The 853,688-nt window shown below is 44.6% G+C and overlaps 2 protein-coding genes across 5 annotated transcripts in view; both read left to right on the forward strand.

The window, feature by feature from the left end:
- ift172 (intraflagellar transport 172) overlaps positions 1-87,236 on the forward strand; it is a 159,311-nt gene extending 72,075 nt beyond the window's left edge. For 2 of the 3 annotated variants that reach the window (XM_070885161.1, XM_070885163.1), the window contains 28 exons: positions 2,000-2,077; positions 4,316-4,564; positions 8,009-8,087; positions 9,669-9,789; positions 10,734-10,878; positions 31,472-31,561; positions 34,213-34,310; positions 36,561-36,696; positions 37,347-37,463; positions 44,959-45,101; positions 47,699-47,792; positions 48,461-48,525; positions 48,608-48,788; positions 49,315-49,424; positions 54,216-54,345; positions 55,337-55,435; positions 59,403-59,512; positions 61,485-61,548; positions 62,671-62,757; positions 63,771-63,887; positions 64,695-64,805; positions 69,937-70,056; positions 70,659-70,754; positions 73,995-74,054; positions 76,042-76,140; positions 77,470-77,623; positions 86,345-86,436; positions 86,976-87,236. In XM_070885161.1, coding sequence (XP_070741262.1) covers positions 2,000-2,077; positions 4,316-4,564; positions 8,009-8,087; positions 9,669-9,789; positions 10,734-10,878; positions 31,472-31,561; positions 34,213-34,310; positions 36,561-36,696; positions 37,347-37,463; positions 44,959-45,101; positions 47,699-47,792; positions 48,461-48,525; positions 48,608-48,788; positions 49,315-49,424; positions 54,216-54,345; positions 55,337-55,435; positions 59,403-59,512; positions 61,485-61,548; positions 62,671-62,757; positions 63,771-63,887; positions 64,695-64,805; positions 69,937-70,056; positions 70,659-70,754; positions 73,995-74,054; positions 76,042-76,140; positions 77,470-77,623; positions 86,345-86,436; positions 86,976-87,065 — 3,135 coding nt within the window. In that variant the 3' untranslated portion in view covers positions 87,066-87,236. The remainder of the gene's footprint in view (positions 1-1,999; positions 2,078-4,315; positions 4,565-8,008; positions 8,088-9,668; positions 9,790-10,733; positions 10,879-31,471; positions 31,562-34,212; positions 34,311-36,560; positions 36,697-37,346; positions 37,464-44,958; positions 45,102-47,698; positions 47,793-48,460; positions 48,526-48,607; positions 48,789-49,314; positions 49,425-54,215; positions 54,346-55,336; positions 55,436-59,402; positions 59,513-61,484; positions 61,549-62,670; positions 62,758-63,770; positions 63,888-64,694; positions 64,806-69,936; positions 70,057-70,658; positions 70,755-73,994; positions 74,055-76,041; positions 76,141-77,469; positions 77,624-86,344; positions 86,437-86,975) is intronic. The other variant, XM_070885162.1, reaches the window with a different exon arrangement.
- A 232,552-nt stretch (positions 87,237-319,788) lies between these two features.
- Positions 319,789-807,920, forward strand: msraa (methionine sulfoxide reductase Aa). 2 transcript variants are annotated; one of them, XM_070884418.1, is made up of 7 exons: positions 319,789-320,201; positions 473,961-474,029; positions 498,285-498,404; positions 646,307-646,411; positions 679,122-679,228; positions 759,192-759,345; positions 806,558-806,651. In XM_070884418.1, the coding sequence occupies exons 1-7, from the start codon at positions 320,069-320,071 to the stop codon at positions 806,566-806,568; spliced, it is 699 nt and encodes a 232-aa protein (XP_070740519.1). In that variant the 5' UTR covers positions 319,789-320,068; the 3' UTR covers positions 806,569-806,651. The 2 variants fall into 2 exon arrangements, with proteins under 2 accessions (XP_070740519.1, XP_070740518.1); XM_070884417.1 differs by lacking the exon at positions 759,192-759,345 and having other exon boundaries at positions 319,829-320,201; positions 806,558-807,920.
- Positions 807,921-853,688: the final 45,768 nt, after the last annotated feature.

Consider the following 853,688-nt stretch of genomic DNA (forward strand, 5'->3'; position numbering starts at 1 on the left):
GAGGGGGGAGAGAGAGAGAGAGAGAAGGGGGGGAAGAGGGAGAGGGGGGAAGAGAGAGAGAGGGGGGAAGAGAGAAGAGGAGCGGGGAAAAGAGAGAGAGAGAGAGAGAGAGAGAGGGGAGAGGGAGGAGGGGTGGGGGGAGAGGGAGGAGGGGTGGGGGGAGAGGGAGGAGGGGGGGAGAGAGAGGTGGGGAGAGAGAGGGAGGAGGGGGTGGGGAGAGAGAGGGAGGAGGGGGTGGGGGGGGAGAGAGAGGGAGGAGGGGGTGGGGAGAGAGGGAGGAGGGGGTGGGGAGAGAGAGGGGGGTGGGGAGAGAGAGAGGAGGGGGGAGGGAGGTGGAGGAAGAGAGAGAGAGAGGGGGGAGAGGGAGGAGGGGGAAAAGAGAGAGAGAGTGAGGGGGGGAAGAGAGAGAGAGAGGGAAGGGGAAAAGAGAGTAAGAGAGAGGGGGGAAGAGAAAGAGAGAGAGGGTGGAGGAGGGGGGGAGAGAGAGAGAGAGGAGGGGGGAAGAGAGAGAGAGAGAGAGAGAGAGAGGGGGGGGAGAAGAGAGTAAGTGAGGGGGAGAAGAGAGAGAGAGAGAGAGAGTGAGGGGGAGAAGAGAGAGAGAGAGAGAGAGGGAGGGGGAGAAGAGAGAGAGAGAGAGGGAGGGGGAGAAGAGAGAGAAGGAGGGGGAGAAGAGAGAGAGAGAGAGAGAGGGAGGGGGAGAAGAGAGAGAGAGAGAGAGAGAGGGGAGGGGGAGAAGAGAGAGAGAGGGAGGGGGAGAAGAGAGAGAGAGGGGGGGGAAGAGTGAGAGAGCGAGAGAGAGGGGGGGGAAGAGTGAGAGAGAGGGGGGGGGAGAGTGAGAGAGAGAGAGAGAGAGAGAGGGGGGGAAGAGAGAGAGAGAGAGGAAGATAGAGAGGGGGGGAGAGAAAGAGAGAGAGGTGGGGGGGAGGAGAGAGAGAGGTGGGGGGGAGGAGAGAGAGAGGTGGGGGGGAGGAGAGAGAGAGAGAGGGGGGGGAAAGAGTGAGAGAGAGAGAGAGGGGGGAAGAGGAAGAGAGAGAGAGGGGGGAAGAGAGAGGGAGAGAGAGGGGGTAAAAGAGAGGGAGAGAGAGAGAGGGGGTAAGAGAGAGAGAGTGGGGAAGAGAGAGAGAGAGAGAGAGGGGGTAAAAGAAAGAGAGAGAGGGGGGGGAAGAGAGAAGAGAGAGGGGGTGTGGGGGGGGAGAGAGAGAGAGGAGGGTGGGAAGCGAGAGAGAGAGGCAGGCAGGGAGAGGCGGGGGGGTGGGAAGAGAGGGACGGTGGGAGCTGAATGGGAGGGAGGCAGGTGTGGGGCAGCTGAACTGGAGGGGCCGCCGCGGGCGGGGGAGCTGGGAGGGAGGTTGCTGAACGGGAGGGAGGGGGAGAAGAGGGTGGGAGCTGAACGGGAGGGAGGGGGAGAGAGGAGGGGGGTGGGGGGGTGGAGCTGAACGGGAGGGAAGTCCAAGTCGTGATCATCAATGCCCGGTGAGCCCATTCGGCCAGGGCTTGGGGCGGAGTGCTTCGGGCCCCTTCCACGCAGCCTGCACGGATTCGGGCTGCGAGGAGCTACTGCACATGCACACACACTCGAGTGCACATGTGCAGAGGTCCCGGCACTGTTTTCAGCGCTAGGACCTGGCTCTGCCCTCCACGCATTCTGCTGCGCTGCGCCAAGGGCCTGGATCGACCGGACGGAGGGGAGAATACCAAGGTAAATAATAGACGCCGTTTCTGTTCTAAAAAGTCGGCACACCATACGGAGGTGCGCCGTTCTAACCCTGGGGGCAAACTTGGACCCAATAGATCAGATATATTTTTTAATATTACTGTTGTAATATAATATAAAGGATAGTGTGATAGTTTTGTAAAATAATGTCTGTGGTTGTTTTTTTGTATTCTATTGTGTCCACAATTTGTCCAAAAAAGGCTTTAAAATTGATGCATCAATTTTCTCAGCATGTTAGAACTTGTCTTTAGAACATTATTTAAACAAATATCATTTTTTTCCTAGAATGCTGTTGATAAAGCAATGGATATGTACCAGGAGCTACACATGTGGGATGAATGTATTATTGTTGCTGAAGCCAAGGTAATTTGTTCTGCAGATTGGCCAATGCAGTGGAATCCTGATGATTACAGTAGTTCAGGTTGAGTATTAAAGTGCCGGATGAATATTTAGCCACAAATAAAATATGGACAAGAGAGGACAAGATGGTGGAAACAAGTGTTTTGAGTTGCTTGCACGTTATCTTCCTTGCCAAATTTGAAATCATTATCATCAAATCAATATTATGTGCTGCATTTATGGCTTTCAGTGGATCCAACCATGGGCCACATTATGAAAAATTGTGATGTGCTCATAGTTGGAAAGCAAAATATTTGCATTGTAAAACGAATGATCTTAAAAGCTATTCTACTGTAATAGTGATCTAAGAAGTTTTAAGATATCAGCCACAGCTCAGTGGTAGCACTCTTGTCCCAGAGTCAGAAAGTCATTGTTTCAAGTCCCAATCCAGAGACTTGAGCACATAATCTAGGCTGGCACTTGAGTGCTGTACTGAGGGAGTGTTGCATTGTCGGAGGAATCCTCTTTCGGATGAGATATTAAACTGAGGCCCCATCTGCCCTCTCGAGTGGATGTAAGAGATTCCATGGCACTATTTGAAGAAGAGCAGGGTATTTTTCTGGTGCCCTGGCCAATATTTATCTTTCAATCAACATCAATTTTTTTTTTAAACAGATTATCTGGGAATTTATCTTATTGTTGTCTGTGGAACCTTGTGCACAAATTGGATGCCAGGTTTCTAAAATTCTAAAATGAAATTAAATGTATTTGAAAATTACAAACATGGATTGAATTTAGGGACCTACCCTGTCTATGTAACAAACTAAAAATTGCTGCTAAGTTTGTAAGTTTAACACAAAAAGGAAGCGTTCTGTGCTGATGTGTAATGTTAAACAATATAAAGCCAAGCACAGTATCAAAAATTGAGCTGGTAGTTTTAATGTTCAGAGAAAATAACATACCAACTTCTTTCCAATTGTAAAAGTCTTGTTTTAAAAACTGAAGGTCTCACATATTATAAACCGTTAAAAATTAGCAGTATTTCTACAAGTAATTTTCCTTCCAAAAGCTGAGTTCGATTTTTGTTTTTAAATTGTAATACATTTTCTTAAGTAAACAATAGACCTGAGGTTTGGACTCACCCCTCCCTTTAAGCAGTACGTGTGAAAAATTGGAAAATATTGAAAGACTCAAACTGCAGTAATTCGGAGCCCAAATTTGCCCAGGAGTTGCTCTGTTTTTTTTTTTGGAGCAACTTGATTATTCTGGAGTATCCTAAAAATCCCCATTCTGCACATTTAAGTTGCGCCAGTGTAAGTGAGTTAGTTAGAATTTTTTTTAAGTTTAGTTTTTTTTTCCAAAAGGGGGTGTTACCAGTCACCTACGCCCGTTTTGGCCATTTAAGCCAGTTTGGACAGCTAACAGTTGCTCCAAACTAACTTGGGCCAGCGTATGTGGCCACTTGTGGCCGCACAGAAAACCCTTGCGGAGAGTTAAGAAATCAGCGCAGATAGCCAGAGATAGGTGGGGGAAGGGAAACGGAGAGAATCTTGCAAAACACTAAACACCTTCACAACAGCATTCAAGTAGCATAAAAACCATCAATAATAAATAAAAAAATAAAACCTAAGTCCTACCTTCCTAACTCGGCCCAGGAAGTCAGCGGGCCGACTCCGACTCGCTCTCCGACTCGCTCTCCGACTCGCTCTCCGACTCGCTCTCAGACTCGCTCTCCGACTCGCTCTCCGACTCGCTCTCCGCCAACTTCCAGGACTTCTCTCCGAGGACTCTTTGGCTGGGGGCAGAAACCTCCAGTGCGCATGCGTGGAGCTGCCGGCACTGCTTTTTGGGCAGGGCCATAGCTCCGCCCCCAATGGACAAACACGCCGCGCCAAGCCATGGGAGAGGCCACAGAGCGGCCAGAATCCGGGGAGATCTTTTCAGCGCCGTTTTCACCCTAGGAAGTCAGCGCATCTCCAGTGAGGGCGCCGAAAAAACAGGTGGGCCAAATTTGGGCTTTTAGTTCTGAATATGTGGTAATGAGCATTGAAGATTTGTCCTTTTTATAATCTTCAATTCTTATTAAGGTCATATTAACAAATGCAAATAGCACCTGGAAGTTTAAAAAAAAAATGGAGATAGTAGTAAAATTTTTGTATTGAGATTTTTCACTCTAAAGAGTACTATGTAATATCTCCATTTTTAAATCTTGCTCAGAGCAATCTTGTGTGGTATTTCCTACTGTTTTGCTTCTTCCTTTAGGGTCACCCTGAATTGGACAATCTTAGACGTAGTTATTATCAGTGGCTGATGGAGACAAATCAGGATGAAAAGGCAGGAGAAGTGAAAGAAAATGATGGCGATTACACTGGAGCAGTTAATCTTTATCTGAAAGCTGGCCTCCCTGCAAAAGCTGCCCGTTTAGTACTGACTCGGGCTGAACTTATGGCAAACAGTGATATCATCAATCGAATTGCTGCTGCCCTAATTAAAGGGGATTTTTATGAAAGGGTGGGTATTAAGAACATCTGTAGTTTTTATGCTGTTATTTATATATTAGTTGCTAATTAAAATTTACAATTGTAATTTTTTTATGCTAAATTAAGGAAAATAATCATTGAAGAATTGACCCCATGAACCTTCTTGATACTTGTAAAAATAATCTGTTGGATGTTTATTATCAGCAGTTCTCTGAATTTGCAGTGAAAAATATCTTTCCAATATCCTACATTGCATTTTTAATATTTGTTTTATTGTCTTTTTGAGCATAGAAGTTATGGGATTCATGGAATTTCAGACTGGAAAATAAAAATTCTAGTTGTAGTTTTTATAGTTCAGTACTAACCAATCTTCTGTGATGTTGTTCATGGCAAGTTTAACGTTTTATAAAAATGCCAAGTGGTATTAGCAGGGGCACTGATTTATCAGCATTAGGGGCAGCCCTGGGATATATGGGAGCACTGGGAATGGGACCCTGTGGTGTCGCAGCACTGGGAAAGGATCTCAGCGGCACTTTGAAGGGGACCCAGGAGTTTGGAGTATAAGGACCGGATTTTCGGCAGCTTTGCGACCGGGTTTTTGCCGCAATTTCACCCTCTGCGGTGAAAACCCGGTCCGGGCAAGATCCTCGGGTACCTGTTTGCGGCGGTGCTTTCAAGTACCGCCGGGAGAGGTGTGCCGACTTGCATTGCGTTTGCGTCTGCGTTTTGCCGCACTCCCAACCTGAACACCGCGCCCAGAATAGCGACAGATCAAACCTGTCGGTGCAGCCCTACCTGCAGCGGTAAGTATGAAAACCTGCAAAAAGGTAAGTTAAAGTTTTTATTTTTTAATATATCTCAGCGATTCGTTACATAAGGGTCTTGTAAATGTTTCTGGAAAGTTTTTTGGAATGGTTTCCCCCGCCCCGCCCCCCTCCCAAAGCCTCTCTCGCAGCGCTCCCGGCCCCGGACTAAAGTTGCCGAACTGTCCTTGGTGCTTTTTGGACCATGAGGTACTATTCTCTCACCATATTCCCACCCACCAACCAAATGTTGTTTACAGTAGGTCAAGTTGAGTATCAAAGTGCCAGATAAGTTTTGGTTGAATATTTAGCCACAAGCTATTTTCTTTTAATTAAAATAATGCACTCTGCATACAAAATGGAAAAAAGGAAATTATAATGACCGCTTTTCTGTTGTAATTTACAATATCATGTTGTCAAGTGGAAGACAAGCACTTTGGGCTGGATTTTCTGGCACTCAAAGGGTGGGTTGGGAGGTGGGTCCGCTATCAAAATCTGAAAGATTGACAGCAGGGCAGTATCCCGCTCTGAACCCACCTCCATGTGAGTTTCCCAAGCGCTGGTCTGCCTGCGCTTTACAGACCTGGCACTAAGCGGCGGGTGAGCCAACTGAACTAGTTAAGATGGTCTTTAAAGGTAGTTGAACAGCATTTTACCACCTACTAACCATTTTCCCAACTTTTCCACAAGGTTCCCATTGCTCGGGAATGACATCAGGGGTAAGTACGTCGGGTTTTCAACAACTCTCCATTGCTTTGAATAGGTGACAGCTGCAAAAGTGGTAAAGAAGCTACCATTTCACAGCTGTTCACTTTCCAATGTTAGAAGCTGGAGCCTTCAGGATTTGGAATACACTTTTCAGCTTGAGGAAAGTTGGAAGTGTTTGGATTAAACTCTCTATCCAGTGTCACCTCATTGGAACAACCTCTCTCACCATTGACAGATCACTTCTATCATCTCAACTTTAGCTGCCATTTATTCCAGCAGCATTGGTGCCCTTGAAAAAATCTTACTTTGGTCGTCAGAATCCCACCACGATCAGCCCCAACACCAACATCACCAGGCACACCATTAACACCAACAACACCAACCTTCTCCGCAATCATCTGAAGCTGCACAGGGCATCAGCACCTGACCACATTGCTGCCCAGAAGGCCAAGGATGGCCTCACAATGGCCACATTAACTTCACTTGATGCTGCACACCCTGGCTGCCACATGATGCGCCAGGTTGGCACCACCCCACTCCAACACCGTAAAGCATCCCTGCAATGCCCAAGACATTCCTTTCATACTCATCCTCATTGCGGGGAGTACATTTATGTCTCACCATTCACTAAGCCACTTCCAAAGGAGCACAAAAATCTGCCCAAGAAGGCAAAGTGTTGAAAATAAAGATTTCAATGTTTGACAACACATTAACAGAAACTTTACATGAACATTGGATAAAAGACTACACTTGTGTTGTTAGTTGGTATGATTGGACAAGGATGAAGGCGAGTGTGAGGAGTGGCGAGTGAGATGGGGAAGTGATAATATCAATGGGAAGAGAGAGAGGGAAGGGTGGAGGTGCAAGGTAAGTTGGTGTGAGTAAGGATGTGCAGGAGTAGGGAAGCGACAGCAGGAGACGGTTAAGTGTGGCTTTGCTTTAATGTTTCATGATCTACTGAGATCATTGAAAGGTTTGCGCCACTCCAGCCAGGTCCTCCTGATGACATCCCTGCTTGTGACCTCCTGTGCAATGTGCAACCAGGCAGCGTTGATGTCCTGAGGTGGTTGCTTCCTCCCATTGGAAGGGAAGAGGACCTCCCTGAGTGCTGTGATTCTCTCCATAAGCATATGGCGGGAGTCATTGGAGAGCCTTGGTGCAGCGTGCATCTTTGTGCAATCATTTGCAGTGTTTGCAGCACCTCAATGCTGTAAAACACTGACAGCACAACTGTCAAAATGAATGTGGACATAGTCCCTTTAAGGAAACCGGCTGATGACGCGTCATCAAATGACATCATCAGACCTGCTTTTTAATTGCCCAGGAACCTCGCAGGGTGGGCTTAACTAACCCAATCAGGGCAAAGTCGAGGGGGGAAACTGACATGGAGCCAGGAGCAGTGTTTGAATCCGCTCCCGACGTCTCTCGCCTCGGTAGAGGAAATGGCGGCCTTTGTCACTGGAAGAGAAAAAAATACGATGGGGACTGTAGTTCTCTTTTAATAGGACCCTTTTACTGATTATACGGCTTTGAAGTAACCCTGTTGCCTAACCGTGTTTCGTTACTATCTTTGCTGGAAAATAAAGAAGGAAAGGGACTAATGTAGTAGCATGGCACAGTCAACATCTCACAGCTGGGAAGGCCACTTAGGCTAAGAACCACAGGTGAAGGAGAGATGAGCCTTAAAACAAAGCATGGACCAAATTATGATTATGAACTATTTAGATTTTTTTTTGAAGTGGTGAATACAGGGCATTTTCATGTATTGAAATGAAAGCAGCTGGTTCTATCTAAGCTAGTATTGTGTTGAGCACTTTAGTGATGGTCCATCTATTACTAAGATGTTCACTGTTTTATATATTATAACAAGAGCAACTACTTACATTTATTTTACATTATAACAGCAATTTCATGCTAGAGAATCAGTACACCATGATTTATTTAAGCATTTGATTTTTTTCTAGGCTGGAGATCTCTATGAAAAAATTGGAACTTACCAAAGAGCATTGGATTGCTACCGTAAGGGCAGTGCCTTTAGGAAAGGTATACAGTGCTCTCAATACTTGGATCAATACTTTGTGGTGTATAAAAAATTACTATTCTAACCTAGTTAAACAACTTAGATGGGATCCAAGGAAAAGTGTACAAACATGAAATAATTTCACAAATTGCACTTGTACTTCCGATATTAACCAAGAAAAGCAATGCTCTAATATTAATCTGCATAGAATTGCAGAGCATTTACAGGTCAGAAACTGGCCAATAAGCCCAACTGGTCTGTTATGGTGTTTATATTCCACATGAGCCTCCTCCTACTCTTTTATAATAACCTATTTCCATTCTGCTTCCCTATCCCTCTACTCTCTTCTCATCTCTTATCATGTATACATCAAGCTTCCCCTTAAATGTATCAATGCTATCTGCTTTGTAGCTCAAGTCTACAATAACATAGCATCCGGCAACTGTTGATGAACATAAGTTTCCATTATAAATGTTTACATACTATCTTAACATTGTAAATTTTGGCATGAAAGCTTGACCAAATAATTGTGACAGTAGAAAGTAAGGTTTGTGGACAGGAAGTAAGTACTCTGTGTAAATTTTTAAATATAAATGTAGCTATATTTCGCTATGATAATCATTGTTTTCGAGGATTGCAAATAGGAAAATGTCTCTCAGCTTGTTAGAAGAGAGGAACTGAACTGTGTTTTAACTTAATAAGCCTTAGCTATGGGAGAACATTTGTATTTTTATTAGCCTGTAATTTGCTGTCAGCGGCGAAGCAAAGGTGTTCGCCAGTGGCCCCGAAGTAAGGTTTGCACAAAGATCTCGCTATCTCTGTGATGAGAAGTTCTGTTTTTTTTCAACGGAAGTTAATGGGGATTCCCAGCTTACAGCTGCTGTGATGTCAACAAGCTGTCTGAGCAGCCAATTAAAATGCAGAATTCTCACAGGCAATGAATGGGCAAGCTTCTAAAATTCTAACTTAAAAAAAAAGTGTTAGAGAGAACAAAACAAAGATTGGGGCTCTTACATGGGGAAAGGCAAACCTGAAATAAAGATGAACAAACTTTAAAAAAAATCTTTTTTTAAGTTTCTTAAAATTTTTACATTTTATTAAAATGAATTTGACACTCCATAAAATTAAAATTAGTTTTTCAGTGCCCTAACCTTTTGTTTGGTAGTCAATATGCTGTTAAAACCCCAGTTACACCAAATCCAAAAGGGTCTAACTTTTAATGGGGTATTTAACAGCGGTATTACTGCAAAAGAGCTGAAGTTTTTGTCAGTTCCCATGATTTGACAGATTACACGGATTTCGGCTCTGGTGGGGTGGGGCACAGTGCAGCTTGTGGAAGAGCAGTAAATGACAGACTGCAACTTCAAGATTTCCGTGTTGGGCTGCGCATATGGTACATCCTGAAGTTGCGGTCAGTTTCAAAGGTAAAATGGTGGCGAATGCTAGCAGTTCCGAGCCAGTATAAAAAAAAAATTACTTTTTGTCTTGGCAGGAATTATCTTTTTATGAAAGCTTGATGATTCATCTTGCAGTCATTTTGATAATCAGTTTGTACTATTGCTTTGTCTAAAGGGTTTATCAAAATGAATTAATCTTTTTTTCAGCGGTGGAGTTGTCTAGAACTGTTTTTCCATCAGAGGTTGTGAAGCTAGAGGAGGCTTGGGGAGGCTATCTTGTACAACAGAAACAGCTGGATGCTGCAATTAATCATTACATTGAGGCTGGGTAGGTTCAACTGCATAAATCTAAAAGAATATTTTCTCTACATGCTCGAGTCTCTATTTATTGGGGTGGAATTTCCAAGCGGGGTGGAGGAGTTCTGGGCGGGAATCCCGGAAGACCAGATTCCCCTAAACGCTGGAGAGTTTTAACGCCATAATAGCTTGTTTCTTTTTTTTAAACAAAGAAACCAACCTGATTGATGGGCTTAGCTCACTGTCAGGCAGGGACTGCTCCAAAAGAAACTGCAACCCAGGAGTTTCTTGCTCCCTGAGGTAGAGATCATGAGAGAGCTGGATACATCGTGGTTTGGAGGATCCAAGAGAGATTGGAGCAGAGATGGGAGGGAGGGGGTTGCGGGTAAATTAATGATAGCGGAGGGGAGAGTATTGTGGGGGGTTTCAATCGGGGGAAGGGAAGCAATTGGGGGGAACACTCCTGCTCCTCCTGGCCCACAAGCAGTGCTGAAAAACCACTTCGCTCTTCCATACAGCAGTCCCTTTAGCTGCCCTGTTTCCCGAGGCCTGGAAAACCCAGCCGGCCAGGGTTAAAGTTGGATCAGAGATAAAATCTGAGGTACGCAGCCTCATTAAAATATTTAAATGAACGGCTCGCCTCTTGGGAGTGGGTTGGTTGCCAATGTTCCCTCTCTATTTTTAGGTTCGCCTTTAAGGGGCTGCACAGCCCATTCACAGTTTCGTGCATCAAAAGTTTACATTAAAAAAACGGTCCCGGGCTGCGTAGGACCAGCTGCACACCTTTAAGGCAACGTTGTTGGTCGCCCGCACCCCCCACCCATTTTTAGTGGTTAAAATTACCCCCACAGTAACACTCAATTGGCCATGTGTTTCAAGGGTTGGAAGTTGTTGTCTGTAGTGACAACATTTAAATTCTATGGTAGTTTATTATGAAAATTATATTTAAACTTTAACTTTTCAATTTTTTTCCAGTTGTTCTATAAAGGCAATTGAAACAAGTATTGGAGCTCGGCAGTGGAAAAAAGCAATCCATATTCTAGAGCTTCAAGATGACAAAGCAACTTACAAGTACTATCATAAGATAGCGCAGCACTACGCCTCAGTCCAAGAATATGAGGTTAGGAAGTCACCATTAATGCAATTTTCTTTAATTAGTATGTTTAAATTGTCATTGTATATCATATACAGTAATAATAGAGTTTTTAAGTTGTAATTTCTTTAACAAGTTAACTCAAACTTTCAGTAATTTTTAATCCACAGGTTAATTTTAAACAATAATTAATGGATGCCCATGGTGTTGCTCATGACTAGAATTGCAGTTCTCGTGGGGACTGATGTGGAAGCATTGATTGAGTTGGTAGTGTGCAGCAGGAAGCTAACTTAAAAGTAGTCAGGCAGAACTAGGAATGGAGAAAGTCAGAAATGCATGGCTGCCACAGAGTTGGCAATGTAGTGTCGGGGCATAAGATTATTCAAGAAGGGGTGAAGATCATGTATCCTTGATCTTTCTCTGGGATTGATTCTTCAGTAGTGATCGTTCTATTCCAGCTCTATGAAATTGATCACATGGTCAGCATGACCCAGTCAGAATCTCTTGCTGGGTGCTCTACAATCATATAGATACCAAACTTTTTATATGCATCTATCTCTATCAATAGAACCATAGAAGTTTGCAGCACAGAAGGAGACTGTTCATCATATCATGTCTGTATCGGCCCTATGGCTATCGCAACCAAAACTAATCCCACAGCCTCATTCTCTCCCAATGACCAGTCAGAAGAATCGACCAATTTAAGAAAAAATGAAAAGAAAGAAAGACCTGCATTTATATAGCACCTTTCGCAACCCAGGATGTCCAAAAGTGCTTTATAGCCAATTACTTACTTATTAACTGTAGCCTAGTCACTGTTTTAATGTAGGAAAAAAGGTGAACCAATTAAACCACTTAAAATGCTTTTATTACCTTTCTTAAAGATTTTGCTTTAAGGCCTCAGCTTATCACAAGAGCCTGGCCTTTAACTGGATCTCTTTCCTGGAACAGTTGACAAGAGTTTACAACCACACTGTATATTCTGAGTGTGTGCAGTTTGCAGAATTTCCAGCATGCATCAGTAGATTTCCCTGAGTTCATGTTTCTCCTTCATCCTTTGAGGATTTTATGTATTTTTTTAAAAAGTTTTTTCCAGAAGACTTTGAAATAAAGAGACTTTGTTTATTTTTTAAAATGATTTTAATCCAATTGGAAGATGAGTTCAGTTTGAATTTTTGGATTCTTTCAAATTTAAATGGATGGATAATTAGGCAAGCTTCATTATGGGTTTCTTCTACTCCTACCTGCCTGATTTTCCTCCAAGTGCTGTGCCCAGATGTGGGAAATAACATCTGCCCCATTGTGCATTACGTGGCCACACTCCTATTATACAATAGCATATCCTCTGACACAATGAGCAATGCCACACAATATCTTCTAGTAATACACTGAAAGTATAGTACACATTCCCCTGTATGTATTACACTTCCTGTGACACTTTCTCCTTCACATTTTCCCTGTTATACTCTGTTGATAGCACCCCAGTTGTTTAAAAAAACAGTGTATTCGCCACCTAACCATGTGCAATATCATGGGACATTCTACTTTGTGCATACATCTATAGAGAGATATGTAGGTAGATATGAATTGCATAGTGAGTAGCCTTCAATTATGGACTAATCACTCATTTAAAAAAAAACTCTTCTTCCAGGAACAGTGCATTAGTACCTGTCACATCATTCCTTCAGGTTATGCATGGCTATTTTGTCCCATTCTTTGGGCTACAGAAGGCGGCAGTTAGTATAGTTCCAGGTTCCCGTGAATGCTGCTGTTCAAAATTCTTGCACCTTGTAAAGATTGATAGCGTCCAGCAATTTTAAGGTAGTGATTCATATTTGAAGTTCACAAAATCACAAGATAATTATAGTTCAAGAAGGCTATTCATCCAGAAAGACTCTAAAATAACTCCATTGCAGTATCTAATTGTTTTCTTAAATGGTTTCCGAGTTTCCCCCTCCACAACTTTATCTGGGAATGGATTCTACATACTCTTGCCTTTCAGTTTTCTGAGTTTATCACTTCCATGCTATTTTCTAACTTTTATACATCTCTATATAAAATCACCTCTTGAATGCCTCCTCTCAGAGCTGAAAAGACCAAGTTTATCTAATCTTTCCTCACAACCCAGACTTTTGACACTAGGTATTGCCTTTTGGTTCTTCTCTGCAATTCCTCCAGCGCTTGAATAACTCCCTTGTGTCTCAGTGACTAGAACGTGAGATGTTTGACCAGAGAAATATTGGGGGGAATTTTAACCCCCAAAAATGGGTGTGTTGGGGTTGGGTGGGAAGTTAAAGTGTTAAAAATGTGACTCCCGACATTAACCTGCCTCCAACCTGCCCATTTCTGGTTTTAACGGAGGCGGGAAGGAGTGGGGGGGGGCGGGGGGGTGCAGGCAGCTAACCCGCTCCCAGGTGGCAGGTCGCTCATTTAAATGTTATAAGAAGGTCGGCACGCCTCAGCTTTAACCACCAGTCTGGCTGGTCGTGTTTTGCAGGTTTCGTGAAATCTGTCAGTTATTGGAAGGTGAGGACTGCTGGATCCAGGAGATAAATCCCTTTGCACTTACCTCCTGAATCTTGTCCGTCTAACCCACCCACCGCGATTGGAGACCCTCCCATGAGGCCTCCTGCCCTCTTCCCCCACCCCCCACTGACCAATGCTCCTCCGGCCCTGCTAATATTGTCTACTTCCGAGCCCCCGCCCACCCAGCTCCCAACCTGCTAAAGGATTAAAATTAAGGCCATAAAATTTGATGCTGACTTCTATAGTTTGGGCTATATTCTCAATATTCCAGTGACTTTGTTGCTTGCATTGTTGGACATGCTGGGTGTCAAATCTACAAAGATTCCTAGAACTTTGAACTTAATTCGAAACTATTACAACACCATCCACGACGGATGAGTGTTGCTTACTTTTCCCGCCTATTTGCAGTATTTTAGACTTGCCAACATTAAGTATCATTTACCATTGTTCTGTCAACTTGTATTTTTGTCCAAGTTGTTTTGTACTTTCCGAGCTGCCTCCTCAGATTCCACTGCCCATCCTGGTTCTGGTTTGGTATCATCTGCAAATGTAACCAATTTCCAATGAGTTTCTGAATCCAAGTCATTGATGTAAATTAGAAACAGTGATGGTTCCAACACTGCCCTGAGGCACATTGCTCCCCCCATAACCCTGTCATAACTCCTTCAATGAGTTCTCCTTATCCTTAGGCAACGTTCTTATCCATTCCCAAGATCCCCCGGTTTTGCAGTCTAGAACTTCCAATTAATTTATATCAAAGTCACTAATTTTGTCTATATCATCTCTGCTTTGGGGAGGGCATGTTGCTCAAATCTTCCCTTGTGAATACTTGGAGGAAGCAATCATTCAGAATATTTATTATTGTGCTCACTCTCTGTTTCAAGTCTATTTGCAGCTTCTATGGTTCTCCCCTGTACCCTGACTGCTGTCTTACAGTTCAAGTGAAGAAATAATTTCTTAATTAGCATTTTGCCTCCAGTAATGCCTTTCTAATCATCCTTTTAACTTGTTTCTGCATGTAACTAGATTCATCCCAGTGAGCACCTTCCCCTTCCTCCTTGAAATTTGAAGAGGGCAGTTTTCCTCTATTTCATTTTAGATTCATTTGATAATCCATTTAGACTTGCTCATTTAACCTGAGTTTGCTGATGCTCGGTATGTATTTATTCTGCACGCTTGACATTATTTACACCTTAATGGTGTTCCATTTGTCTCCTACTGAATGTTATGGAACAACCACCTACAGTCAATTTACTTAAGTTGTTCCTTCATTTCTTTGAATTTAGCCCTTTCCTGATCTTTGGTATTTCTGAAATCATGAAATCATAAGAACATAAGAAATAGGAGCAGGAGTAGGCCATTTGGCCCCTCAACTCTGCTCTGCCATTTAATAAGATCATGGCTGATCTGATCATGGACTCAGTTCCACTTCCCTGCCCACTCCCCATAACCCTTTATTCTGTTATCACTCAAAAATCTGTCTATCTCCGCCTTAAATATATTCAATGACCCAGCCTCCACATCTCTCTGGGGTAGAGAATTCCACAGATTTACAACTTTCCGAGAGAAGAAATTCCTTCTCATCTCAGTTTTAAATGGATGGCCCCTTATTCTGAGACTGTGCCCCCTAGTTTTAGTTTCCCCGATGAGTGGAAATAATCGCTCTGCATCCACCTTGTCGAGCCCCCTCATTATCTTATATGTTTTGATAAGATCATCTCTCATTCTTCTGAATTCCAATGAATATAGGCTCAACCTATCTTCATAAGTCAACCCCCTCATCTCCGGAATCAACCGAGTGAAACTTCTCTGAACAGCCTCCAATGCAAGTATATCCTTCATTAAATACGGAGACCAAAACTGCACGCAGTACTCTAGATGTGGCCTTACCAATACCCTGTACAGTTGTCTTTGCATTTATACTCTATCCCCCTTGCAATAAAGGCCAACATTCCATTTGCCTTCCTGATTACTTGCTGCACCTGCATACTTACTTTTTGTGTTTCATGCACAAGAACCCCCAGGTCCCTCTGTACTGCAGCACTTCGCAATTTTTTTCCATTTAAATTATAATTTGTTTTTCTATTTTTTCTGCCAAAGGGGATAACCTCACATTTTCCTCAATTATACTCCATCTGCCAAATGTTTTCCCACTCACTTAGCCTGTCTATACCCCTTTGCAGATTTTTTGTGTCCTCCTCACAATTTGCTTTCCCACCCGTCTTTGTATCATCAGCAAACTTGGCTACATTGCACTCAGTCCCTTCATCCAAGTCATTAATATAGATTGTAAATAGTTGAGGCCCCAGCACCGATCCCTGCAGCACTCCGCTAGTTACTGTTTGCAAACCGGAAAATGACCCATTTATCCCGACTCTCTGTTTTCTGTTCGTTAGCCAATCCTCTATCCATGCTAATATATTGCCCCCAAGCCTGTGAACTTTTATATCTTGCAGTAACCTTTTATGAGGCACCTTATCGAATGCCTTTCTGGAATTCGAAATACACCACATCCACTGGTTCCTCCTTTTCCACCCTGCTCGTTACATCCTCAAAGAACTCCAGCAAATTTGTCAATCGTGATTTCCCTTTCATAAAACCATGCTGACTCTGCTTGATTGAATTATGCTTTTCCAAATTTCCTGCTACTGCTTCCTTAATAATGGACTCCAGCATTTTCCCAACGACAGATGTTAGGCTAATTGGTCTATAGTTTCCTGCTTTCTGTCTGCCTCTTTTTTAAAATAGGGCCATTACATTTGCAGTTTTCCAATCCGCTGGGACCCCCCCAGAATCCAGGAAATTTTGGTAGATTACAACCAATGCATCCACTATCTCTGCAGCCACTTCTTTTAAGACCTTTTAAGGCTTTGACAAGGTCCCACACAAGAGATTAGTGTGCAAAATTAAAGCACATGGTATTGGGGGTAATGTATTGATGTGGATCGAGAACTGGTTGGCAGACAGGAAGCAAAGAGTAGGAATAAACAGGTCCTTTTCAGAATGACAGGCAGTGACTAGTGGGGTACTGCAAGGTTCAGTGCTGGGACCCCAGCTATTTACAATATACATTAATGATTTAGACAAAGGAATTGAATGTAATATCTCCAAGTTTGCAGATGACACTAAGCTGGGTGGCAGTGTGAGCTGTGAGGAGGATGCTAAGAGGCTGCAGGGTGACTTGGACAGGTTAGGTGAGTGGACAAATTCATGGTAGATGCAGTATAATGTAGACAAATGTGAGGTTATCCACTTTGGTGGCAAAAACAGAAAGACAGAATATTATCTGAATGGTGACAGATTAGGAAAAGGGGAGATGCAACGAGACCTGGGTGTCATGGTACATCAGTCATTGAAAGTTGGCATGCAGGTACAGTAGGCGGTGAAGGAGGCAAATTGCATGTTGGCCTTCATAGCGAGAGGATTTGAGTATAGGAGCAGGGAGGTCTTACTGCAGTTGTACAGGGCCTTGGTGAGGCCACACCTTGCATATTGCGTACAGTTTTGGTCTCCTAATCTGAGGAAGGACATTCTTGCTATTGAGGGAGTGCAGCGAAGGTTCACCAGACTAATTCCAGGGATAGCAGGATTGACATATGAAGAAAGACTGGGTCGACTAGGCTTATATTCAGTGGAATTTAGAAGAATGAGAGGGGATCTCATATAAACATATAAAATTCTGATGGGACTGGACAGGTTAGGTGCAGGAAGAATGTTCCCGATGTTGGGGAAGTCCAGAACCAGGGGTCACAGTCTAAGGCTAAGGGTTAAGGCATTTAGGACCGAGATGAGGAGAAGCTTCTTCACTCAGAATTGTGAACCTGTGGAATTCTCTACCACAGAAAGTTGTTGAGGCCAATTTTAGATATATTCAAAAGGGAGTTAGATGTGGCCCTTATGGCTAAAGTGATCAAGGAGTATGGAGAAAAAGCCAGGAATGGGGTACTGAAGTTGCATGATCAGCTATGATCATATTGAATGGTGGTGCAGGCTCGAAGGGCCGAATGGCCTACTCCTGCACCTATTTTCTATGTTTCTATGACCCTTGAATGCAAGCCATCAAGTCCATGGGACTTGTCTGCCTTTAGTCCCATTATTTTTCCAAGTACTACTACTTCAGTGATGGTGATTGTACCTGCCCTGGGAGTGTTTGATGGGACAGTGTAGAGGGAGCTTTAATCTATCACAGCCAAGAGGGTAAGTAATTGGCTGGTTGAGTGGTGAGTAGTTTTCTTTTTCTTAGCAGTAAGAAACCTTGTCATTGTAGCCAAATTAAGTAATTTAAGGATTAAGTCATGGCAGGAGAGCCCAGACCTGTCATGCTCCTCCTGTGCTATGTGGGAAATCCAGTGTCCCTGACAACTACATCTGCAGAAAGTGTATCCAGCTGCAGTTCCTGACAGACCGCATTGCGGTCTGCACATGGATTCACTCTGGAGCATCCGCGATGCTGAGGATGTCGTGAATAGCATGTTGAGTGAGTTGGTCACACCGAAGGTAAAGATTACACAGGCAGATAGGGAATGGGTGACCTTAAGGAAGAGCAGTGGAAGGAAGGGAGTGCAGAGGTCCCCTGTGGTCACCTCCCTCCAAAACAGATACACCATTTTGGGTACTGTTTGGGAAGGCAGCAGCAGCCAAGTTCATGGCACCATGGGTGGCTCTGTTGCACAGGAGGGCAGGAAAAACAATGGGAGAGCTATCGTGATAAGGGAATAGATAGGCGTTTCTGCGGTCGCAAACGAGACTCCATGGTATGTTGCCTCCCTGGTGCAAGGGTCAAGGATGTCTTGGAGCGGCTGCAGCACATTCTGGAGGGGGAGGGTGAACAGCCAGCTGTCGTGGTACATATAGGTTCCAACACCCTGTTCCGCCAGAGGGGAAAATACAAGGCATCGTGGCAACATCCTCGCTCCAATCATTGGCATCTGCTTGACTATGTCATCGTCTGAGCCAGGGATCGCAAGGATGTGCGCATCACCTGCGCCATGACAGGAGCTGACGACTGCTGGACAGACCACCGTCTAATCCGATCCATCATCAACATTAACATAGCCCAAAAGCAGAGGGGACAGCAGAAGCAGTGCCACAAAAATGTTAATGCTGGGGCACTGAGAGACCCAGCTAAGAGAGCACTATATTACCAGCACCTCACAGCCAATCTGGTGGGCCTTGATGACCCTGAGATGCTGAATGCCCACAGTGCCTTGGTCTGCCCTCCAGGCCTCTATAACCAATGCCTGTGAAGAGACACTTGGTCACTCAACCAGAAAACATTAGGACTGGTTTGATGAAAATGATCAGGAGATCGAAGAGCTAATAGATCGCAAGCGCAAAGCATTTCTGAGCCTCGAGCAACAACTCAACTTGGGAGCTGCAAAACAACATTATAGACGGCTCAAGGCTCAGGTCCAACAAAAAACCCGGGACCTAAAGAACAGATGGTGGATGGAGAAAGCACAGGCGATACAACAACTGGCCGATAGCCATGATATGCGAGGATTCTTCACTGCAGTCAAGGCCACCTACTGTCCAAACTCCCAAGGCCCCACCCCACTCCTGGTCAAGAATGGGGAAACACTCGTCAAGGACACCTAGGCTGGAAGTAGCACTTTGAGGATCTCCTCAATCGAGACTCTGCCTTTGACTTGAGTGTTCTCGACTCCATCCCGCAGCATGCAACCCGTCACCAACTCAGTGCAGCTCCAACCTTGCACGAAGTAGGCAAAGCCGTAAAACAGCTCAAGAATAACAAGGCTGGGGATGGAATCCCTGTTGAGGCGCGAAAGTATGGTGGAGAGGCGCTGTTGGTGTGGATACATGACCTCTCTCTCATCTGGAGGGAGGAGAGCATGCCGGGAGATCTGAGATGTTGTGATTGTGACCATTTTTACAAAAGGGGACAATTCCGACTGCGGCAATTACAGGGGAATCTCCCTGCTTTCAGCCACTGGGAAGGTTGTCCGATAGAGTTCTCCTCAACCGTCTTCTCCCTGGGCTGAGGAGCTCCTCCCGGAATCACAGTGCGGATTTCATCCCCTACGGGGCACAACGGACATGATCTTTGCAGCGCGACAGCTGCAGGAAAAAAGCAGGGAGCAGCGCCAGCCCTTTTACATGGCCTTTTTCAATCTTACAAGGCCTTTGACACTGAGGGTCTATGGAACGTCCTCCTCCGTTTCGGATGCCCCCAAAAGTTTGTCAACATCCTTCGCCTGCTTCACGACGACATGCAGGCCGTGATCCTTATCAACAGATCCATTACAGACCCAATTCATGTCCGAACCGGGGTCAAACAGGGCTGTGTCATCGCTCCAGCCCTCTTCTCAATCTTCCTCGCCACCATGCACCACCTCACGATCAACAAGCTCCCCGCTGGAGTGGAACTAAACTACAGAACTAGTGGGAAGCTGTTTAACCTACACTGGCTCCAGGCCAGGTCCAAGATCACTCCAACCCCTATCGTTGCGCTGCAGTACACGAATGATGCCTGCATCTGCGCACATTCTGAGGATAAGAACATAAGTTTTAGCGCGAATGTTTTCCTGCAAGAATCACTCGACACTCTGGGTCGGTTCCAACGCCAAAACGGCTTTTATTACGCCGGCGGGGAGAGAGCCTCTGGTCCAACTCCTTTTGTGTGGCACCTTATCGAATGCCTTTTGGAAATCTAAATACACCACATCCATCGGTACACCTCTATCCACCATGCTTGTTATATCCTCAAAAAATTCCAGTAAATTAGTTAAACGTGATTTCCCCTTCATGAATCCATGTTGCGTCTGCTTGATTGCACTATTCCTATCTAGATGTCCCGCTATTTCTTCCTTAATGATAGCTTCAAGCATTTTCCCCACTACAGATGTTAAACTACCCGGCCTATAGTTACCTGTCTTTAGTCTGCCCCCTTTTTTTAAACAGAGGCGTTACATTAGCTGCTTTCCAATCCGCTGGTACCTCCCCAGAGTCCAGAGAATTTTGGTAGATTATAACGAATGCATCTGCTATAACTTTAGCCATCTCTTTTAATACCCTGGGATGCATTTCATCAGGACCAGGGGACTTGTCTACCTTGAGTCCCATTAGCCTGTCCAGCGCTACCCCCCTAGTGATAGTGATTGTCTCAAGGTCCTCCCTTCCCACATTCCCGTGACCAGCAATTTTTGGCATGGTTTTTGTGTCTTCCACTGTGAAGACGGAAGCAAAATAATTGTTTAAGGTCTCAGCCATTTCCACATTTCCCATTATTAAATCCCCCTTCTCATCTTCTAAGGGACCAACATTTACTTTAGTCACTCTCTTCCGTTTTATATATCGGTAAGAGCTTTTACTATCTGTTTTTATGTTTTGCGCAAGTTTACTTTCGTAACCTATCTTTCCTTTCTTTATTGCTTTCTTCATCATTCTTTGCTGTCGTTTGAAATTTTCCCTATCTTCTAGTTTCCCACTAACCTTGGCCACCTTGTATGCATTGGTTTTTAATTTGATACTCTCCTTTATTTCCTTGGTTATCCACGGCTGGTTATCCCTTCTCTTACCGCCCTTTTTCACTGGAATATATTTTTGTTGAGTACTATGAAAGAGCTTCTTAAAAGTCCTCCACTGTTCCTCAATTGTGCCACCGTTTAGTCTGTGTTCCCAGTCTACTTTAGCCAACTCTACCCTCATCCCACTGTAGTCCCCTTTGTTTAAGCATAGTACGCTCGTTTGAGACACTACTTCCTCATCCTCAATCTGTATTACAAATTCAACCATACTGTGATCACTCATTCCAAGAGGATCTTTCACTAGGAGATCGTTTAATATTCCTGACTCATTATATAGTCAATGTATTCACCTGAGGCATTTGAAAGCATGGGCTTTGCGGTTAACATCCGTAAGACGGAGGTCCTCCACCATCCTGTCCCCGCCGCACAGCGCTGCCCTTCAACCATCAAGATTCACGGCATGGCCCTCGACAACGTGGACCATTTCCCATATCTCAGGAGCCTCTTATCAGCAAAGGCAGACATTGATGCGGAGATTCAACATCGCCTCCAGTGTGCCAGTGCAGCCTTCGGCTGTCTGAGGAAAAGTGTGTTTGAAGACCTGGCCCTCAAATCTAGTACCAAGCTCATGGTCTACAGGGCTGTAGTAATACCTGCCCTCCTGTATGGATCTGACGCATGGACGATGTATAGAAGGCACCTCAAGTTGCTGGAGATATATCACCAACGATGTCTCAGCAAGATCCTGCAGATCCCCTGGGAGGACAGGCGCACCAACATCAGTGTCCTCGTCCAGGCTAACATCCCCAGTATTGAAGCACTGACCACACTCGATCAGCTTCGCTGAGCAGGTCACATAGTTTGCATGCCAGATACGTGACTCCCAAAGCAAATGCTTTCTGCGGAGCTCCATCATGGTAAATGAGCCAAAGGTGGGTCGCGGAAGCGTTACAAGGACACCCTCAAAGCCTCCCTGGTAAAGTGCGACATCACCACTGACACCTGGGAGACCCTGGCCGAAGACCACCAGAGGTGGAGAAAGTGTATCCAGGAGGGCGTAAAGTTCTTCGAGTCTCAACGCAAAGAGTGTCAAGAGGTCAAGCGCAGACAGTGGAGGGAGCACGCGGTAAACCAGCCCCGCCCTCTCCCTCCCTCGACGAATGTCTGTCCCACCTGTGACAGGTTCTGTGGCTCTTGTATTGGACTGTTGAGCCACGAGAGAACTCACTTTAGGAGTGGAAGCAAGTCTTACTGCAGTTGTATAGGGCCTTGGTGAGACCACACCTTGAGTATTGTGTGCATTTTGGTCTCCTAATCTGAGGAAGGATGTGCTTGCTATTGAAGGAATGCAGCAAAGGTTCACCACACTGATTCCCGGGATGGCAGGACTGACATATGAGGAAAGACTGAATCGGCTCAGCTTTTACTCACTGGAATTTAGAAGAATGAGAAGGGATCTCATCGAAACTTACAAGATTCTGACGGGACTGGACAGGTTAGATGCAGGAAGAATGTTCCCGATGTTGGGGAAGTCCAGAACCAGGAGTCACAGTCTAAGGATAAGGGGTAAGCCATATAGGACTGAGATGAGGAGAAACTTTTTCACCCGGAGAGTTGTGAACCTGTAGAATTCTCTGCCACAGAAAGTTGTTGAGTCCAGTTCGTTGGACATATTCAAAAGGGAGTTTGATGTGGCCCTTACTGCTAAAGGGATCAGGGGGTATGGAGAGAAGGCAGGGGTGGGGTACTGAGGTTGCATGATCAGCCATGGTCATATTGAATGGTGGTGCAGGCTCGAAGGGCAGAATGGCCTGCTCCTGCACCTATTTTCTATGTTTCTATCTAACCTGTGCTGTACCTGCCCTCCTTATAACCCCTTGATTATTCACTGTTGGGATGTTTTTAATGTCTTCTACCGTAAAGACCGATACAAAATATTTGTTTAAAGTACTGCCATTTCCTTGTTCCCCATTATTAATTCCCCAATCTCATCCTCTAGGGGATCAACATTTACTTTAGCCACTCTTTTCCTTTTTGGGTACCTGTAGGAAACTCTTAATATCTGTTTATATTTTGTGCTAGTTTACTTTCATAATCTATCTTCCCTCTCTTAATAATTTTTTTTTCGTCATTCATTGCTGGCTTTTAAAAGTTTCCCAATCCTCACGTCTCCTACTAGTCTTGACCACATTGTATGCCCTTGTTTGCAATTTGATACTGTTATGTATGTAAACCTTTAATTACCATGTCTCACCACCATTGGGCTTATCCCCTCCTGGAGTCCCAAGGAATCTCACAATCCCTTGGGAGCACCTGTATATAAGGAGGCCTCACAGGCTGGAGAAGCTGTTATATTCAAACAAATTACTTGTGTTGTACGATCCATGTCAATGTTTGGTACTAGCATGTGATTCGTCGTCGTACGGGGTCGGGTGTGTATTGCAACAAGCTAATGAATTTGGGAAGTTGCAACCAGTTGCTTATGCACCCAGATGTCTGCCTAAGGCTGAGAGGGCCTACAGTATGATCGAAAAAGAAGTGTTAGCGTGTATTTACGGGGTAAAGGAAAATGCATCAATGTCTGTTTGGGCTCAAATTTGAATTGGAAACCTACCATAAGCCGCTTATATCCCTTTTTTCTGAAAGTAAGGGGATAAATACGAATGCATCAGCCCACATCCAGAGATCGACGCTCACGTTGCCCACATACAACTACACCTTGCGCAGACCAGGCACAGAAAACTGCCGGGGTGGAGATGTCACAGCCTGCAGATTTAGTTATGGTAATAGAAACATAGAAACATAGAAAATAGGTGCAGGAGTAGGCCATTCGGCCCTTCGAGCCTGCACCGCCATTCAATGAGTTCATTGCTGAACATGCAACTTCAGTACCCCCTTCCTGCTTTCTCGCCATACCCCTTGATCTCCCTAGTAATAAGGACTTCATCTAACTCCCTTTTGAATATATTTAGTGAATTGGCCTCAACAACTTTCTGTGGTAGAGAATTCCACAGGTTCACCACTCTCTGGGTGAAGAAGTTTCTCCTCATCTCGGTCCTAAATGGCTTACCCCTTATCCTTAGACTGTGACCCCTGGTTCTGGACTTCCCCAACATTGGGAACATTCTTCCTGCATCTAACCTGTCTATCCCTGTCAGAATTTTAAACGTTTCTATGAGATCCCCTCTCATTCTTCTGAACTCCAGTGAATACAAACCCAGTTGATCCTGTCTTTCTTGATGTCAGTCCCGCCATCCCGGGAATCAGTCTAGTGAACCTTCGCCGCACTCCCTCAATAGCAGGAATGTCCTTCCTCAAGTTAGGAGACCAAAAATGCACACAATACTCCAGGTGTGGCCTCACCAAGGCCCTGTACAACTGTAGTAACACCTCCCTGCCCCTGTACTCAAATCTCCTCGCTATGAAGGCCAACATGTCATTTGCTTTCTTAACCACCTGCTGTACTTGCATGCCAACCTTCAATGACTGATGTACCATGACACCCAGGTCTCGTTGCACCTCCCCTTTTCCTAATCTGTCACCATTCAGATAATGGTCTGTCTCTCTATTTTTCCCACCAAAGTGGATAATCTCACATTTATCCACATTATACTTCATCTGCCATGCATTTGCCCACTCACCTAACCTATCCAAGTCGCTCTGCAGCCTCATAGCATCCTCCTCGCAGCTCACACTGCCACCCAACTTAGTGTCATCCGCAAATTTGGAGATACTACATTTAATCCCCTCGTCTAAATCATTAATGTACAATGTAAACAGCTGGGGCCCCAGCACAGAACCTTGCGGTACCCCACTAGTCATTGCCTGCCATTCTGAAAAGTACCCATTTACTCCTACTCTTTGCTTCCTGTCTGCCAACCAGTTCTCAATCCACGTCAGCACACTACCCCCAATCCCATGTGCTTTAACTTTGCACATTAATCTCTTGTGTGGGACCTTGTCGAAAGCCTTCTGAAAGTCCAAATACACCACATCAACTGGTTGTCCCTTGTCCACTCTACTGGAAACATCCTCAAAAAATTCCAGAAGATTTGTCAAGCATGATTTCCCTTTCACAAATCCATGCTGACTTGGACCTATCATGTCACCTCTTTCCAAATGCGCTGCTATGACATCCTTAATAATTGATTCCATCATTTTACCCACTACTGATGTCAGGCTGACCGGTCTATAATTCCCTGTTTTCTCTCTCCCTCTTTTTTTTAAAAAGTGGGGTTACATTGGCTACCCTCCACTCCATAGGAACTGACCCAGAGTCTATGGAATGTTGGAAAATGACTGTCAATGCATCCACTATTTCCAAGGCCACCTCCTTAGGTATTCTGGGATGCAGTCCATCAGGCCCTGGGGATTTATCGGCCTTCAATCCCATCAATTTCCCCAACACAATTTCCTGACTAATAAGGATTTCCCTCAGTTCCTCCTTCTTACTAGACCCTCTGACCCTTTTTATATATGGAAGGTTGTTTGTGTCCTCATTAGTGAATACCTTAGTAATGGAAGCATTCGAGAGTGAGCAATCACCTGTTACCGCCCGACAGATGAGAACCTGGCCGCGCCAGGACCCGTTACTGTCCTTAGTAAAAAAACTGTGTGCTCCACGGAAGTTGGTCTCGTGTCACGTTAGAGGTGCAGGAAGAAATAAAGCCAAACCAGCAGTGCAAAGATGAAATGTCTATACAAGCAGACTGCCTCCTATGGGGTAATCGGGTAGTTATACCAAAAAAGGGCAGGGGCAGTTTCATTAGTGACCACCCAGGCATTGTAATGATGAAAGTGATAGCCAGATCCCACGTGTGGTGGCCCGGTATCGATGCAGACTTAGTCCTGTGTGCACAAATGTAATACATGTTCCCGGTTAAGCAATGCACCCAGGGAGGCGCCACTAAGTTTATGGTCTTGGTCCTCCAAACCGTGGTCTCGGGTTCATGTCGACTATGCAGACCCATTCTTGGGGAAAAATGTTTTTAGTGGTTGTAGATGCATACTCCAAGTGGATTTAATGTGTGATAATGTCGGCAAGCATGTCCGCTGCCACCATTGGAAGCTTACGGGCTATGTCTGATGTCCTTGTAAGTGACAATGGGCCGTGCTTTATCAGTGCCGAATTCATGACCCGCAATGGGGTCAAACATGTCACATCTGCTCTGTTTAAGCCAGCGTCCAACGGTTAGGCAGAACGAGCAGTTCAAACAATCAAGCAGAGCTTGAAAAAGGTAACGGAAGGCTCACTGCAAACTCACTTATCCCGAGTCTTGCTTAGTTACCGCACAAGACCCCACTCGCTCACCGGGGTCTCTCCCGCTGAACTGCTCATGAAAAGGACACTTAAGACAAGGCTCTCGTTAGTCCACCCTGATCTACATGAACAGGTAGAGAGCAGGCGGCTTCAACAGAATACATATGATCGTGCAGATGTGTCACGCGAAATTGAAGTAAATGACCCTGTATTTGTGTTGAACTATGGACAAGGTCCCAAGTGGATTGCTGGCACTGTTTTGGCCAAAGAGGGGAGTAGGGTGTTTGTGGTCAAACTTGCAAATGGACTCTCCTGCAGAAACCACCTGGACCAAACCAAACTCAGATTTACGGACTATCCAGAACAACCCACAATAGACTCTACCTTTTTCGACCCTCCAACACACACACAAGTGGCAACCGACCCAGCAGTTGACCACGAAGCAGAACCCATCACCTGCAGCAGCCCAGCAGACTCGCCACCCCCAGCAACCCAGCGAAGCCCAACAAACAACTCACCAACACCAGCATTTGCACCAAGACGATCAACCAGGGAAAGGAAGGCCCCAGATCGACTTGCATTGTAAATAGTTGCACTATTGGCTTGGCAGTGGGGGGGAGGGGAGAGTGTTGTTATGTATGTAAACCTGTAATTACCATGTCTAACCACCAGAGGGCTTATCCCCTGGAGGCCCAAGGGATCCCACAATCCCTTGGGAGCACCTGCATATAAGGAGGCCTCACAGGCTGGAGAGGCACTCTGAGATCTGTAATAAAGGACTACGGTCACACTTTGAGCTTGCAGTATCTAGTCTGACTCCTTATCCAAGACAGAACAGATACCATCCCTTATTTCCTTAGTTAGCCACGGATGGTTATATTTTCTCCTACAGTCTTTCCTTCTCATTGGAATATATTTTCGTTGAGAATTATGAAATAACACCTTAAATGTCTGCCACTGCTCATCAATCGTCCCACACTTTATTCTATTTTCCTAGTCCACTTTAGCCAACTCTGCCTTCATACCTTTGTAGTCTCCTTTATTTAAGCTTAGGACACTGGTTTGAGATCCAACTTTTCTTACCCTCCAACTGAATTTGAAATTCAACCATGTTATGGTCACTCATTCCTCGAGGATCCTTTATTGGGCGATCGTTTATTAATCCTGCCTCATTACACAGTACCAGATCTTAGATAGCCTGCTCCCTGGTTGGTTCCGCAACGTACTGTTCAAGGAAACCATCCTGGATACACTCTATGACCTCTTCCTCAAGGCTACCCTGGCCAATTTGCTTTGTCAAATCGGTATGAAGGTTAAAATCGTCCATGATTATTGCCGTTCCTTTTTTACAAACCTCCATTATTTCTTGATTCATACTCTGTCCCTTTATTATTCTTTATCTCTACCCAAACTGATTCAACTTGATCTTCTGAGCCAATATCGTTTCTCACTAACGCGCACTGATCTCATCCTTTATTAACAGTGCTACCCCACCTCCTGTTCCTTTGTCTGTCCTTCCGAATTGTCAAATACCCCTGAATATTTCGTTCCCTGCCTTGGTCAACTTTCAACCACGTCTCTGTGATGGCTAGCAGATCATACTCATTTGTATCTATTTATGCCGTCAACTCATCTATTTTGTCACGAATGCTGTGTGCATTCAGATAGAGCTTTTAAATTCGTTTTTTAATAATTTTTTCCTGCTTTGACCCCAGTTTCTGATTCACTTTTATGTTTATACATTCTGTCCCTTCCTGTTACGCTCTGGTTTTCATTTCCCCCAGTGCTACTCTGCTCTATTACCTTCTCCTTATTCTTTGACTTTTTAAACTTTCGCTCACCTGAACCCTCCCGCCCCCCCCCCACCCCCACCCACACTATTTCGTATAAAGCCCTATCTGCAGCCCTAGTTATTCGATTCGCCAGGACCCTAGTCCCAGCACGGTCTAAGTGGAGACCGTCCCAATGGAACAGCTCCTTCTTACCCTAGTACTGTTGCCAGTGCCCCATGAACCAAAACCCATTTCTCCCACACTTGTCTTTGAGCCACGTATTTAACTCTCTGATCTTATTTACACTATGCAAATTTGCTCGTGGCTGAGGCAGTAATCCAGAGATTATTACCTTTGTGGTTCTGCTTTTTAATTTGGTCTCTAGTTGCTCATAATCCCTCAACAGAACCCCTTTTTATTTGTCCTCCCTTTGTCGTTGGTACCCACATGGACCACAACAACTGGATCTTCCCCCTTCCACTCCAAGTTCCTCTACAGCCCAGAGGAGATGTCCTTAACTCTGGCACTGGGCAGGTAACACAACCTTTGGGACTCATGCTCTTGGCTGCAGAGAACAGTATCTATCCCCCTAATGATACTGTCCCCTACCACTACAAACTTTCGTTTTACTCCCCTCCCGCTCCCCTTGAATGGCCCCCTGTACCACGGTTCTGTGGTCAGTTTGCTCATCCTCCCTGCAGTCCCTGCTCTCGTCCACACAGGGAGTAAGAGCCTCAAACCTGTTGGACAAGAGCAAGGGCTGAGGCTCCTCCATCACTCCATCCTGAGTTCCCATACCTTCCTTGCTTGTAGTCACACCCTCCTGTCCCTGACCACGGATCAAATTTGAATTAGTTAATCGAATTGGTGTGACTAGCTCCTGGATCGTGAGGTCCAGGTAACTCTCTCCCTCCCTGATGTGTCATAGTATCTGCAGCTCGGATTCCAGCTCATCAATGCAGAGCCGAAGTTCCTCGAGCTGCAGATGTGGTTGCCATGGACCTCAATGATGTCCACCAGCTTCCACATATTGCAGCAGTGACACATTGCCTGCCCTGCCATCTATAATGTATTGAATTAATTAGATTTAGTTTTTAATGCCAGCCCTTAATTTAAAGCAAGAAAAGAAATGAGAGAGAAAAACTCATCAACCAATCAATTCCCTGCTTTCCTGTAATGTCACATTTAGTCGTCCTGTTTTCCTTTGTCGCCCTCTCTTACCTACTCGCGCTGCGCCCTGCAGTGGCTGGCTGCTGTTGCTGCTTTTATGCTCTGCTGCTGATTGGTGCTCCCTCACAGGTCGGGGGTCAGTGCTGAATGCTGGGTCTGGGCTGCTGCTACTGCTTTTATGCTCCGCCGCCAGTTGGTGCTCCCAGATCATATTGAACTTGGTCATTCTGTGGTTGCTGTCCAGTGTACATTGTCTGGATCTCTTATGAATACCAGGACAAGATAAGTACTGCCTCTTGGGTCCTCCGTGATGTAATAAATCATGATGCAATCATGCATTATATTTACCAACTCTGACTGTAAACCACTTGGGCTTCTCAATCTATATTTGTTTGATTTGAAGTCACCTATTCAAAATAACTTTCCTGTGCTCACATACCTTTCTTATCTTTTAATAGAGCAAACTTTCCTCCTCCTAAAACTGACCTGGTGGTCTTTGTTACCCTGGATTTTTTCCACATTAGAGATGCATAACCAGATTAGCTCATTGTGTAGCTTTCTACCTCCCACAGGATCAACTTCATTTATCTACTAGGTGTCCCTGCTGTATAGGACTCCATCATCTGCTTTCCTGTCCAACCCATCTTTTCTCAATACCCAATACCCCTGAATGTTATATTCAGTACCATCCTCTGGATTTAACCATGTTTCTGATATCCTTACACTACATCGTAGTTTCCTGCTTCAACAACAATCTTCAATTCTGTCATCTAGTTTCCAGTACTTCTCGTAATCATGTATATGCATGTCTCCTTTCATGACCCAGTGTCTGCTTTTTCTTGATCATGTATGTTTGAGTTTCTGTGTTTGTACCCTCCTGTTGACTACCTTCTACATTGCAATCAGTGTAATCTGAGATCAGATTTCCTCCCTGCTCTCTCCCCAATCTATCTAATTTTAAATGTTCTGCTATTCATAAACGATCCAAACTTTGCTCTAACAATTTGTGACATCTGAGCTGCTTGTTGAATCTGTGTGGTAACTCTGCAAGCCAATTGTCTTTCCATGGGAAAATCTTATATGAATTATGTGATGCCATAATCTTATACATTTGACATTGTAAAAGGTTGGAATACCAATCTGTGAGACGTGATCCCACTAATGATTGTTTTTAGTAGGACAGTTTGTTTAGTTTTAAGGGGCACTGCTTTCATGAAAAATGATCGGTTAACCTTTTGCTGTTTCATTGTGAAGGCGTGACATGGTAACATAAGTCACGTCAAAGCAGAAAAAAAGTTTATATTTTTTGTGAAAAAGCATGAGCCCACATTCTGCAACTGCCCCTCCCCAGAGTATGTTGGAGGAAACCGAGGAATTTTGTGAAACTGAAAATAATCCTCAAGTTCACAAGATAAATAGAGGATATTGGGAACCGTGACAGGAGCTGTGAGATTCATGAAACAAGGCCACCAAACACACAAGTGAGGCTTATCTCTGAACTTGCATGCAAAAACATAGTTTTATGTCATTTGCCATCAAATACTTATAGACAAGTTCCTTTGTGAATTTTAGTTTTTGGGGTTGTACTTTTTGTGAATTTTTCTTAAGTTTACAATTATAAAAAAATTGTGATGTACATTTTAGTTGCTTGATCATTGACATTTTTTTGCATGAGAAGTTGGGCTGCAGTTCTTTCCTGCCTTCAGGCAGGTTGTTGGTGTTGACTTGGTTCCTCCTCCCAGAAGATGTTTTAAGTCTTTAAAGGGAAAAGAAATGTCGGCTTAGGGCCTCGAGAAAGATCAGCCTGTCTGTCACTTAATCCGTTCCAAGTGGAGGTCAAGCATCACTCGTTCTGATTTGCATGTGTCCCACAATGATGGGTTTTGTCCATATATTTGGAGAGCCATCTTATTGCTGCTAGTAGTGCTTAGTTTCTAGTGATACAGCCAGCAAACATGGGTCTGGATCTGGAGGCTATTGTGTTGCATTGCAATTTTGTTTTGTTGAAGAAGAATATTAACTGCAGTAAGTTTGCAGGATGGACATTTTGTGGTGGTGTTTGATAATGGGGAAATTTTGTGGCCTTGTTTTATGAATTGAACAGAAAAAGTAATTGAGCTTTTATTTGATTTTTTTTCCTAAATTGTGTGTACTATATATCTGCCGATAAATATTTTAAGCTACGACACACAGTGTAACTTTACAATTTATAAGGGCACCTTTATGATGACTAATGCAGACTTGTATAAACTTTTTTTATAACAGTGAAAGCAAGTTAAAATCAAATGTAAATATATCTCAGTAATGTATTTAAGTTTTATGTAAATGTACTGAATTATGGAAGAGATTTATGTCTTTTGTTTATGATTGAGTAACTTGAATCAGCCTATTTTTTCTTATCTTAGACTGCAGAACAGATGTACATTAAAGCTGACCGAATCAAGGATGCCATTGACATGTACAAACAAGTGGGATGCTGGGAGCCGGCGCACAAGGTTCAGTGTTGAATTGTGATTAAAAATGGAAATCTTTTAAGAAATATTTTTCCACAGTTAGTATACACTGCACAATTCACCTCTGGACATTGGTTGAAGTGCAGTCTAATCTGGTAGAATAGGGGGCTATTATTTCCCAGGGTGGTGCAGAGAAACCCAGCACCCCCTAACCCCCTGAAATCAACAACTTGTGCTGTAATATATAGTATATAGGTCAAGATTGACATCCTAGATGTACCTCAGGTACCTGCCATTGGCATGCTAATTAATGGACCTACTCCTGACCATACAAAATTTGATGTGCTCAGCGATGAATGTCTCAGGGGGCACATCCGGCCCTTGCACTGGAATGCGCTGCGTCCTTCCCCCATAGATTTTTGACCCCAAGATACTGTTTTAAAATATTTTGAATATTGTGTTCAGTTTTGGTCTCCTAATCTGAGGAAGTATGTTCTTGCTATTGAGGGAGTGCAGCGAAGGTTTACCAGACTGATTCCCGGGATGGCAGGACTGACATATGAGGAGAGACTGGATCGACTGCGCTTGTATTCACTGGAGTTTAGAAGAATGAGAGGGGATCTCATAGAAACATATAAAATTCTGACGGGACTGAACAGATTAGATGCAGAAGAATGTTCCCGATGTTGGGGAAGTCCAGAACCAGGGGTCACAGTCTAAGGATAAAGGGGTAAGCCTTTTAGGACCAAGATGAGGAGAAACTTCTTCACTCCGAGAGTTGTGAACCTGTGGAATTCTCTACCGCAGAGAGTTGTTGATGCCAATTCATTAGATATATTCAAGAGGGAGTTAGATATGGCCCTTGCGGCTAAAGGGATCAAGGGGTATGGAGAGAAAGCAGGAAAGGGGTACTGAGATGATGATCAGCCATGATCTTATTGAATGGTGGTGCAGGCTCGAAGGGCCGAATGGCCTACTCCTGCACCTATTTTCTATGTTTCGATGGGCCCAAGTTTTACACCGACTTTCTGGAATAAAAAGGGCGCCGAAAACTTACCTTGTGATTCTGTGAGCTCCTCAGGATGTCTTCATGTTCGGCGTGGCGCAGCACAAGGGGTTGGGGCGGAGCCAGGTCCCAGCGCTGAAAACAGTGCAGGGACCTCTGCACATGCGTGCCAGAGTGTGTGCGCATGTGCAGTAGCTCCTCGCCCCCGAGGCTGCGTGGGAGGGGCCCGAAGCACGCCGCCCCGAGGCCCTGACGAAGATCGGGACTCTGCCCTCCCTCCCATTCAACCCCCCGCCCCAGCCCCTCCGCCTCTCCGCCCTCCTCTTTCTCTTACCACCCCCCCCCACCCCCCCCCCCCATCGTCGGCGGGATCTGCCCGCCCGGCATCTCGCTGGGGGCGGGCCCCGTCCGAAGTTTCGGTGGCAGCGGCCCGGCTTCAGCGTCGGTGGCGGCGGAGCCCGGCCAGCCTCCCTCCCCCCCCGCCCCCTCCCATTCAGTCCTTCCCCCTCCTCTCCTCTCTGCCCCCCTCCCCTTCCACCCCCTCTCTTCCCCCCCCCCCCCCCACCCTTCACTGTCAGAAACACCGAGAGACACTGACGGAGACAGAGAGAGAGACACTGGGGGGGCAGCGTCCCAGCACGCTGCTGGAGGTGCTCCTGGTGCTGCAGTCGGTGAGTAGAAACTTAATTTTTTATTGATTTTTTTTTTAAATTTTATTTTTAATTTTTTAATTTTTTTTGATTTGATTTATTGATTTATCATTTATTATTGATGATAACGCTATTTGTAAAAGTGAAGTGTTTAATGTTTGTAAACTTCCCTCTCTTCCCCCCCCCCCCCCCCATCTCTCGTTCCCTACGCCTGATTTATAAGTGTAGGCAAGGTTTTTCTGAGCGTACAAAAATCTACACTTACTCCATTCTAAGTTAGTTTGGAGTAAGTTTTCGCTGCCTAAAATTGCAAAACAGGCGTAAGTGGCTGGACAGGCCCCCTATTGAAAAAAACATCTGTTCTAAAATGAAACTATTCTAACTCACTAGAACTGGAGCCAACTAAATGCCGAGAATTGCAATTTCTAAGATGCTCCATTCTAAACTAGTTACTCCAAAAAAATAGGAGCAACTCAGGCCAAAACTTGAGCCCTAAGTTTCTATCTGTCCTACTTTTCAGATTGATGTATGATGCTCAGTTCTGCACTCCCCGACTTCAAGATGACAGCATTGAGTGACATTCAAATTTTATGAAAAATTAAATTTGAAAATTCCTGGCAGATAGTACTGTTACACTTTTCATCTCACAATTGATTGACACAGCAAATTTTCAGTGGTCTATTCACCATTAGATTGTCTATTCCACCACAGTTATAAATGTGTGTGTATATTAAAATACTGAGCTACATGGGTCTAGACATCCAAATTCCATCATTATTAGAATGTGCTATTTTAGTACGTGTACTGTTGAGCTGTTATTGTCCAATTTAGCTCACTTCCATACATTTGATTCATGCTTACAAAAACTTATTACACAAGATAAATACACACAAATTCTAGGAAATCCATTATATATAACAGCAGTGCATTGTATGCTAACTTTGGAATAGAATTGTGTTCAATGACAAGCTAATTTTCTAACTCACAAAGACAAAGTTATAATTCGAAAGCAAATTTTTCTTGTGGAACTATTGTAGTTGGCTATGAAGTGCATGAAGCATGAAGATGTGGCTGTTCTGTATATTAATCAAGCGCAAGAACTGGAAAAGAAAGGAAAATACAAGGAAGCTGAAAGGTGACACATTGAACTTTATGTTGTTGGCATTGTAAAATTACACAGAAATTACAAAATTTAATTATTACCTCTCATTTTACTATCATCTGCAAATATCATAAGAACACCATTCCCTTTAGCCCTGAATGCAATTCATTGATGTGCACAGTAAACAGAAGCAGGCCCTTGTGGGATACCACTACCCACTTCCAACCACTGAGAAACTGCCCTTAACTTCTGCTCTCTTTTGCCTCCCTTCTAACTGGTTATTATTCCAATTTGTGGCAGTCCACCTAATCCACGCCCTTTGATCTTCTGCAATAGTCTCCTGTGAAGTACCTTGTCAAAGGCTTTCTGAGAGTCTGTGTACACTATATCTATTGCATTTGTCAGCTGTGGCTCAGTGGGTAGCACTCTCGCCTCTGAGTCAGAAAGTTGTGGGTTCAAGTCACACTCCAGGGACTTGAGCACAAAAATTTAGGCTGACACTCCAGTGCAGTGCTGAGGGAATCCTGCATTGGTGGAGGTGCCGACTTTCGGATGAGATGTTAAACACGAGGCCCTGTCTGCTCTCTCAAGTGGACATATAAGATCCCATGGCACTATTTCGCAGAAGAGCAGGGAAGTTAATCGCAGTGTTCTAGCCAATATTTATCCCTCAATCAACATAACAAAAACAGATTATCTGGTCATTATCATATTGCTGTTTGTCGGAGTTTGCTTGTGCGCAAATTGGCTGCCGCGTTTCCCACATTACAACAGTGACTACACTCCAAAAGTACTTCATTGGTTGTAAAGTGCTTTGAGATGTCCGGTGGTCATGAAAGGCACTATATAAATGCAAGTCTTTATTTTTCTTCCATCCACTATATCTGTCACTTCTTCAAAGCATGTTTTTCAAATATGGTTTAAGAATACTCAGCTGCCACTGATGTGAACCTTCAGGGGGAGAAATTAGCCAGCTTGCGCATGTTTTTTCGGCGATATTTTGCCTTTTTTGCCGGTAAAAGGTACGCCCCTAAATTGGCCAAAGTTAACGAATGGTGGTTTTGAAATATCGCTGAAAAGCGGATTTGATTACGTGCAACGGCAAAAAAAAACGCACTGCTTAAAATTGGCCATTTGGGGAACCCTTACTTGGGATGAAAAAAAACCACCTGAAAAAAGCCTGCGTTGAAGCCCCAGAAACAGCAGTAGGCATGAAGACCTACAAAAAAGGTAAGTTGAAGTTTTTATTTTTAAATTATTTTTCAACGAATCATTAGTTAAGTGTATAGTGAATGTTTTCTCATTGTTTATTTTTTGATTTTTGCAAATTTTTTTTGTGTATGTTTCTCCCCTCCCAGGGCTTGTATTTTTGGTAGTGATGGGCCTCAGGCTAAAATTGTCGAGGACCGCGAATCCTCGTGCGACGCCAATTTTTATCGGGTGCATTTAATTTTGCCAATTTTACCCCTTTTAAAAAAAATGGCGAAGTTTTTAGTGGTATTTTGTCTGTAAAATAATGGAAAAAACCAATATCGCCTAAAACTGAATTTCTAGCCCTCAATCTTTAACAAGTCTTGTGATTTTCATTTAAGAAAATATTACACAGAAGATCCACATTAAGGACAGGTGGTTTGAATAAAATAAATCATACTAACTGAACATATAGCTACTTTCTGAGTGAACTATGATTTATAACACCAGTTTCTTTCTTGCAAAAACCATGGTCCCTAGTATATTGTGAACATTATCTTTGAATTACAAAACCTCTTCTTTGAACGTTTTGCATTCTAAAGTTTATTATCTATTGCATTCGCAGAGAAATCCTATTAACTGAGGGTGGGTAGTTGGGATGCAGAATGACATGTAGTTTGTGTACTTGGATAGTGCATTGTTTATTTTCCTCCACCAGATGTGGGATTTATGTCTTTGAGGTGTACCATTGAATGTACTGGCTAAGAATCGAAAAAAAAGTTTTTTTCTAAACCTAGATGAGAAGATTTCTTTTGTACTATGTATAGTTAAATTGTAAATGCCTTCTTTACAGAGGTACTTCAGATTTTGCGACACGCGGTGCACGAAGGAAAGCTTTTCCAGGTGCATATATGCACTGTTGGACATCATAGGGTTTAATACCTGCAACCACAGGAGCAAGTAAAAGCCATTGTAACCACTATACTCTAATGTAGTTCAAAGACATATTCACCCCTGATGTTCTGTGCTAAGAGCAGATTGATCAATTTATTTTTAAGCTGCTGCTGTACTGACAGTTCAATTTTGCTGCAGGTTGTACACTACAGTGGATGAACCTGATTTAGCAATCACAATGTATAAGAAACTTAAAATGTATGATGACATGATTCGACTTGTGGCAAAATATCATAAGGAACTACTCACAGACACCCATCTTCATCTTGCAAAGGTAAGGGATAGTGAATAAATACAGGTTCACTATGTTCTAGATTTATCTTTCAACATTATGGTAGTGCTGGCTCACTGCATAGGTACTATACAGGAGGATGCTAAAGTATATTGTCTCAGGCAGTGAAAACTCCAATGCAAAAAAATGCAGCATGAGGATGATGTGTTAAAATATTTTTTCCCCTATTTTTAAAAGAAAGGAATTCACATTTTCAGTGATTTTGAAACCGCATTCATGAATACAATTTTATGTATTCAATCTAAATCTCGATGCTACATGGATTGAAAATTTGGACTTAATATTTTTCTCAAGTGAAATTTCATACTCAACATAAATTGTCACCAATGTTTTAGCCCAAAAATGTATTTATAGTTTTGCTATAGCATCTTTATAAACATTCAGATCTCCTACATCACTTTCAGGTGGTCGACTGTGCTACAAATACTTCAGATATATAAAGATAGTGTTATAAAGATCTACTCCACAGATATATACTTTTAGCAGTTATATCACATCAAAGCTTTTGCAGATACAAACAGTTAATATAAAAAAAACTAAATACAGATCCAGAATTCAATTTTAATATTTATTTAACTCGGGTGCATAGCTGTCTGCTGACTAGCTGTTTTGATATAATTGTGTTGTTATAGGAACTGGAAAGTGAAGGTCGTTTTCGAGAAGCTGAGTACCATTACTTGGAAGCGAAAGAATGGAAGGCGATAGTGAACATGTACCGTGTCAATGACATGTGGGATGAAGCATATAGGGTAAGATCCACGCCCTCTATACAACAACAGCTTGTATTTATATAGTTCCTTTAACGTTGTGAAACATCTCGAAGTGCTTCACAGGAGTATTATGAGATTTTTTAAAAATTTGACACCGAACTGCATAATTAGAAATTAGTGCAGGTGACCAAAAGCTTGGTCAAAGAGGTATGTTTTAAGGAGTGTTTTGAAGGAGGAAAGGGAGGCGAAGAGGTTTAGGCAGTGAGTTCCAGAGCTTGGGATCTAGGCAACAGAAGGTACGGCCACCAATGGTTGAGCAGGCATGCTCAAGAGGGCAGAATTAGAGGAGTGCAAACATCTCTGCGGGGGTGGGGGGTGTAGGAGGAGATTAGAGATGGGGAGGGGCGAGTCCATGGAGGGATTTGAAAATAAGGATGAGAATTTTGAAATCGAAGCGTTGTTTAACCAGAAGCCAATGTAGGTCAACAAGCACAGGGTTGATGAGTGAGTGGGACTTAGTGTGAGTTAGGACACGGGCAGCCGAGTTTTGGATCACCTCTAGTTTACGTAGGGGAGAATCACTTTGTAAGATAAGTGGTTCTTTGTTTAAAAGTGTTACACTCATAATAAATGGTTAGACTGAGTACTGTGTGTAATGAGCAAGTGTGACCTTTGCCCCTTTATTAAGGTTCCAGAATGCAGGTGCCTCGTGGGTGGCCTGCTTATATACTGTGCTCTCAAGGGATGCTGGGATCCCTTGGGACTCCAACAGGTACGCCCTCTGGTGGACAGGTGTGATGCAGGTTACAAGGGGTTAAATATATAACATCACTCCCCCGTGAATTCAACAGTACACTTATTTACAAGGTGAGACGATTTGGGACTTTGTGCTCCATTGTCGATCGTCTCGGTACAAATGCGGGTGTGGGTGAGTTGGTCAGTTCTTCACTGGGCAGCCGGCCTTGTCGGGCTGCTGGGGATGATGAGTTTGGTTTCGTGGTCAACTGTGATGTCAGTTGCCACGTGTGTGTGTTGGAGGGTCAAAGTTGGTGGTGTCCTCTTCAGGTTGTACGTAGCTATTGGTGAACCGCAATTTAATTTGGTCCAAATGTTTACTGTGCGTTTGTCCATTGGTCAGATTGACCTGAAATACCCTCTTTGGCTGTGACCGTGCCAGCGAGCCATTTGGGACCATGTCCATAATTGAGCACAAACACAGGATCATTGATCTCAATATCGCGTGACAAAATTGCGCGGTCATGATACACACTTTGTTGATGTGCTTATCCTCCACGTGATCATGGAGATCAGGGTGGACAAGAGAGAGCCTTGTTTTAAGCGCCCTTTTCATGAGCAGCTCAGCTGGGGGAATCCCGGTGAGTGAGTGGGGTCTGGTGCGATAGCTGAGCAGCACTCGGGACAACCGGGTCTGCAGGGAGCCTTCCGACACGCATTTCAAGCTTTGCATGATGGTCTGAACTGGCCGTTAGATGCGGGCTTGAATGGGGCAGATGTTTGATCCCGTTTCGGGTCATGAATTCTTTGAATTCAGCATTGGTAAAGCACGGTCCATTGTCGTTGACTAGGACACCAGGCAAGCCGTGCGTGGCATAGAAACATAGAAAATAAGTGCAGGAGTAGGCCATTCGAGCCTGCACCACCATTCAATAAGATCATGGCTGATCATTCCCTCAGTACCCGTTTCCTGCTTTCTCTCCATACACCTTGATACCTTTAGCCGTAAGGGCCATATCTAACTCCCTCTTGAATATATCCAATGAACTGGCATCAACAACTCTCTGCGGCAGGGAATTCCACAGGTTAACAACTCAGTGAAGAAGTTCCTTCTCATCTCAGTCCTAAATGGCCTACCCCTTATGCTAAGACTGTGTCCCCTGGTTTTGGACTTTCCCAACATCGGGAACATTCTTCCTTCATCTAACCTGCCCAGTCCCGTCAGAATCTTATATGTTTCTATGGGATCCCCTCTCATCCTTCTAAACTCCAGTGTATAAAGGCCCAGTTGATTCAGTCTCTCCTCATATGTCAGTCCAGCCATCCTGGGAATCAGTCTGGTAAACCTTCGCTGCACTTCCTCAATAGCAAGAACGTCCTTCCTCAGATTGGGAGACCAAAACCAGGTGAGCCCTCACCAAGGTCCTGTATAACTGCAGTAAGACCTCCCTGCTCCTATACTCAAATCCCCTAGCTATGAAGGCCAACATACCATTTGCCTTCTTAACCGCCTGCTGTATCTGCATTCCAACTTTCAATGACTGATGAACCATGACACCCAGGTCTCGTTGCACCTTCCCTTTTCCTAATCTGCCGCCATTCAGATAATATTCTGCCTTCGTATTTTTGCCCCCAAAGTGGATAACCTTACATTTATCCACATTATACTGCATCTGCCATGCATTTGCCCACTCACCTAACCTGTCCAATTCACCCTGCAGCCTCTTAGCATCCTCCTCACAGCTCACACCGCCACCCAGTTTAGTGTCATCTGAAAACTTGGGAGATATTACACTCAATTTCTTCATCCAAATCATTAATGTATAATGTAAAGAGCTGCGGTCCCAACACTGAGCCCTGCAGCACTCTACTAGTCACTGCCTCCCATTCCGAAAAGGACTCTTTTATCCCGACTCTCCGCTTCCTGTCTGCCAACCAATTCTCGATCCACACCAGTACATTACCCCCAATACTATGTGCTTTGATTTTGCACACCAATCTTTTATGTGGGATCTTGTCAAAGGCCTTTTGAAAGTCCAGACGGTAGAATAGGGTTGAAAGGGATAGTTTGGGTGAGGAAAAGTAGAGCAGAGTTAGAGGCCCGGAGGAAAGGTGGAGTATAGTAGCAGGCCAGAGGAGTTAGAGACCAGTGAGGGGAGGAATTAAAATCAGAGGGCACTAAAGCAGGAGAGGAGAGGATGGGCTAAAAGTGGGCGAGGACAAAGAGGGAAGGGAGAAGGATGGAGGAGAAGCAGGAAGGAAAGGACGGGGAGAAGACAGAAGAATTAGAGAAAGGCTGTTGGGAAAGAAGGAAGTGGAGGGGAAAGGAGGAAGGGAGTGGTAAGAGAAGAAAGGAATCGAGGAAAGGAGAGATCATGAACAGGGAAGAGGGTGTAGGGCAGGGAGGGCAAGGGGATAGGAGAGAGGAGAGAAAAAAACAATGGGGAATAAGGAGGTTAGTAAAGGGGCAAGGCGAGAGGAGAATGTTCCAGCTGAATAAACATCACTGGCAAATTTATTTTTACATTAAAATCTTTATTATTTAAATATATAAATATACATTAGATATAAAAAAAACACGGGTTTATTTATATAAATTATTAAATTTCTTTGTCAGAACAGCAAACTGACAGGGTTGAGAGATTGTGGTCGGAGGCCAACAGAGGCAGAGCTTGACTGGGGCAGCAACAGACCAGTGAGGAAGACCGGAGACAGGAACAGCAGGGCCAAAGACCCCATCAATTTTACAACAAATGGGCCAGGGCAGGGAACCCACCAAAGTGGCAATGGTACAATAGATAACTCGGGGTCTGGGCTGTGAAACTCAGGGAGGCAGGCAACCACACCCGATAGAAAACTCCAAAGAGATTGGAAAGAGAAACCGCAAGGCTGGGAAGCTACTGGTTGAAAGTATTTGAAGAGCCTGGGAGGGAAGCAGGCAGATGGCAGGCCACTCGCTAAGGAGTGAGGCTAAAGAGAAGAAAACGAGAAACTGGAGGATAGGTGGCTGAATACGAGGGAGAGACAGAAATGGGCAAAAATCAAAAGATTTGTATTTAAAAATAAAAAGTCCAAAAATTCAGGAGGTAAAAACCCAGATGGAGGACTTCATTAAACTGGAGAAGTAAAAATTGCACATGCTCCCCAATTAATGGCCAAAGCCTGCAGCCGCAAGCAGACTCAAATTATACTTGTATTTTAAAGAGACAAAACATTATCCTAAATATTACAAGTGCAAACCTGGAAAAGTCCTATTATAGTGCCACCTACAGGTGTCGCAGGCAGGGGTGGACACTTTTAAAATTGAAAACCCCGTAGAATCTATTTATTTAAGGTGAAATGCAAAAGACATACCGATTTTATTATGATGTAGTTATATGAAAATATAAAAATTCTTTAGTTTCATAGAGCCATTTGTATGATGTTTTAGGTTTTGGCATAGCCTGAATGGTCTTTTTGTTATGTATTTAACCCCTTGTAACCTGCATCACACCTGTCCACCAGAGGGCCTACCTGTTGGGAGTCCCAAGGGATCCCAGCATCCCTTGGGAGTACAGTATATAAGCAGGCCACCCACGAGGTACCTGCACTCTGGAACCTTAATAAAGGAGCTAAGGTCACACTCGCTCATTACACACAGTACTCAGTCTAAGCATTTAGTATGAGTGTAACAATTGGCGACGAGGTAACGAACAACCACGCGAAAATGCAAAGAACAGTCGGCATCCTGGAGAAGTTCTCAGAGAGGGACGATTGGGAGGCCTTCGTGGAGAGACTCGACCAATACTTCGTGGCCAACGAGCTCGAAGGGGATGAGAACGCCACCAAACGAAGGGCAATCCTCCTAACTGTCTGTGGGGCAACAACCTATGGCCTCATGAAGAATCTCTTGGCCCCGGCAAAACCAACAGAGAAATCCTACGAAGAACTGTGTACACTGGTCTGGAAGCATCTAAATCCGAAGAAAAGCGTTTTGATGGTGAGATATCGGTTCTACACATGTCAACGACCGGAGGGCCAGGAAGTGGCGAGCTACGTCACCGAACTAAGGCGCTTTGCAGGACATTGTGAGTTTGAGGGATTACTCGAACAAATGCTGAGATACTTTTTTGCACTGGGCATCGGACATGAGACAATCCTTCGCAAACTGTTGACTGTAGAAACTCCGAATCTGAGTAAAGCCATAATGATAGCCCAGACTTTATGTCCACCAGCGACAACACCAAGCAGATTCGCAGAACAAAGAAGTTTTGACCAGTACTGTGCATAAAGTAACGTCAGTTTTGAGCAGAAATGTACAGGGCAGAATGTACATGACGGCTGCTGTGACCCAGAGTCCGCCATCATCTGTTAATGCGAGGCAGTTAACACCCTGTTGGCGCTGCGGGGGTGATCATCGGCCCCATCAATGCCGCTTTAAGCGTTATGCGTGCAATGTCAGCAGAACAATGGGGCACCTCCAACGAATGTGCAGGTGAGCTGCAAACCACCACGTTGCAGAGGAAGATCGATCCACAGTGGGTCAGACGGCATTGGAAACTCTTACTGAGGAGGCAGAGGTGTACGGGGTACACACGTTCACAAGGAAATGCCCACCAATAATGCTGAAAGTTGAACTGAACAGTATTCCAGTGTCTATGGAGCTGGACATGGCGACAAGTCAGTCTATAATGAGTAAAACGGCCTTCGACAGGCTGTGGCGGAAGATGGCACACAGGCCCAAGCTCAGCCCCATTCACACCAAACTAAGGACTTACACCAAGGAACTAATCCCTTTAATTGGCAGTGCTGAAGTCAAAGTCTCCTATGATGGAGCAGTACACGAACTCCCGCTGTGGATTGTACCAGGGGATGGCCCCACGTTGTTTGGCAGAAGCTGGCTGGGGAAAATCCGCTGGAACTGGGACGACATCCTAGCGCTTTCGTCAGTCGATGACACCGCAAGTACCCAGGTTCTAAGCAAGTTCTCTTTGTTATTCGAGCTAGGCATTGGAAGCTTTTCGGGGGGTGAAAGTGCAGATCCATTTGGTGCCCATTACGTGACCCATCCAACACAAGGCTGCAACGTACATGATGCGTGAAAAAGTGGAAATCGAGCTGGACAGGCTGCAACGTGAAGGCATCATTACACCGGTGGAATTTAAAGACTGGGCCAGTCCGATTGTTCCGGTACTCAAGGAGGACAGTACGGTTAGAATTTGCGGGGACTATAAATTAACGATTAACCGTTTTTCGCTGCAGGACCAGTATCCGCTACCCAAGGCAGACGACCTATTCACGACCCTGGCTGGAGGGAAGAGGTTCACGAAGCTGGACCCGACTTCGGCCTACATGACGCAGGAGCTGGAGGAGTCTTCGAAAGGCCTCACCTGCATCAACACGCACAAAGGTCTGTTTATCTACAATCGGTGCCCGTTCGGGATTCGGTCGGCCGTGGCGATCTTCCAGCAGAACATGGAGAGCCTGTTAAAGTCGGTTCCTTGTACAGTGGTTTTCCAGGATGACATATTGGTTACAGGTTGGGACACCATGGAGCACTTAAAGAATCTGGAGGAGGTCTTAGTCAGTTGGATCACGTGGGGCCCAGGTTGAAACGCTCGAAGTGTGTTTTCCTGGCACAGGACGTCGAATTCTTAAGAAGGAGAATCGCAGCAGAAGGCATCAGACCCACCAACGCCAAGACGGAGGCCATCAAGAACGCGCCGCGACCACAGAACGTGACGGAGCTGCGGTCGTTCCTGGGACACCTTAACTACTTCGGTAATTTCCTACCTGGGTTAAGCACCCCGTTGGGACCCCAACATGCGCTACTGTACAAGGGAGACCACAGGGTATGGGGGAATTCACAAGAGGCTGCGTTTAAGAAAGCCAGAAACTTATTGTGTGCTAACAAACTGCTTGTCCTGTATAACCCATGTAAACAATTGGTGTTAGCTTGCGATGCATCGTCATATGGGATCGGGTGTGTGTTACACCAGGCTAATGAATTGGGAATTTTGCAACCAGTTGCTTATGCATCCAGGAGTTTGTCCAAGGCCGAAAGGGCCTACAGCATGGTTAAAAAAAGAGGCTCTGGCATGCGTTTACGGGGTAAAAAAAATGCACCAGTACTTATTTGGCCTCAAGTTCGAGCTTGAAACTGACCACAAGCCGCTCATATCGCTGTTCTCTGAGAGCAAAGGAATTAATGCCAATGCCTCTGCCCGCATCCAAAAATGGGCGCTCACGCTGTCGGCATACAACTATGTAATCCGCCACAGACCGGGCACAGAGAACTCTCTGTTAAAATTAATGGACAGAAAATTACTGGCTGGGGAGCACAATTTTCTGATATGTGCTCGAAGCACCAAAATGAAAAATCTCCATCTAGTGATTTCCGAAATGATTTTCCCTTGTGAGAAAGTAACAATTCATATTTGTATGTGGTCAATCTTCATTCAAAATTGAAGGATATCCAAGGTCGGCAATCTGATATTTTATTTTAAGCAGGTATGACATAATCAAATGTATTAATTGGAAGCTGATTGGACAGATTGAGGAGCCAATTGTGCAGCAGATGCATTATATGTTCTGCTGGACAGTTAATAAAAACAGATGGTTTAAAAAAAAAGGTCACATGGAAGTAGTGGTGATCACATAGAAGTAGGTCAAAACGGTATTGCATACACACAAAATTTGATATTGCATTAATATATCAAAGCAAATGGTGCATAAACAGTCAAATCTATTATTTTGTTATAATTTTTGTAGTTGTAATGGGAAAGGCTTGAATTTAAGAAAACTACCTAATTTCTTGCAGGTTTCTAAAGCCCATGGGGGTGCAAATGCCCATAAACAGGTGGCCTACTTATGGGCTAAGAGTCTGGGAGGAGAGTCTGCAGTTAAGTTGCTGAATAAGTTTGGTCTTCTGGAAACAGCAATTGACTATGCAGCTGATAACTGGTGAGATATACTTAATGCAAATGGCAATATTAAATAATTTCATATTAAATTACATGAATTTCCTTCTTTCTTTACTGTCATGCACTATCACCTGGCTGAATAAATAACCTACTTAACCGGGATGGGCACACCCAACTTTATATGAGCAAAATCCTGAAACATTGGAGCAAAGTGATCTTGTTTTGATAATTGGTAAACACAGCTCACTCAGGCAACCTGTCCATTCTTCACCACATCCTCCCTTTAAAAGCAGGACCCAAGGTTCTTTCCCCTGAGGAAAGACATCTCTCGACCCTCTACTCAAGAACTGTTGAGCCCTAATTTTTCACTGCCGCTCCTCCTGTTCACTCACAGCTCCGTGCATCACCCTGTGTCATGCCCCCTCACTCGCTTTCTAATACCTTCTGGATGTATGTCTTTGAGCTGGTGTTTTGTTAAGAGAGGGAGAATGAGAGCCATGTAATGCTATGCTGAGAGAATGGGATGGATGTCAGATGAAATTAATGTGGAGAAATGTGAGGTAATACATTTTGAGAAGAAGAATAAGGAGAAGAAATAGACACTAAATGACAAAACTTTAAAAGGAGTAGCGGGGCAGAGCAAGTTAGAGTTCACATACATAAACTTTTAAAAGTGGGATGACAAGTGTAAAAAAAAACAAAAAAGCATATGGAATTTTCAGTTTTATAAATGGAGGCACTGAGTACAAAAGAAAAGTTACAATGCTAAAGCTATACAAATTATTGGTTAGATTGCAGTTAGAATATTGACCCAGAAGTTGCAGTTGGAGGCTTCCTGCAGACGGATGTCTCCGACCTCAGAAATTTCTATGAAAGTGCCTGGTGGCCTGGAAGGTTCGGAGCCTTTCAGTCCTGGGCCTCTCTGCGAAGGCCCAGGAGTATATGGATTTTGTACGCATCACTGGGATCACGTGGGCCAGTTCAACCCATCGGAGTAGGGGTAGTCCCATTCATGCTTAATGGTGAGTTCCGTTTATACGGAATCACCATAACTATGAATGGGAATACCCTCAAAAACACAAACACTGAAAATAATTTTTTTTTTTAAATCACGTTTAATGGAATGTCATTAATTATTTAAAACAAAAATTTAATTTTTTGAAAAATAAATTTACAAATTTTAAAGGGTCTAAAAAAAATAAACTTACCTTATTTAACAGGATTTAAAATGTTTAAATTTTTTTTTTAAATGTATTTTTCTGTACTTTAAAAGTCTTGTGCTGATAGAAGCAGGCCTGACGCCAGCTTTTATCAGTCGTAAGTATTTCAAGGGCAAATAGCCAAACTCTCTGACCGTGGAGGTCTTGTACTTTCGGATGAGCTGCATTCATCAAAAGGATTCTTGTCAGATCGCAAGTTCCGGGTTTAGGTGCATGTGTTTTGCATACCTAAACCTGGAACTTGCGGGGCCCTTAAGGGCACAGCGACCATGAATTCATGGCCATTATGTCCAGTTTTAGGTGCTTAAATTTGGAGGAATGGTAGGGCATTGGAGAGGGTGCAGAAGAAATGAACTCTGATGCCAGGGATGAGAGGCTTTAGTTATGAGAAGAGATGAGGGAATTGGGATTATTTTCATTGGGCCAAAAAAGCTTGAGGAGATCCAATAAAGCTGTTTAAAATTATGTGGTTTTGATAAGGTAAGTAGATGAATTGGAGGCCATAAATTTAAAATTAACAGCAAAAACAAAGGGAGAGGTTAGAAGAATGTTTTTTATGCAAAGGGTTATTCGGGCATGGAATGCCCTACCAGAAATACTGGTGAAAGGAACATCCATAATAGCTTTTAAAAGGGAAGGGGATACATATTTGAGAAAAATATTCAGTGGGTATGGGGAAAGGATGAGAAATGGGATTAAGTGGATAGTTCTTTCAGACATGATGGGCAGAATGACCTCCTCCTGTGCTGTAAAATTCTGCGATTCCAAAACTCAGCCCAATTAAATGCCTTCTCTGTATTCATTTGGTAACACTCCTGAATGCTCACATAAAACTGATGTGCTTCGAACTTCTGCCAGGATTTGTATTAGAGCTCTTGCTGTTAAATTTATTAATGATTTCGGTGATAGTTTTGAAAGTAAAATATATTTTCTGTACAGCAAGTATGAGGAGACAGATACAATTGAAGAGCCAGAGCCTTAGTGCTTTGGTAGATCAATAGTTTATGACATACAATTTTAAAAATATATATTATAATATAAAATATAATTAGCCAATGATGTGGAACAAGAAAAAAGCTTTGGGTGCGATAGCTGATCAAACGTTCAGTATCCTATTGAATGCTAGTGATTTGCAGATTAAACAGAATGTTATGGGCAGTTGTAGAACAATAGAATATAAGTTTAAAAGTTTAAGGAAAATCTATAAAGGAATTTGTGGACTTTATGTGGAATAACATCACATGATAAGTTTGCTGAAAATATTTTTGAGAAGATGTACGGTCTGGAGTACATGTACTGCATTTGGATTTTTAGATTAAAACTTATTCATTGCAATTAAAAGCTTTTATAGACAATCAAGCAACCATGTAAGTACGCACACAATAATCACTTACGCTATGGTAAAATTCTCTTCCAGCTCTTTCGACTTTGCTTTTGAACTGTCGCGGTTGTCTATGAAAAACAAAATCCCAGATATCCATCTCAAATATGCCATGTATCTGGAAGATGAGGTAAATGGTTACTTTTCTTTGTGGATGTTCAACTAATTGCAGTTCTACTAGCACAGGTGGATCCCATTTTTAATTGTGTTTGTGTATTTGTCAACGTGGTGATATGATATAATACAACTTGATCAAATGCTATAAATCAGATGGCTGAAGTAAAATCCAAATGATAACTGTCCAAAAATATTTTTGGATTATGCTAATTACTAACTTATTTATGGTTTCTGTGGATGTATACGTACTAGGAATTGGGCATGGGTTGTCTATGATTAATGCACTTTTAACTTATCTGTTAATGAGAGAAAAATAGCATCTCTTTGATTTTATTTCTGTGCTCAATCCAAATGCAAGTGCCCAGAATTATGGTGCTATTAACTTGCAAATCATTGGTGCTTTTCTTAAACTTTTGATTATGAACCATCAGAAAACAATGTTCGGGAAAAAAATTGAAAACGTAGGAAGGAAACAAGTAAGTATTTCCTTATCTATCTACAGAGCATCATTTATTAATCAACAGTTTCAGAAATTGTTGCATATCTGATGCAGTTAGATGGAAACAATTCAGTTTAAGAAATTAAACAATGGCAAATCCAGGCACATTCCTTAAGGAAAAATGGTAATGTTTACTTCTATTGATTTCTCATTGCTAAATTTATCATATTTCATGATTGTAGGGTAAATTTCAAGAGGCAGAAGTTGAATTCATTAAAGCAGGAAAGTCTAAGGAGGCTGTCCTCATGTAAGTCTTTCTTTTGGTAGATAACTGTGTAAATTGATATTTATAGTTTTGTACAGCTTACCATTCAGTTTACTTTTGAAAGGTATGTACATAACCAGGATTGGGATGCAGCCCAGAGGGTGGCGGAGGCTCATGACTCGGACAGTGTAGCTGACGTCTTGGTTGGCCAGGCACGCTTTGCCTTTGACCAGAAAGAATATCAAAAGGCTGAGGCTTTCCTTCTCAGAGCTCAAAGACCAGAATTGGTTGTCAAATATTACAAGGTCAGAATCATTTTTTTGTCATTATTTTGTCATTGAAGATTGTACTGAAATTTAGCTGGAGGTGCCAGCAGCTCATTACAGAGGTAACCTTGCAAGTCCCATTGGTAAAGGGTGATTTGTTTCATATGTAAATATTCTTTGTTTAACTTATGACTTCTCGATTTAAAATAGTGATTGAATCTGAAAAATGTAAGCAGTACATTTTTCCTATATGTGAAATCAAAGAATTGGCACAAAGGCTTACCTGAATTCATCCAGCAAATAGCAGGACATGTCTTATTTAATCAAAAACAAGTAAAATATGTTGGGCTAGAATTTCCACAGAGGGACTGTCCAATCTCCCTCAGTAACTTCAGCGGAGACCCCGGAGAAACAGCATAAGTGGTTGTTTATGCCGCTTCTCTGGGGTTTCTGCTGATCTTCCACCAAAGTTACAGTGGATGATTTGGATAACCCCCGCAGAAATTTCAGGCAATTGTGCTTTTTATGTGTAAAAGCTATTTTTAATTAAAATTCCTTGTTACAGGAAGTTGGAATGTGGAGTGATGCAATTAGAATTTGTAAAGAATATATCCCTAACAAGCTAGAACAACTCCAGGAGGAATATGAACAGGAAGCAATTAAGAAAGGAACAAAGTGAGCAAGTTACCTGTATCAAGTGGAAATGCTTGTATTTGCAATTATAAAGATTATATATTCTAGCTTTGGGAGAAAGGTTATATAAAGTGGGATTTATATGTTTGTTTGTTATAAACTAAAATATGTTTGTTATAAACACCCTGAGAGGAAAAAAATTAATATTATAACTTTTTCTGCCAGTTTTACATAGAAACATAGAAAATAGGAGTAATAGGCCATTCGGCCCTTTGAGTCTGTACCACCATTCAGTATGATCATGGCTGATCCTCTCTCTCAACAGCATATTCCCGCTTTTTCCCCATACCCCTTGATGCCTTTTGTTTCTAGAAATCTATCTATCTCCCTTTTAAATATATTCAGTGATTTGGCCTCTACAGCCTTCTGTGGTAGAGAATTCAACAGGTTCACCACCCTCTGAGTAAAAAAATTTCTCCTCATCTCGGTCCTAAATTTCCTGCCCCGTATCCTGAGACTGTGACCCCTTATTCTAGACTTCCCAGCCAGGGGAAACATCCTCCCCACATCTAGTCTATCCAGCCCAGTCAGAATTTTATACGTTTCAATGAGATCCCCTCTCATTCTTCTTAACTCTAGTGAATACAGGCCTAGTCGACCCAATCTCTCCTCGTATAACAGTCCTGCCAACCCATCAGTCTGGTGAACCTTCGCTGCACTCCCTCTATGGCAAGTATATCCTTTCTTGGATAAGGAGACCAAAACTGCACACAATACTCCAGGTGCGGTCTCACCAAGGCCCTGTATAACTGTAGTAAGACATCCTTGCTCCTGTACTCAAATCTTCTTGCAATGAAGGCCAACATACCATTTGCCTTCCTAACTGCATGTTTGCTTTCAATGACTGGTATACAAGGACACCCAGGTCCCTTTGTACATCAACATTTCCCAAGCTATCATCATTTAAATAATACTCTGTCTTTATGTTTTTCCTACCAAAGTGGATAACTTCACATTTTATCCACGTTATACTACATCTGCCATGTGTTTGCCCACTCACTCAACCTATCTAAATCTCCTTGCATCCTCCTCACAACTCACAATCTCACCTAGTTTTGTGTCGTCAGCAAACTTGGAAATATTATATTTGGTTCCCTCATCCAAATCATTTATTTATATATATATATATATATATAGTGAATAGCTGGGGCCAAAGCACTGATCCCTGTGGTGCCCCACTAGTCACTGCCCGTCACCCCGAAAAAGACCCGTTTATTCCTACTCTCTGTTTCCTGTCAGTTAACCAATTTTCAATCCATGCCAATCAATACATTATCCCCAATCCTATGTGCTTTAACTTTGCACACTAACCTCTTATGTGAGACTTTATCAAAGGCCTTCTGAAAATCCAAATACACTACATCCACTGGTTCTCCCTTATCTATTCTATCAGTTATATCCTCAAAAAACTCCAGTAGGTTTGTCGAACATGATTTTCCTTTCATAAATCCATGTTGACTTTGTTTAATCCCATGGCTATTATCTAAGTGTGCTGTAATCACATCCTTTTATAATAGACTCCAACATTTTCCCTACAACTGATGTCAGGCTAACTGGTCTGTAGTTCCTCGTTTTCTCTCTTCCTCCTTTTTTTAAATAGTAGGGTTACATTTGCCACCCTCCAATCTGCAGGAACTGTTCCATAATTTATAGAATTTTGGAAGATGACAACCAATGCATCTAATATTTCCATGGCTATCTCTTTTAGTACTCTGGGATGCAGATCATCAGGCCCTGGGGATTTATCTGTCTTCAGTCCCATTAGTTTCTCCAGCACCATTTTCTTACTAATTATCATTTCCTTTAATTCTTCTTGCTCACTAGACCCTTGGTTCCCTAGCATTTCTGGGACATTATTTGTGTCCTCTTCCGTGAAGACAGAACCGAAGTATTTATTTAATTCTGCCGTTTCCTTGTTCCCCATTACAAATTCTCCCGTTTCTGTCTGTGAAGGACCTACATTTGTCTTCACTAATCTTTTTCTTTTTACGTACTTGTAGAAACTTTTGCAGTCGGTTTTAATGGGCCTAAGTTTCCACATGATTTGCGCCTGATTTTTAGGAGCAACTGGTGGAGAACGGACTATCTTAGAAATCGCAATTCTCCACATTTTTTTTTTCTGCAGTTCTAGTCAGTTAGAACAGTTTCACTTTGGAACAGAATTTTTTCTTCAAAAGGGGGCGTGTCCGGCCACTGACGCCTGATTTCAAAGTTTCCACAGTGAAAACATACTCCAAACTAACTTGGAATGGAGCAAGTGAAGATTTTTGTAGAACTGAAAAAACCTTGTCAACACATTAAAAAATCAGGCGCACGTTACAAATTAGGCGTCCAGAACGAGGGGGAGGGAAGTCATTAAATTCTACAATAAATCCTTATTTATACTTCTACAAATATTATACAAATAAATCCAACCTGAATAAACATTTATAAGCAAAGAAAAGATTAAATAAACCATCTTCCTACCTGTGTGAAAGTGCTTCAGCCACGGAGAATGCTGCAGGAAGCCTCACAAGTTGAGGCAGCCGTTCGTTCCCGCGGGGGGGGGGGAGGGGAGGGAGGAGGTAGCCGTTCGTTCCCGCAGGGGGCGGAGGAGGAAGCCGTTCCAGACGGCGGGCGGGGGGGGAAGGAGACAGTGAGAATGCTGCAGGAAGCCTCACAAGTTCAGCAGCCATTTCCCGACGGGAAACGACTGCCTCAACTTTCTGAGGCTTCCTGCAGCCTTCTCACTGCTGCAAGAAGCCTCAGTGCTGATGTGCTGATGGCAATGTGCTTTTATTAAAAAATGTTCAAAAATTAAACAGCTACAAAGAACTACAAAAATGGCCGAGTGCCAATGTTTCCTTCACACTGCGCGTGCGCGAACGCTCCAACACGCACGCGCAGGGTTGCTGGCAGGAAAAAAACTAATTTAAATGGTACCCGCCCCCTCCCACTTACAAAATCGTCGCGAGTGTAGGCTCCGCCCCCCTGGGCGCCGCGCCAAGCAGACATGGAGCTGCAGGGCGCTCCAGAATTGCGCGTTTTTTTTCGGTGCGAAAAACGGGCGCCCAGCTCGGAGGGGCGCCCGTTTTTTATCGTGTGGAAACTTGGGGCCAATATTCCTTGCAAGTTTACTCTCATTATTCTATTTTTCCCCTCTTAATCCATCTTTTGGTCCTTTTTTTGCCGAATTCTAAACTGCTCCCAATTCTCAGGCTTGCTACTTTTTCTGGCAACTTTGTATAACTCCTCTTTGGATCTAATACTATCCTTAATTTATTTTGTTAGCCATGGTTGTGTTTTCCTTTTGTGTTTTTACGCCAGAAAGGAATGTATAACTTGCAATTCATGCATTCGTTCCTTAAATATTAACCATTGCCTATCCACCATCATGCCTTTTAATGATTCTTCCCAGTCTATCATAGCCAATTCATTCCTCATACCTTCGTAGTTTCCTTTGTTTAGATTTAGGACCCTAGTTTCGGATTGGACTACTTCACTTTCCATCTAAGAAATTCAATCATGTTATGGTCACTCTTCCCTAAAGGACCCCGCACAACAAGACTGTTAATTATCCCCTTCTCATTACACAATACCCAATCTAGGATATCCCTACTAGGCTCCTCAACATACTGATCTAAAAAAACCATCTCGTACACACTCCAGGAATTCATCTGCCACAGTATTATTACTAATTTGGTTTGGCCAGTCTGTATGTAGATTAAAGTCCCCTACGATTACTGTAGTACCCTTGCTGCATGTATCTCTAATTTCCTGTTTGATGCCATCCCCTACATTACCACTACTATTTAGAGGCCTATAGACAACTCCCACCAATGTTTTCGCGCCTTGATGCTCCTTAGCTCCACCCAGACTGATTCTACGTCTTGATTTTCTGAGCCAATATCCTTTCTCACTATTGCTCTGATTTCATCCTTTACTAACAACGTCACACCATCCCCTCTTGCTTTTTGCCTGTCCTTCCTAAATATCGAATATCCTTGGATATTCAGTTCCCAACCCTGGTCATCCTGCATCCATGTCTCTGTAATTGCAACCGTTTTACCACCATCTGCTGCTGAGAGAATGGATGGTGACTTGCTTGAAGGCTTTTGCTAATGTTCCTCTGAAGTGTAACTAAGATGCATGTGAGAGCAACCATGGGAGACCCACCGCTGATCATTTTCTCCACCTTCCCCTCTCATTTAACTCTCCATCTGATTTTTCCATCTTTGCTTTAAAGTGAGGCACTAGTTTGACACAACCTGCAGATTATTCAGAAGGTGATTTCCTGAGTTGCTAACAGTGTGTTCAACATAAATAAGATGTTATGAAATTTATCAAAATTATAAAAATAACTGGCTCCAGAGTTAGAAGAGCATCTGCAGTCCATTTAGAAGTCCATTTGAGAGAGAAATTATGTGATGAAGTTCCTGGTCAAAATTGCACATTTGTAGACTTTGCAGGTTTCTTAGGAACATGCATATGTCATAAAATGAAGCATCATCCATACAGCTATTGTTCTTCATTATACATATTTCTTTGCTTATACACTCATTGGATTTGCTGTCAATTGATTTTTATGATGAACAGAAATTAGGTTGACATATAATTGTTAATGTATTATACAAAATTATAAAAAATGTGTTGGTTTCATTCATACCTATGATATATAATTACAGTGCAAAACAACTTCTATCATTCCCTACAACAGCACTTGACTGTTTATTTAGGCACCAACATATATTTTTTTGATTTAACTTCTATTGATTTCATAATTGTGTCTCACAGAGGAGTAGAAGGCATAGTTGAACAGGCCAGAGAATGGGAGCAATCAGGAGAATATGTCAGGGCCGTGGAATGTTACCTTAAAGTCAAAGAGACGAATAACCTGGCTCTGATGGAGAAGTGCTGGATGAAGGTAAAATATGTGCTTCAAGTGTTGCGTTCACAGCAAGAGGAACAACTCTTGGTTGAAGCAAAGCCAATAGTCCTTGGCTACCAAAATGTTCTTTTGGCTACTAGATGCCAAATACTAGAACTCGAGTTGGCTACCAGTATCTCCGATAGAGAAACCTTCACAGTGGTAGATGGCCACATTGCTATTTATTAAATGAACTTCAGTAGGCACATGATAAAAGGAATCAATAGCATTGTTTTTGAGACTTTTACTGAATTTTAAAGTACATCCAAGAAGTGCAGAAAACTTATGCACAATCAGATGACTACGTTATTTTTGGTGGATTATAGATTTTGATGAATGAGTAGTTTGTCTGGCCAGAAAACAATTTCTAACCCAAAATGAAAAGCAACACCAGAAAAATATCTTTATTCTTTGCACAAGCAATGTTGTGATAATACTTTAAATGTTAAACTGTAAGTGGTATGTTAAAGATGTGTAACACCACAATTAAGTGCAATTGTCACAAAAGCTAAATGACTGAAATTGACAAGCATGACCCATTGAACCTGTGTGTCAAAGTTGATTATTTCACCTGAAAGGAAAGAACTCTGAGCAATGGAGATGGTAACTGAATAGTTTAAACTCCATTTAAATTTGTAATATTTCATTCGAGTTCTATGTAGCATGATTTTTCTCCGCAGGTGCTGATTGACCTGCTCTATGTTTCCAATTTTTTCTATTCTGTTTCAGCTTTCTAGCATTTACAATTTGTTGTTTTTTTGGATTATCTCTTTTTTTTTTACTTTTCAGTTTTTAATGTAATTCATCTGCCTGAATTTCTTGCCTAACTATTATCTATGTAGCAAAATATTTTATAGTTCTTATTTGCAGAAGTTACTAAATTTAAATACATCTGTGCCTGACTACATATTTTTTTTGCAACATAATTTTTTTTAACAAGGCCTCTCATGCAAATATTCCTTGTATTAATGGCTTCTTTGTATTCCAGGCTGCTGAATTGTCCATCAAGTTCTTAAACCAAGAAAAAACTCTTGAGGTGGTTCAGACAGTTGGTCCTCGGCTGATTCAAATTCAGAAATACAGTGCGGTATGGATCAGGATTAATCTAAATTGTTTTGGTTCTGTTATATTTGTGAAAGTAAATATACTGTAAGTAATCATTAAATAAAAACAGAAAATGCTTGGAATACACGACAGGCCTGTCAATGTTTGAAGGAGAAAAGATGGGTTAATATTTTGGCTGGAGATCCTTTATTGGGACTGACAACGGATCTCTTCCTGAAATGTTAACCTGTTTTCTCTTTCAGATGCTGATGGACCTGCTTATATATATCTGGCATTTTCTTTTTTTTAATTTCCATTGTAAGTAACCCATCATTGGTATGGTAGTGTAATGGTTATGATACTGGACTAGTAATCCAGGAGCCTGGACTAATAATCCAGAGTGCATGAGTTCAAATCTCACCAAAGCAATTTGCGAATTTGAACTCTGTTTTAAAGAGCTGGTACCAGTAAAATTGATCTTGAATCGGTTAGATTGTCATTAAAAACCCAACCAGTTCACTCATGTCCTTTAGGGAAGAAAACTTGCCGTCCTTACCCAGTCTGGATTGTATTTGACTCCGGTCCCATACCAATGTGGTTGACTCTTAACTACCCTCTTGGCTGAGCAAGCCACTCAGTTGTATCAAGCTGCTCAAGAAGGCCCACCACCATCTGAGGGGCAACTAGGGGTGGGCAATAAATGCTGCCTTGCCAGTAGCGCCCACATACCAAGAATGAATAAAAAGAAAGCTTGCCAGTATGGACAAGATTTGTCCCTCTGATTTCCTAATTGCACATCTTTCCTCACCAATGGTATGTATGGGACAACTTACAAAATGGGGACTACTGCAATGAAAATGCACTCATTCACTTTTTGCCAGATATGAGCTTTGCATTGAAAGTACTTTCATGGACTTTCCTTCTCCTTTAACTCTGATTTGTTTTGTCAATTTTTAGTTTTGGTACAAAGCAGAATACTGTACCACGGAGTATCTTGCATTAAAGAAAGAAAAACCTGGACCATACATCTTCTCCCATTGAGCATCCTTATAAGCGTATTGTGAAACTTCATTCATAGTTTTTAGCTCAGACCACTACAGCTACTGTTCTGTCTGAATTTGATTTTGTGCAACAATGGTAATTTAAGGAAATACTTAATTAGATTATTAATTGGAGCATTATAAATTCTGGTCTAGCACTAAATCAAAGCAATGTCACCTTTAAGAGTTGAAAAATTATGATCAAAGTGCCATTTTAAATAGAAAAAGTGCTTTGAAAGTTGTACTTGCTTGTGTGTAATTCAATAGCTAAGAGGTGTTCTACTTATTTTAAAAGGAAAATGGGCAAAACATGATTTGGGGGAGATGTGAGCAGTATTTGACTCGGCACTTTCATCAGCCCTCAGCGCCCGGCCTTCCTAAAAATGAGGGATTAATGAAAAATTAACTGACAGTCCACCAATTTAAAAAAAAAAATGATTTTACCATGCAAGTGATGGTGTAGTTAAAGAAATTCAAATGACAAATCGGAAGAATTATCCTGTTGTATTCCTTTAGCTGCAAATATGAAAATAGAAAGGTAATACTGTACATTATGATCTGGAAACTTTACCATTTGTAGAATCAAATGATTGGTCACAGAGGTAACTTTTATTTTGTTCCAATATGTATGGCACCATTCTAGCTTTAAAAAAACTTTAACCTTAACTATCAAAATGTTTCCCTTTTTAAAATCAGTAGAACACCTCTCTTAGCGACTGAATTACATACAAGCAAGAACATCTTTTAAAGCATTTTTTCTATTCTTTAAATCACTTTGATCATAGGAATGGCTTCCAATACATTCAGAAGAGCTGTTGGGTTCACGGTGTAATATTTACTGTAAAATCACACTTGAGTCAAGCCAAATGTAAAATCTCTTTGACAAATCACAAATCAAGTAGGCAAGTCACAAAATTTGTCTGAATTTATGATCTATTCAACCAAATTCATGCAAAGTAGTTATCCTACTTCCCATAGGAAATCCTTTAATCCTCTAATTGTGCAACCTTAAGCATGACATTTTATAAAAGATACTGACTGACAGTTATTTTTTTTAAGGTTTCTACTGTGTTGGCCTGTTTTGATCATATTTATTCGAAGACTGGCTTCCAGCATGTAATGTGCTGATACCATTTTGGAGGTGCCTTTCACACTAGCTGAAAAGCACGACCATGTTTTCACACTTCTGTTATCCTCTAGAGTCCTCTAGAATGAAATTTCAATTAAAAAAAAAAGGTAAAGATCAATAAACTATAAACTACAATCGAACAATATAGAAAGAATTAAATACAGTGAAACCTGCACAAACAGACACCCCAAAAAACAGATGCCTGCAAAAACCTTACTGACAGTCCCAAATAACTTACATTGTAATAGATACAAACTGCCCCTTAAAGCCACAGACACTTGCAAATGATGAACTACGGACAGTCTCGAATACACTAAGTCCGTTTATAACTTAAGACACCAGACACGCAGGTAAGTGTGTGGTGGCAGCGAGTGAAAAAAATGGGTTTTGTAGAGATATCTTTACCCAACATGCACAATGGCAGAGACCTCTGGGATTGAATGCTTGCACAGGTCTATCATGGGAATAAAGGGATTTCTCTGCTGCTACAGATGTTGGGAAAAGAGATCCCCATTACACAAAAGCCGGGAACTGCTGGTCGGGGTGGGAGAAGGAATGAGGATGGGGGGGGGGGGCGCCTGAAATCGCAGCAGGGAAGCCTGAAATCACGCCGGGGGGTGGGGGCACAAGTGGGGCGGTTGCTGAAATTGCTCTGGGCTTTGATGGCAGAGATGGAGACTGGAGGCTTGGGGAGATTGAAAAAATGGTTTCCCTTTTCCTTGGTTTCCCCTCTTCCCTGTTCTTGGGTGGCCTCCTAGTTCTTGGATGTCTCACACAACAGCCACTGGCGTGAAACCACAAATAAAGATTCTCATACAGGTGACCCAACCTTTATAAGGTAAATCCAATAATATTTCTAGAAGTCATGTGATCCAATGTCTTGTGGTCAGATCATCACGTGATCAAACCTCCAACCAGAGTTCGTAGACTGACTCCATCAGTATGTCAGGTGGCGGAGAGCTACTCACAGCCCCCTACCCAGCCCCAGCACGTCAAACATTAGTATTTGCGGCGCATGAAGGTTGGGTATCCTGGAAAGAGATCTGCAGGACATTAGTCCCATGCCCAATTTGACTGGGATCTGCCAGGCACTCCGGCCCCACAGTGGCCACCTTACCTGTGCAGGCTGCCAACATAGCAGATCCCAGGATCAGGACATCACTCCCTCAATGGAAAAGGACCCTAGGATGGCAATGAACTAGGAAACCCAACACACAGAAAATGAACTGAAATCGCATTCTGCTGGCAGGATCCAGAATTGGGCAAGATCCCAGGTGAGGATGAAAAAAAGAAGGAACGCTGCAGGAGATACAGCCAGTTGCGGGATATTTGGTTCATCCAGTTTTACTGTACATACAATGACTTTTTAAAATAAGGACAATTGCAAATAAAGGACACCTGATGCAAGTCCCTTGGGTGTCGCTAACATAGATTTCATTGTATGTGAAAAAACTTTGAGGCAAAAACTGCACCTTCTGAAACATCTACACACCCAACTCAATTGCTGTTTATTCTACCATCTATTTTTCTGTGTACTGTATTTATTTCATTTTTATTTAATTGTAAGGTTTAAAAATGGGAATAAATATAATACCACATAGCTACCAGTTCAATATTACATTTAAACAACTTGTGAACCTAATCAAACATAACGCATTTGTAGTTTTATCACTTGTATTTTATGTAGTTGGTTCAACTCTTTTTAAATGTGATATCACACTGGGAGCTCCGTGGTATCCTCTGTGCTATGCTGTGTTATATTGACGAACTTCTAATGAACCATTTTTCAGACAGTAGTCTTTATTATTATTTAATTATTTTCGAATGCTGTGATTTTCCAGGCAGCTGAATTGTACCTTAATATGGATCTTGTTAAAGAAGCCATAGACTGTTTCATAGGAGGGGAAGAATGGAACAAAGCCAAGCGTGTGGCAAAGGAGCTTGATCCCAGGTAACTGCTTTCTAAATTGCAATATGTTCGGCACAATGAGTACTCTAGAGTGATCACAAGACAATAATCTCGTCAAGAGGTTGTTATAATGAAATAAACCATTGCTTAGATTTTCTGTCCATTGACTATGAATAATTAGAAGTCTTTCCCATGACAGCAAAGTTTAATTAGTTTATTAATTATCTGAGCTCCGAGATAAGATTACATCCACTAAATACTTTAGTCCACAGCCACCCCAATAAGAAAGACTTAAGTCTTGCGATCTGTCAAGAAAAATGTTATAAAAAATGTTTTTATATTAATTTATATAATGTGGAGTATGAGGTACCAGATTTATTGCATTTTGCATCAGATATTTTGTACTCTTTTCAACCAGTAGGAGATGTTAAGGAGACACGCAGACAACCACACTCCATGTCGTTGATCTGTGATACCAATTGGAAGGATGACATTGAGCTTTTTGAATTTGTTTATGATGTTTGATCATAATTCAGATCAACAATCAGCGCACTTAATTATTCTGCATCATATTGTCCATTTCTTCCAGTGGCCTTGGACTTCTGTCAGTTAGCTTTCCATGACCACTGTTTTTTTAAATCTTGTTGGGCCCATAAATCTTAGTGATGTCTTCTATGTTCAAATTGGGCAAGGACATACAAAAAAGTGTGTTATTTTCTCTCCAATTGTTACCAGCGTATTACGTTTCATACATCATATGCTATAAAATGAAAAGAAAAACACATTTTGTTTTTACTTCAAATTTTAACTTTTTAATGCAGCAACTCTAACTTTAATATATTTTTGTATTGCTGCATAGAAATGCAACACTGAATTCAACTCATCTGAAAATGAAAGGATTGATGTATGCTTTATTAAGACTTAGCCAAATAACGCAAGCAAATTACCAACCATATATATTTTACTGCTAAAATGGAATGTTGGCTCAGTAGTACAACTATTGCCTCTGGTTATGGGTTCAAGCTCCACTCCAGAAATTGAACACACAGACCCGTATTTTCCGGAGCCTACGGGTGCGTACGCACACATAAGGGTCCCGCAAGTTCCAGGTTTTTGCACACAAAGTGCATGCACAAAAACCTGGAACTTGCGATCTGTCAAGGAGATTCTAACAGAACCAACGCATCCCCGGGAAAAGTGCATTCATGCGGGGGGGAGAGTTGGGCTATTGTGCAGCAAATGCCCATGAAATTCTTACGCTGGTAAGGCCTGCGTTTACCAGCGTAAGAGTTTAAATGAATACAAAAATAATTTTAAAACACCTGTAAAATAAGTTGAGGTTCTTTTTAGCCCCTTTAAAACGTTGACATTTTTCAAAATGTTTTTGTTTTGTTTTAAATGTTTAATCAAATGGTATTTTAATTAATTTAAAATGTCTTTTTAAAAATGTATTTCATATATAAATGTGTTTTTTATGTGACCCCATTCATGCGTATGGGGATTCTGTACATACGGAATCCTCATAAGCATAAATGGGATCCCCTTATTTCATTGGTTGGGCCGATCCACATGATCACAGGGGCGCTTACGAACCATCTGCGCCCCTGGGGTACATGGACCTCTACGCATGTCTTCGTGTAGAGGCTCAGGAGCGCGAGTCTCCGTGGATCCCGAGGCACCAGGTAGGCATGGATTTTTTGCGGATCGGAGACATTTCTCCGCGGGAAGCCTTCATTTAGGTGGATGTAAAACATCCGATGGGAGTTCTCTCTGTGTTCTGGCCAAAACTGATCCCTCAACCAATACCACCAAAACCAATTTTCTGGTATTTATCTCATTTGTAATTGATGGGACTGTGCTGTGTGTAAATTGGCTGCTGCATTTGTATAGAAAACAGTGACTACACTTCCAAGGTAACTCATTAGCTGTGAAGAGCTTTGGGACATCATGAAAATGTGAAAGGTGCTATTTAAATGTAAGTGCTTTCTTTCTTGCTCTCCATTATTTTATCTAGATATGAAGACTACGTTGATCAACGCTATAAGGAATATTTGAAAAATCAAGGCAAAGTGGATTCAGTAAGGATTTCATTTGATTTGCGTAGTAAATTGACATGACATATATGTTATATATGTAAACCTGTAAATACCTTGTTTAATCACCAGAGAGCTCATCCCCTGGAGTCCCAAAGGGATCCCACAATCCCTTGGGAGCACCTGTACATGAGGCCTCACAGGAGAGGCACTTTGGATACCTGTAATAAAGGAATACAGTCACACAATACTTTAAGCTTACAGTATCTGGTCAGATTCTTTATTCAAGACATAACAATATATTATTAGACATTTGGCATATATTTATTTTATGGCTACTTGCTTGAGCAATGTTTGCTTTGGAGGTTAAAACTGAAGTTTGAATTTTTCTTTTTTTATGAGAAAGAAGTTTAAAAAAATGTTCTTGAAGAGATTTGAAAAAAATATATTTATATTGGAAGTGTTTAAAATTTTAATTCCTTCCCCTTTGTAATCTCTTTACACCATGGGGCCGATTTTACAAAATTGTGATCCCAGCAAGGAGCCTCGCCTCTTGTGAGCACATATCAAGAAATCGCTGATATCATTAAAATTAATGGATAACAAAATCATGCTAAGCAAGCCTGAAATTTCACAATGCCCACTACCGGTAGGTGAACCTTCCTGCCAAGAGTATGATTTCCTGGCAAAGTAAATAGGCAAGAGATCTGCTCCAAGTCCTCTGCCTGTGTTGTTCTGTAGCCAGTGCAAATGCTGTAACAAAGTGTATGGAAACAGTGGGCAAGATTCAGGTACAGCACTATTATCAAGCACCATTGAAGACAGCAAACCTTCTGTAGCTCCATTTGATCCTGGCCTGTTAAGGGACCAAATCATTAGGGTACTTTGCCAAAATCTTAGCTAAAAGGGTACTCAAATTGTAAAAGTTACACTGTTGAAAGTTACACTCATTTTAATTTTAAAAAGAAGAGATTGTGGATCGATCTAATAGTAAGCATATTATTAGCACCTTAAGATTGATTGTGAGGGAAGTAAGCTTTTTGTAAACTCCCTCTGGCTAGGACCATGGACTAGAAATGAAATGAAGTCTACTAATTTTCAGTTTGGAGTGGTGGTCCCTCCATATAATTCATACATATTTTATTTTAAACTCTTATTTTTTTCCAGCTGGTTGGAGTGGATGTGATAGCTGCACTTGACATGTATGTTGAACGAGGACAATGGGAAAAATGCATTGAAACTGCTAATAAGCAGGTAGAGCAGAAATTTTTGTTTGAGTATTTCCTATATTATTGACCCAAATTTCACACCCATGTGCCTAATGTTCCATTTGCACCTTGAAATGTTTCTTAAACATTATGAAATTTATTTTATATAATAAATTCTCTGTGTAAATTAACTTCAATCTGAAGAAACTATAAAGTATCGAATTGGTGCATTTTAATAGTATTGACTAGTACTTCACCACATTGAATGTTTTATGTACAATACAGTGCATTCTTGTGGAAAATTTGTCACATAGTCATTAATTTATGTGTTTGAAGAACATTTTAAAGCTGTAAACAAGGTGACCTCTGAGTAGCCTCAGACTGCACAATAAAAGATTCCAGTTTATGCTGTACCAAACTGATTTACAGACTGGTAGACATGTACTCGAGTCATTGTGGTTCCATAATAATGTCGTCTGTTATTTAAAGCCTTATGATATAGGGCTTGTTCTTCCTTTTGAGGGCTTTCTGAATCAAGCCAGCGTAAGTTTTATTATGGTATAATCTTTATAGTGGTAGCAATGTTTTAATTCCACAAAGAATTGATAAATGGTCTCTCCTGGGCCCCCTGCTGTTGACACGATTTGAAGTGATACAGAAGAGAGTACTTCCTGTAAAATTATAGAATAATTTTATAAAAATTGCAAGTGACATTGAAAATGATTACAGCAGCTTTAAGTTATTCCTCAAGAAGCCACTCTTCCTACTGACACTTGTTCTATTTAACTTTTCCAACATGGGGCCAGGATGGGAATAGATCATTGGAGTGGAAGCAGGCTTGTGTGGAATATAAACACCTACATAAACCAGTTGGACCGATTGGCTTGTCTCTGTGCTGTAAATTCCACGTAATTCCATGCATAATTAGGAGCCAAAGACTAAGGAGTGCTGGAAACAAATATTTGTATCTAATAAGTAAAATACTTTTTGTTTTTGTACATTCAGCTTTCAATTGTGACTGTACAGTAAAAATTACACTAACTGTACTGTCTGTTTTAGAACTACAAAATTCTCCACAAGTACGTGGCTCTATATGTTACACACCTTATCAAAGAAGGTCATTCAGAAAAGGCCTTAAATCTGTATGTTCAACATGGTGCTCCTGCTAATACACAAGTAGGTAAAATAATTGAGATTAATTTAATTATAGTAAATTTCCACAAATGTGTTTTGGTGAGGTGCTAGTTATTGGACAACGATGAATGGTGTTAAATATTCTACTTGGCTAATCTAACAGATTTTTAGGGATTTGAGGTCCCATATCAATATGTGATGGCTCTACTTTAAAAGCTGTGGGTCTATGAATGAATAATATAGAATTTTCTCCTTTTAACAAACTGTTCCTAGCTATTGTTTAAAAAAACACTGTGAAGTGAGGTGATATGGCAAAACTTCCTCTAAATAGTACCATTCGTAGTATTCAGCAGTGATCGGGAGCGATTAGCTTAAGTAATAGAAAATATGAATCAAGCTTTAGGTCCAAGCATATGGTACAGAAAGAGAAGAAGGAATTTTAACTCCCTGCGCCAGGCAGTAACCGTGTGGAACAGGAGTTAAAATTCAAGTAGTGCACTTAATTCTCTTACCCCACGGCTATTTTAATGCCTAGCTCAGGTGGCCAGACCCTATCAAGCTATCTTAGTGTGTCGTGGCCATTAAAATGGACCGGGCCTCGCGCAGAACCTCCTGGGCAACAAGCCTGCACGTTCTGCTAGCGGACTAGCCGGCAGTTAGGGTCTCAAGTATTTTGCCTATGAAATTTCCTCATTTGCAGCCTGTACTTAAAACTATGGGTCATAATAGCCTTTCCTGATCTTGTACATTCTTATGACAGTCTTTGAAAAATGAGAAGACCCTAAAAAGTGAACATTCTTTGTGTGTTTTAGTTTTGTAATTCGCTTTACCTTTTTCCTTTTTGTGCAGAATTTTAACATATACAAACGGATTTTCACGGATGTTATAAACATGCCAGATATAAATAGTGCAGATGCGTACAGGACATGGGCTGATCTTCGCGACGTACTCTTCAATCTGGTTAGTGTAGCATAAACTCAATTATGTATATGAGGAAAAAAATATTAAAACAAATGGAGACTTATGATCAAGATCTGGATGTCAATGAGTGCTGCATCATTGTTCTTTATCCTTCAGACCTAGATAGAAATCCAGACAGATGGAATTAAGATTTCTGGTCTCTGAATTCTATGAAAAGGTTTTGGATGGAATTAATTTAGGCAGTCTTAAATCAGTATTCTGCGCACATGAATCTAGAGCAAAAGACTACACTGAGATTTGGCATAAAATCAATACTGCATTCTTGCTTGGGTAGGCAATCTTGTTACATTGGTATAGTAAGGATGCTCCTCTGGGATGTGAGGATGGGACATTCAGGGCCATCTTTTCTATGTATAAATGTAGGATCATTTTAAACTCACCAAATGGAGAAAAATGCAATGGTTTTTGCACAAAATATATCTGCATTGCTTGAGTCCAGGTGAGTCTCCTGATTAGTGTACTGATATTACACGAATGTTGAACATTAAAAATTCTCAACCTTGATGCAAATCATGCTTGTGACCAATGCACAAAAATAATATATTCTCCAAACACTGCATTGATCTTAAGAAATTACACATGTTTTCAATGATGTTTATTATACGCACTTATAGCGATTATTTTGAGGATTTCCTTTCTGGTGCTAGAATAGAATGTTTGCATGTTGCCACAAACAGCTGTTCTGCAAAATATGTAGAATTTTCTCGACACTAGCGGTTTGACTTTTGTTGGTAAGACATATGTGCTAAGGATAGTTTCAACACCTCCAAATTATCCACTGCAATGAGGGATAAATTGGTTTAGCAGGAAAAAATGAGGAATACACACACACACACACACACACACAACGTCCGGAATCCTCAGGACCGAGTCCGTGCCGGTTTTTGGGTTTTTCTGAATTTCAGATAAGAAAATCAATAATCTGAAATCCGGAATCCTCGACTAAATCCATACCGAATTTCGGGTTTTGCCGGATTTCAGACCTCGCTGTTTGCTGATTCACACCGCTCCTCGCTGATCCTCCGCTCCTCGCCGCTTGCCAATTCCCGCCAATGCTCCATTCCTCGCCGATTCACTCCGCACACTGATTCCCGCCGATCCTCGGCCCGGCACTGCATTTTTTACCTGTTTCCTCGTCTCTCGCTGCCCGATGTCGCCATCTTGGCTGCCTCAAAATGTCCAGTTTTCCAACGACAATTCTGGATTCCGAACGACTCCATCTCCGATGCGCAAAATGTCAGTTTTTCAGACAATTCTGGTTTTCGGAGTTCCGGATTCGGGATGTTGCACCTGTATACATCTGCATGCTCTTCCTGTCTGCCAACTGACGTTCTGTTTTCACGTTTTTGTTACACTTTTTGGGCCCAAGTTTCCACAGGATAAAAAACGGGCGCCTCTCCGAGCTGGGCGCCCGTTTTTCGCGCCTAAAACGACGTCAGAAAAAAACCGCGCTTTGCAGCTCCTTGTCTGTTTGGCGCGGTGCCCAGGGGGGCGGAGCCTACACTCGCGCCGATTTTGTAAGTGGGAGGGGGCGGGTACTATTTAAATTAGTTTTTTTCCTGCCGGCAATGCTGCGCATGCGCGTTGGAGCGTTCGCGCACGCGCAGTGTGAAAAAACCATTGGCACTTGGCCATTTTTGTAGTTCTTTGTAGCTGTTTAATTTTTGAACATTTTTTAATAAAAGCACATTCACATCAGTACTGAGGCTACCCTTCTCACTGTCTCCTTCCCCTCCCTCCCCTCCGCGGCGGCAACAAACCGCTGTCTCCTTCCCCTCCCTCCCCTCCACGGCAACAAACGGCGGTTTCCTCCCCCTCCCTCCCCTCCACGGCAACAAACCGCTGTCTCCTTCCCCTCCCTCCCCTCCACGGCAACAAATGGCGGTTTCCTCCCCCTCCCTCCCCTCCACGGCAACAAACCGCTGTCTCCTTCCCCTCCCTCCCCTCCACGGCAACAAATGGCGGTTTCCTCCCCCTCCCTCCCCTCCACGGCAACAAACTGCTGTCTCCTTCCCCTCCCTCCCCTCCACGGCAACAAACCGCTGTCTCCTTCCCCTCCCTCCCCTCCACAGCAACAAACCGCTGTCTCCTTCCCCTCCCTCCCCTCCACGGCAACAAACCGCTGTCTCCTCCCCCTCCCTCCCCTCCACAGCAACAAACCGCTGTCTCCTTCCCCTCCGCGGCAACAAACGGCTGTCTCCTTCCCCACCCCCCGCGGGAATGAACGATGGCTAAAGCACTTTCACACAGGTAGGAAGATGGTTTATTTAATCTTTTCTTTGCTTATAAATGTTTATTCAGGTTGGATTTATTTGTATAATATTTGTAGAAGTATAAATAAGTATTGATTGTAGAATTTAATGACTTCCCTTCCCCCCCCCCCTCCCTCCCCCCCACCACCTCGTTCTGGACGCCTAATTTGTAACCTGCGCCTGATTTTTTTAATGTGTCGAACAGGTTTTTTCAGTTCTACAAAAATCTTCACTTGCTCCATTCTACTTTAGTTTGGAGTACGTTTACACTGTGGAAACTTTGAAATCAGGCGTCAGTGGCCGGACACGCCCCCTTTTGAAGAAAAAATTCTGTTCCAAACTAGAACTGTTCTACCTCACTAGAACTGCAAAAAAAAAAAATGTGGAGAATTGCGATTTCTAAGATAGTCCGTTCTCCACCAGTTGCTCCTAAAAATCAGGCGCAAATCATATGGAAACTTGGGCCCATAATGTCAACTTTTTCCCATTCTTTTTGCCTATGTAAACATGTGCAGTCTGAACCCAGATTATATGATCTGGCCACTGGGTTCTCACAGTTCTCTCAAAATTGTTTTCAGAATTTTTCTTTCTGACATTTTTATCCTCAGTAACTCAAATTTTGCAACTTGCAAAATATAGGTTTAAACATGGCTGGATTTTCAGCTAATTTGCATCTCGTTTAGCACCTGGACAGGGCACATAAACAATTTTATTTGCCGCAAAATGAGGCGCACAAGATTTTACGCCCAGGCGGAACTTTCGGCAATGGTTTTGCGACGGCACTAAATCTTAGTGTCCGCTCGGTGTTTTCACCATTTGGATGATGTAAATCATCGTGCATCGCTGCGCTAGCGCCCCGGTCAGAACTTTCGGCCATATCGCCCGATTTAGCGTCCGCCTGGGAACCCACCAGCAAAAAGCAGTCACACCCCCGGGTACACCAGGCGCTAATGACACCATCTTGTAAACTGAGAAGAAAGTCAGAGTTCTGAGTGATTAAAAGCATTGGGAGAATGTTAGCAGCAGCCTCGCGGGTCACGAACCGGACCGCACTCCGCAGGGTGAAATTTACAGGGGAGGTGCAAGCCGCCATTTTAAGTTTTCAGCTAACTTACTGTCCCAGCCTTGGAGCGGCCTTTCGCGGGGTCGCAGCGATGGTGCAGCCCAACACTCCGTTTTGGTGCTGGGCTGCGGCCACGGCACTCCACATCCCCGGTGGCCTAGTGGAGACCCCTGAAACCCCTGCAGAGCTCGCAGCGTGCCCTCCCCTTTAAAGGAAGGGAAGAGGCCTTGGATCGCGTCAGCGCTATGCAGCGAGGCCGTGTAGCACTCTGACTTTCGCCCAGGTAGCGCCCCCGTGCCGGCCCCGACAGGAAGTGGAGTGCCCAGCATTCCATTCCACTTCCTGTCGAGGCGGTGATCCCAATTTAGGTCACAGGGCGGGACTTCTGCGCCGGGCACAGGAAGTCCTGCCTCACAAAGGTTATCGCCCCCAAATGGGATGTTCCCGAATTTTGCCCCCCTGATTTCTCAGGATACGTTAGTACTATTCTGTCAGCTGATCAAGGGAATATTGTTTTTTTTAAGCTTCTAGCAGCTTTGGCACTAAAGCTTTTCAAAATTACTTTTTAAAAAGGTAGAGGACAAATTTAAAAAGCTTTACTGAGGTGAAATTCAGTTTGTATGAGAAAACATAACAGCTTTCTAATTACGCACACAAACATTAGAAAGAGAAAAAGAGAGAGACTAGGGTTAGAATGAGAGGGGTGAGAGAAAGAGAGACGGGGTCAGAGAGGGACAATGAAGGGAAGAAAGAATGTGTTTTCATTTAAAGTTACTTTAGTTTTTTTTTTAAAGTTGAATTTTGAAGCCAACTGATTATCTTACCTGTGTTTTGTTCATAGTTGGAAAAGGGCAATGCTCATAGCGTATATCTGTGAGACAAAGATTATAATTTCTAACATCTGTGGGACAGCAGGGAAGAGAGAGACATACATTAAGAGAAAGGCAAACGGACAATTTATTTCCTCATTCTAACTTGATTTAAAAAAAACAAGTTGAATTTTAAAAGCAAACAAAGCCTCTTTGACAGAAACAGGTAGGAGAGGAGAGGGTAGGTGGGGAAGGGGAAGAGTGAAACTGGTTTTGGATCAGGGGGCCTCTGGCCACTTGCCACCCACCCTTGAGGGAGCGAGTGGGAGTATTGATTGGAGGGTTATGGGTGGGATGAGTGAAGGGGTAGTGGTAGGATGATGTAATCGCACCTGCAGATTTAGTTTTTTTAATTTAAATGAGATCAGTACTTGCACCACTATAAAATAGTGATTTTCTAAAGTTCTTCTTTGAGTAACTTATTTACCTGTCGAAAAGGACTTCAAAATTATCAGATTCCAGCTGTACACTAGTTTAGCATTCTGTTCCTGTAAATCGCAGTTTTCATTTTTAAAACTTAAAACTGATACTTGGATAACTTCTTTTTAGTTTTTGTATTTGCTCCATCTGTCTGGCTTTGCACCTGCAATCAAAGGAGAGCTGCAGGGCCCACTCCCAAGCCGGCAGCAGTGAATTTAGTAGTTGGCTGCCAGGATGCAGCAAGGACTATGCTTCATGACTCTGTCCTCCAATTTCCACTTGTTTCCTTCTGAGGCACATCTGTACTTGGAGTCTCCCAGCTTATTGTGGCTTAGATCAGAAACTGAGCAGGACTTGAATCTATATCCATACCTACTCCATGGCTCTGGTTATTAGTGTGTTTGTAATGTGTAATTTGCAATTCTGCAGTCTGTTCTGTCTTGGCTTGCATTGTAGATGAATACAGTGTTTAATTTTGGGGATTTTTTTTTATTGTAATGTTCTAGTGTGAAAACCTGGTTAAATCTTCAGAGGCTAATTCACCTGCTCATGAAGAGTTTGAGCAGATGCTGCTGATTTCACACTATTATGCCACTCGTGCAGGGTCACTGGGAGTCAACCAGCTGGTAAGCGTATGTACAGTTTGACTACTCTAATATAGAGTGTCTATCAACGGTTTACATATCACTAGATCCTGGCATAGATGGACTGGTCTTTTTTGTTACATTGATTAAAAGGTGACTTTTCATTAGTTAAAGGTGATAAATAGTTACTGGATTATTAGACAGTGCTATGTTGCATTCCACTGTGCTGTGTACGTGCTACTTTGTTGTTAAATAATTTGGCTTGTACCAGTGCAATTGTTCAGTAAGAAAGGTCACTTTGAACCTAGGTGGTCGGGTTCTCTGTCTTTGTAACCAAGTTAGCAATTGTCAGTGCATTATCTATCGTAGAAGTGGCATTTATAAATTAACAAAGAATCCAATTATCAGTCTGGTACAATTTTTGCTTTTCGGAATGGCAATTTAATATTTTCTATGCTCTTGATGTATTCTGAAACAGAACATTGCAATGTTTTCAACAATGAAATACAAATGAAAAATTGTTTTGTTTACAGGCAAAGTCTGGTCACTTGTGTTGGGCAAGAGACATGTTTACAGTAATTGGACTTTTTAAAATCTATTAATCTGTTACATGTTTAAACATTTTAAACGATTCTTAATTTCAGGACATGGTTGCAGCAAAATTATCCATCTCTTTGCTGCGGCACACGGATATCATCCCAGCTGACAAAGCATTTTATGAGGCTGGCATGACAGCAAAGGTATATATTCTGTCTTCACCTTTGATTTTACTTTTAATGGAGATATCAGTATATTGTAGGGTTGCTGCACATCAACTGTGCTGTTAATGAGTTTTAAAAATAAAGCTGGAAAGTACTAGATATGTTAAAATTCCTCATGACAGATTCTGTAGAAAAGCTTATACTCTTAGAGCAAAAACAGCCCATTAGTTTCTTCTCAATTCTGTTAATTTTCCAACAAACTAAAGTAATGGTATGTCACTATTAAATTCAGTTAGGAGCTGTAGGTTAAGAAAATGAAGATTGATTTACCCCCACAAATAAACTTTATTTAGCATTCAGGCTAGTTTTGGGAAATTTGGCTGAACATTTGTGCCTACTGTACATAACTGACCTTATCTCAAAAGTAATCTTGTAGGCTTTAAAGTACTTTGGGACGTCCTGAGAACATAATAAGGCACTATATAAAGGCAAGTTATTTTTTTCCGAGGAAGTTTATTTTTAACATTTCCTTCAATGTGGAAGAACCTTAGCTTGAGGCCATAATCATTAGTATGAGCACTATAATTTAATTAAGATTGTGTAATTTGGTTACATTTAAAAATTCACTGGGGTTCAGAACTGTTACATCTGTAATACTGTTTTTGATACAACTGTCTTAACAATTTAAGATCAAGGATCAACAACCAGTAATTATTCAGGTCTCAAACAGATGTGAGGTGGGGAATTTTTATTTTTAGTAAGTTGGAAGGAGAAACTGTGAGAAACTATAGAACTAAAATAAGATTTAATGAAAACACATTCAGATTTCCTTCTTGATCCTCAGTCACTCAAAAAAACCCTTCCCTGGTCAGTCGTGGGATCATCACAAAATGAAATACAACCAAAGAACAAATATCTACTTTTAACTCTTCAACTTTATAGAAATACAGAACTTTCAGGAACATGAATTTCTGCTACAAAGTAGTCAAGATTTGGGGTAATAAAACACCTAAAGGGCTGATGTATAGAACTTAAATAGTAAGGCTTTATTTTGCATGTGTTATTTTTATTCAGCAACTGATGGAAATTTGAACAACTTTGTATTTCTGTCAATTCATAGCACTACAGCAACAACACCTTGTATTTATATAGTGCCTTTAACGTAGTGAAACATCCCAAGGTGCTTCACAGGAGTATTATGAGATAAAACATTTGACACCGAGCCGCATAAGTAGAAATTAGTGCAGGTGACCAAAACCTTAGTCAAAGAGGTATGTTTTAAGGAGCGCCTTGAAGGAGGAAAGAGAGGCGGAGAGGTTTAGGCAGGGAGTTCCAGAGCTTGGGGCCTTGGCAACAGAAGGCATGGCCACCAATGGTTGAGTGATTATAATCGGGGATGCTCAAGGGGGCAGAATTAGAGGAGCGCAGATATCTCAAGGGGGTTGTGGGGCCTGAGGAGATTACAGAAATAGGGAAGGGCAAGGCTATGGAGGGATTTGAAAATAAGGATGAGAATTTTGAAATCGGGGCGTTGCTTAACCGAAAGCCAATGTTAGTCAACGAGCACAGGGGTGATGGGCGAGCGGGACTTGGTGCGAGTTAGGACACGGGCAGCAATGTTTTGGATCACCTCCAGTTTATATAGGGTAGAATGTGGGAGGCCAGCCAGGGGTGTGTTGGAATAGTCAAGTCTAGAGGTGACAAAAGCAATGGATGAGCTGAGCCAAGGGCGGAGACGGGCGAAGTTACGGAGGTGGAAATAGGCGGTCTTAGATATGCTGCGGATATGTGGTCAGAAGCTCAAATCAGGGTCAAATATGACACCAAGGTTGCGAACAGTCTGGTTGAGCCTAAGACAGAAGTTGGGGAGAGGGATGGAGTCAGTGGCTAGGGAACGGAGTTTGTGACGGGGACCGAAAACAATGGCTTCGGTCTTCCCAATATTCAATTGGAGAACATTTCTGCTCATCCAGAACAGGATGTCGGACAAGCAGTCTGACAATTTAGAGACTGTGGAGGTGTCGAGAAAAGTGGTAGTGAGCTAGAGCTTGGGTGTCTTCAGCATACACATGGAAACTAATGCTGTGTTTTTGGATGATGTCACCAAGGGGAAACATATAGATGAGAAATAGAAGGGGGCCAAGGATAGATCCTTGGGAGACAGCAGAGCTAACAATGTGGGAGCATACAATGTGGGGGCCGGAAGAGTGATTCTCTGGCTACAATTAGATAAGAATGGAACCGGGCAAGTGCAGTCCCAACCAGCTGGACGATGGTGGAGGGGTGTTGGAGAAGGTTAGTGATCAACTGTGTCAAAGGCTGCAGACAAGTCAAGAAGGATGAGGAGAGATGGTTTGCCTTCATCACAGAAACAACACGGATGTACGATGCCTGACCTGGAGGTGGGGGGGGTTGCTTCTGCTGAAAGTGGTAGTTGGTGCCTCCTGTGCCCGATTTGTGACTTTGATGAGAGCCATTTCGGTACTGTGGCAGACGCGGAAACGGGATTGGAGAGATTCAAACATGGAATTGCGGGAAAAATGGACACGTATTTGAGAGGTGATAACACGTTCAAGGACTTTGGAGAGGAAAGGGAGGTTGGAGATGAGACGGTAGTTTGCAAGGATGGAGGATTTGAGGGTTGGATTTTTGAGGAGAGGGGTGATGACAGCAGATTTGAGGGAGAGGGGGACAGTGCCTGAGAGAGAACCGTTAACAATGTCAGCTAGCATAGGAGCCAGAAAAGGAAGTTGGGTGGTCAGCAGTTTGGTGAGAGAGAATAGGGTCAAGGGAGCAGGAAGTGGGTCTCGTGGACAGGATAAACTCAGAAAACTCATGAGGAAAGGCAAGGGGCTTCTTTAGAGGATGTTTGGCCCGGTGGGCTAGGGAAAAGAAAGGGAAGAGGCAGAGCGGCCGAATGGATGGTCTCGATCTTAGAGACAAAGAAGTCCATGAGCTCCTCCCACTAATTGTCGAGGTGAGGGTGGAGACTGGGGAGTGGGGTTTAAAAAGATGGTTAGCAGTGGAAAATAGAAGCCAAGATTTATCTTTACATTCCAGAGTGATTCTGGAATAGTGAGCGATTTTGGCAGACTAAAACTGATCCTAGCTCAATGATTTATTGCTGCAGCAGATTGGATGTGGGGCTGAGACAGCCCTGTGAATTTAATGGCAGCCAGTCTCTGGAGCAAGAATAGAAGATGACATCCATGCAATTTTGGTTACTTAGCAGCTATGCTTCAGTGAACTAAAAGATCATATTTTTCCATAATAAAACAGGCAATTGGATGGGAGAATATGGCTTTTATATTCCTGAATCGTTTCCTGGATCTTAGTGATGTAAGTGCTCCAATCTTCTAATTTCAATTTGTTATGATAATTGTGGATTTTTTTAAAAAGCTTTCTCTGCAAGACAGAAAATGTAAGAGGAAAGAAGTGACATTTAAAGCATTACCTTTGTAAACCTAATATTTGTATTCCCAACATTATTTTCTGACAGTGAATTTATTTGGCCGTTCCAGTGGACGACTGACGTAATGGCCAGAAGCTGTGCCGGGACCTGGGTGCACCAGGTCCCGGCCTTGCATTGGATTTTCCAGTGGCCTTGTTTGGTGATGAAACCTTCGTCCACCCAATGAGGCTACTGACACAGAGGGGGTGCGGCCAAGAGTGGAAACCCCTTCAGTAAGGCCTAGCATATGGTTAGAGGCCAGTATACCAACTGAAATGAGGTATACTGGTCACCTGAAGGGTGCAAAGTGGACATGCCCAGGGGAGAGGTCAGGTGGGGCGATCGTGGGGAATTTTTAAAAATAAAATGTTTTACATTGCATCGGGCATAGGAGACCACTTTCAACAAAAGCGACCCCCCCCACCCACCCCCCCAGGTCAGGCATCGTACAGCTGTGTTTCTGGATCTTTGGCGGGGGAGTTCCTGGAAGCTCCTCCCCTTGATACTGTGAGCTTTGATGATGTGAACAGCTGAGTTCCATGGCGGCCACAATCTGAGCATAGCTGCCCAGATCACACCTAACTTATTTTACAGAATTCACGATCTCATAAGGTTTGAGTTAATTCATTCATTCATTATAATAATTAGGCATAACTTAATTTGTGCAAGCAAGTTAACCTGTTGACTTACTTAAACACATGTAAAATGAGGTAACAATGTTGCTCATATGTATCTTTGGTACTTACTCAGATCGCCCTCCCATCCCTGCTTTTGAAATCCCTCCCCATCAGCCTTCTGTGTCCCACTTGAGAATAGATCAATTTTACACAGCAAGGGATGTTGGGACAATCCTGTTCCCTAATAACATTGTTTCACCTCCAGTGAGATGGAGACCAAGGAAGCTTTGATGTTTTCAGACCAGCAAATTGGGTGCGATAGGGTGTCGCCAATCTGGTTATTCTGTTGCTCCTGATAACTGCTCAAGTAAAATTACTTTTTTTTTTAATTAAAAACTGGATCACAAGAAAATTAAGCCTGGAGCAAATCGGCATGAAGGCCATTGGGATTTTCCGGGATCCTACCCCTTTCATTCCATCTGGTTTTAAACTCTGTTTAGTAAATAACTGCTGCTGGGTTACCATTAAGACTGAGTGGTCAGTAGTTATTAAAATTGCTTGGTGGTGCATTAATATTAACTGGCCTTGTTCTCTCCTTAAAGATGCACTACAAATATTGCACACTGCACCTTATACTGCAGAGTGATGGGGCAGTGGGGAATTGTGCGTGGTACTGGTAACCTAAAATGGCAAAAACGAAATTGAGTGCAGAATATGATGAAAACATTTATTCTGATTAGAATATCATTCAGGTGTTTTTTGTGTGCAGGTATGAATGACCCTACTGTCTCTCTACTAGGCACATCTGTGTTGAGAAGACAGCTAGGTGACCTCCGCTCAGGCCTCGATCAGTACCCCTTTGAACGAGCCTCCTGGAGAAGATTAATTCTCTAATTTTTCCCTCTTGCCGTAGACAAATACTTGCCTTCCATCTAGCATAAATCCCACAGTCACAGGGTTAAGAATTGGAACTGACTAATGCAGGGATTGAACTAGCATTCCCAGCACCATGATATTGTGCATCTACCCTCCAACAAGCTGCACCATCTTGTCACCCTTAATAGTGCTCAGTATTAAAGCCTCCCCATGACTAGAATAAATCTGTTATTTGATTGCTTTTAAAATTAGACATTAAATATACTTCAAAAAGTTTAATGTAGGAAATTATAACATGGAGTCAATCGGCCATGTAAACCAAATAGTCTTCAAAGTGCTGACTAAAGATTATCGTAATGTTCTCTACATCTTCTGTTTACAGGCGATTGAGGAAGGGAATCTTGATGCACTTGATCATTCTGATTTTCAAGATACAGATATTCCATTTGAAATACCTGTCCCTGTAAAACAGCACATTTCAGTAAGTTCCAAAAGGAAATGTCACAGGTCTGTGTATTATGTGTTGTGGCCATTGTCAATAATATCACGTGATTCCAAATTTGAATATCAAATCTGAATTTGGGATTTGAATTTCTTAATGGAGTGTTGCTTTTCGAGTGCAGTCTTAGTTTGTTTTTGAATCACAACAGCACTGTTCAAAAGCCCCTAAATTGAATTGTATTTGAAATAGCTGACATATAATTTTAGATAAATTGGGGAATATAAAGGTTTACAGTGGCTCCATTTGGACTTTGAAATATCTTCATTGATGGAAAGTGAATGTCTCTGGCCTCTATGACACCACTGAGATTATTTGTAATTTTTTATACCTGTAGATGTTCTCAGTGGCTCCTATCCATACACAATTATGCCATTAACATGTTTTCACATTACCTGGCTCATCTGGTGCTTATATGTATTGCAGTCTTTGAACTTTCATAACTCTTATCTAAATTAATATTCTCCTAATTATGTGTTAGTCTTTCTTTACTACAGTTGCTGATTAATAATGGGAATATGTTCTAAATGGAGCTACCAAGGAGTGTTCATTCAAGCTTGAGATCACTTCTGTAACTCTTGGGGCAATAGCTAACTTATACTACAGGCTGAAAGTTTGTGATTTATTTTAATATATTTTCTCATTGAAGTCTCACCAGAAGTTCAAGTGATAGTTTATTTATTCATTCATGAGAGTGGACGTTATCAGCAAGGCCAGCATTTATTGCCCATCCCTAATTGTCCTTGAGAAGGTAGTGGTGGAGCCGCTGCCTTAAATACAACTGAGTGGCTTGCTAGGCCAATTCAGAAGGGAGTTAAGAGTCAACTATATTGCTGTGGGTTGGGAGTCACCCATAGGTCAGACCGTGTAAGAACAGCAGATTTCTTAAAGGACATTAGTGAACCCAGATGGGTTTTTACGACAATCCAGTAGTTTCATGGTCAGCATTACTGATGCTAGCTTTTTATTCCAGATTTATTTAATTGAATTTAAATTCCCGAGCTGCCATGGTGGGATTTGAACTCATGGTCATTAGTCCAGACCTCTGGATTACCAGTCCAGTAACATAACCACTATGCTACCATAGCCATAAAGTATTGGTAAGAATGTTATTCCTTGTAGATTTTTCAAAAATGGAAACCATTTATTAAAAAAAATGTAATGGCCTGATGTTCTGAGATAACTGAGGCTGATCAGAAACAAATGCTGAGGCTTTCTGAACTCCTTTTCTGAGCAGTAGTTTTGTTTAAGCTTAACTTGTTTCATTTCACAGTTCCTTGCATAGCAATGCAGTTAAAGTTTTTTTTTCAGGATGATAAGCGTGAGGAAATTAGGGACTGGGTTCTCACTGTGTCTATGGACCAGCGAGTTGAACAGATCCTACCAACAGATGAACGAGACACTTACGAAGCCTCTTTAATGGCTGTAAATACTGGGATTCGTTCTCTTCCTTGTATAATAACAGGTGATGAATATTTTATGTTAAGTACAACTGGGGGTTAATTATTTACCTACTCTTCATCCATTTAAGCAGTCCTCGGCCGATTATAACCTGGGTTAAAAGCATGGTCATTGTCTATTCTGTCAATATTGTCTTAACCCGTACTGTACCAGTATGGTATTTGGGCTTAGAGACCTTACTTGGTCACATAACTTGCTGATACTGTCTAGGTGTAAACATGAAAAGTAACCACTTGGGAAAGCTGCGAGACGGATGCCAGTGCCAACGGAAGGTTCACCAGCAAGAGTTACTAGGTGCTAAATTGGATTCAGTAGCACCCATTTTTTGGTGTGCTAGGGTTCCAACCTGGCATCCACAGCACCCGTGCACTTCTGTTGCGAAGCACGCTGGAAGTCCATCATGACATCAGACGCCAGGGCTGCCATTTTGGAGGTCCACGCTGGTGTAGTGGTATGCTGCATGCTGCACAACCGTGCAATCTTGAGGGAGCAGCCCTTGCTACCACCTATAAGGTGAGGAGCAGGAGCACGAGGTAGTGGTGGTGGAGGAGGAGGAGTTGGCAGACGAGGAAAAGGAAGGGAGGCTGCAACCTAGATAGTCCCTTTCTGCCCGGGCTGGAAGTAAAGAACTAATTCAAGTGACCAGTAACCATAACCCCAACTCCCCAGTCACCAACAGTCCCACACTCCTTATCTTCTCTCTGGCACCGACCATCTCTCTGGTACTGGCCATTACATTGTCCTCTTGGCCATAATGCAAAAATAAAAGCCAACACAAAATACACATTCTAAACCAAATTTATAAAATAAATCATGCCATATTGCTTACAAAATTAAACTAATCACCCTTGTGCATTTCCTTAGTGCTGCCTTCCATGTGCCTTTGCCTGCCCGAGTGCTCCTATGAAGTGCTACCCCAGTAACTTCAACGTGGCTGGTGGAAGGCTGCTGAATTTCAGTGGGGGAGATGGCAGATGGCCTTGGAGGACAGCCTCGAGCAGCTCTGAGCCTTGAAGGCCCGGATTTAGACTGCACCAGCAGTCTGGGCTGGCTGGCTGACAGGCAACAGCAAGGGCACTGGCATGGGTGGGACCACGAATGCTGTCATCCTGAGAGAGGACAGCAGGTTCATGCTCAGTGGAGCCACTGCCACTCCCACAGGGTGGCGCCTGAGCAATCCTAGTAATCTGTTGGAGGACAGATGGCTGGACTACTGTGACACCCTGGAAGTCCCTTTGAACACTGGTCTCCATAGCTATGATGGCAGCAATCTGAGCTTACATGGCAGCAAGCTGAGATTGCATGACAGCAGTCTGAGCTTCCACTGGAACACTCAGACTTTTGGTGGAAGCTGCTTCTGATGCATTGGAAACTAAGACATCAACCATCAGACGCTGCATCATTGTTGGTTCCACACACATGGTGATGGAGTTGGCCACTAGTTCCAAGCTGGTACGGTTGGGTTCCAAGCTCTGCTCAAAGTCCTGTGCTCGGTGGCTACCAGATTCCTCCATGCTCCTGGACATTGCAGGCTTTCTGACAGGATTCCCAATGCAGCAAGTATTTTGTTCTTTAAACCCATCAGCCTTTTTCTGTGACCTTGCCCATTGAAGTCCTCATCTGAGACCTCTGCAGCAGAACTCATGTGCAACCTTGCCCTTCTGCGAGCTGGCACCTGCATTATCCTTGCCCCCTGCCATGGCTGCAGCGTATTTGTGCCCGGTGCCTCACCACATGCAGATCCTGCCTCTATGCTATCCTCTAAGATACGTGCAGTGTCAGTATCTAAGCTGGTGGCTGCGAGTGTGAAATAAAGTGACAGCGTGTCTTCATCATCACTATGTTCTGGGTCTTCCTCCATTGCCTGGGCAGGTTGAAGTTCTTGAATATCTGAAAGGCAAAAGGGACATGGATAAGGTTGTAGTGCAATGTTCACTTTAATTTCTTTTTGGCCCGCGTCGTCCTTTTAACAGGCTGCGGGTGTCATTCAAAATTCCGCGCAGGGGCGGTTTTTCTATTTAAAAACCTGCTGACTGGCTGCACGGAACCTGCAGAGCGCTGTGCAGCCATGCAGCTTAAAGGGAACATTGTTGTGATGAGCGAGATGGAAAAGTAAGAAATGCACGCTTACACCATCTGCAGCTTGTACATCAGAAGGGATTGTGGGATGAGGGGGAAGTGGGATGTGAGAAAGACACTTGGATATGAGGAAATCATCATCTCCAATGGATTCAGCCCCGTCTGTGTCCATGGCCTCAGCATGGTCCTTCCCATAATGGCCACCACCATCTCCTCTGTGGGGGTTAGAACATGCAGGCGCACCTCTCCCTCCTCCTGTTAGTTCCTGCTGATTCCAGTTGTGCGCCACCTTCTCCTGCAAGAGAGAGGAAATTATGCCATTGAGTGTTGTGCAATATGTTTGGGTGATTTGGCTGTCTTGGTTGTGTGTGCAAGGTGTGAGGCTTGTGACAGTGCTAAGTATGTGAGGGTGAGGTGAAGCATACAAATGTTGGGTATGAGTCTTGATTGATAGAGATTGTTGGTAGGTGAGTGATGGGGGTGTGGTGAATTGAGCAGTGACTAAGGTTAGTGGTGCAGTTGGTAGGATATAGCATTTGAAGATGCATTCATTGATCTTGACCACTCCTAATGAGGGTGAGGCCATTAAACTTCTTGCATCATGGCATCCAGGTCCTTGGGGCTAAACTCTTGGCATTGACCTCTACGGCTATCTGTTCCCAGTGCCTTCTCATCGTGTGTCTGTAGGACCTCCTGCCGCCCTGCTGATTCAGGACACCTCTCCTCCACCAAGACCTTCAGTGCAGCGTCCAAAAACCTTTGTGCCGTTCTTCCCTGGTCAGCCATTGTTGATTGTGGCACAGCACTATTCCCCATGATCTCAGTAGCAGCCAGAATGCACCTTCCCTTTAAGCGGTGCTCGCCAGCTTTAAGCGGTGCAGACTAGGTTTAAGTAGTACTAGCAAGTAACGCTATTGGGCCCCCTGCTGATGCGTGCAGGCAGTGTAGTTAGGGCTAGCTGCATACAGAAATCATTACAGTGAGCCGGCAGCATGAAGTTGGCATGCTGCCTGCATTACACTGAATGGGCGAGGGTATTCGAGCATTGCGATCCCTGCACCCGTTTTTAGGGGCTGTCCAATATAGCCCCCAGTATCTTTTATAGAGATGGGAAGAAAACTGGGAGAAGAAAAAAAGAGGAAGAGGGGAGAAAACGGAGTTTAAAAAAAAAAGAGCAAGGTAAGCTTGGTTAGCTTGGATGATGTGGAATCCATATGGGTAGAGCTGCAGAACACCAAAGGGCAAAAAACATTAGTGGGAGTTGTGTACAGACCTCCAAACAGTAGTAGTGATGTTGGGGAGGGCATCAAACAGGAAATTAGGGGTGCATGCAATAAGGGTGCAGCAGTTATAATGGGTGACTTTAATATGCACATAGATTGGGCTAACCAAATTGGAAGCAATACGGTGGAGGAGGATTTCCTGGAGTGCATAAGGGATGGTTTTCTAGACCAATATGTCAAGGAACCAACTAGGGGGGAGGCCATCTTAGACTGGGTGTTGTGTAATGAGAGAGGATTAATTAGCAATCTCGTTGTGCGAGACCCCTTGGGGAAGAGTGACCATAATATGGTGAACTTCTGCATTAGGATGGAGAATGAAACAGTTAATTCAGAGACCATGGTCCAGAACTTAAAGAAGGGTAACTTTGAAGGTATGAGGCGTGAATTGGTAGGATTGATTGACGAATGATACTTAAAGGGTTGACTGTGGATGGGCAATGGCAGACATTTAAGAGACCGCATGGATGAACAACAACAATTGTACATTCCTGTCTGGCGTAAAAATAAAAAAGCGAAGGTGGCTCAACCGTGGCTATAAAGGGAAATCAGGGATAGTATTAAAGCCAAGGAAGTGGCATACAAATTGGCCAGAAATAGCAGCGAACCCGGAGACTGGGAGAAATTTAGAACTCAGCAGAGGAATAAAAAGGGTTTGATTAGGGCAGGGAAAATGGAGTACGAGAAGAAGCTTGCAGGGAACATTAAGACGGATTGCAAAAGTTTCTATAGATATGTAAAGAGAAAAAGGTTAGTAAAGACAAACGTAGGTCCCCTACAGTCAGAATCAGGGGAAGTTATAACTGGGAACAAAGAAACGGCGGACCAATTGAACAAGTACTTTGGTTCGGTATTCACTAAGGAGGACACTAACAACCTTCCGGATATAAGAGGGGTCAGAGGGTCTAGTAAGGAGGAGGAACTGAGGGAAATCCTTATTAGTTAGGAAATTGTGTTGGGGAAATTGATGGGATTGAAGGCCGATAAATTCCCAGGGCCTGATGGACTGCATCCCAGAGTACTTAAGGAGGTGGCCTTGGAAATAGCGGATGCATTGACAGTCATTTTCCAACATTCCATTGACTCTGGATCAGTTCCTATCGAGTGGAGGGTAGCCAATGTAACCCCACTTTTTAAAAAAGGAGGGAGAGAGAAAACAGGGAATTATAGACCGATCAGCCTGATATCGGTAGTGGGTAAGATGATGGAATCAATTATTAAGAATGTCATAGCAGCATATTTGGAAAGAGGTGACATGATAGGTCCAAGTCAGCATGGATTTGTGAAAGGGAAATCATGCTTGACAAATCTTCTGGAATTTTTTGAGGATGTTTCCAGTAGAGTGGACAAGGGAGAACCAGTTGATGTGGTATATTTGGACTTTCAGAAGGCTTTCGACAAGGTCCCACACAAGAGATTAATGTGCAAAGTTAAAGCACATGGGATTGGGGGTAGTGTGCTGACATGGATTGAGAACTGGTTGTCAGACAGGAAGCAAAGAATAGGAGTAAATGGGTACTTTTCAGAATGGCAGGCGGTGACTAGTGGGGTACCGCAAGGTTCTATGCTGGGGCCCCAGCTGTTTACACTGTACATTAATGATTTAGACGAGGGGATTAAATGTAGTATCTCCAAATTTGTGGATGATACTAAGTTAGGTGGCAGTGTGAGCTGCGAGGAGGATGCTATGAGGCTGCAGAGCGACTTGGATAGGTTAGGTGAGTGGGCAAATGCATGGCAGATGAAGTATAATGTGGATAAATGTGAGGTTATCCACTTTGGTGGTAAAAACAGAGCGACAGACTATTATCTGAATGGTGACAGATTAGGAAAAGGGGAGGTGCAACGAGACCTGGGTGTCATGGTACATCAGTCATTGAAGGTTGGCATGCAGGTACAGCAGGCGGTTAAGAAAGCAAATGGCATGTTGGCCTTCATAGCGAGGGGATTTGAGTACAGGGGCAGGGAGGTGTTGCTACAGTTGTACAGGGCCTTGGTGAGGCCACACCTGGAGTATTGTGTACAGTTTTGGTCTCCTAACCTGAGGAAGGACATTCTTGCTATTGAGGGAGTGCAGCGAAGGTTCACCAAACTGATTTCCGGGATGGCGGGACTGACCTATCAAGAAAGACTGGATCAACTGGGCTTGTATTCACTGGAGTTCAGAAGAATGAGAGGGGACCTCATAGAAACGATTAAAATTCTGACTGGTTTAGACAGGTTAGATGCAGGAAGAATGTTCCCAATGTTGGGGAAGTCCAGAACCAGGAGTCACAGTCTAAGGATAAGGGGTAAGTCATTTAGCACCGAGATGAGGAGAAACTTCTTCACCCAGAGAGTGGTGAACCTGTGGAATTCTCTACCACAGAAAGTTGTTGAGGCTAATTCACTAAATATATTCAAAAAGGAGTTGGATGTAGTCCTTACTATTAGGGGGATCAAGGGGTATGGCGAGAAAGCAGGAATGAGGTACTGAAGTTGCATGTTCAGCCATGAACTCATTGAATGGCGGTGCAGGCTAGAATGGCCGAATGGCCTACTCCTGCACCTATTTTCTATGTTTCTATGTAATGGCCCATATTGTGCTGGAGTGGGGCATCTGTTAGTTGGACTTGTTCATGCACGTTTAGGTTTTAACATTTTTTACCCACAAAGTTGCTGGAAATGCGAGGGCAACGGGGCATCTCAGTTCCTTGGTGAACAATGGGACAAACAGTTTGTCTCCTTAACCAATCAGATTGAAGGATTGTGAAAAGAATAGCACAAGGAAGTGTAAGTTAGAGTGGTGAATTCAAGGTCAAATCAAGTACAGAAAGAAATAAAAAGGGGACAAGAAAGTTTGGATTAGGAGAGAGAGAGAGAAGAAAGAGACAGAAAGGAAAAGTAAGAAAAAATTTAAAAATTTAAAATTGACATTTTTAAAATCTAAAACAATTCACAGCTTGAAGGAATGAAACTCCACTTTTAATTGTTCACTTTCTGGACGAGAGGTTGATTGGCAGTCATTAACAATTATCATGTAGTTTAAAGTGCTGCTAATTACTAGACTTAAATTTCCGTGGCACGTTTAATGGGCAATTAAAGTGCAAATGCAGCAACTTCATGAAAATCACAGGGAAGTTAAGGGCGAGATGCCGTTTTCGTGAAGCTAACAGCAGAATAGCACAAATCGGCCAGCAACTTGTGGTGATTCGCAGTTCACAGTGTATCTCTTCCTTGCCACAAGTTGCTGGTCGATTTGCAAATTAATAACGGCGTACGTCGTTCACACTTATTTTGTTAAGAAAAGTCTGGGCCAATGTTTTTTTTAGGAACGGATTAAGGAGGCGAGAGGGATCAGCAAAACAATTCACAAAGCTTTATGTTCTTGGAGATTTATATGTAGTTGGTTACCTCCCATGGGAAACTGAGCAAGTTGAGCAGAGGGATTGGGCCTAAATGGATTTTTCATGTTTCATGCTTTCTTATGTTCTCAAGATTCAATTAAAATCAGTCTCATCTGCATGTGTAAAGCTGTTGGAGGGGGAGGAATTACCTGGATCTGTCAACCAAAAATGTACAGGGGAAGAATGATCCATGTCTGTTGATGAATATCAATGCAAAGTGAACAGTATGATGACTTGAATTAATTAAATTTACCATATTCTTGTCCTTGGGCGCTAACTTCTTTGTGCCTACAGTAATGATAGCAGACATCTTCCTCTTGCTCTGGCCAGAAGTACTTGTGTGCCTATGCCTTTAATGTATCTCTCCTTATGCCTCCTTTCTGGGAAGTGGTGACTCTACTCAGTTTTCGGTCCAACACTGCCAGTTCCCAGGTATACCATAGAATCATAGAATGGTTACAGCACGGAAGAAGTCCATTCAACCCGTCGAGCCTGTGCCGACTCTCAGCTCGTCCCACTCCACTGCCCTTTTCCTGTAGCCCTGCAATTTTTTTCCCTGCAGATACTTATCCAACTCCCTTTTGAAAGATAAGATTGAGCCTGCCTCCACCACCCCCCTCCAGGCAGTGCATTCCAGAACCCAATCACTCACTGCGTAAAAACGTTCTTTCTTAAATCGTCTTTAGTTCTTTTGGCAATCACTTTAAATCTGTGTCCTCTGGTTCTCTACCTTCTGCCAATGGGAACAGTTTCTCTCTATCTACTCTGTCCAGACCCCTCATGATTTTGAACGCCTCTATCAAATCTCGTCTCAATCTTCTTTGCTCCAAGCAGAATAACCCCAGCTTCTTCAGTCTATCCATGTAACTGAAGTCCCTCATCCTGGAATCATTCTCGTAAATTTTATCTGCACCTTCCCTAAGGCCTTCACGTCTTTCCTTAAGTGTGGTGCCCAGAATTGGACACAGTACTCCAGTTAGGGCTGAACCAATGTTTTATACAGGTTCATCATAACTTCCTTGCTTTTGTATTCTATACTTCTATTTATGAAGCCCAGGATACCATAAGCCTTTTTAATTGCTTTCTCAACCTGCCCTTCCACGATTTATGCACACAAAACCCCAGGTCTCTCAGTTCATGCACCCTCTTTAGGATTGTACCATTTACTTTATATGTCCTTTCCTCATTCTTTCTACCAAAATCTCTCACTTCACACTTTTCTGCGTTAAATGTCACCTGCCACGTGTCCACCCATTTCACCAGCCTGTCTGTCTTTCTGAAGTCTATCACACTCCTCCTCACTGTTCGCTATACTTCCAAGTTTTGTATCATCTGCAAATTTTGAAATTGTGCCCTATACACCCACGTCCAAGTCATTAATATATATCCAGAAAAGCAGTGGTCCTAGAACCGACCCCTGGGGAACACCACTCTGTATACCTTCCTCCAATCCGAAAAAAAACGTTCACCACTACTCCTTGTCACTTATCCATGCTGTCAATATCCCTTTTATTCCATGGGCTTCAACTTTGCTGGCAAGTCTATTATGTGGCACTTTGTCGAACCACCCAAGTATACCTTTTTTTTGTGTACATTTGGTCTGGGAGGTAACACAACAGAGTCTGCTGCTATACTCTGAGAACCTGGGCTTTTTAAAAATTCTATCTTTGCTCAGCGATATAGAGGCTAGTTGTAGTGGCTTGATGCCATCCTGGCTGAGATCAGCCAGCTCATCAGAGACCAGTAATTGAACCTATGACCTTTCTGCTCTAAATGGCTCAGTACCACACCACACAGCGCATATAGCCACTGTGTCTTTGGAGATTTATACAGAAATAATATTTATGACTAAAAACCCAAGGGAATGTTGGACTCTTTTGCCCCTATATACATCATCATCTATCTACAAACAGATTACCTCAAAAAGTAAGCTCATCCATTTTCACATACAGCGTTACCATTTCTTTTATGACTACTTAGGTTATCCAGTGCTTCGTAACAAAATTGAATTCAAAAAACCTGGAAAAGCAGCAAACAAAGATGACTGGAACAAATTTCTCATGGCAGTAAAAGTAAGTAATTGCACAAAGTTTCATGGTATTCAAGTTATGTTGAAAGTTGTCCCAGAAGCAGTAGTTATCATAAAACGTGAAGTGAGACTGAAGATTTTGAAATAGTCATAATGCAGTTTATATTAATTCAGTTCCTGTTCTCCAGACAGGATGAAATTAAATAAAACATAATCTTGTCTTGGTAATTAGGCTGCTGTACATGGTTAATTCAGGAGAGAGCAATTGTTCGGCTAAACAATAGAACAAATGTTTCAGCCAATAGCAGCTCTCCCAGGAAGTACATATTTGACCTCTTCAGGGGTAGTGACTGTTTATCGTGAGTTCCTAAATCTGATGTTTCCACTTCTACAATTATATGGGGAGTATATTGTACTTGTACAAAAGTTGAATTGGAGGCAAAATCATTTGTGCAGATAGTTACGAGGAAATATTTACAATGGTTAACCAGTCACATTTAAACATCCTGATTTATGTATAGGGCAATGGTGGGTAATCCATTTTAATTTATAATTATCAAATATTTTATTTCATCTCCATAGACAACTCATAGTCCTGAATGCCAAGATGTTTTGAAGTTTGTCAGTCAGTGGTGTGGAGGCCTCCCCAGTGCTAGCTTCTCCTTCCAATGAAGAACACTGATAAATGATCATCTGTTCTCAAACTATATTTTGTGTATTTCTATTTTATGGTGAATGCTTAGCTTAATATGACCGAAAAGTCTGCTTCATTATTCTCTTCCATTCTGAGGACTTGTATTTATTTGCAGAATTGCCTTATAAATAAAACTTTTAAAAACAAAACTGCATACCATTGGCTTTTTGAATCTGTGCAATATTGTGCTATTACAAAATACCTGTACTTAATATGTCTTTGGATATGTACGTAAACGATCATTATATAGAATTTTTCAGGTAATGTTTATTTTGAGGTGACAGACATTGGAGCTGGGAAGTGAATCACTTTTAATTTCTGTTATCCTATTTTGTGCCGCAAGGGACAACCTCCGAATAACACGCATTACAGTACCTGTCTGATTTTTTTTTTTCATTCATTGCCCATGTTATCTTAAGAATTCTCTGATTAAGACTGCTGAACTGTGCAGTTTTTTCTGTGGCTCAGTAACATAGAGTGACCATATTTTCTCAGCTGAATTCGGGGACATGCAGGATGGGAGTACAGCAAAGTACCCAAGACGCGTTTCAAGAAAACCAGCGTGACTACTTTGTTGCTTCTGTTAGTAGAAAACTCATAGAGACGCCATTGTCACTTCACACCGAATCTCAAATCTTGCGTGTGTACTGGCAATATCTCTACTCATCCCCAAGTACCCTAACTTTTAATTTCTCAATTTTAAATCTGTTCCAAACAGACAGATTTTCCATATAAGGTGTGAAAAACACTCTGTCTCAGAAGGTTTCAGAAGCCTCTTTCCGGTGGAAGAATTTAGAGCTTGCCTTTCACATAAAAACACACGATGCACCATACTAATCTCTGAGGTAAAGTAAATCCACTCACTCACCGTGCCTCTGGCTTCTCTCGCACATTTTAAAGGTTCCGCCCTCTGACCAGTAACTATTGGCTGAAACACTGGGTCAGGTGACTCCATCCCCCAGAGTGCAGTGTGGCCCGAACTATCGATGGGGCCTTTTCTCTGCCCACGCTGCATTGTGGGAAGGCTTTGCCACCATTATGGCCTCCATTCAACCGGTTATTAGCATCCGTTCCTCAGCTCAAACCAGGAGCGAACGAGATGAAAAGCCCAACCCCCCCCCCCCACCAAAACTGTTTCTGTACATTCATGTTTTTTTAAAAACAGCAAAAATTGAATTTTTCCAATTTATCCAAAAATAAAGTTAAAATCCAACTCTTGCTGCCCAGCGAAGCAATGAATATGGCTCGATTTGGGAACAACTTTCCTGAACTCGGGACTCTTCCGGTGACATTGTTTGCCCGGGAACAAAGGGCTAGTCTTTCCACTTCACATCGCCCATCTAAGGCACATTTTTGGCCCAAAACGGACCTCTATCGCCCATTTTGAGCAAAAAGTGGAAACTAGGCCCAAATTATCGCCGGAAAAATAGGCCCCCAAGTTTCCACTTTGATCGCTGAGATGATCGCCCAAATGATCGCCCACACAAGGCCCATCCCAAGTTTCAGCACTTGGCATGCACTTCGCTGGGCCGATGCAAGGCCTGAAAGAGTGCTCAAAAATAGTTGCTTTTTCAGGGCCTTGGAGAGGGAAATGGGCACTATGGACGCCATTTTTAGCCTCTGAGGAAAGGTGGAGAATTGTTCTGAGTTATTTAGAGAGTAAAATTGATGCAAATTGGACTCAGAAATTTGGGTCAGGGAATATAAATAGGTATTATCACCTTATTTATGCATATATTTGAATTATTTATTAAATAGCTTTTACATAGTGAAGTTATTTAATATTCCGTGGGGAAACAGAATAAACAAACAAATCTGCATGAAGAACTGTACGTTGTAAAACTTATGTAAGTAAGAGAGAAGATTCAAAAATTGTAGAAATTTTTTAATTTTTATTAACCAACAAAGAACTATTGAACAACACCCTCCCTCCAACAACCCCCCCCCCCCCCGCACCAACCCACCCTTCCCTCAAAATCCCCAAAACGTTACAAGAAGAAGTGAACATTTTACAGAACAAGTGGCCATTTCAGTTACGATAACAAGTGGCCATTTCGGTTATGATAACAAGTGACCATTTCAGTGATGATAACAAGTGACCATTTCAGTGATGATAACAAATGGCCATTTCAGTCATGCCAACAAGTGACCATTTCAGTGATGATAACAAGTGACCATTTCAGTCATGCCAACAAGTCACCATTTCAGTCATAACAAGTGACCATTTCAGTCATGATAACAAGTCACCATTTCAGTCATGCCAACAAGTGACCATTTCAGTCATGCCAACAAGTGACCATTTCAGTCATGACAACAAGTGACCATTTCAGTCATGATAACAAATGATCATTTCAGTGATGATAACAAGTCACCATTATAGTGATGATAACAAGTGGCCATTTCAGTCATGCCAACAAGTGGCCATTTCAGTCATGCCAACAAGTGACCATTTCAGAAAGAATGGAAAGGGAACAGTTAAGTAATAACAAGTGAACATTTAACTATTGAATACAATTGGCCAATTTAGTAACAACAATAACCAGAGTATAATAAATTGGTAATAACAAGTGAACATTTAACTATTGAATACAATTGGCCAATTTAGTAACAATAACAATAACCAGAGTATAATAAATTGGTAATAACAAGTGAACATTTTAAAACAGGTGTACTATAGAGAAGCACTCCCCCCTCCCTACCTGCAGCCACGTTTCCCTCCAGATCCTATCCCACCTCGTGTTCGCATCCCACCGCCCATTTTGGTCTACGCAGACCGACACCAAGACGCCGTGTAGAGTGGGAGGTCAAGACTTCCTGCCGTGGTGGAGGTGACGGAGAGGAAGCGGAAGCCTGAGGCTCCACTTCCGAGTCCGGAGGAACTGTGCCCTCCGTACTCGCTTGCGTGCTAGGGTTATCACTGCGAGCAGACACGACACCTTGGGGTGCAGCGCCGTGTCCAGCCAGCAACGCATGGCATTGATAAACAACGTTTAACAATTCAAATCATTACGTTACAATTTTTCTCCAACGGAAAACATTGCAATGCTTTCCATTACCCCATATGCACAAGTGATCACAAGGTTTAACATGACCTCATTCGAAGATCTATAGTACATCACAATTGTATATCAGATTATATTATAATTGCATAACATTACATGTGTAACTACGCTATTTTCAATATTTAATAATGATTCACACATTGCACAATGCACATTTTTCATTACTCACAATGCACATTTCTCATTACTCACATGTATTAAGGATGGGTTTGGCCACACCACGGGATGTGACCGAACGGATTTCTGGGCCCACCAAAGACACCACGAGCTCCTCGTACTGGCTTAGTGTGTGCATCATGGCAGCACCTCCACCCTTCTGTAAATGATACGATAACATTGCATGGCATAAACAAATGGATCAGGCAATTTAAGACACTGAAGACATTTAAGATTGACAGATTTAAATGCTCTATTACAAATTAGCATTATGTTGCATATTTCGCACTACAACATTTAACTTTATGCTGGGTTGCGTAAAATTTAGTTATGTTTAAATGTAACCCAATAACATTGCAGATTTTAGTTACTATTTAGATTATTAAATAATACATAAATATAAATTTCAACTTACTCTCGCAGCTGCCAGTAGGCTGCTCCACCGCTTGCGGCATTGGTCCGGTGTGCGCGTTTCATTGGAGGCTGATGTGACTACGTTGGCTATTTCGGACCAAATCCTGTGATATGCACAGGGTGGAGGTTTCCCCTGCCCACCCCGTGTCAGATCCTCCCACCTGGAGCTGACAGCATTTACGAGGGCCTCATTTGCCTCTTCGCTGAAGGGTTCGGCCCTTCCCTTTCCTGCACCTTCCTCCATTCTTTAAATTTATCTGTAATTTGGATAAGACTTTCTGACCTGCTTCCTTTCTCCTCTCTCTCTCTCTCTCTCTCTCTCTTTCTCTCCCAGACCCACCCAGAGCTTCTGAGCATGTGTGATGACCCCTGACCTCTCAAAACGCAGGAAGAAGCATCAACCTGAAAAAAAAATCAACCTGCAAATGCGCAGTAATGCGTTGCTAGGGAAGCTTTTTTTTTTCATTCACTTCCGTTTTCTTTGGGCGATCAGGAGATTGCCGAGAAATGACCGCCCATTTGATATCGCTGGGCTGAAGCCGAGTGGAAAATTGCAAAAAAAAAAAAAAATGGGCCTTGAGCCGGCGATCAGCACAGGCGATAGGTCCCACATTGCTGGAACAAGGCCCATTTTTTTGGGCCTTAGCTTGAAAGTGGAAAGTCTAGCCCAAAGTATCTAATTCGGGGACTGTCCCAGGAAAACAGGGACTAATGGTCAGCCTACATTAACAGCTAAGATCTGCGTTGATGTTGGCCGAACTCATTTCATGCAAGACCTTTATAGGGAGTAAAAAAAACATTTTCATCCTATTAGGCTCGACGGATTCAGACCCAGATCCCAGAAGTGAGGACAGTGTTCTCCCTTAATATATGAAGCAATTCACTACTTCTTTTATAGGTTACTCATTTTTTTTAAAGCTGTATCTTGGGGGATGTTTCATGGAATGGAATGTATCCCAAATAACTAGTAATTTTATAATTATGTTTTACTCTTTAAATTTTTTATTATATTATTTGCAGAGAAAGGAGCTCTTGGGGAGTACTTTTTATCCAAGGTTCTTCCCCTAATAGAAAATTATACTCTTGCCTAAAATTTATTTGATGTATTCTTAAATGTGTCAATTTTGTTACTGTATTGGAAACACTCAAGTGAGATTGCTTTGGTGATATCAATCTTGGGGAGTGTGCTTGACAGTTTCATTAGGAATAATGTGGGGGTTGGGGGAGCGGGCGGGGAGAGTCTCCTGATCCTGAGAAACCATGCTACAGGCTGAAAATCTAATTCATAGCCGTGATGTGGTCTGACCGGGTCAGCCATCTCCAGAAGGACTGTCAGGCCAACTGTTAGACACGGTCTCTGCTACTGGTTGCAATGAAACCGCTCCAACATGTTTCCTGTAACGACAGTCAGGGAGGGAGACCCTACTTTAGAATCTCCATTGTAGGGTGACCATACTCTCCCGTTTTCCAGGGACAGATCCCGGATGAGGGGCTGTGTCCCCAGGCAAACAATGACCCCGGTTCAGGAAACTCGTCCCCCAATACGCGCGGGTTCAAATCAAGAGCCGTGTGACCCCGAGCTGTCCTGCGGTCAGTCAATGAAGTGGGCGGGCTATGTGGTGGGGGTGGATTACGATTGGAGGGAGAGATGTCGATCTCCAGTTTTAAACCAGTAGAAGGGGTGGACACACTGAGGGACTTCAAATGTATACAAAGATCGTGCTCTCTGGCTGCTGTACACATGCTCCATGCCCCCAATGCCACCCACCCCCCACCTACCGGATAGTCCTGTGAAATTCATTTGACGAGAAATCGGCCCTGGGACCAAAGTATCCAAGTAACTTGACTAATGAGCGACGGCTTGAGCCGGGCTGTGTGAATGTCCTGGGAACCGGTTCAGAGTACGTTCCGCAGCCTCGGATGGTGTTGGATGAGTGTTGGGCTGTGAGGAGGGGGAGGAACCGGTGGTTGCGGCTGGCAGATGCTCTGAACAGCGGCCGCATTATACAAACGGAAAGTTCTGCCGTTGCTTTTTGCAGATTCAGTTTGTATCAAAATAGCAAAAAATGTTGCCTTGCCATGCTGCACTACTGACATTTTCAGTCCTGGCTACTTTACTGTGCTCCCACTCTCTTGTGTCCTTGGATTCAGTTCAGCAAATATGGTAACCCTACTCCATGGAGACAATAAGATTACCATTAAATGAACAGCTTCATTGTAGGATCGGCTGCCCTATATACATCCCGCCTAATTTCAATTGCAAGGAAAAAGGGGCGAGTTACATAATGGGTGGCTAATCTGCTATCGGTCGTACTTGATATATTAACTAAATTGGATTTTCTTAAAATACACTATGAATCTTTTTTTAAGATTCTGAAGCAGTCATAATATTCATTTGCATTGTTGTTTGCAATAAACAAGCCAAAGCCAATATGGGCTCATGCTGTTTTATTTCATTAGGGGTGATATGTGATTTAGAAGGTGAGTTAGCAAGTTAAAATACGAGTGAGTTAGAAAGTAATTTTGATAAAGATAATATTGGGCCTGAAATTCCGATCGAGGTCTTCCCACGGGCAAACGACTGAAAAAGTTAGAAAAGATGCGCACCTACTTGTTTCTGCTGCGTCCGCACGAACTTCCAATCCTGAGGCCTTCACTCCTACGCATCGGAGCGTGTGCACGTTGGGACATCCATATGCTGGAGCTGGAGTCACATGGCTCTGGCCAGCCAATCAAGGTATTATTATGAATGAGAAACCCCCCCCACCCCCCAAACACGCACACTAATAAAAAAAATAGAAAAATACACTACATATTTAAGATTCATAAATTAAAGTTCTTATTAAAAAAAATGTTTTTCAACTTTGTAAAATTTTTTTAATGATGCCTTAAAATAAACTTACCATTGTGGGGCGGGTTTTCAACAATAAAATGTGTTTTTATAACTATTTTAAAATGTTTTTGTGTATTTTTAAACACTTGCGCCTGTAAAAGTAGGCTGTACGCCTGCTTTTTCAGGCGCAAGATTTTCGAGGACATTTGCTGGGCAAGATTTGCGTAAATATCAGAAAGCTTGCCCTGCAAGTGTCCTCGCTTCCGATATGCGCGAGATCTGTCAAGCCAGAAACTTGACAGATCGGAAAAGCCAATTTTCAGCGCATGCGCATTGCGCGCTGAAAACCAGCTTTTCCGATGCCTTTCCGAGTCCATAGAAACTTCGTACGGACCCGGTACATCGGAATTTCAGCACCATTATCTTTTTTTAAAAAAATAAAGTAACTTAAAGTTTCAAGGAAAAAGCCAAATGCTTCAGATGGTGGAAAAAAAAACTTGTATTAATACAATGCCTTTCACGACCTCAGGACCTTCCAAAGCGCTTTACAGCCTACGAAGTACTTTTGAAATGTAATGGAGGAAACACGGCAGCCAATTTTCACACAGCAAGCTCCCACAAACAGCAATTAGATAATGATCAGATAATCTGTTTTTTAGTGATGTTACTTGAGGGATAAATATTGGCCAGGACACCGAGGAGAGCTTCCCTGCCCTACGAAATAGTGCCATGGGATCTTTTACATCCAACCGAGAGGGAAACAAGGCCTCGGTTTAACATCTCATCCGAATGTTGGACATCTGAAACAAAAACTGTAAATGTTGTAAACACTCAGCACGTCAATCAGCATCTGTGGAAAGAACAGATGAGTTAACATTTCAGGTGCAGATTGTCCTTCAGAATTGGGCTTCTACAAAAATGTCCTCACTGAAATGTCAACTTGTCTGTTTCTCTATTTAAATGCTTTAAAAGTGGACAATAGGGCACATTTATAAAAACACACAATCCACATTTTTTTAGATCATGGACCTTTATCGCTGTTACTTCATCATCACTCTGTCAAAATGCTGGAACTCCCTACCTAACCACGTTGGTGAAACACCTTTACTACACTGACTGCAGCGGTTCAAGAAGACTCACAACCACCTTCTCAAGGGCAACTAGCGATGGGCAATAAATGCCAGTCTTGCCAGCGATACCCAGATCCCAAGAATTGATTGTAAAAATGATGGCTGTCTAGCATTTTTGTTGGACAGAATCAGGAAAGTGAATACGGTTGTAAACCACAGAAAGGAGATCGTACTCAGTAAGATAATGGGACTAAAGACAGATAAATCCCCTGGAGCTGATGGCTTGCATCCTAGGGTCTTGAGAGAAGTAGAAGCAGGGATTGTGGATGCATTGGTTGTAATTTACCAAAATTCCCTGGATTCTGGGGAGGTCCCAGCAGATTGGAAAACTGCAAATGTAACACCCCTATTTAAAAAAGGAGGCCGACAAAAAGCAGGAAACTATAGACCAGTTAGCCTAACATCTGTGGTTGGGAAAATGTTGGAGTCCATTATTAAAGACGCAGTAGCAGGACATTTGGAAAAGAAAAGTTCAGTCAGGCAGAGTCAGCATGGATTTATGAAGGGGAAGTCATGTTTGACAAATTTGCTGGAGTTCTTTGAGGATGAAGGGGAACCGGTGGATGTGGTGTATTTGGACTTCCAGAAGGCATTTGACAAGGTGCCACATAAAAGGTTACTGCACAAGATAAAAGTTCACAGGGTTGGGGGGTAATATATTAGCATGGTTAGAGGATTGGCTAACTAACAGAGAACAGAGAGTTGGGATAAATGGTTCATTCTCTGGTTGGCAACCAGTAACTAGTGGGGTGCCGCAGGGATCAGTGCTGGGACCTCAACTATTTACAATCTATATAAACGACTTGGAAGAAGGGACTGAGTGTAATTAGCCAAGTTTGCTGATGATGCAAAGATGGGAGGAAAAGCAATGTGTGAGGAGGACACAAAAAATCTGCAAAAGGACATAGGCAGGCTAAGCGAGTGGGCAAAAATTTGGAAGATGGAGTATAATGTTGGAAAGTGTGAGGTCATACACTTTGGCAGAAAAAATCAAAGTACAAGTTATTATTTAAATGGAGAAAGATTACAAAGTGCCACAGTACAGCAGGACCTGGGGGTACTTGTGCATGAAACACAAAAGGATAGTATGCAGGTACAGCAAGTGATCAGGAAGGCCAATGGTATCTTGGCCTTTATTGCAAAGGGGATGGAGTATAAAAGCAGGGAAGTCTTGCCATAGCTATACAAGGTATTGGTGAGGCCACATCTGGAATACTACGTGCAGTTTTGGTTTCCATATTTATGAAAGGATATGCTTGCTTTGGAGGCAGTTCAGAGAAGGTTCACCAGGTTGATTCCGGGGATGAGGGGGTTGACTTATAGAAACATAGCAAATAGGTGCAGGAGTAGGCCATTCGGCCCTTCGAGCCAGCACCACCATTCAATGAGTTCATGGCTGAACATGCAACTTCAGTCCCCCATTCCTGCTTTCTTGCCATACCCCTTGATCCCCCTAGTAGTAAGGACTACATCTAACTCCTTTTTGAATATATTTAGTGAATTGGCCTCAACAACTTTCTGTGATAGAGAATTCCACAGGTTCACCACTCTCTGGGCGAAGAAGTTTCTTCTCATCTCGGTCCTAAATGGCTTACCCCTTATCTTTAGACTGTGACCCCTGGTTCTGGACTTCCCCAACATTCATCCTGCATCTGACCTGTCTAAACCAGTCAGAATTTTAAACGTTTCTATGAGATCCCCTCTCATTCTTCTGAGCTCCAGTGAATACAAGCCCAGTTGATCCAGTCTTTCTTGATAGGTCAGTCCCGCCATCCCGGGAATCAGTCTGGTGAACCTTCGCTGCACTCCCTCAATAGCAAGAATGTCCTTCCTCAAGTTCGGAGACCAAAACTGTACACAGTACTCCAGGTGTGACCTCACCAAGGCCCTGTGCAATTGTAGTAACACCTCCCGGCCCCTGTACTCAAATCCCCTCACTATGAAGGCCAACATGCCATTTGCTTTCTTAACCGCCTGCTGTACCTGCATGCCAATCTTCAATGACTGATGTACCATGACACCCAGGTCTCGTTGCACCTCCCCTTTTCCTAATCTGTCACCATTCAGATAATAGTCTGTCTCTCTGTTTTTACCACCAAAGTGGATAACCTCACATTTATCCACATTATACTTCATCTGCCATGCGTTTGCCCACTCACCTAACCTATCCAAGTCACTCTGCAGCCTCATAGCATCCTCCTCGCAGCTCACACTGCCACCCAACTTAGTGTCATCTGCAAATTTGGAGATACTACATTTAATCCCCTCGCCTAAATCTTTAATGTACAATGTAAACAGCTGGGGCCTCAGCACAGAACCTTGCGGTACCCCACTAGTCACTGCCTGCCATTCTGAAAAGTACCCATTTACTCTACTCTTTGCTTCCTGTCTGCCAACCAGTTTTCAATCCACGTCAGCACACTACCCCCAATCCCATGTGCTTTAACTTTGCACATTAATCTCTTGTGTGGGAATTTGTCAAAAGCTTTCTGAAAGTCCAAATACACCACATCAACTGATTCTCCCTTGTCCACTCTACTGGAAACATCCTCAAAAAATTCCAGAAGATTTGTCAAGCATAATTTCCCTTTCACAAATCCATGCTGACTTGGACCTATCATGCCACCTCTTTCCAAATGCGTTGCTATGACATCCTTAATAATTGATCCCATCATTTTACCCACTACCGATGTCAGTTATGAAGAAAGGTTGAGTAGGTTGGGCCTCTACTCATTGGAATTCAGAAGAATGAGAGGTGATCTTATCAAAACGTATAAGATTGTGGGAGTTTGACAAGGTGGATGCAGAGAGGATGTTTCCATTGATGGGCGAGACTAGAACTAGAGGGCATGATCATAGAATAAGGGGCCGCCCATTAAAATCAGAGATGAGGAGAAATTTCTTCTCTGAGGGTTGTCAATCTGTGGAATTCGCTGCCTCAGAGAGCTGCGGAAGCTGGGACATTGAATAAATTTAAGACAGAAATAGACAGTTTCTTAAACGATAAGGGAATCAGTGGTTATGGGAAGCGGGTGGGGAAGTGGAGCTGAGTCCATGATCAGATCAGCCATGATCTTATTAAATGGTGGAGCAGGCTCAAGGGGCCGTATGGCCTCCTCCTGCTCCGATTTCTTATGTTCTTATGTAAATCACAAGTTAACTGCAAGCACTTCCAATCGCACAAGCTCTTTCCACAGTATACAAGTTGCCCATTTGTCACCATGAACTTTGTTCAAATTATTTAATTTCCTGAAGGAGGTAACTCATTGTAAATAAAAATTACAAGATAAAACTCCATGAAATTGCTTCCTGACTCCCAAAATAATCTAGTGGGACTCCAGAGTTTCAATCTAACAATATGGCCGATGTTACCTAGTCCTGACTAGTTGTATTCAATAGATAATTTGTATGGTCCCAGCAGCACAGGAACTATAGTGCTTCTTACACAATTTGGTCCCTTGGGTACATATTTATTCTTCTAGTCTTCAATCTTTTCTGAATCAGATATTTATGCAGCTTATTTTTAAAAGCAAAATAATTAATTTATAGTTACTTGCTTTTGTTGGGAGGCTATCCATGTGTCCCACTGTTGTCACCAAAAATTAATGTTGCTTATTTGTTTAACTCAACTGATTTTGTACTAATCTATTTCTGAGATTGCACTTCAAATTAAATAACTTGATTACACTTGTTATTTAGATGTGGATTGAATCCACTTTCTTTCATCTTTTCAAGTTGGTTCTACAAGTCTGTCCATAACTTAAAGACTTCAGTCTCAGAATTATCTTTGTTACCTTCTCTGAGCCCTCACTAACATATCAATGACCATTTGAAAGCATGGTGCAACTGTATATTATAAGTGCCTTCCAATTGAGTTATACAAGGTTAATTTAAGATAGTATGACATCAAGTCCTATTGAGATACAGCCAAGTACTTGATTAGCTTTGTTGATATTTGATAGATATGTCAATAGATGATCAGTAAACATACCTTTTCTACCATTGTTACCTTGTTAATGGACACCATTGTGTACATATTTTGTTTCCCGTTCCAGTTTGCATTACTGTTCATTTATCCACATTAAATTTCATCTTAGGCCATCATTTGACATTCTAAGTACAATTTTTTTTCTTTGTCTTAAAGGGAAGTTGTCCCTGTTGCCTTTTGTTTTTCTTCTGTAGGATGGAGGGTATTGTTATATGTGGAAGTCAAACTTTAATCAAGGAATAAGAAAGTCTACCTATGGTAAGTAATCTACCATTCCATTGCATTCTGAAATAGATTACACAATTTAAAATCTATGGATACTCTCCACAGAAAGCCATCACCAGACAAAGATTAGCTCAATTGTTCAACTTATTCTGTACTGCTCCTGCTTTGGGGAAAAAACTGCTCCAATCAAAAGTCATTCATAACTTATGTTAACTTCCTGGGCAATTTTAAGAAGAGGCTACAGTGATATCTGCAAAGCTGCCACCTCAAGATATGGGGATATATAATCTCCATAGCTTTACTTAACATTAATCTCTAGATCTGATGCCCTCATCAAATGCACAGTTTGTCATCTCAGCTCTACAGGCTGTTTTCAGTCTTGCTAAAGTCACACCCATCCACTATGTAATCATTCTATTATGTGCCTTTCCTTGCCCTTCTGATGTATTTTTCCATCAGCTTAGGTTTGTTGCTTAGAGTGGAAACTTATGTTTAGTGATCATGTCTAACGCAGTGAAATGCAGGTTGCTATCATCTATATTTTCCCCCAACCACAGGTACTGCACAAGAACAGATTTCTCCATTTGCTACATCAGGCATTCTTATGGCCTCTGAATGTGATTGTCAATTTGAAAAATGAAGAGAAGCTTTGTTCTGTAGGCTTGCACCCAAAATGGACTGGCTTGAGGCTGTGCTTCACATAGACCCCTAAATAGAGCTCAAACTATATAACAAAATAATGGGCAGAAATTCTGACTGTAAAATTCTGACCTGGAAACTGTTGTGCTGCGTAGGGTAACATGGCAGTGTATTGAAGGTACAGGTTGCAAATTTCCAATGTTAAAAATGGGTTGCAGGAGCTGTCGGAAATATACAAATTAAGCTCACTAATTGGGGCGCGGGGGAGATCTAATTAAGTGAAGCAGACTGCAGTTCCTGTGTATTTAGAAGGCCAATAGACCTCCCACCTTTAAATCCAGCTCGGAACTGGCACGAAAGAAACAAAACCTTTGCCAAATATAGCAACAATGAAGTTTGGCCTGTAAGTGCTATAATCATCCTTTCAATTGAGGAGTGAGATGAACAAAAGCTTTGGGAAAATCTGATTACCACCTATTTCAATGAAAGGAATTTGCAGTGACAAGATGAATAACGTCATATCCTGGTCTAGCTGATACCAGGTCACACGTAGAGATCAAAATAACCTACATCCATCAGAAGCATTACACAGACTTGTTCATTACAATTATAGGATATGATAAATCACCTGCCTTTTTTACATTGCAGAAACTTTTACCATCATGTGAACTCATTATGCCTAATGTCTAATTAGGGATACTTGAAATAGAGGGGACACAAGCAAACATGGTGACACAATTGTTTTTGGACCTTTAAATAAAATATGTACCTGATGTATAGGTTTTGTGGTTCCCTCCCATACAAACGCCGGACAAGATTTTTGATATTTATAGTGAGGTCATAGGCACATGTTACTTCTGCCTCATGTGTTTGTGTTTGGGGTGATGCCCACTATTCTCTCCTTCTGATAGTGTACCACGGAAAGGCATGATTTGTGGACCTTCAGATTATTCACAGACAATGGTGGAAGGATCATGATCGGAAAGAATGAGGGGAGGAATCACCACAGAGACTCCCTACCTTCCAGTGGGGCACAGAAAAAATTTAGCTAGCACTGCATGACATCAATAACAAGCAGCTGACTTGAGTTCGACCATCCTTCCTCTACAGTTCTGCAATGTACTTCATAAGGCCACTGATGTTGGGTATATCCTCACGATTGCCAGAAGTAGAATAACATGCACTGGGCAAGGTACTGGAGACCTGTGGAACGATAATCAAGCACAAAGTCTAGAAATTCCTAAGGCCCTTTTCTGCCGATGTATGAGTGTCAGAGCTGGACCACCGCCCATCCTTTCTCAAGAATAAAGACCCCATCTGAAAGGAGACAGGGTAATTTGCATAGCTGGGATAGTCACCTGCAAGGATATATCAACGAGGGTCACCCCTCGTCCATTTGCCCTTTTAAGGAGGAGCAGAGTCTTTCGAAGGCCCAAATGGAGCCAAAGATAAAAAGATTTCAACATTTTTGGTTCTCGCTGGAGCCATTCCAACTAGAAAAGGAAATCTATCTTGACCGGGACCGATCTCCTTACTCTAGTAAAGGTTTGGGATCTTCAGAAAGCCTCTAAAAGACGAGGCCTTTCAGGTGTGTAAGGGAGGAATTTCTGCGAAAAGCTCGGGAACTCCCCCAAAACACCCCTTGAAATGAAGGAGTGGGGCAGGTGGAAATCAAAAAGAATAATGGAATGTTGCCTTTATCTCAAAGGGGCTGAAATACAAAGTGGAGAAAATGATGTTACAGTTTGATGGAACACTGCTTACAGTTTTGGGCATCACACCTCAGGAAGAGCATATAGCTCCGAGGGGGGTCCGTGCAGATTCACCAGAGTGATACCAGGGCTTCGAGGATTAAATTATCAGGACAGGTCACATAAGGTTGGCTTGTATTACCTTCAGTGTAGAACATTAAGGAATGATCTAATCGAGGTGCTTAAAACATTAATAGGGTAGATACAGCCAAACTATTTCCTCTGATGGAGGAATCAAGGCTGAGGGGACATAATCTTAAAATTAGATCTAGGCCATTTAGGAAGGGAATCAGGAAGCACTTTTTCACACAAAGGATAGTAGAAATCTGGAATTCTTTCCCCCAAAAAGCTGTGGATACTTGGACAGTTGGAGCTTTCAAGACTAAGATTGATAGATTTTTGTTTAGGAAGAGTATCAAGGCATATGGTGCTTAGATGGGTAAATGGAATTGAAGTACAGATCAGCCATGGATGTTTGAATGGTGGAGCAGGCCTACCCCTGTTCCTATGAATTATTCCTACACGTTGCTGTTTCCAAATTAAAGACATAGAGGATGAAATTGGTCAACACCAGTAGTACAAAACCAACTGATAGCAATCTTGCAGTCAGTGGAAAAGAAAACTGGGCGCGGTTTAAAACGGACTGCAGATTCACTATCGGCACGTTGACCACTAGCATTGATCAACTTCACCCCCTTAAGAACATAAGAAAGGATGGAACAAAAAAAAGTAGTTCAACCTATTACACTTACTCTTTCAAACACACCATGTAAATTTACACCTGCATGAGAGGAGTGGACTGACACTACATCACTCACATAGATTCATCCAGAGTCAGGTCAAATTGAGCTTTGGCGCAAAGAACCGCTTCACGTCAATGCTACTGTTGTAGTATAAATCCAGCCTAAAAGTCAAGTTGCATCAATTTGGGAGATCTAAGAAGCTGCAAATATCACATGGAACTGAAAAAGTAGAGCTAAGAGCCTGCAAGTGATAGCACTGAGCTAAGTATTCTAAGGGCACATGCAAAGAAAAAAGTGATGATCCCCCTCAACTTCATTTCATAGTACCCTATTAAATGATGATTAAATAAAATCTCTCAAATATATTTGATGGGGAGGTACTTTAATTATGTAAGTCAGTTGATTAATTTTGTAAATCACTGCAATTGTAAGATGCATTGTAAACTGTAACAATCTCTAAATATGATTGCTAACAAGTGTAGCTGCAAAATACATTAAACTTCAACAAATAAATTAGTCTCCCATTTCATTCATAAATATAGATTGCAAAGTTATATTAAAAGCCCTGGAAAGTAGGTTAAGAGTCAACCTTAGCACAGGTGCTTATAAGAGGTAGCCTGTTATCCCCACAAGGAAAGCTATGCTCATTTGGTGAATGGGTTACAGACAGCGCTACAACATTTTAGACCCAGTTCTACAGCCTGCGCTTGCTGTAAATGTGGCTTCCATGATAGGAGAGCAAGGTTGCAGAATCATCTCTATCAAGGTACCTACATTTTGTTCTGGCCTCATGTTCGATCTAAAAGCTTTATGACTTGCTTCGCAGCAATGTCATTTGCTTTGGATGCAGTGAGGGAATTTGGCTGGGGTGAATGCAAATATCTTCTGAAATGTGAACTTCTGCAAGTGAATGCAGATTTTCTACTTAACTGTCACAGCATCAGTCATGCCAGACATTTCCTTGGGGAGGAGGGTATCTTTGTCCTCTCTATTGTTAGGTTTGATTCCAGAACCACGGGTCATCATTCTAAAAGTTGTCACAGTTCTTAAAGGCCTCCCTGTAAAGGCAAGAACTCACACATTCAGCCTCGAATGCTTGAATTGGTTTGGGGTGTTCAATTGGCCCAATATTTAAGCTTTTAAAACATTTTATTTCAAATTGCAAAAGATAGAATACTTTAATAGTATGAAGTTAACATTGCAGTTATTACAGACAGCTAAGTAGCAATATTACTGTAATGATCAGGCCTGTTTCAGCATCCCAGTGTATAGTTACAACTTTTAAAAATAAATATCTGGTGCAGTGGTCTCGGCCTTCCAGTCTCACTATTTTACTTTACTGAAATCCTAGTTACAACACAGAAAAACCATAATTTTAAAAAGCACTTAATATTAAATAGCGCACTTATTGATGAGGTCGGCGGGGGATAGTCGGTAATGTGGAAGGCCCGGCTTGGGCTGCTCTGGCGAATGGAGTGGGAGTGGCAGTTGTTTCTGTCAATGGGCACGTTCCCTTATTGCAGCAGCTAACTCACACATGCCCTCCCTCATGTTCGCCGACAGTGTCTCACCTACCTGTGACATGCCCTCCCTCATGTTGTCCAAAAGTGTGTCAACTACCTGCAACATTCCCTCCCTCATGGTCACTGACAGCGCATCAGCTACCTGCGACATTCCCTCCCTCATGTGCATCGGCATTGTTTCTGCTGACTGAGATATTCCCTCCCTCATGTTCCCGGACAGCATTCCCATTTCTCGTGAGAGTGTTGTTACTTCTCCCAACAGTCCTGATACCTCATCACCCACCCCACTGATGGTGTCCAGGAGTGATTGGGTAAGGTCAATGCTCTCTGCACTCATTGCCATCATGAGAACCACATCTGTTCGATCTTGCAAATCAGGAGAGCGCAGTCGAGCTCTCCTTCCCCTCCTCACCCTGGGTGTGCCTTGCTGCACCCCACAGGGACACTCAGACTCGGACAGTGGGGCCCTGGGTGTACCTCGCTGCACCCCATTGGAATCCCCAGCCTCAGATGGCAGGAAACCATGGAATGTCCCATCAACACTCAAACCATTACTCAGGGAAGGGGCTAGCTCCTCAATGGGTGGCATCTGCACCGCCTCCAAAGTGAGTACAACAGTGGGGACTTCATCCATCCCCTCCTCCCTTCCCCTCCCCCTCACCCCCATGCTCTTGGTCTGGAAGGTGGGATTGGAAGATGTTCTCCTCTTCAGGCTCGCCCTCACCTGAATCATCTTCTGTATCGTCAGTGTTGGCCTCAAGTTCTGCAAAATATAACAAAACAAACAAATGGTTAGCAGCAGAGGAGGGGGCAGGGTGGGTGGTATGAGTAGCTCACACAGCGCAGGCAGCAGGCTCATTTGAAGGCCCACAATGAATGATAGCACATTGCATCAAGCGAAGCGTAGCTGACGGAGATATCCCCATGAACCAAGGTATGGTTCACCCGCGCAGTACTTAATATTTAGCAAAGCCAGACTGTGGAATTTGCAGGACTTTCCCTCTCCCTCGAGTGTGGGCCCAGCTTGTGCAATGGTGATTACTTTTTCCAGGCAGGACCCATCAAAGCAGCAACCCTCTCTTCCAAGGATGTCAGTGGCTGCAGATTTGCCGGGCTTCCTCCTGTTCGAGTTCCTCCTTGTTTGTTGTGTTCCATTTTCCTCTGCAAAGATGAAAATATAACTTTTTAGAGAGGGTGTCTTTCTGCTGGCTGGGACATATACAGATGGTCACATTTACAATTGCAATTCTATTGAAAAATGAAAATATTATTTACACTAACGACTTGACCAAGGTCCTGCCACTTCTTTTTGCACTGGCCTCCGTACCTCGGGGTGGCCACCATCGCACAGTAATCTTCTGCAAGTTGGTTCCAGCTTTTCTTCATTTCTTTGGGTGGAACTTTTATGTGACCTCTGATGGTGTCCAGCTCCTGCCATTTGCCTTCAATTACAGTCACTCGTGCCTCCACTTCTTCCTGTAAGAAATTCTTGCTCCTTGCGCGCGTTGCATCTTGTATTGCAGCTCTGATTTTTCCAATGAGAATTAAAGTTCTTACACACAACTAGCTCTTTAAAAATGACCGATTGCAGACCGGGAGTTGTGCATATGCGCCCATAGGAATCACGTCATAAACGTCCTTTTTTTTCGCGCATGCGCAGAAGGGGCAACATAATTTTTTTCAGCGCAGACATTTGGCTCCACCCCCCCCCCCCCAAGGCTACAGGACAGGCTGCGTGGCGCCAATTTTAAAAAATAGAGCGGGAAAACTTGGCACATTTATTTTTGGAGCAGTTGTGGCCTAGAAAAACGGGCGTAACTCTGGCAATATGCCAAAAAAATGGCTTTGGGCAAAATTGAGCCCAAAGATTGGGGCTCTCACATGGGGAAAAGGTAAATCTGAAATAAAGATGAACAAACCCTTAAAAAATGTCAATATTTTTTTACGTTTCTTAAAAAAAATTATTTTTATTAAAATGGATAATTTTGACTCTCCACAAAATTAAAATTCGTTTTTCAGGGCCATAACATAAGAACATAAGAACATAAGAATTAGGAACAGGAGTAGGCCATCTAGCCCCTCGGGCCTGCTCCGCCATTCAAAAAGATCAAGGCTGATCTGGCCGTGGACTCAGCTCCACTTACCTGCCCGCTCCCCGTAACCCTTAATTCCCTTATTGGTTAAAAATCTATCTATCTGTGATTTGAATACATTCAATGAGCTAGCCTCAACTGCTTCCTTGGGCAGAGAATTCCACAGATTCACAACCTTCTGGGAGAAGAAATTCCTTCTCAACTCAGTTTTAAATTGGCTTCCCCGTATTTTGAGGCTGTGCCCCCTAGTTCTAGTCTCCCCTACCAGTGGAAACAACCTCTCTGCCTTGATCTTGTCTATCCCTTTCATTATTTTAAATGTTTCCATAAGATCACCCCTCATCCTTCTGAACTCCAACGAGTAAAGACCCAGTCTACTCAATCGATTATCATAAGGTAACCCCCTCATCTCAGGAATCAGCCTAGTGAATCGTCTCTGTACCCCCTCCAAGGCTAGTATATCCTTCCTTAAGTAAGGTGACCAAAACTGCACGCAGTACTCCAGGTGCAGCCTCACCAATACCCTGTACAGTTGCAGCAGGACCTCCCTGCTTTTGTACTCCATCCCTCTCGCAATGAAGGCCAACATTCCATTCGCCTTCCTGATTACCTTCTGCACCTGCAAACTAACTTTTTGGGATTCACGCACAAGGATCCCCAGGTCCCTCTGCACCACAGCATGTTGTAATTTCTCCCCATTCAAATAATATTCCCTTTAACAGTTTTTTTTCCAAGGTGGATGACCTCACATTTTCCGACATTGTATTCCATCTGCCAAACCTTAGCCCATTCGCTAAACCTATCTAAATCTCTTTGCAGCCTCTCTGTGTCCTCTACACAACCCGCTTTCCCACTAACCTTTGTGTTATCTGCAAATTTTGTTACACTACACTCTGTCCCTTCTTCCAGGTCATCTATGTATATTGTAAACAGTTGTGGTCCCAACACCGATCCCTGTGGCACACCACTAACCACCGATTTCCAAACTGAAAAGGACCCATTTATCCCGACTCTCTGCTTTCTGTTAGCCAGCCAATTCTCGATCCATGCTAATACATTTCCTCTGACTCCGCGTACCTTTATCTTCTGCAGTAACCTTTTGTGTGGCACCTTATTGAATGCCTTTTGGAAATCTAAATACACCACATCCATCGGTACATAACCTTTGTTTGGCAGTCAATACGCTGTTAAAACCCCAGTTATACCTAATCCAAAAGTGTCTAACTTTTAATGGGGTATTTAACAGCGGTATTACTGAAGCTTTTGTCAGTTTATATGATTTGACAGATTTCACTGATTACTGGCTCTGTGGGGGTGGATAGGGGTGGGAGTGGTACAGTGCAGCCTGTGGAGGAGCACGGAATGACAGCCCGCAACTTCAGGATTTCTGCTTATGGCTGCCGATGCTCTAAATCCTGAAGTTACTGTCAGTTTCAAAAGCAAAATGATAGCGAAATCTGCCAGTTATCAAGCCCACAAATTGCAGACCATATTATTACAGCCCTTGTTTTACTGAAAATAACTCTAAAACTCTAATCTTCTTCTATTTTTAATTTATATACACCGCATTTGGATTGTACAATATGAAAGGAGAAAGAGGGTTTATGCCCCATGAAAACAATTAAGCTTTATTTTTGTGCTTTTTTTTAATAATAACTGAATAGAGCTCCCTCTTGTGGAAAACAAGTAATTGGCACTGTTGTGATATAATTGGGAACAAATGATTGTGACTGGGGCTGCTGTTTGACAGTGATTTACTATATTAAATTCTCCTGCAGTCTGAGATTTTTACTGATGCTCTGGGATTGCATTCTGCAATTCCAACCATTTATAATTAGTTCACTGGTTAATGGTGACTGAAAAGAAACTGTTAGCTCAAATTAAAGTTCCTGGAATTGAAGGCAAATTATTGGTTAGGTGATAGGTTCAGCGGTATAAGAAAGAGTAGGGATAATGAGTATGTACTCAAATTGGAAGGAAATGACTAGTGGTGTCCCACAAGGATCTGTGCTGTGGCCTCAACTATATTTAATAATGACTTGGATAATGCAATAGAAAGCTATATATCCAAGTTTGCCGATGACACAAAGATTGGTGGTATAGTAAGTAGTGTAGGCGGGAGCATAAAATTACAAAGAGACATTGATAGATTAAGTGAGTGGGCAAACCTGTGGCAGATGGATTTCAATGCAGCAAGTGTGAGGTCATCCATTTTGAACCAAAAAAGGATAGACTGAGTATTATTTAAATGGTGAAAAGCTAGGAACAGTGGAGGTCCAAAGAGATTTAGGGATACATGTACACAGATCATTGTAGTGGTCAGCTACAAAAAAATAATCAAAACAGCTAATTGAATGTTAGCCTTTATAACTAAAGGGCTAGAATATAAAGGGGAGAATGCTTTTTTTTTTACAGCTATTCAAAGCCCTGGTTAGTCCACATCTGGAGTACTGTATACAGTTCTGGGCACCTTACCTTAGAAAGGATATATTGGTCTTAGAAGGAGTGCAGCACAGAATATTACCACCGCCTCCCCTCCTCTTCCCCACCCGCTCCCCCCCAGGATTTCCCAGACAAGGGATCATCAGCAGAGCTCATAGAAGCCATCCCTGCAGTCTCCTTATTCCTTCAAATAATTTTACCATGTTGGACGGTCTAAAAATAAGGCATCATGGGTTTCCCAGGATATTGTGCATTGATTGGTATGATAAGATTCCTATGGTCTGACAACACTTGGACATTATTTGAATGGAAGCCATTTTGATGTAGATTATGAAGTTGAAGTGAAGAGTCTATATGGCCATATTGGGTGCCATCTAAAATATTCTGCACTCTGGGGAACTCTGCCAGCTAGGAAGAGAAATTGATGAACATGTTACCCCTTGCCAACTGACTGATTTGGCATTCATCGCTGGTGGTGGCTTGGAAGGGCTTAATGATGCAGTGGACTTCACACCCAAGGGAAGAAGTTCTCTGTAGGTCAGCTTTCAAGAGATTGCATAGCATTTTGACAGTCTCCCTTGTGAAGCAGAGATGCTGAGGAAAGGCCTCCTCTGACTTTCTCAAGCAGAACTTGTGAACGTAAAGCTCCACACCCAAATCTCCAACCCATTCCTGTGAGGCTCCCAACCAGCAGAACAGGCTTGCAATGTTGGCTCTAAAAGTAAGAGGAATCCTTAAATGGCTATGCACGATGCTAAACAGACCAATAGTAATGAAGCTAAATATTATCAAATCTGAGATTAAAATAAAATGTTATAAATGTTCACATCAGCAATACCTTGGGCCACATCTCTTTTTGGTATTTATCACATAATAAAGTAATTGCAGAAATTGGAGCTCCTATGGCTTAGTGAAGTGGTAGCACTCTGATTCTGAAATGGGATTTTGCTTTGTGTTGAATTGCCTGTCTTAGTCAGAGTTATCTGGTGTGCTGTCAAGCAGTAGCGATGCTGAGAAAGGAGAGAAAAGTTGACTTGTTTACCGCCCTTTCCCATTTGCTGTTTGCGTTAATGACACAGGAGAAAGTTGCTGTCTCTCCTCTCAGTTAGAGGCCCCTTTTTGGCAAATGGGATCTAATTTTTACAGGAATTCTTGAAAAGAGGGGCACGAAATGAAATTGTTTTTGTACCTCACTCCAGTGCAATGATATTACATTATCAAAGTAAATGTTAGCAGCAAATACAATTTCACAGATGATGGGTCAAATGTAAGTCGCATGGATGTGTTTGCAACTAAAATGTAACCTTTTCAGAGTTTTCATTAGATTTGCTGTCTTCCTATTTTGATGGCAGGTGTATGCCATGATTTACAATGCAATTCCTGCTGATCATATAGCTCAGATGAACTGAATGCTTATGGCAGAAACAGCAGAAAAGTAAATAATAGAGATCAATGATTCATGAAAAATTAGCTCACTGCCCCTGGGCCAGCAAATGGCACCAGGAGCCTATTTTTGCATAAATTAGCAATCTCTGTTATCCACGCAGTTTTACCTAGCATAATTTGTGGTTGGTTTTATACTTGTTAAAAGCAATGAATATTTTATTTCAAGAGACCCCACTAATCCTTTCCCCTTTGAATTTCTTTGATGTCCTTGCCCCCAACAATTGATGTACAGCACATACAGCTGCGGTTATTTGGATGTTGCTAATGAATGAGGGAGGGTTCAGAAGCCTGTTCGACTGCTGACTCCTGTACTCTTGTCATTTAGTCGGGTTGCCATCTTGTGCCAGGTCTGAAATCACAGAGGGGGCAGGACCTGCCCTGAGTTGTGAATTATTTTCTCTGCTGATGAAAATTAATTGAAACTCCTAATAACTTTAATAACTACATGGAAAAATGAACCTTTGGTTAAAAAAAAAACAAGTTTTGATGTCTGGTTATATTCTAGAAATTTCCAGAGAGTCCACTCCAAAATTGGACTTCCCAATCCAAACCAAAATTGGATAGAGAGAAATAAATGCTACTGTAGAACTTTCCTATGATACATTCACATCATTCATACCAGAACAGTTTGAAGAAACAGTTTGCACTTGTAATTGTGGTATCTTGTAACAGATGTTATCACTAGTTAAAGTGAATATGAGCACTTAATACATTGGTGTGATGTTATGAATGGTCATTTCTAGGTTACGGTGATGCATTAATGTTTATCAAATTGCTCTGTGGACTTCTTGGTTTTAAAATGGAAGCCATTGCTGCATTATTTTAATTTTTTTTTAATTCAAAAACATCATGGGGTAGAATTCATTATGACCCATTTTTGGGCTTGTAACTGTCGGTGTGATCCATTGTGTGCCTGAACCTGGGAGCTCGAGGCTCATCAGAAATTGGACCTCGGGCCTCATTGTAATAATAGGAATGAGCTGCCGGCACCTGTTGCACCTCCAGAGGCAGCTCGCTCGATTGTAACATCCAACTCGGGCTGCCTGCCTCGCCAGGAGTGATCATCAGGTAAGTGTTGGTGGGGGGAAGGGGCAGAGGAGAATGGAAGGGGAATGATCACAAGTTGCCAGTGGCCCTCGGGAGGGCTTGGAAGAGCACTCCTGCTCCACCCGGTTCCATAGGAGGGTTGCCAACCCTCCAGGATTGTCCTGGTGTCTCCAGGAATTGAAGATTAATCAGCCGGACACTGCTGTGAAAAACCCAGGGAGGAAGATCATTGGGATGTTAAAAAGAAATGGTGTGCTTTATTCATTTTCTTTGAACACTTTTGTTCATTAGTTCTAAAAATATTGAAGATCGGGAAAGGGGCTGTTTGATCAGGTGGGGCAGTTGGAGGCAGGAGGTCATGTGATGAAACCTCCAGAGTCGGACCTATTCACTGTAAGGCTTTAAAAAAGTACCTATTTGGTGGTGTCCATTGGCTGGGCCGCAGCAATCACCGGGGAAACTTTGCAGGTCCGGCATTGTCTCTGCTCAATACTGCTCAGTTTCCTGCAGGGCTATAGCTTTTAGGCCTCTCATTTACACATGCAAGGGGCCTAATGCCTGCTTGGCATTATAGCACAGATCAGGCATGGGACATTGTGCCACAAAATTGTTCCTTTTTGTGCCCATTTTATGTAAAACAGGCAAAACACGGACCAATTTTTGCCTGAATGTAATTTAAAGATCTCTTTACCAAAAACCGTGTTGATGTTGGAAGAAGATTTGACTGGTGTAATGTGTATGTAATCAAATTGGAAACACGTTTGTCAGATCTCACTACACGTAGCACAGCAGAAAGCTTTTGCCGTAGTTTTAAACTCCTCTCAATTCTTTTTCTACACTTAAATATAAAATTGTTCTCACTTTTTGGTACCATTTTTTAAATTTTCCTAATTTTTTTCTTGCATTTCTCTTCTATTATCTATTCTCCCATTTTTCAGTTTTCTACTATTTTGCTTTCTGCATTTTAGTTGCTGCAGGAGTTTTAAAAACAGATATATTCCCACTAACAGCATGGCGATCAGAAGAAATAAACATACATGGTATAGATGCACATATACAGTGTGTGTATATATATATATATATATATACATGAAATTATGAAAATGTAGATATTTGTTTTCAATTATATAATCTAGTATACAATTCTTAAAATAGATTTTCAATTATGCATCCAAAACACTCAAAGATTAATGGTGACTGATTTTAGCTTGAACAGTTGAATAGCAGGGATTACTTCATTTGGTTTACAAAAGAGTTGCTGGATTCATATGGAAATCTAACATCTGTTTATAAACTAGTGAACTCATTCTGATGCTTCGTTTATATTGCAGGTCTGCTGCTGGTGGTAGCCACGACTTCAGTGAGAGCAAGGCCGTGCTTCTGCTTCCGGTGAAGCAAAGAACCATTTCAAGGACAGCTTGTCCTCCGTTGTTCCAGAGATAGCAATGCTGTTGGTTATGCATATAAAGATGGCCCAAAAGTCCAGGCTCAGGACTGCATTTGGCATGGGCCTAAGGAGACCGTGCCCAGAGCCCCCAGCCGAATAGGGGGCCACAGGCTCGTCCCAGGCCTACCCCAGGGGCCTGAACAGTCACTCGCCCATACAATTGTGTTAATTCCCGCAGGCAATAACCGGAATTGGACGCTGGGGCCCTGTGAGACTAGAGCGAAGGGAGCGGCGATTTTGTTCCCGGACCATAAAACCTGGGCTGTGCCTGGTGCCCAAGATTTCTCAATAAAGCTTTGTACAGGTCACTATATTTTCTGGCCACTGGCAGGCTGAATGTTCAACATCTGGCCCTGCTGGACATATTGCAGACAGTAAGAGAGGTCTGGCAGTCTGAAATGAAGCCACAATTTGTAACTTTTAAACAGTCGCCCATGTGAAAGATTTTTTATGCAGAGTTGTTTCTCAGAGTTGTTGCAGAGTGGTTTTACATCATGGCAAAACAGCATCTGTGCACTGCTCCTCACACTTACGATGCTAAAACTGGTTCCCATATCCTGATGGTAGAATTGTAGACCTAATTGAGCAGATTCCGCAGCCCCAGGAGCCCTAGCATATTATTCTGTATGATAAAGGAGATTTAAATTGTCTCGGACCCAATATCCTAAATTATAGTGTATACTACAGTTTATATTGCTTTAGACCATCAGTAGTTTTATGTCTATATAATTATGTATATTACAGTTTACATTGCTCATTATGCGAGAGTAAATAATATTTATGTTGTTTCCGACCAGCACTATATTACATTTCATACTAATCCAGATCACTGGTATATTAACTCTTCATACGGATATATTTCATTACATATTACAATTTATATTGCTCCAGTACACTAGTATCTTACAGAATAATTAGTATACATTGCATCATACCACCAGTATATTATTACTATATGTTATATTTAGATTGTCCCATATCAGTATAGTACAATGGCCAGGAATTTGCAGTGGGTAATAATAGGGAACAAACAACGTTGGCTGTTATTATCGCTTTGAAACTGACCACAACTACAGAATGTAATGCATCCTAATGCGGAAATTCTGAAGTGACAGTCAGTCATTCACTACTCTGACACTGCTGTGTTGTGGCCCCCCATAGGCGGCAATCAAAGAAACTAATGAGAACTTTGGGATGGAAATTTGGTCGCACCTCTATTGAGGTGTTAATCCAGGCAGAGCGGTAAATTTTTGCGCAGGGAAATGGTTTGAATCTCTAGGCGCAAAATTCAACAACTGGGCCCTGAGAGTAGAGCAGAGCACTAAGGAAGGCATACCACTCCTCTTTTAGGGCGCTCTTAGAGAGGCTTCCATGGAAAAAAAATCTGAATTTAAAAAAAACACCAAAAACATTCCCAATACCTTACTGAAGCCACATCAACATTAATCGCAAAAATAAAAAACAATCACACTTACTTCAGGTCAACATTACTTCACTCACTGCAGCCGGTACAGCTCGGACCGCCGGCTTTCACAGGCGGTCCCATTAGGGTATGCTACGGGGCGCTATGAATCAGGCGTGAACCAAATATCGCGCCGGTGTCGCAACCAGGGGCATTGAACACCGGCTCGCCTCTCCCGGGCGATACTGCGCCGTGCCCCCGTAAACCCGGCACTGAATGTCCCAGCGAGACACTGGAAGCTGCCCTGCTGCCCAGAAATGCTTTCCGCCGCCATTACCGGCCCTCCGGGATGAAAACAGAGGCGGCAACAAGCCAAAATCCCAGCCCAGTCTCTTCCCTGGAAATATCGCTGTTAAATACCCCATTAAAAGTTATCCCTTGTGGATTAGGTGGAACTGGGGTTTTAACAGCATATTGACTGCTAAACAAATGTTATGGCCCTGAAAAATGAATTAATTTTGTGGAGTGTCAAACTTATCCATTTTAATAAAAATTTTAATTTTTAAGAAACTTAAAAAAAATTATTTAATTCAGTTTTACCATTTCCCTCCAATCTTTGTTTTGCTCTCTAAACATTTTTTTAAAGTTAGAATCCTGATTCCTTGTCAGTGAGAAATGTGCATTGTGATTGGCTGCTTAGACAGCTTGTTGACATCACAACAGCTCGCGTTAGAGATTCCTATTAACTTACACGGATTTCAACTGAACGTCGCAAGACCTTTGTGGGAAGCTTACTTCGGGGCCAGCAACGATGGCCTTTGATTTGCCACTGACCACAAATTACGGGCCATTATATATTACTTTACATTGCTCCATACCACCAGTACATTAGTCCATTTTTGCAGTTTATATTTCCCCACCCTGCAGTATTTTACAGTATATATTACTTTATCCCATACCACTTCTATACTACAGTATATACTATTGTTTATAGCACCAGGATCCATCTGTAGAAATAAAAAATCTTGTGCAACTGTGCTTGCACATCTCATCCGTTCACCTTAGGTGTCATACTTGGACATTACATGCCTTTTTATATGTAAATTTCAGTGCTGGACTTTTACTGATTGGCTCAAATTTCATAATCATAAAACATCAACAAATCAAAACTGAAACAGTACAGAACATATTACTCTAATGTGAGAATAGTGGCTAGAGAAACTACCAATGAGGAACTGCTAAGAACATATGAAAACCAAGAACCAAGCATGAATGGTCAGCAAAATCTGCCAATAAAAGGAACGAGAAAGTGATCATTTCATTTGAAATATTTTCTGAAAATTGTTTGTTTAATTCATTCTCAAAATTTACAAGAAAATGATTACACTTGCCTATGAGATGACATTTATTCTGCAAGAAAAGCCTCTGACAATGTTTTCCATCAGAAGCCTGTGCCAGTCGAAGAAGCTTTGCCCTTGAGTTTACCCAGTTTCCCAGTCCTATTACTGGCAGCTGAAGATACTCAACAAGCTAGCAAGCTCCAGCTCCCAGCCGGTGAACAGAATACTGAGTTATTTTCCAACTTCACTCTACTGGTGGGGATACTTGGCCACTGGAAGCACATATTGGAAATTTGGGTAAACACTACATGTGACATTCTGGCTAATGCTTTAAATAGTTAGAAAATGATCCAAATTGCCAGTATGCCTGAAGGTGGGTGAGGGTCTATGACAGAAGCTCAGAGTTATAAAATTGCCTTTATATTGCCAAGTCAATAGAATTTAAGTCTGAAACCTTCATGTTGAAGCTGTTTAGTGCTTTGGCCAATCCTCAGCTTAAATACAGCATTCAGTACTGGTCACTGTGGCACATGGGGAATGCAGAGAAGGCTGTAGAGCTGATTCCTATTGGTGGAGGACTGAGCTATGAGGAAAGGTTGGTAAAACATAGATTCATCAGCACTGAAAGGAGACAAATGAGATGGAAATTTATAGAGATATGTAAGATACCAAGAGGTTAGCAAAGTTAATCCTGAGCAGTATTTCAAGTTAAACTATGACTTGCAGGACAAGGCGACATAGGTTAAACTGATAAAACAAGATAGGACTGATATCAGGAAACGCACAAAGAATGATTAATACCTGGAATGGCCTTCCAAGAGAGATAGTAGAAGTAAAAACTCTGGAGTCATTAAGGGGAAGTTATAGAATCAAAGAAATTTACGGCACAGAAAAGGCCATTCGGGCCCATTGCCCTGCGTCAGCCCACAAAGAGCTACCCAGCCTAATCCCAATCGCCAGCTCTTGTTCCGTAGCCTTGTAGTTTATGGCACCTCAAGTGTATATCCAAGTACTTTTTAGATGTGTTGAGGGTTTCTGTCTCTACCATCCTTTCAGGCAGTGAGTTCCAGACCCTGACCTCAATTCCCCTCTTTAAATTATTTTACATTTATGACCCCTGGTTATTGACTTCTCAACTGAGGGAAATAGGTCTTTCCTATTCACTCTATCTAGACCCCTCATAATTTTATACACCTCAATTAAGTCTCACCTCAGCCTCCTCGGTTCCAAAGAAAACAACCCCAGCCTATCCAATCTTTCCTCATAGTTAAAATTCTCCAGTCCAGGCAACATCCCCATAAATCTCCTCTGTACCCTCTCTAGTGCAATCACATCTTTCATGGAATGTGGTGACCAGAACTGTATGTAGCATTCTAGCTGTGGCCTAACTAGTGTTAGAATCATAGAATCATAAAATGTTTACAGCACGGAAGAAGGCCAGTCGGCCCATTGAGCCTGTGCCGACTCTCAACTAATCCCAATCCCCTGCCCTTTCCCTGTAGCCCTGCAATCTTTTTTCCTTCAGCTACTATCCAACTCCTTTTTGAAAGCAACGATTGAGTCTGCCTTCACCACTGTTTCACGCAGTGCATTCCAGATCTTAACCACTCACTGTATAAAAAAGTTTTTTCTAACATTGCTTTTGGTTCATTTGTCAATCACCTTAAATTTGTGTCCTCTGGTTCTCGACCCTTCGACCAATGAGAATAGTTTGTTTCTATCTACTCTGTCGCAAGCTCTCATGATTGTGAACACCTCCATCAAATCTCCTCTCAACCTTCTCTGCTCCGAGTAGAACAACCCCAGCTTCTTTAGTCTATCAACATCACTGAAGTCCCTCATCCCTGGAATCATTCTCATAAATCTTTTCTGCACCCTCTCTAAGGACTTCACACCCTTCATAATGTGTGGTGCCCAGAATTGGACTTAATACTCCAGTTTGGGCCGAACCAGTGTTTTATACAGGCTCATCATAATTTCCATACTTTTGTACTCTATACCTTTATTTATGAAACCCAGGATCTCATAAGCCTTTTTAATTGATTTCTCAACCTGCCCTGCCACCTTCAATGATTTGTGCACATATAGCCCTAGGTCTTTCTGTTTGTGCCATTTAGTTTATATGTCCTCATTCTTTCTGAAGTAATGGTGCCCATGAATCCATTGGATTGTTGTAAAGGCCCAACTAGTTCACTAATGTCCTTTAGGGAAGGATATCTGCTGTCTTTACCTGGTCTGGCCTATATGTGACTCCAGACCCACAGCAATGTGGTTGACTCTTAACTGCCCTCTGAAATGGCCTAGCAAGTCATTCAGTTGTAAACAATAAGAAGAATAAATCTGGATGGACCACACAGCATCGACCTCGGCACTGGCTACGGACATGACAATAGCACAGTCAACTCTGCAAAGTCCTCCTCACCAACATCTGGGGACTTGTGCCAAAATTGGGAGAGCTATCCCACAGACTAGTTAAGCAACAGCTAAATGAGATAGATTCAGAACAGATCTAGCAGTTCCAAATTGGGCATCCATGAAGTGCTGTGGGCTATCAGCAGCAGCAGAATTGTATTCCACCACAATATGTAACATAAGAAGATAATAAATAGGAGCAGGAGTAGGCCCTTTGAGCCTGCTCCGCCATTCAATAAGATCATGTCTGATCTGATCTTGGGCTCAGCTCCACTTCCCTGCCCACTTCCCATAACCTTTATCGCTCAAAAATCTGTCTATCTCCACCTTAAATATATACCATGACCCAACCTCCACAGCTCTCTGGGGCAGAGAATTCCACAGATTTATGACTCTCTGAGAAAAGAAATTCCTCCTCATCTCAGTTTTAAATGAGTGACCCCTTATTATGAAACTATGCCCCCTAGTTCTAGATTCCCCCATGAGGGGAAACATCCTCTCTGCCTCCACCTAGTCGAGCCACCTCAGTATCTTATATGGTTCAATAAGATCACCTTTCATTCTTCTAAACTCCAATGAGTATAGGCCCAACCTGCTCAATCTTTCTTCATAAGTCAATCCCTTCATCTCAGGAATCAATCTAGTGAACCTTCTCTGAACTGCTGGCATATCCCTCGCTCTACCATTACCATCAAGCCAGGGGACCAACCCTGGTTCAATGAGGAGTGTAGAAGAGCATGCCAGGAGCAGCACCTAAAAATGAGGTGCCAACCTGGGGAAGCTCCAACACAGGACTACGTGCACGTTAAAAAGCAGAAGCAGCATGCTATAGACAAGGCTAAGCGATCCCACAATCAACGGATGAGATCAAAGCGCTACAGTCCTGCCACATCCAGTCGTGAATGGTGGTGGACCATTAAACAACTAATGGGAGGGGGAGGAGGCTCCTTGAATATTCCCATCCTCAATGATGGCGGAGCCCAGCATGTGAGTGCAAAAGTCAAGGCTGAAGCGTTTGCAACCATCTTCAACCATAAGTGCCGAGTGGATGATTCATCTTGGCCTCCTCCTGAGGTCCCCACCATCACAGAAGCCAGTCTTCAGCCAATTTGATTCATTCCATGTGATATCAAGAAACGGCTGTGCACACTAGATACAGCAAAGGCAATGGGCCCTGACAAGATCCCGGCTGTCGTGCTGAAGACTTGTGCTCCAGAACTAGCCGTGCCTTTAACCAAGCTATTCCAGTACAGCTACAACACTGGCATCTATCCGTTAATGTGGAAAACTGCCCAGGTAGTTGACCAGCCATTGACCAGAAACTTAACTGGACCAGCCACATAAGAACATAAGAACATAAGAAATAGGAATAGGAGTATGCCATACGGCCCCTCGAGCCTGCTCCGTCATTCAATAATATCATAGCTGATCTGATCATGAACTCAGCTCCACTTCCCCGCCCGCTCCCCATAACCCCTTATCCCCTTATCATTTAAGAAACTGTCTATTTCTGTTTTAAATTTATTCAATGTCCAAGCTTCCACAGCTCTCTGAGGCAGCGAATTCCACAGATTTACAACTCTGAGAGAAGAAATTTCTCCTCATCTCTGTTTTAAATGGGTGGCCCCTTATTCTAAGATCATGCCCTCTAATTCTAGTCTCCCCCATCAGTGAAAACATCCTCTCTGCATCCACCTTGTCAAGCCCCCTCATAATCTTATACATTTCGATAAGATCACCTCTCATTCTTCTGAATTCCAGTGAGTAGAGGCCCAGCCTACTCAACCTTTCCTCATAAGTCAACCCCCTCATCCCTGGAATCAACCTAGTGAACCTTCTCTGAACAGCCTCCAAAGCAAGTATATCCTTTCGTAAATATGGAAACCAAAACTGCACGCAGTATTCCAGGTGTGGCCTCACCAATACCTTATATAGCTGTAGCAAGACTTCCCTGCTTTTATACTCCATCCCCTTTGCAATAAAGGCCAAGATACCATTGACCTTCCTGATCACTTGATGTACCTGCATACTAACCTTTTGTTTTTCATGCACAAGTACCCCAGGTCCCGCTGTACTGCAGCACTTTGCAATCTTTCTCCATTTAAATAATAACTTGCTCTTTGATTTTTTTCTGCCAAAGTGCATGACCTCACACTTTCTAACATTATACTCCATCTGCCAAATTTTTGCCCACCCACTTAGCCTGTCTATGTCCTTAAATACTGTGGCAACAAGAGCAAGTCAGAGGCTGGGTATTCTGTGGCGAGTGTCTCACCTCCTGACTCCCGAAAGCTTTTCCACCATTTACAAGGAACAAGTCTGGAGTGTGATGGAATACTTTCCACTTGCCTGGATGAGTGCAGTTCCAACACTTAAGAAGCTCGATACCATCATGGACAAAGTAGCCCGCTTGATTGGCACGCCATCCATCACCTTAAACATTTACTTCCTCCACTGCTGGCCTACGTGGCTGCAGTGTGTACCATCTACAAGATGCACTGCAGCAATTCGCCAAGGCTTCTTCGGCAGCACCTCCCAAACGTGCAACCTCTACCACCTAGAATGACAAGGGCAGCAGGCGCATGGGAACACCACCACCTCCAAGTTTCCCTCCAAATTACACAACATCCTTACTTGGAAATATATCAACGCTGGGTCAAAATCGTGGAACTCCCTCCCTAACAACACTGTGGGAGTATCTTCACCACACGGACTGCAGCGGCCCAAGAAGGCGGCTCACCGCCACCTTCCCAAGGGCAATTAGGGATGGGCAATAAATACTGGCCTTGCCAGCAACGCCCACATCCCAAGAACAATTTTAAAAAACATCTTTGGGTTTTTTGTTTTACTTGCCAATATTTTTTCATGCCCTCTCTTTGCTTTCCTAATTTCCTTTTTAAGTTTACCCCTACACTTTTTATACCCCTCTCGGCTCTCTGCTGTATTGAGCTCTTAGTAGCTGATATTAAGCTTCCCTTTTTTGCCTTAATGCTCCTTGACATCCAGGGGGCTCTAGATTTGGGAGTTCCACCCTTTTTCTTTGTGGGAACATATTTGCTGTGGACCCTCCCTATCTCCTTGAATGCCTCGCACTGCTCTGATGTTGATTTATCTTCAAGTAGCTGTTTCCAATCCACTATGGCTAAATCACATCTCAACTTAGTAAATTGGCCTTAGTTAAATGCTGCAAAGGCAGAATCATAGATTTCTCTGGAAGGAACTAGATGACCCAAATCTGTATTTATTTCTGTGATTTTCAGGTCTGTAGCTACAATTTTTATTTTTTAATGATTAACAGCAACACTGGGTCATTCACAAAACTTGCTGTTTTTAAGCTCTGCCCCCTCCTGTGCATGAAAAATCACTAAGCACTGAGGACTAAAATCTCCTGGGAAATAATTTTAGAGCAGTGACCGTAACTGGAATTTCTCACAAGGTACAATCTTCTACTTTTTCTGAAGTAGCTTTGAAAGCAAAAGTAATATATACTGTTGATGTCTCACAACTGAAGTTGGCAAGTACAGTAAGTGAGTCAAACTCAGGTACAACTGAGGAGAAAACCTGTGAGTGGGGAAGGAAGCAGGCAGGAATAATCAGAGTGGATTTTTATATTTTGTAATGTATTCTAAAGTCTGAGAGAAGCTGCATTTCTTTTATTTATGTACCTGTCTGAATGTGAAAACAGAAAGATTAATATAAATAGCAGCAAGGTTTACAAGAACTCGTACCATTATTCAGGTTTGAAAGGAGATTCTCAGTAAAAGTCCTGAATTTTAAACATACTTGTTTAAGCAAAATATTTGTATTAACAGATGCTGATTAAAGAAAGAAAGAAATATGCAAACTAGTTTAATAAATTATATATTTCACAATAAATCCCATACCCAAAATGGATGGATAGTAAAAGTAAAGAACTGCTCTCCCATATTACATGAAAGGATCGATATATTTACATAAGTGTAAGCCTTTGCCACCTTCTGTCAATAAATGTACATAGTCACTTCAATATACATTTGTTTATTGTTTATTATTTGTTCTCAGGATGTGGGTGTTGCTGGCAAACCGACATTTATTGCCCATTCCTCGTTGTTCTCAGCAGGTGCTTGTGGGCTCCCTCCTTGACCCTCTTCAATCCTTGTGATGATGGTGCTCTCATAATCGTGGAGGCATGAGGGGTCAGAAGGTGAGCCACATGTGGCCCAATACCCAGCTACAGTGTTGATATGGCTGGTCCAAGAAAGCTTTTAGTCAATGATGGCCCCAAGGATGTTATTGGTAGGGGTCTCAGTAATGGTAGACCTGTTGAAGATCAGAGGAAAGTGGTTGGGCTTTTTCTTGTTGGAGATTGTTATGTGTCCTACATGGCTACTGTTGGTACTATCACAAGGTGTGCTACCAGAGGGCACAGCAGTGGGAGACTTGTAGGTTACCTGTACAGGTGTGCCTGGCCTAGTATAAAAGACAGGCCACCAGGTGTGATCCTCACTCTGGAGTTAAAAAATAAAGGACTATGGTCACTACAGTTCAAGTACAACACATTGCCTCGTGGAGTCATTATTAGAGCATCTAAGGACATAACAATTCGTGTCGGGATTAAGGACTTTCACGCAAAAATGGCTCCCTTGATACGTTGCAGCAGTTCGCCGATGGTGATGATTGGGAAGCCTTTGTGGAGAGGCTCGACCATTTCTTCACAGCAAACGACCTGGCAGGCGACAACCCGGCCACACTGGCTGATAAGCGCAGAGCTATCCTGCTAACTAGTTGTGGGCCCACCGTCTATGGCCTCGTCAGGGACTTGCTGGCACCAGCGAAGACAATGACCAAGATGTACAAGGAGCTCATAAGCAACTCAAGCCCAAAGAGAGCTTCCTCACAGCCAGACACTGGTTCTATAACCACCGACGGCCCGAAGGCCAGGAAATCGCGAAATACGCCGCAGACTTCAGGAGGCTAGCGGCATCGTGCAAGTTTGGCACCCACCTCAACGAAGTGCTGCGGGACATTTTTGTCATTGGAATTGGCCATGAGGGCCTTCTTCACAAGCCACTGTCGGCGGATACCACAGTCACATTCCAGAAGGCCATCTCTGTGAGCCAGGCATTCATGACTTCGACCTGCGGTTCTAGGCAGATGACTCACCCTCAGGACTCAAACCCGGCAGGTACTGTGCCCAGAGTGGCACCTTTTAGAGGCTGGACTGTAGAACACGAACCCTCTCAGGGAAGAGAGAACAGGCCCCCGAGTCCCTTAACTCAGAGTCCACCGAGGGGGGCTAATCGAGTAGCTCCATGCTGGCGTTGTGGAAGGAATCACAGAGCTCACCAGTGCCGCTTTAAAGACTATGTATGCAAGGGCTGCAGCACAAAGGGCCACCTCCAGAGAATGTGTAAGAGAAATATGACTCACTGTGTTGATGAAGAGTCTGCAGATGGCCATGAATCCAGTGCAGATTATAAAACGATAGCTCAGCCCCACGATGAGGTATATAGCATGTTTACCTGTTGAGGATGGAAGTCGAAATAGATGGCATTCCAGTCTTCATGGAAGTGGACATGGGGGCGAGCCAATCAGTAATGAATCAAGAAGCCTTTGAGAGGCTATGGGACAATCAAGCTAAACGACCCGAGTTGGTCCCGGTTCAGGCAAAGCTGCGCACCTACACCAATGAACTTACCCCAGTCATTGATACTGCGAATGTAAAGGTACTCCATGATGGTGCGGTGCACAAGTTACCTCTGTGGATTGTTGCAGGTGATGGACCAACGCTATTCGGAAGAAGGTGGATGGAGAAGATCCATTGGAAGTGGGAAGACTTCACCCCTCCACCGATCGATGTCCTCCACATTCGGAGGCACAGCAAGCCCTCACTTGAGGATGGACATGGCACCAGAGAGCAGACTACCACGGCACCCGAGGCACAGACCGCTCAGCACGACTGCGTGGAGATGATCCAGCTGAGACGACCCGAACGCACCTTCCAGGCTCCAGTGGCAGGACTCCGGAGGAAGAAAATCGGATCCAAAGGTGACTTCCCAGCTTTGGTGGCAGAACCCGGGGAGAAGAGGATCACCGCAGTCGACATCATGGATGGAGGAAAGATGGCGCCCAAACCATGAGGTGAGGCGCTGAAGATAAAGATAGCCGCGGCCAGACCACGAGGTGCAGCACTGATGGAACAACGCGTGGCACCAAACGGAGAAGAGGATTGGAGTAAAGAAAGCAAACCTCTCTTAAAGGAGGCCTGCAACCCACTACAATTAAAGGGACAGTTCCACACATTCAAGCAATGCAATAGCAATTGTAAGTTAGAGACAAAATGTGTAAGTGATGATCAGAGTTGTGTACATGCAATAAGTGAGGAAAAGTCGTGCGATCATGTAAAATGTGTAATTGATGATCTGAATTATGTACATGCAACCAGCGAGGAAAAGTCGTGCGATCGCGATCAGAGCTACAGAGTATCCACCATAAGTAATGAAAAGTTGTGCGATGTAGGATTTCAACTGCACGCAGCCAATGCAGCAGGCAGACACCCATCGGGAACACATAGGTCCAGCGAGCTACCCAATGCTGTAGCCTGCGTCCCCGACACCAGAGTTATGCACCATGGAGTGTGGCCACAAACAGCCAATACACACGAGCTGCAGAGCAAGCGATCTCAGGAGGGCAATGGCACCGGTATCGATACCCTGCCCCTGATCGGCTCCACCTCTCAGGCACCCGATGGCTCAAACTGCCACGAGCCTGAAAGAGCAAACTGTGCTAAGGCGCAGCCCCCAGACCCCATCGCCACCAAGGCCTTACCTGGAAACGAAGGGTCACTCGCTACAATCCTCCCAAAGGGGACCGAGACCAGCCAGGATCCCAAACCAAACAAAGCCCAGGCTAGCGAGTTAGCAGTTCCCTGTGCACTGCTAGACGACAGCCCCTCAGGGAGCAGCAGCGACCCAGGGCACAAGAAAGGACAGGGAGGTCACAGGCATCTGTGAACCTACCCGACACTAGGAACCATGGCAACAGCCCCAAGAGCAGACAACGTGAACCAACTGGGTTCCCACTGCCAGCACTGGCACCGCGCCACCACCAGACTGCCTGGACTCCATCCATCAGTTCTGGGACTAGTTCGTCCTTACGCACCGGTCACTGATCCCCATTACGCATCGATAAGGTATCTCACCAGTCTAATGTACCGGTCTCACAACTGAACCACAAATGAATGCAAACTTGTTTTTCTGAACTTGAATGTATATGAATGCACTGAGCCTCCGGCATAACTTATACATGGGAGGGGGAGAATGGAGTGGTCAGGGACACACACAAACAACAACCACCAGCACCCTGGTGCACCAACCACTCACCCAAGGTTGAAACGACCTGCCAAGGGTCAACCAGATAGAGCTGAGCCCAGAGCACAGTCAATGCAGAGGCGATGTGCACTAAAGGCTTGGGGGGAGAGTGATGTCATGTATCCTACATGGCTACTGTTTGTACTATCACAAGGTGTGCCACCAGAGGGCAGAGTAGTTGGAGACTTGTAGGTTACTTGTACAGGTGTGTCTGGCCTAGTATAAAAGGCAGGCCACCAGGTGTGATCCTCATTCTGGAGTTAATAAATAAAGGACTAAGGTCACTACAGTTCAAATATAACACATTGCCTCATGGAGTCATTATTAGAGCATCCAAGGACATAACAGAGATGGTCATTGTTTGGTACTTACATTGAATGAATGCTACTTGCGACTTGTCAGCCCAAGCCTGTATATTGCCAGGCCCTGCTGTATTTTCCTATTCTATCTGTCTGTGATTTTATGGCCCCAAAAATTCCTGTAACTGGTCAACAAATGGCACCTGCCATTACAAAATAATATTTCTACAGGGCATCTGGGATCTGAGTCTACAAGGCAAGCAACTGTGTATCTCCTTAACCAATCAGATTGAAGGATTGTGAAATGAACAGCACAAGGTCTGAAAAAGGAAGTGTAAGTTAGAATGGGCGAATTCATAGTCAAATCAGGTACAGAAAGAGAAATAAAGATAGGGGAAGAAAGATTGTATTAAGAGAGAGAGAAAAAGAAAGAAAGCGTAAAAAAAAACTTTAATTAGAAAAAAATCTCCAACAACAATTAAACCTGAAGGAATGTTATTCCACACGTGTAATAGTTAATTTTCAGTGCCAGAGAGGTTGACTAGCGGTCATTAATACTTATCATGTTAAAAGGGTACTTAGACTTGAAATGACTTGACTTAACTTTCTGTGGCAAGTTTACTTTGTATCTACAGTACAAATACAGCAACTTCAGGATGCTCGATGTATTTGAATTGTGAGCCAGACAGCAAGATGCTGTTTTCGCGAAGTTAATGGTGAGTGGCACATCTCTGAAAGCATCTTCTCAATTTCCATGTTTAATCGCACATCTACCCTTGCCTGAAGTTGTTGTGGTATTTGTGCATTAATAACAGCGAGGGCTATTAGCCTTATGTTATTTTGACAGCAATTTTTGGGCCATTATTTTATTCCTGTTACTTAATTCTTCACCTTTCGATTCACTTGCAGTCTTACCAGTCTTCTGCCATCTGTATGCAGCATGTCTTGTAATAGTGAGATTTGGACTGAAGGACAAACTTTTCAACTGGACACAATCATACCAATCTTATTTATATATTGGTATTAGCTATATGGCTGTTACTTCTATCTCTGCTGCAAGTGCAACGTAGATAAGACATTTTCATGCCAAACTAAGTACTAGAAATCTAGAATGATGATAAGTAGAAGGATATTTCTGCTTCTTTTTGCATTGTAATACCTGACACTCACACCTCTCCAGCTAGGAACTGTCACACATGATCCAATTAAAAGCTGATCATATCATGGTGTAATTTAAAAAATATGACCATTTTTAGTAAAACGGTCTTTAGTCTAATAGGATGGGATAATTGTAGGTTCAGAAATGCATTTATTTTCTGATCTTGAATGATGTGCCTATATCTGGGTCCAGGTCCTTGTCCAATTGCTGTCTTTTGTCTGTTACCTGATTGGTGGAAAATATCATCCTGAAGCCAATTTCAAAGGAAACATTGAAAAGAAAATCCATAAATCTTTAAAACTATTCTGTGCTTTTGCAGTTCATTGTCGTTAGTTTGATCATAGCAGCTTCTTAATACCAGATTGTTCACATTGTTTACGTGACCTCATCTCTTGGTTCAAATTTGTTCATGTCCCCAAAAAGCAGTGAATTAAAATGAGGAATTTGAACTTTAGAAAACTGGTAATGTTTTGCATATTCATTGCTCTAGACATTTCTCAGAGTACTATGCGTGGTTGGCAATGCCCAGTGACTTTGCAGTGTGGACATGGAGCATTCTTAGCACATATGTGGTCCATGAGCAGATGGGATATACTATGGCTGTATCACATTATTCTTTGATTGTATTGTGATTGCATAAACAGAACAGGACAATGTATGTTTGATTAGGTAAAACTATTTATTTAATTTTAAATTTATCAAATATTTTAAATGTTGAGTTTTCATTCTTGCTTGAGAATACTTAGAAGACATTAAATAACTGACTTGTGTGTGCTATAAAAGGAATGCCATTCATGAATTGCCATGATCAAACTAAGAACAATCAACTATTTTTATTGTTTTGAGAAAAATAAGATACCAACAGGGAACTCCAACTCATGTAATGTTATTCTGATATTTATAAAAGAAAAGGAAATATGAAACTAACCAACAACAACAACTTGTATTTATATATGCTTTTAATGTAGTGAAATGTCCCAAGGCGCTTCACAGGAGTGTTATGAGACATTTAAAACCGAGCCGCATAAGGAGAAATTAGGGCAGGTAAGAGGTAGGTTTTAATGAGTGTCTTGAAGGAGGAAAAAGAGGTAAAGAGGTGGAGAGGTTTAGGCAGAGAGTTCCAGAGCTTGGGGCCTAGGCAACAGAAGGCATGGCCACCAATGATTGAGCGATAATCAGGGATGCTTAAGAGGGCAGAATTAGAGGAGTGCAGACATCTTGGGGGGTTGTGAGGCTGAAGGAGATACAGAGAAAGGGAGGGGCAAGGCCATGGAGGGATTTGAAAATAAAGATGAGAATTTTGAAATCGGGGCATTACTTAACCGGAAGCCAATGTAGGTCAGCGAGCACAGGATGATGGGTGAGCAGGACTTGGTGCGAGTTAGGACACAGGCAGCCGAGTTTTGGATCACCTCTAGTTTACGTAGGGTAGATTGTGGGAGACCAGCCAGGAGTGCATTAGAATAGTCAAGTCTAGAGGTAACAAAGGCATGGATGGGGGCTTCAGCAAAGGATGAGCTGAGACAAAGGCGGAGAAGGGCGATGTTACAGAGGTGGAAATAGGTGGTCTTAGTTATGCTGTGGATATGTGGTCAAAAGCTCATTTCAGGGTCAAATATGACACTAAGATTGCGAACAGTGTGGTTCAGCCTCAGACAAATGTTGGGGAGAGGGATGGAGTCAGTGGCTAGGGAAAGGAGTTTTTGGCATGGACCAAAAACAATGGCTTTGGTCTTCCCAATATTCAATTGGAGAAAATTTCTGCTCATCCAGAACTGGATGTCTGACAAGCAGTCTGACAAGTTAGAGACCGTGGAGGGGTCGAGCGAAGTGGTAGTGAGGTAGAGCTGGGTGTCATCAGCGTACATGTGGAAACTGACGCTGTGTTTCCGGATGATATCGCCAAGAGGCAACATGTAGATGCAAAATAGGAGGGGGCCAAGGATAGATCCTTGGGGAACATCAGAGGTAACGATGCAGGGGCGGGAAGAGAAGCCATTGCAGGTGATTCTCTGGCTACGAGTAGATAAATACGAATGGAACCAGGCGAGTGCAGTCCCACCCAGCTGGTAAGGACCAACCTAAAAAAATTATCAAAATACAATATCCTAACTCATCTTGATATCTCAGGGATAATCTCACTGACTCCAAGCCATCTATACAAATGAGTGAGGTTGCAGGTTCGCTCCCCAGTCTGTGCTTAGTTAGCAGATCTCAGCTGTTGTAGTGGTAGGGCTGCTGCGATTGGGCTGCTGCATTAATGGGTGGAAAATCAGCCACGGTTCTCATTCCTGACCGCTATCATGAGACCCCTATTGGGAGTGTGCATGTTCTGGGTAAAGACAGGGTCAGGCTCAAAGTTAATGCCTTAAGTGGTTAACACTCATTGTCAGGACTCACACATGAGAATGGTCGCTTGTGCAAAGTACTCAAGGGCAATCGCTACCCATGAAACCAGACACAACTGACGGTGTTAATAGCTTCAGGACAGGCTGGGAGCGAATAAAACTGAAGATGGAAAAGATTTACAATATTCCTTTGCTTTGTAGATTTTGCACCTCCAATTCGCAACCCTTTTCTGTTTTATGATTCAAAGACCACCCTCCAGAACTTTACCCAAATGGCAGTTCTTCATGTATAAGGTGAGACAATGCATGTTGGCAAGTTTTTGACTTTGGAAAATATTACAGATATCAGATCCTGTTCTCACTCTATGCCCACACATATATATTTCCCAGTAAAATTCACTTGATAGCAATCAGTATTGTTAACTAGTGATCCCTACTTGTTTTTTCTCCTTTCTAGCACAGTAGTATTGATACTAATTGTAGCTCCCCCTCCTAAAATTTCCATTAGCATAGCACAGGAATCAACCTTAGAACCTGCCAAGACAATATTCCTTCTCTATGTCATTTGTGCAAGGCTGGTAGAAATATTCACAATATTTTAGGTATTTTTGGGAAAGAAAAGCTTAAAATGTCAGCTGAGTAAATGAAATATCAAATTTACATGCAGCTTTTCAAAAGTTGGTTTGCAATATTTAAGTACAAAGCATTTGGTTCTGAGTGAAGATACCCACATAACCAATGGGTGTGATGTTCTGGAGGTTATGATGATGTTATTTTGTTCACAAATACTGCAGAAAATATCAAACAATAAAACTGGATTATTTATGTAAGACTATTAAATCATTAATTCTGAAACGAAATATAAATCAATATAACAAAAACATTTTAATAAATAATACTCGTTTTAATGCACAAAGATTAGACTTCTAATGGGTTGCTGTCTGTAGGTGAAATGTAGCAGTGCATTCAAATGATCAATGCACTGAGCATTAGAAACATAGATAATAGGAGAAATATTATCTTTTGATCAAGATTATCTATTTCGGCATTATGTTTGGATCAAGAATTACATATAAAGGGAGTAACCAATAAGGGATTTGTCATTTTGTAATTAAAGAGTGTACCGTTCCTTTTTGACAAACTAAGGCGATTTTTATCAGGATCATACTTTAATCAAGAGAGTGCTGTAGTTTTCAATTACAGTATCAAAACAATGAACATAGTTTTTAATTGTAAGCATAAAAACATAACTTTCTCATATTTGTAGATGTGCATAATTGTAACTCTAATATGGAAAAGAAGAGTAAAAATATTCTTAACATAATAGAAACTACAGATATATTTACCAGTGATGATTATTTGTTCAAAAAATACCACGTGACTCAATCCCATAAAATAATTTACATTTAGGAATAGCGTTTTAGCAGAGGCCTTAGGGACTTAGCTTTAGGTCTGAACTCCCAGATTAGTGCAAAATCTGTTCAGAGAAAGTAATGTACAATGCAATTTTCTTCGAACACATAAAGCAAACAATAATGGAGTAAAAAAAAAGATGCACTAATAAAGACAAATATGCACAGATTCAAAACATAATATGTAGAAATACAAATAAAATCCAAATTATGGAAATGTGAAATATAAACTCTAATGTGCTAGAAATATGCATCAGATTGAATATCTGCTAGTTCATTGTTTCAAATGGGACCCTTCATTAGAAGTGTAAACCTCTCTTTCTCTTTCAAATATGACTGACCTACTATGCATTTCTAGGATTTTCTATTTTTGTTTTCAAAAAGAATATGAATTGGAAGAAGAAAATGAAAAAATGAATGAAAGGAAGGCAAATATACATGATGGAAAATATAGCATAAGGCTTGAAGCTCTGAAAAACAGGTATGTATTTAAAGCTTTTTCAGGACAGAATATGCCTAAGATGACGTTGTTTCCAATCTTTATATTTTATTAATACATTTATAATGTTATAGTTTAATGTGAATTGCAGAATAATTAGAGCATGGGCTAAATCAATACATTGCATGCCACTGTTATACTGTACTCCTCTGCTGCAATACTCTAAATTACATTTATTGCACAACTAAAAATGAATCCATTGTTTTATTAACTGGTCACCAAAAATGAAATGTACTCAAATATTCAAAAAATATATTTTAACTTGGAAGTTAAACATTTACATTAAAGGTGAACGGATTGCAAATAATACTTTCAATAAAACTGATTTCCTGACATACAGCAGTGGCATGTTATAAACTATAAACTTCTGAAGTCTTTTGAAACTGTCCTGTGCTTAACTAACAGTAGGTTACCAAGCATACATCATTAACTGTGACCTCTATTAAAAATCAAAACAGTTTATGAAATGATAAGGTTTATTTGGTATAACATAGAAATTAATTTACTGGTCTGATGAGCTCTTGGAGATCCAACAACTTGTTTATTTTTAGCCTATGTTAATATGTTACAGAAATTACATTCAAACAATACCTGCAGAGTTTATTTCACTGCAGACGTTTAAGCAACATTTCAATTTCTTTATGGTTTATGTTCAGAGACATTTTCATTTTGATTATTTGGGTTATTTAATTGCAATTCACATAAATGCAACTTTCACTTTTTAAAATTTAGGACTAAACACAACTCAGACTACCATAATAAACCTGAGTCAGCCAGTAAATTCAGACTGTAAAGAGCACAGCAACAGCCTATAATTATGGAACCATTAGCTTTCTATGTGCTTGAGCCTGTAAAATGACAGCTAAGCTTATTGCATATTACATGAAACTGTCTGCAGTTTATTCTGTATGTTTGTTAGGCTAACAGAACTCAATATCTCTTTTGTTACTGGACTATTTGAAAAAAATAAACAAGTAATGAAAAGACTTGAGTGTGTCAGAGCAAGTGATTTGAAAATGCGGTGCCAGTGCATTCTAAAATGTTTAAAGTCCAGTAGAATCTGCCTGTTTACAAATGTAAAGCTTTGTGAAATGTTATGGTGCAAATCTCATCATATACTGCACTTGCAATTACACTCCTGAATATTGTGATTGTCAGTTAATTGTATTTTTCTCAATCCCCGGTGACTGCAGAAAAGAAGTATGTTGATTAAGGATAATATAAGTGTTTAAACCTACAGATAAATTAAAGCTATTGAAAGGGTTAATCCTCTAACGTCACTGACAATAATCTCCTCGTGAGGTGGATGACATTTTAGTAAAAATAACCTCCCAGTGAAGGCAAAAGATGGAGGACTTGCTGGCAACTGGCTCGCATCATCATTTGGTACAGTCAAAGAACATTCTATATAGTACTAAAGGTGTCTCTAATTCTAATTCTAATGCTTCAGTTAAAAAATTCCATTTGGACCATTTATGCATTGAATTACTTTATATCTTTTATTCTTTTATCTGTTCGATTTATTTGAAATAAATTTAACTTGTTCCAAAATGTTGTAATTTTTAAAACGTTGACCAGAAGGAGCTTGTATACATGTGGTTATCAAACGTTTCCCCAGAACAACTTTATGCTTGGCTTTTTGTTTACAAAACTAATAACTCAGGACAAAGAGATTATTTACTCCCAGCTATGTTGCAACAAATTGTGATATATTTAAAATTCGTTCTCTGCTAGTTTTAGGATCTGCTATATAAAAGCAAGAAGTTAAAAAAAAATTCTATGAATTTGCTGTTGCAGAAAAGCTGATAGACTACTAGCATTGAAATACCAACCAAAACATTTTGGCTCAACATAACCAAATTGGTAGCTCTGTGCACCGCTTGTTAGAATTTTAAGTATGGCAACATTTTATTTGAGATAGAAAGAAGCAAGCATGCCAATGCACTTTAATCCCCATCTTTAAATTATTTTAATAGTAGCCAAGCACTAAAGCGATTTATGACAGGCAAGTCCCACTTTTGAGCCTTGAGCAGATAATGATGTGGTTTGAGAAAACAATGTAGATGCTAATGAGGTCATATGTACATTTTTGTCATGATCCCTAACGGAAAAATGTTAAATAAACATGCTTACAATCTCCTCTGGCTCATATATTAGTTAGAATATCCCAAAAATTAGTTTCTAGAACGAAACTGGAAATAATTTAAATGAACAGAGTCCAATCGTTCTCGTTCAGCGCCTATGACGAATATAGACAAACAACTTAATCATATAAACTGGCGAGAATTGTCTGTCCAAACGATATTTTACATTTAACATCAATGTACCTGTGATTTGGTTTATTGGAGTATTTTCAAATAATTGATTTAAATATTGTCCCTTTGGAAACACAAAATAAAATTGATTTGTACTTCCCAAAGATAATGTAGGGGATTTGAGATATATTTTCAATGAGTTAATGTTTTGGGATGCAGTAAATTACATCGTAGTGAATATAACCTTATATAAATTAGCTAAAATTCACATGATATTGCGGGTTTTAAAAACTTTGTTCCTGACTAATATCGAGAGTTGTCTAATTTCAAGATTGAACATTCTTTACCTGACACCTTGACGACATTTAGAAAAGTCAAACTTCACAACTGTTCATCTGAATTATTTGGTCGAGTTTTTTTAATGGATTTCCTGAAAATTGCAAATTATTTCCAATATAATTCAAAAAGATCAGAAAGTATTGTATTCAATAGACTGAGATGATCAGTGAGGTTTTTTTTTTAACGCACTAGCGGTGTTTCATTTCCCAGTTGCGTAAAAGCTATTTTTTAATTTAGGTACAAGCGGCTGGCATTAAATGATTAGAACTGTCTAAAAAGTACAGGGCGAGGAAGAAAGTGCTACTTGTTCTGAGCTAAACTGATGGAAGAATAATAGTGTGTTATACTTTGGGAGGATGAGGATGGGAAAGCGATGTTTTGGGCCGATCCCATCCAATTGCGGTATTATTCCAGCGGTTACTCCAGGTCGCATTTACAGCGCAATACGGTTAATCAGAATGACAATTGTCTTCCCAAAAATGAAATTGTAGAAATGATGTAGAGGGTGTACGCCGTTTCTTTCATTTCGATGGAACTGGTGCATTAATGAATGTTAGTAAAACTAACTCATACAATGTGGTCTGGGGCTGATCGAAACCAATGTAACCAGTGAGGACATTAGGAATTAAAAACCTGCAAACAATTCGTTCCCTCAATACTTTCAATATAGTATAACAAGATTGGATTATAGAACTGCTTAGTCAACTAATGAAATTATAAAATTCAGATAGCATTTCATATTTAAAGAACGAGACTTTCCTAATTGATGATTTATAAATGGAGCCCAAACACACATTCTTCATATCTGAAGCGAGACTCGGTCCAAGCACGGACATCCGAGGTGAATAGTGTGAGAAATGCAACGCTTTAGATATGGTTTACACTCCTGTGTACTGTACGTACAGCGAACACAATTTAATATCATTGGGAGTAACAGTTCACATTTGAAAAGTTCATGATTGTATGGAATGAGAGACTGTGCTGTCAGCTCGATCTGGCCGGGGTGGCCGGACCCGTTTAATGGAAATAATTGTACAGATCTATTCACCAACAAAGGGGGTTGTTGCTATTCGGACTCGCATCACAATCTCCAAATATTTTCCTGTTGGTAAAGTGAGCCCTGTAAACTCAAGAAAACCTCAAATATACGTTTAAAAAAAAAATAAACCCTTTAAACTGTGTATTGGCGATTTCGTTTTGCTGTGGATTTACAAAAATCACCTTGCAATGAAGCCGCATATTTGGCTGAACCAAATCGGAATCGTATTGTATGACATCAGATCTGGAACAAGCAGCACGGAAACCGTACGGAAGTATTTGTTTTAAATGTCCCTCTAAATTATTATACAAACGGGGCTTCCACTTTTCTTTGATATTGTCAGGGAATTTGAAAAACCAGAAAGATACAATTATTATAGAATGTTTACGCCCAATTCAGCCAGAACGTTGATATTAAAATAAAAGAACCATTTTATAATATAGTTTCTAACTACGATATCTGCACTAAGTCCCCACTAATAACCACGGCGTTCTTGTGTATCAGTAATAATAAAACCAATGTGATCCGGATGGCCCAAAATAACCATCACAAAATATATATGCGAGGCTTTCAACGCCCAATCTCCTAGTTAAACGGGCATGTTTCCATAGGATAGGAGGATTATTGAAATGTCTGTGTGTTGGTGAACTCTATCTTCTTCAGATAACATAATCATGCCCATCACATGATTTTCAGTGAATTATTTATTGACCCACCAAACTTGTTTTTGTTCCTTGGTCGCTTCAGATTTGCGCTGATTCATCTGAAGCAGGTGAAGATGGAGACTGGGAGGAGGGGGGACTTCTGGATTTTCTGCACATAAAATACTATAATCTTCTAAAAAACAACAAAGATTATACATTTCTGCACATGAAATTCAGCTGTATGCGAGGCTGTATAGATCCTGCACTGAAGCTGCAGACCCTTTCCTATCTGTGTGGCTAGGATAGCTGGCGGTGCAGCACTTCCTTTACAAATCCTGTTATTTATTTTTAAACCTATTCGCATTTTCTGTATTTAGAGCTCAAAAAGCAAATATTGGAACGCAATGTGAACCATTCCAATAGTAAATTAGGAATCTGAGACAGAATAACGTACATGCTATATTTTAATCAGATAGCCTCTCTGAGCAAGCTGTGCACTCCTGCCTGTATAACCAGCATTTACATTAGATTTTATATTTCTAAAATACTGTTTGCTTCTCTGTGCATATCGTTTTATATTAAAATAACTGATCCGCCATTAAGAATTTGTTGGGTATTTCGCACAGGGAAAAATCAGATTTAGTGGGCAGCACAAGTCTGAATAAAATACAATTGACAAGCAGAAAACGCTCACAAAAAGAGGCAATTACCTTCATCACCGGCACAGGGTAGAGCATGAATGAATTTATTTGTAAGACAGTAACAATTTCCAATTCAAATGGCGCCAGCATATTAAATAGCAACAACAGATCGTCCGTCAAATTCGTTTTCCTTACACAAAAAGTATATTGTGAGAGGGGAGAAAAGGTACAGTTTCCCCCCAGAAAACCACATCTATTGAGCCACAGCCCGCGAAGCAGGTGCATTATGTTTCCTATACGAGGGGTTATGAATAAGCTCCACGGGACTAACACTTCTAACCAAAAACAGAGAATTGCGGCGTGTATCATTCTCGGCAGTGCCTGTACCAGGGTTGTTTCTGGTTTAGGCTCCTCTGGACGATAAGCGGCCCCCCTCTTGGCATTCACCGCGTGCCTTAATTGTATAACATTAAATCAAGGTCCGCTGTGAACACGGAGAGCTGGGGCCCATCTCCATCTATAGCAAGAGGAAAATACCTACAGCAAAAAGCACTCCGTCCGCCAGAAAGCATTGCAAGCTCTTCATTATCTGGGTTACCTCCTGTGCGAGCTCCCCCAAAACATGTCTGCCTTGGACCATCAAGAACACACAATACGGGCTGATCAATGGCGGTGCCTAAAAAAAAAGGCTGGCAAAAAGAATCCACGGTTAATGGAGAAAGATCGCTGTGCATATTCAACCTCTAGCCATTCTTGACCGTGCCCGGCGCCAGAGAAAAGGCCAAGAAACCGTGCTGGATTTGCGCAGTCTGCCCGGGTCCCAAGTGTGCAAAACGGCCCATCTGCTGCTCAGTTTTTTGTCAAGTCTTGCACACGCTAAAATATTAATGACCCAAATAGAGCTCTTTCTCTGCTTCTCTATCTCTCCCTCACACACAGCCCGCACAAAATGCGCACATCAAACTTACTGCTCGCCCTGCGTTTCATGTTGCCAGGGCCCCGCGAACTGTACTTTTATAGGGGTGGGAGAGGTCACAACGCACATCCACTTCCAGCGAGTCCCCCAACATACAAAGCTTTGTGCGCTAAATATCCAAACCGAGCATCAAGGATCTAAGCAGATGACTGCAGAGCAATCTATCGGGGGAGAGTGAGACTCGCACATACAGTCCAGCAATACACTCACAAGCGTAAATGCTATTCCTCCTACATGGAAATAGACGGTCGGCGGCTTTTAAACAGAGAACACAATCAAAGCAGAAACATAAAGAGGGAGAGAGAGAGAGAGAAAGCCAGAGACAGCCGATGAGAGAGGCAGCAGACAGAGAGCTGGCGTTGTCTGTGTCACCAATGCGGGGCAGCTCTGGAAGAAAAGGATGGGAGCTCCTCAATTTATCATTAGCCGCTCTAATCGTGGTTAGTGTCCTAGCCCATCCAGTCATTCTGTGTGCACTTGATCCACTTTCTTTAAGGATTATTCAGCAAACTTCCCATCTGCTGATTTGGGTTCAACACAAGCCGATTACATGATGGGACCCACACGTCATCTGCCCCATGTGCCCTCGGCTCTCTGCGATGTATTGGGGGATGTCCTTGAATTAGAGATCTAATACGAGGACATCACTAACCACGGTTAGAAAAAAAGCCCGCTTTGCCCATAGTGTGAAAGAAAGCTCTTATTAAGCAAACATTTAACCAGATAGAGTGAAGCATTGTATGGCTGCGCTGCGCAGGCGTGCATTTTCTGTATTCATTGCTTGGTGATAAAACTGATGGATCCGATGATTTCTTTTTCTTCCTACTTATGTGGATTGTCCCAGATTTATTTGAGTGCGATAGCTGTGATTTACCAGCAATACATTACAGAGTTACATTATGGCCATTCATTGTGTACTCACGCACCCTGTGCTGGCCTGTAAGCTGGAGGGGACTGGCAAAGACTTGAATATAAGGGGTTTACACTAACCTACCTGAGTGTTACACACGCTTTTCAATTCTGGCTTTTTAACTTCGATTCAAAAAATACTTTTCATTTTGTTTGCCGGACAGGGATTTAGTTGGTACAAACAGCATATGAAAAATGAATACATGTTTCTACAAGATTTGCTTGTTGTACCCATATAAAACATCGTCAAAGTTTATCATTTAAATCTGGACTCATCTGTTTGTCCATTGCACCCAGTCCCTGTTACTGTTCCGGTTAGTAATGCTGCCAGTGTCAGGTGTAGAGCTTGTGTGAAAGGGAGAGTGAGATGAGGAGCCATCTGTAACACAAGTAAATAGCAACATTTTTACAAATCTCATTGTAAACTCCATTTGGTTTTAAAACCTGAACATTTTAACAGATTGAGATTCTGTGACTGTGACTTCGGTGACTGTTCCATTTTGATTATGAAAGCCTGGTCAGATTTGTTCTAAAGCTATAGATTTAAACGGAATATCTAAATGTCCCCAGATCTTTTGACAAAAAAACTCAGTTTTATGACATTAAGACACGTCTTCAGACCATTTACCACCGAGCGAAGGAGATGAAGCAACGCACTCGCCATCTCCCTTGATGTTGCAGTATTTCCTGCACCTTCATCCAAGAGGGGGCGGGGGCTGCGGGAATAAGGAGCTGTTTGGCGGCTGGGATGGCTCCTCTCCATCACATCACACTGTTAGGGAGTGAGGTGATATGGAGAAAATATTTGCTGGGCGAACAAGACCGTGTGGGAACAGCTGAAGGATGCAGAGAGAAGGCACTGGATTCTGTTCCTGCCATTCGCCATCTCGTTGGCGCGTTGCAGTGAAATGCATTAAAATATGGAATCTTTCTCTTTGGGGGAGGGGGTGGGGGGCATTGCTACAAATAATGGGAGTTCAGCTGCAAACAGCCCGGAGATAAGGGCTGGCAATCGCCCTGTGATCTGTGCAAGCAGAGCACGTTGCTGCTAGAGCCGCTCCCCATGTGAAAGTACGCAGCCAGGACCATTCACACCCAGCCTTTATTAGCACATTAAGAAATTACATTTCAAAACTCTTCAAATCGGATTCATCAGAAGCTCTCGGTTCCATATGGCTCCGCATCTGTGCCGATCGCCTCCTTTAAAATCAGACACGCTCTTCTTTTTGTTTCTCCCCCCTCCTCGATTTAATCTGGGAGAATCCATTAGGTAAACAGGGATCGGGTTGTGGTCCTTATCGCGCCCTGTCGAGTCTTTGTTGGCTCTGCTTTAGTTTGTACATTCTCATTTTTGCAGATTTGTGTGTGTGTGTGAGTGTGAGGGGTTTGCATTGTCTCAGATGTCGGGCCGAGGTCATGGAAGGTTCTCTGTGCCTGAGACAGGACTTTGCGAGAATAATGATTGTCGTCTGCCTCACGCGTGGCTTCGATAAACACGTTTGACATGCATTGGGCACCAGATGGCTTGCTTTCTGGATTTAAAGCTGCACCATCTCTTTGTGTTGACCTACATATCTACTGCATTTCAATAACTTAGTTAAAGTAGTTTAGTAAAATCTATGCAATACTCTTTTATCCCTTTATTTTTGAAGCTATTTTTTGGAATTACTGACTATCAGTTCACAATGTACTTCCCAGTTCTTACAACAAGGGTGGTGACAGTAGATTATAATCGCCCGGATACTAGGCTCAGAAATGTTGTTCCTTCCATTTTTGTTAATAGTTTGGGCTGTTACCTCACTTGATTCATCATGTACCGAATCATTTCCATCCACTACAATTCTGATGAAGGCCACACCCCTATCTTTCCCTTTCAGATACTAACTGGCCTGCCATGTATTTCAAACATTCTTGGGGTTCATTTGAGATTTCTAGCATTTCCCTATTTTTCTTTTTCTCTTTAAACCCAGTACAGTGGCCTTGTCTTTTCAATAAAGTATTAAATGGAGGGGCTGTCCTGATGGACAGTAAAGAGCCTATGCTGATTTACAAAGAGTAATGCGACTGCCAAGACTTTTATGTCTGAAGAAGAAAACATCACCGAGTCAATGTAAATGAGATGTATAGTTACACTGGATAATTCAAGTAAACTCTATTGCCAGACTTGAAATTCATAGTTTAATTATATTGTATGTGAAACCTTGTAGCAGGCTCTGCCAGGATTTTAAAAAATCGTGATCATTAAAAAAATTGCATACTAAACAGGAATGAATGCATGAACAGGCATGAACAGGGTGAATGCATCAGGAGTGGACTAACATCACTGGATCAAGCTCTTCCCGACACATTTCATTTCTATATATGCACAGCACAAATTGGCTAGAACATCTTCACTTTACAAATAGCGAGCACAATTCCAACACAGAGGAGTTAAGATATTTCCACTAGTGAAAAAGGCCTAGTCACAACAGAAGTCTATTTTTATTTGTTGTGATTAGGCATTCAGCAATTAGGAACCTTTTATTATATAGTAAGCGCTGTGTCTGTTCAGGAGTCCGGAAGCAACTGCTAGGTCATTACTGTCACCAAACATTAAATTGTCAGGAATATATGGCTTGAAGCTTGAAATTCCTGTTAACTAATAAATAGATTCATTTCAATATCAAAGATGACAGTAAAATGTATTTATGGTGCAAAATTGTACATCGGACAATTGTTCAGACAATGTGACCTTAAGACAAAAAAAATCTTCAATATAAAGATCATATTTTTGAATTCGTTCAAAAACATCTTTCCCATTAATGAAAATCATAGCAGTCGCAAATGCTGCTCACAAATGGTGGTTTCACTGGGCTAGCAGTGTTAGACTTTATCGAGCTGTTAGCAACATTGTGCAGTGTTACCACCCACTCTCTCTAATCACACAGCATTATAAAAAGATAATAGTTATGTTTTTAAATTTTTTGCATGGTTTGCTTTGATGTTGAATATTTCTGCTCAAATAAATGCCTTTCAGTGTGAACTTTTAGAAGTTTTTACTTTTCAGGTGTTATATTTTACAGGTGTACCGTATTTTAAATTCTGATTCCAGCTTTCCCCATTAGCTTTGATTCTTTAGAGAATATCTATTAGCTCTCACCAGGGACCATTAGTGTTGTCCATACGGAATTAACTAAGGAGAAAAGGGGGAAAATGAAGACTGGGGAAATATCATAGTAATTAAAACAATAAAATTAAGAAAAGTGAAACAAACTTTGGTTCAGTGTGATATTGGAAAGATGATTTCCAGAGTAATGGAAACTACATTAAGATCTAATTTAATTTGAGATTAAAAAAAACTTTGGACTGCAGTTTTATGCTGTGATTCTCTAATAGCTATCCTCCTTGTCCTACCACAACAATGCTAATTAAATTATGGTGCAGTAGGATCTTCATTGTTGCAAATCAAGCATCAACATTTCTAATCAAGTAACATTAATAAAATAAATACACAAGTTAGCTATTGCTTTTCTAATGTCTTGGCTGAAGTATTAAAAGGGAGATTGGGTGCTGGGGTATGTATCAGGAACAATAGCACTTCAGACAGTGCTGGTGAGATAACTTGTTTCTGCAGCACCTGCTCCAACTGAGCCATTAACAAGGTAACGTCCTGGGGGTTTGGAGGATGTTGCTTAAAAAATGGTCACTTCGACCTTCAACAACAAATCAGGCTAGATTTTAATGTCCTTGCACTTGATTAACTGAATAAATGGCCTTGGGAGCCTGTTTTTAAGTAATTAGAGTTGAAATTTCAATGGGTAGGTATGGGAATCAGATTCTTGGGTGTTATAGGTAAATAATTAAGATTAGATTTTTTAAGTAAATTAAGTAAAAGAGGACCACAAATAAGAAAAAAAAAGGATAAAGTAGGAGACGTAGAAGAAAGGAAGACTAGTTTTCAATTTTCTAAGTGTATGAGGGTTATTTTAACCTAAACTGACAGGATCAGACCAGTCACCCATTTTATACCCCATCCAATTTTACTTTCCATTGACTTCAATCAGGTGGGGTATAAAATGGACGGCCGATCTTAGCCTAGCAGTTTTCTGCGAGGTGGGTTAGTTTAAAATTACCCCTTAATTTTCAGACAAATAATATTAGTACAACAGTAATAAAACTACTCCTGATACCCCAATAACAGAGATTATCACTGTAATATTGGCATTTGTTTCATCACCAAATTGCATGAAGTGAAATCTTTTTTAAAGACTGGTTAGCACAAGGAGTACATCATTCCCTGGAGCTGCCGATGGTTAAATTATACCAGGACTGCATTTTTGCTGCCATCTGTGACACTCCAAACTTTACTAATTAACAGGAATTTCCAGCTTCCAAGCTATATATTCCTGACAATTTAATGGTTGATGACCCTTAGATTTAATCATCCAGGCATTTTTATAGGAGACCAACTCATTTAAAAAATGATCATATGCAACAAAAATGTTGCTATCTTATACATCTCCTTTTCATCCTCAATACATACATTCAAAATTAACTATGCAAGGGAGTTTTCCCATGTTTGCTACATGTGGTGAAATTGTAACTGTAGGTATAAAGAAAATATTTAACATTTTGCTACAAATATTAGAAAGAGGAAAACTCACCCAATATATTAATCTTGTTCAAATTGGATGGAAAAGATTGATTTAATTGTTTCCAGAGTATAGTCCTGCAGTGCCCAATAGATCAATTTTATACCAATTTGGTTTTATGAATTTCTGTAAACCAACATCCAATATGGCGAGCGAAGTATGTCGCCCGCCGCCATGGTTAAGCGTGATGCATAGGCTTCCAGGGCTCGCACCTGAAACAGGCTTTAGGATTTTTGTATATCAAATTAAGGGCCCTAGTGCCTGTTTCAGAAACCTTTTCTGAAATTGGACTTGCTGCATTCAGGATAACCAGTGCCAGAAAGGTAAGATTAAAAAAAAAATACATCCTGTATTTGGAGCTTGGCGGAACATTCCTACACCTCCCAGATCAACAGCAGTTCCGAAGACCATAGTCAGTCCCTCCTCTCCCTCCCGAGCACGTGCCCCCTGATCGCCTCCCCCTGACCACCTTTTCCAGGCCCACGAAAATAATTTGGATACACTGCTGCCCCGAGACATCCACCCTTTGCAATGGTGACCCTCCGAACCCCAGCAAAGTATTTTGCTGGAGGCTGCCACAGCAAGTCTTGAGGTTTCGATCTGGCGAGTTGCATCGGGATGCCTCTTTGGTACCCAGCAGTATTCCTGCCAAATTTAGTTAAGGCTGGGGCCTAAAAATTGGGGTGTCTCTCTGCCACCGCTGATGGTCAATCAGTGACTCTGCCCGGTGGGTCAAGCAGTGGCTCCGCCCAGTTGGTCAATCAATGGCTCCACCTGGTTGGTCAATCAGTGGCTCTGCCCGGTCGGTCAATCAATGGCTCCACCTGATCGGTCAATCAGTGGCTCCACTCAGTTGGTCAATCAATGGCTCCACCTGGTCGGTCAATCAGTGGCTCCGCCCGGTCGGTCAATCAATGACTCCACCCGGTAGCTCAATCAATGGCTCTGCCCAGTTGATTAATCAAAGACTCTGCCCAATTGGTCATTCAGTGGCTCCGCCTGGTCGCTCAATCAATGACTCCGCCTGGTCGCTCAATCAATGACTCTGCCTGGTCGCTCAATGAATGGCTCTGCCCAGTTGGTTAATCAATGACTCCACCCAGTCAGTCAATCAATGGCTCCATCCAGTCAGTCAATCAGTGACTCCTCCCGGTCGGTCAATCAGTGACTGTGCCCGGTCGGTCAATCAGTGACTCCACCCAGTGGGTAAATCAGCGTGTTTATGCCCGGTTGATCAATCAGTGGACCGCCGGTGGGTCAATCAGTGGCTCTGCCCAGTTGGTCCATCAATAATTCTGCCAGTTAGCCTAACAACTGGGAAAATACTGGAATCCATTATTAAGGAAGTAGTAGCAGGACATTTAGAAAATCAAAATACAATCTAACAGAGTCAACATAAAGGGGAACCAGTAGATGTCGTGTATTTGGATTTCCAAAAGGCATTCGATAAGGTGCCACATAATAAGATAAGATCTCAGGGTTGAGGGTAATATATTAACATGGATAGGGGATTGGCTAACTAACAGAAAATGCGATAAATGGGTCATTTTCAGGTTGGAAAATTGTAACTAGTGGGGTGCTGCAGGAATCGGCGCTGGGGCTTCAAATATTTACAATCTATATTAATGACTTGGATGAAGGGACCGAGTGTATTGTAGCCAAATTTGCTGAAGATACAAAGATAGGTGGGAAAACAAGTTGTGAGGAGGACACAAAGGCCGTGATTTCTCCACATGCAGTGGGATCGATGTGGCCACATTTACTGGCGGTGAAAAGTCGGCTCTCAACTCGAGCCCGCTGTCTCTCCGGAATCTTCCAATGATTGTGCTTGTTAAGCCCGCTCTGCCGGCTTCCCAGCCAATTAAGAGGAAGCCAGTCTGATAATGTCAATTGATGATGCATCATCAGCCGGTTTCCTTAAAGGGACCATGCTCACAATGATTTTGACAGTTCTTCTGTCAGTGTCCTGCAGCATTGAGGCAAACACTGAGAAGCACTGGACAAAGGTGCACAGTTGCACCAGGTTCTCCCATGACTCCCTCCAGATGCTTATGGAGGGAGTCACAGCATGCAAGGAGGTCCTCTTGCCTTCCCATGAGCGGAAGTGACCTCCCCAGGACACCAATGCAGTCTGGTTGCTCATTGCACAGGAGGGAACAATCGCGGACTTCATCAGGAGGAGCTGGCTGCAGTGGCGCAAACTCTTCAATGACCTCAGCAGATCACAAAGCATTACTGTAAAGCCACACACAATCTCATCCTGTGATGCCATTCATCACATCTCCATCACTCTGCCTTCCCTACTCTACCCCTGCACATCCTTACTCACACCAACTTACCTTGCACCTCCACCCATCTCTCTCTCTCTATCTACATTATCAGTGCCCCATTTCACTAGCCAATCCTCACACTCACCCTCATCCTTGTCCAATCATACCAATTAACAATATAGGCATTTGGGTCCTTTAGCCAATGTTCATGTATAGTTAATGTTGATGTGTTGTCAAACATTGAAATCTTTATTTTCAGGACTTTGTGTTCTTGGACAGATTTGTGGGCACCTTTGGAAGTGGCTTAGTGAGTTGTAGTGAATGGTGAGACATAAGGGTACCCCCCACAATGATGACAAGTGTGAAAGGAATGCACTGGACATTGCAGGGATGTTTTATGGAGTTGGTATGTGGTGGTACCAACCTGGCACATCATGTGGTAGTCAGGATGTACAGCATGAAGTGAAGTAAATGTGGCCATGGGGGTGAGGCCATCAATGGCCTCCCAGGCTGCATTGTGGTCGGGTGCTGATGTTCTGTATACTGTGCAGCATCAGGTGATTGCAGAGAAGGTTGGTGTTGTTGATAGTGATGCTGGTGTGTTTAATAATGTTGGTGTTGGGGCTGATCGTGGTGGGATTCTGAGGACTAAGTTGAGATTTTTTCAAGGGCACCAATGCTGCTGGAATAGATGGCAGGTAAGGTTGAGATGACAGAAGCGATCTGTCAATAGTGAGAGAGGTTGCTCCGAGGAGGTGACAGTGAATAGAGAATTCACTGCACACACTTCCAAATTGCATACAACTCACAAATCTTTTCCAAAACCTGAAGGCTTCATCTTCTGACATTGTAAAGTGAACAGCTGTGAAATGGTAGCTTTTATGCCACTTCTGCAGCTGTCAACTAGCCAAAGCAATAGAAAGTCATTGAGAACCCAACACACTTACCTGCTGTGAAACACGAAAGACGGCAAAGCCGTGAAAAGGTTGGTGAAATTATAAGTGCCTATATTTAACCATTTTAACTACCATTTAAATACCTTTCAATTATGTAAATTATCTGTCCCACCGCTTCTTGTCCGGTCGGCTATCCGAACGCCGATCTTACAGTTGAAAAACTCTCACGGAGACAGATTCGGAGCGGGATCCCGACCCGCTGTCAAAGTCATTTTGACAGTGGGCCTGCCTCCAAACCCGCACTCACAGGACTGGGAAGATTCTGACCATTAGTCTGCAAAATGATATAGACAGGTTAAGTGAGTGGGCAAAAAAATGAGTATAATATGGGAAAATGTGCAGTTATCCATTTTGGTAGGAAGAATAAAAAAGCAAAATATTATTTAAATGGAGAGACAGTACAAAATGCTGCAGTATAGAGGGATCTGCGTGTCCTCGTACATGAAACTCAAAAAGTTAGCATGCAGGTACAGCAAGTATTTAGGAAGGCAAATGGAATGTGGGCCTTTATTGCAAAGGGGATGGAGTATAAAAGTAGGAAAGTCTTGCTACAATTGTACAGGGCGTTGGTGAGACCACACCTGGAGTACTGTATACAGTTTTGGTCTCCTTATTTCAGGAGGGATATACTTGCATTGGAGGCAGTTCAGAGAATGTTCTCAAGGTTGATTCCTAGGATGAAGGGGTTGTATTATGAGGAAAGGTTGAGCAAGTTGGGCCTGTACTCATTGGAGATTACAAGAATGAAAGGTGATCTTATTGAAACATAAAATTATGAGTGAGCTTGACAGGGTAGATGCTGAGAGGATATTTCCCCTCGTGGGGAATCTAGAACTAGGGGGCATAGTTTCAGAATAAGAGCTCACCCATTTAAGATGGAGATAACGAATAATATCTTTGGAATTCTCTACCTCAGAGAGCTGTGGTGGCTGAGTCATTGTATATATTTAAGGTGGAGATGGACAGATTTTTGAACTATAGGGGAGTCAAGGGTTATGGGGAGCGGGCAGGAAAATGGAGTTCAGATCAGATCAGCCATGATCTTATTGAATGGCGAAGCAGGCTCGCGGGGCCGTATGGGCTACTCCTGCTCCTATTTCTTATGTTCTTATGTTCTCAATCAGTGGCTCCACCTGGTCGGTCAATCAATGGCTCCGCCCGGTTGGTCAATCAATGGCTCCACCCGGTCGGTCAATCAATGGCTCTGCACCAGGTCAGTCAATCAGTAGTTCCGGCCGGATGGTCAATCAGTGGCTCCGGCCGGCCAGTCAATCAGTGGCTCTGCACAGCTGGTCCTGCAAAGGTCAAAATTGACCGAACTGACTTCAAAATCATCCAAGAGGTTGGTGTACTGTGAAAATTAGATATTATGTTAATTTTATTCTCTTTGGTGAATACCTCTAGAAAATTTATATTTAATATTGTTTATGTCTTCTTCAGTTCCACTGCCTCTTTTACCTTTTAAAATTTGAGCCTCTTCTCTCACGACTGTTTTACTGTTATGATACATCACCCATTTAATCTCCTGAGGGAAAATTCTACATAAGTAGTCCCTGATTCCCAAAGGTTATTATGCAAATCTAGAATATTCATTTATCGCCACTATTCAACCCTAGCCTGTTGTCCTCTAGATAAATATTCCCCAGCCTTAACAGCACAGGAGCCATTGTGTTCCATGGAGTATTGGATTATCTAAGCCTATCCCTATAAACACCTATTCTTTTCCAAACCAGATATTATTGAGTTTCTTCTTTAAGTAGTTAATCATCTCAGCCTCATTAACCCAGTCTATGAATTCTGCCACTGTAAAAAAAATCATCCCTCCTTCCCAGTGTACATCAGACTAAAACAGAACAAGCTTTAATGGTTAGAAGGAATTGTAAACAGAAGATAATCATGATCATTTCTCCCCATAAAAAATCAAACTTGTACAGCAGATCACCAAAAATTATTAGGACCTTTCCAGCACAAATTATATCATTCAATTTGGAATTTCTAAAAATGCTGCTCGGTACCTTAAGCTTCCAGAAATATCAGCTTTGAATAGTCTTGTGTAAATAATATTGAAGTATTTAACATAGATGTTTTTTTGTATCGCATGCACAGCTTTTAACTGCATAAGTACCTGGTTTGGATTGAGAACTGGCAAAGGATGAGCAAATCTGATCATACTAAATGTGCCCTTTTAAGAGAAATTTCTTTTAAAATGAATTATTTCATCTGGTGAGTCTTTTTTTATTTTACAAGCGAGAATAGTACTACTTGCATTTGAATATACTTATAAAGTGGGTGAAAATGCTGTAGAGGTGGCATGAAGATCCTGACAGTCATGAAGGGCAATTTCCTGGATTACCCTCCAAGCTCTCGCACGGAGTACAAGAAAAGTGGGTGCTAATCCTTTGCCCCTATTTTGCACCTGGATCCTACTCCAGCCTAATTTCTATATGGCTTTTCAGGAGGTTGCACCTGATTGTACCTGAAGAGGGTGCACCAGTGTAAATGAGTGTCACAGAATGGTGCTCTCAGTGTGTCCTGCTCTAGCAACAGATGCAGTTCAGGGACAAACTGCTCCCAAAAACCTGGCACTGTAGCTTCCCGACAGAGCTGCCATTAAGGTGCTATTAGGGCTGGATTTTCAGCTTGTTGCTGCCTCTGTTTTCACCCCACAGGGGGCGGCAATGCGGTGGTATGCTCTTCTGGGCGGGTGGCCAGCCTCTAGTGACGCTGGGGCCAGTTTCGGTGGGTTGCGGAGCATTATCTGAAGAGGCGAGCTGGTGTGCAACGCCCCTGGTTTCGACACCAGCTCGATTTTTGGCTGCTACCCGATCCGTAGAGCTCCGTAGAGTGCTTTTATGGGACTGCCTGTGAAAGCGGACGGTCCCAGCTGTAGCGGCTGCACTGAGGTAAGTAATGTCGACCTCAGGTGACTGATTGGTTTTTTAGAAATTTTATTTTTTTTGCGATTTATGTTGTGGTGGCTTGAGTTATTTATTGGGAATGTCTTTAGTGGATTTTTTTCAGGTTTTTTTTCTCCCCAGGCCTCTCTTAGAGCGCTCCGAGGCCGGTTGTTTAGTTTGGGATTTTCGCTTGCTCAGCCGGCCTAGCGCCCTAAGAGAGGTGTGCAATAACTCCCTTAGCACTCCGCCCCACACTCCGGGCCCAGCTGCCGAATTTTGCTGACTGAGGCGCAAACTTTTCTCAGGTGCAAACTTTACTGCCCCGAAATGAGCAGAGCAGAAAATCTAGGGGGCAGACTGCTCTTATTTTTGACTTTATGAAAAAAAAATAGTTTTCAATGTCAGAAATTGTTGGCAGAATGCTGTAACTATTTTCTCTTAACTGATGGATATCATGTTTGATACAATGGTTCCTTCCCCCTTATTTTTTACAAGATGGCTTATTTGGAGGTAAATGATAAGCAACAACTGTAAGCCCCTCCCCCATCCTTTGATGCTGGTGAAGCTATTGCCCTGGCCATCTCCAGTACCATCACCAATGCTTCAGTAGCCTCCCTCCTCCTTTCCATACAATAGCACCATCCCACAATCAATGCAGAGAATCATCACACTAAACACGCTCCCCCATTCTCAAATCTTCAAGTTCAAGCTTCAACAGTGAGGTACTAAAAAACAATGGTGGGGGTTGTGTCTGCTGTTTATTACCATGGTGCTTCCCTCTTTCCCACTTTTCCCATGGCTGTGTTGTGGGTGAATGTCTACTTATTCTAGTACACCTTCTAAGTTAACTTCCACTAAGAGGAAACTGGAGGAGAGAGCTCCAGGACATGGTGCTGGGATCGAGATGGCCCTCAACCTCCTCGAGCACGGATGCGGAGGCAACCTGGTCCAGCCTGCCATCTAGCTCCTGCTATCCTGAGAGTATCACCTTCTGTGGCCACATCCGTCTTGACCCAACTTGGAGCCTCTATGTCACCTTGTCCTCTGATCTATGATTGCACAGACAGCTTCAGTGACATAATGGAAGCCCGTCCCCATTTCATGGCTCATTTGTACAAGCTCATGTCCAGTGATGTGGTTATAATGAAGCCCAAGGCCTCGATGGCAGCTGTTTTAGCTGTCATTATGGCCTCCCTGGGGGGTGGGGGTGGGAGCCTTAGGATTGCCACTCTACCCAACAATATCTGCAGAAATAGGGCAGTAGTGAGACAAAAATTGAAAAAAAAATTGCTACTTACTTGCTGCCCGTTGTGATTTTCGAGGAGGCCTCAATGTAAGGAGCCAGTGTTCCCATCCTAAGACCAGCTATATAGTTTCTAACATAAAAGATAAAACAGAAATAGCTGCGATTTGCATTTTGTTCGATGACTTGTTAATCAATGCTCGAAGCAAAATGCAAATCATGGATATCTTTCATGTTTGAAACTCAGTCCTGTGCAGCTCTTTAGTTTTACGTAAAGGTGCAGGCTGCATGACACCATTAATATTGTAATATCAACCGTAAATCTTGATGCAATCAAATGAGGATATCATTTTTGATAAATTGTGGTTTCTTCATATTTTTGATTTTTATTTCTACCTAAGTCTAGATTTCCTGAATTTGGGCTCCCAGCATGGAGCTTCGCCTGTCAGAAGCACACATCAGGAATTTATGTCCGGAGACCTACTGACCTCCAAGCTGAAATTCCCAATATGGGCTCCAAGCACATGGCATTCCACCTGGGATAATGAATTGGGAAAATATTCCCTCCTATAGATTAAAATCATACAATCATAAAAATGTACAACACAGAAGGAGGCCATTCAGCCCATCGTGTTAGTGCCGGATGACAAAGAGCTATCCAGCCTACTTCCACTTTCCAGCTTTGGTCAGTAGCCTTGAGGGTTACTACACTTCAAGTGCATATCTAAGTACTTTTTAAATGCGATGAGGGTTTCTGCCTCTACCACCATTTCAGGCAGTGAGTTCCAGACCTCCACCACCCACTGAGTCAAAAAGTTCTCCTCAGCTCCCTTCTAATCCTTCTACCAATTACTTTAAATCTGGTTATTGACCTCTATGCTAAGGGAAATTGGTCCTTCCTATCCACTCTATCTAGGCCTCTCATAATTTCATACACCTCAATTAAATCGCCACTCAGCCTCATCTGTTCCAAAGAAAGCAACCATAGAGTCTATGCCTCAGCTAATAAAGGAAAATATCCCATAAGCCTTCATAACCACCTTATCTACTTGGCCTGGTACCTTCAGGAATCTGTGGACATGTACTCCAAGGTCCCTCTGTTCCTCTACACTTCTCAGTATCCCACCAATTATTGTGTATCCCCTTGCCTTGTAAGCCTCCCCAAATGCATTATCTCACACTTCTCAATTTGCCACTTATCTGCCCACCTAACCAGTCCATTGATATCTTCCTGCAGTCGACAGCTTTTTTCCTCACTATCAACCACACAGGCAATTTTTGTATCATCTGCAACTTTTTAATCGTGTCCCCCTACATTGAAGTCTAAATCATTGAAATATACCATAAAAAGCAAGGGACTTAGGGCTAGAGCCTCCAATTTTTTTGCATGCTTAACGCCCACTTAACGCCCATTTTACAGCTGAAATGACGTATAATGCCCATATATCGCCCATTTTGGCACAAAATGGAAACTGACGGGCATTTTTAGGAAACTTATTGGCGAGCGTTACTTTTCCCATGTGCTTAACGCAGGCTAAAAATATTACAGCCCGCCCACTTTTTTGGGGCGGAATCATCAGAATGGGCAAAATCAACGGCCATAAATCGCCCAGTGATAGTTTCCGTGCGGATTTATTGCCAAGATTCAATAATACCACCCGCCCACTTTTTTTTGTTGTAAAGAGCATATTTACCGAAATGAGCAGCTATGAGATCGCCCAGCATCAATTTCATCACCTCGCACACATATCGCCCACAATATCGCTCGCCTAAAAAAAACACCCAGAAAAAGTGGAACTAACCAGAACTAATCACAGCGTTATGGACGCCATGTTCTAGATCACATATCGCATTCTTTAAAAGGCTGCTGTGCTTCAACCTCGATGAAGTTCGGATGTACTCTGCAGGATGTTGGAGTTGATGTGAACATCTCTACAAACATCTTGACCATACTTTGACCGATTGGAATTGAATAGGTGTCTTCGTCGGGACATTCCTTGTTTGTGACCAATCGGTGGAAAACAGAGAGCTACTGCAATGGGGCCTGTCCTTTCTCACCCTCTCTTGGTGACCAATTACATGCAGCAGACTCGACATCGCCGAAGAAATGCTGCACTGCATTATGTGCCCAATGTAAGAAATGACAGAAAGATGAGGAGGACCAGACGTTATACCCCCCGCAAGTACAAGGAGAAGCATTTTTACCTCGACTTGCCCGACACCACCTGCCTTCAGAGACTGCACTTCCACAAAAAGGTTATCACTGAGGTATGCCAGCTGATAAGGGCAGATCTGCAGCCTGCCAGCACCATCAGTACTGCACTGTCCGTCGAGGTCAAAGTCACCTCGGCACTGTCGTTCTATGCCTTGGGTTCTTTTCAGGCCACAGCTGGAAACATTTGTGGACATTCTCAGCATGCCACACATTGCTGCATTAGACAGGTCACTAACGCCCTGTTCACACAGAGGAGGGACTTGATCAACTTCCTTATGACCAGGGAGGCACAGAGTGAGAGGACTCGAGGATTCTCCAGAATTGAAAACTTCCCCAAGGTGCAGGGAGCAATAGACTGTATGCACATCGCGATGCGGGCACCTTTTCAGGATGCAGAGGTTTTCAGGAACTGCAAGGGATTCCACTCCCTGAATGTGCAACTCGTTGTCGACCACCAGAAAATTATACTGGCAGTGAATGCTAAATTTCCAGGCAGTATCCATGATGCTCACATCCTGCATGGGAGCACTATATCTGACTTGTTTAACAATCAGCCACAAGGTTAATGCTGGATGCTTAGTGACAAAGGATATGGCCTTGCCACCTGGCTGATGATCCCCCTGCGTGACACCCACACTGAAGCCGAGAGGCGATATGAGAGCCATGGAGCAACTCGCAATATCGTGGAGAAAACCATTGGAGTGCTGAAGCAGCGATTTAGATGCCTGGACCACTCGGGAGGCGAGCTCAAATACCACCCTGAGCAGGTAGCTCAACTCGTGGTGGTGTGCTCCATGCTGCACAACTTGGCTTTCAGGAAGGGACAAGAATTGCCAGAAGGGTCTGACGGTCCACCTCACCAGAGAGAGGAAGAGGAGGACGAGGAGACGGACGCTGACATTGGCCCAGACAATCAGGCTGACGCTGAAGCCATGCCCCCCCACACCCCCGTAGGTTGCATGAAAGGGCCCGTGGTGGCATGATAGCTGCAAGAACCTTATGTCAGGAGCTCATAAATGAGCGTTTTGCCTGAAAGAACATTGGTGGTATTTACAAGGCTGACACACTGCTGGGTGTGCAGGTCATACATCAATGGTGGGCATCACCTTGGTGACAGTTAAAGTTTAAGTTGATTGAAGTTAAGTGTAATTATACCCTTTGATGTTAAGGAGTCACCAGTGTGTAACGGTGCAGCTATCTGAGACAATGTGCTACAAGGTTTTGTTAAATAAAAAACATTTAAACCGAACATTAGTCTGAAATCATCAGTATTTCTGTACAAATCAACCCTTCCCCCACCCCCCCGCCAACTCCTCTTCCCGCTTCTCCTCCCCACCTCTACCCCTTCCCCTTCCCCTCCTGACTCCAAGCTGCCTGGCCAAGGAGCTCCTCAGGCGATGCTTCATTGATGGCTGAAATGCTGCTTGGACAGATACGGGAGAGGACGGTCCCGAGAGGGGAACGTGCTCCGAGCCAGAAGCAAGATGTTGCTGCTGGCTCTCATGTGTGGTTGGCAATGGGGGTATGGCACCTTGGGGTGCAGTACCGTGCTCCAGAACCACTGGGAGCCCTCTGCCACCTGTGTTCCTGGCTACCAGCTCCAGGGCTTCCTCCATTGCTTCCATGTTATATCTTATTTGTTGGACAAAAACTCAGTGCCAACTATGTTCTTGGCTTTTTGCTGCTGGTGAATTTCCCTCATACCTCTCACAACAGCCAGACAAGCACACACCACAGCCACACACGCTTTCAGTGCCTCTGAGCTCCCTCTCTATTTGTCTCCTCTTCTGTGCGTGTCATGATGACCCTTGACCTCCTGAATCACGGGAATCGAGCGTTGCCATGCCGTTGCTAAGGATGGCGACACTTTACGGCAGAAGGTCAAAAAATGTTAACGCTAACGCCCATTTCATATCGCTCGCGGTAACGCCCATTTTCAAAAATGGAGACAAGGTGCTTTGAGAATGGGCGAGAAGCCGACGATCTAAAAACCCTTTTTTACCGCCCACGCCAGAAATATCGCCCATTTGGAAACAGCCTTCCAGTCACAAAAACACCTGGCAACCATTACCCTTTGCTTCCTGCCACTGAGCCAATTTTGGATCCATCTTGACACTTTCCCTTGGCTCTCATGGGTTTTTATTTTTCTGACCAGTCTGCCATGTGGGACCTTAACAAAAGCCTTGCTAAATTTCATATAGAGTACATTAAACACGCTACCCTCATCGACTTTACTAATTACCTCCTCAAAAAATTCGATCAAGTTTGTCAGACATACACTTCCCTTAACAAATCCATGTTGACTATCTTTTATTAATCCGTACCTTTCTAAATGACGATTATTACAGTCCCTCAGAATTTTTCCAATAATTTGCCCACCGCTGAAGTTAGGCTGACTCTTTCCATCTCTTTCTCCTTTTTTAAACAACGGTACAATGTTAGCAGTCCTCCAGTCCTCTGGCACCACGCCTGTAGCCAGAGAGGATTGAAAAATGATGGGTCAGAGCCTCCACTATTTCCTCCCTTGCCTCTTTTAACAGCCTGGGATACATTTCATCCAGGCCTGGCGATTTATATTTCAAAGATGCTAACAACAACAACAACTTTTATTTATATAGCACCCTTATCGTAGTGAAATGTCCCAAGGCGCTTCACACCGAGCAACATAAGGAGAAATTAGGGCAGGTGACCAAAAGCTTGGTCAAAGAGGTAGGTTTTAAGGAAAGTCTTGAAGGAGGAAAGAGAGGTAGAGAGGTAGAGAGGTAGAGAGGTTCAGGCAGGGAATTCCAGAGCTTAGGTCCTAGGCAACAGAAGACACTGCCACCAATGGTTGAGCGATTACAGTCAGGGATGTTCAAGAGGGCAGAATTAGAGGAGCGCAGACATCTCTGGGGCTGGAGGAGATTACAGAAATAGGGAGGGGCGAAGCCATGGAGAGATTTGAAAACAAGATGAGAATTTTGAAATTGAGGCATTGCTTAACTGGACCAATGCAGGTCAGCGAGCATAGGGGTGATGGGTGAGCGGGACTTGGTGTGAGTTAGGACACAGGCAGCCGAGTTTTGGATTACTTCTAGTTTATGTAGGGTAGAATGTGCAAGGAGTGCATTGGGATAGCCAAGTCTAGAGGTAACAAAGGCATGGATGAGGGCTTCAGCAGTGGATGAGCTGAAGCAAGAGCGGAGTCGGGCGATGTTTGGTGGAAATAGGTAGTCTTAGTTATGTTGAGGATATGTGGTCGAAAGCTCATTTCAGGGTCAAATATGACACCAAGCTTGCGAACAGTCCGGTTCAGCCTCAGACAGAAGTTGGGAAGAGAGATGGAGTCAGTGGTTAGGGAATGGAGTTTGTGGCGGGGGCTGAAAACTATGGCTTCAGTCTTCCCAATATTCAATTGGAGAAAATTTCTGCTCATCCAGAACTGGATGTCGGACAAGCAGTCTGAAAACTTAGAGACGTGGAGGGGTCGAGAAAAGTGGTATTGAGATAGAGCTGGGTGTCATTAGTGTACATGTGGAAACTGATGCTGTGTTTTCGGATGATGTCGCCAAGAGGCAACATGTAGATGAGAAATAGGAGGGGGCCAAGGATAGATCCTTGGGGGACACCAGAGGTAACGATGCGGGGGTGGAAAGAGAAGCCATTGCAGGTGATTCTGTGGCTACAATTAGATAGATAGGAATGGACCCAGGCAAGTGCAGTCCCACCCAGCTGGACGATGATGGAGAGGCATTGGAGAAGGATAGGTTGGTCAACTGTGTCAAAGGCTGCAGACAAGTCAAGAGAAAGGGCCATTTGCCTTTGTCACAGTTACAAAGGATGTCATTTGTGACTTTGATGAGTCTCCCCTTAATACTGCCTTTCTCACTATTTTATTGATCTCGTCTAATATTTCACAATCCTCCTCCTTAATGACAATGTCTGCATCGTTCCTCTCTTCCGTGAAGACAAACGCAAAGAATTCATTAAGAATCATATCCACGTCTTCTGCCTCCACACACAGGTTACCTTTATGGTCTCTAGTCGACCCTACTTCTTCCTTAGTTATCCTCTTGCTCTTTATGTATTTATAAAATATCTTTGGGTTTTCCTTGATTTTCTTGCCAGTATTTTTTCATGTCCTCTTTTTGCATTCCTAATTTCCTTTTTAATTTCACCCCTGCACTTTCTATACTCCTCTAGGCTTTCTGCAGTATTTAGCTCTCGCTATCTGACACAAGGTGACCAAGGTTGGGAACTAAATGTTCCAGGATACTTGATGTTTTGAAAAGACAGGCAGTAAAGGAGGGAGCCCTGATAAAAAGGATGACATAAGGACAGCAGAGAAAAAAGATCTTGACTTGGAAGATCAGGAAGTAGAACCAATATGGGTGGAGATAAGGGATAACAAGGGGAAGAAAACACTGGTGGGAATAGGCCCGCTAACAGTGGACAGAATATTAATCAAGAAATAGTAGGAGCTTGTAACAAAGGTAATGCAATAATCGTGGGGGACTTTAATCTTCATAGAGACTGGACAAATCAAATTGGCAAAGGTAGTCTGGAGGACGAGTTCGTGGAATGCATTCAGGACAGTTTCCTAGAACATTACATCATGGAACCAACCAGGGAACAGGCTAATTTAGATCTTGTATTGTGTAATGAGATACGGTTAATTAGCAATATCATAGTAAAGGATCCTCTGGGGCAGAGTGATCATAATGTGATAGAATTTCACATTACGTTTGAGAGCCACTTGCCTAAGTCTGAAACTAGAGTCTTAAACTTAAATAAAGCCAATTACATAGATATGAAGAGTGAATTGGCTAAGCTAGATTGGAAAATAGATTAAAAGGTATGACAGTAGATAAGCAGTGCCTTGAAAGAAATATTTCATAATTCGCAACAAAATACATTCCATTGAGAAACAAAAACTACACAGGAAAAGTGATCCATCCGTGGTTAACCAAAGATAAGGATAGCATTACATTGAAAGAAGAAGCAGAAAATGTTGCCAAGTCAAGTCCACCTACGGCCCAAACACTCAAGGTCCTATTCCCCTGAGGGCCAAGAATAGAGAGGTGTTCATCAAGGACAGAGAGGCAGTCAGTGTCCGTTGGAAGGAGCACTTTGAGGATCTTCTCAATCAAGACTCTGTCTTTGACGTGCGTGTCTTTGACTCCATCCCACAGCATGCTACTCATTACCACCTCAGCTCAATCCTAGCCCGGCATGAGGTTGAAAAGGCCATCCAACAACTGAAAAAGAAAACAAGGCCTCAGGAGCAGATGGAATGCCTGCTGAAGTACTGAAGCATGGCGGAGAAGTACTCACCGCAAATCCATGACCTTCTCTGATCTGGAAGGAGGAGAGCATGCCAGGGGATCTCAGAGATGCGGTAACTACAGAGGAGTTTCCCTGATGTCTGCCGCAGGGAAAATCATCGCAAAAATCCTCCTCAATCGTCTCCTCCCAGTGGCTGAAGAGCTCCTCCCAGAGTCGCAATGCGGATTCAGCCCACTAAGGAGCACAATGGACATGATCTTCACCACGTGACAAATCCAAGAAAAATGTTGGGAGCAGCATCAACCTCTGTACAGGGCTTTCTTTGACCTCCCAAAGGCCTTCGACTCTTGTCAACTATGAGGGATTATGGAGTGTCCTTCTCAAATTCGGCACCATCCTCTGCCTGCTTCACACTGACATGCAAGCCGTGATTCTTACCAACGGATCCGCCACAGACCCAATACAAGTGCAGACCGGGGTCAAGGAAGGCTGTGTCATTGTACCAACATGTTTCTCAAACTTCCTCGCTGTAATGCTTCATCTCATCCTAAACAAGCTCCCCGCTGGAGTGGAGTTAATCTACAGGACAAGTGGCAAATTGTTTACCCTCCGATGCCCCAGTCCAGATTCAAGGTTGTTCCAACCTCTGTCATTGAATTACAATATGCAGATGACACTTGCGTTTGTGCACACTCGAGTCCGAACTCCAAACTATCCTTGACACCTTCACTGAAACGTACGAGAGTCTGGGCCTCACATTAAACATCAGTAAGACAAAAGTTCTCTACCAACCTGCCCCCACCACACAGTACTGCTCCCTGGTTATCAAGATCCACGATGAGACCTTGGAAAATGTGAACCACTTCTCATACTTTGGGAGCCTACTATCAGCAAGGGCAGACATCGATGACGAAGTCCAACACTGCCTTCGGAAAAGAGTTTTCGAAGATCAGGATCTCAAACCCGGCACCAAGCTCATGGTCTACAGAGCAGTAGTGATACCCGCCCTCCTATATGCTTCAGAGACATGGACTATGTACAGAGGCACCTCAAAGCACTGGAGAAGTGCCACTAACGCTGCCTGCACAAAATTGTGCAAATTCATTGGCAGGATAGGTGCACCAACATCAGTGTTCTCTCTCAGGCAACATCTCCAGCATTGAGGCATTGACCAAGCTTGACCAGCTCTGGTAGGCGGGCCACATTATCCGCTTGCCCGATGCTAGACACCCAAAACAAGCACTCCACTCCGAGCTACGTCACAGCAGGTGAGCCCCAGGAGGGCAGAGAAAACGCTTCAAGGACACCCTCATAGCCTCCTTGAAAAAATGCAACATTCCCGACTCTTGGGAATCTTTGGCCCAAGACCGCTCAAAGTGGAGGAGGAGCATCCAAGAAGGCATCAAACACTGTGTCTCTTCACCGGGAGCACGCAGAAGCCAAGCACAAAAAGCAGAAGGACATATGACATATCAAGCATCCACCCGTCCCACCAACCACCGTCTGCCCCTCCTGTGACGGAGACTGTAGATCCAGCATTGGTCTTATCAGTCACCTTAGAACTCATTTAAATGTAGAAGCAAGGCATCCTTGACTCCAGGGGACTGACCAAGAAGAGAAAGAAGATAATGGTGCAAAGAACAGCAGTAAGCCTGAGGACTGGGAAAGTTTCATAAACCAGCAAAGGATGACCAAAAAATATATAAAAAGGTTCAAAATAGACCATGAGAGAAAACTAGCAAGAAATATAAAAACAGATTGTAAGAGCTTCTACAAGTATGTAAAAAGAGCGGGAGTTCGGGCAGTCGAGCAGCCTATAAAGGCCCGAGAGTCGGAGGAGGCTGCCACAGGAGTGGGAGTTCAGGCAGTTGAGCGGCCTATAAAGACTCGAGAGTCGGAGGAGGCTAGCTGGTGCAGGGGCAGGGGCAGAAGGTATGTCACATCTTGGGATGTCACAGCCATGTGGGTAAGTGATTGGCTGGTTGGCGAGTATTTGATCTTTTATTTTTCTTAGCAGTAAGAAACCTTTGGCATTGTTACAAATTAAGTTAATCTAAGGGTTAAGTCATGGCAGGAGAGCCCAGACCCATCATTGTCCTCCTGTGCTATGTGGGAAATCCTGACTACTACATGTGCGGGAAGTGTATCCAGCTGCAGCTCTTGACAGACCACATTGCAGCACTGGAGCTGCGGATGGATTCATTCTGGGGCATCCGCGATGCTGAGGATGTCGTGAATAGCACGTTTAGTGAGTTGATCACACCGCAGGTAAAGGTTGCACAGCCAGATAGGGAATGGGTGACCATCAGGAAGAGCAAGAGAAGGCAGGCAGTGCAGGGGTCCCCTGCGGTCACCTCCCTCCAAAACAAATACATCATTTTGGGTACTGTTGAGGGAGGTGGCTTATCAGGGGAAGGCAGCAGCAGCCAAGTCCATGGCACCAGGGCTGGCTTTGCTGCACAGGAGGGCAGGAAAAAGAGTGGGAGAGCTATAGTGATAGGGGATTCTATTGTAAGGGGAATAGATAGGCGTTTCTGTGGCCACAAACGAGACTCCAAGATGGTATGTTGCCTCCCTGGTGCAAGGATCAAGGATGTCTCAGAGCGGCTGCAGCGCACTTTGGAGGGGGAGGGTGAACAGACAGTTGTCGTGGTGCATAAAGGTACCAACGATATAGGGAAAAAATGGGATGAGGTCCTACAAGTTGAATTTAGGGAGCTAGGAGTTAAATTAAAAAGTAGGACCTCAAAGGTAGTAATCTCAGAATTGCTACCAGTGCCACGTGCTAGTCAGAGCAGGAATCGCAGGATAGCTTAGATGAATACGTGGCTTGAGGAATGGTGCAAGGGGGAGGGATTCGAAATCCTGGGACATTGGAACTGGTTCTGGGGGAGGTGGGACCAGTACAAATTGGATGGCCTGCACCTGGGCAGGACTGGAACCAATGTCCTAGGCAGAGTGTTTGCTAGTGCTGTTGGGGCATTCGAGGAGCATTCGCAATAAGGTAGATGAATTAACTGCGCAGCTAGCTGTTAACGGATATGTTGTAATTAGGATTACGGAGACATGGTTCCAGGGTAACCAAGGCTGGGAACTCAACATCCAGGGGTTTTCAATACTCAGGAAGGATAGACAGGAGGGAAAAGGAGATGGGGTAGCGTTACTGCTTAAAGAGGAGATTAATGCAATAGTAAGGAAGGACATTAGTGTGGATGATGCGGAATCTATATGGGTAGAGCTGCGAAACACCAAAGGGCAGAAAATGTTAGTGGGAGTTGTGTACAGACCACCAAACAGCAGTAGGGAGGTTGGGGACGACATCAAACAGGAAATTCGGGACGCGTGCAATAAGGGTACAGCAGTTATCAGGGATGACTTTAATCTACATATTGACTGGGCTAACCAAACGGTGGAGGAGCAGTTCCTGGGGTGTATAAGGGATGGTTTTTGAGACCAATATGTTGAGGAACCAACTAGAGAGCAGGCCATCTTAGACTGGGTCTTGTGTAACGAGAGAGTATTAATTAGCAATCTGGTCGTGCGAGGCCCCTTGGGGAATAGTGACCATAATATGGTAGAATTCTTCATTAAGATGGAGAGTGACACAGTTAATTCAGAGACTAGGGTTTTGAACTTAAAGAAAGGTAACTTCGACGGTCTGAGGCCTGAATTGGCTAGAATAGACTGGAGAATGGTACTTAAAGAGTTGACGGTGGATAGGCAATGGCAGACATTTAACAATCACATGGATGAACTACAACAATTGTACATTCCTGTGTGGTGTAAAAAATAAAAAAGGGAAGGTGGCTCAACCGTGGCTAACAAGGGAAATTAAGGAAAGTGTTAAATCGAAGGAAGAGGCATATAAAGTGGCCAGAAAAAGCAGCAAACCTGAGGACTGGGAGAAATTTAGAATTCAGCAGAGGAGGACTAAGGGTTTAATTAGAAGGGGGAAAATAGAGTATGAGAGTAAGCTTGTAGGGAACATAAAAACTGACTGCAAAAACTTCTATAGATATGTGAAGAGAAAAAGATGAGTGAAAACTAATATACGTTCCATGCAGTCAGAATCAAGGTGAATTCATAATGGGGAACAAGGAAATGGCAGACCAATTGAACAAATACTTTGGTTCTGTCTTCACTAAGGAAGACACGAATAACCTCCCGAAAATACTAGGGGACCAAGGGTCTAGCGAGAAGGGGGAACTGAGGGAAATCCTTATTAGTCAGGAAATGGTGTTGAGGAAATTGAAGGGACTGAAGGCCGATAAGTCCCCAGGGCCTAATAGTCTGCATCCCAGAGTACTTAAGGAAGTGGCTCTAGAAATAGTGAATGCATTGGTGGTCATTTTCCAACATTCCATGGACTCTGGATCAGTTCCTATGGATTGGAGGGTAGTTAATGTAACCCCACTTTTTAAAAAAGGAGAGAGAGAAAACAGGGAATTATAGACCCGTTAGCCTGACGTTGGTGGGGAAAGGAAAGCAGTGACAGGATCAGTCCAAGTCAGCATGGATTTATGAAAGAGAAATCATGCTTGACAAATCTTCTAGAGTTTTTTGAGGATATAACTAATAGAGTGGATAAGGGAGAACCAGTAGATGTGGTGTATTTGGACTTTCAAAAGGCTTTTGACAAGGTCCCACACAAGAGATTAGTGTGCAAAATTAAGGCACATTGTATTGGAGGTAATGTATTGAAGTGGCTAGAGAAATGGTTGGCAGACAGGAAGCAAAGAGTGGGAATAAATGGGTCCTTTTCAGAATGGCAGGTAGTGACTAGTGGGGTGGCGCAGGGTTCAGTGCTGGGACCCCAGCTATTTACAATATGCATTAATGATTTAGACGAAGGAATTGAATGTAATATCTCCAAGTTTGCAGATGACACTAAGCTGGGTGGCAGTGCAAGCTACGAGGAGGATGCTAAGAGGCTGCAGGCGGACTTGGACAGGTTAGACAAATGGGCAAATACATGGCAGATGCAGTATAATGTGGATAAATGTGAGGTTATTCACTTTGGTGGCAAAAACAGGCAGATTATTATCTGAATGGTGACAGATTAGTAAAAGGGGAGGTGCAACGAGACCTGGGTGTACATCAGTCATTGAAGGTAGGCATGCAGGTACAGCAAGCAGTAAAGAAAGCAAATGGCATGCTGGCCTTCATAGCTAGGGGATTTAAGTATAGGAGCAGGGAGGTCTTACTGCAATTGGTGAGTCCACACCTTGAGTATTGTGTGCAGTTTTGGTCTCCTAACCTGAGGAAGGATGTGCTTGCTATTGAGGGAGTGCAGCCAAAGTTCACCAGACTGATTCCCGGGATGGCGGGACTGACATATGAGGAAAGACTGCATCAGCTAGGCTTATACTCACTGGAATTTAGAAGAATGAGAGGGGATCTCATAGAAACGTATAAAATTCTGACGGGACTGGACAGGTTAGATGCAGGAAGAATGTTCCTGATGTTGGGGAAGTCCAGAACCAGGGGACACAGTCTAAGGATAAGGGGTAAGCCATATAGGACTGAGATGAGGAGAAACTTTCTCACCCAGAGAGTTGTGAACCTGTGGAATTCTCTACCACAGAAAGTTGTTGAGTCCAGTTCGTTGGACATATTCAAACGGAAGTTAGATGTGGCCCTTATGGCTAAAGGATCAAGCGGTATGGAGAGAAGGCTAGGATGGGGTACTGAGGTTGAATGATCTGCCATGATCATATTGAATGGCGGTGCAGGCTCGAAGGGCCAAATGGCCTACTCCTGCACCTATTTCCATGTTTCTATGAAGAAAGCAGCTGAAGTAAACAGTGGTCCCTTAGAGGCTGAGGCAGGAGAAATTATTATGGGGAATAAGGAAAGGCAGAAATGTTAAACAAATATTTTGTATCTGTCGTCACAGTAGAAGATGCAAAAAGCTTACCTAAAATGCTGGGGAACCAATGGTCTAATGTGGATGAGGAACTTAATGTAATTAATATAAGTAGAGAAAAAGCACTAGAGAAATTAATGGGACTAAAAGCCGACAAGTCCGCAGGACCTGACGACTATGTTGTCGGGTTCTAAAAGAGGTGGATGCAGAGATAATGGATGCACTGGTTTTGATCTTTCAAAATTTCCAAGATTCTAGCTAATGATACAAAGCTAGGTGGGACAGTAAGCTGTGAGGAGAACACAAAGCATCTGCAAAGGGATATAGATAGACTAAGTGAATGGGCAGTAAGGTGGCAGATGGAGGATTAAAAGGTAGCAAATGTAACACTTCAAGAAAGGGGGGAGGGCGAAAACAAGAAACTACAGGCCAGTTAGCCTGACATCAGTCCTCGGGAAAATGCTGGAATCCATTGTTAAGGAAGTGTCAGGTATCAGAGCACTTAGAAAATCATAACATGATTAGGCAGAATCAACATGGATTTATGAAAGAGAAATCGTGTTTGATGAATTTATCAGAGTTTTTTGAGGATATAATTAGCTGGGTAGATAAAGGGAAACCAGTGGATATAGTATATTTGGATTTCCAAAAGGCATTCGATAAGTGCCACATAAAAGGTTATTGCACAAGATAAGGGATCATGGGATTGGAGGTAATGTATTAGCATGGATAGAAGATTGGTTAATGGACAGAAAACAGAGTAGGGATAAACGGGTATTTTTCAGGTTGGCAGGCTATAACTAGTGGGGTACCGCAAGGATCAGTGGTGGGGCCTCAGCTATTTACAATCTAAATTAATGACCTAGATGACAGGACCGAGTGTAATGTAGCCAAGTTTGCTAATGATATAAAGCTAGGTGGGACAGTAAGCTGTGAGGAGAACACAAAGCGTCTGCAAAGGGATATAGATAGACTAATTGAGTGGGCAGTAAGGTGGCAGATGGAGTATAATGTAGAGAAATGTGAAGTTATTCACTTTGGTAGGAAGAATAGAAAAACAAAATATTTTTTAAATGGTGAGAAATTTTTAAATGTTGGTGTTCAGTGAGATTTGGGTGTCCTTGTGCATGAAACACAGAAAGCGAGTATGCAGGTACAGCAAGCAATAAGGAAGGCAAATGGCATGTTGTCCTTTATTGTAAGGGGGTTGAAGTATAAGAGTAAAAAAGTCTTGCTACAATTGTACAGGGCCTTGGTGAGAATCACACCTGGAGTATTGTGCACAGTTATGGTCTCCTTATCTAAGGAAGGATATACTTGCCTTGGAGGCGGTGCAGCAAAGGTTCACTAGATTGATTCCTGGGATGAGAGGGCTGTCTTATGATGAGAGATTGTGTAGGCTTTTTAGGCTCAAAATTGCCCAGGAGTTGCTCTGTTTTGTTTTGGAGCAACTTGATTTTTCTGGTGTATCTTAAAAATCTCCATTTTGCACATACAATTTGCACCAGTGTAAATGAGTTATTTTGGATTTTTTTCAAAAGGGGGCATTACCAGCCACCTATGCCCATTTTGGCCATTTAGGCCACTTAGGACAGCTAATAGTTACTCCAAACTAACTGTGGCCACACAAAAAACCCTTGCGGAGAGCTAAGAAATCAGCGCAGGTAGGTACATCGAAGGCCAGCAGAACTTAATGACTTGACTAAAGAATGTGAATAGGATCAAACAGCTATACAGGACATTATATGAAAAACTTCGCAAAGTTAATTTACCATACAACAGAAGCATTCATGGAAGTTTAAACTACAAAAATAAAAGAAGTAAAGAGACAAAACGTATTTACATAATTTTTTCAAAATATCCAAATAAAAAATAGAAGTACCTCCTGCTCGTAATTCTTATGTTCTTATGTTGTCCCAGCCGCCTAAGCTCACTTACCATCATAGAAATATTTTATACCATAGAGCCAGGAAATTTACTGTTTGTTTTATGCTTTTAAATATTTTGAAAATTCAAGTAAAATTATTCCACCAAATCTAATGTTCAAGAATTGATTATGATGTATTTGAAAGTATTTTCTATTAACTTGGTTCAGAAAGTATTTTCATCAACAGGGTTAAGGAAAGTCTTGAGTAAACTCATTAAAATTCCTGGCTACACAGTTATCACACCCTCGGGGATCAAAACTCCCCACCCAGGGAGCAAACCGCCCCCCCCCCACCCCCGGATCAAAACTCCCCCCTGGGATCAAAACTCCCCCCACCCTGGGATTAAAACTCCCCCCATCCCAGGATCAAAACTCCCCCCCCACTCCGGATCAAAACTCCCCTCCCTCCCCCGGATCAAAACTCCCCCCGCCCCCCATCCCCGCCGCTCCGGCTTGGGCCCCGCACCAACCTGCTTGTTGTAGCTTTCTAGCCCAGGAAGGCAGCAGGCCAGCCTGTGTGGCAGGCCACGGCTCGGGATAGGGGCCACGCTGCAGCAGGCAGAGGCTGGGGTCAGGAGCTGCTGCGCATGCGCGCACACTCCAACGCGCATGTGCAGAGCTGCCAGCACTGTTTCTGGTGCAGGGCCCTAGCTCCGCCTCCCAATCAACTGGCCACGCCGTGCCAAGCCCTGGGAGAGGCAACACTGTGGCCAGAATCGGGGGAGAATTTTTAGGTGCCGTTTTCAGCCCACAAAGTCGGCGCATCTCTGGTGATTGTGCCGAAAAAACGAGGGGACCAATTTTGAGCCCTTACTCTCTGGAGTTTAGAAGAATGAGAGGTGATCTCATTGAAACATACAAGTTCTGAAGTGGATTGACAGAGTAGATGCTGAGAGGCTGTTTCCCTTGGCAGGAGTGTCTAGAACTCGAGGGCACAGTCTCAGGATAAGGGATCAGCAATTTAAGACAGAGATGAGGACAAATTTCTCCACTCAGAGAATTGTGAATCGTTAGAATTCTCTGCCCCAGAAGGCTGTGGCTGCTGAATCTTTGAATATATTCAAGACTGAAATAGATAGGTTTTTGGAGTCTGGAAGAAGTAAGCCATATGGAGATCGGGCGGGAATGTGGAGTTGAGGTCGATGATCAGCAATGATCATATTGAATAGCGGAGCAGGCTCGAGGAGCCGTATGGCCTACACATGCTCCTATTTCGTATGTTCTTGTGTTCTTATAAGCTTCTCTTTTTTGCCTTATCAAAAAAGCTCTATCAAGTAGACGTTAAAGATCCCATGGCACTATTTCGAAGAAGAGCAGGGGAGTTATCCCCGGTGTCCTGGCCAAAATTTATCCCTCAATCAACATAACAAAAAAACAGATTATCTGGTCATGATCACGTTGCTGTTTGTGGGTGCTTGCTTGTGTGCAAATTGGTTGTTGCGTTTCCTACAATACAACAGTGACTACATTCCAAAAGTACTTCATTGGCTGTAAAGCACTTTGAGACATCCGGTAGTCATGAAAGGTGCTATATAAATCCAAGTCTTTGTTTCTTTATCCTACTCTGTATGCTCTTTGACATCCAGAGAGCTTGAGATTTGGGAGTCCCACCCTTGTTCTTTGTGGGAACATATTTGCTCTGAACCAATACTAACTCCTCCTTGAATGCGTCCCACTGCTCTGACATTGATTCGCCTTCAAGTAGCTGTTTCCAGTCCACTTTTGCTAAATCAGCTTAGTAAAATTGGCATTTCCCCAATTGAGAACTTTTACTCCTGGTCTAACTTTATCCTTTTCCATAACTATGCTAAATCTAACTGAATTATAATCACTGCCACAAAAATGGTCTCCCTTTGATGCCCCTTCCACCTACCCAGCTTCATTCCCTAAAATTAAGTCCAGAACCGCCCTATCTCTTGTTGGGCTTGCTATGTGCTTGGCTAAAAAAGTTTCCTGAATGCATTTTAAGAATTCTGCACCCTCTATACTTTTTACACGGATTCTATCCCAGTTAATATTAGGGTAGTTGAAATCCTCTACTATTACTTCATTATTGTTTTTGCACTTCTGAGAATTGTGCTTACATATTTGCTCTTCTATCTCCCTCCGGCTATTTTGGGAGGGGTGGGGGGCTGCAGCAGTGTGATTGCTCCTTTTTTGTTCTTCAGTTCAAGCCACATGTCCTCATTTAAGAAAGCAAATGGCATGTGTTATATATGTAAACTTGTATTTACTCTGTACAGCCACCAGAGGGCTCATCCCATGGAGTCCCAAGGGATCCCATAATCCCTTGGGAGCACAGGTATTTAAGGAGGCTTCACACATTGGAGAGGCACTCTGGAGACCTGCAATAAAAGACTACGGTCACACTTTACTTTGAGCTCACAGTGTTCAGTCTGACTCTTTCTCCATACACAACAGTATGTTGGCCTTTATTACAAGAGGATTTGAGTATAAGAGTAAAGACGTCTTATTGCAATTATATAGGGCCCTGGTGAGACCGCACCTGGAGTATTATGTACAGTTTAGTCTCCTCACTTAGGAAGGATATACTTGCCATTGTAAGAGTGCAACGAAGGTTCACCAGACTGATTCCTGGGATGGGGGATTATCTTATGAGGAGAAATTGAGTAGACTAGATCTATATTCTCTAGAATTTAGAAGAATGAGAGGTGATCTCATTAAAACACACAGAATTCTTGCAGGACATGTCAGAGTAGATACAGGGAGGATCTTTCCCCTGGCTGAGGAGTCTGGAACCAGGGGTCACAGTCTCAGAATAAGGGGTCGGCCATTTAGGACTGAGATGAGGAGAAACTTCTTTACTCAGAGGGTGGTGAATCTCTGGAATTCTCTACCTCGGAAGGCTGTGGAGAATCAGTCTTTGAGTATATTCAAGACGGAGATTGATAGATTTTTGGATATTAAAGGAATCAAGGGATATGGGAATAGTGCAGGAAAGTGGAGCATTGAATGACTTGAGGGGCCGAATGGCCTACTCCTGCTCCTAATTATTATGTTTTAATATTCTTATTTGATGATCCTTCTAACATATCATCCCCCCTCACAGTTGTAATTGTTTCTTCAACCAATATTGCGACCCCCCTTTTTTTTATCCCTCTTTCTATCTCATCTGAAAACTCTGTAGCCAGGAATGTTGAGCTGCCATTTCTGTTCTTCTTTCAGCCATGTCTCAGTAATAGCTATAATATTATACTCCCACATGTCTGTCTGTGCCCACAGCTCATCTGCCTTGTTCACTAGACTCCTTGTATTGAACTATATACCATTAAGCACTGCCAATCCACTTTATTGTCTATTTTACAGCCTTTGCTTCCTCTGCCTTCCCAACTCATTTACTCATTTGCTGCCTTCCATTTGCAGCTTTGCTTTACTCCCTTCTGAATCTACACTCAGTTTCCCATCCCCCTGCCAAGCTAGTTTGAACCCTCCCAACAGCACGAGCAACCCTCCCCACGAGGATATTGGTCCCGGCCTTGTTGAGGTGCAACCCGTCCGGCTTGTACAGTTCCCACCTCCCCGAGAACACCAAAGTCTCAGAAATCTAAAGCCCTCCCTCCAGACACACATTCATCTGCTCTATCCTCCTATTTCTATACTCACTAGCGTGTGGCACCAGGAATAATCCAGAGATTACTACCTTTGAGGTCCTGCTTATCAATCTCTTTCCTAGCTCCCTACAATCTGTCTGCAGGACCTCATTTCTCTTTCTAACTGTATCATTGGTACTGATATGGACCATGACCTCTGGCTGTTCACCCTCTCCCCTCAGAATGTCCTGTAGCTGACATCCTTGGTTGTGACACTGGCTCAATTTTTGGCTGGTGCCCAACCCGTAGCACTCTGTAGAGCGCCCTGCTGGGACCGCCTGTGGAAGCTGGCGTTCCGAGCTGTAGCAGCCGCAGTGAGGTAAGTAATGTCGACCTGAGGTCAGTGTGATTCATTTGTTTTCTTTTGCGATTTATGTGGTGGTGATGTGAGTTATTTAGTGGGAATGTTTTGGTGGGTTTTTTCAGTTTTCCCCCCACCCCCCTCCCGAGACCTCTCTTAGGGAGCTCCGAGGTTGGCTGTTTAGCTCGGGATTTTCACTTGCTCACTTACTAAATGCCCTAAAAGAGGTGTGCAATGCTTCCCTTAGCTCTCCACTCCAAACTCTGGGCTCAACCGATGAATTTTGCGGCAGCAGATGAAAATCATTTGCTGGCACAAAATTTACTGCCCTGCCCGGGACAATGCCGCAACAGAGGCATGACCGAACTTCTTCCCCAAAGAACCTAAATATTAGATATCTAGATACTTAACTTACGAGTCCTCGGGTTCTGTGGCTCCTCTCCACCTTTTGAATTGGACATGAGAAACCGCCTTCCTCCTCTCCATCAAATTCCTACTATCGCCAAATTCTTCCACTCTGCTTGCAATCCACTCCGATTGTGATTCACCCAGCTCTGTCCCCAAGTGCTGTGCTCAAGCTCTAAGGACAAGCTCTATATATATATTATGCCAGCTGATCTCCCTGGCATTACTCTGAGGTCTGGAGCATAGTTGTGGTGTTTAGCCAGGCCACATTCTGATCTGGGGAGTGTAAACCATTCACCAAGTGTACTGCAACTTTCTATCTCTAAGCCCTGCCCTCTATGTCCTCAGTAGAAAGTAGCAAGTTAATGCTTCATTCTAGGACTTTTAGTCCATCAAAGTGACAGGCACTGTGAAAATGGTGGATTTGAGAAGCTGTCCAGCCATGCATAGTTACACTGGTGCATTCTGGAAGTCTGCTTCTTGGTTCAACCTTTTCATTCAAAAAAAGAACAAAGGGCTCAATTTGGCCAGGAGTTGCTCCGTTTTTTTTGGAGTAACTTGTTTTTTCTGGCGTAACTTAAAAATCCCCATTTTCCCCAATCAATTTGCACCAGCGTAACTGAGTTAGTTACAATTTATTTACGTTCGTTTTTTTTCCTCAAAAGGGGGCGTTACCAGCCACCTATGCCAGTTCTGCCGATTTAGGCAACTTTGGCCAGCTAATAGTTACTCCATTTCTATTTAGGCCAGCGTATGTGCCACTTCAGAAAATCCTTGCGGAGAGATAAAGAAATCGGTGCAGGTAGGTACATTGGAGGCCATTCAGCTGGGATACGGGCGGGAAGCGGAGAAGACCTGCACCTAAACCAACCAAGCCTTACCCTTAGCAATGCTTGCAAACAAAAAGTACGAACAATTCAATAAGAAATAAAAAATTTAAGTCCTACCTTCATCTTCAAACTCGGCCTGGGAAGGCAGCGGGCCGGCCGGTGTGGGAGGCCACTCGGCCTGGGCTAGGGGCGGGCGGGCCAGTGTGGGAGGCCACTTGGCCTGGGCTAGGGGCGGGAGCAATTGAACTGGCTTGCATCGGAATTCAATGGAGAGGCTGCAAGCAAATCAAAGGAGAGGCCCGGTTGGGGGGGGGGGGGGCAGGGGGGAGGGAGGGAGGAAGGGAGCTGGCAAGCATCGGGGGCCACAGAGAGGGAGAGGATACAATTCAATGGAGAGGCTGGGGGATGGGGGGGTGAGGGAGAGAGGTCACAAGACTCAAAGGGGGAGGAGAGAGGAGAGCGAGGTCATGACTCAAGGGGGTAGGAGGAGGGAATGAGAGGTCACAAGACTCAAGGGGAGGGAGGGAGAGAGGAGAGGACAAAAGACCTTTGGGTGTGATCCATCCATACATACCTTGGGGGGCGGTGGGGAGAGAGAGAGAGAGAGAGAGAGAACTGCGAACCTGTGCTGCCTGCTTTCCTGCCATTTTGACCTTCTTTAAAAGTTTAACTTTAAGTATGGGGGCTGTCATGTATTTAGACCATGTATACTAACTGTATAGTCACATAAGGTGTGCCACCAGAGGGCACTGCGGTGGGAGACCTGAGGATCACCTGCATAAGTGTGCAGGGCCCAGTATAAAAGGCTGCCCACCATGCTTGTACCTCACTCTGGAGTTACAATAAATGGAACTAAGGTCACAACAGCTCAAGTACAATACTAGACCTCGTGGAGTCATTCATAAGAGTATTAAAGACATAACAACTGGCAACGAGATTACGAACTTTTACACAAAAATGACTAACATTGGTGCATTAGAAAAGTTCTCAGAGGGTGAAGATTGGGAAGCCTTTACGGAGCGGCTTGACCAATATTTTGTAACAAACGACCTGGTAGGCGATGATCCGGTCACGCTGGCAGATAAGCGCAGAGCTATCCTGTTGACCAGTTGTGGGCCCGCAGTCTACGGCCTCCTCAGGTGCTTGCTTGCACCAGAGAAAACAACGACCAAGTCATACGAAGAGCTGACAGTGCTAATTCGGGACCAACTCAAACCAAAGGAGAGTATCTTCACGGCCAGGTATCGATTTTATATGCACCGCTGCCCCGAGGGTCAGGAAATCGCAAAGAACGCTGCTGACCTCAGGATGCTGGCAGGACCGTGTGAATTTGGCCCATCCCTCGTCGATGCATTGTGGGACGTCTTCATAATTGACATCTGTCATGAGGCCCTTCTTCACAGGCTTCTGTTTGCCGAAACCACCGTCGCTCTGCAGAAGGCCATCAGCATCAGCCAGGCATTCATGACCTCAAGCTGCAGCTCCAAGCAGATGATGACTCACTCTCAGGACTCAAACCCGGCATGTACTGTAAATAGAATGGCGCCTTTACAGGCAGAACTGTTGAACGTGAATTTGCCCAGGGTAGAGCGTACAGGCCCCCGAGTCTTTTAACTCAGAGTCCGCCGAGGGGTGCAAATGTAAGTCGAGCAGCACCATGCTTGTCATGTATTCAACTGTCATCGTAACCCATGTATAAGCTGATCTAAGTTGTACACCTTGAGAACATTAACCACAAGGGGCGAACTTGTGGGAGACACTCCTAACCTGGACTTTCAGGTATGAAAGGGGAAACTCCACCCACCTTCATCACTTGAGGTCTTGGTAATAAAGGTAACTGGTCACAGAGTGACCTTCTCTTAAGTATGGGCCTCATGTGCATTTATACTGTATAGTAAGGACATACCATTGGCGATGAGAAACTGGGATTTAAACCACGCGAGCATGACCACTAGCAGCATAGAAGAGGGGTACTGTGTTGGTGATGATTGGGACGACTTTATTGAGAGACTACAGCAAAGTTTTGTCACTAAGGAATGGTTAGGACAGGATTCGGCCGACAAACACAGGGCTCATCTCCTGACGGTTTGTGGATCCAGAACCTACTCCCTGATGAAGGACCTTCTAGCGCCAGAGAAGCCGGAAGACAAGACGTTTGAAGAGCTCAGTAAGTTGACCATGGAAAACCTTAAACCGGCGAGCACCATGCACATGACGAGACACCGGTTTTACACACACCGGCGGCTGGAAGGGCAAAGCGTTCCTGACTTCGTGGCAGATCTCCAGCAACTGGCGAGCCTATGTAAGTTCCCAGATGCATGCAGAGTGGAGATGATGCGAGACTTTTTTATTGAGGGCATCAGGCACGCTGGGGTTTTCAGGAAACTGATTGAGACCAAAGACTTGACCTTGGAAGTGGCGTCTCTGATAGCCTAGACATTTATCTCAGGGGAGGAAGAGACCAGAATGATGTATGACAAAAATCTTGGCTCAAATGCGGCAAACGACCAGGGAGTCAACATTGTTAACGCGGCACACAGTTCTCCAGGCAGACAAGGGCAATCGGACATGTCCCAGCATGTAGTCGAACCCAAAGGGGGAATTCAACAGAGACAATGGCTAGCTGAACAGCGATTCATGCCATCGCAATGAACAATGCGGACAGTAATGGGGGCCATCAACACCTGTTAATGGTGCGCTTAAGGACAGTCACAGAGAGAGTCAGAGACGATCGACTGGTAATGGACCTTTTGTTTCCAACAATGGGGCCTCCAGCTCATGCTGAAGGTGTGGAGGCAAAAACCCAGCCAGAGCTTGCAGGTATCAGCAATATACCTGCAGAAATTGCAACGTCAGCGGTCACTTGGCGCATATGTGCAGGAAGCCTGCAGCCAGGTTGATGTACGAGGAGGATGGGCCCGATGTAAGCCCTACGAGGCCAAATGAATACTGGGGGAAATCGCTGCAAGCTGAAGTTCAGCAAGTTCATGTGGAGCACATATACAGTTCATATACCAGCACGCCACCGATAATGATGAAATTGCTCCTCAATGGCATCCCAGTATTAATGGAGCTAGACACGGGGGCCAGCCAGTCCCTGATGAGTAGCAAACAGTTCAAAAGGTTGTGGGTGTCCAAGGCCAGGAGGCCAAAATTATTGCCGATTGATGCACAGCTACGGACATATACAAAGGAGATCATTCCGGTGCTAGGCAGTGCCACGGTAGTCGTGACCCACAAAGATTCGGAGAACAGGTTGCCACTCTGGATTGTCCCGGGGGATGGTCCCGCACTACTGGGGAGGAGTTGGCTTGTTGTCATGAACTGGAAATGGGGCGATGTCAATGCAATTTCTTCTGTGGAGCGAGTATCATGCTCACAGGTCCTGGACAAATTTGACTCATTATTTCAACTCGGCATCGGCACTTTCATGGGGGCCAAGGTAGTGATTCACATAAACCTGGACGCCAGGCCAGTACACCACAAGGCCAGAGCGGTAACGTACGTGATGCGGGAAAAGATAGAATGCGAATTGGACCGCCTGATGAGGGAAGGCATCATCTCGCCAGTCGAATTCAGTGACTGGGCGAGCTCGATTGTGCCGGTGCTCAAGGCGGATGTGTCGGTCAGGATATGTGGCGATTACAAGGCCACCATCAATCGGGTGTCACTCCAAAACTAGTACCCGCTACCAAGAGCGGAGGATCTCTTTGCGACGCTGTCCAATGGCAAACTTTTTTCAAAATTGGACCTGACTCAGGAGCTGGCGAGTGAGTTGAAGAAGCTGACCACCATCACGACACACAAGGGGTTGTTTGAGTAGAACAGATGTCCGTTCGGGATTCATTCGGCCACCGTGATCTTTCAGCGAAATATGGAAAGCCTCATCAAGTCGATTCCAAGGACGATGGTTTTTCAAGACGGCATCCTCATCATGGGTCGTGATACTGAAGAACACCTCCACAACCTGGAGGAGGTGCTACGCAGACTGGACCGGGTAGGGCTGCGACTGAAAAAGGCGAATTGCGTCTTCTTAGCTTCAGAGGTAGAATTCCTGGGGAGGAGAGTAGCAGCAGACGGGATCAGACCTAATGCGTCCAAAATGGAAGCGATCCAGAGAGCATCCAGATCCCGCAACATGACGGAGCTGCGTTCGTTCGTGGGGCTCCTGAACTATTTTGGTAACTTTCTTCCCAAATTGAGCACGCTGTTAGAGCCGCTACACGTGCTCCTACGCAAAGGTCGCGATTGAGTCTGGGGGGACAGCCAGGAAAGGGCTTTTGATAGAGCACGCAATTTGTTATGCTCCAACAAAATGTTAACGTTATATGACCCGTGTAAGAAACTTGTGTTAAAGTGCGATATGTCGTCCTATGGGATCGGGTGTGTGCTGAAGCATGTGAATGCCAATGATTAGTTACAGCCGGTAGCTTATGCCTCCAGAAGTCTGTCCCAGGCAGAAAGGGGCTACGGGATGGTAGAAAAGAAAGCGCTCGCATGTGTATATGCAGTAAAAAAAATGCACCAGTACCTGTTTGGCAGGAAATTTGAGCTGGAGACAGATCACAAACCCCTAACGCCGACAACAAGGCCATAAATGCGAATGCATCGGCCCGCATACAGAGGTGGGCACTTACGTTAGCCGCCTATGACTACACAATTCGGCACAGACCGGGCACTGAAAACTGCGCCGATGCACTCAGCAGGCTACCACTAGCCACCACTGAGGGGGCAGCTGAGCATGATGCTGAGATGGTCATGGCTGTTGAAGCTTTCGAAAGCGAAGGCTCACCTGTGACAGCCCGTCAGATTAAAGTCTCGACAAATAAAGACTCGCTACTGTCTTTACTTAAGAAATGTGTCCTGAATGGGGACTGGGCAGCCACGTACGGGGCATGCCCTGAGGAATTTAAACCGTTTCATAGGCGCAAGGATGAACTCTCGATTCAGGCCGATTGCCTACTGTGGGGAAACCGAGTAGTCATGCCCCAGATGGGCAGAGAGGTGTTTATCAGAGAACTTCACAATGAGCATCCGGGCATTGTCATGATGAAGACAATTGTTAGCTCACACGTTTGGTGGCCAGGGATAGATGCAGACCTGGAACTTTGTGTTCGCAGGTGCAACACGTCTGCTCAGCTGGGCAACGCACCCAGGGAAACCCCGCTTAGCCCCTGGTCCTGGCCCGCCAAGCCATGGTCACGCATCCATGTGGACTACGCAGGTCCTTTCATGGGAAAAATGTTTTTATGGTAGTAGACGTCTACTCCAAATGGATTGAGTGTGCCATTTTAAATTCAAGCACATCCTCTGCCACGGTAAAAAGTCTGCAGGCAACGTTCGCCGCCCACGGTCTACCGGATGTCTTGGTCAGCGACAATGGCCCATGCTTCACAAGCACTGAATTCCAGGACTTCATGGCAGGCAATGGAATCAATCATGTCAGAACGGCACCGTTTAAGCCGGCCTCAAACGGCCAGGCGGAATGAGCAGTGCAGATAATCAAACAGGGGATGCTCAGAATCCAAGGGGATTCCCTACAAAGCCGCTTATCATGCCTCCTGTTGGCCAATAGATCCCGACCACACTCACTCACAGGGGTTCCACCCGCAGAGCTGCAAATGAAAAGGATGCTCAAAACCAGGTTATCTAGTATACACCCTACTATGAAAGAAATCGTTGAGAGCAGGCGTCAGTCACAAAGTGACTACCATGACAGGAATGCGAGGGCGCGATGTATTGATGTCAATGACCCTGTTTTTGTCCTTAATTACGCTGCAGGGCCCAAATGACTTGCAGGCACTGTGATTGCCAAAGAGGGGAATAGGGTTTTGGTAGTTAAACTTACCAATGGACAAATCTGCCGCAAACACGTGGATCAAACTAAAAGGAGGTTCAGCAACCCCATAGAAGAAGCAGAGGAAGAACACGATGTAGAGTTTACTCCACCACAGGTGACCGATCACCGGAACCAAGTGGAGGAGAGTCCAGTCACTGTGGGCAGTCCAGACAGACCTGAGGCACCGCAAACAGCCGACACTCAGGCCAGCGCCCAACAACCGGAGTCCCAACTCAGGCGCTCTACAAGGGAGCGTAAACCACCAGAGAGATTTAACCTGTGATCCCAATAAGACTTTGGGGGGGGAGGTGATGTCATGTATTCAACTATCATTGTAACCCATGTATAAGCTGACCTAAAGTTGTACACCTTGAGAAAATTGACCACAAGGGGTGAACTTGTGGGAGACACTCCTAACCTGGACTTAAAAGGAGAAGCTCCACCCACCTTCATCACTTGAGGTCTTGGTAGTAAAGGTAACTGGTCACAGAGTGACCTTCTCTCAAGTATGGGCCTCGTGTGCATTTATACTGCATAGTAAGGACATATCAATGCTGGCGTTGCGGAGGTAATTACAGGGCTCATCAGTGTCGGTTCAGAGACTATGTGTGCAAAGGCTGCAGCACAAAGGACCACCTCCAGCGAATGTGCAAAAGAGCTGTGACTCACTACATGGAAGAGGAATCAGCAGATGGCTGTGAATCCAACACGGATGACGAGGAGATGGCTAGAGAGGCAGCTCAGTCCCAGGATGAAGTGTAGGGAGTATATACCTGCACCACAGATTGCCCTCCAGTGATAATGGAAGTTGAGATAAATGGTGTCCCAGTCTTCATGGAAGTGGACACGGGGCGAGTCAGTCAGTAATGAGCCAGGAAGCCTTTGAGAGGCTATGGAATGATCAAGCTGAACGACCCAAGCTGGTCCCGATTCAGGCAAAGCTGCATATCTACACCAAGGAACCGATATCAGTTGTTGGTAAGTGTATCCCATGATGGTGCGGTCACAATTTACCATTGTGGATTTTTTCAGGTGATGGACCAATGCTACCTGGACGAAGATGGATGGGAAAGATTCATTGGAACTGGGAAGACTTCATCCCGCCAGCGATCGACGTCCCCAGTGCTCAGAGGCAGAGCAAGCCCCCACCTTTGGTTGGACCAGGCACCGGAGAGCAGATCCGCGCAGTCCCCGAGGCACAGACCGCTCGTCACAACTGCGTGGCGATGATCCGGCCGAGACAACCCGAACGCACCTTCCCAGCTTCAGTGGCAGAATCCCTTGGAAAGAGGATCGCGGCAGTCGACATCATGGAGAGGGAAAAGATGGCGTTCAAACCATGAGATGCAGCACCAATGGAACAACGACACGTGGTTGCACGCAAGGAAGACGATTGGGATAAAAGTAGTAAGGCCATTTTAAAGGAGGCCAGCAACCTGCCATTTTTGAATGAACTGCTTGAAATTGGTAACCAATGTAAAAGTCCAGCTGTAACGAGCAAAATGTTATTGAGCGATCTCGGATGCAAACTGTAATCAGCCAATGTAGCGGGCGAATACCTAACGGTGGTATACAGGTCCAGTGGGCTACCCGATGCTGTAGCCTGCGTCAGCGGGACCAGAACGATATATCATTAAGTGTCCACACAGCTGACAGAAGTAGACAAGTCGCAGAGTAAATGATCCCCGGAGAGCAGAGGCACCAGGAGCGATACTTTGCCTCAGATCGGTTTAACATTGCAGGCACCCGATGGCATGAACCGTCACGGACCAGAAACAGTAAACTGCGCCTATGCTCACAGTCAGCTACCGTCGCCCACCACCCTTGTGGAAAAGGTGCAGCCCACAAACCCACTCGCCACCACGGCAATGCCCAAGAGTGATGGGTCATCTGCAACGGCTCCTCCGAACAGGACCTGAACCAGCCATGATCCCAAACTAGAGAGTGCTCACAACGGTGCCCTCAAGGAAAGCGAGTCAGCAGTCCCCTGTGAAATGCTGGACAAGATGAGGCAGCCCTACCGTCGCTTAGACGAAACGCTCACTCGCTCAGATCGCTTGCCAGGGAGCAGCAGTGACACTGTGCAAATGAAAAGGACAGGGAGGTCACAGACACATCAGCTGTTTTTGGGCCTGCCCGACACTAGGAGTAACAGCAAGAGCCCTGAGCTCCGGCAACTCAAGCAAAATGAGCCCATCTCGCCCACAGACCCACTAGCATGGGGCGCTGCGCCGCCACAAGACGACCTAGATCTCATCCGGCCATGCTAGAATTAGACTGTCCTTGTGTACCTGTACTGATATACCTGTACTGATCATGCAAATGTACCACAGAAAAAGAAACGCAACTGTAATCCACCCAACAAATGTACCAAGATGTAAATGTAAAACCTATGTTGAATGCAACTTGCATGTAACGGGCCATTAGCATGATCTCTCTGTGGGGGGGAGAGTGGAGTAGTCATGAACTCACAACCAGATACCACTGGGACCTCCGCTGGCAACAAATCTCACTACCAACCCACCCAAGTTCGAAGCGACCCTCCAATGGTCAACCAGGAAGAGCAAAGTCCAGGTCACCTTCAATGTACGAGTCAATTTGCATTAAAGACTTGGGGGGAAGTGACGTCATGTATGTAGACCATGTTTATTAACTGTATAGTCACATAAGGTGTGCCACTAGAGGGCACTGCGGTGGGAGACTGAAGGTCATCGGCATAGGTATGCAGGGCCCAGTATTAAAGGCTGCCCACCATGCTTGTGCCTCACTGTGGAGTTACAATAAATGGGACTAAGATCACAACAGCTCAAGTACAATACTAGACCTCGTGGAGTCATTCATAGGAGTATTAAAGACATAATGGGGCAATACTGACAATGCCATACCTTTTGCGAGCGTTCTGCATCATTGTGCTACGTAGGAGACAATTGATTAGAGCTCATCACATCAGCAACATCAGAGCCCGTAGGCTGCTGGACAGGAGGCCTTACCCACCTCGGCAATTTTGAGTCAGGCATTCGTACCTGCACCTGAGTGATGCAGAATGTGTCAGAAGGCTGTGTTTCCGCAGAGAAGTTGTCCGTGAGATCTGTGAGTTGCTGAGACCAGACCTACAGCCGAGAGGTGGCAGGTGGACTGCTTTGTCAGTTGAAGTGAAGGTTACAGCTGCACTTTCATTCTATGCCTCTGGACCGTTTCAAGCTACAACTGGAGATATGTGCGCCATCTCTCAACATGCAACACATGTCTCCATTCACCAGGTCATGGCTGCACTGTATGCATGGAGGAATCACTTCATCAAGTTCTCAATGACTGCCCAAGCAATCCATGACAGGGCTGGGGGTTCTCAAAGGTACAGGGCTGCATTGATTGTACCCACATCGCCTTGTGAGCACGTGTGGAGGATGCTGAGCAGTTCAGGAATAGAAAAGTCTTCCACTCCATTAATGTGCAGCTCGAGGGTGACAACATGCATCGCATCATGTCAGTCGATGCACGATACCCTGGCAGCACCCATGATGCGTTCATCCTACACGACAGCGTTATATCTGACATGTTTGAGCAGCAACCAGAAGGGCAGAGCTAGCTACTGGGAGACAAAGGGTACAGCCTCACCACCTGGTTCATGATGTCCCTACGTATAACCCGGACGGAAGTTGACCATCAACACAACATGTCGCACATTACGATGCCCAGCATCATAGAGAGGACTATTGGCATCTTGAAACAGCATTTCCGAAGCTTGGACCATTCCGGAGGCTACTTGCTATACTCCCCTGAGATTGTCGGTAAGTTCACTGTTGTGTGCTGCATGCTGCATAACTTAGCCATCATGAGGCAGCAGCAGCTGGTAGTGGAAGAAGACCCACTTGCGGTGAGAGTGGCTGATGATAATGATTTGGAAGATGCAGGTGACGAGCAGGAGGAGGTGCTGGAGGAGGATGATGACGAGGATGAGGAAACCATGCAAGTGCCTGAGGCCGGAGCATGATGTCGGAGGAGGGCAGCCATCGTGCTCCTTTAACGATTGCTCGAGCGTTGTGCTGGCAGTTCAACCGTGATTGCTTTACTGATGCCTGAGGGCTCAGCGACAACTGTTCCACATGGATATGTTTATTTTTTGGTGCTGTCCTGTAAATTTGTGTTGTGTTAATGGAACATGATTCAGTTTTAATGTAAAATATATTTTATTCAAAAGTTTACAATATACTTAACTTTAGTGTAATAAAATTATTCTTGTATCAAACTTTACTTTAATATGACTCTTTAAGATCACTTAAAAACTTTAAGATCATTTATAAACTTGTAAACTTACATAACTTACAAAAAACTTTCAATGTGAGAACATTTATACTCTAAGATCACTTAAAAACTTTAAGATCACTTATAAAGTTGTAAATTTACATAACTTACAAAAAACTTTCAATTTGAAAACAGTTACAACAGTAACATCATCAACAACAACAACAACAGCAGCAGCAAAGAAAGGCTGCACCCATCTCTCATCCCCCTTTGTCTAACACCGCTCGCTGCGCTTGGCCTTGGACTCTCCACAACCCCTGCCCACAGGCAGTGGTGCAGTCATTTTGGGCTTGGTACCAAGCTTATTCCTTCTAACATCTCGTTTAATGCACACTTCTTGATGTGGGGGGGACAGGGCTCAGGTGTCAATGTGGAGGGCCCGGCTTGGGTCTCTTCAGCTGATGTGGGGACAGCAGTGGGAGTGGCAGTTGATTCTGTCAATGGGCTCATGGTCTGGGTGTGTTCCCTTATTGCAGCAGCTAACTCACACATACCCTCCGTCATGCACCCTGACAGTGTCTCAGCGGACTGAAACATTCCCTCCCTGATGGCCTGTGTCATTGCCAGTGTCGTCCTTTCCACTACTCTGACCTTCCCTCCCTCATGGCGACTGCCGTGTTTTGCACTACCTCTGACATTCCCTCCCTCATGGACACTATTCCCTCACTGATGTTCCCGGACATCATTCCCATTTCCCGTGCCATTGCTGTTACTTCTCCCGACAGTCCCGCTACCTCATCACTCACCCCACTGACGGTGTCCAGGAGTGATCGGGTAAGGTCAATGCTCTCCCCACTTAATGCCATGATCTGAACCACATTTGTTGCATCCTGCATCTCAGGAGAGCTTGGTCGATTTCTCCTTCCCCTCACCCTGGGTCTGCCTCGGCATCCCATGGGAGGCGCAGGCTCGGACGGTGGGGCCCTGGGTGTGCCTTGCGGTATCCCAGTGGGACCCGCATCCTCAGACGGTGGGGCCCTGGGTGTTACTTGCTGCATCCCACTACTGGGATCCACAACCTCGGATTGTGAGAAACCATGGAATGTCCCACCACAACTCAAACCACTAGTCACAGAATGGGGGCAACCAAGGAATGTCCCACCAGTACTCAAATCACTAGTCATGGAAGAGGCTGGCTACTCCGATACCTACACATGCTCTAAATTCAGTATATAAGTGGTAGCTTCATCCAGCTGACCCAACTCCCCCTCACCCCCATGTTGGTCTGGAGGGTTGGCTTGGGAGATGTTCTCGTGCACAGGCTCATCCGCCTCCACGTCTGAATCTTCTACTGGATCTTCAGGATTGGCATCAGGTTCTGCAAAATATAACAGAACAGTCAAATGGTTAGCAGCAGAGGAGAGGGCAGGATGGGTGGGTGGCATGAGTAGGCCAGGCCAGGCAGCAGGTTGATTTAATGGGCCACGATGAATTTTCAGGACTTACCCTCTCCCTCGAGTGTGGGCCCAGCTCGTGCAGTACTGATTGTTTTTCTCCAGGCAGGACCCATCAAAGCAGCAACCCTCTCGACCAAGGGTGTCAGTAGGTGCAGATTTGGCAGACCTCCTCCTGTTCAATTTCTTTCCCTTATGTTGTTGGACAATTTATTCTGCAAAGATGAAAATGCAACTTTGCAACTTTTTAGAGAGGGTGCCTTTCTGCTGGGTGGGACATATATAGCTGGTCACATTTACAATTGCAATTACATTGAATAAATGAAAATATTACTTATACTAATTACTTGACCAAGGTCCTGCCATTTCTTTTTACACTGGCTTCCAGATCTCTTGGTCTTCACCAATGCACAGAAATCTTCTGCAACTTGGTTCCAGCATTTCTTCATTTCTTTGGGTGGCACTTTTGTGCGCACTCTGTTGGTATCCAGCTCCTGCCATCTGTTCTCAATGACAGTAACCAGTATCTCCACTTCTTCCAGCAAGAAATTCTTTGTTCTTCGTCCACGTTGCTGCATTGCTGTATTGCTGCAGCTGCTCTGAGACACTCACAGCACTTTTCCAATGCCCTTAGACACATAGTGATTTTTCCAAACACACAGTCCTTATTTTGCATGCAGCAGTGATTTTTACAAATACAGCGCTCCTTCTGACACTTCTGCTGGCATGCAGCACTGATTTAATCAAACAGAGCACTGCTTCTTGAATTCAGCAGTGATTTTCCTACCATAGCACTCCTGGCATCAAAACACAAGCAGCTAGCTAGCTCTTTAAAAATGGCCGATTGCCAACTCTCAGCGCTACTGCTCATGCGTGGACATCACCAGTGGACTCCACTGCGCATGTGCATACGTCCCGGCACATTTTCCAATGCAGATCGCTGGCTCCACCCCTGACTCGACTGGCCACGCTGAGCGACTGCAGTGAAGCAGCTGGACAACGGCCAAAGTTGCAACATTTTTTTTCGGCGCACCTCGGAACGTAGATAAGCAGTGAACGACGGTCTCGACCAAAATTGAGGCCAAAGTAACTAACAGAAAACAGAGAGTGGGGATAAATGGGTCATTTTCCGATTGGAAAACGGTAACTAGTGGGATGCCACAGGTATCGGTGCCGGGGCCTCAACTATTTATAATCTATATTAATTATTTGGATGAAGGGACCGAGTGTAATGTAGCCAAGTTTGCTGATGATACAAAGATGGGTGGGAAAGCAAGTTGTGAGGAGGACACAAAAAATCTGCAAAGGAATATAGATAGACAGGCTAAGTGAGTGGGCAAACATTTGGCAGATGAAGCATAATGTGGGAAAATGTGAGGTTATCCATTTTGGCAGGAGAAATAAAAAAGCTAATTATTATTTAAATGGTGCGAAGCTACAAAATTCTGCAGTTCAGAGGGACCTGGGGGTCCTTGTGAATGAAATACAAAAAGTTAGTATGCAGGTACAACAATTAATCAGGAAGGCAAATGAAATGTTGGCCTTTATTGCAAGGGGGGTAGAGTATAAAAGCAGAGAAGTTCTGCTGCAACTGTATAGGGTATTGGTGAGGCCACACCTGGAGCACTGGGTACAGTTTTGGTCTCCTTATGTAAGGAAGGATATACTTGCATTGGAGGTAGTTCAGAGAAGGTTCACTAGGTTGATTCTGGAGATGACGGGGTTGACTTATGAAGAACAGATGAGTAGGTTGGGCCTATACTCATTGGAGTTTAGAAGAATGAGAGGTAATCTTATTGAAACATATAAGATGTTGAGGGAGCTCGACAAGGTAGATGCAGAGAGGATGTTTCCACTCATTTAGAACTGAGATGAGGAATTTCTTCTCTCATAGGGTCATAAGTCATAATTGTCTACCCCAGAGAGTTGTGGAGGAGTGGTTATTGAACATATTTAAGGTGGAGATAGTCGGATTTCTGAGTGATAAGGGAGTGAAGGGTTATGGGGAGCAGGCAGGGAAGTGGAGCTGAGCCCAAGATCAGATCAGCCATGATCTTATTAAGTGGCAGAGCAGGCTCGAGGGGTCAAATGGCCTACTCCTGCTCCAAATTTTTATGTACATAATGGAACTGGGGAATGTAGCGGAAGTCAAGCCCAAGCTCCAGAGAGAGGTTCCTTGTCTGCCAATTTACATTTAGAAAACAACTGGATGATTGAATTGATTGGTTTAGTGCAGGTTCTCCTTCCTATTTGATAGCTTTTTGTACAGTTTATAGTTCAGCAACTGAATATGGCAACACTTAAGACAGGCACCAGAAAGAAGAAAGACTTGGATTTATATGGCGCATTTCACGACCACCGGACATCTCAAAGTGCTTTACGGCCAATTAAGTCCTTTTGAAGTATAGTCACTGTTGCAATATAGGAAACACAGCAGCCAATGTGTGCCCAGCAAGCTTCCACAAACAGCAATGTGATAATGACCAGATAATATGTTTTTGTTATGTTGTTTGAGGGATATTTAAATATTGGCCAGGACACTGGGGTTAACTCCCCTGCTCTTCTTTGAAATAGTGGCATGGGATTTTTTACATCTGCCTGAGAGAGCAGACAGGGCCTAGCTTTAACATCTCATCCGAAAGACAGCACCTCCAACAGTGCAGGACTCTGCACTGGAGTATCAGCCGAGATTTGCTCAAGTCTCTAGAGTGGGACTTGAACCCACAACCTTCTGACTCAGAGGCGAGAATGCTAGCCAGTGAGCCACAGCTGATACTAGGCTCATACCAGGTGTGTAGGCCTTTCTATGTCAGTGAAACCACTATGCTAATTGAAATAAAAACAGAAAATGCTGGAAATACTCAGGAATCAGGCAAGATCTGCGGAGAGAGAAACAGAGTTAATGCTTCAGGACTATGCTATTTGAAATCTTAATGTGCAGAGAGTTTCTGTAGTAGCTAACAATCCTGCAGTGTCAGGTGACATGAATATCAATGTTGGTCTTTAAGCAGATACTTTATTTGCGAGTTGACGGACTGGGAGTGTCATTGAATATGACAGTTAATGCAGGGGAGCAGGGATTGTTCAGCTCTAGCTGCAGGAATCTATTGAATCTCTCCTGTTTCTTCACCAGTCTCTTTTCACCAATGTCTTCTCCCTAAACATGCTTAAGGTCCTCCTCCAATGATGGCTCCATATATTCTCCACATATTGCAGAGCAAAGTCATGTAGCATACAGCAAACCAAAATCATATGGGACAGTCTTTCTGGACTGTACTGCAGGACAACACCAGATTTGTCCAGCCATCGGAATCATTGCTTAAGGACTCCGATAGTCAGCTCACTGAGGGCTCTAGTTGTCTCATGGATCTGTAGATTGTAATAGAGGTCTGCAGCCGAGTGTGGGTTCCTGAGAGGAGTCATGAGCCAAATGTGCATGGGATTGCCCTCGTCTCCAAGCAGCCAGCCTTTAACTTTGCTGTGCTGGGGTAAAGAGTGGGAGGGATGGATGGTTGATGCAGTATAAAAGGTTGACGCACTGTTGATGATCACACACAAGTTACACATTAATAGAGTGGATGGCCTTGCAATTTATGAAAGCAGTTATGTTATGTGGAACTTGCGGAATGGCATGAGTGCAGTCAGTGCCACCTTAGGTCTGGTGGAGTCCTGTCATCTGTGCAAACCCCAGAGCCTTATCCTGCTGCTTCAGGATGTCCACGGGAAAGTGATGAATATATTTGTTCCAGGCATCAGTCACCTGTTTAATGCAAGCATGAACTGCAGACTGACTGATATTGCCGACACATCCTGTGGAAAGCCTGACAGGAGCCACACACAAACAAATTCAGGGCTGCAGTGACCTTGACTGCAATAGGCTAGCTGTGACAGTTGGCTGCAGGGCTTATTGTAGGATGCGACTCGGAACTCCTACATGGCAAGTGAGCCCTAGATGGGCAGAGGAAACATTTCAAGGACACCGTCAAAGCCTCCTTGACAAAGTGCAACATTCCCACCGGCAACTGGGAGTCCCTGGCCAAAGACCGTCCTAAGTGGATGAAGAGCATCCGGGAGGGCGCTGAGCACCTCGAGTCTCATTGCCGAGAGTGTGCAGAAATCATGGCAGGCAGCAGAAGGAACATGCGGCAAACCAGACTCCCCACCCACCCTTTCCTTCAACCAATGTCTGTTCCACCTGCGACGGAGACTGTAATTCCCGAATTGGACTGTACAGACACCTGAGGACTCACTTTTAGAGTGGAAGCAAGTCTTCCTCGATTTCGAGGAACTGCCTATGATAATGATGAGGATGCGACACAACTCAGTCATTATCTTCCGAGAAAAGTAAGCTTTCTTATGCACTGCACCTCAGAGAAATGCAGGCATTTTATTCTGGGCCAGTAGACTCTGTTGGGAGGATATGGATTCCTGCAAGTATGCCTTCTTCTCTTTGACAGCTCCGTTTGCTCCTTCCTCTTGCTCGTCCTACCAGAGGATTCCTGGAAGGATCCCATTCAAGAATCGACTGAAAGGATTTGGGTTCAAACTTGCACACACAAATGGTCTGAACAACTATTAGGGGTTCTAAGCAAAATTATTTCAGCAACTGTCAATCTAATTTTTAAAATGTTTTTCTGCTGGCGAGATGTAAGTTTTCTGATATGGTTTAATTTTTACTTTCAATAAACATAATTTGTGGTTTATAGCCTAAGCTGTATTGTCTGATACAATGTTATATTTTTCCATTTTTCAAAACTAACAGAACAGGAGCTTATGTCAATTCCAGTAAGCACATTTCAGTTACAAAGATGTGCAAACATCTCCGGGCCGAAATTGCCCACCGCCGGAAACGGGGCGCACCTACCCTGTTTCAGCAGGTTTTTATTATTTAAATGGAGAGAGATTACAAAATGCTGCGTTAGAGAGGGATCTGGGCATCCTCATACATTAAACACAAAAAGTTAGCATGCAGGTACAGCAAGCAATTAGGAAGGCAAATGGAACTTTGGCCTTTATTGCAAGGGGGATGGAACATAAATGTAACAAAGTCCTGCTACAACTGTACAGGGTGTTGGTGAGGTCACCCCTGGAGTATTGCATACAGTTTTGGTCTCCTTATTTAAGGAGGGAAATACTTGCATTGGAGGCAGTTCAGAGAAAGTTCATGAGGTTGATTCCTGAGATGAAGGGGTTGTCGTATGAAGAAAGGTTGAACAGGTAGGGCCTATACTCATTGGAGTTTAGCAGAATGAGAGGCGATCTTATTGCAAGATATAAGATTCTGAGGGGGCTTGACAGGGTAGATGCTGAGAGGATGTTTCCCCTCGTGGGGGAATCTAGAACTAGGGGACATAGTTTCAGAATAAGGGGTCACCAATTTAAAACAGAGATGGGGAGGAATTACTTCTCTGAGGATCATGAATCTGTGGAATTCTCTACCCCAGAGAGCTGTGAAGGCTGGGTCATTGAATATAGTTCAGATGAATTTTTGAATGATAAGGGTGTCAAGGGTTATGGGGAGCGTGCAGGGCAGTGGAGTTGAAGCCAAGGTCAGATCAGCCATGATCTTATTGAATGGCGGAGCAGGCTCTAGGGACCAAATGGCCTACTCCTGTTCCTATTTCTTATGTTCTTATGACAGAATAAGTAAGCGCTTGTAAAGATATAACCAGATTAGGGAGAATCAGCATGGCTTTGTGAAAGGTAAGACATGTCTAATTAACCTAAAGGAGCTCTTTGATAAAGTAATTGAGGAGGTTAGAAAGGGATTTTATATAAATAGATTTTCATAAGACATTTGATGAAGGCAGTTAGAATTGGAGATAGCTTCATGGTGTTGGGTTAAAAGGTAGGAGGTAGGGAATTAGGAAAAAAGGGACATTCTCATATTGAGTAGTGACAAGTTGTATCCCCTGGGATCAGTGCAGGGGCCCCAGCTTTCAATTGTATACTAATCATCTGGATTTTGGAATAGAAGAGGGGATATCCAAGTTTGCAGGTATAGGAGGTATACTAATTAGGAGGTATAGTGACTTGCCAAGGAGAGAGCAGAAAATTGGAAAAGTATTTAAAAAGATTAAGTGAGTGGGAAGAACAACGGTAGATGCAGCTTAACGTTGCTACTTGTAAGGCATAAGAATGATAGATGGGAGCATAGTCTAAATGGTGAAAGGTTTTAGTGGCCCAGCTACAAGAGTTATTAAAAGTTAGCACATAGTTGCAAAAAGTCTAATGGGATACTGGATTTCATAAGAACATAAGAAATAAGAGCAGGAGTAGGCCACGCGGTCCCTTGATCCTGCTCCACCATTCAATAAGATCATGGTTGATCTTCTACCTCAACTCCACTTTCCTGCACGATCCCCATATCCCTTGATTCCCTTAATATCCAAAATGTTATTGATCTCTGTCTTGATTATACTCAACAATTGAGTTTCCACAACTCTCTGGGATAGAGAATTCCAAAGATTCATCACCCTCTGAGTGAAGAAGTTTCTCCTCATCTCAGCCCTAAATGGCCGACCCCTTATTCTGAGACTGTGACCCCTGGTTCTAGACTCCCCAGCTGGGGGAAACATCCTCCCTGCATTCACCCTGTCAAGCCCTGTAAGAATTTTGTATGTTTCAATGAGATCAACTCTCATTCTTCATTACAAGAGGTCTAGAATATAAAAGTAAAGAAATACTACTGTAATTATACTGAGAGCTGGTTAGACTTTATTTGGAATAAGGTCTTCAGTTTTGGGCTTCCAACCTTAGGAAGGACATACCATCCTTGGAAAAAGTCCAGTGACAATTCACCACGATGAGACCTGGTTGAAGGGCCAGATAAACGGGATAAATTTGGATTATATTCCTGGGAGATGAGGAATTGAGGGATAAAATCGACAGGGTAGGTAGAAGATTACTCTTTCGCATAGTGGAAATTTAAAAGAAAGGGAGATAGTCCCAGAAATCAAGGTTAACTGGTTAGAGGAGAATCCAAGAAAATGTCTTCAGACAAAAGGTGTGAGAATGTGAAACAGTTCCCCCCAATGCAGTAGATTAAAAAGTTAATTAAAGTGTTTAAAAGGTAGATAATTGGAAAATAAGAGTATTAAGAGATATGGAAAAAGGCAGGGAATCGAGATTAAAAGATAGAGTTGTATGGCTAACGAAGATGGCAGAGTAGGATCGATGAGCCAAAATGTTCGTATATTCCCACAGAGGCAATAATATTGAAATAAATTAAGAAAGAGCTGGTGGTTGTAAGGGAGGGACTGTAGGTTCTTTCGAGATGGTTGGGTTATGATGGGCGCATACATATCTGCTTTGTGCTCCTGTGGTTAAATGGTATCAGACACATAGAATTCCCTACGATGAGTTCATAATCTTAGGGCCAAGGAACATCAAGTAGAGACCAGACCTTTCTCCATAGAAAAAGACAATCAGATGCTTTATAAATCTGAGACATTCTTGCACACTTTCTGGTATCCAATTATAGAGTAATATTATTGGGAAAGCCTGGGATCAAATTTCCAGTCCAATCTCTCAACACAGGTAAAACATAGGAATGGGAGAAGAAAAATAAGAGAAAAGGATTGATGAAATGAAAAGAAACAACATAAAAAAAGGTTGATTGCTCTCACAAAACAATCTGCTTAAGGAATCATAAGAGCAGGAGTAGGCAAGGTTGACACGATGTGTTAGAACACTGCCATTTCACCACAAGGATCTGGGTTCAAACCAAAGCACACAGATGGTCGGAACGTCTGTTAAGGGTTCTAAGCAAAATTAGTTCAGCACCTATCAATCTAATTTCTTGTAGATACAGGTCAATAAGATGAAACTGCCCTTAGATTTGTGAATAACTAGCAATACAATGAAAACTCAAATTAATTGAATGCAGCAATGGAATCACATACTGGTAGCAGAAGGGCTGCTTTACTGAGGGTAGAGATGATTGGGGTTGTGTAAGGCAATCTCATCATATCTGACCAATGCCATGCTTCTGGATATCTGAAACTGTTGTGGATAAAAAATGAGGAAAATGTTCCATTCCCTCTCCACTCACCCTTTGCCTTGTGGAGAACATAGGAAACATAATGAAGCTGCCACAAAATCTGATTTATTTTACATATAAGTACTAGTGTGTTTTGTGCCAAATATTTGGCTAAACTAATGGCTGTGCCATTATCTAAGTTTCAACTTGCTGCTATTTGGCAGAAAGTCAAAACATATTTACTGCAACAGCTGTAAAGGGCATTGTGTGGAACAAGACTGTGGACAACTTGAGACACAGGGAAATGTACAACCTGGCCAAAAATTGCTCACTTCAAATGTATTTTTTAGCTAGACATATTCTGAATACAATGGATTTCCGGAGAAAATGAACTCATGTAGAACCTTTCTTTTGAATTGCACATCTCAGTGAATTGTATTGCTAATTGTGCTGAAATGTATTTGAACAAATAAATATAGATAGCAGTCTGTTAGTTTAAATTTGGCACTCAAACTCACTTCCCATGGTTGGGTTTAATCAGCTCTCAGTTGGATCGCTAGATGGAGTGCCAAATGAAAGATGAAATGAACACCTGCCCTACCCAGTCTTGCATAGTTTCTAAACATGAAAATGAAAAGTGCATTTGATGTCTCATTTTAAATATTCCAATACTTATTTAATTCAACGCAAATCTGTGAACACTTTTTATGCTTACAGGATGATTTAATCCTTTCAACATTGCAGGGTTTTTACTGTAAAATATAACTGGGGCTGAAAATTCGCTTGTGTAACGCCTCTGTTAGCGCCCTGGAGGGGCGGTAATGCGTCTGGAATTGCTTCCTGCCCGGCCGCCGGGAAATTTGGTTCCGGTTTTCTGTCGGCACAAAACACAACTGCCTCGCTGTGTACTTTCAGTCAGAACATGACATCAGTTGTCATGCAACAACCCACGACTGCCCTGGTCGCTAAATTAGGTGCGGCCGCCCCATTTAGCACCCGCCCCTAATCACGCCGAAGAAATCAGGCGGTACCACCTTCCATTGGCGCTATCTGCAGCCTATTTAAAGGGAGGGAGGAGGAGCAGTAATCGGAGGTCACATCGATTGCGACATTTCCACAAAGCACGCTGCGTGAACCTCTGACTTTAAAGCGGCAGATTTATCTGCCATTACAGGCTCCTTACAACTTGAGTGAAATAATTTAATGGGTGAATTACTAGTTCGCCAGCATCGCATACTCCATGCTTTGGTTAGGTGGTGTAATGTATTAATGCTTGGGGGTCACCAGACACCTGAGGGTGCCGCGGTCGGAGGTCATCGGGCTGTACGCATGTGGCATGTGTGCTTGGTCACCTATATATAAGCTGGGTGTCTTTGTCACGCAGGCACTCTTGGGCTAGAATAAAGATCAGCACCAGGTGACTGTGACGCTGGCCTTCTATGCCTCTGGCTCCTTCCAGACTGCATCAGGGGACATATGAAGCATCTCTCAACACGCTGCACATCCCTGCATTTGCCACGTTACAAAGGCTCTCTACACCCACAGAATGGACTTTGTAATGTTCCAAATGAGCAGCGAGAGCCAGAATTAGCGGGCATGTGGGTTTGGCAGGAGTGCAGGCTTCCAAGGGTTTAAGGAGCCATTGACTGCACACATGTGGCCTTGCGAGCACCATTCCACAACGCAGAGGTACTCAGAAACTGAAATGGATACCACTCCCTAAACCTGCAGCTGGTGTGCGACCACACTCAGCGCATCTTCGCAGTGAATGCCTGCTATCCAGGGAGCGCACACGATGTGTTCACCCTGCGTGAGAGTCATGTGCCACGATTGTTTCGGCTACCAAGGGAAGGGCGTGGCTGGCTGCTCGGGGACAAAGCATACGGCCTAGCCACCTGGCTAATGAGCCCCCTCCACCACACAAGTGGAGTATCACTACAATGACAGCCATGCGACCACCCGCAACATCATCGAGCAGACAATAGGGGTGCTCAATCAGCATTTCCAATGCCTGGACCGCTCTGGAGGCAGCCTTCAATACTCCCCTCAACAGGTGTCGCTCTTCATTGTGGTGTGCTGTATGCTACACAACTTGGCCATCATGAAGGGCCAGGCATTGCCAGTGGGGATTGCAGGTCCACCTCTGGAGGAGGAGGACGAGGGACAGGAGCCTGGCGAGGTTCTCTTGAATGGAGGAAGCTGAGGGATGCAGCTAATACCACGATAATGGCACATCTCCATTAAAGTCCATAATGATACACAAGACCATCAAACGCAAACAATGTTTGGATAAATGCCTCTTCCATTAGTCATCCCACAGCGGCATCCATGTGGCATATTAGGCACACACACTCACAACTATAGGTTGCATCAAACAATGCAACAACATATTTAGAGCCATTATTTACACGATGAGGACATTTGTCCATGGTGGGCAAAGTCTTCACTCAGATATCCTCTGGCATTTGCCACCCCTACCTTTACCCCCCTCCCATGCTTAGTGTTCCTCCTCAATGAGGCCTCAGTGCCTGCAGCAAGGCTACTTGAGGGCTGCTGTGAGTGGGGGAGACAGTAAATATGGCCTAGCAGGATGCCCTGTGTCATGTATATATGCTTGGGGTTACTAGCCACCGGGTGGCGCCACTGTCGGAGGTCATTGGGCTGTACGCACGTGTGTGCAGCCTAGGTATAAAAGGCAAGCCATCATGTAATGTAATCACTTTGGGCACAATGCATCACCTGCATCCAGAGGTGGGCGCTGATATTATCTGCCTATGATTATGTCATTCGCCATAGACCTGGCACCGAGAATTGTGCCGATGCACTGAGTGGCCCACACCAGAGGTGGAGATGCCACAATCTGCAGACCTACTGTTAGTTATGGATGCTTTTGAAAGTGAAGGAACCCCTGTCATGGCTCAACAAGTTAAGACCTGGAACAGCCATGACCTGATATTATTGCTTGTGAAACGTTGTGTCCTTAGTGGTGATTGGTCTGCCATACCCAAGCAAATGGGTGATGAGACCAAGCCTTACAACCATCGCAAAGACGAACTATCCATTCAGTCAGATTGTTTACTGTAGGGTAATCGTGTTGTTATGCCTAAGAAAGGCAGAGAGAAATTTGTACATGATCTACATAGCACTCATCCCGGTATTGTCATGATGAAAGCCATTGCCAGGTCTCATGTATCGTGGCCTGGAATTGACTCTGATCTGGAATCATGTGTGCATCAGTGCAACACTTGCATGCAGCTAAGTAAAGCACCAGTGGAATCGCCGCTGAGTCTATGGTCATGGCCATCTAAACCTTGGTCCAGGATCCACATCGACTTTGCAGTTTCCTTCCTGGGAAAGATGTTTTTATTTGTGGTGGATGCATATTCCAAGTGGATAGAGTGTATAATTGTGTCATCCAGTACATCCACAGGTACCATTGAGAGCCTTCGTGTCATGTTTGCCACTCATGGACTGCCCGACATCATTGTAAGCAACAACGGACCTTGCTTCACTAGTCTGGAGTTTCAAGAGTTCATGAAACTCAATGGTATCAAACATATGAGGTCAGCACCATTCAAACCCGCATCCAATGGTCAAGCAGAGCGTGCTGTCCAAACCATCAAGCAGAGTATGAAATGTGTAACTCAAGATTCACTGCAGACTCGCTTGTCATGCATATTGCTTAGTTACAGGACAAGACCCCACATGCTTACCGCGGTCCCCTCTGCTGAACTATTGATGAAGAGAGGTCTCAAGACCAAGCTCTCTCTTGTCCATCCTGACTTGAACGATCATGTTGAATAGAGACATCAAAGTCAGCAGTGGTATCATGATCACGTTGCTGTATCACATGACATTTCTGTTAACGATCCTGTATATGTACTAAATTATGGCCAAGGTCCCAAGTGGATCGCCGGTACTGTTACGGCCAAGGTGGGTAACAGAATGATTATTATCAAGCTCAAGAATGGGCAGACATGCAGGAAACATGCAGGAAACAGATAAAGCTGCGGCACAGGGATGAACCGGACAGTCTGAGGAAGACACAATCAGTGACCAACCAACCTACCCTCAGTCATCAGAGGACTCCGCTGTCATCAATGAATCTGGACTTTCAATCCCTGACATGATCATTGCCACTCCCATCAGATCAGCTACCCAGCCCCCAGTCATAACAGACTCAGAACGCTCGCCCAAGGTTTGAGTTGAACTGAGATGATCAACTCAGGAGCGGAAAGCCCCGGACCGTCTCAATTTGTAAAAAGACCGTTACTAATATCTTAAAGGGGGATATTGTCATGTATGTATGCTTGGGGTTACTAGCCACCAGCTGGCGCCACTGTCGGAAGTCATTGGGCTGTGTGTGAGGCCCAGGTATAAAAGGGCAAGCCATCATGTAATGTAATCACTTTGGGTCCTAATAAAGCAGAGCCAGGTTTGTACCTGTGTTAGTTTACAATATTCAGTCGAGCAAGTTATTACATACATAACATCCTGGACCAGCTCTGGGTCTGAAAGGCCTGGCTGCGGACTCCACCGCCTCAGCATCGGCGCAGCAGTCTTGGATGGCTCGGGTGTAGGTCCAAAAACAGAGTGGCAGTGTTAGGAGCCAGAATGCTGTCATCTTATGGAAGGACAGCATCTTTCATTTCCAGAAGTCCACTGCCACTCAACCGGGGTGGAGCCTCAGCATCCGGAGCAATCTGTGTGAGCACAGATTGCTGGCCTGCTGCGACACCGTCACTTCCCCGTTGGACTGTGGGGTACACGGAGAGGATGGCAGCAGTCAGTGTGTGCATGGCATCACTCCGCGACTGACTCACAGCACACTGAGCCTGAAAAGCAGCAGTCTGCGAGTTCATGCCAGCAATCATTGACATCATCACATCACAAAGTCCTTGCGTGGCTTGGGCTTGTGATGCGATAGCTGCTGCCACATCAACCATGGCATGTGCCATCCCCCCTGGAACTCCTCTGTCGCTCGTTCAGTCCATCTCCCTCTGTAAGCGGGCAAGGATGGGCTCGGTGGACGCCCGAGAGGCATGCGCAATGCTTGGGGCGGCCTCCCCCAACCTCAGAGCAAGTGCATCCATGCTCTGCGGGACCTTCTCCAATGCACCCATGAGCTCGTGGTACATTTGCATGGGTTCCCTGGACATAGCCTCCAAGTCCAGGTCCACGTTTGCCTGTCTCTCAACAGGACTCCTGGACTGACTCACCCTCCGGGGAGCTGGCCTCCGAGCTTTCCCTTGAGCTGTGCATTATTGTAGGCATCTGGGGCCAGGAGCCTCAGACTTTTCAAAACCCCAGCAATTCAGGGGCCTCGACCGACGTGGTTTCTGCACTCAGTGGGACTGATGGAGTGTCCCGCTCAGTGACCAAACTGTCGTCCCCTCCCTCGTCATCTCCCCATCGGCCGATGTAAAAGGATCAGAGGCAGGCTGCCGCGCTTCTGGCTCATGATCTGTAAGCACAAAGCAACAGGAGTGTGGTTAGCAGTAGGGGAGGGACAGGGAGATAAGAGGAAGGTGGCATTGGACATTTATATGTAAAGGGGATAGGCCTATTGATATCAATGATCACAGATCTCACATAAGTCGCAAGCGTCATTCATATACCGTCACTATCCACAGGGGGCTCTGCTTCGCCACCTGCCACCATGCCAACTGGTGTGCCCATCAGGATGCACACATGCTCCTCGACTTCAGTGAGGTCCTGTAGATCAGGCGCCCCACCTCCGGTGCGCTGCTGCTCCCGACGATTATGAGTCAATTTCACCTGCAATAAGAAAAAGGTGTGAGTGAGTGTGCAGCTCAGCATATGGCACATGTGGCTTCCATAGCAGAGTAGCTCCTACTGTCTGCAAGCAATTAGTTGTCCATTAGAATCTGCGTGGCTGTGCACATTGCATGTGGGAACAGTGGGATGAGATGAGAGCCACCTAGGATTACAGATCAGGCTGACATTTTTCAAACACATATCAAGAGTCAAAGGGTAGTGCGAGGAGGGGTGAGGCTGAGTAGAGAACAAGAAGGTGCATGATGCTTGTGTGCGCAGGGCTTGGCTTGTGAACTGAGCCTCCACTTTTCAGGTGTTTTCTGTTGTGTATCTGTAAAGCATGCACTCCCATGTTCCGCCACCAGGGAGTGCATCCCCTGAAGTCCCAAGGGAACCCAGCATACCTTGGGAGCACTGTATAAAAGGCAGCCCCTAAGGCCTGTTCCTCACTTTGGAGTGTCTTAATAAAGATTGAGGTCACTGTTACTTTAACCTCCCTGTGTGCAGTCTCATCTGTGTTAGGAACACAACAACTGACGACGAGTACACGAATCCAACGCAAAGATGCAGCAAACTGTGGGGATCCTGGAGAAGTTCTCGGAGGGTGAGGACTGGGAAGGCTATGTCGAACGGCTAGACCAGTACTTTGTAGCCAACGAGCTGGACAGCGAAGGAAGCGCTGCAAAAAGGTGAGCGGTCCTCCTCACAGTCTGCGGGGCAGCGACCTACAGCCTCATGAAGAATCTTCTGGCTCCGGTGAAACCCACAGATAAGTCGTATGAGGAGCTGCGTACACTGGTTCGGGAGCAGCTTAGCCCGAGGGAGAGCGTGCTGATGGCGAGGTATCAGTTCTACACGTGCCAGCGATCTGAAAGTCAGGAAGTGACGAGCTACATCGCCGAGCTAAGGTGACTTGCAGGACAATGTGAGTTTGATGGCTACCTGGAGCAAATGCTCAGAGACTTTTTTGTACTGGGCATTGGCCACGAGACCATCCTATGAAAACTTTTGACTGTAGAGACACCAAACAAATCTCTCAGCATACAAGTGCTAGCAATGTTCATAAATTAACTGGAACTGTGTTTGCGAGCAGAAATGTACAGGGCAGAAACCACGAGTCTGCCACTGCCAGCAGGCGTCAAGTGACTCAGATGACTCAGAGTCCGCAACAAAGGATGAATGCAAGGCAATTCACACCTTGTTGGTGTTGTGGTGGCTTCCATTCGGCCTATTCATGCTGCTTCAAAGAGTATGTTTGCAAGAGCTGTGGAACAATGGGGCACCTCCAACGAGCTTGCAGACGAGCCGCAAGCTCTGCAAAACCTGCGAACCACCACATGGCAGAGGAAGATCGGTCCACGGTGGATCAAAGCAATTTTGAGCCTCAGAGAGAGGAGGCAGATGCTGAAGTACATGGGGTGCACACATTTTTGACGAAATGTCCACCTATAATGTTAAATGTAAAATTGAATGGCTTGCCTGTAGCCATGGAACTGGACACTGGCGCTAGCCAATCCATCATGAGTAAAAAGATGTTTGAGAGACTGTGGTGCAACAAGGGACTCAGACCAGCCCTGAGCCCCATCCACACGAAACTGAGAACGTACACCAAAGAGCTTATCACTGTCCTGGGCAGCGCCATGGTCAAGGTCACCTACAAGGGCACGGTGCACGAACTGCCACTCTGGATTGTCCCGGGCGATGACCCCACACTGCTTGGAAGGAGCTGGCTGGGCAAAATCCACTGGAACTGGGATGACATCTGAGCGCTATCACATGTCGATGAGGCCTCATGTACCCAGGTTCTTTACAAATTTCCTTCCCTTTTTGAGCCAGGCATTGGAAAATTTTCCGGGGTGAAGGTGCGGATCCATAAGAACATGAGAACATAAGAACATAAGAATTAGGAACAGGAGTAGGCCATCTAGCCCCTCGAGCCTGCTCCGCCATTCAATAAGATCATGGCTGATCTGGTCGTGGACTCAGCTCCACTTACCCGCCCTCTCCCCGTAACCCTTAATTCCCTTATTGCTTAAAAATCTATCTATCTTTGACTTGAAAAGATTCAATGAGCCAGCCTCAACTGCTTCCTTGGGCAGAGAATTCCACAGATTCACAACCCTCTGGGAGAAGAAATTCTTTCTCAACTCGGTTTTAAATTGGCTCCTCCGTATTTTGAGGCTGTGCCCCCTAGTTCTAGTCTCCCCCACCAATGGAAACAACCTCTCTGCCTCTATCTTGTCTATCCCTTTCATGATTTTAAATGTTTCTATAAGATCACCCCTCATCCTTCTGAACTCCAAGGAGTAAAGACCCAGTCTACTCAATCTATCATCATAAGGTAACTCCCTCATTTCTCGAATCAGCCTAGTGAATCGTCTCTGTACACCTTCCAAAGCTAGTATATCCTTCCTTAAGTAAGGTGACCAAAACTGCACGCAGTACTCCAGGTGCGGCCTTACCAATACCTTATACAGTTGCAGCAAGACCTCCCTGCTTTTGTACTCCATCCCTTTCGCAATGAAGGCCAACATTCCATTTGCCTTCCTGATTACCTGCTGCACCTGCAAACTAACCTTTTGGGATTCATGCACAAGGACCCCCAGGTCCCTCTGCACCACAGCATGTTGTAATTTCTCCCCATTCAAATAATATTCCCTTTTACTGTTTTTTTTCCCCAAGGTGGATGACCTCACACTTTCCGACATTGTATTCCATCTGCCAAACCTTAGCCCATTCGCTTAACCTATCCAAATCTCCTTGTAGCCTCTCTGAGTCCTCTACACAACCCGCTTTCACACTAATCTTAGTGTCATCTGCAAATTTTGTTGCACTACACTCTGTCCCCTCCTCTAGGTTATCTATGTATATTGTAAACAGTTGTGGTCCCAGCACTGATCCCTGTGGCACACCACTAACCACTGATTTCCAACCGGAAAAGGACCCATTTATCCCGACTCTCTGCTTTCTGTTCGCCAGCCAATTCTCTATCCATGCTAATACATTTTCTCTGACTCCGCGTACCTTTATCTTCTGCAGTAACCTTTTGTGTGGCACCTTATCGAATGCCTTTTGGAAATCTAAATACACCACATCCATCAATACACCTCTATCCACCATGCTTGTTATATCCTCAAAGAATTCCAGTAAGTTAGTTAAACATAATTTCCCTTTCATGAATCCATGCTGCGTCTGCTTGATTGCACTATTCCTATCCAGATGTCCCGCTATTTCTTCCTTAATGATAGTTTCAAGCATTTTCCCCACTACAGATGTTAAACTAACCGGCCTATAGTTACCTGCCTTTTGCCTGCCCCCTTTTTTAAACAGAGGCATTACATTAGCTGCTCTCCAATCCGCTGGTACCTCCCCAGAGTCCAGAGAATTTTGTTAGATTATAACAAATGCATCTGCTATAACTTCCGCCATCTCTTTTAATACCCTGGGATGCATTTCATCAGGACCAGGGGACTTGTCTACCTTCAATCCCATTAGTCTGTCCAGCACTACCTCCCTAGTGATAGTGATCATCTCAAGGTCCTCCCTTCCCACATTCCTATGACCAGCAATTTTTGGCATGGTTTTTGTGTCTTCCACTGTGAAGACCGGAAGCAAAATAATTGTTTAAGGTCTCAGCCATTTCCACATTTCCCATTATTAAATCCCCCTTTTCATCTTCTAAGGGACCAACATTTACTTTAGTCACTCTTTTCCGTTTTATATATCTGTAAAAGCTTTTACTATCTGTTTTTATGTTTTGCGCAAGTTTACCTTCGTAATCTATCTTCCCTTTCTTTATTGCTTTTTTAGTCATTCTTTGCTGTTGCTTAAAATCTTCCCAATCCTCTAGTTTCCCACTAACCTTGGCCACCTTATACGCATTGGTCTTTGATTTGATACTTTCCTTTATTTCCTTGGTTATCCACGGCTGGTTATCTCTTCTCTTGCCGCCCTTCTTTTTCACTGGAATATATTTTTGTTGCGCATTATGAAAGAGCTCCTTAAAAGTCCTCTACTGTTCCTCCATTGTGCCACCGTTTAGTTCTTGTTTCCAGTCTACTTTAGCCAACTCTGCCCTCATCCCACTGTAGTCCCCTTTGTTTAAGCATAGTACTCTCGTTTCTGACACAACTTCCTCATCCTCAATCTGTATTACAAATTCAACCATATTGTGATCACTCATTCCGAGAGGATCTTTTATGAGGAGATCGTTTATTTTTCCTGTCTCGTTACACAGGACCAGATCCAAAATGGCTTGCTCCCTTGTAGGCTCTGTTACATACTGTTCTAAGAAACAATCCCGTATGCATTCTATGAATTCCTCCTTCAGGCTACCCCCTGCGATTTGATTTGACCAATCGATATGTAGGTTAAAATCCCCCATAACTACTGCCATTCCTTTTTCACATGCCTCCATTATTCCCTTGATTATTGCCCGCCCCACCATGAAGTTATTATTTGGGGGCCTATAAACTACGCCGACCAGTGACTTTTTCCCCTTACTATCTCTGATCTCCACCCACAATGATTCAACATTTTGTTCATTGGAGCCAATATCATCCCTCACAACTGCCCTGATATCATCCCTTATTAACAGAGCTACCCCACCTCCCTTCCCTTCCTGCCTATCTTTCCGAATCGTCAGATACCCCTGTACGCTTAATTCCCAGTCCTGGCCACCTTGCAACCATGTCTCTGTAATGGCCACCAAATCATACCCATTTGTAATGATTTGTGCCATCAACTCATTTACTTTATTTCTAATGCTGCGTGCATTTAGGTAGAGTGTTTGCATCCTCGTTTTTAAACCATGATTTTTAGTTTTTACCCCTCCTGCAGCCCTTTTATATTCAGTGGCCCTTTTTGTTTCTTGCCTTTGGTTTCTCTGCCCTCCACTTCTACTCATCTCTTTTCTGTCTTTTGTTTTTGTCTCCTTTTTGTTTCCCTCTGTCTCCCTATATTGGTTCCCATCCCCCTGCCATATTAGTTTAACTCCTCCCCAACAGCACTAGCAAACACTCCCCCTAGGACATTGGTTCCGTTCCTGCCCAAGTGCAGACCGTCCGGTTTGTACTGGTCCCGCCTCCCCCAGAACCTGTTCCAATGCCCCACGAATTTGAATCCCTCCCTGCTGCACCACTGCTCAAGCCACGTATTCATCTGTGCTATCCTGCGATTCCTACTCTGACTAGCACGTGGCTCTGGTAGCAATCCCGAGATTACTACTTTTGAGGTCCTACTTTTTAATTTAACTCCTAGCTCCTTAAATTCGTCTCGTAGGACCTTATCCCTTTTTTTTACCTATGTCGTTGGTACCAATGTGCACCACGACAACTGGCTGTTCTCCCTCCCTTTTCAGAATGTCCTGTACTCGCTCGGAGACATCCTTGACCCTGGCACCAGGGAGGCAACATACCATCCTAGACTCTCGAATGCGGCCGCAGAAACGCCTATCTATTCCCCTTATGATTGAATCCCCTATCACTATCGCTATCACTATCCACTTGGCCTCAGAGGCACGACCCATTCACCACAAGAGAAACATGGAGAGTTTACTCAAGTCAGGTACCACGCATGGTGGTTTTTCAGGACGACATATTGGTCACGAGCCGGGACACAGCCGAGCACCTACAAAACCTGGAGGAGGTCCTCCAGCAACTGGATCGCGTAGGGCTGCGGCTGAAGAGGTTGAAATGCGTCTTCATGGCAACAGAAGTGGAGTTTTGGGGAGAAAGATCGCGGCGGACGGCATTCGGCCCACAGATGCCAAGACAGAGGCTATCAGGAACGCATCCAGGCCACAGAACGTTATGGAGCTGCGGTCATTCCTGGGACTCCTCAACTATTTTGGTAACTTCCTACTGGGGTTAAGCACCCTCTTAGAGTCCCTACATGTGTTATTGTGTAAAGGTGAGAACTGGGTGTGGAAAAAAAAACAAATAATTGCTTTTGAGAAAGCCGGAAACATTTTATGCTCCAACAAGCTGCTTGTATTGTATAACCCGTGTAAAAGACTTGTGCTAGCATGTGATGCATCGTCGTACGGAGTCGGGTGTGTATTACAACAAGCTAACGTTGCGGGGAAGTTGCAACCTGTCGCCTATGCCTCCAGGAGCTTGTCTAAGGCCGAGAGGCCTACAGCATGATTGAGAAAGAGCCATTAGCCTCGTGTGTTTGGGGTAAAGAAAATGCATCAGTACCTGTTTGGCCTCAAATTTGAGCTGGAAACCGATCACAAACCCCTCATATCCCTGTTCGCTGAAAACAAGGGGGTAAATACTAATGCCTCAGCCCGCATACAACGGTGGGTACTCGCGCTATCAGCGTATAACTATACCATCCGCCACAGGCCAGGCACCAAGAACTGTGCGGATGCCCTCAGTCGGCTACCATTGCCCACCACGGGGGTGGAAATGGCACAGCCTGCAAACTTGTTGATGGTGGCGCAGCCCGCAGACTTGTTGATGGTCATGGAAGCGTTTGAAAATGATAAATCATCTGTCACAGCCCGCCAGATTAGGACTTGGACCAGACAAGATCCTCTGCTGTCCCTAGTAAAAACTGTGTACTGCATGGGAGCTGGGCCAGCATCCCCGTTGAAATGCAAGAGCTAATCAAGCTGTTCCAGCAGCGAAAGGACAAGCTATCCATTCAGGCAGACTGCCTGATGTGGGGTAACCGCGTAGTGCTACCCAAAAAGGGCAGAGAGATGTTCATCTCGGATCTCCACAGCACGCATCCGGGTCTAGTAATGATGAAAGCGATAGCCAGATCCCACATGTGGTGGCCCGGTATTGACTCTGACTTAGAGTCCTGTGTACGGCAATGCAGCGTATGTGCTCAGTTGAGCAACGCGCCCAGAGAGGCACCACCAAGTTTGTGGTCCTGGCCCTCCAGACCATCGTCAAGGATCCATGTCGACTATGCGGGCCCGTTTCTCAGTAAAATGTTCCTGGTGGTGGTGGATGCTTTTTCAAAATGGATTGAATGTGAAATAATGTCGGGAAGCACCGCCACCGCCACCATTGAAAGCCTGAGGGCCATGTTTGCCAATGCCAAATTTAAAGAATTCATGACCCGCAATGGGATCAAACATGTCACCTCGGCCCCGTTTAAACCAGCCTCCAGTGGGCAGGCAGAGCGGGCAGTACAAACAATCAAACAGAGCCTTAAACGAGTCACAGAAGGCTCACTCCAAACCCGCCTGTCCCAAGTACTACTCAGCTACCGCCGAGACCCCACTCGCTCACAGGGGTGGCCCCGGCTGAGCTACTCATGAAAAGGACACTTAAAACCAGACTCTCGCTGGTTCACTCCAACTTGCATGATCAGGTAGAGAGCAGGCGGCAGCAACAAAATGTAACTGATGATCGCACCACTGTGCCACGGGAAATTGATCTGAATGACCCTGTGTATGTGCTAAACTATGGACATGGTCCCACGTGGATTGCGGGCACGGTGATAGCTAAAGAAGGGAATAGGGTGTTTGTAGTCAAACTGGACAATGGACAAATTTGCAGAAAGCACCTGGACCAAATGAGGCTGCGGTTCACAGACTGCCCTGAACAACCCACAGCAGACATCATCTTTTTCGAGCCCACAACACACACACCCAAAGGATCAACGACACCACCCCGGACCAGGAAATCGAACCCATCACGCCCAACAGCCCAACAAGGCCAGGCTCACCCAGCAGCCCTGCAGAGCCAACAACATGCCAGCCCAGCGAGGGCACAGCCAACACACCAGAAGAGACATGTGTACCGAGGCGGTCCACCAGGGAAAGAAAGGCTCCCGACCACCTCACCTTGTAAATAGTTTTCACTTTGACTTTGTGGGGAGAGTGATGTTGTGTATCTGTAAAGCATGCACTCCCATGTTCCGTCACCAGGGAGTGCATCCCCTGAAGTCCCAAGGGATCTCAACATCCATTGGGAGCACTTTATATAAGCCGGCCCCTATGGCCTGTTCCTCACTCTGGAGTGCCTTAATAAAGACTGAGGTCACTGTTACTTTAACCTCCCTGTGTGCAGTCTCATCTGTGTTAGGAACACAACAGTTTCACCAACCAAGACCATGGCCTGGAACACATAGAGAAGGGGCAGGTACTGCAAACACTTTACATTATGTCAGACAGTGAGGTTCATATCATGGCATTGATGCATTAATATAACGGGTACTCACCCTGATGACACTCGTGAAGTCGTTGAACTTCTTCCGACATTGTATCGCAGTTTGCGGCACCGTGTCTCTTGCTGAGACATCCTGAGCCACCTCCCTCCAAAGCTTGCGATAACCTTGTGGGATGGTCCTCCTTCCTCCGGGAAGCTGCAACACATGCCACCTCCTTTCAACAGCCTTTATCAACGCCTCAGCGATCATGGCTGAAAAGCGGCGTGCATGCTGGCGGCCTTCCTGCTGCTCCATTTTCCCGTTCTGCTCAGTGCACAGTCGAAACTACGCAAGCGCAGACTTATAGTGCCGCGCCTTTAAGATTCGTCAGGGCCCGGGATCACTCGCGGGCCTTGGAGCATGCGCATTTTGCCTTCCATTTTAGCGCTGAGGTTTTCGATTGGAGCGCCCGAGCACAGGTGTGGAACGCCTGAATTAGCGCCCACTTTCTCCCTTGCTGTGTCTCAAACAAATTTCCCGGAAGGAGGCGCAAACTTTTAGAGGGCGCTATACTTACCTCCCCGCCAGGAATAATGCCTCAACATGGCCGGAACCAAATTTTCAGCCCCTATTGTTTGTAACACAAGGACCATATGCAAGAGAAACCTAAAACAGGAGATATTCTTATTTTATCAAATCATGGCATAGGTTATTGACTGGTATCAAACATGAACTATTTAACTGAATGTTACCACTGGATGTTTATTCCTTGCAATAAGAATGCACAAGACTTTGTAAAAGTATATTTACATGCAACATCTAGTAACAATGGGAAGTGTTTTTTTCCCAAAACATCAACAGAAAGAGAATCTGGACCATAAAAGTACATTTAATTTAAACATGCAGTATAAATGACTCTGAATGTCTTCATATCATTTGTTGCAGTTATGGCGTACGATTGACGTTATAGCAAGGATACTTTCGTGTCACTGATTTACGTCGGTTTTACAGCAAGACATCGCTACGTGCAAGTTTCCTCGGTCTTTATTGACGCCTCCGCGATACGTCCAGCAAAACGTTCTGTGCTCATTCACATAACTCTGCTCACATGCAAAAGAGCAGCTGAGGCAAGTTTCCTGATTTTATCCCACAGCCCCTGTGAAATTATGTTGACGTAGCTGAGGAATTTCAGCCTTTCATGTCAAGAGACCACAAACGTTTTGCTGTATATTTAGAGTTTGCAGGTGAGTTTTCTCAGAATTTGTTTTCTGGGTCGCAGAACTCATGGATATTGCCTAAAAAGGAGATTTGAGCAACACCAAACCCTATGTGGATGCTCTGAGCATGTGGAGCAGCCAATAGGTGTGACTCTCAGGTCTACAGCTGTCCTTTACGGCAATGTTATGGAAGCTTTGTCTTCGCTGCAGGCACCAATGTAGCCAGGGCCTCCTCATCAACAATGTCAAAGTCCAACCCTCTTTCAATAGGGAGTGACTTCTGTCTGTCTGTGAAGAGGAAGATGAGAAGAGAAACACAAGGTCACAGAAAGGGAAGCTTTTTGACACAGGAAGGATGCAAGGGTAGTCAGCTTTGTTAAAGGGAAAGCTAGAAGGGCCTTTGATGAGGCAAAGGGGGTTAGAAATGCTGGAGGATAGTTAGAAGACCTCTTATTTACAACAAGTAAGATGACCCACTGAAGTGGAAAAGCATGGTGTGTTCTTTATTTGTATTATTATATGGCCATAAGTCGTATTTACGCAAATGTGTCCAAAAGAGACTTGTGCTCTCCAGGCTCCTAAAATCTTCTTGAATACTGACATAGATGTCAGAGAAGCACTGATGTATATTCATCTCTATTCCATGTGAGGATCTCTGAAGATTCTCAATGGGCTAGAGGAAAACCTTCTGCCGATAAATCAGTACAACCCATGTAAGGTACAAGTCAATCGATCTTGCAAGAGTTGCCCTCTGACCGCAAACCGGTCTTCCTCTGTGTTGCCACCTCCATTTGATCTTCCTCATTGGTGCTCAATGCATTCACCCAGTGCTCTCCCCAGATTACCCTATCTGATTCCTTTGAAACAATATATCTGGGTTGGTTCCTGCAGGATCTGGACTGCTGACAGGTGCTTATGTCATGAAACTGCTTTAGTTTCCTCTGTAGTACCAGCATCCTCATTTTGGGAGGACCCTACACAAAAAGATGGGGAACAGGTATTAGTGTCGGGCAGGGGTTCTCAACCTTTTTGCTTCCAAGACCCCCCCCTCCCATGTTATAAAATTTTCACGGACGCCCTGTAACACAGCACAAGCATTTTTTCCGTACAAAAATTAGTTATATAATTAAGTAGATATATTTATTATCATTTTTGTTTTCTTACTTAATGTGAAACTTGTTGCTGGTGCTGAGCAACAATTCTGTCAAGGCGTGGAGGTATCGTCGACAAGTACTCGCGCATGTCATAGCTAATGTTCATCCTGGCTCGGTGCTTTGTTTTCATTAATGTCATTGTGAAAATCCAGTTTTGCATAAGTAGCTGCTTTACAAGCATTTGCTCAACAGGAAATGAACCAGGAACAATGAGCACAATGCTCACTATAGGCTCGCATTGTGCACACTCGGTCAGACTGGACTAAAATTCCAGTTCCACACCCTCCACTTTGGAAACAGAACTTCCCTCTTATTTCGATACCAAACCCCAACATGATGGTGAAAGCCAGTGACTTGAATTAGCAGCATCAGTAATGGTAGAGGCAGATGAGACAAGAGAGAAATGGAGAAATAAACAGGGCCCGAAGTGTCCACTCGACCTGATTGCCATAGATCCTTTAGTGACAACGATAAACCCCCTCTTTCTTCCTCCCCAACCCTTTCACAAAAAGCCGGCAGTATCTCAAAGGACATGAATGCCTAGAATCGGCCTATCCGTCTGTCAGAGAAGCACATGCCCATGAAGCTCCGGGTTTGTGGTATGAGGGAAATTGTGATCACGCCTTCAGCTACTTTATTAACTCAGACTGAAGACACTGAAACATAGAAACATAGAAACAAAGAAAATAGGTGCAGGAGTAGGCCATTCGGCCCTTCAATCCTGCACCACCATTCAATGAGTTCATGGCTGAACATGCAACTTCAGTACCCCATTCCTGCTTTCTCGCCATACCCCTTGATCCCCCTAGTAGTAAGGACTACATCTAACTCCTTTTTGAATATATTTAGTGAATTGGCCTCAACAACTTTCTGTGGTAGAGAATTCCACAGGTTCACCACTCTCTGGGTGAAGAAGTTTCTCCTCATCTCGGTCCTAAATGGCTTACCCCTTATCCTTAGACTGTGACCCCTGGTTCTGGACTTCCCCAACATTGGGAACATTCTTCCTGCATCTAATCTGTCTAAACCCGTCAGATTTTTAAACGTTTCCACAAGATCCCTTCTCATTCTTCTGAACTCCAATGAATACAAGCCCAGTTGATCCAGTCTGAAGGAGCGAGTCACACTGGATTCGGATTATTACGGCCTTGCCGCAAGACCAGAGACTCGAAAGTCTCTTTCTTTCCGCCCGCCTTTCCTCCCTTCAACGGCAACGTGGCACGCGCACTTTCTCCATTGACGACGTTCCCTCCCTGTCTGAAACACCAGAAACAAACCAATCTCTTTTCAAAAGCACAAATGGCTTCCAAGTGACACAAGGTGACTCCACACAAGGGGAAGAAAAGGGTTGAAAGGAAGGCTCGCGCTACTTCGGCCCACACAATGCCGGACTAACTCACGGATTTCCTGACCCACAACTCCTGTTTTAATCCCCGGATGAGAAGTTATAACTCCCAATATTTTATTTAATATTTAAATGCAGTGAGTGGTTTATGAACGTAGAAGCGAAAAGGGCTGGATCAAAAAAAACCTCACGGAGATAAATACTACTGTAAAAGTCAGTGACACACAAAGGAACTTACCTAACCTTATAAATGGTGTCCAAAAGTATGAACCTGAATTGTCTGTGCATGCACAGTCTTTGTAGCGCTGAGACTATTCCACTTGTCTCAATATACAGGGAATACTACTGATGTTTATGCCATAAACGTCAGTAGTCTCACCTGTATATTGATGGGACAAACCAACTGGAGGGCCTCCTGAAGTCTTCTTGCAGAACCCTTGGGGACCCCGGACCCCTGGTTGAGAACTCCTGGCATAAGGCATGTAGCCAATGGCTCTGTACACAATAACAAGGCCAACACGGTCCCTTACAATAGAGAGGGAGATGTGGTTGCCTCTTAGTGCTTGATTCAGTGTTAGCTGGTAGCACGCCCACAACATGTAGACTGGCATGAAGCCACCAACTCATCCTTGTCCACTCCTTTGATAACATCCATGCCAATTATTTGGAGAGCCTGCTTCTCATGCCAGTTGATCTGTTGCAATTTGGCTTTGCCATGATCAGTGTTAGTCTAAGTTGATGGTTGCTTGCGGCCTTCTTTGAAAAGCGAACAAACAAGCCTATTTTACACGTTAAGAGGTCAGGTGAGGAGTGCCCCAATGAGCAGCCTAGTGTGAAAGTGCCTTAGTGGGGAAGACTAATGCATACTTAAAGTAAGGTGATGGCTGGACAATGCATACATCAAGCACAAGCAAATATTGCTAGGTGTCATATAGGTGAGAAAACGTGCCTTAGTTGTTTGAGTGAGAAGACGCCTGTCCCTTTGGCAACCATTAAGTTGGAGGTTCAGCTTTAGAGCCAGTATTTAGGAAGTTTAAAAAGTGAAAAGTGGGGCCAGTGCTTTGGCGGCAACATTACAGAAGTTGTAACATGCCATGTGCTAGGTGCGTGCTGTGTACATTGTCCAGCCATCACCTTACTTTGAATGGGCACCCATTAGTCTTCCCCACTGTGTCATTCTTCCTCAGTCTAGAGAATGTTTTCTTTAGTTGCTCCCATGAGTGATGAACAGAGGAGACAGCATCCACATAGTTGGCCAGCTTGCTCAATGCCTGCTGCACAGTAGTTCTGTGAGAAGGATTCCCCTCCTCCCTAAAAATAAACACTTTGCTGAATGGTGCCTCCTCCAGCATGGTTTCCAGGCTTCCCCAAATGAAGGGGGATAGTTCTTGCAGCTCTTCCAGCTATCTTTTGCGGTCAGTCTTTACCCAAACCTGTACAGCACTCTTTTAAATGCAGCAATCCTTTAAAAGACACTGCATTTCAGATTCCCCATCCTCCACTGCTCCTTGCACGTGAAAAATATGTCGGGAGCTTTCACAAATTATTTAAATTAGCCAACCCCACAGAATCAGGTTGGGTTGGCCTACCATGTAACCACCGTAATTTTATCCATTGGTTTGGACCAATTGCAGAATCCTTACAAAATTCGTGTTACAAGGAGCTATGTTTCATTCCTGTGCCTCACAGTCAGACACAATAAAATTGCTGATATATGCAGGGCTTTTATATTCAGAAAATGCCTTGAAGACAGGAACTGGCAACACGTGGTATTTGACGCAAATTGTAGATATAGAATGCTTGCGTTTTAGAGCATTGGTAAATTTGATCAAAGGACATCTGGATTAAAGTAAAAGCATTCCTGATTGGGTTAAGAGACACATTGATTGGGTTTAGTGGTAGAGTGACCCTTACTGACTTGTCAATCACAACACTTGCATATTAAGGATATTTTGTTCCCAAAGTGGAGTTTCTTGGGGGGGCAGGGGTGAGATTTGTCCTGGGCAGTAATGCAAATCGGATGGCGAATTGGCAGCTCAATTAAACAGGCTGCAATTCTCGTTCAACCGTTTTGTGCTGCAGCCCAAGACAGATTCTCACCTCTCATTGTTTCTTAAGCTAAATGGGACTGAAATTGAAAAATGGAAAGGACATTCGGGCAGGGTGTCTATCAGATCGTTGATTCACTGGTGCCCATTTATGCTCCGGGTTGAAGTTGAATTTCACCCCCAATATGTTAGCTTTTAAATATTTAACTTTGATTTTGAGTTTGACATTTTAAAATTAATTTAAACTAAGAGACACAGTAAAATAAATAACAACTAGGGCAAAATATTGTTTCACATCATTATTGGATCTTTCTGTGTTTTTGCATTTGCCTAAATAACAGCTGTCAATATATTTCTAAGTAAATCATTGGATCTGATGTTCTGTAAGCTATGTCTGAGAGGTGGGACAAGGCACTATATAAATATAACTCTTTCTCTTATACTTTCATCTCTGTGGCAGTGAGCCATGATACAGGCCTACAGGTGGGAGAATTGGCATCCAGTGCCAGTGTCATTTCCCTCTATATAGCATGTGACCTTTTTTGGTAGGTTTCCTGCACAGACACCACAGACACTCAGCACTCTAGTCTCTCTTCTTCTCTATTTCATCGACGAGGATCTGCAAATCAGAGTCAATGAAATTGTGGCATCTTCTTCTCTGTCTCTGTAGCATGCCCTTGTCCCTTGTTTTGCTATTTCTGCCAAGTTGTCCTGGGTTAGTTATTGTACCGCTTTATGCCAATATCCACCATGAGACATGTGGGCCGAAATTCAGGGTCCGCATAAAGCCCGTTACCGCCGTTTGGCGGTGGCCATGCAGTGGAATCAAGTGGTCACCGCGTTGCAGTCCATTGGCCGCCCCGACCCAAATTCAGGTCGTGGATTTTCCGGCCTGTCCCCACTTCCGCCCCACTGCTGCCGACCGCCGCACGCGCATCATCAAAGCACACACCGCCACTACCCCGCACCTACATTGCAATCCGCCCGAAATTTAGTTACAAAAATCCCTGAGCCGCTGGATTGTGCCCCCGACAGCTTTTTCTGTCTGCGCACCTTCTTCTGACTGTGTGCGGCCCAGCAGTGTGGCAGCCCTTCAAGGGGAGGGCCCACTGCCGTGGCCGCCATGTTGATATTTTTGCCAGTCAACTTCCCGATCAGCCAGCCAATTATTGCCCCCGGGTTCGACCGGGCCGCCAACAGGCAGCCTGGCACCCCCTCTTGGGTGCCAGGTCGCTGGTCCGGACGAAACCCTCCCTGGTGGCCCAGTGAGCCGGTTTAAAAATGGCAAAAGCTGTCCCCTTTAAGTGAAGGGGAGAGCGTGGTGACATAAACGCATTGTTGCGTCATCTCCGTCGCTGAGGGGCAGCGGCGGAGACTCGGTCCCGCCCCAAACTCCGCCCCTCACCAGGACTTACCGCCCCAACTTCCGCCCCCATTATGACCGCCTTCCGGTCCAACGGGGAGAAAAGTTTAAAGTGGAGAAAATTGCTCCGAAGGCCACATCATCGCTCCCAGCGGGAAAAAAAGGGAAAAAATCGTGGCTGCGCCAGCTTTCTGGCAAGCCTGAATTTCGGCCCCATGCAGTCAAGCCAGTTGACAGTCAATTGAATGAGCCAAGCACAGTTCCTTACTTACCTGCTGCTCCCCCAGGGTCCTGCTGTAGTCTTCAGTCAGAGCTGGATTTTTAAAGTCTGCACTAATTCCCATGCACCCCAGCTGATTACTCCCATTTATTCAGGTTTTACGCTTATCCCTTCTCCAATGGATGAGCCAACCCAGGAAATTATTGTGTAAATAATTCTCCAGACTATCGGCAGATGCAACTCATTTTCCATTGGGAATAAAGCGATGCAACTCACCATGTGGAATTTTCTAGCCAAAAAGTATAAATGAAAGGGACACCAAGTCATGAAATAGCATTTTTCTCGTGAGGTTATGAGACAAATTTTAGCATTAAAAATAAATTGAAACTTTAATTTGAATAGTACCTTTCAATGGAAATGCTAGTAACATTATGAAGCTGCAACATATCTATCAATGCCACACACTAACCAATACAACACTTCACATTATAGTGATCCTAAATGTAAAAAAAGAAACAAAAATTGGTAAAAACTATGGACATAGATATTTTTGATGATAATGTGCATAGGCATTTTTGAGAGGGAGACAAAATGAATTGTTTTGCAAAAAAACATTGCATGTGCAGGAAATCAATCTAACAAAATCACAAGATTATTATTTGTAGAATGGCCATTTCTAGTTTTATGCTGCACATAATTCCTGGGATAAAAAATGCTGGGGCTGAAATTCAGCCTCCTGAAAAGACCTCTTACAGCTTTTTGTGTCGGTGCACTGTGCCGGTTCAAGACCCCCAGCGGAGGTGAAAGGAGTGTTGCGTGAATCGGCATTTTTTCTATCAAAACTTTTTTGGACTTCTGACAACTTTCTTAGTCGCCCTTTTCAGATCAGCATTGAGTATTAGTGGCCTGGGGGCTCTCAATCTGTACTCCAAAAGGTCTCATGGTGAAACCTGAGCCTGCAGATGCAATGGACTCAATGCTAGCAGGGGAACACCTTGTGCACATTGTGTATAGCAGGGAGGCACGCAGGAGAAGCCAGTGCCGTCAGCAGCGGCTCCAGAGGCAGCGGGCAAGGGAGGCAGCAGACATGGCTGCCCAAAATAGAGAAGGGCCTGGAAATGGCGACAGACCTCAAGGCAGAGAGGTTGGCCAGGAAGGAGCTGGCGTGAGGAGGAGGATCAGGTGCGCTGACCCCCTGCACCAGATAGTGGGTGAGATCCAAAGAAGGCAGTATGTAGACGAGACAGATGCTTGCCAGCAGCAGCCTGCAGGGGCTGAGGATCATAAAGAGACTGAGGGAGAAGACAATCAGCCAGCTACCATCGGGGGGGGCCCAGCATAGAGTTGGGAGAAGAAGACCGTATCATGTAAGGGTCTACAGGCACCAGTTTTCCTTCATGGAGCTCACAGATTACCAATGTCTCCACAGGCTCCGATTCAGGAAGGACATCGTCAGGGAGCTTTGCAATCTCCTGCGCCCAGATCTGCAGCCTCAGACAAGGCTGAGGAGCTTTGAGCGTTGAAACCAAGGTGACCATTGCACTAAACTTTTATGCAATTGTCTCTTTCCAATCTGCAACTGCAGACATCTCTAACATTTCTCAATTCTCTGTCCATCACTCCATCCGTCAAGTGACAGATGAAGGCTGGAATACATTACTTCCCCGATGAGCAGGGAGAAGCAGATGGAGTGGCAGACCGGATTTGTGTGCATTGCAGGCTTCCCCAGGGTGCAGGGCGCCATCGCCTGCACACATATCGCACTGAGGGGATCGCACAAATTCCATGCGGAGATGTCCATGAACCGAAAGGAATTCCACTCGCTCAACTCGCTGCAGCTGGGGGTGTGCGACCACCAGTGCAAGATCATGGCAGTTAATGCCCGGTATCCAGTCAGCAGACACGATGCCTTCATCCTGCGCCAGAGCAGTGTGCCCGCTGTGTTCTCGGGCCCAAACCAAGATTGTGGCTGGATGCTTGGTGACAAGAGATATCCACTGTGCACTTGGCTGCTGACTCCTCTTCGCAACCCCAGGACTGCTGTGCAACATGCCTACGACTCTCATTCAGCCACCAGGTGCCTAATTGAGCACTGCATCAGGATCCTTAAGCAGAGGTTCCGTTGCCTGGACCGCTCTGGTGGAGTGTTGCAGTGCTTGCCTGAGCGGGTTTCCCTATTCGTGGTCATCTGCTACATGCTTCACAACCTGACAATCATGAGGGGCCAGCTCCTGGAGGTTGATCCTGCAGTAGCACCTCAGGAGGAGGCACAGGAGGAGGAGGAGGATCAGGATGCACCTCACCAGCCACCCAGGAAGCATCGTTCCCATCCCAACCCTACAAGGGAAGTGCCGACCTGTTTCATTGCTGCTCGTTTCCGATGAGTTAATGACCACATCACCCTTCATCTTTGCATTTCCAGTTCCATCCCAATGAGTCCTTTCAGACATCATTGCCCACAGTCAAATGATACACCTGCCTAGAGATAAGAACACAAAATAAAGATTTATTACAGAATAAAGAAAGGTGCAAAAACCATACGCATAATAATTTCTCACCCTTGTGCATCTCCTTTTAACTCTTCTTACGCAAATCTATTCTATGTCTCCCCTGTGGCTGCCTCATGGGTCTGGGAAGGCTGCTGTGTTTCCTATGTAGAAGCCACAGATGTCCTTCTAGGACGCCGACGACCAGCTCTGGCCATGGAAGGGCCGGATGGAGACTGGTCAGCACCCTCCTCGGAGGGTTCAGTCGGCCTTGGCTTGGGCGACTCCATGCTTGGAAGCAATGGTGGAGTGACAGGTCTGGGGCCAGGAATGCTGTGATCCTAAGAGAGCACAGCATCATCATCCTGGTCCGAGGAGCCTGTGGCACTCCCTGGGGCCAGCACATCACCACCGGCACCAATCTGAGGGAGGTCAGGTCAGTGCTGTGGCGCTAAACCGGATAGTTCCCCATGGCTCGTGGTGGAACCAGTCGTGAAGGCAACACTGAGGTGTCGCGTGGCATCGAGCTGAGACTGCATGAGAGCAGTCAGAGTCTCAAAGCCACCAGAGACGACAGTAGTAAGACGCTCCATGGCCTGTTGCCCAGCGTGCATAAGAGCATTCTGAGCTTCCAGGGCTGTGGCCATCCTCTCCAGAGTTGTGGATCGTCGATGGTGCTGTCCTCTTCAAGTTGTTCCTGGTTGTCAGTAAATTGCAATTTGGCCTGATCTAAATACTTTCTGCATGTTTGGCCATTTAACAGTTTGATTATAAACACTTTGCTCCCTTCCTTGGCCAAAACAGTGCCAGCAACCCACTTGAGTCAATGACCTTAATTCAGGACAAAAACAGGGTCGTTAACATCAATGTCACGTGAAACAGCCGGGCGATCGTGGTACATGTTCTGCCAATGTCGCCGGGTTTCCACGTGATCATTAAGATCCGGGTGGACTAGGGAGAGCCTGGTTTTGAGGGCTCTCTTCATAAACAATTCTGCCGGGGCAACCCCGGTGAGTGAATGAGGTCGCATCCAGTAACTGAACAGAATGCGAGACAAGCGGGTCTGCAGGGAGCCGTCCGTCTGCTTGATTGTTTGGACTGCCCGCTCTGCTTGACCATTAGACATGAGCTTAAACGGAGCAGACCTGACATGCTTGATGCCATTGCGAGTCATAAACTCATTGAATTCCGAGCTGGTGAAACATGGCCCATTGTCGCTGACAAGGACGTCGGGCAAGCCATGGGTGGTGAACATGGCCCGGAGACTTTCCATGGTGGCTGTGGACGTGCTGGATGACATGATTACGCATTCAATCCATTTGGAGTAAGCATCCACAACTACTAAAAACATCTTTCCTAGAAAGGGGCCGGCAAAATCTACATGGATCCTGGACCACGGTTTTGAGGGCAATGACCACAGACTCAGTGGAGCCTCATTTGGTGCATTGCTCAGTTGCAAGCAAGTGTTGCACTGATGTACACATGACTCCAAGTCCGAGTCAATGCCGGGCCACCAAACATGCGACCTGGCAATTGCCTTCATCATGACAATGCCTGGGTGGGTACTGTGTAGGTTACGTATAAACGTTTCCCTGCCTCCTTTTGGCAAAACCACACGATTACCCCATAAGAGACAATCCGACTGGATGGACATTTCATCTTTGTGTCAGTTAAACGGCTTAATTTCATCTTACATTTCCCCGGGAATGGCTGACCAGTTCCCATTTAGGACACAACTCTTTACTAATGATAGCACAGGATCCTGGCTGGTCCAGGTCCTGATCTGGCGAGCTGTGACGGGTGACCCCTTGCTCTCAAAAGCATCCATGACCAGTAACAAGTCTGCGGGCTGTGCCATTTGAACTCCAGTGGTAGGTAATGGTAGCCAGCTGAGAGCATCGGCACAGTTTTCAGTGTCTGGTCTGTGGCGGATAACATAGTCATAAGCGGTTAATGTTAGGGCCCATCTTTGGATGTGGGACGAAGCATTGGTATTTATACTTTTGCTCTCTGAAAACAGCGAAATGAGCAGCTTGTGGTCAGTTTCAAGCACAAACCGAAGTCCAAATAGGTATTGGTGCATTTTCTTAATCCCATATACACATGCTAATGCCTCCTTCTCAACCATACTATAGACTCTCTCAGCCTTAGACAGACTTCTAGACGCGTATGCAACCGGTTGGAGGTTGCCCGATTTTTGGTTTTCTGTAACACACAGCCAACCCCGTACGATGAGGCGTCACAAGCTAGCACATGGGTTTACATGGGTCATAGTGTACAAGTAACTTATTTGAACATAGCAGGTTCCTGGCCTTCTCAAAGGTTGTGTCTTGAGATTTGCCCCAAACCCAGTCATCACCCTTACGTAGCAACATGTGCAAAGGCTCTAACGACGTGCTCAACCTGGGTAGAAAGTTACCGAAATAGTTGAGGAGTCCCAGGAACGAACGCAGCTCCATCACATTCTGTGGTCTGGGTTCATTCTTGATGGCCTCTGTCTTTGAGTCCGTGGGCCTGATGCCATCTGCTGCAGTCTTTCTCCCCAAAAATTTGACTTCTGGCACCAGGAAAACACACTTGGAGGGTTTCAGCCTGAGTCCCACCCTGTCTAGGCGACTTAGAACCTCTTTCAGGTTGTGTTGATGTTTGATGGTGTCACGACCAGTGATCAAGATGTCGTCTTGAAGCACAATGGTGCGCAGAGCAGATCTCAGCAAACTCTCCATGTTTCTCTGGAAAATAGCGAAGGTTCACCAGACTGATTCCAGCAATGGCTGGACTGACGTATGAAGAGAGACTGGATCAACTGGGCCTTTATACACTGGAGTTTAGAAGGATGAGAGGGGATCTCATAGAAACGTATAAGATTCTGACGGGACGGGACAGGTTAGATGCAGGAAGAATGTTCCCGATGTTGGGGAAGTCCAGAACCAGGGGACACAGTCTTAGGATAAGGAGTAGGCCATTTAGGACTGAGATGAGGAGAAACTTCTTCACTCAGAGAGTTGTTAACCTGTGGAATTCCCTACCGCAGAGAGTTGTTGATGAGAGTTCATTGGATGTATTCAAGAGGGAGTTAGATATGACCCTTACGGCTAAAGGGATCAAGGGGTATGGAGAGAAAGCGGGAAAGAGGTACTGAGGTGAAGGATCAGCCATGATCTTATTGAATAGAGATGCAGGCTCGAACACTTCTGCACCTATTTTCTATGTTTCTATGTTTCTATGGCACCTGTGGTATATAAGCAGCCCATTGTGTGTGTTGCTGCACATCAGTCTTTTCAAAGATTCAGCCAGCTCCTGTGTCATGTAGGCGGAGGTTAGGTCCAACTTGGTGAACGACTTCCCCGCGCTAATGTTGCGAACAGGTCATTCACCTTGGGCAGCGGGCACTGGTCCTGCAGTGAGACTCGGTTAATCGTTACCTTGTAGTCTCCGTAGATTCTGACCGTGCCATCACTTTTCAACACCGGAACAATTGGACTGGCCCACTCGTTGAACTTGACTGGCGATATGATTCCTTCGCATTGGAGTCTCCAGTTCGATCTCGACTTTCTCCCTCATCATGTACGGAACCGCCCGAGCCTTGTGATGGACGGGCCATGCATCGGGGCCTAGATGGATCTGTATCTTGGTGCCTGTGAAGTTGCCGATGCCTGGTTCGAATAGCGAGGGAAACTTGCTCAGCACTTGAGCACATGAGGAGTCATCCACTGAAGATAGTGCTTTGATGTTGTTCCAATTCCATCTAATCTTTTCTAGCCAGCTTCTGCCGAACAGCGTTGGGCCATTGCCTGGAACAATCCACAATGATAGATCATGCACAGCTCCATCATACAATACCTTCACTGCCGCACTTCCAATGACTGGTGTGAGCTCTTTGGTGTAGCTATGCAGCTTTGCATTAATCGGGCTCAGTTTGGGCCTTTGTGCATTATTGCCCCACAGTTTCTCGAAAGCCTTCTGGCTCATTATTGATTGACTCGCACCCATGTCCAACTCCATGGATACTGGAACTCCATTTAATTTGACTTTCAGCATTATAGAAGGGCTCTTGGTGGTGAAGGTATGTACCCCATACACTTCTCCCTTGGGTTCAGTTGCCTGTGCTGCGTGATCCGCGCCAGATCGATCATCCTCTGCCACGTGGTGTGTCGCAGCACGTTTGCACATTCGCTGGAGGTGCCCCATCAGTGCGCAGCCTTTGCACAGGTAGTGCTTGAATCGACATTGATGGGCCCGATGATTACCCCCGCAGCGCCAAAACGGTGCTAATGGATTCACATTCATGCCCGATGGTGGACTCTGAGTCATCACAGTTCTTGTAGCCGCAAACGGATAGGCCCTGCTGGTACACTCATAATAAAGGATGAAACTGAGTACAGTGTACAATGAGCAAGTATGACCTTAGCTCCTTTAATAAGATTCCAGAGTGCAGGTACCTCGTGGGTGGCCTGCTTATATACTGTGCTCCCAAGGGATGCTGGGATCCCTTGGGACTCCAATAGGTGGGCCCTCTGGTGGTCAGGTGTCATGTAGGTGACGCAGGGATAAATATATTACACCTGCCATGTGCAGTTCAGCCTGCTAATGACGTCATTTTATGCACAGTATTTGCCGGTGAGCTTCGATGTTGAGAAGATATCTGTTTGGTGTTATCGTCCATGGCCATGCATGCCTGGGCAATCGCGATGGCTCTGCTCAGGTCTAGGGTTTCGGCAGCCAGCAGCTTTCGAAGAATGACGTCGTGGCTGATGCCCAGCACAAAAAAGTCCCACAGCATTTGCCCCAATGCAGCTCCAAAATCACAAGGACGCACGAGGCGTCTCAGGTCGGCGACATAATCCGCCACGTCCTGGCCCCCGGAGCGATGGTGCATGTAAAAACGATATCTCACCATGAGGATACTCTCCTTCGGCTTGAGGTGGTCCTGAACCAGCGTGCACAACTCTGTATATTCCTTCTCCGTTGGTTTTGTCGGTGCGAGCAGATTCTTGATGAGGCCGTATATTTTAGGCCACAGACGGTGAGGAGAATCACCCTGCACTTGGCCACGTTATTGTCTCCTTTCAGCTTGTTAGCCATGAAGTACTGGTCGAGACGCTCGACGAAGGCTTCCCAATCATCACCCTCTATGAATCTCTCTACTAATCCAACGGCAGTCATGGTTGCGTGAAAGTTCATACTCGTCGCCAATTATTGTGTATAGAAGGACTCCACGAGGCTGACTACTGTGTGCTAAACTTGGTGTGACCTTAGTCTTCTTTATTGCAACTCCAGATCGCCTAAACAACATGGCAGCCAACCTTTTATACTCGCCCTGCACGTGTGTGCAGGTGACCATTAGGACTTCAACAGTCACGCCCTCTGGTGGCAAGTATTACATAATTACATACATAAAACCATGCGCACTCGCCCCCCGCCCCCGGAGAGATAGCACCAGAGGTTCTCTATGCCCGACACCATGCTGCAACCCACTGGCCCTGGTGCAACATCCAGTGCAGACCCCTCTGTTATGTCGAATAGATCCGACCGTGTACTCCCAGTATCTGAACTGGTGTGTGTGACTGTAGGAAGTGATGACACGGTCTAGCAGTGTCCCCCTCTTCCTCCGCCTCATCTGACATGGCGCCAATAGATGGAGTGGGCCCCAGGGTGTCATACAGGCTCACACCCCCAATGTCCTCCAGGGTGTCAGGATGGCCATGGCTATCATTGCCCTCTTGGCTGTCCTCCAGGCTTTGCCTCTCATTGTCCACATCAGCCTCTCCCTGGCCTCGGCTGCCACTGCCCTCAAGGCTGTCATCCTGCCTTGCCCTCCCACTCACACCAGCGCTCGGACCCTCGCCTTGGCTCTCACTCAGTCACTCATCTGCAAGCATAAATGGCACAAGGGCTACAGTGAGGGGGAGGTAGGGAATTGACGCATGGGGGCTGCAACTTGCACACTTTCAGAAGGAAATGCACAGTAGGTGCTGGAGCATTCAGGGAGAGATAGCATTAAAGAAAGGCCTTCACTTACCCATGTACCCACAGCAGGATCGGCAGAACCAGAGGCCACAGGGAAGGAAGCATGTCTGCCTAATAGCACCTGGACCCTCTCTTCCAGTGGTGTGAGGAGCTGTATGTCAGCCTCGCCGCCACATGTCCTCCTTTGCTCCATACGGTTGTGAGCAATCTTGGTCTGCAAAACAAAGAATGGTTGATGAGTAGCAGTGTCATGAGGCATCAGAAATGAGTGCTCAAGAGTGTGTCCCCGACATGGAGCTGTAACTGTGACATGAAAGGGAGCCGCCATTACGAGAACACACACATATATATGCAGCCCCCAACAATCAAATGCTGCTTCAGTGACAATATAGTGAAGATGGGAAATAAGAGAAGGATGAAGGAGAGGCTCGCAGATGGAAGATCAGCAGTTGGTGGAACAGGTACTCACTTTCATCAGATGAATGATGTTCATCCTTTTCCGGCATTGGATGGGGAGGCAGTCATGAATGCAGGTCCCTGACACCTCCACAGCTATCTCTCTCCGGGCATTAGTAAAAACTCCCCGAGTCGGTCTGCCTCTGTCGGGGAACAGGACTCGCCACCTTCCCTCCACAGCCTGCATGAGTGTCTCCAGCTCGGCATCTGAGAAACAGGTTGCCTTCCTTCCTAATGGTGCAGCAGCCATGGCCTTAACTGAGAGGCCTTCCGTACTCAGGGCCTAGCTGCCAACCCTGGCCAGGGAGCAGCTGGCTCGTTAGCAGTAAATCAGCAGGAGGTGAATTTCACGGTCCAAACGCTGCTCCTCACCTACACCGCTGCAAAGGGCCAGACAATACCATTTTTTTCTAAAAAAGCTGAATATCGTTCTAATGGCCGCTGCAACCACTGTGATGGTAATGGTGGCCAAAAAACGGTAGGTGCACACCATTTCAGGTGGACCTGAATATCTACCCCTCTGTATTTAGAACTGCAGAACTTTTATTTTACAGTAAGAACAGTGCAAGATCGTGGGTAAATTTTAGCAATTCATTTTTAGTTTGTTCTCCAGTTTCCCATTAACATTCTAATTAGCTGCTATTAGGCTTTAATATCTCTAACAGCTCCTCTTACTGTATTACCTTGTATGCGCTTTTTGCAATAACACAATTTGTTATTAATTTTCTACGCCTGTCCACCAACTTTTAATTTCGTATTCAATTATTATAAAAAGACTGAGAATTCAAAAGGGATAATTACCACCTACTGTAAAAAAAAAACCTCAGTTGCAAACAAAATCCACAGATTTCAACTGTATATACAGCAATATCTTCTCACCATTCGGAGGAGCTTTATATTCACCCCAGCTAAATAAAAGAAATGCAAACGATAATATTTCACTTTATCTTAAACAACAAAAACATTTGAGAACTTTATAATTAATATAACTGGATTATAAAATACGTGATTACACATTCTGAATCAAATTATTTTTGGGACACTGTTGACATCAAAGGCAGGAGTGAGCGTTAATAAATGTTGGTGCTGCTCCCTGCCTTCAAAGGCAAATGCTCATAATATAAGCTCACTGACAACCTCAAGACTGGGTGTGCAAATGCACAATATTAATGGGCTTTCAAAGAATACAGTATGCTTTGAGCTCCAGCTATAGCACAACAATTATTGAGGGTGTGCAATATCACAAGTTTTTACAATGGACTGGTATTAGTTCCATTCATTTGTAGAGAGTTTGATTAGATGATAACGATATTAAATGGAACAGAGAGAGACATGCTGTTATGAAACTAGCTGTCAGAGAAACCATTGGTGTTGCAGAATTTCCACTAATCAAATGCAATGTAGTCATTTAATACATGGGTTTCTCCATTTTGTGGAACTAATAATTGTATCCTTTATGAATTAGCATGCTCAGTGATGTTCTACTGATTAAATCTGCTCCATCAATCTTTAGGTATAGTACTAGTGCACCAATGCCTCAAAGCAAATTAAGGTTCCAATTTTTGTTTTTGATGTTATTCTATCTTCTAGAAATATAGTTAATTTTCAGTAACAGAATATAAAAAAAAACAGGTTGTGATCTATTTGTTGAATAAATAATCAGCATCTCACATGTGTGCTGACAGTGCTATGCTTAATTGATTCAATTTGTTTGTAATATTTGGCTTATTGAAGTAAAATGATTATAAGAAGAAAATTATATCAAACATTACTTACACTGAAAAGATTCCAGTTCATGAGATAGCTGGTGTAACATCTTGTTTAATTACAATGAAGAAGTGCACCAAGACCATTGAAAATAGTTTCACTTTAGAGATCTGTGCCCACCTTTTACAGCAATCTGAATGGAATCTTACAAGAAGTGTGACATTTAATTTTCAAAATGCTTGAAGAATCCTTAAAAAAAGTAATCTTGAAAGCTGTAAATATTTATTCAGCTTCATACGTAAAATCAAATCAGCACAGCTCTTTGTACGACAGTTTGTATTAAAATGGAAGTTAACTCCTTAAGGTGAAAAAAGTGAAGGTGGAGTAATTAAAAACTGGAGTCAATGTATTTTTCTTTTGCTACAGAATTTAAGATTTGAAAAGATTGAGAAGCAAAATACTGCGGATGCTGTAAGTCTGAAACAAAAACTGAAAACGCTGGAAACACTCAGCAGGTCGGGTAGTATCTGTGAAGAGAGAAACAGAGTTAACGCTTCAGGTCGGTGACCTTTTGTCAGAATTGGAAAATGTTACAGATATAAAAGATTTTAAGTGTTTAAGTGGTGGAGGTCGTCGGAAGACTCATGGATGTAGGTGGGAAGAGACTGAACAAGGAGAGAAAAAAAGAGTCGAGATAGGAAGAAATAAGTTCTTTGGGGCAAGAACAGGCTGAAATGTTGGGTCTATCAGCGCAGTCCTGTTGGTGGATCTTGGAAAGTAGGTAGAAGCAGGCTGTGTGACCAGTCTCCACATTCAACGGATCATCCTCCGCCATTTCCGCCACCTCCAGCGTGATCCTACCACCAAACACATCTTCCCCTCCCCTCCCCTCTCAGCATTCCAAAGGGACTGTTCCCTCCGTGACACCCTGGTCCACTCCTCTATCACCCCCAACACCCATTCCCCTTCCCACAGCACCTTCCTGTGCAAGTGCAGGAGATGCAACACCTGCCCTTTTACCACCTCCATTCCCAGTGTCCAGGGCCCCAACCATTCTTTCCAGGTGAAACAGCGATTTATTCACACTTCTGTAGAAGGCCGAGGACAGAGAGGTCAGAGTTGGAGTGGAACGGAGAATTAAAATGAAGCTCAACGTAAGCCCGAGGAACAGCACCTCATCTTTCTATTAGGCACTTTACAGCCTTCTGGACTCAACATCGAGTTCAGCAATTTCAGATCATAACCTCTGCCCCCATTTGTTCCAGACAGCAGCTGTTGATGAATCTGATATTCCCATTTACACCTCCTCCAGACTCATCTTTTGTCTCTTTACCTGTCCCATTACTACCCCCTTTTGCCTTGCACCATTATCCCTTTAGTCATTTAATCTCTCCTGCCTTCCACCTATCACAGACCTTCAATTTTGTTCTTTCCTCTTCTCCCCCTTTCCCTGCCTTTGTCCTTGCTTAAAACCTGTTACATCTCTAACTTTTCCCAGTTCTGACCAACCTGAAACGTTAAATGTGTTTCTCTCTCCACAGATGCTGCCTGACCTGCTGAGTATTTCCAACATTTTCTGTTTTTATTTCAAAGGTATAGAAATTGGTGCCACTTTAATTTGAAACTTGGAGGGGCCACTTTCTGTTTCAAGTTTTAAATGCATGGCAGAATTTCCAAAATGTGAGTTACGGAGGGGGGACGGGGCGTAATTTTGACTTTGGACGATAGCGTAAAATGGGCGATATCAATTCAGCCACTTTTTGACTTCAATGGCAATGAAAATCGGGAGAGATGTATAACGAGCAGCGAAATTACCACCCCATCCCGCCTTGCCAGTACCGTGCTGTCAGAAAATTACCCCGTAGTTGTCAAAAACTGAGAAAGGAGCTGAATATTTCTCCATAGATGTCACAGCTCCAAACTTCACTTTTTTCCTTGCTTTTATTATTTGCATTTTACTGAAGTTTTTCACTCTAGAACGGTCCTCACGGATTGAAAGGAGGGAGAGAGAAAACAGGGAACTACAAGCCAATTAGCCTGATGTCAGTTGCCAGGAAAATGCTAGAATCTATTATTAGGGACATGGTAACAGGACACTTAGAAAATCATAATTCAGCAGAGTCAACAGAGAATTATGAAAGGGAAATCGTATTTGTCAAATCTGTTAGAAATTTAGGGTAGATAAGGGGGGACCTGTAGATGAAGTGTATTTAGATTTTCAAAAAGCATTCGTTAAGGTGCCAAACAACATAAGAACATAAGAAATAGGAACAGGAGTAGGCCATACGGCCCCTCGAGCCTGCTTTGCCATTTAATACGATCATGGCTGATCTGATCATGGACTCAGCTCCACTTCCCTGCCCGCTCTCCATAACCCCTTATTCCCTTATCGTTTAAGAAATTGTCTATTTCTGTCTTAAATTTATTCAATGTCCCACCCTCCACAGCTCTCTGAGGCAGCGAATTCCACAGATCCACAACCCTCTGAGAGAAGAAATTTCTCCTCATCTCTGTTTTAAATGGGCGGCCCCTTATTATAAGATTATGCCCTCTAGTTCTAGTCTCCCCTATCAGTGGAAACATCCTCTCTGCATCCACCTTCTCAAGCTCCCTCATAATCTTATACATTTCGATAAGATCACCTCTCATTCTTCTGAATTCCAATGAGTAGAGGCCCAACCTACTCAACCTTTCCTCATAAGTCAACCCCCTCATCTTTGGAATCAACCTTGTGAACCTTCTCTGAACTGCCTCCAAAGCAAGTATATACTTTCGTAAATATGGAAACCAAAACTGCACGCAGTATTCCAGGTGTGGCCTCACCAATACCCTGTACAGCTGTAGCAAGACTTCCTTGCTTTTTTTTTTACAATCCATCCCCTTTGCAATAAAGGCCAAGATTCCATTGGCCTTCCTGATCACTTGCTGTACCTGCATACTATCCTTTTCTGTTTTATGCACAGGTACCCCCAGGTCCTGCTGTACTGCAGCACTTTGCAATCTTTCTCCATTTAAATAATAACTTGCTCTTTGATTTTTTTTCTGCCAAAGTGCATGATCTCACACTTTCCAACATTATACACCATCTGCCAAATTTTTGCCCACTCACTCAGCTTGTCTTTGTCTTTTTACAGATTTTTTGTGTTCTCCTCACACACTGTTTTTCCTTCCATCTTTGTATCGTCAGCAAACTTGGCTACGTTACACTCAGTCCCTTCTTCCAAGTCGTTAATATAGATTGTAAATAGTTGGGGTCCCAGCACTGATCCCGTGGTACCCCACTAGTTACTGGTTGCCAACCAGAGAATGAACCATTTATCCCGACTCTCTGTTTTCTGTTAGTTAGCCAATCCTCTATCCATGCAAGTTTGCCGACGATACAAAAATGTGAGGAAAAACAGTGTGTGAGAAGAACACAAAAAATCTGTAAAAAGACATAGACAGGCTAAGTGAGTGGGCAAAAATTTGGCAGATGGAGTATAATGTTGGAAAGTGTGAGATCATGCACTTTGGCAGAAAAAAAATCAAAGAGCAAGTTATTATTTAAATGGAGAAAAATTGCAAAGTGATGCAGTACAGCAGGACCTGGGGGTACCTGTGCATGAAATAGAAAAGGTTAGTATGCAGGTACAGCAAGTAATCAGGAAGGCTAATATTCATGCTAATATATTACCCCCAACCCCATGAACAAGAAGTTATTACACAAAGTTAAGGCTCATGGGCTGGTACAAATGTAAATGGCTCATGGAGGTGATATATTAGCATGGATTGAGGTTTGTTTAACAGACAGAAAATAGAGAGTAGGCCTAAACAGGTCATTTTTGGGTTAGCAGGCTGTAACTAGCAGGGTAACACAAGGTTCAGTGCTTGGGCCTCAGCTATTTACAATCTATATTAATGACTTAGATGAGGGGACTGAGTATAATGTATCCAAGTTTGCTAACGATATAAAGCTTGGTGGGAAAATATGTTGTGAAGAGGATGCAAAGAGGCTGCAAAAAGGATACAGACTGGGAGGGGGGTGGGGGCGGAATGGTCCTATGAGCAGAGATTGAGTAGACTAGACCTATAGAAGAATGAGAGGTGATCTCATTGAAACGTATAAAATTCTTAAGGGGCTTGACAGCGTAGATGCTGGTTAGGGAATGTGAAGCTGGGCAGTCTAGAACCAGGGGTCGCAGTCTCAGAATAAGGGGTTGGCCATTAAGACTGAGATGAAGAGAAATTTCTTCACGCAGAGGGTGTTGAATCTTTGGAATTAGTTACCCAGAGAGGTGTGGATTCTCAGTCATTGAGTATATTAAAGACAAAGATTGATAGATTTTTGGATATTAAGGGAATCAAACGATTATGGGGAAGGTGAAGTTGAGGTAGAAGATCAGCCATGTTCTTATTGAATGTCGGAGCAGGCTCAAAGGGCTGAATGGCCTACTCCTGCTACTATTTCTTATGTTCTATTTTATGTGTTGCTTGGAAGAATCACACTGCATCAACTGGACTTTCTAATTATTCAATAAATCTTTTACAACAACAATTTAAAAATATGCGATGCACAATAGTAATGAATAAATTGGCACAAATGGACTGCATTTATTTAAACCAATGAAAGGACTTTTATAACTTACATGAAAATAACTAGAGAAGATTATTGTCTTATCTAATCATACAAGCCTGAAATGAATCACATTGGAACATGGAGTTTAAGAGGATAAAATACATAATATAGAAAATTCCTCTTTCATACCTTTATATATTGCAAACAACAAAGGGAATTAATAAAATATGAGACATCTCTCATAGACTTGTGTAATGTCTGTAAGCTTGTAATGTTTGTAGCTCCACACTGTGGATGTGGACGTATTGTGTACTGCAAGTGCAGAGTTGATCATTAAACAGAACCAGGCAATTCCGGAGACTTCCGAGAGAGCTGCCTGCCATGTTCGGGAGCTGTGTGTACTGTGTTCTGTGAATATATCACATTTGGCGACAGAAGATGGGATTTTTTGGATGATTTAAAGCTTAATTTTTGTTGGTGAAGGATTCAGCCAGCCGACTGAGCGACTTTGGAAGTTTCTGCCTTTGGAAAAAGCCACAAAATCCATGGTAAAATACAGCACATGGTGTGAATAGCTAGAGATTAAAATGGCAGCATCCGCAGGTATATTGGGACATTTACGGGAATATAGACATGACCGGGAACATTTTAAAGCGTATGTAGATCGGCTAGAAATGTATTTCACTGCAAATAACATAATCGAAGTTCCAGACAATGCAGTCCAGAACCAGGCTGTGTTGGAACATAAGAAAGTGATCTTCTTATCGGAGGCAGGTCCGGCATTATATGATACTCTTGTAAATCTGCTTGTGCCTGATGAGCCAAAGGACACAACGCTTAAAGAGATTGTAACGAAGCTGGAGCAGCACTATAACCCCAAACCGTTAGAAATTGATGAAAGCTATCATTTCAGGATTCAGAATCAAAAGGTTGATGAAAGTATCAGTGATTACATCAGAGCATTAAAAAAGCTATCGATGCACTGTAATTTTGGAAACTTTCAAAAACGAGCATTACGGGATCATTTTGTTTGTGGGGTGAAAAATGATGCAATCAGAAGGAAGTTATTGACGACGGATGACTTGACTTTTGAGATTGCTTGTCAGACATAGAGGTCGATGGGCATGGCCGAACAATACTCCCGAGAATTAAATAATAATTACGGTCGTCAGTCAACCAAGGTAAATCACCTGTAGGTTCAAAGTAAAAGATGGTGGGGGCTCAAAGTCCCAGAAACTAGAAATTCTAACAGAACGTTGAAGTCGTGCTATAGGTGCCTGGGACAACATATTGCTCAAAGTTGTCCATACGTGAAGGCAGAGTGTTTCTTCTGCAGATAGACTGGGCATCTTGCGAAGGTATGCCAACAGCTTTCAAAGCTATGAGTTCAGCGTTCAAAGCTATGAGTAGAAATCCCAAGAGACTACATAGCATGGAAGAACAACAACACGTCGAGGAGATGTTAGAGTTACACGCATCAGGAGCATGAGGTTAACGGACAGCGATTGGAAAGCATCAAAATCCACATAGATGTTGCGGGATTCAAGAAACCAATGGAAATTGACACGGGTGCATCCGTGAGTGTAGTACCGGAGACACTATATAGAAACATAGAAACATAGAAAATAGGTGCAGGAGTAGGCCATTCGGCCCTTCGAGCCTGCACCGCCATTCAATAAGATCATGGCTGATCATTCTTTCAGTACCCCTTTCCTGCTTTCTCGCCATACCCCTTGATCCTCTTAATGGTAAGGGCCATATCTAACTCCCTCTTGAATATATCCAATGAACTGGCATCAACAACTCTCTGTGGCAGGGAATTCCACAGGTCAACAACTCTCTGAGTGAAGAAGTTTCTCCTCATCTCAGTCCTAAATGGCCTACCCTGGACTGTGTCCCCTGGTTCTGGACTTTCCCAACATCGAGAACATTCTTCCCACATCTAACCTGTCCTGTCCCGTCAGAATCTTTTATGTTTCTATGAGATCCCCTCTCATCCTTCGAAACGCCAGTGAATAAAGGCCCAGTTGATCCAGTCTCTCCTCATATGACAGTCCAGCCATCCCTGGAATCAGTCTGGTGAACCTTCACTGCACTCCCTCAATAGCAAGAACGTCCTTCCTCAGACTAGGAGACCAAAACTGTACACAGTATTCCAGGTGAGGCCTCACCAATGCCCTGTACAACAGGCCCCGGGGATTTATCAGCCTTCAATCCCATCAATTTCCCTAACACAATTTCCTGCCAATAAGGATATCCTTCAGCTCCACTTTCTCACCAGACCCACTGTCCCCGAGTACATTCGGAAGGTTATTTGTGTCTTCCTTCGTGAAGACAGAACTGAAGTATTGGTTCAATTGGTCTGCCATTTCTTTGTTCCCCATTATAAATTCACCTGAATCCGACTGCAAGGGACCTACGTTTGTCTTCACTAATCTTTTTCTCTTCACATATTTATAGAAGCTTTTGCAGTCAGTTTTTATGTTCCCTGCAAGCTTCCTCTCGTACTCTATTTTCCCCTTCTTAATTAAACCCTTAGTCCTCCTCTGTTGAATTCTAAATTTCTCCCAGTCCTCAGGTTTGTTGCTTTTTCTAGCCAATTTATATGCCTCTTCCTTGGTTTTAACACTATCCTTAATTTCCCTTGTTAGCCATGGTTGAGCCACCTTCCCAGTTTTATTTTTACTCCAGACAGGGATGTACAATTGCTGAAGTTCATCCATGTGATCTTTAAATGTTTGCCATTGCTTATCCACCGGCAACCCTTTAAGTATCCTCTGCCAGTCTATTCTAGCCAATTCACGCCTCATACCGTCGAAGTTACCTTTCCTTAAGTTCAGGACCCCAGTTTCCGAATTAACTTTGTCACTCTCCATCTTAATAAGGAATTCTACCATATTATGGTCACTTTTCCCCAAAGGGCCTCGCACAACAAGATTGCTAATTAGTCCCTTCTCATTACACATCGCCCAGTCTAGGATGGCCAGCTCCCTGGTTGGTTCCTCGACATATTGGTCTAGAAAACCATCCCTAGTACATTCCAGGAAATCCTCCTCCACCGCATTGCTACCAGTTAGGTTAGCCCAATCTATATGTAGATTAAAGTCGCCCATGATTACTGCTGTACCTTTATTGCACACATCCCTTATTTCTTGTTTGATGCGACAAATTGCGTGATTTTCAACTGGAGAGAAAATTCCTGTGGTAAGTCGTATCATCGCTACCCTCCCCCCTGATCCCGATCATCGCTACCCTCCCCCCTGATTCTGATATCACTACCCTCCCCTGATCCCAACCATCGCTACCCTCCCCCCTGATCCCGACCATCGCTACCCTCCCCCCTGATCCCGACCATCGCTACCCTCTCCCCTGATCCCGACCGTCGCTACCGTCCCCCTTGGTCCCAGCCATCAATGCCCTTCTCCCGGTCCCATTTAATGACTTATATGAGGGCTACAGTAACCATTGCTGTGCCCCGATCTTTAAGCTCTCTTCTCCGGCAAGCTGTCTGGGGATGCCTATTAGGTGTCTGCAGCTCGGAAGCTCGATGATAATGAGGCCTGAGGCCCAATATTATGTGTGCCTCGGGCCTATCCATTCAGGTGCAGGGATTAGTCCCTGTTCCCCCTGTGCGCCTGTTTTCAGGCATTCTTAAATTTCTAGGCCATGGTGTCATATCTGCTGTTTATGAGACATTATAAATACCAAGTGCTAATTTTAGCTTGTTGAAATGACATTGTTAAAAAATTCCAGGAGAAAGGATGGATTACTCTATAACAATTTGATGCACCTTGGCAGGCTTCAATAAATACTGTTGCTGGCTTTGACAGAAGTATTTCCTGAAATCTATAAAATTTAATGAACACTGACAAGCATATTTCTCAGGTCTTTGACAAATGTCAACTAAAGATTAGTTTGGTCATAGTCTTGCTCAATAAGTGCTTTTTACAAACTGTAACCAACGTACCTACACTGCAGGCAAAAAGTGGCTTGATTTTAGACTCTTGACAAGAAATATTTCTGTTATTATTTGCTATTGAAAGCAAATAATCATTAACAGCAAATAATGGGCCGATAAGGGGAATCAGTGGCTAAGGTACAGAGTTTGTGGTGGGAACAGGCTTCAATCACCCTAATGCTTAATTGGAGGAAATTACAGTTTATCCAAGACTGTTGGATGAACAGTCTGGCAAAACAGAGGCAGGGGAGAGGTCGAGAGAGGTGGTACGGAGGTAGACCTGGATTTCGTCAGGAAACATGTGAAAACTGGCCCCATGCTTGTAACGCCAAAGCGGTGCATATGAGTGAGGGGAATCCAGAGGTAACGGGGGTGAGAAGAGAAGCCATTGCTGGAGATGCTCTGGCTATGATTGGATAGGTAAGAGTGGAACTAGGTAATTGTAGACAGATTCAGGTGAACATTGGAAAAAAGGTATTGTAGGGGGATGGCTGCAGAGAGGTTAAGGAGGACGAGAAAGGACAATGCACTGCAGTCACATGATGATGCCATGCATAACTTTGGGGCCATTTCAGCGCTGTGGAAGGGGTGAAAATCTGATTGGAGAGATTCAAATTTGGAGTTGCAAGAAAGATGGCCATAGATTTTGGAAGGGACAACAAATTCAACAACTTTGGAGAGGAAAAGAGGGTTGGAGATGGGGTGTTTGCAATGCCAGAAGGTTCAAGTGAAACACAGGAGTAGCAGGATCAAATTTCTCGGCCCCTACAGCTTACAAAAAGATAAGATATGCAGATATGGTGGTAACATATAGGGAGTTATTTTGGCCAAAGGATAAAAACAGATGATGAATAGGTGCTGTGTTAATAAGGCACAACTGCTTGAAAGTCTGTATTTGGCACAAAATTTTGATCCTAAATGTTGATTAACATAATTTGAATTTTCCTGGCGCTGCTAAACCAGACACCTGCAGGTTTAGCACTCAAATGCTGATTAGACACAATTTTCATGGAGCAGTATATGTGGACTCCTCGCACACACTTCCACTGAAGGTGTGGAGTATGCTGGCTGACACACAGTGGCACGTTTCAGGATGGCTCAGGGACCGAGTGAGAGGGCGCATAGGTTCTCGGAAGCGGTACTGGAGCTCCTGTTGGAGGAGGTCCAGAGTAGCAGGGATGTCCTGTACCCACAGGAGAGGGGGGAGGGGCGGGGGGGGAAGAACACCACCTCGCCCTCCTGTCCCTCTCTCCTGCAGCAGCCGGTGTTGCCTGATTGGCCTCATATCCTATTTCATTCCTCATCCAGACCAAGAGATACCCCTAGCATGACCAAGCACTCCGTTTCTCCTGGTGACTCCTATAAGGTATCCAATAGGGTAGAGTAGCATAGCACTTATTCTCTATGTCCTTAGAGAATTTGCGGAATAAATGTTGCTGGAGTGTTGGTAAAGTCTTGACAAAGTGTCCTGGAAAGTCTCCCGGTGTGTTTCAGAGGTCCTCTTCAGAGCTCCAGCAGCAAGTGAACATGAAATGGTGAGGATCCCTTTAAGTAGTGCTTGAAATCCACATCAATGCCTTGTTTACTCCTAAACAGCTGGTTGCTATTAGGGGAGGACATTAGGACAAGCGCTAGCCATGCAGCCCTCTTAATGAACGCCAGCAGGCATTTTAAGTGGCATTCAGCCCCTGAAGCGGCCGTTCCTGGTGTGCGCTTCAACTCCTTTATCAAGATGGGGGAGGAAGGGTGCCCACTGGAGGAGGGAAAGAGGCTGTGCACTGGGAGAGGCAGTGCAGCTTACGAGGGACATTACTGACTACTACATTGTAATGATCGGTGTACATGAATCCCAAAATCTCTTTGGATTTCCACAGTTCTTAGCTTTTCATCATTTAAATAATACTTGGATCTATCCTGTTTTGGTCCAACATGGATAATCTCATACCTAATTGCATTGAAATTTATCTGCCACAGTTCTGCCCACTCCAATTGGAGTACATATCCATTATCCCTGCTCTCTGCCGTAAACTGCCTAACCAATCTCCCAACCAGGTCAATAATTTGCCTTCAATTCTACTTTTTGGACTTTCAATGAGAGTCATTTGGTGTCAGCTACAAGGTAACATGTTATTAAGATCCCTGTAAAGTCCCAAAGTGGATGATATAATAATTGGTTTATAATTTTCTGTGCCTGGTAATTGCTCAATTCCCAGACAAGCAATGTACACTGATGATGGATGCTAGTGTTGTAATAGATAAGCAACTTAACAAACCTGGAACAACTATAGCCAAAGATTCAATTCATCACTAGAAACTAATGAAGTATATGTGGGTCTCCAATCTATGGAGAATGATCCATTATTATTCTGAAATACATAATAGTTATTCACAAAATGATTATTGGTTAATATATTTCAAAATCTCTGAAATCCTGCCTACTTCTACCTAACCAATATAACAGATTACAAAAAAACACATTTCACATCAGTTGAACAAAAGAATAAAAGAAAGAAGCAAGATATTGGACCGTTACCATGACACACTCAAGATAGAAAGGCAAATAATTTTGAAATAAAACCCACAGCTCCCGAGTACAGTTAACACTTATTTTCTAAGCCTCAATTTTGCAAGACCCAGGTGGCAACGTGGGGCCACGCAGGCAGCACAGGGCCACAAGGGCAGCACGGGAGCAGCACAGGGGCAGCACATGGCCATGCGGGCAGCACGCGGAAAGCACGGCGCCATGCGGGCAATGCTCAGGCAGCACAGGGCCACGCGGGCAACACACAGGCAGCATGGGGCCATATGGGCAGCACGGGGGCAGAATGGGGCCACAGAAGCCACACGGGGCCACGAAGACAGCACAGGTCCACGGGGGCAACACGGGGTCACGAAGGCAGCACAGGTCCACGGGGGCAACACGGGGCCACGAAGGCAGCACAGGTCCACGGGGGCAACACGGGGTCACGAAGGCAGCACAGGTCCACGGGGGCAACACGGGGTCACGAAGGCAGCACAGGTCCACGGGGGCAACACGGGGTCACGAAGGCAGCAGAGGTCCACGGGGGCAACACGGGGCCACGAAGGCAGCTCGGGTCCACGGGGGCAACACGGGGTCACAAAGGCAGTACAGGTCCACGGGGGCAACACGGGGCCACGAAGGCAGCACAGGTCCACGGGGGCAACACGGGGTCACGAAGGCAGCATGGGGGCAGAACGGGGCCATGGGGGCTACACACAGGCAATATGGGGCCATGCGGGCAGCACGGGGGCAGAACAGGACTACGGGGGCCACACCAGCACCACAGGGGCCACATGGGCAGCACGGGGGCAGAACGGGTCCTCGGGGACAACACGGGGGCCACATGGGCAGCACGGGGGCCACACAGGCAGCACGGGGGCAGAATGGGTCCACGGGGGCAGAACGGGGGCCACACGGGCAGCACGGGAGCAGCACGGGGCCTCACGGTAAGCGATGGGGCTGCACAGGCAACATGGAGCCATGGGTGCAGCACAGGGATGCGCAAACAGGATGGACAGGTAAGAATGTCTGACACCCAAAAAATTCACAGGCCACCTGATAATCCAAAAAGCAATTTGGGAGCAAATACTTTGGGCTAGAAATTTGCCGATTTTGCGACCGGGTTTTTGGTGCTATTTCACCTTTTTTGGCAAAAAAACGGTCAGCGGAAAATTAGGAGACGTTTTGCGGCAGCAGTCTTCAAATATCGCTAGAGAAGAGCACTGCTGTGCAAGACTCGAAATATCGCTTTCGCCAAAAATTTCACTCTGAGCGCACCCGTATTTTGTGCGAAAAAGATTGCCAGGGAAAAAACTGTGTTGCAGCCCTTGGAGCAGCAATAAGTATAAAGAACTGCAAAAATTGTAAGTTAAAGTTTTTATATTTTAATTCTTTTGCAGTGATTCGCTTGATAAGTATCTTGTAAATGTTTAGTGAATTTTCTTTTGTTTTATCCAATTTATTTTTAGGTGTTTTTCCACCCTCCCAAGGCCCAACTCGTAGCGGCCTCGGACTAAAGTTGGCAAGGATTGCGGTTTGCGCCGCGAATCCTCGTGCAATGCCGATTTTCACCGCAGCACAAATTAAACCTTGAATTTACGGCCTGATAGTGATAGCGCAGCGATAACGGTAATTTTGGTGAATAAAGTTATTGCTGAGGACCGAATTTCTAGTGCTTCATGTGTAAATAGGAAGCTTGCATTTCTGACACACTTCATATCCTCAGGATGTCCTAAAGTATTTCACAGCCAATTCATTACTTTTAAAGTGTACCCACAGCAATCCAATAATGTGCTCAAGTCTTGCAAGGGCCCAAGTTTCCCCAGGAGTTGCTCCTTTTTTTTTGGAGCAACTTGATTTTTTTGGACGATCTTTTTAGTTGCAATTCTGGGCATTTAATTTGCACCAGTGTAAATGAGTTAGTTAGGTTTTTTTTAGTTCAGTTTTTTTTTTCAAAAGGGGGCATTCCCAGCCACTTACCCCTGTTTTAGGCATTTGGCCAGCAAATAGTTGCTCCAAACTAATTTAGGCCAGCGTATGTTGCCACTTCTGTCCACACAGAAAAACCTTACCTAGAATTAAGAAATTGGCGCAAGTAACTACATTTGAAGTGTTATGTATGCAACCCTAGGCAACCTGTATCTTACCGCCACCAGAGGGCTCACCTGTTGGAGTCCCAAGGGATCCCAGCATTCCTTGGGAGCACTGTATATAAGCAGGCCTCCCATGCTGTACCAGCACTCTGGAGTTTAAATAAAGGAGCTAAGGTCACACTTACTCATTGTCTACAGTAATCAGTTGCATTACTTTATTATGAGCGTAACATAAAGCACCACCAAGCACAAAACAAAGCACAAAAAAAATAAGCAATTAATTAATAAAATAGAAGGAACCCTTCACCTAAAGCATCAAGACCAAAGTAATAAGCAATCAATAAATAAAAAAAAAAATAAAAAAAATAGAAGGAACCTGATACGTCCTTACTATACAGTATAAATGCACACAAGGTCCATGCTTGAGAGAAGGTCAGTCTGTGACCTGTCCTTTATTCCTTAGCACTCAAGTGATGAAGGTGGGTGGAGCTTCCCCTTTTGTACCTGAAGGCCCAGGTTAGGAGTGTCTCCCACCTAGTCGTCATTGTTCTCACAGTGTATAACTTAGGTCAGATTATACATGGGTTACAATGCTGGTTGAATACATGACATCACCTCCCCCCCAAAGTCTTATTGGGATCACAGGTTGAGTCTCTCCGGTGGTTTACGCTCTCTTGTAGACCGCCTGAGTTGGGGCTCTGGTTGTTGGGCGCTGGCCTGAGTGTCTGCTGTTTGCGGTGCCTCAGGCCTATCCAGACTGCCCACAGTGATTGGGCGCTCCTCCCTTTGGTTCCGGTGTGCAGTCATCTGTGGTGGAGTGAACTCTACATCATGTTCTTCCTCTGCTTCTTCTGTGGGGTTGCTGAACCTCCTTTTTGTTTGATCCACACGTTTGCGGCAGATTTGTCCATTGGTAAGTTTAACTACCAGAATCCTATTTCCCTCTTTGGCAATCACAGTGCCTGCGAGCCATTTGGGCCCTGCAGCGTAGTTGAGGACAAAAACAGGATAATTTACATCAATACATCGTGCCCACGCATTCCTGTCATGGTAGTCATATTGTGGCTGGCGCCTGCTCTCGACAATTTCTTTCATGGTGGGGTGTATAAGGGATAGCCTGGTTTTGAGCGTCCTTTTCATTAGCAGCTCTGCGGGTGGAACCCCTGTGAGCGAGTGTGGTCGGGATCTATAGGCCAACAGAAGGCGTGATAAGCACCTTTGTAGGGAACCCCCTTGGATTCTGAGCATCCCCTGTTTGATTATCTGCACTGCCCGTTCTGCCTGGCCATTTGAGGTCGGCTTGAATGGGCCATTCTAACATGGTTAATTCCATTGCCTGCCATGAAGTCCTGGAATTCAGTGCTTGTGAAGCACGGGCCATTGTTGCTGACCAAGACGTCCGGTAGACCGTGGGCGGCGAACATTGCCCGTAGACTTTCTACCGTGGCAGAGGATGTGCTTGAATTTAAAATGTCACACTCGATCCATTTGGAGTAGGCATCTACTACAACCAAAAACATTTTTCCCATGAAAGGACCTGCATAGTCCACGTGGATGCATGACCAAGGCTTGGCGGGCCATGGCCAGGGGCTAAGGGGGGCTTCCCTGGGCGCATTGCCCAGCTGGGCACACGTGTTGCACCTGCGAACACAAAGTTCCAGATCTGCCTCTATCCCTGGCCACCAAACGTGTGACCTGGCAATTGCCTTCATCATGACAATGGCCGGGTGCTCATTGTGGAGTTCTCTGATGAACACCTCTCTGCCCATCTGGGGCATGACTACGCGGTTTCCCCACAGTAGGCAATTGGCCTGAATCGAGAGTTCATCTCTGCGCCTGTGAAATGGTTTGAATTCCTCAGGGCATGGCCTGTACGAGCCTGCCCAGTCCCCATTCAGGACACATTTCTTGACTAGAGACAATAGCGGGTCTCTATTTGTCCAGACCTTAATCTGACCGGCTGTCACGGGTGAGCCTTCGCTTCCGAAAGCTTCAACAGCCATGATCATCTCAGCAGCATGCTCGGTAGCCCCCTCAGTGGTGGCTAGTGGGAGCCTGCTGAGTGCATCAGCGCAGTTTTCAGTGCCCGGTCTATGTCGAATTGTATAGTCATAGGCGGCTAACATGAGTGCCCACCTCTGTATGCGGGCCGATGCGTTTGCATTTATGGCCTTGTTGTCGGCCAAAAGGGACATTAAGGGTTTGTGATCTGTCTCCAGCTTAAATTTCCTGCCAAATAAGTACTGGTGCATTTTCTTTACCGCATATACACATGCGAGCACCTCCTTTTCTACCATCCCGTAACCCCTTTCTGCCTGGGACAGACTCCTGGAGGCATAAGCTACCGGCTGTAACTGACCCTAGCATTGACATGCTGCAACACACACCCGACACCATAGGACGACGCATCGCACGTTAACACAAGTTTCTTACATGGGTCGTATAGTGTTAACAGAGTGTTGGAACATAATAAAATTGCATGCTCTATTAAAAGCCCTTTCCTGGCTGTCCCCCCAAACCCCATTCATTACCTTTGCGTAGGAGCACGTGTAGCGGCTCTAGCAGCGTGCTCAATTTGGGAAGAAAGTTACCAAAATAGTTCAGGAGCCCCAGGAACGAACGCAGCTCCGTCGTGTTACGGGGTCTGGGTGCTCTCTGGATCGCTTCCGTCTTGGACGCAGTAGAGCTGATCCCGTCTGCTGCTACCCTCATCCCCAGGAATTCTACCTCTGGAGCTAGGAAGACGCACTTCACCTTTTTCAGTCGCAGCCCTACCCGGTCCAGTCTGTGTAGCACCTCCTCCAGGTTGTGGAGGTGTTCTTCAGTATCGTAACCCGTGATGAAGATGTCATCCTGAAAATCCACCGTCCCTGGAATCGACTTGAGGAGGCTTTCCATATTTCGTTGGAAGATCGCGGCGGCCAAGCGAATACCGAACGGACATCTGTTGTACTCAAACAACCCCTTGTGTGTCGTGATGGTGGTCAGCTTTTTAGACTCACTCGCCAGCTCCTGGGTCATGTAAGCTGAGGTCAGGTCCAATTTTGAAAAAAGTTTGCCACCGGATAGCGTCGCAAAGAGGTCCTCCGCTCTCGGTAGCGGGTACTGGTCTTGGAGTGACACCCGATTGATGGTGGCCTTGTAATCACCACATATCCTGACCGACCCATCCGCCTTGAGCACCGGCACGATCGGGCTCGCCCAGTCACTGAATTCGACTGGCGAGATGATGCCTTCCCTCAGCAGGCGGTCCAATTCGCCTTCTATCTTTTCCCGCATCATGTACGGCACCACTCTGGCCTTGTGGTGTACTGGCCTGGCGTCCGGGTTTATGTGAATCACTACCTTGGCCCCCATGAAAGTGCCGATGCCGGGTTGAAATAATGAGTCAAATTTTTCCAGGATCTGTGAGCATGATACTCGCTTCACAGATGAAATTGCATTGTCATCGCCCCATTTCCAGTTCATGACAGCAAGCCAACTCCTCCCCAGTAGTGCGGGACTGTCCCCTGGGACAATCCAGAGTGGCAACCTGTTCTCCGACTCTTTGTGGGTCACGACTACCGTGGCGCTGCCTAGCACCGGAGTGATCTGCTTTGTGTAAGTCCATAGCTGTGCGTCAATCGTCGATAATTTTGGCATCCTGGCCTTGGACGCCCACAACTTTTTGAACTGTTTGATACCCATCAGGGACTGGCTGGCCCCCGTGTCTAGCTCCATTGATACTGGGATGCCATTGAGGAGCCCTTTCATCATTATCGGTGGCGTCCTGGTGTATGAACTGTATACGTGCTCAACATGAACTCGCTGAACTTCAGCTTCCAGCGATTTCGCCCAGTGTTCATTTCTGCAATTTCTGCAGGTATTTTGCTCATCTCTGCAAACTCCGGCTGAGTGTGTGCCTCCATGCCTCCAACATGAGCTGCTGTTGGAAACAAAAGGTCCCTTGCCAATCGATCGTCCCTGACTGCCCCTGTGACTGTCCTTGAGTGCGCCATTAACAGGTGTTGATAGCCCCATTACTCGCTGCATTGTCCCTTGCAATGGCGTGAATCGCCATTCAGCTTGCCATTGTCTCTGTCGAACTCCCCCTCTGGGTTCGACTACATGTTGGGGCATGCCCGACTGCCCTTGTTTGCCTGGAGAACTGTGTGCTGCTTTAACAATGTTGAATCTCTGTCCCAACCATTCCTTAACACAGTACCTCTTGTCTGTTCTGCTAGTGGCCATGCTTGCGTGGTTTAAATCCCAGTTTCTCATCACCACTGATACGTCCTTACTACACAGTATAACTGCACACGAGGCCCATGCTTGAGAGAAGGTCAGTCTGTGACCCGTCCTTTATTCCTTAGCACTCAAGTGATGAAGGTGGGTGGAGCTTCCCCTTTTGTACCTGAAGGCCCAGGTTAGGAGTGTCTCCCACCTAGTGATCATTGTTCTTACAGTGTACAACTTAGGTCAGATTATACATGGGTTACAATGCTGGTTGAATACATGACAGAACCCTGCACCTAAAGCACCAAAATCAATCAGCAAATAACAAATAAAAACTAGAAGTCCTAACTTAGGGAACGCAGCGGACCGCCGATGAGGGAGCCCATTCAGCCAGGGCTAGGGCCGGCATGCTTTGGCCCCTCCCACACAGCCTGCAACACGCACTCACAGATTCGGCCTGCCAGGAGCGACAGCCCATGCGCGCAGACTCTAGCGTGCATATGCAAAGGTCCTGGCACTGTTTTCAATGCCAGGACCTGGCTCCGCCCCCAATCCATTGGGCCATGCTGCCCCATGACAGAGGAGAGGCTGGGCAGCGGCCAGAATAGGGAGGTCTTTTTTCGGAGGCGCACTTGGAGGCGGACTAAAGCGGCGCACCTCGGCTGAGGGCGCCAGAAAAACAGGTTCGGGAAACTCTAGCCCTTGGGGTGGAGTTTAAACCCACAACCTTCTGACTCAGTAGCAAGAAAGCTATAACTGAGCAAAGCTGACACAAGTTACTATAGGGTAAATATTCACTGGGGTTTTCCCACTCAAAGAGCTGGAAAGTGTGATTAGGCTGATAGCTCTTTTTAGGCCTGCACAGGCATGATGGGTCGAAAGGTCTCCTTCTGTGCCGCAAATTTCTTTGATTCTATGATTCACGCAGAATAGCTTTGTGGATGCCATTTTTCTGGGGCTACCATGGCTCTTCCTCCGAAGTTATGATGATGAGCAGGACAGTCCCCACGAAAATTCTCCCCCATGACACTGAACACCATGGAAAAGGATCCCATGCTGAATTTTACACCTTTGAGCAAGGCTCTGTAAAAGACTCTGTAAATAGTGTAAGCTTTGCCCATAAGAAGTGAATTCACGGAAGTTCCGGAATCAGCCTACTTCAAGGGAGAAGGTAGATTTTGCATTAAGTTACTTTTGTTTCTTTCTTGCTCATTTTTAAGTTCTATTGCTGCATTTTGCTCCATGGTTGGTTCTGCTTGGTGTCCTTCCAATTTTACAATTTAGATTTTTTGCATTCCTCTTATCTACAAAATCAGTTGTTTCTTCAAAAAATTCGATTAAATTTGTCAAATATGAGTTTCTTTTAACAAATCTGTACTGGTTGTCCTTGATTATCCTGTGAATCTCTAAATGCCCAATAATTTGATTTTGAATTATGTTCTACTCTCACACAAGTTGTTTTCCCCACTTCATTTCCTAAAATTAAATCAAACAATGCTTCTTGCCTTTTTAAACTAAAAACATACTAATCTAGAACAAATATAAACAGAAAATGCTAGAATTACTCAACAGGTCAGACAGCATCTGTGGAGAGAGAAACAGAGTTAAAGTTTCAGGTCGTTGACCTGTCATGAGTTCTAATGACCTGAAGCATTGACCGGAATCTTACTGTCGTTACGAGTGCAGGCTTGGAGGCGGGCCCGCTGTCAAAATGGCTGCAATTGACAGCGGGGTGGGATCTTGCTCTGAACCCGCCTCTGTGTCAGTTTCCAAAGTGCCGGGTCTGGCTGCAGTTCACAGACCCAACACCAAGTGGCGGGCCAGCAAATTTAGACAGTTAAAAACTTATTAAAAGGTAGTTAAGCAGGATTTACCATGTACTTACCATTTTAGCAGGTTTTTAAATGAGTTTCCCGGAGCGCGGTTTTCACGTCAGGGAAGTAGGTCAGAAGTAGTGTCAGCGTCGAATGATTCAGTAATCTAACATCCACACCAACCTTCTCCGCAATCAATTGATCACTCGTGCACACTGCTGCCCGGGTCGCCAGCAATGGCCTCACCATGTCCAGATTTGCTTCACTTAACTCTGTACATCCTGGCTGCCACATGATACACCAGGTTGGCACCACCCCATACCAGCGCCATAAACATCCCTATAATGTCCAAGCCATTCCTTTCACACTTATCACCATTTGGGAGGTGGTGGGGGGAAGGGGGCGGGCGGAGTTATGTCTTACTATTCACTGGATCTCACTAAGACACTTTCAAAGGTGCACACAAATCTGTCCAAGAAGGCAAAGTGGTGAAAATAAAGATTTCAATGTTTGACACCATATTAACAGAAACTTTAAATGAACATTCACTAAAGCACCCAAGTGTCTACCCTTGTGTGCTGTTAGTTTGAATGATTGGACAAGGATGGGGGTGAGTGTGAGGGGTGGCTAGTGAGATGGGGAAGTGATAATGTAGATATAGAGGGAAGGGTGGAGGTGCAAGGTAAGTTGGTGTGAGTATGGATGTGCAGGAGTAGGGTAGGAAGAGTGATGGGGATGTGATGAGTAGCACAGCAGGATGTGGTTGAGTGTGGCTTTGCAGTAACTTTTCGTGATCTACTGTAATCATTGAACAATCTGCTCCACCGCAGCCTGGTCCTCCTGATGACCTCTCTGCTTGTGCCCTCCTGTGCAATGTGCAACAGGCTGTGTTGATTTCCTGGGGAGGTCTCTTCCACCCACTGGAAGGGAAGAGGACCTCCCTGCATGCTGTGACTCCCTCCATAAACATATGGAGGGAGTCATGGGAGAGCCTGGGTGCAGCCGTGCACCTTTGTGCAATGATTGTCAGTGTTTGCAGAACACTGACAACACAACTGTCAAAATGAATGTGGACATGGTCCCTTTAAGGAAACCGGCTGATGACGTGTCTGCACGCTCCTACAGAACTAAGAGATATTTTTCTGCTGCAAATCTTCATGCCTAATTCCAAAGCAGTTTTCAGTGTGTAAACTGTTTCAGGCATTTAAATCCTGTAATATATTTCTCACTCCCAAACAGGTGTAGACAATGTTGGAAACCTGCCCCGGGTATTAGAATTAGGCTGAATCTGGCAGATTTTCTGGGGTCAGCACTGAGTCAGTCAGTTGGACAGAAATCATAATCTGCCACCCTTTTAGTGGCAATACAGCCCAAGAGGAAATGACAGGTTTTCCTGTCGTCAACACCTGGCTGAGTCTTCACCCACATAAAATTTCCTTAGGTTGCAATGGTTCAAAAGAACATATGTGGATATCCTCTGGGATAAAATGACCTATTTTCAGAAGTTCAACGGCCTGTGTAACTAATCTAAGAATATGCGAAAAAGGCTATCATGCCCACTTCTGTCACAAAACACCTGCTCTATCACGAACTGTACCCCATGCATTTCATCCCTTGGCAGAATTTCCTGCAAAATTTCTCCTGACTCCTAAAGTTAAACAACTTCACAATATCTATACATTTCTGTCTTCATTGTTCAAGCCTACTAAACACCCCCCACAGATGATGGCTTAGATCTCCTGTCATTGACTGCCAGTTTTACGGCAGACACAGAGTAGATGGCTCAATCCTGCCCATCATTCTGCAAATATAAATTAGTGATGTGGAACTTTGAATTTTCCTCCCCAAACATATGTGGTCCACCTCAAAAAATTCAGCCCCTCGCTGGTTGCGACACAGCTCCAGCCAGGTGGAAGTATAGTTAAAGCCACCTTCTGATGATTTTTTGACGATTAAAACATTGCTGCTCAATCTCATTTTTTGCTGTCAGCAGCAGCAAAAATCACTCCAGCATTCACTTCCATGCCACTGGGTCCTTTCAAGCAGTATCAGGTGACAAGTGCAAATTCAAGCAATTGGCTGTCCACCTCTGCAGTAAGCAAGTGACTGATTCACTGTTTGTGTCAGAAGTCCGGTCCATCTCTTTTCCAATGGACTTTGTGCATCAACGTAAGAGGGCTGCTGATTTTTATGAACTCCCAAGTTGCAAAGTACAATTGACAGGATCCATGGCTCGATTGTGTCCTTTTTGAGAATTCAAACAATTTTTTCAGCAGGCAAGGATCTCAGTCCTTTAATGGAGCCTCACTTACCTTCTGGGTGCGTCGCCCGCTTTGGGCCCCCACGCACTGATCGCACCTCGAGTTAAACTCAACGCCAAAATTCCTGCCTGCTAATCCCCCCTTTCTGAAAACACAACTTGAGTGAGATATGGACAGTTCCCTATCATATACAACTTACATGTCAACTGTTGTGTATTGGTAAAGCACGCATTCCCATGTTCCGCCACCAGGGAGCGCATCCCCTGAAGTCCCAAGGGATACCAGCATCCCTTGGGAGCACTGTATATAAGGCGACCCCTAAGGCCGGTTCCTCATTCTGGAGTGTCTTAATAAAGACTGAGGTCACTGTTACTTTAACCTCCCTGTGTGCAGTCTCATCTGTGTTAGGAACACAATAACTGGCGACGAGTATATGAATCCAACGCAAAGATGCAGTAAACTGTGGGCATCCTGGAGAAGTTCTCGGAGGGTGAAGACTGGGAAGCCTACGTCGAACGGCTAGACCAGTACTTTGTGGTCAATGGGCTGGACAGAGAAGGAAGCACTGCAAAAAGGATAGCGGTCCTCCTCACGGTCTGCGGGGCACCGACCTACAGACTCATGAAGAATCTTCTGGCTCCGGTGCAACCCACAGCTAAGTCATCTGAGGAGCTGTGTACACTGGTTCACGAGCATCTTAACCCGAGGGAGAACGTGCTGATGGCGAGGTATCGGTTCTACACGTGCCAGCAATCTGAAGGTCAGGAAGTGGCGAGCTATGTTGCTGAGCTAAGGCGACTTGCAGGACAATGTGAGTTTGATGGCTACCTGGAGCAGATGCTCAGAGAATTTTTTGTATTGGGCATTGGCCACGAGACCATCCGACGAAAACTTTTGACTGTAGAGACACCAACCCTCAGTAAGGCCATTGCGATAGCACAGGCGTTTATGTCCACCAGTGATAACACCAAACAAATCTCTCAGCACACAAGTGCTAGCAATGTTCATAAATTAACTGAAATGTGTTTGCGAGCAGAAATGTACAGGGCAGAAACCACGAGTCTGCAACTGCCAGCAGGCCTCAGGTGACCCAGATGACTCAGAGTCCGCAACAAAGGATGAATGAAACGCAATTCACACCTTGTTGGCGCTGTGGAGGCTTCCATTCGGCCTATTCATGCCGCTTCAAAAGGCATGTTTGCAAGAGCTGTGGAACAATGGGGCACCTCCAACGAGCTTGCAGACGAGCCGCAAGCTCTGCAAAACCTGCTAACCACCACGTGGCAGAGGAAGATCAGTCCATGGTGGATCAAAGCAATTTCGAGCCTCAGAGAGAGGAGGCAGATGCTGAAGTACACGGGGTGCACACATTTTCGCCGAAATGTCCACCTATAACGCTAAATGTAAAATTGAATGGCTGACCCGTAGCCATGGAAATGAACACTGGCGCTAGCCAATCCATCATGAGTAAAAAGATGTTTGAGAGACTGTGGTGCAACAAGGCACTCAGACCAGCCCTGAGCCCCATCCACACGAAACTGAGAACGTACACCAAAGAGCTCATCACTGTCTTGGGCAGTGTCATGGTCAAGGTCACCTACGAGGGCACGGTGCATGAACTGCCACTCGGGATTGTCCCGGGCGATGGCCCCACACTGCTTGGAAGGAGCTGACTGGGCAAAATCCGCTGGAACTGGGATGACATCCGAGTGCTATCACATGTTGATGAGGCCTCATGTACCCAGGTTCTTAACAAATTTCCTTCCCTTTTTGAGCCAGGCATTGAAAACTTTTCCGGGCGAAGGTGCAGATCCACTTGGTCCCAGAGGCACGACCCATTCACCACAAGGCGCGAGCGGTACCTCACATGATGAGGGAGAGAGTGGAAATCGAGCAGGACAGGCTGCAACGCGGGGGCATCATCTTCCCAGTAGAATTCAGCGAGTGGGCCAGCCCGACTGTTCCAGTACTCAAAAGTGATGGCACGGTCAGGATTTGCCGTGATTATAAAGTAACTATTAATCGTTTCTCGCGACAGGACCAATACCCGCTACTTAAGGCAGACGACCTATTTGCGACGCTGGCAGGAGGCAAGACGTTCACCAAGCTCGACCTGACTTCGGCCTACATGACGCAGGAGCTGGAGGAGTCTTCAAAGGGCCTCACCTGCATCAACACGCACAAGAGAAACATGGAGAGCCTACTCAAGTCGGTACCACGCACGGTGGTTTTTCAGGACGACATATTGGTCACGGGTCGGGACACCGTCGAGCACCTACAAAACCTGGAGGAGGTCCTCAGTGACTGGATCGCATAGGGCTGCGGCTGAAGAGGTCGAAATGCGTCTTCATGGCAACAGAAGTGGAGTTTTTGGGGAGAAAGATCGCGGCGGACGGCATTCGGCCCACAGATGCCAAGACAGAGGCAATCAGGAACGCGCCCAGGCCACAGAACATTACGGAGCTGCGGTCGTTCCTGGGACTCCTCAACTATTTTGGCAACTTCCTACCGGGGTTAAGCACCCTCTTAGAGCCCCTACATGTGTTATTGCGCAAAGGTGAGAACTGAGTATGGGAAAAAAATCAAGTAATTGCTTTTGAGAAAGCCAGAAACATTTTATGCTCCAACAAGCTGCTTGTATTGTATAACCCATGTAAAAGACTCATGCTAGCATGTGATGCGTCGTCGTATGGAGTCGGGTGTGTGTTACAACAAGCTAACGTTGCGGGGAAGTTGCAATCTGTCACCTATATCTCCAGGAGCTTGTCTAAGGCCGAGAGGGCCTACAGCATGATTGAGAAAGAGGCATTAGCGTGTGTGTTCGGGGTAAAGAAAATGCTTCAGTACCTGTTTGGCCTCAAATTTGAGCTGGAAACCGATATCAAGTCTCTCATATCCCTGTTCGCTGAAAACAAGGGGACAAATACTAATGCCTCAGCCACATACAAAGGTGGGCACTCGCGCTATCAGCATATAACTATACCATCCACCACAGGCCAGGCACCGAGAACTGTGCGGATGCTCTCAGTTGGCTACCATTGCCCACCACGGGGGTGGAAATGGCGCAGCCTGCAAACTTATTGATGGTGGCGCAGCCCGCAGACTTGTTGATGGTCATGGAAGCGTTTGAAAATGATAAATCACCTGTCACGGCCCGCCAGATTAGGACTTGGACCAGACAAGATCCTTTGCTGTCCCTAGTAAAAAACCACGTGTACTGCATGGGAGCTGGGGCAGCATCCCCATTGAAATGCAAGAGCTAATCAAGCCATTCCAGTGGCGAAAGGACGACCCAAAAAGGGCAGGGAGACATTCATCTCGGATCTCCACAGCATACACCCGGGTATAGTAATGATGAAAGTGATAGCCAGATCCCACGTGTGGTGGCCCGGTATGCACTCTGACTTAGAGTCCTGTGTACAGCAATGCAGCATGTTTGCTTAGTTGAGCAATGCGTCCAGAGAGGCACCACTAAGTTTGTGGTCCTGGCCCTCCAGACCATGGTCGAGGATCCATGTCGACTATGCGGGCCCGTTTCTTGGTAAAATGTTTCTGGTGGTGGTGGATGCTTTTTCAAAATGGATTGAACGTGAAATAATGTCGGGAAGCACCGCCACCACCACCATTGAAAGCCTGAGGGCCATGTTTGCCACCCACGGCCTGCCTGACCTACTGGTCAGTGACAACGGGCCATGTTTCACCAGTGCCGAATTTAAAGAATTCATGACCCGCAATGGGATCAAACATGTCACCTTGTCCCCGTTTAAACCAGCCTCCAATGAGCAGGCAGAGCGGGCAGTACAAACAATCAAACAGAGCCTTAAACGAGTCACAGAAGGCTCACTCTAAACCCGCCTGTCCCGAGTACTGCTCAGCTACCGCACGAGTCCCCACTCGCTCACAGGGGTGCCCCCGGCTGAGCTACTCATGAAAAGGACACTTAAAACCAGACTCTCGTTGGTTCACCCCAACCTGCATGATCAAGTAAAGAGCAGGCGGCAGCAACAAAATGTAAACGATGGTCGCGCCACTGTGTCACGGGAAATTGATCTGAATGACCCTGTGTTTGTGTTAAACTATGGACATGGTCCCAAGTGGATCGCGGGCACGGTGATAGCTAACGAAGAGAGTAAAGTGTTTGTAGTCAAACTAGACAATGGACAAATTTGCAGAAAGCACCTGGACCAAATGAGGCTGCGGTTCACAGACTGCCCTGAACAACCCCACAGCAGACACCACCTTTTTCGAGCCCACAACACACACCCAAAGGATCAACGACACCACCCCGGACCAGGAAATCGAACCCATCATGCCCAACAGCCCAGCAAGGTCAGGCTCACCAAGCAGCCCTGCAGGGCCAATAACACGCCAGCCCAGCGAGGGCACAGCCAACACACCAGAACAGACATTTGTACCGAGGCTGTCCACCAGGGAAAGAAAGGCTCCCGACCGCCTCACCTTGTAAATAGCTTTCACTTTGACTCTGGCGGGGAGTGATGTTGTGTATCTGTAAGGCATGCACACCCATGTTCCGCCACCAGGGAGCGCATCTCCTGAAGTTCCAAGGGATCCCAGCATCCCTTGGGAGCACTGTATATAAGGCGGCCCCTAAGGCCTGTTCCTCACTCTGGAGTGTCTTTATAAAGACTTATGTCACTGTTATTTTAACCTCCCTGTATGCAGTCTCATCTGTGTTAGGAACACAATATCTACCACTTCTGATAGTCTCCAAGGTACACACCACCTCGACATAAATACTATCTGCATACATAACTTCACTGCTAGCCATTCTTTTGAAGTCAAAGTATTTGTGCCATCCTGCTTTCTTTGCACTGTACTTCCGCTTCATTGCCTGCAAATGTGTGCCCCTTCAACCTTAATCTTCTGCTTCTCCCAAGTGCTCCGTCAGTGGCAGAAAATTATGAAATGGCTGGCTGGAGCTTCCCTCCAGGAACCTTTGTGGACTGCAATGGTCCACATCTCATCACAGATAAGGCCCTAGAGGAGCTTGCTGCAAGTTGTGTCTCCTGTGCAGCTGAAAGTTCAGCCTGGCCCTGGTTGCTTTCTCCCATATGTGCAGGCATATATGGGCTGGTGTGAGGGCACTTTTGATTTCCCTACATATTAGACTTTGATTGACGAAACACTTACAGGGGTTTTGTGTGTCCTTGTAGACCTTTCACGAAGTAGTACATGGTGTTGAACACAGGTAGGACAAGTTGGGTGGAAATCCGAAACATTACATTGGTACATTGACTGCCTCCTTTTACCTTGGCTAACCTTGTGAGGTAATTAAACAACGTCTGGCATTGAGTAGGTGTACAGGGGTAACTGGAGGTTGTTCTCACTTCCAAGGATACCTTATTCCACTGGGCCTGGTTAATGCCCTTTATGGACTGCTTTCACTCCGTTCCTAAAAGCTGGTTCATCCTTTGCAAGAGATCAGCCAATATGATCTCAGATGAATTTTGAACAGTTGGGTTTTTGGTGCCTTATAGAATGTTCCATGTATCCAGGACTCAATGGGGAAAAGACCTTCTTGGATCTAGTCTTGCATGAGGCATATTAACTCTCGTATTCATGTCCTCTAGTTCTGTATGCCGGCACGAGACTCCCAAAGCAAGTGCTCTACTCGGAACTCCTTCACGGCAAAGGAGACAAAGGTGGGCAAAGGAAATGTTACAAGGGCACCCTCAAAGCCTCCCTGATAAAGTGCAACATCCCCACTGACACCTGGGAGTCCCTGGCCAAAGACCGCCCTAAGTGGAGGAAGTGCATCTGGGAGGGCGCTGAGCAACTCGAGTCTCGTTGCCAAGAACATGCAGAAATCAAGCGCAGGCAGCGGAAAGAGTGTGCGGCAAACCAGTCCCACCCACCTTTCCCTTAACGACTGTCTGTCCCACCTGTGACAGAGTCTGTGGTTCTCGTATTAGACTGTTCAGCCATCTAAGGACTCATTTTTAGAGTGGAAGCAAGTCTTCCTCGATTCCGAGGGACTGCCTATAATGATGATGATGATGATTCACATGTCCTTCATCAGTTGAAAGACCAGAATCAGCTCCATTTTCCTCAGATTCATTTATGTGAATTTATCTTTGTAATTTAGAGCTTTAAGTCCTAAAATCATTTTTGCTGCTTTTCTCTGAACCCTATACTATACCTGTGTTTGAAACACACACGCACAGCCCATGCAGGTTAACAAAGCAGTTTTACTTTTACTAGCCTGTTTGGACCTTCCCCAGCCATTGGGAAAAATATGGTTCCCTAGGAAATAGTCATGAACAGCATACAGTGCAGTCCTTTTAATGTGGATTGGGCTGCAGTAGAGATTACCCTGTAACATAAATGACATACCTTCTGCAGACTCCAGGTAAACAACTGGCAAAATAGCATTTATCTATTCTGTACAGCATGCACAATTGCTGTGAATCATCAGAAGTACAGAATACTCCCCATCTTTTTTGTTTCTTGTAACAGAGTATATTACTTTTTATTCCAATAGTGCTACCCTTTAGTCCAGCTCCTGTCAGCTGACAGAAAAGTACATTTGGTGGGCACTACAAAAATTCACAAATTGAACAGCTGTCTGGCCCCACTCCAGGCCGAGGGGATGTGTGCCAATATATTTAATACAGAAATTACCAAAACCAATAAAATGTGCATGCATTGTAATTTTGTGGTTGACTATCTGCAAAATAAAGTCAACAAAATAGCTGACCAGATCTAAGCATTTTATTTCATATCATATTAGATTTAGCTTTAGCAGCAGACCTGACAGGTTTCTGCCTTCAAGCATCTTGCGCAGCTTGTAGCGAGCTGTATTTTAGTAGGAAGACAGATGCTCCTGACCTCAGCATCCTGAACAAAAAAGCTTTAATTATTATTATTATAGTATTGAATTTTGTTCAAATCAGACAGAACCTATAAGAACAATTTTAGTTCTTCCTGTGTCTAAGTATAAATACAATAACACCAAAGTAACAAATCTGTACTATAACATCATATATTATGAGATTCTTATTTCAATTTATATAGTGTTATCTTAGTGGCTCCCGGTGTTAGGTGTGGCATAATCAGTTATCGGATAATGAAAGGCTTTATTATGTGCTATTGCTGCATTTTAGATTGCTAGCTAGCACGTAGATAAAGCTCTGCCCTTGAAAATATTGCTGTAAAGCAGTTATAACACATACATAAAGGCAAGCCAGCTGCCTGCCCATAGGAGCTAATAGGCGAGAGAGCCACCTTGACGCATCAATCAGATAAATAAACTAATTGATCTCTTATAGCATTATTTCTCCCAGGCAAAAATGAAGGTAAAAATTGGGCCCCTGTTACTGTCTTTCTGCATCTTTCCCATGCCATAATTATTTCTGCTTTCCTCACATTGTCTTTGTTTTCTACTCTACCTCATTCTCTCTGTGATTGTAATGCACACATTGCCATTTTTGTCACATAAAAGACTTGGGGGCAAAATTAGTTCTGGATGGCAGCACAAACCAGGCGATAGCAAACCGGAAGCCCATTTTATACCCTGTCTGATTTTAATTTCCAAGACGCCCTGTACAGTGAGCTGCCCCTCCTACTCCCCCTGTACAGTGAGCTGCCCCTCCCACTCCCCCCGTACAGTGAGCTGCCCCTCCCACTCCCCCTGTACAGTGAGCTGCCCCTCCCACTCCCTCTGTACAGTGAGCTGCCCCTCCCACTCTCCCTGTACAGTGAGCTGCCTTTCCCACTCCCCCTGTACAGTGAGCTGCCCCTCCCACTCCCTCTGTACAGTGAGCTGCCCCTCCCACTCTCCCTGTACATTGAGCTACCCTTCCCACTCTCCCTGTACAGTGAGCTGTCCCTCCCACTCTCCCTGTACAGTGAGCTGCCCCTCCCACTCTCCCTGTACAGTGATCTACCCCTCCCACTCTCCCTGTACAGTGATCTACCCCTCCCACTCTCCCTGTACAGTGATCTACCCCTTCCACTCTCCCTGTACAGTGATCTACCCCTCCCACTCCCCCTGTACAGTGAGCCGCCCCTCCCACTCTCCCTGTATAGTGATCTACCCCTCCCACTCTCCCTGTACAGTGATCTACCCCTCCCACTCCCCCTGTACAGTGAGCTGCCCCTCCCACTCCCCCTGTACAGTGATCTACACCTCCCACTCTCCCTGTACAGTGAGCTACCCCTCCCACTCTCCCTGTACAGTGAGCTACCCCTCCCACTCTCCCTGTACAGTGAGCTGTCCCTCCCACTCCCCCTGTACAGGGAGAGCTGCCCCTCCCACTCTCCCTGTACAGTGATCTACCCCTCCCACTCTCCCTGTACAGTGAGCTGCCCCTCCCACTCTCCCTGTACAGTGAGCTGCCCCTCCCACTCCCCCTGTACAGTGAGCTGCCCCTCCCACTCCCCCTGTACAGTGAGCTGCCCCTCCCACTCTCCCTGTACAGTGAGCTGCCCCTCCCACTCCCCCTGTACAGTGAGCTGCCCCTCCCACTCTCCCTGTACGGTGAGCTGCCCCTCCCACTCCCCCTGTACAGTGAGCTGCCCCTCCCACTCTCCCTGTACAGTGAGCTGCCCCTCCCACTCCCCCTGTACAGTGAGCTGCCCCTCCCACTCTCCCTGTACAGTGAGAGCTGCCCCTCCCACACTTGTGCGGAATTTTAAACGGCTGTCAATTCGCTATTGCCTGTTTTGTGCTACTGTCAAGCTGAATTCCACCCCCCCCCCCTCCCCCTTGTTAATGGACTTGGCACATGGTATTAAAGGAAATGTAGAGGGATGGCTTGGGGACAGAATGCAGCATGTAAGGGTACTTTGATGTTTTCGGGTTTTCTTGATATGGGTATCTGTGTTGGAGTCTCTTTTCTTTTCCATTTATCTAAATGATGTAGATTTGTCCCAAGAGTAACGATATTAAAGTGTGCTAATGATACTAAGTTGGAGAAGGCATGGCAAACTGAAAGGAAGACATTTCATGAAAACATAGGCTGGCGAAGCAGTGAGACAATCAGCAGTTGAAGTTCAATGTAAAAAAATGTAAAGTAGAAAAAGAATGGTGAAAAGAAGTATGGTGTAAATTGTAAGATATTTAAGTGTGGGGGAACAGAAAGATTTAGGGGTGTAGACATTGGCTTATAAATTCTCGGATTGGAGGAAGGCGTATGTTGGCAATTGTGTCTTTGTCGGTGTAATGACTCAAGAGTATGGTTACTGTAAACTCACTCAGGTACAACCTGATCCATCTTTATTCCAGTCCAAGAGTGCCTACGTGACAAAGACACCCAGCTTATATACAGGTGACCAAGCACACATGCCACATGCGTACAGCCCGATGACCTCCGACCGCGGTGCCCTCTGGTGTCTGGTGACCCCTAAGCATTAATACATAAAAACATCCCCTTTTTAAAATCTTAACAACAGTCTTTTTACAAATTAAGACAGTCTGGGGCTTTCCTCTCACGAGTTGATCGTCTCAGTTCAACTTTGACCCTGGGCGAGCGTTCTGAGTCTGTTGAGATTGAGGGCTGAGTAGCCAATCTGTTGGGAGTGGTCATGACCACATCAGAAACTGAAGGTTCAGAGTCAGTAATGTCAGCAGAGTCCTCTGATGAGTGAACAATGATTGGTTGGTCACTGACTGCATCTTCCTCACTCGGTTCCAGTTCACCCGTATGCCGCAGTTTAACCTGGTCAAGGTGTTTCCTGCATGTTTGCCCATTCTTGAGCACGACAATAAACACTCTGTTACCCTCCTTGGCTGTCACAGTGCCGACGATCCACTTTGGGCCTTGACCATAGTTCAGTACATAAACCAGATCGTTGACCGAGATGTCGCGTGACACGGCAACACAATCATGACACCACTGCTGACTTTGACATCTGTTTTCAACACGATCATTCAAATCAGGATGAACAAGAGAAAGCCTGGTCTTGAGATTTCTCTTCATCGATAGTTCAGCTGGAGGAACCCCAATAACCACATGAGGTCTTGACCTGTAACTGAGCAATATACATGACAACCGTCTCTGCATTAAGCCCTGAGTTACACGTTTCATACTTTGCTTGATCGTTTGAACGGCACACTCTGCTTGACCATTAGAAGCAGGCTTGAATGGAGCTGATCTCACATGTCTGATGCCATTGAGTTTCATGAACTCCTGGAACTCAAGACTTGTGAAGCAAGATCCGTTGTCGCTCACAACAATGTCAGGCAAACCATGAGTAGCAAACATGATACGAAGGCTCTCAATGGTAGCTATAGACGTGTTCGATGACATAATAACACACTCTATCCAGTTAGAATATGCATCTACTACGACAAAAAACATCTTTCCTAAGAATGGGACCACAAAATCAGTGTGGATCCTCGACCATGGTTTGGATGGCCACGACCAAAGACTCAGCAGAGATTCCGCTGGTATTTAGCTGCATGCAAGTATTGCACTGATGCACGCATGATTCCAGATCAGAGTCAATTCCAGGCCACCATACATGAGACCTAGCAATGGACTTCATCATGACAATACCAGATGAGTGCTATGAAGTTCACGTACAAATTTTTCTCGATCTTTGTTCGGCATGATTACACGATTACCCCACAGTAAACAGTCTGACTGAATGGAACAGCTCATCCTTCGACGGTTGTAAGGTTTGGTCCCCTCACACATCTCCATAGGTATGGCAGACCAATCACCACTGAGTACGCACCGTTTCAAAACCGGTAAAATAGGGTCATGGCTGGTCCAGATCCTAATTTGTTGAGCAGTGACAGGAGTTCCTTCACTCTCAACAGCATCCATTACTAACAGTAAATCTGCGGGTTGAGACGTCGCCATCTCAGTTGTGGGTAAGGGCAGACGACTCAGTGCATCGGCACAATTCTCAGTACCAGGTTTATGACAGATGACGTAATCATAGGCAGACAATGTCAGCGCACACCTTTGAATACGGGACGATGCATTGGTATTAATACCTTTGTTTTCCGCAGACAATAAAATGAGTGGCTTGTGATCTGTTTCTAGTTCAAAACGAAGACCAAACAGGTACTACTGCATTTTTTTTACCCCATACACACAGGCCAAAGCTTCTTTCTCTACCATTTTGTAAGCTCTTTCCGCTTTAGACAGACTTCTCGAAGCATACACAACAGGTTGTAGCTTGCCTGATTCATTTGATATACATAACAATCGGGCTGAGAAATTTTGACGGGACCAATATCCAACGGGGTTTTGCTGGTGAAATGCCCTGGTATAAATTCCATTGAATTTCAGTGGGGGCTGAAGAAGCGTCTGCCTCCTCATGGCAGCCACATGCGTGTGATGGGATTAGGAGAGAATGACATAACATGTCTGAAATACTTCCACCTGCCCATCCACCCTTGCGAATGTGTGCCACTGTTTAAAAAGCGCAGTTTGTCAAGACCCATACATCAAGGTTACTTGGTTAAGCGGACACGACTAAACAGACATTGCTTGTGAAGACTTTTGGCCATATCTTGGGACTCAATCCAGGTCATGGAAAATAATGTCACAGTTATACTCAGAAAGCCTTCCATTGCATTCTGCATTACCCTTAGAAAGAATTTTATTTAAGGAAAATTAGTAACCTAGTAACTGAAGGTTGCACAATGGGCTTCCCAAAGGGAATCTCACTTTACATGATATATATGCTGGAGGAAGAGGAGTAGCAGGAGGCTGTAAAGGAAACCAGATTAATTAGGCAGCACCAAAGAAAAAAAGACCATCTCGGCATGACTGATCTAGCAGGAGTTTTAACCCTGGCACACTTTCCAAGATTTTTCCCAGAACATCAGTCTTAGGAGGCTGTGCTTCAATCCTGAAGCTTTGTGTTATGTCTTTAATACTCCTATGAATGACTCCACGAGGTCTAGTATTGTACTTGAGCTGTTGTGACCTTAGTCCCATTTATTGTAACTCCAGAGTGAGGTACAAGCATAGTGGGCAGCCTTTTATACTGGGCCCTGCACACCTATGCAGGTGACCCTCAGGTCTCCCACCGCAGTGCCCTCTGATGGCACACCTTATGTGACTATACAGTTAGTATACATGGTCTACATACATGACCCTTTGGATCTCTTTTTTTGCTGCGGCTAGATGTGTAAGCAAGGTTCACAGTACATACAATTGTGGCAGAAAAAGTGATCACAGCTCTTAATTTCTAGGTCACAGGCTCATTCCATGCAGCCACAGGGGACATTTGTCAGATCATTCAATGTGTTGTGCATTACTGTATAATGTAGTTAGCCAATGTGCTCTTTGCCAGGACATCTCAATTTATACAATTGGACAATGCACGCCCACAGATGACTGAGAGGGCCATTAAATTTTTCAGAATTTCTGGAATTTCCAGGGTTGTGGAGGCATTTGGTTGCACACATATGGCACTGCATCCGTCAAAAGTAAATCCCCCATATTTATATGAACTACAAAGGCTACCATTCCCTAAAACTACAGCTCATTTGTAACGAGTGACACAGATTCTTGCATGTGAATTCACAATTTTCTGGAAACTACAATGATGCTTTTATATTTTGTCAGTCAAGGGACAAGATGGCTGTCGGGTGAGAAAGGATACCCGCTACTTCCATGGCTCAAGACCACTCTTCATACAACCGTCAGTGCTACCGAGGAGCACTATAATAAAACACACACACAGGACAAGAATTACGTAAGCCACTGGCATGCTCAAAGGAAGTTTATGGTGTCTGGATAAATCCGCGGGTGCCATACAGTCTAGCACTTGCAAATTGTGGTAGCATGTTGTGTGTTTCATAACTTTGGAATCAGGAGAGGAATAATGGTAATAAAAACAGAAAAAAGGCAAAGGGGAGGCAGGGAAAAATCAAACGGGTGAGGCCTGTGATAGGGTTGAGGGCAGTACTGGAGTAGACACAGGATAGGCTGACTCTTTGTCATGGACTCCTAGTCAGTCTGGTATTGCAAAGTTGAAAGCTTCTGTGGGGAGTTGATGCAGTTCTCTTCTGTGCTGCTGCCACCGTGAGGTGAAGCACAGAAGAAGCACACACACCAGCTACTCCACTAGTACTGGCAATAAGGTTCTTGTTGTGTATGGAGAAAGAGTCAGATTGACCACTGTGAGCTCAGAGTAAAGTGTGACAGTCTTTTATTGCAGGTCTCCAGAATGCCTCTCCAACCTGTGAAGCCTCCTTAAATACCTGTGCTCCCAAGGGATTATGGGATCCCTTGGGACTCCAGGGGATGAGCCCTCTGGTGGCTGTACAGAGTAAATACAAATATATATATATAAAAACACTCTTTCTCCCCCCCCCCCCAAAGTTAATAGTGTAACTATTTACAATGTGAGTCGATCTGGGGCCCTTCTTGCCCTGGTTGATCGTCTCGGTGTGAAAGCTAGTGTTGTTGAATCATTTGTTGGGTCCTCGCTGGGCTGCCTGGTGTGTTGGGCCCTGCTGGGTTGCTGTGGATGATGGGTTCTGCTTCGTGGTCAACCGTGGTGCCAGTTGCCACTGGTGTGTATGTTGGGGAATCAAAAAAGGTAGGGTCCAAGGTGGGATGCTCAGGATAGTCCGTGAATCTGACTTTGATTTGGTCCAAGTGTTTCCGGTGAATAAGTCCATTTGAAAGTTTGACCCGAAACACCCTGCTCCCCTCTTTGGCCACGACAGTGCTAGGAAGCCACTTGGGACCTAGTCCATAATTTAATACAAATACAGGATCATTGATTTCAATCTCGCGTGACACATTTGCGCTGTCATGGTATGCACTTTGTTGAAGCCGCCTGCTCTCTACCTGTTCATGTAGATCAGGGTGAAGAAATGATAGCCTTGTCTTAAGTGCTCTTTTCATGAGCAGTTCAGCAGGTGGGATCCCAGTGAGTGAGTGTGGTCTCGTGCGGTAGCTAAGCAGGACTCGGGATAGGCGAGTCTGCAGTGAGCCTTCAGTTACCCTCTTCAAGCCTTGCTTGATGGTTTGCACTGCTCTCTCTGCCTGACAATTGGACGCTGGTTTAAACGGGGCAGATGTGACATGTTTGATCCTGTTACGGGTCATAAATTCTTTGAACCCAGCACTGGTAAAACATGGCCCGTTGTCGCTCACCAGGACATCGGGTAGGCCTTGTGTGGCAAACATGGCCCGCAAGCTTTCAGTGGTGGCAGCGGATGTGCTAGGCAACATTATCTCACATTCAATCCACTTGGAGTACGCGTCCACAACCACAAGGAACATTTTACCCAAGAACGGGCCTGCATAGTCGACGTGTACCCTAGACCACGGTTTGGAGGGCCAAGACTTAGCAACGCCTCTCTGGGTACATTGCTTAACTGCGAGCATGTATGACATCTGTGAATGCAGGACTCTAGTCCGCATCGATAGCAGGCCATCACATGTGGGATCTGGCTATCGCTTTCATCATTACGATGCCTGGGTGGGTACTGTGGAGGTCATTGATGAAGGTGTCTCTGCCCTTCTTAGAGACCACTACTCGATTGCCCCACAGAAGGCAGTCTGCCTGTATAGATATTTCATCTTTGCGCTGCTGGAACGGCTTTATCTCTTCCTGCATTTCGAATGGGACGCTGGACTAGCTCCCGTGAAGCACACAGCTTTTGACTAGAGATAATAAGGGGTCCTGGCTTGTCCAGGTTTTGATCTGCCAGGCAGTGACGGGTGATTGCTCACTCTCAAATGCTTCCATAACCATGGCTAGATCTGCGGGCTGCGCCATTTCCACCCCTGTGGTGGGCAATGGCAGCCTACTGAGATCATCGGCGCAGTTTTCTCTGCCTGGCCTGTGGCAGATGGCATAGTTATATGCGGACAACGTGAGCGCCCATCTCTGGATGCGGGCCGATGCGTTGGTATTATCCCTTTACTCTCAGAGAACAGGGATATAAGTGGCTTATGGTCAGTTTCCAATACGAATTTTAGCTCAAACAGATTTTGATGCATTTTCTTTAACCCATAGACACACACTAACGCTTCATTCTCAGTCAGCTTCAGACAGACTCCTGGGTGCATAAGCAACTGGTTGCAGTTTCCCGAAATCATTAGCTTGTTGCAATACACACCCGACGCCATATGATGACGCATCACATGCTAGTACCAAACGCTTACATGGATGATACAACACAAGCAATTTGTTTGAGCATAACAATTTTCTCGCTTTTACAAAGGCATTTTCTTGGCTTTTGCCCCAAACCCATTTGTCCCCTTTTCATAGTAAGACATGCAGTGGTTCTAACAGTGTGCTGAGACCCGGTAAGAAGTTACCAAAGTAGTTCAGGAGTCCCAGAAACGACCGCAGCTCCATCACGTTCTGTGGCCTCGGTGCGTTCTCGATTGCCTCAGTCTTCACATTGGTGGGCCTGATGCCATCCGCCGCAATCCTCCTTCCCAGGAACTCCACTTCAGGCACCAGGAAAACACACATCGAGCGTTTTAACCTGAGCCCCACGCGGTTGAGTCAACTAACAACCTCCTCCAGGTTCTGCAGATGCTCGACTGTGTTCCGACCTGTGACCAAGATGTCGTTCTGGAAGACCACGGTGTGCGGGACCAACTTCAGTAAACTTTCCATGTTTCTCTGGAATATCGCCGCTGCCGATCGGATTCCAAACGGGCACCTGTTATAAACAAAAAGACCTTTGTGCGTGTTGATACAGGTGAGGGCCTTCGATGATTCCTCCAGTTCCTGCGTCATGTAGGCTGAAGTCATATCCAGCTTCGTGAACATCTTTCCTCCCACCAGCGTTGAAAAGAGGTCGTCGGCCTTTGGTAGTGGGTATTGGTCCTGCAGGGAGAAATGATTGATAGTTATTTTGTCATTGCCACAGATTCTGACGGTGCTGTCTTCCTTGAGGACTGGGATGATAGGGCTGGCCCACTCGTTGAACTCGATCGGGGAAATGATGCCCTCTCTTTGCAGCCTGTCTAGCTCGATCTCTACCCTTTCTCTCATCATGTACGGTACTGCTCTCCCCTTGTGATGGATGGGTCGCACCCCTGGAATTAGGTGGATCTGCACTTTTGCTCCTTGGAATTTCCCGATGATTGGTTCAAACAGCGAAGGAAATTTGTTTAAGACCTGGGCACATGAAGTGTCATCAGCGGGTGATAACACTTGGACGTTGTCCTAGTTCCAGCGTATCTTTCCCAGCCAGCTCCTGCTGAGCAGCGTGGGACAATCGTCTAGTAACACCTAGAGTGGTACCTTGTGCACCGCTCCATCGTAGAAGACCTTTACGGTAGCACTGCCGATTACAGGAATCAGTTCTTTCATGCAAGTTCTTAGTTTCGTGTGAACTAGAGTTAAGATTGGCCTTGAGGCCTTATTGCACCACAACCTTTCGAAAGTCCTATTGCCCATGGTGGACTGGCTTGCGCCCGTGTCCATTGACACCGAGAGTCCATTTAGTTCAATATTCAGCATTATCGGGGGACAATTCGTGGTGAATGTGTGCACCCCATGTATCTCTGCCTCCTCAATCTGAGGCTCTGATTCGTCGTGATCCTCCGTGGATCTGTCCTCCTCTGCACCATGGTGGTTTGCAGGTTTAACAGGCTTTGCAGCTCGCCTGCACACTCGTTGGAGATGTCCCATTGTCCCACAGCCCTTGCAAATGTACTTTTTGAATCAGCGTGAATGGAAACGATGATCACCCCCGCAGTGCCAACAAGGTGTTAATGGCCTTGCATTCATCACTCTTGATGGTGGATTCTGAGACATCTGCGGACGTGTAGTTGCAGGTATGTGTGACCTGCCCTGTACGTTACGATTCGAAAACAACATCACTTTGCTCACAGTACTTGTAGCAACACTTGTGTGCTGAGAGATTTGCTTCGTATTGTCACTGGTGGCAATGAACACCTGAGCTATCGCTATGGCCTGACTCAAGGTTGGGGTCTCTACAGTCAAAAGTTTGCAAAGTATGGTTTCGTAGCCAATGCTAAGTATGAAAAAGTTTCTGAGCATGTGCTCCAAATGTCCTTCAAATTCGCAATGTCCTGCAAGGCGTCTTAGCTCGGCGACATAACTCGCCACTTCCTGGCCTTCAGACCTTTTGTAGGTATAGAACCGGTACCTCGCCATCAGAATGCTTTCCTTCAGGTTCAAATGCTCTCGGGCCAGTGTGCACAAATCATCGTACGATCTCTCCGTGGGTTTCGCTGGAGTGAGCAGATTCTTCATGAGGCTATATGTTAGTGCCCCACAGACGGTGAGGAGGATCGCCCTTCGTTTTGCAGCACTCTCTTCCCCATCTAGCTCATTGGCCATGAAGTATTGGTCAAGTCGCTCCACAAAAATTTCCCAATCATCTCCCTGCAAGAATTTTTCCAGGATGCCCACTCTGCATCTTTGGGTTTGCTATCTGTATCTCGTCGCCAATTGTGTCTGGAGAAAGAGTCAGACTGACCACTGTGAGCTCAAAGTAAAGTGTGACCTTAGTCTTTTATTGCAGGTCTCCAGAGTTCCTCTCCAACCTGTGAAGCCTCCTTAAATACCTGTGCTCCCAAGGGATTATGGGATCCCTTGGGACTCCAGGGGATGAGCCCTCTGGTGGCTGTACAGAGTAAATACAAGTATACATATATAACAGTTCTGGTTACCAATAATGAGGGAGAACGGATCCCATGGAATCAGAAATATTTTTAAATCCCCAAGAAAGTCAACTGAATATCCATTAGTCCCTCTGAGATGCTGCCCTATAAGTTTTGCAGTTTGATTGGCATTGGCCTCTCCGGTCAGTCCCCAAGACCTGCAGTCCTTCAGATAGTGTCTCCACATTGAGGTGACTGACTTGCACCAATCTCTTATGAAGCAGGGGATAGTTTGCGGATACTCCTGCACTGCCACTTTCTCCAGCAACCCTTCCCCAGCAATGAGTTGAATCCCTGTTGGGTGTTGACACATAGCAGGACTGTGGACTCTGCTGTCCCATTCATATGCAGTGCATCTAAGGAGAGGCCAAACAGAAGCTCCATATGTGTCTGATTCTCTGCTAGAATCCTTTTCTTCATTGAAGGATCCCTAAGACCATCGCTCGTGTAACCTACAGCCAGATGTTGACATATCCTATGCCACTACTCTGTATCATCAGGCTCCATATCCACATCCTCTGGATTCCATATGTTTAGTACCTCAACTTCACTATCTGTACCTCCCTCTCTGTGTGCATGGGATAGTGCGAATGACAGGATGCGTGAATGGTCGCCAGAGGTAGAGGGGACTCTAAGGTCTGGCTCTTCAGCAATATTCGCAGTTGTCTCCTGGCTTGAGGTCTCGGGATGAAAAAAATCAGTTCTGTTAACTTTGGACTGCTGAGCAGCATTCTATCGATCAGGAGCTCTTGAGGAAAATGGTGGATGGTGGCAAAATTAACATAAGAACATAAGAATTAGGAGCAGGAGTAGGCAATTCAGCCCCTCAAGCCTGCTCTGCTATTCAATGAGATCATGGATGATCTTCTACCTCAACTCCACTTTCCTGTTCTATCCCCATATAGAAACATAGAAACATAGAAAATAGGTGCAGGAGTAGGCCATTCGGACCTTCGAGCCTACAGCACCAGTCAATAAGATCATGGCTGATCCTTCACCTCAGCACCCCTTTCCCGCTTTCTCTCCACACCCCTTGATTTCTTTAGCCGTAAGGGCCATATCTAACTCCCTCTTGAATACATCCAATGAACTGACATCAACAACTCTCTGCGGCAGGGAATTCCACAGGTTAACAACTCTCTGAGTGAAGAAGTTTCTCCTCATCTCACCTCATCCCTTATCCTAAGACTGTGTCCCCTGGTTCTGGACTTCCCCAATATCGGGAACATTCTTCCTGCATCTAACCTGTCCCGTCCCGTCAGAATTTTATATGTTTCTATGAGATCTCCTCTCATCCTTCTAAACCCCAGTGTATAAAGGCCCAGTTGATCCAGTCTCTCCTCATATGTCAGTCCAGCCATCCCTGGAATCAGTCTGGTGAACCTTCGCTGCACTCCCTCAATAGCAAGAACGTCCTTCCTCAGATTAGGAGACAAAAACTGAACACAATATTCCAGATGAGGCCTCACCAAGGCCCTGTACAACTGCAGTAAGACCTCTCTGCTTCTATACTCAAATCCCCTAGCTATGAAGGCCTTCTTCACCGCCTGCTTTACCTGTATGTCAACTTTCAAGGACTGATGAACCATGACAATCAGGTTTCACTGCATCTCCTCTTTTCCTAATCTGCCACCATTCAGATAATATTCTGTGTTGTGTTTTTGCCCTCAAAGTGGATAACCTCACATTTATCCACATTATACTGCATCTGCCATGCATTTGCCCACTCACCTAACCTGTCCAAGTCACCCTGCAGCCTCTTAGCATTCTCCTCACAGCTCACACCGCCACCTAGTTTAGTGTCATCTGCAAACTTGGAGATATTGCACTCAATTCTTCATCCAAATCATTGATGTATACTGTAAAGAGCTGGGGTCCCAGCACTGAGCCCTGCGGCACTCCACTAGTCATTGCCTCCCATTCCGAAAAGGACCCGTTTATCCCGACTCTCTGCTTCCTGTCTGCCAACCAATTCTCTATCCACACCGGAATATTACCCCCAATACCATGTGCTTTGATTTTGCACAACAATCTCTTGTGTGGGACCTTGGCAAAGGCCTTTTGAAAGTTCAAATACACCACATCCACTGGTTCTCCCTTGTCCACTCTGCTAGTTACATCTTCAAAAAATTCCAAAAGATTTGTCAAGCATGATTTCCCTTTCATAAATCCATGCTGACTTGGACCGATCCTGTCACTGCTTTCTAAATGCGCTGCTATTTCATCCTTAATAATTGATTCAAACATTTTCACCACTACTGATGTCCGGCTAACCGATCTATAATTACCCATTTTCTCTCTCCCTCCTTTTTTAAAAAGTGGTGTTACATTAGCTACACTCCAGTCCATAGGAACTGATCCAGAGTCGATAGACTGTTGGAAAATGATCACCAATGAATCCACTATTTCTAGGGCCACTTCCTTAAGTACTCTGGGATGCAGACAATCAGGCCCCGGGGATTTATCGGCCTTCAATCCCATCAATTTCCCTAACACAATTTCCCGCCTAATTCGGATATCCTTCAATTCCTCCTTCTCACTTGACCCTCGGTCCCCTAGTACATCCGGAAGGTTTTTTGTGTCTTCCTTTGTGAAGACAGAACCAAAGTATTCGTTCAATTGGTCTGCCATTTCTTTGCTCCCCATTATAAATTCACCCGAGTCCGACTGCAAGGGACCTACGTTTGTCTTCACTACTCTTTTTCTCTTCACATATCTATAGAAGCTTTTGCAGTCAATTTTTATGTTCCCGGCAAGCTTCCTCTCGTACTCTATTTTCCCCCTCCTAATTAAACCCTTTGTCCTCCTCTGCTGAATTCTAAATTTCTCCCAGTCTTCTGGTTTGCTGCTTTTTCTGGCCAATTTATATGCCTCTTCCTTGGATCTAACACTATCCTTAATTCCCTTGTTAGCCACGGTTGAGCCACCTTCCCTGTTTTATTTTTACTCCAGACAGGAATGTACAATTGTTGAAGTTCATCCATGTGATCTTTAAATGTTTGCCATTGCCTATCCACCGACAACCCTTTCAGTATCACTCGCCAGTCTATTCTAGCCAATTCAAGCCTCATGCCGTCGAAGTTAGCTTTCCTTAAGTTCAGGACCCTAGTTTCTGATTTAGCTGTGTCACTCTCCATCTTAATAAAGAATTTCACTATATTATGGTCACTCTTCCCCAAGGGGCCTCGCACAACAAGATTGCTAATTAGTCCCTTCTCATTTCACATCACCCAGTCTAGGATGGCCAGCTCTCTAGTTGGTTCCTCGACATATTGGTCAAGAAAACCATCCCTAATACACTCCAGGAAATCCTCCTCCACCGCATTGCTACCAGTTAGGTTAGCCCAATCTAGATGTAGATTAAAGTCGCCCATGATAACTGCTGTACCTTTATTGCACACATCCCTTATTTCTTGTTTGATGCTGTCCCCAACCTCAATACTACTGTTTGGTGGTCTGTACACAACTCCCACTAGCATTTTCTGCCCTTTGGTATTCCGTAGCTCCACCCATACCGATTCCACATCATCCAAACCAATGTCCTTCCTTACTATTGCATTAATTTCCTCTTTAACCAGCAACGCCACCCCGCCTCCTTTTCCTTTCTGTCTATCCTTCCTAAATGTTGAATACCCCTGGATGTTGAGTTCCCAGCCTTGATCACCCTGGAGCCATGCCTCCATGATGCCAACTACATCATACCCGTTAACTGCTATCTGCGCAGTTATTTTGTCCACCTTATTCCGAATACTCCTCGCATAAGGCACAGAACCTTCAGGCTTGTCTTTTTAACACACTTTGCCCCTTTAGAATTTTGCTGTAATGTGGCCCTTTTTGTTTTTTGCCTTGGGTTTCTCTGCCCTCCACTTTTACTATTCTCCTTTCTATCTTTTGCCTCTGTCTCCCTTTTATTTCCCTCTGCCTCCCTGCATAGGTTCTCATCCCCCTGCCATATTAGTTTAACTCCTCCCCAACAGCATTAGCAAACATTCCCCCTTGGACATTGGTTCCAGTCCTGCCTAGGTGCAGACCATCTGGTTTGTACTGGTCCCACCTCCCCCAGAACTGGTTCCAATGTCCCAGAAATTTGAATCCCTCCCTTCTGCACCAATCCTCAAGTCATGTATTCATCTGAGCTATCCTGTAATTCCTACTCTGACTAGCATGTGGCACTGGTAACAATCCTGAGATTACTACTTTTGAGGTCCTACCTTTTAATTTAGCTCCTAGCTCCCTAAATTCGTCTCGTAGGACCTCATCCCGTTTTTTACCTATATCGTTGGTACCTATATGCACCACGACAACTGGCTGTTCACCCTCCCTTTTCAGAATGTCCTGCACCCGCTCTGAGACATCCTTGACCCTTGCACCAGGGAGGCAACATACCATCCTGGAGTCTCGGCTGCGGCCGCAGAAACGCCTATCTATTCCACTTACAATTGAATCTCCTATCACTATAGCTCTACCACTCTTTTTCCTGCCCTCCTGTGCAGCAGAGCCACCCACAATGCCATGAACTTGGCTGCTGCTGCCCTCCCCTGATGAGTCATCCTCCTCAACAGTACCCAAAGCAGTGTATCTGTTTTGCAGGGGGATGACCGCAGGGGACCCCTGCACTACCTTCCTTGCACTGCTCTTCCTGTTGGTCTCCTGACTGTGTACCCTTTATCTTGATTCCCTTAATATCCAAAAATCTGTCGATCTCTGTCTTGAATATATTCAAAGACTGAGCCTACACAGCCCTCTGGGGTAGAGAATTCCAGAGATTCACCACCCACTGAACGAAGAAGTTTCTCATCTCAGTCCTAAATGGCCGACACCTTATTCTGAGACTGTGACCCCTGGTATTAGACTCCTCAGCCAGAGGAACCATCTTCCCTGCATCTACCCTGTCAAGCCCTGTAAGAATTTAGTATGCTTCAATGCAATCACCTCTCATTCTTCTAAACTCTGGAAAATGTAGGCGTAGTCGACTCAATCTTTCCTCATAGGACAATCCCCCCATCCCAGGATTCAGTCTGGTGAACCTTCATTACACTCCCTCAATGGCAAGTATATCCTTCCTTGGGTAAGGAGACCAAAACTGTACACAATACTCCAGGTGTGGTCTCACCAGGGCCCTATATAATTGAGGTAAGACTTCTTAACTCTGATACTCAAATCCTCTTGTAATAAAGACCAACATACCATTTGCTTTTATATCTGTATGTTAACTTTCAGTAATTCGTGTACAAGGACACCCAGGTCCCTTTGAACACCAACACTTTCCAATCTCTCACCATTTAAAAAGTACTCTGCTTTTCTATTTTTCCTGTCGAAGTGGTTAACTTCACATTTCTCCACATTATATTCCATTTGTCATGTTCTTGCCCACTCACTTAGCCTGTCTATATCCTCTTCAAGTCTCTTTGCATCCTTCTCACAACTTACATTCCCACCTAGCTTTGTATCATCAGCATTGGATATATTACATTTAGTCTCCTGATCCAAATCATTTATATCGATTGTGAATAGCTGGGGCCCAAGCACCGATCCTTGTGGCACCTCATTAGTTGCAGCCTGCCAACCCGAAAATGACCCGTTTATTCCTGCTCTCTGTTTTCTGTCCGTTAAGCAATCCTCAATCCATGCTATTTTATTACCCCAATCCTAGGAGCCCTAATTTTGTTCAATAACCTCATAGAAATGTTTAAAATTCTGACGTGTTTAGATAGGTTAGATGCAGGAAGAATGTTCCCAATGTTGGGGAAGTCCAGAACCAGGGGTCACAGTCTAAGGATAAGGGGTAAGCCATTTAGGACCGAGATGAGGAGAAACGTCTTCACCCAGAGACTGGTGAACCTTTGGAATTTTCTACCACAGGAAGTTGTTGAGGCCAATTCACTAAATATATTCAAAAAGGAGTTCGATGTAGTCCTTACTACTAGGGGGATCAAGGGGTATGGCGAGAAAGCAGGAATGGGGTACTGAAGTTCTATGTTCAGCCATGAACTCATTGAATGGCGGTGCAGGCTCAAAGGGTCGAATGGCCTACTCCTGCACCTATTTTCTATGTTTCTATGTTTCCAGTAACCTCTTGTGTGGCACCTGAATGCCTTCTGAAAATCCAAATACACCATATCCACTGCACCCCCACCCCCCCACTTTATCTATTCTGCTAGTTACAACCTCAAAAAACTCTAACTGGTTTGTCAAACATGATTTCCCTTTTATAAATCCATGTTGACTCTGCCCAATTCTGTTATTCTTTTCTAAGTGCCCTGTTACCATTCCCTTAATAATCGATTCTAGCATTTTCCCTACTACTGATGTCAGGCTAACTGGTCTGTGGTTCCCTGTTTTCTCTCTCCCTGCTTTCTTAAATAGTGGGATTACATTTGCTACCTTCCAATCTACGGGAACCGTTCTAGAATCTATGGAATTTTGGAAGATGACAACCAATGCATCCACTATCTCTATAGTCAACTCTTTCAAAATCCTAGGATGTAGGCCATCAGGACCAGGGGATTTGTCAGCTTTCAGTCCCATTAATTGCTTCAGTATTATTTATTTTACTAAAATTGCAAAGCACTGCAGTACAGAGGGACCTGGGGGTCCTTATGCATGAAACATAAAAAGTTAGTATGCAGTACAGCAAGTAATCAGGAAGGCGAATGGAATGTTGACCTTTAGAAACATAGAAGAAACATAGAAATTTACAGCTTAGAAAGAGGTAATTTCGGCCCATCGTGTCCGCGCCGGCCGACAAAGAGCCACATGGCCCTCGGCCAGCAGCCCTGAAGGGTACATATAAACCTAAGAACAATGAACAATGGCAGAAAGGTAAAGAGCACCCAGCCCAAGCAGTCTGTCCCACACAACTGCGACACCCCTTACACTGAAACATTCTACACTCCACCCCAACCGGAGTCATATGATCTCTTGGGAGAGGCAAAAACCAGCTTAAAAACCCAGGTCAATTTGGGGGAAAAAATCTGGGAAAATTCCTCCCCGACCCATCTAGGCGATCGAAACTAGTCCAGGAGATCACTCGGGCCATATTCGATTCCCTGCAGTACTTACCACTGTATCTGCGTCAGCCAACAAGAGGTTATCCAGTCTAATCCCAATTACCAGCTCTAGGTCCGTAACCCTGCAGGTAACCCTGCACTATTACACTATTAAGTGGCCTACCGCTTAATATGTATATCCTTTCCTTATTAACCCTCCCAAAGTGCATTACCTCACACTTCTCTGAATTAAATTCCATTTGCCTCTGCTCTGCCCACCTGACCAATAGATTGATATCCTCCTGCAGTCCATGACTTTCCTCTTCATTATCAACCACACAGCCAATTTTAGTGTCATCTGCAAACTTCTTAATCACACCCCCTATATTCAAATCTAAATCATTGATATAAAGCACGAAAAGCAAGGTACCCAGTACTGAGCCCTGCGGAACCCCACTGGAAACATCCTTCCAGTCACAAAAACATCCATCAACCATTACCCTTTGCTTCCTACCTCTAAGCCAATTTTGGATCCAACTAGCCACTTTGCCCTGGATCCCATGGGCTTTAACCTTCGTGACCAGTCTACCATGTGGGACCTTTTCAAAAGCTTTGCTAAAGTCCATATATACTACATCGTATGCACTACCCTCATCGACCCTCTTGATTGCCTCCTCAAAAAATTCAATCAGGTTAGTCAAACACGATCGTCCCTTAACAAATCCGTGCTGACTGTCCCTAATTAATCCTTGCCTTTCCAAATGTAGATTTATCCTCTCTTTCAGGATTTTTTCCAATAATTTTCCCACCACTGAGGTTAAGACTGACAGGCCTGTCCCTTTCTCCCTTCTTAAACAAGGGTACCACGTTAGCAGTCCTCCAGTTCTCTGACACCATGCCCAAATCCAAAGAGGACTGGAAAATGATGCTCAAGGCCTCTGCTATTTCCTTTTTTACTTCGCTCAACAGCCTGGGATGCATTTCATCTGGGCCTGGGGACTTATCTACTTTCAAAGCTGCTAAACCCCTTAATACCTCCTCTTTCACTATGTTTATTTCATCCAGAATTTCACACTCCTCCTCGATAGCAGTATCTGCATTGTCCCTTTCCTTTGCGAAAATAGATGCAAAGTATTCATTAAGAACCCTACCAACATCTTCCGCTGCCACACAAAGATTACCCTCATGGTCTCTAATGGACCCTACCCTTTTTTTAGTTGCCCTCTTGCTCTTAATATATTTTAGAACATCTTTGGGTTTTCCTTAATTTTACTAACCAAATATTTTCCTGCTCTCTCTTAGCATTCCTAATATCCATTTTAATTTTACCTATTAACTTTCTATATTCCTCCAAAGATTCTAAAGTATTTAGCCGTCGGTATGTGACACAAGCTTCCCTTTTTTCCTTAATCCTCCCCTGTAAGTCCCTAGACATCCAGGTGGCTCTAGAATTGTTATTCCCACCCTTTTTCTTTAAGGGCACATGTTTGGCCTGAGCCTTCTGGATCTCCTCCTTGAATGCCTCCCACTGTTCCGACACTGATTTACCCACAAATAGCTGTTTCCAGTCCACTGTGGCCAAATCACTCCTCAACTTAGCAAAGTTAGCTTTTCCCCAATTTGGGACTTTTATTCCAAGCCTATCCTTGTCCTTATCCATAACTAACTTGAGTCTGACTGAATTATGGTCACTGGCACCCAAGTGCTCTCCCACTAATACCCCTTCAACCTGCCCAGCTTCATTCCCCAAAACGAAATCCAAAACCACATCCTCTGGTGTTGGGCTTGTTACATACTGACTAAAAAACTTCTCTTGAATGCATTTTACACTATATTTGTCCCAATCAATATTAGGATAGTTAAAATCGCCGACTGTTACTACCCTAGGGTTTGTGGACCTCATAGCAATTTGCCTACATATTTGCTCCTCTATCTCCCTCCCACTATTTGGGGGTCTATAATACACGCGCAACAGTGTGATTGCCCCTTTTTTATCTTTCAATTCGACCCCTATGGCCTCATTTGATGATCCCTCTAACATATCAACCCTTCTCACCGCTGTAATAGTTTAATCAATACCGTGACCACCCCCCCCCTTTTTTACCCCCTCTCTGTCTTGTCTAAAAATCCTGTAACCAGGAACATGGATCTGCCAAACCTGCCCCTCTTTCTGCCATAGCTCTGTAATGGCTATAATGTCATACTCCCAAGTATCTACCTGTGGTCTTAGCTCATCTGCCTTATTCGCTATACTCCTTGCCTTGAAGTATATACCATTTAGCACAGGAGGACCTCCTTGATTACTACTTACAAACCCTTGTTTCCTCTGACTTACAGATTCGCTTTCTAAATTCTTGCTATCCAATTTCTGCTTTACTTCCTTCCCTATTGAATTTGTTCTCAGGTTCCCACCCCCCTGCCAAGCTAAGTTAAACTCTCCCCAACACCATTAGAAAAACTCCCCGCGAGGATATTGGTCCCGGCGCTGTTGAGGTGCAACCCGTCCGGTTTGTACAGGTCCCATCTCCCCCAGAAGCGGTCCCAATGCCTCAGGAATTTAAAGCTCTCCCTCCTACACCAACTCTCCAGCCACGCGTTCATCCTCTCTATCCTTCTATCCTTGTATTCATTAGCACATAGCACCGGTAGTAACCCAGAGATTACTACCTTTGAGGTCATACCCTTTAATTTTCTTCCTAGCTCCCTAAATTCTGTTTGTAGGGCCTCATCCCTTATTTTACCGATGTCGTTGGTCCCGATATGGACCACGACCTCTAGTTGTTCACTTTCTCCCCCAGAAAGCCCTGCGTCCGCTCTGTGACATCCTTGACCCTGGCACCAGGGAAGCACCATACCATTCTGGAGTCTCGTCTGTGGCCGCAGAAACGCCTGTCTGTTCCCCTAAGCATAGAATCCCCTATCACTAGAGCTCTTCTATTCTTCGTCCCTCTCCCTTGTGCAGTTGAGCCACCCATGGTGCCTTGGAATTGGCTCTGGCTGCACTTCCCAGAGGCACCATTGGCCTCATCGATGCTCAGAAGTGAATATCGGTTTGAAAGCGAGATGGACTCACGGGGGGACTGCTGCACTACCTGCCTAGCATTCTTATTACGTCTGGTCATCACCCACTTCCCCTCTGCCTGCACACTTTTAAGCTGCGGGGTGACCACCTCCTCAAACATAGAAAATAGGAGCAGTAGTAGGTCATTCGGCCCTTCGAGCCTGCACCGCCATTCAATATGATCATGGCTGATCCTCTATCTCAACACCATATTCCCGCTTTTTTCCCATGCCCTTTGATGTCCTTTGTGTCTAGAAATCTATCTATCTCCTTCTTAAATATATTCAGTGCCTTGGCCTCCACAGCCTTCTGTGGTAGAGAATTCCACAGGTTCACCACTCTTTGAGTGAAAACATTTCTCCTCATCTCGGTCCTAAATTTCCTACCCCATATCCTGAGACTGTGACCCCTTGTTCTAGACTTCCCAGCCAGAGGAAACATCCTCCCCGCATCCAGTCTATCCAACCCCGTCAGAATTTTATACGTTTCAATAAGATCCCCTCTCATTTTTCTAAACTCTACTGAATACAGGCCTAGTCGACCCTGTCATGTATGTATGCTTGGGGTTACTAGCCACCAGGTGGCACCACTGTTGAGGTCATTGGGCTGTACGCACGTGTGTGGGGCCCAGGTATAAAAGGCAAGCCATAATGTAATGTGATCACTTTGGGCCCTAATAAAGCAGAGCCAGGTTTGTACCTGTGTTAGTCTACAGCATTCAGTCTATCGAGTTATTACATACTTAACATTTGGCGATGAGGTAACTTAAGAACTGTCATGTATGTATGCTTGGGGTTACTAGCCACCAGGTGGCGTGACTGTCAGAGGTCATTGTGCTGTATGCACATGAGTACAGCCCAGGTATAAAAGGCAACCCATCATGTATTGTGATCACTTTGGGTCCTAATAAAGCAGAGCCAGGTTTGTACCTGTGTTAGTTTACAGTATTCAGTCTATCGAGTTATTACATACATAACATTTGGTGACGAGGTAACTTAAGAACCTTCACATGCAAAAATGAGCACAATTGGAATTTTGGAGAGATTTGTGGAGGGAGAGGACTGGGCAGATTTTGTAGCTCGCCTGGACCAGTACTTCGTGGCCAACAAAATGGAGGAACCCACTGACACAGTTAGGCGCAGGGCGGTCTTCCCCATGGTTTGCGGTCCGAAAATCTATGGACTCAAAGAATCTTCTCTCGCCTGCAAGTCCAATGGACAAGGACTATGAAGAATTGTGTGCTCTAGTATGTGGCCATCTCAAACCAGAAGAAGGCATCATCATCTCACGATATCGATTCTACAAGTACGTTCGTTCTGAGGACCAGGATGTGTTGGAATTCGTTGCTGACCTATGACGTCTAGCTGGACCGTGTAAGTTCTAAAATGCGTTGGGAGACATGCTGCGGGACTTCTTTGTAATCGGCATCAATCACGAGGTGATCCTGCCTAATCTACTGGCAGCGGAGATGCTGGATTTGAGCAAGGCCATCACAATTGCCCAGGCATGCATGATGATGGAAAAAACTTAAAGCAGATATCATTGAAAAATCGGAACTCGGCAAGTACTGTAAACAAGATTGCATCGTCGTTTAGCAGAGCTGCATATAGCAGGGCCTACTTGACTGCATATGCAAAACCTGTGGCTGCCCAAAGTCTGCCAACGGGAATGAATCCGATTTCACCATGTTGGCGTTGTGGGACAATCATCGGCCTCATCAGTGTTGGTTTAAACAGTTTAAAAGCTGTTCGAGACTGGGGCATCTCCAGCGCATGTGTCCGCAACTGAGCAAGCGTGCTGCGACACACCACGTGGAGGATGATGAACAGTATAGCGCGGATCCGAATATGCAATCTGAGATACCAGAGGAGGAAGTGTATGGACTGTATTCATTCCTAACAAAGAGCCAATCAATAATGATTAAAGTGAAACTTAACGGTGTGCCGGTACCGATGGAATTGGACACAGATGCGAGTCAATCATTAATGAGCCAGGGGACATTCAACAAGCTGTGGGATACTAAGGTTGTGAGGCCTAAGCTGAGTCCAGTCAATGCCAAGTGGCATACATACACTAAACAACTCATAACAGTGATTGGCAGTGCAGTAGTCAAGGTGTCGTATGATGGTGCGGTTCATGATTTACCATTATGGATTGTTCCAGGCAATGGTCCAACACTGTTCGTCAGGAATTGGCGAGAAAAAATCAAATGGAATTGGAACGATATCAAAGCGTTGTCGTCGGCGGATGATAGTCCATGTGCTCAAGTGCTGAGCAAGTTCCCCTCGCTGTTTGAACCAGGCATCGGCAATTTCACGGGAGCCAAGGTGCAGATCCAGGTGGAGTCGGATGCAAGACCCGTCCATCATAAAGCTCGGGCGGTTCCGTACATGATGAGGGAGAAGGTCGAAATCGAACTGGACAGGCTCCTGCATGAAGGGGTCATATCACTGGTCGAATTTAACGAATGGGCCAGTTGAAGAGTGATGGCACTGTCAGGATTTGTGGAGACTACACGGTTACGATCAACTGAGTTTTGAAACTGGATCAATACCCGTTACCAAAGGCTGATGACCTGTTTGCAACGCTAGCCGGGGGGAAGTCGTTCACTAAACTGGATCTGATGTCGGCCTGCATGACACAGGAGCTGGTCGAAATGTCGAAGAAACTTACGTGCATCAACACTCATAAAGGATTGTTTATCTACAACAGGTGTCCTTTCGGAATTTGTTCGGCTGCAGCCATATTTCAGAGGAACATGTAGAGTCTACTGAAGCCCGTCCCTAGAACCGTCGTGTTCCAAGATGACATCCTGGTCACAGGTCGTGACACCGCCGAACATCTGAACAACCTGGAAAAGGTTCTACATCGTCTGGACAAAGTGGGACTCAGACTGAAACATTTGAAGTGCGTCTTCATGGCACCGGAAGTCGAATTCCTGGGGAGGAAAATTGCTGCTGATGACATCAGGCCTACGGACTCGAAAACCAAGGCCATCAAAAACATACCCAAGCCTCAGAATGTGACGGAGCTGCGTTCGTTCCTTGTTCTACTCAACTACATCGGTAATTTCTTACCTAGATTGAGCATTTCATTAGAGCCACTGCACAAGCTGCTAAGAAAAGGCGACAACTGGGTTTGGGTTGCGTCTCAAGGTAGAACTTTTGAGAAAACTACTAATCTGCTTTGCTCTAACAAGCTGCTGGTACATTATGATCCGTGTAAGCGTCAAGTATTGGCCTGTGATGCTTTGTCATATGGAGGTGGTTGCGTGCTGCAACAAGCTAATGAGTCGAGTAAACTACAATCTGTTGCATATGCTTCTAAAAGTTTGTCAAAAACGGAAATAGCCTACAGCATGGTAGAAAAAGAAGCATTAGCCTGTGTGTATGGGGTTAAAAAGATGCACCAGTACCTGTTTGTTCTTCAGTTTGAACCGGAAACAGATCACAAGGCACTCATTTCATTGTTTTCAGAAAACAAAGGTATAAATACCAATGCATCGTCCCACATCCAGAGGTGGGCGCTGATATTGTCTGCCTATGATTATGTCATTCGCCATAGACCTGGCACCGAGAATTGTGCCGATGCACTGAGCCACCTGCCGTTGTCCACACCGGAGATGGAGACGCCACAACTGCAGACCTACTGTTAGTTATGGATGCTTTTGAAATTGAAGGAACCCCTGTCACGGCTCAACAAGTTAAGACCTGGAACAGCCAGGACCTGATATTATTGGTTGTGAAACATTGTGTCCTTAGTGGTGATTGGTCTGCCATACCCAAGAAAATGGGTGATGAGACCAAACCTTACAACCGTCACAAAGACAAACTATCCATTCAGTCAGATTGTTTACTGTGGGGTAATCGTGTTGTTATGCCTAAGGAAGGCAGAGAGAAATTTGTACAAGATCTACACGGTACTCATCTCAGTATTGTCATGATGAAAGCCATTGCCAGGTCTCATGTATGGTGGCCTGGAATTGACTCTGATCTGGAATCATGTGTGCATCAGTGCAACACTTGCATGCAGCTAAGTAAAGCACCAGCGGAATCACCGCTGAGTCTGTGGTTGTGGCCATCTAAACCATGGTTCAGGATCCACATCAACTTTGCAGGTCCTGTCCTGGGAAAGATGTTTTTAGTTGTGGTGGATGCATATTCCAAGTGGATAGAGTGTATAATCATGTCATCCAGTACATCCACAGCTACCATTGAGAGCCTTCATGTCATGTTTGCCACTCATGGTCTGCCCAACATCGTTGTAAGTGACAACGGACCTTGCTTCACTAGTCTGGAGTTTCAAGAGTTCATGATCAGTATTCAGTCTGTTGTGTTATTACATACATAACAGATCCAATCTCTCCTTATAAGATAGTCCTGCCATCCCAGGAATCAGTGTGGTGAACCTTCACTGCACTCCTCTATGGCAAGTATATCCTTTCTTAGGTAAGGAGACCAAAACTGCACACAATACTCCAGGTGTTGTCTCACCAAGGCTCTGTATAACTGTAGTAAGACATCCTTGCTCCTGTACTCAAAACCTCTTGCAATGAAGGCCAACATACCATTTGTCATCCTAACTGCTTTCTGCACCTTTGTTTGCTTTCAATGACTGGTGTACAAGGACAACCAGGTCCCTTTGTACATCGATAGTTCCCAAGCTATCACCATTTAAATAATACTTTGTCTTTATGTTTTTCCTACCAAAGTGGATAACTTCACATTTATCCATGTTATACTGCATCTGCCATGTGTTTGCCCACTCACTCAATCTATCTAAATCGCCTTGCAGCGTCTTTGCAGCCTCCTCACAACTCACAATCCCACTTAGTTTTGTGTCATCAGCAAACTTGGAAATATTACATTTGGTTATCTCATCCAAATCATTTATATATAATGTGAATAGCTGGGGCCCAAGCACTGATCCCTGTGGTATCCCACTAGTCACTGCCCACCACCCCGAAAAAAATCTCATTTATCCCTACTCTCAGTTTCCTGTCAGTTAACCAATTTTCAATCCATGCCAGTGCTATCCACGTAGCTCACAGCCTTGTGGATGCACCGTATTGACTCCAGCCACCACTCAAGCTCCGAAACACGGAGCTCAAGTAGTTGAAGCTGGAGACACCTCTTGCACACATGGTTGTTTAGGCTGCACGAAGCATCCAGGACTTCCCACATGCCGCAGGATGTGCACTCCACAGGACTGAGCTCCTCTGCCATCCCTCTAATTAGATTTATCTAATTAAAAACTAATTAAAAAGAAAAAGAGAGATACCTACCAATCAACCAGCCAACCTCTTACCTACCCAGATGAAGGGCTGTGAGATCCTCCTCAGAAGTGAATTCCTCGCCAACCTCTGGCCCTCCTGCTCCTCTGACTCCTGGCAATCCAGAACTGTCCGACTCTCCCGAATTGTTGGACTCTACCACTCTCGGACTCTCCCAAATTGTTGGACTCTCTCCCGCTCTCGGACTCTACCGCTCTCGGACTCTCCCGTAAGGGGGATAGAGTATAAAAGCAGAGAAGCCCTGCTACAACTGTACAGGGTATTGGTGAGGCCACACCTAGAGTACTGCGTATAGTTTTGGTCTCCATATTTAAGGAAGGATATACTTGCATTGGAGGCAGTTCAGAGAAGGTTCACTAGGTTGATTCCGGAGATGAGGGGGTTGACTTATGAAGATAGGTTGAGTAGGTTGGGCCTACACACATTGGAGTTCAGAAGAATGAGAGGTGATCTTATCGAAACATACAAGATAATGAGGGGGCTTGACAAGGTGGATGCAGAGAGGATATTTCCACTCATCGGGGAAACTAAAACTAGGGGGACATAGTCTCAGAATAAGGGGATGCCCATTTAAAACTGAGATGAGGAGGAATTTCTTCTCTCAGAGGGTTGTAAATCTATCGAATTCTCTGCCCCAGAGAGCTGTGGAGGTTGGGTCATTGAATATATTTAAGGCGGAGATAGACAGGTTTTTGAGTGATAAGGGAGTCAAGGGTTATGGGGAGCGGGCAAGGGAGTGGAGCGGAGCCCATGACCAGATCAGTCATGATCTTATTAAATGGCGGAGCAGGTTCGAGGGGTCAAATGGCCTACTCTTGCTCCTATTTCTTATGTTCTTAAAATAATTTCTTTCAGTTCCTCATTTTCCCTGACATTCCACTATTTCCAGGAGGTTTTTTGTATCTTCTTCCAAATTGGTCGTAATTTACCAAAATTCCCTGGATTCTGGGGAGGTCCCAGCAGATTAGAAAACAGCAAATGTAACGCCCCTATTTAAAAAAGGAGGCAGACTAAAAGCAGGAAACTATAAACCAGTTAGCCTAACATCTATGGTTGGGAAAATGTTGGAGTCCATTATTAAAGAAACAGTAGCAGGACATTTGGAAAAGCATAATTCAGTCAGGCAGAGTCAGCATGGTTTTATGAAGAGGAAGTCGTGTTTGACAAATTTACTGGAATTCTTTGAGGATGTAACGAACAGGATAAAGGGGAACCAGTGGATGTGGTGTATTTGGACTTCCAGAAGGCATTTGACAAGGTGCCACATAAAAGGTTACTGCACAAGATAAAAGTTCATGGGGTTGGGGGTAATATATTAGCATGGATAGAGGATTGGCTAACGAACAGAAAACAGAGAGTCGGGATAAATGGTTCATTCTCTGGTTGGCAATCAGTAACTAGTGGGGTGCTGCAGGGATCAGTGCTGGGACCCCAACTATTTACAATCTATATTAACGACTTGGATGAAGGGACCGAGTGTAACGTAGCCAAGTTTGCTGACGATGCAAAGATGGGAGGAAAAGCAATGTGTGAGGAGAACACAAAAAAACTGCAAGAGGACATAGACAGGATAAGTTAGTGGGCAAAAATTTGGCAGATGGAGTATAATGTTGGAAAGTGTGAGGTCATGCACTTTGGCAGAAAAAAATCGAAGAGCAAGTTATTATTTAAATGGAGACAAATTGCAAAGTGCCGCAGTACAGCGGGACCTGGTTCATGAAACACAAAAGGTTAGTATGCAGGTACAGCAAGTGATCAGGAAGACCAATAGAATCTTGGCCTTTATTGCAAAGGGGATGGAGTATAAAAGCAGAGAAATCTTGCTACAGCTATACAGGGTATTGGTGAGGCCACACCTGGAATACTGCGTGCAGTTTTGGGTTCCATATTTAAGAAAGGATATACTTGCTTTGGAAGCAGTTCAGAGAAGGTTCACAAGGTTGATTCCGGAGATGAGGGGGTTGACTTATGAGGAAAGGTTGAATAGGTTGGGCCTCTACTCATTGGAAATCAGAAGAATGAGAGGTGAATTTATTGAAACGTATAAGAGTATGAGGGGACTTGACAAGGTGGATGCAGAGAGGATGTTCCACTGATAGGGGAGACTAGAACTTAGAATAAGGAGCTGCCCATCTAAAACTGAGATGAGGAGGAATTTCTTCTCTCAGAGGGTTATAAATCTGAGGAATTTGCTGCCTCAGAGAGCTGTGGAGACTGGGTCATTGAATAAATTTAAGTCAGAGATAGACAGTTTCTTAACCGATAACGGAATAAGGGGTTATGGGGAGCGGGCAGGGAAGTGGACCTGAGCCCATGATCGGATCAGCCATGATCGTATTAAATGGCGGAGTAGGCTCGAGGGGCCGTATGGCCTACTCCTGCTCCTATTTCTTATGTTATTATGTTCCGTGAAGACAGACACAAAGTACGTGTTTAATTTCTCTGCCATTTCCTTATTCCCCATTATAATTTCTCCTGTGTTAGCCTGTAGGGGATCCACATTTACTTTCGCTAAGCTTTTCCTCTGTACATACCTATAGAAGTTTTTACAGTCTGTTTTATGTCTCTCGCTAATTTACTCTCATATTCTATTTTCCCTTTCTTTATCAATTTCTTGGTCCTCCTTTGCTGAATTCTAAAATCCTCCCAATACTCAGGCTTACTGCTCTCTTTGGCAACATTATAAGCCTCTTCCTTTGATCTAATACTGTCTTTAACTTCTCATGTTAGCCATGGTTGGATCACTTTTCTTGTGGGGTTTTTGTGCCTTAAAGGAATGTATGTTTGTTGTAAATTATGTATTAATTCTTTAAATGCTAACCATTGCTTGTCTACCATCATATCTTTTAATGCAGTTTCCCAATTAGCTAACTCTGTCCTCATATCCACATAATTTCTTTTGTTTATATTTAAGACCCTAATTTCAGATTTAACTAAATCACTTTCAACCTTAATAAAAAATTCTATCATATTATGGTCACTCTTCCCTAAAGGCCCCTTTACTACAAGGTTATTAATTAACCCTTTTTATTGCAGAATACTAGATCTAAAATAGCCTGTTCTCGAGTTGGTTCCTCAACATACTGATCTAGAAAACCATCCTGTGTACATTCCATGAATTCGTCCTCCACACTATTACTGCAAATTTGGTTTGCCCAGTCAATATGTAGATCAGCATTGGTGAGGTCTATAAAAGGCCCAGCGGCAGCAGCGTCGAGGAGGCAGTCGGGGAGCAGCGTTGGTGAGGCCTATAAAAGGCCCAGTGGCAGCAGCGTCGAGGAGGCAAAAAAGAAGTAGAAAGAAATCGAAAGGTGACGTCTCAGCCAAGGGGGTAAGTGATTGGTAAGTGGTTTTTCTTTTTCTTTTCTTTATCAGTAAGTAACATTTAGCATTGTTGTTGCCAAATTAAGTTTATCTAAGGGTTAAGTCATGGCAGGAGAGCTCAGACATAAGTTATGCTCCTCTTGTACTATGTGGGAAGTCAGGGATGCTTCCGGTGTCCCTGGCGACTATGTGTGCAGGAAGTGCAACCGCCTGCAGCTCCTGACAGACTGCATTGCGGCACTGGAGCTGCAGGTCGATTTACTCTGGAGCATCCACGATGCTGAGAATGACGTGAATAGCACATTTAGTGAGCTGGTCTTACCGCAGGTAAAGGCTACACAGCCAGATAGGGAATGGGTGACCAACAGGAAGAGCAGTGCAAGGAAGGTAGTGTAGGGGTCCCCTGCGGTCATCCCCCTGCAAAACAGATACACCGCTTTGGGTACTGTTGGGGGGGATGACTCATCAGGGGAGGGCAGCAGCAGCCAAGTTCATGGCACCGTGGGTGGCTCTGCTGCACAGGAGGGCAGGAAAAAGAGTGGGAGAGCTATAGTGATAGGGGATTCAATTGTAAGAGGAATAGATAGACGTTTCTGCGGCCGCAGCCGAGACTCCAGGATGGTATGTTGCCTCCCTGTGCAAGGGTCAAGGATGTCTCCGAGCGGCTGCAGGGCATTCTGAAAAGGGGGTGGTGAACAGTCAGTTGTCATGGTACCAACGATATAGGTACCAACGATATAGGTAAAAAAAACGAGATGAAGTCCTACAAGACAAATTTAGGGAGCTAGGAGCTAAATTAAAAAGTAGGACCTCAAAAGTAGTAATCTCAGGATTGCTACCAGTGCCACGTGCTAGTCAGAGTAGGAATTTCAGGATAGCTCAGATGAATACGTGGCTTGAGGAGTGGTGCAGAAGGGAGGGATTCAAATTCCTGGGACATTGGAACTGATTCTGAGGGAGGTAGGACCAGTACAAACCGGACGGTCTGCAACTGGGCAGAACCGGAACCAATGTCCTAGGGGGAGTGTTTGCTAATGCTGTTGGGGAGGAGTTAAACTAATATGGCGGGGGATGGGAACCTATGCAAGGAGACAGAGGGAAGTAGAATGGGGGCAGAAGCAAAAGATAGAAAGAAGAAAAGTAAAAGGCAAAAAGCAAAAAGGGCCACATTACAGCAAAATTCTAAATGGGCAAAGTGTGTTAGAAAGACAAGCCTGAAGGCTCTGTGCCTCAATGTGAGGGGTATTCAGAATAAGGTGGACGAATTAACTGCGCAGATAGCAGTTAATGGGTATGATGTAATTGGCATCATGGTGACATGGCTCCAGGGTGACCAAGGCTGGGAACTCAACATCCAGGGGTATTCAACATTTAGGAAGAATAGACAGAAAGGAAAAGGAGGCATTGCTGGTTAAAGAGGAAATTAATGCAATAGTAAGAAAGGACATTAGCTTGGATGATGTGGAATCGTTATGGGTGGAGCTACGGAATAGCAAGTGGCAGAAATCATTAGTGGGAGTTGTGTACAGACCACCAAACAGTAGTAGTAAGGTTGGGGACAGCATCAAACAAGAAATTAGGGATGCATGCAATAAAGGTACAGCAGTTATCATGGGTGACTTTAATCTACATATTGATTGGGCTAACCAAACTGGTAGCAATGCGGTGGAGGAGGATTTCCTGGAGTGTATTAGGGATGGTTTTCAAGACCAATATGTCGAGGAACCAACTAGGGAACTGGCCATCCTAGACTGGGTGATGTGTATTGAGAAAGGACTAATTAGCAATCTTGTTGTGCGAGGCCCCTTGGGGAAGGGTGACCATAACATGGTAGAATTCTTTATTAAGATGGAGAGAGGCACAGTTAATTCAGAAACTAGGGTCCTGAACTTAAGGAAAGATAACTTTGATGGTTTGGGGCGTAAATTGGCTAGAATAGACTGGCAAATGATACTTAAAGGGTTGACGGTGGATAGTCAATGGCGAACATTTAAAGATCACATGGATGAACTTCAGCAATTGTACATCCCTATCTGGAGTAAAAATAAAACAGGGAAGGTGGCTCAACCGTGGTTAACCACCAATAAATGCCTGGGGCCTGATAGTCTGCATCCCAGAGTACTTAAGGAAGTGGCCATAGAAATAGTGGATGCATTGGTGATCATTTTCCAACAGTCTATCGACTCTGGATCAGTTCCTACGGACTGGAGGGTAGCTAATGTAACACCACTTTTTAAAAAGGAAGGGAAAGAGAAAGCGGGTAATTATAGACCAGTTAACCTGACATCAGTAGTGGGAAAAATGTTGGAATCAATTATTAAGGATGAAATAGCAGTGCATTTGGAAAGCAGGACAGGATCGGTCCAAATCAGCATGGATTTATGATGGGGAAATCATGCTTGACAAATCTTCTGGAATTTTTTGAGGATGCAACTAGTAGAGTGGACAAGGGAGAACCAGTGGATGTGGTGTATCTGGACTTTCAAAAGGCTTTTGACAAGGTCCCACACAAGAGATTGATGTGCAAAATCAAAGCACATGGTATTGGGGATAATATACTCACGTGGATGGAGAACTGGTTGGCAGACAGGAAGCAGAGCGTCGGGATAAACGGGTCCTTTTCAGAATGGAGTACAGCAGGGCTAAGTGCCGGGACCCCAGCTCTTTACAATATACATCAATGATTTGGATGAAGAATTGAATGTAATATCTCCAAGTTTGCAGATGACACTAAACTGGGTGGTGGTGTGAGCTGTGAGGGGGATGCTAAGAGGCTTCAGGGTGACTTGGACAGGTTAGGTGAGTGGGCAAATGCATGACAGATGCAGTTTAATGTGGATAAATGTAAGGTTATCTACTTTGGGGGAAAAAACGGGAAGACAGAATATTATCTGAATGGTGGCAGATTAGGAAAAGGGGAAGTGCAACAAGACCTGTGTGGAAATGTATTTTTAAAGTTGCATTACACTGTTTTTTGTACCCTTTTTGCAATAAAACAAAATGGAGCCCCGATCCAGCCAGAAGCTTCTGCAGCAGTCTGTTTGCATAAACATGCTAACCCTGACTGAAACTGCTGATAGCTGATTAATAGCCACCAGACAACAGAAAGACTGTCCTGCTGAGATAAGTACCACCCATTGTGCTCCCCTGTATTATCAAAAGTCTGTCGCTATGCCAGACCTTAGAAGGGCTAGATAAAAGTTGTAAAGATGCAGCACCAATTCACCCCCAAAGAGATAATCAAATTACCAGCCATTATCTCTTGTACAGAACTCATCTATAATATGCAAGAAGCCAATTACCCAATCAACCATTATGGAAATCATGGGCCCAAATAGATGGCCAGGAAACTGGACAATCCTAAAACAATGCAAAACTGGTGATAGCACATTATCACACCCTAATCGAGTTATTGCTGAATAGCCCACCAAAAACACTGACAAAGGAGACATTTGAAAAAAAATGTAAAGACAAGGATGTGGTAATCATTAACTGATTGGGGAACTCTTTATCTGTTTTCGCTGACTGCAAAGGCAGAACCAATACACAGGATGGAACCATAACTTGTTTGTTCTACTGTATAAATACATTGTGAAACTGTACTATATTGGGAGTCTCCGCTTAGCCTTTGACTGAGTGAGACTCTTCCTTGCTGCAAGTAAAACTTATTAAAGGAACATCTACCGGAGCTGATTGTGTTAGAGTCTTATATTGAGAGAGTCGAGATTTCGACAGTTACTTCTGGGAGGTTCCACCGCGATCGCTTACTCTCTACTCTGTGAGTGAACAGATGCCGGCATAGTGCCTCTTCAGTGAAGGGCTTAACTGGCCAGAATAAGGTGAGATTTTTGCTCGCAAGAGGTCCCTTTACTGTTGAATCGCATATGTAATCTGTTGTCCACAGTGGAGGTACTGCGATCTACGAGACTTGAAATTTAAGAGCTAAAGTTATTTTTGTAATCATTTCATTCTCAGCTTGTAGGCAGAAGGGATCTGATCCTGAAAATGTCTGATCTGGAAACAGCCCAGAGAGATTTTCATTAGTAAAAGGTAAAAAGAGCGCTATCGATCGATGATCCTTGTGTGATAGGATCAGGGTCCTTGTATGATAGGACCATAAAAGGAATTATCCTTGTTTGATAGGATAATACAAGTCCCTAAAGGAAAGTTCCTTGTGTGATAGGACTGCCATTAGAAGAGACAGGGTCCTTGTGTGATAGGATCCGGGTCCTTGTGTGATAGGACTATAATTTTTATTAAGATAAGTTAAGGACTCAGTCTGTAGTGGCGTACAACGCAGACTGAGAATTGACTATTTGTTTCGATAGAGTTTAAGGCTATGATTTGTATACCCGCATGAAGGTTGATTGTCCTAGTTATCTTTGTTATACTGTTGTGTTCAATACTTTTGTGCGACATTGCAATTAGAGTAACAGGAAGAGTCACTAGGGAAAATTGTGATTCAGAAAAACAAGGATTGATTGAGAAAAGAAACACTAACTGATTGATCAACTATGGTTGGTTCGTGTCAACATATCCCACACACCCAGACTGAGCCCGAATTAAGAGCCTTTTTAGGCCACGTGACGGCCAGGAGAAGTGGGCGTAGAGAACTCGGTTGACCAAAAGTATTGTGAGATCAGAAACTGTGAAAAATCTTCATCATCCAGAATGGATGTCGGAGCAAGTAAAACACCACCAAAGGGCACACCAGCCTATTTTATGCTCCAGAATTGTGGTCAGTCTTCAATTGACCACCTAAAAAAATGGGTAAAATGGACTAGGGATGAAAACAGGCCATTTCCACCTGATGGTTCATTTAGTTTAGAAAGAATAACATGTCTAGAGGAGTGCCTTATAGACAGAGATCCAGGTAAAAGAGGTAAAAAGAAAATAAATTGGTCGGCATTTGGAGATTGGAAAAGGGAAGCTGAGGAACGACATGAAAAGAGCCTAAGGGTTAGCAAGCAGTGTACTAAAGGGAGAAAGCAGGTGGACGAACGAATAGAACAGGTGAATCGCCCTAGACATGGTAAAAATCCATCTGTTATGGATGCTAAAGAAACAAAGGCACACCCGCCAAATGCCCCTAAGGGTCGGGAAAAAGATGAGGATGAGGATTGGGACGAGGACTGGACTCCCTACAACCATCGACCACCGCCATATGTTCCACCCCAAGCGGGTGCTCCAAGCCAACAGGGAGGAGGCGATACTCGGGCCGGAGCTCAGGGAGACGGGATAACACCCGCTCCCAACAATGCAGGTGCAGGTACCGGAGGAGTAGATCTGTCACAAGGAAATCAATACCATGACGGCCCTGCAGTTAGTACTCAAAGTCAAAATCGTGAACAAGGGTCCAGTGCCCTAGTGCCATCTGCATTCCCATTAAGACTTTTCCCCAATCCAACTCCTGACGGAGCTCCAATTCCTATTTATCGACCATGGTCACCAAATGAGTTAAGAATAATTGTGGAAGGATTGGCAGACCCTAAAACCAGTATTGAAAAGGCCATAGACCAATTAAAAGTGATCATCTTGTGCCATGAACCCAGTATATTTGATGGTCAAATTTTGCTAAAAGCATGGTTAAAGGACACTAAATTTGCCGAATTCGAGACAAAATTCGTAGACTGTAAAACCCATCGAGAGGCTCCCAATGCAAATCCCGGCATGAAGCCAGGAGAGGGGTTCTGGGGAAGATGTTGGGAGGCTTTACATCAAGTGTTCCCAAGGAAAACGAATTGGTCCAAAATTATGGAAATTACACAAAAAAAGGATGAGGATGTTGAGGATTACGTTGAAAGAGTGCGAGAAATCACGGACCAATGTTCAGGCATGAAAATAGAGGAAGTAGAATCTCCCATGATTAACGCCGTTGTAAACAGACTACGACCCAAACTTAGAGATCCCTTTAAATTAGCTTGTCTCGGATGGCGGCAGGAATCGCTATCCAAGGTTGTATCTATGTTAAAAGACATACAAGAGCGAAATAGAGAATCTAAAAGCAAGGTCACCGTATTTATGGAACAAGCAGCTCCAACAACACCCACCTCAGCGACACCTTCCTACTGCCCACCACAGGGTAGAGGAAGAGGACGAGGCAGAGGAAGAAATTTTAGGGGAAGAGGGAGAGGAGGTGTAGCGCATGGACAATGTAGCACCTGTTACAATTGTGGTCAGACTGGACACTGGGCTAGAAATTGCCCGTCAAAATAGCAACAACCAAATTATGATTGGACTCAACAGGCTGGTAATAGACCACCTCCTCCACCTCTAGAACCCAACCCGTATGCAACCCAAGTCCAGGTACATGCTAGACCTCAGACTAATTTCTCTGTTCAAAATCCATTTGAACCACAGAATCAAAATCAATTCGGCCAACGATCAAATTATCCGTATAATGACCAATGCCGCCCAATCCCAGATCCAAGTGCTACGAGCAAATAGCTACCCGTCGTTTCGTTAAATGCCATAGGAGAACCTGAAGTAAAAATACGAATACAAGGAAGGGATATTCCATTTCTAGTGGATACTGGCGCCACCTATTCGGTCCTTTCGAGGGAAGATACAAAGGGAATTCCCACTTCCACTAATCAAACCTCAGTGATTGGACTATCTGGACACAATCATCAAATGTTTTTCTCCAACCCTATCAATATACAATTAGAAGATTATGAAGATAGTCATTCATTCCTACTTTCTAATGAAGTTCCAGTAAATCTGTGTGGACGTGACCTATTATGTAAAATGAATGCCACTATCCTCTGTTCTCCAACTGGTATGGAAGTTCAAGTCCCCATAGATAAATGTGGTGCATACTCACGACTTCAACCCACAACACCCATATTGTATGCCTGGAAAAGTTTGGACCCTACACTAAGCAAAACCCTATCCTATTTGGTTGGTTCATATTGGTGTGTGACAAGGTTAATCACAGACTACCTCAAATCTCAAAACTTGGGAAATTGGCACAAAATGTTACACTGTACAGCGTATTATGACAAAACTGGACCAGACGCTACAGCACAAATCTTTTATCAACCATTCCTGCACCGTAAACATCAATTGATGATTGAACAAATTTTTATCGGACCTGAAGAAATAGCGGCAGGGTTTGAATTATCCTCTCACAATCAGACCTTGTTTAGGATTAAAGGTAATGTTCTACACTGCACCCTTGCAGTTGCAGACACATATAAACCCCCAGGATTTAGGATGAATGGTTAAGAGAATGCAAGGATTTCCAGTACAAGAGAAATGGCACACACTTAATGGAATTCTGGGGCAACATGAGGGAGGGGAAGACTATTCTGTCAAGTTGAATAGGAAAATATATTTCGATGTTATCTTAGAAGAAAAGATACTTTTGGTCACTAGCTTTCCATTGCAACAAGGAACAGCAGAACTCCTTGCTAAGGTCCCAGAGCAACTTTGGTCTACACACTCTAATGAAGTAGGAAAGGTGCTTCCGCACAACCATATAAGGTAGCGGTCAATTTGACCATACCACTTCCGAAGAAAACCCAATACCCCTTGTCTCCAGCCGCAGAACAAGGTATTGAGCCAGTCATTACATCTCTGCTGGCACAGGGAATAATAGTTGTAACACACCGATTTTTCCGGTTCAGAGGCCCAATAGTGACAAATGGATGTTTGTCCAAGACCTACAAGCCATGAATGAATCTGTATTCCCAACTTATCCGGTGGTGCCCAATCCTGCGACTATACTTACCAGTATTCCGGCAAACTCAACGTATTATACGGCGATTGATTTATGTTCGGCATTTTTCTCAATACCCATTCACCCAGAGTCCCAATTCCTGTTTGCCTTCACGTATAAAGGACGCCAATATATGTGGACAAGACTCCCGCAGGGATTTACCGAAAGCCCTACTCTATTTTCACAATGCTTAAAGAAGGATCTGGAAGATGTAATTTTACCAGCATGTTCTACACTTGTGCAGTATGTTGCTGACTTACTGCTCGCCTCACCCTCCAAATTAGCCTGCGAAACAGATTCTCTTGCTTTATTAAAAGCCTTGGCCTCGAAAGATCACAAAGTGTCAAAGGTGAAATTACAATTTGTCTCAAAAAGAGTTCGGTATCTAGGACACGAATTGGTCAGAGATACGAGACAATTGACACAAGACCGAGTAAAAGCAATCTGCTCTGCTCCACTACCAATAACCAAGAGAGAAATGAAACATTTCCTCGGCATGTCAGGATATCGCAGGAAATGGATTATGAGTTATTCCGAGATCGTTAGACCATTGTTAGACATGTCCATGCCCTCACTACCAGAAAAGTTGATTTGGAATGAAGTATCCCGGAAAGCTTTCCAGAATCTTAAGCAGTCCCTCACTTCAGCACCAGCCTTGGGATTACCAGATTACACTAAGCCATTCAACTTATTTGTTCATCACAAGTCGGGTTTTGCACAATCTGTTTTGACTCAGTTACATGGAGACAGGCAGCGACCGATAGCGTATTTCAGTACCCAACTAGATTCAGTGGCACGCGGACTACCAGGATGTCTTCCTTCTTTGGCAGCAGCTTATTACGCTGTACAACAGGCTCAGACAATAACTCTAAATCATCAAATCATTTTATATATCCCATACTCTGTCGAGATTTTACTTACTAAATGTGCCACTCAACACCTAACTTCTGCAAGAACCACTAAATATGAAGTTGAACTGTTATCAAATCCGAACCTTATCATTAAAAGATGTACTACCTTAAATCCAGTCACTCTACTCCCCACGGAAGAAGATGGCAAACCCCATTCATGTGAAATGGGAACTGAATTAGTGACTAAACCACGTATCAATTTAACAGATGTACCAATGTGTAACCCTGATCTAGTGTACTATGTTGATGGATCAGCCTTACGAAATGATAGGGGCCAACCTAAAGCGGCTTATGCAATTGTAACCCAGTTTAATATTGTCGAAACAGCCTCTCTTCCAGACTCCTTTTCAGACCAACAAGCCGAATTATTTGCATTAACTTGAGCCTGTATTCTGGCTGAAGGACAAACAGTTAATATCTACACTGAATCCAGGTATGCTTTTGGAGTAACGCATGACGATGGACAAATTTGGAAAATTCGCGGGTACCTGACTTCTTCAGGAACCACTATCAAGCATGAAGAACAAGTAGAAAATCTTCTGCGAGCCATTCAATGCCCCTTAAAACTTGCCATTATCAAATGCCAAGCACATACAGGCCAGTTGAATGAGGTAGCACTTGGAAATGCCAGAGCTGATAATGCAGCTAAGGCAGCAGCTCTGTCAAAAGGGGGGATGTAGGTGTCATTGTTTCCACTAAGGAAAAATAATTGCTCAGATCCGTCACCCACTATTAATGATGTGCTGGCCTTCCAGACACAGGCCAGTATGGAGGAGGTGTTGACCTGGACGAAGGATCAATGTTATAAAAATCCAGAAGGAATATGTGTTCACCATGATGGCTGCGTTGTGGCATCCAAATCCTTACTTCCATGGATTGCCTGATGTGTTCATACATTCACACATGCGGGCAAAGGGGGGATGGCAGATTATATTTTGGCAACTTGGTATGCACCAGGAATTTCGGCAATTGCAAAACAAATCTGTGAAAATTGTGTTACCTGTCAGACAATGAATCCAGATAAGACAGAAAAAGTAGAATCTGCCTCCCACCCAAATCCAATGGGGCCTTTTGTACATTTACAAATGGATTTTATTGAATTAACTATGTGTATGGGATTCAAGTATGTATTAGTTATTGTAGATGTGTTCTCTAGATGGATTGAAGCCTTTCCATGTAAAAAGGCTGATGCCACTACTGTTGCTAAATTTTTGTTAAAAGAAATCGTACCGCGCTTAGGAATCCCTGCTAAGCTTTCTAGTGATAATGGGTCACATTTCACGTGAACTGTTATAAAAGGAATGTGTAAAGCTTTACAGATTAACCAACGTTTTCATTGCAGTTATCATCCACAATAAGCTGGACTTGTTGAAAGATATAATGGAATGATTAAAAATAAGCTGGCAAAATTATGTAATGACACTGGACTAAAATGGGTAGAACTGCTGCCCTTAGCCTTGATAGTAATGCAATCTGCAACCAACAAAACAACAGGCCTGTCACCACATGAGATAGTTATGGGACGTCCCCAATGACTGCCTTTTACAGCACCGTTTACTGCAAAACAAATGGACATCCACAAAATGGAAGAAAATATGTTGAATTATAGTATTGCACTAACCAAGTGTATCTCCAGCTTTCATACGCAGGTAAAAGAAGCCCAAGTCGAGCCAGCGGAAGGGAAGTGTCATAATCTGGAGCCTGGGGAATTCGTTTACATCAAAATCTTTCAAAGAAAAAGCAGTCTACAACCAAGATTTGAAGGCCCATACCAGGTCTTGCTGGCGACTAATACTGCGATCAAGGTAAAGGAAAGACCAACATGGATCCATGCGTCCCATTGCAAAAGGGCACCCAACCAGGAGGAAGGGAAGAAGGAACCAGAGGAACAGAAAAAGGAAGACCGAATAAGGAAATGTACGGACTATGGGGACTGATAGTGCTATGCTTAACAGGGTTGTGCTTTGCGTTATTGATAGTACCCGGGGTACAGAAACGCGAACAAAGGGAACTGCAGGTAAATGTATTTATGGCACTGAGTCATAAGTATGCGCAAGAAAGAAACTTGTCTAGTTGTTGGATATGTTCCCATGTACCTGTCCACTCCGAAGGGGGTATTCCCCTAAGATCTGTCCCCTTTAATGAATCAGAAATGGTAGAATGGTTGATAGTGCAAAATAGGACGAACCTAACCAAGGTGTCAGAAATGAAGGATCTAACAGAATGGAGGTCAGCAGGGTATAAACTTACAACCTTCTCGGGATGGTACCAGCCAAATTATAATAATAACCGTCAGCCACCCTTCCTAAGTATTACTCCCGGAATAGGAACTCCTGAAGGTATAATATGCCTAGTAAGTAATGAGACAAAAGGACCAGAAATGGGACGCAGCAAGTGTTCCCAAATGACTAAATGGCAAGCCATGACAAATCTCACTGACAGGAGAAAGATAGCAACCGTTAACTGGACTATAGTCCATAATAAAGCCTCAGGTGAAGGGTGGGACGGTGAGACCACTCGAGTATGGATGGCACGAAAGGACCAAAGACTGACGTCCTATAATTGTGCTTACTTTATTTGTGGCCATAAAGCCTACCCATGGTTACCAGCCAACTGGACAGGGTCCTGTTACTTAGGATATGTGGTACCCTTTATTAGGACAACAAAGACTCTCGGGGATGCCTATGAAAGTCATAGACTTAAACAGGATTTGACATGGTTAAATGGAATATCCAAGGTAATGATATCACTCTATGGAATAGCATCAATCGAATGGCAATTACGGGAACTGGCTAATTTAGTAGAGTCAGTAGCCAACGCAACTTCCCAAGCCTTCGAAGAGGTGAATGATGAAATGGTAGCCATTCGAACAGTGGCTCTCCAAAATCGTATGGCTTTAGATTATCTCCCAGCCAAAGAAGGAGGAACATGCGTGTTAATTGGTGGAGAATGCTGTATGTATATCCCGGATAAGTCAGAAGAGATTGGCAGTCTAGCTGAATATATTAGGAAAAAGGTAATAGAGTACAAACAAACTATTGGCCAAGACGGTACCACCTTGTGGGATTGGGCATCTGGATGGTAGGGATCCCTAGGGAGATCTTTGGTATAGGGTTTGATCATATTCTTGCTGATAGTCTTTGCCCTATATCTTTTGTTTCTTAGTTAAGTGTTGCTGTGCCAGGTTGGGAAAAACAGTGTTACCAACCGAGACCACTGCTAGGGTTATGGTAGCAACAACTACTAAAGGTTCTTGTGTGGAAATGGAAATAGAAAGACTATGCAAGATTAGAATGGATTAAGTTGTCCTTGTGAAGGACAAAAGGGGGGAAATGTGGAAATGTATTTTTAAAGTTGCATTACACTGTTTTTTGTATCCTTTTTGCAATAAAACAAAATGGAGTCCCGATCCAGCCAGAAGCTTCTGTAGCAGTCTGTTTGCATAAACATGCTAACCTTGACTGAAACTGCTGATAGCTGATTAATAGCCACCAGACAACAGAAAGACTGTCCTGCTGAGATAAGTACCACCCATTGTGCTCCCCTGTATTATCAATAGTCTGTCGCTATGCCAGACCTTAGAAGGGCTAGATAAAAGTTGTAAAGATGCAGCACCAATTCACCCCCAAAGAGATAATCAAATTACCAGCCATTATCTCTTGTACAGAACTCATCTATAATATGCAAGAAGCCAATTACCCAATCAACCATTATGGAAATCATGGGCCCAAATAGATGGCCAGGAAACTGGACAATCCTAAAACAATGCAAAACTGGTGATAGCACATTATCACACCCTAATCAAGTTATTGCTGAATAGCCCACCAAAAACACTGACAAAGGAGACATTTGAAAAAAAATGTAAAGACAAGGATGTGGTAATCATTAACTGATTGGGGAACTCTTTATCTGTTTTCGCTGACTGCAAAGGCAGAACCAATACACAGGATGGAACCATAACTTGTTTGTTCTACTGTATAAATACATTGTGAAACTGTACTATATTGGGAGTCTCCGCTTAGCCTTTGACTGAGTGAGACTCTTCCTTGCTGCAAGTAAAACTTATTAAAGGAACATCTACCGGAGCTGATTGTGTTAGAGTCTTATATTGAGAGAGTCGAGATTTCGACACCTGGGTGTCATGTTTCATCAGTCATTGAAAGTTGGCATACAGGTACAGCAGGCAGTGAAGAAGGCAAATGGAATGTTGACCTTCATAGCTAGGGGTTTTGAGTATAGGAGCAGAGAGGTCTTACTGCAGTTGTATAGGGCCTTGGTGATGCCTCACCTGGAATATTGTGGTCAGTTTTGGTCTCCTAATCTGAGGAAGGACATTCTTGCTATTGAGGGAGTGCAGCGAAGATTCACCAGACTGATTCCCAGGATGGCTGGACTGACATATGAGGAGAGACTGGATCAACTGGGTCTTTATTCACTGGAGTTTAGAAGGATGAGAGGAGATCTCATAGAAACATATAAGATTCTGACGGGATGGGACAAGTTAGATGCGGGTAGAATGTTCCCGATGTTGGGGAAGTCCAGAACCAGGGGACACAGTCTTAGGATAAGGGGTAGGCCATTTAGGACTGAGATGAGGAAAAACGTCTTCACTCAGAGAGTTGTTAACCTGTGGAATTCCCTGCCGCAGAGAGTTGTTGATGCCAGTTCATTGGATATATTCAAGAGGGAGTTAGATATGGCCCTTACGGCTAAGGGGATCAAGGGGTATGGAGAGAAAGCAGGAAAGGGGTACTGAGGGAATGATCAGCCATGATCTTATTCAATGGTGGTGCAGGCTCGAAGGGTCGAATGGCCTACTCCTGCACCTATTTTCTATGTTTCTATGTTTCTATATTAAAGTTCTCCATGATTATTGCATTACCTTTGTTACATGCAGCGCTAATTTCCTGATTTATATTGTGCCGTACATTACCACTACATTTTTGGGGCCTATAAAGGACTCCCACCAATGTTTTCTGCCCCTTGCTGCTTCTTAGCTCCAACCAAATTGATTCTACTGCTTCATTTTCCGAGCTAAGATCCTTTCTCTCGACTGTGTTTATCCCATCCTTTATTATCAGGGCTACCCCTCCTCCTTTCCATTTAAGATTGCAGAATACATAGAAATACTTAAGAAAAGGTTTCTATTATTAAAAACTTACAGAAGGTACAGTGACTTCCACATCTCTACTCTCAACTGACAGACCAGAATTACTGTCATTGCTTGCTCTTCGTGTGGTGTTAAATATGGAATTTTTGCACTTTCTTCCCTGGTGGCCTGGCATTGTATGCTGACTTCTCCTGCAGGAGGAATGCACCGTGTTAATTGGCTGCTGCAGTCTGCAGAACCTGCAATCACAATCTGTCAGGATTCATATAATGGATGGTGTTAATGGTAAGTAGGATGAAAGTCTACAATATGCTAGCATGCATTACAGGAAGTGAGACAATTGACATGAGTGCTGCCAAGCGATTTGCTTCAGGGACAAAGAACATAGTGCAACACGAACACATGACTTGACTATTCTATTTGAGAATATCCATTTGCTTCTTTGTCCTGTTATTCATCTGAAAACCACATTTACCTTTGCTGATCCTGTGAGTTATTAAAGTTCTTCTGAAACTGTAAGTTAATCCTGCTGCATTTGACCAGGGAAGGTTCCATCAAATGCAGCAGCACGTCCACATCAGCCTCATAAAAATTCGATATTCGCCTTTTCCTCTCATTTGCAGCAGCCATTTGACTCCCTCTTCCAAGAGCCTGCAGATCCCTTAACTGCAAGCAGTCCTTTAAATGCAGGAGATGTACCCTCGCTCTGCCTCCTTCCCAAATTCTCTGCCCTCCACAGTGTTTTTGATCTCTTGCTGGTGAGACTTTTGGTCTTGTTGGACGTGCATTATCTGACCCCAGGATTTCTGATGGAGTTAGTCTCTTCCAATGTTAGTAGGCATGATTTTGACTCTGCATACATATGCTGCCACATTAGGTGTTGTGTATCTGTAAAGCATGCACTCCCATGTTCCACCACCAGGAAGTGCATCCCCTGAAGTCATGGTCACGGTCATGGAAGCGTTGATGATCATGGAAGCGTTTGAAAATGATAAATCACCTGTCACGGCCCGCCAGATTAGGACTTGGACCAGCCACGATCCTCTGCTGTCCCTAGTAAAAAAACTGTGTACTGCATGGGAGCTGGGCCAGCATCCCCGTTGAAATGCAAGAGCTAATCAAACCGTTCCAGCGGCGAAAGGATGAGCTGTCCATTCAGGCAGACTGCCTGTTGTGGGGTAACCACGTAGTGCTACCCAAAAAGGGCAGGGAGACGTTCATCTCGGATCTCCACAGCACACACCCGGGTATAGTAATGATGAAAGCGATAGCCAGATCCCACATGTGGTGGCCCGGTATCGACTCTGACTTAGAGTCCTGTGTACGGCAATGCAGCGTGTGTGCTCAGTTGAGCAATGCACCCAGAGAGGCACCACTAAGTTTGTGGTCCTGGTCCTCCAGACCATGGTCATGGATCCATGTCGACTTTGTGGGCTCGTTTCTCAGTAAAATGTTCCTGGTGGTGGTGGATGCTTTTGCAAAATGGATTGAATGTGAAATAATGTCGGGAAGCACCGCCACCGCCACCATTGAAAGCCTGAGGGCCATGTTTGCCACCCACAGCTTGCCTGACATACTGATCAGTGACAACGGGCCATGTTTCACCAGTGCCGAATTTAATGAATTCATGACCCGCAATGGGATCAAACATGTCACCTCGGCCCCGTTTAAATCAGCCTCCAATGGGCAGGCAGAGCGGGCAGTACAAACAATCAAACAGAGCCTTAAACGAGTCACAGAAGGCTCACTCCAAACCCGCCTGTCCCGAGTACTGCTCAGCTACCGCACAAGACCCTACTCACTCACAGGGGTGCTCTCAGCTGAGCTACTCATGAAAAGGACACTTAAAACCAGACTCTCGCTGGTTCACCCCAACCTGCATGATCAAGTAGAGAGCAGGCGGCAGCAACAAAATGTAAACGATGGTCGCGCCACTGTGTCACGGGAAATTGATCTGAATGACCCTGTGTATGTGCGAAACTATGGACATGGTCCCAAGTGGATCGCAGGCACGGTGATAGCTAAAGAAGGGAGTAGGGTGTTTGTAGTCAAACTAGACAATGGACAAATTTGCAGAAAGCACCTGGACCAAACGAGGCTGCGGTTCACAGACTGCCCTGAACAACCCACAGCAGACACCACCTTTATCGAGCCCACAACACGCACCCAAAGGATCAACGACACCACCCTGGACCAGGAACTCGAACCCATCACGCCCAACAGCCCAGCAAGGCCAGGCTCACCCAGCAGCCCTGCAGGGCCAGCAACACACCAGCCCAGCAAGAGCACAGCCAACACACCAAAACAGACATTTGTACCAAGGCGGTCCACCAGGGAAAGAAAGCCTCCCGACCGCCTCACCTTGTAAATAGTTTTCACTTTGATTTTGGGGGGAAGTGATGTTGTGTATCTGTAAAGCATGCACTCCTATGTTCCGACACCAGGGAGTGCATCCCCTGAAGTCCCAAGGGATCCCAGCATCCCTTGGGAGCCCTGTATATAAGCCGGCCCCTCAGGCCTGTTACTCACTCTGGAGTGTCTTAATAAAAACTGAGGTCACTGTTGCTTTAACCTCCCTGTGTGCAGTCTCATCTGTGTTAGGAACACCAAATTAGGGACCCAGCAATTTCTAGACCATGGCTGATTAAAGGTGTGAGTGCAGATAGAAAAGATCATCAAGAGGAAAATGGCATTCATACAGAGGCACTGAATATCAAAGTAAAGTGATGTTAAATTTTTAAATGACATTGGTTAGGTCAAAGAATAAAGGGCGAAGCTCGACATTTTTTCACAAAGTGGATTATTAGAACATGGATGCTTTTCTACAAGTCGCAGAAACTTTATCATTTAAAATGGCACTGAATAAATATTTGAAAATGGAGAATATAAAATGATATGACAGAGCAATAGGATTAAAAGTAGATTGTACCTGCTGAAAAACTAGCACTGACACAGTGAAATGGACTAAATGCTCTCCTTCTGTGCGGCAATTTCCATAATTTCTGTATGTCTCCAATTGTTTCCAAAACTTTCTCTGTCCTGCCTGCTGTAAAACTGGCCTTTCCTGTTGATCTTATCTTCGAGATGTCTCACACAAGTTCTGTCATGTATTCAACTATCATTGTAACCCATGTATAAGCTGACCTAAGTTGTACACCTTGAGAACATTGACCACAAGGGGGTGAACTTGTGGGAGACACTCCTAACCTGGAATTTCAGGTATAAAAGGGGAAGCTCCATCCACCTTGATCACTTGAGCTCTTGGTAATCAAGGCAACTGGTAACAGAGTGACCTTCTCTCAAGTATGGGCCTCGTGTGCATTTAAACTGTATAGTAAGGACATATCATTGGCGACGAGAAACTGGGATTTAAACCACGCGAGCATGGCCACTAGCAGCACAGAAGAGAGGTACTGTGTTGGTGATGATTAGGACAACTTTATTGAGAGACCACAGTAAAGTTTTGTCACTAAGGAATGGTTGGGACAGGATTCGGCCGACAAACGCAGAGCTCATCTCCTGACTGTTTGTGGATCCAGAACGTATTCCCTGATGAAGGACCTTCTAGCGCCAGAGAAGCCGGCGGACAAGACGTTCGAAGAGCTCAGTAAGTTGATCGGGGAACACCCTAAACTGGCGAGCAGCATGCACATGACGAGACACCGGTTTTACATGCACCGGCGGCGAGAAGGGCAAAACGGTCCAGACTTCGTGGCAGATCTCCGACAACTGGCGAGCCTATGTAAGTTCTCAGATGCATGCAGAGCGGAGATGCTGTGAGACTTTTTTATTGAGGGCATCAGGCATGCTGGGGTTTTCAGGAAACTGATTGAGACCAAAGACTTGACCTTGGAAGCGGCGGCTCTGATAGCCCAGACATTTATATCAGGGGAGGAAGAGACCAGAATGATGTATGTCAAAAATCTTGGCTCAAATGCGGCAAATGACCAGGGAGTCAACAATGTTAACACGGCACACAGTTCTCTAGGCAGACAAGGGCAATCGGACATGCCCCAGCATGCAGTCGAACCCAAAGGGGGAATTCAACAGAGACAATGGCTAGCTGAATGACAATTCATGCCATCGCAATGGACAATGCGGCCAGTATTGGGGCCATCAACACTTGCTAATGGTGCGCTTAACGACTGTTACAGAGACAGTCAGAGACGATCGACTGGTAATGGACATTTTGTTTCCAACAACGGGGCCTCCAGCTCATGCTGGAGGTGTGGAGGCAAACACCCAGCCAGAGCTTGCAGGTCTCAGCAATATAGCTGCAGAAACTGCAACGTCAGCGGTCACTTGGCGCGTATGTGCAGGAAGCCTGCAGCCAGGTTGATGTACGAGGAGGACGGGCCCGATGTAAGCCCTACGAGGCCAAACGAATACTAGGGGAAATTGCTGGAAGCTGAAGTTCAGCGAGTTCATGTGGAGCACATTTACAGTTCATATACCAGGACGCCACCGATAATGATGAAAGTGCTCCTCAATGGCATCCCAGTATTAATGGAGCTAGACACGGGGGCCAGCCAGTCCCTGATGAGTATCAAACAGTTCGAAAGATTATGGGTATCCAAGACCAGGAGGTCAAAATTATTGCCGATTGACGCACAGCTACGGACATATACAAAGGAGATAATTCCGATGCTAGGCAGCGCCACGGTAGTCGTGACCCACAAAGATTCGGAGAACAGGTTGCCACTCTGGATTGTTCCAGGGGACGGTCCCGCACTACTGGGGAGGAGTTGGCTTGCTGTCATGAACTGGAAATGGGGCGATGTCAATGCAATTTCTTCTGTGGAGCGAGTATCATGCTCACAGATCCTGGACAAATTTGACTCATTATTTCAACCCGGCATCGGCACAGTCATGAGGACCAAGTAAGTGATTCACATAAACCCGGACGCAGGCCAGTACACCACAAGGCCATACGTGATGCGTAAAAAGATAGAATGCGAATTGGACTGCCTGCTGAGGGAAGGCATCATCTCGCCAGTCGAATTCAGTGATTGGGCGAGCCCGATCATGCCGGTGCTCAAGGCGGATGGGTTGGTCAGGATATGTGGCGATTACAAGTCCACCATCAATCAGGTGTCACTCCAAGACCAGTACCCGCTACCGAGAGTGAAAAACCTCTTTGCGACGCTATCCGGTGGCAAACTTTCTTCAAAATTGGACCTGACATCAGCTTACATGACCCAGGAGCTGGCGAGTGAGTCGAAGAAGCTGACCACCATCACGACACACAAGGGGTTGTTTGAGTATAACAGTCCGTTTAGGATTCGCTCGCCTGCCGCGATCTTTCAGCGAAATATGGAAAGCCTCCTCAAGTCGATTCCAAGGACGGTGGTTTTTCAAGACGACATCCTCATCACGGGTCGCGATATTGAAGAACACCTCCACAACCTGGAGGAGGTGCTATGCAGACTGGACCGGGTAGGGCTACGACTGAAAAAGGCGAAGTGCATCTTCTTAGATCCAGAGGTAGAATTCCCGGGGAGGAGGGTAGCAGCAGACGGGATCAGACCTACTGTGTCCAAAACGGAAGCAATCCAGAGAGCACCCAGACCCCGTAACACGACGGAGCTGCATTCGTTCCTGAGGCTCCTGAAATATTTTGGTAACTTTCTTCCCAAATTGAACACGCTGTTAGAGCTGCTACACGTGCTCCTATGCAAAGGTCGCGATTGGGTCTGGGGGAACAGCCAGGAAATGGCTTTTGATAGAGCACGCAGTTTGTTCTGTTCCAACAAACTGTTAACGATATATGACCCGTGTAAGAAACTTGTTTTAACGTGCGATGCATCGTCCTATGGGGTCGGGTGTGTGTTGCAGCATGTGAATGCCCGTGGTCAGTTACAGCTGGTAGCTTATGCCTCAGGAAGTCTGTCCCAGGCAGAAAGGGGCTACGGGATGGTAGAAAAGGAAGCGCTAGCATGTGTATATGCAGTAAACAAAATGCACAGTACCTGTTTGACAGGAAATTTGAGCTGGAGACAGATCACAAACACCTAACATCCCTTTTGGCTGACAACAAGGCCATAAATGTAAATGCATCAGCCCGCATACAGAAGTGGGCACTCACATTAGCCGCTTACGACTAAACAATTTGGCACAGACCGGGCACTGAAAACTGCGCCGATGCACTCAGCAGGCTCCCACTAGCCACCACTGAGGGGACAACTGAGCATGATGCTGAGATGGTCATGACTGTTGAAGCTTTCGAAAGCGAAGGCTCACCCGTGACAGCCCGTCAGATTAAAGTCTCGACAAATAAAGACCCGCTACTGGCTTTACTTAAGAAATGTGTCCAGAATGGGGACTGGGCAGTCACGTACGGGGCATGCCCTGAGGAATTTAAACTGTTTCATAGGCGCAAGGGTGAACTCTCGATTCAGGCCGATTGCCTACTGTGGGGAAACCGAGAAGTCATGCCCCAGATGGGCAGAGAGGTGTTTATCAGAGAACTTCACAATGAGCATCCGGGCATTGTCATGATGAAGGCAATTGCCAGATCACACGTTTGGTGGCCAGGGATAGATGCAGACCTGGAACTTTGTGTTCGTAGGTGCAACACGTGTGCTCAGCTGGGCAACACACCCAGGGAAGCCCCCCTTAGCCCCTGGTCCTGGCCCGCCAAGCCATGGTCACGCATCCATGTGGACTACGCAGGTCCTTTCATGGGAAAAATGTTTTTGGTTGTAGTAGACGCCTACTCCAAATGGATTGAGTGTGCCATTTTAAATTCAAGCACATCCTCTGCCACGGTAGAAAGTCTACGGGCAATGTTCGCCGCCCATGGTCTACCGGATGTTTTGGTCAGCGACAATGGCCTGTGCTTCACAAGCACTGAATTCCAGGACTTCATGGCAGGCAATGGAATCAACCATGTCAGAATGGCACAGTTCAAGCCGGCCTCAAATGGCCAGGCGGAACGAGCAGTGCAGATAATCAAACAGGGGATGCTCAGAATCCAACGGGGTTTCCTACAAAGCCGCTTATCACGCCTCCTGTTGGCCAATAGATCCTGACCACACTCGCTCACAGGGGTTCCACCCACAGAGCTGCTAATGAAAAGGACGCTCAAAACCAGGTTATCCCTTATACACCCTACCATGAAAGAAATCGTTGAGAGCAGGCGTCAGTCACAATGTGACTACCATGACAGGAATGCGAGGGCGCGATGTATTGATGTCAATGACCCTGTTTTTCTCCTTAATTACGCTGCAGGGCCCAAATGGCTTGCAGGCACTGTGATTGCCAAAGAGGGGAATAGGGTTTTGGTAGCTAAACTTACCAATGGACAAATCTGCCGCAAACACGTGGATCAAACTAAAAGGAGGTTCAGCAACCCTATAGAAGAAGCAGAGGAAGAACACGATGTAGAGTTTACTCCACCACAGGTGACCGAACACCGGAACCAAGTGGAGGAGAGTCCAGTCACTGTGGGCAGTCCGGACAGGCCTGAGGCACGGCATACAGCAGACATTCAGGCCAGCGCCCAACAACCGGAGCCCCAACTCAGGCGCTCTACAAGGGAGCGTAAACCACCAGAGAGACTTAACCTGTGATCCCAATAAGACTTTGAGGGGTAGGTGATGTCATGTATTCAACTATCATTGTAACCCATGTCTAAGCTGACCTAAGTTGTACACCTTGAGAACATTGACCACAAGGGGGTGAATTTGTGGGAGACACTCCTAACCTGGACTTTCAGGTATAAAACCTTGATCACTTGAGGTCTTGGTAATAAAGGCAACTGGTCACAGAGTGATCTTCTCTCAAGTATGGACCTCGTGTGCATTTATACTGTATAGTAAGGACATATCAAGTTCCTTTACCGATTTACTGAAATTGCATCTTTTACCGTTTGAAAGACCAGGGCATGCGGCAAGACGGCAGCTAGCATGTCGAAGGTGGAAACAGGGCTGAGCAAAGAGAGACCTAGGCTGAGTGGAATATGCATTGGTGATACACAGATTGGCTCTGAGCTGGGAGGGAGTGGGTGCTCAGGCTGGAAGTAACGTCTGAGAGGAAGTGTGGAGCTGGACCAGTGGTTGGGATGCACCTGTACTGCAGGCGAATGAATGGTCTTCCTGTGAACGTCATGGTTGAACAGTATTTGCTTGTGTGGTACCAATACAAAATACACAAATAAGGGAGAAAGTGAAATTGAGGGCAAGGACGTATGAGGTGGTGGGGGTTTGCAGGGAGAGCAGAAATAGGAATGGGACTTGGTACTTGGGGTGGGGAGAGACCTGAGCTTAAAGCTGGGGTGGGAGGAAACAAGCAAGGAAGCTGAGGCTCAAAGTTGGAGGGAAGGGGAAGCAGCTCTGATGCTGGCCTCTTTGTACTTGGCGGGCAACTACAATATACTGAGTTGTGAAATATACTGAGGATGTTCTCCAAATAACAATCACATTCTATTTACCTTATTTATTTGCCATGAGAAAGTGAATTGAATTAATCATTCAGTGGGAGTGGCAGTGTTAAGTGGGCACGAAGACATACAGCATCGGATAGGCACATCAGCTGCTTTCATAGGTGCTGATCCTGCTGTTTATAAAAATAAGGCAGAGAAGCTGCAGGATCAGCAATTAGAAAAGCAGCTCATGCTGAGTGAGCCTAGGCGCCCACTCTAAACTTATACTTCCAGGGCTGCAGCAGCACCCTCTGTGTTCACCACTTCATCATCATCATCATAGGCAGCCCCTCGGAATCGAGGAAGACTTGCTTCCACTCCTAAAGTGAGTTATTTGGTGGCTGAACAATCCAATACAAGAGCCACAGACCCTGCTACAGGTGGGACAGACATTCATCAAGGGAAGGGGTGGGTGGGACTGGTTTGCCACGTGCTCCTTCCACTGCCTGCGCTTGACCTCTTCACGCTCTCGGTGTTGAGACTCGAAGAGCTCAACGTTCTCCCGGATGCACTTTCTCCGTCTAGGGCAGTCTTCGACCAGGGTCTCCCAGGTGTCAGTGGTGATGTCACACTTTATCAGGGAGGCTTTGAGGGTGTCCTTGTAACGTTTCCGCTGCCCACCTTTGGCTCATTTGCCATGAAGGAGCTCCGCATAGAGCATTTGCTTAGGGAGTCTCGTGTTTGGCATGCAAACTATGTGGCCTGCCCAGTGAAGCTGATCAAGTGTGGTCAGTGCTTCAATACTGGGAATGTTAGCCTGGACGAGGACACTGATGTTGGTGCGCCTGTCCTCCCAGGGGATTTGTAAAATCTTGCGGAGACATCGTTGCTGATATATCTCCAACGACTTGAGGTGCCTTGTCCATGCCTCTGATCCATACAGGAGGGTGTGTATTACTACAGTCCTGTAGACCATGAGCTTGGTGATAGAGTTGAGGGCCTAGTCTTTGAAAACTCTTTTTCTCAGACGGCCGAAGGCTGCACTGGTGCACTGGAGGTGATGTTGAATCTCCGCACCAACATCTGCCTTTGTTTATAAGAGGCTCCCGAGATATGGGAAATCATTCACGTTGTCGAGGGCCGCGCCATGAATCTTGATGACTGGAGGGCAGTGCTGTGCGGCGAGGACAGGCTGATGGAGGACCTTTGTCTTACGGATGTTAAGCATAAGGCCCATGCTTCCAGTGAATACATTGACTATATCCTGGAGTTCAGCCTCAGTGATAGAGAATTCAAGCTCTGCAGCCTGGCTGCAGCTTTGAGAAAACACAGACCACATTGCATTAAGTCATCAATCAACTTGACATTTTAGGACCTTGGGTAGCGAGCCAATTAAAGGTTAACAGACTATCAATTGAGCCAATAAGGTCAAAGAAGGCGAGTTCTTTTCTGTAAATTGAACCAGGTATAAAAACAGCCATTTTGGCCATGTGGTCTCAGAAGGACAAAGGCCTGGCTTAAAGCCAAGAGCTTGTTGCTGCTGCCAGAATAAAGTTACATTAAAACTACAATCGGAGTTTGTATTTCATTGGAAATTAAGAGATCTAACAATTTTGGCGTCACGCACATGATCGCTGAGGCAAGAAACTGAATTTTGGACATCGGACCTATATACTGAGGTAAGGACTCCTCTTTATAAAAGTCCTCGGTCAAAAGTCTAAATTCGCCTCTCCTTCTACGCGATTCCGAAAGCCTCCAGTTTGCGAACCCTCCGGTTGGTAGTCAGCTCGAGGTCCCATAGATGTCTAACTTCGGCGGTGTGTTAGTTAATTAATCACCGACCCACTGATCGGCTGGAAAGCTTACGACTCGAGACCCCAGTAAAGAAATCAGTATTATGGCAGCAGGAGATAAGAGCAAAGAATTGCCTACAACTGTTAAAGGTGGGCAGGCACTACCTGAGGTTTCGATAGATGAAATCCTCGAACTGTTGAAAGAATACATAGAGCAACAATTCAACTTATCTAAAACCTGTATTAAGATCGAACAAAAATAGGGTACCTCCAATGGACAATGGTCCTTGGACGAGATTAAAAGAGTCTGGGGAAAAATGACCCGTATGAAAAATAAAGAGCGATCTAGATGGTCCCTAGCCGTTATGGGACAGATCCGAAAGCGGAATGAAATTATAATGCGTTCCCAACATGATCGAGAACTGACCAGTACAAAGGACCAATTGCAAACTGTTTGTGCACAGCTGCGACAGAAAAGACTTGAACTTGAAAAGTCGGAAGTGGAAGTTAAAGATCTTAAAGGTGAAATTAAAGAATGGAAAAAATCATTAGGTCAAGAGACAGTAATAGGAAAAGGAAAATGTATCGGTCAATTCCCAGGGTACCCATGTTTGGATAAATTAAAAGCGCAAACCCGAAGACACGACCGAGGAATAGATACGGATTCTGAATCCTCTGATGATACAGGGTCGGAGGATGAAGAATTAGGGGTGCGCTTTACCCCGTTTAAAAAAAGACGAGTTGTAGTCAAATCGGAAGAGACTGCGGATGAGGGTGGAAACAAAAAAACGAGGAAAAGGGTGTATGCAGAATACTTATTTCATGATCCGGCAGACCCAGAGAAAATTGATAAATGGTCCAAGGAATTGCCCAATCCAAAGAAAGGGGGAGTAAAAACGTGGGACCAATTGGACCGCTTAAGAAATATATATCAACTTCATCCCTGGGACGGAGTGCAAATTTTGACCATAATGGTTCCAAAAACACAGGGAAGAAAATTGCACAACAAAGTAGAAGAAGCTTTGGGGAAGGATGAGCAAGAATTAAACGCAGGATGGGAGGCGATTAAACACTGGCTGCAAGCCTTCAGTCCAGCTAAGACAGACTGGGGAAAAATTGCAGCCTGCCAACAAAAAGGAACAGAGGAGGTCCTGGAGTATGACGAGCGGTTTAGATGCACGTGGCTAGAACATTCGGGTATGAATAATACGGATGAGGAAATGGATTAACAAGTGTTTGGACCCCTGAAAGCAGCTTTCGTGGCAGGTCTAAAGCCAGAACTGTCCAAAATGCTTAAGGTAGTGTTACCGAACTGGGAAGGTAGAGGAACTACCTTTGCAGCATTGGTGGATCGATGTAACCAATTAGATCGGGATATGGGAGCTAAAGTCCAAGCTGTACAGGCTATGGGATGGAAATCCCAGGATTCTGATAAACAGTCATTAGGAAAATTACCCGGAAAATGTCATTATTGTGGGAAAGAAGATCACTGGGCCAAGACGTGCAGGGAAAAACAGCAAGTTCGCGGCCCGGGAAGAGGACGCAGCCAGGGATACAATTCAGCCAACAAACCAGGCTTGTCACAAGATAATGACCTCATAGAAGCATTTAAGCGACTGACAATACAACAACAGAAGGAGTTACTTGGGATAGCAAAAAACGATTAGAGCCCACACTGGCTCCCCTCCTCGCACTAATACAACAAAGGGAAGATGGGCTATATATAATTGAGGGTGGGCGATAAGGATGTGGACTGTCTTTTAGACACAGTGGTGGAATTAACATGCTTACCCCTACAATATGGAGACTTTTTGTCGTTGGATGGTAGGGCACGTACAGCCTATGGAGTTGGGGGCCATAAAATGGAAATTAAAAGGACAACACCGGTACTTATAGGGCTGGGTCCACATGAACTAACCACGCCGGTCTGGATAGGCCCAGTAGATCAACCCCTTTTGGGAATGGATGTTCTAATCCAAGTAGATTCATCATTGCATTTCGAGGATGGTCGGGTGACATGGTCAATTAGAACTTTGAAGAAAGAAGAATTGAAGGAACACCCGATATGGGCTAAAGATAAGAATGATTGTGGCCTACTCCAGATGGAGTCTGCGTCATTTACCGGGACCAAGCCTCCATGCATTAAACAATATCCCATCAGTCCAACTGCCATCACGGGAATCTTACCGGTTATTCAGCAATTGGAGAAACAAGGGGTGCTTATTAAAATGCATAGCTCCTCCAATAGCCCCGTGTAGCCGGTACAGAAATCTAATGAGACTTGGCGTTTGACTGTCGATTATAGGAAAGCTAACCAGTGTATTGATCAAAAAGCTCCTTTGGTCGCAGATCCCTCCACCATTTTTAATGCCCTCAAACCGGAACATAAATATTTCTCGGTTATAGATACGGCCAACGGATTTTGGTCGGTGCCTCTGGCACCGGAGGTTCGACAGTGGTTTGCTTTCACGGTCCAAGGACAACAGTATACTTGGACCCGGTTACCGCAGGGTTTCCACAACAGCCCTACGGTATTCCACATGGCTTTACAAAGCCATTTGCGAGAATTACCTCCCCTGTCATCCACAGTCATCCAATATGTAGACGATATCCTGCTAGCTTCAAACACGGAAGAACAGCATGAACAAGATTTACGAGCTTTGCTGGACCACCTTTGGCTGAAAGGACATAAAGCCAGCATCGACAAAGCACAAATATCCCAAGAAGAGGTTGTATACCTGGGACAAAAGATTTCACAAGGAAAGAGAGAACTTACCTAGGATAGAACTGCAGCCATTCGGGCTGCTAAAAAACCCACCACTATTCAGGAACTAAGGTCTTTTTTGGGATTGTGTAACTTTAACAGAAATTGGATTGACTCCTTCACACAGCTTGCTCAGCCATTGAATGATATCTTAAAGGGGAAACGTGCCTCTAAAGAAGCCATCACCCTCACTAAGGAACAGCAAGGGGCCTTCCTGAGTTTGAAAAAGGCTTTGTGTTCGGCACCGGCTCTGGGAATCCCTGACAGTGGTAAGCCATTTACCCTGTTTGTCCATGAGAAAGAAGGATATATGACAGCTATACTGACACAAGAACATGGGGATCGGCAAAGACCATTGGCTATTATTCGGCAAAACTGGATACGGTAGCCCTCGGATGGGGAAGTTGCCTGAGGGCCATGCAAGCTACATATCGAGCGGTAATGATCACTGCAGGTCTAGTCCTCGACCAAAAGCTGATTGTCAAGTGTCCCCACACCGTACATGCTTTGCTGTCTATGAATAGAATGTCTCAGGTGACGGCAGCTAGATGGACCCGCTGGACAGCAGTTTTGGAAGCTCCTAATCTCCATATCGTCCGGACCAGCCCGGTTAATCCCGCAACTATGCTCCCGATGTCAGAATCAAGGGAGCAAGAGGGGAGAGAACGTGGAGAGCATGACTGCGTGGAGATTTGAAAAGAAACAGAAGAAGCAGCCTTAGCAGCAGAGGAGCCTCTGCACAACCCAGATCTCATCCTGTTTACAGATGGTTCCTCCTTTGTTGACAATGGTACCAGAAAAGCAGGATGGGCAGTTACAACCTTATATGAGGTAGTGGCAAAAGGATGTTTACCCTCAGGAATGTCAGCACAACAGGGCAAGTTACAGGCCCTGTCAGAAGCATGTCGAATAGCAGAAGGACAGACAGCTAATGTCTAAACAAATTCGCGTTATGCTTTTGGAGTCACTCACGACTTTGGTCTGTTATGGCGGAAAAGAGGATTCCTCACTGCTGCTGGTACACCTATCCGAAATGGAAAAGAAGTCCGAGACTTACTAGAGGCCATACAATTACCTCAGGAAGTGTCCATCCTGAAGTGTAAGGCCCATACCAAGGAAAATACCACGGAAGCACAGGGAAATGCCCTAGCCGATCAGGCAGCTAATGATGCCACTTCACAGGCATTCCCCCAGAAGAACCAACACAGATGTGCAGATTGAAAGCACTCAGGACTCTGACACGAGACCTTCAAACAATGCAAGGCGAGTGCTCCCGAGAAGAAAAATGGACATGGATTGAGGCAGGAATTAAGCTATGTGAAGATGGTGTCTGGAGACAAAGAGTTACCGACAAGCCAGTCGCGCCACAAGCACTTATGCCTTTTTTAGCCCAACAGATCCACTCGTGGGGACACTTGGCCTCACAATAGATGACGGCACGGTTCCAGAAAAGCTGGTGGGGTCGAGGATTTTAAAAACATGCCCAGCTGGTAGCAGACCGCTGTGTGGTCTGCCAGAAAAATAATTCTGGACCCATCACGGTAATGCCCCAACTGAGGCCCCTGCCCCTGTCGGACCATTCCAGCATCTGCAGGTTGATTATATATCTCTTCCTTCATGTCAAGGATACACTAACATTCTTGTCATGGTCGACAGATTCTCTAGATGGGTAGAAGCTGTCCCAACTAAAAGAGCCACAGCCAATCACATTGCAGAGGTCTTGTGTAAGGATTATACATTCCCTGATGGGGAGTCCCGAGTAGCATTGACTCAGATCAGGGAACACACTTCACAGGTGCTGTCTGCCAAGAAGTCTGTAGGTTACTGAACATTACGTGGGATTTACACTGCCCTTATCATCCACAATCATCAGGACAAGTAGAGCGAATAAATCGAACTCTGAAACAGCGGCTTGCCAAATATCACCAAGAAGGAACACCATGGCCCCAGGCACTACCAATAGTGCTATGTAGCATTAGGGCAACCCCAAACAGAACTACAGGTCTAAGCCCATTTGAAATTATAACAGGAAGACCCATGTCGCTGCCAGGAACTATTGATTTACAGAAAGCTGATGTTCACTTAATGAGTGACACTTTGTTATCATACTGTCAGAACCTAACCAATGCTATTAGTTCTGTTTCCCGACAGGTATCGGCAGCTTGGGGTAATCCACCCGAAGGAGGACACGACATCATCCCGGGAGTCTGGGTGTATGTGAAAAAGTTGCATAAAGAACCTTTGGGTGCCAAGTGGGAGGGACCTTATCAAGTGTTATTGACCACCCAGGCAGCTGTTAAAGTCCAAGGAAAGAAAGCCTGGATCCACACTTCACATGTTAAACAAGCACCCGTAACTGAAGCTGAAATCTAATAAAGACAATTACTTTTTGCCAAAATGTATAAATTTACTGTATTACTGATTGTAGGTATTCTAGGCATAGGCCTACTTCTTACTAGCCGACCCTCTGCACCAAAGGGAAATAGTAGGGTAGCAAGGAAATTATAGTAACTGCTCCTGGAATTCTGAAAAGGGAGGTACTTGCGCCCTACTCGGAACTGAGTGTTGCACATATAAGCAACTCCCATCATTCACTTTGTGGAGCGGAGCCACTGAATGGCTAGGTTCAATAGGAACTTCATGGGTGGAAGGTTTAATTCTATTTGTTGTAATTGTTTTACTTTTATATTGTTTGTTTATGTTGATTAAATGTTGTTGCAACCAGGCGGCTGCAGCTGCTGTCCCGCAGGTGAGACACCTTGCAGGTCCCAGCAGACCGTATGTAAGTGGCACGGGGGTATGTAATGCTTAAGGGAAGGTTGTTTACTGGTTGAATTAAGATATTGATTTGGATTAAATTGGAATAAGGTTAATTAACCTACTAAAACCAGACTTCCATTGTGGCCACGATGGAGTTCGGGTTGGTGTAAATTTGTGTGGAAGGTACTAGTCCGGACATGTGGCAAAACACATCAACAAATTTTGGAAGGAAACTCTATTAACATGTATGAAATTATTTTGTAGAATGTTTAACCAGTGATACCTGATGTTTTATGATTCAGTTTGTGAAAGAATCAAAGGGGGGATTGATAGAGAATTCAAGCCTGGCTGCAGTTTTGAGAAAACACAGAGCACATTGCATTAAGTCATCAATCAACTTGACATTTTAGGACCTTGGGTAGCGAGCCAATTAAAGGTTAACAGACTATCAATTGAACCAATAAGGTCAAAGAAGGCGAGGTCTTTTCTGTAAATTGAACCAGGTATAAAAACAGCCATTTTGGCCATGTGGTCTCAGAAGGACAAAGGCCTGGCTTAAAGCCAAGAGCTTGTTGCTGCTGCCAGAATAAAGTTACATTAACACTACAATCGGAGTTCGTATTTCATTGGAAATTAAGAGATCTAACACTCAGAATGTGCGCAGACACAGGCGTCGTCCACGTACTGCAGCTCAACGACAAAGGTTGGGGTGATCTTAGACCTGGACTGAAGGCGGCGTAGGTTGAGCAGCTTTCCACTGGTTCTGTAGTTTAGGTCCACTCCAGCGGGGAGCTTGTTGACTGTGAGGTGGAGCATGGCGACGAGGAAGATTGAGAAGAGGGTTGGAGCGATGACATGGCAGGCTTAGTGCTAATGTCGGAATAACGGGGAGCTCGGTGCTAAGACTGGAAGAGCAGTGGGATAGATAAGAGAATGACCTGAGCAGGGTCTATAAATCAGGAACATATGAAATAGGAACAGGAGTCGGCCATTTGGCCCTTTGAGCCTGCTCTGCCATTCAACAAGATTATGGCTGATCTTCTACCTCAACTCCACCTTTCCGCACTATACCCATATCCCTTAATTCCCTTCATTCCTAAAAATGTATCGACCTCTGTCTTGAATATACTCAACGAATGAGCATCCACTGCCCTCTGGGGTAGAAAATTCCAAAAGATTCACAACCGTGTGAGTTACACGGACACGATGGGCTGAATGACCTCCTTCTGTGTCGTAATGATTCTATGAAGAAATTTCTCCTCATCTCAGTCCTAAATGGCCAACCCCTTGTTCAGTGACTGTGATCCCCGTGTTATAGATTCCCCAGCCAGGGGAAATATTTCCCCAGCATTAATTCTGTCAAGCCCCTTAAGAATTTTATCGTTTCAATTAGATCACCTCACATTCTTCTGAACTCTAAGAAATATAGGCCTAGTCTACACAATCTCTCCTCATAGAGTGATTCTCTCATCCCAGGAATCAGTCCAGTGAACCTTCGCTGCACTCCTTCTAAGGTGTGGCCTCACCAATATCCTGTACAATTGAAGTAAGACTTATTTACTCATATAATCTAATCTCTTTGTAAAAAAAGCTAACAACTATTTGCTTTCCTAATTGCTTGCTGTACCTGCATGTTAACTTTGTGATTCATGTACAAGGACATCCAGGTCCCTCTGAGTGCAAACATTTCCCAGTCTCTCACCATTCAAAAAATATTCTGTTTTATTGTTTTTCCTATCAAAGTGGATAACTTCACACTTCACCACATTGTATTCCATTTGCCCCATGTTCTTGCCCACTCAACCTGTCTATATCTCTCTGCAGCCTCTCTGCGTCTTCCTCACAGCTTACTTTCCCACCTAACTTTGTATCATCAGCAAACTTGGATACGTTGCATCAGTATCTTCATCTAAGTCATTAATATAGATTGTAAATAGCTGAGGCCCAAGCATTGATCCTTGTGGTACCCTACTAGTTACAGGCTGCTAACCTAATAAAGTCCTGTTTATTCCTACTCTGTTTTCTGTCCATTAACCAATTCTCAATCCATGCTAATATATTAACCCAATACCATGAGTCCTAATTCTGTGCAATAACCTCCTGTGTGGCACTTTGTCAAATTCTTTTTGAAAATTCAAATGCACTAGATCCACTGGATCCCCCTTATCCATCCTACAAGTTACAAGTCCTTCAAAAAACTCGAACAGATTTATCAAACATGACTTCCCTTTCATAAAACCATGTTGATTCTGCCGAATCATATTATGATTTTCAAAGTGCCCTGTTACCATATCCCTAATAATCTATTATTAGGGACATGGTAACAGGGAAAGGGGGTGCCAATCAGGATGGGGTTTAGGGAGGAAGGGAATTGCGATGACTGCAGCTTGCAAGATGGAAGGGAAGAAGTGGGCAAGTCCAGAGGAATACAATGGCTCCAATAGTTTATAATCTGGTTACCTAGTTCTATTGCATTACACCAACTCGTCCTCAATGTCGAAATTAGGAAAGCTTGGTTGAAGAGGTGGGTTTTAAGGAAGGTCTTAAAGGGGGAAAATGGAGGTGGACATGCAGAAGGGGTTTAGGGGATGAACTTCATAGTTTAGGGCAAAGATGACTAAAGGCACAGCCGCTAATAGTGGGGCCAAGGGAGTGGAAGTTGCACAAAAGGCCAGTCGGAGGACCGGAAAGCTTGATAGGGGTTGTAGGGATGGAGGAGATTACAGAGATAGGGATGAACAAGGCCATGAAGGGAATTAAGCACGAGGATGAGAATGTAATTTTTTTGGCAGTGGGGACCAGGAGCCAATGTAGGTCAGCAAAACCACGGTGATGGGTGAGCTGGACTTGGTGCAGGATAGGATATATTCAACTAAGTTTTGGATGAGCTGAAGTTCTGTGGAAGGAAAGATGGCAGACTGGCCAGAAAAGCATTGGTGTAATTGAGTTAGAGGTGGCAAAGGCATGGATGAAGGTTTGAAGAGCAGATGGGCTGAGGCAGACAAAGGTATACAGGTGGAAGTGTCTTTGTGAAGAAGATATGAAATAAGAAACTCAGCTCAGAGTCGAGAAGAATGGCGAGGTTACAAACAGTCGAGTTCAGCCTAACAGGTAGGGAAATAGAATTGATGGCGTTTGTGGTCTCGGCCAAATTCAATGGCTTCGGTCTGGAGGAGAGTGAGGCTCATTGTCAATCAAGCAGTCTGACAACACAGAGGCAGTGGAGGGGTCGAGTGGATGGTGAGAGGTAAAGCATGTAGAAGCAGACTCCATATCTGTGCATGATGCCGCCAAGGGGTAGCATGTAGATTTTTAAAAATTTATTCGTTCATGGATGTGAGCATCGCTGGCAAGTCCAGCATTTATTGCCCATTCCTAACTGACCTTGAGCAGGTGGCGGTGAGCCTTATGGACTCACACAGTAGCAATTTGGTGCAATTGAGTAGCTTGCTAGGCCATTTCAGAGGGTAGTTAAGAATCAACCACATTGCTGGAGTCCGGAGTCACATATAAGAACATAAGAAACAGGAGCAGGAGTAGGCCATTTTGTAGATTACAACCAAAGCATCCACTATCTCTGCTGCCACTTCTCTTAAGACCCGAGGATGTAAGCCATCAGGTCCAGGGGACTTGTCCGCCTTTAGTCCCATTATTTTACCTAGTACTACTTCATTAGTGATAGTGATAGTATTAAGTTCCTCCCTCCCTATAGCCCCTTGATTATCCTCTATTGGATGTTTTTAGTGTCTTCTACTGTGAAGACCGATACAAAATATTTGTTCAATGTTTCTGCCATTTCCCTGTTCTCCATTATTAATTGCCCAGTGTCATCCTCCAGTTGATCAACATTTACGTTAGCGACTCTTTTCCTTTTTATGTACCTGTAGAAACTCTTACTATCTGTTTTTATATTTCGTGCTAGTTTACTTTCATAATCTATCTTCCCTCTTTTAATCATATTTTTAGTCATTCTCTGCTGGCTTTTAAAAATTTCCCAATCCTCTGGCCTCCCACTAGTCTTGGCCGCATTGTATGCCTTTGTTTTCAATTTGATACCCCCACCCCCCCACCACACACTTATTTCCTTAGTTCGCCACAGATGGTTATCCTTCCCTTACAGTCTTTCCTTCTCATTGGGATATATTTTTGTTGCAAGTTATGAAATATCTCCTTAAATGTCTGCCACTGCTCTTCAACTGTCCCATACTTTAGTCTATTTTCCCAGTCCACTTTAGCCATCTCTGCCCTCATACCTTTGTAGTTCCCTTTATTTAAGCTTAGGACACTGGTTTGAGAACCAACTTTCTCACCCTCCAACTGAATATAGGCCAGACTAAGAACGGCAGATTTCCTTCCCTAAAGACAAGTGAACCAGTTGGGTTTTTACAACAATCCAGTAGTTTCATGGTCCCCGTTATCCTTATTGATACTAGCTTTTTGATTCCAGATTTTTATTTAATTAACTGAATTTAAATTCCCCAGCTGCCATCACAGTTCCATCTTATTAGTCCAGGCCTCTGAATTACTCATCTTGTAATGTTACCACTATGTTACCAAGTCCTTGCCATGAGGAAGAAGCGGCTAGGTGAATTCCAGAGGTAATAATTTAGAGGCAGGAAGAGAATCCATGCTCTGACTATGATCAGATTGGTAAGAGTGGAACCAAGCGAGGGTAGCTCACTGAGCTTGATAACAGAGAGATGGTGTAGTCAACCATGTCATAGGCTGCAAAGAGGTGGAGGAGCGATAATGGACCAGGTTAGACACAGAGGATCTCATTTGTAACTTTAGTTAGGGTTGTTGTGCTGCTCTCGCAGGGATGGAAACCTGATTGGAAAAATTCAAAACAGGGAGTTGCAGCAAAGTTGTGCACAGATTAGACTTTTTTATTTGAACAGAACAACCCCATTTTATACTTTGAAAAAGAGATACTGAGAGCTGCTGGATTGTGAATATCGCACCACTCACATTTAAAAAGGAACTGTCAGTTATACAACACTGTTTAACGTTACATTATTTCTCTCTCCAGTCTGCAACCGACAAAACCTGCAATGGTGCATCAAAATAAGCTTGGTTCGAGAATGTGAACTGCAGGCACAGTTAAATGTTCTGTGACTGGATTGAATGGGACTGCTACCAAAATACAAGTAGACAAAATACCTCATTTTTGTTACACCAATTAAACTGGACTGATCACTATAAATGATGTATGTTGTGGTAACCTATTACTTGTACTAACAAAATAACATAGTTGTTTCTCCGGGTGGGGTGGAGTGTAAAATGTTGCGATACATTTCTCTTCCCCAACCCCCACCACACCCGCCCCTGCACTGCACTTTTTTGACCGACAGGTTTTGACAAGCTCCGACCCCCTCTCCCTGCTGAATCATTCCATGTGCGTGGTGCCAAGAAGCAGGACCTGAGGCTCTGATTCTCTCCCCCCCCCCCACCCCCCCATGGCCAGTGTGGGCCTGATGGCAAGAGAGGGGTGCGTGCGGTGGGGTTTGTGGAAGATGAGAAAGGCTTGGGGGTGGGGGGAAGAGAGGCTGGGGGTGGGGGAAGAGAGAGACTTGGGGGGAGAGAGAGAGGCTTGCGGGGGAGGTGGGGGGGTAGAGAGAGAGAGGCGGGGACGGGGGAGAGAGAGAGGCTGGGGGGGGGGAAGAGAGAGAGAGGCTGGGGGGGGAGAGGGAGAAAGGCTGGGGGGAGAGAAAGGCTGGGGGAGAAAGAGAGAAAGGCTGGGGGAGAGAGAGTGACAGAGAGGCTGGAGGGGGAGAGAGAGAGGCTGGTGGGGGGGGGGGCGGTGGTGAAGAGAAAGGCTGGGGGAGAGAGAGAGGCTGGGGGAGAGAGAGAGAGAGAGACAGAGGCTGGAGGGAGAGAGAGAGGCAGGGGGAGGGGGGTGAAGAGAAAGGCTGGGGGGGGAAGAGAGAGGCTGGGGGGAAGAGAGCTGCTGGAGAGGGAAGGGGGAAAGAGAGATGCTGGGGGTCGGGAGGGAAGAGGCTGGAAGGGGGGAGAGAGAGGCTGGAGAGGGGGCTGAGAGAGGCTGGAGGGGGGGGGGATGAGAGAGGCTGAAGGGGGGAGATGAGAGGCTGGAGGAGGGGGTGGGGGGAAGAGAAATGCTGGGGGGGGGGGGAACAAGGGAGATGCTGGAGATGGGGAGTGAAAGAGAGATGCTGGGGGTGGGGGGGTTGGGGGAGAGGCTGGAGGGTGGGGAGAGAGAGAGAGAGGGGGGAGAAGAGAGAGAGAAGGGGGGAGAGAGAGAGGCTGGGGGGAGTGAGGGAGGGAGGCTGGGGGAAGAGACTGCGGGGGGGAGATAGAGCGAGAGAGAGACATGGGGGTCGGAGGGGAGAGAGGGAACTCAGGGAAGACGTTGGAGTGGATGATATGCAGAAGTCACGACACTGTCACTATTCACTTCATACCCAATAAACCTGTTATTTGCATGAACACTATAAATCAGTGGCTTTCATTAGTTTTACACATTTGTTTAACGATATAGTTCATTTTATTTTTTATATCTTTAAAATCTCAATGTATATGAGAAAATGGTAGAAATTATATTTGTTATGTATGTAAACCTGTAAATACCATGTCTAACTACCAGAGGGATTATCCCCTGGAGTCCCAAGGGATCCCACAATCCCTTGGGAGCACCTGTCTATAAGGAGGCCTCACAGGCTGGAGAGGCACTCTGAGATCTGTAATAAAGTATTACGGTCACACCTTACTTTGAGCTTGCAGTATCTAATCTGACTCTTTATTCAAGACATAACAACTGGCGACGGGATACAAATGACGAACCCCACTGCAACAATGCAGAGAACCATGGGCATCCTGGAGAAATTTTCGGAGGGAGATGATTGGGAAACCTTCGTGGAGCGACTCGATCAATACTTCGTGGCCAACAACTGGAAGGAGAAGCGAACGCTTCCAAACGAAGAGCAATCCTCCTCTCCGTTTGCGGGGCACCAACGTATGGCCTCATGAAAAATCTGCTCACTCCAGCGAAACCCACAGACAAATCATACGATGAATTGTGCACACTGGTCCGGGAGCATCTAAACCCGAAGGAAACCGTTCTGATGGTGAGGTATCGGTTCTACACGTACAAGAGGTCTGAAGGCCAGGAAGTGGTGAGCTACATCGCTGAGCTAAGGTGCCTTGCAGGACAATGCAAATTTGAAGGACACTTGGAGCACATGCTTAGGGACTTCTTTGTACTTGGCATTGGCCATGAAGTAATACTTCGCAAACTTTTGACTGTAGAGACCCCAACCTTGAGTAAAGCCATAGCGATAACCCAGAAGTTTATCACCACCAGTGACAATACCAAACAAATTTCTCAGCACACGAAAGCTGCTGCAAGTACTGTGAACAAAGTAACGTTGTTTTCGAATTGAAATGTACAGGTCAGGACTTACATGCCTGCAGCTGCACGTCTGCAGTTGACTCAGAGTCCACCATCAAGGGTGGTAAATACAAGGCCATTAACATCTTGTTGGCGCTGCGGGGGTGATCATCATTTCCATTCATGCCGCTTCAAAGGATACGTTTGCAAGGGCTGTGGAACAATGGGACACCTCCAACGTATGTGCAGGTGAGCTGCAAACCATGCTAATCCTGCAAACCACCATGTTGCAGAGGAGGACAGATCCACGGTGGATCACAACGAACCAGAGCCTCAGACCAAGGAAGCAGAGATATATGGGGTGCACGCATTTACCACAAAGTGTCCCCCGATAATGCTGAAGGTTGAATTCAATGGGCTCCCCGTGTCCATGGAGCTGGACACGGGCGCAAGCCAGTTCATAATGAGCAAAAAGACTTTCGATAAATTGTGGTGTAGCAAGGCCTCAAGGCTAGTCCTGACTCCCATTTGTACTAAACTGAGAACGTACACAAAGGAACTGATTCCCATAATCAGCAGTGCTACCGTAAACGTCTCCTACGATGGGGCGGTGCATGAGTTACCACCTACCAGGCGATGGCCCCACGCTGTTCGGCAGGAGCTGGCTGGGAAAGATACGTTGGAACTGGGACAACATCCGAGCACTTTTGTCCGTTGACAACACCTCATGCCCAGGTTCTAAATGAGTTCCCCTCGCTGTTCGAACCAGGCATGAGAAGTTCCAAGGAGCAAAAATGCAGATCCAATTGAATCCGGGGACGCGACCCATCCATCACAAGGCGAGAGCGATACCTTGCATGATAAGAGAGAGGGTGGAGATCGAGCTGGACAAGCTGCAATGAGAGGGCATCAATTCGCCGACTGAATTCAACGAGTGGGCCAGTCCGATTGTTCCAGTCCTCAAGGGAGATGGTACCGTCAGAATCTGTGGTGATTACAAAGTAACTATCAATGGTTTCTCACTGCAGGATCAATACCGGTTACGAAGGCAGACGACCTATTTGCGACGCTGGTGGGAGGGAAAACGCTCACGAAACTGGACGACCTCAGCTTATATGACACAGTAGCTGGAGGAATCATTGAAAGGCTTCACCTGTATCAACACTCACAAAGGTCCCTTCATTTACAACAGATGCCCGTTTGGGATTCGATCGGCCGCGGTGATATTCCAGAGGAACATGAAAAGCTTGCTGAAGTCGGTCCCGCGCACCGTGGTCTTCCAGGACGACATCTTGGTTACAGGTCGGGACACCGTAGAGCACATGCAGAACCTGGAGGAGGTTCTTAGTTGGCTTAATCGTGTGGGGCTCAGGCTAAAACGCTCGTTGCGTTTTCCTGGCGCCTGAAGTGGAGTTCCTGGGGTGAAGAATCGCGGCGGACGGCATCAAGCCCACCGATTCGAAGGCGGAGGCGATCAAGAACGCACCGAGACCACAAAACATGACGGAGCTGCAGTCGTTCCTAGGTCTCTTGAACTACTTTGGTAACTTCTTACCGGGTCATAGTACATTGTTAGAACCCCTGCACTCTTTACTGCCTAAAGGAGATGAATGGGTATGGGGTAAAAGCCAAGAAAATGCCTTTGAGAAAGCTAGGAAGCTGTTATGTTAAAACAAATTGCTTGTGTTGTACGATCCATGTATGCGTTTGGTACTAGCATGTGATGCGTCATTGTATGGGGTCGGGTGTGTATTGCAACAAGCTAATGAATTTGGGAAATTGCAATCGGTTGCTTATGCATCCAGAAGCCTAAGGCTGAGAGAGCCTACAGTATTATTGAAAAAAAAGTGTTAGCGTGTGTTTACAGGGTAAAGAAAATGCATCAATATCTGTTCGGCAACAAATTTGAATTGGAAACCGACCATAAACCGCTTATATCATTCTTTTCTGAAAATAAGTGGATAAGTACGAATGCATCGGCCCGCATCCAGAGATGGGTGCTCACGGTGTCCGCATACAACTACGCCATCTGCAACAGACCAGGCACACAAAACTGTGCCGATGCTCTCATTAGGCTGCCATTGCCCACCATCTGCAGATTTAGTTATGGTAATGGAAGCATTCGAGAGTGAGTAATCACCTGTTACCGCCTGACAGATTAGAACCTGGACGAGCCAGGACCCCATACTGTCCTTAGTAAAAAATTGTGTGCTCCACGGGAGTTGGTCTAGTGTCCCGTTAGAGATGCAGAAAGAAATAAAGCCACACCAGCGGCGCAAAGATGAAATGTCTATACAGGCAGACTGCCTCCTATGGGGTAATCGGGTAGTGCTGCCAAAAAAGGACAGGAACACTTTCATCAGTGATCTCCACAGCATCCACCCAGGCATCGTAATGATGAAAGCGATAGCCAGATCCCACGTATGGTGGCCCGGTATCGATGCAGACATGTTCACAGTTAAGCAATGCACCCAGGGAGGTGCCACTAAGTTTATGGTCCTGGCCCTCCAAACCGTGGTCCAGGGTCCATGTCGACTATGCAGGCCCGTTCTTGGGAACAATGTTCTTAGTGGTTGTAGATGCGTACTCCAAATGGATTGAATGTGTGATAATATCGGCAAGCACGTCCACTGCCACCATTGAAAGCCTACGGGCCATGTTTGCCATGCACGACCTGCCTGATGTCCTTGTAAGTGACAATGGGCCATGCTATACCAGTGCCGAGTTCAAGGAGTTCATGACCCGCAATGGGATCAAACATGTCACATCTGCCCCGTTTAAACCAGTGTCCATCGGTCAGGCAGAATGAGCAATTCAAACAATCAAACAGAGCTTGAAAATGGTAACTGAAGGCTCACTGCAGACTCGCTTATCCCGAGTCCTGCTTAGTTACTGCACAAGACCCCACTTGCTCACTGGGGTCCCTCCCGCTGAACTGCTCATGAAAAAGGCACTTAAGACAAGGCTCTCGTTAGTACACCCTGATCTACACAAACAGGTAGCGAGCAGGCAGCTTCAACAGAATACATATCATGATTGCGCAAATGTGACTCGCGAAATTGAGATAAATAATCCTGTATTTGTGTTGAACTATGGACAAGGTCCCAAGTGGCTTCCTGGCACTGTTTTGGCCAAAGAGGGGAGTAGGGTGTTTGTGGTCAAACTCTCAAATGGACTCACCTGCAGGAAACACTTGGACCAAACCAAACTCAGATTTATGGACTATCCAGAACAACCCACAATAGACTCTACCTTTTTCGACCCTCCAACACACACACAAGTGGCAACCGACCCAGCGGTTGACCACGAAGCAGAACCCATCACTTGCAGCAGCCCAGCAGGACTCACCACCCCCAGCAGCCCAGCAAGGCCAGCTGCGCAGCAGCCCAGCGAGGGCCCAACAAACAACTCACCAAAACCAGCATTTGCACCGAGACAATCAACCAGGGAAAGGAAGGCCCCAGATCGACTCACATTGTAAATAGTTACACTATTGACTTTGGGGCAGGGGTGGGCGGAATATTGTTATTTGTGTAAACCTGTAAATACCATGTCTAACCACCAGAGGGCTTATCCCCTGGAGTCCCAAGGGATCCCACAATCCCTTGGGAGCACCTGTCTATAAGGAGGCCTCACAGGCTGGAGAGACACTCTGAGATCTGTAATAAAGGACTATGGTCACACCTTACAATATCTAGTCTGACTCTTTATTCAAGACAACAATATTCTAGTTAGGTAAGTAGGTAGATTGCAAGAACTTCGGTAGCAATACTGGGAGTAGCAGATGGGTTGGTAATTCTAGAAAGATGGTCCTGCAGTCTGGGAGTAGGAACATTGGCCAAGGTGTAACAGTCTTGGAGAATTGGGCGTGAGATTGTGGGGTGCAGTAGTACTGGGAAGGGGCTATCACAGTCTGGCAAAAGTTGGAAGGGATGGCAGTATAAATGGATGGGGTGCTGGTCTACAAGAACACTGGGGGAATTAACACATAGGCCTATGGGGCCCATGACCAAGGACTCCACCCAAATATGGGGCCTTGCCAGGGACACTGCAAATAAGCAGTTTCATTTAAGTGTAGTACATGTGATAGGTTTTCCTTTATTATTAATGCAGTGTGAATATTCTACAGGCCTATTTCTTCATACATTTTACCACACAATTGTGCTTAAATGGACTGGGTGGGGGAGGGGAAGGATTCTGCAGGGGTTGTGGAGTCCTGCAAAATTTTTTAATGTGGCTCTGAGGAAAGCAACCATGGAATGGGAAATGAGTGGCAATTGGCAAGCAGGAGGGAAGGTACAGGTGTTCAATGAGGAGTCGGGAGTGGTAATAGGAGAGTAGGGAGGAACGAATGATTACGCACAGGTCAGGTGATGTCATGAAGGGCGCTATATAAATGCAAGTCTTTTTAATGAACTCCCTTTGCTCCCAGCAGTGATCTGAGAAAACCTGTATTATTTAATATTGATACTGCCAGGTATTTATTTTAATATAGGTAGTTTTCCCCAGGTTACTGCTTTAAAAAAAAACCTTACTTATAAAATTTCCTCTCTCCAGGACTGGATCACTAGCTCTACCCGAGTTCATGGGATGCAAACTTTTACAAAAGATTTTTTCCCTTAAAGAAATGTTTAGTTTATTAACAATTTCCTTTCTAGAAAAGGGGGAGGGGGAAACTTAATAGGGGAAGGATAAAGAGTGACACAGGTACAACTTCCCAGGCCGGTACAGGGCATGTGTAAACATTACGCAAGGCCTCAGTCTGGACTGCTGCCGAAGACTCTCGCATGATTTTCTTCCGTAAGTTGCGAATCTGGCAACATTTCCGACTGGGAAGAATAGGGCTAATGGCTTCCCAAGTTCAAATGCCGCCGAAAGAGCAAACCACTCCCGGGAGGCCCGAAGCAATGAAAGTTTCAGGTACTCTTAACTTCATGTAAATTTCACGTAACTTTAAAAAAAAGCCAGGAGCAACTAGTATTGCCTTGAACTGGGGGAAGGGGGGGGGGCACAGTGGCGGTATTTGGGAGCAGGAGCATTAGCAGAGGCAGCCAGCCGCTGTTGATCAGTACCGAGCCATTGTCGCGATGCCGAGTGACTGCCTATGATGATGATAATGGTGATTGTCGCCGCAGCGCTCGTGCCGCTGCAAGGTCTCCCGGAGCTCGCGCTCACTCTGACTCTCTCCCCAGGACCTTCCAACTCCGGCCTGCGCAGCCGCTGAACACCCCGCCCGGGACGTTCCACCGCTGGAACCCGGCCGCTGTGTGGACAATAGACCATTCGTCAGCATTCGCGCATCAATTTTACTGAAACACTGACTAGCACGATGAGTTTATGTCATCCAACCCGATGTTGGGTCTGAAAAAAAACATGCTTGGATGTTTCTTTGTGACTTAAAAATCATATAAATGACTGCATCAGAAAAAAAGTGTGCAAATTAGTTTATAAAGAAATGCTACATATCAATAATATTCGTCGATTTCCCAAGGATATTAAGTCTTGGGTCTGGCACGTCTTATCATCATCATAGGCAGTCCCTCCAAATCGAGGAAGACTTGCTTCCACTCTAAAAATGAGTTCTCAGGTGACTACATTCCAATGCGGGAATTAGTCTCTGTCACAGGTGGGACCGACAGTGGTTGAAGGAAAGGGTGGGTGGGGAGTCTGGTTTGCTGCACGCTCCTTCTGCTGTTTGCTTGGTTTCTGCATGCTTTCAGTGACGAGACTCGAGGTGTTCCACGCCCTCTTGGATGCTCTTCCTCCACTTAGGGCGACCTTGGGCCAAGGATTCCCAGGTGCCGGTAGGGATGTTGCATTTTATCAAGGAGGCTTTGAGGATGTCCTTGAAACGTTTCCCCTGCCCACCTGGGACTCACTTGCCGTGTCGGAGTTCCGAGTAAAGCGCTTGCTTTGGGAGTCTCAGGTCGGGCATGCGGATGATGTGGCCCGCCCAACAGAGCTGGTTGAGTGAGGTCTGTGTTTGGAAGTTGGGCCTGAGCGAGAACACTGACATTGGTGCACCTATCCTCCCAGTGGATTTACAGGATCTTGCGGAGATAGTGCTGGTGGTACCTCTCCAGCGCTTTGAGGTGTCTACTGTATATGGTCCACGTCTTTGAGCCATATAGGAGGGCGGGTATCATTACTGCCCTGTAGACCATAAGCGTGATGCCAGGTTTGAGGTCCTGGTCTTCAAACACTCTTCCTCAGGCGACCGAAGGCTGTGTTGGCACACTGGAGGCGGTGTTGGACCTCGTCATCGATGTCTGCCCTTGCTAATGGTAGGCTCCTGAGATTTGGGAAATGGAACATGTTGTCCAAGGCTGCGCCGTGGATTTTGATGACCAGGGGGTAGTGCTGTGTGGCAGGGTCAGGTTGGTAGAGGAACTTTGTCTTCTGGATGTTTAGTGTAAGGCCAATGCTTTCGTACGCCTCGGTGAAGATGTTGACAATGGCTTGGAGTTCGGCCTCTGAGTGTGCGCAGACGCGTCGCACGTGCCAAGTTACTGTCACATTTGAATCTGATTGGTTTAATCATCACTGGTGGACACGCTGATTGGCTCAAATGTAAACGAGTAGGAAAACTTAGCAATCAGAAATCTTCAATCCACATCCATTTGTTTCAAAACTACCAGTTTGTAACTACAATAACAAAATGAACCAACCAATTGGTCCAACATTTTTTCTCATCTTTTGGCTGCCCTCTTTCCTCCTCGGGTAGGTGACTGCATAAGTTTTAAAGAAAATACAACTTATAATGAGAACAAATATATACAAACTGAAACATTTAAGCATATCCATAACAGTAACCAAATCAAGGGCCAAGGGTTTTTTTTTCTCGTTTTCTGCAGCTTACATTTTCCAGCTGAATCTTTTTCCTCCAAATACTTTTTCGACCTTTGAGTGGCCTCAGCGCTGCCTACCTGCCCTAAGTCCATGTTACTCACCCATAAGGTATGCTGCATCTCAATGGGGGCCAGAGTTGCCTATTCTTATTAGAGAGGGATGAAGAACCAGTACATCAGCATGAGGCTCACCCAAAACTTACTGATAGCAATGTTGTGGGAAGTTAAGAAAAGTTGTAATCATCAGAAGCAGTGTTGGCCTGAGATTTTTATCTTTGCATATTGCTGCAAGTTGACAGGAACTCATCAGGATGAGTTTGCTGTTGTGGATTGACAACAGTTCCTCTGTCTTGCTAGCTCAGTTTCTTAACAGACAAACTAACCTAACTCAACAAAAGTCACTGGATGTTTTGGATATAGCATTGTATCATGTTACTCATGGTGAGGAAGAGGCTATGTTGTGGGGAGACGTGTTGGTGTGTGGAAGTGGGAGAGTGGTGCAATCTCAGTGAAAAAAACTTGGAAAAAGTTTGTCTGAGATTTTCCCAGAGACTCTGAAGTTGGTGTCTGTTGATGGATTCCTAGAAAGTAAATAATGTTTCATCACTTACAGCTGCACTTGTAACAATACATAGGATTACATAGGGTATACGGCACAGAAACAGGCCATTCGGCCCAAGCAGTCCATGTCAGCATTTATGCGGCATTCGCGCCGCCTCCTGTCTTTCCTCATAGCCCTCTATTTCCTTCTCCCTCTTATTCGCTTCAACCACTCCCTGTGGTAGTGAGTTCCCCATTCTCACCACTCTTTGGGTAAAGAAATTTCTTCTGAATTGCCGATTGGATTTCTTGTGACTATCTTATATTGATGGCCTCTAGTTCTGCTCTTCCCCACAAGTGGAAACATTCTCTCTGTACCCACTCTATCAAAACCTTTCATAATTTTAAAGACATCTATTGGGTCACTCCAGCCTTTTTTCATCCTTTCCTGATAGGTATACCCTCGCATTTCTGGTACCATCCTTGTAAATCTGCTCTGCACACTCTCCAGTGCTTCTATATCCTTTTTATAATATGGCGACCAGAACCGCACGCAGTACGCTACGGGTGGTCTAACCAAGGTTCAATACAGATTCAGCATATCTTCCATACCTTTCAATTCTATTCTTCTAGAAATAAACCCTAGTGCTTGGTTTGTTTTTTTTATGGCTTTGCTAACCAGTGTCACAACTTTGAATGATTTGTGTATTTATACTCCCAAATCTCTTTGTTCCTCCAGCCCATCTAGACTTGTACCCTCCAAATAATAAGTGACCTCCCTATTCTTTCTACCACAATGTAATGCCTCACATTTATCTGTGTTGAATTTCATTTGCCAATTATATGCCCATTCTGCAAGTTTATTAATGTCTTCCTGTAATTTGTTGTCGTCCTCCTCAGTATTGACTATCCCCTTCCCCCCCCCCCCCCCCCTCCCCAATTTGATGTCATCCCCAAATTTAGAAATTGTTTTTGAATCCAAAGTCTAAATCATTAATGTAAATAGTGAACAGCAGTGGTCCCAGCATTGATCCTTGTGGAACACCACTACCCACCTTCTGCCACTGTGAATAGCTACCCTTTACACCTCTTCTGTGCTATCTGTCTTGGAGCCAGCTAGATATCCATTCTGCTACATGTCTCATCATCCAATGTCATGTCCACCTGTTCTATCTCCCTGGTAAATACTGAAGCGAAACAATGATTTAATATTTCTGCCATCTCTCTTGTTACCTGTGGTATTATTCTATCTATCCCTTAATGGCCCTATTCCCATCCCAACCTTCCTTTTTTAATGATGTGCCTGTAAAATATATTATTTTCTTTTATGGTCCTTGATAATTGAATTTTATAGTTCCTCTTTGCCTTCCTAATTGTTTTTCTCCTAATCTCTTCATATTCTCCCTTATCATGCACTCCCTTACCGTCTATCTACTTAATGTGTGCCTCTTTCCTTACCCTCAATTGTTCCCTTATGGCTTTATTCATCCATGGAGTCTCATTAGTGTTTAGTTTGTTCTTTCATTTTAGCAGAATATATTGTTCCTGCACACTGTTGAACACTGTTTTAAATGTTTCCCATTGTTCTACATCGTGGTTTGCTAATGTTGTTGCCCATTTTATTTTCCCAAGCTCTATTCTCAGCCCCTCGACATCAGCTTCTCTCCAATCTATTAACCTGGTTTTCGTCATACTTATGTCCTTCTCAATTATCAGCTTAAAGTGTATTATATTATGGTCACTATTGCCTAGATCTTCTCCTACTTTTACTTCTCTTATCTGCTTTGATTCATTCCCCATTACGAGATCCAATGTGGGGCCTTTAACATATTGAGTTAGAAAGGAGTCCTGTACACGAGACTCCCAAAACAAGCACTCCATTCCCTTATCCCCTTTACCTAACTCTTCTGTCCAATTAATATCTGGGTAGTTGAAATCCTCCCTGATTATTATTCTGTTTTTTACTCAATTCCCTAATTTGTCTGCATTTTTCTTCCTCCATCTCCCTTCCACTATTAGGTGGTCTGTAGAGTATGCCTGTTCCTTCTTGGGCAGTCCCTTGGCATCGATGATGACTTGCTTCCACACTAAAGCTGAGTCCTCAGGTGACTGAAGAGTCCAATGCAGGACCTACAGTCTCTGTCACAGGTGGGGCAGATGGTGGTTGGAGGAACGGGAGGTTGGGGTGCTTCGGTTGCTGCGAGCTCCTTCCGCTGTTGACGCTTGGCTTCAGCTTGCTCTCGGCAAAGAGACTCTAGGTGTTCAGCGCCTCCACGGATGCTTTTCCTCCACCTTGGGCGATCTTGGGCCAGGGATTCCCAGGTGTCGATGGGGATGTTGCACTTTTTCCAAGGAGGCTTTGAGGGTGTTCTTGAAGCATTTCCTCTGCCCACCTGGGATTCGCTTGCCATGTCGGAGCTCTGAGTAGAGCGCTTGTTTTAAGAGTCTCGTGCCAGGCGTGCGAAGGATGTGGCCCATCCAGTGGAGCTGATCGAGCGCGGTCAATGCTTCCATGCTGGGGATGTTGGCCTGAGCGAGGGCACTGACGTTGGTGTGCCTATCCTGCCAGTGGATTTGCAGTATCTTGCGGAGGCAATGTCGGTGGTACTTCTCCAGTGTTTTGAGGTGCCTGGTGTACATAGTCCATGTCTCTGAGACATATAGGAGGGTGGGTATAACCATGTAGACCATGAACTTGGTGCTGGGTTTGAGATCCTGGCCTTCAAACACGCTCTTCCTCAGGCGATCGATGGCTGCATTGGTACACTGGAGGTGGTGTTGACCTAGTTGTCGATGTCTGCCCTTGTTGACAGTAGGCTCCCGAGTTATGGAAAATGGTTCACGTTGTCCAAGGCCTCGTCGTGGATTTTGATAACCCGGGGGAGGGGGGGCAGGTTAGTAGAGGACCTTTCTCTTACAGATAAGGCCCATGCTCTCGTACACCACGCTGAAGGTGTTGACGATGCCTTGGAGTTTGGCCTCTGAGTGTGTGCAGATGCAAGCATTGTCTGCTTACTGTAATTCAATGATGGAGAATGGGACGACCTTGGATCTGGCCTGGAGGAAACGGAGGTTGAACAGATTCCCGTTTATCCTGTAATTTAGCTCCACTCCAGCCAGGAGCTTGCCGAGGGTGAGATGGAGCATGGCAGCAAGGAAGATCGAGAAGAGCGTTGGTGCAATGGCACAGCCTTGCTTGACTCCGGTCCGAACTTGGAATGGGTCTGTGGTAGATCCGTTGGTCAGGATCTCGGCTTGCATGTCATCGTGGAGCAGGCGGAGGATGGTGACAAATTTTTGAGGGCAGTCGAATCTCAGGACATTCAATAATTCCTCACTGTTGACGGTGTCGAAGACTTTTGTGAGGTCAAAGGCAGCCATATACAGGGTTGGTGCTGTTACCTGCATTTCTCTTGTATCTGCCGTATGGTGAAGATCATGCCTGTTCAGCTGTGACTCAGTGGGTAGCACTCTCGCCTCTGAGTCAGAAGGTTGTGGGTTCAAGTCCCACTTCAGGGACTTGGGTACTCAAAAATCTAGGCTGACAGTGCAGTGCTGGGGAAGTGCAGCACTGTCAGAGATGCCGTCTTTTGGATGAGATGTTAAACTCTCTCAAGTGGACATAAAAGATCCCATGGCACTGTTTTGAAGAAGAGCAGGGGGGGTTATTCCTGTCCAATATTTATCCCCCAATCAACATAACAAAAACAGATTATCTGGTCATTGTCACATTGCTGTTTTTGGGAGCTTGCTTGTGTGCAAATTGGCTGCCGCGTTTCTCACATTACAACTGTGACTACACTCCAAAAGTACTTTATTGGCTGTAAAGTGCTTTGAGATGTCTGGTGGTTGTGAAAGGCACTATATAAATCAAAATCTACCTTTCTTTTAGTGTGATTGATCCTTTCTTACCTTTTATCTCTATCCATATGGATTCTATTGTTTTGCTGATAGCTGCGTCACTTTTTTCTACTGCCATTATGCTATCCCTAATAAGTACAGCTACTCCACCTCCCCCTTTTCCTTCTATCTTTTCTAAATATGTTATAGCCTGCAATGTTTAATTCCCTGCCCTGATTTTTCTGCAGCCATGTCTCAGTAATCCCTACAATGTCTGGTTCCTCACAATGCACGATTGCCTCCAGCTCCCTTGTTTTATTACGGACATTGCGGTATTACTGTACAGGCATTTTAACTCATTATTAATGGGATTTGCTCTCTTTAGGTTTAACCATCTTTTTAGACAACTGTTCTATAACTATTTATTCCCTTGCCATCAATGTCCTCCCTTACTTTATTCTTTCCTATGCTATCTTTTCCTGTTTTGTTTATATTTAGGCTGGTTATGTTTCTTGTAGATTTCACCCCCCATATCTAACTAGTTTAAAGCTTTTGCCACCTCTCTATTTATTTACCCATTCTGCTAGGACACGGGTCCCATCTTGGTTCAGGTGGAGCCCATCCTATCGGTACAGCTCCTTCCTGCCCCAGAACTGGTGCCAGTGTCCCATTAAAAGGAACCCCTCTTTCCCACACCAGCCCTTAGCCACATGCTAATTTCCCTGATCTGTCTGTTTTTATGCTAATTTGCATGTGGCTCAGGCAATAATCCAGAGATTATTACTCTTGAGGTCCTGCTTTTTAATTTAGATCCTAACTCTTGATACTCCCTCAGCAGGACCTCCTCCCTGTTCCTACCTATGTCGTTTGTTCTAACATGGACCACGACAACTGGATTTACCCCCTCCCTTTCCAATTTTCTCTCCAGCCGCCGTGAGATATCCCTTACTCTAGCACCAGATAGGCAACACACCCTTTGGTATTCTTGTTCTTGGCTGCAGAAGACGCTATCTATCTCCCTAATTATAGAGTCCTCTATCGCTATCACATTTCTATTCTCTTTATCCCCTCCCGGACAGCCTTCTGAGCCGCGGTGCCTTGGTCTGCATTGTGGCTGTCCTCCCTTTCACCTTGTCCTCACAGGTAGCGAGTACATTGTACCTGTTGGACAGGACCAGTATCTGCCGGACCTCCTCCTCAACATCTCCTAAATCCCTGCTACCTGGCTCGCTAACGGTCACACACTCCCTTTCCTGAACCTGTGCGTTCCTTGGGGTGTGACTGCATTCTGGAACGTAAGTAATTGCTAATGCAATAATATCAAAGAACCAGGAAATGGAGAATTTAAACTGAAAAGCACAAGAAGTGTGACATACAGTTTACCCCTCAATTAGGTAAACTCTGATGTGTTACTGCACTGAGCTATGTCTGGTACTTAACCAGGTCTCTGGGTTTAGGTCTACATGTAGCAAATTTGTTTTGGGCCTTATGGCCAATGTGCAGTGCAGCAATATTTTTAGAATGCATCCATTAAATTATGGAGTATATATTTATTGATACTTGTCTCCTTTTTAAAAAAAAACACATTTTCCTTCCTCTCCTCAATTCCTCATGCTGTGCGCCATTACACATACACATTCTTCCCACCTCGTCCCCTTTTACAGTGGTGCTCTGCAACTCCCTTGTGGGAAATGTTCTGTCATGGTGTGGTATCTCCTTGAATGGTGTGGCTGAGATCTGGACACTGACGTGGGCATGCACAGACATGAACCCAGAATATTTTTCCAGTTAAGATCAGCATAACCCATGCTATTCTGTCTACATAAGAGAAGTATTTAAAAATGAAGGGTGTGGGGAAAAGACCGGATTATTGTAGGTAGCCCCAGTTGAAGAGCTGGCACTAGCAGGCTTGCCCTGGGCTAAATGGCCTCCTTCTGTGCTGTAATCTCTATGATAACAGTGGATGTTTGTTGTACTTTTGCCATTGTCAATGCTGCCATGTTTCCAATCAGTGGGGCCACGTGCAGAGATACTCAATTGTTCATTGGTAATTCGCTACTGGAGGAAAAAACCTTTTAATATACGGTAGCTGTGGTAACTGTCATGTGATCTCCAGGTCCTTTTCTGGTATTGGCTGTCTCCTTTCACTGTTGTCAAACCACCAGTATTACACTCAGCAACTGTAGGAAAAGTAGTAAATTTGATTCTTGTAAATAAAGAGCTATTATTTACTATACCCGATTCGGTGTCAAATTATTAAGAGTTTAAAACTTGGGGTTTTGCTAATGTTTATAAATTGTTGTAGCTTTGCTCTTGCGGCTTACGATGCCAACCGTACAATATGACTAAGATAGAGCTTTATAAATTGGTAACTGTCATTTTATCCTCCTTGTTGATCTCCCATGCCATTTCACATGTTAAGTCAGAGACTATGTATGCTCTCCCTCATCTTTCTCTGATTTTGTGTTGCTGTTTCTCTTTCAGCTGCTATTTTTCTCTAGTTGTCTTTGTTTCTGTTGCTTTCTCTGTCTTCTGCTTCTCTTTTAACATTTTTGTTTCTCACACTGTCATCTTCTATTTCAATTATTTTCTTTCAGTTGGGAGATGGTGGTGGGGATGGAAGCCTTCAATGACTGCATGATACATTTGGGGTGAGGATTACTGGGGGGGATGTGACTTTTAGTGGCTTCCTTTTCCCCCTTCTATCATCTGTGCTTCTCTCCACCCCCGACCCCATCCCCCTTCATCCAGCCTCTTGCTTCTAAAAAGGTATCTTATGCATTCACCTTCCTACTATCGCTTATGTTTCCTACCATACACCTTACCTCCGGAACCTGCCACTTCCACTTCCCTGGCATTTGGTCCCTGCAAGGGTACGTAGCAAGTGGCTGAACACTCTCAACCAGTTTTCTTCTCTCTCCTTTCCTTAAAGAACCCTGTTTGCTTTTAAAATTCCAGTTTAAAAAAAAATATATAACATTAGGAGGAAAGAAACTGTCTAACTGCCTTTCTCTCTGACCCCAGTCTGACCTCCTAAAACTTCTGAAATTCATCCTTGTGTTCAAAATTATTTGAAGAAAAGTTAAGAGCAGAAAGTGCTAGAAGCCGAAGAAGAATATTCCATAAATATAGCTTACTGGTGCATTCTGGGAAATTAGGTACATGGCACATGCTCCGACTGCACAATCCAAAATCTGCTCACTGCCACAGCTCTGCAAAAATATCAAGAGGCTGAGGCCTTCAAGTAAGAACTTAAATGAAGGCATTAAAATAGACCCATGGTAATTTTTAATGGACACATTTAATCATATTGTGACACGTGTAATATTTTGAACTTTATTTTTAAACTCTTATTTTGGGCATTAAAAATTTCAGTTTCTGGAGGGGAGAAAAATTATGAAAAAAATGTTTAGAAAGTGGTTAGTGGGAACCCAGTGGCCAGATTGCACAATCACAGTGATGAGTTTGCATTGGCAATACTCATGGTAAATGTGAGCAGTACTGTTTGCTTGGTTGATGTTACTCCTTGTATCGGGAAAGATAAGCATTGTGTAAATGGAACGCGAGTCTTTTATTAAAAAAAAATTGTGTAGGTTGCCTAAGAACTTACAATTGTCTTCATATTTTCTTAGATAGTTTTGCTTTATTATTATCTGGAACATTTGTGTTAGAAGTGTAACAGTACATTGGCCCTAAATAGTTTTACATTAAAATTTTACTGATCTTTGACTGTAGGCAAAATGAATGTATATTGTGCTGTTTGTGGCAGTATTTAGCCCAACTTATTTTGGTCTATAGCAATGAAGGAAAAGGGCTGTCACTTCTTTTTGAAGTGGTTATATGATATTTAATTTTTATAGATTTTTTTTTTAACTTGGAACATTTTTAGCTTTAATATACTTTATTCACTTAATTTTTAATGTTTTGAAATATTTATTCAAATGACCCCAATTAACCCATGGAAATTGCAGTTAATTATCACAAGTTTATATATCAGCTTTTGAATGTGAAGATGCCGTTTAATGCAAAATGTGACAAGTATAATGGGTGCAAACAGAAATGTCAGATGAATTTGCTGCACTTTTACCTTGCAACTAATTTTATGTTCTAAATATACTAAAATGAAAAGGAGAGCTGTATGGTATAGGAAGAATGGAACAATAACCACTTCAAAGTAAATTGCCCTCCTTTTGAATATGGGAAAAAACTTTAATTTCTTCAAATATTAATATACATTTTTGCTGTATAGCTATTGAAATAGATTATCTAAGCCATCACCCACACATTAAAATGATCACTGAATAGAATGTTAACAGGATAACAAAGTTTCTTGGGGGAGGGGAAGGAGTCTGCAGTGTTGATGGGGTTCAGCATTTAGTTTCTTGTGTTAATTCAAAAACTAGAAATGTGTGTGGTTTATACATCATTGGATACACAGACATCCTTCTGGACGAAGGACTTGTTTTTGTGTTCAAGTTGGAGAGCACACTGATAAATTTGTAATCCTTTTTTAAGAGAAATACTCATGTTTTACCACTTATGATTTGCAATTTTAATTTCTTATTCTAAAATAAATTATTGTATTTTGTTTGCATCATGTATGTTTGAATTCTGCACTTGTATATCTGCTTTGCTATTGCAGAAAAAATATCAATAGCCGCTGTTTCAGAGGTTTGTTTCAGAGGTACACGTTCACTTTCTGATCTCTGGGCTACTGTGGGCGTTAAGGATGCAGCACTCTGTCTATTCAGAGTGGAGTAACCTGATTTCTGATTTTAACTTTGTGGGTAACGATAGAAGAGGTGGGTCGAATGTGAGCACAAATTACATTATTCTAACATGTAATGAGAGCCATAATTATGCAGAGTCCAAAATAACGACTCTACACCAATAGATTGGAAACAGGCTAATGTGGTACCCATCTTCAAAAAGGTGACAAAACAACCACTGGCAACTACTGAACTATTAGTCTTGCTTCCAAAAGCTAGTATCCGTAAAAGTGACCATGAAGCTGTCAGATTGTCATAAAAACCCAAATGGTTCACTAATGTCCTTTTTAGGGAAGGAAACCTACTGTCCTTAGCCAGTCTGACAAAGTTATGATGGTGAAGTGGGAGCAGCTCCAAGGAAACTCAGTCATAGGGGCTAGAAATTCGTTTTCCAGTGAAAAATGGTATTTTTTCACCAAAATTACTGTTTTCGCTTCGCTACCATTCGTAGGCCGGAAATTCAACTTTTAATTTGCGCAGCTGTAAAAATCTTCATACTTTCTGCTGCTGGCAGGGCTGCACGACAGGTTTTACCCTGTCGGTATTTTGAGCACTGAATACGGGTGTGGAGAGAGCCAAATTTTTGGCAAAGACGCTATTTCGGGTCTTGCACGGCGGTGCTCCTCTTCCCAGCGGTACATGGAAAGTGCCACCACAAAACGTCACTGAATTTCCCGCTGACCAGGTTTTCGCCAAAAAGGGCGAATAGCACCAAAAACCTGGTCGCAAAATTGCCGAATTTCTAGCCCCTAGTTATAGACAGCTTAGCTAATTTCTTTCAAGTTATTGAGGCCCCACCCTGTTGTAGCATAACTTGTCTGTCATTGTGACCGGACAAGCATTTCTCACAACTTGCTGTCACCAGTATAATGCAGACACTACTTGCGGCATTTTAATGATCGGTTGCCTCTTCTAGTGGTTTTGCGGCACTTCCTGTCGGTGAACTTTGCATTCCCTATGAATCAGAAGCTGCAGCTTTCTGTTTTCCAGCCCCCTGCAGAGACTCTTGCTGTCTTAGATCGCTAGTAAGCAATGCAATTTATTTCTCCCCCAGCCAGTCTGGAAGTGGATATCATCAACACACTGCACTCCAGCTCAGCTCAATTCAAATGAAGCAACTTATAGAAATTAGATAAGTACGGTACATACATTGGAGCAGGAGTAGGCCATTCAGCTTCTTGAGCTTGTTCCACCATTTAATTAGATTATGGCTGATCTGTACCGCAACTCCTTTGTCCCATATCCCTTAATACCCTTACCGTAACAAAAAACTATCGATCTCGGTCTTGAAAGTATGAATTGACCCAGCATCCACAGCCTTTTGGAGGAGAGTGTTCCAGATTTCTACAACCCTTTGTGTGAAAAAGTGCTTCCTGATTTCACACACAATGCATAGGCTTGAATAAAACATAAGACAGTAAAAGGCCTGAAATTCCCCTGAGGTTCTACTGCTCTCCCGCCATAACTGGTGGGCAATTGATGGAATCTCTAGGGAAATGTAGTAAACAGCCATTTTCAGGCCATTTATGTTGTTTCACTGGAGGTTCCACCAGTCTGTACACTCTGCTCTTGACAGCACTAAATAGTGAGAGTGTCTTTTTACCAACAGCCTGTAATTCTAGTTCCAGCACACACTTTTGGTTCAATTTCACCCACAAACACCCTGACATCAAACCTTTCATGGATTAGCCTTACATGCTTATTTCTCTCATTAGTCTTTGAACTGTTTTGGACCAAACAATTCCTGACTTCAGGAACACCTTACTGTATGAAAGTTGAAGACAGAAGCACATCTCTTGGAAGCCAAGAGCCATTTTGAACCTTAGTTCTAAACTCTCAATGTAATTAATTCATATACATTAATATATGAAGCTAGTCATCCTGATGATACTTTACATCATTTGCACTGTACGGATGCCAGAAACAAGAGATGGGTTTTCATTATTGCTTGCAAAATAGGGTGGTTATGACATTGCTAAGTAAGGCCAGGTTTTGTCAAGGAGTGCTACATTACTACTACTACTACTACTACTACAACAACAACTAGCATTTATATAGCACCTTTAACAGTAAAACATCCCAAAGTGCTTAACTACCACATATTTACTATCACATATTCCAATAATTTTTACCACCTGTTTGCCCCGTGTTCTTAACAAACCAGTGACCTAAATACTTGTCACCGGATCAAGCTTGGTACTCTTTGTGGGCTCAAGTTTGCTTAGGAGTTGCTCTGTTTTTTTTTTGGAGCGACTAGATTTTTTTTTGAAGTATCTTTAAAAATTGCAATTTTGCCCATTTAATTTGCTCCAGTGTAAGTGAGTTAGTTAGGTTTTTTAGTTTTGTTTTTTTTTCAAAAGGGGGCGTTACCAGCCACTTGAGTCTGTTTTGGCCATTTAAGCAAGTTTAGACAGCTAAAAGCAGAAAAACCTTGTGGTGTTAAGAAATCAGCGCAGGTAGCCAGAGATAGAAGGGGAGGAGGTGGGGAAGTGAGAGGACCTTGCAAAGCACTAAACATCTTCACAACAACATTGAAGAAGCATAAGTACATTTAAAGCACCAAGCATTAAACAAAGCACAAAAATAAGCATTCAGTAACAAATTTAAAAAATACAAGGAAGCGGAGAGGACCTGCACCTAGCACCAAGACTTACAAAGCACAAAAAGTAATAAGCAATTAATTAACAAATTAAAAAATAGAAGGAACCCTGCACCTAAAGCACCGGACCAAAGTAATAAGCAATCAATCAATCAGTAACAAATAAAAACAAAGTAACCTTGTCCAAACTACTACTACACAATCCTGTTCAGTATCTTCAATAGCATTCTTTTGCTGGCTCCTACTTTATTCTAACCAATGGCTTATAAATACTCCGCACAATGTATAGACCAAGTGCAGTGCACTTACTCCATCCATTGTGTGGCCTTGTGAACATTGTCTGCATGATTTGTCTCAATGCTTCCCATTTGTTTCAGACATTGGACACCTAACCTAACCCAATCTACTACTTCTAAACTGATTCCCTTGTGGAAAACATCAGCATGCTAACCAGCTGCAGGGTTTCACTGACCACCTGCTGGGGTTCTGGTTCTCTCAGACCTCCTTTTACTGGTGTGGCTGGATAAGGCAGCGGGCCACCAATGAGGGAGCCCATTCAGCCAGGGCTGGGGGTGGCGTGCTTTGGGCTCCTCCCACACAGCTTGCAGAGCATCGCAGAGATTGTGGGGGCGAGGAGCTACTGCACATGCGCGCACACTCTAGCGCACATGTGCAGAGGTCCCGGCACTGCTTTCAGCGCCGGGACCTGGCTCCGCCCTCCACTGCTTGTGCTGTGCCACACGGGGAGAATACCGAGAAGTTTTTGGCACCGTTTTTCGTCTATAAAGTCGCTGCACCTCATGGAGATGCGCTGTTTTAACCAGAGGGGCAAACTTGGGACCCATAGAGTGGAGGTGAATGGGCAGATCAATGTTATTGACATCTCAGCATTGAGGATAGTGCATGATTTTTTTCCCCTTACTGGCAAATTCTATCTGTTTCTGTCTACTAGTACATTTATATAACCTCTCACAGCTTCTGGACATACAATGCTATGCACAAATTGTATAGGCTCTGTTATGTAGGGTACGGCAGCATAGTGGTTATGTTACTGGACTAGTAATCCAGAGGCCTGGACTAATGACATGAGTTCAAATCCCACCATGGCAGCTGGGGAATTTAAATTCAGTTAATTAAATAAATATGGAATTAAAAAGCTAGTATCAGTACTGGTGACCATGAAACTATCGGATTGTTGTAAAAATCCATCGGTTCACTAATCTGCCGTCTTCACCTGGTTTGGCCTATATGTGACTCCAGACCCACAGCAATGTGGTTGACTCTTAACAGCCCTCTGAAATGGCCTAGCAAGCCACTCAGTTAAGGGCATTTAGGAATGGGCAATAAATGCTGTCCTTGCCAGTGACACCCACATCTTGTGAATGAATTAAAAAGAAAACACCATAGTCAATTTGCACACAGCAAGTCCCACAAATAGATCAGTTAACGTGTTTTTGGTGGTATTGCTTGAGGGTAAAAAGTTGGCCAGGACTCTGGAAGAACTTCCTACTCTTTCAAGCTTCATTTGAAAGTTGTCACCTCCAGCAATGCAGCATCTCCTCAGTATTGCACTGTAATGACCCCCTAGATTGTGTGCTCAAGTCCTAGAGTGAATGCTAGTAATTTGAAAAAAAAACAACAGAAAATGCTGTAAACACTCAGCAGGTCATCACCATCGGTGGAAAGAATAGAAGAGTTAACATTTCAGGTACAAACACTTCATCAGAAGTGGAACAAATTACAGAGGAACAGCATTTAAAAAGAAACCGAAGAAAACACGCATGTACACTAATTTTATTGCTGCTTACCTTATAAAGCATAGTCCTTCAATCAAAAGAAAACATCTGACTAATTTACATTATTGTCCTTTATGACTGCTCTTCAATCACCTTTCTCCTTTCCCACTTTATACAGACATGTTTCTGCTTTCTGTTAATCCAAATGTATTAATGTTCCTGCAGTCAGCCATTATGGGATGCATGAGAGGGAGTAATTTTCTCTGCTAATTTCTCCCCCAGGACTGCACAATTCAAGACACTGGAATAGTGTGTGAGGAATTGGGGAATCTGCTATCATAATGGGGGATTTGGCAATGTGTCTTACACTTCAGTACAGGAATTAGTGCATTTACAGGTGCAGGACAAAGAGAGGACAAGTGGGTAATTTTCTCTGCTCTGTTCCTGGGGCATACTTATTTAATGGGTGCCAAGCAGAGGGAAAAGGAGTGGAGACCTGTGGCACCAGGGCTCCTTGCAATTGCCTATATACATCTTGGGGATTGTAATTGTATGGTAATGGGTGAGAGGAACATCATGATATCTTGTGCCTCATTTTCCTGGGTTTCCACTTGCGTGCAGGTGGAGAAGGGGAGGAAAGTTAGCTACGTTAATATTACGAAGGCAAAATACGAATATGAGAAGGGTTATCCCAGTGTCTTGGCCAACAATCCTCTCTCCTTTAACACCACCAAAAAAAACTATATTAGCTGCTCATTCATAATACTGTTTATGGGATCTTGCAATGTGGAAAATGACTGCTATGTCCACCTACAACAACAACTTGCATTGAAATAATGCCTTTAATAATATATTCTGCAAATAGTTGTGACTATGCTAAGTAATTAATTGTATATGAAACACATTGGGATGCTTCTGAGAGGCACTGTAAGATGCTAAAAATGCAGTGTGTTTTTTTCTTTAATGTTTATCAAGTAATTAGAATGAACAACTTTAGCATTGGTAATCACTGGTTGCAAATACAGTACTAACTATGGAAAATACATTTTTGTATGGGGTATCCTATGGGCAACATTACAGATGTTGTACTCTGTGGATGGGTCATTGTAAACTAGTTGTCAGGTTTATTCATTTGTAAAGCACAATAAAAATCACATCAGCTCTAAAATTGGCCTCAATTTAATTTCTGATCTTTGTTGTAACTCATTCAAATTGCTCCTGTAAAGAACACTTGCCTGTACTGCTGGTTACATGTATGCATCAATTTAGATGCATGTCATTGTAACCTGACGGTGGACTTGTCTCGAACCCTCTCTTTCCATACCCTTTTTATATGATCTACATTATGGCAGCCACTGACTGAGGTTTCATCAGCTAGGTGCTGTGCTGTTCATGTCGTTTTAAATTAAAATAATTTTCTTATGTAGATGTGCGTAGAATGTGAGCTAGCATAAGGGAACACCGTACCATGTGGAGCTGGTCTGCTGACTCTAGCCGGTATAACACAGCCAGCAAAAACCTCCTGTCTAACTGAGTCATTGGATTGCTAACCGCGCTCAAGGTTTAAGCCTCTCCTTTTGGCAAAGCCAGAGCCGGTCTAATCAGTAATCAGCATGCTGCAAAGGGCTTTGCAGTACTGCTGATTGCACCACTAGTTGGGGGAGGGGAGGGAGGCAGCATTGATCGTTGGTCATCTAAATTCACTCTCATACATGAGGGGGGAGCACAGGATACAGTAATGATTAACTTCACGCCTATTTCTGGGCTGTTATTACTTTGCACGGCAGTACCTGTATTCGTGTAACATACAATGTTTAGCATGATAGGTCCTGCAGCTTTTGTAGTAGTTCATCCTGCTGGCGAATGGGGGCGGTAGCCAGTGTTTCGAAGCACTGTAGTCCATACCTGTGCAGCCTGCAGAGATTTTGTGTTTAAACAATTTATTTTGTGCTTTTCAACTACAGCATCACGAGGAGATAATTACCATCTAGACTTAGTGACACTAGCCCCTCTTAACATGGATAATCAGAAGTTATAGCTTTCTTTTTTAAAAGGAAAAAAAAAAAATCAGAAAAAAATGTAGGTCTTCCAGTTATTTTAAAGCCATAAATTCTAAGGAAAATGCCATTTTCCTGTTTTGCATCTTCTGTGACTTGTACTTACTCGTTTTCTTGCTATTTGATTAACACGATGATAGAAAAGGGGTATGTTGTGCTTCTCGTTTTAATGCAGTGCCATTAAATATTCTATGTTTGGGAAACTTGAGACACGTCAGCTGTTGTGTGTAGTAAAATCTACATGAAGGACTGTCTACGTCATCGCACAGCGAACTGTACTAAAGGCTTGAATCTGTCCCGTGAGTCCTTTGATGCTGCTTAGCATTCAGCTCACATTGTGCTTTGTGCAGTGGCATGAAACGCAACAGAACGAAGATATACCCACAGGATTGCAGTAGGCTGATTACAGCAACTGTTCTCCAGGGTTTGCCTTGGCAACAGAAAGGTTGCTGGGATACAGTGCTATTTGAGGAGTGGGATAGATACCCAGCAGGATCACTCCTGTCAGTGGGAATGCTTTAGGTCTAGATTACAGATAGCTTCACTTTCATGTGGTGTTAAACATTCAAAAGGCTTGGGTTTTCTGGGAATTTTTAATCATATTGCTTCCAGGATCAAGCAGGAGTACTAGCAGCTTTCTTTTATCTCAGATAGAGAGTATCAGTCAAGTAATTATCTTCATTGGAGGGATGCAACCTGTTATGAGCATGTCTTTTTGCCGCAGTGCGCCTGGCTCATTACAATAACTCTCAAAATGCTGGTTGCACAGAAGCACTGATTCCTGTAGAATTACTTTTTATTTGGAACACAGATTAGCAAAGAACATTTAGATTTGAGAACTATAGTGATATGAATACTGTAACTTTACATTTCTTACAACATTATTCTAATGTATAATGTGCACATAAAATCCAATTTAATTCACAGATTGAGAGATGTTAACTTGAAGATTTGTGTACTATTAATCACAAGGACTGTTAAATTAAGTTCCAACAATATATGTTAATCATTTGTGCCAATTTCCCCATAAATACATAAATGATAAACAAAATTCAGGAATGTAGGCAAATGTTGAAGTTCCAATTACATAGTGTTAAAGTCATAAAATGTATATTTCTACATTAACATGGGTTGCAACCTTTGAAAATAGAATCTTCATTTTAAACACGATGCAAATTATACATTTAAGATTGTTTTCCTTTTAAGAGTTACATATATTTTCACAATTATATTATTTGTATTTTAGTTTTTTTTTAATGTCTCCATCTCTGTTTAAGCTATCTATACCAAACGTGTGCCCTTGACTAAAGAGGGACTGTAGTGTGTGGGTGATCTGGGTTAGGGCCTCTTTCAGTGCTTCTCTTGATCTGGCTTATGATGGACGTAGTACAGTGGACCAGCGTGACTCAACCTTTGATCTTATTGTTTTCCTCTCCTTGTCTACGCTGAGGCACCTTGCTCCTGTTTGGTGCCTAAGGTAAGTAACTTACCCTGAGGTGAATCATCGGCTCATTCTACAATTGGGTAATGCATCTAATTGAACCACCAATGTGCAAAGCCACCATATTGATTTTTCAAATGCATTTTAACAAAAATAACTCTTAATTTGCCTTTTTTAATTTTGAAAAATTAGAACTGAATGCATTAGGAGCAGCTTATCTAAGTGCCTTGATCTTTAATTTCACTATTTTGTAGATATAAGTAGGATTTTAAAAGTCTGACATTATTATTATTTATTATTATTATAAATAATTATTTCAGGTGGTATGTGCATCATAGGAAATATTATTCGAGTATATAACAGAGTTTATATTTTATTGGTTTCTTACCTGCCTTCCAATCCACTGTTGGGTAAAGAAAGAAAATAAAGAACTTGTATTTATATAGCGCCTTTCACAACCTCAGGGCGCCCAAAGCGCTTTACAGCCCATTTTGAAGTGTAATCACTGTTGTAATGTAGAACATTTATTGTGGATTAAGATTTGGAATACAAACAATGATGGCTGTATTCTATTTGAGGATACTTTATATGTTGCAAATGCAAAAATCATTTAAAATTGACACTACCCTATGGTCATACCATAAATCCACTCAAATGTTTTTAATATCCCTTGACCAAGAGGGAAGGTGGGTGCACTGAAGCTGTTCATATGGTTAGTACATATGCCACGTCTGAGACCACTGCAGAGTTATAGAGGCTTCACTATGTTTTGGGCAATAGCCCAGCAAGGATAAATAAATTTACAGGGAAAAATATGATTTCCCTACACTAGAAGTGATGCAAAGCAATTTCCTGGATACAGCTCTGATGAGGAGAAGCAGATTGTCCCACTTATGCTCTTGGGTGAGATTGTGTTTTTTCACATCATCTTTGTTCCACTCAACCAAAATAAACAAAATACTCTACAACATGATCTATAATTATAACCACAAAAATAAAGATGAATCGGTTTCTAAAATAGACATAAGCTTGAAAATAAAATGCTAAAATAACTTTGCATTTAAAAACTGGAAAGCACAGCGGTCCATTAGCTGTGGCACTGCAATACTGGGACAATGATTAGGGAGATCAGAGTTTGCATTCTACTTCGTTTTTTTTTGGGAGAGTGCCTCAATGGCACCTGCAAACCGCTTGGTAGGTGTACTGTACTGTGGAACAAAATGTTTGGAACATGTGTTGTGTGGTGACCAAATTAATTACAAAGTTTATGTGTTTGAAATAAAGGTCTTATTATCAAGAGATAACTGCAAGCTTGTGGTATTAAATTGAATTCTGTAATATGAGTAATTTGAGATGACGTGATAAGTGTAACATGACTGAAAGGGAAAAAGGTGACTTTGGATCTTTGGTTCCCAAAGCTCTCCACCATTAGGGTTTAACTCGTGCCAATTTTGGGTCTGTTGTAGACTAACTATTAGAGATTTATTGCTATGGTTAGTCAACAATTCCAGTATCACTATCATGTGACTACCAGATGGTAGAAGACACACTAGATGGATCTTGGTCCTTTTTCGTCTAGTAATTCGTATGTTCCTAACCTTAATCTAAACCTACAATTTTGGAAAAGCTGTGGCCCTGAAAAAGCTGGGTTTGGGAAGAATGGAAATGGGCATTTGGGGCAGATCCTAGTTCAGTCTGGATTCCAGGCTGATCAAAGTGCTCCCTTAAATTTCACACATCCCCTACATCAAGGGGGCTTGTCTGGGCGAGTTCTGAGAAATTCCACCCATTCTGTTTTTTTATAAGGCCTTGGGAACACATGCCAGCCGACGGGTTTCCCTGAAGGCATTACAAATAGCCATAAACGTTATTATGGAAAGGTAATTGATCTCTAGGAACAGTTATCTTCCACAAGGAGCTTGCTTGCTCTGTTATTAGTAGCAGTAGCAGATGTTAAGTAGAAAATTTTCTTTGGGGCCGTTCTAGAGCTGACTCTACACGATTGGAGTGGCATGATGCAGCTCCATTCAAATGGCCTCGTCCGTGCAATTTGGGTAAACGCTGCACTACACTTGTTCCTGAAAAGGTATCCATGGAAGGGTGGAAACAAACACTTGTTAGGAGCAAGGACGACTTCTGCTACATTCAACTATGCTCTTTCCTATCCTGTTGACCAAAGTCTAATATTGATGACATTCTTGTGGGCCTCCTAAGGCCTAGCCTGCCTGTTCAGGTGCTGCTTAGGTGCTATTTGAACAAGAACAGGGAATTCTCCCAGGTGTTCTGGCCATCATTCCTCCCTCAACCAATACGGGTTGAACCTCCCTTATTCGGAACCTTGGGATTTTTCCAGACGAGGAGGGGGTTAAATTGGATGGTACAGGTACTGAGCAAGGGAATATCGGGGCTGGCTGGCTTGGGGCTGTGAGTGCGGTAGAGATATCATTTGGGGGTGGGGGTGGCGGTGGATCGCGGGGTCAGGCCATCGAATGCGGGAGTCAGCAGCGAGGAAGGACTTCAATTTGTTCATGTCGGAGTTCTGCGCATGCGCCACCCGGTGGCCGAGAATGGTTCCAGACGAGGGGTGATTCTGGATAAGGGAGGTTCAAACTGTACCACCAAAAGCATCTCCGTGCTGTTAGAGAGATGTTTCTAGCACAGAAAGGCTGCTGCATTTGCCTCCATATTAGTCACGACCTTGAACAAGAAGTTAATTGTGTGTTTGAGAGATATGGGATCTTTGGAAATGATTAGATGTTGTATATCTTTTATGTCTGGATCCAAAAGCTAGATTCTTTTGCTTGAGGATTGTGCAAATATTGAATCTAAATAAAGTTAAAGTTCAAGGCAAGTCATGTAAAATGTTTTTATTGCAGGTATTTTTGTATAATTTTCACTTGGTTGTGCATTCTCTTCCTCAGAACAAAACAAAATTGATATTAAAAGTATTTTCAGCTGGATTTTAAATGAGATTTTTCTCGATTTCAAAATCTTCTACTTAGGAAATAATATGAGGAAGCAAAATTTGTGCTTTTCACATCCTCACAAATTACATTTTTTTAAATATTTATACTAACTTTATATCTTTTCTCTAACTAGAAAATGTAATTAAAATATTTTGTTACATTTTCCAGTTAGAGAAAAAGTATAAAGTTTGCAGTAAAATATTAAATCCTGTCTTATTTTCAAATCTTCATTTTATTTTTTTAATTTAATTTATTGATTCACGCGATATGGGCCTCACTGGCAAGGTCAGTATTTATTGTCCATCGCCAATTGCCCTTGAGAAGGTGGTAGTGATGAGCCGCCTTGAACCACTGCTGTCTGTGTGGTGAAGGTACTCCCACAGTGCTGTGAGGGATGGAGTTGCAGGATTTTGACCCAACAATGATGAAGGAACAGCGATATATTTCCAAGTCAGGATGGTGTGTGATGGTGTGATGGTGTGTGCCTGCTGTTGCTCTTCTAGGTGGTAGAGGTCGCGGGTTAGGAGGTGCTGTCAAAGAAACCTTGGTGAGTTGCTGCAGTGCACCTTGTAGATGGTGTGCACACTGCAGCCACGTTGCGCCGATGGTGGAGGGAATGAATGTTCAAGGTGGTGGATGTAGTGCCGATCAAGCGGGCTGCTTTGTCCTGGATGGTGTCGAGTTTCTTGAGTGTTCTTGGAGCTGCACTCATCCAGGCAAGTGGAGAATATTCCATCACACTCCTGACTTGGGCCTTGTAGGTGGTGGAAAGGTTTGGGGAGTCGGGAGGTGAGTCACTCACCACAGAATACTCAGCTTCTGACCCGCTCTTGTAGCCACAGTATTTATGTGGCTGTTCCAATTAAGTTTCTGGTCAATGGTGTGACCCCAGAATGTTGATGGTGGGGGATTCGGCGATGGTAATGCCATTGAATGTAAAGGGAGGTGGTTGGAGATGGTCATTACCTGGCACATGTGGGGTGTGAATGTTACTTGCCATTTATCAGCCTAAGGCTGGATGTTGTCCAGGTGTTGCTGCATGTGGGTACGGACTGCTTCATTTTCTGAGGAGTTGTGAATGGAACTGAAAACTGTGCAGTCATCGATGAATAATCCCCACTTCTGATCTTATGATGGAGGAAAGGTCATTGATGAAGTAGCTGAAGATGGTTGGGCCTAGGAAACTGCCCTGAGGAAAATTAGAAAATTGGTGCAGGAGTAGGCCATTCGGCCCTTCGAGCCTGCACCACCATTCAATAAGATCATGGCTGATCATTCCCTCAGTATCCTTTCCTGCTTTCTCTCTATACCCTTTGATCCCCTTAGCCGTAAGGGCCATGTCTAACTCCCTCTTGAATATATCCAATGAACTGGTATCAACAACTCTCTGCGGCAGGGAATTCCACAGGTTAACAACTCTGAGTGAAGAAGTTTCTCCTCATCAGTCCTAAATGGCCTATCCCTTATCCTAAGACTTTGTTCCCTAGTTCTAGACTTCCCCCAACATCGGGAACATTCTACCCGCATCTAACCTGTCTCATCCCATCAGAATCTTATGTTTCTATCCCCTTTCATCCTTCTAAACTCCAATGTATAAAGGCCCAGTTGATCCAGTCTCTCCTCATATGTCAGTCCTGCCATCCCGGGAATCAGTCTGGTGAACCTTCGCTGCACTCCCTCAATAGCAAGAACGTCCTTCCTCAGATTAGGAGACCAAAATTGAACACAATATTCCAGGCAAGGCCTCACCAAGGCCCTGTACAACTGCAGTAAGACCTCCCTGCTCCAATACTCAAATCCCCTAGCTATGAAGGCCAACAAACCATTTGCCGCCTTCACCGCCTGCTGTACCTGTATGCCAACTTTCAATGACTGATGAACCATGACACCCAGGTCTCGTTGCACACTCCCCTTTTCCTAATCTGCCGCCATTCAGATAATCTGTCTTCGCGTTTTTGCCCCCAAAGTGGATAACCTCGCATTTATCCACATTATACTGCATCTGCCATGCATTTGCCCACTCACCTAACCTGTCCAAGTCACCCTGCAGCCTCCTAGCATCCCCCTCACAGCTCACACTGCCACCCAGTTTAGTGTCATCTGCAAACTTGGAGATATTACTCAATTCCTTCATCCAAATCTTTGATGTATTTTGTAGAGAGCTGGGGTCCCAGCACTGAGCCCTGCGGCACTCCACTAGTCACTGCCTGCCATTCTGAAAAGGACTCGTTTATCCCGAGCTTCTGCAGTGACGTCCTGGGGCTCAGATGATTAGCCTCCAACAACCACAACCATCTTCCTTTGTGCTTGATATGATTCCAGCCAGTTGAGAGTTTTCCCCCGATTCCCATTGACTTCAGTTTTACTTGGGCTCCTTGGTGCCACACTCGGTCAAATGCTGCCTTGATATCAAGGGAAGTCATTCTCGTCTCACATCTGGAATTCAGCTCTTTTGTCCATGTTTGGACCAGGGCTGTAATGAAGTCTGGAGCTGAGTGACCCCGGCAGAACCCAAATTGAGCATCAGTGAGCAGGTTATTGGTGAGTAAGTGCCACTTAATAGCATTTTTGACGACACCTTCATTACTTTGTTGATGATTTCGAGTAGACTGATGGGATGGTAATTGGCTGGATTGGATTTGTCCTGCTTTTTGTGGATCGGATATGCCTGGAAATTTTCCACTTTGCTGGGTAGATGCCAATTTTGTAGCTATACTGGAACAGCTTGACTAGAGGCATGGCTAGTTCTGGAGCTCAAGTCTTCAGCATTACAGCTAGGATATTGTCGGGTTCTGGCTGAAGAGAGTTGAGAATGCTTCAGCCTTGCCTTTTCCATGTACTGGGTTCTACCATCGTTGACAATTTCATTGTTCGTGGAGTCTCCTCTTCCTGTTGTTGTTTAATTTTCCACCACCTTTCATGACTGGATGTGGCAGGAATGCAGAGCTTTGATCTGATCCGTTAGTTGTGGGATTGCTTAGCTCTGTCCATAGCATGCTGTTTCCGCCGTTTAACATGCACATAGCCCTGTGTTGTTTCACCAGATTGGCACCTCATTTTCAGGCACACCTGGTGCTGCTCCTGGTATGCTCTTGTCCACTCATCATTGAACCAGGGTTGATCACCTTGCTTGATGGTAATGGTAGAGTGAAGGATATGCTGAGTCATGAGGTTACAGATTGTGGTGGAATACAATTCTGCTGATGGCCCACAGTTCTCATGGATGCCCAGATTTGAGCTGCTAGATCTAGTCTGAAACTATCCCATTTAGTACTATGGTAGTGCCACACAACATGGAGGGTGTCCTCAACGTGAAGACGGGACTTCGTCTCCACAAAGACTGTGCAGTGGTCACTCCTACCAATATCGTTATGGACAGATACAAATGCAACAGGTAGATTGGTGAGGACGAGGTCAAGTAAGGGTCATTAGCACAGTATCATCATCGCTATGCTACCATACCCGATATTTCCTATGTTCTTAAACTCATCAGCATTTGCTTTGCTATTAGTACTTTTTGCTTTTAGTTAAAAAATAGCAATGATTTATTAAAATTAGGCGTAGCTGTGTTAGTGAATCTGTTCAGAGATGGTGTCTAGTAATTTATTCTGGACATTTCTTAATTTCAAGTTCATATTATTCAGTTTGAGCTAATGCTGTAGAATAAATTCTCATCTTTTTTTTCCTTACACCCTCACCCGTCTCCCCAGAATAGTGGAACATAATACAATGTCATTTTAATTTAATTTTTACAAAAAAAAAATAGATTTTTACATCTGTGCTTACCAATGACTCTGGAAGTGAGAATGTAGATGTACAAGAGGCGTACCAATTGCTAGAGATAACTGTAGTGAAGGAATTTTTAATGGAAAAAATAGCAGAAACATAGGGCCCAAGTTTCCACATGATTTGCGCCTGATTTTTAGGAGCAACTGGTGGAGAACGGACTAACTTAGAAATCGCAATTCTTCACTTTTTTTTTCTGCAGTTCTAGTCAGTTAGAACAGTTTCACTTCGGAACAGAATTCGGAACTGACGCCTGATTTCAAAGTTTCCACAGTGAAAACGTACTCCAAACTAACTTAGAATGGAGCAAGTGAAGATTTTTGCAGAACTGAAAAAACCTTGTCTACAAATTAAAAAATCAGGCGCAGGTTACAAATTAGGCGTCCAAAACGAGTGGGGGGGGGGGGAAGGGAAGTCATTAAATTCTACAATAAATCCTTATTTATACTTATATTATACAAATAAATCCAACCTGAATAAACATTTATAAGCAAAGAAAAGATTAAATAAACCATCTTCCTACCTGTGTGAAAGTGCTTCAGTCAGCTCAGCGGTGTGGCGTTGTTCCCGCGAACGGGAGGGAGGGAGGGGCGGGCAGTCGGGCAGTAAGCAGGCAGCAAGCAGCCTTCCACTTGAGGTGGAAGCTTTACAGTCAGCTCAGCGGTGTGGCATCGTTCCCGCGAACGGGAGGGAGGGAGGGGCGGGCAGTCGGGCAGTAAGCAGGCAGCAAGCAGCCTTCCACTTGAGGTGGAAGCTTTACAGTCAGCTCAGCGGTGTGGCATCGTTCCCGCGAACGGGAGGGAGGGAGGGGCGGGCAGTCGGGCAGTAAGCAGGCAGCAAGCAGCCTTCCACTTGAGGTGGAAGCTTTACAGTCAGCTCAGCGGTGTGGCGTCGTTCCCGCGAACGGGAGGGAGGGAGGGGCGGGCAGTCGGGCAGTAAGCAGGCAGCAAGCAGCCTTCCACTTGAGGTGGAAGCTTTACAGTCAGCTCAGCGGTGTGGCATCGTTCCCGCGAACGGGAGGGAGGGAGGGGCGGGCAGTCGGGCAGTAAGCAGGCAGCAAGCAGCCTTCCACTTGAGGTGGAAGCTTTACAGTCAGCTCAGCGGTGTGGCATCGTTCCCGCGAACGGGAGGGAGGGAGGGGCGGGCAGTCGGGCAGTAAGCAGGCAGCAAGCAGCCTTCCACTTGAGGTGGAAGCTTTACAGTCAGCTCAGCGGTGTGGCGTCGTTCCCGCGAACGGGAGGGAGGGAGGGGCAGTCGGGCAGTAAGCAGGCAGCAAGCAGCCTTCCACTTGAGGTGGAAGCTTTACAGTCAGCTCAGCGGTGTGGCATCGTTCCCGCGAACGGGAGGGAGGGAGGGGCGGGCAGTCGGGCAGTAAGCAGGCAGCAAGCAGCCTTCCACTTGAGGTGGAAGCTTTACAGTCAGCTCAGCGGTGTGGCGTCGTTCCCGCGAACGGGAGGGAGGGAGGGGCAGTAAGCAGGCAGCAAGCAGCCTTCCACTTGAGGTGGAAGCCTTACAGTCAGCTCAGCGGTGTGGTGTCGTTCCCGTGAACGGGAGGGAGGGAGGAGGCAGCCGTTCCCGACGGCGGGTGGGGGGGGAAGGAGGCCGTTGGGAAACTGCTGCCTCAACTTCTGAGGCTTCCTGCAGTCTTCTCACTGCTGCAAGAAGCCTCAGTGCTGATCATAGAAGGGCAATGTGCTTTTATTAAAAAATGTTCAAAAATTAAACAGCTACAAAGAACTACAAAAATGGCCGAGTGCCAATGTTTCCTTCACACTGCGCGTGCGCGAACGCTCCAATGTGCACGCGCAGCGTTGCCGGCACGAAAAAAACGAATTCAAATGGTACCCGCCCCCTCCCACTTACAAAATCGGCGCGAGTGGTAGGCTCCGCCCCCCTGGGCGCCGCGCCAAGCAGACATGGAGCTGCAGGGCGCTCCAGAATCGCGCGTTTTTTTTCAGGTGCCGTTTTTGGCGTGAAAAACGGGCGCCCAGCTCGGAGCGGCGCCCATTTTGGAGCGTGTGGAAACTTGGGGCCATAGAAACTCGGTGCAGGAGTAGGCCATTCGGCCCTTCGAGCCTGCACCACCATTCAATAGGATCATGGCTGATCATTCACCTCAGTATCCCTTGATCCTTTAACCGGAAGGGCCATATCTAACTCTCTCTCGAATATATCTAATGAACTGGCATCAACATCTCTCTGTGGTAGGGAATTCCACAGGTTAACAACTGAGTGAAGAAGTTTCTCCTCATCTCAGTCCTAAATGGCTTGCCCCTTATCCTTAGACTATGTCCCCTGGTTCTGGACTTCCCCAACATCAGGAACATTCTTCCTGCATCTAACCTGTCCAGTCCCATCAGAATTTTATATGTTTCTATGAAATCCCCTCTCATCCTTCTAAACTCCAGTGAATACAGGCCCAGTCGATCCAGTCTCTCCTCATATGTCAGTCCTGCCATCCCGGGAATCAGTCTGGTGAACCTTCGCTGCACTCCTCAATAGCAAGAACGTCCTTCCTCAGATTAGGAGACCAAAACTGAACACAATATTCCAGGTGAGGCCTCACCAAGGCCCTGTATAACTGCAACAAGACCTCCCTGCTCCTATACTCAAATCCCCTAGCTATGAAGGCCAACATTCCATTTGCTGCTTTCACCGCCTGCTGTACCTGCATGCCAACTTTCAATGACTGATGTACCATGACACCCAGAACTTAGGGTCCAAAATTCCACATTGCCGTTTTTTGGCGCTATTTCAGATCAACAACTGTTTTTTTTTTAAGCCGAAATAACGCCCAATAAAAGTCCGAAGTTTTGCCAAAATTAGTTTTCATTTTGGCGCAACATAGAAACACCTTTGTTTTTGAGGGTGAAGCTAATTATTAGTGCCGAAAGAATGAGGCCAGTTCTCTGCGCATGCCCAAGCATTTAGGTTTCCAGGGTAACGTGAGGCGCAATGAGAGGGAACGAGCTGTCTCTCTCTGGTTCCCGGGCGTGGGAGGAAGGAAATGTGGGCTGAGGGCTGCTTTTATATAATTGTGTAGACAGAGCTGTACTCTAGCTAACTTGTGCTGTACCTGCCCTGGGAGTGTTTTGATGCTGAAACGGAACTCCCCGTTCGAGCCGTCGGACTCTGCCGACGATTCGCAAATGAGTACTGTACTGTTCAGTGCTAATATAACATTCTTCAGCTTTTCTTTGTTGTTTTACTGTTCCACAGTCATGGAGCATGTTGGGTGTTCCCTGTCCAAATGGCCCTCCGCAGCCTCCCCTATCCCTGGCCAAATGGCCCGCCGAGTTTTCCATCACAATAAATATTAAGTCCTAAAAATAAAATAACTTTCTTTTTATAATGAAGTAATTGAAAGATAATATTGCATCACTACATTCAGTAGGAACATAAATACAGATCAACACAACAAATCAAGATGGCATCGGTAACGCCGATTTCAATCGGACTCCGACTTGGTAAGGTAAGGTTTTACAAAGTGGTCCCTAGTGGCGTCCTTTTATATAAAAATTTTTTTTTCAAATCCTTATGGCGAAACTCGCAAAAATGGGCAAAATGGCGTTACGGGTGGGTTTGACCCCGAATGACGTCAGAAAAACGTTACTTAAAAACACGGCTGTTAGCTGTTAAGGACGGCATTATACCATTAGTGAAACTTGCAAAATTAAGTTAGCTCTACCAAACACTGTTCACTCCAAAAACATGGAACTAAACGGTACCGAATTTTGGACCCTTAAAGTGGATATATTACTATATTACTGATACTGGTTGCTGATGGCAAGCACCCAAAGCTGTTGGAAGAAGTCAGTTGGAAATTGTCACAGGAGATAAGAGGCTCTGACCCCAATTTTGCATTGCTCTTTAGGGGCTCAATTTTCCCCAATTATCTGTGCGGTTTTTTGGCGTGCACTGTTTTTTTTTTTTGAGTAAATTTAAAATCTCCAAAGTTTCTGCGCCAGCGTAATTCACTTAGGTACGATTTTTTTAGGCTACGATTTTTTTGTGGCATTGAGGGTGTAACCTGATGTCTGCGCCAGTTTTTGACATTGAAGCAAATTTGGCCAACTTGGATTTTTTCTACGATGGCGTATGGTGACCACTCCCAAAAAACATTCTGGGCACTCAGCAAATCTCAGTACACATTACAAAACCGGCGTCGAAAGATGCCATTGTTTTTAGTTGAAGTTTTAGGGAGTGAAGAGGGCATCATTTAGACAGAGAATATGCATCATAAATCTTCATTTTTTGAAAGTCAAAAGGGAGAAATTATATCTATTGGAAAGTGTAATGGAAATCTGGAATTTTTGATTGTTTTAAAAGTACCACCCCACCACCGAACCTCTCCTCACCGGGCTCGAGGGTCGGAGCGCCGGCCGGCAGAATCGCTCCCTCGCCCGGACACAGGACCTCGGGACTCTGCTTCAAAAGAAGCCCAGGAAGGGTGGAGCGGGGAGGGGGTGCGGGGGGTGGAAGCCGAGCCTGTGTCCGTCCGAGGGAACAATGCTGCCGGCCGGTGCTCCGACTCTCGAGCCCGGTGAGCAGCGGAGACGGCACAAACATTTCCTTACACCGACACAATGTAAAACTAATAAATATCGCACCCAGTAATAATTGAAATGCGTGTTTGTTGCCCCAAATGTCTTCATTAAATGCCTAGCTTCCTGTAGTAAGCAAACCAGGGTGTGGGCCAGACTAGAGCCTCCACCTTGGGGAGAGAGAGAGAGAGAGGGAAGAAGAGGTGTGAGTGCTTTGTCCTAGTGTTTTGAGGTTGTTACAAATCCATACCTCGTGCAAGCCTTCTGCATGATGGTGCTGTGGAGGAGAAGATTGATTAGACAGCATCACAGAGGAACCTCGGAGCACGTAGGATGATGGGCAGGAGGCCTTACCCACATTGGGTATATCGAGACAGGTGTTCATACCTGCACCTGAGTGAGGCAGACTGTGAGAAGGCTGTGTTTCCGCATAAAAGTTGCAATCGAGATCTGAGAGTTAATAAAAGCAAACCTGCAGCCAAGAAGCGTCAGGAGGACTGCTTTGTCAGTTGAAGTAAAGGTTACAGCTGCACTTTCATTTTATGCATCTGGATCATTCCAGGCCACAACTGGGGATGTGTGCACCATTTCTCAACATGCAAAACATATCTGCAATTCAGCAGGTGACTGCTGCACTATATGCCCGGAGGAATGACTACATAAAGTTCCCCATGACTGCCCAGGCAATGCATGATTGGTCTGTAGACTTCTCCAGGATTGCTGGCTTCCCCAAGGTACAGGGCTGCATTGATTGTACCCACATCGCCTTGCGAGCACCTTTTGGAGGATTCCGAGATGTATAGGAACCGAAAAGGCTTCCACTCGCTAAATGTGCAGCTCGTCTGTGACGATATGCATCACATCATGGCAGTTGATGCGAGGTACCCTGGGAGCACCCGTGATGCTTTCATCCTACGCAAGAGCGCTATATCTGCTATGCTTCAGCAGCAGCCAGAAGGGCAGAGCTGGCTACTGGGAGACAAAGGGTACGGCCTCGCCACCCTGGCCCATGGCGCCCCTACGTGTAACCCGGGCGGAAGCTGAACGGGAACAAAATATGTTGCACATTGCCACGTGCAGCATAATAGAGAGGACCATTGGCATCTTGAAACAGCGTTTCCGATGCCTGGACCATTCCGGAGGCTACTTGCAATACTCCCCTGAGATTGTTGGTCAGTTCACTTGTGTGCTGCATGCTGTCTAACTTGGCTATCATGAGGCAGCAGCAGCTGGTAGTAGAAGACCCACCTGAGGTGAGAGTGGCTGATGATGAGGAAGAGGCAGATGACTAGGAGGATGAGGAAGCCATGCAACTTCCTCAACCCGGAGCATGACGGTGGAAGAGGGCGAGCAGTCATGCCCCTTTAACGAGCCTTGCGCCAGCAGCTCATCCGTGAACGCTTTGCTGCCTGAAAGCTCAGAGGCAACTATTCCAAATGTTTATTATTTGGACCTGTTCCATAATGTTGTGTTGTTAATAATGGAACAAATAATGTAAATGATTCAGTTATAATTTAAAATATATAATTAGGTTTATTCAAAATTTTAATGTTTGTACTTAATTTTAATAAAAATATTCTTGTATCAAACTTTAACTATTCAGTTAAGGTCACTTACAAACTTTTAAACTTGTAAATTTACATAACTTACAAAAAACATTTAATCTGAGATCAGTTTTAAAAAAAACAATAACATAAGAGCAGCAGTAACAACAATAATAAGAACAGCAGCAAATAAAGGCTGCACCCATCTCTTCTCCACCTTATTCTAAGACCGCCCGCTGCGCTTGGTCTTGGTGACTCCACCCCTGCCCGCTGGTGATGGCGCAGTGTTTCTCAGATTGGGACCAAGCTTATCCATTTGAACATCTCGGGAAATGCACACTTCTTGTTTTAGGGGCATGGACAGACGGTAATGTGGAAGGCCTGGCTTGGGCCGTTTCATTGTCTTCCTCGACCTGTGGATGAACCAGCGTCACCGTACCTGAGGTTGGTCTGGGGATTGGAGTGGGAGTGACCGTTGATTCCGTCAATCGCTGCAGGGTCTGGGCGTGTTCCCTTATTGCAGCAGCTAACTCCGACATTCCCTCCTTCATGTGCACCGACAGCTTCTCAACTACCTGCAACATTCTATCCCTCATGTTCACCGACAATGTATCAGCTACCTGTGACACGCCCTCCCTCATGTGCCTGGATAATGTTCCCGTTGCTCGCGAGAGTGTTGTTACTTCTCCCGAAAGTCCCGATATTGCATCATCCACCCCACTGATGGTGTCCAGGAGTGATTGCGTAAGGTCAATGCTCTCTGCACTCATTGACATCATCTGAATCACATCTGTTACATCCTGCATCTCAGGAGAGTGCTGTCGAGCTCTCCTTCCCCTCCTCACCCTGGGTGTGACTGGGACCCACAGCCTTGGACTGTGAGAAACCATGGAACGTCCCAACACTCGTACCACTTGGGAAAGGAGTTGGCACCTCAATGGGCAGCATCAGCACCTCCTCCACAATGAGTACAACAGTGGGGGCTTCATCCACCCCCTCACCCCCATGCTCTTGGTCTGAAAGGTGGGATTGGAAGATGTTCTCCTCTTCAGGCTCGTCCACGTCTGAATCATCTGCATCAGCTTCAGCCTAGTCGGGGTTGGCCTCAAGTTCTGCAAAATATAACAGAACAGACAAATGGTTAGCAGCAGAGGGGGAGCAGGGTGGTATGAGTAGGCTCACACAGCGCAGGCAGCAGGCTCATTTGAAGGACCATGATGAATGATAGCACATTGCATCAACCGAAGCGTAGCTGACGGAGACATCCCCGTGAACCGAAGCATGGCTAGCCCCTGCAGTCCTTAACACTTAGCAAAGCCAGACTGGACTTGCAGGACTTGCCCTTTCCCTCGAGTGTGGGCCCAGCTTGTGCCGTAGCGGTTGCTTTTCTCCAGGCAGGACCCATCAAAGCAGTGACCCTGTCTTTCACGGGTGTTAGTGGCTGCAGATTTGCCAGGCCTCCTCCTGTTAGAGTTCTCTCTTTGTTGTGTGCCACCTTCCTCTGTAAAGATGAAAATATAACTTTTTAGAGAGGGTGTCTTTCTGCTAGGGGCAGCATATGGATGGTCACATTTACAATTGCAATTCCAGTGAATAAATGAAAATATTACTTGCACCAACTACTTGACCAAGGTTCTTTTTGCACTGGCTTCCGGACCTCGGGGTGGTCACCATTGCACGGTAATTTTGTGTAACTTGGTTCCAGTGTGTGTTCTTTTCTTTTGGTTTAACTTTCATTTGACTTTTGCTGGTGTCCAGCTCATGCCACCTGGCCTCAATTACAGTAACCAGGGTCTCCACTTCGTCCTGTGAGAAATTCTTGGTTCTTGAACCGCGTTGCATATTGCAGCCCCGATTCTTTCCACTCAGAAGAAAAGTTCTCTCACAAAACTGGCTTTTTAACAATGTCTGAATGGAGACCTGGAGGTGTACTAGGCATGCGCGCCCATACCAGTCACGTAGAAAACGTCATTTTTCAAAAATTAAAACGGGGAAAATTGTAAGTTTTTTTTGGCGTAGTCAGGCCCCCAGAAAACAGGTGTAACTCTTAAACTATGCCAACAAACGGCATTGGAGAAAATTGAGCCCTAGATATGTAAATTGTTCCAGGGGACTAGTGGATAGTGAATTTAACACTCGTGCAGGTAACTATAGACCAGTTAGTCTAACCACAGTTGGGGGCAAAGACTTGGAATATATAATTTGACATCAAATTATTGATCCTTTCGAGATGAATGGGATAATCAAGGACAGTGAGTATGATTTTTTTTTTAAAAAGCATGTTGTCTATCAAAATGAAGTTTTTTTTTAAAGAAATGACTGTCTAGATGAAGGGCATGCAGTAAATGGAGTGTATATGGATTTTTAGAAGGCATTCAATAAGGTGTCACACAGGAGACTTGTTACATTTTTTTGTGTTCTTGATTATTTATTTATTTATTTATTTATTTTATATATGTGTATATATATATATAGTTTTGTGCCCGGATGGCATGTTGAAAATCTACTCCGATGATTTGGACTTGGCCATATAGGGAGCATGATATCAAAATTTGCTTTTGACCAAAAAATTGGGGAATTTAGCAAACATGGAGGACTGTAAAAGACTTCAGAAGGACATAACAGTTTAGTAGAATGGGTAGGCAGGTGGGAGCTGCAGTTTAATGTAGTGAAGTGTGACGTTGTATTTTGGGAGGAAAAATAGGAACTAGGGGCTGGATTTTCGGGTTTTGGGGTTTTTGGGCGAAAACTCAAACGATAAGTGAAAATAAGCGGTTTTGCTGCACTAACAATTTAAGGCCTAACTTTCGGCTTTTGGATCCGCATCGCAAAGGGAGGCGTTGCACAAGTGCTATCGGCGCAAAACCGTGATCCTGGCCAATTTTAGTGCGGGGCCGGGAGCGCTGCGAGAGAGGCCTTGGAAGGGGGGGGAAAAAATTCCAAAAGACATTCCAAACCATTTACAAGACCCTTAACTAACTAATTGCTGCAAAAAAAATGTAAAAAATAAAAACTTTAACTTGCCTTTTTTGCAGGTTTTCTGACTTACCGTTGCCGGCAAAGTTGCACTGACAGGTTTGACCTGTTGGTGTTCAGGGCGCAGCGTACGGGTCGGGTGAGTGCCCAAACTCAATGGGGGTTGTTCCATGTCGGTGCATCTTTCCCCAGCAGTACTTGGAAGCGCTGCCGCAAACGGGTACCCGAGGATCCCGCCCGGGTTTTTGCCGCAGAGGGTCAATTCGTGGCGAAAACCCGGTCGCAAACCTCTCGCAAATCTTGCCTTTTGTATCTTCACTCATTAGAAATACGCCCACGGTTGTGAAGGAACATTTGAGACCTGGCTGCGCAAATACATAATTCCTTGAAAGTGGAGGTAGAAGAAGCCATAAAAAAGCCAGTAGCATTTTAGATTTTATAAATAGGGTCATAGAGTATCAGAGCAAAAGGGTTATCAGCTTGTATAAGGCAATGGTTAGATCAAGTTCTTTGATGAAGTAACCGAGAGGGTTGATGAGGGTAGTTGATGTGTATATGGACTTCCAAAGGGCGTTTAACAAAGTACCACATAATAGAATTGTAAGCAAAATTAAAGTCCATGTTATTAAAGGGACAGTGACACCTTGCACCGAAACATTGCAGATGAAATTTAACACAGAGAAGTTTGAAATGAAGAATTAGGAGAGGCAGTATAAACTAAATGGTAGAATTTTAAAGGGGGTGTAGGAAGGAAGAGACCTGTATGTGTAAGTACACAACCCTTTAAAGGTGGCAGGAAAAGTTGAGAAGGCCATTAAAAAGCAGATGGGATTATTGGCTTCATTAATAGAGGCTTGGTGTACGAAAGCAAAGAAGTTATGTAAAACCTTTCGAAAACATTTCAGCTGGAGTATTATGTTCAATTCTAGGCACCACAATTTAGGAAGGATGTCAAGGCCTTTGAGAGGGTGCAGAAGAAATTTACTAGAATGGTAGCAGGGATGAGGGATGTAAATTATGTGGAGAGACTGGAGAAGATGGGGTTGTTCTCCATGGAGCAGAGAAGGTTAAGAGAAGATTTGATACAGGTATTCAAAATCATGAACGGTTTTAATAGAGTAAATAGAAAAAACTGTTCCAGTGGCAGAAGGGTTGGTAACCAGAGGACACAGATTTAAGATGATAGGCAAAAAAACTCGAGGCAACATGAGGATTATTTTTTGTGCAGCTAGTTGTGATTTGGAATGTATTGCCTGACAGGGTGGTGGAAGCAGATTCAATAGTAACTTTCAAAAGGGAATTGGATAAATACTTGAAGGCAAAAAGATTACAGGGGTATGGGGATAGAGTTCGGGTGTGGGACTAATTGGATAGCTGTTTCAAAGAGCAAACACAGGAGCAATGGACCGAATTGTCTCCTTTGCTGCATCATTCTATGATTCTAAGTTAGAGTACATTGTGCAGTTTTGGACACTATTATAGAAAAGACAACAAAACCATTGAGAGTGTATAGCATAGATAATCAGGATTAGAAAGAATAGTTAAGAGTAGAGACTTGAGATACTTACTGGAACTACGTCTAATGCCGCCAAGAAGGCTAAGAAATGATTCAGAACCATAGAAGTTTACACCAAAGAAGGAAGCTATTTAGCAAATTGTGTCTATGTTGGATCTTATCCCACTGTTTCGCTCTCATGGCATAGCAAAAGATGTTTTTAACATTCTCAAGGTAGTGAATAGAGAAAGGTTATTTCCTCTGGTTGGGGATGGGGGAGGGGTTGACCAGTTTAAATTTGTCATGAAAAGAGTGAGGAGAGAGGTTAGCAGAGTTATTTTATGCAGAGAGTTGTGATAGCATGCAGTGTTTTCCCACAGGGACTAGTAAGGCAAAGACTATCGCATCTGTTAAGGGAAGAGTAGATAAACCTTCGAAGCAGATGATGATACAGGACAATGGGACGAAAGCAGGGCAGTGGCATTAGTTTTGGATTGCTCCAGCGAAGAAACAACAGGGACATGATGGATCAAATGGCCTCTTCTATACTGTAGATTTTTACGGTTAGGAATGTGATTTGAAGGTTATAGGGGGCAGTATAGATGGATGATCCATTGGAGGTAAAATGTAACTTTGGCAGAGGCACAATATAGTCACTAACAGATTGGCTGCCATAATGCACACTGTCCGAACCGGGTGGGATGTATGATGGGCGGCCAATCCGTTACTGTACGTTTGTACCCCTGCCCAAGTTGAATTCTACCCTCGTTACTTTATGAAACACAATGATTCTTGTACTGCGGGGAATCATAGAAATGCTATCTGTGGAAATCAATGGACCAGGGATAAATACCAGGGTGTAACAGTAGGCAGGTAGTTGAAATTTTGCCTGAATGCCTTTGGGGGTCAGGGAGAAATATCTATCAGGAGACTGAATAAATAAGCAGAATTCTCGACTGGACTGATTTGCAAGGAATGGGATTGATGGGTTGAATTAGGTTTTTTTTTGTTCCATAGCTCCTTTTTCTTTTTCACAATGTTTTTTCTATTGCCACATATGAAGACTAAGCATGAAGATATTGCCCCAAAAATAACTAAATAAATATATTTTTAATTCAAATGGAATCATTGTAGTTTAAGTAATTATTTTAGTAAAAATGTTAGTGAAAACATGGGTAATTATAGAGCGAGTATTAAAATAGTTAATATATTGGTTTAAGGTTTCAATTGGAGATTATGAACTATCCCTTATAAAGTGACATTGCTTAAGCTCAGAACAATACTTAATTCATTTTGTAGCAATCTAATTTATTAAATAATTTTTTTTTAAGTGAAGTATTCTAGAGAGGCACAGTTTTTTCATGAGAAAATGTGGTTCAATTCAGAATGATTTCAATTTTTGGGTTAAAAACTGCATTTGTTTTTTGATAACCAGGTACACCAAGATGTAAAAGCCAGTATTCAACACTTTTTTTTAATGAACAGAATTGAGGCAATTTTTTTGTTCTGTTTTTGGTTTGACTTGCTTTTATTTTGCTTTTGAAAGAACATAATTTCAGAAACTGAAGCAAACTTTTTATTTGCTGTGATACGGCTTTAACCCAAACAGGGTGTGACACCTCATTTGTATCTTGAAGTAATTTGAATATACACCCTTTTATACAGCTGTAGTTTGGCTGAAGGTTCTGTGTTTATGTTTGCATTTGTTGGTACAGTGGCTGCCCACTGTAGTGTGCAGGCTGCTGTATTGAGCTGTTACTGTAGTTTATACACTGTGATGCCAACTGTCTCTGATAAATGCCAGCAGCAAAAACAAAGGTCTTTTGTAAATCATCAGCAAAACCCTAGTTTATGATCAACTCTCCTGCTTAATTGTATTTATGCGTTGATTTGATATGCATGTGTGTATTTTATTTTAAATTAAATTGCTTTGCTGATACTGCTCTTATAGTGATAAACATATATCTTTTATATCTGGTAAAGTAAAAGTAACAAGGTTGCTAAATAATTCATCTATAGCTGAATACTGATGACCTTTTACAGCTTGGTGGGAGATGCATAATGAAGCGAGGAAAACCAGCTATAATTATACTGTATGTAGGTGCTGATATGCTGGTAATTACAATTCTGTGTGCAAGGAGTTCAATAAGATACATGGGCTCTTTTATGAAATAAACATGAGAGGATTGCCACTCTGAAATTACCCAGGATGCTTTGAGGGTAGAGACTGGAGCTGGTATTAAGGAGTCTGCCCACTGGTTGGCCACCAAAGTACTCCAAGCTGCAGGTGGTGCTTGTGTCGCATGTGGACAGTTCCAGTGAGAGGGGGGAGAGAAAGAGAGACAAGGAGTGAGTTCTTTGCGTTGAGTGATCCCTAGTACTTCTGAACTCTTTCTTTATTTAATTTAATAAACTTTCAGTGGCATGTTATTGCACAGCAGATCGGTATGAAAAAAAAATGAAGCGTGTGAGGAAGTTGGCAGCTGCAGAGTTGAATCCTGCCAGAATCCGGTGGCAGCTCGGTTGATCTTGTTTGTTTCCGAAACGATCCAGGAAGGTACCTTTTGGGAGCTGGATTAGACAGACTGGCACTGGCTGGAGTGATGCCAAAGATGCTTGGGAAGGGTGCCATGCTGAGAGAGTGCAAAGAAAAGCAGGCAATACTTGGCACAGCTGAATTGAAACGGCCTCCTTTGTTTGCTTGCTGTGTTGTGTTTCTCCTCCTTCCGCCCCCTTGCCCCCCCCACCACCTCCTCGCTAAGGAGTGAAATGCCATGGGGCAAAATTACTGCTACAGGACTGAAATTTTGAACTTTTGTTTTCACAGGCTCGGGGAATGAATGGTTAGTGTGACCATTTAATTGTGCCCTGACCGTCCGTTTTTAACTGGCAAACTGTTAATGGTTATTTCAAAGTATCGGCTTTTCAGTGTAGGAGAATGTACGAGCTTGATATCCTGATTGATTGATTATTTTTTTTATTATTGGCTGCATTGCATTCATGGAGGCAGGTCAGACAGCTTGGATGGATTTCAGAGCGGCTGCGTGGAAAGATGGCGATGGATTATTACAGACAGGGTAAAGAAGGAATTTCTTCTGTTTGGCATAGAGTCTGAGCTCAAATATGTACTAGCAACAATTGAAGCGACGATGCCCAACAGTTGTTGTGAACGTTTATCCACGTCAAAAATTCCTACTTTGCGTTTTGTTTTTCCTTTGTCAAGGAATGTGGATAGTTGTGAAATCGACAATGCACAGTATTTTCTCCATAGGAATTTGACTTCATTTGCTTAAGAAAAGCTTGTGACGAAGTGCAAAAAAAAACATGTTTTTATCGCATTGGGACTGTGATGTTGGGTTGAAGATGTGGCTTCCCTTTTCACTGGAGTTTTAAAGAAAAAAAATGTTTTAGGCCTATTCTCAAATTTATAAATGATAATAAAAGTGCTTTACTTCAGTTTCTGTTATTCTCATAACCTCATCATTTTAAGTTGTCATTTGCACTTTGCTGCGGGTGATTTATATTCAAAACTAGCCTAAAGTCACTTTTTGATCTTGAATTTAATTAAGTAGATTGTTGAAAAAAGGGATTCAGCATTTTTAAAATTAAGATTATAATAAATTATAGAAAATATTTTGAAATTTAAAGATGACTTGACTATGTTATAAAAGGCTTTGTACAAACCACAAATCTGGACCTTTATAGCAAGTGAGGTGAATTCTGTATCAATGAGATTTTATTGAGAGCCATTTCTTTTAAAATTTGATAGTTTTCAAAATTAGTTCTTCATCTGTGCAGATTGGTAGCTTCTTCTAGCACTGTTGATTAACTTAACTGGATGTTTGACTGGCTTCAGAAGCCAATGCCTTTGAAAGTATTTCAGAAATGTGGCCATTTATGCCGTGATTTAAGTGGTTAATTTTTGAAAGTATTTTCAGATTCTCCGAATTGCCATGTCAAATATCCATTTTGTAAACTTATGCCAACAAGGTGATGTCACAGATGCACTGAGCATCAGTTATTGCTTTTGAAAGAGATAAACAGGAGCAAATGCTAGTAGCTTGATAAAAGGGGTCAGGTGGGACTTAGCCTCTACTTCCTTGATCCTTTTTTGAAACTTTTTTTTATGTATAATCTGTTTTAAAGCTGAAATGAATTGGGATTATAATGTTTTATTAATTTAAGTGAAAATGATTTAACAAGGTCCTGGGGCCTTGCAGCGTAAAGTTCAGAGTTCCATTGCCATGTCTAATTTAACAGATCATTGAGTGGATGGCCCTTGAATACTAATGCTTTACATCAGTTTGATGCTGTTCTGGTGGCAAAGTGCATGTACGGCTTTTAAATCTGATGATTTATTTTGACTTAATGCGGTGACAATTTAAACACTATTTGTGGTGATTGTGGTATGCATTATAGGATTTGAGTTGCAAAGATGCCATGTAGTGGAGGTGGTATAATGATATCTGGCCTATTGATGCAGCATATTGTAGAAGGACATTCGGGCATCTCGACAAGTATTCTTACTAATTTGAAATTTCTTTATTAGTCAAATCAGTTTGAAAAAAATGAAATGGTTGTATTGCAATGGTCCAAATTTCCCATCCATTAAATACACCAGTGCACGAAGAATGGGGAATTTCTCCGTTGATACACCTGCTACTTGCAGATAATGAGTAGCTCCTGTTTTATGTACTATAATGCATATTAGCTTTATGAAAGGCATCCCTTTTTATTATTCTGTATGTTTGAATAGTGCATTAGGCACTGTTGAATATATTTAACATATAAATGGTCGACGCAGGTACTGTTTAGGCATTTGTTTGAGGTTTTCCTCACTACTGTAGCTCGTTTACTTTGCTTAAACTGCCGCTGAATGAAGTAAACGAGGGGTCACTGTTGTCTCCATGGGGTCTAAGATCCACCCCACAAGGTGGCTTCTGCAGCTGCTTCAGAACACATTGCTGTCCCAATGCCAATGCAAACTTTATTGTTGGAAGCAGAAATTGGGTTTCCTGGGCACCAGGCACTCTGCAGTACCTCACTAAAATAGTCAATTTTCATGTGTGTTGGAAACCATTCAACTGTGACGAGTATCACAGCTGATCCAGCCCCCATCTGATATCCAAACACCAGGTCACTGGATAGTGATGAGCAGGAAGTGATTTCTTCCTTTTGTATTCTGGGCTGTTTGGTCAATTGTAGAACGCCCTATGAGCTGACTGTCCATAAACGAGGGATAAAGTCTGGGGCCTTTCTGGTCATTGGGGAAATTCGGTGAACCATCAGGTGAGCTAACAAAGTCATTTTATGCATATGCAGCTTCCCCAGCCATTTGGCAAATGCCGGTAGAAATGTGGTTAGGAATCTTGTCAAATACTGCATTTATATTGCATAGCTGCTTCCAGAGATAGCGCTGTAATTTGAATGAGGTGGTGACACAACCACTTTAAATTATATCGCGCATTTGATGTAGAAAAAATCCCCAAATTCACGAGGTAAAAAGGATCCTGAGCCAAAGAAGGAGCTATTTCGTGGGGTGGCTAAAAGCTTGGTCAAAGGGGTTGGAGATGTTGTTTTAGGAAGGGAATTCCAGCTTGAGTTCTACTTTTGTCAGAACCAATTCCTTGTCTATAGTTATCTCCAGCAATTGTTCCACATTGTGGTCTGGTACACCTACATTTTCTCTTCCACATTCAGTTGTATAAACCGCTGTAAAATATTTATTTAATATCTCCACCATTCCATCATCCGTGAGCAGTCCTATCTAATTTTTAGCTATTTCTTTTTAATTATCTGCCAGCTGCTTTTTAAACATCTTATTTTCTGTTTCACTACCCCCACTTGTAGTCAATTCTATCACCTGCTCACTGGAAAAAAAATTACCCACATTTCCTGTTTTGATACCCTTTTCTTTGAATTTTCACCCTAGTTCTCAAATCCTCTGGCAGACAGAAGACTTTCTTGGCTCCAAATTCTCCATACCCATGTAAAGCATAAAGGCCTTTAAGTTCCCCAAATGTACTCTTCGTCTCCAAGGATTAAAGTCCCAGGGGGCAGACCATCTTTCTTCATAAGTCAACCCTTTAAGTTCAGGAATCTACTGCAGGGACCTCCTTTAGACTTACTTCAATAATTCTACACCTTCCCTGCAATATGTAGATAAAAACTGAATGCAGTAAGAACATAAGAAATATGAACAGGAGTAGGCCATTCGGCCCTTCGAGCCTGCTCCATCATTCAATAAGATTATGGTTGATCTTCTACCTCAATATCCTTTGATTCCCTTAGTATCCAAAATTCTATCGATCTCTATCACAACAACTAAGCATTCACAGCTCTCTGGTTTACAGAACTTCAAAGATTCACAAACTTTCAGTAAAGAAAGTTTTCCTCATCTCAGTCCTAAATCAATACTCCCAGATGTGGCTTCACCAAGGCCAGACACAACTTCAACATCACCACCTCAGACATTGGAGATTCTGGATGTTTTAATGTCACTGTGAATGGTGTGTTCTAGACTATACTTCATTGGACTCGTGTATAATAAGAGTGGAATCTTATTCTATGGAAACACAAAGGCAGGGGAAAAGGTGCTTATAGAGCAGAATTCAGTTTAATAGGGATGGTTTTGTCAATAATTATTCTAGGAGTAAACATAATGGGCTGGACTTTCGGCTCACTTGCGCCTCAGTTAGTGCCCGAAGGGGTGGTAAAGGATGTTACGGCGGACGTCCAGCTTTTAATGCCCGGCTGGCAAATTCAGTTAATGGTTTGAGGCAGTGCAAAAACTTACCACCCTACCCTCTAGTTTCACTGAGATCATGGCGCCAATTGCCGTACAACGCTCCGCTAGTGCCCCGGATGGAAAATTCGGCCCTAACGCCTCATTAAACATCCACCCCAGGAAACATCTGGAAAAACCAGGCTTTCCCAAGGCATAGCAGGCAGTCTTAGCAGCATATTTAAATGGAGGAATGAGGATCCTATATCTCAGGTCACATTGACTGCAACGGTTGCACAAAGCACGCTTGGTGAAGTTCCGACTTGAAAGCGGCACTTTTATCTACCATTACAGTGTCCTTACACCGTCAGTGAGAGAATTTAATGGGGGGCATTACTAGTTCGCCGGCGTATCCTGCTGCATGCTATTGGCAGGCGGCATCAAGCTAGAAGAAGGGCTCTTGGCCATGTCGGCCCACGGATGAGGAGAGGCCGAAGAAGTGTGGGGAGGAGGGCTTTACCCCCCCCCCACAGGTTTACAGACACCAACGTTCATACCTCCAGCTCTCTGAGGAGCAGTGTGTGCGAAGGCATGCCTCCAAAAGGAAATGCTGACAGATCCTACAGGCAGGCCAATGCCTGGACCGTTCTGGAGGCAGCCTTCAATACTCCCCTCAACAGGTATCCGAATTCATTGTGGTGTGCAGCATGTTACACAACTTGGTCATCATGAGGGGCCAGGATTGCCAGTGTGGATTGCAGGCCAACCTCAGGAGGAGGATTATGACCAGGAGGAGCCTGGAGAGGCCCCCATTGGATAACCACACCATCCATGGGGGAGGCAGCTGGAGATGCTGCTGGACCAAGAGTTGCATGTCCCAGCTCATAATGGGCCGGTTCTCCTAAATGGAGGAAACAGAGGGATGGAGCTAATACTGGACACACTATGTACCCCCAAAAAGGCACATCTCCGATGAACATTGCCATTGGTGTCTTGTGTATCATTCCAAAGGTTGAATCATGAATTTTACTGCACCAACGACACGAAAACTCCCCCCCCCCCCCCCCCACCAAAAAAATGTTGCAGGGCACTGAGCAACAATGAAGTCCCTTAAATCAACAAAACTTTTTTTTAAACACTGCGATTTTCAGCTGGGGCACAAAAACATTCCTGGTCATCGAACCTCTTTTTTTTGCCGAATTTTGCAGATGAGAATGCAAACTTTTTCCAGGCGGTATCTGGACTGCCCCGAAATCTCAAAAGCCGAAAATCCAGGCCAAATACTTTTAACGGTTTGATTAGGGCAGGGAAAATGGAGTACGAGAAGAAGCTTGCAGGGAACATTAAGGCAGATTGCAAAAGTTTCTATAGGTATGTAAAGAGAAAAAGGTTAGTAAAGACAACAAAGAAATGGCAGACCAATTGAACAAGTACTTTGGTTCGGTATTCACTAAGGAGGACACCAACAACCATCCGGATATAAAAGGGGTCAGAGGGTCTAGTAAGGAGGAGGAACTGAGGGAAATCTTTATTAGTCGGGAAATTATGTTGGGGGAAATTGATGGGTTTGAAGGCCGATAAATCTCCAGGGCCTGATGGACTGCATCCCAGAGTACTTAAGGAGGTGGCCTTGGAAATAGTGGATGCATTGACAGTCATTTTCCAACATTCCATTGACTCTGGATCAGTTCCTATCGAGTGGAGGGTAGCCAGTGTAACCCCACTTTTTAAAAAAGGAGGGAGAGAGAAAAGGAATTATAGACCGGTCAGCCTGACCTCAGTAGTGGGTAAAATGATGGAATCAATTATTAAGGATGTCATAGCAGTGCATTTGGAAAATGGTGACATGATAGGTCCAAGTCAGCATGGATTTGTGAAAGGGAAATCATGCTTGACAAACCACCTGGAATTTTTTGAGGATGTTTCCAGTAGAGTGGACAAGGGACAACCAGTTGATGTGGTGTATTTGGACTTTCAGAAGGCTTTCGACAAGGTCCCACACAAGAGATTAATGTGCAAAGTTAAAGCACATGGGATTGGGGGTAGTGTGCTGACGTGGATTGAGAACTGGTTGTCAGACAGGAAGCAAAGAGTAGGAGTAAATGGGTACTTTTCAGAATGGCAGGCAGTGACTAGTGGGGTACCGCAAGGTTCTGTGCTGGGGCCCCAACTGTTTACATTGTACATTAATGATTTAGACGAGGGGATTAAATGTAGTATCTCCAAATTTGCGGATGACACTAAGTTGGGTGGCAGTGTGAGCTGCGAGGCGGATGCTATGAGGCTGCAGAGTGACTTAGATAGGTTAGGTGAGTGGGCAAATGCATGGCAGATGAAGTATAATGTGGATAAATGTGAGGTTATCCACTTTGGTGGTAAAAACAGAGAGACAGACTATTATCTGAATGGTGACAGATTAGGAAAAGGGGAGGTGCAACGAGACCTGGGTGTCATGGTACATCAGTCATTGAAGGTTGGCATGCAGGTACAGCAGGCGGTTAAGAAAGAAAATGGCATGTTGACCTTCATAGCGAGGGGATTTGAGTACGGGGGCAGAGAGGTGTTGCTACAGTTATACAGGGCCTTGGTGAGGCCACACCTGGAGTATTGTGTACAGTTTTGGTCTCCTAACTTGAGGAAGGGCATTCTTGCTATTGAGGGAGTGCAGCGAAGATTCACCAGACTGATTCCCGGGATGGTGGGACTGACCTATCAAGAAAGACTGGATCAACTGGGCTTGGAGTTCACTGGAGTTCAGAAGAATGAGAGGGGACCTCATAGAATTCTGACGGGTTTAGACAGGTTAGATGCAGGAAGAATGTTCCCGATGTTGGGGAAGTCCAGAACCAGTGGTCACAGTCTAAGGCTAAGGGGTAAGCCATTTAGGACCGAGATGAGGAGAAACTTCTTCACCCAGAGAGTGGTGAACCTGTGGAATTCTCTACCACAGAAAGTAGTTGAGGCCAATTCACTAAATATATTCAAAAGGGAGTTAGCTGAAGTCCTTACTATTCGGGGGATCAAGGGGTATGGCGATAAAGCAGGAAGGGGGTACTGAAGTTTCATGTTCAGCCATGAACTCATTGAATGGCGGTGCAGGCTAGAAGGGCTGAATGGCCTACTCCTGCACCTATTTTCTATGTTTCTATGTAACAGAACTTTCTCTCGTTGTATATAGGCCTCCTAACAGTAGCAACTCTGTTGGTCGGAGTATAAAACAGGAAATTGTGGGGGCTTGTAAAAAGGTACAGCAATAATCATGGGTGATTTTAACCTCCATATTGATTGGACAAATCAAATTGGTCAGGGTAGCCTTGAGGAAGAATTCATAGAGTGCGTAAGGGACGGGTTCCTTGAGCAGTATGTAACGGAACCAACCAGGGGGCAGGCTATCTTAGATCTGACCTGTGTAATGAGACAGGATTAATAAGCAATCTCCTAGTAAAGAATCCCCTCAGAATGAGTGATCATAGCATGATTGAATTTCAAATTCAGATAGAGGGTGAGAAAGTTGGATCTCAAACCAGCGTACTAAGCTTAAATAAAGAAGGTATGAGGGCAGAGTTGGCTAAAGTGGACCGGGAAAATAGATTAAAATGTAGGACGGTTGATGAACAGTGGCGTACATTTAAGGAGATATGTCACAACTCTCAAGAAAAATATATTCCAATGAGGAGAAAAGGGTGCAAGAGAAAAGATAGCCATCCGTGGCGAACTAAAGAAATAAAGGACGGTATCCAATTTAAAAACAAGGGCATACAAAGTGGCAAAACTAGTGGGAGGACAGAAGATTGGGAAGCTTTTAAAAGCCAGCAAAGAATGACTAAAAAAATGATTAAGAAAGGGAAGAAAGACTATGAAAGTAAACTAGCACGAAATATAAAAACAGATAGCAAGAGTTTCTATAGATATATAAAAAGGAAAAGACTGGCTAAAGTAAATGTTGGTCCCTCAGAGGACGAGACCAGGGAATTAGTAATGGGGAACAAGGAGATGGCAGAAACTCTGAACAAATATTTTGTATCCGTCTTTACGGTCGAGGACATTAATAATATTCCAACAGTGGATAGTCAAGGGGCTTTGGGGGGGAGTAAATTAACACAATTACAATCATTAAGGAGGTGGTACTTAGTAAGATAATGGGACTAAAGGTGGATAAATCCCCTGGACCTGATGGCTTGCATCCTAGGGATAGTGGATGCATTGGTTGTAATTTATCAAAATTCCCTGAATTCTGGGAAGGTCCCAGCAACTTGGAAAACTGTAAATGTAATGCCCCTATTTTAAAAAAATAAAATAAAATAGGAGTAAGACAAAAAGCAGTAAACTATAGACCAGTTAACCTAACATCTGTGGTTGGGAAAATGTTGGAGTCCATTATTAAAGAAGCAGTAGCAAGTCATTTGGAAAAGCATAATTCGCTCAGGCAGAGTCAGCATGGATTTATGAAGGGGAAGTCATGTTTGACAAATTTGCTGGAATTCTTTGAGGATGTAATGAGCAGGGTGGATAAAGGGGAACCAGTGGATGTGGTGTATTTGGACTTCCAGAAGGCATTTGACAAGGTGCCACATAAAAGGTTACTGCACAAGATTAAAGTTCACGGGGTTGGGGATAATATATTAGCATGGATAGAGGATTGGCTAACGAACAGAAAACAGAGAGTCAGGATAAATTATTCATTCTCAGGTGGGCAATCAGTGACGCAGGGATCAGTGCTGGGACCCCAACTATTTACAATCTATATTAACGACTTGGAAGAAGGGACTGAGTGTAATGTAGCCAAGTTTGCTGATGATATAAAGATGGGAGGAAAAGCAATGTGTGAGGAGCACACAAAAAATCTGCAAAAGGATATAGACGAGCTAAGTGAGTGGGCAAAAATTTGGCAGATGGAGTATAATATTGGAAAGTGTGAGGTCATGCACTTTGGCAGAAAAAATCAAAGTGCAAGTTATTATTTAAATGGAGAAAAACTGCAAAGTGCTGCAGTACAGCGGGACCTGGGGTTACTTGTGCATGAAACAGAAAAGGATAGTATGCAGGTACAGCAAGTGATCAGGAAGGCCAATGGAATGTTGGCCTTTATTGCAAAGGGGATGGAGTATAAAAGCAGGGAAGTCTTGCTACAGTTATACACGGTATTGGTGAGGCCACACCTGGAATACTGTGTACAGTTTTGGTTTCCATATTTACGAAACGATATACTTGCTTTGGAGGCAGTTCAGAGAAGGTTCACTAGGTTGATTCTGGAGATGAGAGGGTTGATTTATGAGCAAAGATTGAGAAGGTTGGGCCTCTACTCATTGGAGTTCAGAAGAATGAGAGGTGATGTTATCGAAACATATAAGATTATGAGGGGGCTTAACAAGGCGGATGCAGAGAGGATGTTTCAATTGATGGAGAGACTAGAACTAGAGGACATAATCTTAGAATAAGGGGCCACCTATTTAAAACTGAGATGAGGAAGAATTTCTTATCTGAGGGTTGTAAATCTGTGGAATTCGCTGCCTCAGAGTAGTGGAAGTCGGGACATTGAATAAATTTAAGACAGAGATAGACAGTATCTTAACTGATAAGGGATTAAGGGGCTATGGGGAGCGGGCAGGGAAGTGATGCTGAGTCCATGATTAGATCAGCCATGATATTGAATGACGGAGCAGGCTGGAGGGGTCGTATGGCCTACTCCTGTTCTTATTTCTTATGTTCTTATGTCAGTTGTGAATATGGATTTAACTATGTATGAAAGTAAAATTTAATTGAAACTGGTGCCTCAGGAGGGGTGGGATATGGAATAAGACCAGAATCTTCTTAACAGTTAATGCAGGTCAGAAACAACTAATGGAAGTTAGTTCTATTTTTTTAAAAAGCAAGTTTTCAGAATTAGCAGGAACATGTATTGAGGCAGTCAGCCCATTGACATGGTAGTATAGTAGAATTACACAGTTCCGGATCAGTGTGTTTTATTGGTAGTACCCCGTATTATTAAAGCAATAGCTGGTCATTCTATTTTTACCCTTGGCCAACCTTGGTGAGAGATATACCATAAGTATTGTGCTCTTCGTTAGATTAAACAAACATGAGTTCAGTTCTTTAGCCACCTCTAGCTTGGAAATAATTGGATAAAAATGAATGTGACACATTCAAGTTTTTGCCATTATTTTCAGAGAGTATGTGGCGGGGTGGGTAGAGAAGCTATGGAGGCAAGAGCTTGTGAGGCAACCTTTAGTGTGCAGTGAACGGGTGTCTGGACACACTCTTCCTCTGTGGGGTACTGACAGGTATTTTTTGTTTGATCTGGTTGGATCGATGTTGTGAGCATAACAATTTTTATTCTTCTGACTTGATTGGCTAGCAAGAGAGGCTTTTGAGCCATTTTTAGATAAATTGCACTCTCTTCCAAAATATGGGGTTAACAATATCATGGGCGAGAATTTCAGCAGAAGATCGGCAGAATCCCCAGAGAAATGGCATCAATGGATGTTTACACACTTTTTCTAGTGTTTCTGGGGCAAAAATATCCTAACTGGTGAAGTGGAGAGGCTAAAGAAAACGGGCATGCAGTACTTATTATTTAAAAAAGGAGAAAGCTAGTTGTAGGGATAAGGACCATAGTGCAGGGAACTGCTAATGTTGGAAAAGGTAGGAGGAGGGGCAGACTAAATCTAAAAGATAATGCCAAGCTCGAGTTCAAAAATTGTAGGCGGAAGGGATGAATGAGGAAGTTAAGTAGTCCCACAGGGCTCAAAATTGCCCAGGAGTTGCTCCAAAATAGCCAATTTTGCACATTCAGTTTGCGCCAATGTAAGTGAGTTAGTTAGGATTTGTTTAGTTTAGTTTAGTTTTTCTCAAAAGGGGGCGTTATCAGCCACCTACGCCAGTTTTGGCCATTTAGGCCACTTTGGCCAGCTAATAGTGACTCCAAATCTACTTAGGCCAGTGTATGTGGCCACTTGTGAAAACCCTTGTGGAGAGTTAAGAAATCAGCGCAGGTAGGTACATCGGAGGCCAGCAGAACTTAATGACGACTAAAGAATGTGAATAGGATCAAACAGCTATACAGGACATCATATGACAAACTTCGCAAAGTTAATTTACTATTCAACAGAAGCATTCATGGAAGCTTAAACTACAAAAATAAAAGAAGTAAAAGATAGTTGAATTAAATTGCCCTAATCTCACAACTAATTTAAACAACTATTTGTTTGCAATGATTATACCAGGCCAAAATTGAGCCCATATGATCTAAATAAAGTCTACTTCAATAAATAAGATATTCTCTGTGTTCCTCCATCACTTATGTTCTTCTTTCACAATAGCACCAGGTAAATAGGCTTGACAAATGGTCACCACTATTCACAAGAGATAAAACATATTTACATCATTTTTTTCAAAATATCCAAATAAAAATAGAAGTAAGTAAGTCCTACCCGACCTTCATCTTCAGCCTGGGAAGGCAGCGGGCCGGCCTGTGTGATAGGCCACTCGGCCTGGGATAGGGGTTGGACGTATCAGCAGCCGGTATGATGATGATGATGTTTGGGTCCCACGTTGCAGCACGCATGGCGTGCTGAGAGGCTGGGGGCGAGGAGCTACTGCGCATGCGCGCACACTCCAATGCGCATGTGCAGACGTCCCGGCACTGTTTTCAGCGCGGGACGCTGGCTCCGCCCCCGACCCGACTGGCCACGCTGCGCGAAGACCTGGGAGAGGCCGGACAGCGGCCAAAGTGGGGAGTGATTTTTACCCCCCGCCCCCCCCCCCCCCGAGCACTCTTCAATGCAGAAAAGTGCCGCATCTCCGGTGAGTGCACCGAAAAAGGGGTGGGCCAATTTTGAGCCCATAGTTTTCAGATATTGAGAAAGGTTGAGTTTAAATAGGAGACATATTAAGCAAGCAGCTAGGAAGAAATGTGTGTATATTTGGAGCTTAGGAGGAACAAGAGAGCAAATTTCCAGAGGAGCGATGACCATTATTGCATTAATAAGATGGAGAAGTGGAAAATTGCGATGGACAGAAGGAGCTTGGAAGTTAGAGATGAGTAAAGGAACACCTATATGATGACTTTTTTGTTTTCTATTCAGGAGATCCACATTGATGACTTGGACAAACTTGGGCATTTTAGAGAGTTAAAATGTTTTATTAGAGGAAAAGAAGTTCACGCGACAAGACGAAGTGCTAGCAAAGGAATATATGTAGTTTTCTATTTGCAATCAGAATAGCTAGTAGCTTGGATCCTCTACTTGGGCATGAGCCTGACTGGAAGTAAGGCGGACCATGAGTTGTGTGTCTCCAGGTGGTGAGCACTGACCCCATTGCAATTTGTACAATCAGCTTCATTATAGTATTTTGGTTGGGCTCCAAGCATCAGAAACACCTCTTTGATCGGGAGCTTGTCAATTTGGGGGCGACGACTAGCATGTTGCTGAAAGATTTAAAGTCCTCCATCAGCTTAAAGGGGCAGATGGCATCAGTATTGTTTTATGCCGAATAAGGTATGAGATTACAGATTGGTTGCTGGGTCTGAAGGAGGGCCGAGAGAGTCCATGTTTTCAGATGGGAATTACTGCTGTGCAGAGTAAGGCAAAGAAACGCAGTATTGTTCCGTATGGAGTGCCGCAGGACCTCAAGGAGCGCTGCTTGGAGATAATGGCAGGAGATTTGGCAGGATAATTAACATCAACTCCACGAACCACTGCATAGCCAGTGCAGAAAGAGGCTTAATGACCTCACCAGGTCAGCCAAGGTAATGGAAGCCACCAACACTTTTCCAAGAGTGCACTGTACTCAACATGTCTGCCATTTACAATTACCTTTTCATCACACTCTGTTATGGTGCTATAATGGCTTTGGCACTATAGTCAGACTATATTGCAGGACACCAACTGATTAAACAAGGCACCTGAAGCATGCTTTTGCCATGTCAGTGGTTTGTTCAACCATTACTCTATAGAGCCTGAATGGACCTCATTCGACCAGTGCTCCGTTTGTGTCCTTGTATACTGCACCAGTGTCATGAGCCATGGCGGCAGTGGAGTGCCTTGACTTCCAGGAACCATTCTGAGAATTGCCTTTCTGATACAAAGAATGTTGGGATGATGGACTGTCGTAGAATGAAGGCATTCTGGCCACACTTAAGGGAAGCAAGCACTTACTCGAATTATGTTTTACTCCTGGTAACAAACAAGTTGCACACTGATTGTGGAATCCCTTCCTGTTGAAGTAGGTGGTAGCATTGAGCAAGGGAGCACTTGCATGAACATGAGGAAAATCTATGACTCCTTGGACCTTTTGGAATCATGCCATTTTGCAAAATTTCAGTGTCCTGTCACATTGGTGCTGATTGTCCATGCTCTTGAAAATAATGCATCCGTGATTTGTATTAACATTGTTGCACAGCTGATTGGCAATGTTACTGATGACCCCAGGAACAGTCCGAAATGAACCCAAAGCATAAATGTTAAAGATGGTTGTGACATTAACAGTGGACAGGATGAATGCAAAGTCAACCATGTCAAAGACTACAGAGGTGTCAAGGAGGAACAGGAGCAATAAAGCATCATAGTCAGTTATAAAGGATGTTATTTGTGACTTTACCTAGGTGTATTTTAGCACTGTTGAAAGAATAGGAAATTCAAAATGGGAACCACAATGGGCCCAGTGTAAGATGAGGGGAATCATAGAAAAATTATGACACAGCAGGAGGCCATTCAGCCCATCGTGTCCGTGCCAGTCAAAAAAGAGTTACCCAGCCTATTCCCTATAGATTACGGTTCTTTAAGTACACATCCAAGTACTTTTTTAATGTGATGAGGGTTTCTGCCTCTACCACCTTTTCAGGCAGTGAGTTCCAAACTCCCACCACCCTCTGGGTGAAGAAATGTTTCCTAATCTCCCCTCTAATCCTTCTACCAACTATGCCCCCTGGTTATTGACCCTTTTGCTAAGGGAAATAGGTCCTTGCTATCCACTCTATCTAGGCCCCTCATAATTTTATACACCTCAATCTCTCCTCAGCCTCCATTATTCCAAGGGAAACAACTCCAGCCTATCCAATATTTCCTCATAGCTAAAGTTTTCTAGTCCTGGCAACATCTTCATAAATCTCCTCTCCACCCTTTCTAGTGCAATCACATTCTTCCTGTAATGTGGTGACCAGAACTGCACGCAGTACTCCAGCTGTGGCCTAACTAGTGTTGCATACAGTTCTACCATAACTTTCCTGCTCTTGTATTCTATTCCTTGGCTAATAAAGGAAAGCATTCTGTATGCCTTTTTAACTACTTTATCGACCTATCCTGCTACCTTTTAAGGATCTATGGTCATGTGCTCCAAGGTCTCTCTGTTCCTCCACACCTCTTAGTATCCTCCAATTTATTGTGTATTCCCTTGCCTTGTTGCCCCTCCCCAAATGCATTACCTCACACTTTTGTGGATTGAATTCCATTTGCCACTTTTCTGCCCAACTGACCAGTTCATATCTTCCTGCAGTCTAGAGCTTTCAACTGTCAACTACATGGCCAATTTTTGTATCATCTGCAAATTTCTTTATCATTCCCCCTACATTTAAGTCTAAATCATTAATAAATACTACAAAAAGTAAGGGACCGAATACTGAGCCCTGTGGAACCCCACTGGAAACAACCTTCCAGTCACAAAAACTCCCCTCAACCATTACCCTTTGCTTCCTGCCACTGAGCCAATTTTGAATCCAATTTGCCACTCTCCCTTGGATCCCATGGGCTTTTACTTTTTTGATCAACCTACCATGTGGACCTTGTCAAAAGCCTTGCTAAAATCCACGTAAACTACATCAAACGCACTGCCCTCATCGACCTTCCTTGTTGCCTCCTCAAAGAACTCAATCAAGTTAGTCAGACATGAACTTCCCTTAACAAATCCATGCTGACTGTCCTTGATGAGGGTAATGTGTTTGATGTAGTGTATATGGATTTTAGCAAGGCTTTTGATAAGATCCCACACGGCAGGCTGGTCATGAAAGTAAAAGCCCATGGAATCCAGGGCAAAGTGCCAAGTGGGATCCAAAATTGTCTGAGGCAGGAAGCAACCTGTAATGGTGGATGGGTGTTTTTGTAACTAGAAGGCTGTTTCCAGTGGGGTTCCGCTGGGCTCAGTACTAGGTCCCTTGTTTTTCGTGGTTATATATCAATGATTTAGACTTGAATGTAGGGAGTATGATTAAGAAGTTTGGAGATGATACAAAAATCGGCTGTGTGGTTATAATGAAGAAGCTGTAGACTGCAGTAAGATAGCAAACAACTGGTTAGGTGGGCAGAACAGTGGCAAATGGAATTCAATCCGGAGAAGTGTGAGGTAATGCATTTGGGGAGAGCTAACAAGGCAAGGGAATACATATTTAAATAGTAGGATACTGAGAAATGTAGAGGAACAAAGGGACCTTGGAGTGCATGTCCACAGATCCCTGAAGGTAGCAGGCCAGGTAGATAAGGTGATTAAGAAGGCATATGGAATGCTTGCCTTTATTAGCCGAGGCATAGAATACTAGAGCAGGGAGGTTATACTTGAACTGTATAAAACTCTAGTTAGGCCACAGCTAGAGTACTATGTGCAGTTCTGGTCACCACATTACAGAAAAGATGTGATTGCACCAGAGAGGATACAGATGAAATTTATGAGGATGTTGCCGGGACTGGAGAATTTTAGCTATGAGGAAAGATTGGATAAGTTGGGTTTATTTTCTTTGTAACAGAGGAGGCTGAGGGGAGACCTTATTGAGATGTATAAAATTATGAGGGGCCTAGATAGAGTGGATAGGAAGGATTTATTTCCTTTAGCAGAGGGGTCAACAACCAGGGGGCATAGATTTAAAGTAATTGGTAGGAGGTTTAGAGGGGATTTGAGGGGAAATTTCTTCTGGGGGTCTGGAACTGACTGCTTGAAAGGGTGGTAGAGGCAGAAACATTCACCATGTTTAAAAAGTACTTGGAAGTGCACTTAAAGTGCTGTAACCTGCAGGGCTACGGACCAAGAGCTGGAAAGTGGGATTAGACTAGATAGCTCTTTGTCAGCCAGTGCGGACACGATGGGCTGAAATGGCCTCCTTCCATGCTGTAAATTTCTATGATTCTATGATTAATCTGTGTCTTTCTAAATGAACGTTTATAGTCCCTCAGAATTGATTCCAGTAATTTGCCCACCACTGAGGTTACCTAACTGGCCTGTAATTGCTCAGTTTATTCCTCCCTTTTTGAACAATGGTACAACATTAGCAGTTCTCCAATCCTCTGGCACAACTCCTATAGCCAGGGAGGATTGGAAAATGATGGTCAGAGCCTCCACAATTTCCTCCCTTGCTGCTTTTAATACCCTCAGATATATTTCATCCGGTCTTGGTGATTTATCTACCTTCAAGGACGCTAAACCCCTTAATACTTCCTCTCTCACTATGTTTATCACGTCCAGTATTTCACTATCTTCCTCCTGAACTTCACCGTCTGCATCGTCCTCCTCTTTTGTGAAGGCAGCCACAAAGCATTCATTTAGTGCCTCACCCACATCCTCCCCCTCCACACACACATCACCATTTTTGTCCCTAATAGGCTCTACTCTTTTCTTAATTATCCTCTTGCTCTTTATGTAATTGTAAAACATCTTTGGATTTTCTTTGATTCTACTTGCCAGTATTTTTTCATGCCCTCTCTCTTTGCTTTCCTAATTTTCTTTTTTAATTTCACCCCTGCACTTTCTCTACTCTTCTAGGCTTTCTGCAGTATTGAGCTCATGATATCTGATATAGGCTTCCTGTTTTTGCCTTATCTTACCCTGTATACACCTCGTCATCCAGGAGGCTATAAATTTGTCAGTTCTACCCTTTTTCTTTGTGGGAACATGTTTGCCCTGAACTCCATGTACCTCCCTCTTGAATGCCTCCCACTGCTCTGGCATGGATTTATCTTCAAGTCACTGTTTCCAGTCCATTTTTGCTGAATCACTTCTCGGCCTAGTAAAATTGGTCTTTCCCCCCCACCCCCCCCCCCCAATTTAGAACCGTACTCTTTTTTTTCTTTGCCCTTATCCATAATTACGCTAAAACTAACTGAATTATGATCACTATCTCAAAAATGCTCTCCCACTGATACTCCTTCCACCTGCCCAGCTTCATTCCCTAACACTAAATCTAAAACTGTCCCCCCCCCTTCTTGTTGGGCTTGCTACATATTGGCTAAAAAAAGTTCTCCAGAATGCAATTTAGGAATTCTGTGCCCTCCATACCTTTTTACACTGATAGTATCCCAGTTAATATTAGGGTAATTGAAATCCCTCACTATTACTGCCCTATTATTTTTGCACATCAGAAAATTGCCTGCAAATTTGCTCTTCTACTTCCCTCGATCTGTTTGTGGGTCTCTAGTACAATCCCAGCAGTCTGATTGCCCTCTCTTGTTCTTTGGAATGGTGGTAGCCCCACTATTAATGGTGCGCCTGCAGATGTCAGAATAGTTTTGAATGATGGTGTGAAATTAACAGAAAAAGAAGGGCCATAAAAAAACTTTGCCAACACCCACTTGAGTCTGTATGTTCTTGCACTCTGGTTTTGGGTGTCATGGTTGCGAATTGCATAGCAATGGTAGGATTCAAATAACATTAACCACTTTAACAATGTCTATGAAGGAAAAGGATACCACAACTAAAAGGGCAGGCAAGCAATTTGTGGCAGTACCTTCAATATAAAGCCCAAGCTTGCCTGGAGAAAATGACTCTGCAGATCATGGGCTGCCAATCCACTGAACTCACTGGAGAGGATTGTGCAAGTGATCAACCCACATCTCCCAGCTGGTGCCCATCACTGCTGCAGTATCATGACGTGTGTCAACAAATGGTGTTTGTTATAAGGAAATGTTCTTTCCTATTGTGTTTCCATAGGAGAAGTTGTGCCTTCCACCTTGCTTTACACAATGGCATTCATTCCACCTGTAGCAAGCAGCATCCACCCTCCGTCCATCTCTTTCTCCCCGGCCACCAAGTAATATGCACTCCAGGGGATTTGTTATAATGCACAGCTGGAGGGCCTGCTTGTGGCCGCCCTCAGCTGCCCAGTTGTGGGATTGGGCCACCAAGCATTTGACTTCAAAGTAATGCTGCTTTCTGATCACAGTCAATTCATTAAGTGAATCATAAAATGGTTACAGCACGGAAGAAGGCAATTCAGCCCGTCGAGCCTGTGCCAGCTCTCCAAGATCACCTCAGCTAGTCCTCATAGCTTTCCCCGTAGCCCTGCAAATGTTTTTCTTTCAGGTACTTATCCAACTCTCTTTTGAAAGCAGTGTTTGAGTCTGCCTCCACCACCCTTTCAGGCAGTGCATTCCAGATCCTAACCACTCGCTGTGTTTTTAAAAAAAAAAACGTTTTTTTTCTTGTGTCGCCTTTGGTTCTTTTGCCAATCACCTTAAATTGTGTCCTCTGTTTCTTGACCCTTCTGCCAATGGGAACAGTTTCTCTCTATCTACTCTGTCAAAAAGCCCCATGATTTTGAACACCTCTATATCAAATCTCCTCGCCACCTTCTCTGCTCTAAGGAGAACAACCCCAGCTTCTCCAGTCTATCCATGTAACTGAAGTCCATCATCCCTGGAACCATTCTTCTAAATCTTTTCTGCACCCTCTCTAAGGCCTTCACATCCTTCCTAAAGTTTGGTGCCCAGAATTGGACACAATATTCCAGTTGAGGCCGAACCAGTGTTTTATACAAGTTCATCATCATTTCCACGCTTTTGTACTCTATACCTTTTATTCATGAAGCCCAGGATCCATCAGTTTTTTTAACAGCTTCCTCAACCTGCCCTGCCACCTTCAATGATTTGTGCACATATACCCCTAGGTCTTTCTGATTATGCATCCCCTTTAGAATTGTACCCGTTGATTTATGTTTCCTCTCCTCATTCTTTCTACCACTTTGCACTTTTCTGTGATTAAATTTCAACTGCCACATATCTGCCCATTCCACCAGCCTGTCTATGTTCTCTTGAAGTCCATCACTATCCTCTTCACTGTTCACTATACTTCCAAGTTTTGTGTCATCTGCAAGTTATGTGTCATCTGCCCTGTACATCCACATCCACGTCATTAACATGTATCAAGAAAAGCAGTGGTCCTAGTACCAACCCTTGGGGAACACCACTGTATACTTTCCTCCAGTCTGAAAAACAAGCATTCACCACTTCTCTCTGCATCCTGTCACTTAGCCAATTTTGTATCCATGCTGTCACTGTCCCTTTTATTCCATGTGCTTTAACTTTGCTGGCAAGCCTAATATGTGGCACTTTGTCGAATGCCTTTTGGAAATCAATGTACACCACGTCAACCACATTGCCCTCATCAACCCTCTCTGTTACCTCATCAAAAAATTCGATCAACTTGTTTGAACATGATTTGCCTTTAACAAATCCATGTTGGCTTTCCTTAATTAATCCACAACTTGTCCAAGTGACAATTTTGTCCCTGATTATTGTTTCTAAAAGCTTCCCCACTACCAATGTTAAACCGATTGGCCTATAGTTGCTGGGTTTATCTTTGCACCCTATGCCCTATACAGAGCCAGAAAGCAGGCAGGCAGGCTGAGGCAGCCACCACAATAGTAGACGTAGTGCCAGTGGTTGCAGTGCCATCTTAAGACCCAACTGAAACGGGTAGAGAGCCAGCACCATCCCAGAAATCTCACTAGTACATCAGTCATCCAGTCACCTCACTTACTTCTCTTGCAAGGGAGCATCTAGAAAGAGCACTAGAGTAGGATATACGTTCTATTACAAAGGGGAAGAACAGGACAGGGAACATTGACAACACACAAAAAGAAAGACTTGCATTTATATGGCACCTTTTACAACTACCGGATGTCCCAAAGCGCTTTACAGCCACTGAAGTACTTTTTGGAGTGTAGTCACTTTTGTAATGTAGGAAACGCAGCATCCAATTTGCACATAGCAAGCTCCCACAAACAGCGATGTCATCATGACCAGATAATCTGTTTTAGTGATGTTGGTTGAGGGTTAAATATTGGCCAGGCTACGGGGGATAATTCACCTGCTCTTCTTTGAAATAGTGCCATGGGATCTTTTATGTCCACCTGAGCGAGCAGATGGGGCTTTGGTTAAATGTCTCATCCGAAAGACCTCACCTCCGATAGTGCAGCGCTCCCTCATTACTGCACTGGAATGTTAGCCTAGATTTTTGTGCTCAAGTCTTTGGAGTGGGACTTGAACTTACAATCTTCTGATTCAGAGGCGAGGGTGCTCCCAACTGAGCCACGGCTGACACACAAAACACTATTGCACTAATGAAATTTGGAACTAGGTTTGGACTTTGGAACAAATTTCTGCAGGAACAGATGAATGGATATGCAAGCCTGGTGGGTGAGGTGTGGTACAGCATCATTATGTCATTTGTGTTTGGTATGCCAGTTCAGTGGGAACACAATCCTGGAATGCTTGTGCTGAGGGTGACTTCAACCTATGTGAAATGGTTCACCAGTGTATAATACTGGGTTTGTGTCTTTTGCTATAGCTCCCGTGGAGTTGGCAATTCCACAGCCTCTGCCTACTGGCCCTTCCTAACTCTCCTCTTGTACCTGCTGCTTGGCAGCTCCTCACCTGATATTAGTATTCTATATGCTGTGCAACTGTGTTTTAATTTTTAGACACTTTTTTGGTGCTGTACAATAGGATCCCCCGATCTACCCTGATCGCTGAATCTTTAGCCCTGATTTTAACCTTGCCTTCCAGGCACACATGGGGCAGGCGGGTAGTTAAAATGGTGGTCGGAGGCTTGCTCGCTGATGCATTCTGCCTGCTGCCATTTCACCCAGGGTCATTTCAAGCACAAGAGGGCTGCCTGTGCTGGGCAAGAGGAGGCCCACTTAATATACTGGAGTCACGGCCAATGTCACCGGCACGCCGTAACATAACTTTTAATTGAAACTTTTTTGTGAAAATTACTTGTGGGCCAGGAGCAGCAGGAGTGCTCCTCCAGGCCCCCACAAGGAGTCCTTGGGCCTCCTCAACCCTGTCCTTCACTCTCCCTCCCAATAATGGCAGCTATTTGGAGAACCCCACCTCCCAGCTCTAACCTTATGCTGGGGACCATCTCCTCGGGTCCCCGGCAGTGTCAGCCTCCCAGCCAGTCTCCCCCTTCTGCCCACCGGCTCTCACATCATTCTCGCCAGCCGGTGCAGATGCATTTAAATGAGGCCTGGGAGTTAAAATAGCCCAGGTTTCACACTGAACTCTCCTTGGGGGATTTGCAAGCTCCCGGAATTAAAATTGGGGCTGTTGTTGCAACACTCCTTTTCTTTCAGTATGTTGTCTCCCTGCTGCACTTTGTGAATTCCGCAGTGCTGTTATCAGCAACAACTCGAGTGGATAGCTCTGGTTAGCCAGGATCCATCCTAGTGGAGGGAAACGCTTTTAAATAAAGGTGGGACTGTTGACCGGCATAGAATAAATCCATCATAGCAGTCTGCAGGATATTGGCACCGACTTGCACGATGTAGTTCAGATGGTCACGTGTAACTTAGATGTTAATGAAATAGAACCTCTTCCTTTTCGTAAATGTCATAGCATTAGTAAAAGGAGCCAGACTGGTCACATGGATTCCATTGTAGAGGCTCTGCACACTCTTGCTGTCAGTCATTTTCCCGAAGACCTTCATCCCATCAAACAATCCATCAGCAACCTGATGTGCACATTGGTACACTACATACTGGCTGAAATGACCTATGTCATCTGATTCAGCTTGAAAGGAATCAGTCACACAGAAATTCAAGGCAGTAATGACTTTTGCCATCACAACAGATCATGGTCAGAGCTCTCCCAGTTGTGGATGAGGTTTGGAGGTCTGACTGCAGAATTTGACAAAGTTCCTAGATTGCCTCCCTAATGAATAGAATATTTCGACATGTTCAGGTAACTGAGGAATTGGCTGTACGGCCATTTCCTTGGGTATCAGCACCTCTGATGTAAGTGCACCTGACTCTGTGCAGCTCACCCTCTAGCACCCTAAGGGCATGAAGAGTTCCCAAATGAATGCCCATGCTGTGCGGCGGGGACTGTTTGCAATCAGAGGCAACTCTTATGAAAGGTAGGTGGTGGGGAAAAAAAAGAGGAAAAATCAGTAGTAAAATGCAAAATGGTCACACAAAATTGACTCAGAAAAGGCAATACCAAATCCAGAAAGGTTAAATAATTACACATTTTTGACACTTGCCAATCAACAACAACTTGAATAGCGCCTTTAATGTCATAAAGCCCAAGGCACTTCACAGGAGTGTTATAAGACAAAAAATGTGACACCGAGCCACATAAGGAGAAATTAGGGCAGGTGACCAAGTGCTTGGTAAAAGAGGTATGTGTTAAGGAGCGTCTTAAAGGAGAGTTTTTGGCAGGGAATTCCAGAGCGTAGGGCCGAGGCAACAAAAGGCACGGCCACCAATGGTTGTGCGATTATAATCAGGGATGAATTCGAGGGCAGAATCCAGAAATATTAAACATTAAAAGAACAGGATGTCCATCAGAAGAGTACCCATTTTATATAGATGAACAGCAATGACATTGCATTTCACGTGCAATCATCCGGAAATGCAGAGGACAGAGTGTCCTTCTTAATGAACATGATTTGTTTCACCTTTAATGAGGCTTGTACATTCCATGACTTAGTCTCCTAAGCCCCCATTGCTGTTGGAAAAGTATGCACGATTGCTGCTAAATTACTAAATCACTGCAAACAGAATGATTTTGGTAATGTATGCTGCACAGAATGGAAGGACACTCTCAATTAATTGTTGTGACTGCGATCTTGTGGGTATTGTGATCTAAGAGGACCTGTTACTTTCTTATGCCTACATATTACCTCGGTTACACTATTAAATATTGGGCAGTATGGCCACATTCCTAAACTCAAGTCAGACCACTTATGGGACTAACTAACACCGCTGGACCCAAGAAAATGTTTGAGGTAAGACCCTAAGGGGCTGAAATTGTTCCCCGACTGAAAGGATGCGCACCCACCGATTTTTAAGATTTTTCTCTGCCCCAGTCCATGGGGCGGAGAGTGGAGCAAAATTGAGCTCGTTAAATGTTTTTTTCATCCGGGTGGAAGTCGGTCAGTCTCATCAGCACCGTGCTGACGCGTAGCAGCGTCCCTCCTCTTCAGTTAAAGGGGAGGGCCGCTGCGAACTCTGCAGCCACGTTAGTGGCACCCACTGGGCCACCAGGGAGGGTTTCGGCCGGGCAAATGGTCCGGCACCCAAGAGGAGGTGCCGGGCTGCCTGTTGGCGGCCCGGCCAAACACGAGGCCGACCTCGGAGTCAGCCGACAATTTAAAATAAAGTGCCGGCCGCGGCAGTGCACTCTCCCCTTTAAGGGTGGACGCGCCGCCCAGCCACAGGCAGCTTCCCGCAGGGGAAAACTGTCGGGGGCACCAAACGGCAGCTGATCCGCTACCGCGGGGCAGAAAGTGGGTCGCCACCGGTCAGTAAGGGGTCGACGGGGTGGGAACACTGGCGGGGCGGGAACGTCCACCGACCTGAAAAAAAAATGAGGGCAGTGTCGCGATTGCCGGCGACTCTGTGTCGACTGAGCGGTGAGTGTTTTCCGCTCCGTCACAGCCTCTCGGCCCCAATGTGCAACAACTATCATCACTGAACCAGTCAGTTTTATGTGGTTTGAATCCCAATTAAGTAGTTTGTGTTTAAAGGGAGATGATTAGCTTAATGGAAAGTTTCTTTTTCGGCAGAATCAGTTGCTGGCATAGCTAAGAACAGTCTGGTGGAAAATCTCCACTATATTTCTGCCATGTTGGCCACCAGGGACAGATTGAGCTGCAGCAGATGCTATGTCAGCTGCAGCAACAATTTATGCTGTGCAGTTCTTTCATTTATTGGCTTAGTTCTCAACGTTCTATACTATTCCTTTTGTGGTTAACATGATTGGTATAATTTTTTTTAAATCAACCTGATAAATTGAGATGATTTAAGAAAGATTTGTCTACTGGATGATATTTTTCTGGATTGTACAGGTAGTGATCAGCTTACAGGTACAGTTAGAAGAGTGTACCAGTAGCAGGGATTGAAACAGAATTCCCTATTTGTTTTTAATGTGCCGAGATATGGGCTGGAGATCACACATACTCCTACTGTGCACTTTTACCATTCTTGAGTTCTAGTGAAACCAGTAGCTATTATAATATTGTATAGTCTTAATATAAAGGCATTATTCGATAACATGGCATTAATCTGAATGGTTTAATAATGCTTTACTTTGCAGGAATGAGGACACATGCATCATTATGTACCCAGTGGACAATTTGTGCCTCTCTTAGACTGATCAAGGGCAGGGTTTCATTTCCTAATATCTATCTCCTCTTTTTCTTTTTAAGTTGTTCTGTTCTTCTAGTGTAATGCAGAGTAGGGATTTGGAAGTTGAATTTCTCTTCTCAATAATCTTGGCATAAACTCACCTTTTCTCTAAATAGAATCAGATGCCAACAGTTGCATCCATCCATCTACCACCCTCTATCTTATTTTTTAATTTTTTTTTCTCTTTCATTTGCAAAGAGGATCCTGGCATTAAACCTTCTCACCCCCACCCTGCACCCCCTAACCAGAAAGAAAGGGCTGTGGTATTTTAGCAAAATAGGTTTATCAGTGGGCATGCTGCTTTAACTGAGAATAGAATCACTCGCATATTACTTCATTCATGCAGTCTTTCCCCCCCTCCTTTACAGTGCTCTGTGAAAGCAGCAAGATAGCACAAGGAGAGGACAAAATGAAGCAAGTCATGTGCATCACAGCAAAATGTGCATTGCAAAGTGCGTCTTTTTCACCGCATACAAGTGTGTTAGTCCTCTAATGTGTATGCTCTAATATTCTGCTGATTGAAGGATATGCAGTTTCTGATGGTCAATGGCCAAAGCAGTTTTTAAGTAAACAATAAACCCCGGATTTAAATTTAAATTTATAATCTAATCAATGATTGAGATGACCATTATTAAACCACTTTATAAACATCACCAGAAGCAATTAAGATTACTGCCTTGTAATCGCTCCTTTTGCTCTAATTAAAACCAAACAACAGAATTACTCTATATACATTAATATATTTTTATTCTTGGAAAAAATGTATTTAAGAGTTTTTGTGATGCTTGAAGAGCATCCAGAAGTTTTTTTTAAAAAGTAATGCTAACTAGTTAATGATTGAGTTTTCAAATTGAAAGAGTCTGAATTATGGTGTCTAAGGGAGGGTTTCTGCAGTGTAATATACTTTTCATCTTTGGTTTTGCTTCTTTATCCCGTCTAAAAGGGATAAAGAAGATTTGATCCACAGTACTTTAGCTTATGCATGTTGATGAAGCTCCGTATAAACCAGCTTCACCAAATTGGAGAGACGGAATTAATTTATAGTTTACGATGATGAGATTTTAATGAACAGCATTCGTGTCGGTGGGGGATGGGGGAGAGAAACTCTCAACACTAACCTACAACCCAGAGTTAAGTAATTTGAAGACATGTGATTGTATTTTTTAATATTTAAGATATGTCCAAACCTATAAATAAATACAATTTCTTGGAGTATTCTGGAAGTACATATATGAATTCTTGATGTGACAAGACCACTACTTTGAACGCAGGCATCTATTTTTTTAATAAATGGGAGCCTCGTGGGAAATCTAAGCTTCTGTGATGAATCTAAACATATATTTCCTACATTTTCTTAGAAATATTGTTTTTAAAACAAACTCAGCCATGGTTTATAGCACCGTTGCCTTTTTAATTGCAAGGGCTATAGTAGCATCTTGTGCCTTTTTCAACTAAAATAAAAGTAATTGAATTTTCCAAATTCTGCAGCCTTCAATGCTTTCATCCATTTTCCTTGTGTACTTCAGTATTCAGCATTAAGTTTTCAGAGAACAATTATTTTTTTTTTCTGCTCAAATGGGAGAAAGTGTCTTGTCAAAGCATTATCATCAGCTTTTTACAAAGAGTGTGAGAGGTGATAGGAAATGTAATATTAAATTTGCCTGACCTTAGGAAGATCAATGCATGTAGCATTGCTGCAGTGTTTCCATAATGACAGCACACAGGCAATCACCCCTCCCCCACTATGTCTCCTCTTATTGGTTAATTTAAATCCGCAGCATCCTGATGTGAATGATTTTCTTTGATCTAATGCAGACACTGCTGCAATATTTTATAGCCATATTCTGGCCTGATTTTTTAATCATCAGTTTTAAAAATCTTCAAATTAAAATTTCTTATAAATCGCTCGTGTAGTTACAGTTAGAATGCTCTCGTGTGTGTGTGTGTGTGTGTGTGTGTGTATATTAATGATATATTGAATGTATAACAGTAGAATTATGTATTCTTGAAGAACCGAAGAAATCCCTTTGGATTAGTTCCATTGGCTGTATCATAGTGTTCCTTCTGAATTGCTGACGTTTACTGTTCAAGTGCACGGTCACTGCCAATTTCTGCCTTGCTAGACGGGCACTGACTGTTGTTGACACAAGTCAAATTTAGAAGGTTATCCATCATGGTAATGACAATAGAGTAGGTTGTCATTTTTGAATTAAATTGGTTTGGAGCAGTTTCAACTATGCAGCATAATTATGGTACTTTACTTATGTGCCAATTGGTTCATTGTGCTGTTATTTGTGGATAAAATAAGGTATTGAAAACAATAATGCTGTTTTAGCATAGAGATATGGAATGATTCATATTTAGTTCCTCTCTTATTCATGGAATTAGCGATCATCCTTGATTCTACAACTGTTCCTCTGTTATCCGAAATCAAGTTGATGGGCTGGATTTCAGGCTTTTTTGTTTTCAGGGCAAAAACTGAGGCGGGGCGGGAAAGTTACCGGCCGGGAAAAGTTTGCGCTTTGGGAAGGAGGTTTCGGCATCTCGTGGCGCAAGGATGGGAAACTCGCAAACTAAACTGCCGGGCCATGAGCGCTCCGAGAGAGGCCTGGCCAGGGGGTGGGGGTGGGGGGGGAAGACCTTTTTTTAAAAACTCCACAAAATCATTCCCAAAACATTGCCCATGCCACCACAACACAAATCGCAAAACAAATTAAAAGAACAAACACTGGCACTTATCTTCGGAGCACTTTACCTTCCTCTCTCCTGCCGGCTTTGCTGGACTGCACTAATTTCCCAGGCGGTCATTGCGGCGCATTTCCGGGCGTACGGATGGGGCAAAAATCCGAACTACTGCTGCTGTCGCAACGAGAGATGTTGCACACCCGGCGCAGCTCTTCCTGGCGGTGCTGCTCAGCGCCACAGCAAAACTGGACCGAGGATCGCGCCGGGGCGCAGGAGACCCGAACGCCGCCTTTCCCGTCGCTCCGGGGCGATACCCGGAGTGCAAAGGAGCAAAAAATCCAGCCCATTAATTAACTTTCTTTCGTGCAATATTGTCAGGACCAAGTCCATCCTGTTTAGCTCTCGTCAGAAATGTGCACATTTCTCCCAGTTCTATTCCCCTTCGCAGCTACTTACTCTTGTAGAACCCAACAGTGTGCAACTTCAATGTCCTGTGTAATTCTGAGCCACATTTCAAACCAGTCCATTACTAGCATCAGCAAATTGATTTGAAAATCCTTGTACTGTCTTCCAAATTCCTCGAATAACCTTCCTTGATTCTACTTCTGCAACATCCTTTAGCCCTACATTCTAGCATGCACTCTCTGCTCTTTTTTGACTCTGGTTATTCTGCATTTTCTCTCCACCAGCCCCCCCCTCCCCCCCCCACACACACCATGAGTGGCACAGCCTTTACCCACCATACCTAAACATTCCTGGAATCCACTTCATAAACCCTTTAGCTGTGCTTCAGTTCTCTCTGTACACCTACGTGTGTGTGTGTTTTTTTTGTATATACCTGGACTGATATATTCTGTGTAATTGGTGTTTTATCATTTGTCGCTGCCATACTATTGCCACTTTATTGTATCTTTATATACTGCATTTGATTTACTTTCCATGTAAGGGTGGGGCACACTATATGAAAACCGCTTCCTTCAGATCTAGTATTTATAGATGGGTTAAACATCTTTTATTCAGATTTGGAAGAGTATTGATTTGGTTCCCAACGGACATTAGTCACATGTTGTCTACTTTTCTTTATCATTAAAGGGTATTTGTTTTATTGTTGCAATCCTATATAAGAAATATGCAACAGGAATCAACCATGTGTGAAATGAAAGTACAGTATTGCATTTGTGTAATTAGGGGCTCAGTACTCTTTCAAAGTTAGGGCTCATACACACTGCTGAGGTAATCGGCAGGATGGAACTCCCCATTTCATTTACCCATACTATGTTTAATGTGGTACTGCTTGATTTTGTTACTGGGTGCATACAAAAAATTGCTTCAATCTTGAGCATTATAATAGATAAGTGTGAAGCACTCCTAGTCAGGTACAGCATGGGGTGTATACAGGACAAAGCTCCCTTTTGCAATATGTCAGTACCTGTAATGTACCTTAAGCTTGACCTCCGATGACCTCGCTCCCACGCGAGTGTGAATTTTCTATTTCTCATACCATTCATCCTTATCATTTGAGTGAACTTGTGAGTTTGCTGCCAAACTATGGGCAAGTTTGTGCTGCAGACTTGCACCAGTCAGAGAATTATTTGACTCTTCAAGTTCATTTCACAAATGGTCCTTACAGCCAGCAGTGAGAGGAGACGTTCATGTCATTGGTCTAGGCTGTACTATGTCATGGAAACAGATATTGGAAGCTTTTAATTAGTTATACAGACTTGACAAAAACATTGAAATGGAAATGGAAAAGCTGCCCTGAGAAGGTGGTGGTGGACCTTCTCCTGGAATCACTGCAGTTCTTGTCCCACTAGTGCCGCCACAATTGTATTGGGTAGGGAATTCTAGGATTTTGAGCCAGCAGTGGTGAAGGAGCAGCAATATATGTCTGAAGCAGGATAGTTTGAGTCGGCGGGGGGTGGAGGCTTTGAGGTGATGCTGCTGTTGTCCTTCTTGGTGATGGGGTTGGGAGCTGCTGTTGCTGCAGTGCATCCTGTAGATAGTATTGGACTGTAGCTATAATTTGTTGGTGGTGGGTATTGAGTTCAGTGGAAGGAGTGTCGATCAAGTGAATTGCTTTGTCCTGAATAATATTGAGCTATTGAGTATTGTTGTGGTTCTCATCCAACTAGGTAACTGGTAAGTATTCTAGCACATTACTAACTTGAACCCTGTAGATGGTGGAGAGGCTTTGAGGAGTCAGGAGATAAGTCACTCATTGCAGAGTACCCAACCCTGTTGTGCTGTCAGGTTGTTAATGTGGCTGGTTCATGAAGCTTCTGGTTATTGGCAACCACCAGGATGGTGGTGGGGTCTTCGCTGATGTTGCAATTGAACATCAAAGGGGTGTGGTTGGGCCTCTTTTTGTTGGATAGGATGATTGCCTAGCACTTCTGTGATGTGAATGTTACCTGCCGAAACCTAGGTAGTGTCTCAGTCCTGCCATAAGACTGGCATGAGCTGCTTCATTATCAGAGAATTTATGAATAGAGCTGAATGCTGTAGAATTGTCAACAAACTGCCCCACTCCTGACCTTGCATTGTTAGAAACATAGAAAATAGGTGCCGGAGTAGACCATTTGGCCCTTCGAGCCTGCACCACCATTCAATATGATCATGGGTGATCATGCAACTTCAGTACCCCATTCCTGCTTTCTCTCCATACCCCTTGATCCCTTTAGCTGTAAGGGCCACACCTAACTCCCTTTGGAATATATCTAATGAACTGGCCTCAACAACTCTCTGTGGTAGAGAATTCCACAGGTTCACACATTCTCTGAGTGAAGAAGTTTCTCCTCATCTCAGTCCTAAATGGCTTACCCCTTATCCTTAGACTGTGACCCCTGGTTCTGGACTTCCCCAACATTGGGAACATTCTTCCTGCATCTAACCTGTCCAATCCCGTCAGAATGTTATGTTTCTATGAGATCCCCTCTCATTCTTCTAAATTCCAGTGAATATAATCTTAGTCGATCCAGTCTTATGTCAGTCCGGCCATCCCGGGAATCAGTCTGGTGAACCTTCGCTGCAATCCCTCATTATCAAGAATGTCCTTCCTCAGAGTAGGAGACCAAAATGGTACACAATATTCAAGGTGTGTCCTCACCAAGGCCCTGCACAACTGCAGTAAGACCTTCCTGTCCTATACTCAAATCCCCTAGCTATGAAGGCCAACATGTCATTTGTCTTCTTCACCGCCTGCTGTACCTGCATGCCAACTTTCAATGACTGATCTACCATGACACCCAGGTCTCGTTGCACCTCCCCTTTTCCTAATCTGTCACAATTCAGATTAACTGCCTTCCTGTTTTTGCCACCAAAGTGGATAACCTCACATTTATTCACATTATATTGCATTTACCATGCATTTGCCCACTCACCGAACCTGTCCAAGTCACCCTGCAGCCTCTTAGCATCCTCCTCACAGCTCACACTGCCACCCAGCTTAGTGTCATCTGCAAACTTGGAGATATTCCGTTCAATTCCTTTGTTTAAATCATTAATGTATATTGTAAATAGCTGGGGTCCCAGCACTGAACCTTGCAGTACCCCACTAGTCACTGCCTGCCATTCTGAAAAGGACCTGTTTATTCCTACTCTTTGCTTCCTGTCTGCCAACCAGTTCTCTATCCATTTCCATACATTACCCCCAATACCATGTGCTTTAATTTTGCACACTAATCTCTTGTCAAAAGCCTTTTGAAAGTCCGGATACACCACATCCACTGGTTCGCCCTTGTCCACTGTACTAGTTACATCCTCAAAAAATTCTAGAAGATTTGTCAAGCATGATTTCCCTTTCATAAATTCATGCTGACTTGGACCGATCCTGTCACTGCTTTCCAAATGCGCTGCTATTAGATCTTTACTAATTGATTCCAACATTTTCCACACCATCGATGTCAGGCTAACTTGTCTAATTCCCTGTTTTTTCTCTCCCTCCTTTTTTTTTAAATTGGAGTTACATTAGCTACCCTCCAATCCATAGGAACTGATCCAGAGTCTATAGAATGTTGGAAAATGACCACCAATGCATCCACTATTTCTAGGGCCACTTCCTTAAGTACTCTGGGATGCAGACTATCAGGCCCTGGGGATTTATCAGCCTTCAATCCCATCAATTTCCCTAACACAATTTCCTGACTAATAAGGATTTCCTTCATTTCCTCCTTGCGAATCCCTCGGTCCCTTACTATTTCCAGAAGGTTATTTATGTTGTCCTTAGTGAAGACAGAACTAAATTATTTGTTCAATTGGTCTGCCATTTCTTTGTTCCCTATTATAAATTCACCTGATTCTGACTGCAAGGGACCTACATTTGTCTTCACTAATCTTTTTCTCTTCACATATTATAGAAGCTTTTGCAGTCAGTTTTTATGTTCCCTGCAAGCTTACTCTCATACTCTATCTACCCCCTCCTAATTAAACCCTTAGTCCTCCTCTGCTGAATTCTAAATTTCTCCCAGTCCTCAGGTTTACTGCTTTTTCTGGCCAATTTAAAAGCCTCTTCCTTGGATTTAACACTATCCCTAATTTCCCTTGTTAGCCACGGTTGAGCTACCTTCCCCGTTTTATTTTTACACCAGACAAGGATGTACAATTGTTGAAGTTCATCCATGTGATCTTTAAATGTCTGCCATTGCCTATCTACCGTCAACTCTTAAATATCATTCGCCACTCTATCCTAGCCAATTCACGTATCATACCATCGAAGTTATCTTTCCTTAAGTTCAGGACCCTAGTTTCTGAATTAATTGTGTCACTCTCCATCTTAATGAAGAATTATACCATATTATGGTCACTCTTCCCCAAGGGGTCTCTCTCAACAAGATTACTAATTAATCCTCTCTCATTACACAATACACAGTCTAGGATGGCCAGCTCTCTAGTTGGTTTCTCGACATATTGGTCTAGAAAACCGTCCCTTATACACTCCAGGAAATCCTCCTCCACCGTATTGCTACCAGTTTGGTTAGCCCAATCTATATGTAGATTAAAGTCGCCCATGATAACTGCTGTACCTTTATAGCACGCATCCCTAATTTCCTGTTTGATGCCATTCCCAACCTCACTACTACTGTTTGGTGGTCTGTACATAACTCCCACTAGCGTTTTCTGCCCTTGGCTGTCCCGCAGCTCTACCCATACAGATTCCACATCATCCAAGCTAATGTCCTTCCTTAATATTGCGTTAATCTCCTCTTTAACCAGCAACGCTACCCCACCTCCTTTTCCTTTCTGTCTGTCCTTCCTGAATATTGAATACCCCTGGATGTTGAGTTCCCAACCTTGGTCACCCTGGAGCCAATTCTCCGTAATCCCAATTACATCATATCCGTTAACAGCTGTCTGCGCAGTTAATTCATCCACCTTATTACGAATGCTCCTCTCATTGAGACACTGAGCCTTCAGACTTTTTTTTAACACTCTTTGTCCTTTTAGAATTATGTTGTAGTGTGGCCCTTTTTGGTTTTGCCTTTGATTTCTCTGCCCTCCACTTTTCCTTATCTCCTTTCTACCTTTTGCTTCTGCCCCCATTTTACTTCCCGAAGGAAGGAAATTGATCAAGCAGTTGAAGATTATTTGGCAAAGGGTGCTGCGCTAAAGAACTCCAGCAGCGATGTCCTACGATGATTGGCCTCTAATAACCATGACCATCTTTCGTTGTACCAGGTACGATTGCAGCCATTAAGGGATTTCTTTGACTCCCCACTGACCTGTGGTTTGCTCGGGCGTCTTGGTGCCATACTCAGTCCAATACTGTCTTGATGTTGAGGGCAGTCACTCTTGTCTGGCAATCAGTTCTTGTGTCATTGCCTGAAATTGTTTGTATTTGAGTTCTGTACTGTAGAGGTTTTTTTTATTGTTGGTGGGAATGAGAAAATCTTTCTCTAGATGCCAGTTGCCTTGAAAGTGATGCCCAATATTTTTGAACCTGCTGTTGAACAAGAATTCTTTCTTCGCGCTACCACAAAGGAGGCAAATTAAATAGATAAATAAATAGAGCATGATTTTCATCATTTCACAGGGTCTGAAGCAGTCGCCTTGGTAAAACTATTACTGCTGCCTTAGGCTTGGGAAGTGGTTTCAGTGATTCAAGTTTCTGGAACCCTTTTTATGAATTTACCTAATTAGCTTGCATTGAATTAATCATTTTCGTGTGTGTGCGTGCGCGCACGTGTGTGTAGATTCTGCTCTTTCTGCGATTGCTTAGCTTTTTAAAAATAATCTCCCAAAATCTGGTCTTCCAGTATTTTTTAGGAGGGAGGAATTCATGCTCATATTTACTCATTTATGCAGTTGGCTTTTCCATTGTCACATATGGCTTTAAGAAGCACAAGGGCTTTAAGATGCAGCTGGCTCATCAGTTCTGACTTGGGCAGTCTGGGAATTGGCACGTCTGAATGTGCAATTCTGTTCACTCTACAGGCTGATTGCTTGTGACAAGATGTATGTAAACCTGCAATCATTGCTATTTTCTTTCGGGCGGGGGGGGGGGTGCGGGGGGGGGGTGCGGGGGGCGGGGGGGGGGTGGGCGGGGCGAGGTGTTGATAGTTTTCATTGAGTGCGGTCTGAGGGAAGGTTCCCCCTCCCAAAAATAAATGACTGTCAAAATGATGTCAACAGCCAAATCATAGGAGCTGATGAAGCTTTGAATAAATTATTGCTGATACACCATTATTAACTATGGAGAAATGAATGCTGACGGTTCAGCACTATAGCACACTGTAACAGCTGTCTAAAGCTCCTCCATTTTGCAATAAATAAAGATCCCTTTTTTAAGATTTTTTTTGAATCAAATTTTCTTAATGTAATGCTTTTGTAAATGGGGACTTGAAAAGTTGTCGTGTAAGTGCTGCGTTCGGTGTCTTTTGGAGCTCGCAGTTCAGGATGGTGACTTATTTCCGTACTAGTGCTGAATCGACATTTGATTGATATCGTGAATATTTGGGAGGCTTCCTCGGGTAGAAGGAACTTAAACAGGAAGGATGGTCTGCATTTGAACAGATGGGGAGGTAAGCTGCTGGAGCAAAACATAAAAACAGTAATGGGAAGGAATTAAACTAGATTTGGAGGGGGTAGTGATTCGAATATGGATGAGCAAAGATATTGTACTGGGGTAATCGTGGATGATTTCAGTAATGGAGGTAAAATGGAGAGACCAGAAGGAAGGGATGAAAGTAGAAATAATTTCATGGGGATAATTGCTGATTGCTTTTAAATGCAAATTGTTAAATGGAATACTAAGGTTGATGCTGTATAAGATTTAGCACACTGCCTGAAGTCACCTATAACCTTAAAGTCGGTGAAAACTTGGTTTCTGATCATTGTTGGATTTGAAATCATATTATTTTTAGTCTTTGCCTTTAATATGTCAGTAAAAGACTTTAGAAGAGTTCCAAGGAGAATGAAGTAGAAAGCAAAACCAGAAAACACAAGAAAATTTTGTTTTACTTTTTAAGGTAATTTTAAATGCTTTCTCAGATAATGGTACAACGTAGAAAAATAACCAAATACATAGTGCCTTGGAAGTTAAATGGTACTTTCAGATACTTGGGCAAGAGTTTGGAGGGCAGGGTCGGGGCCATTCCTTGTTGGGACACTTGGGTTGCATGGGCTGATAAGTGGCCAAGTAACATTTGTGCCACACAGGTGCCTCTTCAACAAGCAAGACTCTAACCACCGCCGCTTGACATTGAACAGCATTACCATCATCGAATCCCCCACCATCAACATCCTGGGAGTCACCATTGACCAAAAACTTAACTGGACCAGCCACATAAATACTGTGACTACAAGAGCAGGTCAGAGTCTGGGTGTTCTGCGGCGAGTGTCTCACCTCCTGACTCCCCAAAACCTTTCCACCATCTACAAGGCACAATTCAGGCGTGTGATAGAATACTCTCCACTTGCCTGGATGAGCACAGCTCCAACAACTCTGAATAGGCTCGACACCATCCAGGACAAAGCAGCCTGCTTGATTGGCCCCCCATCCATCACCTTAAACATTTACTCCCTCAAACACTGGTGCACCATGACTGCAGTGTGTACCATGCACTGTAGCAACTCGTCAAGGCTTTTTCGACAGCACCTCTCAAACACGCGACTTGTACCACCTAGAAGGACAAGGGCAGCAGACACATGGGAACACCATCATCTGCAAGTTCCCCTCCAAGTTGCACCCCGTCCTGACTTGGAAATATATCACTGTTCCTTCATCATCACTGGGTCAAAATTCTGGATCTCTCTCCCTAACAGCACTGTGGCATTACCTTCACCACATGGACCATAGCAGTTCCAGAAGGCGGCTCACCATCATCTTCTCGAGGGCAATTCGAGATGGTCAATAAACGCTGGGCTTGCCAGCGACTCCCAGGAATGAATAAAAAGAAAGGGTGGAGCGGAGGAGAGAGAGAGAGAGAGAGAGATCTTGTTGGGTACTGGTTTGTGGAGGAATTTAATATCTGTGGGGGGTAAGAAGCGCAGCTATGCATCTTTGATGGTAGCATAGGGATCCCTTCAGTTGTGGGGGCATGGTGTGGGTGAGACTTTAGGAAGGGGCCAGTACCATTTGATGTTTTTCTAGCTCTCGTTGCAGCCTGTATATCATTTGATCTGACTGCCAGTTACCTCTTGTTCTTTGCCACCATCTGGGAGAATGTTGGATTGCGCCAAAGTAAATAGATACATTTGAAACTGTGCCATGGCAGAAACAAGGCCAGTAAGTCCAGGGGTACTTTTGGTGTGGCACTTGTGACCCTGAAGGCAGTCATTGTCATACTATCTGGTCTTTGAGGGAATCCAGTTAGTCTTTCTGACGGATGGAGGTATGCAGTAGGATAAGTAGTAGTCTTGGCCTGCATTCTCTGTTAGGGTACAGCTTTATTCCAAGCTATGAATGCTGTGTAGCTGTGCTGCACAATAGTAGTGTTGGAGCCTCAGTCCGTTTTCCCCGTATGGAGCCTTGGCGGGACCATCTCCCCGCTCACGGGAATCAAGAGATGCTCTTTGTCAATGTTGCAAAACTGATACTGCACTGGTATTTGGATTGATAATCTGGAACAAGAGGCTTGTCTTTACAGTGCCTACTCCCCTGTTCAGTGGGATTCAGATTTGAATAACATGTTTGAAAGGAAGGAGAAAGATTTTCGGTAAAAAGTTGGGAGTTTGAGTATTTTAAGCTTGTCTCTGTCTGGACAAAAGAATTTGTTTGTACTGTATCGCCTGGGTATTTGTGGATGGGGCAGTAGTCCTGCTTGGTCCTGTGCTAGAGGTGGATTGTGGGGAAGATGTAGTTGTTCATACACAGTGAGGATGAGACGTTGTAGTAGAGAATTTTGACCCATTGACTGAATATGAATTAAAAAAAAAGATAATTTAAAGGAATACAGAAAGTACAGAGAAGATTTTCCTTCATGTGCACCCATCAGTGCAGTGAAATAGGGACGGAGACCTAGATCCCGAAATTGCCCTTCGCCCTGATTGGGGGCGGTAACCTTCCGTTGCCCAGCCCGGAAGTCCCGCCCTTGACGTGGAATTGGGCCATGTGCCCCTCAAAGGAAGCGGAGCACTGTCTCCGGTGCTCCAGTTCCTTTTGAGAGGCGCTCCCGGGGCGGCAGTGTGGAGCAGACCAGCGCTACACCCAAAACAGTGGCGTCCCGGTTGAAGCGAGGGCCGCCATTGCCGGGCTGACGCAAGAGTCGGCCGACAAATAAAAATGGCGGCCCGGGGTGCTAAAGGCCTCCCCTTTAAGGGGAGCCCCAGCAGCGGATGTCCGCCAGCTTCGCAACCAGCAAAGCTAGCGTTAACATCCGCCCGTGCCAGCCTTGTAGCTTGTGGGGCAATTTCTGCCATGGGGCGCAAAGGGGTTGGAGCGGTGAGGGGTTGGCATGCACGGCGATGACTTCATCGCCGGTTTCGTGCTAATTCCAGGGCATGGCGCTGCCTGGACAGCACCCCCAAAACCTCCGGGGCAATTTCCCTGGAGTCGCTAGCGCCCCCCTCACCCAGGCGTAAATCCCATTGCGCCCTGTTGCCATCCCCTGGAGGCGCTAATGGGGCTATAAAAAGGGGCAATTTCACCCCTCTGGTGTTGCGTGAATCTACCCTATCATCTCCAGGAGCAGAAGGGAAAATTTAGCAAGCCCAGAACCCAGTGGCTGAAGAAGGAGCCAAAAATAACCTAAAGGTTAAACAAAGATATTTTAAAAGATGGAAGGAAACCAGGAGCAGCAAGGACAGCTGGCACACCTTCAAAATCCACCTAATTTATAGAGTGGCACCCTAACTTCTAAACAATCAGCCTCAATTTTTAACACACATTTATCTTGTTACTTCATTCATATATTTTGTAGCAAACAATAATTGAAGATTTGTAACTAACCAAAGCTTGTAGATGCCTACCTCAGTACCAGGATTCCTGGCCAGTTTGGAGGTTGGAAAGTGTATGGAAGTTGTACAATAAGCAACTAAAAGGGACATTAGAAGAAGTAAGGCAGCAATAGAAAGATGGATTGCTGAAAACAGCAGGAAGGATCCAAAGAAATATTTGCTTGTTTCTTTAAAGAAAGAAAGACTTGCATTTATATAGTGCCTTTCAAGACTTCAGGACATCCCAAAGTGCTTTACAGCTAATTAAGTACTTTTTTGAAGTATAGTCACTGTTGTAATGTAGGAAACCTAGTAGCCAGTATGCGCACAGCAAGGTTCCACAAACAGCAATGTGATAATGATCGGATAATCTGTTTTAGTGATGTTGTTTGAGGGGTAAATGTTGGCCAGGACACGGGAAAGAACTCCCATGCTCTGCTTTGAATGATGTCATGAGATGTTTTACGCACACCTGAGAGGACAGACAGGGCCTCGGTTTAACATCTCATCCAAAAGACGGCATCTCTGACAGTGCAGCGCTCCCTCAGTACTGCACTGGAGTGTCAGCCTAGATTTTGTGCTTCAGAGCCCACAACCTTTTGACTCGAGGTGAAAGTGCGACCAACTGAGCCACATGGGCCAGTGGATGAGGTAAAGCTTAATTTCAGAGAATGCGTTGGACACCTCCCGTACAGGAGGGCACAATTGAAAAAGAATGGGAATGGCTTGCTGAAACTGATGAATAACAGAATAGCAAAACTAGTACCCTGTAGTTAAAGTAAAATGGTAAATTTGGCAGAAAAATCAAAGCTATAATGCAGTCACCTAAGACATGCAGTGGATCAGTGGGAGGCACCAGATGTTGCCTTGTTTTGTAATAGATTGGTGGATTTGAAGCCCGATATGTTGACACGAGCACAAGAAATAGGAGCAGGAGTAGGGCATTTGACCCCTCGAGCCTCCTCCGTCATTTAATAAGATTATGGCCACTTCCTTGCATGCTCTCCATAACCCTTTACTCCTTTATCACTCAAAAATCTCTCTTTCCGCCTTAAATATATTCAATGACCCAACCTCCACAGCTCTCTGGGGCAGAGAATGCCACAGATTTACAACCCTCAGAGAAGAAATTCCTCCTCATCTCCGTTTTAAATGGGTGGCCCCTTATTCTGAAACTATGCCCCCTAATTTTAGTTTCCCCTATGAATGAAAATATCCTCTGCATCCACCTTGTCGAGCCCCCTCATTATCTTGTATATTTCAATAAGATCACCTCTCATTCTTCTGAACTCCAATGTGTATAGGCCCAACCTACTCAATCTATCTTCATAATTCAACCCCCTCATCTCCGGAATCAACCTAATGAACCTTCTCTGAACAGCCTCCAATGCAAGTATATCCTTCCTTAAATACAGAGACCAAAACTGTATGCAGTACTCCAGGTGTGGCCTCACCAACGCCCTGTATAGTTGTAGCAGGACTTCTCTGCTTTTATACTCTATCCTCCTTGCAATAAAGGCCAACATTCTATTTGCCTTCCTGATTACTTGCTGTACCTGCATACTCACTTTTTGTGTTTCATGCACAAGGACCCCCAGGTCCCTCTGTACTGCAGCACTGAAACAGCATTGGATGCAGTGGTGTGAATAATCTATTAAGCAATGATCTGGTGGATTCTGGGATGGGGAGAATTCAGGAAGGGGTAGCCCATCCCAAAGAACATGAAAGGACACTATTTTATAGACGACCAGTGGGAACTGCAGGATAGGACAAAGCCCAACTCCATGATGTTAGTGATGTAAGGGTTTTATTTTAGAATGGCTGGCTGAGCCCAACATCACAAGGATACACCCACTGATAGTTCAGGGAATGATGACTCCCCTAAATCGATTGTTAAACAAAATAAACTCATAAAAGTAACATTATATCAAAATGTAGCAGTGCAAGTGTGTATATGTATAGATGTAAAATAGAAGGATTTGGTCTGGCAAGGGACCATTTATTGAAAGTCTCCAATCAATGCAATGCTGATACTAGCAAGGCAGATCATGTGCGGAATAAATTTCAAAGGCATTTTGGTCTCCCTACTTGCCAAAGGACATTAATACATTTCGAGAAGAGTGACTGAGCTGATGAGGACTCCGAGCTGAATTTGCTTCCATTGGACAAAAGAAAATTGAGAGTACACATGATCCTGATCTTCAAAATGTTGCGAAGAAGAAATGATCTAGTTGTAAGGAGGCTTTCATTTCATTAGACCATTGTCTTCATTACAATCACCTTCAGTTTTACCCGGTTCTGCTCAACAAACAAAAAAACAGGTAGAAGAGCATCGGGGTAATACCTATTCAACAATGGTGTACAATAGTCATGCCAGATTCTACATTATACAATAGATTTCAGTTAATGTTCCATAATTGCAAAATGATTTTGACATGTAAAATAACTAATAGGTCTTTTTAAAAAAAAAAAAAAATCTGTTTTAGAAACATTCTAGTTTTCAAATTTTAACAGTTGCAGTTTTAGGACTCCTAGCCCCAACCTTTGCTTTTTGCCCCTACTTTCATACTCTGTTTACTTACCAAACATTTGGGAAGGAATTTTAACTTTTGGACCCACCAGGAGCGGGGGTGGGCGAGTGCATCGGAATCCCGGTCACTGGCTGGATTCCCAGCCCCAGCCCTTGTGGGGGGGGGGAGGGCTTTACATGGGGTGGGGTGATGGTGGTAGGGGAGCTTGGAGGGCCGGGAGGTCCTGGCCCACAAGGAGTGCTCCCTGAGGTTGTCCTCCCTGCAGCTGCTGGGATTTCTGAGGCCCAGGAACCCTGGTTGGCCACGGATAAACCAGCAAGGCAGGTTAGATGTGAGGCTTCCAGCTTCATTATCATATTTAAAGTGCCAGACCTCCTCCTGGGAGCGGGTTGGTTACCCATATCTGTCCCGCCTCCAATAAAACTGTAAGTGGGAGGGTTGGAGGCGGTTTGGGTTTCAGATTTCCCACTTGACCCAAACCCGCCCATTTTTGGGGGTTAAAATTCCTCCTCTTGGCGAGAGGAGGTCAGACCCAAGAGAGAATGAACACTTCACTGCAAAAGCTTTGTGATGGCTTGGGCTGGCAAAAATAATTTTGAAGGTGTAAGCTCTTTAATTCTTGATCTGAAAATATTTTGTGACAACTGTGGTGTGAGTCAGCTTAATGTACATTCAAATTGGAAAAAGTAAAATCATTTTACTCCCATTGACATTATTCCTGTTTGAACAGAGATACTGTTAACATTATTCAGTGAACTTTTCTTCCTTGTACCTGTATTTAGATCTGAATTGCTTTTGAATATTTAATACCTACAGGGAGAGTGTAAAAAAAAAACTGAGCAACAAAATCTGTATTGGTGTCAGAAAATATTCTGGCAAATGTGTTGAGCATGCCCCTTATTCAGACTCTTCTTTTCAGTCATTTTGTTATTTTTTGTCTGAGAAGAATCCAATGAAATGGTTATGGGCTAATGGTTTTTATTCATTAGCTGCTTAGAGTAATGACTCCCCTGTCATGTTGTAAATTTGATTTACAATTGTAAGGAGCCTAGTTATTTTCAGATCTTTCCTAGCTAAGCCATTTTAGAGTGGAGAACTAGTACTGAGTTGTACCGTTGATGACTGCAAAGTATTCAGTTGAGATATTGAACCCAGTGATAACAGAGCATAAGAGAGTGCCTTAGCATCTCTAAACTCTGGAATAAACGGGAACATTTTTCATTTTGTTCTATTGCAAGATGAACTTCTCCGTTCAAAACATTAGTACCCAATCTGTCTCTGCTATCCTTTGACGAAATACTCCACAAAAATACGATACCATTTGCATGTATATCCTTCACCTGTGTAGCTACCAGTTCTTAGTATCATGATACAGCACAGAAGGAAGCCATTTGGCCCAGAAAGAGCTATCCAATTAGTTCCACTCCCCTGATCTTTTCCCCCTAGCCCTGTAATTTTTTTCTCTTCAGGTATTTATCCAATTCTCTTTTTTTTTTAAAGTTTCTATTGAATCTACTTCCACCAATCTTTCAGGCAGTGCATTCCACATTTATAACAACTCTGCATAAAAAAAAATGTTTCCTCATGTCGCCTCTGGTTCTTTTGTCAATCACCTTAAATCTGTGTCCTCTAGTTACCGACTTTTCTGCCACTGGGAACAGTTTCTCATTTACTCTATCAAAACCATTCATGATTTTGAACATCTCTATGAAATCTTCTCTTAACCTTCTCTGCTCTAAGGAGAACAACCCAAGCTTCACCAGTCTCTTCACATAACTGAAGTCACTGCTACCATTACTTATTTTTAAATAAGTTCAAGCTTAACAGTTTTACTTTTATAATCTACTGTATATCATCATGATTGTGACTCACGAAGGTGCTCTTAAACAACATGGCTGACATGCAGGTGCCAGGCACAGAGTGCAAATTTCCTGGCTTCAGTGCTAACATGAGCACTAAAATGAGAGAAAATGTTATGTAAATAACGTAATGCCATTCCCAGTGATTGGTCCTTTTCCATTTTTAACAAAAAAGATAATTTTGAAACTAGATTTTTATTAATAAGTGAGTGTTATGTTTAAATATAAGTATTTTAACATTTGGGCAAAGTGAGCTGGTGTATAAAGATGTGCCAGGCATGATCTTCATTTTGGCTATGGCACATGCTGAACAACGATTCATGTTGCAATGAAATAATGAGAATTAAAACTTCATTGTGCATATTAACATAATATTTAACCTCATCACTGCTTTTAATTTAGCTTTAACTTGCTACTTGTGGGATCTAGCCACATGTAAAATGGCTGCCATAACCTGCCCATATAGTAACTGCACTACAGAGCAATACATTTTCTGGGATGCACTTTGGGGCATTTCTGAGAGACTTGGCATTGTGATACGAAAATTCAAGCTGCTCTCTCAGACATAATTCTGATTCATAAAATAAATACTTTGGATAGAGAACTGGTTGGCAGACAGGAAGCAGAGAGTCCGGATAAACTGGTCCATTTCAGAATGGGCGGCAGTGACTAGTGGAGTGCCGCAGGGCTCAGTGCTGGGACCCCAGCTCTTTACAATATACATTAATAATTTGGATGAAGGAATTGAGTGTAATATCTCCAAGTTTGCAGATGACACTAAACTAGTGTGAGCTGTGAGGAGGACGCTAAGAGGCTGCAGGGTGACTTGGACAGGTTAGGTGAGTGGGCAAAAGCATGGCAGATGCAGTATAATGTGGATAAATGTGAGGTTATCCACTTTGGTGGCAAAAACACGAAGGCAGAATATTATCTGAATGGCGGCAGATTAGGAAAAGGGGAGGTGCAACGAGACCTGGGTGTCATGGTTCATCAGTCATTGAAAGTTGGCATGCAGGTACAGCTAGCGGTGAAGAATGCAAATGGCATGTTGGCCTTCATAGCTAGGGGATTTGAGTATAGGAGCAGGGAGATCTTACTGCAGTTGTACAGGGCCTTGGTGAGGCCTACCTGGAATATTGTGTTCAGTTTTGGTCTCCTAATCTGAGGAAGGACATTCTTGCTATTGAGGGAGTGCAGCGAAGGTTTACCAGACTGATTCCAGGGATGGCTGGACTGACATATGAGGAGAGACTGGATCAACTGGGCCTTTATACACTGGAGTTTAGAAGGATGAGAGGTGATCTCATAGAAACGTATAAGATTCTGATGGGACGGGACAGGTTAGATGCAGGAAGAATGTTCCCGATGTTTGGGAAGTCCAGAACCAGGGGACACAGTCTTAAGATAAAGGGTAGGCCATTTAGGACTGAGATGAGGAGAAACTTCTTCACTCCGAGTTGTTAACCTGTGGAATTCCCTGCCGCAGAGAGTTGTTGATGCCAGTTCATTGGATGTATTCAAGAGGGAGTTAGATATGGTCCTTACAGCTAAAGGGATCAAGGGGTATGGAGAGAAAGCAGGAAAGGGGTACTGAAGGAATGGTCAGCCATGATCTTCTTGAATGGTGGTGCAGGCTCGAAGGGCCGAATGACCTACTCCTGTACCTATTTTCTATGTTTCTATATTTCTATTTTATAATAGCAAAGCATCAATCTTGATAAAGATTAGAAAATATGAGACAAAATTTTAATTGTTAAAAATGTAAATGTTTTCTTTCCTTTTAGAATATCTCCCTTTGCTCAGATGATAAATTGGTTGTCACCCACGGCAAATTTAGTCTGGGGTGGGGGTGATAGGGTCGCATGGGTCTGCAAGCTGTACATTGGAAATGTATTCATCTGTTTTTGAGTGATGTAGGATGCTAGTATTCTCCTGCTAGAAACAAGCGTTTAAGGCCTGCCTGAAAATGGCATCAGTCAGGCCTTGAAAGTCATTGGGGTAGCCAAGGTATCCCCTCTCGATTTTCAGTTGTCTGCCGCTCATTTTTCAGGCATGTAATTGCTGCCCATTAGTTTAAAATCACCTCCCTGTTTTTTGACCTGAATTGTGTCTCTTTTAGTATGATAAATTCAGGTCTGTGGGCTGAAAATTGCCCAGGAGTTGCTCTGTTTTATTTGGAGCATCTTGATTTTTCTGGAGTAGCTTAAAAATCCCCATTTTGCACATTGTTTGTGCCAGTGTAAGTGAGTTAGTTAGGATTTTTAAAGTTTTTTTTCAAAAGGGGGCGCTACCAGTCACCTATGCCCGTTTTGGCCACTTTGGACAGCTAATAGTTACTCCAAACTTACTTAGGCCAGCATATGTGGCCGCACAGAAAACCCTTGCGGAGAGTTAAGAAATCGGCGCAGGTAGGTACATCGGAGGCCAGCAGAACTTAATAACTTGACTAAAGAATGTGAATAGGATCAAACAGCTATACAGGACATCATATGACAAAAGCATTCATGGAAGCTTAAACTACAAAAATAAAAGTAGTAAAGAGACAAAATATCCAAATAAAAAATAGAAGTACCTCCTGCTCATAATTCTTATGTTCACCCAGCCGCCTAAGCTCACCCACCATCCGCCCGCCCCTTATAAACAACCCTACCTCCTGGGGTCGGGGATCAGACTCTCCAGGATCAGAACAGCACCTGGGGTCAGAGATCAGACACATCTGGGGCTCGGATCTTCCCTAGAGGTCGGGGATCCGACCGCGCACGGGATCGGAAACCCCCTATCCCCATGGGGTCGGTGATCGAACCCACCCTGCGGTTCGGAATCCCCCCACGGGGATCAAACCCCCTCCCCCCCCCCCCCCCCCCCCCCCAATCCCCGTCGTCCCAGCTTGGGCCCTGCACCAACCTGCTTGTTGTGGCCGCCTAGCCCAGGAAGGCAGCGGGCCAGCCTGGGATAGGGGCGGGACACATCGGGTCCCACGCTGCAGCACGCACAGAGGCTGGGGGCAGGAGCTACTGCGCATGCGCGCACACTCCAATGCGCATGTGGCGAGCTGCCGGCACTGTTTCTTGCGCAGGGCCCTAGCTCTGCCCCTAATCGACTGGCCATGCTGTGCCAAGCCCCGGGAGAGGCAACACAGCGGCCAGAATCGGGGGAAATTTTTTTTGGCACCGTTTTCAGCCCACAAAGTCGCCGCATCTCTGGTGAGTGTGCCGAAAAAAGGGGTGAGCCAATTTTGAGCCCTATGACTCTCTCTCCATAAATTAGCTCCCAGGTCCTGGAATCATCAAGTTCCTTTTTTAGTACTTGATTATTCTTAGTTAATAATCATTTCAATAATTGCTTCTCTCTCGAGCAATATTGTCTTGTGGACATCCTCTATTATTGACCTTTCCCCTCTGCAGGAAGCAACTCATCTTGAATTAGTTAAGAAAAGATAGTCAGTGAATAGCTTTACTGAGAATCTAATCGGCATTCAGAATTGGATGCTGCATCAGGAGGGATCTTCGTTGAGAAATGAAAGTATGTGCGGATACTTAGCCAAATTTTTTTTATATCAAACTCTGATTCTTTTCTAATTCAGGAATGGTGACGTTTGGTTTGTTGTACTATATTTAAAAAAAAAACAAATGAAAAGCTCAATATATGATTACATTTATGCCTACTTTTTAAAAGATTCTCTCATTTAATACAGCTGCCTTCGTGTTTGCAGTTTAATCCATTATTTCTGGTTATGTTTGTTTACTTTTTGCGCTAAGTTCCTTCCCCATCTTCTGTTGTATTTTGAAGTAGCCACCACTTTGTCACATCAGAGGCAGAAAAGCATAATAGCACACTGGGTTAATGATGATACACCTCAGCTATAGTGAGTCGTGTAATTAAGAAAATAAATGTCTGTCACAACAACAACAACTTGTATTTATATAGCGCCTTTAACGTAGTGAAATGTCCCAAGGCACAGGAGTATTATGCGATAAAAATTTAACATCGCATCACATAAGTAGAACTTAGCGGAGGTGACCATAAGCTTGGTCAAAGAGGTATCTTTTAAGGAGCGTCTTGACAAAGAAAGAGAGTTGGAGAGGTTTAGGCAGGGAGTTCCAGAGCTTTGGGCCTAGGCAACAGAAGGCATGGCCACCAATGGTTGAGCGATTACAATTAGGGCAGAACTAGAGGGGTGCAGGCATCTCTGGGGGGTGGGTTGCTGGTTGTGGGGCTGGAGGAGATTACAGAGATTGGGAGAGGCGAGGCCATGGAGGGATTTGAAAACAAGGATGAAAATTTTGAAATTGAGGCGTTGCTTAACTGGTAGCCAATGTAGGTCAGCGAGCACAGGGGTGATGGGTGAGTGGGACTTGGTGCGAGTTAGGACACGGACAGCCGAATTTTGGATCACCTCTAGATAACGTAGGGTAGAACATGGGAGGCCAGCCAGGAGTGCGTTGGAATAGTCCAGTTTAGAGGTAACAAAGGCATGGATGAGGGCTTCAACAGTGGATGAACTGAGGCAAGGGCAGAGACGGGCAATTTACGGAGGTGGAAATAGGTGGTCTTAATTATGCTGCGGATATGTGGTCAAAAGCTAATTTCTGCGTCAAATATGACACCAAGGTTGCGAACAGTGTGGTTCAGCCTCAGACACAAGTTGGAGAGAGGGATGGAGTCAGTGGATAGGGAGCAGAGTTTGCGGCGGGGACCGAAAACAATGGCTTCGGTCTTCCCAATATTCAATTGGAGAAAATTTCTGCTCATCCAGAACTGAATGTCGGACAAGCAGTTTGACAAATTAGAGACCTGGAGGGGTCGAGAGAAGTGGTAGTGAGGTAGAGCTGGGTGTCATCAGCGTACATGTGGAAACTGACGCTGTTTCTGGATGATGTTGCCAAGGGACAACGTGTAGATGAGAAATAGGAAAGGGCCAAGGATAGAACCTTGGGGGACATCCGAGGTAACAATGCGGGACGAGAAGCCTTTGCAGATGATTCTCTGGTTACGATTAGATGGATAAGAATGGAACCAGGCAAGTGCAGTCCCACCCAGCTGGACGACGATGGAGAGGCGTTGGAGAAGGATAGAGTGGTCAACTATGTCAAAGGCTGCAGACGACTCAAGAAGGACGAGGAGAGATGATCTGTCTTTGTCACAGTCACAAAGGATGTAATTTGTGACCGAGAGCAGTTTTAGGCAGGTGCGAAATCGGATTGGAGGGGTTCAAACATGGAATTGTAGGAAAGATGGGCACGGATTTGGGAGACGACAACATGTTCAAGGACTTTGGAGAGGAAAGGGAGTTTGGTGGTGCGGTGGTAGTTTGCAAGGATGGAGGGGTCAAGGGTTAGTTTTTGAGGAGAGGGGTGATATCGGCAGATTTGAGGGAGAGGGGGACAGTGCCTGAGGAGAGAAAACCGTTAACAATGTCAGCTAACATAGGAGCCAGAAAAGGAAGTTGGATGGTCAGCAGTTTGGTGGGAATAGGGTCAAGGGAGCAGGAGGTGGGTCTCATGGACAGGATGAGCTCGGAAAGGTCATGAGGAGAGATCGGAGAGAAACTGGAGGAAGATGTGAGGTCCGGGCTAGGGCAGGGGGCTTCCTCAGAGGAAGTTTGACCCGGTGGGCTTGGGGAAGGAAGGGAAGAGGCGGAAGCGGCCAAACAAATGGTCTCAACCTTACAGACAAAGAAGTCCGTGAACTCCTCGCACTTACTGTCGGAGGTGATGGTGAAGACTGGAGAGAGGGGTTTAAAAAGACAGTTAGCAGTGGAGAATAGAAGCCGGGGTTTATTTTTACAGTCCAGAATGATACTGGGATAGTGAGCGATTTTGGCAGACGAGAGCAGGACCTGATAGTGCTTTATGTGGTCCAGCCAGATCTGGCGGTGAACGACTAAACCAGTTGTCCGCCATATCTATTCAAGTCTAGGTCCTTTGGACTTATAGGAACGAAGATCAGGGCTGTACCAGAGGAAACGGCCAGGGTAAGCGAGAGTAATTGTTTTAACAGGGACTAGGGCATCAAAGGTGGTGGTGAGGGTGTGATTGAGCAGATTGAACTGCAGAAATGTCATGGTGAATGGAGGGCCAAAGGCTGGACAGATGAGTTGATAACTGCAGTTGTAAGAGTCGGGAGAGAGTTTTTTCCAGGGGCGGACACAGAAGGAGGTAGTGTTGGGGGTGGGGGGGGGGGGAAATGGAAGGGGAATGTGGGTGGAGAGATACGAGGAAGTGGTCAGAGATGGTCTTATCTGTGATTGACACTGTTATGTATTTAACCCTTTGTAACTTGCATTATACCTGACCACCAGAGGGCCCACCTGTTGGGATCCCAAGGGCTCCCAGCATCCCTTGGGAGCACAGTATATAAGCAGGCCACCCACGAGGTACCTGCACTCTGGAACCTGAATATAGGAGCTAAGGTCATACTTGCTCATTACACACAGTACTCAGTCTGAGCATTTATTATGAGTGTAACAGACACGATGGGAGTTGCGAGGCCACGAGAGATGGCAAGGTCGAGGGGCTGGCCGTGAATATGGGTTGGGGAGTTTACATGGAGACAGAGATTAAGGGAGGATAGGAGGTGAGTGAATCAGAGGAGAGAGAGCATGACAAATTGAGATGGAAGTTGAAATCACCGAGGATGAGAGGTCGTTCGGTGCAGAGGCTGAGGGAGGAAAATAGTGAAGAAATATCGATTATAATATTTTAATGGTACTTGGGTGGGCGATACAGAACAAGAACTTGAAATGAGAGGTGAGAGGGGTGGAATAGAGGGAGATGCTCAAAGGAGGAGAAAGTGCCTGAGGAGTAGGGGGGCAGACATCCTACAAAGAGCAAATCGAGGCACTCGTCGCTGCCTCCTTATGAGCAGCAACCTCAACTGTCCCATCCTACTCTCTCACCGACTTTCCCGCCCAGGCTAACCTTGCCAATCTCCTTCCCGTCCAACTCAGCCACCCATTTGCTGGTGAGAGTCACACCACCACCACGATGGTCTGAGCGGGGCAAATGGTGCAAGGTATAGCCAGGCGGGGAGACTTCATTTAAGGGTAAGGTGTCATCGCCCCTCAACCAGCTTTCCGTCAGGGCCATGATGTTGATGTCATCATCCACAATAAGCTCATGGATGGGAAGGGTCTTGTTTGCAAGTGAACGGACATTCTGGAGGGAGATGCGGAGAGGGTCAGTAATGGCTGCCCCACTGCCTGCGTCCACAGGGTCAGCGCTGGGTGAGTGAGTTGGACGGGGAGGAGATTGGCAAGGTTAGCCTCCAATGGGTGCGCTGGGCGGGAAAGTCGGCGAGAGTGTAGGATGGGATAGTTGAGGCAGCGACGAGTGCCTCGATTTGCTCTTTGTAGGATGCGACGAGAGGCAGAGGAAAGATGTAGGCTCGTGGGAGGAAGTCAAGCCTGGGACAGCAGCAGGAGAGTAGAAAGGTCGAAGAGTAATGAAGGATTGGCGTAGGGATTTGGGAGGGCAGAGTATCCGAGAGAGGAGAGATGAAACGAGGAATGATGACTGGAGAGAACGGTCAGCAGAGGGATAAAGAGAAGAGGGGGAAAAGTTGAAAAAGTATTGAATGGCTCGGGTCCAAAGTGCACACATGAATGCACAGGAGAAAAGCTCAGGTTACATAGGCCTATTTAAATGTAGTAGTTAATGGGATCCAATAGTCGTGAGATCAAGGTCAAAGTCACACTGAAACATTGTGCAGCCTTTGAGGGTTGTACATAAAGCTTTGGGCTGGATTTTGGGCTTTTTGGATTTTGGGACGTTAATCGCGGCGGGGCATCAAAGTTCGTGCCTGGAAATAGTTTGCGCCTCCGACTGCAAGTTTCGGCGAAAATGTAAGTTGGAGGAGTGTTGGCGTTAAGTCAGGCATGACACAACGGACTTTGTGCACCTGAGCTGAAATTTGTTTCATTGTTGTTTAGTGCCCTGCAACATAACGTTATATATGGTATGGTTTTATTTTGGTTGGGGTGTTTTTGTGAGGTTGTTGCATTGAAATTTATGACTCGCCATTTGCCATTGGTGTCTTGTGCATCATTCCAACGTTCACCGGAGATGTGCCTTTATGGGAACACATAGCGTGTCCAGTATTAGCTCCAGGGTAACCAAGGGAACTCAACATCCAGGGGTATTCAATATTCAGGAAGGATAGACAGAAAAGAAAAGGAGATGGGGTAGCATTGCTGGTTAAAGAGGAGATTAATGCAATAGTAAGGAAGGACATTAGCTTGGATGATGTGGAATCTGTATGGGTAGAGTTACGGAACAGCAAAGGGCAGAAAACGTTAGTGGGAGTTGTGTACAGACCACCAAACAGTGGTAGTGAGGTTGGGGATGGCATCAAATAGGAAATTAGGGATGCGTGCAATAAAGGTACAGCAGTTATCATGGGTGACTTTAACATACATATAGATTGGGCTAACCAAACTGGTAGCAACAAGGTGGAGGAGGATTTCCTGGAGTGTACTGGGATGGTTTTCTAGACCAATATGTCGAGGAACCAACTAGGGAGCAGGCCATCCGAGACTGGGTCTTGTGTAACGAGAAAGGACTAATTAGCAATCTTGTTGTGCGAGGCCCCTTGGGGAAGAGTGACCATAATATAGTAGAATTCTTCATTAAGATGGAGAGTGACACAGTTAATTCAGAGACTAGGGTCTGAACTTAAAGAAAGGTGACTTCGACGGTATGAGATGTGAATTGGCTAGGATAGACTGGTGAATGATACTTAAAGGGTTGACAGTGGATAGGCAATGGCAGACATTTAAAGATCACATGGATGAACTTCAATAATTGTACATTCCTGTCTGGTGTAAAAATAAAACAGGGAAGGTGGCTCAACCGTGGCTAACAAGGGAAATTAGGGATAGTGTTAAATCCAAATAAGAGGCATGTAAAGTGGCCAGAAAAAACAGCAAACCTGAGGACTGGGAGAAATTTAGAATTCAGCAGGGGAGGACAAAGAGTTTAATTAGGAGGGGGAAAATAGAGTATGAGAGTAAGCTTGCAGGGAGCATAAAAACTGACTGCAAAAGCTTCTATAGATATGTGAAGATAAAACGATTAATGAAGACAAATGTAGGTCCCTTGCAGTCGGAATCAGATGAATTTATAATGGGGAACAAAGTAATGGCAGACCAAATGAACAAATCCTTGGGTTCTGTCTTTACTAAGGAAGACACAAATAACCACCTGGAAATGCTAGGTGACCGAGGGTCTAGTGAGAAGGAGGAACTGAAGGAAATCCTTATTAGTCAGGAAATTGTGTTAGGGAAATTGATGGGATTGAAGGCCGATAAATCCCCAGGGCCTGATAGTCTGCATCACAGAGTACTTGAGGAAGTGGCCCTCGAAATAGTGGATGCATTGGTGGTCATTTTCCAACATTCTATAGACTCTGGATCAGTTCCTATGGATTGGAGCGTAGCTAATGTAACTCCACTTTTTTAAAAAAAGGAGAGAGTGAGAAAACAGGGAATTATAGACCGGTTAGTCTGACATCGGTAGTGTGGTAGTGGGGAAAATGTTGGAATCAATTATTAAAGACGTAATAGCAGCACATTTGGAAAACAGTGACATCATCGGTCCAAGTCAACATGGATTTATGAAAGGGAAATCATGCTTGACAAATCTTCTAGAATTTTTAGAGGATGTAACTAGTAGAATGGACAAGGGAGAACCAGTGGATGTGGTGTATTTGGAACTTCAAAAGGCTTTTCACAAGGTCCCACACAAGAGATTAGTGTGCAAAATTAAAGCACATGGTATTGGGGGTAATGTATTGACGAGGATAGAACGGGAAGCAAAGAGTAGGAATAAACGGTCCTTTTCAGAATGGCAGGCAGTGACTAGTGGGGTGCCGCAGGGTTCAGTGCTGGGACCCCAGCTATTTACAATATACATTAATGATTTGGACGAAGGAATTGAATATATCTCCAAGTTTGCAGATGACACTAAGCTGGGTGGCAGTGTGAGCTGTGAGGGGGATGCTAAGAGGCTGCAGGGTGACTTGGACAAGTTAGGTGAGTGGACAAATGCATGGCAAATGCAATATAATGTGGATAAATATGAGGTTATCCACACTGGTGGCAAAAACAGGGAGGCAGAAAATTATCTGAATGGTGACAGATTAGGAAAAGGGGAGGTGCAATGAGACCTGGGTGTCATGGTACATCAGTCATTGAAAGTTTGCATGCAGGTACAGCAGGCGGTGAAGAAGGCAAATGGCATGTTGGCCTTCATAGCGAGAGCATTTGAGTATAGGAGCAGGGAGGTCTTGCTGCAGTTGTACAGGGCCTTGGTGAGGCCACACCTTGAATATTGTGTACAGTTTTGGTCTCCTAATCTGAGGAAGGATATTCTTGCTATTGAGGGAGTGCAGTGAAGGTTCACCAGACTGATTCCTGGGATGGCAGGACTGACATATGAAGAAAAACTGGATCAACTAGACTTATATTCACCGGAATTTAGAAGAATGAGTGGGGATCTAATAGAAACATATAAAATTCTGACGGGATTGGACAGATTAGATGCAAGAAGAATGTTCCCAATGTTGGGGAAGTCCAGAATCAGGGGTCACAGTCTAAGGATAAGGGGTAAGCCATTTAGGACCGAAATGAGGAGAAACTTCCTCACTCAGAGAATTGTGAACCTGTGGAATTCTTTTCCACAGAAAGTTGTTGAGGCCAATCGTTAGATATATTCAAAAGGGAGTTAGATGTGGCCCTTACGGCCAAAGGGATCAAGGGAAAGGAGAGAATGCAGGAATGGGGTATTGAAGCCATGATCATATTGAATGGTGGTGCAGGCTCGAAGAGCCAAATGGCCTACTCCTGCACCTATTTTCTATGTTTCCTTTAGCTTGACACCGTATGGCAATATCATGGAGCATGATACGCTGGCGAACTAGTAATGCCCCATTAAATTCTGTCACTGAAGTTATAAGGGCACTCACTGTAATAGCAGTTAAAAGTGAAGTTTGCAAGTTGAAGCTTCACACAGCATTATGCGCGCAACCGTTGTAGTCAATATGACCTGCGATGTAGGATCCTCATCCCTCCCTTTAAAAATGCTGCCAATACCACCTGCCACACCCTGGGACTGCCTGGATTTTTCAGCCATTTCCTGGGGTGGGCGTTAAATGAGGCATTAGGCCGAATGTTCTATCCGGGGCGCTAGCGCAGTGTTACACCACTATTGATGTCATCATCAGGCTAAAAATGGAGGGCGGGGCGGTAAGTTTTTGCGTCGACGCAAACCAATAGCCGAATCTTCTGCCTTGGTGGTAAATCCTGGGGCCTGGCATAACTCCCAAATAAGCCACAAATCCAGCCTTTTAAAGAAACAGTTGGCTAGAAGTGTATTATAGATGTATGGAGTTCCAATTTGGTATTGAGCCTGGATACAAGTATTAAATGAAACACCTGATTTCAGCCCATTCTCCAAGCCTCACAACAACTAACCTACCCCTGTCCATCTGTATTGTATTAGCAACTGATAACCATCATCGTACTTGATGGAATGAAATAGAAACTTGCCAGTTTACCTGGTATGCTAAATAGAAATCTGGCTTTACTGTTCAATCATGGATAGAAAGAAGCTTTAAAATAGCAAAGAGGTGCAACTAATTATGTTATAATGAGTGATGATTGTCTTCCGAAATGTTATTACCGCCAGCAAACCCATCCCAAGTTGCCCTGAGTGGGTAATAGTGGGCCTTATCCTTAAACCACTGCAGCACTGGTCTTGCATTTGTGTTGGGTAGTGAATTCAAGGAATTTGACCCAGCAGTAATGAAAGAATGGCAGTACATGTCCAAGTTTCGATGGTATGTTGCTTAAAGAAGAATTTGGAGGTGATGGCGTTCCCATGACTTTCCTGCTCTTTTCTTTCTTGGCAGAGATCACAGGGCTGGGAGGTACTGTTGGAGCAAGCTTGGCGAGGTGCTGACGTGCAGCCTGAAGATAGTATGTACTGCAGTCGTAGTGTGCCAGTGGTGGAGGGAGTGGCTCGGGATGCTGATCAAACATTCTTGAGTATTGTTGTGACTGAACCCATTGGTGTGAGTGGTAAATACACCATTGTACTCCTGCAGGAAGCTGTTCAACCTTCGCCGTCTCCAGGCCAGGTCCAAGACCACCCCGACCTCTGTCGTCGAGCTACAGGACGCGGACGACGCTTGCATCTGCGCACATTCAGAGACTGAACTCCAGGACATAGTCGACGTATTTACTGAGCCGTACGAAAGCATAGGCTTTACGCTAAACATCCGTAAGACAAAGATCCTCCACCAGCCTGTCCTCGCCACACAGCACTGTTCCCCCCCCCCCCCAGTCATCAAGATCCACGACACGGCCCTGGACAATCTGGACCATACCTTGGGAGTCTCTTATCAGAAAAAGCAGACATTGATGAGGAGATTCAACACCGCTTCCAGTGCGCCAGCGCAGCCTTCGGCCGCCTGAGGAAAAGTGTTCGAAGACCAGGCCCTCAAATCTACCTCCAAGCTCATGGTCTACAGGGCTGTAGTAATACCCGCCCTCTTGTATGGGTCAGAGACGTGGACCATGTACAGTAGACACCTCAAGTCGCTGGAGAAATACCACCAACGATGCCTCTGCAAGATCTTACAAATCCCCTGGGAGGACAGACGCACCAACATTCATGTCCTCAACCAGGCCAACATCCCCAGCATTGAAGCACTGATCACACTTGATCAGCTCCGCTGGCTAGGCCACATCGTCCGCATGCCAGACATGAGACTCTCAAAGCAAGCGCTCTACTCGGAACTCCTTCATGGCAAACGAGCCAAAGGTGGACAGAGAAAATGTTAGAAGTACACTCTCGAAGCCTCCCTGATAAAGTGCAACATCCCCACTGACACCTGGGAGTCCCTGGCCATAGACAGCCCTAAGTGGAGGAAGTGCATCCGGGAGGGCGCTGAGCGCGTCAAGTCTCATCGCCGAGTGCATGCAGAAAATAAGCGCAGGCAGCGGAAAGAACGTGCAGCAAACCTGTCCCACCCTCCCTTACCCTCAACGACTGTCTGTGCCACCTGTGGCTTTCGTATTGGACTGTTCAGCCACGTAAGGACTCTTAAGAGTGGAAGCAAGTCTTGATTCCGAGGGACTGCCTATGATGATGATGATGATTATTGTACTCCTGACTTGAAGCTTGTCGAAGACGAAGAGGCTTTGTGGGGTTAGGAGGTGAGCGATTAATTGTAGAGCACCCAGACTCTGTCCTGCTCTTGTAGCCACTGTGGATGTGGCTGGTCCAGTTAAGCTTCTGGTCAGTGGTGTCCCCCAGGATGGGGGGCCTCAGCAATGGTGCTGATGTTGAGAGCTGATTGGGCCTTTTCTTGTTGGAGATAATCATTGCTTGGCACTTGTGTGATGTGAATGTTACCTGCCACTTGTCAGCCAAGACTGGATGTTGTCTCGGTCTTGTTGTTTGCTTCATTATCGCAGGAGTTGTGAATGGAGCTGAACACTGTAAAATAGTCAGTGAACACCTTATGGGAAAAATAAGGAAGATCACTGAGGTTGCACCGAGGAGCCCGCCCTGAGGAACTCCAGTAGCGTGTCTTGAGGCTGTGTTGATTTAGCCTCCAACAACCATGACCTCCTGCCTGTGCATCAGGTATGGCTCCAGCACTAGCTCACTTTCCCCTTAGCCACCATTGACCTCAGTATTGGTAGGGCTCCTTCTGCTATAAATATGAATGTGAAATTTGATTCAGCTTGGTGCAAGTATGATATAATTGTGATGTACTGCAGCTCCTCTTTCTGATTGTTTTGAATTTATGATAACATTTTTTGCTGAAGTGTTCTATGCTGCACAAAATGTCCTCACTGAGAGTAGATAGGTAACCACCCTCCGTTTTCAGTTCCTTGGCCTTATTGCATGACTGCTAAGAGGGTGAATAAAAGCAAAGTAGTTTAACCTGTCTCTCTTGCACCCCCCCTCCCCACACCCCATCCCAAACGTTTCCTCCAAGATTGCCGTATGTTATTGCCAGGCAAATTGGCTGAGATCTAGAAGTCATTGTTGTTCCCCTCTGGCACAATTCCTTATTGCGTAGGCACGTTCAACAGATGGAAGAATAGGCACTTGGGATCTGGTAAATATTGCAGGATGTTTTTGCATTTTTGCTTTCAGTGAGGTGGAGCATTATTGAGTACACATTTCCTACAGAATACTAAATGCTGGGGTTTGTTTTCTGAACTGTTAATGTTTGTAGTCGGTAGCTACTTATGGAAACCTTTCAGACCATAGAGACAGTTTGTTATTCCTGATCCCGTAGCTGTGACATTGCAGACGCACAAAATAAAACTGTATAAGCTACCTTCTTCCAGTCCCTGGCTCCATTATAAAATAGAAATCGAGTAAGTAATTTTTGTGTTTTATCTGCCCGTGTCAGCACATAATAAATCAAACCTAGATACAAAGTGCACATGCTGGAGATGATGGGTTGTAGATGGGCTTGCGTCGCGGTGTGATTATAGTAGTACATATGACCCACTGTCTTGTAATTATTCTAATCTGTTTGGCAGCTCAGACCTTGCACTGCTCGCTTACCCTCTTGAAACATGGTTGTAGACAGATTAGAGTAATCTACCTAGAACATGCTGTATTAAGCTCCAAGATGTTGTAAAGGTTATGGGCATCCCTGTGCTTTTTTTTTTAAAAAGTATCCGAAACAATTAATTACTGTACCAGTGTGAAGAAATAGCATCTGTTAACCAGAACTTGGAAAATTGTGTTTCTTAACTTTATTTTATGATTTAAAAAAAACCATTAATTTTAACGAAACTAAAATTGCTCATAATTTGGAAGATATTTGCCTTTTTGCAGTTGCTATTTGATCACAAAACGATTACATAGTGGTAATCGAATCTTGGGCATGTTAGTAAAGATTTCTGTGTGTGTGTGCTTGGAATAAAAGTCTTCTGCACTCCAATCTAAATGCTTCAGCTTGCAGCCTCAGCAATTATCAAGTACATTTGTTTTTTATTGCATTTTGTTTTCTAAAGTGGCCATTATTATCGAATTATACATTATTACATGTATGAAGAAATAGAAAGACGCAGCTTAGGAAAGCTGTAGGGACCCAATTTTTAGATCTTGATGTCTCTGCCAGGCTATTTCAACTTGTATGCTCTGGAATAATCCGTATGTAGCTCTGGAAATGTGTATTTTCAGCCCTTTGGGCCACAGTTCCATAAGATACTTGTGGAGATTTCTGGGCAGAGGTGGAGTGTGGGAAATTGTTACATTTTCAAAGCAAGTGAAACTTTCTGTTGACATGATTTTCTTGCCGAAGGCAAATGTCGTTTTTAACGATTACAAAAAAATAGCCCATCCTCTCCATTAGATCTCTGTCCTTTTTTCAATAAATTTCTCGAATAAAAAAAATTAAAGTGAATTTTGAAGATTCTACAATTGATTGGATAGATCGGCATTCACTGGTAGGGAAAATAATGGGACTAATTCATTGGCCCATTGCAGTGGTCTGCTGCTCCTAGAGTACACTGTGCACCACTGGAACTTTAATCAGACCTTGCCTAAGTTTGCAGGTCAAATCATTTAAACAATTCAAATATGTTCTCTGTGCACATTGGCCTGGATGCCAGGGACTCCCTGTTGAGAGTTGGTGGCGGGGGAGTGGGGTGGCGGTGTTGGGGAAACGGGTAGGCAGGCAGGATATTCAGCTTGACTTGGAAAATTTAAACGGACGCAGCTGCTTAAAGGTAAGCGGCTGCATTGGGCTCGCCGAGTGGGCAAGGATTGAGCACATTTCAGCCTTTAGAAAAGCTGTAAATAGTGTTCTTTTAAAATGCCAGTCTTTCCGAAGGCTGTATTTCCAAGGGTGGGAGTCAGCAAAAAAGAAAATTGGCAAGCAAGGATGAGCCCAATATCAAGGTCCAATATCAAGCTGGAGCACCACAGCCTTGACCCCTCTGAGCACATAAAGTGGACGTAGGGATGGCTTGTCTGCCACTCCAGGGCTGCCAGGAGGTGGCAACCAGGCTCCATACTGTGGTTCCCAAGTCCTGCAGACAACCCAATGTGAGGGGAGACTGCAAGTTAAAAGGACCCAGTGGTACCCTGTACCAGGTAGTTGGCCTATGGTGCCATGCCACACAATTTTTTGCCTCTCAGCCTGTTCCACATTCACTGCTCACCCATGCATGGGCTTCAGACAACCTTACTGCTCTTTCGTTACATCTTGTCTATACCATCCTTAAGCAGGTCACAATAGTCAAGCTGCAACTTCCAATTGAAAGCCTTCCCATATCTACACCGACTAATTGCTTCACACATCAAGCCATTATAATCTTTACTGACACTCGGGATAGGCATCATGTTGGACATATAGGCCCCTATTTTCGCCACGATTGTGCACCGTGTTTTGGCATCCAAATGCTTTTTGGCGTGAAATCCTCCGTTTCCAACTTTCGCCAACGTTGGCACGAGTGAAAACTGGCTCGTGCGCCGTTTTTGTGCACTTAGGCGATTTTGGCCATTCACAATTTTTTTCAGCGTGGCGCACACTGCCTAAAAGCCCCCCTCAAAAAAACCTTCTGTGAACTTAAGGAAATTGGCAGGGCGCACAAAAGGACATTGGGGCCAGGCAAAAGAAGACAAAATAAAGTTCAAATGCATGGATTTTTTTTTGACAGGGTACTCTGAAAATAACTCAAAGTAATTTCCAAGTTTTTGGAGCGAGACAATGTTTTTAAAAAAAAAAACAAATGTAGAATTTTTTCGGAGGGAAATGAAATAACTTTGCTGGGTTCTTTTTCACCCAAATTACGACTGCCCACCCCAACACAATTGTTACTGGCTGGGCCCAGGCACAGGTCAGGGGATTGCCAGCCGGGCAGGATCGCAAGCTCGGCTGGACATGAGCACCAGCGCCTGGGCTGCTTTTGAAGCCGCGCATCAAGTTGTTGTGCTTGTGTCCGGCCGAGCTTGCAAGCCTGCTCGGCCGGCACTCCTTCGACCCATGCCTTGAGCTCGGTCAGCATCCAAAACGGGATGTTTTGTGCACAGGCACAGCAGCAAGCTGCAAATCACCATTTGTCACAGGTGACCCAAGAAAATCACTGTACAAACAAACGCGTACGCAGATCAGGGTGCGGTCCAGTCTAGGGTACCGCCCAGCCTTGTGGAGCAAAACAGAGAGGAAAGGTGCCAGTGATTTAAGTATTTATCTGCACAATAACAATAATAATGGGTGCAATTCTCAGCATGTGTTATGTGATAAGAGCGTTTGCCATATATGGCATGCAGAGGCGCTGAATAAATCTACGCTGATATCTGGGAGACAGATTGATGGGGAGGTTGCCTTCCCGTCGACGAGTCTATAGGGAGAGGCGCTCATATGTGTACCTGAGTGAGGCAGACTGTGTTCGCAGGCTGCGATTCAGAAAGAACGTCATCACCGAGATCTGCCAACTAAGGGCAGACATACGGCAAAGAAGTGGAAGGACGACTGGCCCTACCTGTAGAAGTAAAGGTAACAGCGGCACTTGCCTTCTATGCTCCGGGATCATTTCAAGCTTCAGTTGGGGACATATGCTCGATCTCGCAGCTCACCACCCATTGCTGCATTCGACAGGTGACTGCTGTATGCCAAAAGGGACTAGTTCATCACTTTCCCTATGTCCACGCAGGCAATGAGAGACAGGGCTGTGGGATTCTCCGGAATTGCTGGCTTCCTCAGGGTACAGGATGCCATTGACTGTACCCACATTGCCTTGAGAGCACCCTTACAAGATTCCGAAGTTTACTGCAACAGGAAAGGGTTCCGCTCCCTAAATGTGCAGTTGGTGTGCGACAATCTGCAGCGGATCATGGCAGTGGATGCCAAATATCCCAATAGCATCCATGATGCTTTCATCCTACGTGAGAGCATTATATCTGCGATGTTTCAGGAGCTGCCAGAAAGGCACAGCTGGTTGCTCAGGGACAAAGGTTACGGGCTTGCCACCTGGCTTAAGATCCCCTCCTTCCCCCTCTCCTCCCCCCCCCCACGTAAACCCCGCACTGAGTCAGAGCGTCCCACATAACGACAAAACAAGTAACAGCAAAATTTTTTTGGTGGGGTTGGACGGGCAGACCTAGTAGACACCTATCTGGAAGGCCTGGGTTCGCCTTTGTCTTTTTCAAGTTGTGGCTCACCCTGCAGCACAGTCCATGAGGTTGGTCTGGGGATGATGTGAGTGGCAGCAGTTGATGCCGCCAATCGGTGGTGTTGAATGACAACCTGGGTGTGTTCCCGTTCCCTTCTTGCAGCAGCTACCTGCAAATTTCCGTCACATATGTCAGACTATTTCCCCATCAGCTGTCCCGACAGTGCATCAACTGCATCCACCCTAATCTGCCCCGCCAGTGCCGCAGGGTGATCCACAGATTGAAAAAGACAAAGGCGAACCCAGGCCTTCCAGATAGGTGTCTACTAGGTCTGCCTGTCCAACCCCACCAACAAAATCTTGCTGTTACTTGTTTTGTTAATGGAAAAGTTTGATACAATAAAGTTTTGTTAATTGAAAATTTTAAAGTTCGTGAGAAGTTTAAAGGTTGATACATGTTGATTGAAAATTTTAAAGTTTGATATTTCTTCATTGAAAAGTTAAAAGTTTGATACAAAATGTGTTATTAAAGTTAAGTACAAATGTATAATAAACCTATTCCTTTAATTTAACCAGAATCAGTGCATTATTCCTCCAGACAGTGTTGCTACTTCTGACAGTCCCTCAATTTCTACCCTCATCTTACCCATGGTGTCCAAGAGCGAATTGGTTAGCTGCATACTCTCTCCACTCATCCCGATGAGCTGTACCATGTCTACCTGCGCTTGTGGTTCAGCTATCGTTTCCACCCTCCTTCGCCGTCTCCCACCTGTGCCTTGCTCTTCGACCTTATTGCACATCCTTCTCACAGTTGTGCATTGCTGGACCACACTGGGGCATGCATTCTGATCCATGGACTCCACCGGCTGCAGGTCAATATGACCATTTGATCAGTGGGGGGGATCTTCATGCTGGCCTTCATCCAGATTGTCCTGCTCAAAATCAGGAAACAATTCTGGACTCTCTTCTGGATGTCCTTCGGGTGCTACTTCTGCTTGTCCTTCTGGATCACTTTCTGCCTCTTCCTGATGTGCAGCTGCTGTAAAAAATATTTAAAAAAACATCCATTAAAGCCTAGCTAGCCCACGCAGTATTTAGCCAACCCACAGTGCAAATTGCAGTACTTACCTGGTCTCTCTGACCTGGGCCCAGCATCCATATTGGTGGTGGATCTTCTCCGGAGAGCTTTAATCATATCACTGATCCTCTGTTCCAGCTGGCTCAATTGCAGTTTACTTGGTGGTCCTCCACCAGTATGATTCCTGTGGTTCCTGATATTTACATTCTTCAACTGGAAAGATGCAAATAGAACTTTTTAAAGAGAGGATCCTTTTGCCACACACACACACACACACGCGCTTTCCTCTAGCGCGAACCTACAAAAATAATCATTCGTTAACATGCGCAGCCACCAAAAATCCATCAAGTGCAAAATAGGGGCCATAGTAACCATGTGACTCCCTTGTACTTTGGGAAATGCAGTAGTGTGATGACTTTGTAGAGTTATGTCATGCTGTTCATTGAGAAAGAGATAGAAACTTCTAGCTGTGCTGAATTGTTTTGATACATGTGTAAGCAGCACATTGGTGGTAATTTTGACTCAGTGATAGTGTAAAATGGATGAGAGTGCATCGGCAGCTCGTTTTACATCTTCCCAATTTTTTTTTCATTTAACTCAATGAAAATAAAAGTTTGGAGAGATATAAAACTGCTTACCAATTCACTATTACCAGTTTTGCACTATCACACAAAGTCAGAATGACCCCCATTGACTGATATTGAAGTGTTATTTTGGAATGACAGTTAAGGTAGCGGTGACCTTGCCAATCACAGGTGTTTAAGTTGGCTGCAGGTGTCCTTTGCTACAGATGGCAAAGCTCTGCAACTGGCTTCTTGCTGGCCCTGTGCAAGCTGAGGAAGTTGTATTCAGTGGTTGTCAGGAATGTGAGCCAAGGTCTCCTGATGTCCCTGCCTCAGCTCACCTGCTGCTGAAACCCTCATCCATTGCCTTTGTTACCTCTACACTTGACTATTCCAACGCATTCCTGACTGGCCTCCCATCTTCCACCCTCCATAAACTTGAGCACTTGCTACCCATATCCTAACACACACCAAGTCCCCTTCACCCATCACTCCTTGCTGACCTACATTGGCTCCCGTTTAAGTAATGCCTTGATTTTAAAATTCTCATTCATGTTTACAAATCACTCTATGGCCTCACCTCCGACAGCCCTTCGAGATATCTGGCCTCTTGCACATCCCCGATTTTAATCACTCCATCTTTGTGCCTTCAGCCGTGCGCTGCCGAGGTCCTAAGCTCTGGAATTCCATCCCAAAACCTCGCCAACTCTCTACCTCTCTTTTTCCTCCTTTAAGACACTCTTTAAAACGCTCTCTGATCAAGCTTTTGGTCATCTGGCCTAATATCCCCTTTATGTGGCTCGGTGTTAAATTTTGATAATGCTTGTGTGAAGCGCCGTGGGACGATTTACCACATTAAAGACATTATATAAATACAAGTTGTTGTTGATCTCTCCGGAATGCCTCCTTTTATCTTGTGCCACCTCAAACATGAAATACTGCATTTGAAACACCTTAAAATAAACCTAACCTTGACAGGAAAAAGAAAATAGTCCACTCACCCACTCCCATCCCCCAAATCTTTTGACAAAAGTATTAATAAAAATGTCAGATATATGATGTCTAATAAAAATTATACTGTAAACATTGCAACAACAAAATAAGAACACTTCCAAAGCTTTTAAGACCTCTTTCATTGAACTTCCCTTGCTCCTATTCCAAAAAAGAGCAAACACAAGGCAAATCCTGCAGAATTGTTAGGTCTTTATTTAAATATTTGTGAATCAAATTTGGGGCCTGAGCAAAGGTAAAGCACAAAATGACTAGCACACAAAATGCAGCAGACTGTAGAACTGCAGCCCAGCCAGGCCACAGGGCCTGTTCTTGAAATTGTTGAGGCCCTGCAGCTGTGGCACCGCTTTTTCCCAGCACGCACCATCAGAGAAACCGTCCCTATTAGCATAGTGTACACCTGTAGTTTCAGAAAGAGATTTTGTTTGGAATGAATTGGCAGATATCCAGGAGTACCCTCACTCACTTTGAAAAGAGCCCGATGCACATTCCTGCATGGGCTCCAGGTAGCCTGTTTGTAGGTATGAAAGCCCAAAGCATTTACAAGAAACACTGACCAGCACTAATGATTTTCATCACAAACTTGCAATGTCTGAGTAAAGAAAATGGTTCCTGTACAGTGAAATAGCCCATTTTTGTGGATATTTAATTATTTTACAGTTTATCCCAAATAAGACACCAGAGTTGCAATCTCAGTTCCAGCACCTGTAAACAAGCAAGCTTTTGTATACTACTCAAATTTACACATTCCCGTTTTGCATGTTAACAGCTATTGTTCTTTGGTGACCAGTAATATTGCAGTTTCTTTTCATACAAATACATTTAATGCTTTTCAGTACTTGCTGTAAATGCTTGGGACATTCAGACCTACAGACCAGCTACCCACTTTACCTTGTGTTGTACATATTGAATTCATACATGTTCTTTCAAAACAAGTGGGAATGTCCCTTCTGACTCGCTGACCAATGAGAAGCTTGATGGAATCTGGAGAAATCCAGGGATTTGATCCTTGCGTGCTCCAGGTTATGATGTATAGTGTGGGACTAATTTGGGAGTGGGGGCACCCCTGCATAGTCACCTCTGGACTTCCCTAAGGATCCATCCTCTCCCTCTGTCTCATCCTCATCTACAGTCTAACCCTTAATTCCATGCCTACGGATGATGTAACTAACATCCAGCTCTACCTCTCCACCACTTCGCTAGACCCACAGCTACGTCTGTGTTTTCGGATTACCTGTCTGACATTAAGTTATAGATGAGCCAGAATTTTCTCCTATGAACTGAAGGACTAAAACCATTTGCCCAAAACAACATTCACTTGTTGCTGATTCCATTGCCTCTCCCTTGCTGATCATTCAGGGTGAACCAGTCTGTGTGGTAGTTTGGAGTTTTATTTGACATAGCAGAGTTTTAAACCCCTCAAAACCATTTATTTCCACATTTGCATTGCCTGCTCTGCTCCTACTTCTCCCCCACTTTTTCTGAAACCCTTATCCATCCTTTCATCGCCCCTGGACTCAGTTCTCCACCTTCCACAAACTCCAACTTGTCCATCTTGACTCATGCTAAGTGTTACTAGCCCATCACCCCCATTCTTATTGACCTACATTAACCCCCCTTAAAACCTTGTCCTCAGCTGCAAATCCCTCCATGGAATCAACAAACAAATGTTGCCAGCCAGGTAATTTTATGCACTGCTCACACCTACAGCCACAGTATGATTTTTCTCAGCAGGTACCCGCTCCGGACAAATCCCCAAGTTGGTTTGTTTGTTTGTTTTATTTATTTTATTTATTTATTTATTTGAAGAATTTTTATGGTCTGTTTTCATATTTATTTTAGTTTCCAGAATTTTAACCAGTGACTGCACTGTGCACAGTTCTGGTGAAAAGTTTGTGGGATAATGATTGTTGATTTATGACCCATACTGTTTGTGAAGCAGCAATGTTTTTTTCAAAACTTTTTGATAATTTTACTGAGGCTTCACAGCACAGCACTGCTTGGGCCATCCACTGCTTTCCTGGTCTGGCCCATCTTATAAAACGACAATTGGGAGGGAGATCAATGGCTGCCATTTTAATTTTATTTAAATTTTATTTATTGCCTCTAGGGCACAGATAGTTTTCTGCAATGATCTGTGCTTTTTATAATGGCTCATTATATAGATATATATTGTTATACATACTCTTGCACAGGGCACTCAATTAGTGTGCAACATCGATGAAGATTCTTGAAAAGGTCTTAACCTTTGCTTTAAAGAGGTGTGCTTGCATATTAATGCTCTTCTTGAAACAGCCTTCCTGAATTCTTTGCTGCAACGTTTCTATGTTTACTGGAGGAAAACATTTGTGTTGCAGGAGATGCAGAATGTAGACCTTATTAGTGGAACAGATTACACAATATTGTTGTACAGCTCACCAAGATCTCAAATCATAGTGTGAGAAAAATGTTGAATTTCACATTCAGTTTGAGGGGGAGAAACTTGGGTCTGAAACTAGTGTCTTAAACCTAAATAAAGACAATTACAAAGCTATGAAGACAGAGTTGGCTAAAGTGGACTGGGAAAATAGATTAAAATGTAATTCGGTAGATAAGCAGTGATAGACATTTAAGGAGATATTTCCTAATTCTCAACAAAGATATATTCCAGTGAGAAAGAAAGACTCTACGAGAAGGATGAACCATCCGTGGCTAACTAAGGAAGTTAAGGATGGTATCAAATTGAAAGAAAAGGCATACAATGCTGCAAAGATTAATGGTAGGCTAGAAGATTGGGAACATTTTAGAAACTAACAAAAGGATGACCAAAAAAATAATAGAGGGAGAAAATAGAGTACGAGAGTAAACCAGCAAGAAATATAAAAACAGACAGTAAGAGCTTTTACAAGTATATAAAAAGGAAGAGAGTAGCTAAAGTAAATGTTGGTCCTTAGGAGGATGAGACTAGGGAATTCATAATCGGAAATGGCAGAGACTTTGAACAAATGTTTTGTATCTGACTTCACGATAGAAGAACTAAAAGCATCCCAATAATAGTAGAAAATCAAGGGGCAAAAGGGAGGGAGGAAATTAAAACAATCGTTATCACTAGAGGAAAAAGTACTAGGCACACTAAGGGCTGACAAGTCCCCTGGACCTGATGACCTGCATCCTAGGGTCTTAAAAAAGAAGTGGCTGCAGAGATAGTGGATGCATTGGTTGCAATCTTCCAAAATTCCCTAGATTCTTGAAAGGTCCCAGCGAATTGGAAAATCGCAAATGTAAAGCTCCGATTCAAGAAAATAGGGAGACAGAAAGCAGGAAACTATATAGACAAGTTAGCCTAACATCTGTCATTGGGAAAATGCTGGAATCCATTATTAAAGAAGAAGCAGCAGGACATAATACAATCAAGCAGCGTCAGCATGGTTTTATGAAAGGGAAATCGTGTTTGACAAATTTATTAGAGTTCTTTGAGGATGTAACGAGGGGAACCAGTAGATGTAATGTATTTGGATTTCCAAAAGGCATTCGATAAGGTGCCACATAAAAGGTTACTACACAAATGGCTCATGGTGTTGGGGGTAGTAAGAACATAAGAAATAGGAGCAAGAGTAGGCCACCTGGCCCCTTGAGCCTGCTCCGCCATTCAATAAGATCATGGCTGATCTGATCATAGACTCAGCTCCATTAATATATTAGCATGGATAGAGGATTAGCTAACTAACAGAAAACAGAGTTGGGATAAATAGGTCATTTTCAGGTTGGTAAACTGTAACAAGTGGGCTGCCACAGGAATCAGTGCTGGGGCCTGAACTATTTACAATCTAAATGACTTGGGTGAAGGGACTGAGGGCTAGACTTTCCACTTTGCTGTCTATCGCCCAAAAAATGGGTGATATTCCAGTGATGTTCGATGTCTCATCCTTACCGATCGCTGGCTCATCGCCCATTTTTTGGATGGCGATTTTCTACTTGGCGCTAGACCAGCGATGTCAAATGGGCAATGCAAAAGGTCAGCGATGTGACGCTCGCCCAAGAAACGCTCAGCGATGTGGAAGGCAAAAGCTTCCATAGCAACGGGCTTCTGCGCATGCAATTTTTTTTCCAGTTGACAGCATTTCGGGCGTTTCAGAAGCTCGGGGATCATCCACACATATGTAGTAAGGTTGATTGTGGTGGGAGAGAGAGGAAAGAGGAGAGAGTTGTTGGAGTTGGAAGGAGGAGATTTGTGGAGTTTTTTGCTGTTGGAGATTTGGATAAAATGTTTTTTGCCTTTGGAGAGTTGGAGATTTGCATAAATCGCGAGCATCTCCAGCGGTTCACGTGGGAGTTTTCCCGGTTGTCAGCTGCCCAAGTGAAGACAATGCAGCAGACGCTGGAGGAGATACATGCACAGACCGCCGCCACCAATGCCTTGTGGTATGCGTTGCTGGCTGAGCACGGCGCTGCACTCCAAGGTGCCATGATTGATCGAAGCACAACCCCCAGCACACAAACGAGTCAGGAGGAAGCACTTCCTTCTGACTTGAAAGACGATGCTCCTGCCCGTGCTTCATCTTCTCCTCCAACACCACCTCCCCCCCCCCACCTCCCTCCAACAGTCGATCATGCCACCATCACCCCCACCATGGCAGGAAGTCTTGGCATTGCCCGCTGCACGCCCGCGTCGTCTCGGTACTGGGGGACCAAAATGGACAGGTGGGGCTCGGACACGGCGGGGTGGGAGGTCCAGGATCTGGAAGAAAACGTGGCTGCAGGTGGGGGGAGGGGGGTGTTATTGTTTTTCTTCTTTTTACTACTGTTGCTGTTTGGGTGGGGGGTGGTGTTTAAAATTGAAATTGTTAATAAAGTTTTGTTGAATCTTACAATTGTTGTGCATTGTCTTTTAACGTAAGTAAAGTTAAGTTAAAACATTAATGAAACTGTTGTACATTTAGATCCACTCACATTTATACTTACATTTATCAGTAAAAGAATGTTAAAAGCCCCTTGTTTTAGCAGCCTTCTCCCTTCCTCCGACGTTCAAAATGGTGTCCGTAGTGCCGAGTTCTGTGAGGAAGGTCAGGAAAAAGCAGCTATTCTCCAGCGATGTGCTCGGCGAGCTGTCGGCCCGGCGATGTGCCGGCAGTTGGGAGGGTAATTTTTCAGCAATGCTCCAGTCTGAATTTCCACTTTTTTGTCAAAATGGGCGATGAAAGACCGTTTTGGCCGATATATGGGCGATGTGAAGTGGAAAGTCTAGCCCTGAGTGTATTGTAGCCAAATTTGCTGATGATACACAGTTAGGTGGGAATTGTGTGGAGGACATGAAAAGTCGGCAAAGGGATATAGATAGGTTGTGAGTGGACAAAATTGTGGCAGATGTGTATAATGTGGGAAAATGTGAGGTTATCCACTTTGGTAAGAAGAATAGAAAAGCAAAATATAATTTAAATGGAGAGAGACTACAGAATGCTGCAGAACAAAGGGATCTGCGTGTCCTCGTGCACGAACACAAAGTTAGTATGCAGATACAGCAAGTAATTGGGAAGGCAAATGGAATGTTGACCTTTATTGCAAGGGGGATAGAGTATAAAAGTAGGGAAGTCTCGCTACAAGGCGAGACCACACCTAGAGTACAGCGTACAGTTTTGATCTTTTTTAAGGAGGAATAAACTTGTATTGGAGGCAGTTCAGCGAAGGTTCACTAGGTTGATTCCTGAGATGAAGGGGTTGTATTATAAGGAAAGGTTGAGCAGGTTGGGCCTATACTCATTGGAGTTTAGAAGAATGAGAGGTGATCTTATTGAAAGATATAAGATTCTGAGGGGGCTTGACTGGGCAGATGCTGAGAGGATGTTACCCCTCATGGGGGGAATCTAGAACTAGGGGGCATTGTTTCAGAATAATGGGTTGCCCATTTAAGACAGAGATGAGAGAGAATTTCTTCTCTGAGGGCTGTTAATCTTTGGAACTCTTTACCCCAGAGAACTGTGGAAGCTGAGTCACTGAATATATTCAAGGCTGAGATCGACAGTTTCTTGAACTATAGGGGCGTCAAAAGTTATGGGGAACAGGCAGAAAAGTGGAGTTGAGGCCAAGATCAGATCAGTCATGATCTTATTGAATGGCGGATAGGGCTCGAGGGGCCGTATGGCCTACCCCTGCTCCTATTATGTTCTTGTATTAATTCGGATAGGTGACAATCTCTCTAAAATCAGATCCGTTTGGTACTGGTAGAATTCTAAAACAATTAAATAAAAATTACAGACAGTTGAATAATTGGTAGTGTTAGTAAATTGTGTATATGGTTCTCCTGCAATCAGTTTGCCATTCTGAATAAATTACAGGCAAACCAAATAGATTTGCAAAGATGTCACCATTTACCAAGCTAAAAATGCCTTCATGAAAGCTATGTTTTTGTCACAAAAAACAGTATTTGTGCTATTGGAAAAATATTTGCCTATAATATTTTGTTTTCAACTCTGAAATTTATATTTGGCTTGTAAAATTATTAATAAAGTGAGTGCTGCTCACATAACCTGAGACCTGAAATATTATTCAGTAATCCCTCAGTGTTTGTGTTAGATTTCAGCAGCAAACCTATTTGCCAACAAACAAGAACATTCTGCCATTATAATGGCTCTTTCTGCGTTGATGTCCATTACAGTGTCAATGCACCAGTCTTGTACATATTCTTTGAGCCCGAATTTAATGGCGTTGCCGCTGAGTTTTTTGGGTGGTCTCCCCTCGGTGCCAGTTTCCACTAGGTCTCATGCCAGCGGGAGGGGAGGACCGCTGAGAACTGACGGCCGCTAGCGCGCAAGGCGCATAAGTGACCTCCTGCCCACCGAGCTGGCAGATTCCTCCGGGTGGGAGTCGGCGGCAGCAGGGGGAAGGACCGCTGTGTGGAGGCAGGTCTAACCCCAATGGTAAGTGTGAAGACCTGCAAAAGAAAGGTTAATAAACTTCTTTTATTTATTTAGTTTCAACAATTTATGTGGATGGGGTCCCTTGAAGGTTTTCCAAGGGGTATTTATTTTTGTATAAATTTTTATTTTTATGGGTTCCCCCCTCCCTGGGCCGACTCCATCCTCGGTGGCGCTTTGGCGAGGATCGCATTTGCCGCCGAGATTGGGAGCTCCTGCCTGCTGCTGCCCACATTCACGGCGTAAGTCCCTTTTTTGCTGCTGGGCGGTCTTTCAAAGACTTTTTACGAAACTCCTTTGGACAGGACTTGGACGAAACTTAGCTTCCACCAAGTTTCGGGCCCATTATCTCAAAGCCAGTGAGAAGGCTTGGTAATCAGTGTTGATGCAATGATGAACTATTCACAAAAATTATTTTCTGATTCGCACAGCAAAAACAGATTAACAAGACAAAGCCAGTAATTTTATGAAATTAATAACTGTACCAAAAAATTTACTTTTTTATACAAAGGTCAACTTGGGCTGGAAGAATCTGTCGGGAAGTGGAACGGCAGTTTTATACACACATTGCAGTAGCAAACAAATACAATACTGCGTATTTCTTATAGTTACGGCTATAATATGGACCGTGATGCTGGTTAAAATAAAAGGCAGATTGAACCAAAACGAGGTAATACAAAAGGGGAGGCAATCTCTTGACCTATGAGGCGGATGGTGCACACAGGAAACCAGGTTGAAGGAGACGTTTTGGAACAGAAGGCAAGAGAGGCCCGAATGTATTAGCCTGAGCTGAGCATTAGGGCTGATCATCTATCACTGTCAGATGGGAGAGGCAGCAGAGCGTTCCTGCTCATCTGCTCCCTGGCTGCCTGACTGAGGTGCAGGCAGCCCGCAGGCACAACATTTGCATACATTTAGGGTGGAGGGAGAAAGGAAAAGAAAGATATCACAGATTGCAGACTGTTTAATGCTCCGAGCTCTAGACACCTTCACAAGTAATGTCAGCTGCTGCTGTATGGCTTGGAAAACAGGAAACATTACTCCTTTGAGTGCTGCATCTCTTTTACACCTTTACTGGATGTGAATATGATATGTTCTGTCGAGCAATATCATAAAACTGCAATATAGATGTCCTGCTTAACTACTTGTCAAATTTATCGTAAATCTGACCTGGGAGTTGCAGCAGTCGTTCCTGATGGTGATTCACCTCCCGCCCTCCACCCCAATACCCTTGCAAGTAAAGCTGCAATGTACTAGTGATGTTGGTGAACTACCAGTGTGTTGCAGCTTATGAAGCTGCTGATTGCAAAATAAGGCTTTGAGATTTCAAATGCGGCTAATGCCAGCTGTTAGTTCATTTGGACTTTACTATACAGACCCTCTGGAGTTGAAATTAATGGTGTATGGAGCCTTGTCAGCTGTAGCATGCATGATGACCTTGTCAGTGTGCCTCAACCATATTAGAGGCTGCGAGAGTCACTGCTGGAACTACTGCTCCACCCAATACCATGCCGGCATTCCTGGCCGCCTTTGGTTTTGTGAAAATCAAACTGAGATTTATATGCTATAGAATAATAGATACCGAGGATTTATTACAAGGCAGCAACCTGTTTGTGGGGTTTGAATAACAACTTAAACCAGTAGTAGTTTACAAAGCCCATTTGATCCCCGAGATTGGATTATGACCGTGAAATTACTTGTGGATACTTTTTTTTTTGACTATTCACTGTGCCAATTTTTCATTGTTTTATTATCCTTCTGGTCAGTTCTCTGGCTAGGACCGACTGTTCCCCTGCAATGCTGACGGGCAGTGCGGCCTTTATCCATGATTGCCTCACAGTCGTCACACAAGAGGATAAATCGTTCGCTGTCATTTCAGCAGCTTCACCTCCTCTTTGTTGACCCGCCTCGCTACCAATTGGGTTTATGAAGTAATCTTTTTTCCTTCAACAGTTTCACGTGTCCTGTAAACACGACTTATCCCCTACCATACAGAACCTGCACCTTGCCAAGATTTGCCTTTGCACAGGTTGCATGTTCTGGGGGTAACAATTACGCCAATTACAGTAATTAGCATACTAAAAATTACATGGGGCTAGACTTTCCACTTTTGTGCAAATCAGCCAAAAATGGGCGTTATTCCAGCGTGGGTAGTAAATATGGGTTTTGAGATCGCCGGATTATTGGCCAGTTCCAAAATCCTAACTTTCCATTTTATAAAATGGGCGTTACCGCGAGCGATCTGAAATGGGTGTTAGCGTTAAATCTCTGACTTTCTGCCGTAAAGTGTCGCCGACCATAGCAACTGCATAGCAACGCTCGTTTCCCGCGTTTCAGGAGGTCAGGGGTCATCATGACATGCGTAGAAGAGGAGACAGAGAGAGAGAGAGAACTGAGAGGGACTGAAAGTGTTTTGTGGCTGTGGTGTGTGTTTGGCTGTTGTGGTAGGCAGGAGGGAGATTCACCAGCAGCAAAAAGCCTATTAAGCACCAAGAAGGTAGTTGGCACCGAATTTTGGTCCAACAAATAATATATAACATGGAAGGGATGGAAGAAAGAAACCCTGGAGCTGATAGCCAGGAACACTGGTGGCAGAGGGCTCCCAGTGGTCCCCGGAACGCAACACTGCACCCCAAGGTGCCGCACCCTCATTGCCAACGACACGAGAGCCAGGAGGTAGATCTTGTTTCTGGCTCGGAGCATGTTCCCACCTTGGGACCGCCTTCTCCCATATCCATCCAACCAGCGCTTCTGCTGTCATCTCCCCCAATGAAGCAGCGCCGGAAGAACTCCTCGGCCAGGCGGCTTGGAGTCAGGAGGGGAAGGGGTAGACAGGAGGGGGGAGGAAAATGAGGTGCATGGCCGCAGGTGTTGTCTGGGGCATATTTTAGGGTTGCTATTTTTGTAGGAGGATCGGGGCAAGGGGCGAGGGGGCTACTTTGTTTTGCATTTGTGTTCTGTTTTGCTGGAAATGGGGACCATTGCAGTGATGTAAATGTGATAAATTTGTTGTGGGGTGGGGTGTTTTTTACAGTTATACTTATGATTTCAGACAAATGGTCGGATTACATGTTTTTTTATTTAACATAACCTTGTTGTGCATTGTCTCAGATAGTTGCACCGTTACACACTGGTGATTCCTTAACATGAAAGGGTATAATTACACTTAACTTCAATCAACTTAAACTTTAACTGTCACCAAGGTGATGCACACTGTTGATGTATGACCTGCACACCCAGCAGTGTTGCAGCTTTGTAAATACCACAAACGTTCTTTCAAGCAAAGCGCTCATTTATGAGCTGCTGATGTAAGAGTCTTGCAGCTACATAGCCACCACCGGCCCTTTCCTGCGGTCTACAGGGGGGCGGGGGCATGGTTTCAGCGTCAGCCTGATTGTCTGGCCCGATGTCAGCATCCACCTCCTCGTCATCCTCTTTTTTTTCTCTCTCCTTCTCTCCTTCTCTCTCTCTCTCTCTCTCTCTCTCTCTCTCTCTCTCTCTCTCTCTCTCTCTCTCTCTCTCTCTCTCTCTCTCTCTCTCTCATGAGGTGGACTGTCAGACCCTTCTGGCAATTCTTGTCCCCTCCTGATAGCCAAGTTGTGCAGCATGGAGCACACCACCACGAATTGAGCTACCTGATCAGGGTGGTATTGGAGCTCGCCTTCTGAATGGTCCAGGCATCTAAAGCACTGCTTCAGCACTCCAAGCGTTTTCTCCACGATATTGCGAGTGGATCTGTGGCTCTCGTATCGCTTCTCAGCTTCGGTGTGGGTGTCATGCAGGGAGTCATCAGCCAGGTGGCGAGGCCATATCCTTTGTCACCAAGCATCCAGCATTGACCTTGTGGCTGACTGGTAAACTAGTCAGATACAGTGTTCTCACGCAAGATGTGAGCATCACAGATGCTGCCCGGAAGTTTAGCATTCACTGCCATGATAATTTGCTGGTGGTCGACAACGAGTTGCACATTCAGGGAGTGGAATCCCTTGCGGTTCATTAAAAAAAAAACCTCTGCATAGAAACATAGAAAATAGGTGCAGGAGTAGGCCAATTCGGCCTTTTGAGCCTGCACCACCATTCAATAAGATCATGGCTGATCATTCACCTCAGTACCCCTTTCCTGCTTTCTCTCCATACCCCTTGATCCCTTTAGCCGTAAGGGCCATACCTAACTCCCTCTTGAATATATCCAATGAACTGGCATCAATAACTCTCTGTGATAGAGAATTCCACAGGTTAACAACTCTCTGAAGAAGTTTCTCCTCATCTCAATCCTAAATGGCTTACCCCTTATCCTTAGACTGTGTCCCCTGGTTCTGGACTTCCCCAACATCGGGAACATTCTTCCTGCATCTAACCTGTCCAGTTCTGTCAATTTTATATGTTTCTATGGGATCCCCTCTCATCCTTCTAAATCCTGTGAATACAGGCCCTGTCGATCCAGTCTCTCCTCATATGTCAGTCCTGCCATCCTGGGAATCAGTCTGGTGAAGCTTTGCTGCACTCCCTCAATAGCAAGAATGTCCTTCCTCGGATTAGGAGACCAAAACTGAACACAATATTCTAGGTGATGCCTCACCAAGACCCTGTACAACTGCAGTAAGACCTCCCTGCTCCTATACTCAAATCTCTTGGCTATGAAAGCCAACATACCATTTGCCGCCTTCACCGCCTGCTGTACCTGCATGCCAACTTTAAATGACTGACGTACTATGACACCCAGGTCTCGTTGCACCTCCCCTTTTTCTAATCTGCCACCATTCAGATAATAATCTGCCTTTGTGTTTTTGCCCCCAAAGTGGATAACCTCACATTTATCCAACTTGTACTGCATCTGCCATGTATTTGTCCAAGTCACCCTGCAGCCTCTTAGCATCCTCCTCACAGCTCACACCGCCACCCAGCTTAATGTCATCTGAAAACTTGGAGATATTACACTCAATTCCTTCATCTAAATCATTAATGTATATTGTAAATAGCTGGGGTCCCAGCACTGAGCCCTGCGGCACCCCACTAGTCACTGCCTGCCATTTTGAAAAACCCGTTAATCCCAACTCTCTACTTTCTGTCTGCCAACCAGTTCTCTATCCACGTCAGTACATTACCCCCAATACCATGTGCTTTAATTTTGCGCACCAATTTGAAAGTCCAAATACACCACACCCGCTGGTTCTCCCTTGTCCACTCTACTAGTTACATCCTCAAAAAATTCTAGAAGCTTTGTCAAGCATGATTTCCCTTTCATAAATCCATGCTGACTTGGACTGATCCTGTCACTGCTTTCCAAATGCGCTGCTATTTCATCTTTAATAATTGATTCCAACATTTTCCCCACTACTGATGTCAGGCTAACCAGTCTATAATTACCCGTTTTCTCTCCCTCCCTTTTTAAAAAGTGGGATTACATTAGCTACCCTCCAGTCCATAGGAACTGATCCAGAGTCGATAGATGTGCATACAGTCCATTGCTCCCTGCACCTAGGGGAAGTTAGCAATTTGGTAGAATCCTAAAGCCCTCTGTCTGAGCCTCCCTGATCATCGGGAAGCTGATAAAATCCATCCTGCGTGCGTAAAGGGCTTCAGTGACCTGTCTAATGCAGCAATGTGTGGCATGCAGAGATATAGCGCAAATGTCGCCAGCTGAGGCCTGAAAGGAACCCGACGCTTAGAACGAAAGTGCCGCAGTGACCTTGACCTCCACGGATAGTGTGGTCCTGATGGTGCTGGCAGGCTACAGATCTCCCCCGATGAGCTGGCATATCTCACTGATAACCGCCTTGTGGAAGCGCAGTCTCCTAAGGCAGGTGGTATCTGACAAGTTGAGGTAAGACTGCTTCTCCCTGTAAGTGCGGGGGGGGTGTAATGTCTGGTCCTCCTCATCAATCTGGCACATCTTACATTGGCCACATGATGCTGTCAAATATAACTTTTGGTATCTTGAGTCTGTTGCATGTGCGTGGTCATCAAGAGAGGCTGAGAAATGACAGGCCCCATTCCAATAGCTATCAGTATTACACTGATTGTTCACAAACAATAAATGTCTCCACTATCACACCTAAAGTAAATTCTAATCGGCCACAGTATGAAAAGATGTTTGTTCGAATGTTCACATCACCTTAAAAGACCTCCAGAGTACATCCAAACTCCCCCGAGGTTGAAGCAGAGCAGCCTTTTAAATGATGCAACCTGCGATTTAGAAAATGGCGTCCATACCGCTGTGTTTAGTTCAGGTCAGTTCAACTTTTTCCACAGCGTTTTTTTGGCGAGCGATATTGTGTGCGAGGTGCTGAATGTAAGGCTGGGCGATTTTCTGTGCGTTAGTTTTGCCTATTCTGATCTTTCCACCCAAAAAAAGTGGGCGGGCGGTATTTTTTATCGCTGTTGCGTACATGCCGAAAATAACGCTTGGCGATAAGTGACCGAGAAATGGGCATTACTTTCGATTTTGTGGCTAAATGGGCGATATATGGGCGTTCTACCTCATTTCAGCGTTAAAATGGACGTTAAGTGGGCGGTTTGCATGCAAAAATAATGGAAAATCTAGCCCACGGACTGGTACCACATTTTCACTCGGCGAAATACCAAATACTGAGCAGATGTTGAGCACGTAATTGGGATCGGTTTACGGATGCCGATTGGAGACCGAAATGGCATCCGATGTGTGCGTGCACACTTCTGCCGTGAATCACGCCAGATGCCATCTTGGTACGGGACAAACACGAGGCGTCCTTTACCCACGCCTGAAGCAGGTTTTAGACCATTTGCATATACAATAAGGGACCTAACGCCTGCTTCTGTCCCTGCTGCAACTTTGGTTTGCCCTGAGGCAGCCAGCCCCAGTGCTGATTGCCTCTGGGAAAATCAACGCTAAACACCATGTAAGTTTAAAAAAAGGTAAGTATGTACCATAATCAGCACCACTCCCGATCCTGAGACCTCCGACCTGACTTCCGACTCCAACCTCCAGGCTCCTCCCCCCCCCCCCACAACCGACAACACTCCTGATCCCCCACCCCCACCCCCCCAACAGTACTCCCGAGGCCTGCGATCTTTCTACCTGATTCCCTCACCAAACCCTGATCATGGTCTCCAAGGTCCACCTGTTCCTCCTCCAGACCCCTGTGATCTAACTCAATCACTTGCCTGCAGATTGGAGCACTATAGCCTGTGTGGCCTCGTACCGCAGCGCAATCTACTTTATGATGAGGTCCGAGGCCCAAGATCTGGGGCTCCTTGGACCTCCCCTTTTGAGCGCGGACTGTTGACACTGCGGGTAAGGTGCCCAAAATTAGACGCAACCGAATTTCAAGGCCTCGAGCTTTTAGGGCTTTTTTTTGTGTTAATTTACACTTTGCAGAACATGAGGCGTTAGAAATAAACTTGGTAATGCTAGAACAATGCAATAGTCAATCATAAACATTCTTCAAAATGTCTACAGAGGATTAATATTGGCCCGGATTTTGTGGTAAGAATATTGGTGCCCACTGTTGTTATGGAGTAAATCGAAAGCAAATTCCCGTGTCCGCATGTGCGCAGTTAATTGCAGAAATCAGGAAGTTGCTGACGAGCTGCCCTGCTCCTTCAGAAACTGCATTATAACAGTACTTCGCCCAGAGACTGCATTGAAGGGTGTGAAGTTGCGGTACTTACATAATAGATACACACTAAGTACGCCAGAAAAAGTTAGGGCCTGTCCATTCCAGTATAAGTGAATTCTTAATGGTGTGTTGTCTTAATTACTGCCAAACAACCTCTCTGTTCTTGAAAATGTACTTATATGAGCGTGGAGTCTCATTCCATTAGAATGTAATTATTGTTGGAGATTTTAAAAATGTACTTTAAATTTTTAATATTTTTCTTTGTCTCTTTTTTTATCTTATTAATCCCATTTTTCTTTCCCTCTCTTTATTTTACTTGCCCCCCCCTCCCCCAGATTTTACATTGAATTAACTATTCTAACTGACACCTGGTTTAGACTGAGTAGCTCAGTAAGGAATCTTCAATCTGTTAGAGACACACCATTGTTTTCCCTCTTCACACAATCCCAGATTCCCTGTGAAGGGCGCTGCGTTGTTTTGGATTTCTAATTATCGCAAGTTCCAGTGCAAAAGTTCGCAGAAAGATTGGACAATTGTAAGTGTAATGATCATCATCATAGGCAGTCCCTCGAATCGAGGATGACTTGCTTCCCCGTCAAAAATTTCAAAGGTGTTTCAATGAAGGACCTAAAATTCTAGGTCTGAACTAAATCTTGAAGGGTGCAAGATGCCCGTGCTTGGATTTTTTTTAACGTGTGGTGGCCATTGCACACCAGCCACCACACGGGCTTAACGGAGCTCGGTCTTGGTCCAGTGGCAAGGATTAACCAAGACGACTGGAGACCAGCTCTGCTGCACGGACCCAGTGCGCATACATATCGCAGTGTGGGCTGGCCCGTACAGCCCCTGGGCCCTCGCCTCTTCTGGGCCCTGAACTTGCGCTTCTCCTGGGCCCCGATCACATCCCTCTGCAATCTCTTGCTGTTCCTTCGCCCCGACCTCGCCTACTGTACTGTACCTGTCCATGCCCCAATCACCGACCTGCATCTTGGTGACGTCCTTCTTCACTGCCGTTGCTCTCCTGCTCCAGCACGTGCTGCTCCCTTGAGTGGTATGCCGCCACACTGCTCCTTCCACTCCCCGGCCTGCTCCGATGGTGCTTGTGTAATGAATGGCAAGTTGACGAACATCCTCCGCCTGCTCCACGACGACATGCAGGCCGTGATCCTTATGAACGGATCCATTACAGACCCAATCCACGTCCGGACCGGGGTCAAACAGGGCTGCGTTATCGCCCCAACCCTCTTCTCAATCTTCCTCGCTGCCATGCTCCACCTCACAGTCAACAAGCTCCCTGCTGCAGTGGAACTAAATTACGGAACCAGTGGGAACCTGCACACTCGCCAGGCCAGGTCCAAGACCATTCCAATATCTGTCATCGAGCTACAGTGTGCGGACGACGCCTGCATCTACGCACATTCAGAGGCTGAACTCCAGGACATAGTCGATGTATTTACTGAGGCGTACAAAAGCATGGGCCTTAGGCTAAACATCTGTAAGACAAAGGTCCTCCACCAGCCTGTCCTCTCCGCACAACACTGCCCCCCAGTCATCAAAATCCACGGCACGGCCCTGGACAAGGTGGACCATTTTCCATACCTCAGGAGCCTCATCAACAAAAGCAGGCATTGATGAGATTCAACACCGCCTCCAGTGCGCCAGTGCAGCCTTTGGCCACCTGAGGAAAAGAGTGTTCGAAGACCAGGCCCTCAAATCTATCACCAAGATCATGGTCTACAGAGCTATAGTAATACCCGACCTCCTGTATAGGAGAAATCTCTGCAAGATCCTACAAATCCCCTGGGAGGACAGATGCACCAACATTAGTGTCCTCGACCAGGCCAACATCCCAGCATTGAAGCACTGACCACACCCTAAGTGGAGGAAGTGTATCCGGGAGAGTGCTGAGCGCCTTCAGTCTCATCGCCGAGTGCATGCAGAAAACAAGCGCAGGCAGCGGAAAGAACGTGCGGCAAACCTGTCCCACCCTCCCTTGCCCTCAATGACTGTCTGTCCCACCTGTGGCAGGGACTGTGGTTCTCGTATTGGACTGTTCAGCCTCCGAAGGACTTATTCTAAGAGTAGAAGCAAGTCTTTCTCGATTCCGAGGGACTGCCTTTGACGAATGGCGAGTGCCGTTCGATCGCCAGGAACAACAACAACACAACAACTTGTATTTATATAGCATCTTTTTTAATGTAGTAAAATGTCCTAAGGCGCTTCACAGCAGTGTTATAAGACCAAACAAAATGGACGCTGAGCCACATAAGAAGAAATTATGGCAGATGACCAAAAGCTTGGTCAAAGAGGTCGGTTTTAAGGAGCATCTTGAAGGAGGAAAAGAGGTGGAGAGGTATAGGGAGCGAGTTCCAGATCTTGGGGCCCAGGCAGCTGAAGGCACTAACCGCAAAATCTGGGCCTATATTTTTGAACCTTCTGGTGAATAAAGGAATATCGCTACACATGTCTCTTGATATAATACTGTAAACAAAGCTTTCATTCCCCCTGCAGAAAATCTTACCATTTTTAAACTGTTTCTTTATTCAACATAAACATGTAGATTTTTTTGAACACATATACTGATAGGAATGCCCGAGGAAGCACAGATCAAATGTGCAGCACCTTTTCCTGTGTAAGCATGAAGCGTTTTAGGATGTCCTACATCAAAACTCATCTGATTTAGCAATGGTAACTTTCACCTTGTGGTATCTCACTTTACAGTTTCCATTTTTAACCTGTAACTTGAATTGGAACATATTTAATTCTGCAGGAAGAGTGATATTATCACCATGACATCATTCAGACTCCAGACAACTGCATTGATCAGCGAAGGTGTCATTGAGATAACCATTAAACGCTCAAACTCTTATTGGATTGAAACACTTTGAGTATTGGGGCCAAGCATCCTTGTGATTTCTATGTGGAAACGAAGATAATGATTTTTAGCCTTTTTAACTAGTGGCACACCAAATGCACTTTTAAAGAAAAATACACAAATGATGCATATATTTTTCCTTGAAGGTGCTACTTCTTGTTAAGCCATGGTTCTACAAACACCGGTAGCTTTCTGATAGCTCACTCAGGTGGCCATTCTTCATGTGTCGAGGAGCTATTTGAGCATGCAGGACATTATTGCTGAGCACAATCCAATTCTTTCCCATTGTGAATCTTGGCTCAGGGTTATCACTCTCGGCCCCAAGTCAGAAAGCCATGGGTTAAAGCCCCTTTCCAGAGACTTGAGCACACAATCTCGGCTGGCACATCAGTGCAGTACTGAGGGAGTGCTGCACTATCTCCAGGCTAGATTCAAGACCGTCCCATCCTCTGTCGTCGAACGATGCTTGCGTCTGCGCACATTCAGAGTCTGAACTCCAAGTCATCGTCAACATCTTCACCGAGGCGTACGAAAGCATAGGTCTGACACTATTCATCCGTAAGACAAAGGTCCTCCACCAACCTGACCTCGCCAAACAGCACAGCCCCCCAGTCATCAAGATCCATGGCGCAGCCCTGGACAACGTGGACCACTTTCCATACCTCGGGAGCCTATTATCAGCAAGGGCAGACATCGACGACAAGGTTCACCACCGCCTCCAGTGCGCCAGCGCAGCCTTCAGACATCTGAGGAAGACGGTGTTCAAAGATCAGGCCCTCAAATCTGGCACCAAGCTTATGGTCTGCAGGGCTGTAGTGATACCCACCCTCCTTAATGGCTCAGAGACATGGACCATATACAGTAGACACCTCAAATCGCTGGAGCAATACCACCAATGATTTCTCCGCAAAATCCTGCAAATCCCCTGGGAGGACAGACGCACCAACGTCAGTGTTCTTGATCAGGCCAACATCCCAGCATCAAAGCACTGACCACACTCGACCAGCTCCGTTGGGCGGACCATATTGTTCGCATGCCTGACACAAGACTCCCAAAGCAAGCGCTCTACTCTGAACTCCTACAGGGCAAGCGAGCCTCAGGTAGGCAGAGGAAATGTTTCAAGGACACCCTCAAAGCCTCCTTGATAAAGTGCAACATCCCCTCCGACACCTGGGAGTCACCTGGCCAAAGTCCACCCTAAGTGGAAGAGCATCTGGAGGGTGCTGAGCAGCTCACGTCTCATCGCCAAGAGCATGCAGAAAACAAGTGCAGGCAGCGGAAGGAGCGTGCGGCAAACCAGACTCTCCACCCACCCTTTCCTCCAATGACTGTCTGTCCCACCTGTGACCGAGACTATAATTTCCGTATTGGACTGTACAGTCACCTGAGAACTCACTGAGTGGAAGCAAGTCTTCCTCGATTTCGAGGGACTGCCTATGATGATGAGGGTTGCTAACTCTGGTTGGAGGCATTCCTGGAGGTTTGAGCACATGACATTCTGACTGCATGACACCTCGCCATACGATGCTGGATCATGTGATCAAAGATTTCTCCCATTCCATTTGAAATTAAGTTTTAATCTCTACCTCAATAGCCACATGTGGTGAAGGATCCCATGGTCTATTAGCCCTCAGTTCAAGAATCTTCCTCCTCCCTTCCCTCTTGTTTCTTACGGAGAGAATCCTTGGATTCTATTCCCAAGTTGCCCATTCGCCCACCAGTGGAAACAATCTTTTACTGTTTACCCACAGTAAGCTTCCCCCCGATTTACAGAGACTCACCCCCCTCCCTCCCTGATTTCAGATACCACCCCCTCACACTTCACCTCACGGCTCTCTGCATGTGTCGAGCCCTGTGGGAAAGGCTGGGAAATTATTCTGTTTTAAATTAATGCAGATTAACATCCTTTTGACTCCTGCGCCAGGCAGTTAGCAATTATTGACGGTACCTCATATTCATGTGGGCACAGTGTGGTGGGAAATTTAAATCGCTGATCTCCTGGACTGCTGGAGGCAGCACTCTGGGTAGGAACCCTTGATTCTGAGAAAATTTCGATCATAGAATCATAGAAATTTACAACACGGAAGGAGGCCATTTTGGCCCATCGTGTCCGCGCCTGCCAACAAAGAGCTATCCAGCTTAATCCCACTTTCCAGCTCTTGGTTCGTAACCCTGTAGGTTATGGCACTTTAAGTGCACATCCAAGTATTTTCTAAATGTGGTGAGGGTTTCTGCCTCTGCCACCCTTTCAGGCAGTGAGTTCCAGACCTCCACCACTCCCTGGGTGAAGATATTTCCCCTCATATATCTCCTAAACCTCCTCCCAATTACTTTAAATCTATGCCCCCTGGTTGTTGATCTCTCTGTCAAGGGAAATAGATCCTTCCTATCCAATCTGTCCAGGCCTCTCAGAACTTTATGCATCTCAATCAGGTCTCCCCTCAGCCTCCTCTGTCCCAAGGAAAACAGAAACAATCATTTCGTGAGGGTTAGGAACCGTAGTAGTCGGAGATGTCATCTTTCAGCTGAGACGTTAGTCCGAGGTCCCATCTACCCACTCCGGTGGATGTAAAAAAAACTCTCAATGCACTGCTCACAGAAGATCAGGGGAGTTATCCCTGGTATACCAGCCAAAATTTATCCCACAATCAACATCACTAAAATAGATATTTTGGTTGTTATCATATTGCTGTTTTTGGGACTTTGCTGTATCCAGATTGGCTGTTGTGTATCTCTACATTACAAGAATGACTACACTTTAAAAGTACTTAATTGGCTGTAGAGTGTTTTGTGATGTCCTGAGTGCATGAAAAGTGCTATAGAAATGCAAGTCTTTCTTCTTCTCCACACATAGCCATGTTTTAGTATCGGTTGCTGGATAACAATCTCATCATTTCTTTTTCTTTCACCTTCCTAGCTGGGCTGCTGAGGCCAATTGTAATGCCCAGCTGCGATTAGCTAACTCAACATAGATCGGGAATTGAACCTGGAACATCAACTAGCACCTCCACCTATTAAACCAAAGGGGCAGTTCCCTTTCTGCAATTTTGTCGAGTAGTGAACAGCAGATTTCCTGGAACTATCCAGCAGTAAATGGACAAAATGACCATTACTCTCTGGTGTTTCATTCATAAGACTTTTATTCTAACTACACAGAAATGAGAGTGCATTCTAGCATTATTCCTTGTGCAGGACCCTTAACTAATGCAGAGTAAATGTAATTATTATTTAGCCAGCACATAACTAGCCACTGTTGTGCAAGCTACGTGCTCCATTAAAATCCTGCACTGACCCTTTGTTCTCTAAATATATATTTAACAAATTATGATATAAAAAAAAATTGAAGCACAATTATAGAATTTAAAAATCAGGTAATGTTTAAAAGTTCCCTATAAAAGAGATAGTGATTTTCAATACAGATTAATGGATAATTTTAATGCCTGCCTAACAATTGCAAAAATCAGTGTATAATTCTGAGGCCAGACCAGATACTTTTACTTAATCAGCTAATACTTCAGAACACACGTCACAGATGAGAAATATTGCTATTGATGTGCTGAGACATCATGGCCCCAAGTTTCCACACGCAGCGAAAAAGGCGCACCTCAGAGCTGGCCGAAAACGGTGCCGGAAAAAAAGTGCGGTATTCTCGAGCTGCTTGGCGTGGTGCACAGGGGGCGGAGCCTACCACTCGCGCCAATTTTGTAAGTAGGAGGGGGCGGGTACAATTGAAATGAAGCTTCTTGGTGCCGGCAACCGTGCGCGTTGGAGCGTTCGCGCACGCGCAGTCTGAAGTAAACATTGGCACTCGGCCATTTTTAAAAGTGTTGCAGAAAAAGTGAAGATTTGTTTCTTGGACCCCTGCAAAGGCTTGTATTTTAATTTTCTTGATATTTCTGTGTGAGGGGGAGTGCTTTTAGCAGCACTGCTGAATAAATTACCTGCTGAAATCAGTGAGTTCAGCTTTTCACTGTTAAACTTGCAGAACCGGTGCCTGCAAATTAAGGACTGTGTGTTTGGAGAAATAAGAGTGCCAATTCAACTTTGCAATGGATCAACGTCCACCAAGAACAAAGAATTTCCTGCATGAGGAAGTGGAGATATTAGTCAAATATTAGCAATTGAGCAGAGATGGCAGGAGCTAGATACCAGCAACAGAGGTCGCATAAAAGTGCCACCAAAAGAAATGAAGAAACGCTGGAACCAAGTTGCAGAAGATTACTGCGCAGTGGTGCATACCAGGAGATCTGGAAGTCAGTGTAAAAAGAAATGGCACGACCTTGGTCAAGTAGTTAGTGTAAGTAATATTTCCCATTTTTAATTTAATCGTAATTGTAACCTGGCTATCTGTATGTCCCACCTTGCAGACTGACACACTCTGTAAAAAGTTATATTTTACTCTTTGCAGAAGAAATTGGCCCACAACAAAAGGGAGGCAACTCGGACAGGAGGAGGCGTGCCCAATCTGCATCCACTGACACCCTTGGAACAAAGGGTAGCTGCTATGATGAGTCGGACATGGAGTAAAGCAATCGGTACAGCACAAGCTAGGCCCGCACGCGAGGAAGAGGGTAAGTCCTGAAAATGCATCATGGCCCTTTAAATCAACCTGCTGCCTGGCCTGCTATGTGTGAGAGTACTCATGCCACCCACCCGGCCCCCTCCCTTGCTGTTAAGCATTTGACTGTTCTGATGTATTTTGCAGAACATGATGATGATGATGATGATGATGATGATGATGATGATGATGCTGCTGCTGCCAACCCTGAGGATCCTGAGGATACAGAACAAGAACCAGTACAACCAGCTGCGGACGATCCAGACTGGATGATGGCAGCGATGACTGAAATGTCTGCAGGGGAGAGCTTCCAATTTAATGTTTATGAGCCCCATCAAGGGGCATCAGAGTTTCAACCCCTAGCATAGGTCTTGGTTCCACCTTCCATGGTTTTGCTTCCGATGTTGCGGGTCCCAGTGGTGCTGCTGGTATAATGCAGCATTCTACAGTCAGTGCACTACTGTCGGAGCCTGCGCCTCCCTCTCACATAGGTTCTGGTTCCACCTACTATGGTTTTGATTCCGACGCTTCGGGTCCCAGTGTTGCTGCTGATATCATGGAGCAGTTTACACCCATTCGTCCAACATCCCAGCCCATGGCTCGCACTCGAGTGCTGTCGTCTGCAACACAGAGCATCCCACCATTCCAGCCCGAGCCTCTCCCTCCAGTTCAGCCATCTTGAACACAGAGCGTCCCACAGTCCCAGCCTGCGCCTCCGTGTAGTGGTGCCGCTTGCAACACCGAGCATCCCACTGTCCGTGCCTGCGCCTCCCAGTGTAGTGGTGCCATGAGGCAGACCCAGGCAGAGGAGAAGGAGATTGGAGACACGCTCTCCTGAGATGCAGCGTGCAACAGATGCGGCTCAGGTTGTGGCATTGGGTATGGAGACCAATGAGCTTACCCGATCACTCATCGGTGGCGTCAATGCAGTAGGTGAAGAGTTGACGGTCCTGACGGGGAAATAGCAGTAATGACACCGGAACTTAGGGAGGGAATGTCCGAGGGAGTGCAATCGACGGCTCAGGCCGTCAGGGAGGGCATGCAAGTGTCGGCACAGGCCGTCAGGGAGGGCCTGGTTGAGGTAGCTGCTGCAATAAGGGCACACAGCCCAGCCAATCAAATGAGGAAGTGAACATTCACTGAGATATGGATGAGACATGGTTGCAGCCTTTCTTTGCTGCTTTTGTTCTTGTTCTTGATGTAGCTGTAGTAGCGTTTTTCAAATTGAAATTGTTTTGTAAGTTTTGTAACTTTACAACTTATAAGGGATCTTATGGTTTTTAAGTGATCTTATAGTGTAAATGCTCTCTCATTTTTTTGTATCTTATTTAATTTTGCACCTAAAAAGTGATCCTGAAGTTTAAGTGTTCTTCAGAGTGTAAGATTTTTCACAATGAAACTGTTTTGTAAGTTTTGTAACTTTACAACATATAAGTGATCTCAGGGTTTTCAAGTGATCTTATAGTGTAAATGCTCTCACATTCTGTAAATTATTTAATTTTTCATCTAAAAAGTGATCTTGAAGTGTAAGTGATCTTAGAGTGTAAAATTTTTCACAGTGTTTTGTAACTTTACAAGCTTATAAGTGATCTTAAAGTTTTTAAGTGATCTTCAAGAGTCATATTATAAAGTTTAGTTTGATACAACAAATATTTTATTAATGACGTTAACTTTTCAATAAAATATTTTTTCATTAAAACTGCTTCATGTTCCATTAACACAACACAACGTAGGAACAACTGCAAAGAATAAACATGTCCATATGCAAAAGTGGTCGCAGAGCCCTCAGGCATCAGTAGTTGAAGCGTTCACGGATGAGCTGCTGGCGCAAGTCTCGAGCAATCGTTAAAGGGGCACGATGGACGGCCCTCTCCGACCTCGTGCTCCGGCATCAGGCACTTGCATGCTTTCCTGATTGTCGTTATCATCCACATCCTGGTCTTCCGTAATACTATCATCATGCACTGGACCCTCACGTCGGTCTTCGGGTTCCACTACCAGCTCCTGCTGCGTCATAATGGCTAAGTTATGAAGCATGCAGCACACAACAGTGAAGTGACCGACAATCTGAGGAGAGTATTGCAACTGTCCTCCGGAATGGTCCAGGCATCGGAATCGCTGTTTCAATATGCCAATGGTCCTCTCAATGATGCTGCGTGTCGCAATGTGCGCCATGTTGTATTGACGGTCAGCTTCTGTCCGTGTCACGCGTATGGGCGTCATGAGCCAGGTGGTCAGGCCATACCCTTTGTCTCCCAGTAGCCAGCTCTGCCCTTCTGGCTGCTGCTCAAACATGCCAAATAGAACGCTGTCGCGTAGGATGAACGCATCGTGGGTGCTGCCAGGGTATCTCGCATCGACTGACATGATGCGCTGCTTGTCGTCACACGCGAGCTGCACATTGATAGAGTGGAAACCTTTCCTATTTCGGTACTGCTCAGAATCCTCCACGGGTGCTCGCAAGGCTATGTGGGTACAATCAATGCAGCCCTGTACCTTTGGGAAGCTGGCAATCCTGAAGAAGCCCACAGCCCTCTCATGGATCGCTTGTGTGGTCATTGGGAAATTGATGAAGTCATTCCTTCGCGCATAAAGTGCAGCCGTGACCTGGTAAACGCAGGCATGTATTGCACGTTGAGAGATGGCACACACATCTCCAGTTGTAGCCTGAAACGATCCCGAGGCATAGAAAGAAAGTGCAGCTGTTACCTTCACTTCAACAGACAAGGCAGTTGTCCTTCTGCTTCTGGGCTGCAAATCTGCTCTCACCATATCACAGATCTCAGTGACAACTTCTCTGCGAAAACGCAGCCTTTTCACACAATCAGCCTCGCTCATGTCCAGGTACGAGCGCCTGGTTCGATATTGTCGATGTGGGTAAGGTCTCCTGCCCATCAACCTATGGGCTACGATGTTCCTGGTGTGGTGAGCTCTAATCAATTCTCTCCTATGCAGTGAATTAATGGCAAACCATTGCATAATACATGGTGTTGACAATGCAGCACCCATTCTGCAAATTTAAATATAAAACTGTCTATGTGGCTGCCTCTCCCTGTCCAAATGGCCTCAGTCCCCCTCACAGCTCAAAGGCTGCTGCTGTATCTTTGGCTGCCGGCCAACCACTGACGCCGCCCCTAAAGCGTGGCCGAATGGCCTCAAGAACCTTAATGAGCTGCGTGTGTCCTGCGTTGATTCTTCGGCTGCCAGCCAGCCACTGACGCCGCTGCAATCCCATGGCCAAATGGCCTCAAGTCCGTCTGGGTGCTGCATCTTCGCGGGGAATGAAGGCCTGCCTCAAGCACCGCAGCTCAGCTCGAAGGCTGCTTGCTGCCTGCCGCTGCAATCGAGACACTGATGCCACACCGCTGCCTGAAAGGCCTGCCTGAAGCACTTTCACACAGGTAGGAACATGGTTTATTCAATCTTTGCTTATAAATTTTTATTCAGGTTGGATTTATTTGTATAATATTTGTATAAGTATAACTAAGGATTGATTGTAGAATTTAATGACTTCCCTTCCCCCACCTCTCTTTCCCCCCCCCCCCCCCCCCCCCACCTCGTTCCCGACTCCTAATTTGTAACCTGCGCCTGATTTTTTTAAAGTGTAGACAAGGTTTTTTCAAGCGTACAAAAGTCTTCACTTACTCCATTCTAAGTTAGTTTGGAATACGTTTTCACTGTTGAAACTTTGAAATCAGGCGTCAGTGGCCGGACACGCCCCCTTTTTGAAAAAAAATTCTGTTCCAAAGTGAAACTGTTCTACCTGACGAGAACTGCAGAAAACTAAATGTGGAGAATTCCGATTTCTAAGATACTCCGTTCTACACCAGTTGCTCCTAAAAAATCAGGAGCAAATCATGTGGAAACTTGGGGCCCATAAAGCAGGTATTTCAAGCAATTAATCGCAAATTAATAATAGCTTTCACCATCAGCAACACTAAGAATTTTTACCAAGTCAATATTATTCTACTACTTTTCCTATATACTCTCTCTCATCCTCCTCCTTCCCATGTAGCAGTTGTAAACTGGGAGAATGGCCAGCCAACCAGCCTCCAGGCTTCTCTTCTGATACAGCTTCAGCTCTTGGAAGATCCACAATGTGGTTTGATGCTGCCTTCAATTTTCCTTCCTCTTTGCAGATTGGAAAGTGGTGTTAGAACTGAAGAAACTACATAGTTTCTATACCATGTAAACTTATCAGAAGTATTGAAAATGAATTCTAGGGATATGGGCGTCACTAGCAAGGCCAGCATTTATTGCCCTTGAGAAGGTAGTGATGAGCCGCCTTCTGAACCGCTGCAGTCCATGTGGTGAAGGTACTTGCACATTGCATTATTCCTTATGCAGGTAGGGATTGCCAGGATTTTGACCCAGCGATGATGCCGACCTCAAAGATGTCAGTGATTGGTGGTGTTGTTGAAAGTCTGGGTAAGTAGTTAGGTCTTTCCTTACTGGTCATGGCCGGGAATTTATATAGAAACATAGAAACATAGAAAATAGGTGCAGGAGCAGGCCATTCGGCCCTTCTAGCCTGCACCGCCATTCAATGAGTTCATGGCTGAACATTCAGCTTCAGTACCCCATTCCTGCTTTCTCGCCATACCCCTTGATCCCCCTAGTAGTAAGGACCTCATCTAACTCCTTTTTGAATATATTTAGTGAATTGGCCTCAACAACTTTCTGTGGTAGAGAATTCCACAGGTTCACCACTCTCTGGGTGAAGAGGTTCCTCCGCATCTCGGTCCTAAATGGCTTACCCCTTATCCTTAGACTGTGACCTCTGGTTCTGGACTTCCCCAACATTGGGAACATTCTTCCTGCATCTAACCTGTCTAACCCCGTCAGAATTTTAAATGTTTCTATGAGGTACCCTCTCATTCTTCTGAACTCCAGTGAATACAAGCCCAGTTGATCCAGTCTTTCTTGATAGGTCAGTCCCGCCATCCCGGGAATCAGTCTGGTGAATCTTCGCTGCACTCCCTCAATAGCAAGAATGTCCTTCCTCAGGTTAGGAGACCAAAACTGTACACAATACTCCAGGTGTGGCCTCACCAAGGCCGTGTACAACTGTAGCAACACCTCCCTGCCCCTGTACTCAAATCCCCTTGCAATGAAGGCCAACATGCCATTTGCTTTCTTAACCGCCTGCTGCACCTGCATGCCAACCTTCAATGACTGATGTACCATGACACCCAGGTCTCTTTGCACCTCCCCTTTTCCTAATCTGTCACCATTCAGATAATAGTCTGTCTCTCTGTTTTTACCACCAAAGTGGATAACCTCACATTTATCCACATTATACTTCATCTGCCATGCATTTGCCCACTCACCTAACCTATCCAAGTCGCTCTGCAGCCTCACAGCATCCTCCTCGCAGCTCACACTGCCACCCAACTTAGTGTCATCCGCAAATTTGGAGATACTACATTTAATCCCCTCATCTAAATCATTAATGTACAGTGTAAACAGCTGGGGCCCCAGCACAGAACCTTGCGGTACCCCACTAGTCACTGCCTGCCATTCTGAAAAGTACCCATTTACTCCTATTCTTTGCTTCCTGTCTGACAACCAGTTCTCAATCCATGTCAGTACACTACCCCCAATCCCATGTGCTCTAACTTTGCACATCAATCTCTTGTGTGGGACCTTGTCGAACGCCTTCTGAAAGTCCAAATATACCACATCAACTGGTTCTCCCTTATCCACTCTACTGGAAACATCCTCAAAAAATTCCAGAAGATTTGTCAAGCATGATTTCCCTTTCACAAATCCATGCTGACTTGGACCTATCATGTCACCTCTTTCCAAATGCACTGCTATGACATCCTTAATAATTGATTCCATCATTTTACCCACTACCGATGTCAGGCTGACCGGTCTATAATTCCCTGTTTTCTCTCTCCCTCCATTTTTAAAAAGTGGGGTTACATTGGCTACCCTCAACTTCATAGGAACTGATCCAGAGTCAATGGAATGTTGGAAAATGACTGTCAACGCATCCACTATTTCCAAGGCCACCTCCTTAAGTACTCTGGGATGCAGTCCATCAGGCCCTGGGGATTTATCGGCCTTCAATCCCATCAATTTCCCCAACACAATTTCCCGGCTAATAAGGATTTCCCTCAGTTCCTCCTCCTTACTAGACCCCCCCAACCCCTTTTATAACCGGAAGGTTGTTCGTGTCCTCCTTCGTGAATACCGAACCAAAGTACTTGTTCAATTGGTCCGCCATTTCTTTGTTCCCCGTTATGACTTCCCCTGATTCTGACTGCAGGGGACCTACGTTTGTCTTTACTAACCTTTTTCTCTTTACATATCTATAGAAACTTTTGCAATCCGTCTTAATGTTCCCTGCAAGCTTCTTCTCATACTCCATTTTCCCTGCCCTAATCAAACCCTTTGTCCTCCTCTGCTGAGTTCTAAATTTCTCCCAGTCCCCAGGTTCGCTGCTATTTCTGGCCAATTTGTATGCCACTTCCTTCACTTTAATACTATCCCTGATTTCCCTTGATAGCCACGGTTGAGCCACCTTCCCTTTTTTATTTTTATGCCAGACAGGAATGTACAATTGTTGTAGTTCATCCATGCGGTCTCTAAATGTCTGCCATTGCCCATCCACAGTCAACCCCTTAAGTATCATTCGCCAATCCATCCCAGCCAATTCACGCCTCATACCTTCAAAGTTAGCCTTCTTTAAGTTCTGGACCATGGTCTCTGTATTAACTGTTTCATTCTCTATCCCAATGCAGAATTCCACCATATTATGGTCACTCTTCCCCAAGGGGCCTCGCACAACGAGATTGCTAATTAATCCTCTCTCATTACATAACACCCAGTCTAAGATGGCCTCCCCCCAAGTTGGTTCCTCGACATATTGGTCTAAAAAACCATCCCTTATGCACTCCAGGAAATCCTCCTCCACCGTATTGCTTCCAGTTTGGTTAGCCCAATCTATGTGCATATTAAAGTCACCCATTATAACTGCTGCACCTTTATTGCACGCACCCCTAATTTCATGTTTGATGCCCTCCCCAACATCACTACTACTGTTTGGAGGTCTGTACACAACTCCCACTAACGTTTTTTGCCCTTTGGTGTTCTGCAGCTCTACCCATATAGATTCCACATCATCCAAGCTAATGTCCTTCCTAACTATTGCCTTAATCTCCTCCTTAACCAGCAATGCTACCCCACCTCCTTTTCCTTTTATTCTATCCTTCCTGAATGTTGAATACCCTTGGATGTTGAGTTCCCAGCCCTGATCATCCTGGAGCCACGTCTCCGTAATCCCAATCACATCATATTTGTTAACCTCTATTTGCACAGTTAATTCATCCACCTTATTGCGGATACTCCTTGCATTAAGACACAAAGCCTTTAGGCTTGTTTTTTTAACACCCTCTGTCCTTTTAGAATTTTGCTGTACAATGGCCCTTTTTGTTCTATGCCTTGGGTTTCTCTGCCCTCCACTTTTCCTCATCTCCTTTCTGTCTTTTGTTTTTGCCTCCTTTTTGTTTCCCTCTATCTCCCTGCATTGGTTCCCATCCCCCTGCCATATTAGTTTAACTCCTCCCCAACAGCACTAGCAAACACTCCCCCGAGGACATTGGTTCCGATTCTGCCCAGGTGCAGACCGTCCGGATTGTACTGGTCCTACCTCCCCCAGAACCGGTTCCCATGCCCCAGGAATTTGAATCCCTCCCTGCTGCACCATTGCTCAAGCCACGTATTCATCTGAGCTATCCTGCGATTCCTACTCTGACTAGCACGTGGCACTGGTAGCAATCCCGAGATTACTACTTTTGAGGTCCTACTTTTTAATTTAGCTCCTAGCTCCTTAAATTCATTTCGTAGGAACTCATCCCTTTTTTTACCTATGTCATTGGTACCAACGTGCACCACAACAACTGGCTGTTCTCCCTCCCTTTTTAGAATGTCCTGCACCCGCTCCGAGACATCCTTGACCCTTGCACCAGGGAGGCAACATACCATCCTGGAGTCTCGGTTGCGGCTGCAGAAACGCCTATCTATTCCCCTTACAATTGAATCCCCTATCACTATCGCTCGCCCACTCTTTTTTCCTGCCCTCCTGTGCAACAGAGACAGCCACGGTGCCATGAACTTGGCTGCTGCTGCCCTCTCCTGATGAGTCATCCCCCTCAACAGCACTCAAAGCAGTGTATCTGTTTTGCAGTGGGATGACCACAGGGGACCCCTGCACTACCTTCCTTGCACTACTCTTCCTGCTGGTCTTCCATTCCCTCGCTGGCTGTGGACCCTTCTCCTGCGGTAAGACCAACTCGCTACACGTGATACTCACGTCATTCTCAGCATCGTGGATGCTCCAGAGTGAATCCACCCTCAGCTCCAACTCCGCAAGTTACGACTTGCACTTGTCAGCCCAAGCCTAATGTTGTCCAGATCCTACTGTATGCTTGTACGGACTGTTTTATTATCAGAAGAGTTGTAAATGGAGCTGAACACTGTTGAATCATCAGCAAAGGGCTCCAATCCTAACCTTATGATGGATGGAAAGTCATTGATGAAACAACTGAAGATGGTTGAGCCGATGATATCTCCCTGAAGAACTCCTGCAGTGATATGGTGATGAGACGATTGACCTCCCAACAATCATCAGCATCTTCATTTATGTCCAGTATTATTCCAGCCACTGGAAGATTTTCACCTTGATCCCAATTGACCTCAGATTTGCTGAACTTCTTGATGTCATATTCAGTCTAATGCTGCCTTAATGTCAAGAATGGCTATTCTCATCGCTTCTCTGGCATTCAGTTGCTGTGCCCATGCCTCGACCAAGTCTATGATGAGATCTAGAACTGAGTGGTTCAGGTGAAACCCGAACTGAGCATCAGAGAGTAAGTGACTGATATCGCTTGATGATACTATTTATTACTCCTCCTGTGGTGTTCCTGCACCGTACTACAAACTCACACGAGGCATGTACTGCAGACACAGTCACTACATGACCTTAACCTTTATTCCCAGGACCAAGGAGTGCTGACCCTGGGTGGGACCTCCCCTTTTATACCTGGAAACCCAGGTGAGGAGTGTCTCCCACAAGTTCACCCCCTGTGGTCAGGGTGTGCATTTCTAGGGTATAAGTACAGTGTACAGGAGTTACATGAAGGTTACAGTTACATGAAGATTACCATTGTATGATGGTTACATACATGACATCACCTCCCCCCCCCCTTAGGTCTTTTTGTGACAAAGGTTAAGTCTGTCAGGTGGTCGATGCTCTCTCGTGGAGCGCCACAGTTGTGGCTCTGGTGGCTGAGCCTCGGCATGCGTCTCTGTCACCTGAGGTGATTCCGGGCTGGCCGCAGGGACTGTGCATGCTGTGGATTGTCTTCGTTGCTCGTCCACTGGCAGTGGTGAGGGTGACATCTCATGCTCTTCTTCAGGTTCCTCTGTGTCTATGCTGAACCTTTTCTTTACTTGGTCCAAGTGTTTGCGGCATATCTGCCCATTGTTTAGTCTGACCACTATGACCCTATTCCCTTCTTTGCCAATTACTGTGCCCTCAAGCCACTTGGGTCCCAAAGCATGGTTAAGAACAAATACCGGGTCATCCATTTCTATACACCTCCCCCTTGAGTTTCGATCATGGAACTCGGTTTGGGACTGGCGCTTGCCCTCAACAATGTCTGCCAGGGCTAGGTGAATGAGAGACAGCTGCGTTTTAAGCGTGCGTTTCATGAGGAGTTCCACTGGCGGGACTCCCGTGAGCGAGTGCGGGTGGGATCTGTAGGCCAGTAGGAGACGCGATAGGCGGTACTGAAGGGCAGGTTCTTGGATGCGTAGCATGCCCTGTTTTATGACTTGGACCGCACATTCTGCCTGGCCATTGGGAGCCGGCTTGAACGGCGCTGTCCGGACGTGTTTGATACCATTGCCCGACATAAACTCCTGGAATTCATGGCTGGTGAAACACGGGCCATTGTTGCTGACCAGGATGTCTGGCAAGCCGTGGGTTGCGAAAATCGTATGCAGACTTTCCACGGTGATGGATGTCGTGCACGAGCTTGCAGGGAACATTAAGGCGGATTGCAAAAGTTTCTATAGGTATGTAAAGAGAAAAAGGTTAGTAAAGACAAACGTAGGTCCCCTGCAGTCAGAATCAGGGGAAGTCATAACGGGGAACAAAGAAATGGCAGACCAATTGAACAAGTACTTTGGTTCGGTATTCACTAAGGAGGACACAAACAACCTTCCGGATATAAAAGGGGTCAGAGGGTCTAGTAAGGAGGAGGAACTGAGGGAAATCTTTATTAGTCGGGAAATTGTGTTGGGGAAATTGATTGGATTGAAGGCCGATAAATCCCCAGGGCCTGATGGACTGCATCCCAGAGTACTTAAGGAGGTGGCCTTGGAAATAGCGGATGCATTGACAGTCATTTTCCAACATTCCATTGACTCTGGATCAGTTCCTATCGAGTGGAGGGTAGCCAATGTAACCCCACTTTTTTAAAAAAAGGAGGGAGAGAGAAAACAGGGAATTATAGACCGGTCAGCCTGACCTCAGTAGTGGGTAAAATGATGGAATCAGTTATTAAGGATGTCATAGCAGCGCATTTGGAAAATGGTGACATGATAGGTCCAAGTCAGCATGGATTTGTGAAAGGGAAATCATGCTTGACAAATCTTCTGGAATTTTTTGAGGATGTTTCCAGTTGATGTGGTATATTTGGACTTTCAGAAGGCTTTCGACAAGGTCCCACACAAGAGATTAATGTGCCAAGTTAAAGCACATGGGATTGGGGGTAGTGTGCTGACGTGGATTGAGAACTGGTTGTCAGACAGGAAGCAAAGAGTAGGAGTAAATGGGTACTTTTCAGAATGGCAGGCAGTGACTAGTGGGGTACCGCAAGGTTCTGTGCTGGGGCCCCAGCTGTTTACATTGTACATTAATGATTTAGACGAGGGGATTAAATGTAGTATCTCCAAATTTGCGGATAACACTAAGTTGGGTGGCAGTGTGAGCTGCGAGGAGGATGCTATGAGGCTGCAGAGTGACTTGGATAGGTTAGGTGAGTGGGCAAATGAATGGCAGATGAAGTATAATGTGGATAAATGTGAGGTTATCCACTTTGGTAGTAAAAACAGAGAGACAGACTATTATCTGAATGGTGACAGATTAGGAAAAGGGAAGGTGCAACGAGACCTGGGTGTCATGGTACATCAGTCATTGAAGGTTGGCATGCAGGTACAGCAGGCGGTTAAGAAAGCAAATGGCATGTTGGCCTTCATAGCGAGGGGATTTGAGTACAGAGGCAGGGAGGTGTTGCTGCAGTTGTACAGGGCCTTGGTGAGGCCACACCTGGAGTATTGTGTACAGTTTTGGTCTCCTAACTTGAGGAAAGACATTCTTGCTATTGAGGGAGTGCAGCGAAGATTCACCAGACTGATTCCCGGGATGGTGGGACTGACCTATCAAAAAAGACTGGATCAACTGGGCTTGTATTCACTGGAGTTCAGAAGAATGAGAGGGGACCTCATAGAAATGTTTAAAATTCTGACAGGTTTAGACAGGTTAGATGCAGGAAGAATGTGCCCAATGTTGGGGAAGTCCAGAACCAGGGGTCACAGTCTAAGGATAAGGGGTAAGCCATTTAGGACTGAGATGAGGAGAAACTTCTTCACCCAGAGAGTGGTGAACCTGTGGAATTCTCTACCACAGAAAGTAGTTGAGGCCAATTCACTAAATATATTCAAAAGGGAGTTAGATGAAGTCCTTACTACTCGGGGGATCAAGGGGTATGGCGAGAAAGCAGGAAGGGGGTACTGAAGTTTCATGTTCAGCCATGAACTCATTGAATGGTGGTGCAGGCTAGAAGGGCTGAATGGCCTGCTCCTGCACCTATTTTCTATGTTTCTATGATGCACTCGATCCATTTCGAGTATGCATCGACAACGGTCAGGAACATTTTCCTCATGAACGGGCCCGCATAGTCTACGTGAATACGTGACCATGGCCTCGTGGGTCAGGGCCACTGACTGAGTGGGGCCTCCCTGGGGGCATTGCCCAGTTGGGCACACGTCGTGCACCTGCGAACCCAGTGTTCCAGATCTGAGTCAATCTCCGACCACCATACATATGACCGGGCAATGGCCTTCATTAACACGATGCCAGGGTGCTCACTGTGGAGTTCCCTGATGAACGCTTCCCTGTCTTTCTGGGGCATGACGACCCGGCTGCCCCATAGCAAACAGTCAGCTTGGATGGAGAACTCATCCATCCGTCTCTGAAATGGCCTGACTTCCTCGGGGCACGCCCTGTGTGCGGGCGCCCAATCCCCGGTCAGAACAGATTTCTTTATCATGGATAGGAGGGGGTCTCTGGTCCAGAGTTTAATCTGGCGGGCTGTGATGGGGGAGCCTGCGGTGGCAAAAGCCTCAACGGCCATGACCATCTCAGTGCTTTGCTCCGCTGCTCCCTTGGTGGTGGCCTGTGGGAGCCTGCTGAGCGCGTCAGCGTAATTTTCGGTGCCTGGCCGGTGCTGTATGGTGTAGTCATACGCAGCCAGCGTGAGAGCCCATCACTTTATGCGAACTGACGCATTGGCATTGACAGCCTTGCTGTCAGACAACAGGGATATTAACGGCTTGTGGTCCGTCTCTAGCTCGAACCGTCTACCGAAAAGGTACTGGTGCATCTTTTTCACACCGTAAACACAAGCGAGTGCTTCCTTTTCAACCATGCCATATCCACGCTCTGCCTGGGAGAGTGACCTGAGGCATAAGCCACCGGTTAGAGTTGGCCATCATCATTACCCTGCTGCAACACACACCCAACCCCATAGGACGATGCATCGCATGTTAAAACCAGTTTTTTACAGGGGTCATACAAAGTCAACAGTTTGTTGGAACACAGCAGGTTCCTCACCTTATTGAAAGCCCGTTCTTGATAGTCCGCCCCAAAGCCATTCACAACCTTTACGCAGGAGCATGTGTAACGGCTCCAACAATGTGCTTAAGTTCGGCAGAAAGTTCCCGAAATAGTTCAGAAGTTCCAGGAATGATCGCAACTCCGACGTGTTGCCGGGCCTGGGTGCCAGGCGGATCGCCTCCATTTTTGATTCAGTGGACCGGATCCCGTCTGCGGCAACCCTCCTGCCCAGAAACTTGGCCTTTTTCAGCCGCAAGCCTACCCGGTCCAGTTGGCGTAGCACCTCCTCCAGGTTGTGGAGGTGTTCCTCGGTGTCTCGACCCATTATAAGGATGTTGCCTTGGAATGCGATTGTTCCGGGGATTGATTTGAGCAAGCTTTCCATGTTCCGTTGAAAGATAGCTGCCGCCGAACGAATGCCAAACGGACACCTGTTGTAGATAAATAATCCCTTGTGCGTCGTGATGGTGGTCAGAAGCTTGGATTCTTCAGCCAGTTCCTGAGTCATGTAGGCCGAAGTGAGGTCCAGCTTCGTGAACAGCTTGCCACCTGCCAGTGTGGCAAAAAGGTCCTCCGCTCTCGGGAGCGGGTATTGGTCTTGCAGCGACACTTGGTTGATGGTGGCTTTGTAGTCGCCACAAATCCTGACCGAGCCATCTGCTTTAAGGACAGGAACGATGGGACTTGCCTAGTCACTGAATTCAACGGCCGAAATTATGCCCTCTCTGAGCAGCCTGTCCAATTCACTTTCAATTTTCTCACACATCACATACAGCACCGCTCTGGCTTTGTGGTGCACTGGTCTGGCGTCCGGAGTGACGCGTATCACTACTTTGGTGCCCTTGAATGTTCAGACACCGGGTTGAAACAGTGACCCGAATTTTTGTAGGACCTGTGAGCATGAACTTCGCTCCACAGATGAAATGGCGTGCTCATCCCCCATTTCCAATTCAGCTCGGCTACCTAACTCCTCCCCAAGAACGCGGGGCCATTTCCTGGGACGATCCAGAGTGGCAGCCGGTTCTGTGATCCATTATGTGTTACCACCAAGTTTGCACTGCCTAGCACTGGGATGATCTCTTTGGTGTACGTCTGTAGCTGCGTCAGTGCGTTCCAGTTTGGGCCTGCTAGCTCTGTGTGGCCATAGTCTCTCAAATTGTTGGATGCTCATAAGTGACTGGCTAGCTCCAGTATCCAGCTCCATGCGCGCTGGGATGCCATTCAATAAAACTTTCATCATCATGGGTGGCGTTTTAGTGCATGAGCTGTGGACGTCAGCCACGTGAACCCGCTGAACTTCAGCATCCATGGCTTTTCCCCAGGCATCATCCTACATTGCAGACCCCTCGTCTGGTTCCTTTGTCTCGCAGATTAGCCTCGCCACAGCCCTTTTGCACATCCTGGCCAAGTGTCCACTGACGTTACAAATCCTACAGGTATATTGCTGGAACCTGCAGCTTTTTGCAGTATGTCTATTCCCGCATCTCCAGCTTGAGCTGAGATTAATGTTAACAAAGGGACTGTTACCAGGCATTCCTCTCTGATTGCCCATTTGGTTGTTTCTAAGCACTCTGATGGTGGGTGTTAATGGTCCCATCGCGGGACGCATTGTTCCTCGTGATGGTGTGAATTGCCGATCCCCTTTCCATTGTCCCTGTTGCGGGCCCACCCTAGAGTATGTTGCTGCCTGGGCGGTTTCGAAATGCCCTTGCCTGCCTGCGGGTTCCCTAGCCGCATTCACCATGTTAACTCCCTGGTCCATCGCCACGTTGGGACCAGGACTGCACGCGTAAATTAGCTTGGTCTCCTCTTCCCCTGCCATAAAGGTCTGAGCTATCAACGCCGCCCCTTCTAAAGTCAAGTCCTTGGCCTCTATGAGCTTCCTGAAAATCCCAGCATGATTAATGCCGTCAGTGAAAAAGTCCCTTTAACATCTCCCCCCCCCCCAGCAGGCGTCTGTGAACTTAGAGACTGGCCAAGCGCCGCAGGTCCGCAACGAAGTCCGAGATGTATTGTCCCTCCAGACGACGGTGTGTGTAAAACCGGTGCCGGGCCATGTGTATGCTACTCGCCGGCTTGAGATGCTCACTCATCAGCTGACTGAGCTCTTCAAAGGACTTGTCCGCTGGCTTTTGGGGTGCGAGCAGGTCTTTCTTTCATCAGCGCATACGTCTGTGGTCCGCAGCTGGTCAGTAGATGCACCCTCCGCTTGTCAGCCGCTGTCGCTCCCAGCCAGTCCTTCGTGACAAAGCTCTGCTGGAGTCTTTCCACGAAGTCGTCCCAGTCCTCACCCATACAGTAACGTTCCCCTGTGCTACCGGTGGCCATCCTCATGGTTCGGTGATTCCTGTTTCTCGTCGCCAAATGTGGTGGTCCTGTACCGTACTACAAACTCACACGAGGCATGTACTGCAAACACAGTCACTACGTGACCTTAACCTTTATTCCCAGGATCAAGGAGTGCTAACCCTGGGTGGGACCTCCTCTTTTATACCTGGAAACCCAGGTGTGGAGTGTCTCCCACAAGTTCACCCCCTGTAGTCAGGGTGTGCATTTCTAGGGTATAAGTACAGTGTACAGGAGTTGCATGAAGGTTACAGTTACATGAAGATTACCGTTGCATGATGGTTACATACATGACACCTTCTACTCTCAATCATCACCATTTCCATGGTGATGATTGAGAGGAGATTGCTAGGACAGTAATTGGCCAGACTAGATTCGTCCTCTTTGTGGATAGGAGGTATCCGGTCAATTTTCCACATATCGTGTAAATACCATTTGTCATAGCTCCATTGGAGTAGCTTGCAGGGAGTGGGGAAGACGACTAATGGTGGTGCACAGATCTTCATGACTACAGCTGGAAAGTTGTCGGGGACCATAGCCATCACATTGTTTATTTATTTACATGCTTCATAATATCATGAGATGTGAACTGAACACTGGCATCTATTGTAAAATGGATTGATAATCGACAAAAAGAAGCAGCAAAGAGTGGCTGTACATGGAGCTGGATTGGTGTGGAAGGAATTAACTAGTGGGGCGCATCAAAGATCAGTGTTGGGGCTGGTGCAGTTTACAATGTACATAAATGATTTGGAAATGGGGACTAAAACAAAACTCTCCAGGTTTTTAGATGATACTAACAGGGCGGGACTGCAAACAACCAAGAATAAGCTGATCAAATACAGAAGGGCCCAGGTAGTTTGGGGGTGGGTGGGGGGAGGTGCTTGGGATGACAATTGGAAGATGCTATTTAATTCATGAGAGATTGGGAAAGGTTAGTAAACCGCGACCATATAAGCTAAATGGTAATATCCTACAGGACATGACCAAGGAGAAAGATTTGGGATACTGGGATGCTGATTGTGCAGCAACAGAAAAGAGGGAAAATACCTGGGTTGTATGGCTAGAGAAATAGAGCACAGATCTTAGTAAGTAATTCTCAGTTTGCACAGTATAATCCTTCAGCCCCACCTGGAATACTGTTTACACTTCTGATCAGACATTCAGGTACTAGAGAGGTTGCAGAGAAGGACAACTAAGTGATGGCTGGGATTATATATCTGATTAACAAGATGATCTTGCAGAAGATGGAATATTTACATTACAGAAGAGAGGGCTCAGAGGTAATGTCTAGATCCTAAATAACATAGACAAAATAAACATCAATATGCTTAATACAGTCACAAATTAACAAGAGGGTATAGCCTCAAATGTAGAACAGAGAGTGAAGAGACAGATTAGATTTAATTGCTTTATGCAGAATTGTGAATGTATGGAATGGACTGCAAGAGAGGCAGTGTGGCTGATTTTATCAGCATATTTCAGAGAGCTGTAAAAGTACCTGGTGAGAAATGTGATAGACAGGTACAAGAGACATTATAGGATATGATATTTCCTCGGGATCTGGGCTGGCCAGATAGATCACAATGTCTTTTCTGGTCCAGTATTCTTAGCATCCTTTGATAATTTTACGTGGCGTTCCATCTTGCTGCAGTGACATAGACATGTAGCTCAACCTAGTGAACCAAAGCAACAATCAGCAGCTGTCCTATTTATTTTCAGCCTGCAAGGCCTCTGGATACGGAGCTGTCAATTGAAACCAGCATCAAAGACACATTGGAGCATCATGAACATGGTGCTAGCTTGATTGAATAATGAGGTTCATTCAGGTCTTGCGTACCCAATTAATGGCTTCATGAGGCATAATTGGATTGGACATCGAGATAGTTGGCTGACCTCCTGATCAAAGTACCTCTTGCCTGTATTCTTCGGACCCTCATGACTCCCAACATCACATTGTAAACATTAGGTTGAGAAAACATCTACCTGACGTATTTTAAAGTCTTTCACACTTCCTTCAATATAATCAAAGTGGTTGGAGAGAAAAAAAAATGATCATTCAAAAGATTGACCATTTGATGAGCAAGTGACCGGCGTCCCAAACCAGCTAACACGTTGGGGCTGAATTTCCCCTGATCTGCGCCTCCCGTTAGTGCCTCTGGGGGGCACTAATGGGGCATTAAACTGTTTTCGCCCGGTGGGTGGGGGGGTGGTGTGTGGTGGAGTGCTACCAGCTCCCACGAAATTGCGCTGGAGTTGGTGGAGGCTCATACGGTAATGCCGCGTCCCCACCAGTAGCGTCCCGGACGTGGCACCTCCAGCGATATCATTGCTGTGCACGATGACCCCTTTTCACCCTGCGGCAGCCCCATTCCACCCCCCGGAGGAAATTGGTCAGCGGCCGGGCCGGTCACCCATCGCAGGGCAAACCTTAAAGGGGAAGTGTGCTGCGTCGTTTGCCGCACGCTGCATCTTTTATTCTCCCCCCCCCCCCCCCCCCAACCCTTCACCGCTCCTTTTGCGGAGCCCGGGCCACGATCATGCAGCCCGACACTCTGTCTCAGTGCCGGGCTGCGGCCACGGCACCCCTTAGCCCTGGTGGCCCAGTGGAGGCCTTCAAAGGGCCTGCAAAGTTTGCAGTATCCGTCCCCTTCAGTGGAAGGGGAGGGGCGTTGAAACACGTTACCGCTACATGGAGACATGTAACTCTCTCAAACCCAGTCGCGTAGTGCCCCCGAACCAGCCCCAAAAGGAAGTGGAGTGCGCGACATTGTGCTCCACCTCCTGTGAGGGACGGTAACTGGAATTTTGCGGCCGGGGTGGGACTTCTGCGCCGGGTGCAGGAAGTCCCGCCTTGCCTCGGTTACCGCCCCCAAACCGGGGTAACCGAATTTCGCCCCCGTTATGTTTTCTCACAATCACGCTGCACGACAAAGTTAACCGAAATATCTTCCAGAAAGCAGTCAACTGGAGGCATTTTTAATTGTTATACTGCTAGGCATTGCTACAAATGGCATGGAAAGACGCAATACACTATACAATTTCCTATCAATTAAAACAGGACAGATCCTAGATTCCTCTCGCACTTCAAGTCAGGTGTAATATATTTAGCCATGTACAGAGCATATCCCCCTTTATCCTATCCCAGCAGTGTGCCTTCACCTTAAACTCTGAAGCACACACATAACTGTGTCTGTGTGAATGTTTTCCATTTTTCATACTAGCCAGTCTTCTTGCATTCTGATTTCAGATCTGACACAGAGAGCGAGTATTTCATCCATTCTCAGTCAGAGCTGGATTTGAATACAGGTCCCAAAGTTGAAAGACCAGTCTGCTTGGCCACTGCACCCCAGTTCCCTTTCAATTATACTGCATAACATTTAAAATAGCAGCATTCTTCATTACACAAACAATACATTCATTTACTTTGTACAGGATTTAGCATTTTCAAAATAATTGGCACTATGGTTTGTTATTGTCTCCTCCCGACATTCTTGTAGTTACCACAAGCTGCATTAGTTTTAGTGAGCAGAAAAAATAACTTGGCTGTTACTGTTCAGTTGATTTAGTTGCATTATTTATCCAAATCGATCTATATCACAAGTTCAGAATAGTTCAGTTTATCCCTAGCCGTTTGGTATAGTAACTGATATGATCACAATCACATTCTGTCCTGATATTATAATCTTACCAGGTTTTCACTAATTATTTTCAATATCCTCAGGCATAAAGTGATGCATTTATTCATTTAATAGTTCTTTGCATTTTGTATCAAACCCTAATCCCTAAAATTCTGGAATGAGCTCTATGATAACATAATATGTGCGATTAGGAGTTGTTATGCACCTATCAGTGTGACTTAAGAAAATGTGTTTGAGATGCTGCTGTGCTGCCCTGATTGTTTCCTTAAGAAGAAAGCAATTTGCTTGAATTTTCTGCTCAGATTACTTACTGTCAGTTGTGTCCTTTGCTCTTTTCATGTGTCGCTGCATCCACAATTGAACACAAAGGAACTGGAGCCTCTTCCCATTTTAACCTTCAGTGCTCTGCACTAGCTCATTACTATGGTCCACTGCTAGTTGGATTTGCATTGTTTTTAGACAGTAAGTGATTTGATTATCCTAATGAATGTGGCTTTGTTTTCATAAGTTAGTAATCACTTTGTGCAGTGGAAAAGATATTTGAACAAAACTAGGGGATTGTTTTGACCTGGTAAGTATTTTATATGTTTGGCCATTATGAAATGGCAATTACTTGCAATAAGTATTATAAAACAACTAGAAGAATTCTATAGTCATATAAACTTGCAAAGCTCTTGACTTGACAGCCATGGGTATATATTTATATTTAAAAAATATACAATAGAAATCATAGAATTACAAATTCTCGATTGACCTGCTTTCACCAGAGAAGAGGACAGGTGATGTCGAAAAGTTCATTCTCGTATATAGATAACAAATTATTGTGCAGTGATGATATGTCTGACTCCAGGTAATTAAACAACAGAATTATGATCAAAGAATGGATTCCAGTGTACTAAACCATTAGTCTCAATTGGGGGAAGATTTCCTCTATTTATTGTGAAATCATAAACCTGTTTGGGAAGATATCCTCTGTTATTTTTAACAAAATTATGAATGTGTTTTGTTTTTTATTGTCCTTGCAAACCGATTAGATTTTTCACCATTCCCTTATTATTTAGAAATCAAATCTTGGTGGTCTTTTTAGCTCAGGGACCTGGATTCAAGTCCAGCACAGCCTCAACTGGAAGCCTCTGCTCTCTGCTGTCTGCAGATCCGATTTTATATTGATAAGTTCCCCATAGTGTGTCACTCATTTTATTACTAGCTTTTAGATGGGCTCCTAGGCCATATTTCATTTGTTGGTTGTTGGGATTTTATGTTCGGAAATAAATCTTGACATTTAATAAACTGTTCCATGAGTACTTTCATGGTAGTGGAGGCCATCATTTTCACAGGCAGGGAATTGAAGGCCAAACAATGGAAAAGACCTGCCTCATTCATAGGGCACAGCTGTCAATATGTTCTCAAGGGGGATTCACAACCATTACAACAAAGGTTTATGCTCGGGATGTCTCCAAATTCGTGTCTAAGGATCGTAGCAAAAGGGAGTTTGCGGGGGAAAAATTGGGAGTAGAAAATATAAATAGGAATGACAAAAAGAAAAAAAATTGAAGCCTAAAATTAGAAGGATGGAAAAATTGCTGCAAATGTAATAGTAGCTCAAAATCACTACTTTATGTCATCTTTATATTTGTATTCATTAATCCTAGTTTGTGGAGATGCAACTGCCCTGGTGTAAGGATCTTTTGAGGAGGACTGCCTACGCACTCATCTTGTAGCACTGCATGTGATGCCAAAAATGCAGAACAATTAGAAATAAGCTGGTTTCAGGGGGAAAAATTGTCCATTATTTGATAAATTTTGGAGATTGGATTCTGCTACAAACTGGGTAGACTTTTTTCCCCCCAGACAGTTTTCAGTTGAAAAGATTGCCTTCTGTTGCTTGATCATGCACTTAAGATACTTGCTCCCTTCAAGTTTCTAAGTCTTCATCAACTGCGGCAGATTCCTCATGATGGAGAGAATAGTTTACCTTCTCTGACACTGTGTTGACTTGTTGGTCCAACCTGAAGTTACAGATATGGACACTTCAACTGTGGTCATATTAGAAGAATGAGGTGTTTGCGTAGATTGAGGCCAGAGGTAAAGTCTAAAATTAGACAGATGAAAAGAATGCTGCAAATAATCTTCATTGGCACGCTACACAGATACAAAATAGCTGAAAATGTCAGCGAGTATAAAGGCAAACCCAAAACCAAAGCTTTTGATGTTTCATTGAAAATACTTAGAAATAATTTATTAAATGTTTTTATGGACACGAAATCCCCCAAACAACGAATGAAGCTGTTGATAGATTTATAGGAACAGGAGTATGTTATTCATGAATTATCTTAACTTAAGGAAGGTATGAAAAAGAAAAAAATAATCAAACAGTGGAGCCAGCAAATTAGAATTTAGAATCAAGATTGTTTTATGACACTTTAAAGGACTTGCCTCATATTATTGTAGTGCATTTCTAAAATATTTATGAAGTATTAAAAAGATGTAAATATATCAGAATTAGTGGAGACAAAGGATGGGGTTTGTTCTATGTTCCATCAGATGAAATAATTTGGCCGCCTCAATTCTGCTCAGACAAGTTCATTTTTTCTATTTTTTTGTCATTGGATCTTTCAAAATCAGTCGTCATGCTTTTAAACTCAGTTTTTCCCTGACCATTTTATACTGGGCTACCGGACTGCTTCATATGGCCTTCTGGCACTTAGAGAACTTTAAACACTTTGCAACAATGTAACTTCACACAAAGGGTATTAGAAATCTGGAACTCTCTTTCCCCAAAAAGGTTGTGGATGTTGGGTCAATTGAAATTTTTGAACATGAAATTAGATAAGGGTATCGAGAGATGTGGAGCAAAGACGGGTAAATGCAGTTGAGGTATAGATCATTCGTGTTCTAATTGAATGGCTCGAGGGCTGAATAACATACTCCTGTTCCTATAAATCTATCAACAGCTTCATTCGTTGTTTGTGGGATTTTGTGTCCATAAGAACATTTAATAAATTATTTTCTAAGTATTTTCAATGAAACATCAAAAGCTTTGGTTTTGGGTTTGCCTTTATACTCGCTGACATTTTCAGCTATTTTGTATCTGTGTAGAGTGTCAATGAAGATCATTTGCATAGGTGAAATGGTTAAGTCCTGAATGCAGGAAATTTCCTAGGATTTGCTCCTGTACCGCCATACCTCCAGCAAAGCTGTGATAGTGGAGCGGGAGCAGCTCCGGGTAGCACACATGGATTTGGATTGAATGTGGTACCTCTAGCTTTCTACTGGTAAAGCTTTGATCTCCTGCTGGATTTTTTTTTTTGTGTTAGCCCATCTTTTCTCTCATTGGAAATACATTTGCACAGCCCCACTATTTGAATGATTCACATCTTCTCAACGGTGATATACATTTCTCCATTGCTGTTCATGGTCAGTCTTTGATCTCCGAGCACTTTACAGGATGATGGACCACAAGAGGACACCGAGCAAGAAGGAGAAAGAGAGGTTGAAAGTGTGATCAGAGTGATTGCTTTTGAACACAGGGAGGGAGGTGACAAAGGAAAAGGAAGTTCCAGTGGACTGGTGCATAATGGCTGAAGGAGTAACCACCAATAGTAGAGTTCAAGAAATGGGAAAACGTGACATAGGCTGGTTTCAGAGAAAGTGAGGTTGTCCGCAGGGCATACGGCTGCAGGAGATCATGGAGACAGTGGAGGCTGGAGGGAGGAGACAGTGGAGGCTGGAGGGAGGAGACAGTGGAGGCTGGAGGGAGGAGACAGTGGAGGCTGGAAGGATGAGACCAGGGAGGCTGGAGGGAGGAGACCATGGAAGGATTTTAAGGTGAAGACAGGAGTCTTAAAGTTAATTCATTTGGGCAGGGGGAGCCAGTAGAGCCTGGTGAGGGAAAAAAAAAGCTTTACCTGAAATTATTGGCAAACATTGTTAACTTAAATATTTACAGAATATTAATTTTAGAAAGTATAGATTGTTTTTCAATCCAATGCTAGCCAGACTGAACTTGATCCAATGCAAGAAAGGAACAAAGGTTTTTTCACGGAATGTTCATACCTGTATTGCAATTGATGCGCGTATCACGTCGTCAACAACAACAACTTGTATTTATATAACATAGTAAAACGTCCCGAGGCGCTTCACAGGGACATTATCAAATTTGACATCGAGCCACAAGACGATATTAGGGCACTTGGTCAAAGAGGTAGGTTTTAAGGATTGTCTTAAAGGAGTAAATAGAGGTAGAGAGTTGGAGAAGTTTGGGGAGGGAATTCCAGAGCTTAGGGCCTTGGCAGCTGAAGGCACGACCACCAATGGTGGAGCGATTAAAATTGGGGATGCGCAAAAGGCCAGAATTGGAGGAGCGCTATTATCTGAGGGTTGTAGGAGGTTACAGAGATAAGGAGGAGAGCGGCCATGCAGGAATTTGAAAATGAGGATGAGAATTTTAAAATTGAGGCGTTGCTCAACCTCGAGCCAATGTAGGTTAGCGAGTACAGGGGTGATGGGTGATTGGGACTTGGTGCGAGTTAGGATTTGGCAGCCGAGTTTTGGATGAGCTTAAGTTTATGGAGGGTAGAATGTGGGAGGCCAGCCAGGAATGCATTGGAATGGTCAAGTCTGGGGGGTAATAAAGGCATGGATGGGGGCTTCAGCAACAGATGAGCTGAGACAGGGGCAGAGTAGGCTGTTGTTACAGAGCCGGAAATAGGCAGTTTTCGTGATGGAGCAGATATTTGGTCTGAAGCTCATCTCGTATGACACCAAGGTTGCAAACAGTGTGGTTCAGCCTCAGACAGATGTTGGGGAGAGGGATGGAGTCAGTGGCTAGGGAACAGAATTTATGGCAGTGAGTGAAGACTATGAATTCGGTCTTCCCAATATTTAGTTGGAGGATGTTTCTGCTCATCCAGAACTGGATGTCAGACAAGCAGTCTGACAATTTAGAGACGGTGGAGGATTCGAGAGAGGCTGTAGTGAGGTAGAGCTGGGTGTCATTAACGCGCATGTGGAAACTGACGCTGTGTTTTCAGATGATGTCCCTGAAGGGCAGCATGTAGATGAGAAATAGGAGGGGGCCAAGGATTGATACTTGGGGGACACCAGAGGTAACGATGCTGGAGTGGGAAGAGAAGCCATTGCAGGTGATTTTCTGGCAATGACTCAATAGATGAGAATGGAACCAGGCGAGGGTATCCTCACCCAGCTGGACGATGGAGGAGAGGCGTTGGAGGAGAATGGTGTTGTCAACCATGTCAAAGACTGCAGACAGGTTGAGAATGATGAGGAGGAATAATTTACCATGGTCACAAGTCACAAAGGGAGAAAGCGAAGCTAGTTAGTTCCACATGGTGATTATAATAGTGAGACAGAGGGGTGAGGGAGAGATAGTAAAACCAAGAGGCTTTGGCAACCATTTCAGGATATTGGAGCTTCCTTGTGTAACAAAACAATACCTGAGGGATGGTGTCAATACTTACCCATGTGATCCAAGATGATCTACTTATTGATGTGGAAGATTTTGCCCCTCTTACAGGAGAGGAAGAGGGATAGTTCCATGTCTGGCTCATAGTGGCCAGTTAAGGGGGCCAGGTGTGTGAAATATCAGAGAATAAATGTAATCATCATAGGATCTTGTGAAATTGCCACAACACGGACGAGGTATTTTTTTAATGGTTGGGAATTACTCTTCCTCTAGTTTCTGCCATTTATATTAAATAAAATGGCTGAAGTGCACCTCATGATCCATAAACACAGTTTTGGTCCAGAGTGTCATAATTGGCCACAATCAGTTTGAGCTGAGTTTTCGATCCAATTTACTGCAGTCCCCTGCAGAGTTTGTGCATTAAGCTGAGCATCCAGCTGAGCAATAGAATACAGGAAATAACTGCAATAAAGGATTTTTTCTGTAGCCCAAAACATAACTTTGTTGTCTATCTTTCCACATGTATGTCTTCCTGTGCATGTGCGTTCAGAATGGTTAATTGATTTAATTCTCCATAACTTTTTAATATGATGGACAATTAATTGAAGAAAAATATTTCCTGACCAGGTTTTCCAGGATGATTCATTATGGAAACATACTATAGCAGCAGCTTATGAAAGATTGTTGACAGACATTGCAGAATTCAGAATGCATATTTCTAAGAAAATGAAATGCTCTGATCAGAACTGGGATATTTTAGTCTACAATGGCTTGGATCAGCTCTTTTGTAGTCTTTATATAGACCTGTAGTCAACTTTTATATAGATACAATGCCAACCTCAAAATGGATGGTTTTGGATAGACAAGTGGTGGCAATGTAGGGTATGAGTAAAGTTTAAAAAAAAAGTACAATCATTAAATGTTAGGTTTCTGATGCATTATTCACTTTACTGTTCTGGTGAGAATTTGAGGCAAATCTAAAAGTGCTTTGTTTGTTGAAATGCATATACTACAAATATCCAAATAGTTTGCTATATTGTCATCTTGGTTCAACTTTGCTATCAGTTTGACTCAGTTGATGGAATTCCTCACCTCTGAGTCAGAAGGTTGTTGCTTCAACCCCACTCCAGGACTAGAGTTTGTAATTTAGGCTGAGCCTTCAGTGTGCTACTGAGGAATGCTGCATTGTCAGAAACACTGGCCTAGAAATTATATTGTGCGATACCTGTTTTTTAGGTGTAAAATGGCCGCAAAGGGTATATTATAGTGTATTTCTAGTGAAGAGGTATTTGATTGGGATACGGCATGTGCCAGAGCTATTCATGAAGCTCTATAACATATCAAACTGAGGGTCTGATGCTGCTTGTCGGATCCTTTAGTGAAATTGGTCTGCCCCATTGCCCGACTCGCCACGTGATAAAGTTGCCCAGCAAATCATGGCTCCAACAGTCAGGAAAAACCCTGCAGGCATACTATTTAATGGGCCACCCACTCCATACAGATTTGTTGCCTTTTTGTCCTCTTAACTACTGGCCATTTTTTTTTTTTTTGGTTGCCTATTTTCTGCATTCCATAAGTGCATTCTGACTTTGTGTTGGTGCTGGACGACTTCGGTCTGCTTTGCAAAGAGTTTATTTCAGTCTTGGGTGGTCGGATAGATCTGCCTTTGCGGCTAGAGGAGGAGGTGGAGCAGAGAAGACGACGAGCGAGCAGGAGCAGCTGAGCGAAGCGGGAGGAGGAGGGCGCTGCGCAGAAGGCCTTATCCACTGCGTGTCTTCAGGGAGCACTTTGCATACCGCAGCTTCACCGAGGAACAATATGTGAGGTGTCTGCGCTTCACCGAGGAGGTGGCTACCAAACTGTGTCACCCGCTGCAGCTGTAACTGGAACCTCAAACTAGGACATGGGCAGCACTCTCTGTGGCTGTCAAAGTCACCGTGGCGCTTTTACGCCATGGGGTGGTTCCAGGCTGCAGGCAGATGACAGACGGTTTCCTGTGAACCACTGTATCAGGGAGGTGACTGAGGCTCTCTGCCAGGAGGAGCACGATCATTGCATTCCCCATGGACCATGCGAAGTAGGCCGAGAGTGCATTAAGCTTCACCCGCATTGCAGGCTTCCCCAGAATCCAAGGTACCATAGACTACACACACACTGCCTTGTGTGCTCCCCATCACCAGTCTGCCAACTTTCTCAATAAAAAGGGAAACCACTCCCTGAATTTGCAGCTTGTGTTGCAATCACAAGCAGTGCATCATGGAGGGCTGTGCCCAGTTTCCTTTGCAGTGGTGATTCATTCATCCTTCGCCTGTCCTCTGTACCACCTGTTATTCCGACCACGCTGTCAGGTCACACACAGGAAACTTGGCAACAAGGGTAAACCCCTCCGGACATGGCTTGTGACTCCTGTCAGGCACTCGGGTACAGACACCGAGCATGCCTACAATGACAGCTGTGCTGCCACTGAAATCATCTTCTTAGGCGATCCCTTGTATTGAGGATGACTTGCTTCCACTAAAAAGGGATGAGTTCACAGGTGTTTCAATGAAGGACCTAATATTCCAGGACCTGAACTACATGTTGAAGGGTGGTAGATTCCTGTGCGTGGATTTTTTTAATGTGTGGTGGCAGTTGCACACCAGCCACCACATGGGCTTGACAGAGCTAGGTCTTGGTCCAGTGGCAAGGATTGACCAAGACAACTGGAGACCAGCTCTGCTGCACGGATCTAGTGTGCACACGTTTCGCAGTGTAGGCTGGCCCGTGCTGCCCCTGGACTCGCGCCTCTTCTGGGCCCCAAACTCATATCTCTCCTGGGCCTCGATCACGGGGCCATAAAAGGAGCGGAGGTGTGGAGGTCTGTCCCACAGCGATGCTCTGACCTGCGAGGAAGCATCAGCAGCAGGTCGGGGCCATAAAAGGAGCATTTGCCAATGCGAGGCAGCGCGAGCCGGTCTAGGAGGGCGACGGCTGAGAAGAGGGCGTCACCAAAATCCAGGTCCCTGATTGGAGCATGGGCAGGTACAGCGGGAGCGGTGAGATCAGGGCGAATGAGCGGCGAGAGATTGTAGAGCGACGTGATCGCCACCGGAAATATCGTTGTGCAGATTATCGGCATGCTCGAGCGTGCCTGGACCATTCAGGAGGAGCTCTGCAGCACACTAGGCAGCATGTTTCCAGGTTTGAGGTCACGCGCTATAAAACTTCACTATACTGAAGGACCAGCCCTGCCTGTATGCTCTGCCGTGTAAACATTCCCTGATGCAAGTTTGAGCTGGACTCCTGCATGCTCTCGGCCATTGTGTGCAAGCTCGCTGGCAGGCTGCCAAGTGCACCTAGCATTTCCTGGCGTATGTTCATCAGCCTTCTGCGCTAGTCTGGGCCCTCAAAGTTTTTGTGCGCGATCAAATATTTAGGTCACTGTCTTTCAGATGTGATAAATGGAGTGCCACGCCTGTCTGTAAAAGAACACCAGTCCTCCCAATATCCTGGCCAACATTCATCCCTCAACCAACACCATTGAAGACAGGTTAACTGGTCATTCATCTCATTGCTGTTTGAGACTTTGCTATGCACAAACTGACTGCTAGATTTTCTAATAAAATATTATAACTACACTTTAAAAGTAATTCAATGGCTATGAAGCATTTTGAAATCCTGAGGATGTTTCAAAGCAAGTTGATTTGTTTGTAGTGCAGTGGTCAAGCTTGAAATAAAAGGTACAATTAGAAAAGCACAAACATTGAGAGCTCAAAGGTTTAATTCTATTTAAATTAGTAAACTTTTATTTAAAAACTTATTTCTGCTATTAGTTCAGTATCCCAAATGTTGCGAAAAAAGCATTTCAAACAGGTGAGTTTCATCTTTTCTCAGTTGAAAGTTCCCTCCCACTCGTTCAGTTCTGAACAGCTCACGATTGAGCAGAGAGCTGAATAGCAGATTCACTTCAAATGCAGGCTTTTATAACTTGCATGTTGTTATCCTGCTCCCAGGAGTCTGGTAGAAATTGGAAACCGTTCAAAACACTTCTTTAAAATGGGCCAGCACCACTTTCAATGACTGAGCTTTGTTTAGAATTCCCTTTCATGTATTATTTAGATGTAAAGGCAGTCGATATGAGTAAATAGTAAGATGCATTTTAAATTCCTTCGCAAAGGCAAAATTTAAAAAGCTAGCAAACAACGCTGAAATTGTTTGAAGAACTTTACCCAGTTTTTTTAGACCACATTGGTTGATGTATGTAGGCAACAAAACTGAAATGAAAATTAAAATTAATTTGAAAATACTTGAATTTGATCAAAATTGGATCATTTCTGATTTGGATTCTCTCATTTAAGTATTTAGTTTAAAACAAAAATTCCACTCTTTCTTCTAATGGTTCAGGTGTTTTGTAGCTGCCCTATTGTATAAATGGATGTTGTCTTTGACAGGATTCATCATAACATAGTATATTTAAAAAAAAAAGGAAAATGTTAGGGAAAAATCCAAAATATGTGTTGGTAAAGTTTACCTATTATCCTTTTCCATTGTAAGTGTAAGATAAAGTTTCAGCAATGTTTTTCTACATATAAACATTCCTCAGCTCGTCCGCTGCTGAAGCCCTCATCCATGTCTTGTTACCTCTAGACCTGACTATTCCAACGCACTCCTGGCTGGCCTCCCACATTCTACCCTACGTAAACTAGAGGTGATCCAGAACTCAGCTGCCTGTGTCCAACTCGCACCAAGTCCCGCTCACCCATCACCCTTGTGCTCACTGACCTACATTGTCTCCTGGTTAAGTGACACCTCGATTTCAAATTTCTCATCCTTGTTTTCAAATCCCTCCATGGCCTCGCCCCTCCCTAGCTCTGTAATCTCCTCCAGCCTCTCAACCCCCCTCCCCCCTCCCCCCCACCCCCCCCCGAGATGTCTGCGCTTCTCTAAATCTGCCCTCTTGAGCATTCCTGATTATAATCGCTTAACCATTGGTGGCTATACCTTCTGTTGCCTAGGCCCCAAGCTCTGGAACTCCCTGCCTAAACCTCTCCGCCTCTCTATCTCTCTTTCCTCCTTCAAGACGCTCCTTAAAACCTACCTCTTTGACCAAGCCTGCCCTAATTTCTCCTTATGCGGCTCGCTGTCATTTTTAATCTCCTAATACTCCTGTGGAGCGCCTTGAGATGTTTCACTACGTTAAAGGATATAAATACAAATTGTTGTTCCATCTGCTTAACAAACCCACCTTGTCTATGTTGAAAATGGCCATTTTGCATGTGATTATTCCTAACGTCAACCTACCTTAGTGATATTGAACATTCTGTCACCTCTTACAGTTACATATATACAGATTCACATAACTTTATTTCACAAAAGGGTTCCAGCTCATTCACATCATTAACCAGCTCATAATGCTGGAAAATGATAAAATACCTTTTAGGGCGGCCAAGCTGCCATGCCACAGAGAATGCACCCCTGACACACAAAGCTGTTGGGGCACCGATCGGTGGTGGGACCGCTCCCGCGGGGCAATACTGGGGAAGCGGCCATTTCCCGAGGGGGTCCCCACCTGTTGGTAAGGGGTCGGCGCGTGCACACCATGGCGGGTAAACGGGCGGAGCGGTTCTGGGCACCGCTCCAAAGCTCACGAAGGGCAATGTACAAAATGGCGGCCTCTCCACGGAGAGTCGCCTTTATCGGGTGGGGCAATTTCGATCCCAATATTTTTTGACCACTTTGAGCCTTATACTGTGCTTTTTCGAGGGGATTATTTTATTGTAACTTCAAATTTACAGGATAAGGAAGTTAAGTTAAATCTACACATTTTCTCTTGGTACAGTAAATTAAAATGCCACACTTTTCCCTCTAAATTGTTGGCTTGATGTTTCTGTAATTAAACCAGGCAGCTTGCACTTCTCTGTCTTTATTTTAAAAGTGTTGTTTCTTACATTTTTCAGCAAAACATCATGTCAGTGGAAATAGGACAGTCGGTCCATTCCCTGAAGGACTACAGATGGCCATGTTTGGTAAGTTATTCTTGGATGCAAAAGTAAGGTACTGTATGTTCCAATTAGATAACTCCGTTGTGGAGTTAAACACAAAGAGGTCGTTTCTCAGGTTTGGCATTGTCTTCTCCGAAGTGCTTGTGCCACAGATTCTTTACATCTCCCCTGAAATAACTATTTTCAGAAACCTTGTGCTGATTCTGGAAATTTTTTTTTTAAAAGTGCGTGCTTGATATTTATGAAAAAAATAAATTGATGACGAGAATAAGTATAATCATAACTCACATCATTACTACTTTACCTAAGGTTATTGAAAAATGTAGTTCACTGACCGAAAATTAAATTGAACTAGCATGGGACTAACAGAGCAGTAATAATAAGGGTTTATAACTAATTTCTTCTTTGCATTCTTGAGCTGGCAACCTCAGCACAGGTTAAAATTAATCTAAGAAATGTCTTGCACTAGAAAGAAGTCTTGAGTCTACAGCTTAAAAAAAAACGAATACAGGCTGAAAACCTCCCTTATCCAGAACTCCCTTATTCGGAACCATCCCTCGTCCAGAACCATTCCCGGCCACCGGGTGGCGCATGCGCAGAACTCCAGCATGAACAAATTGAAGTCCTTCCTCGCTGCCGATGCCTGCAATCGCTGGCCTGACCCCACGATCCACCCCCCCCCACCCCCCCATGATCTCTCTGTCGCACTCCCAGCCCCAAGCCAGCCCTGAGATTCCCTTGCTCAGTACCTGTACCATCCAATTTAACGTGACCACACCTCATCCGGAAAAATCCCTTATCCAGAACAGGCCAGGTCCAGAGAGTTCCGGATAAGGGAGGTTCAACCTGCAGCAAGTGTACATCACTATAGCCCCAATACACCCATTGCAGAGTGGTAGGATATAGGTTCACAACTGTAGTTCTCCACAGGATGAGTTTCTATAACTTTTGCAATTTTCATAAGTAACCAGTCTATTTTAACTGCTATACACCATTAAACTGTTATTTGCAAGAAGGCAATGGCAGGACTATGCATATGGGTAATTGAAACTGCACTTTGGAGTCAATTTCCTTTGCGTGAACTTTAAACCAGTCTTGTCAAGACACACGAGCCTAAAAGTGTGCAATAAAAAGCAAGGAAACCCAGAAGTTGAAATTGGTCTACGCCTGTAGCGAGAAATGGGCTCATAACAAATCGGCAGCCCTTTTAGACTGCACCCAAATTCAGGTGCAATAGTTTAAATTAGATAACCTGTTTACATCCATGATTAGCCATATCTGCATGTGGCTTGAGAAGCTAAAGATTGTGAAAATCATATGGCTGATGACACCCCAGGTCATTCATGGTTTTCTCTTCTATAATTCTCATGAGGGACAGAGAACCTAGGAAGAGATCATGAGCCACATGTAAAATGTTAATTTATTCCTTGTCCTCTTCAGGTTCTTTTTTGAAAACCTGAAACAATCATAAACAGAACATAAAGCACATTGAAAAGTAATGGTCCAGTACAGCAGTGACATACTGTGTAACCACTGAAGTTTACAACACAGAAGGAGGTCAAATAGAAATAAATCAAGGCCTCAAAACTGGCTCGGGGATCAGTGTTGAGGAAAGGAATGGGAAATTTTGTAATTTGTTAGACTTCAGCACCAACCATCAGGGTAGATACTATTGGCGCACTCCAGATCTAACCAATAGTTATTAGATGCACTGAAAATGAACCATCAGGCGCTAGCATACCTATGCCATGTTGTAGGAGGATTAGACTGCTAACTGAATCCATTGAGTGCCCACCACTACTATCTCTCTAGGGCAAAACAAAATTAGTCCCAAGCCTAATATGGTTTCACTTTTTTGTTTTTTTTTGCCCCACAGCTAAGGGGTGGAACAGTCAGGTGGTTCACCTCTGCAAAGTGAGTAATATTGAAGATCGTGATATCACAGACCACTATTGTGTACATTGTAGCAGCAAGCACCACAGCAACATCTGCATGGGAGCAATTTGTCTGATGGCTTTCACGATTGGGGAATGTTCCGTGATGAGGGATGTAACAGAGGAAAAAGGAAAACCTTCTGAACTAGGACAAAAAGATAAAAGATAAATCTTGAGATTGCAGCATGGCAGAGACTGTTATGAGGCTAATGTATTTGTACAATGACTGCTTCCATTGGATTTTAAATTCACTAACCTTTTGTATCTAATCCCTTGAGTTAGTCTATAATTTTATGATTTTAAATGCTATATATATTCATACAGGTAGAAGTGTCGAAAGAATATTTATTCCAGTCACTGATATAAATTGCCTTATTGAATAAGCCAGTGTTTCTTTTCAGAATTCTGTTCAGGAACAAAGTGTAGTTATTAATCATTTCTGACAAGACATGAAGCTCATTGTTTAGGAAAAGAATCATTGAGAAATTAAATTGATAACCGTTTCTGCATCACAAATCTGATTTAAGGATTAATTTCAATATGGGGAAAGTTGGAGCCGATAGACTCATTTTTGCTTGACAAAAGTTGAAAAGTTCCATGGAATTTTCAAGGTTAGTGAGCAATAGAGATGGTAACTAAATTCAATGAGTTAAGAGAGATATATTTTTTCCCCAAAGCAGATTGTAGCCCAATAATTCAAGGGAGCTAAAATGAGGAGAACGGACATCAGGATGAACGTAAGCATAATCACTTCTTTTGGCTTGACCACCTCAAGCTCGACAGGCCTTGCACTCTGATGAGAGTAGGGTTACCAACTCTCCAGAATTGTCCTAGGGTCTCCAGGAATTAAAGATGAATCTCCTGGACACTGCTGTCAGCAACCCAGGAGAAATTACCCATAGGGGCATTACAAAATTCTGTTTTTTTTTCATTTTCTTTGAACACTTTTGTTTATTAGTTATAAACATTTTGAAGATTGGGGGATAATAGGCTTTTTGACTGGGCAGGGTAGTTGGAGGTGAGTGGTCATGTGATCAAACCTCCAGAAATACCTCCAACCAGAGTTGGCAACCCTAGTTGACCCCACCCACAACTTTAGTATCATCCTAGATGGCAAAGATAAACCCCAGGCTCCTTTTAAATCCCCCTCTCTTTGGCTTGGTGTCTGTTTTTCTTTGCACCCTTATGAAACGGTTTGGAATGTTTCTCTACATTAAAGATGCTATATTAATGCATGTTGCTGACATCATCGTGGTTATTTGGACTGGAAGCTTGAGTCAAAAGATTGAGGGAAATTGAATGTGTCAGAAAGAGCTGAAATTTGAGTTTGTGAAAGTCACTACATGAGTGTAGGGTGACTCGAGATGGAAACAAATAAAATCCACATTGTAGAAAATGCCCCAAAAGTTACAAAAATGTAAGCTAACACGAGAAGAGGAAGCTGAAGGTGTGGTTTTGTAAGTCTGTCATGATGGGTTGTACTTGCTTATTGTCTCCATGAAGATCATGAAAATATGCAAGAATAAAGGGCTTTCATCAGTGTAGTGTGAACGGAGTCTATGTTTCGGCAGATCTCACATGAGACATTGTGGGTTCTATCAGTATTCTCAGTGGTGCACCCCGCTCCCCCAGCCCCCACTCTGAGAGCTGCATGGTAAAGATAATATCCAGTTGTGAATTGACAGTGTAGCTGTGCTACTGTTTTTTCATCTGCTATTGGGACAGTTGTCAATGCGTTCAGTTGGCTCCTGACAATCGGCTGGCCATGCTGCGTTTGGTTGTGGTACCCTCCAGTAAGAGAAATGAGCAGAGGAGAAAATGAACAAAACCAGAGAGAAAACTGGACAAAGAACTGAGGAATCAGAGAGTGAAAGCAAAGGTAATTCCACATGGTGGTTATAAGAGCGAGACAGAGGGGTAAGGGAGAGACAGTAAAACCAAAAGACTTTGGCAACCACTTCAGGATATTGGAGCTTCCTTGTGTAACAAAACAGTACCTGAGGGGTGTTGTCAATGCTTATCAGGTGATCCAAGATGATCTACCACTTATTGATGTGCAAGATTTTGCCCCTCTTCCAGGAGAGGCAAAATGATAGCTCCATGCCTGGCTCATAGTGCCACGGTGAGGGTGTCCAAATGCAGCCCAGAATTCTTATTTGTACTGTTATTTCTGTTGTACAGTTAGTGAGGTTTTGTATTTGCGTGGCATTCTCTGAAGTACGTACGAGGCATGAAACCAATGCAAACAACTTTGTTTACATTTATTTATGGATATTGATTAAAGGGGACTCATTTAAAGTCTTGTGAACAGTGACTCATTAACTGGTCATTGCTCATATTAACCAAATTCTGAAAGCGATGTGACTTTATTTATTTCAATTCATAGCTCAGGCACTGTGAATGATCAGCATTACACCTCAATCAAATTGTGAGCTTCAAAGACTACATTAACTTGTAGTTATAAGCTGTGTGCTACGATAGTTTATTCATACATACCTTTTTGGCAATTTCAGAATTTCAAATTAACTAACCAAATTTTCAATAACTCTGCTCCTTTTTTTTTTTAGATGACTGTAAACCCAACTGGTTAAGTTTGAATTTAAAAAAAAAATGAAGTAAGCCCCTTTGAAAGGGATCTAAGATTAAAAAAAAAACGATTGCAGACTTACTGAGTAAAATAGGTCACCACAAGCTTAATCATAAAGATTCGTGTAAAGCATCTGAGCTTTTCCACATTAATATGTGGAACAGATTACTACTGACTCATGTCATAATTTTCTAGAATTGTCTTTTGAAATACTGCATAATCTTGTAGCCTGCCAAAGCTATTGTAGATAGATTTTAAAATGTTTCCTTCATGAATAAATTACAAATGCAAATTAAACATAATTTAAATCTTTAGTTCCAAGGATTAAACTACTGCACAGTGATATTTATTTTCTAAAGAGACAAGATGCCTTTTTGTTGGTCTATAAACTTGTCACAATTTCAGTATATTTGGTGGGTGAATAGTATAGTTGTCGAGATATTTTGTCGCACTGTTAGACTAAGTATGTTAGTTTTGTTAAGTCTAAAACACACTATATAGGAGACCTTCCAGAATCAGGTTGTCTTTCGTTTGTCTGGGAAGAGACGTGTGTGTCTTGGTCCACTGGAAGCATGTCTAAAATTGCTTTAATATGGATTGACGTTGTTTAATCAATCCACCTTTGCTTCCAGCAAATGGAGGATACATGGAAATTATTTTTATGATGAAAAATTGAATGTAACTGTAAATAAAGCAGTTATCTATCTTTTTTATATGAGCTTTACATCTAGTGTGTTTCACACCTTTTTTAAAAGTGTACATCATACACCAGATGTGATGCACCATAATTCATACCCCAGCATTTTGAAATGTGCAGGTAATTTCATTCTTATTGGTCTAAATAAACACTATCCCTTTAGTTGACCATACTGATTTGCTGAAATATGCTCTTGTCACTGACAGACAAAACTACTGCCACAAAACCAACCAATTAGATCGCATCCATGTTATTTTCTGAACTACCGCATTATGTTCCTCATCATAATAAAGGTGTAAAATTTGCATAATTATTAAAAAAAAAATCAGTGAACTAATCCATAAACTTAAAGCACCATTTTCTTTTATCATTTAGTTGATGTGCTGAGAGTGTCACACCAACCAAGTATTGGAGAAGAGCACGGTGCAGTACCAATTCATTTTTCATGAACCAGAAATCCGACTTTTTTTCAAAATATAACCCCTCTCCTTAGCAGTACAAGCATCCATTAATGTAGCCCTTTAACTGAGCAGCATTGTGATTCCTTCCTAGCTTTGCTGCCAGAAAATATTGCAAACTGCATTTCATGTACTGAACCTCAACAACGGGTATTGATTTCTACGAGTGCAGTTTTGACACAGATAGTGCTACAGTTACGCTGGTCACGTCAAGCCTTGACACAGTAATCTGCAGTCACTAGGTAGATCAGATCATACCTCCACTGTTTCACGTTTACATACTGGTCTTTTAATGTATAAACATTCAACTTCCACTAGTTGTCACGTAAAATTGGTTCACTATTGATATTTTATTTCCCTTATTAAATATAAAAGATGTGCACCACCCTACCACCCCCCCACCTCCCGTGATCTCCGCTGTGAAAGCTGCAAAACTATTCTGCTTGATCCTATGTGTATAGCATTTTTATTCTGACATCTGTTTTTCTTAGATTGCGAATTAGATTGGCTCGGTGTCCAGGAATAGTAGTGTCATCAGCTGCAAAAACAATTTTTCAAATTGTGCTATGGTATAGTAAAGCATAATCATTCTCTCAGTTAAAATTTAGGGATACACAGTGATGATTAAGAGACTGCAATGTTATGAAGGGATGACATCTGAAACACAGAGCACATCACAAGCACTTTACAATGATCCCATAAAATTTGGTGTTAGATTACTGCCTTCAAGTCACTTGAGGATATTTAAAAAAAAAATTATGTCTACTGTAAGCTTTCTGGGATTGTTTTGGGATCTATTTTTGCACCATCAGCAGCTTTGATTGCAGTTGCTGACAGCCTGTCTGCTGTTCTTGATGATGGTTTCACTGAAGGATTAACAGTTGCAGTGCCGTTACCACAGGCCAATTATCATGACATTATTGAGAGATTAATGGATACCGGGAGTGATTGCATGGCATTAATCTGGTTCAGGTGGTTTGATGACATGTTGTAAACCACTCCCATGTATCCATTATTATTGTACTGTGGATTCGCCAGGAAACCATTTTATGATGTTTATGCTCCTAGGGTTTTTATGTTCAAGAGGCTTGTGACCTGGCAGGCATGCTCATTCCAGAATGGTTCATGCAATTGTGTTGTGATATCCGTGCTGAAGTGTTAAACATAGCGATGTAACCACTGCAAAATGATCAAATGATATTCCATGATTAGAAACATGTGACTGTAACCATACAGAATTATCTTCCCATGCTCTGTGTACATGCTGCCTCTTGATAACCTTATCCAGAAGTATGGCATCAGCCTCTCTATGTATGCCAACCACACCCAGTTTTATATCTTCACTTCTATCCCAGACTCAGTGAGTGCCACTGTGGCATCTGCCTGTCCAACATCAAGACGTGATCATCTAGAACTTCCTCCATTTAAACTTTAACAAGTCATTGTTCAATTCTTGCCAGAAACTCAGCACCCTCTTCCTTGATTCTACCCTCCGCTGCTCGTTTGACTGAATCCCTTTGTCACCTCCAAGCTCCAATGTCTTCCTAGCTAGTCTCCCAACCTCCACCCTACACATGCTCCAACTCTTCCACATGTAGCCTATCTGATTCTAAGAACCATTCACCCAATACTCCAGTCCTCTCTGCCCTCCACTGACTCCCTGTCCCCAATGCACTGAACTCAGTTCATGCCAGCACTCTTTTCCCTCTTGGTTCCAGCTGGCACTCTTTCTTCCCACCCTTAGTACAAACTAGCACTCTTTCCCCCACCAGTTCATTCTGACACTATTCCTTTCCACTTCTCAACAGTTAATGCTGGCATTCTCCTTCCTCTCAAACTGCTACTCCTAGATGCTGTTCCCCATGGAGAAGCTCTGGACAATTTGTGTCATCTGCAGAAATCAGATCTCCAGCCCACCTCCCACATTTGGACCTGACGATCAGTGGCACAGCCTTAAATTTCATAGCCACATGATCATTCTAGATGGCAATGGAGACATTGTAAAAATCGGCCAATCTGCAGTACATGTTGTTGCTGTTGCCAGTGAGACAGCAGCAACATGGGAATGAAACAAGGGACAGAGTCTTGGTTCTGGCTAGGCAATGATCAGTGGGGAGTTGGTCAAATGGTTGACATTAGATCTTGAAAGTCCTGACAGATGCTTGTCTGGAGTCAAACTCCAATAGCTAAGAGGATGGGAGATTTTCTTTCTCTCTCTCTATTTCTCTTTTTCTTTCTCTCTTTCTCTCTTTCATAAGATCATAAGAATTAGGAACAGGAGTAGGCCATCTAGCCCCTCGAGCCTGCTCCGCCACTCAACAAGATCATGGCTGATCTGGCCGTGGACTCAGCTCCACTTACCCGCCCGTTCCCCATAACCCTTGATTCCCTTATTGGTTAAAAATCTATCTATCTGTGATTTGAATACATTCAATGAGCTAGCCTCAACTGCTTCCCTGGACAGAGAATTCCACAGATTCACAACCCTCTGGGAGAAGAAATTCCTTCTCAACTCGGTTTAAAATTGGCTCCCCCGTATTTTGAGGCTGTGCCCCCTAGTTCTAGTCTCCCCGGCCAGTGGAAACAACCTCTCTGCCTCTATCTTGTCTATCCCTTTCATTATTTTAAATGTTTCTATAAGATCACCCCTCATCCTTCTGAACTCCAACGAGTAAAGACCCAGTCTACTCAATCTATCATCATAAGGTAACCCCCTCATCTCCGGAATCAGCTAAGTGAATCGTCTCTGTACCCCCTCCAAAGCTAGTATATCCTTCCTTAAGTAAGGTGACCAAAACTGCACGCAGTACTCCAGGTGTGGCCTCACCAATACCCTGTACAGTTGCAGCAGGACCTCCCTGCTTTTGTACTCCATCCCTCTCGCAATGAAGGCCAACATTCCATTCGCCTTCCTGATTACCTGCTGCACCTGCAAACTAACCTTTTGGGATTCATGCACAAGGAACTCCAAAAGAGTTTCATGCACAAGGACCCCCAGGTCCCTCTGCACCTCAGCATGTTGTAATTTCTCCCCATTCAAATTATATTCCCTTTTACTGTTTTTTTTTTCCAAGGTGGATGACCTCACATTTTCCGACATTGTATTCCATCTGCCAAAGCTTAGCCCATTTGCTTAACCTATCTAAATCTCTTTGCAGCCTCTCTGAGTCCTCTACACAACCCGCTTTCCCACTAATCTTTGTGTCATCTGCAAATTTTGTTACACTACTGTCCCCTCTTCCAGGTCATCTATATATATTGTAAACAGTTGTGGTCCCAGCACCGATCTCTGTGGCACACCACTAACCACCGATTTCCAACCCGAAAAGGACCCATTTATCCCGACTCTCTGCTTTCTGTTAGCCAGCCAATTCTCTATCCATGCTAATACATTTCCTCTGACTCCGCGTACCTTTATCTTCTGCAGTAACCTTTTGTGTGGCACCTTATCGAATGCCTTTTGGAAATCTAAATACACCACATCCATCGGTACACCTCTATCCACCTCGCTATATCCTCAAAAAATTCCAGTAAATTAGTTAAACATGATTTCCCCTTCATGAATCCATGTTGCGTCTCTTTCTTTTTCTTTCTTCACTCCTCTCTTTTTCTCTTTCTCTCTCGTTTTCACTTCCCCCCCCCCCCCCTCCCTCCTTCTCTATCTCCTTTTTCTTTAATCTGGCACCCTAGGCTTCAATGCAACAATCTGTGCATCTAATGAGGATGCCTATTGGGATGGCAGTGGACTCCCCCACTACCTCTGACATCTGCTACACATACTGAGAGGTACTCTGCTAGTATCCTTTTAAAAGCAGGAACCGTGGGGTTAAGGCCCACTGTCTCTTCAACCCAGGACTTGCATCTCGTGAGCCTCTGCTCAGAACTGTTCGGTTCCTCTTCAACTCTCCACTCTTTAGTTCACTCGTGCTCCATGCCCTGTGCAGTCCCCTCATCTCTACTATCAATCTCTCTGAGCTGGTGAATGGCAGAGAATGGGTGAATGATGGTGCAGGTGAGGATGTGCGTCCGGAAGCAGAGGGCCCGTCTCTTTTACTACTTCATGTTTCATCTAGGCGACAAAAATAATTCTATTGTTTTGTTTCCATATAAAATAATCAATTTCCTAGACTGCTATAGATCTTTGACCTACTTGCTGCAGTTATACAGAGCCTTGGTGAGACCACACCTGGAATATTGTGTGCAGTTTTGGTCTCCTAATCTGAGGAAGGACGTGCTTGATTTGAGAGAGTGCAGCGAAGGTTCACCAGACTGATTCCCGGGATGGCAGGACTGACCTATGAAGAAAGACTGGATCGACTAGGCTTATACTCAATGGAATTTAGAAGAATGAGAGGAGATCTCATAGAAACATATAAAATTCTGACGGGACTGGACAGGTTAGATGCAGGAAGAATGTTCCCGATGTTGGGGAAGTCCAGAACCAAGGGACACAGTTTAAGGATAAGGGGTAAGCCATATAGGACCAAGCTGAGGAGAAATGTCGGAAAGTGTGAGGTCATCCACCTTGGGGGAAAAAAATATTAAAAGGGAATATTATTTGAATGGGGAGAAATTACAACATGCTGTGGTGCAGAGGAACCTGGGAGTCCTTGTGCATGAATCCCAAAAAGTTAGTTTGCAGGTGCAGCAGGTAATCAGGAAGGCGAATGGAGTGTTGGCCTTCATTGCGAGAGGGATGGAGTACAAAAGCAAGGGAGGTTCTGCTGCAACTGTACAGTGTATTGGTGAGGCCGCACCTGGAGTACTGCGTGCAGTTTTGGTCACCTTACTTAAGGAAGGATATACTGGCTTTGGAGGGGGTACAGAGACGATTCACTAGGCTGATTCTGGAGATGAGGGGATTACCTTATGATAGGTTGAGTAGACTGGGTCTTTACTCGTTGGAGTTCAGAAGGATGAGGGGTGATCTTATAGAAACATTTAAAATAATGAAAGGGATAGACAAGATAGAGGCAGAGAGGTTGTTTCCACTGGTCGGGGAGACTAGAACTAAGGGGCACAGTCTCAAAATACGGGGGAGCCGATTTAAAACCAAGTTGAGAAGGAATTTCTTCTCCCAGAGGGTTGTGAATCTGTGGAATTCTCTGCCCAAGGAAGCAGTTGAGACTAGCTTATTGAATGTATTCAAGTCACAGATAGATAGATTTTTAACCAATAAGGGAATTAAGGGTTACGGGGAGCGGGCGGGTAAGTGGAGCTGAGTCCACGGCCAGATCAGCCATGATCTTATTGAATAGCGGAGCAGGCTCGAGGGGCTAGGTGGCCTACTCCTGTTCCTAATTCTTATGTTCTTATGTAAATTTTCTCACCCAGAGAGTTGTGAACCTGTGGAATTCTCCACCACAGAAAGTTGTTGAGTCCAGTTCGTTAGATATATTCAAAAGCGAGTTAGATGTGACCCTTACGGCTAAAGGGATCAGGAGGTATGGAGAGAAAGCTGGGATGAGGTACTGAGGTTGAATGATCAGCCATGATCATATTGAATGGCAGGTGCAGGCTCGAATGGCCTGCTCCTGCATCTATTTTCTATGTTTCTATGTAAGGCCTAGAAATCCAAGGGAGGTGGTTGGAATATACTCATGTGCATTTAACTCCCTGCCAAAGTTTGCAGCGGTCAGAGGGAGGGGTCATGAGTATCAGGCCTTTGCCAGGTTGGGGAGGTACCTGGGGCGCTCCCATGACAAAGGTGGGAATTTTAACCTCAAACAGGTGGGCTTGGGTTGGTGGGAAGCTAAAGTGCTATAAGTCTGAATCCCAACCAGAACTGGTCTCCAACCTGTCCACCTCCGGTTTTAATGGAGGCGAGACAGGTATGGGCAACCAAGCCACTCCCAGGAGGCGTGTCATCCATTTAAATATTAAAATGAGGTTGGCGTGCCTCAGATTTAGTCTGACTGGTCAGGTTTCGCAGGCCTCTGGAAGGTCCGGACTGCTGGATCCAGGAGGTAAATGCCTTCACACTTACCTCCTGGAACCAGTGTCCATGCCTAATCCACCTCCGTAATTGGAGACCGCCCACCCCCCCCCGGTCCCATGAGGCCTCTGAATGTTCTTTTCTTTCCCCGCCCACCCCCATCATGAGGCCTCCAATCACCTTCCCTCGACCCCCCCCCCCCCATTCATTCCCCAGCCCCCCCGATGTTCTCTCCCTACCCCCAACCCCCGGATCATTCTTCAGGCCCCTTGATTTTATTTCCCTCCCACCCTGATCCCTTGCTGCCATCCCCGTTCTCTCCATTTCCCTCCCCCTCCCCCTCCCCCCAAGCCCGCCGATCCCTTGATGCTGGTTCCGATGTTCTCTCCCTCCCCCCAACGATACTCTAATCCAGCCTCCGTCCACCCCCAGGCCACCCCTCAATCTCTCTCTCCTCTCTGTGCGTAGTGCCACAGGCGGACCTGCCCGCAGCCAGCCAAGCCCCTTCATCTGCTGGCTGCAGGCGGGAAACAGGTCTTAAATGCAAATCAGGCCCTGCCGTTAAATGCAGCAGAGCCCGTGGGAAACCCTTTCTCCACGGTTTCCCGACTGCTTCCGAGCCCACCTCCCACCCCTCCACAGCTCTCAATTAAAATTCTGGTCAAAGTGTCCTGAAAGTCTGCCAGAAGTCTTGCTGGCCTGGTGGGGAATGCTGGATCCCTCTTGAAAGACCTTTCTGGTGTTCCCAATGTCTTGAGTGAGTGTTTCTTTGGTCAACTGGGTATTGTGTTCAATTCTGAGCACCACAGAATGCCAAGGCCTTACAGAGGGTGCAGAAGAGACTTACTAGAATGGTAGCATGAATGATGGACTGTGGAGAGACTAGAGAAGCTGGGGTTGTTCTCCTTAGAGCGGAGAAGGTTAAGCGGAGATTTGATCGAGGTGTTCAAATTCATGAACGGTTTAAATAGAGGAAATAAGGCGAAGCTGTTTCCGGAGGCAGAAGGATCGATAACCAGAGGACACAGATTTAAGGTAATTGGCAAAAGAACCAGAGGCGACATGAGGAAACACTTCTTTACACAGCGAGCTGTTGTGATCTGGAATGCACAGCCTGGAAGGCTGATGGAAGCAGATTCAAAAATAACTTTCAAAAGGGAATTGGATAAATACTTGAAGGGAACAAATTACAGGACTATGTGGATAGAGCAGCGGAGTGGGACTAATTGGATAGCTCTTTCAAAGAGCCGGCACAGGCACGATAGACCGAACGGCCTCCTTTTGTGTTGTATCAGTCTATGACCTGCTTGTGTGCAAGGGTTGGACAGTTGAGGAGAAATGTTAAAGTGGTTATGCGGATCTGATTTCATTCTTTGAAAGAACAAACAGAACTTTCATCCAGTTTACCCTTCCTTGCTCTTTCAGATTTGGTTGAAGGCTTGCAGCTACCATTTTTATTCTTGAGGGTCTTCACATTGACATTTTGGGTCAAAAAGCCAAGGGAAAAGCTCAGTTTTGTTGTATGGTAAAATGGAGGAAATTTAATTGACCAAGATGGTGAGACACAGCCGATGTTCTTAAGTGATTCCCCTTTCCTCTGTCCTCCTTTCACCACTTCCCTGTTCAATTGTAATGACAGTCATATCCAATTTCCAATTTGTGTGTGGCGGATCTTGCCTTTGGTCAATAAACTAATATTTTAAGCTTAGCCAGGTTTCCTGTAATTACCACAAAACATTTGTGTGCATTTGTACGTAGCCTGTCGAAATAAATGCGGTGATGCTAACTTATCAAATTACATAAGAACATAAGAAATAGGAGCAGGAGTCGGCCCCTGGAGCCTGCTCCGCCATTCAATAAGATCATTGCTGATCTGATCATGGACTCAGCTCCACTTGCCTGCTCACTCCCCATAGCCCTTTATTACCATATCACTCAAAAATCTGTCTATCTCCACCTTAAATATATTCAATGACCCAGCCTCCACAGCTCTCTGGGGCAGAGAATTCCATAGATTTACAACCCTTAGAGAAGAAATTTCTTCTCATCTCAGTTTTAAATGGGCGGCCCCTTATTCTGAGCCTATACTCTCTAGTTTTAGTTTCCCCTATGAGTGGAAATATTCTCTCTGCATCCACCTTGTCTAACCCTCTCATTATCATATATTTCGATAAGATCACCTCTCATTCTTCTGAACTTCAATGAGTATAGGCCCAACCTACTCAACCTGTCTTCATAAGTCAACCCCCTCATCTCCAGAATCAACCTAGTGAACCTTCTCTGAACAGCCTCCAATGCAAGTATATCCTTCCTTAAATACGGAGATCAAAATTGTACGCAGTACTCCAGGTGTGGGCTTACCAATACCCTGTACAGTTGTAGCAGGACTTCTCTGCTTTTATACTCTATCCCCCTTGCAATAAAGGCCAACATTCCATTTGCCTTCCTGATTACTTGCTGTACCTGCCTACTAACGTGTTGTGTTTCATGCACAAGGACCCCCAGGTCTCTCTGTACTGCAGTACTTTGCAATTTTTCTCCATTTAAATTATAATTTGCTTTTCTATTTTTTTCTGCCAAAGTGGATAACCCCACATTTTCCCACATTATACTGCCAAATTTTTGCCCACTCACTTAGAAACATAGAAAATAGCTGCAGGAGTAGGCCATTCGGCCCTTCGAGCCTGCACCACCGTTCAATAAGATCATGGCTGATCATTCACCTTAGTACCCCTTAGCCTGTCTATATCCTATTGCAGGTTTTTTGTGCCCTCCTCACAATTTGCTTTCCCACCCATTTTTGTATCATCAGCAAACTTGGCAACATTACACTCTGTCCCTTCGTCTAAGTCATTAATATAGATTGTAAATAGTTGAGGCCCCAGCACTGATCCCTGCGGCATCCCACTAGTCACTGTTTGCCAACTGGAAAATGACCCATTTATCCCGACTCTCTGTTTTCTGTTAGTTAACCAATCCTTTATCCATGCTAATATATTACCCCCAACCCCGTGAACTTTTATCTTGTGCAGTAACCTTTTATGTGGCACCTTATCGAATGCCTTCTGGAAATCCAAATACATCACATCCACTGGTTCCCCCTTACCCACCCTGATCCATCCTCAAAGAACTGCAGCAAATTTATCAAATATGATTTCCCTTTCATAAAACCATGCTGACTCTGCTTAATTGAATTATGCTTTTCCAAATGTCCGCTACTGCTTCCTCAATGATGGACTCCAGCATTTTCCCAACGAGACATATTAGGCCAACTGATCTATAGTTTCCTGCTTTTTGTCTGCCTCCTTTTTTAAATAGAGGCGTTACATTTGCAGTTTTCCAATCTGCTGGGACCGCCCCAGAATCCAGGGAAGTTTGGTAGATCACAACCAATGCATCCACTATCTGCAGCCACTTCTTTTAAGACCCGAGGATGTAAGCCATCAGGTCCAGGGGACTTGTCTGCCTTTAGTCCCATTATTTTATCGAGTACCACTTCTTTAGTGATAGCGATTGTATTAAGTTCCTCCCTCCTTATAGCCCCTTGATTATCCGCTGTTGGAGTGCTTTTAGTGTCTTCTACCGTGACGAGCGATACAAAATATTTGTTCAACATCTCTGCCATTTCCCTGTTCTCCATTGATAATTCCCCAGTCTTATCCTCTAGGGGACCAACATTTACTTTAGCCATTCTTTCCTTTTTATGTACCTGCAGAAGCTCATACTATCTGTTTTTATATTTTTTGCTAATTTACTGTCAGAATCTATCTTCCCTCTCTATCATTTTTTTTTAGTCGTTCTTTGCTGGCTTTTAAAAGTTTCCCAATGTCTCCCACTAGTCTTGGCCACATCGTATGCCCTTGTTTTCAATTTGTTACCATCCCTTATTTCCTTAGCCACGGTTGGTTATCCCTTCTCTTACAGTCTTTCCTTCTCATTGGAATTTATTTTTATTGAGAGCTATGAAATATCTCCTTAAATGTCTGCCACTGCTCATCAACCGTCCCATACTTTAATCTATTTTCCCAGTCTGCTTTAGCCAACTCTGCCCTCATACTTTGTAGTCTCCTTTATTTAAGCTTCGGACACTGGTTTGAGATCCAACTTTCGCACCCTCCAACTGAATTTGAAAGTCAACCATGTTATGGTCACTCGTTCCTAGAGGATCCTTTACTGCAAGATCATTTATTAATCCTGCCTCATTACACAGTACCAGATCTGAGAGAGCCTGCTCCCTGATTGGTTCCGCAACGCACTGTTCAAGGAAACTATCCCGGATACACTCTATGACCTCTTCCTCAAGGCTACCCTGGTCAATTTGCTTTATCCAATCAATATGAAGGTTAAAATCGCCCATGATTATTGCAGTTCCTTTTTTTCAAGCCTGCATTATTGCTTGACTTATACTCTGTTCAACAGTATAGCTACTGTTAGGGGGCCTATAGACTACGCCTACCAGCAACCTTTTTCCCCTTATTATTCCTTATCTCCACCCAAACTGATTCGACATTTTGATCTTCTGAGCCAATATTGTTTCACACTAACGCACTGATCTCATCCTTTATTAACAGTGGTACCCCACCTCCTTTTCTTTTCTGTCTGTCCTTCCAAATTGTCAAATACCCTGAATATTCAGTTCCCAGTCCAGGTCACCTTGCAACCACGTCTCTGTAATGGCTATCCGATGATACCCATTTATAACTATTTGTGCCGTCAACTCATCTATTTTGTTACGAATGCTAGGTGCATTCAGATAAAGAGCTTTTAAATCTGTTTTTTTACCATTTTTTCCAGCTTTGACTCCACTTTCTGATTCACCGTTATGTTTCTACATTCTTTCCCTTCCTGTCACGCTTTGGTTTTCATTTCCCGTATCGCTACCCTACTCTATTGCCTTCTCCTTATTCTTTGATTTTTTTACATTTTTGCTCACCTGAATTCTCCACAACCCCCAACCCCGACTAATTACTTTAAAGCCCTCTCTACTGTTGTGTATGGAGAAAGAGTCAGACGGAACACTGTGAGCTCAAAGTAAAGTGTGACCGTAGTCTTTTATTGCAGGTCTCCAGAGTGCATCTCCAACCTGTGAAGCCTCCTTAAATACCTGTGCTCCCAAGGGATTATGGGATTCCTGGGGAAGAGCCCTCTGGTGGCTGTACAGAGTAAATATAAGTTTACATCTATAATAACACTCCCCCTCTTCCCCCCCACCCCCCCCCCCCACCCCCAAAGTCAATAGTGTAACTATTTACAATGTGAGTTGATCTGGGGCCCTTCTTGCCCTGGTTGATCGTCTCGGTGTGAAAGCTGGTGTTGTTGAATCATTTGTTGGGCCCTCGCTGGGCTGCTGTGGATGATGGGTTCTGCTTTGTGGTCAACTGTGGTGCCGGTTGCCACTGGTGTGTATGTTGGGGGATCAAAAAAGGTAGGGTCCAAGGTTGGTTGCTCAGGATAGTCCATGAATCTGAGTTTGATTTGGTCCAACTGTTTCCAGTGAATGAGTCCATTTGAAAGTTTGACCCGAAACACCCTGCTCCCCTCTTTGGTCACGACAGTGCTGGGAAGTCACTTGGGACCTTGTCCATAATTTAATACAAATACAGGATCATTGATTTCAATCTTGGGTGACACATTTGCACTATCATGGTATGCACTTTGTTGAAGCCGCCTGCTCTCTACCTGTTCATGCAGATCAGGGTGAACTCACGAGAGCCTTGTCTTAAGTGCTTTTTTCATGAGCAGTTCAGCAGGTGGGATCCCAGTGAGCGAGTTGGGTCTTGTGTAGTAGCTAAGCAGGACTCTGGATAGGCGAGTCTGCAATGAGCCTTCAGTTACCCTCTTCAAGCCTTGCTTGATGGTTTGCGCTGCTCTCTCTGCCTGACCATTGAACACTGGTTTAAACGGGGCAGATGTGACATGTTTGATCCCGTTACGGGTCATGAATTCTTTGAACTCAGCACTGGTAAAACATGGCCCGTTGTCGCTCACCAGGACATCAGGTAGCCGTGTGTGGCAAACATGGCACGCAAGCTTTCAGTAGTGGCAATGGCATTCAATCCTCTTGGAGTACGAATCTACAACCACAAGGAACATTTTACCCAAGAATGGGCCTGCATAGTCGACGTGTACCCTAGACCACGGTTTGGAGGGCCAAGACCATAAACTTAGCGGCGCCTCTCTGGGCACATTGCTTAACTGCGAGCATGTATTACATCTGTGAATGCAGGACTCTAGTCCGCATCGATACCGGGCCACCACACGTGGGATCTGGCTATCGCTTTCATCATTACAATGCCTGGGTGGGAACTGTGTAGGTCATTAATGAAGGTGTCTCTGCCCTTCTTGAGGACCACTACTCGATTGCCCCACAGAAGGCAGTCTGCCTGTACAGACATTCCATCTTTGCGCCACTGGAACGGCTTTATCTCTTGCATTTCCACTGGGACACTGGACCAGCTCCCGCGAAGCACACAGTTTTGGACTAGAGATAATAAGGGGTCCTGGCTTGTCCAGGTCTTGATCTGCCGGGCAGTGATGAGTGATTGCTCACTCTCAAATGCTTCCATAACCATGGCTAAATCTGCGGGCTGCGCCATTTCCACCCCCGTGGTGGGCAATGGCAGCCATCGGCGCAGTTTTCTGTGCCTGGACTGTGGTGGATGGCGTAGTTGTATGTGGTCAACGTGAGCGCCCATCTCTGGATGCGGGCCGATGCATTGGTATTTATCCCTTTACTCTCGGAGAACAGGGACATAAGTGGCTTATGGTCAGTTTCCAATTTGAATTTTAGCCCAAGCAGGTATTGATGCAGTTTCTTTACTCCATAGACACACGCTAACGCTTCTTTCTCAATCATGCTGTAGGCTTCCCAGACTCCTGGATGCATAAGCAACAGGTTGCAGTTTCCCGAAATCATTAGCTTGTTGCAATACACACCCGACGCCATATGACGACGCATCACATGCTAGTACCAAACACTTACATGGATCATACAACACAAGCAATTTGTTTGAGCATAACTATTTTCTCACTTTGACAAAGGCATTTTCTTGGCTTTTGCCCCATACCCATTCGTCCCCTTTTTGTAGTAAGACATGCAGTGGTTCTAACAGTGTGCTGAGACCCGGTAAGAAGTTACCAAAGTAGTTCAGGAGTCCCAGAAATGACCATAGCTCCATCACGTTCTGTGGCCTCAGTGCGTTCTCGATTGCCTCTGTCATCGCGTTGATAGGCCTGCAGTCCTCCTTCCCAGGAACTCCTCTTCAGGCGCCAGGAAAACGCACTTCGAGCATTTTAACCTGAGCCCCACACGGTTGCGTTGACTAAGAACCACCTCCAGGTTCTGCAGATGCTCGACTGTGTTCCAACCAGTGACCAAGATGTCGTTCTGGAAGACCGCGTTGTGTGGGACCGACTTCAGTAAACTTTCCGTGTTTCTCTGGAATATCGCCGCCGCCGATCGGATTCCAAATGGGCATCTATTATAAACAAAAAGACCTTTTGTTCGTGTTGATGCAGGTGAGGGCCATTGATGATTCCTCCAGTTCCTGCGTCATATTGGCTGAAGTCAGATCTAGCTTCGTGAATGTCTTTCCTCCCGCCAACGTTGCAAAGAGGTCGTCGGCCTTTGTTAGTGGGTATTGGTCCTGCAGGGAGAAACGATTGATAGTTACTTTGTATGCCACAGATTCTGACGGTGCCATTTCCCTTGAGGACTGGGACGATAGGACTGGCCCATTCATTGAACTCGATTGGTGAAATTATGCCCTTCCTTTGAAGCCGGTCTAGCTCGATCTCTATCCTTTCTCTCATCATGCACGGTACTGTTCTCACCTTGTGATGGATGGGTCGCGCCCCAGGAATTAGGTGGATCTGCACTTTTGCTCCTTGGAATTTCCCGATGCCTGGTTCGAACAGCGAAGCAAATTTGTTTCAGATCTGGGCACGAAGTGTCGTCAGCGGGCGATAGTGCTCGGACGTCGTCCCAGTTTCTGCGTATCTTTCCCAGCCAGCTCCTGCCGAGCAGCGTGTGACCATTGCCCAGTACCACCCAGAGTAGTAGCTTGTGCACCGCTCCATCGTAGCACTGCCAATTACAGGAATCAATTCTTTCGTGTAAGTTCTTAGTTTCGTGCGAACTGGAGTTAAGACTGGCCTTGAGGCCTTGTTGCAGCACAACCTTTTGAAAGTCTTTTTGCCCATGATGGACTGGCTCGTGCCCGTGTCCAGCTCCATTGACACCGGGGGTCCATTTAGTTCAACATTCAGCATTATCGGGGGACAATTCGTGGTGAATGTGTGCACCCCATGTATCTCTGCCTTCTCGACCTCAGACTCTGGTTTGTCGTGATCCTCTGTGGATCTGTCCTTCTCTGCAACATGGTGGTTTGCAGGTTTAACAGGCTTTGCAGCTCGCCTGCATGCTCGTTGGAGGTGTCCCATTGTTCCACAGCCCTTGAAAACGTACTCTTTGAATCGGCATGAATGGAAACGATGATCACCCTCACAGCGCCAACAAGGTGTTAACGACCTTGCATTCATCACCCTTGATGGTGGACTCTGAGACAGCTGCGGACGTGTAGCTGCAGGTATGTGTGACCTGTCTTGTACGTTACGATTCGAAAACATCATCACTTTGTTCACAGTATTTGTAGCAGCACTTGTGTGCTGAGAGATTTGCTTTGTATTGTCATTGGTGGCAATGAACGCCTGGGCTATCGCTATGGCCTTACTCAAGGCTGGGGTCTCTACAGTCAAAAGTTTGAGAGGTATGGTTTTGTGGCCAATGCCAATTACGAAAAAGTCTCTGAGCATGTGCTCCAAATGTCCTTCAAATTCGCAATGTCCTGCAAGGCGTCTTGGCTCGGCGACATAACTTGCTATTTCCTGGCCTTCAGACCTTTTGTAGGTGTAGAACCGGTACCTCACCATCAGAACGTTTTCCTTTGGGTTCAAATGCTCTCGGACCAGTGTGCACAAATCGTCGTATGATTTCTCCGTGGATTTTGCTGGAGTGAGCAGATTCTTCATGAGGCCATACATTGGTGCCCCACAGACGGTGAGGAGGATCGCCCTTCGTTTGGCAGCGCGCTCTTCCCCATCTAGCTCGTTGGCCACGAAGTATTGGTCGAGTCGCTCCACAAAAGTTTCCCAATCATCTTCCTCTGAGAATTTCTCCAGGATGCCCACTGTTCTCTGCATCTTTGGGTTCGCTATCTGTATCTCGTCGCCAGTTGTGTATGGAGAAAGAGTCAGACTGACCACTGAGGTCAAAGTAAAGCGTGACCGTAGTTTTTTATTGCAGGTCTCCAGAGTGCCTCTCCAACCTGTGAAGCCTCCTTAAATACCTGTGCTCCCAAGGGATTATGGGATCCCTTGTGACTCCAGGGGAGGGGCCCTCTGGTGGCTGTACAAAGTAAATACAAGTTTATGTATATAATATTACAGCCCTAGTTTTTCGATTCGCCATGACCCTAGTCCGAGCACGGTCTAAGTGGAGACCGTCCCAACGGAACAGCTCCCTCTTACCCCAGTACTGGTGCCAGTGTCCCATGAACCAAAACCCGTTTCTCCCACACCAGTCCTAGAGCCACGTGTTCAACTTTCTGATCTTATTTACCCTATGCAAATTTGCTGGTGGCTCAGGTAGTAATCCAGTGATTATTACCTTTGTGGTTCTGCTTTTTAATTTGGCCCCGAGCTGCTCATACTCCCTCAGCAGAAACTCTTTTTGTCCTATCTATGTCATTGGCAGCCACGTGGACCACGACAACTAGATCTTCCCCCTCCCACTCCAAGTTCCTCTCCAGCCCTGAGGAGATGTCCTTAACCCTGGCACTGGGCAGGCAACACAGCCTTCGGGACTCGCGCTCTCGGCTGCAAAGAACCATATCTATCCGCTTAATGATATTGTCCCCTACCATTACAACATTTCTTTTTACTCCCCCCCCCCCCCCCCCCCCCACTTAAATGGCCCCCTGTACCACAGTGCTGTGGTCAGTTTGCTCATCCTCCCTGCAGTCCCTGCTCTCGTCCACACAGGGAGCAAGAGCATCGAACCTGTTGGACAAGAGCAAGCGCTGAGGCTCCTCCATCACTACCTCCTGAGTTCCCATACATGCCTCGCGTGTAGTCACACCCTCCTGTCCCTGACCACGGACCAAATTTGAATGAATTAATCTGAGGACTGCCTCCTGGAACGCAGCGTCCAGGTAACTCTCCGCCCCCCCCCCTCCCCCCCACCCCCGGATGTGTCATCATATCTGCAGCTCGGACTCCAGCTCATCAACACAGAGCTGAAGTTCCTCGAGCTGCAGATGCGGTCGCCATGGACCTCAATGAGATCAACCAGCTTCCACATGCAACAGCAGAAACTCATCGTCTGTCCTGCAATCTCTAATATATTCAGTTAATAAAGTTTTCAAGTTTTGTTTTTAATCCCAGCTCTTAATTCAAACCAAAGCCCCAGAAAAGAGAAAAACTCACCAACCAATCACTTCCCTTCTTTCCTGTGATGTCACACTTTGATTTTGGTTCTTTTTACTTCTTGTCTTCGGGTCAGTTGATGTTTGGGCCTCATCACTTGGTGGGTCCCTGGGCTCTCCCTCTCACACCACTTGGTGTGTCCCTGGGCTCTCCCTCTCACGCCACTTAGTATGTCCCTGGGCTCTCCCTCTCACACCGCTTGGTGTGTCCCTGGGCTCTCCCTCTCACACCACTTGGTGGGTCCCTGGGCTCTCTCCCCCTCTCATCGCTTGGTGTGTCCCTGGGCTCTCCCTCTCACATCACTTGGTGTGTCCCTGGGCTCTCCCTCTCACACCACTTGGTGTGTCCCTGGGCTCTCCCTCTCACACCACTTGGTGGGTCCTTGGGCTCTCCCTCTCTCGCTGCTTTGTGGTCTGCTGCTCCCGCTCTTTGAAAACTAAATCAAATTTTGATCACCGTGCTTATAAACAAAGTATTTGAAAAAATTCAAAGAAAGACAACAGAGTTGCAGTGCTGCAGTTGGTGGAGTCTACTACCCACTTCTGACTCCATGGTGGATATGTACAAGCACAAAGCCAACCCTGGTGGTCTGGATACGCAGAGGCTGGGGTGGGTGTCAGCTGCCTTCTATGTTGGATAATAATCAACTTGACTTTCCAATGCAGCTTCTCCTCAATTCTTTCTTTCTTCCTCCTCAAAACAGAGGTAAAGGGAAATCTCCAATGGAAACACCATTGTCTCCTGTGGCACTTTTATCTGAACCTAACAGCGAGATTGAGCGAAAAAAAAACAAATAAAATGAGTATCCAGCGGCAAAGTTTGACCGAACACACATTCCTCAGAAGGTAGCCTTTAACTGCTGTTCCATCTGTGCTGCTGCCTAATAACCACCAACACTACTTTCATATTGGTGTTCATTTCAGGAAGTGGGTCACAGGTGGCAAGGGGGTGGAAATACACCATAGACTTTAAAGGGATATTTAAATATAATTTGCTGGTGGCAGGCTGCAATCAGCAGGCACAGCTGCCAGCCCACGTTGCCCTTGGAGGAAAATTGTAACTGCGGTTTTTACGAGCAGAGATTTGGCAATATGCCTCCCTGATCTATTTACCGCTTCTGGCTGCCATGAAGCTATCTGAAAATGGGTGGTAAACATGAGTCCGTTAGTGTCTGGACTAAGCTGCCACATAGTACAACTAGTACAGGTATCCTACTTAATTGAAGCATTCAAAAGAAATTGATCTTTATTAAATAAAGAGGTAAGGGAAATCAGTTTTCTTGCCAAGGCAGGATTAAAATTAATACTACCTTGAAAAAACACCAAATTAGGTTGAGCTAGATATGGTGATTTTCTCAGTTCAATCTTCTGTTGTAATGTTGTCATTTCCTATTCATATAATATATCCAATAGAGTGATTCTGTTTTTATTTTGAAAATAACTCATTGGTTCCCATGCAATTTTCCAGTTGGATATGACCTAAGTAAATGTAAGTTACAGATCATTTGCCCCATTTTAATCCGTTTAAGCGTTTTAAAAAGAAACCAGATTATTATATTCGAGATGATGAATGGAACTGGAACACTTTCCCATTTAAGGTGTTCTATCAGCATCAAACACTCCCAAGGTTGGGTATAGTAAAGGGTGCTATACTCTTCATAACCTCAAAAGAACATGCCCATACTATACCACTGTGACATTTCTGTTCTCCACATCAGCCATCTCAATAGCTTCTCCAAATGAGATTAGCAAATGGTAGCACATTGGAAGCAGCTTTCTGCTGTGGACCTTTGTTTCCCAGGAATTATGATTGAGACTTCTTAGACTAGATGACAGAGGAGACATTTGCCTCACGTGTCTGGGCTGAATTCAGGCCCAGGTCCTGGAGGTGAAAGGATGGTGTGCTAACCCACTCCACATCCTGTTTTTGATGAGAAGTGGAAATTATTGATCAAATTGTTGGTATAATAGTGATGGAAGTGGAATTTATAATGACTTAAAAAGAAAGTGGGTACATTTTTGAAAAGCAAAAATTTCAAAGGAGGTATGTAAAATTCTGCAATTTCATAAAGGCCCTGATAAGCTATTTCTCTTCGGCTTTGATCTTGACTTATTCATTAGATTGTGTGCAATACATCCCCATACAGTCTACTTATACTACCACTCTGATTTTGTTTTATTTAGGCATGGGCTGTTTCTGGGGTGCTGAGAGAAAATTCTGGCTTCAAAAAGGTGTCTATTCCACTCAGGTTGGATATGCTGGTGGATTTACTCCAAACCCAATCTATAAGGAAGTCTGTGCAGGTATGCTTGAATTTTCCTCTGTGTGCTTTCAGCATGTGCCATTACAGACACTGACATAGTTGGAAGCACTTGTAGAGCATTTGTGCATGTGCTAATAAGGTATCAAAATAAAGTTCTGAAAAACATTTTATTTGGAAAAGCACATAGCTTACATGTTACATAAATGTTTGGATACCTAACCGTGATTACAATTTTGTGATCGATCTCCAGAGTTGATGGATGGTTATTTGTGTTTTTTGCTAGTACCTGTAGCAGGAATTGTGTGTGCCAGTAGGTAATGCACTGCATGTAATTTAGCACATGACCATACTGAAGGATTGATAATTGTATTGTAATCACTGCAAATTATAGAGTAATAATTTGCAGTGCGTTAATGATAAATAGCGCAATGTGTTAAAAAGGAAAAAAAAAGACTTGCATTTATATAGCGCCTTTCACGACCTCAGGACGTCCCAACGTGCTTAACACCCAATGAAGTATATTTGAAGTGTTGTAATGGAGGAAATGCAGCAGTGAATTTGTGCACATTCAGGTCCCACAAATAGCAATGTGATAATGACCAGATAATCTGTTTCTAGGTGGTGCGGGGATAAATATTGTCCAAGACTCTGGGAAGAACTCTCCTGTTCTCTTTGAAATAGTGCCGTGGAATCTTTTACATCCACCTGAGCGGACACATGGGGCTTCGGTTTAACATCTCATCCAAAAGATAGCACTTCCGATAGCGCAGCACTCCCTCAGTACAGCGCTGGAGTGTCAGCCTAGATTTTTGTGCTCGGGTTTCTGGAGTGGGACTTGAACCCACAACTTTCGGACTCCGCTATCAACTGAGCGAAGACTGAGACTGTTAAATGTTATCTTATATTTTGTTTTTGTTTAAAAATATGGAAGTATTTTTTTTAATTTTTTTAAAGTATTTTACTCGATGCCTCTCTTGCGGTCTCCCTGTGCCACACACCACTCTGCAGCAGAGAAGGAAGGTTAGCGACTTGCTCTCGGGCCGAGATTGGTGCTGTTCTCTTAAGCGGCCTTCCAATATGGGCAAGAATCGCTAGGCATAACTCCACCTCCAGTTTTCCTGCCCGCTTCATAAAGAAACACTTGCTCTGTACTCCTGCTCCCTCTGACTGTGCGGGGAATCATGCCAAGGACCGTGACCTGTCATTCGTTTACTTGGGGGCTGAAATTGGTGGACATACCGCCCGCGGACCACCGACATACCACTCCAAATCGCAAAATTGATCAAAAAATACCACCCTGCTCCGATACTCAAATCCCTTCACTATAAAGGCCAACATACCATTTGCTTTCTTGACTGCCTGCTGTACCTGCATGCGTACTTTCAATGACTGATGTACTGTGACACCCAGGTCTCATTGCACCTCCCCTTTTTCTAATCTGTCACCATTCAGATAATATTCTACCTTCCTGTTTTTGCCACCAGAGTGGATAACCTCACATTTATCCATATTATACTGCATCTGCCATGCATTTTCCCACTCACCTAACCTGTCCAAGCCACCCTGCAGCCTCTTAGCATCCTCCTCGCACTGCCACCCAGCTTACTGTCATCTGCAAACTTGGAGATATTACATTCAATTCCTTTGTCTAAATCATTAATGTATATTGTAAATAGCTGTGGTCCCAGCACTGAACCTTGCAGTACCCCACTAGTCACTGCCTGCCATTCTGAAAAGGACCCGTTTATTCCTACTCTTTGCTTCCTGTCTGCCAACCAGTTCTCTATCCACGTCAATACATTACCCCCAATACCATGTGCTTTAATTTTGCACACTAATCTCTTGTGTGGGACCTTGTCAAAAGCCTTTTGAAAGTCCAAATACACCACATCCACTGGTTCTCCCTTGTCCACTGTACTAGTTACATCCTCAAAAAATTCTAGAAGATTTGTCTAGTAGGATTTCCCTTTCATAAATCCATGCTGACTTGAACCGATCCTGTCACTGCTTTCCAAATGCTGCTATTACCTCTTTAATAATTGATTCCAATATTTTCCCCACTACCGATGTCAGGCGAACCGGTCTATTATTCCCTGTTTTCTCTCTCCCTCCTTTTTTAAAAAGTGGAGTTACATTAGCTACCCTCCAATCCATAGGAACTGATCCAGAGTCTCTAGAATGTTGGAAAATGACCACCAATGCATCCACTATATCTAGGGCCACTCCCTTAATTACTCTGGGATGCAGAATATCAGGCCCTGGGGATTTATTGGCCTTCAATCCCATGAATTTCCCAAACACAATTTCCTGACCAATAAGGATTTCCTTCAGTTCCTCCTTCTCGCTAGACCCTCGGTCCCCTAGTATTTCCGGAAGGTTATTTGTGTCTTCCTTAGTGAAGGCAGAACCAAAGTATTTGTTCAATTGGTCTGCCATTTTTTTGTTCTCCATTTTAAATTCACTCGATTCTGACTGCAAGGGACCTACATTTGTCTTCACTAATCTCTTTCTCTTCACATATCTATAGAAGTTTTTGCAGTCAGTTTTTATGTTCCCTGCAAGCTTAGTCTCATACTCTTATTTTCCCTCTCCTAATTAAACCCTTTGTCCTCCTCTGCTGAATTCTAAATTTCTCCCAATCCTCAGGTTTGCTGATTTTTCTGGCCAATTTATATGCCTCTTCCTTGGATTTAACACTATCCCTAAGTTCCCTTATTAGCCACGGTTGAACCACCTTCCCCGTTTTATGTTTACGCCAGACAGGGATGTACAATTGTTGAAGTTCATCCATGTGATCTTTGAATGTCTGCCATTGCCTATCCACCATCAATCCTTTAAGTATCATTGACCAGTCTATCCTAGCCAATTCACGTCTCATACCGTCGAAGTTACCTTTCTTTAAGTTCAGGACCCTAGTCTCTGAATTAACTGTGTCACTCTCCATCTTAATGAAAAATTCTACCATATTATGGTCACTCTTCCTCAAGGGGCCTCGCGCAACAAGATTGCAAATTAATCCTCTCTCATTACATAACACCTAGTCTGGCCATGGAGTAATTTGTAAACCAGGATGAGAATTTTGAAATTGAGGCGTTGTTTAACCGGGAGCCATTGTAGGTGAGAAAGCACAGGGGTGATCTTGACTTGGTGCACGTTAGAACATGGGCTGCAGAGTTTTGGATGACCTCAAGTTTACGTAGTGTAGAATGTGGGAGGCCAGCCAGAAGTGAGTTGGAGTAGTCAAAGTCTAAAGGTAACAAAGGCATGGATGAGGGTTTCAGTAGAAGAGTTGAGGCAGCGGCATAGGCGGGCAATATTCCGGAGGTGGAAAAATGCGGTTTTATTTATGCCGCGGATATGTGGCTAGAAAATCATTTCAGGGTCAAATATGACACCTAGGTTGCGAACAGTCTTGTTCACCCTCAGATTGATGCTAGGAAGAGGGATGGAGTCAGTGGTTAGGGAACGCAGTTTGTGGCAGGGACCAAAGATAATGGCTTCGGTCTTCCTAATATTTAATTGGAGAAAATTTCTGCTCATCCAGTACTGGATGTCAGACAAGCAATCTGATAATTTAGATACCAAGCAGGGGTCGAGAGAAGTGGTGCTGAGGTAGAGTTGGGTGTCATCAGTGTACATGTGGAAACTTACGGCGTGTTTTCGGATGATATCGCCAAGGGGTAGCATATAGATGAGAAATAAGAGGGGACCAAGGATAGACCTTTAGGGGACACCAAAGGTAACGATGCGGGAGTGGGAAGAGAAGCCATTGCAAGTGATTTTCTGGTTACGATTAGATAGATAAGAATGGAACCAGGCAAGTGCAGTCCCACCCAGCTGGACGATGATGGAGGAGGAGGATGGAATGGTCAACTATGTCAAAGGCTGCAGACAGGTCAAGAAGGATGAGGAGGGATAGTTTACCTTTGTGACACTCACAAAGGATGTAATTTGTGATTTTGATGATAATGGATGTTGTTGGGAGGGGCAGCAACTATGTTACTGGGCCTGAGGGCCAGCAGCCCGCTCGCCGCCGTTTGTGCCCCAGATCTGTGGCAGTTTTCAGCCTGTTTTGCTTTGGTTGATGTCTGCGCCGTTCAGAGGAATCGACTTTCGTGGGCACTCAAGTGTTTACACAGATCCCTATATGCGATAAAGACAGTAATTGGCCTTTCCCTGTCGTCTTTCTTACTCTCCATACTCTATTTATAAAAAAAAAAAATTACTCAACTTGATGAACACAACCTTAAAAAAAAAAACAAAGGATAACAAATTGTTATAATAGTATATTATTCTACAAACCAGATATTCAACATAGTCTCTCTGCAATTTTACAAAGTTAACCACTTGTCAGTTGACCTCTAGGGTACTGCTGACAATGCTAAGGTTGGCATGACCTCCCGTGGTCCGGAAATTCTCTGGTCCAGCGCCAGTCAGGTCCCAAGGGTGCCGGACTGGAGAGGTACAACTGTACTTTGGACAAGAAAAGGAGGTTGGAGATGATGCGATAAGTAGTCAAGGGTTGTTTTTTTGAGGAGATGGGTGATGACAGCAGATTTGAAGGAGAGGGGAACAGTACCTGAGGAGAGAGAATCGTTAACAATGTCGGCTAACATGGGAGCCAAAAAAGGAAGTTGAATGGTCAGCAGTCTAGTGGGAAGTGGGTCTCATGGACAAGATGGGCTTGGAGAGATCAAGAGGGGAGATCAAATAGAAACTAGAGAAAGATGTGCGTTTACGGCTCAGGCAGGTGGGGGCATCAGATGAAGTTTGGTCCTGTGGGCTAGGTGGAGGAAGGGAACTCGCAGAGATAGCTGATTGGATGGTCTCAATCTTTGAGACAAAGAAGCCAATGAACTCCTCACACTTGTTGTTGGAGGCGAGTGTGGTGGAGACAGGGGAGAGGGGTTGAAGGAGCTGGTTAGCAGTAGAGAATAGTAGCCGGGGGTTATTTTTGCAATCCAGAATGATCCTGGAATAATGAGCAGTTTTTGTAGACAAGAGTAGGAACTGATAATATTTTATGTGTTCAAGCCAGATCTGGCGGTGAATGGCTAAACCAGTTGTCCGTTACATCCGTTCAAGTCTGCGCTCTTTAAGATGATATGTTCAAATGATGAGAAAGAGCCAGATGAGTAGGGGGACAGACCAAGGTATGATTTGGTGATGAGAGCTATATCGTCACCACGATGGTCTGTGTGGGGCAAGTGGTGGAAGGTATAGCCGGGAGGGGAGGCTTTGATTAAAGGTAATGTGTCATTATCCCTCAGCCAAGTTTCCGTTAGTGTCATGATGTCGATGCAGTCATCCACGATTAGGTTATGGATGGCAAGTGCCTTGTTTGAAAGTGAACGGACATTAAAGCAATATCTAAGGAATCTTTCCGATGGAGATATAAATCAAATTCTCAAAGATTGGTTGTAGGCTTGTATAATGAAATATATATGTCATTTACAGCAATTTCATTGTGTAAGGGAAATCATAACATCTATATTTAGTTATTTATTAGAAATTGTGTACTCTGCACAGTAAAATACACATATGCAGCAGTTCATTTTAGCTATATGTTGGTACTTATTGGGAATTCTCATTTTATTTAATAGTTGACTGAGTTGCTTATCTGGGAAATACTGGGTTAAGTTTATGTCCCTGTGACTGCGTGACTGGAATGGAGTGTTCCATTGTGTAGATAGGAAGGGCTCGCTCCTTTGTGTGTGTTTACTGAAGAAACTTGAACAGATACAAAAAGCAATAACATGCAATACTGAATATACTAACCTTGAAATCGAAACTGTTCAAAAAGGCAGCCTCTTACTGAGAATGAAAGTTTGCAACAAATTCAGAGGGTTTAAATATGTGAATATTGAAAACATTTGAACAGCATAATCAGTTTAAAAAAAAAAAAAAAAAAAATCTGTATTTTCTGGATTGAACTGCAGAATAGTTTTAAAGATCTAAAATAAACAATATAGTGATATAAAATCAAAACCAAAAATGGAATGCGGGCGTCGCTGGCAAGGCCAGCATTTATGGATGCGCTTATTTGTGCTGCCAAAATTGACACCATGCTCCACCCTTTGTCTATGATTGGTCCCCTTGGAGGATAAGTCACACCCTGAAGTTTCACTGGCATGTGTAACTGGAACTGCCCATGCCAAGGTCTCACTGACTTTGCAAATTGTAACTCGATCCACTTTGACTTCCTGAAGCAACTGAGGACAGAGCTCCCCAGAAGGCAGCAAGGGCCAGCCAAAGTGCCTTACCCCAGTCCAAGTACATCCCCTCTCCCCAGCCAAAGTCCCTCCTTTCACCAGTGCAAGTGCATAACCCGATTCCCCGCCCCACCCCACCATAGATGGGGCATTGTGTACGGATTGTTAACTGGTTTATTGGATATGAAGTGAATAGTGACCGTGTCGTGACATCTGGATTTCATCCACTCCAATGATGTCCCTTGCAGGGGGTTGGAAGAATGTGATCTGTCTTGCCTGAGTTCCCTCGCTCCCTGATCACCCCACCCGTCTCTCTCCCCCACCAGTCTCTCTCCCCCCACCCGTCTCTCCCTCTCCCCCACCCGTCTCTCTCCCTCTCCTCCACCCCCCACAGTGTGAATCGGGTTTAGTTTTGGCCTTTGTGCCTTGTTGCCCCACAGTTTCTCAAAAGCCTTCTGGCTGATAATTGACTGACTCGGCCCCATGTCCAATTCCATGGAAACTGGAATGCCATTTAATTTGACTTTTAACATTATCGGAGGGCTTTTGGTGGTGAAGATGTGTACCCCATACACTTCCTCTTCAGTCTCTGGTTGAGTTGCCTCTCTTACTCGTTCAGCGTGATCCGTGCCGGATCGGTCATCTTCTGCCGACTCTGGCACATGGTGAGTCACAGCACGTCTGCACAGTTGCTGGAGGTGCCCCATTGTTCCACAGCCCTTGCACACGTAGTGCTTGAATCAACATTGATGGGCTCGATGATTACCCCCGTAGCGCCAACATGGTGCTAATGGATTCGCTCGGTGCCAAAAAACCCACGGAGCCATCTTCGGCCTGGTGTGCTCGCCCGATGGACCTGTGTGGGCCCTGCGCCAGCCCACTTCTGTCCCGGGCCGAAGGGACCCCTGCACCGGCCCGTTTCTACCTCGGCTCGGAGGGCCCTCTGTACCTTAAACTTTTTAATCGACTTTTAAAGTTTTTTTTTAAAAAAAGAAGAATTCACTCAATCTTAACTTTTAAACAATTGAGGAAACTTTTATAACCTATTATTGATCTACATCTTAGACTTTTTAACAACTCTTGGAAATTCCCAATTTGTTTAAGAAGTTTCTATCAACTTTTAACTTTTAAAATAACTTTGGAAGTGACCTCCCTAATGCCTGCCCCCCCCTACCAAGCCTCGGGCCATCTACCATCAATGGCGCTACCCGGCGCCGAGCTTGCGGCCAACACCTCGCCGTAGGCAATTAGGCTTATAGAGCTGTGCCTGGTCTCCAGTTGTCTTGGACCCCCTTGCCACTGGACCAAGACCTTACTCAGCTAAGCCTGTGTGGTTGCCGATGTGCAGCGGCCACCCCATGTTAAAAGAACTCATGCACAGGCATCTTCCACTTTGTCAGTATGAAGTTTGGGACCTGGAACATCAGGACCCTCATGGACAATTCCAACAGCAACAGGCCGGAACGCTGCACCGTCCTAGTTGCCCAGGAACTCAGATGTTTTGACATTGACATCGCCGCTCTAAGTGAGACCCGGCGGGCAGGGGAAGGCCAGCTGAAGGAACAAGGTGGAGGTTACACCTTCTTTTGGAATAGGAAACCAGAGGCAGAATGCCGCCTTCATGGAATCTGCTTTGCCGTCAAGAATGAGCTGGTTAACCACCTCAAAGACTCCCCTTGCGGGGTTAACGAACGCCTCATGACTCTTCGTCTTACCACATCCCAGAACCAATGCGCCACAGTCATCAGTACGTACGTCCCTACACTCGATGCAATGGATGAGGCTAAAGAGGGTTTTTATTCCAACCTCGAGACATCCTTGTCCCGCGTCCCCATGGGCGACAAATTGATCCTCCTGGGTGATTGGCAAAGACATAGCCCTCTGGGGAGGCGTGATTGGCAGAGAGTGGGTAGGGAAAGCCAACTCCAGTGGTACCCTACTCCTGACAAAATGTGTAGAACATGAACTCCTCATCACCAACACCCTGTTCCGCCAGAAGGACAAATATAAGGCATCGTGACAACACCCTCGCTCAAAACACTGGCATCTGCTTGACTGTCATCGTCCAAGCCAGGGATTGCAAGGATGTGCACATCACCCCACCATGACAGGAGCTGACGACTGCTGGACGGACTGCCTAATCCGATCCATCATCAACATTAACATTGCCACAAAGCAGGGGGGACAGCAGAAGCAGTTCCGCTAAAAAGTTAATGCCGGGGCACTTAGAGACCCAGCTAAGAGAGCCCTATACAGCCAGCGTCTCACAACCAATCTGGTGTGCCTTGAAGACCCTGAGATGCTGAATGCCCACAGCGCCTGGTCTGCTCTCCAGGCCTCTATAACCAGTGCCTGTGAAGAGACACTTGGTCACTCAACCAGAAAACACCAGGACTGGTTTGATGAAAATGATCAGGAGATCAAAGAACTAATAGATCGCAAGCGCAAAGCATTTCTGAGCCTCGAGCAACAACCCAACTCTGGAGCTGCAAAACAACATTACAAACATCTCAAGGCTCAGGTCCAACAAAAAAACCCGGGACCTAAAGAACAGGTGGTGGATGGAGAAAGCACAGGAGATACAACAACTGGCTGACAGCCATGATATGCGAGGATTCTTCACTGCAGTCAAGGCCACCTACGGTCCAAATTCCCCAAGGCCCAAGCCCACTCCTGACCAAAAACGGGGAAACATTCATCAAGGACACTGAGGCTGTCAGGGCCCGATGGAAGGAGCACTTTGAAGATTTCCTCAATCGAGAGTCTGCCTTTGACTCGAGTGTTCTTGACTCCATCCCGCAGCATGCGACCCGCCACCACCTCAGTGAAACCCCAACGTTGCACAAGGTAGGCAAAGCCATAAAACAGCTCAAGAATAACAAGGCTACGGGTGTGGATGGAATCTCTGCTGAGGCACTGTTGTGGAGAGGCGCTGTTGGAGGGGATACATGACCTCATCTTTCTCATCTGGAGGGAGGAGAGCATGCCGGGAGATCTCTGATGCAGTGATTGTGACCATTTTTTAAAAAGGGGACAAGTCCGACTGCGGCAACTACAGGGGAATCTCCCTGCTATCAGCCACTGGGAAAGTTGTCGCTAGAATTCTCCTCAATCGTCTTCTCCCTGTGACCAAAGAGTTCCTCCCGGAATCTCAGTGCGGATTTCGTCCCCTACGGAGCACAACAGACATGATCTTTGAAGCGCGACAGCTGCAGGAAAAAAGCAGGGAGCAGTGCCAGCCCTTATACATGGCCTTCTTTGATCTTATGAAGAAGGCCTTTGACACTGTCAACTGTGAGGGTCTATGGAGAGCCCTCCTCCGTTTTGGATGCCCCCAAAAGTTTGTCAACATCCTTCGCCTGCTTCACGATGACATGCAGGCCGTGATCCTTACAACGGATCCACTACAGACCCAATTCACGTCCGGACCGGGGTCAAACAGGGCTGCGTCATCGCTCCAACCCTCTTCTCAATCTTCCTCACCACCATGCTCCACCTCACAATCAACAAGCTCCCCGCTGGAGTGGACCTAAACTACAGAACCAGTGGAAAGCTGTTTAACCTATGCCGCCTCCAGGCCAAGTCCAAGATCACCCCAACCTCTGTCGTTGAGCTACAGTACGCGGACGACGCCTGCGTATGCGCACATTCTGAGGCTGAACTCCAGGATCTAGTCAATGTATTCACTGAGGCATATGAAAGCATAGGCCTTACGCTTAACATCCGTAAGACAAAGGTCCTCCACCAGCCTGTCCCAGCCGCACTGCACTACCCTCCAATCATCAAGAATTACGGCGCGGCCCTGGACAACGTGGACCATTTCCCATATCTCGGGAGCCTCTTATCAACAAAGGCAGACATTGATGCAGAGATTCAACATCGCCTCCAGTGTGCCAGTGCAGCCTTCGGCCGTCTTTTCCTCAGAGTGTTTGAAGACCAGGCCCTCAAATCTACCACCAATCTCATGGTCTACAGGGCTGTAGTAATACCCGCCCTCCTGTATGGATTTGAGGCATGGACGATGTATAGAAGGCACCTCAAGTCGCTGGAGATAGATCACCAACGATGTCTCCACAAAATCCTGCAGATCCCCTGGGAGGACAGGCACATCAACATCAGTGTCCTCGTCCAGGCTAACATCCCCAGTATTGAAGCACTGACCACACTCTATCAGCTTCGCTGGGCAGGCCACATAGTTCACATGCCAGATATGAGACTCCCTAAGCAAATGCTTTATGTGGAGCTCCTTCATGATAAACGAGCCAAAGGTGGGTAGCGGAAACGTTATAAGCACACCCTCAAAACCTCCCTGGTAAAGTGCAACATCACCACTGACACCTGGGAGACCCTGGCCGAAGACCGCCCGAGGTGGAGAAAGTGAATCCGGGAGGGCGTTGAGTTCTTCGAGTCACAACGCAAAGAGCATGAAGAGGCCAAGCGCAGGCAGTGGAAGGAGCACGCGGCAAACCAGCCCCACCGACCCCTTTCCTCGACAAATGTCTGTCCCACCTGTAACAGGGTCTGTGGCTCTCGTATTGGACTGTTCAGCCATCAAAGAACTCACTTTAGGAGTGGAAGGAAGTCTTCCTCGATTCCGAGGGACTGCCTATGATGATTGGATTTGCATTCATGCCCCACGGCGGACTCTGAGTCATCCTAGGTCTGGCCTCTGCAGGCGTGTAGGCCCTGCCATGTACAGTTTTGCCTGCAGAAGGCGTTATTTTATGCACAGTACTTGCCGGTGAGTTTCGATGCTGCAATGATATCTGTTTAGTGTTATCGTTTGTGGACATAAAAGCCTGGACTGTCGTGATGGCTTTGCTCAGATTCGGCAGACAGCAGTTTGCGAAGAATGACCTCGTGGCCAATTCCAAGCACGAAAAAGTCCTGCAGCATTTCCCCCAAAAATCCAACAAATACGCACGGTCCCGCAAGGCGTCTTAGGTTGGCAACATAGCTCGCCACGTCCTGGCCCTCGAAGTGGTGGTGCGTATAAAAGCGACACCTGGCCATCAAGATGCTCTCCTTTGGCTTGAGGTGTTCCCAAACCAGCATGCACAACTCTTCATATGTCTTGTCTGCTGGTTTCGTCGGTGCTAGCAGATTTTTGATGAGGCCATATATCGTGGATCCACAAACGGTGAGGAGAATCGCCCTGCACTTGACCGCGGTTTCTTCCTTTTCTAGCTCGTTGGCCACGAAGTATAGGTCAAGAGGCTCAACGAAGGCTTCCCAATCATCTCGCTCAACAAATCTCTCAAGAATACCAATGGCAGCCATAACCGTGTGAAAGTTTGTGATCTGTTACTCGTTGCCAATTGTTACGTTTGGAATAACTCCACAAGACTGTATATTTTAAGCTCAAACTGTTTTGACCTTGGTCTCTTTATTGTAACTCCAGAGTGAGGAAGCAGCATAGTTGACTGCCTTTTATACCTGCTTGCCCAGGGTGTGCAGGTGACCCTTGGGTCTCCCACGGGTGTGGCCCCTGGTGGCAAGTCTTACACATTGGTAATGTTTGCATACATAACACTAACGTTGGTGCGTCTGTCCTCCCAGGAGATTTGCAGGATCTTGCGGAGACATCGTTGGTGGTATTTCTCCAGTGATTTGAGGTGTCTACTGTATATGGCCCACGTCTCTGAGCCATACAGGAGGGCAGGTATCACTACAGCTCTGTAGACCATGAGCTTGGTGCCAGATTTGAGGGCCTCCTCTTCGAACACACTCTTCCTCAGATGACCGAAGGCTGCGCTGGCACACTGGAGGCGGGGTTGAACCTCGTCATCGCTGTCTGCCCTTGCTGATAATAGGCTCCCGGAGGTATGGAAACTGGTCTACGTTTTCCAGGGCTGCGCCGTGGCTCTTGATGACTGGGGGGCAGTGCTGTGTGGCGGGGTCAGGTTGGTGGAAGACCTTTGTCTTACGGATGTTTAGTGTAAAGCCCATGCTTTTGTACACCTCAGTGATGATGTTGACTATGACTTGGAGTTCAGTCTCTGAATGTGCGCAGAGGCAAGCATCGTCCACGTACTGTAGTTCGACAACAGAGGTTGGGACGGTGTTGGATCTGGCCTGGAGACGACGAAGGTTGAACAGGTTCTCACTGGTGTTCTGTAGTTTAGTTCCACTCCATCAGGGAGCTTGTTGAGTGTGAGGTGGAGTATTGCAGCAAGGAAGATCAAGAAGAGGGTTGGCGCGATGACGCAGCCCTATTTGACCCTGGTCCGGACGTGGATTGGGTCTGTGATGGATCCGTTGGTCAGGATCACGGCCTGCATGTCGTCGTGGTGCAGGCAAAGGATGGCGACAAACTTTTGGGGGCAGTCGAAATGGAGGAGGATGCTTCATAGTCCCTTGCGATTGACAAAGTCAAAGTCCTTTGTGAGGTCAAAGAAGGTCATGTACAAGGATTGGTGCTGTTCCCTGCATTTCTCTTGCAGTTGTCGCGCCGTAAAGATCTTGTCCGTTGTACCTCGTAGTGGACGACATCCGCATTGTGACTCCGGGTGGAGCTCCTCAGCCACAGGGAGAAGACGATTGAGGAGGATTCTAGCGATGACTTTCCCAGTGGCCGACAACAGGGAGATTCCTCTGTAGTTGCCGCAGTCGAACTTGTCCCCTTTTGAAAAGATGGTCACGATTACTGCATCTCTGAGATCACCCGGCATGCTCTCCTCCTTCCAGATGAGAGAGATGAGGTCATGCATTCGTGCCAATAGTGCCTCTCTGCCACACTTTAGTGCCTCAGCGGGGATTCCAGCCGCTCCCGTTGCCTTGTTCTTGAGCTGGTGGATGGCCTTTTCTACCTCGTGCAACGTTGGAGTTTCACTGAGATGGGGAGAAATTACAACATGCTGAGGTGCAGAGGGACCTGGGGGTCCTTGTGCATGAATCCCAAAAAGTTAGTTTGCAGGTGCAGCAGGTAATCAGGAAGGCGAATGGAATGTTGGCCTTCATTGCGAGAGGGATAGAGTACAAAAGCAGGGAGGTCCTGCTGCAACAGTATAGGGTATTGGTAAGGCCGCACCTGGAGTACTGCGTGCAGTTTTGGTCACCTTACTTAAGGAAGGATATACTGGCTTTGGAGGGGGTACAGAGACGATTCACTAGGCTGATTCCGGAGATGAGGGGGTTACCTTATGATGATAGATTGAGTAGACTGGGTCTTTACTCGTTGGAGTTCAGAAGGATGAGGGGTGATCTTATGGAAACATTTAAAATAATGAAAGGGATAGACAAGATAGAGGCAGAGAGGTTGTTTCCACTGGTCGGGGAGACTAGAACTAGGGGGCACAGCCTCAAAATACGGGGGAGCCAATTTAAAACCGAGTTGAGAAGGAATTTCTTCTCCCAGAGGGTTGTGAATCTGTGGAATTCTCTGCCCAAGGAAGCAGTTGAGGCTAGCTCATTGAATGTATTCAAATCACAGATAGATAGATTTTTAACCAATAAGGGAATTAAGGGTTAAGGGGAGCGGGCAGGTAAGTGGAGCTGAGTCCACGGCCAGATCAGCCATGATATTGTTGAATGGCGGAGCAGGCTCGAGGGGCTAGATGGCCTACTCCTGTTCCTAATTCTTATGTTCTTATGAGATGGTGGCGAGTAGCATGCTGCGGGATGGAGTCGAGGACACTTGAGTCAAAGGCAGAGTCTTGGTTAAGGAGATCTTCGAAGTGCTCCTTCCTGCAGGTCCTGACTGCCTCGGTGTCCTTGATGAGTGTTTCCCCGTTCTTGGCTAGCAGTGGGGTGGGCCTCGGGTGTTTGGGCCGTAGGTGGCCTTGACTGTGGTGACTAATCCTTGCACATGGCTGTCGGCCAGCTGCTGAATCTCCTGTGCTTTCTTCACCCACTATTTATTCTTTAGGTCGCGGGTTTTTTGTTGGACCTCGACCTAAAGCCTTCTGTAATGCTGCTTTGCTGCTCCCGAGTTGGATTGTTGTTTTACGTTCAGAAATGCCCTGCGCTTGTGATTTATTAGCTCTTGGATCTCCTGGTCATTCTCCTCAAACCAGTCCTGGTGTTTCCTGGTTGAGTGACCGAGCATCTCTTCGCAGGCTATGGTAGTCTGGAGGGCAGACCAAGCGCTGTGGGCATTCTACGTCTCGGGGTCATCGAAGGTCGTCAGGTTAGCAGTGAGGTGCTGGCTGTATAGGGCTCTCTTAGCTGGGTTTTTGAGTGCCCCGGCATTGATTTTTTTGCGGCATTGCTTCTGCTGCCGTCACCGCTTTGGGGCTATATTGATGTCGATGATGGAATGGATTAGGCGGTGATCCTTCCAGCAGTCGTCAGCTCTTGTCATGGCATGGGTGATGGACACATCCTTGCGATCCCTGACTTGAACGATGACATAGTTGAGCAGGTGCCAGTGTTTGGAGCGAGAGTGTTGCCACGATGCCTTGTACTTGTTACTCCGGCGGAACAAGGTGTTAGTGATGACAAGGTCGTATTCTAGGCATTTTGTCAGGAGCAGGGTACCACTGGAGTTGGATTTTCCCTACCCGCTCTCTGCCGATCACATCTCCCCAGAGGGCTGTGTCCTTACCGACTCTGGCATTGAAGTCGCCGAGGAGGATCAGTTTGTCGCCTGTGGGGACGCGGGACAGGGATGTCTCGAGGTTGGAATAAAAACCTTCTTTGGTCTCATCTGTTGCATCGAGTGTTGGGGCGTACGCACTGATAACTGTGGTGCACTGGTTCCGGGATAGGGTGAGTCGGAGACTCCTGAGACGTTTGTTAATCCCGCAGGGAGAGTGTCTGAGGTGGTCGACCAGCTCGTTCTTGATAGCGAAACTGACTCCGTGGAGGTGGCATTCTTCCTCTGGTTTGCCTTTCCAGAAGGTGGTGTAACCGCCACCTTGTTCCTTGAACTGGCCTTCCCCTGCCCGCCGGGTCTTGCTCACGGCGGCGATGTCGACACCGAAGCGTCTAAGTTCCCGGGCAACTATAGCGGTGCGGCGTTCCGGTCTGTTGCTGTTGGAGTTGTCCATGAGAGTCCTGACGTTCCAGGTCCAGAACTTCATACGGAAGGGTGGAAGATGCCTGTGCATGAAAGCTGGATGGTATTGAGCTTCTTCAGTGTTGTTCATAGAATCATAGAAGTTTACAGCTCAGAAGGAGACAATTTAGGCCCATCGTGTTCGTGCTGGCCCACAAGCGGCTATCCAGCCTAACCTCACTTTCCAGCTCTTGGTATGCAGACCTGCAGGTTACGGCACTTCAAGTGCATATCCATGTACTTTTTAAATGTGGTGAGGGTTTCTGCCTCTACCACCATTTCCGGCGGTGAGTTCCAGACCCCCCACAACCCTCTGCGTGAAGAAATTTCCCCTCAAATCACCTCTAAACCTCCTACCAATTACTTTAAATTTATGCCTCCTGGTTGTTGACCCCTCTGCTAAGGGAAAAATAGACCCTTTCTCGCCACTAAATCTAGGCCCCTCATAATTTTATACAACTCAATGAGGTCTCCCCTTAGCCTCCTCTGTTCCAAGCAAAACAAACCCAGCCTATCCAATCTGTCCTAATAGCTAAGATTCTCCACTCCCGGTAACATCCTCGTAAATCTCCTCTGTACCCTCTCCAGTGCAATCACATCCTTCCTGTAATGCGGTGACCAGAATTGCACGCAGTACTCCAGCTGTGGCCTAACCAGTGTTTTATACAGTTCAAGCATGAGCTCTTATATTCTATGCCTCAGCTAATAAAGGCACGTATTCCGTATGTCTTCTTAACCACCTTATCTACCTGGTCTGCTACCTTCAGGGATCTGTGGACATGCAGTCCAAGATCCCTCTGTTCCTCTACACTTCTCAGTGTCCTACCATTTAATGTGTATTCCCTTTCCTTGTTAGCCCTCCCCAAATGCATTAACTCACACTTCTCCAGATTAAATTCCATTTGCCACTGTTCTACCCACCTGACCAGTTGATTGATATGTTCCTGCAGTCCGCAGCTTTCTGCATGATCAATCACACAGCCGATTTTGGTATCATTTGCAAACTTCTTAATTATACCCCCTATATTCAAGTCTAGATCATTGATGTATACCACAAAATTCAAGGGACCTAGTACTGAGCCCTGTGAAACCCCACTGGAAACATCCTTCCAGTCACAAAAACACCCATCAACCATTACCCTTTGCTTCTTGACTCTGAACCAATTTTGGATCCAACTTGCCATTTTGTCCTGGATCCCATGGGCCTTTACTTTTGTGACCAGTCTGCCATGTGGAACCTTATCAAAAGCTTTGCTAAAATCCATATACAATACATCAAATGCACTGCCCTCATTGACCCTCCTGGTTACCTCCTCGAAAAATTCAATCAAGTTAGTCAGACACGACCTTCCCTTAACAAATTTGTGCTGATTGTCCTTGATTGATCCATATCTTTTGAAATGTAGATTTATTCTTAATGGCTTGTCATTTTGCTGGACTTTTGGATATTTTGAAAAAATTATGTAAATATGTTTTGTCTCGTGAATAGTGGTGACCATTTTTTAAGCCTATTTACCTGGTGCTATTGTGAAAGAAGAACATAAGTGATGGAGGAACATTGAGAGAATATCTTATTTATTGAAGTAGACTTTATTTAAATAATATGGGCTCAATTTTGGCCCAGTATAATCATTGCAAACAAATAATTGTTTAAATTAGATGTGAGATTAGGGCAATTTAATTCAACTATCTTTTACTTTTTTTATTTTTGTAGTTTAAGCTTCCATGGATGCTTCTGTTGTATAGTAAATTAACTTTGCGAAGTTTGTCATATGATATCCTATGTAGGTGTTTGTTCCTATTCGCATTTTTTAGTCAAGTCATTAAGTTTTGCTGGCCTCCGATGTACCTACCTGCGCTGATTTCTTAACTCTCCAAGGGTTTTCACAAGTGGCATCATATGCTGATCTAAGTAGATTTGGAGTAGCTATTAGCTGGCCAAAGTGGCCTAAATGGCCAAAACTGGCGTAGGTGGCTGGTAACGGCCCCTTTTGAGAAAAACTAAACTAAACAAATCGGAACTAACTCATTTACACTGGCGCAAATTGAATGTGCAAAATGGGGATTTTTAAAATACTCCAGAAAAATCAAGTTGCTCCAAAAAAAACAGAGCAACTCCTGGGCAATTTTGAGCCCAATATACCTGTAGAAACTCTTAATATCTGTTTTTATATTTTGTGCTAGTTTACTAACCTATCTTCCCTTTCCTTTTTTTTTAGTAGTTCTTTGTTGGCTTTTAAACATTTCCCAATCCTCTGGCCTCCCACTAGTTTTGGCCACATTGTATGCCCTTGTTTTCAATTTGATACCATCCCTTATTTCCTTTGTTAGCCATGGATGGTTATCCCTTCTCTTATAGTCCTTCCTTCTCATTGGAATTTATTTTTGTTGAGAGTTATGAAATGTCTCCTTAACTGTCCGCCACTGCTTTTCAACCATCCCACTCTTTTTAATCTATTTCCCCGGTCCACTTTAGCCAACTCTGCCTTCATACCTTTGCACTCTCCTTTATTTAAGCTTAGGACACTGATTTGAGATCCAACTTTCTCACCCTTCAACTGAATTTGAATTTCAACCATGCTATGGTCACTCATTCCAAGAGGATCCTTTATAAGAACATAAGAACATAAGAACTAGGAACAAGAGTAGGCCATACGGCCTCGAGCCTGCTCCATCATTCAATAAGATCATGGCTGATCAGATCATGGACTCAGCTCCACTTCCCCGCCCGCTCCCCATAACCCCTTATCGATTAAGAAACCGTCTATTTCTGTCTTAAATTTATTCAATGTCCCAGCTTCCACTACTCGCTGAGGTAGTGAATTCCACAGATTCACAACCTTCTAAGAGAAGAAATTTTTCCTCATCTCTGTTTTAAATGGGAGGTCCCTTATTCTCATATTGTGCCTTCTAGTTCGAGTCTCCCCCATCCGTGGAAACATCCTCTCTGCATCCACCCTGTCAAGCCCCCTCATAATCTTATACATCTCGATAAGATCACCTCTCATTCTTCTGAATTCCAATAAGTAGAGGCCCAACCTACTCAACCTTTCCTCATAAGTCAACTCCCTATCCCCGGAATCAACCTAGTGAACCTTCTCTGAACTGCTTCCAAAGCAAGTATAACCTCTCGTAAATATGGAAACCAAAACTGCATGCAGTATTCGAGATGTGGCCTCACCAATACCTTATATAGCTGTAGTAAGTCTTCCCTGCTTTTATACTCCATCCCCTTTGCAATAAAGGCAAAGATACAATTGGCCTTCCTGATCACTTGCTGTACCTGCATACTATCCTTTTGTGTTTCATGCACAAGTACCCCCAGGTCCCGCTGTACTGTGGCACTTTGCAATCTTTCTCCATTTAAATAATAACTTGCCCTTTGATTTTTTTCCGGCAAAGTGCATGACCTCATACTTTGGTGAATGGGTTGTGCCTCTGGGATCAAGTGGATCCCACACCTTCGCCCCGGAAAAGTTTCCAATGCCTGGCTCAAAAAGGGAAGGAAATTTGTTAAGAACCTGGGTACATGAGGCCTCATCGATATGTGATAGCGCTCGGATGTCATCCCAGTTCCAGCGGATTTTGCCCAGCCAGCTCCTTCCAAGCAGTGTGGGGCCATCGCCCGGGACAATCCAGAGTGGCAGTTCGTGCACCATGCCCTCGTAGGTGACCTTGACCGTGGCGCTGCCCAGGACAGTGATGAGCTCTTTTGTGTACGTTCTCAGTTTCATGTGGATGGGGCTCAGGGCTGGTCTGAGTGCCTTGTTGCACCACAGTCTCTCAAACATCTTTTTACTCATGATGGATTGGCTAGCGCCAGGGTCCAGTTCCATGGCTACGGGTAAACCATTCAATTTTACATTTAGCATTATAGGTGGGCATTTCGTTGAAAATGTGTGCACCCCGTGTACTTCAGCATCTGCCTCCTCTCTCTGAGGCTCGAAATTGTTTTGATCCAGCATGGACCGATCTTCCTCTGCCACGTGGTAGTTAGCAGGTTTTGCAGATGTTGGAGGTGCCCCATTGTTCCACAGCTCTTGCAAACATATCCTTTGAAGCGGCATGAATAGGCTGAATGGAAGCCTCCACAACGCCAACAAGGTGTGAATTGCCTTGCATTCATCCTTTGTTGCGGACTCTGAGTCATCTGGGTCACCTGAGGCCTGCTGGCAGTGGCAGACTCGTGGTTTCTGCCCTGTACATTTCTGCTCGCGAACACAGTTCCAGTTAATTTATGAACATTGCTAACACTTGTGTGCTGAGAGATTTGTTTGGTGTTATCACTGGTGGACATAAACGCCTGTGCTATCGCAATGGCCTTACTGAGGGTCGGTGTCTCTACAGTCAAAAGTTTTCATAGGATGGTCTCGTGGCCAATGCCCAGTACAAAAAAGTCTCTGAGCATTTGCTCCAGTTAGCCATCAAACTCATTGTCCTTCAAGTCGCCTTAGCTCAGCGACATAGCTCGCCACTTCCTGACCTTCAGATTGCTGGCACGTGTAGAACCAATACCTCACCATCAGCACACTTTCCCTCGGGTTAAGATGTTCCCGAACCAGTGTACACAGCTCCTCATATGACTTATCTGTGGGTTTCACCGGAGCCAGAAGATTCTTCATGAGGCTGTAGGTCGGTGCCCCGCAGACCGTGAGGAGGACCGCTCTTCTTTTTGCAGTGCTTCCTTCTCCGTCCAGCTCGTTGGCTACAAAGTACTGGTCTAGCCGTTCGACATAGGCGTCCCAGTCCTCACCCTCTGAGAACTTCTCCAGGATGCCCACAGTTTGCTCCATCTTTGTGTTGGATTCGTATACTCGTCGCCAGTTGCTGTTGTTCATGACACAGATGCGACTGCTCACAGGGAGGTTAAAGTTACAGTGACGTTAGTCTTTATTAAGACACTCCAGAATGAGGAGCAGGCCTTTGGGGCCGCCTTATATACAGTGCTCCCAAGGGATGCTGGAATCCCTTGGGACTTCAGGGGATGCATTCCCTGGTGGCAGAACATGGGAGTGCATGTTTTACAGATACACAACAATTCCCACTTCTGAACTTATGATGGAGGAAGGTCATTGATGAAGCAACTGAAGATGATTGGGCCTAGGACACTGCCCTGAGGAACTCCTGCAGTGATGTATTGGGGTTGGGTGATTGACCTCCAACAACCACAACCATCTTCCTTTGTGCCAGGTATGACTCCAGTCAGTGGAGAGTTTTCCCCCTGATTCCCATTGACTTCAGTTTTACTAGGGCTCCTTGATGCCACACTCAGTCTAATGTGTCTTGATGTCAAGGCCGTCACTCTCACCTCACCTCTGGAATTCAGATCTTTTGTCCATGTTTGGACCAAGGATGTAATGAGATCTGGAGTTGAGTGGCTCTGGCGGAACCCAAACTGAGCATCAGTGAGCAGGTAGCACTGTCGACGACACCTTCCATGACTTTGTTGATGATTGAGAGTAGAATGATGGGGCAGTAATTGGCCGGATTGGATTTGTCTGCTTTTGTGAACAGTTTTCCACTTTGTCGGGTAGATGCCAGTGTTATAGCTGTACTGGAACAGCTTGGGTTGAGGCGTGGCTAGTTCTGGAGCACAAGTTTTCAGCACGACAGCCGGGATATTGTCAGGGCCTGTTGCCTTTGCTGTATCCAATGTGCTCAGCCGCTTCTTGGTAGCACGTGGAGTGAATTGAATTGGCTGAAGACTGGCTTTTGTGATGGTGGGGACCTCAGGATAAGACCATCAGATATGGATCATCCACTCGATACTTCTGGCTGAAGATGGTTGCAAACGCTTCAGTCTTGTCTTTTGCACTTGCGTGCTGGGCTCCACCATCACTGAGGATGGGGATATTCTGGAACAACCTCCTCCCGTTGGTTGTTTAATTATCCACCACCATTCATGACTGGATGTGGCAGGACTGCAGAGCTTTGATCTGATTGTGGGATTGCTTATCTCTGATTATAGGATGCTGCTTAGCATGCGTGTAGTCCTGTGTTGCAGCGTCCCCAGCTTGGTACCTCAGACTGGAAAGTATTTGAGCTCAAAGTCAACAAAGGATTTTTAACCAAAATGCTTATGTTCTAATAAATACAGAGAAAATATATCCTGAAGAGAACTGGATGGTGATTGCGTTAGAATATTATCCTTTTACCTCTGCTCCTTAGTTTGATTTCGCTCCAGAGATTTCTTTAGAAAATGAGGTTATACAGTATGAACCCAATGCTTAGTGGATATGAATGTAAAACTATCTAATTTGGCAACAGCTTACCCAATCTCATTCAGAGACCACATGGAGGACTGGATTGTTAATGGGAAAGGCAGTGTCTTCCTGAGAGTAGAGGCTTATGCCTAAATGATGCCATACATGAAATAGGAGTGCTTGTTGCTGACAGTGCGTGAAAAAATGTTCAGTTATTCAAAAGCAAAATACTGCGGATTCTGACATTCTTCACCTTGAGCACAGAGGGTATCAGATACCTTGCCCTGCTTGATGTCATCACCAATGTGTGTAATGATTCATTTTCACAGCTGCTTTGCTTTTTCTTGTTTAATGTGATTGCCTCTCCATTGTTTATTGCTGTTCTTTAGCATCAAATCACTATCAGCCATCATATTAAATGTTTTACCTGTATTTTATGTACTATAAAGTAAATTAGCCATTCTCTACATTATTTATAAAATATGCTAAATTAATGAGTTGCTTTTTGTTCTAAATCAAGTAGTATCTGAAAGAAAAATAGGTTGTTAGCTTCTAATAAATCTTTTAACTTAAGTCTTCCAGTTATTGAGTTTATTAATTGATATGAATTTGAATTCCTTTTTATTAAATGACCATTTGAGTTTATATGATTAATTTATGAGTTAATGTGGGTGATGACATTAAGCAGCTTCTACTGTATAAATTAATGAGTTTTCCAGTTATTGATCATAATTCAGAATCCGACACAAAGGCCCTGAAAATCTATGGGATGTGATGCCCAGGAGTTTCGCTGCTGACCCTGCAAAATTTGCAGCATTGGGGCAAGTCCCTTAATTGTCATGGCAATGACAGGAGCCCGTACCAATAGGTGCATCTGGAATGCCCAGAAGACTGTAAAGTTTGCAGGAAATAACCTGTTTGGGACTGTGCCAGATTCTCCTCTCGAAACAAGTTGATGGTTCTCCTCTTGTAAGGTGGCCGCATTCAAAAACTTCAAAAAAATATATTTTTTTGCTTCTCTTCAGGGATTTTAGCCATGATTCCCAGGTGGGCCTCAAAACCGCCGGTTGTTATTAAAGTTAGTCTGGTCCAACTAATTAATTTATGCATTTGAAGGCTTAACTCTGCTGACTTTGCACTGAGGACCTCCTCCCCCCACCCCCAATGGTGGCCATGTTTGGAGTAGGTGAAGGTTCAGCTCCCATCAGGCCGACTCCAATTCTTCAGTACAAAGCTGGCAATTGGCATATCCGGGTCCTGGCTTCCGAACTGTCTGTTCCAGACCCCTGCTAAGGAGTGGGGGTATGGCAGAACAGTTGTGGATTTTTGTCCCCAAAGAGAATAACCAATGCCACTGCTGCTGAGATAGTGTACATCTAGATCCTGGATGTATACATAGGAAAAGAGATGTACCAAAATCACATTTTTGCAAAGTTTGAAATGACTATAAATTCAAGATTGAAGCAACATTGTAGTTGCAAATTTGTTGTAATTAGCATTGATGATTAGACTTGTTATCGCAATTTTAAAAAACAAACACTCTTTGATGGAACACACAAATTGAGATTCTATTGTATTTTGGTCATACCTCAGTTGAGGTACTACATATATAGTTCTGGTTGCCATGACATAAGGAGGCCATATAGGCCTTGGAGACAATGCATAGAGGAGCAAAGAGGCTGATCTCTGGTATTAAATGAGGAATGACACAATGAATTGGGGCCCTTTAGTTTCAAAACATTATTTGAGAGGGAACCTTGTAGCAGTAGTTAGAATGTTTAGTGGGATAGTGAAAGTAAACATAACAATACTTTCAGACATTCAAGGCAGCAGACCAAGGGCGCACAAATTCAGTGTTGTGAAAAATGAGGTTAAACCAGTGTCAGGGAGTGTTTCTTTACACACAGGGTGATCGATAGCCAGAATGGGTTTCTAGGGAAGGTGGCTAAATCAGGACTGTAGACTTATTTAGTAGGGTCGGAATTTAGGAATGGGATCAAATAAACCAAAGGGCCTTTTTAAAAATCCAAACCAATCATGTCATCATAAAATGTTCATTATGGAAGTACTGTATGTTACTCATTGAGCTACTATGTCATGCATATTAATTTAACTATGTGTCATTTTTATCTGTTCAAACTGATTACCAGAGAGCAATGTCTTAAACATGTTTACCAAAATTTCTCTCTGCATTATATTATTGAAGTTTGTGCACAAAGTTATGTATTATCACTATCAGTGATGCAATGCATACAGTCCAAATTGTACATGTATGACTTTACCTAGCTGTAAGGAATTTGTGATGAAGGAGCCAACCTTGCCTAAGTGGTAGCTCTCTCACCTCTGAGTAAGAAGGTTGTGGGTTTAGGCCCCACTCCAGTGATTTGGGTAAATACTCTTGGCTGGCACTTCAATGCAGCATTGAGGGAGTGCTGCACTGTTGAAGGTTTCGTCTGTCGAATGAGACGTTAAACCGAGGCCTGTCAGCCCAATTAGATGTACGTAAAAGATCCCATGGCATTATTTGATGAAAAGTGGGGGATTTCTCTCAGTATCCTGGCCAATGTTTATCCTTCAACCAGTATCACTAAAACAGATTCTCTGGCCAATTTATTTCATTCCTGTTTGTGGGAGCTTGCTGTGCACAAACTGGCTGCTGTTTTTCTCTACAACAATGACTACACTTCAATAATATTTTACTGAAGCACTTTGGAATGTCCTGAGGTTGTGAAAGGCGCTATATAAATGCAAGTTCTTGTTTTCTTTGGCTATTATACCAATGAAGCCAATCATGGAGGTGAAGATCTGATGAAATTAAGCCACACTGGCATTTTTCACATTTCAGGAGGACATGAAACACATGTGCAATGTCATTTTTTCACATATCCTATTTGTTGCCTGCTAATTAGAAATCTTGCATAAGTATTAATTATCATCCACTATGATGTAATTTATTATGTACTTTAGTCAAGCAATATGCAATATTTTAAGTCTATGATTGCATTATATTATCAAGTTGACTTGAAAGGCCAGTAATGAATGTGATAAATGAAAATCAAACTTTATTGAATTGATTTCATAACATACCTGGCACAAAACATGCCATCTTCCAAATACATACATTGGTTAATAACCCTTCAACTACAAAGCTGACTGGACGAATATTGTTCATTTTCTGTGACTTCTTTGTAGCTGTATAATTCAATTCATGAAGCTCCTGGTTTTCTGCAGCTCTATTTGGTTATTTGTCATTGCGGCTGATGCTGTTTCTACAGCAACCAATTTTTTTTTGCTGCAGTCGACTGTGCTGCATTTCAAAGCTGTTCACTCCTCATCATGTTGAACATCTTTTGTCAGTCTGCTGTAAACATCTCTCAATTGTTTATATCAATGCCACACAACTACAAGCTGAACTTCAGGATGTGCCTGAAATACTTTCCCTGGCTGCTTTGTGAATGTTTGCCATGTTTCAGCTTACTCTGTAGACCATGTTTAGAAAGTCTTTCATCATCTAGCCAAACAACGGGTCGTGTGCAGAGGAACTGTACTTTATTAGTGTTGTCTCAACCTCTTCGACTTTTCATATTTCAGCACTTAAGAATTGTAAAATGGTCCTGTCATTTGATCTGCATGCTGGCTTTAAGGTGGCGTTGATGAAATTTGTATAGTTCTTTGATGTGATGCTGATCTAAATTAGGATATTAGAACCCAGAGGATGAAAGTGCCCTACATGAGCCAAAGCATTCTCGAACATGGAAGCATAATGCACAGGGATATCTTGTAGCATGTGATTTTCTTGTTTAGGTCAGAAATGGTAATAGATTTACCAGAAGAATTTGGGTGCTGAAGTGATTAAAATGAATATTTTATTAACAAATGCTCAATGAGGAAAGATAAATAAATTAAGCTGCACTTAATCACAGTCAATAGTTTCACCAGGCTGTCTAGCAGAGGATTTGATGGAGCTCTGACTGGTGACATCTCTGAGTTGATTACACACGAGTGTATGCAGCAAAAGCCAGTCTGCTCGGCCAACTATGTTGGCACTACTTGTCTACTCTGATGTCGCTCTTTAACTGTTGTAAAGCAGACTTCTCGACATTCATAACATTCCCTGTGCCTTCCAGCACTCACTGCAGTTATGCTGGCGTAACTTTGATGACCAGGAAAGTCAGTCAGGTGGGGAGTTGGTCTCTGCCGGGTCTCCCCCACCCAACGTCACTTCTGCAACTCACTTTCATGGGTGGTTGTATTATAATTAGATGCAATGGATGAGAATATGCAATATATCATTCATTGTATTGCCTATCATTTGTGACATAGCAATGCTTGGGTGCAAGAAACGGCAATGTGTTGTTATTGATTGCAAGAGGGGCTTTAAATTTTAAAGTATTGCGGAGCGATCAAATGCACTTTGCAAAGCAGAATTTTAAAATTGTGAATTTTTACAAAAAATGTTTTTATTCTTCAGTCGGTATTTTGGGCCACACTATGATATGGCAGTATTAAGGCAATTTCCCTCCTCCCCACCCACCTGAGGCAGGTCACCATCATCATAAGCAGTCCCTCGTATCGAGGATGACTTACTTCCATGCCAAAAAGGTAAATTCACAGGTGTTTCAATGAAGGACCTAATATTCCAGGTCCCAAACTACATCCTGAAGAGTGGAAGATGCCTGTGCATGCATTTTTTTAACGTGTGATTGCCACCACATGGGCTTGACAGAGCTAGGTCTTGGTCCAGTGGCAAGGATTAACCAAGACGACTGGAGACCAGCTCTGCTGCACGAACCTACTACACACACAATCGCAGGTCACATTGAGCCATAAGAGGGAAGTCTTGCTACAGTTATACAGGGTATTGGTGAGGCCACACCTGGAATACTGCGTGCAGTTTTGGTTTCCATATTTACGAAAGGATACACTTGCTTTGGAGGTAGTTCAGAGAAGGTTCACTCGGTTGATTCCAGAGATGAGGGGGTTGGCCCGTGTTGCCCCTGGGTCCATGCCTCTTCTGGCCCCAAACTCACGCCTCTCCTGGGCCCCGATCACGTCGCTCCACGATCACTCGCCGTTCTTGCGCCCCAACCAGGAAGGTGATCCACTGGTGGCATCACCGGTCTTCGAGCTTACCTCAATAATAATTACTTTGGCCTGGATTTTCAGGTTCCTTGCGCCTCATTTTGCACCCCGGATGGGCGGTAAATGACTTTTCTAGGCGTAATGATGGGTGTGCAGCTTTTACCGTCCGACCGGCATTTTCGGCTAATGGTTTGTGGCGGCGCAAAAACTTACCGCCCGCCCTCGAGTTTCATTGAGATCATGACGTCAATTCTCATGCAATGCTGCGCTAGTGCCCTGGCTGCAAATTTCAGCCCTAACATCTCATTAAACGCCCACCCCAGGAAACGTCTGAAAAACCAGGTGTTCCCAGGGTGCAGCAGGCAGCATATTTAAATGGAGGGATGAGGATTCTACATCGCAGGTCACATTGACTGCAACGGGTGGGCATATCACACGGTGTGAAGTTCCGACTTACAAATGGCACTTTTATCTGCCATTACAGTGCCCTTACAAGGCGAGTGAGAGAATGTAATAGGGGCATTATTAGTTCGCCAGCGTATCATGCTCCATGCTGTTGCCAGATGGTGTCAAGCTAGAAGACGGGCTCTTGGCCATGTTGGCCCACGGATGAGGAGAGACCAAAGACGTCTGGGGAGGAGGGCTTACCCCTTACGGGTTTACGGGCACCAACGCTCATACCTCCAGCTCTCTGAGGAGCAGTGTGTGAGAACACTGCGCTTCCGAAAGGAAGTGCTAACAGAGATATGCCATCTCCTACAGGCAGACCCATGCCTAGACTGCTATAAAGGCAGCCTTCAATATTTCCTTCTACAGGTTTCTGAATTTATTGTGGCGTGCTGCATGTTGCACAGTTTGGCCATCATGAGGGGCCAAACATTGCCAGTGTGGATTGCAGGCCCACCTCAGGAGGAGGAGGACAACGAAGAGGAGCCTGGATAGCCACACCATCCATGGGAGAGGCAGCGTGGAGATGCTGCCGGACCAAGAGTCGCATGTCCCAGCTCATAATGGACTGGTTCTCCTAAATGGAGGAAACTGAGGGATGGAGCTAATACTGGACATCCTATGTGCCCCCATAATGGCACATCTCCGGTGAACGTTGGAATGATACACAAGACACCGATGGCAAAGGATGAATCATAAATGTTACTGCAATAAAGTAACAAAAACTTCCCCCACCAAAATAAAACCATACAATAGACAACGTTATGTTGCAGGGCACTGAGCAACAACGAAGTTCCTTAAATCAACAAAACTTTAAAGCTGTGATTTTTGGCTGGGACGCAAAATGTTCCATGTGTAATGCCTGATTTTGCACCCCTGATCATGGAACCTCTTTTTTTTTTTAACCGAATTTTGCAGAAGAGGGCGTAAACTTTCTCCAGGCGGTATCAGGACCTCCCCGCCGCCATTACCTCTCTGAAATCTCAAAGACCGAAAATCCAGCCCTTTGACTTCAGGAAATGATCTGGGTTCAGGGGCGCAGGCAGGATGTGGCTGGAATTCTTGCATTGTTGAAGATTCGCTGCCATTTTAGCAGAGATGAACATGCACTATCCTCTCTACTGGTGACTCGAGGTGTGTGATGGGGAGGTTTGAAGTCACAAATCCTGACTTTGCCTATTTTAGCTCGTCTCGAAGTCTTCCGTGAGCTGGTCCTGTACTATTGTCAAATTAAGGTGGATTCCTCCCCTCTCTTCTCATCAGATGTTTTGTTGCTTAGGTGTTGGTTTCCTGATGATGCCTTCATTATTCTCCTTAGATGTAAGAGGTGGAAGAATATGGAGAGTGGGGGCTGGAAGCAGTGCAGTATACAGACTCATGTCCCAAGTTGAGATTTGAGAGCAGCTTGGCCTGGGCATGCAGCAGAGAAGAGCTTGGAGGACAATGCAGGTGCCATTTCTAAACAAGGCAGAGTTGGCAGCATGGAGCAGGCAAGAAGCAGTGGAGATTGGGAAAGAAACTGCAGAATTGAAATATCGTTACCATCATCATAGGCAGTCCCTTGAAATCGAGGAAGACTTGCTTCCCCTCTAAAAATGGGTTCTTAGGTAACTGAACAGTCCACTACGGGAATTACAGTCTCTATCACAGGTGGGACAGACAGTCGTCGAAGGAAAGGGTGGGTGGGACTGGTTTGCCGCACGCTCCTTCCGCTGCCTGTGCTTGATTTCTGCTTGCTCTCGTTGATGAGACTCGAGGTGCTCAGTGCCACTTCCTGGCCGGGGACTCCCCAGGTGTTGGTGGGGATGTTGTATTTTATCAAGGAGGCTTGGAGGATGTTCTTGAAACGTTTCCTCTGCCCACCTTGGGCTCGCTTGCCATGTAGGAGTTCCTTTGGGAGTCTTGTGACAGGCATGCGAACAATGTGGCCCGCCCAGCGGAGCTGGTCGAGTGTGGTCAGTGCTTCGATGCAGGCCTAGTCAAGGACACTAACATTGGTGCGTCTGTCCTCCCAGGGAATTTGCAGGATCTTGCGGAGACATCATTGGTGGTATTTCTCCAGCGATTTGAGGTGTCTGCTGTATATGGTCCACGTCTCTGAGCCATACAGGAGGGTGGGTATCACTACAGCCCTGTAGACCAATACCACTTCTCTTGGAAGAGGCGACTGAGCCAGCAAAAAATATGTGGAGCGAAGGGCTGGGTTTACTTAAAGGGACTTCAGGATGGGTGCAAAACTGAAGCCTGAGGCCTCTGAAAGTGATTAGGGCCTTTGTGACAAAACGCCTTGACTCCGATTTTAACTCCAGGTGGATTCCCAGTTCAGGCCTGAGTTAAAATTACAATCCGGTCTCAATGATGTCATTGGGCTGCAATATGCATATGTAAAGAAGGATCCTGCTGGCTCTGGGCGCATGTCCTTGCTGCCTGCTCAGAAGAGCAAGTTAAAATTGCAGCTGTTGCGACCATGGTGGCTTTGGACATGCAGGAGCCAGAGCGATTTTAACTGCTCGACAACTGGGTTTCTTCTGAACGATTAGGGTTAAAAATTGCATCCCTTATTTCTAACCGGGCTTGGACAAATTTACAGACTAATTGAAATATTTTTTGTGAATTATTTCTTTTGATTTATGTTATGTTACATATTGGTTTTGGATGTTTAAAGGCTATATAGAGACTTAGCTTTAGGAAGCAACATGGCTGCTAAAATAAATCATGACTAATTGTGTGAGCAATTTCATGAGATTTTTGACTGGTCCCTGATTGGCAGCTTGGAGCAAAATTGGAGCGATTTTAATGACCTTTTTTGGGTTTTGTTGGTTCCTGATTAGTTTTCCTACCTGTTTATATTTGAGTGAATGAGCATGGCTAAGTTAATAGATCATGGTTATTTCAGCCATACCGCTTCATATGCTATATATGTGTAACTGACATTTTACATATGTGACACTTTAATGTGGGGCGTATACTTTCCAATGCACTATGAACATGTGATGGATGCAACACTTTTATTATATTCTCATTTGCATCATGTGAACCTATGTGATGTGATAACAGCATACAGTGAATTACATGATACTATTTAAGTTTTGAAAATTAACTTGCCAGTAGATGTGGTTTCTATAATAGAGCTCCCCCCCCCCCCAGTGGACTACTGATGTACTGCAACTACTGATGTAAATAATAAAGGAGCATGTGGCAAGGTCACAAGATGGCAGTTTCTGTTAAAAGCCCTCTTGTGTAGAGTGTGTTTGTTAGTGATGTCGTAAGAATATATCAGTTTTCTATTCCCACAAAGTACTAAATATCAAGTTAATCTCCTTTTCAATTGCAGTCAATTTTTCTTCGACGGCACAGACTCAGGCCATTATTATGAGAGAGCTATAAATGTGCTTCTCATTTAAGGTCATTCAAGCTTTTTGCACCACTCAGCATTCTAGTAATAATGGTAAATATTGATGCATTTAATTTCTGGACTATCATATCCAGGCATTTCAACACAGAGCTTATTGGGATTTTGTTATGAAATCTCTCAGGACTCGGTTGCTTACCCACCACCATGTTTCAGCATTGACCTACATTGGCTCCCAACCCCTTCAATTTAAAATTCTCATCCTTGTGTTTAAGTTTCATCATGGCCTTGCCATTCCCTATCTGTAACCTTTTCTGGTCTTACAACCTTCCCCTCCCATCCCAGAACTTTCTGTTCCTCTGACCATGCTACTTGTGCATCCCTCCCTCCTTTGCCCAACCATGTTGGCCAAGTCTTTAGCTGCCTAGACCCCAGGCCCTGGAATTCCCTCCCGAAACCTCTTCACCTCTCTACCCTCCTTTAAGACTCTCCTTAAAATCCATGTTTTTCTAAGTTTAAAGGTGCTATATGAATGTGTTGGTGATGTGCTTTTTTGAAACTAAAAATTGCTGAATGTGACTTTCAGCACATCTATGTCAATGTAATGCAGGCAGGTAATTTATCTAATTACTGATCTGTAAGTAGAAAACCATGACACAGGCTGTGAAGAACTGAACTAATAATACATGTTGAAATATAAAATCCTGTCTATCCAACTGTATAATTAAAAGGTTTGCATCAAATATATCCGCAGGGTGCTGAAACAAACTGGTGGACTCGCATTTTACATTCGCCAAAAATCAACCAATGAAAAACACAATACTCAAACACATGCACTACACTACACTATCTCTCAAAAAAAATCTCCTTTGCCAGAAAAGGAACCAAAGTTACATTCCTGAAAATGTTTTTCAAAGTCTTTTCTGTAGCTATACTGAAATTTATTACAAAATAATAAAATAAAAAATTCAGCAATTCTGTATGAAAAATCACAAAGCTCAGAGTACGGTGCCTCTCACTGCTGTCCAGTGGCACCTGCATGCCCAATCTCTAATTTGTAGTGTTTATGTGCAATATTATATTATGTCTATGGTGATTATTACCCATGCTCACCCAGTCTATTTCCAACTATATAAGTTATTGTGTTTGTCTGCAGAATAACAGCCAAAGCACTTCAAAGTAATGTCTGAGTGTTTTGGGATATTCTTTCTTTATGTGATGAGCATCAGAAGTAGGTGAGATGTACACATTTTTTTATATAACTGTGCTGTGTTAGCAACCCATTATTGATTTATGCAGCTATAGAATGCGAGGCGCACAAATCTATATCTACCTACAGTGGGTGAGCAGTCTGTTATTTATTAATGTGCTTCTGTTTTAAAATGCTAAAAATGAACGCTGCCATGGGACAGCCACGAGTTAATATGAAAAAAGTAATAATTTCCTTACATTTTAAATGTTTTTGATTGGTGTCAAACGGGATAAATCTCCAGGCATTGTGACTGTGTTATCACAATCAATGAGATGCCAGTGTTATGGGTCAGGATTAAATAGTTGAATTAAAACAACAGACTGTCTTGCACACAAAGACAGGGCAATTAGGTGTGCCTTTTTGCAAATTGTGTGGAAGTAATTTATTTTCCTTCAAACAGTGATCTGGTAAGAAAATTAGTATATATTCATACCACTGGAAAGTTGGGAGAATACAATCCTGGCCAGTTTGTACCTTTTAACAAGATTGATGCCAGTTAAGTTGCTTCCCGCATTGTGAACACCGCTAACATCTCAGTAGGAAATTACTTTTACAAAAACAGGCAGTGGATCATCATATCAAATTTTGTTTTAAACATTTTTGATTATTAATGTGCTGCTCATACTTCTCCACTGTCCCACATTTTGTGGTTTGTCACACATTGAGGCCTTTTCTGGAACTGACTGATTCAGGGCAGATTAACAGACAGTTCATCTTATTGCAACATCGGCCATAAACAAATCTTAAAAGAAGGGGGAAGAAAAGGGTTCTTACTGTAATTGTAAAAAAGAAGTCCCTCGTTTTGAGTGCTCTGTATCTAGGTTTTTAGATCAGTGTCCTATTTTGGCTTGTTTGAAAGTTGTGGTGCTATCAAATATCATTTTATGTAGAATAGTTCTTAGCTTAGCGTACCAGTACAGTGGAAAGAACACTGGTTTAACTCTGTTTCTCTCTCCACAGATACTGCCTGAATATTTCCAGCATTTTCTGTTTTTATTTCAGATTTCCAGCATCCACAATATTTTGCTTCGGTAAAATTGACACTAGGAGCTAAAATTCTTGCCTTTGGTGGGTTCCTGGTGGAGTGAGAATACTGACCACCACGTGAATCTACTGCTAACCTGCTGTCTGTTCCTCCCAGGGCTCCACTTAAGCATGCAGGGGTGGGTTTGGAGTGGGAATATCGCTACTAGCAGATTTACCGTTACTAGGACGAAGGGAAATTCAGCTCTTTAAAAGACTGCAGCCAGTTAAAGGGGCTCCTTTATTTCTCAGCAGCTGAGGGAGCAGCAGTCTTGAGTAGGGGTCAGCAGGAGCAAGGGATCCCAGGTTTTCTGATGTCGCTGTGGAGGTGTTGCTGGCTGAAGTCAGAGTTAGAAAGTACAGACCCATGGGCATAGATGGCAGGAAACCCCATAAGAAGCTCTCTCAGATTGTCTGGAGGGAGGAGGGCTACGCTTCCTTTTTTTGGCTGTTGGTTTCCTCCTGACTCCCTCCTCCGCTTCCAGTACAACCTCATGCTGTGGGAATAGAGACATTTCTGCTCTGGCTTCATCCCCTTTAGCTTTCGGAAGCACCAAGTCTTTCTTCATAACGATATTATTTAGTACACAGCTACAGTGGTTTCTGGAGACTCTCATTGGGCTGTATTATAAGAACATAAGAATTAGGAACAGGAGTAGGCCACCTAGCCCCTCGAGCCTGCTCCGCTAGTCAACAAGATCATGGCTGATCTGGCCGTGGACTCAGCTCCACTTACCCACCCGCTCCCCATAACCCTTAATTCCCTTATTGGTTAAAAATCTATCTATCTGTGACTTGAATACATTCAATGAAGCTAGCCTCAACTGCTTCCTTGGGCAGAGAATTCCACAGATTCATAACCCTCTGGGAGAAGAAATTCCTTCTCAACTCGGTTTTAAATTGGCTCCCCCGTATTTTGAGGCTGTGCCCCCTAGTTCTAGTCTCCCTGACCAGTGGAAACAACCTCTCTGCCTCTATCTTGTCTATCCCTTTCATTATTTTAAATGTTTCTATAAGATCACCCCTCATCCTTCTGAACTCCAACGAGTAAAGACCCAGTCTACTCAATCTATCATCATAAGTTAACCCCCTCATCTCCAGAATCAGCCTAGTGAATCGTCTCTGTACCCCCTCCAAAGCCAGTATATCCTTCCTTAAGTAAGGTGACCAAAACTGCACGCAGTACTCCAGGTGCGGCCTCACCAATACCCTGTACAGTTGCAGCAGGACCTCCCTGCTTTTGTATTCCATCCCGCTCGCAATGAAGGCCAACATTCCATTTGCCTTCCTGATTACCTGCTGCACCTGCAAACTAACTTTTTGGGATTCATGCACAAGGACCCCCAGGTCCCTCTGCACCGCAGCATGTTGTAATTTCTCCCCATTCAAATATTATTCCCTTTTACTGTTTTTTTTTCCCCCAAGGTGGATGACCTCACATTTTCCAACATTGTATTCCATCTGCCAAACCTTAGCCCATTCGCTTAACCTATCTAAATCTCTTTGCAGCCTCCCTGTGTCCTCCACACAACCCGCTTTCCCACTAATCTTTGTGTCATCTGCAAATTTTGTTACACTACACTCCGTCCCCTCTTCCAGGTCATCTATGTATATTGTAAACAGTTGTGGTCCCAGCACCGATCCCTGTGGCACACCACTAACCACCGATTTCCAACCCGAAAAGGACCCATTTATCCCGACTCTCTGCTTTCTGTTAGCCAGCCAATTCTCGATCCATGCTAATACATTTCCTCTGACTCCGCGTACCTTTATCTTCTGCAGTAACCTTTTGTGTGGCACCTTATCAAATGCCTTTTGGAAATCTAAATACACCACATCCATCGGTACACCTCTATCCACCATGCTCGTTATATCCTCAAAGAATTCCAGTAAATTAATTAAACATGATTTTCCCCTTCATGAATCCATGTTGCGTCTGCTTGATTGCACTATTCCTATCTAGATGTTCCGCTATTTCTTCCTTAATGATAGCTTCAAGCATTTTCCCCACTACAGATGTTAAACTAACCGGCCTATAGTTATCTGCCTTTTGTCTGCCCCCTTTTTTAAACCGAGGCGTTACATTAGCTGCTTTCCAATCCGCTGGTACCTCCCCAGAGTCCAGAGAATTTTGGTAGATTATAACGAATGCATCTGCTATAACTTTCGCCATCTTTTTTAATACCCTAGGATGCATTTCATCAGGACCAGGGGACTTGTCTACCTTGAGTCCCATTAGCCTGTCCAGCACTACCCCCCCTAGTGATAGTGATTATCTCAAGGTCCTCCCTTCCCACATTCCCGTGACCAGCAATTTTTGGCATGGTTTTTGTGTCTTCCACTGTGAACCACACGGCACCACCCAATTTATCCTGGCACTTAAAGTGGAATTTGAGAATGCCTGACACTTCTTATAGTTGTACAGGTCTCATTATATCTGTTGTCTCCCTCTGTCTGTGGAGACATCATTAGCCATAAGTGCCGGGAATAGTCCTGATCTATAAGCAACCATCCTGAAATATTGCTCGGAGTCATGAGGGTTGTATGACAGATTGTCACATGATGAAAGTGTCATGACAGCATCCTGGGTATCGGGCATTGATATGCAGGATTAAAGTGGTTGACATCACGCACTAGCTCCACGTATAATAGAATTGAAGTTGAGGGGTTGTCACAGAACTTTTGAATGCCACATGTGTTCTGTCAGTTGCTTTTTGCACCGGTGAAAACTTTGCCAATCTGTAGAACTAGATATCTCTTTCTCTCTCTCTTACTCTGCTTCCATTGGGAAGGCTATGAATTGTGAAGCCCTCCTGAAGACAGCATCAATGATCTTCTTGAAACAATGGTGATCTGCTGCCTGACGAATGTGACAAAGGCCACCAGATGCTGCCTGGAAGGATCCAGTCACAAAGAAATGTAATCAATGACGACATTTATTTCTCTAGACTATGCTGTTCTCTTGCTTTAAGTGGGCTGAAGGTCTGAAAGCCAGCAGTTGATAAATTTCCCCATTAGCCTCCGAGAGGATATTCAGAGAAATTTAAGTAAGACCTTTGTCAGTAAACACTGGTGAATGGGTGTGTGTATGTGGGGAAGAGATGTCTTCTCTGATGCCTCATGCTAAGAGCCTCCAATATAGCCTCTTCCATCTCTTCATGCTCCTCCTCTTCATAACAAAGGAATAGAGGGATTCCCATTGTGAAAGTCATGTCCCCAGGAATTTCAGAGAGTAAAAGTAGCTGCAAAGGTCCTGAAAAAACCTCCAAAGCATAACTAGTCCAACGTGCAAGCAAAATAGCACCGACTTTCAGTTACAGCAACCAAAATGGCCGCCTTCAAGCAGTATTACTGGTATCGGCACTGCCTCTTATATAGTGGTGGTAATTTTGGGTGGAAGTTGGGGAAAATCTGTTGGAGAGGTTAGCTCCATTTAAAATGGTGGAGTGGGTTCCCAGCAGACCATGCAAGCGACTGGCAGCTTTTTTCAAGGATAATTTAGGTGCTTTTTTAAACTAGCATTTTTGAGGCAGTAATACATTACCGCCAAGTTGTACTCCACAATTTGCACTAATTCTGAGCAAAATCCAGCTTAGTCATTGGTTCAAATGGATTACATCCAGGAATCAATCACATCCTGTAAATCAGGCCCATCTCGTTTGAGCCATAGAACTCAAATACAAACCGTCTTGGCTCAATGGTAGTACAAGGTTGTGGAAACCAAGACATCTAGAGAAAGAAGGGAAGACGGGACCCAAAACCAACATCCAGTTACCGTTTAACAAATCTATTTGGTAGTTTAGAACCTAAACTATAGTCTATTGTGGAGGGAAACCTTGTGAGGGCACATGATATAATCAGTTCCACTCTGGTTCCCTCCCTCACTTCCTTTTCTGGTACATTAATGACTGCATTGTTGCAGCTTCCTGCTCTTGCCCAAAACTGGAAAATGTCATCAACTTCCAATTTCCGCCCCTCCTTCACCTTCACATGGTTCATCTCCGATATTTCTGATCCCTTCCTCGACTTCTCTGTCTCCATTTCTGGGGTTAGGCTGTCGACCAATATCTACTATAAGCTCACCGCCTCCCACAGCTACTTTGATTATACTTCCTCTCACCTCACTTCCTGTAAGGGCTCTATTTAGAACCTAAGAACATAAGAATTAGGAACAAGAGTAGGCCTTACACCCCTTAAGCCTGCTCCACCTTCAATACGATCATGGCTGATCTTCGATTACAACTCCACTTTCCCGCTCGATCTCCATATCCCTTGATTCCCATGGGAGTCATTCTCCCAATTTCTCCATCTCTATCACATCTGTTCTGACGATGCCACCTTCCACATCAGTGCTTCCGACATGTCTTCCTCGAGGACCCTCAACCGTGTCCATCCATTTCCCGCACTTCTGCTCTCGCCCCCTTCTCCTCCCTCACAGAACCACAATAGGGTTTCCCTTATCCCCAAACACCCTCTGCGACCCCCTGCCCCACTCTTCAATCACCCCCTCCCCGTCCTATGGCACCTTGCCATGCAAGAGTAGGAGATGCAACACCTGCTCTTTCATCTCCTCCCTTCCCACTGTCCAGGGCGCAAACACTCCTTCTAAGTGAAACAGCGATTTACTTGTACAGGTAGGACCTCTCTGGTCCAGGACTCTCTGGTCTGGAAACATCCGTGGTTCGGTATTAGCTGGGCCTGAGGGAGAGGAGGGTTAAATTTTTAAGTTTCGGCTGGCTAGAGTGGCTGTCAGTCAGTGAGTGTGTTTGGTGATTGGCCGGAGTGGCTGCGTCAGTGAGTGTGTGCACAGGTGCTGAGGGAGCTGCCAACACACCTGCGCACTGTGAACTCCCATGATTCGGAAAATTCTCTGTTCCAGCACCAGTCAGGTCCCGAGGGTGCCGGACCAGAGAGGTCCAACCTGTACTTATTTCAATTTAGTATACCGTATTCGCTGCTCATGATGTGGTTTCCTCTACATTGGGGTGACCAAATGCAGATTGGATGACCACTTTGCAGGACACGTCCGTTCGGTCTTCGCGCATTACCTTGAGCTTTCAGTTGCTTGTCATTTTAATTCTTTGTTCCACTCCCACTCTGACCACTCTGTCTTCGGCCTCCTACACTGTTCCAGTAAAGCTCAAGGAACAGCACATCGCCTTTCAATTAGGCACTTTACAGCCTTCCGGACTAATTTCAGATCATAACCACTGCTCCCATCTTTTTGGATGGCAGCTGTTGATGATTTTGCCATTTCCATTTACACCTCTTCTGGACCCATCTTTTGTTTCCATAATTGTCCCATTACCGCCCTCTTTTGCCTTGCATCATCATCTCTTTTGTCATTCCTGCCCTCCACCCTATCACAGACCACCTTGTTTGTTCTTTCCACCCCTCCCTCCCTTTCCCTGCCTTTGTACATGCTTAAGAACTGTTACATCTCTCTTTTTTTTCCTGTTCTGACGAAAGGTCATCGACCTGAAATACTGGGGGAATTTTAACCCCCAACAACGGGTGAGTTCGGGTCGGGTGAGATGTGAAAATTTTAAAAATCTCAAACTTGACCCCAGCCCGCACACTTCCAGTTTTAACTGAGGCCGGACGTGGAGCGGGAAACCAACACACTCCCGGGTGGTGGTTTGTCATTTAAATATTGCAATGAGGCCGCGTGCAGCTAAAGGGAGGCGAGGACTAACTCGTGGAAAAGGTAAGTGCCTTTACAGCACTGCTTGTGGGCCAAAAGGAGCAGAGCTCCTTTCTCCCAGCCCGCCAAGCTTACCTACTTCCCTGCCCATCATCGGACCCTTCTCTCCATACCCCTCCATCCCCACACCCCTGGAAGCTCCACGTAGCGCTGACACAGTTCAACACCGCCCCCCCCCCCCCCCCTTCGCTTAAAGGGGAGGGCCTCTGATGGCCATCACTGGGCTACCAGGGCGGCGTGGTGCCGAGGCCACAGCCCGACACCCAAAACAAAGTGCCGGGCTGCACAATGGTGGTCCAGACCACACCAGAGAAGTAAAGAAGGGGCCGACTGGTGAGTTGGCCAAACAGGTAAGATGGCGGTGCAGGGCGCTCCTGACATCCCATTTAACTTCCGACCCGCGAGCAAAGGTCAGCCACTGACGGCGCTTGCGGCAGCCTCGAAATCCGACAAGGGGTGGAAAGGGGTCGGTGCGTGGTGGTGTTAAGGTGTTGCCGCGCCCGGTGATAACATCATCGCCGGTTGCGCGGTGACCCGAGGCGCTACTGGTGGGTTGTGGCGCTACCGTGGCAGCTCCTCCAGTAACTTCTGAGCAATTCCACGGTAGCGCCAATGCCCCCCCCCCCCCCCACCCCCAAACCCGGACAGAAACTGTTTTGTGCCCCGTTAGCACCCCCTGCAGGAGCTAACGATAATCGCAAAACAGCGCAATTTCAACCCTGTACAGTTTTCTTTTTCTTCCATAATGAGCAAATCATTTAGTTAAACACTAACATTGAATTTGTTTAATATACATTGTTTTTTAAATTTATAAACCACTAGATTGATGGAGTTTATTCAATTTAAATGCCAATAGAGAATCAAAATATATGGAACTGCACAGGGCGTGAGTGCTACTTACCGTGTTAAACGCAATGTCATTGGAAACAGGAGCATGTTGTATATTGAAGTGAATACTTGCAGATGTTGTTTTTTTTTCACTCATTTGGTTTTTATTTATAACTTCATTGGTACTGTAATGTTTATGCAAGGTATGTCATGGAAACTCCTGCAGACATGTTTTGGTATGACCTTGGTAACAATGACACGTATTGCTGTCTACAGTATAGATTGGTCTATTCACTAAAGCTCTGTTGATTCACAGCACACACATAAGGAAACCTTGGAAAATACGCAATCCTCCCATCTGTCATCTTGAAGAATTGTCCCATTGCTAATTGATTATACAGAAAGGCCATCTTTTATGTGTCTCTTAAATGATCAGCACCCAGATAAATAGCTTACATTGATAATTTTATAGCTGTCTATGCACAATTGTTTTTGTATTTTGTGGTTTTTTTGACACAAAATCATATTCACTGTCCAATGCCAAGTAAACAAAGGGTACCCACGGCAGGAAGCTGAGAGAGAGATTTTATCTTGCAATGGGACTGAACTGATCACATACATTTGTTGATCATGTGTTATGATTAAATCATGGGTGGGATATTGATCATATTTCAAAGATCCATATTGCGTACTTAGGATTACATAGGATATACGGCATAAAAACAAGCTATTCGGCCCAACCAGTCCATGCTGCCGTTTATGCTCCACTCGAGCCTCTTCTGTCTTTCCTCATCTAGATCTATCAGCATAACCCTCTATTCCCTTCTCCCTCATATGCTTATCTAGTCTCCCTTTAAATGCATCTATACTATTCGCATCAACCACTCCCTGTGGTAGCGAGTTCCACATTCTCACCACTCTTTGAGTAAAGAATTTTCTCTGAATTCTCTATTGGATATCTTGGTGACTATCTTATATTGATGACCTCTAGTTATGCTCTTCCCCACAAGTGGAAACATTCTCTCTGTATCCACTCTATCAAAACCTTTCATAATTTTAAAGATCTCTATTAGGTCACTCCTTAGTCTTTTTTCAAGAGAAAAGAGACCCAGCCTGTTCATCCTTTTCTGATGTGTATACCCTCACATTTCTGGTATCATCCTTGTAAATCTTCTCTGTAATGTATTTTATCTACAATACCCAATACATACATAAACAAAGAATACATTTAGAAATGTTATTTTGAACAAGAGAGAAAGTGATATGTCGATTACAGCGTGAATTCATTGATGCCTACATTTTCACCAGTGTGAGAAAAAGTTTTCGGGATATGACAGCGAATGTGTTCTAATACATATTTAAAATAATAATGATATAAAGTAGTATAGACAAAAATTAGTTTCAAATAGGAGAGATGGGGGTGGCAGCTTTTCTTGTAATGGGGGGTTCTAGTTATTTTCAGAACAGTTTCTCTATTTGAAATAATATTTACCATGTTCTTTATGGTAAGCAAATTTCTAAGGAAACAATTGCCTAGAAATTGGATCATGCTGTGTCCGTTTTACAGAGCCCCGGGGCCTGCCGAGCTGCCTCTGAGACAGTGACTGGTGGCTGACGCTCATTGGCAATAAGCAAATGAGGCTGGTGGACCAATTTTCCGTAGTCCTGCCGCCGGCCTCACTGGGCACATGCAGCGTGCGCTGCACCGGGATTGCGCCCCGATTTTGACCCGAGCCAATTTCCAGGACAATGTCTCAGGAGCTGGCTGCCTTGGGGGGTGGGGGGGGAGTGGTGGTGGTTTGGTTTTGTTTTAGAACGAGCGGTATCATACATTGGAACTCCCAGCATGGTGTCCCACAAACAGATAGGATGCAACACTGCACCTGGATTCTCCACATAATCTTAGCTGTAGTGTTGAGTGGAGCCAAAGTTCTTTCCCACAGTAAAAGAGAATACCAGAGAGGATGGCACTGTGTTGCGCTCTCATGTTGCTGTCTAACCATTTTGAGAGTCCGATTGGCTGAGGCCTGAGAGCATGTTGGCTGCCTGTCCTCCTGGCTGGGATATGAAAGTGGCACATGGAGGCCAAGAGGAGAAATGGGAATAACTTGCCTGCACTGCTTATTAGAATTTCTCACCCACACTGTCATTCATCTATACAATAACCCAGTTTCTCACCCACAGTAAGGTATTTATGTGATGTTGTTCGCTAGCAGTCCAACTATTATGGAAACACTGATGCAAGTTAAAATAATCGCTAATTTTTAAATCCTGAGGCAGGGTATGCATAACTTGGTAATGCCATATTAGATGTTTTGACAGAAGGAAAGTGGGGTTTGGTCTAAGTGCTTTTGGAATCCGTCAAAGTACTTACCACCCAGGTTGAATGTGCTAATTATTCCTGCTTTTCAACCTGATTTCAAAAGCAAAAGAAAAACATTATTTGGACAAATCAATGGGGGAGGGAATGCAAAATTTCTCACGCTTATATTTCTAATATGACTTGGCTTTTGTGTGATACGATGTTAACTGTTGGACACAATAGCAACAACAACTTGTGTTTATATAGCGCCTTTTACGTAGTATAACATCCCAAGGTGCTTCACAAGAGTGTTAGCAAAGCATTTAAAAAAAAAAAGATTCATAATTTTAATTTATTAAAATGGACAAATTTCACATGGCACAAAATTAAAATTAGTTTTCCAGGCCCCTAACATTTGTTTAGTAGTAATACCAGTGTTAAAACCCCAGTTACACCTAATCCCTTTGGGTTGAACTTTTAGTGGGGAATTTAGCAGCGTAATTACTGCAGAAGAGCCGAAGTTTTCATCAGTTTCAATGATTTGGTTGATTACACAGATTGCCGGCTCGGTGGGTGCGTGGGGGCGGAGGTGCACAGCGCAGCCAGTTTCGGAGCTGTCAATGACTGACCACATGCATCAAATCCCGAAGTTGCGGTCAGTTTCAAAACCGGAACTGACGGCGAATGCTGACAGTTTGCCGTCATCCCAACCGCAAATTCCGGGCCATTGTGTATTCATACTTTTTATTTTTTTTTAATAATTGACTCGCATAACCATACTTTTTTCAATATTAAGGACGACCTGCTATTTATCTGTTTTGTTGCAAATCACCTGTCCTTTCAATGAAATACTCGCGCTGGACTATACTGTAATTCTGATGTCGTCGCGCTTTACAAGCAAATATCTGATGTTATTAATAAATATTGCAAACTGTTAAAGAACTGTTATCATTGATAACTTGCCTCTGTTTGTAGTTTGGTAACTATTCTGGGCATTTCCTGTTTTTCTAATCAATTAATTCATATTATGAACTCAAATTTCCTCAATGGTTTACTGGCATAACCTGAGTTGGTGGAAGAGTAGAATTAGATGGAAAGTCATTCTGGCAGCTCTCCACCCCGCAGTATGATGGGCCTGACTGCATTTCCAAGATTTTTATCCAGAAATGCAGTTGGGCCTATAATATGCCTGTCCAAATATGGATGGGCGTGCTACAGGTACAACATCTTGAATCAGGAATTCCAAAAACCGGAATTGTCCAAAAACCAAGATAGCGACATCGGGCAGCGAGGGATGATGAAACCGGAAAAAAATGCAGCGCCGGGGGGCTGAGGGTGGTGGGAATCAGCGAGCGGCGAGGTCCAAAAACCGACACGGACTTGGTCCCAAGATTTCAGATGTTGTACCTGTATAATGAGAATCAATTGAGTGATCATTGGGTTGGTGCCTTTCTAAGGCTTTAGATCAGAGGGAGATTGGATGGCTACACAGATACTAGTTTGCACTAATTAATGATGAATTCTGTGATTTGCACAAGATGTTACATCAGCTTTTCCATATGCAGTGTCCAGAATTGCACTCGTCAAAATTTGGAAGTGGACAGGACAATAACATGAAATTCAATAGGGATGTGTTACGCATTTAAAAAAAAACAAATGGGAGACACGCTTACTCAACAAGTGATGTTTAAATAACAGAAGGAGCGGCGAAAGGAGACCTAGCAATGATACCAGCTTCCACCTTTAACACATCCAGCAATCAATAAAGGTGACAGCAGACTGAGCAGATTAGTAGTGTACAAGGCTGAGGCTGTCATGCAAAGACTGTATAGTCAGTGCAAACCTTGAAAAATGTGTTTGATTCTGTCACCAGGATACACTGAAGGCAAAACAGAGAGGGTCCATACGGCTAATCCTTTGGGTCCTGCTGCAAATGGGATGGTAGCGGCCTAAAAACGGTGCTGGGTCGCTTACCGCACCATTTATTTATGTTGGCATTTCGGCTATTGCCACTTGGATAGGGCCTGAGAAGGGCGGCCAGACCGCCTACCTGTTTTAGGCGGAAGGCCACTTTTAATATACAAATCAGGGTCCTATGATGTATATTGGACCACGATGGCAATATTGAGTTACAAATGGGGAGGGCGTGCACTGCGGACACTTGGCCCATTTGTACGGGGCGTGGAGCGGCCTAACAAGCAGTCCTTAGAGACTGCTCACGAAACAGCTCAGGAAATAGCGATTTTTTTTTTTTGTTGGTAGGAGCAGGAATACCCCTCTGGTGCCCGTGGGAAAACATTAGGGCTGTTGCTGGCCTGTCCGAAGAACCCCCGTCCCCACCCCCCACCAGACTCCAACTGTTGGCTGGCCTGTCATGGGAGCCGAGCAATTTCCCACACTCCCGAAATTGCAATAGGGCCTGTTTGATGTCACAGCTTACAGGTGGGAATGGAAATGGGGCTCTGGCCTCTCACCGGCAAGAACGGGCAAGCGCTCCACCCATCACCACTGTTCGTTAAAATCCTCCCTATGGTGTAATAATAATAATGAGTTTGTTGCACATATTGGATTGAGCAGCAGTGTCAGAAAAAATATTCACATTGACTTATGAATAACCGTGATTCATCAGTAAGATTTGAAATTTCATTTGATATTGGAAGTTCACTTATATATTATAATATATACTGATTAAGATCAGTCAATGGTAACAGAATCTGGTTAAAATGTAATTTATAGCGATGATGGCATATGGAATAAAACCTTTTGGAATTGAATGAATGATTTATTCGTTGGATCCATAGCGCCGTTTCTAAAAGGCCATTAGTGAAAAACTGGGAGCTTTACAAGGGTCTGTGAGATGTAAAACCTGGTTAAAGCTGATCATTATTCAATGCCCTCTACTAGAAGTGCATGTGCATGGCTCTGATGGCCCGTACCCAACAATCAAATACACCTTCAACTCTCACTACCTAAGCACACACTTGAAGAATGACCAATTTGCTATGGTCTTGGAGGACTGTTGATGTCTGTGTAATTACTGCCTTCAGAAGATGGGAAAAGGGAAAGTAAATCGAGGAGGCAGAGGTTGGTTGCATGTGCTCCCTAATGATTGACTGACCTGAAGTAACTACTTACTGCTGTTTGAAATACACTGATGAATCATGGTTATTCATCAGTCAATGTGAATATTTTTTTTGACACTGCTGGTCAATCCAATATGTGCAATAAACTCTATTATTATTACACCATAGGAAGGATTTTAAAGTGTATTTCAGACATTAAAATGACTGACGGTATGTTTACTCTAAAGCGCAATTTTCCATTACTTGAACAGTAACATTATGAATAGTTCGAATTTGGTATTATTTGTTTCAGCTCACCAACACACAAAAGGTAGAAATTGTTAGTGTATTTTGGATATCTTGCTAAAATAGTTGTTGGTGGGAGGAGGGAAAGAAAATAAAATCGAAAGGAAAAATGCAATTTCAGCTTATTTTAAAAAGTGAAATAAAAAATACATTTCTAAACTTGGTGGAATCGGAAGACTAAGGGCTAGATTTTCCATTATTTTTGCATGCATACTGCCCACTTAACGTCCATTTTACCGTTGAAAAGAGGTATAACTCCTAGATATCGCCCATTTCGCCACACAATGGAAACTGACGCCATTTTTTAGACACTTATCACTGAGTGTTATTTTCCCCATTTATGTAACGGCAGGAAAAAATAATACCGCCTGCCCACTTTTTTTGGGCGGAATCATCAGAATGGGCGAAACCAACGCCCATATCATCGGCCAGCGTTACTTTGGGCACGTAATTAACGGCGAGATTCAATAATACCGTCCGCCTATTTTATTTTGTCGTAAAGATCAAATTTGCTGAAACTAACGCCCAGGAGATCGCCCATTGTCAGTTTCACCATCTCGCCCACAATATTGCTCGCCCAAAACACCGCTCAGAAAAAGTGGAACTGTTCTTAACGAATCACAGCGGTGTGGGCGCCATTTTTCAAATCGTAGGTCGCTTCATTCAAAAGGCTGCTTCAACTTCGGCTCAACCGTGGCTAACAAGGGGAATTAAGGATAGTGTTAAATCCAAGGAAGAGGCATATAAATTGCCCAGAAAAGGCAGCAAACCTGAGGACTGGGAGAAATTTAGAATTCAGCAGAGGAGGACAAGTTGTTTAATTAGGAGGGGGAAAATAGAGCATGAGAGGAAGCTTGCCGAGAACATAAAAACTGACTGCAAAAGCTTCTAGATATGGGAAGAGAAAAAGATTAGTGAAGACAAGCATGGGTCCCTTGCAGTCAGATTCAGGTGAATTTATAATGGGGAGAAAAGAAATGGCAGACCAGTTGAACAAATACTTTGGTTCTGTCTTCACGAAGGAAGACACAAATAACCTTCCGGAAGTACTAGGGGTCCGAGGGTCTAGTGAGAAGGAGGAACTGAAGGATATCCTTATTAGGCGGGAAATTGTGTTAGGAAAATTGATGGGATTGAAGGCCGATAGATCCCCAGGGCCTGATATTCTGCATCCCAGAGTACTTAAGGAAGTGGCCCTAGAAATAGTGGATGCATTGGTGATCATTTTCCAACAGTCTTTCAACTCTGGATCAGTTCCTATGGACTGGAGGGTAGCAAATGTAACACCACTTTTTAAGAAAGGAGGGAGAGAAAACGGGTAATTATAGACCGGTTAGCCTGACAGTAGTGGGGAAAATGTTGGAATCAAATTATTAAAGATGAAATAACAGCACATTTGGAAAGCAGTGATAGGATCGGTCCAAGTCAGCATGGATTTATGAAAGGGAAATCATGCTTGACAAATATTCTGGAATTTTTTGAGGATGTAACTAGTAGAGTGGACAAGGGATAACCAGTGGATGTGGTGTTTTTGGACTTTCAAAAGGCTTTTGACCAGGTTCCACACGAGATTGGTGTGCAAAATCAAAGCACATGGTATTGGGGGTAATGTACTGACGTGGATAGAGAACTGGTTGGCATACTGGAAGCAGAGAGTCGGGATAAACGGGTCCTTTTCAGAATGGCAGGCAGTGACTAGTGGGGTGCCGCCGGGCTCAGTGCTGGGACCCCAGCTACTTACAATATACATCAATGATTTGGATGAAGGAATTGAGTGTAATAGCTCCAAGTTTGCAGATGACACTAAACTGGGTGGCGGTGTGAGCTGTGAGGAGGACGCCAAGAGGCTGCAGGGTGACTTGGACAGGTTAGGTGAGTGGGCAACTGCATGGTAGATGCAGTATAAGTTGGATAAATGTGAGGTTATCCACTTTGGGGGCAAAAACATGAAGGCAGAATATTATCTGAATGGCGGCAGGTTAGGAAAAGGGGCGGTACAACGAGACCTGGGTGTCATGGTACATCAGTCATTGAAAGTTGGCATGTGGGTACAGCTGGCGGTGAAGAAGGCAAATGGCATGTTGGCCTTCATAGCTAGGGGATTTGAGTATAGGAGCAGGGAGGTCTTAGCGTAGTTGTACAGGGCCTTGGTGAGGCCTCACCTGGAATATTGTGCTCAGTTTTGGTCGTCTAATCTGAGGAAGGACATTCTTGCTATTGAGGGCGTGCAGTCAAGGTTCACCAGACTGATTCCCGGGATGGCTGGACTGACATATGAGGAGAGACTGGATCGACTGGGCCTGTATTCACTGGAGTTTAGAAGGATGAGAGGGAATCTCATAAAAACATATAAAATTCTGACGGGACTGGACAGGTTAGATGCAGGAAGAATGTTCCCGATGGGGAAGTCCAGAACCAGGCGACACGGTCTAAGCTTAAGGGGTAAGCCATTTAAGATCGAGATGAGGAGAAACTTCTTCACTCAGAGAGTTGTTTACCTGTGGAATTCCCCACTTCAGAGATATATATTCAAGAGGGAGTTAGATATGTCTCTTACGGCTAACATACTCAGTCATGGTGGCCAGCTATCGGGATATGCCTCCCAGTGCATCGAGGATCTGGTCACCAATGTCTACAGTCCTCCTGGACAACTGTACCATCTCTCCGTTGTCATCTGGCGCTCTTGGAGCAGACCTACCATGTCCATGAAACCTCCACGGGCTCGGCGCCGCCCTGGGGACAAATGGGGTGCCCTGTGGCGAGGTGCTTGGGCCCGGTACCTCCAGAGTGGAGGAGGGAATGGCCAGAGGATCAAGGGGTACGGAGAGAAAGCAGGAAAGGGGTACCGAGGTGAATGATCAGCCATGATCTTATTGAATGGTGGTGCAGGCTCGAAAGGCCGAATGGCCTACTCCTGCACCTATTTTCTATGTTTCTATAACTTCGGGGGAGTATGGATTGACTCTGGAGTTCTTCTCAGGTGAAGTGACCTTCTCAACAGATATCTTTTCAGACTGCACGATTGGGGTTTACTGTAGGTGCATTTTAGTGTGGAAATGATTGCTTCTGATCAATTGCTATTATACTTTCATTGGAATGGGGCCAACTATTTCTCAGCCTGCATCGATTAATACATAGATGCTGCAGAGTGCAAATGGCACAACGTCTAATGTACATGATTACGTGCCCAATCTAATACGTGCCAGAATGAGGAGGAAGTCCAGACCATACACACCTTACAGGGAGAAGAGCTCTTGCCTCGACGTGTCTGAGCACACCTGCCTTCGGAGACTGCGCTTCCACAATGTGGTATTCAATAAAATATGCGAGCTCATCAGGCCAGATATGCGGTCGAGGTCAAGGTCACCGTGGCACTGTCTTTCTTCGTGTCCATTTCCTTCGGGCTTCCGTGGTTGAGATTTCCCCTCTGTCTCACCATGCCACACATTGCTGCATTAGACAGGTTACGGAGGCCCTGTACGTGCGAAGGATAGACTTTATCAGCTCCCCATGACCACGCAGGCGCAGACTGACAGGGCTGGAGCATTCTACCATATTGCTAAGTTCCCCAGGGCGCAGGGAGCAATACAGTGCACTCATATTGCCATATGGGCACCTTCCCAGGACCCAGAGCTTTTTCATAACAGAAAAGGATTTCACTCCCTGAAGGTCCAACTAGTTGTCGACTACAACCAGATCATAATGGCAGTGAATGCCAAATGTCCGGGCAGTTTCGATGAGGCTCAGATCCTGCATGAGAGCGCTGTCTCTGATATGTTTAACAGTCAGCCACAAGGTCAATGCTGGATGCTTGCTGACAACCGATATGGCCTAGCCACCTGACTGATGACCCCCCCCCCCCGTGTGACACCCACACCAAGGCCGAGAAGCGATACAACCAGAGACACATGCAATGTGGTCCAGAAAACAATAAGTGCTTAAGCAGCGCTTTAGATGCCTGGAGCACTGGGGAGGGGAGCTACAATCCAAGCCTGAGCAAGTAGCTAAATTCGTGGTCGTGTGCTCCATGCTGCACAACCTGACTATCAGGGGCAAGAATTGCCAGAAGGGACTGATGGTCCACCTCAGGAGAGAGAGGAAGAGGACGACGAGGGGCTGCACGCTGAGCTAGGGCCAGAAAATCAGGCTGGCTATGCAACCATGCCCACGGCCCCCTCCAGACCACAGGAAAGGGCCCGTGGTGGCTACATAGCTGCAAGACTCTTACGTCAGGAGCTCATAACTGAACAATTTGCCTGAAAGAACGTTGCTGTGATGGACAACACTGACACACTGTTGTGTGTGCAGCTCAGACATCAATGGTGGGCATCACCTTGGTGCCAGTTAAAGTTCAAGTTGATTCAAGTTAAGTTTTATTTAAGCTTTTCATGTTAAAGAATCACCAGTGTGTAACGGTTCAGCTATTTGAGACAATGCCCAACAAGGTTATGTTGAATAAAAAACATTTTATAGGACCATTGGTCTGAAATTATAAGTATCGCGGGCAAAAACACCCTACCACCACCCCACTTTTTCGACCATTGATATCAGTGAAATGGTCAACATGTCCAGCAGCACCGAATACAAATACAAAGCAGGAGGGTGGCCCCGCCCCCCCATACATTACAACAAATTGCATACACCGAGATGGAGATATAACACAGCCATCACCTGCGGACATGCACCTCACTTTCCTTCCCCCCCTCCCCTTCTCCCCACCTCTACCCCTTCCCTTCCTCGCTCCACGGCGCCTGTCCAAAGAGCTCCTCAGGCAGTGCCTTATTGGGGGGGATGATGGCAGAAGCGTTGCTGGAACGGGAGGTGCCGAGGTGGGAACATTCTTGGATCCAGAAGCAGGATCTTGGTCCTGCCTCTTATTTGTCGTTGGCAGTGGTGGTGCGGAACCTAGGTGTGGAGTGCTGCGCTCCGGGACCACTGGACGGCCTGTGTCAGCAGTGTTCCTGGCTATCGCCTCCAGGGCCTCCGCTATCTGCGGAACATACTCAGTCATGGTGGCCAGCTATCGGGATATGCCTCCCAGTGCATCGAGGATCTGGTCACCAATGTCTACAGTCCTCCTGGACAACTGTACCATCTCTCCGTTGTCATCTGGCGCTCTTGGAGCAGACCTACCATGTCCATGAAACCTCCACGGGCTCGGCGCCGCCCTGGGGACAAATGGGGTGCCCTGTGGCGAGGTGCTTGGGCCCGGTACCTCCAGAGTGGAGGAGGGAATGGCCAGAGGAGCACTAGATGACCTTGGGGTGGAATGGCTTCTGGAACATGGCGATGCAGGTTCCTCGAAGTCCGTGCACTCATTTGTAGAGAACAGACCCAGCGGATTGACGGGCGAGAATCTGAGCTCCTCAGCTCCAGATATTGGATCGTCTGGAGAGTCGGGCCCCGGACCCACACCTTCTGGCCTCGGTGGTCTTGCCTTGGAATGCGCTGCTGGCTGAGCTACAAAACACAAATGAGGTTATTAGAGGAGAAGGGGGTACTAGGGTCACAAGGTGAGTCCACGCTACACACAGCATATGCACGACAAAAGCACCACCGCTCTCAAACTCATCACAGACATCACATTTCATGACCATCAACACATTGTGCATTGCAATGATTTTCATTAGGCCAGCATTATTTATAGGACAATTTTAGAAATCGTCTGTCATATATTATTGTTTGGATATGAGTGGGTGTGGCATCTATAGACTTTACATCACACAATTGTGTAAACTTTACCCACGTGGCATCCCTTCAGGGTCTGCAGATGCTTGCGTGGCTGTCCGGGGGTGCTTCCCCACGAGTGCGAGCACCCGCTCCTCCATCTCACTGATGTCACTGGTGATTGGTGGCCCCCCACCCGTTCACCTCTGCACAGACCTCATCGTCGATAGTGTCTGTATAAGGTAACAGGACGAGATGGCATGAGGTCATTGCGTGATATCATTGCTTGGTACTGTCACAGAGACTGATACAATACATAACCAACAGATGTAATCATGATCATAATTATCATTCTTTACCTAAAGACGTGCACCGTGACCGCAGGCTTTGAGTATAACATTCCCGGTAAAAGTGAAAGACCTCACATCTGATGATACTCACTCATGACTCTTAGAAATCAAATTATATAAATACATAAGTACATGTAAATAAATGTAATACTCTTGTGGATCCAACAAGGTCGTTCCATCGTTTGCGGCATTGGTTGCCCTCACACTCCTCATTGTTTGCCGACGAGGCCACCTCTGCTATTTTGGCCCATATCTTCTGGTAGGCCTTTGTGGTGGGCTTCCCACGTCCTCCCTGGGTCAAATCACCCCAGTGTAACTCGCCCTCTTGCAGGAGGGGAGGCATTTGCCTCGTCCGAGAACCTCCTCGCTCTTTTGCGGCCTCCAATGTGTCCTCTCCCAGCTCACTGCTCTCCCCAGCGTCAGTCTCCACAGCGGGCTGTGTCGCCTCCTCCTCTCTCTCCATTATTGGCACCAAATTTGGGCAAATATCTGGCTGGTGACAGCTAATTTTTTCCCCCCAATTTGCTGACAGCTCTAACCTCTCTCCTTCCTCCCAAATCAGCCAAACCACACCCACACATACCTTCACTCCCTCTCAGCTCCCTCTCTCTCTGTCTCTTCTGCGCATGTCATGATGACCCTTGACCTCCTGAATCACGGGAATCGAGCCATGCCGTTGCTCAGGATGGCGACACTTTATGGCAGAAGGTCAGGAGATTTAATGCTACCGCCCATTTCATATCGCTCGCGGTAACACCCAATTTCAAAAACGGAGACTAGGGGCTTTGAGAATAGGCGACAAGCCAGCGACCTGAAAACCCATTTTTACTGCTCATGCCAGAAATAACGCCCATTTTTGAGCGATCTGCACAAAAGTGTAAAATCTAACCCTAAGTTTGAAATATAACATGAAAATATTTTGAAGTTATTTTAATCATTTCTCTTCCTTACTTGCAATGAGGGCAATGATGCAGTCTGTGATGAAGTTGAAGATGAGGTTTCATGGATTCATTAAGTTTTTATTCTAAGGTCTTTTGTCTGGACATAATGTTGGAGCTCCTCCTGATATTTTTAGTTCATTTCTGAATGGATTCACTGGACTCTGTAGCTGGGACTTTCCTTGGTACTGAAAACACCAACGTTAAGGTGGTGGGCGGCCAGGCTTTGCATCTGCCCTGCCGCTGACATCAGAGAATTAGATGTAATTAAAATTTTTTTTGGCAGGCTCCTGCCGAGACCAGAGTGCCTCGCGGGAAGGGGTGGGGTGGGGGAAATTGCTGCAGCAGGACTTGGCCATTTCCAGCAGCGCAAAGCTTCAGGCTGCTGCCATGGCAGAAAAAAAGTGTTCAGCTGCAGGTCCAGCAAAATCTGTCCAGTGCCACAGAGTGCCTTGTAATCGATTTCACTCTCAGGGACAGTCCATTTGACTTTTAAATGTCTGCCACTGGCCCTAGGGCAATGCTGGATAGCAGTAAAATGCTGGTGTAAATACCATCCAGCATCGCCAAGGCGTTAATGATGGAAAAATGTGACTCAAGTCGTTGCCCCCTTATTTGAATGTGCCCATCCATATTTGGGGAGTTGCTTGTGCCACCACAGTGGAAATGACACGGGATGATTGATGGTGGGGGGGGGCAAAAATGAGTAGGGCCCCAGAGTAAAAATAATACTGGAAAATCAATATAACCTGGATGGATATCTTTCCAAATTGGTCGACAATGGAATTGTGTCACTTGTATATTACATTTCATCAGGATGTATATGCGTGTGGGTTTTATTCAAAAATCTTGCAGATTAATGGACTGTGTAAGAAACGTTCAAAGCTGGAGGACATAGATTTTACATAATTGGCAAAAGAACCAGAGGCAACATGAGGGAAAGAAAATGATGCAGTGAGTTGTGTTGTGATCTGGAATGCACTGCCTGAAGCAGATTCAATAATAACTTTTAAAAGAGAATTGGATGAATACTTGGAAGGGGAAACGTTTGCAGGACTTTGGGATAAAGAGGAAGGGAGTGGGAATAATTGGATATCTCCTTCAAAGAGTTGGCACAGGCACATGGGCTGAATGGTCTCCTTCTGTGGTGTATCACTCTAATATTTTATATGTTCCAGAAAGAGTACTTTAATCTCTTGGAGATTGAATCTACCTGGGGTTTTAAGTGTTCTGCTATTAGTTTCTAATTGTATGGGCTCAATTTTCCCCAAAGCCGTTTTTTGGCGTACTTGAAGAGTTACAACCATTTATTTGGAGCCCAACTGCCAAAAAAAAATCATCCAACTTTCCCCGTTTGAATTGTTCATTTTGGCGCCGCCTAGCTTGTCCTTTAGCTTTGAGAGTGGAGCCTAAGATCTATGCCAAAAAAAATTGGGTTGCCAGGGTAACGAGGGACACACTGTGGGGTGAGGCTGGAAAGTGAAACATACAACACATTCTGGCCAGCTCACAGCAACCTTGCACATTGCAGCAGCATTCCATCATTAAATTATTAAAGTGTTTATGCCAAAAGTCTATCCCGTCCCTCCCCCTCCCGGTGCCCGGTGCCACTCCTAGCCCTGGCCGAAGGGCCTCCCCCTCCCGATGCTGGTTACCGCTCCTAACCCTGGCCGAAAGGCTTCTCCCCCCACTCCCCTCTCTCCTCTCCCACACACTCGCTTGCTGCTGTCCGGGCCGTGGAACTGCATCTGTTGCACCGATTTTCTTAACTGCCCAGAAGGTTTTTCCAGAGCGGTCACATACGCCGTCCTAAGAAAAATTGGAGTAAATTGAAGTTGGCCAAACTTGCTTAAATGGCCAGAATTGACGTGGGTGGCAGGTTATGCCCCCCAATGACGCAAAAAAGAAACTAACCTAAAAAAATCGTAACTAACTGAGCTACGCTGGCGCACAATCTTTGGGAAAACTTGGATATTTTAATTTAGGCACAAAAAAACTGCGTGCGCCAAAAAAATGGCGCGGATAACTGGGGAAAATTGAGCCCAATCTTACTACTTATATTAGTTTTCGAGTAAATGTGATGGTCTGATAATATGGTATTTGTCACCTTTTAGATTCCAGAATATGTGTTGTGCATCCCACGTGATTTCCAGTGCAGTATGTTACAGTTGAGGGGTAATTGTTAGCCAGTCATAACGTGCTTAAGGAAGCTAGTTTCATTCATAGAAATATAGAATCGTACAGCACAGAAGAAAGCCATTCGGCCCATCGTGCCTGTGTCGGCTCTTGGAAAGAGCTGTCCAATTTGTCCCACTCCCTGGCTCTTTCCCCATAGTCCTGCAAATTTTTCAATTTTCAAGTATTTATCCAATTCCCTTTTGAAAATTACTGTTGAATCTGCATCCACCGCTCTTTCAGGCAGTGCACACTTTCATTGGCGAATCGGAAAGCGTTTTTCTGAGGTGAACACAAGTGTTTGGAGAAACCCAGTATTGTAACACATTGTTGCTATGAAAATGAAGATCTTTAAGAATATTTCTCCAGCGAATGAAGTGAGCAGGCTACTTCCCAGTTAACTTTCAAGGTTTGTTATTTTAAGCTAAAGATTAAAGAAAGTTCTTAAGTGAGTTAAGCATAGCCAAAATCTCCCAAAACAATCGGCTTGAAAATTAAGTATTGACCATAGGGAATTCATGCCCACCGACACCTACATAAAAAAACTGCTTTTGTTTAATTTGTCTGAAGCTAATTTTGCTGGACTGGTTCCATAATTTCTACACTATTTATGGCTGAATTTCCATAACATTTATGCATTCGTCAATGATCTACAATTTCATCACCTAAATGTATTTTTTCAATTATATTAATTACTAAGCTACTTTTTTTTGTTACAAACATATAACCATCTCAATAAATCATTTCCAGTGAAACTCTCCAACGAGGTGTGTAATCAGAAAATGACTCTCTCTGCTTGACTCGAGAAGTACTCCATATTCTCTCTCTAATATCAGGCAGACTAAAACTATTACTGTCAGCAATTAAAATCTACATCCCTGATCCAAGTGTGACCCGTGGCCTTGTGTTCTTCACTGGGGCGTTCAGCTGTCAGTTATGGAGAAAATTAAACCCTTTACGTAGATTAATCTGATTAAGTAGAGCTTTAATACATTTTGTTTCTTTCAGATATTAATTGTTGTTTCATCAGGGCTGGCTGTGCGTATAAGAAAAATGTGGCAACATTTTTAATTGATTGAGCGCAGCTAGTGAGAAGACCTGTCATGTGGTCATTTTACCAAAAGTGCTTTATCAACGGGGTTACTGTATTAACACATTCGGCTCAAAAAACACTGCAAGATACAACCTCTTTAGAAAATCCTAAAAGCAATTTCTAAAATATGTTTTTCTGTTCATACAAATTGTAACTTTATGATAATTGTGTGTGTACTTGTGGTGGAATAATGGTGAAATATGTTACAACTTGGAGGTTATTTTTGGAATCTTATTTTTACATTTTAAGTATTCAGAATATTCTGCTGCTCTGGAAAAGGGACAAATCAACCAATAAAACAGTGTGTCTGAAAAACGTGGGAGAGAAGCTGCTCTATGATCTTTGATTGGACCACCCTGAAATCTGGATCAGACTGTGGGGATAAGTCACTTTAAAAAAAAATAGCCAAAGTTAATTCCTCTTAAATCTGAGGTGAATCTTAGCTGATTGATCGTATTTTTTCTTTCAAGGACATTGTTTCTCTATTAGGATCCAAGACTAATTTTCCGGGATTTGATATTGTAACTGTGGTCTCACTGCAGGTGAGCTACCTGCTTTTGGATAGGACATTACCAATGCCTGGACCAAACTTTATCTCCTGCCCAGGTGTATCCCTTGTAGCTTAAGAAGAATTCTCAACACTAGTACCCATTGTAAGATGTATATATTGTTAGGAGAATTCTGACCAGTTTTCACTTTGTATGCCTCCTTATTTCTGTTGACTAATATGAACATTTGTGTTTAAATGGTATTAACGACATTGTCAGAAACTGGCTTGGAGAAGTCTCTGAGCTTGAAAGTGTAAGAGAGCTGAATGAATAATATTGATACAACCATCAATTCAGTTGTGGAGGCTAATTCAGTTTCCCCCAAACTGTTAGGCTCAGAAATTCTTCCAAACCAATTTGTGATGATGTCATCAGCACTCACCATTTCAACAAAAAACTCCAGAAATGGATAAAATTTACTTTTAATGAGCCATAATTTTTGTATTGACTTTACAATAGTATCCTCATGGTGATAATGCAGAAGAGAATACCTGGAGCTACACCAGGCATACCTAAAAATGAGGTGCCAACCTGGGAAAGCTGCAATACAGAACTACATACATGCTAAACAGTGGAAACAGCATGCTATAGACAGATAAGCGATCCCACAACCCAAGGATCAGATTAAGGGCTGGATTTTGGGCTTTTTGGATTTCGGGGTGTTAATCACTGCGGGATGTTAAAGCTGGCGCTTGAAAATAGTTTGTGCCTTCGACTGGAAGTTTCGTTGAAAATGTAAGTTGGAGGAGCATTGGCGTTAAGTCAGGCGTTACACAACGGACTTCGTGCACCCGAGCCGAAACTTGCGTTGTTAAAGGAGGCGGCCATTTTGCGCATGGGCAGTGAAATTAATATTTTTCCCGGGCGCAAACGCTAATGAAGGGCACGGCAGCTTCCATAAACTGCCCCACTTCAGCCACTTCTGCAGAGATGGAGGAGCAGGAAGGAAGGCAGCATGCCAGGCGATTCAATAATGAGGCAAGTGAGGCCTTAGTACACACAGTGGCGAGGAGGTGCTTCTCATTCCATCTTGCTGGGGGAACCAGACCACTCCCACCTGTATTTAAGAGGCTGCGGAGACATAGCACAGGAGGTCTCTGAGACACGATGTCGGAAAAAGTTCAGCCACCCAGGATCGTCAGTGTGAGTACCATTCACATTTATGTATACCTCCTTTCCTTCTAACATGAATCTCAGACACTATGTGAAGACTTTCATGCATATGGTCCCTCTCAAACGTCTTGCTGTCTGTGAGGTGAGTTTCACAATGTATAAGGAAGATGAAAGCTTACTTCTGCACCCATTGCCTTCTAATGATCGATGCACATGCGCTCACTAATTTACATGCTTCCTCACAATACACTCCCACTGCTGCTCTGGCTTTCAGAAAGATCACCTGCAGCGCCTATGTTACATCCCTCTGACCTCCTAGCAATTGCTCATGAAGCTCATGCAACATCGAAACGGATTGAACGGAAGCCACTGGAACATTCACACAGTCTCACCTATTGTACTATGGTAGGCATATGTGCCACAACAGGAGAGAAACCCTTTCTGAACCCTTCCTATTTTTCCCTTTGCGGTTGAAGCACTCCCACAACAGGAGGGGACAGCTGTGCACAGGCTGGGGGGCCTCCTCAAATACTGCAACTTAATGATGTCGAGGAACGGGTCTCTGTCCTCATTGGAGTAGCAGCTCGGGCAGTTGCCAGGGGCGATGCTGAGCCCTCTTCAGGTAGTGAGGGTATGTAAATGGATAGGGCGCCTGAAGCGACTGCCTTGAGACATATAATGAAGTGGCGAGGGCCTTCAAATGAACATGTACAATGCCACCTTCCTCATGTCACCCTGCCCCCTGCCCTGCTGCTAACCACACCCATGTGTTTTTGACCTTGCAGAAGATCAGTCACAATCGCGCCAACCTTCCCGGGACGCATCAACCTTGGGCCATGGCGGTGATGACGAGGCTACGGACACAACCAACATAAGCCGCTGAGCTCATCAGTTGCCCCATCTCAACATTCCTCACCTGGTAGCAATGAGAGTTGTGAGGGGGTTTAAGTCTTCGGAGGCTTCTGGCCCCAGTCGCCTACAGCAACCAGCTCTCCGGAGGGTGAGTCGGCCAAGTCAATCTGCTCAACGACAGGCAGACATGGAACTGGACCTGGTGGAAATGTCTAGGGAAAACCCAGGAATGCACCGTGAGCTTATGGATGCATTGGGACAAATCCCGGAGAGCATCGACAAGCTTACTATGACTGTTGCGGAGGCAACGTTGCGGAATGTTGTTGCGACTCAGGACTCCAGCGAGGTCATCATTGCCCACACACAGAGGCTGGTGGCCTCGAGCAACAACAGTGGTATTCCAGAGTGTGTGGCACGTACCCTTGAGCACATTGCAGCATTGCACGAATTGCTAGAGCTTTATGTGATGTGATGTGGTCGATGACTGCTGCCATCCTCTCTGCATTCCCCACTGTCCCAACGGGGAAGGGACGAGGCCGAAGCAGACCAGCAAGTTGTGGAGACACATCGTGCTCCGGATGCTGAGGCCCGGCCGCGTCGGAGTGTCAGTGGCTCCCAGGAAATGGAAGGTGCTGTCCTTTCTCAGGACAGCATTCCAGCTCCTACCACTGACTCGCTAACAATGTACCATACACGGTTGACACCCCAGCCACCAGTGACTGCTTCCGCCAATGATGAGAAGCAGCAGTCCATAGCCGAGCCTTCCAGGCCAAGAGCTGGTACAGGGCATCCTCAGACGCTGCCTGCATTGTCTGGCCCCTCCCAACACAGCAGCCCTCTAGCAGCCTTGCTGTAGGCACTGAGGCCTTATTGAGGAGGAGCAGCAGGCATGGGAGGGAGCTGACGGGAAGGAAGGGGAAAAGTGTGGCTAAGAACCATTAGGCCTGGCACAAGTTTCACCTCATGTGGAAATGCTGAGATTGTAAATAGTTGTATCTTAAGAAATGGGTAGTTTGCATTGACTTGTTACAAGAAGCAGTTTGTGTTTATTTGGTTTTGGTTTTATCATTTGTATTATTTTGGGAGGTTAGGAGGAGGCATTGTTTGTTATTGATGTTCATTAAAATGCTTCATGCATCTTTGTTATTGGTGTCCTGTGTCTCATTGCAGAATTCAGTGTAGATGAGCCCCCATGGTGGCACAGAGCCGTGACTCAAAGCTGCAACCCCACCTTCCCCATTCAAGCAAACCGGTCAATGATGAGCTGGCGACGTAAGGCTCTTGCTGCGGCCGCATCTCCCCGCTGCCTTCCCTGTGCTTGTGGTGGATCCGCAATGGGTTCCTCACCAGGTTCATCTTCCTTGTCCTCCTTCTCCTGAGGTGGTCCTGCAATCCCCACTGGCAATGCCTGGCCCCTCATGATGTCTAAGTTGTGTTGCATGCAGCATACCACAGTGAATTCGGAGACCTGTTGAGGGGAGTATTGAAGGCTGCCTCCAGAGCAGTCCAGGCATCGGAAGTGCTGCTTGAGGACACCAATTGTCTGTTCGATGATGTTCCGGATGGCTGCATGGCTTCTGTGGTGGGGTTCCAGTGGGGAGGGGGTGGGTGGGGGGCGGTCATGAGCCAATGTGTGAGGAGGACACAGAAAATCTGCAAAAGGACATATACAGGCTAAGTGAGTGGGCAAAAATTTATCAGATGGAGTATAATGTTGGAAAGTGTGAGGTTATCCACTTTGGCAGAAAAAATCAAAGAGCAAGTTATTATTTAAATGCCGAAAGATTGCAAAGTGCCGCAGTACAGCGGGACCTGGGGGTACTTGTGCATGAAACACAAAAGGATAGTATGCAGGTACAGCAAGTGATCAGGAAGGCCAATAGTATCTTGGCCTTTATTGCAAAGAGGATGGAGTATAAAAGCAGGGAAGTCTTGCTACAGCTTTATAAGGCATTGGTGAGGCCACACCTGGAAAACTGCGTGCAGTTTTGGTTTCCATACTTATGAAAGGATAAACTTGCTTTGGAGGCAGTTCAGAGAAGGTTCACTAGGTTGATTCCGGGGATGAGGGGGTTGACTTATGAGGAAAGGTTGAGTGGGTTGGGCCTCTACTCATTGGAATTCAGAAGAATGAGAGGTGATCTTATCGAAACATATAAGATTATGAGGGGGCTTGACAAAGTGGATGCAGAGAGGATGTTTCCACTGATGGAGGAGACTAGTGGGCATGATCTTAGAATAAGGGGCTGCCCATTTAAAATAGAGATGAGAAATCTTTTCTTCTCGGAGGGTTGTAAATCTGTGGAATTCGTTGCCTCAGAGATCTGTGGAAGCTGGGACATTGAATAAATTTAAGACAGAAATACAGTTTCTTAAATGATAAACAGTTATGGGGAGCAGGTGGGGAAGTGGAGCTGAGTCCGTGATCAGATCAGCCATGATCTTATTGAATGGCGGAGCAGGCTTGAAGGGCAATATGGCCTACTCCTGTTCCTATTTCTTATGTTATGTAGATGGCCAAGCCGTAATCTTTGCAGCCAGCCTTGCCCTTGTCTTTGTCGTTGAAACATTCGTGAGACACTGCTCTCACGCAAGATGAAAGCATCATGTGCGCTTACTGGATAGCGGGCATTCACTGTGAGGATGCACTGCGTATGGTCACAGACCAGCTATATGTTTAGGGAGTGGTATCCCTTTCGTTTTCTGAAGACCTCTGCTTTGTGTGATTGTGTTCGCAAGGCTTCTCCAAGGCGAACCTTGGAGAAGCCTACAATTTTTCCACACACTAAAGCCCTCGCATTCTGGCTCTCGCTGTTCATTGGGAACTTTATGAAGTACATTCTGCATGCGTACAGTGCCCTTGTAACCTGGCGAATACAGCATTGTGCAGCATGCTGAGAGATGCTGCATATGTCCTCTGCTGCTGCCTGGAAGGAGCTGGAGGTATAGAAGGCCATCGCCACAGTCACCTTCACTCTGATGGGCAGTGCAGTCCTGTTGGCGCTGGTAGGCTGTAGGTCCGCCTGTAGGAGCTGGCATATCTCTGTCAGCACTTCTTTTCGGAAGCGCGGCCTTCTAACGCACTGCGCCTCAGAGATGTGAAAGTATGAGCAATGTTCCCTGTAAACCCATGGGGGGGAGCAAGGCCTCCCCCCCCAAACGTCTGCGACCTCTTCGAATCCGTGGCCCAACGTGGCCAAGAAACATTTTTTCAGCTTGAAGCTGCCTGCCAATAGCAACCAGCATGATTTGCTGGTGAACTAATATTGCCCCCATTGAAATCTCTCTCTGACCCTTGTAAGCAGAGTGTCATGGCATATAAAGGTGCCTTTTCCAACTCGAAGCCTCAGGCAGCATTCTGCACACACAAGATCCTCGAGCCTCCGTTTAAATATGCTGGCAACAGCGCCTGCTGCACCCTGGGACTGCCTGTTTTTTTCAGGCGTTTCCTGGGGTAGGCGTTAAATGAGGTGTTGAGATGGAAAGTTACATCCAGGATGTTAGCTTAGTCTTGAACTGTTATGTATGCATGCCAATGATGTAATGATGTACTGAACACTAGACCTGAATGTACCTTCACCCTGTATATACCTTACCTGTACACCAGAGGGTGCTGCTGCTGGGTACACTGCAGGTAACCCAGTATAAAAGGGAGCTCATCTCTTGGTGTCCTCACTCTAGGAGCTGCAATAAAAGACTACAGTCTGTACAGTTCACATGCCATACCCCTGTCTCGTGGAGTCATTAACGGAATGCCTACATACACAATAACTGGCAACGAGTTCACGAATTCCACGCACAACATGTCTAATCTCAGCAACTTCCAACAATTCACCGATGGGGAAGATTGGGATGCCTTTGTGGAAAGGTTAGAACACTTCTTCATAGCCAACGACCTGGATGGGGACTCACCGGCCACACTACCGAACAAGCGCAGGGTCATCCGGCTAAGTAGTTGTGGGCCCACTATCCATGGCCTCGTCAGGGACTTGCTAGCCCCAGCGAAAACAACAACCAAGAGCTATGGGGAACTTGTAACCTTAATACAAGTATAACTAAAAACCAAAGAAAGCATCCTCACAGCCAGGCACCGGTTTTACACTCACCGGTGACCCGAAGGCCAAGAAATTGCTAAGTATGTTGCAGATTTAAGAAGGTTGGCTTCACCATGTGATTTTGGCGACCACCTCACCGAAGCACTAAGGGACATATTCGTTATCGGAATCGGCCACGAGGGCCTCCTCCACAAACTGCTCTCTGCGGACATCACAGTCACCCTGCAGAAGGCAATTAAAGTGAGCCAGGCCTATATGATTTCGGTCGGTGACTCCAAGCGAATGATGACCCACACCCAGGACTCTTAAACCGACGAGCGCAGTGAACAGAATGGTGACTTTCAAAGACAGAAATGCTGCCCCAAGTCCCGCAACCCTGAGTCCGCCACATGGGGCCAACCGGCTAGCTCCGTGCTGGCGCTGTGGAGGAAACCACAGGGCCCATCAGTGCTGCTACAAAGACTATGCTTGCAAAGGCTGCAATGCGAAAGGTCACCTTCAGAGAATGTGCAGAAAAAGCCTTACTCACCGCATCGCTGAAGAGTTGGCTGATCACCGGGGCTCCGACACTGAAGACGAAGCTGCTCAACCCCTGGAAGAAGAGTATCGAATTTATACCTGCTCCACCGAGAGTTCCCCGTGGAAGATGGAAGTAGACATCAACGGAATTCCAGTTTCGATGGAGATCGACACAGGGGCGAGCCAGTCTTTGATGAGCCAGACGAGCTTTGAAAAGCTTTGGATCAATCCCGCCAAACGACCAAAACTGTCTCCTGTCCAGGCAAAGCTGCTCACCTACACCAAAGGCAAACTCCCAGTCGTTGGCAGCGTGGATGTCCAGGTCTCCCAGGGTAGCGTGATGAACAAGCTCCCCCCCACCCCTCCGTGGATTGTTGCTGGCGATGGTCCAACGCTGCTGGGAAGAAGTTGGATGAAGCTGGTCCAAGTCTGTCGAAGCAACGACGGCCTCCAGGCCCCAGCGATCAACATCCCACGCAGCCCCGAACTTGGATCCATCGCTGCACCTAGAAATCCTACTGTCCAGCTCGGCTGCGCGGCGATAACTACACAACACCATGGCGAGATCACCCAAACCGAACATCCAGACCTCACCTTCCGGGCCGTGGCAGGACTCTGAGGGAAGAAGTTCGGCGAAAAAGGTGGATTCCCGATGTCTGTGGCCGAACCGGAGAAGAAAAAGATCACCGCAGCCTATCTGGAGGAGAGCGAGAAGATGGCGGCCGCACCACGAGGCGAAGAACCTAAAATCAAAATGGCCGCGACCAGACCACGAGGAGCAGCGTTGGAGGAGCGACACGTGGCACCGAGCGGCGAACCGGATTGGAAGGCCCTCTTAAAGGAGACCGGGAACCCAAAGAAATTAAAGGGACAGTTTCATTCTAAAGATGCTAAGGACTTTAAAGTTAAAAGTGCAGTTAGCGAATGCAGATATGCAAATGTAGCGTTGAATTGTGATGCTGGAGTAACTGATCAAAAAAGTGTAATGAATGCTTGTGAAAGTGATAAGAACAAGTTTGTACTGTTAAATGGTAGAAATTTTAATATGACAAATATAACCATGTATGGAGACACCGATATACAAGTGATGTAAGTGCTGAAAGTAATAATGTAAAGAGAGATAACAGTGTAGAATCGACTATGTATGATTGGAGCCAATGTGTCATGTATGCTGAATGTAGATTGTTAAAGGACAACGAGTTCTACAAGTACAGTGTAAATGCCAGAGGTAACCCCCCGTGGGAGACCCCCAGGTCCAGCGGGCTACCTGACCATGCAGCCTGGACTTTTGGGACAAATGTGATGCCCCGGGAAGGGCTCACACACACCCAGTGGGAGCAGACCCACTGCAGGGACAGCGGTCAATGGGCAGCACAGCCACCACCACTAGCAACCTGCCCCAGATTGGCCCTACACCCCTTGGCCACCAGGGCCAGCACCAGAAGCGAGAGGCCAGTACCCTCCAGCTTTCCTGGCGCTCCCTGGAATGACCAGACTTCCACCACCAATGGAAGACAAGGAGCCCACACGTCGTGTGGCCCTGCCCACCACCAAACACCACCACTTACCCACTCTACAGTGTATGTACCTTACCCACTCTACAGTGTATGTACCTTACCCACTCTACAGTATATGTACCTTACCCACTCTACAGTGTATGTACCTTACCCACTGCACTAGCTCCACCACAGAGGAACCCTCCAACAGTGACACCCACATGGTATGTGTGAAGGGGGGGTAAATGTATGAGGCCAGCCTCCAGCACAGGGATCATACCTGGTACCCACACAACCCTCACCACAACCTCCCACAGCCCACTATCGATCACCTCCCCAGGTCATAGCAATAAGGACTTGGAAAAGGCTTAGGGGGGAGTGTTATGTATGCATGCCAATGATGTAATGATGTACTGAACACTAGACCTGAATGTACCTTCACCCTGTATACCCCTTACCTGTACACCAGAGGCTGCTGCAGCTGGAGACCTAAGGGTCATCTGTACACTGCAGGTAACCCAATATAAAAGGGAGCTCACCTCTTGGTGTCCTCACTCTAGGAGCTGCAATAAAGGACTACAGTCTATACTGTTCAGATGCCATACCCCTGCCTCGTGGAGTCATTAACAGAGTGCCTATGTACACAATATGAACGATGATTGATGTTATAATCATGCTGAAAACGGACGACGGGGCAGTAAGTTTTAGCACCAGTGCAAACCAATAGCCGAATCTTCTGGTGGGGCGCTAAATCCTGGATGTCCGGCATAACACCCAAAAACAGCATTTAACGCCACACCAGGGCATTAACTGCGGCACAAATGAGCCAAAAATCCAGACCTAAAGCTCTGTAGTCCTGGCATATCCTGCCATGACTTGTGGACAATTAAACGGTGGACAATTAAAGGCTCCATGATTATCCCCATCCTAAATGATGGCGGAGCCCATCGCGCGAGTGCAAAAGATCTTCATCCAGAAGTGCCAAGTGGATGATCCATCTTAGCCTCCTCCTGAGGTCCCTACCATCACATAAGAAATAGGAACAGGAGTAGGCCATACGGCCCCTCGAGCCTGCTCCACCATTCAATAAGATCATGGCTAATCTGACCATGGACTCAGCTCCACTTCCCTGCCCGCTCCCCATAACTCCTTATCCCCTTATTGTTTAAGAAACTGTCTATTTCTGTCTTAAATTTATTTAATGTCCCAGCTTCCACAACTCTCTGAACCAGCGAATTCCACAGATTTACAACCCTCGGGGAAGAAATTTCTCCTCATCTCAGTTCTAAATGGGCGGCCCCTTATTCTAAGATCATGCCCTCTAGTTCGAATCTCCCCCACCAGTGGAAACATCCTCTCTGCATCCACCTTGTCAAGCCCCCTCATAATCTTATATGTTTCGATAAGATCACCTCTCATTCTTCTGAATTCCAATGAATAGAGGCCCAACCTCTTCAACCTTTCCTCATAAGTCAACCCCCTCATCTCCGGAATCAACCTAGTGAACCTTCTCTGAACTGCCTCCAAAGCAAGCATACCCTTTCATAAATATGGAAACCAAAACCGCACGCAGTATTCCAAGTGTGGCCTCACCAATACCCTATACAGCTGTAACAAGATTTCCCTGCTTTTATACTCCATCCCCTTTGCAATAAAGGCCAAGATTCCATTGGCCTTCCTGATCACTTGCTGTACCTGCATACTATTCTTCTGTGTTTCATGCACAAGTACCCCCAGGTCCTGCTATACTGCAACACTTTGCAATTTTTCTCCACTTAAATAATAACTTGCTTTTTGATTTTTTTTTTCTGCCAAAGTGCATGACCTCACACTTACCAACATTATACTCCATTTGCCAAATTTTTGCCCACTCACTTAGCCTGTCTATGTCCTTTTATAGCTTTTTTATATCCTCCCATCTTTGTATCATCAGCAAACTTGGCTACATTACACCCAGTCCCTTCTTCCAAGTTGTTAATATAGATTGTAAATAGTTGGGGTCCCAGCACTGATCCCTGTGGTATCCCACTCGTTACTGACTGCCAACCAAGAATGAACCATTTATCCCGACTTTCTGTTTGTTAGCCAATCTTTTAATCATGCTAATATATTACCCCCAAACCCGTGAACTTTTATCTTGTGCAGTAACCTTTTGTGTGGCACCTTGTCAAAAGCCTGTCTTCAGCCAATTCGATTCACTCCACGTGATATCAAGAAACAGCTGAGCGTCACTGGATACAGCAAAGGCTATAGGCCCTGACAACATCCCGGCTGTCGTGCAGAAGACCTGTGCTCCAGAACTAGCCGCGCCTCTACCCAAGCTGTTCCAGTACAGCCACAACACTGGCATCTACCCGACAATGTGGAAAACTGCCCATGTATGTCCTGTCCACAAACTGCAGGACAAATCTAATCCGGCCACTTACTGCCCCATCAGTCTACTCTCAATTATCAGCAAAGTGATGGAAGCTGTCATCGACAATGCTATCAAGCAGCATTTACTCACCAATGCTCAGTTTGTGTTCCACCAGCACCACTTGACTCCAGACCTCATTACAGCCTTGCTCCAAACATGGATAAAAGAGCTGAATCCCAGAGGTGAGGTGAGAGTGATTTCCCTTGACATCAAGGCAGCATTGGACCGAGTGTGGCATCAAGGAGCCCTAGTAAAACTGAAGTCAATGGGAATCAGGGGGAAAACTCTCCACTGGCTGGAGTCAGACTTAGCACAACGGAAGATGACTGTGGTCATTGGAGGTCAATCATCACAGCCCCAGGACATCACTGCAGGAGTTCCTCAGGGCAGTGTCGTAGGCCCAACCATCCTCAGCTGCTTCATCAATGACCTTCCCTCCATCATACGGTCAGAAATGGGGATGTTCGCTGATGACTGCACAGTGTTCTGTGCCTTTCACATCCCCTCCGATAATAAAGCAGTCCATGCCAGCATGCAGCAAGACCTGGCCGGCATTCAGGCTTGGGCTGATAACTGGCAAGTAACATTCACACCACACAAGTGCCAGGCAATGACTATCTCCAACAAGCGAGAGTTTAACCATCGCCCCTTGACATTCAACAACATTACCATTGCCGAATCCTCCACCATCAACATCCTGGGGTTCACAATTGATCAGAAAGCTAACTGGACCAGCCACATAAATACTGTGGCAATAAGAGTTGGTCAGAGGCTGGGTTTTCTGCGGTGTGTCTCACCTCCTGACTCCCAAAAGCCTTTCCACCATCTGCAAGACATAAGTCAGGAGTGTGATGGAATACTCTTCACTTGCCTGGATGAGTGCAGCTCCAACAACATTCAAGACCCTCGACACCATCCAGGACAAAGCAGCCTGCTTGATTAGCACCCAATCACCACCTTGAACATTCAGTCCCTCCACTACCAGCAAACCGTGGCTGCAGTATGTATTTACAAGATGCATTGCTGCAACTCGCCAAGGCTTCTTCGGCAGCACCTCCCAAACCTGCGACCTCTACCACCTAGAAGGACAAGGGCAGCAGATGCGCGGGAACACCACCACCTCCAAGTTCCCCTCATTATCCTTCATTGTCGCTGGGTCAAAATCCTGGAACTCCCTCCCTAACAGCACTATGGGGGTAGCTTCACCACATGGACTGCAGTGGTTCAAGAAGACTGCTCACCACCACCTTCTCTAGGGCAATTGGAGATGGGCAATAAATGCTGACCTTGCCAGCGACGCCTACATCCCATGAACAAATTTTAAAAAAAAATTTTGATATTGCTTATACTATACACAGTAATCGGTTGATTACATTTTCCATCCATGGATCGTGAACAGGTAGTCAATCTAGTCTGTTGTTTTAGCATAGTGATTATTAGCAGGCATAATACCTAACTTTTAGCAATGAAATTCAGTGGATTAATTGATTATCAGAAACCGTTCATGCATCAGATGATTCCGATTTCAAAATCAAATTATTATTTTTCCTTTCTGTTATGTATTTACAATTTTTACTCCACTATTATCTTTACAACAGTCAATACTGATATTATGTTGGAGCTATTATGGAATAATTGCTTTACACTATAGACAAACCAGTTATGGCATTATTTAATTAGCAGCACAGAATGATTAACTGACACAAATTAAATAGCAATAATGACTAATATCAAGAGCACTTAATGAGTAGACAGAGCAGACTATAAATCGGTCCTAAACCATCTAGTAGTATTTTCTTGTATTTTAAATAGGATTTGAGGGATTTGGGAGCATATATGGGAAGATTCCAAAGGAATGGGGTACAAGGAATAAAATCCAGTAATGCAGTGAAGCAGAGGAAGATACAGGGCATGAGGAAGAGAGCAGGTCAGTGTAGATTAGTTAGCGATTGCTCAAGCATTAGCCAGCTCAGACACGATAGGCAAATGACTTCCTTTCGTACTCTATAGTTCTGTGCATTGAGAGTTCTGTGCAGGAGTGAGGACATTGGGATGCATGACTACTTTTCACGTGAAAAAGGGTTGAGGGCTGGAGTTTCTGTGCAGACGCTGATGATACCTGATTCCTTCACTAACTGGCTTGCTGGATTGAGTGGTCGTGTTGTTTGGGCCAAAATCAACATGGTGCCTGGCAACACCTGATTACCTTAATGATGAGCAAGCAGCGGTTTTCCCGGTTGTGTGATGCACTATATCTCTTGGCATGACATAAAAATATAAATCCAGGATATAGAATGAAAATGATGCTGCAATATTTGCATTGCACGATTATGTACCATTCTTAATTTTTTTCTCAATTTTTCTAGTGTGTGTCATATATTCGGGCTTGATCTGCATTGTCCTTGTTTTAAAGTCTGTCACTGTAATTCCTTTCTATTTTTGGATAAATCCTGTATGGGAGATGTGCAGTGGGATATGATTTATACCCGTACAAGTAACCTGACCTCCTAACTCCCGTGAGACAAGTTATCTGGTCAGTTGCCACAAGTGGATATATAAATCATGTTTCCCTGCTGCTGTACAGTGTACTCAATTTCTTTCCGATTGAATGTTTTAAAATATATATATAGAAACCCAGTGTCCAGGGAAAATTATAGGACCCGTATGTGGAGTGATGTCATGAAGAAGGCTCCCAACATGTCCAACAGCGGGCATCTGAATAAACCCCCCCACCCCCACCATAGATTTCATTGTATTGAACGTGTTAAGGAACCAAGCAATATTTGTTGGAATCTTCCTTCCACTATTTTTTGAGATTTTTAATTGTATATTATAAGGAAAATAGCAAAAAAGAAAAGATTTAGACTAGGGGGTCTGAAATTGCCCCTTCCCTTAAGGCCTGTTACTGCTGGAAATTGGCGGGTACGCTGCAGAGTGGAATGGCTGCCGATTTTTTTTGTGTAACGGCTGCCATTTAAAAAATTCCGCTCCTGCGGTATCCCGGTGACCCGCTCCTCCCCCACTACCGCTCCGCTGCTGCCGATCCGTCCTAAGTGCGTCGTCAGAGTGCGCACCGCCGATGTTCCTCCTCCCGATCGCGAAATCCCGCTGAGAAAATGTTGCTGCTGCCGCTCGGTGTCACCACCAGCTTTGGGTGCCAGACCGCTGGCCTGGCTGAAATCCTCCAACGCTGTCTCCGCAAGATCCTGCAAATTCCCTGGGAGGATAGATGCACCAACGTCAGTGTTCTCGATTAGGCCAGCATCGAAGCACTGGCCACACTTGTCCAGCTCCGTTGGGCAGGCCACATCGTTCACATGCCCGAAGCAAACGCTCTAGTGGACCTAACTTAAATAATGGCAGCGGCTCTCCCCTTTAAGTGAAGAGGAGAGACTTGTTGGAACACCAACGTGATGATGTCACCAACACTACGCTGATGAGTGACAGCGGCAGACAGTCTGCCCGCCTCCCCAACTTCCGCCCCTCGAGTGTACGAACGTCCGCTCACCGCCGCACTTCCGCCCCCATTATGACTGACTTCCGGGCCACTGGAGAAAAAAAGCCAAAGAGTGGAATTTTGCTCGAGGCTATCGCACCCACTGCCGGTAAAAATGGCTGGAACAGGGTAGGGGCGCTGTGTTTCCAGCGGTGGGCAATTTTGGCCCCCAGGTCTCAAGTACTGGTGCATTGCAACAATGCATTATGCTGTAAGTTTTGCTTCAGTGCAGGCGATTTTAGGCTTTGCACAAATGCTAAACTGACTATAAACCTGGAGTTGTGGCTTGACTTGAATTCAGCGCGAAGTGTAGTGAGAATCCCTGGAAGACTCAATCTCATATTTTAGTGTTAAATCCAGTGTAGTGTCAAACCTTGATTATAAAATGCTTGGGGTCTAATGGGCACTTCTTAACTATATCTTGCCTCAATTTAAATGTTTTGAGAGCAGGGATTAAAATCATAGAATGTTTACAGCACGGAAGAAGGCCATTCAATCTGTAGAGCCCACTCTCTGGTCCCACTCCCCTGCCCTTTCCCATAGCTCTGCAAATTATTTTCCGTCAGCTACTTAGCCCAACTCCCTTTTGAAAGATAAAATTGACTCTGCCTCCACCACCCTTTCAGACAGTGCCTTCCAGAACCCAACCACTTGCTGCGTAAAAAGTTTTTATTTACATCACCTTTGGTTCTTTTGCCAATTCTGGTCCTTGACCCTTCTGCTAATGGGAACAGTTTCTCTCTATCTACTCTGTCCAGATGCCTCATGATTTTGAACATTCCTATCAAATCTCCTCTTAATCTTCTCTGCTCCAAGGAGACCAACCCCAGCTTCTCCAGTCTATCAATGTAACTGAAGTCCCTCATTCCTGGAATTAATCTCGTAAATCTTTTCTGCACCTTCTCTCAGGCCTTCACATCCTTCCTAAAGTTTGGTGCCCAAAATTGGACAGAGCACTTCAGTTGGGGCCGAACCAGTGTTTTATACAGGTGCATCATAATTTCCACACTTTTGTACTCTATACCTCTATTTTTGAAGCCTAGGATCCCGTAAGCCTTTTTAACTGCTTTCTCAACCTCCCTGCCATCTTCATCGATTTGTGCACACATACCCCCAGGTCTCTCTGTTCGGATTCTCTCTAAACATTTAAATTTCAAACTGCTGAGTGTGACCTTTGCACATTCATATATCTTAAGAACTCCCTCTTAACCAGGACTGGGAAAGTTCCAGCCTGACTGAACGTGAAGTACAGCTACTCCTCTCAGACCAGTAGCTGCACTGTAAATGTACCTTTAAATAAAAATTCTAGTGATTTAATGGCTAATCCACACACACTAGTAGTTTCTACTTTACTGTGTAACAATAATAACCGCTATAATTCTATTCCTCCAAGGATGGAGGATGATACTGAAGAAAGGTATCTTTCCAGGTGGAAGGATGTGCAGTCCAATAATAATTTATCTTGTTTTACCTTAAAAGTGTGTCGAGAGGAGGTTAGATTGAGCAAGGAGATCATCAGTATGAATTATTTTGCTGCAGATCTGGACATTTTTTCATTCAACCATACTTTTGGTAGTTAAAGTTTCAGCTGCCTTACATCTTCTTTGCCACAGGATGTTTGCAAACCCCAGGAGGAGTTTACATTTGCATTGCATAGCGCACAATGTCACAGCATTAACAGGAGGTGATTAATGCTTTCCTGGTACGTTCTTCATGCTCCATTCACTTTGCACAGTAAGAAGCGCAACAGCTAGCATAGCAGCATAATTTTTTTGTACTTGGAGAATTTCCTCAAGTGCACTTTGTCACGGGGCATGTGATCAATTGGAACAGATACCATATAAATTCCTTGGTCTTAATGATCAGGATGGTATTCCCTTTCTCCATATGCAAGTGTTGTATGATCCACAGTACAACACTTTGTTGCTCGCTGAAAAATATCCTTCATCAATATGTATTTAATTCATTCTTCAAAGTTTCCGAGTACCCGGCTTGTTCAAAGAAGATAACCTGATGCCTCTTGAGGAACGGCGAGTAACCACTCAAAATATGGCTAGCGATAGCAGTCCAGAATCCACATGATTTTCTGAGAGGTGCTTCATCAAGTCCACAGGATACAATCAGTTGTGGAATGCACCCTTGGAATACTTAAATAAAGGAGCTGCCCTGAATAGATCTGGTAAAACCTTTCATAAAAATGGAAGAGAATCTGCCACATATTGTACAATCTGGTGTTTATTTGCCATTTCCTTGTATCGCTCTCCACCCACATCCTCCTTCCCCCTCCCAACCCTACTTCCTTCTGCAACTCTCTCCAAATTCTCTTCCAGCTGCACTTATCAACTCCAAACTGTCCAGCCTTTGGCCCTCCTTTCACCATGACATTACTGCAGCCACCGATCTGCTCAACCACACCCTCACCACAGCCTTAGATGCTCTAGTCCCTATTAAAACCATTACTCTCTCTCACCCTGGCCATTCCCCCTGGTACAGCCCTCATCTTCACTCCCTCAAGTCAAAGGGGCGTAGACTTGAACGGATATGGTGGACAGCTGGTTTAGTCGTTCACCGGCAGATCTGGCTGGACCACATAAAGCAGTATCGGGTCCTACTCTTGTCTGCCAAAACTGCTCACTATTCCAGGATCATTCTGGAATGCAAAGATAACCCCCAACTACTATTCTCTACTGCGAACCATCTTCTTAAATCCCTCTCTCCTGTCTCCACCACACTCACCTCCAACAACAAGTGTGAGGAGCTCATGGACTTCTTTGTCTCAAAGATTGAGACCATCCGATCAGCTGCCTTTGCCAGTTCCCTTCCTTCACCTAGCCACCGGGCCAAACTTCCCCTAAGGATTCCCACTGCCCTAGCCCTAAACTCACATCTTTCTCTAGTTTCTCTCCGATCTCCCCTCTTGACCTCTCCACGCTCATCTTGTCCATGAGACCCATTTCCTGCTCCCTTGACCCTATTTCCACGAAACTGATGACCACCCAACTTCCTTTTCTGGCTCCTATGTTAGCCGACATTGTTAACGGTTCTCTCTTCTCAGGTACTGTTCCCCTCTCCTTCAACTCTGCGGTCATCACCCCCTCCTCAAAAAAGCCCTTTACCCCACTGTGCTTGCTAGCTATCGCCCCATCTCCAACCTCCCTTTCCTCTCAAGTCCTTGAATGTGTTGTCATCACCCAAATCTGTTAATACGGACTCTTTTTCCCTCAATCTGTTTCAGCGAATACACTGACACACGAACACCTTTTGCCTTTTCTGTAAAAGACCTTTATTGAAGATTCTCCGGCCGGGACTTATCAGAACAAAAGAACGCTCTCCCTCAGAGTGCGCTTACTTCCCTCGGACAAGCCCCGTTACAATGTAGGGGCGCAACGGTTATACACTTTCGGTACGTAATACAATTGAGGGACATTCAGTTCACCCTATCCTTTTGTGATCCCTCCTTCCCTTTGTCCACTCATGAGTTGACACCTGGCCTTCCTTGCCCAATTAGATACGGGCAAGTGGTTATGTGTAATAGCAACTGTTTTGCACAAAGAGCTTTTCACCCATTGCTTGTTATTGCTACAATTTTACTGGCGTGACTAGTAACCAAGACCGTGAGCAAGTCTGCTATTTGTGCCAATGTTGTAACATTTGCAGTCTGACATTCTTTTGGTTATCCTTCCATGATTCCTTTGTTCACTTCACTATCTCCATTGCTATACATTTTCGCACATTCTCATTCCCTCCTTTTATCATTCCATGATAATCTTTAGGATTATTCTAGGGTGATCGCGTTTAGTCGCTCACACTCCTCCTCCGTACTCTCCCCTTAGGACCTTTTGTCTGCTGAAGCATCATCCGTGATCCCATAGCTCCTAAAGGGTCCATAGCCTTGGTAATAAGTTTACAGCAAAAATTGAAGCAACCAATAATTAAGCAACAAGTGATTATTATTACAATGAGAATAATTGCTCCGTGCATTAGATACGATCCCCAGGATCCACCTAACAGCCAATCAAACCAGCCTACTCCTCCTGCAGGCGTGGATAACTTCTTTACCTCCCTTCTTATGTGATCAGCGAGATTGGTTATGTTTTCTGAACTATCGGGGATGTAAGTGCAACATTCAGATCCTATCAGGGTACACGTTCCCCCTTTCTCAGCTAACAGGTAATCGAGGGCCATTCGGTTTTGTAATGCTACGGTCTGTATTGCTACCATTTCGGCCGTGATGTCCTCCAAAGCTTCAGCAGTATAGTTAGCTATCTGTTCCAATACCCTCTAGGTTCTGTACTTCATTCATGGTGTGTCCTATCCTGAATGGGAACATCATGACCCCAAAGAATCTTTCGGGGGTGGTGAGGGCTCGCCTGTGTCGGCTGGAGGCATGCGCTTTCGCCAGGGTACGTGTTTGCCGCACAAATGGCACCACATATCCCAAATAGCAGGACCCTGTTCATTGCCTAGGTAACCAGGGATATGCCCTATGCCCACACACAAAATACCTGCCGTTATACGCTGCCTTTTTATATATTGTGCTGGGGTCTCAAGACTGGGCCCAGAGACTTCTATCTGTTTTATTCGGAAGGTGAGAGGATAGTGGCTCGTGCACCTGTTGTGATGTTGAGGTTGTGTGGGCAATCGCTGTACCCTATGATATGTCCCTTTCTGCTGGTGTCATTTCGGGTTAAACATATGGTCCCGGTTGGCCTCCCGATCCCCGAGGTATTGGTCAGGACTAAGAATGGGGATTCCTTTTTATGGTCATAGGGTGGTTGGTACCATCCCTGGAACGTTTGACTGATCGGGTACCCAGCACTCTCCCACTCGGTGACGTCCCCGTAGTTGTCCACATGGTAACGGTATGATGCTCCTCCTGCCCTCCGTGATCCCTCTCTTGACCCGCCTTTCATCTTTCGTATTTGCATTGGCCCCCCCTCCTCCCGTGCCATTCTGGCTCAGAAGCCACTTGACAGTCTCAGTTAGGGTCAGTGGAACGGGGCGCAAAGGAATTCCCCCTTTGGAATGTATAGGGATATGTGAGCACACCCAGCAACTAGAAAAGTTCTCATTTCGCGCATAAACATAAGACATATACAAAAAGGTGCTTACATGGAGCTCTCGCTTCAGTCTTGCTTCCCATGCGCCGCACTTGACGTACACCAACGCTACTACACAGACTGTGGCACACAGACACAGTTTCATCTTATCGCTCTAGGTTAACAATTACTTGAGAACAAAATGTTTCTTGTAGCGTCTCTATGGACATGGATAAATAGTCTGAATATTTTGCTGATTCAAAGAGTTCGGTTTTCTCGCCTCTCTTCTCAGGTCACCGTCGGTGTAGCTGGTTGTCTATCACTACGGGCAGGGGTTCAAATTGTTCTCCTCGGGACCCACTCGGTTAGTCGGGACGCTCCTAGGAATGACCTTATTCAGCTGTGGAGAAGAGGAAGTCTGGAACAGAAACAGGGGTTAGGACAACCAGTAAAATAGGTTCGTTATGGGGTGACAAGTTTACAGTGGTGCAGGTGAACCCAGGCGCTTCTCCCCTCAACCTTAGCTGCAGTGGGGGTAGTAAGTAACACCTGAAAAGGCCCCTCCCATCGTGGCTCTAGTCCCTTTCGAATCCATTTCTTAATCAGGACATACTTCCCTGGTGCCACGAGGGACGATTCGGGCAAAACTGGGAGGTTGAGGTGAGCATCTCGAACCTGGTTGTGGGCTATTCGCAGAGCCTGAGTCAGGGAAAGAACATAGGTGGTCATTTCCTCAGTCATGTGGTGGAATTGGACAGTGGAGGGGACATTCTGATTCCAGGGGGTCCTAAGGGGTCTACCATAAATGACCTCAGCGGGGGTCAGTCTAGCCTTACCAGTAGGAGTAGTGCGGATCTGGAATAGGGCTATGGGAAGGAGTTTAAGCCAATTGAGTCCGGTTGATGCTACCAGTTTGGCAAGCTTAGTTTTAAGAGTTTGATTAGCACGCTCAACTAATCTCGCAGCTTGGGGTTGGTAGGCACAATGCAGCTGCTGGTTAATGCGCATCTGGGAACAGAATTCTTTGTTAACTTGGCCAATAAAGTGAGGGCCATTATCGGAACTCAGTCGAGCTGGGATACCATATCTAGGAACAATTTCCCTCATTAACACTTTAACAACAGTTTGAGCCTTATTGTCCAGGATAGGGTAAGCTTCGATCCATTTGCTAAACACATCTATTATTATTAACACATATTTGTAACACTGAACTCTTTGCAACTCAATGTAATCCAACTGCAAGGTCTCAAAGGGACCTTCTGGTAGGGGCGTCTTACCCCAATCACAGGGGATTCCCTTCCCTGGATTATACAGTTGGCAAACAAGGCAGCGACTACTGATGTTCTGGGCCAGCGCCTGGAGTCTAGGGTGCCACCAAGTGGCCAAAAGTGTGTCACTTGTTGTCCTTGCTCCACAATGAGTAGCAAAGTGCATACATTCAATAACCCATAAGGCCAACTTGTCAGACATGCAAGTCTGTTCCGCGGGAGTGGTCCAGAGTTTAGAAACATTGTCATAAGTACATCCATAATCTTTCCACAACAGTTTATCTTTTTCAGGAGCGTCCTCCTGCTTTAATGACATCTTGGATGGTTGGCATTGGTTTTTCCGAGGCTGACTTATCCTTTGCAAGGTTTTAGTCTGACTCATCTTTTATCCATGCATGTCGAGGTCACTCCGTGAAATCGGAGGTCAGGGTTAGGTTGGGTTTGTGGACTCCCCACCGTGGGGTACATTGGCTCTTTTGCCACAGGTGATGGTGCTATGGCTGTGCACTGTACTATCTGTCTCTGTCTGGTCCCGTTTTTAAAAAAAATCTCTTCCAGCTTATTTATCTTAGCTTTTAACTCTTGAATTTGTTTTGTTTGAGCATCTTTCTTTATTGTATCAGGCAAGTATTATTACATAAGCTAGTTGTATTTTATTGTATCCCACTATCCCACTATTTCCTTTAACTGTCAGGTGAGTCTTTATTCTATTAAGAAATCCAAATTAATAATGTTCAGTATAAAACAGCTGTCAATGGAAAGGGTTAACTCCTTTACAGGTTTGTAAGAAGACCTGATGTCATTACGTGACTTCGTGTAATCATCTGAAAAAAAAGTCTTTGTGCCTTCAAAACTTGCTTAGAAATTAGGAATCCGTTAAACAGCAGAAATCATTAGTAAAGCCGTCATAATAAAAGTCTTCTCATCAGGAAAGGCAGCATTTTAGATTAAACTCCAATTTTTTTTAAACTTCTAATTCAAGTACTTGCCAAAGATTTTTTTAAAAATTGATTTAAAACGAGACCACACATTTTTAATAGCTATTTGTTTACTGAAATTCAATTTCGTCATCAGCCTCAGTCAATGCAAGGCCAACCATTTGACTACGTAGTCTATCAATACCCTTTTCAGAGGTCCGAGTGGAACTCTTAGTATGTTTCTCGTGCGCGCACTCTTTTTTTAAGACGTCTACGGTTTTAACATGTCCTCCTTCTGTCAATGAGAATCCTAACTTAGTGGCGTTTTCCTGCCAACTTGACAGAAGTGATTCATCTTTTCAAACTGCAGTGGAACTTTCTCATAATTTAAAATCATTATCAATGGAGAGTGTCTTTTACCTCTTCCAAAATTTTTCAATTAAGCCAATATCTTTTTCACAGCAAATATCAGCTAGTATTTAGTAAGTTATGTCCTTTTCCATCTCAGAACACTTTTTTTTTCCTTTCAGCACCTATTTAGTACATTACGTCTTTTTTTTTAAGATCTCCTTTCTTCAAATTAGGTTTTGTATTTTACACAGAAGGCTCGTGTCTCGGTAAATTTGTTAATTTAAAATCATCAGACAATCGAAGACACTTTTTCTTTTAAATTCGTTCAATTTGTTTTCTTTCAAGGTTGCGTCTTTTTTTTCCGTCTTTTCCATAACTAGAGGGGAGTCTGGCACGTAGGTTGAGAGGGCTGCTTTTTGTTATCTCAATTGTTCCAGTTTCAAGGTCGTTACAATGTCCCTTCGAAACTGCTAAAGCTTGCTGTTTTTAACATTTTTCAAAAGTTCCTTTTACACCTTCGCAGATAGCTCGCCACTCGCCCAGGAGTTTGACCTGATCCCTGAAGGTATTTCTAGATTGTTTCCAAACGTTTTAGTTTTATATCTCCTATTTTCTTTTTGCGATCAGATTTAATATAATCATTTTTTTTAATCCACCGCAGTATTTTGCTGTGCCTTCTCTTAATATCTCAAAATCCCAATTCAAATTTTGTAATTTCAATCTTTATTTAAAATTTATTTTTTGAGCTTAGAAGCTTTTTGAAAAGGCATTCTTTATCTCATTCCGAGACTAAATTTATGTCTTTCAACCCAATGTAATCAATCATTGCATGTTTTCTTTCAACAAGTAAGTGAGCGTGTCAAATAAATTCTTTTTTTTTCAACCACCGGGACCATGTATTTATGTCTTTTACTCAACAAACCTATCCTTTGTGCATTTCCTAGCTCCGTAACTTATCATCCGAATATATCCACACCTGCGTTCCTAACTTAAAATGTAATTCAATAAGGTTCACACTCTTAAACTTCCCACATACAGGACAGCACTACGAAGTGTTAAAAAAACTTTCACTCTGTTTGAAAAAGTGGGTGGAGCTAAAACAAACCACAACTCCCCGGTTTCCCAAACAGGCTTTCATTCTGCAGTGAAAATCACACAAGTACTTCTCATTCAAAACAGACGTTCACAAAAGTCTCTCTTCTTTCCTATTAATTGTTTTGGCCGGCTCTATTTTTGGATCCATGATTGCCCATTCCCGCGTCGCCCCGCGTATGATCAATGTCCTAATTAGTCCCGATTGTCCCTGCGTCGCCCCGCGGTGGTTTAAGTTACCTTATCCAGAGCCTAGGCGGACCAAGTGATATACAAGATCGACGCCGTACCTGGCATAAGTACAATTTAAAATTTACACAATCCCGCGTCGCCCCGTGATTTATTTCCCTTTCCCTCCCGCGATGCCCCGTGGTTTTCCTATTCGCATCGCCGCACGATTATCTATTTCCCTATTCCTCCGCATCGCCACGCGGTTCGCGTCGCCGCGTGATTTAAGTCCAATCAGCGCCTAGACAGGCCAAGTGATATACAAGGTCGACGTCATACCTGACTTGGACACTTATTTCCTAAGTTTAGAAGGTATTCGCCAGATTGACCTGGATCTCGTTCAGACGCTACCTGAGAACCAGCGAGTGGCCAGACTTTCCTCAGACTTTTGGAACTGAAGGAAACTGAAGTGGTATTTTAAAGGGTACTCACTCCAGTGGCCACTTTCCTCCCGTCTCGTCCAAGGCTAGTCTGGCTCTTAATTCGCAAGTTTTCGGCAGTCGTCTGTTGAGATCCCACTTCTGACACCAAATGTTAATACGGATTCTTTTTCCCTCAATCTGTTTCAGCGAATACATTGACACACGAACACCTTTTGCCTTTTCTGTAAAAGACCTTTATTGAAGATTCTCCGGCCGGGACTTATCAGAACAAAGGAACGCTCTCCCTCAGAGTGCGCTCACTTCCCTCGGACAAGCCCCGTTACAATGTAGGGGCGCAATGGTTATACACTTTCGGTACGTAATACAATTGAGGGACATTCAGTTCACCCTATCCTTTTGTGATAACTCCTTCCCTTTGTCCACTCATGAGCCGACACCTGGCCTTCCTTGCCCAATTAGATACGGGCATGTCTCCATTGGTATACATTTTCGCACATTCTCAAATATGTGCCCAACTTTCTCAGAATTCCATGTTTGAATCCCTTCAATCTGGTTTCCGTCTCTGCCACAGTCCCGAAATGGCTCTCATCAAAGTCACAAATTACATTCTTTGTGACTGCGACAAAGGTAAACTATCCCTCCTCGTTCTCCTTGACCTGTCTGCAGCCTTTGACACAGTTGACCACCCCATCCTCCTCCAACATCTCTCCACCATCGTCCAGCTAGGTGGGAATGCACTCGCATGGTTCCATTATTATCTATCTAATCGTAGCCAGAAAGTCTCCTGCAATGGCTTCTCTTCCCACTCCCACATTGTTACCTCGGGTGTCCCCCAAGGATATATCCTTGGCCCCTCTCCTGTTTCTCTTCTATATGCTGCCCCTTGGAGATATCATCCGAAAACACAGAATCAGTTTCCACATGTACACTGATGACTCCCAGCTCTACCTCACCACCAATTCTCTCGACCCCTCCATGCTCTCTAATTGTCAGACTGCTTGTCCGACATCCAGTACTGGATGAGCAGAAATTTTCTCCAATTGAATATTGGGAAAACCAAAGCCATGGTCTTTGGTCCCTGTCACAATCTGTGTTCCCTAGCCACTGACTCCATCCTTCTCACTAGCATCTATCTGAGGCTAAACCAAACTATTCGCAACCTAGGTGGCATATCTAACCCTGAAATGAGCTTCCGGCCACATATCCGCAGCATAACTAAAGCCGCCTATTTCCAACTCCGTAACATTACCCGCCTCCACCCTTGCCTCAGCTCATCTGCTGCTGAAATCCTCATCCATGCCGTTGTTACCTCTAGACTTGACTACTCCAACGCACTCCTGGCTGGCCTCCCACACTTTACCCTATGTAAACTTGAGCTCATCCAAAACTCGGCAGCTCATGTCCTAACTCACACCAAGCCCCTATCACCCATCAGCCCTGTGCTCGCTGACCTACATTGGCTATCGGTTAAGCAATGCCTCGATTTCAAAATTCTCATCCTTGTTTACAAATCCCTCCATGGCCTCGCCCCTCCCTATCTCTGTAATCTCCTCCAGCCCCTCAATCCCCCCCCCCCCCGAGTTGTTGCCGCTCCTCTAATTCTACCCTCTTGAACATCCCTGATTATAATTGCTCAACCATCGGTGGCTATGCCTTCAGCTGCCTAGGTTCTAACCTCTGGAATTCCTTCCCTAAACCTCTCCCCCTGTCTACCTCTCTTTCCTCCTTTAAGACACTCCTTAAAACCTACCTCTTTGACCTCTGCTATAATTTCTTCTTATGTGGCTCGGTTTCAAATGTATTTGTTTTGTCTTCTAACACTGCTGTGAAGTGCCTTGGGATGTTTTACTTACATTAAAGGCGCTATATAAATAAAAGTTGTTGTTGTTTAACGAGAGGTGTACATTCAAATATCAGTGATGCTCAACTGGCTGAGATGTGTAGTGTGAGTAAGAGAAGCTGCAGATGCCTGCACCAGGGAATGAGGTCTTGAAATTGGTCACAGATGTCAGGAATGATCAAACTGAGAATCATTCACCTGAAGAATGACAGATAAAATCACACGTTGTCCTTTTTTCAGAATATCATTTTGATAATTTAAAAACATTTTTTGATTGTGTATATGGTTGTTTACTCCATGTAACTCAATATAAATATACATTATATAAAAGGAAAATCATTGTCCAGATGCTTCATTGGACCAAACATATCAACATGGCTACAAGAGCAGGACAAAGGCTGAGTACTCTGTGATGAGTGGCTCACTTCCTGCCTGCGCCCCCACCCCCCCAAACCTCTCCACCATCTACAACGCTCAAGTTGGGCGTGGTGGGATACTCATTGCTTGGCAGGATGGGTACAATTTGCATTATCGCCAGCCATGCCACTTCAATATCCACCACCAGCACATTGTGGGTGCATTTTGTACTACCTACACCAGTGGCGGGCAAAATATGTCCTGCGGGCTATATGCAGCCCGCCAATGGATTCGATCCGGCCTGCCAAGGCCTGGCTTCGAAGTGAACCCCGCCCAATGTAACATTGGGAGGAGGGTCATTGTCTCCAAGGCAGCAGGGGAGTCATAACCAAAAACAGGCAGGTAAGTTGAACCTGCCGTTTGTTGCATCAATCTGTCGTTATCACACCTGAAGCCTCAGTTTCTGCTCCGTCGCTGCCAAATGAAAGGTGAATTACTCACAGTTTGTGGGTTCAGTGTCTGTAAATCTATGCAAACTTCCATTTAAATGCATGATAGCGTAAATACTTTAAATATATAAAATAACGTGATTGGAAGCATGACTAGGAATTGTACAATCGAATCGATTGGAAGATTGTAGCAAGTATTTAGTATCAACTCATCTCTGAAGGAATTTTAGTGACTAATTTAAAATTAGTCCTGAGCTTGATTTTATTCCAGTGAGTTATAAAATGCTATTTTTGTTTGTTGTGCAATTGGGTGAAAGGTGTTGTCTGTATTCCATGGGCGTACTGCCAGTCTCCCAGCGTAACTCTGGCACAGACTCCTGCCGTTTCTGGGAGTTTTCTCAGTAAAGAGTGGGGAGCTTCTAGCCTGGTGGTGGACATAATATGGCCCGCGGGCTGTATCAGGCTTGCCAGTCTATTCTATTCGGATTGCTGGATGGGACAGAAATAGTACATGAGCTGGAGCTGCACATTAGTCTGAGAGGAGTCATGGCTGTTGATCTCGATGACTCTTTTACCGAGTCTTTCCTGTGTCTTTCCTGTCCCGGTACCCAGAGTACGATGGCAGGGGTGTTTCTCATTGCCACTTTAGTCACGGGAGTGGATTCCGGAGTACAAGGACTTTAGGTAATGACATGTGATTGTAGTTCATGGTCTAAAAAGAGAAAACCTCTCGTATCTGAGGCCCCGCAATCTCGAACCGCTCTGTCAAAGACTTTCAGTACAATACATAATCGATCGATCATTTCATTCATTTAGTATAGGAAAATTTTACTATTTTACTCTACATTTTGTGTATTTAAGATAGTGTGTGACTGCTATCTGAATTCATGTTTCTAAATTATTGGGAGAGTAGAAGTAGGAGTGAACATCAACACTATGGTCTAGAAATTCCAGCCTCCCCGGGTCCGTATGGAGTGTGTATGGACCCGGGAAGGCATCGCAAAAGCTGGTTTTCAGCGCGTAATGCGCATGCGCTGAAAACCAGCTTTTCCGAGATCTTCCGTATCCCCACAGGACATTCGCATGGGCAAGATTGTGGTATTTACCCATATCTTGCCCAGCGGATGTCCTGAAAACATTTGTGCCTGATAAAAGCAAGCGCATAGCCTACTTTTACAGGCGCAAGAGTTTTAAAACATACAAAAACATAAAATAACATTTTAAAAACCCATTTTATTGTTTAAAAACCCTGCCCACTACGGTAAGTTTATTTAAAAACATAATTAAAACAACTTTTTAAAAAATCAGAAAAATATATTTTTTATAAGACATTAACTTTAATTTAAATTAATCTTAAATATGTAGTGTATTTTTTTCCATTTTTTTATTAGTGTTTGGTGTTTCTCAATTATAATGGGAACTCCTACTCACGGAGTTCCCATAATTATGAATGAGAAAATACTGTACCTTGATTGGCTGCCCAGAGCCATGTGACTGCAGCTCCAGCTTACGGACGTCCTGACGTGCATGCACTCCGATGCACAGTAAGAGGAGGCCTCAGGACCGGGATCTCTTGTGGGCGCAGCAGAAACAGGTAAATGTGCATCTTTTTGCCCTTTTTCAGTCGTTCGCCTGCGGGAAGCCCTCGACTGGGATTTCTAGGCCATTGAGTTAGCCTTTTTCAAATTTATCAATCTAACACATTGCTCTCACCAAAGTGCACAACCCCTTTAAATTTGCTGCACAGCGTCTCTTCCAGCAGCAGGAACTGGTGAGCAGCCTACACGGGAACTTGTGATTGGTGCGCGACCACTTAGGGGGAATATTGGTGTGTCCGCCTCAACAGCTCACCAAAACCTGTTAAGTGGCCTTCCAGCCCAAATAATTGCTGACCTCCTAATCTACAGGATTTACTGTAGTAACTTGCCAAGCTTATTTAACAGCATCTCCCTTTCCTTCAACCTGCATCACCAAGGGCAACGGCTGCAGTATTGTGGAAATACAATCACCTTGAAGTTCCCCTGCCAAGTTGCGCAGCATCCTGACTTGGACATCTATCTCTGTTCCTTCATCACTGGATCAAAATCCAGGCATTCTCTACCATTGTGAGAGCACCATCACCACAAGGACTGCAGTGAATCAAAGAGAATCCCCAACACCATCTTCCCAGGGCAACTAGGGATGAGTAATAAATGCAGCCTTGTCAAGTTGCCACATCCTGAGAACAAATGCAAAAACATTCTAGACAAAACAAATCACAAATATAGAAACATAGGACGAAGAGCCACACGACCCTCTGTCAGCAACCCAGAAGGTTAAATAAAACCTTTGAACAATGAACAAAGGCGGAAAGTTAAAGAGCATCTGGTCCAACCAGTCCGCCCCACACAACCGTGACACCTCTTGCATCGAAACATTCTACACTCCACCCCAACCGGAGCCATGTGATCTCCTGGGAAAGGCAAATACCAGATTAAAAACCCAGGCCAATTGGGGAAAAAAATCTGGGCAAATTCCTCTCCGACCCATCCGATCGAAACTAGTCCAGGAGATCACCCTGGCATTATTCTATTCCCTGCAGCACTTACCATTATATCTGCTCCGTCCCACAAAAGGTCATCCAGTCTAATCCCAATTACCAGCTCTAGGTCTGTAACCCTGCAGGTTACTGCACTTTATGTGCCCATCTAACCATCTCTTAAAAGTGGTGAGGGTTTCTGCATCCACCACCCTTCCAGGCAGCGAGTTCCAGACCCCCACAACCCTCTGCGTGAAGAAGCCTCCCCTCAAATCCCCTCTGAACCTTCCACCAACTACCTTAAAACTATGCCCCCTTGTAATTGACCCCTCCACTAAGAGAAATAGACGCTTGATGTCCACTATATCCAGGCCCCTCAAAATTTTATACACCTCAATGAGGTCTCCTCTCAGCCTTCTCTGTTCCAATGAGAACAAACCCAGCCTATCCAATCTGTCTTCATAGCTCAGATTCTCCATTCCAGGCAGCATCCAAGTAAATCTCCTCTGCACCCTCTCTAGTGCAATCACGTCCTTCCTATAATATGGCGATCAGAACTGCACGCAGTACTCCAGCTGTGGCCTAACCAGAGTATTATACAATTTAAGCATAACCTCCCTGCTCTTGTATTCTATGCCTCAGCCAATAAAGGCAAGCATTGTGTATGCCTTAACCACCTTATCCACCTGGCCTGCTCGTTTTCAGGGATCTGTGTCAAGCACTCCAAGGTCCCTTTGTTCATCTACACTTCCAAGTGGCCTACCGCTTAATGTGTATACCCTTTCCTTATTAGCCCTCCCAAAGTGCATCACCTCACACTTCTCCGAATTAAATTCCATTTGCCACTGCTCTGCCCACCTGACCAGTAGATTGATATCCTCCTGCAGTCTATGACTTTCCTCTTCATTATCAACCACACAGCCAATTTTAGTGTCATCTGCAAACTTCTTAATCATACTTCCTATATTCAAATCTAAATCGTTGATTATATACCACAAAAAGCAAGGGATCCAGTACTGAGCCCTGCGGAACCCCACTGGAAACATCGTTCCAGTCACAAAAACATCCATCAACCATTACTCTTTGCCTCCTACCTCTAAGCCAATTTTGGATCCAACTTGCCACTTTGCCCTGGCTCCCATGGGCTTTAACCTTCGTGACTAGTCTACCATGTGTGGGACCATATCAAAAGCTTTGCTAAAGTCCATATACACTACATCGTATGCACTGCCCTCATCAACCCTCCTGGTTACCTCCTCTCTCCCCACCCGCCCCCTCCCTCTCTTCCTCTCCCTCCCTCTCTTCCTCTCCCTCCCTCTCTTCCTCTCCCTCCCTCTTTCCCCCTCCTCCCTCTTTCCCCCTCCCTCTTTCCCCCTCCCTCTTTCCCCCTCCCTCTTTCCCCCTCCCTCTTTCCCCCTCCCTCTTTCCCCCCCCTCTTTCCCCCTCCCTCTTTCCCCCTCCCTCTTTCCCCCTCCCTCTTTCCCCCTCCCTCTTTCCCCCTCCTTCTTTCCCCCTCCCTCTTTCCCCCTCCCTCTTTCCCCCTCCCTCTTTCCCCCCTCCCTTTTTCCCCCTCCCTCTTTCCCCCTCCCTCTTCCCCCCTCCCTCTCTCCCCCTCACCTTCCCTCTCTCCCCCTCACCTTCCCTCCCTCCCACTCCCTTCCTCTCTCTCCCCCTCCCTCCCCCTCTCTCCCCCTCCCTCCCTCTCTCTCCCCCTCCCTCTCTCTTCCCCTCCCTCCCCCTCCCTCTCTCTTCCCCTCCCTCCCTCTCGCTCTCTCTTCCCCTCCCTCCCTCCCTCTCTCTCTCCCCCTCCCTCCCTCTCTCTCTCTCTCCCCCTCCTTCCCTCTCTCTCTCTCTCCCCCTCCCTCCCTCTCTCTCTCCCCCTCCCTCCCTCCCTCTCTCTTTCTCCCTCTCCCTCTTTCTCCCCTCTCTCTTCCCCCCCACCCCCCCTTTCACGCACTGCACCCGCCAACTGCTCCTCTCACATCCGGGAGGCCGTGCCCATTGGCCCCGCCCCAGGACAGACAAAAACTGACTGACTTATTATTATAGATAGGAACAACAGTTGCTCAATCTGATCACATCAGTGAACACAACTACACCTGATATCTGTCAAACAACATACGCATCCTGAAAATTCTAATGTAATCTTTTGATATGAAAGCTCTGCCATAGTTTCCCTCATCAGATTCATCTCTGACTTGATTTGAAATGTTAAAGCCTGTCATTTTACATCTGCTTCCACACAAACAGCTTTAAGTGTGTTTTTTAAAGAAATTATATATTAGATGGTAGGTTCTACATATTAAGCATTTCTTTTATCAACAACATTTGTTTGAATAAAATCTAGACTTGTTACTTTAACTGCAATTACCACAGTAATTGTAAAGAGGTACACAAAATTTTATGGCACTAGCAACAAAGCCAAAGTAATGTAAGTACTGTGTACCTTCTGATGAAATACTGGACACTGTTTTAAAACTTGTTCCATGGGAATAATCATCATCATGATTATCCTTGTGTTGATGGGCATCAATGGATGCAGTTTGGTACTCCCACGGATGACAACCTAATTCAATTTCATGCTTTTACCCTTTTTGTTTTCGTTCCTAGCTAAGTGCCACATAGCATTTCATTCCCTGATCCACTTTACATTATCTGTGTTGTTACTGTAACCATTTCACTTCAGCTGTCAGTTCAGTAAAACTAGTACCACTTCCAAATAGTTTGCACACCTTTTTTGCTAATCTCCAGCGCGGTGCATGTGGTTAGAGTTTGAGCTTCCGTATCCTTTTGCACAGAAGAGAGGAACCTGAATAAATCGCTCACCTCAGCTGCAGGGAGATTAACATTTTATATAGCTACTCTTGCCGGCTGCCAGGAAAATGAGCCACTCTAATTCCTCTCTTTCACATCACAAAGGAAGCAAGCAGCTCAGATGATCATCAGAAAGCAAATGGACTTACAGATCCTCTTTCCCCTCAGCAGGCCCATAGGGAGACACATGATTTTGAGTGCATAGCTATTGGATCACCATAGCAAAATAAAGTAAACAAATTCCAGCCAGTAACATTTAAATACTACGAAATATAGGGCAGTTAATGCTGTTGAGGGTCCGAGGCTGATGAACTTCGAGGGCTGTGTCTGTGGTGTTTCCTGCTGACTTTATGATTTTATGCGCGGTCAGCTCATTCTACTTAACCGTGCCCAGCACATGATTTGCTGGGAGTGCCACAGGCTGAGTGGATTATCCAGGGCCTTAGGGCTGCTGGTTCCTCTTCAAGATGTCCTGTACCTGAGGGGGGAAATGGCTGGAACTACAGCCTTCAATTATAGTGCTTTGAAAGTCATACTAACTAATATGTGGCTTTGTTTTATGATGCTGTCCTGCAGTATATCCTAACTACAATTGACTCAAAACTGGTTGCACCCTAAACTTGCTGCATTGACACATAGGGTGAATTCACTGAATTTTGCCAATTTTAATCTTTCTAAATGTGTAGACATATTCATATTGCTCCAATGCATTATGTATTGTTGCCATATCAATGTGTTGACACTGTTGGCCATTAAAAGTGACAAACAACAAGTACCAAGTACATGTTGACATAGGTGGCTGATGGATGGTGTCGACACTTGCAAGATGCATATTTTCTCTCTCGTTCTTCTTTCCAACGTGTCCCTTTTAGTTTTTCTTACAACAGAAGGCTGCACATAACGAGGCAGTTCAAGCAGACAAGAGTGGGGGTCATCAACGTTGTGAGCCTTCTTAAAACCGACCTTCGAGACTGTGCTCTTGGCCACCTCCCCCTCCTGCTCCTGCTTGGGTCTGGTGTAAATGCCTTGACTATAAATGTCTTGGGAACCTAGCTAAAGGTGCCTAATAAATCTATGCTGCTGTTATTGTTAAGGAAGCAACATCAACATGGAAGAAGTAACTAGTGAGGTACTGCAGAGACCAGTTCTGAAGCCATTGTTTTTGATGTATTTTAATGGTTTGGAGGAAGGGATGGTAGAAAAGCTCTCCCAAGTTTGCTGGTGACGCTAAATCTGGAAGTGGCTCTAAATAATAAGGAACAAGCAAATCAGTTGCAAAAGTTTCTGAACAGGCTGGGAGATTGGACCAAAAAATTAGAGATGTTAATTAATATGAAGAAATGAGAAGTTGTGAAGCTAGTCAAAGGAAACAAATGAAGTATTAAATAAATGGGAGCAATGTATAGGAAATGACACAGGAGAGGGTTTTAATTTTATTTTAATTCTTAGGCTATCAATACGGTGTGCAAAGATAATGAAAAGGCCCACAGCTGAGTGGATTGAACACAAGTTTTAGGTAGTAATTAATTTGCCTACTCTCACCTCGAGTATTCTGTTAAACATAGGAGAACACAGGGCACTAACTGGCTTTAGAGAGTGTACAAAGAACGGCAACTAAGTTGATATGAGATTAAATACCTGTGCTATGAGTAAAGTGGGTATTTACATGAGAAAATCCAGTTTAGAAGTGATCTTATTGAGTTAACAAAATATTTAATATTAACACAAGCTTAATTTAAGGGGACATGGATGAAAACTTGATTACACAGTTAAGATATAACTCTTTCATAGCTTGATGAATATTTGGAATAGCTAACCCAGGGAAGCAGTGAAGATGGAGGATGTTACAAATTTCAAGGGAAATGATGGTGAATTGAAACACAGGCCCATTGATGGATGTGCGCTATAAAGTGAAGTAGAAAGTGTCTGATCTTTGGAACTGGCCTGATGGATGGATGGAGAGATGGAACTGGCTATGCTATCTTACGTTTCTAAGGACATTGGGCCATATTGGGGTAGGGAGTTAGTGCCAGGCGATGTTTACCGCCTCCAACCAAGATATTGATATTTAGCACCCCAAGAGCGCTGAGGGAAGCATTCCACACTCCTCTTAGGGTGCTAACCCTGATTCTTGGGGTGCTATCGCGGGAGCACTGATGAAGTTGTGGCGCTAGGAAGCCTGCCTAAAGTGGAGGTCAGTTGGACCACCTAAAAAATGGAAGGGAGCTATTGTTTACATTAGCAACAGTGTTCAACAGCTTAGAGAGTTACATGAATATAAATAAAGTGCATTCTAAAGACCCACCGTTGAAATATCGCCCCTGGAGCTTCTTCCAGACGTCTGCTTTCCCTGTCGGGATTAGTGGCAGGCGCTACGGCAGGCGAAAACATTGAAGTTAGCGATTATGGCGCTAATGGGGCACTGCACACTCTTGACGTTACCAAGTAGGTGGTGCTAGAGTACACAGCACTAACTGTTAGTGCCGCTTCTCAACCTCCACTGAAGTCCGTGGGGGGCACTAACAGCGTGGCACTCGGGCAGTAAGTGCTTAGCGGCCAGTTACTGCCTCTCAGGTGCTAACAGGTGGTGCTAACAGGTGGCGCTAACATATGAATTTTTCGCCCATAGCAATCTGGAGCTTGCTTGATTGAGTTGGGTATACAATTTGTTCTGAATTTGACCACAGTTTTTCATTTAGCATTCCTAGTATTTGGGGTGAGTGGTACATAAGATTACTCTGTTTACAGGATAGGGTAAGCAATGATGGGCCTGATGCTCTTTTCTCATCCATCCTTTTGCACGTTCTATAATTCTGATGGCTGGTTTGACCTTGTTTACCTGCTTGTGGTGGAGATTCCTGTGTTGCAGTGTTGTAACCAGGGAGAGTGTGCACAATAACCATGCCACAGCTATCTGCATCCATAGCGAAAATGTGAAGGGTGATATTAATAATCAGTAAGAGGTTTTTTTGCAAAGCCAAGTTGTTAGTTGGGTCCAACTGAGTCAAAATTCAATTTCCCATGCCTGTTCCTGCAACTCACATTCTTGTGTTTTTGTTAAATGAGTTAGATCATCAGCAATACTTGGAGGGTTAAATAAGGAGACAGGTTCTTCATCCGATATTCGGCTTAATCCACAAAGCAAGTCCCTAAAATGCTTCCACTGAAGATCTGATCCACCCATTCAAAATTATATCTTTTAAAGCAATTTCTCCACTCCTTAAAAGTATTAGAGCAAGATGATGTTTACAGCAAACACTGTTTTCCAGAATGGGCACACATTTTGTTTCCTTCCTTTCCTTTTTGAATGTGTTAGCACCTTGCTGAAATACTGTTCCATAGATACTGTTTGCCCAATCCTCACCCAATGCCCACTTGTAGCAAGGGTCTTTGGAGAGCAATCAGAACTCTGACTGATATTAGGAATGTGTCCAAATGGATCAGAGAGGAAAAAAACATTTTGCTCCACCTGGCTTGGCCCCAGAGTTGGAGTACAAAATACGTAATTTACTAATTATAGCAATTAATCGACTTTATTTTGGCAAATTCCCATCCAGGTCCCTCCTAAAATGATTGGTTTTAAGCATCCTGATCACTTCTTTGGGCAATCAATCCAAACATTTGCCACCTGTGTGAAAGTTAATTTTGATCTGTCCATTCACCTACCCTGAACTTCATCCCCAAGGCCTCTCACAGTCACTTGCAAAAACGCAGTATACAATTTCTCAGAATTCAATTTGACATCAATACCTTGGTAAAATCCTTAATCAGCTTCTGTAGTTTCTCCTTGTATCTTAGGTTTCTGATGGTTTGACCATTTCTACTTCTTTTCCAGTGTCATGACATCCTTCCTGTAATATGACAGCAGAACTACGCATAGTACTCCAGATGGAGACATATCAATGCCCTGTATAGATTCAGTGTCACATCCTAAACTGTGGATTTGATATATTCCCATGTGTTTTAGGAGATCCAGTTTGCCTTATTTGTCACTGCAGTTTCAATAATTTGACTACTGATATACCCAGATCTATTTTCTGTGCTGTTCAGGTGACAGCCTGTCCATTTTTACAGCTCCACTCAGTAGTGCTCCAAAAAATAGAACACATACCCCCTGTTTATAGTCCAGTATTTATCGGTGTAAACTGGATAGGATTAGACCAGGGGTGGGCAATTATTAGGGCTGGAGATTCACTGAACAAATTTTGGTGAGCTGTTGAGGGTCTCACACCAATGTTTCATTGCGAGAGGGATGGAGTACAAAAGCAGGGAGGTCCTTCTGCAACTGTAGAGGGTATTGGTGAGGCCACACCTGGAGTACTGCGTGCAGTTTTGGTCGCCTTACTTAAGGAAGGATATACTGGCTTTGGAGGGGGTACAGAGACGATTCACTAGGCTGATTCCAGAGATGAGGGGGTTACCTTATGATGATAGATTGAGTAGACTGGGTCTTTACTCGTTGGAGTTCAGAAGGATGAGGGGTGATCTTATAGAAACATTTAAAATAATGAAAGGGATAGACAAGATAGAGGCAGAGAGGTTGTTTCCACTGGTCGGGGAGACTAGAACTAGGGGGCACAGCCTCAAAATACAGGGGAGTCAATTTAAAACCGAATTGAGAAGGAATTTCTTCTCGCAGAGGGTTGTGAATCTGTGGAATTCTCTGCCCAAGGAAGCAGTTGAGGCTAGCTCATTGAATGTATTCAAGTCACAGATAGATAGATTTTTAACCAATAAGGGAATTAAGGGTTATGGGGAGCGGGCGGGTAAGTGGAGCTGAGTCCACGGCCAGATCAGCCATGATCTTGTTGAATGGCGGAGCAGGCTCGAGGGGCTAGATGGCCTACTCCTGTTCCTAATTCTTATGTTCTTATATTCTTAAGCTGTGTGGCTGCACAGTGATCTGGAGGTCCCATGCAGGCTGCACTGCAGCTTTTAAATTAATAGCTGTGTAATTAGTACACTAATTTACTAATTATGAGTTAGTATAAATGATCAGTGTTAAATAAATACATTAAAGATAATTAAAATGCTAATTAGTAAACACATCAGTTTTGCATTAATTAGTTAGATGGTTCTTAATAACTGGTTAACAGTTACCATCCATCAGTCACTCCATCACTGGGGGTTGGGCCTGGGTTGGGTGTGGGGGGGGGGTGGGTGGGGGGGAACAGGCCTGCACCCTCCCCACTGCTTCACTCACCACTCCACCGGTTTTGGGGCTGCGCTGCCATCGGTAAAAGGCCCTCACCCGGGGGGTGCATGGCCCAATCTACGACTCCCAGCCGCCTACTGTCCACCTCAGCCGCCAGTCTCCGTATTTTCGCCCCTCGTCTCGAAGGCTCATTGCTAGAATCTGCTGCTGCCTTGAAGACAATGACCCGCCTCCTGATGTCAGGTACAGCAGACGTCAGACTCAAAGCCAGGCTTTGTCAGGCCAGATTGAATCTATTCAGGCCGTATTTTGCCCGTCACTGGATTAGACTATCCACTACGTGGCACCAGCAGTAATCCAGAGATTATTACGCCAGAACTTTTTTCTTTAATGTAACACTAAGTTCCCAATAAATCTAACTGCAAGACTTCCAACCTACTCTTCCCTTTGTTGTTTGCTTGCTCATGAAAAAAGAAGGCAGACAAAAAGCAGGAAACTATAGACCAGTTAACCTAACATCTGTCGTTGGGAAAATGCTGGAGTCCATTATTAAGGAAGCAGTAGCAGGACATTTGGAAAAGCATAATTCAATCAAGCAGAGTCGGCATGGTTTTATGAAAGGGAAATCATGTTTGACAAATTTGCTGGAGTTCTTTGAGGATGTAACGAGCAGGGTGGATAAGGGGAAACCAGTAGATGTCGTGTATTTAGATTTCCAGAAGGCATTCGATAAAAGATTACTGCACAAGATAAAAGCTCACTCGGCTGGGGGTAATATATTAGCATGGTTAGAGGATTGGCTAACTAACAGAAAACAGAGAGTTGGGATAAATGGGTAATTTTCCGGTTGGCAAACAGTGACTAGTGGGGTGCTGCAGGGATCGGTGCTGGGGCCTCAACTATTTATAATCTATATTAATGATTTGGATGAAGGGACCGAGTGTAATGTAGCCAGGTTTGCTGATGATACAAAGATGGGTGGGAAAGCAAATTGTGAGGAAGACATGAAAACTCTGCAAAATAAATATAGACAGGCTGTGAGTGGGCAAAAAGTTGGCAGATGGAGTATAATGTGGGAAAATGTGAGGATATCCACTTTGGCAGAAAAAATAGAAAAGCAAATAATTTAAATGCAGAAAAATTGCAAAGTGCTGCAGTATAGAGGGATCTGGAGGTCCTTGTGCATGAAACACAAAAAGTTAGCATGCAGGTACAGCAAGTAATCAGGAAGTAATCCTATGGAGTGGAGGGTAGCCAATGTAACCCCACTTTTTAAAAAAGGAGGGAGAGAGAAAACAGGGAATTATAGACCGGTCAGCCTGACATCGGTAGTGGGTAAAATGATGGAATCAATTATTAAGGATGTCATAGCAGTGCATTTGGAAAGAGGTGACATGATAGGTCCAAGTCAGCATGGATTTGTGAAAGGGAAATCATGCTTGACAAATCTTCTGGAATTTTTTGAGGATGTTTCCAGTAGAGTGGATAAGGGAGAACCAGTTGATGTGGTATATTTGGACTTTCAGAAGGCGTTCGACAAGGTCCCACACAAGAGATTGATGTGCAAAGTTAGAGCACATGGGATTGGGGGTAGTGTACTGACATGGATTGAGAACTGGTTGGTCAGACAGGAAGCAAAGAGTAGGAGTAAATGGGTACTTTTCAGAATGGCAGGCAGTGACTAGTGGGGTACCGCAAGGTTCTGTGCTGGGGCCCCAGCTGTTTACACTGTACATTAATGATTTAGATGAGGGGATTAAATGTAGTATCTCCAAATTTGCCGATGACACTAAGTTGGGTGGCAGTGTGAGCTGCGAGGAGGATGCTGTGAGGCTGCAGAGCGACTTGGATAGGTTAGGTGAGTGGGCAAATGCATGGCAGATGAAGTATAATGTGGATAAATGTGAGGTTATCCACTTTGGTGGTAAAAACAGAGAGACAGACTATTATCTGAATGGTGACAGATTAGGAAAAGGGGAGGTGCAAAGAGACCTGGGTGTCATGGTACATCAGTCATTGAAGGTTGGCATGCAGGTGCAGCAGGCGGTTAAGAAAGCAAATGGCATGTTGGCCTTCATAGCAAGGGGATTTGAGTACAGGGGCAGGGAGGTGTTGCTACAGTTGTACAGGGCATTGGTGAGGCCACACCTGGAGTATTGTGTACAGTTTTGGTCTCCTAACCTGAGGAAGGACATTCTTGCTATTGAGGGAGTGCAGCGAAGGTTCACCAGACTGATTCCCGGGATGGCGGGACTGACCTATCAAGAAAGACTGAATCAACTGGGCTCGTATTCACTGGAGTTCAGAAGAATGAGAGGGGACCTCATAGAAACATATAAAATTCTGACGGGGTTAGACAGGTTAGATGCAGGAAGAATGTTCCCAATGTTGGGGAAGTCCAGAACCAGGGGTCACAGTCTAAGGATAAGGGGTAAGCCATTTAGGACCGAGATGCGGAGGAACTTCTTCACCCAGAGAGTGGTGAACCTGTGGAATTCTCTACCACAGAAAGTTGTTGAGGCCAATTCACTAAATATATTCAAAAAGGAGTTAGATGAGGTCCTTACTGCTAGGGGGATCAAGGGGTATGGCGAGAAAGCAGGAATGGGGTACTGAAGTTGAATGTTCAGCCATGAACTCATTGAATGGCGGTGCAGGCTAGAAGGGCCGAATGGCCTACTCCTGCACCTATTTTCTATGTTTCTATGTTTCTAAGGCAAATGGAATGTTGGCCTTTATTGCAAGGGGGATGGAGTATAAAAGCAGGGAAGTCCTGCTACAACTGTACAGGGTATTGGTAAGGCCACACCTAGAGTACTGCGTACAGTTTTGGTCTCCGTATTTAAGGAAGGATATACTTGCATTGGAGGCTGTTCAGAGAAGGTTCACTAGGTTGATTACGGAGATGAGGGGGTTGACTAATGAAGATAGGTTGAGTAGGTTGTGCCCATACACAGTGGAGTTCAGAAGAATGAGAGATGATCTTAGCGAAACATATAAGATAATGAGGGGGCACGACAAGGTGGATGCAGAGAGGATATTTCCACTCATAGGGGAAACTAAAACTAGAGGACATAGTCTTGGAATGAGGGGCCATCCATTTAAAACTGAGAGGAGGATGAATTTCTTCTCTTGAGAGTTGTAAATCTATAGAATTCTCTGCCCCAGAGAGCTGTGGAGGCTGGGTCATTGAATATATTTAAGGCGTAGATAGACAGATTTTTGAACGATAAGGGAGTAAAAGGGAAGTGGAGCTGAGTCCATGATCAGATCAGCCTTGATCTTATTGAATGGCGGAGCTTGAGGGGCCAAATGGTCTATTCTTGCTCCATAGTGAGGATTCTGGCAGGACAGGAAAAATAAAAATGATTTTTGTTAACTTACCTAGCTAAAGTTTGGACCGAGAAAAAGTGCATGGAATGCAAGACGTGTGGCATCGTGGATTCATAAGGTATCCAGAGAATCTATGTCTGTATCAGGCACTGAAGGGCAAAGTCTCTGGAGCATAAGAGCCCTGAGTAGGCTATTTGGCCCCTCGAGCCTGCTCCGCCATTCAATAAGATCATGGCTGATCTGATCATGGACTCAGCTCCACTTCTTAAGTTCTTATGAAACTTTTCAACTTGTCCCTCCACCTCTTGGGCTTCCCCTTCCACCATAGTGAAAGTGTTGATGAAGGCCACCTTCCCCCAAGTTACTGTTGCTGTCTCCCTTAGCTCTCCCAAAACACTTAGATATTGGACAGCTCCACAAACATGGCGCCTACTATACCTCCCATCTCTACTCCCTTACCAAGGGTCACCCACTCATCTCATCTCATCTCTCCCTAAACTCTTATCTTAATCTGTCTGCTTGACTCTCTGGGGTGACCACCCCTAGAACATGTGATCCTGAAATTCTTCTTTCTGAAATATTAGTGAGTGTGGAGAATCAATCCTGGAACTCAGGGCTCTTATGCTCCAGAGACTTTGCCCTTCAGTGCCTGATACAGACATAGATTCCCTGGATACCTTATGAATCCACGATGCCACACGTCTTGCATTCCATGCACTTTTTCTCGGTCCAAACTTTAGCTAGGTAAGTTAACAAAAATCATTTTTGTTTTTCCTGTCCTGCCAGAATCCTCGCAATGCACATACTATCCACTAACCACTCTATTTTTAAAAAATTCGTTCTTGGAATGTGGCAAGTCCAGCATTTATTACCCATCCCTAATTTCCCTTGAGAAGATGATGGTAAGCCGCCTTCATGAATCGCTGAAGTTCTTGTGGTGAAGGTACTCCCACAGTGCTGTATGGGGGGGACGGGGGAGTTCCAGGATTTTGACCCAGCGACGATGAAGGAACGGCGATATATTTACAAGTCAGGGTGGTGTGTGACTTGGAAGGGAACTTGCAGGTGATGGTGTTCCCATGCGCCTGCTGCCCCTGTCCTAGGTGGTAGAGGTTACAGGTTTGGGAGGTGCTGCCGAAGAAGCCATGGCGAGTTGCTGCAGTGCCTCTTGTCGATGGTACACACTGCAGCTATGTTGCGCCAATGGTGGAGGGAGTGAATGTTTAATGTGATGGATGGGGTGCCAATCAAGTGGGCTGCTTTGTACTGGATAGTGTCGAGCTTCGTGCGTGTTATTGGAGCTGCACTCATCCAGGCAAGTGGAAAGTATTCCATCACATTCCTGACTTGTGCCTTGTAGATGGTGGAAAGGCTTTGGGGAGTCAGGAGGTGAGACACTCGCCGCAGAATACCCAGCCTCTGACCCGCTCTTTTTGCCACTGTATTTATGAGGCTGGTCCAGTTAAGATTCTGATCAATAGTAACCTCCAGGATGTTGATGGTGCGGGATTCGGCGATGGTAATGTCGTTTAATGTCAAGGGGCGGTGGTTAGACTCTCGCCTGTTGGAGATGGTCATTGCCTGGCATTGGTGTGGTGCGAATATTACTTGCCACTTATCAACCCAAGTCTGAGTGTCGGCCAGGTCTTGGTGCAAGTGGGCATGGACTGCTTCATTATCTGAGGAGTTGCGAATGGAACTGAACACAGTGCAATCCTCAGTGAACATCCCCACTTCTGACCTTATGATGGAGAGAAGGTAATTGATGAAGCAGCTGAAGATGGTTAGGCCTAGTACACTGCCCTGAGGAACTCCTGCAGCGATGTCCTGGAGTTGAGATGATTGATCTCCAATAACTACAACCATCTTCCTTTGTGCTAGGTATGATTCCAACCAGTGGAGAATTTTCCCCCTAATACACTATGTGCTATCTAAGGAAGTAAACATCAACTCACTGTTTAGACCTATATCTTTTTTGTTAACCTTTGATGAAAGATCTGATCGACCTGAAACATTAACTGTTTCTCTTGCCACAGATGTTTCCTGTCCTACTGAGTATTTACAGCATTTTCTGTTTTTATTTCAGAATACACGTATCCATAGTATTTTGCTTTTGATTTTTTTTAACTGATTTTTTAACACACAGAAGCTTCACAATGTAGGGGTTGTTGGAGTAATTTGTCCACACTCACTATTTTTGGAGAGAGATACAGCAGGGAAACTACAATCTTATCAGGCAACAAATTGAGAGGGCTAGAGAGTAAATGACCATACGTGCATATGCACACGAATCGCATCTAGAGGACAAAACATGAAAAAGTCATTAATATTTAAGGCTGAAGTGTCTGTCTACTGCAACAACCAACAACTTGTATTTATATAGCACCTTTAACATAGTGAAACGTCCCAAGGCACTTCATAGGAGTATTATGAGATAAAAAAATTGACACCGAGCCACACAAGGAGAAATTAGTGCAGGTGCCCAAAACCTTGGTCAAAGAAGAGATTTTAAGGAGCGCCTTGAAGGAGGAAAGCGAGGCGGAGAGGTTTGACAGGGAATTCCAGAGCTTAGGGCCTAGGCAACAGAAGGCACAGCCACCAATGATTGAGCGATTATAATCAGGGATGCTCAAGAGGGCAGAATTAGAGGAGCGCAGACATCTGAGGGGGGAGGGGGGGGCTCAAGGAGATTACAGAGATAGGGAGGGGCGAGGCCACAGAGGGATTTGAAAACAAGGATGAGAATTTTGAAATAGAGGTGTTGCTTAACCGGGAGCCAATGTAGGTCAGCGAGGACAGGGGTGATGGGTGAGCGGGAGTTTGTGCAATTTAGGATATGGGCAGCCGAGTTTTGGATCACTCCTAGTTTACGTAGGGTAGAGTGTGGGGGGCCAACCAGGAGTGTTTTGGAATAGTCATGTCTAGAGGTATCAAAGGTATGGATGAGGGTTTCAGCAGTTGTTGAGCTGAGGCAAGGGCAAGGCGATGTTACGGAGATGGAAATAGGCGGTCTTAGTTATGCCGCGGATATGTGGTCAAAAGCTCATTTCAGGGTCAAATATGACATCAAGGTTGCGAACAGTGTGGTTCAGTCTCAGACAGAAGTTGGGGAGAGGGATGAAGTCAGTGGTTAGGGAATGGCGCTTGTGGCGGGGACCAAAGACAATGGTTTGGTCTTCCCAATATTTAATTGGAGAACATTTCTGCGCATCCAGAACGGGATGTCGGACAAGCAGTCTGACAATTTAGAGACTGTGGAGGAGTCGAGAGAAATGGTAGTGAATTAGAGCTGGGTGTCAACAGCGTACATGTGGAAACGGAGGCTGTGTTTCCGGATGATGTTGCCAAGGGGCAACATGTAGATGAGAAATAGGAGGAGGCCAAGGACACCAGAAGTAATGATGCAGGGGCGGGAAGAGAAGTCATTGCAGGTGATTCTCTGGCTATGATTAGATAGATAAGAATGGAACCAGGCGAGTGCTGGATGATGGTGGAGTGGATACAGTGGTCAACCATGTCATGCAGACAAATCAAGAAGGACGAGGAGGGATAGTTTGCCTTTCAGTCACAAAGGATGTCATTAAACATTGGAGAGCCGTTTCAGTACTGTGGCATGCGCGGAAACAGGATTGGAGGGATTCAAACATGGAATTGTGGGAAAGATGGGCATGGATTTTGGGAGGCGACAACACGTTCAAGGACTTTGGAGAGTAAAGGGAGGTTGGAGATGGGGCAGTAGTTTGCAAGAACGGAGGGGTCGAGGTTTGATTTTTTGAGGAGACGGGGACAGTACCTGAGGAGAGAGAGAACCATTAACAATGTCAGCTAAAGTTGGCTGATCAGCAGTTTGGTGGGAATAGAGTCAAGGGAGCAGCAAGTGGGTCTCGGGGACAGAGAGTCATGAGGGGAGATAGGAGAGTACCTGGAGAAAGATGCTAGGGCAGGGAGGATCCTTCGAGGAAGTTTGGCCCGGAGGACTCGGGGAATGAAGGCTGAACAGATGGTCTCAATCTTGGAGACAAAGAAGTCCTTGAGTTCCTCACACTTATTGTCAGAGGTGATTGTGGAGACTGGAGTGAGGGGTTTAAGAAGACCATTAGTAGTGAGGAACAGAAGGCGGGGTTTATATTTACATTCCAGGATGATTCTGGAGTAGTGAGCAATTTTGGCAGACAAGAGCAGAACCCGATAATGCTTTTTATGTGGTCCAGCCAGATCTGGAGGTGACTGGCTAAACCAGTTGTCTGCAATATACGTTCAAGTCTGCGTCCCTTGGATTTAAGGGAGAGAAGATCAGGCTGTACCAGGGGGAACGACCAGGGTGAGAGTAATTGTTTTAACAGGGACTAGGGCATCAAAGGTGGTGGTGAAGGTGTGATTGAGCAGATCGGTAGCTGTAGAACTGGATTGATATTTCAGATGTCTGAAAATTAAAAGTAATTGACAGGTATGCCATAACATTTAATACAACAGTGCAGTGTCCTTGAATTAAATAAGTGATATGTTGTCTACCAGGAGACCTCTGCCCATACAGTAAACCGATTGTTTCAGCACTTTGTCCAAGTGTTCATTCACTTGTGAAAAGCAATAATTTCCTCCAACAGCTGTGACTTTCATGAATTATAAATTAATCACACTCATGAAGGACTGTTATAAGTCACTGGTGAGATACCTTTTTATGCACCTGTTTTAAGTATTGATAATTGGTTTTAAACACAATACATCAAAAAGATAAATTTTGATATATTGTTACCCTACCGCTAATACATTTTTCGTTCAGAACCAAACAAACTATCTTTGTAACAAATTAAAATTTTTAACTGACTGTATCCACATGGCCATCAGTATCTATTAACAACTGAATTTGTGAAAGATGAATTGCTAAGCCAACATATTTTAAAATGGCAAATTAAACTGGCATTCCAATGTACCATCCTTCAAAATAACTGCCAGTAGATTCAAGCAACTGTAGGAGGTTCACTGTAATAGTGTGTGACTTGACAACGTAAATCTAAGTATTGTTCGCAGTGTATGCACAAAGGGAATTGCAGTGCAACATCAGTTAATAGTAGGAGGGAATAAACCTAGTTATGCAGAATTCTAAAGAATTGACCTTTCCAGCTGTTTGATGCTCCACTGTATTGCCCACTCCCGGTGCCTATTTTGCACATCCTTTTGAGGTTTTATATTTTACAATTTAATTTTAACCCCAAATCTCTGGATTTCCAGTTACAGTCATGTTTGTATATTTTCGAAGATTTTTTGGCCTTGCTTGGTATATTTTATGCAGTCTACAATGTTGAGAAAATGGTCTCATTTTCATAATGCTCATCACTTTATTTTTATTGTCAGAGGTTTTCCTAAGAAAGTTAGTCTGCAAATTGTGGGGACAAATCCAGGGAATTAAATTGATAAGGAGTGAGTCTCGAGCGAGAGAAAGCAAAAGAATGATGTGGAGATGGAGCATTCCCAGCAATCATAGCACCAGTGACAATTCCCTATTAAAACTGTAGATTTGGTAATTTCCCCAGCATTGGCCATTCTGTTCATTATGATATATATCATTTACAGTTATCCTCCTTTCTCTAGAATTCATCAGAAATGGGATAATGGGGGGAGGGAAGAAGAGGGATACTGGGGGGAGGGGGAAGAGGGATAGAGGGATACTGGGGCGGGAGAGGGATACTGCGGGGGGGGAGAGGGATACTAGTGGGGGGGAGAGAGGGATACTGGGGGGGGCGGAGAAGGATACTGTGGGGAGGGGAAAGATGGATAGAGGGATACTGGGGGGGGGGGAAGGGATACTGGGGGGAGGGGAAAGAGGGATAGAGGGATACAGGGATACTGGGGGGGGTGGGAAGAGGGATACTGGGTGGGAGAAAAAAGGGATAGAGGGATACTGGGGGGGGGATAGAGGGATACTGGGCGGGGGGGAAGAGGGATAGAGGGATACTGGGTGGGGGGAAAGAGGGATAGAGGGATACTGGGCGGGGGAAAAGAGGGATAGAGGGATACTGGAGGGGGGGGAAGTGGGATAGTGGGATCCTGGGGGGGAAATGAAGAGGGATAGTGGGATCCTGGGGGGGGGGGGGGATGAAGAGGGATACTGGGGAGGTTGGAGAGGCAGACTGGGGTGGGGGAAGAGGGGGATATGGGGGGGGAGGAAAGAGGGATATGGGGGGGAGAGGGATACGGGGGGGGGGAGAGGGAGACTGGTGGGGGGAGAGGGAGAATGGTGGGGGGAGAGGGAGAATGGGGGGGAGAGGGATAACGGGGGGGGGGGGAGAGGGATACGGGGGGGCGGAGAGGGATACGAGGGGGGGGGGGAGGGATACGAGGGGGGGGTGAGGGAGAGAGGGATACGGGGGGGGCGGAGAGGGAGACTGGTGGGGGAGAGGGAGAATGTGGTGGCGAGAAGGAGACTTGTGGGGCAAAGAGGGATACTGGTGGGGGGGAAGGAGAATGGGGGGGTTGGAGAGGGAGACTGGGGTGGGGGGCGGAAAGGGAGACTGGAGGGGGAAGGGAGAGAGAGAGAGACTGGGGGGGGGGAAGGGAAAGAGAGAGAATGTGGGGTGGGGAGAGAGAGAGACTGGGGGGGGAAGGGAAAGAGAGAGAATGTGGGGTGGGGAGAGAGATAGATTGGGGGGAGAGACTGTGGGGAGGGAGAGAGAGGGGGACTTGGGAGGGAGGGAGAAAGAGGGACTTGGAGGAGGGAGAGAGAGAGAAAGTGGGGAGGGAGTGAGAGAGACTGGGGGAGACAGACTGGGGGGAAGAGAGACAGAGACGGGGTGAGAGAGGGCGAGGGGATTGGAGGGGAGAGAGGGAACTCGGGGAAGACTGATCACATTCTTCCATCCCCGTTTACATCCACACCCGATTTCTTGGAAAGCTCGGTGCGTGTGTTACAAGGGACGTCATTAGAGTGGATGAAATCCGGAAATCACGACACTGTCACTCTTCACTTCATATCCAATAAACCTGTTAACAATCCGTGACCCACACACAATACCCCATCTATGGTGGGATACGGGGCGGGGCGGGGGGGGTGGGTAAGGTCAGAAACTTGGTCTGGGATGGGGTCAGGAACTTGGGCTGAGGGTGTCAGGAACTTGGGCTGGGGGGCGGGGCTGGTTAAGGAACTTCGGCTGGAGGGGGCATGAATTTGGGATGAGGGTATCCAGAATGGAGGGGGCATGAACTTGGGCTGAGGGGAGGGGGTTAAGGAACTTGGACTGGGGTTGTCAGGAACTTGTGCTGGGATGGGGAAGCTCTATCATGTCTGGGGTCTGAATTCAGAATGGCTCGAATTACACTTTGCAAAGTCACTCAGAACTTGGGCTGGGCGGTTCCAATTACACATTCCAGAGAAACTTCTGGGTGTGGCTTATCCTCCAAGGGGACCAATCAGCAATCAGGTCATGTGATCATGGAGAGCTGATCAGAGCATTTTCTAGTGCAAATAGCTACATCCTTAATAATAATGGAAACTCTGTGTAAACTTGTCACACTGTACTTACACCCTCCAACCAGCAGTGGCACTGTAGGCACTCAGTTTTGGATCTCCCAACACCTCATCCTGTACTGCAGGAAACTCATATGCTCCAAATAACTCTGCTTCCAAAATTGCCATGAGTGTTTCCATTTAAATATAAATAATAATATAAAATCACAATATTGTGTTTGAGTAAGAACAGAAAAAATAATTTGAAAATAGGAATTGAATTACATCCGAGCACCCCAAATCAATTATCCCCAACCTTTAACTCCGCTCCACCTGAAAACCACACTTGGTTTTGACTCCCTGTGTGCAACAACTAGTAATATATTATAAGTCTTGCATCTAAATGTACTTTCTGTTGTGTAACAGTTTGTGTAACAAGGTAGATGGTGCCATTGTGTACTTACCTTCTATATCAATCTAGGTGGTGAGCAACTTCAGTCCACTTCTCTCTTTGAATAAGTTAAAAAAATGTTTTAATCACCTTAAATCAGTGACCCTTGTAATATATAGTACACTGCATAGGGTAATTATGTACCATTCAATTTCTCTTGGGGAACCCTATGGGATATCTGCTAAGTTTATTTTTTAAGATTGGCTGTAACATGCTTCTGACCTAATTGGCTCCAGATTAGTTTACGATAAGAGATGCAATGGTGAGCCTCCCCATCTGTCACTGCCATTTGGACTGGCTGCAGGAGGGTGTGAGTACACATCTGTAGCTGCTCAGCTTAGTCACCATATTCAAATTGGCAACCATGGAAAGCCACTATATGGCAGGGAAAAACAACAATTTGCATATTTTTAACTGCGTGGATTGTAGGTGGTAAAATCACAAAGTGGGTGATTCTGCCACCAAAAGCAGTATGCGTAGTGCTTCTTTATTTATCATTTATAATCTTCAGATCATAAAACACATAAAATTCTAATTGTTTTTAGATGTTCTGGAAATTAATAAAGAGCACAGGTGAACTACAAGAGTAATGTTTTCAAATGTTAAAATGAAATTCCACTTCTGAGTTCATTTTATATTTTTTATTTTAATATTTTTTTTCTAAAATGATGAACTTTTTTGTCTTTTAAGTTATATTACACGCTTAGTTATTAAGCACATATTATCATTGAGTACTGAATTAACTATTCAGTTATGCCTTTTCAAACTTGAAGATATCTCAGCTCTTTTTTCTATAGCACATATAATTATATTTTTCATGTTGCTGCTTCCAGCTTATGTTGCTTATATTCGTAAATTGTAAATATATATTAGTTTTGTGGCACTGTACCTCATTGCTGTTAACTTGTTTTCTGTACAACAGAAAACCATTTTAAAAATGCCGCACTTGTAATATATCTACACTGAATCTTATAGTTTTTCGTTTCTTTCCTATTTGGTCACTATGTTAAGGTTATTAAGGTATCCAGTCAACAACCACAAATTATTTTTCCCTTTACAGGGAGTAATTTTTATTCAAAATACTCCACCTTTTTAAAGAAGGAGATGCTAAATCTGCCAGAAATTTGACAGTCTGGTAGGCCACTCCAGTGGTCATTATGAAGAATGCCATCATGCATTCTGGGACAGCTCCATGAGAGATTGGTGGAAGGTATGACTTCAAACTTGCCTGAAGGATACTCTGAAGCCAACCAAGTTCGGAAATGTTCACATTAGGCCTGTAGCTGAGTGGAACACCCTAGCCACGAAGAGAATCCCATGTCAACAGGAAAATTGACATTTTCAATAAGAAATCAAATAAATTTGAGGCAAGTTTAGAATTTCTCTCCATAAAAAGAGCAGTGCTTTGAATAAAAAATTCTCCCCCCAACTTTCCTTCTCTTTGAATATTAATATTTTTTTCAAACCTTAACAAGTTTTTTTATATATTGGCACGTCTCCTGTGGCAATGCTTATGGTTAGCCAGACGTATGATGTGAACCATAAGTCTGTTATCAACAACTGTGATGGGAAAAGTGTTACAGTAAGTTAGTGTGCCATAAGAACTGCATGCATTATGCAATAATTTGAATATATGACTAGTGAATATCATGTGGCCATGCTTGTAGTTAGTCAGAGGTAGTGGTATGCTTTTAAGCTTGAAAGATATTTATATTCTAGAGCAAGTAAGATAGCAGGTGGCACCATTACAGTGTCACACATTGAGTTTAGTGAACAAACTAAAAGGGCCCCAATATTATGAGAGCGCCTTTGAATTGTTAGACATGAATCCCCCCCCCACCTCTCGCCTTATCCCCTTACCAGTCCTGATGCCATCTTAAATTGTGGGTGAGTCATTTGAACATGGAGATGCACACAGACTTTATAAATCTAGTCTGCATTGCCTTAGATACACCAGGGGAGGGGGTGAGGAACTCCTGTAGAAACGGGAGCTAAGTTTAAAACAAAAAGAAGACTGAGCAGCTGGCAAAGGAGCAGGGTATAGAACTAGGAGAGGTAGAAACCTGCAGAAACAGCAGGATATAATGCCTGCTGATGTTTAAAGGGGAAACGGAAATACTGGAATACTAAAGCAGGCAACCTGGGTAAGGAGAATAGCAGCAAGAGCTGCCAATTTTAGGGAGTCTGATCTGGATTTCCCCTTTGTAGAGATACAGAGCAGGAGGTATGTGCTGTTTGGGGTTGAGGAGACAACCAGTGCAGCACTCATCCATCCTTTATGGAGGGAGGTTGCAGTGGCAGTGACAGTCACCCCCTTGACTGCTACAATTCCGTTGAAATGTCAGAAGAAGTTCAGTAATCTCACTAGAGCAGCAAAGGTAAATTCCCTGCTCCCCAGACTGTCTCTTGCAGTTTATGTGGCACTCCTTCATTAATTAACCTCACATTGCTGTTGGATGGTACTCTGAATCCCTGATTCCTTATTCCATCCTGTGTCACCTGTTACCTAGAAAGATACAGAGAAATTGCAGCGGAATGGAACTAGTTTTGGATTGTTCTAGTCAAGTTCTGGTGCAGATATGTTGGGCCAAATCCCCTCCTTCTGTACTATAAACTTTCGCGGTTCATGTTTTTGTATATGAATAGCCATCATGAATGTAATGTGTCCCCCTTATTCATTGTCTCCATTTTATCATGAGGGGAATTCAGCATAAAGTGCAAGACGTGGTTGAGAGAGACAAGTCTACAGCTTTACTTCTTTGTGACTGTTCAGTAGGATGCACTTCCCCTTTAATCCTAACCTTCGTAGAGGACCTTTCACTGCACCAATTTGAATTTTCTACTTTCCGGTAACCTCATGTTCTGCATGAGATAGCCAGTTAGTGCCAGATTATGGGCAGTTTTGCGATGTGGGAGAGAAGACATTCCTGCCATTGGTCTAGGCTGGCTTTGAACCCAAGTCCCAGAGGTGAAAATACAGTGTGCTGGTCCTCTGTGCTACCCAGGCTGCCAGCACTTTTATTCTGCAGGAAATGTCCACAAAATAAAATATTTTTGTTCTTTACAGGATAGAAGCAACGCGCAAACACAAAATTAAGATACAAAGTGGACATTTTTTCCAAATGTAAATTCTGGCATTTTTTTGTATTTGTGCTTTTCAGGCCACATCTAGGCACTAATAGAGGCACTGCTGGAATATGCAGGACCTTCATGATCTTTTCAGTGTATGGTGGTCACCAACGTATGATTAGTTCATGCAGAGACCGGTGACACACTGGACAGACTATTAGCAGAGTCATTAATGAGGAAGAGCATCCGGGAGGGCATTGAGCACCTCGAGTCTCGTCGCTGAGTGCATGCAGAAATCAAGTGCAGAAAGCGGAAGGAGCGTGCGGCAAACCAGACTCCCCACCCACCCTTTCCTTCAACCACTGTCTGCCCCACCTGTGACAGAGACTATGATTCCTGCATTGGCACCTGAGAGCTCACTTTTAGAGTGGAAGCAAGTCTTCCTTGATTTCGAGGGTCTGCCTTTGATGACTCTTTGGGTAAAGAATTTTCTGCTGAATTCCCTATTGGATTTCTTAGTGACTATCTTATATTCATGGCCTCTAGTTTTGCTCCTCCCCATAAGTGGAAACATTCTCTCTGTATCCACTCTATCAAAACCTTTCATGATATTAATGACCTCTATTAGATCACCCCTCAGCCTTTTTTTTTCAAGAGAAAAGAGACCCAGCCTGTTAATCTTTTCCTGATATGTATATCCTTGCATTTCTAGTATCATCCTTGTAAATCTTCTGCACCCTCTCCAGTGCCTCTATATCTTCTTCATAATATAACAGGTTTAGCATAGTTTCCCTACTTTTCAATTCTATACCTCTAGAAATAAATCCTAGTGCTTGGTTTTCTTTTTTTATGGCCTTGCTAACCTGTGTCGCAAGTTGACTAGATTTAAGCCACATATGGAATAAAGAATTCATTTTTAATAGTTTCATTCATCTATATTGATTCAGATACTACCCTGGGCGGTCTGCACAGAGTGGCATTAAACAGAGTGCTTTATTTGGGTATTTGGAAAGATTGGAAATTCGGAGAAGAGGGGGAAGGAGTTGATGCTTTTTGTCTGCACTACGTTTGGTGCTTTGTGTTACAGGTAGATAATTAATTACCCGTAACGTAATCTACATCAAGTAAATAATCAAGAAACAACTGTAAACTAAGTTGCTTTAATACAAATGAAATTAAATTTAATTAAATAGAACAAGGTCATATAGGGATGGCAGTGCAGGCGGTGTGCCGGAATTGCAGCATGTGGGAGTTTGTGGAGAGCATTGTGATTCCGGACAACCTGCATCTTGAGGAACTTCAGCTCAGAGTTGTTGAGCTGGAGTCTGAGGTGCAGACATTGCGGGGCATCAGGGAGGGGGAGAGTTACCTGGACACTTTGATCCAGGAGGCAGTCACACCCCTTAGGTTTTGTAGTTGTACAGGTCTGGTTAGTGGTCAGGGTCAGGAGGGTATGACTGCAACTCAGGCAGGTAAAGGGACCCCAGGTACAGTGCTGGAGGAGCCACAGCATTTGTCGTTATCCAACAGGATTGAGGTACTTGCTGCCTGTGCGGATGAGTGAAAAGCCTACTTGATGGATGAGCAATCTGCACCATGGTGCAGGAGGCCATTCAAGTGGGGGGAGTGAAAGGGAATGTAGTTGTGGTAGGGGACAGTATAGTCAGAGGGAGAGATACTGTTCTCTGCAGCCGTGTGCGGAGTTTCAAAGGTTGTGTTGCCTGCCCAGTGCCAGGGTTAAAAACATCTTACGGCTGAAGAAGAACTTGGAGTGGGAAGGGGAGGATCCAGTTGTTGTGGTCCATGTAGGAACCAACAACATATGTAGAACTAGGAATGAGGTTCTGCTGAGAAAGTTTGAGGAATTGGGGTCCAAATTAAAAAGCAGAACCTCAAAGGTAATAATCTCTGGATTGTTACCTGAGCCACGTGCCAATTGGCATAGGGGTAAGCAGATTAGAAGGTTAAATGTGGCTCAAAGAGTGGTGTGGGAGGGGTTTTGCTTCATGGGGCACTGGCACCAGTACTGGGGAAAGAGGGAGCTGTTCCGTTGGGATGGACTTCACTTAACCAGTGTCATAAGAACATAAGAAATAGGAGCAGGAGAAGGCCATACGGCCCCTCGAGCCTGCTCCGCCATTCAATAAGATCATGGCTGATCCGATGTGTCCTGGCGAATCGAATATCTACGGCAGTAGGCAGGGCTTTAAACGAAAGAATGGCAGGCGGGGGGGTGGGGGGGAGGATTCAGGAAAGAGTAAATCTAAAAGCAGCAAGAGAAATGTTAAGGCTCTAGAGCAGAGCAGAGTTTTGAGTAAAAATAAGCAGAGTGGGTCAGAGAGAGTAACAAAGGTAATAGGGCATCAGTAACTAAATTGACATTAGGGAAAAATAGAAAAAAGTCAAAGCTAAAGGCACTATATCTGAATGCGCAAAGCATTCGCAACAAAATAAATGAATTAATAGCGCAGATAGAAATTAATTGGTTTGATCTAATAGCCATTACGGAGACGTGGTTACAAAGTGACCAAGGTTGGGAACTAAATACTTCAGGATATTAACTTTTAGAAGAGATAGGCAAAATGGAAAAGGAGGAGGGGTAGCTCTGATAATAAAGGATGGGATAAAGACAGTAGAGAGAAAGGATCTTGGCTCAGAAAATCAAGGATTGAATCAGTTTGGGTGCAGCAAGGGGCAGAAAGCATTGGTGGGAGTTGTTTATAGGCCCCCAAACAGTAGTTGTAACGTAGGGCAAAGTATAAATTAGGAAGTTAGAGGCGCATGTAACAAGGGTAACACAGTAATCATGGGGGACTTTAATCTACATATAGACTGGGCAAACCAAATTTGCAGTAATAGTGTGGAGGACAAATTCATGGAATGTGTACAAGATAGTATTCTAGATCAGTATGTTGAGGAACCAACTTGGGAACAGGCTATTTTAGATCTAGTATTGTGCAATGAGAAAGAATTCATTACTAACCTTGTAGTAAAGGGGCCCTTAGGGAAGAATGACTATAATATGATAGAATTTTATATTAAGTTTGAAAGTGATTTAGTTAAATCCAAAACTAGGGACTTAAATCTAAACAAAGCAAACTACGTAGGTATGAGGGGCGAGTTGGCTAAGGTAGATTGGGAAACTACATTGAAGGGTATGATGGTAGACAAGCAATGGCTAGCATTTAAAGTATTAATACTTAATTTGCAAAAAATATACATTCCTTTTAGGCAATGAAACCTCACAGGAAAAGTGGTCCAACTGTGGCTAACAAGAGAAGTTAAAGATAGTATTAGATCAAAGGAAGAGGCTTATATGGCCCCAAGTTTCCACACGATAAAACACGGCGCCCCTCCGAACTGGGCAGCCGTTTTTCGTGCCGAAAGCGGCGCCGGAAAAAAAACGCGCGATTCTGGAGCGCCCTGCAGCTCCATGTCTGCTTGGCGTGGTGTCCAGGGGGGCGGAGCCTACACTCGCGCCAATTTTGTAAGTGGGAGGGGGCGGGTACCATTTAAATTAGTTTTTTTCCTGCCGGCAACCCTGCGCGTGCGCGTTGGAGTGTTCGCGCACGCGCAGTGTGAAGGAAACATTGGCACTAGGCCATTTTTGTAGTTCTTTGTAGCTGTTTAATTTTTGAAATTTTTTTAATAAAAGCACATTGCCATCAGCACATCAGCACTGAGGCTTCTTGCAGCACTGAGAAGGCTGCAGGAAGCCTCAGAAAGTTGAGGCAGTCGTTTCCCGACGGCCTCCCTCCCCCCCCCTGCCGTCGGGAAATGGCTGCTGAACTTGTGAGGCTTCCTGCAGCATTCTCACTGTCTCCTTCCCCCCCCGCCCGCCGTCTGGAATGGCTTCCTCCCACCCCCCCCCCCCGCGGGAACGAACGGCTGCCTCCTCCCCCCCCCTCCCCGGAACAAACTGCTTCCTCCTCCCCCCCCCCGCGGGAACGAACGGCTGCCTCAACTTGTGAGGCTTCCTGCAGCATTCTCCCTGGCTGAAGCACTTTCACACAGGTAGGAAGATGGTTTATTTAATCTTTTCTTTGCTTATAAATTTTTATTCAGGTTGGATTTATTTGTATAAGTATAAATAAGGATTTATTATAGAATTTAATGACTTCCCTTCCCCCCCCCTCCCCCCCCCCCACCTCGTTCTGGACGTCTAATTTGTAACCTGCGCCTGATTTTTTAATGTGTAGACAAGGTTTTTTCAGTTCTACAAAAATCTTCACTTGCTCCATTCTAAGTTAGTTTGGAGTACGTTTTCACTGTGGAAACTTTCAAATCAGGCGTCAGTGGCCGGACACGCCCCCTTTTGAAGAAAAAATTCTGTTCCAAAGTGAAACTGTTCTAACTGACTAGAACTGCAGAAAAAAAAAATGTGGAGAATTGCGATTTCTAAGATAGTCCGTTCTCCACCAGTTGCTCCTAAAAAATCAGGCGCAAATCATGTGGAAACTTGGGCCCATAATGTTACCAAAAAGAGCAGCAAACCTGAGGATTAGGAGGATTTTAGAATTCAGTAAAGGAGGACCAAGAAATTAATAAAGAAAGGGAAAATACAGTAAACTAGCGAGAGACATAAAAACAGACTGTAAAAACTTCTATAGATATGTAAAAAGGAAAAGATTAGTAAATGTAAATGTGGGTCCCTTACAAGCTGAGACAGGAAAAATTATAATGGGGTATGGAAATGGCAGAAAAATTTAACACATACTTTGTGTCTGTCTTCACGAAAGAAGACGCAAAAAGCCTCCCAGAAAGAGTGGAGCACCAATCTAGCGAGAATGAGGAACTGAAAGAAATTAGAATTAGTAAAAAAATAGTACTGGAGAAATTAATGGGACTGAAAGCCGATAAAACTCCTGGAGCTGATGGCCTACATCCTAGGGTTTTGAAAGAGATAGCTATAGAGATAGTGGATGCATTGGTTATCATCTTCCAAAATTCCATAGATTTTAGAATGGTTCCCGTGGATGGAAGGTAGTAAATGTAACCCCACTATTTAAGAAAGGAGGGAGAGAGAAAACACGGAATTATAGACCAGTTAGCCTGACATCAGTAGTAGGGAAAATGCTAGAATCTATTATTAAGGATGTGGTAACAAGGCACTTAGAAAATAATAATAGGATTGGGCAGCGTCAACATGGATTTATGAAAGGAAAATCATGTTTGACATACCTGTTAGAGTTTTTTGAGGTTGTAACTAGCAGAATAGATAAGGGGGAACCGGTGGATGTTGTATATTTGGATTTTCAGAAAGCATTCGATAATATGCGACACAAAAGGTTATTGAACAAAATTAGGGCTCATGGGATTGGGGGTAATATACCAACATGAATTGAGGATCGGTTCACGGACAGAAAACAGAGAGTAGGGATAAACAGGTCATTTTCGAGTTGGCAGGCTATAACTAGTGGGGTACCGCGAGGATCAGTGCTTGAGCCTCAGCTATTCACAATTTATATCAATGATTTGGATGAGGGGACCAAATGTAATATATCCAAGTTTGCAGATGATACAAAGCTAGGTGGTAATGGAAGTTGTGAGGAGGATGCAATAAGACTTAAAGGGGATATAGACAGATTAAGTGAATGGGCAAGGACATGTCAAATGGAATATAATGTGGAGAAATGTGAAGTTATCCACCTTATTATGAAAAATAGAAATGTAGAGTATTTTGAAATGGTGAGAGATTGGTTAATGTTGGTGTTCAGAGAGACCTGAGTCGAATCACTGAAAGTTAATATGCAGGTACAGCAAACGATTTTTAAAGCAACTGGTATGTTGGCCTTTATTACAAGAGGATTTAAGTGTGAGTAAAGGGGGCCGAAATTGCCCTCCACCCCAAATGGGCCGCACCTACTGTTTTCGAAGGGTTCCAACCGCCCCAATGCATGGGGTGGACAATCCGGAGAAATTCGGGTGTTGGTGGGGTTTTTAGGAGCAGGGTGGAAGTGGGGGCGGGTCGGAGTGGCCGACGCTCCAAGTCATCAGTGCTGGCACGTCACAACGTCCCTTCCCTTCAGTTAAAGGGAAGGGTCACTGCGAACTCTGCAGCTACTTTAGTGATAAACACTGGGCCACCAGGAAGGGTTTCGGCACCCCTGTTGCCAGCCCGGTCGAACCCGCGAGCATAATTGTCAGCCCGACCTGGCACTCGGCCGACAATAAAAAATAAAATGGATCCGTTGCCAGCGCCACCTCCACTTTAAGGGTGGCCCTGCCACCCAGCCACAGAAAGGGCACTGACACAAAAAGCTGCCACTGACATTGACAACCGGCAACGGTGCTGCTCCTGCGGGGCAATTTTCCAAGGGCAATTTCCTGCGGGGAAATTTCGGAAAGGGGTCGGCACGCCGCAGGAAAATGGATGGGGCAGTCCCTTACACCGCTCCAAAACTGAAGGAGGGCAATATCCACGGCTACTCGGTGGCCAGTCCACACCGACCCGTGGCTGTCGCTTTCAGGCATCCACAGGCCTTATAGAAAGGAGCAATTTCAACCCCAAGATGTTTTACTGCAATTATATAGGCCCTTGGTGAGACTGCACCTGGAGTATTGTACACAGTTTTGTTCTCCTTACCTAAGGAAAGATATATTTGCCATGGAGGGAGTGCAACAAAGATTCACCAGACTGATTCCTGGGATGATGGGATTATCCTATGAGGAGAAATTGAGTGGACTAGGCCTATATTCTCTAGAGTTTAGAAGAATGAGAGGTGATCTCATTGAAACATAAAATTCTTACAGGGCTTGGCCGGGTAGATGCAGGGAGGATGTTTCCCCTGGCTGAGGAGTCTAGAACCAGGTGTCACAGTCTCAGAATAAGGGGACGGTCTTTTAGGACTGGGATGTGGAGGCCCAGTTGTTGAGTATATTCAAGACAGGGATCGATATATTTTTTGATAAGGGATATGGGGATAGTGCAGGAAAGTCGAGTTAAGGCTGAGGATCAGCCATGATCTTACTGAATGGCAGAGCAGGCTCGAGTGACTGAATGGCTTACTCCCGCTCCTATTTCTTATGTTCTGTTGTATCTCAGTTTTTTCATTGACTTCTGCAATAAGGAGAGCATAATCCCCAAGCATCATAATACTTTCATTTTACACTGCTGAGGTGCAATTAAAATTTTGAAAAAGAAACTCTGTCACAGAAAATCTCTCCCCAGCTCAATCTTATAATTATTCCATATTTCCAGCTGCACATGCTGAATCATGTCTATTTCCAAAAATCTGATGCTCTTGCGCATTACGTATGTCTATTACTGCTTCTGGAGTCATTTTTACAACCTCTCAAGTATCCCTTTCGTGTACGGGCACTGAAGGTTTTTTGCTGGTTTCTAGATGCAGTAGCACTTGGTTAATGGCTGTGTCACCAGTTGGCGTTCTATGTTTGCCAATGGCTGCAGTGCTGCCAGGTGAAGTTGGCAATTGGTTGATTGCCATGGTAACACTGTCAGTCCACATTAACATTAAAAGCAGTGCCACCAGATGCAGTTGGCACTCTGCACTTAGCAAATAGAAGAACATAAGAAATAGGAGCAGGAGTAGGCCATATGGCCCCTCGATCCTGCTCCGCCATTCAATAAGGTCATGGCTGATCTGATCATGGGCTCAGCTCCACTTCCCTGCCCGCTCCCCATAACCCTTCACTCCATTATCGCTCAAAGATCTGTCTATCTCCACCTTAAATATATTCAATGACCCAGCCTCCACAGCTCTCTCAGGTAGAGAATTCCACAGATTTACAACCCTCCGAGAGAAGAAATTCCTTTTCATCTCAGTTTTAAATGGGCGACCCCTTATTCTGACACACTGGCACACACTGCATTGCATCATGGAAGCAGGTCCAAACAATGCACTTAGCATGTTTGTTGGCAGCGGCAATGTTATCACTGCATTTGGCAGTAGGAATACTGTCACCAGATACATTTGACACATAGATGACGGTAGTGGCAGCGTTGTGCCAGATGCAGTTGGCACTTGGTTGCTGGCATTGGTAGAACTGTGACTCTGCATTCATTATTAGAACCAGTTGCACTCAAAGTTTGGCAGTGGAAACAATGTCACCAGATGCAGTTGGTATTCAGCTGATGACAGGAACATTTAGCACACAAGGTAAAGTCAATGTGCTCACAAATTATGGCTATCCTCTTTGTCTTTACCAATGAACACGTAAAAATTTGAAAATGCCTGTCCTTATTTGCATTCTTGTATAACTTATAAGGTTTATCTGTAAGTAAGAAGTGTTTAAATTTCAGGCAACCTCTAAAAAGTGTCATCCAACCGTGAGTGTTTCCTTACCACAAACTCAGTTTTTCCATTTGATTTTTCTTTTTTGCAAATGCTGCGGCATGGGTTTCAGATAAAATAACTTAATTAACTACGTTTCTTTCATGTTGTCATTGTCCATAAACTATCGTTATGAGCAACTAACCATTTCTGCTCTTCAGGGGCAAAGACCTGACATGGTAAAAAAAACATTGTGCATGAATAAACATTAAATTGGGATGTCAGGATCAGTGCACTCGCCATTGGCAGACAAATTAAGGTTCGCCAGGGTCAAGAGGTGGAGTTTTCCAGCACAAGTGCCAAGTTGTACCTCATTGCGGACTTTCTGACATTTTTTCGTTTATTTGTTAACAAAAACTAAATCTGCAGCTGTGATTGTACAGGTGCTAGTTACTCACTCGCTATTGCTGTTACAGCAGAGAAACATGCAGCAAGATATGCCGATTGGTGGTGTGCACATGTATGGAGGGAAATCATAGAAATTACAGCAGAGATAGAGCCATTGGGCCCAAAATTCCACATGGACTTTTTTTGACGCAGTTATAGAGCTACATCTGATTTTTTTTTTTAGTGGCTCGACTGTGCCAAAAAAAAAGTTCCAAGTTTCGCCTGCATAACCTTTCATTTTGGAGCAGCACAGAATGTCCTTAAGCTCTGTGGGTGGAGCTTAAGGTCTGCGCCGAAAAACTGAGGTTGTCAGGGTAACGAGGGATGCTTAATTTATCCTGTAATGTCATTGCTGATTTTTCTCTCCCCTAGAACTTCTATTTTCATAACCGCTGTAAGCATTCCAAGGGACTAATTTTTAAAAATTGATTTGTCTCTTTGTCTCAACCATGACCCCGTGATGGCCCCCGCACCCGATGCCTGACGTTTCTATTCCGGGCCGAAAGGCCCCCGCAGTGGCCCGTTTCTATCCCGGGCCGAAAGGCCCCACTCCCCACGGTGCTGTGTCTTCAGCTCTGCTGAAACACTGGCGTCTTTTCTCTGCCGATTTTCTCTTCTCTGCGCCGATATTCTTAAGCGTAGGGAAGGTTTTTCAGAACGGTGCACTGCGCCGTTTAAAAGAAAATCGTACTTGGCCAAACTCGCTTAAATGGCCAGAAATGGCACACCCGGCAGATTCCGCCCCTAGTGACATCAAAAAATCAGGAACTAACAAAATCGGACGTACCTATTTTAGAATGGTGCAGAAACTTTGGCGAAACTTGCAGATTTTAGTCTGCTCCAAAAAAAACAGCGTAGACCAAACAAACGGCACAGAATGATGGTGAAAATTCAGCTCATTGTGCTTGTGCTTGTGCTAGTGCACGCTCTTCAACTGTAGCCAACTACTGTAATCCCATTTCCTCTACCTTTTTTATATTTTTCCTTTTTGAATCCAATTTCATTTACAATAATATTATAGTCTTCAATAAACATTGGTTAAAAACATTCAATGTTGTGATAACTCTGCTGCAAAAAATTATTTCTAATTTCTCCCCTCTGTTCTTCCAGTGATAATCCTGAGTTTATGCCTGCTTGTTACATAAGAACATAAGAATTAGGAGCAGGAGTAGGCGATTTGACTCCTCGAGCCTGCTCTGCCATTTAATAAGATCATGGCTGATCTGATCATGGGCTCAGCTCCACTTCCCTGCCCGCTCCCCATAAACCTTTATTCCCTTATCGCCCCAAAATCTATCTATATCCACCTTAAATATATTCAGTGACCCAGCCTCCACAGCTCTCTGTGGCAGAGAATTCCATAAATTTACAACCCTCTTGAGAGAAGAAATTCCTCCTCATCTCAGTTTTAAATGGGCGGCCCCTTATTCTGAGACTATGCCCTCTAGTTTTAGTTTCCCTTATAAGTGGAAATATCCACCTTGTCGAGCCCCCTCATTATCTTTCATGTTTTGATTAGATCACCTCTCATTCTTCTGAACTCCAATGTATATTGGCCCAACCTACTCAACCTATCTTCATAAGTCAACCCCCTCATCGCCAGAATCAACCTAGTGAACCTCCTGAACAGCCTCCAATGCAAGTATATCCTTCCTTAAATACGGAGACCAAAACTGCATGCAGTACTCTAGGTGTGGCCTCACCAATACCCTGTACAGTTGTAGCGGGACTTCTCTGCCTTTATACTCTATCCTCCTTGCAATAAAGGCCTTCCTGATTACTTGTTGTACCTGCATACTAACTTCCAGGTCCCTCTGTACTATAGCACTTTGCAATTTTTCTCCATTTAAATAATAATTTGCTTTTCTATTTTTTTCTGCCAAGGTGGATAACCTCACATTTTCCCACATTGTACTCCATCTGCCAAATTTTTGACCACTTAGCCTGTCTTATATCCCTTTGCAGATTTTGTGTGTCCTCCTCACAATTTGCTTTCCCACCCATCTTTGTATCATCAGCAAACTTGGCTACATTACACTCGGTCCCGTCATCCAAGTCATTAATATAGATTGTAAATAGGTGAGGACCCAGCACTGATCCTTGCTGTACCTCACTAGTCACTGTTTGCCAACCGGAAAATGACCCGCTTATCCGAACTCTCTGTTTTCTATTAGTTACCAATTAGCCAACCAATGCAAACAATTTTTACCTTCTCAAAACCTTTCATATTCTTGAAAACCTCAATTAGAAATAGGGCTATGGAGAGAGAGCAGGTCAGTGGCACTAATGCTGGATTGATGCAGTACACGAGAGGAGTGAAATTCAGCTTTGATGGGGGCACGAGACTGATGGTAGTGGATCGATAGCCCTTTATACATCCTGTCCAATTCTCCTTTCCATTAATTTTAATAAAGGTATTAAAAGTCACAAAAGAATTTAATCATGTTATTTTGAAATATGTATATTTTTGATTTATTCTGTTTAAAGCATTATTGTGGACATTAGAAATCTCAGTAACTGGGAAATAATGGTGTATGAAAGTGTTTTGAGTGATTCGATTGGTTCACCTTCCCCATTCTTTTATTACTAGATTCTCCTGACAATCCAAAGTCTTAAGTAGTTTTTCATTAATAGCCGTCTAGCAACTTTCCTCACTTTTAATCTGTGCGTTCCCTCCCTCTAGTTTTGATTTACTGTTGTTCTGCTTTGAGCCGATCAACAAAATTTGTTGCAATTGTTACACAACAACAAATGTGCGCAGACTCAAGCCTTTTACTGAATACAACATAAATATGTGAGCTTCCCAAAACCTAAAAATTCTCAGAAGGCCACGGTTTGAGTACTCACAAAAAAAACTGCCCAGTTCTGGCCTCAATTTTATTGGCCTCAAATGGTGAACTGATCGAGGTCTTCGAGATTTTGAAGATTATGATTGTGTAAATTGTGATTGTTTCAACTGGTCAGCAAGATAGTAATGAAAGGGCACATATTCAGTATAGGAACTGAAAGAATTAAAGGGAAGGGCAGAATAAAATAATCTTGACATAGAGGATGGTTAGAATCTTGAATATTCTGGCACAAATCATAGTTGGAGCAGAACCCATAAATTCTTTTAAAATGGAATTAGATAGTTGCTTGAAAAAGAGGAATATTGAAGGATATGGGGAGCAAATGAGTGGAATTTGACTAGATGGCTCTTGAGCCAAACGACACCGCAGACCCGATGGGCTGAATGACTTAATTTCTGTGCTGGAACAATCTTTGATTCTTGTGTAATGAATAAGAGCTCAACACTAAACACATAAAATAAATGGCTCCTTGGCTTCCTATGAAAATATTTCGACAAAATGTGTTGAATGAATGAAGAATATTGACAAAATACAGTAGCACACAATTGTGTGTATGCCTTTCCCCCATTGCAGCATCCTTTAATTCCTCCATGCCTACTCCTAATAGGTCGTCCTAATGAGTGCAGTATTTGCCTATACAGCCATTTCTTATTTACCATTGTGTTTTGAATCCAGATTTGAATAACCTTTTGTTAAATGTTTAAACTATTAACTATTAAACATATTTTTTGGGTTCTATATAATAGAGATCTGTGTTTTATGCTCCATTGTGTGAGCTTGTTTTTGAGATCAAAATTAGGGCCTGTCAGAAGCTTGATTGAAAGGAACTGTTACAGTAAGACAATGGCAGCAAAGTTCCAATTGCATTGCTATTCATAGGGTAATAAATTTGTTCTAAAGTTTTTCTCTTTGTACTGATGGTATAAAGCATATTTTCCTTTCAAACAGTCTGCATTTAATTGTTTCTACTGTACTAATCCTGCTGAATGTTTTGGCTTTGGGCTTTATGTGTGATGTGAACAGAAATTCAGTAGTTGAAAATACTTCTTTAAAAATGGAAAAGAAACCATTCAGGAATACACCACGATACACCCCCGTATAATCCATACGTATAAGCATATGCTGCGCTGGTTGTTTCCACTATGAAGTGAAATGCTGTGTGTTTTTTCACTGCTTCACAGCATGGCGTCTAATGTCACGCACTATTGCTGTAGCGAGATGGATGACTTTACGAACAGACAGCTTCACAGCTGACACCACCATAAGGCTTCTCACTTCCTGCTGTGATACCCTCATTTCTATGAATCGCAGATGATAAAAACTGAACATCTTCATCCGCTTTTCTGATTCCTACAACCATTTTTATATTGTTGAGATTAATAAAATGTTTTTTTTCCTTAAAGCTGTATTGCCGATTTTTGTTGAAGTATACCAGCTGATTTGAAATGGTAGCATACCTTTACTGCACCCTTTTGTCAATCTCTGCTCAGGTAAAGTATATAACAAAATATAATGTGGAAATCGTCATGAAGAAAATTTTGATTAAAGGAAATATTTTATAAGTTGGAGTTTCTACCTGAATAAGTCAATGCTGGCTGCTGATCTTTATATTTTGTCTTAGTTTTTTTTTCCCTTCCAGACCTATTCTGGATTATGCTGTGCTTGGTTTTTATTCTATAGTTATTTTGTTTATTTTAACCACTTCCAGTGACCCTTTTACTCTAATTGTTCCTCCTCCTGAGTGAGCTTATGTACACAGAGATCACTGCTCGGTTGAATTTGATGTATGAATTTGGCCTGCAGTTGACTTAACTATTATTGGTATTAGGATACTTAGGTTTTGATATGTCAAAATGTTGTGTAGGACAATTAACATTTAAATCACCTTGCAAGTATAGTTGTTTAATATTTTACATGGCAGCAGTACATTTGATTCATTTTCCAAAATATGTGTTTTTTAAAAAAAAGCCTGAAAAGAAGTATTTATTACATGTTGTAAATTGTAGCTTCTGAAACATAAATTTGTTGAGGGCTGGACTTCGCAGTGGACGGCATTGATACAGACGTATTTGGCAATGGGTTTACCTAGTTTCTGTCTTAGTGGGCAGAATATGTTAATTGCAAACTGAGGCAGTGGAACTATTGCCCACTTGCGATTGTGATCATTGTAGAAATTGGCTTTCACCACCACAATATTTATTTAAGAATACATTTTGGTGTAATTCTTGGCTTAAGTTTTGTCCTCAATAGTGCTGAACTTCAGAGCATTATGGAAATAGGGTTTCATTTTACATTTAGTCTGTGTTCGATGCTGGTCTGGATGTTCTTTCTTGCCCTTTCTGTTGGTGATAGGCTGTTTTATTACATCGGATATACAACACAGCAACAGGCCAGTCGGCCCAACCAGTCCATGCTGGCATTTATGCTCCATCCGAGCCTCCTCCTATCTTTTCTCATCATATCTATCAGCATAACTCTCTATTCCCTTCTCCCTCATTTAACCGCCCCTTAAATGCATCTGTACTATTCGCTTCAACCAGTTCCTGTGGTAGCGAGTTCCACATTAACTCACCAAAGTGCAAGCAGTTGATTACTTTTTAAAAATATATAAAAGGGCAGCGATTGACATTACAGACTAGTTAGAACATTGGTAATCATTATTGCCAGTAGTAAAGTCATATTGTCTGTTCAGAGCAAAATCAATCACTTTCTCATTATATAATATCTGTAACATTATTGGTTTGCATATTTCCAGTGCTAAAAGCTGTAGCAAAACAGTTAAATTATGTGGAACAGTGCCTCAGAGAGATGTAATTATGTTTTAAATAGGAAGATAGCAAATTGTTTTCATTCCATCACATTATTGTGCTAAATGACTGTGTTTTCTGTTGATACCAAAGGGAACTCTGGGTTATGCAATCTATATAAACAGTATATGTACAGACATAAAGCACTAATGATTTTCACTAGTAGATTAATTTATTGAAACATGTTCACCGCAGTCCTACTCTTCCCCATTGTGTTCTCATTGCTAATGCCATTAATGTCGAGTTGGTGTTTTTCATTTCTCTCAATCTAACCCAGACACCCAAGTTTCACCAGCAGTTCGGCTAGATCAAACTAAATCGCTTATTTTTTCTTTTCCAGTTCCACCATTCTTGAGTGAGAGCCATGGCATTGGTTTCAGCTACAAATGGTTCTTGTTCTAAACACACAGGCCATGAAAATCTGACGTAACTGCCGCGATGCGCCATCATTGATCCCAGCAAACTTTCCAGGTCTAGGGGAAGTTTCTTTATTACCATGGAAATGATGGATGCACATGCCATTCGGGACACATCTGGGGTGTCGGAGATCGGAGGCTAGCTGGATACAGGGCTGCCCCTAGTAGCTCTCTTTGTAAGGGAGCTGCATTGCAAAATATATATTTTTAATACATACACCCTTATTTTGGGGGCTCAGAGTATGATCCCGGTCTTGACACCCCCCCACCCCTGCCCCAGGTAGTCCCTCTGAGGACAGAGAAAGCAGGAACCGTCGATGTAAGCAATTGCTGCATTGGGCCCCGCTCCAGCACAAATAAGGCCAACCCAGAAACTGTAGCAAAAGGCCACAACCAGTGTAGACGTTAATTGATATTTAACATGAAAGTGTAACTCAAATATGGACCTGCAACACCGGACAACATTTTCTAGCTTAAGGACTGTTGGTTTTTTCAGGCCTGTACTTGTGTTGTGAAGTGTCAGTTACACTGTACTCAGGTTCAGCAGGTTGGCCCTGGCTTCAGCCATGAAATTAGCTCTGGATCTCAATCCCAGGTATACCATGATCCGCAACCCTCAGAATGACTTTGAATCCAATATCCGTTCCAAAACAAAGCAATAACACTTCCAGAAATGCTTGTGACTTCCCCCATACTCACTAACTGTAATTATTGTCAATATTATAACTGCTGGTAATTCCTTGAGCACTTGGCATGCAGCCATCCTGGATTAGAGCTCCTCTGCCTGTATATGCGCCCTGCCTTGCCCCATCCTTGTCTCTTGCCCTTCTCCCTGGCATTATGCTTTTCATAATGCCAAATCCGACTTAGTAATCCACTGCACCACGCCACCTCTCTTTCAATCTGTCCTCTGCAACTTCCCCACTGAACTCCTTTCCTGCTGCTATTTCAGACCCATGTCTCTCGTGGATTGACCCATTGCTTCCTTCTGCTGCAGTCTAGACATCTTCTCCCTGAGCATGTACATTCCCCTGTCCAGGTGCTCATCCCATCTGTTGCAATGCTGAGGCATCAGCTTCTCCCCTGCCCCACTTTCCATCCATCCCCATGTCCCCCCATCTAATCCTCACAGATCGCTCTTCCCAGGTCCTCTCTTATTTTCACCAACCCTGGGGAAATCCCCAGCAGTTTATCCCTCCATATTGTCCAACAAACTAACGTTGGCATAAAACTGGTGGCAGTGGGTCATCTCTTTGTAAAGGTGTACTAAACAAATCCAACATTATCAATTTCAGCTATTGGTTCCCTTGCATTTGATTTATTGTTCAGTCTTTTTGAATCATTTCAATATTTTCTAATCTCGCCATTTTTCCTCTTCACTTGGGAGCTCTCAAACAACTGTTTGGCTATATCTAGCCAAATATTGGATGATATCCCGGGCTGAGAGCATCTGGTGCCCAACAAAGCCTCGCATTTATAAAAACTACTGTTAATTTCAACCCTGAATCTGTGAAGTGAAATTTCTGAGTTCCTCACTGCTACTGCTCCTTTGGAACCAAATATTTTGATTTATTTTGGGGGTGCATAGCCGACCCACCCATTTATCATTAGCATGCAACTAAGATATAATTTCCAACCAATTTACATTTTATATGTTCTTGGCACAGGTGGCATGCACTTTGAATCATGAAATAAAGTACTAGTGCACAATGCACTATCAATATGCACTGGTGCATCAATCTGCACCTTGTGCCACGCATATTGCAGCATAAAAACAATAGATTTAGACATATTCCTTGTGTATCTTTATTGTACATAAATGACCCTCGTGCACTTTCCCCAGCAATACTTTACTATGGTTTGTCAAAGACTTAATAGCAATGTTGAAGGTGCATGTAAACACTGATGTGCAATTGGCATTGGGGCATACAGCACAACCATATGTACATTTACCAATTTAGAAAGGTTCATTATGAGTTGACTTAGTGCCAGCCGGAAGCAGGCTTTTTAAATGGTTTTCTTGCAAAGCAAGGATTAATCCTACTTAAAAGTATAACTGATGTATTTTCAGAAATTTAATGAAATCTTGCTCGAGCAACCATCCAGTACCTCAGCCAAGATGTGTGAGCCTAGACAGTAAATGTTGGCTGGCAATTCTACCACGAAAGGCATCACAACCAAGTCTGATTTATTAAAAAAAATACATATATATTCTTGGGATGTAGGCGATGCTGGCAAGGCTGCGTTTATTGTCCATCTTTATTTACCCTTATTTTGGGCAAGGCTGCATTAATTTCTTATTCATTGTTTCCCTGCAAAGGTGGTGGCGGGCCGCTTCCTTGAACTTCTGCAGTTCTTGTGGCGGTAGTGCTCCAACAATGGTGTTGTGTATGATATTGACTCAGGGCTGATGAAGGAACGGTGATATATGTCCAAGTCCATTTTTTTAAATGGTGAGTGTCTAGGAGCTGTGGAGGAGCAAATGGAATTAATTGTCTATGTACACAAATCACTAAAAGCTACTGCACAGATATAAAAAGTAATCAAACATGCTAATAGACTGTTGGCCTTTATCGCAAGAGGTTGTTCATCAAAAGTGAGGAAGTGATGCTTCAGTTGTACAGAGCCTTGGTCAGAGCTCATCTGGGGTATTTCGTTCATAACAACATTTTGGGATACAGTATACGAGTAATTTGAGACATGTAGTGGTAGGTGTAACTTAGGAGGAACTTGGACCTATGGTGCCCAAAGCTCTCCAACACAGGGGTTTTCCTCGTATCATGATCTGGAATGTTTTAACTGAAAGGATGGTAGAAGCAGATCCAATCATAACTTTTAAAAAGGAATTGTATATATGCTTAAAAAGGAAATCTATGCAAGGCTATGGGAAAAGAGCAGGGAGTGGGACTAATTGGAAGCTCTTTCAGAGAGCTCTTTCAGGCATAATGGGCCAAATGAGCTCCTCCTGTACTGTGTGATTCTATGTCTGTGTTTGCTGTAGACTAATTGACAGAGATTGATTGCTATGATTAGTCAACAACTCCTTACCACATCATGCGACGACCAGGATGATAGAAGGCGAACTAGATGGACGATGGCGCTAGATTTTCCAATATTTTTGCATGCATACCGCCCACTTAATGTCCATTTTTACGCTGAAATGAGGTGTAACGGCCATATAGCGCCCATTTAGGCACAAGAAGGAAACTGACGCCCATTTCTCGGTCACTTATTGCTGAGTGTTACTTTCGCCATGTACGTAACGGCGAGATTCAATAATAACGACCACCCACTTTTTTTTGTCGTAAAGATCACATTTGCCGAAACTAACGGCCAGTATATCGCCCAACGTCACTTTCAGCACCTTGCACACATCTCGCCCACAATCTCCCTCGCCAAAAAAAACGGCTGTGAAAAAGCTGAATTGTTCTGAACTAATCACAGCGGTGTGGACGCCATTTTGTAAATCGCAGGTCGCTTCGTTGAAAGGGCTGCTTCAACTTCGGGGGAGTTTGGATGTACTCTGGATTTCTTTTCAGGTAATGTGACCATCTGAACAGACATCTTATCATACTGTGGATGATTGGGTTTTACTGTAGATGTCTTAGTGGGGAAATTTATTGCTTGTGAACAATCGGCATTATACTTATAGTTATTGAAATGGGGCCAGCCATTTCTCAGTCTGCATCGATTACAACGCAGATGCTGTAGAGTGCAAATGGCACAACGTCTAATCTACAGCATTATGTGCCCAATCTAAGACGTGCCAGACTGATGAGGAGGTCCAGACCACACACCCCCGCACTTACAGGGAGAAGCGGTCTTACCTTGACTTATCCGAGAACACCTGCCTTTGGAGACTGCGCTTCCACAAAGTGGTTATCAGTGAGATATGCCAGCTCATCAGGACAGATCTGCAGCCTGCCAGCACCTTCAGGACCTCACTGTCTGACGAGGTCAAGGTCATCGCGGCACTATCATTCTATGCATCCGGTTCCTTTCACGCCTCCGTGGTCGACATTTGCACTATATCTCAGCATGCCACACATTGCTGCATTAGCCAGGTCACTGAAGCTCTGTACGCATGTAGGATGGACTTTATCAGCTTCCCTATGACCACGGAGGCTCAGACTGAGAGTCGGGCCTTGCACCCCCACCTTCTGACCTCTGCGGTCTTGCCTTGGAATGCGCTGCTGGCTGAGCTGCAAAACACAAATGAGGTTATTAGAGGAGAAGGGGGTGCTAGGGTCACAAGGTGAGTCCAGCGCTACACACAGCATATGCACGACAAAAGCACCACCACTATCAAAATCATCACAGACATCACATTTCATGACCATCAACACATTGTGCATTGCAATGATTCTCATGAGGCTAGCATTATTTAGAGGACACTTTTAGCAATCATCTATCATATATTATTGTTTGGATATGAATGCGTGTGGCATCTATTGACTTTACATCATGCAATGGTGTATACTTTACTCAAGTGGCATCACTTCAGGGTCTGCAGCTGCCTGCTTGGCTGACCAGGGGTGGGTCTTCACAAGTGAGAGCGCTCACTCCTCGATGTCAGTGAGGTCGATGATGACTGTTGGCCCCTATCCGTTCGCCTCTGCTTGGCCCTATTCCTCGAAAGCTTCTTCTGTAAAAGGTAACAACGGGACGACATGGCATGAGATCATAGTGTGATATCATTGCTAGGTACTGTCACAGAGACTGATACAACACATAACCGAATAATGTAATCATGATTATTATGATAATTATCATTCTTTACCTAAAGACGTGCACCGTGACCGCAGGCTTTGACTACAACATTCCTGATAAAAGTGAAAGACCTCACATTTGATTATAGTCACTCATGACTCTTACAAATCAAATTATTTAAATATACAAGTACATGTAAATCAATGTAATACTTACGCTGGCGAATCCGACAAGATCGTTCCATCGTTTGCGGAATTGGTTGCCCTCCCGCACCTCGTTGGTCGCCGACGAGACCACCTCGGCTATCTCGGCCCATATCTTCTGGTAGCCCTATGGAGTAGGCTTCCTATGCGCTCCCTGTGTCAAATCACCCCAGCGTGACTCGACCTCCTGCATGAGGAAGGCATTTGCCTCGTCCGAGAACCTCCTTGCTCTCTTTTGTCCTCCCATTTGTTCCTCTCCCAGCTCACTACTCTCACCAGCGTCAGTCTCCACAGCATGCTATGTCACCTCCTCCACTCCCTCCATTATAGGCACCAAATTAGACAAAATATTTGGCTGCTAACAGCTAACTTTTTTCTCTAAATTTTTTATAAAGCTCGAAACTCTCCCTCCTACCTCCCAAAGCAGCCAAACAAGCACCCACACACGCCTTCACTCCCTCGCTGCTCCCTCTCGCTCTGTTTCCTCTTATGTGCATGTAATGATGACCCCTGACCTCCTGAATCGTGCGAAAATGGCGAGAAAGCAGGAATGGGGTACTGAAGTTGCATGTTCAGCCATGAACTCATTGAATAGCGGTGCAGGCTAGAAGGGCCGAATGGCCTACTCCTGCACCTATTTTCTATGTTTCTATGAAAAGAGTTGCCATGCCGTTGCTAAGGACGCCGATACTTTACGGCACAAGGTCAGAGAGAATTAACGCTAACGCCCGTTTCAGATCGCTCGCGGTAACACCCATTTTTTTAAATGGAAACTAGGGGGTTTGAAAATGGGTGACAATCCTACGATCTGAAAACCCATATTTACTGCCCACGCCGGAAATAAAGCCCATTTTCGGGCGATCTGCACAAAAGTGGAAAATCTAGCCCACAGTCTTTAACCTAGCAATGCCTATGTTGAATTTTGATCACTGAACCTCAGGAAAGATATGCTGGTCTTGGAAGGGCTACAGCACAGCTTCACCAAATGATACCAGGGTTTAAAGAGATAAATTATGAGAATAGGTTGCATAAACTTGGCCTGAGTTTTGAAGATGATCTAATCGATCACTTTAAATGTTTAAGAGATTCAATAGGGTAGATACAGAGATACGTTCTTCTAGTGGGGAATTAAGAACAAGAGAGCATAATAATAAAATTAGAGGTAGGGCATTTGGTATGAAATCGGGAAGCATTTTTTCACATACAAATCTTGGAAATCTGGAATTCGCTCCTCTAAAAAGAAATTTTCAAGATTGAGATTTATAGTTCTTTGTTAGGTAAGGGCATCAAGGGATTTAGAGCAAAAGCAGGTAAATGGAGATGAGGTACAGATTAGCTATGACCTAATTGAATGGCGGAACAGGCTCAAGGGGCTGAATGCCTACCATTGTTCCTATGGGCTGGATTTTCCATTTTTGCATGCATAACACCCACTTAACGTCCATTTTAACGCTGAAATAAGGTGTTAACGCCCAGATTGCGCATATTTTGCCACAAAATGGAAACTGATGCCCATTTTTTAGACACTTACCGCTGAGCGTTACTTTCGCCATGTACGTAACGCCGGGAATAAATAATACCGCCCGCCCACTTTTTTGGGGGCGGAATCATTAGAATGGGCGAACCCAATGCCCATAATATCGGCCAGCGTTACTTTCGGCACATAATTAATGGCGAGATTCAATGATACCGACCGCCCACTTTTTTTTGTCGTAAAGATCACATTTGCCGAAACTAGCTCCCAGTATATCACCCAGCGTCACTTTCAGCATCTCGCCCACAATATCGCTCGCCGAAAACACCGCTGTGAAAAAGTTGAACTGTTCTGAACTAATCACAGCAGTGTGGACGCCATTTTGTAAATCGCAGGTCGCTTCATTGAAAAGGCTGCTTCAACTTTGGGGGAGTTTGGATTTACTCTGGAGCTCTTCTCAGGTGATGTGACCATCTGAATAGACATCTTTTCATGCTGTGGATGATTGGGTTTTACTGTAGGTGTCTTAGTGGGGAAATTTATTGCTTGTAAACAATCGGCATTATACTTTGATTGAAATGGGGCCAGCCATTTCTCAGCCTGCATCGATTACAACGCAGATGCTGCAGAATGCAAATGGCACAACGTCTAATGCACAACATTATGTGCCCAATCTAAGATGTGCCAGACTGATGAGGCGGACCAGACAATACACCCCCCGCACTTACAGGAAGAAGCGGTCTTACCTTGACTTATCCGAGAACACCTGCCTTTGGAGACTGCGCTTCCACAAAGTGGTTATCAGTGAGATATGCCAGCTCATCAGGACAGATCTGTAGCCTGCCAGCACCTTCAGGACCTCACTGTCTGACGAGGTCAAGGTCACCGCGGCACTGTCGTTCTACGCATCCGGTTCCTTTCACGCCTCCGTGGTCGACATTTGCACTATATCTCAGCATGCCACACATTGCTGCATTAGACAAATCACAGAGGCCCTCCACGCGCGTAGGATGGACTTTATCAGCTTCCCTATGACCACAGAGGCTCAGAGTGACGGGGCTGGAGCATTCTACCGCATTGCTAAGTTCCCCAAGATGCAGGCAGCAATACACTGTACGCACATCGCCATGCGGGCACCTTCTCAGGACCCAAAGGTTTTTCGCAATAGAAAAGGATTTCACTCGCTGAAAGTCCAACTAGTTGTCGACCACAACCAGATAATTATGGCAGTGAATGCCAAATATCCGGGCAACTTCGATGAGGCTCACATCCTGCATGAGAGTGCTGTCTTTGACATGTTTACCAGTCAGCCACAAGGTCAATGCTGGATGCTTGGTGACAAATGATATGGCCTAGCCACCCCTGGCTGATGACCCCCCCCCTGCGTGACATCCACACAGAGGACGAGAAGCGATACAACGAGAGCCACAGAGCCACATGCAATGTGGTCCAGAAAACAATTAGTGTGCTCAAGAAGCGTTTTAGATGCCTGGAGAACTCAGGAAGGGAGCTACAATACAACTCTGAGCAGGGTAGCTCAATTCGTGGTTGTGTGCTCCATGCTGCGCAACTTGGCTTTCAGGAGGGGACAAGAATTGCCAGAAAGGACTGATGGTCCACCTCAGGAGAGAGAGGAAGAGGAAGATGCAGGGCTAGATGCTGACCTCAGGCCAGACAATCAGGCTGACTATGCAACCATGCCCACGCCCCTCTCCAGACAGCAGGATAGGCCCGTGGTAGCTACATAGCTGCAAGACTCTTACGTCAGCAGCTTATAAATGAGCGATTTGCCTGAAAGAACTGTGTGCGCAGCACCTTGGTGCCAGTTAAAGTTTGAGTTGATTCAAGTTAAGAGTAATTATACCCTTTCATGTAAAGGAATCACGTGTGTAACGGTCCAGCTATCTGAGACAATGCGCAACAAGGTTATGTTGAATAAAAAACACTTAATACGGCCATTGGTCTGAAATCATAAGTATCACGGGCAAAAACACCCCACTCCCACCTCACATTTTCAAACATGGACATCAATCAAATGGTCAACATGTCCAGCAGCACAGAATACAAATGCAAACCAACAGGTTGGCCCCCTCCCCCCATTACAACAAATTGCATACACCGAGATGGAGAAATAACAAAGCCATCACCTGCGGGCATACACCTCACTTTCCTTCCCCCCTCCCCTTCTTCTCCCCACCTCTACCCCTTCCCCTCCTCACTCCACGCTGCCGGGCTGAGGAGTTCCTCAGGCGATGCCTCATTGGGGGGAATGGGGGTGGTTGCATGGAAATGGGAGTGGGGGTACAGGGGTGGGAATATTCGCAGATCCAGAAGCAGGATCTTGCTCCTGTCTCTCATCTGTCGTTGGCACTGGGGGTGCAGAACCTAGGGATGGAGTGCCCCGCTTTGGGACCACTGGGAGGCTTTTGCCATGAGTGTTCCTGTCTATCGCTTCCAGGGCCTCCGTCATCCGCGGAATGTACTCCGTCATGGTGCTGGAGATGCTGGCCAGCTGTCGGGATATGTCCCCCAATGCATGTAGGATCTGGTCACCTATGTTTGCAATCCTCCTGGACTACTGTACCATCTCTCTGCTCTCATCTGGCGCTCGTGGAGCTGACCTGCCGCGTCCATGAAACCACAACGCCTCTGCTCGGACCTATTCATTGATAGCTTCTTTCTTCCTTCTGTAAAAGGTAACAGGACGACATGGCATGAGATAATTGCGTGATATCGTTGCTAGGTACTGTCACAGAGACTGATACAACACACAACCGACAGATGTAATCATGATTATTATGATAATTATCATTGTTTTCCTAAAGACGTGTGCCATGACCTTAGGCTTTGAGTACAACAATCTTGGTAACACATCTGATGATAGTTACTCATGACTGTTACAAATCAAATTATATAAATATATAAGTACATGTAAATAAATGTAATACTTACTCTTGTGGATCCGACAAGGTCGTTCCATCACTTGCGACATTGGTTGCCCTCACACATCTCGTTGGGGTCGCCAACGAGACCACCTCAGCGATCTCGGCCCATATCGTCTGGTGGGCCTTTGGGGTGGCTGCCCAAGCCCTCCATGTGTCAAATCACCCCAGCGTGATGCGACCTTTTGCATGAGGGAGGCATTAACATCGTCCGAGAACCTCCTCGATCATTTGTGCCCTCCAATGTGCTCCTCTCCCAGTTCACTGCTCTCGCCAGTGTCAGTCTCCACAGCATGCTGTGTTGCCTCCTCCACTCCCTCCATTATAGGCACCAAATTCGGGAAAATATCTGGCTGGTAACAGCTAAGTTTTTTGGCAAAATTTGCCATAAAGCTCAAAACTCTTCCTCCTTCCTCCCAAAGCAGCCACACCACACCCACACACGCCTTCACTCTCTCTCAGCTCCCTCTCTCACTGTCTCCTCTTATGCGCACGTAATGATGACCCTTGACCTCCTGAATCGCGGGAATCGAGCATTGCCATGCCTTTGCTAAGGACGGCGACACTTCACAGCAGAAGGTCAGAGAGATTTAACGCTAACGCCCATTTCAGATCGCTAGCGGTAACGCCCAATTTTTAAAATGGAGACTAGGGGCTTTGAGAATGGGCAACAAGCCGGTGTTCTGAAAACCCAATTTTACCGCCCATGTCAGAAATAACGCCAATTTTGAGCGATCTGCACAAAAGTATAAAATCTAGCCCTATGATCCTAAATCAGCAAGTGTATCATTTGGAGGGGATTTAGAGATGATGGTGTTCCCACAATATTGCTGCTTTTGACCTTAAGCTACAAGTCGCAGGGGAGGGAAGTACTGTTGAGGTAACCTTGGTGATTTGCTACAGTGCATCCTGGAGATTGTACATATTGCAGCCATAGTACAGCAATGATGGATACTGACCATGGTGAATGAGATGTCCAGCAGGTGAACAGCTCTGTTCTGGATGGTGTTCAGTTGCTTGAGTGCCATTGTGCCTGCACCCATCCAGGTGAGTGGTGAGTATTCCATCACACTCCTGACTTGAGCCGTGTAGATGATGGAGAAGATTTGAGGATGAGCTGGTGCCAGCATGGGCCGAGGTTAAAGGCCGCCCACTAAAAGAGCACAGGCAGCACCGGAACTTGGTACTGTCCCTGCTCATTATCACTATTGTAGCTTTTAGCCCAGCGCTGAACAGCTTGCTTCAGATGAAGCTAAACAACTTCTCTTTTTTTATTCTCACCAATATGGCTTCTGGAGCTGCCCAAGGACCGTGAGGTCGGTCTGGACTCAGGACCAGGATCGGGAGAGAAGTTGTGGTCACAATCGGGGGGACGGGGGAGATCGGGGCTCTGATCAAGGGGTGGGGGGAGGTCAGGGCTTGGGGCCAGGATCGGGGGGACCTCGGGACTTGGGGTCAGCATCAGCAAGAACCTGTAAATCAGTGCCATGATCGGTTGGAAATGATAATGGTATGTACTTAACTTTTTTTCATTCAGCATTGTTTAACATCGCTGGCGCTGACACTGGCTGCATCAGGCACAAGCCAGATTTGCACGAGGAAGCAGAAGCAAGCGTTAGGCCTCTTTTTTGAGTATGTTAATGACTTAACGCCTGCTTCAGATGAAGCTAAACAACTTCTCTTTTTTTGCTCTCACCAATATGGCTTCTGGAGCTGCCCACACTGGAAGCGGGCAGAAGCAAGGTGGGCGTCATTTTTTCCACAAAACCCGCCTTAACAACCGGCGCTAAACCCCAAAATTTCTAGGGCCTGGTCAATCGTGATAGGCAAGACTTTGATGGTGACAGAGTCAGCGATGGTGGTGCCATTGAAGGTCAAGAGGAGATGGCTAAGCTTTCTTCTATTGGCATCCAAATATTGCCTGTCACTTGTCAGCTCAAGCTTGAATGTTATCCAGGTCTTGCTGTAGACTGGCACAAGTTCCTTCATTTTCCGAAGAGTTATGAATGGAGATGAACGATGTGAAATCATCAGTGACCTTATGATGGAGGGTAGATCATTGATGAAGAAGCTGAATATATTTTAGCCAAGGACACTTCTCTGATGTTCTCCTTCAGCAATGTCATGGGACTGTGATCATAAGAACATAAGAAATAGGAGCAGAACGCAGCCATTTGAGTCTGCTCCGCCATTCAGTAAGATCATGGCTGATCTTCTACCTCAACTCCACTTTCCCGCCTTATCCCTATATCCCTTGATTCCTTTAGCGTGCAAAAATCTATTGCTCTCAGCAGTGAATATACTCAATGACTGATCATCCAAAGCCCTTTGGGCTAGAGAACTTCAAAGATTCACAACACTCTGAGTGAAGAAATTCCTCCTCATTTCAGTCTTAAATGGCCGGCCCTTATCCTGAGACTATGCCTCCTAGTTCTAGACTCTCCAGCCAGAGGAAACAACCTCGCAGCAACATTGGCCACAGACAAGCACAACCACCTTATTTTGTGCCAGGTATGCCTCCAGTTAATGGAGGGTTTTCCATTGACCACAACTGAGCTCTGTTCTGCCAGGGCTGCTTGGTGCCTACTCAGTAAAATGCTGCCTTTATGTTGAGGGCAGATACTCTCACCTCTCCTCTGGTGATCAGCTCACATCTATACCTGAATAAAGGCTGTGATGAGGTTTGGAGCTGAGTGATTCCGGCGAAACCCAAACTGAGCATCGTGAGCAGGTTATTGCTGAGTGAATGTCGATTGATGACTCCTCTCTTCACATTATTGATGATTGGGAGGAGTCTGTTAGATTTATACTGTTTCTTTTGGACAGGATGTAATTAGGAAATCTTTCATGCCGCTGCATAGATGTCAGTGTTGTCGGTGCACTGAAATAGGTTGGTTAAAGGAGCGGCTAGCTCTGGTGCACAGGTCTTCAGCATGACAGCTGGGATGTTATCAGTGCATATCACCTTTGCTGTGTCCGGTGCACAGACATTTCTTAATATCTTGTGGAGTGAACCAAACCGGCTGGACACTGTTATCTCTGATGGGAGGGACGTTAGAAGGAGGCCGAGTAGGCACTTTTGGCTGAAGATATTTTCAAAAACTTCAGCTTTGTCTTTTGCTGGGCTCCAGCTTGGCTGAGGATGCAGATGTTCGTCGAGCCTCTTCCTCCTGTCTGTTAACCTGATTGTTCACCACTATTCCCAACTGGATGTGTTTGGTTTTATGGAGATGAAGTGCCATATTCTACAGGACCAAGAGATGGAAAATGGGATTAGTCTGGATAGCTCTTTTTCGGCCGGCACAGACATGATGGGCTTCCTCTGTGCCATAAATTTCTATGATTTCTATGATTTACTGTGATCTGTTTCTGGTTCTATCATCACCTGACATCCACCCATGCACTTTCTAGTAGTGGTCACTGGATAGAAAGCCGAAGTGAGCACCTGGCAGATTTTTTTCACCTAGAGCACGTGACCAATTCTTGTGTCCCCCTCCACCCAACTGCCTTAGCTGAGATGAGCTAATTCAGTGCAGACAAGGGAATGTAGCTGGAACCTCCTGTTTTTCATGGCTCAGTACCACCTGATTGTGCATTGACCCACTAAATCATGCACTTCATATGTGACCGTCATGTGTCAATTTGCAGGGATTAGGCAAAACCTTCAAATCTGTCGTTAAATAGATGGTTAACACCTTCAAAGATGTATTTTGTTTACAGCGAACTACTGTGTTATTGAAATAGTTATAACTCCATTAAAGGTTAATAATAAATGCAGTTTGTAAAAGCACCACACACGAGTCCATTTAATTAGGACACAAATGGTATATGGTTGTCATGGATTAGCCAAATACCTGACAAGCCAAGAATAGTAGTGGCAGTTAGCTCTGATTTTCCAGTTGATTATTTGTGCATAAGGCCATACATACTTGGGAGAGTTATGAGAATGTGCAAAAGTCCCAGGTGTGTGCATCAAACACTGTAAAAATAGTGCACAGCATGCAGTACGGCAGCAACCACAGGGCAGTTTATTAATAGGCTTAAATAATTGACTATTGGCCACAGGAAGATTGAATAGTCGATTTCAATAAATCCTGTGACTCTGTGCGAGAGCCCTAAAGACTTCTGCATAAATGTTGAAAATAGAAAATGTGGCTGCAATAAGTAAATAAATTCTATTAATCTTTTATGACCTGTATATCTGTTAGGACTAAATCCTAAATTAACTCAACTAAACTCACACTAAAGCCTGATTCTAAAATCATATTTTCATTAGCGATATTATTGCATATTTACACTGGAGGACTGTATTTTTCTACCGAAGAAAATGAGTAATGCAGCTTCCATTGCTCTGCTATCATTTTCAGCAGTTGCAGTAAGAAAGAATGCTTATTCATTGGGCAGCATGGTAGTGCAATGAGCTGCACTGCAAGATGGTGAGACCTGTGATCTTTCCCATGCTGTGCAAATACCAATTGTGATGTTGTGGAGTGGCACCAAACAGAGGCCAGATGCTGTGCCACTGAATGAAAGTCACTGTGGACCAGTTTGAGAGAGGTGTTTAAAGAAAGGGGCTGGCAGTGAGCTTGAAGACATGTCATCCTCTCATTGTCTCAGCTATGGGCGGTTCATGGTGCAAAGAGACCAATGGGTAAGGGGTGAAAAATTCATATTTAAAAAAAAAAGGGATTTGTGATATTTTCAGGGAACTCACAGCACACACAGCCTTAAGATGGCAGAATCTTCCAGAAGTCACCAGTCAGGTGACCTGGTCCCTTTATTATTAACAGCACTGGCTGCAGTGCCCCAGGAGTCCACAATGTGGAGCTACAGATATTACAGGATTCCAACCCTTAATGGGCAAAAATGGTTATCTGCACTAGAGGTAAGCTCAAGAGGCAATTCTTACATTTAAAATATGTTATTTGTCCATTGTTAAGGAATTAAAGGAAAAATCTGGCACAGATTGCTTCATTGCAGCACTGAGGGAGTGCTGCAATGTTGGAGGTGGCACCTTTCAGATGAGGCGCTAAATCCGAGTCTGCCTGTTCAGGTCGACAAAGAAAATCTTCTTATTTGTCCTGAACAGCAAAGCACAGTTAACTTGGTTGTTTGGACTAAGGTTTTCTTATTAGATCTGTAAACCTCTGCATTTAATCTGACACCAATATACAGTGCAACAAATTTAGCTATGGTTTTTCAAAAATGAGGGTTCTCCAATACTGGTACAAGGTAATGTAATTTTTTGCTCTTGCAATATCGAGCTAAAATGTAAATATGAAGCTAGGAAAGCATGACATACTGTTATTACATTAATTATAAGTTTAGGAACATCAAACCTAATTTTGAAAGCCTGAAGGAGCACACCTGACATTGTATGGAACATTCGTAGGTAAAATTGCAAGGGAAAGATATATGTAATCATTCGAAGAGAAATTAGCCAAAAATGAATAATTTCTCATTACATTACATTTCCAAGTGAAACATTAACTGTTTCATAAGCTTTAAAAAAGATGCATTTAATTATTGTTAAAAATCCTAGTTACAGAATTAGCTGTTGATTCCACCATCATTTCAAGGAGTTAAAAATAATGGAATTCAACAGTTAATTTTGCTTGTGGTTCTGCAGAAGTTAAAACTTAAAACCCTCAAGGCGCCAGATTACAATTTTGAAGGAAGGCAGGGACACTTTACGTAGGTGCACCCGGTCGGCTACCAGATTTTAGAATTTTAAATTAAGGCTTGATCAAATCAATAAAGGTAATTACTATTTCTTTAAGGGTGATTATCAGGGCGGCTGGATATAGATATTTTCTGGGTTATTTTGATGTAACTCAATCTTTGAGTCCAGCACATCCTCACAGTTATTAACAGATGTGCTGTTGTCAAGCTGAGCTGGAGCTTTCCACATGGAAGGTGCTGAATTCACATGGAAGCGGTTTGCATTTGGAAAATGAATTGCTTGCTTCAGGCCTACTACAGTAAGGGAATTTTGTATGAATGCAGTAAAGACCAAAGTTTTGTTTTTTAACAGTCCCACTAATGCAGTGAAATCTATATAAGAAGATTAATACCCTACATTGACCGAAACTAAAGCAGCTTAAAGAAATTGAAGCTGATAACCCATGTGAGCCAAATGCCATCAATTATACAGTGTGGCCTTTTATAGTCTGTGTATTAGAATGTGAGCTTTAAACAACATTATCAAAATAATATTTTAATAACCCTCTGAATATTAAATACTTTTTCTGACATGCTTTGATATATCATATTCCTAGTGTTTTATATATACTGAATTATACGTTTCATAATGTTACATTTTAACAAAATATGATTACTTCTCAGTTCACAATATTATCCAACAAACTAAAAAGAATTTTTATAAGTTTTGTACTGCAGTCAAAAAATCTTATTCAGTCAAAGACTGTTCCTATAGCCTTGTTTATGATTATAAATTCTACTGCAGCAGTCATTCTGCCTCAAATCAAATAATAAGGACTCTTTTAAATAGCTAGTTTATTGTGATATGGCATGTTTCGAGTCCTTGGGTTCTGAATGACTGGAATTATACTGTAAGGGGAAAACTGCTGAGCTCTCAAAATGACTTGTATTGCTATTTTATTTAAATTCTCCCTCACTATTTTTTTTCCCTCTTTCGTGAAGGTTCTTTGTGGGAATAGAGTTCCACAGGTGTTGAAAGGCATCCAGTACCTAAGCCAAATTGCCAAACTACATGTGTGATCCTACACAGTCAGCATTGGTAGGTTGTTCAACTATGGCTGGACCCAGGATTCAAAGGCCAATTTATAGCAACACAACTGTTGCCCCAGCTGAACTCTGCTAACTCGGGCAAATCTGAAATTGAAGCGGGGTCAGTCTAGTCTGTATGTGGCCAATTCTCACTTTTAGCGGAGGACCGGACTGGTAATGTGATTCTGCCTTGTGTCCTCGACGAGACCTGTGCTGTTTTGAAGGCCATACTTCACTTACATTTCATCAGCGAGTTGTAAGCGCTGAACCAGCGTTTACAGGAAGTTCGCCAATTGTGGGCGGGGTGGGGGAGGGGGTGGCGAGAGAGATCCATCAGCACCTCTGCGGAGTGAAGCTAGGAGGTGGGTGTTAAAGGGGTGGGGAGGCAATGGTAGGGGAGCAGGGGTCACAGATGACCCGGCAGCTGGTGGGAAGATTTTGTGGGACCAGGAAAAGCATTCTTGCTCCTCTTGGCCCCCAAAAATCAGTACAAAAATACCTGGTTGTGGAGCGGCCTGCAGCGTTCCCTTTGAGGAGCATGGATTGGCTGTTCTATAGCTTGGAACCAATGAGCGGAGAGCGGAGTGAGCGCAGCATGTCTTCTGATCCATCAGGATCCTGTGTACATCATTGGACTGTGCTTTTCATTTTCATACTTTCAACCTTACCCAGAAACTGAAGCATCTAGTTTGACTTTATTGACCTTGATAAAATGTGGTGACAAAGAATGGATGATTTAAGTTGTTTATTGCATACAGTTTTGTGATAAATCTGACAGTTATTTTATTCCATTTTATGGAAGACTGTGAATTCATAGAATAATAGAAATTTATGGCACAGTGGAGACGATTCAGCCCATCATGTCTATACCAGCCCAAAAAGAGCTATCCAGCCTAATCCCACTTTCCAGCGCTTGGTCTGGAGCCCTGCTGTTTCCGACACTTCAAGTGCACATCCAAGTACATTTTAAATGCAATAGTTTCTGCCTCTACCACCCTTTCAGGTAGTGAGTTCCAGATCCCCACCACCCGCTGGGTGAAAGAAGTTCTCCACAACTCCCTTCTAATCCTTCTACCAATTACTTTAAATCTATGCCCCCTGGTTATTGGCCTCTCTGCTAAGGGAAGTAGGTCCTTCCTATCCACTCTATCTATGACCCTCATAATTTTATACACCTCAAATAAGTCTCCCCTCAGATTCCTCTATTGCAAAGAAAACAGCTCCAGCCGATACAATCTTTCCTCATAGCTAAATTTCTCCAGTCCTGGCAACATCCTCGTAAATCTCCTCTATACCCTCTGTAGTGCAATCACATCTTTCCTGTCATGTGGTGATTTCTTTATAATTCACCATCCAAAATAATCTGCTGTTCTGTAAGGTCCATATCACAAGCCCAATATTTATTAAAGTTATAATCTCAAATTCTGTGAAATCTCCTGTCACTGCGAGCTACTTTAATTAGCAGTAACGTCAATATCATACATGCCAATCTAGATAACTACCAAAAGCTAGCCAATAGCTTCAAAATAGCTGATAGTCCCAAAAAATTGAAGTATGAAAAACAAGCCTTATGATGCTGCAAGACAAAGAGTTAGACTGAAAGTCCAGCGGGATACAGGCTTGTCGTATCTTGAGTTGCACTTTCAGTACCCAGCGTTTTTATTGCTGGGGGATAAAGTAAACTTACATTTTTGAACTACAGAGGAGTCAAGGGTTATGGGGAGCGGGCAGGAAAGTGGAGTTGAGGCCAAGATCAGATCATGAGTGGCAAAATGGCCTACATCTGCTTCTATTTCTTATGTTCTGATGTTACACAGAAGTGCTGTTTAGCAGAAATGGTGAATTTAAAAATCACTGATAGGGTGTGTTAGGGAAATTGATGGGATTGAAGGCTGATAAATCCCCAGGGCCTGATAGTCTGCGTCACAGAGTACTTAAGGAAGTGGCCCTAGAAATAGTGGATGCATTGGTGGTCATTTTCCAACATTCTATAGACGCTGGATCAGTTTCTATGGATTGGAGGGTAGCTAATGTAACACCACTTTTTAAAAAAGGAGGGAGAGAGAAAACAGGGAATTATAGACCAGTTAGCCTGACATCAGTAGTGGCGAAAATGTTGACATCAATTATTAAAGATGTAATAGCAGCGCATTTGGAAAGCAATGACAGGATAGGTCCAAGTCAGCATGGATTTATGAAAGGGAAATCATGCTTGACAAATCTTCTGTAATTTTTTGAGGATGTAACTAGTAGAGTGGACAAGGGAGAACCAGTGAATGTGGTGTATTTGGACTTTCAAAAGGCTTTTGACAAGGTCCCACACAAGAGATTAGTGTGCAAAATTAAAGCACATGGTATTGGGGATAATGTATTGACGTGGGTAGAGAACTGGTTGGCAGACAGGAAGCAAAGAGAAGGAATAAACGGGTCTTTTTCAGAATGGCAGGCAGTGACTAGTGGGGTACCGCAAGGTTCAGTGCTGGGACCCCAGCTACTTACAATATACATCAATGATTTAGACGAAGGAATTGAATGTAATATCTCCAAGTTTGCAGATGGCACTAAGCTGGGTGGCAGTGTGAGCTGTGAGGAGGATGCTAAGAGGCTGCAGGGTGACTTGGACAGGTTAGGTGAGTGGGCAAATGCATGGCAGATGCAGTATAATGTGGATAAATCTGAGGTTATCCAATTTGGTGGCAAACACAGGAAGACAGAATATTATCTGAATGGTGACAGATTAGGAAAAGGAGAGGTGCAATGAGATCTGGGTGTCATGGTACATCAGTCATTGAAAGTTGGCATGCAGGTACAGCAGGCAGTGAAGAAGGCAAATGGCATGTTGGCCTTCATAGCGTGAGGATTTGAGTGCAGGAACAAGGAGGTCTTATTACAGTTGTACAGGGCCTTGGTGAGGCCACACCTTGAATATTGTGTACTGTTTTGGTCTCCTAATCTGAGGAAGGACATTCTTGCTATTGAGGGAGTGCAGCAAAAGTTCACCAGACTGATTCCCGGGATGGCAAGACTGACATATGAAGAAAGACTGGATCGACTAGGCTTATATTCACTGGAATTTAGAAGAATGAGAGGGGACCTCATAGAAACATATAAAATTCTGACGAGATTGTACAGGTTAGATGCAGGAAGAATGTTCCCGATGTTGCGGAAGTCCAGAACCAGGGGTCACAGTCTAAGGATAAAAGGGAAGCCATTTAGGACCGAGATGAGGAGAAACTTCTTCACTCAGAGAATTGTGAGCCTGTGGATTTCTCTACCACAGAGTGTTATTGAGGCCAGTTCGTTAGATATATTCAAAAGGGAGTTAGATGTGGCCCTTATAGCTAAAGGGATCAAGGGGTATGGAAAGAAAGCAGGAATGGGGTACTGAAGTTGCATGATCAGCCATGATCATATTGAATGGTGGTGCAGGCTCAAAGGGCCGAATGGCTTACTCCCGCACGTATTTTCTATGTTTCTATGAGAGTTAAAGGCATGAAGGTCAAGCCCCTCAGAAAAAATTGATTTTTGGCATTTTATTAATATATTTTCCAACATTTGAGAACCTACTCTAATTCTGTCTTTTAAACCAAATCAATTCTCTTGCAAGAGTTCGATATTTTAAATATGAAAATACAAGTAGTTTGACGGACTTCAAATATGTCACATGATTCAGTTCCTTTTTCTGGGATCTAAATCCAGACACACTATATTAATTTGTGAACTGAAAGCTCTTCAAACATGCACCGCATTAATCTCAACTAGAAGCGCATTCTACCCAACAGGTAGCAGTGTGTAGCTCCTCATCCTGTGCAGATTTCTGAATTTCTTTGCTTTTTCCTAAGGACTTTGAAATGCACTGCACATTGAACTGCCAAAACTTTATTGCAGGTTAGGCTGATATTCATTTAAATTTGTTAACAACAGGCGGGTAACATCTGTATAGAGGAGCACATGTGTGACAGAAGCACCTGCGATTGTGGTTCCTTTGTTGATTGTTTATAGAGCATGGATTGCTGTTAAAAATTATTTTTGAAAACCTATCTCTTTTGAACATTTTTGAGACTTATGGAATTTTTAGATAGGCATGAAAATTTGGAAAATGTAAAAATAATGAACTCTTCAGCATTTTAAAAGGCATTTTTTGTTTGTTTATGGAAACTTATGTTTATTAAAAACTATTTATGTAGATAAACTCACTAATCTCCTGGCACAGGCCAGGAGTGCAAAGCAGTAAACTGTGCTCTCCCAGCCCGTGATTTTTCATCCATTAATCTTAAGAAGCAGAAAATTTACACTTAAATGCTTTAAGGTGGGAATGTGAAGACAGGAACGAGTGAATAATGGAACAAGTACTGGGAGGTACCTGAGGGTGCAAAAGCTGCAGCAGAGGAAAAAGACTTATGAGCAGGAACAAAGTGGAACATTAGAGTTTGCACAACAACAAGAAGAGGTAAGAATTGGATGATGGAGAGGGAGAACAACAAGAGAGAGGGCCATTAGAACACATTGTTAGCTGGACAGGCCAGGGGGCAGTTGATTGGGTAGTGCTTTCGGTGATCTCCTCAATCACCTTACCTGAAAAGTCAGAAAAAGTCTCTCATTCTTAACAGTCCTTATTACCCCTTCACCATTCCCTTAACTCTGTATTGAAGAACATTGATGTATTCAGGCAACTTCTTTGTCAATGAAATTCTGACAGTGTAGACTAAGACTCTGTAATGAGCAGAAATTATAAACCAAAGTTGCAACTATAATAATACATATAATCTATATATTGATACTGGTTTAGTGTAAATGGGAATGTCTAATTCTCCTTGGGTCTCTGACAGAGTGCAATGCTGCAGCAACGTAGCTACTGGACAGTGGATTGAGTCTGTGATGGATCCGTTGGTTAGGATCACGGCTTGCATGTCGTCGTGGAGCAGGCGGAGGATGGTGACAAACTTTTGGGGGCAGCTGAAACGGAGGTCCAATAGCCTCACGGTTGTCAGTGTCAAAGGCTTTTGTGAGGTCAAAGAAGGCCATATACAAGGGTTGGTGCTGTTCTCTGCATTTCTCTTGTAGTTGTCGCGCAGTGAAGATCATGTCCGTTGTACCCCTTAGTGGACGGAATCCGCATTGTGACTCTGGGAGGAGCTCTTCAGCCACCTGGAGAAGATGATTGAGGAGGATTCTTGCAATGACTTTCCCAGTGGCCGACAGCAGGGAGATTCCGCCATAGTTGTCACAGTCGTACTTGTCCCCTTTTTTGAAGATAGTCATGATTACAGCATTTCTGAAATCCGTAAGACAAAGGTCCTCCACCAGCCTGTCCTCGCCGCACAGCACTGCCCCCCAGTCATGAAGATTCACGGCACAGCCCTCGAAAACGTGGACCACTTCCCATACCTCCGGGAGCCTCTTGTCAACAAAGGCAGACATTGATGCGGAGATTCAACATCGCCTCCAGTGCGCCAGTGCAGCCTTCGGCCACCTGAGGAAAAGAGTGTTCGAAGACCAGGCTCTCAAACCTATCACCAAGCTCATGGTCTACAGGGCTGTAGTAATACCCGCCCTTCTGTATGACTCAGAGGCATGGACAATGTACAGAAGACACCTCAAGTCACTGGAGATATATCACCAACAATGTCTCCGCAAGATCCTGCAAATCCCCTGGGAGGACAGATGCACCAACATCAGTGTCCTCGCCCAGGCTAACGTCCCCAGCATTGAAGCACGAACCACACTCGATCAGCTTCGCTGAGCAGGCCACTTAGTTCGCAAGCCAGACACGAGACTTCCTAAGCAAATGCTCTATGTGGAGCTCCTTCATGGCAAACGAGCCAAAGGTGGGCAGCGGAAACATTATAAGGACACCCTCAAAGCCTCCCTGGTGAAGTGCGACATCACCACTGACACCTGGGAGACCCTGGCCGAAGACTGCCCTAGGTGGAGAAAGTGCATCCTGGAGGGCGTTGAGCTCTTCGAATCTCAGCGCTGTGAGCGTGAAGAGGTCAGGCACAGGCAGCGGAAGGAGCGTGCGGCAAATCAGTCCCACGCCCCCCCTCCCTTCCCTCGACGAATGTCTGTCCTACCTGTGACAGGGTCTGTAGCTCTCGTGTTGGACAGTTCAGCCACCAGAGAACTCACTTTAGTAGTGGAAGCAAGTCTTCCTCGATTCCGAGGGACTGCCTATGATGATCTCTCAGATCTCCTGGCATGCTCGCCTCCTTCCAGATAAGAGCGATGAGGTCATGCATTCGTGCCAATAGTGCTTCTCCACCATACTTTAGTGCCTCAGCGGGGATTCCATCTGCCTTGTTCTTGAGCTGACGGATGGCCTTTTCTATCTCGTGCAGGGCTGGGGTTTTGATGAGATGGTGGCAGGTAGCATGTTGCGAGATGTGGAAACGTTTCAAGGACACCCTCAAAGCCTCCTTGATAACGTGCAACACCCACTGGCACCTGGGAATCCCTGGCCCAAGACCGCCCAAAGTGGGGGAAGAGCATCCGGGAGGGTGCTGAGCACCTCGAGTCTCGTCGCCGAGACCATGCAGAAATCAAGCGCAGAGAACGGAAGGAGCGTGCGGAAAACCAGACTCCCCATCCACTCTTTCCTTCAACCACTGTCTGCCCCACCTGTTACAGAGACTGTAATTCCTGCATTGGACTGTACAGCCACCTGAGAACTCACTTTGAGTGGAAGCAAGTCTTGCAAGTCCATTTTGACGGACTGCCTATGATGATGACTGGGCAGTCCAATATTTTATATTGACCATAGCAAATGTTAGAAGATTAGTAAGCTTAGAAGTACAATATTTACACTGACTGGTTTGTGTGGTCAGTGAACAGACAAATTAAACTAAGCTACTTTGGTAACTAGTAACACTAGAATGTTGGTAGAGTTGGAAAAAAATATTATATATATATATATAATCTGGCCATTAAGTTTATATTTTGTACATGGATTGCAAAACTTTGCGCTTCGATGAAATTACGCTTACAGTGCACAGACTGGAGGTCCGACTCTAATCACTGCTGAGCTGCTTCGTGGAATATGGTAAATTGGAGTTTACAATATTGTGGTGGGTGAGGAAATGTTTGTGTCCTCACAGGACTTTAGGGGGACTAAAGTTTCTTTATTATTGTGCATTGGTGTATCATACTTTTAGTCATCGGCACTCTTTGACTCGATGACTGTAATCCTTAGTTTTTCTTAATCTTCTGTTATATTGATATTCAAGCTTCTACTGAGATCAAAACAGAAAATGCTGGAAATACTCAGCAGATCAGGCAGCATTTGTGGAAAGAGAAACAGAGTTAACGTTTCAGGTCGAGGACCTGGAAATACTCAGCAAGTCAGACAGCTTATGTGGGGAGAGAAACAGAGATCATGGGCTTGAAATTCGTTTTTTGGTGAAAGCAGTATTTTTTCGGCAGTTTTCGCCAAAAATATCGTTAATAACGCCGCCAGTTTTTAAAGGCCTAAGTTTCGTTAGAAAATGCGCCCTGCGGTAAAAACCGGCGTTGCACGTGGATTCGCGGCGGAAACCGCGGTCCCTGCCAACTTTAGTTCGACGCCGATTACCGCTGTTTGGGAGCGGGAGAAACACACACAAAAATTGCAAAAACTAAAAATTCACAAAACATTCACAAGACACTTAACTATTGAATCACTGAAAGAATTAAAAAATAAAAACTTTAACTTGCCTTTTTGTAGGTCTTCATACTTACTGCTGTTCTTGGGGCTGCAACGCAGGTTTTTCTTGGGCGTTTTTTTTCACCCAGAATACGGGTGTGCCAAAAGTCAAATTTAAAGCAATAGTGGTATTTCCAGTCTTGCATGCTGGCGGTCCGCTTTTCAGTGGTATTGAAAAACCGCCGCGCAAGACTTCAGCAAAACTAGCGGATCACCATTTTTCGCCAAAAACAGCAAAATATCGCCGAAAAAACGGGCGCAAGGTTGGCGAATTTCCAGCCCCATGCTGAGTATTTCCAGCATTTCCTGTTTTTATTTCCGATTTCTCCAGCATCCGCAGTATTTTGCTTTTGTTCTACTGAGATTATTTGGGGTAGAGTGGTCATGTGAGAATCCCTTGCCACATCTCTCAAAAATGCCTCATGGCAGGGCCAACCAAGGGACAGCATTGATGGTATGGATGACAAAGTCTGTAGGCTGGATATTCCTGGTTAAGGTAGATGGTATGAGGAGGATTATTCATAAGCAAAAAAGAAACAGTATTTCTCTAACAATTAGTTCCTGCAGAGCAGTGCACTCTAAATCGGCTCACCTTAAACACGGGCCTTGCTAAGTTAAGAAAAATTGGGGGGCATCATTGTATACTATGTCAAACGGAAGTAATTTTATCACGGCGTAATATCTATGTTGGTACTCCTCCCTGCATTTCTTTAATTCACAGCATGCTGCCTTTGTAAAGTTACAAGCTGCAGCCCGCATCCAGCCTTCACAGCTGCAGTAAAGATTCAATCTGGTGTCTTCCCAAGACCTGGAACTGTGGTGGGAATACTGCCAAATGACACCTTTAGCAAGAATTGAGTAATGGAAAGTTTCATTTTCACTGTAGCTCTGACTTTAAATTTGTTTCAAATTAAAACGAATCACGTAAAAGGTGTAAAGCACTTATTGGAACATTAGCTGTTAGTAAAATCTCCCGCCTCCTGATGAGCAGTTAGAAGTTGGCTTGGATTTAGGTGATATTGATTCAGGATGTTGGAAACTGTTACAAAATTCCATTTGTAATTTTAGAATTCTATAACACTTTGCAACATCCTGAATCAATATCATCTACTTTGCACCTGCCTCCTTACCCACTTTGCACCATAGTATAGGTTTTGGACTATAATGTGGTGTTTATCCATGAACGGGTTCACATTTAAGGTTCAAGGTATAGGCAAAGGGATAGAATTGAGTGGTCAATTCAAACAGAATGGAACTGTCATATATCAGGGGCCCAAATTTGGCTAGGAGTTGCTCTGTTTTTTTTTGGAGCAACTTGATTTTTTTGGAGTATCTTAAAAATCGCAATTCTGCACATTTAATTTGTTCCAGTGTAAGTGAGTTGGTTAGGATTTTTTTTTAGTTTAGTTTTTTTTCCAAAAGGGGGTGTTACCAGCCACCTACGCCTGTTTTGGCCATTTAAGCTAGTTTGGACAGCTAATAGTTACTCCAAACTAATTTAGGCCAGCGTATGTGGCCACTTGTGGCCGCACAGAAAAACCTTGCGGAGAGTTAAGAAATCTGCACAGGTAAATACACACAAAGCACCAAGCACTAAACAAAGCAGTACATTTAAAGCACCAAGCACTAAATAAAGCACAAAAATAAGCATTCAGTAACAAATAAAAAATACAAGGAAGCTGAGAGGACTTGCACCTAGCACCAAGACTTACAAAGCACAAAAAGTAATAAGCAATTAATTAACAAATAAAAAATAGAAGGAACCCTGCACCTAAAGCACCAAGACCAAAGTAATAAGCAATCGATCAATAACAAATAAAAAGGTCGGCAAATCGGTTCTTCCTCACTGTGTAGATCTGCTCCCGGTGATATACCCTCAACCTCCTACTGACTGCAACGCAACTTGCACGCATGTGCCGTTAAAACTCAGAGAAAGCTCAGAATCTCTTTAGTGAACTTAAACTGGGGTCTCAAGAGATCCCATGCAACCCAGAAAGTAAAATGAAAAATGGACCACATAATCAATCAATCAATCAATAAATAAATAAACAAGTAAAAAAATAGAGGTCCTACCTTCAGCGGGCTGCCGATGAGGGAGACCATTCGGCCAGGGATAGGGGTGGCGCGCTTTGGGCCCCTCCCACACAGCCTGCAGCACATGCAGAGATTCTGGGGGCGAGGAACTACTGCACATGCGCGCACACTCTAGCGTGCATGTGCAGAGATCCCGGCACTGTTTTCAGCGCCGGGACCTGGCTCCGCCTCCGAATCCAGTGGCCACGCTACGCCACCATCGAGGAGAGGCTGGGGAACGGCCAAACTCGGCCCGAAGATTTTTGGCGCCCTAATCAGTGTAGAAATGTGGCGCACCTCTGGTGAGTGCACCAGAAATCTCTACTGGCCAAATTTGGGCCCATAGTAACTACTACAGGCCTGATTTATAAACTATTTTGCCACTGTTTGGAAGTTGCATTTTAATATTGATCTGTACGCCTTATGAAATTAATGCATTGTTTGGAATATTTTAGAGTTGGGTGATAACAGGGATTTCTAAAATTTCAAATATGAATTTAGGTTTGATTGTTGAATAAAGAGAAAACTACTGTTTATGCCTCCGAGACCCTTTCAACTAAAACTACCACTGAAATGCTTAAATGCCAACCTTTTAATCTTTTTATTTGGTTCTGTTCTCGCCCATTGCCCTTTCAAAAGCTAACTAGCTCCATCTCTTAGTGCCTAATTATGTTAATCTACTGAATGAGAGTGTTTTTTATGAGAGATAGATGCTGAGTAAACAATGGATTATCTTGTTGGTAATCCTCCCATATACAGGTACCGGTACTAAGCATGAACAGTTGTGCAGAATACTGTATATTATTGGTGAGGCATTATGGTACAGTACTATATTCTCAACATTTTTTCTAACTAATTATAAACAAATTTATAACATAAAAAAGATTTCATTACAATTGCTGTGAACTACATTGCTGGATTTCTCATGGAGGCAATTTACAACATATTTACCTCTGTCCATAAAATGATTAATTCCATGAACTTAAAACATTACAAACTGCTTCGGTTCAAACAAAGTAACAAATTGCTATTTCATGAGGGCATTATGGTGTGCAAGAGATTACATTTCTGCTGTCTTTAATTTGAGCTTGCAGTAAAAATAACAAGCAGCAGCTATAGGCTTATCAGCAGTCTCCTGAATTAGCATTGTCTTGTCTTTCTATAGGGATGACTGGCCACGCAGAAGTAGTGCGAGTTGTGTACTATCCAGACAAAATCAGCTTTGAAAAACTGCTGAAGGTCTTCTGGGAGAGCCACAATCCAACACAAGGTACAGTAATGAATAAACCAGCTCCTCATTATACTCCTAATTACTGCTGTGGTAATTAGTGTTTCAAATGAACCTTGAAACCACATGTGGTCCAAGCAACGTGAAAGAAAAAAAATGAAAAGGCGGAGATTTTTTTCAAAATTTGAGGCAATTGAACCAGAAACAATATTGTGACTGCTCAACTCAGAGGTGTTAACATTGCTTTGAAGAGATACTTCAAAGCTGAACAGTAAACATTGACATAGTCCATGTATGAGTCTGCAATACAGTTTATTTTCACCTTCCTAACTAATTTTAATCGCTCACCTATTGGCAGCCATCTCTTTAGCTGCCTTGGCCCTAAGCTCTGGAATTCGCTCCCGAAACCTCTTCACCTCTCTCTCTTCCTTTAAGACACTCCTTAAAACCTACCTCTTTGACCAAGCTAATATCCTAATATCTCCTCATTTCTTCTTATGTTGTTCGGTGTCAAATTCTGTTTGATAACGCTCCTTGGGACATTTCACTACGTTAAAGGCGCTATATAAATGCAAGTTGCTGTCTTTGGGTCTGGAGGAGGAGAAGGAGCAGCCAAGAAGACAGGAGAGAGGAGGAGAACAGGGAGGAGAGCACTGCGCAGGAGACCATACCATTGCACATCTTCAGGGAGCACTTCTCCTACCTGAACTTCACGAAGGAGCAATGTATGAGGGGCCTTGCTTCACAAAGGAAGCTGTCACCTGCTGCAGTCACAACTCAAGCCTCGAACCAAGGCCATAAATCAAGTTAAAATAACCTTCACTTTTACTGATGGTTCCTATATCATAAACTTCTTGTGACCCCAGTGGGTTGATACCATGAAATAAATGATGGGTATGTAAGTGCTAGCGAGGGGTGATGCTGAGGGGATTAATCGGCTGAGTATTGGATTTTCTTTACAGTTTTCAAATAATGCTTGGATTGTCTATTATAGTAAAAAAGTGATATTGCAAAATTGAAATGTTAAAATGTAGAATCAAGGAAATGTGTCTGATAAACTGTTTTGTTATTCATAGTGTTCTTTTTAAAGTACCTCCCCATAGCATCTTTATGCCCCCTCCTAATGACAAAAGAGGGGGCCTAGAAATTCATTGCCACAGTACCTGGTTTACAGGTGGAAAATGGACACCGGATGTCCAACATGGTGGGTAATGTACGCACCCATCTTTCTGCCCACTGAATTGGATCATGTTCCTCCCTAGGTGTCCAGGGCGCACATCGGACGAATGTAAAATGGTAATTCAAATCTTTAAATGAGGGACTTATGCTTGTTGTTAGACCTTTTTCTGAAATTGGTTTGCCCAGCGCTTGACTCGCCACATGATAAATATGCTCAGCAAGTCATCACGCTAACAGGCAATAAGGTCCCAATTCAAAGGGCTCATCCACTTCACACAGATTAGTTTCTGGTCTGTCCTTTTATGCTGCTGGTTAACCTCTTATTCTTTTTGGGTCTATTTTCTGATTGCTATAAATTAATTATGGCTTCTAATGAGAAGTGTTTTCTGGTGCTGCACTTCTTTTGGCTGCTTTCTGTCATGTATTCAACCAGCATTGTAGCCCATGTATAATCTGACCTAAGTTGTACACTGTGAGAACACTGACCACTAGGTGGTGAACTTGTGGGAGACACTCCTAACCTAGACCACCCAATTCCATCACTTGAGTGCTAAGGAATAAAGGACAGGTCACAGACTGACCTCTCAAGCATGGGCCTCGTGTGCATTTATACTGTATAGTAAGGACGTATCAATGGCGACGAGGATGGGATTTAGACCATGCGAGCATGGCCACTAGCAGAACAGACGAGAGGTACTGTGTTAAGGAATGGTTGGGACAGAGATTCAACATTGTTAAAGCAGCACACAGTTCTCCAGGCAGACAAGGGCAATCGGGCATGCCCCAACATGTAGTCGAACCCAGAGGGGGAGTTCGACAGAGACAATGGCAAGCTGAACGGCGATTCACGCCATTGCAAGGGACAATGCGGCCAGTAATGGGGCCATCAACACCTGTTAATGGCGCACTCAAGGACAATCACAGGGGCAGTCAGGGACGATCGACTGGCAAAGGGACCTTTTGTTTCCAACAGCAGCTCATGTTGGAGGCGTGGAGGCACACACTCAGCCGGAGTTTGCAAAGATGAGCAAAATACCTGCAGAAATGAACGCTGGGGGAAATCACTGGAAGCTGAAGTTCAGCGAGTTCATGTGGAACACGTATACATTTCATACACCAGGACGCCACCGATAATGATGAAAGTGCTCCTCAATGGCATCCCAGTATCAATGGTGCTAGACACGGGGGCCAGCCAGTCCCTGATGGGTATCAAACAGTTCGAAAAGTTGTGGGCGTCCAAGGCCAGGAGGCCAAAATTATCGCCGATTGACGCACAGCTACGGATGTACACAAAGGAGATCATTCCGGTGCTAGGCAGCGCCACGGTAGTCGTGACCCACAAAGATTCGGAGAACAGATTGCCACTCTGGGTTGTCCCGGGGAACGGTCCCGCACTACTGGGGAGGAGTTGGCTTGCTGTCATGAACTGGAAATAGGGCGATGTCAATGCAATTTCCTCTGTGGAGCGAGTATCATGCTCACAGATCCTGGACAAATTTGACTCATTATTTCAACCCGGCATTGGCACTTTCATGGGGGCTAAGGTAGTGATTCACATAAACCCGGATGCCAGGCCAGTACACCACAAGGCCAGAGCGGTGCCGTACGTGATGCGAGAAAAGATAGAAGGCGAATTGGACCGCCTGCTGAGGGAAGGCATCATCTTGCCAGTCGAATTCAGTGACTGGGCGAGCCCGATTGTGCCGGTGCTCAAGGCGGATGGGTCGGTCAGGATATGTGGTGATTACAAGGCCACCATCAATCGGGTATCACTCCAAGACCAGTACCCGCTACCGAGAGCGGAGGACCTCTTTGCAACACTATCTGATAGCAAACTTTTTTCAAAATTGGACCTGACCTCAGCTTACATGACCCAGGAGCTGGCGAGTGAGTCGAAGAAGCTGACCACCATCACGACACACAAGAGGTTGTTTGAGTATAACAGATGTCGGTTCGGGATTCACTCGGCCGCCGCAATCTTCCAACGAAATATGGAAAGCCTCCTCAAGTCGATTCCAGGGACGGTGGTTTTTCAGGACGACATCCTCATCACGGGCTACGATAATGAAGAACACCTCCACAACCTGGAGGAGGTGCTACGCAGACTGGACCGGGTAGGGCTGCGACTGAAAAAGGCGAAGTGCGTCTTCCTAGCTCCAGAGGTAGAATTCCTGGGGATGAGGGTAGCAGCAGACGGAATCAGCCCTACTGCGTCCAAGACGGAAGCGATCCAGAGAGCACCCAGACCCCGTAACACGACGGAGCTGCGTTCATTCCTGGGGCTCCTGAACTATTTTGGTAACTTTCTTCCCAAATTGAGCACGCTGCTAGAGCCGCTACACGTGCTCCTACGCAAAGGTTGCGAATGGTTCTGGGGGGACAGCCAGGGAAGTGCTTTTAATAAAGCACGCAATTTGTTATGTTCCAACAATCTGTTATCGCTATATGACCCATGTATGAACTTGTGTTAACGTGCGATGCGTCGTCCTATGGTGTCGGGTGTGTGTTGCAGCATGCCAATGCCAAGGGTCAGTTACAGCCGGTAGCTTATGCCTCCAGAAGTCTGTCCCAGGCAGAAAGGGGCTACGGGATGGTAGAAAAGGAGGCGCTCGCATGTGTATATGCGGTAAAGAAAATGCACCAGTACCTGTTTGGCAGGAAATTTGAGCTGGAGACAGATCACAAACCCCTAACGTCCCTTTTGGCCGACAACAAGGCCATAAATGCAAATGCATCGGCCCGCATACAGAGGTGGGCACTCACGTTAGCCGCCTCTGACTACACAATTCGGCACCGACTGGGCACTGAAAATTGCGCCGATGCACTCGGCAGGCTCCCACTAGCCACCACTGAGGGGGCTACCGAGCATGCTGCTGAGATGGTCATGGCTGTTGAAGCTTTCGGAAGCGAAGGCTCACCCGTGACAGCCCGTCAGATTAAAGTCTGGACAAATAGAGACCCGCTATTGTCTCTAGTCAAGAAATGTGTCCTGAATGGGGACTGGGCAACCACGTACAGGGCATGCCCTGAGGAATTTAAACCATTTCACAGGTGCAGGGATGAACTCTCAATTCAGGCCGATTGCCCACTGTGGGGAAACCACGTAATCATGCCCCAGATGGGCAGAGAGGTGTTCATCAGAGAACTCCACAATGAGCACCTGGGCATTGTCATGATGAAGGCAATTGCCAGGTCACATGTTTGGTGGCCAGGGATAGATGCAGACCTGGAACTTTGTGTTCGCAGGTGCAACACGTGTGCCCAGCTGGGCAATGCGCCCAGGGAAGCCCCCCTTAGCCCCTGGTCCTGGCCCGCCAAGCCATGGTCACGCATCCATGTGGACTATGCAGGTCCTTTCGTGGGAAAAATGTTTTTGGTTGTAGTCGACGCCTACTCCAAATGGATCGAGTGTGACATTTTAAATTCAAGCACATCCTCTGCCACGGTAGAAAGTCTATGGGCAATGTTCGCCGCCCACGGTCTACTGGACATCTTGGTCAGCGACAATGGCTCATGCTTCACAAGCACTGAATTCCAGGACTTCATGGCAGGCAATGGAATTAACCATGTCAGAACGGCACCGTTCAAGCCAGCCTCAAACGGCCAGGCAGAACGAGCAGGGCAGATAATCAAACAGGGGATGCTCAGAATTCAAGGGGGTTCCCTACAAAGCCGCTTATCACGCCTCCTGTTGGCCTACAGATCCCAACCACACTCGCTCACAGGGGTTCCACCCGCAGAGCTGCTAATGAAAAGGATGCTCAAAACCCGGTTATCCCTTACACCCCACCATGAAAGAAATTGTCGAGAGCAGGCGCCAGTCACAATATGACTACCATGACAGGACTGCGAGGGCGTGATGTATTGATGTAAATGACGCTGTTTTTGTCCTCAACTACGCTGCAGGGCCCAAATGGCTCGCAGGCACTGTGATTGCCAAAGAGGGAAATAAGATTCTGGTAGTTAAACTTACCAATGGACAAATCTGCCGCAAACATGTGGATCAAACAAAAACGAGGTTCAGCAACCCCATAGAAGAAGCAGAGGAAGAACACGATATAGAGTTCACTCCACCACAGGTGACCGAACACCGGAACCAAAGGGAGGAGAGCCCAGTCACTGTGGGCAGTCTGGATAGGCCTGAGGCACCGCAAACAGCAGACACTCAGGCCAGCGCCCAACAACCGGAGCCCCAACTCAGGCGTTCTACAAGGGAGCGTAAACCACCAGAGAGACTAAACCGGTGATCCCAATAAGACTTTGGGGGGGGAGGTGATGTCATGTATTCAACCAGCATTGTAACCCATGTATAATCTGAACTAAGTTGTACACTGTGAGAACACTGACCACTAGGTGGTGAACTTGTGGGAGACACTCCTAACCTGGACCTTCAGATATAAAAGGGGAAGCTCCACCCACCTTCATCACTTGAGTGCTAAGGAATAAAGGACAGGTCACAGACTGACCTTCTCTCAAGCATAGGCCTCGTGTGCTTTTATACTGTTTGGTAAGGACGTATCACTTTCAAAACAATTTCACTGTCGTCACGGATGGTCTGGTAGGGCTGTCTTTGGGTCTGGAGGAGGAGAGAGAGCAGCCAAGAAGACAGGAGAGCGGAGGAGAACAGGGAGGAGAGCACTGCGCAGGAGACCATACCATTGCACGTCTTCAGGGAGCACTTCTCCTACCTGAACTTCACGAAGGAGCAATATGTGAGGGGCCTTGCTTCACAAAGGAAGCTGTCACCTGCTGCAGTCACCAAGGCATGAACAGCACTACTTTTGGCTGTCAAGGTCACTGTGTCCCTTAAGATTTATGTAACAGAATTTGTTCAGGCTGCAGCAGATGACATCAGCAACATCACCCAGTTTGCAGTCCACTGTTTTTTCAGGGAGGTCACCAAAGCTTGTAAGCCAGGAGAAACATCGACATCTCTTTCCCCATTGACCGAGCGAAGCAGGACGTGAGTAGACCAGGCTTTTCCCTGATTACAAGCTTCACCAAGGTCCCACGTGCCATAGACAGCACCCAAATTGTTTTTTGTGTACCTTATCACGATTCTGGCATCATTATAAATAACCACTCCCTCAATGTCCAGTTTGTTTGCAATCACAGGCAGTGCATCATGGAGATCTGTGCCCAGTTTCCTGGCTGCAGTCATGTTTCGTTCATCCTGCACCAGTCCTCTATGCCATCTTTATTCGTACCATGCTCTCAGGTTTCTGGCTGTCTACTGGGCGACAAGGGCTATCCCCTTCAGACTTGGCTCATGAGTCCTGTCAGGAACCCGGTCACAGCTGCAGAGCTGGCCTACAACGAGTGCCATTCTGCCACCAGAAACCTCATCGATCAGACAGTCAGCGAGCTCAACCAATGCTTCTGTTGCCTGGAATATTCGGGAGGAGTTTTGCAGTACAGCCCTGAGCAGGTATCCAGATTGTGGTCATCTAGTATATGTTCCATACCTTTACCAGCATGAGGGACTAGCCCTTACCACCATCAGGGCAGCAAGAAATGCAGCAGGAGCAGCATCGACTGCCAGTGCCCCTAGCTGCCAGCGCTCTTAGATAGCAGCTCCTCTAACATCCTTCCTATTTCCAATACACCATCCACCATCCAATTGCTTTCCTTCAGTCCAGCCGTATGGGTCTTACCCGCACTTAACTATAAATATAAACACCAACACCAAATCCAGAACAAAAAACTCATTTGCCACAGCTCAATTCCAACTGTCTCTAATAGTTAACAGAAATAATTAAGAATCACCCTTTTGCAACCTCTTGGTGCCTGACTTCCATGCCCATTTACCTATCCTAGTGCTCCTGCGAAATGCTACACCAGTGGCTATAGCTTGGGAGATGGCGGAGTGGGTGGTGAGAGAGCAGGATTGCTGTCATCCTGAGCCCCTGTCAACACAGGCTCCCAGAGCCAGGATGGCAGCAGTGATCGCTGTCAGCAGAGGCTCCATCATGGTAGGCGCCACTGTTGTGTTCATGGAGCTGGTGACTCGATCCATGTTGGCCCGAATGGCCTCACCACTCTGCAGGAAACCCTGACTCAAGTTGGAGCTGGATTTCTCCATGCTCTGAAACATTGTGACCAAGCTCGCTGGCAGGCTTACCAGTCGATCATTTTCTATTGTAAGCCTACCAGCCTTCTGCGATAGCATGGGCCCTCGTAGTCAGTGTCTGAGTCCTTTGCAGCAGAGCCAACATATTATGGGGCCAAAATTGCCCCCCTCTATTGCTGCCTCCAAGAGGCGGGAATGGAGTGGAGAAGCCTTACCGACCGGGGACAGACAGAGGCCGACTCGTCCGAAATTGCCCCAGGGCCGGAAGCGGCGGGAACGGGTTTCCGCACAGTCTGTGTTCCCGCCGCGTCGAGCACGCACCGACCCCTTACCGACCGGCGGCGATCCCCGCTGCTGCCGGTCGGTGCCATTGGCAGGTTTCCCCAGCGGGAAAAGACCGCTGGAGAAAGTTGTCCCCAACATCGCCCCTACCGAAAAAAAAAACGAAGTACTGAATTTCACCGGAATCTCTTTAATAAAAAAACAAATTCTAAATTGAGACCGTTTGGGGCTGGTCTCAATTTCGGCCCTAATGGTGCCTTCCTCTGAGCTGGTACCTGTGACGGCCTATTCCCTCTTCCCTAGCTCCTGCACATTTATGCTTGGCAATTTAGCTCATGAAGACCACTCCTCTAGCCGAGCCTCTAGTCTAGTACGCATGGCACTAATCTCGTGAGTTAGTGCTTGCTAGGGTCAGGTTAAGTGACAGTGTACCTTCAGGAAGGCTGGTCTCCTCTCCCCGAAGTGGCAGACATATCTCCATATTTTCCGAACCTGCAATGAAAGAGAAGGTTAGCCTTGCTTGTGCAGCTGGTAGAGGTAGGTTTTAAGGAGAGTTTTAAAGGAGGAGAGAGAGGTAGAGTGACGGGGAGAGGTTTAGGGAGAGAATTCCAGAGCTTAGGATCTTGGCAGCTGAAGGCACGGCCACCGATGATGGAGCGATTAAAATCAGGGATGCTCAAGAGGCCAGAATTAGAAGAGCGCAGATATCTGAGTGTTGTAGGGCTGGAGGGGGTTACAGAGATAGGAAGGGTCGAAGCCAGGGACGGATTTGAAAACAAGGATGAGAATTTTAAAATCGAGGCTTTGCTTAACTGGGAGCCAGTGTCGGTCAGCGAGCACAGGGATGATGAGTGAATGGGACTTGGTGCGAGTGAGGATACGGGGAGCAGAGTTTTGGATGAGCTTAAGTTGATGAAGATGGGAGGCTGACCAGGAGTATGTTGGAATAGCCAAGTCTAGAGGTAACAAAGGCATGGATCGGGAATGGAGTCAGGTAATGTTACGGAGATGGAAGTCGGTGGTCTTCGTGATGATGGGAATATGTGGTCGGAAGCTCATCTTGGAGTCAAATATGACATCAAGGTTGCGAACAGGGAAGAAGATATGGAGGCGGCCTTGGTCCCCTTTGATGACAGCCTCCTGGCACAGGTGTGTGCAAACCTGTGCAAGAAAGGAGGGATTGTATTCATGACATCTTTGCAAGGTGTTTAGAGAATGTCCCTGTCATGGTGCAATAGTTGGTATGCAGAGTGTGAGATGTGGCGAAGTGAGAGTTGTAATAGTGGTGAGTGTGTGAGTACGAGGAGAAGAAAGTATACTAAAATGTGGTGCAGTGATTGTAGGAGAGTGAAAGAAAGCAGGGGAGGGGAGTATTGTGAGTAATGAGGCTGAAAGCAAGGAGGTGAGAGCAGAGAGTAAGAGAGCAGTATCTTTACCTTGACGACTCTGGTGAGGTCATTGAGTTTCTTTTGGTGTTACAGCCATGTACTGGGAGCTAAGCTTCTGGCATTCCCCTCTTCATTAGTTTCTCTCTATTGGAGGTATTACCTGGAGGGCTTTCTTCCCCAGGGAGGAACAGGATCTCCTGTCAACCGCCTGAACTAGTGCCTTCAATGCAACATCCGCAAAACTAGGTGCCCAGTCTGGACCTCTTCCAGCCATTTTCTTCATATGTGTTAGATTTTAGTACTTCTTTTAGTACAGGTTTGACCTCCCAAATCTGGAGTTCCAAAATCCGGAATGTTCCAAAATCCGAACATTTTTTAAAATGGCGCACATGGATTGCGCTATCACCAAATACGTTTTTTGATGATAGCGATATTTTTTGGCATCACACCACTATTTTTTAAAGGCCTAAGTTTCGTTAGAAAATGCGGCCAGCGATTAAAAATTGGCGTTGCACGAGGATTCCGCAGTCCTCGCCAACTTTAGTCTGAGGCCGATTACCGCTGTGGGGGGGTGGCGGGGGGGGAGGAGAAACACAAAAAAAAATTGCAAAAACTAAAAAATGGCAAAACATTCACAAGACATTAAACTATTGAATCGCTGAAAAAGAATTTAAAAATAAAAACTTTAACTTATCTTTTTTGCAGGTCTTCATTCTTACCGCTGCTCCAAGGGTTTTTCCCTGACGTTTTTTTTTGTACAGAATACAGGTGCGCACTGAGCCAAATTTTTAGTGCAATTGCTATTCGAGTCTTGCACGGCGGCGGTCCTCTCCCCAGCGGTATTTAACAACCGCCGCTGCAAGATTTCTTTGAATCTTGCGCCACACCGTTTTTCGCCAAAAAACCGGGCACAAGGTTGGTGCATTTTTAGCCCATTAATGTACCCACCATATTGGTTTGCACTCGAACCTGATTATTTAAAGTGACCAGAGATAGCCTTAAAGTGGTTATTTCTAACACTGTGCACATGTATAATTACATTGTGCTCCTTATTTCCACCCGTGCCCACCTCTGGTGCCTCTGTATCCTGTAATGTCTGGAAGCTTGTAATGTTTGTAGCGCCACACTGTGGATGTGGACGTATTGTGTACTGCAAGTGCAGGGTTAATAATAAACGGAACCAGGCAGATTTCCGGAGGCTTCCGAGAGTGCTGCCTGCCATGTTAGGAGCTGTGTGTGCTGTGTTCTGTGAATATATCACATTTGGCAGCGAGATGGGATTTTTCAGATGATTTAAAGCTTAAATTTTGTTGGTGAAGGATTCAGCCAGCCGACGGAGAGACTTTGGAAGTTTCTGTCTTTGGAAAAAAGCTACAAAATCCAAGGTAAAGTACAGCACATGGTGTGAATAGCTAGAGATTAAAATGGCAGGTGTCATTGGACATTTGGGGGAATATAGACACGACCGGGAATGTTTTAAAGTGTATGTGCATTGGCTAGAAATGTATTTCACTGCAAATAACATAATCGAAGTTCCAGACAATGCAGTCCAGAACCGGCCTGTGTTGGAACGCAAGAAAGCGATCTTCTTATCGGTGGTAGGTCCGGCATTGTACGAAACCCTTGTAAATCTGCTTGTGCCTGACGAGCCAAAGGGCACAACGCTTAAAGAAATTTTAACGAAGCTGGAGCAGCACTATAACCCCAAAGCATTAGAAATTACTGAAAGCTATTGCTTTGGGATTCGGAATCAAAAGACTGATGAATGTATCATTGATTACATTGTAGCATTAAAAAAGCTATCGATGCACTGTAATTTTGGAAACTTTCAAAACCGAGCATTACGTGATCATTTTGTTTGTGGGGTGAAAAATGATGCGATCAGAAGGAAGTTATTGACGACAGATGACTTGACTTTTGAGATTGCTTATCAGACAGCGAGGTCGATGGGCATGGCCGAACAATATTCCCAATAATTAAATAATAATTACGGTCGTCAGTCAACCGAGGTAAATCACCTGCAGTTTCAAAGTAAAAGACGGTGGGGGCCCAAAGTCTCAGAAACTAGAAATTCTAACAGAGCGTCGAAGTCGTGCTATAGGTACCTGGGACAACACATTGTTCAAAGTTGTCCATACGTGAAGGCAGAGTGTTTCTTCTGTAGAAAGATTGGGCATCTTGCGAAGTCATGCCGAATGACGGGTAAACCAGCTTTCAAAGCTATGAGTCCAGCGTTCAAAGCTATGAGTAGAAATCCCAAGAGACTACATAGCATGGAAAAACAACAACAGGACGAGGAGATGTTAGAGTTACACATCATCAGGAGCACGAGGTTAACGGACAGTAATCCAGAAAGCATCAAAATCCACATAGATGTTGAGGGATTCAAGATACCAATGGAAATTGACACGGGTGCATCTGCGAGTGTAGTACCGGAGACACTATATCGTTACAAATTGCGTGATTTCCAACTGGAGAAATCCAAGATAGAGCTGCGAGGCTACTCGGGAGAGAAAATTCCTGTGGTAGGTCGTATCACCGTGCCGGTGAAATATAAAGATCAATTTCAGAACGTGCCTCTAATAGTAGTGAAAGAAGACAAGCCTGCCTTACTAGGAAGAAATTGGTTGAGCTCACTGAAGCTGGATTGGAGTAAGATTTTCTGTGTGGAAGCGAGATTCTCATCAACGGATGAGGTTACCAAGAAGTATCCGAAAATGTTCTGCGAAACGGGCAGTCCGATCCAAGGCTTCAAGGCGAGTGTCAGGGTACAGAAGGAGGCTAGATCGGTTTACTACAAGCCACGTTCCGTACCATATGCATTCAAGGAGAAAGTTAAGCAAGAACTCAAAAGACTAGAGACTGAGAACATTATTTGTAAGACAGATCAATGTAATTGGGCTACACCCATTGTTGTTGTACCCAAGTCTGATGGCAAGGTAAGGTTGTGTGGTGCTTATAAAGAAACCGTAAACCAGGTTCTAGAGGGTAAAGTCCCCAATACATGCCAAATATAGAAGATTTGTTCACGACACTTGACAAGTGGTCAGATCTTCTTAAAACTGGATCTTATGAATGCCTACTTACAGCTTGAACTAGATGAGGAGTCCAAGTCATGTAGGTCTATAAATACTCATCTAGGCCTATATTTAATAGGCTACCATTTGGCGTGTCTTCCGCCCCTGCCATATTCCAAGGGGTGATGAACCAGATTTTGCAAGGTATTGAAGGGGTAGTATGTTATTTGGATGACATACTAATTTCAGCACCAAATAGGCAAATTCATAATAACATATTAAATGAAGTCCTCAAACGGCTAGAGAAGCACAGAGTATGAGTGTCTGCTCGTAAGTGTGAGTTATTTAAAAACTCAGTGGAGTACTTAGGGCATAGAGTAAACAAAGATGGTTTACATCCAACCATGGAAAAATTGGATGCAATTAGAAATGCACCCACTCCCAGGAATGTCACTGAAATTCGTTCATTCTTGGGTCTTTTGAACTATTATGGGAAGTTCCTATCAAATTTGGCTACAGTATTACATTCACTGAATGAACTTTTGAAAAAAACAGGTCCATTGGAAGGGGTCAAAAGAATGCGATACAGCATTCAAGGGGTGTAAAAGCAAATTGGTAGAGAGCACCATGTTAGTTCACTATGACATATCTAAGGAGATTAAGCTAGCATGTGATGCCTCTCTGTATGGAGTTGGGGCAGTAATCTCTCATGTATCAAGTAGTGGGGAGGAGAGACCAATTGCTTTTGCTTCACGCACTCTCAGTGCCAGTGAGAGTAATTATGCGCAAATTGAAAGGGAAGATTTGGCATTAATTTTTGGGGTCAAGAAGTTTCACAAATACTTGTATGGAGGGCAGGAAAAAGATTGGGAGCACGATAGTGATAGGGGATTCGATGGTGAGGGGAATAGATAGGCGTTTCTGCGGACGCAACCGAGACTCCAGGATGGTATGTTGCCTCCCTGGTGCAAGGGTCAAGGATGTCTTGGAGTGGGTGCAGGACATTCTGAAATAGGAGGGAGAACAACCAGTTGTCGTGGTGCACATTGGTACCAACGACATAGGTAAAAAAAGGGATGAGGTCCTACGAAAAGAATTTAAGGAGCTAGGAGCTAAATTAAAAAGTAGGACCTCAAAAGTAGTAATCTCGGGATTGCTACCAGTGCCATGTGCTAGTCAGAGTAGGAATCGCAGGATAGCGCAGATGAATACATGGCTTGAGCAGTGGTGCAGCAGGGAGGGATTCAAATTCTTGGGGCATTGGAACCGGTTCTGGGGGAGGTGGGACCAGTACAAACCGGACAGTCTGCACCTGGGCAGGACCGGAACCAATGTCCTAGGGGGAGTGTTTGCTAGTGCTGTTGGGGAGGAGTTAAACTAATATTGCAGGGGGATGGGAACCTATGCAGGGAGACAAAAATGAGGCAAAAGCAGATGAGGAAAAGTGGAGGGCAGAGAAACTCAAGGCAAAGAACAAAAAGGGCCACTGTACAGCAAAATTCTAAAAGGACAAAGGGTGTTAAAAAAGCAAGCCTGAAGGCTTTGTGTCTTAATGCAAGGAGTATCCGCAATAAGGTGGATGAATTAACTGTGCAAATAGATGTTAACAAATATGATGTGATTGGGATTACGGAGACGTGGCTCCAGGATGATCAGGGCTGGGAACTCAACATCCAAGAGTATTCAACATTCAGGAAGGATAGAATAAAAGGAAAAGGAGGTGGGGTAGCATTGCTGGTTAAAGAGGAGATTAATGCAATAGTTAGGAAAGACATTAGCTTGGATGATGTGGAATCTATATGGGTAGAGCTGCATAACACTAAAGGGCAAAAATCGTTAGTGGGAGTTGTGCACAGACCTCCAAACAGTAGTAGTGATGTTGGGGAGGGCATCAAACAGGAAATTAGGAGTGCATGCAATAAAGGTGCAGCAGTTATAATGGGTGACTTTAATATGCACATAGATTGGGCCAGCCAAACTGGAAGCAATACGGTGGAGGAGGATTTCCTGGAGTGCATAAGGGATGGTTTTCTAGACCAATATGTCGAGGAACCAACTAGGGGGGAGGCCATCTTAGACTGGGTGTTGTGTAATGAGAGAGGATTAATTAGCAATCTCATTGTGCGAGGCCCCTTGGGGAAGAGTGACCATAATATGGTGGAATTCTGCATTAGGATGGAGAATGAAACAGTTAATTCAGAGACCATGGTCCAGAACTTAAAGAAGGGTAACTTTGAAGGTATGAGGCATGAATTGTCTAAGATAGATTGGCTAATGATACTTAAGGGGTTGACTGTGGATGGGCAATGGCAGACATTTAGAGACCGCATGGATAAATTACAACAATTGTACATTCCTGTCTGGCGTAAAAATAAAAAAGGGAAGGTGGCTCAACCGTGGCTATCTAGGGAAATCAGGGATGGTATTAAAGCCAAGGAAATGGCATACAAATTGGCCAGAAATAGCAGCGAACCTGGGGACTGGGAGAAATTTAGAACTCGGCAGAAGAGGACAAAGGGTTTGATTAGGGCAGGGAAAATGGAGTATGAGAAGAAGCTTGCAGGGAACATTAAGGCGGATTGCAAAAGTTTCTATAGGTATGTAAAGAGAAAAAGGTTAGTAAAGACAAACGTAGGTCCCCTGCAGTCAGAATCAGGGGAAGTCATAACGGGGAACAAAGAAATGGCAGACCAATTGAACAAGTACTTTGGTTCAGTATTCACTAAGGAGGACACAAACAACATTCCGGATATAAAAGTGGTCAGAGGGTCTAGTAAGGAGGAGGAACTGAGGGAAATCTTTATTAGTCGGGAAATTGTGTTGGGGAAATTGATGGGATTGAAGGCCGATAAATCCCCAGGGCCTGATGGACTGCATCCCAGAGTACTTAAGGAGGTGGCCTTGGAAATAGCGGATGCATTGACAGTCATTTTCCAACATTCCATTGACTTTGGATCAGTTCCTATCGAGTGGAGGGTAGCCAATGTAACCCCACTTTTTAAAAAAGGAGGGAGAGAGAAAGCAGGGAATTATAGACCGGTCAGCCTGACCTCAGTAGTGGGTAAAATGATGGAATCAATTATTAAGGATGTCATAGCAGCGCATTTGGAAAATGGTGACATGATAGGTCCAAGTCAGCATGGATTTGTGAAAGGGAGATCATGCTTGACAAATGTTCTGGAATTTTTTGAGGATGTTTCCAATAAAGTGGACAAAGGAGTACCAGTTGATGTGGTATATTTGGACTTTCAGAAGGCTTTCGACAAGGTCCCACATAGGAGATTAATGTGCAAAGTTAAAGCACATGGGATTGGGGGTAGTGTGCTGACGTGGATTGAGAACTGGTTGTCAGACAGGAAGCAAAGAGTAGGAGTAAATGGGTACTTTTCGGAATGGCAGGCAGTGACTAGTGAGGTACCGCAGGGTTCTGTGCTGGGGCCCCAGTTGTTTACATTGTACATTAATGATTTAGACGAGGGGATTAAATGTAGTATCTCCAAATTTGCGGATGACACTAAGTTGGGTGGCAGTGTGAGCTGCGAGGAGGATGCTATGAGGCTGCAGAGTGACTTGGATAGGTTAGGTGAGTGGGCAAATGCGTGGCAGATGAAGTATAATGTGGATAAATGTGAGGTTATCCACTTTGGTGGTAAAAACAGAGAGACAGACTATTATCTGAATGGTGACAGATTAGGAAAAGGGAAGGTGCAACGAGACCTGGGTGTCATGGTACATCAGTCATTGAAGGTTGGCATGCAGGTACAGCAGGCGGTTAAGAAAGCAAATGGCATGTTGGCCTTCATAGCGAGGGGATTTGAGTACAGGGGCAGGGAGGTGTTGCTACAGTTGTACAGGGCCTTGATGAGGCCACACCTGGAGTATTGTGTGCAGTTTTGGTCTCCTAACTTGAGGAAGGACATTCTTGCTATTGAGGGAGTGCAGCGAAGATTCACCAGACTGATTCCCGGGATGGTGGGACTGACCTATCAAGAAAGATTGGATCAACTGGGCTTGTATTCACTGGAGTTCAGAAGAGTGAGAGGGGACCTCATAGAAACGTTTAAAATTCTGACGGGTTTGGACAGGTTGGATGCAGGAAGAATGTTCCCAATGTTGGGGAAGTCCAGAACCAGGGGTCACAGTCTAAGGATAAGGGGTAATCAATTTAGGACCGAGATGAGGAGAAACTTCTTCACCCAGAGAGTGGTGAACCTGTGGAATTCTCTACCACAGAAAGTAGTTGAGGCCAATTCACTAAATATATTCAAAAGGGAGTTAGATGAAGTCCTTACTACTCGGGGGATCAAGGGGTATGGCGTGAAAGCAGGAAGGGGGTACTGAAGTTTCATGTTCAGCCATGAACTCATTGAATGGCGGTGCAGGCTAGAAGGGCTGAATGGCCTGCTCCTGCACCTATTTTCTATGTTTCTATGTTTCTATAAGCCCCTAACGGCAATCCTCCATCCAAAGTCCCCAGTTCCAACATTAGCTGCAGCCCGAATGCAGAGATAGGCTTTGATTTTGTCAGCATATACATATGATATTGAATACAGACGATCAGCTGATCACAGTAATGCTGATGCAATGTCTAGATTGCCTTCCCATCACAAGTTACACCCGATAGGGAAGAAGTGCTTTATTTTTCATACATTGATAAACTGCCAGTCACAGCTGAAGAGATTGGTAGAGCAACCAAACGTGACCCAGTTATGTCAAAGGTGTATGAGTATATTGCAAATGGATGGCCAAACCAGGTAACAGACAAAGATATTAATCCATTCTTCATCCGTAGGAATGAATTATCAGTCGATAAAGATTGTATCATGTGGGGTGCAAGAGTGGTTATACCAAATAAATTCAGGTCCAAATTATTAGGAGACCTCCATGACCAGCACCTGGGAATGTGCTTGACCAAGAGTTTTGCACGCAGTTATTTATGGTGGCCAGGTCTTGATAAAGATATAGAGTACATCGTGAGTCATTGTACGACATGTCAATCGGTAAGCAAGCAACCACTATCAGTACCATTACAGCCTTGGAAATGGCCTCCCAGGGTGTGGCAAAGTCTACATATTGATTTTGCTGAGTTAGAAGGACAACAATTGTTCATTGTGATTGATAGCCATTCGAAGTGGGTTGAGGTGTTTCCAATGTGGAAAATAACAAAAAGTAAAACATTGGACATTTTACGAAAATTATTTTCTTCATTTGGCCTCCCTGAGGAAATTGTTTTGGATAATAGACCACAATTTCGATCAGAAGAATTTGCACAGTTCACGAGCAAAAATGGTGTGAAACACACCAAGGTTCCACCATACCATCCTGCTTCGAATGGTGCAGCAGAGCCACTGTACAAATTGTAAAATGTGCCCTCATAAAACAAATGTTAGATCCAAATCCAAGGAAACGACAGTTGTCATTGGATCACAAATGGGCTAATTTTTTGATTACATATCGCAATATTCCTCATACAAATACAGGTAGAACACCAGCAGAGTTGTTTCTCAAACGACAGCCACAAACCAGATTCTCGTTGTTAAAACCAAGTTCGGCACAGTCCATAGAAGAGACTCAATTAAGACAGAAAGAGAATCATGGTAACGGTAGAGTAAAAGAGAGGTGTAAAATTAAACCAGAAGGTGAGAGTGAAGAACCATCACCATAAATGGTTAAAGTGGTTACTAGGAAGAGTGGTGAAGATATGTGGTCCTCGCACATATTTGGTAAAGATGTTTGATAATGGACATGTTAGGTTTGTTCATATTGATCATATTTTACCTACAGACATGGAAGGAGTTGAAGGTGGGAATGATTCAATTATTTCTGACTCATCAGATAGTTTTGATACACCAGTAGCAAATCCTAAATCCAATGTACTGGAAACAAATCCAGGAGAGAATCAGAATGAAAGTTTGAGTCCGAGTCAGGGAAACAAAGAGCCTGAAGTTAGAGTGAGTTGAAATGAAAATCAAGGAAATTCCGTGGAGGAAAACGTTCCTCAGGATGAGCCTCGAATGAGTGTGAAATCGACACCATGTTTGTAAGGTTCTGTGCGAGAGCGAAGGTATCCTCTTCGAAACAGAAAACAAGTGGTAAAATTAAATTTGTAAATATGGAAAAAAAAAGTTTATATCCTGTGTTATGTATAAACATGAAAGTTATGTATGATGTTTGTTATAATAATTTCTTCATTAATGAGGGAGAAGTGTAATGTCTGTAAGCTTGTAATGTATGTAGCTTCACACTGTGGATGTGGACGTATTGTGTACTGCAAGTGCAGGGTTAATAATAAACAGAACCAGGCAGATTTCCGGAGGCTTCCGAGAGAGCTGCCTGCCATGTTAGGAGCTGTGTGTGCTGTGCTCTGTGAATATATTAAACCTATCCTGACGCTGTGCCGAGTTGATACCCGTGAACCAGGCTGGCGGTGCATGGTTGTGCTGTGGTATCATGAGCCTCTAACCTTGGGGCTTCTGCATCTCTGGACGATTTTTAAGTAGGCTGCGTCACCACTGCAGGGGCATGAAATTTATCATTCAAAAAATCCTCGTGCAATGCCGATTTTTACCGCTGAGCAAATTAAAGTTTGAATTTTAGGCCTCGTAGTGGTATTGGAGCGAAAGCGGTATTTTGAATTTCTAGCCCATTGTGTTTAATCAGAGTTTAAGACGGACTATAACACATTAGCTATACAGCAAAAACATACAACCGTGACAAATAGCTGATACCAATCCGATCGGTCAGATGGTTGACACACGTGAGCAATTCTCTTCTTCCTTTCGTTTAGAGCTTCCTTCTCTCTTTCTCCCTCTCTTGTGTGAGCCTCTTTCTCTCTCTCTCTCTCTCTCTCTCTCCTTCTTCCGTCTGTGAGGACAAGCTCGCGGGAGGTCACTTTTATTCTACTTTTAGGGGTAGGCCTGAACCGGAATATTGACGACACCTTTTGACCTATAGATGTTTGCCTAAAAACTTGTTATCCAATACCATATCGTGTTCTTTTTCTTGATTCTTGTTTCCACAACCCACCCTAAAGATGTCTTATGATTTTGGCCACATGTCTTTGTTTATACCTTCCCGAAGATGCTTTCCTGTGGAATTCCTTTCATATTTCTCTGTCCCTATTCTGTCGGGTGTAATCAATACAAGGCCTCAGTCCTCTACCCTTTGAACTATGAGGCCCAAAGCCGAGCTTTCTCATTCTCAGTCGTTAACTTCCTTACAACGTAGCAAACTGCCTGTGTTTACGTTAAATGCTATTAACTTCTTCCATTATCTTCGCAAGCAGTTCTGTTAACCTAACTTCAGTTCCTACCTTAACACCATATATAAAATATATAAATAAAACAAGAGATAATCGTTTAACAACAGGAAGATTGTATACAGTACAAAGAACTATACCCTCTGTAGGAAACCAAGACATTGGGGCTAAAATTCCGGCCTCACTGGGTCCGTACGAAGTGCGGACGGGCTGGCAAGGCCTCGCAAAAGACAGTTTTCGGGGCACGATGTGCATGCGTCATAAACGGCTTTTCTGGTCTGTCAAGATTTCTCTTGACTGATCCTCCGCATCCCCGGGAGAAAGACACTTGCGTGGGTGAGATTGGGCTATTTGTTCAACTCTTGCCCAGCGAATGTCCTTCAAACTCTTACGCCTGGTGAAAGCAGGCGTATAGCCTACTTTTACCAGCGTAAGAGTTTTAAAACATATAAAAATTAAATTTAAATACACATTTTTATAGTAAAAACCCTGTCCATTAAGGAAAAATTATTTTAAACCCTATTAAACCACATTAAATAAAAATCCCAAATATATATATTTTTTCTAAAATATTTAATTTTCAATTAATTCAATTAATTTTAAATATGTGAGGTGTATTTTTTATTTATTGTGTTGTGTTTCTTGTTTTAGGGGTCTATTCTCATTGATAGTAATGGGAACTCAAAAAATGGAGTTCCCATTATTATCAATGAGAACACTGCAGAGTGATTGGTGATCCAGGCCCACGTGACTCCAGCTTTTTCATACGTATGGCGAAGTCATCTCTCTGTTCACTACGCATGGAATGAAGGCCTCCGACCAAAATCGAAGGTGCCTCTGGGACCACTATTTTCGTTAAAAAATTTCGGGTCAGAGGTGTTCATCCGAAAGAAGCCTCTAACTGGAATTCTAAGCCCATTAGCATTTCTAAGCATTTCTCTGATCTGAAGAGACTTCCGTCTGCCATTCGAACATCAGAGTTTACACAAAGCATTTTTTCACGTCGCAGTTTTAATTGCATGACCATATACATTTTTAGGCATCTTTACTTCCTAACAACAGTAAAACCACTTTGATATGAAGTCCAGTGTTCTGTTGAGCGAAGTAAAAGAAGAAATAGCAGAGGCCTTGACCATCATTTTCCAGTCCTCTTTGGATCTGGGCATGCTGCCGGAGGACTGGAGGACTGCTAATGTAGTACCCTTGTTTAAGAAGGGAGAAAGTAATTACAAGTCTGTCAGCCTAACCTCAGTGGTGGGAAAATTATTAGAAAAAATCCTGAAAGACAGGATAAATCTACATTTGGAAAGGCAAGGATTAATTAGGGACAGTCAGCACGGATTTGTTAAGGGAGGTGTTTGACTAACCTAATTGAATTTTTTGAGGCGGTAACCAAGAGGATCGATGAGAGTAGTGTGTACGATGTAGTATATATGGACTTTAGCAAAGCTTTTGATGAGGTCCCACATGATAGACTGGTCATGAAGGTTAAAGCCCATAGGACCCAGGGCAAAGTGGCAAGTTGGATCCAAAATTGGTTTGGAGGTAGGAAGCAAAGGGTAACGATTGATGGATGTTTCCAGTGGGGTTCCGCAGGGGTCAGTACTGGGTCCCTTGCATTTTGTGATATATATCAACGATTTAGATTTGAATATAGGGAGCATGATTAAGAAGTTTGCAGAAGACACTAAAATTGGCTGTGTGGTTGATAATGAAGAGGAAAGTCATGGGCTGGAGTCAGGATATTAATCTACTGGTCAGGTGGGCAAAGCAGTGGTAAATGAAATTTAATTCAGAGAAGTGTGAGGTGATGCACATTGGGAGGGCTAATAAGGAAAGGGTATACATATTAAGTGGTAGGCCACTTAATAGTGTAGATGAACAAAGGGACCTTGGAGTGCTTGTCCACAGATCCCTGAAAGTAGCAGGCCAGGTGGATAAGATGGTTAAGAAGGCATACGGAATACTTGCCTTTATTGGCCAAAGCATAGAATATAAGAGCAGGGAGGTTATGCTTAAATTGTCTAATACTTTGATTAGGCCACAGCTGGAGTACTGCGTGCAGTTCTGGTTGCTGTATTATAGGAAGGACGTGATTGCGCTAGAGAGGGTGCAGAGGAGATTTACTAGGATGCTGCCTGGAATGGAGAATCTTAGTTATGAGGACAGATTGGATAGGCTGGGTTTGTTCTCATTAGAACAGAGGAGGTTGAGAGGAGACCTCATTGAGGTGATCAAAATATTGAGGGGCCTGCACATAGTGGATAGTAATGGCCTATTTCCATTGGTGGAATGGGCTATTATGAGGGGGCATAGTTTTAAGGTAGTTGATGGAAGGTTTAGAGGGAATTTTAGGGGAGGGCTTCTTTACACAGGGGGTTGTGGGGATCTGGAACTCGCTGCCTTGAAGAGTGGTGGATGCAGAAACCCTCACCACTTTTAAGAGATAGTTGGATGGGCACTTGAAGAGCCATAACCTGCAGGGTTACGGACCTAAAGCTGGTAATTGGGATTAGACTGGATGACCTTTTGTTGGATGGCGCAGATATAATGGTCAGTACTGCAGGGAATCGAATACGGCCAGGGTGATCTGGACTAGTTTCGGTCGTCTGGATAGGTCGGAGAGGAATTTTCCCAGATTCTTTCTCCCTAAATTGGCCTGGGTTTTTATCTAGTTTTTGCCTCTCCCAGGAGATCACATGAATCCTGTTGGGGCGGAGTGTAGAATGTTTCAGTATAAGGGGTGTCACAGTTGTGTGAGGTGAACTAATTGGGCTGGGTGCTCTTTGCCTTTCTATCATTGTTCATAGGTTTATATGTAACCTTTAGGTTTGCTGACCAAGGGCCATGCGGCTCTATGCCGACCGGCGTAGACATGATGGGCCGAAATGGCCTCCTTCTGTGCTGTAAATTTCTATGTTCTGAAGTAAGTCTGTTTTTATGTTTGAGAGACTAAGGCACCTCAGGCTTTCCTACTTCCTCACATTATGTTGAACTGGTTTACTTTAGTCCCTTGTTGCCTGTATTCTTGTCAGAGCTGGCATTCCACACCTCCCCTCTCCAAGTTTTCCTTGGATCTCATGATCCAAACCTCCCCTTCATACCTGGCTTTCTATCTAACCTCATTCCCCACTTTGGACTTAACTTTTCTCAACCTAGGTGGATGCAGAGAGGATATTTCCACTAATAGGGGAAACTAAAATTAGGGCATAATCTCAGAATAAGGGGCCACTCATTTAAAACTGAGATGAGGAGGAATTTCTGCTCTGAGGGTTGTAAATCTATGGAATTCTCTGCCCCAGAGAGCTGTGGAGGCTGGGTCATTGAATATATTTAAGGTGGAGATAGACAGATGTTTGAGTGATAAGGGAATAAAGGGTTATGGGGAGAGAGCAGGGAAGTGGAGCTGAGCCCATGATCAGATCAGCCATGATCTTATTAAATGGCAGAGCAGGTTAGAGGGGCCAAATAGCCTACTCCTGCTTCTATTTTTATGATCTTATTCTATTCCTATTGCTCTCCTGGAAGTAATTGCTGAACTAAATCTGTAGTACAAAATATTGGCCAGGATATAGTACGAGCTTGGAGAGCAGAATAGTCGGCGTAACAAAATACTCCACCATCAATATCAATAATCCGCTAACAGTAGCTATCTACAAGAGGTGTTTAATGTGGTTTTTTTTCATCCTCTGTCCTAACCTTAACTCTCCCCAAAGATAACTTTGCCTCTGCTCTATAATGCTATTCTGTCTGTGGCCCTGATCAATATGATTGCTTTCATGTTTGGGTCAGCAATAGATTTAAGTACAGAAAAGGAATGTGTAAGAAACACTGACTTTTCTCAGAATTGCTCTGGCCTGGCTTTAAGATCTAAATCAGCAAGTTTACATTTTAAACTGACAAGGCCCATAACTGAGTTTTACATAAACTGCTTTATTTCTACATGCAGCTTTCAAAACTGACTTGCGAAGTGTAATATAGCCCCGAACACTCTATCGCATTCTTTAGGGAATAGGAATCATTTATCTGCAGATAATACAGTTTGAAATCTGCACATCATATATTCTTGAGGTTCAGATCAGGAAGTTTCCATATGAACCTGATAGTGTCAATTTTTTTGGTGGGGACAGGGGTGGGTGGGTGAGGGGAGAGAGGTTTGCTGTTTTGAATAGTGATGGGCCGAGTCTGCAAATGGCGATCTGTATACTTATTGTTACAGTTTGCAGATCTAACCCAATAGGAAAAAATTGATGAGGTTCACTTGCCCCCTTGGATACCCTCTGGATTGCAATTGGTCTAGGTCAGTTGGTTTGATAACTGCTTTCTGTAATTAGATAGGAGTTAGCTGGAACCAAGTAGAATAGCAATGGGGATTCTGATAGCAAATAATGATCAGAGCCCAGCAAACCCTACATGAATTTTTGGTGCTAGGATGTTGTGTCATTATCTGTTTTACAAGTGTACTTTTTCATTTATATGCTTTTGAAATGAATTTTTGTACTCATCAAATTGAAGGATGTTTGCTGAATGGAGCACTTTTCTCAAACTTTTGGCACTCCGTGTCGGCATTGAGAACTCGTAGGTTACTTACAGAGCAGGAAAGATGTAGAATTAAATTCCTTCTAATGTGATGCAATAATTTGCCCCAGCTGCATTAGTGTGCATCTTCCCGCTTGGCACACCTGCAATCCTTGTGGTCTTCTGTGGTCAATTGTCAATTATAAACCGTTTTGTGTTGACTTCAAAAAGCACAGTTCCTACTAGAACTGAGTTGTGACAGCCCAAATAAAGAAGCAGAGACTTTCATGTCATCGGTCTGGATTTGATGTCTGAGGTGAAAGAAAATTGTATTCAGTCTCTACACAAGCCAGTCCTCCGCCCCCACCCCACACAAAGTCCCTGATATCTGGGTAAACAATTTGAGTTCACTATTCCTGGTTTCAGCATTTGTTCAAACCCATCTTGAGACTACTTCCATCTTCTCACTGCATCCCAAACAATCATTTGTGCTGTACCTATTCACAGTTTTTTAGTGAGTAATATCACTTGGTACATTTTGTGTATTTAAAAATTTTTTTTGATGCTAACTAAAATGAACAAGAAGGCCCTATTGCACTCAACTTGTGTAACAGCAAGAGCTTTCTTGTTCATTTTAGTTAACATCAAAGGATTATTGCTAAAATATAGATTACTATGTGTTATTTTATGCATATGCAAATTGTAGCGAGTTAGACGTGAGGTGCTGTTATTTTTTTATTAAATGCAGCATAAAATCTGCAGTAACTGTTCTCAGTCCCTAGGTCACTAATAAATGTTGGCAGGAAAGACTGCTCTGTAGTGTGACAATGCAGAGGTGTTCTGGATGAGACTTTGTCATAAATTTTGTTCTTGCTCTCCGTTTTGTCATTTTTATTTCTAAAACTACATCACCACCTTTAACTATGTGCAGTTGCCTGACGAGCTGTGAAAAAACAGCTGATGTACGAGCAGTATTTGTTTGCTATCACCATTTTACCAGTGAGAGCAAAACTAGCAATGGCGCCGCCAGTGAGTTTTAAATATATCATTAAACCTTCCTCCCATCCTTTGTCTTTGTCTGTTTGTACACCCATGTGTGTCTGAATGTCACCTCAATAATTTTGTAAACACATTATTATATTTCACCTTCATCATTCACTTGCTTTCATTAAACTGTTCTTTGTGTTCTGTTCATGTATTTTAAAAACTTCAATGTCGAGCCTCCATAACTGAAACATTTTGATTTTCTTTGTCTGCCAAGGTTGATATGAATACACGATTGCTTTCAAAAACGGGCGCACTAGGAAGACTGGGGGGAATTTTAACCCCAAAAAATGAACGGGTTTGGGTCAGGTGGGAGGGTAAAGTGCTAAAAAATCTGAACCCCGACCCCAACCCACCCACTTCCGAGTTTAACGGAGGCGGGACGGGGGTATGGACAGCCAACCCGCTCCCAAGAAAAGGGTTGGAAATTTAAATATTAGAATGAGTCTGGCGTGCCTCATATGTGAGCGACAGCTACCTCAACCAATCGCAGTGCTGCCGTTGGGGAACTGCTCATCCAGAACTTAATGGACCAATGAAGCCGACGCTAAAAGCTCCCACCAGTTACAGCGTGGCTTTGCTCTGCTCAGCCCCCGGCTCCCCGCGGACAGCTGTGTGAACCAATTGCTGAATGGCGTTGTGTGCACTGACCAATTGGAGCACTGCCATGCTGTTCAACTCCCGCTCAGCGCCATTCTGCCTTGATGGACAATCAAGTTGGTCCGCTGCTGGGAGCAGGAACCAGTGAGAAATGTGTTACTGGAACTTTAGACAGTAAAATCGCGAGATTTCAGTGTTGAATCGTAAGCTTTTAATGTTGAATCACAAGATCATGAGTGAGGTTTAATTTCACTCAGCAATTGTGTCTTTCGCGATAGATTTACGAGAGTTAGCATCAATGCAGACATCCTCCAACCACCGACCCTTCAGATCTTTCCCTGACCTCCCTCCCCTCCCCCAAGACCTCCGATCACTCCATCCCTTGGCCTTGATCTCCAAGTTTACCCCACCCCACCAGGCCTCCAATCCTCTGCCCCCCCCCCCCACTTTCCCGGGCCTCTAAAACCCCCTTCCTCCTCTCAGCTCCCCAACTGCGGCCTGCTGCCGCAGGCCTATCCGCCCACAGCTCATTCTGGTTGGCTGCGGCTGGGAAACCGAGAAAAAACATGTTAAGCAACAAGGGAAACCCGTTCAATTCAATTTGCACTGAAAATAGCTGCCAAATGGACATAGCAGTCGATAGGCACGCCCACCGACGCCGGTGAGAAACACAAGTCAAATTGGTGGCTGTGCCTCATTTGGTGATGATTGGCAAGCTGCCAGCAATACTCACTGTTTATTAGCAGCTTTCCAATTATGGGGGACGGCAAATCGGGTGGCAGTGATGCCATTTCAATGCAGCCTGCACCTCTTAAAGGGGAGGTGTGGTTCAGTTGTTTTGAATCGGAGCTCTCAATTGTTGCTGTAAAGTGATGGTGGCAGCTGAAAGATGTTCTCCCAGTAAATCTCTGCACTCTGATTTGCTACTCTATCCTCTCCTCATCCTCCAGCCCCAATGGCAGTGCATCCATGTTCACATTGTGCAACTTACTCCTCGGTATAGATTATCCTGCAATTTCAGAAAAAAGAACCCTCCACAATTTTTGAATTCAACTTGACCAGCCAACACAGCCAGAAATGGGCCGAAAAGGCCACAAGCAGGCTTAAGCGACTAACCAGAGTCTTACCTACTATCTGGTGCAGCCTCCTTCCCGACTGTTGCCACCAAGGAATTGTGGGTGGGTTTAAGCATAAACCAATTCAGCACTCTCAAAATTCAATTTGGCAGACGGCTCCTTAACCAGGTGCAGGACCCTAACTTATATATATTTATTATTAGTCCCCCGCTGCTTTCAGGTGAGCACCCTGGACGACTAATAGTCACCTGAGTCAATATGGTGTCCAGCACAACTTTGCCGTAGTTCAGAGGCCTTGTGCTAAATTTACAGCTGAAAAACAGGTGGCCAAGAATGGATTTTCAGCTCCTCTCCAGAGCGGCGGCAATGGCGGCAGTGAGGTTGGTCTCCAGCGCTCCGCAGCGATCTTCGGGTCGGGTTTTGTGGCGGCGTGGAGCAGCACCGCCTGCAAGAACTGCGCCGATGTGCAACGCCCCTGGTTGTGACACCGGCGCGAGTTTGAGCTCCTGCCCGACACGTCCGCCCGGAAGCACGCCTCCCAGTGACCGCCTGGGAAATCAGGGCAGTCCAACCATCCCGTCGGCGAACAGGTGAGTAATGGACTCCTAAGGTAAGTGTGATTGTTTTTTCTTTTAATTTTTTTAGCGATTTGTGTTGTGGTGTGGGCAATGTTTTGGGAATGTTTTTGTCGTTTTTTTAGGCCCCCCCCCCCCCACCCCCGAGGCATCTCTCTCAGTGCTTGCGAGCCGGCTCTTTAGCTCGGGAGTTTCTCATCCTAACACCAAAAGAGGTATATAACACCTCCCTCAGCACTGCGCCCCTGATGCAGGGCCCAGATGCCCAAACTTCCTACTGATGCGCAAACTATTCCCGGCCGCTAACTTTCCCGCCCCGCAGCCATTATCGCCCCAAATCCAGCCTAAAATCCAGATCCCAGTGTTTTAATATAATGCTTTATCTGACTTATGCTAAATAGGTCTAACTTCTATAATCATCTATTCTTTTTATATTGCCATTATTACTGATTTCACTGTGATCTTATTCTGAAAAATGCAAGTTGTTGTTCTCGCCCTGATCTGTTTGTAGACTGCATGAACGTTTCTCACTGAAGGAAATAATAGGCTTGTTGCGCCTCTTTAGGGATAGAGCTGAGGATAACATGTTGGATTTATGAAAAGGAAATAGGAATCTTCATGCATATTATTCCTTTTGGGGGAAGGAATTCAGTTCTCTTAGGCTTTGGTTTATCTGCACGTTGCATTCAGTTACATGCTGGTGATGATAACAGATCCCACCAATATCAATGGCCTGAAAACAAGAAGTAGCCTGTTTGCAGCTGGATTTCTCTCTCTCTCACTCTTTTTCTCCCTATCTCTCTCACACTCATACCCAATCTGTCTCTGTCTGTCTATCTCAGCGATTCTTGTATCCCCTCATTGAAACATTCAAGATTCTGAGGGGGATAGATGCTGAGAGGTTGTTTCCCCTGGCTGGAGAGTCTAGAACTAGGGGGCATAGTCTCAGGATAAGGGGTCGGACATTTAAGACTGAGATGAGGAGGATCTTTGGAATTCTCTACCCCAAAGGGCTGTGGATGCTGAATCGTGAGTATATTCAAGGCTGAGATAGAGAGAGGTTTTTGGACTCTAGGGGAAACAAGGGATTTGGAGATTGGGCGGGAAAGTGGAGTTGAAGTTGAAGATCAGCCATGATATTGAATGGTGGAGTAGTATCAAAAGGCCATATGGCCTACTCCTGCTCCTAATTCTTACATTCTTATCAAGGGTCAGTCCTTCTCGTAACATCCCTTTTATGCTGCCTAAGCTCCAAGTACACTGTCCTATAAGTTTCTCCTCTCTACGGGCCCAAGTTTCAGGCAGCGCCTAGAACGGTGCAGCCCTGACCTGGACGCCCGTTTTTCGCGCCACAAACTGCGCCTAAAAAAACCTTACAGATTCTCCGGCTCCCTGCAGGTCCTCTGGAGTCGGGCGCGGCGCAGCACGAGCTGTGGAGGGCGGGGCTAGGTCCCTGAGCTGAAAACAGTGCCGGGACCTCTGCACATGTGCGCTACAGTGGGCGCGCATGTGCAGTAGCTCCAGGCATCCAAAACTGCAGTAGCTCCAGGCGCCCGAAGCACGCAGCCCCTAGCCCTGGCCGAATGGCCTCACTGGGGCTGCGTGCATAAGGCTGCCTCCCACGCCCAGCTCCTGCTTCCTCCCGACCCGACTCGACTCCCGCTTCCCCCCCCCCCCCCCCCGGGACCGGACCCGACCCCGACACCGACCCGACTCCCGCTTGCCCCCCCGCCCCCAGACCGGACCGGACCTGACCCTCCGGACTGCACCCGACCCGCGCTTTCCCCCCAACCGACCCGGCCCGACCCGCGCTTCCTCCCTCCCTCCCCCCCCCCCCCCCACCCGAATGAACCTGACCTCCCTCCTTCCCCCCCCCCGACCCAACCCGACCTCCCTCCGCCCCCCGACCCGACTGCGCTCCCGACCCCGGACCCCCGGACCCGACCCAACGTACCTACCTGTAAAATCTGGTGCTGGGGACGGGCCCTGCCCGAAGTCTTGGGCCCGGCCCGGCCCGTTCAGCCTTCCTTCCCACCCCCTTCTTCTCCCCCGCCCCCTTCTCCTTTCCCCCTCCTTCTCCTTTCCCCCCCTTCTCCTTTCCACCCCTTCTCCTTTCCACCCCTTCTCCTTCCCCCTTCTCCTTTCCCCCCTTCTTTCCTTTCCCCCCCTCTCCTTCCCTTCTCCCCCCTTCTTTTTCCTTCTCTCTCTTCCTTTCTTCTCTCTCCCCCCCCTTTCCCCCTTCTCCTCCCCCCCTTTCCCTTCTCCTCCCCCTTTCCCCTTCTCCTCTCCCCCCCTTCCCCTTCTCCTCTCTCTTCTCCTCTCCCCCCCTTTCCCCTTCTCCTCTCCCCCCCTTTCCCTTTCTCCTCCTCCCTCCTTCCCTCTCCTCCCCCCTTCCCCTTCTCCTCCCTCCCTTCCCCTTCTCCTCCTCCCCCCCTTCCCCTCTCCTCCCCCCCCCCCTTCTCTCCCCCCCTCTTCTCCCTTCTCCCCCTTCCCTCCCCTTCCCTCCCTCCCCCTCTGCCTCCCTCCCTCCCCTCCCCCGCCCCCCCCTCTCTCCCTCTACCCCCTCCTCCCCCTCCCCTCGCTGTCAGAAACACAGACACTGACAGACAGAGAGTGAGAGACACACACAGACAGACAGAGAGATAGAGACACTGACAGAGACACACTGAGGGGGGCTCCCGGTGCTGCAGTCGGTAAGTAGAAAATGTTTTATTTATTGATTTAAAAAAAAAATTATTTCTTATTAATTTTTTTTGATTGATTTATTGGTTGATTTATTGATGTTTTTATAATTTATTATTGATGATGGCTCTTTATTTGTAAAACTGAAGTGTTTAATGTTTGTAAACTTCCCTTTAAACCCCCCCCCCATTCCCTATGCCTGATTTGTAAACTACGCCTGATTTTCTAAAGTGTAGACAAGGTTTTTTTCGAGCTTACAAAAATCTTCACTTACTCCATTCTAAGTTAGTTTGGAGTCAGTTTTCACTCACGAAACTTTGAAAACAGGCGTAAGTGGCCGGACACGCCCCCTTTTGAAAAAAAAATTCTGTTCCAAAGTGAAACTGTTCTAACTGACTAGAACTGGAGCAAACTAAATGCTGAGAATTTGAATTTCTAAGATACTCCGTTCTACACCAGTTGCTCCAAAAAATCAGGAGCAACTGAGGCCAAAACTTTTGCCCTACATCACCACTGTGTTGAAATTGTCATCTACTTCAATTCATTCTTTCCCAGGCCCTCAGCATGGTGGAACTCTTTCATTCTTTCAGGATTTTAAAAGCAAAGCTTGGTGCCATCTAAACAGTATTTCTTAACTTGACTAGTGTTCCGTCCCACCCTTTTCACCCTTAGTGGTATCTTACACTATGTTGATGCTACACCCATGTACACAATGGTCATTGGTCATTCGCCTAGTTTTCTCAATGAAAAGAACGTTACCTTGTACTGAAATGGACCCCATTTTAGTTGTTTCAATATAAGCAGACAATTCTTTCACTGGCACTGCTTGCTCTGCAGTAAAGTTTTTAAGATCAACTTATATATGATCTGTGATGTAAATATTATCATAGAATAATAGATTCTGCCCATTGTGCCTATGTCAGCTCTTTGAAAAAGCTGTCCAATTAGTCCCATTCCCTACTCTTTCCCATAGCCCTGCAAGTTTTTCCTTTTAAAGTATTCATTCAATTTTACAAGCTACATTTGAATCAACAGCCGCCACCCTTCCAGGCAGTACATTCCAGATCATAACCATCCACTGCATTAATCATTTATCCTCCTCTCCCCTTTTGTTCTTTTGCCAATTATCTTAAATCTGTGTTCTCTGGTTACCTTATTCTCCTTATTTACTCTATCTTGTCGGATAGGCTGGATGGACCAGCAGGACTTTCCTTGTCCATCATTGTCCGTATGTTCGTAAAGCCCCACATAATTTTGAATACCTCTATTAAATCTCCTCGAAACCTTCTCTGCTCTAAAGGGAACAATCTCAGCTTCTCTCGTCTCTCCACATAACTGAAGCCCCTTGTCCCTGGTATTATTCTGATATATCCCCCCTGCACCATTATTGGTTAAGTTTGAATCTATTACAAATTCATTTATATTAGAAAGCAGAGGTGGGACATTGCTGATGCTGCCCCCAAGTACCAGTTCATTTTAATTAATTTTCACATGTGACCTTTTGCAATCAGCTTGCTGCACAATATTTTACAGACTTGGGGGCTAATTCATGGTTGGCACAAGCTGCACATTACTTACAGTGAAACACACAGTACATCAACGCATTGCACAGGACAGTATAGAATTCTGTCCCTTATATCATCAAATTTGCAGATAATCCAAATTCTAAACGTGTGTCGACATTTTTCAGTAAAAAAAACTTTGACAGCATAAATGAAGAATAATTTAAATAAAGTTTATCCTTTAACATTGGAATTTCAACTGTATTAATGTTTAAATTTGACATCTGATGACAGCATGTAAATTAGTCCGATTGTCTGCTGTACCCTCATCTTCTTTGATTGTCCATTGAGTGCTGTACACAGAAGGCAGGGAGAAGTTCACAGCTCAGACTGTTGTATCGCCCATGCTGGAGAGAGAGTATTTGGGGAGTGCATATTTTGAATCCAACAGATCAATTACATGACACTGTTTACGTCGATGTGAGGTGATCTGATTCTGCTTTTGTAGCTTAACTGAAGGGTGAAATCAGCCAGATAGAATTGCGGCAAAGCAAAAAAGGCTTGTCACGTGACTTCAGGTTTCCACTGACTGCAGTGTGACTGCGTCCCGTGCAAAGCAAACTTTATAAAGTTCTCAGACACTCTGTTGGACTGCCTAGGAACTTTATTAAACTGTTTAATGTTGGCAAAGAGCCAAAGGCCCTGTTAGCTCTTCACTAACATTAGGATTAACTGGGATTTTGACACCAATGAATATGGATTCAAGTGCAAATGTGCCAAGCACCACTTTGCCTGGCCAGGGCATGACTCGGGGCTGGCAGTATAACTGATCCACATCAGTCTGAGCAGTTAACAGTTTCAAACCGGCACCTGCTGTGCATCAGTGCCGTAAAACTGTTTCCTCAAACGATAGCTCTGACTGAACATTAACATGTATTTGCATTCCTCAAAACAAATTAAACCCTAAATCGTCTTGGGGAAATGTGAGAACGATTCAAAATTGGCACCTTTGGGGGAAAAAAAAATTACTGGCTTTAATATAGTTGTCTGTGTAGCCTCATGAAGGACAGTGTAATGATCCAAATTAGACTTTCGAGCCAAAATTCCTCTTTTAGCGAAAAATAGGATAGATGAATTGCTCCTTTTGTTCATAATTAACAACCTGCAAAAAAAATTATGGGAATGTGTGGCTTTGAAATGTGCGTTTACTGAGAATCCAATTTTGTTAGCAGGTCATTAGTTATGGGAAGATCATGAGTATTCCCCCCACCCCCCATTCTTTCTATTAAAAGAGGAATTTCCTTTAGATTGTCATAGATTTCTCTAACATAACATCCTAAATTTGTATTCTGTGGTGGTAAGCACTAAGAACCATGTTTTCCATTAATATTTCATTATTAGCAGTACTGCTTTAATCAAATACGCTCGACAAAAGTCACGCCTTATTCATTATCAATCCTTTCTATCCACCAAGCATTTATGAATTGCAAAATACTTAATGTAACCCTACACTACATATTGCAGTCTGTAAATGTATCAACCTTGTTTTTTTGATGTGCAGGTATGCGGCAAGGAAATGATATTGGCACACAGTACCGCTCGGTCATTTATCCATACACACAGGAGCAGATGGCTGCAGCTCTGAAATCCAAAGAGGCCTATCAGGAGGTACTGTGCATAAATGTTTAGAGGGAGATTAATTTATTTAACTGTTTTGCAGCCAGACATGCCACGAGCTTCTTTTTAAGCAGCACAAAAGGGTTTTAATGCTCTTGCAGTCATCTGGCTGCAGGGGTAGAATTATTAACCTAGAGTAGGAATTAACAGGCTCTCATTGTATGATTGATATCGGTGAGGTTTGTAATCCTAGATGTCACTGTCCGTTACTGAAGTTATATTCATAATTAGCTCTCGTCCCATTTCAAAAAAATATATTTTGCAATCATGAACAGAAAATGTTTGAGAAACCTGAAGATTTTCAGAAAGTGATTTTGAAATCTCAATTCCTGCTTCCTTCCTGCCTCCATGTTGTCCTCTTTCAGACGGGAGAATGAGACTGCAGGCTAGTGCACCTCATAATCAGTGAAATGCAGCAGATGTAGCACCATAGAGCAGAACTTTGTGTTAAAAAGTCACATTATACAAAATAATCTAAACTAGTATATCCAAATTATTCTCTCAGCTGCAACACCAAAGAACAAGGAACATTTAATATTTGGATTGTAAAGGTCATTAGCCAGATATTGCTGCTGTAGTGGTCAGGTCAAATTGTTTGACCTGAATTGAACGAAAGTACATTTTAAAATGTATTTTATTTAATATTAGATGAAATTCTGAAACCTGACTTACCCCTCCCATCACCCCAGGAAACAGGCAAAAAATACTTTCTTGCAGAGCTATACTGCAGCCAATAAAACAAGTGTGTAGTGGTCATGTTATTGGTCTAGTAATCCAGAGGTCTGAATCAATGCTCCAGAGAACGTGAGTTCAAATCCCACCATGGCTGTTTGAGAATTTTGAATTCAGTTTCAAAAAATAAAAAGCTAGTATCAGTAAATGTGGCCATGAAGCTGTTGGATTGTCGTAAAAATACAACTGCTTCATTAATGCCCTTTAGGGAATAGTGACTCCAGTCCCATCCGAACGTGGTTGATTCTTAACTGACCTCTGAAGGCACCTAGCAAGCCACTCAGTTGTATTAAAAACTGGATAGGCATTAAATGCCGGCCAGGTCAGCGATGTTCAGATCCCGGGAATGAATAATCAAAGGAAAATGTTAAGTGGCGGCTTTTACTAGATTTGAAAGCTTGCTCAGCGACACAGCATATGATACTGTAGGTGGACTTTAACAGCTATTGATACCAACCTTTCAAACTCAAATTTTATTAGATTTCTCTTTACTTTTCATATTTCCTATACAAAAAAAATGAAAAGCACTTTTAGGTAATCAGTAAGTGATAAAATTAATGACCGAACAGAACCAGTATCTACTAGTTTCGGTTCCTACCGATTAAAGCTAGTTTGTCTGTTGAATGCAGGTGAAAATGAGCGCCTCTAGATTAAGAGCTGTATTATGCTGTCACCATCATTGCTATCGGTCTCGTAAGAGTATTGGCACATCCTGTGCTGCTACTGCCTGTTATTTGTAGCTGACACTGCATGAAATGTGCTGCAGTGAAGTGCACGTTGTAACCCTTTGAGTGCCGTTGTAAGAATTTTTGCAGCAAAACAAAATTAATAAGATTGCCATGTTTTTATAATTTAGGCCAAGAGTTTTATGTCTTATGCATTCTTACAGTTTTTGAAAATGTAGAATTTTGAATTTCTAAAGACTAGATTTAGAATATTGAAGACTGATTCAGGATGCCGAGACTGATGGAGGATCTCTTCACAAGGTGCTCCAATACATTGCGGGCAATAGGCAATCACCTCCTTCAGTTCATGCCAGTGTTGGTGGGGAGCTTTCTGCTAATGTTTAAGCCTGGATAGTGAAAGCTGTCAAATAGTGAAAGGAAACAGTAGAGTCCACCTTCACTGTACTTGGGTATGGAGATTAGAAGTCTGATCAAAGGCCTCAACTACAGATCGACCGGCCTTTCCTCAGTTCTATGGCATAGTGCAGGTAGCCATCCATCATTACTGTTTTTTTGGCAGCATTCATTACTCGTTTTTTACGACTCCTTCAGAGATTTGTAGGAAATCCTGTGTCAAGAAGTTCATATTTTGAAAGTTGAAAGTCATTAATTGGAATAAAAAACATTTGAATTACTCTCCTCGGTGAGAGGATTTTTATTATATTGCAGAATGTTCTAGTAGCAACCGAAGAATGTTCAGGACCTTTGTAGCTAAAATCAGGAAAATTGTACTTTTGTTCTCCTGTGTACCTGTATGATTGCTCTGGGTGATGTAAAGCTTTTCCATATAATCCACTGAGTGGCATTGGTGATATACAAGTGAACCCTGAGAAATTCAGAATTTAGATGATATAAAACTTTACTTATTCAGCACAACAGCAAAACAGACTTGTGGAACATTTAGGGCTGTAGTTATTGTAGTACTGAACTGACAGCTCCACAATAAAATCGGTCTATTTAAGATTCTGTAGGACATACCTGATTCTTGTTATGAAATCTTCAATGCAGTTTGCAACATTACAGTACAGTGTGAATACTGAACAAATATGTTCGATTAGATTTAAGCTGGAGGGTGTGGACCAGGGTACTGGAGACAAGAGAACAGTAGGTTCATCTCTCAATAACAAGCAGGCATGTTCTTGCATAAAAATCACATATTTTGAAATATTGTTATGTGGTGATGTAGCTGTTTTATTACAATCTAAAGTAAATAAACAAGTTCAAATTTAGTATTGTTCTGACAAAATTACTGAGAAACAATTGTACAAATAAGTAATTGTAATTAGTTGTTTTAAAGTCTATGTTGAATCATTATGAATTATTTTGTACTAGAGCGGTTAGTTGTTTATGTAATGAATTTGAACATTTATGAAGAACTACTTGAATTGAAAATTTTTCATTGAACATACCATCAGCTGGTTTGCAAATACTTATGGCCTATCAGACAGAATGGTGAATAGAGAGTTGGGATAAATGGTTCATTCTCTGGTTGGCAACCAGTGACTAGTGGAGTACCGCAGGGATCAGTGCTGGGACCTCAACTATTTACAATCTATATTAACGACTTGGAAGAAGGGACTGAGTGTAACGCAGCCAAGTTTGCTGATGATACAAAAATGGGAGGAAAAGAAATGTGTGAGGAGGACACAAAAAATCTGCAAAAGGACATAGACAGGCTAAGTGAGTGGGCAAAAATTTGGCAGATGGAGTATAATGTTGGAAAGTGTGAGGTCATGCACTTTGGCTGAAAAAAATCAAAGAGCAAGTTATTATTTAAATGGAGAAAGATTGCAAAGTACTGCAGTACAGCGGGACCTGGGGGTACTTGTGCATGAAACACAAAAGAATAATATGCAGGTACAGCAAGTGATCAGGAAGGCCAATGGTATCTTGGCCTTTATTGCAAAGGGGATGGAGTATAAAAGCAGGGAAGTCTTGCTACAGCTATATAAGGTTTTGGTGAGGCCACACCTGGAATACTGCGTACAGTTTTGGTTTCCATATTTATGGAAGGATATACTTGCTTTGGAGGCAGTTCAGAGAAGGTTCACTAGGTTGATTCTGGGGATGAGGGGGTTGACTTATGAGGAAAGGTTGAGTAGGTTGGGCCTCTACTCATTGGAATTCAGAAGAATGAGAGGCGATCTTATCAAAACGTATGAGATTATGAGGGGGCTTGACAAGGTGGATGCAGAGAGGATGTTTCCACTGATAGGGGAGACTAGAACTAGAGGGCGTGATCTTAGAATAAGGGGCCGCCCATTTAAAACAGAGATGAGGAGAAATTTTTTCTCTGAGAGTTGTAAATCTGTGAAATTCGCTGCCTCAGAGATCTGTGGAAGCTGGGACATTGAATAAATTTAAGACAGAAATTGACAGTTTCTTAAACGATAAGCGATTATGGGGAACGGGCGGGGAAGTGGAGCTGAGTCCATGATCAGATCAGCCATGATCTTATTGAATGGCGGAGCAGGCTCGAGGGGCCGTATGGCCGACTCCTGTTCCTATTTCTTATGTTCTTATGTTAATGGAAAACTGTACTAAAGCTCCCTCTGGTGGTCGTTCTTCTGGCCTCCACCATTATTTGTGTGACATCTGTGCAGCGCTCTACAGATCTATTACCACGGCAACAGACTCTGTTTTGCCCTTTGATTTTCTGAGGAAAGCCAGTGAGGTCAGGGGTCAGGTGCATATTGTCACGCAGCTGTTTGGAAATCAGCTGTTGGCCTTGGCTATAGCAAGGAGATGTTGGAGGCGACGAGGTTAAGCAGCTCTGAATAACTGCCAGCTGTGTCCATCACGGCTGTATAACCAAGGGACCCTAAGGCCAATGTCATTAGCTTTGTCCTCAGATTTGAGCGGGGAAAGGGATGGACTAAGACAATGCTTTATTCCAGTAATGTTTAGTTCAGTTTCTGTAGTCATGTGTTCCATCTGCTGCATCGTATGCATTGTGTTTCTGTTGTAATAATTCTGTGTGTACACAAAACTAAGCTGCCCGAATGGCATCTTGAGAGAAAATGCATCTTTAAAACCATAGATTAAAATTCCTTCCATCACCTTTCTTTTTTGGGGGCTATGCTGTTACATGCTTAAATCATGTTTTTCCCCCCTTTTGTACATGAAACATGTTTGTAAAAAAAAATATTTTAATAAGGGGAAAATGAATGAAAATGTATAACAGGTAGATAATATCAAAAGGATGTTAGTAAGCTAACAGGTCCGTAAAGATGTACATGTTCAATGCCTAGTCTGCTTGCTGATCTTTTGGTCAGGTTCTGTGACTGAATCGTATTCTTGAACCTTTTGTTGAACTGCAATTATAGTAAAGCTAAATATATTTTAGGAAATGTTAATGAATTGCCTGCTGGATATTGAAGCGTTTTGCGATTATGGTGCAGATATCTTCATCATGCAGCCACCATTTTGAATGTAATGTGCAGTAGTTTGCTCAAGCAGACCACAATCCAGTCGATGCACACATACTGCCGCCTTGTTTTTCTGTACCTGTATCTACTACATTGTTACTGTTGACTTTAATTGTTATTAAAGATTATAGAGCTGCACAGTAAGAATTCTTCAAGGGAGAATATGTTGCCGGAGAGTTTCAAAACTGTGAAATGAATCAGCTTTAATGAGTCGAATAATTTTTGTTTATCAGCTTATGAAGACATGTACTAAATCACAGAAGTTGCACTCTATTATTCTCCTGTACTTTTGGGAAGAATTTTAAATGAAGGCTAATTGACTTTTCGAGCACTGTTAATATTAAACATGTTTATTCCAAATCTGATTTTGGTTTTATAGTCCATCCCATTGAAAATGATTAAAACACCAAACCAGCAGTGGCAAATTGCAGATTTTCTAGAATGTGCTATTTTCTAAACTCTGTAGTCACAGCTTTAAAGTTTACTTTGTGATTGTTTTCAGATTTTGTTAGGAATGGCTGAGTAATTTAGTCCACATCTTTTGAGCAGGAATCCTGAGTAATGTTTAAATGTAACTTTTGAAACATATTTTAGAATTTCCAGGCATCCAATTTTAACAAAGTATAGCCCCGATTTTTACCACTCTATTCTGTTCAGTCTGTGGTGCAGCAGATGTCTTTTGGATATTTGGGCCGGAGATTTCCTCAGAGCTGCTCCTGCTTCGGCAGAGGAGTGGGAGCAGCTCTGAGGAAATTCTAAGCATGTTATCTACCTATACCTTATTAAACATCTTCGGTCTGCACCACTTGATTTCTTGTCACATTTTTTGTTTCAGCTTTTTCCCATGATAAATTCCTATGCCCACATTTATTATGGGTTTTGTCTATGTGAGCGTATTATCTTGATTGTGCAGTCTAGTCTCCAGGCTCCCACATATTTTCCAGAATGTTTCTAAAAACATTTCATTCACCATTTTTTCTCAGTAACTGAAATTGTCTAAAATAAGGGTTTAAACATAAAAATTGGAAAAAAATTGCATATTTCACATGATTAAATTTATTTGTTTTCTTTTTGGTCTTTTAATTCCATCATTAAAGTTGTTACTTGAAGATTTCAGCTTTTCCCAAAAGCCTTGGCTCAGTGTTGATATTGCCCAGACCTGTGACTATTTGAGCTGAATTTCGATTGTGCAGTCTAAGCATTTCACCTAATACCAGGGTACCACCAGTGTTGTTCGGTTAGTTGTACTGATGCAACATCCTTCTGAATCTTCCGGCACTTTCTGCTTGTAGTTTTTCTTGAAGAAATTGTGAAAAACAAGGGGACAAATTTCATTTGAGCTTAATTGAGATTTTTTTTAAAGAGGCTGTGTCAGTGTGAAAGAGCCAACCACTGTACTAATTATACACCTGTTGTAACTTTTGTTTTGTGTTCTTTGAAAATGTATTAAGCGGCTGGACAGCGGGTATGACTGAGAGTCTGTTCTTGTTCATGCTAATGTTCAACTTTTAAAAAAGAGTTGAATCTTGCACACAACTATTCCCTCCGCCTATATTTTATTGATAGCTATCAAAGGTTAATGCTAATCATGTACACCTGTGAGACAGAGACTCTAGTTTTTAAAGCCTATCAGACAAGAAAGAGGGGGAGACAGAGAAAGACACAAATAGAGAGACTGCTGTTGTGGGACCTTGCTGTCCGCAACTAGATGGCTACGTTTCTCTATAATACGACAGTGACTACACTTCACAAGTACTTCCTTGGCTGTGAAGTGCTTTGGGACGTCTCAAGATTGTGAAAGGTGCGATATAAATGTAAGTTCCTTTCTTTTTTTCTTTCATTCTAATTAGATTTTTTTTGAAAAAATGTGTGGAAATTTGAATGCAGAGAAAAGGAGGCTAGAAGGGAGAGGGGTTGAGAGAAAATAGGGAGGTTGAGAAGGAGAGGCACACAGAGCACAAGGTTGGGAGAGAGAAGGGTTTGGGAGAGAAAGGTTTGAGAGTGTAGTTTGAGGGAGTTGGGGTTTGAGAAAGGGGTTGAAAGAGGGAATTGAGCGAGTAAGGCAGGTTGAGAGAAAATGAGCAAATGAGTTGAAAGAGAGAGGGTTGACAGAAAGAGAAACACTAGGATTGGGAGAGAGGAGGATGTTGAGAAATGAGGGGTTGAGATAAGGATCAGAGAAAGAAAGTTGAATGAAAGAGAGGGGCACTGAAAGAGAGAAGTTTTGTGAGAGATGGGTTGAGAAAGAAAAATGGGGTCGTTTGAGAGAGACATAGACAAAGAAAGACGCCATTTAAAAAAAAAAATTGATAGCAGTCTTTGAGTGAAGCAGATAGGGAGAGATGGTAGGAGAGTGAGGAGAGAAGAGAAACTGGTTGAACATGAGGGAAATTTGTGGCCTTGGGGCGAGAGAGGGAATTTGGGGGAGTGAATAGAGGGTTAAAGGGCCCCTATTTTCCACTTGCTGGATTTTTGGCACACGCGCATGTTAAGGTACGATTTTATTTGTGTACGTTTGCGCCAGAAAAAAAAAATCGGGACTTTTACCAAAGAAATATTTGAATTTGGTGCAGCGCTCTCCGAAGTTACTCTGGGGGGGTGCGGAGCTTCAAGTCTGCGCGAAAAATTCTCTGGGCATGCGCGAAAAGCTGAAGTTGCCTGGGCAACCAGAGATGCTGAAGCAAGCTGAAGCCCGCCCTCCCGAAAGGACTTCTACCCCACCGCTGCCGAAATGCCCACAAAGAACCTCTCCCCCTCCCCCCCCCCCGGCTGGACCCGCAACCACCGCACCCCCCGACTGGATCTGCTGCCACCGCTCCCCCACCCCCCAGCTGGTCCCGCTGCAATCCCTGGCTGAATGGCCTTCCCGCACCCGAACTTCAACTCGCAAAGGGAGCGCGACTGAGTGGAGGGCCAATCGGCCCAGGATTGCAGCGGGTTCAGCCGGTGGGGAGTAGTCCTTTCGGCCCAGAAATGCAGCAGGGGGAGCAGTCCTTTCGGCCCGGAAATCATCTTTCCTTGTTCCAAAAAGAGCTCCCTGTGGGGAAAAAAAAGAGGTATTTTATCGTTTATTCTTATTGCCTCGCTCCTATCCTCTTGTGCCCCGTGCTGATTCCTTAAGTTAACATATGTTTTTTTTTGCAGGGCTTTTGGGCAATGTGCGTCGCGCTGGAAAAAAATCGTCGACGGCCAAAATCTATTGAGTCCAGAAAAACGGCACCCGATCCCGTTTTGACTCGTGTCTGCGGCAAAAATCTTTAAACTGCCGCACATGGTTGGCGCCGGCATCTAAACGTTGCCGCAAGTTGGAAAGTGAGTATTTCTCGCCTAAAAATGTTTGGACGCCAAAACACGGCGCTCAATCATGACAAAAATAGTGGCCCAGGTGAGATGAGTGACAGCAGAGCACGGGTGATGGAAGAATACAATGGTTGAGCAGGGAGGAGGTAGGACTGAAAAGGGGAAGGGACAGTAGAAGGTTGAAGGAGCAGGTGTTGTAATGGAAGAAAGAGGGTGGGGGCCTCACTCCGGCCTATTTTTTCCAAGAGACCCCCACCACAAATTTAGCCTGCAGCCAGTGGTAGCTTCTTACCCCGTTAAACCACAAGATACATATACCACCTCCTACCTAATTAAAATAAGAGTGAGAGAAGGTGAAGAGATAAGAGAAAAGCAAAAAGAGCTGAAGAGAAAGAAGAGGCAGAAGAGGAAAGACAGAGAGAGAAGCGCAGCAACAGAAAGACATCAGAGGAAGGTAAGAGAATCACCACATTCTCTGGCTACACCAAGGGAGATCGACTAATGTATAATAAAAATATTGGCAATGCAGTAAGATTGTAGTTTTTTTAATGTATAAATAAATAAGAGCTGAAAATTATTTTCTACTTTGTATGTTTATTGTCTGTGAAGGTGGTTGTGTTCAAAACAGTGGTGCATAGCTTGCTATAGTTTAAAATGTGGCTGAAATTAGATTAATTTGTTTAGAATAGGCAAGAGTTACTGTATGTCCTGTGCCATCCATTAAATGTCACGCAATCGGTACCATTTAACTTACCTGTTACCTAACCTTCGATCAAAACTGCTTAAAAAATGTCAATCACTGCTGAAAAGCTAAAGAAATTGTGAGCAATTTTCTGCTACTATCCTTGTCCGAATAGCCTCTGCCCATAACCCTTCAACACATTGGCCCCAAGTTTCCACATGATTTGCTCCTGATTTTTAGGAGCAACTGGTGTAGAACGGAGTATCTTAGAAATCGGAATTCTCCACATTTAGTTTCCTTCAGTTCTAGTCAGGTAGAACAGCTTCACTTTGGAACAGAATTTATTTTCAAAAGGGGGCGTGTCCGGTCACTTACACCTGATTTCAAAGTTTCGTGAGTGAAAACTTACTCCAAACTAACTTAGAATGGAGTAAGTGAAGATTTTTGTATGCTTGAAAAAACCTTTTCTACACTTTAGAAAATCAGGCGCAGGTTACAAATTAGGCGTAGGGAACGAGGTGGGGGGGGGAAGGGAAGTCATTAAATTCTACAATCAATCCTTAGTTATACTTATACAAATATTATACAAATAAATCCAACCTGAATAAAAATTTATAAGCAAAGAAAAGATTAAATAAACCATGTTCCTACCTGTGTGAAAGTGCTTCAGGCAGGCCTTTCATGTTGGAGACAGGCAGGGGTGTGGCATCAGTGTCTCGACGGCAGCGGCAACAAGCAGCCTTCGAGCTGAGCTGCGGTGCTTGAGGCAGGCCTTCATTCTCTTCGTGGCTGGCCGCGAAGAAGCAGCACCGGACGGACCCGAGGCCATTCGGCCATGAGATAGCAGCGGCGTCAGTGGCTGGCCGGCAGCCCAAGAATCAACGCAGGACATACGCAGCTCATTAAGGTTCTTGAGGCCATTCGGCCACGCTTTAGGGGCGGCGTCAGTGGCTGGCCGGCAGCCAAAGATACAGCAGCAGCCTTCGAGCTGTGAGGGGGACTGAGGCCATTTGGACAGGGAGAGGCAGCCACATCGACAGTTTTATATTTAAATTTGCAGAATGGGTGCTGCATTGTCAACACCACATATTATGCAATGGTTTGCCATCAATTCACTGTATAGGGGAGAATTGATTAGAGCTCACCGCACCAGGAACGTTGTAGCCCATAGGTTGATGGCAGGAGACCTTACCCACGTCGACAATATCGAACCAGGCGCTCGTACTTGGACATGAGCGAGGCTGATTGTGTGAAAAGGCTGCGTTTTCGCAGAGAAGTTGTCACTGAGATCTGTGATATGGTGAGAGCAGATTTGCAGCCCAGAAGCAGAAGGACAACTGCCTTGTCTGTTGAAGTGAAGGTAACAGCTGCACTTTCTTTCTATGTCTCGGGATCGTTTCAGGCTACAACTGGAGATGTGTGTGCCATCTCTCAACGTGCAATACATGCCTGCGTTTACCAGGTCACGGCTGCACTTTATGCGCGAAGGAATGACTTCATCAATTTCCCAATGACCGCACAAGCAATCCATGAGAGGGCTGTGGGCTTCTTCAGGATTGCCGGCTTCCCAAAGGTACAGGGCTGCATTGATTGTACCCACATAGCCTTGCGAGCACCCGTGGAGGAATCTGAGCAGTACCGAAATAAGAAAGGTTTCCACTCTATCAATGTGCAGCTCGCGTGTGACGACAAGCAGCGCATCATGTCAGTCGATGCGAGATACCCTGGCAGCACCCACGATGCGTTCATCCTACGCGACAGCGTTCTATCTGACATGTTTGAGCAGCAGCCAGAAGGGCAGAGCTGGCTACTGGGAGACAAAGGGTATGGCCTGACCACCTGGCTCATGACGCCCATACGCGTGACACGGACAGAAGCTGACCGTCAATACAACATGGCGCACATTGCGACACGCAGCATCATTGAGAGGACCATTGGCATATTGAAACAGCGATTCCAATGCCTGGACCATTCCGGAGGACAGTTGCAATACTCTCCTCAGATTGTCGGTCACTTCACTGTTGTATGCTGCATGCTTCATAACTTAGCCATCATGAGGCAGCAGGAGCTGGTAGTGGAACCCGAAGACCGACGTGAGGGTCCAGTGCATGATGATAGTATTACGGAAGACCAGGATGTGGATGATAACGACAATCAGGAAAGCATGCAAGTGCCTGATGCCGGAGCACGAGGTCGGAGAGGGCCGTCCATCGTGCCCCTTTAACGATTGCTCGAGACTTTCGCCAGCAGCTCATCCGTGAACGCTTCAACTACTGATGCCTGAGGGCTCTGCGACCACTTTTGCATATGGACATGTTTATTCTTTGCAGTTGTTCCTACGTTGTGTTGTGTTAATGGAACATGAAACAGTTTTAATGAAAAAATATTTTATTGAAAAGTTAACGTCACTCTAATAAAATATTTGTTGTATCAAACTATACTTTTTAATATGACTCTTGAAGATCACTTATAAACTTGTAAAGTTACAAAAGTTACAAAACAATTTCTATGTGAAAAATTTTACACTCTAAGATCACTTACACTTCAAGATCACTTTTTAGATGCAAAATTAAATAATTTACAGAATATGAGAGCATTTACACTATAAGATCACTTGAAAACCCTGAGATCACCTAAAATGTTGTAAAATTACAAAACTTACAAAACAGTTTCATTGTGAAGAACACTTAAACTTCAGGATCACTTTTTAGGTGCAAAATTAAATAAGATACAAAAAAATGTGAGAGCATTTACACTATAAGATCACTTAAAAACCATAAGATCCCTTATAAGTTGTAAAGTTACAAAACTTACAAAACAGTTTAATTGTGAAAAATCTTACACTCTGAAGAACACTTAAACTTCAGGATCACTTTTTAGGTGCAAAATTAAATAAGATACAAAAAAATGTGAGAGCATTTACACTATAAGATCACTTAAAAACCATAAGATCCCTTATAAGTTGTAAAGTTACAAAACTTACAAAACAATTTCAATTTGAAAAACGCTACTACAGCTACATCAAGAACAAAAGCAGCAAAGAAAGGCTGCAACCATCTCTCATCCATATCTCAGTGAATGTTCACTTCCTCATGGGGGTGTCATTTGATTGGCTGGGCTGTGTGCCCTTATTGCAGCAGTTACCTCAACCAGGCCCTCCCTGACGGCCTGTGCCGACATTTGCATGCCCTCCCTGACGGCCTGTGCCGACATTTGCATGCCCTCCCTGACGGCCTGTGCCGTCATTTGCATGCCCTCCCTGATGGCCTGTGCCGTCGATTGCACTCCCTCGGACATTCCCTCCCTAAGTTCCGGTGTCATTACTGCTATTTCTCCCGTCAGGACCGTCAACTCTTCACCTACTGCATTGACGCCACCGATGAGTGATCGGGTAAGCTCATTGGTCTCCATACCCAATGCCACAACCTGAGTCGCATCTGTTGCACGCTGCATCTCAGGAGAGCGTGTCTCCGATCTCCTTCTCCTCTGTCTGGGTCTGCCTTGTGGCACCAGTACACTGGGAGGCGCGGGCACTGATGGTGGGATGCTCAGTGTTGCAAGCGGCACCACTACACAGGGAGGCGCAGGCTGGGACTGTGGGACGCTCTGTGTTCCAGACGGCTGAACTGGAGGGAGAGACTCGGGCTGGAATGCTGGGATGCTCTGTGTTCCAGACGGCAGAACTAGAGGGAGAGGCTCGGGCTGGAACGGTGGGATGCTCTGTGTTCCAGACGGCTGAACTGGAGGGAGAGGCTCGGACTGGAACGGTGGGATGCTCTGTGTTGCAGACGGCAGAACTAGAGGGAGAGGCTCGGGCTGGAACGGTGGGATGCTCTGTGTTCCAGACGACAGCACTCGAGTGCGAGCCATGGGCTGGGATGTTGGACGAATGGGTGTAAACTGCTCCATGATATCAGCAGCAACACTGGGACCCGAAGCGTCGGAATCAAAACCATAGTAGGTGGAACCAGAACCAATGCGAGAGGGAGGCGCAGGCTGGGATGGTAGTGCACTGACTGTAGAATGCTGCATTATACCAGCAGCACCACTGGGACCCGCAACATCGGAAGCGAAAGCATGGAAGGTGGAACCAAGACCTATGCTAGGGGTTGAAACTCTGATGCCCCTTGATGGGGCTCATAAACATTAAATTGGAAGCTCTCCCCTGCAGACATTTCAGTCATCGCTGCCATCATCCAGTCTGGATCGTCCGCAGCTGGTTGTACTGGTTCTTGTTCTGTATCCTCAGGATCCTCAGGGTTGGCAGCAGCAGCATCGTCGTCGTCATCATCATCATCATCATCATCATCATCATCATCATCATCATCGTGTTCTGCAAAATACATCAGAACAGTCAAATGCTTAACAGCAAGGGAGGGGGCCGGGTGGGTGGCATGAGTACTCTCACACATAGCAGGCCAGGCAGCAGGTTGATTTAAAGGGCCATGATGCATTTTCAGGACTTACCCTCTTCCTCGCGTGCGGGCCCAGCTTGTGCTGTACCGATTGCTTTACTCCATGTCCGACTCATCATAGCAGCTACCCTTTGTTCCAAGGGTGTCAGTGGATGCAGATTGGGCACGCCTCCTCCTGTCCGAGTTGCCTCCCTTTTGTTGTGGACAAAATATAACTTTTTACAGAGTGTGTCAGTCTGCAAGGTGGGACATACAGATAGCCAGGTTACAATTACGATTAAATTAAAAATGGGAAATACTACTTACACTAACTACTTGACCAAGATCGTGCCATTTCTTTTTACACTGACTTCCAAATCTCCTGGTATGCACCACTGCGCAGTAATCTTCTGCAACTTGGTTCCAGCGTTTCTTCACTTCTTTTGGTGGCACTTTTATGCGTCCTCTGTTGCTGGTATCTAGCTCCTGCCATTTCTGCTCAATTACATTCACTAATATCTCCACTTCCTCATGCAAGAAATTCTTTGTTCTTGGTGGACGTTGATCCATTGCAAAGTTGAATTGGCACTCTTATTTCTCCAAACACACAGTCCTTAATTTTCATGCACCAATGCAGCACTGGTTCTGCAAGTTTAGCAGTGAAAAGCTGAACTCACTGATTTCAGCAGGTGATTTATTCAGCAGTGCTGCTAAAAGCACTCCCTCACACACAGAAATATCAAAAAAAATTAAATTACAAGCCTTTGCAGGGGTCCAAGAAACAAATCTTCACTTTTTCTGCAGTATTTTTAAAAATGGCCGAGTGCCAATGTTTGTGAGACTGCGCGCACGCTCCAACGCGCACGCGCAGGGTTGCCGGCACCACGAAGGCTAATTTAAATTGTACCCGCCCCCTGCTGCTTAGAAAATCGGCACGAGTGTTAGGCTCCGCCCCCTGCTGCGAAGAGCGCGCCGCGCCAAGCAGACATCGAGCTCCAAGGAGCTCGAGAATATCGGATTTTTTTTAGGCGCAGTTTTCGGCGCGAGAAACAGGCGCCCAGCTCGGAGGCGCGCCGTTTTCACCGCGGCACGAAACTTGGGGCCATTATACCTAAGATTATATTCTAGCTAAAGCATGTGTTTTACAGCTTTTAAGATATATCATTCCATTGCTTCAAATCACACATTCAACTTTTACCTCATGGTGATGTTTTTATTCAGGTTTAATCAGGAATGACCATCTGTCGTCCACATTTTTGTGCAGCAACCCTGAGAATTCTTTTAAATGTAACCTTTAAAAATATATTTTTGACTTTCCAAGCTCAAAATGTGTTTTAAAGGTTAAACACTTACTGCCCATTTTGTTACAATAACCTTCACATGACCATCTGTGCTACTGTTTTAATTTGGCTGACCCCCATAGCAATACCCCCACAGGACTCACATATAAAGTGTCAACAGGTACCAGGGCACCCCCTCTGGGTTCAGGCAGTGTCCAGCCCCACTTACTCAAATTTATCTGAGACTTTAACTGACTCAATCCATCTCCAAGCTGAGTGATTCTGTAATAGTTATTGGACTCAGACATGCCTCCTCTTCACCTTTGACACCATTAACAGGTTTATTTATGTCCAAAGGATCAGCATTAACATGGCAAGCACAGATGGCGTCTTGATTCCTTGCCCTCTATCACTTCAGCAGCATGTATTTAATCCAGCCCAATTGCCTAGAAAGCACACTATACAAATACTTTGTTCAGTGGCTGTCTTATAGGGTATCTATAGGAAGCACTTGTTTGGGCACCGTTATACACCTTTAGCACCAGTATTTCCCTTTCAAATAAAAAATAATTAAGATTTTGTACCAGTTGTACAAAGGTTGGATTCTGATTCAAAGGACTGGAAGGTCTCTCTTTCCTAGTAAGAAGTCCATGGATTGCCCTCTGCAGAAACTAACGATGGTGATATGATGAAAGAATTACTTACTAGTTTTTAGAGTGCTGTGACTCGAGGTTCTCTGATTCTTCCTTGCATACTCTTGTGGAGGCTGTCCGAGCACATAGGGTGGTCCTCTTCCCTGCTGACAGGCAAACGAGACCTCCACAAGTAACAAAGAGAGCCTGGCTGGATATTGTTGAGCGGGTCAGCAGTAGGGATGTGGTCAGGAGGACCTGGATCCAGTGTGGGAACCGCTTCAATGATTTCATTCGGTCAGGAAAGGTAAGTGCAATGCCACACTCATCTTCATCCTGAAGTGCCTGTCACCACATCACCATCACTCTGCCTTCCCAAGCCTACTCCTGCACATCATTCCTCACACCAACAGAACGTACACATCCACCCACTCCTCTCTCCCTATTTACATACTCACATCCCTATATGACTAAGCACCCCCTACACTCTCATCCTCATCCTAATGCAATCATAGCAAGTAACACCACAGAAGGAGGCAATTTGGCTTTGGCACCTCACTCCCTCATAGTCACCCTCTACAGATGTAACCCATCTGTTCCTTACACTCATGCCATCACTCTCACTCAAACTTCTCTTCTTTCCCTCCTTGCCGGAGAAGAGAGCCCACAACAACAGGGAGAGGGAGAGAACTGGAGGTGGCCTCCAGTAGTTTCACATCTCGCAGCAGAAGAGGAGGCGGCTCTGGAAATTTTGGAGCTCGAGAGATGCTGATGGTGCGAAATGGAGAGGGGCACATCCCAGCAACGTGGTGACAGTATCACATCTCATAAAGGCACATGGCATACAACAGTCACCCATGTGGTGACTCATGTCAGCAGCCAGTGAAATGTCATCATGTGCATAATGATAACATTACCCATTCTTATTATAACACTTCTAATTCATCTCTTTACTCTCCCACAGGTCCATCAACTGTGTCCCTCTCCACACCGACCAGCTGGAAGAGAAAGACGACTCCTCAGAGGAGCCTCCAGCCTCTGAGGTTGCAGCGTCAGCAGACCCAAGCACACCCAGCACTAGCGCAGATACACACATCTCAGTAGGATAGGGTTGTTACCTGGTGTCTCACAATTCACAAGTGGGCAAGAGCAGATGGTGTTGAGAGGGGCAGCAGTGGAGACTACTCGCCGAAAGGTGCAGGACGCTCCAGGCTCTGCTGAGATGCATACAGACACTGAGCCTCGGGGGCCATCGAGATAGAGGGTGATCTTGGAGGGGCAGCAACCAATGAGGCTGTGGCATCTTTTGCAGTCTCGATGTCTGCAAATGTGCAGAGAATGGAGGAGTCCATCAACATGAGCAGCACCATGTCGCAGGCAATGGTGACGATGTGCTGTTCCATGGAAAGGATGACCACCTGCAGGGAGCAGCTAATGTGCCAGTCACATGAACACATGCTAGCTGTGGACAACAGATGGCAGGCGCTCATAGACCTCCTCTCAAGGAGGGATGTAAATGCAGACTTGGGCCTTCATCACCCCACTGCTGTGCAGCAAGGTGCTCGCCAGCTCCTTGCTAAAGAGGAAAGTGCAGGTGGACCATGAAAGGGATGATGGTGAGAGGGGACATGGAAGTCTTCCTCGGATCATGATTGCTGAGTCTGCCCCTGCGCAGTTACAGGAGGAGCAGACTTTGGCGGGGCCATCACAGGCTCCAAAACCCAGACATCATCTGCCAAAAGTGTCTACGCAGTCGCAGCAGGGAAGTGAACAGGCTGCCTCTACCTCTGCTGAAGCTACAGAGGTTGCACCTCGTAAAAGCAAACGCACCCGAGTTAAAGGGGCAAGGAGACGGGATGATGGCAGGTTACCGACGCGCTGCCTATTTTCGCTATTTTTACAGTCAATACGTCTCCAAACCCGCTGCACGGCAGTGGCAAAATTCTGTTCAAAGGGATATTGATAGATGGAGTGAATGGGCAAAACTGTGGCAACTGAATTTCAATGTAGGCAAAAATGAGGTCATCCACTTTGGACCTAAAAAGGATAGAACAGAGTATTTTAAAATGGTGAAAAGCTAAAAATAGTGTAGGTCCAAAGAGACTTAGGGATCCAGGTACATAGATCATTAAAATGTCATGAACAGGTATAGAAAATAATCAAAAAGGCTAATGGAATGCTAATGGAGGACTAGAATACAAGGGGGTAGAAGTTATGCTGCAGCTGTACAAAAACCTGGTTAGACCACACCTGGAGTACTGTGAGCAGTTCTGGTCACCACACCACAGGAAGGATATATTGGCCTTGGAGGGAATGCAGTGTAAGTTTCCCAGAATGATACCTGGACTCCAAGTATTAAATTACGAGGAGCGATTACACAAATTAGGATTGTATTCCCTCGGATTTGGAAGGTTAAGGAATGATTTGAACAAAGTTTTCAAAATATTAAGCGGGACAGATAGGGTAGATAGAGAGAGGCTATCAGCTGGTTTGGGAGTCTAGGACTAGGGGGCATAGTCTACAAATTAGAACCAGACCTTTTCAGGAGTGAAATTAGGAAATACCTCTACACATAAGGGATGATAGAAGTTTGGAACTCTCTTCTGCAAATGGCAATTTATGCTAGATCAATTGTTAAGTTTACATCTGAGATTGATAGATTTTTGTTAATTATAGGTATTAAGGGATATGGGGCAAAGGCGGGCATATGGAGTTAGGTCGCAGGTCAGCCACGATCTCATTGAATGACGGAACAGGCTCAAGTGCCTAAATGGCCTACTCCTGTTCATATGTTCCTAAGCAAACTCCAATTGATACAAATTGTAGGAAAAATGCTTTAAGGCATCTGTTGTATGATCAGCTGGAAAGGTCAGCAGTTATTAGAGAATCCCAGCATGGCTTTAGGAAGGGACTAACTATTTGTACTGCATTTTTTTTGACAGATAGGCGACAAGCCCCGCTCCCTGTGTACTGCACTTTTTTTGATTTGAGAGAGAGGCTGGGGGGAGAGAGAGAAAGGTTGTGGGGGGAGGGGGAAAGAGAGACACGGTGGTGGGGGGATTGTAGGAGAGAGAAGGAACTCAGTCACGACACAGTCACTATTCACTTCATACCCAATAAACCTGTTAACAATCCATACACAATGCCCCATCTCACGGGGGGTGGGGGGGGGGGCGGAGGATGCACTTGCACTTTGGTAAGGCATTTCGGCTGGGGGCGGCATATACTTGGATTGTGGTAAAGCACTTTGGCTGGGGGAGGCATACACTTGGACTGGGGTAAGGCACTTCGGCTGGGGGAGGCATGCACTTGGACTGGGGTAAGGCACTTTGGCTGGTCCTTGCTGTCTTCTGGGGAGCTCTGTCCTCTGTCGCTTCAGGAAGTCAAAGTGGATCGAGTTACAATTTGCAAAGTCAGTGAGACCTTGGGATAAGCGGTTCCACTGACACATTCCTGTGAAACTTCAGGGTGTGGCTTATCCTCCAAGGGAACCAATCAGAAATAAGAGGTGGAGCCTGTTGGCCATTTTTGCAGTACAAATAAGCGTCTCCCTTTTGGAACAGAGGCCTTGCTTCATTTGAGTGTAGGAGCAGGGAGGTCTTACTGCAATTGTATAGGGCCTTGGTGAGGCCTCGCTTGGAATATTGTGTTCAGTTTTGGTCTCCTAATCTGAGGAAGGACATTCTTGCTATTGAGGGAGTGCGGCGAAAGTTCACCAGACTGATTCCAGGGATGGCTGGACTGACATATGAGGAGAGACTGGATCAACTGGGCCTTTATACACTGGAGTTTAGAAGGATGAGAGGGGATTTCATAGAAATGTATAAGATTCTGACGGGACTGGATAGGTTAGATGCGGGAAGAATGTTCCCGATGTTGGGGAAGTCCAGAACCAGGGGACACAGTCTTAGAATAAGGGGTAGGCCATTTAGGACCGAGATGAGAAGAAACTTCTTCACTCAGAGAGTTGTTAACCTGTGGAATCCCCTGCTGCAGAGAGTTGTTGATGCCAGTTCATTGGATGTATTCAATAGGGAGTTAGATATGGCCTTTACGGCTAAAGGGATCAAGGGTTATGGAGAGAAAGCGAGAAAGGGGTACTGAGGTGAAGGATCAGCCATGATCTTATTGAATGGTGGTGCAGGCTCGAAGGGCCTATTTTCTATGTTTCTATGTAACTCGATAAAGTTTTCTGAAGAAATGGCCAGTTGAATGGATGATATATAGTACCCTGCCTTCCAGGAAGGCTCTGATAAAGTGCCACAGAGAAGGCTTTTGGGTAAGATTTCATTGTGTGGGATTAGTGGTCAGACATTCTACTGGATAGGAAATTGGTTGCAATCTCATAGGCACTGGGTTGTCATCTATGTGAGTAGATCTGCGTGGAGCCAGGCCATGATTGGAGTTGCTGTTCACCATCTTCATAAATGAATTGTGAGAGGATATTAGCAGAACCGTCTACAGGTTTGCAGATTACACACAAATGTGCACAGAAGTTGGTAATTTAGATTAAATAGTAGGGTACAAGCTGATTTGGATAACATCACGATGTGGGCCTGTGTATGGCAGATGTTGTTCAATGTGGATAAATGCAGTGCTATATGTTTAGGTCTCAGAAACTGCAGTCATGTGCATATGATCTAGGGTTAAAGATTAGCTATCAGCAGAGGGACCTGAGAGTCAGCTGTGCATCTGGCTGCCTGCTGATCCTGACCCAAATGCCATCTCCCGCACTTGCCTACCCATAACAGCCAGAAATTCCGACCTGTGCCTGCTCGGGGGGGGGGGTCATTGCCCAGGTCCCTTAGCCCTCCCCTGGCCAGTTTCCTCGCCCCTCTGAGGAAAGGGACAAGTCTATAATTTTTTTTTTAATCCTGGACTTCCTGGGGACATTGCCTCACAGAAGACCCTAATCCTGTCCTCAGCTGTTCACATGCACTTTCCAGCAGGACTCACTGAATATTATTCTCCAGACAGGAACCATGTCTTCTTTTTCCTCCCCTTAGCCCAGGAACAATGAAGCCATTTGTAGAACTGTAACAGTGCCCTGATTGAGATTAGCCAACTCATTGAAGAACAAACCTGAATCAAATTTCTTAATCCATAATGTATTATGGTGAATAATTTTCATTATGATGATTTTATGTGATTTTAACAATGAAAAGTGAACCCTATGTTATGGTAGAGACTAAGTACTAAAGGGCCTCTCAAATCACTACTGTATATTCTTTTGCAATCCTGTAATAGCTGCTATATTTTCTCACACAGATGAGTGTTTGGGGTAAATTTGCCTCTCAGGAGATTGATCTTTACTAGGTAATTCGGATTAAGCAATTAATGTTAATAGGAGTGATAAGAAGTGCTCTGATATTTCGGGACTAGTTTGGAATGATCTTGTGGTAATCGTCAGAGTGTGATAAAGTGAGTGGACCTGTATCACTATGCAGGAGTACACCTCATTGCAACTGTAGCAGAGGAGCAGCTGCTGCTGGGGCTTGCTGCAAACATACACGCGTCAAGCCTCATTTTGAAATCAGCATGGTTCTCATGGGAAAGAAGTCTATTGCAGTTCAACAAATACAAATACAACAAGGTCCTTTATTGATTTCCTTCAGGTTAAACATGACTCTATATAAGTAAAAAAAAAACAATAAATTTGTTTATTTAAAAGTTTGTAGGGATGCAGCATATGTACGTAATTTTACATCAGTGCTTGCGATACCAGCAGAGCAAACTGCAGCTGATATTTTCAAATCGTTGCAATATCAAGGGCTGGAAATTCGGTCACGCCTCATTTGCGGCGTTAACCTAGGTGGAGCGATACTTTTAACGCCTTGAAAAGGTTTGCGCCTCCTGCTCAGAAATTCGTCAGAATCAGTCAAGAGCTGACGGGCGATAAACCAGTCGTTGCACACCAGAGCTGGGGGGGCCGTAATGAAAGTTTGGTCGGTAAATTTGGCGGGCCCATTGCGCATGCCTGGAACTTCGAATCAGATCCCGGGAAAAGCCAAGTCTTAAAGGCACGGCATAGTAATATACCCATTAAAGTTTTCAAAATCACTTGTTTTCAACCTGTACTGTTGTTATGTCTGTTTGCTGCTGCAAACTGGGAGGCTCACGCACCGTGCTCTATGTAAACGTTGCACTGACTGTGACCTCCGAGGGAAGCGCTTCCTCGTCCCTTTAAGTAGCCACCAGTTAACGACTCTGCAAGCATGTTCCGACTGTTTTTCCAGATTTTTTTCTTGGCAGCCGCTAAATGAGGCAGCCGCATCGGATTTACCGACTGGGCCACAAGCGTGGGCGTTACACTAGGACTGACGTCAGGATCGCATTGATCGTCAGCAGCCACTGCTACTGGTTTGCGCCCCCTGTGAGCCTCTAATGAATTTTCGGTCGGGGCGCTAAAAGTTGGGCTCCCGGTCGGTAACCTCTTATGCTCCCATTAACGCCCCCTCTGGCCGCTAACTGAGGCATTAGACAACTGAAAATCCAGCCCAAGAGCTTCTTTAACCAGAAAGGAAGTTTGAGCTCCCTCCCAGTGGCTTGAATGTTGCCGTTGTACTTTGTGAAGATGGTTTGCTTTTCTGTACAAGCATTTTAGACATACTCCCTCTTCAGGTTCAATGAATGACGAAAGCCAAATTATTGGTGAATGCTGCAGAGAAGATGGTTCGTTGAGATCTTCTTTGTGCATCAGCCATCTGCAGTGTTTGCTCTCTCCGATGCAGTACTCTGTATGCAGTAATTTATAAATGCTCTATACTTTGCACCTTTATTTTATTAAATTAAAATTAATTTGGCATTTGCTAGAAAACTTTAAAAATATATATAATTCAGTGCAGTAATGTACAAAACCTCATGGCTAATAGTTGGAGCTGGAAAGACATCAGCATTCAGGAAGCTCCAAACAGAAAACAATCAATACAGATTTACAAAAGGTCTGAGCGCAGATGTACAGTAGAAGTCCATTTATAATAAGTTGGATGGTTTTTTATACAAAACATTTTTTTAAATCTATAAAGTAGCTTAAGACCTATTTTTCCTCTACACTGTGCAAGTGCAATGCAGTCTGTATGGCGTTGCACTCAGGTGCGTCTGCTATCCTTTTCCCTGGGTCCCTGGTATTATTACAGACATTACACAGATTTCATTTATTTGTTTTGCTACTGTATGAAAAGCATGCTTGCAAGAGGTAAATTACCTTTCCTCATGAGACTCGGCGCAGTTTCATTAAATGTTCAATGGGCAAACTAGAATGGAGGACTTTTCCCCACAATTTAGGCTAAAAAAAAGGTGGATGCACAGATAAGATCTGTTCACAGCAGCTCTTATCTGCACATATAACCAGAACATATAAAATGCATTCCAGGAAGGAGAAAACAGAAAACTGGATTCAGGATGTAAACGCGTCCCCTGGTTCCTGCCAACACATTTCACCCTCAAGCCCACGCACAAACTTTCTAACAAATGCTTGCACCCGTGGGAGGAAAGGATGAGGCATATTAAAATATATTGCAAATCATGTGGAGGATTTACATTGTGTGGGCAAGGGGAGAATTAAGCTCTCAATGTTTACAGGATTTAAATGAGCTTTGTAACCTCCTCAGGGAATTTTCAGCTAGGCTGAGTTCCTGGGAGAGCTAAGCACAGCCTGTTCCTAAAACTCCGCTCCTCTGTCTGTATCTGCAGCAGACTCACGCAATATAGTACACAGCAGTTGGGCCAGTGTACATTTTTATATGTGTGTTTCTTTACACTTAAACTTAGCTTTTTGTTAAAATAAGGGTAAACATTACACCAAAATTACTGCAGCATACACAGTGATGCCAGTACTTTGATTGTACCTTCACACCCTATCTCTCTATAAATAAGGTGAACTGTCTCGTCAATGCCTTCTGTTTTGCTTTATATGTGACCAGTGATAAAATATTACAAATAAATACGCTATCATAAATCATTTTATTCTATTTATATATTCAGCTATGTGTTTTTCTCATGGCCCTGAAAAAGAAAATGTATTTGATCAATTTTCCAGATGTTCTTTCAAATAACATAAGAGCATCAGGAACAAACACCAACAGGACATCAAAGCATTCACCTTGACTTTATTAAACTCTGTAGCTGCAAGAGTATTTCTCTCGGTTTTCTGATCTCTAGATCACATGTAGTGATTACATGAAACAACACTATGAAAGTAGGCCTGTAAAAAAGGTGCGTGATCAAATTAAAAAATGATCTGATCTGATTTGGTACAAGAAATATGGATGTAGGTGGGAGAGTAAGGAGAGGTGAGGGAGAGTTGTGTATTTAAAAAAAATCTTTTGATGACTGTTGCGATTAACTTATCTTTCTGGTACTTCAAATAATCAGGATCGAGTGCAAATCAATATTGTGGGTATATTGCATTTAATCGGAGTTTAGGATTGAACATAACACACTAGTTATACTGCAAGAACATACAACCGTGACAAGTACTGGACCCGATCGGACAGACGGCTGGTGTGCGCAAACAACTCTTCTTATTCCTCTCTCTTCCTGAACTACCCAAGAGTGTTACTGAAGTCAGCATGGTATCCACCCTCAGGAGTCCTTACTTCACCGTCTGTGCTCAGGGCTTTTCGGGTCTTGCTTTTATTCTCTTTTTAGGGCTGGGCTTGGGGTAAAATAATGGACAGGACCATTTAACCTTTAGAGGTTCCCCTTAAAACAAAGGTGTCCAATGGCATGTTGAGTTCTTTGTCTAAACCATGGAAAAAGGGTCAACTCACCTGTTATCTCCTACCTGTCAGTGGTCTTTTCTTAGCCATTACACATGCTTTCTGTACTTGACCAATCATAACCTGGCAGCCTGTTGAGGACTGTCTTCCCTTATCTCATTCGACCTTGACCTCCCAAGGAGAAAACAGAAAACAGGATTCATACTCATTTTCCAGGAAAACAAAACTTATGCAGTTCCAGTAAAACATTACTTGTACATTAACCCCTTATTTGTCTCGAGCTCCAATACAATCATTTAAACACAGTATTATTCCTGTCACAGTTTCATTCGCATAACCATATACCTTTCAGGTATCCCAAATGTTTAACATGACCATGATTTGGGTCATAGCTTTTGATATACAACATATAACATCTTCAATGGGTGGTCATGTGGCAGATGAAATTTAATGCAGAAAGGTGCGAAGTGAGACATTTTGGTAGGAAGAACAAGGAGAGGCAATATAAACTAAATGGTACAAATCTAAAGGGGGTGCATGAATAGAGAGACCTGGGGATATGTGTGCACAAATCATTGAAGGTAGAAGGGCAGGTTGAGAAAGCAGTTAAAAAGGCATATGGGATTCTGAGCTTCATAAATAGAGGTATAGAGTATCATAGAATCATAGAATGGTTATAGCACGGCAGGAGGACATTTGGCCTGGCGAGCCCATGCCGGCTCTCTGCAACAGCACCTCAGCTAGTCCCCCTCACCCGTCCTTTCCCTGTAGCCCTACAAATATTTTTCTTTCAGGTACTTATCCAACTCCCTTTTGAAAGCCATGATTGAGTCTGCCTCCATCACCCTTTCAGGCAGTGCATTCCAGTTCCTAACCACTTGCTGCGTAAAAAAAGCTTTGACTGAATGAAGTCCCTCATCCCTGGAATCATTCTCATAAATCTTCTCTACGCCCTCTCTAAGACCTTCACATCCTTCCTAAAATGTGATGCCCAGAATTGGACACAATACTCCAGTTGAGGCTGAACCAGTGTTTTATACAAGTTCATCATAATATCTACACTTTTGAACTCTATACCTTTATTCATGAAGCCCAGGATCCTGTAAGCTTTTTAACTGTTTCTCAATCTGCTCTGCCATCTTCAATGATTTGTGCACATATACGTCTATGTCTCTCTGTTCATGCACCCCCTTTATGATTGTACCCTTTAGTTTATATGTCCTCTCCTCATTCTTTCTACCAAAATGTATAATTTCACACTTTTCTGCGTTAAATTTCATCTGCCGCATGTCCACCCATTCCACCGGCCTGTCTATGTCCTCTTGAAGTCTATCACTATCTTCCTCACTATTCACTATATTTCCAAGTTTTGTGATATCTGCAAATTTTGAAATTGTGCCCTGTACTCTCACATCCAAGTACAAAAGCAAGGAAGTTATGACGAACTTTTATAAACATAGAAAATAGGTGCAGGAGCAGGCCATTCGGCCCTTCGAGCCTGCACCACCATTCAATAAGATCATGGCTGATCATTCACCTCAGTACCCCTTTCCTGCTTTCTCTCCATACCCCTTGATCTCTTTAACAGTCAGGGCCATATCTAACTCTCTCTTGAATATATCTAACAAACTGGCATCAACAACTCTCTGCTGTAGAGAATTCCACAGATAACAACTCTCTGAGTGAAGATGTTTCTCCTCATCTCGGTCCTAAATGGCTTACCCCTTATCCTTAGACTGTGTCCCCTGGTTCTGGACTTCCCCAACATCGGGAACATTCTTCCTGCATCTAACCTGTCCAATCCCGTCAGAATGTTATATGTTTCTATGAGATCCCCTCTCATTCTTCTAAACTCCAGTGAATACAGACCCAGTCGATCCAGTCTCTCCTCATATGTCCGTCCTGCCATCCCAGGAATCAGTCTGGTGAACCTTCGCTGCACTCCCTCAATAGCAAGAATGTCTTTCCTCAGATTAGGAGACCAAAACTGAACACAATATTCCAGGTGAGGCCTCACCAAGGCCCTGTACAACTGCAGTAAGACCTCCCTGCCCCTGTACTCAAATCCCCAAGCTATGAAGGCCAACATGCCATTTGCTGCCTTCACCGCCTGCTGTACCTGCATAAAATACTGGTTCCGCCTCAACTGGAGTATTGTGTCCAATTCTGGGCACTGCACTTTAGGAAGATGTGAAGGCCTCAGAGAGGGTGCCGAAAAGATTTACAAGAATGATTCCATGAGGGACTTCAGTTTCATTTATAGGGCTCAATTTTCCCCAAGCCTGCTTTCTGGCGTATTGCCAGAGTTACGCCCATTTTTCTAGGCCAGAAATGCGTTAGAAATATTTTGCCAAAGTTTCCCCGATGTATAATTTGAATTTGGCGCCGCGCAGCGTGTCCAGTCGCCTCGGGGGGTGGAGCCTGCTGTCTGCGACGAAAAACAAAGCCGCACCTTCTGCGCATGCACGGAGAAAAAAAGTTACGTTTTTGACATCGTTCCAATGGGCGCGCACGCTCAGTATAACTCTGATTTGGCAATCGGCCATTTTTAAAGAGCCAGTTGTGTGTGTGAGAAGGAGTGCTGTGTGAGAGCATTGGGAAAATCGCAGCTGGAGTAATACAAGATGCAACGCGGTGCAAGGACCAAGAACTTCTTACAGGAAGAAGCGAAGCCACTAGTCACTGTGATTGAGAACAGATGGCAGGAGCTGGACACCAGAGGTCACACAAAAGTTTTACCCAAAGAAATGAAGAAACGCTGGAACCAAGCTGCAGAAGATTACTGCGCAGTGGTGACCACCACGAGATCTGGAGGCCAATGTAAAAAGAAATGGCAGGACCTTGGTCAAGTAGTTAGTGTAAGTAATATTTTCATTTATTCAATGCAATTGCAATTGTAAATGTGGCCAACTATATATGTCCCACCCAGCAGAAAGACATCCTCTCTCAAAAGTAGCATTTTCATCTTTGCAGAGGAAGGTGGCACATAATAAAAGGGAAAGAACTTGAACAGGAGCAGGCCCGGCAAATCTGCACCCACTGACACCCTTGGTAGAGAAGGTCGCTGCTTTGATGGGTCCTACCTGGAGAAAAACAATCAGTACTGCACAAGCTGGGCCCACACTCGCGGGAGAGGGTAAGTCCTGCAAATTCATAATGGTCCTTCAAATCAGCCTGCTGCCTGACCTGCGATGTGTGAGCCTACTCATGTCACCCACCCTGCCCCCTCCTCTGCTGCTAACCATTTGACTGTTCTGTTATATTTTGCAGAACTTGAGGTCAACCCTGACGACGCAGAAAGTTTAGACGTAGACGAGCCTGAAGAGGAGAACATCTTCCAATCCATCCATGGGGGTGAGGGGGAGGGAATGGAGCTGGATGAAGCCCCACTGTTGTATTGACTTTGGAGGAGGTGCCGCTCATGGAGGTGACAGCCCCTTCCGTGACTAGTGGTTTGAGTGTTGGTGGGACATTCCATGGTTTCACACCTTCCGAGGTTGCGGGTCCCAGTGGTGGGGTGCAGTGAGGCACACCCAGGGCCCCACCATCCTAGGTTGCGGGTCCCAGTGTTGGGATGTGAGACACACCCGTGGGGAGGAGGAGAAGGAAACATAGAAATTAGGTGCAGGAGTAGGCCATTTGGCCCTTCAAGCCTGCACCACCATTCAATAAGATCATGGCTGATCATTCAATCTCAGTACCCCTTTCCTGCTTTCTCTCCATACCCCTTGATCCTTTTAGCCCTAAGGGCCATATCTAACTCCCTCTTGAATATATCCAATGAACTGGCATCAACAACTCTCTGCGGTAGGGAATTCAACAGATTAACAACTCTCTGAGTGAAGAAGTTTCTCCTCATCTCGGTCCTAAATGGCTTACCCCTTATTCTTAGACTGTGACCCCTGGTTCTGGAACTCTCCAGCAACGGGAACATTCTTCCTGCCTCTAACCTGTCCAATCCCGTCAGAATTTTAAATGTTTCTATGAGATCCCCTCTCATTCTTCTAAACTCCAGTGGATACAAGCCCAGTTGATCCAGTCTCTCCTCATATGTTAGTCCTGCCATCCCGGGAATCAATCTGGTGAACCTTCGCTGTACTCCCTCAATAGCAAGAATGTCATTCCTCAGATTAGGGGACCAAAACTGAACACAATATTCCAGGTGTGGCCTCACCAAGGCCCTGTACAACTGTAGTAAGACCTCCCTGATCCTATATTCAAATCCTCTAGTTATGAAGGCCAACATGCCATTTGCCTTCTTCACCGCCTGCAGTACCTGCATGCCAAACTTTAATGACTGATGTACCATGACACCCAGGTCTCGTTGCACCTTCCCTTTTCTTAATCTGTCACCATTCAGATAATATTCTGTCTTTCTGTTCTTGCCACCAAAGTGGATAACCTCACATTTATCCACATTATACTGCGTCTGCCATGCATTTGCCCACTCACCTAACCTGTCCAAGTCACCCTGCAGTCTCTTAGCATCCTCCTCACAGCTCACACCGCCACCCAGCTTAGTGTCATCTGCAAACTTGGAGATATTACATTCAATTCCTTCATCTAAATCATTGATGTATATTGTAAATAGCTGGGGTCCCAGCACTGAACCCTGCGGCAGCCCACTGGTCACTGCCTGCCATTCTGAAAAGGACCAGTTTATTCCGACTCTCTGCTTCCTGTCTGCCAACCAGTTCTCTATCCACGTCAATACATTACCCGCAATACCATGTGCTTTAATTTTGCACAATAATCTCTTGTGTGGGACCTTGTCAAAAGCCGTTTGAAAGTCCAAATACACCACATCCACTGGTTCTCTCTTGTCCACTCTACTAGTTACATCCTCAAAATATTCTAGAAGAGTTGTTAAGCATGATTTCCCTTTCATAAATCCATGCTGACTTGGACCGATCCAGTCACTGCTTTCCAAATGCGCTGCTATTTCATCTTTAATAATTGATTCCAACATTTTCCCCACTACCGATGTCAGACTAACCGGTCTATAATTCCCTGTTTTCTCTCTCCCTCCTTTTTTAAAAAGTGGTGTTACATTAGCTACCCTCCAGTCCATAGGAACTGATCCAGAGTCAATAGAATGCTGGAAAATGATCACCAATGCATCTACTATTTCTAGGGCCACTCCTTAAACACTCTGAGATGCAGCCCGTCAGTATCTGGGCATTTATCGGCCTTCAATCCCATCAATTTCCCTAAGACAATTTCCTGACTAATAAGGATTTACTTCATTTCCTCCTTCTCGCTACACCCTCGGTCCCCTAGTATTTCCGGAAGGTTATTTGTGTCTTCCTTCGTGAAGACAGATCCAAAATATTTGTTCAGTTGGTCTGCCATTTCTTCATTCTCCATTATAAATTCACTTGATTCTGACTGCAAAGGACCTACGTTGGTCTTCACTAATCTTTCTCTCTTCACATATCTATAGAAGCTTTTGCAGTCAGTTTTTATGTTTCCTGCAAGCTTCCTCTCATACTCTATTTTCCCCCTCCTAATTAAACCCTTAGTCCTCCTCTGCTGAATTCTAAATTTCTCCCAGTCCTCAGGTTTGCTGCTTTTTCTGGCTAATTTATATGCCTCTTCCTTGGATTTAACACGATCCTTAATTTCCTTGTTAGCCACGGTTGAGCCACCTTCCCCGTTTTATTTTTACTCCAGACAGGGATGTACAATTGTTGAAGTTCATGCATATGATCTTTAAAGGTTTGCCATTGATGATCCACCGTCAACCCTTTAAGTATCATTTGCCAGTCTAATCTAGCCAATTCACGTCTCATACCGTCAAAATTACCTTTCCTTAAGTTCAGGACCCTAGTCTCTGAATTAACTGTGTCACTCTCCATCTTAATAAAGAATTCTACTATGTTATGGTCATTCTTTCCCCGGGGGCTTCGCACAACAAGATTGCTAATTAATCCTCTCTCATTACACATCACCCAATCCAGGATGGCCAGCTCTCTAGTTGGTTCCTCGACATATTGGTCTAGAAAGCCATCCCTAATACACTCCAGGAAATCCTCCTCCATCGTATTGCTACCGACACCGCTCTCCTGATGTGCAGGATCTAACAGATGTGGTTCAGATGATGTCATTGAGCGTGGAGAGCATTGACCTTACCCGATCACTCTTGGACGCCATCAGTGGAGTGAGTGATGAGGTAGCGGGACTGTCGGGAGAAGTAACAGCAATGATATGAGAAATGGGAACGATATCCGGAACCATCAGTGATGGAATAGTGGCCATGAGGGAGGGAATGTCAGAGGTACTGCAAACCACATCACTGACCATGAGGGAGGGAAAGTTGCAGGTAGTTCGGACAGTTTTGCTCAACATGAAGGAGGGAATGTTGCAGGTCGTTGAGACACTGTCAGGGCGCATGAGGTACGGCATGTTGGAGTTAGCTGCTGCAATAAGGGAACACGCCCAGACCCCGCGCCCACACCAGCCTCTGAAGAGCCCCAAGCCGGGCCCTCCAACTTGCCACCTGACGACAATGCCCCCCACCCTCGAGGTGTGCAGTACCTGAGATGTTAGAAAGAATAAGCTTGGTATCAAGCCCAGAAACACTGTGTCACCGCCTGTGGGCAGGGGTGGTGGAATGTACAAGACCAAGCGCAGCGGGTGGTCTTACAATAAGGGGGAGGAGAGATAGGTGCAGCCTTTCTTTGCTGCTGTTATTATTGTTACTGTTGTAACTGTACTCAAATTAAAAGTTTTTTGTAAGTTGTGTAAATTTACAAGTTTATAAGTGATCTTAAAGTTTTTAAGTGATCTTAAAGTAAAGTTTGATACAAGAATAATGTTATTAAAGTTAAGTACACTGTAAACTTTTGAATAAAATATATTTTACATTAAAACTGAATCATGTTCCATGAACACAACACAACATTACGGAATAGCTCCAAACAGTAAACATGTCCATATGGAATAGATGTCGCTGAGCCCTCAGGCATCAGTAAAGCGTTCACGGATGAGCTGCTGGGGCAATGCTCGAGCAATCGTTAAAGGAGCACGATGGCCCGCCGTCGAGCTCCGGCCTCAGGCACTTGCATGGTTTCCTCATCCTCATCGTCGTCCTCCTCCTCCTCCTCGTCACCTGCATCTTCCACATCATCAGCCACTCTCACCGCAGGTGGGTCTTCCACTGCCAGGTGCTGCTGTCCCATGATGGCTAAGTTTGCAGCATGCAGCACATAACAGTGAACTGACCGACAATGTCGGGAGTATAGCAAGTAGCCTCCGGAATGGTCCAGGCATCGGAAACACTGTTTCAAGATGCCAATGGTCCTCTCTATGATGCTGCATGTCGCAATTTGCAACATGTTGTCTTCACGGTCAGCTTCCGTCCGGGTTACACGTAAGGGCGTCATGAGCCAGGTGGCTAGGCCATACCCTTTGTCTCCCAGTAGCCAGCTCTGCCCTTCTGGCTGCTGCTGAAGCATGGCAGATATAACGCTGTCATGTAGGATGAACGCATCATGGGTGCTGCCAGGGTATCTTGCATCAACTGACATGATGCGATGCATGTTGTCACCCACGAGTTGCACATTAATGGAGTGGAAGCCTTTTCTGTTCCTGTACATCTCTTAATTCTTTCAAAGTTACTCGCAAGGCGATGTGGGTACAATCAATGCAGCCCTGTACCTTTGGGAAGCCAGCAATCCTGGAGAAGCCCACAGCCCTATCATGGATTGCTTGGGCGGTCAGTGGGAACTTGATGAAGTCATTTCTCCGTGCATACAGTGCAGTCATCACCTGCCGAATGGAGACATGTATTGCATGTTGAGAGCTGGCACACACAATCCCCAGTTGTAGCTTGAAACAATCCAGAGGCATAGAATGAATATGCATCTGTAACCTTCACTTCAACTGACAAAGCAGTCCTCCTGATGTTTCTAGGTTGCAGGTCTGCTTTGACCAACTCACAGATCTCACTTACAATTTTTTTGCGGAAACGCAGTCTTCTGACACAGTCTGCATCACTCAGGTGGCGGTATGAACGCCTGTCTCGATATACCTGAGGTAAGGCCTCCTGCCCAGCATCCTACGGGCTCTGATGGTCCTGATGCGATGAAGTCGAATCCATTGTCTCCTATGTAGCACCATGATGCAGAAGGCTCGCACAAGGTATGGCAGTGTCAGTATTGCCCCCATACTTAAATTTAATCTTTGAAAGAAGCTCAAAATGGCAGGAAAGCAGGCAGCACAGGTTCGCAGTTGTATCTCTCCAGGTCTGTAGGGCTGGACCACACCCAAAGGTCTTGTGACTTCTCCTCTCCCACCCCCCTCTCCCGCCACCCCCGAGTCTTGTAACTTCTCTCTTTCCCTCCCCCTCCCGGGCTCCAAGCCTTCCAATCGGCACCTCTCTCTCCTCTCCTCTCTTTCCCCCCGCTCCCCCCCAGCCTTTACTAATTGGAGTCTTGTGACTTTTCTCTCCCTCCCCGGGCTCCAAGCCTTCCAATCGGCACCTCGCTCTCTCTCCTCTCCTCTCTTTCCCCCCGCTCCCCCCCAGCCTTTACTAATTGGAATCTTGTGACTTTTCTCTCCCTCCCCGGGCTCCAAGCCTTCCAATCGGCACCTCGCTCTCTCTTTCTCCTCCCCCTCCCCTCCCACAGCTTGTTTTGTAGCCGAACCCCTAGCTACTGTGTCCAGGCGTGAGGCCAATTCTAACGGCCAAACCTACAACCCTCCAGCCCTGCTTCAAGATGTTCGCTGGTGGCGTGTGAGTGAGTAAAAAAATGAGAAAACTTCTGAAATCCAACAAATTTACACTTCTACGTTGACAGGTTAAAAAAAAAGTTGAACTTTATTATTGATTTTGACAGTGTTCTTGACTCCCTCCAAAATCTTCGATTTCAAAACAATGGCGTCTTTCAGCACAGATTTGTGAATGTGCACTGGTTTTCTTAACTCACCAGAAGGTTTTTCGGGAGTGGCCAAGATACGCCAACTTAAGAGAAAAAAATTTTGGCCAAACTGCGAACGATTGAAAAAACCGGCGCAGACATGAGGGAACGTCCCCACGACGTAAAAAAAAAATGGCCTAGAAAAATTGTAACTAAGTCAGTTACACTGGCGCAGATCGCAGGGGGAAACTTAAAAAAATAAATAAATACGCAAAAAAAAGCGCATGCCAAAAAAACGGCGCAAATGACTGGGGAAAATTGAGCCCTTAGACTGGAGAAGCTGGGATTGTTTTCCTTAGAGCAGAGAAGGTTGAGCAGAGATTTGATCGAGGTGTTCAAAATTATGAGGGGTCTAAACAGAGTAGATAGAGAGAAACTGTTGCTATTGGTGGAAGGGTCGAGAACCAAAGGACACAGATTTAAGGTGATTGACAGAAGAATCAAAGGCAACATGAGGAAAAGCTTTTTTACGCAGTGAGTGGTTATGATTTGGAATGCACTACCTGAAAGGGTGGTGGAAACAGATTGAATCGTGGCTTTCAAAAGGGAATTGGATAATTACCTGAAGGAAAAAAAATTGCAGGGCTATGGGGAAAGGGGAGGGGGACTAGCTCTTGCAGAGAGCTGGCAAGTGCCAAATGGCCTCCTTCTGTGCTGTAACCATTCTATGATTCTATGATCATTTCAAAAGATTCTGATTAAAAACTCAAAACCTATGTTAACCACATTAGTGTTATTTATATTCCATCAATTGATAAATTGTTGATTTGTATTTTTTTAGCTATAGCCTTACAGCGTGGCAATATTTCTGTGAATTGTCCATGCCATAGATTAACATAACTGGTGCTGATACCACACAAATGTCTGTGTATATACCATCGGGCAGTCCCTCGGAATCAAGGAAAATTTGCTTTCACTGCTGAAGTGAGTTCTTTGCTGGCTGAACAGTCCAATATGAGAGCCACAGACTCTGTCACAAGTGGGACAGACAGTCATTGAGGGAAGGGGTAAGTGAGACTGGTTTGCCGCACACTCCTTCCGCTGCCTGCGCTTGACCTCTGCACGCTCTCGCCGTTGAGACTCGAAGTGCTCAACGCCCTCCCGAATGCATTTTTTCCACTTAGGGCGATCTTTGGCCAGCTACTGCCAGGTGTCAGTGGTGATGCCGCACTTTATCAGGGAGGCTTTGAGGGTGTCCTTGTAACGTTTCCGCTGCCCACCTTTGGTTTGTTTGCTGAGAAGGAGCTCCGCATAGAGCATTTGCTTAGGGAGTCTCGTGTTTTGCATGCGAACTATGTGGCCTGCCCAATGAAACTGATCAGCGCTTCAATACCAATTGAACAAATACTTTGAATCTGTCTTCACGAAGGAAGACACAAATAACCTTCCGGAAATACTAGGGGACAGAGGGTCTAGTGAGAAGGAGAAACTGAAGGAAATCCTTATTAGTCAGGAAATTGTGTTCGGGAAATTGATGGGATTGCAGGCCGATACATCCTCAGGACCTGATAGTCTGCATCCCAGAGTACTTAAGGAAGTGGCCCTAGAAATAGTGGATGCATTGGTGATCATTTTCCAACAGTCTATCGACTCTGGAGCAGTTCCTATGGACTGGAGGGTAGCTAATGTAAGCCCACTTTTTAAGAAAGGAGGGAGAGCAAAAACGGGGAATTATAGACTGGTTAGCCTGACATATTGGAATCAATTATTAAAAATGAAATAGCAGCAGCGCATTTGGAAAGCAGTGACGGATCGGTCCAAGTCAGTATGGATTTATGAAAGAGAAATCACGCTTGACAAATCTTCTAGAATTGTTTGAGGATGTAACTAGTAGAGTGGACAGGGGAGAACCAGTGGATGTGGTGTATTTGGACTTTCAAAAGGCTTTTGACATGTTCCCACACAAAAGATTGGTGTGCAAAAATTAAAGAACATGGTATTGGGGGTAATGTATTGACGTGGATAGAGAACTGGTTGGCAGACAGGAAGCAGAGAGTCGGGATAAACGGGTCCTTTTCAGAATGGCAGGCAGTGACTAGTGGGGTGCCGCAGGGCTCAATGCTGGAACCCCAGCTATTTACAATATACATTAATGATTTAGATGAAGGAATTGAGTGTAATATTTCCAAGTTTGCAGATGACACTGAGCTGAGTAGCGGTGTGAGCTGCGAGGAGGATGCTAAGAGGCTGCAGGGTGACTTGGACAGGTTAGGTGAGTGGGCAAATGCATGGCAGATGCAGTATAATGTGGATAAATGTGAGGTTATCCACTTTGGGGGCAAAAACATGAGGGCAGAATATTATCTGAATGGCAGAAGATTAGGAAAAGGGGAGGTGCAACGAGACTTGGGTGTCATGGTACATCAGTCATTGAAAGTTGGTAAAGAAGGCAAATGACATATTGGCCTTCATGGCTAGGGAATTTGAGTATAGGAGCAGGGAGGTCTTACAGCAGTTGTACAGAGCTTTGGTGAGGCCTCACCTGGAATATTGTGTTCAGTTTTGGTCTCCTAATCTGAGGAAGGACGTTCTTGCTATTGAGGGAGTGCAGTGAAGGTTCACCAGACTGATTCTCGGGATGGCAGGACTGATATATGAGGAGAGACTGGATCAACTGGGCCTTTATTCACTGGAGTTTAGAAGGATGAGAGGGGATCTCATAGAAACATATAAAATACTGACAGGACTGGACAGGTTAGATGCAGGAAGAATGTTCCCGATGTTGGGGAAGTCCAGAACCAGGGGACACAGTCTAAGGATAAGGGGTAAACCATTTAGGACTGAGATGAGGAGAAACTTCTTCACTCAGAGAGTTGTTAACCTGTGGAATTCTCTACCGCAGAGAGTTATTGATGCCAGTTCATTGGATATATTCAAGAGAGAGTTAGATATGGCACTTAAGGCTAAAGGGATCAAGGGGTATGGAGAGAAAGCAGGAAAGGGGTACTGAGATGTTGATCAGCCATGATCTTATTGAATGGTGGTGCAGGCTCGAAGGGCCGAATGGCCTACTTCTGCACCTATTTTCTATGTTTCTATGCTGAGAATGTTAGCCTGGATGAGGACACTGATGTTGGTGCGCCTGTCCTCCAAGGGGATTTGCAGGATCTTGCGGAGACATCGTTGGTGATATATCTCCAGCGGCTTGAGGTGTCTTCTGTACATCATCCATGCCTCTGCGCCATACAGGAGGGCGGGTATTACTGCAGCCCTGTAGACCATGAGTTTGCTGGTAGATTTGAGGGCCTGGTCTTCGAACACTCTTTTTTCCTCAGGTGGCCAAAGGCAGCAATGGCGCACTGGAGATGGTGGTGAATCTCCGCATCACTTTTTTATTTGGTATCTCTTATATCATTTAAAGGATCCCAATGAAAGTGAGAGAATACGACAATGATCTTGACTGCATTCTCACTAATGGATTTTGGAAATCTTAAACAATAATCTTTACAGGCTGAAGCATTTCAATAAAACATTTACTGAAAATGTCATTTGGTAAAATATGCTTTCACAAATGACTGCTGATTAAAACACTGCACATTCTAAGTTCAGAAATAAAATGCTCTATTTGACTAAGTTCATGTGTAGGGAATCAATTAATGTCACCTAAATAAGAGTTTAATTGTGATGACTTTTGCATTAACAGGACTGTTTATCTTTAATCCAGGCAAGCAGTATTGATTTCTGACATACAGCAAAACCCTTCCATAAAAACCTTTAAGAAAATTTGAGAATGTACCAACATCACATCCTCCCATCTCTCACGAACATACTCTCTGATTCCTGACTCCCTCCCCTCTGACCATCCACCCACCACAACACTGCTGCTATTGTTGACCTCGTCAGCAGCTCCTTTAGTTCTCTCTTTGGCACAGTTGTTCCCACCAAATCACTCTCAATCTCCCACCCCCAACTATTGCATCCTCAAGTTTAAGCTCCACAAGTTGAAGCACACCTGGCACATGAATGGCCTCGTCGCCAACTGCCAGATCAGTTGTGCACCTTCTCCACACCATATCCTCTCAAGTGATCCAGGATCATGCTGGAATCTCAGACTGCAGTTCTCAATGACCAGCAGTCACCTCTTACCTTGTTCCCCATCCTTCTTTATCTCCAGCATCAAGTGCAAGCAATATGCAGATTTTTCTTCCAGCTCAATATTTGAGACTGTCAGCATGACTGCCTCAATTGCTACCTTTGTCTCCTTCTTCCTCCCAGTCTCTGACATTCCTCCAACCCTGATCACTTATCACTCTGTAGCTTCTCCCCATTTTCTCTTCAGCCCTGACCAGGTTCAAGTCCTCTGTGAGATCCACTTCTTTGCTCCTTGCACTCTCCCCACTCAATTACATTTCTTTGCCCCTTACAATCCCTTACTTTCAGGATCTTCCATGAGGCCACATCAACGAGACAAGCCAGGAGTTGCTCCATCAGCCCCTCATTCACACCTTGAGACTGTAGGAGTTCACTGAGATCTAAGAGCAATGAAAATGTTTTTGATATTGTATAGACTTGATTCAGACCATTGGATAGTGACATTACATCACTACTGCACACAATCAATGTGGACGAGCACAGTTCGCTTAGCAGGTTTGCTCTCTTGTCAATCTGCTAACCACTGTAATCTGCCATCAGCCCCCCTTCTCTATGAAGCTCAGATTGTCACAAGTCTGAGTTCCTTGGAATATTTCAGTGGCGAGCAAGGTGAGATTATTGGGCCTGTCAATGGGATACTTCACTATGAGGCTGAACCTTTGAAAGACCTTTACTTTGATTCCAACTCATCTGAAGTTGGACTTTATTAGAGTTTCACTAAAATGATACTCAGTACTTGTTAAATCCTAGCCATTGTCTTGTTACTTTTTGAAAATATCAGCATAAATAATTTACTTTTTAATGAAGAAATGTTAAAATGCCATTTCCATCATTTCTACATCCATGTGATGCAGAGTTTTTATTAAAACATCTTGCTTCAATTTGTTGTTGCCCAGTTCGATATTGTTCGAGTAGACGCAGTGCCAGCAATTGTTCCTGAAATCACTTCATTTGAGGAATGGGTGAGAGCAGATTGGTTTGAGGCTGTCATCGGCCAAAGTTATTATTTAGATAATGAAAAGTTTGCTTTCACCATAGTTGCCATGGCAAGAAAATGAAGACAGAATTATCATAAATTTGTTACAAACTATTGTACAAATACATCATTTTGTTTTGGTAGGTCAATATAATGTAGTTTGCATGCTGCGCTATTTTTGATATTAATATTAATAAGCAGGTAAAACTGTTTTCCCCCGCCCCGCCAGTACTAAATTGTTTATCAATCCCTTTGTCTTTGCCTTCTGAAATGCATATATTCCTAAAGGCAACATCTTTGCAACAAAAAAGAACGATAATTTAGTGATCCCCTTCTGGCATACTGACATTCAAATATATGCCTGGAATGGTCTAACAAGATTTGAATAACGTCACAACTGTGTTTTTAACACACATAGAAACATAGAAACATAAAAACATAGAAAATAGGTGCAGGAGTAAGCCATTTGGCCCTACGAGCCTGCACCACCATTCAATATGATCATGGCTGATCATTCCTTCAGTACCCCTTTCCTGCTTTCTCTCCATACCCCTTGATCCCTTTAGCCGTAAGGGCCATATCTAACTCCCTCTTGAATATATCCAATGAACAGGCATCAACAACTCTCTGCGACAGGAAATTCCACAGGTTAACAACTCTCTGAGTAAAGAAGTTTCTCCTCATCTCAGTCCTAAATGGCCTGCCCCTTATCCTAAGACAGTGTTCCCTGGTTCTGGACTTCCCCAACCTCGGGAACATTCTTCCCGCATCTAACCTGTCCAGTCCCGTCAGAATCTTATATGTTTCTATGAGATCCCCTCTCATCCTTCTAACTCCAGTATATAATGGCCCAGTTGATCCAGTCTCTCCTCATATGTCAGTCCAGCCATCCCTGGAATCAGTCTGGTGAACCTTCGCTGCACTCCCTCAATAGCAAGAAAGTCCTTCATCAGATTAGGAGACCAAAACTGAACACAATATTCCAGGTGAGGCCTCACCAAGGCCCTGTACAACTGCAGTAAGACTTCCCTGCTCCTATACTCAAATCCCCTAGCTATGAAGGCCAACATTTGCCTTCTTCACCGCCTGCTGTACCTAGCATGCCAACTTTCAATGACTGATGAACCATGAACCGAGGTCTCGCTGCACCTCCCCTTTTCCTAATCTGCCGCTATTCAGATAATATTCTGCCTTCGTGTTTTTGCCCCCAAAGTGGATAACCTCACATTTATCCACGTTATACTGCATCTGCCATGTACTTGCCCACTCGCCTAACCTGTCCAAGTCACCCTGCAGCCTCTTAGCATCCTCCTCACAGCTCACACCGCCACCCAGTTTAGTATCATCTGCAAACTTGGAGATATTACACTCAATTCCATCATTTAAATCATTAATGTATATTTTAAAGAGCTGGGATCCCAGCACTGAGCCCTGCAGCACTCCACTAGTCACTGCCTGAAAAGGACCCGTTTATCTCGACTCTCTGCTTCCTGTCTGCCAACAGTTCTCTATCCACGTCAGTACATTACTCAATACCATGTGCTTTGATTTTGCACACCAATCTCTTGTGTGGAACCTTATCAAAAGCCTTTTGAAAGTCCAAATACCACATCCACTGGTTCTCCCTTGCCCACTCTACTAGTTACATCCTCAAAAAATTCCAGATTTGTTAGGCATAATTTCCCTTTAATAAATCCATGCTGACTTGGTCCGATCCTGTCACTGCTTTCCAAATGCGCTGCTATTTCATCCTTAATGATTGATTCCAACATTTTCCCCACTACTGATGTCAGGCTAACCAGTCTATAATTACCCGTTTTCTCTCTCCCTCCTTTTTTTAAAAGTGGTTTTACATTAGCTACACTCCAGTCCATAGGAACTGATCCAGAGTCGATAGACTGTTGGAAAATGATCACCAATGCATCCACTATTTCTAGGGCCACTTTTTTAACTACTCTGGGATGTAGACTATCAGGCCCTGGGGATTTATCGGCCTTCAATCCCATCAATTTCCCAAACACAATTTCCTGACTAACAAGGATATCCTTCAGTTCCTCCTTCTCACTAGATCATCGGTCCCCTAGTACATCCGGAAGGTTAATTGTGTCTTCCTTCGTGAAGACAGAACCAAAGTATTTGTTCAATTGGTCTGCCATTTCTTTGTTCCCCATTATAAATTCACCCGAATCCGACTGCAAGGGACCTACGTTTGTCTTCACTAATCTTTTTCTCTTCACATATCTATAGAAGCTTTTGCAGTCAGTTTTTATGTTCCCGGCAAGCTCCTCTCGTGCTCTATTTTCCCCCTCTTAATTAAACCCTTTGTCCTCCTCTGCTGAATTCTAAATTTCTCCCAGTCCTCAGGTTTGCTGTTTTTTCTGGCTAATTTATATGCCTCTTCCTTGGATTTAACACGATCCTTAATTTCCCTTGTTAGCCACGGTTGAGCCACCTTCCCCGTTTTATTTTTACTCCAGACAGGGATGTACAATTGTTGAAGTTCATGCATATGATCTTTAAAGGTTTGCCATTGTCGATCCACCGTCAACCCTTTAAGTATCATTTGCCAGTCTAATCTAGCGAATTCGCGCCTCATACCGTCAAAATTACCTTTCCTTAAGTTCAGGGCCCTAGTCTCTGAATTAACTGTGTCACTCTCCATCTTAATAAAGAATTCTACTATGTTATGGTCATTCTTCCCCAAAGACCTCGCACAACAAGATTGCTAATTAGTCCCTTTTCATTACACATCACCCAGTCTAGGATGACCAGCTCTCTGGTTGATTCCTCAACATATTGGTCGAGAAAACCATCCCTAATACACTCCAGGAAATCCTCCTCCACTGCATTGCTACCAGTTAGGTTAGCCCAATCAATATGTAGATTAAAGTCGTCCATGATTACTGCTGTACCTTTATTGCACACATCCCTTATTTCTTGTTTGATGCTGTCCCCAACCTCACTACTACTATTTGGTGGCCTGTACACAACTCCCACTAGCGTCTTCTGCCCTTTGGTATTCCGTAGCTCCACCCATACCGATTCCACATCATCCAAGCTAATGTCCTTCCTGACAATTTCATTCATTTCCTCTTTAACCAGCAATGCCACCCTGCCTCCTTTTTCTTTCTGTCTATCCTTCCTAAATGTTGACTACCCCTGGATGTTGAATTCCCAGCCTTGGTCACACTGAGCCATGTCGCCGTGATGCCAATCACATCATATCCGTTAACTGCTATCTGCGCAGTTAATTCGTCAACCTTATTCCAAATACTCCTTGCATTGAGGCAAAGAGCCTTCAGGCTTGTCTTCTTAACACCCTTTGCCCTTTTAGAATTTTGCTGTAATGTGGCCCTTTTTGTTTTTTGCCTTGGTTTCTCTGCCCTCCACTTTTACTATTCTCCTTTCTATCTTTGTTGTGTACAGACCTCCAAACAGTAATAGGGATGTTGGGGAGGGCATCAAACAGGAAATTAGGGGTGCATGCAATAAAGGTGCAGCAGTTATAATGGGTGACTTTAATATGCACATAGATTGGGCTAGCCAAACTGGAAGCAATACGGTGGAGGAGGATTTCCTGGAGTGCATAAGGGATGGTTTTCTAGACCAATATGTTGAGGAACCAACTAGGGGGGAGGCCATCTTAGACTGGGTGTTGTGTAATGAGAGAGGATTAATTAGCAATCTCATTGTGCGAGGCCCCTTGGGGAAGAGTGACCATAATATGGTGGAATTCTGCATTAGGATGGAGAATGAAACAGTAATTTCAGAGACCATGGTCCAGAACTTAAAGAAGGGTAACTTTGAAGGTATGAGGCGTGAATTGGCTAGGATAGATTGGCGAATGATACTTAGGGGGTTGACTGTGGATGGGCAATGGCAGACATTTAGAGACCGCATGGATGAAGTACAACAATTGTACATTCCTGTCTGGCGTAAAAATAAAAAGGGGAAGGTGGCTCAACCGTGGCTATCTAGGGAAATCAGGGATAGTATTAAAGCCAAGGAAGTGGCATACAAATTGGCCAGAAATAGCAGCGAACCTGGGGACTGGGAGAAATTTAGAACTCAGCAGAGGAGGACAAAGGGTTTGATTAGGACAGGGAAAATGGAGTACGAGAAGAAGCTTGCAGGGAACATTAAGGCGGATTGCAAAAGTTTCTATAGGTATGTAAAGAGAAAAAGGTTGGTGAAGACAAACGTAGGTCCCCTGCAGTCAGAATCAGGGGAAGTCATAACGGGGAACAAAGAAATGGCGGATCAATTGAACAAGTACTTTGGTTCGGTATTCACTAAGGAGGATACAAACAACCTTCCGGATATAAAAGGGGTCAGAGGGTCTAGTAAGGAAGAGGAACTGAGGGAAATCTTTATTAGTCGGGAAATTGTGTTGGGGAAATTGATGGGATTGAAGGCCGATAAATCCCCAGGGCCTGATGGACTGCATCCTAGAGTACTTAAGGAGGTGGCCTTGGAAATAGCGGATGCATTGACAGTCATTTTCCAACATTCCATTGACTCTGGATCAGTTCCTATGGAGTGGAGGGTAGCCAATGTAACCCCACTTTTTAAAAAAGGAGGGAGAGAGAAAACAGGGAATTATAGACCGGTCAGCCTGACCTCAGTAGTGGGTAAAGTGATGGAATCAATTATTAAGGATGTCATAGCAGTGCATCTGGAAAATGGTGACATGATAGGTCCAAGTCAGCATGGATTTGTGAAAGGGAAATCATGCTTGACAAATCTTCTGGAATTTTTTGAGGATGTTTCCAGTAAAGTGGACAAGGGAGAACCAGTTGATGTGGTATATTTGGACTTTCAGAAGGCTTTCGACAAGGTCCCACACAAGAGATTAATGTGCAAAGTTAAAGCACATGGGATTGGGGGTAGTGTGCTGACGTGGATTGAGAACTGGTTGTCAGACAGGAAGCAAAGAGTAGGAGTAAACGGGTACTTTTCAGAATGGCAGGCAGTGACTAGTGGAGTGCCGCAAGGTTCTGTGCTGGGGCCCCAGCTGTTTACATTGTACATTAATGATTTAGACGAGGGGATTAAATGCAGTATCTCCAAATTTGCGGATGATACTAAGTTGGGTGGCAGTGTGAGCTGCGAGGAGGATGCTATTAGGCTGCAGAGTGACTTGGATAGGTTAGGTGAGTGGGCAAATGCATGGCAGATGAAGTATAATGTGGATAAATGTGAGGTTATCCACTTTGGTGGTAAAAACAGAGAGACAGACTATTATCTGAATGGTGACAGATTAGGAAAAGGGAAGGTGCAACGAGACCTGGGTGTCATGGTACATCAGTCATTGAAGGTTGGCATGCAGGTACAGCAGGCGGTTAAGAAAGCAAATGGCATGTTGGCCTTCATAGCGAGGGGATTTGAATACAGGGGCAGGGAGGTGTTGCTACAGTTGTACAGGGCCTTGGTGAGGCCACACCTGGAGTATTGTGTACAGTTTTGGTCTCCTAACTTGAGGAAGGACATTCTTGCTATTGAGGGAGTGCAGCGAAGGTTCACCAGACTGATTCCCGGGATGGCGGGACTGACCTATCAAGAAAGATTGGATCAATTGGGATTGTATTCACTGGAGTTCAGAAGAATGAGAGGGGACCTCATAGAAACGTTTAAAATTCTGACGGGTTTAGACAGGTTAGATGCAGAAAGAATGTTCCCAATGTTGGGGAAGTCCAGAACCAGGGGTCACAGTCTGAGGATAAGGGGTAAGCCATTTAGGACCGAGATGAGGAGAAACTTCTTCACCCAGAGAGTGGTGAACCTGTGGAATTCTCTACCACAGAAAGTAGTTGAGGCCAATTCACTAAATATATTCAAAAGGGAGTTAGATGAAGTCCTTACTACTCGGGGGATCAAGGGTTATGGCGAGAAAGCAGGAAGGGGGTACTGAAGTTTCATGTTCAGCCATGAACTCATTGAATGGCGGTGCAGGCTAGAAGGGCTGAATGGCCTGCTCCTGCACCTATTTTCTATGTTTCTATGTTTTCCTTCTGCCTCCATTTTATTTCCCTCCATCTCCCTGCATAGGTTCCCATCCCCCTGCCATATTACTTTAACTTCTCCCCAACAGCATTAGCAAACAATCCCCGTAGGACATTGGTTCCGGTCCTGCCCAGGTGCAGACCGTCCGGTTTGTACTGGTCCCACCTCCCCCAGAACCGGTTCCAATGCCCCAGGAATTTGAATCCCTCCCTTCTGCACCACTGCTCAAGCCACGTATTCATCTGAACTATCCTGCGATTCCTACTCTGACTAGCACGTGGCACTGGCAGCAATCCTGAGATTACTACTTTTGAGGTCCTGCTTTTTACTTTAGCTCCTAGCTCCGTAAATTCGTCTCGTAGGACCTCATCCCGTTTTTTACCTATATCGTTGGTACCTATGTGCACCACGACACATGGCTGTTCACCCTCCCTTTTCAGAATATCCTGCACCTGCTCCGAGACATCCTTGACCCTTGCACCAGGGAGGCAACATACCATCCTGGAGTCTCGGTTGCGGCCGCAGAAATGCCTATCTATTCCCCTTACAATTGAATCCCTTATCACTATCGCTCTTCCACTCTTATTCCTGCTCTCCCCTGATGAGTCATCCCCCTCAATAGTACTCAAAGCGGTGTATCTGTTTTGCAGGGGGATGACCGCAGGGGATCCCTGCACTACCTTCCTTGCACTGCTCTTCCTGTTGGTCTTCCATTCCCTATCTGGCTGTGGACCCTTTACCTGCGGTAAGACCAACTCGCTAAACGTGCTATTCACGTCATTCTCAGCATCGTGGATGCTCCAGAGTGAATCTACCCGCAGCTGCAGTGCCGCAATGCGGTCTGTCAGGATCTGCAGGCGCATACACTTCCCGCACACGTAGTCGTCAGAGACACCAGATGCGTCCCTGAATTCCCACATAGTACAGGAGGAGCATAACACGTGTCCGAGCTCTCCTGCCATGATTTAACCCTTAGATTAACCTGATTGGGCAACAACAATGTTAAAAGGTTACTTACTGATAAAGAAAAGAAAAAGAAAACCTACTTACCAATCACTTACCCACACATTTGCATACATTAAAATAGCCAAATATTTGTTACATTAACATAAAATTTTGATGATTAGTTATCGATAGCACTAAAGTTAATACACCTGACGTAAATAGATATACTTTGGGGTATAGCTTGTGGACATTTCCATTATAAGGTGCTTTGATGTACAGTAAGCGCCTGGCTCTTGAAAGTAACTAAGTAATCAGTCATTGTACTAATACAGCACTGCAATCTTATCATGTGGTTCTCAATAACATTGATCGGAATATTGTGGACACCAATGATCATAGTTTTTCATCCCCCTCCTCTCCTGAAGACGTTGACTCTTGCTTGGGTTATGGTTGCTCAGGAAACCTTGATCCTCCAGTCCATCAGCCAAATGGTAATTGTTCATGTTTGAGCCTAGATTCATAATTTTCTCATCTCTAACCCAGGAAACCAAGGCCAACTGTAGCACCTCCAACGTCACCCTGGTTGGCACTAGCTAACTCAACACAGACTGATAAACAAACTTGTGACCATCCAGTTTCGAACTGGCCAATGCATTTACTATTTGAGCCACTGAGGGAACCTTGACCCCTGATCACTTTAAAGTGATTGTGATGAAGAAATTATGGACATTTAGGATTGGAATTTCCACTGTGATCCTTCCCAAAACAAGGTAGGATTGCAGAAGAAAAAATGGAAAGTGGAGCGAAGAGGCCGATCATTGATTCCTTACCCTAGCCTTGATTTTATTCCCACCATCCTTGCCAGGATGGTGGCCACCCTTTTCCTATACATTGCATGTAAATGTCAGCAGGGACGCAGTGCCTGGCCTCCAGACCCATTTCCCTCTCACCGGGAGCCCACCACGCATGGAAAATGACCCCTGATCCAGGAAAGTGAGTCAGAGTTGGGGTAGAGTCAGAGGGGTACCCTCAGTCCTGGAAATTCCTGGAATCCCACTCCACCGTTGTTCATGTGACAGAGTGGTACTTATGCGCACCAATATCACAGGAGGCTGACCTCGCCAGAAATCCCCGGGTCAGTTCATTTAAATAATTCGGGCGAGAAACCCACCAGCAGGGGACCAAGTAGGCCAGGGAGTCCAGAAAGTCGGTATGGGTCAGAGCAAGGATGTATCTTCCCTATTTAAAGAGACCCATGCAGTTAAAGCGCCGAGCAGGTTCTTGGAAGAACAAAGGATTGCCATTATTGGAGTTCCAGGGAAGAAGCTCTCACATGCAGCAGCATAGGCCATGTGGAAGGCAATGGCTATGACTGGGACCTCCATGGTGTCAGAAGATGTTTAATAACCTTAGTAGGTCAGCAAAGGCAAGAGTTTCAGATGAATATTAGGACCGATAACTGAATCACAGAAAGCACAGGGGTCTTCCCTGGAATAATAGTCAAATATTGCCTGTTAGAGTCTCACATGGCACCATGTCCCTTGTCCCAGAAGCTATGTAATTTGGCGTTACTTATGTTCAGAGTTTCACATCCTGCAAGGAATACTAGCACACTGAAATCTCACAATCTAAACCTTTGCTACTGGACACCAGCCCTTACTACTGTCCTGTGCACAAATCCTGACTGCTTGTGACTGCAGGATCTGGACACCACAGCAGCCAATTAACAGCATGTATTCCTCCTGCAGGAGAAGGCAGCACACAATGCCAGGTCACTGGAAGAGGACGTGCCATCATCCAAATTTAACACTACATAAAGGGGAAACAAAGGCCAGAATTGGCTTCCACTCTAGCCTGGCAGTTGGAGAAGGAGATATGGGAATCTCTGTACCTTCAGTGGGTTTGTGCTTGCGTCTTATTAGCTCCTGGATCTCTTGGTCATTCTCTTCAAACCAGTCCTGGTGTTTCCTGGTTGAGTGACCGAGCATCTCTTCGCAAGCACTGGTTATGGAGGCATTGAGGACAGACCAGGTGCTGTGGGCACTTTGCGTCTCGGGATCATCGAGGGTCACCAGGTTGGCAGTGAGGCGCTGGCTGTATAGGGCTTTCTTAACTGGGTCTTTGAGTGCCCCAGCATTGATTTTTCTGCAGTATTGTTACTGTTGCTGTCACTGTATTGGGGCTATATTGATGTTAATGATGGAACTGATTAGGCGGTGGTCCATCCAGCAGTCGTTGGCTCCTGTCATGGCGCGGGTGATGCGCATGTCCTTGCGGTCCCTTGTTCAGATGATGACTTAGTCGAGCAGATGCCAGTACTTGGAGCGAGGCACTTGTTGCCATGATGCCTTGTACTTGTCCCTCTGACGGAACAAGGTGTTGGTGATGACAAGGTCATGTTCTAGGCATTTTGTCAGGAGCAGGGTACTGCTGGAGTTGGTTTTCCCTACCGCCTCTGCCGATCACACCTCCCCAGACATCTGTGTCCTTACCAATTCTGGCGTTGAAGTCGCCAAGGAGGATCAGCTTGTCTTCCATAGGGACTCGGGACAGGGAGTGTTTGAGGCTGGAGTAGAATTCCTCTTTGGTATCATCTGTTGCGTTCAGTATTGGTGTGCGCATTAATAACTGTGGAGAGTCATGAGACGTTCCCTTATCCCGCAGGGGGAGTCTCTTGAGACGGCCCACCAGCTCATTCTTGATGGCGAACCGAACTCCATGAAAGCGACGTTATTCTTCTGGTTTGCCTTTCCAGAAGAAGGAGTTAATAAGCCACAAGCACAAGGCATTTCTGAACCTAAAGCAGCAACCCAATTTGGGAGCCACAAAGCATCTCTACAGGTGGCTGAAGGCCGAGGTCCAACAAAAAGCCCGCAACCTAAGAATAGTTGGTGGGTGGAGAAAGCTCAGGAGATCCAGCAGTTGGCCGACCACCACGACGTGCAAGGTTTCTTCAGCGCAGTCAAGTCCACCTACGGCCCAAGCACCCAAGGCCCCACCCCACTGCTGGCCAAGAACGGAGAGGCACTCATTAAGGACACAGAGGAAGTCAGGGCCCACTGGAAGGAGAATTTCGAGATCTCCTTAACCGAGACTCTGCCTTCAACGCGAGTGTCCTCGACTCCATCTCACAGCATGCTACCCGCCACCATCTCAGCAAAACCCCAGACCTGCACGAGGTAGAAAAGGCCATCCGTCAGCTCAAGAACAACAAGGCATCAGGAGCAGATGGAATCCCCACCGAAGCACTAAAGTATGGTGGAGAAGCACTATTGGCACGAATGCATGACCTCATCTCTCTTATCTGGAAGGAGGAGAGCATGCCAGGAGATCTCAGATATGTCATAATCATGACCATCTTCAAAAAAGGGGACAAGTCTGACTGCGGCAACTACAGAGGAATCTCCCTGCTGTCGGCCACTGGGAAAGTCATTGCAAGGATCCTCCTCAACCGTTTTTTCGTTGTGGCTGAAGAGCTCCTCCCAGAGACACAATGCGGATTCCATCTACCAAGGGGTACAACGGACATGATCTTCATCGTGCGACAACTACAAGAGAAATGCAGGAACAGCATCAACCCATTTACATGGCCGCCTTTGACCTGACAAAGGCCTTTGGCACTGACAACTGCGAGGGACTATGGAGCGTCGTCCTCCGTTTCAGCTGCCCCCAAAAGTTTGTCACCATCCTCCGCCTGCTCCACGATGACACGCAAGCCGTGATCCTGACCAATGGATCCATCACAGACCCAATCCACGTCCGGACCGGGGATAAACAGTGCTGCGTCATCGCACCAATGCTTTTCTTGATCTTCCTTGCTGCAATGTTCCGTCTCATTCTCAACAAGCTCCCCACTGGAGTGAAACTAAATTATAGAACAAATGGGAACCTGTTCAACCTTTGCCACCTCCAGGCTAGATCCAAGGTCGTCCCATCCTCTGTCATCGAACTACAGTACGCGTATGACGCTTGCGTCTGCGCACACTCAAAAGCCGAACTCCAAGCCATCGGCAACACCTTCACCGAGGCGTACGAAAGCATGGGCCTTACGCTAAGCATCCGTAAGACAAATGTCCTCCACCAACCTGACCACGTCACACAACACTGCCCACCCGGTGTGTAGACCATTTTCCATACCTCGGGAGCCTACTATCAGCAAGTGCAGACATCAATGCTGAGATCCAACACCGCTTCCAGTGTGCCAGTACAGCCATCGGTCGCCTGAGGAAGAAAGTGTTGAAGACCAGGCCCTCAAACATGGCACCAAGCTTGTGGTCTACAGGGCTGTAGTGATTCCCGCCCTGCTATATGGCTCAGAGACGTGGACCATATACAGCAGACATCTCAAAATGTTGGAGAAGTACCACCAACGCTGCCTCCGCAAGATCCTGCAAATCCACTGGGAGTATAGGCGCACCAATGTCAGTGTTCTCGCTCAGGCCAACATCTCCAGCATTGAAGCACTGACCACACTCGACCAGCTCCATTGGGCAGGCCATATCGTCCGCATGCCCGACACGAGACTCCCAAAGCAAGCGCTCTACTCTGAACTCCTACACAGCAAGCGAGCCTTAGGTGGGCAGAGGAAACGTTTCAAGGACACCCTCAAAGCCTCCTCGATAACGTGCAACATCCCCACCGACACCTGGGAATCCCTGGCCCAAGACCGGTACCTAAGTGGAGGAAGAGCATCAGGGAGGGCGCTGAGCACCTCGAGTGTCGTCGTTGAGAGCATGCAGAAATCAAGCGCAGACAGTGTAAGGAGCATGCTGCAAACCAGGCTCCCCACCCACCCTTTCCTTCAACCACTGTCTGCCCCACCTGCGACAGGGACTGTAATTCCGGCATTGGACTGTACAGCCACCTGAGAACTCACTTTTAGAGTGGAAGCAAGTCTTCCTCGATTTCGAGGGACTGCCGATGATGATGATGAGTGGGTTTGTGAGAACATATATCTTTCTCTTATTTGATGTTTCCATGTATTTTCAATTTCTTCACCAACTACCACTTCCTTTATAAGAAATCCACAAAGTAGCTGATTATGAGAGAAAGCTACACCAAAATTAATTATTTTTCCCCTACAGAGGCTGTAAGCCAAAAGACAGCCAAGAAGATTTCTGAAGATGAAGACCTTGCAGTTGCCTGGCAACACTGGTAACCATCATTCATGCTATCCCTTGCACTCAGCAGCCCAGAGACACCCACCCAGTTAGTGTAGGTGAGCAATTGATACATAGTGAGATACAGAGCACAAGGAAGCTAGAGGATTCAGATGCAGGAGAGCCTGATGTAGTTGCATGAAGGCATCATGCTCATCAATACCTGGCTGCAGTGCAATCAGCTGATGATCTCATAGTTCCTGTCTGATGGAAAAGGATTCCAGCAGAGCATTAGACACATGGGGGTTCTGCATGGTCTTCCCAAGAACAAATTGCTGCAATCGTGCTGGTTTCCACTGCCCTGCAGTGCCCCAACATCTGTGACGGTTTCAATTCATTACAGGGCGATCTGGAGAAAGTGACAGCTGCAGGAACATCTGCAAACCTTTCCCCGCTTCATGGGAGATCCCGGCAAGCTAGTCAACTCAATGTTGGGGCATTGAATGAAGGACTGCAGGTTTTTGGAGACTGTGTGCTGAGGCCAATATCAACTGCATTAGTTAGTATACAGAGCAAGATTTCAAGAGGGGCTAATGGATAATTGGTTGAGAAGCTGGTGGGATTGCCTCAAAGGTAGCACAGAGTATCGTTACACCATCTCCCCACAGAAGCCTTCTTCATCTTTGTAGGACCTGGCTGCTAAAAAGCCTTTGACAAATTAGCATGTAATATATTGCAGCAGTCCTTATGTGGCAAGTAGAAACTGTTTTTAGACTATTGCAGAGAAAAACTTGCATGGTCACAAGGGGTGTGCAAACCCAAATTATGTTTTTGTAAATAGTTCCACTAAACCACTGGAATATTTGGTGTAAAGACTACTGGTGTTTTTTCTTATATGACTGTGTGGAACAGGTAATGTGCTGATATTGAGGCTCATAGTTAGAATATGATGGCTTGCTGTGAAGAGCGAGGATTTTACTTGACCACAGAGAGTTTGGTCACAGGAGGCTGATCTTTGACTGCTCGTGTGGAAGTTAAAAGGCCAGTAGACTGGTTGGGCTGAATGGCTGGTTTCTGCATTGTAACTTCTTTCTATTCCTATGCTTACTGTCAAGACTGGATTTGCATCTCTGTACACAGGAGAGCATTAGATTTATGGTCAGCACAGCCATACTGTGAAATTGGCTGCTGTGGTTCATTTATGTCTGGGCAGTGACTGCAGATGCACACCGAGGCACTGGCACAGAGACTCGTATTATTGGGAATACATGAGTCCTTCGGCAGGAGACAGTAATAGGGATTTAAGCCAAGGGAACTTAGAATAATCACAAACTTAAGAATTGGCCACAGAACTTTCTCCTTGGAAGGGGGTTGGGAGTGGGTGAGTGGGTGGGGGTTGAGCTTCCGTGAACCTGGGGGTGGGTGCGTGAGCTGATCTCACTGGGCTATCTGAGTTCAGGGAAGGGAAGGAAAAATTTCATTCAGCTAAGTGAAGAAAACTCCAAGAGCTACAAATTAGCCAGCCTAACGCATATTCTTAACATGATTTTTTTTTGCATTAAAACTGCTTTTTTGTTCTTTTAAAGTGAAGTGCACAAAATTCCCCAAAGTTTAAGAATGGTGTTTTAAAAATATCGCTGAAAAGCGGATCGCCCTGGTGCAAGGTGAAAAAATATCGCACCGCCTAAATTTGGCTGTTCGGCGAACCCATATTCAGGTGGAAAAAAAACGCACGAGAAAAGCAGGCATTGCAGCCTCAGAAATGTCGGTAAGCATGAAGGCCTGCAAAAAAGGTAAGTTAAACTTTTTATTTTTTAATTCTTTTGCAGCGATTACTTAGTTAAGGGTCTTGTAAATGTTTTGTGATTTTTTTTATTTTATGCAATTTTTTTTGTGTTTTTTCTCTCCCCTCCCAGGACCTGTATTTTTGGATTTGATAGGACTCGAGCTTAAAGTTGGCGAGATTGCAATTTCCGCCGCAAATCCTCGTGCAACACTGTTTTTTAACGACAGCCGTATTTTGTGGCCAAATTTACCCCGTTAAAAAATGGCAACATTTTAATTCTTATTTCTTCACAAAAATGACATTATTTATCAAAAAACGAAGGCTGGGGAATTTCTAGCCCCTGGGATTAATTGGCTGCTGGTGAATGTGTAGATGTTCAGGTCAATTCACAGAAACTGAGTTACGAAGGTCAGCAGTATATATAAGCATTATAAAATGGAAATGTTATACTAAAAGCGCTACCTACATGCATAATTGGTACTGTGGGTACGTGATGACACTTTTAAGATCAGTTTACCCATTGACAGCAGATTGGAAAACCGCAAATGTAACAACCCTATTTTAAAAAAGGAGACAGACAAAAAGCAGCTATGGACCAGTTAGCCTAACATCTGTCGTTGGGAAAATGCTGGCGTCCATTATTAATGAAGTATTAGCAGGACATTTAGAAAATCATAATACAGTCAAGCAGAGTCAGCATGGTTTCATGAAAGGGAAATCATGTTTGACAAATTTGCTGGAGGATGTAACGAGCAGGTTGGATAAAGGAGAACCAGTAGATGTGGTGCATTTGGATTTCCAGAAGGCATTCGATAAGGTGCCACATAAAAGGTTACTGTACAGGATAAGAGCTCACGGGGTTGGGGATAATATATTAGCATGGATAGAGGATTGGTTAACTAACAGAAAACAGAGAGTTGGGATAAATGGGTCATTTTCAGATTGGCAAACTGTAACTAGTGGGGTGCTGCAGGATCAGTGCTGGGGTCTCAACTATTTACAATCTATATTAATGACTTGGACGATGGGACCCAGTGTGATGTAGCCAAATTTGCTGATGATACATGGGGCTCAAATTTCCCCAGAAGTTGCCCCGCTTTTTTGGGGGGCAAGTAGCTTTTTTTGGAGTAACTTAAAAATCGCAAATTTCTCCATTTAACTTGCTCCAGTGTAAGTCAGTTAGTTAGGTTTTTTTTTTAGTTTATTTTTTTTTCTCCCAGAATGGGTGTGACCAGCCACTTAGGCCTATTTTGGCCATAGAAGCAAATTTAGCCAGCTGAAAATTACTCCAAACTAACTAAGGCCAGTGTATGTGGCCACTTTTGTAAGCACAGAAAAACCTTACCTACATTTAAGAAATCAGCGCAGGTAGCCAGAGATAGCGGGGGGTGGCAGTGGGGGGCAAGGTGAGTTACAGGATTCCAAAGCTCTAAAGACCTTCACAACATCAGCACAACATCTTCAGCACAACAGCTGCACAACATCACCACAAATAAATGAGAGATAAATCAGCTCCTGAAAATAGAGCCGTCCTACCTTGCCGACTGCAGGACGCACCGGCTAGCCCTCCCGCTAGGGCTTGGGGCGGCAGGCACGCATAACTGTAGGGGTGAGGGATTTTTACTTTTTACAGTTGTCCCTCAATGTTGTGTGGTCCTAATGGAGGATGATTCAATTTTGATGCAAAATATCTTTTATTGTGAATTTTACAGTGCACTTCAATGATACAAACAACAACAACAGCCACAGCAGGAAATAAAGTCTGCATCCATCCCTCACCCACATCTCGGGGAAAGTGCACTTGCTTATAGGGCCAGTGATGGTGGTGGGGCGGGTTGGGGGCCCGGCTTGGGTCTGACCGGTGGCTGGTGTGTGGATGGAAGTGGGAGTGGCATTTGTGTATCCGGCCTTTGTGCCCTTATTGCAGAAGCCAGCTCCCTCATGGCATCTGCCATCATCTGCACACCCTCTGAAATGCCTGCCCTGACTTCTCGTCTTAGTGCAGAAATTTCAGCCGATAGTGTGGCGACCTCATCACGCACCCCACTGATGGCCGCCACGAGTGATCTTGTGAGGGCATTGGTTTCCTCACCCAATGAAAAAACCTGATTAACCTCTGCTGAGGGCTGCATCTCAGGAGAGACTGGTCGGCTTCTCCTTCCCCTCGCTGTGGGTATACCTTCTGGCACCCCTCCAGCGTGAGGCAGAGGCTGGGACGGTAGGGCACTGAGTGTCCCAATATGCATTTCCCGACTGCCACTTGGACCCGCGACCTCGGAAGGTGTGAAGCCATGGAAGGTTGCCGAGGAGCTAATGGAGGGTTCTGGCTGTGTGATGCCCTGTGATATGTCCTGATCGATATTGCGGTCAGCATTCTCCTGAAAACACATTTCCATGGACCCCTCCTCCCCCTACCTGCCTCGGTCTGGAGCGCACACATCTGCATTCTCAGGATCTTGAGGAGTGTTGCCGTCTTCTGCAAAAGACAACACAACAGTCAAATGGTTAGCAGCACAGGATGGGTGGCATGAGTAGTCTCACGCGTAGCAGGCCAGTCAGCAGGTTGATTTGAAGGGCAACTATGCATTTTAATGACTCACCCTCACCCTCGCGTGTGGATCCAGCTTGTGCAGAGCTTATTTTTCTGCCAGTGCAAGGCAGCAACCCTCTGCTCCAGGGGTGTCAATTGGTGCAGATTTGGCGGACCTCCTCCTGTTCTAGTTCTCTCCCTCTCATTGTGGGCCAATTTCTTCTGCAAAGGTGAAAATATAAATTGTCAGATATGGTGCGCTTCTGATGGGTAGGACACATACAGATGCTCACATTTTCCACTGCAATTCAATTTAAAGATGAAGATATTACTTACACTCACTACTTGACCTATGTCCTGCCATTTCTTCTTGCCTGGCTTCCAGATCTTGCAGTGTTGACCCCAGCGGAGAATTCTTCGGCAACGAGGTTCCATTTTTTCCTCATTTCCTTGGGGGAGACCTTTGACGGACGACTCTTGCTGATATCCAGCTCCAGCCATTTCTCCTCAATAACTGTTACTAATTTCTCCACTTCCTCATGGAAGAAATTCTTGGTTCTTCTTGCACGCTCTTGCGCCATTCGTCTATTGGACTCAAACACAGATAGTGTTCAAAGATCACTCTTACACCTATCCAGCACTCCTTTCCACTCCCTCAGCCACACAAACATCAATATTCAGACCTCACCTTTATATATGCCCCATAGGCACTTATTCTGAGGACGCTCTCCCTTTAATTGTCCGATTGCCGAGCTTCCTGTTAAACTGCGCATGCGCACAGACTGAAGAGCCCATTGCGCATGTGTGCCCACTCAAACGGTCATGCGTGCCCCTGCCGGCACTGCATGACACGTTGGGCCCAAGCCCCGCCCCCCTGCCGGCCGTGCTGAGCAAGAGCGGCCGAAGCTCCACCCCCCCAGACTCTGCTGCGCGACGCCGATGGATCCGGTGATGAGGGAGCAGCCAAATTACAAGGTAGATTTTTGGCGCTTTTTTTTCTCCAGGAAGTCGGCGCACCACATCGAGATACGCTGCTCTAAACGGCTGGGGAAATTTGGGGCCAAAGATAGGTGGGAAAGCAAGTTGTGAGGAGAACACAAAGAATCTGCAAAGGGATTATGGGCTCAAATTTCCCCAGGAGTTGCCCTGTTTTCTTTGGAGTAAGTAGCTTTTTTTTTGGAGTAACTTAAAAATTGCTAATTTCCCCATTTAACTTGTTGCAGTGTAAGTCACTTAGTTGGTTTTTTTCTAGTTTCATTTTTTTTCTCCAAAAAGGGGCGTGACCAGCCACTTTTGCCTGTTTTGGCCATTGAAGCAAATTTGGCCAGCTGAAAGTTACTCCAAACTAATTTAGGCCAGTGTATGTGGCCACTTTTGTAGGCACAGAAAAACCTTACCTACATTTAAGAAATCAGCGCAGGTAGCCAAAGATAAGGGAGGGGGGGGAAGGTGAGTTTGAGGATTCTAAAGCACTAAAGACCTTCACAACATCTTCAGCACAACAGCTGCACAACATCATCAAAAATAAATGAGAGATAAATCAGCTCCTGAAAATAGAGCAGTCCCACCTTGCCGACTGCAGAACGCACCGGCTAGCCCTCCCGCCAGGGCTAGGGGCGGCAGGCACGCATAACTGTAGGGGTGAGGGATTTTTACTTTTTACAATTGTCCCTAAATGTTATGTGGTCCTAATGGAACATGATTCAGTTTTAATGCAAAATATCTTTTATTGGATATTTTACAGTGTACTTCAATGACAACAACAATAACAACAGCAAAGAAAGGCTGCACCCATCCCTCACCCACATCTCGGGGAAAGTGCACTTCCTCATAGGGTCGGTGATGGTGGTGGAGGTAGTTAGGGGCACGGCTTGTGAAGTGGGAGTGGCATTTGAGTATCCGGCCTTTGTGCCCTTATTGTAGAAGCTAGCTCCCTCATGGCATCTGCCATCATTTGCACACCCTCTGAAATGCCCGCCCTCAGTTCCCGTCTCAGTGCTGAAATTTCACCCGACAGTGTCGCTACCTCATCACGCACTCCACTGACGGCCGCCACGAGTGATCTTGTGAGGGCATTGGTCTCCTCACCCAATGACAGAACCTGATTAACCTCTCCTGAGGGCAGAATCTCAGGAGAGACTGGTCGGCTTCTCCTTCCCCTCGCCGTGGGTCTGCCTAGTGGCACCCCTCTAGTGTGAAGCGCAGGCTGGGACGGTGGGGCACTGGACGTCCCAACATGCATTTCACCACCACCACTGGCAACCTCGAAGGGTGTGAAACCATGGAATGTCGCTGAGGAGCTCATGGAGGTTTCTGGCAGTGTGATGCCCTGTACTATCGACTGATCCATATCGCGTTCTCCTGTGAACACATTTCCATGGACCGCTCCTCCCCCCACCCGCCTTGGTCTGAAGCGCACGCATCTGGATCTTCTGGTGGATCTTCAGGATGTTGAGGAGTGTCTTCTTCTACAAAATACAACAGAACAGTCAAATGGTTAGCAGCACAGGAGGGGGCAGGATGGATGGCATGAGTAGTCTGACGTGTAGCAGGCCAGTCAGCAGGTTGATTTGAAGGGCGGCGATGCATTTTAATGACTCACCCTCACCCTCGCATGCGGGTTCAGCTTGTGCGGAGCTGATTCTTTTTCTGCCTGTGCGACTCGACAAGGCAGCAACCCTCTGATCCAGGGGTGTCAGTCGGTGCAGATTTGGCGGACCTCCTCCTGTTCTAAGTCTTTCTCTTTTGTTGTGGGCCAATTTCTTCTGCAAAGATGAAAATATTAATTTTCACACATGGTGTGCTTCTGATGGGTGGGACACATACAAATGGTCACATTTTCAATTGCAATTCAATTTAAAGATGAAGATATTACTTACACTCACTGCTTGACCAACGTCCTGCCATTTCTTTTTGCACTGGCTTCCAGATCTTGCGGTATTCACCCCTGCGGAGTATTCTTCTGCAACTAGGTTCCATCTTCTTCTCATTTCCTTGGGTGAAACTTTTGTGGAACCACTCTTGCTGATATCCAGCTCCAATCATTTCTCCTCAATTACAGTCACTAGTTTCTCCACTTCCTTATGGAGGAAATTCTTTATTCTTGTTGCATGCTCTTGCATCATTCGTGCATTGGACTTACACTCAGGTAATGTTCAAAAATCACAGTTCTCACCTTTCTTCCACCTATCCAGCACTCCTTTCCACTCCCTCAGCCACACTTAAATCAATATTTAGACCTTACCTTTATATATGGTCCATTGCCAATGAAACTTAGGACGCTCTCCCTTTAATTGGCCGATTGCCAAATTTCCTGCTCCACTGCGCATGCGCGCACTGAAACGCGCATTGCGCATGCGCACACGCTCAAACGGATATGCATCCCCCTGCCGGCACTCCACAAGATGCTGGGCCCAAGCCCCGCCCCCCGCCGCCTGCGCTGAGCAAGCGCGGCTAAAGCTCCGCCCCCTGCAGACGCTGCAGCGCCACGCCGATGGATCCAGATGACGAGGCAGTGGCCAAATTAGCAGGTACATTTTTGGCACTTTCTTTGCCCCAAAAAGACGTCATGCCACCCCTAACTACGCCGCTCTAAGTGGCTGGGGAAATTTGGGCCCATAGATAGGCTAAGTGAGTGGGCAAAAATTTAGCAGATGGAGTATAATGTGGTAAAATGTGAGGTTATCCACTTTGGTAGGAAAAATAAAGCAAATTATTGGCCCTGAAATTCCGGTCGGATGCTTCCTTCGGACGAACGCCACGTACCTGGTGGTCCCGGAGGCGCCTTCGATTCAGGTCGGAGGCTTTCTTTTCCCGCGTATCACAGTGCGCTCCCATCTTCGAGGTACAGATGGAGAAGCTGGAGTCACTGGTTCTTCAGGCCCACATCACGGTACAGTATTCTCATTGATCGTAATGGGAACTCCGATTTTACGAGTTCCCATTACTATTAATGAGAATAACCCCTTAAAACACCCAAACACAGTGGCCCTGAAATTCCGATGTCCCGGGTCCATACAAAGTTCCTACGGACCAAGGAAGACATCGGAAAAGCCGGGTTTCAGCGCGCAATGCGCATGCGCTGAAAACCGGCTTTTCTGATCTGTCAAGTTTCTGGCTTGACAGATCTCGCGCATATCGGGAGCGAGGACACTTGCAGGGCAAGATTTCCGATACTTACGAATATCTTGCCCAGCAAATGTCCTTTAAAATCTTGCGCCTGAAAAAGCAGGCGTATAGCCTATTTTTGCAGGCGCAAGTGTTTAAAAATACATAAAAACATTAAAATTAAATTAAATAAACACATATGAAAACATACTTTATTGTTTAAAAACCCTCCCCATTATAGTAAGTTTATTTTAAGGCATCATTAAAAAAAGTTGGGAAAATATTATTTTTTTCTAAGAGCTTTAATTTAAGTGATTATATGTCGTGTATTTTTCTATTGTTTATTGATTTTTTTTGTGTGTTTGGGGTGGGGGGTGGGGAGTGTTTCTTATTCATAATAATGGGAATTCCAACTTACAGAGTTCCCATTATTATGAATGAGAAAATACTGTACTTTGGCTGCCCAGAGCCATGTAACTACAGCTCCAGTCCTGCGCACATCCTGACATGCACATGCTCCGATGCGTATGAGTGAAGGCCTCAGGGTCGGAAGTTCGAGCGGGCGCAGCAGCAGCAGGTAAGTGCGCAGTTTTTTACCTTTTTTCTTTAGTTTGCCCACGGGAAGACCTCTATCGGAATCTCAGGCCCAATATAATAAATTTAAAAACACCTCATATATTTAAAATTAATTAAAAACTTGACAGATCAGAAAGGCCAATTTTCACCGCATGCGCATTGAGACTTTGTACGGACCCAGTGAGGCCGGGATTTTACGCCCATTATTTAAATAGGGAGAGATTACAAAATGCTGAGGTATAGAGGGATCTGGGGGGTCCTTGTACATGAAACACAAAAAGTTAGTATGCAGGTACAGCAAGTAATTAGGAAGGCAAATTGAATGTTGGCTTTTATTGCAAGGGGGATAGAGTATTAAAGTAGGTAAGTCCTGCTACAACTGTACAGGACATTGGTGAGACCACACCTGGAGTACTGCATCCAGTTTTGGTCTCATTTAAGGAGGGATATACTTGCATTGGAGGCTGTTCAGAGAAGGTTCACGAGGTTTATTCCTGAGATGAAGGAGTTGTCCTATGAACAAAGGTTGAGCAGGTTGGGCCTATACTCATTGGAGTTTAGAAGAATGAAAGGTGATCTTATTGAAATATATAAGATTCTGATGGGGCTTGACAGGGTAGATGCAGAGAGGATGTTTCCCCTCATGGGGGAATCTAAAACTAGGGGGCATAGTTTCAGAATAAAGGGTCGTCCATTTAAAACTGAAACGAGGAGGAATTTCTTCTCTCCGAGGGTTGTGAATCTTTGGAATTCTCTACCCCAGAGAGCTGTGGAGGCTGGGTCATATATTTAAGGTGGAGATAGACAGATTTTTGAATGATAAGGGAGTCCAGGGTTATGGGGAGCGGGCGGGGAAGTGGAGTTGAGGCCAAGATCAGGTCAGCAGTGACCATATTGAATGGTGGAGCAGGCTCGAGGGGCCTTATGGCCTACTCCTGCTCCTATTTCTCATGACATATCCTGACATAAGAGTTTTTGATGTATTCTGAGATGGGATGTTGTGGCCCACTTGGCTTTCTTAATATACAATAGATATAATCTAGCAGATTTCCCATTGTGTTGTTCACAGTGCATCAGAAGGTATATTGTTTATAACAATAGAAGCTACCATCCCATGTTATGCATTATGTATTATTAGGATCACTGATTTAGCGTGACTAAATAAGTCAGATTCCTTTTTAGTTTGCATATTCTGGGACATTTACCAATCCCTTAGGAATTAACTTTTGTGACTGTCTGTTATACTGTGAGAATGGTAAATGAATGGCCTTTGTTATTGTTCTATATAGGTATAGTCAGATTACTTAGAGTGAGAGAAGATGTTGGCTTCTAACAATAGGGTTGTTGTGAACTAAGTGCGAAGGAGAATGAGTTACTGAAAGCAAGTGTGAAACTTAGACAAATAACACATTAAACAAAAGGCTTTTAATACATTGATAGATATAGATGTATAGATAGATATGATTTTTACACGGCGTGTACGGAATCCTACAGAAGAGAGTACATAGAATATGGCTATTTTCTGAACAGTGGTTATTTAAGCCGACAAATAGGCTGCCAATGTCGTCTGGGTGCACACATGGGTAACCGTTACTTTGAACAAGTATTGGATGGAGTCTGCCCCGCCCCCCCCCCCCCATGGACCTGCACCCCAGAATGAATTAGCGCCTTCAGGTGAAGACAATGGTAGAAAAGATTCTGAAAAGACATCGATAAAGACCCAGATATGGCTTGTTGGCGAAGCTAGCCTTTTCCTTTGTTTGCTATCAACCTCCTCATTTGTGCTGAATTGTGGTTGCTTATATTCAGCAACTTTCTAATATGCTGGATTGCAGCAGCCCACATGCACAGAATCTCTGAAGTATTAATGTAGAATCAGTAAGAGAAGTGAGGCGTGATGTTGTTGTGACTGGAGGTTCTGCTGGGTCACAGTTAATTAAAAAGATCTGTTTATCAGCTGCAGCACATTTGATTTATGTAGAATCTGAATTTGCATTCATTGTTGATAAATGCATGGCCCCCTCCCTCGAAAAAGAACATTTATTCTATGAAGGGCTTTTATGAAGGGCATTGAATTCTAAAGATGGAAAAAAAATCACTTTTGTTTCAGAAAGACATCTGCTAAAGGTGTTGTCATTTCATTTTAAAAATATTTCCACATGACATTTTCTCTTTAGTCAAAGCCCAACAGATTTGGCAGATATCTTTGTAGATGTCTCAATATTTTTGCATTAATTTGTCTTGAAAATGTTAACCAAAATGTTATATCTCAAGGCAGTCATCACTATTAACGTCTCCATAATTTAAATACGTTTAATCTTTTTGTTTCCATTCTGGTATGCCTTCACTTTAATATGTGAACTTGGCAAGTCAATTTCTGAAAGCAGTCATTTCTGATTCAAGTTTCCCCTCCCCCCCCCCCCCCCCCACGCAACAAAAGCCCATCTAGTATATGCAGGTTTAAGAAGAACAAGGCAAAATAAAACTCTATACTGCGCTAATCTAGCTAGTACTGATCTTGTGAATATTTTAACATCGCAGCTACTATGATGAGATGTTTGCAGAATAGGCAACAAGTAGCACTGCACACATAGGAAATGATAAGCTGTTGTGACAAGATAGGCGAGAGATTTGTCCCCGTTATCCCACATTTTTTTGTGTTCCTCAGAAGTGCACCAACAGTCAAATTAGAAACCGCTGACTTCCAAATGTACAGGGCTTGCCTGACACGGGCGTTGGGATCCTTGAATATGCTAATTAGGATCCTAATGCCTGTGTGAGAACCCCACTCCAAAATGTGACATAAACTGGGCGAAACAAGATCAGCTCAGTTTTTAAGGGACAACTGGAGGTCGCTGAGGTAAAGATAGGTTTATTTTTTTTAAATTCCCTTTTATGTGGAGGCGGGCAAAGATCGGGTAGCCTGAAGGCTGCCTGTTGACACTCCGGTACATCGCAGGGGGAGATGGGGTTTGGCTAAGTCTCACGGGTCGGAAGGGGTGGGGGGAGCCCGGGGCAGCAGACTTTCCCCCGGCTCTTCCTGGCCTCACAACGGAAAATTTGTCATTTATCTCATCGAGCCTCTTCTTCCTACAGACCAGGTTTTACTGCACAAGATGACTGCAGCAGGCGCTGGTTAAAATGCCATTGGGGTCCTAATGACATCACAGGATCCTGATTTGCATGTATTAAGGAGGGTCCTGCCTTGAATCAGGCAGGCACCTCAGCCACCTTACAAAAAGGACCCTGTTAAAGTGCCGGTGAGCAGGAGTGGGGCGTTTAATTTGTAAAGGTGGGTTTAACTGCACGGCAGCCCTGTTTCCACCCAGGACGAAGGAAAATCCCCTCCATTAATTTTTGTCTATATCTGAAACATCCCAGTCGTATATATTTTGCACATTAAAGTTTGATTACTCAAATAAGAATAGAATCTTATCTCTTCTGTAGTCTAGGTGACCCCTTCATCTCTGATGTGTAGCGATATCATATTTTAAGTGGCTATAAGTTGGTTGTAATTGAAATTCTCCGGGAAGCTCCACATTATTGATCTCTTTAGTCTGAGTTTTATTTTCAGCCTACGAGAATGACATCATGCAAATAATGGAAGTGCCACTTAGTCTGTTTGGATTAGCTAAGAATGAAGAAGTAAGAAGTGTAATTTCATTTTAGTTATTGATTGCATTTGAGAGCAATTGGTATTCATGCTACTTGAGTGAATAGAGCAGTTTTAGTTGGCCGTCTATAGAAGATTGCAGTGATATCAGTGGTTGCTGTTCATATTGCAATGACATTGCTTCGATTAATGAATATTTCCGAAAGTGACCATATTTTGACTTGTTTGTATCCACTAAGTGTTAATATAACTGAGATTTAAAAAGGTAAAATTTAACAAAACTTAAAAAATAATCACTTTCTTGATATCCCCTTTGTGATGTGCCGTTCACTAAGTCAGTCTGTGTTTTTACTGGCTGCTTTGCTTGCTATCTCCATCCTTCTGCACAGATGAGATCGAGTGATCATAGGATCTCATAACAAGTTCCTGGTCAGGTGCATTGACATACGAATGTTTTCTAGAAGGCAACACAATCAGTGTTTCAAGTAGTTTACAAAACACTTGTGGCTTGTTGTCCTGTGAAACATCCAATAGACAAGAACGAAAGTAAGAGGGCAGCAAAGAGGTACAGTATCACACCTGAAAGTGTGACCTCAGAGGCATCACATGTCTGTACTGCAAAAAATCTTGATTGGCTCAAATATCCCATTGGCTAAATGTGAAGCATTGGAAAAATAGTCCCATTCACTGGACAGATGGGAAATTTTCCAGTCAGCAATGACCAGCTAACACAAAGGGAGTGGAAATTGGGCAGGTGAGAGGTTAAAACCCACTTGGCGTTAAAGTATGAGCCAAAATGATTTACTCAAATTCTTCAAATAATCTTTTCACACTGTTTTAGGTATTGGTTTTTCTTCGTAACTCAAGTTAGTGACATACGGTTAGTACTACCAATGTAATAGGTACATTTACAAAATACACACTTATGAAAAAATTACCATAATTGCCCATAAAATTGGTCATTTAATGTTAGGATTTCCTGCAAGAGGTTTCCCAGCATAGAAAGAAAAGGACAAAGCTTGCCTTTTATGACCTCAGCGCGTCCAAATCGCTTCATAGCCACTGAATTAATTTTTAAAGTGTAGTCCTTGTAATGTAAGGAAACAATGGAGAATGCATAGGTCTACATACTTTTGTCTGGCTTGTAGATCTTGAGTTAGAAGTGTTATCTGGGCCTTGGGTGCTGGAGATGTCTAGCTCCTGTGAACAAATGCTGTATGTGAGAGAAGTATGCATTATGGGAGCTTTAGTTGTCACCGTGCTTCTGTAGAACTGTAACACTCAGCTCGCTCACCTTACAGGATGAACAGGATCAAGGAGTAATAGTTCTGGTTGGCAAATTACGTGTTTGTGTATGTGCGTTAGACCATGGGAATCGCAGTCTTTCCATCCTACTCCATTGGAACTGTACCATGATATCCCTGGACAGCTGGGCAGGAAACTTACAAATTACCTTTGTGATACTGAAAAAAATATTTAAAATATATTTTCTAGTGTTTTGTATAGTTGAAACCATTAGATAAAAATTGTGAGCTCAAGTGTTGTTGTTTAGGATTTGTTTTGTCACTGAGTGGGCTGACGTTTGTGCCAGGCCTGGAAGGGGATAATGTGAGGCATTGAAGAGAAAGATTTAGAAGAGAAATAATAGAGAGGTAAACAAATAAAGCAATTACATTTTAAGCACATATCATGATGTACCCCAATGACCATCGACCGTGATGTTGCCATGATGATATCCGTTCACCACCTCCACCTGCAGGAGAAATGTGCCATTCAATTTTGGCACAATGAAAGAGTGCATTCAGAAAGGGTATTGGTTGTGTGCACTGTTTGAAATAGGTATGGGAGTTCCCAACTTAGGTCTGTGCCTTGCTTGATCAACACCACAAGAAATGTGTGCAACGGTCAAGAGCACACTTACTCTTGATGGCAGCAAATTATTCCTCACTTGCAGCCAAGTACAAGGGACCTGAATGGCTACACGAGTCGGTTGATGTAGCTTGCACCTCTCCTTTTACTGCACAGTGGTGTTCAATCCCAAGTAGGGCCACCCTGCTTTGGTGTACCTCCTGCAGCAACACATCCAATGTTTCCACTGTGCCATTGTGATCAGTTACTCCACTTTTCTGTTCCCATCACAACTTACCATTTAATAGATGCCGCTCTTTAACGGCCACTGTCTCACTGGATGTTTAACCCACTCCCCATCAGATGTGCTACAGGCTATACTTTATGGGGAAACTATGCATATGCTTGCAGCTATTCACATTGGAGGAACAGGCTGCCATTGGAAAAGTGCTCCAGGTCAGCTGGACCCCATTTTTCCCAATGTTGGAAAATTGTGGTAGAAAGTTCATCTTAAATACTTTATAATAACATTCATGCAGAATTTAATAATCTGTAATTTGGGAAAAGAAATTTCACATGCCTGATCTCTGTTTAAGCAATGGAGAATAGTTCATCTCCTTTCGCATTGTGCAGGAGGCAGTCAAAAGCATGTAGTCTTCAGGGGAAGGGGCAAAGTTAAAGTTATTGGATCAAGATATGCAGATATAACTGGGACTGCAGATATGCAGGCATAATTCAGTCTCCATTTTAGTCATATAAAACCTTCATTGTTGCTGGATCAAAATCCTGGAACTCCCTCCGTAATAGCAATGTGGGAGTACGGGCTGCATCGGTTCAAGAAGGCGGCTCACCCCCACCTTCTCAAGGGCAATTAGGGATGGGCAGTAAATACTGGCCTTGCCAGCGATGCTCTCATCTCAGGTATGAATAAAAAATATATATATTCATTCCTTATTTTTATATAATACTTCTTCTCTTCTGTGTTAATGATTTAGATGAGGGGATTAAATGTAGTATCTCCAAATTTGCGGATGACACTAAGTTGGGTGGCAGTGTGAGCTGCGAGGAGGATGCTATGAGGCTGCAGAGTGACTTGGGTAGGTTAGGTGAGTGGGCAAATGCATGGCAGATGAAGTATAATGTGGATAAAATGTGAGGTCATCCACTTTGGTGGTAAAAAGAGAGAGACAGACTATTATCTGAATGGTGACAGATTAGGAAAAGGGGAGGTGCAACGAGACCTGGGTGTCATGGTACATCAGACATTGAAGGTTGGCATGCAGGTACAGCAGGTGGTTAAGAAAGCAAATGGCATGTTGGCCTTCATAGCGAGGGGATTTGAATACAGGGGCAGGGAGGTGTTACTACAGTTGTACAGGGCCTTGGTGAGGCCACACCTGGAATATTGTGTACCGTTTTGGTCTCCTAACTTGAGGAAGGACATTCTTGCTATTGAAGGAGTGCAGCGAAGGTTCACCAGACTGATTTCCGGGATGGCGGGACTGACATATCAAGAAAGGCTGGATCAACTGGGCTTGTATTCACTGGAGTTCAGAAGAATGAGAGGGGATCTCATAGAAACATTTAAAATTCTGATGGGTTTGGACAGGTTAAATGCAGGAAGAATGTTCCCAATGTTAGGGAAGTCCAGAACCAGGGGTCACAATCTAAGGATAAGGGGTAAGCCATTTAGGACCGAGATGAGGAGAAACGTCTTCACCCAGAGAGTGGTGAATCTGTGGAATTCTCTACCACAGAAAGTTGTTGAGGCCAATTCACTAAATATATTCAAAAAGGAGTTAGATGTAGTCCTTACTACTAGGGGGATCAAGGGATATGGCGAGAAAGCAGGAATGGGGTACTGAGGTTGCATGTTCAGCCATGAACTCATTGAATGGCGGTGCAGGCTAGAAGGGCCGAATGGCCTACTCCTGCACCTATTTTCTATGTTTCTATTCTATGTTTCTATGTGCCTAACAGCACATGAGGCAACCCATTTCTTCCACTACTTCACCTACAGCAGCTTGTGCTCTGAGTTGCCCTTTTCACATTGACATGTCGTTAGACTGAGTCACAACAGCCGACCGGGAGAACAGGCTAGATGCGATGGGGGTTACTAATCCAGTGCTATCGGATATGAATATCCTGCTGGATGTCAATCATTCAGGGACTGCTTACCACGGCAAATAGGGGTAGAAATTAGTCTGAACCGATTTTTGCTGGGGCATGCACCCGAACAGAGAGGTCTGAGGTTCGACATTGGGCCTCAGGCTTCATCTAAATGTTGTGGTTGAGCTACCAACGTATGTCACACCGCCACAGATAGCTCGACCTTCAGGAGGATTACATTTTGGGTCACTTGCTTCGCTGACAGTGGCCCTCAGGGGGGGGTTTGGACCGGGTAATGGCGGGCTGGGGTGGGGGGGGGGGGAATCGCTAGGATTGTGAAGTCAGAGAAAGGATTCCTGCTTCTCCTGGCTCCATTGAAATTGCCTTTAGTTGGCGTGCGTAGGGGCCGCTGAGCAGGGCAGACCCAACGCCTGCCCCACTCATCAGTAACTTCTTGTAATGGTGAGCTTTAACAGGCGTAAGGCCCCTCAATAACACATTCAAGGGCCTAATGCCTGTTTTATGAAGCCACTTGGGATTCCTAGAAAATGGGCCCCTCGAATTTAGCAGTGCCTGCTCAGATTGAGTATAAGCCGACCCTCTGCTAAATTGGTATGCTTTCCGCCCATTTATACCTGCAAAATGGGCACAATGTGTACCAATTTCTACCTCATAGACTTGCTTGAAGCATAGGAATTCCTCAGCGGTGTAGGCTGGGTACGTGGGAGACATAGAACATAGGCACAACATGACAAGACTGGCATGTGGGTGTATTAGAGTGTGACAAGATTACATTGGGTGCTTCCAGTATAAATGTGGATATTGGAATTGACGCAAAAATATGAGATTAGGAAGTAAGATTTTATAAAGAGGATGTGTGTACAGATACAAGATTATTAATATGCAGATATAAATTATAAATGATGGGGTAGAAATTGCACCGCCCCCCCCCCCCCCGGTTTAGATGGTTTTTAACCACAGCTGTGGTTCAGGTCGCCTCTTGAGCGACATTCCGGTCTTTGTTGTTTTTTTGTCCTTGGATCTGGAACTCGCTCTTAATGGGGCGGTGGCAACACTTGAGCGGATATGGGGCGGTGGCAACTTTAAGGGGAGAGCCTTTGCAATTTTAATACTTCGGCCCACTGGGCCACCAGGGAGGGTTTCGACTGGGCCAGCAGCCTGGCACCCAAGAGGGGCCTGTTGGCGGCCTGGACGAATCGGGGGGCATAATTGTTGGGCCACCATGGCAGTCGGCCGACACAAAAAACATGGTGGCAGCGGCAGTGCATTCTCCCCTTTAAGGGAAGCTGCATTGCCATTGCAGAAGGCCACAGCCTCACTGGACCACCGGGAAAAAACAGGCTTGGGCACCGCCGGGCGGGCCGAAGATTTTTAGAGGGGATTGTCGCCGTCAGGGGGGTAGATCGGCGGTGTGCACGGTGATGACGTGCTTACCACGGATCGGCAGCAGCGGAGCAGTAGTGGGAGATCGGGGCACTGCTGGGAAACCTTGGGAGGGAAATTGGGCTATCAGCGGCCATTCCATGGAAAGTCGGCAGCCATTCCACTCCACAGCGTGACCGCTGATTTGAGGTGGTAACAGGCCTTCAGGAGAAGGGAAATTTTGGTACTGATGTCTTTTTTTAAATCAAATTTTTCCATAAATTCCAGGATTTCAGAGGGTGGGGGGGAATTAGTAAAATCAATTTTCTCCTGGTTTTAGAATTCAAAACCTTGTAATTTTGTAAAGTGTTAGATTAAAAACAGCAATGCTTGATATGGAGAGGAGAATGATCGATATCTGAAAGAGAAAGCAAGGTTAACATTTCCTGCGCTATAATTGTTCTGATGAAAGGTCACAGCCCAAACATTATCCTGCGTTTCTATTTCAGATGCTGATCAACCTACTGTGCAATTTCAGCATTTTCAGTTCATGTATCGCATTTCCAGCATTCACATTTTTATTTTTATACTTGATTTTTTAAATATATCTTTCATAACTCCGTATGGATGAAACAAGTATAAATGCAATAAAAATAAATATAAAAACAGAAGGACTAGAAGTACAAGGGAAATTTACCAAAATATCTGAAATGTAAACAAAAATCTTGAGTAACTAAACTAGGTTGTGGTGGGTGAAATCCAGTCATTTAGTTTTAGACCAGTTTTTTGCAGCCTCTGTATTGTATGGCTGTAATGAAGACTTACTAATGAAATAAAATACAACAAACTGAACTGGAGATAGTGCTGCTTGTATACCATTGATTTAAAGGATTATATTGATTGCAGTTATTGTGAATGTGATAGATTGATGTAGCATTGTCATAGGTTTTTCAATAACAAGACACATTCAGTGCTTCCTTTTGTAGCTTATGTTTAAAAAAAACTGATAAGATACATCTATACTTTGAAATGTTCCAAAGAATTAAACCCTTGGAGTCCACCGGGTCTGCAATATCCTAACCAGCTTGTCCCTCACCCGTTTGTCTTATGCATCTGTGGTCATTCTAAATAGGGATGCACTACCTGCGGCTACAAGACTTCAAGATGTAAGATACCAGTTGGTAAAAAAAGAGAGAACTGCCAACCATCTGCCAGGTAAATCTGTGTGCAGATTTTTTTTTTTGTTTCCAACATACGTATCAAGTGATTTTTTTCAGTGAGGAAGCATGGACTTATTTTCCTCAAGTAATCACAGGTTGGGGGACCCAATTCACCTTTTTTTGTGCACTTGTATAAAACCAGACATAATTGTATCCACCCTATAACCATGCACTATTTCTAGTTGGGCACAGTACATTAAGAAAGGATTTTTGAAATAATTTTTAAATGAATAAATGGCAACTTATTTCACCTTGGCAGAAAAAAACAGAGAGAGAGAGAGAGAGAGAGAAAGAAGTTGCATTTATATAATGCCTTTCATGTCCTCATGATATCCCAAAGTGCTTTACAGTCAATTAATTACTTTTGAAGTGTAGTCACTGTTAACTAAAGTAGACAAACACAGCAGCGAATTTATGCATAGAAAGGTTCCACAAACATGAGATGAATGACCAGATAATCTGTTTTTGGTGGTGTTTGTTCAGGGATAAATTTTGGTCAAAACTCTCCTCTGCTCTTCTTAAAAAAGTGCCATGGGATCTTTTATAAAAACAGAAAATGCTGTTTTATTTCAGATTTTAGCATCCACGGTATTTTGCTGGTTGTATTGGGATCTATTATGTCCACTTGAACAGGCAGACAGGGGCTTGGTTTAATGTCTCCTGCGGGGACTATCGGCAGCATGGAGCCGGCATTCAGCGCGGCGGCCGTGACCTGCGAGGATCATCAGCAGCAGGTCGGGGCCTTAAAGGAGGAGCAGCGTGGAGCATACCACTTTAAAGTACAGCGCGTGCTGGTGCAGGAGAGCAACGGCTGTGAAGATGGCGACTGGATTGGATGTCACCAAAACCCAGGTGATTGGAGTGCGGGCAGGTACATCGGAGCGACGAGGTCGGGACCCAGGAGCGGCGAGGTCAAGGCGAAGGAGTAGTGAGGGCCCAGGGGCAGCACGGGCCAGCCCACACTGCGATATGTGTGCGCACTAGGTCCAGTCGTCCTGGTTACTGGGCCAAGACCTAGTATCAAGCCCGTGTGGTGGCTGGTGTGCAACGGCGACCACACATTAAAAAAATCCACGCACAGGCATCTTCAACATGTAGTTCGGGACCAGGAATATTAGGTCCTTCATTGAAACACCTGTGAACTCATCCCTTTTTGGCGTGGAAGCAAGTCATCCTCAATACGAGGGACCGCTTATGATAATGATGATTAATGTCTCTCTCCTAAAGACAGCAGCGCCAACAATACAATACTTCCTTAGTACTCCACTGGAGTGTCAGCCTAGATCATGTGCTGAAGTCCTGGAGTGATGCTTGAATCCATGACCTTCTGACTCAAAAACAAGAGTGCTACTAAGCTGATACTAAGTGGTAAATAATCATTCACTTCTATAATTTTATATTAAATCTATACATATTATCAATGGTACTAAAGCCAGGATCTTAACTAATCTCAGTAGTATTTTATGTACACAAAATTTGGGGATGTAATAACAGCCGTTCGTGTGTGTCACTTTGATTATGATCTTGTGAACTGGCAGTTCAGTAACACCTCTCTGATATTGTAGGGAAAGGACTTGAGCAAGGAAATTCCTCGGTCTTACTGTAAGGTACTTCTGTGAAATTAGTTTGGCATGCCTCAATCAAGCTCAAAGTATGTGTAGATCCACACAACAAAATTGTGAGTAATTTGGTAATGCACTAAATTGGAAGACTCACTCTGAGATGACTTTGTTTAAAACTGAAGTGTTACAGTGGTATAGTAGGGCAACCTACATTGTGATTAAAGCACATTGCTGGGGTTAGGATAATGGGAGCTTTACTTTTCTTCTCGCCCATAACGTGGTTAATTTAGCTAACACTGACACAAAGGAAAATTACTAGTTTTTAACTTTAGCATCATTTATTGTGATGAATATAAAAAACAATCGCCAAACAAAAAAAAGCACTAATGAGTGAAAGAGGATATGAGCAACAAGAAGAATATAAGGAATGAAAATAGAAGCATCGAAAGACAAAGAAAATGTTACCAAAGGAACAAGTGAAGATGCATAATTAGGAAAGATGTGCGAAGTTAATAACCCCAAAGGAGGTTGACATTTCATTGAATTTTCGTATTCAGTTACATTTACACCCACACAGTGTACATTCTGTGCCTATCATAGATGACAAAAGGAAGTTACTAGACTCGATGGATGCTTCAATGAAAATTGCCTTAAAAGTACCGTCTGCTTTTTTGGTGACTCACCGTGTTTATATAGGATAGATAAATGGATCAAAATTCGAATGTTTGTATGCAACGTTCCCCGTAAGTTGCGCTGTGTCCTGTGCAGTCTGCCTCTCCCAATGTGCCCAATTTATTGCGTATGGGTGGTACCCACAATGTAAAAGCCGGTGAGCGGCCTGCACAGAGCCTTGTGCACCTTAGCGGGAAAATTGTATGTGTGCCATTTTTAAGACATGATTTAATGGGAATGGGTTGCATAGCACAAGTGAATTATTTCAGAAGCAAAGGTATTGCTCAAAGTTTCATGAAGCTGTGTAACATAATTTAATTGAAGAAATGAACACAGGAATTATTGCCTTAAAGTATGTAAAATACCAAGGTGCATGAATCACTGATGAAAACAACCTGGTGCTTTCACACAACATATTAACTGATACTGTTTTGTTCATCGTATGGGATTTTTGAATAAGACCACCAATTTGTACTTAACTGTGAACAATTTTGTTCTGTGGTTCTGCATCCACTGCAATCTGAGTTGAGATGAAGGTACAATTTTCTGGCCCGTATCAGCACCCATTCTTGGAAACTTTGAGATTAAATGATATTCATGGTACCTTTTCAGATCTATGACATAATCTGACCCTCTTTTCAGACTGTTAATGCATTTGCCTTAAGGTAAATGGCATTTAAACTGAATCAGGGTTATTTTCCATTGAGTTATCTCCTATTTAAATGTAGTAAATATGATGTAGTGCAGCCATTAACTAGAAGATCACCACAAATTGCAAAATAAAGTTTGGATTATATTTCATGAAATTATCCTAACATGAAAACAAAAGTAAGAATCTTAGGGCTTGAACTTGATCAAAACCAAGGCCCGCTCAAGTGCCGTACAAAGGACCGCCGATGGCTGGCGAGAGACCGGGCGGTACTTTTCCAGGAAGAGCACTCTGAAAGAGATGGCAGTATCACCCGGTGGCAAAATGACGGCTTACGCCATCAATCTGGGTGGCAGCAGGCGGGAGCTCTCAATCTCGGCGGCAAACGCGATCCTCGCCAAAGTGCCACCGAGGATTGAGTCGGGTCCAGGGAGGGGGGAACATTGAAAAATAAAAATCTTCACAAAAAAAACAACCGGAACACCTTCAGGGGACCCCATACAGGTAAAATGATGAAAGAAAAAAAACTTAAAACATCTTCACTAACCTTTTCTTTTGAAGGTATTCGTAGTTACCCCCTGCCTCCATGCAACAGTCCTTCCCCCTGCTGCCGCCGACTCCCGCCCGCACCATTATGGCAGCTCGGTGGGCATCAGCGGGCGGTTGCCAGCGACACTCCCGTCCCGCCGGCAGCAGACCAAGGGGAATCTGTCACCGAGGGGAGAGCGGCAAAAAAACTCAGCGGTAGTCAGCAGTGGGCAGTACGGCCACCAATTTCGGACCCTTAAATTCTTGCAGGTTCAACATATAGTACTTGTGACAAAGACATGCCTTCCAAATGGTATGATTGACATCAAATCTAATGTTGTGGGTAAGTGAACCATCTAACTAGGAAATCAGAGATTTTGTGAGCTATTTTTCAAGAATTCATATGGCTTCTCTTGACATTAACAATAAGAGTATTTTCCTATATCTCCATCTTCAACCATTGAGATCATTTTTAGCTTGCTAATAACCAGCAAGAAGCATTTCCCCAACAGTATTGCTTCCAGTTTCAGTTTCATCTTGCTTTATTTAAGAAGTTGATAATCTTTGAGATATACTTCATTCTAGAGATTTGTAGCAAGTCCTATCTGTAAGATTTGGATCAAGTATAGAACAGGCTGTGCCTCAGATGTCTCAGCCATAGAACCTCACCACATAGAAGGAGGCCATTTGGCTGACCATTTCTGTGCTGGCTCTTTGCTGCAGCAATCCAAAACTAATCCCACTTCCCTACTATCTTCCTCTGCTTCCAATAATCCCCTTAAGAATGCAATAGTGTCTTTATTAACCACTTCCTGTGGCAAATATATAAAAAAAAGGTGCAACCAGAACTGAAACTAGTAGATTGGACAATCCTACTAGGAAGGGAAACTCTGAGAAAAAAATGGGGGGGGGGCGCAAAAGTGCCCCTTTCGTTAAGGTCTCTGGCTACCGGAAAACAGCAGCCAGGGCTCGTTGCGGAATGGATGCCGATTTTCCGTGGAATGGCTACCGTTGGCGCAATTGCCCTCAAGTGTTTTTCCAGCGGTGACCATATCCACCCCACTTCCCCCCCCCCCCACCCCCCACCTTTCGCTCCGCTGCTGCTGAATCCTCCTCAGTGCGTCATCAGAGCGCACATCACCGATGTTTAGCTCCGGAAGCGAAATTCAGCTGAGAAAGTCTTCTGGCCGCCGGCCAGTGCCCACGACAGCTTTTTCTGTCCATGCACTGCCTTTGAAATGGCTGTGCGGCTGCCATTAAAGGGGAGAACGCACTTCTGCGGCCGCCATCTTATTTATTTACAAATCATGTTAGATATATGGTGACAAATTACTATATTAAGGAATCATAACTATAAGAGCACTGATGAATTTTTTATCAAGATATTTAGTGTGATGTGCTATTTCAGATATAACTAAGATGAATTAATAAGAAAAACAGTCAGATTAATCACAGTTAAGGTTTTAGCAGATTAAATAAAGTGTACTCTCAACAAATTTGATCACATTGAGATTTTTATATTACTCCTGCTGTTAGTTAAATTATTTTTTCCTGTTTCTAAACAGGCTAAAATAATAACTACAAGATGGTATAACAACAATGACTTGTATTTATATAGCCCCTTTAACGTAGTGAAATGTCCCAAGGAGTATTATGAGATTTTAAAATATTGACACCGAGCTGCTTAAGTAGAAATTAGCGCAGGTGACCAAAAGCTTGGTCAAAGAGGTATGCTTTAAGGAGCATCGTGAAGGAGGAAAGTGAGGCAGAGAGGTTTGGGCAGGGAATTCCAGAGCTTGGGCCCTAGGCAACAGAAGGCATGGCCACCAATGGTTGAGCGATTATAATCAGAGTTGCTCAAGAGAGCAGAATTAGAAGAGCGCAGACATCTCAGGGGGTTGTGGGGCTGGAGAAAATTACAGAAATAAGGAGGGGCGAGGCCATGAAGGAATTTGAAAATAAGGATGAGAATTTTGAAATCGAGGCATTGTTTAACCAGGAGCCAGTGTAGGTCAGCGAGCACAGGGGTGATGGGCAAGCAGGACTTGGTGCGAGTTAGGACATGGGCAGCCGAGTTTTGGATCACCTTTGGTTTATGTAGGGTAGAATGTGGGAGGCCAGCCAGTAGTGCATTGGAATAGTCAAGTCTATAGGTAATAAAGGCATGGATGAGGCCTTCAGCAGCGGATGAGATGCGGCAAGGCTGGAGACGGGCGATGTTACGGAGGTGGAAATAGGTGGTCTTAGTTATGCTGCGGATATCTGCACAAGCTCGTTTCAGGGTCAAATATGACAACAAGGTTGCGAACAGTGTGGTTCAGCCTCAGACAGAAGTTGTGGAGAGGGCTGGAATCAGTGGCTAAGGAACAGAGTTTGTGGTGGGGACTGAAAATAATAGCTTCGGTCTTCCCAATATTTAATTGGAGAAAATTTCTGCTCATCCAGAACGAGATGTCAGACAAGCAGTCTGACAATTTAGAGATAGTGGAGGGATCGAGAGAAGTGGTAGTGAGGTAGAGCTAGGTGTGATCAGCGTACATGTGGAAACTGATGCTGTGTTTTCGGATGATGTCGCCAAGGGGCAACATGTAGATAAGAAATAGGAGGGGACCAAGGATAGATCTTTGGGGAACACCAGAGCTAACGATGCGGGGGCAGGGAGAAAAGCCGTTGCAGGTGATTCTCTGGTTTCTATAAAGATTTTTGAGCCCTGCTTTAAATCAATACCGAGTTTTTTCCTGCTAAAGTGTATCATTTGTATAGGCCACAAGTTTCCTCTTCCCATGGAATGTCAGCTATGGCCCAGTGGGCACTCTTGCCTCTGAGTCAGAAGGTTGTGGGTTCAAGTCCCACTCCAGAGACATGAACACAACAGTCTCGGCTGACACTCCAGTGCAGTGCTGAGGAAATGCTGCACTGTAGGAGGTGCCGTCTTTCAGATGAAATGTAAAACCAAGGCCCCATCTGTTCTCTCAGCGGACGTAAAACATCCCATGGCAATATTTCGAAGAAGAGCAAGGGAGTTATTCCTGGTGTCCTGGCCAATATTTATCCCTCAATCAATGTAACAAAAAGGGATTATCTGGTCATTATCAAATTGCTGTTTGTGGGATCTTGTGTGCATTTTGCTACCGCATTTTCTACAACCCAAAAGTACTTAATTGGCTGTAAAGCACTTTGGGATGTCCTGAGGCCATGAAAGGCGCTATATAAATACAAGTCTTTCTTCCTTTCTTTCCTTCTTTCATTTATCTATTTCCGATGCCGAGGTGTTTCAAAAGATAAACAAAGAAAAGATAAATAAGACTTTATTAACTTAATTTTTCATATTTGAACTAGCAGTAGTAACAATATCACTTTATGAGAACACATATCAACACATTTTTATCAAGTGAAGATTATTGCAGATATTTACAGTCCAAACGAGAATCCTACCTGTTAAAATCAAGCAAATAAAAGATACTTTCAGCGTTTGAAATTTAATAGTGTGGTTCGTACTTAAATATCCTGGGGTGACTGCTCCATTTTGAGTTTCAACCCTCTGCTTATTCATTTCAAAGTAAGTATTTATTATGTGAGTAATTGTGACAAGTAACCACAATTCTGAAACAGTTCTGTGAACACAAATTAACTTTATTATGCAGCAGTGTCTACCCTTAAGGTTATGGCAACCACAGACAGTTGAAATTATTTAATTAAGAGTAATAAAAATATTAATGTAAGTGCTTAGTCACTTGTATATATGACACTCTCGCTGGGATGTAGACAAATGCCTGTCTGAGGAGAGAGGAGAAATATCTACCTGCAAAATGGTTACCTTAGAGAGAAAAATCATTTGTTACCTGAAATAGTGAGCATGATAAAGTTGTTAGTTTTATAGTTAAGGTTTATGTCAACCCACAAAGTAACAATACTTGTATGTAGATGACCTAAACTAGAGCATACTTTTTTTGCATTCTTCAGGTAATAATGTAATAATGCTCTATTGGAAGCAGTTTTTACTGGGTAGAAATCTACTGTTGTTAATATTTACCTCATTTAATAAAGGTAAGAAAAAATTGTAATAAAGACAGAAATACTCAACAGGTCAGGCAGCATCTGTGAAGAGAGAAACAGAGTTAATGTTTCAGGTAGATGATTTTTTATCAGGAAAAGGTGGAAATTTTAAATAAAATCAGAAATTATTAGCAATAAACAACAGATTAATCAGCATCTGAATGAATAAAGAGTAAGTTCATGTTTTATTTTAGACCCTTTTCAGAATTGATTTCTGATAAAGGGTCCCACCCAAAGCTTAACTCAGCCTTTCTAATTTCAAATACGGACATCTTCATTGTTTGTTGCGCAGCGATCAGTGGAGTTGGCAGTGTAGCGGAATGAACTTCAACAACATATTTAAAGGCAAAATCAGAATGAATATGTCTTCCTCTTTAAAATGGTTTGCAAAAATTGTGGCTTCTGTAAATGATCTTCCAGCCAACGTTTTGTTTTAATTAATGCTAAATTTAGATTTAAAGAGGTGGCTGAACAAAAATAATCTTAAGTGGCCAACATGCAACCTACCCCAACACAATCTTTTATAGCTAAATGCTCATGTACACTCACAAGACTTGTACCAAGATATATACCTTTGTTTGAACGATATTGTGTATTGCCACTGTATCCCTGATTTTAGCATGAATGATGATGCATAGGCAGCATTACTAGTCTGGACTTTGTCTCAACAACTTCTATTCAATATTCAGAGGAGCGAACATGCTACTGATGTCTGCATAATTTGGTGTGACACATTAGTCCATGCTTCAGTAAGCATAATTGCAATAGTGACCCTATTCATTTCTAATGGAGATATTTGATCTTTCAGAAAATCTGTGTTAATGACCTTTTATGCTAAACAAATAGTCGATTACAAAAGTAACATCAAACAATATTTTTACATCCCAGTGTAACAACAAATCTTTAGTAAACCAAGAACGTATGTGAAATTCTTGCTTATCAACCGAAGATAACAGTTCTGGAATTGATACCAGCTCAGCTGATGTGTTGCTTGTTGTAACTCACCAAATCTATTCAGTCAGTTTCCTTTCCTTTTTTTGCTTCAATGAAAAAGGATTTGATATGGAATCCAAAATTTCCCACTTTATATCTAGTGACAGTACTGACCATCCTGAGATAAGATGGAGCTGATATTCTAACCCTACTTAACTGCGGCTACAAGAAAGAAGGGAAGGCCGCCTGTTATAAATGCAAGTTCTTCCAGCTGTAAGCAGGACAACAGCAAGGGTTCAGTATCTAGCGGGGGAGGAAATTTGCTCAGGTGCCCTCATGAGAGAAAATGTGGGAATTAAAGATGAATTTTTATGTTCCTTAAGGCCATCTCATTGACAGGCGAGTATTCCTGCACTCTATTGCAGAAACCGAGGCTGTAAATATGGATTTGTTAAACTGCACAGTGGACACGTACTTGCCTGCCTGTCCTCACCGCACAGCATTGCCCCCCAGTCATCAAGATCCACGCCGTTGCCCTGGAAACTGTGGACCACTTCCCATATCTCGGGAGCCTCCTATCAACAAGAGCAGGCATCGACGACAAGATCCAACATCGCCTGCAATGCACCAGTGCAGCCTTCGGCCGCCTGAGGAAAAGAGTGTTTGAAGACAAGGCCCTCAAAACTGCCATCAAACTCATGGACTACAGGGCTGTAGTAATACCCGCCTTCCTGTATGACTCAGAGACATGGACCATGTACAGCAGACACCTCAACGCTGGAGAAATATCACCAACGATGTCTCCGCAAGATCCTACAAATCCCCTGGGAGGACAGGCGAACCAACATCAGCGTCTTTGTCCAGGCCAACATCCCCAGCATTGAAGCACTGACCACACTTGATCAGCTCCGCTGGGGCAGGCCATATAGTTTGCATGCCAGTCACGAGACTCCCAAAGCAAGTGCTCGGAGCTGCTTCATGGCAAACGAGCCAAGGGTGAGCAATGGAAACATTACAAGGACAACCTCAAAGCCTCCCTGATAAAGTGCGACATCCCCACTGACACCTGAGAGTCCCTGGCCCAAGACCGCACTAAGTGGAGGAAGTGCATTCGACAGGGCGCTGAGCACCTCGAGTCTCAATGCCGAGAGCATGCAGAAATCAAGCGCAGGAAGCGGAAAGAGCGTGCGGCAAACCAGTCCCACCCACCCCTTCCCTCAATGATTATCTGTCCCAGCTGTGACAGAGTCTGTGGCTCTCGTATTGGACTGTTCAGCCACCAAAGAACTCACTTCAGGAGTAGAAGCAAGTCTTCCTCGATTCCAAGGGACTGCCTATGATGATGATGATGATATATTGGGGTAAATTTTCATCTTCACTGTATGGGTAGGAATTTGCAGAGCAGATTGGCCATTATAGATCTCAATGGAATGAAAACTGGGTGGGTTCTGTAACGGACAGGCAATCTGCTTTACCACCCGTGTGGTGAAGACAAAAAATTACCCTATTGTTGTTGAGTAAACATGAGTTAAAACCTGTCATCTTTGAAGTATGAAACTGGCTACTTGGTCAATTGGATTTGAATCAGGCTGGTCAAAGTGTTCTGATTCAAATGTCACCTTCCTTCTTCTTCAGTTTTACCCAGTAGTTCATGTGTTAGAGTATATTTTTATGCCACCTTGGGGCCGAAATTCAGTGCCGACAGAAATCTGGTGGTGTTGCCGCCTTTTTCCCACGATTAGCGTCGCTATGGTTGCGGTGGTCAATGGATCCATATTCAGCTTTTTTCCCCCAAAAAGTCCTCAAGCGCTAATTGCCCTTCAAAACTGATAGATTGCAGTGGTCTGGGTGGGTTAATTGGGGCGGTATTCCCACGGGGAAATTCACCCTTAGGGTGATTTGTAGCCAACGAGCCAGCCCTGACCGCCGCCTTCTGCAGCTAGGCCCGAGGAGGGAGGAGTTGTGTGCAAGGATGGCTGGTGCTGCTGCGGGAAGAAGAATAACGCAGTTTTCTGCCGCCAAGCTGGTGACCCTGATACAAGGAGTTGCGGAAAAGAGACGAGTCCTGTACCCAGATGTAGGGAGACCAACTCGCCAAGTGTTTAGTAATGCCTGGAGGGAGATCGCTGTAGAGGTGTTGGGACCTTCATCTATAATCTGACGGCGACCCCATGTAGAAAAAGGCTGAACGACATAATTCATTTGATGAAAGTGAGTACCTGTTCCACCAAATGCTCACCTTCCAGCTGCGAGTTCTCCTTCATCCTTCCCTTATTTCCCACCTTCACTCTTTAGTCACTGAAGCAGCATTTCATTGTTGAGGGCTCCGTGTGTGTACGCAATGAAGGCTCTCTCAGTTCACATTTGCAGCTGCATATTAGGGACACACACTTGTGCTCTCATTTCTGATGCATCATCATGGTGTTACAAACCAACCGTTCTTTGTTTTGCAGGCCAAACTTGCTCATAGTCGCTTTGAGCAAAGGAGGACTGGTGGTGGCGAGGCCGACATACAAATCCTCACACCGTTGGAGTCGAGGGTCGAAGCACTCGTGGGCAGACATGGTGCCTTCCCCGTGGCCCAGGGCACCGGCAATGCCGAGGAAGGTAAATTAAGGGGCTTCTTTAATGCTATCTCTCCCTGAATGTTGCAGCAGCTACTGTGCCTTTGCCTCTGAAAGTCTGCTACTGGAAGGCTCCATGCATAAATTCCCCACCCCCCCCCTCATGGCAGGCCTTCCCCCATTTGTGTTTGCAGATGAGCCGCCCTCCCCCCTGCTGTGGCCTCCGGCACTGGCGATGCCGATGTAGGCAGCATGGGTAAGTGAAGGCCTTCCTTTAATGCTCTCTCTCCCTGAAAGCGACAGTGCACACTATGCCTTTCCTTCTGAAAGTCTGCTAGTTGCAGGCTCCATGTGTCGTCGATTGGAGTGTGGGCAGGACCACCGGCGGGGCCCAGGTACAGCAGAGGAGTGGGGAGGTCGGGGCAGAGATTCGGGGAGAGATTGTGGCGAAGGAACAGTGAGAGATGGGGGCCCAGGTACAGCAGAGGAGCGGGTAGGTCGGGGCAGAGGTGCAGGGAGAGATTGTGGCGAAGGAACAGTGAGAGATCGGGGCCCATGAGCGTCGTGCTCGGAGCCCAGGAGAGGCAAGATTTCGCGGCCCAGAAGAGGCGAGGGCCCAGGGGCAGCATGGGCCAGCCCACACTGCGATCAATGGACAGTATGAGTATGTGAGCGCACGAGGTCCGTGCAGCAGAGCTTGGTCTCCAGTCATCTTGGTTAACCCTTGCCACTGGACCAAGATCTTGCTCTGTCAAGCCCGTGTGGTGGCTGATGTGCAACGACCACTCCACTTTAAAAGAATCCACGCACAGGCATCTTCCACTCTTCAATATGTAGTTTGGGACCTGGAATGTCGGGTCCCTCATTGAAACACCTGTGAACTCATCCCTTTTTTGGTGTGGAAGCAGGTCATCCTCGACACAAGGGACTGCCTAATACTATACTACTATACCATGCGTCAATCCCCTACATTCCTCTCACGGCAGCCTTTCTCCCATTGATGCTTGCAGATGAGAAGCCTAGTGGCAATCTAGGCGCGGGAGAGGATCCTCCTGAAGGACCGTCATCAGGCCTGGAGGAGAGCATAGTGAGCAGCGGCAGCCGAGGCGAGGGAGCTGCTCCTCCTGAGACACCGGATGATGAGACACGGTCATGAGGCCTGCAGGAGACCCTTGATGAGAGCCAGCCAGATGAGCATACTGGCAGCATTGAGGTCACTGAGGTCTCGAGCATTGCTGACACCCTCGATCTCACTCCATGTGATGCGATAGAGGAGGATACCACTGGTAGCACCGTGTCACTGCTTCCACCCACATGCGCCAACTCAGATACTGGGAGTGCGCGGTCTGATATAGATGAGTTAGTACAGGGGTCTGCACTGGGTGTTGCATTGGGGCCTAGTGGGCTGCAGCATGGTGACAAGGCGAGACAATCTCAGGTGCCATCTCCGGAGGAAAGTCGCATCAGAGTTCTGCTGAGGAGGACTTAGATGAGCCATTGATGTTGCGGCATAAGAATGAAGGGTGCAGGCCAGGCATTCGCAGATGTTGGGGGCATTGGCAAGGGTGTCAGAGAGGTTGTCGGAAATGAGGAGCATGGAGGAGTCCGACTCTTGCATAGTCGACAGCTTTGCCCACACCATGGAGCCCATCATTGCCAGTGTGCAGGCGATGGTGGACTCCCAGAGAGACCGTGAGGATCCAGCTGTAATGCCGTGACTCATTGGTGATGTGGCAGCTGCCATTTCAGCACAGGCGGGAGGAACTGAGCGCAGTGGTGCAGTTTGGAGGGGATGGCCGCGGAAGCTCAAAATGCTCTTATGCACTCCGGGCAACAGGCCACGGAGCGTCTTACTGCTGTTCCGTTTCCTGCTGAATTCCAGTTCCGTTTCCAGCTGTCCTGTGACATCATATGCCGACCTCTGGGCCTCCCGCTCCTCGCCGACCTCCGGGCCTCCCACTCCTCGCCGTGCTGTGGGCTTCCCACTCCTTGCCGACCTCGGGCCTCCCGCTCCTCGCTGTCCTGTGGGCTTCCCACTCCTTGCCGACCTCGGGCCTCCCGCTCCTCGCCGTGCTGTGGGCTTCCCACTCCTTGCCGACCTCGGGCCTCCCGCTCCTCGCCGACCTCCGGGCCTCCCGCTCCTCGCCGTGCTGTGGGCTTCCCACTCCTTGCCGACCTCGGGCCTCCCGCTCCTCGCCGACCTCCGGGCCTCCCGCTCCTCGCCGACCTCCGGGCCTCTCGCTCCTCGCCGACCTCCGGGCCTCCCGCTCCTCGCCGTCCTGTGGGCTTCCCACTCCTTGCCGACCTCGGGCCTCCCGCTCCTCGCCGTGCTGTGGGCTTCCCACTCCTTGCCGACCTCGGGCCTCCCGCTCCTCGCCGTCCTGTGGGCTTCCCACTCCTTGCCGACCTCGGGCCTCCCGCTCCTCGCCGTCCTGTGGGCTTCCCACTCCTTGCCGACCTCGGGCCTCCCGCTCCTCGCCGTCCTGTGGGCCTCCCACTCCTTGCCGACCTCGGGCCTCCCGCTCCTCGCCGTGCTGTGGGCTTCCCACTCCTTGCCGACCTCGGGCCTCCCGCTCCTCGCCGTCCTGTGGGCTTCCCGCTCCTCGCCGACCTCCGGGCCTCCCGCTCTACGCCGTCCTGTGGGCCTCCCACTCCTTGCCGACCTCGGATCTCCTGCTGTCGAGTGCGTTACTTCCCTGCGCCCCGCTGATTTCGGTTTCGGCACCAAACTGCATTTCCGATCTCTGCCTGCTCACAGCCCTCATCCAGGAAAGTAAGTGATTGGCTGGTTGACTGATTAGTATTTCTCTTTCTCTTTTATAACAGAGAGGGTGAACGGCCAGAGGTCGTGGCCCATATCGGGACCAATGACATCGGTCTAATTAGAGGGATGGCAGGGCAGCTCAGTCCTGTGGAGTGCATGTCCTGTGGCATTTGGGAAGTCCTGGATGCTTCACGCAGCCTAGACAACCACGTTTCGGAGCTTGAGTCACGACGGTGCATCCGCGGGGCTGAGAGCTACGTGGATAGCACGTTTCAGGAGGTGGTCACCCCGCAGCTTAAAAGCATGCAGGCAGATAGGAAGTGAGTGAATACCAGATGGAGGAAGAACGCTAGGCAGGTAGTGCAGGAGTCCCCTCCTGAGTCCATCTCGCTTTCCTACCGATATTCTTTCCTGAGCACCGGTGAGGGCAATAGTGCCTCTGGGGAGTGCAGCCAGAGCCAAGTCCAAGGCACCATGGGTGGCTCAGCTGCACAAGGGATAGGGACAAAGAATAAAAGAGCGTTAGTGGTGGGGGATTCAATAGCTAGGGAATAAAAAGGCGTTTCTGCAGCCGTAGACGTGACTCCAGGATGGTATGATGCCTCCCTGGTGCCAGGGTCAAGATGTCATAGAGTGGACGCAGGGCATTCTGGGGGGAGAGGGTAAACAGCTAGAGGTCGTGGTCCATATGGGGACCAATGACATAGGTAGAAAGAGGGATGAGGTCCTGCAGGCAGAATTTAGGGACCTAGGAGAAAAATTCAAGGGTAGGACATCAAAGGTAGTAATCTCCGGGTTACTACCAGTGCCACGCACTAATGAGTACAAGAACAGAAGGATAGAGAGGATGAACGCGTGGCTGGAGAGTTGGTGCAGGAGGGAGGGCTTTAAATTCCTGAGGCATTGGGACTGTTTCTGCGGGAGATAGGACCTATACAATCCAAACAGGTTGCACCTCAACAGCACCGGGACCAATACCCTCACGGGGAGTTTTGTTAGTGCTGTTGGGGAGAGTTTAAACTTGGCAGGGAGATGGGAACCTGAGAACAAATTCAATAGGGAAGGAAGTAAAGCTGAAATTGGAAAGCAAGAATGTAGAAAGTGAATCTGTAAGACAGAGGAAACAAGAGTTAGTAAGTAGTAATCAAGGAGGTCTTCCTGTGCTAAATGATACATACTTCAAGGCAAGGAGTATAGCGAATAAGGCGGATGAGCTTAGAATACAGGTAGACACTTGGGAGTATGACATTATAGCCATTACAGAGACATGGCTGAACGAGGGGCAGGTTTGGCAGCTCAATATTCCTGATTACAGGATTTTTAGACAGGACTGAGAGGGGGGGCAAAAAGGGGAGGGGTCACAGTATTGAGCAAAGAAACTATCACAGCTGTGAGGAGGGATGATATGTTAGAGGGATCATCAAATGAGGCCATAGGGGTCAAACTGAAAAATAAAAAAGGGGCATCACACTGCTAGGTGTGTATTATAGACCCCCAAACAGTGGGAGGGAGATAGAAGAGCAAATATGTAGGCAAATTTCTGTGAAGTCCAAAAACCACAGGGCAGTAATAGTAGGGGATTTCAATATTGATTGGGACAAATATAGTGTGAAGGGTACAGAGAGTGCGGACTTCCTAAAATGCATTCAAGAGAACTTTTCAATCAGTATGTAACAAGCCCAACATGGGAGGGGGCGGTTCTGGATTTAGTTTTGGGGAATGAAGCTGGGCAGGTGGAAGGGGTATTGGGAGAGCACTTGGGTGCCAGTGACTATACTTCAGTCAGATTCAAGGTAGTTATGGATAAGGACAAGGATCGACCAGGAATAAAAGTCCCAAATTGGAGAAAAGCTAACTTTGCTAAGTTGAGAAGTGATTTGACCATGGTGGATTGGAAACAGCTACTTGAGGGTAAATCAGTGTTGGAACAGTGGGAGGCATTCAAGGAGGAGATCAGGCCAAGCATGTGACCTTAAAGAAAAAGGAGTGGGAATAACAAATCTAGGGCCCCTGGATGTCTAGGGACTTACAGGGCAGGATAAAGAAAAAAAAAAGGAAAGCTTATGTCATATACCGACGGCTAAATACTGTACAACCTCTGGAGGAATATAGAAAGCTCAGAGGTGAAGAGAGAGCATGAAAAATTCTTGGCAAATAAAATCAAGGAAAACCCAAAGATGTTCTATAAATATATTAAGAGCAAGAGGATAACTAAAGAAAGAGTAGGGTCTATTAGAGACCATGAGGGTAATCTGTGTGTGGAGGCGGAAGATGTGGGTATGGTTCTTAATGAATACTTTGCGTTTGTTTTCACAAAGGAAAGGGGCAATGCAGATACTGCTATCGAAGAGAAGTGTGGAATTCTGGATGAAGTAAACATAGTGAGGAAGTATTAAGGGGTTTAGCAGCTTTGAAAGTGGATAAGTCCGCAGGCCCAGATGAAATGCATCCCAGGCTGTTGAGCGAAGCAAAAGAGAAAATAGCAGGGGCCTTGACCATCATTTTCCAGTCTTCTTTGGATCTGGGCATGGTGCCAGAGGACTGGAGGACTGCTAATGTGGTACCCTTGTTTAAGAAGTGAGAAAGGGGTAGGCCAAATAATTACAGGCCTGTCAGCCTAACCTCACTGATGGGAAAATGATTGGAAAAAATTCTGGAGAAGAGGACAAACCTACATTTAGAAAGGCAAGGATTAATTAGGGACAGTCAGCGTCGATTTGTTATGGGAAGATCGTGTTTGACTAACCTGATTGAATTTTTCGAGGAGGTAACCAGGAGGGTCGATGAGGATAGTGTGTACGATATAGTGTATATGGACTTTAGCAAAGCTCTTGATAAGGTCCCATATGGCAGACTAGTCACGAGGGTAAAAGCCAATGGGATCCAGGGCAAAGTGGCAAGTTGGATCCAAAAATGGCTTGGAGATAGGAAGCATAGGGTAATGCTTGATGGATGTTTTTGTAACTGGAAGGATGTTTCCAGTGGGGTTCCACAGGGCTCAGTACTGGGTCCCTTGCTTTTTGTGGTATACATCAATGATCTAGATTTAAATATGGGGGTATGATTAAAAAGTTTGCATATGACACTAAAATTGGCTGTGTGGTTGATAATGAAGAGGAAAGTCATGGACTGCAGGAGGATATCAATCTATTGGTCAGGTGGGCAGAAAATGGCAAGTGGAATTTAATTCAGAGAAGTGTGAGGTAATGCACTTGGGGAGGGCTAATAAGGAACGGGTATACACATTAAATGGTAGGCCACTTAGAAATGTAGATGAACAAAGGGACCTTGGAGTGCTTGTCCACAGATCCCTGAAAGTAGCAGGCCAGGTGGATAAGGTGGTTAAGAAGGCACACTGAATGCTTGCCTTTATTGGCCGTGCAGGTAGGTTATGCTTAAATTGTATAATACACTGGTTAGACCACAGCTGGAATACTGCGTGCAGTTCTGGTCACCGTATTATAGGAAGGACGTGATTGCACTAGAGAGGGTGCAGAGGAGATTTACAAGGATACTGCCTGGAATGGAGAATCTTAGCTATGAGGTCAGGTTGGATAGGCTGGGTTTGTTCTGTGGAATTATCTGCCCAAGGAAGCAGTTGAGGCTTGCTCATTGAATGTTTTCAAGTCAAAGATAGATAGATTTTTAACCAATAAGGGAATTAAGGGTTACGGGGAGAAGGCAGGTAAGTGGAGCTGAGTCCACGACCAGATCAGCCATGATCTTATTGAATGGCGGAGCAGGCTCGAGGGGCTAGATGGCCTACTCCTGTTCCTAATTCTTATGTTCTTATGTTCTCCTTGGAACAGAGGAGGCTGAGGGGAGATCACATTGAGGTATATAACATTTTGAGGGGCCTGGATATAGTGGCTAGCAAGGGCCTATTTCCATTGGTGGAGGGGTCTATTATGAGGGGGCATAGGTTTAAGGTGGTTGGTGAAAGGTTTAGAGGGGATTTGAGGGGAAGCTTCTTCATGCAGAGGGTTGTGGGGTCTGGAACTCACTGCCTGGAAGGGTGGTGGATGCAGAAACCCTCAGCACATTTAAAAGGTGCTTGGATGGGCACTCGAGGTGCTGTAACCTGTAGAGTTACGGACCTGGAGCTGGTAAGTGGGATTAGACTGGATAACCTCTTGTTGGCAGGCGCAGATAAGATGGTAAGTACTTTAGGGAACCTAATATGACCAGAGTGGTCTCCTGGACTAGGTTCGATCACCTGGATGGGTCGGAGAGGAACTTTCCCAGATTTTTTCCCTCCAGTTGGCTTGGGTTTTTAACTGTTTTTTTGCCTCTCCCAGGAGATCGTATGGCTGCGGGTGGAGTGTAAAACGTTGCGCTACATGGGGCATTGCAGTTGTGTGGAGCGGACTGGTTGGTCCGAATGCTCTTTACCTGTTCGCCATTGTTCATTGGTTCATATGCAATGGAATCTTGGTCTTTATTGCAAAGGGGATGGAGTATAAAAGCAGGGAAGTCTTGCTACAGTTATACAGAGTATTGGTGAGGCCACACCAGGAGTACTGCGTACAGTTTTGTTGTCCATATTTAAGAAAGGATATACAGGTTGAGCATCCAAAATCCGGAGTTCCAAAATTCAGAATGTTCCGGGCACCGGGCCAATCCGTGGTGGGGTCATCTAGAAACCGGAAAATGTTCCAAAATCTGGACTCCCCCCCCCCCCCCCCCCACACAGCCTCGGCGGCTCAACTTCGCCCGCCACGGCCCTACCTTGCTCCGGCCCTTGGCGGCCCCACCTAGCCCTGGCCCCACCTCGCTCCGGCCCTCAGCGGCCTGACCTCGCAGCCGACTTTGCCGCGGCTTCGCCCGCCCCGGCCCTCGGCGGCCCGACTTTGCCGCGACTTGGCCCGCCCCGACTTCGTCGCGACTTCACCCGCCCCGGCCCTCGGTGGCCTGACCTCGCCCCGGCCCTGGCTCCTCCCCTTCTCCCCCAGCCCAGGCTCCCCCCCCGGCTCCGGCTCCCCCACTTCTCCCCCCTCTCCCCCTTACCTTGGCTGCCAGATCCCACCTATCTTGACCTAGGCAAAGATGTTCCAAAATCCGGAAATACCTGGAATCCGGAACAGCCTCAACCTGTACTTGCTTTGGAGGCAGTTCAGAGAAGGTTCACTAGGTTGATTCCGGGGATGAGGGGGTTGACTTATAAGGAAAGGTTGAGTAGGTTGGGCCTCTACTCATTGGAATTCAGAAGAATGAGAGGTGATCTTATCGAAACGTATAAGATTATGAGGGGGCTTGACAAGGTAGATGCAGAGAGGATGTTTCCACTGATGGGGGAGACTAGAACTAGGGGGCATAATCTTAGAATAAGGGGCCGCCCATTTAAAACTGAGATGAGAACGAATTTCTTCTCTCAGAGGGTTGTAAATCCGCTGCCTCACAGAGCTGTGGAAAGTGGGTCATTGAATAAATTTAAAACCGAGATTAGACAGTTTCTTAACCGAAAAGGGAATAAAGGGTTATGGGGAGCGAGCAGGGAAGTGGACCTGAGTCACTGATCGGATCAGCCATGATCGTATTAAATGGAGGAGCAGGCTCGAGTGGCCGTATGGCCTACTCCTCTTCCTATTTCTTATGTTCTTATGTTCTTAACCTTCAGGGTTTCTGACCAAGGGTCGTGTGGCTCTTTGTTGGTCGACGTGGACACGATGGGCCGAAATGGGCGCCTTCTGCGTTGTAAATTTCTATGGGCTAGATTTTACACTTTTGTGCATATTGCCCAAAAATTGGCGTTATTTCCGGCGTGGATGGTAAAAATGGGTTTTCAGATCGCCGGCTTCTCGCCCATTCTCAAAGCCTCTAGTCTCCATTTTTGAAATTGGGCGTTAAGGCGAGCAATATGAAATGGGCGTTAGCGCCAAATCTCGCTGAACTTCTGCCGTAAAGTGTTGCCGTCCTTAGCAACAGCATGGCAACACTCGATTCCCGCAATTCAGGAGGTTAAGGGTCATCATGACATGCGCATAAGAGGAGACAGAGAGAGAGAGAGCTGAGGGGGACTGAAAGTGTGTGTGGCTGTGGTGTGTGCTTGTTTGGCTGTTGTGGGAGGCACGAGGGAGACTCACCAGCAGCAAAAAGCCTACTAAGCACCAAGAACACAGTTGGCACCGAGTTTTTGTCAAACAAATAAGATATAACATGGAAGGGATGGCGGAGGCCCTGGAGCTTGTAGCCAGGAACACTGGTGGCAGAGGGCTCCCAGTGGTCCCAGAGTGGGGCACTGCACCCCAAGGTGCCGCACCCCCATTGCCAATCACATGAAAGCCAGGAGCAACATTTTGCTTCTGGCTCGGAGCACGTTCCCACCTCAGGACCGTTCTCTCCCACATCCGTCCAAGCAGTGGTTCGGCCGTCATCCACCCCGCCCCGCCCCCCAATGAAGCATCACCTGAGGAGCTCCTCGGCCAGGCGGCTTGGAGTCAGGAGGGGAAGGGGTAGAGGTGAGGAGGAGAAACGGGGTGGGAAGGATTGGTTTTTACAGAAATACTGATGATTTCAGACAACTGTTCAGTTTAATTGTTTTTTATTTAACAAAACCTTGTTGCGCATTGGCTCAGATAGCTGCACCGTTACACGCTGGTGATTCCTTAACATCAAATGGTATAATTACACTTAACTTCAATCAACTTAAACTTTAACTGTCACCAAGGTGATGCCCACCATTGATGTATGACCTGCACACCCAGCAGTGTGTCAGCTTTGTAAATAACACCAACGTTCTTTCAGGCAAAACGCTCATTGATGAGCTCCTGACATAAGGCTCTTGCTGCTATCATGCTACCATGGGCCCTTTCATGAGGTCTACAGGGGGGCGGGGGCATGGCTTCAGCATTAGCCTGATTGTGTGGGCCGATGTCAGCGTTCGCCTCTTCGTCCTCCTCTTCCTCTCTCTGGTGAGGTGGACTGTCAGACTCAGCAGGCAATTCTTGTCCCCTCCTGATAGCCAAGTTGTGCAGCATGAAGCACACCACCACGAATTGAGCTACCTGCTCAGGGTGGTATTGGAGCTCGCCTCCTGAGTGGTCCAGGCATCTAAAGTGCTGCTTAAGCACTCCAATGGATTTATGAAAGGGAAAATCATGTTTGACAAATCTCCTAGAATTTTTTGAGGATGTAACTAGTAGAGTGGACAAGGGAGAACCAGTGGATGTGGTGTATTTGGACTTTCAAAAAGCTTTTGACAAGGTCCCACACAAGAGATTAGTGTGCAAAATTAAAGCACATGATATTGGGGGTAATATATTGACGTGGATAGAGAACTAGTTGAGGGACAGGAAGCAAAGAGTAGGAATAAACGGGTCCTTTTCAGAATGGCAGGCAGTGACTAGTGGGGTACCGCAAGGTTCAGTGCTGGGACCCCAGCTATTTACAATATACATTAATGATTTAGACAAAGGAATTGAATGTAATATCTCCAAGTTTGCAGATGACACTAAGCTGGGTGGCAGTGTGAGCTGTGAGGAGGATGCTAAGAGGCTGCAGAGTGACTTGGACAAATTCAGTGAATGGGCAAATGCATGGCAGATGCAGTATAATGTAGATAAATGTGAGGTTATCCACTTTGGTGGCAAAAACAGGAAGGCAGAATATTATCTGAATGGTGACAGATTAGGAAGAGGAGAGGTGCAACGAGATCTGGGTGTCATGGTACATCAGTCATTGAAAGTTGGCATGCAGGTACAGCAGGCGGTGAAGAAGGCAAATGGCAGGTTGGCCTTCATAGCTAAGGCATTTGAGTATAGGAGCAGGGAGGTCTTACTGCAGTTGTACAGTGCCTTGGTGAGGCCATACCTTGAATATTATGTACAGTTTTGGTCTCCTAATCTGATGAAGGACATTCTTGCTATTGAGGGAGTGCAGCGAAAGTTCACCAGACTGATTCCTGGGATGGCAGGACTGACATATGAAGAAAGACTGGATCGACTTGGCTTATATTCACTGGAATTTAGAAGAATGAGAGGGGATCTCATAGAAACATATAAAATTCTGACGGGATTGGACAGGTTAGATGCAGGAAGAATGTTCCTGATGTTGGGGAAGTCCAGAACCAGGAGTCACAGTCTAAGGATAAGGGATAAGCCATTTAGGACCGAGATGAGGAGAAACTTCTTCACCCAGAGAATTGTGAACCTGTGGAATTCTCTACCACAGAAAGTTGTTGAGGCCAGTTCGTTAGATATATTCAAAAGGGAGTTAGATGTGATCCTTATGGCTAAAGGGATCAAGGGGTATGGAGAGAAAGCAGGATTGGGGTACTGAAGTTGCATGATCAGCCATGATCATATTGAATGGTGGTGCAGGTTGAAGGGCCGAATGGCCTACTCCACCTATTTTCTATGTTTCTATGACCACAAAGATGGAGACCCATTCAGGCGAGTACTGCAATACGCCACCAGAGCGGTCAAGGCAACAGAACCTTTGGTTAAGCATCCCAATGCAGTGCTCAATGATGCACCTGGTCCCAGAATGAGCGTCGTTATAGGAATGCTCGGCCACAGCCCTGGGGTTGTGAAGTGGAGCGAGCAGCCAAGTGGACAGGAGATATCCCTTATCCCCAAGCAGCCATCCACAGTCCTGGTTTGGGCCGTTGAAGTGGGTGGGCACACTGCTCTGGCGCAGGATGAAGGCATCATGGTTGCTGCCTTGATACTTGGCATTAACTGCTATGATCCTTCGCTGGTGGTCTAACAGCTGGTTGTGGCGCCCTCAGGCCAACATGTGTGCAGTCGATGGCCCCCTGCACCCTGGGAAACCCTGCAATCCGGACAAATCTGGTCTGGCGCTCCATCTGTTTCTCCCTGGTCATGGGGAAGGAGATATATTGCATTCTTCACTTGTACGGCGCATTGGTGACCTGCCGGAAGAAGCAATGGGGGGAGAATTGGGAGATGTTGGAGATGTCTGCACTTGCAGGCTGGAACGGGCCCGTTGCGTAAAAGTTCAAAGCTATCATTACTTTAGTCTCCGTGCTGACTGCTGTCCTCAGCCTTGTGTGAGGCTCCAAATCTGCCCGCAGAACATTGCAGAGCTCGGTCACTATGTCCTTCGTGTATCTCACCCTCCGCACACGTTGCTCGTTGCTGAGCGGCAGGAAGTAGAAGTGATGCCGGTAGACCCTAGGACGGTAGGGCCTCCTTGACAGAGGTATGTACTGGGACCCTTCCATGGCAGCTGGATGAGGGCCTTCTCCCTTTTCCTCCTCATGTTGAGGAGCCTCTGCAAGCTGCTGCTGGCAAGGCTCCTGGCCCAGTATCTGGTGAGGGGGGTCTGTGTACCCCACCCTCCTCCTTATGCCATCTCCCCGCTGTCCAGCCTCTGGATGTTGCCGTCTGCGGACATCTGTAGGCCCTTTTACATGATGGACATCTATGGCTGTTGCATCCCTTGCTGCTGCCTGAGGACTCGTTGGTGACGGCGACACCTCCTCCTGTGTGCCTCCCTGCCTTGACAATCTGGAGCAGGCGTTCCCCTGCTAAAACTGAGCCCACTATGGATGGAGGCACGACCCTCAGTGCAGCAGAGATTTACTCCCACTGGCCACGACTAATGAGAGACAGGGAAAAAGTTTTATCACTCAGCAAAAGTTTTCAGAATCCTGCTGCCATTTTTGAAATGTTGTACAAAAAGCTCCAAGAAATTTTAAATGCATAAAAACCCTCTCAACACACTAGTTGGCGCGCTCCCGCAGTACACTGACCCAAAAAGCAGGTGGGGACACTGTCAGTAAAAGGACCGTCTTTTTTCAACTGAAAATGGGTTCGGGGACGGAGCGGCAGCTGTATGCACTTTCATCGTGCCATCACTGCCACAAGCCCCATACCTCCACAAGCCCCATACCTCCACAAGCCCCATACCTCCACAAGCCCCATACCTCCACAAGCCCCATACCTCCACAAGCCCCATACCTCCACAAGCCCCATACCTCCACAAGCCCCATACCTCCACAAGCCCCATACTTCCACAAGCCCCATACCTCCACAAGCCCCATACCTCCACAAGCCCCATACCTCCACAAGCCCCATACCTCCACAAGCCCCATACCTCCACAAGCCCCATACCTCCACAAGCCCCATACCTCCACAAGCCCCATACCTCCACAAGCCCCATACCTCCACAAGCCCCATACTTCCACAAGCCTCATACCTCCACAAGCCCCATACCTCCACAAGCCTCATGCCTCCACAAGCCCCATGCCTCCACAAGCCCCATACCTCCACAAGAGTCTGTTGATGGGGGCAGCGATCCACACCGCCGCAAAACCTCCCGCGCCAAGTTTCTGTCACAGCGGCCAGTTGACGGCAAAGCGGCGGCTACGGGATTCCGCCGCATGGCCGCCGCAAACGGGCAGTAACGGGTGTTACCGAGACCCTGAGTTTCAACCCCCTAAAATCTGTATGGTTGAAGAACGAGGAGCACTCTCAATAGTAGAGAGATGGAATTTAGTTTAGATAAATGTGGTCTGAATGAAAAATCAATCCTGAGTGTAAACTCAGATGAGATCAATGCAAGTAATAGGATCCCCTTTGGCTCATTTCAAACCTGTCTTTCAAGGGCACAAACTGACCCCTCCATTCCATCAATTGGGAAAACTATAATAACCAGGAACAAAGTAAATTATTTGAAATGCATAACTTATTATCGGGATGAATTGCTCTGGTTGCTATGTGTATACATTGTGAACACATCTCTTTTAAATTCAGTTATGATGTCACTATACATAACAACCTGAGTTTTTTAAATACCCTAATCTAGGTGAGATGTCCCTCGCTCCTGCACCGAGGGACTGAATGTTCCCAAGAGGAAAACTGTGTCTCTGTTCCCATTGCACATTCCCAAGATAACCTGATGTTTCACCATAGGGGAAGGATAGACAGAATGGAAAAGGAGGTGGGGTGGCATTGCTGGTTAAAGAGGAAATTAACACAATAGTAAGGAAGGACATTAGTTTGGAGGATGTGGAATCTGTATGGGTAGAGCTGCGGAATACCAAAGGGCAGAAAACGCTAGTGGGAGTTGTGTACAGGCCACCAAACAGTAGTAGTGAGGTTGGGGACAGCATCAAACAAGAAATTAGGGGTGCATGCAATAAAGGTACAACAGTTATCATGGGTGACTTTAATCTACATATAGATTCGGCTAACCAAACTGGTAACAATACGGTGGAGGAGGATTTCCTGGAGTGTATTAGGGATAGTTTTCTTGACCAATATGTCGAGGAACCAACTAAAGGGATGGCCATCCTAGACTGGGTGATGTGTAATGAGAAAGGACTAATTAGCAATCTTGTTGTGCGAGGCCCTTTGGGGAAGAATGACCATAATATGGTAGAATTCTTTATTAAGATGGAGAGTGACACAGTTAATTCAGAGATTAGGGTCCTGAACTTAAGGAAAGGTAACTTCGATGGTATGAGACATGAATTGGCTGGAATAGACTGGCGAATGATACTTAAAGGGTTGACGGTGGATAGGCAATGGCAAACATTTGAAGATCACATGGATGAACTGTAACAATTGTACATCCCTGTCTGGCGTAAAAATAAAATGGGGAAGATGGCTCAACCGTGGCTAACAAGGGAAATTAGGGATAGTGTTAAATCCAAGGAAGAGGCATATAAATTGGCCAGAAAAAGCAGCAAACCTGAGGACTGGGAGAAATTTAGAATTCAGTAGAGGAGGACAAAGGGTTTAATTAGGAGGGGGAAAATAGAGTATGAGAGGTAGCTTGCAGGGAACATAAAAAGTGACTGCAAAAGCTTCTATAGATATGTGAAGAGAAAAAGATTAGTGAAGACAAACATAGGTCACTTGCAGTCAGAATCAGGTGAATTTATAATGAGGAACAAAGAAATGGCAGACCCATTGAACATATACTTTGTTTCTGTCTTCACGAAGGAAGACACAAATAACCTTCCGGAAATACTAGGGGACCGAGGGTCTTGCGAGAAGGAGGAACTGAAGGAAATCCCTATTAGTCAGGAAATTGTGTTAGGAAAATTGATGGGTTTGAAGGCCGATAAATCCCCAGGGCCTGATGGTCTGCATCCCAGAGTACTTAAGGAAGTGGCCCTAGAAATAGTGAATGCATTGGTAATCATTTTCCAGCAGTCTATCGACTCTGGATCAGTTCCTATGGACTGGAGGGTAGCTAATGTAACACCACTTTTTAAAAAAGGAGGGAGAGAGAAAACAGGGAATTATAGGCCTGACATCATTTGTGGGGAAAATGTTGGAATCAATTATTAAAGATGAAATAGCAGCACATTTGGAAAGCAGTGATAGGATCAGTCCAAGTCAGCATGGATTTATGAAAGGGAAATCATGCTTGACTAATCTAGAATTTTTTGAGAATGTAACTAGTAGAGTGGACAAGGGAGAGCCAGTGGATGTGGTGTATTTGGACTTTCAAAAGGCTTTTGACAAGGTCCCACACAAGAGATTGGTGTGTAAAATTAAAGCACATGGGGGTAATGTATTGACGTGGATAGAGAACTGATTGGCAGACGGAAAGCAGAGAATTGGGATAAACGGGTCCTTTTCAGAATGGCAGGCAGTGGGGTGTTGCAGGGTTCAGTGCTGGGACTCCAGCTACTTACAATATACATCAATGATTTAGATGAAGGAATTGAGTGTAATATCTCCAAGTTTGCAGATGACACCAAGCTGGGTGGCGGTGTGAGCTGTGAGGAGGATGCTAAGAGGCAGCAAGGTGCCTTGGACAAGTTAGGTGAGTGGGCAAATGCATGACAGATGCAGTATAATGTGGATAAATGTGAGGTTATCCACTTTGGTGGCAAAACCATGAAGGCAGAAGATTATCTGAATGGCGGCAGATTAGAAAAAGGGGAGGTACAATGAGACCTGGGTGTCATGTTTCATCAGTCATTGAAAGTTGGCATGCAGGTACAGCAGGCAGTGAAGAAGGCAAATGGCATGTTGGCATTCATAGCTAGGGGATTTGAGTATAGGAGCAGGGAGGTCTTACTGCAGTTGTACAGGGCCTTGGTGAGGGCCCACCTGGAATATTGTGTTCAGTTTTGGTCTCCTAATCTGAGGAAGGTCGTTCTTGCTATTGAGGGAGTGCAACAAAGGTTCACCAGACTGATTCCCGGGATGGCAGGACTGACATATGAGGAGAGACTGGATTGACTGGATCTGTATTCACTGGAGTTTAGTAGGATGAGAGGGGATCTCATAGAAGCATAAAACTCTGAGGGAACTGGACAGGTTAGATGCAGGAAGAATGTTCCCGATGTTGGGGACGTCTAGAACCAGGGGTCACAGTCTAAGGATAAGGGGTAAGCTATTTAGGACCGAGATGAGGAGAAACTTCTTCACTCAGAGAGTTGTTAACCTGTGGAATTCTCTACCACAGAGAGTTGTTGATGCCAGTTTGTTGGATATATTCAAGAGGGCGTTAGATATGGCCCTTACGGCTAAAGGGATCAAGGGGTATGGAGAGAAAGCAGGAAAGGGGTACCGAGATGAATGATCAGCCATGATCTTATTGAATGGTGGTGCAGGCTCGAAGGACTGAATGGCCTACTCCTGCACCTATTTTCTGTTTCTATGTAAGTAGTTCGGTACCAGTCGTAGGTGCATCATCATCATCATAGGCAGTCCCTCGAAATCGAGGAAGACTTGTTTCCACTCTAAAAGTGAGTTCTCTGGTGACTTAACAGTCCAATACGGGAATTACAGTCCCTGTCACAGGTGGGACAGACAGTCGTTGAAGGAAAGCGTGGGTGGGGAGTCTGGTTTGCCGCACGCTCCTTCCGCTGCCTGCACTTGCTTTCTGCATTCTCTTGGCAACGAGACTCGTGGTGCTCAGCGCCCTCTCGGATGCACTCACTCCACTTGGGGCGGTCTTTGGCCAGGGACTTCCATGTATCGGTGGGGCTGGTGCATTTTATCAAGAGGCTTTGAGAGTGTCTTTGAAACATTTCAATTGTACGTCCCTGTCTGGAGTAAAAATAAAATGGGGAAGGTAGCTCAACCATGGCTAACAAGGGAAATTAAGGATAGTGTTAAATCCAAGGAAGAGGCATATAAATTGGCCAGAAAAAGCAGTACACCTGAGGACTGAATGGCGGCAGATTAGGAAAAGGGGTGGTGCAACGAGACCTGGGTGTCATGATGCATCAGTCATTGAAAGTTGGCATGCAGGTACAGCAGGCAGTGAAGAGGACAAATGGTATGTTGGCCTTCATAGCTAGGGGATTTGAGTATAGGAGCAGGGAGGTCTTACTGCAGTTGTACAGGGCCTTGGTGAGGCTTCACCTTGAATATTGTGTTCAGTTTTGGTCTCCTAATCTGAGGAAGGACGTTCTTGCTATTGAGGGAATGCAGCGAAGGTTCACCAGACTGATTCCAGGGATGGCAGGACTGACATATGAGGAGAGACTGGATCAACTGGGCCTTTATTCACTGGAGTTTAGAAGGATGAGAGGGGATCTCATAGAAACATATAAAATTCTGACGGGACTGGACAGGTTAGATACAGGTAGAATGTTCCCAATGTTGGGGAGGTCCAGAACCAGGGGACACAGTCTAAGGATAAGGGGTAAGCCATTTAGGACTGAGATGAGGAGAAACTTCTTCACTCAGAGAGTTGTTAACCTATGGAATTCCCTGCCGCCGAGAGTTGTTGATGCCAGTTCGTTGGATATATTCAAGAGAGAGTTAGATGTGGCCCTTACGGCTAAAGGGATCGCGGGTTATGGAGAGAAAGCCGGAAAGGGGTACTGAGGTGAATGATCAGCCATGATCTTATTGAATGGTGGTGCAGGCTCGAAGAGCTGAATGGCCTACTCCTGCACCTATTTTCTATGTTTCTATCTTTTCCTCTGCCCACCTGGGGCTCACTTGCCGTGTAGGAATTCCGAGTAGAACGCTTGCTTTGGGAGTCTTGTGTCAGGCATGCAAACAATGTGGCCAGCCCAACGGAGCTGGTCGAGTGTGGTCAGTGCTTCGATGCTGGGGATATTGGCCTGATCGAGGATGCTAATGTTGGTGCGTCTATCCTCCCAGGGGATTTGCAGGATCTTGCGAAGACATCGTTGGTGGTATTTCTCCAGCGCTTTGAGGTGTCTACTGTATATGGTCCACGTCTCTGAGCCATACAGGTGGGCAGGTATCACTACTGCCCTGTAGACTATAAGTTTGGTGCCAGATTTGAGGGCCTGATCTTCGAACACTCTCTTCCTCAGGCGGCCGAAGGCTGCACTAGCGCACTGGAGTCGGTGTTGAATCTCGTCGTCGATGTCTGCAATGCTCCACCTAGTAGGTGCAGACTCAGCATTGAAGGTAGAATGAGGTCGAAGGGATGTTCCCGGACACCCACCTCATTTTTCTGGCGTTTCACTTGTTGGGCACTCCAGCGCAGGAGTGTCTGCTGATAAACCAACCGGAGAATCTGCGCAGGTCCTTGGAGTAGGTTGAAGACTAAAAAGGGAAGTTTGTTTCCTTACTAGTTTCTGCTCCACTCAGGATACATTGAAGGCCCAGGAACCTTCTGGCTGCAGCCAGGAGATCCTAATGTCGGCACCCCACAGGAGTTATGCTCACATTTCTCCCTGATGCACAGACACATAGCCCATTCTAAGTAAAGATCTAGGGCTGGATTTTCCAGTCCTTTGTGCTCCGGGTTTAACCCCGGAGTGGCGTGAAAGGCGGCGGTGAGGTTTCCAACGCCCTGCAGCAATCCTCGGGTCCGGTTTTGCGGCAGCACTGAGCAGCACCGCCGGGAAGAGCTGTGCCCGGTGTGCAACGCCCCTGGTTGCAATACCGGTGCGAGTTTTGACTCTTGCCCAACCCGTCCGCTCAGAAATGCACCTGCAATGACCGCCTGGGAAATCGGGGCATTCCAACCGTGCCGGTGGCGGAGAAGAAGGTAATGGACTACAAAAGAAAGTGCGAGTGTTTTTTGTTTTAAGTTTTGTGATTTGTTTTGCAGTGGCCTGGGCAATGTGTTCGGAATGTTTTTGTGATTTTTTTTTTTAGTTCCCCCACCCCCACCGCCACCCCCCCCCCCTCCAACCCCCCCCCCCCCCCCCCCAGGCTCCTCTCAGTACGCTCACGGCCCGTCTCTTTAGCTCGGGAGTTTCTCTTCCTTGCACCGAGAGGTGTACAACACCTCCCTTAGCGTGTGCCCCCTGACAGAGGGCGCAGATTCTCAAATTTAAATCACAAACTATTCCCGGTCCCTAACTTTACCGCTCCGCTGCCATTATCGCTCCAAAAACAGAACCGCCGAAATTCCAGCCCTAATTCTTTATACAGAGAGTATGGAATACTTTGCTGCAGAGACTGTCGCATCTTTACAGGGAAAAGTGGATAAATATTTGAAGCAAGGAAGATACAGGGCTATGGGCAGAGCCTGGAGAAGTGGAATTCATATTGAACTGCTTAGCAAAGAGCTGATAGCTACACAATGAGCTGAATGGCCTCCTTCTGTGTTGTAAACCTCTGTGGTTCTATGGTGAATGGAGCTTTCCATGTGTATCAACATGCACGCACAGAGCCCCAGTAGATTGGCCAGAGTGCAATGTGGAGCTGGTAATATAATTCGATGTTTCCACTTCTGTGTCTCTCTAAGCAGATCCCAAGCTCACCAGATTCTGCAGGATAACCGCACCATTAGAGACAGATGATGTATAATTAGGGGAAGTGATTTGTTGGAACTCATTTATCGGTGAAAATCCAGCATTTTCACTTTGTTCAGGACTCTAGGTAAAATTGCGAACTCAGGTAGTAAATCACCCTATATACTGTAAGTGTAGTCATTCGTAGGATTTATTCTGCAAGATTGTGGCATGACAAATTACTTGTCCTACCTATAATAAAGACTATATTCAGTCCAAAAACAAGCCTATGGCTAGTTATTAGGTCAGATGACCATTGTTTCTTATTATATGAGAACAAATCAACTTTGTTTCTATTTTATTTGGGTCAAATATAGGAAGACATGGTTAGTTTCAGAAATTCTCTCCTGCCAGGACAGATTGATTACTAGGCCATCATAATACTTTGCCGCCTTCAGTTATTTCTTTTTTTAAATAACCTCTCCTGTAATGGAGAAGAAGTCATTGATGCATGAAGTATGGAGAATTGGATTCCATAATATTCTGTATTATGTTTGTACCCAGTAGTATTTTAGAAGAAAGGTGGCTGGATAAATAGTTGCTTTCCAGAAACTAAATACATCTGTTAATTTATTGAAGGGCTAAAAATGGAAAACCAAAGTTTAAAAAAAACACAGTGGAATAAAATTTCAAATCACTATCAAACTCTACTGTTTCTCCAAAACAATGATTTTTAAGCTTTTATTGAATATAAGCATCTCTTTATTAATTTGTAATTGCACAACTTCAATACAAGGAATGTGAAATATTGCTATTTAGAAAAGACACAAACAATTGCAATGAAATGAGAAACAGAATTGCCTGATCACTGCTTGTCCTATTTGGTAATTAAATAAGCTAGCGGGAATTTGTATTCAGCATGATGCTGACACAAGAATTAATTAATATAAATTATACATTTAGTGAAAGAGAACTATAACATAGAGTGAGTTAAAGGACCAGTTAAGTATTCTCCGGAGATTTTATTATTTGTAGGTTAGATTAGTAGCTTTCTGAAACTTCTATTTTCTATTGAGACCAAATCGTCGAAATAACTTTTTGTGGTTCTGATATCACAGATTTAGTTGTTTAATGAAACCTCCTCCTCCATGCTGAAGTATTTTAAACAGCAAAATGTGTTTAACTTTGAACAGATTCCCTTCTGCATGGCATTAACCTTTCACAGGCACTTTAGTAGAACACATCCCTCTGCTTGTTACCTAACATCTAGTAGAGTGCTGTATGATGAAATTGCAGGGCTGAAAATTATAAATTTGATGAGAACAGTACCAATTTGATAAAGGTCATGTTGAACAGCTTCAAGCTGTGCTTTGTATTGAGTTTGCTGGTTTCAGTCAGGGCACTGGTAGCAGCACCACAATTGGCCTCAGCACCCAGGTTCGGGTGCTGAGGCCAGGAAGTTTCTACTCCTGATGGTTATCCAACCAACCCCTACTGGAAGTGTGCAAGTGAGGGTATCAGGCTGTCATGCCCCAAGGGTCGAATAGCTGGCTGACAATCCTGTCAAGGTTCATGCATGAATAATGACCACTTGATCAAAGAACTGGAAAGCATCTGGCGCTATGGCACTGTCCTCCAGCAAGGAGTAAATGCCTTCAGGGAGACAAGGAGATATTATTGAACCCCAACATTTATCATTTATTGCAATAGTTGTTAAATCCCACTAATAATACCTCGGTCTTAGAATTTTGCAGAGACCCTGGATGTTAATTTGATATAGTTAAAAGTGAAAGTAATCATCAGTCATTAAAAATAATTTACTCAGCATTTATCAACACGACAGCATCTTTCATTAGACTGTTTCATAATACTGTACGTGCAACCTCTCCAAATTTTTACCGTAAGTTCTTTTTTCGGTTGAATGATTTTTGTTCAGATACCATGTAGACATGTATTTTTTTTCTAAAAATTGTACTAAGCAAAGCTTACCTGTCCATCAGAGTCAAGGACCTTTATTTTCCTTTGTAGGACAATGGTTTCTTATCATTAGTTATTTCATACAATTAAATTAATTAACAAACATTTGCCCTGGAATAAGACCAGTTGTTTAAAGTGTAAGTACTTAACTGAAAGAACACCATGGCACAGTTGGTGCTTTTAGTTTGAAATTTATGATTTGCTATGAAATGAGATATATTTGAGGTGAAGTCAGACATAATTCTAATCAAGGTGAGCATCTATTGAATAATATGGTTAGATTTGTTTGTATCCAGCTGTACAATACTACTGTTGGAACTAGGAATTACACACAGTTAGTGACACATGCAGTCACGTTGGATTTTCTTTTTTTTAAACATCTAGGCTAAATTTTGTTGCTTATCAAAGTCAAAGATAATACTACTGGGGATGGGGCTTACTTTTTAATCTAATACCCAGTTTCAGCAGCAAGCACTCAAAGTTTGGCGCATCAAAGCACAGTAAAGGTGCCTTGGCTCTCCTCTGAAGATGCACCTTAACCTCTACCTCAGAAGAGCATCTCCTACTAGTGTACATATTTTCATTATGTTTCCCATCCTTGTTGCTTTTCTTTGAGATTGCTACTTTATATGTTGTGAATCCATGCCCATTAGGAATCGGGTTGAGATAGCATAAACTGATTGCACTTAGTATATTCATAAGGGCTGCGTTTATCCCCAGACTATGCTGGCTTTGAACCCAGATCCCAGAGGTAGAGGTTTGGTATGCTAATTGTGCACTGGGATGCATTTCAAGGACATTTTACTGTAAATTGAAATACATTATTCTGACCTTGTACATATTGCTGGTTGAGCTATATTTGGGGGATGGTATGCATCCTAACTTGTAAAGGATATTGATTCAATAGAGATGCTTAGAGAATGGAAAGAAGGATGATTCCTCTGAGCTGTGAAGAGAGACTCATTGAACTTGTTTTCACTCGAAGAACAAAGTTTAATAAGACACATGAGTGAGGATTTTGAAATGCTGTGAGGAATAGATAAGGTAAATACAGATTATTTAACTGGGACTATGAGCACAGAGCTATAGGATATGCGTATAAAATTAACAAGCCTCAGGCAATACTTAAGATTAGAAGGATTTTTTCTCACAAAGTAGTGGATATATGAATTAGGCTCCAAGCTAAAGCAGTTACTGCTGTATTAGCATCTATAAAAGATAGTTGGATAAATATCTGGCTCAGAATGTGATTGAGGGCTTGAAGGATATGTAGAGATGAAAATAATCAATTGCTGAGTGGAACATGATCATTCCTGAGATGCCTAAACCATGGAAACATCATGGAAAGATGACAACTGGTCCCGGGTGTACAAAGTAGGAAGTAATATTAGATAGATACTCTGGAGTTTAATTGATTTACATTTGGAGGAACAGGGAGAAAGAACAGCGACTACTAATTATATAGCCTATTTAACGTAAAAGTAGTTTAAAAGCAGTTCACAGACTAAGCCGTGGAAAACAGATGCCAAGCCAGGATTGGACAGATTAAAGTGGTCACTAAAGGCTGATCAAAGAGATGGGTTTTTAGGGGATTCTTAAAGGAGGAGAAAGAGGTGGAGAGATTTAAGAAGAGAATTCTAGAGATAGAATCCAGGCAACTGAAGGCCCTGTCACTGATAGTGAGCTGAAGGGAGGGGGTGCACCAGGCGCTGGAATCAAAGGAATAGGAAGTTCAGTGTCAATATAGAGCCAAAGGAGGTTATGGAGATAGGTTGGGATGGGGCCATGGAGGGTTTCAAAGACAAAGGATTTTATATTAAAGGATTTGGGAGGCTAGGAGCCAAAGCAAATAAGTAAGAATAGGGGTGATGGATGAGCAGGACTTAGTGTGGGACAGGATGCACGTGGCATAATTTTAAACAGAGTTGGAGTTTATAGCGCGTGAAGAATGGGAGGTCAGTAAGGAGAGTGTTGGAATAATTGAGTTTGGAACTGATGAGGGCATATATGAGAATTTCAACAGCACAGAGATTGAGGTAGGAGTGGAGGTGGACAATGTTGCAGAAGTCGAAGCAGGCAGTCTTAATAAAGGAGAGGATATGGGACAGCTGGAGGTCACTCTGGAAACATTGTAGGTAATTTTTCAAAATGATTTTCTTAGGGCCAAGAGGAGCATTCATGTTCCTCCTGACCCCACAAATATCTTCCCAGCCATTGCTGGCTGATACCCTGTATCCACTCCCCCCCCCCCGCCCCCAACCCCAAACAGGATTGCCTCCCCTTTTAAATTTTGACTTCCGGCTCAGCTCCATGGAGGAGCCGCCTGCTTTCCTGCCCTCGTTGAGCGCTGGCACCTTGCTGGAATTCTGCAGATGTGATCTGACCAAAGAAATGGTTTGGGCCACTTGCCGGTGTCAGCAGGCAGAAGGTGCGAACACTCCACCCAACGCCCACCCATTCCAAAAATCATCCCCTGATATTTATCTACAAAATATAGCAAATACATTTTAACTGATTTTTGATTTTAGAAGTTTGAGCATAAAGGCAGTGTTGAGGGGAGAGAAGGAAGGCTTCTTTTCCCACGAGCGGGCCCACTGATATAGAGGGTCGACGCTCGCCCCAGCCCACGTAGCAATTCTCGAAGTTAGCAGACAGAGACGGATGGCAAAGTATAACGGTCTTTATTACGAACGTCCGGGAACACCCCTCATCACAGCCGCCTGTGAGTGGAGATGCTCCCCGAACAGCACAATCATACAACTTTTATACATTTCAAAAACCCCTCTGTTCCTGGACAAGACCTCCCTAGATTTCTAATTGGACTACCTTATCAGTACTACTCCGGATTGACAGGTCATGAGCTCTAACTAACAGGCCATGATCTCGTGACCATCTTAGACTGTTCCCAGAATGGTATCATTGGGTTGGAATTTGTTATATATTTCCTTTGGTGCCATGAAGTCTATCTCAGGCCTCTTCTCACGGCCTTATCAGCGGTCTATTTAGGTTCTCTCCTATTGACATTCCATGTTGGAATACTATCTGATATCCCAACCCATAACAGTACCTTCTGGAGCCTTGGTGCTGGAATGTACAAGGTGTGAGAAGAAAGGCCTTTACCTCCTTATGGGTCAGTGCAGGAACCAGCACTTTAACCCTTGTCCCGCTGGTACCTCTAATGCCAAATTTTCCTCTTATAGGCAGCAAAGTGAAAGGATGGAATTATTCATGTATTTTCAGTTCTTCTGTATTTTGGAATACTGTTTTGTTCTTAAACTCTTGCTCTGAGTTCAGGGATTCAAGTGTTAATACAACCCATCATTGTTAGAATGATACAAACCCAGAGCATAAGTGGATCGGGACTACCTGCTACCATCTAAAATTTTCCACTTCTGGAGTTGACTGTAACTGCTGTTGAGATGATCTCACACTTTTCAACATTAAATTTCATTCTTTTTCAATATAGATGTATTCTGAGAGTAATTATAATAATATGTGTACTAGGTTTCCTTCAAAAAAACTTTATCCAGATAGTGATGGATAAAGGAGTAATTAAGATCACTGTTTCTTGTGCTCCACTGTAATATTTGGTGCCTAATACATTCCATGACAAAAAATGATGACAACATTATGGACTATGAAATGGCCTACCTCATGGTGAAAGGGAGTTACTGATAATGTACTGGTGCAATTAAAAGGCAGCAGGCTTAAATATTCTCTTTGTGCTATAAATTTTACTAATTAGGAACATTGTAAGCCTTCTTTAGATACCAGTGTTGTCTGTTGCTGAACACATTATTAAAATCACTGCATAATTGTTTTATTAAAGTGGACTAAATGGTACTGTGGAGTGTTTCATAGGGTTCCAGGTCACTGTTATGTGGTTTTTACAGCACAGCCTCAAAGGTGGTATGTGTTTGTATGGCTAAATTGTTGACCTGCCATTATGCACCCGAGGGAATTAATTTATCCTATCCAAGCACAAGCGTTACTGCATTAGATGAAACTGTAGAATTGTACACAATGGTTCATAAAGCCCTATAGAACACTGAGTGCCCGATTATACAAATACTCAGGATTTTATTCCTCAGTGCTGACTAGAGCGGCAGTGAGAACCATAAATAATGGTGTGCAACTAAACTGTAATTTAAGTGACTATACATTTTATTTGGGCTGTTCTGTGATTTGCTCAAAAGTGATAAAGTGTGCTGAACTACAACAACTACTTTATATAGTGCCTTTAATGTAGTAAAATCATCTCACGGCGTTTCACAGGAGTGTTAGCAAACAAAATTTGACAACGAGGGGATATTAGGGAAGCATGGTCAAAGAGGTAGGTTTTAAGGAGCATCTTAAAGGAGGAGAGAGAGGCAGAGAGGTTCAGGGAGGGAATTCCAGAGCTTTGGGCCTCAGCAGCTGAAGGCACAGCCGCCAATATTGAAGCAATTCCTTCATCTAAATCGTTAATGTATATTGTAAAGAGCTGGGGTCCAAGCACTGAGCCCTGCGGCACTCCACTAGTCACTGCCTGCCATTCTGAAAAGGACCCATTTATCCCGACTCTCTGCTTTCTGTCTGCCAACCAGTTCTCTATCCATGTCAGTACATTTGATTTTGCACACCAATCTCTTGTGCGGGATCTTCTCAAAAGCCTTTTGAAATTCCAAATACACCACATCCGCTGGTTCTCTCTTGCGAGTTACATCCTCAAAAAATTCCAGAAGATTTGTCAAGCATGATTTCCCTTTCATAAATCCATTCTGACTTGGTCCGATCCTGTCACCGCTTTCCAAATGCGCTGCTATTTCATCCTTAATGATTGATTCCAACATTTTCCCCACCACTGATTACCAGTTTTCTCTCTCCCTCCTTTTTTAAAAAGTGGTGTTACATTAGCTACCCTCCAGTCCATAGGAACTGATCCAGAGTCGATAGACTGTTGGAAAATGATCACCAATGCATCCACTATTTCTATGGCCACTTCCTTAAGTACTCTGGGATGCAGACTATCAGGCCCCGGGGATTTATCGACCTTCAACCCCATCAATTTCCCGAACACAATTTTCCGCCTAATAAGGATATCCTTCAGTTCCTCCTTCTCACTAGACCCACTGTCCCCTAGTACATTCGGAAGGTTATTTGTGTCTTCTTTCGTGAAGACAGAACCGAAGTATTGGTTTAATTGGTCTGCCATTTCTTTGTTCCCCATTATAAATTCACCTGAATCCGACTGCAAGGGACCTACGTTTGTCTTCACTAATCTTTTTCTCTTCACATATTTATAGAAGCTTTTGCAGTCCGTTTTTATGTTCCCTGCAAGCTTCCTCTCGTACTCTATTTTCCCCCTCTTAATTAAACCCTTAGTCCTCCTCTGTTGAATTCTAAATTTCTCCCAGTCCTCAGGTTTATTGCTTTTTCTAGCCAATTTATATGCCTCTTCCTTGGCTTTAACACTATCCTTAATTTCCCTTGTTAGCCATGGTTGAGCCACCTTCCCCGTTTAATTTTTATTCCAGGCAGGGATGTACAATTGCTGAAGTTCATCCATGTGATCTTTAAATGTTTGCCATTGCTTATCCACCGTTAACTCTTTAAGTATCCTTTGCCAGTCTATTCTAGCCAATTCACGCCTCATACCGTCGAAGTTACCTTTCCTTAAGTTCAGGACCCTAGTTTCCGAATTAACTGTGTCACTCTCCATCTTAATAAAGAATTCTACCATATTATGGTCACTCTTCCCCAAGGGGCCTCACACAACAAGATTGCTAATTAGTCCCTTCTCATTGCACAACAATCTAGGATGGCCTGCTCTCTAGTTGGTTCCTCGACATATTGGTCTAGAAAACCATCCCTAATACACTCCAGGAAATCCTCTTCCACCGCGTTGTTACCAGTTTGGTTTGCCCAATCAATATGTAGATTAAAGTCGCCCTTGATAACTGCTGTACCTTTATTGCACACATCCCTTATTTCTTGTTTGATGCTGTCCCCAACCTCACTACTACTCTTTGGTGGTCTGTACACAACTCCCACTAGTGTTTACTGCCCTTTGGAATTCCGTAGCTCCACCCATACCGATTCCACATCATCCAGGCTAATGTTGCCTGTACAAATCTCGCCCTGCCTTTCTCGGGCATTACAACACAATTACCCCACAGTAAACAGTCGGACTGGATGGAAAACTCATCTTTGCGACGGCTGTCCGATTTGGCTTCATCACCCATTTCCTTGGGGATGGTCGACCAGTCCCCGTTAAGAACACAACGTTTTACAACTGATAAGGTCGGATCCTGGCTGGCACAGGTCTTAACTTGTTGAGCAGTGACAGACGATCCTTCACTCTCAAAGACATCCATGACCATGAGTAGCTCTGCGGGTGTTGGTGTTTCTGGTGTGGGCAACGGTAACCGGCTCAATGCATCAGCGCAGTTGTCGGTGCCGGGTCTATGGCGAATGACATAATCATAGGTAGATAATGTCAGCGCCCACCTCTGGATGCGGGACGACGCATTGGCATTGATACCTTTATGTTTCGAGAACAACGATATAAGCGGCTTGTGATCGGTTTCCAGCTCAAAGTGAAGCCCAAACAGGTACTGGTGCATTTTTTTTACCCCATAAACACATGCTAAAGCCTCTTTCTCTACCATGCCGTAGGCTCTTTCTGCCTTAGACAGGCTTCGAGGCACGTATGCAACTGGTTGTAGTTTGCCTGACTCATTTGCTTGCTCGAGTACGCAGCCGACCCCATAGGACAACGCATCACAGGTCAAAACTAGATGCTTGCATGGGTCATACAGTGCCAGTAGCTTGTGGGAACACAACAGATTTCTAGCCTTCTCAAAGGCTCTGTCTTGAAGTTCACCCCATATCTAGTCGTCTCCTTTCCTGAGCAGCTTCTGCAAAGGCTCTAATACTGTGCCCAATTTGGGTAAGAAGTTACCAAAGTAGTTGAGAAGATCCAGGAACGAACGCAGCTCCGCCACATTCTAGGGCCTGGGTGCATTTTTGATGGCCTCTGTTTTCGTGTCTGTAGGCCTGATTCCACTGCAGCAATCTTTCATCCAAGGAATTTGATCTCTGGTGCCATGAAAACGCACTTTGAACGTTTCAGCCTGAGTCCCACTTTGTCCAGACGACGCAGAACCTCTTCCAGATTGTGCAGGTGCTCGGCGGTGTCACGACCTGTGACTAGGATGTCGTCTTGGAATACCACAGTCCTGAGGACGGATTTCAATAGGCTCGCCATGTTTCTCTGAAATATGGCTGCCGCCGAACGAATGCCAAAAGGGCGTCTCTTGTAAATAAACAGTCCTTTGTGCGTGTTGATACACGTAAGTTTCTTTGATGATTCAACCAGTCCCTGTGTCATGTAGGCCGACGTTAGATCAAATTTCTTGAATGATTTTCCCCTGGCTAGCATTGCAAACAGCTCATCAGTTTTCGGTAGTGGGTACTGATCTTGTTTCGAAACTCGGTTGATCGTAACCTTGTCGTCTCCACAAATCTCAACCGTGCCGTCGCTCTTTAACACCGAAACAATGGGGCTGGCCTATTCATTAAATTCGACCGGTGAGATGACTCCCTCGCATTGTAGCCTGTCCAATTCGAGCTCGACCTTTTCTCTCATCATGTGCGGGATTGCCCTGGCTTTGTGATGGATGGGCCTTATGTCTGGGCCTAAGTGAATCTACACCTTGGCTCCCTTGAAGCTGCCAATTCCCGGTTTAAACAGTGAGGGAAATTTGCTCAGCACTTGAGTACACAAATCATCATCCGCTGATGACAAAGCTTTGATATCGTACCATTTCCATTTTATTTTCTCGAGCCAACTCCTGCTGAATAACGATAGGCCATTGCCCGGGTTAATCCATAACGGTAGATCATAAACCGCTGCCTTGTACGACACTCTTACTGCTGCACTACCGATCACTGGTATGAGCTCTTTGGTGTAGATACGCAAATTCGCATTTATCGGACTCAGCTTGGGTCTCTCTGCCTTGGTCTCCCACAGCTTTTCGAAAGTCCTCTGGCTCATTATTGATTGACACGCACCTGTGTTTAATTCCATGGATACCGGCATGCTGTTTAATTTTACCTCCATCATTATCGGTTGGCTCTTTGTTAGGAATGCACATACACTATACACTTCCTCCTCGGAGCTCTCAAATGCCTCGGGCTCCATCGCTAGATCCACGCTGGATTGATCATCATCCATGTGGTGTGTCGTAGCTCGCTTGCTCTGCTGTGGACACGTCTGCTGAAGATGCCCCATCTTCGCACACCCTTTGCAAACATACTGCCTGAAGCGGCACTGATGGGGTTGGTGATTGCCCCTGCAATGCCAACACGTCAAGCTCAGATTTGCGCCTGATTGGCTCCCGTTCTGGCATATGCAGTCGAGTAGGCCCTCGATGGCAAACTTTGAGCAGCTCCCGGTCTTGCAGATGCAGTCGAGTAGGCCCTGCCATGTGCAGCTCTGCCGGCCGTCGATACAATTTTGTACACAGTACTTGCCGTGGAGTTCCTGTTTTGTCACGATATCTGCTTCGTGCTTTTTTGCGTGGACATGCATGCCTGGGCGATGGTGATGACCTTGCTGAGGTCCGGCGTTTCCGCAGCCAGCAGCTTACTTAAGATCGCCTTGTGATTGACCCCAATCACGAAAAAGTCACGCAGCATGTCTTCCAATGCAGGCCCAAATTTGCAAGGCCCTGCAAGACGTCTCAGGTCGGCAACAAATGCCGCTACGTCCTGGCCTTCTGGACGAACGTGCGTATAGAAGCGATATCTGGATATGAGGATTCCTTCCGTGGGTTTAAGGTGTTCCCGAACTAGAGCACACAGTTCGTTGTCATCTTTTTCTGTAGGAAGAGTGGGTAAGAGCAGATTCTTGATGAGTGCATAGATCATGGGGCCACAGACGGTGAGAAGAACTGCCCTGCACTTCTCTGCATCCTTGTCTTTGTTTAGGTCGTTTGCCATGAAATACTGGTCAAGACGATTGGTGAAATCTTCCCAATCCTCTCCCTCATTGAATCTCTCGAGAATTCCAACAGTAGTCGATCGTGCTGTGCTCACCATACTTTTGCATGGGTTCGTATTTGCCTCGTCGCTAGTTGTTGTGTATGAAATGATACAATGAACTCCGTACTGTGAGCCAGTGACCAAGTTACACCTGGTCAGTCTTTAATGGCTTCCAGAAGTGAAGATACAAAGGTGAAGTTCAGGTTATATACCGGGCCCAGCACGAGTGTACCGATGACCCTAGGACCTCCGACGGTAGTGCCCCCTGTTGGTGGGCAGACCTTATGTACATACATTACAGTAGGAGTCAGTGACTAGGGAATAGAGTTTGTGACGGGGACCAAAGTTCGGTCTTCCCAATATTTAGCTGGAGGAAATTTCTGCTCATCCAGTACTGGATGTCGGACAAGCAGTTTGACAATTTAGAAAGTGGAAGGGTCAAAAGAGGGTGGCCGTGAGGTAGAGTTGGGTGTCAGCGTACATGTGGAACCTGATGTGTTTTTGGATGATGTCGCTGAGGGGCAGCATTTAGATGAGATATACATGCGATAACGATGTTGCATCCAATTTGACCTCTTGAAATCAAGGCTTTAAATAACCTCGGAGCATTAGCATGAATAAGCTCCAGCCTCAAAAACACACGGCTATCTTAAAATATTATTTCATGATGCCAGATGAGTATTTCAACCACAAGGTCAATATCCAGGGTGTTAATGAGTGAAATAATGATAAAGATATAACACCTAGAGTGTAATGCTCCTGAGCTCTGTTCCTCTGTCTGTTATTTCTATCTCCTTGTTTAACACTGACAACAAGCCGAATGGCAATTTGATTGACACATTTAAAATTATAAAGGGACTAGACTTTGTCCAAGTGGATAGACAATTTAAATTAGTTATATTAGGAGGAACCAGGAGACATATGTATAAGTTATGTAAGCATAGATGGCAGGAGGTTTTTTTTCATAAAGGGTCTTTGACCTTTGGAATAAGTTTCTGGCTTGTGCAGTAAGTCTTGAGTTGTTGCAAGGGCAAATTCTGCACAAAATGCTTCCTGATCTTAAAAGCTAGTCAAACAAAACTGAAGAATATTTATCCATCCCCATATCCCCTTAATCCCTATTGGTTAAGAAACTGTCTATCTCTGTCTTAAATTTATTCAATGTCCCAGCTTCCACAGCTCTCTGAGGCAACGAATTCCACAGATTTACAACCCTCTGAAAAAAGGAATTCCTCCTCATCTCTGTTTTAAATGGGCGGCCCCTTATTCTAAGATTATGCCCTCTAGTTCTAGTCTCCCCCATCAGTGGAAACATCCTCTCTGCATCCATCTTGTCAAGCCCCCTCATAATCTTATACGTTTCGATAAGATCACCTCTCATTCTTCTGAATTCCAATGAGTAGAGGCCCAACCTCCTCAACCTTTCCTCATAAGTCAACCCCCTCATCCCCAGAATCAACCTTGTGAACCTTCTCTGAACTGCCTCCAAAGCAAGTATAACCTTTCGTAAATATGGAAACCAAAACTGCACGCAGTATTCAAGGTGTGGCCTCACCAATACCCTGTATAACTGTAGTAAGACTTCCCTGCTTTTATACTCCATCCCCTTTGCAATAAAGGCCAAAATTCCATTGGCCTTCCTGATCACTTGCTGTACCTGCATACTAACCTTTTGTATTCATGCACCTGTACCCCCAGGTCCCGCTGTACTGCAGTACTTTGCAATTTTTCTCCATTTAAATAATAACTTGCTCTTTGATTTTTTTTCCAACATTATATTCTATCTGCCAAATTTTTGCCCACTCACTTAGCCTGTATCTGTCCTTTTGCAGATGCTGTGTGTCCTCCTCACACATTGCTTTTCCTCCCATCTTTGTATCATCAGCAAACCTGGCTATGTTACACTCGGTCCTTTCTTCCAAGTTGTAAATATAGATTGTAAATAGTTGGGGTCCCAGCACCGATCCCTGCGGCCAACCCGAGAATGAACCATTTTTCCTGACTCTCTATTTTCTGTTGGTTAGCCAATCCTCTACCATTCTAATATATTACCTACCCCCAACCCCGTGAACTTTTATCTTGTGCAATAACCTTTTATGTGGCACCTTGTCAAATGTCTTCTGGAAGTCCAAATACAGTACATCCACTGGTTCCCCTTTATCCGCCCTGTTCATTACATCCTCAAAGAATTCCAGCAAATTTGTCAAACATGACTTTCTCTTCGTAAATCCATGCTGACTCTGCCTGACCGGATTATGCTTTTCCAAATGTTCTGCTACTGCTTCTTTAATAATGGACTCCAACATTTTCCCAACCACAGATGTTAGGCTAACTGGTCTATAGTTTCCTGCTTTTTGTCTGCCTCCTTTTTTAAATAGGGGCGTTTCATTTGCAGTTTTCCAATCTGCTGGGACCTCCCCAGAATCCAGGGAACTTTGGTAAATTACAACCAGTGCATCTACAATCCCTGTCACTACTTCTCTTAAGACCCTAGGATGCAAGTCATCCGGTCCAGGGGATTTATCTGCCTTTGGTCCCATTATCTTACTGAATATCATCTCCTTAGTGATTGTGATTGTGTTAAGTTCCTTCCCCCTATAGCCCCTTGACTGTCTACTGTTGGGATATTGTTAGTGTCCTCTACCGTAAAGACTGATACAAAATATTAGTTCAGAGTTTCTGTGTTGAGGTACTGATACCAGCAAGGGTTGTGGGGCTGGATTTTCGGCTTTTCTGTTTTGGGAGCGGGTAAGTTAGCGGCCAGGAATAGTTTGCGCTTTAGTATGTAAGTTTGGGCATCTCGCCTAAGTGCCCATTCGTGAGTCTAGTCGTTAGTTGAATGTGCGGTACATCGCAGCAAAACCCTGTCCTAACACGCACGCATACACTTTCCAGCAGGGAGTCGATGGATTGGGATGTGAAGTTGATTATCTTTCTAGCCCATTTTACGTACCACGGGCTGGATTTTCCAGTGGGTGTACTGTATTTGGACTTCCAGAAAACATTTGACAAGGTGCCACATAAAAGGTTATTGCACAAGATAAAAGTTCACTGGGTTGGGGGTAGATAATGTATTAGAATGGTAGAAGTTTGGGCATCTGGGCCCTGCGTCAGGGGGTGCAGCACTAAGAGAGGCGTTGAACACCTCTTGTTGCAAGGAAAGGAAACGCCTGAGCTAAAGAACTGAGCCGTGAGCATTTCGAGAGAGGCCTGGGGGAGGAAGGGGCAAGGAAAAAAACCCAAAAAGCATAAAAACATTCCTAAAACGTTGCCCACGCCACCGCAACACAAATCGCACACAATTTTAAAACCAAAAACACTCGCGAATTCCACAGATTTACAACCCTCTCTCTGCCACCGGCACGGCTGGACTGCTCTGATTTCCCAGGCGGTCATTGCGGGCGCACTTCCAAGTGGATGGGTCGGGCAAGAGTCAAATCTCGCGTCGGTGTCGCTACCAGGGGCGTTGCACACCTGGTGCAGCTCTTCCGGGTGCTCCTGCTCAGCGCTGCCGCAAAACCCGACTGGAGGATTGTGGTGGGGTGCTGATGACCCAGGAGCGCAAAGGACCGGAAAATCCAGCCCGTGGTACGTAAAATGGGCTAGAAAGATAATCAACTTCACATCCCAACCCATCGACTCCCTGCTGGAAAGTGTATGCGTGCGTGTTAGGACAGGGTTTTGCTGCGATGTACCGCACATTCAACTAACGACTAGACTCACGGATGGGCACTTAGGCGAGATACCATATGGCTGCTGGCACCTATGGTACCACACCTCAGCATTAAAGATGGGACGATTGGCAAAAAAAATACTCAAATAGATTCCTGTCCATAGCTGTCATACAAGCCCAATGCTGTAAATTGCCACTTATAGTACCTGCATTCACCTGACACTTATCATTAAGAAAACATTCCAATCAAATGTGTACATCTACAGATGTGTGAAGAGAAAAACCTGTCGTGAGCAAGCACTTGGCAGTAAACTAATTTTATTACCATCTGCCTGTCAATAGAACAATTTACAGACACCTGTCAGTAGCATCTGCCAAGTCAACCACTTCAATGAGGTGATGTCACATTTACCAGACTTGCTTCAATACAGATTGGGGATTTTATCGGTTTACATGACAGAAACTATCACGTGCTATTTGCCCAGATACATTATTCGACAATGTTTTTTTCTGTTCACAATTTACCAGAAATTTAAGCTTTAATGCACAATTTATGGTTTTACTCATTAGATTTCTATAAGTTCTGTCACCAGTATGTATGATATTGGTGGTGGGGAATGTGAGCGAGGTTGTGCCCAATTAATCATTTTGCATCTCATCACTATGGTAAAGGAAGTTTAATAATGTTGTCAAGAAATCCATGAATTTAAAGTTATGTTTATGCTTTACAGTAAAATACAAATATCACTAATATATTTTCAAACATTAGTAATAAAATGATAAATGTTAAAACACTTTAATGTCCTCTCAGAGAGAAAAAAGACAAGCCTACAATATTACCCACACTGGAAATATTCACTATATTTCACTTTCTATTACAGATATTGACATTTTATAAAGTCCCATAGATTATTACTGAACTTTACAGATTTTAATTTGCCATGTTAAAATGTATTTTATGACTGTCTTTGTGTTCAAGCTTATTCCTCCCAACCTCTTACCTTCCAAAGGCATCTCTGTCTCCTCTTGTGTGTCTGACTCAATACCTTTTCTGTTATTCTGTCTCTTTCCAGTATTTCAGTTTTCTGTCTCCTTACTTTTCTTTATTAATTATCCCCAATGGAAACTTATTTGTATTCTTTCACAAATGACTTTCCCCCTTCAATCACTATTATTGTATACAACATTCTTATACAAAATAATTATAGCAAGTTGCTTTTAATAACTTATGTACACCAGAATATTTCGTGATTGTATACCCTAAATGGTAAGATTCTTGTGCATGCAGGAACAAAGAGAACTAGGGGTGCAGATACATAGAAAAGGGCCATGAAAAGACAAATGGGATTCGGAACTTTCTATAGTGGCATTGATTGTAAAAGCAAGGAAGTGATGTGGAATTTGTACAAGATGTTGGTTATGCCACAGTTCACTATTTCATTAATTCTCAGCACTCCATTATAGAACACCAAAGATTGCCTGAAATGATACCAGGAATGAAGGGTTATGGCCGCGATTTTTCATACCATGTCGGGAACGAGGCGGGCGACTTCGGGTGCGACTTCAAGTGCGAACTGGAACCTGGTTGTAGCTCACTCTGTCTAAGTGATTTTACGTGATTGGGGCTTGTAAGCCTGCCCTGCGAGGGTCCCGGCCAATTAAAAGTAACTGGGTCTGATGACATAATTTGAAGTGTCCTCAGCCGGTTTCCTTGAAGGGACCTAGCCCACATTCATTTTGACAGTTGTGTTGTCAGTGTTCTGCAGCATTGAGGTGCTACGAACACTGACAAGCACAAAGGTGCACGGCTGCACCCAGGCGATCCCATGACTACCTCCAGATGCTTTTGGAGGGATTAACAACACGCAGGGAGGTTCTCTTTCCTTCCAATGGGCGGAAGAGACCTCCCCAGGACACCAACGCAGCCTGGTTGCACATTGTAAGGAGGGCACAAGCAGGGTTGTCAGGAGGATCTTTCAATTATCTCAGTGGTTTGCGAAATGTTACTGCAAAGCCACACTCAACCTCATCCTGCTGTGCCATTCATCACATCCCCATCACTCTGCCTTCCCTACGCTATTCCTGCACATCCTTACTCAAGCCAACTTACCTTACACCTCCACCCATCCCTCTCCCTCTATCTACATGATCACATCCTATCTCACTAGCTACCCTTCACACTCACCCTTGACCAATCATAGCAACTAACAACACACAAGAGTAGGCACTTAGGTGTTATCACCAATGCTGATGTAAATTTTATGCTGATATATTGTCAAACATTGAAATCTTTATTTCTAAACGTTGCCTTTTTGGATAGATCTGTGTGCACCTTTGGAAATGGCTTAGTGAGTTGCAATGAATGGTGAAACATAATGGTACACCCCCCCCCCCCCCCCACCTCCCCCAATGGTGATGAGTGTGAAAGGAATAGCTTGGGCATTGTAGGGATGCTTTATGGTGTTGGTGTAGGGTGGTGCCAACCTGCCGCATCATGAGGCAGTCAGGGTGTACAGTGTAAGTAAATGTGGCCATTGTGAGGCCATCCCTGGCAGCAATGTGGTCAGGTGTTAATGCCCTGTGTCCTGTGCAGATTCAGGTGATTGCAGAGAAGTTTGGTGGTGGTGTTGGTGATGCTGGTATGCCTGGTGATGTTGGTGTTGGGGCTGATCGTGGTGGGATTCTGAGGACCAAGGTGAGATTTTTTTCAAGGGCACTGATGCTGATGGAATAGATGGCAGCTGAAGTTGAGATGACAGAAGTGATCTGTCAGTAGTTAGAGAGGTTTCTCCAAGGAGGTGACACTGGAGAGAGTGTTAACTGCAAACACTTCAAACCTCCATAAAGCTGAAAAGTGCATTCCAAATCCTGAAGGCTCCAGCTTTTAAGACTGGAAATTGAACAGCTGTAAAATGGTAGCTTTTATACCACTTTTGCAGCTGTCAGCTGATCAAACCAATTCAGAGCTGTTGCAAACCCAACACACTTACCTGACGTGATCCCCGTGGGACAGGAACCGCATTAAAAAAAACTTGGAAAAATCATTAGGACTTGGTAAAATGCTGCTTGAATAGCTTTAATTGTCTCAATTGCCTGATACGTAGCATAAGTCCCGAGTCTGCAAACCCCAGGCAGAACCGGCAATTGGAAAATTCAAAAGGAGGCGGGTTCAGAGCGGACTTCCACTCCACTGTCAATCATGGCCATTCCGACAGCAGACCCGCCTCCAAACTTGCACTCACAGTGCCAGTAAGATTCCGTCCCATAGGTGTGAAAAAGGCAAAATCTGAGCTTTTTTCCCTCACTAAAACAAAGAGGATTAAGGAGGAAATTTAGTCGAGGTTTTAAAAATTATAATTAGCTTTGGGAAGTTAAGTAGTGAAAAGAAGTTTTTATTGGTTGGAAAATCAGTAACAAGGGTGCATAGATACAGGATCGTTACTAGAAGGATGAATTAAAAAGTTAGAAGAACTTTTTTTAGGCACAACATGGAATACTTTACTGCAAGTGCTATTGAGAAGACACTATAACAATTTAAAAGAGAATTGGATAAGTATTTGAAAAGGTAGAATGTAAAAGGATACATGGAGAGGGCAGAGAAATGGGATTAAAGTAAGTAACCTCATTGAGAAACTAGATCCAGCACAAACATTGTGGGCCAAATGACCTCCTCCTGTTTTGTAATTTTGATGATTCTAGTAATATCACACTGGCCCATTGTAATAATCTAAAGCTGGTTGAGCACCAGACCATAGTGTAGCCTGCATCACACTGCTTAGTGTCCTACTTAAACATGGAGACTAGCACACATGTATTTCCAACCTACAATTTGATGACTTCTTCATGATTGAGAACGTCAAAGCCATTTTTAAAAATGTCTCTGAATTCAGAGTAGCAGCAGATTTAAAACTGTATTTTTATCTGGTCTATTGAGGAACAGGAAAGAGACTTGTTAGGTTACTATTGTATGGAAGGTACAAGCCTGATGGATGAATGTCCTTTTCTCATTCCATGCTAACTTAAATAAAGTCAATTCTGATCAGGAAGGATTCTATTCGGCATCATGTGTGACAATGCACAACATGCTTAAATGCAGAAGCAGTTGTACAAAAAGTATATTTAATAGAATGTCTGTGTAGACAAAGGCCATGCCTTGTTCACAAGCTCTTGCTTAAAAGTAAGAGGTTGCTGTTAATAAATATTCAGTAAATGATGATGTTGCTACTGACACTGCAGTCCTTTAGTCTGTCAATAGAAGTGGTAGACCAACAAGGTCTAATGAAACTTGGTTACGCTAAACCGCTTAATTTTAGACAGACTCAAAAGTATAAATTTTCATGTAAATGCATTTCCTAAAGAGCCCACTCTTGAGAGATGATCCAAAATGATATAGTTTATTGTAGAAATCATAGTAGGCTTGAACAGTGCAATGCTATTACTGCTGCTAAATTGAATGTTCCTTAAACACCAACATCTTCATCGGTGGAATGTCTTGTAAGGATGAGTGACAAATCCAAATCTGCAATCCAACTTGATCTAAATTTGGACGATTTTGCATTTTTAAGAAAATTCGCAAGCTGTGGCAGTTTGGACAATTCTGATTCACAGCTGGCTGCTTTGTGTTCCTGTGTGTGTGAAATGTCATTATCATGCCTCAAATTCACATCCAGATAAGTGGAAGGGAATGAATCCTGCAGAAGTCGGTGATGTATATTGTTATTTCTGTGTTGATTGGTATATTGTTATCTTTGTGTTGATTGGTCATGGCTTTACAAGATGTGCCTAGCTTTATAGTAGTTTGGTGAGTATACTCTTGCACCTGTTTTTTTGCAGTATCAGTGTGGGTGTGCATCCAGCTGCTGGATTTTGTTGATTTTCGAATATTCAAATTTGAATCTTGAATTAATATTTATCAGAATAGTTATCTCTGTTTTCTTGCTTCCAATGAAACAAGAACTACCTGACAAAACACAAGTTGTGAAGTGTTCAAAGTTATTCTGATAAAGCACACTATGTTAAAATAGATTCTGTCCTCATTATAACACAAGCCTTTGGAATGAAGCATTTTGCACATTATAATGAGGTTTTCTTTGAGTAGAAAATGTAACACCAAAATGAAAAGATCCAGTGGCCTTGCATCTGGCCATTTTTAGCGCCTTGTTGATTATGACATAACTATTTTCTGTTGACCCTTGTAAGATTGATATCTTGTTAGAAGACCTGACTATAATGCGCCATAGAATTCTGCTTTCTGTATCTTGTCTTGGTTGTTTTTACATCACTTGGCTACTTTATTTCAAAATGTATTATTATTCATCATTTTTGTTCTCATTGCTAACTATAAACTTTACTGAAAATACAATCCACAACGTGTGATCTCCAGAATAATTCTAAATTTCAAAGTAACTGAGAAGTTTATAATGAGGGTGGGGGCCAATTTATTTCCATCCTGCCTGAGAGCTTTCTTCACTCCTGGCTCCTGAGTTTAAATTGTTAGATTAAAATGAATAATAGCGTGCTCTTTGATTAAAATTTTCAAATATAGTAATTAAGTGGACTTATCTAATTAGTACATTTTCACTTCCATTTTCTGCTGCAGGTCTGAGTATTTTTAATTCTTTTATTCACTCAATTAACACACCAGTTTACTGATCCCTTTTGAACAGTAGTGCTGGTATTATCTTTCATGAGGTTGTCTTTCCATTTGCTGCAGTCTTGTTTCCTGTTCCTGTGAAGCATCAGCTTAAAAAAAAATTGCTTTTGTTGATCAGCTTATTTACAGTAACTGTACATCACTTCTTGTTGTCCAAATGCATACAGAAAGTTTTGGTTACAGGTGGGGCTTAATGCTGTAATTGCAATTGTTAAGTAGGCCATCAAATGTTTTCAAAGTCTTTTGTCGGACAAGTAGTTCATTTGGAAGGTAAAAATTGTTGGCTGAATAGTTCAGTAGGTAAATGGTGTGACACTGAGCTAAGCACACCTGAAGGTCCCAAGATCAATTCCTATTGTGTGTTGAGGTGGCAGTGGGAGGTGCTACAATTGGCCTGCGTGTCCCTAAGCTTGAAAAGAGGAAAGTCACCATTGTTGCCAGTCCTGATGGCTATCCTGCTGGATAGTACAGCAGAAATTGAATGTCGACTGAGGACGGGATAAGGTATACAGTCACAGAGACTAGAATCAGACATGACGAAAGGTTATTGACCTGAAACGTTAACTCTGTTTATCTCTCCACAAATGCTGACTGACCAGCTGAGTGTTTCCAGCATTTTCTGTTTTTATTTCTGATTTCCAGCATCCGCAGTCTTTTATTTTTGATAAAAAACAATCAGTTTGGGAGAGGTACTGAAAGGCAGCTGTCACTGAGGGAACTGCACCCTAGCATGAGTCACTGCCTTCAGGAGAAAACGGGTGAAATTGGTCTTGGCCGATAGTAAGTCGGCAGCTCATTTTACACTCTGTCTGATTTTCTTTTCCATTGTCGCCTATTTTGTGCGACCAAAAGTGAGGGGAGAGGAGGGAAGAAGGAAAGTATATATGGCTGCGAACACTGTTCCTTTATTACAAGGCAGGTTTAGAGCAGTAACATGAGTTGAGAATTGTGTTCTACACCTAAAATAGATTTCAAATTGCTCCCATACTGGCTTGATACGTAAACACGTGCAAATGTATTTTTCTATTATATTATTATAAAGAGCACCATTTGAGACAGTGTGTGTCATTAGGATGTCGCTTTAAATTGAATTCACTGTCATTTGTTTTTCTTACAGTATTCTAATCCTGTTCTTATCACCCATGAAGAGCAGACTAGTAGAGACAGATCTGTTCTTCATGGGTGTTTTTAATATATTCTTGGAAGAGCAAAGAGTTGTAAAAAGTAATTTAGTATCTCACTGCAAATATAATCTTGTAAAATTCTCCAATCCTCCCTGACCCATGATATTTCTACATACCCCAAAATATAAGCATGAGCTAAAGGCTACAGAACAGTCTTAGCACATGTAGAAGCTACATGACCTATGTTCTCTCAATTACATAGACATAGAAACATAGAAAATAGGTGCAGGAGTAGGCCATTCGGCCCTTTGAGCCTGCACCACCATTCAATATGATCATGGCTGATCATGCAACTTCAGTACCCCATTCCTGCTTTCTCCCCATACCCCTTGATCCCTTTAGCCGTAAGGGCCACACCTAACTCCCTTTTGAATATATCTAACGAATTGGCCTCAACAACTTTCTGTGGTAGAGAATTCCACAGGTTCACAATTCTCTGAGTGAAGAAGTTTCTCCTCATCTCGGTCCGAAATGACTTACCCCTTATCCTTAGATTGTATCCCCTGGTTCAGGACTTCCCCAACATCGGAAACATTCTTGCTGCATCTAACCTATCCAATCCCGTCAGAATTTTATATGTTTCTATGAGATTCCCTCTCATTCTTCTAAATTCCAGTGAATTCGTCGATCCAGTCTTTCTTCATATGTCAGTCCTGCCATCCCGGGATTTGGGTCTGGTGAACCTTCACTGCACTCATAGAAACATAGAAACATAGAAAATAGGTGCAGGAGTAGGCCATTCGGCTCTTCAAGCCTGCACCGCCATTCAATGAGTTCATGGCTGAACATGCAACTTCAGTACCCCATTCCTGCTTTCTCGCCATACCCCTTGATCTCTCTAGTAGTAAGGACTACATCTAACTCCTTTTTGAATATATTTAGTGAATTGGCCTCAACAACTTTCTGTGGTAGAGAATTCCACAGGTTCACCACTCTCTGGGTGAAGAAGTTTCTCCTCATCTTGGTCCTAATGCCCTCAATAGCAAGAATGTCCTTCCTCAGATTAGGAGACCAAAACTGTACACAATGTTCATGGTGTGCCTCACCAAGGTCCTGTAAAACTGTAGTAAGACCTCCCTGCTCCTATACTCAATTCCTCTCGCTACGAAGGCCAACATGCCATTTGCCTTCTTCACCGCCTGCTGTAGCTGCATGCCAACTTTCAATGACTGATGTACCATGACACCCAGGTCACGTTGCACCTCTTTTCCTAATCTGTCACCATTCAGATAATATTCTGCCTTCCTGTTTTTGCGACCAAAATGGATAACCTCACATTTATCAACATTATACTGCATCTGCCATGCATTTGCCCACTCACCTAACCTGTCCAAGTCACCCTGTAGCCTCTTAGCATCCTCCTCACAGCTCACACTGCTACCAAGCTTAGTGTCATCTGCAAACTTGGAGATATTACATTCAATTCCTTCGTCTAAATCAGTAATGTATATTGTAAATAGCTGGAGTCCCAGCACTGAACCTTGTGGTACGCCACTCGTCACTGCCTGCCATTCTGAAAAGGACCCGTTTATTCCCACAATGTGCTTTAATTTTGCACACTAATCTCTTGTGTGGGACCTTGTCAAAAGCCTTTTGAAAGTCCAAATACACCACATCCACTGGTTCTCTCTTGTCCACTCTACTAGTTACATCCTCAAAAAATTCTAGAAGATTTGTCGAGCATGATTTCCCTTTCATAAATCCATGCTGACTTGGACCGATACAGTCACTGCTTTCCAAATGCGCTGCTATTTCATCTTTAATAATTGATTCCAACATTTTCCCCACTACCAATGTCAGGCTAACTGGTCTATAATTAATTTTTTTCTCTCTCCCTCCTTTTGTAAATAGTGGGGTTACATTAGCTACCCTCCAATCCACAGGAACTGATCCAGAGTCGATAGAATGTTGGAAAATGACCACTATTTCTAGGACCACTTCCTTAAGTACTTTTGGATGCCGACTATCAGGCCGTGGGGATTTGTCGGTCTTCAATCCCATCAATTTCCCTAACACAATTTCCTGACTAATAAGGATTTCCTTCAGTTCCTCCTTCTCGCAAGACCCTCGGTCCCCTAGTATTTCCGGAAGGTTATTTGTGTCTTCCTTAGTGAAGACAGAACCAAAGTATTTGTTCAATTGGTCTGCCATTTCTTTGTTTCCCATTATAAATTCACCTGATTCTGACTGCAAGGGACCTACATTAGTCTTCACTAATCTTTTTCTCTTCAAATATCTATTGAAGCTTTTGCAGACAGTTTTTATGTTCCCTGCAGCTTACTCTCATACTCTATTTTCCCCCTCATAATTCAAGCCTTAGTCCTCCTCTGCTGAATTCTAAATTTCTCCCAGTCCTCAGGCTTGCTGCTTTTTCTGACCAATTTATATGCCTCTTCCTTGGATTTAACACTATCCCTAATTTCCCTTGTTAGCCACGGTTGAGCCACCTTCCCCATTTTATTTTTACGCCAGACAGGGATGTACAATTGTTGAAGTTCATCCATGTGATCTTTAAATGTCTGCCATTGCCTATCCACCGTCAACCTTTTAAGTATCATTCGCTAGTCTATCCTAGCCAATTCACGTTTCATACCATCGAAGTTACCTTTCTTTAAGTTCTGGACCTGAGTCTCTGAGTTAACAGTGTCACTCTCCATCTTAATGAAGAATTCTACCATATTATCGTCACTCTTCCCCAAAGGGCCTCGCACAACAAGATTGCTAATTAATCCTCTCTCATTACACAACACCCAGTCTAGGATGGCTAGCTCTCTAGTTGGTTCCTCGACGTATTGGTTCAGAAAACCATCCCTTATACACTCCAGCAAGTCCTCCTCCACAGTATTGCTACCAGTTTGGTTAGCCCAATCGATATGTAGATTAAAGTCACCCATGATAACTGCTGTACCTTTATTGCACGCATCCCTAATTTCCTGTTTGATGCCATCCCCAACCTCACTACTATTGTTTGGTGGTCTGTACACAACTCCCACTAGCGTTTTCTGCCCTTTGATGTTCCGCAGCTCTACCCATACAGATTCCACATCACCCAAGCTAATGTCCTTCCTTACTATTGCGTTAATCTCCTCTTTAACCAGCAACGCTACCTCACCTTTTCCTTTCTGGCTATCCTTCCTGAATGTTGAATACCCCTGGATGTTGAGTTCCCAGCCTTGGTCACCCTGGAGCCATGTCTCCGTAATCCCAATTACATCATATCCGTTAACAGCTATCTGCGCAGTTAATTCATCCTCTTTATTACAAATGCTCCTCGCATTGAGACACACGTTTTTTTTTAACACTCTTTGTCCTTTTAATTATGTTGTATGTGGCCCTTTTTTACTTTGCCTTTGATTTCTCTGAACTCCACTTTTCCTTATCTCCTTTGTACCTTTTGCCTCTGCCCCCATTTTACTTCCCTCTGTCTCCCTACATAGATTACCATCCCTTGCCATATTGGGCTATTTCTACATTACTACCTGTGACTCTTTCATAACTATTCATTAACCTATGTCATCAGCAAAGGTAGAGGTGGGAATTCGTAATTTTTGTGGAAGAAGGCAGCTCACTAGTTACAGTTTCCAATCTGAATTGACATTTGCACTTTGGTTTGTCCAGAGGCTGGGTATTTATCTGTGGGAACAAACTATGGTCAGTGGACAAAGTGCAGCATTAACCATCCTTGTTTTTCTTCTGAGAAATGGGGCGAAGGTAACTTCAGGAGCTGGGAATAAGGGTTTCTGAGCAATCCCCTGCTGTTTCCATGATTTATTAACAACTATGGAAGTTGGATTCTGGTATGCAGTATTAACATTTGATGATGACTTCAATCTACATTTTGAGAGCATTTGCTTATAAGTGAAACACGTTACTTTAACCCTGTATAAATTTGGTAAAGCCAGATTTAGAATATCTTGGGAACCTTTCCTACAAAACAATATTGGTATATAGGGAGCAATTTTAACCCTACCCACCCGGCAGAACTTGCCAGGTTATGTGTGTGCCCTGGAGCCACTTGATTTTAACCTGTTGTACTTAGCAGGCGGCAAGGACACCCGCCCAAAGCCAGCGAGGTCATTCTTCACATATGCACGTTGAGTCTTGACTGCAATTTTAACTGGATGGCCTGAGCGGGAAGTCACAGTAGCTATCCCGCCAGGTGAACACAGTGGGAAGAGGAGACAGGGTGAGGGGAGGCTCAAGCAGATAAATTTATTTACTTTCCTTGTGGGGCGAGAAGGCCCTGGAAATCATCTACCCTGTAGAAGCAGGTGGCTCCTGGACCGCAAGATTTACCAATATAACCGCCGGGATAACATGCTTGGTGAGATTTAAATGAGGTCTGGAAGTTAAAATAGCCCAAGCCTCATTTCTAGAGCAGCAGGTGAGTTTCTGACTCACCTTACTACCCAGCTGTAGTGTATTTGCTTCATGGGTTCATTACTTAAGAATTCATGGCTACACATTTGCTGTGAAGAAATAGCTGGTTTGTTACCAAAGTTTTAACAACAAACTGAACACCAGTTCATCCACCAGGCTCACAACAGCCTACCTCATCGTGGCGAACCTGAACTCAATTAACTGGGATTTTATTGCATTTTGTGAACGTCACGTGACTGAGTAAGCCACTCACAGTACAACAGCTCCACAAACCTTGGAGCATGCTCACAGGTGCATACACTACTCCAGCCACCCAAAACCTCTCCGCTGTTAAAATCGGGTGCATGTGGAGAGTTCAAAGAGGAGCAAGGATAGTACTGGGATTTAGAAGGGCCGAAATTGCCCCCCTCTTTAAGGTTCACGGGGCAGCAGTGGGGTGACTGGAGGAAGGCGGATGGGCCGATCCAACCGAAATTGCCCCTGGACAGGGGGGCAGTGGAAACGGGTTTCACCCCGTGTTCCCACCCCGTCGGGCACGCATCGACCCCTTACTGCCCAGCAGTAACTCCTTTCCGCCTGGCGGGAAGCTGCCAGTGGCTGGGCGGCGTGTCTGCCCTTAAAGGGGAGAGTGTACCGCCGCGGTCGCTGGTCTGGCCGAAGCCTTCCTTGGTGGACCAGTGGACACCACTAAAGTGACTGCAGAGCTCGCAGCGGCTCTCCCCTTTAACTGAAGGGGAGGGACGTTGCTACGACACCTCCCCCCCACCGCTCCCGACGCACTTACGGCCCTCAACCGCCCCAAACACCGCCGCAACGAATTAAAACACAAAAAGAGGGCAATTTCCCTCTTCTCCGCCCCATGGATTCAGGCAGAGAATATTCATTTAATTCGAATTATCCACCCCATTTGGGCAGAGGGCAATTTTGGCCCCAGAGTCTCTAAAGAAGACTCAAGGAATGAGAAGAAATGTAGAAAATGGTGGAAATTTACACCAAGTCCATTAACATCTGAAAGGAAAGGATAGGTTAAGATTTTGAGCATAACACATCGTCAGAATTAGTTCTGTTAGTTTGAAGAAACCTCTTTATATGACAGAAATACGAAGGAGAGGATGAGAACAACAGGTAGGCGTTAATTCGTTGAAATATGCCAACAACTTTTGCTTTGTAATCTGAGCAAGTTATTAAGTTTGGAACTGGGCAGGTTCAAAATTAATGAGATTAGAAGGATTTTCTTCCCCACACACTGCCCCATATTTTGAACAGACTCTCAGCAAAAACTAGCTAATGCTGTGGTAGTAATCCTTTTCAAAAAGGAGCTGATTAGATATTTGTGATTGAAACCGGATTCTACATTACAGAAATAGGTGTAAAGTGAGCTGATCAAATGCTACTTGAGATGTGATATTCCCTCCATTGCTCAGATCTGAGGGGTGTCTATTGATACCAGCAGCTAAGGTTCAATTTTAATAATGGGGATGCATTAATATTCTGGAGTTTCACAAAATTATCCTTGAGGATCAGAGAAAATGTATGTGGAATGTTACTTTAGGAGATTAAATAGGTGAAGTAAAGTCCATGTTGGCGTAGATCGTACATAGTCTGTTGAAAGAGTGGGCTTGATACGGGGCATGATCTCTTAAGTATGAAGGAACAAAATAAGCCATTCAGTCCGTCAAGCCTGCTCTGCTGTTTTGTCAGCTGTGACAACTCTATCTTTTTAATCCTACTTTCCTGCCCTTTTTCATATCCCTTAATATCCCTACTTCCCAAGCAAGTACATATCTCCCCTTTGAGCACCTCAGTTTATTTAATTAATTTAACTCAACTCTGTTCTCATTCCATGCTGCTGTTTTACGTTGGAGGAATCTTTACAAAGTGAAGCTGAGTGGACAGTGATAATATCTTTGACAGTTATGAAGTTAGTTTACTGTTGTTTTCAATGTTGAAATTGCTGTGTGAATATCACGAGCTCTGACTGTTACATATCTTTGCAGGTGTTGACTAAAAGTGGGTATGGTGAAATCACCACGGAGATCCGTGAGGCTCCAGAGTTCTACTTTGCCGAAGATTACCATCAGCAGTACCTGGATAAGAACCCAGGCGGTTATTGTGGACTGACAGGCACTAGGGTATCATACCCAATAGGTGTTCAGAAGTAAGACGTAACTCTGATACAACGACTACAATTGTCCCAATTTGCCTCCATTTTGGGGGTAGATTTTTGCTTTCGGCAGTGGCAGAAAACTGGCAGGAACGAATTGGCTGCCTGTTCTACATTCTTTTTGCAAAGCAGCAAAAAAGAGAAAATCTACCCCGATGTGTGGCAAACAGTTGTATAAAACTCTGCATTCAAATTCTAATTTAAATCTAGATGTCCCGATAAGCATCAAGTTGCAGTAAAAGGTATAATAATTTGCCATCTGTTTGCTCATGACATTCTCAACTAAAGCACATTGTAATTGGCAATTAGTAAGGGTAAGACACAAAAAAAAAATTTTTCTATCAAAATATATATTCTTTATTATTAACTTTTTACCCTCATCGTCACTGACATGGGTGCAAAATGAAATTTTCTATTCCACAAAAACAAAGAATAAAATAATGTGATTGCAGCTTTAATGGGGAAGATTTCTTCTGTGTACTATTTGCAGCAAAGTCATAAATATGGAAATAAAAAACATGCTTCCAAATTTGATACAAATAGCAGGCAGAGGAAGAATAAGAACAAAATATATTTGTTGCTCACATTTTGTATTGGAATTATGATTATGTACCAGAGACAAAATCAGCTTGTATATCACAAGAATCAAAGGACATTAAAAAGAAAATATTTCTTCCAGTAGAATAATTTGAAGAATCCTATGTAATAAAAGATAATTTAAAGGCCTGTCAGCCCTGACAATGATATAATGATTAAAGTATTGGCATTGTTTACACATTATAAAAAATATTATCAGGACAGGGGCTAGCAAACGACACAAAATAAAAAGAGCTTCACTGACAGTGGCTCCATACTAACCCTTCCTGCAAAACAACATGAAGCCAAAAAAAAGCACCACCAGTTGCAGGAGCAATACAAATTGCTGCATGCATTAAGTGCCACTAAATTGCATTAGTACTATGGACTGGGGAGCTTGCACAATTTCATTTCAGCAGCCTGGTAATAAAATTTGGTGTAGTGTATCTAAAGTTGGTACATGTAGCTAAAGTATTCTCTTTCACTGCTGTGTAATTTTGCTGGACTTGAAATTTGTAACAGAGCAACTTTCTTTTGCTTTCTTTTCTGCTCCGACAACAATTTCCAATCATTATTGTATTCTAACAGCATCAATAAACATTTAGCATTTCTACTATAAACAGCTCTTTGGATGTGGTTATTAACTGGCAAACCAGCTTTTGTGGCATGTTATATATTGCTTGTGCAGAAGCATCCCATAAAGCAGCTTTGTAAAGGAACTTCACCTTTCCAATTTATGACGTCAACTTTCATTGATATAGACGAGTAACTTCATTAGTTCTGACAATTACAAAAATACAAACGAATTAAATCCAATCCCAGACCTCATAGAAACATAGAAAATAGGTGCAGGAGTAGGCCATTCAGCCCTTCGAGCCTGCACCGCCATTCAATGAGTTCATGGCTGAACATGCAACTCCATTCCTGCTTTTTCACCATACCCCTTGATCCACCGAGTAGTAAGGACTACATTTAACTCCTTTTTGAATATATTTAGTGAATTGGCCTCAACAACTTTCTGTGGTAGAGAATTCCACAGGTTCACCACTCTCTGGGTGACGAAGTTTCCCCTCATCTCGGTCCTAAATGGCTTACCCCTTATCCTTAGACTGTGACCCCTGGTTCTGGACTTCCCCAACATTGGGAACATTCTTCCTGCATCTAACCTGTCTAAACCCGTCAGAATTTTAAACGTTTCTATGAAATCCCCTCTCATTCTTCTGAACTCCAGTGAATACAAGCCCAGTTGATCCAGTTTTTCTTGATATGTCAGTCCCGCCGTCCCGGGAATCAGTCTGGTGAATCTTCGCTGCACTCCCTCAATAACAAGAATGTCCTTCCTCAAGTTAGGAGATCAAAACTGTACACAATACTCCAGGTGTGGCCTCACCAAGGCCCTGTACAACTGTAGTAACACCTCCCTGCCCCTGTACTCAAATCCCCTCGCTATGAAGGCCAACATGCCATTTGCTTTCTTAACCGCCTGCTGTACCTGCATGCCAACCTTCAATGACTGATGTACCATGACACCCAGGCCTCGTTGCACCTCCCCTTTTCCTCATCTGTCACCATTCAGATAATAGTCTGTCTCTCTGTTTTTACCACCAAAGTGGATAACCTCACATTTATCCACATTATACTTCATCTGCCATGCATTTGCCCACTCACCTAACCTATCCAAGTCACTCTGCAGCCTCATAGCATCCTCCTCGCAGCTCACACTGCCACCCAACTTAGTGTCATCCGCAAATTTGGAGATACTACATTTAATCCCCTCGTCGAAATCATTAATGTACAATGTAAACACCTGAGGCCATAGCACAGAACCTTGCGGTACCCCACTAGTCACTGCCTGCCATTCTGAAAAGTAACCATTTACTCCTACTCTTTGCTTCCTGTCTGTCAACCAGTTCTCAATCCACGTCAGCACACTACCCCCAAATCCCATGTGCTTTAACTTTGCACATTAATCTCTTGTGTGGGACCTTGTCGAAAGCCTTCTGAAAGTCCAAATACACCACATCAACTGGTTCTCCCTTGTCCACTTGCTTGACAAATCTTCTGGAATTTTTTGAGGATGTTTCTGGTAGAGTGAACAAGGGAGAACCAGTTGATGTGGTGTATTTGGACTTTCAGAAGGCTTTCGACAAGGTCCCACACAAGAGATTAATGTGCAAAGTTAAAGCACATGGGATTTGGGGGTAGTGTGCTGACGTGGATTGAGAACTGGTTGGCAGACAGGAAGCAAAGAGTAGGAGTAAATGGTTACTTTTCAGAATGGCAGGCAGTGACTAGTGGGGTACCGCAAGGTTCTGTGCTGGGGCCCCAGCTGTTTACATTGTACATTAATGATTTAGACGAGGGGATTAAATGTAGTATCTCCAAATTTGCGGATGACACTAAGTTGGGTGGCAGTGTGAGCTGCGAGGAGGATGCTATGAGGCTGCAGAGTGACTTGGATAGGTTAGGTGAGTGGGCAAATGCATGGCAGATGAAGTATAATGTGGATAAATGTGAGGTTATCCACTTTGGTGGTAAAAACAGAGAGACAGACTATTATCTGAATGGTGACAGATTAGGAAAAGGGAAGGTGCAACGAGACCTGGGTGTCATGGTACATCAATCATTGAAGGTTGGCATGCGGGTACAGCAGGCGGTTAAGAAAGCAAATGGCATGTTGGCCTTCATAGCGAGGGGATTTGAGTACAGGGGCAGGGAGGTGTTGCTACAGTTGTACAGGGCCTTGGTGAGGCCACACCTGGAGTATTGTGTACAGTTTTGGTCTCCTAACTTGAGGAAGGACATTCTTGCTATTGAGGGAGTGCAGCGAAGATTCACCAGACTGATTCCCAGGATGGTGGGACTGACCTATCAAGAAAGACTGGATCAACTGGGCTTGTATTCACTGGAGTTGAGAAGAATGAGAAGGGACCTCATAGAAACGTTTAAAATTCTGACGGGGTTAGACAGGTTAGATGCAGGAAGAATGTTCCCAATATTCGGGAAGTCCAGAACCAGGGGTCACATTCGAAGGATAAGGGGTAAGCCATTTAGTACCGAGATGAGGAGAAACTTCTTCACCCAGAGAGTGGTGAACCTGTGGAATTCTCTACCACAGAAAGTTGTTGAGGCCAGTTCATTAAATATATTCAAAAGGGAGTTAGATGAAGTCCTTACTACTAGGGGGATCAAGGGGTATGGCGAGAAAGCAGGAAGGGGGTACTGAAGTTGCATGTTCAGCCATGAACTCATTGAATGGCGGTGCAGGCTAGAAGGGCCGAATGGCCTACTCCTGCACCTATTTTCTATGTCTCTATGTTTCATCCTGCAGCCTCTTAGCGTCCTCCTCACAGCTCACACCGCCACCCAGCAAACTTGCCGATATTGCACTCAATTCCTTCATCTAAATCATCAATGTATATTGCAAATAGCTGGGGTCCCAGCACCTCGCCCTGCGGCACCCCACTAGTCACTGCCTGCCATTCTGAAAAGGATCCGTTTATCCCAACTCTCTGCTTCCTGTCTGCCAACTAGTTCTCTATCCACGTCAGTACATTACCCCCAATACCATGTGCTTTAATTTTGCACACCAATCTCTTGAGTGGGACCTTGTCAAAAACCTTTTGAAAGTCCAAATACACCACATCCACTGGTTCTCCCTTGTCCACTCTACTAGTTACATCCTCAAAAAATTACAGAAGATTTGTCAAGCATGATTTCCCTTTCATAAATCCATGCTGACTTGGACCGATCCTGTCATTGCTTTCCAAATGCGCTGCTATTTCATCCTTAATGATTGATTCCAACATTTTCCCCACCACTGATGTCAGGCTAACCGGTCTATAATTACCCATTTTCTCTCTCCCTCATTTTTTAAAAAGTGGTGTTACATTAGCTACCCTCCAGTCCATAGGAACTGATCCAGAGTCGATAGACTGTTGGAAAATGATCACCAATGCATCCACTATTTCTAGGGCCACTTCCTTAAGTACTCTGGGATGCAGACTATCAGGCCCCGGGGATTTATCGACCTTCAACCCCATCAATTTCCCGAACACAATTTTCCGCCTAATAAGGATATCCTTCAGTTCCTCCTTCTCACTAGACCCACTGTCCCCTAGTACATTCGGAAGGTTATTTGTGTCTTCTTTCGTGAAGACAGAACCGAAGTATTGGTTTAATTGGTCTGCCATTTCTTTGTTCCCCATTATAAATTCACCTGAATCCGACTGCAAGGGACCTACGTTTGTCTTCACTAATCTTTTTCTCTTCACATATTTATAGAAGCTTTTGCAGTCCGTTTTTATGTTCCCTGCAAGCTTCCTCTCGTACTCTATTTTCCCCCTCTTAATTAAACCCTTAGTCCTCCTCTGTTGAATTCTAAATTTCTCCCAGTCCTCAGGTTTATTGCTTTTTCTAGCCAATTTATATGCCTCTTCCTTGGCTTTAACACTATCCTTAATTTCCCTTGTTAGCCATGGTTGAGCCACCTTCCCCGTTTAATTTTTATTCCAGGCAGGGATGTACAATTGCTGAAGTTCATCCATGTGATCTTTAAATGTTTGCCATTGCTTGTGCACCGTTAACCCTTTAATTATCCTTTGCCAGTCTATTCTAGCCAATTCATGCCTCATACCGTTGAAGTTACCTTTCCTTAAGTTCAGGACCCTAGTTTCTGAATTAACTGTGTCACTCTCCATCTTAATAAAGAATTCTACCATATTATGGTCACTCTTCCCCAAGGGGCCTCACACAACAAGATTGCTAATTAGTCCCTTCTCATTGCACATCACCCAGTCTAGGATGGCCTGCTCTCTAGTTCGTTCCTCGACATATTGGTCTAGAAAACCATCCCTAATACACTCCAGGAAATCCTCTTCCACCGCATTGTTACCAGTTTGGTTTGCCCAATCAATATGTAGATTAAAGTCGCCCATGATAACTGCTGTACCTTTATTGCACAAATCCCTTATTTCTTGTTTGATGCTGTCCCCAACCTCACTACTACTCTTTGGTGGTCTGTACACAACTCCCACTAGTGTTTATTGCCCTTTGGAATTCCGTAGCTCCACCCATACTGATTCCACATCATCCAGGCTAATGTTGCCTGTACAAATCTCGCCCTGCCTTTCTCGGGCATTACAACACAATTACCCCACAGTAAACAGTCGGACTGGATGGAAAACTCATCTTTGCGACGGCTGTCCGATTTGGCTTCATCACCCATTTCCTTGGGGGTGGTCGACCAGTCCCCGTTAAGAACAAAACATTTTACAACTGATAGGGTCGGATCCTGGCTGGTCCAGGTCTTAACTTGTTGACCAGTGACAGACGATCCTTTATAAATTCCCCATTATAAATTCACCTGAATCTGACTGCAAGGGACCTACGTTTGTCTTCACTAATCTTTTTCTCTTCACATATCTATAGAAGCTTTGGCAGTCAGTTTTTATGTTCCCGGCAAACTTTCTCTCATACTCTATTTTCCCCCTCCTAATTAAACCCTTTGTCCTCCTCTGCCAAATTCTAAATTTCTCCCAGTCCGCAGGTTTACTGCTTTTTCTGGCCAATTTATATGCCTCTTCCTTGGATTTAACATTATCCTTAATTTCCCTTGTTAGTCACAGTTGAGCCACCTTCCCCGTTTTATTTTTACTCCAGACTGGGATGTACAATTGCTGAAGTTCATCCATAGCTCCGTAGCATGGAAATTATATACGAAGGCTTAACACGAGTGCATGAAATTTGGCCGCTATTTCAACCCATTTAAATTAAACTGCTTAATGCTTGTGATAAAATAGCAAAGCCAATTCATTCAAGCACGTAAAATGTTCACATGATAATATGGAACAGTGCAAATTCCATAGGTTTAAAAAAACATAGAAATTTACAGCAGAGAAGGAGGCCATTTCGGCCCATCGTGTCCTCGCCGGCCGACAAAGCCGCACGGTCCTTGGTCAGCAGCCCTAAAGGTTACAAATAAACCTATGAATAATGACGGAAAAGCAAAGAACACCCAGCCCAACCAATCCGCCTCACACAACTGCGACACCCCTTAAACTGAAACATTCTACACTCCACCCCAACCGGAGCCACGTGATCTCCTGGGAGAGGCAAAAACCAGATAAAAACCCAGGCCAATTTAGGGAGAAATAATCTGGGAAAATTCCTCTCCAACCCATCCAGACGATCGAAACTAGTCCAGGAGATCACCCTGGCTGTATTCTGTTCTCTGCAGTACTTACCATTATATCTCTGCCGTCCAACAAAAGGTCATCTGGTCTAATTCCAATTACCAGCTCTAGGTCCATAACCCTGCAGGTTACTGCACTTTAAGTGCCATCCAACCTTCTGTTAAAAGTGGTGAGGGTTTCTGCATCCACCACTCTTCCAGGCAGCGAGTTCCAGATCCCCACAACCCTCTGCGTAAGAAGCACCCCTCTCAAATCGTCTCTCAACCTTCCACCAACCACTTTAAAACTATACCCCTTCATAATAAACCCCTCCACCAATGGAAATAGGCCATTACTATCCACTATGTCTAGGTCCCTCAATACACCTCAATGACGTCTCCTCTCAACCTCCTCCTCTGTTCCAATGAGAACAAACCCAGCCTATCCAATCTGTCCTCTTAACTAAGATTCTCCATTCCAGGCAGCATCCTAGTAAATCTCCTCTGCACCCTCTCTAGTGCAAGCACATCCTTCCGATAATATGGCGACCAGAACTGCACACAGTACACCAACTGTGGCCTAACCAAAGTATTATGCAATTTAAGCATAACCTCCCTGCTCTTATATTCTATGCCTCGGCCAATAAAGGCAAGCATTCCGTATGCCTTCTTAACCACCTTATCCACCTAGCCTGCTACTTTCAGGGATCTATAGATAAGCACTCCAAGATCCCTTTGTTCATCTACACTATTAAGTGGCCTACCGCTGAATGTGTATACCCTTTCCTGATTAGCCCTCCCAAAGTGCATCACCTCACAGTTCTCTGAATTAAATTTAATTTGCCACTGCTTTGCCCACCTGATCAGTAGATTGATATCCTCCTGCAGCCCATGACATTCCTCTTCATTATCAACGACACAGCCAATTTTAGTATCATCTGAAAACTTCTTAATCATACTCCCTATATTCAAATCTAAATCGTTGATATATACCACAAAAAGCAAGGGTCCCAGTACTGAGCCCTGCGGAACCCCATTGGAAACATCCTTCCAGTCACAAAACATCCATCAATCATTACCCTTTGCTCCCTACCTCCGAGTCAATTTTAGATCCAACTTGCCACTTTGCCCTGACATCATCAACATCATCATCATAGACAGTCCCTCGAAGCGAGGATGACTTGCTTCCACGCCAAAAAGGGATGATTCCCAGGTGTTTCAATGAAGGACCTAATATTCCAGGTCCTGAACTACATTGTGAAGGGTGGAAGATGCCTGTGCTTGGATTTATTTAACGTGTGGTGGCCATTGCATACCAGCCACCACACGAGCTTGACAGAGTTATGTCTTGGTCCAATGGCAAGTATTGTCCAAGACTAACTGGAGACCAGCTCTGCTGCACAGACCAAACGCGCATACATATCGCAGTGTGGCCCGTGCTGCCCCTGGGCCCTCATCTCTTCTGGCCCCCGGATTCACGCCTCTCTTGGGCCCCGGTCACTTCCCTCTATGGACTCTTGCTGCTCCTTCGTCCCTCCTGCTGTGCCTGCCCGCACTGCAATCAGCGACCTGGCTTCGCAGCCGTCGCTCTCCTGCAGCAGCACACGCTGCTCCCTGCAGTGGTATGCCGTCGCACGCTGCTCCCTCCACTGGCCCCAGCCTGCTGATGGGCTTGCAGGCCGGGACCGCGCCGTTGTATCCCATGGGCTTTAATCTTCATGATCAGTCTACCATGTGGGACCTTATCAAAAGCCTTGTTAAAGTCCGTATATACTACATTGTACACACTACCCTTATTGACCCTCTTGGTTACCTCCTCAAAAAATTCAATCGGGTTAGTCAAACACGATCTTCCCTTAATAACTCCACGCTGACTGTCCCTAATTAATCCTTGCCTTTCCAAATGTAGATTTATCCTGTCTTTCAGGATTTTTTCCAATAATTTTCCCACCACTGAGAGGCCTGTAATTACTCAGCCTATCCCTTTCTCCCTTCTTAAACAAGGGTACTACATTAGCAGTCCTCCAATCCTCCGGCACGATGCCCAGATCCAAAGAGGACTGGAAAATGATGGTCAAGGCCTCTGCTATTTCCTCCTTTACTTCGCTCAACAGCCTGTGATGCATTTTATCCAGGCCTGGGGACTTATCTACTGTCAAAGCTGCTAAACCCCTTAATACTTCCTCTCTCACTATATTTATTTCATCTAGAATTTCACACTCCTCCTCTATAGCAGTATCTGCATTACCCCTTTCCTTTGTGAAAACAGATGCAAAGTATTCGTTAAGAACCCTACCAATATCTGCCGCCTCCTCACAAAGATTACCCTCATGGTCTCTAATAGGCCCTACCCTTTCTTTAGTTACCCTCTTACTCTTAATATATTTATAGAACATCTTCAGGTTTTCTTTAATTTTACTGGCCAAGAATTTATCATGCTCTCTCTTAGCATTCCTAATATCCTTTTTAATTTTGCCTCTTAACTTTCTATATTCCTCTAAAGATTCTATAGTGTTTAGCCGTTGATATATGACATAAGCGTCCCTTTTTTTCTTAATCCTCCCCTGTAAGTCCCTAGACATCCAGGGGGCTCTAGAATTATTTTTCCCAGCTTTTTTCTTTAAGGGCACATGTTTGGCCTGAGCCTTCTGGATCTCCTCCTTGAATGCCTCCCACTGTTCCGACACTGATTTACCCACAAGTAGCTGTTTCCAGTCCACTATGGCCATCTCACTCCTTAACTTAGCAAAATTAGTTTTTCCCCAATTTGGAACTTTTATTCCAGGCCTATCCTTGTCCTTATCCATAACCAACTTGAATCTGACTGAATTATGGTCACTGGCGCCCAAGTGCTCTCCCACTAATAACTCTTCAACCTGCCCAGCTTCATTCCCCAAATCTAAATCCAAGACCACCCCCTCTCGTGTTGGGCTTGCTACATACTGATTAAAAAAGTTCTCTTGAAAGCATTTCAAGAATTCCGCACCCTCTATACCCTTCAATATTTGGATAGTTAAAATCCCCTACGATTACTACCCTTATGTCACTTTATTTGACCATGAATCTCACTCCCAACATTTCTTCAATGTTGATGGCTCCACCAGGATTGTCCTACAATGTACAATCTCTAGTTTACAAAGAAATAACTATATCAGAGATACAATGGTGTTGATTTTGACCATATGTTGATTCAGTGCACCAGCTGGTTGCCTGCCCGATCTGGCAGTGAAGAGGCCACCACGAGGCCTAGGCCTCAGTTTGAATTTGACATGAGTTCCGGACGCCAAGCCGGAACCCTGATGCAGCTCGCTGCTCATTGGCTTCAGGAACATTGACCAACTGGGATGCTGGCAGAGGCCCGCAGGTAAGTCCTCGGAGGTGGTGGAAGGCGATGCTGAGGCAAGGCCAGGATGGACCGGCAGTAATTTTGTGGAGCCAGAAGGAGCACTGCGGGCGAATGCTCCACCCATGTGTGCCTTAAAATTGCAATTGGTATCTTAGTTCATTCAGAGCCCAATTTGCGTGAGAAAGACATCCCTAGTCTGCTTCATGCAAGCGCTCCCGCTGCCCAGGGGTAGCCGCCTTTCAAAGTGACAGCATTCGATGCATCAGGGTCAAGGGAGTGGTAAGTCTACCGACCCCATTTTGAGGCATTTACCATCTTGTTGATTCTGATTTCCCCCAAGTCAAAATTGGCACGAAAATGCTATAATTTTATATGAAATTTAAAACTGGACATCAGTAAGAAGGGGTAAGGCATAGAAACATAGAAAATAGATGCAGAAGCAGGCCATTCAGCCCTTCGAGCCTGCATCACCATGGCTGATCATGCAACTTCAGTACCCCACTCCTGCCTTCTCTACCCTGATCCCTTTAGCCGTAAGGGCCACATCTAACTCCCTTTTGAATATATCCAACGAACTGGATTCAACAACTTTCTGTGGCAGAGAATTCCACAGGTTCACAACTCTCTAGGTGAAAAAGTTTCTCCTCATCTCGGTCCTATATGGCTTACCCCTTATCTTTAGGCTGTGACTCCTGGTTTTGGACTTCCCCAACATCGGGAACATTCTTCCTGCATCTAACCTGCCCAGTCCCATCAGAATGTTATAATTTTCTATGAGCTCCCCTCTCATTCTTTTAAATTCCAGTGAATATAAGCCTAGCTGATCCAGTCTTTCCTCATATGTCAGTGCTTCCATCCTGGGAATCAGTCTGGTGAACCTTCGCTGCACTCCCTCAATAGCAAGCATGTCCTTCCTCAGATTAGGAGACCAAAACTGCACACAATATTCAAGGTGAGGTCTCACCAAGGCCCTGTACAACTGCAGTAAGATCTCCCTGCTCCTATACTCAAATCCCCTCGCTATGAAGGCCAACATGCCATTTGCTTTCTTTACTGCCTGCTGTACCTGCATGCCTACCTTCAATGACTGATGTACCATGACACCCAGGTCTCGTTACACTTCCCCTTTTACTAATCTGTCACCATTCAGATAATAATCTGCCTTCCTGTTTTTGCCACCGAAGTAGATAACCTCACATTTATCCACATTATACTGCATCTGCCATGCATTTGCCCATTCACCTAACCTGTCCAAGTCCCCCTGCAGCCTCTTAGCATCCTCCTCATAGCTTGCACTGCCACCCAGCTTAGTGTCAGTCTGATGGGCAACAACAGTTCCAGGAACACCTTGAACTATGAAGCCTCTATAGGGCAAGTTTTGCTCTGATCACTATCTGTAGCAAAATTATAAGCGCAAATATGAAGAACAATAATAAGAACATAAGAAGTTTGCAATTTCACTGCAAATAGCAAACTGAGGAATTCTTCTTTCGGGTTTCCTAATAATTGAATCAGATAGAGTAGTTCACAATAATAGACTCTGCAGTATTACTGGCAAAATAATTAATTCTAAATTATTTTAACAAATCTCCGACAAGCACTATCAGTGGCACAATGGTACCATTGTCCAAGACACCGTAGTGTCCTTCCCAAAATATCTTGCAATACCGATTCTTGTTATAAAAATTACAGCAGAAATCACGTGTCTGCAACCATTGTTAGTTACTCTACCTCTACAGTGGAAACTCCTAATAATTGCTTTCAATAGATGATTTGAATGTGGATCTCACTAGAAATAGAACTCATGTCTTGGAGTTTGCATCTTTACTCGGAAGTTATTTTCAAATATGTTGTCTTTAATTACTGTGTGAGAAATAACTTGCAGAAAAGTTGTCAGGCATTACATTGCTCGAAACCATCTGTGCTGCAATTCTATTGGAGACTACTCAACCAAACAAAATTAAAGCCATTTCTGCAATTTTCATAATCTCAAGTGGCTCCAAAAAGAATGCAAGGGTTTTCCTGGAAATAAAATTACCGTACAAAGATATGTATTCACTTTAAATATATAGTCTATTTAGCTTGCAGTGATGCTGATCAGGCAAGCCAGTTTTAACGTGCCTGTTTGGTTTTCTGTCATTATAAAAACATAAGAACTAGGAGCAAGAGTAGGCTATTTGACCCCTCGAGCCTGCTCCGTCATTTAATAAGATCATGATCTGATCTGATCATGGACTTGGCTCCACTTACCTGCCCGCTCCCCATAACCTTTTACTCCTTTATCATTCAAAAATCTGAATATCTCAGCCTTAAATATATTCAATGACCCAGCCTCCACAGCTGTCTGGGGCAGAGAATTCCATAGATCCACAACCCTCTGAGAGAAGAAATTCCTTCTCATCTCAGTTTCAAATGGGTGGCCCCTTATTCTGAGACTGTGTCCCCTAGTTTTAGTAGAAATCCACCTTGTCGAGCCCCCTCATTGTCTGATACGTATCGACAAGATCACCTCGCATTCTTCTGAAGTCCAATGAGTATAGGCCTGTTATGTAATGATGTGTGTATCGTCCCAGTACCGTAAATGTAATGTAAGCACTATGCCACACCACAAAGGGCGCTGTGGTGGGAAACCTGGAAGTACCTGCAACAGGCAATATAAAAGGCTGACCACCACACCTGGGAGGCACTCTGGGGCTGAACAATAAAGGACGAAGGTCACAGCAGTTAGACTTACACCAGACCATGTGGAGTCAGTGATTTGTGTGCTACATACACCACATTGGCAACGAGGAAGCGGACGAACTCCACGCAACCATGGCTACTCTGGGCTCGCTAAAGGATTTTACTGTGGGCAATGATTGGGAGGCCTTTACAGAAAGGCTCGGGTACTACTTCACAGCAAACGACCTGACGGAGGACATGGACACAATGAGAGATAAGCGTAAGGCGATATTGCTCTCCAGTTGTGGAGATGAGGTTTACTGTCTCGTCAGGGATTTGCTGGCACCTGGGAGCGCCAGGGACAAGTCATACGAGGAGCTGTCTGAACTCATTCGTAACCAGTTGAAACCGAAGGAGAGCATCCTCACGGCCAGATACAAATTTTACCATCACTGCAGACCTGAGGGCCAGGATGTCACCAAATATGCTGCGGACCTCAGGAGACTCGCAGCGCCGTGTGATTTTGGGGCACACCTTGACGAGGCATTACGGGACGTTTTCGTCATGGGGATTGGCCACGAGGGCCTCCTTCACAAGCTGTTAGCCACGGAACCCACAGTCACCCTGACAAAGGCCATCGCCATCAGCCGGGCATATATGACCTCGACTTGCAGCACCAAGCAAATAATCCACACAGTCTCGAACCCGGCAGGCACTGTCCACAGGATAGCGCCCACCACGGACAAAACTGCAGAACATGGCTCTGCCCGGGGCAGAGAGAATGGATCTCGGGGTCCTGGAACTCAGAGTCCGTTGAGGGAGGCTATGCTGGCGCTGTGGAGGAAGCCATGGGGCTCACCGGTGCAGGTTTGCAGAGTACACGTGCAATACCTGCCACACGAAAGGCCACCTTCAGCGTATGTGTAAAAGAAATCGGACTCACCATGTGGCTGAGGAGATGGAGGATGATCCACCATCCAGCAAGGAGCAGGCAGAAGATGATGAAGTACTGGGACTGTACATTTGTACCGACGATTTGCCCCCAGTGATAAGGGAAGTAAAAATCAACGGAGTCCCTGTGAGTATGGAAGTGGACACGGGCTCGGGTCCGTCGTTGATGAGTCGGAGAACTTTTGATAAACTGTGGATTAACCCAGCTGTACGACCCAAGCTGGTCCCGGTCATGGCGAAGCTGCATACCTACACCAGGGAACTAATACCTGTTCTTGGCAGAGCGATGGTGCAGGTATCCCACTGGGACGAGACGCACGGTTTACCTTTGTGGGTCATTGCAGGCGATGGGCCGACACTCCTCGGCCGGAGGTGGATGGGGACAGTCCGTGGGAGCTGGGAAGACTTCACCACTCCACAGGCTGCTGCTCCCCAGGGTGCTGCTGTGCCCTGGATCCCCAGAGAGCAGTGCCGACCGAGCTGGAGCTGCATCCTCAATACACCCACAGGTAAGCCCCAGCCCCGGACCTCACACAGAGATCCTGCAGCCTCAGCCCCCACAGCCCTGCAGAGAGGGGCCTAGTGGGGGGGGGGTGAACCGGTGGGGTGCGAGGGATCCAGAATGGCCGGCGGATCGGAAGGGCCCACGTAGAGGGAGAGTCGGGCGGCGGCAGCAGCTGGAGGTCGGCGGCCACGACGGCCGCAGGGGAGGCGGCAAGTGCGGCCACTAGAGAGGCCATGACGGCCGCAGGGGAGGTGGCCAAGGTGGCCGCCAGAGAAGCGATGACGACGGCCGCAGGAGAGGTGGCAAGTCAGGTGGCAGCGGAGGGGAGCGGAGGCTGCGGCGGCGGAGGGTATCCGGAGCGGCGGAGAGCAAGATGGCGGCGGCCTCGGTCCAGAGCAGCAGAGCATCAAAGATGGCGGTGCCCAAGGAGAAGCCTCGTGGAATCCTCCTGCATCAAAGATGGTGCCTTAAAAAGGAAATGCACCCGGGAATCTTAAAAGGGTCTTACCATGTGGTGGTCCCCACAAAGGACTTCTGTAAGACAGAGCGAGTCTAAAATGAGCTACGTTAGTGTGAGATGGCAAATTTATAATAAGAATTAATATTTTAATGTTGAATGGCCACTGTATTTGTGTAAAATAATGGATATGAAGTACAATTAATGATAAGAGCTAACAAGGAAATCAGGGATCCGTTACCAGTCAATAACTAGTTAATATACCAGATAACATGTACCATACTAACGCATTGTCTATGCCTACCTGCCTTCCATTGGACAAGTGTGATGTTATGTATTGATGTGTGTATCGTCGTCCTGCGTCCTGGTGTGGGGGGGGGGGGTGGGGAAGTGTGATGTTATGTATTGATGTGTGTATCGTCCTGGTACCTTAAATGTAATATAAGCACAATGGTACACCACAGAGGGCGCTATGGTGGGAAACCTGGAAGTACCTGCAACTGGCAATATAAAAGGCTGACCACACCTGAGAGGCACTCTGGAGCTGAACAATAAAGGACGAAGGTCACAGCAGTTAGATTAACACCAGACCGTGTGGAGTCAGTGATTTGTGTGCTACATACACCACCAGGCCCAACCTACTCAACCTATCTTCATAAGTCAACACCTTCATGTCCGGAATCAACCTAGTGAACCTTCTTTGAACAGCCTCCAATGCAAGTATATCCTTCTTTAAATACGGAGACCAAAACCGTAAACAGTACTCCAGGTGTAGCCTCACCAATACCCTGTACATTGTAGCAGGACTTCTCTGCTTTTATACTCTATCTCCAATAAAGGCCAACATTCCATTTTCCTTCCTGATCACTTGCTGTACCTGCCTACTACCTTTTTGTGTTTCATGCACAAGGAACCCCAGGTCCCTCTGTACTGCAACACTTTGCAATTTTTCTCCATTTAAATTATAATTTGCTTTTCTGTTTTTTTCTGCCAAAGTGGATAACCTCACATTTTCCTACATTATACTCCATCTGCCCAAATTTTTGCCCACTCACATATCCCTTTGCAGGTTTTTTGTGTCCTCCTCACAATTTGCTTTCCCATCCATCTTTGTATCATCAGCAAACTTGGCTACATTATACTCAGTCCCTTCATCCAAGTCATTAATATGGATTATAAATAGTTGAGGCCCCAGCACCGATCCCTGCGGCACCCCACTAGTTACTGTTTGCCAACTGGAAAATGACCCATTTATCCCAACTCTGTTTTCTGTTCGTTAGCCAATCTTCTATCCATGCTAATATATTACCCCCAACCCTGTGAACTTTTATCTTGTGCAGTAACCTTTTATGCGGCACCTTGTCAAAAGCCTTCTGGAAATCCAACTACACCACATCCACTGGTTCCCCTTTATCCACCCTGCTCGTTCCGTCCTGAAAGAACTCCAGCAAATTTGTCAAACATGATTCCCCTTTCATAAAACCATGCTGACTCTGCTTGATTGAATTATGCTTTTCCAAATGTCCTGCTACTGTTTCCTTAATAATGGACTCCAGCATTTACTCAGCGACAAATGTTCTGCTCTTTTTGTCTGCCTCCTTTTTTAAACAGGGCATTACATTTGCGGTTTTCCAATCCGCTGGGACCGCCCCAGAATCCAGGGAATTTTGGTAGATTACAACCAATGCATCCACTATCTCTGCAGCCACTTCTTTTAAGACCCTAGAATGTAAGCCATCAGGTCCAGGGGACTTGTCCGCCTTTAGTCCCATTATTTTACCGAGTACTGCTTCTTTAGTGATAGTGATTGTATTCTGTTCCTCCCTCCCTCTAGCCCCTTGATTATGGTGTAAGTTGGGATGTTTTTAGTGTCTTCTACTGTGAAGATCGATACAAAATATTTGTTCAACATCTCTGCCATTTCCCTGTACTCCATTATTAATTCCCCAGTGTCATCCTCCAGGGGACCAACATTTACTTTAGCCACTCTTTTCCTTTTTATGTACCTGTAGAAACTGTTACTATCTGTTTTTATATTTTGTGCTAGTTTACTTTCATAATCTATCTTCCCTGTCTATTATTTTTTTAGTCGTTCTTTGCTGGCTTTAAAAAGTTTCCCAGTCCTCTGGCCTCCCACTAGTCCTGGCCATATTGTATGCCCTTGTTTGATACCATTCCTTATTTCCTGAGTTAGCCACGGATGGTTATCCCTTCTCTTACAGTCTTTCCTTCTCATTGGGATATATTTTTGTTACGAGTTATGAAATATCTCCTTAAATTTCTGCTGATGCTCATCAACCGTCCCACTACTTTAATCTATTTTCCCAGTCCACTTTAGCCAACTCTGCCTTCATACTTTGTTGTCTCCTTGATTTAAGCTTGGGACACTGGTTTGAGATCCAACTTTCTCACCCTCCAACTGAATTTGAAATTCAACCATGTTATGATCACTCATTCCTAGAGGATCCTTTACTAGGAGATTGTTTATTAATCCTGTCTCATTACACAGTACTAGATCTAAGATAGCCTGCTCCCTGGTTGGTTCCACAACATACTGTTCAAGGAAACCATCCCGGATACACTCTATGAACTATTCCTCAAGGCTACCCTGGCCAATTTGCTTTGTCCAATCAATATGAAGGTTAAAATCACCCTTGATTATAATAGATGTGACCTGATTGTTCTTTCTACTGTAAGCTAATGATTGCGAAGGGGGTGGGGGCTGAGTTCTTAGCCTGTCTCCAATGTATTTTTGTAGCTTGCTTAGACCATTCGAGTGGCCTGAATGGGGAGGTCTGAGACTCCCTCCAGTAGGCAGTCTCACACTGCTTAGGCTTTGCACAACACCAGCTTGGTGTAAATCCAGGCTTTAAAAATGTGCCGGGTATCTGATGGACAGCCTGGGTACTTTGTAAATGTAACACAAAAATCTTTTTTATAATGTTGGGAGAAAACCTGTGTACTTTCCTGTTCTCTCTTTATATTAGGAACTTGCTGGCTGTGAGCATGGAGCACCTATATTATCAAGCTCAACGTGATTGCAGTGAGTTCCAGCCAATAGAGTGTGTTGGATCTGCTGGCTGGGCGTTTTTTCCCAGGATGTGGGCATCACTGGTAAGGCCAGCATTTATTGTCCATCCCTAATTACCCTTGAGAAGGTGGTGGTGAGTCGCCTTCTTGAACCGCTGCAGTACTTGTGGTGAAGGTACTCCCACAGTGCTGTTAGGGAGAGAGTTCCAAGATTTTGACCCAGTGACGATGAAGGAACGGCGATAAATTTCCAAGTCAGAATGGTGTGTAACTTGGAGGGGAACTTGCAGGTGATGGTGTTCCCATGTACCTGCTGCCCTTGTCCTTCTAGATGGTAGAGGTTGCGGGTTTTGGAGGTGTTGCCAAAGAAGCCATGGCGGATTGCTGCAATGCATCTTGGAAATGGTACACATTGCAGCCACAGTGCACCGGTGGTGGAGGGAGTGAATGTTGAAAGTGGTGGATGAGATGCCAATCAAACGGGCTGCAATGTACTGGATGGTGTCGAGCTTCTTGAGTATTGTTGAAGCTGCACTCATCCAGGCAAGTGGAGAGTATTCCATCACACTCCTGACTTGTGCTTTGTAGATGGTGGAAAGGTTTTTGGAATCAGGAGGTGAGACACTCGCTGCGGAATACCCAGCCTCTGACCCGCTCTTCTTGCCACAGTATTTATGTGGCTGGTCCAGTTAAGTTTCTGGTCAATTGTGACCCGCAGGATGCTGATGGTGGGGGATTCGACAATGGTAATGATGTTGAATATCATGGGGCGATGGTTAGACACTCGCTTGTTGGAGATGGTCATTGCCTGGCATTTGTGTGGCGTGAATGTTACTTGCCACTTATCAGCCCAAGCCTGAATGTCGTCCAGGTCTTGCTGCATGCGGGCATGGACTGCTTCATTATCTGAGGTGTTGTGTATAGAACTGAACACTGTGCAGTCATCAGCGAACATCCTCAGATCTGACCTTATGATGGAAGGAAGGTAATTGATAAAGCAGCGGAAGATGGTTGGGACTAGGACACTGCCCTGAGGAACTCCTGCAGCGATGTCCTGGGGCTGTGATGATTGACCTCCAACCACCACAACCATCTTCCTTTGTGCTAAGTATGACTCCAGTAAGTGGAGAATTTTCCCACTAATTTGCATTGACTTCAATTTTACTAAGGCTCCTCGGTCAAATGCTGCCTTGATGTCAAGGGCAGTCACTTTCACCTCACCTCTGGAATTCAGCTCTTTGTCCATGTTTGGACTAAGGCTTCACACTCTCTGAGCAGTATCTATGCTATAACTGCAGCCCAAGTCTTACTTTCCGTTCCTGATTATCAAGCCCTTATTTTAATGTTTAATCACCTTCAGTAATGTTGCGTGCTCCTACCCTCATTTATTAGTGTGGGTGAAGTCCCTGCACCATGTTAGTGAGGGAGATGGACAAACCTTTGTGCATTCATGTGTTGATGCTTTAGAAACAGAACTGAGACAGCAAGGTCAGACTATGTTGATCTAAGAATAATATAATTGAAAATGACAACTCTGGAAAGACAAACTGAAGCAAGTTAGAGAAATGTGACAAATGGAAAAAAGACTTGCAGAAGCACAACTTTACTTTTAAGTAAAAGATGCTGCTACGAAGAGTTAATTGAAGCCTAACCCATGAAATGATCAATCCAATTTTCGCATTGTTGCTTCTCTTACTCACGGAGTGGGAGGATATATCTCAAGCATTTCAGTTCGCAAAATTATCAGGCTACTTTCCCCTTTAAATTTAGGGGAGCAGACTATTTTGAATGTTACTTTAATAAATTCATTTCTTCCTCTCATCACCCCCCGAAGTGTATCGAAAGATTTGTGGTTTTATTTATTCAGTTAATTTTAAAATCATTGGAGCAACTGATACTCAATCCACGTTAAAATCATAGAATCATAGAAAAACAGCTCAAGAGCGGAAGCAGTCGGGGCTACAGAAACAACTAGCTGGGAGCAGCGCAAACGGACCTGTGAGGGCAGAGAAACATAGAAAATAGGTGCAGGAGTAGGCCATTCGGCCCTTCAAGCCTGCACCGCCATTCAATGAGTTCATGGCTGAACATGCAACTTCAGTACCCCATTCCTGCTTTCTCGCCATACCCCTTGATCCCCCGAGTAGTAAGGGCTACATCTAACTCCCTTTTGAATATATTTAGTGAATTGGCCTCAACAACTTTTTGTGGTAGAGAATTCCACAGGTTCACCACTCTCTGGGTGAAGAAGTTTCTCCTCATCTCAGTCCTAAATGGCTTACTCCTTATCCTTAGATTGTGACCCCTGGTTCTGGACTTCCCCCAACAGTGGGAACATTCTTCCTGCATCTAACCTGTCTAAACCCGTCAGAATTTTAAACGTTTCTGTGAGATCCCCTCTCATTCTTCTGAACTCCAGTGAATACAAGCCCAGTTGATCCAGTCTTTCCTGATATGTCAGTCCCGCCATCCCGGGAATCCATCTGGTGAACCTTCGCTGCACTCCCTCAATAGCAAGAATGTCCTTCCTCAAGTTAGGAGACCAAAACGGTACACAATATTCCAGGTGTGGCCTCACCAAGGCCCTGTACAACTGTAGTAACACCTCCCTGCCCCTGTACTCAAATCCCCTCACTATGAAGGCCAACATGCCATTTGCTTTCTTTACCGCCTGCTGTACCTGCATGCCAACCTTCAATGATTGATGTACCATGACACCCAGGTCCCGTTGCACCTCCCCTTTTTCTTATCTGTCACATTCAGATAATAGTCTGTCTCCCTGTTTTACCACCAAAATGGATAACCTCACATTTATCCACATTATACATCATCTGCCATGCATTTGCCCACTCACCTAACCTATCCAAGTCACTCTGCAGCCTCATAGCATCCTCCTCGCAGCTCACACTGTCACCCAACTTAGTGTCATCCGCAAATTTGGAGATACTACATTTAATCCCCTCATCTAAATCAGAATTTTAAACGTTTCTGTGAGATCCCCTCTCATTCTTCTGAACTCCAGTGAATACAAGCCCAGTTGATCCAGTCTTTCTTGATATGTCAGTCCCGCCATCCCAGGAATCAGGTAAGTGAGTGGAGGTGATTATTTCTTTCTTTTTTTCTAAATTTCGGCATTGCTTTAGATTAAGAGCCGGGATTACAGATTAAAAACTAAACATAGATAATTGATATTTCTAAACTTGAAAATGTAATTAATTAAATAAATTACAATAGAGATGGCAGGGAGGCGATGTGTTGCAGCTGCAGCATGTGGGAGCTGGCGGACACCAGTGTGATCCACGGTGACCACATCTGCAGTAAGTGTTGGCAGTTCGAGGAACTTCGGTTCAGAGTTGATGAGCTGGAGTCCAAGTTTCAGACACTGCGATACATCAGGGAGGGGGAGAGTTACCTGGACACTGTGTTCCAGGAGGCAGTCACACCCCTTAGGTTAAATACTTCAAATTTGGTCCGTGATCAGGGATGGGAGGGTGTGACTACATGTGAGGCATGTATGGGGACTCAGAAGGTAGCATTGGAGGAACCTCAGCTCTTGCTCTTGTCCAACAGGTAAGAGGTTCTTACTCCCTGTGTGGACAAGAGCAGGGGCTGCAGGGAGGATGCGAAAATTGACCACAACGCCGTTCAAGTTGGGGGAGTAAAAAGAAATGTAGTAGTGGTAGGGGACAGTATAGTTAGGAGGATAGATACTGTTCTCTGCAGCCAAGAGCTTGAATTCCAAAGCCCATCTCCTCTGGGCTGGAGAGGAACTTGGAGGGGGAGGGGGAAGATCCAGTTGTCGTGGTCCACGTAGGTACCACTGTCAACCGTGAGGGTCTATGGAGCGTCCTCCTCCGTTTCGGATGCCTCCAAAAGTTTGTCATCATCCTTCGTCTGCTTCATAATGACATGCAGGCTGTGATCCTTATCAACGGATCCATTACAGACCCCATCCATGTCCGGACTGGGGTCAAACAGGGCTGCATCATCGCTCCAACCCTCTTCTCAATCTTCCTTGCTGCCGTGCTCTATCTCACAATGAACAAGCTCCCCGCTGGAGTGAAACTAAACTACAGAGCCAGTGGGAAGCTGTTTAACCTACGCCACCTCCAGGCCAGGTCCAAGATCACCCCAACCTCTGTCGTTGAGCTGCAATATGCGGACGACGCCTGTGTCTGCGCACATTCAGAGGCTGAACTCCAGGGTATAGTCAATGTATTCACTGAGACATATGAAACCATGGGCCTTACGCTTAACATCCGTAAGACAAAGGTCCTCCACCAGCCTGTCACCGCCGCTCAGCACTGCCCTCCAATCATCAAGATCCACGGCGCGGCCCTGGACAACGTGGACCATTTCCCATATCGCAGGAGCCTCTTATCGACAAAGGCAGACATTGATGTAGAGATTCAGCATCGCCTCCAGTGCACCAGTGCAGCCTTCGGCCGTCTGAGGAAAAGAGTGTTTGAAGACCAGGCCCTCAAATCTACCACCAAGATCATGGTCTACAGGGCTGTAGTAATACCTGCCCTCCTGTATGGATTTGAGGCATGGACAATGTATAGAAGGCACCTCAAGTCGCTGAAGATATATCACCAACGATGTCTCCGCAAGATCCTGCATATCCCCTGGGAGGACAGGCGCACCAACATCAGTGTCCTCGACCAGGCCAACATCCCCAGTATTGAAGCACTGACCACACTCGATCAGCTTCGCTGGGCAGGCCATAGTTCACATGCTAGATATGAGACTTCCGAAGCAAATGCTTTATGCGGAGCTCCTTCGTGGTAAACGAGCCAAAGGAGGACAGCGGAAACGTTATCAGGACATCCTCAAAGCCTCCCTGGTAAAGTGCGACATCACCACTGACACCGGGGAGACCCTGGCCAAAGACCACCCGAGGTGGAGGAAGTCCATCCGGGAGGGCGTTTAGCTCTTTGAGTCTCAACGCAAAGAGCATGAAGAGGTCAAGCGCAGGCAGTGGAAGGAGCGCACAGCAAACCAGCCCCACCGACCCCTTCCCTTGACAAATGTCTGTCCCACCTGTAATAGGGTCTGTGGCTCTCGTATCGGACTGTTAAGCCATCAAAGAACTCACTTTGGGAGTGGAAGCAAGTCCTCCTCGATTCTGAGGGACTGCCTATGATGATGATGATGAGGTACCAATGATATCGACAATGATAGGACAAAGAAAGAATTTCTGCTGAGGGAGTATGAGCAGCTAAGGGCTAAATTAAAAAAGAAAACCCCAAAGGTAATAATCTCTGGATTACTACCCAAGCCATGATCAATTTGCATAGGGTAAATAACATCAGAGAGATGAACGTGTGGCTCAAAGATTGGTGTGGGAGAAATGGGTTTTGATTCATGGGGCACTGCAACCAGTACTGGGGATAGAGGGAGCTTTTCCATTGGGATGGGCTTCACTTGAACCCTGCTGGGGCCAATCCTCGCACGTCGTGGCTGTCGGCCAGCTGCTGGATCTCTTGTGCTTTCTCCACCCACCATCTATTCTTTAGGTCACAGGTTTTTTGTTCGATCTCGACCTTCAGCCACCTGTAGAGCTGCTTTGCTGCTCCCGAATTGGGTTGCTGCTTTAGGTTCAGAAATGCCTTGTGCTTGCAGCTTATTAGCTCCTGGATCTCCTGCTCATTCTCGTCACACCAGCCTTGATATTTCCTGGTTAAGTGACCGAGCATCTCTTCGCAGGCACTGGTTATGATGGCCTTGAGGGCAGGCCAGGCGCTGTGGGCACTCTGCATCTCGGGGTCATTGAGGGTTCGCCAGGTTGGTAGTGAGGTGCTGCTGTATAGGGCTTTCTTAACTGGGTCTTTGAGTGCCCTGGCATTGATTTTTCTGCGGCATTGTTTCTGTTACCATCGCTGCTTTGGGCTATATTGATGTTAATGACGTCAACATCTTCACCAAGGCATACAAAAGCATGGGCCTTACACTAAACATCCGTAAGACAAAGGTGCTCCACCAACCTGATCCCGCCACACAGCACTGCCCCCCGTCATCAAAATCCATGGCACGGCCGTGGACAACGTGGACCATTTTCCATACCTCGGGAGCCTACTATCAGCAAGGGCAGACATCGATGACAAGGTCCAACACTGCTTCCAGTGTGCCAGCGCAGCCTTCGGTCACCTGAGGAAGGGAGTGTTTGAAGACCAGGACCTCAACTCTGGCACGAAGCTTATGGTCTACAGGGCAGTAGTGATACCCGCCCTCCTATATGGCTCAGAGACGTGGACTATATACTTAGATACATAGAAAATAGGTGCAGGAGTAGGCCGTTCGGCCCTTCGAGCCTGCACCACCATTCAATAAGATCATGGCTGATCGTCACCTCAGTACCCCTTTCCTGCTTTCTCTCCATACCCCTTGATCCCCTTAGCCGTAAGGGCCATATCTAACTCCCTCTTGAATATATCCAACGAACTGGCATCAACAACTCTCTGCGGTAGAGAATTCTACAGGTAACAACTCTCTGAGTGAAGAAGTTTCTCCTCATCTCAGTCCTAAATGGCTTACCCCTTATCCTTAGACTGTGTCCCATAGTTCTGGACTTCCCTAACATCAGGAATATTCTTCCTGCATCTAACCTGTCCAGTCCCGTCAGTATTTTATATGTTTCTTTGAGATCGCCTCTCATTCTTCTAAATTCCAGTGAATACAGACCCAGTCGATCCAGTATCTCCTCATATGTCAGTCCTGCCATTCCGGGAATCAGTCTGGTGAACTTTCGCTGCACTCCCTCAATAGCAAGAACATCCTTCCTCAGATTAGGAGACCAAAACTGAGGGAGTGCAGTGAAAGTTCACCAGACTGATTCCCGGGATGGCAGGACTGACATATGAGGAGAGACTGGATTGACTGGGCATGTATTCACAGGAGTTTAGAAGAATGACAGGGGATCTCATAGAAACATATAAAATTCTAACGGGACTGGACAGGTTAGATGCAGGAAGAACGTTCCCGATGTTGGGGAAGTCCAGAACCAGGGGACATAGTCTAAGGATAAGGGGTAAGCCATTTAAGACTGAGATGAGGAGAAACTTCTTCACTCAGAGAGTTGTTAATCTGTGAAATTCCCTACCGCAGAGAGTTGTTGATGCCAGTTCATTGGATATATTCAAGACGGAGTTAGATATGGTCCTTAAGGCTAAAGGGATCAAGGGGTATGGAGAGAAAGCAGGAAAGGGTTACTGAGGTGAATGATCAGCCATGATCTTATTGAATGGTGGTGCAGGCTCGAAGGGCCGAATGGCTTACTCCTGCACCTATTTTCTATGTTTCTATGTAAGAGTGCATCAGAAAATGGGGTCAGAGTAGGGAAAAATGGTAAAAAGACAAAATTAAAAGCTCTTTATCTGAATACTCGTAGCATTCGTAACAAGATAGATGAGTTGACGGCACAAATAAAAATAAATGGGTATGATCTGATAGCCATTACAGAGACGTGGTTGCAAGGGGACCAAGGCTGGAACTGAATATTCATGGGTATTTGACATTTCGGAAGGATAGGCGGAAAGGAAAAGGAGGTGGGGTAGCTCTATTAATAAAGGATGTGATCAGTGCATAGAAATTATATTGGCTCAGAAGATCAAGATGTAGAATCAGTTTGGGTGGATATAAGAAATAATAAGGGAAAGAAGTCACATGGGAGTAGTCTATAGTAGCTACACTGTAGGACAGAGTATAAATCATGAAATAATGAAGGCTTGTAAGAAAGGTATTGCAATAATCATATAGATTTGTCCAATCTATATGATTTGTCCATATAGATTGGACAAATCAAGTTGGCAAAGTTAGCATTGAGGAAGAGTTCATAGAATGTATTCGGGATGGTTTCTTAGGACAATACATTGTAGGAACAACCAGGGAACAGGCTATTTTAGATCTGGTAATGTGTAATGAGATAGGATTAATTAATGATCTCATAGGAAAGGATCCTCTAGGGAAGAGTGATCAGAACATGATAACATTTCAAATTCAGTTTGAGGATGAGAAACGTGGTTCTCAAACTAATGTCCTGAACTTAAATAAAGGCAATTACAAAGGTATGAAGACAGAGTTGGCTAAAATGGACTGGGAAAATAGATTAATGGATAAGACGGTAGATAAGCAGTGGCAGACATTTAAGGAGATATTTCATAACTCTCAGCAAAGATATATTCCAGTGAAAGAAGTTTGACCAACCGTGTCTAACTAAGGAAGTAAAGGATGGTATCAAATTGAAAACAAAGGCATGCAATGTTGTGAAGATTAGGGTAGACCAGAAGATTGGGAATTTTTTAGAAACCAGCAAACGACAACTAAAAAAAAATGAAGAGAAAGAAGATAGATTATGAGAGTAAACTAGCAAGCAATAGAAAAATAGACAGTAAGAGCTTCTACAGTATATAACACCGAACAATATGCACAAGGGTAAGCACATGGGTGTTTAAAGAAGTTGTTATTGTTGAGATTCCATTACTGTTATGACACATATAAAATAATTTATTTTCACCACGTCTGGTCATACACATTTTTGAATCGTATATTGAAAGTGGCTTAATGAGTTGGAGTGAATGGTGAGACACAACACTACCTCCAGCAATGGGGGGTCAGTGTGAAGGGAATAGCTTGGTCATTGCAAGGATGCTTTTCGGTGCTGTTTAGGTGGGAGGGTGGGTGGGGGGAACCTGGCAGCCATACGGGTGTAATGCAGGAAGTAAAGTAAATGTGGCCATGATGAGGCCATCCCTGGCCTCCCAGGCAGTAATGTACGCTGGCGTTGCTGATATCTGGATCTTAGGTTCCTCCTTCTCATCTTCCAGCTGATGCTGCTCCTCCTCTGAAGAGGCTTCGCACTCTGCACCTTGATCCTCATGCAGCTCCAAGCATGGACCTTACGCTTAACTGCCATAAGACAAAGGTCCTCCACCAGCCTATCACTGCCGCTCAGCACTGCCCTCCAACCATCAAGATCCACGGCGTGGCCCTGGACAATGTGGACCATTTCCCATATCTCGGGACCCTCTTATCAACAAAGGCAGACATTAATGTGGAGATTCAACATCGCCTCCAGTGCGCCAGTGCAGCCTTTGGCCGTCTGAGGAAAAGAGTGTTTGAAGACCAGGCCCTCAAATCTACCACCAAGCTCATGGTCTACAGGGCTGTAGTAATACCCGCCCTCCTGTATGGATCTGAGGCATGGACGATGTATAGAAGGCACCTCAAGTCGCTGGAGATATATCATCAACGATGTCTCCGCAAGATCCTGTAAATCCCCTGCGAGGACAAATGCACCAACATCAGTGTCCTCGACCAGGCTAACATCTCCAGTGTTGAAGCACTGACCACACTCGATCAGCTTCGCTGGGCAGGCCACATAGTTCGCATGCCAGATATGAGACTTCCTAAGGAAATGTTTTATGTGGAGCTCCTTCATGGTAAACGAGCCAAAGGAGGACAGTGGAAACATTATAGGGACACCCTAAAAGCCTCGCTGATAAAGTGCAACATCACCGCTGACACCTGGGAGACCTTGGCCGCAGACCGCCCGAGGTGGAGAAAGTCCATCCGGGAGGACATCGAACTCTTCGAGTCCCTACGCAAAGAGCATGAAGAGGTCAAGCGCAGGCAGCGGAAGGAGCGTGGGGCGAATGTCTGTCCCACCTGTAACAGGGTCTGTGGCTCTCGTATTGGACTGTTCAGCCATCAAAGAACTCACTTTGGAAGTGGAAGCAAGTCTTCCTCGATTCCGAGGGACTGCCTATGATGATTGGGAAAATGCTGGAGTCCATTATTAAGGAAGTAGTAGCAAGATATTTAGAAAATCATAATACAGTCAAGCAGAGTCAGCATGGTTTTATGAAACAGAAATCATGTTTGACAAATTTGCTGGATGTAACCAGCAGGGTGGATAAAGGGGAACCAGTAGATGTCATGTATTTGGTTTTCCAGAAGCCATTCGAGAAGGTGCCACATAAAAGGTTACTGCACAAGATAAGAGCTCACGGGTTTGGGGGTAATATATTAGCATGGACTGAGAATTGGCTAACTAACAGAAAACAGAGAGTTGGGATAAATGGGTCATTTTCAGGTTGGCAAACTTTAACTGGTGTGGTGCCACAGGGATCAGTGCTGGAGCCTCAACTATTTACAATCTATATTAATGACTTGAGTGAAGGGACCGATTTGCTGATGATACAAAGATAGGTGGGAAAGCACTTTGTGAGGAGAACATAAGAACATAAGAAATAGGAGCAGGAGTAGGCCATTTGGCCCCTCGAGCCTACTCCACCATTTAATAAGATCATGGCTGATCTGATCATGGACTCAGCTCCACTTCCCTGTGCGCTCCCCATAACCCTTTATTCCCTTATTGCTCAAAAATCTGTCTATCTCCACCTTAAATATATTCAATGACCCAGCCTCCACAACTCTCTAGGGCAGAGAATTCCACAGATTTACAACCCTCTGAGAGAAGAAATTTCTCCTCATGTCAGTTTTAAATGGGCGGCCTCTCATTCTAAGACTATGCCCCCTTGTTTTAGATTCCCCTAGGAGTGGAAATATCCTCTCTGCATCTACCTTGTCGAGCCCCCTCATTATCTTATATGTTTCGATAAGATCACCTCTCATTCTTCTGAACTCCAATAAGTATAGGCCCAACCTACTAAACCTAGCTTCATAAATCAACCCCCTCCTCTCCGGAATCAACCTAGTGACCCTTCTCTGATCTGCCTCCAATGCAAATATATCATTCCTTAAATTCGGAGACCAAAACTGTACGCAGTACTCTAGGTGTGGCCTCACCAATACCCTGTACAGTTGTAGCAGGACTTCCCTTCCATTTGCCTGCCTGATTACTTGCTGTACCTGCATACTAACTTTTTGTGTTTCATGTACAAGGACCCCCAGGTCACACCTGGAGTACTGCGTATAGCTTTGGTCTCCTTATTTAAGGAGGGATATACTTGCATTGGAGGCAGTTCAGAGAAGGTTCACTAGGTTGATTCCGGAGATGAAGGGGTTGTCTTATGAACAAAGGTTGGTAGCAGGTTGGGCCTATACTCAATGGAGTTTAGAAGAATGAGAGGTGATCTTATTGAAAGATATAACATTCTGAGGGGGCTTGACAGGGTAGATGCTGAGAGGATGTTTTCCCTCATGGGGAATCTAGAAATAGAGGGCATAGTTTCAGAATAATGGGTTGCCCATTTAAGACAGGGATGAGAAAGAATTTCTTCTCTCAGAGGGCTGTGAATCTTTGGAATTCTCTACCCCAGAGAGCTGTGGAAGCTGAGTCACTGAATATATTCAAGGCTGAGATAGACAGATTCTAACTATAGGGGAATCAAGTGTTATGGGGAACAGGCAGGAAAGTGGAGTTGAGGCTAAGATCAGATCAACCGTGATCTTAATGAATGGCAAAGCAGGCTCGAGGGGCCAAATAGCCTACTCCTGCTCCTATTTCTTATGTTCTTATATAATTTATGACAGAGAAGGCGGCCATTCAGTCCAAAAGGAGCTATCCAGCCTAATCCCACTTTCCAGCTCTTGGTCGATAGCCTTGTAGGTTACATTACTTCAAGTGCATATCCAAGTACTTTTTAAATGTGATGAGGGTTTCTGCCTCTACCACCCTTTTAATTAGTGAGTTGCAAACCCCCACCACCCTCTGGGTGAAAAAGATTCTCCTCAGTTCCCCTCTAATCCTTCTAGCAATTACTTTAAATCTATGCCCCCTGGTTATTGACCTCTCTGCTAAGGGGAATAGGTTCTTCCTATTCACTCTATCTGGGCCACTCATAACTGTATACATCTCAATCAAGTCTCCAGTGTACCAAAGAAAGCAACTCCAGCCTATCCTTTGGGATGTCTGGTGGCCGTGAAAGGTGTTATACAAATGCAAGTCTTTCTTTATCCAATCTTTCCTCATAGTTGAAATTCTCCAGTCCTAGCAACATCCTCATAAATATCCTCTGTACCTCTCTAGTGCAATCACATCTTTCCTGTAATGTGGTGAGCAGAACTAAATGCAGTATTCTAGCTGTGGCCTAACAACTGTTTTATACAGTTCAAACATAACCTCACTGCTCTTTTATTCTATGCGTCAGCTAATAAAAGCAAGTATCTTGTATGCCTTCTTAACCACCTTATCTACCTGTCCTGCTACTTTCAGGGATCTGTGGACATGCACTCTTCTACATATCTCACTATCCAACCATTTATTGTGCATTCCCTTGCCTTGTTAGTCCTCCCCAAATGCATTACCTCACACTTCTCTGTATTGAATTCCATTTGCCACTTTTCTGCGCAACTGATCATTGAAAACTTCCTGCAGTCTAAAGCTTTCTTCTTCACTATCAAGCACACAGCCACATAGTTCCAACAGTCTCTGAATCAGGTTCAGTGAGCAATGTGCTGGTGTTCCTGTCGCATCCAATGTTGCCTGGGCAATGGGCTCAGATGAGAGGTTTGCATTCCACATATGGTTTTTTGGTGTTCAGAGCGATTCGTAAAACGATATTAACTCACTGGACTGAGTAGTTGTCGGTAAATTTGCTGACAGCCTATTCACAAGAAAGAAAGCCATGCTACATTCAACAATTTGTTGTGGTTAACGGTTGCCACTCTCTGATGGATATAAAAGAAGTGTCAGGGGTTTCACGAACATGTTGCAGAAAGGCTATTATTGGATGGCCATTAACAGCAAGAATTTACACTTAGATAGCACTTTTCACATAGCATTCGTGTGCAGAGTGAGGGGGAGCATTAAAACACCAAACAGGAAAATCCAGTAATCTCATGGAATATGAACAAAATGTGAATTACTTGAGCATTAAATCAGCAGACTGGCTATAAGTTAAGCTGAATAATTCAGCAAACCCAGCAAGCAAACAATAGCAGATAAGTTTGTCGTGTAATGCTGCCATCTTCCTTTAGCAGGATGAACAAGTAGTTGTGAACCTTTTTAAACTGTAATTTAAAGCTGAATCATCCAATAGAACAAAATAGGAACAGGCGTATGTCTATTGGCCCATTGAGCCTGCTCAGCAGCAAAGAGAAGGTGGTTTTCATGAAATAATTTATTGATTTCTTTTCACGTAAATATGCCGTCTATCTATTCTGTTGCCTTAATCTTGACAGGCATGCACTTTTTCCCCAATGTTATCCATCTTTAGAGGAGCCCTCTGTGCTCCTCTTCTGATGTCAGTAATGTTGGAAGAAGGTGTCCTGCCCAGCTGAAGATTTTCAATTAGCTGAGAGGAGATGGCGGAGATATCTGTGCAATCCCTTGATGGAAGCCTGGAGTGCCTGGAATTGTCACTGTGAAGGATTCACTTTCTGCATGTGGAGAATCTGAAATCTCGGCTCTCTTGACGTGAGGAAGGGGCTGCTGACCCACAACTTTTAAAACAACCAATGCAAATCTTTTACTCCCTGAATTAAACTCTTCATGAAAAAAATACCTTTCTCGATAGAACAATTAACTTAAAAAGCTAAGAACATTATTGCTTTGTTGCATAGAAACTGATGACAGATGCTAATTGAAAATTGAAGAGCTATATTTATCAGATCAAAAACAAACTGAAATTTATTGAATAAGAATAGAAATTGTGTCGTGCAGTTTGTCAGCAGATCTTCTTGAAATGATTTGGGGCCATGTCGGACAGTTTCCCAAGAGGCAATGGGCCCACAGCACTAAACTGCCTCTAATCAATTTTGGGTTCAGTGAAAAGATGGCATGAAAACCCATTGCAGGAGCCCCCACCCGATACTAAAGGTTCTCTTGAGGCGAGTCTGATACTCTGAATAATTATTTTTCTAACAGTGCTTCAAAAGATGTCTAATTCTCACAATACTTTCTTTAAAAAAAAGAGAAGCTGCGCTGACCAGTTCTTAGTACCAACTTTTCAAAAACTGAAAATCATCAACACTTATTTTCAAACAGTATTGTTGAGAAAGCAACATGGGGCCCTTCATATACAAAAGATAAAACTAAAGTGTCTGGGGTAAGAATTCCTCTCAAAAATTTCCAAAGCAGCTCTTCTGAAGCAATTCTGTCAACCCGTGGATGTTTTCATCACATTTTAAATCTCGAGATCTTTTGTCCACTTATAGACACATCTGTGTGTATTTTTTTTCCTTTGGTTTATTTTTGTTTGTACTCTTTTCTTTTAAGACATTAAATGAACAAATGAATGAATGCTTTTTGGTAAGATACTTCCATTTGCCATTGCATCATTGACTATAATACTTTATTTGTATAGATTTAACCCCTTTAAATGCAATAGAATAAAAAGGTCTTCCTGAAGGCTAATAGCTTGTGTGAATGTGAGTCACATATAGTTCTGCAGAATCATAGGAATGATTGAGCTACCATAGCAACACACAATCTAAGGCACTTGTATTCAATGTGTTACAGTAGCGGAGCTGATTTTGGACAGTCTGCGATATTCAAGGCAATTCTGCAGTTAAGTAACAGTAGTGTGCGATAATTTTTATGTGCCTAACAATAGGGGGCAACATATTCATATTCAAACAATATTTTGTTTGATCTAAAAAGCTGCAAAGAAGAGTAGGCCTCTGCTAGTGAAGTGACTGGTGTCAAACAGAATGAGACATATTGTAAACCTACTCAAACATATAGGCTGCAGTTGTCTTATTTGCAGGTGTAAAGGTTGTTTTGACTGTACATATATAAAAAAAGAAAGACTCGCATTTATATAGCGCCTTTCACGACCACCGGATATCCCAAAGTGCTTTACAGCCAATTAAGTACTTTTTTGAAGTGTAGTCACTGTTGTAATATAGGAAACATGGCAGCCAATTCGCGCACAGTAAGCTCCCTTGGAGTTCAGCCTCTGAATGTGCACAGACGCAGGCGTCGTCCGCATACTGTAGCTCGATGAAAGAGGTTGAGGTGGTCTTGGACCTGGCCTGTAGACAATGAAGGTTGAACAGGTCCCCACTGGTTCTGTAGTTTAGTTCCACTCCAGCAGGGAGCTTGTTGACTGAGGTGGAGCATGACAGCGAGGAAGATTGAGAAGAGGGTTGGGGCAATGACGCAGCCTTGTTTGATCCTGCAAATCCCCTGGGAGGACAGACGTACCAACGTTAACTTCCTCGACCAGGCCAACATCCCCAGCATTGAAGCACTGACCACACTTGATCAGCTCCGCTGGGCAGGCCACATTGTTTGCATGCCAGACACGAGACTCCCAAAGCAAGCACTCTACTCGGAACTCCTTCACGGCAAACGAGCCAAAGGTGGACAGAGGAAACATTACAAGGACACCCTCAAAGTCTCCCTGATAAATTGCAACATCCCCACTGACACTTAGGGTGGTCTTTGGCCAGGAACTCCGAAGTGGAGGAAGTGCATCCGGCAGGGCGCTGAGCACCTCGAGTCTCATCGCCGAGAGCATGCAGAAATCAAGCGCAGGCAGCGGAAAGAACATGCAGCAAACCAGTCCCACCCACCATTTCCCTCAAAGACTTACCTGTCCCACCTGTGACAGAGACTGTGGTTCTCGTATTGGACTGTTCAGCCACCTAAGGACTCATTTTTAGAGTGGAAGCAAGTCTTCCTCAATTCCGAGGTGCTGCCTATGATGATGATGATTAGTAAGCTCCCACAAACAGCAATGGGATAATGACCAGATAATCGTTTTTAGTGATGTTGTTTGTGGGATTAATATTGGCCCCAGGACAACAGGGATAACTCCCCTGCTCTTCTTTGAGATGTTGCCATGGGATCTTTTCCGTCCACCCGAGAGAGCAGACGGGTGCTCGGTTTAACGTCTCATCTGAAAGACAGCACCTCCAACAGTGTAGCACTCCCTCAGTACTGCACTGGAATGTCAGTCTAGATTTTTGTACTCAAGCATCTGGATTGGGACTTGAACCCACAACTTTCTGACTCAGAGTCGAGGGTACTACCAACTGAGCCATGGCATGACATACACAATATGTACTGACCATGGCTATGAACAAATTCTTATCATATTTCCGCATTCCCTTGTGGTAATTTATCACTGATGTCAGGTTAAGCTATCAATTTAGAACAAGCACCTTAACTCGCTAAACACAAGGTTCAGGATCCCTATAAATTAATAGCTGACAACGTTGATGTTTGCTATTAAAAAAAGTGACGTATTTTACTAAGGGGAGGTCCATAGAATTCCTTCGGAAGAGATCGAATCTGATCACTTTCAATAAAATAATCTGGCAGGGTATCAAAACGATTCAGTGCCATTGAAAAGACTGCCAAGTGAAAGACTGCGTTCAGCCAACAGGTTCACCAAAGCACCGGAGGAGGACCTCACACCCTGACACCCACAGACGCGAGAATGACCTAATGTTTTTCTATAGAGTAGGTGGCTCTTGAGGTTGATGATTAAAAACACTGATGAGACCACTTTTAGTTAATGGTGCAAAAAGGGAACCAAGATTTTCTATCCATAAATTTTCAGCATTTTTATACCAATGCAGAGTACTGGCAGTTAATACCCCATCTATATTTTTATACGATATAAGTCCACAAAACTGGCCATGCTCCCAGATTAAACTTGAGAGAGTCTGCTGATTGAGCTGGTTCGGGAAGGATCCTCAAAGTACGCACATTTTCTGAGGCACACAGGCACGTTTTAACAGTTTTTTCATTTCAAAAAATATGTAATTCACTAAGAAACTGACTGGCATACACCAATGAAACTTAAATGGATCAGTATATTTTTTTATAGCCAATTTCAGTGATTTTAAATCAGGTTACTTAGGTGCAGGAAGGACGCTCTTATAAAAAATGCTTATTTTTGGTGATGAACTCATGTTCAGCTGCATTAATAAAACTGCAGCAAGTAACCACTCTTAAATACATCAAGGAATATTTTTTAATGGAAAGATAAAGGAACTGATTGTGCGGGTTCATAGAAGATTTTACGTATGTGTACATGCAGATGAATTTTAGCAGAAATTTGAACTGCAGGCTAACCAGCCCAATTTTGAGCGCATTTTGGCGCAATTTCCTGATTGCACCCACAGGGGAAACTACCTCAATCACTGTCATGACGTTTTTAAGTGTACATTTGACAAAAGAAACTGTTCTGTTCGCTGATGTAAAAGATGAACATTTTGAATGGCTACTTAATCAAATAAATATTAATATAAATATTAACCCCATTGTCACCCCAAATGTGTTTGAATGGGAGACTTTGTCATGAGCCTCCATTTCAACACTGTGAGGATGCAGGAAAGAGGAACAGGACAGTCACATAATGCTGTATTCTATCTATGTCATTTTTTTTGTCAGTTTTGTTTTCTTTTTTCCATAATTATTCATGTACGTCCTGCTGGTCCCGGTACTTTGGCATTAGCTTTGTCAGGCTTCTTCCACCCGTCACCCCTTTCTGGAAACCCCTGTGAAGAGTAGGAGAGACACCTGAGCAGCAGAGGTCATTTCCACACAGGGATGTGATGAATCCAGTGCCTTCCGCCATAAATTGTTTTTAAAGCATCCCAGATTGACTTTGTGAGCTTTGGCAGAATATTTATGATGCTGCCCTTCTACAGTAGTTCCATACCTCATTAAATGTAAGGAGCTCATGGACTTCTTTGTCTCTTAAGATTGAGACCATCCGTTCGGCCATCTCTGCCTCTTCCCTTCCTTCCCCTAGCCCACTGGGCCAAACTTCCTCTAAGATTCCCCCCTGCCCTAGCCCTGACCTCCCATCTTTCTACAGTTTCTCTCTGATCTCCCCTCGTGACCTCTCCGAGATCATCCTGTCCATAAGATCTGCTTCATGCTCTCTTGATCCTATTCCCAGCAAACTGCTGACCACCCAGCTTCCTTTTCTGGCTCCCATGTTAGCTGACATTGTTAATGGTGTTCTCTCCTCAGGTACTGTCCCCCTCTCCCGCAAATCTGCTGTCATCATCCCTCTCCTCAAAAGAAACCTTCGACCCCTCCGTCCTAGCAAACTACAGCCCCATCTCCAAACTTCCTTTCCTCTCCAAAGTCCTTGAACATGTTGTCGCCTCCCAAATCCGTGTCCCTTTTCCCCGCAATTCCATGTTTGAATCCCCCCAATCCACTTTCCGTGCCTGCCACAGTACTGAAACGGCTCTCATCAAAGTCACAAATGACATCCTTTGTGACTGTAACAAAGGCAGACTATCCCTCCTCGTCCTTCTTATGTATTTAACCCTTGGCAACCTGTATCACACCACCACCAGAGGGCCTACCTGTTGGAGTCCCAAGGGATCCTAGCATCCCTTGGGAGTGCTGTATATAAGCAGGCCTCCCACATGGTACCTGCACTCTAGAGTCTAATTAAAGGAACTAAGGTCACACTTACTCATTGCTTACAGTACTCAGTTTCATCCTTTATTATGAGCGTAACAATTGGCAACAAGGTAGCGAACAACCGCGTGAAAATGCAAAGAACAGTTGGTATTCTGGAGAAGTTCTCAGAAGGCGACGATTGGGAGGCCTTTGTGGAGAGACTAGACCAATACTTAGTGGCCAACGAGCTGGAAGGGGACGAGAACGCTACCAAACGAAGGGCGATCCTCCTTACTGTCTGTGGGACATCAACCTAGGGCCTCATGAAGAATCTTCTACCTCCAGTAAAACCAACAACCAAATCTTATGAATTGTGTACGCTGGTCCGGGAGCACCTAAATCCTAAGGAAAGCATTTTGATGGCGAGGTATTGGTTCTACACGTGTCAACGGTCGGAGGGCCAGGAAGTGGCGAGCTATGTCGCCAAACTAAGGCGCCTTGCAGAACATTGCAAATTCGATGGATTCCTTGAACAAACGCTGAGAGACTTTTTTGTGTTTGGCATTGGCCATGAGGTAATCCTTCACAAACTATTGACTGTTGAAACACCGAATCTGAGCAAAGCCATAACGATAGCCCAGGCATTTATGTCCACCAGCGATAACACCAAACAAATTTCGCAGCATAAAAAGGTTTCAGCCAGTACAGTGCACAAAGTAGCGTCGTTTTCTAGCAGGAATATACATGGCAGAACGTACACGCCAGCTGCTGCATGACCTCAGGTGACCCAGAGTCCGCCATCAATCGTTAATGCGAGGCAGTTGACACCTTGTTGGTGTTGTGGAGGTGATCATCGGGCCCATCAATGCTGCTTCAAGCTGAAGAACAATGGAACACCTCCAGTGAATGTGCAGGCGAGCTGCAAACCCTACAAACCACCACGTTGTAAAGATCGATCCATGGTGGATCAGGCTGAACTAGAGACTCGAACCGAAGAGGCCGAAGTGTACGGGGTACACACCTTCACCACGAAATGTCCACCAATAATATTAAAAGCTGAACTGAACGGAATTCCAGTATCCATGGAACTGGACACGGATGCGAGTCAGTCCATAATGAGCAAAAAGGCCTTCGACAGGCTGTGGTGCAACAAGGCACACAGGCCCAAGCTCAGCCCCATTCACACCAAGCTAAGAGCTTACACCAAAGAGCTGATCCCTATAATTGGCAGCGCAGCAGTAAAAGTCTCCTATGATGGAGCAGTGCACGAACTCCCACTATGGATCGTGCCAGGGAATGGCCCATACACTGTTCGGCAGAAGCTGGCTGGGAAAAATCCGCTGGAATTGGAACGACATCCGAGCGCTTTCGTCCGTCGGCGATGCCTCATGTGCCCAGGTTCTGAGCAGATTTCCATCGTTGTTTGAGCCAGGCATCGGAAGTTTCTTGGGGGCGAAAGTGCAGATCCACTTGGTTCCCGGTACATGACCCATCCACCACAAGGCATGGGCGGTACCGTACATGGTGCGAGAGAAAGTGGAAATTGAGCTGGACAGGCTGCAGCGAGAAGGCATCATCACGCCGGTGGAATTCAACAGGTGGGCCAGTCCGATTGTCCCAGTACTCAAAGATGACGGCACGGTCAGAATTTGTGGGGACTATAAAGTAACGATTAACCGTTTTTCGCAACAGGACCAGTACCCGCTGTCCAAGGCAGACGACCTATTTGCAACCCTGGCTGGAGGAAAGACGTTCACCAAATGATGCAGGAGCTGGAGAAATCTTCAAAAGGCCTCACCTGCATCAACACGCACAAAGGTCTGTTCATCTATAACAGATCTATAACAGGATTCATTCGGCCGCGGCAATTTTCCAACGGGACATGGAGAGCCTGCTAAAGTCAGTTCCATGCACCGTGGTTTTCCAGGATGACATACTGGTCATAGGTCGGGACACCATTGAACACTTGAAGAATCTGGAAGATGTTCTCAGTTGGCTATATCATGTGGGACTCAGGTTGAAACGCTCGAAGTGTGTTTTCCTGGCGTCAGAGGTCAAATTCTTGGGAAGAAGAATCGCAGCAGATGGCATCAGACCCACCGATGCCAAGACGGAGGCCATCAAGAACGCACCAAGACCACAGAACGTGACGGAGCTGCGGTTGTTCCTAGGACTCATCAACTATTTCGGTAATTTCCTACCCGGGTTAAGCACCTTGCTAGAACCCCTACATGTGCTACTGCGCAATGGAGATGACTGGGTATGGGGGAATTCACAAGAGGCTGCCTTTGAGAAAGCCAGAAATCTGTTATGTTCAAACAAACTGCTTGTTCTGTATAACCCATGTAAACGATTAGTGCTAGCTTGCGATGCATCGTCATACGGGGTCGGATGTGTGTGTTACAACAGGCTAACGAATCGGGGATTTTGCAACCGGTTGCTTATGCGTCCAAGAGTCTGTCCAAGGCCGAAAGGGCCTACAGCATGATTGAAAAAAGAAGCTCTGGCGTGCGTTTACGGGGTGAAAAAAATGCACCAGTATTTTGGTCTCAAGTTTGAGCTTGAAACTGACCATAAGCCGCTCATATCGCTATTCTCAGAGAGCAAAGGGATTAACACCAATGCCTCTGCCCGCATCCAAAGATGGGCGCTCACGCTGTGGGCATACAACTATGTAATCCGCCACAGACCGGGCACAGAGAACTGCGCTGATGCTCTCAGTCAGCTACCATTGCCCACCACCGGGGTGGAAATGGCACAGCCTGCAGACTTGCTCATGGTGATGGATGCATTCAAAAACGAAAAGTCACCTATTACGGCCCGCCAGATCAGGACCTGGACCAGCCAGGATCCTTTACTGTGTCTTGTAAAAAACTATGTTCTCCATGCGAGCTGGTCCAGTGTCCCAGCGGAAATGCAGGAAGAGATTAAGCCATTCCACAGGCGCAAAGACAAAATGTCCTTACAGGCGGACTGTCTTTTGTGGGGTAATCACATGGTTTTGCCCAAGAAAGGCAGAGAAACGTTCATATATGACCTACATAGCACCCACCCAGGCATTGTAATGATGAAAGCCATAGCCAGATCCCATGTGTGGTGGCCTGGCATCGACTCAGATTTAGAGTCATGCGTGCGCCAGTGCAACACTTGCTCTCTCAACTGAGCAATTCACCCAGAGAGGCACCGCTAAGTTTGTGGTCATGGCCCTCCAAATCGTGGTCTGGGATCCACGTTGATTATGTGGGCCCATTTCTAGGCAAAATGTTCTTGGTTGTTGTGGATGCATATTCAAAATAGATTGAATGTGTAATAATGTCTATAAGCACGTCCACTGCCACCATTGAAAGCCTACGAACCATGTTTGCCACACATGGCCTGCCTGATGTCCTAGTCAGCGACAATGGGCCATATTTCACCAGTGCTGAATTCAAGGAATTCATGACCCGCAATGGGATCAAGCACGTCACATCTGCCCCATTCAAGCCCGCATCCAATGGCCAGGCAGAACGGACAGTTCAGACCAATAAGCAAAGCTTGAAAAGCACGTCGGAAGGCTCCCTGCAGACCCGACTGTCCCGAGTTCTGCTCAGCTACCGCACCAGACCCCACTCACTCACCGGGGTTCCCCCAGCTGAGCTGCTTATGAAAAGGGCGCTCAAAACAAGGCCCTCTCTTGTCCACCCTGATCTCCACAATCATGTCGAGGGCAAGCGGCATCAACAAAGCATGTACCATGATCGCGCAAACTTGTCATGTGATATTGAGGTCAATGACTCTGTGTTTGTACTCAATTATCGACATGGTCCCAAATGGCTTGCTGGCACTGTAGCAGCCAAAGAAGGGAGTAGGGTGTTTCTGGTGAAATTGGCCAATGAACTAACGTGCAGAAAGCATTTGGACCAAATCAAATTGCGGTTCATTAACAGCTACGAGCAACTTGAAGAGGACACCACCAACTTCGACCCTCTGGCATACACACAAGTGGCAACCGACATCACGGTTGACCACGAAGCCAAACTCACCATTCCCAGCAGCCCGGCAAGGCCAGCTGCTCAGCAGCCCCGTGAAGAGCCAACCAACTCACCCACACCTGCATTTGTACCGAGATGATCGACAAAGGAGCGAAAAGACCCAGATCGCCTCATCCTGTAAATAAGTGTACTATTGACTTTACGAGGGAGTGATGTTATGTTTTTAACCCTTGGCAACCTGTATCACACCACCACAAGAGGGCCTACCTATTGGAGTCCCTAGGGATCCCAGCATCCCTTGGGAGCGCTGTATATCAGCAGGCCTCCCATGCGGTACCTGCACTCTGGAGTCTAATTAAAGGAGCGAAGGTCACACTTACTCATTGCTTACAGTACTCAGTTTCATCCTTTATTATTAGCTTAACAGTCCTTCTTGACTTGTCTGCAGCCTTTGACACAGTTGAACACTTTATCCTCCTCCAACGCCTCTCCACTGTCGTCCAGCTGGGTGGGACTGCACTCGCCTGGTTCCATTCTTATCTATCTAACCGTAGCCAGAGAATCACCTGCAATGGCTTCTCTTCCCGTCCCCGCATCATTACCTCTGATGTTCCCCAAGGATCAATCCTTGGCCCCCTCCTATTTCTCATCTACATGTTGCCCCTTGACGTCATCATCCGAAAACACAGCATCAGTTTCCACATATACGCTGATGACACCCAGCTCTATCTCAGTACCATTTCTCTCGACCCTTCCACAATCTCTAAATTGTCAGACTGCTTGTCCGCCATTCAGTTCCGGATGAGCAGAAATTTTCTCCAATTGAATATTGGGAAGACCAAAGTCATTGTTTTTGGTCCCCGCCACAAACTCCATTCCCTAACCACTGACTCCATCTCTCTCCCCAACTTCTGTCTGAGGCTAAACCAGATGGTTTGCAACTTTGGTGTCATATTTGACCCTGAAATTAGCTTTCGACCACATATCTGCAGCATAACTAAGACCGCCTATTTCCACCTCCGTAACATCGCCCATCTCTGCCCTTGCCTCAGCTCATCCGCTGCTGAAGCCTTCATCCATGCCTTTGTTACCTCTGGACTTGACGATTCCAATGCACTCCCACATTCTACCCACGAAACTGGAGGTGATCCAAAACTCGGTTGCCTGTGTCCTAACTCGGACTAAGTCCTGCTCACCCATCACCCCTGTGCTTGCTGACCTAGATTGGTTCCCGGTTAAGTAACACCTTGATTTCAAAATTCTCATCCTTGTTTTCAAATCTCTTCATGGCCTCGCCCTCCCTATCTCTGTAATATCCTCCAGCCCTACAACCCCCCCGAGATGTCTGCGCTCCTCTAATTCTGCCCTCTTAAGCATCTCTGATTATAATTGTCATGTTTGTAACCTCACATAACTGTAACCTTTATGTAACAACACTGTACACTGAATACACCTAAGAAATGCACACCTTGACCACAGAGAGTGAATTTGTGGGAGACACTCCTCACCTGGTCATCCAGGTATATAAAGAGAGGTCCCACGCAGGGTCATCACTTCTTGGTCCTGTAAATAAAGGTACAGGTCACAGAGTGACCTTGTCTGCAGAATGTGACTCGTGTTGATTTGCTGTAGTGTGTAAGGACACAACAATAATCGCTCAACCATTGGTGACCGTGCCTTCTGTTTCCTAGGCCCCAAGCTCTGGAACTCCCTGCCTAAACCTCTCCACCTCTCTTTCCTCCTTCAGGACGCTCCTTAAAACCTACCTCTTTGACCACGCCTTTGGTCACCTGCCCTAATTTCTCCTTATGTGGCTCGCTATTTTTTTTCTCATAATACTCCTTTGAAGCGCCTTGGGATGTTTCACTACTTTAACTGCCCTATATAATTACAAGTTGTTGCTGTTGCTGATTCACAGGTAGAGATGCTAATGAAGAACAAGCACTGCAGCCTCTACTATTGAAAACTTTTTTTTAAAGTGTCATGGTTTTCAGTGTTCTTTGTGTTTTTATCTTCTTAGAATGAATTTACTTTTTGTCCCTCACTCTGGTTCTTTCTCATTCAGAATAATAATATTTTCCATTCTTTCCAGCAAAGTTTTGGCCCCTTTCATTCTCCTTGTACAAGGTACTCTAATGTACCAATTACAATCTATCTTTGTACAGTCCAAAAGACAAAGGGCTGGATTTTATTGGGGAGGCTCCACAGCAGTCAGGAAGCCCAGGAGAACAGGTTTCCCGCAGGCCCTGCCCACTGTAACGGCCTGTTTCCCACTCGCAGCCAGCCAGCTGGAGAGGCTGGCTGGCTGGGGGTGAGTAGGCCTGTGGCACTAGGCCGCAGTGCTGAGGGAGGGTGGGATCGGCAGGGTGGATACAGCAGGTCTCGTCTTGCTGTAACTGGCGAGTTTTATAAAGTGTGAAAAACTCGACCAGCTACAGTTAAACACAAAGTGTGGAGATTTACACAAAATACACCTTGTACACTTTATTATACACTCATTCTTGGTTTACAAACAGATACATTGGAATTCCATTACAAAACCAGTACTGAGGCACATATACACAGTGCATCGGATGCTTTGGAGGCCTACAGATTAATCACTTACAACAGACTGAAGTTTGCTCTATAAGGAATGTGTAAGGCAGGACATGACTTTATACAAGATTGTGGAATATCATAAGGCTCAAGGGAACACACTCATTTTGATTTCATCGATTTTCATAATTTCAACCTAGTACACCCTGAAGAAACTGTGACCTATGGGAGTACATGGCCAAATCTGGAATTTTATCTCAGGTGGCTCAAATATATTTACCTTAACTTTATTGTGTCTTTAAAATGAACATCTGTATACTTACCACAGCCTAGTAGCCCAAATTAATTTAAACATGAAGCTACTGCCTATTTTAGACAGGTGATTCCTGCACATTTTCCCACTTCTGGAATGTGATAAGTCATTGGCGGTCTGGTACCTCTACTTATTTTATCAACAAGGTCGATTTGATTTACATCTGTAAATCACAAGGATCCAATTGGAAAGGCTAGACTACTGAATATATTCCTCTTGAATAAGTCATCCACTGTTATCCATCCTATTTGATGTCTTCATCGATTCTATGTTGGATTTTTAAACATTAAAAAAATTATTTGTTCATATGATGTGGGCAGCCTTGACAAGGCTCCAATTATCTTCAGCTGCTTTATCAATGACATTACCTCCATTGTTAGCTCAGGAGTGGAGCTGTTCACCTGTTTCTGCAGTGTTCAGCTCCATTCATAAGTCCTCTGATAATGAAATAGTCCATGCCAACCTACAATAGATCCAGGAAAACATTCAGGCTTGAGCTGAGAGCAGCGGGTAACATTCACACAACATAAGCGCTAAGTAATAACCACCTCCAACCATCATCATGACAAAGACTGCAGTTGTTAAAGAAGAAGACCCCATCACATTTTTATGTGAAGTAACTAAATTAGATGGACACCTGCATCTATGATGGTGGGGACTTTGCGAGGAAGCCAAGTAGGTAAACAATTCGGCATTATGAGCTGAAGATGGTTCTAAACTCTTCAACCCTGTCACTTGCACCTGTGTGCATGGTTGAAGATGGGGATGTTCTTAGAGCCTGTTCCTGTTAATTGCCTGATTATCCACCAACATTCTCAACTGGATGTGATAGGGTTACAGGGCTTAAATCAGATCTATTGGTTATGTGACCAATAGTAGTTGTAGTCTGCTACTTCTGGTGTATAGTATGTTGGTAGCCCAATATTGTAGCTTCACAAAGTTGATATCTCATTCTAAGACATGCCTACACTCTCTATTGAACCAGAGTTAGTTTCCTGCTCGATGGAGAACAGAGGGATATGCCATGAAGTTACACATTCTGGTCCTTTACAATCCTGTTGTTGGTGGCGATCCACCGCATTCATGAATGCCCAGTTTTGTGCTGCTGGTTAATCTGCCCACGATGGAGGTTATCCTCTCTGTGGAGACAGGACTTTGTTTTCACAAGGGCTATGCAGGGGTTAGTGCTAATGTTTTTATGGACAGACATATCTGGGATAGGTAGGTTGGGTAGCATGAGGTCAAGTAGGTTTCTACACTCAGCACCTGATGCAGGCCCAATCTGGTCACCATGATATTGTACGGGATCATCTTGGGGTTTCTGTGCTGGGTATTTCTGAACAAACTGTGTTTCATCTTTTCTCAGATGATTTTATTTTGTTGGCAGACTCACCCGGGGATCTAATGGATCCCACTCACCATCATATAGAAAGAGCTAATTAGCACGATATATTGGTGAGTTCCCTCAAGTGCAGGATTATGGCTTTGCAGGCCTCAGAAGGGGATCTTAAAGGTCTTAATTGGATGTCTGCCCCAATTGTTGATTCATATCGATAACTAGGGTCTAGTAAATGCTGACTTTAGCCTCGACTCAGACCTTTTGAACTACACTGAGAAAAGGTGATGGGTGTTTTTGGTCTTATCTTTCTAGAATGACATCAAAGTCCAAATGGAAGTTAAGATTTTTTAAATTCATTCTTGAGCTGTGGGCATCTTTGGCAAGGCTGGCATTTATCACCATCCCTATTTGCTCTGGAGAAGATAGTGGTGGACCCTCTCCTTCAACTGCTGTAGTCCAAATGATGAAGGTGCTCCAACACTGCTGTTGGGCAGGGAGTTCCAGGATTTTGATCGGTAATATATGTCCAAACAGAAACTCTATCTCTGAATCTCTCAGCAGCTTTGTTTAGAGATTCCATGGTGATTGGTTCCCGTGGCTGTCAAGACACCAGGCTAACAAAACAAAATCACAAGCAAACATTTATCAATAAGTGGGACTTGCTGTACCCATACTTATAACTCAGGACTTGATCACAATTTGAATAAATAAAAATTTATATATTTATAAGCAGTGACTGCATGGATTTCATTGTATTTATATTTCTGATGTGTTGTTATGTTTCAGTTGCCCTCTGCTGGCTAAGAACAACAAGTGCAACAATGAATCAGAAGGGGAAACATTGATTATCGACCATTTTGTGGCGTTAACATTGCCTGGATGCTAATTTGGCGATCGCAAAATTGATTTTTACCGCTCTAAGAGGGGATTGCAGCACTAAATGAAGCGCTGCACACTTCTCTTAGGGCAATAGTATCGCCAAGCGCAGCACTACCCTTCGCGCTAATCAATGTCAGCTGTGCTCATGTCCAGACTCAACAGACATGCTGGCTCCAACTGGATCTTTAAAGGGAGGGGCTATGATGTCACACAGCCTCAAACTCCACATTCCATCTCTACTCTTGGTGTTGAAGGGGCAACATGGCTGCTCAGGTACAAAGACTGTGCACCATGCGCTTTAGCTATGATGCCCTTCGGGCTCTTGTGGAGGCGGTGGGGGGGAGAGGGGAGGGAGCGGGGGAGAGAGGGGAGGGAGGGGGGGAGGCAGGGGGGAGAGAGGGGGGGAGGAGGGGGAGAGTGGGGAGAGAGGGGAGGGGGGAGAGAGAGGAGGGGGAAGGGGGAGAGAGAGGGGACAGGGGGAAGAGAGGGGGGAGAGGGGAGGGGGGGAGAGGGGGTAGGGAGGAGGGGGGGGGAGAGAGAGGTGGGGGGAGACTGGGGAGGGGGGAGAGAGAGGAGGAGAGAGAGGGGAGAGAGGGGGGAGGGGGGAGAGAGGGGAGAGGAGGGGGAGGGGGGTGGAGAGGAGGGAGAGGGAAGGGAGAGGAGGGGGAGCGGGGTGAAGAGGAGGGAGAGAAGGGAGGGGGAGAGCGAGAGGGGGGTGGAGAGGAGGGGGAGGGGGTGGAGAGGAGGGAGGGGGAGGGGGTGGAGAGGAGGGAGGGGAGGGGGTGGAGAGGAGGGAGAGGGAGGGGGAGGGGGGAGAGGAGGGAGATGGGGGGAGAGGGATGGGGGTGGAGAGGAGGGGGGAGAGGGAGGGGGTGGAGAGGAGGGAGAGGGAGGGGGAGGGGGGAGAGGAGGGAGATGGGGGGAGAGGGATGGGGGTGGAGAGGAGGGGGGAGAGGGAGGGGGTGGAGAGGAGGGGGAGGGAGAGGGGGTGGAGAGGAGGGGGATGGAGAGGAGGGAGAGGGAGGGGGAGGGGGGAGAGTAGGGGGATGGAGAGAGAGGCGGAGGGGGGAGAGGAGGGGTGGGGGAGGGGAAAAGGGAGAGGGGGGGAGAGGAGGGAGGGGAGGGGAAAGGAGAGGGGGGAGGAGGGAGGGGGAGGTGGAGGGGGGGAGAGAAGGTGAAGGGGGGAGAGGAGGGGAGAGTAGGGGGGAGGAGGGAGAGAGCTGAGGGAGGGGGTGGGGGAGAGTGGGGGGGAGAGAGGAGGGAGAGAGGAAGGAGGGGGGAGAGGACGGAGAGGGGGGAGAGGAGGGAGGGAGGGGGAGAGGACGGAGAGGGGGGAGAGGAGGGAGGGAGGGGAGAGTGGGGGGGAGAGGAGGGAGAGGGGAAGGAAGGGGGAGAGGAGGGGGAGGGAGGAGAGGGGGGAGGGGGAGGGGGGAGAGGGGAGGGAGAGGGGGGGAGAGGAGGAGGAGGGGAAGGAGGGGAGGGGAGAGGGGAGGGGAGGGAGAGGGGAGGGGAGGGGGGATGGGAGGGGAGAGGGAGGAGGGGGAGGTGGGGGGAGAGGAGGGGGATGGCAGGAGGGGGGTTGGGGGGTGGGGAGCTGAACGGGGAGGGAAGCCCGGTCCCCCGAGTCCCGAGTCCCGATCTTCATGATGCGTGTCATGGATGAGGTGGCAGTATCTATTTCAGCACAGGCCGAAGCCACGCATCGGCTTACTGCTGTAATGGAGTCAATCTCAGTCTGCTCTCATGCAGACTCAGATTGATGCCACGCAAGCACTGACCGCTGCCATCATTTCTGTGTTCCCCGCAACCCAATGGGTATCTCACGGTGCTGCAGCAGACCAGCAATCTGTTCTCCAGCAAGATTGTTCCGGATGCTGAGGCGTTATCCCAAAGGAGTGGCAGTGTGTCGATTGAAATAGAAGTTGCTGTCCTCTCTCAGGATGACA

Source organism: Pristiophorus japonicus, chromosome 7, assembly GCF_044704955.1.
Source record: "Pristiophorus japonicus isolate sPriJap1 chromosome 7, sPriJap1.hap1, whole genome shotgun sequence".
In the NCBI taxonomy this organism is placed as follows: domain Eukaryota; kingdom Metazoa; phylum Chordata; class Chondrichthyes; family Pristiophoridae; genus Pristiophorus; species Pristiophorus japonicus.

Coding starts and splice junctions, on each gene's coding strand:
- msraa (XM_070884418.1), top strand. CDS start 320,069: ATGATTTTCTTCCGTAAGTTGCGAATCTGGCAACATTTCCGACTGGGA. Junction 646,412..679,121: donor GAGCCACAATCCAACACAAG/GTACAGTAATGA, acceptor TTTGATGTGCAG/GTATGCGGCAAGGAAATGAT. Junction 679,229..759,191: donor CCAAAGAGGCCTATCAGGAG/GTACTGTGCATA, acceptor TTTGTTTTGCAG/GCCAAACTTGCTCATAGTCG.